The sequence below is a fragment of the Ischnura elegans genome, chromosome 8 (genome assembly GCF_921293095.1).
Source record: "Ischnura elegans chromosome 8, ioIscEleg1.1, whole genome shotgun sequence".
In the NCBI taxonomy this organism is placed as follows: domain Eukaryota; kingdom Metazoa; phylum Arthropoda; class Insecta; order Odonata; family Coenagrionidae; genus Ischnura; species Ischnura elegans.
In genome coordinates, this window is record NC_060253.1 from 65,928,554 (window position 1) to 66,744,274 (window position 815,721).

General features: G+C 38.3%; 13 protein-coding genes, 3 long non-coding RNA genes and 1 other non-coding gene across 25 annotated transcripts; 9 read left to right on the forward strand and 8 right to left on the reverse strand.

Annotated features, from left to right (window-relative positions):
* Positions 1–88,004: 88,004 nt before the first annotated feature.
* LOC124163293 (short-chain dehydrogenase/reductase family 16C member 6-like) lies at positions 88,005–230,683 on the forward strand. 2 transcript variants are annotated; one of them, XM_046540094.1, is made up of 8 exons: positions 88,005–88,714; positions 211,479–211,603; positions 216,678–216,788; positions 217,432–217,593; positions 219,009–219,091; positions 220,517–220,633; positions 224,956–225,105; positions 230,340–230,683. In XM_046540094.1, the coding sequence occupies exons 1-7, from the start codon at positions 88,474–88,476 to the stop codon at positions 225,059–225,061; spliced, it is 945 nt and encodes a 314-aa protein (XP_046396050.1). In that variant the 5' UTR covers positions 88,005–88,473; the 3' UTR covers positions 225,062–225,105; positions 230,340–230,683. The 2 variants fall into 2 exon arrangements, with proteins under 2 accessions (XP_046396050.1, XP_046396049.1); XM_046540093.1 differs by lacking the exon at positions 224,956–225,105.
* A 1,911-nt stretch (positions 230,684–232,594) lies between these two features.
* Positions 232,595–248,399, reverse strand: LOC124163580. Of its 2 annotated transcripts, XM_046540572.1 has the most exons (4): positions 248,218–248,399; positions 247,780–248,020; positions 241,984–242,118; positions 232,595–234,155 (listed from the first exon to the last, which is right to left on the reverse strand). In XM_046540572.1, the coding sequence occupies exons 2-4, from the start codon at positions 248,014–248,016 to the stop codon at positions 233,658–233,660; spliced, it is 870 nt and encodes a 289-aa protein (XP_046396528.1). In that variant the 5' UTR covers positions 248,017–248,020; positions 248,218–248,399; the 3' UTR covers positions 232,595–233,657. The 2 variants fall into 2 exon arrangements, with proteins under 2 accessions (XP_046396528.1, XP_046396529.1); XM_046540573.1 differs by lacking the exon at positions 241,984–242,118 and having other exon boundaries at positions 248,218–248,395.
* Positions 248,400–255,985: 7,586 nt separating this feature from the next.
* LOC124164015 (N-acetylneuraminate 9-O-acetyltransferase) lies at positions 255,986–274,589 on the forward strand. Its single transcript, XM_046541164.1, has 14 exons — positions 255,986–256,201; positions 256,312–256,408; positions 256,563–256,899; positions 257,418–257,537; positions 258,188–258,340; positions 259,049–259,168; positions 261,804–261,919; positions 263,538–263,696; positions 266,137–266,285; positions 268,034–268,203; positions 270,367–270,603; positions 270,928–271,034; positions 272,568–272,787; positions 273,518–274,589. Exons 1-14 carry the CDS (start codon positions 256,057–256,059, stop codon positions 273,863–273,865), a joined length of 2,478 nt encoding a protein of 825 aa, XP_046397120.1. The 5' UTR covers positions 255,986–256,056; the 3' UTR covers positions 273,866–274,589.
* A 12,664-nt stretch (positions 274,590–287,253) lies between these two features.
* LOC124164427 (flocculation protein FLO11-like) lies at positions 287,254–289,452 on the reverse strand. Its single transcript, XM_046541752.1, has one exon. It carries the CDS (start codon positions 289,450–289,452, stop codon positions 287,254–287,256), a length of 2,199 nt encoding a protein of 732 aa, XP_046397708.1.
* A 1,712-nt stretch (positions 289,453–291,164) lies between these two features.
* LOC124164381 (mpv17-like protein 2) lies at positions 291,165–292,902 on the reverse strand. Its single transcript, XM_046541690.1, has 2 exons — positions 292,685–292,902; positions 291,165–292,540 (listed from the first exon to the last, which is right to left on the reverse strand). The coding sequence occupies exon 2, from the start codon at positions 292,511–292,513 to the stop codon at positions 291,908–291,910; it is 606 nt and encodes a 201-aa protein (XP_046397646.1). The 5' UTR covers positions 292,514–292,540; positions 292,685–292,902; the 3' UTR covers positions 291,165–291,907.
* A 307-nt stretch (positions 292,903–293,209) lies between these two features.
* Positions 293,210–318,367, forward strand: LOC124164379 (protein brambleberry-like). 3 transcript variants are annotated; one of them, XM_046541689.1, is made up of 12 exons: positions 293,212–293,627; positions 293,702–293,830; positions 295,274–295,459; positions 296,428–296,596; positions 300,030–300,146; positions 302,040–302,219; positions 303,348–303,587; positions 304,958–305,143; positions 307,536–307,729; positions 310,091–310,209; positions 313,515–313,566; positions 317,869–317,967. In XM_046541689.1, exons 1-11 carry the CDS (start codon positions 293,367–293,369, stop codon positions 313,534–313,536), a joined length of 1,803 nt encoding a protein of 600 aa, XP_046397645.1. In that variant the 5' UTR covers positions 293,212–293,366; the 3' UTR covers positions 313,537–313,566; positions 317,869–317,967. The 3 variants fall into 3 exon arrangements, 2 of the variants coding, with proteins under 2 accessions (XP_046397645.1, XP_046397644.1); XM_046541688.1 differs by lacking the exon at positions 313,515–313,566 and having other exon boundaries at positions 293,213–293,627; positions 317,869–318,367; XR_006866048.1 differs by lacking the exons at positions 310,091–310,209; positions 313,515–313,566; positions 317,869–317,967 and adding an exon at positions 305,279–305,368 and having other exon boundaries at positions 293,210–293,627; positions 307,536–307,623.
* A 3,301-nt stretch (positions 318,368–321,668) lies between these two features.
* Positions 321,669–322,491, reverse strand: LOC124163674. The gene is made up of 3 exons (XR_006865821.1): positions 322,383–322,491; positions 322,068–322,209; positions 321,669–321,961 (listed from the first exon to the last, which is right to left on the reverse strand). It is a non-coding gene; the product is annotated as an uncharacterized LOC124163674 (long non-coding RNA).
* Positions 322,492–322,743: 252 nt separating this feature from the next.
* LOC124163675 (THO complex subunit 1) lies at positions 322,744–350,934 on the forward strand. The gene is made up of 14 exons (XM_046540734.1): positions 322,744–322,922; positions 323,066–323,139; positions 323,219–323,517; positions 323,610–323,705; positions 325,552–325,684; positions 326,187–326,292; positions 327,957–328,198; positions 330,664–330,793; positions 335,778–336,013; positions 338,254–338,403; positions 340,003–340,150; positions 344,260–344,392; positions 344,472–344,608; positions 350,627–350,934. Exons 1-14 carry the CDS (start codon positions 322,875–322,877, stop codon positions 350,780–350,782), a joined length of 2,088 nt encoding a protein of 695 aa, XP_046396690.1. The 5' UTR covers positions 322,744–322,874; the 3' UTR covers positions 350,783–350,934.
* A 1,708-nt stretch (positions 350,935–352,642) lies between these two features.
* On the forward strand, positions 352,643–354,086 carry LOC124164053 (UMP-CMP kinase 2-like). The gene is made up of 2 exons (XM_046541220.1): positions 352,643–353,034; positions 353,135–354,086. Exons 1-2 carry the CDS (start codon positions 353,009–353,011, stop codon positions 353,754–353,756), a joined length of 648 nt encoding a protein of 215 aa, XP_046397176.1. The 5' UTR covers positions 352,643–353,008; the 3' UTR covers positions 353,757–354,086.
* A 5,898-nt stretch (positions 354,087–359,984) lies between these two features.
* On the forward strand, positions 359,985–361,809 carry LOC124163626 (UMP-CMP kinase-like). Its single transcript, XM_046540653.1, has 2 exons — positions 359,985–360,413; positions 360,492–361,809. Exon 2 carries the CDS (start codon positions 360,555–360,557, stop codon positions 361,143–361,145), a length of 591 nt encoding a protein of 196 aa, XP_046396609.1. The 5' UTR covers positions 359,985–360,413; positions 360,492–360,554; the 3' UTR covers positions 361,146–361,809.
* A 4,680-nt stretch (positions 361,810–366,489) lies between these two features.
* Positions 366,490–704,498, reverse strand: LOC124163642. Its single transcript, XM_046540693.1, has 16 exons — positions 703,809–704,498; positions 566,729–566,759; positions 491,937–492,007; positions 411,004–411,298; positions 388,709–388,872; positions 381,553–383,519; positions 376,837–378,593; positions 375,120–375,622; positions 373,556–373,922; positions 372,704–372,826; positions 371,910–372,047; positions 371,243–371,356; positions 370,773–370,925; positions 369,443–369,565; positions 368,975–369,076; positions 366,490–367,467 (listed from the first exon to the last, which is right to left on the reverse strand). The coding sequence occupies exons 4-16, from the start codon at positions 411,067–411,069 to the stop codon at positions 367,339–367,341; spliced, it is 5,706 nt and encodes a 1,901-aa protein (XP_046396649.1). The 5' UTR covers positions 411,070–411,298; positions 491,937–492,007; positions 566,729–566,759; positions 703,809–704,498; the 3' UTR covers positions 366,490–367,338.
* Trnak-uuu lies at positions 668,514–668,586 on the reverse strand. The gene has a single exon. It is a non-coding gene; the product is annotated as a tRNA-Lys (tRNA).
* An 8,240-nt stretch (positions 704,499–712,738) lies between the features above and the next one.
* LOC124163340 (uridine-cytidine kinase-like 1) lies at positions 712,739–746,666 on the reverse strand. Of its 2 annotated transcripts, none has more exons than XM_046540176.1 (11): positions 746,545–746,666; positions 745,859–745,989; positions 744,960–745,133; positions 744,749–744,855; positions 740,775–740,945; positions 740,617–740,688; positions 725,708–725,959; positions 722,768–722,977; positions 717,504–717,689; positions 717,245–717,410; positions 712,739–713,798 (listed from the first exon to the last, which is right to left on the reverse strand). In XM_046540176.1, the coding sequence occupies exons 1-11, from the start codon at positions 746,595–746,597 to the stop codon at positions 713,641–713,643; spliced, it is 1,680 nt and encodes a 559-aa protein (XP_046396132.1). In that variant the 5' UTR covers positions 746,598–746,666; the 3' UTR covers positions 712,739–713,640. The 2 variants fall into 2 exon arrangements, with proteins under 2 accessions (XP_046396132.1, XP_046396131.1); XM_046540175.1 differs by having other exon boundaries at positions 746,182–746,594.
* On the forward strand, positions 734,665–755,863 carry LOC124163341 (dynein axonemal assembly factor 11). 4 transcript variants are annotated; one of them, XM_046540178.1, is made up of 8 exons: positions 734,665–736,308; positions 746,977–747,144; positions 747,296–747,470; positions 747,627–747,887; positions 751,286–751,519; positions 753,067–753,238; positions 753,773–753,879; positions 755,291–755,863. In XM_046540178.1, the coding sequence occupies exons 1-8, from the start codon at positions 736,221–736,223 to the stop codon at positions 755,478–755,480; spliced, it is 1,395 nt and encodes a 464-aa protein (XP_046396134.1). In that variant the 5' UTR covers positions 734,665–736,220; the 3' UTR covers positions 755,481–755,863. The 4 variants fall into 4 exon arrangements, with proteins under 4 accessions (XP_046396134.1, XP_046396136.1, XP_046396133.1 ...); XM_046540180.1 differs by lacking the exon at positions 734,665–736,308 and adding an exon at positions 746,680–746,767; XM_046540177.1 differs by lacking the exon at positions 734,665–736,308 and having other exon boundaries at positions 746,774–747,144.
* A 3,655-nt stretch (positions 755,864–759,518) lies between these two features.
* LOC124163841 (beta-alanine transporter) lies at positions 759,519–812,124 on the reverse strand. Its single transcript, XM_046540946.1, has 11 exons — positions 811,402–812,124; positions 798,388–798,748; positions 771,536–771,639; positions 769,447–769,601; positions 766,619–766,787; positions 764,032–764,158; positions 763,468–763,601; positions 763,084–763,298; positions 762,797–762,975; positions 761,415–761,662; positions 759,519–760,779 (listed from the first exon to the last, which is right to left on the reverse strand). Exons 1-11 carry the CDS (start codon positions 811,605–811,607, stop codon positions 760,668–760,670), a joined length of 2,010 nt encoding a protein of 669 aa, XP_046396902.1. The 5' UTR covers positions 811,608–812,124; the 3' UTR covers positions 759,519–760,667.
* Positions 764,561–765,183, forward strand: LOC124163844. The gene is made up of 3 exons (XR_006865851.1): positions 764,561–764,604; positions 764,982–765,062; positions 765,149–765,183. It is a non-coding gene; the product is annotated as an uncharacterized LOC124163844 (long non-coding RNA).
* LOC124163843 lies at positions 765,218–765,731 on the forward strand. The gene is made up of 2 exons (XR_006865850.1): positions 765,218–765,378; positions 765,463–765,731. It is a non-coding gene; the product is annotated as an uncharacterized LOC124163843 (long non-coding RNA).
* Positions 812,125–815,721: the final 3,597 nt, after the last annotated feature.

Genomic DNA, 815,721 nt, shown 5'->3' on the forward strand with positions numbered 1-815,721 from the left:
TGTGTTATCAGATGCTAATTCAGTAATTTTGTAAAAATGGCCTATATCTGTGCAATAATTCAGCAGGACCTCTAGCATACTGTATGTGTAGTTACTAATCCAAAAGCTTGAAAACTGTTCCTGTTGATCTACGACAAAAAGAGGAGGAGAATGTAATTAACTGAGTTCAGAGGATGAATGCACCTCATCAAGGTAAAAAATGTGTCAAGAGATAAAGATTGGAGTAAATGGAGGGCAAGTTACATACAAGTATCATCTTGTAGATGGAAGGTAACATTATAATAGCCGAATGGGAGAACATCTATTTTAACTTGACTAACTAACTATATGTTGGAACTTAAGCTCATATATATAAGCTTACTCTATGATAGTACTTATATCTGATGAGGCCGGATAACCGTGACACTCCACACTGTCTAATTATAAGGCTAATTCATCCACAACCAATTCCATGGAATATTGTTTAGCTCTAACTTTATGTTTGGGGCACAATTTCCATTTACTTAACAGTGCATTTTCCATCTGCATGCTTTACTTGCACATATCCCGCGGCCTGATCTCCATAGCATTCTCTAGAAGGTCTGAGAAATATCATAAAGTTATAGCGATAACAGCAGCCTCAGATTTAAATTATACAGCTTCGCTCTGTACAAATACATTAAAATTAGAGATAAGAATAGATCTTGATGGATTAAATTTTTACGCCAAGAAAGGGGAAAAATTAAGATTGCATGGTTAAAATTTTCTATTATAAGGAAATTTGAAAATCGTTAGTATCATATTATGAGACACATTTAGTTTGGTAAATGCCGAATCGTATTTTTGGCGAGTGAAGATGTTGTAATAATTCAGAATTATTTAGGCATTAATCATACCTGAAACCTATTTGTACATTAATGTCTGTACATGTACACTAATTAGTCTATTATTTCATTACTTATACTCTAACGACTATGGAGCTGATATAAGAGAACCGCATAGTGTTCCGCATGATAAGTTTGGTATTAAAATTAATGGACTACTAATAATAAACCGCTGATGGTGGATAGTTTATTTGATTTCAAAATAAGTATTTATATACAGAAAACAATGTTAAAACTTAAACATTTTCCTCTGCATATTATAGCTTCCTTACCTGCTTGCTTCCACGCCACGCATCTCGGCGGCACCGAAAGAATCGCTGTTTTTAAGGCCGTTTTACACGGTACACGGAATTGCGCAATCTGACGTACGTGCGAAGGCGCAATCAAAATTGCGTCGTGTAAAGCGGCGAATTGCTAGAACACATGCGAGAATGCGTGGATGCGAGACGTTTACACGGCCTTCAAAATAGCCCCTGTTCTAATTTCGTTCATGCATTCGCGCAATTCCACGCCATTTTAGAAATTAATGCAGCTCTAACCTGCGCAATTCCGTGTACCGTGTAAAACGGCCTTTAAGGAAGTCGGCCACCATAAAGGAGTCAAATATAGGTAAATTGTCTGACTGCGCCTTCTTAAATCCCACTTTAGTCATTTTGTCGATCAGTTTTCTTTTTTCCTCATTCCTCCAACAATCCCCCTCTTTTTCCAACAACTCCCTTAACGACATTAAAGATCTGTATAATTTAAAAACAGCCGTATTTAGACATCGAATTTTACGGAGAACTGAGGCCACTGAGACTGAATACTGTTCGGTGACGTCAAGCCAATGAGAAAACGTTTCGGGTCACGTGACTTTCGTCGATTATTTTTTTTTTTTTTTTTTTAAGAATTTCATTAGCATTTTACAGCATTTGTGATTGACGTAGACAACTTTGGCTTACATATTCGGATCGGAGAGAAAATTCGCTATAAGATGGGATACAATAACGGGAGAAACAAAGTACATGCATGTTCCCCATTCATATCCCATAAGGTTAGAACTCAAGCGTAAAGTGCATTGTCATGCAGAGCATTGCCTCAGATCGAGAAAGAACTTAAGATGCAATCTCTTCCGCGGTATTGAGCATACTTGACTGCCTCTTAGGCTTTCAATATATGACTAGTGCATGTGAAGTCACATTGTCTTTTAGTTAAAGATTTCGCAAGTCGCTATGCCTCAGGCGTGCCTATTTGACCATCGTATAAAAAAATTGAATATCCTCTCGTGGAGTGCCACTATTCGATTTGCCACGTCACGTCATAGAAGCTTCAACAAGGTACTTGTTGAGGTCATCTCAAGTGGATTGAGTGTTGGTTATATCTTACGGCCCCAGTTTGCGCTTCCGTGTTCATTGTAGTAGGGTAGTTTCCTTCATCAAATAAAACGAAAGGCATTGATTGCGATTCGTTACCCACCATTACAGTATTCATAATATACAAATTATTTCGTTTTATAAATGCCGGTGTAGACGAATGGCAATGGTCCATTTTTATCCTCATTTGAAAAGGGCCAGATTGGCGCCCATGCGATGCCACTCCACGTTACGTCACAGGGACCTAGTTTCTATGCGAGAAGATAGGAGTTATACATCGTCTGAGGTTACCAATGCATGCATGAGGCGCAGAGCTCAGGGAAACATGTCTTAATAATCACTTATTAAAACTGGCTAAGGTCGGAAAGTTTTCTTCATTTGATAAGGTATTAATAATCCTTATTTAAGCCAAGCGCTACCAGCCAGCAGGGTACTCAGCTATCCGCTAGCAGCCTGCGTCGTATCAGCGCTCAACTCGCCTCAAGGTCACCTCACAGGGCGGCAGCGGGAACCAGAAATACGCCACACGGAGCGATTTCCCGGCATTCATACTTACGCGTCTCGTTTTCGCGCGCTTGACAATATTCACTTTTCATTTAATCGCGAAAAATAGATATCGTCATTTGTAAATCTAAAAGCGTGAAATACGTACTCCAGGAGTAATAATCTTTCGATTTAGGCAATAAAAAAATATTAGGAAACCACCCTATTATAAATGCAGCTGTTTCAAATGCGTATCATTTTAACTCACTAGTAGTCTCGATTAGACTGTGTCCAAATCCTATATTGAAGTAGAGAAAGAAAGTCTTCCTGTAGATCTTGCGACTTCCTTTACTAATAACTTCACTACGTAAGGAGGTCCTTTCATGGTACGAAGTTTAAGTCGTTTACTTCATAATTGGATCTAATGCGGGAAAAGTCACTCATAATTATGGAATAAGAAGAAAATACCTGTCAATCTCTTAAAAGAAGTAAACTCAGTACCGGATTTTCCCGAAGGCTAATTAGGCTTCAGGATAGGTGCTCAAGATAAAGAGGGGCCTATATTCAAATTGTTAGCAAAATTAAAATTACACTATTCTAAAAACTGTGAACACCTGAAAAACTCTGAAACGAAAGCAAGAATAAATTCTCCGCATAAGTGTAATTAGCAAACATAAAAATGTATTGGTTTAGATGAACGCGTTTGGCTCATTTGGCCTGTTCGTTTGTGTGCACCAGACTGCACTAAAGTGAGTGGGAAGAGAAATGACCTCCTAAATGAAATAAAATAGGCCCTCTTTTCATCTAAATCCGGCCCTACTTTATCGCTTCAGTGTACTATCCTTTCCGAAAGTCTGCGTGCATCTACGCTTCACTCGCCAGTTGAATAAATGCGGCGAATTTCTAAAAAAAACTAGGGTTGGCGTACAATGCACAAGAACTTTGGCCCTCTCTGGAAGAGCCTTACGACGCCCAGGGCGGATCATGACGGTTTTGATTGGAGCTAGTATACCTGGAGTCAAACAGCAAGACCTTTGGCTCCAGCGTAAGGAATGTGGCTCAGAGGAACCTTGAGTCCGAGTTTGCACCGATCGGAGTTTTATCTCTCGGGCTCCCAGTCTCGATGACAGCTCTCCCTTCTCTGCAAATAGGGTAGTTTCCTTCATCAAAGAAAACGAAAGGCATTGATTGGGATTTGTTACCCACTATTAGTGTATTCATAATACACAAATTATTTGGCTGTGGAAATCCCAGTTTAGACGAATGGCAATTGTCAATTTTAACCGCATTTGAAAAAGGCCAGATTGGCGCCCATGCGATGCCACTCCACGTGACGTCACAGGGTCCTAGTTTCTATACGAGTAGATAGGAGTTTTACATCGTCAGAGATCACCAATGCATGCATGAAGCACAGAGCTCATAGAAACATCTCTTAATAATCACCTATTAAAACTGGCTAATGTCGGAAAGTTTCCTTCGTTTGTTAAGGTATTAATAATCCTAAGCCAAGCGCTACCTGTTAGCAGGGTACTCGGCTACCTGCTAGCAGCCTGCATCTGAGCGGCGCTCACATCCTCGCCCCAAGGTCACCTCACTTTGCGACAGCGGGAACCAGAATGACGTCACACGGGATTTACCCAGCATTCATACTTAGCCGTCGCGTTTTCGAGCGCTTGAAAATTTTCACTTTTCATTTAATCGCGAAAAATAGATATCGTCATTTAAAAATCTAAAAGCGTGAAATACGTACTCCAGGAGTAATAATCTTTCGATATAGGCGATAAAAAAATAATAGGAAACCGCCCTATTCCGATTTAATGTTACTTTTTTTTACAATTTGACTAATAACGCTGCGGACTTCATGGCTGGCCAAACCGCGGACAGGGTGACATTCATTGACGACGTATAGAATTTCTTTAATCCTGTAATTTTTATAGCAATATGTGAACACTAATAATGGAGAAGAAAAAACAACAGGGAAATTTGCGATGGGCAGGGAACATAATACGAAGAAGGCTAAAGGCCCTAGTAAAACAAGTCTGGGCAGAAAACGCTGATGCAAGACGACCTCCAGGAAGACCGAGAAAAAATGTATTCTCCTAATCAACATAGGTGTCAACTTAGTGATTGCCAGACATATTTAATTTACTGACTTACATAAATATAATTCAATCGTCACCACATTATCTTTTACACTTTCTGAGGCAGTAGTTGCATCTTTTTTTGGGCTTTTATAAGAATCAGTATGTCTTCTTTTGATGAAATACAAATAAATGTAATGTATTTTATTTCCTGAAGTGTTATTTCATACTTACGGTTTGAAGTTGCTTTATATTCGGAAAAGGGGGAAATAGTATATCTTTTTAAGGTTAGCAGCTGTCGAGATAGAGAATAGTGAGGTAAGTATTAGTTATCTTTAACCGCAGACAAAACTAAGATATTCTGTGTATAGGTTGAAGATAAGGTGAACCTAGCAAAAAACCGATATGCATCTCCACTTGTAATTATTTATATTTTAAATAAGTTTGCTGCAACGTAATTTTATGTTGAAACGTTTATTTTTAAGAGGGATATATGTCATGAATTGGTTGTTCAACCAAAGAAAATATAATGGTCCTTCAATCAAGGCCAACAAAGATGGAAATGCTGCCTGTTTTTAATTTGAATGTTTGAACTGTAAAAATATGTGGTGAGGATTGAATTATCTTTAATCAGCCACCTAAAAACGTCAGGCAATTAATTCTTAAAAACTGTCTAAATTGTGTTGATAAAGAAAAGGTAAAAGAAGAAATTACTGAGCGCGTGTAATTCGATAGGAGTGCATTATATTTTTTTTAATCAGAATAAATGTGTGAGTGCCGAGAAAAAAGACCAAAAATGCACACGAAAATATCCAAGAATAAAGAAAGCAGAAAAATTCTCCGTTTATTTGGGTAAGAATCTGAATTGAACTATTTCTATCCCCAGCGCCACATTCCGTCCGCTTGGGCCCCAAGACCTTGATGTTTGACTCAAGATATCCTAGCCGTGTCCCAAGCCGTACTCATCGGGCAAAAACCATCGGGCGAGGACCCTTCCCTGTAATCCTTGCTCATCAGCTCTCGTCGATGTAACGTCCCTCCAACGAGGTCCAAAGTTGCTGTACTTTGTGTGCCAACCCACCATTTTCACGTCAATTCAACTACAACAGTGTGAAAAGCTCTTCTACTCGATTCAAGATATCTTGAACAATCGCTCTTGAAAGATCTTCTTGAATGGTCTTGAATCTCATTTTAGCGTTCATGACGACTTGTTCTACGTTCCTTGTTCAAGACTTCTCGAGTAGTGTGAAAGATGCTTTAGCCCTAATGAAGATGAGGGAGTTTCTCATCAAAAAGTTGGCCTTAAACAGCCTTACCCGGTGTCAAACCTGAGAAGATTTTATCAATTACTGGAAGTAATTTTAATTAAAACAAAATTTCTATTTTTCAAGACAATTTTAACACTGTGCGTGCCATGGACGTAATATTACGTCCTGCTAATCCTTCTGAGGATTGCCTTTGACGTAATATTACGTCTTTCCATTTAATTGGCTTTGTATTCGTGAAGCTGTAATATTTCGCCCGTAGTACTTTTCCAGTTTACTGCTTAGGGGTTCTGTTTTTTCAAAAATCAACTGCTCGATGGAAAAAGAGTTCAATTTATGTCTTCAGGACGAAAAGTCCTCTGTAGCTACCGGCATCCTCATCTTAGGCCACTTAGTGTGAAAATTCTTTTGGCCAATGGACCGTTCGTTGAGGGTGCATTGACCCTTATTGTCATCCAGGATTTATAATGATTTGCTTGGAACAATGCTTTTTTATAATTCCCATGCGCTAAATAGTTCAAATTGAGCGTATTAAAACATTATTATGCATTTTATGGCGGTACATCATATGTTGCAACTTTTTTATTTTTCAAAAACAGTAGGTTTTCATTGTTAAATTATATATTTAAAAATTAGCAATAAATGTTATTCAACTCGTTCATAAAGAAGAGCAAAGTCCATTTTTATTGAAATGCACATCGATATAAATATATTTTTGATGCTAATGTTTTAAAAAATGTACGAACATAGTAAAAATGGCTGGATTTTTCAGTAGGGCTTTAAATTTAGCAGCCGGCACTCAAAGTGTTAACATTTTATATTTTCCGTGCATAACATTTTAGTAGAGCAGTGGGAGAAACCATTTGCACCAGAATATGAGGTTCCACTGGGATCGAGGTGTCATAATTGCAAAATCCCCTCAGGCCTGAAATTTTTCGTCTTTTTCTTCGGTTTTATTTCACATTCCCTTTCATCAGGAAACAGTTATGCTATGCTCTAGATTGCTGGAAAAAGGAATATTCGCCGGAGGAGAAAGCTCGGAAATACGTTTCGGGGGTGGGTGGGAATGCTCTCATTGCGTTTAATTGAGCGCGTGTGATTTCCGGGGCTGTACATGGAGTGCATAAGATGCTCGAATGGAAAGAGTTTTTCTCGAGGAATGATTCTTTGGTTGAATGTAATAGATAATTATAATTTCACAATGAAGGGCATCCGGTGAGAATCGATGAGTTTCTTGAAAAAAAAACTAGTCCTTTCATAGAAAGCGTTAACTCTGTGAGATACTGACTAAAACTTTTTCGTAAACCGACCATCTTATAAGATACATACATATGGCAATATATAGTTGTTACGTATATATAGCCATCAATACATTATCACTTCTTGGTAATTGAATTATCACAGTCGAAACCTGGGAGGATTAATATGAAATTTTCATCTGAATTCTCACGAAATTAGTTTTCTCCGCGTTGAAATGATCCGATTAAGATAAGCGTTATTAAAGTTGTACCATATTATCCCCGCAGTTGGAAGTACTTATCGTCCAGCCGAGGAAACCTCATTCAATAAGGTAAACAGCATTTTCGAAATGATGATTTGTCTTTTTTAAATTCTATTTTTTTCTCGTAACATCCAATGGCAAGTGATGAGAAATTTGATTTATGATAATTTAATAATAATGATTTCACTTCCATTATTTGCTATTTTTATTGAAGAAATCCAATTGTATCCGTTAAATTTTTCTTAAAAATACAAAATATTTGAACGTGCCTCAGTAATGAAAAAATTATTGGAAATGAACCTGGTTCATTACGAAAGTAAATAGCTCAATTTTAAAATCATCGTATCAAAAACTTCTGCATACTTTAGAATTAAAAAAAAATTAGAATCTCTATCGATTTGCTGAACAATAAAAGTCGGAAGCAATATCATTTCCACGCAGTTTATGACGAGAAAAAGTTCACTCGAGATATAGGTCTGACATGAGTTATCTCCTCTGAATTATTTCTGTCGTTGGTCTTTCTATGATGTTTGTTTGAAAATAGATTTACAAGAAGTTTGGCGTTGCTTTATAAACGTGACAAGGGCGTGGCTAAACGTGAGGCCGATGCTTCGTAATTATGTCACATTTTCCACAGTAGTCTTGTTTACCTCGGAAATAATCTCGTATTTAGTAAGGGGAGTATGTAGCCTTAGGGAGCACCAAAACGATATTCACAATCATCTATTTATTTATTTTTCATTTAGAACCGCTAAATCTTCTTCCTTGGGTTCGTAGAGGCGACTCTTTCAAAGATGCATGTTCTTAATATTATGAGATGCAATGAGAGGAAAACGGAATGTGTGCTATTAATTTAAAATAAATTTTCTATTCGATTGCACTTTTTGAGATAAGATTAGAATCTCAAGTACCCTTTTGGAATCGAAAGGAAAAGGTATCCGATCTAGGAAAATCATTCTTTGTACCGTTGTTGACACGGTTGGCATGGAGACCTTACCCCATTGGTAATGTGTGTTGTTGTTGTTATTATGTTAAATCAGTGGGGTTAAATTCATAATTAATATACTGGGTTAAATTTTCACTCTTTACTCCTAAATTGTTTATTCACACAAAATCACTGGAAGTGGATAACTCCACGCGAATGAATATCGAGTGAATGATTATGAAATACCGGTTCATTTAATTTCAGCCGAGTGGTAAACTTGTTGTGTTGTAATCCATAGTACACCACTTACCATTTCATTTATCTTTGGGAGCTTTCAGGTTCTACCGTCAAAAGTTTTCGTAATTTCCGTAGCCGAAACTGTCCTCGTAGACGAATGTCCTCGTTACGTACTTTTAAATTGGCTCTAGATTCGAAAAAGTTTGTGACTACACGGTAGCTATTCCATCTTAAGAATGGTTTTTAATTTCTTTGAGGAACGCTCTATAATACTAGACTCGCACGCTCCGCGCGCTCGTTAAGGGGCTCCGCCCCTTAAAAACCCCGGTTCTGGCTTCGCCGTCTACATTTGTGGTCGCTCGAACACATTCTAAGTTTGAATAATCTCACCTCAGCTAGGGGCCGGCTTCGCCGGCCAGGGGGTAAGGAGGCCCTCCACTCATTCCTCGAAAAGGCTTCGCCGTTCTTCGCTGAAGGGCGGCTTCGCCGCCCAGGGGTTGAGTGTGAGTTGAGATGGGGGAGTCTACATCGGCTGCGCCGCTTGAACTTCGGGGCGGCTTCACCGCCCGAGGGTTAGTGAAGCTCCCCCTCGCCCACGCCAGTTACTCCTCGGAACGGCTTCGCCGAGGAGCCCCCCGCGGCTGCTCCACCTAGTCCTCATTTATGCTCTTCTCCACCGAGAGGGGTGCTCAGGGGGATTTGGGGGTTTTAATTTGTTATGCATGCGGTCACCAATCGTCCACAGTGATCACGTAGCGATGATTGTAAAGGGTAGTGCAATGCGGAGTAATAGTGGCGACAAGTACCCATAAAAGAAGACGTAATGGCAAGTTTTTCATTTTTTTGCGGGGGGTTCCAACGGAATACCGGGGGTTTTGTACTTGTGTTAAACCAGTGATCACAAATCGTTCTCATAAATTCCGTGCCGATAAGTCCTAGGGGTCCGGAACAGTGGTCTGACCATTTACCTGGAGAGGCGATTTATTAGAATTTTTTGGGAGGTTTCAAGGGGTTATCGGGGTTTTTAATGAGTGGTAGGGGTACCGGTTAAAGTGTGACGAAAACTTTTCGGAAAGGCGACTTTAAATTTTTTTATTTTTTTTTCGGCGATGTTCCAGGAGGTGATCGGGGGTTTTCTGGTATTTTTCCCGTATGGTTTATGGTGGCTCGCCCTCACCAAATATTCCGGATCTAGAGCTCAGAGGGGACGGGTAGTGCGGCGTAATCTTTACGAGAAGTTCCCAAATAGGAGACTAAATGACACATTTTACATTTGGGGGGATTTCACGGGGATACCGGGGGTTTAAATGTGTGTACTCCTGGCGGTCACCATCCATTCACATAAATTTCGGGGGGATGAGTCGTTGGGGGCGGTGGAATAGTCACGAAAAGTACCGAAAAAGTAGACTTATTTGAAAAATTTTTTTTTGGGGGGGGGGGTGTATGTGGGTTTACCGGGGGTTTATAGGTTTTTACTGCCAGCGGTCATCAATCGTCTACATCAATTCCGTAGCGATGAATGGTAAGAATTGGAAAAGCGGCGGAATTGTGACGAAAGGTACCCGACAAGGCTACTTATATGCTAATTTTAATTTTTTAGGGGGTTTTGGGGGGTTAAAAGATGACGGTACTATATGGTCACATTCATTTACTGTCATGTCTAAAAGAATTGTGCCCTATGACATCCATATTTCGAAAGTAATACAATAAAAAGCAAACCAGTCCCTGAAAAATGTTAGCAGTGCCCGCCATTTTTATTTTTTCGCGGTTAAATCCATTACACTATTATTAAAATGTTTATGTTTTCTGAAAGACAATGCATAGCTGTATATAACTACATAGTTTGAAATAAATCGGTTGAGTTAAAATTGACAAAACCTTGTGTTAATCTTTTGAAAATCGTAATTATCGGTGATTTTCGGAATATTTTAATTTTATTCTCAGTAACCAAGGACGATGAAAGAAAAACGTTACCTACATTTCGTAGACTATGTTATGAGCATATATAATAATCATTTTCAATATCCTACACCTGTAATTACGACTAGGGGAGCGGAAGTTATGAAATATTTTTCGAAAACCCAATTTTTTAACGCCGTTTTGGCAGCAAATTTCTTAAAAAGAAACTTATAACATAACATAATTACGTTACTACATTTACCAGCTTTCAAAAAATGCATTAACGATTCGTGTGGCATGCACGGTTCGCGCGCAGTAAAATAAAAACCGAAAGACGGTCCCCGGAAAAAGCGCGATTTCGGCCATTTTGTCGTCCTAGCGACGACACGTGGCGGAAACTTCCGGTTTTCGGATTTTTTCTCCGGATCATTTCGGGTTCCTCGCACGCGTGCCAAATTTCAGCTCTCCAGCACTTCTAGAAGTGGTCGGGAATTTGTATCCATCAGTGAGTCAGTCACCACGAGGGCTGTATATAGATAGGACTCGCACGCTCCGCGCGCTCGTTAAGGGGCTCCGCCCCTTAAAAACCCCGGTTCTGGCTTCGCCGTCTACATTTGTGGTCGCTCGAACACATTCTAAGTTTGAATAATCTCACCTCAGCTAGGGGCCGGCTTCGCCGGCCAGGGGGTAAGGAGGCCCTCCACTCATTCCTCGAAAAGGCTTCGCCGTTCTTCGCTGAAGGGCGGCTTCGCCGCCCAGGGGTTGAGTGTGAGTTGAGATGGGGGAGTCTACATCGGCTGCGCCGCTTGAACTTCGGGGCGGCTTCACCGCCCGAGGGTTAGTGAAGCTCCCCCTCGCCCACGCCAGTTACTCCTCGGAACGGCTTCGCCGAGGAGCCCCCCGCGGCTGCTCCACCTAGTCCTCATTTATGCTCTTCTCCACCGAGAGGGGTGCTCAGGGGGATTTGGGGGTTTTAATTTGTTATGCATGCGGTCACCAATCGTCCACAGTGATCACGTAGCGATGATTGTAAAGGGTAGTGCAATGCGGAGTAATAGTGGCGACAAGTACCCATAAAAGAAGACGTAATGGCAAGTTTTTCATTTTTTTGCGGGGGGTTCCAACGGAATACCGGGGGTTTTGTACTTGTGTTAAACCAGTGATCACAAATCGTTCTCATAAATTCCGTGCCGATAAGTCCTAGGGGTCCGGAACAGTGGTCTGACCATTTACCTGGAGAGGCGATTTATTAGAATTTTTTGGGAGGTTTCAAGGGGTTATCGGGGTTTTTAATGAGTGGTAGGGGTACCGGTTAAAGTGTGACGAAAACTTTTCGGAAAGGCGACTTTAAATTTTTTTATTTTTTTTTCGGCGATGTTCCAGGAGGTGATCGGGGGTTTTCTGGTATTTTTCCCGTATGGTTTATGGTGGCTCGCCCTCACCAAATATTCCGGATCTAGAGCTCAGAGGGGACGGGTAGTGCGGCGTAATCTTTACGAGAAGTTCCCAAATAGGAGACTAAATGACACATTTTACATTTGGGGGGATTTCACGGGGATACCGGGGGTTTAAATGTGTGTACTCCTGGCGGTCACCATCCATTCACATAAATTTCGGGGGGATGAGTCGTTGGGGGCGGTGGAATAGTCACGAAAAGTACCGAAAAAGTAGACTTATTTGAAAAATTTTTTTTTGGGGGGGGGGGTGTATGTGGGTTTACCGGGGGTTTATAGGTTTTTACTGCCAGCGGTCATCAATCGTCTACATCAATTCCGTAGCGATGAATGGTAAGAATTGGAAAAGCGGCGGAATTGTGACGAAAGGTACCCGACAAGGCTACTTATATGCTAATTTTAATTTTTTAGGGGGTTTTGGGGGGTTAAAAGATGACGGTACTATATGGTCACATTCATTTACTGTCATGTCTAAAAGAATTGTGCCCTATGACATCCATATTTCGAAAGTAATACAATAAAAAGCAAACCAGTCCCTGAAAAATGTTAGCAGTGCCCGCCATTTTTATTTTTTCGCGGTTAAATCCATTACACTATTATTAAAATGTTTATGTTTTCTGAAAGACAATGCATAGCTGTATATAACTACATAGTTTGAAATAAATCGGTTGAGTTAAAATTGACAAAACCTTGTGTTAATCTTTTGAAAATCGTAATTATCGGTGATTTTCGGAATATTTTAATTTTATTCTCAGTAACCAAGGACGATGAAAGAAAAACGTTACCTACATTTCGTAGACTATGTTATGAGCATATATAATAATCATTTTCAATATCCTACACCTGTAATTACGACTAGGGGAGCGGAAGTTATGAAATATTTTTCGAAAACCCAATTTTTTAACGCCGTTTTGGCAGCAAATTTCTTAAAAAGAAACTTATAACATAACATAATTACGTTACTACATTTACCAGCTTTCAAAAAATGCATTAACGATTCGTGTGGCATGCACGGTTCGCGCGCAGTAAAATAAAAACCGAAAGACGGTCCCCGGAAAAAGCGCGATTTCGGCCATTTTGTCGTCCTAGCGACGACACGTGGCGGAAACTTCCGGTTTTCGGATTTTTTCTCCGGATCATTTCGGGTTCCTCGCACGCGTGCCAAATTTCAGCTCTCCAGCACTTCTAGAAGTGGTCGGGAATTTGTATCCATCAGTGAGTCAGTCACCACGAGGGCTGTATATAGATAGGACTCGCACGCTCCGCGCGCTCGTTAAGGGGCTCCGCCCCTTAAAAACCCCGGTTCTGGCTTCGCCGTCTACATTTGTGGTCGCTCGAACACATTCTAAGTTTGAATAATCTCACCTCAGCTAGGGGCCGGCTTCGCCGGCCAGGGGGTAAGGAGGCCCTCCACTCATTCCTCGAAAAGGCTTCGCCGTTCTTCGCTGAAGGGCGGCTTCGCCGCCCAGGGGTTGAGTGTGAGTTGAGATGGGGGAGTCTACATCGGCTGCGCCGCTTGAACTTCGGGGCGGCTTCACCGCCCGAGGGTTAGTGAAGCTCCCCCTCGCCCACGCCAGTTACTCCTCGGAACGGCTTCGCCGAGGAGCCCCCCGCGGCTGCTCCACCTAGTCCTCATTTATGCTCTTCTCCACCGAGAGGGGTGCTCAGGGGGATTTGGGGGTTTTAATTTGTTATGCATGCGGTCACCAATCGTCCACAGTGATCACGTAGCGATGATTGTAAAGGGTAGTGCAATGCGGAGTAATAGTGGCGACAAGTACCCATAAAAGAAGACGTAATGGCAAGTTTTTCATTTTTTTGCGGGGGGTTCCAACGGAATACCGGGGGTTTTGTACTTGTGTTAAACCAGTGATCACAAATCGTTCTCATAAATTCCGTGCCGATAAGTCCTAGGGGTCCGGAACAGTGGTCTGACCATTTACCTGGAGAGGCGATTTATTAGAATTTTTTGGGAGGTTTCAAGGGGTTATCGGGGTTTTTAATGAGTGGTAGGGGTACCGGTTAAAGTGTGACGAAAACTTTTCGGAAAGGCGACTTTAAATTTTTTTATTTTTTTTTCGGCGATGTTCCAGGAGGTGATCGGGGGTTTTCTGGTATTTTTCCCGTATGGTTTATGGTGGCTCGCCCTCACCAAATATTCCGGATCTAGAGCTCAGAGGGGACGGGTAGTGCGGCGTAATCTTTACGAGAAGTTCCCAAATAGGAGACTAAATGACACATTTTACATTTGGGGGGATTTCACGGGGATACCGGGGGTTTAAATGTGTGTACTCCTGGCGGTCACCATCCATTCACATAAATTTCGGGGGGATGAGTCGTTGGGGGCGGTGGAATAGTCACGAAAAGTACCGAAAAAGTAGACTTATTTGAAAAATTTTTTTTTGGGGGGGGGGTGTATGTGGGTTTACCGGGGGTTTATAGGTTTTTACTGCCAGCGGTCATCAATCGTCTACATCAATTCCGTAGCGATGAATGGTAAGAATTGGAAAAGCGGCGGAATTGTGACGAAAGGTACCCGACAAGGCTACTTATATGCTAATTTTAATTTTTTAGGGGGTTTTGGGGGGTTAAAAGATGACGGTACTATATGGTCACATTCATTTACTGTCATGTCTAAAAGAATTGTGCCCTATGACATCCATATTTCGAAAGTAATACAATAAAAAGCAAACCAGTCCCTGAAAAATGTTAGCAGTGCCCGCCATTTTTATTTTTTCGCGGTTAAATCCATTACACTATTATTAAAATGTTTATGTTTTCTGAAAGACAATGCATAGCTGTATATAACTACATAGTTTGAAATAAATCGGTTGAGTTAAAATTGACAAAACCTTGTGTTAATCTTTTGAAAATCGTAATTATCGGTGATTTTCGGAATATTTTAATTTTATTCTCAGTAACCAAGGACGATGAAAGAAAAACGTTACCTACATTTCGTAGACTATGTTATGAGCATATATAATAATCATTTTCAATATCCTACACCTGTAATTACGACTAGGGGAGCGGAAGTTATGAAATATTTTTCGAAAACCCAATTTTTTAACGCCGTTTTGGCAGCAAATTTCTTAAAAAGAAACTTATAACATAACATAATTACGTTACTACATTTACCAGCTTTCAAAAAATGCATTAACGATTCGTGTGGCATGCACGGTTCGCGCGCAGTAAAATAAAAACCGAAAGACGGTCCCCGGAAAAAGCGCGATTTCGGCCATTTTGTCGTCCTAGCGACGACACGTGGCGGAAACTTCCGGTTTTCGGATTTTTTCTCCGGATCATTTCGGGTTCCTCGCACGCGTGCCAAATTTCAGCTCTCCAGCACTTCTAGAAGTGGTCGGGAATTTGTATCCATCAGTGAGTCAGTCACCACGAGGGCTGTATATAGATACGATTAGATTAATTTGTCCTGAACCATGCATTAGGGTAAATATTTATAGTCTTGCTTAGCTAGCTATCAGTTGATACTTATATTGCAAAAAAAGTTGGTATTTCATTTTTTTCCCTTTTGGCTGTTTGTTCGGTTATTTAAAAAATTCGGTGAATTTGCATCGAATAACCTTGGTTTTTAAAATGCGCTCCGACTTCCGTGCTACTGGAAATTGCTTATAGTTTCTTTCAATAATTGCATGATATTATTACGGGCTTGCTTATTTTTTCCAATTTAAACGCTAGGCAAGCCCTTGAGAGGCAATTTAGAATGCCAACTATTTCACATTGAGGATAAAAAAAATTCTATGCCAAGTATTGATGGCTTCGATACGTGATGAATTCAAATAGGTGGCGACAAAAAAAATTACGAAAGCACTAATGCGGTGGAGATTACTAAGAGTTGAAGCTTTTGAGAGAAGGTGGGTAATAATAGGCAAATGCGGAGTAATTTCGCGGCTTTATGTTAATTTAGCATGTGCACTGTTGAGTGTTTCATAACATTTGCCGGTTATTACCGCGGAGGTTATGCATCGCTGATAAAGCCGCTGCCTAGCAATTATGAATTAGCATTCGTTCCCTGAGGAAAGTAGCCCATGGAAGAAATACTGCTACATGAGGAAGCGTTCATCATTCATTGCTCCCTGAAGTGTGAGCGTTCGTGAATTTTTTTTCGCGTTTCTTCCAGGATGGCTATATTAATTCGGAATTGCGGAGTAGACAGCTATTTACCTTTTTGTGAACGGTCACCTCATTTTTAAGCAACTGACTGCGAAAAAGACAGGGTATTTCAGAGGAATCTGCATTATATCAGGAGGTGACAGTAATGGAGATAATTTGAAGCATTTTTGTCGATTAAGATGGGCTCGCAACTCCTTAGTTACCGTGCTGTGGCAACACAAACATTTAATTGGATACACTTAGAAAATACGATGAAAACGTTTTGTTTTTTGTACCCAGCCTTTTCGACATTTTATTTTATACTCTGCAATTTTAAGGCCATCAAATAATTAAATTTGGACTGAAATGGGTGACAATAATTGTCTGAAACAATCTCAGTATGGGTGAGTTTGCGCATTCGTATTGTTGATACTCGCTTAATGCTCTCGCTTAATTAAGCTCAAAGATTAATGTTTCAGGCAGTCATAATAGGGTGGTTTCCTATTATTTTTTTATTGCCTAAATCGAAAGATTATTCCTCCTGGAGTACGTATTTCACGCTTTTAGATTTTTAAATGACGATATCTATTTTTCGCGATTAAATGAAAAGTGAAAAATTTCAAGCGAGCGGAAACGCGACGCGTAAGTAGGAATGATGGGAAAAAGTCCGTGCGACGCATTTCTGGTTCCCCCTCCCGCCTTGTGAGGTGACCTTGATCGAGGCTCTGAGCGCTGATAGGACGCATGATGCTAGCGGGTAGCTGAGTACCTTGCTGGCTGGTAGCGCTTGGCTTAAAGAATGTTTATTAATACCTTATCAAACGAAGAAAACTTTCCGACCTTAGACAGTTTTAATAGGTGATTATTAAGACATGTTTCCCTGAGCTCTGTGCCTCATGCATGCATTGGTAACCTCAGACGATGTATAACTCCTATCCTCTCGTGTAGAAACTAGGTCCCTGTGACGTCACGTGGAGTAGAATCGCATGGGCGCCAATCTGGCCTTTTTCAAATGAGGATAAATTTGACCCTTGCCATTCGTCTAAACCGGTATTTCAAAAACCAAATAATTTGTGTATTATGAATACACTAATGGTGGTTAACGAATCGCAATCAATGCCTTTCGTTTCCTTTGATGAAGGAAACTACCCTATTGCAAATTTTCGTCCAACCTTAATTACTTAATGTCCATAAAAATACAGAGCATTAAATAAAATTTCGAAAAGGTTGGATATCCACGAAAAGTAGTTTTCATTCCAAAGTGCAGCCAAAGCATTGTTTGCGTTTCCATAGCTTAGTAATCAAAGAGTTGCGACCCCATTTTTCTGGACAAAAACGCTTAAAATGGCCTCCCCTACCACCTCCTGAAGTATTGCAGATTCTTCCTGAAACAGCTTTTATATTCCGTTCATCAGTAGAATTCTTGAATTCATTAGTGATTTCGGGTCAACAGAGCAAGTCAAAAGTAGAAAATGATGTTCCACCACGGCTTGCTAGGCAAAGTTACCTTATTATTGACCCCGTCTAACCTTTCGCCAGGGATGGCAATAGAAATTTAAGGAAAGTCAAAACCGGTAAAATTTCAATAGTTTCGCTTCCGGGAGCGAAATGTAGAAACGAAACGGATTTAAACCCGGGGAGATAAACTCAGGGTCGAAACGAAATCAGAGTCAAAACTATTTCGGGTCGAAACTAAAGTAATAATCTGGGACGAAACAAAACGCAGATAATGTTTCGCACCGGAAGGACCACATGCTTCACCTTCGAACGGTTTAGTTTCCACTCACAACTAGTACGAAATATGGTTGAATGAAGTATAGGTCCGGCCTACCGACATTAGATGCATGGGACACTCATATTTTTACCACAAACAGGAGAACGGTGAACGCAAACTGGCCATTCTATTTTGAAGCTCAATGTTTTAACCTTTCCACGCGTATGTCAGTGTAATGGGTCGAAATTATTCCCTCTTATCCCCCTCCACTAAACTTTTGGGATCGAAACTTAACTATGAGCAGCGGAGTTTCGATTAATTTAGTTTCGTTCCAGGGAGTAAAGTTTCGTCCCGGGTCGAAACTAAGCTCGTTGGTGATTTTAATTTCGTGCGGGAACGAAACTAAACCTAGGCCTCGTATTTTCGTTTTCCTCCGGGTCGAAACGAAACATATTCGTTTCGTTTCACTTGCCATCCCTGCCATTAACCTGTCTCTTAGAGTTGAATGGTGAGTTATTTCTTCACGAAGTCCCAATCCTAGAAATGACCATTCACTTGGCATTTTTGAGCTGTGCGAAAGCTTCAAGACGTTTTCGAATTTGCTCGAAAATCGCAATATTTTAACTTTTTTGCATTTTCAATTTTTATGTGAACTCGATTTTCTTGTGGGTAATTTGGGAATATTTAAGTTTTAAATTCGATTTTACTTTCGCTGAAAACTTTTCGAAGTCATTTCCTTTCGATTTTTGAAGAGAAAACTTCTTATGTCGCATTGGGCACTTTTGTAGATGGGTAAAAGACATTGGACACGCGTCAACGTCACCGTCACCGCTACTACATATATGTATAATTGTGTATCTTCTGCATATACACAGTATACTCGCTATATACACAATACTTGTGGAGGGGTACAAACCATTAGACTCGCATCACCGTCACCAATCCATACTCGTGCAGGAGAGAGTACTCGATACAAGAATAGTGAAGGTTAGTACAAAACAACTCAATTTATTTTAATACGTTCAATTTGAGTAGCTTATTTGAATGTTGTGCCATAAAATTCATTTATAAATGTGAAGTGTTTACAATTATTTATTGTAGAAATATAAAAAAGGAAACACGTGGAGAAAATTTTTGAAGTGAAAACTTCTTATGTCGCGTTGAGCACTTTTGTAAATGGGTAGAAGACATTGGACTTTCGTTAGAAATTATTCCTTACATTCAAAAATGCTTACGTTATTTCATGTTTTCACTTCTCTCGGCACTCCCGGAGTGCAGCTTTTTATTCAAGGAGATTCAGTGTTCTCGATTCGTAATGAAAAGCCCTGATTTCGTGAGATTTGACTCCACCCCCTTGATACTCCTGTAGTACTTGATACTTCTTTCCTCCCTCTGATCCTGCGTGAGATTATTCAAGATGCGTATTTTCGGTGTAAACTTGTTAATATATTTATTATTAATTGCGTTGGATTTATTTTAAAATCAATTTATTTATTTTCATTTAAAATTAGTTATTGATACTAGTATTTAAGATCGCAATTTTACACTGTTCCTTGCGTGAAAAAAATACGTGATAGTTGCCAGAACCAGGGGCGCAGCTAAGAAATAAGGCTATGGGGGGTTTTAGGAGCAACTAATTCTTAGATGTGTGGGGGTATTGCATACCCTTCAGGGTAAGCAGGAGTTGCGGGGTCCCTCCTCAAGAAATTTTTTAAGAATAATGGTTCAAAATGGCGAGTTTTACGGCTTTCTGAGGGATATTTGATTAATCCTAACACTATTCTGTCAGTAAAACTGATACAATTAAGTAAAATGGATTAAACCTAAAAATTTCTCTGAGCTCTGGGGGAGGGGTTTTATCCCCCAAAACCCCGCCCTCGTTGCGCCACTGGCCAGAACCCTCCCTTTCCCCACGTGAGATTAAGTGAGAATCGTCTTGCCCCCTACCCTCCCAAAACGCCCCACGTAATTAACTCTTTCGAGACGGTGGAGTTCTCTCCTTAGCATGACTGCTGGACTTACCCCTCGGAGACTCTTCAGTCCCCTCTGTACGAAGCATTTTTGTAGGACATTCGTTAAGAAGGGTCTTGCGGATAATCACACGCTCTAATCACCAACCTTTTTCGACCCTTCCATGCGAGGACTCCGCATTATCTCTGGTTCCGACGACTCCCCTCCTATCCGGGTTAATAACCCTGCCAGCGGCATTGTTTCTCGGCCAACTCATGTTTTTTTTATATGAATTACATGGATAGTTGTTGCTTGCACGTAAATTGCGGACTTCGAATTGAGTTCCTCTTTTTTTCCGGAGAATCGTCAAATTTCGAACGAAGCTCTACCGTCAATATAAACGGATTTAATGCATCAACAATTTCCATGTTGATGTTTATGCGGAATTCTAGGTATAAGTTAATATTTATGGTTGAATTTCGTTTACAAATTGTAAACTCTGCTCAAAAGACAAATAATTCAATTCTCACTTTATATTTCCGTAAAGTCACTCTAAATTCATTCGCGTCAGCCAGTTCAATCGTAGTGAACATGGGCAGGGTGATGCTTTCGCGGTTATTTCCGCAGCCATCGTCGTTACAATCCGCCATCTTTCTCTTATGTTAACTCCTCTGTCGCAACTGTGACCTCCTCGGCTCGCCCTTCGGAGAGGCTTTGCAAATCGCAGCGGACCCTCCAGCGGGAAATTATGCCCCTTTGATTTGAGATTGTAACGCATTAAAATCTTGCGCAAGACTCATCTGGGCGTCGACTCCTCGATGCTAATTTCCTGGGTCCCGCCTCCTTTCTTAACTAGACGTTTTTGCCTTCGATGCACACGAGAAGGTGATTTGAAATATTTCTTTACTAATTTCCTCATCAAGGCGCCGGAGTGTAATTTGATATTCTTAGGCAGCTGTCAACCTACCTTCGGTTTTGAACTCGCGGGGTCGAAACTTCACATAGAAACATGTGGCTACTCTGTGATGTACCACGCACACATGTGGTCACTTCAAATGTACCCTCCCAACGATACTGCTTGAAATGGTTAGTAACTACCACGGATTGCTAAATTAAATAATTAATTATTTTGGATTGAAATTTGAACCCTTAAACTCATAAACCTGATTTATTGATAAAAATTGAATAAAATATAAAAACAGCAAAACAAAATAACAATAACAAAAAACATAGTGAAATAAAAATTAAATAAAATCTGATAAAAATTGATTTATGAAGGCAAACGCTTTGGATGTATTATTTTAAGACCATTTCGGTATTTTCGGTAAAATTAGGCGTCATTATTAAAGATAGGTGAAAAATAGAAAATTCTTTTTTTTAATAATTTACAAACTAACAAAAAGGTTTCAATGGATTAGGTTTCACCTAGAATTCCGAATTTTAGCACCTATCTTTATAATGATCAACTATAGTGAGTGATCAAGATGTGAATCAAGGATTAAAAACAGCATGAGGCCTTTTACTTTGCCTTTTTTAGCATCTAAATCAATTTGAAAAATTGTTTTAAATATAGCTTATAGAGATAAGACGTAGATGTTATCTGAAATCACTTGGACTCGTAAATTAGTTGCCGAGTCAATCTTCATTGATCTTTGGTGCTGGTTGCAGTTGGATAATCACTCGTAATTTGAAATTGATTGGTGCCTATCGTGAAAGATTATTAATCCAGATAGCCTTGCCAAGTAAGCCTAGTCCAGTTTATATGACAGTCACTTCTGATGAGATCGAGAGTTCAGTTTGAAATTCGCTCTTCACTTTTTACGTCAAAAATTCTAGTGAACTTGAGGTCGCTCCTGTCTTTAACTAAGCTGTTCTGTTGGCTTCTTGTGACCGTTCTTGACCGAGGGGAATGTTGGTGCATAATTAGTGTGTGAATATTGCAATCGTTGTATGATTGTAGGAATCTCTTATCTAAAGGATTTCAAAAGAATGGTTATTCTTTCCCAATGCTATTAACGTTGTGTACCGATTATCCGACTGTTATCTTCCTTAAAAGGGCACTTTCTCTCACCCAATAAAACTTCGACCTTGGCAACGCACGAGAAGCGTCTCAGCAAAAACCTTTTTTTTTTCACACGTCGCCGAGCGCGTCGTGATATTATTCAACTTTCCCCAGCAGAGTAACGTTCCTTTATTTTGCATTTTCCTTTACCTGAATGTAAATCGAGAATATTATTCCCGTGAGCATTGTTACAGGGAGACCTAAAAATCTCCACGTGTCAGGGTGGAAATCGAGTACTGTTTATGGAATGATGGGAAGTCAAATTACAATCCTTACATTTACAAATTACAATCTAGATCTATACCCCATTGTAGTTGTGAGGTAGTGGCGCAGCGAGGGGGGGTTTTGGGGGATAAACCCCCCCCCCCCAAGGCTCAGAGAAATTTTTAAGTTGAATCCATTTTACTTATTTGGATCAGTATTACTTATATAGAATAGTGTTAGGATTAATCAAATATCCCTCATAAAGCAGTAAAACTCGTCATTTTGCACCATTATTCTTAAAACTTTTCTGGAGGAGGGCCCCCGCAACTCCTGAGTACCCTGTAGGGTATGCAATACCCCCTCACCCGTAAGCATTAGTGGCGCCTAAAACCCCCCTAGCCTTAATTCTTAACTGCGCCCCTGGTGTGAGGTAGGTACCATTTTGAAGAATGCATTTTTCTTTTGCTTCATTTTCATTTTATCATTTAGGGCTAGGGTGTCCAACCTGTGGCCCACCGGCTAATTTCTTACAGCCCCTAGAGGCTAAATAAAGTATTATATCACGTCACATGATATGCAATATACATCGACACACTCTTCAAAAATAAACAATGTCCAATATCGTATTGATCGATAGAACTTTTTAACCAACCAAGATTTTTTCACTTTGAAATTTTTTTTATAAGTTGCGTGGCGCATAGTGGCCCTCCAGACTCGGTGAAATCGATTTTTGGCCTCGGAATTAAAAAAGTTTGAAGATTTTGAGGTTAGTACCAATTTGTTAAAAAATGGCAAACTAAGAATAGTTCAGAATAAGGATGGCGTAATATTACGCCCATAGCACGCAAAGTTTTCATTGATAGCAGCAAAGTATTCTTGAGCCATCAGAATTCCTTAAACGCGGATAGATTTTGCTTAATTATACTCGCTTTTCATGCTTGCGTTTTTGCTTGCGTTCTTGCTTGTGTTTTTGTCTTTCCAGGCAAAATCTAGCGACTCAAAAGTCGATAATTTTCTGATTAGCTAGAGCGGTGAAGTTCTCAGGACAGCTCAGAAAAGGATGATTATTCAATGTTCTTACACTTTTTCCACAATCAGAACAGCATCTCAAGTGATATTAAGAAATAAAAATTAAATGTGGAAGTTAGTTCCAAAAATGGCCACCAAAATCCACCTGAGGCGCTGTAATCATTGCAGGCGCAAGGCCATATTTGAATGGCCTATTCATTCATGGTTCACATATATGGCCTTGTACAGGCGTAATCAAGTCTCTTCAGAGCACTGACTCATTAAAACCCGACGTAGCCCATTTTTTACTGTGAGCGACTCCTGAACGGGTGAGCCCGGATCGAGATCTCCGTTATCCGTTTTTCCACTCTAATAAAACCAAATAGTGAAATTAAGCACAAAAATGTTTTGCACATGCGCATACATATTACACATGATTTAACTAACTGTAAGATACAATGATGACATCCATTGACCAGCAAGTATTAAGTTTGTAGCCTTACATGCACGCGTTTTCTGTTTGTGAAATGTGAAGTCTTCTTCTAACTTACTGTAGCTTTTCATCAAACTTATTTGAATTTTTTGATAATTCAATGGATCGTAGGCCGTTATTTTCTTATTTTTTATTATATTAAAAATGTTTTATTTTTTATTTTGTGTTGCAAAATTATTATGTGCAATACTTTAAGGGCTTTGATCGTACATAAGTTACAAACACATCATACATTTTCATAGATATTTGGAAAACAATAACCGCCATGATTATCTCGATATAGAAAATCCATTTTCGCACAGCGTACAGCTTTGGTGTGAATTTCTCGCCTGCTAAAATGGAGTCATTTGTATCCATTCTGGTTTTTTCCCTACCAGGACATGGACAATAAATGATTCATGATTTTCCCGGCGAATTGAATGTAAACACGTTTATCGTAATTTGTAGCGGGTGTTGATTTTTTAAAAGCAAGTCACTTTGCTCAACCTCGTCGTTATCAGAAAACGTCACCCGCTGTGAAGCCCAAAAAACGCTTTTACATGGTGTGGAAGCTTATGTTTTTCCACCTGGTTAATTGATCATTGTTTTCGGGTTAATGCCGCGTTGACACAGTTTAGGACGCATTCCATCTCCCCAAACCAAGACCTGAAAACGCGGCCTAAAAATAATCATAAATTTAATCTCCGCGGAAGCCTCAGCACCACCTGGTTAATTGTTGGAGAGGAGTATGAGCCCTGAATTGGCGACACCAAAGAAGTTCGTGGTAGAAAAGAACAAGCACAAAGAATAGGGTAGTTTCCTTCACCAAAGAAAACGATAGGTATTGATTGCGATTCGTTACCAACCAATAGTATATTCATTATATACAAATTATTTGGTTTTAGAAATCCCAGTTTAGACGAATGTTAATGGTCAATTTTAACCGCATTTGAAAAAAGGCCAGATTGGCGCCCATGCGATTCCACTCCACGTGACGTCACAGGGACCTAGTTTCTACACGAGTAGATAGGAGTTTTACATCGTCTGAGATTACCAATGCATGCATGAGGCACAGAGTTCAGGGAAACATCTCTAAATAATCACCTATTAAAACTGGCTAAGGTCGGAAAGTTTCCTTCGTTTGTTGAGGCATTAATAATCCTTATTTAAGCCAAGCGCTACCTGCTAGCAGGGTACTCGGCTACCTGCTAGCAGCCTGCGTCGTATCAGCGCTCAAATCCTCGCCCCAAGGCCACCTCACACGCCAACAGCGGGAACCAGAACAACGTCACACGGAGTTTTCCCATCATTACTATTTAGCCGTCGCGTTTTCGCGCGCTTGAACATTTTCACTTTTCGTTTAATCGCGAAAAATAGATTTCGTGATTCGAAAATCTAACAGCGTGAAATGCGTACTCCAGGAGTAATAATCTATCGATTTAGGCAATAAAAATATAACAGGAAACCACCCTATTGTTCCCCTGGCTTTTTTAATGCTGTCGACTAATTGATACGGTACAGCCTCCTTTAGCATCGAAATCAATTTTTTTTATTTTATAAATTTAGTTTATAAGACATAGAAGCTATATGAAATCATGTGGGCTCTTAAATCGGTTGCTGAGTTAAAATCCCCCGCCCTTAAATCCGCCAATGTTCATAAAAGACATGAGTTGAGTCTGGGTCGAAAGAGGTGAAGCGTTGGTTCGTATTTTTTTGCCTGTCGAAAAATGAAATCCGTAATCCTATTCTGCTAAGTTGGAGGTCTTCGGCCTCACTCACTTTCGCGACTGATGAGGCGTCTTGATATCTCAAATCACGGGAGATCTCGATGTGCTTTCATCACGTAACTGCCTTGACCCGGTTAGCAGCAAAAATCACACCGGCTCCGGCCTTCCTTGTTCATCAAGTCTTATATTCCCTAGGTAAATGTTTACATGCAAGCCTCGAGGGCGTTCGGGAGCGATACTCGAAAGGGCTTGCTGGATGTGCCACATTCGAGAGTGCGTCGTTACCAGAGTCACCTTGACATCTCTTTTTTTCCGATAGTGCGACCCTTGACACACGGTGGCTACAAAGGACTTCCTCCCCATGAGATAAGCATTTTTTTTAGGCCGCCACCCTCGAAGGTTTCGCTGAGATGCGTTGTCAAAATTCAAGCCTTGTATTTTCGTGCAATGTCTGTCCCCTATCCTGTGTGGCTATCTCTATCTAGAGTGCATTGTGCTCAGGCATAGTGTGTTTCCAGGCTTCTCCAAAAAGACACCGTATCTTCATCTGGGCAGTTTTTCTTTTCTTTGTACAAAGTTCTCTGATTTTACGTAATTACTATTGTGCTAGATATTATGCAACCTTTGTGTTCCCCTTTTTCGTTTCTTCGATAGAGACTGACCCATGGGTCCTCATTATTCATTTTCCGTATTAATACCGTATTCATTCAAAACTCATGGGTATTTGTTTGTTTTATAGGTTGTTTTTGTTCAGGATTGTGAATAAGTCTGGACAGAAGCGGCCGTCAGTGATTGCGGTGATTATAAAATGTCACAACTCAAAATATATAGTTTTACTAAAGGTATAACATCCTCGAAATACGATTTCACTTGACATGAAATAGCTTCTGATAAACTTCGCCTCTTCTAGTGAAGCATGAATGTTTAATAATTGATTTATTTATTGATATTAGGACTCTCAAACTGCATTATATTGCTCTGCTTTACTACTCATTTTTCTCTGCATTACCTATTCTCTGCATTATTGCTCTCTTGGCAATCAAATTCTTCCGCTCCAGAATCAGCTGATGTTACATCAATTCTGCTTATATGTTGCTAAATATTCTAATACCTAGAAGTTATTCATGTTGATATTTCATATTATTGATCTCATGAATTTCTCTTGCATTCCCAGTATAAAAATTCCTCATTAGCTCGGTAAATAATGTGATACAGGAGTCCACTGATAACGCAAAGTTCAAAGTGGAGGAGGAACGAGATAAACGAATTATTTGACTTATTTTAGGGCTGATTAGGTTTAGGTGATGAATGGAATATCGATAATTGAGAGTAATTGAGAACATTCGATTCAAGTTTATCAATATCAAAGTAATTTTTTCATTGATATTATTATTCTATTGGGAGGTTGCTACTGGCTTTTTAAGGTAAAAAATGATCTTCTAGTACTCTATTAGGTAATCGATCATAATATTTAAGTAAAGATAAGTACTCTGCGTGGTCAATTACAATTGCTTTGAGTATGGTTCTTTGTAAAATTATCGGGTAATGTATCAAAATATTGAAATTCATAATGTATGAAAATATTGACATCGTGCCAATCTTTGGCCCATATATTGTGAGACCCCGCCTCGTACTAATAATACTACTACTGCTGCTACCTCTTAGTTACTTATTTTAACAACCGCATGTTCAAATATTAGAATATTCATTATAACAAACAAGTGACTGAATAACTTTCTCTAATTATTGTCTCTATGTAATCCACCATGTTTGCGCATTTTTATGAATTAAGTATATAAATGATTGCATATCACCATTTCGTGTCTGGAGGACTGTTTTATGGGATAGAATAGTCGGCACTAATGAATGAGAAGAAATTCCATTACCTACTGCTAAGGTGTCACCGAAATTATGTCATTATTTAGCAATGCGACGTATTCAAATATGAGTGACTTAAATCCTGGAAATATCAGTCACGATGATTAGCCTACTCGTTAACCGTGACGAAGTATATTTTCTGGTGGAGCAAATCTCATAATGGAGCATATGTTTGAGTAGGAGCGATAGCCAGCTACTGCCGTCACCGAGTCAGGGAAAGTAAAAACAAGTTCAGAGTTCATATGTATCCGTGGAATTCGTCAGGAGTCGCAATTTCATGGTACAGGTGATCCTGAGTGCGTATTTAAAATGTTATCGCTCTGCTCAGTCACTTTTGCAATGGAAAGTACTGCGAATATTCTGGTTGTGTTATTGTTTTTTTGGAGGAGGTTTGCTGTATGTAGGCACTATAGTGTAGCCTCGTATTTATCGGAGATTACCATTCTTCCAGTTTAAGTATGATATCAATCATTTTTCACATTATTCGGAGTTTTATGCGGATAGTGTCATCGATCATTAGTTTCCTTGTTTCATAATTGCTGCTGAATAGTTTATTAGGCGCACCGTTTTTATGAGGGATTTAACTTATAAAAACTGAATACCGCACAGCCTTCGACATTTCCCATTTTCATTCATTTAAACGCTCGTACATCTGAAGATATTTCTACCCTATGTGCACGAAATATTTTCGACTAAAATTTAAGGAAAGAACGCTAAATCTTTATAATGTCTCAGTGTATTAAACCAAGTGTCTGACTCTAATATAATAGTAATATAAGTATTCGGATGCGACAGGATATGCTCAAACAAATTATTAACCTCATTGATATTTACGTTGAACTTGGTAGTAGATGGAACACGCCTGTCTGTGTACTAAGAAAATATGATCTCGATGAAAACTGGATTGCTGGTAAAGGCCTTTGAACTCGGGCGTGGCTTGATTTCTAAGCTCATATCGAAGAAGAATTCACTTAAAAACTTCTGAAACTTAATGAAAAATTGTCATTTCACGGTCAATAAAATGTGTCTGTGGCATTAAGAACTGGTATTCATTGCTATCCAAATTTTTATTTTGGAATCATTGAGTAATGTTGATTGAAAAGTTGGTAAGTAATCGAGTAAAAGCGATCGGAATACTTTTAACTATTACTTTTTCTGTAATTTGCACTCGTAAAGATTACTTTTTACGAAATGTAATTTACTTCTTACGGTGTATGAGGAATCGTTACATTCGTTATAATCGTCACGTGCTCGTAATATACGATTACTTTACTGATTTCACTACTTTAACTAGTGCCTCGTTCAGGTTACGATCGTCCTAACTTTAGTTGGCCGAACTCGCAGTGTGAATGCATATCCTGACAATAGTTGTCGTAGTTCCAAATGTTGCCACTTTACGATGGTTAGGTGGTGGGAGACCGGAAGAGGAAGCGACAAGAAAAAGACGAAAAGTTCTTTAAGCTCCCTTCGCTTTATTTTTTTCATGGATTTGTCCAAGCAAGGAAGAATACGGGCGAAATAAAAATTATTCGTTAAATACACGTAGAAAAAAGTAACATCTTGACCCTGTATACCTCAACAGCTTTACTAACTGTCAACTTTTCGTTCACTTCAGATGTCAGCACTAGAGGGCAGCACAGATTTTAACCGTCGTTGTGCGAATGCACGATAGTTCCAACGATTGCTGGAACAATCGTAATCTGAACTTTGAGTCCTTGCGTACCATAATTTGCTTGTTTATATTCAGCCACCTTTATATTTTATCTTACTTATGATTCGTACAAAATATGACACCCCTTGCGTTGTTGCAGCACTTTTAATTGTATGTATCCCAAGTGAAATTTCAACTTTAGCAATTTCTATGCCTCAATTATTCCACATTTTCACTGCATTATTGGACAGTTGCCGGGTGGTCTGTGGAGTGGACAATTTTGCAAGTAGTATTGCAATTGTACCTGTTATTTTACTGATTATTTTTCGCTAAATCAGGAATTTGTATCGCAATTGATTACTTTTTTTACAAAGTCACTTTAATTGAGCCCAGTTACTTTTTCTACGTTCTTTTACCAACGCTATCTAATTGATATGTTTAATCCGCCGCGACGGCTCGGGCGGTTCGAATGAAGAGCCGCTCACTTTCATTAGCAGTTATTTCGCTATCGGCCTTATCTCTTCGCGCAGACAGCCACATAAAAGGAGTTACAAGGAGTGCAAGTTTCCGAACTTTGTCACTAGATTAAGGACGCTATGTTCAACGGGTTAGGTCACGGATATATATATGTGATTTTTTCAGCCGCTGTGACTATGCGGCAGATATCTCGCCCTGCCACCGCCTACGTATTTTTTGTCGACGCTTTTGCCGATTAGTTTTTTTTTTTACTTTAACTCCCTGCGTGTTTATCTCCGCATTCTCAACCGGATTCATCCGGTCGACGGAAGAATATGGTGCTTAGAAATTGTGGCGCTTGGAATAAGTGAATGCTGGAATTGAATCATCGTAATATGTGGCCATTATTTTTGTTTCTTTGGTCTCGTTGAGTCGGGACACATAGAGTGATTTTAAGGTGAGAAATTGTCTAGGATCCGTTCAATTTCTTATGCTTTTAAGAGGCTATTTTCGCACCGACTTAGGAATACATCGAGAATCCTTATATCAATGATAATTATCAATGGAAAGACCATGAAAAAGTGGAATTTTTATTCTGTGCCTTGATGAAAACGTATTTCTATCCTGTGGCAGATTTGCGGAAATGACTCACCCAAATTTTATCAAATATTTTCAAATTTATTAGTATGGTAGTTTTTGTATCCTTGCAATACAGTAAACCTTTTTCAATGATTTATTTCCACATTTACTGCTGTATGAAAAATGAATATTTTATAATTTTGTTAACTTCATGTTGGTTTTTTATTTCTTCTTTATCATTGAACTTCATAAATTTTTAAAATGTTCACTTTCATCTGTCATCAGGAATAAAAATGTAATTTTCGGCTCCAAAATCTATAATACCATAATGTTTATTTTTTTTATTTACACGGGAGGACTCGATACGATATAATATCGAATTTTGCTGTCCATAACTTTATTTCCAGTGAAAAATGAACTCTCTAAACGAGATAAAAAAACCGGAAGAAGGAGTTCTTTATTTTGACGCCAAATGTCACTGCACCCTGAAGTCAATTACAAAACCCGACTTTTCCACTGATATATGTTTATAATATATAATCAGCAGGCACGGACTATGCAAGAAAATATAATTTTCAACAAAGCACTGCAGCCGTTGCCACCGAAAATATGTAGTGATTGGTAAGGTGAGAAAGATTTTGGTGAAAATTTCAAACGGTTCACTCGGCATTTTGTGTTAGGCAATATTTTTGAAAGACATCAGCTTCACTTCTCAATCCAAAATTACGTTACCACGTTGGCCATAAGGACCATTAAATTCTTGTTGAGTTCAGATGCATTGATTAAAGTTTCCTGGATATCAGACAATTACTTATACCACTTATTTTTTATCAGTGCGCTACCCGGGTTTCAATGAATTATCATCATCTTCAGGCAAAAATTATGATTTGTTTTTTTGTTGTTGTTATAAACCATTAAATTAAAAATAATAAATAAATTCCCCTTATAATTTTGTTGAAAAAATCATAATTTGCGCCTGAAGATGATGATAATTAATTGAAACCCGGGTCGCGCTCTGATGTAAAAAATAAGTGGTATAAGTAATTGTCTGATATCCAGGAAACTTATAATGGAATACCTACCACAAAGTAAAGCAAGAGTTAGTGAATTTTGTTAAATATATTACACCTATTTATATGTCGAGTTTCAGTACTACTAAGTACATCCTCTTCATTTTGTATTGATTTCTCGTATATCTTCGGAAGCTTAGCGATGGAGATGGATTGTATGGTATTTGATCACCAGTGACATTATATTATCTTCTAACATGTCGCAGGTCGTCGTGGTTGGCTGAACCCTTCAATCTATTCACTGGTTGGCCTATTTTGCGGGAAAGCGATTTGCCTAGTGATTTCATCGACTTGACGGCATTGATGTAACATAGGCTGCCATAGTAACGATTTTTTAGCTACCGAAGGGAGCACTGCAGCCTATCGGGTAGAGCGTGTGGCTACTGATCAATATGTCCCGGGTTCAAAACCCTGAGGACGCTTCCGAATTAATCATCGAAGTAAGAGGTGTTACCTTTTAAAGAGAATGCTCCTCTTACCCTGAATGTGCGAAATTTGAGCTGTACCCTAAGACATCCAAAGCAATCTTCGGGTTGGCCATTGGATGAGTGAGGTTATAGGAACCGATATAATTGCACAAATTTGAGCTCACAAACACATTCAATTCATCATCGTCATGAATATCTGTACTGTACGTAATATGGAATCGCCTCCCTATACCAATTTTATTTGTAAATTCGACATGTTGATCAGATTACTCAAAACTTAACTTTTATGGTGGCGACTTTCGACGCTTATGTGACGACTACGCTCAAGTGCCAAGATAAATTCAAAATATTTTCCAAAAACAAGCCGCTCTGAGGATAGCCACGTGTCACGATTATTATCAGCTTGCGATCAGTTCCAGAATTCTTCGGGCATCGCCCTCTCTTTGATAGTGGACACACTTTGTGCCCTTAACAGTGATATATTGTCCTTGCCCTTAAATGTCACGAGATATCTATTTATGGAAGGCGCCCAAAATATGGTTGGAATTATCGCATTCACATAAACTCTCTGTGCACAATTTCACATTGTTCTATTCAATTTTTGTTTTCGAGGTGGATTAAACTGTTCGTTTTTATGAACCGCTCATTTTCACCTTGTTCAGTGGAAAGAACTGTTCAAAATATACGATCTTGACTAAAATTCGGGGCATATGATATGAATTACATATTTTTCATATTAATTCCTCTTCTGTTTAGCCTATGCCTGAGAAGAACGATGGAGGTTGATGCTGTTCCTATATTTTATCGTGACTTCCGGTTCTTCTTATAAATCTTATTAATCTTCCTTCGAGAAATGTGTCCGTATTCAGTGCAGGAAATTCGTAAGTTCTTCACCTATTGATCTAAATAGTATACTTGACTCAAATCCGTGGTTCTTACATATTCTATTCTACGAGTTTTTTTCATGATTTTACAAAAAATTAATTTAGCAAAGAAAATTAAGTCATTATATGATTTTTTTATCGCGTTGTGGAGATTGGTCGATACGTTTAGCATAAATATAAAGGTTTCCTTTAAATACCTCGGCATGGTAAAATAATAAGCATTGACGTTATATTAGTTCAATATTTAAATTAAACATAATTTCGTCTTAACTTAATTCTCTCCAAGAAGTAAAACAAACTTATTCTCACATTCATATGGAGAACTTACTCTAGTTCGGCGTTCTCTGTGATTTTTCATTAGCTCTCTCTAGTTGTTTCTTTCCGATTCACTTTGTTTCCTTTTTAGTTCAATCTTTGTACCAGTTGAAGAACAAAACATTAAAAGAGTATAAGTTTTGAGGTTTATTCCTGTACAATTAAGTGAATGCAAGTGCAGTCACAGTGAACATGGATTTTTGGGGTACTGTTCATTTTCGATCCGGTTCATTTCAGTGAACTATTCACTTTGGCCACTGAATCCTTTTTGACCCATCTCTACGTCTGTTCAACCTGCAAGCACGCCTTCCCGTTTTTGAAAATAAGTTGTCATCAAAATTTTCTACGTACAGTTTGAGCCACGTAAGGGTTCTGATCTGAATGACATTTGACAAAGGATGACATATTCTGAGACCTACCTGAGACATATTCTGGATATAAAATATATTTATAATAGCATCAGCTCATTGTTTATCGCGTTGCATTGATTTTTTTGGTATTATGTTTAGTTAAATTCATTTTGAGAATAGTCGATTGCTCATAAATAACTTGAGTTTTACTTCGCATTATTATCGAATTCTTGTGCGACTTTCCTTTGTTGACCAGTTAAAAAAGCTGTTTAATTTAAACTACTCGCTGGTGGATTACATAGAAAATATATTAATTTGAAAAATTGTATTCATCTCTGTTGTGAATTTCTATGGTGAAATTTAACAAAAATTAAAGATAGAAATACTATATTGACTAGTAATGTGGGATATTAATCATCATTATCAGGCCTCAAGGCACTTGGTCTAAATAATTTCTTTCTTGAAATTGAATTTATTTTGACTGCAAAACTGAATACTTGTTCTTTCCCAGACTAATTTTTTTCTTCCCCCAAGATGGCTTATGGCCGTAAATAAATGTATGTAAATTTTTGTTTCTCCTTTTCATTCTGTAACCTTGTTCGCTAATATTTGTTTGCGTTTTTAATTCCTAATGCTATGTCATTACTTTATACTTCCCTAGAGTCTTAACTACAGATATATTTAGTATTGTGTGTGTACAGGTGCTCCTTGTAATTCATTTTTCTTCTAAACTTCCTGAGTGATCAGTCGATACTTCAGTTTCTCTAGTGAATCCCTTGTATGAAATGCTTCAAAACTTTACTTTTGAAATCGCTTGCCTGGACAAATCTCTGACCTCATGCAAAATAAAAATTTTTATAAGTACATTTCGATGTGAATGGAGAAATTATTTTATGTCTGATTAATATTCTTATTTTTTACGTTATATAGGAGCGTCATGGCCAGATTGGTAGAGCGTTGGGCTACCTAGAGAAGGTTCCCGATTTCATCTCCCTTATGAAGCCTTCAGAAACACTCAATCAGAAATCTTTCCAGCGCGAGGTGACCCTCAGGGAAAGTATCCTATTGCCATACCCTGGATAAGCGATGTTATTCGCCTTAGGCTTACTGAAGAAACTGCTAATTTTACGTTGCGTGGAGTCATTTATTGCACTTACGTGTCTACATTTTTGACTTTGTCATACAAGGAAAAACAAATTAGAATTTAAAATTAAATTTAATTTAAAATGACGAATAATTCCTTACTACGTAATCCGTGCGAAAATTTCTCACTTTCAAGCTATCAGGGAATAATTATGTGAAAGCAACGGTGTAATTGGACTTTTTAAATAGAGAAGAAGGTGTATCATAAAGTACTTTCTTTATACTTGTTTTCTTGTAAAAATATACAAAACATATGAATACAATACAGGCATGAGAGTTTGGTATCAATGGGAACAATTTTGACGCCTGATATTTCATAATGGCACGCAATATATAAAAATTCTTTAAAGGCAGTATTAGAAGTAACAATGTTGTCGTCTGTAACTTTTTAGTTATGAGTTTCTTTAACACAAACATAAATATCACGGAAAGTGCGAACTCTTAGTCATGGATTTAACGGGGTTTTGACCATTTTTTGACGTTTAGAATAAAAAAAAAGTGTGGAGTCGATATACCTCGAGCAGGCAATCGACGTAGAAAAATCGATATTTTAAATTTTAATTTCCGTCAAAATCCGGTGATATAGGTATAAACGTTTAAAATGATACTTCATTTATCACTGTAGGTGTAGTATTAACGGAGCATATACGGAATGACAGAAAGAGACCTATGTGTAATAATATATGCTAGGTAACCCCTGCAAAAATTTCGCACTCTCATGCTATCATAGGGAAGGGCTTTGGTTTTAAATAGAGAAGAAAGTGCATCATAATGTACTTTCTAACAATTTCACAATAAACTCTCACTCTTATACATAACAATACTATACCACTCACCCATGTACAGTCACTAACTGCGCCCATGTACACTGTACAGTGCATTTCGTACTACATGTTTTCATTTTTTGTTGTCATTTCCCGTTGATGATTATTCTTGAATACTTTCAACACGATAATTTTATTTATTCGTGGTACACGTTATCTTTTAAGTTCCTTACTCACGATGTTTCTCTTAGAGAACGTTTAACATTCTTCGAACTTCTTAGATTTTATTTTTAATATTGTTGCCTGCTAATGTCACGTTTTTCTGTTCATTTATGGATTTAATGGGAATTTAAACCTTTTTTTGAAGTTAGGAATAAAAAAATGTGTGGAGTCGATAAACCAAGAGCCAGTAATCGACATGGAAAAATCGAAACTATTGAATACTATATCGAATAAGTCAAATTATTGGTTGAATAGTGAAATCTGAGATTGAGATTGCATTTCTCTTCAGAAGCCGGTGATACAACGCTTAAAATGATAACTCATTTATCCCTGTAGGTGCGTTATAAACGGAGCATATGCGGAATGACAGAAAAATGCCTGTGTTAAAACGCTTATCCCCGTAACTATAATAATAGGTCTGCTAAAGGGATTTATCGAATGTACACCTGAATAGATCATACCTTCGACTCTAATTATTCGATTCGTTTGATTTAATTTTTATCTTATTACACACGATAACTGTACTTTTCTGAATGAATTTCAGTCTCGTAGCTTGTTCAACAAAAAAGTTCTTAGCGAATAAAGGGAGATGTTATAGATATTACTCGCACATGGTTCAATAAAGCTAAATGATGGCAATTTCAAAAGTTGCCGTATTAGGTAATAGTAACATCCTGTAAATTTCGTTCATCTAGGTCAAATAGCCACTTAGAAAATGCAAATCGTATGCTCCACACAAAAATGGTGACAATGAATTATTTCATACAGGGTATTTTTTGGAATTAAATTATGAATAAAAAAAGATGGTTACGTGAAAAAGAGGGTAGACCGTGAAGGTACGAAGTACTTTATAAGTTTTTTCGTGTACATTACAAATATGCCTAAGTTTCAAGTCCAAAATCCGAAATCGAAAATTCTACTATCTCGACAATGTGAAATCGGATATCGTTTATTCATTAGAAATAGTGAAATTTGATATTGCGATTGTGTTTTTCGTCAGAAGCTGGAGATTTAACGTTTAAAATCATACCTAAATAATCACTGTAGGTACAGTATTAACGGAGCATATACATAATTACAGAAAAAGACCATTCTGTAATAATATATAGGATTTTAGTAGGGAAACAATGCATATTAAGTAATTTAATTTAAGTTGGTAGGGTGGTCTCCAAAAAGGACTTCTAAGTCTCCCCCTAGAGTAATCCGTCTTCGCGCGTCGCTGTACTTAACACAATCTATCAGGATACCGTAAAATGGGGTGACTTTGTGACAAGTTTTGCACTTTTTCACTCGCACGCTGATTGATTTTTAAGATAAACTGAAACGAATGGCGTCACAAGATAGCTTCAACTTTCCTTTACAAGATTATGTCTTCAAAAAATCTGTATCTTTAATATGAACAACTATATAAAGGGAAAACGTTGTCACAAAGTCACCCCACCCTGTGGGGTGACTTTGTGACAACATTTTTTTCAGGTTACAAAGTACAGGAAAAAATTAATGTCACAATTTCGACCAATTAAAAAGTATATTTACTTAATGTAAAAGTGTTTTATGCTTTGGCAAAGCTACAACATTTTTACAAGCGTTGAAAAGGGATCTCCCTAATCGATATTTTTCACCTCAAAGAACCCTCGCTTTCCTACAGCTCTTGGTGGGTCGATGGCATACAAAACTTCTTCCTTAGAATATAAAATAGCATCTTCTTTAGTAGGCCACTTCCAGTACATACTGGTCCTCTCCATTACACTAACGATGTATCCCTCGAGTTTTTCTTCCGTCACCCTTCCTGGAAAAAGTTTCCCTTCAAAGTTGACCACTACAAAATCATCCACTTTGAAGATATGTTTTTCAGGCGCCATGCCGTTGATTCCCAGGACGTCTTTAGCATTTGGAATCACCGTGGTGGGAGTCGTTTCAACATCTGAATCCTCCAAATTGCTGAAAGATTCATCCAGCACGTCGGGGTCACTGGGATCTTCATCCGTCCAGTTCTTCTTTCCGTCGTTGACTTCGTCTGAAGAGCTTTCACTGGCGCTGCTTTCTTCAGAGAAATTGACTACCGGTACAGCCTTTTTCTTGCCACCGCTGGATCTAGAAGCAGGACTGGCTTTTGTCTTCTTCCCTTTCGGCTGTTCTGCCCTACTGGCTTCAATTTCGGCACTTGAGATACTTTTGCCCGCTGGAACGGCGAGCCTTCTCCTTCTCTTGGGGGCCCGGCATCCTGTAACCTCTTTTCTCTTCTTGTTTAGTTCTTCTATAAAGATCTCACCAACCACTCCTGGTACGGACTGCAGGCTCTCTTCCAAGACGGCCTTCGGAAGTCTTCGGAGAACTTCCATTTTGTTGAGTGGAAAAATCCCAGTCTTCCTGAACCCTGACTGGAGATTTTTTATGATGTTCTCCTGCAGCTTGTCCATCATTTTCTTTAGCAGACCTGGCAGTTCGTCTTTTGGGACGGACGTGCACCGGCTACCGGACGTCGACTGCTTCCAATTGGACAAAATTTCACGCCAAATCAGTTTTAGAACTCTGAATATTGCGACATCTAGCGGTTGCAGTAGATGTGTCGCATTTGGTGGGAGTGCGATGAATTTTATCCCATATTTTTCGCAGAGACGAATAACCTCCAGGTTAATATGCGAACTCAAATTATCGCCAATAAGAACTTTTTGGCCGTCTTGTTGTTTCAGTATGGGGAGCATAAGATTGACGAACCAGTCTTCAAACACTTGGTGATCGAACCATCCAGATTTAGTACGATTATACCGGGCTCCTTCAGGTCCATTGTCGGTCCAGGTCGACCACATGTTCTCGGCCTTGTAATTTATATATAGTGGAGCCAACTGTCCTGCGGCGTTCCCACAGACCATAATAGTAGTACATGCTTTCGAACAATTTTGTATCCGCTCAGGATATTTTGCTCCTCTTCTGACAAGCACTTTTTTGCTTCCCGGATCGTCCTGGACGTTTGTTTCATCATAATTCCATATTTTTTCTGGCGGAATATCCTCTAGCTCCTTCTCTAAATACTGAAAATATTCGTCAATCACTTCATTGTCAGTCGCGGCTCTTGCATAGGTGATATTTTTGGCGACGCGTTCGGAGAGAATATCCTTGTGCCGCTTCATAAATGACATGGCCCACTCTCTCCCAGGTAAGTTTTTATTAGTAAACGCGGGAACTTTTCTCCCGGTTCGATCAAGATATGATTTAACGACGCAACGCAAATCAAAAGACGTCATTGGGAAACCGTAAGCTGCCATTGCAATGGAATGAGCAACGAACGTATCCTCTTCTTCTTTTGTGAAAACAGGTTGACCCCCATGCTCTCTTTTAGGTTTGACTGTCTCTGGGCTTAGGTTGGCTGAACCTTTTATCTCTTTGGTTTTGTTCCACAAGGTGTTTCGATGAATATTGAATCTAAGAGCAGAAAAAATGAACGTATGAAACGGTATACCGCACCGGTACCTGATTTTTTAATTCTGAGAAAAATGGCTTTTAAAAGATGTTTAATAGAAAAAATTTTCCAAGAATCTAAACATTATCAGATTTTTAAGAAGGTAGGCTTATTGCTTGCACAGACCCTTCCTTCATCAAGGAAAAATGCCAAAAGTTGCACATCGGGTTTAAATACCCGTTAAATGACAGCAAAGTTGGTATGAATGGCTACTAACCTTTCAGATGCTGCTCGCAGGGTCATTTTCTTTGTTAAAACCAATTTTACGGCCTTATTTAACGTCTCTGGAGAGTAATTTCTATAGGATCGTGCACCCAACTTCTTTTTATAAGTCCTCATCTTCCTTTCAGTATTGTAAAAACAAAAAACATGATAAAATTTAACCTAAAGCCATGGTGGGGTGACTTTGTGACAAGTTGGCGTGTCACAAAGTCACCACACAAATTGCGTGCATTTCAGTTTTTTTGTCATATGTTCAACAAATATGGCTTGATTTAATCGATACTCTAGGATAATTTGCCCAACATATTAACAAGCATATGTACATACCTGTTTTAGATGTGTCTTGAACAGAAAAGTTTTCACGATATAAAGTTTCACTCCTTTTACGAAAGCGTAACAAGTAGTATTGCCAGGCAATGGCGTCGGAATGAACTACACGTGTGCAGAAGCTCCACCCGGCTTCCACTACATGGCGCCGCATGTCTGACAAAGGCATTGTACGGTACATCTCTTTCCTGAGACGAGCTGTTGCGACGCGAGATTTAAAATACGAAAACTGAACCCCTTGTCACAATGTCACCCCACCAGTCACAAAGTCACCCCATCTTACGGTATGTTTAATAAATTATACATTTCAGTTCCTCAAAGAAATAAGTATTTGTAATAAAATCTTATTATGTTCACTCTTTGTACGAAGACATTGTATGCAGTGGCTCTCTTTCTACATAAGTTTTGGAATTAAATGGCGCAGTAGTGGTGCGAAATGACTTAAGCCCGTATGACACTTCCCAATTTATTGGCCAATCCATTGGATATTGGATTGTGGACCCACTGACACACACCAATTTCTAGCCCAATCTCCGTTTCACAATATTGGGCACAATTTCTTGGCCAATCTAGATTTTAGAATGGGTTCTATTATCTTGAGGCCAATCTCCAATCAGAACTCAGTCTTGTCGATTCCTAGTGGCCAAATCTAGAAGCTCGTTGCAAAACATTTCACCTCGGAATTTTAATATCATATATAAAAACTTTAGAAGCATAGCAATCCATGGAATAGCTCAAATAATTAATATGTACTTTGAGAGAACATAAATTCACAAACATCAACTGTCTAAAGTGGGTAATTCGGAAATAACATTTCGGATATTTAATGAATAAAAACGTCGTGATTCTCCTCGATTGCGTCTATATTTTGTTTAAATTACAATTATTAAACTATTTTTCATGATTTGAGCGCTAAAGTTTCGGGTGAAAGTCCCAATTGATGACACAATCTCTGTTTATTCGATGAACATATTCCAGCCAAAACGAGTCGCTACGTTATCTTGGCTCACCTATGAGATCACAATATTTCCTATCTCTCATCATTCAAGGAACTCACCCGAATGAAATTTCGAGCAATTCGAGAATATCTTTGCAGCCCCTCGAAATAGTTATTAAATTTACAATTATTATGCCACCTCCCATTCTGTAGCTCATTGGCAATCAATCTGCGTCTTGAGATGCTCTTTTGTCATTTTGTGTTATGTGGCGTTCTCTAGTGGGGTATTAGAACAATATAACGGCCAATATTGGTGTAAATATTGGTACGTGACATACGATGCCTAAAGCCCAATATTTTAACCAATATTGCGCTCCGATATATTGGCCAATAAATTGGCAAGTGTCATACGGGCTTTAGTCGTCGACGCACCCTAAATTTAAATACTACTGCTACTATATATAACGTAAAACAATATATAGGCCCAGACATAAAGTTGCGAACAGCGGCACATCATTTTGACGCCGAGAGTAATGTGGGTTAAGCTCAACTCTCACCGATCCAAACCAACTTTTAATTTGAAACACAGTGTGAGCGTTTATTTTATAGCTGCTACGGAGACAGAATTTTTATCGATGTTAGCCGTAGTCAGGGGCGCAGCTAGGAATTAAGGCTAGGGTGGGTTTTAGGCGCACCTAATACTGGGGGGTATGGGGGACATGTATTACCCGCCACAGTAAGCGGGAGGTGCGGGAGCCCTCGACCTGAAAAAAATTAAGGTAAATGGATCAAAATGGTGAGTTTTACGGCTTTCTTAGGGATATTTTATTATTCCGTACACTATTCTCTAAGTAATATTAATCCAATTAAGTAAAATGGATTTAACTTAAAAAATTTCTCTGAGCTCTGGGGGGGTGTTTCTCCCCCCCCCTCGCTGCGCCACTGGCCATACTAAGTACAGGTATTTTAAAAAATAGTAGACACTTTGCGCATTAAGAAAAATTACATTTCCTATGGTTTTAAGATAAGAAATCTTTTATCTTCCTCTTTTTAGTGCAACTTCACTGGCGATGTCTTCTTTTAAGACCAGTCGAGGCATTTTTTTCTGATAAAATGGAATCCGCCATTTTTCCCATTCAAACCAGTTCATACACTAAATATTTTTCATGCGTCCGACGAACTCAATGGGGTGGTTTCCTTTTATTTTTTTATTGCCTAAACAGAAAGATTATTACCTCCTGGAGCACGTATTTCACGCTTTTAGATTTTTTAATGACGATATCTATTTTAGCGATTAAATGAAAAGTGAAAATTTTCAAGCGCGCGAAAACGCGACGGCTAAGTATGAATGCCGGGAAAACTTCGCGTGACGTCGTTCTGGTTCCCGCTGTCGGCGCGTGAGGTGACCTTGGGGCGAGGCTTTGAGCGCTGATACGATGCAGGCTGCTAGCAGGTAGCGCTTGGCTTAAATAAGGATTATTATTACCCTATCAAACGAAGGAAACTTTCCGACCTTAGCCAGTTTTAATAGGTGATTATTAGACATGTTTCCCTGAGCTCTGTGCCTCATGCATGCATTGGTAATCTCACACGATGTCAAACTCCTATCCTCTCGTGTAGAAACTAGGTCCCTGTGACGTCACGTGGAGTGGCAATGCATGGGCGCCAAGCTGGCCTTTTTCAAATGCGGTTAAAATTGACCATTAACATTCCCCTGAACTGAGATTTCTAAAACCAAATAATTTATATATTATGAATACAATAATGGTGGATAACGAATCGCAATCAATGCCTTTCGTGTTCTTTAATGAAGGATACTACCCTATTATGTCATTACCAGCAAAGAATAATGAATGAAAAAATCATGGTGGCGATTATTGTGAAAGTGCTCCTTGTATTTTGCGAAGAATATACGTTGCTTAATCTCGTGAGTCCTTCAGCGCTTTTTACCTATGGATATCGCGTGATTGTTTTTAATTTGATTTTTCAATGGGCGATTGCGAATCTACGGCGTTACCTCTGAGTGAACCTCCAAGTGCAATGAGAAAGTGCATGCGTGATAATTTTTCCAGCTGGTCACTCAGCATTTCCGCATGACTCCGTTGATGGTGTCATTAATTTCAGATACGTTTAACCGCTCGTGCGCGAAGTATTTCACAATACCATTTCCTTTTACTCTCCACGCACCTGTCGCACTATGACTAGGAACTAATAGGACAACTGTAGAGGACGCATCACTCTCAGTAAAGCAATATTTTTTTCGGTTTGGATAATTAAACCCTATGCGGTCCAAAGTCGGGATTGGCTCGACAGGCTTATTGCAAGCATAACGTCCAACGTCAAGTTGAGCTCAACATCACATGGTTATTTAAGGGGATCATACAAGGTTCAACGTTTCAAGAGATGTCACACACAGATAATTTTTAATTAAAATAAACTCTTTAACCCATTACAACCCAATGTTGCTTTTAATCATCATCAAAAATCTATAAGCTTTCTGCTCTATTTACGAAATACCTTACTTACGCATTATTTTTTGGCGTTAATTGCAATGACGAAATGTTTAGCTCCAACGATAGTTGTGATTGAGAGAAAAATTTTCATATTTTCAAATTGAAAAATCTTGAATTATAATATCTCCCAGATGCAGCTCTGGGTTAGAAAGGGTTATTTGAATCTACAGCGTAATATTATAATCAGTCAGTGGCGCCGACTCCATGGGGCCTGAGGAGCCCGAACCCCCCCAAAAATTCGTTACAGATGCAAGGAAAAAATGTGTCAGGCTAGTCAATTTTCCCCGGAGTGTCCAGATATCGAGATTCGAGTGATCAGGGTTCTAATGTTGATCATATGACTCTTCTAAAATGCTTAATAAACTTAAAATTCACTACTTATAAAATTATCGGGGCAAGGTCCTCGGTTCGCCCCCCCCCCCAATATTTTTTGTAAGTCGATACTCCTGTAGTCAGTGTAAGTTCACTTTAAACAACAAAATAAAAAATTTTAAAGGCACCAATGAATCCTGTCAATCATTCCTTTTTTAATTCCATTAATTTGGACCAGACCATTTTCATTGAAAAAAATGGACCGCAAAGAGTTAAAATATGGAGAAAAATTCAAAACCAAATTTAACCCATTTCCAGTTATACGTCACCAAAACACCAGTTGAGGGTAAGGTAAACGTACTCTGAAGAAGCTATCTGGAAAGATAAAAATGTGGAGTTACCTGGGGACAGTATAAGAATTTTTAGAGGCATTTTTAAAATGATACTGGCCGGGTAGACACCACAGTTCCGACATTTTATTCCCTTCTTAATCCATTTCCGTCCACAAAACTTTCTGCTAGCGATTGGGAAGATATTTAGTCACGTTCCTCTAATGCTTTTTTTATCAAGCATACACATTGAAAAATTACGCCATATAGCCATATGCCATTATAAGCCTAATGGATACATGCTACCATAGAGTAAGATCATTACTATTAAGATTATTACTTACTCTACAACGCTACTTGCTACTACTACATCGTAGCTATGTGAGGCTCTTGAAGATAAACAGCACACCTTTTTGCCGTAGAATTTTCTCAAAGATGTCAATATAGTTAGATTTATTTAATTTAATCCACATATTAGTTTGTTTTTGAAGCCGTTCGAAATAAACACCACCGAAGGAAAGAGACGGGGAAGGGAAAGAGAACCATGCAGATATTCAATATGGACGCCTCCTGTCTTTAAATTACATTCAAGCATCATAAAAGTGAAGAGGAAATGGCATTGAGTAGATTATTTTAAGTTTCATTCATCCGAACATATGCTTGCCCTGAAGATTCATACTTTCTATCAAGGTCACTTGAAGAAACTGAGCAATGTTAGATTCTGATCTCGTTACCACATACTGTAGCCATATGGCTGCTTTATTACAAAAAAAAAACATTTCAATAAAGTGCTAAAATATCTTCCTAATCGCAAGTAGAAAGTTTTGGGGATGGAAATGGATTTAGTATTGGAAAAATGTCGAATATGTGCCTTTCATTTTTATGCGGAAACCATTTTTGGGGAAGAGTTAGAATATGGTGTTGACCCGGCCAGTATCATGTTAAGATAGTCTCTAAAAATTATTATACTGCCTCTTGTTTACTCCATATTTTTATCTTCATTGATACCTGTGCAAGAGGACGACCCATTTGATGGTCTGTTTTGGTGGCATATAACTCGTTTCAAACGCACATTATTGTCTCTGATTGCATTTATATTACTAAATTTAAGAGGTTATAACGGGATTATAACCTCTAATTACGGGGATATAATTATTTTATTACGAGGTATACTATTGTCATTTGATTATATCAAGAAGCATTTTTTGTGTTCACGCTTAATTTATCATAAAAGAGCATTTGAAAGGCACGTGTTATCAATTTTTTAAATCAGCAATGAGCAATCAGCAAATGAGCAATCTTAGATTCTGACCTCGTTACCACCTAATGTAGCTATATGCCTGCTAGATTACCAAAAATAACATTGAGTAACGTGCCTAAACATCTTCCCAATCGCTAGCAGAAAGTTTTGTGGACGGATATGGGTTAAGTAGAAAATAAAATGTCGGAAATGTGTCTTTCATTTTTATGCGGAAACCATTTTTGGGGAAGAGTTAGAATATGGTGTTGACCCGGCCAGTATCATGTTAAGATAGTCTCTAAAAATTATTATACTGCCTCTTGTTTACTCCATATTTTTATCTTCATTGATACCTGTGCAAGAGGACGACCCATTTGATGGTCTGTTTTGGTGGCATATAACTCGTTTCAAAACGCACATTATTGTCTCTGATTGCATTTATATTACTAAATTTAAGAGGTTATAACGGGATTATAACCTCTAATTACGGGGATATAATTATTTTATTACAAGGTATACTATTGTCATTTGATAATATCAAGAAGCATTTTTTGTGTTTACGCTTAATTTATCATAAAAGAGCATTTGAAAGGCACGTGTTATCAATTTTTCAAATCAGCAATGAGCAATCAGCAATAGCGTTACCACCTAGTGTAGCTATATGGCTGCTAGATTACCAAAAAAAAAACATTGAGTAACGTGCCTAAATATCTCCCCAATCGCTAGCAGAAAGTTTTGTGGACGGAAATGGGTTGAGAAGGGAATAAAATATCGGAAATGTATCTTTTATTTTTACACGGAAACCATTTCTTGGGGAAGAGACTACTATGGTGTCGATCAGGCCTATATCATGTTAAGAATATTTCTAAAAATTCTAGGACTGCCTATAGTCAACTCCATATTCTTATCTTCATAGATACCTGCGCAAGAGGATGTTTACCTCCCGTTCGACTGGTCTGTTTTGGTGGCTTATAACTCGTTTCAAACGCACAATATTATCTCTAAATATATTAATAATATTCATTAGCTCTAGGTATGATACCCCTCATAGCACTAACTTTGCAATGGTGGTGAGCTTAATGTAATTTAGATTCTATTGAGCAAACAACAGGTATAAGCAATTGTTAAAAAAGAAAAGTATTGAAAGTGAAACATAGACGTTCAATCGAAAATGTCTTAAAAAGTATATGCCCAAACGAGCAAAACAATAATGAACGAAAATACAAACCTTTTAGTGCGAACGTTACCAAAATCAGAAACTGAACTGGATAACTGAAGAAAGAAATTTTTTTAACACAAATATAAATCAAGATTTACGATAGAAACTTTTTAATGAAATGTAAGTTACTAACAAAACATTAAAGAAAATGGTTTCGGATTCTATTTGGCAAAAACAGAAGAAAAATTACTGAACAACAGCATCACAAGTTTGTGCATACTGAATTATGTTGTTATGTTTATACTAGCTGACCCGGCAAACTTCGTACCCCCTAATAATCAATAAGTAGTTTTTTAATGAATTTTCTTATTTATATGTTTTTGCCTGGGAAATTTTAGACATTGCGGCCTTAAAAAGCAGTCAATAAAGTCAAAATTTTATTCATTCAGTTGCTGGCGTGGAGAATCATGAATGTATTATGTCAGCAGGCGTATTACTATATTTAAAGTTTAACTTAATTTGCTTCATTGTTTCATATGAACGGTGAGAAATGGTTATTATCCAATTCTAAATACGTAATTGTTAAAATTCTGTGTATATATGCCTTTCGATATTCTGCATTCTGATAGAAAAAAATAGGCAGCATGATACCTTAGTCATAAATTGCCATCTGCTGACAAATATAGGTAATCAGCGAGAGTGAGGTCTATTTTTGGCATTTTGAAGTCTTCGTAGTCGCGTACGCGTGCTGAAAAAGTCGGGGAATTCTCATTGGAAAACGCATTCACTTTAACGCATATATAGCTTGAATACCGTGCTGCTGCAAAATTGCTTGCATTCAAAATGGAGAGCTCGTCAATGAATAGGCACGCATCGCCTCTTCGTCACGTCTTCGCGAATACGCGTCATTTAATTTGCTTACTTAGTAAATGAAGTATAGATATAAAGTGTCTAAATGAAGTATAGATGTATTTTTTTAAAGGGAATCGCATGAATTGTGTATGCGTTGGTCGTTAATAATGCGTTTTCAAAATTGGTTGTTTTCGTCCCCTCTGTAGTGAGTATGCGGTTTATTCGATTAACGGAATTAAACTCCTTGGTGATTTAACCCTAATACGGGCAAGGTGAGTCTCTTGGACTCATCGCATCACATTTTTGAGAATTTTATCATGTTATTGAAATGTCAGCATGTTGTAAATTTTCACTTCTTCTAATTGTATATTTCCTATAAATTAGAGTAATTCAAACTTCTTTCGGAATTAAAGTAACTTAGAAATAATTTTTTCCCCCTGAATTCCCACAAATCCGGGCAAGGTGAGTCTGTTTGCACGAAATGTAAAAAGTAATATGCATTTTATAAATATTTGGTTTTAATGTCAAAATAACGTAAAATTATCACTATGTACATGTAACGATAAATATTTGGTGTTTTATGCAGTGAAAACAGAAAGAATTAGACAAAAGGGTCCACTGTACTCGCTGTTTGACTATGTATGAAATTAATAAGTATTGTAAAACTTTTGTTCAACAAAAAATAATCAATTTAATGTTAAATGATTCTATAGTGCACAATATGTACAAATTGATGTGAAAAGTAATATTTTTCACTGTTTAATAGTTTAAATTAAAAGTATAAGTTAAAAGAGTCCATTGGACTCACCTTGCCCGATTACGTCAGAAAAATATGTTGCCCGTATTAGGGTTAAATGTCGTGCGAGAGCGAAACTAAACCTAGGCCTCGTATTTTCGTTTCAGTCCGGGTCGAAACGAAACATTTTCGTTTCTTTTCGTTTCACTTGCCCTCCCTGCTCCATGTACGCTTCACGAAAGACGCTAGCGTTGTGGGGACCCCCTAAGCTCGGGGCCGATTGCCGACTTAGCGACACCGCCCCTGGATATAAATTTACATTTTCAAATGGAATAGCATTGACTAGGAAGACTTTTACGTTCCTTCATGAAAGAAAAAGTAATGCGCATGATCGCGACGTCAGCTTTGTAAGGGAATTCATTTAGCTTTACTCGTCATCTTCCTTCATTGTCTCAGGAATTCAGAGACAGCAAATGTAAAAATGTATTTTACCCAATTATAATTTTTTCGTTCATATCTTTTCTTATGCGCTATTTAAGTATCAAATGGGAAGTCTTTTAGCCTTTCTTGATTACCAAAAAATTAGTACCTCACCAAATTCAATACCTTTGAGAGGGATCAAGAATAGTTTTAAAAGAATACAATCATACGTATTTTAATTTGAATGTACTTAATAGTTTTTCACTCAAAATGATAAATCTAGAAATATTGTTGGTCGCATGCAGAATCCTAAAACTCATTTAAAACTTCATATTAATCTCGCTTTGAAAATATCGAGTGTAAATATTAGCTGAATTTTGCGATGAAGTAGCATCAAAGGTATAGGTACTACATAAGCAGCTAATTTTATTGTAACTATGCAGCAACGTCCTATTTAAACAATGTTTTTTTCATTGATTGATTAAACCTCAAGTTCCGCAAATGTAAGAAGTACTGGGACATTCGATAACATTTCGTGCTACAAAATTATCATGACATAAAGTGGAAGAATAATCTCTTTCAAGAAGTTAAACCTGTTCCCATTGTGAATACAAAATGTGTTCATTACAGAAAATAGTAGATTGGAATATCGGAAGACGACCATGTCAAAACTGATTTACGCTAATTATAAGCTGAATCTTAAAAGAAGATAAACCGAATGTTTGTGTAATATCATGGTGGTTTCGATTATGCTCACAAGTAGTGGTTTCTTAAATTTACATATGCCTGATTTGATTGCCCAAAAACCTGAACAGGGTCAAGAAACGTTTGTTCCCTCTCTCTCCTTGTCAGCTATCTCTTCACCGGCCTTTACAAGGGATAACAGTTCCTGTATGAATTACGAGAATTATAATGTTCGCAGTTTAGTTAGCTAGTTCGGGCATCACTTTACGGAAGTTTTGCACAAGCAAAAATAATAGCTTATGAATTGACTACCGATTCAGATTAATTGATTATTAGATGTATCGTTCATGAGATAATGACATATTGATATATCTTTTCATTTTTTGATTCTAATTACTGTAATTTTTTAAGAAACCTGAGTTTTTTAAATGATTAAATTCAACCAAGTTATTAAATTTTCAATTTATTGATCCATGAGCCATATTCTACCTATTAAACTCCGATTGATCAGACAAAACAAAATTCACTTAAAAGCAAATATAATAAGCGTCTCAAAGCTTGTATCGTCTCTTTTTAAACATTTTTCATCTTTTGATTTTGATCGCTGAAATTTTTAAAGGAACCCAAGCGTTTTTTAATGACCAACAAAGAAAAGTTTTGAATCAATAAATTAAAAATTTAATAACCAAGTTATTAAATTTTGAATTTATTGATCCATGAGCCATTTTCTGCCTATTAAACTCCGAAACAGATCTTCCACGGTGACGGCTATATTCCTCTTAAGCCCGAGAAACCTTAATCCAACAGATTCCGTAGGAAAATTTTTGATCTTCCATCCATTAATCATATTTGTGACTTGGGGAGTGGGTTTCGTAATTTTCATCGTGTATATTTCAGTGATTTGCTTTCTGTTGCCCTTCATCGCCATCGCAGATCATTCATCATCTCCCGCGGCTCATCACTCGGCTTACGGTGCTCGCATAGTGAGGAGGTAGAGATGGAGGTATTGGCGCTTGAATTCTTCAAGCGGTTGTGTAAAGGGTGTTGAGTAATTATGGTGTCACGTGTTTTCGAGTATTGTGTCCATACGTTTTTTTAATATTCGAAAATTCCACCATTTCTTCTTTAATAGGGTATGAGACATAAATGTTCGCCTTCATAAACAATTTCAATCTTCAATAGGATAATACATTTAACGGATATGTCATTGTTGAGATTGGTTAATTTGAGCATTGAGACAACTTTGTACGAAAGTTTTCAAAAAGTTCATAAAAGCAACGTATTTATGCTTATTTTTCAACGTTTAAAGTCTATAAGAGTTATGAAAAGCGGCTCTTGAAAATGGGATGCAGATTCGATAAATATATGTATATATATAGATATACCACCTAAAAAACATACGTCCTTAAAGCAGTAAAAAAATAGTAATTTGTAACAATTCCCCAAATGTCTTTGATCTTACAGAAATAGTTTTCCAGATATTTCATTAAGCAAAATAGCCTTGATAATGAAAATACTATTTCACCTAAACTGACATCTGTAATGTAAAACATGCGATCCTGTAGATTTCCTTTGCAGTCAAAGAATCATAACCTATAAATTCCAACATAACTATCCCAGTGGATGATAAATCCTTTAAGGAATACAGATACGATTAATTTGAAGAAAATTTAGATTCGAAATATATTGAATAGGAGACCACCAATCATGCATATTTACAATGGTTTGCTTGAAGAAGGCTGTTCTGATTGTGGAAAAAGTGGAAGAGGTAGAGATGAAGATTGAGGTGGAGGTAGAGGTAGTATCGCATAGTAAAGAGGTTTACGCACGCAGCTTTCCCATAGCCTCGATCACGTGCCAGTCTTTCACCGTGTGGCATAAAGTATAATGGCTATTGGTTAGTTGAAACATTTTCACAATATTAAACGATATTAATGGTGATGGTGACGACATGTCATCAGCATGTAAGTGGTGGCTGACTGGTCGTTAAGTAATCGCGAATTCAGTGCTCATCCCATAAATCAAGCGCAACAAGATCTGGGAGAATATCACCATCTGTATTTGCAACTTAAGTATTACCCAGACAAATTTCAGGAAAACATTAGGATATCACATGAAATGGGCCTTGAACGCACCAATCACGGAGAAGCCTCCCGATATACCTCGCGACACATCGCCCGAAAGACAAACTCGATTGTCTTTGAAAGCGGTCCCGCTCGACCTCCTGGTGAACCGCGAGGTACACCTCTACCTCAACCTGCTCACTATGCTCGCGCCCGTAACACCCAACGTATTTGTGTTACCTCGAGGTACCGCGACCTCTACCTCTATCTCCACCTCCACCTGTTACCCCTTCACTATGCGAGTACCCATAGCAATCTCATCGCAACATGTCGGAAGCTCGCGGAGGTGGATCCTAGGCATTCCTCAACGTTTTCAGAGAGAGACCTCCATGCGGAAGGGAGAACTGCTCCCCAAGGCACATCGAGTTCCCCATCTCACGTGCACGTCGTGTTTACTCGCTTCGCTGAGTTTCACGGCCGAGTCCATCTCTCATTCTCGTCCGCATCACAGCGCTAGGAGGTAGGTAGGTTTCCTTCTAGCACTACCATCGGTGCAAAAAGGTAGAACGCTGAACTTAAAAGGATTTGTAACAAATTCTGCCTAAGCTCCATAGGGTCGTATAATATATTGTTTGACTCATTGTTTATTCGACTACAACAATTAATCATTAAACAGTGTTTAAACGTAAGCGTTTAGATTCTACGGTCGAAAGAGTGACGAAGAACACACGAAAAACTATAAGAATGGCGAAACGGTCGCCTTCTTGATTTCGTCACTGGCGAAATATTTGATTTGTGCCATGTATTATTTATTTATGGAGAGAACGACCTCTTCGCTTTACAAATAGCATTTTAAAATTAAATTTTACCCATTCTCTGATTTTTTTAAATGCCCGAATGGTAGATTTTAATTTCCGAGGTGCAGAAGAGTACATGAATGCCGAAGTTACTGTGCTATATGGAAAAATTATTTCCAAACTTTTCATTCAAGAAATTGTTAGTATTGTTCCTCTTCTTGAAAATAAACCACAAAGGTGAAAATCGCCATTTTGCTAGTGTGCATTAAAGTCATTCCAGATCAACTCAACACAAAAAAAAGTTATCATTTTTAAACTGGCTCTCTTCGATTCCTTTTAAATTTGGCATATTATTTTGAAATTGTAAAAAATAAATATTTCCAATTTTTAGAGTTTTACAGTAATTAGTAGCAAAATTTCAGGACAGCAAAGTTGGGAAATTTAGATAATATAAAGCGTATCTGAGTATAGATGAACTATTATAACTCGATATGTGATATAGCTACAGCGTTTACTCCAATTTGTTTTTAAAATATTATATACAGAGCGTGAAATTGTAATGAATCGTGTACTTTACGTAAGATTTTTACGTAAGATAATCTAAAGCCCTTTTTACTCGATACATTACCCGTACCAGTTTATGTCTATTTGCGTGACGATTGTAGTGTACTGGAGCGGAACATGTGCAAATGTATGAAGCAAATTAGAACAAGCTCTATTTCCTGTTCATTAATTCGCGTAAGTTGGGTGGTTACCTCAGAGTAAGTGAAAAATGCTACTACAATCACTATAGTATTCCGCCCGTGTCTGTTATTGAATTTTTCCCATAATTCGCGATACTTCTATGAATTTATTACTTGTCAGTTAGCCACTTTACTATAATTTAAAAAATGCTTCGATTCATGTTCTCGATGTTTTATTTTTAAGCTTCTGCTAGCACAAACAACAATCTACGCACAAAACACTGATAGACATATTTAAAATTCATGATATTTAAACGGCAAATTTGCCTTTCGAAGGCAAAATTCGTAAATTTAGTGCCGAGCCCGCCCCTCGCTACGCCACTGGACGTTGGACTTTACTGCTTCATAGATAGTTACATGTATTCCCATGTAACTATCTATGAAGCACACCACTACACCCGGTCTATCTATCTTTTTTTTTTGTATTTTCATGTTGTATATCCTTGAAAATATACTTTATTATTGTAATTGTTAGATTTCTGTTGGCTATAATAAAATTAAATACCAGTATAGGTGCAGGTAAAAGACTAGTTAACTCTCGTAAATTTTATTTTCAGCTGAGCCGGTTGAAGAACGTAATTGTGGTGATTGATAATAATTTTTCCCTGGGAAAAGATATTTGAGTCATAACTTCGCGAAACCTACCAATGAAGTAAGAAAAAAAGGTTCTCATGGTGCGTTCCATAGGTTATTTTAATGTATTAACTAGTTATGACCAAAAATTTCACCAAAAGCGTTGACTTTCCTCTCCCTTATGTGATTGTCAATGTTTTGGCCAAAGTGGGCGTGGCTTGTCCTACCCAAGCACCCCCATTCCGGACACACATCGCTCCACGCTCGATACGAGTGATAGTTACAACCTCCTTGGATCACTAACTCTTGATAATTGTGTGATATCGAGGAAAACTTAACCTCCTTGGTGTCAACACATTTAGAAGACGACTCGAGGATCCTCTTTTGTAATAGTTATGGCTCTCTCTCGTACTGTCCTCTTGACTAGCGCACTTCTCTCCTGCAATTCTACTCCACGACGTTCTCGTCAGCTTCCCTTATTGTCTGAATTAAAGACAATTAGACAGGATTAAACTTTCTTTGAAAGGAGCTGACGTGCCGTAGACAGGCAGTAAGGCTCGAATGGTGTAGTGAATTAATTGTGAATTTATTTAGAAGATTCTACTTATTTGCCATTCTGATATTTTTTGTAGCAATTTTGTAGCAAGATAGCAATGTCTGTAATTTATAATAAAAATTTCAAAAGAAAAAAACGGGAATGCGTTTTGAGGTATTCAAGGTCAAATCTAAATATTTAAAAAAATAACCTTGGGTTCGAATGCTCATGCAATTAGGTGACGTTGCATTACTGTTTAAAGCTGTTTGTTCTACTTCCAACGGGACGTTTTAAAATGGTATTTCAATTTTACAAATATAATTATAGTATTTTATTTATAGATAGGCAGGCTAAAATTTTACAATGTCTAACAACTTTGGAGTGCTGTGTCTTTGTTATTAATTGCTGTGAAATTTTACGAATTGTGTTTTTTTTTTATTGCTCGCCATATTCACTACATATACTGAAAGGAATCGGAGACGGCCGGGTGTAGTGGTGTGCTGACACCTGCGACAGTAACATAACCACTAATGGTAAAAGTACCGAGCAAAGTAACTGTGTTCAATTATTATCACTTCATAAAAAATAATCTATTACGAGCACAAATTACTTACTGTAAAAAGTAATCAGTAAAATTCAGTTTCGATTACAATTACTTCTTTTAAGACTGTTCACTTTAAAGAATGCCGAATAATGCCGTAAAGTCTGGAATAATTGAGTCATATAAATTGCTAAAGTTGCGATTTCACTTTCTATACATACAATTATTGCTTCTTTAAAGACACAAGGGGCGTAATGTTTTGTATCCATCATAAGTTGACTAAAACGTAAGGGTGGCTGAAACTATACAAGCAAATTGTGGTGCTCAGAGATTCGAAGTTATCTGTAGGCCTAAGTAAATTAGTGAAATCAGTAAAGAAATTGTCGATTACAAGCAAGTAACCATTACGACAAAAGTAATTTATATTTAAAATGTTCAAAAGAAATGAGGGGGAATGCGTTTTGAGGTATTCAAGTTCAAATCTTAATATATAAAAAAATAACCTTGGGTTCGAATGCTCATGCAATTAGGTGACGTTGCGTTACTGTTTAAAGCTGTTTGTTCTATTTTCAACGGGACATTTTAAAATGGTATTTCAATTTTACAAATATATTTATAGTGCTTTATTTATAGATAGGCAGGCTAAAATTTCCCCCAGATTCCTCTTTCACCGTTAGTTGTAAATTACAAGTTAAAGTTACAGTATGGAAAAGTAATCTTCACATGCTAAATTACAGCAGTAGTAGTCGTAACAAGTAATCCGAATACTTATACTCGATTACTTACCAATCGTGATAATGACTGAAAAAAGGTGAAACTGTATTGTGGTTCGATTTAGAAATTGCGGATTTATTCGATAGGTGACATAGTGTCAGCTTCTCCTGCTCTTGTGAGGAACACGGAGGTTCCTTACTAGACGTATTTTTTGAGAAAAGGTCGTCCATCATCACCTGGAATCTATCCATCGGCTCTCAAAACATACGAATGTTACCATACATTATTTCCTTGTCTTCAGTTTTAAATTATCGGTAGAGGTATTGTCTTTTTTGCCGTAATTAATTTTATGGTATGCAGAACAATAGAAATAATAGCTTTCAAGAACGAAATTGCAATGATGATGTTAAACGCTTTTATTCGACTTCTCTGCCCTGTCTCCTCACTGTTTGTTTGTCGTTCTGTGGATTCCAATCTTATTATAAATTTTCTCCCACTTCTGCAGGTGCTACAGCTTTGAATTTTGATAACAGAGTTTAGATGGCATTGCAACATTATAAAATTAATATTAATCTACATCTTCTCAAAACTAAATAAATGAATATCAAACTTTCCACTGTATAAAATGCATTTTGCTAAAACTATTGTATGCAGTGTAGATTATTTCTAATTGCCTTTGCATTGATATCAATGAATTATATTCTGGAATGGCTATTGAGGTGTGAAATATTTGCCTTGACTTCATTTTTGCTTGCTTTTTTTGCATTAGATAACATGTAAATGCAAGCAGCGTGGAAGGAAACACAGTAGGCGTAACGGAGGGAAAAAGGACGACCTCGCCTATGGTTGACCTTGGTCATAAACTTGGTAACCCAGATTTTCCTTCTCTCAGCTCCAGAGGAAGCCATATTTCAAACTAGTTGCGTTAACAGATTTGAAAAATTGTTGACACATGCCTTTCCCTTCTTCAAATGCTCTTTTATGTTAGGGTAAGTGTGCAAACAAATCATGCCTTTTGATATAATCAAATAACAATAGTATCCCTCGTAATAAAATATTTTTAATCCGGCCATAATCTCTTAAATTTAGTAATATAAATGCTTTACCTATTAATCACATAATCTTAACCCGATCAATTATAATATTCAGATCGAAGTGCTACTTCGTGATACAAGTAAGTTTGCTAAGTGATATATCGCTAATTTTTATTACATTTGATTTTAGTCCATGCCGATAAATGCTTACAAAATTGGATGATTTAATTTCATTTTTGTGCATCACACAAAAACAATCGGTGATTGACTTCTTAGTTTAAAAGGAAGGAAAAATGAGTGATGTTGAATGAGTACATTGGAAACGAGGAATGAAAATAAACACACTTTGTAAATGTTCAATGAATTTATTTGCTGGTGCAACGCGTTTCCACGCTAAGGCGTCGCTCGAGAATGACGCCTTGGCGTCGAAACGCATCGTACCAACGAATAAATTCAGTGAAAATTTATAAAGTGTTTTTATTTTCATTCATCATGAATTTTTCCAAAGCTGAAGCCGAATTTATAGATTTCATTGGAAATGAAATCCAATTTCTCGCGGACTTACCGTAATCGTAAATTATTATTAATCCATATCCGCCCATAAAACTTGTGAAGATATTTTGATACGCCGTCTTTAATGATCGAGTGAAATATATAGGTGATAAGTATATTTTTTCTTCAGACTGACACGTAGCCATTCTACCTTGGGTTGGTAACGGGGAATATTTTCGGGTGAATGTCTAACGGGGTATATTTCACTTTCAATACTAGCTATTCTTTTTTCCAAATTGCTTAAATCTATTGTTTGTTCAATAGAATGTAAATTACCTTAAGCTCACCACCATTATAAAAAGTTGGTGCCCTGAGGGGTATTGTTCCTAGATCTACCTTTGATATTATTAATATATTTAGAGATAATATTGTGCGTTTGAAACGAGTTATTAGCCACCAAAACAGACCAGTCGTACGGGGGGTAATCGTCCTCTTGCGCAGGTATCCATGAAGATAAGAATGTGGAGTCAACTAGAGGCGGTCTAAGAATTTTTAGAAATATTCTCAACATGATACTGGCCGGGTCAACATCATAATAGTCTCTCCCCCTAAAATGATTTCCGTATAAAATGAAAGACACATTTCCGACATTTTATTTTCTACTTAACCCATATCCGTCCACAAAACTTTCTGCTAGCGATTGGGAAGATGTTTAGGCACGTTACTCAATGTTATTTTTGGTAATCTAGCAGGCATATAGCTACACTAGGTGGTAACGAGGTCAGAATCTAAGATTGCTCATTTGCTGATTGCTCATTGCTGATTTGAAAAATTGCTAACACGTGCCTTTCCCTCCTTCAAATGCTCTTTTATGATAAATTAAGCGTGAACACAAAAAATGCTTCTTGATATAATCAAATGACAATAGTATACCTCGTAATAAAATAATTATATCCCCGTAATTAGAGGTTATAATCCCGTTATAACCTCTTAAATTTAGTAATATAAATGCAATCAGAGACAATAATGTGCGTTTGAAACGTGTTATATGCCACCAAAACAGACCATCAAATGGGTCGTCCTCTTGCACAGGTATGAATGAAGATAAAAATATGGAGTAAACAAGAGGCAGTCTAATAATTTTTAGAGACTATCTTAACATGATACTGGCCGGGTCAACACCATATTCTAACTCTTCCCCAAAAATGGTTTCCGCATAAAAATGAAAGGCACATTTTCGACATTTTTCCAATACTAAATCCATTTCCATCCCCAAAACTTTCTACTTGCGATTAGGAAGATATTTTAGCACTTTATTGAAATGTTTTTTTTGTAATAAAGCAGCCATATGGCTACAGTATGTGGTAACGAGATCAGAATCTAACATTGCTCAATTTCTTCAAGTGACCTTGATAGAAAGGATGAATCTTCAGGGCAAGCATGTGTTCGGATGAATGAAACTTAAAATAATCTACTCAATGCCATTTTCTCTTCACTTTTATGATACTTGAGTGAAATTTAAAGACAGGAGGCGTCCATATTGAATTTCTGTTTCGCACTTGTCTCTTCTTGTCATTAAGCTTATTTCAACCGGCTTCAAAGATAAACTAATGAGTGGAATAAGTTATTGCAAGTTTGAACACCATATTCTGTAATTAGATAGAAAAAAAAGAGTGCGGGTTTTCTTCAATATAGCCTAATATGCTCAGAATTGTAGGATATAGCGCCTAGATACATGGCTACATAGTAGAAAATGGAGGATTTGTACGGTCTGGAAAAATATGGAAAATTATGGAGAATTCGTAGGTTGAGTCCTTAAAATACCCTAAAAACTAATTATCTTGAACGCATGATTGCTAGTAACTAATGGCAGTCTTTTTCCACCATCATTAACCCTATAAAGGGATTTACGATTGTGGCTTTGGCCCTGTCAATATCGTCTTAAGCTTCCCTCCATGCCTTCACCTCCTTTGCTGCGCATGAAAAATATATCGAGTCAGTGACTATCGTGTTCATATCACTTCATGAAGCGAAAGCACTCAGACTCAATGAGTTAACCGAGCATTTATTGGAGATCACATTTCTAAGAGCGCGGTGTACAGCTCGCCAACCACAGTATAGCCTTCCGTTGTCTTGATTCTACCCACGTTCACATTGATCACCCCGTCTGTCGAGAAAAGGCATCTAACGTTCGTCCATTCTATCCGCGTGAGAAATGATTTCTCGATCTAATAAAATCGAAAGGTACGATCATATAACGTTTAAGTAAATGAGATTAACCAAGGTTATGATGACGGTGCGGAGTTTTTAATATTAGCATTTATATTTCCTGCAGTAAATCTATTAATTTTTTTGGAATTGAGGCAGAAAATTTTCTATCATGTGGGCAATAGATGCATTGACAATGAAAATGTGGTCTTAAAATCTTGCCCTATTTATCTACCTCTTCAAAGTACCATGCAAGCGGCCACCAGCGTGTTGTGTAGCACGGGTTGCTTATACATCAGTCAAGCAGCACGCATTCGCCGGACATAGGCCAAATACTCTGGACAATGACACGCGGTTAGACCAGAAACTAGGAGAGTGCTTAGGACACTGAAATGTTAATAAAACTACTAGTTGGTAATAGGAAAATGACAATCTTTCCTGTAATTTAACACCATGGCTCTTTTTTAATGATTTAATATCTTGTTTTGTATAATTTATGCATAAATTGTGGGCAAAATGATTAGTTTAAAATTAGGCTAAATTAGGTTTTTACATTGATTCTGTAAGAAATGGCAGGAATCTTTCATAATTTGCTATTGTAACTGCACATTGACTAACATGCTATCAAAAAACAAGTACAAAAGGTGCCATCACGTAGAAAATTATTGCGTTATCTAAGTTATAATAGGATAAAATTTCTTGCAATCAAATTTTATCCCTGCGCTCATATAACAAGCATGTTTTTTTTCTTGCCGCCAAGAGCTGTGCGGGGTAACTCAGGTACCCCGCCGATAAAAATTGAGGTTTTCAAAAACAATTTAAATGTAAAAAAATCATTTTTCGCCTAAATAACGACAAAGTGGTTGAGTTCAAATACAAAAAAATATCAACTGGACAAAATAAAAAATTATACATTATTAATATAATTTGGGACAACTGAGTTACCCCGCACAATCACGGAAGGGTTACACAAAGGGTGAAACTCGGCACCACTTGTCACCAAATTTTACTTATTTACGTTTTGCACCAAATTTTACGGCCATTGGAGACCGCTTCTTTAACTGTTAATCTATGGAGGCCGTAGAGCTCATTTTCCTCTGTTTATTTTCAATCACTATCCCTCTGTGATTCAAGGCGAAGACTTTTTCGCATGGGTGGGGGTAGAGCTCTCCTCGAACTAAGTCGCAGGCGTGCGAAACACATTTAAGTTTGGAGGGCCTTACCAATTAATAAGTTATAATTAATAAGAATTAAGTTTGGAATTATCTTCCTTGGAACACCTTGCACATTGAGGATTTCCGTTTTTGAGTGTGTCCGAAGGCTTCAAGTGGGTTATGATCCTCGGACCCTTTGATCAGTATCCAAGTTAGGCTGTCTACCACGCTAATATCAGTATGCATTGCAAAATTAAGAATTCCACCTCAACGTGAAGGCTTTAGAACATTTACTGTTGCTTAATGTGCTACTTGTCAGTGAAAAATAAGCTCTTGCAGTATTTTTTTCAATGCTAAATGGTGCAATCAATTTGTACGTAAGATTTGTATATCACAGGTAATTTTCACTGAAGTTTAATACAATTTTTCCTCATATTTATGTAGATAGGACAAGAAATACGGTCGACAAAATGTGCGTCCAGGAGCCAAGGCTCACGACGAAAAACCGGAAACTATCCGCGAAATATTTGTAGTCTAAAGGAATATGGTGAGTAATAAATGTTTCCCTCATAATCTCATTAATACCAAATGCACCTCTAAGTTTGAATTCGTTGCTTTCTCGAGTTTTTGTAGCAAAGGGAAAACTCAGATGACCATATAAAAATCTCCAAGAAAAATTCCAATTTTTCTTGCAAGAAAACTTGCAAGGAAAATTGTAATAGCCAAATTCACACACACATTCGCTCACACAAACAATCAAAACAACATCCTTAGTGAAGGCTATCGGGATCTCAACTTAGGCTTCTTTTTCCACAAAACTGGGAATATTCACCGGTAAATGCCTGCTGAGGATGCCTAGTGGCTTGTATGCAAATAAAATACATAAAACAATTAAAAACATAACATATTTTTACATAACATACATAACGCATATTTTTGCATAAAGAAAATACATACAAACCACTGGGCATCCTTAGCTGGCCTTTCCCTGTGAAGATTCCCGCTTTTGTGGAAAAGAAACCTTATTTGAGGTCCCTAAAGCCCTCACAAAGGATCTTGTTTTGATTGTTTGTGTGATTGAATGAGTGCGTGAATTTGGTTATTCCGATTGAGAGGCTAGGGTTTGGTCCCTGCGGTGACACACACCAACACAACTAAAAGTTTTCTTGCAAGGTGGATGGGCTTGGAGAGATTTTTATGCGGCCATTTGAGTTTTTCATTTTGCTACTTCTTTGAAGCCGTTTGCCATTCGTCTAAACCGGTATTTCTAAAACCAAATAATTTGTATATTATGAATACACTAATGGTGGTTAAGGAATCGCAATCAATGCCTTTCGTTTTCATTGATGAAGGAAACTACCCCATTGCGTAGAGAGCTACGTCAAACCAATCGAAGGATTGACGACTGTAGATAACGATCAAAATATTGCTCAATGGATGACCAGCGCATTGTTTTCGTGTGAAAGGTCATCTCAACATACCAACTACCACGCAAAGAGCGCTACGTACGGGTTATTAGCGTTGAGGATCACCTCAAGTGAGCCTCGCAAAGTTTTCTTCTTTTGTTTTCCGTATTGATATTTTGTTATCTGATTTTATTGCAGCGATTTATGGAATTCCAAATAATAAAATATGTAGACAGCTTTCTTGGCTGATTATAAACAACAGGATATCTTCAGACTAGCAGTGCCAACCTGGCTGCTCCACAGCCAGGTAAACTCTTCTGCGCTCCCAGTCGTTGCCTTGTCGCCTATCGCTGTGGCGCTGTTGCCCATCATAGTGTAGCACCTGTCGCTGTTTGGTAGATTTTTCCAAAGGAGAATCACTACAGTGGGGATACAATGCATGAGGGCTAAGGGGAGCCCTTCGAGGATAAAACACACCGGGGCCGGGAACCGAGCCCGTGGCTTATACGCCCGATCACCCGGGAAGGGTGAGGAGAGGAAGGGAAAAGGAAAGAGGCGCCGCCGCGATAGGATTCCGTCGACGCCTCTGGGAAAGGAAAGGGAAGGAAGGTACGGGACGAGGGAACGACACCTCAGCGCTATAGAAGCGAAAAGGGCCCTACTATTAGCGAAACCAAGCTTACGCAATTAATGGTCCAGCGATTTTAGTGGGTTTTCCTATAAGGAAGAAAAATCCATCGATCAAATCGCTAGATTACAGTGGGGATGCAGGAATTAATTGTGGATTTCCACTATTTTTCTCCTGTTTTTTGAGCAGACCGTTTTTGGTCCGTTTTTACGCGTTTTTTTTTTGCCCGCCAATTTAAGCAATACCGAGCTACAGCACTGGGACCAAGTCTAAAATGTGCGTGCAGATATATTCTACGTCAAACGCACCAAACCCCATCCCTGCAGCACTTGGTACGACTGAGACGTACCCTAAAGTGTGAATGCAAAATGCAGATAGACTGACACACTTCAAACTTAATATACATAGATTCCTCGGCAGAGGCGTAACTAAGAAAATGCTTATGGTGGATTAGAGGGCCAGGGGGGTGACCCCTTTGGTCCCCTTACCCTTTTCCGAACATTTTTGAAAAATGTAATGCTTGGAAATATATTTTACATAATTTTGATCAACGGTCTTTAACTTTAAGCAGATGCAGTTTCTCGTACTCAGTGTCAAAACTAGACAATAGTTTTAAATATTTTTTTTTCCTGTGAGACTTTGGGGGAGATCTATCCCCTCTCATCCCCCCATAGTTACGTCACTGTTCCTTGGATAAGCCATATAATAAAAGCGCTTCGTGGTTGTTTGTGTAATTGAAATTGTAGCTAGTAGTGAATGCCCCTCACTAGGTAGTTGCAAGTACGCTTGTAGCGTCAAGGGCGACATTTAACCCATGATTAATCGCAATGTAGATCATCTCTTTCACTCATCGCGAGAAGTTTTTTTTTATTCTGCATCTATCGGCGAGCAATCCACGTGCACCGCGCTGCTATCTCTTCGGATCTTTCGCGTCAAGGCCTTCAAGGGAATCGCTGCGGGTGCGAAAGAAAATAAAAGCCTTTAGAAAGCTAAGCAGAAGGGCTCGGGGTCACTGTGAACGGCCAGAGGGGGATAGAGTAACATTGGACGCGGTGTTGCTACATCGCGAGTGTAAAATATTAGGTGTTCATTTGTGCTGCGTCGATACACGGTTTGGTTCTCAGCTTCCTCATCTTCGATTCTATCGATTTCTCGTCTATTCTTTCTATGTACGATATTCTGACTTCTCGCGATGAGTTAAGGTGACGACCATCTTAGGAGTAGTTACTGTTATTATTATCAAAGGTAAGCTCTCCAAGTGTATTTGCGCGGTGCTAGCTACTTCCGGCAACTGGCTTGTAAGGGGCGTTCACTACAATCTACAATATCAAGTACCCACACAACCAGGAAGTATTTTAATTATCTTGTTTATCTTATTAACCTTCCAGAGAAGATTAATCTGCTAGCTTTTGCAGGTGTTAGTTGCTGAAAACAAGGATTACCTAAAAGACCTAGAAAAGGTGCTATTGAAAGATGAGAACAGATTTAAAATGGAACGAAGAAAAAACAAATTACATGAAAATTGGCAGAAACGAGGACAAAGAGAATTATTTACCAGCATTAAATTAGCCAATTTAAATATTTAGGAGTGATACTAACGAACAACAATAAAGAAGATGAAGAAATAAACGCCCAAATGGTAGTAGCTGAAAGAACATATTGGAGCTTAGTAAAACTATTTAATAATAAAATCTTGTCAAATAAAACAAAACTTAGAATAAATAAAACAATAGCCATGCCAATATTATTATATGGCTCTGCAGCGTGAGCTTTTACAAAAGTATCACAAAAGAAGCTCATTACTTTTGAAAAAAAAAAGTTTTAAGAAGAATATTCGGCCCGGAGAAAGACGGAGAATTAGAAAGAACGAAGAGTTGAGAGACCTATTAGCCCGGTCAAATTAGCCCAAAAAAAGGGGGTACCCTTGCATTAATTGCCAACAAGCTGAAAATTTCCAGGAACGTTAGGAATACCTCTCTAATAAAATCCTGAAAAGTCCCCATCGATCCCGTGTGTGCAAAAATTTTTATTCAAGGTCAAAGGTCACAAAAATGGGTTTTTTGGATTTTTCGGCCAAACGGTTGGTTTTACGATAAAAATTGCTCCCTCCAAAATTGTAGAGCAGTTAATTTTCTACAAAATTGTCACCATTTTTTTTTCTCTAAGATTTATCATTTCTGAGATAGAGCCATTCGAAATTACCCGTAACTGTATTCTCAGTAATATGCATAACTATATTATTGCGCTCTCTGAACATTATTGGACACGTAACATGTGTATTGCTCGAATGGCTCTATCTCAGAAATGGTAAATCTTAGAGAAAAAAGTATGCTGACAATTTTGTAGAAAATTAAATGCTCTACAATTTTGAACTGAGCAATTTTTATCGTAAAACCAACCGTTCGGCCGAAAAATCCAAAAAACCCATTTTTTTGACCTTTGACCTTGAATAAAAATTTTTGCACACACGGGATCGATGGGGACTTTTCAGGATTTCATTAGAGTGGTATCCCTAACGCTCCTGGAAATTTTCAGCTTGTTGGCAATTTATGCAAGGGTCAATGTCTATTTTGACCGGGCTATATACAAAGGATCAGATAACGTGTGAATAATTAAAAGCAAGAGAATAAGATGGCTGGGCCACATCCATGGAAATAACAATAACAAATAACACGACTTTAGCTTTCACTCAGTAGGTTTTCGCAGGTTTTTCACGCCCCCTTCTTGTGTGGGCGTTTTCCTGCAATGGGTTTTTCGCTGAAGGATACTACACCCTTATCCTCATGTTTTTTCCCACAAACAGAAATCTTTTTTCCACTACATTTTCACATACAGTTGTTCATATTTTTGACATTTCACAAATATTGTATATTGTATAACATTTGTATTGTAAACGTTGGTCTATTATTTTTTAGTATGTTTGCATTGACGCTATGGAGGGGTTAGGTGGCAGAGGGGACTTCCTAGTCTCAATTTCGCCCGAATAAAGACATTTTATTATTATTTTTAATATTATTATGAAAGAAGTGAGGACACAATGCTGAAACAAGTTCTGGAAGGCAAACCCGAAGGCAAAAGAGCGGTAGGAAGAGCAAGAATGCGATGGGGCGATGAAGTTAAGAAGGATGTGAGGAAGTCCAGCTGGATATGGCAAGAGACCGGCGAATGTGGAGGCGCCTAGTTGGTGAGGCCAAAGACCTTCCGGGTTTTGAATAGCCACGCGAGTAAGAGTAAGTATCCTATTCACCTAACCTAACTATAACTTAAGTATTCTGAAGCTTTCTTGATGTTTATAATCACCATGAGAATAAACTATGAATGGTAAACTTTCACACAATAAGGTGGTTTCCTATTATTTTTTTATTGCCGAAATCGAAAAATTATTACTCCTGGAGTACGCATTTCACGCTTTTAGATTTTTTAATGGCGATATCTATTTTTCGCGATTAAATGAAAAGTGAAAATTTTCAAGCGCGCGAAAACGCGACGGTTAAGTATGAATGCCGAGAAAACTCCGCGTGACGTCGTTCTGGTTCCCGCTGCCGCAAGTGAGGTGACCTTGGAGCGAGGCTTTGAGCTCTGATACGACGTAGGATCCTAGCAGGTAACAGAGTACCCTGCTAGCTGGTAGCGCTTGGCTTAAATAAGGATTATTAATACCTTCTCAAACGCAGGAAACTTTCCGACCTTGGCCAGTTTTAATAGGTGATTATGAAGACATGTTTCCCTGAGCTCTGTGCCTTATGCATTCATTGATAATCTCAGACGATGTAAAACTCCTATCTACTCGTATAGAAACTAGGTCCCTGTGACGTCACGTGGAGTGGCATCGCATGGGCGCCAATCTGGCCTTTTTCAAATGCGGTTAAAATTGACCATTGCCATTCGTCTAAACTGGGATTTGTAAAACCAAATAATTTGTGTATTATGAATACACTAATGGTGGGTAACGAATCGCAATCAATGCCTTTCGTTTTCTTTGATGAAGGAAACTACCCTATTTTCTTTAAATACCGACCTGGTTTCGACACGTATGTCATTATCAAGTTATTAACTACCTTGATAATCACACTGCGTGTCGTAATCGGGTCGGTATTAAAATAAAATTGTGTGGAAGTTTACCATTCATAGTTTATTCTCATGGAGATCGAACATTTTCACAAGGTATCGCCGGACAGTGCTAATTATGTTTATAATCAGCCCATAAAGCAATCTAAATATTATAATAAGTGAGTGCATGTTTCCTCCGCCTCATTTCTTGTCGTTCCGACAAAAATATGAGAGAAAAATTGTATTTAACTTCAGTGAAAATTACAGTTGGCATACATCCCTCGCGTGCCAATTGATTGCCCTATTAAGTATGGGAAAAATACCGCAACAGCAGATTTATCACAGAAAAATATCGATTTATTGAGTCTATTGGAGCCGTTCTGCCTGGTATAAAGTTTTTCCTCGATAATAAAAATCATGCTGCTGTCATTACTTAGGCAACGCACACTTGTGCATTTAATGGCCAAAATAATAGTGTTATTATTAGTGATGGGTCGATTCCAAAATTTTATCGATTCCGATCCCGATTCCGATTCTGACATTTCGATTCCGATTCTACCGATACCGATTCCATCGATTCTGATGCCATAGGCTCCAAGAAAAATATGACTTAATTCCAGGCAACAAGAAAACCACTTTTAAAAATATCACTCTATAAAAGAGTCAGTTGACAAAAGCATCTTCCATATCATCACTATGTAATTAAAATATAATAGCTAAATTTCAAAACAGAAAATACCTGAAAAGTGGTGTTACATGATAGGTAGGTATTACTTTAGAATATTGGCACTCATAATATGTTGACCATATATATATGTATCCAAACTACAAGGAGAGCCCTGAGTACAGAAATTTTCATAGCTGTAATAAAGATTACATACTAAATATATGAATCATGTAATATTTGGCCCTTTCAAATTCTCAAGCAGAAAAACTTATTATTCTACATACTCAGCCAGCAGGTTTTGACGTCTCCACGTTTCAGTATTACTGCCTGCAGAAAATTGCCTTTTGCTACACACTTGTGTGATTGGGCAAGTACTTTCCTGCCAAAATTGCAAGATTATGGAGACTTTGGAATTTTTATTAAAAATTATATCAATGATTTTTTTGGATCTTGAATCTTCTTGGAATTCAAGTGGACGAAGCGAACAAACTAAAGAACTAAACTTCAGTTTTGTAGATCTAAAAAAATTCTATACTTCTCACGTCATTTAATCAACCTTAAAATCTCTTGCTTTTTTTTAAGTTCAACAAAAAAACTAAACGCTACAAATTAATATCACATCGGACGGACGCAGTAATAAAAAAGGCTAAAAGAGCCTTGTGGTGTGAAAACTCCCCCTTCCGCGCGACTCACCTCGGCGAAGTTGGAAAGGGAAAAAGGGTATCGGTTGTTGCCTTTCACGGAAACAGTTCATTTTTCTCTCTCTTAAGCATGCTGAAATAATCTCTTCACTTTACTTCAATACCCAGGGCATATTTCTTATGCGTGGGATAGCTCCGAAAAATATCCAATCTGTAGTATTTTCACTTGAGTAATGCGCTAATTGTTCAAGTCAACCTATACATAATCCTTTTTAACATCCTCAGTTTAGTGTTTTAAGTCAATGAAGACGATTATCCATGCTTTAAATTACGATTTTCAAGACTAATGTTTTAAAAAACTTGAGAAATCGGCCTCAGTTACCGAGCCTAGGAGTTCCGCGGCGTGTAGCTGAGCTTTGACGCGCGATTGAAAAATCGCTCTTGTTTCCTTCGTCGCAGACTTTTTTTCCAAGATTTCTAATTAGTACTCTTTAGAAATCTCTACTTTATATTGTGGTTCAAATTTTCCGAGTTATGTTTTTCGTAAACGAAAGATAATGTCTACTTTATGTCAAATTTCATGCGAAAAACGGGTCGGCCATTTTGCGTCGTAAAACCAGACAGATGAGAGCCAAAATCTTCAAAAGCCATTGAAAGTATAGGCAAAGCACCAGATCAAAGGAATGTTTCGTTTTTTATTCCATAAAACTCATACCAACGCAAAACCACTTGGATAAATTCAAAGATTTTTTTAGGAAAAACGATATCTCGCGTGGCATTGAAAAATTGGTCATGTTTGGGCCGTTGTATCTCACTAAAGGTTCGTAATTATGTAAAATGGCATATAAATCTATATCTGGTTATGATTTATGATTATTTACGCTACGTTTCAAGCCTCTATCCCCAAAAAGGTCATTTTGGACTTTATTCCAGCTTTTTCCGATTTCGGACCAGTGTGCGCCGGGTAGGAAGACGATCGGCCGCCGCGGCTGGCGTAAAGATATTCGGCGCCCACGTCGACAACTATAGTGTATTCGGCAAGCTGAAACTACCAGGTCAAGGCATTAGAATGACTTATCGGCTTTAAAAACTGCATTATTACATGAGTTTCATGATAGCGCTTCCTTTCGGCAGATTGCTGGACCTACTAGCCTCGAAAGCTCTGTAACCTTAATTACTCGACTAGACATTCGTAATGCTACTCGAAACGCTCGAGTCGAGTACCAACTACTCGATCGACTTGAATTTTCGAGTACTCGCACATCCCTGGAAGATATGTATTTTGTCATTACGATTACGTGGCGCGAAAATTCAAATGACTGTTGGAAACGCGGTCGTATATTTTGTTGTTTGAAGTACTAATGGAATCGGAATCGATTTTTCACCTTGGCAAGTACTCGTTTTCGATTCCGGTTCTTGGTCGAGAATCGAGGAATCGAAGAATCGAGGAATCGAACCGACCCATCACTAGTTATTATGTTAGTACCCGGTATGTCAGTACATTTTTCTTCATTCCTTCTGTCATTTTGAGTGGCAAACTCATAACTTTAAGTTACATATTCCTTCGAGTGTTATCAGGCGTGTATCGTGGAGAAAGAGAACGATATTTTCTGCTAAGCACACTTCGCTTCCATCTTTTTACAAAAAATATTTTTTCCTGATGTGTGTTTTTGTAAAGTATTTATGTCCAATGATACATTCCGCGCACAACGGAACGATATTCCTCTTCTTCAGTACTTCAATTATTTCTTTATTTTTTCATGTGTATTATACTTTTATGCACATACCTACTTATGAGATACATATTGACGGAATTTTACTCCTTATTCTACTTTAAGTACTGCATTTCCGTGTTATATCCCAATCACATTAATCCATCCAATACGTATTTTCATTCTTAGTAGTATGCTTCTTGCAATTCATTTGTACCTTATTATTTAATCGACTCTTTCAAACATTTAAAATATCCTGCTTCATTTCGAGTGTAAGAATTGAAGTCTTTAAAATGGGGCAAACAGATGCCAGGTTCATTAGAATCATTAGTTAAATTAAAGTTATAAAAAACCTTTTCATACTTTCGGTCAGTATTCGGCATGATTGTGTGAAAGGAAAAATCTTCACAGATTTTGTAATGAATAAACAACCAACTTACTAAATTTAAGTTGTGTACGATGTGCGTAAGCGTCACCATTTTTTTAAGTGCTCACTTACCTAGTGGCAAGTTGAGCGGTGCGCATGAGAATACCTTGGTGGCCAAAAACAATTTGCGTTAAGGTGGCTCATTAAATGCATTTAGAGAGTTGTAAGTGCCAGTGAATAGGGTGGTTTCCTATTATTTTTTTATTGCCTAAATCGAAAGATTATTACTCCTGGAGTACGCATTTCACGCTCTAAGATTTTCGAATGACGATATCTATTTTTTGCGATTAAACGAAAAGTGAAATATTTCGAGCGCGCGAAAACGCGACGGCTAAGTAGGAATGATGGGAAAAGTCCGTGTGATGTATTTCTGGTTCCAGCTGTCTGCGTGTGAGGTGAACTTGGGTCGAGGCTTGAGCGCTGATACAACGCAGGCTGCTAGCAGGTAGCTGAGTACCCTGCTAGCATGTAGCGCTTGGCTTAAATAAGGATTATTATTCCCCTATCAGACGAAGGAAACTTTCAGAACTTAGGTATTTTTAATGTGTGATTATTAAGAGATGTTTCCCTGAGCTCTGTGCCTCATGCATGCATTAGTAATCTTAAACAATGTAAAACTCCTATTTACTCGTATCTACTCGGACGTCACGTAGAGTGGAATCGCATGGGCGCCAATCTGGCCTTTTTCAAATGCGGTTAAAATCGACCATTGCCATTCGTCTAAACCGGTATTTCTAAAACCAAATAATTTGTATATTATGAATACACTAATGGTGGGTAAGGAATCGCAATCAATGCATTTCGTTTTCTTTGATGAAGGAAACTATCCTATTATTTGTGTAATTTCAATGGTAAACTAATCTCACAAACAGTAGAAACCTAGTTGATCGCACAACACTCGATTATACCGGAACGCGTTAAAAAATTTAAGACTATTTTTTAATCTAAAATTGCCTACTTTAGATAGACTATCCTTTGGTTTTGGGTTTACACGACAGATCCAGTGGCGGATACACATGGGGGACGCAGGGTGCACGCCCCCCCCCCCCTTGCGAGGCTGCCCCCGCATTGCCGAACATTTCAGAACCACAATTGTAACTTTCTTGTATCATAAGATATCATTTTCTTGTATAAGCGTGTAGTCAGTTGAAATAAATCTTAAACTTTGCAAGTAACTTGATTAATTTTTATTACAATAAAAATAAAGGTAGCTCAAAATATCAATTGCGCCTTGAGTTTTTTCTGTATCTGTTACTGGACAGATCTTGCGGTTATCAGTAATATTAAAAAAATATGGTAATCAAAGTTATCTTTCACAATGAGACTCTTGATTTTGAATCGGTTAAGAAGCGTTGTGGTGTCTTTGACCTCGACTCAGAATTCTTATTTTTAGGAAACAAATTTACGAACGATTCAGTCAAAAGTAGTCACTGCCATCTCTTGCGTAATTAATTACGTATTACTTTCATAATATTGGCTCTCTTGAGGGAAAAGCTTCGGCGAAGAAGTTTGCAAAATATTCAAATAAACACTTGCAATTTTCGTCGATTTCAATACTTATTACTACTTATGTTTCGATGCTATTACAACATCTTCAAGGTAATTTTCGTCTATAGATGTTAATAAATTTTAAATTCGTGGAAAATTGCGATGTATGTTTCAATGTGAAAAAATTCCACTCCATCACGCTTGAATATTCGGAATTTAATTCGCAAAATTTTTGTGCTTAATCTTGTTTTTTAACCTCACAACTTGACCATGCCTTTCATTATGAGACCACTTTTCAGTATGACAAAGTACAATTTAAAAGTCCGATATTTTGATGAATGATTCAGAAACATTGGTCAAAAATCGCTAAAACGCTAGCACTGTGATGTGAGGTATCTTAGAATATCAGTGTTAGACAAGACATTGAAAAAGAGACACTGCTCTCGTTTGATTTCCTTGAGATGAAGGCAACTAATTTACCGATTAGACTATCGCTTTCAAGGAAAGGAAAGCCAATTAAACTACTCCCTCTTGCGTTCATTTAATTTCATTCAATTCTGCACCACTTAAAACCATGTTACGCATGGACCTAATTCGTTATTTGCCTTTGAGTAAGCTTTGTCGGTATATCTGGTTTCGTGATCTGCATTCAGTGTGTGGATTCTTTCCATTGGTAGGTCAATGTCATTGTCTCTCAATCAGCATTAATACTACGCCTTTCTATTGATAGTTTTTATCGAAAAGATAAATAAAATTCCTAAATAGTCGCAAAAGGAATCGTAAAATGCAATTTAATAAAAAAGCAATTAAATTAAACCATTTGAACTAGTATACCTATCTACTAACCTGTGTATCGTATCCATTTATAGATTGGTAATTACGCATATGTATTTAATGGATAAAGTTTTTTGCTTAGCTTCCATTGAATCGTTTGATAATCACTTTAAAAAATTGAGTATTTATCTTTGTATCTCGTATGCATTAAACACGTCACTGCTGATCTTTGTGAAGGCAATGCTTGGTGTGTTTGCAACCTCCCGAGAAACTACAATCACCACGTAAATTTAAAATACTTAGTTGTACTGGGTCCGAATAGGCATATTCTTGAATAATTGCATACAAAAATGACAGAAGTACTACCAATTATAACTGTAAGACCTTAAATAGCATTAATGATCGAGACAGTTTCTGTATAGAATCTTGTATTTAGATTTGTTAAGGTCATAAGTATGAAGTGTTTGGAAAGAAATATGTTAGAGTTTAATGACCGATAAAAGTTAAATTTTAAGAAGGGGAGAGAATTCAGGTGTTCAAGTAGGTTATGTAAAAGATACGTAAAGATTAGCAGGTTATCGGAACTGAAAAAATACGTAAATATTTCCACGTGATCAAAAAACAAAGAAAAAAACATGTTTGCTATCAGTCGTGTGATTTTAACTGCTCGGAGTTTCTGGGATAAAATTGGTGTTGCAGGTAATATTTAATTTCCATTCCGAGAATCCGGATTCAAATCCTGAGATAGTGGAAACGTTTCAGGTCTTTTCTTGAGTTCTTTGTTTCTTGGCGTTTACCTTGCAAAAAATATAGATTAAAAGTAGCTGGTTACTGAATATCTCCTTCTAATAGGGTAGTTTCCTTCATCAAAAAAAACGAAAGGCATTGGTTGCGATTCGTTACCCACCATTAGTTTATTCATAATATACAAACTATTTGGTTTCAGAAATCCCAGTTTAGACGAATGGCAATGGTCAATTTTAACCTCATTTGAAAAAGGCCACATTGGCGCTCATGCGATGCCACTCCAGGTGACATCACCTGGAGTGGCATCGCACAGGGACCTAGTTTCTATACGAGTTTATAGGAGTTTTACATCGTCTGAGATTACCAATGCATGCATGAGGCACAGAGCTCAGGGAAACATGTCTTAATAATAACCTATTTAAACTGCCTAAGGTCGGAAAGTTTCCTTCGTTTGATAAGGTATCTTATTTAAGCCAAGCGCTACCAGTTAGCAGGGTACTCTGCTACCTGCTAGCATCCTGCGTCGTATCAGTGCTCAAAGCCTTGCCCCAAGGTCACCTAACTTGCGGCAGTGGGAACCAGGACAACGTCACACGAAGTTTTCCCATCATTCCTACTTAGCCGTCGCGTTTTCACGCGCTTGAAATTTTTCACTTTTCATTTAATAGCGAAAAATAGATATCGTCATTAGAAAATCAAAAAGTGTGAAATACGTACTCCAGGAGTAATAATCTTTCGATTTAGGCAATAAAAAATAATAGGAAACCATCCTCATGATAATACTTAATTTATTACTTAAAATTTCTTAAATTTAGATATAACCTTATTTTAGAAAAATGAAGGAGCTTTAAGTAGCTCAAATGATTTAAAAAAACAGTGCGGAAGAAAAAAATCCTTAAATTTAATGCAAATTCAATTAGTCACTCCAAATATTAATTTTTTAAACATTATAAATATGCATCATGAATATGACGCGTGGCAAAAACATATATTATGTGAAGAAACGGAGATACGAGAATAGATAAATGAGAGCATGCAACCTTTTTATGTTACATGCACGTTTCAGGAATTGACATGCAGACTAAAGTATAGCTTTTAGACAAATAAAATATAACTTTTGTCCCGTTAATGAAATGAATTTTTTTTCGTATTCCACCAATTTATTTTAAGGCACTAAATATATTTTTATAGGTTGCCAATTTATTTTTTGGGTGCCCCAAAAAATTTGTGGAATAAAACAAAGCTTTTAATTTCATTAACGATAAAATTGGCTTCCACATAGTTGAGTCTGAAACGATAGAGATAATAACTTTTTCATTTTGACAAAAAGTAAAGGTATAACACAAACATCAAAAAAGAACATTTTTATGGTTCCGATACCAATTAATCAGCCGGTTACTGTTTGCTTCCTCATTCATCGGTGCAACAGCGGTGACGTCATGGCAAAATTAGAAGTGGCGGAACGCACTTAACTTTTTTTTACAAGTGAAATATTACTGTGCGTTTTTTATTCCAGGTTATTATTATCATTTCATTACAGTTATTTGTTTCGATTTCCAATATATATGAGGGGGTGAGAGGTCAAGGGGTACAAGTTTTTTTTCTCAACATACTGTCGTAAACTTAATTGTTTGAAGGAATACACAAAAACTCGGTTGCTAAGGGATACGAGTGCGTCCCTGTAATGTGCTGACATCGAGTGGAAAATCAAATGCACTACTGTATTTGATTGAAGAATATTAAGAAGTATTTAATTGATCTCGTTTGTTTTCTATAGCTAATTTCTGTACATAACACTGTATTAATAAATAAATCACTTGCACCCCTTGGCATCTCACCCACTCATGTACCTAAATTAAAAATATTGAAGCATCAAAATTGATAAAAGTGTTATTTAACTATTATGTCTTTTATAAATCAGTCCCGGAACGGCGTTACGGCATCAAAGCACCACTGTGCAACAAGTACTTGTTTCGTGGATATGGGATACTCAATTAAAATATATTTAATTTCCAAAACAATGAGAGATTCATCGGTGACTCGTAGTAGGTCATCACAACTGAAAACCTTTGAGCAACGGTTACTAATGAAAGTGTCGTCAGTAAATTGTCTAACGGCAAATTTTATCCTCCACCGGCTTGGAGATCGTGCCTTTCTTCGGCTTCACTTTCACCCACCGTGACCAGGACGACGAACGCCCTCTATCACGGGGTGCACACACACTATAGAGGAACCTCGTGCGTCGGAAGTTTTCGCTGTCAACCAAGCTAGGCGACCGTAGAACAAAATTTCTCTATTTTCCATCTGGGTGAATCTGATGACTTATAATGCCCGTGTACTTACTACTCGGGGCAAATAGGGTAGTTTCCTTCACCAAAGAAAACGAAAGGCATTGATTCGTTACCCAATTATAGTGTATTCATAATGTACATATGATTTGGTTTTAGAAATCCCAGTTTAGACGAATGGCAATGGTAGATTTTAACCTCATTTGAAAAAGGCCAGATTGGCGCACATGCGATGCCACTCCATGAGACGTCACAGGGACCTAGTTTCTTTATGAGTAGATAGGAGTTTTACATAATCTGAGATTACCATTGCATGCATGAGGCACAGAGCTCAGGGATACATCCCTTAATACTCACTTATTAAAATTGCCTAAAGTATCCTTCTTTTGATAAGGTATTAATAATCCTTATTCAAGCCAAGCGCTACCTGCTAGCAGCCTGCATCGCCGCGCAGCACATATCCTCGCCCTAAGGTCACCTACACGGCGACAGCGTGAACCAGAATGACGTCACACGGGCATTTCCCAGCATTCATACTTAGCCGTCGCGGTTTCGCGCGGTTGAAATTTTTCACTTTTCATTTAATCGCGAAAAATAATTATCATCATTTGAAAATCTGAAAGCGTGAAATACGTACTCCAGGAGTAAAAATCTTTCGATTTAGGCAATTAAAAAATAGGAAATCACCTTTTTCTTATTAAAATTGTAAATATCAAGTTATTCATTGTTCACAATAATTAAAACTCATCTTAACATGTCTTGAACTGCCTCCGTAAATCTAGCTACCAGAGATATCATCATCGTCATCATCATCGCTGATCAGCAATCATAGGATTGGTTTGACGCAGATCTCCACTTAGTTCACCGATCAGATAACCTTTTCACACCTACATATGTCCTTTCTTTAACATCTTTCTTTACCTGTTCCATATATTTTGTTCGAGGTCTTCCTTTTCCGTTCTTGTCATCCACTTGTCCCTCGACGATTGTCTTCATCAGGCCATCATGTCTCCAGATATAGCCTGTAAGGAAGTTATGTCTTCTCAATAAGCTTTTCATGAGTCTTCTCCTCTCTCCTACTCTTCTTAGGACTTCCTCGTTACTAACTCGGTCGATCCATTTGATCCTCTTCAGTCTTCTGTAGCACCACATTTCGAAGGCCTCTATCCTTGCTTTCTCCACTGCTGTCATTGTCCATGCCTCACTTTCGTATAGAAGCATACTCCAAATGCAAGTGCTGATTAATTTTTCCTTACTGCCCATTAACTTGTTTAATAACCAGGGTATTTGGTATAAGTCGTAAACAATGGGTATCATTAGCCTCGGTTGGCGGCGAGGAAGTCCCACACATGAGGATTCTACATGGTGTACGGACCCATTGCTGGACAACGTTTGTCAGCATGTCGAGTGGAGGGGAAATAGAAGAATAGAACGGTGTTGAATGAGGATGAAATTTTTCGAGAGACAATTCACTTTCATTTTTAACGGTAGCTCAAGTTTCCACTAGTGTCAACTCTCGACATGTGTCACTTTTGATGCGGTGTGGGCTTCTCTTGTGACTAACGTATGCTAATAGTATTTACAAATAGTTAGCTAGCCGATAGCTAAAGAATTTACTAAATTTAAAATGAGAGCTAAGCTTTATGATTTTAGAAGCTTTAGCTCAAAGCAGTGTTTATTATCCGTCCGGTGATACAACACAAGACTTCAATCTTAAATAAACCTATCTTAAAATCACATTTTTTTCTTTTTTTATGAAAAATAAATTCATAAATGAACTTTACCGTAATGCAACCAGTATAAATTTATCTATTACTAATGAAATAAATTTTTTTTAATATATCCTAAAAAGGAAGGAGAAAAGACGTTAAACCAGCTGTCATTTGTGAAATGTTTTCGACAGGTAAGAAACCAAAGGACTTCGAGAGGAACATTATAATCACAATTTTCAAGAGGATAAGAGCGAAGAACTGCGAAGATTTTAGGACCGTGCGTCGAAGATACTGACAAGGATCATCCATAGAAGAATAGAACGAAGAGCAGAAGAGTATTTGGATGATTGCCAATTTGGATTCAGAAAAAGCAAGGGCTCCTGGGAAGTAATATTGGCCCTTAGGCTGTTCATAGAGAAGAGAATGGAAAAGAACAAGGCAACGTTTGTTGCGTTCGTGGATTTAGAGAAGGCATTTAACATCGTGGATTGGAACACAATGCATGGAATCCAAAAAGAAATTGGAGTACCTTCCAATGAGGAATCATCCACGGTTTACACAAAAACCAAGTAGTGGTGATAAAATCAGGGCCTGGCTGTGAAGAAGCAAGAATTAGGAAAGGAGTGAGACAAGGCTGTGCTTTTTCACCCATAGTTTTCAACGTTTACATCGAGAAATAAATTAATAAAATCAAAAAAATCGTCTCGGGTTTGAATATCCATGGAGAAAAAATTAGCATGCTAAGATTTGCCGATGGCATAGCCGACATAGCAGAAACAGAGAAGAATTTGAAAACTATGCTGGTCGATATGAGTAGGGTAATGGGTAAATATACACTGAAAATAAAAACAAAGAAAACCAAGATATTTGTATACAGTAGAAGAGAAGAAGTCAAGACTAACTTTAAAATAGGGAAGCAAACACAGGTCCATGTGGATGAAATATGTTCGATAGAGGATCGACCGAGTAGGTAATGAGTAATAAGTAAAATTAAGAAGAGTGGAAGGGAAGAGAAGCCTCATGAAAACCTTGATAAGAAGACGGAACAGCCTGATATGACATATCTTGAGACATGATGACCTGATGAAGACAATCGTAGAGGGCAGTGGCGTAACTACCAAACTGACGAAAATCGCCGTTTCGGCAGAGTGCTTTGCCGCGGGGCGTTCATCGTCTTTTTGGTTTCTTTTAAGTAAGAGGAACAATGTAAACTTTTCCTTACATGAAAAATTTGGAAATATTTTTCCCATATAACATACGTAACTTCAATATTCATGTATTCTTCTAAACTTCGGAAATTGATATCTACCTTTCAGACATTTTAAAAATCAAGGTACCTACGGTTAAATTCAATTTGAAAAAGCTCTTTTTAATGCGAAGTATTCATTCTCTCTATAAAAACTACAATGAGATATACCAATCAAGTATTTTTCCCGTGACGAGATGAAGAAGACGATCGTTTCGCCGTTCTCATAGTTTTTCGCGCGTTCTTCTTCACTCTTTCGACCGGGGAAGCTAAACGTTTACGTTTAGTCACGCCACTGGTTGAGGGACAAGTAGATGGCAAGAACGGAAAAGGAAGACCACGAACGAAATATATGGAACAGGTAAAGAAAGATGTGAAAGAGAAAAAATACGTAGGTGTGAAAAGGTTAGCTGATAGGATAATTGGGTGGAGAGCTGCGTCAAATCAATCTCAGTATCGTTGACCAGAGTTGATTTATTTATCATTTGATTAATTTTCACATACAGTATGTCTGCCAATTTTCAGTGAAACAGATAGTGATGAATATCCGGTATTCATGAATAAGTTTCCGGGTATTACTGACTAAAACTATAATCAAATATATAACAGACGAACTTCCTAAACGTTACAGAAAATAGTTAACGACCCTGAATACCTGGATGTAAAAAACCGCTACCAGAGTCGGTTGTTGTTTTGAGACAAGTGGCCTTTAGATATTCTCCAATTATCTCTAAACACTTTTTATTGATCTGGTTGAGTAAAAACTTTCATTGAAGATTCACTTTAAAGTATTTCCTATAATCACGGAGGAATAGCAGTTCCTCCCACCCCTACCCCTTACTCCACCCCTGATCCGCTGCAGATGCATTTATCTTAACAACATTATCTGAAAAATGATTATGATCCTGTTGTGAAGGGCCCACTCTTTTTTAACCTTACATGTGTTACATATAAGGTTATTTCTATATTTCTTTGCTAAAACATAATATACCAATTTGGATTATTAATTTTTTTAATTTAGTCATCGCTGTAAAATTAATATAAAAAATCGCGAATTCCCCATTTTCCATCGTTTTTGGCAATCAATAGCGAAGCCTGAAGGAGGAGGTGAAACATTTTACTTTTTTTCTTACGAATTCAGTTCGTTGTTCATCCATTTTACTGATATTTATAATAATAATCTCATAGCTACACAGTAGCAGAAAGCCACCCCTACCATGTTTTGCGCTTGGAGCGTGTGTTTCCAAACTAAAACGTCTTTTCGTAACGTTGTACCGCCACTCTTGTCTACCTGCCCTATTGAATCGACCTTTTTTATTTAAAAGTTAAAATAATTCTTTTTCAGTAATTTACGGCTCTGTTTTTATTGCCATTTTAATAATTTTATAATTATGATTCGTCTTCATTGGGCGTGATTGGAAATAGAAACGTCTAACCCCTAAAATCATAAATCGTAGCTCACATTGGAAATTAATTGAATCGTGTAGCTATCAGCTACCTAACTATTCGTAAATACCCATAGCCAACGGATATAGTAGTTACTACAAGACAAAAGTGCCCCACGTCATAAGTGGCTCATGTTAAAGCTAATCAACTAATTTTTATTAGCTAATCTTAAGAAAAATAGCCTCTTATAATTTTAATGGTGCTACAGTCATAGAATAATGGATGCTAACCCTCCTTTCGGTGTTAATCATTTCTTTAGGTAAATAACTGGGTAAGTATTCATTTGTTCATGTACCCGGATGATATTTCCTGGCCCGCATGCATCACTAACCAAATCTCGCCGACTGGAGAACCGAAAGTTTTTCTTACAGGGCAGTATTCCCGACGTCACCTCTGGGTTGCACCATTTCGCGTCAACGCCTCTCATAAATGGGGAACTTTTTAAAAAATATCCCACTATTGTTCCGCTCCGAAAATATCCCGAGAAGAAGAGGGGAACCCTCTTAAGACTATGGCTGATCTTTCCTCGCAAGAGATCGTTTTCAGGAGGCGTGTCCGATTCGCTTTTTTTTTTCTGCCGCCCCGGTGATTTGAATGTGAATGAAAGCGTTAGAATGGGTCCCTGCGTTAACGTCTGACAGTCAGTCAATGGGAGAGATGGGGTAACCGACCGAGTTGACATGCTTTCGATCTCTCTTTCTCAGGTGAGAAGAAAGAGCACCTTCGGTGACCTGAAAATCTTTGACTCATGAAGTGAACAAAAACCCAAGTGTTCATAAATATGCACAATTGCACATATTCGCATACGCAGTTATTTATGTGCTCCCGTAGGGATGTGAGCCTCGCAGGGTATATCTTTTTCTGCATGGCATGAGGATCTCACGTGAAGTAATTGTGAGCTTTTGGTATATATATATCTGTGTAAAAACCTTAGCATTTTTCATCAGATTGTTTTTATGTTGTACGATGAGCAATAGAGGGTGGTCCTTATTTTTCGATTTTTCGAATTTCTTTCGGGACGCCCCCTCATTTTATGCCAACTGCTGTAAAAACATATCCTGTAAAATATTATTGCAATTAGATAACGGGAAAACGTGCCGCATCGCACTCAAAGTTGAGAAATCTTGGTATTTTCCGCTGTTAATCGGATACGAATGGCGATAAGAAGGCGCTGGTATTTTTCAAATTGAAGTAGACATTATTTCTTTCATGGAAAGAAATATGCATGTGAATACAGGTTAACAATAAGTATATTAATGATGCATTCATTTTATGTACATAATTTTTGTAGCGCAGTCATTACTTGCATCTTTCACTGCATATCTGGCTACTTAAGTGGGTTATCTCTGGATTTCTGTATACGAATGTTATAAAGAAGTTAAGGTTAGTAACAGGAGATTCTTCTTTTCACGATGCAGTAAATCTTTTAAAATCCTAACACATTGGGAGAATCCTGAATAAATGTAATTATTTTGTGATAAAAATTCTGCTGAATTCGTAATACTAATTATGAATACAGTAATGAAAACTTTAATTTTATGCCAGCTAGAGGAATAATATTTGATTCCCTAGACTTAGTGTGCTGAGTCTGTAATTTTGTTCCTAGATTTAATCGCTTTATAATCGAAATATACAATCATTATACGATGCAATATGCACAATAAAAGATGCACGATAACCATTTGTGATAATGTCTAAAACTTAATCCAGATCAATATTTCTGCTCAGTGGCGCCGACTCCATGGGGCCTGAGGGGGCCCGAGCCCCCTCAAAAATTCGTTATGGGTGTGAGGAAAAAATGTGTCGGGCTTGTCTATTTTCGCCAGTGTGTCCAGATATCGAGATTCGAGTTATTAGGATTCTAATGTTGATCATATGACTCTTCTAAAATGCTTAGAAAACTTAAAACTCACTACTTATAATATTTCCCGGGGCAAGATCCCCGGTTTGCCCCCCCCCCCCAATATTTTTTATAAGTCGGCATCCCTGTTTCTGCTCCGGTAGTGGAACACAGATTCATAAATTGTACTCTCATTTCAAGTGCTGATTTACGCTAAGGTCGTCCTAATATCCGGCTAATAATGGAGTCTTGGATAATATCTGGATTGCATTATTGTTATAAGGCACGGAATCATTCATACACCTATTCTTCAGTGCGTGAACGTGTCCATGGCAGCACTCTTTCTCACGAACTAATTCTATGATATTTTACTGCCAACGTGCAATAATCTAAGATTTCTGCTATTTCCATATCCTGTATGCCTTAAGAATTTCCTAGATTTTATTAATTTATCAAGAAATTCTGCAATCAACGCCAAATTCATTTGTAATATCGACTTGCTTTGATTTTTCCTACCACTTTCATTTGAATTGTGCTAGCCAAGCTATAAGTTACTATTTCGTATGAATGCATCCGGCCTTATTCCAAGCGCAAAATTCAGTTGCGCGCTATGTTTATGGTAGCCCTTTTAAAAATGAAAACCAGTGTATGATTCGCTGCTTCCCGGTATATGTTTATAGTTTAATGTTTATCGGTCTTCAAGTAACTTCTGTGCATGTCCTCAAAGCTTTCTTTCAAAACACGTCCTATGGTTGTGAAAATGGGCTCCGACGAATTTCCGAACTTTTCGATCGCGCAGAAACTGTTGCGAATATTTCTTTGTTATTTTATAAGTTTATTTTAGTGTAAATTGTTTCGTCGAAAATCTGTTTCCCCATCACGAATTCATCAATGAAATTGGAAATAATTTTTAGAGCCAATGATGCCATTTTCAAGCTTCAATCAATGAAATGAGACATGTGATGATTGCAGGACCATGTATCTATCTAGTGATGGAGAAATTTCGGTCGAAATCGATTTTTCTAGCAATCAATTTTTAATGTGAATGAAAAATGTTCGAATTTCCAAAATAAATCACGTATACCGTGTAAAACGGCCTTTAGAAAGGATGCATTGAGCATAGCCGCGACGCAAGCCTTAAAATGACGTTCTTTAACGCGAAAAGTAAATATTTCAAAACTCTATCTATCATCCATAAATTTTGAGAGTGTATAAAGTAACTTGTCAGCTTTTGCTGTATCACAAATATGAAAATTCTCCGGCAGTATTTTCTCGTAATGTTCACGTTGAAATTCAGGAAAAACACGGAATGCCATTGAACATATTCTGAAGATTTCAATTTGAGCACGTAAGCAGACGATATACGATCGGTCTTGCTAAAAATAATGAGTCTTCCTAAATTAATATCTTGATGGTCTTCTGCGACGGTTTTCTCCAAGGTATTGATTCTTAGTTACTCATCTTAACCCCTTATTATGACGTATCGCTGCCCATTGACCAGTTGTCTTTTATATCGTTTCTTGATCAATCATTTGTTAAAAAAATGAATACATTAATTTGGTTAAGTTCACTAATATATTTGAAAAAACATGACCCAGGTTTAATAACAGGGTATTTTATTTTCCATAATGGAGAGGTTTAAGCCTAAAATCATCAGTTAAATTTGTCAAAAACTAACATTTTCATCTTGAAATATTACATGGCATATAAAATTTTCGTTAACATTCGCCTGTATCTCAAATATTAAAAAAATTACACCTGAGAAATGTCAAATGTGAGATTCAAGCTAATGTTTACAATCGTGTACAGTGCGTGAAATTGAGTTTATTAATTCGTAATTAAAAATAAATCCGAGCGAGCGAGAGTAATGCGTTGTCTTAATCTAAAACTTCTTCTTCTATTTTTGAGTATTTACCAAGGCTATTTGCGAAAAATCTTTTACATTTTCTCCTGAATGCGTAATTTTCCTTTAATGTTTAACTCCTAATCATAAAAACCCTGAATTTAGAATAATTGCTAAGGCCGTTAGCGAAAAAAGTTTTACATTTACTGACAATGAGTACTTTTCCTTTAATTTTTAACTACTTATAATCATAAAAATCTTCAATTTTGAATATTTACCAAGGTTTTTAACGAGAAACACTTTACTTAGCCCTGGGTACTTTTCCGTTTTAGAGAATGACACAAGCCTTACCGTATAGTAGCGATAGTATTAATTATCTTATCACTACTTACAGTTTTGTTTACATTCTTTATTCTTCCTCTTTATCTTTTTAAGTACAAAAAAACTATAAACTTCCGTGTTCTCCCTCTTTCGTCCCCAAACATAAACAACAACCCATTATTGTTTTTTCCATGACAACTTTATAAGTGGAGTTATGAGTTATTGAGGGTTTTCTATTACATTTTTAACATACACGTCAGCTTCTGGTTTGTTAATCGCATTTTATTTTTAATGCCTCGTTCCCATCTCGGCGGCGCCTGTCGTCTCGCTCGCCGAAGCCCCAAGGATGTTTGAAAGAGGAAGTTTATAGAAACGCGATTGCTCCACACCACTGCGCTCACTTGGCTCAAATCTGCAAGTTGCGGCCTCGGTGTCAACGATCCCTGCCTCCCTTCCTTGCCGCGAGAGATTTAAAATCTTCTTCCCCCCTCCGACCCTCTTCTCGCGCCCGCGCAGTAGGAAAACATCTGAGGAACGCGGCGCGGCGACTGATTCATTGCGCTTATTGATCGTCACTCTCCCACGAATATAGGCGTAGGATTTTCGATGTTGCCCCGCGTGTGGGTCCAAAACGTTCCACTGTTATGTGAAGCGAGTGATACGTTAGCGATCGTTGCGTCATCAATCTGGTCCTAACCAATGGATTTTTCCTCCTTCGAGGACGGCATTTAAATTCAAGCTCAACAGTATCAAACATTATTCTCACTGATGAGAATATTTTCCTATGCTAACTAAAGCTTCTTTTTTTTACAAATCGGGAGAGGGCGAGGGAGAACTAAGGAGACATCTACAGTGAACAGCTGAGCACTAGGGTGTGGGAGGTTGAGACAACAGTTGCTTCTCTTCCTCTTCCAACGAACCTCCTACGTTTATATCCATGGTCTCGTCTGATAGGGGATGTTTTGCCTGTGCAGTAAGATCGCCGGGAAACATTATTACGTTTTCAGTTGAACTGTGAGCAAGTGGCATGAATTTGTGAATTGAAATTTTTCGGATCAGTTTCGATACGTATTTGTGCGATGTGCTTCCACCTTTAATCATTGGAATAGGTTGAAATTTCATCCTATCGTTTCGAAAACTTTATTAAATACACCGGCATGTCTCGAGGGACTGCTGTTATTGTGATCGTTTTGGATTATTGATTTATTTTCATTTAAGTGAGGAACCATCTCTCGTAGGAAAAGAATTCAATCTACGTATTTATACCATACTTTTAGTGCTTCCTCGGACAAAGCTCTTGTTGTTGATACGGTACGATTCAACGCTTCCATTAGGCTACAGATTAGTGAAAACATTCATTTGATCTTGGATAATCTATAGCAAGGTAGGCGTTTACTCTTATGTCTGTCTCGTTGAAGGTCTGTATGACAAGGGATTATTTACTAAGGAAATGGAATTGGTGAACTAGTCGCTTTTAAATGCGATCGATAACATAAATTCTGGTGCTCACGTGTCGTATTTTTACTACGGCGTAAGTAATATTCAATTATTCAGCTTGCATGCCCAATGAGTGCTTCGATTAGAAATATCGGATAAATCAATAGCCAGGCTTTTACTTGAATTCACGCTTTTATACATCGTTACTCACGTGGCCGCCATGTGGGTGAACAGCTGATTACTGCCTCCTGACGTTTTCATTCGAACATACGGCCACTCACTTTGAATTTGTTTACCTTACGGGTGGCTCAGTCTATTGCCTTTTGTTGCCGAGTGAGAATGACGCGCTGGAAACAAGAAGGGAATCGCGTCAGAATTGAAAAGATACGGTCACTATATTTCGTATAAATTTATTTGAAAATCAAGTTACACAACCGCGTGAGTTTGAGGCGTGCCTAGGTGACTGGTGAAACCAAGTGCCGGGAAATGAATTTAATGACTGGTAAATTGAAAGAAGGCTCGTTACCAAAAATAAGGAAGTGATAAAGTAAATATACATTGGTCTAGATCATCAATAGTTGTGCGATAAGTGGAGAAATACAGATTGACATCATAGCGCCTCACTACGGAGACTAGAAAGGCTTCAGTGAAATAGATACGTTGGAGTTATTCACCTTGGAGACTAGATAATTATAGTAGATAATGATGACAGGTGAGGAAAAAATAATCGAATCAATTTTCAATTTGCTTTTTCGTGAGTACTTGTTTCGAGTTTGTCGAGACTGCGTTACGTAGGTCGGGTATTTGAAAATATACAGTTAGGACTTAAATTAAGAAACTAAATTATATGTTGGCTTTTAGGTTGTTCGTTCAAATCCACAGTGGAATCCACACATCTCAAAAATGCTCGTGATCTCATTACTCTACAACGAATTCTTAATAGATGGATTTTTGGGCAAGTATCGAAGCAGTTAAAAATATTAGCGGAGTGTCGGAGGGAATCAGTGTGACAAATTTATACGCGCGGGGTGAATAACAAATGACACATTGACTTAGACTACTCGTAACCTTTGAGTGTAGTGCCATAGGCGAGCCGCGGTCAAATTCATATTTGATTAATTTGTTCCCTTCTTGATTAATTCCCTTTTACAGTGCTTTTCGGCTCAGAAGTCGTAGAAATTTAATACCTTAGAAATCCCTGAACATCTTCTGATTAATTATAATTATTTGATTCAAATTGCAGTGTACAAAAGAGCTATATTGGCACTTACCCGATTTCTTTTCTCAATCCATTTTATTTTTCTTAGTTTCTGGAACTATATAGCAAATAATGTATTGAGGGAATGGTGGGATCCATTTAATCGAAAAAAAGCAACAAAAATACAGGAACATTGAAAAAGAATTGAAATTAAAAACCCGGCGTAAGCGTAACAGTTACAATATATTCAATCATTTGTAAATTCTAAACTGATTGTCTTGAAACACAAAGTTTTATACGGCAAGTCATCGGAGTTTCCTTAATGTAAATGAAAACTTATTATTAGCATTATTCGTCGATTCGTTTCAACCATATAACTTGCGTGTAACTGGGCTTCTGGGTTATCTGCATCCCCAGAAATGTTTGCAGGCATACCAAATAACTTACTTGCGGCAAAACTTTATTTCGTGATTGCAAATGTATTCACAAAAATTATCTTACTGCATTATAACTAATTTTTTGGTTAACTTGCCTTTTTCGTCTATTTTCGTTCCCCGAAAAGTTGCTAATGCTGCGATGATATGTGTTTACTTTTTGCATGTATGGGTAAGGCTAATTCGCAACAACTCGTCTTGTGTTCCCATTTTCGCCGAACATTCCCGTGGGTCACGGATCCTCACTCAAGCAAAAAATCTGTTTACACGAAAATAAAAGGGTGCTAGTATTCCCTGCAAGTGTGGCCCTTGCAATGCAAAACTTATACGTCTGGTATGAGTAGGCAATTCAGAGTGAACGTTGACCTATTGTCCTGCATAGTATCTTAGGCCTACACGATACAGTCAATCAGAACGACAGAGAGAAAGTCCTTCCCGTAGAGGCTTAATAGAATGGTTCAACTTAGAATGAAAAATGCTTTTCAATTGGTTTTCAAAAATGCCCGCAGCGTTGATTATAGCGCAATGCTTTCAATAGAGTAATTGCACTCGCGAGGAATAGCATTGAAAAGATAAGTTTTAGATTCCATAGATTACATTATCTTGAATACAATTTTCGGATAACAGCACTAATTGGATACTGTCTATTTCCCCGTGAAATGCGATTCGTTCAACAATCAGGGGAAACTATTTAATCGAAAAAACGAAAAATAATACAGGAAATTTGATAACGTTTTGAAAATTAAAACGCAGCTCTCAGTGCGAAACCATAATAAGGACAATATATATTCAATCCTCAACCAAGTCTAAGTGATTGTCTTGAAACTAAACGTTTGTTATAGTAGGTCATCGGATTTTTCTCTATAGAAATAAAAAACGTGTATACATTTTATTCATCCATTCATATATGGCACGTAACTAGCTTTCAATTGGGTTGCAGCGGTATCAGCATTTCTAGTCCGACTCTAGGATCGGGTAGTCTTTCAAGAATCTCCGAGTAGCATCGCGAATAGCGGCTTTTGTAAACCCATTCAGATGCAAGGTGGGTGACTGCGCATTTAGTTTCCGTCTGGAGAATCCACTATTTTAACATTCGAGAAATATTCAGTGGAATCTTGGGGGTGTTGACACCTCTTATTTTGGGGAACCGCTGCACTAGACATAAGCTCTCCCTCTCTCAACCACCGCAACAAATTTTTGGCCCTGTGCCCTATTCGCTCGGTGGGAGTGGGAGAGAAATATCTTCCCCGCCGTCTGGTGATCGACTCCTAAAGACACCTCCAATCGCTCCGGGAAGCGATAATTCGTATTTCTGAGATCCATCCCGGCGGACAGGGAGGGTAGAAATATTAGTCCATCGCCGACGTATAAGCCTTTTGAAGTGTCCGCGAATTCCCACAGGCAGGAGAGGATTGTGGTCTATATATTAGTGTGGATTAATTAAACTTTAAAAGCGCATTGAGCAAGCCTGATCAGCTACTACTACTCTAGGTTCGCGATTTCCATATTTTTTCGAGCAACTCGTGATTTCTATCTTTCAACGTTTTCTTCCCTCGAGAACATATTTTGTTCGAAAATAAGAATCTTTGAGTTTCATTACCGTCGAACTAATTACTTGTAGTGTCAAAGAATATATTATTTAAGAATATTCGTATTTCGTGTCATCAGTGAATTTTCATTTTTTAAATTGTACCCTACACCCTAAAGACGGAGGCCATAACTTCTTTGAGTTTTGAAACCACCTCCTGAGTATCGCTGCATTAGACTTATGTTAGCTCTCCACCCGTTAAAAACTTCTGAATTCCGTAGGCAGGTAGGTATTTGAGTGAGGTTTAGTTATTCGCACCTCAGGAAAGGGTGAAGAAGAGAGGATGGAGAAAAACCCGGCATTGGCATTACCCTGCTCATAAGGAATGGCGCCGAGGGGACCACACCATAACGTTCCTTACGACGGACGAAGTGTTGCGCTTGAAGTTTCTTCTGCAAGGCACTTTGGGAAAGATAGCGCCTTAGGGAAGGGCAGAGAAGAGAGGATGGAGAGAGCGTTGGCATTACCCTGCTCATAGCGAAAGACGCCAAGAGCACACCTCAACGTCTCTTCCTACGGACCTAGTGTTATTCCTTGAGTGTCTTCTGCAAAGCACTGAAGAAAATATCGGATATTCTTTCAAGAATCGTCGTCATTGCTGGTACTTGAACCCAGGCACACGGAATATGATGACAACGCAAGTTACCTCTCCAACCCGATTTCCATTAGCGCCCAGCTTGTCGAGTAAAGTTTTCTCATATGCTCCTTCCCCCTCGTCTGGGGATCGAACTCAAGACACCTGATGGCTCATCGTTAAGCGCTGTTGAGATCCTTCCCGGAGGACAGCGCGAGAGGAATTGAGACCGTCGTCGACAGTGGAGTTTGTTGAGGAGTGTGCTAGTCCCAACCGAGAGTGTGGGGTGTGGAGAAGTGGATTCGGAGGGGAGGGTGAAAAGTGGTGTGGGGAAGTGTTGCGTGTGGAGGGAACGGAGGGGGGGGAGGAGAAACGAGCGGAGGGGAAATCGAGGGAGGGGGAGGCCACCCGCCATTCGACTTGGCGGAGCGGCTAACTTTCCGGCAGTCATCTCCCAGCTGTTGAACTGGAAGGACGTGTTTGATCCATTTAGAAAAAAAGAAACGTCCCCATTGAGGTCTCTCGAAGAAGAAGAACTTGGTATAGCCAATTAGGAAGGGAGTGGGCCCCCCTTTCTTTTGGATCTAGTTTAAATTTTGTCTTTAATTTGTTGATATCCATCAATTCACCCCTAAAACATCTAAACCGTTGCATCAAAAAGGACAGTTACTTCAACCCCGAGGTTTGCGACAATAGGGTCGTGGACCTTTCCTTCCCCCATCAAGCCCTATATAGTTCCCTACGGGGGAAGGATACGTAAATAGGGTGTAAGGAAAGGTTTTTTTTCAGTTACCACCCCTATACCCGCAAGTCTTGAGGAAGACACTCGAAACGGACCTCGTGTTCTCTCACCATAACGCCGTCCTGCACAGTTTTGTTTTATCCATCCCGACGGACCTATCCATCCATCCCAAATGTTGGTGGTGACGGAGCTGCTGAAGGGACTGCTGGAGGTGGTGGTGTTCCTCGTGCTGTGCGCTTACTACACGATAGAGGCGTCGATTCGATTCCTAGTACCGGTCAAGTTACGCGCCAAGAGCATCGCGGGTGAAGTCGCACTCATCACGGGCGGAGGCAGCGGCATCGGCAGACTACTCGCGGTGCAGCTAGCCGCCAGGGGAGCCACCGTCGTCGTCTTGGATATCAACCAAGCCGGTGAGTTTTCGGGCGCACGCCGCCTGGAACGCCGTTTTTGCGGGAGGTATTTCGTGTGCACACAGTTTCTCTTAGGGCTTGTATTGGGAATGGTGAAGTATGGGATTGGTAAATGCAAAACGATTCATTCCAGTCTGAGTGATCCGTAGTCTTCTAAAGGCTGGGAGCCACTTGTTTGAAGTAACAAATGATGACAGATTCACGTGCTGCAAGACCTTTCCCATGAAAAGAAATTTCGGACGGTTTTCTTTGAATCAAGCGAGGCAGTACGATTCGGAGGGATTCATATGATGATGGAATCTTAAGTCCGCATCTCCTAAACATTTAAAGAGGTTTTAACCCCTAGATCTCTCCCCTCCAGCTACACTTAGCAGAGGTGCAGTGTTGATTGCATCATGTAACGCGTTGGATTTCACCTGTGGTACACTATGGCCTCGATAGTGGTCGTATAGGATATGAGTTAGTCAACAAATTTTTATCCTGAACGACACGTTTCAAACATGATTTCTAGCTTTGTTTGGGGCATTGACATGATGAGATGGTGCGGACATTGGATGTTGTCTGGCGGTTGTTGACAACGGGTGGTCGGCGTACCACAGGTAGTACCCTGGATTCGCGATAGTGATCCTGAGGAAATAAAAGTAGCCTATTGGTATTGTCATTTGAGTATTTTGTTCGATACAGGGAAAACATGAAATTTTAGCAATTATTACTGTGGTAAAGAGTCTGTTTTACTTAATTACATTTGAATTTGGCTATGTGCGTTGAGGAACTCTTAAGGCCTGTTTACGAGATACATTAACACGTACGAGTTAATGTACGTTTGCGTGAATGATTTTTGTGGACCGGAACGGAACATGTACGAATGCATGGACCAAATTAGAATAGGTTCTATTTTCTGTGAATGCATTCGCACAAGTTGGGTGGTTACACGGTGCATTTTGGCGTTCATTCTCGCGTTCATACATTTAGACATTAACCCGTACGTGTTAATGTACCGTGTAAACAGGCCTTTAAGGCTAGTGTTGGGAATGGTGAAGTATGGGATTGGTAAATGCAAAAGGATTCATTCCAGGCAGAGTGATCCGTAGACTTCTAAAGGCTGGGAGCCACTCGTTTGAAGTAATAAATGATAAGAACAAAGGTACAATTACATGAATGGTTTCAGTGATAAAGTCACCACTCCTATAGTTTATTTCGGGCGCGCTTGTATGTACGATTCCACTGCATTCATCATCAATTTAATTGTCTCGTGTAAAGCGGTCTTGAGAAAATGGGCCTCGTTCTTACATGTATGCTCCCTTATCTCATCACTTCCTCCTTACCGCCTCTTCTCGAGGAACGGGAGACTCCGCGAAGTGCCGCGTCTGCGAAGAATGCTTCTTTCCATTAAGCTGGTCTCACGGCAATGCGGGTAACCAACCGGTATTCTTGAAAAAAATACCTGTAACCGACCTAAGCCTGAATCTTGGGATTATTCTCCATGCACGAGTGAAGAGATAGCGGAAATATAATCTTAAATAATACGGATCACTTTCAAGGATTCATTGGCGATGAGGATCCCTATTTCTTTCTTTATCAGTTAACACCGTTATTGTTTCGTGTTTGCGTTCGTGAAATATTTGCAGTTCAACAGTGCTTGACCGGAAATGAAAAAATGCAGTCGTAAGTTACGCCATTTGTGAAAATTCGTGTTTTTGTCATAGATTTTTCCCGTTAAACGTTCGTATTTTTTTCAACAGTAAATTTTTAAATAACACTTTTAAACATAGGTCCAAAAATAAAAGGCCCAATTACTACAAATAAATCTTTTGACAAGAAAATCAACCTTTAATTTTCACTATCCTCAAAACTCAGATGCACAGTTTTCATTCGTGTTAAAGACTAATTTGGTTCATGTGGCTGTGCTATTATTTGCATGAGCTTTCTAAAACCATGTTGATTTATGCAAACGTCCTAACTTTCTTGAATTCGTGAAGTCGTGTCTATGTTGTAGCCCTTGCTATAGTTCTATGCGAACTTTAATTCGTACGTGCGAGAGCATGCTTCGTGATATCACGCCTCAAAGAAGTTTTTTACTATCACGCCTGCAGTGATGGGCTATGACAAAATAAAGGTCTTGGAACAAGGGTGGAAGTATTTTGATTGACGCAGTAGCCGTGTTCATTTGACTACCGTACCTGTTCGGTGTTGTTACTACGGACGAAGAATACGCAGACAAAGCCAAATTGCTCACAAAACTTGCTGCATGTGAATGCAGTCCTACCTGCTTCACCTGTGCACTTCCATGTGAATTATGTAGTTCGAAACTTTTTAAAAGGTGTTGGCATCAGAACATTTCATCAATTATCTCTGCACGAAATTACTTGATTGCTTTCTGCTAGTGTAACTTTATTTATTTATTCCCAAACCACGGAAAACAGGGCATAATGGCCTTTTACATCGGGGTTTTCGACAAACTTTACAATTATACGTGCATGAACTACCATGACCTGAGCAGGGGCTACCTACCCAGGCGGGAATCGAACCCGCGACCTCTTCTATGGCAGGCGAGGACTTTAGCTCGTCGCAACCGAGGCCGGCAGACTTAAATGAAGAGGTCATCGTGCTTTTTCTACTTAAAATGGTTGTTGATTGCCACCACCATGTAACATCAACTCCATTTGACCAAACCAGCGATGTGGTGAGCTCGGTAGAAAACCAGGCGTCATCGAGGCGGATGCCCTCAGCGCGGCCACCTGTAAGCTCTGAAAGTGACGGACCGGAACGTTCCGTTCCGCCGTCAGCTGTCTCACAGGCTCTGGCGGTGAGTTTCAGGTGAAGGTCGTAGCAGGTAAAAATGCACGATATGCCAGAAATTTCGGTGCAATAAGCATGTTTCTCGTTTTCGTTCGACCGTCCGCTGATCTATTTTCCCCATGGATCTCACCAACAAATCCCGCCGGTGCGTGTTTGCTTAGGGAAGTAATGTGCGGTTTTAAATGTATGCAGTTTAATTTTCATGTTGTCGTTGACGAAATACCAGTTGCGGGTATTTAGCGCATGATCATCTGGCAATTTTTTTATGGTTGCGAAGCTGTGTTTGCTTCCCTTCATCATTAAGTATTTAATTCATTTGCAATTCCTTTGAATGAAGAATCGCTTACTATAACAACCAAGGGGACTGCATAGAGGTGGCCCAATTCTATCCCACTGAAGGCTGATTTCTGTTCCCACTTCGGTAGCATTTAAATCTGCTTTCAAAAATGTCCGCGATGCGGTGATTGGTGCAATGCGATCCACTTTTTCTCCAATATTTTGGATTATAATGTTTGTAACTGCGAGAAATAGCATTGAAGAGTTGTGTATTTGATAAATAATATCATTCTGAATGCAAATTTTCGTTGAAACCCCTAATTATATCTACCTTATTTCAAGTATGGTCAATGCAAATGCAAGAAATTGCTTTGAAGCCCAATGAATTTGATATATTACATCATCATCAATGCAAGTTTCGGTTGACACCCCTAATTATTCCTTATTTCTCCGCTAAACTCGGATAAATTTGTCCGTCAGCGACGCGAGTGGCGACTTCTGTAAACCGATTCAAATGCCCTGTGGGCGACAACACAGTATGTGGCCGACTTGAGGATCCTCTTCTGTAATATTCGTGATAAGAACTTTTATCGTGAACAGTTACCTAAGAACTTCCGTCATTTAAAATAGATAAAAAAAACAGTGGCATCATTCATGGATGCATGAATCGTATCAAATGGGTGATAGCATAGGAGAAGCCGAAGCAGGATATTTACACGAAAATCGTTACGATGCAAGATGCCGTTGCGGCTCTTCTAATGACGCTACATTATCCTCAGGTAACTGTCGCTAAATTACACGCTAAACGCTGAAGATATAGTGAGATCCTGAAATCTTTCCATCTCGTAGAGACGTGTGCACTACCTATAGGGTGGTTTCCTATTATTTTTTTATTGCCTAAATCGAAAGATTATTACTCCTGGAGTACGTATTTCGCGCTTTTAGATTTTTAAATGACGATATCTATTTTTCGCGATTAAATGAAAAGTGAAAAATTTCAAGCGCGCAAAAACGCGACGCGTAAGTAGGAAAGTCCGTGCGACGCATTTCTGGTTCCCCCTCTCTCCTTGTGAAGTGACCTTGATCGAGGCTCTGAGCGCTGATAGGACGCAGGATGCTAGCGGATAGCTGAGTACCTTGCTGAATGGTAGCGCTTGGCTTAAAAAAGGTTTATTAATACCTTATCAAGAGAAACTTTCCGACCTTAGCCAGTTTTAATAGGTGATTATTAAGACATGTTTCCCTGAGCTCTGTGCCTCATGCATGCATTGGTAACCTCAGACGATGTATAACTCCTATCCTCTCGTGTAGAAACTAGGTCCCTGTGACGTCACGCGGAGTGGAATCGCATGGGCGCCAATCTGGCCTTTTTCAAATGAGGATAAAATTTGACCCTTGCCATTCGTCTAAACCGCTATTTCAAAAACCAAAAAATTTGTGTATTATGAATACACTAACGGTGGGTAACGAATCGCAATCAATGCCTATCGTTTTCTTTGATGAAGGAAACTACCCTATTGCTTAATTCTACATGGAGGCACCTCTAAAGTTGCAGTTATCAAATGCTTAGGTATCCGTTTCGTGAGGTAGAAAGTTTTTGATGATCGCATAAGTATTAAATGAAATTTCTTAATCGGCAAAATTTTCAAAAAGGCCTGTTTACACGATACATTAACACGTACGAGTCAATGTCTGCTTGCAGGGGCGGATCCAGGATTTCTTTCTGGGAGGGGCACAAGCAAGGCCGTATCCAGGATTTTGTTCAGGGGGGGGCACGAGGATACCTTGTTATACAAAACGAACGAAATTATTATGGGACCGTATTAAAAATCTATCATATTTTTAAGGGTCTGGGGGGGCACGTGCCCCCGTGCCCCCCCCCCCTGGATCCGCCTATGTCTGCTTGCATGAATGGTTTTTGTGGACCGGAACGTAACATGTACGAATGCATGAACTGAATTAGAATATGTTCTATATTCTGGCATGCATTGGTACAAGTTGGGTGGTTACACTGTGCATTTTGGCGTTCATTCTCACTTTCGCACATTTAGATATTAACCCGTAATGTACCGTGAAAACAGACCTTAAGACACCGCGGGAGTGATGACATCTCTTTCAGGGGTTTTGCATTATTGGTGTTATTCTTCCTCAAAATGAAAGCCTGAATATGTCTTACACATAGTTCAGCATTGCGCCTGAATGCGGTTACCACCCCTTTGGTTTAATATCTACTGGTCGAGGCATATTATTACTTGTCGATTCAGTCTCAGCGGGGCTGAAACAGAGTGAATTACAGTTGAATCAAATGAAAGTATGTCGCACATCGTACCGCCGTGTGTCGGCCGAAAGGGTGGGAGAAGCCGGTTTTCTGTGTTGGGGCGTGCAAGCGAACTTGAGGATTTCCTCCGGAGCATGCGAGTCGACGACCAAGCCGGCCTCCCCTATCCCAGCGTCACCCAATCGTACGCGTTCCTCCCTTTTCGCCTTGGGGTAGGACGTGGAAGCGGTCGGAAGGACGGAGAGAAAAAATATTAACCTGTCCCATACGGATTAATGTCTTTTTTTTCCTCTCGCTCACCCAACTACACTGTCTGGCCCAAACCGCGATTATATCTTCAACTTGAAGTGGACTTTGGCGACTACAGCAGTTAGAATTCTAACCGAAGTGAGACTGAGTTTTTAAGTTATCATTGGCGGATCCAGAGACGTGTAGCATCCAATTTAAACTATATGAAATGCTAATTTTGTTCAGTTGTCGCCAACATATCTGCTTTTGGACATTCTGCTACAATAAGGAATACAAACATAATGCGTCAAGGCCGTTTTACACGGGGCACGGAATTGCCAAGGTTAGAACTGCATTTATTTCTAAAATGGCGTGGAATTGCGCGAATGCATGAACAAAATTAGAACAGGGGCTATTTTGCCGTCTCGCATCCACGCATTCTCGCATGCGTTCTAGCAATTCACGGCTTTGCACGACGCAATTTTGATTGCGCCTTCGCACGTACGTCAGACTGCGCAATTCCGTGTACCGTGTAAAACGGCCTTTATAGAAGGTAGTTGGATTTTTCCGCTAGCGAATCTGCGCAACTACCTTTTGTTTCAGTTTGTGCATGTATTTTTAAAACTAAGTTCTTTGGAAAATTATTAGTGAGACAACCATAATAATGTTGTCACAAGCCTCGAAATTCACAAAATTTTCGTAACCTCCCGGACCGCACGACTTCTGGGAGATTACTCTCCAGCTCCCCCAAACAGCCCCTTCCTCTTTATCCTGGATCTGTCACTGTTGGCGACCACTAGTATGGACGATAAGATTCCTTACTTTTGTCTCATAAGAACTTCATCTCGGTATTTCCGTTAATTTTAGGAATGTTTTTAGGGAAAGGATTTTACTCCGTACGGAACGCTCCTCAGGCAACCCATCGAGCTATCGCCGGATGTGACTTGAAGTCACATCCGGCGACATCCATTCATATAGTTTAAGAAGAAGATGGGCATCCATCACTGACTTCACATCCCAAGTTCCCTCCTATGTCATTTCATCAAAGTTGGGAGTTCATAATATAAAGCAATTTTATTTTTGTCGATGTTGGCTTCATCGGAGTGGTGCAGTAGGCGCATAAAGGTTTTTCGGGTTGACCTCCGAGTCGATTCATCTTCGTGACGACAGTTTCGACGGCTTTACAGCAGGCGCTAGAGCAAAAATCTTCCTCTTTTCTCATTTGAATCACCATTTTGGCTTCAATCTACGGTAACTGCAACTGCGGCAACAATTAGTATTAATTTATTTTATGGAGTGTTTGAATTTGAGTTATTTGGGTCAATATTTAATTGTTAGTCGTATGATATTAGAATTTATGTATTATTATTTACTATAGGTGTCTTTTCTATTTCTTACTTTGTTATTAGATCGGTAGATTGTTGTTCCTGTGCGTAAATCTAATGCTTCCACCAGGTAATAGCCTACTTGCAGCAATATGTAATAATAATAACAATAATAATGATAAATTCCATGCTGAGAAATTGCAACTCACCTAATGAAACTACAAACAACTGAGAACATAATTGCTCGCAGAATAGTTGGCACTGCGTGGTTCATCGATTATAAAAACCTTCGCAAAAGTCTGAAAATCATTCCCTTACTGAACTATCTACAAAGTTCTCTCCATAAATTTGCTAAATCACTGCCTCTGACTGCAAACGATCTTTTCTCTCACCTCTGGGACTACAACCTGCCTGAGAAAACTATACACAGAGTCCCCAAAACCGCCATTCTTCCATACCACATCCCTTCCCCCTAAAATCTCACTACCGGACATGTCATGACTAAAAATTAGCCAGAAACAACAAAAAAATGAAATAAGTAGTAGACAGCCAATAGTTGGGAACTACTGACAAGAGAAAGAAGTGAAATATTGATGAAATCTTTACGGGTTCTCTGTCGTATAAGACGACGCGACGTACAACGTTACTGGGACTGCATAATTAAGGAAGCCATAGAGATCCACCTCAATCCAAAAAATTTCAATCGGGACACCGGCCTTCTTCATCTTAGCTATACATGGAGTCCTGTAATCAACTGTATGAAAAATATAAGGGAAGAACATGAAAAATTTCAAAAGAACTACAGCCAATCGGACGACACCTGAGCCGTATTGTTGTCCTCGGTAAACGGTCGTATTGGTTCAGTGTGAAATTGGACTTTCAAAGAGTTACACGCCCTTGAAGATGCGAGACATGTCGTCTCTCGAAACGTCTGCTTATACGACAGAATTAACCTGGCTGAGAACCGGAGAATAATTCATCAATAGTATTTACCAGGAGAAATAAAATCGTGTAGAAGTTAAATACGTTGCTTGCGTGCGTGCAAACCTTGTGAGGTGTCGTGCGACTTCACCATGCACATGCCATAATTTTAGGGGCGAATATGGGCTGTTTTTGGCAGGGGACAAGGGCAACGTTAAGGTCAGCTTGAACAATTTAATGACACTTACCATTATGTCTCATATTCAGCATTAGTGTAATAAATGACAAATAATATCACTGCTAGCCGCGACCATTCTTCGCGGAATGCTCATCAAGTGTTTTACTCATTCGAAAGATTTATAGGTTGGTGGTGTATTTAATTAGTAAATTATTATTAGTTAAAAGCTTACGTTTTCACCATAAAATATACACGCGTGTATTTTTCAACTATTGCCTGTCTCTCAGATATAAAACATATCTCTGATAAAATGCTGATGTAAAAATTTAATTAGGGAATAGAGAAAAAATAGACCCTTCCATATTTATTATTAAACAGTAACGTGATATCGGATATTTCCCCAAGAAATTTATTTCGTATGTCTATGATTTTAAAGGTCAATGGCTGCAAACCTGAGACGGTGAATTCTTGGTTTATATCATATCTAGATAGCGCATGGTTAATGGATATAATTCATATCACCGGAATTGATTATCACTTTATTTTCCACATGTACGCATACTTGTAGAGCCCTCCTTGCTAAGCCCACTCAGCCAGGTATGAACGTATGAATAGATGAATGTATCTCGGGAGTTCTTGGCATCACTCGCAAGCGTTTAACGCCCTCGCGTCCGCGAGCAAATGCACGAGGGAAAGAACGGTACTTCTCAGCGGGAGGCAGTGAGCGCGTGGGCTTCCTACTCCCGCTCTTGCCTATGAGAGAAGCGGCGACAGGGAAAGAGGCAATGGGCTCGCGGAATCTCGCGGAACCTGTTTCTTTTTTATTCGGCGATCGAAAGGAGACGGCCAACGCGCGCTGATCTAGCTCGCGGTTTCAGGATGCCGAGGAGGGTAATACACACGAATACTACAATAGAGGATCATCAGGTCATCCTCTAAGCGAAGAAGTCGAATGAAGCAAAGAAAAGACTTGACCAGCCCGACATCCAATGAATGTCCAAGGAGCTAAACCAAATGTACTAAAAGAAGAAAATAATACGTATCGATATCATATTTTGTACTGTATAATTGAACTTAAATACTTATGTAAAAGAGCCCTGGCTCGGGGGAAGAAGGGGCCGGAGTGTGGCCTCACCCGAACCAGGTAAAATAAAACGAAAGTCAAGTCAAGTAAAGTCTAAATGTGTTGTCACACACCGCGCATTTAAATTAGTTTACAAAAGTCGCCACTCGCGTCGCTGACGGACAAAGTGATCGGAGTTTCACTCAGATCTGAGTTACGAAAGCAGGAGCCAAACTTGATTTAAACAAGGACGATGAAATTTTTGTAGTATCGCTGTCGCATCGCCGAAAATAATATGAATTGCCATATGCAGTTACAGTTATTTACCAATCGAAAATTACTCTTCCATCAGTTTATACAAGTTCTGTCGTCGAGACAAATTATTACCTGTTATGAGTGCACTCTCGCCATTGTAGAATGCTCTTCGCACGAATATTACAGTGGAGGATTCTCAAGTCGGACTCTAAATGTGCTGTCACCCACCGCGCATTTACTGGGTTTACAAAATTCGCCGCTCGCGTCGCTGACGGACAAAGTGATCCGAGGTTCACGGGGAAATAAGGTATTAGGGGTATCAACCGAAATTTACATTCATGATGAAGTTATTTATCAAATTCAAATGTCTTCAATGCTATTACTCGCAATTACAAACAGAACACTGCAAAATATTGGATCGCATTGCACTCATCACTGCGCCGTGGAAATTTTTGAAAACCGATTAAAATGCGACCAAAGTGGCAACAGAAATCAGCCTTCAATGAGATGGAATTGGGCCTCGTTTGAGCAGTCCCCTTGGTGATACTATTGTGTGAAGTATGAAGGAATATATCCTGAGCTCTCGAAGTCGCGTGGTAATTTCGAGGAAAAGAATAATTTAAGAGGGAGTACTAGTCCCGCTAAACCTGCCGTATTTAATGTGTGACTTATCGTTTGTTACTGGACCTTTACATATTTTATGATGATAAAGTCCGTTATCATTTAAGTATGCCGAGTGAAAACTTTACGGAGTCACCCGCAATGCGCATATTGTGCGAAAATTCCTCAGAGAAAAACTCATTATGCGCAATTAGGTTATCATCATGAAGTATACATGGTATACGAGGGGTGTTTCGGGAAGAATTTGCAATACTTCAGGAGGTGCTAGGGGTCGTAACTGATCTATGGAAACGCAAACATTTTTTGTATGCACTTTGCAGTAACCACTAGAACGGTTTTTCTTGAATATCCAGCCTTTTTGACATTTTATCTAACACTATGGATTTTAGGGGCATTAAAAAATTAAGTTTGGATAAAAATGTGCGATTTTGATAGCCAGAAAAAATAATATCAAAATGGGTGAGATCTGCAATAGTGTCTTTGATATTTGCTCAAACCTCTCGTTTAATTTAGCTCAAATATTAATTGCTTCACTCTCACATTTTCGTTTGCACAGTAATGTTTCCGTTGCCATAGGTCAGTAGCCATAGTAACTAAGGATTTGCGACCCCATGTTTATAGATTAAAAAATGCTTAAAATTGTCTCCCCAAGACCTCCTGAAGTATTCCAGATTTATCCTGAAACACCCTGTAGTTAATCCCAGGGCGGGCCCCGCAAGGATACGCTCTCGAGGACCGGGAACCAAGTCTAAGACTTATACGCCCGTGCCTCTCGAGAGGGGGAGGACAGAGGAAGGAAAAAGGAAGGGAGGCATCGCCGCGATGAGAGCCCGACGACGCCATTTTTAGGTTCCCCAATTTCTACGAGTGTGCATGAACAGGGAAAGTTATTCTTGCGATGAAAATATTTACACTCCAAATTGAGTCAGGATTTCGTTCAGTGAGCAATGTGAAAAGCGTGAGAAGACCTCTTTCTTAACCTCACAATCCGAAAACGTAATATTTAGTTGTATGTGGTATGATTTCGATTAAATTTAATTCGTTTTTAGGAGAAAATTATATTTATGGTAACATAAATAAATATATAATTTTTATTTTTATTTATCCTTGAGTCCATAAGGCACTATAACTTTTAATTTAAAACAGTTGTTGTTTTATATGTGGCCTAATCCAGTGGCGTAGCGAGGGGGAACTTCCGGGGGGTCCGGACCCCACCCCCCCGAAATATAAAAACACAGTTACTTCGCTTCACAAAAGAAAGCAAAATATTGAAAAATCATGATTTTACAAATTATTTTTTTTTGTTGAAAAATGAAGTTTTTTTATCATGATAAGTGTTAAAATTTACTTAAACCCTCTACTAAGTACTGGGGTATTACTAACGACTGGGGCTGTGGCCGTGATTATTTTCATACAAATCAAAATGCAATGTTTATAAATTGAATATTTGATTTCTATGTGGTGAATGATGTTTTTGACAGCTTTGACATTGCACAGAAAAAGTGTTTTTCAAAAATTTTCCGCCTGATTTTGGACCCCCCCAAACGAAATATCTGGCTACCCACATGGCCTAATCATTTCAATTTAACGGTTCTAATCCCTATCTCGAGTATACCTCGGGATGTATATTTTCCACCAGGGACCCGAGCCACGACCACCGAGAGATAAAGAGTTTTCTCTCTCGGTGGTCGTGCCCGAGCCCAAGTGGAGTTCGGGCTGTCGTATTTGATTTCGTGAATTTTTTCAGCCCGAACTATTTATCCTCTTTCTTTAGCTATCTAGTCTTCTTGAATGGAAGTTACTGTCATTTAACGGCTTTTAATTGTACTTTTTCGGAATAGGAAATAATTTTTATAAAAAACAGCGAAAGTCCTGGGTTTCTCGAAATCCGCACATGAAAATACCACGGGCTTCAAAGTGTTAATTTCTTACGTTTTTATCCATTGGGATTTATTTTCGGGGATTGATGGTGATGCCATTTCACCGGATAACAGTTTTACCAGGTCGATAATACGACCAATGCTTGAAAATTCCTGCTAAAGTTCACATTTTAATTTGAAGATTTTACTTCTCGCTTGGTTTTTTTACCTTTGCTATTAAATGCTTGAAAACTACGGTAGATAAGAAGAGGTATCATTATTTAATGGCCTCATGTCGTAAGGAAAATAATTTCTGCTGAAGTTGAAAGACAAGATGGAATGCAAAGCCGGCTTTCGCTCAGAATTACATATTTTAAGAGACTCTAGCATGTGGTGTTACTTGCGACCCCATTTCACCGCAATACTTACGTCACACTGGAAGGTGCCGTGGGAGATCATGAGAGTTGCTAATCAAACCATTACCCGGAGCAAAAATTTCTATTCTGAAACGGTACTTTGATGGCCTTGCTACCTGCATATTATAGAAGACCTGATTTCATGTTTTCTTCAATGATGGGATCGTGTTTTTTTTTCTATCAATTACTCACTATTTTGTTCACTAAATGACGAGAATATATTTTTGAAAAAATTAATTAGCATTAGAGAACAAAAGCGAATCGTCGAAAAGTATAAGTTGAGGAGAATGTTCCATTTTATTCATTCACATTAAATATTTATTAAGATAAGCAATTTCCGTAAAATAATGTATTCTTGCATTTATAATTGGAAAAAATATTCTAAAAACCATCTTAATCTGCAGTTATAAAGGTAGTGTTGGACGAAGCCATTGCTTTCCCTCACTGCCCAGTAGTTCAGCCGGGTTGCAGTTATATGGCTTTTTATAAGCAGTTGAGTGAGTCGGCGTTGCAATCAGCTACTTCAGGTAATAAAGACGACTTAAAGAATCATGCTGCAACGAGGTGGAGAATCCTTCGTACGAGAAAACACAAGAAAATACAGAGAAAAACATTTAACCCTCAATAAACAATTCTCGGGTTTCTAGCCGAGTTAGGATATTCGTGGCTAAAATTTCAATGGAACACTCTTCCATCGACCTCAATTTGTCTGCTTTGAGAACGATCGAAATGTGTTCCATTTAAACGTTTGCCAGAAAATTTCTTGCTCCGCAAGAAACACGAGAATGGTTTATTAATATAATTAGCCGAGGAAAGACGAAATCTTATATCGATGGCTAAGTTCTCACAACACGTATTTTAATAATGGCAACTTTTCAGAGGAGCCAAAAAACAATTTATTTTTTTAACTGCATATAATTGTAATTGAAATCAAAAACCATAAATACATAAAAATGAAAAAGAAGCATTCATTTTCAAGCAAAGAATTGTTTTTGCTTGAATTTAATTTCTTATTAACAGTATTTAACAGCCTTCGGTATGTAATACTTTCTCATTCAATAAGCACTCTTTACCTGGCTCATTACATCTACATTTGCACAATACCCTGCGAGCCACCTATTGGGTGATTGGCTGGGAGTGATCAATCATCGACCTGCAGCATGCAAGAGGATTCCCACACGCACACTACTCGGTCATAAGAATGTACTAAATAGGTATACTAACAAAATATACTTCCACATTCATGCAGAGGCAAAACTTACCAACTTTTCATGAAGGAAATCTTTCAATAAAGCTAGAATACACAGAACATGCTGTTATAAATACCAAGAAATTTCAGAAAAATGGATCAAGTAACACAAAAGTTAACAGGCTAAACTACAAGCCAACTAACCAATTGGTAAGTACTAACGCTGCTGTAATAGCCTCTAACGTATGTAGATCGTGGAAAAAACGACTTTCTGAATCTATCAATTCTACAATCTACCTCATTGTTGGTGTGTAAATCCCCCTACCGTGATTTCATCATGGTGACTTTCGAAGTCGTTAGCGGACTAGATGAAGTGGCGAAGATTCTGTAGTCCCTCCATCAAATTCTCTTTCCTCCTCCTCCGAAGTTGCTGGACTTGTGCGTTCGAACAGGCTCCGTAATTCTGCTCTAGGTCAAGGATAGTTCGCCCATTCCGGAACATATTTTTCACCGGTGCGGTCGTGGAGCACGGCGCGTCGCCAGTTCATCTGGCCGCAATAACAGCGGTGACTAAACTATGAGCGACTCCCAGGTCTTGAGCTCTCCGTTAATTGGGCCATATGTTTTGTGAATTAGATATGTTGCCAAGCCAACCCTTCCGGGGACAGGAAACGTTGGATTCTGTTTTAATTTATCGCTGCAGTTGTTGAGGCGTTGCTGGGTGACGATTATTTTAAGATCACTATTTTCTGACTTGGACAATTAGGCAGGTTGGATGCATGCTCTCATTACCTTGCAATGCAATTTTTTCTCCAGAGATCAATCCGTGGACCCTTATTGTAGAAAAACCTTCTGCTTGTACTTCAAAACCTACATCGCGGAGGTGAATTGAAACTTACTCTAATAAATGAATACTCAACACCAACGAGATAATCTTTTGATGTCATTTTCTTTTACTACACTATTAAAGTATGTCCTATCTCACATGAGAGATGAAAGTGAGGAGTGATAGTGTTTGTTTTCAACGTTCACGTTGACGTTCGTATGTATGTAATTAATTGGACATGACATCTGGCACCATCCCTCACATTTGAAGAGGACATAGGTTGAAGCCGGAAGTATTATTTAATTTCTCAAGAAATGATCGAACTTTAAGCCGCTAAGCTCTGCTCTCGGCATAATTTCGGACGCCTTCATCTAATTTCAGAACTCATGATGCATAATATATTTATGAAGGCTATCGAGGTACGCCGGGAAACCTTATTCTGTGCTGTATTTTACCCCTATAAAATGATAGTCATTGAAAATAGGTTGATTACTGACTTCAGGTTGGTTAATGATACTCAAAAGGCTACAAACAACTGGTTTAATGTCAACAGCCGATGATCCATTTAAAAAATAGTTGACCATCTAAAACCGATTAGTAAACCGAATGCTTGACATTCTACCGATGGTAACATATCAACATTGAACCAAAACTCAAGACTGCTGGAAATCGATAAACTTAATCGTAGTGTAATTATGATAACCTCTCTCCGATTGAAGCCCAGAAGCTTGTCTTCAGGCCTTCTTGGGAGGACCTTGAGCATTGCCCTCTAAGTACTTGGTAAATCACGAAGCTGCAACTGTTTTCGCTGCTCATATATTTCGTCCGAGATCGTAACTTTGTTGAAGATACAGTACTCAGTTTCCATTGGGCAGTTTATGATCCTCTGAATGCGCTGGCCATCAAAATGGAATTTTTCGTATTTTCCGGTGTCAAATATAAAGTGGTCGTGCATGTCAGAATTACCCGACTAGCTTTAAGCCTCACTTCAACTGATCTAGAGTTTTGCGACCAGCGTTCCATTGTTAACATTCAACCCAAACGTCTTCAGCTTCGCTGTTTGTCATTTCTATTGGCCGCATTTTCATTGGATTTGACCAATGTGAGGTTCCATGTCACGAATATTACAAAAGAGGATCCTCAAGGCTGTCTCAAAGTGCGTTGTCACAAAAGTCGCCACTCGCGTCGCTGACAGACAATTTGATCCGGTTTACCCTGGAAAATAAGGTGTAATTAGCGGTTTTAACCAAAATTTATGTACAAGATGATGCGATCCATCGAGTTCATAACTGTCCAATTATATTCCTCGCAATTTTAAACATTATATTGCAAAATACTGAAGAAAAAATGGATAGCATTGCACTCGACGCCGCGCCGCGGATGTTTTGGAAAACCGATAATAACATGTGACCGAAGAGGCAAATTGGGTCTCCTCTATGAAGTCCCCGTGTTCCATGTATTTTATCTGCTCGTTAGGGGGAATCATAAAAGAACATTTCGTTGGTTAGGCTTCATACTTACCGTGTAATCGCATAGTGGGTTGGTCGCCGACTATTGCTATCCGTGGGCAGGGATGCCGACTAACAAAAACTATTGGGGGGGGGGGGCCAAACCGTGGATCTTGCCCCGAGAAATTTTATAAGTAGTGAGTTTTAAGTTTTGAGCATTTTAGCATTTTACGATTTAAGTATTTTAGAAGACTCATATGATCAACATTACAACCCTGATGACTTTAATGTCGATACCTGGACACTCCGGGGTAAATCGACAAGCCGGACACATTTTTTCCTCACGCCTATTACGAATTTTTGTGGGGGCTGGGGCCCGCTCAGGCCCCATGGAGTCGGCGCCACTGTCCGTGGGTACAGCTTTGGTTCAGAGATTGAAACAAAAAAAAACAGATATCGCAATTCGCTATTGTTTCTTCTGAAGTCGTTGGTTCTGAATAATCGGATCATGTAACAAGCCCGACTTCCGCGGCGTCACTTTGCACAAGTATCGGGCGTTGGACGCGGACCGAGACAGCCGGCGCCGCGGTCTCACGAAACCTCCTCTCTCTTCCTCGAGTGAGAGAAGGTCTTCTTTTCTTTTTCTTTGCGGCCGAAGAGACCGCGTGTGAGTGAGTGCGCGCTGGTGGAGTGAAGTTCGAAGAGTCGCCTCTCGAGGAACGGGACAAATTGAGGTTGCTCGGTCGTCTTCTCTCTCTTTCTCTCTCCGAGGGATGTGGAGGAAGGAGGGGGGAAAATAGATGGGTTGGTGGGCGGGGAAGGAAGCACCACGTGATCCAAAGGCGAAACTGCGAGGGGGTGAGACGAGCGGGGTTGGGAAAGGTACCACGGGGGTGGGAGGCGGAGAAAGAGGCGAGGTAAACGAGGTAGGTGGTGGTTTCCTCTGTAGGGTTAGCGGGTTTTTTTCTCGAAATTTTTTTGGGGGCGTGTATTTGTGCAGATGCATCCTCAAGCACGTGCTCAGGTTTGCCCGAGGTCTAGAGATTTTTTTTAAAGAGGGGCGGGGAAATTTGAGTTTGATTTTCCCTCCCGCGTTCCCACCTGATGACGTCAGAGATTCCACACGTTTCCGTTTCGCGCTTTGATTCTAAGGGGAGTAATGGTGATATCAGATTTTTATCTTATCGTTTGGTCTGCGTTGCGGTATTTGTAGGTGGCCGATTACATAATAGTGTGCGCATACCTGTTATTGGGTTTTGATATTCCCACCCGCGTGTAGCCATGATGGTGTTATGGATTCCACGCATTATAATTTCGCGCGCTTTGGTTTGAAGAGGAGTAATGATGATGTCAGGTCTGCGATGTGATATTAGATGTCCGATTACATAATACGTGCGCGCATGTACCTGTCGTAATGGTGGAAATTCATCATGAGTTTCTGACTGGGTCATATCGGCCACTCGTTCCTAGGCGTGCAATAAAGCTATCAATATAGTCATAATTATGGGAAAAATGTGACATAAATGCTTAATATTCTTATTAATATCTTGTCTAGAGAAGTTAAAAAAAGTAATATGCGATAAAATATCTAGGAAACCAATTTGTGCGTCTGTTTTCCAAATTAGGAGGTCACGTAGTTATATTTTAGGCGCAAATGAATCATAAGAAAGTACCAAAGAGCATCGTATGGATCAATCTGTTGAAAGCATCAATGCAACAAAAGCAACAATGTAATAGGGTTCCCAATCTAAATTAAAACATTTGTCTTTTTTTATCTCCTGCTTTCGATCTTAGCCTATATTTTCCATCGCTCAATTTTTTCATCGTCTTCAGTGCCGCTGAGTGTCATTTCTGTAGGCCGTATTTTCTTTGCATCCAGCCAGTCTGAGGTTCTATGTGTTTTATCTGCTCGATAGGCAAAAGAAATTTCGTTTGTTAAGCTCCATACCAGCATATATTTGTAATCGCGTATTGGGTTGGTCATTGCTATCATTGGGTATCATTGCTGACATTGCTATTCGTGGGTACTGCCTTTATTGCCCCATTTCAAATACGCCACTGTGTATGATTAAAAACTGTTTGCTAACTCACATCTTGGAGCGTTTGTTGTTACGTTTTTCAGTGGCAATACTTTTTTATACTTCAGAGATTGATCATTTGATGAGCAAGGTCAGCCGGGCTTATATTTTTGGAATAAAGATTAAGATAACATTTGTTTTGGGATTGTTCTCAAACCATAGGAAACATGAGCTGTTGGTAATTAACCGTCCACATTCTCAGAGGATTCAAATGATAAACGATATCATATCTACTTTCGATAAGATAATATGTGGTAATACTGGTTTATTACACATAAATAACTCCTTTCTCAACCATGCACCGTACCTTTTCCAATGAGTGTATTAGTGTGTATAATCATCTGGAACAGAATAATTTTCAGTTTTCCTACTTTAAGAAAAAAATAATGACGGCTAGTTTCAATGCACTATAAAAATTATTGTATCATAACCAGTCGTCATTATGATATTGTATTGAAACTAGTCACCAAGAAATTGTTTTATAGAAGTGGAAAAGTGCAAATGATTCTGTATAGCTGGATGTAACATTTCCTCCACATTGACCTTGGTACTTTAAGTTAAACATAACAATAATGTTTGTTCAAAAATGTTCGTAGAATATTAAATAATAGGTTTTTATTACCCCCTACATCATTTTTGGGCATTTTCCGGAAACTGCTCTGAAGTAATATTTAATACCTATAATACTATTTGCTACAACTGTCATCAAGATGTAAGCGATATAAAGCTTCCGAAATAAATTATTTGTCTTGTTTATGCCAAATGTGTTAGACTTTCGTTCATAGCCGCATTTATTGGTGTACGTCAGGCAGTGGGTAATTTTTATTTAAATTTTATGGTCGCCATTAGGTCTAAGCTGCCTTATCTTCAAAGGAACAACCTTATCCTATAATTTTCCCGCGTCCACAAAATATTTCTATTCGGTGAAATGGGGATTATTTTAGGACCGGAGAATTGGAAAAAATAGGTGGAATCTAAGATTCTTATAAAAGTGACGCCAAAAATGTGTATATACTTTATTTTAATAAATACTCGCTGAAAGTTACTGTTTTAGTCCTATATTCAGCATCAAATATCCCAAAATTTTCCGGGGAAGAACCTCCAGACCCCCCCCCCTATATCCTGGGGTATTTTCCATACACCCCGGAAGGGCTCCGAAATCTCCGGTAAAACCCCCACCCCATTTCAATTTCCTGGCTACGCCACTGATTCGTAGGCATTGTGCGCCCTATTGAGGAGCCTGGATAACAGTTCTTGGGCTTTCCTGCGAAGGCTTTTTGAAACTTGTCTTCGGAAAAAGAATTGAGGAGGAATTTTTATGTTAAATCAGATTGTGAATACTGAAAATTTCCATATATCTATCTTTATTTGTTGCTATATTAATTATATATTTTTATTTGACTAAGCCCCGTAAGGTGTAGCGTAGGCCCCGATGGCCTTGCATAGATCACGAGTAAATGTTGATTTTGGTTGGAATGTGGAGAACTATCAGAAAAAATCGCTTTTTTTCACAATTAAAAAAAGTAAAGATATTTAAGATACCTCATAGGAAATACCCATGCATATAATATGACGATACCATCCCTTACCCAGCTCTATAACACTTAAAAATATCGCCAACTTTCGAATGCACTGGAAAAACACTGTCGAAGCTTTCTCTGCGTGGTGAATGTCCACCAGAGTAATTTTAAAGATTTTAACGTATTGATGGAATACAAATGAAAATTTGAATGCTGAGTGTGCCAATTTGATAATTATTTCGTGTTAGTAGACGAGTATCTGCTTAATTTTTTTTCTAAGATCGATAAGACTATAATGGCAGCGTTAGGTCTTCCTAATAGGTTAGTTGACTTGCGTAGCCTACAAATTTATGCATTCTTTAATGCATGTTTATGAATTTTCCTATTATTTCTAACAGTATGTTTTGCATGTTCTAGCTTCATATGCATTAACAGTTTTACCTTAATGAATAGTTGGGAAGTTTTGCCATTTCATGAATGTGGGAGTATAATTTTTTAGCATGCGTAGCATTTTTATGACCGTGTGATGTACATGTGGGAATCCTCTTACATGCTACATGCTGATCATCATTAAACGACATCATTATATTTTTTTCTCTTCGGTAGAGTGAAAAATCGTCCTTGCTTGGCCGGCTCTCCGTTATTCGTACTCCCTTAGCAGATCATGTTTTTGAGCATCGAATAGGAGTTCGCTATTGTTTTTCCAATGCTGCGTTTGTGAAAGCTAGCTCGAATCTAGCTCAAACGAAAGTAGCCTTGAATTGCTCGCTCGCATCCCGCGAAGCACCGCTAATACCAAAACATTGCTCCATTTAACTTTCACCGTCGTCGGGAAAATGTATTTCCATTACACAGAAAGCAGTTCCACTTTGAAGTGCAGTGCAGGGTGACCCCTTGATCAGCGTGGACGGGCTTTTAAGGTTACGTTTTAGTGTTGGAGTGAGTGCACTTTCGCTTAATATATTGCGTCCAGTTTCCTCTCCGCATATTGAAGTAGATTTTTTTATCTAAGGCTCCTAGAAATCGAAATGCCTAACTATTTTCAGTTTACCGAATGAAATTATTTGAATGAATTAAGGAATTAATTAAATGACGAACTTTAAGGGCAATAAAATTGGCCGTCAGAAATAAATAGCGCATGGAAAAGAGAACATATTTTTCAGTCGTTCCTGTTGTAAAATACTTGAAGAACTACTTCAGTGCATAAAGTTATAATATTATGAGAGAATTTTAGCTTCTGCGATATAATTGAAAATTCTTTCTAGGTTTATTTATTACATTACGTGCGAGTTTATATTTGGCTTAAAACTTTGTGACACTGTGTGACTTTGGTCGCGGCATAATTTTCACGCCAAATCGCCTGTGAAGCTTAGAATACATGGCTCATCATTAAGCTCGTTATTAAATGATTTATTTCCTTATAACGCATTTTAATGGTGGTTTGTAACTAAATAGGGGCATTTTGAATGAGAAGAAATGGTGAAGTTTTAACTTAAATCCTACTGGAATCAATCCTTGTGTGAATTACGGAATAGGGTTTTCATTACTGGCAGAATTTCATAGTTACCTACTCATTTTTAAGTTAGTGTGAAGTTGTAAAAACTAGTAGAACATATACTTCGGGGAAAAATATGTATTCAATTTTTATAATTTGAGACTTTCCCGAAGAATTAGTGCATCATCTTAATCCACCATGACCATGGAGCTTGAATTTCACGTCAAATCTACAAGCTGACTACATTCTCTTTCTTTTCATAATTGAATTTTATAAATATCGATAAAATGGCTCATGGCGAAAAAACGTGTTCGCGAGTGTACGAAAGTATAACCATGAACAACTATTTGTGATAATTTTTGGATGAAGTATTAGCGTGATTAATTCTCTCATGTCAGTGTTGGGTAGAGGGATTTTGTTGAACATTTTATTTGAGAGGATAGATATATATGCTTATGTACCTAAGTGCCTATGCTATTCCTTTCAGTTGAACTGGCGTAAAATGTCATTCTCACAGTGATGGAAGGATTTGTCTTGCAAACTAATCGATGGAAAGTTATGGAAGCAAAAGGGCTCCCCTCCGAATGGAACGCTTGCCGAGGGAAGAGCTTGGTTGTGAAACCCTACGATGATCACTCACTTTCGTTCCCCCCGGGGAATAGCGTGTCAGTTTTTCGTGCAAGTGAGTCAACCTTTACGACCCAGTCATTGATTTGGGAAGATAAATCGCCAATTTTTACCCTGTCCAGAATTTTTTTGGCTTCTTTAAACGATTATTTGTTGGAATATCCCCTCAATTTGCGATGTAGATTGATTCAATTTATTAATAAGCGCCAAAGTAAACCCCTTTTTTCCCCATTTCTTCCAAAGTAACTGCTTTTTTTTCTTATTTCCAGCCCTCTCCTGGCTTCTTTAAACGATGAGTCGCTGGAATATCCCCTTCTTTCGCGATGTAAGATTCTATCAATTTATTATTAGCGGCCAAAGAAAATCCCTTTTTCCTATGCCTTACTAATTGAATGCTTTTTTCCTATTTCCAGCCATCAAATCGCCTCTTTAAATGTTGGGTTGCTGAAATATCCCCTCGATTCGCGATGTAAGATTCATTCAGTTTACTGTTAGGAGCTTCAGTGAATGCTTTTTCCCCATTCATTTCACATATAAGAAATTGCCCTAGAAAAACAAACGGCATTAGTTCAAAGGAAAGGAAGCCATACATTCGCGCATTCAACCCCGTAAAGTCTAACTGAAACTGTCGTCTTTCGACACGAAGTTACGCGGATGAAACCCAAAAAAAAAACCTGACGATGCCCATCTTTAAACGTTTTCTGGCAACGCTACCAACTTTTGACATTTTTAATGATCAGCATTTGTAGGAAATTTTTAGAGCATTTATTTTCTTCCTCCGGACTTAGCATGAATCCGACCGAATATTGTTGTGTGAACCCATGATTGCAAATGCAATATTTGGAAAGCTTATCTTTGTGTATATGTTTTACATGAAAATAACCCATTCGGATTGAAAACTTTCAGGGACCATATACATATTATTCTGATGGAATCCTATTTTCAGGAATAGCGGCTCATGTCATTCTTTGAGAAGTTTCCATAAGCAGTTTGGCGTCATTTACTAGCCTTATAACCATAGCGCAACTGGCTATAAGGAATCCAACCGTCCTTAAGAGGTGTGAACCAGATGAAAATACCTTTTTTTATGGCTGGTGATAACTAATACTCGGAAAGATTTACTCTTTTCAGGTATTTCATCAATATTAAATCGAGTAGAAATGCCAACTACGTGCGTTTATTCTTCCTTTGCTCGGAAGAAATCTCAATCATTAGTTTTCTGTAGTTAACGTTGAGTCCCATATCATATGAATTGATTCTCATCATTAACCATATCAACAGGAATGAGTCTGTATTTTTTTTGGCTCCTTGCAGGCCTCGTATATATTCTTAGGCTTCTTATTTGCACGAAATATTCGTTGCTTTTACTTGTGGTTGATTAGGCTTTATTCTTCTTTCCGTGGAAAGCGAAGAGAGACATTTTCTGTATGCTCCAATGGGCTTAAACCATTTGAGAATTTCAAAAGGAATACATTTTGATTCATAAGTGTCACAGTGGTAAATTCTGCGGTCTCTGGCGCCACAGTAATTATTCATGCGTCTCATTCCTATCTGTCCCCTCAAGTGTGGATTCGTACCATAATTGGATCGGCAGAAAAAATTAGAGTGGCGATAGGAAATTCAGCAACCATAGCAAAGGTGTGAACCAGGTGAATTTGTTGATTTGTGAAAGAGTTGGCATTTCCACACGATTTAATATTGATGAAATATCTACAAAAAGTAAATCTTTCCGAGTATTAGTTATCACCAGCCATAAAAAAGGTATTTTCACCTGGTTCACACCTCTTAAGGACGGGTGGATTCCTTATAGCCAGTTGCGCTATGGTTCTAAGGCCAGTAAATGACGCAAACTGCTTATGGAAACTTCTCAAAGAATGACATGAGCCGCTATACCTGGAAATAGGAATCCATCAGAATAATATGCATATGGTGCCTAAAAACTTTCAATCCGAATGGGTTATTTTCATGGCCCAGCGCTTTCAATTGGTTGCAGTTAAAATGCTCAGATGAATTAATTCATTGGACGGAGTATGGATACCCTCAACCCCTGCGGGCGGACGAGTGTTCCCGAAGTTTATCAACCACGATCCGCAATTCGTGAGTTACGGTTTCCGCTAATGAGGATGCGCGCATGAAAAAAGAGACAAGGCCTGAATGAGGTCTACTTTTGCGGGGAAAGGGAGTTTAAGGGGTCAGTGGCGAGAGGTGTATTGTGGGTCGTCGTTTGAAGGTCGGCGCGAAGCCAGTGCGCCGTTGGTGTGTGCGGGATGAATGGTCCCGCGAATTGTCCTCCCTCGATTGGAAGTCTTCCAAATGGGCGAAAGTTCGCCCTACTCACGCGACTTTTGGCGGTCATTCTCGACCCTGTTGGGGGAGTGAAACAACCACGAATATTACAATAGAGGATTGTCCTGGCTACCTATAAATGTCTTGTCACCCACCGCGCATTTAGATGGGCTTACAAAATTTGCCACTCGCGTCGCTGTCGGACAGATAGATCCGAACACGAATATTACAAAAGAGGATCCTCAAGTCGCCCTCTAAATGTGCGGTCACTAATCGCGAATTTAAATGGGTTTTCTAAAGTCGCCAATCGTGTCGCTGACGGAAAAATTGATTCGAGTGTCACGGGGAAATAAGGTATAATTAGGGGTATTAACCAAAAGTCATAAACATGATTTAGTGAAGAGTTCTCGGAATCGCCACCGGGTCAGGAACTCCATAACTGCCGACGTTTCGGTGTCCGACTCGGTCATCTTCCTCAGGGCTGTGAGTCTGAGGGCTTCGATGTCGAAAGGACATCAAACGTCGGCAGAGAGTAGAGTTCCTGACCCGGTGGCGATCCCGAGAACTCTTCACTAAGTCAAACCGCCGGGATAGCACGAAATCTTTCTTCATAAACATCATGATGTGATCTATAAAATTAATAACTTTTCAATGCTGTTCCTCGCAATTGAAAACATTATACTGCAAATATATGTATACAGTATATGAGTCAACTTTGATCACAAGGGATACATACCAGTTGGGCAATTTGGAATGATAACAGGGAACTTAGAATTTTAGCTGCATTGAATAAATATACCGTAGACATAATAATTTTTATCTGCTTGGCTAGGCCTATTAATATTGAATTGGTGAAAATAAAATGAAAATTAAATGTTTGATTACTCGTCTTAACCGAGGCTCGAACATGGTGTAAGATTCCTCTAGTTGGTTGCAAATGTGCCGAATCCAGGGATCCTGTTTCTAGTCCAAGCTGTGGTACATGATTTTTTTCTTACGTTGAATTTCTCGCTCTCGCTTGTGTTATGCGTTGCCCGTCCAGATTCACAGTTGTCCCGTTTTACTTAAATTAATAAATTAAATTGAATCATGTTTGGTGTTAGGAGTCGATGGATCCTTCTCATGAGTTGGTGTCGGTTTCAGTTTGTCTCGTTTATCAACGATAAAAAAGCATATTTTTTAACCAAATATCGAATTATAAGCATAGCTTTCAGATTGATGAGGTAGTTCTGATATCATTTTGCTGTTCTTATAGTATTTAGAAGATTTAGTGTATTTTGACGTCATTAAGTCGTAACTTATCTTGGCAGCTAAATTTTGCTCTCTTCTTTAAACTCTAAATGTGCGTGTAAAATATGTGATTCATGCAACGATTTCTGTCCTGCTTTTCTGTTACAACTACTGTCCACATTGATTCGTCCTATAAATTCTCATGTAAAAATGATGATATCATAACGAACGAAATTGTGGTGCTAAAAAAAGTGCAAAATTATAATAATAGTTTTTAAATTTCTTCCCTCGCTCTAGGAGAATTTAATTTTTTTAATGTGCTTTTTGCGATTGAAAGATGAAATTCTTACCCATACGTAATTTAGTGTATGAATTTATTTTTCATAGTTTATGTGCAAAATAATGAAAATTTAAAATTCTTCCCTTGATATTGGAAAATTTAAATGTTTTTTTTTGTTTTTATTTGCTTTTTTTAATTGAATTTTTACCTTCTTACCCTTATCCAATTCCGTATAGGTCCCTAGCGATTATTATTTTTCCTAGGTCTTATGACGCTCTAGTTGAATTGATTGCTTTTGTCTTGGTGGGATCGACTACGAGTCGAGTGTATTCGAGTATACGTTTGCGTAATATTTTCGCAAGCTATTTAGCGCATAGCGTGGTGCATGTTGGTGAAAGTTCACCCTTTGCCAAGCACCCTCGAAATGGCTCGCTGGGGATTTAGCCGTTGAAATCGCTTGGAGCGACAGCCGGCCGCAGCGTTCGGAGTGGCCAAGTGTGCTCGAGCTCTCTGCCCAGGAAACAGCGTAATGTTTTATGTACCGTCGAATTCATAAGTATTACAACGAATTGAACGGTTTCACTTTCGCCTCAGTTCGGTAATGGGGTTTCGGTATTTTCTGTATTTTTAGCCGGAGGGAAATTTGAACAGCATTATCATCTCCCGCAATATTTTTATTACTACATCAAAATAGGGAATTTGATACGGGGTGTATGAAATGCTTCGTACTATATGAATTGTGCAGCTAATGCTAGGAAATAAATACACCTCTGGATCTTCAATTTACTTTCTCTCGTAAATTGGTCGATCCGTCGAACTATAGCAATAAACGCTGTAGCCTTTTGACGAGAGATAAGTAACGTAAAATATATAAAAGATAGACTACAATACCACAGCACTTGATGCTATGTTGTGTGTTGAAATTCACATTTAGTTAACCGTTCACAGTCCAATGTTCTCATTTGAGAACAGATTTATTAAAAATTCATGAAAATTATATTTAGTATCCGTGATTACTTTCATAGCTTTTGTTATTTAAATAAAATATAGAAGTATTTATAAAGTGAATGGCATGACTTGTGTACATACACTGGTCTTTCAATATACCTTTCAAAAATGGGTTACTTTCATCATCTCTTTAAGGGGTATGCGATTTATTCCATATTTTCCCATACCCTCGCTCTCCAGTGACAAATGCTCATTTATTCAATAGATATGTACGTATTACGTTGTTAAATTTAGCTTTGTAGTAAAGTTTATATTTATTTTTCACGCAATAAAAATTTTTTTTGGGTGTTCCCATTCGGGAACATTCTTGAAAACGCATTTAAAAGCTTTAGTTCGGGTTTTCTTTCATAATATCTCGTAATTAGTTATAAAATAAATTGAATGTGCAAAAAAAATTATAAAAATAAGTTGATAAGCTAGTTCGGTCTTTAAAGGATTAAATGACACAAGAAAACTGGTTCCTAAGGACTGGTTGCTGGTAAATAACGAAAATCGATTCCCGACCTGCAGCAAAAGTTGCGCCGCTCAATGCGTTGCAGTACTTTTGAATTCGACTTTGCCTGAGCTGGGTATTCATTTACGAAGGTTATTATTTTTCTCTGCCTTCATTGGCGCAAATAATGGGCGGGAAACATTATTTTGCTTGTCTACAAAGGCACAAATAGAAGCACGTGAATGCGCTGGATTAGGAAATGAAATTGCTTTCGTTCATAGAGGTATTCAGGGGGGGAGGGGCACGGTTGCACGCCCCCCCACCAAATGCGTAAAAAATAGATATGATATTTAGTACAGTTATCATGAAATTTGTTTAATTTCGTGTATTACAGAGCCTCAATCGTTCAATTTAATATTTATAACTTTTATAAAAAATAAAGATAATATTTTCTTCGGTAATTGTTGTCTTCTGTTTTTAATCTCAAATATGATTCTTAAGACCTGTCAGACTCTTGTGCCCCCCCAGCCAGAAATAAATCCTGGATCCGCCCCTACTTTCGCATGTCTCTAACTTTGATGATCGTCGGTTTCTGCTCAAGACTTTCTCGGGGGAGGAAAACATCTTCGTGTTCGTGAGTTTCGTAACTGTTACGCGCTTCAACCCGTTCTTCCCTCCATGAGGTGCCTCGAAAAGCCGCGAAAGAGGGTAGGAGGAGCTAGTTACCCTCAATTTCACTGCCGGTAATCCAGCTCGTGGGTTATGCTACGATTTTTTTTACCAAGCGGACGATGGCGGGCTTCAAGGCTCACATCATTAACGGACCAAATTGATTAATATCTAAATTGTCATTCAAAATGGATTCGCCGGCCTCGGTGGCATCAGGTTACAATCCTCGCCTACCAAACCGAAGATCGCGGGTTCGAGTCCCAACTGGATATGGTGCCCCTATCCAGGGTATGGATGTTCGTGATAGCCCATCGATAAATTTTGTAGCCCCTAGATTTATGGGCCTAATAGTGCTGTTTTCCGGATGATGAATATAAATAATTTAACAGTATAGTAGATAAAGTGAAAAACGCCAAATAGTTTCCGCGGGTCTTCTTTCCTTTCAAACTGCTAATTGAGTATTTTTTTACTATTGGTATCAAGGGACTTCACCAGGCGGTCCATACTACGTCATTTTTTTATCGTAGGGTGATGGATGTAAGTGAAATTCTTATTTCAATTATGAAGAGTAAACATAATAATTAATAGTTCAATACCTTGATGATAAATTCATATTGAATTATGGACGTATTTCGATGTTTTTTCGACTCTTTCCTGGTCTTCGGTTGGCTTCATGTTTTTCCGAAGAGGTCCGGCTTCAGTTGTTTACATTTTGCATATAGCTTTATTCAATTGCGGTTTTAATTGGCTGTGGTGAATAGTGGGTTTAAAAAATTAAGTGTTCAATAACGCTGGATAGGAGAGGCTGATGGCAATTGAATTTTGTAGAAAATGGAAAGTGTGATGTTCGATTTAGACATAATGTAACGATCGACGATTGCATACTGAGAAAAATTCTGAATTTTTAACGAGCACCGCAGGAAGTTAACGAAATTCAGTGCATATTTTGGTGCCACCAAGATAATTGGAAACCATATGGATCTAAATATAATGAATTATGTTGTAAGAAGTCCTGTGTGTTATATTTGATGTCATTTTTTCTTTTTAAAAATTATTTTCAAGTATTAATAGTTTTTACCTTTCTATTTCGCCATTATGACACAGTAGTGTCTGTACCATCTTTAATTTACGAATTCAATTGAAGCTATGAGTAATCAAGTGTATGCTTCGCTCTACGCGTCTTTCACTGATCGCGGAACGGAGATTTTTACACCCTCCCGCGAGATTTTTTCGTGTTGACACTCGCCTCGCGTGTGGGTTGTTCTTTTGTTTTCTCTACATTTAACACCACGATTCTCCCGGTGTCTTTTACTGTTTCATTGAACACGAATACCGTGAATCGCCGTTGCTGTTTGACTCGTGCGCTGAGATACGGTTGGCGGAACTCTCGAGAAAGGTAATGGATTGAGTAAATACGGCACAATCTATGTTTATTTATGCAGCAACTTCTGAGGCAGTCAAAACTGAAGGTCGGAGAATGTTTAAGTCTCATCCAAACATCAGGAAGTTAATTTATGCGTCATAGGTATGCAGGATTTCTATTTATATTCTTCAAACAGGATAACTTTATTGAGACAAGTTTTATATAAGTTTAGAGAGCAGCAACTTCTGAGGCAGTCAAAACTGAAGTTCGGAGAATGTTTAAGTCTCATCCAAACATTAGGAAGTTAATTACCTTATCGAATCATATGAAAGTCTATTTTTCAACAAAAATATGATAGGATACATCTCATAGAGTATATCTTAAAACCATATTTCTTTTGTAATTTTATTAATTTGATTTGAATTCCTTTGTTTTTTCTTTGGTGTATCTTTATTGTATGTATATTACTTATGTATCAAAAGTTCATCTAGAAGATATATTTTCTTATGCTACAATATGCTCAGCACTCCGACTGTATTTCTGAAGGTGAACCCTCCAATAAGCACTAGCCTCTTGGGACACCTGAAGCCCTAAACTTGGTTTTGTACCAGTGATATTTAAAAATTATATTATTTTATTTCTCGGGTCTCATTCCACCATAAAAACTCTTCACACTCGCGTCATACGCGATCTTTGATTACAAGCTTCCCTCGCATATTCCTGTATTGAGTATTTATGAGTGTCGTACTATGAATAAATATGGCTTCCCAGCTACTTATCGTTACAGTTAGTTGCTGGAGTTAATTATGTGGGGCCTACCTATGTATTAACTTCTGAGGCAGCCAAAACTGAAGGTTAGAGAATGTTTAAGTTTCACCCTATCGTGTTTGTTGCACCGAACGTTGGAGGATTAAAAACACAAGCGATACTCTACACCGATCTATTAAACACAATACAACGGTACAACCTCTTCCACTTCATATGTCCGTTCAGCACACACCGGATATTTGAGAACCACACCAACGCCACCTTGGTCCCCAACAATTAAATCTCCAAAAACAAGTGACACACAAAAACTATACATCACACACCCAAAAACCAAGTAGCTAATTTGAGAGTCGTTGGAACACATGAATCTTTTTTAGCTTGATAATTGATATTGATATAATAATTGATAACAATAAAAGACACCGGGAAAATCTTTATGTTAAATGTAGAGAATACAAAAGAATAAACACCACGAGAGTTTCTTCTATGATGTTGGGCACGATATGGTGGATGTTCTTAATATTATTAAAATAAGACAAAGCAATATTTCCACTGAGTTTTATCATTACACAACGCGTTTCGTCGTTACAAACAACATTATCGAGTGTGACAAGTCTTATAATCATAAGGAGGGCCTCTTTAAGACTTGTCACACTTGATAATGTTGTTTGTAGCGACAAAACGCGTTGTAAAATAATAAAACTCAGTGGAAATATTGCAACGTCTTATTTTAATAATACCACGAGAGTTGATAGTTCTAGAGCGTTATTATGTTGAAGATTTAAGTACCTGTAAAAGCGAACTAAAAACAGGATATTGAGTGAACATTACAGTCTCCGGATTTATTTTCGTTAACTAACCGCCGATTATGGGATGATTTCGATCCGTCACGGTGATTTTTGAGTCACGAAAAACACGGCACACGCGTTGCTCCGCGATGGTTTGCACTCCTCGTACCTGCAGAGAAAGTCCTCAGTTGATGCTTCTTCCCATGTCAGCTACTCTTTCCTGCTGATGGTGGCACGTTTCTTATGCCAACTCTTCTCCGTACGCGCTTGTTGTTACACCAATTTACATTCTAAGTCGGGCTAGGTAAATACACGGTGACCTTAACACGTTGGACTTGAGACGTTAAATTTACTCAGCACGAATATCGCATGCAAATATGGTGAAACAAGTAATTCAATTCAAATGTTGGCATTTAATATTTCATAAATTAAATCCTACCACCATTACCGCGAAAGCGGTTATTCTTGGGTATCCAGCTTTATAGGCATTTTATTTAATACTCTGTATTTGGAGGACATGAAATAACTAAGGTAGGACGAAAATGCACGATTATAATTGTCCGAAACAGTTAATCTCAAAATGGTTGAAATTGCGCAGTCGTATTGCTGACACTCACAAAAATCTCTCGTTTGATTAACCTAAAAGATTAATTGTTTCTGATAATTGTAATCCTATTGCATCACGTATAGTTAGAAAAATTTACAAAGATGATGAATCGATCGAGCAATACTAATCTCACAAAATGCGACTCGATTTCTAAGCATAATTTCCAGTGATACATGGCAAAGTTGAGTAGTGGCAATCATTATTACGTCTGAAAGTTAAATTTGTTTGCACCTCATACAATTGATCAGTGAGTATGTGTTATTGAAAGTAACTAAGACTCTCATCTGTGACTTCAGTGAGTATTTAATTCACAAAATATGAAGTCACTCTCGACTGAGTAATTATTTGCGTGAGGTTTTCTCGGGGTTTCCACCGGTTAGCTCGTGGTATATCACCAACATTGTAATCAGGGTAAAAGAATAATTTTTACTGAATAATTAAAACTTTTGGATATAAGCATAAACAATCATAATAATGAGGTTACTCCTGACAGGTGGATAAAATCTAGGTAATTTGGATAAAAAGGAGGAGTGCTCTCATTTTTTTAATTATTTTTTAAAATGGGATTCCACGCATTGCTAAGTTTATAGCCTGTTTTTGATCAAAATTATTTTGATTAAGTCTGATCTCCTTAACAAGTCTGTCCTAGAAATGTTCTAAATTTTCCCAAAATTACCAAATTATTAGCGCCACTCATTAGTGGTTGATATATAAAATATGCCTCTCTTTGAGTTTCCGCAAAATTAATGATTAAATAATCTATTTTAAGCAGTTGTACAAATCATTTTTACATATCGTCATTCGTTTTACGGAAAATAACACGAGAAAGCATAGAATGTCCATAAATTGACGTACATCTCATTACTGACGTATGTCGAAAATTGACGCTCTTCGTGATTTTCCGCGAAAGAGGTTAATAAATCATCGAAATCGAATTGCGGCCGTCCTTGTCTTCATTTCTCTATCCTTCCCCGCGTGATTCTGCTCATATCAGGCGTAAGACAACGAACTTGATGGATGGAATTGGAATATGAGCTCCAGTTACGACATCCTGCGAACATTGGCTTAACCAAACTAACGGTCTCCCGTCACGCTTGACGAATGGCCAGAAAATGCAATTCACCTTTCGGGCTTCAGCACTCGGCGTGGAAATTCTATGGGAGAATTGGAAGGGATCAGTCACCTACGGACCTTATCGAACGCACGTTACTGAGGCCTTCGATTCCAATACAACAAAGTGATCGATTCGTGAATCAAGTACGACATGAACCCGCTGAACTGTAAACAAAGAAATTACGATTTTTGTGTAATGAAGTTGTGATAGGGAACGCGATAGCCTAGGGGGTAGAGCTTTGGTTTTTATATATTTAGAGGTGTTTTATGATTATTTCCAATGCAATCGAATGGTTTCTAAATGGAAAGAGGGAATGTAGCGTGGAGAAAATAGGGAAAATTCCGCTTTACATTATATCCGCAGCTGAAGGAGGAAATTATATGAATGGGATTGACTAAATTATGCCCGCGAAACGGAATGCCGATAGAAAGTTTTATCAGAATTTTTGTTTTAAGATTGTTCTTGATAATTGCTAAAGATAATTCTACCTTAGCGGAATGGTGAAAATGATGTAACACTAGTTTAATACATTTTTAAGGCTATATTTTTTTATGTTTTGTTTCTTCAATAGGGAGCTCTCATATATATTTTAGTTTTTCCGTTTGTTACACGGGAGTTATTGGAATTATATTCATTGAAGTGAAGGAGAAATATTGCCAAGTAGCCTTGTAGTTATCGGCTACAGGTATCAATGGCGGATACATATGGGCGCGCCCCCCCCCCCCCCCTTGCGGGGCTGCCCACATTGCAGAACAACAAATGTAACTTTTTTATATCATAAGATAGTATTTTATTGTATATATATATAATCAGTTTAGGTAAAACAGTCTTAAACTTTACTTGTAATTTGATTATTTTTCATTACGATAAATGCGTAGGTTTTAGCTCAAAATATCTTTTTGGGCCCCCCCTTCAGTTTTTTTCTGCATCCGTTACTGAATGGTATCGAGGAAGCGCTTACGTGTCTGGAATAGTTCCCAGGCCTCTTTTCTTATGAAATATATCTTCTTTTTTCCTCCAAAACATAGGGGGGAGTATACAAATCGTACAGTTGTCCACGAACCTCGGAAAGAATTTCAATTGGACGAGCTCGGTTCATAGGCGTCCATCCGTCGCGGAGCTCGTGAAGGCACGCCGACCACGTGTCTTTTTCCGTCCAAGTCACTATCGTTAGCATTCGCGGTGGGTATCTATGAATGGAAATCCTGAACAGTGGTGGTGTCTTTCAGATCGGTGGGATTTGATCGCTTGCGGAAGAAAATGTCTCATTCGCCTTCTCCGTCTCCTACTTTGAATTCCTCAAGGAGGTTGTGAATATCTGGAGGCGCTGTTTCCGAGTTTTTGGCGTGGTCAAAGTTCCGCCATCTTAGTTTGACGATTTTTGGACTTGGTCTCCGACTGATATTTTGAGGTGGCTAAGTTTTGTTCTGAAAATGCGCTACGTCAAGTGAAAAATGCCACCATAATTGTTAGCATTTATCCGGTGATTGTCAACAGATTTTTCCCATCATTCGCGATACTTCTAATAATGTATGAACTCTGTGTCTGTTAGCCGTTTCATTTGTGGGGATATCCTTGAAAACATACTTTTTTTAATTATTTAGATTTCCGTTGGCTATAATAAGATTTAATACCAGTATAAGTGCAGGTAAATGACTTGTTCACTCTCGTAAAATTTTGTTTTCAGCTGAGCTGGTTGTAGAACGTAACCGTGGTGATTGATAAAAATTTTTCCCTGGGAAAAGATATTTGAGTCATAAATTTACGAAGCCTACAAATGAAGTAAGAAAAAAAGGTTTACATTGTGGGTTCCATAGGTTATTTTAATGTATTAACGAGTTATGACCGACAATTTCTCCAAATAGTAAGCATTGACCACTATGGAATTGTCAATCTTTTGGTCAAAGTGGGCGTGGCTTATCCTACCCATGCACCCCCATTCCGGCCACACTTTGCTTCACGCTAGAAACCATTGGTGCCCCCTCCAAATATTTACAACCTTCTTGGTTTCCCTACTTACTCCACTACCTGCGCAACAATGGAATTGCTCGCATCCATGAGGTCGTGTTCTCTAAACGTGGGGTTACCCTTACAGTACGGTACCCTTACGAGTTTTAGAATACGCTGCCAGTGTTTGGGACCCTCATGAAAGAGGCTTAATAACAGAGAACGCGTGCAAAGAAGAGATCCCGGGTACGTGAAAAGTCGTTACGATAGTCTTGTTAGTGTAACTGACTTCCTAGATATACTCGGTTGGGAATCTCTGTCAGACCGTAAATTGAAAAATAGACTAAATCTTTTTGATAAATTCAAGAGCAGTGTCTTTTTTAACGAAGTGAGCCACATCTTACGAAGGCCAGCGCACTACGGAAGATCAGGTCATATTAATAAAATCAGAGAGATAGACTGTAGAACAGATAGATTCAGAATGTCTTTTTTTCCACGATCAATAAATGAAAATGACGACAGCGTTAGAACTCACAAATAGATTGGGTGACTTTAAGAGTGGCCTATTAAGTTATGTAAAACTTAATGCGTGTTTCTGAATTTTATTATTAATTCCAACAGCATGTGGTAGTATACATTTTTTGTATGCGTGACGTTTTTTGGACCGTGTGGTGTGCATGTGGGAGTTCAAGTTCAAAAAAATTCAATCTTCTATGCATTGCGCACAATACGTCAGGACCGCGGTGGTTTGACAAAGATCTTTCTAGACTTTCCGATCAATCTAATTTTGCTTGTCTGCGCTCGCGTCCGAGGCGATAAGAGTGGATTTGTGCCATCGGCATCGTGCACATGCACTTGAACGCGGGGATATGTAGCTATTTGCCCAAGATTATCGTATCTTGCGGTGAGGAGTTGCTAGAGCGAACGAGCAGTTTTTTAAATATCACTCTCTGAGATATCTTACATTTGCGCCTCGGTTTAATAGTTGAGTAATGCCCATCTCCTGTTCTCGTTGAATGGTGCAACTGATGTAATGCTGTTGGGGCATAAGTGTGCCCCACAAGTTTTTTTGCAGCGATCTTAGCGAGCCTGATGCTATTTGCACAAGCTGGTCTAACGAGTGGAAGCTGACACAATTTAGAAAAGAATGTTATTGGTTCTTAGCGCGGGAACGTCGAGTAACCAGTTTTCTTCCGTCTTAAGCATAATTACCATCAGCTTTCGCACGAAAGAAATTCTTAATTTATTATTTGTCGTTAGTAAATATTTTAATGAAACTTGTTTTTTTATTATATGCATGTTTACGATTAGGGTTGTGGGGTAGTTGGTAATTTTGGATGGAGCAACACAATTTGTAATCCGAGAATACGTTCTTTTGATCCTGACATCCTTCTACATATTTCCCGAATAAAGACATAATGTGTTTATGATTTGTTAGCGCGGTAAAGTTTTAAGAGTTGTTATATATTTGTAACCAAAGTTCCCGTCACACATCATTTGAAACGTAACTTTTAAGTTGACTTAATAAGTCAACGTAAAATTTACGTTCTATAAGTCAAATGGAGAGTTGGGAATTACCTTTTGATTAGCGACCAGCTGCTCTCTCCTCCGTTTTTATACTCAGTTTTTTTCTTATCTATTTATCTACACGTTATAAAATATATTCTTCTTTTCCCGGCAAGAATCGCTCAGAAATCTCTCATCCAAGAAAAAATCAGGTATTCATTATGATACAATTATTACCATGCCCTGCGCTGAATAGATAATGTATGTATTGGGAGACTCTTATCCGTCATGCTATCAAACTGAAGGCATACCTTAAAGAATCACCTAATTATAATTATTAAAATATACCGTAATATGTTGGGCTCCAAAACAAGAAAGGTCGAGGTAAAGGTGGTGAGTTTTGAACGTTCGTTGAGTGGAGTTCATTTAAAACGTCAAAATTTGCTCCTCATTTTCAATTTGCGTTTAAAAATCATATCGATGGTACAACTGCTGTAAAAAGTGGACACGTCTTTTGAAGGCCTCGCTAGCTGCTATCTTCATGAAAACGCTAAGATCAGACTTGAGCCATTATTTCATTATTATATTTTATTGGTGTATTTGTCTGGAAAAATTGCCTGAAGGAATTGATTCTAAGATATTATTTGGTCAGGCAGGGACAAGCCGCAGTATAATGATCATGAATGACATTGAACTAACTTTTACGGCGTAGTTCGGCGATTATCTGAAAATCCACGGCGTGGATATCGTACCGAAATCCATTCTGGATTCATGATTGCTCATGATTGGTCTGTAATGCTTAGACCACGGAATTTACAAAGATTCACTTCCTCCGGTTCCTCCCGTGGACAGCATTCCTGTCTGGAGTCGTTTTCCTTGGATGGGATCATGCAAATAGCTGTCGTGAAGAACACGCTGACCTTGTCTCGGATGTCTCGGGAAGCTGGGACTCGACAGTGGTGAACTCGACCTTCCTTCCGCTCTACATAGGAAATTTCGGCTCGAATTATGGTCAGAACAGCTCCCAACGCTCAATGTCAGGGTGACCTTGGATAAATTTGGTCTCCTCTTTTAAGTTTTCGGCGGAAGTCCAATCCTGCGAAGGGATCTGAGTTAGCCTATCCTTTGCTTTCTTGGCCATGAAACCTTGGTCTTCAAATACTAATGTTTAGGATATAAAGAACTTCCTGATTGGAAAGTATCGCCAGGACCAGCCGTATCATTGAACCTTTCGGGTTTTAATGATGGCAGGGATTCTTAGTGAATCATGGTTGACCGAGTTGAGTCTGAAATTTGTGTGCTTTAACTAAACAGGAAAGGGTATAATTCCAATGGACCTCAACACCTTTAGGGAGTACCCAACCCTTCACCCAACACCTTCTACCGCTGCGTGAATTTCTACGAGTATTTAAAGTTTTATTGTCTAAAATGAGGAAAGACGAAGTACTGTTGGTCAAGCGACCGTAATTTAAAAACTGTTTTCGAAGCTCTCTGAAACTGAACGTTACTGCTTTATTATTCATTTAAATTTTCGCGGTATAATTTCGCGATATGATTTTGAACTTCCATTTACGGGAATATGACCATTGAAATTATTATTATTAGTATTAAGTATTGTTATTAGTTGTAATTATTATTATCAGTAATGGAAACAAAATTGGGTTGAAATAAGAATTTTAATTGACCTAATAGAACTAAGATAATAAAAGACAATGTGACGTTTGTGTATCCAAAGGAGGTTTTCTAACTGAATGCACCTTAAGTTCTAACTGCAATATTTAAGCTATATCAAAGCAACTTTTAAGCTTACTGATTGGACGTAACCTCAGGTGACAAAAGATGCTCAACAGTGGTGTGACACAAAATTGCTTTTTGGTTCTGTTAGGAAGAGCGAATAATAGTTTAAGCTTCTGGAGAGAATTTTGGATTGGCGAAAATCGGCGCGGTAAATTTTTTTGGCAATTATTCAAGTTATGATATATGAGAGGAATCGATATAGGCAAGGTATGTAGTAAGAATATAAATCTAGTAAGTTCATAAATGTAGGTTATTGCAACAGAAATAATTTTAAGGTATTCATCGTCCTCTGATAGATGTTTGTGGTTACAATATCGAAAAATGTTTTATTTAATCTTTCGAAGAAACTTTAAAGGTGGAGCTGATTAGTTGTGTATACACCCTGTGCATAAATCTCTTAGTGAGTGAGACCCAAGTCTCCTTTTTATCCCCTCGATTGCAGAATGAACAATTCCTTATTTTTATTAATATCCGATCATATTTAAAATAAATCGTCCTTCAAGTAACCCCTCTAACCAGGGATAGCAATAGAAGCTAAACGAAAGTCAAAACCCGTAAATTTTCAATAGTTTCGTTCCCGGGAGCGAAATGTAGAAACGAAACTAAATGGATTAAAACCCGGGGAGCTAAACTCATTGTCGAAACGAAATCGGAGTCCAAACTACTTCGGGTCGAAACTAAACTAAAACTCTTGGACGAAACGAAACGCAGATAATGTTTCGCACCGAAGGGACCACGTGCTTCACCTTCGAACGGTTTAGTTTCGACCCACACACCGAATACGAAGTATGAGTGAATGAAGTAGAGGTTCGGCCTACCGACATTAGATGCTTGGGGCCATCATATATACCACTAACAGGAGAACGGTGAACGCAAACTGGCCATTCGATTTTCAAACTCAATGTTTTAACCTCTCTACATGAATGTCAGACGTAATGGGTCGGTACTATTCCCACGTATCCCCGTCCACTCAACTTCTGGGATCGAAACTTAACTATCAGCAGCGGAGTTTGGATTAATTTAGTTTCATTCCCGGGAGTATAGTTTCGTCCCGGGTCGAAACTAAACTCATTGGTGATTTATAGTTTCGTGCGGGAACGTAACTAAACCTAGGCCTCGTATTTTCGTTTCCCTCCGGGTCGAAACGAAACATTTTCGTTTCGTTTCACTTGCCATTCCTGCTTCTAACACTGGGCAAACATAAGACATCGCAGAACCACAAGCCGGAGATTTGAACGATCGGGGCTCTATGATATCTCATCGTCAGCTATATGAGTTGACTTCATTTTCTCCTTCAAGTGGTACAAAAGGTATCGAAATAAAACGACTGTCAATTTAAATCAATCCTGGTTTTAATTTTTCAAGAAAGATATACTTTTTATATTACTAAAATATTTTACTTGTGGATTCACTGTAGTAACAGGGTAACACTTTCCCTTTTTTTTCATGAGAAAACAGAATCTTATGACGTCAACCCTTGAATACTCTGTTTTATTTACTGTATTGTAAACTGCGTTGACGCTGGAAAGTTTCGATGCTAAAATAATTCCTCAATCGGGAAGGTTTCATCGTCCATGGAACGTTCTACACTGATTTGAGTACCCTTAAATAGTAGTTTGGTGTTTGTGACGTGTGGCAGCTTTCTGGGGGTCAAAAGTCAATGTCAGATATGCAAACCAGGTTTTTGCCGATTGCTGTTTGGTTTTTTTTTTGCCGATTACAAATATCTAACGAAACAGCATAAGGATCGGCAAACTGTATTCCAGAAACCTCTTCCATGGGCTAAGAGCGTGTTTTTAGGTTTTAAGATTTTATAAGCAATGCTTTATCTACGCTACGGGACAGTTCCCACCAGACCTTTGTGTGCCTCAGACTTCACAACTGTCAGTCGGTGGAGTTGAGTCTTGCGAAGATGATTTCCGTTTCCGTCTCGTCAAAAAGTCTTTTTATTGCCCTTCCCACTCAGCAGCATTAAAATTGACATTCAATGCATTGCTGCACCTTTTACTGCGGCTGACGTAAGTACCTTGCATATATGGAAAAAGTTGCGTATTCATCGGTTTTGGGCAATTATGCCCTGTTAGCCTTATGTCCGATTCTTTGCCCATGTTTTTCCAACTTGCTGTACTAAGTTGTACTGCGTGTGAAGATGGTCTATTAGTGTTAAGCAAAAAATAATATCTTCTGTGCCAATGCGTGCTACAAAGGTTATTAAGTGTCGTAATTGCTATTTTTATATAAAATTATCCTTGTTGAAATGTTTAATCTTCTTCAGTATTTCATCTATTTTTATTTGTGGAAATCATTGTATTATGCTTCATCCCTTTCTAGAGCTCTCCAGTTTAGCCCAAACTTTCGCAATCTTTTCAGGGCGTTAGTAGGATATTTTAGTGATTGTTTTGCCTTCTTGGAGTTCAGAATTATATATGTAGCGATTGCCACGCTACATGAATTTCTCACGAAATTGCTGTGAGGATCATTTATTATTACTTCAGTGAGTACAGACTGCAGCCGAGATGGCTTGTTTTTATTAGGCGCGTTGTTCCAGAGAGTTCGCCGCCAATATAAAAACAGGGCCATCTCAGTTGCCCAGGCAATCTGTATATTGAAGTGATAATAAACGCGCCTCACAGCAATTTACTTAGAAATTCATTTAGCGTAGCAATCATTACAGTTGGACCGGTGGATACGTGTTCGACTCTCAACCGGACGGCCCGCGTTCACATATCTGCGCCGGTCAAACATCTTGGCGTGGCAAATGATGCGTCACAGATAATATTGGCCAGACATTCGTCCTAAAGAGTTTCGTTTAGTATTCGGCGTTTAGTTTTATTTTTTCGTTTTCTAGTCAAGGAATATTGCATAATCGATACACATTTTAAAGGCCCGCCGACATTCTTTTTAACTTCAGAAATTATCGGGAAATTGCATTAATTTAACTTTTAAAGCGAACATTTTTATCGTTTATTCCATAAAATATTGAATTTTTAGATGTTTTTTGTGAAGGACTTATGTAGAAACATGATACTGTATTCTTTAAAGAATCATATCAGTAGTACTAATGTTGGTGACTTTTACAGGTACATAGCAATCAAAAATGAGGAACCCGTCCTAGGATAGCGTAAGAATAAAAATTTCCTCAATGAATGATATACTTCCTTGTTGATTGATCTCTGGAACCGATTCGCATTTTTTTAAACTCTTTTTTACCCATTTTAAGTGAAATCATTTATTAAACAGTTTTCACCTCTAGCTTACTCCATTTTATTAATTCATATTTATTTATTGGGAGTGCGATATCGATAAAACCACAATAATTCAAATGAATAATTACTTGCGCTGTTGAGTTTTGATACAGGCGTCTGCAATCCACTGGTTATTCATGCATGAATATTTTAATTAAATATTGAGACTATTAAAAGAAGGGTAGTTCTTGCTTCATCATATTCTTAGCAAAGATTCTTCATTAAATCTTAGCAAAGGTGAAAAACTCCATTATACATAATATTTTTATCGGCCCCTCTCTCTGGCGTCTTATACAAAGGTGCCTCTGTGTAATAAGCGTTCATACTCCTGCCGGAAATCTAGCAGCTTTCCATGTATGCACATTAATCTGTAGGGCCGTAGTGGTCGAGGATGGAAGCAGTACTTGAACAGAACATCCGCCTTAAAAGATAAGCCTTATAAGATGAGTCTAATGCATAGTTCAAACCTCGAAGAAGGTCAAATGGAATAGCAGGATGTGATTATAAGCTCATCTGCCTCCATTATGGCATGAATATATTAATCCAGGTGCACTCACAGTCTTCTGAGATTCAATTACGTTGCATTAAACACACAATAAGGATTAATCGTTGGCAATTTAATGCGACTCGTCTATAGCGTAGGAAAAGTGTTGCCAGCTTCATTGTGCTGCCGTCAAACTATGAAAGTGTGGAAAATTTACCCTTATTGTCAATTATCCGAAATGAAGATTTACAATAATTTATTAAACTCTGGGAGTAGTGAGTGACTTAAAATGATGGTTTTAAAAACGGCTATGTTCACGTAATTTCTTTTCATTTCTGTCATGACCTCGTTATACCTTTGAATAACTTCTGCCAGTCATCATTCTCTGCCCTCACTCGGCTCTGTGGAACCTTTTATTCCCCTGAAATGGGGTTGGGGGGCATAGGCTGTGATTCATCGCGCTTAGAGCTAATGGTTAGGGGCTTTGAAGAGGGGCTGGGCTAATCGGAAAAAGGTATTCAAAATTTACTCTTCAGTCAACTGCCCAAATGGTTATGCAAGGTAGGAGTTGAATTTCAACAAATAAATAAGCGCGTAAGTATTTGACATTCATTAAAAATCATCTGGGCCTCATGCTAGGTGCTGTGAAGTTTTAATGATCCGAAAAATGCCCGCATTGTGTGTCAGCATCGAAACATTCATCACAGAGATTTATGCATGATGCTCAGCCCACTACACCACCAGAAAGATTGTTACCTTTTTCGCATCTTGGCTGTAGCACCTCTTCAAAACTTTTTTTTAGTATTTTTTCGATAGTAATTCCTAAAAATATAATATATTCAGAAAAACTGCCAACTTTCCGATACTTGATGGGATAATGTTTACGATGATAAAGTAGTAATTAAATTAATAAATACGGTAATTATACTATTTTTATTTTTCCCGGGTACGGCTCGTGGCTTGTTGATACGATATAATTAATTCCTTGGGAGATGAGCGCAGATATTGATTGCATGCATCTATAAATAAATAAATAGGATGTCTGCATGTCTGTCCGCTATGCGTTTCCATACGGCTGCACGGATTGCGGCCATAATTAGTACATAATTGCATCTAATACTCACGAACCCGTAGTGTTACTTTCGGTTGCGTCCGACGAATTCTCTGCATAGTTTTTCCATTAACGTTTGTTACACGTCCTTCAACTTCTGCTATTGGACATCCTACCGAGTAGTCTCACTTCTTTATACGCTCAAATGGACATTATAAAAATCCTATATGATAATGATATCCACGTTCCACTTCTCTGAGTCCAATTCTTCCCGAGCAACGCCGGGTGGCCTGCTATTAATTTATAAATAGATTACACATCCGGAAAAGCCATTAAATTCCTGTTCTTGATTGGATAATTATTACGATGATAAAGTAATAATTATATTCATAAATACGATAGTTGTAATGTTTTTATTTTTCCCTAGTTACGGTACGTGGCTTATTGACATAATGAAGATGAATAAAGAAAATTATTACATATATTACGAATTAACCTCCCTGTGGTAGCAAGGAGCTGCATTTTTCTGAGAAGGAATTCCGTGAGTGCAGTAGACGTCCTTGTCTCTCGCCATCATATCTCAGGATCCCTCTCCTCCGTGATTTCCGGTTTCATACCGAGAGCGTGTGTCTTATCGTTCGCTACCGGCGCGGAATAAGCGCCTTCACTTCTTTTTTCAGCGTTACGTAACCGCGTGCTGTTTTGAGTTTTCTTCTGACGTAAGGTCGTTGTACCCGCATCTTGACCGGTTTCGTGGATTGGTTTTTGTTGAAAAGAGCCTCGCGCGCAATAAATACCCTTTCATTATTTTCGGTGATCACGAAGGTGTATCTCTCTCTTGTAGTTCCTCAAACATGGTTCCTCCTTTCGAACATGCAAGCAGCTTTCATTTCGGCCGATGAGATTTCTCTTTTTGCATCCAAGTGATGGAAGTTTGGAACTTGAGACCAAAAATTGTATGCCAACGTTCTGAAATGGAAAGTGTTACAGCGAGTAATGATTAATGAAACAACGAGTTTTTTCATTGCGAATGGCATGAATTTTCGCTGATGTTATCCTTCTATCTTGGTAACCATAAGGTTGTTCGTCAGGTTTCTCCATGCGTTATTGCCACATGATTACAGAACACACATTCTAAAAGGTACATCAGTATGAAGAAACCCTCAATACCAGTCTTGATTTTAGGCTAAAAGATTTCCAACTTGCATGGTACAATAACTTTGTTCGCTGATAATTCACTCGATGAAAGGCACTAGGGGGAAAATGTATATCTTCCATGAGGAACTAATATGTTGGCATCGGAATCCGAATCAGTAATTACGTATTTTCTCGTCCTGTAGATGGTCTCCTTTGCGGCATATTTGTCCAGCAATTAGATTATATGTTTTTCATATCGAGTCGGCATATATTGTAATGGCGACGTTCTTTGCGCTGTTCGGTACTTCAAATTTTTCGGAACTTGTGGTCACTTTTACGGCAATTTAGTGGAATCTCATTACAAATGAAATATCAGGAGTTTACTTTTAACCAAATTTCATTCCGGAAAATTTGTGAATTTTAAAATGTCCATCTAGAGCGACATTTAAAATTTTTCATCGTAAAAATACCTTTGCCGTTTAGAATACTAAAAAAAAAATCTGCTACAATATTCATCTCTGTCACTAGGTTGGCACGCAATTGAAGAGTATGTACATCGAAGACATTTTGAGAGTCTATTTCATAGGCATTATTGAAAGGTCTGCCTACCTACGGTACACTGAACGATGATCGTAAAATTAGGGGAAAAGATTCAAAATTGGAATGGTTTGAGAATTCATTATTCCCACGACCGTATATTACATTCTATGATTTTCACCAGGAATTTAAACTATGTCGTAGCTCAATTAATTTCGTACCTATGTTTGCCTATCAATATGTCGAGGGTATGATACATCGATACCCAATAAGCTATTTCGTAGCCGTGATTGCGGAAGTACTTGATTGTGTAGCCCTGTAGTTGTAGTATTTGTTCATGAGAGTGAGAGGTAATGCACATGCTAATGTTGGAGAAACTAAGTATTGTAAGATGCATGCGCTGCAATGTAGTGCATTTTGGCAACAAAAAACCCTCTACCTAACCAAAAACCCTAGAGGTAGCTTGCTGATTGGGTACCTTGTACTCTAATTTCATTAACTTTTGCACTCAATCGCCAATTGGTAGTATAATAAGCAGTGGCGGATACAGATGGGGGACGTAGGGGGCGCCCCCCCCCCCTTGCGAGCCCACCCGCATTGCCAAACATTGCAGAATCACAATTATAACTTTTTTATATCATAAGATGGCATTGTCTTTTATGTGTGAGTAATAAATTTAATTAAAATAAATTTTCATAAACTCTGCATGTGACTTGATTATTTTTTATCAGGATAAAGGTAAAGGTAACTCAAGATATCTTTCTCCCCCCCCCCCCCCTCCCCCCCGAGTTATTTCTGTATCCGCCACTGATAAAAAGTACAGAGTAATTGGATAAATGGCATGCACATATGCCATTGTGCATGCATACAGAGTATTGCAATCCTATAAATGGTACTCGCTTTCTCTCTTTTAAGAGCCCCTCCAGGAAAACTCCCCGGCAAAGACCTGCGGCTTTTTCTGGTCACTCTGCCAGTTCTTAAATTTTTGTTTAACCCAATGACGCAACAAGCTTGTGAAACCCTACGTAGTTGAGATAATAATTCACGAAATAATGCAATTGCACGATTTATCCTCAATTAAAAGTGCCCCAAACGGTCTGAAAATTGGTTTATTTATATATTTAATGCAGTCCAAAAACGGCTCTAGGCCTCACAATAGAGGACTCACGTCGTCCCAGAACGACGAATTTCCAACTTCGTATAAGATTATATAATAATATTTATTTTATAATAAAATAAAAATGAATAAATAATATAAATAAATAATTATATGATAATATAATGGGTATCTAAAAATATCTCATACTTTCCAACTTTTTCCTATTGAACATTGTTACAACGTTTTTCTTAACTTACTTTCGCGTCTGTCTCATTGTTACGGTGGAATTTTGTAACTCAATTTTAACACACTTAACGATTAGGTGCTAATTTCTAATAATTTCAGATGTCAAGTACTGATCATTGCATTCTTATTCAATGTGAACTGAATTTTAAATAACCTTAATAATAAAGAATATTATCAATTAGCAGCAGATACTATTACTTTACATAACTATGAAAAACCCAACTGTTAATGATAATAATCCAAGTTCATACTTATTGCAAACACTAAATGTAACCTTACATGCGCCCAACGCTTTTCGTTTTGGTCGTAATGATTGTCATAAAGTACAGTGGCGCAGCGAGGGGGGGTTTTGGGGGATAAAATCCCCCCCAGAGCTCAGAGATATTTTTAAGTAAAATCCATTTTACTTAATTGCATTAATATTAGCTGTACAATAGGGAAAGGATTTGTAAAATATCCCTCAGAAAGCCGTAAAACTCATTATTTATCCTAATTTTTTTCTGGGGTGGACCCCCGCACCTCCCGATTACCCTGGCGGTTATGCCATACCCCCAGACACCACAGTATTAGTTGCGCCTAAAACCCCCCCTAGCCTTAATTCCTAGCTGCGCCCCTGATAAAGTATGTCACCATTTGAGTAACAATTCATATCGAGACTCAGGTATGCGGAGAGAAATCTATTTTCTTCATTTTAGTTGGCGTTTTATTTGGGGTTTTCTTCTTCTTTGTTTTTAAATTTATAATATTATTTCATTGTTGAATTTAGCTTTTGGTTACCGCGCAGCCTACTCGAGCGCAGTATTTATTTCTCGGACGCCATATTGGTCCACCATGCCTTTACTAACCTACCCCCAGTGACGCAACGCACACGTCGTTCTCTTCCGGATTAACTCCGAAAGCGAACCGGCTGACCACGTGGGGAAACCTTCCAGAAGCGATCCGCGAGCGGCGAAAGGAGGCTCCATCCCGAAAAGCATAACTTTCACTCACTGACCCACCCAGCGTGCGGACCAAGTGACTCCCGGTCGCGTGTTTTTTTTAACCGATCTTGCTCCTACCCAGCATCCTCCGCGGTCTCTTCCTCTTTCTGTTTACGTCTCTTTTGCCCTCAGGGTAAACGCGCACTAGCACGTCCAAGACCAAGATCACGACCAAATAGGTGCAGCCATCCAGGGGCGTAGCTAGGAATTAAGGCTGGGGGGGTCTAGGTGCAACTAATACCAGGGTGTGTGGGGGTATGGATACCCTCCAGGATAAGCATTAGGTGCGAGATTGAAAAATTGCGGAATTTTAAGATAAATGGTTCAAAATGGTTAGTTCTACGGCTTTCTGAGGGATATTTTATTAATCCTTACCCTATTCTATTAGCAATATCAATCCAATTAAGTGAAATGGATTAAACTTAAAAATTTCTCTGAGCTCTGGGGGGGGGGGGTTTATACCCCAAACCCCCCCCCCCCCTCGCTGCGCCACTGTAGCCATCTGCATCTACGTAATACCCTGCGAGCCATCTCTTGGGTTGTTGGCTGGGGTTGATCAATCACCAGCATACAATAGTAATCCCGCATGCACAGAGAATCAGGACCCAAGGGGGGTCCTCTGAGGGATACAACGCACCGGGCCGGGACCCAGAAATTCAACCGGGAAGGGGAGTGGAATGGGAAGGAAAAAGGCTGGAGGCGCCGCCGCGATAGGAGCCCAACGACGCGTCGCGACGCCTCCAGGGTAAGGAGTCCTTACTTAGGACAGGAATGGAAGGGCGGGACGCTATGAAAGCGACCAGGGCCCACTACTAGCGAAACCGTAATTTGATGCGCCAACGATTTTGGAAGATTTTTCTATAAATCCAGAGATCAAATCGTTGGATTCCCACATGCATACCACGCGGTCCAAAAAACGTAACGCTTAATAACAAATTATGAAACCATATTCATGCAAAGGCCAACTATTCTCTAAGGTTATCTACCAATAAAGCTAGAACACACAAAACATGCTTTAGAAATAATAAGAAAATTCAGAAACATGCATTAAGTTTTACATAAGTTAGTAGGCCACAATAAAAGTCCTCCGATCTATTTGTGAGTTCTTACGCTGCCGTCATAATTTCTTATTTATCGTGGAAAAAAAGACATACTGAATCCATCTCTTCTACAGTCTATCTCTCTTATTTTATAAATATGATCTGATCTTCCGTAGTATGTTGCCGTTCGTAAGATATGGCTAACTTCGTTAGAAAAGACACTGCTAAGGTTTAGTCTATTTTTCAATGCAGAACACACAAAACATGCTATTAGAAATAATAAGAAAATTCAAAAACATGCATTAAGTTGTACTTAAGGTAGTAGGCAACAATACAAGTTATCTAATCTATTTGTGAGTTCTAACGCTGACATTATAGTCCCTTATTGATCGTGGAAAAAACACATTCTGAATCTCTCTGTTCTACAGCCTATCTCTCTTATTTTATTTATATGATCTCATCTACCGTGGTATGTTATACCGTAACAGGACTGCATGGAGTGCTGAGGAGTATTATTCGTCAAACGTACTGTGGGAAGAGTTTCGGATGAGAAAGTAAAAACGCCGTTTTACACGGGGTACGTACTTGCACAATCTGACGTGTGTACGAAGGCGCAGTCAACATTGCGTCGCGTAAAACGGTGAACTCTCAGATCAGTGTAAGATCAGTGCCCGACCGCCGCATACCCGATACCCAGCACCTGCGGCGCGATTCAATCCGCGCGTGGTCGGCTAGTTTGTTTAATTTCATTTCTTTTCCTCATTCTCGGCGTTTCTCAACGTTGGAACTGGTCCGACTGGCCGGAGTTCGTCGTGCGCTTTTTCCATTAGCTTGTGGGAAGAAAAAAATTAATTTCAAACTCTTTCCACTTCCTTAAAAATGGAAATATGTTACATATGGTCGCGTAAATATAGGCCTGATATTCGTGTCCTAGAAAGACTTCCAACAGACACTCGATACGTTGGCTGAATAGATATAGATTTCTTTATTCATAAGAAAAATATTTTCGTATTTCGCCAATTTACAGTAAAACTTATTTTAAAAAAACATGAAATAGGACAGAATGACTATAACAATGTAAAATTCGTCGACTCATCAAACCCAGCATGGTTAGGGGGAGTTTTTAATTATTTAGCTGGGGTTTATATGGAGTTGTGTTATGAATGTATCGACAATATGGGATATGCATTAATGAGGGATGAGATGCGAAATATAGCTGAGTGCTTGGTGAGAGGGATGCTGGGAATGGACATGATAAGGGAATGCGTGCGGGTGTCTTGATGTCGTATCCTACAAATCAATTGAGAACAGTTTGAGGGCAGTCAATAGTCTATTCGCAAGGGTTTTGTGGAGGAGCATTGCATAAAAAAGGAACTTTGTAATCGGTCACGCTCACGGGTGAAAAGTTATTTACAACAAGGTTGAAATTCACCATTTAAAAAAATCATTTCGCTCAGCCGGGATTCGAACCCAGGTATCCCGATTTCCTGTTAATATCAGTTACTCCACATAGTCATCTGCTTCCAAGGCAATATCTCAGACTTGGTTAACCGAACTGGGTGTTGATCCACAATCGGGAGACCCTGGTTCGAATCATGACGTGTGTATAATTTTGTGGAGAAGTTTTAAATTTATCTTAAGGCCTGTTTACATCTACATGTACATAATACCCTGCGAGCCACCTCTAGGGTGTTTGGCAGGGGGGAAGAGGGGGTGGGGGGTTTACACGGTTCATTAACCCGTACGAGTTAATGTCTGTTTGCGTGAACGATTTTTGTGGACCGGAACGGAACATGTACGAATGCATGAACCAAATTAGAACAGGATCTATTTTCTGTGCATGCATTCGCACAAGTTGGGTGGTTACACGTGTTCGACGAGAATCGTCGTTTTGGTGGAGTGTATTGCCGCGGGGCGTTTTTCGTCTTTTTTGTTTATTTTAAGTAAGAAGAACAATATAAACATTTCCTTACATGAAAAGTTTAGAAATATTCTTTGCATATAGCATACGCAACTTCAATATTCATGTATTCTTCTATACTTCGGAAATTGAAATCTACCTTTCAGCCATTTTAAAAATCAAGGAACGGCTGAATTTAATTTGAAAAAGCTCTTTTTAATGAGAAGATTTTGTTCTCTCTATAAAAAATACAATGAAATGCACCAATCAAATATTTTGCCTGTAACGAGGTGAAGAAGACGACCGTTCCGCCGTTCTAATAGTTTTTCGCGCGTTCCTCTTCACTCCTTCGACCATAGAAGCTAAACGTTTACCTTTGAACAGTATTTAATGGTTCATTGTTTTAACCAAATAAACAATGAGTAAAATGATATGCGACACAACCCTATGGAGCTTCGGCAGAATTTCGTATACCTGCTTAAAGTTCAGCCTTCTGCCTTTTTTTGCGGCGACAGTAGATAGAATACTTGAGAAACTAAGAGAGGAGAGTGTGCTGAAGTCCCAGATCGCCGACTCTCGTTCTGCCCAGCAGAAAGGGAATATAACCATCAATAAAATCCATCTTGGCGAGCATTCGCTTCCCATCATCCTCACCTTTGGTGGCATATTTCATTTCATTCTCAAACCACCGGATACAGCTCTTATTGGCCATTTTACACCGGGGTGTTCAACAAATGTAACAAGTAAACGTACACAAACAACCATGCCCTGGACCGGGGAAACCCACCCAGGCGGGACTCGCACCCGCGACCTCGTGTTCGGCAGGCGAGAACGTTACCCCGCCGCCACCGAGGCCAGTATATTTTGATAATGCGTTTAATATAAGCTGCTTTCCCATTAGTTGATATTTTTCTTGTAATTTTCCATAAGTGGCAAAGTATACGTGCGCAAGTCTATCCATGTACGAGTCATTTTATAAGGGTTGTTACAATATTTCTGTGATCATGGGAGAAAAGCAATGGGAGTCGAACAATAATGGACGACACTCCTGGCAGACGACGCGAAAATGAACAAAAGAGGAGTATTGCAATAAATTGAAATTGAAATTTATTCCTTGTATAATATGCAAAGCTTGAGTAATACAAAATTTTACATAAAAAAATAGGAACATTAGGTCCCCCTTAGGATAATTCCTGTTTGGGGATAACCGACTCTTCAAAAGTCGCTCTTTTAAGATATTAGCTACATAACACAAAGTACATAACACACTGCAGTTTTGCTGAATCACAAAATCAGCACAAAAACATAATTTTCTTGATTTCAAATGACCAATCTATTACATTTTAAGGAAACATCTCTCTTTGTTTAACAAGATGTGTGATGAGACAAGAAAGTAAATTTAAAATCTAAACATTAGTAAATCAGGAAAAAACAGATTTGCTGGAACACAAAAAACTCGATACAACGACAATATATCAGAGAATAACCTTTACTCAAACTTTTTAATCAAGTACTCCACCTCCTTGATTTCGAATAACCAATCTTTAACACATTTTAGGAAACTTCTCTCCTTTTTTACACAAGATATATGATGAGGCAAGGAAGTAAACAATTTAGGGCCTAAATATATAAATAATCTTCTAAATATTTCGTTATTTGGTTTAGGAATGTAATGTTTTGATATGGTGTCGTTCGGATGTACGCGTCGTCGCTCCGTAAGTACTTATTGATTGTGTTGGTAATTCGTGTTTAAATTGTATTTGTGAAGTAATAGAACGAGTTGTCGCTCCCGCGGTGTTTTCGCCGGAATTACTTATTGTGCTTGCAGTATGTGTTAACTAACTTTGTGAAGTTACGGTACCTGTAAAAGCTCCTGATTTTCTTCATAGGGACTTATCCAGGGATATTGATTTTAATTTTATGTATTAATTTGATTTTTGAATTGAAAGTGAATGTTATAGGGTAAATAATAATATGTGCGAATTGATGTGTAGTCATACCATTTTCATTTTTAGTAATTGCATGCTTTATACAAAGATTGTGATGAATTTCTTCGAAACAACCTTAGGGCAATATTTATACGACCAAATGTAACGTATTTTTAATTTTAAAGAAGTGGAATGAGTTTAAAATTGACTTTTTTTCCAACCAAACGGGATCCTGAGAGTGTTCCCCACCTTAGTGGAAACTCGTCGATGACGAAACAAATTCTTGTTGGGCCTGCAGGTTTGTTTGATCTTTTTTCTCTTCCGTGACGTCCATACTTGTCAAACGAAAACGAGAGTGAAAACGTTGGGGTAGTGCCCGGAGTCCCAAAAATATTTTATTTTTTCCCCCTTTTTTTCGATTCGATTTCTCCTACAGCCATTCTAAGTGCATACTTGCATTTGGTATTGCGTAAAACTTTAAACGGAAAATTAAGATCCCCTATAGTAATACTTAGTGGCCACATTTAGAATACGCTGCCAGTGTTTGGGACCCTCATGAAAAAGGCTTAGATAAATTCAAGAGCAGTGTCTTTTCTAACGAAGTTAGCCATATCCTACGGACGCCAACATACTACGAAAGATCAGATCATATAAATAAAATAGGAGAGATAGATTGTAGAACAGACAAATTCAGATTGTCTTTTTTTCCACAATCAATAAGGGATTATAACGGCTGCGATAGAACTCATAAATAGATTGCATGACTTGTACTGTAGCCTACTAACCTATGTAAAACTTAATGCATGTTTCTTAATTTTATTATTATTTCTAACAGGATATGATAGTATAATTTGTTAGTATGCGTAACGTTTTTTGGACCGTGTGGTGTGCATGTGGGAGTTCAATTGCATGCTGGTGATTGATCACCCTCTGCCAAACACCCTAGAGGTGGCTCGCAGGTTATTATGTACATGTAGATGTTAGTGCTTAATCACATGCGTTGTTTGGATATAAAAATGGAAATAAAAGGTAGTTGCGCTTATCCACAATTATTTAATGCGTACGAAGCGTTTTCGCTTATAGAGCCACCATGTCTTGTACTAGATGATAGTTCTGAGAGCCGAAACGCGTCGTACGTATTAAATAATTGTGAAATACGCAACCACCTTTTGTTTCAATATATCGAACTTCCACTGTATCACGCCTGAATCGGTTCAACTTATTTGGATGTAAAAACTGATTGGAATAATGCAAATATAGCGGTAAGGATTTTTGTGGACGGTAATCATGATATTTTTTTCGCTAAAAAGTTTGATTGCTTCCTGCTTATCCTTGACTGAAACTAAAATCACGATAACTGGATCCTTCCGGGTTAAAAAATTTGTGTTTCTTTTATATGTCCGGGAACCAGGTCACGTTTTCTCGTTAATTATGGAAGTTATCGCCCATTTCCCAATCTCGTGGAGGAAATGAGCGGAAAATTTGTCTATTAAAAATATCCTTCACGACGTCCCGTGTGCAGTGTCCTCGAAAAACAGTAGAATTAAGCTCGAGTGTGATATGCGATCTTAATTTTTACGCTTTTGAGGAAATTTCCCATGATCAGGAAGTCTGATTGCGGCCTTCCCATCAACTGCTTGCCGTTGGTGATTTTTAATATGCTGTGACAGTATCGAGTCCATTTTTCCGTCGCGCTGGAGGACAACCTCGATTCTTTTGGGTGACTCTCTCACAGGTACGGTTCGGAATGCGAAGAAGAATGAGCCTGAAGATCTTCAGATGGAATATGTCTTCTTTGAATACGTTTCATAGGAGAACAGGGTGGTTTCCTATTATTTTTTTATTGCCTAAATCGAAAGATTCTCCTGGAGAAATCGTGAAATGCGTACCCCAGGAGTAATAATCTTTCGATTTAGGCATTAAAAAAGTAATAGGAAACCACCCTATTTCACACCAAAACCTTCTAAGCAGTAAATTTGTCGTAATGACTATTAAAATGAATTTCGCGGCTCTTTGTGGGGGAACCGCTGATCATAGGAGAACGTAGAGGCGTGTTTACGCGATACATTAACACGTACGAGTTAATGTACGTTTGCGTGAATGATTTTTGTGGACCGGAACGGAACATGTACGATTGCATGAACCAAATTAGAACAGGTTCTGTTTTCTTTGCATGCACTCGCACAAGTTGGGTGGTTACACGGTGCATTTTGGCGTTCGTTCTCGCGTTCATACATTTAGATATTTACCCGTACGTTTTAATGTACCGTGTAAGCAGGCAGGTATAGAGATCTGCGTCAAACCAATACTTGGATCGTTGACTAGTGTTGTTGATGGTAATGAACGGTTCTTTCTGTCTTGGTATTTTGGATCATTTCTTAAGGTACAGCTACAGGCGATACCACAGGGGAGCGGACGGAAAGAGCCTTCAGCGTCTTCGGTCCAACAGCTGATCTGTAGGCTGAGCGTCACTCAGCGGCCACACTTAATGCGCATTTTTTTTCGGAGCCGGTTTCGGTGCGGCCTCAAGGTGGGCTGTCTAACCTCTTGGTCGACTGACCCACAGGCGACCTTGGGTCCCTCCTGGCAGCTTCCTTCCTGCATTCCTCTCGCTTCCTCTGCCCACTTGGCCAAGTATCTATCTGCCTCTATGTGTGGTGGGTCTAACCTTGACAGGTGCTTCACACCCCCGGAAACACTGCGACTGCTTTGCTGAGATTGCTGCGTTGTTTGCTTAACATTAGTTTTGTTATAGTTTGATGCGCCAAATTGATTGCGACAATCTGTCATGGCAACAGAAATAAATAAATAATTGCCCGATAGGAAGGTGAAGTTTACCCACTCAAGTTGTGTTGTGAAAGTACGTTTCTTTCTCTTTAAATGTTTTGTCAACAACACCTTTCCTCCGTGGTAAATTTTTTTCAATTAATGTTTCCTAAAAAATGTCTTCAAATTAGAAATTTGATTATTGCTGACTGAAAAATACATCTAATTAAGATGTTTATGTAAGTAATACTTCAACCGACCCGAAGTCCATCCTCTAATATACCCACTGGATATTCTACGTAATCCCGTAAGTGACTAAGACAGTGGATTCGGGGGTCCCAGGGCGGGCCCCGCAAGGATACGCTCTCGAGGGCCGGGAACCAAGTGAGACTCGTACGCCCGTACCAATTCGACAGGGGGAGGACAGAGGAAGGATAAAGGCCGTTTTACACGGTACACGGAATTGCGCAGGTTAGAGCTGCATTAATTTCTAAAATGGCGTGGAATTGCGCGAATGCATGAACGAAATTAGAACAGGGGCTATTTTGCCGTCTCGCATCCACGCATTCTCGCATGTGTTCTAGCAATTCACCGCTTTACACGACGCAATTTTGATTGCGCCTTCACACGTACGTCAGACAGCGCAATTCCGTGTACCGTGTAAAACGGCCTTAAGGATGGGAGGCATCGCCGCGATGAGAGCCCGACGACACCTCCAAGGGAAGGATAAGAAAGGAAGGGAAGGGACGAGGAATCCCGCACCGTCACAAAGGCGGGCGGGCCCTACTAACAGCGAAACCAAGCTTGCGCAATTAATATTCTACCGATCCTAGTGGATTTTCTTATGAGGAAGAAAAATCCATCGATCGAATCGGTAGATATGGTGACTAAGACAGTGACGCTACTTTATGTCAATGCGGTCCTTATACTATCAATAACATGATGTGAAGAAAAATCTCCGGACCATCTTCTATATGGTGGCCTTCCCTTTCTCTAGGAGCATCAATTCTTGTGATACATCACGCCGTGCCGCCCCAATGACTGCATGCATAGGCCCCCCTTTCTCAGACCTTCCAACAGTATCCCTAACCCCTCTCATAACGACGGAGTCGCATTCCCTGAAAAGGTTTCAAAATCTAGCCCCTTCTATTGACGGAGGTGCAATAAGTCATTTAACTTGCAGACCTAGCCCCTGAAGACTTCGATTCTTTTGCCGGCATGAAATAAAAAAGAGGTCGGTAATAGCTGTTTACTCTTCCTTAAAATACTCTAGGTAACTGAAGAATTACCGCAGTCTTATTCTCAGTGGTGTTTTTTTTATTGCTACCTCCGGAAAAAAGCTTGCTTTAAAAATAGCGGGAAGCATGTTAGTCATCTGGGATAACCTTGGCGATTTCATCTTGAGGTGGAAGTTTGATAATTGCTTTACCGCTCACATGCACCATCCTCCTGAGAAATCGCTGCGTTTATTTCGTTAGACTGCCCTTCGTTTTGGCCCTCTCTCGTTTTGTATTAGTACCATGGCCACTTCTACGGATAGGATGTTTTTTTTTGTTTATTTGGCCGGAAGACCGGTGCGCAAGTGGCCGGCTGATTCCCAAACCTTCCATCATTTGCGGATGCCTATGCGTCTCTCCTTGCCTTTAACTCGGTAAATATGAATAAAAACGCTCAAGGTGCCTGCGGAGTACACAAAGGCTGGGGCAAACATCAAAACGTCTCATTTTCAATGTTAATATTGGAAATGGAAAATGTTTGCCAATGAAAGACGTACGAATAGAATTTATTAAAATCCTGATACATCTTTTTCTTCATGGGCGTTAAATTTAATTGAGATAAAATTTTTATTCATAGAAACAGTTGTTGAAAAAACGTTGCCATCGTAGTCAGAAAATCAGGCCGACCAGGAATTTTGGATTTGATGGTATGATTAGTGTTGCCGCGAGATTCGAGACTTTCTCGTCTCGCGTCTCGTCTCGAAAACGAGTCGAGATTCGAGATGAGACAATACCACTTCCACGAGACTCTCGAAAGTCTTAAAGTACAGATATATGAGGTTAATTCGTATTTAGTATAAAATTGACCTTAAAACTACGTCTGTCTTGTAGTACGCAAAAATTTCACTTTTTACGATGAATTATTTAATAGTTATTTTTTGCCGATATTTCTCGTTGCATTATCCTGGAATTTAGGTTCATCTAAGGAAGTTAGCTTACGACTTTTTCCTATTACCATATTTTATCATTACATTGGAACATTCATTTGACAAAATATATATAATACTAACTTCGTAACCAGTTATTTTCAAAGCTGAATTCCATGAAAAATATTTTATTTCTTTGCTGCGTCTATAAGGTGTCAAATATCGCCCAGTGGCTGTTGCAATAGAGCATATAGCTTACCTGCTCACAAAAAGTTATGCAACAACGTCGAATTGTATCGCTCATTACCTCGGCGTCGGGGTGGATTACCACTGGAATAACTTTGTAACTATTCCTTCGTGATACGTCTTGGAAGGATGCTAATGATGTTTTGTATAATGATTTTTTATAACATTATGTGGTGTCGAGGATGATACGAGAAAAATATTGACAATCAGCTCTTTTTCTTATCTTTCCACTTGTTTTCATTTTGCTAACAAAAATTCCATTCAGTAAAAACAGTAAAAAAAGAACTTCCCAATCGACCGAGCTTTTAATGGACATTTTTTTCATCGCTGACTCATTGTAACTTCATTCATCCTTCTTTCCTCACAAGCACCTAAGATATGCTTCTTTTAGATACTCTCGGTCCAACCTTTGGCCCAAAGATCTTTCATGGAAATCTTTTTGTTGGCTGTTGATATTTATGCTGCCGCGACGGATTATACTACAATGTCGCATTGTATCGCATATCACCTCGGTGAGAGGATAGATAAAATCAACTGAAATCAGTATGTACCTCATCCTGCATGATGCCTATATCTTCGAAGATTAATGAAGTAAGCTTAATATCACGGGGTGGAGCCGCGTAAAAAACGAACGTTATGACTATTTGATATAAAGATGCAGCTGCGTCGTAAGCTATCTCTTTTATGTGTGACTCATACATTTTCGAAGCGATAACAGCACTCATTAAATATAAAAATATAATTTTCGCTGCGGTTGAACTTTGCTTGATGGAGTTTTGGGAGCAAAATGCCGATTACATGGAGTGATTCTTTCCCTATCATAGCAGCTTTATAAGAAGAAATTTTGTATTACATTGAAGCAATCTTGTTAATTGCAAACATTGTCTCGTTTCTTACCGTCTGCTGTGCGTCAATTGCAATTTCATCGGCTGGCTTTCCATTTACAATACTCAAAACAACTTTATTCGCACGGACATTGTGCTGAATTTCAAAATATTTTAACCATTTATATATTAAAGAAGAAATGTATTGAATTATTTTTTTAATATTTAAATATTATAGTTATCGTCTCGCTGCACAACACTAGGTTTGATCTCTAATTTACCATTTAAATCTTGGTTAAGTATATAAGCAGATTCGTAATCAATTTTCGTTGACTTTCTCACGCTATTCCACCCATAACTTCCTCATCTTGGAGTAACTCGTTATTGCGATGAAAAGTTTATCCGCGATCAAGGGTTTTTCCTGACGTATTTGATTTTTTAATCGCTCTTACGAAAATATTATTACATTTATACTCCCCATTAGAATACTTATGGAAAACTACCATCATTATTTTTTATCCTCCTTCTTCTTCATTTTGTACATATGTTTTCTTCCATAGATTAATAACTTTCCCACTGTTAAGTGTGCTTTATTTTGAAAGCTTAGGTTTCTGCATATCTCTTTCCTCATTCTATTGCCATAGTTTTCGTCGCTGCACACAGTCCTCTTACCTAAACCTCTGATTGACGTATGTTATTAATCAACATGGGTGAACCACGAAGGTTTCGAAAGGTACTAGATATCATTAGAGCGGAGATTTCGCATCTGTGGTCACTTAAGCCGCTGGGAATAACTTGAGAGTGAGAAAGGAATGCAGAAATGAAAGTTGGTAGGCGCATGAAATAGGCTTGCTCAATATTTGGTCGCAGTCTCTCGTTCGTTTGTTTGCGAAAAGGAAGAACTGATTTCTTAGCATAGCATTACGAAGCTGTTTCATCCACAGATTTTACCGTACTGATTACCAAAATGCATGCGTCTCGAGTTTTTTTTTCCTCTCAGGAAACAAAAGGTTAACTACATCTGGAAAATTTCCGAGTCAATAAATGAGAAGTTGGGGTTGAAGAATTAAAACTGCATATTACTATTTTAAGGAATAAACTACGATGTTTTAAGGTCTCTGTTTTTCCACGAGCTATCTTAAAATAGAGATAAAGCTATTAAAGTAAATATATTTGTTATAGCCGATAAAAGATTTTAGAGGCACTTAGCTATATCATTATGGACGAAGTATATCAGAATCTCATGTTATAGATCTGTGTTTCGGCGTAGGTCAATATTTTTGAAGGGGTCTTTTTCAAATCTAGCTCTTGGCTTTGAATTTGTGTAATAATCGTAATAATAATTTCATAAATATAAGCACATCTCTTAACAACAAAATTCAAACAAATTGCTTCAAAAATTCAAAAGAGTTATTTCTCACCCTATAAATGTCTTTTTAGCCATAATCGTCTGAAACTAGGTAATGAAAAGAAAGCTATTTTTATTTTAAGCTCATGTTATCGTAACACTTCATGATGTCTTAACATGTGACATCGAAATTGCATCTTCGTTGGTTGTGGCAGATAACAATAATTTTTGCTGCTTCTTTATCACAATTTATGCATTTCTTGCTGTCGCGTAATCTTGGCTGCATACATATTCAGTCATTGCATTGACCCAAGGATCTGGATTGGTTGATTACAGAGAGGTCCATGCCCTGTGCACCATGGCACCCTCCTTAACCTCCGATCCATGAACTCGCGTAAAAACTCCATAAATATCAGCCTACATGATAAAATGGAACTCCCTTTCACCCATCGGTCACGCTGTGAATTCCGTTAACAGGGAGCAAAGTGCAGGAATAATTACGCGAATATCTTTTGAAATCTGTCGATGGAGTCGCGCTTTTTACTTATGGCCTCAAGGATTTCCACGAAAAGCTTTTTTAACGGAAAATTTATTAGTTTGATTTTAATAAGCCTTTTCTCGACCAGCTAAGCTAAGCCTCGTAATATAGCCTTTAAAATTTCACCAACCTCATAAGAGGCTTCCCAAATCAGATACATTTCACTGTGCGCAGTTATCTAGAAAAATCCAATAATTTTTTTTATATCTCTGGCATTTGTTACATGTCTTTACCGCAGTTTAGTTCAATAGATTGGAAATCCTCATTCTCCACGGGTTTTCTCGATGAAATATTATTTTTTTAATATTTTTGGATGAAGGAAAGTTAAAATAATTTGAAAAATACCATTTCCTGTTTATTTTTATGGTACTTGCTCGTTACTTATAGGCAGTGAGCGTCAATATTGAATTTCCCTTTCGCACGCGTCTCTTTCCTTCAGTGGACCTATTTCGATCGGCTTCAAAAGTGAACGAATAAGTGGATTAAGAAATTTCAAGCTTCAAGAACATTTATGTGACAGTTCAATATCAAAAAAGAGAGCAGGGTTTTCTTCAAGAGCCTCAAATGCTCAGTATAGTAGGATTTAGCCACATGGATACAGTAGCGGATACAGATAAAACTCGAAGGGGGGGCCGCAAAAGATATCTTGAGTTAACTTTACTTTTACCCTGATAAAAAAATAATCAAGTCACATGCAGATTTCAAGAAATTTTTAATTAAATTTATTGAACATACATACAAGATAATGCCATCTTATGATATAAAAAAGTTATGATTGTGGTTCTGCAATGTTGGCAATACGGGTGTGCCCGCAAGGGGGGGTCCCGACCCCTGCGCCCCCCATCCGTATCCGTCACTGTATGAATACGCTGTGCGGAAATTGGTTCAGTCGCTCGTTCCCGCATCATGGCCGATCGACAGGTCGTATTTTGTCTCGATTTTCTGATGCATTCCTCGTTGATAACTTACTCTGTAATATGGTCATCTTCACGGTATATAGAAGACACTTTTTAATAAACAACTCTTTGTCAAATATGAAAATTGCTTATCGGAAAATTACTAGAGTTAAGTTTCATGCTCATATCGAGATACCATGATAATTCAACCATGTCTATTATATCATCATCATCATCGCCACTGGTCAACAGTCCTAAGATAAGTTTCGCGCAGCTCACCACTCATTTCTCCTATCAGCTAATCTTTTCACACCAAATCATTTCTTCTCTTTCACATCGCTCTTTACTTGTTCCATATATTTTGTTCAAGGTCTTCCTTTTACGTTCTTACTATCCACTTGTCCCTCGACGATTATCTTCATCAGGACAACATGTCTCAAGATGTGGCCTATAAGGTTGTTTTGTCTTCTTATTAAGGTTTCAAGAGGGTTCTCTTCTCTCCAACTCTTCTTAGGACCTTCTCATTACTACCTCAGTCGATCCATGTGTTCCTCGGTCTACTACGTATCCTAAAAATATCAACATAACAGCGTAAGTTTTAAAGAATTAATACATCACAAAATCAGAGTTATCCAGCCGAATTGATGTGTACTTTTTGTCGAATTTCAAATAGTAAAAGGGAGTGGTGATTGTATTTCGGGTTCATTCCGCTTTGACTCATATTTTGCGGACGACAGTTTCGGGCGCGTTCCAGCTCCCGTCCCGGTCCAAAAAATTTTTGAATGAATGGTTTATTTGGACCCGAAGACGGGAGCTGGAACGCGCCCGGAACTGTCGTCCGCAAAATATGAGTCAACGCGGAATGAACCCGAAAAGCAATCACCAATGAACTCACCGCGGAAGCCTCCGTAATAATTTTAGTGAAAGGGAGTACTCGGCGCCTTTTAAGGTATCCGGAAAATCGACCTCTAAGACTAGATTTGAGGTCGTCGAAGCAGAAGATTTTCGAGGTGCCGCGTGGGTATGATCCTTGGCTGAGACTGGTTCCCCGAAGGATCCTTCAGGAAAGAGTAAGGTCAAATCAGATCGTTCTCCTCACGGTTCTGCGTGACATTTCTGTGGCCATATGCGTTGTTTTCGATCCTCGAGTTCACTGGAAAAATCCTGTTCGTACCTCTTTAGGTCGGGCTTGCAAAAATTATTTTTCCCTTAGGTCCGGTTGCAGTTGACCTTCAACTAATCGCACCTTTAGAGACCTGATCCGTTTTACCCTCGCACGGACTTTTTCTGCGCTGTTACCGGGCGTGCGTCAATTATTCGCGGGCCTCTGCATGTAGAATATCCGTCTTGGTGATTAGTTAAATTTTTAATCTATTCCTTATTCATCTCTCTCTCTCTCGGCCTTTTTCTGTTTTCGTGACGAATTACTCGGTTAAAACTTGAGCTATTTTGAAATTTTCATCTACATCTACATAATACTCTACGAGCCACCTCTAGGGTGTTTGGGAAGGGGGTGATCAATCACCAGCATGCAATTGGACTCCCACATGCACACCACACGGTCCATAAAACGTTACGCATACTAACAAATTATACTACCACATGCTGTTGGAATTAATAATAAAATTCAGAAACACGCACTAAGTTATACATAAGTTAATTGTCTACACTTAAAGTCATGCAATCTGTTTATGAGTTTTATCGCTGCCGTTATAATCTCTTATTGATCGTGGAAAAAATGACATTCTGAATCTGTCTGTTCTACAATCTCTCTCTCTAATTTTATTTATATGATATGATCTTCCGTAGTATGTAGGCGTCCGTGAGATATGGTTAACTTCGTTAGAAAGGACACTGCACTTGAATTTATCTAAAAGGTTTAGTCTATTTTTCAATCTACGGTCCGACAGGGATTCCTATCAGAGTTTATCTAAGAGGTTGGTTACACTAACAAGACTATCGTAACGACCTTTCACAAACCTGGCAGCTCTTCTTTGCACGCGTTCTAACTCTGTTATTAAGCCTTTTTCATGAGGGTCCCAAACACTGGCAGCGTATTCTAAATTCGGAGTGTAGCAATAGAATTTAGTCAACCTTTTTCTTAATCTCAAGTATAAAAATGTTGCATATGATAATATATGTTCTTCGATGTGTTCTATGCTGATCCCAGGAATCTAGAGTGTCATCAGAGCCCATAAGCGTCCATTGGACGCCTATTCCTGCTATGGGAAAAATAAAATGACCGAGGAACGATTCATACATTTTAGCACGGCTCAAAGTGTGAAACTGGAGTTGGGGTTGGAAAATTATGTTAATTTGTGTCGCGTCTACATCTACATAATACCCTGCGAGCCACCCCTAGGGTGTTTGGCAGGGGGTGATCAATCACCAGCATGCAGCATGCAATAGGATTCCCTCATCCACACCAAATGTGTACCATAAACATTACGCATACTAGCAAATACGCATAATAACAAAATTCAGAAACATGCATAAAGTACTAAGTTAGTAAGCTACAATAAAAGTCATCTAATTTATTTGTAAGTTCAATCACTGCCGTTATAGTCTCTTATTGATAATAGAAAAAAAGACATTGTGGACCTGTCTTTTCTACAGTCTATCTCTCTTATTATATTTATATTATCTGATCTACCGTAGTATGTTGGCGTTAGTAATATATGGCGTATATTCACTGCTCTTGAATTTCCCTTATAAGTTCTATTTAGTTAGTCTATTTATCTGTCTTGATTGTGCGATGAAAATTTTAAATGTAGAAACTCATATTTGAAATTCTAACGTATGCATTAAAATTCTCAATATATGTATTGAATTCAATTTTATTCGTAGTATCTCTTTTAAGTGGGAATTTTGCTTTAGTTAGCAGGACTCGTGTTGGAAAAAAAGATCTGTTTCCCAAACGTAAGAAAAAATGCCACATAGTTTACGGAATTCCTACTTTTCTAGGTGATGACATGGATAAGGATCTTGTAGCTAGCAATTTATTATTATAATGCAATTATAGTGGTAATTGTCTCGGATGTTATCCCCTTGCGGTGTCGATCATACCTGTTTTTTAATTGTTTGGCATTTATCTTTTTATAGTACGCAAAAAACGATTTGTCCTCTTTGCACCTAACCTTTGTTTATCCGTATTCATTGCAGTCTGGGTTGGTATAAAAAGTCTCTTAACCTTCTTGAGAGCCTAGTTGGCGATGATTTATGAGACGGTGATGATCAAATAGCCTAACCGGTTTTTGAGATGTGTTTACAGTTTCCCTATGCTGTTATACTAGGGAATTGCCTTTTCTTCTTGCTATTCCTGTTTTATATGACATGCGATTATCGTAATATCTCGGAAACGATTGTGTTGACATATATTAGTGGCTATAGTAATGCTCACCGTAATTATGAGACCTAAATAAATTGGCATAATGTTATCTTTCATACCATTTATACAGGTAGATTACGAATTTAGTCATTATTTCTGATTTTATTCGATTTACCTTTCAATAGAGAAATACTTAAATTTTGTCTTGTGAAAATCTTGCTTCTAAACGTGTCGTAAAGAAATTCGCCCATACTTTTTCCTGAAATCGTGCAAATATCCTATTCAGGGAAAAATATGGGCAATATAACAAAAAAATTTATATTTGATAATTATTATCTAGGACTTCGATCTAATTTTCCTTGGTTTGTCGGCTGGGGCGATGGTCTTTAAAACCACAGATACTCAGCGAAGCCATTTCAATATTTCGGAAGACGATGCCGTTACTTTGCTCAAATAATTGTAATGTAGATAATGTTGTTATGGCGACTAACCATAGCGTCATTTTACATGGATTTTTATTGCGTTTGATTTCATGTATATAAATTTTTTTGTTGCATTTTACGTATTTTTTCGTTACTTCTAATACATCCTTCACCTAGTATACCAGTGACTACAATAAAGTTCACCTGGGCTTGAATTTGCTTAAAAAAGTTTAATGCTGGTATGACTACTTCTTATTAGGATGTCAACAATTTTTGTCTGAGTGAGATCTTACTGCCATACATACTATCATATTAAAGCAATCTTTGAGCGGTGATGCATTGCGTGAATCCTCGCTACTGATGCATTACACGTATAGAGCAACAAATAAAAAATTCCGAAACCGTGTTTTGATTGAAAGGTAACAGCTTTAATTTCAGTTGACGAGGAAATTTCTATTTTACTAAATTAATTAGTTGTGATAGTTGCGATATTACTATCCCATTCATCTTAACTTCATTTGCTACTTCTAACTATCATATAAGTAAAACCAATAAAGTAAAGAAGGCTTGTTAAAGAAATTATTGTTATGGTTATGTTCTTGCCATCTATATCAAGAACGTTATGTACCCATTTTCTTTACGGAGTAAACTAGAGGTCAATTATCTCTTATTCAAAAGCTGGTAAAAGCAAACAAATCCATAAAAATCTCTGGAATTCTGGCGCAATTGTAAAACGCCAATGATTTCCATTTCCTCAAAAAAATGGAGTTTTTTCAGCTAACGACTACTTAAAAAATCTACCTTTAATCTCATTCGTATAAATTATACTGCCGGGAATATCTTGTCCAGAGTAATAGAACTAGGCAATTTTCTACTAAGGTTTGCTAATTCCATAGGTGACGCAATAGTTTTTTTCTAGTTTATCGAACTCTCCTAATGGTAAAAAAAAGTGCAGAATGAGATGCTCGAGTAGCTTTTGTCGTGAGGTTGTCATTACCGATTCCATACATTGTTGCGCATTGTATAATTTTCAGAAGATTGTAAGTTTCGATCCTTCCGCTATTATTAGTAAAGAGCATTCATATTCTTATCATTCAGCCACGTCTTTCCGGTCAATCTTGTGCTACCGATTCCGACTTGTGCCAACTAATGCCGTAGAGGTAAGCACCGTAAAATAGGCTGCATTACAATCCGATTTTATAATTATACTTGCTTTTGCTCGAAAGGTCTACGGCCTTTCGAGCTAAAGCTTTTCTATTACGGTCACACTGCTAGTTCTTACAATTATTGTCTGCCGTTTTTTCTTAAGAATCTTTTCTTTCGGCCATTATTTAAATTGAATCCTAGGAATACCGATCATTTTTTGGCCTCCAGGGTTTCTGACTGTTACAAGGTGTGGGCTTGTGGCTGCCACAATGACTTTGGTGCCATCAGCAAGGTTCTCCACGGTGTTCAAAATCCTCATTACCATGGGTTTTTTAACCCCTCATGACTACTCATGAAAATGTTTTGATGTTGGAACCAGTATTATGACAACGTCGACTATTTATACGATCGAAGGGTTTGACGCGTAAATGCGTCTTCGACAAAATCATTCAAGGAATAACTGAGGAGTACACATCGACATACCTTATAAGAGTCACCCGCAATTGCACTCAATATTATACGAAAATTTTACGTAGTTAAAATAATTTGCCTTGAACGAGATGGGAAGCCGAACCTCCCGAAACTGATCCCGAAAGTTTAATTTTTCTTCTACTATATTTTTTAAATTTAGGATTGGTAAATTTCGTTACCATTGTTATATTATCTTCTTATGTTAGCTTTAGCTTGGTTTTAGGGATGAAAGAACCGGTATTAACTCCCAAGTGTTCCACCATTTGATCTGCCTAGGTTATTATAGGTCTATATTCTTCCCTTGCGGTATCCTTGGCGAATTCGGGAGATTCGGGTTCGGATGCCGATCGAGGCAAATGATTTTTTTCTGATGACTTTGCCCGCCTTCGACCAAAATGTCAGACGTATTGCAAACCAACATCAAAACAATATCGTCGACTCTTATTTCTATTTGGTACTACTAAAATTGTGGCGTAGCCGAAGAGTAACGAGCTAGTTATTTTTACCCCAGGACCTGACTTTTTTCTCTGATTGGAGTCTACACTTAGATAACAAGGCGGGGAAAATTATACATTCGGAGAGATATTAAAGCGCAATTTTATGAAGAAAAGCAGCGAAAATCTCAAAATTAAAAAAATGATAAGTTCTATTTACTATTTCAGGTCATATAAAATACTACCAAGTATGTCAAAGTACATTAATGGTACCATTGGCGGATTTAGGGAGGGAGGCACAGGGGCATGTACCCCCTCCATAGACGGTTAAAATATTGGCAATAATTTTGGTACGGTTATCATTACGTTCGCTTTGTTTTGTGTATCACGGAGCCTAGATCATTTCAGCCTTGAGCCCGAGTCAAGAAGACAAATTTGCCGGTCTTTCTCTAGTCAGCACTCGAAAAAAAGCATTGCCCAAGTGGGAAAGGAGATCGACAACTGTCATCATTATATATGAGGGGGTGAGAAACCAAGCGGTACTAGTTTTTTTTTCTCAACAGAGTTAGATGAAGTGAATTGTTAGAAGAAATACACAAAAATTGGTTGCCAAGGGATACGAGTGAATCTCAGTTCTGTGCTGGCATCGAGTGGAAAATCAAATCCACTACTAAATATCTAGTCGATCTCGTTTATTTTCTATACTTAATATCTGTACCTAACTATGAAAATATAGAAAAGTATAGAAAGTATAGAATAAATATATACTCTGAAAGTATAGAAAAAATAAATCACTTGTACCCCTTGACTTCCAACCCTCTTATATGTAACTTATCAATATTTTCGTATTAATATCATTCATATTAAAATAAAGAAAATATTTCGCACGGTACTAGTTGTATATTGTTTTTAACCTCAAATATTAGAAGATCGTTTGCCTGTCAGACTCTTATGCCTCCCCCGAAGAAAATCTTAGATCCGCCCTTGAATGGTACATCGATGGTACATAGCACACCTTTCTGTTTCCAAAAAATTCAGATCCATGCTTGTGGAAGCGGTCAATCGAAGGATCTTTCGTAACTGGCGTTGAATCTCGATGATCAAGGTCAAGAGGAAAGAAGCCTTCGCAGCGAGCGGTCGTTTTCGGAGAGTGAAGCGAAAGGGAAATCGAAACTTTGGCGAGATTGATTTGCCAACCTCCTCCACCCGTGATACATTCCGTCACGTCCTCTTCCGCGGGAATAGCTCATTCCGCGTCTGCGTCTCCAAGGCGAATGTTTGGCGGATGCGTTCGCTGCTGTGCTGGTGACGACACTCGAGTCGCTGGTGACTTCAAGGATGGGTATTGAGTGGACATGTGTTTCCATTGCAAAATATTCCGTGTGTATCTCTAGGAGATTTAAGTATATCAGGACTAGCCGCGGCGAAAACTTTACGGAGTCACCCGCACTGCACAAACTGATGAGTATTTTTATTTTTAATGCGACTGGAGTGATATCGTGACACGTGATGTTGCTTCCTAATCTGAATGTCCACTTCCTTATTTAAATAAAAGATGGTGGCACTGATTGAAAATAAGTCACATGCCGCGTGTCGCACTGGAGATTGCCCCGACGTTTCGCGACCGACTCCTGGTCGCTTTTTCAAGGGAATAATGTTGGGATTGGTTTTTGCTGCCTTGTTTATATTTCGGGTGGGAGGGGTGAGGAGTTAGGACTGGAGGGGGAAGATAACGAAATGTTGCGGATGACTGGGTTCCAAGTACGGCTGATTCTTAATCCGGTATCTCTATAATAGTTGTTCTTGTTCTTCTTTATTTCTATGGCCTCGCGGATGAGTCGGGCTTTAAAATGTTTTATCCTCGCGATGACTCTTGATTTTTCGAAGTCGATCGCATGTCCGGTGGCTTCGTGCTCCGCTATGGCTGACTTTGAAGAGTAACCCAGTCGAATGGCCCGCTTGTGCTCTTCTATACGAGTTTTGACCGTTCGTCCCGTTTCCCCGATGTATTTCTTCTCGCACGATCGGCAGCGGCGTATAATCCTTCAATTTGAAGTGGCGTCCTATCCTTGGCAGGTCTGATTCTGGTCTTGCACCAGATGATAGCTCTATAAGTCGAAACGCGTCGTGCACATTAAAATATTGTGGAAAAGTACTACCACCTTCTATTTAAATACATCGAGCTTCCACCATACAACGCCTGAATCTGTTAACCTTATCCACTTCCCTCGCTTGAAATTGCTGAATATGTTACCGACGCTGGTCAATTATGTCGCATAGAAGTTTACTCGCTGACAAATTACAGTCATGATTTTTTTAAACAATAAAATATATTAGATAAAAAGCTTACAATCAATGCAATAAATTTTTAAAAAACAAAAGATTCCTAAAAAATGAATAAAATTACTCATCTAAGCAGTAGTGTAGCCAGGATTTTAAAATGGGGGTCGCCAGAGATTTCGGGGCCCTTCAGCGGGAAAACAGCCCAGGGAAAAGGGGGTCCTCCCCCGGAAAATTTTGCGATATTCGATTTTGAAACGTGATTGGACACAAAAAGAGCAATTTTGTACGAGTATTTATTAAAATAAGGTATAAAAATTGGATTTAACTAAAAGCTTTAAAGGCTCAAGGTTGTAACCAGGAAACTGGCCACACACTACTAAACACTACGCCACAGCATCTAAGATTACCAAGAAGGATATCATAATCATCGTTTGCTTTTGAATTTGGTGTTTCATGTTTTTTGCTTTGGTCTTCATATATTATTGTGCAAAATGGATTTTGAGGGCTATATAAAAGTAGACATGTATTGTTTTTTTTGCTGATTTGGTGTTATGTACATGGGGACATGTATTGTGTAAAAATGGATTTAGGGGGGCTATTTCAAAAACATTTTTTGTACTTAGTATTTTATGTTTTGTATTCTGGTATTTTATATTTTTGTGTGTGATGATACCTATCGATTAAGCTGGTACTTCGTATTTTTACATTTTTGTCTTTATATATTTTCTGATTTTATTACCAACCGACTTTATGGTCGGCTTGTAACAATTTTTGCTATAATAATAATGAAATGATTTTGTCTCAATTACTATGAAAACTACGCATACCTCGATCTTGCTTGAATTAATTACATATTTTCTTTCGCCGTACTGGTGTAATATCCTTATGTATTTATTTACACCTTGGCGTTCTATTCCAAGTACTTCTCTGTTGGGCATAACGTTTCTCGACTACAGGGTTTCTTTGCAAGCTCAGGATACATTATGATCCTGTAACCTGGGGAATAGTGACCATGGTTGTGAATATTTTAAAGGAAATGCAACTCCTTAACTCGATGATATATATTGTATCGATTCTAAACAGTGTTTACGAAAACGAAAATAATTTATGTACGAAAACGAAAATAATTTATGTACGAAAAGGAAAAAAAAATATTTAAAAAAATATAAACGAAATGTCATCTTTGCGGTGCCAGCGCAGTTATTCAATCAAATTAATGTAACTGCCGTGATGTAATATTTCCGATCAAGGTTATCCAGTGTACACAGCATTTCGTCGCGCCAAACAGATCGATACTGTTGGGTCAGACTTAGAGGTGACGCGTAAGTGTATCGTAACTTGTCTCAGTGGCCTTGGCCTGGTCAAACTGTGCTCTTTGCATTTCCTCTGCTTGCTCTGAATAAAAGTGAATCGGTCAGCAAGCTTCATCTTCGTGCCCATTCATCTTCTTCATGGTGTTGGCAATCTAACGGCACGTTCTTTTTCTTGAAGGGCAGTTCATATCACTCTCAATTTATTAATTCAATTGATTAATTAAAATTTATATTCGTTATAACTCAATTTTCCTCATTATTTGATGACATCCTTTATGATGAACTATTTTTGTATTCCATCTGCACTTTTGAAACATTGTCAGTACTTTTATTGTATGTTTAAGTATCTGTAGTCATCGCTGAAGATTCTTGACGAAAATTAAAACTTAAGTATCTCTGATTATTAATTTCTAAAACACTGGGTGAGGTAATCATTCAATGCTCATGTATTTTCAAGTAGGTGAAAGTATTTGATGAGAATCCTAAGAGTACTTTTTCCTTTATACTCCATTGTGACTCGCTCATTTCCATACGTATATTTTCAAAGAATTCGCTTCTTTGGCGCACAACGAAGTCATATCGACAACAAGTAGTTCTGATCAACAATTAAAATGCAATAAGTGATTTATTGAGCTTAAAAATCTTCCCAAGACCGTTTATCTGCATGAATGAGCTAAAAACATGTTGATATGTGTAATCTACTCAACTGAATCGGGATCTGATACGGGTGAATGACGTCGAAATGATGTTTTTGGATGACTGGCTACTTTCGTGATTCTGATTGCGTATTAATTTAATGATTTGGTTAATGAATATTGATAAATGCTTAATTTTTCGGAAAATTATTGTCCTTTTCATGTTTCCAATTAAAATATTTCGTATGTCGGCCTTTCCGCCTCTTTTAAACGAAACTTTCCATTTGTATATTTCCAAAGAATTCTATTCATTGGCGCGCAACGAGGTGATATGGACAAATAGTAGTCCCGATTTACAATTAAAATATAATAAGTGAATTTATTGAGTTTAAAAAAATCTTTCAAACATCATTCATGTGGATGAACGCACTACGTAGATATTAATACTGCATTTACCCGACTGTTTATATATTTTTAACACTGCAAGGCACCAAGTCAATAATAAACTGTTAATAATAATTTATATTTTATGCCATGCTGAATATTTATGGTCTAATGGCAATGGAAATTTTTCGGAAATATTGTCGCATTGGGGTGAGTGTCGATCGGATCGGTGGTATTGTAATGGTATGTTACTTTTTAATCGTTTATAATTAGGGATGGTCGGATCGGATACCTCGGGTCCAAATATCCGCGGATATTGCCCTTCATCGGATACATCGGATCCAAAGTCGCGGAAGAAATCAGATCTGGATCCGAAATTTTAAATAATAGCTTCAGTGAATGCAACGCCCCATAAGTGTGGAAAGAGTTCCGATTCTCTCTTCGAATGCGCCGTTGCATGCGATTCTTGTCCTACTCAGGAACCGTTTTGTTTGAAAGATCTTGCTGAGGTTACGTAGGAGAATTTCAGCCGTGGAACATTAAAAAAAGGCAAAATACGACGGGCACATGGTGTTACTCTTCCCAAGAGATTGAACAATCATCGGGGGAATTTCAGCGTCAGGAATTTGAAAATGCATTTGAATCCGAAAATATCCGATCCGAAAAAACCGGCTCCGAAAATCAAGGATCCGGATTCGAAAAAAATGTTGAATTTCTAGTCCAGAAAATGTGCACAATTTAAGCCTTATAGTCGTATATGATAATTCTTCCATAAAATTTTATGCCAGATAATCATTCCACAAAGCCGATTCTCGGCCAATAATTTATATAAATAAACAACAAGAGGAAATTTTTCACTTCAGAAAGTATAGCTCAATTCTGCTGTCGCTTTTTTGTGAAAATGTACCGTATTCCATACCTGTTGTTACATGGATAATTCTGAAGGACATTCATCATCTAGTAAGTAAACTACAATGGCAAACAAAAAATTTTCTCATACTTTGCTATTGTTCAAGTCAGCACTTCTACAAGCTCACGAGAAAACTCAAACAGGTGAATTTGGAATCTTGAATCAATTGTTTGAAATCCCAATATTTATAATTTAAAAAAATAATTATAATAAGGATCCCAAAACGAAAATTAAATAATTGGCTGAGATGCAGTTACCAGGACCGGAAGTTACGCGGACTAGTATTCAGACTTACCTACGATTTTGTGGACAAAATTAATGGCCCAAATATTACTCACACGATTTTCTGGGCTATAAATTCAAGATTCGCGTGAACGAAATGATTTTTTGAGATGCTTATACTTTGTAGTTATGAGCGGTGAAATTTTATTGAATTAATTACGTTCGCAATAGGGTGGTTTCCTATTATTTTTTTTTTGCCTAAATCGAAAGATTATTACTCCTGGAGTACGTATTTCACGCTTTTTTATTTTTAAATGACGATATCTATTTTTCGCGATTAAACGAAAAGTGAAAATTTCAAGCGCGCGAAAACACCACGGCTAAGTATGAATGCTGGGAAAACTCCGTGTGACGTCGTTCTGGTTCCCGCTGCCGCAAGTGAGGTGACCTTGTGGCGAGGCTTTGAACGCTGATACGACGCAGGATGCTAGCAGGTAGCAGACTACCCTGCTAGCTGGTAGCGGTTGGCTTAAATAAGGATTATTAATACCTTATCAAACGAAGAAAACTTTCCGACCTTAGCCAGTTTTAATAGGTGATTATTAAGACATGTTTCCCTGAACTCTGTGCCTCATGCATGCATTGGTAATCTCAGACGATGTAAAACTCCTGGCTACTCGTAGAGCATATAGGTCCCTGTGACGTCTCGTGGAGTGGCATCGCATGGGCGCCAATCTGGCCTTTTTCAAATGCGGTTAAAATCGTCCATTGCCATTCGTCTAAACTGGGATTTCTTAAACCAAATAATTTGCATAGTATAATTACATTAATGGTGGGTAACGAATCGCAATCAATGCCTTTCGTTTTCTTTGATGTAGGAAACTACCCTATTAAATAGTAATTAGTGGGGATCAATGAGATTTTTTTCGGTTTCCAATCAATAAATAAACTCTGTCAAAGGGGTGTTGATCATCTGACTTCTCTTGTTTACTTGAGTAAGGAGGACGCGGTTGGGTGACTGAAGTGCTTGATTTACCATTCAAGAGTCGTCCCGGAAGGATACGAGAGAGCTTTAACTTGCTGACCTTAGCCCGGTACACGGTGAAAAGTGAAACAAGGTCGACGCTGGGGTTTCACGTTCTCCGCGACCGAGGACACGGGGAAGTGTTCAAAAATGCGAATCTGGGTCCGATTCTCCGGATATGGCGGTCCGTGATGGATGCTCCCGTTAAGCAGTAGGCCGGCGTCGGAGCCGTTCGAGTCTTCAGGCTTGGGAAATAGCGGTGTCGTACGTAACTCTTCGCGCAATGAAGGATATCCTCGGAGAAAGGAGGTTTCGCTTGTTTAAAAGTTCGCGGTCATTCGATGGGTATTATTCCAGGAGTGGTGTATTTGGAACGATTAGAGATGGAATTTTGAGCAAGTATTCCCAGTCGTAGAAGATGAAAATTAAATTCCAAATACACCAATTTCCTGGAATTTTTTTAGCAAGTATTCTAAATCGTGTATGACGAAAGTAATTTCCAAACACACCCATTTTTACGAATAAAATTCCAAAATTAATTTCCCCCGACGAAAAGTTGTTTGCACTCGAGGCCCAGCAACTTACAATAGAGCTGTTTTTGATGCTTTTTTTGAGCTCAGAAAAATTCGTTACTGTTCGAATTGGACATTCTGCCTTAATCTTTCACTCAATCATTGGTTCAACCCGAAGGTTGTTGTGGATAGGTGAGGGTAGGTTAGATGCCATACTAAGTCACAGTAAGCTTCAATTATTCAGTGTGGGGGCTAGTCCCTTTGACTGGGTCACCTTATACTTTGAGGAATGTTTGGGATCTCCGAAGACTTCACTTGAGATTTGACTTCCGGGGCATTTGATTAGTAGCCTGACACTCTATCCATTTTCCTAATATTTACTGCTGTATTTAGAATGATGATGAATGCAAAAGTTGTTGAAAGCTTAATAATAACGTTTGAGTAATTCTCAAGTAAATTCTTTGACAAATTACAATAATTGGTTATAATAAATAATATAAATTATAATTATTAATTTCATCAATAATTATTGATTAGGTATTTGGTATTAAAAACTGGTATATTTTGCTAATCCCCGAAAAATTTATTGTTGATTATGTCTTGATTTGTGTATTATTTGCCGAACATTCACGTCTTTTAGAGAATTTAAACTAGGCAAATTATTCTCTTATATACCCCTGTAATTTTGCAAAAAAACAAACTTTCCGCATTATAGACTACATTCTATGAAGTATGCCCAGAATATGATGAATTGTCAGATTTATGTAACCAAGTGGCACTTAACTAACGGAGCTTATCCCTGTAAATGAGCTCGCAGAATAAACTCATTAAGCCTGTATTTTAGTCTCTAGCTTGGTTAGCATAATATTTTCTTTGAACATTTGAAAGTACCTACTTACTAAATGAACGTAAAAATAATGTTGTGGGAATTTTTTATAAAAGAATAATTTGGCCCTTGAAGCATATTCTTTCCGGGCTATTCTCAAGACGAGTAGAAATTTTTTCATAAACTTATTAAGGAAATCATTATAGATGTAGCAGACTTGGAATTGAAGACCGGAGAAGGATTAAAATTGATGGAAATCCCGAACTAGAGGTTTATTTCGTTAAAACTATAATTCTTGTGATGAATTACGTGCTGATATGATTTTTCTATGCCATGAAAATATTTCATTTCCTCTTTTTTAATATCAATTTCGTTTTTTACAGGTACGTGTCACACTTACGAAATTCCTCGATGAGAGATTCCAACGGACTATCCAGTATTACGTGGCCTTGCCGAGTTCACGTTTAAGGTAGGAAAACGTGAATTGGTTTTTTTCTCCTGGATAAATATTAGCTGCCAGTGACGCCGAAAATTCTATGAATTTCAAACTATCTTTATTACCATGGACATTTAGTTGAATTCCTTACCTCTAAATCCTGTTGGGTTTGTCTAGTTCTCCTTCTCGATGATGATGTTTTTAAAAATATTACGTGGTTGTTTCCGTGGTTGTTTAGTTGGCGAACAAATATTTGTCGTGTTCACTGTTTTCTCTAATTAATGCAATTGCGTATTCCGTGCCTGGAGTCTTTGGTCCCGGACAAGGTTCTGAATGTATTCAAATTAACTCAGGAGAGGTCGCACCAGGAAATGTAACATTAGAATGCACGAGGGGTGTCATTGGCACCCCAAAGAAAATATATTTTTTCTCTTTCCTTGGAATGATATGGTTATGCTGTGTTCTTTTTCAAATAAGTCCAGCGAAAAAAAATTGATGCTAATAATTATTCGTATTAAATAAATAATAACCATGGAGTGATATACACCCCGCGCTCCCTTTCCCGGGTTAAACGTTGTTCAAAATTCTGGGTATTGGTTAATATAGACTTCCTATATTAGAAAATTTTTGATGAAAGGATTAGACCAATAAAGGGGAATTTTTTTAGAGAAAATTAAAAACGATTTCAATTGGCAAACATGATTTAATTTGGATCAGTGGTTCATTAGGAACGGTAAATCTTGCTACTTAACCTCCAACGAGATCGAAGGGTTCTACTGGTCATAGAAAATAAGCGAGAGCTCAAGAATCCAATTGATTGGTGCGACTGTCACTTTTAACGAGGCCCTCAGCCTTTACTGTAGGTGAAAGATAATAATTCGTCTTTATCAATTTGTCCAAATAATTTTAACTATAACGATTTAATTTACAGGGTTGATAACTTCCAGTATTGAATTTTTAAAAAGAAAATTCAATTTTAATGCTTAAATATTTTAATTTTATCATTGAAATGCCAACAAAATCATCAGAATCGAATATTACTGCGTTGAACGTTATCATCCGAGGCATAGAACATATTCTTGGTTTCATTGTCCGTAATCATGTATCGCATGCACTACTGTTATGTCTGCGATGCAAAAAAGTCTCTATATCTAATATATTTGTCGTGGACCGAGAAAACTTAACATCTTAGTCATTGAAAACGCTGGTAGGTGTGTTAAGTGATTCGTTTGCTAAGGCTGTTGGCCACGAACTGCAAACTGAAAATTGCGAAATATATAACTCCCACTGATAAGGCTACGCATTTGTCTCTTGGGTACAATTATAGATCTCTTCTGGCATTGACCTTCAATCGTTATGCAACGCTTGATAGTGTCTCTAAAATGGTTTCACTGGCAAGATTGACTAGAAACATAAATGCTCTTGTAACGATTACGATATTCTAGTTCACCTTGGGAAGGATAGTTGCAAGTTCTCTGTGCTTGCGTGGAGTCCAGTTTTTTTAGAAGACTGATGCGAACATCTGTGGCAAGACTTACCTGCTTTACATTATAAACAATGTAATTGAAATATATCATGATTAAGGTATGATATAAGGGGTGACATACAGCGATATCAAATTGGAAAAAGCTGGCCAAAAGTCAAGTTTTCGACTTTAAACTTGGAAGTTCAACATAGTTTATCCATATTGTATTCGATGTGGCCTATAACATCAACTCAATAGACTCTGTAATTTTTCTACTAACGTGTTTACCCTTTCCAGACGTTCTGATAGACATTTGGTACAGTCATTGTGATAACCTTATGTTGATGAACTAGATGTGTCATAAAGTTTTTACCAAGAAGTCAAAGCGACTGGTAGACAGAGAAGTCATTTCATCGAGTCCCATATTCGATACGGACGACATACCTCTTGGTCTTCGTACTGTTTGCTTTGTTTATGAACATAAATTAGTTTACGCCGAATTTCTGATATATCAATAAATTATTCATAAAGTTAATACGCAACTATCTTACTTTTTATTATCTATGAGTTCTCTGTGCAATAAATGTGAGAAAAAACCGAAAAAATGTACCTGCGAGACATTTTGAATTGAAGATAAAATAAGAACTGTTAAGCTATATAATAATTCTAAGTCTAAGTTAGTGTTATGTAATTCATTAATCATATTGACCTGAGTTAAAGTGTTATATTTATTTATTTTTATGTTTTCCCAGTAATCCAAGTGGAAACAATTTTAAAATAAATTGATTACCAATTACAGTAATTATTTCCAAAACTTACCACATTACAAAATGTTTTATAAAAGAATTATTCTAAAAATATTTTTTTAAATGAAGTCTCGGTAGTATATAGCAAACGTTTTAACGATTACATTTTTTTTAATCCGGAAAAATTCTTATCTGCACTCAAAAAACTGCATTGTCACTTGGAAAGATAGGTCGAATGCGTCAGAGCAATCACAAGCTGTTGCATAAAGTTAAGGTCAAGAGTTCATAATCTCCTTTGACTTGGAGAGCGACATTTTTAAAATGCCGAAAGAAAGTGGTTCTTTCAATATCTTGCGTATTTTCATTTCTCCCCCATTTTTTTCCAGCCGTGCGTCATCGCTTAGCAGCTCCAGGGCTTGGTGAACGACGAAGTCAGTCTGTCAATTGTGAACGGCTTTCTATCTTTAAAAATAACCTGCATTTAAAGATGCCCGAATATTCTTCCAAAAACAACTTCTTTCAGTGATTTTGAAACGAATACTTGTGATTCCTCATTTCCTTCCATCTCTCTTTCGTGAATAAACAGAAGTTTCGTATAATTCCATGATTTTCCTGATCAGTCGTTTGCCACAATTTATAGTGGAAAAGTAATTTCATTTTTAGTCAGCGAAATTGTCTTATTTTTCGAAATACTAACTTCATTCATGCACCATTGCTACGGAGATAGATACTTATATAGTTCTTGAATATGTGCCATATAAAAAATTGAATCTGTCCTTTATATTTCCAATTTATGAAGTAAAGATCTTACAATACATCAAAACACTCATCAATATTGGATAAGCTGTTACAATTTACGTATTAATTTGTCTAATGCTCTTCCCCACATCGTCAGCAGTTCCTTCATGCCGAGTTTGGGCACACGATCAGAAGAATAATTAATAGTGGGTTTTGTCGTATTAATTAGGCTGGCGTTAAGAGCCATTAATACGTGTAGCGAATATAGCGATGTGGCTTATTCTCATCGGAGTGACTTATTTAATGGCTATCAGTTGAAATGCGATGGCTTTTCGGAATGACCTCGAAGATTTTTTCGTCAGTGTTTGACATTATGGAGTAGATGGCGACGCTTATGTGTGAGATACATTTTGATTTTTTTTATTATTTCCATTTCAAGCTCTGTGTCAGTCTTGGTTCTTTTTTTATTCTTTGCTATGTGGTCCCACATTTTTCGCTGAATAAATTGTCTTTTTCGTTAACCTCCATACAAAGTTAAATTTAAGAAAACGTTTAATGAGGAGTTGCTCAAAACTTTCGTTTATCCTCTTTATATCGTCTTCAGAAATTGACATTATTTGTGGCTGTGAAGCAAGACCTATTTTCGAGGGAAAAAAGGATCTTTTTTATATTTAAAGCGCAATTCTTATGTGGTAAAAGATTCAGAAGATATTCAAAGTGTAAATTTCATTGGGAAATGATTATTACTTCATTCCAGAATATTTTTCATGCTTTTGTCCTAGCCAAAACAGAGTCGTCAGTTTTCTTTATACAATCTGAGATTATCTGATAACCAAGAAGGACATGTCGTAATGAGTCTATCAGATTAGTGCAGAGAAAAAGTTTTCTCGTCGATATCGGTAACTCTCTTTTCTCCTGTTCTAGTGCCTCCAATGAAATAGTTTACGACCTCGCGGGTGGTAATGCAATCTAAATTCTAAAGATCTTAGATAGTATTGTGCGATCAGAAGAAGGCTTTGAGTGTCAATCGACCTTCTTGTCCTTGGGCAGTAATAGTTCTTTTCAGCCTCTACTTGAGTGCCGTGAGCAATTTCATGAGGACAAAAGATGAATGAGCTACACTCTCCCTTCCGAAAGGTTTGTCACGTCCATGCGGCCTCCAAGGTTGAGTCATGTCTCTCTCTGTGTTGGGATCCTCGTTGGGAAAACTTGATGGGTGCGAACGCCCGTTTGTTTATTCATAGAATATGGCTTTGTAATTTTATTTTGTAGTACATAATAATAATCGATTTAGCTCTTAATTGTACGCCTGAAGAGTCCATTCCTCTTGCGCGAAGTTAATAAACAGAGGTTTCCAAGAGAGAACCATTTGGCCTGATTCAACGTTTGCCACAAGTTCTAGTGGAAAAGATATCCTTTTAAATTTATTATTTTTCATTTTTAGGCAGTGGAATTACGTTTTTTTTAAACAAACTATATTCGTGAGGAATTTGCCACAATTTCTAGTGGAAAAAATATCCTTTTAAATAATTTATTTTTCATTTTTAGGCGGTGGAATTCCGTATTATTTTTAAAAAACCAACCGTATTCGTGGATAATAGATTTACCCCTACTACGTAGATAGTTATCTGTTTTTTTATGTGTTTTATCCTTATAATTTCCGCTATTTTCTTAGATAAAGCTAATATTTTCACATTGTTTGGATAAATTCGATATATCCTCATCGTCAACCATAAAAAATCGTTTATAAAATCGTGATTTTGAAGGCTTGACAGTATCGAATGTGTTTTTTTTTAAGATCGTAATCGTTGGAAATGCCTTTCTTTAAAATAGGATAGAATAATGTGGCTATGACAATGAGATGCTGGATATTATTGATACTGCCCCTTCGCCTACTTTCTTTATGAATTCCTCCCTCATTTCGTTTCAGAGCTTGTGAACGGTCTTGTCAGAGGAGTATGGTTTCACTAAACAATTCTTTCTGATTCATTTGAAAATTCGAGGTCACAATTTCCGCCCATCAACTGCTTGTATTCAATGGCGATGATGATAAAACTTGTTTGAAATGTCGTCATCACGTAACTATGACCACAGCTAATGTTTTCTTTCGTAATGTCTCCTTTTCGTACAGCCATGTCTCTTTCGTCAGATTCTTGGAAGTACCTACAATAGCTATTGTGAACCTGCCGGTTGTTTCCGCTTTATTGTCCTGTACTTAAATCTTGAGTGGCGGGGTAATGTTTTTTTAATATGGCCAGATTGTTAGAATTCTGTACCCAATGTCGTATTTTCTCATACAGCATTTTTGTGATTAACTACACACTCAATCGTGGTAGTTGAAAGTTTGGTTATTTCCGGCGAAGAACTTGCGTATATCCTAGGCAGATTATGTCCTCACTGCTGCCTGTGTTTTGGCTGATCTCCGTTATGTTTCCACCCGAATTGTTTTTAAAATATTAATCGCCCAATTATGAATGCTGATATAGAATAACCTAGAGTAAGCATGTCTCCTAAAATTACCATTATGAAGGATGTTATTGATATTTATTTTTTTCATTTCGTTCTCTTAATTTGTCGCGTATCTAACCAATTTTACTGAAGAATAATTATGTTAACTTTGGAATCCGCGATAATAGAGAGCGTTAACACTAACTTTTCGTCGCAGCTTTCTATTGCCCCTCATTATAGTTTATCCTACAACTGAATTCCTCATCATTCGTCTCATGATATTGTTGGTATTTTATTGGAAAGCACTGGTAGTTGTAAATGAATTAAATGCAATAACTCTTCATATTTTAAAAGTTTTAGTAGTACCGTATTTTAACTTCACACACATAAGGATTGTTAACAAATACAGATCAATAAACAAACTTGGTAACCAACCAACAGAGACAAAACACAACTGAAAATTACAAATGTCAACACCCCCCCGTAATTGAAGATGTGCTGAAACAGCTCTTTAGCATTTCCATCAAATGAATTACAAATTTTTTTTTTTAATTATTTTTAAACCATGCCTAAACCTCTCATACATTTTTCATGTTTTATACGATTTAAGCCCTTGGTAAGTATGTCAGCTGTCATTTCCTCAGTGGAGAGAAAATCTACGTTTATATTACCGTTTTCTACTTGTTCTCTAACAAAATGGTATTTCACATCTACATGCTTCATTCTATCATGGAAAACAGGATTTTCTGCTAACTTGAGAGCGCTCTGATTGTCCTCAAAAATAGTAATAATTTCTTGTTCCTGAAATAATTCGGAAATAAGATGTTTTAGATGAATAGCCTCTCTAGTAGCCTCGGAAAGAGCAATATATTCTGCCTCACAAGACGATTGGGCAACACATTTTTGTTTTCTACTACTCCAGGAGACTGGTCCACCTGCACAAGTGAAAACATATCCAGAGTATGAATGCCTATCATTTAGATCATTTGCAAAATCTGCATCAGAAAAACCAAAAATAGGCTTCCCAGTGCATTTGTATGTGAGTCCCATTTCCATAGTACCTTTTAGATAACGAAGTACCCGCTTGGCCATCTTCCAGTGTATATCTGTATGCTTCTTATTAAACTGGGAGAGATAGCTAGTAATGAAGGAAATATCTGGCCGCGTGTTGACGGAGAGATACATGAGAGTTCCAATTAATGACTGGTACGGGACATCTATGATATCCTTACCCTTCTCTTTCATTTGACTAACGTCAACTGGGGTCGAAACAATCTTACAATCTTCCATGCCAAAACTCTTTAAAGCATCTTTAATGTATTGTTTCTGGTCTATCTTGAATACTCCCCTCTTCTCATCTCTTGTAAAAGTCATTCCCAGGGCATGTTTGATCTTGCCAAGATCCTTAATGACAAATCTCTTCTTCAATTCTTCCTTCAATTTCTTCTTTTCTTTCTCATCATTGGAGAATATAAAGAAATCATCAACATATAATGTAATAATAACTATTTTAGTTCCAATATGTTTAAAGTAGACACAGGGTTCATGTTTTGATTTAATATACCCTATCTCATACAATAACTTGTGAACTGTTTTGTTCCAAGTACGACTAGCCTGCTTGAGTCCATAAATAGACTTCTGTAATAGACAAACCTTCTTCTCTTCACCTACAGCTATGAAACCTTCTGGTTGTGTCATATAGATGGTTTCATCTAAAGTGGCATTTAAAAAAGCAGTTTCGACATCCAGATGTTCAACATCAAGATTCAGTTCTGCTGCCATAGCCAACAGCAAACGGATAGTTGAACCTCTGACTACCGGAGAAAAAGTTTCTTCAAAGTCTATACCATGAGTTTGAGCAAAACCTTTAGCAACTAAACGAGCTTTGTACTTGATGATCTTACCACCATTGTCTCTTTTCAATTTGTAAACCCATTTACATGGTATTACACTTTTATTTGCAACTCGCACTAGCTTCCAAGTTTCATTTTTTCTAAGACACTCTAATTCCTCCATCATTGCTTTCATCCAATGCTCTTTGTCTTCACTTTGCATAGCCTCTTCAAATGTGGTAGGTTCTTTGTCAAAGAAATTTTTTGCTTGTAAAACAACATGATCAGGAAATTGTTTCTTGTTACGTACCCTTTGAGGATATCTAGGACTCTTAGCAGTTTCTTGAACATTAGTCCCAGCTTTATCTTCTGTTGAGTCTGCATTTTCACAAGGAGAATCCAAAAGAATTTTAACAGCAGCCGCAGCTTCATCTTTTGTTGAATCTGCATTTTCATTGTAAGAATCCAAAGGAATTTGAGCATCAGTACTGCTCTCACCGGAAAAATTATTTTCTAAAAACACAACATCTCTAGCATGGACTACCTTCATATAATTAGAAAGATCCCTAAATTTGTAAGCTTTCTTATTCTCACTATATCCTACAAATATATGTTCCTTGCTTTTGCTATCCCACTTCTTGCGTTCCTCCTTTGGAATATGTACAAAAGCTCGGCAGCCAAATACTCTTAAGTGTGTCAAGTTGGGACGCTCACCTGTCCATTTTTCTTCTGGAGTCATTCCTGTAACGGATCTATGAGGTGATTTATTCTTGAGATACGTAGCAGTTCTCACAGCTTCTTCCCAAAATGACTTAGGTAGTCTGGCACTATGCAACATGGAACGAGCCTTCTCCACAATGCTTCTGTTTCCCCTTTCAGCAACACCATTTTGCTGAGGAGTACGGGGTATGGAAGTCTGGTGAATAATTCCTTCTGACTTAAGATAATCTGAGAATTCCCTATTAACATACTCAGAACCATTATCTGATCGTAAAATTTTAATTTTCTGGCCAGTTTGCTTTTCCATGAGGTTTTTAAACTCTTGAAACTTTACTCTAACTTGATCTTTTGTTTTAATGAAATAGGTAAATATCATTCTAGAGTAATCGTCTATAAATACAAGTAAATACTTATTTCCTTCTAATGATTTTACACTGAATGGTCCACAGAGGTCAGAATGAATCAACTCTAGGCATTTAGTCGCCCTTTTACTTTTGATTTTAAGAAAAGGTTCTCGACTCTGTTTCCCTTCTAGACATGCAGTACATACAGTTCTATTTTCCTCAGGGGCGTAATCAACTCCATCAGCTAATCCATTTCTCAGTAGATTCATACCATAGCGGCAGAGATGTCCCAACCTCCAATGCCAAAGAGTTTGCTGAGAAGGGTTAGTTGTAGCAGCCAGGGACTTTTCTGATACCTGTGACTCTATCTTATATAACCCGTTACTGGGAAGAGCAGTCATTAAAACATTCCCTGAAATACTACAATCATTATCATGAAAAAATTTAGCACCTTCTTTCGTAAATACTACAACAAAACCTTTTGAAACACATTTTGACACAGATATAAGATTTGTAGCAAGATTAGGCACATGAACAACTTCAGAAATACTACTAATACTGTTGTTGTTATTACTTTTGTGAATCATGACATCACCTATACTGTCACTCTGCAACTTACGTTTATCAGCACACACAATCTCCAAACCAGAGTTACTTTTAACATTGAACAGAATATCTTTATGAGGAGTCATATGGGCAGTTGCCCCGGAATCCACAAACCAATCATTTTTATTGCTTTGAGCACAACCACCAACACCTAAATCCGAGAATAAAGTGTATTGTTTCTTGTGTAGCTGCTTGTGGGTTGAACTCGATGTCTGTGCCGTTTTCTTGGTCTTGTTTGGACAGTCTGGTTTTTTATGGCCGGGTTGGTTGCATCCATAGCAGACGATACCATCTTGAGAGTTGTTGCGTTTCGGGAACTTCTTTTTCTTCGGAATAGTTCGAGACGCATTGGATGCAAATGCAGTCTCAGTTGCACCATCATTTTTGGACATTTCATTTAAGAGTTTAGTTTTCACCATGTTCACCGTTACTTCAACTCCTGAATTCTCGAGTGCCATTACTAGGGGGTCGTAATGTGAAGGAAGACCTCCAAGCAAAATAGCAACTAAATCCTCATCAGGAATCTCCTTCCCAATATCAGCAAGCTTCTGAGCGGTATCCATTACGGCAGTTAGGTACTCTTCAATGGACGTATAATCTCCGAGGGATAACCGGTACAAAGTCTTTTGAAGGTTAAGTCTCCGGGCAAAACCCTTATCTTCATATGCATCGGCAAGAACTTTCCATGCTTCAGCAGCTGTTTTGCATCTTCTTACATGTATGATAGCGGAATCGTCCACGCACAAACAAATCTTAGCTAGGGCACGCTCATCCTTCCTGGACTTTGAAGCAGCATCAGTATGATCATCATTTGGGTATCCATCAACAGCATGCCACAAGTTTTGATCTATTAAATACGCCTTCAGCTTAAATTTCCAAGTTGGATATCCTTCACGCCCACACAACGGCTTAATGTGAGACGATATACCGGATGCGTCAGACGACATTATGAAGACTTCACTTACTTCTTATAATTTACCAGTCCTGGGCCCATAACCTCTGTTGGTATTTTATTGGAAAGCACTGGTAGTTGTAAATGAATTAAATGCAATAACTCTTCATATTTTAAAAGTTTTAGTAGTACCGTATTTTAACTTCACACACATAAGGATTGTTAACAAATACAGATCAATAAACAAACTTGGTAACCAACCAACAGAGACAAAACACAACTGAAAATTACAAATGTCAACAGATATGAAATTAGAAGGTTAGAAAATTCCATTGGTCAATAATTGTTACAAAATTATTTATTATCACCAGTGGCCCCCATTAAAATGAATATCTATCGTTGTAATAATCAATCCTAAGCAACTAATGATTAGGGTTGATACTCCACTGTTTGCTATAATTTCCTGACGTACAGATCAAATAAACAAATCATGCGTTAGCCTCTAGGTCAGGAGAAGGAAAAGCTCAATTGTGTATAAATAGAATATGCCCTAAATTTACTCCCCTTAAAAATTAATCTTTATTTCTCTGTGCCTCCTTTTTGTGTTGTGCGTAAGTTCACTTTTTCGAGAAATAGTTCCTATTTGCTGATGTTGTCATATCGTGCATTTTAAACATGAATTGGTTATCTCGGTCTTCTGGGAAAACAGTGATTTTCTTTCAAATTTTTTTAAAATTTTATGACTTCGCATTTACTTTGACATGAAGTGACCTTTGCTCTCTGCTCCTGAAATTTCTGGATACTTAGAGAAAAACTACTGAATCCTTCGGTTACGTAATTATGAATTTAATGACATGATATTTCTGATATAGACTATGGAATCATAATACATAGATATGATACAGATCCTACGTACAATGCAAGTTAATTTTTGCTCAGATTGACTTCAAGTATTCTTAACGTCTCGTTTATGGTTTATTCTTGGCCTTTGATACTTTCGTGTGTAATGAAAAACAGCCGTTTGTATGTACTCATAATGTTATTCCTACTTTCAGTCGTAACCTCCATGCTACGAAACAAAATTATCCTGTGATCATCAGTAAATTTTGGCATTTCCCTTAGTGTATTTTTTAAGCTAACTTGCGGTAGATTCTCATTGAAGCGAAGCGTAATTCCTTAGTTCAGTTAATTATGTTTCTTACATACTAGGTTTCAAGGTTTTCGTGACGTGTACGAACGTCAAGGCTAAATTCTTCGATTTCAATCACATGTGGGGTACATAGTTCATTCTCATTAAATGAGGGACAAATTGATGTGTGCAATGAACTGGTGAAGGTAGTAACTTGATTCCTTAGCCTTCGTTTTTAGTACCTCGAGACTTCGCTAGGATTACACTCATATATATCTTTCTCTTTTCCCTCCACACCATCATTGTACATTAAGGGCGGCCTTTCGTATCGCATTTCATGTTTTATTTAGCTATTTTTATGTTACGGATAACTTTTTAATTCCTCTATATCTCAGTTTTTATTATCTTTTATTCCTTGTATAAATTACTCTGCGATGGTTTTTTTTATACTGCTCATCTTTGTTACGCAACTCATCTCAAGTGCCAAATCGTGGCAGATGTTGGAAAAAAAAGACAAACATGTTTGGAGTAGTTCTATAGATAGAGTAGCTATATGAGGAGGGATTATATAAGCATGCATGTTATCTAGAAAAAAAAATCTGAAATACATTAACTCCGCGTCATAAGCGTCTGCCTCGGTCAAGGGCAGGACATCTTTTCGATTTGAATTTAAAATTAATTTATGGGGCCTGATTGAATTTTTTCTGAAAATTGTCTCTCTGTTCAACTTAACTCACGATTACAAAACCGCTAATCATGTTTTGATTTACGGCTAGTAAGGACTCGTAAATTGGAAACGTCGTGACGATTCCAATTTTTCCCGTGCATACAAGAGGCTCGCAATGTCTCCTTGATATATGTATTCATTTATAACCAGAATTATAATTCTATTTATGCTGACGTTATCATCTAGAGCAGGGGTCTCCAATTTACTAGGCCACGAGGGCCACATTCCAAGTTCCGAATCGCCCCGCGGGCCGGATAGCAAATTTGCCGATGACTGAAGTATTCGATACCAACGTCTACTGAAGTATTCGGTGGCGTATTACTTATTTATGAACAGTTGAAGGCGACTTTGACGTGCAGTACAGCGCTGAAATGCTCGTGGCGGCGTCTCAGAGTTGAACGAGCGAGAATCGCGCGCTACATGAAACGAGTGCGCGGGCCGGATGAAAGCCATCCACGGGCCGTATTTTGGAGTCCCCTGATCCAGAGGATAAATGTACTGACTCTTGAGAGGCCGTTAACTTGTCCTTTCTTGTCTATTCTCTTAATTTGACTGTATTTTTTTAAGTTTTTGAGACATTTTATCAAGGATCTTATAGATGGAATTACGAGGGGTATTTTCTATGTGTGCGCGTTATATTGAAAAAAAATTTGGTATTAAATGAAGCGATGTTGAATTTATGTAGATAATCCATCTTTTTTTAGTGATCTGAAGCTGTGTGAGGTTCACAAAACACAACGCTGGTGGGGAATTCATATAAGATACGTGTAGATCGTATCAGATATTAGACGTATCAGATATTAGCAAAAAAACAGTTACACAGTCTGCAAGGGCATTGTGCGTGTTAATTGTGTCATTTTTTCTGTAATAAAGTGAGCTGCGTGAAATATCTAAGGTAGTTCTCCGCGCTTTGTCATTTGTCAACATTGAAATATTTTGGGCATACCTGGCAAATTGCTCTAATGCATCCGTTTCGGATTCCTTACGGGTTTACTTCTTGAATGATGGCGGATGGTTCGGTGGTCGAAAATAATTCCCAATATCCTCAGGTCTGGGGTCAGTCCCAAGGATTTGCCTGGAGGACTCTTGAGATGTCGTGTACTATTATATATCGATCAGTATCTTAGATATGAGCACTGGAGTAAGTTACCCAAAAAATTGTAACCCATAGAGTAAATAAACGAGAGATTTTCAAGATTAAATAAATAACTTGCATACATACGAGGTTATCTAGGATACACAGATCTACCATAGCACTTACAATTAGTAAGCTAATCCCTCTAATACACGGGCAAGAGGTAAAAAAATGAAGAATAGATTAGTGGAGATTTACTGAAGGGCGAATTTAGAGTGGGTAAGCTTTTGTGCATTTATGTACCTCTAAGTATTGGAATTACTAAAGTAAAAAAATTCACTTCCAAATCTCACGTTATGGTGGTCGTTCTCAGAGGATCCGAGGAGTGGTTCCAGGGTTCGGTATTTCTGGATCCGAATAGAAAAAATAGATATTCTATTATCCGTATTCTATTATCTGTGCTACCATGAACCCCAGAAAATGCCCTTCTCAAGCTTTCATCTCCATAGCTACGCCAACTGAAGTCAAGTTGTTGTGTACTACAGGGCTGAATACTTACTTATCGGTATTTTCGGTAGGTGGTTGTAAAATCCTGTTTTTATAACTACCCTGCCCAATGAGCATAAACGCGGCTGTTAAATATTCGAGTCTGGCTTCCGCCAGATGCAAAGGCGAGTGACGTATTACGCGTCACGGAAGCCCTTCCGAAAGTTTTCCGCCTTCGCTTTCGTCCCGGCCTGATGCCCGTCTCTTTCTGAGTTGTTTATTTTGCTCGCGCCCCGATGCGATGATGAAAGGCACTCGCTCACTGTTCGCGCTAGATCTCTCCTCCTCCCATTCCTTAATCCTGATTCACACGATCATTTTATCCATCATTTCCTAGTGATCACTATCGCGATCACTAGGGTGATCCCTCGCAAATGATCGTCGCCGGCAATAGGGTAGTTTCCTGCATCAAAGAAAACTAAATGCATTGATTGCGATTCGTTACCCTCTATTAGGGTTTTCATAATAGACAAATTATTTGGTTTTAGAAATCCCAGTTTAGACGAATGTTAACGGTCAATTTTAACCTCATTTGAAAAAGGCCAGATTGGCGCCCACGCGTTGCCACTCCGCGTGACGTCACTGGGACCTAGTTTCTATATGAGTAGTGTATATACTTTGTAGTTATGAGCTGTTAAATTTTGTTGAATGAAAGACGTTCGCAATTAAATGGTAATAGGGTGATTTCCTTCATCAAAGAAAACGAAAGGCATTGATTGCGATTCGTTACCCACCATTAGTGCATTCATAATAAACTAATTATTTGGTTTTAGAAATCACAGTTTAGACGAATGTTAACGGTCAATTTTAACCTCATTTGAAGAAGACAAGATTGGCGCCCACGCGATGCCACTCAACGTGACGTCACAGGGACCTAGTTTCTATACGAGTAGATAGGAGTTTTACATCGTCTGAGGTTACCAATGCATGCATGAGGCGCAGAGCTCAGGGAAACATGTCTTAATAATCACCTATTAAAACTGCCTATGGTCGGAAAGTTTCCTTCGTTTATAAGGTATGTATTAATAATCCTTATTTAAGCCAAGCGCTACCTGCGAGCAGGTTACTCTGCTACCTGCTAGGAGCCTGCATCGCAGCGGCACACACATCCCCGCCCCTAGGTCACCTCACTTTGCGGCAGCTTGAACCAGAATGACGTCACACGGGCTTTTCCCAGCATTCATACTTAGACGTCGCGTTTTCGCGCGCTTGAAATTTTTCGCTTTTCGTTTAATCGCGAAAAATAGATATCGTCATTCGAAAAAAGAGAGTGAAATGCGTACTCCAGGAGTAATAATCTTTCGATTTAGGCAATAAAAAAATAATAGGAAACCACCGTACTGTTTTTCGCGATCACGATCGCGATGAGAATTCCCATCACTATTTTTCATCACTCATCCGGTCGCTTTTTCCGTCGCTAAAACCGTCACTAAAACCCCATATCAGCCAATCGGAACGCATTCCCGTATGGAGCGATTGCAGCGCAACGTTTAACAAACGTGGGAATGACCTAGATATACAAACAAGCTATATATTTTTGTTATGCGGGTCCTATGACAACGAGCTGTAATATCGAAAGTGATGCGAAAAGCGACGGCGGGAGGGACCGTGTGATTCAGAAAAATGATCACTGGAGCGATCACTTTTCCCGTCGCGAAAAGCGATCGCGAAGCTAGTGATCACTTTTCGCGACGAAAGAAAATGATCGTGTGATTCAGGTTTTACGTATCCTCCACCTCTACTATCTACCCTTCGCCAGATGTGGGGCATTTTCGAGTGAGTTAGTGTGTTCAGGAGTACATCTAATGTTGCTAAGGGTCAGTTGGAGGATAAGTGGTTTGGAAGCCAAGGAGTACAAGTGATTTCTTTTTTCTATGCACAGTTAGGCGCAGAAATTAGGTATAGAAAATAAACGAGATGAATTTGATATTTGATATTGTGCATTTGATTTTCCACTCGATGTCAACATAGAACTAAGACTATCGTATGTCTTTGCAACCAATTTTGGTGTATTCATTTTGTGAATCACGCGATCATTTTTTCCCATCCCTTTAGAGGAATGGAAATCGCAATCGCTCGAGTGATGGCGGTAAAAATGATCCTTTCTCGCGATCATTTCTATTAGTCCTACGTTTATATGCTTCACCTGAATATTTTTCTTTGAATAAATAGTGATACTGTTTCAAATGTATTTAATATGTCTGAAAATGTTATGTGGCTAGATACCCGAGTATCCGCATTCGGGATGCAATTGTACTTATAGGTATGCTTGTTTAGATTTATATTTTGTTTTTTCTCTATTTTTTGCATTTACTGAGTCTTGCCGTAGTGTTTTTTTTCTTTGAACCTTTGTCAAATGATTTTTACTTAATTGTTGTGCACTTGTAAATTATCTCATGGGCCAAATGGCTCACGATAGTAAATTAATTGAAATTGAAATTTTTCGCGATGGCTTGAGGGATGGGATTTCCATCCCTTTTACCGTCATTCTGCACGTCCCTTTTTTCGTCTCTGAAACCATCGCTGGAAACATCCTTCAGACAATCCAAACACACTGCCGCTTATAGCGATTGTAACGCCTCGCTTGGATTTTAATTGAATGGCAGTTGTTTATGCGGAACGTGACGGAATTAGCGATGGAAAAAGTAACTGTGGGAATGACCGTATGATTCAGAAAATGATGGGTCAAGGAATCACTCTTTCGGTCCCTGAAAACCGATCGATTTGCCATAAAATTACTTCACGAAACTAATTAAGGATAAATTAGGAAAATTGGAAATGATACGTTTTATAAATATACCCTGAATAGGCAACGAAACTTCCTTTTTGTAATGCATGCTTAGCGATAAATAATTACTCTGGCTTGAGATAGCCTCTTTTATTCAAGAAGTTATATAGTACTCAATTCAGTAGGAATTAGTATTAGTGCCGAATTTTATATCCATTCCATAAAGCAATTATTCTGAGGGACGAAAAAAAATATCGTGTGATTCAGGCGTAAGGAAAGGAACTGTCTTCCCTTCTCCAAATGTTTAGTATTCTTGCACCAATAGCCAAGTAAGGAGTGACCCCTTCCCCTTTTGCCCATACCTTTCACTGCAGTTAGTCAGCTTGAGTGCATCGGCCCTACCTACGTCCCCATTCTCCCACATCCCCTTGGCTTTTACAACCAGGGGAAGACCCAACCCCTCCCCTTCCACCCTCCCAACCTTCCCCTACCTCTACAGTTTCCCCCACCCCACTGCCTCTGGTTTACATGTCAGGTATTTAAGATGATGGTCCAATGTAAAGCCTGCGTGCAATGTGTCCAATGTAAATGTGAACACACGATCCTTTTTTTCGTCGCGAAAAGTGATCACTAGAGCGATCGCATTTCGCGACGGGAAAAGTGATCGCTCGAGTGATAATTTTTCTGAATCACACGGTCCCTCCCGCCGTCGCCTTTCGCATCATTTTCGATATCACAGCTCGTTGTCATAGGACCCGCATCACGAAAATACATAGCGTGTTTATGTTTACTAATGTCGTTCCCACGATTGTCAAACGTTGCGCTGCAATCGCTCCATACGGGAATGCGTTGTGATTGGCTGATATGGGGCTTTAGTGACGGTTTCAGCGACGGAAAAAGCGACCAGACGAGTGGTGAAAAAAGTGATGGGAATCCTCATCGTTGGAGTGATCGCGAAAAACAATTGCGCGCGACGATCGTTTCCGAGTGATTAATAATTGAGTTATGAGATTTATTTTGTTTTACTTCTTCATTTATTTTCCACGCTGTTAAAGATTGGACATTTTTCCATTACAGTATGGTGGGTAATGTTCTAGATTTACAAATATATAGTTAACATTTTTCCTTCAGTTATTCACCTTCTGTGCACAAATTTGCAGCTGCTTTGCTGGCGCCATCTCTTAAGTGCAATTGACTCCCTGAGGACAACTTCCAGCTAACCACTGTCGCGGGGTGCGAGGCTCAAGGGATGACTCAAGGAAAATAGAGAGTTTCGTACGGTCCCTGAAATGAGCGATACGTTACGTCACCGCTGTGTAATTTTTTTCACCAAACGTTTTGTCCTCCAGCAAAAATTCGGCACGACGAGACAATGAGCACCAATTGGTATCATTAGTGATGTTCTGCTCAGTCGAGGATGGTCGAGGCCACTGTGGAGGCTTTCGCTATAAGTGAATGAATTATTTTCATGATTCTCCAGCAAAGTAGCTTTTTTACTTCGAAAGGAATTTCGTAAGAGGACGTTTCAGTCCCTTTATACTTGTCTAATTTTATCTTTTTCGCGAGGAATAACTTATTCGAACTTAGGCTTTCACCTTGAAATTTTCATAGTATATACAGTAGAAATGTGGAAAAATTTGTCCTGTCAAATTTAAAAGAAATACATCTGAGTTAATAGAGCGTTAAATTTTTTTAAATTTCATCCGGATGCATTACTTGAATAAAAATTGCTCTATCACCCTTAATTATCAGGATAATAAGAATATACCGTTGTCAACATTTGCCTTTCGTATATTAAAATGATATCCTGGTCGTGTATTCTACGAACGTTTCAAAATGGTGATGAGTTTAAAATCTGTTATACGTTAGGTGGAATGAAAAAAAATACGGTCGGTCGAGCGAGAGTGAAGTGTGCTCATAAAAGTTCGATCAAGTACTTTAAGTGGTTTGTGTGGTCCGACGTACCCTAATAAATTCATAATTGACGCTATTTTTCCAGGTTTATACGGCATTTGTGTATTGAGTCCTTCAGAGTACATTTACGTCTAATGTGCGAACGAACCTTCACACGATCTTCTATATTATTTCTACTGTGTACCTTTAAAGATACCTTTTTCTCAACTTATATGCAACCGAACTCTAAAAATGAGGTACCAAAATGCACAGAATTTATCAGAGAACATGCGACGGCATATCTTACTTCCTAAATATTGCTATTGTTTCCTAAAATTGGTTTTTAAATAATTAAAAAAAAAAAACAAAAAAAAACTAAATATTCCTGACGTTAACGGCGCACAAACTGATACATTTGTTCATTTGCAACAATATCTCGCATTCTTTAAATAGCTTTTATCAAAATGCGGCTGATTCCACATTCAAGTCTCCTGTTGATACGTAAGTATGAGTCATCATGTGCGTTTAACAGAGGATAGGGTAATTACTTCCAATGTTGTATTCAAAGAGGTCCTCTGACCTCAATTTGTACATGAACATTCCAATTAAATTTGTACAAAAGACCCTGCCTTTTTTTCTACATTTTAAAATTAGAAACGCGCCTATCCCTCTGTGGACCTGCATTGAAAAGAGCGGGGGAAGCCCACTGGGAGCGGGCGCAGCGCGCTCGTCTACACTAAAATTTGTTGCATGATCGCCCATTATTGGATGGAAACGGTGTTTTGTGTTAGCATATTTTTACGCAAAATTCGCATACATCGTCATCATAAATCAGCAATTCTATCCGATAGGCTTTTCATAGTGACTGGCGTCTTTCTTCTCTTTCACATCCTTAATAAACTGTCCTACGTAACTCATTCGGGGCCGTTCCTTGCCCTTCTTCCCTCCCACCTGTCTTTCTACGATTGTTTTCATCAGAACGTCATGCCTCATAATGAGACCAACTAAATTGTCCTATCCTCTCTTTAAATTTTTAGAAGACTTATATTTTCTCCCACTGAGGTTATTGTTAAATCAAAATCTCTGCATTTTGTAGTCGCAATTAGTCACTTTTCACGGTGCAATGTTTTTCTGCGTCCCCTCAAGCTGGTATACCAAAAGTCACTAGTGTAAAATGGCCTTCGGATGTAACTGCTCGAAAACTAATCTCGCAAGGGACGAGACGTATCTCGTTCTCCATTTCGGAGCACGAGTCCGCACACGGTGGCATGGGACGGGAGTGTGTCAGGGTTCGATCGCCGCCTCCGCTTCCCTCGCCATTACTCGTATCCAGGTCACCTTCGATATGTTGAGGGCACCAGGTATTTATCGAGATCTAACTCTACAATATTTAGAAATAAACGCTACCAATCCTAGCTGAGATGTCTCTATTAATACGTGTGCGCTCACAAAAAAATACGATGGCAGCGCGCCGTGACCTTTTTTTGCGGCAGTGGATGAAGCTTGATGGCTTCCCTGCTGGTAGTCTGTTACGGCGCGAATTAGACACTAACTCTTGAGAATTGAGTTACAGGATTGAAGAAGTGCAAAACTTGAGATTAAATATCGAGTATGAATCATCGATAGGTAAGCCGCTCTGGGCATTATCGATGAACGTGCTGAAGTGGAAAAAATGAACAGAATTATCAGATCCAAAGGGACTAATTTCATTTATTAATTTTAGAAATTAATTTTCAGTTAACTCCAGGATTTCACTGTATTTTTCTCGAGTTTGGTGCATAATTTAGGCATACACTGTGCTAGCAATTAGAAATTCTGTAATGATAATAAGTTATAATACTACGGGATATATTATACATATAGGGGATATACTAGTTAATAATACAAGGGGATACCTGGGTGCTTCATTTTAAAGTTCAATGTCCTAAAGTCAACGTCCTGGTGATATTCTGTGGAAGCAATATCACCTCTCGAACGAAAAAACGTGTTTATGGCTTTCATTTTCCTTTGGCTTTATCGGTCGACATTATCGGTTGTTCAAGAGAAAGAATTTTGGAATTATTCCGTCAACGAGAAACATCTACCAAAACTCGTTTCCCAAGGCTTTGAAATCATGGAGGAATGACTTGTTAATTTTTAATTTATTTACGCCGTTGTCTGTAGGGAAACGGTTAATGTGAATTCCAAAAGTATCAATAAGTGTAAATAAATATCACGGATTTAGATTTTCTCGAAGCCCAATGGTAGGGGATAAGATCCAATTGCAAGACAACATTTTAGGTTTAAAAGAAATAATTTATTAGCTCCCTCCTAACTTTTTTTGCTATTTCTAGGAGTTAAAAAAACCTCCGAAGTTTAAATTCATGCGTTATCCATAGGATCCCATGAGTGAAGCCTGTGTATTGTACTTGATCAAATGTTGAACAGAAGCATATTTAGTTAAATTTGTTTGCAAATAAAAGGTCCCCCAAACTAAAGCGTCATTAGGTCACCCGATAAGTTACTTCGAAATTAATATATTTGCTATTTATATTTTTTGCTTTAAAGAGTATTGAGAAAGTAAAATATAATATATAGTATAATAGGTAGTATATACGTTTACCATTAAATATTTTCCTTAGAAGAGAATTGAGTAAAATTACTCATTAGGTAAAATAGACATAATGAGCAGTTATTGAATCAGGTATATTGAACTGACTCTATTATATTCCTCCCATTGGTAGTTTTGTCGAACACGGAATTGTAGGCTAAAATGTTCGCCATTTGTTTTTCTTAGGTTAATTGAAAAAAATTCCAATGAATCAGTGGTTGAAGAAATAATTAATCTTTTATTTTTGACTTAAATCATAGCACCAATCGCATGCATTATATATATTTAACTAATCAGTAATATCGGTATTCCATTAAAATGGCAAAGTTATAGCGTTTGTGGGCACACAGTCTTGTTATTAATGGCAAGAAATTATGCAAGTTCCTTGAAATTTGAGTGATTGAATTTCTTTCTTTAGGGGTGGACTAATTTCTATATTTTTTCTGCCCATATGAGCTGTAAGTTTCTGCGTGAGGGAAGGTTGCTATAGAAAGAGCCCTTTTATGCTCGATGGCTGTTACTCGTTTCGCAAAATCGGAAGCTCTTCGTTCTCAAGCGTTATCTCTCATAAAGATAAAACCTGGTCATAACCACGTTTACTCAGTGATAAAAAATGAGTTGATATTTTCCGGCCAATTTTCCGGGTAGTTGATAAGTAAACTGGTAAGTAAACTCCATTGCTTTTCGAGTTCTTCGATAGTGAACCTAATTATGTGAAGGGTGGAGGTCTCTATTATATTTATATTTTCCAAACATAGATTATGCCCGTATATATTACTTACTGATTCGGTTCGAACGTGTCCGAAGTCAATTAATATTTATCTAAATTCAACAAATGCAATAGATTGCTTTCCATGTATATTGATTGATCTCTTGCAGTATGTAGAAAAAGTATGTTGCCGGATGCAGTTATGCCTAAGGACCCTTAACCACCATATATGTCATAAATTAGCTCCATTCCATTCACTACTGTACCGACTTTTATCTATCTTATTTACTGAAGTAGAACTTCGAAAGTGATTAACCACAATCAAAACTATCAATAAAAGAAATGGGTATGAGGCATGGACGCACCCAGCAAGGGACAGCAGGGGGCAGCTGCCCCCCCCCCCCCCCCGCAAGAAGCAAAAGTAAATATGGTTTAAAACGGAAATATTTTTTATATCCAAGAAAAGTGATATTAGTGTAAAACCTGTAATTAAAATAGAAATGTTTTTTGAGCAAGTTATTTAAAAAACTAATAAAGCGCTGTCATAATTTTCTTGAAAATTTGGTTTCTTTAACCTTTCCTATGTTACAACTAGAACGACCACGGCTTGCCCACATCTAGTATTGATCCTGAGTACACCCTTGGTATGAGGCTTCTCTCATTGACACACACTACTCGCGAAGAAAGCAATGAAATTTGTCATTATAATGGCAACGTGCATTACTCTAATCACTATCACTAAAAATATATCGGGCATGTTAAGTTATTTTTGAGGCGGGCCAGTGTGAATTTATGTTTTTTTATAATGATGTCCATGTCATGTCAGAGAGCCGCAGTGACTTGAGGTTGAGTAGTCTTCGTGGTTGTAATGTCATCATCGCCAAGCAACCGTAATTCACCGTGGGCAAAGCCAACAGCAGAAATGTCGAGTGTGTCAGTGGCAGCGGGAACGAATGGAGACCCGCGTCCATTTCATCACATGCTTCCCACACGGCGCGACCCAGTTCGGATCAAGTCGCGTGTGCAGTGTGATCACTAATCTTGCGGTCCAGTCGACGTGAAGCTCACAATCAGGGTAACGACAGTCATAAACTCAGGGTACAACGTGTGAGGGCTCAGGGGAGCCCTTCGAGGATACAACGCACCGGGGCCGGGAACCAGGCCAGTGGCTTATACGCCCGATCACCCGGGGAGGGGGAGGAGAGGAAGGAAAGAGGTGCCGCCGCGATGGGAGCCCGACGACGCCTCTGGGAAAGGAAAGGTGCGGAAGGAACGGGAGAGGGAAAAACACCCCAACGCTATAAAAGCGAAGAGGGCCCTACTAATTAGCGAAACCAGGCAAAGCCATTAATGTGCCAGCGATTTTAGAGGATTTTCCTATGAGGAAGAAAAATCCATCGATCAAATCGCTAGATACAGGGTACAGTCCAGCCACTGAGAGTTGTCCGATGACAGTAAGAAGGGTCTAGTTCGGGGTAGGGGGCAAGGTTGCCAGGTAAGAAAGGGAAACGGCCACGTCACATGTAAACAAAAGGATTCCGTGAAGAGAGGAGCCAGAAGGGACGACGAGCATGAAGGACCCAAAGGAAGAATTCTTTATTTTGGTGATTCGAAGAAAGGGCTTGTTATGGTGGCTCAGGCTTGTTTCAGTGCTTTCACATGCATGTGACAACGTTGTATAACTAGGCGACAGTGGTGCCGACTCCATGGGGCTTGAGGGGGCCCGAGCTCCCTCAAAAATTCGTTGTGGGTGTGAGGAAGAAGTGTGTCAGGCTTGTCGATTTTCCCCGGAGTGTCCAGATATCGAGATTCGAGTTATCAGAGTTCTAATTTTGATCATATGACTCTTCTAAAATGCTTATAAAACTTAAAACTCACTACTTATAAAATTTCTCGGGGCAAGACCCCCGGTTTTGGCCCCCCCCCCAATATTTTTTGTAAGTCGGCATCCCTGCTAGGCGAGGGTGTGAGGTGCATTTGGGGGACAGCGATTGGCTGCAAACCGTGCTGGAGAAGGGTTCTCCGCCATTACTTTTGAACTGTCATCGGACAACTCTCGCCGGCCGGACTGTAGGTTTCGGAGTTAGAATTCTACGCATACAAGACGGAGGGCTGTTCGTATAGCAAGGTATTTAGAGGCGGCGGCTGAGGTTATTTGCGCCATTTGAAAAGGGTATGAAAGGAAGGGTGCAAAATACCCGGCGTCGAAATGCTTTATTCTGGAGAAAGATTTACTGCTTTCTCGGCGAATAACACAGGCCAACAAAAAATTTTGTTTGAAAACTTTTTTTATTTTAATAGCTGATCTTTATAGATTTTTATGTGCAGAATCCCAACCTGGCCTTCGTTTTTTTCATAATACCCCTATACGGTATATAGGGAAATCAATGAAACGCTGTGTTATATCATAAAATTATTTGTATTCACTGTTCACTACATCGTGATAAAATTGTTTGTATTTACTACAGCGTGATGACACAGTGTTCACTTGTCAACTGGAATTGGTCTACATTTTCTTTCCCTTTTTTCCTTGAAGCTTCTTGTGTAGCTTTTTCTGCGATAAATCGCTTGCTGAACTTCTCTGTGAAGTACCAACAGTAATCCCCAATTATCTTAGTTCATTAGACCTACTTTTCAATTTTATTATAACTATAAAAAAGCTATTAAATTCTAAAAATATTGCTTGATTTCATAAATTTAACTGTAAAATGTGAATAAATGGTGGGTGATACAACTTTGAAACCATCATATTTGGATTCAGCAACTTTAAACACATAAGAATAAGGTATTTTCAGTAAAAACTTTTTTTCATTGTTGGCCTGTGCAATTGTTCTCGGGATCGCCACCGGGTCAGGAACTGCATAACTGCCGACGTTTCACGACGTCATTCGACACTCACAGCCCTGAGGACGATGGCCGAGTCGGACATCGAAACGTCGGCAGTCATGCAGTTCCTGACCCGGTGGCGATCCCGAGAACATTTTACGAAGTACATTATTCTGCTCTTAATGAAAGGCGCCAAGGGGACCACGGCTTAATTATCCATTCGACGTACGGAGTGTTGCGCTTGATATGCCCTTCACACAACATTCAAACAGGGATCGGGCAGTCTTTGAAAATTCTCTCCGGGACTTGAACCCGAGCCCACGGGGTGGGAAGCCAGCACTCTAATCACCACACCAACCCTATCCCCACCAGTTCGTTCCGCTGCCATCGCCCACGTAAAGAATTTTTGATTGGGGGCCTAGCGAGGTTTCACCCAGGTCTTGAACCCGATACTCTGAAAAAATACTTGTGTTAGAACTATCGAATTCCGATAAAATTTATCAAACCTTTCGGTTCATATGAGCATTGAACATTTTGGTGACAATTACCAAACCAGTTTCATAAATTATATCAAACTGACCACAGCAGTTCGATAAAAACCACTAAAATCAAAAGGATAATAAAACTGACGTAATGTGCACATATGAAAGATTCCTATATCAGAAAAGCTTACAGAGGTTAATTATAACTTAACACAGCTGAGCATTAGCCGGAAACATTATTGAATCTTGCGAGTCTGGCAGTGAGTAAACCCAACTATTCACTGAATGCCCTGATATTACTCACTCGGCAGGCTTGTGTTAAGCGCTATCTTATTCCTGTTTTGTGTCGAGCATGAAATGAGATTAACGTCCAAATTTTTAGCGTGGTAGAATATCAGTAGCGGGTAAGGACATAAAGAATTCGCCGGCATCGTTGGCGTCGGCGTACATTCTTTGCATGCCAAACCAAAGTCCGTGGGTTCGAGTCCCGCTGGGTAGGTTGTCCCTATGTAGGTTTGTGATAGTTCAGTTTGTGTTATTTCTTGTAGCTCCTCGATGTAAAGGCCCTGTAGTGTCGGGATGATAGATACAAATTTAAAAGATAATTTAAAATAGTAAAAACGCAATCATAATAAATAATAAACAATATTTTATTTTGTCCACTTAAACACTGAATAGTATTCCTTGATTGAAAATTCAATTACTCTCCATTTACTACGGTAATTTATGGCGGAAGAGTTGGATGATGGCGGTTAGAATAAAGGCCTTAGGTTGTATCTCTGTTGCTAAGGGGTTGTAAATAATGAAAAAGATAATAGTAAGTCAATAGAAATTGTACGGGAGAAGTTAAGGGTAACAAACGGTAAAGGTTTCCGCTAGTCAAGGGATCGCTGAAAATGAGTCGTATAGTCGGTGGTGATTTAGATTGATTTGAATAGAGTTATATGTTTTACGTGGGTCTATGAAGAGTGAGAACTATAGGAGAATATAGTTAGATCTGTAGCGGCCATTTCTCAATATCGAAAGTGAAATATTGTAACGGGGTTATGATTGAGTGTTTTCGGTCCAAAATATCTCTTACTAAGTGGTTGACGTAGATCAAACGATTTTACTCTATTAGTGTATCGGAAGATTATTATGGTATTTTAATTCCTCGTTATTTGTGCTGAGTCTCGACTGCAGATCATAAAGGTTTTTTTTTTGTTTCATGGTCGTGTGACGGCCATTTTTAAAGTCCCGGTAAATGTGGCAAGTGGCACACACGTATTAATAGAAATTTGAGCGATAGAGACCAATACAGTATACAACGATGGAGAATGTATGGACAACGAAAAATTTTCATTCTCTAGAGTTTATAGAGGGCTAGTTCTGAAGGTAAAATAAATCTAGTGAATGTTTTGGTGTTATGTCCGCAAATTTTACGGGGAAAACCTCGACCTTGACCTAAAAATTTATTTGTTTTTTTTAATCGGAAAGTACATTTATAATGGCGAGAACTATGACGGATTTTAACCTCATTTTCAAAATATTCGTAAAATTCTGCCGCTTTTAAGTATTTTTTTAGATTGCTCTCCATCATCCTTAAAAATTCTTACGTTGGAACTAATAAATGACTTATATTTTTATTCAACCCCTCCCCAGCTCTGCGATTGCCACAGACATTCGTAATAATGGATAAATAATAAGAAAGGTGTTCCTCATGCTATAATGATATACTAAATAACTAAAAATGAGGTCAATTTTGAATTAAATTTAACCTTTTTTATGCTTCAGATTGTTTTTTTCATGCTTATCATAAGAATATCCATTAATTTTTTTTGCAACAACTGGAAATTATAGTTTAGTAATCTAAACAGCACGAGAGTGAATTACTAAATTGGTATGATTCAGCCGGTTGAGTAATATGTGCATTCATGCAAGATTATAGTTTCAATGATTGAGGAAACCTTATCAAGCCGATATAGATTATTGTTTTTTGTCCTATCTCATTATAGCCGTAACGCACTTCGTTAATTTATTGTTTCGGGCATAATTCCATTAATGACTAGAGGTTGAAGGTAGATCTGGTTTCGCCAGTTTTCTCCGCAATTAACTAGGTATTAAATAGTTGATAATTTACGGTTCTAATCCGACACTTTCCATATCCACGGTAAGATTTTCATAGCAGTCGACAACTTCTGTGGTATTATATGTATTAAGATATAATCACCCTTTCATTTCTCGCAGGAATTGAAGACTGACTCTTACGCGTCGAATTGCAGAGCCTGATGCCAAAATGTATCTAGCCTTCACTTGGAATGCGACTATTTAATTTACTGGTTAATAAAGGTACTACTAGAAAAAGACAATTTTTCTGAGATTCTAATGCTAAAAACCAGTTTTACCCATCTGTAATAAGGAGAAAAAGTGGTCGCATAATTTTGCGCAATTCAGGAATTTCAAAACCGAAAACTGGTTCCACAGCGTAGCAGAGATACGGTTTCTAGCACAGTAATAACGTGGTCCCTATAACTTTTATCCCCTGCATTACCTTTTTTCCTCCTGGCTTTTTTTCTATCCTATGTTATTATGATTAAGTTCAGGAAGATGTAGGATGGGCTTCGTAAGGCATAAAACACCCAAGGTTGTTTGTTAGTTGCTATAGTCCACAAAGATAGGATGTAGTAGATTGGTGGACTTCATTCAGGATCGCTTAAAGCTCGATGCCTTGGTGAAACTCTGTTTCCTCCAAAGAGTCATACAAATCTACCACTTAGAAATCTCATTGACGTAACAAAACGCTTAGTTTTTTATGCTTCATATATGCTCAAAAAAACTAATTTATCGCTCATGAACGATATTTATTATTATCGTACCATTCTAAGTATCCATGGCAGTTAAAAAGTCAGCCAAACAGTAAAAACTCTAATGCCGGTTGGATGAGGTGGGTGAGGAAGGTTTAAGAACATTTCATTATCATCCAGATATGAGCGATTCTGAAAATTTTAGCTCACTAGCTAATCCGAAAGAGGTCGAAAAATCGATAGCAAAATTTTGACCCGAAAGAGCAAATCCTGAGTGAAGTTAGAAACTAACTTCACTTACTAATACACATGCTAACGTAGTAAAAATTTTGCTAGAACAAGTCTTGAGTACTGCGTGAGAGAAATATTTTTGGTGGAAATTCGTTTTCATCCAAATTTGTTCCAACTTTTTCGTCACAATCATTTGATGGTGATAGATATTTCCGGGCGTAATCGTTTTACATGCCGAAAATCGCTGTGAAGATCTACAATCCTCATATACAACGTGCGATAAAGGTTAATCTTGGTCTTAATGTAAGCCTTTGAACTTTCATTCTAATGAGGCGAATTGCGAATTAGTCAAAGATAGTCATGGTTCAAAAAGTAATCATTGGAAAACCAATGAGCATATACTTACATAAAATTTGTTTGACCCCATGCCCATATGCTGGGTTGGTTAAATTGTCGAAGGAGCATATTTTCCCTCCCTGATGATTTATTGATTTCTTTATGAGAAAAAAAAGTAGTCGAGCTCTCACTGCGGGCTTAAACATTTCTTGGAAGTACCCTGCACCTGGACGATGTCCAACCTAAAGGAACGTGCGGTAAAAAAATTATTCTTAACGTAAATTCCTCTTTTAAATTGTTTCCGGTTGTTTTCAGGGGCAAAACATGAGTCGAGTTCCCTTGCTGAGTGGTTGTGGATGCTGTTATTCAGATGTGTAGTAGGATTGATAGTAAAATATATACTCCATAACAAGCGTTTCTATTCACTTCCGATGTCATTGGCGCCTTATTGTACTGCTGAATGCATTCCTCGCACGTTCTGGCGAATGATTTGAATTTAAGTTACAGCACTTCCCATGCTGATATACTAAAGCATAGATGCCGTGTTGTAATGCGAAATGCCTTTGCTCCATCAGAGAAAGGCCTTGAGGAGTCTCAATGCTGCAGCAGCGCTTTATTTGTTATGTTCCAGTATTCGTCTTTTTCTTCTTTCGTCGTCAGCTGTATTTGAATTTCAGTCAGATTTGTATCTATTCAATAGTTATTTTCCCGAGTTATTCTAAGTATTGGGGATACTTATTATTTTCTATATTTTGATATTTCTTTCCTTCGTATTATGACTTGATATTTATTTGTGGAGTTTATTCATGAGGAATATTTCCCTATTGTTTTTCCTTAGCCGAGTTATAGCTTCTATTAAAACAGTAAATTTATGGGCAATAGGGTGGTTTCCTATTTTTTTACTTGCCTAAATCGATAGGTTATTACTCCTGGAGTACGTATTTCACGCTTTTAGATTTTTGAATGACGATATCTATTTTTTGCTATTAAATTAAAAGTGAAAATTTCAAGCGCGCGATAACGAGACGGCCAAGTATGAATGCTGGGAAAAGCCCGTGTGACGTCATTCTGGTTCTGGCTGCCGCCGTGTGAGGCCACCTTGGTGCGAGACTATGAGGGCCGATACGATGCAGGTTGCTAGCAGATAGCAGAGTACCTACACAGCTATCTGGTAGCGCTTGGCTTAAATAAGGATTATGAATACCCTATCAAACGAAGGAAACTTTCCGATCATAGGCAATTTTAAAATGTGATTATTAAGAAATGTTTCCCTAAGCTCTGTCCCACATGCATGCATAGGTAATCTCAGACGATGTAAAACTCCTGACTAATTGTATAGCATCTAGATCCCTGTGACGTCACTTGAAGTGGCATCGCCTGGCCAACAATCTGCCCTTTTTCCAGCCTTTATATCAACTCACCAACCTGTCTGTTTGTCTGTTTGTCTGGTACAAATCTTGTAACTCAAATTTGACTCACTTCCTGTGAAGCAAAAACGCTGAAATTTTGCACACTTCTTCATTTCCGATGACAATACATGAAAATATAACTTTTTCTCTCCAACCCCCCTTTAACCACCCCCCAGTCAACCTATAGCCCCCCAAAACATGTTTTTGATCTAAGAAGTTCCAAATGGTCGATTTTCGTGTTTTGCGACCACAGTAAAAGTTATCCATATACATTTAATTTGTGAAAACTGTACAACAGCTAATTATGATCTTCATATATTTATTAACAATTGTAAGGTTTTGTAAATGTTTGAATATTGTTTTACCGTTACATAAAAGGTACGGGGTGGCATTTTTAACATAGGGGGGTGGCATTTTTAACATAGGGGTAGGCATTTAAAAGCATAGGGGTGGCATTTTGAAACATAGGGGGCTTACCATTCACTGAAAATTTAATAAATATAGTGACTTTTTTAATACGTCACTTTTGGTTTTTCGGGGTCACTGAGTTTTTTTGCTTTGTGTCATATATAAACGTTGCTCATCCCCTGTAATCTAAATATAAAGGCTGGTTTTAAAAAAAAATTTTTTTATAAGAGCTTATTTCAAATGAGGTTAAAATTGACTATCAACGTTCGTCTAAACTGGGATTTCTAAAACCAAATAATTTGTACATTTTCAATACATAAATGATGGGTATCGAATCGCAATCTAGGCCTTTCGTTTGCTTTGATGAAGGAAACTATCCTATTCCTGCCAGCGTCTTGGAGTGATCGTTGCAGTGTGCAAACATCAATTTATTCATGAACCCCTGGAGTAGGGATTTAAAACTTATTTTTCAATATGCAAATGAATAAGTGGGATCTATTTGGGAAAAATCTATTTAAATTAATTTTATATGACATATATGAAAGATAGCAGGTTACTAATTTTTTTATTATTAACAGAAAATTTACTTCTTTGCCAGGATTTTCAGTTCTAAAATCACGTTTTACTGTAGGTTATTAAATTATGCGATAACTATTGTTCTTTTTAAGACTATTTGTTTGGATTTTTATCTACTTGCTTCTTCTTCTGATTGTGTGCTTTAATCTTTGTTTTGTCTTTCGTGCACTATTTCCATGCGTAAATAAATATTTCAATAATAATGATTTAATAATAATAATAATTAATATAATAAGAATAATTAATTATGATATAAATTGAGGTCATGAAAAATAAATCGAGAAATATTTCAATGATATTTAACCATCTAGGATGAATATGATAATTAACCATTTGAAATATAGCTTCCACTGTAGTTGCTGTTTAACACATTGACCGCCATGATGTTTTTAGTAGATATGTCCTCTGACGCCATTAGTGTTTTTCATTCCGTTAACTATTCACGGATCATAAAACATTAAATGTGTTTTTGTACTTTACTTTAAAATAAATATTTATATTCTGACGCCACAACGATCATGACCCATACGTTAGCAAGAGATTCTGGTCACTCCGGTGTCAGAAATCCACTTTGAAACAGTCGCTCGGAGGCCGGTCAGTATGACCGGCGCGGCGTGGCGTGACAGGAGCCACTCGACTCCGGTCATTATGACCGGCATGGCGGTCAACGTGTTAATGCGCATGCATTCTTAGGGAATAGTGTGTGAAAACTTTCCAGTTAGAAAGGTTTTGAGCTTTTATTGGAAGGATTCTTCGAAACCGGAAAGGTTTGTGTATTCCTATTCTTTAAGCATCTTTCGCCTAGGCAGCAATTAAAGAAGAAAAATGCCTTTAACTAGATTTCCATCTCTGCGAGGTCAGTGGGCTCCCATTCGCTCGACAGCGGCACAAGTGTTTGCGTATCTTGATGTAAGTTGCGTTGTTTCTTTTTCTGTGTAACCGCAGGAAAAAATGGCAGTGGGATGGAAAAAAAACTAACGTTTCGAGATAGTTGAACTCCCATAAGGTAGGTGTTTGCTTGCGAGGCTGTGGTGAAATATCATTTACGAATGGCGAAACAGAGTATTGAGGTGAATTTGACCTCTTTTAAAGTGTTCAATTTATTTTCGGAAAATACTCCTGTCCAGTGTAGAAGTTCCGACTGTCATCTCAATGTGTATCTTACTAAGATAGCCCAACACAAAGTATTTTAAATTTTCTTCTCCATCTTTTTAGTTCTTACGACAAAATTAAAACTTCTGCATTTCCTTGCTACCCATCAAACCGCCTCAATGTAGGCGCATGGATTAGTTAAACACTAGCCATTTGTTAAAAAAAAAGACTGCCTACACAATACTAAAATTTAAAAATAAATACTTCCTGGTGTCTTTCGTCGTAACCACTGCATAATGAACACAATAAAATAACTGTATATGATCCACAGTTACCTTGTTTATCATGTATATTATACATTCAGTATATCCTAATATAATAAAAATGATAACCGCAGATCATGCTACGTTATTGTATTAAATTATTTAAATCTTTGTTGTACCTTGTAAGTGTTTTCATTGTAGCCCAATATTTATCAAATTCCTTCATTTCATGAAGATAAAAATTTATGTCTCTCCGGTTGGAAATTTAGCTTTGAAGGAATACCTACAGTATTAGTATTTTAAGCTTTTCCCACTCCCATACCAGTACGACTACTTCCCAATACGTTTATTTTCGTATAATCTACATCCGCCATAATGTTGAAACGAAGTAAATCTATCCATAGTTGCACAATTTCAATTCGTTCCGGGTTTTTGCGTATTTTTTTCGGTAAAACGTTTGGCCCGATGAATGGTATGAATCTTCTCATTTATCTGCCCTTTCTAGAGTTTCTTCCTCCTGTAAAGCAGGAAACCCGGTGTTTTGAAAATATTCTAGAGACATTGACATTGTGTAGACATTGTAAGAATGAGTTAATTAATGCGCATGACGCATTTAATTACTGTGGAAAAGTGTGACTGCCTTTAATTTCAATATGCCGAGCTTCCACTATATCACGCCGGAACCAGTTGAACTTGTTGCTATACAAGTTGTCATTTTAAGATAGCGCTGAATTTATTTATGCATGAGGTATGATTTTGAAGACGAGTTTCACTAGAACGCAACCTGAAGCAAGTAAGATAAACCTCACAATGACCCACTCAGATGTAACAGAGTATGAAAATAGTGCGTTCAACGTATATTTCTCGTCAATTTTTGCTTGTATGAGCGAAAATAATTGATTAGAAAATTGATTTTGAATTCATTATATCTACTTAACACCGCTTCAATAGGTGCGTGATTGAGATGTTTTCACGTCAACCGTAATCCTTTACGAGAACATTAAAAAAAGAAAAATCATGAATTTTAATGCCCGAATTCTACCTAGTAATTATTCCTCTTCTTTATATATTTAGCCTTATATTTAAAGGTATTGCGATGGTAATATCATATCTGGTATCGGGAAATCGACTCTCTCTGGAATTGCAGCTCCTTCTAAACGGGAATGGAGGACGCTCAACCGCTAGTGATGGCTACCCTGAAAGGCGTTAGTCTTGACACAAATTACCCTTGGCACATCTCCACGAGCCTTGGAATAATCCCACTGAACTTGGAATATGAGCGTAGTACTACATTTATTTCCTGTACTAATCGAATCTGCTTATTTTTTCATCACTGATGCTGGGAACTGTCGCACAGTTCGCTTTGGAATATGAAATGCTGTGTGGAAAACAACTAGTACGCGGCGACAATCCCAAGATAAGAACAGTCAGCTGTTCGTTGCAAAAACCTCCAAGCCAGCTCAGTTATTGACATTTATATCAGTACATCATATATATTACAGTTATTGAATCAATTTTATCTTTCAAAAAGCGCACTGTATTCCCCAACGTAGGCAAGTTTTCAAAATTTTTAATTTTTAATTCTATTAATTTCCTACTGGACACATTCATGTGCCATGAAGGTCGCTTCAACGGAGAGAGAGCCTAAAGGTTAAGTTCCCGATGTTTTGTAATTTATTTTTTTGCGGAGCTCTCATATATCACACTATTTATTGGTTATCACTTTATAGGACGTTTTAAATTTTTACTGTCGCGTAGTCACTATATAATGCAAACTACAGAGTGGTAAAAAAACATAAAGCTTTGCGAAAAAAGATTTTTTCATATTGGAATCGTGTGTGTGAAGTCTTTCTTTGTTGTTGTTGTAAATATGTTTTATTTTAACTTAAGCCCTTATCCGCGTGCATATCTTTCGTGAATTGATTTGTGCTCAGTTTTTCTCGAAACAGTTTTCAATATTTCTTAGTAATAAATTTCAATTGTTTTCAGTTTGGTGGGAATGAATCAATCTGTGCAGGATATTTCAACTTTATTTCTTTGTTGATAAAAGTAAGAGAAATTTTGTGCGATTATGTTCGAATTCTCCGGTGTTACTAAGCGCTTGGAAATAATATATTCGGGCTTCATACATTTGTATCCCACTTTCAAAATGAAAGATACAAGAAGCGAGATACGAGTCTTGATAGCTGTGTAGGGATCCTGGGTGAGTAACTGATATTTTTCAAAGTTTAAGTTGCCGTGAAAAAGAAAAAAGTGGCCATGAAAAGCCGTGGAAAAACTATGACTTTTTACATTTTGGATGCTTCCTACGGCCAACTAAGTTGTACGATCGGCCTAGTCGCTAAAATTGGTGTATATTGTTTTGTAAATCTTCGTGGCTAATATTTCTCTTCAGTCCTAATGCCCAATGAATGCGAAGCAAAATTATTGGTATAAGGGTCCATGAGACCACAATTAGGTTGTAAATAACAAAAAAGTACTTTATTACGATATGAAAACTAAATGACTGAATGAAAGGGTTAATGTTAAGAAACCGGCAGTAGCCACTCACAATGGGTGATAAATGAAATCAAACTTAGCAACCTCAAAGAAGCAGGGTCAAATATTAAAATAAATAAAAACTTTATAATGTGTTCCTATGTGTATGATCAGTTTTTACCATTTTTTCCCCCCAAAAATTCATGCCATTCTTCATGCGTCTACTCGGAACTTTTTTTTGCCAGGTGAACGCGAGTCGACCATTCCCGTCGAAGATTTCGTCACGCTTTACTGAAAGTCACGCTGGCCATGACCATCAACCATATCCTCTTCTCGAATTTCGGCTGCTTTTTTTTATCGGTCACAGCCCGATAATTGTCCGTTCGTTCCATTACTGCCGATGTGTCGCGCTCCACGCTCTGCTGGCCTTTTTTTTATAATTTTTATTTTAACTTTCGTCGGAAGTCGCGAAATTCGGGTCCACGGTCTGTTGCCGCCGTTTTAAGCTAGTGGTGACGAAACGTTCTTTATTTTAGGTGGCCTACAATTATTCACGGGAGTCGAGTGAATAAAAAGGTAGAAGCATAACTTTGAGTAGATATTACGAAATTTTAACTCTGAAGTAATAGATTGCAGTCCTTGTATGGGAGGCTGGGAAGAGGAGGCCGTGGATCATGGACGGCTCTTGCCTAGAAGGAGAGTTTGTTTGTTAACCACGCATTAATTGATGCGCCGCAGGCGCACTCCCGCTGTCCCGGTGAACCAGTTCACCCTAACCAGCCAGTTGACATTAGATTGGTTTTGTGCGAAATTGTTTATGTTGTGGGGTTAGTGCTCTGTTTGTGTGAGCAGAAACTTATAACTAGTAAATGAGTAAAACTAACAATAATTTTTTTTATTTAATACATTGAAAAATATATTTGGGTACATATATTAATAGGCTTGGGTTACATTGAAATATGTTTTAAATTTATATTTTTTATTAAAATATTAATTATATAAATGTATATATTTCTCTTTTTCATTTTTCATATTATTGAATAATATATATTTTTTATAATTGTATATTTTTTTATTGTTTAAATATTTTTTTTGTGGATATAATTTTTTATTGTCATTATTTATATTTTTTGTAATTTTTTAAAGTATTTTTTTTTTTCATTTTTTTGTGTTTTCTTTTCATTTTTTATCATTTTTTTCTTTTCGTTTTCATCTTTTTTTAATCACATAATATTAGGAAATAAACATTTGTAACACCTTCCTACATTGAGATACTCATGATACCTTTTGGTGATGATGACTATATCTACAAGAAAGAAAGACCATAGAGTAAGTATATATATACTTACTCTATGGAAAGACATAGAACAGACTCATAGACGAAAAAAAAGAGTCCGTTAAGCACACGATGTGAGTCCATTCTCCGTAGTAACATATGGAATGCACTCAAAGAAAGGAGCCTTTCAGTGTACCCCTTGAAGAGCCCAGCGATTGCATAATAAGATTCATTCGAGGCAGTATTCATTAATTTTACTTTCTGGTGACTATTTTCTGTCACTATTGTGTCTATTATCGAGGTATGAAAAGTGAATGTGTCCATATCGCATCCATACACTTGCCGCGTCGTCGTTCTCTCCGCCGCCGCCGGTCAGAACCAGAGTCGACCGCACGCTCGAAAAAAACGATGTGAAATTCGGGGTTGCAAGTTGGCGCAGGATTTTACTTTTGATTTGATTCACAATGTAGAAGTGGTTCATAAAATAACGTGGTACTAGTCACTTGGTGGAGTTCGGTGGAAATATCTACTTTTTCTGTACGTGTATGTAAAAAATTGGCTGAAAACAGGCTCCGCCATTTTGTTATATATCTAAGGTTATTGACGAAACAAAATCTTTAAAAACCCTCCAAATGGAAGAAGACGAAGTGTTAATTGAGGTGGTATAACACCTTTGTCAATTACACTATTCATGAAACCACTGCACGAGGATACAGTTGGCCATTTTCAGAAAAAATCGAGAGTGGTCGTTTTTCGCTAAATTAGTTCAACTTTGACCTCAAATATATCGTTAGCGTGAAAGTACAGAAAAGAAATAATGTGAAAAATAATGCACAGTTTATTTGAAAATATGTATGCGAAGTTTCAACTTCCTGGCTCAAAAAAAATTGTTTTTGAGCTTTTGGCCAGCTTTTTTCGTTTCTAACCCACTGTGCGCAATAATGAAATTTAAGGTTTTTTCACTCACTTGTCGTCATTATTATACAGTTTATGAAATTCTCGCGCACTTAGGATATACACCCATAGCCTGGGTCGCGTATGTGGGTGTAAACATTTCGTATTTCTACGGGTAAATAGCAAATCCTGAGTCACCCGGCCTCGGCTCTCCTGGGTATTTTACATGGCTTGGAGTGTTGCATAGAGGTTGGCTTCATTTTCGTAAGGACTGCGTAAGCCTCGTCTCCCCGAGTTTTCTTTCCGAGTTTGCGGTGGCGGAAGGTCAAAAGAAAACGAAAGTTTCGCCGCTGCTGGATGCAATCTCTTGCGCTTGGCGTCAGCGGTTGCGGTAAACGGAGGCAGCGTCATAAAGAGAGAAAAGTGTTGCATTCGTAAAATATCGTGATTCACATGAACCACGTGCCTTACTGCGCAAGGATTGGATTTTATTTTGATTGTTTATTTGATGCAAAAAGTTACTTGCGACAAATAGCGTGATGTAATCAGCAAACTTAGAAAAAAGTAATGAAAAATATATTGTTGAAAACGGAATCAGCACGAAATAGCCGAAGTTTCGTCAACCGTATCTGAGCTTTTTCTAAAGAAACACATAAAAACTTCTAATCGTTCTAAATATTTTTTACGTTTGAAGTTGTTCTTTTGAAAATTCTTGAATGTTCCGAATTGGTATGGTATCAAGAATTTCTGATAGGATAGATAGAAATTGTAGGGATGGAAGTTAATTGAAATAGGCGATCTGAAATTCTTTTTGTGTATTGAAAAATCTATTTTCATGCATAGCATCCGTTTTTGCATAGTTTATCCGTGAAATATCGACTACTGTACTATCCCGCAGTAAAAATTACTAATACAAATAATAACGTTTTTTCTGTTATTTCCCCGTGCATATCTGGAAGACCTTACATTGCGTTTATATCTGGAAAGGATATCATGGCTATGTGCGATCCTTATTTACCTGAAATTAACTTGCATCGAATAGAAGCTAATTATTACTACCGATTATGGAAGACTGTATCGTCCGTCATCTCCGCATAGCATGCATGGATAAAATAATCTGGGCCTATTTAATGGCTGCGGTTCTAAAAATAAGTGGATGTCGTTAAGAAAATGCGGACACGGCTGAATAGGGTAGTTTCCTTCATCAAAGAAAACGAAAGGCATTGATTGCGATTCGTTACCCACCATTAGTGTATTCATAATATACAAATTATTTGGTTTTAGAAATACCGGTTTAGACGAATGGCAATGGTCAATTTTATCCTCATTTGAAAAAGGCCAGATTGGCGCCATGCGATTCCACTCCACGTGACGTCACAGGGACCTAGTAGTTTTACATCGTCTGAGATTACCAATGCATGCATGAGGCACAGAGCTCAGGGAAACATGTTTTAATAATCACCTATTAAAACTGGCTAAGGTCGGAAAGTTTTCTTCGTTTGACAAGACATTAATATCCTTATTTAAGCCAAGCGCTACCAGCTAGCGGGGAACTCTGCTACCTGCTAGAATCCTGCGTCGTATAAGCGCTCAAAGCCTCGCCCCAAGGTCACCTCACTTGCGGCAGCGGGAACCAGAACGACGTCACACGGAGTTTTCCCAGCATTCATACTTAGCCGTCGCGTTTTCGCGCGCTTGAAAATTTTCATTTTTCATTTAATCGCAAAAAATAGATATCGTCATTTAAAAATCTAAAAGCGTGTAATACGTACTCCAGGAGTAATAATCTTTCTATTTAGGCAATAAAAAATAATAGGAAACCACCCTATTATATTTACACAGCAGAAGTGGGGGCACAACAACAACAGTTACAACAAATCCTATCCTACCCTATCAAGGAAACTTTGGCGCTATAGTGGAAACTCGTATGAGTATCTTTTCCCAACAGTTGTGACACAACTCCAGACACCACGAAACGGCCTCATTCTCAGTCGGTGTAATCGTAGATTAATGTTCGCCAATACTTTTGCTAACAAACTGAAAATTCATGTAGCTGATCAGCACCATTTTTCCTACTTGTTCTCGCCAAAATTTTATTTTAATGTAAGATATAAACGCATTCCTTACACTTTAGAGATGGCCAAGGATTCATCCAATGGGTATGTGGCTATTTTTAATTAAATGTTAACGTAGACTATAAATGTTTTCATGCATTTCGTAAATTTAACAGAACAGAGCGCAAATATGGGTGGCATAGTATAATCAAATGTAGTTGAAATAGAGATGGAAGAAATGTATGACGTCATTCCTCAACTTTGTGTCGATTTCAACGAATCAATTCGTCATATGACAATCATATTAATATACCGTTGATTATTTAATAATAAAAAAACACAAAACTCTCTGGAGCAAAAATACATTTAAATATACTTTGTAGTATCCCCGTGTATCTTCCTCATATTCAGTAATATTAACGATTTTCTTCTCCAATTTTCACTTAGCTTTTGAAACGGTATAATTTTTTCCCCTAAAGTCAATAAAATACGATTTTGTCAATAAAATCTCACTTTTAACTCTGGTAATTTTTAACTCCATGTCCTTGCTCAATATTGCTGCTTTTGCGAGATTTCTATTTGTTACAAAACTGTTTTCCAACTGCCCTACTGATTCTGCAACTTGCTTACCTTCCCTGCCCGATGCAGTCATCGACTATCTATTTCTTGTGGTGTTTACGGTCGATTTCGTTTAGGCACTAAATATTCCATAGGAGTTTACGCGACTTTGGTTTATAATCATCGACCAATGATTGAAAGTAAGATGAGATTTTAAATGTTGATTCGGCTTATCAAATATTACGTGATCAAAAAGGAGAAATTCATTTGCATTTTATAGACTCTGAACAGATAATGAGATACTTAAAGTTTGCCGCTGCGCTGGTCAGCGTGGCATTCAGGGATGAGAGTAGTATCTTCCTGAAGATGCATTCGCGATATCAATGCAATACGCGATTACGTTCGGAAGCATAAGCCAGCTGTATATAGAGCAAATCCATTTCAAGTTGGTCGTCGGTCAATATGCTATATATTTGCAATATTTACGCGTTTAAGCCAATATGAAACTGCATTGACAAAATTTAAAAGCAACAATATTTTCTCATATTAATGAATAATTAAGGGTTCCAAAATAATAGTTATCTCTTCGTGGAGGAAAATTTGAATTATTTTGCCTAAAAAACTGCTTTTTATTCTTTAGTTTCAATGAGGCACGGCTAACCTTTGAAAGTTGAGGTTAAATAATGTTTACCATTTTTCTCCGTCATTTTACAGCTTTTAGGCTTGCCCAGCGAAAATTCTAGTTTGGATTAATGGAAAAATACGCTGTGTTGAGCCGAGTATTCTTATTGCGATAGTGGCATAAAGAAAGACGTAGATATTACTCAAAATTTATTTCCGTATATTACCAAATACCCTAACTACCTTTTCCTTATTGTGCTCTTTGCTGACATTTTAATGCTATTTCAGTTGATGCTTCGCGCTCACCAGTATTTTTCTGAGCATGCTACGTAGTTTTCAACGGAACATATTTATAATATAAGCATCTCCTAATACAATTTGTCTCTTTTCTTTATCTCCCATATTTCAGTAAAGTTCTCCTCTTTTAGTGTAAAAAAATTGCGATTCCCTAAAATACCTTGTAACCGGTATCCGTAAAGATATCTCGGAATTAAAACGTAAAAAGTTGCAAACGTGCTACAGGGGCCTTGTAGCTCAGTACTATTATGTACATTTTATGTAAAAAAATAAGCATTTTCAATAGATAAAAACTTCTCGGGATTGTCACAGCAAAAGGCTATTAAAGGCCAACGTTTCGATGAGAAACTCCCTCATCATCATCATGTCTAAGACTTAACATACTCGGTGGCAAACACGAGAAGATTTTATCTACTGTATAGCCTGGGAAATCCTACGATCTTTTAAAAATTTCAATCTTATCAACACTCATGTTTCCGAGGGCCGATGCATTGGCTTCAGCTTTCCTGGCGGAAATTATCTTTGGCCGTTACGTTCACTCGCGAGTGTAGCAAAGAACCGTCGTGAGGGAAAGATTGGTTTTAAAAAAAAAAGCAAAACAAGTCGCATATTTCGTATTATTTTCGCTACTCTCCGAGCAATCCGAGGTCGAGTGTTAACTTCTCGCCGTCGAAGCAGGAGTGCATGCTCGGCTCAAGCCGCATCGCGGCTGCTGTAAAGCACTCGACCGCAAAGCCAAGATACGGCGGAGACGAAGGCCACCCGCATGTGCCGTTGTGCCCCACATTATAGAGTGAAAAAAGAACGCGAGAGTTTCTCGTGAGCCCTGACGGTGACGCAAGCTAATCTTCACCGTTCCATCCATCCCGCCTCCGTGAGATTTGTTTATCGTTTTCGTCTAGGACCCTTATTTTTAATAATTTTAATTATGATTTTTTTCTCTGCTTGGTGAGAAGCTAATCCTGCGATCATAATTACGATGAAAGGTAACAAACAAATCTTCACTTTAAAGCATCTCGTTGTTGAATATTATGATCTCCCAAAGGCTGCAAGGAAGTGGGAAGAAAATGAGGTATTCACTGATTGAAGTTTTCAGTCTTCAAAAATATTTTTTAAAGTTGTATAATTGTAGGTACATGTATACTAGAAGTTTCCGCAAAGTGGTTAGACTGGTAGCGCAGTTAATTAAAATATTTTGGAAAAGTTTGTAGAATTAACATCAAAATCTTGCAGGAAGCAAGACCTGATTTAGTATTGCTTTGAAAAGTAGTATTTTTTTTTGTTCGCATTTCTTCTGTTCTGGTGCAAAAATTATGCTGAGAAGAATCATTCGGGTCCTACCAATTTTTTACTCCTCGTGGGAAATCGTTGGTGACTCTGTAAATGTTCACCGTTGACTAATACGCGGTCGTTTGCTTGAATTTGGTTCGGCAGAAATTGATTTTGAGGATAAATATATAGGTATAGAAATAGTCAAATTGTTCTTCCATCTCTCGCTATTGTCCTTATTTTTGGCATGTCCCATGTCGCTTTCAGCTAGTTACTCGGCAATGCCTCGATAAAGCCTTACGTATGCACCCTTATAAGTATATGAGTGAAACTGCATAGAATAAACACCCCAGCTTGCTCGTATGAGTAAACGTAAGTATTATAACTGCAGGTTTTCTAATAACTTGCATTCATTTTGCCTTTTTTCCATGGATCATGCATGTGTGGATACTACCTTCGAGTACCCATCATATATAATCAACTAACAGAAGTGTACTTAAGAAGAGATGGTTGGGTCGCATCTATCGATGGAAATATTCACGGATATTCAGTACGTTTCCTCGGAGAATGTAATTCGTTTCAATTTTTTAATTTAAAAAAATCATAAGGGATCGAAATACTGATTCTCTTGTGTGTGTTGATCGCTGCGTTACTTAACCTACAAATACGTTTTCATTTCCTCTCAGGCGATACAAAATGTGATGTTAGGTCGAAATTTAATTTGAAATTTAAAGGAATAGAAGGAGACAGTTTGCCTTTTATTTTCTTTTGAGTTAAAAATTATAAATTTCTCGTGAGAGAGGAAAATTCTTGCATTGATTGTATTTCAGATACCCTATCAAAGCCTCCGTGGTTCATGCATGGCCAAGAGTTCTTAACTGCGTAACTATTACCTCCTCAGAAAACCTGGTCACTATTTATGCCTGTTTATTTATTACACCTTCCCGTTGGAATTAGATGGAAAACTGGTTCTTAGGGGCTGGGTAAAGAGGGAAATTTTCATGTTTTTCCGTGAACAATGGATCCATTGGCGACTAGTTTTGATATCTCTTAATATACTGTGGTTTTGCCCAAATTTATGTGCCAAATTTCATTGACTTTGTACCCGAGTGTGGAAATATCCGATGGATCCGTGATCCGAAATCAAGAATCTGGTCTAAAAAAAATATGGTTTCCGAACATCTTTTACATTTTACTTTTACCAACTCCACGACATTATAATGGACGACCATCATCAGAGAAATTCTGAAAGCATCAGTGTAGCGTCGCACTATTTCATGAACATCATTACTCCAATATGGTATCCTCACTGAACGCCTCATCATCATAAGAGTGCGGTGTGCAGATTATCTTGAGCGAAGTAACACTTGTATCAAGGCGCTAGTCAGCGAGGCAAGTGCAATTTATAGCGAGGAATGAGGAAACGAAGATGCTAGTCGGCTAGAGATTGTAACGTGGAGCGAAGCTGCTGCAGGCCTATCAGTGCTGCGCTAACTGCCGGCGACGTGAGATTCGCCGCAGTTGAACAGGCAATTCTCTCTCTTCCCAACTGGCCCTTAGAATTTCCCCTCTCCCTGCGTCTTTGCCTCTTGCATAACCATCCCATTTCATGGGTAACGGTCCAGTGAAAGATATCGCTGCGCCTATTTTCCGTCGCTCTTCCAATGCAGACGCTGCAAAGAGCTGGTTCTCTGTGTTCTCATTACACTGCGATCACGGTAATCCGACACGTAAGCAGCCGTGGCATAGCTAAGATTATCGAATACGCCGGATTATTGGAAACGTACGGTAAACAAACGCAGTGCACAAAAAATGTTAAGGTATAATTTTGTTATTAAATACATATAGTGACCCTATATCCCTCCAAATCCCTCTCCCTACTGCTCAGGATGTGAGTCAGGTGGATAAAAAATTAATAATAACGATTATGGTCGATATAGGCCGAATAAACCGTGGATACCATTGTGTCCACTCTGAAAAGAAAAATTCTTTTCCCGATTCAGTGGGGCACGCAATGAAAACTTCATGCAAATTATGAACTAACGAACACCTACATACATAAATAATGAAACAAATACTTAATAATCATTGGAAAATCTTTTACGTATAACTGACGAAATAATATTAGCCGAAGGGAGGTCGCCATCCCTGCATGCCGGATTACTGGATGCGTCGGGTTACCGAAACAAATATGAATCGTATGATTTCACATTACTTAAGAATGGGAGAAGAAACCAGTATAGTACGAGACATGTACATTACAGTCTCGTACATGGAAAAATATGACTGCGTGTATAAGTACTTGAAATTCTTCAAGAAAATACTCTATAAAAGCGGCAGGACGATTGGATATCAAATAATTACAGTGCGATCTCGGTAATCGATCTCGGGGGCGTGGCATAATTGGATCATCGAAAACGTCAGATTATTTATTGAACACGTACAGGAAACAAGCACAACGCACAAAAAGCTTTTTAAAGTATAATTTTGCATCTCCTTATATATTTCTACTGTATAGATACCTTTTTCTCAACTTTAACGCAACCAAACTCTACAAATGAGGTGTCAAAATGCACAGAATTAATCAGAGAACATGCGACGGCATATCTTACTTCCTAAATATTGCTACTGTTTCCTAAAATTGGTTTTAAAAAATTGCCCTTGATATTTCTCTTAGGGGATGAGGCGATCCGCCATCTTGACGTCACGCACTTGCTCCATGGTGCAGAGCAAACCTTTATTTCGGAATATTTAATTCATACCAATTTAGTTTCAGATACATATTATTATATTTTTTGCAATATAACGCGCTTTCAACATACAAGTATTAACAGAGGATAGTGTAATTACTTCCAATGTTGTGTTTAAAGAGGTCCTCTGACCTCAATTTGTACATGAACATTCCAATTAAATTTGTACATAAGACCCTGCCTTTTTTTCTACATTTTAAAATTATAGAAACGCGCCTATCCCTCTCTGGACCTGCATTGAAAAGAGCGGAGGAAGCCCGCTGGGAACGGGCGCATCACGCTCGTAAATGTATAGTGTTAGTTTTAAATACATATAGTGACGCCAGCTCTCCCTTGTGAATCAGGGTAGATAACCAAATTAATTACAAAGATTATGTTCGATAGACGCAGAATAAACTCTGGGTACCACCACCATTGAGGCTAGAGGGAGGGGGTTTTAGGCCAAACGAATACTGCGCTGCAGTGTTGCTAATCCGAAAGAAAAATTTACCACAGTGGCCTGCGCACCCGCCTCCCTTTCGACCTACAAACTTTCCAACTCGGTTCTGTGAATGGTTTGATGTTTTGTTTGTGAGTCATCCGTGCCTTATTATTTTTTTATAAATTATTTTCTTCTGTTGTATTTGATTAACTTGAAATTTTTGTATATGCTCTTTTTTTTAATTGGTTCAAATTGTTATAATATTTGTTAAACTGATTGCCAAGCTATAAACTGTATTTGTAAAAATGTTCCATCGCATGTAAAAATCTAAGCTCTGGGGGGGAGGGGTTTATCCCCCAAACCCTCCCCCTCTCCGCTTCACAGCTGCAAAGAACAATTTCACCCCACTCTAATCCGTTTCGGGGAATTCATAAGATAAAAAGTTACAAGTATAATAATAAACAAATACTTTCTATGTACTGAAGACATTTTTCATTGAAAGCTGACGTAATTCTATTAGCCGAAGTGAGGTCGCCAGCATTGCACGCTGGATTACTGGTGTAAGTGTCGGATTACATAGATTGTACTGAATACGCTATGTATAAAATATTCTTAAGCTATTAAGTGAACGTAGGTTACTGGGTGACGTGATGAAGGTCTAATTATTCCGCTAGCGTAATCTCACTCTGATTGATCGAGGTTTTCTGTCCTTGCTCTCTTTAAAGTATTGACTGCAGTTATAGAATTACATATTTCTTCCTTCATACTTTAGGTTCTTCGAAACAAGTAGTTCAACCCTTTAAATACCAATTTTTTAAATTGATATTAACGAAAACCTACAGATATTCATTTTCCCTCGTTTGGGACTTAAATGTCCCGTTGGTAGTCTAAGGCATCAATGTATCATTCATATAAATCACCATTCATACCTTTTCCGCCGCCACCATACATACCTACTTTCTTCTGCGATAGTTGTGAAAAGGAAGTCCTAAAAATTCTGTTACTCGTCATGGGTTATCTTCGAGCTCCTTCTAGCTTCGAGAATTTTTAATGGCATTTTGATAACAATTATATTTGTTGTTAAATTCTGTATAGCTAATCCTGGGTGTAAAAGAAGTGAAAGGACTTCATATCTTATTTATGAGTTGCAGGAAATCTCCGATAGAGGCAGTTGTTGCTCTCTGTTAACTTTCCCTTGAGTGATTATTCCTTGTGTATCTCACCCTCAGCTGTAATCGTGGGCCTGTTTCATAGGCTGGTGATTGAATTTCTTAATCGCTAAGTGATAAAAAATAACCGCAACTCGGAGAGTACGTTTCACGTCCATAGGATATTATCGATAATCATTGGAAATTTTTCCCACCCTCTATACGCTTCGCATTTGTGTCAGTTACAGTATGTTACCCTTTTCCGGTCATAATTCGATATTTTCGAGTGCGTCAGTGAAGGGCCTGAAGGAGATTGCTTAATCTGGCCAAGAAGTGATTGCAATGTATTCCCTGTAAACGGTTTTTATTTGCCAATATGAGAAATCTACCTTACCTTCTATTACACCCAGAAGAGAGTCGATTAAAGTATCAGTGGCTGCATGCAAGAGCAAGTGTACTTAACTGGCAAGTACTTGTTACCTCCTCGAAAAAAGTGATCATTTCAATAAAGTTATTTATTAGAGGGCATGTAATTTGGATACATTATTTACATGTTTTTGTATTACCTCTTCCCGTTGGAATTAGAGATTCTATTCTATTATTGGATGGGTGAAGAGGTGAATTTTCATTTTTTCCTGTGAATTGAAGATGAATGATGTTTATGTTTTAATACCTCTTATACTGTGGAATTGTCCACATTCATGTGCCAAATTTTAAATACGTTGTACCTGGATCTGAAAAACATTCGAAGTACCCGTGATACGAAATCAATGATCTGTGTGAAAGAAATCTTGTTTTCCACCATCTTTATATTTTACTTTTACCAACTCCACCACATCACAATGGACGACCGTCATCTGAGAAATTCTAAAAGCGGTAGCGTAGCGTCTCACAATTTTCACGAGCGTCTTTCCTTTACTGTGGTCGGAATCGGTCCTTCATGCCTATCGTCGGGTCAGTTCTTACTGCATACCTCTGCATAAAGTATGCATAAAGTGATGATATTATTTTTGGAAGCTAAAATTTTGCTGTCATGATATGTTAACTGAAAATTTTCCTCAAAATCATCGTCGTCAATTTTTTCTGTGTCAATTCTCCACGGAACTCTGAATTCAATTTGTTTCAAATGAGCCACTCTCGTACATATTTCGTTCGTGTGTTAAACAGTGGTTGTTAGTACCCCCGAATAAAGAAAAATTTGTTGATGTCAAATCTGTTCCATGAACAGTGGAGAAATTCATATTAATTTTCATGAGAACAAATTTACTGCTTTTAAAGCTTTACTGTGGCATTGTTATTTCATTCGTTTTTTACGTAGACATCTTCCTCGGTCTAAAGACACGTATCCCTCACTCGTTAATCACAATGGCTCATCTTCATGGAATTTTTATTTAAGAATCATTTAGAATATTATGTCATCATCAACCGAATAAGGTATAAAAGAAACAATTATTAAATAGGGTGCTCCTTCGAATACACACTACATGTTACTGAGAATAAGGAAAACATGACGCTCGTCTTCCTTTTTCGCGGAACTTGATGATTAAACTGGCCAAGTTAATTAGGATATGAATAAGGCAATACAATCAGTTTTTTGTGATTTCAATTACTCACAAGTTTGAATGTCGCGAAAAGATTCAGGAGAGTTTTACCTCCGGTATGAAAGTGTGCGTTACAAATTTACTCGCGGTATCATGAACCCTTAGTTTCACGCTGAGCGGGGATTTTGCCGCATTTTTCGAAAGTTCGAAATAGGGCATTTACTGCTTATAGATAACTGGTGGTACACTTTGGTATTCTATTTCTATACTTTTCCCTCGACCAATAACATTGTCGTCAGCAATTCCTTGAGAAAAATTATTCAAATTAAGTAACAATAATGAAATTTGCATATTAATATGCTTTATTTTTGTGCATGAATGAAAGAGGAAAATATTTAAAGTGCTTTTAATGTTAGAACTTATCCAAATGCGTTAAAATACCCTAAAATTTTAATGCATATTTAGGAAAACCAAAAAAAATTAAAGTGTTGCAAAAAAGCCGCAAGCGTGCACTGGCGCTAACCTCGCGGGCACGTGTAGCTAAGGGTTGAATTGAATCCTTAGGTTTCCGCATAAGACTAATGTAATGTTGTTTGTTGGTATTTGAGCGAAATCGTCGCAGTTTTTGTCCTCTTTCCTTACCGTCGTCGCAGTATTTCGTATAATGCTTTCCTCGTGGATGAAATCTTCTCGGTTTTCTAACCGGGTCAGTGTCTGCATGGTGTAGGCCGACGTTTCGTTGGGAGACTTTCCCAACATCCTCAGGGCTCATGATCCTCTTTTCTGGGCTTATGGGCTGATGATGGTGTTGAGTCCTTTTCCTCAATTATCTAGACTATGCACGATTCGTTGTGAAAGCGATATTTATTATCAAACACAGACACATGGCTACATCAGCATGCCTTAGCGCCATCACCGCTGAACAACCCCCGAGGTGCAACGCGAGAAACAAGAGAAGACACACAGCAAACAAAAGACAACTAAAACTATCATGGCTGACAGCGTAGTGGTGGCAGTACAATTATTGATACATGACAGATAGTAATTCTGATTATCAGCCCTGAGGATGCTGGAAAAGTCTCCTCAACGAAACGTCGGCCTACACCATGCAGGCACTGACCAGGTTGGAAACTCGAGAAGCTTTCATCCATGCTATTCACCGGGAAAAGCTTAGATTCTTCATGCTTTACTCATAGCACATATAATATAATTCCTTGATGAAACAAAATTCAGCGTGTTTAAGCACCAGGAAAAACAATTCTTGATTTTATTGAAACAAAAAGCACGTTATTACTTTTTCACTTCTTTGATGAATATGAAAGATAAAGATTGATTGATGGTCAGTATGAACTTGAAAATTCTAAGACTTATATGTATGACCTATATGTGAGAAATGTCTGTAAAATACTTTTCATATTCCGGTTAGCTTGCCCAGTTTAATCTTCAAGTTCCGCGAAAAGGGGACTTGAAGATTAAACTGCGCAAGCTGAACACATTTTGCAAAAATATTATGAAGAGGTGTATTTTTAAAATCTTCGGAATGGTTTTTCATGCTTGAGTTCTATTTGATTTTTTTATGGGGTTTGTTTTTTTTAACTTTCACTATCCACTGTTTGCCACACTTATGACATAAAATTAGAATTTTTTACGAGCAGGATTAAGTGAGACATCAAATTATTTCCAACCTTTTTAGGAACTTGAATTTAAATATAATACAACTTCCTATGCTACTATTACAATAAATATGATTTCCTACCAAACAATCCAAAAATAAACGTCAAATGGGATACCAATATTTACAGAAATAATCAATGAATGTTATATAAGTCGCTATGGGTTGAATTGTGTAGTTGTGCAATTTTTTAGATGTGAATAAGTTTTCTCATCAGTTTTTCTCCTCTTGTATTTCAGGAGCGGAAGAAACGGCTAATATAATCAAATCGTCTGGCGGTAGAGCCTTTAGTTTTAAGTGCGACATCGCGAACAGAGAGGACATCTACCAGACGGCCAAGAAAGTAAAGGAGGAGGTTGGGACGGTAAGTTAATGTATAGATGTTCACAAACAATCATTTATCATCTCACTATTCAAAGTTTCAGGCGGAAGTTACATAATTTCCTAGATGAAATCCTTCTTCCTCGGATATTAATTTTGAGTAAAAATGTCTGCTTGGAGATTAAACTGGGCAAGTTGATTGGGATCAAATGCGATGATCTTGCTTTTTAATCTCAAGAAAAGAAATACAAATAATTATAAATATCAAGATTCTGACAAAGATATTAAACTAACCGTGCCTGGATCATAATGGAAGTAAAAGCGATCAATTGAACTATATTCTTAATTTTAAAGATCAGACAGTTAACAATAACGACTTATTTGTCGTATCAAAGTTATGCGAAACCCTATTTGCAAATGCAACCATCCTTGAAACATTTCTCATGCAATCCATCGCAAATGTCGCTTTGTCATTGCAGAATACTGGCCACTGGATGCAATAACAGCTTCAAGTTACTCGTTTGTGTTTATTCACCACAGCCTTGCAAATACGTATCGACTCGATTGCGGTGGCTTGCGTTTTGGTATGGATACGAGATTTGCTTCTTGCTCTCAATGCCACGATAAATTGATTTTAGATACAATAGACTTTACGTGGCTCTCAAAGAAATTCTTTTTTACGCGAGGAAAATTTTGAGCTCCTTATAATGCTTCCCTCGTAGCAAACCTCGCAAGCCACCAAAGAGGTTGAGTAATTTTATTTGGGAATATTTCGACGTATCCGTAATGATAAATTTTTGTCTCGTAATTATTAACCGTATGTATAACCAAAAAATTACTAATAAAGTATTTTAATAAAAATGTATGCCTAAAAGTTCACTCTTCAAGTCTCCTGCGAATCCTATGACCCATTCAACCCCTTCAGAGAGCAGCGAATTATTCGCAGTATTTTGCTTAGTATTTCAGCGAAAAGTTATTTCTTACGTGTCATCACGAGTCTGTAAAGCCAAAAGCAAATAATGCCATAGATAATCACATTAAAAAAAAAATATTTCAGGAAGTTGTCGGTTTACGATCAGCCGAGATAGTGCTACTGACTTCAATAGGGTGGTTTCCTATTATTTTTAAATTCCCTTAATCGAAAGATTATTACTCCTGGAGTACATATTTCACGCTTTTAGATTTTTAAATGACGATATCTTATTTTCGCAATTAAATGAAAAGTAAAAATTTTCAAGCGCGCGAAAACGCGACGACTAAGTATGAATGCTAGGAACAGCCCGTGTGACGTGTGGCTGCTGCTGTTTGAGGCTACCTGGGTATGAACGCCGCTACGATGCAGGCTTCTTGCTACCAAGCATAGTGGTAGCGTAGAGTACCCTGCTATCAGATAGAGCTTGGCCTAAATAAGGATTATTAATACCCCATCAAACGAAGGAAAATTTCCGACCATAGGCAATTTTAATGAATGATTATTATGAGATGTTTCCCTGAGCTCTGTGCCTCATGCATGCATTGGTAATCTCAGACGATGTAAAACTCCTGACTACTCGTATAGAATCTAGGCCCCTGTGACGTCACGTGGAGTGGCATCGCATGACCGCCAATCTGGCCTTTTTCGAATGAGGTTAAAATTGACCGTTAACATTCGTCTAAACTGTGATTTCTAAAACCAAATAATTAGTACATTATGAATGCACTAATGCTGGGTAACGAATTGCAATCAATGCCTTTCGTTTTCTCTGATGAAGGTAACTACTATATTTCGTGAGAAAGTGGACTCTCGAGCGATACTCCGCGACTTGTTGACGCTGACATATAAATGCAGATTTCAAACAACCATTAACTTACGTATTCCACTGTTTTCGTCGTCTACCTCGAGGTATTTACAGCTTTTACAAAAGCCTCGAAATTAACACCTTGGCTGTTTTCGTCCATAAACTTGGTTGTAAAAACTTGCTAATTTTCACATTCCGTTTACGAACTTGCTTCAGAGGGTGAAGTTTTGAAATCGTGACCTTGGATGAGCCGACTTTCAATCGATGCCTCGTTCTGGAGATGTCTCAAAGACGTCCATGACCCCAAGTTTTTTCTTAATATTTCCTTATTGGTTACCTCTTGTAATTATATAGCTGACGTAGGTGGATGAGGCATTGGAAATAATTAATACTGGCCCTGAAAAGCGTCCTAATAAAAAGGCTCTCAAACCACAATTATTGTATGATTTCTGCATACACGATACATGGACCGTGTTCCGCGCCTAAGTCTTTGCATATTCTTTAATTAAATATAGTTTCTCAAGATTTTTCCTGGAGTTTTTGTAATTACCAAATGGCAGGAACGGCCAACCCACCGACAATAGGGTGGTTTCCTATTATTTTTTTATTGCTTTAATCGAAAGATTATTACTCCTGGAGAACGTATTTCACGATTTTAGATTTTTAAATGACAACATCTATTTTTCGCGATTAAATGAAAAGTGAAAATTTTCAAGCGCGCGAAAACGCGACGCTTAAGTATGAATGCCGGGAAATATCTCCGTACGTCGTATTTCTGGTTCCCCCTCCCGCCCGGTGAGGTGACCTTGAGGCGAGGCTTAGCGCTGATACGTCGCAGGATGCTAGCGGATAGCTGAGTACCTTGCTGAATGGTAGCGCGTGGCTTAAAAAAGGTTTATTAATACCTTATCAAACGAAGAAAACTTTCCGAACTTAGCCAGTTTTAATAGGTGATTATTAAGACATGTTTCCCTGAGCTCTGTGCCTCATGCATGCATTGGTAACCTCAGACGATGTATAACTCCTATCCTCTCGTGTAGAAACTAGGTCCCTGTGACGTCATGCGGAGTGGAATCGCATGGGCGCCAATCTGGCCTTTTTCAAATGAGGATAAAATTTGACCCTTGCCATTCGTCTAAACCGGTATTTCAAAAACCAAATAATTTGTGTATTATGAATACAGTAATGGTGGGTAACGAATCGCAATCAATGCCTTTCGTTTTCTTTGATGAAGGAAACTACCCTATTGTGTGCCACATTTTAGGAGATAAAAGTGAAAACCAGTGATTCGACATTACCACCAAGGTTTAGATGTCGACTATTATTTGTACAATATAAAATGTTAAAGTATTAGGCATTCATAAGAATGTTTTCCACCATAAACATTTTGTTGAAGATCGTAGCAAACGATAGTGAAAAAACCATTTAAAAACTGAAAATTTTTGTTAATGGGGTTTATTCACTTAGTATAGGCTATTTTTAATTTGCTCAAGGTAAAGATTTGCAGGATAAGAAACGTCCTGGAACAGAAATAAAACGATAGTGAAAATTGGTGTTTTATTATTTCCTAATATTCGTTAATCGCAGGAAATGAGATAAGGACCGACAAATACCAAAAAATTGACCAGCAAATACAGGCTGGCCCTCATTACAAGCAGAAGGTTCAGCTCGGCTGCGAAGTAGAAGACAGCTATATAGTATATATGATAGTGAGGCTAATATTCATATTAGGTGACTTGGGAAGAATTTCAGCATCGTGACCAAAACTGGAAAAAGCAAGCTAATTCATACAATTTTTAAAATCATTGCCTGATAATAATCCTCCAACGCGACTTCTGCAGTTATCATAAATATATTTTTCTTTAACTTTACTCGAAATGAACTCGCAGAAGCTGCTTTGGATAGAATCAGACAATTAGCGACCATCTCATTAATAAGGAGAGTTGAGACGTAGTCGTAACACGGTTTAAGTGTTTTAAAATTGACCAAATGCGTAGAAACCAGAGATATATCTCTCTCTCCTTTTCTTATATTGTGGACCCATACATCGGCTGTAATCATGTCCTCTGTAGGATAGCTCACGAAAGTAAATGAATCCCGCAAAGCGCTCAATGTTTAGTGGGGTTGCGTATATTGGGAGTTAAGTTATTCTTACGGTTAGCCGATTCAGCCCGCTAAACTAAAGCTTTGTAGTGTATCCTATATAAGGGCCTCAAGTTGTCCTGGCGTGGGGGCGGTGGTGGTCAATAGTATAACCTCCTAAACTACATGAAACCCACAAAACTCCGGTGACGTGAGGTGTTGCCTATATGAAGCCCCTTCGTCCTTGCGAAAGCTACTTTTAGGTTGCCTGCATTAGGCCCTTAAGGCGCCGATTCCACGGGGCTTGAGGGGGCCCGAGCCCCCTCAAAAATTCGTTATGGGTGTGAGGAAAAAATGTGTCAGGCTTGTCGATTTTCCCCAGAGTGTCCATATATCGAGATTCGAGTTATCGGGATTCTAATGTTGAACACATGACTCTTCTAAAATGCTTAAAAAATTTAAAACTCACTACTTATAAATTTGCCGGGACAATATCCCCGGTTTGGGCCCCACCAATATTTTTTGTAAGTCGACATCCTTGTTAGGTCCATAGTGTTTATATTACTTCAATATTAATTGACGGGTGCTCAATATTTAGTTTAGGTACCATATAGATTAGTATACAGTATTTATGATTAGGCCTAATGGTTGTTCTTGCAGCAGCAAAATGTGTTGTGGGGTACAGATATTAGGCTCAAATTGACATTTATTGCCATTCATTAGCCATTGAAAGTTCAGTTTATCATACTGGACCAATATCAGCCCTTTATTGGCCTAATATGTGGCATACCAATTCAGGAAGAGATTCATCATCAGCATGGACATGATCCTATGAGGGATGACTCAACCTAGACCTCATTCTCACCACTGCTCCCTGTGGACGGGCATCAAGAAATAAATGAAATGATTTTGAAGCCTAGTAGAAATTCCTGTATTAGGATTTCCATTGAATTGGATGTTCTATTAATTTCCTTTAAAATGTTATCTAGTTCAAGCATCAAAAGCATGCAAGAATTCAAGCAAAGCATCAAAATTATCTTTTCTTATTCAAGGATTATGGGAGCATAAGGAAAAGAAGGGAGTTACGTATTCAATTTATTTTAACAAATAATGGACAAAACTAAAGTGATAGAAGGAGTGAGAGCTTTGATATTATTATTGGAGTAGCATAAAATAAACAGAGGCTGTCCACTGAAATTTTTCACTATTGCATATAATGTGTTTTAGGATCGTTAATGTTTTCTGTATCTCTTCCAGGTGAGGATACTCATCAACAATGCAGGAATAGTGTCTGGGAAAAATCTCCTTGATACTCCAGATATTATGGTGCAAAGGACATTTGATGTCAATGTCCTGGCTCATTTCTGGGTAAGAAAAAGTATTGCTAAGGTACAATTTTTCTACTCTGTGTATACTTATGAAAAGGTAGTGATATAATCCTCAAAGTAATAACGGAGATGGATTGTTTGATAAAGGTCTAATTTTGGTGAATTCTAACCAAAATATCCAAAATAATATAACTTTGATGCAAAATTAAAGTCTCCATAACTCAGAAGAATGATAGACAATTGCTATAAGTAAAGAAAATTACTATTCAGAGTTAGAGCTAAAAGGAATTTTTCCTACATAGGAAAATACCGGTACCAAAGTTATTATACATATGTAGTTGTATATAGCCGATAACTAACTTGGCAATAAAATAAATTCATCTATCATCATCATGATGAAGACTTTCATTCAATTTTATAATAATAAAGAAATATCATGTGCTAAATTCTCAATGAAAAGACTTGCATACTAACAGAATTCCACTTAATTACATATTTCACCTCTCCTACAGCTTATGAAATCCTATTATTATTTTGGCAGGTTTAACTGCTTTAGTTTTTAGATCTGTTGTCTGAAAGTGAATCCTTATATAAGATGTGGTATAAATGTGCCTATATGTTCTCATGAGGTAATAAGCTCATACCAAAAATTTAATACATACGTATGTTTGATTATTTTTCAGACTGCCAAAGCTTTCTTGCCTGACATGATCAATGATAACCATGGTCACATAGTCACAATTGCCTCATTAGCTGGACTTGTTGGGGTCAATCAGTTGGCTGATTATTGTTCCTCCAAATTTGCTGTTGTTGGTTTTGATGAAGCCATAAGACTGGAGCTTGAGGTACGTCAGCGAGCTCAGGAATCAGCCCATTAAACTTTTTCTTTCTTACCTATGCAAGGATCTTAATATTTGCTTTCAAATTCATTTGCAGTGGTTAAAAAAGTCAGACAGTTAAACATGTTGAGTATAAAAGCCAATTTGGGGATTCATTACTGGAATCCAAAGCATTTATTTATTAGCACTTTTGGCAAAAAGTCATTTGGCCGGGCCATGCTAAATTTTTGCCTACCTGCAAGTCCTCAGGGCAACTCTTAATAGTGAGGACCCTCTAATGTCTGAGTTCACATTTTAGCCTGTGGATTGATAGTTGGCTGATGGGACCAAGTGATCACGCTCACTCCTTAGTTAACTTTTAAAATCCTGCGACAAATTGCTAATGAGTGACACTCCCGAAGAACTCACTACATCATAAACCCACAAAGGAAAGGGACATACATACTTACACTATTTGGGAACCCTTCAGCAGTTTGGTCTTTCTCATTTATCCTATAAACAATGGAGGTATCTGTATAGTAAGCAGAGTATTGCTTTGGAAGGATCACATACAGTACTCCTTGAAAATGGTCATTTCTGTTGAAAAAATTTTCTATGACACCATTCAAAATATTGGAGGAGTAACTGGATGGTATGAAAATTTTTCAAAATAAGGATTTAATATTAAAGAGAATTCTTAAGCCCACAGGAATAGCTGGGAATGGACTGATGCTTAAGCCACAAAAATATGGTATATTCAGGTGAAGGGTTGAGTTTTGGCATTATGAGGAGTAATTGATGGGCAGCCTTGAAATGTGAGATAATCATTTCAAAATTTTGTTAAACGTCCAATTTTTTATTGGAGCAATACATACAAAGAATTTTTTCTAACGTTTAAAAATATAAATGTTATAGAATGTACTGATAATAATTTGGTGTCATTGGCCTTCTTTGGTGAGAGGCTGGGTAATTGTCAACACTGAAGTTCCGATTCAGTCTCAGGCACAAGAGGGTCCTCATTAATAACCCAGAGTCTCAGCGGCAGGTAAAAATTTAATGCTAACCCACCAAATGCTTCTTAGCTGCATTTTTACACCTTAATCATTAATTACTTAGCATTAAAAATATCAATAATTAACAAAACCCAAAATGAGGTTTGATAGAGTAAAATCTGTAACTGCTATAGTAAAATGTTTAAAATTGAAACACACATTTTAAATTAGAGGTTATTAATATTATTTGTTGAAGATGGATAAAAATTTGAAAAATAGTAATTTGGCTGGAATTAATTCTTGTTTTTGAGCCATTTTTTTGAAGTAATTATCAGTATTTAAGAGAGAACTTAAATAGTTAACTCTTTAAATGAGAAAATTCCAAGAACTCCTTGGGCAACATTATTGATTCCCTGTCAATTAATTTGCTCTTCAATGTTTTGCTTTCAGGTCTCTGGTATAACTGGAGTTCATACCACTGTAGTTTGCCCGTATTACATTAATACAGGCATGTTTGAAGGAGTAAAATCCAGGTATTTTATGGAATATGTGTGTGAATTGTAATTCAAATTCTTTCTGAAATGAATTGGTGAAAAGATTAAAAAAAAATATTTTTCGGATAAAATTCACATTAAATTTGGTATAATGATCAAATGTGTGGAAGTAATGGGTTAATCTCATGAAGAAACTATGCACTTTGATTCAATAGACCTAAGGGGACCTTTGGTGGTACATATGTGGGTTGCCTATGCTAATTGTTTTGTGGTCAATTCACATTCATCAGAAAACTACACATATATACATTTCCTTGAATAACCTATCTATTCCATTTACATAGTGATGAAGTTAAATTCACTCACTCAGTTATTCAACCCGAAAATTGGTTTGGATAGGTGGTGGTAGAGCTCACCCCAGACTTTGACACAGACGTGTGATAGTAACAAATTCTGGGTATCATATAATTCTTTTGATACCTGGTGATTTTTCCGGCTATTCTTCCGCATTTATCCATTTTGTAGGACAATATTTTGCCAACATTCCAGTTGGCTTCCTCAGGTCCACTGAAGATAATATTGTCCTACAAAATGGATAAATGCGGAAGAATACCCGGAAAAATCACCAGATATCATCATAATCTCCGCGGAAGCCTACTTGGAAACTATATAATTCTTTTCCCTGGGCCACCAGTGCTGTAGTTAGGTAAAAAATTTAGGTGGTACTCACCAAAATTTGCAAACAGCTGAACATGTATTATACACCCGGGCGCGATTTCAATGTCAAACTCCAACTCTTTTATTAGTTCCAAGTTGTGCCACGAGATAACTCTGAACAAGTAAATAATCATTTCCGATTTTTCTTCCTGAAATCCATCGGACAATTTATAGTAGGGCTATTTTTTTACAGATTTAAAAAGATAATAATTTAACCAGTACGCTTATAACGAGTTTGGATTTTAGGGGGTATACCGTACTGGCCCAACTACAGCACTGTGGGCCACTGCAAAATTTGAGGATTTTGTTTCGGGGTGTTCAAAGCCTTCATCCATTTTTAATATGAAACTTAAAAGAGAGGAAGATTTTTTTTCATCATAACTTATCTTTGAATCTGGGAATGTACATGCATAAAAAAATGCAGAGTCAAAATAGAGGTACCTCTGGCCAAGTGGACTTCTCAGCAGATGTATTGCAGGAAGTCACCCCATAGAAAAAAATTTCTTTGGAGGGGGTGCCAGGAGATTTATATCGCTGGCCATGCAGGTCCTAATAAAAGCATAAAATGAAAGCAAGTTGATTATATATGTCAAGATTCATTTATTAGAAAACTTTATTGACGTGAAAATTGCTCTAATTATCTCACTAAATGATTACATAGATGTTAATATGATGAAATGATTATGAAATTAACAAGTAAGACATGCTCTCGAGTTTTTCATCATAAGGAGCCACTATCTTTGGCAGGTTAATTCCCATCCTGGAGCCCGCATACGTTGTGGACAAGATAGTATCTGCAATCCTCACAAATGACAAGTATCTCATTATTCCAAGCTACCTCAAGATCTTCATTGCATTGAAATTGTGAGTATATGCCGTGTTTTCATTCAGTTTGAAAAATTCTAAAAAGGGCTGAGATGCAATTGAGAATGCAATTTTATTATGTCATTTTAATATTTTTGGCTGGAGATTAATTAAATTAAATAATAATTAAATTACAGCTTTCAACTTTGAGATACCTAGTTAGGGAAGTAATCTCTTACGCTCAGAATTTCCCGTGCACTTAAATAATTTTGCAGAAATAGAACTTAATCTAAGCTTTTATGACATCTTTAATTCCCTTTTTAATTTTAATTAGCTCTTTAAAATGTCTTGCACGTACCATATTTGTCATTTTGTTATTGATGAAGATGAGTGGCCACTGCAAAAAAGTATTTTATGAGCCCACAAAAAAAGTGTTTCTTTATTTTAATTTGATACTGAAAATTGTGGTGGCTTTATGGGTGTTAATTTGATTTTGTTCATTTCTAGCCACTTATCACAGGATATGTATTCATATTTCCTTCTTTTAAATACTCATTTTTTTGCTATTATTATTACTAAGCAATAATTGCATTAAGAGATGAGTGTCTCCTCCTGCCAATAGTTATACATTAACATTGGGATTTCAAAACTAGTTGCTGTGCTTTTAAATAGTTTGTACATATAAAGAGTAAATATAATTCATCAAACTTTAAACAAAAAGTAAATGTAAAAAGCCTGACCTTCTGCAGTGCAGTCATAAAATAATTGTACATTTTCTCTCGTCTCACTGTTGTCAAAACGGATGAAGCTCTCTTTGCTTTTAAACGAGGACCAGGTGTGGATGGTAGGGTGGTCTAAAAAAGTTTTTTTTTAAGTGCGAGTGATTCATTTTGTTTTTTCAATGGTAAAAAAACAATAAAAATCAGTTGATTTGCATATTTTTGATCCTGCCGAACAGTATTTGAAAATTTCTGCCTCATTTACTCAAACATTATCTGTTTGTGAAGAAAACTATAGTTTTGTTCAGGTTTCTACCACAAATATTGGAATTATGTATCGATAATGCAAACAACTTCCATTTTCAAAAGTTACTTTTCCAATGAGATTCTTGATATTGAATTGGTTTAAAACTTCTTAGTCAATTATAATGTGATAAAGCTGATGTTTCTGTGGTTCGTTAGCTGGTAAAGTTATGCCAAAAAATTTCACTGCACATATAAATTTTAAAAAAAATTTTTAATGGTACTATGGCATACCAGCCAATGATTAAATGAACAGTCATACTTAAATATTCTTCATCCCAAGCATGATGCTAGATATATAGAGTCTTTGCAATTTTGGTGACCATCAATACTTTCAACTGGCCAGGAAACACGTGATGACTCCATGATCAATAATTTTTGGAACGACTTAACATGCATTAAGATATTTCAATTTGGGCTTATTTCAAATGTATTCGGTATAACTTAACATGCATGGGTATAGAATTCAGCACTCTTTAAATTAGGAAAACTGATTGCAAAATATGTGAAAAGTCCAAAAAAATTTATCCGTCATGGAAAAACCTAACATTTAAAATTTGTATAGCAATTGATGGCACAATTGCATAGCAAGGTTTTCGGGTTGACCTCCGCATCAATTCATCTTCATGACAACAGTTTAGCCAGCATTGCAGCTGGCGTCTTTAGGTTTGAAGAGTGTTTGATGCAGGTTTTCGCCCATCTTATAGAGGCCTTGGTTTGCGCTAGGTGCATTCTGATTCGTCTGTTTGGGTAAAGGTGAAGTTCGGTGCGGGTGTAATACACGTGTTCTCTCAGCAGAGCATGACTAGCTCTTTGAAGAATTTTCTTGGCCTTCTTTGTCTGTAAATTATGTTGGACATTGACACAGGTTGGTAATGTGTCCTCGTCTCTGCATTGTTCGAGAAACGCTAAGTAAGAGAGTAGTTTCCCTTCTTTTTCCGAAGTTTCTCCAACTTCCTTGCTTTCCTGGATGTGTCCTCCCCATAGACACCCAAACCGAAAGTGTCAACCAAAAAATCTTGCTACGCATGCTGCACCACCCCAAGAAAGTCTCCATCAACATTTTGATGGCACAATTACTTTTATAAGTTATTACTGAAAAGCAAATTAAATTGAATTGATTTGGATGGATAAATGCACTTTCTCAGGTAGTCTCAACTATTTTTAGTATGTTTATTTCTTAATAACTGCACAAAAAGGGATGTCTAATTCTCACAAATTAAAGGCACAGGTGTGACTTGAACCTAAGAACTTCAACTTTTTCCAAAGATTTTTTTATCACTATATAATAAAGGTAAAGTTATTTCAGTATTTTAAATACATTTTCTAACATTCAATTTTGTCACATTTACTCCCTACTTCATTGATAGGCATTTCTTTTTGCCCATTGAATGAGTGAGGTATAATACGATAATAAACAACAGAGACTACTTGGATATGAATAGATAATTCTTTTGTGATCTAATAATTGTATAAATGCAATTCTATCACTCAAAGAGTAGGATTGCAGTAAAATTAAAATAACTTCAAATCGAATGAGACTTTACCCAAAAAGTGTTGATTACTTTTTCCTGACAACTGGCCATCACTGTCATGAATATTACTTAGGTAAATCATCCTTGGATTTGTGATCAGTTCATATCCCACCTAAAATTACTGTTTGGTGAGGATAAATTATCCCCTTAAAGTAGCTAATTTTGACTTGCAAGTACCCTAACCGTCCTCTAATAAATCCTATAAGCTTGACTGACGTGGTATCAAGGTTTCACGGGCTTTTTCGCTTAGTCCAAAATGCTTGAAATACGTGCCATAGAAATACGCTGCTCACATATTACAGTGTGTGCATGAAAAGCAGAAGTAATTGCAGATAACACTGTACTGGTATCATGAAGACATTTTGAAGGAAAAAAATTCGTAGATTTCCACAGACGGAGTCCACATCTTGTCTACCATTTATGTAATGTGGTTTGAACAGCATCATATGCAATGCATTTACAAATGAATCCACCATTTTTGTCAATCAATGATTATTACCAACCATTGGGTTGGATCCTGAATTCAAAAGTTTCCTTCATTAATCAAGAGTAAGGGCCTTAAGTAATAGTTTCTCAAGTGACCCCTTTCATATGACCTTTGTATGTAAATATCTGACCCTTGGAAGGAAATGGGCATTGCCATAATCTAATAATTAATCAAGTTCCACAGTTGGGTTTGATAAACCTATGCTTTCCTCCCATCTAAGCCCATCATGCCATTGTATTAAATGCTTCCTAAAATTTATTTTTAAGAAATATTACTTGAAAATATGACAATTCTAAAGATGAGTCAAAGGGAACTACAAAATCAGGCAAAATTGAAGCCTAAATGAAAGAGATATCTGTGCTTCGGGGAGAAAACAGAATTTGTTGACCAATTACCCCTTCTATTCAAATGTTTATGGTAGTCATGTTAATATAAATTAATTTTTAATCATATATGTGTACATGCCTACATAAATTGCTGCCAATAGCACTTTCCCTGCCAAGCTTGGCAAGCAATTTATATAAATGCTTTGATTATATTCATAACCAATTAATTAATGCTGAATACATTAGTAAATATTTATATGTTTCCAATCAATTATTTTGGTGAAATATTTCTAAATTAATTCTAGTTTCATTTCTAAATATGTATATATTTAACATTTGGCTCAGAAAAAAGGCGCCAAGTTTCTGGCATCACTTTTTTTATGTTTCTCTTGTAATAAATGGCTATCTAAAAATGGTGAACTGCTTCTTTCATATCCTTGTTGTAAATACATAAATTTCAGTGTTACCTTAACACCAGTAGCAGCCTATCCTTTGGCTTCTATTTATGCTTAGCCTTTTGTATAAAATATCATTTTCATTTCCTTGCTGTAGAAAGTGAATTTTGTACATATTAATGGACATAATTTGTTGGGTGAGAAAATACCAGCTGTTGTGGTTTCGGATGTGTACATGCTTATCGCTTATGGCTAATTGTAAGTATTAATAGCCTTAAGAGCTGCCTTTGCCACTGTAAATTTGTACATTCTTACCTAATTGATAATGGTATGTTGCCCCTCTTATCCACCATGGTAATAATTCTCCTATAGCATTCGTTAAAATCACATTTGCTGGTACATGGATATTATACCTTTCTTTCGCATATAAATACCAATGAGATGGTTAGCAATTGAATTTTTTTTCTGTCAACTCAGATCATTGATTTACTGACCACAAAGAATTTGAAATTTATTCAAAAGAAAAGGCTGAGGTGGTAAATCAAATCAATTGCTACCTATCTAATGGCTAATATCTTCTGTTCTTTTGGTCTGAATATGTATACCTTTTCCTTTAGTATTCTGCCGCCTCAAGCTCTTGTGTATGCTGCAAAGAACATATTTCTGGTCACAGAATCGATGAGCACTTTCCAGGGGAGAACTGGGAGAAAGAAAGGAGATTAGGAGGGTATCATAACATTGTGTGGATGATAATTGGTTAAGTAGAGGTGAATAATGGATTTCTCTGTTTGTATCTTTTAAGTTTTAGTAGTTGATTAGAATTGGTTTGGTTTAATGTGCTTTTGGCATCTCTCTCTTTCTGTCGTTGTTTCAGTTGTATAATGATGGAAGACAACGAAATTTGGGCTCTTGCCAGGAAGCATTTTGTTATGATGTACAAATATCCTTAAGGAGAATCACAACCTTGAGAAATGAGAACTGTTGCCGTTTAAAAAAAAATTACGAATGTGATACCATTATTCTATTGACGGAGGGATCCAAAACTTTCACGAAGGGACTCCATTACACTTATTTGCTTTCCTAATGAGATACGATTCCAGCAGAGCCACAAGTTTGTTGTGTTTCGAAATATGAAGATTATTTGGAATAATTTCTGGCCCTAATTGTGGTTCCCTGAAATGCTAATTATACTTTTCCTATGCCATATTCTTTCAAACATGTTCAAACTGGTTAAAAAGAACTTTCTTGGACAATTTGAGCATGCTTTTTTTTAGTATATAAAAAATCAAGTTAATATAGTATTTTACTATGCATGTGTGACTAACAACACGTATCATTTATAACCATAAGCTAGATGTAAAACTGAGGTTGTCATTCCGGTTTCTTATCTATTACCACAAAGACATAGAACCACAAATACTTAGCATGGCATGAATTTGCAATATGCTGATGCATTGTTTTAAAGTGCAAGTAAAGAAATACATGAACAGTTTTGCCATTCCATTACGCAGTCATTTTAGTCTGCAAAATTATGCGAATCGCCAATCTGCAGATGACTCATTGAGTTAACTCAGGTACAAGAGGAGGATTAAGGCATGAAAAAATATGAAAGGAAAGGAATCATGGGATTATTTAAAATGCTACATTATAATACCAAAATTTTAAAATCCTATTCATCATTTCTCAAAAATGTGCAAGGTAAATTTGAGAACTATTAACACCATAATTTGTTGCAAGCATTTTTTTTCCACGCTCAGCATGCATTAGTTTTGGATAATTAACATAGCAAAAATAAATGCATACATACTTTCCTAGTAATGTTTCCTTTTGTTAAGGCTTCCTTAAGCTAATATCCTGTTTTGCTATATAATTTACAAACTTTATGCATGTTTTTGCTCCACAAAGAGTAGATGTAACAGATATTTAGAAATCTTCCGTAGTTCTTGATTATACCCTTTCATTGTTTTAACAAAGCCTTATGCATCTTTTCGTGGAACAAATTTTAAGTCATGAATAATTTTGGTGCAAATGTTCGTAAAAATTGTTAAACCATCTTCATTGTACTTCCTAACAAAGTAATTGGGACCTTAACTAATAGCTGATGTATTCAAATTCTACATTGAAATAACATGATTGATTATGATTAGGTTACAATGAGGTGTGAAGTAAAAATTTCAGGCTTCACTGAATTTCTGAAACAAAGGTCTCTCTCAGCTACATTGTCCCAATAATTGCTACATAATAAGTTTTCATTTACTTATGCATTAATTCCACCGAAACTGAATTTCACTCAATTTCTTACAACAAGAGTGACTTTTTGTAAACTGATGTGATTCAAGATCCTTTTACAAAAGAGAAATCAGATTGAATATTAGCGAGGAAATTCACTGTTGAAGCTAATTAAGTAAAATTATGTTCAATGTGACATTTAATACATTAGATTATTTATTTTCGGTCAAATATTACTTCAGAAATTTTTAGGAAAAACTGAAAAAGTTGAGCAAACTGATATTTTGAGCCGTTACTTTATGGAATTCATTCTTACTGAATGAAAATTAAACTATAAAATATATAATAGATCACTAACATGGTTTCAACGCATTGCATCATCCTCAGGCCAGGCCTTTCACAAGATACCATCACATGGGAATACCTTTGGTCTGGCTCTCATTCTCAAACCTATTCATAGATATATATAGCACAACTAAGAGTTCCTGGAATAACTCCTTCAAGTCAAGATCCTCCCCCCCTTAAACTCTTGGGTTCATTAATTGTGCAACACTTTTCTAGCCCAATAAGGTTGTTAAGGACGAAGTATTTTCAATTACCGCACATAGTTTTGGAAGTAAGCAAATCAAAACCCATTAACACATTCAATGCAGGCCCGATTTTCATTAACCCTTTCGCGCCGGACCTTGGTTCAGGGAAATTCTTCCGCAATACGAGTCTCTTGAAAGTTTTCTTTACTTCCTTGTACGAAGCGTTTTCGCGTCAACTGAAGGCAGTGGTTCCCTCCCCAACCATTTTTGGACCCAACTCAGAGGGCGCCGATCCCTTTCCTCGGCCTCTGTCCCAGACCCTAGAAGGATTAAAAGCCCCTTCGTAGCACGAGTTCGCGGTCAACTGGCTAAAATGTTAATGCAAAATATATGAAAATATTTGTGGCTCGCACCGATTTTTTTACATTCAAAATGAATTTTGTGTTTTTTTCTGAGCGTGCAGAAATTTTAAACGAAGTTCTAACGTTGATTTAGACGGATTTAATGTATTTACTAGTGGTTCAATAACTCCGTTGAGATTAACGTTAGAATTTTGTTTGAAATTTCCATGTGGTCAGCAAAAAAAGATGAAATCATTTCTAGCATTGAATTTCAAAAGTGCGCAACAAATATTTTTTGGAAAACACACCGCAAATAACAGTAGTTGACCGCGTGGAGAGGATAAGAAAGGGTCGACCTGAGCGTCCGAAGATGGGACTGGGCTCGCGCTAAGGCGGATCGTGAGGGGCGACCGCGTCCGTGGGTCTATTGTGTCCGCGACGGTCACTTTTTTCGACCTGTGCCGCACAGGCGCGGTTGGTTAGGGTAAGAACATTCAGGACGCACTGGTGTGGCATTCGTTGTTTAAGGAATAAAATCCTCGCCGCACAGGTGAGGCATTCGGCGCGAAAGGGTTAAAGTCGTCAAAACTGGCCGTTAAAATAAGAAAGAAAAATAGAGGGAGGTTTCCAGGCCATAACTTCTGTTCAAATACTGCTTTTTACAAATGGCGCTCACGGTTCGAAAGAGGGAAGCTTGCTGAAGGCCCTACCCATGATCAGAAGACTTGGAAGTGGATATTTTTCATGTACGGAGGCGGAAAAGGGGCTCCTGGCCCAGCTGGCACAGCACGTCAACGGACGTGCTCTGCACTGAGTGTTTTAATTATTCCCCATTTTTTCTGCCATCTTCAAGAAAAATTAAAGATGATACCAATTAACCTGCACCACCAACAAAAAACATCTCAGTGTCTGCACCGTCATGCTGTCAGTACTGGCTTGTTTTTTATCCATAAGCTACTCCGTAAAATTCACAAGGTTTCAATCTTTGGTGCCCGTTTTATGTTACTTATCCACTCCCTTTTGACTGTTTGTAGGGAATTCATTTGGTCGCAAAGTGCATTTTGTGATACATCAGGGATTAAAATAAGTATGCTAAAATCAAGTGATCATAATACACTATAAAAATCGTACTTGGTATTCAATCTGGACATAGAAAATATTTATGATGAAAACCAGCACGTAGTTATTTTGAAGTCTAACTGAATTAAACTGAATCGCTGAGTTACTTTGCAGTTGTTATGAAAATTCACTTTGATTTTCCACATGATCCATCAAATTTTAAAAAAATCCTTGACCACTACACGGAAAACCCCTCCCAAAGTTTGCTCTGAGAAAATGGCTTGGTGGTGTAATTATTTTTTTTCCTCTTCCTATCTTGACCTCGTTTAATACATGTTATAATGTTTCCTGGAGTTTAGGTCAATTTTATGAAAACAAGTTAAAGTTAAGTTGGTGGTGTAACTGGCTAACATGCCTGACCAGCGATCAGGAGATCCAGGTTCAAATCCTAGCTTTGTCAAATAATTTTTCATGGCGACCTGCATCCTTTGGTGTATTTAAAGAGATACTATTACTAATTTATGATAGAAGAAAATGGGAGTCTACTTAAGTCCAGTGAATGGTGGAGTAACCATTGGGTTTTCTGGTGGCTGTGGGTGTGGCCAGATGAAATCCCTCCAGATGAATTATCATAATCCAGAGCGTGGTGGCTTCATTATCACATATTTAATTTTTTGGTACCCTGATACAGAAAGGCAGATAATGCACTGTTATCGAGGTGTTGGAAGTAAACATATTAGTTTTTGTGCATCAGCATCAGCTAACACTGCCTTTCATTACTACTCTTTGACCCTTGAGAGGTAATACATATGTATTTCCATGAAGGCCCAACATAAAAGGCCACTGGGGTATTAGCAAATCACTACCTTATCTTTAACTCAAGGCTCCTTCTTACAGGAGGAAATGCGAAGTCATTGCATGCAACATTGAGGGAAGGTGGTGGGTGGTACAAATGAATCCTCAATATTAACTACATCTAAAAACATATACCTATGTATGTACTTCAAATGGATATTTGTTGTACATATTTAGCATTTATTGCCTCTCATTTAAAATTAAATCTTTCTAGTGAGGAGCTTCGTTTTCCCATTAGTTTCATCTATAATTCCAATGAATGAAATGGATGTTAATGCTTGCAATAAAAAAATTCCTGATTACAATAAATGAAAGTGGACACCTACGCTGTCTTTATCTACTTTAAATGCTGCATGTTACAAACATATTTTACAAATTATTCTCCATTAGAGAGATATGCCACTAGCACAAATGGTGTTTTTCTATTTGTTATACATATATATTTACCTAAGTGTCTCCTCTTTACGTGTAATTAATTTATCCTGACTGCTAACATACCAAAAGTAGCTAATACAATTTTCTGTGTTGTGGATGTAAAAGTTTCTTTCTCGGGCATATATTTACAATGAGGTATTAAGATGAAGTGATACAAAATTATATGTTACATGTTGGGGTGTAATTATTTGTGGGCATCCTATGAAAATTAATAATACAAAATTGTTTCTTATTCGTGGAATTGTGAATGGATTCCTATTTTTCAACTTTTGTGCAATATAACAATGTAGGTAATGGATTGATGGGCAATGAAACTTGCAGTAGGTGGTGGTCAGTATTTTTTGGGACTTCTTTCCCTGTACCTAATATCTTTCTTTGCCAATTGTCAGTGACCACTCAGAGAAATCTTTTCCTGAAAACAGGAAAATGTATTCTAGTGAAAGAAGGCAAGCAGATACCTCTTTTCCTTATGATTAAACTTGCAAAAATACTTTCAAATCTTGGAATTTATGTTTGACACTTGTTTGCTTCTTGCATTAATTCCTTTTATAGCATATTCCCTTGGAATTGCTCGAACCTGTTCCTACGCATCCTGATTGCACCAACCATGCAAGAGTTTGTTGATCTCCATAAGGGCACCATTAAGAAGGAAGAGACCCTCACTGGGCTACAAGAGAGGGAGGAGATCATCAAGAGAAAAGGAGACCAAGGGACGGAGGGTCTTGGCCAGTCATTCAGGGTTAGGTGTCCTTGTCCGACGGAGAGGAAACCGTGATAATTTACATTTATTAGTTAAGGAAATTACCTTCTTTTTCATGTACATGTGCCTTTTACATATTTTAGAGATTTATATATATTATACTTGTAAAAATTTGAATAAATGTTATGAAAATAGACTTACATATGTTTTCCCTTGTATGGGGATGGTGCAGAGCCTGGAAATTTATCTGAGGAAGAATTGTACCCAACTGCAAATAAGCTTTCAGCATATTGGCCAAATTTAACAATAGGAATGGGGGAGGATAATCTTAGACTCATAAATCAAGAAACTATTCAGGAAATGAAGGAAAGCAGTCATCTTGGGCAGCATCCTGTATGAGCTTCTGAAGAATTAAGATAAGGCTAGAAAAAGAGGGTTTTTCAAACTTGAATGCAGGATCTATAAGGAGGGGTAATATCCTGAGGATTTCATTAAGCTAGTTCTAATTCCGCAATAAGAAAAGAAAGCTAAGGAATGCTGAGAAAATAGGCCCTATATCCTACTATTAAAAGTGGCGAAAAAGATACTGAGAATCATAAATAGGCAAATGGAGTCTAGCACAAACTATGGTCAATGATCAGTTCGGTTTCAGTTACGTCATACCTATGATGTGACGGAGGTAGTGAGGAGTCTTGTGGAATGAAACCTAGAATACAATCAGAATGTGTATGCTTGTAACAAGGATTTTGAAAGTGTACTGCTTTACCCAGTTAAGCTACCAAGTCATCATTCCCCCCTCTGGAAATTTGAGGACTGTCGTGGACAAGACGGTCTGGACTGCTGAGCATATTATGTGACTAACAGTCAAAGTGGTGCACACTGCACAACAGCTGGAGAGCAAAGCCCAATGAGTCCGGTCAAGGCAATTTATTTTTTCCTGGAGGAATTTTTGCATTTGTGCATTTTGGGTGACACCATGAAGTTATCACTGAGGCTAGTCCTGGTGTACTTAAATTATTGAACTTTTTATTATTTTGATTTCTCTCTGTGCATACCTTATAATTAGCCTCCCAGGTTTAGCTGGCACCATGCTTCTGCAGCCAAGGACTTTCCCACCTTCCACTCTATCTCAAAGCATGGCGTCAGTGGTATCTGAGGTGCTATTCGGGAATGTCATTATTCTTATGAACTGCGTAAATTTGAAATTAGTTCGTTGAGTAGCTCAAAGACCAACAAAAAGAACAGCTTTTTAGAGCTTATGATTATAGTTTGAAAACGTGAATTTCCTTCTCATGAAAATTAAGCTAAATCGTTTTAGGCTGCTTCATCCACAATTGAACGTACGAATCCTCATAACATAGTTCAACACTCCATAAATTAGGCCATAAATCTACCAATGCAAATGCATTAGAAGGCTTAAATGAGGATTATTAATACCCCATCAAACGAAGGATAATTTCCGACCATAGGCAATTTTAGTAAATGATTATTATGAGATGTTTCCCTGAGCTCTGTGCCTCATTCATGCATTGGAAATCTCAGACGATGTAAAACTCCTGACTACTCGTATAGCATCTAGGCCCCTGTGACATCACGTGGAGTGGCATCGCATGGGCGCCAATCTGGCCTTTTTCAAATGAGGTTAAAATTGACCGTTGCCATTCGTCTAAACCGGTATTTCTAAAACCAAATAATTTGTATATTATGAATACACTAATGCTGGGTGACGAATCGCAATCAATGCATTTTGTTTTCCTATATAAATAAACTACCCAATCAACAAATCAAAATATTCCAAAGGAAGTGTAAGACAGCAATTCATTTGACAGAGATGATGACGATGAAGGAAGCCCTGAGAAGGATATAACTGTGAATGATGCCTTGAATTCAATTGAGGCTCCTCAGATTCTTTCCTCCAATAGATACAGCCTGGAGAGCGTGTAGTTCATCTTGACCAACTTAAGCATCACTGTGTAATATTGAGCCGTGGAAGGAAAGCAATAAAAATCAACATACCTCATGAATAGTCCACAATATGCGATACTAAGGTTTTATAAGGTATTATTAAAAATTTTTACCTTAGGCAGTGTTTAAGAAAATTGACATATATTTTCTAAAATTTTAATGTTAGCTGAATACATACTTCAGTATTATATTCACAAAGGGTAACTAGGTACTTCATTTTACAATGTAACTAAGAAAGTTACTCATTTTATTAAAAATATTAATAGGACATGAACATTACTTAATGTATTCACATTGCATCATGTCATGATCATCAGGATTACACTGATTTATGTTTCTTGTTGCTCCTTATATACTAAATTAAAATTCATTTGCTTATTAGATTAAACAGAATTCCTTTTTCTTATAGAGCCATACCATCCACTCTGATGGAAATGAAGAAAAATTATTGCCTATCAGTCAATAATATGCCAACATACCCTTTCAGAATTTTAAAAATGGCCACGCTCTACAACAAATATCTCCTCACAACAAATTTTTTTTTGTGGTCCCAAGAAGTTAGAAAGAGGTTTGCCTGTTATGTATTATTCTTAGATTATCTTGAACCAAGAAAATTTCAACAGGTAGGCATGTTAAAACTGGCTAATTTAACAAAAAAACGTTCACTGCCCACCAATGACTGTGGTAGCCACCATTACCACTTAATTACAACCTGAGACCGTCAATATGTAATAACTTTCTCGTATTCATATGGTTTCTTGACATTATGAACATTAATCATGCATATTTTCAATAATTCAGGTAAGTACTATATGTTAGCACATACAGTCACAAGAAAAAGTTCCCTGAATCAGAAAAAAACCATGAACCAATGGTCAAACAGCCAGAAGTATGTGGTTTAATTCCCAATCCAGGTCAATTTCTCTCTCAGCAAGTCTCGCACACCAATGCCCATGGCCACAAGATCATTTGCCAAACTACCTTATCATAATACAACCATTTCATCATGATGCAGGCTTATGAAATCTGAAAATCATCCACTTGACTTAAAATTACTAAAACATCATTGAAATGACTAACATTATATCAATTCATCACACAACATAGCACCCTCACTCCTTTCACTTTTGCCCCATATTTTTCAGAAAATTAGCCTAGGGTATTTAAAATACTAGAATAAAATTCATAAAACACATTCCAAATATTCACGACTCAGAATTATCGTGAGGAGTGATGATATATGTTGTTTTTTGTGGATCTGGTGTTTCTCGTCGAGCTTGGAGGGATGATGCGGCATTAATGACTATGGACCTCAAAGGTGTACTAGTGGTCATGTTATTCGTGTTCGGAGTGGTAATGGTAGTATTAATTGCAAGCATTTCCATCTGACCTTGGAAAAGAATTTCACCAATAAGTCTTTCAGCGATGGCCTTTTGAGTCGCTTCCATTGTTCTCAGTTTCATTGCCACATTACGGCCGACAAGATCAAAATTGTCATCAGTTGAGTTTCCTTTGGAATTAGAACAAACCAGCTTCACTAAATCTTCATACGCCATAGATGTTCTGACAGAAGTAGTGTCTTTGCCAGATGTGGATTCCAATTTTCTCTTCCGAAGAGATGACACCTGGGAGTGATGAGAGGCTTTAACATCTTGAGACTGCTGGGACGACATGCATTCCACTACATCTGAATCATCTCCAACCTGCAAAGAAGAAAATGATTTTACACCAAATAATAAAACATCTATGGGTTACCCACAAAACAGTCAAATTAAAATCCTGATTCTTCAAAACAGCTCATGTAAAAACATTAAGATGGCCAGTGGCACAGCAGGGGATTTTAGGGGATAAAATCCCCTCTATAGCTCAGAGAATTTTATTTATTTAAACAAATCAAATTTTGTACTAATATTAGGAGTACGGATGACTCACAAAAAAAACATCAAACTATTCACAGAAGCAAGGACAGTTTGCACGTCGAGAGGGTGGTGGGTGCGAGTGTGTAGCCTGCAGTCATAAAATTTTCTTTCTGATTAGCAACTGCAGCACAGCACATACTCACAGTAGTGATTCGAACTACTATGAATGAAGAGCCTGCAGTCATGATGGTATCATATTTTTATATATAATAAAATATCTCGCAGACAGCCATAAAACTCACCATTTTGAACCATTTATCCAAAAAAAATTTCAGGGGGAGGACCCCTTATGCTTACCCTGGTGAGTATTCCATACCCCCTAGACTTCCCTAAATTAGTTGCACCTAAAACACCCAGTCTTAATTCCTAGCTGCACCCCTGAAGGTGGCACATACCACATTTCTTCGAGTATAGTCCCCCCCCCCCTAATTTTGAGGCCTGTTTCGGGAAAATATTTAAAACATATGATTGAATATAGTCCCCCTTTACTTTTACGACAGGAATTATTGGAAAAAAGGGGGGACTATATTCAGATACATACAGTACATACTTCCCAAGTATTTTTAACTATTTAAATAGTATGAACAGACATTTAACAGTTGTTATCCACAAGGTTTGAAAGATTTACATAGTATTCTCTAATATCCACCATCTAGAAAATAGGATATTTTACAAAGCACACCTAAAAATAAGGTGAATCGCTTCCATTAAAACCTGACCATTTAGGGAACCAAAGGTACATCATTAATATTATAGTGGTATAAAAACACAACGGCATTTATAGAGCGTAAGTGTGAAGACCTTTGCACAGTTGAAAAAACTAGCAAAAAATAAGGCCCCTGAATCAATACTATAGTAATGAAGACCATGGACTGAGGACAACAGGAAAGCCTTCCATCAAAATAACAGCAAAAATAGATACAGGAAAGCATCAAACCCAAAAGATGCAATGCATTTAACAGCATCTTGAAGCTTGATATTTAATAAAAAAACAAACACCACTAATGTATGTTCAGATTGATACCAAGAAGCTGCTTCTAATTAATTTCCGCTAGTAGCCTAACATAATGCATGTCACAGTTGAGAAAGCTGACTACATTTAGGCACTAAAATGAATAAATAGGCAGCCTAAATTGGTACTTGACATAGATGCTTACTAATACTACATTCCAGATAAATGTATCATTTTTTGAAGTTTTTCTAGGGACTACTCAAACAGAACTTGATATGCATACAAATATGCCTTAGGTGATTAAATATCACCCAGATGGGATGAAACCCACAATCCCAAGATTAGCAACCTAGGCTGCAAAGGCTTAATTCCACCACAACTATGACCAGCTATAAATATTCCGCAGCTCATTGTCACAACATAGGATTCCCTAATAAAATGTCTTCAACCTCCTTAACGGTTTCCCATCCAGGGTTTCTCTGGTTTTAAATTATTGAGCTAGAACTTCCCCACATCACTAGATAAATGAAAGAAGTTCACCCTCCGAAGTTGAGATTTTCTTCATTGGCATACAAAGAGTAATGCATTCCAACTATGAAATGACTGATAAAATTCATGGAACTGATTTACTACCATTGCATCTGATAGAAATGGATTTGCTCATGATGATATAGACAACATATTCATGTCCCAAGATGGTTTATTTATTTTAGAAGAATTTGCGTGAAATGAAAGATAATGGAAATTGGTCACATTAGTGCATCCGGAATTTATGCATTGGAGGTTCACAGGATTGCAGTCACATACCTCCTCTTAAAGGTATTTGGAGTACTGAATCCAAATGTACAGTGGGTCCACAAAATTTCGTGTCACGAGCCTGGGTACCTAGAGGGGGGTGCACTAGCATATCCCTGGCTCTTAAAAATTTTGATAAATGATCGTAAAACTTCAAACCAGTGAAAAAACCAAGAAACCAGTGAAAAAATAAATGACTAGTTAATTACTAAACCACAATCAAGAGAAAGTAATAGAATAAGTGATAAGTCGCCACATGTGAAAAATAATGCCCACGGGGGTGACATTGAATGCACCGCTCTCACAATTTTTCCACCAGCATCCATGGTCACAACAAAACAAAAAGTCCTAATCAACGATCTTGTAAGGCTAGGTTTATCCATATAAATTTTTATTAAACATAAAATAATTAGAGAAGAACAAACATCTTTAAAGTTTAGATTGGTAGTTAGTGAACGAACGATTCAAAATCAACTATGCATTCACTTTGGTAAACAAATCGTACCATTCAACCTATTGCAGGTGAATCATTCAATTTGATATAAACTAGATTTTTTTGTTTCTGGATTTTTAAATTTAAAATTACACCCATTTAAATATGATGAATGGTCAAATAACATAATTTGCAATTCTGAGATAAATTATTAAAAAGCCTAATATTTTCCACTACTATGGACGAAACTTTTCTAAGGTGAGTTTAAGATTTACATAGTATTCCAGTTTACACAGCTTATCGCGTCATCCCTACTCTGCCCTCTGAGAAACTGGCATTCTCCCGTGAAAATGTTCTCCCAATCCATGTCAGCTGACTCCATCAAAATGAACATTGTGAAGTTTGCTGCATATCGATGTGATCCCAATACCCAATTTAATTAAATTAAAGAAACTTATACAGTTCATGTGCCATATTTCATGGCAATGTCAGTAAAATTCATAATTCTACCGTTCATGTAATTGAGTGATTCATGCACAAATTCAAAATTCTTTACCCATAATATACTACGCAACCTATTTAGAAGCATTCAGTTGAGTGGTTTAGTCCAGTGAGCTTATCATAAAATGGTTGTATATACCCATCACTATTATGTAGTTCATTATTGCCAAGTTATAAAAAAATCCAAAAATAAGTTTAGCCATTTTTGCTGAATCACGAAATGTGAAAAACCTCAGAATCATGTTGATTGCCTCAGAAAATATAAAGAAAGGAATACAATCCTGACTACCCCAATACTAATACCAATACTACCCCAATAAGGACTTTGAAGGCCCTTTTTGAGCACAAATTGACTGGACTAATAATGCACTATTTAGTCGTATTTGTTGCAATAACAAAACTTGCTGAGAAGGCAGATACATCTCAGTAAATGTCTCTTAAAACTCGGCAATTCCAAGTAATGCCTCCAATGGCAAGTTGTAAGCAATAGAAGCCACCCTAGGTACTCATCACGTAAAATTACTATACATAGTTGCTTTCTACTCTTATTACATATAATTAAACATTGGATGATTACTCTCCCTATACCTCTAATGGCATTATGCCAAGCTTATAATGTTGAAGAGAAACTGAAATAACACAATAAGCATCATATCAAAGAGAATATTAGTGAGGTCAAGCAGGATATTTTCTTATTAGGCCTTACAAAGGCAATATCAGGAGAATATTAGCAAGTGTATCACATGGTGAGATATGACGAGGCAAGAATATCCAATTTTAATCCAATTTGTTCTTGATCCTAATCCCTGATTAAGAGTAACAAACATATCAAAATATAAAAACACAAAAAACGGCATTAGCGGTAATAGTATCGCAATGATTGAGTTTGAGGAGGAACACAAAAGAGAGCAGAACACATACTTAGGCATAATTACTCTACAGAAGAGTCAACCACTTCTTTCCATCAATCTCAATTACTTCAAACCTAGAATCCCATATGGTCAAAACCAGGAACGAAACACAAACTAATTCTAGGTTTCGTAAACCTGAAGGACGAAGTTCCATGCGTCAAAACAACGATAATTTTAAGGATTTTGTCCAGTTCTGTGAGAGCAGCATCAACAAAATGTTACAGAGGTAAGTACACAAAATTACAATTAGCATATTAATGAAATTCTTCATGAGAGCATGACAGTGATACTGGCGGCTACATTTCCACCACAGCCTTCACATGTTGAAGTAAATGAAGATTGATATATATATTGAATGAACCTCTTTCACTCTGCAATCATATTCACCGTGAATTTCAATGTAAAAGACTTATTGAGAGTAGAAAAAAATCATATCATACCCTGCACCTGGTTTCCAAAATAGCAAGCAGATTCTTCAATAGAAACAGGCACATTCTAAGCCATTCTCCGGAGCTTTGTAGCTGACGCCAACAGATTAATGCTATTTCCAAACATCTATCTTTATCCATCATGTGCGAACTAATTATAGTATGCCCAGTAACGAAGTAAACTTAATCTCATAGATGCTTAAGAAAGCATCGAGTGTCACAACTTACAGCAAAAAAAATGCTCTTCGACTCTCAAGTCCAAGACGTACACTTTCTCTACTCAACAACTAAATCCTTAAGGGGACCACCTTTTACCATTATGCCAATATAATTATTTTCCAATAACTTTACACATGACAGAATTTTAACACTAAAAGTTGGGAAAAATTCCTCCACGCCGGCAATCGAATTTCAACTCCAAACCCTAGACCCCTAGATGTCAAGCAACCACTGTTAAAAAACAAAAGAACATGACCGACCGTGAACTTGGAAACCTTAAGCTCTTTAACGTAGTGCAATACCGAATAGTTTGCAACAAAAAAGACCACTTTAATAGTACCACATTCTGTCTTAATAGCATAAACCACCCCGACGGCTTTGCCTCCATACTCACCAGTCTGGAATCGCACGACTGGATAACATGTTCGCCATTACTGGCAATACAATTTTCAAAAACAACTGGCAATTCTTCGAGATCTCTGTAAGTCGCGTTCACTGAAACAATTTCATTCCTGATCTCCGGCGATGAGTTATCGTTACGAGGAAACAACATGACTGCACCAAACTACTTGCACAATATAACATCAGCCGATACCATAATCATGATCTAACTACAGTAATCTCCCCTATAAATGCTTTAGTCCTTAAGTTTTCATTGAATATGTAAGTCCACACTCACAATTACGAGAAATAAAAAGACCCAAAAATCAAAACATCAAACGTAAACACGCACGTGCAGCATGGACGCCAAACGACTGTCGTTTAGAAATTTCCACTCACTGATTGGTCGGCTTGGTATGACACGTAACCCGCCAAGTTCGAAATTTACACGAATTAGTGATGTACTCATGAAAAAAAGCATTATTAAGATAACTAAGAATTATTGGCAGAAACCTACGAGATGATGGATTGGGTAACCTAATAATTCAACGAAAGTCATTCGAAACTATACTATCAGGAATTGGGGATTGTGTGTTCAAAGAAAGTTAGAGTATTTGCAGTGATGATTTATAATTGCCCCATAAACTGTCATGTGAATTCTCAGGTTCTAAGGCTTTCATCTCTGCCGACGTGAGCTTAAAACAATCCACTGAAAATCATGAACTGATTTGTTTAAAACTAGATGTTTTGAAATTTATGATCTACCCTAAGCTCATTAATTTGTACCCTGCTCATTTTCATATTAAACCCCAGCCACTGTTCAAAGTGTCATACGAAAAAGGCAGGATTCATAAGATATTAAATAACATTAACGACATTTAACACTGTATGAAGAGGATAACTCATCAAAGCCAGGGGAATGTGAACTCAAAATACCTATAATTTTTTTTCGTAAATTATGACTTTGTACAATTATACTGCAATACCAAGGTTGACATTGAGAAAGTAATTTTTTGGCAGAGCTCATTCGGTGCATATAAAGCAGAATAATCAACCATTAGAGTATACATATTGTTTATTTTATATCAAGGCTGAGAAATTAAACTTTAAAGATTACTTTTTTCAGACTGTATTGACAGGCCCCAAATGGAAATTAGGAGGACTGTCGAGGAGCATAATGCAGAAACAATTTTAGCCATTGCTAGATAATCCAATGATGGGATTCAAATATTAATATGCAATCCGCACCACACATTGAATTTCCACTCTTGCTTAACACTTTTGTGGTGCTCGGCAAAGGGCAAACTGGTTTCTTTGACTGAAATAGTCGAGTGCTTCATTCAGAAAAAAATTGTCACATTCAACTCAAAATTTTATTGAGAGATTAGAACTCTCTCATGAAGCATTCACTAATGAAACCTACGATAAGCCATCCATAAAGTACTTTAGAAAGTGTTCACAGTGTGTGAACATTACTCTGTACCCTACTCACTAATTATTATGGCTGAGTGAATCAATGGAAACAGCAAGCCAGTTTATTTTCCCCTTTGAATGAGGAATTAAACACCCCAGCAGTGGCGAGCAGTCTCTGAGACTGCACACCTGCTTTTCTGCCTACAACTTTGGTGATAGGTTACTTGTAAATGTAAATCCATTGACTTTAAGTGATTGTCGATAACTCTAATGATTCTTTGCCACCGAATTCTTACAGTGAACTGAATGGATTATAATTCATAATATCTAATCAACTGTCCATCTGTCCTTAGTGACTTTACTTAGCTTGTCAATGTAGATCAAATTACATGAATTTTGGAAGAGATGTTACTAGACAGATTAGTTGGTTCACCTTCTAATAGCTTGATCCTTCGTATTAGATTCAGGATAGAATTTATTTACTGGGGTTTATTAAGTTGTTTACAACATTAAATACCTAAGGCCATAAATATTGAGAGCATACTCTCAGTACATATAGTGGCAGCTGTATGTTCAGTGTTCCCCACTCAAGGAATTTTAAATCAGTATTGCAGAATGCTTCTTGTTCCAAAATACCAGAATGGCAATGAGCGACGAAATCATAACTCAAACGTTTCTATATTTGTCACTGAATTCTTAGAGTGAAGTAAATTAATTAATACCCATAAAATCTAACAGTTAATGGTGTGCCGGAAACCTTTGAAGATCATCGATGCCATTAACTCCACAATATTATAAGATACAGGATAGCCTCTATCTTTTATTTTATTTTTTTGGTAAAAAGTTTGTTGGATCATGGGCCGATCAATTCCATAACCAGCCCTAAATACATTCCCATTCTCTCCATTTCCTAACTCCTTTTTTCTTCCCTTCCAAATTTCCTCTTCAAAACAACCACTTGCGTAGTTTTTCAATGGAATGGATGCAAAATATGGGGATTAAACATTTTAAAAAATGCCAAGAAAATGACCACAAATGGATTATAGGACTCTTTTGATTGTTTGTTGGATCTTTATCCATTATCTACACTCTACTGCATTGAAAAATATCTATACCAAGAAGGCATGAATAGCTTCATGAATAAATACCCCAGGATGGAGTTTAATGCTTTAACTAGGATGCTTTATGCACTGCTGTGTGAAATCAAATAAGTACTATGAAAAATCACGGTGTGTACAATCAAAGTTTTACCATATGCTTTCACCTATTTCAGTCGCACGAATCAGAGGGTTCTCGGCAGAGCTCCACAAAAGTATGTAAATCAAAAAGCTACAGGGATGAAAATGGATTGTGTCATGCAGATTGCAGATGTTTAAAATGTTCAATTGAATTCTTGGTTTAGAGGAAATTTACAAATCAGAAAAAAATCTTTCCAAATGTTTCTAGACTGGCTACTATGATTTCCAAGAGGGTATCAAAGATACAAATATACTAAGGAGATTTCTGCAGCAGGATAGCTTCACAAAAAAATTATCTTCCTCTTCATCAACAAAGGTATATGCTGCTCATAATGATTTACCTTTTTCCTTTCTCCCTCACTGTTTGACATAGAATATTGTAATGACCATGGTTTACAATAATTTTTTGTATTCTCACCAACATCCAGGTCAAATGTAGTTGAAGAGCAGCTACCTAGTTTTGATATTAGTATCTCCTGAAATTCAAACACGGGTAGCATGATTATTCATAAATATTTTAGTCCTCCTCTATTATTTTGTATACATTTTGAATAACTACCCATGACACTGGCCAGAAGTCAGCTTTATTTATATTAATTAATGCTAAAAATTATCTCAGTCCCCATTCTCAATTACCTTGCTGAAAAGCCAATGCTGTAAATTTCAGATCAAGCCTCCCACATGACCTAGTGCTCCATTATGATTTCTAGTAAGTGCATGCACTGAGGCCACCACAGTAGCTGACACAAGAAAATTATTTCTACATTTAAGGCTTCAAACTCTCAACCGTAGAGAAAAATCAGCCAATATGTCTCAAAAGGTATTATACAATCCTAAGTACAAAATTATCGATTACTACTAGGATGATGTGTGGGCCATTTAAATTGCCTTGGAAGCTATAAACGGCACATGTAATATGGGCTCCTAACCCTGCCATTAAGGAGAGTGAAATTCTTGCATACATTTCTGCAGCATAGTCCTTATCTGTAAAAATATTCTGGTTTCTCTTACTATGTTTATAATCTTGTGAGGACAGCATTTTCCAAAGTTATCCTGCTTTTGTCTTTGGGTCAAAAATTAGAAGATTCGATTTCAGTCACCTTTAATTGGTGTTGGCCATCTTACTGCAGCATGGCGATTGGTCAAATTTTTTTCCATAAATTACTTGGTGACCAATACTATAAAAAAGTGTAGAATGTCAGTCTTCTCTCTTTCAACCAAATGACAAAAGATGGTAATCAAAACTGTTTTATGTAAAGATCAACTACCATGGTGGAGGAGCCTGGCATCCAATAAAAACTGAGTACTTAGTAGCAGAAACCTACTGAAGACTTGAAACTTCTCCTAATATCAAAACATACATTATAAAAATACCATCCTATTTCTTTTTAGCATTCCTAGTTTACTGGTATTGTCAAAAACTAAATGGAAAGAAGTACTTTATCAATCATTTCATATACACATTTAATTTCATGGTCATTTTTCCTTTCTTTCCATTTCAGGAATGGCTCCCAATGATCATAATTCCATTCATCTCAAAGATAACAAAAGTAATAGGAGAATTTCATGTAAAATCAATGCGACCTTGACACCTACCCTTTGGTATCCATAAAATTTGCTGATAACCTAAGTGCTGAATTGGATACACTCATGTCAGTCCAACCTAATAGTCTTCTTTTAACGATGCTTGCCTGGATACACACTTTGGCAATAGTTTTTACAATGTAATTTCTAAAATATACATATTATAAGCTACCATAAATATCCTTTTCTTCCCTGCTGTACTGGCACAGACACGGCAAATCAAGTGGAATCTATGGATCTTGGTGGTGACTCAACCAATCTGTTTACCTTCCTTATTTTCAAAACATATAGCGACCAAGCATGATGTTAAAATTATTCACAGATATGACCCAGGAATAGCAAGTAGCATATCATTAAGGAGTCACCTGCCAGTCCATATTAATTGCCAAGATTTAAAAGAGGAAAAATGATTGACCAAGAATTGGACTTATACTTTCACAATTAGCACCAGAAGTTCTACCACTTGAAATAACATTGTATCATCTCCCTCTTTAGGCCCTCTCTATGGGCTTCAGACGACAAGGAGATCAATGAATTATACCTACTTCATGAGATTCATCGATATGAGGTAAAAACTAATCCACATTACGATTTCTACTACAGTAAAATTCACCATCGCATATGTCCAGTAAAAGTAAACGAGGATATCCAACAAAATTTTATATCAAAGAATGGGGTCAAAAAAGTTCAAAAGATTGAAGTTCACTTCAGAATACATTAGGGGTGTTCAAGAACAAACAAGATTCAACAGCGAAGATTGAACACTACAAAGGCAGACTTTTAGTTATAGAGTTCAGGAAAAATCAAATGTGTCGACTACAGCAAAACTAATTCCCTGGTAGTGCAATACACCTCCATATGTTTCCTATGTGCATTAGCAGGAAAATATGACCATTACATGGACGAAATGGATAAGAAGACGACTTAAAAGAATTCATTGAAGCCTTAAAACAATTAAGAGTCTCTGATTAAGACATTCTCATCAGTTTCGACATTGTTTCTCTCTTTGCAAAGGTTCCCATTAAGGAGTCTGTAGACATCATTAAAAGGCTTACTAAATTTGGATGACCTATTGATTTTCCAAAACTAGCCGACTTGTGTCTGAGGAGTAATTACTTTTTGTGGAATGGAGAATACTATGTACCAGCAAAAGGATGGAGCAGCCATAGGGAGTCCTCTCTCACCCGTGGTAGCAATTTTAAATATGGAACATTTTGAAGAAGACCCATTGGCCTCCTGCAAACTCATACTATCTTGTTGAATAAGATAAGTCGATGACACGTTGTCATCTGGCTGCAGGGAGGGAGACGCTGGAAGAGTTCACATCTCATCTCAACAGCATACACTCCTCAATCCAAATCACAATAGAAATGGAGAAGAATGACGAATTATTCTTTTAAGATGCAAAGGTGCAGAGGGGCATCAATGGATCCCTCACACACTCAGTCTGCAGGAAAACGACTCACACGGACCATTACCTACATATAGACTCCCACCACCGTACTCAGCATAAAGCAAATGTTATCAAAATACTCCATATGGTCAGAGTGGTGTCCAAAGACTATGCTCTGAGGGATGAAGAGAACCATATGTGAAGGAGGCATTCAGATGTAATTGCTATTCTGAATCCTCATTCACCACCATTCAAGGATTCCAAAGAAATTCACAGCACAAAACTGTGCAGAGAGAGAAGACAACACCAGGCCAGTTCCCAATGCTACCATCCCATATGTTTCGGGAACTACAGAAAGTATTTCCCTCGTGCTGATGAAAGTAGAAATTGTAACGGAACACAGGGCATTAAAGAAGATGAGAGACCGCTTTCCTTCAGCCAAGGACTGTCTCCATCCATTGAACATATGAGATGTTTACAAAACCCTGGCCTCCTATGATAAATCCAACATTGGACAGACAGGGAGCTCCATAACTTCCCGATTAAAAGAACATAAATGGGCTGTAATAGATCAAGATACGGAGAAATCAACCGTAGCTGAGCACCCATTCTCTTAAGAAAGACAAAGTTTTAATCAACAAAACAGGTATTAGAAAGATTTTATCACCGATGACTTTTGGCGAGGCAATCATAATAGAGAAATACCATCAGAGTTTTCACCAAAGCTGCTCAGTTTTAAACTCAGCCAGATGGCATTGAGAACCTTCCAAAAGAAGCAATGGCATTGATGTTTCCAGAATGTTTTAAACAATGATTCACCTACCCACAACATCACAATGGGATAAAATTTTGCTTACCACTCAAGGACAGGGCTGAAAGATCCTCTGACATCAGGATCACCCTTCCCCCTACCACTCCATTGCAGTGAGGGTTGACAAGTATATTAATGAAATCCGCCTTCCAATTTTTTTGCATTGCCTGATGATGCTACATGGAATGACCGCAAAAGATAGCTTGACAAAGAGTAATATGCAGCCAGTGGTGGATTCAGGGCGGGGGTCACCACAGGGTTATGACCTCCTCCCCATATTTTATCAAAATTTTTTTCATTTTTATTAGTTTAATAGTTTTTTATATCGTTTTGAAAGACAACGGGGAGTGAATATGCAAATGCATGGCTACAAGTCCCAAACGTGAGAGAAATTTGAGTTGTATTTACCGTACAGTGTAGTATTCTCTGCAAAAAAGATCATCCCTCTCTCTCGAGAAGATTATCATACTCCCGAGACCCACGTCATTACCCCCCCCCCTAATCTGATGCTGAATCCACCCCTATATGCAGCTGCTCCCAAAATCGTACGATACCCACCCAGTAGAGTATAGGGTGGTCTCTGCAGGAAGTCCTGTAACTGCACATATATTAGATCAAAACGTGGTTCCCTCCTTAGTATAGCCTCCAATCCCTACTTTCATAAAAAAAAATAAGTGGGCATTTGACGGTGAAAATAAGGCCAAGAATGAAGCACATAGATCATCAACATCATTTCATCAGGGACAAGGTGGAATATGGCAGTGTAGAAATCAAATACTTCTCTACAGAAGATATGACACCCGAATTTATTAGCACCCAAATCATAGATTTGATTACCTATTTGGGAGTGTGCGGGTGATGGAACTTTACCCAAAAATCAGTACCTTACGCTTGATAATGGGTACAGTATTAGACTATACTTCAGTGGTGGTTGTGGTTTTTTTTTGTAAGCAAATAGTCTTGCATTAAATGCCTTCAGAGCTGTTTTACATTCATTCATGCATTTCTACTTCTTCAAAATTGATTGTGCAAGTGATTTATCTTGAGATCTCTGAAAAAAGTGAGTGGTGAGCTTTTCCATTTGTTGCCAAGAACAAGGATTCCCAATGCTTTACCCTTCATTTTGAACATTCTTTATTCAATACCAGACAATAGGCACATTCAGGGTACCAGGGGCACAGCTAGGAATTAAGGCTGGGGGGGGGGGGGGTTTAGGTGCAACTAACACCGGGGTGTGTGGATGTATGGTATACCCACTAGGATAATCAGTAGGGGCAAGATTAATAAACTGAGGAATTTTAAAGATAAATATTTCAAAATGGTGAATTTTACGGCTTTGTGAGGGATATTTTATTCATTCTTACACTATTCTATTAGTAATATCAATCCAATCAAGTAAAATGGGTTAAACTAAAAATTTATCTGAGCTCTGGGGGGGGGTGGGGGTTTTATCCCCCAAAACGCCCCCCTCGCTGTGCCACTAAAGGGTAGTACCATGGAAGAAGGTCCCCTCCTTCTTCCATGGTACTACCACAACAGCTGTGGAATATATCTCCGAATGAGACCACTGGGTAACCAGGATAATTTTATTCTCAAACCACCGGATACAGCTCTAATTGGCCATTTTATACCGGGATATTCAGTAATGTAACGATTAAACGTACACGAACAACCATGCCCTGGATCGGGGAAAACCTTCCCCGGTGGGACTCGAACCCGCGACCTCTTGTTTGGCAGGCGAGGATGTTACCCCGCCGCCACCGAGGCCGGCAATAATAAAACGTAGATCACTTTTGGATGTTTTTACAACACAATTTGATAGATAATAACCCAGCTACCTCATGATGAACGGATTAAAGGGTTCAAAATTTTCATTGAACCAAAGGCGAATTGAGCGGAAGAGCACGTGTCTACAGCAGACACTTAAAAATAGACAAGATTTTCAATACGGTTACCATTACGTATTTGTGTATTACACAGCCTCGATCATTTGATTTCACATTAAAATAAAGAGAATATTTTGTACAGTAATTGTTGTATGCTGCTTTCAATCTGAAATATGAGAAGAAAGTTTGCCTCACAGACCCTTGTACCCCCACCCCCAGAAATAAACGATGGATCTGTCCTTGCATTGAACTACGGGGGGTCCTAATTATTTCATGATGTCTCTGGGAAAAACTAGACAGCAGTGACAGAGGTACCACAAGCACACTATCGCCATGGATTAATCACATCAGCAATTAATGTGCACCTTCAGATTGGCGTGAAAAGAATAAAGAGGCCAGAAGACCAACGGCGCATTTACTTTATCAAAGTAAAAAGGGGAATGGGAAATCGTGATGAACTCACTGCAATGCTTATCTCTGCCTTAGGACTTAGTGAGCCAGATTCCAATTGTTGTTGCTCCAGAATAATGCCTTGTCCGAATTGAATGTCAAGGTCGGGATGCTTCAGCCTCAGATGCCTCATCAAATTCCCAGTTGACCCTCCCACCAGGCTGAGAATTTTGTGGCAATATCCACATTTTGCTGCTCTGTTGTCTTCAGACGTGAAGTGATTCCATATTTCACTCCTTTTCTTAGGCATTATGCTGAAAAAATCGATACGGAGATTTAATATTCCCATTTAAAAAATCAATGTGTATGTTTAACATCGCCGTCAGGTTAAATTAAATCAGAATAAAATTGATTACAGTAATAAATATATATTTATCTTCCAAATTAATGCAACGTAAGTTTAAAATGGGGGAGACAAATTAAAAGTAAAGATAAATTAGGAAATACCCACATAAAATCCGCGTTGTCGGCAGATGTCAAGTTTAAATTTGTTCACTAATTCAAAAGAGTCAGCAATCAAACGAATGAGCAATGCGAATGAGTGAACTACCGAAGCTACTGACCGAGTGAACCGGAATCAGCCAAGATTCGAATCACGTTTTCTCAAATTTCAATATGGCGAACAAGCAACGCTTTCCTTCCTCCCCCTCCCTGCGCCAAGGCCAAAGGGGCGTAATAGTTTAATCTAGTCTCAAGAGAGGGCATTAAGGTTCTAACGCGGATTAAACGCGGAAATGGGGAAAGAATACGAATATTGCAAAAAGCCAAACATATGCGTTAAAGCATGGAAATAATGGTAAATAATAAAATTACGGGGTAATATAATGCATTAAGGGGTTTTCAAAAAATCAATTTCATCTGAATTTTCTTTTCAGAAGATTGACTGTGTGCGGATCAATTTCTAATTGATTATCCCTAAAGTTAAAGTGTAAGCTCGGCTCATATAGCTACATTTCAGTAATTATAAGAAAACGTCTTCTCCAATTCAGTCGATAACAGCTTAACATGTGTGGTTCACATCCTGTGAGAGGCATTTATTTGTCAATACTCAGACCAGCCTCTATTCCAGTACATAATTATCAATATTTATGCCAGTTGCTGATTCAAAGGATGGAAAAGAGGTTTTACCACCTTTTGGGATCCCATCGCGTACATGCTGTTTGTTAAGAAAACAGTTTCAGTTGTTAGGTACATTTCTAGCGTCTTTCTCTTGGAATGTTGTCAACATCTCAGCATGTACGTCACAGGAGCCAAGGCCGTAGCCAGAAAATATTTTCGAGGTGGGGGGGTTATGGAATAGTAGACAAACAAAAAAATATACATATTTATCATAAACCCTTAAAGGAAAATATAAAAATATTATTATAAAATTGAATTTAGCCTTCTATAGCTTATTTTTGCAGCGACCAAATGAATTAACTCCTCGGTGTCGATGTCAATTCTGCGGTCCCTCAGGAGGCTCATAAGTCACTCACCTCTCTACTAACTCACAGCACTATTTTTTCACTCACTGCACATCAACTACGCACACTGCATCGACAAATTCGCTTAGATAATTATTGACTTAAGTCGCATTGGACTACTAGATGTCCCTGCGCCGCTATATAATATCGTCGTGTGAGCACCAAGCGAGCATAAAGTATCTATTTAATTTATTTCATTTCGGGGGGGATCAATCCCCCTTGATCCCCCCCTGGCTACGGCATTGATGGGAGCAAGGGCGTACCCAGGATCAAGACTAGGGGGACGGGGCAAGCGATGGTTGTTCAAGTTGTAACATGTATAAAGTATGGAAAAGGTGAATAAAGCCAAAATTTTAAGAAAACTATAACAGCGCTTTATAATTTTTTAAAATTAATTGCTTGAAAAAATATTTTAGTCACATGTCTTTTACTAATATCACATTTTGTGGGTATAAAGATAATTTGTTGAAAACAATCCAGTCCTGATTTTCCTTAAAGTCTTTCGCGATTTTGCTTCTGGGGGGGCGGCTGCTCCCTCCTGCCCTTCACTGGGTACACCCATGGATGGGAGCACGAAAGATGGTCAATCCTTCATTCAAAACCTGCAGAGGGTGCATTCAAAAGCTGCAAAAATTACAGCGCTCGAGAGGTAATATAAAATAGGCTCTTCTGAGGAAAAAGACATTGTTAGGTCTAGAATATACTCATTTACACTTCTCCCCCGCTGATTCCAGTCTTCCAGACCCCGGCTTTCTCCAGTCTTTTAATAAATAACGATAATAAATCATTTTTATAAAGCCTTTATTTATTTGAATCTAATATTACGGCGTCATTTCAATTTCAAAATTGATTAAAAAATTTTTGCATTTAAAATGTAGTTCTTATTTTTTAATTAAGGGACAAAATTAAATGTGATTTTTGATGATGTTCATAATGAGAAGAATTCGTCCATCGGTTCACAAGTTGCGATGGAGGCTCTCCCTTCCCCCACTGAGAAAAGGGTAATGCCAGTGGCTACTAACACGTGGGAATTGTTGAAGGCCTATGAGTCGCCCCCAGCGGAATAGAATCAGATCGGTGCTCCTTGAGGTGGTAAAAGTTTTGGCTCCCCATCGCAAAGACGCCTACATTAAAATATTGCCCGATTTAAGAATATGTGTTCCCAAAATGAGCAAATCGGTGAGAAAGAATTGTTATAAAATTCCTCGGTTTGTGTGACGACGGATGGGCATACCTGAGGCAACGAAAGATCCTAAATGTTGTTATTTTGAATGTTGAGGTTTCCAACCCGGATAAAACGTTGTCTAAGGTATGAATGAAAAGTAAAGTCACAAAATGAAGTAGTTTTCATGTATGAATTTGCATAGACTCCGTGAAAATCCTAGGTTTCCGCCCCGTTTTCGCTTGATGTGTACTTACAAAAAAAATTAAAATTGCGAATGAATCATATTGTACCCATCTGGTCATTATTTCTCACACTACCTCCACTCTGACAGCAGGTAAGCGGACGGATGGTAGATCCACGGGACTGAGGAGTGTCGCGCGCATCAAGCAATGCGCGGCGCAGCAGGTGGCAGGGTAGCCGAGGGGCGGGGGGGGGGGGGGGGTGCGGCGGGCGCCTTTGAGGCAGCGTGAAGGAATCAAGGTACGACAAAACGGATGACATTTTTGCTGAAAGGGCAGTATAACCAGTGGCGCAGCGAGGGAGGTTTTGGGGGATAAACCCCCCCGGGCTCAGAAACGTTTTTAAGTTTAATCCGTTTTACTTAATTGGATTAATATTACTTACAGAATAGTGTAAATATTTATAAAATATCCCTCCGAAACCGTAAAACCCACCATTTTGAACTATTTATCTTGAAATGTTTCTGAAGGAGTGCCCCCACACCTACCAGCTTACCCTGGCGGGTATTCCACACCCTCAGACACCACAGTATTACTTGTGCCTAAAAACCCCCCTAGCCTTAATTCCTAGCTGCGCCCCTGAGTATAACTACATGTTTTCCTTAAAAATCGCTCTATCCGAGTCGAAAACCTCAATATTCGAAATAAGGCCGATAATAATATGCATTTAGGCCTTCAGGCACGGCCATCCGTCGTCGTACGAACCTAGGGCTTTTCTCACCAATTCACACATTTGGAGAGCACATGTTCTTTAATCGGATATTTTTTTAATGTAGGCGTCGGCCTAGCCTCAGGTAAAGAGAAGGCTAAAGGCTACGCCGGGTTTCTCTCCACCCTAAGTTTCCTTTGTTACCCTCATGGTCGAAATGACCCCTCGGTCGCATCTTCCAAATACCGTACCTCACAATGCCTCTTATGTGGCCGTGTTCCATTCCAAGTACACCTTACTATTAACTGTGTTACATATTCGTGGAGTACGCACTGGCGAACTGCCCACACAGCACACTCATAATTTATACCGTATAAACTTTTCATAAATAGATTCGTATAAATTGTAAATAATATTCCGTCAACTATGTACGTAATATGTGAATAATATGCACATGGTAGAAATTGTGCATAATGTGTACATAAAAATGGTATATTTATGACATATAGTGTTATCATATATTACATGTGTATGCAAACGTTATGCCATTCCATTCAGCGCATATATTATGTGCATAATTGCAATTTATGTGAACATTATACCATTTATAACCATTATACCATAACATAATACCCAGTGTAGGCTTTAGCCTTAACCTTTACGTTTCTTTCCACCCTATTTCTGCTTTGTTACCCTCATGGTCGAAATGACCCCTCGGCAACCATTAAAAAGGGGTTCTTATTGCTGTTTTGGAAAAGTAGACTGTTATCTTTGGCAGAGGCGCAGCTAGGAATTAAGGCTGGGGGGTGGGGTTTAGGTGCAACTAATACCGGGGCGTATGGGGGTATGGAACACCCACCAGGTTAAGCGGTAGTTGAGAGATTAATGAATAGGGTAGTTTCCTTCATCAAAGAAATCGAAAGGCATTGATTGTGATTCGTTACCCACCATTAATGTATTCATAATATACAAATTATTTGGTTTTAGAAATACCGGTTTAGACGAATGGCAAGGGTCAATTTTATCCTCATTTGAAAAAGGCCAGATTGGCGCCCATGCGATGCCACTCCACGTGACGTCACAGGGACCTAGTTTCTATACGAGTAAATAGAAGTTTTACATCGTCTGAGATTACCAATGCATGCATGAGGCACAAAGCTCAGGGAAACATGTCTTAATAATCACCTATTAAAACTGGCTAAGGTCGAAAAGTTTTCTTCGTTTGATAAGGTATTAATAATCCTTATTTAAGCCAACCGCTACCAGCTAGCTGGGTACTCTGCTACCTGCTAGCATCCTGCGTCGTATCAGTGCTCAAAGCCTCGCCCCAAGGTCACCTCACTTGCGGCAGCGGAAACCAGAACGACGTCACACGGAGTTTTCCCGGCATTTATACTTAGCCGTCGTGTTTTCGCGCGCTTGAAAATTTTCACTTTTCATTTTATCGCGAAAAATAGATATCGTCATTTAAAAATCTAAAATCGTGAAATACGTACTCCAGGAGTAATAATCTTTCGATTTAGGCAATAAAAAAATAAAAGGAAACCTCCCTATTGCGGAATTTTAAGATAAACGGTTCGAAATGGTGAGTTTTACGGCTTTCTAAGGGATATTGAATTGATCCTTACACTATTCTATTAGTAATATCAATACAATTAAGTAAAATGGATTAAACTTAAAAATTTCTCTGAGCTCTGTGGGGGGGTTTTATCCCCCAAACCCCTCGCTGCGCCACTGGTCTTTGGAACTTGAACCTTATTTTTTCTCGCGACTCTTCCGTTGCCAGAGGTCTAGACAGACGTTACAAGTCTTTAAATGCACAGCCAGCTGTGAAAATAAGTACTTTGGATATCTCACGCTTTAACTTAAGGTGATTAAAAATTATGAATATCAAATTAAGCATTCATCGATTACGTGTAGTAATAGTGGTGATTTTTGTGCCCCCACTTTTCCCCTTAGAGAGATATCGTGAGAATTAGCGCGATGCCCTCCCCCTAATCTCACGTGAGATTGGTCGAAATGAGTATTATCAATGTATGCATTCGTTAATCTATGTTCCATTGCGTTAGACAGTGGCGTAACTAGGAAGATGCCATGGTAGGGGATGGCATTGTTTGGAGTGGCGACCCCTCCCTCCAGGTAAAATCTGGTGAAATTTTTGAAAAATGACATGCCAGGAAATACATTTTACACCATTTTGGCAATGAATATTGAACTTTAAACAGATGCAGTTATTATATCTCAAAATTAGTCAATAGTTAAAATATTTTTTTTATATCTCTGAGGGTTGGGGAGGGGGGGGGGGAATCTATCCCATCATCCCTCCCATTGTTACGCCAGCGGCGTTAGATGTATTTAAAAACAATTTGTTTAATTACTTTTATTAAAGATTAGTTAAGTGTAGCATTTAAGATTGCGCATTGCTCGATTCAACCCAGTTTTTTGCATTTAAACACTGTTTCTTGCGGAAAAAAATGAAGTGATTCTTGCCAAGACCTAATCCCCCATCATCTGCGTGAGATTGGGTGAGAATCGGCTTGCCCTACTACCCCCCTTAAACATCTCACGTAATTAATGGATGCCCCCAATGAAAACGCACTGCTTCTACGAGGCAGATGGCAAGTTGAAGGGTGGTCCATAGATAAATTTCCCATACCTTCATAGGGACAAAAGAAAACTCTCATTTAGGGATTTCATACCCCTCAAACCCATCGAAAATGAGGCATCTTCCCCCCAGCGGCGCAGCGAGGGCGGGTTTTGGGAGGATAATCCTCCCCCCCCCCAGAGCTAAGAGATTTTTTTATAAAATTATTTTTATGTGAACAATTTTGTAACTAGGGGGACGAGTGACTCACAAACAAAACATATCCAATATCCACACAGCCGTAAAACTCACTATTTTGAACCATTTGTCTTAAAAAAAACTTCTGGGGGAGGGCCCACGCATCTCTCGCTTACCTTGGCGGGTTTTCTATACCCTCCAGACCCGCCAGTATTCGTTGCTCCTAAAACTACCCTTAATTCCTAGCAGGGCAAGCGGGAGTTGTGGGTGGCCTCCTTCAGAAAATTTTAAGATTAATTGTTCAAAATGACTAGTTTTACCGCTTAATGAGAGATATTTGATGAATAGTAACACTATTCTATAAGTAATACTAATCCATTAAGTAAAATGGATTAAACTTAAAAATTTCTCTGAGCTCTGGGGGGGGCTATCCCCCAAAACCCCCCTCGCTACACCACTGGCGCCCCCCTCTCCCCCTTCCCCCTGGCTCGTCAATTAGCCCGATAGCTGTTGCTTGTACTGCCAGCAGGTCCCATTCAGTATTCGTCCGGAATTAGTCAGAGACAAGGATGGATTAGAGTCGTTCTTTTGAGGGAATGACTGCGATTCTTCGCTTTGTGGCGTTACCTGCAAAGGTAATTTCCAAGTGCCTAGATCACCTAATGTGCTTCGAATTAATGGAGGATATCCTCATGAAAAGACATAGATCCCTCGAATAACCGTTTTAATGATAGCCATTTCACCCATTTTTTCAGGAATTACCGGGATATCAGTCGCATTCAGTGGATACTGCAGTGGAAATCACAATTGAAGGTTTCGTGAAAACATCAATAAAAAAAATATTACTTGGAACACCATATCGTATTTCAAAACTTTTTCGGAAAAACTTGCATTCCTTGGCGGCGATATGCTGTGTTGAATCCTCTGAGTACATGTATTTTGAATACATCTTGATGATGGCGAACGAATCATTAAGTTCAATGAGTGAAGAAAATACATGTAAGTTAAAGGTACTGCGTAAATCAGTGGTGTGCATCCATGCTGAGAAAAATTTTACAAATTAATGACATTGAATTCTCGAAGTAAAAAAATCTCGAACAAAGATGCGCAAAATTTAGAACTGTCATTATTTTAACAGAAAATATCGGGGTACTTTTAATTAAAACCTTTTAATTTTCCGGAAGAGAAGGCTACAGATGGATATTTTAATAGGATGGATATTTTAATTTTTAAAAAAGGGGGTCACTTCTCGTAACGTATGATACATGCATATGTTAGTTTCCCGGAAAACGGTAGCAAATCTCGCCGGAAAGGCGGTAATGTTTGCCAATGTTATTTCTTGTCATAGTAATTGCTTTATCGCATTTATTATTTAAAATCTCTCCGCTTTTGCTTAAAATGGAATTTTACTGAAATATGAAAAGTTTTAATGCAATATTTATGACATTCATATCGAAAAGCGAATCCGGGCATATTTATATTTTACTTCCATCCCCGCATTATTTATGCATGAAATATTGCTTCTTTGTTGGTTTTCGTATAATAGATTCCATCAGAAATTACGAATTACTGGTAAAATCCAAATCGTGTTTTGCTATTTGGGAATTATCATTTTACGGTTCCTACTTGAGCGCAGGAGCGGGCTTTTTCTGTGATTGCTTTTTTCACCATTTCAATGTTTAAAGCGACAAATTTAATGCTTTTTTTATTGAATCGTATTTTAATAAATTGAATATCTCTGAATAAGGACTGTGAGCAATGAATAAGGGCTGAAATAAAATTCAAAAATATTTCTTTAAAATTTCTCTCTTTAAAAATCCCACCGACTTCCTCAGTATTCGTTCCTTCTTCGGTACAAGTGGTGCGGATCGCGGACCATATGATATGGATCCGTTCCTCCAATTGGACGGTTCTTGCCGGTTCCGCTATTCAATTATTTTCTAAGCGTTTTCCGTCGTGTTTGTTCCTCAATGTTTTTTATTTTGCGGTGTTATGTCGGCGGCAGAGACGTCTTCCAAACAGGGAAGATCGGCTGCTGAAATAATACAGCAAATAAATGCCAAAAATGCGAAAATATTTGCATTGATCCTGGTGTTGGGATTTATTATGTACCATGGAATGCTTCATTTCCGTTATGGTAGGTATACCTTTGATAGCTCTTGTTTTGGATCATTCTAGTTTAAACATCCATAAAATACGGTAGGAATGTGTACTGTTGTTAATATTTTCTGTTTAATACATGTCCAGGAATAGATTCTTGCACCTGGCTGCTGTCAGACGGTGAATACAAAGGGTCACAAGAATGGCAGCCTTACGGGTGTATGATGCACCATTATTCTCAAACGTAAGTATTATTTAATGCATAAAGACTGCCATATGTGTTTATCTCACTTCTGTTGACTTTATTTTGTACGTTGTCTGTTAAAAATGTCCTATTTTCTTCGAAGTTTGGAGTTGCAACGGTACATTGATTCACGTAAAACTAATGTTATTTCTAGCGATACGCGGCAGTGCCTAAGGTATCTTGCTTTCTGGGGAACCCACAACCATTTCGTGTTCATCGGAGACTCGCGTATAAGACAGTTGTACCTGGCATTCCTATCTCACCTAGATCCTTCTCATGGAAACGTCGCCAGGATTCCCCATTTGGCATCGTCGCCTGTTCTGCCGCTATCCTCCTCTTCATCCAAAGCCGAGTACCTGTCAACGCAGCTCCAAAATGCACAAGTGCATACAGATCTCACATTTCAAGATTCAAAACTTCGTTTACGAGTAGACTTTGTGTGGAGTCCTTTGGTTTCAAAGCACATGATAGAGGCATTTCAACATTGGAAGGTATGTGTTTGGGTTTTTCATATAAACAGGATTCGGGTCGTATTCTTACATAAAGCAAGTTTTGATGATGCCATGATTGCGTCTCTTTCTGCAGGGTTCATAATGAATCATTATGGAAAATACACTACCTCAAAATATTCTCTCCCCAACTAATGGATCCCTGAATTTTTGTTAAAATGTCATAAATGTTACTCAGCCCAAGCATTCATATGCTTTTATGTACATAAATGAAAGTCGTCTGCTTTATTTCATTGAATTTTTCAATTTACTTGAAGTTCATAATTTAGTTTTGGTACATATTTTTAAGGAGGTTTCAATGGGCTCTAATAAAAATAAAAATTGTGTATCAATTGATGTCATAACCTTTTATGGTGTGGAAGGAATTGAGTGGTCCTAATTTTTGTGCATGCTTGTTTTTCGTTTTGTTTGAAAGCTTTCTATTATTTATTGGCTGGATAGTTTTTGTATTGATGATGATTAAATTAAATGTTAAGAGACATACTTGTATTTTATTCTAGAAAGAGAATGAGCCACCTAGTGTCATTATTGCTGGTAGTGCTACGTGGGCAATCAAGGAATCTAATGCCTCTGCCAAGGCATTGAAGGAGTACACGTACAATCTGACCCGGCTTGTACAGGTTGGTTGTTAATTTTATGCAAAGTATGTGAAGTGTTTTAGCATGTCGTTTGCATAGTGCAAGTACGGTTGTCCTTGCACTATGCAAATGATACTTGATAACTAATAACCTACTCTCAGCTGATTAGATAGGTGGACTGTTCATTCTGCGGTAACATGTAATTTGAGTTTGTTTCTTAAGTAATAATTGGAATCTCAGTAATAGGAAATTCTTATGAGAAAAGTATATTTTCTGCCAGTGGAATTTTCTCCCAAAATAATGTAGTCCAGTGAGTTTTGCAATTTAGCAATTTTGTGGTACTCTGTTGTCTTTTATGGAATTATGATTGTTAATCATCAAATGTAGTTATTTAAGAATAATACAGCTGACTGCGTGGAGTTGTATTTACATATTTTCAAAGTTTAGGAATCTTCATAACTTGCAGTACTTGAAATTTAAATGAGTCAGCATGCTATAAGAATTAGTCCTTGCTCACAAAATTATATTTTTAAATAAAACTCTGGTTTTCCATTTGAGTTGTAGTAGAAGTTACCTTAGAACATTGAATTTTTAAGTTTCCTATGGATAATAACAGAAGCTGCTACAGTTGTGAAAAACTCCTTTTTCTTCTCAGGTGCTGTGTATATTTTGTATTTCTTTTAAATTTTCAGTCGATTGATAAAATTACAGAGAAGAGGAAGGATGGGGGACACTCGCATGTGCTGTGGACTTTGCAGGAGCCTGTTGACGTGGATCGTCTCCGTCCCACGCGAGCTATGATTACAAATGAGCAAATAGACCTTTATAACAAGGCAGCAATGGAGGTGAATATTTTTTCTCATAGTTGGATGAGATAGAGATTATATTGCATAGATTATATTTGAATTTGAATATAATGAGCATTTCATTCACTTTTTAAAAGTTCCGAATTTTGATACATTTTCTGTATGGTAGTGTGCTAATCATGCATGGTGATGGAGAGGGAACGGAAAAAATTCTACAAACGAACAGTTATATTCATGATAATTTTCCTTGTAGGTTTGACCATTTTTTCAGCATCATATTCTCTCTGCATATTTTGCACCTATTCTATAGAAATTTCTTCAAATAAAAATTATTGGGGTAAGTTTTCGGGGATGGTGGGAGAGCTTTGTATAAATAAAATTGCGATCCCACAAGTTGTTAAAAGGTCTCCTCGTGAGAAACTGGAATGCCATGGATCACTAAAGTAAATTGTACATGCCTCATCTTGCTCCTCTGAATTAAAGTGGTGTTCAAATTCACTGAGGTTATTCTTGAGACATTCGTTTTGCTTTTTCTGTGGCTCTTAAAGTGTTTCAAAAGTACGTTGTAATTGGCCTCGTGCTGTTCTTGGACTGCATCAAACAAATGATTAAATTATGGAATTGAAAATGGTGGGAGAATTTAAACTCTAGGAATGCAAAAACATAGGTCAACCATTCAAAAAATAAAATAAAAATTCAGGAGATAAAAAGTTGATTTTATCATTATCCTTGATCATTTACTGACAGATTCTTCAGCATAGTGGTGCTCAGCTGTGGTCGAGTTCACGTTTAATAGCCCAGGGGAACTTGGAGGAGAGTGATGATGGTCTTCATATTGGGCCATTGGCCCTTAAACATGACACTCAGGTGAGATTCCTAGTTATAAAACTCAATACTTTCTCTATTAGTTGTAGATATTTATTTACTTTTTATCACTTACTCTTTTGAAATCAATTAAATTGTAGAATATGAGAAAACATCATAGGTCTTGCTTCAAAGAATTAACTGGGAAAATCTCGAAAATAATTGTCTAAACTCTACACAATGACAGAAATTTAATGCTATAACCTCAGCAAAGGTTGGGTTATAAGAATGGATATTTGGTGGATGTTTATAATGGACACACTTCAGTTTCTTTTCAGCATGCGTGATGCTGATACTATCGGATTTATTTATGAGTTTTTACTTAGTTATCCAGTTGCGGTTTATCCGTGTTGTGGATTATCCGTGCATGATTTTCAATCTCGCTCAATTTTTCCCGCTATCTTTAAAACAAAAAAAATCGCACGCAAAATCATTGGCGTCATTCTAAGAGGTGGGCTTTAGGATCTGGATCTTTGCAAAAATAATAATTCAATTCGATGACTCACTGAGAGGGCTCATTTTGCTGTCTGAACGAAAAATTTTGAGTACAGCAAATTTTGATTGCAGTGCCAACCATTCGGGACCAACCGCTCATGATGAAGTATGATTAGGTTAAATCTGATGAACCTGATTACGATAAGTCTGAGTGCACCTCTCTGGGGCATTTGATAGTTTTGGCTCAACAACAGAAATTTTGGTTGAAGAAAGCATTAGAAAGTCTGTTTTCCTTCATTCCAGCACTACACACACCACATGTACGCTGTCTTTGTCAGCTGAATTTTGGTGTGGAATATAGAAAGGGCTACAGTTCAGTGTTGACAGGAATAGACTGAACACATAAAATATTTTTTGTAATCAAAAGAACAAATGCATTGGGCTAAAAAAATCGTTTATTAAGCACCTCAGTTGGTGATTGAAAATTAATAATTTATTTCCTAGTGTGCACCATGAATTGTCATGCATGTGGCAGTCCCAGCTTTTTGATGGTGGCGTAAATGTAACAAAGTGTGTGAGGAACAAGGGAATATATTTTATTTATTTTTATTTCAAGACTTTTGAAGTGTTTAGATGCACTACTCTTTAACCCTTTCACTGCTGTTCAATCTCCGAAAACCTTCTCCTCACATGCGGCGAAAAGATTAAAATGCGTTTCGTGGGCACATGGAGCAGGTACTTCCAGGATGGTTGTGGTACACCCTCCGAAGGGTCGCAAATCCGGGACCCTAACCTCGACGAGCTCACCCACGCCAGACCGTCTCATCGACCCTACCAGTGGGGGGGGTTCCCTACCGAAAAGTGACCGCTGTGACTGCAATTTGAAAATCAATCTTATCAATCTGATCATCAAAAAATGATTGTTTTCATCGCACTCCTGCCAATTAAGTAATCAAGTACATCTTTGAACCGTGTTTCTGCGATGAAAAATAACGATCTTGTTAACTTTGCTAAAAACGTGGCTGCGGACCACCGGAAAATGGCCATTTTAGCAAAGTTAACAAAATCGTTATTTTTCATCGCAGAAACACGGTTCAAAGACGTACTTGATTGCTTAATTGGCAGGAGTGCGATGAAAACAATCATTTTTTGATGATCGGATTGATTGATTGATTTTCAAATTGCAGTCACAGCGGTCACTTTTTGGGAGGGAGGCCCCTCAATGGTAGGGTCGATGAGACGGTCTTGAGTGGGTAAGCTCATTGAGGAAAGGGTCCTGGATTAGGGACCCTTTGAAGTGCTTCTGCGAAAGTGCATGGTAGGGAGGAAGAAAAAGTACAGTGAAACCTCGATATAACGACACCCCACGCTGCACTAATAAACACTCGCTATAGCGAATTGTCGCTTTACCGGAGGTGGAGCAAATAATAGCCAATATACCTGTTGCGAACAGATATACAGGAACAGGAGTGGTGCGGCGACAGATAAACATCTATCCGATAAACGTAAGCATAAATCCAGGCGAAAGGCGATGTTTTTTTGCATCACTAAATTTCCTTACTCAAATAACGACTAACTATTCAAACAATTTATAAGCGCCGCACTGAATAAAAATCATGCAAAGCATTGTTTCGTCAATCATTATATTTATCGAACGACAGTTTACCACATAAATTTGAGACTGAGCACTCCATTAACTTCATTTCTAACAGATCGCTAGATATTACAGAGGTTAAGGAGTCTTGATGAAAGTCTTCCGGCGGTGAAATCCTCGCTATGACGAGAGCCAACACCATAGGGTCTCGTAAAAACGAATTTTTTAACACGCTTATTATAGGGTCAATTGATGGTGCATCGGCTATCCCTCGTAATAGCGGGGGTGTCGCTATAGTCCGTACTCGCTTTAACGAGGTTCCACTGTATGTTCACAGCAGTCTGCCGTGCAAACGTACTAGATACATTCACAGCAGTGAAAGGGGTTAATATTTTTGTGATACGTGCTGTATTGAGTGATTTATTTCATTCTCTGTATACATTTTTTTTCATTGTACTCATTTGTTATAGATATTTTTTTCTGCGTACTCTTGCATTGACTCAATCGAAGCTGCCTTGTTGATTCCTATCTTTTTGATGATATTTTGAGGGAAACCCATGAATGGTTATAGCATTCAAGTCTTTTTTGAAATGGCATTTTTCTTTACAGATACTCCTAAATATGTACTGTAATGACCACATGAATTTCAATGACGGCACCTGCTGCAGCAGTCCTGAGCACTATACCACTCTTCAAGTTGTCACATTTTCTTCATTGGGTGTTTGGTAAGAGTGATGAGAAAATGTAAAAGGCCAATAGTAAATATGTTTTTTAGATTGCATGGTATAAATAATTTTCCAGTCCTGGGTAACTATAGTTCATGTGGTTATGTTTGAATATTGTTTTTGATGTTCATACAAGGGAATTTTAAAAGAATGATGCAGAACATGATTTTTTTATGTTTCAGCTATGTATGTAGTTCCCAAATTATCAATTTAGCCAAATGTCACATCTTTTAAGTTCATTTATTTTCTCACAATATGGAGGGAAAGTCAATTTTTCATTCAGATCAACTTCAAATAGAAAGTTTTACGCACTATGTCTTTGGCCAAATTATCAGTAAGGTCCTAGTCAAACCTATTCATTGATACTGTGTTTGGCATCATGCATCACATTTTCTTCCATTTTCCCAATATCACTTCATATTACAGTCAGTGCTACTCAGTTTTATCCATGTCATTATTCTCTTTCAGTAGAGACCACTGTCTTACCCAACAGAGATTACAAAGATTGAATTCTGAGACCTGTATTTCATACACTCCCCTATTAGATGTTCGTTGTAGTGTGGTAAATATTTTCCAGTAAGGTAGCCTCATATGCTGTACTCAGCCATGCTACCCTCCAGGGTCATATGCACTCACATGCTTGCTACTTAGCTAAGGCTCTGTGCAACAGAAGGACTCGGAAGTGGCATTAAAGTTTTTTCAGCTTATTATTTGCAACTGAAGGGGACAGGATTTTTCAAGTTTGGATAAAATAAAAGTAATGCAAAATTCAACAAGCCACAAATGACCTGAAGGTACTCTATAAGAAGTTTGTGCAAGAGGCGCACCCCCATTATCGGCTGCAATTTCTGGGAAAAAAGATGCGCCTCTTACACGCGCTTATACGGTAATTTCACCCTTTAGAATGTCTGAAAATTGCACCGTAAGTGACTATGTAACAAAAGGCATTGATGTAGTCACGGTGCTATTTAACATTGAGAATTTTATGAGTGTTATTCTATTCCTCAACGTTCATCTTCGGTCCACTGCCTATTGTTCTGTTTTATTTTCATCTTCCATTCTTTCCATCAATTTCAAATATGGTTCATAAAATACCCAAATAAAACTAGCCATCATTGTAAATTCGTCATTATTAATAGTTTTGTTGTCAAGATTTTTGCCCTTGTTCATGAAAACAACTATTACTTTATCCTTAGGACTGAGATCAAGATTAACTATTAAAAAAAATTATATTATCAAATTTGCTTTGTATTTAGCATAGTCTTTTCATTGGGACCATCAGTTTTACTTTGTATCATCAAAATATCATATTATCCCTTCGTGATATTGAGAGTTTACTGTAACCACCATGGTAGTGTATAGAGTTAGCTTGGAATTTTGGCTTTAGGTCATATTGTGTTGTATATTGAATTTTGTTGTCATACTTTGTGCTGTCATCAAAAACAGCAATGCAGTGTGCACCCAAAAATGAGTAATATTTGATCAAATTCATCTGGCTAATGTGCGAGGAGGGTTAATGAAGTTCACCCCTTGATTATGACCTGGAAGAAAATGTTTATGGGGTACAAGGGCCCTTTGCTTGATGCTAAATGTTGTTTCATTGTTTTCTTTGCTCTAGTGCATTAATTGCTGGTGTTATGCTGACGAGGAAGACGTTACGGCGAGTTAAAGTTTATGGAAAGGGAGTTAAGATGGTGGAAGAGTCTGAAATTTATGTCCTCATGACAGGCCTAGCCAAATTAGGCTTTATCATGGCATACTTTTTCCTCTGTGATAGGTAAGTTCCTCCGCCTCTATTCTAGCCAGTTTATGTTGATCGTGCGGCATAGTGGAGGGATGATTTTTAACTTTTTAATCAACCAAGTATTGTACTACCTATCAACCCTCAAAAAGTTCTTTCTCTGCCCGCCTATCTCTTCCTTTCGTGAACTCGTACAGCTTAAGTCAGAATAACACTATCATTATTTCAATCCCTAAGTGCAGGCACGCACTAGCGCGACCACGACCACAACAGATCTCTGTCACACACCTTCCGAACAGAGCTTGACCACGACCACACCCACGATAGCAAAACACATTCACCGTTCACTTGCTCAGTCGCTATGGTCGGGTCAGAGTGAAGTCGGAGTCAGTGCGCGGGGCGCCATTACAATGTGTGTAATTTCTGGCCGCAGCGACCACTGAGTGGGGGACGACCAAATTAAAAAATTTTGGTCGGACGACTCGGGTCCGACCAACGAGTCGCACTTGGCCTAGTGGGCGTCGCTCCATTTGTTGCAATGCTAAAACTGGTCGTGTGCCGCAGGTCGTGGTCGCGCTTGTGCGCGCCTGCCCTTAGAATGATAGCTCTAGCAATAGGTTTTCAGTGACCAAAAGAATAATTGCTCAACCCATCATTTTCTGATTCACACGGTCATTCCCACCATCCCTGTTTCCATTTCTTTTCTCTTCAGTTTCCATTGGAGACTCGGAGGCTGCGCGATAGGCTTAGATTGCTTGAACAATTGAGAATGGATATCTTTAAGAGCGACACAGAGAACATAATATTAGAGCCACACTATATTTCCAGGTCCGATAGAAACAATAAATTAAGAGAGATGTTTTGCCGATCGGATAGATATGGGAATTTGTTTTTCCCCCGAACCATAAAGGACTTAAATAAATGCTAGTACTAACCTCATGAGAGTACTTCATTTTTTTTTTTTTTTTTTTTTTTAATAGCTGTAAACGGCTGGTGTCCTAACACCCCCTGCCACACGCCTTTTAGGCGGCTTGCGGGGTATTATATAGATGTAGATTGTCAGCTGTCATTCAATTAAAAGCCATGCGTGGCATTACAATCACTGGTAGCGGCCGTGCATTATGATTGGCTGTAGGACGGTGATAGCGATGTTATGAGCGAAGAATAAAGGGGCGTACCGAGTGATGGAAAAAGGGATGGGATTTCCATCCCTTGAGCCATTGCAAAAAATGATCGCGTGAAACTATCATTTTTTCCACCATCATCGGAGCAAATAGGGTGGTTTCCTATTTTCTTTTAACTGCCTAAATTGAAAGATTATTACTCTTGGAGTAGGTATTTCATGCATTTAGATTTTTAACTGACAGTATATATTTTTCGCGATTTAATAAAAAAGTGAAAATTTACAAACTCGCAAAAATGCGACGGCTAAGTATAAATGCTGGGAAAAGCGTGTGTAATGTCATTCTGGTCCTGGCGGCTGCTTTGTGAGGCCACCCTGGTGCGAGGCTATGAGTGCTGCCACAATGCAGGCTGCTAGCAGGTAGCGCTTGGCTTAAATAAGGATTATTAATACCCTATCAAACGAATAAACTTTCCGACCATAGGCAATTTTAATAAGTGATTATTATGAGATGTTACTGTGAGCCCTGTGCCTCATGCATGCATTGGTAATCTCAAACGATGTAAAACTCCTGACTACTCATATAGCATCTGGGTCCCTGTGACGTCACGTAGAGTGGCATCGCATGACTGCCAATCTGGCCTTTTTCAAATGAGGTTAAAATTGACAATCAACTTTCGTCTAAACTGGGATTTATAAAACCAAATAAATTGTCTGTTATGAATACAGTAATGGTGGGTAATGAATTGTGATCAATGCCTTTCATTTTCTTTGATGAAGGAAACTACGCTATTGCTGGAGCTGTCTCTTGGAAGGGATTGAAAAAATGATCATGTGATTCAGGCTTAAGGTGTAAGACAAAAATCATATTTACAGAAAAGATATCATATGTGATTCTGAGATTTGATTCTTTATCAAATGTTTCTGTAATTATTGGAGCATATTCATTGCAATTGACACCTGTTAATATTACTATTATTTTTGGGGAAGTGTTGGAGAAAGAAAGTGTAAAACAATAGGCTGGTGAACAAAATAGAATGAAATTATTATTATTTCATTGGAATAGGTGCCAAAGATTCTGCGATATCAGGGTGTACAAGTAAAGTTCATAGCTGCTGGGAAGAGGTCATAAATGGATGGTTCATCTTTTTCAATTATTCATTTGACCCTCCTCCATTTCAATGGATACTTTACTGTGTCGAGAAATGAATGGTGTAAAAAGACTGATATAGGAAGGCTTGTATAGATATTTTTAAAAAATAGCCATATTTTCATGTAACTAGTAAGAATGGTAGGCATATAGTCATTTTTTGTGGATTCAAAGTTTCCTCATCTGTTTTTTTATATTTTCAGAACCAACTTTTTTATGAAAGAAAATAAATATTTTTCCCAAGTTGGTTTTTGGCTCCCAATTGGCTATGTTTTTGCCCTTGGTCTCTTCTTCACTGAAGACAGTCGTTCTACGAAAGTTTTACATCGGGATCAAACAGATGAGTGGAAAGGTAAGTCTCTCCAATGATATTTTTTGCTTGTTCTCTTTTAAATTAAATACAAAGACTGCTGCATTTAATACTTTTCCATTTTCACCGGGCTGGTCTTGGCACTTTGACGGACTGGTTCCGGTAGAAAACCATATTTACACTAGTTGGGCTGAGACTAGGATTGTATATATTAGCATTCATATCTTAATCATGATGATCTTGTCCTTTGTGTGCTAGGGCAAGCAGGTTGAGCCTGAAGCTGACACTGTAGACCAAGAAAGGTCTAGCACCTGTCAAATGACCGTCCAGCTTTTATATCTAATAAACTATGTTTTTTAAACTGGCTTTGTCATTTTGAGAAATTCTTGTTTGCAAAATAGTTTCTCAATTTATTAACTTATTAAACCCACCTCGAAATTCATCTGAAACTTAAAAGGTGATGATATTTTTTCCAGAGAAATGGTGGGAAATATATTTCCATTTATATCGGATTATAGCTTCCCCTTATTTACCTAATATCGGAGAGAAAATCAATGCTTAGTCATATACCGCATGTGTCTGAATATAGTCCCCCCTTTTTTTCCTAAAATGCCCGTGATAAAAGTAAAGGGGGGGGACTATATTCAAACCCATTTTTTAAATTTTCCCCGAAACTCAAGCCTTAAAATTAGGGGGGGGGACTATATTCAGTAGGGAGGAATTTGGTGGGGGGAGGAATATGGTATTCAACTACAAGTGACATAAGTGACTAAGTAAACTCTATTTAATACGAAGTTCACGGGACCAAAAAACCAGAGGTGCGTAATAATGAACTTCGTAATAGTGTTTCTTTTAGAAATCATTGCAAAAAAAAAATACCTTACCAAAATTCCTTGTCTCTTCAATCTTCCATACTTATAGTCGCGCTGCGTTACTTACCCATGTAACTTCGTAATAAAGTTCATTTTATAACCGCTGGAACCGGGACTGAGGTCATAATTTTGTAATATCAAAAATTTCTTAATAACATTTCTTTTACCATAGATTGGATTAGGCTTTTTGACAAGGCCAACAATTTACTTAGTAAATATGAGAATTTTTTAATAATGCAGTTCGAGGTAACAAGAGTCTACTGTAATAACAACCTGGATATCACTGCCATGATATAAGTTATGGCACAGCAGACAAAATCAATTGCTATTCTGTCATATTTAGAGGTTACTTGAAATATTTTATTGTTTATTGCAAACCATAGTCTATGTCTAGGATGTTCAATTCAACGATTTCGTCGGTGTTATTTCAAGAATTCGAAGCGATTGAGCTGCAATCATGATGACTCTTTCATTTTTGGAAAATAAATTCCTACTCCTTAAACATGTACTAATTGATTTCTCGTAATGCCTCTGCTCATTGTATTCATATATGTTCGTATATGCTCATGTATGTCCATATTCTCAGATACATTCATATACATACTCAAATATGTTCCTTCATAAACCAAATATTTTTGGTGCATACCCTAGAACAGTAAAGTTAAAGAAACTTAATTTCCTCAAGAAGTGGAAGTGTTGCCACAAACTACATATGTCCTAAAACTTTTGAAATTGACTGCAGGGTTCTTCTTTTGTAAAATTTTCTATAAAATCTATTGGTAAAGATTTGATTTTTTTCTATTTGCTTATAATAATTCAGGAATTACTTGCATCCCTTTCTTGTTATGATGGTTACAACAACCTGCATTGATATGTTATAGCATTTGTGGTTTGACGTATAAAAATTTTTGTCCAAAGGTTGGATGCAGCTTGTCATTCTTATATATCATATGACGGGAGCCAGTCGTGTTCTTCCAATATACATGCACATTCGTGTGCTTGTATCAGCATACCTCTTTCTGACTGGCTATGGCCATTTTTGTTACTTCTGGCACACTGGGGATGCCGGTCTCATCAGATTTCTCCAGGTACATCTACATTGCTTGTGGGTCGACTGTATTCCTCATTGAGCTTTTCCATGTTCGTCTTTGACCTGATTCCCTATGCTTGTACATATTTTTTTTAAACCCCTGTTTAATAATCCTCAATTTGAAAATTTATTTCTCCCATCATCTTATTAATGAATTTTTCTGTCATCCTGCTTCTATTGTTTTTATTTATAATACTGTTGCATGCTTTGTAAATGTCTACTTTTTGCACAAATCCATTAGTAGTTGTATCATAGAAAATTTTCAAACTTAAGTCTGGAGAATGTGGAATCATACTTGAATTTTTTACTCTATAATTTTTGTGGACAATAATAATATAGATATTATATGAGTGTCTTTCATTATATTTTGTTATACACCAGTGGCATAGCCTGGGAGAAGTATGGGGGCTCAGGACCCTCTCCCCCCTGGAATATAAAAATACAGTTACTTTGCTTCATATAAAATACATTTGCTTTGCTTCAAGAAAACAAAATATTGAAAAATCATGAATTTTCAAAAGATTTCTTTGACAAATGAAGTTTTTTTTTATTATGAAAAGTGTTAAATTGGTTTTAAATCCTCTACTAAGTTCCCTGTTTTTCAAAAATTTTCCCCCTGATTTTAGCCCCTCCCCTGGACAAAATTCCTGGCTACCCCACTGTTAAACACAATTCTTTTCATTGCTACTTTAGTGAAAAATGCTTAAATGAACCTTCATTTGCGAATACTTACCGTTTCATTTATTTTTTAATGCATTTGTTCCTCATGTGTTTTTTATAATACATATATGGCTCTTTGATGAAATTTTTTCTCGTATCTTGTCTTCTGTATTATCTCATACTCCACAACTTATCTCCTTAATTGTCATTTAGTCTTATTTATTCCTGTAAATCCAGAAAACAGTCACTCCATTTTATTGAATACATAATGTGTACATATAGCAGACTCCCGATTATCCAGCTGCGGTTTATCCGTGCATGAGTTTCATTCTTCCTCAATGTTTTCCGCGATCTTCGTAAAAAAATTAATCTGAAGGCATAAGCACCAATATATTTGCATTTTAATGCAAGGCTACAATGGGATTATTTGTTTCCATCAGAATCCTCTTTGTAAAAGGCAATTATTTTTTTTTACTACTTCTGATCGTGTGATCGAGCGATCTAAAATAACAGGCAATGTGCGTTGTTAATAATTTATAGTTGGATTTGCCTCAATTATGAAAATTACAAGAAATTACAGTGAAAGTTTGGATTATTTGTGTTTTCCGATTATTCGTGCGGCCTCTTCCCCATCATTAGCCTGTTAGCCGCGAGTATGCTGTATGGGGAAACTCACCTGCAGCAAAAAGAGCCTTTTTAGCCCAAAAACAAGCCATTAAAGCTATGTACCATGTCCCTATTTGCACTCCTGGTAAAATCTTCTTTGCTAAATCTAAAATCCTCACCCTCCCTTCTTTGTATATCCTTACATGTGCCTGTTTTGTTAAAGCAAACCCTTCCCATTTTCTTCAAAATTCTACCTACCATGACCAGTCCACCCGTTCTAGAAATAACATCCATTCAAACCAGTATTCCAGCTCTCTCTGCCTAAAAGGCCCCTACCACTCTGCCTCGATCCTTTACAATAAAGTTCCCGAAGAAATAAAAAATAGCAAATCACCTTCCGAATTCAAAAAGAGACTAAAAATCCTCCTAGCTGAAAAATGCTACTACAGCATTAATGAATATCTGGAGAATGCATTATAAAGGAAATTTTCTAGATGGCAACTTGAATGCCTATATTTTTCCATACTTTCTGTTAGTATTTTTATAACCCTCTCAGCTCTGTTTCTAATGTTTGTACATATAGTGAAATGATTATCTTGTGAATTCCCAAGAACCTGGAAAATTTTAAATCATGTATGTATGTTTGTATGTAATTATTCGTAAATCTCATATTGACTTTAGCCTTGCAGATGTATAATTTGCCAATGGTGAAATAAATTTATTATTATTATTTCGATTTTATAAGTGGTCCCAGGAATGATACCGAGGTCATAAATAATCTTTTACTCCTCATATGCTTTGGTTGGAAGTTCTCCCTTTTGTCTGTGTATGGTTTTATTCAAATTTCATATTTGTGTGACTGGCTTACTAAGGTAGCTCCATTTCTGTTCCATAGGTGCTGTTTCGCACTAACTTTATGACAGTTGCTCTCTGCCTGTGTATGAACAGACCGTACCAATTCTATTACTTTGTGCCGCTGGTGTCATTCTGGTTTGTGATGACGTATTTGGTTCTGGCCTTACCACCTCATGTGACGATGGCATCCTCAGAAACCAACCCTTTGCAGTACTTATACCTCGTTCTCAAATTTGTTGGTCTCTTCAGTGTTATAACAATTCTTTATATGTCAGAGGTAAGTGCAATTCAAGTTTATTATTTGATTGGGTGAAAATCATTGATATTATTCTATGAGGAGTTCTAATGCAGGAAGGTTTTCAATTATGTCTCCGGTCGTGTCAAAACATTGATTCAACCAACTTTGAAGGAATTCTTGATTATTAAATGATATAAAAACTCTACTTCAATCTCCACTTTCTACATCATGGTATTAGTATTTTTATTGTGCTTAATTTTTAAGTTATTGCTATACTGAAAACTCATACATGAATTATTTGGCCCTGGATATATTTTGCTATTTGTGTTTTTTTTTACTTTTTAATTTTACTCATTCGTATAGGTGTTCTTTGAGAAAGTATTTGTGACACGACCATGGAAAGCTCTGTTTGTCACAACTGATGATGATATCCATGAGTGGTGGTTCAGGTGGAAATTGGATCGTTATAGGTGAGAACATTAACATTGTAAATTTTTAAATCTATAATGAATGAAAGGAGTAACATTTCATCTTATGGCCCTGGTGTGTGTGTGGTAAAATTCTCCTGGTTTATCAATTCCAGTTAGTATTCCTCATAGTATTGTATTAATTGTGTTAATTCCATAATCTAGGGCAAATATGTAAATCTATTGCGTGTCAGTCCTTCTTAACCCCTAGCCCAGCATTTTTTGAAAAGAGGGGGCCGAGACATACATAAACTGGTCTTGGAACACTACATTAATGCCACAGGAGCAAACTCTAGCGTTTACTTGAAAGAACGAAAAAAAAAAGGAATTGTTCTAAAAATGTTTGGGCATGTGGTTCCCAATTCACCTCTCGACAGCATGTGATTCCTTTAATTTCAAACAGACCTACAGACCTTCCTAGCGTAGAAAACATGGTATGAGCTCTAAAAAATACATAAGCAAAATATGGTGATGATCATGAGGGGAGATGAGGATGAGGAAGTGAGTGAAATAATGGTGGTCCCAATTAGAAGAAATTAACCATTTAGGTCACATACATAAAATCATGAATCACACAGGTTGGCAGGTTGCCATAAGCAAATATACAGACATAAATACACATAGAAGGTGAAAAAAAGAGGTAGGAACACAAACATATGACGTTGACACAGGGGTGGCAAGGAGATGAAATGATGGTGAAAACACATGAAAAAATTCACCTTGATCAAGAATCTAACTATGGACCTTCTGTTCATGTGTTTGTCTTCCTATCACTTTATTTCTCCTTCTCTTGCTATTTTTGTATATATATTCACTTATGACGACCTGTATCAACTTATGTCTCTAATGAATTGGTAGCTAACTGAAAACAGCCAATTTTAAGGACATCTGTGCATCAGCTCATCTTGAGCTGCAAAGCATGTGAAGTACAGAAATTTCCCCCAAGATGTCGGACTTACCTTTGTCTCACCCAGTGGGTCCAATTTGGGCAAAAATGAATCACTTAGTGTGTGTCCATTCCTTAATTTATTTCAATCAATGTATTTCAATCGATTATTTGTATATACATACATATTTTCATCTGAATTGATTTCAGCTGATCAATTTGGACTTTCATGTAGTCTGTTTGAAGGTTGAAAAATAACCACATGCAGAAGTAAATTAGTTGAAATGGGAAAAGTATTGAATATTACATAGTGCTTCATTTATGATGAAAAATGTAAGCATAAAAAATTCCAGGGGCGGATCCAGGATTTCTTTCTGGTGGGGGCACAAGCAAAGCCGTATCCAGGATTTAGTTCTGGGGGAGCACAAGGATACCTCGTAATACAAACGAATGCAATGATAATGGGACCATATTAAAAATCTTGCATATTTTTTAAGGGTCTGGGGAGGAGGGGGAGGGGCACATGCTCCCGTGACCCCTCCCCCCCCTAGATCCACCTATGAGAAATTCCGTGTAGTAATTGTCTCTCTTGAAATATTTATCCCTCTCATGTTGCATGTTGGACCATCTACCTGTGTGGGTTCGATCAGCTCTATGTATGGAATGATCTTTGCCTTTGCGTTTGTGCTGTTGAGGCGTCATTCAGGCTTTTTGGATGATAACAACCATGGAAATCTGTTTTCCCGTGGAGCCTCCTTGTCGGCTGTGCTGACCTCACTTCTGGCAATCGGTGGTTATACTGGCTTCTCCTTCTTGTGTCGCAACAAACTGGAGTGTAATGAGGTTCACTCTTACGTTGTATTTGTTCCTGTAAGTATTTTATATTTATCAGTACAATTTATTTATTGTGGCCTAAAATCTGTAGTAAAGATAACTTTTGAATTTTAAAAACTGATGAGTATTCCCTGGTTTATGCATTACATGCTGATAGCATTCTGTTTGGGAAATATGTTACCAAGATGGTAGGAGGATTTTTTCTGATCTAAAATTCAGTACATTGTTGATGCCAAACTTGTGTGATGAATCATAAACGCTGAAAATAAGGTTTTTAAGTTACTCTATATCAATTGCTAATAAATGTTCAAAATCTCGACAATTGTTTTGTTGGGAGTGTTTTCATTTTGAAGTGACATTTGGAGGAAAAAGTAAACAAATACATATTGAGTGCTAAAAAAATAACTGAGGCTTTATATCATTAACTTGAATAATATGTCATGCCTTATAACATTATTTAAGTAGTGGTAGATGATAGATATTATCATCAAGTACCCATTTCATATCATAGGATTTTACTTGCAGTCCAGCTTGTATGTTTGTGGTGAATATTCTCAGCTTCCTTACTTAAATGCTCCCATTGCTTCACAACTAAAACAAAAGAGATCGTCTGATATGTATTTTCTTTAATTAAAGATGCTGTAGTAATATCATAATTAATGTTGTTCTACGAAGAGTGTTTTACTGCATTTCTTTGTGATTTATCACTTTGGCGTGTACATTTTTTTACTATGTTGTTAATGCATGTACAATGTATTTATTTCAGATTCTTGGTTATATTGTGCTAAGAAATGTTTCTGGTGCTCTTCGTACCCGACATTCAGCATTTTTTGCGTGGTTTGGACGGATTTCTCTCGAACTGCTTGTAGGACAAGTACATGCTTGGCTTGCCGCTGATGCCCATGGGATATTGGTGTTAGTCCCTGGTTGGCCGGTTCTTAATGCCCTCATCACTTCGTACATCTTTGCGTGTGCAGCACATGAACTTCATTCCATCACAGCTGCTCTGCTGCCCCTTGCGGTGCCAACGTCAGACTGGCGCAAGGGTTTGCGCAATCTCATTCTCTTCTTTGCTATCCTCCTTCCCATTGGTGTTCATGATGGAATGTTTTAAGAGCATCAGTATTTTAAGGTACTGAGTGTGATAAAGATTGAGTGAATGAGTGTAATTCTTTTAGTGAGCGTGTGTGTTTGATGAATCCGTGTTTTTTGAGTGTCGTGCTGCAAGGTGTGTGATGGTTGTGTCTTATAGGAGCAAAATGTGAGTGCTTTTGTTACATTGTGTGGTTAGATATTTTATAATGATCTACTGTACATATGAGGAGGGAGGTTTGTGGTTACTCCCATTCTCCTGTTGTGCTTGAGAGTTTTTTCAAGCATTGAAGCTTGTGCTTTCACAGGCATAATTTACCTAGGTTAGTAACATGGTTGACTGGCATAAGTGGGATAGTCATTGGCATATACTTAAAATGTTTATCTCATTTTCTCTATTTGATTACTCAATGAAATTTGAAACGTATATGCATGTATCCTTTGTGGATAAAATATGTGCTCAGAGAAAAAAAATTGACCTTGCATATTATACTTACAGAGGTATTTTGCGTTTTATCAGGTGAGTTTATGAGGGGCTGTAGTGAATGGAATACACTGAGGCAGAGGGTATTTACAAATATTTGATGCTGACTCAAAACTCAACTAATTTGTGACTGAGAATCTGGCATGAGGAGAATGGCATGATTCTGCCTTGATAGCAAGGACATGGTCAAAATGTCATTTTTTTACTTGTTGTTATTTGTTTTTTTATCAACAGCATAAATATTAATACAGTAGACTCCCGATTATCCGGACTAATGATGGGGAGAGACGGCACGAATAATCGGAAAACACGGATAACCCAAAATTTCTCTTAAATGTCTTGTGATGTTCATAATTTACGTATAACAAACAATATGTTAATATTTATACAGTTATTCTGTTATTTAAGAGTGCTTCCCGGACTCATTGAGAGCATTCTTCGCCTGTTCGCGATCTTTTTAGCGGCGATAACGTGGTTGTACTCGTATTATTAATGCTCCATGTAAGGCCTGGTTTCAAAAACCTCACATCGGTGGCTGCGTGATCACGGATACAGAAAAGTGGTTTGCACGAATGCTTCAAAACCACTGCTCGACGTTGGAAACTACACTGTCAGGCACCACGCCACGTAGTCGCGTCTCGCTCAAGTTGCCCGGGTTTCAACCGCTGCGGGACGTGTATCCGTCATCACGGAGCGCGGAGGCTTGGAAAAGAGGAACACGGTGCTCCCGTGAATGCAGCTAGCGCGCAATCGCTTCCGTTTCACGTAGGGGATTCTAACGGAAATAATAAGCCCGGTGTATCCCAGCATTAATGCACAAATTCCGATGATTTTGCGACCGATTTTTTTTTTATAAAGATCGCGGAAAAAATAGAGCAAGAGTGAAAAATCATGCACGGATAATCCGCAACCCGGATAAACAGCACCCGGATAATCGGGAGCCTGATGTATTATGAAAATGTTTCAGAGAACCTAAGTTTATGTTTCCCATGTGTGCAAACATTTATTTTGGTTGTGAACTAGCTACTACTGATGAAGCAATAAGTTTCTCTCGGCAGAGCAGGTTGTAACAATCCTATTACTTTTATAATCAACAAAAAATCCTTCATATTAACCCATAGAAGTATCAAGTCCCCTTGAGAATTTTCAAAATATCAAAATAAAAAAAGGATCATGACATTGAAAAAAAGAGATAAGATGTATTCTTGTCAATCTCAGCCATAAAACATCCAACCAATTATCCAAATGTATTATGTTCGTATCAAGTAGTGGCAGGACAGAAGGATATCTATTAAGTTAATAACCGATCCTCAGTTTACATATACCTAATGACTTTTATTACTTAGCCTCTGGAACAAAATAAAGCATTCTTCATATCTTTAAGCAGTGGTAGTGAATGATGATAACCAACTGAAAATCATAAAGAGTAAGAAATCTTATTATTTCATTCTCATGCCTGATTCTCATAGTAGTCCCCATGAAGAGCTTGAATTAAGATATATATACTCAACGGTTTGTACTATTTGGAGGCCACTTTAGTTTTGTAATGCTAGTAATGTATGGTTTTTTTAAATCATTGTCATCAGTGATCTCACTGAAAGTTATATTTTTAGTTTTTTACCATGGTACTGTATTTTCTACTACAATGTAGTAGAATTATGTATACATTTCTTAGTTTCAATATTGGTACAAAAAATAAGTATATGATCAAGTTCAGGTTAGTCGACCATTAAAAAATTACATTAGCTTAATGAAATTGTGATGATGCCAGATGCCTCATGCCAAATAATTAAGTCACTATTATAATCCACTGTGATATTTAATGTATATATATTATCATATCTTGTGAAACTGTATTACTGCCTGGTACTGCTCTTTAGTAGCATAGTCTTTTTTTACTTTTCTGAAGGAAATGATATAAGTATTCCTTGCTTTTTCCAATGCCAATAATGTTGCATTTTTAGTTTTTCTTTCGTATATAGTAATACATTGTTACTGATGATGTATGTACTTATTTTAAGTTATTCAAGCTATGCAAATGAATGCTATTATAAAATGTTATCATTTGTTACTCAGTATTTGGATGCTCAATATTCTTAGTCTAGATCTAGGTCACTCAGTATATCCCAAGAACTTTGTTATTGCTACAGTAATATTTTTGTAAGGCTGACTCATAGGAGGTAGAATGCATTTAAGTTAGATTTGGATATGCATGAGCTAGAATAGAGTTTTGGGGGAAGGAAGGGTTTGTGGAGTACAGGTACGTTAAGGACGTTTTGTTATTTTTTTCATTTTTGAGGGTGCTACACTTGAGACCCTTTCCCCCTTAAATTTTGGTGAAAGGTGGGTTTGAAGCCCATAACCTCCCTGCTCACCATGGCCTTCAGAAGACATACATATGTTTCATTTAAGGGTAATAGAAATCGTGGAAGGTCTATAGCAGAAGTTTTGGAAAGTACATATAATGCATTTGGGTTTCCTGTGGTGGTGGCGATGTAATATTTTGGCACAACCATTGTTTTCTTCTACTTCTTTCATTGAAGCTCCATCTCCATTTTCATACCATTTCCAGCTTAGGAATCTCAGGCAGGTTGTCATTGCAGAGCAAATAGCAATAAATGGCATTTCTCCGTAAAGCACATTGGCTCCTCCATGAAAGCTACCTCCCACCAAACATCATTGTCAGCTTGGGAGTAGGTGCATCAAAGTAAACAATAACCTCAAACAGTATAAAGTATGAACCACTGGATTGGCTTTTTGGTGTAATCAAAGTTTTCATCGTGGGGATGGCAACTGTGCCAAATATTTCAGCTTGGCATGAGGGCGCTAACAGCAGAGTAGGGGGAACATTGGGCAGTATCCTAAAACTTGTGATGATTGGCTGTGATGTGTGACTTGCAATGATTCATGTCAAAGTCCCAAAAGCCTTTGTCAGAAACTACTGTACTCTCTCGTTTCTACAATCAACTTTATTATGAAGCAAGGTCATGGTCCTGATCAAAGGTATATGGTAACTTATAATTGAAGATATAATATTATGAAATTTTCAACGTTACGGAATCGCAAACCCTAGTTGCAGTCCCAACAGTATAAAACAAAAGTCGTTACAAAGTTTTGATGTGTTAACTGTGGGATCTGAAATGTAGGGATGTGCAAGTAGCACTTTTTGATCTCGAGTCGAGTGTGGTAATTCTTGAACTAGGCAATACAGCAAAGCATGCTTCAACATATTCCCCTTTTTTTTAAACTCCCTTGTGAATGTTCTATTTTGAATGCTTAGCTTGTTGTAAAAAGGAAAAGATAACGAGGAACGTTGATGGTAATTGAATCACAATTAGGAGATGAATGAAAATTATTGTGTCTTTAGCAGTTCCACAAGCACAATTGAAATGAATTAACCTCTAGCAATATGTCGTCAAAGTATGTATCCAAACTGTTCAGAAGAACCCTCAACAAAGATATGTAATATTTGATCGTTACAAATTCTCATGCAGGAAAACCAATTGTTCTGCATACTCAGGCAGCAGGTTTTGACGTCTCCATGTTACACTATCACTGCCTGCAGAAAATTTTCTATTGCAACACACTTTTGTTGCTGGAAAAGTACTTTGTTTCCAAAGTTTCAAGGTTTGGGAACCTTGGAAAGTTTTATTAAAAGTTATGTCAACAATTTATATGGATCTTGAATATTCATGGAATTTTAGTGGACAAAGTACACGAATAATAGAACTTATCTTTAGCTTTGTAGATCAAAAAAAGATGTTTTCTTTCTTTCTTACTTCATTTAATCAACCATAGCTACTATTTTCTGTTAGTTCAAGAGGGAAACTAAATGCAATAAAGGAATAAACAAAAATTAGAATTGGACGTACTTAGTGCTCAAAAAGGCTAAGAAATGACACTACTTGTGACATCAAACACCGGGAAAAATCGGCATTGTCCACGAAAACCTAAAAGTTTCATTTTTTCCATAAAAATCCTTACAATTTTTACATATTTCCTTGGCATTTGAGTTAAGAAAGTATGGTAGGGTATAAAAGTTTAGCATAAGAAAGTATGAGCAATGCTGTGGTCCACTCCGAATGCGATGCCACGCTGGGGCGGAAGACGGTCGGAAGCCGTGGCTACCGGAAAGGTATTTGGCACCCACGTCGACTAATCTAGTGGTTGACTGCTATGTATACAAGAGCTGAAACTCCCAATTTAAGGAATTATATTGACTTATTGACATTAAATACGATAACATTACATAAGTTTAATGATAGCGCCTCCAGTCGGACCAACGACTCGACTCGAATTTTCGAGTACTCGCACATCCCTACTGAAATGTCTACAAATCACTAAGCTCTGCTATGTTTCCCATACCCTTTACCGTATTTATCTGAATATAGTTCCCCCTATTTTTCCAAAAATGCCCTTAGTAAAAGTAAAGGGGGGGCTATATTCAAATGCATTTTTTATATTTTTTCCAAAACTGAAGCCTCAAAATTAGGGGGGGGGGGGGACTATATTAGGAGGAATCGGTAATTTTAGAATTTTTGAGCTAACAATGGTTGTTTTGCAACAACAAGTACACAAGGTTGAGGGTTCCCCACGTATTAGTTAACCTTAAAGCGCAGTAAAGGTGTCTAAGGTCTGAAAGTGATGAATTATGAAAGGAAATAAAGATTGGAGACTTTTTTTGTGTTGATTATAAAGGATGTGAAGCTAGGTGGGAGTGATACCTTCAGCCCTTTTGCTACTAATGCTGGAAATATATGGCAGTATGGTTCTTGACCAGGGAGACAAATGCTGTGAATACACTGTGACGGAACACGACATCACATATAGGGTAGGAAGGAGATCGAGCAAAGGAATGATCACGCCAGAGAAATCATTCTTTAACATATTACACATATATTTTCACCTTCCAAAAAAAACACACAAAAAATACCCTGATGATAATGATTACAATGAAACAATAGATTTTTACCCTCCAAAAACACACAAAAAATACCCTGATGATGATGATTACAATGAAACAATATATTTTACTTTCCAAAAACACACAAAAAATACCCTGATGAGAATGGTACTACTTTTCTTCAACGAACAGTACTTGAAAATTAAAACTAATTGAATCTTGAATGACAGTGAGAGATTATTGCAAATGAGTTCTTCTTCATAACACGAAGAAAATATGAGAGCATTTATCGCGCACTTGGGGAACACTTTCACGTAGGATTGGAAAGTTTCACTTTGGGAAAAAAAAAAGGACTGGGGCGTGGTGTGCTTACGCTTCCGTTTTTGCGGTGAGGATAACTTGTAGAGGAACTCTGCAAGAACAAACATCTACTTGTGTTTGTTCATTCGTGGCAAGTCCTCTTTTCTTCCGCTCAAACCGGCGTCGACGTCATCCACTGCCAAAATGGCCCTTTCCCACTTTCCTTCCTATTGTAGGTGTTCTCTCCTCTGCGTCCGCGACCAACTGGGCATGAATCACCCTGCAGTGCTCATTCACAACTCACTGTCTCACTTTTTCTCTCGCTCGTCACCTGGGGACGTTTCCCTATATATCCGTCGTCACCTACCCATAATCCCAACCACTTGACGTCGTCTGCACTCGGCACTGGCAGAGCCGACGTAGTGGCCACTATTTGAACTAAGCGAACAACATACACTAAATTTTTTAATACAATGATGAATGAATCAAATATTGCTACAGAACATATTCTTTTATTTTATTTTATTTCTTTTTTTTTTTTTTTTTTTATCCCCTGCTCGAGTCATCACAACACATTTGAGATTTTCCTAAGCAAACGAACGAATACCATATATATCCAGCACCTTGCTCTCCCCCTTTTATGGTGGTTGCAGCAACACAGAGCCATAGTTTCGGGACCCAATGCAGTGGAGGTCAGATCTTAAACTCGAAATCCGAGAGCAGGTATGTGGAACCTTCGTCTTTTACATATTACCCCTCTTTGCAGTAAGGGACCTAATCCCACAGGGTGAAATGCCAACACTATAGCCACCACACCAACCTGATCCCCAAAACACATTTTTAAAGCACATGAAGAAACAGTGCTTTCCAAAGTTTCCCACAGATTTTCTCAGTAATTGAAAATTATCCAAACCCCATGCTAATTCTTACCCTAGTGTCATCAAGTTCCTCACTAATTTTTCTATGAATGCTGGCATTGACAAATACATGGTAATCTGATCAGTGGTTCACTCATTGTTTGAGGTTAAAAAAATTGTGAAACAGCTCAGTGTTAGTCATATGGAATCATCAAAACAATTGCCTAAATTCGCCATTATCCGGAGTCCGTGTATCTACTCTTGTCTGAGTGTAATTATTAACCTTGTTAAGTGGTTTACTTCTCCAGCAGATTAATGTTTTTGAGGTAATACCACTGAACTAAGTGCGCATTACTACTGCCTACGCAATGGAGCAAATATCCTTTGGAATCAAATTTGCTGGTAATGGAAATTTGAATTAGAATGTAAAGGACGTGATTTTCTCATCACATATTGGAATTCATTCCATTCCTTATTATTGCACATTATTTGATTGCCAATCACATCATCAAGACTTAAATTATTTTCTAGTTATAATTATAATTCCATAAATAGTGTGATAGCATTAAAATCAAAATTAAACCATGAAGTATTTTACGTTTTTTTATGAAAAATGCAATGTTTTTTCAATATTTCTGAAAAGAAATGTTCTTGCAAAGTTTGTTAAAATGAACTTCCAAATTAATGATCCTCTGAACTTTGTAATGACGAGAGTCGACAGTTTAAAGTTGGTCCTGTGTAAACCTGGCAATTGTGTTGTCACGTGCTTTAACCTCTAGGCTTGTGTTGTTTAGATTTTTCTACGATAACCAAAATTGTAGGTAAATTACGATTGAGTATTTAAATGACATATAGTACAGCTGTAAAAATTAACTCAAAGATATGATAAAAGTATTAGAGGAACATTGATTGCGATCTTAAAAAATTGTTTGCAATACTAATTCAGTGCAAGGAAGTTTTTTTCATATCATTGAAATGCACGTTCATTGTTAAAGATTTTTGAGCCTCAAGAACAGTTTCATATCCTATTTTGTTGTTAAAACTGATTTAAAAATTAGATCAGTTGCTGGCAGTGAAGATTTCTCTGGACTCACACTAGGCAAGGTCCTCTATATCTCCTTTCGACGCTTCAAAATGCATCTCGTCCATGATCCTCAGGGATATTGGAAACCAATTACAAAATTTTGGAAGGAGATATAGAGAACTGAGAAATCCTCACTGCCATTATTTGTCAGGAAAAAACCAGACATTACATCATGCACGTTGTGTTCCAAAGTAATGCACTTATTTAAAAAAATAAGAAACTTATTGAACATATTTGCGCAAACACATTAAATTCTTCAAAGTACTTCCCTTGGGGTTCTACGTATTTTTTCTAGCGAATCAGCCATAACTGGTACATACCCAGGAAGGCTTCTTGGGGGACCTCTCGCAAAGTCCTCCTTACGACTGATTTTCTCTCTTCTAAGGACGAAAAATGGGTTCATTTCAGGGCTGCCATAATCTGAGGTAGTGGGAAGGAGTCTGCTGGGGTGACTTCTGGAATATAGAGGGTTGGGGCAGCGTTTGAACCACATGCTATGCCAGGAACTCGCAGACTCGTAAAGTGTTATGGCAAGGCGCTTTGTCGAGATGGAATAGCGAGGCAGTAGAAACATCTTCTCTCGTCCCGTTGTCCCTTTTTCTGAGTCTTTCCAGCACTTGCATGCAATATCGGCATTAACTGTCTTTCCTTAAGAAATAAATTCTTTTTATACCACTCCTTTCCTGTCTACGAAGGCAATGAGCCTTGATTTCACTTTTAATTTGCTCATTCTTGCCATTTTGGGGATTCACCTCTTCCCGGCTCTTCTTAAAAGCCTTCAACCACCTCAAAACTTGTGTGTAGGACAGAGTAGAGTCTCTGTAAGACTCGGAAATCATTTTGTTTGTCTCCTCAAGGGATCTTTTCAGTTTTGAACAAAACTTAAACTTTGCTCAATTGTCAATTACATTTTCAACAGTAGAGTTATAACTATGATTCATAAACTCACATTATATATTTATTTTTTACTGGATCAAATTGTTGGGTTATTGTCATTAATGAGGCTTGGGTTTCAAGCAAATTTTGACACTACTGTATATTTGCTCCTCTGGATACAATTGGATAATTTTCAACCAAAGGTAGGACTGATTCTCAAAGTGTTATGTATTGGTCTCTGAGGCCCAGCGCACACGGAGCGACTATTTTGTAACCACAGTTGGGGATCAGTTGCGTCGGCAACCAGTTTGCAACTGAAACAAAACTTCTGTCCGCACACGGGGTGTAATGACAAAGGGCTGGTTGTGAATCAGTTTCGTCCATTGTGCAATCAGTGAAGTGTTTATTTAGTGCGGTACGTGTTGTTTTTAGCCCTTGCATTGGCCGTCGGCGCATACAATCACTGAGTCAGGCGAATAAGACGCTGTGAACTATTATCAATACCAAAGACGTTATTAAGTTTGTATTTGTTCAGGACTTCATGCTTCTCTACTGCTCCAACGAGCTTCATGTTGACTTCTTGATCATTAATTTTGAGATCGACACTATAAAGCCGTCAAAATACCACCAAAACACCACGTGGTCTCGTGCAACTGAAGTCTGCAACGCAACTGCAACCGCGGGCCCACGGTTGCATGTGACTGGTTTCAGACTGTTTTGAGATCGTCAAAAACCAGTCGCGTCGTGTGCGCCTCCCCACTCAAATACATTGTCGAGGTCACAAAACAGTTGCGCGCGCAACTGGTTTGCAACGGTAGTTGTAAAACAGTCACACCGTGTGCGCTGGGCCTGAGTGATAAGTGAATACTGGTGATTTAATTTATAATTTAAAGTGCAGATAAAGTTATTTTTGCATTGCATTTAGGGTAGTATTGCTTGTAAATGGGCTGGCAAACTTAATGATTATCTAACAGTTAACAACTCCAAAATCCTGAGCAAGAGTTTGAAATTTGGCTGAGAGTGATAAAAAATTTCTCTCTCAAAAGTGGCAGCTAATTCTGTAACATTCTCTTATTAGTGGGCAGCCAGAAAAGATTGGTATACAGCAAGATTTATTAGCATTTAATATATAATTAGGACACTTAAGGTTGAAGTGTAATTGTAAAAATGGCTTAGGAGATGCAAAGCTAGTTTTGGCTAATTTGTTTTTTGTGTACATGGCACAATATGATGTAAATAATTTTGGTTGTAATTATCTCCCAGCCACTAATTGGCAATGCACAAATTTAGAATATTGTCATAGTGTAAAATATGTCAATTTATGACTTACGGAGAGTAAGTAACAATTCCTGTGATCTTTTATACTCTATGTATTGAGTGAATTGCAATTTATAAGAATATTAATTTCTTTGCCATTTCCTATCCTTAGAAGGATTGAGGAGTGTTTGCATGAATTATAATAATTACATAATGGAAGCAGGGGAATTCTGCTATTTGTAGTGACAAATTATTTTATCAAATACTGTGGATCGTGGAGAACAACATTTAGGTTCTAATATTGTTCAACAAAGGAAAATTGTAAGTGCTTGGTCAATTTGTTATTAAACTAATTTCCTTGGACCCTTTAGTGAAATTGTCTTACATTAGTGATTAACCCATGTCATAAAACATTTTGTAGTCATAACTTCTTGGCTACATGTTTCTTTGGAGTAGTGATTGTGACATCTGCTTTATATGTGGAATGTCCTCAGTTCATTCCTGGACAAAAACATCTTTTGGTTGGCCTCAGAGGTAGGGTAAAGCCCTTGCCTGCCAAACCAAAGGTCACAGGTTCGAATCCTGCCTGGTTGAGTTACCTCGACAATGGCGTGGGTGTTTCTGATCATACAGTTATACATATAAAGGTCAATTCATTCTGTTATCAGAAAATTTGGAATTAAATAAATTAATGAAATATTTGTCACTAAAAAAATACCCTTAAAATGAGAAGTCTCTTAATATTTCAATATCCATCATCTCATGAAATTTCAATTTGTACTTCTTTTTTTAATGATACATTTGCTTGAGGATCTATTAATGTTGAGTATTCAATAATTTTTTAAGTACTTTTCATTTGTTGTGGAACAATTTTAAATTTAGGTCTTTTTATGAGCAGATTTTCTTCTCCAGCAAAGATCGATTGATTCTTCTTCGACTTATTTATAGAAAAATATTTGTAGTTTCACCGAGCTAAATTACTGTTGAGTTTTTGCATAAGAAGATACTTGACAATAAATGTAAACTAGGAGATAACAAAGGTATACCATGGAAGATCCAGCACATATACCAGAGGAGTATGCAATGTGCAATGCGGTAAAGTATGCCGGGGTTACATATGTTTCCTGGATAGATGGAAGTATGTACAATTTACATACATACTTAGTATCTGCATGCATAAATATCAGTGAAGGCTAAAGATTTACTGTGAATAAAATTTTGCAATTCCGTCCCATAAACCTGAAGATTTTGGTTTATAATTTTAGATAAAATCTATTTCATCATGAAAATTTTATTCATGGCAAAAATGAATTATCAATCATTTTTAAGGACGTAGGAACAGATAAAGTACAAAATTGAATAAAATCGCTGACATGTAGGAGGTCAAAAATCTTCACAAGTTTAAATGAATAATTACCAAGTCCATGGTCATATCAATGAGTTTGACCTCCATTTGTGGAAAAACATATGAACCTTCTCGTAAGTCAGGTGTTTGCAAAATTTGAGTTTTGTTCTTCAATTGGTGATTTCCATTCTTGTTTTCTGGCTGTTTATTTTTTTGTGTCATTCGACTCTCAGAAAAATTCAATGCCATAAAAATTAAATACACAAAGTGAAAAAAAGAACTAAATGGAGTATTGCCCATGTTAAGCAAGAGGCACTTTGATGAACAGTGCATCGGGGGCCTAAATATCTCTAGGAAGTGATCTAGGATGAAACCTTGACTTGCTTAAAGTCAATGGAGCAACCATGAAGGATTAGGAACTCTGCAAAGAGGTTGACTTCAGTCCGGCCAGAGAGAGTTGTCTGATGACAGCAGAGAAGGAGGGGCGGAGAACCCTGAGCCAGCACGGTATGCAGACAATCACTGTCCCCCAATCGCACCTCACACCCTTGCCTAGTCATGCAACATTATCGCATGCATATGAACCACTGAAACAAACCTGAATCACCAAAATAAGCCCATTCTTAGAATGACCACAACAAGGGATTCTTCATTTATTCCAAAACCTCCGAAAACAACACTAATCAGCCTTTATATCAGGGTTCCTGATAACATTTAACAATCAAATGTGCACAAAAACCCATGCCCTGGATCAGTGATGCAGTGAGAGGGGGGTTTTGGGGGATAAACCCCCCCCCCCAGAGCTCCATTTGATTAATAAACTTATAGAAGAGTGTAAGGATTAATAAAATATCCCTCAGAAAGCCATAAAACTCAACATTTTGAACCATTTATCCTAAAAAAAATTCTGGGAGAGGGCTCCTGCACCTCCCGCTTATCCTGGCGGGTGTACGACACTCCCCAGGTCTATTTGCGGCTAAAACCCCCCTAGCCTTAATTCCTAGCTGCGCCCCTGCCCTGGATAAGGCTAAATTACCCAGACAGGACTCGAACCCGTGACCTTTGAGTGGCAGGCAAGGACTTTACGCCACCACCACTGAGGCCGGTCTCTCGAGCATCCCTTCTGACTCCTTTATTCACAAAGCCTTTTGTTTACATGTGATGCAGGCATTTTCAGACCTATCAACCTGATCCCATACCCCAAATTAGACCCTTCTGCCAGTCATCTGACAACTCTCAGTGACTGGACTGTAGTCAGTGATGTCAAACAAACCTGTTCCTAAAATCTTTGACGTGGGAGATCTTGTTTCTCACTAACTAATGCTGTTACTATCAAACTATCTACCTACTTTGGAACAAGACTTGGCTGTAGAAAAATTATGGTTTTGCCAATGGTCATTCAAGATTCATTTCTGTGGCCATTTATGTGGTTATAAATATCATGGAACAAGAACATAAGGCCTTACTGCTAAGCACTATATTTGCATATGTCTGATGCACTGTCAAGAAGCCTTCTCTCCTTATGCCATGTGACCTCTGGAGGGGGTTGGAGTGGAGATGGGGGTAGGTTGGTAAAAATTGTAACCACATTATTCAGAGGATTTCCAATTTAATGCTCTCTTTTTGGTAAAGAGGAAGAACACAAAACAAAAGTTTCTTCAACAACATTAAATCAAAAGGAAGAGATGGATCCTCTCAAGTTCATATTAAAAATATGCGGTAAAAAAAACTTTCATAACTTATTAAAAATTATAATATCAAAAGTCAGTCCATAGATTCCACTCAAAATTGTTGAATTAATGAGGATAAATGGCACGGTAAGCAGAACACTTAGTAAAACATCATTTGGAAGAGCATTAGGAAGATTTGAGGAGAGTAGCTATTGGTCCTTCCCATTCACTATCTGGGGCAAGCTAAGGTTCCTTCCTCATGAACAGTCAATAGCGTCTGCCCCCACTCGTAAAGGGCAGAGTTCAAGGTATGTTGGTGTAGGCATGTTTGTTCCTTCTTGACAGGAGAGGAGAAGTCACACTATTCCTGGGATTGAGGGAGTTGCATTGATCACAATGACTATGGAACTGCTGACAGGACTCCCATGGTACTTGGCATCTCAGTGGACTCAGGGAAGCCATTTGGACTTCAACTGGACTTAGCTGTTCCAAATGTTTAGGGTGGAAGAACTATTACTGGAGATGCAGGCATTGCCTCTTCCTCTCTTGTCTGCTCCTCTGCTGGCAGTTCAAACGCAGTGTACTCAACACCGGCAGGGAATTCATGTGCCCACATCCGAAGCGAACACAACTCTTATGATGGACTAGTAGCAGATGGGTAGGGGAGCTTCCCTGGATCATCCAGACAGAGGTGAGGAAGTGGGTACGGGGGTCTTCCTGGATCTTCTGTGGAAAGGTGGGGTAGTGGATAAGGAAGCCCACCCTGATTTTCCATGGGCAGGTTGGGCAATGGATATGGAAGGCCCCCCTCATTTTCCACCGAGAGATTAGGAAGTGGATATGGATTTTCCATTGAGAGGTGAGGAAGTTCGTATGGGAGCCTCCCATTTACGACAGAGATACGGGGTAAAGGTTGTGGGGCCCCCTCATTATTTTCCATCTGATTTTCTATACAGGGGTTGGGAAGTGGATGCAGAAGCCCCTCCTCGTTTTCCTCTGCGACATTAGAAAGTGGACTTGGATTTTCCATTGAGAGGTGAGAAAGTTCGTCTAGCAGCCTCCCATTTTCGAGAGAGATAATGGGTTGGGGGAGAGGGAGATCCCCTTTCTTTTCCATCTCTTTTCCTCGATTTTCTGTCGAGAGGTTAGGAAGTGTACATGGTTGCCTACTGTTATTTTCCACTGAGAGATTAGGAAGATGACATGGATTTTCCATTGAGAGGTGAGGAGGTTCGTGTGGGAGCCTCCCATTTTCGATAGAAATAGTATAGGGTTGAGGGTGTGGGAGGTCCCCTTTCCTTTCCATCTGATTGTCAGTAGAGAGATTAGGAAGTGGATATGGTGGCCTGTTGTTATTTTCCATGGAGAGGTGGGGGTAAGGTAGCTTGCCAACATTTTCTGTAGAGAGATTAGGAAGTGAATATGGTAGCCTGCTGTTATTTTCCATGGAGAGGTGGGGGTAAGGAAGCTCACCATTTTCTGTCGAGAGGTTAGGAAGTGAATATGGTAGCCTGCTGTTTTTTTCCATGGAGAGATGGGGGTAAGGAAGCTCACCCTCATTTTCTGTAGAGAGGTTAGGAAGTGGATACGGTATCCTACTGTTATTTTCCGTGGAGAGATGGGGGTTAGGAAGCTCCCCATCATTTTCTGTAGAGAGGTTAGGAAGTGGATACGGTATCCTACTGTTATTTTCCGTGGAGAGATGGGGGTTAGGAAGCTCCCCATCATTTTCTGTAGAGAGATTAGGAAGTGGATATGGTGGCCTGTTGTTATTTTCCATAGAGAGGTGTGGGTAAGGAAGCTCCCCATCATTTTCTGTAGAGAGGTTAGGAAGTGGATATGGTGGCCTGTTGTTATTTTCCGTGGAGAGGTGTGGGTAAGGAAGCTCACCCTCATTTTCTGTCGAAAGGTTAGGAAGTGGATATGGTGGCCTATTGTTATTTTCCGTGGAGAGGTGTGGGTAAGGAAGCTCACCCTCATTTTCTGTCGAAAGGTTAGGAAGCGGATATGGTGGCCTGTTGTTATTTTCCATGGAGAGTTGTGGGTAAGGAAGCTCACCCTCATTTTCTGTCGAAAGGTTAGGAAGTGGATATGGTGGCCTGTTGTTATTTTCCGTGGAGAGGTGTGGGTATGGAAGCTCACCCTCATTTTCTGTCGAAAGGTTAGGAAGCGGATATGGTGGCCTGTTGTTATTTTCCATGGAGAGGTGTGGGTAAGGAAGCTCCCCATCATTTTCTGTAGAGAGGTTAGGAAGTGGATATGGTGGCCTGCTGTTATTTTCCATGGAGAGGTGGGGGTAAGGAAGCTCCCCATCATTTTCTGTAGAGAGGTTAGGAAGTGGATATGGTGGCCTGTTGTTATTTTCCATGGAGAGGTGGGGGTAAGGAAGCTCACCATCATTTTCTGTCGAAAGGCTGGGGTATGGAAGCTTTCCTGGATTTTCTAGAGAAAGGTGGGGAAGTGGGTATGGGAGCCTCCTGTCACTTTCGGAGACAAGATTGGAGGGTGGGTTTGGATTTTCCACAGAGAGGCGAGGAAGAGGATATGGGAGGTCCTCATCACTTTCTCTGCAGAGGTGAGGAAGTTGGTATGGTAGCCTCCCGTTTTCGACAGAGATACTTGGTAGAGGGTACGGGAGGCCCTCGTCATTTTCAGAGCAGCGGTGAGGAAGTTGGTACGGTAGCTTCCCATTTTCGGCAGAGATATGCGGTAGAGGGTATGGTAGCTCCCCATTATTTTCCATTGAGAGGTGAGGAAGTGGATAAGGGAGCCTTCCATTATCTTCTATGGAGAGGTGAGGAAGGTGGTATGGAAGCCTCCTCTGGATATCCATCTCAGGGCTAGGAAATAGATATCAGGATGAGGGCACTTATGGTGGGACTTTCAGGTAGTCGTGCAGCTGGTGCTTCTGGAATCCAAGTGCATACAAGGATTGTCACATGGCAGCATCACAGGAGACCTGGCAGCTGGAGACGAAGGAGAATCAGTGTTGTTACAAAATAATTTTGTAATGATATGATCCTTGCTCTAACAATGATTTTCCAAGTAGGATTCTTCCAGTTTATACAGAAAGACCTTGAGTGTGGGAGAAGGTTGTATTTAATGCAATGCATTTTCAATCAGAATACGTTCTTTCACTTTCCCAATAGTTGAAGTTCGTTGTTGTACAACATTTTTAGGGGAGGTTATGAAAGAAAGCTGTTTTCTTTTTTTTAAAGGCTAGGAATGGAAGAAAGAGTGAGGGGAAGTAGCTTCATGGAAAAATTGTCTCATATCCTCAACAGGACACTAAGAGCCTTTAAAGCAAAGCTCTACAGCCTTCTTTGGTTGTAATAGAGTTAATTGATTTATATTCTCTATAAGGGGGCATGGTAGAAGGATAGCTTCTGTCACTCTACCCATAGACTTCTTCATTGCCTCCCTAGCATCTCCTACAATGTTTGCGTTGACAGAGACATGGAAAAGGAATGTTGGGGGTTGGAAAAGTAATGGAAAAGTCACAGATTGATGGTGGGAATTCTGACAAAAATATGACTTCTGCAATCAGGGCGTGAAGGATAAGAAGAGGTTTAATGATTGAATTTAGGCGAACTTCCTTTACTTGAGTGTTGAGGAAGAAGAAAAAAGGAGACATGTCTTTGAATGACAAGTTGGCTCTTTTAAACACCAAGGATGGTCAAAACGGCTTTGTAATTCAAAATTATCTGATTTCATAGAAAGAAAATTTTTACAAAATGATAGCCAGCTATAATTATTTTTAGTATTAGTATTCTTGAACGGGGGAGTTAAGAATTAAGGCTTGGGGGGATTTTAGAGGCAACTAATACTTAGGGGTGTGGAGGTATTGCATACCCGCCATGGTAAGCGGGAGTTGCAGGGGCCCTCCTCCAGAAAAATTTAAAGATTAATGGTTCAATGGCGACTTTTTCGGCTTCCTGAGGGATATTTGATTAATCCTAACACTATTCTATAATTAGTAATAATCCAATTAAGTGGATTAAAATGGATTAAACTTAAATATTTCTCTGAGCTCTGGGGGGGGGGGGGGGGGGGGCGGTTATCTCCCAAAAACCCCCCTCGCTGCACTACTGTTCTTGAAAGTGAAAATTTTTCAATTTTATATTTGCATTAATACTCTTACAATTCAGTAACGGACAATATTAATACGCTAAAATTATTTTTTGCTTTCTAAAGATTACAGTGATATGTAATGAGCTTAGATGAGGGAAATCTTGAGTGACAGGTTGCGAGGGGGGAAGGTACAATAGGAGGAAAATATTGTGTCTTCATTAAGTTACAAATGGAATTAGACAAAGATTGGAGTTGGAGTTGGAGTAAAATGGGTATTTTTCAGACATTTGTTTTTTAAAAGGACTTAGTGGTTCCCATCTAAAGGAATATGGTGAGCCGGATAAAAAGCTGTGAACAAAATATTCTGTTTTATTTTTAAATGCATTCAACTACGTAAGGTCATCAAATGTAATAAGTTTATGTTAGAGCAAGTTTTTCAAGAAGGTAATGAAATGATTAACACACCAAAACAAGTCAGAAAAATAATATGTATTACAATGGCATAAGTGCATGAGACTTACAGTGTACCACTGATACCAAGGTTAACATGAAGCCTTATGATGATTAAGGGAGAACAGCCGAGTGGATATCATGGAGGAAAGGAAAATTTAAAGAACAATTAAACGGAAAAATATCCTAAATCAGATTTTCAATAGGCTGAGGAATTCCTTCACTGAGAAGATAATTAGATGTTAACCCAGCAATAAAAACATAAATGAAGTAGCAAGATTGTCATTTTTTGTTGGTATACTGAATTTACTCCCATGGATATGCTTTTGAAAATTTTGCTATGGCGGAGGTAGGAATAGTTCATGGGTTTCCTTCTAGGTGCAGGGGTGAAACTTGACTGACATTGCAGTGACCTACTCTGCAATGTTGTCAAGGTAAATGGGTTTTAAGTTGAAGATGATAGCAAGTCACATCGTTGATGTCAGACCATATTCAATTTTATACACATTGGGAAAATTGGTAACTCTCTCGTAGGCTTACAAAAATGAATAATTTTAACGACCATTTTTCCTTCATGAAGGTAAACCATGGTAAAAAATATTTATTCCTTGCCCAGCAAGAGATTTAACAGCTTTGCATTAATATTTCATATTGAAATACTCTATTATAACAACTTTAAGATTAACTGAGCTCTTTAAACAATTAACTTTTCTAAAGCTCAATTACAGAAATACCTGATGGATTGCATTCTTTTAATTAATGACTACTTATTCCACCTTGTCCCCTTCGAGGGGTATTTCATGCTTAACATAAGATGTATAAATGTCATATCCCAGTGAAATTGTATTATCATATAAGACACGAAATCTTGTTGGTAGCATGTAAAAATTAATCACTTGAGCAGGAGGCCAAATAACCCATTCAGCAACATACAAGCGCCACCCTTTTTGTACTATTTCATCAACCACAGTCTTCACATCAGCCCTTTCAAGGATACCTAATGTAACAAATATCAATGATATGGAAATGGGAGAGCAGATGATTTGATCAGCTAAAACTTTCTTTGTTACAGCTTTGAAGGTTCGACCAGGTATACGACTGTCCAGATAAATATACCAGTAGTGGCAGAGTACGCCCACTGTAAGACCTGAGATAGACATATGTGCTGTTCTTGTGCTATCCCACTTCTGTTTATCCCCCTGAGCAATTTCATAATGCTGTTGAAAGACATCCCCAGCACCAGAGAGGCTCATTGATATTCCAACATTTGTCAAGAGCAAGTATTTCTTGAACATCTTATGGCCCACATGCCTGCATTTAGCGATGATTTCACTCTTCAGAAGGCGGGTCAGGAAAATTCCTCTGTGAAGCATTTCTTAAGAGATGAACGTTTCACCATCCTGTAATAAGTATAGCGAACGCACGAATGAAGTAAAAAATGAAATATATACATGATCATCAGCAAAAACACACAGCTAAACTCGGTAATTATTTCACGGTTTATTTATCATCAGCTAAAAAACTCAACTCTAAATTTCACATACCCTAATATTTCACTGCTAAAGGTCAATTTCAACAATTTAATTGCGGAGAGACAGACGAGGCAAAACTAATGTTCTTTCGCTACCATGTACAAAAAACTATAAAAGTGGTAAAAATTCATAGCAACATTCAGAATTTCACTTTTTCCTGAGCTTTCCCCGCATGACGAAGAAATAATTTCAAGATAATTTTTAAAAACAAATTACTGCAGTGGCCCGTCTTTCGTAACATTATCCCAAGTAGAACGAAGGAGCAGAGATACCAACCAATTGTATGGAAGTGACAAAAGATTAATCCAAGACGGTTGAAACCACTTCTTTTAAATCGAGCATTTTGTGAGTAAAATGAATACTCTCAGTTCACTTATGAGTTAATCTTAATATTTTTTGCATATTTTAAAAGCCACTCTCGTGAGAAACACTTCAAGGACTGACGAAAACAACAGGAACGGCCGCAGGGAAAACTGGAGAAATATATTTGTTATAAAGTTGTTTAGCATGTCTTTCCTTGAAGTATGCAACCGTTTAGGTTTGCAATGTGTCAGCAGAATGGCTCCTAGTATTTATTTATATCCTCACAGTAGTCTGCTGGAGGTGTCGAAGCAATGTCATCCCGGATGCGTTAGAATTATGAGCGAATGCTAAAATACTGGTGCCCCGAGTTTGGAGTAAAATTTGCGTGAAAATGAAATTAATTTCATTTGTTACATGCATTCTAATAGCTTTAATTCAACCCTCTGGGGGGGCTCTGTTGGACTGGCTGTATTACCCATTTCAAATCTTTTCAAACAAGGCAACAGAAACATCGCTATATCAACATGGGCATGATGAAGCGTTAGTTGATGGCGTTCATTATGAGTCGGACCATGAATATGACAGGTTTTTGATGGAGGCTCAAAGAATTATAGATATTAATTTGTCGGAAGTGGATGTTTGTTACCACAAGGTGAGGTTGTGGAAGGTAAATCGAGGTTAATTTGGCAGTGAATATCGTATACAACCCAGTTTCATCTCCCTCAGGTATTCATGAAGATAAAGTCATCCTGCTCCACGTTGACCGAAGATGAGTTGGGGAAATTAAGTGTCCACTTGCTGAATTGTAAATCTTCTGAAGAAGGGAAGCAGCAGTTTTTATGTTCCCCTAAAATGGTAATATCACCCTTGATGGATTTGTGACCTCTATAATTTATAGCCCACCAGGAATCACGAACTCGAATTCTTGAGGTAGTTATTTCTTAACAAATAATACAGCCTTTAAAATATATATCATAATTAAACGATACTGTGGTAATTTGAAGAATTCAAGGTGACTTTACATCTCACAGATTGGCTTTTATTCATTGCATCGACGTCCATTTTCACTGTCCCGTCGATTTTCTTTAAATAACTGTCTAATCTTTTGGGAATTACCAAAATATCTCCTTTAATTTATTGCTTTTATCAGAATGAAATGAGGCGGAAATAAAATTCCCTGTATCATAAGGGAACATTTCATGTTAATTCCCTCAACGTAATATTAAATGTCTCGTAATGCAAAAAGTCCTCTAAATCTAACAGATTCAATTATTACTTGAGGTAGCAATGCATAATCTTCTGCCATTTTTATCTTAGTTTCTTTGGAAAGAATTTTCAGTATCTACTGCATCATTATGTTTGTTTTTAAGCTGCTTTTTCAGTGCCGTGAAAGACTATGCATATCTAAGAAAATAGTTTTTCTTCATTTAGTTGACAATTTTTTCATACTTATCTATAATGGGGGATCTAGCATTAGAAATGATGATTTTGTAAGTATGAAAATTCCTCACTCATGGGAATGAAAATCAAATGGGCAGAATTCCATTTATTGGTGCGGATGAAGGGATTGGCCTATGTGATGAATCTCCATCTCTCAGTGTGTATATTTGTTCTTAAAGGTACCTATTTACTTGCATGGTCCTCATTTTTCCAATTTTTCTTGCTCGAGTGAATTGTAATGCCTGGAATAAGAATTGCGTACCTTTAATATTAGTTAATGACTTTTTCAAATTTGGATAATATCAGTGATGAAACTTAAGGATAATCCATGAGCTTATACCTGCTGGATACTCAATCTGAGTTCCCTTACTTTGTCAACTGCGATGGTGAGGAGAGAGACAAGTCTCCCCATTCTACCCTCTCCCACTTACTATCCTTTCCTCTGTTCTCTCATCCTCTTCGCCCTCCCCTTGTCCATGAGGCAAAAATGATTCATCTGTATTGTACTTTGTGATACTTTCTGAGACGAACTTTGCAGGGTATGGTAGTTCTCTCCAAAGAGTTGCATTTACCAGTGAATAGGCCCATGAATTCATTGGTGTTTTTAAAATATAATTTGTGATTTATCATTTCTTCAATCTGAAATTCATATGAATATGTGTATGTATTTTTTAGGGACTGTTCAAATAGCTCATGAGTGAAAACAGCGTAATGAGTGTTAGAAAGATGAGTAGTCACAACATTATATTATTCAACCTCAATAACTCATGTTGAAATTATATCTTAATTTAGAAAGAAATGTTTTAAATTCTTCCTGGATCTACTGTTGTAGTTTTATTTCTTTCCATGGCACTGTAGGAACTGGAGGAATGCACCAAAGATATGGCTGCAGAGATGTGGAATTCTTATCGTGTTATGCTAGAAAAGGCCCGAGCCCTTTGCTTCTCTGTTAGGCAGCAACTATTCAAGGCATTAACTGAAATGGTTGTAAATAAGCTGATGGATTCCTCTCAGGATCAACTTAGGTCAATGAGAATTCTACAGGTAAGAAACAATTTGGTGGCAAATCTCTATGCTTGTGACTGGAATTGCATATAAAATTATGCCTACTATCTAAACATATTGCTGTCCCGTTCCTGATTTATCATACTTACTTGTTTTCACTTTTTTCACCCCGGTGTCTTTGGAGTACGGAACTTATGAAGTCAAAATGATACCCAAATGATGCGTAATGCCAGGATCAAACTGCCTCAAGTTGAGAGTGGCTACAACTCTGGCAAACAATTTTGGCAGCTCTTCAAAAGTCAATGAACGTTCCCCATTTATTCTACCCAATATTTTCTTAGCATATTTCATAATTACCCCGCACAAACTTCCCAAATGTGGATCAGCCGGGGAATCAAAATGCCAAGTAATGCACCTGCTTACCAGTACCTCAGTAGTATTGTCATTCAGGAAAAATCATGAAATTGTTTACTTACCCACATAAGATATCAGCTGGCTCACTTGGAATAAGTACCACAGTCATATTATGCATATTTCTATTTCATAAAATTGGTATTCTATTGCTTTTTGAGGCTATTTTGTCATAAGATTACCACTCACGAGAAGGGATAGCCACCATCCTCAGGGTGGAACCGTCAATTGGGACTATGTCGTTAATGTTCATTGCCAAATTCTCTGTGTACAAAATTTCATGTTAATTGGTTTAGTTTAAAATAATACAGGGGTAAAAAGCTTCAATGACTGGACAACAAGCCCAGAAATGTATTTTTTGGAGGAAATTAAGCAAATTTTCATCTTAAATATTCCAAGTGATGATAGGTGTACTTATTAAGTCTCTTCAAGGAACATGTGAACTAAGAGGAGAAATCTTTGATATGTAATTCAGTTTTAAAAAATCCTTTTCTCACTCTTTGTACTATTCCTCCCTATATTCAATTCACTTTATTATCCCTCTTTAATACAAATACATACATTTACTCCTCTCTTATAACCTGTTACCCTTCCAGGAAGGGCAAAAGATGATGATGGAACAACAAGGTACCCTAAGGCAGGCGCAAGATGCTGTTTCAGCATCCTTGGCATCACACATGCGATATTTGGAGAAAGAGAAATCACTTGTGAAAGCTGGACATGGACAAATTGCACAGATTGTGCAAGGGATGCATGAAAAATTAGGTTAGTATATGATGTGTTATGGCATCTACACATTTGGGCGCAGCTGAAATGTTTTTTGTGACTTAAATTGAAAGGGTGAGCCAAAAATATAGTGGCTGTGGACTCACGTTGGGACATTTTTTGAAGGGAAGAAAAAACTGACTTCGGTTACTAAATAGCATGTCCATAGTCCATAACATATAAAGCTAGGCCTGCACTTATTTTTTCAAAATGATCCGATTTAAAAGTTTGTGGTTTCAAAATGTGCAAAATTGTGAGAAAAAAATTAGAAAAAGTGTCAGGTTCATGCCACATCGGATAGCCGTGCCTGAGGCACCTAAAGGCACCTATAGGGCCCATTTTTAATGTTGAGTTTTTCGACCTGGATAAAACGTTTCCTTAAGTAAACATGATATTTTAAAGCCCTTTGGGCAAAAATTTCAACCGTTTAGTCATATCTTGACTCCTTCATGGCAAAACGCTGCCACAAAGGTACCCCCGACTCCCTACCAACAGCCGCACCGTGCATTCCTTGATTCACGCGACACTACTTATTGCTAATCCCTTGGATCTTGCCTCCTTCCCCTTACATACTGGCAGAGTTGATCTAGCATGAGTACATAATAATGGCAAGCTGAGGGTCCTATGATTCATTTGTCAATGTAATTTTATAAAAAAAAGTACACTTTAAGCGAAAAGAGGGAGGAAAACTTGGATTTTCAAGAGGTACAAAAAGATGTTGGAACAATCTATTCCATATTCACGCCAGTCACCAGAGTCACAAATAGAGTGCAAACTAACATGTGGAGACAGGTAGAGCGAAAGGGGATGGGGTGGACCACCGCAAAAGTTTTCCCGATGACAAAATGCCAACTTTGATTGCCAGACATGAAAAGTAGCAAGATCTCTTACAGTTATTTCTTCAGTGCGGCGGGCACCTTTGAGGCAGTGCTTCACCATGAAGGAGTCGAGATACGACTAAATGGTTGAAATTTTTGTCCAATCGGGCTAAAAAATCATGTTTACTTTAGAAAACATTTTATCCGGGTGGAAAAACTAAACTTGGGTCATATGATTCATTTTTCAATGTAATTTTATAAAAAAAAAGTACACTTTATATACATGCCTGAGGCCCTATAGGCGCCTCAGGCACGGCTATTCTACTTTGCATGAACCTTAAATTTTATCTCACAATTTTGCACATTTTGGGACCATGAATTTTTAAATCGTATCATTTTGAAAAAATAAGTGCCGGCCTAACATAAAGCCCCTTGTGTGACTGAATTGCTCTCTGGATACAGATTTATGATCTTTTCCATAAGAGCTAGAGAGCTGAAATTCGGGACGTAGGTGGGGGACTAAGAGTAATTTGGAGAATAATCCTAGGAACCCCAACTTTCTGCATCCTTCCCCTAAAAAAAATCCAAAAGGCATAAGTTCTGATTTTTTTCATCCACACCTCAGGTCGACATCCTCCAATGCCTATTGTACTCGTGGGATTTTAAGTTATGTCAATTATTTGGATCGGGGAAGAATCACTGCTTCATTTTGTTTGACTTATATTTCCATTAATCCTTGGAATCTGGATGAATATATCTTCGAACAAGAATTTCCATAAGCCATAGTAACATCCTACAGGTATATGCAACCCGAGTGACAAAAGTTGGAAATTTCTTTCTGAAGAATCACAATTCTGTCGCAGATTAAGAATATCACTTACTAACTCCCTAATAGATTTGCTTCCCAGGAAAATCTTTATTGCTCCAATATAGAATTGGGGGCCATAATGCCACTGGCACCGAAAATGAGTCCATGTCTTGGTGCCATCACTGAGTCAGCTTAAAATAAGATGTGTATCTCACAGAAAGTACTCGATTTTTTAATAAATATTCACTGCATATATAATCTTAGTTTTGCACCTCTTAATCCTTGAAACTGAAATTTTATATGTAAGTGGCAAATTCTTGCCATTGGGACCATCAGCAAGCCTCTAAAAATGAGCCTGGATGCTGCCTCATTTGAATTTTTACTTTCGGCAATCATATCTACCTTGATATTCCCCCTAGTGGAATACATACATACAGGGTTTGTCCGGAAAGTAATAGAACTGAGACGATTTTTAAAAAATTATTGAGCCAATCGTTACAATTCTTTAAAAACTTTCAAAATAGGCTCCTTCTGCGTCGATGCAGCGCTGCCAGCGCGATTTCCAAGCATTGAAGGTGTCACAGAAGACATTCTCCGAAATAGCCTCGAGAGCCGAGGTGCATGGTGCTTGGATCCCCTATGTCGTCTCAAAATGCTTGCCTTTCATCGGCCATTTCACACAAGGAAACAAAAAAAGTCTGGGGGGCCACATCTGGGCTGTAGGGCGGCTGCGGAAGCGTTGGGATGCCAGCATTGGTTAATTAGCTGTTCACATTAAAGGCGATGTGAGCCGCAATTTCTAGTCGTCAGTGAGCACTTTTGGGACCATCTTCGCACACACATCTTGCGCATGTTCAAATGCTCCGTCACGATGTCATGAACCACAGATTTTGATAAATGTAACATCTGGGCAATTAAACGAATGCTTAGTCGACGGTCTGAGTTCAAAACTTTGCGCACACGAGTCAAAATGTCGGTGTTTGCCGAAGTCACAGGTCTTCCATCACCGTCTTCATCAGCGACCTCTTCCCGGCCCTCCAAAAAGGCCTAGTGCCACTGAAACGCACCACTTCTTGCTAAAGCAACATCTGGGTAAGCCTACTTGATCATAACAAATGTCTCTGTCGCATATTTACCGAGTTTCACTCAGAATTTAATCGCATACCTCTGCAGTAACAAACGCTGCATTTTCGGCTTGCACCACTCACAGAAACACGTCGTGCAAAAACGTCTGTCCTGACTCTTCAGGTGCTCGCAGACAACTGACCAGCCGCTCGTTCGTTAGCTAGGAACACCCTCTACCAAATTCAGTTGGTGCAAACACGCTCCGAAGTACAGTCGCGGTGGAAGAAAATCAGTCCTATCACTTTCCGGACAAACCCTGTATTTATACGAATGAATGCAACAATTGAAGTCAAATCACAGTGGCTGCATGCAAATGTGATTATAAATGGTAGGCTCATAAGTATTGAAGTAGCTCTGGTTTATAAATATGTGTAAGCTTTCAATTTCCACGTTGTGAGTGCCCTTATTTTGATTTTTAACATCAGTGAATGTTGCATATCTAAACAAAACATTTTTCAAACAAAATATTAAAAAAGTATATGCTTGGAGTTGTGTAGTCTAGGTTGAACGCCCTTAATTGGTGCAGTATTTCTCATTATAGGACTTGATTAGTCAGCTTCCATGTTATCCCTGATGACCTTTATGAAATTTACTTTGAAATGGGAATGGCTAAAACCTTGAAATGTCTGTGTAGATTTACATGAGAATCGGCGATAAATAATTTATTTTTTGCATCTTGCAGATGAAACAAATTCTCAAATGGATGCCTTATTAGCAGAGAGAAAGACAAATCACAATAAACTCTTGAAAAATATCCGTACTCTCCAAGAACAAGTCCTAGTGCTGCTGCAGAATATTGGTAAGACTTTAGTTGTTATTCTGTGGTAGAATTTGTGATCTCCATCTAGCAAAGCAATCTATTCTGTTTTTTTTTTCCATTGAAGGAAAATTACTTTAGTAAATCCTGTATCTTTAGATTGTATGTATTTATATTATAGATACAGTGGAACCTCGATCTATCGTTTTTCAGGGGGATGGACAAAAAAACGATGAATGTGGGAAAACGATCAATGTGGGACTGTTAGGCTAGGTTGCCTATGTCCCAGGAAACGCAGGATTTTTTTGCTAGTAATTATGATATTTGTTTAAGAATTCAAACAAGATTTTAGCCAATTACAAGAATACTAGTACTTTATTGAAACACTTAGGTCATATTGTTAATTCGAATACTATCTCTTTCAAATATCCTAAAGGAACACGCCACCTTCCCACAAAATGTTTGCAATCCACTCGGCCTTTACATTGCTATTATGGATTTCTGTCTGATGTAAAATTTCTTATCCATCAAATGCCATTTCCAGAACACATATTATTTTCTGATTAGCGTAGCACCAGATGAGCTGATGAATTCAGATTGCTAGTAGGGAGAAACAAAATATCCTGAGAAGATATCCCTTCGTCAGTAACTCTGACAAGTACGTGAGACTTATTGTATAACTCATGTATTGATGACTGATAGTAACCTGATATCCTGTTTTCGGAAAAAATGCCTCATCAACTGCTGAGAAGCTCAGCTATGAGGACATCGAGTTTCGCCAGAAATCACCATCGTTTTATTCCAACTATTTCCTTGCTTAAAATGCTTAAATAATGTTAGAAATATGTCACGTGCACAGTACTATTATTTCACTCTAATAAAAGTATAATAGCAATTGGTGAAATTCATTGTTAGTCACCTTTTAGGCTAACAGGTGATTCATGCAGCAGTTGACCTCCAGCAGGCTAGGCTAAAAAAGTTCAGTGGGCGAGAATGGGAGAGGCGTGTAACACGTTTATATTGTTCACGTGTAACTTGATATTTTCTTTCAAAGCTAAGGTCTTTGTAATACGATCCCTGCATGAGCTGGAATCTTTTGTTTGATTTTGGAGAAGAGGAAAGCGTCAGAGGGAGGAGGCGAATGCTGAATGGAGGACAGATCTTGGGAAATGCGCTAATATTACTATCCCACGGCACTGAGCTTCTCCCTATGGTAGTTCTATCTCCTGGGGAAGATTCAAACTATGTGCCTGTCGTTATTAGTCATGAATGACACGTATATATTTCGTTTCATTTTTGTCAAACAATGGATGTGGGAAAATTATACATTGGGACCACGATTTTCAAACAATCAATGCGGGAAAACGATACTTCGGGGAACGATAGATGCGGGAAAAAATTACATTGTGTTTATGGAACTTTATTTGGGGCCAGGAGCGGCGAATGATCAATGCGGGGAAATGATCAATGCGGGAACGATAGATCGGGGTTGCACTGTATTAAGATAACATACTTGAATATTTATGTGTAAAGATACCAGCTCTCATCATACATCACTGCTCCAACTCTTATTTCTCTCTCTAAACCCTTGCAATCTCAAGCTGCAACTATATTTTCCTAGTTACTATTTTTGTCAAATATTCCAAGTGGGTATGATCCTGGGTAATTTTGGGTATCGATTTTGAAAAAAAAAACCATGGGAGCAAAATCATTGCATAAAACTCCAGATAGAAAAACAATACATAATTTAAATAATTCTGGAGGCATAAGATGATGGTTTGTGTTGATTAGGTGTTATCCAAAATTCCAATGATTTGCCTATTTTAAAGTGTGTGTCTAATTTGTGTAATTTACTAATTCAGAGCTTTCAGGAATTAGGCTTACAAAATATTTGAATTTTAATATGTAGTTATTATTCCTTTCTGTTGTTAACAGACCGAAGTATCCAGTTGGTAAATGAACAAAGTGCTGAAATAACTGTTAAGTATGAAGCTGCCATTGAGAGCTTGTCACAAATCAATGCCACTGTGCACTACTTATTGCATCTCATTGAACTTACTCATAATGAGTTGGAGGCACGGATGAAGTGGATGTCTTCTCTTCTTGGTGGTACTGGTAAGTGATGTATGTTTAGGAGTTAGCAATTGAGGTAAATTCTTGGGGGACAATGCATATTTTAAGATGAAGTCAGGACCCTGCTGGTGCAATATCTGTAAATTTTATTATTGTAACATTAAATGCCCAATTAAAACTATAGTCTGTTTGGTAGGACTGTTAGTGCGAAGCACATGCAGATTATTTTTGCCTTAGGATGAACTGCAACCACTGTAGGTGAGTAATCTGTATAATTGCATCAGCACCAGTGAATTCAATGTGTGCAGATCAGGTATTAAAGTGATGGAATGGAATCAAGTATGTGGCGATTTAAAATACATAGTAAAATATCGATACAGGGGCCTGATGTGAATGGGTTAAATATAACCATATATGTACTTCTTTTCAGTGGTGAGTCCAGAATAGGGACAAGAGGGAGGGGCATAGTGGGGGGTAATCCAGCAGTACTGGGGGTCCGAACAAAATTACCATTCTATCTAGTGTAAATTGGAGATCCAAGGGGGGCTCAAGCCCCTCTCTGGGTTTGCCACTGGATTGTAACATACCAAAATCGTGTGAAATACGCCCTAAGTTTAGAGCTAATTTGTATTTATTTCGTTAAAGAGGGTTAATATTTTGGAAAATATAAGTAAAAACTTTTACAAAGTGGCAACCTCTAAAAATTTTAATTTTCATCTAGTGCGGGTTTCAACCCAATGATGTAGAGACCCCCCTATACATAGGTACTGCCTCTTTTGTAAAGTACTGGCTGTACATATTTTTTAATGATATAACATTAATTCATGGGGAGCATCATGGCATAGTGCTAATTATCTTCAGTTACTGATTGGAGGGTTCTGGGAATCAGCACAAAGCTGTTGTGATGATGTCAGAATTTCATTTTTATCCTTGGCATCTTGATTATAATTTCCCCAACAATTGCATCATGTGTGTGTGGCCCAGTTTTGGGTAACGATTGTATATGCTCCATTCCCCATCTCATAATGACTTCAATTGTTAATCACTTATCTTATGTTGATTGAAAAATGTGTTAAGTGATTTGTTTACTTCCGTTTTGGCTTAGGTGCATCTCAGTTACTTTATTATGTATATTTTAATATGTTCAAATATGCTTTTTTCTCACAACAGGTGACCACATGGCAGTAATGTGTGCATTTGTGCTACATTTTGGATATTTGATCCTTGGTATGGTTTCTATGGCATTTGTTGGAGCACCTCCGCTGTCCAGGTTGTTGCTGTTATTTATAGTTCCGGTTAATCTTCTATTGGTCATAAATCCTGATCATGCTGCTCAAGTTGCAGCAATTCTTCATGTTCAGCCGTTGGATTTCAGCACAATGACTGTAGTTATTGTTTTGTTTACTTTTGGTGAGCATTGTTGTTTGTATTAATTTAGTTTACTAATACTGACATTTACAATTAATTGATTAGGTGAGAAATAGCTCTTACTGATAAAAAAAATTGTAACTTTTCTTTAATAACTTTACAACAGTTATGAAATATGAATACAGTACAATGACCACTGCTTTACGATAGGTTCAACTTATGATGGATATGATATACAGTCAGAGATGATAATCTCTATAGTCTCAGGCTCAACTTTGTGGAAGTTCATTCTAATAATTGAAAAGTACAAATTTCGTATTTATCCAAAAAATTTATTACCACGGTACAACTAGTTTCAACACAGTGGCTTCATTCTCAGGTGCATAGGTTACAAGCATAAAATTTGTCCTTATATATTATAAAAATTGATTGAAAAAATGATTTTGCTTGCTCTTTTTAATATTTCAAAATTTTCTGATTACGTTTCTAACCACAACTTGGACAATATGCCATTAGTTACGTAATTAATTTTAGCCACAGGTTTTTGCAGTAGTCCATGCCTTGTCAGGCTTTCAGGTTCTGCTCTAAGGGACTCGAGCTTTCTCTTATGTTGCAGGCAACATCTTCAGAATCATGCCTAACTTTGGAGCTCATCAAGAATTTGATGTCCTCCCCCCCTCTCTTCCTCTGGCACTTTCTTGTTTGTGCTTAGGGTCGTTGTCTCTAACCCTTCTAGACTTGCGGTTCTATTTTGTTTGTTGAGGTGATAAAAATCTTGGTTGTCCTGAGGCGTATGGAAAATCCACTGCCGCGGAGGGCTTAGTTTAATGCCTTTGTCTGTGTTATAGTTATTTGGCCATTTATTTCTATGGCTTCTCGAATTAGTCGTGGAAAATGAAAGCTTTCCTTGGTTAACACCAGCATCTTTTCTGTGTAAATGATTTGATCAATGCATGAAAATATCTCAATGCATTGGGAGGAACTTCACTTCCCTGATATTATTTTATTGAAGAAATATTTTATTGCTAAATTGTTGCTCACAAATCCCTTATAAATGTTGATTGTCGATATGATATTTTGTATCTCAAGGTTCCGTATTGGCATGTCATTGTGTCAAGTGGGGAAAATACTGGCAAAAGAGGCTGCAGAATCTTTGTACCTCACATTGAAAAGATGTGATGATGAAGGAATGATTCTGTGTGAATTAGGTATAATGGCAGTCACACTATTAAAGTAGTCTCAATAATATTTCTACTGAATCATGGAGCTGACATAATGGCTGTATTAATTTGTGTATTTTTTCATTTATTTCTCTTTTGTCAATACAAAATTTTTTGTTTAATGCTTCTTCATGCTTGGAATTGTTATTTCTGGAAGGAAATCAAAATTTACCATTGTTGTTTTCTATATAGGAAGTTTTGTTGTTGCTTATGGCTTAAGAATATGGAGACCCAAGAATGAGAATGTTGTAATTGGCCCATGGACTTCTCCTAGAGGAATGCAGTATCCTGATATGTCTCAAGGTCAGAAACTGCATTCGTCTGAGCTTCACAGTGGAAACAATGACAGCAAACTGCTCAAGGTTTTCCGCATGATTGGTAAGAATTTTTGTATGATTTTTCTCTGTGTTGCTTTTAACCATCCCTCCTAACCTCTTATAATTAACATAGTCATGGATATCTAATGTTTGGCTTTTGTGGTGCTTGCATTTTATGTGTTCTGTTGTTTTATAGGTTGATCATTCCAAATAGTCATTTTGTGGTGGATTCTTTCTTGAACCAGTCATTGTCATTACAATTGTCTTTAAGGAAGAAAATGTGAGGGTATGTATCTATTATGCTTCCAGCGGTATCTTAGTTGTCTTTTTATCTATTTTTTATTAAATCCTTTCTTTGATATATGGTTTGTGGGTAGTCATGTCTTAAAACACTAATCAGATTTAACAATACTAGACATCTTTTTCTAGTGATCCATTCTGTTTGTACATATGTAATTACCTCTTAAATTCACTGTAGTTAAAACTCCTATTACTAATATAGTGGTGGATGAGGGAGGATATGATGAAATAGCTATCGGATTAGTTTAGGGATAGGACACATAAAGTAACTTTATTATCATAAGAAAAGAAACATCACAACGGTCAAAATACTAAAAGAGCAATGAACCATTCAATATGACTGGCGATAGCATTCAGTCAATATCAATTGAAGTATAAATATGTAATATATTATCATATTTATGAAATAATAATGCATGCAATAACACCTCCCCTTGTTACTTTATGTAATGAATCTTATGTTCACTTACCCCCAAGAAATAATAGTATAACACAAGAGATTTAAATAACAATTGTCTCAAGTCATTACCCTCCAGGGTGGACACTTTTTCTCATGCAACTGCACAGCCTTCCTCCTCAAAGGAGAAAAATGGCTTGTTCTCCAATTGCTATCGCATGTCAGACAAAAATCCACTCACTCCAGGTGTATTCATTCACCATTATTCTACATTCATACACAATTCATTCACTATTATAATAATGAACCTTACAAAGTTTTATTCCTTTATTTCCAATATGGTGAGGTTTCTTAACCCTTTCGCGCCGAATGCCTCACCTGTGCGGCGGGGATTTTCTTCCATAAGCAACGAATGCCACACCAGTGCGTCCTAAATGTTCTTTCACGGACGCTGTCGCCCCCTCACGATCCGCCTTAGCGCGAGCCCAGTCCCATCTTCGGACGCTCAGGTCGACCCTTTCTTATCCTCTCCACGTGGTCAACTACTGTTATTTGCGGTGTGTTTTCCAAAAAATATTTGTTGCGCACTTTTGAAATTCAATGCTAGAAATGATTTCATCTTTTTTTGCTGACCACATGGAAATTTCAAACAAATTTCTAACATTAATATCAACGGAGTTATAGACCAACTAGTAAATATACTATATCCGTCTATATCAACGTTAGAACTTCATTTAAAATTTCTGCACGCTCAGTAAAACAACACTAAATTCATTTTGAATGTAAAAAATCGATGCGAACATCAAGTATTTGCATATATTTTGCATTAACATTTTAGCCAGTTGACCGCGAACTCGTGCTAGGAAGGGGCTTTTAATCCTTCTAGGGTCTGGGACAGAGGCCGAGGAAAGGGATCGGCGCCCTCTGAGTTGGGTCCAAAAATGGTTAGGGAGGGAACCACTGCCTTCAGTTGACGCGAAAACGCTTCGTACAAGGGAGTAAAGAAAACTTTCAAGAGGCTCGTATTGAGGAAGAATTTCCCTGAACCAAGGTCCGGTGCGAAATGGTTAAAGACAAGCCTGAAGTCAGGTTTCTTGTTGTCTGAAGCAGGATTTACCTCAGTTTTGGTTTGGCTACTCCCAGCGCTCCTCATTGTTGTTTTCAAAGCTTGGGATTTCCTTTTGCTACTTGCTGGACTGCGATCTCTTTTCCTCCATGTTCAATTTAGCTTCAACCTTTTGCATTGTGAGGCCTCCTTCGATCTCTCTTCCCGAGCTTCCTCTAAATCCCTTACACTTCTCCATTGGCAGGCCCATCAAATAAAAGGATGCCAATGTGCCATGAGGAAATACCTAGCCACATTTTTTTTTAACCTTTCAATTCAGATCTTGAATTTGTCTGATATACTTCTGCACAGTGATGTTGTCCATCTATCTCATGTCAAATTCTGCTGCTGGAGTCGAAAGTCCATGCACACATTCTCCAACACTTTCCAAATGTCCTTTGCAGTTTCACAGTCACTGATTAATACTTAAGTAAATGATAAGTAAATGAATTAATACATAAGTAAATGATTCAAGAAATGATTCATTTACTTATGTATTAATAATACCTACTGTCATCAATTTTTCATGAAATATTTTTTATGACCAGTTTAACATTTTATGAGGTCATGAAGTTCTTTTATCAATGCATGAGCTGCATAGTCAATTATATGTGTATTCTTCTTTATTTTCATTAATGTTTTTGTCTTCAGGTTCTGCTATAGATCCAAGGAACTGGTTTGCTAGTAGTGACAGCTCCAACAGTGGACAAGAGAATTGGTTAAGAGGTCTAGGTAACAGTGGACCCTTCAAATCTGCTTCTCGGCAACCAGATATCGATGATTCAAGTGATACTGATGGCCCTCTTCTTGTGGAAAGAGATGATGATGAATATGAACCTGAGCAGGTAAATGAGCATCAATAAACAAATTTCTTTGAGCATGAAAATACAGTAACTATGGGGCACCATTCAGAATTCAAAGTTAAATCGCCTAGGTCAGTAGTCTAACACCCCAAATAGCATGCTAGCTAAATTCCAGCCTAGATTCATGCAGCTTGAAGTCCATCAAGGTTGTGATTCCATCCAGATTCTTTACTGGCATTCTCTCAAAATGATGTTTGCATCTTTTTATTTCTTCAGAGTTTTTTGTCTACAATCTTTCGTGAAGTATACTGTAATAAACTTATATTTGCATTCAAGCAATCCCAGAGTTATTTAACGTATGCATTTCAATACACACATAAGTCAAAATGTTATGTAGTTAAATATTATTTTAAAAACTCAGTCAGGAGTCTGAAGTTATGTGTTAGATGCATTCTGCTGCATGCTGTGTAAGTCAGAATTTAAGTAATTATAAAATTACTCATAAACTATTTAGCACTCCTCTGGAGATTTTTATCTATATTTAGAAATGCAATGGAAGCCTTGAATTCCAAAAAAGCAAAAGTCCATTCAATTACAATAAAAATGAACTAATCAACGAAACTGACAATTTTCATCAGAAACTTTAAGGACTTAACTGGTTGCAATACAAATTGTGGCATATTCAAATATGTGGAAACTGGTTGTGCTACAGTAGACTCTCGTTAATACGAACAACGTTGTTACGAAGTTCTCGTTATTACGAAGCAAACCGTTGGTCCCGTCGAAAGGGCCTATCCAAGGTATAGTAAAAGAAACGTTATTACGAAATTTTCGTTTTTACGAAATTACGAACCTATGTCCCGGTCCCGGCAGTTACAATATGAACTTTATTACGAAGTTGCACGCACAAGCCACGGTATTTAGGTGGATATTCACTACACTTAAGTTTCAATAATTGCGCCACGTTTAAGTTATTCTCGTTTACTGTGCCTAAGAGCGTCAATTATGGTTCTTTATTCAGTTTACACGCAACATCATATAACTAGCTTCATTCCTGTGTAGTCAGGGTGCCCTACTCATAACAGTTCGTAAATAGGATGTACAGTCAGACCTCTTCCTATGCACATTCGATTTACGAATTTTCAGAGATAGGAGCATTCAAAATTTTCAAATTTCAAATTTGGCGCCTTTCGATTTGGCCGATACTACGCGGTGTGGCGCTGGGAAACTCTCACTGTGATCATGATCTGAATAAGGTATCAATGAAAATGGTGTGAATTTAGGAACTGTTCAACGTTTCGCCCGTTCTTCGCCACCGCGGGGAGCTATTTTTTCGGCTCCGAATGCATCGCAGGCCCCGCTAGATCAGTTCGCCACAAGCGTGAGTAAGCGCATACGTGTGATGCAGTGTTGCATCCCGCAGGATAACCTTACTCTGCGATAAATTACATACAGTCCGGCTGGCGAGGGATGTCAGATTACGGCACAATAGGATGGGCGGATAATCCTGCGCCAGCACGGTTTAAAGCCAACCGCTGTCCCCCAAACGCACCTCACACCCTCGCCTAGTCATACAACGTTGTCAAATGCATAAACGAACACCGAAATAAGCCTGATCCACCAAAATAAGCCCATTCTTCGAATCACAGAACAAGTGATTATTCCTCTAGGTCCTTGACGCTCGTCGTCCCTTCCGGATCTTTTCTTCACGGAACACTTTGTAAGTGTTTCCCTTTCTTACCTGGCAGCCTTGCCCCCTCCCCGGACCTAGACCATTTGGTCTGTAATTGGACAACTCTCGGTGGCCGGACTGTAATTTTATCAACCTAGGAACAAGGTCTTGGGACGCATCGAGTTTGAATATCGGAGTTCATGTATTCGGGAAGATATCAACCCTCGATTGCGTCATGGCGCAGTCTTCTGTTGAAAAACTGAAACGCATTTTCCTGTTTATGTTTATTTCCGCGTAATTCAATCGCGTTTATAATACACTATTCCTTTCGACGATTCCTAAAAGAAACGTTCTTACGAACTTCGTTATTACGAACCTCCGATTTTTCGGTCCCGTGAACTTCGTAATAACGAGAGTCTACTGTATTAAACTTTTTTTTGACAAATTGCCTATCACTTTATTAATAGGTGAAAGTTATGTGCCACCCAGCAATAGACCCTGATAACACTCTTTTAATGAACAGTTTTTAAAGTGGTTTTATTGTTAAAAATTTTATTTCATTGAATATGTAAAAATGAATCGTAAACATGAACTTTGAAAAAAATATAACAATTTGATATTTTCTCTGCCACCAAGTTGGCGTATTAATAGCTCGGGGAGCATTTGTACATTTTTAGTGATGATGCATGTAATTTGAGTTTAGTATATCATTGATTTTTCTTAATTTTCAGTCTTATATCTCTACCAATGGATCTCGTCCAAGTTTATTGCAAAAGGATATAAGAGAAAGGAGTGCTAGACATACATACACGCAACGACCATCAGATATTTTGCCTGATAAGTCAAGAAGGTGAGCAGTACCATTATACATGTTGAACTTTCATTCCTATCATGTACAGTGATACTACTGTTATAGGTAAAGCATCAAATTTTTCTATGGGCTTTTAAAAATCTCCATTTTCGAATGTGGGTTAGCCACGGAGTGTGTGACATGGCAATGCCTTCTTTTTAATATCACTTTCATGCATTGCTTCAAATATCCTCTTTGTTCTTAGATATTTTTATACTTCTCCTTTTAAGAGAAAATATCCTTTACATGAACCTTCCACCCAAGCAGTCTCTCAACTACCACGAATATGCCATTCAATGCTCATCCGTAGTCTATTAAATTTTTCAGACTGGTGAAGTTCACTCTTTACTATGTATCTTGTATTGAAACATCCTGTTTTTTATGTTTGATAATGCAGTTCCACCATTATATCTACACCAAGCCTTAACCTGGCTATGTAAACTTCCTATATTGGTAATTTATGCAAACCTTTTACAATAGTAGCTGACATCATTAGGTCATTAATTTTGAGGACTGACTTTTGCAGGTTTATAATTTCTTGAAAATGGAATTGAATCAGGTGCAGGTTGATATGCGTTATGAATTAAACAATGTTTCTAGGGATGGTTGGATCGGATACCTCGGATTCAAATATCCGCAGGTATTGCCCTTCTTCGGATACATCGGACCCAAAGTCGCGGAAGACATTGGATCTGGATCTGAAATTTAAAATAATAGCTTCAGTGAATGCAATAAGGGTGGAAATAGTTCCGATTCTCTCTTCGAATATGCCGTAGCATGTGATTCTTGTCCTACTCATGAACTGTTTTATTTGAAAGCTCTCGCAGAGGTTACATAGCAGAATTTCAGCCTTGAAAATAAAAAAGGCAAAATACGACTTGCATATAGTGTGACTCTTTCCAAGAGATTGAACAATCATTGGGGCAATCTCAGCGTCGTTGGATAATAACCATGTCAAAAGTAACTACGTCGCAGATTTCAGAAAACCACCCTTGGCCGTCCATCAGCCCGTGCCTCTGATGTTTTTTTTTCCTAAATCACACGGACCATAAATCATTGTCTTCTAAGGAAAATATCAAATTACTCGAGAACAATTGAAGTGTGTTTCATCACTACCCCATCTCACCAACTGACCGTTTTTGGCCTACCTGCTACAATTCTCCGTTTCTTGATGAAAAATGCTAGGTGAGTGACTTTCTGGGCCCAAAGATGTCTCGATAGCTTCGACAATTAGATGACACGTACGAGATTTAAACGAGAATTAGACCAAACGCGACGCATTCCTGGCGATATTTGTTTATTTTTCAGCTCTTATTGATTGCCACTAAGTTTTCTATTTACAATTAGACTCTACTAATATGCAACATTGACAAACAGCACAATTTTCACAGAAACAAGGGCAGCATTAACCACCCAAACAAGTATGGACGGATTGGAAACACCAACTGCATATATCACGTAACGTGCCCGGCTTTGCTTTGAAGGCAGGACGTCACTGAAGCAAGATCTGACTTGTTCGCCCTTGACTCCCTCATTGCTTGAAATACGGAGGGAGCACGCTTCTTCCCCTCCACCTCTCCATTACCCACTTCTGCTGCCCACCCCTTCCTCATGCTGAGCGGTCGAGCTCCTTGTCGCATCTGATGTTAATGCTGTTTTAATTACTGTTAATTGTGTTGCTGATTGCGCAGTTGCAATTTAATTTAATGATATACTGATAAAAATGTCTTTCATCATGTATAAATATTTCTAATGAGATAAGGAGAACCAATGTATGTCTTGTGCTTGCACTGTGGCCCGAAATTATGTCGAGGAAGTGCTAAATCCACCTCACCATACTGAAGCATTTTCGGGTGAAACACAAGTCGGTATGCGATGAGAAAGTGACGAAATTCGGGGAAACATGCGTGAGGGAAATTTGAATTCAGTCGATGGCAGTGGGGTAGCCAGGAATTTCATTAGGGGTGGTCCAAAACCAGGGGAGAAAATTTTTAAACAACAGGGTACAAAGTACAGTGCAACCTCGATATAACGACACCCCACGGTACACTAATAAACACTCGCTATAGCGAATTGTCGCTTTACCGGAGGTGGAGCAAATAATAGCCAATATACCTGTTGCGAACAGATATACAGGAACAGGAGTGGTGCGGCGACAGATAAACATCTATCCGATAAACGTAAGCATAAATCCAGACGAAAGGCGATGTTTTTTTGCATCACTAAATTTCCTTACTCAAATAACGACTGACTATTCAAACAATTTATAAGCACCGCACTGAATAAAAATCGTGCAAAGCATTGTTTCATCAATCATTATATTTATCGAACGACAATTTACCACATAAATTTAAGACTGAGCACTCCATTAACTTCATTTCTAACAGATCGCTAGCAATTACAGAGGTTAAGGAGTCTTGATGCAAGTCTTCCGGCGGTGAAACCCTCGCTATGGCGAGAGCCAACGCCGAAATGGTCTCGTAAAAACGAATTTTTTAACACGCTTATTATAGGGTCAATTGACGGTGCATCGGCTATCTCTCGTTATAGCGGGGGTGTCGCTATAGCCCGTACTCGCTTTAACGAGGTTCCACTGTAGAGGGTTTCAAACTAATTTTATCACACTTTACAATCGAAAAAAAACTTAATTTTTCAAAGAAATCTATTGTAAATTCATGATTTTTCAATATATAGATTCCTTTTATGAATGAAAGTAATTTCGTGCCGTGATTGCACTGGATTCTGTGGCAAATCGTCACCAATGACTGGAACTGTGACACTTCTCTGGGTTAGGTCCTTAAGTTGCCTAGTGATTCGCATCATCACTTCTTGGAAAATTGTGACATTGTAATACATGCAGGCCGTTGTGACGATTGCTTGGCAATGGTCACTCAGTGATGATAGCCATAGTCTCTTCTTAGATCGTGTAACTTTAAGGATGTGCATTAGCTGTGGTATACTCTTAGTTTTGACGGTGGGGTGGCAAAGGTTATGGGGCCCACAAGCTCTACACTGAAGTATGAAAAAAATTATGATTTACATTTTTCTTTTAAAAGGTTTTAAAGCCATTTCCGAGATTCTCTTTTATCCTAGAACATTCAATTTAACACTTGGATCACAAAATTTCAAGCATCACTTCATTCACCCTATAGTAATCATGTTGTGCTTAAGTATTAATCTTATGGGTAAACTATTTCTAAGTTTCATTTCTGATTGATTTTGGTTTGTTAAAAACATATTATAATGTTTTTTTATACAATTCTGTGGAGTGAAACTTAATTGATGGCTAAATTTTTTTTCCATAGATTTTGGTTGTATCAAAGATGATGAACCTGGTACATTTTCCATCTTGGTGTGGTTAGTATCGATTCATTCATGTTGTGTACATGTAACACTTGAATATTTCTGCTTAACCATCATAGATTTTATTTCCTATTGAAGGTGATCTTATTTTGAGAGTACATGGTATTGATAACTATTTTCGTTTGTGGTACATAATTTTATCAAAATTTATATTTATGTAGTTAATCTTCTATCTCATAGCCATTTCAGTTTTTCTTTTACTGATGTTGAGAGTAATTGAAATGCATTGTCATACCTCTAGCAAAAAGTGAAGAATTGGTTGTCTGTATAATTGCATGTTTCCAGTTCTTTTTTTTTATAGTTTAATATTAAAATTTGCACCGGAATATATTTCATTTACTTGAATTGTGTGATGAAAAATCAAATGTTTTTATTTTTTTAGGGCCCTCTATTGCTTATTGTAGAATGGAGACTCACTACTTGATTATGTATGGGTTAAAGTTACATGTACAAAGCTACTAACTAGGAATGAGGAGTAATGATGAAATGATTTTATTTGTTGTGCTGATGACTAGAAAGCTAATGTGGTGTTGAGGTATTCCAATGTCTACTAAACATTGCATTACTCATCGCATAAATTAATGATGATATTTAGGAATGCAATAAGATTAAACAAACATGAATTGGCCTTGGACAAAAGTTCTACTTTTATACCTGTAGGTGGTGTTATTCTGTAATCAGTTTAGGATATTATGAGATTATGTAGTGTGGACGGTAATATTTGTACTTCAACATAATTTATGGTCTTTGATACCAGAAGACTTCATGCTTGTGTATGAGTAGTTGAATAATGGTATGTGGAGTGGAACAGAATTCATGCCACATCTATGCCCAGCTGCAGTGGTGGAGCTATGGAGGGGGCAAAGGGATACTTTGGGTCAAAACGTGCACTAGATAAAATTGAAATTTTTGGAGGTTAACACTTTGCACAAAAATATTTAGTTATATTTTCCAGTAAATTTACCTAATATTACAAATTGAATTGCAAATTAGTTTTATTCTTAGGGAATATTTGTGTCTTTTTTGTCGAAAAAATTTCAAAAATTCCCGAACTCCCCTCTGGCATGAGAGAAATTCCCCCTTGTCCAAACCTTCATTCTGGTTGCTGAGAGGTGTCTGATGACAGGCAGAAGAATCTAGTTTGATGTAGGGGGCAAGGTTGTCAGGTCAGAAAGGGAAATGCCCACGTCACATGTAAACAAAAGGGTTCCGCAAAGAAAGGAACCGGAAGGGAAGACAAGCGTGAAGGGTCAACGGAAGAGTCCCTTGTTTTGGTTATTAGAAGAAAGGGCTTGATTTGGTGGTTCAGACTTGTTTCGGTGCTTCATGTGCGAGTGATAACATTGTGTGACTTGGCAAGGGTGTGAGGTACATTTGGGAGACTGCGTTTGGCTGCAAACCCTGCTGGCTCAGGGTTCTCCACCCCTGCTTTTGCACTGTCATTGGACAAATCGCACCAGCCAGACTGTAGATCCGCCTCCGCCCAGCTGTTACACTATGCTATGAGCTGGTGATTAAGGATCTTCCTTCACTTGATTGGGAATATGTAGCATGTGGTGATAGTGTCAGAAGTGAAGCAGAGGCCTAGTGCTGTGCTGGTGAGAGTCAAGAGTGTGGGTGTGAAAGAGAGGGGTAAAGAAAATAAGGATGGAGGGAGAGTTGTGAGATGAATAGAGGAGATTTTTCACTTCACATTAAGAGACAATGCAAAGTGGAAAAATCAAGAAGCATTTACGTAACGTAGACCGGGACAACTTTGCCAGGTTTTGAAAAATATTATGTTTTACACCCTACCAAATTCCCGAACTAATCAAGAGAGGTGCCTATGTTTTCATCACTTGGTCCTAGGGGACTGCATAGAGGAGGCCCAATTCTATCCCATAGGATGCTGATTTCTTTTGCCAATTTGTATGCATTTTAATCGGTTATCAAAAACTTCTGCGGCATGGTGATTAGTGCAATGCAATCCACTTTTTTATAATATTTTGCATCATCATGTTTGCAATTGCGAGGAACAGCAATGAAAAGTTATGAATTGGAGAGATCACATCATCATGTGTGTAAATATCGGTTAGCACCCCTACTGTCTGTAAAAAAACAAGACACACCGCGTTTGAGGAGCTTTATCGTCTAAACGAGGCAATCAATATCAATGCAACATAAAGCATACAAAAGAGAATTTTTTTTCCACGTTGGATCATTTACTTCAAAAAATTTCCGCCCCATGGTATTTCCTGTACTTAATTTTTTCTAAAAATAGTGCCGGTTTTTTGCAAGTAAAATCAAGTTGCCCAACTTTGAGTGCTTAGTATTCACGTAGTTTTCATTCCAGTAACTTTTTCGATGTAAGAAAGCCAGATCTATTATTGACAATTTGCAGGAAACAAATTGTTGATACCACGAAAATTGGTAGATTTGTTGTAAACAATGCAAATCTCTGCTATGTTCAAAACCAATGGGTCAATTGAAAATTTATTCATGCTATTCATACAGGGGTATGCAATCAACTTGAGTTTTGCTGAAACTTTTTTTTTCTGACTCCACCTTGGATTTAGTGACCCCAAGAGTTCCTTTGGTAATCATCCAATTTTGCTGAGAAGAGGATGCATTGGGATTCAATGGTGTTAGAAATACCTGATGGAACTTCTAACCCCTCTGGTTCTTGGTATTATCCTCCACCATTACCGCTCCATTTTCGGTAGTATTGTAGGGAAAAAGACTGATTTAAGGTCACGCTTTCAGGTCAGAAAGATGCCCTAAGCAACTTGTTTTTGTATGAATCCGATCCGTACATATACATACATTTTAGCTGTTTGCCAAGGCTAAGTATCAATAAGGCCAGTACACTTAGAAACTACAGCATGTTAAAATAAAAAAATATCACAAGGGATCACTTGATCCAGTCGCTCCAAGGCATTTTTGCTAGTTGCACAATTACGGGCGTCCTCACCCCACACCATCTTAAGAATCATCAATTCACATTTATTGTTGACACAAATGCCTTCCAAGGATCAGCATTACAGCATTTGTTGGTAGTGTTTATGTAGTTTGGGACAGCAAAAATCAGTATTTTCTTTGGATCTTTAAAGGCCACCTGGAAATCATGTGAAATCTAGGGTAGAGCCACTTTTAGGAAGCCTAGAAATTCATGGAATTTCATTGTCTCTGGGAAGTCATTGCCATGTCAGGAATAATTACAGAAAAGCCTAGAAAAATGATTTTACTTGTGAGGTACTAAAGGTGACTTTTCCTCAACGTCTTATGTATTGGTGTATCTTCAATGTCTGGACATCATATTCCAAGCATCTTCATGGTTTTGCTCTATAGCTGTTGAAAATATTTTTATTTTTGCAAATCACATCCACTTTTTTTATACTGTTCTTTTCCTCCATGCAATCACATTATTATCTCCTGAAAAGATGTATGCTCCATTGAATTCATATTATCGAGTAATCCGGATAGTTTAAAACATGGTCTGGAAACATTTGGTTGGTCAGTGGCGCAGCGAGGGGGGGATTTTGGGGGATAAACCCCCTCCCCCCCCAGAGCTCAGAGAAATTTTGTTTAATCAATTTTACCTAATAGCATTGATATTACTAATAGAATAGTGTAAAGTTTAATAAATATCCCACAGAAAGCCATAAAACTCACGATTTTGAACCATGTATCTTAAAATTCCGCAATTTATTAATCTTGCACCTACCGCTTATCCTGGTGGGTATTCCATACCCCCACACACCACGATATTAGTTGCACCTAAACTCCCCCAGCCTTAATTCGTAGCTGCGCCCCTGTGGTTGGTCACCCTGAAACTACCTATTTAAGGAACATAATGCAAATAGAATTTTTGTTCCCTGCAGAGCTCCGCAAAAGCAATAGAAATGGGTGAAGGTGCTGGTGGGTTAACAGGTATCTTATTTAATAACTCCTCTAAATGTTTCATTGCATTCTGGAGTTGCAGTAAATTTAAGATTCACAAAAATTCTTTTTGCATTATGTCTCTAATCTAGTTACTGTGATTTCTTGGAGGGTCAAGTAGAGATCCAAAGAAAGTGATTTTTGCTGTCCTGAACACTGTAGCCCATGATTTTATTGTAGAAAACTGTTTGATTAACAGATTAACATTATGTCTGCTATAAACAATTCTTTTTTACTTCTAGTCTTTGGTACTCTCAGTGCTAATCTGTTATTTCTCTTTTAATTGATGAGGGGGCATGACTTGCATGTGATATTCATCCTCAACTGTTCTCTATATTTCTTGGTTTTTATTTTCATTTTATTGATAACATTTTACAGGAGCACTACTCCTAAGGGCTTATGCAGTGCAACGTGCCAGAATGGTCTCCCATGCCGAAATGCTAGCGTAAATGGACATAAGCTATGCCATCGTCATAGCCATCAAGGAAGAGTGCAATAATTGACAATAACTCTGTCTTCTGTCATTTCACGAAATGACTTCGGTCTCATAATTGCTCAAGATAAATTTCTCACTTTTTATGAATCTTCAATTGGCATAATGTTGAAAGATTTGAGTCTCTGTGAAACAGAATCAAAAGTTTTCCAAGGGAAACAGTTTTTATAAGCAGGTATGTGCATTTAAGATGTATTCCTTTTCAACTATTAGATTGAAAAAAAATATGCATTGAATGGTAAAGTATTTATTGATACATAAGGTATTAAAGTTTGTTGATATATCCCAAAGGATCCAACCCAGACAGTGTTCGTTCATGGAATCCATGATGTAAAAGAGATTGATGCATCCATGTTGGAATTAAACAATGGTATTCACATGTTTTATAGCTGTATTATTCACTTGAGAATTGTTGCCCTTGTAACCTATTTGCCTAAGTGAGAGAGTTGAACTTAATCTAGTAGCAGCGTATTAACCCTCTAAGTGCCACCAAAATTTGGTGGTACTAGCGAAAAGTGCCAACCTAAATTTAAGAGTTTTGTAACACTTTATGAAAAAAACACAATATGAAGTTACTATTTCAGATATCAATGTAATGTTTTTTTACTTTACTAAAAAGGAATTATTTGTTCCGATATATCAACTCGTGGCACTTTTTGCCCGAGGAGCAAAAGCCGATAAATCGGCCCGTGGCACTAAGAGGGTTAATGGCAGGTTTTTTAAATACTTCAAAAATAACAGAAAAAGCACATTTTGACATCCGCTTGTTTCAATGCCGTTATTTGAACTGAAAAGAACAAGTGTCTCATTTCTGAAAAACTAACTTTCCAAATCCACCAAAAAAATCACTATAGGCTAAAGGCCCTGATGCAGCTGAGGAATTGTTAATTCAGTAGAAATCATCGATTTACCTCTTTGGAAATGGTGTTTTAAGAGGAAACAAAAAAAAATGGCAACCGGTGATCCTGCCGTGACTCAGGATCAAGGACGAAACAGCGTAAATTATAGAGCTCTGCTACACAGTTCGATATGTTACCACTAGTCTCTAATTTAAAAATATGGGCAATGAATATAGAGCTGTATTTACCTACTTCATGAGACCATTGGGACTACATGTTGAACAAAGTAACTTCAAAGGCATCAATACATTGGAGCAAGCAAGCTCAATGAGCAAATGGGAAGTATGATCGTTGTTAGATGAAGGACGAAGATGGGGTCATGAAATCCAAGATGGCTAAGATAATGTAGGAAAAGCTGAGGAAAAATATCAGGACAAGGGTTTTAATCCTCTTGTTTCTCTCAATGAGCTGCTTTTTGGAATCAATAGTAAGTCATGTTCAAGCGTGGATTATTTCCAAAAATTTACTACATTCGATGCGAAGTTAAATGGCATCAGGAAAAAGATCACCCGAGTACAGACAATTTTGGATGGCACTAGAAAATACTGTGACCAGAACTGGTTGAGCCGGACCAGAGGTGTCAGGAAGATGAGGGTGGCGGACATCAAGTAGTCAACATGACCGATATGTACGGCAGTGAGACGGAAGTCAAGGAGACCAACTCCACGGGCAGTCTTCATTCTTTGCACTGGGAGTAGGGGAAGGTAACAGTAGATGAAAAAAGAAGTCCATATTCAGCCTGTCTAACCAGCGTGACAAATTTTATATAATTGGTTATAAAAAAAGTGAATGTATACCAAGTCAAAGGAATAATGGTATTAATCTAGGTAGCTCTGTTTCTTGGCTCACAGCATTGCATTGCAAGGTGTGGAAAGAAAAGTGGTACATAGCTTCCGGAGCCAAGGCCCATACAGCAAGAGACAAAAATTGTATCTCATATTTTAATTTTAATGCAATTAAAGATTATGTGACTGTTATTAATTTGAAGGGATAAGAAATGTTTCCATGGAATTGATGCTGGCAAATTCAGTCACTGTTTCAAATGTGTCATGTTCCAAGTTTATCCACCAATTTACTGTCTAAGCAAGCAAGTTAATAAGGTCACAGCAGTTGTATTTTGGTGCATGCTGATTGATGCCAAATCTTAGGAAGTAAAAGGAGTGATTCAAGCCACTGGTTTTGAATATAGTGGAGTATATTTTCTGAATTTGAAACAAAATAAATATCTATAAATAATCAAGACAGTAAAAGTAATGCCAAGGGTAATTTAGGATTGACTGCAAAGTAGAAGAGGATGATTTGCAAATTTTGTGTCACAAGAAACTTGCACACTTGAGTGACCGAAGCATGCAAATCCTGAAGGGGATCGCCAGTGATCTGGATTATCCCACTTTAAAAAAATAGAACCTCGCAGAGCCAGAAATAAGGATGAGTAAGTTAGCATAGAAATCGTTCAAAGTAAGTCCAAGGACTGAGGAGGTATTTAATAACCCACTCAAGATTTGTGTAGTCCAATGAACCCTTTGGGTGTTCAAAGTTAAACATTTATACTCACTTGTACTGATAATTGTAAACGGAAGATTTTAGTTTTCTTTACGAAAAACTTCACACTAAGTACGAGGAACATATTTATTGGGTTCCTCAGTCAGACTTGCAGATTTTTGTACTTTCAAAATGATTTAAAAGTTATTGAGTTGCCACTACCATACATAACCATTTAATTGAGAAAAAACGATTTTCATGGACTAATGAAGAAAATAAATATTTGATTGAGGAATATGTTTCCATACTCATAGGCAGATTAAGACATTCATTTTGGTGCCTTCAGACAAAAAACATGCCGAATGTTCAGGGCTGAAATTATGCTGAAAAAAGTGGCCTGCCAATACTACGCCTTAATATTTGAATTATTTATCACAATGGATTGAAAAAATCCTCCTCTGCAGATGCATAATCTACCTACATATTTGGCTTTATTTAAACAAAGCTGTTTTTGTTGCTACCACTTTTTCAAAAATACTCTAGTCTCAGTACATATTTTTATTAGGTAAGGTTTCGATTTATCATTTCCGTCAATCATCAAACTTAATGACCCCTCCTTCCATGGTCAAATGATTCACTTTAAGTCTCCCCCTTGTTGGGTGGAAAGGGGAGCATTCTTAATATTCTTTAGGGAGGATGGTGGGACGTGCTTGAATTTAATTCATCCAAATTTATGCTATGATTGGCATAAAAATATCCTTCTACCTATCATCTTGATTGCCCCTTGTAATGAGATAGAGTAAGCAGTATATTCAGGTCAAAGAATTATACTCATTCTCCATTCATTTTGGAAGGGGACAGCTCACATACGAATGATTAAACATTGCATCATTAATGCCCCTTGAGAAGGACAGACTTGATAGCAGCCTTGGAGTCAGGCCCTTACTGGGCCACTAGGACACATCCCAACGCACCTACAAGCTTGGAAATCTTTGCCGCCTTCCCGCTCTGGAACTGACACATACCAACATTGACCAGTTAACTTGATTTCAATGGTGTATCATTAAACAGCATAATTAACACCGTCTTGAGTAAACAAAACAATAATTTAATATAATTCATTCTGGATCATTCCGGTAGTCCTTCCCCTGCATGTGCTGGTGCCCTCTGGCCATGGCCATCCACCACCCTAAGAAGGGGTCTAGCGTAGGCCTGCTTGGAGTATGTGTTCTCCAAGAAGGTTCTATTGACACTTTCTACAGAGAGCCATACGCTCTTCCACTTCTAAAAGAGAAAGAGACCGAAATTTATACTCTGAAGGAAACCTTCAGCCTTTATTTTTATTTTGGCACTGAGTTACTTGACATTGTAAAATGTTGGATAGTGTCTGTGGGAGATTATGCAGAAACCCCAAACCACGATTTAAACCTTCCTCTGCAGCTTGCAACCGTTGATTAAAACTACATAATGAGTTTTTTTGGAGGAGCGACTAGCCTTATTCAAAAGCTTATCAATCTCATGCAAATATTTAGCCTTAAGTGAAAATGACTTTGATATCCTGATACCAATTGGCTGGAGGGCACTTTTCCTTTCAGACCTGCAGAAAAATAAATCAATTACTACGTCATTCGATACGCAACTCATAATAATCAGCACATACAGAAGCAAGGATACTAAGGTAATTAAATGAATGACACACATACCGTTGCATTTCCTCAGAATTGAAAGATATTAGCGGTGTCTCACAGGGAGACGTTGCAGTCCCATGTGGCGTTGGTGGACTAAGTAGAATTTCGTTGGGAGAAGGTGTTGATGGGGTCCACACTTACATTGATTTGTCCCAGCCTACGGTCCGCAAACATGTAATGAGAAATATATTCAGTTATGTCATTAAAGGCTCATCCGGAAACGCACTACTATACGCAAAGAATGCCAATGATTTAAAAATACAGAAAGTGATCCGGTTATCATTCTTTCCAAAAATTTTTCTCAAAATTGAAAATTGATGAGATACACACCATTAATGATTAAGGTGCCAGTGACTTAATAAGGAAATAGCAATATCACATATACACCCATGAACACATCATGGAGAATACATAATAATTATACACGTTATAAATATAGTACGATCAAGTACGATACTACTGATAAGTCTTGAAATTTAAGGACCAGTCAGAACCAGTCGCGCACCGCGATAGGTGCGGCTAGGTGCATGGAGAATACATTATATAATGTATTAATCATGTGTAATGTATTAATCATGGCTAGGTGCATAGGTGCGCCAAGTTTGATCTTTTTGTTTTCCTTTATACCGTACGTCAACAGATGGCGGGTCCGCAAATTGGATATTGTTTCTTAGTTGTTTGTCAACTTGGTTGTGAACCTTGTGAACAGAGTGTATGATGGTGTAGACCGGGTTGAATCTTAATGGTGAAGGCTATTTTTGTGTCTGAGTTTCATGTTGTGGTGCTGATTTGAACTGCCGCACGTGTTTACATTGAAGAAAAATGGCAAACAAGTTGTGTAATTTTGAAAATATGAGGAGTGATTTCATGGTATGCCTGCCGTTGCCGGTGATAGTAACTATATCAAAGTTCATTGTTTATATTCTCTGTATTTTCGATAACTTTATTTTATCCTTTATTTCTAAAAACTATAAAGATTCCATGAAAACGCTGTTTTAATCATATTTTGCCAGGCTTCTGTTAAGCAGTGCTTTGCGTCCGGAAATGTAGAGCCATTGCAGAAGAAATATACGTCCATTAATGCTAAGTAAGTGCTCTTGATCAATTTCGGCATTTAATAGAAGTGAATTGGGTGGGTTTTAATTTCTTTTTCATTGTGTGTGTAGTGAAGCAGACAAAAGAAGCACCCTGGACCAAGTGATGCGGGATTATTTGATACAGCTTCTCTCCGATCCTAAGCATGATGTTTCCACCTGGGAAGGATTTGTACAGTTCTGCATTAAAGCGTGCAGGAGTGAAATGTGCACGGCTTCCATTCCATTTTCACTTTTGGGTGACATATTTGACGCTCTAACGTTGGAGCACTGTGAGAAGCTGTTTGCATTTGTGGAAAATGGTGTAAACATTTGGAGAGAAGAACTCTTTTTTAGTGCATGTAAAAATAATCTTCTACGGATGTGCAATGGTACGTTTATCTCCTGAAATGTTTTTGCTTTTTATTAATTGTCCTAAAACAAATTGATCACATGCTTTCACGGTTCATTTTACTATTTTTAGATTTGCTGAGGAGACTTTCTCGCTCTCAGAACACAGTGTTTTGTGGCAGAATTCTTTTGTTCCTGGCCAAATTCTTCCCATTCTCAGAGCGCTCTGGTAAGTCGTGATATGATTTCTGCTCCCTGAATGGGTCAGAGTTAAGTCCTAAAAAGGATGGTTTTTCATATGAATAATTTAATCTCACTGTGGTCAAATGTCTGTCATCTCTGTCAATACTATTGAAATCATTTTTCTAGGTTCTCTCGTGTTGGGTGGCTTTATTGTGAGATGGCTATTCTGTTCAGTTATGAAATACATCTGTGACGGAAGTTTTTCTTTATCGTAGATAACTTGGTGTATTACTCGGGCATTATTTTGCTCTCATTTTAGTCAGTTATTCATCGTAAAGACTGGTGATTTCCACTTCAATGTCTGTGTTTGGATATTGAGTTCACCTTTTTAATTCATAATTATTCTTGGTTAAAATTTAAAATGGAAATTTGAATGATAGTCACTATTTTTGGGAAATACAATGGGCAACCGACCATCTAGGCTAATCAACTGTGGCCAATGACACTAATACCAGGCACCCGCTGGACTATTCATGTCAGCCAACAGCAGCCATTGTTAGTTTTTATTCATGGGATAAATTATTCTATCCATCAGTTGGAGGCTGCCGCTTATTTTGTCCTAAAAGGTGGATGAATCATCTCTCATGTAATCATAGGCGGATCCAGGGGGGGGGGCACGGGGGCACGTGCCCCCCCCAGACCCTTAAAAATATGCTAGATTTTTAATACGGTCCCATTATCATTTCGTTCGTTTTGTATGACGAAGTATCATTGTGCCCCCCCCTGAATAAAATCCTGGATACGGCCTTGCTTGTGCCTCTCCCAGAAAGAAATCCTGGATCCGCCCCTGCATGTAATCGAACCATTTTAGATGCATGAGGGTCCTCAATCTTATCATGTTAAATTATAAATATATCAGCTTTGAAAATAATCATGCTCGTATTATGATAATTATTAGTTAAAGCAGTAGTATGGAATTTATTTATTTATTCACCGATTTAATACTGATGCTGACCACCCTACTTACAATACATATCTTCATATCCCTTGGGTATGTCAAAGATGTAAAATGCTGAAACTCAGGGTGCGCAAATATTCACTACTGGCTAGCAGCCTATTTGATGAAGTCTGCACAAATATGCTAGGGGTTCCGGGTGCGAAGTTAAGCTATGAGATCAAAGTCTTACCTACTGAGTTTACTCACCAAAGTCCAGTTTTACAAGTTATTAGGCAGAGGATGGATTTTTGGGAGGATGAAAAAAATAAGGGCTTTGTCATGATCAGCATTGTGCATCTATATGAATGGATTGAGAAGGTTTAGGAATTAGGAATCTCTCACCATCATAGAGGCAGAGTAAGTTACCACTTGTAAAACTTGGAATTCAGTTTTTTTAGAAGAAGTGTATGTAACCCATTTCCTTGAAGCCTTTTGTGCCAGAGCCTTGCCAAGGAAGGTGCTTTCCCATGCACAAGCATCTTAGGAACATTTTTAATTCTTTGCACAGAAGTCTCTGGAGCGCTAGAATGACCTTTAAGGATATTAAAAAAGAAAGTTGAGATTTCGCCCATAGATTGCTTGAAAAGTAATGTGTTGAGTCAGGTAAATGCGGGAAACAATGGAGGCTGAGCTATGGTGACACAAATAGTGAAAGCCAGCCACTGCTGTAGCTTGTGGAAAGACTTGAGTTACGTTGTATACAAAGCTTCAATAACTTTGTAGTCTTAACCTTGATCACATATTGTGGCCAGCTTTGATGGTTACGATCACTGGGTTAAATAAATGACTTTTGCCTTTTGGGGCATTCGAGTTGTCATTAACCATCAATGGTCTTATTTATTTGGGATATCTGTGGTTGTTCGCATGTTATTATATTTTTGTTGTTTTTTTTCAGGGCTGAATGTTGTCAGTGAATTCAATTTGGACAATATCACTGAATTCGGGGCTGAAGATGAGGCTGATCTTAAGGACATCCTATCTGAAAAGGATGATACCATGGAAGATGCTGATGACAAAATTGAACCCAAGTAAGCTCTTTCAAATCTGTTAACCCATGTCACCTACATAGCTAGGCAAGCTTGGTTATTTGGGCACTTACTACTTATTTTTGTTGCCATTATTATTATTATTATTGTGTGAAAGCAAAATATGCATTTATAGGAAGCTTGTGCTATTTAATGAAATATATTTTTCCACAAGGGTGTTTTATGTTAGGTCGGACAGTTGAAGCAATATTTTGTAAAACTTTATTGGATGATTTTGTGGTAAAATTGTTATGGAAAGAGTGTGTTTCAAAATTAATCTTGAATTTATGCATATTATATGTGAAAATGAGTGTCATTATTGACGAAGCTATTCAGTTATATGCCATAAGTCACATTTTTCTCATCAAGTATCCTAATTTTTTTATATACTTGCTGGATGGTATTATGTTTGACTTGAATTGATCCTCTTCCATTTCATTACTGCCCAATGTATTATGCTTACATTGATTTTAATCCTCTTTTGATTTTTATTAAATTTTTTCAGGTTGAAGATAGATTACAATCTCTACAGAAAGTTTTGGGCATTGCAAGATGTTTTTCGTAATCCAAACCAATGCTACAACAAAGTACAATGGAAGGCATTTTCTTCGGTATGTTTTTATGAAAATATGACTGTGTTTGCTTTTCCCCTGCCATAGTTGACAACCATAGTATCTTTGTCAACTTATTTCCCGGCCCTTTGACCATTAGCTCAATTCTTCGAGGTAATACTCAGCATGAAAAGGGTTTAAAGATACAATTTCGTGGTATCACGTGGTTTAAGGATTCCTAACATTCAAAGGGCGATGGTTCTTTTACATTGTATTGGCACATACTCTGACAAAAATGTCCTTGAGAATCTTACACCTGTTCATTTGATGTAAAACTTGCTTTGTAGTGCGTTTATGATGATAGGCCTCGAGTGCAGTAGCTTGTTGATGCATTGTGTTGGAAAATATAATAGAAATGATGCCATGATATATTGTAACAATTCAACTCTTCATTGGTACCATCTTTTGATGTTTCATTAATGTAACTTGTGCACAGGGTGTTGCACATGTAACCTATGTGTTGCGCTTGGATTTCTTTTTATGTGTGGATGCAATTAATAAATTTATTTATTCATGACTTAATTTTATCATTGAATTAGTCTTGAAAAAGAATCAGCTAATTTGAAAAAAATTATTGCTATTACACTGTGTCAGGGATTTTAGGACACATTATATCAATTTTTTCATGTTTATCATAAACCTTTCGAATGATCATTGCCCAGCATTCCTTGTTATTCTAAGTATGTGCCATACTTCTTATATAAGGCTTCTACTGTATGTCCTTGAAAAATTCCAGCTTTGCCTCTATCTCAAAATATAGTTGGTTTGGCTATCAGGCTCTTGAATTCAAACTGTATTCCCCCTGTGAACATTCAATGTTGTGTTCACCTCAAAAGTACAGTGGTGATAGGAGGTTGCCGCCGTGGAGTTGAAAACTCCCCCAACCCTTGGTGCTTACGTACAGTGCAACCTCGATATAACGACACCCCACGGTGCACTAATAAACACTCGCTATAGCGAATTGTCGCTTTACCGGAGGTGGAGCAAATAATAGCCAATATACCTGTTGCGAACAGGTATACAGGAACAGGAGTGGTGTGGCGACAGATAAATGTCTATCCGATAAACGTAAGCATAAATCCAGACGAAAGGCGATGTTTTTTTGCATCACTAAATTTTCTTGCTCAAATAATGACTAACTATTCAAACAATTTATAAGCGCCGCACTGAATAAAAATGATGCAAAGCATTGTTTCGTCAATCATTATATTTATCGAACGACAGTTTACCACATAAATTTGAGACTGAGCACTCCATTAACTTCATTTCTAACAGATCGCTAGCAATTACAGAGGTTAAGGAGTCTTCATGAAAGTCTTCCGGCGGTGAAACCCTCGCTATGGCGAGAGCCAACACCGAAAGGGTCTCGTAAAAACGAATTTTTTAACACGCTTATTATAGGGTCAATTGACGGTGCATCGGCTATCTCTCGTTATAGCGGGGGTGTCGCTATAGCCCGTACTCGCTTTAACGAGGTTCCACTGTATTTGGTTCTCAAAATATCATGTACTTATATGTTTTGATAATTATTTTAATCAGTAAAAAAAGAGAAGTTCTTCTTGTGAAGCCAACTTATCTCTATTGTAGATTATCAATGACTGACAGATTGTGAGTTTAATTTCAGTATTCTATGCACCATTTGTGATTGTATGTCTTTCTTTCAGCATGCATCAAATGTCCTGTTGGCATTTAACAGCTTTAAATTGGAAGACTTGCAAGGAAAAAGGAAGAGACCTCAAGCTAATCCCAGGGATATAGATGCTCAGTCACCCCAGTATTTTGCTAAGTTTCTTACCAATCAAAAGCTTCTAGATCTTCAACTCAGTGATTCCAACTTCAGGAGATATGTTTTGCTGCAATTCCTCATCCTTTTCCAGTACCTGAATTCTAGTGTGAAATTTCGACCGTAAGCATTCAATTATGTGTCATATGTCCTTGGAAGTGGTTATTCTTGCCCTTATTTTGTATGCTTCTTGAATAATAATGAATCGCAAGCCATTACTAATTATGTGAATTCTCCAACTTAGAAATTGCCACCTTGCTTTAATCTAATCAAATATCAGTCGACATTCATGAACAATGTTATCTTTTGTATACACTCTATGTGTGTCTATCATATACAGTGGAACCTCGATCTATCATATTTCAGGGGGATGGGCGAAAAAAACAATGAATGCGTGAAAACGATCAATGAAGGAATGTTTGGCTGGGTTGCCCATGTCCCAGGAAACTATTGATTTTTACGAATTATGATACCTATTCATTAATGGATTCAAACAAGATTTTAGCTGATTACAGGAATATTACTGTTATATCGAAACACTTAGGTCAAGTCGTTGATTCGACTTACATCTCCTTCAAATATCCTAAAGGAACACGCCACCTTGCTAAAAAATGTTTGCACTCCACTCGGCATTTTCACTGCTATTATGGATTTCTATCTGATGTAAAAATTCGTATCCATCAAATGCCATTTCAAGTACACGTATTTATGAGAGCAGTGTGCATGTTATGCCTAAAACAACTGCTTTCGCCGACGCAGTGATTGGTTGTGAGTTGGATCAAAAAGGCCAAAAATAGTTTATTAATTGAAATGTTCCTTTCTAACAATTACATTTTTGATATGATTGAGGCAATATGTAAAGCGTTAACAATGTTGCTTTAATCGTTAGCAGCACGCCCACCTGACCCTCAGCTTCAATCCCACTTCTTGGTTTCACCAGGTATCTCGCTCTACCCCAACCACTGCCGTCATGTACTAGCAGACAACCCGAGGCGTTCAACAATATTCACGTGCTTCTAGCCTGGATTCTTTTCTTCATCTTCAATTTTTTTTAGTCCATCTTTTAAAGTTCTCACTTGTCTCTTCAGAAGGGCCATGGTCCGAAGATGAGTAAAAATTAAACCGGATTTATTGAGCCCACACGGAAAACTGGTTTTAAGTCAACCCACCCTGGAAAGTACAGAACCACTCGTACGAGGTGAAGTTCTGCACTAATGCTATTGTATACGGCATAAGCATAGCTTACTGCAGAGGGTGAAGCATGACCACATGACTGCGCTATGAAATTTTTTGTCCTATATAGACAGCAACTTACCCACTCATTTCTAACAATAAGTAGCGTAGCTCTAGATGAGTAGATGAATTCAGATTGCTAGTAGGGAGAAACAAAATATCCTGAGAAGATATCGCTTCGTTAGCAACTCTGAAAAGTGAGACTTGTAGCATAACTCGTAAATTGTAACCTGATGCCCTGTTTTCGAAAAAAAATGCCTTCAATCTAATAAAAGTATAATACCAATTGCCAAAGTTCATTGTTAGATAACTTTTGGGCTAATAAGTGATTCATGCAGCAGTTGACCTTCAGAAACGGGGAACTTTGAATGAGATAAAAAAGGTCAATGGGTGAGAAAGGGGAGGGGTGAAACATGTTTCTAATATTCTCACGAAACTTGATATTTTCTTTGGAAGCTAAGGTCTTCGTAATACGGTTCCTGCACGAGCTGGAACATTTTCTTTTTATTTCAGAGAAGAGGAAAGCTGAGAGGGGGGAGGCGAGTGCTGAATGGAGGGGGATAGCGGATCTTGGGAAATGCGCTACTGTAACTATCCCACGGCACTCAGCTTCTCCCTATGGTAATTCAATCTCCTGAGGAAGATTCAAACAATGTACTTGTCTGTCGTTATTAGCCACAAATAACAGGTTGTAAACACTTCGTCTCATTTTCGTCAAACGATGGATGCGGGAAAATAATACAACGGGACCGCGATCTTCAAACAATCAATGCGGGAAAACGATACTTCGGGGAAAGATAGATGCGGGATAAAATTACATTGTCTTTATGGAACTTTATTTGGGACCAGGAACGGCAAACGATGAATGTGGGAAAATGATTAATGTGGGGACCATACATCGGGGTTCCACTGTTTATGTTTACAGATAAAGTGGGAAGTTGTAGTATTAAGTATTTGAGGTCATAGTCAGTGCATTTTCTACTCTATGTATCCCAAGTCATGGAATGAAATGTTCACTCTATTTGATTGTGCCCTTGAATTGAAACTGTTTCTTCAGTGGACATTCAAAATTGTATTTACCTCTGAGAAAACATTTTGAGTTTAGGAATTGCAACTAATGCTCTGTATTGTGCACGGTTCAGTTAATGATCTATCGTGAAAATTAATAATCAAATCCAAGTATAAGAAAACTAACTGACAGTTAAAACTAAGTAACATCTGTGGAAGTTCTTAATGCATGTCTGTATCAGGTGCAAATTCATACTTTCTGTCATCAGAATGCCAAATTCTGGTTTTCTGAAGCTATTTTTATATTTGCCAAAGCTTTTTTACATGTACACGTATTCTATTTTAAGGGAGACAATTGAAATGAAACCAGAGCAAGCAGAGTGGGTCAAGGAAACAACTGATTTAGTGTATAGGTTACTTGCTGAGACTCCGCCAGATGGTGCTGTATTTGCTCAAGCTGTTAGGCACATACTTAAGGTATGTAACATTCTTAATCATTTTGTTTGTTTCATCAAGTACTTGATGTGTGAAAGTCGTGAAATATGTAATACCATCTACAGTAAATTCTCTATTTTAAGAAGCAATACTGTCGGCACGAACATAAAGCTTGTTCTCAAATGCTCGGAAAATTTGAAATTACAAAGTTCCAGAAGTATAATTTTTTTATGTTCCAAACCTTGAGCTTGGTCTCAAGGAAGTGGTAATATTTGTTACACAAGACAGAAGGAGGGGATGAGAGGACAAAATCGTCATTATGTATAGTGGAGTAGGTTAAAGAGTGGGTAATGTAGGAATTTGACCATCTGTTTTTGGGAAGGGAATCCTAAGGAAAGAAGAGTGGGCGACAAACACTTATTCATTCAGGAGCATACATATTTGTATCACTTTGTACAATTTGAAATTGCTCTAAAATGACATTTATGACCCACCCACTCCCTCCGTCTTGTGTTAACTGTTTATTTTGCCTGCAATCCCTTCCCCGAAATCCTGCTAATTCTATCCTCACTCCTTTCTCAGTTATACCCTTTTGGGGACTTCTCTATCCCACCTCCTGGCCTTACCACATACTCCCACCTCTTCATTTTTAATGACATACCTCCTCTCTTACACTCTCCCCTTACAGTTTTCTCCACCCTTTAGGCCTTCCCTTTTCTGTGGCTCTTTTCTCAGTGTGGTTATTCTGCAGTTATGGAAAGAGTCCTTCTACCCCAGGTTTTCTGTATCTCTTTAGTTGTCTGTTTTCTCTTATGTCTCCCCACTGCGGTTTTGTTTCCTGCCCCTTTCTCAAGGTACACACTAATTTACTTGTATAGGTATGTAGTCTTACATACTCATGTACTATGATGTCTTGTGAGCCAAAAAGCATCATACGCTTTAAATAATGAGGAACTTGCATGGGTCGTAGATTGCTCTAAAAACTATTTTAAATAAGTCAAATGGATACATTAGCTCGCAAAAATACCTTCAGTTTCTCCATTCAACATCAAAATAAATAAAAAAATTGCATTTAAAATCGAGAAAAATTTCTCTGAGCCGACCACTGCGCGAAGACACCCGAGCGTTGCCGAGGCCAGGCGTGACGTCATAAGTGCCTAAACAACCGTAGGGAGTAGGGAAATACGCTGAGCGCATGGTGTAAAATTTGTTTTGAGGGAGTATTTAGCCGCTCATCGTCACTTTATTTTGTTCTGTTATTCTTGGGCAAGTTTTCCTATTGCTATTGTGCCTAGATTATTACTTGGGATATTAATAATGCGGCATCGGGATGATGAAGTACAAGCGTTTCACTTCGTATGTTTTAGTGATCGGAAAAATGGATGATAACGTTGCCACTCGTTCGAATAGTACACCTGAAATTCATCTACATCTACGTAATACCCCGCAAGCCGCCTAAAAGGCGTGTGGCATGGGGTGTTAGGACACCAGCCTTTTTTTAGGACACCAAAAATTAATGCCACGACCCTCATGGAATTTGTTAAGACAAATTATTGCTATACGTCGGTGGCAAATCGAGTTATAAAAGAAACTTTTAATACTGGAGGATAACGATCGTAAGCTGTGCTGTTGACATTAGAGTAAGCTGTGCTGTTGAATTTCGCAACACCGAATTATCGGAGAAGGTAGTCCTATCCGTCCTTCGGTACGAATTCACAGCAAAACAGTCTGCACACAATCCACATGTGAGATCGCGAATCGGTTCCGCTGCCAACACACACACAAGCTATAACCTATTTCAATAATATAGGTAAATCCATAAACAATATACTAGCATATACCATAAAAATATAGTGGGAAATAGGCAAATACTCTTATCAAAAACTGGATGTCACTGTCACATTCTTATATTCATCACGTACAACTTACAATAATAGAACTCGTTATGATGAAAACAACTATTTATTCACTGATTTAAACCCTTAAATTAGCCCACACATGTGACACAGGTGACTTTTCTCACTACTATTCGTTGAAATAATGGAATAAAAAACTTCACTCACAGTTTTTATTTCAATAGCGTTATCGTGAAATGTCATATCTACGGTGAACAACGGAGATTAGCACGCCACTGACAATTTTTACGCTACTGTTAGACATTTATCGATAGCGTAATAGCACTTTTTACAATTCAATCACGATGGAACACTGATAACTCTTGGCCGATATTTTTCAACCTTGTCAAACTTTGTGCATTACAACCACTGGCACTGTGATTATTAGTAGTAGCTTAACGGGAGATGTCACGTTGAAAATAACACTATTTTGGCACAAAAATGTTCCTAGATGTCTCCAATGAGTGACCAAAAGTTGCATTGACTGGAATTCACCCTATAACACAAGCACATACAGTCCTAAACGACGAATTCTCCGGTACCTACGAATAAACGGATGAAGTTATTGTATATTAAAACTAAGCGGACATTAGTAAACATCAAAATCGTTCTAATTACATACTTAAATGAATGATATGCCGTCGATAACATCAACTTACAATTAACGTATCCCCTTCCAATGGCCGTGGCTCAGACTCCTACAACGATGTTATTTAGGTATTATAAAATTTTTGGTTTAACTGCTCCAGTTTTATATTTTATGCCCTTACTTAGATATTAATATTATAAATAATGCAAAATACGAGGGCTTCCAAGCCTCTATCGTCGGATATTTATCTTTAAATATAAAATAATCAACACGTCTAACAAAAGAAGTTCTCACAACTGCTGGCAACTATTACAAACAATCACAACAATAGCTTCGCGTGATGTTTAGGCACCTTTGACGTCATCGAGGCTTCGTCGGTAGTGGCTTGGGGGGTGAGGGAGTTTTTCCCGCGCTTTAAAATTCGTTATATTTATCATTATATATCTCGCGAAGGAAAACTCAGATTTACATGCGGTTTTCTTTGTTGTATTCAGAAAATAATTTTCTGTCCGCCTGTGAAATAAAAAAAATTCATGCAAGTTCCCCATTGTGGAAGAGTGAAACTAATTTTTTTATTTATCTTGTCAAACTTCCACTATATCATGCCTGAATCGGTTGAACCTGAATCTGTAGTTCAGCTATATTTTAGAAAATTCTGTTATTTATTTTTTCTTGGGGAGGCCAACATGTTTACTAATTTTCATCGAAATTTGGAAGTTCAAGACTGAATTCCATTATCAATTGTTGAAATTCACTTTGTTCTACAGCTGCCAGGGATTATCCTTGTTATGTAATTTTTGAAAAGTACTACAGAACTACTTCATTTATGTTTCTCTCACAGAACTACTTTATTTATAAGGAGTGTTTTTTCTTACAAAATTCTGGCCTTGCTATGGGATCACCTCTCTCCCTAATTCTTGCTGAAATATTCATGGACAATCTGGAGTATAAACTTTTCAGCTCTGGTAACCCCCTCTTGACCAATGTTGTCTATTGGTTTAGATATGTAGACGATACTTCATATTTATGTTCATCACGCCAATTAGATAATTTCAGCAAAAAAGTTTTAGATTCAATCCACAACAAGATTAAATTTACGATTGAATATGGTGGGGGCAATGTCAATTTCTTAGATTTAAATGTTTCAATTAAAGGTGGTAAACATGATCTATCAATATGCAGAAAAGAAACGTTCACTGATGTTATTATTCTGGTAGATTCATCTCATCACCATACGCTAGCTATACGCATACGCATAAGCTAGCTGCATTGAGGTGTATGATCCACCGGTTTATGAATATTCCTATGATTGTCCACAACTTCGATAAAGAACTCAAAATTATAAAAACCATAGCAGTAAGAAATGGCTTCAATACCCTGTGCTTAGACAAGATGCTTAAACGCTATCACTCCAAAAGAACAAAAAAGTTACTGACATCTCTGTGTGTGGTCCCGACAAAAATTACCCACTGGGTCAAACTACCTTTCATAAGAAACATTTCTTATAAACCCCAGAATGTCTTCCCTAAAAATAAAAATAATTACAATAAATCATTTTATAACCCATTGATGCTTGTCAAGATTTTATTCAATTTGAAGGACAATTATGATTGTATGGACAAAAGTGGAGTGTACAAATTAAAGTGGACTCTGGATTGTGTTATGTTGGCCAGATTGGTACAAGGTTTTAGGACAGAGGGAAGGAACACAGAAGTTTTATGTATAATGACGTAAAATCTTGTTTTGCTAATCATTTATGCCTGAATAACCATTTTTGCAATTTTGACATAGATATTTTACATTGTATTGACAAAGGGCTAAAATTAGATTTTATGGGAAAATTTCAAATTGCCAATAGCCCAGATGGACTTTGTAATGATGTTTTATTTTGTACTGGCTCACCTTTGTTAAAGTTAAGCTTCCCCATGACATCAAAAGCCTGACCGTCACTGACGCTCCTCTTGTTGTGTGTCTTCTGGTTTCGGCCTTCATTCATTTGTTCACCTAAACTGTTTCCCCCTCACACTCCCCTCACTCCAATTCCATATGCCTCCACCTCCTACCTTGGCCTGGGTATAAATAACGAGAGAGTGTTGGTTGGATTACCTTGAAAATGACAATAAGTGTCGAAACCATGGTCGGTATTTAAGTGCTAAATTAAATAGCGTGGAAATTACCATTTGTGTTTTAATCATAGATATAGCAATAATCCACAAAATTAAGCCTGAAGCGAATTTATAAATATTCTTCAATATATGCTGTACAGTATGATATTTAAATCCTGTTAAGTTTGAATATAAATTTGGCCAATTTTATTCAGCAGCACATATTTACTTTTTACCAGTTACTTTGGAAATACTTACTAAAGAAATTGACATTTTACTGCATGTGAAATTTAATACCTTGGAAGTGATAAAAGATTGGAAAATGCGTAGTCCAATACCGGTATTGATGCTGTTGTGTAGTTGATAATCGATTCCCGGTGCATAAAATTCACTGTTTGGCACAATTGAAATTTGCATTTGACATATTGTTGAGACAGAGGGAAGAACATTGGAACTCTTGGAAGAATGAAGGATGTCCTGTTTTTCAAAAACCAAACCAATCGGCGGTGACATCTGAAGATTCTGGTGGTGACGAAAGCCCATTGGTGTCAGATAAAGATGGGCCAAAAGATAAGAGGAAAGGTGGTGGACCAATGAGGAGCAAATTTACTCACAAGCGCCTTGGAGATCAGATCCGTGAGGCGTCTACAGTGAACAGATATCTCATGGGAAAGTATGTTTTGTTTTTCATATTTTTTCTTGCCCAATCTTGAAACTGCCTTTAATCTATTCTTTCTGCCATGATGTTAGGATGAAGAATTATCATGTCTTTGTAAGGTACGGATGAGCTCAAGGTGGATTTTTTTGATTGGGCTTAAAACTTTTCACAGTACATAGTATTTGTCCATTCAATGACATTATTCTAGTAAACAGTATTGCGTGTTTGCCTTTTTTGAGTTTATATTCTGCAATTTTGAAAGAAGTGGCCGTTTTTGGTAATTTTTATCCAAAAAGTTAAACTGAAGGATTTTTTGATTTAATATATAAATATCATAACATACCCATTATTTATGTAGAAAATAATATAATAAATGAATTTTTCATCATAAACTGAAGATTATGATCGTGTTTTAGTTTTATATTACACCAGGAAAGTCTTCATCCTAATACTAACATATCATTATTTTCTTTTGGACCTTTATCCCTTTGATATCCTGTTAAAATATACTATTGGGAAATTGATTTTTTCCCGTGAGTGCATTCAAAGTCAGCTGCAGAAATGCAATGCTTTTAAAATCTTCAACATACAATCCCAGCTGTCAGTATAGAATTCCATTGAATGAATTGTATTTTGGTTCTTGTGATCCACCATGGACATCATATTTTGTGTGAAAGAATTTATGCTTGGAAGATGAGAGGTCAGGAAATGTCATAAGATAGTGATAGATGACCTCTGGAAAGTACGTTGAAAAGGGGGGAAGGTAGAGGAGGAAAATTGAAGACATCATGAATTGTGGAGAGGGGTATCTCTTGTGTGCTCCAGCATGTGTACTACGTCAGTGGCGCCGACTCCATGGGGCTTGAGGGGGGCCCAAGCTCCCTCAAAAATTTGTTATGGCTGTGAGGAAAAAATGTGTTAGGTTTGTCGATTTTCCCCGGAGTGTCCAGATATCGAGATTCGAGTTATCAGGGTTCTAATGTTGGTTGTATGACTCTCCTAAAATGTTTAAAAAACTTAAATCTCACTACTTATAAAATTTCTTGGGTAAAGACCCAAGTGGGTCCCCCCAATTTTTTTTTTAAGTTGGCATCCCTGTACTACGTGCATCAAAATATGTGCTTAGGCATCAAAATTGGCTTGAGGTGGATCAGAATTTCTATGTTATAATGTGCATAATTTACTGTTTTGGTTATACTTCATTTTGCAGTTTAATTTTGTTTCTCAACAACATCAGGGCGGAATGGTTGGGGCCGCTTATCACAGAACCTGAGCTTTTGTTGATGACAGTAATGAGTGTTATGCTTTAAATTAAATATTGAAGGAATGAAAAGTTATTACTGTAATGATACCTCTTATTAAATTCCGCAAAACGATGTCTGACTACAATTTTATCTTTCCAATCCGGGTGACTATCAGAACGAAGAATGATAAAACCAGGTGGTAAAGGAACGTGAGGAGTACTTTGCGATATGTTGTGAGCTGTTTCACTGAGAATATAATTAGTAGTGTAGAATTCAATAAAGCTGTTATGTATGTAGGTTCTTGGAATTATTTACTTGTGGCTGAACCTACACATTCCCATGAACTTCATCCATAATCATACAGCAGTTGTATTCAATATGGAGCAGAGGTGAATTTCTTTTTTGTTGGACAGCTTAAATTAAAATCATTATAATGTGTTATTGTTTCATTTGAACACATGTTTTCAATATAAAATATGAAAAATAATACTTTATCTTAAAATTTAAATATCTCTTTGGAGTCACTCATCTCATTGTCTGAACCGAAGGAGTTAGCGATTCTAATTGTTCGTAGGTTTAAATTCCTGGATGATCTAATTTGACAGCCATGGTATTGATATGTTTAGTGAGGAGAGGAAACTTCTAGAAGAGATACAGGCGAGACAGAAGGTTTGGATAGAAGGATAACTGTCAGAGGGATGACATTAAAATTCATGTTAGAAGGAAGAATGTTGGTAAGCAAGGGAGGGGAAGGAAGAGAATAGACTTTATTAATGGAATGAAAGGGGTTATGTCATATTCTGGGCTCTCTCATATAACTTGCAAAGCACTCCATGTAAACCTACCTTAACAGGTGGATTACTTATATTAATAATAGATCATCACTTAAGTGTTGATTGATTTAGATTGAAGCTCTTGTCTTATCTATGTCTTATGTATTATCTATTATTATTTTTGCATCATTCAGCATAATGTAACTAATGAATTTCATTAATTATTGTTTTATTTTAGTGTCGAACTCACCAGACTTTGGAACCTTAACCCTAATAATTTGGATGCCTGCAAATCAAAAGAAAGAGATTTCCTGCCATCCTTGGAGAATTACTTTGAGGAGGCGATTATGCAGAGCGATCCAGCTTCAATGATTGAAAATGAGTACAAGTGAGTAGCAAAAAATCGTTTTGTAGTGAGATCATGTCAAATACAGGCATCCCCCGAGTTACGTATGTCTCGACTTACGTAAATCCGTACTTACGTAAGTGATAACCGTATTTCAAATGATTACGTTAATTTTCGAATGCGAGCGCGAAGAAGTAGATATTCGCTCGTACAACCTATGGTAGAAAAAATATCGAATAGTTATAGAGTTTTTTACGTGCTAAAAATAACAAAGTGACCCATTTTTGTCATTCCTCGAAGGAAATTTCATTAATTTCTGTAGAAAAATCGCTTATAAATCCCAAGTCAGCAATCAACGTGAAAATTTGCAGTTCTAGCGATGGATGTGGTGGCGTATGTGGTTGCGCTCATTTCTTTACGATACAACTTGTTATACAGCAATCTCTGAAGCGCCAACGCAAAGGTTCGACTTACGTAAATTTCGACTTACGCATAGTCTGCCGGAACGCATCTCTTACGTAACTCGGGGGATGCCTGTATTCCTAAATATGGAACCATATGAAGTAGAGAAGGAGTGGCATAGCTAGGGGAGGGGTGGGAGTAGTCAGAAATGTAAAAACACAATTACCTACTTTGTTTTATTGTGAAAGTAAACAAAATATTGAAAAAACATGAAGTTACCAAAAATTTCTTTGGAAAATGAAGTTTTTTTCGGTTATGAAAAGTGTTGAAATTAGTTTAAAACCCTTTACCAAGTTCCTTGTATTTCAAAAAATTTCCCTTTGGTATTGGACCCCTCCTGAACGAAATTCCTGGATTTGCCACTGTAGGGAAGATTCATAGAGTGATTTGATGAGGTTTGTTTATGTCGTTGATTGGATTGCTGATTGGGATTGTAGTCCTAGATGTGTGAAGTTCAGTTTCTGTTGCCTTCAGCCTGGGCAAAATTTTTTATATAGATCATTAATGAAGCGAACTGTTAGGAAGTTTATGGGTTGTGTGCATGTGGGAAATGCAGTGTGGAGGTGTAGAGAAGCAATCATATTGATACATTTTTAAATTACTCAAGTTTATTATGATTGGCTTGAAAACTATATAATAAATATTGTTGAGGAAATTTTCAGTGCAGGGAGCTCTGCAGTGAGATTAGATGGATTATTATGTATCAGCATCACAAAACCCTATTTATAGTGTACCTCTGTACATCAAACTTGATCAAATTTGGCTCCCCTTCAAATTGATTTAAAAAGGTTACATTGAATAATTATTTAATCCATCTTCACTGGCTTAAAATTTTCCAGACCTCCAGTTGTGTGGTAATTGTTATGTAGATTCAGATTGACACGGTTTGGAATCACACACTGTATTTAACCAGCATGATTAGTGATTTCTGTCCCTCATCCACTGTATGTTTTGAAGGTCTCTCTATTTTTAGAAATAGCATAAAATTAGTCCAGTATCATTAAGTATTGTAAGAAGTATTCCATGTTATGCTTGGTGAGGGAAGTTTAACTTATTAAAAGGTAATTGAACTAGATGTTGCTTAGCTTTGTATTTGTTATCATAATTTTCGGAAAGAGCCTTGATTTGGCTATGGTCTATCATGATTTATTGTTAAATTACTTCTGTTTTCTTTTACAGGCGAGTCAATGACGGTAACTTTGGTTGGAGGGCCCTTCGTCTACTGGCAAGAAGAAGTCCACACTTCTTTACCCATAGTAACAACCCAATCAACAAACTTCCTGAGTACCTTGAAACAATGATTAAGAAGATAGCCAAAGATAGACCGGTAGGATTTTAATATGGAGAATTGTCTTTGATATTTTGTGTGTTGTTGTCAACTACACATTTCCATTGAACTAGTTTTTAATTTTGATTGCATGTTGTTTCTTTATGGTAGTTATTTCCATTTAGTGTTGTGTATTTAGCCTACTTATTTAACTTGGACTCATTCCTATTTTAATCCTCAAAGTTATTAATTTGCAGATTTTATTTGTTTAAGGGGTGGGGACCAAAAAAGACCTGACAAAATTAAAAAAAAAACAGAATTAATTTTTTGTGTTACAAACTTGAGTCACCTTTGAAGTGCTCTCCATTAACACTGTCACATTGGTTCAAAAGCTTTATCCCCTGCGTGAAACACCTTTGGTACTCGTCCTTCCTTGTAGTCACCTTCGAATCTATTTTCACCTCTGGAATGTCATTAAAACATTTCCCTTTCATCACCCTTTTCATCTGGGGGAACAAAAAGAAATCGCAAGGTGTGAGATCTGGTGAGTAGGATGGGTGAGGAAGCAGTATCATACCGTTTTTTGCCAAAAACTGTTTGACCAGGAGTCAACAAGCTGAGGATGAATTTCACTGCAATTCATCTCATTTGCAAATCCTCAGCTAAAATGCACTGCACAAAACCCTATGAAAGACCAGATCGTTCAGTGAGTTAATCAATAGTACACCTCATATCCTCACACACAAGGGCACAAATTTTTACCATGTTTTCAACTGTTCCAGACATGCTTAGCTGACCTAGGCATTGAATGCCTCTGATCATCATGTTGCTACGTTTGAATTGGAAATACCACTCGTACACTTGAGTTCTTTTCAAGGCATTTTCTTTGTAAGCTGTAGAAAAAATATCAACCACGTCCAATGCACTTCTACTGAGTGGAAAGCAAAATTGCAATACCGCACGCTACTCTCAAATATCAGCCAAACCCAAAATCGAAGAGGTTGAAAAACTATTTGAATGAAAACTGTCATAGGGGCTTGCAACAACAGTCTAAAGCCACACCATTTCACTTACTAACTCAGATAGGGTGAATTAACCACAATGTAGTTGGAGAATCCCAAACAATATGAGTGAATTGCATCCTATTACTCATTGGATCCCCCCTAATATACTGATCTCCTGTATATATGACTTTGCTGAATGCAGTATTTGATGTTATATGATTGGCTGTCAAAGATCGCGTGAAACGAATGATCTCCAAGTGCATGCAATAAAACCAAATCAGTACTGAAATGCATGGAAGTGTTTTTAATTTTAAAAAAGGTATTTAAAATGTAAAAACATACCTTGCAATGCAAAGTGAATGAATTAGAGTCTAATTAATCGTAGAGGGCGTAACTTGGTGGAAATCCATAATAGCACGAATACTAATAATATCTGGTATAGCAAAGTTCTTGATCCTTGTATTCGTGAATTAGAGTCTGTTTGAGCCTGTAAAATCTCATTTATAAAGTAATGGTGATATAAACTGTCAAATTATATGGCAATTGGTAATGAATATGTACTGGAGACATGTAAATAGCGCAATGCAGAATATCATTTATTCTGGTATAATGTGTTCAAACTGGTGGCTGCCTAGTATCATGCCCTGTTGAAGACACATCCAGGCTATTGTAACTCTCAATCCAGGCACAGGTGACCCTTCTGAAGGCTTCCACTAAGCATCAGATAATCTACCAAAATATTGGGAAAAATTAGAGATGGGTCGAATAGCAGATTTCTCGAACTCTAATATCAAATTCGAATATTAAATAATTGCTCGAATATTCGAATACCTCGAATTTCGAATATCTCAAATACTAGAATTGCGCACAGCATATTAAACGTTAGTTTCTTCTTCTATTTCACTTGATGAATGCATTAATAAATAGGTATACAGTGGAACCTCGATCTATCGCTTTTCAAGGGGATGGACGAAAAAAACGATGAATTTGGGAATGTTTGACTAGGTTGCCTATGCAGCAGAAAACCCAAGATTTTGGCGAGTAATTATGATTTCCTTTAAAGGATTCAAACAGGAATTTAGCTGATTAATGGAATATTTTAATTTTATGGAAACAATTTGGGCATATAGTTGATTCAACTAACATCTCTTTCAAATATCGTAAGGGGACACACCACCTCGCAAAAAAATGATTGCATGCTGTCTCGGCATTTACACTGCTACGATGGATTTCTGTCTGATGTATACATTCTTATCTACCTAACACCATTTCCGCGGCACGCCCATATGATACTCAGCTTCATCCAACTACTTATTTTCAACAGGTTGCTGAAGCTCACTCTACCCCCACTCCTACTGTCAAGTGCTAGCAGGCAATCCGAGGCGTTTTGCAAAGTACACGCGCTTCTCCACCGGATTTTCTTCTTCTTCAATTATTTTCTGTCCATCTTTGGAAGTTCTCACGAGATAAGCAGATGAATTCGAATTGCTAGCAGAGAGAAACTAAATATCTTGAGAAAATATCCCTTCGTCTGTGAATGTGACAATAGAGATTTATAGCATAACTCATAAATTGTAACTTGATAAATGTTTTCGACAAAAAATACTGCATCAACTTCCAAGAAGCTCAGTTGCGAAGATATCGAATTTCACCAGAATGCTAATTTAGCATAGTTATTAGTTTAGCTTAGTTAGCATAATTATTCGAGATCTCGAATATCGAATACTTTCTAGTATTCGAGGTATTTGAGTATTCGCAGATACTATTTGCACATCTCTAGAAGAAATACATATAGCTTAATGATCGACCCTGAAAGATAGAATGAGGCTGCAGCAAAGGGAGTGAAGTTTTTGATTGGGAATGATGAGTGTAGTGGGCTTTGTATGGGGGCAAGAAATTATTGGTTTGGTTGAGGTGAAAAGATGGTGGGATAAGGGGGCAAGGATTTAGTAGCTGCAGACCATTGGATTTCTCAAAGGTGATTGCTTGAAAATTTTCCAACACGTTAAGAGTTGAATGGTTTGAAGAAAATAAATTATTGGACACTTTAAAGGGACAACTTTCTTCAGACAATGAGTACACCATTTTTTGGCATGTGTCATGGCTGTTACCAGCATATCAGGGGGTATGCTGGCAAATTCATCCTGAATGTTGGTATTCAAAGCTTGCAGGGTCCTTGAACTATGCACATTAACATGAGATATCAAGAAATTCCATTGAAAAAATCACACGGGGCCAAATCGGGAGAGAGGGCCGGCTACTTCAAATCGCCCCTAGTTGAGATGAAGCGCTCAGGAAAGTGTTCCTTCAAAACAGCCACCTATGCTCTTGAAGTGTGAGCCGACTTAATGACATTTGATGGCGATTGAATTTTGTAGAAACAAAACTTTATAGTCACGCCTCTCGAACGAGACCACAGGCACTCCTCTACCACATCAACCGACTGAATGGCACCCATTTTAAAAAAGGATGTTATTTTGCCGCACCCTGTACTATTTGTGTTTTGATCAGTGGTTCCCATCGTGTAGTTGTCTATAGACCACTAAGTATGGCACTAAACCATTTACTTGTACATACCTCTTCTCCTAATCATGACCCCTATTATTCATTTGCTGTCGTTTCGTAGTGCCTGAACAATAACCAAGTTGAAAACTAATTAAGTATAACCATTTAGGCCACTCCCGAGGCTCTACTGGACCACTTGTGGTTCACAGACTACAAGTTTAGAACACTGGGATAGGTGATGTTTTTGAAAAACTTGATTAATGCAAAAATCTAGAAGAAGCCTTGAAATTTTTATGAATTTATTTTGTGCAATCAGAAGACATTATGTGTATGTTAAATGTTTTTTATGAAGTGTGGTGATGATTATTCAGACAAAATTTGAGAAAAGATACTTTTTTTTACCTGTTAAAGTCATATTGAACCCCCAAATATTTTCCTGGAATTCTAGCTTTACTATCTCTCAGTGTTAAAATCGTTTTAAAATTCTGCTTCTAATTTATTATAATGTTATTCATAGCATAAATACTATATGTAGTTGTTATAGTATAGTAGTTGTATAGTTGTTATTTATGTTTTTTTATAGTTAATTATGTATGTATTTGTATTATTATTATGTACATATTTTTTTTTTTAATTTTGTTGTGGAAATGGACATTTCAGCAAGTTACCAGTAGTGAGAGTGCTAAGCAACCCACCACTACAAGCACAGAAACAGCTGCTGTGAATGCTGAACCAGAGCTGGAAGATGATGAGGTTCTGAAAACGGTGGAGAAAGAAGAAAATCGTAGCGAAGGTGAATGAATTTGATGGATAGCCTAAATAGGGCTCTCCTGTGTCTATATGAACCTTAGGAAGTCAATGTTTATTTACAGTGCAAGACTTAGAAGATGGGGAAGTTGTGAGGAAAGAGTCTGAGAAAATATCTAATGCTCAAATCGCTGCTGTGGCAGAAAAGGTTGCAGGCCATTGGAAGAAGCTAGCAACCAAGCTAGGATTCCAGCCTGATGAGGTAACTGTAAAAGCTGTTTTGAAATTTTTATTTCAGGGAGGGACATTAGTACCTTTGGTGCAGATGTAAAGAGACAAAAGTGAGGATGATGTCAAGGTTGGGTGACCCAATCCATGTGGTAGTAATTTTTTGTCTTGTTTTTTTTTCATTTTTACAATATTTTATTTCAAATGACTTGTTCTATGGGAATTAATAATCTCTATTCAGCCCTCACTTATTTCTATGGTAGGTGAAATTTCTGGTTAATATGGGTAGGGGAATGGGTAAATATCAACTGAAAATAAGCACAAAGAAAACCAATACATTAGTATGCGGCAAAAGAGAAGAAGTCAAGACTAACATTAAAATAAGGAAGCAAAAACTGATAGAGGTGGATGAATTCGGTTGTTTGGGAAGCAAGATAACTAGTGATGTGAGAAGTAAGAAAGAAATTATCAGCAGAATAGCCCAGGCAAAGAGAGCATTCCACCAAAAGAGAGACCTGCTTACATCGGGAAACTTCAATGCATATGGAAGTAAAGAAAAGCATTATGAAAACCTTAACAAGAAGACGGAGCAACCTTATAGGCCACATCTTGGGACATGATGGCCTGCTGAAGACAATCGTCAAGGGACAAGTGGAAGGCAAGAACGGAAAAGGAATACCTCGAACAAAATATATGGAACAAGTAAAGAAGGATGTGAAAGAGAGGAAATACGCAGGTGTGAAAAGATTAGCTGATAGGAAAACTGGGTGGAGAGCTGCATGAAACCAATGCTAGGATTGTTGACCAGTGATGATGATCATGAGGTGAAATTTGGGGAATAAGTTCTGGAAGATAGTACTGAATGCCAATAAGATGTTGTCATGTCGTTGGAAATTCCTTCTGCTAGAACACATAATTTCACTCAAATAAAATACTGTGTATGATGCACACTTAGTGAATGATTAGTAGAGGTCCGTGAAATTCGGGAGACGCAATATCGCGAAATCAGTAAATAAGAACTTAATATTGCATTTTTTTTCTTTTTTGGGTGAATTAGCAAAAAAATCACATCCAATGAGTCATAATTTGTTAAACCATAAGCCTTCATTGTTTAATGCTGCCGACGTTCATTTGCTCTACCTCATGAAGATTCCAAGGTCAATTCACTCGTTAAGTCTCGCGCATAATGCATCTGCGTAATATCGCGCACTGTAGTGATTTCTCCGCCAGAATTTGCCGTTAAATTTATCACAACCTCTCTCTTCGATTCCCATGTATCAATCCTGAAATATTTAGCAAATGTGAGAATTAATTTTTTTTTCAAGGTCCAATTGCTCATAAAATAATCCCACTGTGATCATCCAGTTATGATCTGTGCAGATCTACCACATAGAATCTCTATCGTGTCCATCAACTGCATCATCTTGCAATGAGGAACTTGTATGGGTCGTAGATTGCTCTAAAAACTATTTTGAATAAGTCAAATGGATACATTAGCTCGCAAAAATACCTTCAGTTTCTCCATTCAGCATCAAAAGAAATAAAAAAATTGCATTTAAAATCGAGAAAAATTTCTCTGAGCCGACCACTGCGCGAAGACACCCGAGCGTTGCCGAGGCCAGGCGTGACGTGCCTAAACAACCGTAGGGAGTAGGGAAATACGCTGAGCGCATGGTGTAAAATTTGTTTTGAGGGAGTATTTAGCCGCTCATCGTCACTTTATTTTGTTCTGTTATTCTTGGGCAAGTTTTCCTATTGCTATTGTGCCTAGATTATTACTTGGGATATTAATAATGCGGCATCGGGATGATGAAGTACAAGCGTTTCACTTCGTATGTTTTAGTGATCAGAAAAATGGATGATAACGTTGCCACTCGTTCGAATAGTACACCTGAAATTCATCTACATCTACATAATACCCCGCAAGCCGCCTAATAGGCGTGTGGCATGGGGTGTTAGGACACCAGCCTTTTTTAGGACACCAAAAATTGATGCCACGACCCTCATGGAATTTGTTAAGACAAATTATTGCTATACGTCGGCGGCAAATCCAGTTGTAAAAGAAACTTTTAATACTGGAGGATAACGATCGTAAGCTGTGCTGTTGACATTAGAGTAAGCTGTGCTGTTGAATTTGGCAACGCCGGATTAACGGAGAAGGTAGTCCTATCCGTCCCACGGTACGAATTCACAGCAAAACAGTCTGCACACAATCCACATGTGAGATCGCGAATCGGTTCCGCTGCCAACACACACACAAGCTACAACCTATTTCAATAATATAGGTAAATCCATAAACAATATACTAGCATATACCATAATAATATAGTGGGAAATAGGCAAATACTCTTATCAAAAACTGGATGTCACTATCACATTCTTATATTCATCAAGTACAACTTACAATAACAGAACTCGTTATGATGAATACAACTATTTATTCACTGATTTAAACCCTTAAATTATACCACACAAGTGACACAGGTGACATTTCTCACTACTATTCGTTGAAATAATGGAATAACAAACTTCACACACAGTTTTTATTTCAATAGCGTGATCGTGAAATGTCATATCTACGGTGAACAACGGAGATTAGCACGCCACTGACAATTTTTACACTACTGTTAGACATTTATCGATAGCGTAATAGCACTTTTTACAATTCAATCACGATGGAACACTGATAACTCTTGGCCGATATTTTTCAACCTTGTCAAACTTTGTGCATTACAACCACTGGCACTGATTATTAGTAGTAGCTTAACGGGAGATGTCACGTTGAAAATAACACTATTTTGGCACAAAAATGTTCCTAGATGTCTCCAATCAGCGAGCAAAAGTTGCATTGACTGGAATTCACCCCATAATACAAGCACATACAGTCCTAAACGACGAATTCTCCGGTACCTACGAATAAAAGGATGAAGTTATTGTATATAAAAGCCAAGCGGACATTAGTAAACATCAAAATCGTTCTAATTACATACTTAAATGAATGATATGCCGTCGATAACATCAACTTACAATTAACGTATCCCCCTTCCAACGGCCGTGGCTCAGACTGCTACAACGATGTTACTTACAATTAGATATTATAAAATATTTGGTTTCACTTCTTCAGTTTTATATTTTATGTCCTTACTCAGATATTAATATTATAAATAATACAAAATATGAGGCTTTTGAGCCTCTATTGTCGGATATTTATCTTTAAATAGAAAACAATCAACACGTCTCACAAACGGAGCTCTCACAACGGCAGGCAACTATTACAAACAATCACAACAATAGCTTCGTGTGATGTTTAGGCACCTTTGACGTCATCGAGGCTTCGTCGGCAGTGGCTTGGGGGGTGAGGGAGTTTTTCCCGCGCTTTAAAATTCGTTATATTTATCATTAAATATCTCGCGAAGGAAAACTCAGATTTACATGCGGTTTTCTTTGTTGTATTCAGAAAATAATTTTCTGTCCGCCTGTGAAATAAAAAAAAATCATGCAAGTTCCCCATTGTTAGTTCTGAGGGTGCAGTCAGTGCTTAACAACAGTGACTCCTGCCAAGTGTGATATGCCTGCTGTAGTTTGATTTCTTCATGCCTAGGTGTGCAATGGTATTGATATTCTTCTAAAAATAAGTAATGTATTCGATGAAACTTTCACGAATGATCGCGATGTGTGGCAATTGTTGAGGAATTTTGAAGCAGGATGTAGAGACATTCATGATTCAGGGAAGGATGCAAGTCTCAACTGATGAGCTTAGTTAGCGAGTGGATCTGATGATTTGATGAGATTGTTGTTTCGCTATTTCTTTATTGAGGGATTGGCTCCCTTCAATTTTTATCTCTTCAGTCGTGTGAAACTTTGGTTAAGAAGGCAGACATTTTGGAACAACAAGCTGCCAAAAATTGTAAAACATTGGATGAGAGCCCTGGCAGCATACCTATGAGAGAGTATTGGAAAATTGTTGCTGTGGTACAGTGAATATCAAAAGTAGAAATCTAGAAAAGTATGCTGTGTAAAGCTAACTGTTGTGGAAAACAATTTATTATTTTCTGGAAAGTTTTTATTTTGTGGCATATCACACCTTGAAAAAATAACCCTTGTGTGTATATGTTTGCAGAAGATTTATCTATTTGTGTCTGTTCGTCTTATTTTAACTTGGGCTTGGTATATTTAATTGAAAAATATGCCAAACTCGATTTTATTGATAATTTTATCATTTTGTCATTGTGTTTCCTGTTTCTTAAAACTGGCATATTTTTTAAAGAGCGCCATTATTTAACACATATAATTATATAATTTAAGGTGCATATTTGATGTTGATAATTATGTTTTTCATGCAAGATTTTTTGAGGCAGTTTGAAAATTGAATCTATTTTACTCCTTGGCTGTTGTTGGTACAAGCTGTTATGATTATGCTGCTCTTGGATTTCCTTATCAAAATAAGTCTTCTACTTCACTAAATCACCCAGTCAGCACAAAAGATATTTTACCCCATTATTACCCAAATTTTACACGGGTAAAATTGTGGTAAAAGATGGGTAACCTGCATGGTGACGGGTAAAATATCTGTAAATTTAAGTGGTAAAATTCGGGTAATTTCATGGTAAAACACGGGTAAAATTCGTACTTTTTCCGGGTAAAACTTCCCGATGCGACATCAGAGCCATCTGTGGAGCTTCAAAGTAAACATGACGATACTCCCTCTATCGGTGGTATTGTGAACTAACAGTGCCTAATTTCAATGCGTTATAGGCATTCATATGCACGATAAATGAACGAAATCGACATTGATATTGTAAAATAACTGTTTATTGAATGAAGAAAAGTAACTAAATATACAAACACGACATATATTAGGAAATAACCACTTGGTGAAAGAGAAATAACAACAAAACCCACATTCATGAGGACATACGTACTCGAAGAAATAGAGATAAACTGAAATAAATAACAGTTATGTTTTAAGAGGAATTGCCAATTTGATTTCTTTTAAAACAGAAACAATGTTAAACTTGTAACTAATTTCCTTCCGTTAAGCACTTGGTGACAACAGCTTCCACGCCGAAATCCTAATGGCATGCTTACGAGGAAACAATTCACCCAAACGAGAATCCTAAAAACTGCTTCTCTAAAGTTTTTCACCTGAAATTTTCAATGAAATCACTGTAAATAAAGAGCTCTATACTTTAGCAGAGGTTGAGGGAACCAAATTTCAGTTATATTGGTTATTAAAAAGTATAGTGCCTCACCATGGCGTCACAACAAAAAGTGATGCAACTCTCTGGCTAAATTTTCAACTGAATTATATTCAACTATTTTCAGCATTGTATCAGGCAACTTAGTTTAGTTTACTTCATGCTCCAGTAATAGATAGAAATTATAATTTCCAGGCACGTTACTTCGGCACTTGTAGTCGCGTTCATGTTCCTTCTTCATTGTTTACTTGTTCACTCGTACGTTACAGTCCACTAGTCGCAAATCGCAGTTGAGGATCCAAGATAGCCAACTGTCAAGATTTGAACTCAACCTTTCATAAAATTTAAACGAAAATAATTATCCAATGAAAATTAGTACTCTCCTCTATTTATTTACGAAAATAATCAGGCAATTTTTAAGTAATTGAATTTTTATTAATGACCATAGCCTTTCATCGATAGCGTGTAGGTATGTAAAGTGAAACTATTTGCGAAAATAAATCGAAAATAGTTTGAAAAATATCACTACAGCGTTGCTGTGGTTATATTGAACTTTACTTTTCTTCTTTAAACTTTTCTCAACCTCATACAATATATGAAACAAATTACTCACTTTATATTTTACACTTCGCTGTTGGCAATTCTGCACGTGAGTAATAACGTGGTAAAGAAGGGGTAAAGCTTACTAGGGTAAATTTGCCCCAAAATACCAGAAAATTTTCCGTCTAAATTATCTTTTGTGCTGACTGGGCACTGTGACCCAAAATTCTGGCTTACGAGTAATGTGCCTAAGTTTTCATGTAATTTCTGACCATGATCGGCCTGTATAGTGAATCTATCAACTTCCTTTGCAGATTGAAAATTTGGAGTTCTCTAAGCAATCAGATGTTGCGATTGCGCATGATGTGTTGGAATATTGGGCTGATGATGATGAGGATGCAATTCCAGAAAATTTGGCTTACATCCTTGAAGGCCTTGGACTTCATGAAGCAGCTGAAGCTCTCTCCTGATCTTGCTTTAAATTCATGTGATTTGTGTAATTTTTACACAGAACTGTACTCCATTTACCTCGTGAATGGTATTGAAGATGCGATCTAAGATTTTTATATTGTTTGTGTATTTGAAGGATTATCATTTCTAAATGTTGATTTCTACTGAAAAAGTATTATTATTTCTCCTTATTAATCCTTAAAATGTGGATATTTCTTGTTATAAACTATCAATGACTTATTTATGTCTCATGGTTTTATCCCTGAAGTGCTCAATATGCGAAGTAAAAGGTATGTTTGTGAAAATACTCGGGTAAAATATGGAAGCATATTTTTCAATTGCTTGAATCTAATGCATTGTATGATAACAGGCGGTGATTGAAAAAATTTATTATTTTTTTCATCTTTAGCTGAAGTTTTTTTCTTACATGTAAATTTATTTTTTGAATAATTTATTCACTAGTCGATTTGGGTTTTCTCTGCTATGGAAGGAATTTTTAAAATGATGAAGTCAACCAGTGGTGGATCTATGGGGGGGGGGGGGATGTAGCTCCCCCCTTGGATATCCAATTTACAATAGATAGGATGGTAATTTTTCCGATCCCCACTACTGGTTGAATTTAACCCCCTCTAGGCCTCCCCCTTGTCCCCATCCTGGATCCGCCACTGAAGTCAACTGTATCTATTGTCTTGCTGAGAAGGCAGAAATGGATCATGGACATTACTATATATGCAGTGGTTTACCCAGGATATGGGCAAGTGGGGGGTAGGTGAGTGTAGAATGTATCACGTAGTGATTTGCTCGCTGAGTGAGAGCTCTTATTGAGTGCTTACCACCCCCAAAATATGACCATCGAGTTTGGCGAGACGCAGCACAGCAATACCAGCAACAGCCATGCTCAAGCTGCGCTCTTATTGATGATCACTAAAGCAAGGGTGAACATAGCTGGGGAGCAGCTAGGAATTAAGGCTGGGGGGGTGTTAGGTGCAACGAATAACGGGGTGTGTGGGGGAATAGAATACCCACCAGGATAAGTGGTAGGTGAGGGATTATAACTTTCAGATGGTTCAAAATAGTGAGTTTTACAGTTTTGTGAGGGATATTTTATTAATCCTTACACTATTCGATTAATCCAAATATGTAAAATGCATTAAACGTAAAAATTTCTTTGAGCTCTGGGAGTGGAGGGGGGTTATCCTCCAAACCTACCCTCGCTGCGCCCCTGGAACATAGACCATCTTTTCTTACTAATTGTGCTCACATTCTACAACTACTTTGTCACCCTTACGTCGTATGCCTAATTATATACCAGCCCCAAGCATTTTATTTTATATTTGGATTTATCGAGGTCAGCGAGTACCTGCCACGGTATGCGCTTGGTATTACGCTCATAAGAGCGGTGCACAACTGCGTTAACGTAACTTTAAAATGAACGGGGGCTCCAAATTTACCAGTGGCTGCCAAAATAATAATTCTGACAACAGTTGTACGGCGTGTGTTTCGCCATCCCGTCCACGCCTACGAATTACGGAAGCAAAACAACGCTAAAACCTTAGAAATAACTTTTTTTCATGTATTGGTCATTCGAACAGACCGTTTCAGCTGGGGGCACGGTTGTTTGTGCACGAATAACAAGGTCGAGCAGCACACAGTGCGAGATTAGCCTGAATAAACCATTTCTGGGCATGAATTAAGTTAATCTGAGTATCCAATAGGTATCTGTTGTAATGCACATATACATGCGACCATTAGCTTCTATATAAATTAATATACGTTCAAGAATGCAACGTGGGATTCCGTGAACTTGGGTACTTTTGAAAATTTGCCTCTTATAAATAATAAGAGAAATGCGCTATCCGCACAATAGCGAGGGCGGCGAGGGAGTGGGGGTTATTTGAGTTGAACTCCATAGTTGTCCATAGTGGAGATATGGTATTCGGTGTTATTTTGTATCAGAATTTCCCGGTAGTCAGAGTGATTACAGGCACTTGAGCTCCAATAGTTGCGATACATATCTTGTGGATGTGATGTGCCAAGTTGCGATCTCGGAGTGCGATGAATTCGTTGAGCATCGAGTACTTCTACGGTGATAAACACGGCACCTACCCCTCTGGCAACGAGTACCTAGGGATAACAAGGGTAACAAATCACATTGCGGCTGTGTTAAAAAATTGATTTTTTTTGTTTTTGTGTCTTACCTGGGAAGAGGAAAACTTTCTAAAGTGATAAGAGTTGTGTTACCTTGAATGCTAAGTTTTAGAAGATTTTATAGGTGAGTTTTAATGATGTTGACAGTATATCTGTGATTAATTTCGAAATACGCGTTATTGATGCCGATTGTGCTTTTCATTTATTTTCTATCCGTATTGTAGATCATTTGCTGTATTAAGTAGGACGACATACCTTGACGAAATGAAGAACGTTGTATTCGTTTTGGGTCCACCAGGCTCTGGTAAAGGCACTCAATGCGAGAAGATAGTTAATCATTTCGGCTACATCCACCTTTCTGCTGGTGATCTTTTGAGGAAAGAATGGGCGAAACAAAATTCCAAGTATCATGATACGTTGGAGCACTGCTTTCGTAACGTTAAGGTAGTTCCTTCCGAAATTACTTTTAGACTCCTGATGGAGGCCATGGTTAATGCTGATTCGCATAACTTCCTCATCGATGCATTTCCTATGAATGATGACAACCTGAAGTATTGGAACAAAGAGGTATCAAATGATGTCAACTTACAGTTTGTTCTCTACTTCGACTGTCCTCAAGAAGTATGTGTAGAGAGATGTCTAAGTCGGGGCACGGCTGCTAGCAAAAGAATAGACGACAATACTGAAGCTCTGAAGAAAAGATTTGACACTTACATAAACGATACTCTGCCTATTATTGAACACTACAAGTCTCATCATCTGCTTCGTACTATTTTGGCTAACAGGTGTCCTGATGATGTTTTTAATGATTTGAAAAAGGAATTTCATCGGAAGGAGGGTAGCTAAATATTTTAATAATTGCTCTCAATCGTGGTACTTATTGTGTCAACCCAGTCTTTCAGACATTGGGAAAGAAGGATAACTTTTGTGTAATCGGGGCTCTTTCAAATCTGGTTCCAAATTGATAAAAATGGAAACATTTTTTGAGTGCTCTCCTTATTTATATATATTGCCCCCTTTTTTGATGTATGTTACTCGATGGAATTGAAGGACAACCACATTTTGAAATCCTTTTTGTGAAATTTTCTAAAAATTTTGAAAAGCGCATGTGCATGCAAATATGATGTACAATAGATATTCTGTATTGCTGCAATGAAGTTACAAAATTGTGCTCAATTTCATCTGCTTTATTATTCATAATTTTTCTTGTAATTTGCACCAAGTTGTAAATTGGCGATTGACCGCTTCGTAGCAACTACAATTACTGGATGTATGTGCTGGCCGGATATCATAAGTGATATTTTTAAGTAAAAGTTCAATTTGACCCTTTTGCTGCTATGAACATACCTGGTACATTTGCATGGCAGGCTGCTACAAAGGTACATTTTCTTCCTGCCCAACATTTGCTCGGTACTTTCGCCACATGTGAAGGGTAGGTTTCAGGAGAGTGAGCAGCAGTGGAATGGTTAAAATACTGATAGAAATATTTTCAATTGCGTGGGAATTGCTGCTTAGTAGGTAGGCATATTTGTGTTCAAAATCAATGGCAGGGATTGAGGTGGGTATTGGATTTCAGAATTTATCAGAAGTCATGATGATTTTCGGTTTTAATTAATTTTAACTTTTTTAAGATAATTATAATGTTTATAAATTCTTTGTGGGAAATTAATTGCATAATATAGCATTAATTCTGCTCTCAAGTTCATGAAGATGTCCCTACCTCCATTGAGATGACTCGCACCTCTCCCTCCAACCTCTAAATGCTTTAATGCCAGACATTCCTTTTAAATCTTCCCTCTTTTCTTCATGATGTGGCTGGTGGTTAAATGAATGTTCCTTGCTAATTTCATTGTTGACATATCCATTGTGGATACAATTGATTTTGTTTGTTATCTTTTCATACTTTCGGGATTTTCAATTCTATCGCATTGACTTATATTGATAGCAGGGTCACCATTTTTCAAGTTTGCATCTTCTAGTCAATGGTTTTGAGCTACAGTTTCAGCAGAGTTATTGTTCTGAGTCTTGACATCATTTCTGCTGGCCTAATCACAGTTTGGTCCTTGGAGTGTTTTCCCTGCTTGGTGGGGAAGTTATCTCACTTATTTATGTGTCTATTTTGTGTGTAAATGGATCCACAGCAAATAATAGCATCGCAGTGGATCCCTTTGTATGCAGTTCCAGACTGTTAACCCTTTCCTGCCGGAGTCTACAATTGGAAAACGTTTCCATGCTACGAGTAGCATAGTGTGGCATTTTTTAGTGTACCCCCCCAGAAATTCCTCCGAACTTATCCGCAAGAACTTAGTGCGAAAAGTCCTTAGCGGGAGAAGGTTTTTCGCGCAAAGGCCCTTCGACTCAAAGGCTCGGAGAGACTAAGTCTCGGAAACTCTTGCCTCCAAAATTCAGCCTCCGAACCAGCCGCACCAGGAGAGCAAGTCTTATATAGGTAGTGCAGTGGAGGAGTACCTACTCCTTGGCAATCAAGGGGAAATGGGTGCTGAGGCACAAGTATGCAGTTTGGAGTGAGAAGTATTACCATAGTCCTATCACAACTCTCTCTCCCTCCAACACCTCACCCCACTATGTCTCTCCCCTCCATGAATTCCAATGAATTTCCCAGTGATGTCTCCAACCCAGAAGATTGAGGGGAAAATTCCGGCATGCACGCTGTTCCCCCCTCCTACCTCGGCTGGGATGACTGATGCTTGGCAGAGCTGCGAGTCAACAGGGGCACTTTTTGGGGCAGATTCGCAGCTGATTGAACATCGCCCTTTTTACCCCTCCACTCCTTGGCAAAATCCCTCCCCTCCACCCTGACACGTCTCGGAGTACGCAAGGTCTCTTTTGTCTCGGGCGCTCGTGGTAGACGGATGCTGTGACTGACATGGGTGATTTTAGCAAATTTATACAGCTTGTACTTAGTTTGGTAATGTTTCCTATGGGATCATTAGTTATCATCGTTGTTTTCTGTAATAATTCTGATTTTGAATACTTCTACTTCTAATAGATATTGATTGAAAATAACTGGTAAATTTTTTTTGAGAATTGTTTTTTGAGTGCTGATTTTTTTTTGTGGAGTCTTTCCCTGAACCAGCTTGTGACCAACGATTGGAGTTCCCTATGTCTGGGGCTTACGTGCACAATCTCCAAGATTTAACGACGTAATGCCACAATAAGAATATTTTAAACCTCTCCGTACGGAGCCCTTTTTTGGGGGTGAGTTGCCTGGGTATTTTCATCCCTCAGATTTGGGGCCTAGCTCAACGGGATGCCCATCCCTTACCCAGGCCACTGGACTTCACCCTCTAACCCTATCACAGTACGAATCCAAGGTCAACTTATTGCGTTACCAGTGTTTTTTTCAACCAAACATTGTAGTTGATTTTAAATTATTTACTCTTCTAAAAGAATTACTTGCGTTTTTTTAAGCATTGTGAAATTTTAAGGGTTTATAGCATTAATAACAACAAAGTTAGTAAATATGAGGTAATATGACTATAAGTCCGGAAGTCTGTTATTTTTAACGCTAAAATTCCGTTTAAAAATTGATTGGTCACAGAACAAAACAAAAAATTCATTTCAAAGTATAAAAACATAGTACAGTAAAACCTCTAGGTAGTGAACCTCTTTACATCCTAGACCTCCATACTTCATACCACCCCTATGGTCCCGTCACATTTACATGTAAATTTATAGGCAAACCTCTTTGTAGTGAACCTCTTCATCTCGTAAAACCTCCGCTTATCATACCGAGGAGACATCCCCGAGACGGCCAAACTACCTCCGCAAATCGTACCGAGACAACTAGAGACCATTAATGCAGCCGCGATTACGTACATGGAATGACATTTTCAGCAATAAATGTTTCACTTTTTTTTCTTATATGTATACCTTTTATATGCTGTAATTTTCACGTTAACCATTAGTTGTGGCCATTTCGTTCAATATGAGAGCATACCTAACAGTAAATAAGAAAAAAGGTATCCAACTATCCGAATCATTTAAAGTGACTGTTGAATTGAGAGAGATCAAATTGTTTTCTTTCGAATCATGGTAAAAATCATGCAATAGCACTCGCTTTCTGTAATTATTTAATAATAAATATGTATTCACTGGTGCCTGCATGTTTGTTTAAAAACAAATATTATCGTTTAAAAGACAGGAATGCCTATCACTAAAACCTCTCTATAGTGAACCTCCATACATCAAATTGCACAAATTTTGGTCCCCTCCATTATGATGTAAAGAGGTTTTACTGTATTATGCAATAAAACATACTGTTGAAAACATAACTACTATGCAGTGGATTCCCGTGCTGAGGATGGTCATCAATGAGTGAGAGGTTCAGGCTTTATTGCCTAGGAGTGGCCCTAAGGATTCGCTAAGCTGGGTCTCAGGCTGGGCCTGAATGCACCGGAAAATTGCTGCCTCAGCGGTTTATTTCCTTCCCTCGCATCGGCCAGAGCCGACGTCCAGTCATCTGTGTAGAAAAATTTGCGACAACTATACCCGACGTCAGGTGTTCTACGTATGAAAATGCCCGTCGGCTCCACCCGACATCCAGCACGAAGGGGTTAACTTTCCTCCTGCGATCCTATAATGTTTCATTGGCAACTGTTTTATTGCATGCTCTTGTGATGAAATATGTCCGTATCTTCCAGTAATTACCCAGTCAGCAGAATTGTGGTAGTTCATCTGTATAGAAGTCGTATTACAAAGTTTTTCCAAAGGGAGTATGTTGTATTGGAGTTGCAGAATTTTGTCATGTGTCCTCTAAAACATTTATATTAAGATTGTAATACAAAGCTGAATTAGAATTGTATTGCAAATGGTATTTCTTTTGTAATACACCTGTATTCAAGGGTGGATCCAGAATTTTTTGTGGGGGGGCACCAGGGTCTGAAAGGCTGACAGTCTTCTCATATTTGGGGTTAAAAACTACATGCAACAATTACTCTATGAAATATACTCTTAATTTTAAAATAAAAGTTACAAATAGTTATAACTTTTATATTTAAGTAAAAATTAATTAATATTTGTGTTAAAAATCTCGTATATTTTTTAAGTACTTTAGGAGGGCTTGTACCCCCCCTCCTAAATCTGCTTATGCCTGTATTACAGTTGCAATTGCTCATCAGGTGTTACCTCCCACCTATAACTGGGCAACTGCCACATACGGATGTGGAATTAACATAGTTGCCGTTAATTTTTCCATTGAGTCTTGCGAGCTAAATCACAGAGAAATAACTTAATGATTCGTATCTTGGCTTGGGGTAAAACATGTGCACTTATATAGATATCAATGAAACTTTTATGAGGTTACATTTCCCGATTTTCTTTTGGTGGAGAGACCAGAGTGTTACCAATCGCACTTCTTATTTGTCCAGAGTCAGATCTCAAAAGAGCTAAAAAAATCTTTGTACATAAGTAAGCGCGCTTACTGACCCAGCTCTCAGCAACATTAAAGCAGTGCTTAGTTAAAAAAATAAGTATGATCTTATTTCTCTCTTTTTAATAAGGACATACATTGGTTTAAAAAATTGGATTTTGCTCTGTATCACAATCATATTACAATTGATATGTTTGCAAGGTTTTGGAATGCAATGGCAATTTTACAAGTAGTAATACAATTTGCTACTGTACAAGAGATTAACAATATGTATACAAGCGATTGTGCTGTCTGGGTAGATGCTCTTAAGAAATGTTTTTTCATGATCATATATGTACTTTTAGTTCTCCTTTGGTTATTCACTTGATTGCATCATATTAAACATCAGAATTTCTATAGTAATTATTAATTAAACGAGTAATTACTACAGTAATTAATATTATACGAGTATATATACTGTTAATGACATTCAATTTGAAAGAAAATGAATTCCCCAAGGCTGTACTATTTTCTGGGGAAAAAGGTGGGGGGTGAGAAGTTAAAAAGGATGACAGTCGGGTGATATGCAAAATTTAAACTGAAACACTATGAAAAAACAATCGTGCAAGCTCACTTGCTCATTCAGCAGATTTACTCTAAGGAACAAATTTTGCGTAGGTCTCAATTACAGACACTTAGGTTTGCGAAGCTTTTGCTTATGTCAGTGACCCACTCCAAAAGTTTTTGAAAAATTTTCTCTTTTAATCCCATTTTCCTGGAACCAAATTTTATTTCTCAGGGCTCCAGACTTATTATGGTTTTCTTGTCATAATATCTTCGTTGAATATTTTCTAAAGCTCTGCACAGAACAATAAGTGACTTTGTAAGCCGCCGCATGCACAGGTGCAAAGTTATATACTGCAAGGATGTAATTTACCATGAAAAAATCAATTGGCTCAGCCGGGATTCGAACCCAGATCTCCCAATTGCTGGTCAGGTATGATAGTAGTTACACCACCAACCCATCTTCCTCCAAGACGATTATCCGACTGGGTTACTGAACTAGGTGTTAACATCACATGTCCTCACTATGGCAGAGGAGACGAAGGTCATGCATATTAAGCCACTGACGGAGAATATACACATCTTCATCGTTATTCCACAACAGACGTTTTCCAAAGCACTGCATTGAACGAGTGGCTTTTCATGTAGTCTTCTTCCCCAGTGAGAGGTTTAATATGCTTTGCCTGATTATGCTTGATATGCCTCACCTTTCTGTGTGCAAAAAACTCAAATATTTCTTTTTTTAGGGAAAATTGTGATCGTACAGCTCAATCGTGAATTAAAATACATTATGGTTATAAATACACATTCTATTAATTTTTTTACTAGTATAAAAGTGAAGAATTGTACCATCGGAGGAGGAGGAAGGGGTCCTCCTCCTTTCATGGTTGTAGATTTATTAAAGCTATAGATGTACTCATCGATAGTGTAAATTTTTTATTATGCTGTAAAATATTTTTATAAAGATAGACTAATTTAATAATTCTAGAAGAACTATAACTTAACGGTATTCACATAAATATTGGGTATTCATTTCATCTTCACTCGATTATTCAGTTGAAATAAGCCGCCCAAAAACTTGTTGTGCTGCATTTGCACCTTCATTTGTTCAGTAGAATTTTCAGTAAACATTAGAATATTTATTTTACTTTAGCCTAAAATTTATTCTGAAGTCATTTTAACGATGCATTAGTACAGGAAAATAAGTATTGTAGGGGATTATTCGCGTTGAAATCCCTGCATTCGGTGCTTTCAATGAAAACATGATAATGACCTACTTTCCACGGTGACATGGCGTGACATTTCGTTTCCGCAATCCGCTACTGAAAGTGTTGTGAACCAATGTTTACTGCCAAGTGATTATTCTATTGAGTAAGGCGTGGTCCTCTGATAGTTTCACATTTATTTTATCTGAGGAAACATCACAATCGCTGCCTAGGCGTCACCTGAGTGGCAAATAGGATTTCAATTTTGCTAGCGGTTTTTATCGATTATCGTATTGCTCATCCTTCGGTGCTTCAGTGTACGTGGGGTATCTTCGGCCACGCCAACCCTTAAGATTCTCCTCGGTAACGTTGCTTCACATTCTCTGAGTTTCTAGGCATTACTGATTAGAAATTATAACTAAATATTCCGTTTTGTTTCAGACACACGGCAACCTGAATCGAACTATTGCCTTAATACGCAGGGTTATACCGTCCCTCGCAGAAATGAAGAAAGTTGTATTCGTACTTGGTGGACCAGGCTCCGGAAAAGGTACTCAGTGCGAGAAGATTGTTCAGAATTTCGGCTACATACACCTGTCGGCTGGCGATCTTTTGAGGGAAGAAAGGGCAAATCCGAACTCAAAGCATGGTGAACTTATTGAAGATTACATTCGAAACGGCAAGATAGTGCCTGTGGAAATTACCTGCAGTCTATTGAAAGAGGCAATGGAAAAGTCTAATGCGCAGCACTTCTTGATTGATGGTTTTCCTAGGAGTGAGGAGAATCTCAATGGTTGGAACAAGAAAATGTCCAGTGAAGTCCACCTTCAGTTTGTTCTATATTTTGAGTGTCCGCAGGAGGTATGTTTAGAGCGGTGTTTGAAACGGGGCTCTGCTGGTAGCGGAAGATCTGATGATAATATTGAGAGTTTGAAGAAAAGGTTTGACACGTACGTAAACGATACTATGCCTATAATTGAGCATTACAAGTCACTTAATTTGCTTCAAAAGGTTTGTGCTAATAAGGATGCCGATGAAGTCTTTGCCGACGTCAAGAGTATTTTTGAGAAAGAAAATAGCGGGGACAAAGCTTAAAATAGTTGACTTAAGAAATATTTTATTATTTTTAATTTTATTATATTTATTTTACCGGACGACGTATAAAATTGACTGCTTTCTATTTGTGCTCTTGAAGAATGAAGGGGGTGATATGGAATGTCTCTTATTTCTTGGCTTACTAATTGGAGGTTGTTGAAACATACGTATTTATGATGACTCTCCGTATTATGACGGTACGAAAATTGTATTTCTTTTTTCATACGTTTTTAAGGTATATCATGATTTTATATGGCGCTATTAGATTTTATGGAGAGCGTACGTGTTTGCATCATCTTACCAACAACCAATTTTTTGTATTATTTCTTAACTGTCTTGAGTATGTGTATAAACATTTCAGTCATGTTGTGTGGCTGTATTGCCAGTAGAGTACCGAATGAGGTACATAATTGAGTCGAGAATACTATTGTAGAATGAATTGTTATGTTAGAATTAACTCTTGGAAGCGTTTGTGTCTAATCAAACGCAAGACCAAATATAATTACCTTGTAAATATTTGTTTTTGGTTTACCAAATCACAAAAGTCGATCATGTTTTGAGTAGATTGTTTCATAGTCTTTACACCTAAGATTTGGGTTACAATTTGCGACCTGTGGTGTGTTGTCTGTTAAAGGCTGTTGAATTAAAGTGCACTGATATTATATATGGCTAATGAGTAATTTTTCCCCTGTATGGTTTCTTCATTAACCTGAGCTTGTTTCGTTATTTTTCGATGACATTTCAATACCTAATGGTAGTGATACACAGTAGTTATTTATTTCATTGCCAAATGAATTTCATCATCATATGTTGTATGCGAGGTGAAAAATTATAGAAATTATTATCTACCCAATCAAGTCAGATATTATGTTCAAGTTAAATGTGCAGATCTGAAGTGAAACTGTCTCACAAACTTATTTTGCCATTTCATCTCAATATCATTTCCATGGGAAGGACTAACTGTTTAATTACCATCTGCATTTTAAAAATGGTATCATAATGTTCTGTACACCAATTGTACATGATGATTGGCACAATCTGTTACTGGTTGAGCAGGACTTCACAGATCTCAATTGAGGTGAAAATTCAATGGAGGAAAATTAAAAAAAAACTTGCTGATACTTCGTGTCATTGCAAAATTTTTGACGGAGTAGTGATTAATTTCTTTGAGGAACAGACGCAATTCAGGTCAAGGTGTGTGGATTGATCTTTAAAAATTGATTTGCAGGCCTGTTATTTGAGATGCATTAGCTTTAGAGGCATCCTTTTCCCTGAATGCATAGCAAGTAAAATTGAATTTTAAGGGTTTTGAAATTCATGATATTCGATGAGATCCTTAAAATCGTTTTAATCTCCCCGAAAGATCTACAAACCTGTAATTGTTATTGTATGCGAATGTATTATACTGTCCTGCTGCTTACCGATAAATATGTAATTTTTATTCTGAGGAGTTTGGATTTCACCAGATTACCTTTCTCATTTTGATGAGGTTGATTTATGTCATTAGAAGGGGCATGGTGGAAAAGGATTAGAATTTATAATCGTGGTATGAATTCATAGCACATTCTTTTAGTTTAGATTTGGAGGATTTCTATGTAGAAAGGAGATCTGATTACTTTGGTAACTGAAAATTTTGAGTTTTAATTTCAATAGTGAGTTTTAATATTAGTTGACTAAAACTTACCGTCATTATGAAGGATTTACTGTTGGTGGCCAAAGCCCTGGATTTTTATCTTGGCAGGCCAGTTTGTGTGGGTATACAAGGGCATTCTAAGTCTGTGCTCCGCAAGGATTATTCTAAGTCCGTGCTCTGGATCAAAACTAGGGGGGGGGGGGGGTAAGCGATGGTTGTTCAAGTTGTTGGTAAGATTGAAGCATGGAAAAGGTGAATGAAATCAACATTTTAAGGAAACTAACACTCTTTATTAGTTTTTAAAATTATTTGCTTGAAAAAATATTATTTTCTTTAAAGACATTTGCAATTTTTGGTTCTGGGGGTGGGGGGACAGCTGCCCCCTCCTGCCTCTCGCTGGGTACGCCCATGTGGGTATAGCTTGATTTCAAGTATCTTTCTCTCACAATTTATTTTGAGTTCCTAAAAGTGGGGGAAATTTCTTCTGTCCAGCTTCATGTGGTTTAATACATTGGCTCTGAAATCAGTAATTTATCAACCAATGTGCTTTTGAGATTACAAACTTTCTGCAGGGATCGGCTTTGAATAGCAGCTGGAAATGGGCTTGCTCAACAACAATGGAAGGTTAATTGTATAAATAATGGAGTTGGAAAAGTTAAGAGACCCATGATTTTGTGCTTATCAAACTGCCGCCTTCTTCATGAGTGAGAAACAGAATGTGACAGAATCAATGACATTCATCCTTTCTCAGAGTAATTGATGGCAACATGGCAAACTCCTGCTGAGCAGGCTACTGCTTCTTTTCTACTCCTTGGCCTCGTGCTGTGCATGGTTGTTTTCACACTTGAGCAATTCCTTCTCCCATTGAAAGGTTCTCCCTGAACTAGGAAATCATCCAGGATGAAGTCAACAACTCATGAAAAGTTGGCGGCAACATTCCTTTTGTATTATAATTGGGTTGGTGTGGTGGTTTGTCTTCCACCCAGTCTCTCTGGATCTTAGTCAGTCTGGGTTGAAATCCTGGTGATGGCAGAGATTTTTCAGAGACTGTCCGATCCCTGCTTTAGTGATTTGTAGAGGACGCTTCAAGTGCCGCACTCCCTCCATTGGATAGGATGTCAAGCCATGATCCCCTTGGTGCCTTTCATTGAGAGTAGGCTAACGACGATGCCAAGTTTCTCTCCACCCCTCCCCCCCCTTGTGGCGAAAGTGACCTCAACTATCGGTAGCCTCCTCCAAATACCATACCTTCTTATTTTATGCGAAAGTTCCACAGAGAAAAAATCATTCGCCTTGACCAGGATTCGAACCCGGATCCCCCGATTTCCGGTCGAGTGCTTTAGCCAGTTAAGCTACCAAGGCGTCATTCTTCCCTGTGGATATTTTTCTGGTAGTGTCCAAAAATATCCACAGGGAAGAATGACACCTCGGTAGCTTAACTGGCTAAAGCACTTGACCGGAAATCCGGGTTCGAATCCCGGTCAAGGCGAATGATTTTTTCTCTGTGGAACTTTCGCACGATTGTGCATTGCGGGTGACTCCCGTAAAAGTTATCACCGCGGCTAGTCCCGGTATACTTTAAACTTCTTATTTTAAACTTATAAGAGAATGGCTGAATGCAGTGGCGCAGCGAGGGGGGGTTTTGGGGGATAACACCCCCCCCCCCACCGAGCTCAGAAATTTTTAAAAGTTTAATCCATTTTACTTAATTGGCTTAATATTACTTATAGAATTGTGTAAATATTAATAAAATATCCCTCCAAAAGCCATAAAACTCACCATTTAGAACCATTTATCTTGAAAATTTTCTGAAGGATTGCCCCCGCTTACCCTGGTGGGTATTCCACACCCCCAGACACCACAGTATTAGTTATGCCTAAAACCCCCCTAGCCTTAATTCCTAGTTGTGCCCCTGGCTGAATGAGTAAGTTTTTTTGTACTAATTTATTTGCTGCTGTTATAATTAATTACAATTTCGGTTTGGGTCCTTCATTTGCCTGTTGAAATTTCCCTCATCATGGGCCCTCATGTTTTTACTAAAGATTTGTTGCTCTGAAAATTCAATCTTTATATCCTTTTTATCGTATTTTATTCCTTATTTAAAAGTAAAAAAAATTGTTTTCTAGATGAGGCATTTTTTTAAGGAGTTTATCGTTCTGACATTTAAATGCCATTATATATGTAATGTGATGGAATATTGTTCAAATGAAAATAGAATTATAAGAATTTGGAGTTGAACAGGATTTGCATTTTAAGGCAAAAATTGGTAGACATTTTCTTTAAGCCCTATGTCCCTCCATTAACTACTGAATTACTTGGCCAGAGAAGAGGTTTATGCCAAGCAAGTGGTAGGGAAAATAATTTGAACCAGTGTAGCCCTGAAAAAGATCAATTCTCTCACAATCAACTTCAATTTTCTCTGAAATTCAAGGTCAAACATTGGCTCCTTATTAGCCAGGAATTCAGGTGAACTCTATTGAGTGCCATGTACTTTGTAATAGTGAGAGTTTAGTGTAACTTTGATGGTGTTTGCTCTGAATTGAGCTTATTTTGCCTCTTTCCTTTTTCTATATTATTTTAATAATCTTTCCATTACTAGCATATTTTTCTTGTATTATTAATTATATCCAATGGTTGTCTTTGTAAATAACTGTCCTTAAAAACTCTATAATTTTGATAATAGTTATGAATTGTTAATTCAAGACCTTTCAAACTTAATGTAACTACAGATAAGCCATAATCTTCAATGAGAGCTATTGATAAGCAATCCACATCAGTCTTACTCAGTAGAAAAAATATTCTTTGGCCCGTATCATAAAAGTCCCCTCGAAGCCGGCCTCCACCTCATTGTCGTCAGGAGGAGGAGATGCGATATCATAAAACCGACCTCAACCTCAAAAACATCGAATTTTGAGGCCAGCCTCAGCTCAAACTTTGAGGTTAGATTATTGTCGGATCAAAGCGTTTGAGGTGACTTCCGCCATTGCGAGAAGATGATGATTATTCATCCATGATTATTAAACTCTTCCGTTATTTTCTGCCAACATCTTGCCTAGCTTAAAACGGACTCCGCATCTGAGCGCTTACACTCAATTACGCCCTTGTACTTGACCACCAAATTGCACAAAATTTCCTACTCCTGCCTGGCCATGCGCTCCGGTTTATTGTTTGCCATTTCTGTTTCTATTGTTGATATTGGCGGGTATATCCCCGGCCGCATTCGGTATATCGATACTGCGCATGTCTGTGCAAATACGATTCGAAAAAATGAACATGGAAATATGCTGGAAGACTGTCAACTCTGAAACCAGAAACATCGTCCTCAACAATGCGTCATTTCTGCTGGCTCAAACCCCTCCTCCTATGAGCCGAGCTGGAGGAGACTTTTATGATATGATGCGGTCGAGGGATCTCCTCGTCGAGCTAGGCCAGCTTCAAATGAGGCCATCCTCAACTCCAACTTCGAGGGGACTTTTATGATACGGGCCAAAATGTTGCTCCTAACTGCATGGTGTTAGAATTAACTGTTACACAACATCATCATTGGACTACAATCCTGAGGTTGCTTTGGCAGGTTTCCACTGAGCTCATTTTAGGTATTGTTCTCACACCAATGAATTTATTTTCTTTCATATATCAATACCTTTATGTAAACCAGGATTTCTATTTCCATCTTCCCCTCAGGAGAGCAATAACACATGACGTAGCAAATCATTGTACAAGTATATTGTTTTTATTCAACACATTCCTGTCAAATATCAACAATGAATTGTCTAGAAAGAAATAGGCTGAGAACAAATAGTCAAGTTTTCACTCACAAGATGCATTCAGATTTTGAAGATTATAAAGTGATTTTCTTTTAATTGATATTTTATTTTAATATATGGACTATAAGCAAAACACTTCATAAAAATTAATATAATACATCTATACACATTTTCATGATGTAGTTATTAGAAGATTAAACTAACAAGTATCACAGAATGAAAGATTTTGGATACACAGCTTAAGAGACATAAATCCAAAATCAAAATATTAAAATGCTACAAGGCCTAATAGTTATTCCCACTTCCGTTGAACTCAACTGTGTTAAATATTCAGTCTTCTAACCAGCTGCTCCATTAAAAAATTTCAAGCTTGTCCTAGTTAAGGGTTTGTTGACTAAACCTATTCTAGTCCAATAATAACTTCAAGCCATTATAATTTAGTGTTTCTGTGGTTGAATAATGGAGCTAGAAGCTGATTACTGTTCAAACATCCTTATTATCAGGACATATTTACCCATCAGTTAGGCAGAAAGTAATGCACATCTCGGCTAATTCCAGGAAAGGACCTCAGGAATTCAAGTTTTGAGTTGTGCCCTCAAACCAAGTGAATATCAATTTAATGGAGTTCAACCCCTGGAATATGGGACACTTTGAATTATTTGATAGTAAGACTATCCATTCATGACCTTCCAACTTACAATATGCGACTAAATAGGAATAAGTATGCAGATATTGTATTTATTGTTGGATAGCATGGTCAATCAGTTGGTTTATGTAGGCTCCCATAATTGCTTCAATTACGTGCCATACTGTTGATCATTATGTTGGCTAAAGCATTGCGCCTTTTTCTCCATGGACCAAGGCCTAGGGCATGATACTGCAATTCTTGATACCATTGGCGCGTTACTTCCAAACTTTCTCCCTGCAAGTGAAGATAATTATTATTATTTCAGTTCCTTTTTAACCTTTTCGCTGCTACAAGCGGGAATACCCGCAAAAAACATTATGGTTATTGCCTGCGACATGCGGGGATATTCCACGACTTTCAAAAAACTTTTCCTTTCAACACGACATGCGGGTAAATATCTACGTTTTCGAAAAACCCTTCCTTCGGTCGTAGGTGCTGTCATCTGCTCGAAATTCTAGCGGAACTACGTCCATTCGTGCGGCGACATTCAGCGACGTCAAATGAATGATTCAATTCATTTTTTTCTGGATAATAGGCAAAATAATGGAACCGATGAAAAATCTATTGAAGCAGCAAAAGGGTTAATTTTGAAATTAGACTATATTGAGATCTATTTAACCTGTTTGAGGATGGCATCCCTCACTTTGATTTTCAAAAATATTTTTGAATTTTATTTTTCACCTCTTGTTTTGCCTTTTGTGAAAACACCATCTAATTGCAAAATATCAGTTTAATCATAAGTTGTCCCAAGACTAGGGACTCACTGTAATGCAGTGGAAAGGCAAGAAAATGCTTTTTCAGCTCAGAAATGCGAAAACCCCTACTAAGGGTGGCACAAAATCCATATTCTGTTAGGCTTCAAACCCGTGACCTTTAAGTAATCAAGAAAGGACTTGATCCCCATTGTCAGCATAACCTTTGAGGGCCGAGGAAAGTACTTTTTTTAAGTAAGATTTTTACCAGATTGCTCCATGTTATTTCTGTTATTTGTTTAGTAGCCTAATTAAAAAACAGTTTTCCATTCAATTAATTACTTTCTTTGCTTTAATTGAAGTAAAAATTTCACTGCCAGGTATTATGTCTTCTTGTTTCCAAATAAAATCTTTGGCAAAAGAGAATAGTCAACTGCTTAAAAGATGAGAGAGCCCTTCCAATTCTCATATTGTAAATATTACAAATTCTACATAGGTACATATATATTTAAAGATTATATGATGACTGAATATTTCAAAAGAAGGAATATTATATTACACAGGACTTGGCTTGTGGAAAAAATATATGTATGTATTGTGCAATGTGTCCGAAGTTCTTGTAATAAGTTGGCTAATATATTTTTAATAAGTAAGTAATAAAAGTACTTATTTACGGTTTAAACTAGGAAAGGCAAAGGAATAACTTATCAAATTAGAAAACATTCGTGATACATTTTGTTGGGAGTTTAGTCTACCTAGATTTAATTTTTAATTCGGTTTAAATTTCCAGAAAAAAGAATTAAATGTCAGAGAAACAATAGATATGACAGCCTATTTTGATCTTAGCATTATGTTTTTTGTAGAGGCAGTTGTGAATGAGCACTGGTGAGAATAATATTTGTGTAGGAGTAAGGAAGTCTTATTATCTTCCTTCATTCTGGAAAATAGGAAGGAAACAAATTGCAATACAGTCTCTCTCTCCTTTGTGATTATCATAATTGTTTACAATCTTAGATAAACTATGGTCATGGAAACTATGAGGTTATTACCTTAAATATGTAGGTATCCTTAGTTGACAATTCCTGTACCTCAAAACAGTCGTCCCAATCCATCTCTTTGCAAATGATACACCTATCCAAATACATTGGCTCCTGTGGAAGAAAATAGTTTGAATCAGTAATTATGGTAATATGTAATTAGTGGTGTCATGATGACTGAATGCTCCGGAATGTCGTTCTGGAACTGATTAGAAAAGATATGATAGTCTAATAGCACTTTTATCAGTTTTGGTGCCTCAAAATTCCTAATACATATGTGTGAATATACATTCCTAACAAAAAATTATTTTGAAATATGCAGACCTAACTTGTAATAAAAAAACACTCAAGAGTAATACATCAATTGTAAAAGAGTTAAGGAAAGTGTGTTCCAGCACTGCTAATTTTGCCTAAAGTGAAAGTGTTGAAAGGAAACTAGGTACATGTTTACATAGTTCGCATCAAAACGTATTTACTTACCCGTAATAAGGAGTATCTATTGCATTTTTCCTTCACAAGCACAAGGGCTGCCTCCTTAATTCCAGTATCTCTCGGGAACATTAGCATTGGCTCTGACAGATCTAAATTGCAGTCCTCCTTAAGCTGGAAAAAAAAATTGTATTAGAAGGTTTTTGTGTGATGGGGAGTAGAGTGTTGGGCTACTGACCCAAGGGTCCTGGGTTCAAGTCTTTGGAGAAGCCTTTCACACCCTGAACAAAATCCTCTAAGTACGAGGTGGCCCAGGAAAAGGAACTGGTCCCCTACCCTGAATGTGTGATATCCACACACCAGTGGGTTACTTTGGATTGAGTTCTACCCTCACCTGACCATACCAGCCTTCAGGTCGAATTACTGAGTGAGATAGCAGAAGGCTATAATGATTCTCTGATGGTTGCAAAAATGATCACCAACAAATGCCTGTTTGAGGCATAATTTTTCAGGTTAGGCTCCAGTGATAGGGAACCATATCGTTTTTTACTTCATTGAGCATGTCTCCTTTTTTTCCCTTGAAAACATCATTTGGCCATTCAAATCCCAAAGATTAAAAGAGATGAAAGTATGGGCTTTTGATGGAATGAATTTTAGGTATTGAGGTTACAGCAAAAGTGATGAAAAAAAAGGATGACAGAATGATGGCTTGTACTAATATTTTCAGTCCTTAAAAAGCCAAAGCTAGAGTTGTGCCTCAGTAGGCTGGAAAAAGTGATCATATTATTTTGGCTTTACTTAACCATGAACGATAGGATGGCATACGTTCGTGCATTCATGCAATTGTATGCCATAAGGAGGAATTGCTGCAGTTCTAACCTATGCAGTTACATAGCCCATTTAAAATGACCTTTGAAGTGACCTTTTATTACTTGAAAGGGATGGAAAAAAGGGACGTGATTCAGGCCAGTGGCTGACAAAAGACATAATAGTCAAAGAATGTTTTTATCAATTTTGTTGCCACAAAATTCCATATATACATTTGTAACCAAAACAAAAAATTGCAATAAAATGTAATTAATAACTTGTATTAAAAAACACACAGTAATATTTCACTTCTAAAAAACATTAAGGAAAGTGCATTCCAGCACTTCTAATTTTGCCATGACGTCACCGATTCAGGCTTAAGGTTCTGAACTCGATTTCTTTATGTATCTATTGGATATGGTGATTATAATTTTTATATCCCATTTCATTTTTGTCCAAAAAGAGTAATTCCTTTGTTTCCCAGTGGGCTTGACTTCATTGCCTGTTGAGTCAGAAAATGTTGTCTGAAATAAGATAAATGATGGGAAAAGTATAGGCTAAGAGTTATAATTACCTTTCCATGAGTTACAAGGAGAGCATTCACTGATGTGAGTTTCACAGTTTGTCCTTTCCTCCACTTGCTGTCAGTAGGCTGTGTGTAGTGTAGCTTCCCCTCAACTGGAAACCGAACTTTGTCTGGGTTCCATTCCAGCACATCTAGGGCCAGCTAGAGTTGGCATCAACAAATAGCAATTAAAGCAGTGACATATTTTTCCCTATGTTTAGTTGACTTATTTGGTACATCAAATTATCATCTAAGGGAACACAATCAGTGCCGACTTGAAGAAATATTAAATACATTCAACATGCACGTATGAATTCTTATAAAGACTAATTATAATAATTATTATTAGGTGTATCCATACATATGTTGAAAGTGTCTCAAAAAACAAAATTATATGATATCACAGTTCAGAATAAATTAAAGATGTTTTCGAGGTCTGAACACATGCAGTGTTAAAGCAAGTAGCAATAAAAATTCACCTTTTTCAGTCGAATAGTTTGCATATCCATTTCACTGTTAGATCTGCGGCCTGGAGTACCATTTATTATTGATATTCTTCTCCATAGTCGTATTGCACTCATGTCCTTTGTCTCCTGAAAGTATCGTTAAGGAAGATTGAGTCTTGAGCTTACTTATATCAAAAATACTTTGGTAGAAAATTTTTTAAGTTTTTTTTTTAAGAACAAAGCTCACAACAAAGTCTGGCTTGTAAATAAGTTTCCACTGTTCATCTTTGACATAACTACGATTTAACCTTTAGTCCCTAAATTGAAATACCCAGAGGTCGGCTTTCACTGTTAGATTTAATTTTAATTTCCCTTGTAATTGGCCCTTTAAATTAGCATCTCAGGCAGGCATGACAGACACTTAGTGGAGCCTATTCCATGTACCGATGCAAGGATGCTAGGCATTTAAAGGTTAATAAACAATGGCACGCTTTCATTTATTTTGCACTTGACGACATACGGTTTAATGGATTATTTGCAATCTCTATAGCTACAGAAGGAAATTTCCTCTTTTCCGAAACATGAACAATGAACATGAACATTAAAATAGCTTTGATGACTATGAATAAATTAAGTTATAGATTAAATAAAGTAATTGCATAACAATTAATTATTTGTCAATTTATCTGTTAACACGTACAGCATTCATGTGTTCCAGGTGAAGTTCAATTTTCCTCTGTGCCTGGCGAAGTAAATCCCTTCCCTCTGCGTGATGTGGTGTGACTTTGAATAAGCGTCCCAGTAGCAAGGGATACTTTGTCACTCTTTGGACTGGAACCTATGAAGGTAATGTGGGATTTTGATATTAGTTTACAAAATGAAATATGAACGTAAAACATAATTGAAATCCACCCAGCACAAAATGTGCTTCAATTATACCAAAAAGGTGTCCATTTAGAGTCTGCTAAGGACATGGACTTAGATAATATAAACTGGACACTCTTGAAAATTTCTCTCCTCTTCATTGTCACCTTCTTTAACAATTGTCCACTTTATTTCAGCATGGACAATCGCCCTTGTGGAGGAATATTTCATGCATAGGGAATGCAATGGGAAAATGCATATCTGTTGTCAAATATATGTACATAGTATATGTGTACATAACATCATATACGTTCAATATAACATTAAAATATTTCAAGCTTGTTGCTTGGCAAGAAAGACCTTGGGCTTAGGAATTACATTTGGAAATCTGAATTAATATATTTATTGACTTATCTGGCCCTATTTAAATACCTTTTAATCTTAGGAAAGAAATGAATTTTATACCTGCAATTTAGTTCATGAATGTGGTAGAAGTGCATACATATGTATAGCATGGACTCAGTTGCGTAGATAAAAAATATTTTATGATTCTATGGTCTTTCTAGGTGCTTGTATATAAAGTTGCGTCATGTCTCTCCTTGAATATTCTAAAGTGATTTTTGTTCTCACCATGAGGAATGAGTTGAGATTCATTCTCCTTAGAACAGCATTCTCCATCTGTGATACCCTTAGGAATACCCTGAGCAGCTCTTTCTCTTTCTCAAGATTAGAGAGCAGGAGTGAGGCAGCACCCTATGAAATAAAGATGGATATAATACATCAACATTCATAAATAAATTAACAGCCTATCTAGGTTTTGAATTCAGATTTTGGTAAGATTAGAATGATAATTGGGATTTTGTACGGTAAAAATCTGACTTTATTCAGCAATTTATTTAAGACTTTAAAATACATAATGATAATAATCAAATTAATATGATTGGCGTAGACAAGGTTTGAACTTATCCATTTTCCAAAGCTATATGTTTCACTTATCTATGTGAGTAAGAAGACAAATTCTATCTCAAGTATATATGTAGTGGCAAAGTCATTCAAAAGAGTTACAATAGTAGAATTCACAATGGCTGAGATGAAGCCCAGTGGTATAGCGAGGGGGGAAGACCAGAGGGCCTGGACCCTCCCCGAAATATAAATACAAAAATTACTTTCCTTCATAAAAGAAAATATCGATGAATCATGAATTTACAAAAGATTTCTTTGACAAATGAAGTTATTTCGATTATGAAAAGTGCAAAAATTAGTTTAAAACCCTCTACTTTAAGTGCCCTATTTTTCAAAAATTTTCCCCCTGGTTTTGGACCCCTTCCCCCCCCCCCGAATCAAATTCCTGGCTAGGTACCCTCTGATGAAGCCCCTTTATTTCAAAATTAACTCACAGATTGTAAGGACGATTACGAGTTGGAATATAATAATTGATGTGAATTTGCTGTTCTGGGATCCTTAAATGACCGATGAACTTACTTGACGTGTGCAGTATGACTGGAATGCATGCAGCATGGTTGGTGCAGCGTCTAGGAACACCTTGCCAACATTGACAGTTAGAAGATCCTCATCTCCATTTTCCACTGCTATCTCCAGTGCATCCTTAAGCCTTCCAACTAGCACTGAACTTGCTGTGGCAAGCTCTGCAGTGTTGAGGAATATCCCTGCAAGCTGCTCTGAAGAGAGAAGGCCTGCTACTCTCATTGGCCTCTCAAACTCCTCCAAGAGAATCCTGAGGTCTCGTCCATATTTGGCCTCTGTCTCCACAATCTCAGCAATGATTTCTCTTCTCTCAGATCGTCTCTTTCCACATTTACGGCATACCAATGGTGCAAACATAAGCCCCCTGGTTAAATGAGGAAAATAATGTTGCTTGAGTTCAAAGCCAAATTTAAGATCAAATCAATAAAAAGTGAAGGAATTTTAGAAAAAATGGAGGCAACTAGTAAATCAATATAGGAAATTTTTAGGGGTCAAGGGGTTTCTAAAGTCCAACAATTCTCTGGCTAAATCTGCCACCATCTTACATGTCATCACAGTACAAAAGATGATTTAACTGGCGGTGTGACATGAGATTTAACATGTCTTATTATAATCAGATGCTCTTCACCACAACATTTTTTGAAAGATGTTTATGGCATGGGTGAAACAAAGTATATTCTACTTTTACTTCATCAAAATTATTGACAACATTATGGGTAAAAGAATTGAATGACGTATTTGATTGCATATTGATTCGTGTACTTTCAGTTGGTGAAGAGTGGGTTTGAAATTAGTGTTAGAAGTGAAATAAAAGCAGTTCATTCCTTGAGGGTGAAAAAATTACCCAGCTGGCTATTCAAGTGTAAAGCAAAAGAAAGCATATTTGTCTTGTACCTGAGTACCATGTGAGTACTCAGTTATAGTGGTGGATTCAGGATAGGGACAAGGGGTTTATGTGGGGTCTGGGGATCCCAGCAGTAGTGGGGGTCTGAACAAAATAACCATTTTATATAGTGAAAATTGGATACCCAAAGGGGGGAGGGGTATAGCCCCTCATCCTACTTAGACCCTCTCTGGATCTGCCATTGGATTGATTTTAACATACCAAAAGCATTTAAAATAGGCCCTAAGTTTAGAGCTAATTTCCATTTAAACTCGCCAAAGAAAGTAAATATATTGGAAAATATTACTAAATACCTTTGTACAAAGCGGCAACCTCAAAAATTTTTGCTTTTATCTAATGTGGGTTTCGACCCAATGAGGGGGGGGGGACTATAATCCCTCTGGAGGGAGGATTATAAACCTCAAAAAAATTACGATTTTATCTAGTGTGTGTTTTGACCCAATGGGGGTCTATATAGGGGGACTGTAATCCCCCTGGAGGCCGGACCAATGTCGGTGGGCATTAGGTCCGGCAGAGGTCTGTCGTTGGAAAGGAGAGGAAAGAGGGATGAGATGGGATGCCATGACTTGAGAAAGCCTACTCACGGACCGCAACAAAAATACCATAAATCCGCCAATGCAAAGCTCCTAATTGCAGGATTCTCTTTATTTCACTCACCCGTCCGTCACTTGTGTCTCCACCGGCTGATCACAGTCCTCGCACAAGTGTCTCTCCGCACCATTGCCTCCGCTGGCACCCCCTTCGTCATCCTCATCCCCCGCGGACAGCAGTCGACCTTCCCCGCCGTCTCCCGAGCCCTCTCCCGCCTCCTCGTCCTCATCCTCTTCCTCCACCTCTAGGACCACGGGCCTTCCGGTTGTCCTGCCCGACCGTCCCACCGATCCCTCGCCGCCGCCGGACGACGAGTACGTGGACGCCGCCGAGGACGATGACGAGAGGGTGGAGGCCGACGAGGATGCGTTGGACGGTGGCGCGGAGACCCTGGACACCGCCCCCTCGACCACGACTCCGAAGGTCCCCACGCTGCTCCCCGCCGCCGCCCCCTTCGGTTGTTTCTGCTTGTGGTGCTGCTGTTGGTGCTGCCAACGGCTCCGGCTCGACTTGCTCGTCTCAGAGCCGACTCCGGAGTCGTTTCGCTCTATTTCGGCCGAACTCCGTCGCTGGAGAAAGAAAAAAAAGTACGAAAAAATTAACAGGTGCGTTCGTTCGCGGTAGATTGACTCCGCAATGGAAGTTGTTGGGTTTATAGTGCCTCGGGTGCGAACCTCACGCCGTCGACTAGTTCCGCTTTTAACTTTCGTTCAAACGTTGCCGGTCCACTTCACTCACGGGGATGGTTTATTTTCCCGGGTGAGTGGCCAGCTACTTAGTTATTCAGTCGTTGAAAGCGAATAATCCGGAATCAAGAAACTTATCCCATGGAATTAGTGGTGCGATTCAATTTCCGGTTTTTAAAGTTTTAGAGACGATCGTGGTTGGGTTTAGATTATTCTGTTCTCAAAAATAGTATGTACATAGCATGTGCTTAAAAATTATAATTACAAAGGATATCCCCAATTTCGCGATATTCTCGGGGTTGAAATCTCATTTGCAAGCTTTAAATTTAGTTCGTGTGAAATAGCAATAACCGTAAATAGGATTCTTATACGCATTATGGTCTGCAATTAAAATTCAATGAGGAAATTTAGCTATAATCATAGTGAAGTTCAGTTGACAGTCCATTGTCTCACGCTGTTTATGTATTTTTATAAAAATTACCCGAGTTCCTTCTGTTACAGCGTTAAAGCATTATTAAAACCGTTCGACTCCAGGTTTTTGCAACCCTTGTGATAATGAGAATTGCACTGAGATGTAACTGTTTCGACATAAGAGATGAAATACTGAAATTATTTTTTCTTTATGACTGATACTTGGTGCATACTTGGTGGATGGTGCATACTTTATCCTAGTAGCTGCAATAACTGACGTATAATTCAAGAACTTCGCACAATGACATTATTATTTTTTATCTCACTCTTTTGATAAAATGATACTTTCTGTTTTATATCTTCATTTATAAATCGAGCTATGTTTATCCAAAGAGTGCTTCTAAATTTATTTTTACTAGTGCATCATATCTAATTTTTATTAGAAGGAGCAAAGGGAATTTATGTTCTTCAGCCTGTGTCACCGAAATTCACACCATGCTTCATATTTCTTGTAATTTTTTAATTGGTTTCATCCTAAGCCTTCATTCAGAAAATAATAAGCATCAATTTGTCTCTCTCCGGTGTAGAGATAAAGGAGCGTAATTTATCATTTCATCGCCCGAGGCAGTCATTTGGTTTTAGATGTTCAGCTTTGCGGGGGACATTTCTTTTCTCGTTCCACTCACCTTGTCCTGAGGCGTTACGGAGTGGAGGGAGGCCAGAGGTGACGGCGTCGCCCTGCTGTCCTCACTCGAGTCGCTCAAGTGTGAAGCCCGGCATCCGACGTTCCTGAGCGACAGGGGGATGACAAGGTCCTCCTCATCATCCTCCTCTTCCTCCTCAAAGTCATCCTCGAGCAGGTCTTCCTCCAGACCAAGGGAATCGAACTCCGAGTCCAGTGGTATCCCCCGCGCCCTGGCCCCAACCAAGTAGCTCAGGATGTCGTACTTGGAGGCGCCCTCAAAGATAGATTTCTCCTCGCCCTTCTCCCCTCCGCCTATCTCCTCGTAGATGGGCTCGCTGACCGATTCGTAGTGGTCTTCCTCCTCGTCTTCTTCAACGTCCTCGTCTGCTGGGTCGTCGTCGTCGGCCGTTGAAATCTCCTGGGTCGCGGTCATTTCCGTCGCAGTAGGTGTCGCGCTCTCCTCCGACGCTTCTGGCGCGTCTTCAGTCTCCTCCCGATCGCCGTCTTCGTCCTTTTCGAATGACTCGGCGGGAAGCAGTCTTAGGTCGTCGTCCGCTAAGAGGACGGTGTCCGGAGTGATCTCTTCCTCTGGGGAGTCTTTCTCTTGGTCGCTCGCCCCCCTGGTTGCGGAGTCCTCGTCGTCCTTTCCGCACACATGGGGGACCAAGTTCCTCCGGATCGCCTCCACTGGGTCAACCAAGAGGCATTCCAGGTTGGAGACTGAGGATAAGCTTTCAGCTGGTACCGGACTCCTTTCTTGACCCAAATCCGTCCCTCGATCCTCCGTCTTCTCATCTTCGTCTCCACTGTAGGGGGTCTCGTACAGTGCTTCTTCCTCCTGCGCTACGTACACGCCACATGGCGAGGCCGTACCCCCGGCTACGCTTATAGTCAGGGTGTTGTCATCTTTCCGGTTTATGACCTGCGGCTGCTCCATCCCGATAATAATCGACGTCTTCTTGGGGACCTGCTCCACGCGCACCCGCAACTTGAGATCATCCTCTTGGATCTTTGGAGAATGTTCCTCCACGGTATCCTGGCAAGATCCGAGGGTCACGACGGTGCGGCTAACCTTTCTCGTCCTGCCCCCCTCCCTATCGCCCTCATCCGTGCCCTCGCTCTCCGATTCTTTCTGGTCCAAAGTCGGCGTAGTCTCCCTGGACACCACCGTGACGGCGATGGTGTCCTCTCTCCTGGATGGCGGAGACCACGAGAGGGGTCGGGAAGTTTTCTTGTCCGCCTCGGCAGGGGAAGTCTGCCTCTGGCGGCCGTTTTCCGAGTGCAGGCGGGCACTCCACCTCCGGCCCTCCCCGTTGATCCTCCGGATCTCGTCCGGCGTGAAGGGAAATATCTGCCGAGGCGGGGCGAGGGGTCGCGGCCGGCTCCGGGCCCGCGAATCCTCGTGGATACCCTCCTCGTCAGCCGCCTCCCTCGGGGGTGTGTTCTGCTGACCTGGGGATGTGGGGGGAGGGGGCGGCGGAGGCTCCCTTGGCCTCGGGGGCGGGCTCAGCATGCGCGCCCGGGTCTGCTGCTTTTGCGAGGCGAGGGGAGTGGAGGCAGCGAACGCCCTCCTGGCCTCAGGACGGTGTACTTTCAGTCTCAGCCGCATGGTGTCGTTGAAGAGCGTGGCGCCCGCTCTGGCTGCCCCAGAGCCGTCCGCTCCCGCCCCTCCACCGCACATGCCTTCCCGTGACCTCCCCGGATCGGGTCGCTCGTCCAGGCTGTGCCGGAGGGCATTGGTCCGGCAGAGGTCTGTCGCTGGAAAGGAGAGGAAAGAGGGATGAGATGGGATGCCATGACTTGAGAAAGCCTGCTCACGGACCGCAATAAAAACACCGTAAAAGTCCTTTATTGTGTATACGGCGCGCAGGGTGTGCGTTCGCCGAATGGCTGAACGGGGAGATAAAATTTAACTTAGTACCTCGATTTAGCAAAGCAAAGTCACTAAATCTTCCGTTTATCTCCCAGTGGACGTTATACTTATTTTGCGGCTCAGAGATATAGCCCAAAGGGAAAAGTACGAAAAATTATTGGAGATGTCGTGGTTGGTTCCGACCGTATTTACGGATAGGTGGTCCCTTTTGCATCGTTATCTACCTCCCGTTAACGTATTTGTTGGAGTCGTAGAAAACCGAGAAAGGTAAACACATTGCTTGTGCTTTTTCTGAGTTACTAAGAGTTTACGTTTGGATCCTCTTCTTCCAGTGTTGGACCCTCTTCTCCAATGCATGGTCATCGAGTGAACCATTAAAATAAATTATTACGCTTTTCAACTTAATTCTACTGATACTTGTCATTCATGTGAAAACAATGGTTAGGCGCTAGCCAAGGGTGATTTCGCGATAGTAGAAAGATAGTGACGGGCGATAAAGACAATTTTTAATGTTTTTTGCGAATGCCGTTTTACGTTTTGCGAAGTTGTAAAAAAATAATACTTTTACCTACTGGTTAATCGTTTATCTAACCTTGCTTTTTGTATGTGTTGCTGTGTTACCGACTTGAAGTTCCTCGGTTTGATGGCGGCTGATGCATTTAAAGTCGTACTCAAAGGGAATACGGTATGCTATCGTATTACCCAGAAACCAAGAATGAGTTTGAGATATATTTTTATTTAGCTTTTATAATCTAGGACAAATGAGAAATTTCATATTCGTAGGCAATCCTTTCCGTGTCATTAAATCACCTTTAGTTGCTTGTGGGAAGTTGTATTCTAATAATATTTAGCGGTTGGAATGTTACATGAGGCTGGGAATGAGGAATACATTTCTTGCTCTGTCGTATGGAAGGAAGAAGTCAAGTCAGGAACACCGTAAGGTTGGTGGTTATATCGTCTCTCATCGTAACCGTCTTAACCAGGGTGTTTCAGCAGAACCCTACCAACGCTTCTCGTGACGCAGACGTTTATTTTCACCCTGCAATTTTCCCAACGAGGGTCATCAAATTCCCTTCTGAGAAACTCACCGTGTACGATGAGGCTGCCGCTTAACTGTTGAGGCCTTTCAAAGAGATGGTGTGCTATTTTTTAAAGCGGGCCTTTTCCTGGAAATGATGTTTATCTTGTTTAAGGGTGTGTGGAGACGTATCCTAATGTTTTTTATTCCCTGTAAATTGCTTATTCTGAGTGTGAGATTTCCTATGAATAATCTTGGGAAGGTCTGTATAATAAACCCTGTTTTCATTACTTTCCTCGGCGGTCCGTTTGATGGCGACCATTGGATTTTAGTGGGAACTATTCATGGAAAACCCATACATTTTGAGAATTATGGACTTGAAATGACGTGTTAATTGCCACGGGAAAGCTATTATCTAAAAGTGTGTTTGAAAAACTGGAAGTTTTACTCAGATTTGAAGTGTTTCGTAGGACTCTTATTTTTTCGACGGTTAATATGGAAGCAATGCGAGGCAAAGGCTTTACTATTATCGCTAGTCAATTCTGAGATTGGTTTGAAGAAGCTATCTAATTAATTTTCCTATCGGCTAATTTTGTGAAGCTTACGTGTTGTTTTCTCTTTACGTTCGTATGTTTTAAGGCCCCCAGAAACCCCCTACCTGGTGGTCCATATGACAAACATTGAACTGAGGGTAGCGGTTTTATTTTTTACAGTCCATCCACTCCAAGCAGATTTGAGGACTGTTTCTTATCGGTTGTAAATAGTTTCATTACTTAAGATGTTACTCGCCCCATAATGGAGATATCGATTCCCTTTATTATTGCAGTCAGGGGCGCAGCTAAGAATTAAGGCTAGGGGGGGTTTTAGGCGCAACTAATACTTTGGGATGTGGATGTATTGCATACCCGCCAGGGTAAGCAGGAATTGTGGGGGGCCCTCCTTCAGAAAATTTTTAAGAATAATGGTTCAAAATGGTGAGATTTACGGCTTTCTGAGGGATATTTGATAAATCCTAATACTATTCTATAAGTAATACTGATCCAACTAAGTAAAATGGATTAAACTTAAACATTTCTTTGAGTTTTGGAGGGGGGGGGGGGTTTATCCCAAAAAAAACCCCTTCGCTGCGCCACTGATCGCAGTCAATTTTTCTGGATGAGGGCGAAGTGTACCGAAGGAAGGAAAAATTATTGTGGTACTACCTACCCTTTTATACCAACACGACAATGTTTAATATTGATAAATATTCCTTAAAATCAAATACAATGTGTGCTCGTTCCTACAGAAACAGGCTGGCGTAAAATATCTTTAGGATATATTACTATGCTTCGGAAAAAATAAAGAATTAAAAGTGAGTATATTATAGATTTAAAAGTAAACTCTGTTATATTCCACACGGTATTTATTAAAAGACTAAACCGATTTCGACCTCTTCAGGTCATAATCAGGAGATGACCATCTGAAATAATGACCTAGAGAGGTCGAAACCGGTTGAGTCTTTTAATAAATACTGCGTGGAATACAAAAAAGTTTACTTTTTAATCTATCATTTCAAGATTCCACTAAGTAACCTCGCAAATCATTGATTTCATACGTTAGAATAATGACAAAAATTAAAAGTTACCAATTCTATTAATTCACTAAGCATCAATTTATAACAAGAAGTATATTATTGGGGGTGAGTATGATTAATTATGAGAATTGTAAGTGAAAAGAACATTTAAGTATTTCCGTGGAAATGTTGATATGTTTCATGCTACTAATATTAATAACTTCCACCGCATCGTGCCGCATAGCATGCAAGATAATTATGAGAATTTTCTTACCGTTCAGACTTTCCTCTGGTATTTTCGCATCCAGTTTGGGTAGCGACGAAAACTTCGGAGTTGCATATCCGTTGTCGCTGCTTTCCTCATCGGTCGTTGATATCACTTCACTGACCTCGCTCTTGGGCGTGGGCGGCCGGTCTGCGGGGGAAGGCGCCGCGGCCGACGAGTCATCCTCCTGGGGAGGAACTAGGGATTTCACCAACTGAAGGAGAGAAACCACTTCATAGGCCAGTTCGGTTTTTTCCTCATTCTCTTTCGCAGATTCCTCAACTTCATTCTCCGACTTCTCGCTGGTCTCACTCGATTGAAGTTCAACCTCTTCCGTCTTTTCGACGTCGTCGGAAGCGAACCGCAGCCCCTCCTCTGGTCCGTCAACGGACGCCGCCTTTTCCGCGCCCTCACCGACCTCCTCCGGTCCTTCCTCCTCCGTCTGGAGCGTCACCACATCGTGGGTCGCCTTGAACTGCACCTGCTTCTTGCTCGTATCCTTCCTGACCCTCCTGGGCTCATCGTAATTATTGATCCTGAGCGTCAGTGAAGGCTGAGACTCGACCGATCCTAGCGACGAGGAGGAACTCTGGGATTCGAGGCCTGGGACGCTCCCGGCCGCGTTGGCCACGAAAGTGGTCTTCTTCAGGATGGACTTGATGGTGGACGGGGGCATAAGGGCCGGAGACCTTGTGGGCGGCGGCGGTGGAGGCATCGGGGGCGGAGGGGGCGGCGGGGGCGAATGCAGGGGGGGACACTGCGAGCTCTTCGCGGGAGCCCTCGACCTTCTGGGCGGCCGGGTGGGCCTGACTTCCTCACCCTCGCTCCCGTAACCCTCCGGTCCCAACCTCTTTTCGTTCACCCTCACCCCTGGACTGTTCCTCTCCCTGCCCGACTTGTTCGCCCTATTACCTCCAGGTTTGGCCGGCGCCTTGCCGCCCCTGGATACACGAGCTTTGTGCGTATCGTCCTCCAGAGCATTGTCGCTCAGGTCGTCACTCAGTTCATCCATGGACAGCGCGTCATCGGTCCCCGATGGGATGGGAGCCAACCGCTTGACTTGCGTCTTCGGCGACTCCCCTCCCTTCTTCAGGTACTTCGTCAAGAGTTCGTACGCACTGACCTCGCACTCGAGGATGGACTTGCGGCCCGCACCGCCGCCCCCGCGGCCCGCGTCCTCCTCATCGTCCTCCCACCTGGACAGGGCGTCTTCGCCGCTGTCCTCATCCTCTTCGCCCTCGGAGGGCCACTCCCTAGTACCCCCCCACGGCCGCCTTCTCCGGTTCCGCAGACCCCGGTTCGGGGAGCTGCTCTTGGACCTCATCCTCGCCGTCGTGTGTTCCGGTGGCCTGACCAACCTCGTCCTCCTCATCACGTCGTAAGGGTCGACCGCGGAACTGGCCGCCGGAGGACTGGCGACCGGCCTCTCGAAGAGAGCCCGCGGCTGGTGCACGGTGGCGGCCCCAGCGGCCGACGCGGCGAAGAGTCCCTCGAGGGTGGGGCGCTTGGGAACTTCCCCGGGGACGTGGAGGGTGCCTCCGGGAAGGACCTGGGTCCCTCTCGCGACCACCGTCCCGCCGACTTCTCGCGGGACATTTCTGGTGGGCAGCCTCACGGTGCCTCCTCCACCGCACAGCGCGCAGCCCTTGTTCCTCTGGGCGCCCTTCTTGCCCCTCCTCGTCCCCCCACTGCTCTTGCCATTCCCTGTCTTCTCCGGTCCCCCTCCACCGCAAGGGCACAGGACTCGGGGGCCGAAGGAGTTGCCCGGGGGAGCGATGTGTGATGTCCGCAGCACCTCCTCTTCGCCCAGGGTCCGAAAGGCGCCGTGGCGGCTCGGAGGCTGGTGCACGAGGAGCGGGTGAGGCCTCAGGGCCACCGATCCGTAGTTAGACCAGTGGTTGGAGAACCTCATTGGGCCGTTGGGTGCTCCCTCTTGCAGGATGGTGGCGGCCGTCGCAGGAGTGACGGAACCGTACCTTGAAATGCAAGTTGTATTGCGTTAATGATATGAGGCGTCACGAATGAGTTAACTTTGCAGCTAAGAAATTAGCGATTAGCAAAGTCATCAAGGTCAATTTTAATTTTGAGGTTCGGTTTGAGAGGAATTGCATTTAAGGGGCGGTCATTTGAACCCCCGCTGGCCGTGGCCTTGAATAATTATTATTAAGGAGTCACATATGATACGACCGCAACAACACAATATAGAGCCTTGTATAAAGTGTAAAAACCTTTATTTTGAGAAAGTGAGGTATGCAGTTGACTTTTGGGTAATGATTTTGTTTTATCAGAAATTTATCGGTTTTTGGAAAATGTTCACTTCTTACGTTACACACCTTTGAATAATTATAATAATAGGGCGTGGAATTAACATACATAGGGCATGAGGGACGGCACAATTACTATTAAGGCACTAATATCATGGTCAGTGCTTATCAGCACTTTAGTAAAAATGAAATGGAGTATTAATTTACTTAAGTTTTTCTCCGAGGTTCTTTCCGGTAAGTAGCCGTTATGGGAGATTTTCACACTTACAAACTTATGCATTTGCACGTAAATCTTAATCAAGCATTTTATTAGGCTACCTTTGCCTATATAAATCGATAACCATTTCAGATCCTCTTGAGTTCGTGATGTTTTGTGATGTTATTTTGAAACGGGATAAATTATCCTACTGGTACTTTCGTTTTCTTTATTTTTTTCATTTACTCTCCTTTAAACAAATATGGGTCACAATACTTTTGCGGTAAACTCGTAAAAAGAATAGAGAATATTATTAACGTCGATTCAGTGTCTTGGAGTATAGAACTTGAAGAATTTTAAATGCAAATTTTTGCTTACGTTATATTTATTCACCTTCATTAGAGATTTATTGATTTTTTGAAATGAATCGGATTAAATAAAAAAATCCACTTCATTGCAAAGAACTCCAATGACGGTGTATGTAACTATAACATTGCCAAAAATTTGCATTTAAAATTCTTCAAAACTCATACTTCAAGACACTGAATCAAAATTAAACATAGAGGTCAAGAGAAGGAAAAAAAACTCACTTTATAATATTATTAGTGTTAAGTATATTATTTCAACTACCTTATTTAAGATCTTACCACATTGCACAAAATATCTATAAAATGTCTAATACGTCTTTTGCTAATCATGTACGGGAGTACAATGACTTCATCTCTCCATCCAATAACAAGCATAGCAGTTACATTTTTTCTATATTCGGGTGTTTTTTGGCTAATTGCATTGATGATAATAATAATAATGTGATAAGAGTATTCGCTCAGAATAGACATATTCTAGACATCTAGTAGATATTTTAAATATCCAAGACATTGAAGGCATGCTGTAAATATCTAGTAGGTATTTTGTGCTATGCGGGTCTCAAACGTTTTTCATAGGTGATTTCCCAACGACCCCGTTTGCGTTGCCTTACGGAGGCCGGCTGGAGTATTGTCTTAGGTTGTTGGCTGACAATAGGAGTCCTCTTAAAGAATTCTGTTTTCAATGCAAGCAGGACGAGAGGATGGGCGAGCGATAGGACCAAATTATGAGGACGTGTCTCCGTTGGGAGTAGACGGGCGGACATTTGGGGAGAGAGCCTGCGAGGTGGAACTGGGGCAAAGGTGTTACACTCCAAGGGACACAATCGAGGGAAGCCCATTTCGGAGCCACTACGGCTGGCTGCGGGCAGCCGCGATGGACCTGATGAAAATAAAAGCGGCTCCTCCTCCCAAGAGAAAAATGAAAGGTCCCTAACCCAGAGGCGCTAGATTTGCATATCTAAGGAGGTTGTACCGTGAAACGATGAGGATGTCAATTTTGCGGACAATTCAAACGTTCCCTTCTAATTTTGTTCCGTCGACTATCGCTCAAAAATAGATTTTTTGCGCCTAAATTTCTACTTGAGGCTTTCGCTGCGCTGGATTGCAGTTCCCTTCATCTTTTTTAAAATTAAGCTTTTATTAAGCTAAAATTAAACTAAATTCATTTTAATATGCGCCTTTAATTCTTAAAATGAATTTATAAATATGCATGTTTTAGAAGGCTGCTATGGCGATGCTAGTCTATGATCAGTGAAAATGGAGACTTGATACAGTTTTGGCTGGTAACTGGGGTATGAAGCATCATATTATCTTTTTGAAAGTAAAACAAAAGCCCCGCATTGAAGTTATTTCTAAGTAATCAGGTAATAATGGTGTCGATAAAGTCAGAATAAGTGAAACCTGAATGAATATGATGCTACGAACTGATAGAAAAAGTACCAATTAAAATATTACACCGACTAATCAGTATGGATATGTATCTTAATAATGTTTCTAAGCCATGAACAATGTTTTATGTGAAGACATTATTTCTGAACGAAATTCACAAAAAATGGATGTTTGTGCTGGGCAGAGTCGTTCTGAATGCGAAACAGTTTTTTTCAGGGTTTATTATAGCTATTTGCTGTTCATTACGATTCTTTACCAGGGTAGGAAAAAATCCGGCCCAAATTTTGTCTTCTGTCGCCTAAGGGTATTCCCATAGCTAATTTAGCGCAGATAATACGAGACTCGTGCGCATCTATTATCATCAGACAATCCCAATTTGCTGTAATATCGTCGGCTCAGGCTAAGTTTAACTGCATATTTTTCTCCTGAGGATATGATTTTGTGTGAAAAAGACGACGGAAAAAAGAGCACAAATTTGAAAAATTGCCTTATTTACGTTTATTTTTCAGCAAAATTTAGGCTGCATAATACAAAATGCGTAAAATAATTTATTAATTGAGACATGACGAGCTTGGGCAGTTTAAATATATGATCCGATGAGGGTATGAACGATTTCCATCCAAATGAAATTCAATATGACGTACGGAATTAAAAAAAACTCAACGTATTGAAGCAAGAGCTGCCTCAAGAAGAATCAATAGTTGCGTTTGATATTTTAAGTGGCCTTGATTGTGACGGAAGCCTTGGACTTGGATTTTGAGCTTAAAATACTTGTTGTGTCTCTAACACCTCGCCTTTTACGTGAATCCGTACTGAAGTGGCCGTGATTTGGACCTGAAGTCGTCAGATTGAACGAAACCGTCGACATGGATTTTGAGCTTAAAAAGTTCGTTTAAACTTTGACACCTCGCTTTTTCCGGGAACACTATAAAATGCCAGCGATGGACAAAAATTTTGCGTGGATAGTCATGCCATATACAGGTAGATCCTTTCGTGAAGGGCACCAGATTGTTTCCTCGTGACTAAAGAGACTTTTTCCGAGGTAAAATGTCTTTGCGAAGGCGTTGCTATGCGACGAACTTTCGAAATGCCAGCACGGCAATCACTCCTCGTGTTTGGGCGAGGAGTGGAGCCCATTGGTTGGGAATTTTCGAGTTGAAATGCCGTGGGAGCATTCCTTGGAAAGAGCCTCTATACGTCCTCCCAAAGGTTTCAGTTACTATTTTGAAGAGTGAACGTTTCCATCAGCAGAGGTAATCTTTCGTCTTAAGCCGGAATCACATGATCATTGTCTTCCGCCCCTCAGAATGATAGCTCAAGCTATAGGTTTTTAAGGACCGTAAGAGTTATGGCTCGACTCATCATTTTCTGAATAACTCAGTCATTCCCATTGATTCTTTTTTTCATTATTATTTTAATGTTAATTTTATCTACGTGAGCAGGAGGTGCCAATCGTTTTAATTTAGTAACATTAATATTGAAATAAATACTTGCAATTTTCCACGATATATGTATTTATTAGTTCCATGATATAATCATGGAAATTCCAATTAGTTATTTCAATATTTATGTTACTAAATTAAAACTCGGGTTAAACTCTATTGGCAACTCCTGCACACTAAGAGAAAATTAACAACTGAGCAATAAAATAAAATAATATAAAATAAAAATAATTTTTTAATGAAAAAACCGCGTTTTAATCACGAATTAAAAGGAAAATAAAATATTTCATAAGAGCCTGACAGAGTCTCTAAATTATTTGTTTCATAAACAACGGAAAAATTAGGTGCATGTTCCACCATAAAACTGAATTTGTGAAAAAGTTATGAAGTAAGTTATGATTCTCCATCATTCTCGTTCCTTTAAATGAACGCAGCGCCTCTATCGGATTTTGGTGGCCATTTATTGGAATAATATTCATATTTAATTTTAAATACTGCTAAACAATCTAGACACAGTTAAAATCATAATAGAAGTATAAGAATATTTCATAAGAGCCATCTGGTTCTGAGTTATCCTGAAAATTTGAGCCTGATAGTTAAGCGGAAAGTGGGTTGAAATTGAGTTACAAGTTTTGACCGGGACAAGATGACAAACAACAAAGCGAAATTATAAAAGCGTTATAAAGAGTACTCGGATTACTTGAACCAATTTTTTTGTTATTATAAACCTCCAAGTTTTAATTAGTTTCCTCTTTTGGTACAACATTCTTAGTGTAAAAAGGGTGTATCAAAAATATATGTAAAATGAAGGCCTCAGGAGATAAAATAGAATCTGATGGTTTTTTGAAAGGGGTTTCTTCAAAAAAAAAAGGTTCGAAAAGGTTACTTCAGGTTTTTTTTTAGATTTCAATGTAGTTACCAGGAGCAAATTCATTAACTATACAATGGAACCCAATTACATTATTAATTTTTTAGCTGTGAAATTATCACTTTTAGTTGTTTTTTTCTTACGACATTTCTATTTTTATTAACTTTCATCCAGTGCCAGAATAGCGTTTCTTTTTTTAGATTTCAATGCAGTTACAAGGAGCAAATTCACTAAATATATAATGGAACCATAATACATTATTAATTTTTTAAGCTTTGAAATTATCACCTTTCATTATTTTTTTTCTTACGAAATTTCTATTTTTATTAACTTTCATCCAGTACCAGTACCAGTTTCTTTAAAGATTTTTTTTTATTTCAATGCAGTTCCTAGGAGAAAATTCACTTAATACATAATGGAACCATTATACATTAGTAATTTTTGAAGCTGTGAAACTATCACTTTCCATTTTTTCTCACTAAATTTCTATAGTTATTAACTTTCATTCAGTGCCAGAATAGCCTCGAAATCCATTTCCGGGCATGCGATTCATGACTCCCCTAAGATGAGTCCCATCTTGAACCCCAGCCGAGGGCCCCCAATCACCCCGTTATAACGAGCACTATTCTTTCTCTCACCTGTCCCTGTACTCCTGTAGGTAGAACTTGCTCTGCAGCATGTCCACAGCCATGTCTCGCTCTCTCAGCTTGCGTTCCTCTTTGGAAGGCGTCCCTCCGCCTCCGCCAAGACGCAGTCTCTCGCCCCAGCTTTTCTTCGACTTCTTGGCGTCTGAGCCGTCCACCTGAAACATAGGAAGAGCGAAGGACGATTAGATATGACATTTTCTCGGAAGAATCTTTTTGATTATCTGCTGGGTTTTTATTTTTCCGGTTTCCAAAGGAATAGAGGCCGTCATGTTTCCGCCACTAGTTAAATACCCTCGGAAGTGTTAAAGGTTTTGATTAACCTGAATGAAATACAGGCTGTTTTAGGAAGAATGTGCAAAACTTCAGAAGGTGGTGGAGTTGACAATTTTTACGCATTTACTGTCGTTGGATATGAGGTCGCAAGATATGGCAACGCAATCATTTTTTCGTCCTTTTTGCAGTTACCTTGAAAACGGTTTTTCTTTGGTATCCAGCCTTTTATATATTTTAATTAACACCCTGGATTTTTAGCGACATATTTTATTAAGTTTGGACGAAAATGTGCGATTACATTTGACCGAAGAAAAACAGTTTTCGTGGTAACTGCAATGTCCATCCAAAACAAATGTTTGCGTTTCCATAAGTTTAACTAAGAAGTTGCGACCCCATATTTATGTACAAAAAAAAAACTTAAAATGGTCTCCCCTATCATCTCCAGAATTATTGCAGATTCATCATGAAACACCCTCTATAAGACGCTATATTGTCTACAAGCACTCGTTTTTCTTGGGCATAAAGATAAACCACTAAATCCTCACAATTATGCTTATAAAAAATTCACTCGATTCCCACCTCTTCAGGTCATTATTCAGGAGCTAAAAACTATGCATAATATTTTTCTGTTGATAATGACCTGAAGATGTCGAAAACGGTACAATTTTCAACAAATGCTTGGAGCATAGTGTTTTTATTTTGAATAACCTCGTCATCAATCCATGCCCTTAAATTTCTGGCCATTGGATGTAGCACTCGCAAATAAAAAATACGTCTAAGAAATTAGAGGCTACATACAACATCACTATTGACGACTTAAGCAAAAGGAGACTGCTTTTTCCACAAATTTATTGAGTAATGTACGACGCGTTTCGACCTTTGGGTCATTCACAAGTATTTTTCGTTTACTCAGGATGTCCATCCACCATATGTGTACATCGCGTCTCTCAGTTATTTTCTCTCTCTCTCAACCATCTCCTCTATCGGATTTTCTATCGCATGATAGTCTGCCTGTGCCATAAGTATAATCTGGGTGTATATAAGGTGAAATAAGCCTTTGATATATGCTTGAGTAGGTTTGATATTTTTCTGGGAAATTCAGATGGGAGCAGAGTGGAAGGATTGGTTGACGGAGTTGTCAGAGAAAGGTGTCTGACAGGATGTGGGAGATGTTAGATAATCGGATTTGGGAGTGAAAGGATCAAGATTTTTTGGCAATGCGAGGAAAAGTATCATACATTTTTGAAAGTTTACGGTGTTGATAATGTTTGACATTTATAGTATGTTGCTATTGGAATTGCTGCGATTGAGTTGCTCTACGGAACACGCCAGTGAAGCATGCTCTCTTTCCGAGCCTAACATTTCTCAAAGAATTAGTTTTGTGCAATTTAAGGAATTTTGCGAATGATTCTCCTTTTATTAAAGGCACTAAGGTATGGTAGAGAAACTGGAAATCTAGCGTTATGATGAGCAGCAAGCTTTATAAAAGAGCAGGATTTATAAAATCGCTGAAAAATGTACTATTCTTATGTAAAGGTTGTAGGTGTTTGTCCGCGGTACATTTTTCAGCAAATTCTTGGGGCATAGTGTTTTTCATTTTGAATAACCTCGTCGTCAATCTATACCCTTAAAAACCGTCAAAGAAATTAGAGGCTACATACAGCATCACTATTGACGAGTTAATCAAAAGGAGACGTCATTTTTTCCACAAATTTATTGAGTAACGTACGACGCGTTTCGATCATTTGGTCATTCTCAAGTCCGTTTCGTAAACTCAGGATGTTGATCGCTGAAAAGAGTACCATTATTATGTAAAGGATGTTGGACTTTGTCCGCAAATACTTAGCCGTAGAAAAACTCTGAAATACTCCATAGGAATGAGGACATCGCTGAAAGAGAAGTGTCATTATCGTGTAAAAGCCTTGCTGTTGGCGTGAGATACCCTAGTCAAAATCTTTGTTATTTATAGGACAATAGCACTACTTTATATTTAGCTTCATAAGGACGCGCCCTTGAAGACGTATTTTTTATGAGAACACTACAACCTAGAGAAAGAAGGCATCCGAATTTCTGTATTTGCATACTTCAGTATCATCAATGCAGTCAAATCTGTTTCACATCAATGTTAGACTTCATGCTTTTCATAATGTTCAATCGTTTAAGCATCGTAAGTCAGTTCGAGCGAGGCAACACTCTTGCTTTGTTGTAGCTAATTTTGAGATAGCACTATTTTATTTTCCACCTTTTTATTTTCTAGTGGCTGATGTATTTATTTTTATTCATAATATTTTATCATAGCGCTCGGTAGTGTAAGTTAACTATGATTGACAAATAAAAGGAGCCTTTAGCCTGTTCTCTTTAGTCTGATGCTATTATATTGGCTAATCAATTTTTAATTTATAAGGGTAAAACTTTGTGAATTTCACATGCATATTTTAAAATAAAGCAATTTCACAAATTGACGCCTCAAATTATTGATTTATTTTAACTATTAAAATATTTCATAATATTTAACACTTTAATATTCGATGATATCTATAAGCTAAAATTGATGTTATATGGTGTTTCAATGACTACGGATTTCACCTCTTTCATTTGAGCCAAACATCTGTTTCCATTTCCCTTTGAGATTAGAAATAAAGGACGTCTAATATAATTAAAATAACGCGTAGATGTTGGTTTCAGAATGTATCATGGAGAAAATCTCAATGGCTTATGGAAGTTTATTTAATTATTTTTAAAAATTTGTATTGTTTCAATTATATTGCTTGATTGTGAAAAATATGCTTAAGATCGAAGCGGAAAGATAGCTTGAATTTATTATAGTACGAAAGTGATCCATTGCTTTCAAAGCCATTGTTTATAGGGGTGATAAATATGTGGATTAGCTTTGGAGGCCGCGAGCCAAAGAAAATGTCAGGGTCTGTGCGAACAGTCGACTTAATCCTCAAGGAAGTCATAAGCTTCATATTCCACTTGTTCCACGGCAACCTTGGGCTCTAATTAATTAACATTCGCTGCCTTCAAGAAAATAAAAACTGATTTCATTTTCTCCATCTTATGCGGTATTGCTCAACTCGTCAAATTCCTTCAAAGTGACCTTTAAAACGACGACCGTTAGCGACCGACGATGCGGGCGCCGGGTTTCCCTCCAAAAACTTTTCTCAATCCTTCTCTATGTAACAAATGAACTCAGCTGTCTCTTGGATCTTCCAAGTACCTATCTACGTATGTGCGTACGTATAGTTATTCTGATGTAATAAAACTGACTAGCCTTCTGGCTAAAACCGTGAAGGATAATCGTTTTGAACGCAAAAGGGAGTATGTTATTGCTCAGTGCGTTGTTTCCAATTCAATCCAAGGCTATTAGATGTAGGGCGTCAACTTTTCAATCTAAGTACATAATGCCGGAAACTTGTTTTTACTCAAGTCCATTTATATTTTAGCAAATAATAGTTTGATTTTTATCCACATCTACATTCTTAAGAGACTTGTTTTTTTTAGTTTTTTTTTCACGTGTGATACTTTGACTGGATTAGCCTTATTGTCCGCCGATTTTGATCAATTCTGAAGAATGAAACTCTTCCCAAAATTTTAATTTCAATAATGTGTTATTTTAAATAGCACTTACAGCGCCGGATTCCCGTTTCCATGCAAAACGAATATATGAGATCTGAAGGAAACTTGTTTTGTGGAGAGAATAATTGAGGTGACATTACTCGCTATCTTATCGCCAGAATGTGATAGTAAAACTAGATAAGCTTGAGACGGTGCAATGCATCTAACATTCGTGTCTATATCACGGCCATGCACCACTTAAATTGGCTTTGGTTTGATAAAAGGCTGAAGTTTAATATATGCATTTTATGGTTTCATCGGGAAGGAGATTAATTGAGAAGATTATATCCTTTCTTGACTTCTACAGAAGGATGGTATTGTATGAAGACGTACACTAAATCAACAGTATCTTCTTTCACGATCCTTTCTGTATGTTTAAAGCAAAATTAATTAATTAATCACTAATAATGCGGTCTTCATTTTGAGAGTAGCATGAAATGCGTGGAGTACTCTATTAATTACACTGTAGAGGGTAAATTGTATGGACTTGATCAATTTTATGTTTTCTCAATGAATTTCAATGATATTTTCGTTGTAATTCTCAATGTTTTTTGCTGTATACTGTGAAATATCTGGTTCCTTCGGTACCATAGGCTGTCACCTGCCATAAGACAAAATTCCTTCATTTATCAGAAGCATAATTTTCACAAGCATTTCTTAATTTTTATGCTAAATCTTGATATCAGATTATAAGAAGGTCGGAAACTTAGACATGCTTATGCATAATCTGCAAACCTGTCTCATCTGGTCAGCCTTCAAAGATGCTTATAATAAGCTTATTTTGCGCCTCATTCTTTTCCGTTTCCTTCTCCGCGTTGAAGAAAAAATGGAGGTTACCATCTAGATTACATTGGTTGATCGTTGAGGTATCCATAATTGTCCCGTAGAGATTTTAACACACACGAACTAATTGGGTATGTAATATTTATTAGCTGGAAAAGAATTAATTAATCTTTAGTTCGGCTTATCGAGGAATCTTTGAGACGAGAATCTTGGTTTATCACCAACTTCAAACGCGGCCAAGGTAGATCTCTTTGAGGAAATATTCGTAGCCTTCGTCTTCTCGGGCGTTTCACCCATAGAGTTTATATATTTTTGGTTTCACCTATCAGATACAATTCTAAGATGTGGATGGTAAGTGTAATGGGGCTTCAGTTACGGTGGTTCTGTTTTTTGTGCAGCTTTCTAACAAGCATACTCGGAATCGAAGCCCGAGATATAGCCATAGGTCGAAAACACGATGTAATATCATGTTTGGTATGAAATTAGCCGAATGACTTTAGACGTCTCCAGAAAACTGTCAGCAAACAGCAAAGCTGCCCTGTTGACTGCAATTAAAAGTTTGTGGAACAGTACTGGGTTTTGTTTCACAACGAATATCTCATTGTTACCCCAAAACACGCCAAAATCAGTTTGATTTCAGTCTTCAGCTCCTACATAAAATAAAAAATGAGAAATTATAAAGGAAATGTTTTACGGATTCGGCATATTTAGGGATATCCCCCTATTCTACATAGCCCTTTAATTGCTGACTTTTGGATCAATGTAAATAACATAAAACGAGGGATTTAATATCAGTATTTTCATTATCTTATTATCTCTTAATGTTCTCAATATCCCTACTATAGAAATGTGTATGAGGTTTATATTTTTTTAAAATTTCCAGTCCACCGAATATAGCTCTCATAGGCCATTTTACATCGGGGTATTCAATAAATTTAGTAATTAAATGTATACGAATAGCCATGTCCTGAATGGGAGAAACCTACCCAGGCGGGGCTCGAACCCGCGACCTCACGTTTGGCAGGAGAGGACTTTACCCCGCCGCCACCGAGGTCTTGTGTAGATCTGTTATTTTATGTGATGTCTGCGTCGTGGTGTTAACGATATATTGGAAATTAAATCAATTATTTAGACTCGTTCTTAAATATACCGCATCGAACTCCCAAGAAGAAATAATAATCCACAGCAACAGTCGTAAGGAAACTAAGGTTAACAAAAAAGAAATAAATTCAACTGATTCAGGCATGTTATTGTGGAGGTTCGATGTATAAAAGGTACGGTCAACTAAATGACGTCTAACATTTCCCTCTGAATATAGATTTCCATTTCCATTTGATGGACGACGCAGATTTATTGCGGTTGATATTTTCTGATTTCGGTGTATACATTTCAATAAAATTTGAATAGTTACAACAACACATTTTTAGGGTTAAATCGTCGGGTACACATACAGAGTTCCGCCCGTTTCACTCTTGGATGGAAGGTTATCGACATATTAAAATAACATACCCATTGGCTTACTTTAATTCCATGACTCGACTTCCTGAAAATTTTAAAGAATATTTTAATGTTTTTATGTTCAATTTCTAACTCGTATAACCTTAATTAAGTATACCGGGACTAGCCACGGTGATAACTTTTACGGAGTCACCCACAATGCACAAATTGCATTCGGCCGGAAATCGAGGGATCCGGGTTCGAATCCCGGTCAAAGCGAATGATTTTTTTTCTCTGTGGATTTTTCGCACAATTCGTATAACCTTATTTACAAGGCAACAATAGAGTGGCTTTTATTAACTTGGAAGCATGGCGATTTTCCAAAAAAAAAATTTTTTAGTTCCTCACTTTAATTTCTGCTTTGTGCCATTTGTGGTGGGAAAAAGTATTTTTTTTACCGTAGGAAGATATCGGTATCTTCTCTCCAATATGCATTATGGGCTGCTTCGTGAATCACTATGAACGATTCACGGAGAACGTTTCGTGGGAATGGATTCGTGCCCTTGACCTATAGCATTTCCGGCTGGAAGGGAACGCAAAGTCGGAAGTTGTCCACGGTGTGTAAGTATCCATAATACGTGCATGGAATCGGAACGCCCTCTGAACAATTGCGATGGTGGGACCTCCCCTTTGAATACTAATCGACCGGAATCATTTGAAATCTCAGAGTCCAAGGTAGGTTTTAGCAGATTTGAATGGAAAATTTATGCATAGGGCCTAAATGATACAGGGATGAGCGAAGAGGCGGTTCGAATGGAACCTTTGGACGCGAATGGAGATCCCATATCTTCAATCGACGCTCGTCTTATGCGAGATCACGCAATGTGACGGTGATTATGCCCAGGGAGCATTGAGCCTTCGGTCGGTACACCCGAATTCGGGAGTTACTCATAACTTTTTGTCTTTTTTAGGAAAAGAGAAGAAATGGACTGAATAGTTGAGGCTTTAACTTGTAGAATTCCATTTTAAGTTTGGAAAAAACAACAAACTTTCCTGTGCAGGGACGCCGACTTACAAAAAATATTGAGGGGGGCCCAAACCGGGGATCTTGCCCCGAGAAATTTTATAAGTAGTGAGTTTTAAATTTTTTAAGCATTTTAAAACAGTCATATGATCAATATTAGAACACTGAGAACTCTAATCTCGATATCTGGACACTCCGGGGAAAATCGACAAGCCTGACACTTTTTTCCTCACACCCAAAACGAATTATTGAGGGGGCTCAGGCCCCCTCAAGCCCCATGGAGTCGGTGCCACTGTTCCTGTGTACAATTTACCTATCACTAGATTGTGAGATTCACTAGTCTAGAAAATGATGCAGTGTATCGAAAAGAGTCGAAGATTAAAAGTGGAGTTGAAGAAAGCAAAGCTTGTCATTTTTCCTAACTTAAGATAAGAAATGTATGCGCTAAAGTCACGAACTGTATCGTCTAAGATATATAAGTGAATTTTTGATAAGTGTTTCTAATGAGCGGAGCTTTGCTTTAACAATATGATATTAAAATATCACCGAAAAGGTTATAAAGAAGCGTAATAATAATATCTCGTAAAGAGACGCTTGAGTATTTCAGTAAACAACGGCAGTGCTTCGTTAAACCAAATGCACCTACGCGTCGAAGCATTCTTTACGTGTATGATCGTGTGAAGAACTCCCTCGACCAAGATATACAGGCGCGGTGCTGAATAGTTCGTGCAATTGGAAGAATTGGATTTTGCGCCACCTTTTTACACTTTTGAGAGTGAAATGAAGAGGGAGGAGTAACTTTTCCTGAAAACCAGTCTCCTGGGTTCCGAGTAATATTTTTATTGGAAGCTTTTTAGTGGGAAGCGTTACCCACGTCTTAAATCCAGCAGTTTGGCTGTTTATTCCCCTATTTCCACTCTGCTTTCCCTCTTTATAGGGCAGAATTCAGGCTAAAGAAGACAACGCATGCTTTAAACGAGCACAATTAAGAAAGAAAATTTGACGAGCTACCACGATATGTTGGAAGCGGATCTTTGCATTGACTTCATGAGATTCTCTGACCACTGAACTTCGGACCCCTTTTGAGAGCAGTAGAAAAATCGATTAGGCAAACGGTCGCGGGCGGACGTTTGATATGGAGATATGATGTACTGTACATCAACTTTCTACCCCGCAAGCCGCAACAAGTCGGTAGGTTTTAGGTCAACGGTCGTTTAACTGTAAGAGAATACAAAAGATTTAAAAAAATAGGTGCGAGTTGTGATCCGACTTCTTGAATTCAGTTCGCATTAGCTCTTATCGAATTCGTTTGTTGCTCTGGGAATTAGCGAATTCATATTCCTCTCCGTTCGGAGAAATCTATATTATTATATCGTTTCTGTTGGACATGGAAATGTGGTGAGGATCAAAGATTATGTTCTCTGAGTCGCTCTGAAAGATATTTATTCTTAGTAGCTCAAGTTGCTACATAAGAATGATGGGGATCAAATGGATCGACTGAGTTAATAATGAGGAAGTCCTATGAAGTGTAGGAAGGTAGCGAAGCCTCATGAAAACTTTGACAAGAAGACGGAGCAACCTTATAGGTCATATATTGAGACATGATGGCCTGACGAAGACAATCGTTGCGGGACATGTACAATTGTACATGGAGAGAAATCGCAAGAGGATGACCTCGAACAAAACATATAGAACGGGCAAAGATGGATGTGAAAGAGCAGAAATACGTAGGTGTGAAAAGATTAGCTGATAGAAGAAATGAGTGGAGAGTTGCCTCAAACTAATCTTTGGATTGTTGACCAGTGACGATGATGCTCAAGTAATCTAAGCCTAGCACAGAAGACTCGTATCTCTAGGGGCTCAGAACCTAAATCGTGTAAAGGCTGTGTAGTTCTCTGTGTTCGCTGGTAGCAGTTTGTTTTTGGAAGCTTGGGGGAAAAATAATGATGAACATCGTTTTACCGAAAAACTTCTTTGCATATCTTCTATCATCAGTATCTTTCACGTTTCCCTCCGGCTCGTACGGTGTTCCCTTCGTGATCCCACATTCCCATTCACTCTCCCTCACACGAATATTACAAAAGAGGATCCTAAATGTTTTGTCACCCACCGCGCATTTAAATGGGTTCACTAAAATCGCCACTCGCGTCGCTGACGGAAAAATTGATCCGAGTTTCATGGGGAAAAGTAGGTATACTTAACTATAGGAGTGTTAACCGAGATTTATGTACATGATGGTGCAATCTATCAAAATTCATAACTTTTCAATGCTAATCCCTGAAATTTCAATCATAATGCTGCATAAATGTCGTAATATAAGTAGATCGCATTGCACTCATCACCGCGTCGCGGACATTTTTGAAAACTGATTAAAGTGCGACGGAAGTGGCAACAGAAACCAACCTTTTGGGGGATAGAATTGGGCCTCCTCTATGCAGAGTATGAGGGTTCAAGGGGAACCTTTCAAGGATACAACACATCGGGGCCGGGAACCAAGCCAGTGGCTTATACGCCCGATCACCCGGGGAGGGGCTGGAGAGGAAGGGAAAAGGAAAGAGTCGCCGCCGCGATAGGAGCCCCTCGACGCCCCTGGGCTGGGAATGGTACGGAAGGGCGGGGACGAGGGAAAAACACCCCAACGCTATAGAAGCGAAGGGGGCCCTAGTATTAGCGAAACCAAGCAAAGCTATTTATGTTCTAACGACTTTGGAGGATCATTTTATGAGGAAGAATAATCCAGCGATCAAATCGTTAGATCCTTCCCTATGCAGTCAGTCCACTTGCTCCCTCACTTCGCGTTGTTCCCTTCCCGAGGTAGGTACACGTTTAACCGTCCTCTCGATTTCTCAGTATCGCCAAATCGGCGTTCGCCGACTTGAAAAGGTTTCATCGAGGCAATAGGGCACCACTTTCCATTTCATCCGGCGACTCCATTCATCGCTCAACACGATGTAAACGCCGTGGCGAATGCGTCCAATACGCCGAGTGACTTAACTGCGGCGATGGCGCGATACAACGAGTTTTATGGGAAAGTTTTTTTTTTCGCTCTTTCGATTTTCCGATTGAATCAGTCATGGGTGTGAAAGAGTGTTGGGTGCAGAATGTGCTCAAATGCATCATTATATAGGTAGTAGATGTTTGGTGTTTTTTTTCTCCCGCCTAGTCTTCAGGAGATGATACCCGCGTCTGGTGGAATACATGATTTTTTCTTTTACTGCCGAATTCTTGGAATTATGAGGACGCTGCAAAAGTCGAGGGAATAATGGGGCAGCTGCCCTTTTGTGGTTTTTCCCAGAAAGATGGAAGTAGCATCGCGCATATCATTTTGCGTCAGAGGTCGGCAAACTACGGCTCCGGAAATTATTTCAAGCTGGTAGAAAAACCATCTACTGTCACTTATTTCGGTATTTAGATTATTAAAGTGCGTACCAAAAGAGTTCTTCGATCAAATTTCAGTAAATTTGTTTACTCAAGACATCTACAGCCATATAAATACGTGGTCCCAAAGCATGAAAAATGCTGGGCAATTTGCTTTAAATATCATAATCATGGGCAACAAATTAAGATTTGGTCCCTATCTGAAAGTAGACATCGGGTTGTTAAAAGAGATCGAATATTAGAAATGCGGTGGAATTTTATGGAGAAATTTCATTAGTTAACAAATCACCGTAAAAATCAGACTGGTACCATTATATTTAAGCCTACTAAATTGCGTTTCAGAATTTCAAAGTCTTTTCATTAAAACTTTAGGTTATAGGCTTGAACGTGCTTGCATAAAATCCCACTAATATGGGGCTTAAGCTAAACTTTTCAGCGAAAAGGTCCAAATGAGAATCTTAGAGTGAAAAATGGATTTACAAAGACTAATTGTTGCTACCTAACTTTGTTAGATGGCAGTATTTTGCTTATCGTTGGGCAACATGCCTTAGACATCGGGTTGTTGAAAATGCGGTGGAATTTTATGGAGAAATTTCATTAGTTAACAATTCACCGTAAAAATCAGACTGGTACCATTATATTTAAGCCTACTAAATTGCGTTTCAGAATTTCAAAGTCTTTTCATTAAAACTTTAGGTTATAGGTTTGAACGTGCTTGCATAAAATCCTACTAATATGGAGCTTAAGCTAAACTTTTCAGCGAAAAGGTCCAAATTAGAATCTCAGAGTGAAAAATGGATTTACAAAGACTAATTGTTGCTACCTAACTTTGTCAGATGGCAGCATTTTGCTTATCATTGGGAAACATACCTTAGACTCGGGTTGCTTAGAGAGATCGAATATTAAAAATGCGGTGTAATTTTATGGAGAAATTTCATTAGTCAACAAATCACCGTAAAAATCAGCCTGGTACAATTATATTTAAGCCTACTAAATTGCGTTTCAGAATTTCTAAGTCTTTTCATTAAAACTTTCCGTACGCTTCAGGTGCGATTATCAGTGGGTTCCACAAGATTAGAATGTAGATATTACGGTTATCAGACTGGAAAACAACTTTTTATGGTTAAGTTTACAGCCCTTCGCAAACAATTTTCTCGTTTCTGAGTGATTTTCGACCAGTATTTCTAGATCATTCATCGACATTTCGGGCAAGTATTTGGTGAGAGTATCCCGAAAAGAATGCAGGATAAAAGGTAAAGTCCGCCCGCTATTAAAATATCACAAAACTATATAATAACTGTGATATTATATAAAAATATTGCCCGCAAATCGAACTTTAAAAAGAAAAAAAATGACTAGGCTATCGTTAGCCACACGGTCAAATTTCTGAAAGCACATGGCATTTGTATATAACCTTTATCTATGGATAGGGCAACTATTAGAAGGGTGTTATCGAAAAGTTGGGTAAATGTTGGGAATTCGAGAAAGATGGATTAGGAAAAAATGGTGAATTCGCTGTAAATAAAGTGCTGACATATTCTATAAATTATTTTTCATTCATCAGTCGCAACCGCAATGATATGTAATGTATTCAATGTACAAAGCCATTGGTACAGACATTATTAGTTATAATTTGATTTCCCACAGAAAAGGATGACAATTATGAAACGAATGGCCTCAATGTTTGGTTGCCTTCAAAGGTAAAAACCAGTTATCTTTTCGCCCTCGTGTTCTTCTGACGTTAATCTAAACGGTTGAGAATAGGCCATTTGAAAGCAAAATTAGTATGTCGCATTAGTATGTCACACGGAAAGTTATTGGAAACCAATAACGCCCAAGGTGATGCATTAGATGGCCTACACTAATAAAAAATGTAGAGCAATCTTTCCTCCGCAGTTTGACTTCTAGAGTGTGGGAATTACTAATCATTTGTCTATGGAGACGGTAGCCGTAAAACTCAGGGAAACACCCCATCCGAAATACCGACCATTGATTGAACAGAATGGTGGGATGTTCCGTAAGTTTTGCAACGGGCTCTGTATTGGAATCGATTTCATTTGTTACTTCGCCAACCATTCGTTTCGTTCACAATCCTTAATACTTATGGAACTCTCTCCTTCCGAGAAAATGGATCGTACACATTGGTCATTTTAATGAGAGGTAGTTTCACGAGGAAAACTTGCCCAACTACTTCGAAATTGCTTCAATAAACGTTCAATGAAAGATGAACAACTTCATTTGCATGGGAAAACGGTCACGAGACAATAATAAAGTTATATGTGGCTAAATATTCCTCTCGTTATTGCTGGCGATCCAAGTGCCATCGCAATTCAATTTATGATCATTGAGGTGGTCCGGAGATAAACTGATGGTCCCGTTGTCCAACTGCGCGAAGATGACGGAAACACTTCAATTTTTTATAAACCAAATCACCCTTCACGTTACAATCTTATTTCACGTATGTATTTTCTAACATTTTTATAAGCTGAATAATCAATAGTAACGACCAGATTTCGGAACTTTGTTATGAATGCTTGACGGAGAGATTAGTAGCATTCCACTATAAAGAGTGAAATATTGAAGATAAGTACGTATCAGTTTGCATGGGCGGTACTACTGTTTCATGGTGATCCTAACTGGTTTCTTTATGGATACACAATTAATTATAACAACAGGTAGGAGATTAATTTGGAGGTGAGAGGCGTGAGGTGGTTTGAGACAGGGGCGCAGCTAGGAATTAAGGCTAGGGAGGGTTTTAGGCGCAACTGCTACTGGGAGTCTGGGGGGTACAGAATACCCACCAGGGTAAGCAGGAGGTGCGGGGGCCCTCCCCAGAAAATTTTCAAGATAATTAGTTTAAAATTATTAGTTTTACGGCTTTATTAGGGATATTTTATTGATCTTTACACTATTCTATAAGTAATATTAATCTAATAAAGTAAAATGAATTAATATTCTTTGAGCTCTGGAGGGGTTTATCCCCCAAAACCCCCCATCGCTGCGCCACTGGTTTGAAATGTATACCAGCTTCCAATGGGCTATCAACACGTATAATTAAATATTTTTCTGCGTTCAAAGGGTTGTTCTTGGTCACAGCGGCGCAGCGAGGGTTTTGGGGGATAACCCCCCCCCCCCAGAGCTGAGAGAAATTTTAAAGTTAAATCCATTTTACTTAATTGCATTAATATTACTTATAGAATAGTGTAAGGATTAATAAAATATCCCTGAGAAAGCCATAAAACTCACTATTTATCCTAAAATTTTTCTAGGGAGGCCCCCGCACCTCCCGCGTACCCTGGAGGGTATGCCGTACCCCCAAACATCCCAGTATTAGTTGCGCCTAAAACCCCTCTCAGCCTTAATTCCTAGCTGCGCCCCTGCTTGGTCAAGCTATAAGCTTAGGAACCCATATATAGTGAGAGAAGTTTTCTAAATCTAAACCGTTCAAATTAAACCGAGATATTTCGAATCCGCAAAGTGTAGTTAACTTAGTGTCGTGCTTTCAATGACTAAAATTTCATATTAATTGATTGTAATTGGGGATTGCGATGGCGCAGTGGGTACAACGTTAGGTTATGGGTCGGTATTATTATGCGTGGTTTGGAAAGGAGTGGTATCCGAGTATGCGTAGTAGATCACGTGGAACTGCGAACAGCGACGATTCTCCGGAAGATTTCTTCTTTCCAAAACTTTTGTAGCAATGTATTTTTTTCTTCGGTAGGGATTCTTATTCTTAGAGTTTATGCTATTACGATGGGATTTCCAAGGAGCCCTTATTGTAATTTTCGAATACAGTCATGACTATCAATTCTGCCAACAGGCCCGAGTGTCTCCCATTTTTTCCCACCTCACTCCGAAGGATCTCGTAGCTCGCGAATGGAAAGCGCGCGGAGGAAATCACTCTTACACATATTCGAGAGGAAGCGTCAACAAGCCGTCGGAAAGAAGACCGTGGGAAGTCAGGCGACGGCATAAATGTTTTGGGAAACGCGGGTAAAAACATATGAAGCTGTTGAGGCCCATTGAGGTTTTTTTCTCTTCTGTTTTCTTTTTCCTCTCGGATGTGTGTGAGGTGAAGAAGAGCTATACGGACGCCCCACATTTGATGAGTGGATTGTGTTGCTAGTATTGGGTCAGATTTGTGAGCGATCTCGGTCATGGCTTAGCTTCCTCCTCCTCTTTTTCCCTGATGAGCCTAGTTGTGGCGAAAACAAAAGGGAAACCTCCCGAGGCGTTATGCCCGGGGCAAGTGGGCGTTTTCTCCCCGAGCTCGTTTGATGTCAGGTTAAGGCGATGATGAAGAGAATGGAAATGGTCGCGCACCAAATTCATTTGAGCGTTCACATCCTCAGACAGAACCGCAACCACCAAAAGAGCATTATAAAAGTAAAAATAGCCTTTCTCGACTCCGAAGTTTGATTGCGGTGGCAAAAGAGGGCACCCTGGTTTGAATCAAAGTGCATTCCGATTTTGTGGAAAAGTACCATCTCAATATAACGAAGTCAAGATACACTACATCTCTCCTTCCACATAGTTGGTTACTTTTATTGAGTGAATTTCTACGAAAATGCAAATTTTGGTTTTGAGCAAAGTGTATTTCCCGGAAAATTTGCTAATCCGTATCGGTGTTACAAATGTTTTTTTTTTTTTTCAAAATCAGCCAGTTCCTCCTTTCAGGATGTTTGCCTCCAAGTTTCTAAATTTCGTTAAAAATTGTCTTTTAGTATTTTTCCATTCAAATATTTTAAATAATAAAAATTTTAGCTACATGCTCCGATAGGAAAGAGGAGTATTGAGAGTGCCGCGTATTTATTTCCAACGACTTCACATGGGATATGAACTCAGAGCCCTTCGTCATTAATTAGCAAGCATTCGACCTACTCAGCTAACACGCTCCCCCACCTGTAACCAGGGATGGTAATCGAAACTAAACGAAAGTCAATACCAGTAAAATTTCAATAGTTTCGTTCTCGGGAGGGGAATGTAGAAACGAAACGAACAAGAATTAAACCCGGGGAGCTAAACTCGGGTTCGAAACGAAATCGGAGTCAAAACTACTTCGGGTCGACACTAAACTACAACTCTGGCACGAAACGAAACGCAGATAATGTTTCGCACCGAAGGAACCACGTGCTTCACCTTCGAACGGTTTAGTTTCGACCCACAGATCGAGTACTAGGCTGCATAGTTGAATGAAGTAGAGGTTCGGCCAACGCAGTAGCGGATACAGAAAAAACTCAAGGGAGGGGCGCAAAAGATACCTTGAGTTACCTTTACTTTTATCGTAATAAAAAATAATCTTGGCGCATGCAAAATTTAAGAAGTTTGAATGAAAGTGATTATGTAAAAATACAAGACATTGCTATCTTATGATATAAAAAAAGTTACAATTGTGGTTCTTCAATGTTTGGCAATACGGGCGTCCCCACAAGGAGGGGGGGCCCCTGCGCGACCCCTGCGCCCCCCGTCTGTATCCGCCACTGGACCAACGGTGAACGCAAACTGGCCATTCGATTTTTAGCTCAATGTTTTAACCGTATTCTAACGTTTTTCTACAACTATGTCAAACCTAGTGGGTAGAAACTATTCTCTCCTACCCCCATGATTATTATTACAAATTTAAAATTCATAGGTTTAAATTACCCCATTCCCTTTTTAGTATTCAGCGTAGATTCTTTTATTCTACCACCCCCTTATCGGACGTTGTCTTAGTTTCCCCCGTGTCAAGTGATGTCTCCGCGTCGCGTATGGAATGAGGTCGCCTTTCCAACGGCAACAGCCATTGAGACGGCCGCTTGTGAGAGTGGTGGCTGAAATGGAGCCATAAGGGAACGCTCCTCCGTGGAAGGGAAAGACACAGGAGTATTGTTACGAAACGAGATCGTTGAAGGAAAGAGAGAAGGGGTCTCTCGCCGAGGAAAAGTGGGAAGATTCTGTGTAGAGATATGATGGTTTGGAGCGATCAGAGAGATTATATTTGAAGAGGCACGGCCGCTGAACTCTATGCAATGAAACCTGCATAGACGGCCAAATCTATTTACTTGACACTTTTCCCTGGAATCGAACATATTTCCCATATATCATGAAACGGAGGATTTTGGCGCCGAATTCAAATCGTTTAAAATAATAATAATAATAATATTTATGATAGGGTAGTTAAAAAAATTTACAAATATTATTTGTAAGAAAATTACAAGAAAAGTAATACATTTAAAGTTACAATTATTGTGCAATAAAGGTAGCATATCATATACAATTTACATCAAGTCGGTAGGTAGTGTATTGACAGCAAATAGGTCAACATATGATGCACTGTTAAATAACCTCATTGCCCTGGTGACATAATTATTGTAAACAATATTGTTTTTACAAAATTTAACAAAGAAAGTGATGCAATTTCTTGTTGAGGTAACTAAGCAATTAAAACTAAAAATGAACGATTTATGTGGAATATTCAAATCCGCCAAATCCAAATCGTTCAATAAGAGCGATTATAATTCGGCTTGACTGCGAATATGCCCACCTAACCACGAAAGGCGGTGAATTATAATTAGATTCTAACTAACGGTAATACAGGTTGGTAATAAAAACGAACTTGTCACCTTCATTACTGTTGATATGACTCTCACTATGTGCCGGATGTATTTTAGTGTGTTGGAAGAAAATATTTACATTGATTTCGTTGAACGTTCATTTGAGATAAAATCTTTTTCACGTAGTAATCAGTGAAATGAAAATTCTTGAGGCACGGGAATTTTAAAGATGGAATTAAAATGCATTCTTCATTCTCACAATTATAGTTTTTAATTATTATGAAAGGAATAGTTGCAAGCTATGGAACACCTAAAAAATGTCTGTAATTTCGCAGAATTAGGCAAAAACGCATAATTAGGCACCAAAAAAATCATAAAATGGTGAAAATTCAACAAAAATTGTACTAGTGAAATTTCCAATGTTTCGGGCCAATCAGGGCCATTCCGGACTTCCGATGTCGGCTAGGTTTAGTCTTGTTAGTTTTAGTGTGCTTTTGCATGCGCTCACTAGAAGCCTGTCTTTCTCATTCTCGTTCACTAACACTGGAAAGGTTATACTGATCCCTATAACTTGTGTCGTCATTATTCACCCGCGTGAGCACTCTGCTCACATTCATCGCCGCTGAAGAGGTGGTATATATATAAGCACCGGCAGCTGGCCTCTTACTGGGCATATAACTATTATTTTAGTATTATTTATGACTATTATTTAAACATACTAATATTTATGGCTGCGCGTTTCGTCAAAAGCTGCTACGGGCGCACAGACAGTGTTACCCAGATGTTAAGCGAATTAGGCTGGGAGCCGCTGGAGACTCGGAGGCTGCGCGCTAGGCTTAGATCGATTGAGCCATTGAGAATGAATATCTTTAAGAGCGACACAGAGAACATAATATTAGAGCCACACTATATTTCCAGGTCCGATAGAAGCGATAAATTAAGAGACATGTTTTGCCGAACGGATAGATATGGGAATTCGTTTTTTCCCCCGAACCATAAAGGACTTTAATAAACGCTAGTCCCAACTTCGTTAGAGCACTTCATTTTTTTCTAGCTGTAAACGGTTGGTGTCCTATCACCCCCTGCCACACGCCTTATATGCGGCTTGCGGGGTATTATGTAGATGTAGATAACCTGGGTCATTTTTGAGAGCCACAGTTCACAATCCAAGCGCCCTACCAACATGCAACCGTGAATTGTAAAAATATTTAAGGCAGCCCAAGGATTTGATCCACTTATAGACCAGCAATCCAAGGACACCGGGATAACAGCGACTAACAGCACCGCGAGAACATCACCAGAAATAACACCAGTATTACACGGCTACGTGGGGTTTTGCCAGTTTCCCTCACGTCTGGGACGAATGTCGGACCAATAGCCATCCCCGGAAGAAAAGAGTTCCAGATTTTTGATTTTTGCCATACCTGCTACATGCTCACAAACACTGTATAAATAATAACAAATTATGACATGCTCTGAAGAGGAAAGTATTCCTATAACAGGGACCTTACTGTATATATGCATTATAATATTGTACCTCTCTATGTAAATATTCATGTAAAACTTGCAGTATGGATATAAACCTTATTTTGAATTGAATTTGAGAGCGACGAAGACGACGCACAGTGGTCCGGATCCGGAAAAAGGCGGACAAAAATCATTTTTTCGACTTTCTTGAAACTCGCTTAGACTATATAAGTTATGTAGTAATATGTCTGGGGTATCACCTTTCACGCTTACTTTTTAATTAAAAATTTTTTTGCTTATATACATTGCCTCGAAGTAGCACTATTTCTAATGGAAATTCGATTTTTCCGTTTTTTCGAAAATTACGTATTTTAGATTTATTTTTGGCTCTACGCCGCCAATTATATTCGTAGACAAACTTTGAAATATAGTACTATAGACATTGCACTGTCATAAAATATAGATTTCAAACTTTTAGAGATGTTGATGATTGATGTAGAATTATCTGAAGAGGAGTAATTGTTTTCGGAAAAATTCGCATATATGTTGAGTTATAAAAAAAGTGACGTCAATTTGCGCGAATTCGGCTATTGGTGACAATGTCGCGACGTGACTGCGTACATAATCACTTGTTCTTTTCAGTGCTTTGGGGTTAATAAAAAGTTTATCAAATAGGCAACGCATCATCGGAGGGGAATGTGATTCCAAGGGAAAAAGGGAATAGTGTGCAAACTTGGTGCGTTTTCTACAGCTTTTTCGAGATTTCGAGAGCCTTCTTTCTCGGAGTGGAGGATGTCTCTCCTCGGTTCATTCGCACCAAAAAGGAAAAGAGCGAGAGAGATAATCGCGTCTTCTCCTTCCAGCACGCCATTTCCATGTTCTCCCATTCTCCAGATCTGCTCTCTGATCTATCGTTACCCGAGAGCGTTCACCATGAGAATATTTCCCAGCGTTTTTCTACGTTCCATATGCATCTCTTGCTCGAACCCATATTTTCTCTTTTCTCAAAAAAAACAAAACCTGAAAATTTCCCTAGATTTCCCTACTCGTTTAATTTAGGGCTTCCCTTTGATGAAGTTTCATTTGGGGAGGATGAATTTCACGGTCGCGAAACCATAACCTATTTTTCTGTGTCCGACCGAAACTATAGCAATATATTAAGTATTATTATTTATTGCAATTTCTGAAAATTCTTTGGTTTGATGAATACAAGGGTAGGTGCTAAATACTCAATTTTTTTCATGAGTTCAATTGATTTTAACAGGCTTATATAGTGGAAGTTCGACGTATTAAAATTTGTGGAAAAGTCCATATTCATTTTATTTATTGTCAATTTTATTTGATTTTCTTGTATTCTTTTCTTTAGTCAGTTGAAATTTATTCATTAAATAGGACGGCAATTTATTTTAATTCATTATTGTACTGATATCACAAAAAGGGGGAAATCTTTGTAGCTGCAGATTTATCTACTTAAGTTAATTAATCGTAGAGGGCGTAACTTGGTGGAAATCCATAATAGCACGAATAGAAGGATCAACAACTTTGCTATTTCAACATAATATTTTATTAGCACCGACCATGGTTTCGTTACAGAGTAATATTATCAAGATACCTTATAAAATATTATGTGGAAATAGCAAAGTTGTTGATCCTTCTATTCGTGCTATCTACTTAAGTATTTATCGCTAAATTTTTTTGTAATGAATGAATTGTGGTGCATTAAATATGTGGTAATGGAACAAAAAAGGATTTATCAGTGTCACGTTGCAGTGTGAAATCCATCATTGCCGAAATTTGGAAAGTGGAGAAATCATTGTATGAGCGATTTGATTTGATCAATAAGCTCTCATTTTCGAATCTCTTAGATTCCGCTAAACTTATCAGATAGTGATGTTGCCTCACAAAGTGCAATAGGGTATTATGCAACGTCCAATTTCTCTGAGACGGTGAAGTAACACGTCAATTACACGCCCGAGAGATAAAGCACCAAAATAGAGTATCGTGGAAAATTGCTCTTAGCGAGTATTACGAAACGTTCCATTTAAGAATAGAAGTGTATTGGCTTATCAATGAGTAGTAATGGATTTCAAATAAATTTTGAGAAATGCTGAGTAGTGAGTAGGCAGTTCTAAGCGTAAAATTAGAAAATAAAATAAATAATACGATCCTCCTCAGTTTTATCGAAAAATTGTCAATTCTTATTTAACGTAGGAAACATTTTTTGCGACATCATCATCATAAGTCAACAAGATTGGATTGACGCGGCTCTCCACTCCTCTGTCTATCTGTTAGCCTTTTCATATCGACGTATTTCTTCTCTTTTATATAGTTAATAACTCATTCAGGGCCGTCCCTTTCCCTTCTTCCTGTCCTTCTGCAGATTTTTTTCATCATGCCTCATAATGTGGCCATCTAAGTTGTCCCGTATTCTCCTTAAGGTTTCAGAGGACTTCTCTTTCCTCTCACTCTTCTTAGCTTTTCCTTATTACTTACTCGTTCAATCAATATTTTTCATTATTCTTTGGTAGCAACGCATTTCAAATATTTCTACTGGTAACTTCTCTGCTGCTGTCAACGTCCAAGCCTCGCTCTCTTACAAAAGCTGGTTCCGGACGAAGCATTTAATGAATTGTTTTCTTACTTCTATGCTTGTGCTCTCAGCTGTAAGCAGGTTATTCTTAAGGATACAACAATTCTTCTGGATTTCCTAATTTGACTGCTCCATGTGTTTGAGTTGGTGAGGTTCTTCAATATCTCAAGGCTATTACCAGAAAATTTTGGCGGGATTACTTACTTAGAAGAGTTTGGGGGAGGGGGGAGAACATTTTGAGGAGTACACCTATGACTGAATCTTCCACACATATCGGAAGGGGGTTAAATTTACGAACGCATATAATTGTTTCAGGCTTGACGTGGTGGAAATGCGATATATCCATGATAAAATATAAATTACAAATGGTGATTTCCAGACTTTAATTTATAACTCCACTACCGAGCATGGTTTTGACACTATATGTCATTTTTAAGGTCCTTGGAAATTACATAGAGTGCCGAAACTATAGTTGGTACTGGAGTTATAAATTAAAGTGTGGAAATTAGCATTTGTAGTTTATATTTTATCATGGATATATTTTATCATGGGGTTAAATTCTTCGCTCGCTACAGCTTTGTAATATTTAATGGCTTTTTCTTTAAGACGGAAAAGGATTCTAGTAATGGATTAAAGGAGGCTTTCATAGAGTCCCATCGATAGATCTACTCACCCAAGAGGCTTGAAAATGGTAAGCGGCAGCGTAGGAGCCGGGTTAGAAGTAAAAGCATTTTCGTTAGAGCATCTCCTTTCTATGTGTAAAAGGCTGGTGTCTTAACAAACCTCGCCACAAAACTATTGAGGCGGCTTACTGGGTGATATGTTGATGAATATCGATGGCTAAGTTCTAATGACACGTATCTCAAAAATACCAACTTTTTAGAAGAGCAAAAAAATATTTATTAAAAAAAAATTGTATCTAATTTTAATTGAAATTAAAATCCAAAAGTACATAAAACTGAAAAAGAAGCATATATTTGCAAACGAAGAGTTGTTTTTTGATTGAATTTTATTTTTTATGAATATTATTAGCAGTATTAACTCGGACCGGCCAAATTTTGAGACACGTGTTATTAGAACTTAGCCATCGATATGTTATATAAAGGCTTTTTTTTGACAGAAAGGGATTCTAGTAATGAATTAAAGGAGGTTTTCATAGAGTTCCATCGATGGATCTACTCACCCAAGAGCCTTGCAAATGGGACTCGGCAGCGTAGGGGCCGGGTTCGAAGTACGACGCTCTGTGCATGGCTGCTCGCCCCCCGTCGTCTCCGCCTCCGCCGCCGCCGCCGTCCTGTCGCCGATATTATCGCCGCTCGGAGGCCGTCGGGGACGTTGCTCGGAGGAGTCGTCGGTGGCGCTGGTGGCTGGAGGCCCTGCTGGGGGCCGCGCTGGGCTGTGGCGTCGTCGGGGGACGTCGGTGGGCTCGGGGGATACCACCGGCCGTCCAAGCCGTGGACATGGTGGGGCCTAGCCACCTGGAAAGAAAAGATAATAGCCGTCAGAGAGCACAAAGAGATTCGGGGGCAGAAGTTGATTTGGGTGGGGAGGGGTCATTGTTTCTGGAGAAAATTAAAAAAAAATCAAACAAGTGCTTCGATTCATATCACGCTCTTTGCTTGCCATTTATTTATGCTTTTGTACAACGATCCTCTCATCGGTTCTTTCCCATTCATAGACGCTTCATTTCCCAGCGCAATACCTACACCATCCTTACTCCAGGTGCATAGACTTTGAATGACTCATATCACTTTTATACATGTTTTATATACGTTATCAATCTGTTTCATTTTCTGGAGTTAATTTGTCGTTTGCTTTAATTGCATTTTGATTCTTTGGTGCTTTTTGTTGAGTTGGCGCCTTGGTGCTGGTGACAGGGAGAAAAACAAAGGATTGCTGAGCTAGAAGCTATATTGAGATGTGAAGAATAAAGAAAAACAATCATGTCCAGTGATATTGAAATTTTACTATCGCTTAGATACATTGCTACTGAGTCCGCGTAGCCATAATATACTGGCGTAATAAATCATTGGTTGTTCTGGTATTTCTAATAAATTTAACTGCTCCACCTCTTTGAGGTAGTGAAGTGCTGAAGCATTCCTATATTAAAAAATCAGGCTATAAATTGAACGAATAGAGATAAGTAGAATAGAACTTGAGCGGGTTTGGAATGGAAATAAACCAACGTAGGAGAATCATATTCATGTTTTAGAGAGATTATTGGAGACGGGCACTAGGATAACAGGTTATACTTCAAAACGTGATCTAAATTATGCGTCAGTCAAGGTATGTTCACACTTCTACCTACACGTAACCGTGTTATCGTAGCCTTCGCTGCATAAGAAACGAGGTTAATCGAAAACAAAGAGGAATGTACATAGAGTGTATGTAGTTATGTGTATTAGTAGGGTGGGGTTTTCAACAATTTAATAAAAAAATGGTAACTGTCGCTAACGTTTTTGAGCATCTAATTTTTTCCATGAATCGGTCTCTAATATGCTCTCATAATCATTAAATTGAATCTCCAAGTTTAGTTTTATAACCCGCAACAGTTCAGTTGGCTTACCTATTTTCTGTCTCATATTTTGCCGTAGGAAACTTTCCCAAACGATTTTTGAAGATTTATTGCGTAACATCCGGGCGTATTTAGTGGAAAGAAGCAAGTTGTACTACCATCAAATGAACAACGTTCTCCTGATTTATTCGCGAGTAAAAACTATGTCATAGAGAGTAAGTTTGTGATTTTTCGCTTTTCATATAAAATTACCGGCGAGAAATTTATTTGACATAATTTTTTAAGATGAAAGACCCGGAGAATCTATCGTTCTCATTTCTTGGGTTTTAAAAGTTTCAAGAGAATTTTTTCACTTTTTCATTGTTTTTTCTACATTGATTAGTATTTTCTTGATCCATATCCATATATGTACCAATTTGATTTGATACGACCTTACCGTCAAAGAGAGGTTACAATTTTTATGGTGGTGATTTTACAAGAAAACATATGGTGGTGATCATAGGACATAATTAATTAATGTCTGAATTGCATTTGTAGAAATTCTGACGTTAGAATGGAAAAATATCGCATCATGTCACGAAGATACCAGTAACATAACCATATTAGCCAAAATGCCTATTTTAATTTCATTCATGATTTTTATCAAACCCATTGTTATCGAATCTTTTGTTAACCTCGGAGTGTGCCCTTAAGTGCATGACCGAAGTGGCGTGCCGAGTGATTTTATCAATGCTAAACAGTCATGATGTCCGTGGCTCTTGTAACAATGAGTAACGGCGATGTGCCAGTTAACGAACTTCGGTGAACGAGGATAACGTTGGCTCCACAAACTTACGTGATGTGTAATTAAATATTTTTTGTAGGTTGCTCAAAGAACTCGCTCATTATCCGTTCATTATTGACTACATTTTAGCTAAACACAGAATTGCATCGAGAAAGTTTACATTAATAACTAAATATATTCTACCTTGGCAAAGTATACGAAGCATATAAATAGACACTTCGAAATTTTCCTCGACGAGGTAAATAACATAAAAATATCCCAGGTTGGGCAGAAACACGGGACACAAAAAGATAAAAAAACACTCACTGAACTAAATTTTCGGTGGTATACATCCACCTTCCTCAGAGTTAGGTAGACTATTTTGATGTTATATATTCATACATAATACTTCATTATTCATTCACTCGGAGTCTTAAGCGCAAACATACAAATAAATTCGCAGGTAAGGAAAGAAAGGGATAGGAACATATAATGGAAAAAGTACGAGGACAACGGTGCTGTGGTAAATAGAAAAAGCAAAAAATCAGCAGGTAAAAATGCGGCCCGACGGGGACTCGAACCCATATTGCATATGTGTATATATGGAGACAGTGCAGTAGAATATATGGAGTGCAATAAATGGAGACTGTGCAGTAGAATATAGGTAACCCGTATGTTAACGCGAATTGGGATTACCATCATATGTTTGTTTAAAGCAACAGCTGGGGCAGTTTTTGAGCGTTAAAAAAATCTAATCGCACAAAAAAATTTATATATTCAAATATTGTGTGCTGTATAAGAGTGGAAGAAAGAAAAAAGTAAGAAATTTAAATACAACAAAGTAAACACAAAATAAATTATGAATTCAAAGATGCAAAAAAACTGAACGTCAGCGGAACTATTTGTTTCCTTTGGTGCCAAACAGTGTTTTCTTTCTCCCATAAAAGAGAAGCAAAAGCAAACCATGGACACGGACGTATTTTACGACCGTATAAATTTGAAATTGTGATCATAATCATAAATTGCTCACTTAAGGTTAGAAAAAGAGGTTCATCAATCTTGAAATGGCACCTCTCAATGTACTCAGGGCTATAATTTTGGCCGAAAGCTTTGGAAATCGGCTGGAATGGGTGTAAAGGTCGCCGATTGCTTCGGAATGCGAACGCCAATCTTCCCAATCTTGATGGAATAACAATACTGAAATACTTCGGTCAGTCTATCGAGAAGAAAAGGTTGATTTTTCTTGGGGGAAGACTGGCAAACTTTGATGACATTTAACTTAATTCGCTTTGAGCGGTAACCGCAGCACTGGAGTTGGGCCCAGTAAGAATGTTCTACGTTCACGCGAAGACTCAAGAATTCTACGGAGAGAAGTTTCGTATACAACGAGCATTTTATGGATAAACGGAGATTAAAAGAGGATTGTTCGAAATCAAAATATTTTTTTCCATATCGCGCAAAATGATTTGGCAAGTAATGGTGCGACGGTGATGGTAATACCATTGATGATCCATCCATGTGCTGCTAATACGTATTGCTAAAGTGAATGTTGCAATGCTCCTCACAAATAGTTAAGGTGATATTAAATGTTTTCCTTTGACATTTTAAAAATTATTTCCAACTTCCCCGTAAGCAGAACGTTACGCCTTTAGATCGGGGGTTCCAATATTCACAAATTACAACACAAATATCCATGGCCTGGTTAGGGACCACCTACCTAGGCGGGATTCGAACTCATGACTTATGGTTTGAAAGGTGAGGACTTTACCCCACCGCCACCGATTACAACAAATCAAATGTCAACTACACTGGATCAATACAGGTCCGACAGAAGCGATACATTAAGAGAGATATTTTGCCGAATGGATAGATATGGGAATTCGTTTCTCTCTCGGATCATAAAGGACTTGAATAAATGCTATCCATAATTGTTTTTGCACACTTGATTTTTATATGTTCATGGCTGATGTCCTAACACCACCTGCCACTCGCCTATTTAGGCGGCTCGCGGGTAGTACATAGATGTGGAATACAGGATATAGGAATTTCGTGATATTCAGACACATGAGTGCGTCTTTGCGACTGGCATTTTAGTGAACATGATATTTTTTCGCATTGAATGCGGTTCTCGTGCACGAGTCATAAAATAATCCGATTTATGCATATAACAGTTTCACTCAAGTTTGCCACGCATACATCGAGCATAAGAGGTTGAAAGGAATCATTAAGATTCCTGTGTCTGTTTTACCGAAAGGACGACGACGTCTGTACCAGTGGCGCAGCAAGGGGGGGCGTGTTCTAGGGGTTAGACCCCCCCCCCCCGAGAGCTCAGAGAAATATTTAAGTTTCATCCATTTTACTTAATTGGATTGATATTACTAATAGAATAGTGTAAGGATTAATAAAATATCCCTCAGAGAGCCGTAAAACTCACCATTTTGAACTGTTTATCTTAAAATTCCGCAATTTAATAATCTCGCACCTACCGCTTATCCTGATGGGTATTCCATACCACACACACCCCGATATTAGTTGCACTTACATCCCCCCCCCCCCAGCCTTAATTCCTGGCTGCGCCCCTGGTCTGTACCAATACGACGCGACGTACGAATACGTCTGTACCAATAGCATCGCCGCTTGAGCCTCTGGCGATGGAGATGCGTATCGATGACTCAATTTCGTGATAGTTCGAGGAACGCACTCACGAGAGGCTCGGCGCCGTGCGAAAGGGAATCTCGCGGTGATGAGAAATGCGGTGACGAAACATCGAGATACTTCGACTGAGATCGTGATATAGCTCCGGGGAGGGATGTGGGGTGAGGTGCGCTTTTAGTGGGTGGTGCCCTCGATTAAGAGAGGAAAAAGATGCACGCTCTGTGCGCTCGAAAGCGAAGGAAGTTGTTGGAAGGAGAGAGAAAGAATGTGCCAAGCACGCAGTCCCCTCAAATCGGCTGTTATATACGTTCGTAAATTTATACCTTAAAATTTAAACCTTAAAAAACCAAGGACCTCAAGAATGACATATAGTATCAAAACAATGCTTGGTAGTGGAGTTATAACTTTAAGTGTGGAAATTACCATTTGTAGTTTATATTTTATCATGGATATATCGCATTTCCACCACGTCAAGCCTGTAAGGATTATATACGTTCGTAAATTTAACCCCCTTCCGATATGTGTGGAAGATTCAGTCATATGTGTACTCCTCATAATTGCAATACCAAATGCTCACCATGTTCTAACCTGTTACTATCAAAAGCATTCTACCAATTAAGGTAGGATCGCATGGGGTTCTCATTTTTTAAGAAGTATTGATGGAAACACTTGCATTTTTCCACTTGTAAACTTTAATTCCCGGCCTAGATTTCGACGGTGTAACTTCATCTTCTTCAAGGTACAAAATAGTTCAAAATGGTGTGCTGGATATTTTGAACTGTTTTGTACCTTGAAGATGATGAAGTAACATTATCGAAATCAAGGTCGGGAATAAATGTTTATAATCGTGGAAAATTGCAAGTGTTTGTTTCAATATGGATAAATTCCACTCCATCACGCTTTGTTCTTCTGATTATATTTTAGGAAACATTCTGTCAGTGTTCCCTCTCTTCATGGACTTCCCTCTTAAATTCATGATAAGGCCTACTCCCTTTCATTTTTTCTAAAAATCCTGAACTCTTCCTTCTTTTCTCTCGTTTGTCCTAGGTTCTACCCTATAAAGGCCTGTTTACACGGTACAATAACCCGTAGGAGTTAATGTGTAAATGTATGAACGCGAGAATGAACACGAAAATTCACCGTGTAACCACCCAACTTGTGCGGATGCATGAATGGAAAATAGAACCTGTTCTAATTTGGTCCATGCATTCGTACACGTTCCGTTCCACTCCACAAAGATCATTCACGCAAACAGACCCTAACTCGCACGATTTATCGTGTAAACAGGCCTTATGGACTGTTTTCAGCATCCCCTCCCGGCTAAGTATTCACACCATCCATACCTTCTATCCCCTCCGTATCTCATATAGAAACTGCCTAACCTGACCTACTAAGTCCAGAACTTAATCGTTCCTCCTTCTTTCCGTCCACTTTACTTCCTCCATTCTTCTCCACACCCACATCTCCACACAGACCAAATCCAAAACTGTTGATTTGGGTATGTAATATATTGGGAATAGCCGTTAGGTTGGCTTTTACTAGGTGTTGCAAATCGGACAATGCAGTTTTGAAAGTCTATTGAAAAAAAGACGCAACTTATAGAAATGAGTTTTTAAAATTTTATTTAGCCTTCTTAAGTTGATAGTTAACCTATAAATAATACATATAATAGCTGTCGCATTGCTGATAATGTCTTCATTGAATAGCGAGTTACAATTTTAAAGGTAAGCACGGAGACCAATATTCGTAATTTTTTCATGTGTATTCAATTGCACTGTGGTGATTTGCGGTGATATGATGAATTCGTATTGCTATTTTCCGTATGGATATTTTTTAGCACGTGATGACACTACGCTAGTTCTAGGTAATTTAATCTTTTATGGGAAAAACCAAAATATTTTTACCGAACATTAAGTTTAACGATAAAGATGGGTCCCGCAATGTTAATCCTGCGAAAGCAAGTTAGGCATCTCGTGAGTTATATTGAGGATCCAGAGGTTCTTAGTACCTATGTAGGATAGATTACGATCAGCGTAAGATAAAATGAGGTGATGCAATACGTGGGTATGTGCGGCAATGAAAAGTTTTGGAACGTGTACACCTACTTACACTTAAATGGAGAGCGAAAGAACTCTCGTAATGCGTTCCCAGAGCATTTTATTTTCCATTATTCATTCCTCGAGTCCATTGGTACTTTGGAATGGAGACGACTTTATTGAGGTCGCGCCCACGATTTCAATCATGACAAGGAGTCGGGTTGAAATCATTTTCACCCACGTTTTTCTCATTTCTCTTCAAGCGTGCGATTTTTTTCTTCAAATTCTCCTTGAAAAATTCCGAAGGCTGTGACAACCCCCTTCTCTTCGGGTCCAAAATGTATCTGTCGGTCGATATCGAGATTTCTCTCTTTTTCTCTCCCATCCTACTTTTTTATGTAATTGGAGAAACTTGCTTTCTATGAGCTTAAGTAACGATCGAGAGAAAACGAAGTCGGCCATCTTGAAGACTTATTTTTTTACTTCGATCTGTCTTGTTTTTATGTGTGCGTGCATGTGATTTTTGCAAAGGCGTTCTTGCGAACCTGATACAAAAATGTTCGGAATCACTCGACGTGGGCGATAAGTTCGTCATCAAGTGAAAATATGCGGCCAAGTCTCTGCTTCTTCTGCCTTTCAAAGATCCAGTCTCTCTCTCTCGTAAAAAATGCGGATTGCGAAAGATGCTGCATTCTCTTCTTCCATAAGCGATGAGTGATGGTGATGCGGTTGCATCTAGTGATCGTTCCTGTTTCCAGTCGACTAAATTTCAGCAATCTTGCGCGTCCCTAGAGACTCATCTGAGCTAACTCACACAAAAACCAAATGGAAATTGGCAACCCGCGCCAGTGGCGTAGCCAGGGGGTCCGGATCCCCCCGAAATATAGAAACGCAATCATTTTCCTTCATTAAAGAAAAGAAAATATGGAAAAATCATGAATTTACAATATATTTCTTTTTCAAATGAAGTTATTTCGATTATGAAAAGTGTTAAAATTATTTTGAAACCCTCTACTTAGTACCCTGTTTTTCGAAATTATTCACCACTGGTTTTGGACCCCCCCGAACGAAATTCCTGGCTACGCTACTGACCCTTATTAGTACTATAAATTAATTACTATTTTCCGCCAAAATAGCGTATATTAACTTGAGGTATCATGCTTATGTAGAAATTTTAGAAATTAATAGTTCCTATTTTTAAAGTATATATTTTTAACTTTTTTACATTCAGGAGCAGTTTCATCGCTGTGTAACATCAGTAACAATAAGTACAAAATGTGCTCCTGATTATGTAGTACAGCAACGGTACTGGTCGTTTTTATCAAATCGAACCGTCTCAGGGTTCATTTTTATAAATTTCTACGTTCTGAAATCATGCTGGGTCTTGTTACATTTTTTCTCGGCCCGGTTTTCGCAATGTCTGCGACCATCAAGTCAATTTAACTTATTTAATAAGTTTTAATTTTAATTCCAATTACTTTTTTGAAATGGCAATCCACTAAAAAGGTCTACTGTAATTGAAAGTGAGTTGAAGCGCAAGGCTAACTAAAATCAAGATGAAAGGAATGAATAGATATACGTTTCTTGACTTTACCATCAAGAAAAATGGTGCTTAGAGAACATTTTGCAACTGCAACACCATTGTAGATGTCAAATATTTTCAGTCTATGTAAGACATGATAATAAATATGACCAAAAAATGCATTCACAGCATCTTAGGTATTTCGATAAAAAAGTTGGCATCAAAAAATGCTGTTGATCAGGTACTCATTTTGTACCTGACAAATTGTAACTGATAGCACACAGTGACTAAACTGTTCGTATTAGATTTAAAACGTTTTTGTGGTCTCCCCTTATTATTGACAGGGTATCATCTTGGGTCTATCTTACACTAATTCCTCCCCTAAGCTAGTGTGGAAGAACTTTCGCCAGTGTGGAAGAACTTTCGCAATAAAGACCCAGGAGAGAAGTCAGGGTGGGTGAAATGTTCGTGTTAGACTTAAAGCGTTTTTGTAATAGTATAATGACTTTTCAACTATTCACACACGTGGTCTTCCCTTGTTATTGTTACGGCGCCATCCTGGGTCTATCTTACAGTAATTCCTCCCCTAAGGTAGTGTGGAAGAACTTTCGTGAGAAAGAACCAGCAGAGAGGTCAGGGTGGATGAAATGTTTGTGTTAAACTTAAAACGTTTTTGTATCAGTATAATGAATATTCAAGTATTAACGCACGTGGTCTCCCCTTGTTATTGTTAGGGCGTCATCCTGGGTCTATCTTACAGTAATTCCTCCCCTACAATAAGGTAGTTTGGAAGAACTTTCGCGAGAAAGTGCCAGCGGAGAAGTCAGAGAAGGGTGAAGACCGCTTGCATGACATCCCACGGAACCAGTCGCAACGCGATACCGTCGTCGCCCGGGAGGGGTCGGTTGTTTTGCGGGGGAGGCACCGCTCCGCTGGTTCCCTCGCGAGTTGAGGGCGGGCGGCCAGGAGTTGAGAGGCCTCCCCAAGGGCTAGGGAATGCGACATCCAGAGGGCGTGGGAGGGGCATTTCGATACGGAGAGGAGAGGGATAACATTGGGGTGAGAAGGACCGCTCCCTTGCTGTCCTTGGGATGAAGTATCGTGTTTGTCAAGCTCTCTTTCTCTCTGCTCTTTTCTGTCTGTGAGCACGGGGGTGGTGGTGGGCAGGGGGTATTCGTACGGTTTCAGGATATCCGGTCGATAACCCGTGAGGTCGGTGCTATGTTGGTGTACAGACTCGGCTCGACGACCCTTGCTCCGTACAGTAGTGAGTTACCGAAATTTTCATACCACAGTGACGTCTTTTTGACGCCAGAGATGCGGAAATTTCAAACACAAATCGAACCGTGTAAGGGTTAATTTTTTGAAATTTCTATATTCTGAAATCAAACTGAATTCTCGTTACATTTTTTCTCGACTCGGGTTGCGCATTGCCTGTCATCATCAGGTCAATTTAACTTATTTAATAAGTTTTAACTTTAATGCCAATTACTTTTTTGAAATGGCAATCCACTAAAAAGGTCTACTGTATTTGGAGGTGAATTGAAACGCAAGGATTACTAAAATCAAGATGAAATGAATGAATAGATATACGTGTCTTGACTCAACCGTTAAGAAAAATGGTCCTTTGAGAACATTTCGCTGCTGAATTACCATGGCAGAGGGCAAATATTTTCAGTCTACCGTTCAAGCATTCGTCGTCGAAGATTACGCTGCACAAAAAAGGCCATATTCAAAGAAATTGAACCGTCTTTGGGTGAATTTTTTCAAGCTGAAGTTAAAAAATAATTCTAAATCCCCCTTATTACATTTTTTCCTGACCTGGGTTTCTCAATTTCTGTCATGTTCAGCTCAATTTGAATTAATTAATACGTAATTTGGTGTTATGATTCCAATTAATTTTTTGACTGGTCCATACCTACTGAAAAGGCCTACTGTAATTCAAAGAGGGCTCGTCGAAGTTAAAATGTAACTCTCAAGAAAATTTTGATGCTCTGCTATGTAAGTAAGACCGTAATGTCCCTCGGGAGGACATTTTCTTCTTGAAGGCCATTTCAATACTCCTCTCCTTTTGTGATTTCATAACAAGAGCTCTAATATAGTAATTCTGGGATTACCGGTATTATCTCTCTGATATCTGATTCCTAATCCATCACTTTACATATGCACATCGATAGGTACCTCCTCTTCTTTAAGGTTGACCGTTTTTGTCCTGGCGTATTGATTGTTCATAACTTACGCTATCACCCTGAAAATTTCGTTGCATATAAAACAAAGCCATATCAACATTTGCCTAAATATCAAAGTTGAAATTTTTACCTCAGTGTTTTATTTTTTTATTACGCACGATTGTCTCTTTGCATTATATCCGTGTTTTATCACGCTCTCACTCAAAGATTCGGCCCGAAGGTTGGTTTGGATAGTTGACGGTGGAATGTTGGCTCATACTTTCCCGTGTCGTTCTGAATTCGTGAATCTCTCCGTCTATCTGGTTTTGCCGCGTTGGTTGTCAGAGTTTAACGACAGTCACTCATGTGATTCCACAAGGCACTTCGACCTGAAGAATCCTGTAGGAAATTGTCGTCAACCTCGGACAACCAACCCGGCGAAAAAAGAAGCTGAGGGGAGAGTTCACCTCGAACTAAGCCGCAAGCTTGTGAATACCACGCATTCAGGGTAAGGGAGCTAGATCCTTTTCCATGGATCACCTCGAGGATTTTGTTTTGGGGTTCGGAAGACGTCACCCGGGATTTGAACCGGAGACTTCTCGATCAGGTGCCAGGCGCTATACCTACTTGGCGTCAACGCTCCCCAATTTCACAGGCAGGTCTATTCCATACGCTCCAAAGTTTCAATATGATGACGTAAGTTTCTCGCGAAAAGAGACAATCGACCGACCGAATGGAAGTGATGCATCCTCATAAATATTTTGTGGATAATTGGGTGAGGCCTCTGGACCCGTAAAGTTGACTGGGAGTCTGTTGATAGTTGAAAATGGTCCTTAACGAAGTTTTTAACCACAGTTGGTGCTGGACCTCATTCATTTATATTTGCATGGTACTTGTGTCTTAGCAATGCGGTGGTAGTTTCCCATGTGTCTTTAAATGGAATATTCAATGATCTATACAGCCGTGTGATTTTGATAGAATTTTTTCCCTTCCTCCTTGCCTGCTTTGAAAGGTATTCGCAAAGCTATTTGCGATTATTTTTTTACCAGTCAATACTAATATTTTTCCCGAGAAAATTTTTGGCACTCGAAGTTATTCCTGACAAAACACCGCATTTAGGCCATGCATTTAAAATATTCTCGTTTATAAGACGTGTTTCATAATCATTTATTTGTGCTGGAACTTGGCTTTTGAGGAATACACGATAATGTGCGTCGATTTGATTTATTTTTTCGAAAAGGTGTGCATTGAAGTGATACATATCAGAAAATTTTTCCATGTGTCGAGCGAGACTTCGTGCCCTTGAAGCGAGAGAGACCACCGGAGTGAGATCGTCAGCGAATTCCGTGGGTGATTTCATTTCTCGAGGCTCGTGGCCCAGAAGTGGCTTGGCAAGTCACCACGGCACGTTTGCCATTTTTATATCGCCCATTTGGAATGGTTTTTAGGACCTCTCACACGTGATACAGAAATAGAAGTTTCAGTCTAGAATTTTATCACCTCATTTAGCTCATTCTCAGCTCACTCAGCAACAGAATTAACCTCATTTTATAACACAAAGACGAGCAGTAAGTTTTTATGAAAATTGCTACGATAGAGATGGTAGTGTAATTGAATTAATGAGAATTGAGCATGGGAAAGTCTAAACGATCGAAGGGAAATATTTACATTAGTCTTTTGCGAAATGACACGAAAGTGTATACGTACAATTTTTTAAAGATATGTATGATTTTTATGGAGTACAGGGTAGTATTCCATTTAAACTAATGATAAGGACATTCTTAACTAACGTGCGGTATACGAAATAAACGTATAGCAGATCTGTTTTGAATCACAGAATGTTTGCATTCAAGTTTTATGCCTCAGATGCTTTTCGGAGGCTAAAGTGAGGTATAGGGAGCAAATTTATCGCAAGAATATACCAAATTATTCATTCTTAGTTCCCACCGAACTCTCTACAAGATATGGCAGCGCTACTTTCATGCGTTTTCTAAGTACCACTTGCTTGAAGAGTGAAGTTAGGTTAATTGAAGTGGAGGTACGATTCTTTCACCAATCAATGAGTACTTCTATAAGGTGATGGATAAGGAATCAGATATCAGAGAGATATTAGGTATTCAAGCCAGCGATAATCCCAGAATTACTAGATTAGAACACTTGATGTGAAATCACAAAGAGAGCGGAGTATATAAATGGTCTCCAATCAGAAAATGTGGATATAATAGGGTATGTTTTGATAAAAAAAATAGAGAAATTAGGCTTTCGTTAATTTCCTTTAATTTTTCGTTACGTTCATTGAGTCAGTAAACAACTTTGAATTCTAAATCTACGAGGTACCGTGCAAGCCACCACCAGGGTGTGCGGCACGGGGTGATTTCACACCAGGCATGCAGACCTCATTCTAGCATTAATTAGAGTCGCACTCGCTTGCCGGACACAGGCCAAGCACAAAGGACAAAAAAACGGTCAGGTCAGAAACTAGAAGATTGCTATGGACATGAACACGCTACCACTCAAATACAACTACTCGTTGGTAATATAATAAAAAAATAGATTGCAGTATGGTAATATTGTATGGTATGGTATTTGGAGGAGGCGACCGACAGCTGAGGTCATTTGCGCCATTAGGGAAGGGCATGGAAGGAAGGGTGGAGAGAAACCCGGCGTCGGAATTAGCCTGCTCTTGACGAAAGGCGCCGAGGGGACCACGGCTTAGCGTCCCTTCCGACGGACGGAGTGTTGCGCTTGAAATGTCCTCCACACAACACTCAAGCAGGGATCGGGCAGTCTCTGAAAATTCTCTGCCACTGCCGGGATTTGAACCCGAGCCCGCCGGGTGGGAAGCCAACAGTCTAGCCACCACACCCACCCGATCCCCAGTATGGTAATATTAGTGTGGTAAAAGTACAGTGTAGTAAAAATACAATGTAGTATGATAATAGTATTAAAAAATAGATGGTTTAATTTTCCATCGTCTAAGATTTCAACTTGAATTTTTGCAAAAATGTTAGTACGGGAATAAAAAGGCTGGAAAAAGTTGGAAATTCTACTCCGTCGCTGGTGCAGCCACTGTGTGGTAGTGGGTGTGGATATTCTCGCGCGCCGGGCAATGCATCGTTATAAAAACCAGTCGCATCCTCTCGCGTGACTCACTTGTAATGACGTCATGCATCTTGGGACCGCTCGCCAGCCATGACCTTTTCGCTGTGCACACGACTGCCGCTGTACGAGGGGAAAATTTTGTAAAGGTAGAGCCACTATCATATATTCATTCTTATGAGCATCTCTCTAAATGGTGTATCATTCTCCAGTGATCATGACTTTTAACCACATTGTCGTAATATTACGTTACTATGGCGAGGACATGCAATGCGTCCGAATTCCGAATGTCATTTTTTCCACGATCAATAATGCCTCATTCACATTACGATAGTCCGAGCCGTCGTCCTAACTATAGTTGACCGAACTAGCCGTGTGAATGCAAGTCCTGACTATAGTTGACGTAGTTCCGAACGTTGCCACTTTACTATGGTTAGGCGCTGGGAGACCGGAAACGGAAGCGACAAGAGAAAGACGAAAAGCTCGTGAAGTTCTATTATTTTCATGGATTTGTCCTAGGAAGGAAGAATATGGGCGGAAAAAAATTATTCGGTAAATACACGTTGAAAACAGTAATATCTTGTCAATGCAAACCACAACAGCTTTGCTAATCATCAATTTTCCGTTCACTTTCGATGTCAGCACTAGAGAGCGGCACAGGTTTCAACCATCGTCGTGTGAATGCACGATAGTTCCGACGATGGCTGGAGCCATCGTAATGTGAATGAGGCATAAGAGATTATAACGGCAGCAATAGAACTCGTAAATAGATTGCATGACTTGTAGTGTAGCCTACTAACCTATGTAAAACTTAATGCATGTTTCTGAATTTCTATTCTATATTCTATTTCTAACAGCATATAGTAGTATAGTTTGTTATTATACGGGACGTATTTTGGACGGTGTGGTGTGCATGTGGGAGTCCAAATGCATGCTGGTGATTGATCACCCCCTGCCAAACACCCTAGAGGTGGCTCGCAGGGTATTATGTAGATGTAGATGCGTTCGTTCGTCATTCAAATATGTACGTTGCCTGCATTCATTGGTAGAAAACCTTTATTAAATGATGATTTATCAGTATTAGGTTTAGATTGGCGGCCGTATTTACCTGCCGATATAGGTAACTATGGGGTAATGAAACTTCAAGAAATTGTAAGCAGAAAGTCTAAAGGCCGTTTTACACGGCGCACGTACTTGCACGATCTCATGTGTGAAGGAAGGCAAAGACATAATTGCTTCGTGTAAAGCAGTGAATTGCTAGAACACATGCGAGAGTGCATGGACGTGAGATGGCAGATAAGCCCCTGTTCTAATTTCGCACTTGCATTCGCGCAATTCCATGCCATACAGAGAAAGAAATGCAGTTCTCACCTGCGTAATTACGTGCCCCGGTTTAGAACGGCCTTTATGATATGAATAGCCTGTTGAAATGTCATAGGTTCTAATTTCATATAAGGCTTTATTCGATTCCTAATAATGACTCCCTTTATCGCATATGTTGCAATAGCAATAGATCATATTGCAAATGTTGCCCTTCTGGTAGAAAGTTGAAAAGAGTTTTATTTAGGGCCCTAGTGTTCGACTTTTTGGCGGGGAATAGTGTCTGTTATATTCTCTACGGACAATTAATCTGCGTATGAAGAGGGTTGAATATAATATTATATTTAAGGTTAATATATATAATATGTATATAACAAAGAATTGACGCAGGGAACGTAAGTATTGATACACGCGATGACGGTGGCTTACATGATCGCGCGATACAGCGGAACGTGATAGGAGAACGTGATGGTCATCTATCGCCGTCGTCGCTGTCACATTTACATAATTGAGGTGCTGATGTAGATGAACCCTAGACTAGTCAAAAAGAGCACCTTATCCCATAATACGAGGACCTAAGTGATCTAATTCAAGATTTAGACTTACCTAAGGGTAAAGCACAACTTATTGCCCCCGATACCAGCAGCCCCTTTAGCTAAGACCAATTATACCCCCAAAGGTTAGACCAATGCTTTTCCATAATGGCATCTGTGTCTCAGAAAATATGTGCAGATAAAAAGAAATACATATATTTAATGTATGCCCATTGTCCCTGCATGGAATACGTACGCATGCTCTTCGTCACCTTTTTCCCGATTTTCAGTCGGTGGGTCCACAAATTCCGTCGATCGACCTTCTCCATGTCATCCCCATCATTCCTGAGATAGAAAACATCGCCTGGCTTTGGAAATTCGTGAAATCGAACTACGGTGTCCCTACAGGCCTTGGAAGAAAACTGTGGCACACAGCAATTCTTGTTAGATTTCCCTTTTCTAGGAGAAAAAGTCATCGGAATATTCTCCATTGCAAGCAAACGACACGACTTCTTCTCAGAAGAACCTTTTCTGAATGAGCCGTGCGCAAAAGTATACCCGGACCAGTGATTCTACTTTCGCCCGATAGTTGGCGTGTAGTTGGCTGGAACTGCGAATAGAAGACGGTATTAAACACCCTGTAGTGACTCGCAGGGTATCATGTAGATAGATTATAAGAATTTTTATTTCCATTTCAACTGCCGAATAAATTCTTTCCAGGAAATCAATATCTGATAAATCAATATCACTAGTATAAAATAATTCAGCCTGCCTTGCCTTACCCCGATTTTTTATCCCCGATTGTGTGAAGTTATCTGCAAATAATGGACACCTTGTTGCTTTACAGTGTATCATCGAGATCAGACGAGTTTCCCCACAACATGGTACAGTTAATGGGGCTGTTGAGTAGTCATTTTCTGATACCGAGCGATTCTGCGAAATGCATCGATTCAAGTTAATCGAGGAGCTTCCAAGATTCTATTAACATGCACAGTAGCCTACTCTCTAGTTTCGATATTAACCTTTGAAAACGGTCGGAAATAGCCGATGGCGGATTAGGAGCTTTAAATACTGGTGGAGACGGGATTATTTGTAACATCATGGACAAGGATGACCCAAGGAAGGCATTACGGCGATAGCATTTAAGGATGGGGATGGAAGGAATACAAGGGAAAAGCTTAGACATGAAATGTTGAAGGTTCAAGGTGGTGGAAAACCTATAATTAAGGTAGCTGGGAGACCTCATTGAGTCAATTGAGAACGCAGCAAAGAGAAAGGAAAGGGTGTTATTCCACGATTTCTTCAGTTTTCTCAACACGTCCTCAGAGCTTGTAGCTCATTTTATATACTAATGTGGTGTATTTGTACGTACTGGCTAATCGCGATGTGAAAAAAAACCTGAAAGGATTTGCAAGATAATTGTAAGCGATGACGATGCGTACTATTTTTAAGAAAAATCAAAGATGGGTGCTTGGGCGATGAAGAAAAACAAGAGGTATAGCAAAAAAATCAAAATATTCGTCTTGAAGCAATTGGGATTTACTTTGAGTTTCACACAAGCTCACTGTGAATTTTATTCACTTATTATGCGAAATCACCGAGGATGAACGTTCGTCACTGCCGGGATTGTATTCTCTCATTTTAATGATTTTTTAAAGCACGTTTTATCATTTATTTTTCCCCATTTCATTTTCAGTTTCACTTCAGCGTATGTTAAATTTATCAGACAATATGGCTGGTTTTCAACGTATCAAGAGGCTTTCTTTTTGATTTGATGATGTTCTCTAATAACTGGACTGGTATCCGTTTGCGATGCTTGCAGAAATGATCTGTGTTACTGTCAACTAACCGTAAACAACTATAGGTCTGATTATTGTAGATGTAAACTTGGAATACCAAGTGCCCAAGGTGAGTTGGAGAAGTTTTTGCACCACCGAAAGTTACCAACTCTACCGTGAAATAGTTATTTTTTATTTCATCCCTTGCCCTTCTTATCAGACCAAGTATAGTCGTTTTTTCCTCTATAGCACTTTCTGAGTTCTTAAATGACTTGGATTTCGTACTAGTAGCGGATTTAGGGGTGGGGAATGTGGCCGCCCCCTTTATTTCTGAAAAGATTGAAAATCTGTAAGCTGGCTCACCAATTAATGTTTTTATTTGAGCAGTTGAAAAAGTAATTGATAGAAGTATAAAAGCCACTTGTCTTCGCATATCAGACCTTAGACACATTATCGCCAATAGGCATTATATATCACCAAGGCGGCGCGGAAAGTTATGAACCGCTTCCCTTTAAAAAACGCATTATTTCACCCCTCTTTTTCACAGATAAAATGATAAATATATGAAGGCCACTTGTCTACGCCTATTAGTCCTTGGACGTATTATCGCCAAGATGAATTGCATATCACCAAGGCGACGCGGAAAGCTAAAAACCGCCTTCCTCAAATAAACAACATTGTTCCGCCCATGTTTTGCACAAATTAAACTTGATATTTAAATAATGCTGGTGGAATGTATTAATAAACTACATTTTAGAGCAATAAAAGATGTATAGTATTATGCGAATATTATGCAGTGAATATATGTCGAAAGTGAATGTGTGTCGAAAGTCTGTCCATTATTAGCGTGAAATTAATTAGCTTTCAATGCATTGCTTTCACCTTACCGATCCTTCCTCGTACTTGATTCACGTTATCCGTCACTTTGAATAATCACAAATTTGGCCACGCTTTCCCAATGAACTCTCCTTTGTTTGGATGATGAGTGGAATACAAATGTTGTGACGACGAATAATTTTCTTCAAAATTTTCACTTCTTGCATTGCAAGGGTTGCTTATGGCATTTAATGTATTGAGGCCAAGGTCCGCATGGGAGTTACGATATTGACTTCGGGCCGCCGCGCCGCTGCGTCGCTCCGTTACGTTTTATTATTACATAAGCTTACCCACTCTTACTATTAGTATTCGCAACGGATGATTAGTAATTCTCATAAACTTTAGAACTAAGCAAGATAAATTAATACATATTATTCCCCCATGAGTTAAATAGTACAAGTTATTAAGGATGAAAAAGAGAAGAAATACATCGCTATGAAAAGACTAGCGGATAGGGGAGTGAAATGGAGAGCTGCGCCTAACTAATGTTGGGATTCTTGACTAATAATGATGATTATTCCCCTTGCTCCTTGAAAATAATGTACATATTTTGATATAACTTCAGTAGAGAAATAAAGTTTTTCGTCAATAACTCGGAATCAAACGTACCAATCATATAAATAAAGATAGTACGATGTAGGTACCAATTAAAGAAAAAAATGAATGTATGCCAAAATCTTTACATTGGGGAGGTAAGGGAGACAGGTTATATGCTCAGTAAAGAAATAGAATCATATTAGGACAGAAGGGTACAAAATTGATTAAGTTTTAAAGAATTTTATATTTTTTCGTACCCTTTAATTAGTTCTCAATGAAAAAAAAAATTGTCAGCCCTAACATAGTGGAAGTTACCTCAGGAAAGTCGGAAAATAAACCTCTAAATAAACTAGTTTAAACAGCATAATTGAAACGACGACTAGAGTTCAAATCTTGTCGCTTTATCAGGTGCTGAATTGAAATCTAGATTTTCGTTTAACATGCAAACAATCTGATTTTATAGGTTATTTCTCAGTTTTCTCAAAAGGTTTTGATAGTTCATGATGCATAACAAGTAAACATTTTTATGATTCTAAATTGTGGTTCTGTATCTGATGATAACAAAAGTTTCTGAACCTTTTCAGGAAGTAGGAATGCATAAAATACCCTTTTTTGTTACCTTCGACGTCCAAGTTAATCCTCACACGTCGAATTTTTGATTTTCAAATTGCGGTTTCGCTAGCAATAAGTTTTCAGCTCTTCCGTCATCAATTAGTTGATCATATTTGATGGCTTCAGAGTGAGCTGGTATGGTGCCTGAATTATTCGACACATTTCACGCAGAGAAATAATATGGCTGTTACGAATACGGTAGTCATTATTTAAGAGACAGTTTCGCAAGTATCTTATGTAATTCCTCACATTCCACTTGGCATATATTGGCGAGTGACTTGGGTGGAACGGTTATACTATTTTTCATGAATATTGAAAGGAATTCTTTAATTGGAGACATTATGTATGCAAATACAGAGGGCGAAGATGGACGATATCCAAAACATGGGAGTTGGATATGAGACGGCGTGAACTCAACCCGAAATTAAGGGCAACACTGACCTAGAAATCTCGTGTATAATTTTGGGTCGAACGCATATCTTTGACCGTGGTTTTCCAATTTCAGCAGGAAGGCTGAGGCGAGAAACGGGATTTTCCACTATCCGCGCATATTAATTCCCCCTCAAACGTCTAAATCGTAATCGGTGTGCAACCATTTTGCCAAACAAACTGGTTTTCGTTACGAGTCATGCCGACTGGGTGTCATTGTCAAGCACTTTTTTCGCGGTTTTTGTTGAGTGAGAAAAATTTTGGCACACACAATGGAGAATATATGGGTGTAACGTGATTGGATTGCATATATAATATATATTTTAAATTTGGTACACAATTTCAGCATCCAATGTCGTATTCCTGATCACCAGGTTACGGTCTCGCTAAAAACCTGGTTTGAATCATGACTCATGACTCATACTGAGTTGGTTCCATTGTGAGACATTTTTCAGTGGTATTCTTTGTTGGAAGTAACAAAGGACATGATTAGGCATATGTAATCACTGATTTACGTCCATGATATTCGTTTAACAACATATTTACATGTAGCACTCTTCGAACGTGTGAAATATGTTAGTATAGCTTTCCTTCGTGTGATGATCATTAATTGTATTACATAACTCTTTAACTCGTCCGGATAAAGCACCGATTGTATTACGTAATGCAATTAATATTATTATTTCTCATTTTCACACTCGAATGAGGTTTTTCTTATTACAGTCTAGAGGTAATTACTTCATTAGCCTGAAGTCCACGGCGTGACTAATTCCAAACTAGTCCATCACTGAATTGGACGGTGCTTTTGTGATCACATAACCGTTCCTCTCTGTCCATTGTTTGTGTATCACACGCTGCTGGGTTATTTGTGAAAAAATAGTGTTTTCTCCCAGGTAATAACCTTAAATTTTGATGAGCGAGCTGTCCTTTTTTGTATGCCAGCCCGAATTCTCAAATGATTGTTGTAGGTATATTTGAGGGTCTACTAGATATAAGATAAGAGGCCAGGGGCGGTCTGTGGTGATTGGGGGCCCTCGCATGGGGCTCATAAGGGCGTCCTCCCCCGGAAAAAATTTTAGGAAATTACATGCCCGGAAATGGATTTTGACGCTAGTCTGGCTCTTAAAAACTAGATGGAAGTTAATGAAAAATAGCAATTTTGTAAGGAAAAATACGACAAAAAGTGAGAATTTCACAGCTTGTAAAATTAAATAATGTAGATATTATGGTTCCTTTATGTATACTTAGTGAATTTTCTCCTTGAAACAGCAATGAAATCTAAAAAAAAACTCTAAAATAATCTTCTCGAATGTCTCCCACAACCTTCAATATCCCCACTTTTAGACACCCAAACCCCATCCTCCTTCTTACCCACTACCCTTAAGCACTAAGAGCTAAGACGTATCTAAGGAAGAACTATAAGACATATGATGTACTTGATAATGTTAATTATAACATCAAAACGCGTCGTGATAAAATAAAACCCAGTGGAAATATTGCAACGTCTCATTTAACTAACTTTTCAACTAACCCTTTAAAAAATGCTTAAGGTTCTCTTTTATCCTCTGACACCTTTATTTTAATTGTTTTTTAAAAATAATCTTGTCACGCTAAGTACGTTGTAAATGAAGCAACTAATGAACCAACCGACCTGGCCAGACCACCCCTGGTATTACCTATTAACCGAAGCAGTTTAAGTGGTGGCGTCCCGAATGCATTGTGTATATCTAACAGTCACGCTAACACGGTTAGCACCGCCGCGGCGGTTCTTATGGAGGAAATACTGTCTCGTCGCTTCGATGGCCCGTCGCCATAACGGATATCCGCGGACGAGGGCGTTCCCAATAGGCGTCCGTGCCTAATACATTATATATTTTTTTCCACGCGCATCGCGTAATGAGAATTCCGTAAAATCAGTGTCACTTGGGGGTCCGGCTTAAAGATTCTGTCCGCGTATTGAACTTTTAGAGGATTGGTCCGCCTTGTATTGAGGTTCGGGAAGAGTGTGGAAGGAGGAATTTTTTATGGGTGGGGTGACAAAGGAGGCGCAGGTGTCCATTCATGATGACGAACGCAATGCTATGCGAGGAGATTTTTCTCGCAGTGATATGCACACCCAAAACAACGTAACAACTTGTAGTATAAGGCACGGAACTATTGGGAATTCGTAATTCGTGGTTATACCCGAATAGTTTTTACCAACACGATATTTATAACCTGCACTAAAACTTTATGTGTAGCTACTGAATGTTAAAACAGCGCGGGTAGAATTAGTGGCAAATTTCAAAGTTGAGAGCTTGATCCATGGCTGGCATGGCATTATATACCACTGGCGCTGTTCATTAATTGCAATTAATGGAATCAAAATGGTATGGCGAGCAACATAACAATGATGAATTTATTGATTGACAGTTGAATGTAATATTTTCCAGCCGTGCGTATGGCAACGTGTAATAATGAGGTGCTTCATTATTTGAGGGATAAACTGAGAAATTAAAATTTCCATGTGGTCCTGAGTATTTCCCGTACTGCCAGTACATAATGTAGAAGTAGTTGAATAATAGCGTGTCACAATACCCTCTGAATATATCTGGATATGTTAGAGACTAGAGGTGGATTAGATACTGTGATGTGAAGTGATAAATTTTCTTACTTCTCTAACTAGATGGGCTCTGACTTACTTCTCTAACTTAACTCTATCTAGGATGGCAAGGAGATTATATATAAAGGGGGATATATTGAGTAAAAAATATGAATCATTCAATCAATTTATTTTATACTCATAAATCTATGCTGATTGGTGCTGTAGCTCTAAAAAACATAAATGCCTTCATTTTGGAAATTTGCACTGGATACGTAATTTATTTTTATTTTTCCTCCCTTTTTTATTTTTTACGAAGGTCAGTACCAATCACAGCATATTTCATTTAAAAAATTGATATATACCGAAGTAATCACAACATGTTTCATACAGCATATTGATATATATAAGAGTAACAATGTATTTTATTATCTCTCATATAATTTACAAACTTGAAAATTTGAGGAGATGGGGCCTCATAAGTGGAATAGACTAGTCCCTCTTTTCATCCAAATCCGCACCCATGACACGCCGAGGATATTTCTCTCTCGCTTAGAATCGCATTTGATGTTTGGCTTCCTTTTTATCGCGTCCCCGTGGCGACAACGGCGGATGGTTTCACCCCGACAAGAAACATGGGACAATCGCGACGCGAATGCCGAACAAGGTTGATCGTAAGGGGGGGAAAATAATGCGACCAGGAGTGCCGCTATCCATCTGGACGCGCGGACGCGCTTCCCACTGACCGAAATATAACGGGTGTTGGTCGCCGCCCAATAAAGAGACGAAAGGGGAGAAGGAGGAACGAAAGGTTTGAGCGTCTGCAAAGCGCGCGGGTATGACTTTACAGTTATGGCGACGGTGGTGTGGGTCGCGGAGGAAGCGTTGGGGTGAGTGGGAGGGGAAGGAGGGGAGTGGGAGGGGGCGGCAGGAGAGGGTGGGCGACAACGACAGTAGTTGGCGAAGCAAGCGATCCGGATAGAACAATGAGGTGGTATAAGCTTCCTTTCGACTCCATAATCGCCTTGCTTGTGACGGTTATGCTCCGTGGCCGTTCAGTATATGGCTTGTTTCCTTACAATACCTACACTCGTTCCCATTAAATATTATTTTCCCATTAAATATGATGAAAATATATCGAAAATCTTCTGTTGTTTCTATATGTGTAATAAAACTGTTTCTATTTGTAAATTATACTAAAATACAGTCACTGTCATGACTACGGAGCTATCTTGCTCAACCTAACTTAACCTGCTAGGTCCTAACTAAGATATTGAAATAAAAGGTAGTTGAACTTTTCCACATTTATTTTAATGCGTAGACTTGTAACAGATGATGACTTTGTGGGCCGAAACGCGTCATACGCATAAGAATAACTGTGGAAAAATGCAGCTAACCATTATTTCAATATGTCGAACTTCCACTATATCACGCCTGAATCAGTTAAACTGTTGTTTCACTCTTTAGTGGCATAAAGTGGATATCTGCTTAGGCGTCTCTAATAATTAAATACGGAGTTGAAATTTCCACCACACTATTGATAATATAGTTTTCATATTGTAACTTAAAACGTTGAAAATTTGTCCGATTATACAACTCTCGCTATCAAAAATTGATAACAGAGCTGGAACGTTTATTTATTTATTCCCATACCGCCGAAAACAGCTCATATTGGCATTTTGCATCGGGGTTTCATCAAGATAACATTTACACGAACAACCATGCCCTGAATTAATGCAACCTACCCAAGCGGTACTCGAACCCGCGACTTATTGTTTGACAGGCGATGACTTTACCCTGCCGCCACCAAGGCTGGCAAACTTAAAAATGGCAAAAAATATGACAGAACCTAAAAAAGAAATAATAAAAACAGTTAAATACATTCAGATGGTAATAGTTTCCGTTTCAATGTGTTTCCAATTTTCGTATTTGTGAACCTCTCAGTACTTAATTCGCGGCTTTATGGTTAAGATGAATTGGCCGAAATAGAATGTTTCGCGAAAGGAATAATTCTTTCCGCAGGAACAAAAAAATGGAGTACAATTTTCTTTGGCAATATTTCAATCAAATTAAGAGGCTATCTTCAGAGAATGAATTTAAAGTTTTTATACGGAGAGAATGGGTTTCAGGAATAGCCTATGTTGATGAGAATGGGTTTCGGGAATAGCCTATGTTGAATATCTTTCTTGTCAGAGGCTAGAGTAGCTAGTCGAAAGGCTGTTATAGGAAATTATTCAATATTTTATCTACCACTAAGGGTTACAATTTTTTATTAATTATTTATAATAAGTTAATTTTTTTAGCAATGCTCCCAAATGCTTCCCTGTATGTGACCAATATCGATGAAATTTGTTGGAGATTTAATTAAATTTCAACTGGCGTAAAGGATCGGGACTTTTTTAAAACAAAAAACCCTAACGTTGTAAGAATTTGAAACGGAGTTTGGACACTTTAATTATCTCCAAGCGAAGTAACAGCGGCCAATAAACCACCGTTAGCGACTTGGGGGGTCGTAAGACGTAATGCACAATCACTTCTTACTTTCGGCGAAGGAACTTCATTTCAATACTCCCGTTCATTCCAAAATTCTTGAAAAACCCATTTCGGTGTTTTGATCACATGTATTTCTTAGACAAACTTTAAATGATCGCAGGGGAAACAAGGCGTTATTTACCAATTTGACCGAATGGAAACTCATTATTTGGGTCGTATATCACGAAGAAAAAAATGAAATATATTAAGTGTGCTCATGACCGAATCTGATGCGCGCCATTGGCCCCGCAATCTTGCAAGTTACTGCGCAAAAAATGACTGGATACGCATGATGACGCGAAATATATGCGTTTTAACTGTTTGAGTTTCGGCGATGGTTAACGCTCCATTGTACAGTTACATGAGAGAAAGCTCAAGATTTTGTATCGCGTAAAATATTTGATTTGTTGGAGTTCGACTCATTTCCCATAATTTTTATTGCTGAATTCTCGGAATTCTAAGGGGCAACGATTTTCCATGAAGACTGATAGTTTCATTTGATATAAATTTGATTTGCTTAATTGGTAAAATTTTGGTTTATTTCGCGTTCATTATCTTCCGCTAAGTCAGTCAAGTAATCGGTGATTTCATCGTTCGAGTTAGCGGAGATTTCAACGCCTGTTACTCATGTTTTACAACCCTTTCTGCTTATTTTTCCTCAATAAGGTCAAACATGCGCCTTATTTATTCTATGTTTGAACGTAGGTAACAGAAATCGAAATATTCTGCGAAAGGAATAAATCTTTCCGCCAAAATTAAAAATGGTGCGCAATTTCCTCTGGCAATATTTCAATCAAATATAGTGGCCATCTTTTGGGAAAGAATTTGAAGTTTTTATCCCGAGAGAATGACTTTCGCTTACAGCATTAATTGAATTGTCGATTCATCTAATATCACAATCCTGTTAGAGGACAGTGCAGAATTTCTTGTGTCAAAATCGGTATTGGTAACAGTTACCGACTTAAAAAATACTGTGAATGCACATATCGGAAATATGCTAGCATTCTTTTATTGAATAACATACATTATTACTGATCATTAAGCTTGATTTTGGCATTTTGCACGTCCAAAGCACCACCATATAGCATATAAAGGCTCAGTGGTTGCCATTTGATGTCCATGTCTGTCTATCATTTCCCCCTTGCCTCTAACACCCTGCATCAAATGATTTCTCATGCTTAAAGATTGTAAAATTTTAAAAAAATGAACTTTTTTCAATTCCACAACAAATAATAGTTGCTTCCAAACAGTTTCAACGTATTTAAGTCACTGTCAAGGGACTCGAATATCCACACAATCGTGCCTGAAACCGGCTGAGAGTTCATTAAATCTGTTATCGAATCCTACAAATTTGAATTAACATACAGAGATGAATGATTTTCGACGGGCTATATCAAAATGTTCTGATTTTTTTAAATTCTGCGTTTGTTCTCCAAGTTCTCTAAAACGCTGTTGTTGGTTTGACGAAACGAATACCATTTAGGAAACTCCCTCCTTGAGTTGATGCAGAGGGATTTACTTTTCAGGATCAACATCTACACTGGATGCTGATTTGATTATTGATTGCGGTGGAAGTAATGGCCTAAATTGGCTTTAACCATTTTAGGAGGGTATAATGGTGATTTTAGGAGTAAAAATCGGTGGGATACGAGCGATTTTTGGCTTATAGTTTCCTATCCTCTTGATGTGACTGCGCTGCTGGTGTCTACGCTGCTGGGACGCTTCCTCTTATGTTAATTAGGAGGCGTGGAGATAAAGAGGTCTCCCAATGTCCCGGTAATATTTGAAGTTTTGAATCGTACTGAACGAATGAAAAATATGAATTCTAAGTGGCATCTATCATCTGATGTCTATTGTATGGAAATAGACTGGAAATCAGGCTCACACTTGGCCCCGTTTTTTTTTTATTCAGAACAAGTACAATTAGCAAATCAAATTTTATTGCTTTTTTCGGCGGCGTGAGTTGCACAATAAACAGGTCCTAGGCGTGAGATGTATCTGAAAGCAAAGGTAAAGCATAGGTATAATAGCATAGGTATATAGGAGCAAAGGATAGGTATACTAAAACAGCTCTTGGAGATCAATAGAAATAGTTCTGCAGGTATTATTTTGGAAATATTTACAATGGAATTTTTTTCCTGCTCTCAGTTTGCAACCTTAATTTTTCCACACAGTCTAATAAGGAATGTTTTACAGCCGCATATTGTGGAGTAATTTGATCTGTTGTTGCAATGCTTCTAATATGGGAATGTAAAGATTTTAGATAAAAAATTTCACCGAAACAGCAGTTAATTTTTATTCTCAGAATTTTATAACAGTTTGGAGTCACGAGGAGAAATTTATTTTATACATATCCTATCAGAGATCCAAGGCTAATGGCTGCTTTAGTCCAAAGTTGATCCATGAATTTTGAATGAATTTGTAATTTATGGCTGCAGTGCAATGAAAAATTGAGGCCTTTACGGCATGCAGTCTATCTCGATCAAAACGAGCTTGTACCATCTACTCGCGATTCCTGTAGTTGGTAAAATATTGACTTTCCCGAAAATACAATTCATGCCTTTATTCATTTTATGCTTCCTAGACCTCGGGACACAATTCATTATTCTCGTCTGAGTATCAATAACTCTTGGTTATTTTAGGATTTCATATTATTACAATTAAGAAGGAAAGAAAATACCATCAATAAAAATTAACCAGATAAAAGCGAAGGTAAATCTACATTAAATATAATTATTATAACGAAAAAATTGTGACTTTTATTGTTTGTCATGGTCCGAGGACGAACGGTTTCGTGATTTAAGGCAATTTCCGACCCTATTTTATAAAATAACAAGTTACTGCATGAATTATATATCAAATTTGTTTTTAGTCAATAGTTTTTAATTATCGAATGGAAAGTTTTCAATGCTTAATATTTTGAGCGTTTCCAATTAGCATTCGTGGAACTTTTTCATCTTTGTTGAATCCTTGGTTTTATATGATGGTATAATGAAATATAAAAATCTTTGTAATTCCACCAAACTTTGTTTCGACGTGGCATCTCATCACCAGATAATAGCCTAGGTCTTACAGTAATAAGTTTTGTGGAATTACAACGTGTTTTACATTTCATTATGCTAACTCGAGTACGTGCAGTCAGTGCCCGAGACAATGAATAATATTATAGTGACGGTCTTGATTATGTAATAATTCAACAATGCTAATCACCGAGTTTTGAATGTACCCAAAAACGCTTTCGATGACTCTTCAGCTTCTATCGCACCGAGGTGTATTTTCAGCGGCGTTAAGTTGGCAACACTGTTCCACTCGGTGCATCACCCTGCCAGGAATTCCCTCCGTCCCCCATAGTCCCAATTCCGTTGCCTTCATTAATTATTCATTTCACGATGCGCTTATTTTTTTTGTATTTTTAGATATACATTGGAAAAAGTCCCAAACATTTCACACGACGATAATATCAAGGAGCGTATGCCTCACCGAAATCAGCATAAAGTGCTATTTAAATTACAGATAACTCATTGAGAAGTATTGTCACGACCTTCACGAGCTCCGATAATGAGCATTCATGAGCTTCAATCTCAAAATGGGTGATATTGCGCAAATAAGCAATAGTATTGTTGACATTCTATAAAAGCTATAGTTTAATTAACCTCAAAGATTATTTTTTTCGGACATTTATAATCGCACATTTTCGTCCAACCGTAATTATTTAATGTCCTTAAATTATTATGGTTAATGAATTAAATCATTATTAATTATAGTTAATAATTTATAAATATTAGTTATTATTCTTTTTTATTAATTATTGAATGTACTAAATAAATTGCAGAAAAGGATGGATACCCAAGAAAAACAGTTTTCATGGAAACTGCAAAGTGAATCCAAAAAATGTTTGCGTTGCCATAGTAACTAGGGAGTTGCGACTCCATGTTAACGGACAAAAAATGCTTGAAATATTCTCCCCTACCACCTCCTGAAGTATTGCAAATACCTCCTGTAACAAACACCCTGTATTTTCTGGCATGTTCAAAATTATAACTTTACGAAGCAGGCGTAAAGGAATTGCTAACAAAAGATATAGAGGTATATTTATTCATGAAAAAGTTATGCCTATAGATTTATGTTTAGGCAGTTTCCTCAAAATTCGATCATTTTTTCAAATTCTTGCGAGCGAAGCGAAGTGGTCCGCAGCAGTCAATAGCATGAGTCTCTCTCTGATCTCACTGATTGTTTTCTTCTCGGAAATGGTATCAAGCATAAAAATAAAAACGTATCAACGCGCGTTCCTTATTTGAATACCGACGATGAATCCTTGAAGTGCCATTCAGGATATGATAATGCCTCTGACTGCCTTTTGAATATTTAATTTAGGTATCGGAAATTCTTTTTGTTATTAGGAGATGCGTCCGAAGTTAAATCTGACGGGACTGGCTTTCAAGAAACCGGTTTCTTTGTTGGCATATTACTCATACAAATTTTCTCCTATCGGACGGCTGAAGGATACGTCATCTTTTGACCGTGCCCTGAAGAGGGAAAGTGAACTGCAGATGTGAATGCAGTTATATGATCAGTAATAGTTACTTATTCATAGCATTAGCTAATGTATCTATGGGTACATTAGTTGAACCATAAGTAATTCCTTTCCTACCTTTTCGCATGATTGAGAAATAGAATATAAATACCTTCAAGGTACTCAAAACACATTCATGATATGTTGATTATTGCATCAGAACTCAAGTGCGTTGAATTCAGGTGATTAGCTGGGATTTAGGCTCACAAAAGATATTTATTTGAAAAAGAATAAGAAATTTTTAAGAGTAATCCAGATTGGAAATTAAAAAAACAATGTTTCTTGTACTTACATACTGCATGTATACACTTTTCACTGCTGAATTGGTGCATAGCCAGTTGTTTTGCATAGATTGTAATATGAATTTTCAAGGATTAGATGACTGATGATCAATCGCTATTAATGATTATAATCTATAATTTAGTTAAGGTTTTACTTTTAAAGGTGTTAAACACCGAACGAAATAATTAAAATAATCCAGTTTTTAGCGAATGGTTTTAAAATTGTTGACCTGTAATTCGTTAAGTAATGCTAATCATTCATTTTGTATGCGCGGAAACAATTTCTTTTCTAATGTCTTATTGATTATTTTATTGCGAAACAATCACTTTGGATCAGCATTCTTTCTGATTCACGACATTCGTGTATACGTACTTATCGAAGACATACTGATGTTGAATAGTTTCAATAGATACTAAGTTTTGTTGGCGGTAAAGAATCTATGGAATGCTCGCTGTCACCTGCGAAAAGCTGGATTTTACGAAGGAAACAGCTTCTGAATATGAAGAGAAAGTGAAATAATGGAACTGTCTTGCACCACCTGTCTGGGGTTGGTTGCTGAAAATGCGTCGGCTATTTTGAGCCGTTTGCGCCCGCGAGGTTTCAGTCGCTGCCCTAGAAACTTTAAATGGAAGGATAAAACCAATGATTTGTGAGTAGGGACTTAAGTCTATCGCTTACATTAAGATCGTAGAAAAAATATTGGGGCTTAATGCTCGTGCAGAGAATGAAGAATTGGTTATAGATTCGGGAAATTTTTCGTTGCTGTATTTATGCTTTGCATGGAAGGATTGCAGTATTATGTCATGGTTGCTATAAAAAATACGGTGAAATATTATATTTTCCCCATTAAAACTATCCCGATATGAGCATCAATTTATATAAACAGAAGTTGTAATTGTTAACAATCTTATTTTCATTATATATATATTTACTTACAAAAATAACTGTACTTGGGAGAAACTCCACTGTATGTAGTTTAAGTAGTACAGATCAAGTACATTTTAGCGAATACACACAATATTTACTTAAAATTTTACTTTGATTTTAATACTCTTGGAATGACAAAAATACGGATGGTGTTTTGCGAAAAAGTTTTTAATATAATTATGCGGTCCTATTTTACAATTAATTTGATGGAAAAGCACATACTTCCTTGCCTTGGATGGGAGAAAATCTACTAAGGTGAGATTCGAACTCACGGTAGGTCGCGAGATCGAATCCCAGTAGGCGGCTAAGCAGGTAATGACCCTACTTCGCCGCCACCAAGGCCAGGTATGGGAGGAACTTTTATGATAACGCTTCCCTTATTCATCTTTGTGATATTTTATGAAATTTCCTCTTCGGCATTGAGGTTTCTAATGTATCTTTTTATTTACTGGCCTTGGTATTTATCCCCTGGGTAATGCTCGCAAAGGAGTTACTCGGATCCGGTGGTGAGCGCGACGCACGAAGCCTTGAAATGACAAAATGTTTCAATCCAAGGTTGGCGGCGGTGGTCGTTTCCAAAAGATTATCTTTCACTCCTACATTCGCTCGTGGTCATTGAAATGCCATTTTCCAATTTTCAAGATAAGTCTGTCGCGTTTCCATGGGGATTTGAATGAGTAATAATATATCCTGAAATAGTATAAGCCGTCACAATGTGCTAACAGAATCATGATTAAATCTAGGTTGTGTTCAAATCGTCTGTCTGAATGACCCTTGATAATTTTGATGCGTTGTGTTCAAATACTATTTTGTTGTGTGCAATTTGTTTTGGACCGCCCAATGAGCTCTGTTGACGAAACAAAAATGTATTCCTGCGTCGAAGATCAATTATTTTATCATATATTCACAATTTATCTGTGCTAATAATACTCGATAATTAATCGTATTTATAAAAGGCAGATTGATTCAGGAAAATCTTCTTAAGTTTTAATACATAGTGCATAAACCTGTAAAAATGTCCAGTTTAGCTTAACCAAGAATTAGTTTTCGTTGATTGAAAATGGTCAGAGGAATGCCTTCAATTTCAAACTATGCAACCAATGTGCGTTTTTCAAAGCACTGCAAGAAACAGTGGAAGTACGACCTCCGTCGCAAGTGCCGCAGAGTGGACTTACGACGTCAATGCCTCCTTGTACGGTAAAACCAAGGAGGTTGTTATATACTGGAAGGGGCACCACTGGTTCCGAGCATGGAGCGCAGAGTGGCAGGAATGGGGGTGCTTGGGTAGGATAAGCCACGCCCACTTTGACCAAAACATTGACAATACCATAAGGGTCAATGCTTACTTTTTGGTGAAATTTTTGGTCATAACTCGTTAATACATTGAAATAAACTATGGAACCCGCACTGCAAACCCTTTTTTCTTTCTCCAATGGTAGGTTTCGCGAATTTATGTCACAAACATCTTCTCCCAGGGAACACTTATTATCAATCACCACGGTTACGTTTTACAACCAGCTTAGCAGAAAAAAATTACGAGCGTAAAGTAGTCGTTTCCATGCACTTATATTTGTATTTAATTTATTATATGCAATGGAAATCCAACAATTGCAGTGAAAAGGTATATATTCAAGGATATCCCCAGCAGTAAAGTGGCTAACAGGACACAGAATTTATACTTTAATAGAAGTACCGCGAATGATGGGAATAATCCAATGACAATCACTAGCAAAATACTACTGACTATGGTAACATTTTATCGTGATGCATTTTAAAAACAAAAGTTAGATACCTCAAAATATTAGTAGGGGACTAAGTCCAAAAATTATCAAACTAAGATGGCGGAACTTGGACCACGCTAAAAACTCGGAAACAGTGCCTCAAGTATATTCCAAACTTCTTGGGTAAAACCCAAGTTAAACCCATCCTAAAGTTTGCCCTGAGAAGATAGCTGTTGCAATTGGCTAGCACGCCTGACTGGCAAACGGGAGATTCGGGTTCGGATTCCGGCTAAGCAAAATATCTTTTTCCTGGCCGATTTCATCCGTGGTGTGTATAAATATACGTTTTATTAAATTGCATCATTCATGGCATGGAAGGAAAGGGGTTTGACAACAACATGTGGCATTTCATATTATTTAGAACTTTTTTGATCAGCCCGCAGGGAGTGGAGTGAATCTCTGTGGACTAGCACCGTTTGAAAGACTCCCGAGGTAGGGCATTTATGCCTGCTGATTAGCATTCTAAACAGCACGCCACCCAGCCCACGCGGCGATGGGTGGGATGGGCTGCGTTCTACTTATGCTAGAGACCTCAATATATGAGCGTATATCTATTATATTGTATTCGTCGTATTCTTAAGGTGTTACTATTCTTACTATTTGTCGTATTCTTGAGGTGCAGCTGCAAGGGTGTGTGGCAGTTTGATCAATCAGTTTAACATACTTAACATCCGCCAGTAAAATCTGAGGTGCACACAAATTTTATTACCTTAAAAATTGAATTTTAGATGAAATACGGATGAGACAGAAGGTATGGATGGAGAGCGTACTTAGCGGAGAGGGTATGTTGAAAACAGTGTTTAAGGGTAGAATGTTAGATAAACGAGGGAGAGGAAGGAAAAATATAGGATTTTTAGATAGAAGGAAAGGGAGTCGGCCTTATTGTGAGTTGAAGAGGGAGGTGCTTGATGAAAGGGAGGCTCCCAGAATTCTTCTTAGGCACTCCGTGGAAACCTATCTTAATCAGTAGAATACTTTAATTATAATAGTAATAAAAATAAGTATAATATTGAAAATTGCACTGCCTACTACTCATAATTATTCAAAAAAGCCTCGTCGCATTGGTGGATTTCATTTTGAAGGTTAACTACGTATTAAAACTCTACCAGTTGGACACCAACGTAAGCTTCGATAGGTTTTGTTCCTGGTTTCTCAGTAGAGGCGGCATCCATTACTTTTCTTACGAACTCCGATTTACGTTGGTACAGAATAAGGCCATAAGCACAAGGCCACTGTTGCGTTGGGTGAGCGTACACTTTAGATAAAAAATGAAGACGTGGGAGATTTGCAGGTGCGTGGTAACGTTTTGCCAGGCATCAGGTTTCTATTGGACTTGGACGATTGGAAAAAGTTTTTTCGTATCCGAGGTTCGAACGTCAGCTAAAAAATTGATTCATGGTAGACTTTACATCAATTTTGGTTGGAAAATCATAAAATGTTGGAAGTTTCTAAGCCCTAACTATGATCGCAATCCCAGGGAAAATACATGCTTTTTTAATTGATCAAATTAGGCTACTTAAAACGAAAAGAGACATTGAAAGGCAATAAATCCCGTCACTTTATCGGAATAGCCATGATAATGAGATGCTATAAATTTATAATTAAATGGTCTCAATTAGAAAATATTTGCATATATACGTGTGTTATGATCACCGAGCTCACAATATACGTAGAACTAGGTAATTTGGGAAAAAAAACTTTTTAAAATTTTGGGGGCGTTCTGAAGAAACCTCTTTGAAAACGTGTCTGGCGATCGCGAAACTTATACGTCTCAGTTCGTCCGTTGAAGAAAGAGAAAAAAACCCAACCTCGTCTGGAAGGCGTTTTCTTCTCCCGACAAACGCCCACACTTTCTAGATATTGAAACGATCGGAGCTCTCGCCAAAGAACTCCCCTAATGGCGTCGCCCAGTTCCCCATGACCAAACTGCCACGCGAGCACAAACCCATTTAAATACACCTTCTTCATGGGTTAGATTTAAGTGATCGCGAATATCCTCCTCGTTAAATTAAACGACCCAACTTGACCGAGGATTGGTCTCAGAGACATAGGAGCCTCCTGGCAACGCCCGACGTCACCTATAGGAGACATAGTTTTGTTCACATATTACATACCACAATGTTAAATTAGATACAAGGTATATTTTTGTTACATTTCTTGGTCTCTTTCTTAGTCACACGTTGGAATATCGTGTTGCTTTGGAGACGAGAATTCTTCAGTAGGTCTTTGAATAGGAGACAGTGAGATGGCGTGCATAGGACTGAGCATGGGAACTGGCGGGTTAACCAGCCTTCGTTAACTCCCTAGCAATTAAACCAAAGTTGTGCTACGCTGTTATTCCCAAATTAACGTGTTGGTTCGCAAAAAAAACACTAACATGCAAGCCATCAAAAACGTGCGAACACCAATAATATATCACGCTACTCTGAAATTATTGAATCATTTATGATAACCTTCTCAAACTAACACGAGTATTTCACCTATGAAAAATCACTTGACTGCAAAATACACTGCACCTTTCATTTTAATTACTTACAATTCTTAAGGCCGCTATACACGGTGAATTATTACGCGAATGATAATGCTGAATGATCACGCGATCATTCACTGGATTATGCGAGCGAAATAGAATATGTTCTAATTTTCACTGAATGACTATGTGCATGACGGTTCATTCCCGAATTTTTCCGCTACACACGGCGAATCATTTCACTCGAACGATCATTCAGCATGATCATTCGCATCATCATTCACCGTTTATAGCGGCCTTTAAAAGCATGTCTATTTACTACGCATTCCTCAAAATATATCGGTGAATGGATAGGGATGCCATCCATATCTGGCTGTTACGGGAGCTTACTTTTCTGCCATGGTATGGAATTTTGGAGGAAGCGACCGACAGCTGAGGTCATTTGCGACATGAGGGAAGGGTAGGTGGGGAAGGGTGGAGAGAAACCTGGCGTCGGCATTCGCCTGCTCTTTACGAAAGGCGCAAACGGAACCACGGCTGAACGTCCCATCCGACGGACAGTGTTGCGCTTGAAATGTCCTCCACACAACATTCAAGCAGGGATCGGACAGTCTCTGAAAATTCTCTGCCGATTCCGGGATTTGAACCCGGGCCCGCCGGGTGGGAAGCCAACACACTAGCCACCACACCAACCCGATCCCCATCCCTATCTTTTCTGCCATCTTCCATTCTTAGTACCATAATTACTTCAGCTAAGTTTTGTATTATTTTCAGACCCAAAAACATATCGGACATGTAAATACTCACTCGGATGCAAAATCGTGTGGGCTATCAGCCATTTCGCCTTGTGCAGTGTAGAGGAGTGGCGGGTAAAAGTTCTGGGGAATATTTCGTGCGGTCCGCGGCATGATGCATGTGTTTATTTTTTGGCCTGAGGTCTTCTGCGACTTTCCCCGCGTAAATATTATTGATCGCTTGAGTACGATGCATGATTGCCAATTCGTGTCAAAAGGATGGGCAAAGAGGGTTAAAAATGAAAACGAGTCGATCGTCGTTTCAGATCGCGTGGCAGTATCGAGAGTCTTGAAGCTGGCGGAGGTTCAAGAATTGAGAGTTTCTCCAAAAAACAAATTATGTATTTCACCCGTTTCGCTTCTATCGACTAGATAAAAACTCGTCCTATCTTGACGGGAAAGATTCTTTTGAAGAAATTTTAAATGACCATTTCCAGTTTAAAATTAAAACAAAAATTCAATTTAAATATAATGACAAATCAACAAAAAGAAAAAATAATTTTTGCTGAGATCTAAAAATAATGTGTCCTCGCATAAAGGTGATTTTTTGACCCCTATCATATCTCACATCAATGAAAAAGATAATTTAAGAGGGAGACGTAATGTAAAATATGTCAAGTGTTTTAAGTTTTGTTAACGTAACTCATAATACTCGTTTTTAAGATACCCCATATAATGCATATAGTTAACAAAAATTGTTTTCACGGCTATTAATGTTACATGAACAGAATGCGACATTAACCCAGTAAGAATCGATTCAATTATCATCTTCTTCATTGATTACCATTCCAATCAATTCCTAAATGTGCTAATCGTACGCTTACCACCATCTGTCGAGGTGTTGGTTCATAAATACGTCAGTGATGGTTAGCACTCACCTTTTTAGCTAAAATAGCATATATGAAAGAGGTATTGAAACTGGCAGTGTGTAATGAAAACTTCGAGGACTTCCAAGAATACTCTTTCACATATATCGTCCCCATGATCATTGTGTCCTTTGGTTCGGTGAAAGGGAAATGGCAACACCAGTTCCCCCCTATTTCTCCATTTCAAAGAATTCATCCCGACGAAACATATGGACCTCTTGGTAAGAAATACAATTATAGTCCAGCTGTCCGCCACCTTCTCACTTTTTAATATGCATTGGAAAACGCCAGTAAAATCGTGGTTTTTTGTTCGGAGAATTTCACTTGTCAGAATTTATTTGTGTTGTCTCTGAATCAACATAAGCTTTTCATTATCATTTTTTATTTTTCGTCGCATCAAAGACTTTTGTCAAGTTTTTCATGCGATTTCAAATTCGTGTCACAGCCGCATACATCAATTCCAACGAAACTCCTGGAAGTTGAGTGTTGTGCATAGAGCTGTCAGTTCTCTTGAAGTGAATTCCAATGGACTTATCTTTTCCAAGAAGGCAATGCATCGATTAAAAGTTAATGCTCGAGTGTATTCCAAGGTTTATCATAAAAGTTGGAACCCCTGGATTACATGTGTCTGTTCACCTATTTTTCATTACATTTAGTTGAAATTACTGAGCTAGAGGTCATCGAAGGTTAGCGACTGAAACTTTTTTCTAGTGGCACAGTTTAGTGCTCGCATTATTATTTTGTTTTGAGACTCAATGCGGGAATTCAAAATGTATGAAGAATGAAATACGATAAAATGAACTGCTGCCACACTCATTTTTCTTCAGCGTCAACATTTCATTCCTACCTGTGTTTACCAATCTTTTGCAGTATTTCCGATGGGATTAACCCGAGACTCGGTGAACTTGAATAGATTTATGATAGACTCCAATTTCGACGCGTGATTGGTATAAAAGTTAATTAATTTCGTATGATGAAACGTTGATACTGGAAGAAAATACTTTGAATACGAATCATGGAAAATAGTTATATTCATGAGATAGGAATACAGCTTAAACTTCTTTTATATTTTTATAGTTTCATCAAAGTTTCACGCACAAATTAATTGATTTTGTACTATATTGCATGAGATGTAACATTATGAAACGCGATCAACATGATTTGACTAATAGTAATGCAAAAATTTCAATTATCTAAATTGAATTATACTCTTGTTGTTTTAACATTTGCTAGATGTATAGACAAGTAATCGTGAAATTCAATTGATCAGTTCTACTAATGTGGATATGTACGATGAATGATTATATAATACGTGCGTTTGGATACCATGAAATATTACAAATATATTTAATTTTTTGGCGATATTTTGAGATTTATGAAACGATGAAGAAATTATTTGATATAAATAAATGTTTCAAAAACTCTGTAGTTTAGGCTATTCCTGAGACATTATTAGGGATACAATAATTATGTCATTCGTGTTTGTACTTGAAATTATAAAATTAGCTTATTTATTTAAACTGCTGCTTATCTTTTTGGAAATGCATTTTAAATTTTAGAACTAATAGTATTTATGTGGAAATTCTACAGAGAAAAAAATCTTTCGCCTTGACCGGGATTTTTTCTCTGAGATATTCTCTCAAAATTTGAGCATTGCGGGTGACTCCGTGAAGTTATCACCGGGGCTAGTCCCGGTATGATTAAACAATAATATTTAGGTTATCCTGACTCTTAAATACTATACTTCTCAAGATAAAAGTTACAAATTTCTTAAAATAGCTGCTGATTCTTCTTGAATTCAATCTAGAATCGAAAAAAGCTGGCCAAAACCTCAAAAACTTTTTTTTTGAACAAGAAAGTTGAGACTTCGCATACATAGTCTCAAATAAATTGTGCATAACTTTCTAGATCATTTCTTCCCTATGTTTTCACGTTAACAATACATGTGAGGTCAAAGTTGAACAAAAAAAGCTCGAAAAAACGATTTAAAATTCGGGGTTGCAAGTTGGTGCAAGGTTTTACTTTAGATCCACAATGTGGAAGCTTCATAGAACCACGTGGTATCAAACACTTGGTGGAAGTCCGTGGTAATATCTACTTTTTCTCTACGTTTATGTAAAAAAAGCCGAAAACAGGCTCCGCCATTTTGTAATATATCTATGGTTATTGATGAAACAAAATCTTTAAAAATCCTCCAAATGGAAGAAAAAGAGGTGTCAATTAAGATGGTATAACAGTTTTGTCGATAAAACTATTCACGAAACCACTGCACGAGGATAAAGTTGGCAATTTTAGAAAAATCGAGGGTGGTCGTTTTTCGCTAAATTTGTTCAATTTTGACCCCACATATACTATTAACTTGAAAACGTAACGAAGAAATAATCTGGAAAGTTATGCACAATTTATTTGAGACTATGTCTGCGAAATCTCAACTTTCTAGCTCAAAAAATCGTTTTTGAGGTTTTGTCCAGCTTTTTTTCGATTCTATCCCACTGTGCAGCGCCAGGAACAAAAGTGCTGCTCAACAAAACATCATCGATAGTATCGCGCAAAAATCGCGAGAATTTTTTTTTTCGCCGTGACGCCATATGTTCCTTACCGTTCAGGAGCAGATAGATCCGTTACACTCTGACTCACGCCTTATTGACACGATCCGAACTGGGCCTTTGGGCGCTCAACCGCGCGTTATCTGCGGTCCAAGTAGGTGGGGAAGGCAGAGGTCAGGAGGGGTCGCCAACCTGAGTTCTAAATTGTCAAATAGAAAGGGAGAAACGGCGTGCGCGCGCTAGAGGCTGTTTGCTTCGCGGATTCGCGCTCACTTTCAGCGCCCCTTTCGCCGCTCGTGATTTCACCCGGTCCAAGATTCACGACGCTTTAGTGCGTCAATAGGGTAGTTTCCTTCATCAAAGAAAACGAAAGGCATTGATTGCGATTCATTACCCACCATTAGTGTATTCATAATATACGAATTATTTGGTTTTAGAAATCCCAGGTTAGACGAATGGCAATGGTCAATTTTATCCTCACTTGAAAAAAGCCAGATTGGCGCCCATGCGATTCCACTCCACGTGACGTCACAGGGACCTAGTTTCTGTACGAGTAGATAGGAGCTTTACATCGTCTGAGATTGGACGAGGCACAGAGCTCAGAGAAACATGTCTTAATAATCACCTATGAAAACTGCCTAAGGTCGGAAAGTTTCCTTCGTTCGATAGGGTATTAATAATCCTTATTTAAGCCAAGCGCTACCTGCTAGCAGGGTACTCTGCTACCTGCTAGCAGCCTGCATCGAAGCAGTGCTCATAACCTCGTACCAAGGTGGCCTCACACGGCAGCAGTCGGAACTAGAATTACGTCACCCGGAGTTTTCCCAGCATTCATACTTAGTTGTCACCTTTTCGCGGACTTGAAAATTTTCACTTTTCATTTGATCGCGAAAAATAGATATCGTGATTAAAAAATCTAAAAGCGTGAAATACGTACTCAAGGAGTAATAATCTTTCGATTTAGGCAATAAAAAATAACAGGAAACCATCCTATTCCTTTTCTCCTATACCTACTTCACCCACGGATCTTAGTTCTGAATCTTTGTCGAAAAAATGCATGCGATCATAAGTATTTGATTTTAAACCTTATCATGAAGATCTTAAAACCAGGGATGGCAATGGAAACTAAACGAAAGTCAAAGCCAGTAAGATTTCAATTGTTTTAAATTTCAATGTGGAAAAGAAAAGAAATGGATGTAAACCCGGAAAGCTAAATTCAGGTTCGAAGTGAAATCGGAATCAAAACTACTTCGGGTTGACAGTAAACTAAAACTCTGAGACAAAACGAAACGCAGATAATTTTTCGCTCCAGAGGTTTCACTTTCAAACAGTTTAGTTTTGACCCACACACCGAGTACGAAGTATGGTTGAATGAAGTAGAGGTTCGGCCTATCTCCATTAGATGCATGGAGCAATCATATTTTTACCACTCACAGGAGAACGGTGAACGCAAACTGGCTATTCAGTTTTTAATCTCAATGGTTTAACCTCTCTACACGTATGTTAAACGTAATGGGTCGGAACTATTCCCTCTTATCCCCCTCCACTCCACTTCTGGGATCGAAACTTAACTGTGATCAGCGGAGTTTCGTTCCTGGGAGTAACGTTTCGTCCTGGGTCGAAACTAATCTGCTAGGTGATTTTAATTTCATTGGGGAAAGAAACTAAACCTACGCCTCGTATTCGTTCCCCTCCGGGTCGAAGCGAAACATTTTCGTTTCGTTTCGCTTGCCATTCCTGTTTTAAACACCGTTGCTCTAGCTAGTACGGCTGAATCCGAACTTGTTTCTGTAAATTCATTATTGCATCCTTTCATATCTTCCTAGTGCTACTTTTTCTAAATGTCAATCTTTCTTAGTTCAAGTCATTTGTTTATCAACCTTGATATGGCATTCAAGCTTATGCATAGCAGTGTTACGTATCTCACTGTACTATGTAGTGCTTGTAGTAATGCATACTTTGTAGGAACTCACAACGCTTGTGTAAACGGACTCCTGGTTGAGACTGTTTTTTTTATTTATGACAATGGAGAGTGTAACAATGAGGAAAACTCCCTGCCTACCAAAACTTTTCGAGATGGCTAGCAGGGTAATTAGTAGATATATATCCCATTCTAGCATCCATATTTGACGACTGTAAATCGGAAAAAAACGAAGACAAATTCTATTACTTTGGCTAATCTTATGTAAAAGTTTTTGTCGGTTTCATTCTGGTGTGCCCAATTTTATTAAAAATATTTGAAAATTATGTCATATGTTTGCAATAATTTCTTTGTTCCTCCGATATCACTTCTTTTAATCCAATTGAACTTATGCGGAATTGCCATTAATGTATTGTGACCGCATGGCACTGAGCTTGCCTCCTCTTGCGAGCTTGGCATGCCATGGATTTCTTTGTTTTTCCTTGGGGATGACTTCGAAGGATTTCTCTTTTTTTATTGCACCGAAACCAAATGTAAACATGAGTTTAAAGATTTTTTCAAATCACGAAGAAGACTATCTCCGCGGGTGTCAAAATTTTGTGAAAGTACAAACTTAATTCTTCCGCTCCGAAAGATTTAAAATGTCTTGACCTCAGAGGAAAGGAGTTAATAGGGTAAGAAAGGAAGAAAGCCAAAGTCAACAAATGAAAATAGAGAGTGAAAACTCTTCCCCGCTTCGGTGTCAAGAGCGAATACTTGTGCATTACGTCCCCGTCGTTCGCATACGATTAGCTGGACAACTACATCCCTCGAGAGAAGAAACCTGTACACGTCCCTGGCGGGTTTTGCCGAAGCAACAGCACGAATCCGAAAGTGCTTACCTATCGCTCTCTGGAAGCGTTGCCTTGCAAGGCAATCGATGGCGCATCCAATGCGGGATCGTTGTACAGAGACCGTTGTTTCACGACGAAACTAAAGGCCGTTTTACACGGGGCACGGAATTGCGACGGTTAGAGTTGCATTAATTTCTAAAATGGCGTGGAATTGCGCGAAAGCATGAACGAAATTAGAACAGGGGCTATTTTGCCGCCTCGCATCCACGCATTCTCGCATGTGATCTAGCAATTCACCGCTTTACACGACGCAATTTTGATTGCGCCTTTGCACGTACGTTAGATTGTGCAATTCGGTGTACCGTGTAGAACGGCCTTAACAGTGGAGGTACTCAGGGGCGGTCTGGCGAGGTCGGCTGGTCGGCGATCGCCAAGGTCCCCGAGCTTAGGAATGACCACTTAGAAACTCAAATACTGAGTATCTCGGTGGTCATGGCTTAGGGCCCCCCACAATGTTCGTGTCTATCGTGAAGTTGAAAGTTGTGATCAAAATGACTAAAATTACTTAAACCGATTTGTTTTTCGAATTATAAAATCCTGCGTTTTCATTAGCGTCTTTATTTGCAACATACTCTATGCGAAAAGACTACATTGAAAAATAAAAGTTTTGAAGTTAAATGAAAATCTGTTGCTTTTTTTGAAAGGGTTATTTTAGAGTTTTTTTTTAGAATTCAGGGCAGTTTCAAGGAACAAATACACACATTATACAAAAAACCGTTATAAATTATTAAATGGTATAAGCCAGGGGTCTCCAATTTACAAGGGCACGAGGGCCACATTCCGAGTTCCGAATCGGCCGCGGGCCGGATAGCAAATTTGCCGATTACTGAAGTATACGATATTCCATACTTGAAACGAGTACGCGGGCCGGATCAAAGCCCTCCGCGGGACGGATCCGGCCCGCGAACCGTATTTTGGAGACCCCTGGTATAAGCTGCAAAAATCTCAATTTTCATAATATTTTTCCTTACAAATTTGCTATTTTTTATTAAATTTTACCCAGTTTTTAAGAGATAAATAGCATCAAAATCCATTTCCGGGCAATCCATTTAATAAAATTTTGCGGGAGAGGACCCCCGAATCCTCCGATAAGGGGATCCCCATCATGAGCCTCAGACGAGGGCCCCCAATTTAGTGGAGAGCTGCGTCAAACAAATCTTAGAATTGTGCACCAGTCATGATGATGAAATATCGAATTCTCAGTACCTAGGTTCCTATCTATTATAATTATTATGACTTTTTATAGTAGTCTCTCTCTTGGTGCATGTAACGGTGAGAGGAAAAACAATGCAAACTGTATATATTAAGATATTTTTAGGGCGGGTCTTAAATTCAGGATTTTTTACGAAAAAAATTGTAAAAAGATCTAATTATAGGCAATATATTTTAAATCCTTTTGTTTCCAAACTAAATCCAAAATATTTGTAAAGGTACTGTTTTGAGGTCTTGAGATCATAAAATTAAAAATTAGCTTAATTCAGGGCAACAATCTTATACCAAAATCTCATTTTCATGTAATAAAAATTCATCGCAACACATCGCAAATTCTGGCTTCATAACGTGATCACTTAAACGTATTACGCCTTCAATCCATCTCAAACTTTTAAAACATTCAAACTCTTAAGACGGAAGTACCGATTCAAGAAGCGCGCAAAAGAAAAAAAAACACCAAAAAGAGCGACGATATTTTTTTCCCTTGCGATTTGTTCAGGGACAATCTTATCGTGTTTAGCTACATTTATAACTATTGTACTCAAGAGTCAAGTAATGTTTCAAGCGGTCAATGAATGATGCGTAACCAGTTTTTACGGTCGTACCGTAAGAAATTTATCCAGGGAAAACGTGATGGTGTTCAGCCTCATTCACAGCTATTATGCCGGCCTCGGTGGCGGCGGGGTAAAATCCTCGCCTGTCAAGCATGAGGTCCCGGGTTCGAGTCGCGCCAGGCTAAGTTTTCCCTATCAAGGGCATATTTGTACGTGTACGTTTAATTGTTAAAATTGTTGATTATCCCGATATAAGATGGCCAATGAGAGCTGTATTCGGTGGTTTGGGAAGGAATTTAAAAATATTAAAAAATATACACGAGGTATGATCATTCCTTTAAGAAATCAATCGTATGTAACCAATTGCTACACTCGTACCGTAGCTGATTTAATCGATTTAATGATTGCCGAAAAATCGCTGTTTTCACAAAACACGTTTCACGCTTATAAATCTATTTTTCCCTCATGTCTAATGTCACTCATTTTTCTTTTGACACGAATCTAAACTTCCAACTAATTAGCCTTTTGCAATAATTTTGCAACCCACGATACCATAGTCTCGCAATTCGTTGTTAATGATTCATCTGTTCGCCCTGAAGCGGAATAACGGTCTTAAACAAGAGAGTGGAAATCGTTTTCACCACACGTTGAAGTCGGTTAAATATGCCTTCGGGAGTAGCATCAGTGAATCATGTTGCTAAAAACTTATTCATCCCAATCCCTAGCTCCATTGTAATATTTAAAATTATAGGTGGATCATCTCATACAAAAAATGGGGAAAATAGAAGATTTGTGAAGATTGCGATAGAAGCATGTCAGTAGAGATGCATAGGATCGCGTCTATTTGCATTTCAATTATGAATGGAGAAGTATTTCTCTTTTACTGAAATTACGTTACTGATATTTTTTTTACCATGAATGGCTTTCATGTTAATATCTCCCTGTCAAATAACGGGTAGCCGGTGAAATATCTGAAATTATATTTTATCCTCGTCTTTTATGTTGCTATCTTAATTATAAAATAGCAAATCCTTTTAATTCCAACTAAAATGTGTTTTGCCCTGCTACTATCATCGGTCAGGATATTCGAGGATGTCTTAACGAAAAAAAAAGTTTTCTCATGAATGTGCATTGAAATGTTAAAATTCCTCAGTTTCGCCGTGAGATGCTTATTTTATTATATATTTTATTTAGTATACAAGAATGTATCCTACCTTTCCACTTGTTAGCACTTTTACCATAGTTACATGAATAACTTATTATATGACATGATAATAAGTAATGATATAATAGAAGCTTTAACTTTTCGGACACATTTATCGTAGGAGTATAGAGTCAAAAACCGTGAGAGCAATTTGCTCTGAATTTCCTGTTCGCCATTACATTTTCTGAATTTTTATAATTTATGAGCAGCCACGAGGCTCTTCGTGGGTATAAACTATGGCAACGATCTCATTAAGCAGTAGATTTCTGCGAAATTTATACAAAGGAAAACATTTGGTCGTTACAAAGAAACCGTCCTTTATGATATCGCTAATTATTTCCCGGAATCATCTCCGGCGCACAATCCTTTATCTCACACAAGGAAATATTTTTTACTGCCCTAATCGTCCGATTTTATTTCTTTCACTAATTATCGGTCGACTCGTTCCGCCCATCTGACGCACGCATCGTCCTGCGGAAATCTACTCAGACATTTCAACTTAGTCGCGCCTGCTAGAGACCTAATCCAATTTCTTCAGGGTTCAGGGTCGTCTTCGCACGCCGGTTGCCGACTTTTCGTCAAGGTTAGCGAGGGCCATTCTCCCCACAGCAGTAGTGAAACGTGATGACAACCTCAGATACACGTTTCTAGTTTAATGATGGCCCAGCTGAGTAAACCTAATTCTCCTCATCTTGGCTAATTCATATGTTTTTCCTATATTATGGGCGATATTATCTAATCCTTCTCAAGATTTGAATCTCGAATCTACGTGAGGCCACCGAAGTTAGGCGACGCTGAAAACAATTCAGATAAAAATCATTTGCATCGACCAGGATACGAACTCGTATCCTCTGATCTCCCGCCAGGTGGTGTAATATCTATTAAAAATCTACATTACAAAATAATCTGCCGGCCACCGATAGTGTATAAGCCTGGAAGTAGGTTTTCACCAGCATGCTTTGCATTATGCACTTCATTACTGTAGACAAAAGAGTTCTTAAATATATGCCCACAAATATGAATGGTGTGAGCATCTAGAAATTGTTCCATGTTCATTGAAATAAGGATAAGCAAAAGTTTGAGCGAGTAAAATATTATCGCTTCCGTGCTTTACAGGACCAATGGGGAACATGCACAATTTTTTTAAAAGTACTATAACACGAAGGTCCTTACCTCAAATTTACTTGCCGAAAATCTGGCGGATGAATAATGTTTTTTAGCTGAGTTACGAGTCTTTAAAAAAAATCTTCATCGGCTGCTTGAAAACACGACGTCATCGGAGCGTGACGTCACGATACGGTATCCACTGATGACATACTGAGGAAGTGGATAGAATATCGGTCTATGTATAGGGGCTCAAACACAAATTTGGCGAAAATAATTGTTATTTTTACTTCGATATCTTGCATTCAAGGCTCTACCGTTCTGCTCTCTCAGCGAAGTGAATGGTGTACCGTCCGATGATGTCAGAAGGCGTTTCAGGTCACGTGACTTCAAGCGATATTCGAGCACTTTTAATTAGCATTTAATGACGTTTGTGGAGTACTAGGAGAGTTTTGGCTTATAAATTTGTACTCGGGAGAAAATTGTCTATTCGGTGAGACTTACTAGCATGGTGAACAAATTTCATGCATGTTTCCCATTGCTTCTCTTCAGCATCACGGTTGACTGCCACTCAGTTTTACGATCTTTATACCACCTTGAACTCTGTCGGGGGCACACAAGTATAAAATAACGGCGAGATAGATTCGCCGAGTCCTCAAGGTATGGTAAAGAGTTGGGAGCATGGGAAATTTTATGGGGTAACTAGTCGGAAGCCTTGTTCTAATCTCCCAAGTGGTACACGTGATTTAATCGACTGATTTTACAATGACTGCTTTATTCGTGATGCGGTCATTAGGAGCGGTTTTCCTCTAATGCTTGTAGCGCTGTCGAAAACTGGTTATTATGGAAAAAAGGGAAAATTGGGAGCAAAAGGCGGCCCTGGAGTTGAAAGATACCTAATGCGGTCTCTAATTGCCGTACCATTCAGCGGACGATGTTTTGCTCGAAGATGCATGTGGTAGCATTTGACGAGTATAAACTCGGAAGAAGTTTTTTATCACTCACCAGAAGAAATGAGGGCATCACGCATCTACATGGTGCTCCATGCTAACTGGTAGGGAGATCACGGGATCTTTGATGGGCAAGTTGCATTTACTTTGTGAAATTTGTAAGAGGCGGATTCAGCAACCAATTCTGCGTGGGGTCCGGGAAGTATGGAATTAACCCCCCCTACTGGAGAAAGGGTATTCTCCCGTGTAAAATGTTTTAAAATACCCATTAAAAAAAAAACGCATTTTCTAGCCTTGAGTTTCATTTTTATTCTTAACAACAGATCAAACTGAGCAATTTTAGACATTTAATAAATTCAACTATGGGAAAGAGATAAATAGCCTAAAAATGTTAAATGTAGAAGAATTAATTTTTTTACAAAATTCGGGGGGGAGGGTCACAGGGATCTTGACCCCTGTGACCGCCCCTAAATCTTCCACTGAAATTTGTATTACGCTACCGATGTAGGGCAAGGTGAAAAAATTCCTTGGGGAAAATCAATCCTCGACAGGGTTACGATTCCAAATCTTCAAAACTTGCGCTGAATGCTACTAAATCTATAAAAATCTACATAGACACGATAATCTACGAACTAAATAATAATCATTTGGTCATCAATTGCTAAAAACTTGAACTGGCGTGTTTCTGACGTGTAAATCAATCATATTCATTTGCCTGGACTACCTCGCATAGCTAGATTTTTTAGATTCTTAGGAGTTTTTTTTTTTAAGATTTCACCCGGATTTGAATCAGAGACCTTTCGATAAGTATCCCATTGTTGGACTCGCCAACACGCTATTTATTACTCTATCTGTTTAGTCAGCAAAATAGATCTTCTAATCAAGTGGTCAGTTGTTCCCACTCGGAGGCGAGATTTGTGCGCCGAGAAATGAAGCAAACAGCAATTTTCCTTAATTTCGCGCCCGTCGCCAATGCTTTCCTTGTCCTCTCCTTAAACGGAGTTGGCGGAAGAAGGTTTCGAAGGTCTCTCACACCCTTCAGCTGAATATCTCAGGGTCTTCCACTGTATGTGGAAGACACGTGGTCGAAGATTTTTCCACGCCACCCAGTGGTTTTACTCTGTTAACTTATTCCCAGTCTGCATGAAAAGTTCAAGAGAAAAGGCTCTCTTCCCCGCCTGAGGCCTTCACTTTGAACGCAACTTGAAGAATGAGAGTAAATATATGCAAGAACTATTCATGTGGTTGCGCAGTGACTTAAAGGTGGGGTCAACGGAGAAACCCCAACTTCAGTATTTTGTTGGGAACCTACTTAAAACTTATTCAGGAATGGTAATTCTTGCAAGTGTAATTGTTAACTTGTGGAAACCCCCCCATCTAAAATGCCAATGTATGCTGTTTTCGGTGGTATGGGATTAAAAAAATAAATGAAACGTATTTTAATAAAATCCTGATACTCTTCCTCCTTCGTGAGCTGTTAATAAATCGTGGTAGTTAACCAGTAAGGCAAATCTGACCATCGTGAGATCTCGGATTTTGCCATTTCAATAATAGTTCCCTGCGCAGAAGTCGTAAATAATTTTTTGATATATTTTATCTCAGCTTGAGAATCCTTGCGCGGAGATATAAAACAGACCTCTGGTATATGCAGCGCAATTTTTTGAGCCTGATCAATATCCATTTTCAAAGTTTCCATCCACACATTTCATTTCGAAGCCGAAATCGTATTCCTTCTCTTCCCTGAACAGAAAACCTGTCTACGTGTAAGTAATGAAGCCTTACTAAGACGGCGTGCGTCTTTGAGATGGGCGACTTCAGTCGTGATTCATCTGATTAATGAGGTCCTTTACAGCAGCCATTTTTCGGAGACGTCATGCGTTGGCGGGGACTTGGAGAGGTAAGAAAGAATAAAGAAGACACCCACTTGCAAGATTTAGAACGTGATCCTACTATGGTCCGGGCAGTCGTCCCTTTGACCTTTATGTAGGTGGGCTAGGTTAATGCACAGTAGTTATGGCATTGTAAGTTATTTCTAGGTGAGAAACGGAGGAGACTGAGGGTACGAATGAGTCGAGTACTTGGCGGGGAAGAGATGTTAAAACAGTGTGAAAGGGTAAAATGTTGGGTAAACGAAGGAGGGGAAGAAAGAGAATAGGATTTTTTTTAGATAGAATGAAAGGGAGTAGACCTTATTGTGAATTGAAGAGGGAAGTGCTTGATGTAAGGGGAGGCTCTCAGAATTCACTATCCATTTGGAAAGCGATGATAGCATTAGGTTCAAGACCAGTACTATCCACTCAGTACATTACAATATTTTAAGATAGGATGAGGGGTTTGTGAGGAACAAAATTCAAAAGTTGTCAGTGAGAGGGAATAGAACGCGGGGAAGATCAAAGAGAAGTCGGAGGGACTGTGTCCAGAATGATTTGAGGGAGAAGGGATTGGCTGAAAGGGATTCACAGGTTCAAGTGACTTGAGGCCACTAGTCAGGAACAGAGACAATTAAGCTAAAGGGAAAGAAGTAGTAGAATAGCTGGATCAGTCATCAAAAGGGAGACGAGAGTTTTCCTCTCAAACGGAGAGCCAGATGGAGCCAGTTCTACTTAATGAATATAGCCACAAACACAGAAAAGGAGTTTGGGCTTTCCAAGGAAATATTCTCCTCGTGGAAAACCCTCCGAATGCTATATGAAATATTGTGTTGAAAGAAATACTCCGTGGGTTGAGAAGATAATCATTCAAATGTATGTGAAAGGAGTTTTAACACACCATTGATCCAAGTTAAAGCTCGCTAAAAAGATTAGTTCCCCATGACGAATCCTTCGAGTAATTTGAAAAGGCTCACAATGAAAGCGATACTTCAAAGGGTAAGAGAAAGACAAGTCAAATACGTTATGAAAGGAGGGATGATATTTGAATCGAAACTTTTAGTGAAGGTCGTCCATTCTATAACAAACTGAATAGTAGGTCCATATGAAAGACGCAGGCACACGCCCTTTCTTCGAGTAAACATTAAGAGTCTTCCAAAAACGAAAGGGCTTCGTCTCCGTTTCATTTCAATGCTATTGAAGGGACAATCATCATCATCACTGGTCAACAATCCTAGGATTGGTTTGACGCAGCTCTCCACTCAGTTCTCCTATCAGCTAATCTTTTCACTCCTACGTATTTCTTCTCTTTCACATCTCTCTTTACTTGTTCCATATATTTTGTTCGAGGTCTTCCTTTTCCATTCTTGCCTTCCGTCTGTCCTTCGACGATTGTCTTCATCAGGCCATCATGTCTCAAGATGTGGCCTATAAGGTTGTTCCGTCTTCTTATTAAGGTTTTCATGAGGCTTCTCTTCTCTCCTACCCTTCTTAGGACTTCCTCGTTACTAACTCGGTCGATCCATTTGATTTTCATCATTCTTCTGTAGCACCACATTTCAAAGGCCTCTATCCTTGCTTTCTCCGCTGCGGTCATTGTCCATGCCTCACTTCCGTATAGGAGCATACTCCAGATGTAGGTTCTTATAAATTGTTTCTTTACATCCATATTTAAGTTTCCCGCTGTAAGCAGGTCTCTCTTTTGGTGGAATGCTCTCTTCGCCTGGGCTATTCTGCTGATAATTTCTTTCTTGCTTCTCCCGTCACTAGTTATCTTGCTTCCCAAATAACAGAATTCATCCACTTCTATCAGTTTTTGCCTCCCTATTTTAATGTTGGTCTTGACTTCTTCTCTTCTGCTGCATACTAAGATCTTGGTTTTCTTCGTGCTTATTTTCAGTTGATATCTACTCATTACCCTACCCATATTAACCAGAACATTTTTCAAATCCTTCTCTGTTTCTGCTATAACGGCTATGTCATCGGCAAATCTTAGCATGCTTATTTTTTCTCCATGGATATTCACTCCCAATGCCTTTTCTTTGATTTCCTTAATGGCTTTTTCAATGTAAACGTTGAAAATTACGGGTGACAATGTACAGCCTTGTCGCACTCCTTTCTTAATTCTTGCTTCTTCACAGCTGGGCCCTGATTTTATCACGGCTATTTGGTTTTTGTATAAACTGTGGATGATTCTTCTGTCATTATAAAGAACCCCAATTTCCTTTAGGATTCCAAGCATTGTGCTCCAATCCACGTTGTCAAATGCTTTCTCTAAGTCCACAAACGCAACGAATGTTGGCTTGTTCTTTTCCATTCTCTTTTCTATGAGCAGTCTTAGGGCCAATATTGCTTCCCTTGTGCCTTTGTTTTTCCTGAATCCAAATTGGTCCTCATCCAAGTACTCTTCTGCTTTTCGTTCTATTCTTCTATAGATGATCCTTGTCAGTATCTTTGATGCATGTGTAGTAAGGCTTATGGTCCTAAAATCTTCGCACTTCTCCGCTCGTTTCTTCTTAGGAATAGGGATTATAATGTTCCTCTCGAAATCCTTTGGTATCTCACCTGTCGTATACATTTCACTAATGATTTTGTATAGCTGGCTCAACGTCTTCTCTCCTGAATTTTTGATTAGTTCTGCAGGAATGTCATCAATGCCAGACGCTTTATTTATCCTGAGGTCTCTTACAGCCGCATCAAATTCCGATCTTAAAATTGGGGCTCCCATGTCATCGGCATCCACTTCCCTCTCGTTTTCGATAGCATTCGTTCTGAGGCGACTTCCTTTGTACAAATCTTCCAGATATTCCTTCCATCTCTTCCCTTTTTCTTCGTTTTCAATCAATAGTTCTCCGTTTTTGTCCCTAAGGGTATTACATCTTACGCCCCTTTCCTTAAAGTGGTTCCTCACTATCCTATAAGCGGCCTCTACTTTTCCATGTTTAAGATTGTTTTGCACGTCTTCGCAAATGCTTTTCATCCACGTTTCTCTAGCCTTCCGCGCTTTACGACATATTTCGTTCCTTATCCTCTTGTAACGATTCTGTCCTTCCTCTGTTTTCGCAGCCTTGTATTTTCTTCTTTCTTCAATGAGATCTAATACTTCCTGCGTGATCCATGGTTTTTTCATTACGACTCTTCTTTTACCAAGAACTTCCTCAGCCGCTGCCTGCAGACCACTTCTAATGGTTTTCCAACTCTCTTCCATTGGTTTGTTGGTCGGATCCTCCCCTATTTTATTTTCTACAGCCTCTTTAAAAGCCAGTTGATGCTGAACCTCCCTCAATTTTTCAACCTGCCATATGTTTTTCACGGCTTTCTTCAACTTTTTAAATTTAAGGTGGCATTTCATCATAACTAGGTTATGGTCACTATCGATATCTGCCCCTGGATAGCTTTTGCAATCCTTCACCTGGTTCCTGAATCTTTGTTTCACTAGAATGTAGTCGATTTGGAATCTTCTACGGTCTCCTGGCATCTTCCACGTGTATCTTCTTCGCAGGGGATTTTTGAATAAAGTGTTAGCAACCACTAGCCTGTGCTCCGTGCAGAATTCAAGTAGCCTTTCTCCTCTTTCATTTCGGTTACCTAACCCATATTTCCCAGTTATTATTCCGTCTTGACCTTCGCCGACGACAGCGTTCCAGTCCCCTAAAATAATAAGATTTTCTTCCCCTCTTACCTGCTTGATAACTTCCGCTATATCTTGGTAGACATCTTCTACTTCTTCGTCTTCATAATCTGACGTAGGCATGTAAACCTGTACCACTACAGTAGCTACGGGTTTAGTATCTATCTTCACCATTACTATCCTTTCATTAAACTGCAGGTAGCTTTTAATACGCATCCCGGCACTCTTTCTAAGCATTATGCCTACTCCAGCATTACCATTTAGCGATCCCGTGTGTATCATTCTGTAGCTTCCACTCCAAAAGTCTCCTTCCTGGGGCCACTTCATTTCGCTGATGCCTAATACATCGAGGTTCATTCTTCGCATCTCCACCTTCAAGTTCTCTAGCTTACCGCAGGTACGAAGTGATCTGACGTTCCATGTTCCTATCCGTAACATTCTATCTCGTTTGACCGATGTACCCTCTCGAGTAGTCCCCGCCCGGAGATCCGAATGGGGGACTAGTTTACCTCCGGAATATTTTACCCGAGAGAATTCCATCATGTCATTAAATAAATTGAGTGGAGTAGCTGTGACTCCTCGGGATGATAATGTGGTGGTTTCCCCTTGCCTTCCACATCGCAGTACTACAGCCGTTAAAGTAAATGTTACCACGCCCGTAGTGGAATGTGTGTCGCTGTACCAACCAGTATGGTCTCCACCTTCGCACATGTGAAGAAGAGCTGCTGCCCTCTCCCCCGGGTGATGAGAGGCATAATTATTGGCGGCCCCCAGTCGCCAAGTCACGGTATCTTCACAGGTTTTGGTATCTTTTAAATGGACTACCTTACCCAAGGGTAGCCCAATACCCCCTCAGAATACCGCCGCTTTTTGTCCACGACTGCTTATTCGACGAGAGAACTCGCTTATCTCGCAGCTAACCTCTATATCTAAAGGTCGACCCACCATCCGCAACCCGGTGGACGCACTCGGTGGCTTTAAGCTCAGCCGCGAGGAAGGGACAATACGAGCGTGAATGAGGGTGAACCAGGCTTCGAGTGAAGAAGAGTGGGCGTGGCCGGACAAAGAGCGGAAGTGTTCTATTAGGCAAAAAGCGGCCCACGGGGTCAGTTCCAAAGAGGGCGCGAATCCGCGGATCATGAGTCGTACTCGGTGGTTCTCTACAGGGGCGGTCTGGCCACGACAACTGGTCGGCGATCGCCTATGTCCCCGAGCATAGGGGGCCCACCACAACGCTCGCGTCTACCGTGAAGCGTACATATATTAAAAGTGCTATAAATAATATGACATTATAAAAATAAATCTTTATAAAATACGTCGTTTTTCTCGCAACAATGTTTCAATAAATATTTATGCGAAAAAATTTTTTGTCATGCTTTTCTATCATTATTCTTCTTTTAAGTGATCGCAGCGCCGGCATCGGATTTAGGCGGCCATTTTTCGAACCAATCTCTAACATTTAATTTTAAATTCTGAATAACAGTCGAGACACAGTTAAAATAATAATAAAAGTGTTAGGATGTTGCATTGTCATCTGGAAATGATTTATCCTGAAAATTCAGCTTGATACCTAATAGGAAAATGGGTTCAAACTGAGTTTTAAGATTTGGTCCGGAAAAGATGACGAGCAAAAAAGCGAGTTTATAAAAACCTTATAAAAATACTCAGATTACTTGGACCAAAGGTTTGTTGATATTTAAAAAATCTTATTTTTCATTTGTTGCTTTCCTCAAAGCATAGGTACTCTATGTTACAAGATTATATAAAACATAAATACAGTATTAAAATATATAAAATAAATAAAGTATTAGTTGCGCCTAAAACCCCCCCTAGCCTTAATTCCTAGCTGCGCCCCTGGTGGGACAAATAAAGTTACGCCACCTCTACACGTGCTTCCGAGATCTGCACGCGTCAACGGCGCCCGAGCGCTGGTCGTCGTCACGCAGCTCACAAGGGCGACGACTGCCAGAACCATACTTGGCACGTGCGCTAATATATGCGCGCGAACATCTGTTCCTACGACTGATGTATGGTACCCGGTTAATACAAAACTCGGCAGGGTGTCCGTTGACCTGGTAACCCGAGAAAAGTCATGGTTTTTCCCTGGTTATGGAAAAGTCATGGTTTTTCCCTGGTTATGGAAAAGTCATGGAGGGTGGTGATCTAATTTCAAATAAACAAGTTAAATTAAAATATGTAATGAAATCCTCATTTATTGCTAATATAATTATATATATTGCGTTTGCAACAAATATATCTTCTAATAAAATATCTCCTAGCTTTGATCCTAATCCGTAATATAATATTTTAATTTCAATCTCTACGAGTGGAGGCTTATAGTGACGCGTTCAGAGCGAAATCATTTTGCTTTTTAACACGATGGTATTATCGTTACTTTCAGGTGAAAAAATGCGCTTTCCTACTTCACAGGCCACAAGTCAGGAACAGAGACAATTAAGCTACAGGGAAAGAAGCTGCAGGAAAACTACAGGGAAAGAAGAAGACTTAACCACTTTGTAATGTTCCACAAACCTTTATTATTCCGACCCTGGGTTTCAACTACTATACTATACATACCCTTAATAGTCATCATTGCTATAGTCATTATCATGATCTATAACTTTAACTAACTAATAAGTATTATATTGTAGTTGAAACCCAGAGTCGGAATAATAAAGTTCATTGGAAAATTACAGTGATTTATTTCGCACTATAGGTATCTCCAATAATATACTATTTATAGGTACTATAGTAAGTATAATATAGAATATAATATAATTAATATAGACTCCACCAAGTGAAGCCTGAACACTTTATATATTTTCTTATTTTCTGCGGAAAAATGAGAATATACTCAATACGAATGCTTAATTTCCATCACTTTATTATATTACTCGATTATCAAATTGCAGCTTGGACCCAAAGCAAGTAAATAAACGCTGAAGAGCGAGTTATGGCCAACCGAAGATGAGTATCTTCCAGTCCGCCTACTCGGACCAATGGCAACGTTAATTTTTTTGTTTCCTTCACTGCACTCTCCTCCTAAAAAGAAAATTTCAATTCAATAATGAGGATATATATTTTTACTGCTTGACGAGTGGTTAGGTCACTTTTTCTTTTACTAAAATCGAGATGCCTCTACTTCGGATCGTAGGAAAAGAGAAAGCCTCAGTATAATGATAACATACAGTTCGTGAGGTCTTTCCCTTAACTACATTAATTAATTAAGAAAGGTTCCATTGTCGGGGAAAACAAGATTTGGTGCAGCATAATTTATTGCTCCAATGGGTGAGTCAATACGGTCCGACCCGCCCACCGCATTATCGAAAGAAATTTCACATAGGGTGGCCGTGTTATTATTAATATCATTGGAGCCCTCAGAACTTCAGTGTGCCCAAAGTACCCATTCATATTCATAATGGAGTAATAAATCATTGAATAGGTGCTGGTCAAGGGACGAGGATTTTTTTATTTACTTGTGGAAAGTTACAGTGGGTTTTTTAATGGTATTCTTCCGCCTGCGGCGCAGAGATATCTCGGGTCACTTCCATCCGTAACTACCGGGAGAGCGCATAGATGCAGCTGCAGTTCTCGCACCTTCGAAAGCGGACGTTCTCGAGTCCCGCATCATACCCTGCGGTGAGGTATGGCTGACTAATGACCGAGGGCCTCATTCATAGTCGCTGCCTCAGGACTAGCCAGACCCTATCACGCCCTCATACGACGAAAATGAATTTTATAAAAAAATAGGAATGGCATGGTGGTTATAGTTGGTTTGGTTGGGGTTAATAAAGTCCAAAAAAATTATTCCAAAGTCTATTGACTCCAAAACATGAGAGAATAATTTATTTTGCGCCCGGATCTTTTACGGCATAGTCATATTGGGCGCTAATTCCCGGCTACTCGAAATCTTTAAGATTCAGAAAAAAACTGTTCGTAACTGCTCACTATACCATCCATTTATATTTGTAATGTTATGCTATATGTTAGATCCAACATGTGTATATTTAATAGAAATGAGAACCTGGATGGAATGAGAAAGAAATGAGAGAATGAGGACTGAGTAACGCTTTAAAAACTTCGACCATTTCCAAGCGTATAAATTGATATTTTCTATGCTTAATCGATATTGAATACGTTATCAGATAAGATATTACGTCGGTTCGTCTGAAATAATTCCAAGCACCTCCAGTGTCATACTTACAGAGTGACGGTCGCGGCCGGCTTTAGACGGAAAGAGGTCCTAGGCTATTACACTTATGAAGCCCTTTCGACTCCCATTTATATGCTTGTATATTACATGAGGGATAATAGAATTCATCATTACTGTAATATAAATATCAATATGTTAAATGAAATACGTTGTGATAGGTACATACCTACTGACCTTTATAAAAAATAAATAAAAGTGTTCGCTGATTTTGGAATAGCATAATTTTAATTTTGCTAACAATTTGAATGTAGGCACCTCATGTTCTTGAAGCCTTAAGCTGAAGCCTGGTTAGCCTCTAGGAAAATCCGGCCCTGGTGACGGTAGTACCATTCAGTAATTTATAAATGCGGTCTATGAGAGCATCACTGAAAAACTCGGGTGCGGTTTACTCCATCGCATAAGCATTCCATGCATAGATCTAACGTCTGCTGCTCCGTCTTTGAGCGTTCGTGAGCGAAGGTTAATTCTTCCCCACCGTGACAAATGAGGCTCTTGGCACGCAGCTCTGATCCCGAGATGGCAGTTTAGAGATATTCACCCCAGGATACAAGCGAATCCTCCTCTCTAATCACATTTCCGCCTCGTTGGTAGCACCTGTGTTCAATTTCAATTTCCTCCACTTGCTACCAAGTAGGGAGGGATCGCGTGTGATATCCGAGTTTCCCCAATTCGCAGGTCATGTCCCTGGTAAACCCTGAAGATCCTATCCTACACCTTCAATCTTCCTCTCAAATATTGTTTTATTCGTAGAACGGCCGCCTAGCATGACGAAATTCCTGGTTATTTTGATTAAAAATGTCCTTTAATTACTCATTGTCAGACAGTTTTTCTCTTAATAGCCGTAAAAATATGGAGATTTTACCAAGTGATACCGACCAAAGACGAGGCTGACTGTCATGGAAACAATAAATATTCTTCAAAGATGTAAGTTCATTCGATGGTTAAAGTTATAGTATTTTGAAGATAAGAGAAATTGAATTTCTTGCCTTATGTTTACATTTCCTGAAGCTATCGCTGCCATTTATCCTTAAAAATAAATATTAACCATATGGGATTAATCTCCTTTTCCTGGATATTAAATCGCTATTTTATTTGAATAATCAGGTGATCTAACTTCTCGAGAACGTCATATCCAGTGGAAATGAAACTATTACGTAGGATTCATCATATTGTTGAAGATATATTACGTGGAGGTTATCTACATGCTTGTTCAATTGTTTTCATCGGAAAAATAAGTAACAGATCCTTGTTAATAGGGCGCTCCAAGATTATTCGTTTGAAGGTTTTAACGCAGAAAATGTCACCTCTTCCCGAAAACTATCATGCATATTTCATCAAACGATTAATGCATAGATATAGAATTACATTTTAGGAACAGTAAATTGTAAATCGTTCGGTTTCAATGAGATATTGATTGAGATTGTATCAGTTACTCGAAGTGAGGGCTCTAGGTTTACATCCGGAAATTATCTTCCAGCCGACTTCCCAGGAGCTGAAGGTTGAAGCGAGTCGTAATCCTCGTTGGAATATTTGTTTGCTTAGCTCCCTGGATCAATGTGCGCGCCAGGTTCATTTCCATTCTTTCCTATTTCCATAATCCATCCATATCGTATAGGTATCTTGCATTATCTCGAAGGTGAGTCCTGTTCAAAATAAAATATTTCTCACTCTATATAACTCACCTTTTAAATCGTACTGATTACGACTCGATAATAAAAGCTGCTTCAGGTAACGTATAAACGATAGTTTTAAATTAAAGAAGTTACCTCTTATTTCAATGCCGCCACTTATTTTGCGTTGGAGCTTGCTGTACGATTCAAAGTAATAATTTATTACTATAAAATGAAGAGAAGGCATAAGCCTTTGTACACATTGTCCATTGTCTCCAATGTCCATTGTATTCCATTGCAATGGTACCATAATGATACACTGTATCGTAACCGTCGCGAGAGAATACATTTTTGTGGAACAGGTAAAGTTTTGTTCTTTCCTGATAGTCACTTAACTCTTTATTAAAAAACATTCGGCAGTGGAGGAATTTTTAAAAGTTCCGTTTTTGAAATATGTATTTTAAAGTTCCAGAGGCGAGTATTTTAAGTTACAATCGGAACTTAACACAGGCGCGGTGATGAAGCCATTTAAAGTGCAGGCATCTGTGTATCAAAATAAGCTAAGCTATGACCCGAATTCATAAATTCAGTCAACTCTGAATCCTTTGGAGGCTTTAAATCGGTAGAATAGCGTAATGTCATTTTTCGGTTTCTCTTCATCTTCTGCTCTCGCCTCGATTCTCACATTCTACCCACCTATCCTAAGCAGCCTCGATAATAGCTCAAGAAGTGGAAGGCTGGGTAGATGAGTGGATAAAAGAATGCCACACGCATTGACCAGCTCTTTATGAAACACGACATGGTTACTGCGATTTAACGTTACAATGAATGGACAGGGAGTTCTACTCGAGGCGGTTTCCCTGAAGCACCCAAACAGGTTCAGAGATCAATGTCTTTTGAAAAATTTCCGCTATACATATATTATTTTCCCAAATTGACTTTTGGTCCGAGTATGGGAAGCCAGTACATAACAACTTGGTCAACCAAGATTTCTTTCTTGGTGTCCATCAGATTTTCCAGCAGAGCATATGGACATCGAAGGTTGAAGTTTCTGCTAGCTTAAGACGTGCCATGGTTAATGAAATACCCATTAGCTCCCAATATATTTTTTTAGAGGAATTTACTCCTGAAGCCGCCACTCCTACCTTAATATTTACATTTGAAAGTTACAAAATATTTTAATAAAAATGAGGGGAAGTCAAAAAATGTTTTTACTTTTAATAGGTGATGAACTTTGGTCGGTGGCGGCGGGGTAACGTCCTTGTTTTTCGGTGGTTTGAGAATAAAAAAAATAAAATAAAGATGGTGTTGTAGAAGGCTTTGTGCTCTTGGGGGCCAGCTTCGAACCAATGCGGAGCTGTTCCCTCTTTTACTGCAATCTCAATGCTTGTTTTGTTTCACTACAAGAAGAGTAAAAGTATCGTCGAATACACTCAAGGGCTCTGATCATCAACGAAACAAAACCACCACCCCTGGGATTTGAACCCAGGACTCTGCAGTGTGAGACCAAAAGGAAAACAGCTCCAGTTTGGAAAATGAGTGCAATCCCTTTTATCCATCGTGGTGTGGTTGCTAGCGAGCTTCGGTTGCCCCCCGCGCTGCGACCATTAGCGCCACCTCCCACTTCCGTTTCCTTTTACGTAGCACCCCGATGCGCTTTTAAGATGCAAATGGCGTCGTGCACGTCCTCGCTCTCCACCCCGCGCCCAACCGCCAGCAGTTGCCTAGCCGCTCGCAGTGCTGCTAGGGCGTTGAACCCGCACCACGCGTGTTGGTGGGGAAGTCGTCGTAGGATGAGGGCATTCTCCACTGGCCGATGCGAGACTCCACGGGGTGGTGCGGTGCAGGGCCACCGCAAGAGTGGTCGGGGACGGGCGTGAAACCAGGGTGGAGTGGTGAGCTCTCACTGCGCACTGCATAAGCAGTGTCTACAATCCACAGTGGGCGCATATATTTACTCATCGGCGGATTTAGGGGGGGCGTCCCCCTCTCCCAGACGCTTAAAAATACACACGATTTTAAATGCGGTTATTATTGCATTCGTTTTGTTTAGCCCTTGTATCGCGTAGCCTCAATCATTAAATATAATATTAATAACTCTCATATTAAAATGAAGAATATTTCGTTCAGTAATAGTGGTAAGTTGTTTTTAATATCAATCATTCGAAGACAGTGACGTCATAGTAAAATTAGCAGTGCCGGAACGCATTTTCCGTAACATCATTAAGTGATACATTACTCCATGAGTTTATTTAATTACAAGTTATTACTTATATTTTATTACAAACATTTTTGTTTTGGGTACAAATGCATATGATAGAAATTTTGAGGATTCGTGATTGATAAAGTGTTATTTGACTATTTTGTCATTTGTAACTAGTGCCGGAACGGCGTTCCGGTACCATGACACCACTGTAAGAAGACAGTTTACAGGTCAGGCCCTCGTGCTCCCCTCAGAAAAAAATCCTGGGTCCGCCGTTGTATATATTCCCCCGCTAATAGCAAGGGAAGTCCCTCAAGTACCACCACCACACCTCGTTATAATTTTGCTTGGTGATAGGAAATGAATACCCATGAGATGTAGCTTTTATTTCAGCCGCCAACGCTCAATACTTATCGAGATATTTACGACGGAAAGTAACAATGGAAACGCCTTAATTCATCAACCCACAGCAAAAAATTACATCCTCAGTGCTATTTGTCCTAGGAACGGAGTATAAGGGTCTATTGTTGCGCTGCGGTTGCATAAATCAGACATTTTCCTATTACTTTCCGTCGCTAATATCTCCAAAGTACTGAGCGTTTGCGGCTGAAATAAAAACTACATCTTATGGGTATCCATTTTCTATCTTCTAGTAAAATTTTAACGAGATCTGGTGGTGACACTTGAGAGACTTTCCTTCTCAGCAGGCATGTGGCAGTTGGTGAGAATGGAGATTTCCGCGAAGTGTAATGAAATTCTTCATCTTCGGTCGCATTGGTTGCTGTGGCGAAGACAGCAGTTTCTCAGCTCGACCATAACAATACAAAGATTGGTATACTGCAGCCCACCTTTTCTCCCTATCCCATGCTAGTTCTTTCACCTTCCTGAGGCTCTCTTTCCCCGTGTACCTCTTCATCTGTCCTAGGTACATGCTTGTTCTTCTTCCGTCATTTACCTTTATGCTTCCAAAATTTTATGCATGGGAAATATGCTTCAGCTACAGCCGTCCCTGAGGAAAGCCTCATATATGAAACCCACATTGATTTTTCCTCTACCTGCTTATGGCATTAGTCCTTAACGAATTATGTTCATAGTGTGTACATATTGTAATTATATCAGAGTATATTTAACATGAGGCATTCAACTGGATGGATGGCACCCATGGCATTAATCAGAAATTATAAATTCCTGGGTATTATGCGTAACTATGAAATGGTAGGGCGAGAAACAAAAGCGATGCTGAGGCGCTGTCCTTCCCGCTTTTACCGTCTTTCGATTCAGTCTTTTAAAGATAGAGCATTTTCGATTAACAGAAGCATCGATGACAGCGAACGTTGGCGATGCGATAGCCACCCATAATGTCGATGATAGGCGTTGACAACTATTTTGCTGGTGGATGTTATGCCGAATAACTGATTCATCAAAAATCATTTATCGAGTGTCGAACGCTGAATTTTGATCGAAATCCGACGAGAATCGAAGCAATTTACAATTTATGATCGATCACAACGATCGATCAACAACGGCTATCGATGATCTTAAGAAATCAATCAGCATCGTTAACTGTTTATAGTCGATATGGAAACATATTGATCAATACTCGTCACCGTATCTGGATGGACAAAATGGCGCGTCGCATATCCCAACTTCTCATGTCTGCCTGCTTCTCCTCCCCCTCCATTTCTACTATGCCTTCCGCCCCTCCGATAGTCGGCCAAAAAATTGTCGCGGACATTTTTTTCGAACCACGTGACCCACATGTGAGTCATGCGGCGCGTCCGAAAATGGATTCCCGCGCAAAAAAATCCGCCGGGTGGACTTCCGGGAGAAGGCGTATTTTGCTGGTCTCTCTCTTTCCTGGGTATTGAGTCTGAGAGTTTGACCGCTCGCGCGACAGGAAAGTGAAACTTCGGAGACGCTGGTGATGGTGAAATAAGTCACTTTCATGCGCTGTAAATAGATATTGTTTTGAGGTTTCCATGCCTCCCCGAACCGAATGGCATCGATCGGTTGCAATTTTTTTTTCTTCGCGGTGACGTTCAAGAAGTGTGGCGTACGGGTGATTTTCAGGTCGTAACTACGTGGCTGTTTACCGCTCGGTTGAGAGGATAGAAGTTCGATGTTTGACGCTCGAAGCTCGAAAAATGGAGCTTGTTTTATACGCAGAAAAAGGAGTTTTAGACCGTTGAGTAAGAGTTTTGAAGCGAGTGCCAAACTGATACTCTGTTATGAAATGTAATTGAAATATTTGTGCCGTTGTTGCCAGTTAATTTTGCTTCCTGGACAGCTCTTCAGGGCTCTTGCACATTCTTTACGAAAGTTGAATAAAAGTAGACGTCAAATCATCTTACATAAAATTATTTCTAGTTAGGTACATGGTGTTTCGACTTCAGTGCAGAATACAATTACTAGACGAATTGCGTCACAAACGTCATAATTTTTTTCTAACAAATCTTTGTTTTATATACATCCGTGCACTGATGTATATAAGTAATCTTTGAATGGCATTCTTTTATGGTGTAATGGTTACAAGTTACAGATCAATTGGTTGAGTCCAGCTCATGTTGATTCAATTCAGTGAAATCGTGTTTTTTCTCTCGAACAAATAAATGCTCCATGAATGATAGATGTCTTTACGTGTTTCGTAAGTATTGTTCGTACTTAATTTCTAAGGTTTTATATGATTAATATTTTAGTACACTATTTCTCGTACGCTGACAGGGAAGGAATAAAATAATTTGAGACTTTTGGAGAAAAATATCAGTACATGTTTTGATTCAATTTCTTTTATAATAGCACCGTATTGCTACTTCTTTAAAACGGATAGATCGAAGTAACGCCTTCATATTTTAAAAGTGTCTGCAAGCAGGACCAAGTGAAGTATAATTTTACCTGGCGTTCGAATGAAAGTGATGTATTGATGAAGGATGTAGAAACTTAGAGCTTGACCTTTAAAGTTAACCACTCCACGATGACGATTGGAATTCTTTCCATGCACGATTCGGTGTTATCGCCTCTTGGCTGGCATTTACCTGGTTCGGTAAGCAATTGTCTTTTTATTTTTACCCAGAATGCAGCGGGATTGTGTCAACTAAAGTTCGCTAAAATGGATGAAAATTCCGCGGTAGTTGCTGTAGACTTGAATTTTAGGAACCTCCCAAAATTCAAGTTCTATAATGGCGATAACATTAGGCTTGAATTCAAGGCCATTGTCCTCAAAGTCGATGCATGGCCGGCAGACTACTCCTAAAAGATTTACGGTAATTACGGTGTTTCAGGTATTAATTTAATGGTAAGTTTCATCCATTTGATGACTTTCTATTTTAACCTGAAATTAAATTTAGCTGCGAATTTATTTAACTGTCCAATAATTATAAGAGTTATGTTTAGCAATTAAAATAGGAAGGAAGTCAAAAATGGTATACCTAGCCTGCAGGTTTATCGTAGGATAAAAATGTATTTACCCCCAGATAAATTTCATAATTAAGAAACATGCGTTATATTGATCTGCGAATTCTGCATTGCATATTTACGAATTTAAAACTTTATGAATTGAAAGAATCATTGCAGTTAGAAAAAAGTGTGTATTTATATTTTGTAATGATCGTTTAAATAATTATTTTGTAAATATTTTTAGTGCAGTAACTTTTTGAAATAATTATTGTAATTGGTAATCAATATATTTTTTTAAAGTGTTTTCACTTGGATTATTGGGAAAACCAAAATAGATAAAAAAAACCTACGAGGAAGATGGTTATTTGTAAAAGAATTGATTCCTGATTTGAAACATGCCACATTTTGACGGAAATGGAAGAGGAAAGTTGATTGAAATTGATTAAAACGATATGAACTGCCAAAAATTAATGAAAGTTGTTTATTCTCTGGCATTGGCCCAACTTACTGGTGGTAATGTTTTAAATGAGATTGGGTGAGTGACTGAAAGGGAGAATGTAAGAGTGAAAAAGGTGATATTACTTGAGGCGCCAAATGTTTGGAATATTTTATTCACGCTACGCTTAACTCACCGGAAAAGTATCGCGATATGCCTTTCCCTCTCTTTGAAAGTATAACATTAGCATATGAAACTCATATCCAAGAAAGTGTATAATCCGGAAGAGAGCATTGTGCTGTAAGAAATGGACGGATAACAAAGCCTTAATTATACTTGGTATAAAATTAGAAAGTTTCCCTCAGAACTTTTCCTGTTCCACGTTATAGTGTAGTAGTAAGACCTAATTTTAATCAGAAAAAATACTTCTAAATTTCCAGCACCTGAATTATCTTTTAGGTTTATTCAGGGAAAGAATTCCAATCGGTATCGTGGAGTGATTAACTTTAAAGGTCAAACTTTAAGTTTTTTACAACCCTCAGCAGCGCATTTTACTTTCATTCGTGCGCTAGGCAAGGTAAGTAAGTCTTCACTTGGTCGTGCTCTCAGACACTTTTCAAATTAATACCTATTACTTCAATTTGCCCGTTTTATAAAACAATTCGTAACAAAAAGACTATGTAGTGGCTAGAGTGTTGGCTTTCCACCCGGCGAACTCGGGTTCAAATCCCGGCAGTGGCAGAGAATTTTCAGAGACTGCCCGATCTCTGCTTGAGTGTTGTGTGGAGGACATTTCAAGCGCAACATTCCGTCCGTCGGATGGGACGTTAAGCCGTGGTCCCCTTGGCGCCTTTCGACAAGAGCAGGCTAATGCCGACGCCAGGTTACTCTCCACCCTTCCTTACCTACCCTTCCCTCATGGCGCAAATTACCTCAGCTGTCGGTAGCCACCTCCAATTACCGTAACAAGACTATGTATTTGCGTTTTGTATTGTATTTCAGCCTAAAGACATATTTAATCAAACATAGCTCCACAACTTTATTCGGCTGTTACACTATATTTTTTCACGAAATATTTGAAGTTTTATGTCAATGATTTTCTCATCGCTTTGAAATATTTACCAATTTGGAGACGTAACGGAGCATTTAGCTTCTTCTATAAATGTGATGCAGGAATAATGAGAAGTCATCTAATAATCTTTCATCGATCCAGAGATCTTGGTTGTCGTATCAATGTAACAAACGTATTACGATGCAATTGACGCATTTCATCCCTACGTTTAAGTCAAAAAACCGTAACACAACCTGCCCTTAAATCGTCTTCACTGAGAAAGGTAATTTTTTTTTGCGGCATAAATTTCGTCATTACCTAATGATCGGATAAATTCCTCTTTAACTTTTTTTACTGGAGAGAAAGGATTAATTCTTACATTGAATGCAACATAAATTAGATCTGAAGGTGACCTTAAATCGATACTTTGGAACGGTATACTTCCTAAATGTTTGAATCTCATGTCTCCTTGGCGTACTGCAGGTGTGTTCAAGGACTCATTAGTCACGGAATATATTCTTACCGAATTTTTTTAGAAAATTCCTCCTTCGAAAAAATAATACCATTTACCATTTCTTGTTTAGGATTAAGTCTTACATTGAATGCAACAGAAATTATATCTGAAGGTGACCTTAAATCGGTACTTCGGAACGGTATACTTCCTGAATGTTTGAATCTCATGTCTCCTTGGCGTAGCGCAGGTGTGATCAAGGACTCATATATTCTTACCGAATGTTTTTTAGAAAATTCATCCTTAGGAAAAATAATACCATTTCTTGAGTGTCCATTCAAATTTTCTAACGAAGTCCAGTGCAGTTAGCTGCCTTTCTCTCTGCTGAGGCCCGTTAGTTGCGCGAGCCTTTCATGAACTTCAAGAAAGACATTAAAACTGTATTTTCAGGTTTATGACCAAAACGTTCCGTTACGGAAATTTCTCACGGAGCGATCGATGGTGGCTTCTAAAAAAACTACAATTATAATGTATTGGGTCAATTACAAAGGCGGAATCGTCGTGCAAGTAAGATAAATTATGTTAGGTTTATCAAGGTTTTCACTTCTGATGTTTTATCCATGGTGATTATGTTTATATTCCCCAGAAAAATAAAGTAGCTCACTTGAGAGATTCTCGAGCAAGTTTTAGAGCAGAAAAAATCATAGTCCCATTCTCGTTATATAACTGGAACGCTTTACCATCTGTCGGAAATTCCTAGAACATGACGCCACTTGGAACATTTTTAAAAGATCTGACGTTTACTGCCCAGCGTCCCATGCGACGGACGGAATGCTATACTCGAAGCAACCTCCAATTTGTACCCAGGAATGATGAATCGGTGGTGAAAGGTCGCAACTGCCTACAAATGTTCGATTTTTATTTTAAAAAAATCGAAATATTTTATGGAATTTTGGATCCAATGACTAGTTACTAAACTACTCTTCACTGGTATGAGGCAGCAGATTCACTAGAAGGCAATGAAGGCTAAGATCCAAAGGATCGGTCCGATATCAACTGCAGCTCCTTCGGACGAAAGTGAAGTTCATGGAATCGTTGGGGGTACTGCGACGTGGAAGGCAACTGGAGACCTCCACATTACCGTCGATAGGGGGTGTGGAGCCAAGGGGTAGAATTTTGTTTCCTTAACAGAGTAAGGTACAGTAATTAGGTAAAAAAACCAAACGAGATCAACTAGATATTTAGTAGTGCATTTGATTTTCCACTCGATGTCAGCATAGAACAGGGACTCACTCGCAGTGGCGCCGACTCCATGGGGCCTGAGGGGGCCCGAGCCCCCTCAAAAATTCGTCATGGGTGTTAGGAAAAAATGTGTCAGGCTTGTCGATTTTCCCCGGAGTGTCCAGATATCGAGATTCGAGTGATCAGGGTTCTAATGTTGATCATATGACTCTTCTAAAATGCTTAAAAAACTAAAAATTCACTACTTATAAAATTTACCGGGGCAAGGTCCTCGGATTGGGCCCCCCCAGTATTTTTTGTAAGTCGGTACCCCTGCTCACTCGTAACCCTTGGCACCAAGTTTGAAAATATTTTTTTCCAATCAATTTATGTATCTAACTCTGTTTAGAAAGAAATCACTTGTTCCTCTTGGCTTCTCAACTCCTCATATGAGATAGCCTTAGGTTTTTCCTGTTATTTATTTCTATTTTTTGAAAAACTGAAATAATGAATAAATCATCGGGACAGGAATCCGATACACTTTCAATCATACCAACTCGATCCCCACTAAGAGTGTCAATTGTCAAAATCGCCCATGAAAGGCAGGCTCCTTGCTGGAGCGTGTGATGTATTTGGTAGGCCGGTCCAGTTGTTCCTCGGGGGCTCGCGAAGAATGATCTTAGGCTTTCTCGGTGCATTGTATAGTGGAATGATAGTCGGGATTTCCACCGCGCCAGGTTCTCCATCACGGGCTACGTTTTGACTAACGAGTCGTCCATCATCATCAGTGCACGGCATGCCCTGGCGGTGATGAAACGTCGGTCACGATGGAGAACCTGACCCGGTGGAATACCCGAATAATCTTCCAGAGAATTGGACATATTCTGTCCATGGTCATAGTATTTCAAGTGTGTAAAGGCCGTTTTACACGAGGCACGGAATTGCGCAGGTTGGAGCTGCATTAATTTCTAAAATGGCGTGGAATTGCGCGAATGCATGCACGAAATTAGAACAGGGACTATTTTGTCGTGTCGCATCCACGCATTCTCGCATGTGTCCTAGCAATTCACTGCTTTACACGACGCAATTTTGATTGCGCCTTCGCACGAACGTTGGATTGCGCAATTCCGTGTACCGTGTAAAACGGCCTTTAGGGTATGTTGTAAATGGGTCAATTATATTTTTAACATGTGATAGCCTTTGGTTTCCCCTGTTATTGATTTAAATTATTGGATAAATTGATGAATAAACTACCCGATCCCTTCCATGGAGTCTAAATAGTCAAAATCGCCCGTGGAAGGTAATCTCCTTTCTGAAGCGTGTGGTGTCGCTGGTCGGTCGATGTAGTTGTTCCACGATATCCTCTCCCCCCAACCACCACCTCTTCCTCGGCCTCCCTCGTCGGAATGCACATAGATTCCAATCGCCCTTTACATAATTCATTCGCTCCTCCCCCTAGTACTGCAATTCCCCCTTCCCTTGCCTATCCTCCCCTCCCCCTCGGCCTTGCCGAAGCATGGATTCTCACACCCTCCTCCGCTTCGGGAGATGGAACCGTTAAGATGGGAGTCTTAGAGGAGGGAGGGGGAGCGGTGAGGAGCTGCTGGGGTGATCATCATCATCATCATCTCGGGACCAGCTTCGGCACGCGTGACTCACGGGAGAGAGCCTTAGAACTCCAAGCGCGCTCAACCTTCCCTGACAACACAATGACCAGTCGGGGATCGGGTTGGTGTGGTGGCTAGAGTATTGGCTTCCTATCCCGTGGGCTCGAGTTCTAATCACGGATCAAGTGCGTACCCAGGATAAAACTGGGGGGGGGGGGACAGCCATGGTTGTTCAAGTTGTAGGTAAGATTTAATCATGGAAAAGGTGAATGAAGTCAACATTTTAAGGAAACTGTAACAGATCTTTATTAGTTTTTCAAATAATTTGCTTGAAAAAGTATTATTTTCCTTAAAGAGATTTGTGATTTTTGCTTCTAGGGGGGGCAGCTGCCCTCTCATCCCCCTCGCTGGGTACGCTCATGTCATGGGTGGCAATTGGAACTAAAAGAAAGTCAAAACCAGTAAAATTTCAATAGTTTTGTTCCCGGGAGCGAAATTTAGAAACTAAAACGAAAAAGAATTAAACCCGGGGAGCTAAACTCATGAGGGTCGAAACGAAATCGGAAAACTACTTCGGGTCGAAACTTAACTAAAACTCTGGGACGAAACGAAACATAGATAATGTTTCGCACCGGATGACCACGTGCTTCACCTTCGAACAGTTTAGTTTCGACCCACACAACGAGTACGAAGTGTGGTTGAATGAAGAAAAGGCTCGGCCTAACAATGCATGGGGCACTCATATTTTACCACTAACAGGAGAACGGTAAACGCAAACCGGCCATTCGATTTTTAAGCTCAATATTTTAACCTCTCTACATGCATGTCAATCGTAATGGGTCGAAACTATTCTCTTTTATCCCCTCCATTCAACTTTTGGGATCGAAATTTAACTATGAGCATCGGAGTTCCGATTAATTTAGTTTCGTTCCAGGCAGGGGCGCCGACTTATAAAAAATATTGGGGGGGCCCATATCGGAGGTCTTGCCCCAGGAAGAGGTTAAACTGAAAGTGTGTCGCAGCACCGAAACACTACCATGATTCACAACACTTGATTCAGTTAACCTGCTTAACCTTATAATTATTTGTTTCAACACTCATTGTTGAATTTATTTTAAAAGGTAACTATCGTCAAGCATGGGAAATAAAAATCACCAATATATTTTTGTGATTTCACAAGGCATAATATAACTTAATTATTTTCTTGAATTATTGAGGGGGCTCGGACCCCCTCAGGCCCCATGGAGTCGGCGCCACTGGTTCCAGGGGAGTAAAGTTTCGTCCCGGGTCGAAACTAAACTCCTTGGTGATTTAAATTTCGTGCAGGAACTAAACTAAACCAAGGCCTCGTATTTTTGTCTCCCTCCGGGTCGAAACGCAACATATTTGTTTCCTTTCACTTGCAAGGTATACATGTCCTAAGGTATACATGTACCTTTGAAAATGACATAGTGTACATGTCGAAACCTGGCTCGGTTAATTAAAAGTTTGTGGAACTCACAACTCAGTGTATCTTTTATTTCGCTTCCTGTCACCAAGTTCCACCAAATATCGCCATCCAGCCTTAAGTTGAACATTAAAAAGTGAGTTATTTCGCCATATAAACGTGTGATTCCTCCAAGTGAAGCCTGAACGCAGTTGATATAGTACATTCAAAAAGTTAAAGAGAATGAATGGGTGCAGTGCGGGAGTAATGTAGTTCTGTAACAGAATGCTGCACTTTACTTAAAGAAAATAAAAAAAAAGCATTACGCCACACTTAGGCGTGTGGCTTGTTAAGAGCCGGTGCACTTGCATGCATTCTTTTTTTTCTGGACCTGTAACAGATGTCGTTGAGCGAAAAAAAATTCGGTAATTGGAACGTTTTTTTGAGGCGAAATACCACGGGTGCTAATTTTAGACGGCCCAGACGGTGCTCACCTGACGGCCGGCCTCAATTCTTGCGCAACTCGTTTCTTTTTTTTTCGTCTCCTCCAACGCCTCCAACCATCGGCGAGGAGGAGGATTCACGCATACACGCCGCGGCCGAGGTGTGGTTTGTTCCGTCGAGGACCGGTCCTCGGTTTTAAGTAAAGAACACGATCCGAAAATATTTTTTTGCTGAATAAAAAAAAAACGCTCACGACTTGTTTGCAAACACAAATATATTCAAACTCGGAAGGTCCCTGAAAAGCAAACCTTTATTCTCTTCAATCTTATAGCTATATCTGATAAATGAATAAACTTTATGGCTCTCGAGTTGTGGTAGGAATTGATTTCCCAGTTTACTATTACTGTGTAAATTTGAGTAAATATTTTGTTTTTATTTTATGTATATTTTATTCATATATTCTTAGTTATAAATACTATCAAACCGTGTATTCCTGAGAGTATCATCCGATATTCATGAGAAAAATTGTGTCTGAAATAGTTGCAGAAGTATACGATATCAAACTCTAATTGTAGATGCTCGAAGTATGCTTCACAGCGTAGCAGAAGAGACTGTATTGCGTAATTAAAATCTCCATTTCTTCGATTTCCAGGAATCATGATATTCTACTAGTTTAACTATCGAAAAAAGATGAGCACATAGTTCTCATAGCTAGAAATTTATTCTCTGAATCCCCGCGCAAAAAGTCGACTCGATTATACTGGATAGGTATTGGTAATTCCTGCAAACGCTTTAAGGAAGTATAGAATATATATTCGGTATGCTCGGTGGTTAGTCCCCACAAAATTTTATGTCACCCAGATACGCAGAAGTGCGGAAAAACATTAACCAGGAAAACACTGCTGTATAAAAACCTATTGCGGATCAGACACGATGTAAGTTTGAAATTTGAATTTTAACATAATAAAAATGTGTCGGATAGAAATAACTAACCAGTGAAAATGTTTGCAAAGAAAAAAAGCTACCAATGCTTATCCAGATATACATTTTCAAGCATATATCTGCTCACATAAATAATGGGAGATCATGAGTGAGATATCATGATTTTAAGAAAAATCGATTGGCCTGTATAGATTCATGGCCAGATCATGTAAGCCATAGAGTATGTTTTCAGACTTACTCGGATAGAAATGTTATATCATATTGTCAGTTCTAGTTATTTTTGAGAAAAAATATTGAATCTAGAAAGGTGATGATACAAACTGTATCAATAATAAAGTGAATAATTTTCGTGAAAAAGTACTAGTCTCTTGTATTATTTTAATATCCATGAAGACGTCGACCGTAACAATAATTAGAGGTATTAAAAAAAAACACTCTATCTTCGATACTTCTCTCTGGATTCTTTGTTGTGGTTTGGAGAAGACTTTTCAAAACTCAGGACCACGAAAACAAATCCAGGGAATCAAAATTTTTCCTCTGTTTACATCAGGCTTCCTTTACTTCTCCTCTCAGTCGCTCTGGACGTCTTTCCACCCCCTAACGAGTCCACCCTTTCCCTCTTGCGCAACAGCCACGGAATCCTTTTGCGGTTGATATTCGAGTTGCTCAACCGCATCTGGAGTCTGCGGCTGGCTCTCGATGTTGAGTAAGAGCGCGCGCATGCGCGGTCGAAGGAACAGTGATGCTGCCCTCTTACGTTCGCTAGAGTAGGATTTAGAGGTGAGGGGTTGTTTTTACGGAGGTACATTGTGGGTTTTTGCAGTGGAATCCTTTTCGTTTCGGCGAGCATTAAAAATGTCATATCACCAGGCTCTTGGATAAATAATCTCATTCTCTCCCACCCTCGTTTGGCTTGTCTCGGTGTTAATGATAATAATATAATGATTCGTCTTTATTGGGCAAAATTGGGACTAGAAAGTCCTATATTCCATCTAGCCCTTCGTCATAAATTAAATATTTCCTGATGGATACATTGACAACTTACTCTTGAAATTAAATGCAGTCAAATTATGGCTAACGAGACATAAAATTATGCATAAAAACAACAAAAACATGCTAAGTATACAAAGTTACAATCACCAAGAGTACAAAGATGTGAGAAAACGTGGTAAAACGTGGCAAAAATGGGCGTTAGGATTAGTACATGGCACTCTTTCACTCAGTAATTAAATTCGTAGGTTGGTCTAGATAGGTGAGGGCCAAGCTCAGCTCGAGTAAAGCCGTAATAGTCTGAAATTCGCGCAGGGTAGGGGGTTCCCTTTCTTTGGGCCACCTCACACTTCCAGGTTCGAAGGCCCGGACTTGAGCCTCTGAACCTTAAGGCCGTTTTACACGGGACACGGAATTGCGCATGTTAGAGCTGCATTAATTTCTAAAATGGCGTAAAACTGCGCGAATGCAGGAACGAAATTAGAACAGGGGCTATTTTGCCGTCTCGCATCCACGCATTCTCGCATGTGTTCTAGCAATTCACCGCTTTACACGACGCAATTTTGATTGCGCCTTACCACGTACATCAGATTGCGCAATAACGTGCCCCGTGTAAAACGGCCTTCAGGTGAGAAACCCAATGCTCTGCCTCTCGGGCCACCACGCTCCGATACATGGAGTTACGACGAGGGCATAGGGTGGGTCATGCCTGTTTCCTCCCAACGATCCCTTCAGCCACGAGATAATTCTTTTACGTTTTATTTCCCAAAGCGTTACTTACCGATGACTTTCATCTGACGATTTCCCAAAAGTGGAAAATTAACTTGCCTAACGCATTAAAATACACCGTGTGACAATAAAACTCGATAATTTGACTCTAATCGATGGGAGAAAACTTTAAAATGGTTGTCAAGGGGTCCTTGTTTTCCTGAAGGACAATTGGATAAGTGCTATTTCAAGAGGAGGGGATAATTGATGCGGGCATCAATCCCATTCAAGGAGAATGGTGTAGAAAATCAGACATTCATGCGGGTTGCCATGTTTTTTGGGACAATTTTCAGTTCTCTAATAGCATCTAATATTTTAACAGATTTATACATGCAAGACTAACGCGAAAAGTTGTTAAGAATTGCATACTCAGGCCTTACTAATGGAATTCAGTATATTGGGCCATTAAAGGGAGATGATTAGCACGAGTTTCTTACGCACAATGACTTCTTCCTGTAGGAATTTATAGACAGCGAAAGAAATGTTCGGAGCACATATTTTTTTTCAAGGAAGAAGTCAACTTTATTGCACATGATTATAATCAAACAATGCGGATGGCAAATTATCTCGAATAAAATCCTCCATTAATAGCTCCATTTTACCGTGATATTATTTTTTATAGAAAAAATATAATCATATATTAGATATATGATTATATATTTTCACTCTTGCAAAATGAAAAAAAACATGGATTTTGTTTTCGAACATTTATGTTTTCTTGCTGAGACGCATCGCACAACGCTGAAATTTATTAAAATGTACATGAATAATAAAGATGTACGTATTGTAGGAACGTAATGCTTTAACTTACGAATACTCTGAATTTTAAGCGGCGCACTTAAAATCCGTTTTAGATAGCACTTCAGCAGCAAAAATCGACGAGTTTGCACGCCACCTGTGGGGAATCTATTACCGTGTCTTCGAAACCGAAAACTATTTTCCCACGGCGTGGTAGTTGCCTATTGACCCCACTCACCCTTGGCTTCACCCACGTTGATTCCAAAGCACGATAGCAGGCTGCGGAAATCGGAAAGGGCTGAATGACGAAAGTTCTTTGTTTTAGATGTTGCTAAGGTTTCTAAGGCCATGCTCCATCCGCATCAAATGTTAAAATTTTATACGAGTATGCATGGTATTTCTTTGAATAAAGCATATCTGTATGTAAGGTATTATTAATTAATTAGTTCATAGTAACATTTTTGTGCCAGGGGAGTACGAAAAAGAATTCATCCATTGTTTTTACGCAATACAATTATTAATTAGATTTAAAAAGGAGTAAAATTTTGCCGGTCGTAGATTTGAATCTCGTCTAGGTATAAGTTCCAACAAATTTCTCATCTAAGGTGTTTGTGAATGAATGAAAATTTGCATGCAAATATAGATTATGGTCTAAATTCATCTCTAAGAACGTTTACATTATTATTAAAAAGCATCCTAGTCGGGCCAAATTTATTCGAGTAGTATCATGCAGCGTATATCTCTCCATTCTCAATGATAGACGATGGAGGAAATTCGAAAAGTGAAGCATCGTGACACTGTAATCCAAGAAAATATCTTTGAGTTTCCAATTATTTCAGTAAAAATTAAACTAAAATTGGCTTGAACAGTTTCTTAACCAATAGTTTCAATTCGGGTAGTCTCGAGGACTATCTATGATTAAAACTCAGATATTTCTTAATTATTAATAAGCGCATTTGATTGCATAATTTGTTATTTTACATTAAATATTGGATTCAGTTTTTTTACAAATAGCAATTTTATTCTGGTAGCGTCAAGTTTTCCCTTTACCGCCACAGTAAAATTTCATCAAGTGGAACCTGAAGCACAGAAGTGACGCACCAAATGAGTTTATAGACGGAACGCAACCAAAAACTTATCATAAAGACAGTTTTAAGCGAAACAATGTCACTTATCACAAGTCATCTTGAAGACAGTTCTATATTTTTTAAACCCTCACTTCTATTTACTTTATTTTCTAAAATTACTCTATGTAGTACGTCTACTAGTTGCGAGTGGGAAATAGAAACGAAGCTAAGCAAAGCTAAATCGTTTATCAATAGGTTTATATTAAGGTTTTAAATTTTTAACTGATATATATCTATAACACAGGTCAACAGTGGTTTGGTGCCGGAGCTTTTAAAGCTGATTCCAAGTATAATTGGGGTGCTGAATCCAAATGTGATATTAGTTTTTTCCTATCAGCTCTAGTTTTCAAGATACAGATATGTTGTTACTTACGTAAAAAATGTTCAATATGATGATATTACATAAATGATAAAACCCACAAAATATAAAGACTTGATTTATTTATAGGGATGTTAAATCACCTACAATTACAATAGTTTTACAATACAATTGAATACAAATAGTAACATTTTTCACTGAAATAAAACAATTTAAAGAAAAAAAAGACGTAAAAACGTCACTCAACACTACGGAAGCTCCTTTTGCGCGATTTTCTTGCGTGCACTTTGTTAAAACAGTCTCGTCTTGAAATAATATAATCATAAAATGCTACGTATCTAAAAAAGTAGAGCTGTTACATAAAAACGGATATCATATTTGGATTCAGCACCTCTAATATTGTTAATATCAGCTCAAAAACTCCCGGCACCAAAAAAAAAAGTTTTTTTTTGTTGGCCTGTGTAATCTTTTGAATATCGTGTACTCATCCCTTCTGAACGTATTTGATTGTTAAAAATACTTGAAGCTAGTATTTCGGGCTTTGTTTGCGCTAGGTAGTAACTAGGATGACCTTTCACACGGCAATGATTGACCCTATATCCATTGATAATTATTATTTTGATCACTCGAACGAAGATCATTTGAATCTAATTTTATGAATACGTAATCGTAACCCGTCACATCGGTGGATTTCGGTACACCTCTCTCCCTTAGGTAGGCAGAGGAAGTGGACGTGAGCCGAGAGGATGTAATCAGTGAAAACAGAAACAAAAGAATGACGGGAGATTTGTTCGAGGGGGGGATTGGTGGTGTGGGAGAGAGGGAGAAGGGGGGGCTCAGAGTTGAGTGGACGTTCGCTCGCTCGTGGGTAAACTTCGCCTCGCGTGAGGGATCCCTCGTGCAAAGGTCATCTCTCTCGCCGGAGTGGAGGTCGCACGACTGTTTCCCTTTCGGTCTCATTGTTTCGCGTTCTCTTTCTCGCCGCCATCTCGCGCCTCGTCGCGCGCAAATCCTGCCCTCTTTTGGCGGCGGCCCGCGAGTCGCGGACGCGTCGGTATGGATATAGGGACGAGCGTGGAATTTACCTTAACCCTTTGTTGCTGCGACACAGGTGTGGGAAAAAATCAACTTATGCACGTTTAATGCAGTAAATTAACGCGGAAAGTACATTAGGATGAATCTAAAGAGATGGAAAAGAATATGAAAAGGATCTTTTGGGAGAAAATTGCAAATGAACACTTAGATGAACGCCGGCCTCGGATGCGGCGGGGTAAAGTTCTTGCCTGCCAAACCGAAGATCGCGGGTTCGAGTCCCGCCTGGGTAAGTTACCCTTATCCAGAGCATGGGCGTACGTGAATGGTCTTCTTTGTTGAATGTTAATTCCCCATTTCAAAGGCCATAAATGTGCTGTTTATCGGGTAATGAAAATAAATAAATAGAAGTTGAATTAGTGCAGAGTCCAGAGGTTTTGTTTTTGTAGTTACCCATAATCACTTGGGGAGGGCGTTATCATTCTTTTGTCGCGAGCATATGATTTTAGTTCTTACTTTCGGATTTGATGAAAACAAGTTTCCGACTTCTATACATTACAACAGTTTTTTTTGGTTAACTATTATTTAAACTGAGTCACATGAAAGAAGTTTTCCTGGATTTGATTCTTCTGTAAAGTGAGCGCCTTTGCAAATTGTTTTACTGATCATTAGCGGCGCCAAAATCTTGCATACCCAAACAGCTCAAAACCAACGGCTTTTATAGCATGCTTCTATCTAAATGATCGAAAAGATTTACGTATGAAATACATTAAAAACTATCCACGTCCGTTAAAATTACAAAAAAACTTTGTGAAGTGGGGTTATTTTCGATCTCAATGAGTTGTGTTATTTTATTCTGTTCTTTTTATAGATATTAAATGCTTCTCAACAGGTAAATTATAAGATTTTACATTTTTAACTGATATTTATCAATTATCTTGTGACTAACGAGTACCCACACATTCTGAACGTATTTGGCTGTTAAAAATACTTCAGCAAAAGTTTTCATACCTAATCGAAATTCCTGTGTGGAACCATGTCATTTTGTTGGATATGTAAATAGGTGTCATAGTGTCAAGGGCTTAAAAACGTGGATATGTATTTCGTTTTCGTGTATTTTGGTTCCAAATACCTATTCCTCGAAGAATAGTTTCCCACGAAAAATCACCCTTTCGTGCCTTATCATTACGTCCCATCTGATTTCCAAACGTGATAGATTTCAGAGGAACATGGGGCCTTAAAATGTTTTCAGTTTCTTGAAATCGAAAGGGTGGAAAATTCGCCGTACGCATGGAAACGCAAAACAAATGCGTGTCGTGAGAGAATTTTCCTTCACTTATGATTTGCGGCATTGGGCACATTATATAATGCCTTTGTTCGCATGTAATCAAAATAAGCGTGAGATGAAAAACTGTTGATAAACCCTTCGTCAGCATGGGCACCGCTAGGAGAGGTGTGCATGGAGTTGCAATTACACCCTTTTGGCTTATGAAAAATTCCACAAACTTCATTTGGTACGCCTCTACATAAGATAAATTTATTAACTATTTGAAGTCGTTTTTTCAACTTTAATCAAATTGAATGAGGCAGGCGAGATTTAGTGGAAAGATTTCGTACTGGTTGAAAAAAACAAGGTAGCACAATTTCCTTAAGTTTTACTTTTGTACTACGCGTTTCAACCGCTAAGTCATCATCAGACACACATATTTTAGCATGTATCAGATTATAACCTAACTGCTGACACACGTATCAAAGTAAAACTTGTGGAAAAATGCTATCTCTTTTGTTTTTCAACCAATTATTAATCAAGCATCGAAATATGTTTTAATAACTAATGCTCTTGCCATGTTATTATTAGAAATTTTCAGTATTTGCCACCCTATAGAGAAGTCACTGATTTCGGTATCAACCCTTCCTAACCCAGAGCTACTTCTGCGAGAAATCAAATTTCAAGATTTTTCGTTTCGAAAACTTGAATATTTTGCTCTCAATCATAATTATCGTGGCTGCTAAATATTTTGTTATTACTATTTACACCACAAAATAATGCGTATTTTAGATATTTCCTAAAAAGAGCAGAAAATTTATACATTTTTGATGTTGCCTAGAAGCAACATTGGGTTATAATGGGTTAATACCCTACCCACTGGATTCCAACTTAGCCCACTGCACTACACCTGCATACCCTGATGCTTTCTGTCTTCATTTCCACCCTTTCGAAAACAGCACTATTAGGCCTTTACATCGGGGTTTCTGATAACATTTTTACAATTTAACGTGCACAAACATCCATGCCCTTGATATGGATAACTTACCCAGGCGGGACTCGAAACCGCGACCTTTGGATTTGCAGGCGAGGACTTCACCCTGCCGCCACCGAGGCCGGATACTGATAGCTTTGCCGGTGAAATTTGATGAATTAAAAGGGTAGTTTCCTTCACCAAAGAAAACGAAATGCATTGATTGCGATTCCTTACCCACCATTAGTGTATTCATAAAATACAAATTATTTGGTTTTAGAAATCCCTGTTTTGACGAATGGCAAGGGTCAATTTTAACCGCAATTGAAAAAGTCCAGATTGGCACCCATGCGATGCCACTCCACGTGACGTCACAGGGACCTAGTTTCTATAGGAGTTGATAGGAGTTTTACATCGCCTGAGATTACCAATACATGTATGAGGCACAGAGCTCAGGGAAACATGTCTTAATAATCACCTATTAAAACTGACTTAGGCCGGAAAGTTTCCTTCGTTTGATAGGGTATAAATAATCCTTATTTATGCCAAGCGCTACCTGCTAGCAGGGTACTCTGCTACCTGCTTGCAGCCTGCGTCGTATCAGCGCTCAAAGCCTCGACCCAAGGTCACCTCACACGGCGACAACGGGAACCAGAATGACGTCACACGGGGTTTTCCCAGCATTCATACTTAGCTGTCGCGTTTTCGCGCGCTAAAAATTTTCACTTTTCATTTAATCGAGAAAAATAGATATCGTCATTAAAAAATCTAAAAGCGTGAAATGCGTACTCCACGTGAAATAATCTTTCGATGTAGGCAATTAAAAAAAAAAAATGGGAAACCACCCTATTGCATTGTATTGGATGTGAATAAATGCTAGCTTTTGAGATCGAAGGGTTGCGTGCGAAATGGCGGGGAGGGAGGAGAAGAAGAATGTTTAAGAGAGGAAGGAAATGTAATGTTGTGTTCGGCACGAAGTGAGACTCTCAAAACGAAAGGTTTCTAAATCCCCGCGGAGTGAAGGTCCATGTCCCCGACTTCCACGAACGGCCAAAGAAAGAGTCTCTCTCTCTCTCTCTCGTGTTCTTTTTTCTGCTTGCACACTTCCTGTGCCAGTTGCCAAGTGTGCCTGGAGGAGGCTTCAACGTCCGTCTGGCCATCCGAGCGAAAACGGTTAATTCAGGAAAACCGGCCCGCTATCCACCCAGCCATACTGTCGTGAAGTGGTGAGCGACGAAGGGCAAAGTTGATGGATAATGCTGTTGCTGCCGCATCCAGGGAAAGAAAGTTGCGACAAGTGAACCTGAGAAGCTCCGATCGTGTTTTGTTTGGGGAGCAAAGAGAGCATGACTTGTCCTTCGAATAGACTCGTTAAGAACTGAGACGTTAGATATAAATACAATATTCTCTTATTTAGCTTCAAAATCATGTAATTGCGAACACTTTTTCATTTTTTAATTAACCAGTTGATGCTGGAAAAGTCCCTTTACATCAATCAAAGTACGTTAACATATATCCAAAATGTTTCTTCGATTTCATTAGATGAATATAAGAAGTTTCAGGAATGATAGAATTGGCTCTTAGCAGCTGATTATCTGATAATAAAACATTTGAAATTAAATAGTATTTTATCGTAGATATTAGCACTGTGTATATGTCTTATGTGAGGGGTATACTAATTTGTACTTGCTGTTGCATTATATTAAATTGTCCAAAGTAAATGCAAATATTTGCATTTAATCATTTCGCACAAGTGCAAAGTAAATGCAAATATGTGTATTTACTTAGGACTTTTCCTCAGTTCCTATATCGCGGTAGTGCCCCTATACTTTTTCCTTTCCTCTCCTCCCGCATCCTCAGCTCCGTCATAGAAAACGTCTCTTACTTACGAGTCTTGACTCAGCAGTGAATATCATCGTGCCTGGTTTCGATCCAATTCTCACTTTACTTTTCACAAGATTATCTATAGATAGATGTCTTCACAATTGACTTGATGGTTGAACTTTCACCAAAGACTTAGAGAAATGAAAAGCAAACAATAGAAATCTCCCAGTCAATTTGATAGAGAATGGAATATAAATAATCTCTTATATTGGTACGAAGTCTATAACAACAACGCGCTTCTTATCGTCTCATCCGTTAGAAAATTTACGTAACTGGTAGAAAATAGTTTTATGAGTCAAACTGTATTTTTCAAATACGTGCTTGCTAACTTTACTATGCTTAAATATTTGCTATCGATTGAAAGAAAGTGACTTATATCGTTTTTCAAAGTAGCTCGATGAATTAAGATGGTATCATTTTTTTGCCTACGAATTGGCATTTTTAAGAGATTCAACTTTTTTAAATATCTAACATACCCTTTGAACTTACCGATATTCTCCAATTCTCCGTTTATGCTCCAATTAGTTATGCATTGCATCCAGGACCGCAACCTACAGCGCCTGCAATTAGAAAGAGGGGAAATTTTTACTCTACAAATAAACGTAGGGATATTAATACATACAATGATTATCTCATGTAAATATCCCCATTAAACAGCAGTGAATATCTTTTGACCTTGATTTACAATTTATCTCAGCGATATAACGTAGGATTTATTTCCTATCCATATTATTTGTGAACAGTAATTATTATTTTAGGTTGATCGATGAGTATGGATAATTTTTCGCATCGACTTACTGCGAGAATCCAAAAGAGTCTTTTAAGATAATAAAATTTTCCATCGGTGAGTTGGCCTCTGAAGAAACTATTCATTGTGCTAGAGGTCGACGTGCTATAATTACATCCGCAGAGACCGCTGGATGAAAAGCTGGCTCATTCCTCTTTTCGTTTTACTCGTAATACGAAGAAGAAAGCGAAATTCTGGAAAAGTCGTGAAGTATTTGACACGGCTGTCGACGGCTTTAAATCCGAGCTTCAGCGCCCTCAGTGATAGGCCACTCGATGTGGAAAGGTCTCCGATACATTAAGGTTCATATTTTTATTGTCCCTTGAGAAAATTGGATTTTTTCGCTCCTGAAGACGGAGGAGAAAATTGAAGCTCCACGCTTAGAGGCAATACATTTTTTGAAAAAAAAAAGGTCAAAATGTAGAAACCTTTGAATGCTCAATGGTCTGTAAAGGTTTAAATTTTTTAAAAATTATCAGTGACTTATTTTTTCTTGATTGATTCGCTAAAGAGCCCATACTCATTCATATTAGTTAATAATAATTAGTTAATATTTTTCAGCATTTTTTACTGCTTTGTAAAAGATGTTAAGAATATGTTTCGCGACTGTGATAGTATTTGGTTAATATTTTTCAGCATTTGTGGTCATGATCGTTACTATTTTGTGGCTGTGTTCAATTTATTTTCAATTTTTTTGTAGTTATATTCTTGCATTGTTCGCCTTATAATTATGTATATGTTGGGCGAACATAAAACATAATACATAAATAAATATTCAGTGGCTACACTAATACTCTCTTTCGCTCTCTTGGGGCCGGTGGAAAATCCGTCTATTTGGTACCAAGCAAAAGGTGATGCAAACTTCATTTTAACTTAAAGGTGAATGAAATTTCCGATTCGGCATGTAATATTAAATTAATTGTCACCTCATATTATTATTTAAAATATTTGGAGTCATTTTCTACTAACCAAAATGGCTTTTTGATTGACTGATGTTGGAATAGGATGTTATATAACTATAACTATATACTGTCAAACTTTACGCATGAGCGTACTTAATTTTCCCCACTGAATCATGAGTTTTATTCTCCACAATATTTGTAATCTAATCTTTGTTTGAATTGTAGGTGTGGATAGCTTCTGTCAGCTTAGGTCGTCATTCATACTATTTTAGATAAGTAAACTATCTGATAAGGTGAGTGTATTCTATTCTGAAGCTAGAAGAGTGGAGATAACTTAGTTAACTTACCCCTAGCGATCGTAGCAGTTGGAAATAAACTTGTTTCATATTCAATATCATGCACAAAGTTATATAATTATTCGGTTTCCGTTTAACTAATCAATATTTCAGGCATTTTTAGTGTGGAGTGTATTGGAGTATTTTAGAGTACATTGGCTTTAATAAAAGATTTATTTCTCGTTGTAACATGTTTATGTGCGGAAAATTTTGTTCGTTTAAGCTATTTGTCCATATCATATGTTCAATACATTGCTTTCGATGCATTGCGTTCACACTAAAAACGAATCAAATATCAATTGACAGTGCCTACAGGCGCCAAGAGTAAATAGAAGTTGATAACTATTTGGAGTCACAGCTCTCGCATAAGCCGAAGTACGGCGTGAGCTATCCCATTCACACGGCTCTCTTGTCTCCCATAATATGGTTTTCACCTTTATTGCTCTTTAAAAATGCAGTATAGAAGGAATCTTTTTATGTAAATTCGAAGTTAAAAAAAATTCTTCAAGGTACCATGCAATCGAGATCCTGATGCCCTCGAGTCAAAAATGCAATGATAAAGAAATTCATTTGACACTGTATGGTTTTCATTACAGTTGATTCTGTATGAGAATTCCTCTAGGTCGTTACGGCTTTTTTAATATTTCGGACGATGGTGGAAAAGTATTTTTCCTTATGCTTGACAGTTCATACTTCTTTCTCTCTGCTATGTTCGTTTGATATTCCAGGGGAAAGTTTTCTCCTCCTTTAAAGGAGGAATCTTCAAGTCAAAGTTCAATAAAAGTTGAAATTTTAGCCATGAATACTGTCTCACGCAGCCGTGCCGAAGGTTCAAAAAGAATAATCCACAAAAGGATGATGAAGAGCTTTCTGTTCCTCCGCTCTAATACATTCGTAAGAACGTACGATGGATCCATTTAAATTGGAATGAACTTTGAACATTCAAATTGGAAGGCCAGCATCAAGGTCTCGTGCAATTGAAAATTTGGTTCTTAATATCCTGAGCTCGCATTAATCGAAAAATTGATCTTACCACGTGAAGATTGTGAGTCCCCTGAAGTTTTCCCACCATGAAAGGCTCTGTAGTAAAATTATATGTTAGTTGAATATTATGGGGGTTAGTAATATAACGACATTTTCCTAGTTTAGCCCTTTTCTCTTTCATCTGCTGTCATTATAAACATGTGTGAAGGATCTCTATAAATTGGAATAAACCAGAGCTTGCGTCAAGGTTTTATACTATTGAAAACTTGATTTTTCTTATCCGGAACTCCCATTAACCGAAAAATTGAGTTTACCACGTGAAGGTTGTGAGTATCCCTTCGTTTTCCTCCTAAAAACAACTGTGCTGTAAAAATTATATGTTAGTTCAATATTCCGGGGGTTAAAAATAGCAGCATATTGCTTTTTAGTTCTGCCAGTTTAGCTTTTATCTTCCCTGCTCTGCAATCAATGAAAGAATGTATGATGGATCACTATAAATTGGAATAAATCAAGGCTAGTGTCAAGGCTTCGCCCAATTGAAAACTTGATTTTTCTTATCCGGAGCTCGCGTTAATCGAAAAATTGAGATAACCACGTGAAGGTTGTGCGATCCCCTAAATTTTCCCTCCATGAACCACTCTGTTATAAAAAATTATACGTCAGTTGAACATTCCGTGGACTAAGAATATGAAAGTAGTTTTTTCCATAGCACAATCATGCTTAATGGTTCATGCCCGGAAGACGTGACGTCTCTAAAATAGAAATTCCTTTTCTTCCGCGACCTTGTGCTGTTCATTCGCGTGCCGCCAGCGACGGGCAAGTTGTCTATTCCTTCGATTCGCGCTTAAATTGAGATTTGAAAGAAATCGAGCATTTTTTAGCCTGTATTTTGGTCTTCGCATCCGCGGGGCAGGGGGAGCGGATCGCTCGAAGAGAAGTTTCGCTCACGACTGCGTCGACCTAATTCCGTTTTTCGTGCATCCTGTGAGGAGATTCCGCTTTGATTTATTTCCCAATTCCGGACTTCACCAAGGTTTTCGTTTCGGTCGGCTGATCAATAGAGGAGGTAGGGGTGATTTGAGAAGGATATTCTCTATTGCCTATCCGTGATATAAATATAAACAACAAACGATAATTTCCACACTTGAACCCATTAATGCCCATTGCACTGCCCAATGCATTAATGGGTTCAATCCAGAAAATGAAGCACTTCGGCTTGCAATTTTTTCAAACTGATTCGATTTGCTTGGAATTTTGATAGTAGGTAGGGAACAGACCAAGGATCAAAATCTATATCATGCCGACGGGCGATTTTACCCTGGGGGTGGTTTCCACTCTATCTCAGGGGTGGAAATTTTTTATTAAATTTTGACCAATTGAATCAATGGAAAAATTAATTATAAGAAAAAAAAGTGCTGTGCATTTTTCTCGAAAAATTAATATTTTTCGAAATTTTTCACAATTGAATGTGTGTTTCCGACAAAAAATCAAAGTTTTTGATCAATTTTTCGCAAATGACTTGAAATGTATGCATTTAACGACAAAAATTGCAACGTTTCGCACTTTTTTGAGCTTCATTTCCTGGACTTAAGAGTTTTGTTCGATTATTACACCTATTCAAGTCAACTGCGAACAGAGCTTAATTCTTTTTCCGTAAAAAAGGTATGCAGCGGTGTTTGGGAGGGGCAAGTAAGGCTTCCACGTCCGTCGTCGTGCTGTAAAAGGACTCTCAATAGATCTTGAAGGTTACCCGAGATGGTGAGACCGAAGCGTGAAGAAGTGAAAGGGAGTTTTGAGAGGTCGTGGTGGAAGCCTCGTATTGCTAGGACTTGCCCATCGCGTGGGTGAAATAGGCGGCGGCCTCAAAAAGCCAAAGAATGAGTTAAAAAGTGGAGAAAAAAATATATGGAGACAAGTCTGGGTGGGGTGAATAGGTTTTAGTTGAAGGTGAAAAGGAAAAATATTGAAAGGGAAAAGTTTTCCTGTGTACGTAGATGGCGAAAATAATTGGTCAAAAGAGAAGCGGGTGTGGTTCTGTATATCTTCACCCCTTTTCACGAGCCCTTTGAAAATGAAGTCCGACTTTTAAATGCAATAAGATGAATTTTTTGTAAGAGATGAATGAAAAGGAAATTTTTTTGATAAAAAATATGACACCGTCATGCGAAAAATTGTATTGTTAAAAAATATTTATTAATGTTTTTCTTTTTCTTCTATTTCACGTAAAGCCGTGACTGCATATTGTTTTTTTTTCTTTTTTTCTTTCTCTTGCATAAAAAAATGTAATTATGATGTATTATCTTAAAGTATATAACCATATTTTCATTTAACTGTTTTTGTTTGTATATATATATCCATGTATTCTTGGCTTCTTAAAAATATTATATTATATTTTTGGAAATATTATACACGAATTTGTGGTACACAATTTTGGAAAACTATCTACGACCAATAAAAAAACAAATAGGCACCTGCTAACAAGCTTTGATAGGCTTAGCAGGACCTGGACTTTTTTAATACCTTCATATTATGAAACTCATACTATATTGTATTCTATTTTGTCACTTTGTTTTCGTTTATGTGAGGAGACGTTTTATTTTTTATCACAGTTATAATTATTTTGTAGCCATTCCCTATAAAATAAAATAATTTCAAATTATTATAATTTTTTTTCCACAAGATTTACTTGTAGATAGGTCTGCCAGTGTCGGGCCTTGCCAAGACACTGCCTCAAGTTACAATGCATTTAAAAACAATCTAAATGTTCTACATGTATCCAGTATTACAGATTTTTGAATGTTATATATTGTATTTCTTTTAATTTTTAATTGTTCAATTACTATTATATAATTATTATTCATCCGTCCTGTGGTCTTATTCTTATCAAGCACGCCCATTTCCAACCCCTTTCCTCGAGAATCTTGAAAATGAAGATCGACACAATAATGGGGAATCGTTTGAAAGAAGTGAAAGGGAAGGAGTTTTTCGGAGAGGGCCATTATAGGTATTCTTGCGTTTCAAATGAAAGGAAAACTCCCATCCCCGTATGTTTTTCCTCGGTGACAGTGTCCTTCAAAAGAGCCTCAGGTGTGCGCTGCCTGAAGTGTCGTGAGAGAAAGACGAAAGGCTTGAGGCGGATGCAAAGGCCTTTCTGAGCGCGTGTCCTGCAGAAGGCCTCCACGCTTTCTAATACACCATCCCCGAGATGTGGCAGCTTTGATGCCTCAATTCGCCTCGGAGCTGCTGCATCTTAAAGGAAGGTTTTTTTTCCTCCAAACAATGGACCGTTCCGTAGAAGTTAGGGAATGGTTGTGTATTTTATGGATTGCCCTGGTTTCCAAAACTTCACTTTTTAAAATACGGAATAATCTATAACCTTAAACTACACGGAAAAGTAATACATCTTTCTATTTAAAAAGTTTTGCGTCGATTTTTTATTGGAAATGGAAATACTGGGCTGTTAATGTTCAACCATACTTCCTTTACCCTACCAAGAGCCCGTATTTCTTCACCTAAGCCTAAAATTATGTTATATAAACGTTATTTCTTGTTTGTATGCGCAAACGTGTACAATGCATTACCGGATTCATATCTAAAATCGAAAATCATAATTCAATCATGAAAAATAAAGAGTTTTGGTTGCTTACATGACAAAGGATATGGTATGGAAGATATATTCCTTACATGTAATACCATGCTATATAAGTAAGTACTGTAAATTCAAATGATGTGCCTAATTTTTTTACGTGCGCATGACCTTTTCCTTATTGATGGTAGCCATAAAACAGGTAATTCTTAATGGCAAACTAAAGTTACTCCAGTATGTACGTAATCAAGTTCATATACTTAACCATTTTTCTTTTTGGACTGATAAAAAACTATAATTATTAAGTATTCATAATTTTTCTGTATTTGACGACATTATAAGTTGTTTGTTGGGCATATTATACCGATTTAATAAAAATTTAGACATAGTATTTCAGAGAAAGTGCTTAATATTTTTTTTATTTATTTTTGATTTCAATGATGAGTGCTGCTAAAAGCTAAATTTTTATCCATCATTACGCACTTTTCTTTCGTGTATGTAATGAAAACGTGCTGCGGATTCGCTAATTCTCTAAAGAACTCTTCATCTAACATTTTACTTCCTCAAAATTAATACAAGGCATCCCTAATCAGCGATGGAAAATCAGAATACCATTTAAAGGCATGGGCGACATAAATATCATTGAACAGGTCTTTTGAAAATGAGTAGACATATCTCATTCCTTCGGCACCGTAGATTTCACTGTTACGAACTGTCATAAAAATGGACCCCTTCAGTGAAATCGGGGTACTCTTCTATCGAGTGGAAAACATGGCTACGTCACGTAGACTTTGCCCCGTGTATTGCCCGATTCACGGGTCACATGATGGAGAATTGCCCTGGTTGTCCCCGTTCCGATGTCGATTTGCGCGGAGGACTTATACCTCCATGAAATTGCTCTGCACTTCTCCGTCGAACCGTAACATCCAAAGATCATTGTTCCATGCTTTGAAAATTTTATTTTTACCCGTGAAACTTTCAGAGAGTCTTAAAGGTATCAGAGTCACTGACCTATAGGAGCCTGGAACAAGAGAGATTTCAGTAATAGATCAGAGAAGAGAGATCTGATGTTTTCCCGGCGTATGCTGGTAGTGAAGGCTGTTCGAGTACTCCACCGGGTAATCTCCTTCATGGCTGCCGACGTCTCGGGGCACGAGTTGTACTAAGGGCTGAAAGAGGATTCAGCCCTGAGGATGGAGTAAGACTCATACGCCGACTACGGGCTGAAAGAGGATTCAGCCCTGAGGATGGAGTAAGACTCATACGCCGAAACGTCGGCTGCCATGAAGAAGAATACCCGTAGGAGGACCCGAACAGCCTTCACTACCAGATCAGAGAAGCTTTGTATGGAAAATATATACTGACTTTTTTTCTTTCTCTCACCTCAATTGTTAACGTTTATTAGCATCTTGGAGTGTAGGTATTTAAGAAATAAATGCAAAAATTTTTGCAAACGTTTCGGTATATTTGTATACCCTCTTCAGGAGTTTTTTTTTACTGTGAATATGTTGTCGACTGTAAGCAGGTCTAGACCAAACCATTACGTACCACTTAGCGATAACTTGAATCATCACACAGAAAATATACTTGTAAAATGCGAAATGTATGATAGGGAATGATTTTTTTATAACTCTACATGTGGTAGAATTGGCTAAAGGTTTTTTATTTAAAAAAGAACGTGTTCTGCGAAAAAATAAGTCCACAGATGTAGAACTTCTTTTGAATACTTGTATTTTATTTTGCAACTACTTTCGATTAGGCAACCAAGAATGAGTTAGCTGTCCGGATAGAGAATCCGTACAAATACAAATAAATTGCCAGTGGTATTCAGAGGTTTTAGTTAACGTGTGCCGAATCAGTTAATGGAGAAAGACATTCATGATTTTCACTGCGGGCAGGTTTTAACATTAATAAATACTAAATGCTCATATGATGACTTGAAAAAACTGCCCAACTCAAAGTCACCGTCTCCAATCCCCATACAACTTTTGCTTCCAAAATTAACAAATTTCCCCTTCGACGAATCATCAAACTGTTCTGTCACTTGACTGTTCAACCTCTTTACCTATTGTAACCTTGTTTATTACTAATTAAAAAGTTGTTCATTACTTAAAAGATTTTTAGGGCCTGAATTTTATTTCCAGAATAGCCTTACATATCACCAAAATGCTCCATGAAATTGTTGCGAGAACTTAAGTATCGAGACGAAGATATGGCTACTTAAGTACTTCAACTGGAGTTCATTTGGCGCCACTCCTACTTCAAGCATCGTTTCTGGGACACCAAATAAATTTTAACAGGCGTGAATCATGTCGGCAGAGAAAAGCAAAGGGCTTTATGCCTCCTATTACCCCTCCCTTAAACTCATTTTAGCCACGTATTCACGTTTAGAGGGACGCGACACGACGCGACGAAGGTGAATGAATATTGATGTGGTCTGGCAATCGAATAGGAAATGTGGGCGTTGTCCTTAGTGGATGAGGTCTTTCATTATAATTTGTTGGTTTTTGTCCATAATAGCTCATGCGTTCGTGGTTTGGAAGGTTTCGCCAAGACGCAATGTGCGTCAGCCGAGGCAAAAAACACCAACCCTTTTTGCTTCCACAAAATATTTATGCAGCTCTTGCAACACATTTCGCTACTCAGAGTTATTATCATTTAGGTATTGCTGAATTACGGAATCATTAGTAATTTTCAGCATAGATAACTAGCGTTTCTACCTTGAAGTATCTGAATCAATCAACTTCATTAAGAATAAAGGCCTGGTTACACGGTACATTAACACGTACAAGTTAATGTACGTTTGCGTGAATGATTTTGGTGGACCGGAACGGAACATGTACGAATGCATGAACCAAATTAGAACAGGTTCTATTTTCCGTTCATGCATTCGCACAAGTTGGGTGGTTACACGGTGCATTTTGGCGTTCATTCTCGCGTTCATACATTTAGACATTAACCCGTACGTGTTAATGTATCGTGTAACTAGGCCTTAATGCAATGTTTGTGAATATTTCATGCTGTACTGTACCGACTATCGTCTCTGAAGTTGGGTTATTTCCTCGTATTCTCTTTTCTGAAATAACATTTAAGAATAGTACATTATTCATTGTATCCTTTTTGATAGATCGCTCTCCTTTTTCTCAATCCCTTTTCTGTATTTCGAGATCAATATTTACACTTATCATCATCATTAGTCAACAATCCTAAGATTGGTTTGACGCAGCTCTCCATTTCTCTCTCCTATCCGCTAATCTCTTCATAGCTACATATTTATTCTCTTTTACATCCTTTATAACCTGTCCGATATAACTCATTCGGGGCCGTCCCTTGCCCTTTTTCCCTTCCACTTGTCCTTCAACGATTGTCTTCATCAGACCATCGTGCCTCAAAATGTGGCCAACTAAGTTGTCCCTTCTTCTGCTTAATGTTTTTAGGAGGCTTCTCTTTTCTCCTACTCTCCTTAGCACTTCCTGGTTACTCACACGGTCAATCCATTTTATCTTCATCATTCTTCGGTAGCACCACATTTCGAATGCTTCCACTCTTGACTTCTCTGCTGCTGTCAACGTCCAAGCCTCGCTTCCATAGAGAAACATACTCCATATGTAGCATCTGATGAATTGTTTCCTTACTTCTATGCTGGTATTTTCAGCTGTAAGAAGATTCTTCTTTTTGTAGAAAGCCCTCTTCGCCTGCGCTATTCTACTGTGTATTTTTTTCTTGCTCCGTCCATCGCTGGTAATTCGGCTTCCCAGGTAAGAGAACTCGTTCACCTCTTCAAGCTTATGCTTTCCTAGGTTGATGTTTGTTTTAGCCTCCTCTCTTTTACTGCAAACTAATATCTTAGTCTTCTTTTTGTTGATTTTCAGCTGATATCTGGCCATTGTCCTTTCCATGTTTGTCAACGTCTTCTTCAAATCCTTCTCTGTCTCGGCTATGACTGCTATGTCGTCAGCAAATCGCAGCATACTAATTTTTTCTCCGTGGATATTGACACCCGAAGCTTTCTGCTTGATTTCGTTGATGGCTTTCTCTATGTAAACATTAAAAATTAAGGGGGAAAGCGCACAACCTTGTCTCACCCCTTTTCTTATTCTCGCTTCTGCACCGTTTGGTCCACATTTGATCACAGCTACTTGGTTTTTATACAAACTATGAATAATTCTACGATCATTGTAGAGTACGCCGATTTCTTTCAAAATTCTAAGCATTGAATTCCATTCCACGTTATCAAAGGCCTTCTCTAAATCGACAAATGCTATGAAGGTTGGTTTGTTTTTCTCCATTCTCTTCTCTATGATCATCCTAAGAGCCAAAATTGCTTCATATTTAATAAATTGGATTACATAAATGCAATTTTAAATTTTTATTTTATTATTGAAAAATAGGCAGCTTTTATTTACGTTACTGTTCTAATAGCGCATTTACAGCTCTTAAATGAACTTTTTTAAAAGTTTGCACGTGTAGAGATGATGACTTTATAGATTAAAAGTTTTCTAAAGAGATAAATTTGAGCATTCACTGTTTCTCAACATCAGTGGTAAGTTAAAATGGTGGTGCAAAAATTGAAAAAGTTCTTGTGATAAAACAATGGTATCCTGATCGAGTCGCTATCTTCCATTTAATCCCCGTTGGTGAAGATCAAAATAAATCGTTTCTTTGTTTTCAATTGTTGCAATACAGATTAAATACGGGTGGCGGAGCAAAAACGTTAATTGATTTCAGATTTCCAAATAACGATTAGGCTCTTGCTGAAATTCAGATCGTGACTTTCTATTTCAAAGTAAATAAAAAAACACGGTAAAGGTAGATTTTTAATGATACTGAACAAACGCGCATCAACTTCATTGACATCATTGATGAAATATTTCGTTTCTACGGTTAACTTGGCAGAAATTGGCTATGCCAACAAATTGAGATTGTTAGTGCATGCACTTTCAGGAAATTTTGGAAGCCAGGTAACCTGAGTGACCGGGAATAAGAAGGCAATGTGTGACTTTAACATCATTCTTCAATCTGTTAATGCATATGTCTTCTGATTTTGTTATTTATCTAGTATTTCAACGTCCTTTCTACTAATTATCAGTAATGAGATGATCTAATTTCTCTTCGAACTTTGGTTAGGCCTTCAAGTACTAAGTCAAGCTTCAGTGACCGAAAGAAGATCTTCTATTGATCTGATGGTCCGTGAAATTAGGGTGTGTCTAAAAGCGACCGATGTCAGCTATTCCTCGGATGAATAGAATAAAATGAATCATGATTGTTTAAAAAATAGAACTCTTTTTTTTTAGCTGCAATTAAAGCGCGTGAATTTTAATTGGCTCATGAGACCTTGAATGTTCCCGTATGGAAAATCCTGGGACTACGCCAGAGAAAACGCTTTCGTTTTGCATACGCTGCCTATTTGCATACATAATGTCCTTGTCGATATGCTATTACAACAGCAATTATAATTCCATAAATGACGATATATATACGTTTTTGTTAGAATTGCCGGTTTTTAATGCGTTCACTGCTTGGCAGAGCTTATCTTGAGCTAACTTGCGTTTTTATGCTGACAATTGTGACTATTAAAATGGAATCTACAAATATTCTAATGCTCCAAAAGGCCTAAGGATAGGTATCTCGACAAAATGATAATGTGGGATTTTCCGCCTCGAGACTAATTGGGGGACACGATTATTTAAATCGTGATAATCTACTCTGCTCTAAAAGATCTGGTTAGAATTTAGAATTGATTTGATGTTTAAAAAATGTTGATACCAGTACGAGGACTACCTATCTTCCAAAAAAATTCATTTTGGGTGGATATCTAATATTGAATGTATGTAGCTTAATTTATCATATGTATCTTATCATTATTTTTAAAAATAGGTCTTCAAGCAAAAGAAATAGAATGAAGTAACCTTTATCGGTTATTAAACTGCTGTCCAACATTTTTATATATCTACGTTCATTCATCAAATCACATTCTATTACACAAACTGCGTAAATTTATGGGAAATATACTAGGCGTTATTAAAAGTAATTCTTGAACCTGCCATACGGTAACCCGCGGAATGATACTCGATGATCTACTGAAAAACATCAATGAAGGGGAGTTGAAAGGAGAAATAGCAAGGGAAGGATAACGTATAAGTAGCAACAGTAGGGTGACAATTCACGTAAAGCCGAAGAATTATGTGAATTTTAGGATATAAGCGGCTAGTACGGTTACGTGGAATGCTACATCAAACCAATCTTTGGATCGCCTATTGTTGATGACAAAGAGTGCCCGCACTGTCGTATTCCAATTATTGCTCTTTCCTGCCATCAATGATGACCAAATTTAAGTTTTCTTTTCCTGCGCATTTTTTCCTTCATGAAATAATGGACCGTTTGAGAGATACACTCGACCTTTCATCTGATGCATGTCACGAAACGGATATACTTTTTGTTGAGCGTTGGAAGAGAGTTCCCAATCTGAGAGGCGTGCCGCAATTGTGAAAGGCATTCCGATTTTCTCAGCGGCGGACCGCTGAGATATCCATCAGCGTTTAGTCATTCAAAATCATCCGAAAGCGGTTGGAATCAGCCTCTCTCGCCGTGAAGGTAAGCTCTGAGATAGGTTCTGCCCTTCAAAATGGGACCCCTTAGTCTGGACTTAAGCGGTGAAAACGCCCACGGAAACCAGTGAACCAACGGAGGTGTTGCAATGAGTATCTACTTTCTATTTTACTATATGAAATATATATTTTTCATATTTATTGAATAGTGCTTGGGAAATTCGAAAGCGAGATTTAGGTCCGCAAGATTGTCTATAATTCTTATTTTTTGTACGGTGATCATACAGCCATTTCCTTTGTTTTTGAAGAAAAGAAAATTTTTATCATGTGAAGGAGAATTGTTATTATGTAGTGATCAACCCTCGGTCACTGATTGGGTTTCAAACCTGGATCTTGGGTTTACAACCTGGTTTAAGTCTTTAGACATCCAGGACAAAAATTCTCGCCATGCGAAGTGGCCCTGAGAAAGGAATGCTAGTGTCCTGAATGTGTGAAGTAAGTTGCACCACCTGTAGCCTAGTTCATGCTAAGCTCCACCCTGATGTACCTTAATCAACGCTCTGAATTAACCATTGTGCGAGTGATATAGATCTACTCCTAGTTTTAGTCCTGAGTCGGTAAAAGTAGCATGAGATGAAAATCTATCCAAGGAAATACTAGAAAATCTGTATTTTATCATCTATCTCCATACCTATGTCGAAAAAAGTGGGGATATGCAATGGATATACTATACATATACATACAATGGATATACTATACATATATTAGATTATATTGCTAAAAATATTTTATAAATAAGGTATATTGGAAGAAATTTCCCAAAAAGAGTGGTGCCACAACTCCGAAAGGTAAGTGATACACAAAAAGATGTCGTACTTCCGCCTAATTTAAATTTCACAAAATCTCTTACAGGAGTTTCGTTCGGCTTGCGGTCACCATACGATAATGATCGCAAGCCAATCGAGACATATGCCGTAGAGTTCGTGAAATTAAAATTAAGTGGACTGCGCAATAATTTTGTGCATCATTTAATATGCTGTCAATTAATATGTTCCACGATATCTCTCGGAAAAAAGTTGACTTCATCCGAAAGGTAAAATTCAAAGGCTATTAACTTAGTCGGGAGTGAGATCTACCCTCATCTGTCCAAACCAACCTTCGGATGGTAGCACTGAGTGAACGATATTCAATAGCTCTTGGTTATGGACGATTAATTTACGTCCTTACTGATTTAAAAATATTTCCCTCGGGTGTTTTCGCACCACATATTCACTCAATCACCATCGATAACTTCTTCCGACGAAAAATTATGCTCTCACTCGTGAAAGCTTGAACGAAAGGTTTCGAGTCGTGACGAGAGTGGAGTTTCTGCTATCGTGAAATGTAGCAGTTCGCCGAGTGGTCATCCTTTTGGAATCGCGAGCGCTAGGCCAGCATCCCCCCCGCGCGCCGCCGCCGGTGAATATATTCTTGCCTTTGTCTCTGGACGCTTGGGACGTGATGGACTGCAGAAGCGTGCACTTTCACCGCGACGATACGCTCGTACACGAAACTCGTTCGGCCACTAGTTACCGCGAATGATGATGGCGGAAGATTAAGCCAGACCGCTCGCTGCCCACTTAAAATTATTTTTCCGGATCCAAATCGGCGATTTCTATTCCTGACCGTAGCTGCATCACGCTCCTAGTTATTACTCTCAGTGTCCGATATTTATCGTATTTGTCGGTAAGATTTTTCGGGTGTGAAACTACGTTTTATTTCACTGTGAAATATATCGATGGCTAAGTTCTAACAGCACGCATTTAAAAATTTGGCCGGTCTGTCTTAATACTGCTAATAGTATGAATAAAAAATAAAATTCAAGCAAAAACCAACTCTTCGTTTGCAAATGTAAGAATGCTTCTTTTTCAATTTTATGTATTTTTGGTTTTTCATTTCAATTAAAATTACATACAATTAAGATATGAGGTGGGGCATATAAAGGCATTGGAGAGAGTTCAAAGAAAAGCGGCTCTATGCGTTTTGGGTAGGCATCGGAGGACAGAGAGCGTATCATAAATGTTAAAAATACTGGGTTGGGAATCTTTGGAAAGAAGGAGAAAAAGAAACCGACTCTACGGTATTTATAAAATATACAAAGGCGATAAAGCATGGAGATAACCAAGCAATAAGGTGGGAAAACTTAATTTCATTGGTAGGAACGATCATCAGCTCAAAATTAAATGTCGGGCGCAGAGGACTAATGTTAAAAAAAATTCCTCCCCCAAAAATAATTGTAGATTGGAAGAGATTGCCTGCAGAGTTATTTGAGCCCTTTCCTGGCAATGTAAAAATATTTAAGAAAAAGCTGAAAAAGTGACTTAATTTTTTTAGAAATTTTAATTGAATTTTTAAAATTTGTACACTGTCTAGTTTATATGTGACTTTGTGGATATTTTGTGTTTTCTTTTTTGGATGCACATGTCACCACCTGGCCAGTTGCCAAATTGTAGCTAATTACGATAATAATAGTAAAGAAATAAATTTTTTTGCTCCCCCGAAAAGTTGCTATTTTTGAGATACATGTTTTTAGAACTTAGCCATCGATATGTGGATATAGGGGAACAAATTTTGCCTAAAGCGTTTAAATATTATTTCATTTTCAACACATATCAATGGAGTATTAGGTGACTTTTTCATAATTTGATTGATTGCCATTGCCGACAGATTTTGCACTCAAGGAATTTATAATTTCTGGAAAATTCCTTCGATAGCTATAAGTAATTACAAAATTATAATTTCCCGTCAAAGACGCGGCAAAACAAAGTCAATGCGATATTGCTTGCTCACATTTTTGCCACTCTAGGTTAATTTTTCCTGCTGATTGGAAGACATCAACTTCATAACATTATTGTAAAAGTCGAAGATGCTCTCTGTTAGACTTGATAGTTTACAAATTCTTCAGCTAAAATTATTTTCCTTGTGCCGAAAACAAAATCTTAAATATGATTATTAAATTGACATAAAAGGTAGTTGAACTTAGTAAAAAAAAGGTAGTTGAACCTAGTACAGTTATCGTTATTGTTATTATAATTATATTTATGGAAATTGCATCTCCACTTTATTTCAATACGCCGAAATTCCGCTACGTCACGCCTGAATGATTTGAATTCATAATTATTGTATTTTATGCATTAGAGCCCCCGCGCACTGGCAACTTTTATAAAGCAACTATTTAGTTGCTTTGAGGAAGCAATAAAACACACGGCATTGACTGTGGCCTCGCGCACGGGCGACTTTTTAGTTGCCGCAACTAAATAATTGCGTCTGGACCACGGACTTAGAATAATCCTAGACCTAGTCTGGACCTATACCGTGGGTGAGCAGACTGTTGCCGGCAGGAATATACCACGTGGGTTTTTAGCAACTAAATAGTTGCTTTGAAAAAGTTGCCAGTCCGCGGAGGCCCTTACTTAAATAGAGGTGAGTTTCTACCCTGTATTAGGCGCATGAATTAACCAGCATCCTCTCATTTTTCCGGTGTACCTATTAGAAAAATAAATAAAATAATGACTCAGTCAAACACAATTTGTTCTTCAGACGCCTTAACCACTGTTTTTTATTCTCTTCCGGAGTCCCTCGACTAAAGCAACGGCGACGAAGAGCATCTGTATCTCGGAAGTCTCGAGCCTTGGGTGAAGGCGAAAGGTGTCATTAAGTTTGCTTTAGGTCTTCATCCCTTATTGGAGGAAAGGTATCAACCTTTCGATCGATTCTCGTGACGTGAATGTGAAAACGTTGTAGATTCTGCGGCCAAACTCGTGTCCGGCAGCATCACGCTCACAGTCCCACGGTCGACAGCTTTCCTGTAGCATAATTTTCCCTTCATCTCATGAGGATTCGCTACTTCGGTAGAAGCGAAACTACTAGAAGAAATGGCAGTTCCATAGTGGGTCTTTATCTTTGCTTGAAAATAGTGTGCAATTCTTCGATTATTAATATAAAGCGGCGCAGTATGGTATATATATCGCATGTATCGAGTTTATCAACAGGCGCCGTTGAAAACCTCGAAATAAGAGTCCTCACTCCATAGATATAGATTAAAAAATATACAACTTCATTCATTCACACGACGCCTTAAGCGTAAACATTCAATAAATTCAGAGGTGAGGAAAGAGACGGATAGGAACATATAATAGAAAAAACACGAGGACAACGGTGCTATGGTAGATGGAAAAAGCCAGAAATCAGAGGGTAAAAATGCAACCTGACTGGGACTCGAACCCAGAACCTCCCGGTTGCGTAATTCTTACTGTTTTCATGTTAAGACAAAAGATTAATCTTCGCTGCAATTGCGTGTTATCTGGTTTATGATATGCAAGAGATAATGTCGAAAAACAAAACTGAGGTTAGTTGACTTAGTTATTCCTCTATATCAACGTTGGGATAAAAAATACCTCGTAATAGCCGAAATGTGCAATTTCCCATCTTTTCCAAAAAAATATTAAAAATTAAAAGAGTCCCAACGCTCACTTGACTTCACGAAAGGGAGTATTTTAATTATCTGCAGCGATTCTGTGTTACAGCGATCGCTGAGGTGCTGCGTCCCACTGCTAGCCTTATATGGACAAGTATTGTAGAGCGTGCAAACATGCTTCGCATTTTATCGGATTGATCAGGAATCTCTGCAGACATGCCACCAGTTACGCAAGTTTCTACGCTCATATCGGACATAAGATCGTTTATTGCTACTGCACAGCCTATGAGTAATTTTTTCAATTTGAATTGACTTATTTTTCGTTACTTATCATCTCATTTGAGTGGTTTGGAAGCCAACGGGTACAAGTGATTTCTTTTTTCTATAAGTACACAGTTAGGTACAGAAATTAGGTATAGAAAACAAACGAGATGAATTAGATATTTGATATAGTGCATTTGATTTTCCACTCGACGTCAGCACAGAACAGAGACTCACTCGCAGGGACGCCGACTTACAAAAGTATTGGGGGGGCCCAAACCGGGGATCTTGCCCCGGGAAATTTTATAAGTAGTCAGTTTTAAGTTTTTAGAAGAGTCATATGATCAACATTAGAACCCTCATAACTTAAATCTCGATATCTGGACTCTCCGCGGAAAATCGACAAGCCTGACACATTTTTTCCTTACACCCGTAACGAATTTTTGAGGGGGCTCAGGCCCCCTCAGGCCCCATGGAGTTGGCGCCACTGCTCACTCGTATCCCTTGGCAACCAATTTTGTGTACTTCTTGTAACAATACCTAACTCTGTTGAAAAAAAATCACTTGTACCCCTTGGCTTCTCACCCCTTCATTTGACATATCTATCTAATTGCCTGCCAAACTGGTTCTTTGTTGGAATGCTTCTGTTTGTATAAGCCAAAAATTCAATTAATTTTCCATGAGCTATTTTCATATGGCGTACCATAAAGGAATGCTTTTCTCCCACCTTGGACCGCGGACCTTTAAGCGAACGTGGCCCTGACTTTTGAATGGGAGGTGTATCGGGTACAATCCAAATAGCGGTGTCGTAACCTTTGCGGACGAGAGAGAGGAGCAGTGATCTCATGGAGGCGATGAGCTTTTTTTAAACCACGGCCGGATTCCACCCACGCTCCCCTGGCCATCGCCCATTGGAAGATCGGAAGGCCATATGGTGCTTTACTCGATCGTATTTCCTTAATCTTTAGCGCATCAGACATTTTTGGAGCAAAATTGACTGAGGTAGGCATGATGCAGTGGGCAGGTATTGTAGAGAATGCATACATGCCTAGAATTCTATAGGATTTATCTAGACTCTCTGCAGACATGCCACCAGTTACGCAAGATCCTGTGCTCATATCGGACTTATGATCGTTCATTGCCAATGAACAGCTTATGAGCATTGACGGATCTATGGGGGGCTAAGGGGGCTACAGCCCCCCCAATTGGGTCGAAACACGCACTAGGTAAAATCGAAGTATTTTTTGGGTTACCACTTTGCACAAAAGTGTTTTCTAACTATTTTTTCCAACATATTTACCTTCTTTAACGAATTGAAATACAAATTAGCTCTAAACTTAGGGCCTATTTTATATACATTTGCTATATTACAATCCAGATGTAGATCCAGAGAGGGGCTAGGAGGTGCTATGGCCCCCTCCCCCTGGGGTATTCAATTTACACCAGATGGAATCGTTATCTTAGCCCCCCCCCCTTGTCCCTATCCTTGATCCGCCACTGCATATGAGTAATTTACATGTTGGTAGAAGAAAACAAGATAGCACTATTTCCACAAGTGTTACTTTAGTACTACGCGTTTAAACTGCTGGGTCATCATCAGGCACACACACTTTAGTATGGACCTGATGACGACCCTGCAGTTGAAACGCGTAGTACCAAAGTAAAACTCCTGGAACAAGTACTATCCATTTTCTTCAATCAATTTCTTAGAGCTATAAAAAAAGAAGTTATCATCACCATTTATAAGAAACAGCCTCCAATGATAATAGTAACAGACTTTTATCAAGGGATACCTCTGAAAGTTTAGCAGAAGAAATTTCATCCCCTGTTAACGTTAATTTTGCTCTAGTACATGACCATACCTGCACGAACTAGCTAGTGAATATATATTTCATGTTAGCATTTCTCATGTCCAAAATTGTTTTCTAGTTCAGACTCCCCTCGGAATGCTCCTTTTGAAAGTGTAACAACGTTTGTATTAAGTTTGGAATACCCACTAAACGAGAATGTAAATTACAAGCTAAAAGAGAATATTTAAGCTTAACTATAAACTATCGTGTTTTAGTCAAAACTTTTATTTTGAATAATAAATAACTCAGATATTTGCAAGTATACCAAAGCTCTACTTAAGTTTACCTTGAATTTCAATTTAGAACAAGTTCCTCCGCCGAACAGAGATATCTTTGGTTGAAGTGAAGTGGTAGACCTTAAAGATTGATTTCTCTCCCAACTTTTCCTCCATATTATCGTGTTAAATTGATGAGCTTTCGATTATTAATGGCTTATATAATTTAAGAACATTTGCCACCGTATATTATCCCGCGTTCGTTGAGCCAGTTGTGAAACGTAAAAAAAAAACAAATAAAAATAACACACACTGACTTCTGAGATCTGTTTCCTGCCGTCGGGCATGAATGAAAGCAAATAAAACCTCAAGTTCAAGTTAAAAAAAACAATACTTCCTGTGCATGGAAATAATTTAAGAGAAATTTCTCCTTTCAGTTACTCAACGTTTTTGTAGAACGCGAGTTCGAAGGGCTATTAACTGGGTCGACACGTCGAAGAAAACTATGTCATGGTGAAAAGGGCAAAATCAGCGGCGGGGTTAGGGTTTTCGGTAAACAGGCATAAGCACTTTTACGAAGACACGCTGTGACTACAGCCCGAATAATTTATTGAGTGTTTCCAATGAGAATTGATCTTTAACAGGATGCAGATTTCCGAGTCTTTTCTTAGCTCCTGTCCTGGGGTATGTGACTCGCGAAACAGTGGGATCATACATACCGACCAGAATAGTATTGTAAAATGCTTGGGTTTCTTTGTCGAATCCATGTATTTGATAAATTCCCACACTACTCTGGTTAAATACAATAAACCCAAAAAATACATGGGGTTTTAAGGCGTGCATCATAATAAAAAAACACCTAATGAACTATCCCTTAAGTATAGCGAAGAGGTAGTACAACAGGGCGAGTTGCATGAGCGGTGATTTTCACTACGACTGAAGTTATTCATAAATGGAATTTTATTTCATTCTGTTTCTCAGAAGTGATCATTAAAAGCTATTGATGCGTGTTCAGAGTTATTTCAAATGTCTCATCGTGGCCAAATTCTATAAGTTTCATTTTTAGGAAAGAAATTAATTCAGCGGAACGTCAGACGTGCCCAAGTAACTGCCCCATTTCTAGTCTGAGACTTCTGACTGCGTAATTAACACGGAAATTCATTTCCATTATCTAAAACACTCTATGAATTCATTTTATTTACTCCAGTCTTGGCTAAAACATCTTAATTATTCGACGGAGTTATTCCTATCCATCGACGAAGATCTAGTTCCGCATGCTTCATGACGGTTTCTTGTTTCTCGGTAAATACTGCCGTATTTTATCAAACTAGTTTTTCAAGACATGCGCTAACGAGGCAAAATAATAAGTTAATCTCCATGTGACAGATCATTTTTTCAGGTGAAATACTTCATGCCTGTGTTCTGCTTTTTAAATTAAAAATTCTTAGAGTAGGTTAGTAGTCTAATTGAGGTAGATACACCTAACCTTCGTCGCAGATAACTCAGAATTGAGATATAATGCAATGAGACCGTATCAAAGTTCTATGCAGCTGACACGTTTGAGGCAATCCGCCTTTGTTCCATCAGCATCAGATGATGAGTTCGATGATACCGGCAAAATGGCTTGACAATTATTTATCGTTTGTTTATTTTTTCATTTATCCCTACTCGAGATAATTGTTGTGCTATTTCCCAACTATGTGCTATGTCAATGATATAGCAATTTTAAGAGAAACTGCAGAGGATACTGAGCGAAATAAAATATACCTTGAGAGATGAGATGAGGATTAGTAGAAGTTGCCATGGAAAACAGGGCACCCTTTTGAATTCGGGCCCTTGGGATGAGAAGCCACCACCAGGTAATTCTGAACTTCCGGGAATAGAGTTAAAGCTGAAACTTCTACCTCTACTATTCATTTGTTCTGCTCTGGGACCGCTACACAACTTTTTTGCTCCTAGGTGATGACTGTTGAAACAAATTTTGAATCCAGTCAGGCGTGGAGAAAGAATATCGAAATATGTCTTTGACCTAGAATTATTGTGGATGTTGGTATTTTACTCCTCTATGATAGCATCTAATGTTTTCTTTCCTCCACCTATCGACCACATAAAGTTGTGTGAAATGCTTGTGAAAGCGTGTTTCTTAAAGGCATTTTTAATGGGAAAAATATTTTTTGCAAAAATAATACAAAACCTGTCATATAGAAGCATCCAACAACTTTTAAAATCACTCAATTATGCAAGGACATTATGCTGTGTTCGAATCCGGATTAAAGGTTTTCAATAAGATTTTCACGTTTTTAAGACACTTAACCGAGTGATTTTATGAGAATTCAGTTTCCCACGATGTTAATGCCGTATCACATCGTCCACTTCGATCTTGTTGGCTGGCGAACAAAATCGCCAAAGCAAGTGCTCGATGCATTTTGGCATCGGTGTGTCTCATCCATGAAAACATTGTTGAACATTCAACGCTTTGCCAGGGTTTCCTTCCAGCTGTTGAGTGCCAACACACTTGTCTCGGCAAAACACTCAGTGCCGGTCTTATGAGTGGTGTCACATAATGGCATGTCATCACCTAACAACACATGATAAAACGAAAGGCTGAGAAGTTTTAAAATGAAGAAAGTGTGTCATCATCTGAAAAAAATGTGTAAAGGAGTCTTCTATGCTTTGCAATTTAACCGTCTCTCTTTCTAGTGGGCTTCCCAAAAGTTTTCATTGCCTTTAATATCTCCTAATAAGATTCATAGGGGAACTCCGAAGACAAGGAATAGCCAAAATCTTCATAGTTTAAGATAGGATGGTTTTATGAGGGCTGTCCTAGTAAAAGGATTAAATTTCAGCAATGGCAGAGTAAATCTCAGCCAAATAAACTACGTATAGCAAATAATTAAGGACATTCATGAAAATATTTGCCGACCGAAAGTTAGATTAGAATTCTTCATGAAAACGATCTTTGGTGACCTGTGATTTTGATCCTTGCGTACACGTAGTTTTGAATTTTTCCTGCACTCGTGCTTCAAGTTCTTTGTGATCTTTTGTCACTATTGTCTTATGGGGCATTTCGAGTCTACAGAAAACGGAGGATTCTCATGATTTGTTTATGTTCTTAATGTTGTGTGATAAAAATTTCATTCAGTACGATAACTTTACTTTTTTCAATGCCATTTAAGTTTAAATTTTGTTGAGAAAAGTTTATAGAATTATACTTAGCATTCCACTGAACGTCATTAGCATATATTTTTTTATCCATGCAGATAGTCATGCATTCGTTCCATGTTTATATTTTCGCATCGGTCAAATTATGCGATATGTACGAGCTGAGGGGTGGATTTTTTTGGAGAAACTATTTTACAAGTATTCCCCGCTGAACTGTTTTGCTCAACCCTTGCAGTAGTATTCATAAGTTTTAATATCATAATGAAAAGGAGACTTCGTTGATTTCCATTAATTTATTTTGTCCGTACGACAAGTTTCGAACCATAGAGGTCATTATCAAGTACAAAAATTGAATAGTAAGCGAACATATATCTATACTCTTTGAAGGTATGTTTGCTACCATTCAATATTTTTACTTGATAATAACCTCTATGGTTCGAAACATGTCGTACGGACAAAATAAATTAGTGGAAATCAACGAAGTCTCCATTTCATTTTCGAGTATTAACTTCCACATGGTTGAGCCTAATACTATTGAACGTTTTAGTATCATCATATTTAGCCTGAAAAAAACTCTCTTTACCCTTGGATATCGGGTCGGATATCGATACGGCAGTCGCTGAGTGAATATAGCCGCTCTCAACCCCTCGTTCTAACATAAGCGCTCCATCCTCCTTTATTCCATTCGCGTAGTGCACATATCCTTTTCTTCCCACCCGTTCTATCGCAACTGCTTTTTCCTTTACGGATCGCACGTGACCTGCTCCTTCTGGGAAGCTTCGCTCTATCCACAAACCCCCCTCCCCCGCGTCTCCTTTGAAGATTTCGATTTCCACTCAATCAGGCGTCTTCCTTCTCCACGATTTGATTTCTCTCAACCATTTTTATTCATCCCTCCAACTTCTCCTTTCTCCAAAGCCCTCCTCCCCCTTCGAGTCTCGGTTCCGCCCGGTGCCATAAACAAGTCAGCCAACGGAGCGTGGCCGATGGTCCGTAGACTAAGGCCGTTTTCCAATTAGCGCAATAACTACTTCTTCGCTGGCTGCTTTCCCTTCCCTGATCCTTCTTTCCATTGACCGTCGGCCATTATGGGGTGATAACGAAGACCAAAATATGATCAATCTAAAAGGCTCAATCACACGGTTACGTCCAAGGGAATGGCATTAAAAAGGTACGTTTACCGTAGTGAATGAAATATTTATCCCACAACGTGAGGCACATGTTTTAAAATTAAAAAAGTAATGAGAATCCTGTTTTCTGAAGACTTGAAATACCCTAAACATATGACAATAGAATGTTTCTTTCAGTTACGCTATTTTTTCCTTTCAAAGAAATTAATGATTTCTTTTTAAGGATGTTGATTAACAGCTAATTTTTCTTTTAAAATTTCTATGATTGAAATGATCATGTGGATAAACACAGCACCGTTACATTGTGTTTTTACTATTTTCTTTTGAGGCACCATATTTTGGAATGGTTCCACCCTTGATTTCTCTGCTGCTTTCATAGTCCATGCCTAATTGCCATCGAGGAACAGGCCCCAGAAATGAAATATGATGATAATTTCACAGCTTCTTGGCTTATATTCCCTACTGCTTAGTAAATTAGCGTGAATTGATTATATCATTGGGAAAGGGGGCCAAAATCAATGTTAGGTTAGGCAAGGTGAATAAGAACACCCCATGATGATTTTGAAATTAAAAATAAACCTGAAATTAAAAAAATTACGATGTACAAAAATACTAGTAGATGAATAGGGGTAGAAAATGTTTATAAAAATAGAAGTACGATAGCACTAAGCGGTGGGCCGTAGAAGTGTTAAAATCTGTTTATAGGAAAGACCGACAGCTGAGGTCATTTGCGCCTTGAGGGAAGGGTATGAAAGGAAGGGTGGAGAGAAACCCGGCGTCGGCATTAGCAGCTCTCAACGAAAGGCCTCAAGGGGACCACAGCTTCACGTCCCGTCCGACGGACGATGTGTTGCTTTGGAAATGTCCTTCATAAATCATTCAAGTAGGAATCGGGCAATCTCTTAAAATTCTCTGCCACCACCGGGATTCCAACCCGAGCCCACGGGGTGGAAAGCCAACACTCTAGCCACCACACCGACCCAATCCCCGAAGTGTGGAAAATTTTCCTCATTCCTGAGCAGGGGCGCAGCTAGGAATTAGGGGGGGTTTTAGGCGCTGGGGAGTTTGGGGAATATTGGGGAGTTTGGGGGTATGGAATACCCTCCAGGGGAAGCGGGAGGGGCGGGGGCCCTCCCCCAGAATTTTTTTTAAGATAAATGGTTCAAAATGGTGAGTTTTACGGCTTTCGGAGGGATATTTTATCAGTTTTTTAAAATTATTCTATAACTAATATTAATCAAATTAGTTAAAATGGATTAAACTTAAAAATTTCTCTGAGCTCTGGTGGGGGGGGGGGGGGTTATCCCTCAAAACCCCCCCTCGCTGCGCCACTGTTCCTGAGGATAGAAGGGGAGCCCGGCTTCCGAGGATATGAAGAGCTTATTACAGTGCTTTGGAGAAAAGAAGAAAAAGGAAGATCGCGAGGAAGGGTATGAGGAGTGACTGTTATCGAGGAGAGAGGAGGCAGTTCATCCCGTTTCGCTAATTGCCTTTCGTGGTGACGAGTGAATTGAAGATCTTTTTAAGGGCCGCGCGGTTGGCTTTCTTGCGGCCTGCACCGGCTTTTCTCGTATTCTTCAGCTCTTTCCTCTCTTTCGCGTCGTCCTGCGAAGGAAAGCGACCCCTGCCTCGCATCCTTTCGTCTCGTTCTTTAAAAGAGGAGAGACGCATCATAAGGGATGGCGACTTCCTTCCAGCCGCGACGATGCTCCGTCGTTCAGGGCCTACCACCCTCCTTCGGCACGCCCCTCTCCTCCAACCTTCGCATATCCCCGTATCGGAGGCTGTATTTCCGCCCATCAAGGTCCCGGATCCGTTGTGCGGACGTATTTTTTTACCCTTGAACTTTCGAACGGGCATGTTTTATGCTGTTCCGTTCAATGACATCTGGTCGCTTCACCAACGTTTGATACCTTGGGTAATCTTGAGCTTCGACTACTGTTTATTTAAATCCATAATATATTGAAAGAAGGTTTAAGAGAATAAAATGGAAAAATTAATGTGCGGAAGGTAAATAACCAGTATAGGTAGAGTACTCGTGAGTCGGTATTAACTCGGGTATTTACACTCAATATTGAAGAGTACTTGTAAATATTATCTTTGTACATTATTTTAAAATTGTATGTTATTAGTGTGATTTAAATGCAGTGTATGGAATATTTCTATTAATAATGGTAATTAATGCATTTGTTTTTATGTTTTATATTTAAATCCTTCACAATATTCTAAAAGGAACTCACGTTAAAGAAAAGTTTTTGACTTATAAGTTATGGCATATTCTTTTGTTTTGGCCGCACCAGCGAGCTGTCAGTTTGTTAATTTAAGAGGTGGCAACCCCAACACTGGTCCTTACCACAGGGGTGCCTATATTCCATCTTGTAAAAACTAAGCTGTTAAAATGTCATGTACCATAATGCGGAATAAAAATATTATTACAAAAATATATATCTGTTGGTCACTTCTGTCGACCCCAACTTACAGCCCAGTCGCTGAGAGTTGCCCGATTACAAGCTAAAGGGTCTAGTTAAGGGTAATCTTGCCAGGTAAGAAAGGGAAACGCCCACGTCATATGTAAACAAAAGGCTTTCCTGAATAAAGGAGTCAGAAGGGGCTACGACCGTGAAGGAGCCAAAGGAAGAATCCCTTGTTTTGGTAATTCGAAGAAAGGGCTTGTTTTGGTGGCTGAGGCTTGTTTCAGTGCTTCATATGCATGTGACAACGTTGTATGACTAGGCAAGGGTGTGAAGTGCGTTTGGGGGACAGCGATTGGCTGCAAACCGTGCTGGAGCAGGGTTATCCGTCATTCCTTTTGAACTGTCATCGGACAACTCTCGCCAGATGGACTGTATGGAATTTTATGATATACAATAGCCCAGGCGAAGAGAGCATTCCACCAAAAGAGAGACCTGCTTACAGCGGGAAACTTAAATATAGAAGTAAAGAAACAATTTATAAGAACCTACATCTGGAGTATGCTCCTATACGGAAGTGAGGCATGGACAATGACCGCAGCGGAGAAAGCAAGGATAGAGGCCTTTGAAATGTGGTGCTACAGAAGAATGATGAAAATCAAATGGATCGACCGAGTTAGTAACGAGGAAGTCCTAAGAAGGGTAGGAGAGAAGAGAAGCCTCATGAAAACCTTAATAAGAAGACGGAACAACCTTATCACATCTAGAGACATGATGGCCTGATGAAGACAATCGTCGAAGGGCAAGTGGAAGGCAAGAATGGAAAAGGAAGACCTCGGACAGAAAAAATGGAACAAGTAAAGAGAGATGTGAAAGAGAAGAAATACGTAGGTGTGAAAAGATTAGCTGATAGGAGAACTGAGTGGAGAGCTGCGTCAAACCAATCCTAGGATTGTTGACCAGTGATGATGATGACATAAGCCTCAGCCGATATCGTGGTTATTTTTAAAGGTCTCGGTAGAGCAGCCCCCATAGAATTCGAACTGACTCCGTAACTTTTTGGACAGTAGTCCCATCTAGGACACATCTTTACCCTCTGATTTTGGACTTCCAATTCACTTTTATCCTTGTCCATTTTGTGCTATTCATTTGTCAATCAAAAATACACCTGAACCTTCACCCAGGTCTACTATGAGCCATTCTCATTTATTTTGTGCAATTATGAGATGACTTTTGGATTTTCTTTACATTTTCTTCCTTTAACTCCATTGCGGAGATTAGCAGGAGTTTTTATCTCTCAATTAGAAGAACAACTCGTTAAATGCCATTATATTTCAAAAGAAGGAGATATTTTCATTACATGGAGTTATTCATACTAATGTTTTTTGCAGCTCACTCAATCGAGCTTCCTCTTGACTAACCAATTATTAAGTTATGATTTCTCCATTCATATTCATTCATTTAGTGCTGGAGTGGTGCCATTCTCCGAGTTTTCCAGATCATTACTCATCCATCACGTGATCCAATTATTTTAATTATAAATCGGTGATTTCTTAGAATATATAGGCACTTGCAGCATTTATTCAAGATAACGTCTCATAAATATTCTTAATGTATACCAAGTGCGACCATAATATCAATACGTACAGATTATTCTACGCCAAAGTTCAGGCTAAAGATCCCATGCTGAAAAATACCCAGGTAGATATCACTTAAATGATAACACAGGCCAACAAAAAAAAACATTTTTTTTGGTGCCAGGAGTTTTTGAGCTGATATTAACAATATTAGTGGTGCTGAATCCAAATATGATATCCGTTTTTATGTAACAGCTCTACTTTTTTAGATACGGTGCATTTTATGATTATATTCTTTCAAATTTTTGATATATTTCAGAAAATATTTTTCAAATTTAAATCAATCTATAAATAAACTAATTCATAATCACTCTGCAGTATTTACTTTGAAAATCACCTTTATACCTTTGAGAAAGGGGTTGGAGAGGATTTGGCGTGTTTGAAGAAGGGGGAGACAGGCGCACAGAGCTGAGGCAGTGGGAAAAGATACAACTAAGGGATGTGGGAAACCCACGGTGGAAAAGGACCTTAGTCATAACTGTAGAATAACGACACGTGGGAAGAATCACAGATAAGTGGAGAAGAGTAAAAAAGGGGGGATAGGGTAAAGAGAGAGTGTGTCTTTGAAAATGGAGAGGCGGGAGTAAGTAAGCAGTAAGGGGATTTCCGAAAACAAATGGTCAAATTCTCAAAGTTTTTGTAAAGTAGCCTCTAAAAATGAGCTCAATTCGAAGAAGCTGTGTAAATCATTGTGATGTGTTTTATTACATTTGTGGGGAATATACTTTAAAAGAAATTATGGAAAAACATTACAGACTTTGTGAAACGTGCATACCTAGGATATTTTGGTGTTCAGCTTGGTGACCAAGGTAAAAAGTAGGCACCGCATGTTGTGTGTAAAACATGTACAGAACATCAGCGGTATTGAACTACAAGAAAAAGGAAAAGTTTAAATTTTGGTGTGACAATGGTTTGGAGAGAACCTACAAACCATATTGACGACTGTTATTTTTGCATGGTAAATGTTTCGGGAATTAATCGAAACAATCGCCACAAATGGAAATATCCAGATTTGCCTTCAGCTAGACACCCGGTACCCCATTCAGAAGAAATCCCGATCCTAATATTTCAGACATTACGTGATGTATGTGAGGATAAATATGAGCCTGATTCTATTGACGATAGTGGCAGTGACTACGAGGCAGTATCAACAAATCCTCAACATCAATCAAGATGAACTAAGCACACTTGTTAGAGAATTGAACTTACCGAAGGAAGCATCTGAACTACTAGCTTCAAGGATGCATGAAAATAATTTAATGGAACAAGGTACAAAAAATTAATTTTTATCCCACAATTGAAAAGGATCTGCTACCCCTCTTTACTCAAGAAGACAATCTTACATTTTGTTTAGACGTTAGAGATCTTCTGAAAGGAATGGGACTACCGCAATATGAAGCTAGTGATTGGCGTTTGTTCATTGATAGCTCCAAGCGTAGTTTAAAATGTGTTCTTCACAATGTTAACAAGTTTGGCTCAATACCAATCGCTCATTCAACTGAAACGAAAGAAGAATATGATACAATGGTATTGGCCTTACAGAAGATAAAATACTAGGGACATCGCTAGGTGATTTGTGTAGATTTAAAATTGGTGAACTTTCTTCTTGGGCAGCAATTTAGCAACACAAAATATCCTTGTTTCTGGTGCCTCTGTGCTAGCAGGGACAGACAAACCACTGGATTAAGGAGTGGTCAAAAGGAGAAAACTTAATTATTGGGTAAAAACATTATTGCTAAGTCTTTGGTGAACGGGAGAAAATCACCTTACCGCCCCTTCATGTTAAACTAGGCTTATTGAAGCAATTTGTAAAGGTTCTTGACAAGGATGAACCATGCTTCGGCTACATAAGAATACAAATGCCGCAGATAAGTATCGAAAAACTTAAAGCTGGTAGTTTTGATGGGCCACAAATCAGACACAGATGGGCCACAAAACTGCTTTTGCCAAGCCATTGAATGAGATTAAAAAAACAGTTGGCTTTCATTTGTTGAGGTAATAAATTTTTTTCTGAGAAATCACTAGCGAGAGAAATTATCTTGAGCAGGTAAACAATATGCTCGCTAACTTTAAACCACTTGGATGTAATATTAGCATAAAAGTTAACTATACACAGTCACTTAGACTGTTTTCCTGAAAATTTAGGCGACACAAGTGAAAAACAAGGCGAATGATTTCACCAGGAAATCAAAACAATGTAAGATCGCTACCAAGGAAGATAAATATATGATGGCAGATTACTGCTGGTGCTTAAAACGAGACTGTTTTAACAAAGTGCACGCAAGAAAATCGCGCAAAAGGAGCTTCCGTAGTGTTGAGTGACGTTACGTCTTTTTTTTTCTTTAAATTGTTTTATTTCAGTGAAAAATGTTACTATTTGTATTCAATTGTATTGTAAAACTATTGTAATTGTAGGTGATTTAACATTCCAATAAATAAATCAAGTCTTTTTATTTTGTGGGTTTTATCATTTATGTAATATCATCATATTGAACTTTTTTTACGTAAGTAACAACATATCTGTATCTTGAAAACTAGAGCTGATAGGAAAACACTAATATCATATTTGGATTCAGCAGCCCAATTATACTTGGAATCAGCTTTAAAACCTCCGGCACCAAAACCACTGTTGACCTGTGTAATCTTAACATATATAGTTGCACATATCCTTTAAATTTAGCGGCTAATGGTAAGAAAAAGTGGGATACACGCGTGGGAATTTTCTGAGGGTGAATGTCATTCATGAATGATATTTTTAGTCAAAAAAGTAGACAAGTCATATCTTAGAGAATCTATTGTTTATTAAAAGCCCTTGTCGATAACGTAAATCGAAAAAATACTTTTGAGAGCTAAAGCTCAAGTAAGTAAAATATCTTCATTTTGGATATTTTTCCTCATTGCGACTAAATCTGAAGTGATGAATATACTTGCTACGTGAGTCGAAATCTGTGTCCTTGAATGACCTGTTTTTTTTTGGACCGGTCAGAGAATTCCTTTCTTTGGACAGCCAGAAACAAATCGTCACGCACGGGAGCTTTACTGAATCTCAGACATTCCGTCTACGAGGTTGCGGGGGACTACAGAAGGAACATTATTCTCCGGAAACAAAGGAAACCGCCAATATACCGTAAAAGGTAAGCGTCGCGATTTCGCTTAAAATTACAACTTAGCGAAAGTGTGAAAGGCGATCTAACTCGACATTCGGGTGGCTAGAATTCTTAAGCCTTGATACGGCGATTTTATTTATTTAAAAATAATTTAAGTTCGCCCAACATCAAGATAACACAATAATACGGTAATTTATTCACAATTAAACATAATTACAATTAAAATACAAAATTAACTAATATGCTAATAGTGCATTTAATTACGAATACAGTCAAGGCAGTCTGAATACCGCATGCAAAATTTTGTACAATTTTTTTAAGTCGCTAACATCGACGATATCCGTCTGTTCAGGTGACTTTTTATCTATTTAGGTAAAATTCCTTAGGTAATTTTCTTTAGGTAAACTTATATTCAATTCACTTGAACGTCCATTGAATAAGATACATGTTCTATTCATAGGTGCATTCATACAACAATTAGTATGTGCACTTCTTGTGCAGAATGTCCTTTTTAGCCTTACATTTTTTTGCTGGGACTAAAAATCCAGGTTTCCAACCAATTCCATACAATTCCCTCTATTAATTATATCATGCAGAAAGTTTTTGTTGAACTTTTCTTGCTCCTAAAAGACGTGTTCAGGAAAGTAATGGGTAGAGTCCCTCTTCTATTGACTGGCCTCGAGAATCTCTCGACCACAATTTCTAGATACTGGTCGTGGAACTGGGAAATCAAATACGACGTTATAATGTCGCCTTAAAGTTCAGCTACGCTATTTTACCCTGAGAACACTTCCTTTGCTACTTGGATTAATATGGATTTTTTAAAATTTCAAGGTCTGTCAATAAAACTTAGTAAATAGTGAAAAGCAAGAGCATATTTTTATAACGAGAAATTAATTTTTTTACTAAATACTTAATAAACTACTAAATACTGGACACTTATACTAAATACGTAATACTTACTTTTTTTAACAAATACTAATAAAAGAATTTAAATTTAGTATTTGTTTTTTATTGTGCGCCGTACAATAGCTTTAAAGGTACATAATGACACTACACATAACACTCAAAAACACCCTTTTCATTTTAAAACTGTTAGGAATAATTCAACTATTATTATAAATTAATAAATAAATGTTGAAAAATTGTCTCATAAATTGGACACTGGATTATCCTTATTTTTAATATAATAAGTTTAGATTATTAAACGCATACAGAATGTTTTCTGACTTCATCTGGTGGAAGTCTAGCATATGAATGATTAATAACTTTCGATGAAATAGGTTTATTACGGAAATTTTCGATACATTGTCAGATGTCAGTGATACGACGGATCTGATGAAGATACACGTACCTGACGGTTATACGAACTATAACAAAACAGGTAGGCTTACTAAGAATAGAGCTGTTACCAAAAATTTTTGGGAAAAATGTCCTTTCTGTTTTATTAATATTGATTATCAATATTATGCTAAATCCGAAATCTAAGTATCACTCACAAAATATCTCTTTAAAATCCTAAATGTCACTTACAGCCAAAATGTAATTTAAAAACACGTAAATACCCTCAATTTAGGTATTTACCCAGCCGTGTGTTAATGCTCACGTATAAATGCCCTACCCACAATATCGCACATCACCATTCAGGTCTTCTCCGATCCCCTTCCCTTTTGAACTATCTTTCGCCAGTACACAGTCTCCGCGGAGGAAAGGAAAGCATTCGTCGAAAAAAAAGAGCAAAGACACCGCGAATCCGTATGTGTTCGCGAACCCTTATTGGAGACGGAGGAAGAATCGTGAGTGGAATGCCAATGCGACTATCGAAAACTAGTTTCGCAACCTTCGCCTCGTGTTCCTTCACTTCACCACTCTACTTCAACTGCCCAAGAGGCTACCAGGCAGATGTTTTCCCCGTTTTCGCCCTCACTGCAGTACATAGGAATTGGATAAGGGATCATTGCATTATCGTGTGAAAAATTCTACTTTTCTATTGTTTTAAACCTATTTACACGCATATCTTACACTATCCAGAGACATTTTTCAACTTCATCATCATAATACGTCAACAATGCTAAGATTGGTTTGACGCAGCTCTCCATTTCTCCCTCCTATCCGCTAAAATTTTCATAGAGACGTATTTCTTCTCTTTTACATCCTTTATAACCTGTCCTATGTAACTCATCAGGGGCCGTCCCTTGCCCTTCTTCCCTTCTACTCGTCCTTCTTCGAATGTTTTTATCAGGTCATCATGCATGGTAATGTGGTGAACTTAAGCTGTCCAGCCTTATCCTTAAAGTTTTTAGCAAATTTATCTTATCCCCCACTCTCTTTAGCACTTCGTCATTACTTACTTGGTCGATCGATTTTATTTTCGTCATTCCTCGGTAGCGCTACGTTTAGAATATAATAAAATTAACTTCCACTCATCTTCTCCGCTGCTTTTAACGTCCAAGCCTCGCTTCCACAGGGAAACATGCTCCATATTTAGCATATATTTGAATTAATTATGATGATCGTCGGTCGTCCATCCTTACATTGGTTAACGCATTTATGTTAAACAACTAAGGTCGATGTGGTGGAACTCTTACATTGTGTACTGACTGGTGATTGAGATTCAATATTCCACTTCTTATATAACTATTTATTAAGGCGACTGGTTTCAAATACACTGCATCATCTTTGAGTGTGATGAGCGCAGTCTCGTGCACTGGTATGTGAGCAATGGGTAGGAGTGGTGTGAGGCAGGGAAAACCTTCATAAGGGAATGGATTCCTTCTTCAATTGTTTATGAATGATGTATATTTTTTAAATAGAATAAATGGCGTAGTTAGGTTCACGCTGCTAAAAAAAATACTTGTTGCTCATTGAAACATGCGACGTAACATTATTTATAGTCTTTTTGGACTCGTCAGACTATTACAAATTAATGTTAGAACGTAGGTTTCCGCGGCGATGGTTTGATCTCTGGATACTTCCTACACAGCGCGTGGAAAAGAGTAATCCAAGAGACAGCCAATCAGATAGAAGCGCCCAGTCAAACAGCCAATCACAATGCAGCTCCCATCCAGCCTACGGTATATAAGCGAGGCAGAAACCGACAGCCGACACCTTCGACCTGAAGACGCTGGCAGGACAGCCAGCGAAACTGTTGTCTACGAACAATCTGACGCGGAAGGAAACCCGGAAGAAATGCAGAGATCATATTACAAATTAATGCAAACGATGACGTAGAGATAGTGCATTTGAAATTTTGGCTAGCTTGCCACGACGATTAAATAATTTTGTCTATGTTTTACGCAATTATTTTCAATTTCAAAGAGGGCTAATTGCGTAAACCTAACAATCACATTTTTCAATAAAATCATGTTTTATTGCAAAGAATTTTACGTAGCCCTGCTATGGCTGCCGGTATCTCATTACCAAATACCATTGAATCCACGAATAAAAGTCAGAGTGATGGATCGTCAGTTCTATTTATTAAACTACTCGAATCGATAGTAAAATTTATAGCAGACTTGATCTCATTATGATACGCTTAATCTTATAGCAACCTATTGGTATCTTGGGAAGCAGAGGGTTTGGCTGGAACGCGTGATATGGGAAGATGGATGCAGCGAGCCCTGATGGCGGGTGTATATCGGGCCGGTATGGAAGAAAACTGGGGTCACAGACACAATAGGGTGGTTTCCTATTATTTTTTTATTGCCTAAATCGAAAGATTATTACTCCTGGAGTACGTATTTCACGCTTTTAGATTTTTAAATGACGATATCTATTTTTCGCGATTAAATTAAAAGTGTAAATTTTCAAGCGCGCGAAAACGCGACGGGTAAGTATGAATGCCGGGAAATCTCTCCGTGTGACGTATTTCTGGTTCCCGCTGCCGCCCTGTGAGGTGACCTTGAGGCGAGGCTTAGCGCTGATACGACGCAGGCTGCTAGCGGGTAGCTGAGTACCCTGCTGGCTGGTAGCCCTTGGCTTAAATAAGGATTATTAATACCTTATCAAACGAATAAAACTTTCCGACCTTAGCCAGTTTTAATAGGTGATTATTAAGAGATGTTTCCCTGAGCTCTGCGCCTCATGCATGCATTTGTAATCTCAGACGATGTATAACTCCTATCTTCTCGTATAGAAACTAGGTCCCTGTGACGTCACGTAGAGTGGCATCGCATGGGCGCCAATCTGGCCCTTTTCTAATGAGGATAAAAATGGACCATTGCCATTCATCTAAACCGGTATTTCTAAAACGAAATAATTTGTATATTATGAATACAGTAATGGTGGGTAACGAATCGCAATCAATGCCTTTCCTTTTCTTTGATGAAGGAAACTACCTTATTAAGAGTATGTCTTATTCTAAATTGAGTTAGGATATTCAATGTGGGAAGGGAGGCCGGCGGGTATAAAAAATATATTTGAATTTGGAAGGATATCTATCTATGTGGTCACTCAAACCCTAAGGGGTTTTTAGCCTCGTTAACACCTTCATGGTAGAGAGACATACTGGTATATGCCGCGTGATATATCGGAATTGGTCCGACGCGACGTTTCGTGACCGACTGCTGGTCACTTCTTCAAGGGAATGGTGCTGGAGTTTGGTTCTGCTGCCTTTTTATTTCAGGTGGGCGAAGGGGGTGAGGAGTGAGGACTGGAGGGGGAAGATGAAGAGATGTTGTGGATGACTGGGTTCCATGTATTACTAATAATAATAATTGATAATAATTATAAAGAGATACCGGATTGAGAATTAGCAACACATGGAACCCAGTCAACCACAACATTTCTTCATCTTCCAATAAAAAATAAATAGGATACCACCCTATTCCCTGTTGATCCGAATCCTCCAGCTGCCTTGGTCACACACTGGGCAAAGAATAGAGCGTATAATTTTGTTTTCGAAGGCTATAGGATTTTTTTTCTGATTTTTATTTAATGTCCAGATCACAGACATGCCATATAGTAGGTAGAATCGTACTCTTAAAAATCCCTATTTTTGTGCTTTTTGGTAGGAATTATTTTGGAAGGCTAGTTTGTGGATATTAATTATTAAAAGGTATTGTGATGATTACGGTTGGTTCACATGAAGCGCTTTGTGAATAATTCGATTCCATATTTTCAGGGATGGCATAGTTGGTAGAGCTTCCCTTATTGCATTCCAAAATATTTTGTTTCGTGACACCATCACGTAACATACCTTTCGTCTGGCAACATTTCGACCTATCTGACATGGGTGTCCCAACCGTGAGGTAATGAAAAATACTCCCGGATGTACAGTTCAAGGGGTCACTGTAACGCACAAGTCTTGCCCCGTGACAAGCCTGTATCCCTGGGTGAACGGTAAATAATATTGAAGGCTTTAAATTTCGAAAACACTGTAGAAACGCTATGTAATGAAATTTATTTTTTTCTTCTGACGGGGAGAAATGTTACGTTTGTCCCCTCTACCGTAATACTCTCCAGAGCATCCGTTTTATGACAACTCGTGATTTATCTTGCTGGTTTTGTTGGCTGAGCGGTTAAAGAAAAGACGCTACTGGATCTGGCTTTCAAGAAGTCGCTGCGGGTTCTCGCGCTGGACCGTAGGCTAGCGGTAGCTGCTCGATCACACAGTTACAGCGGAGGACACTGAAATTGTGATTGGTGGGGGATATTACACCGGATGTGCGTTTGTGAATAAAAACTTATGGGCTATGTCGCCGTGTCAATTTTTGGGAGGATCCAACGTTTCCCAACCAATGCTCGTTGCTTTCTCAAGGGAATCTCTCAAAAGATTGATTGATGAATTGATTAAGTGATTTATACAGCAATGAAGATTTCTCGGCGCGGATTTGAGAAGCCGCGAAATTGAAATGTAACATAAAATAAGTCAACCAACTCGTTCGCTAGTAATCTAGAATTTGGTTTGTATCTCATTTAATTACTATCATTTATTCATTCATTTTAATGAAAAGTCAGTAGCAATCCAAAGGGGATAAAACTCCTGTAACGCTACCGAAAGATATTCTAGAGATATTAAATAGGCCTATTCTAGGTAAGGTTACTAAAAAGGTGTTTTTAGACTGATTAATTATTTGATAAATAACTAATCATTATTGACAAATTTCGCCTAGTGACTGTAGGCTAGCGGTAGCTGCTAGATCACACAGTTACAGCGGAGGACACTGAAATTGTGATTGGTCGGGGATATTACACCGGATGTATGGTTTGAGAGAAGAATAAGTCTTCAAAAGCATTCTTCGGGCCTGATCCTGTCCGGCCACGACACTTCTGAGTGTATATTAAGCTTTTAAGCTAAAGAAATGTTTTTGTAAATAGATTTTGCTTTGAAAATTTAAAGCTGTTGATAAAGTCACGACATGAAGAAATTTATGTTCAGAAAACATTCAACTTCACGATTTTTATTTCGTGCTTGTGATAATTAGCTGCATGAATGAATTTACTGAGGAGGATTAATAAGCTTAAATGTTTTTTCCGATGTCATGTTAATCGTCCGAAACTAACTGTTTCTAACAATCAGTTGGTTTGGAAATTCTTCGGTGCCATTTTCATCACCTTTTTGTAAACCCAATAAATACCACAACTTTGGTAATTAAAGAAATGTAAGTTATGGCTTTATATACTGTTTATTTTATTTTATTCTCAAACCTCCGGATACAGCTCTTATGGGCCATTTTATACCGGGGTATTCAACGAATGTAACAAGTAAACGTACACGAACAACCGTGCCCTGGACAGTGGAAACATACCCAGGTGGGACTCGAACCCGCGACCTCTTATTTGGCATGCGAAGACGTTACCCCGCCGCCACCGAGGCCGGCAAAGATACATTTAAAAAATATTATCTACTATTTACTATATAAAAATATTATATAAGTATACTTTTGCATTTTTATTGCTAATCTGTTGGTGTTGAAGAAAGTAATAGGTTTGATAAACTGGAAAAATATCTTATCAGCGTAGAAGCAACAGGCTTGGATACCATTGGATAGCCCAAACTATTGCTCATTGGCAATCGAGTAATTGTCTGTCTTAGGCTTTGAAATATCAAATCGATGGTTTGACATTGTGTTTATGGGGGTCTTTACGTTGAAATTAAATAAATACTAAAAATTGCTTCAGAAGTAATGTGCCATAATCTGATGTATTCTCACTAGAGGCTCTGAAGTCTAAGATTGAATTCCAAGCACGAGTGCTACTCCGACAATATCTCAAACGGCGACGTACCTTTTTTTTCAATCATTGGCCATGATTTCTTTGGGTGAAGAGAAAGTACCTGGCCATTATTTGACAGGGTCTCTTGGGCCTTCCTTTGTTGAGGTCCTGACCTCGTAATGACGGCGCGTGTAAGGGTTACGGCCGTCGGGGAGAGAGAGAGAGAGAGTGCGATCAAATAAGTCCCGTAAACTTCCAGCCGCGGGACTTTTTTCTCATTTATTATAATGGAGTTTGACAGATGAGGAAAGTTGGTGAACTTAACCTCCAAAACCTTCAGCCACGAGGGAAGATCCTCCTTTCTGTCATCAACCCTCGACTCAATATGTTAATATAAGCTTGCTTATAATGAGACTCAAATTTGCCATCGGGCAATAAGTAATTATTTTTATTTTAATTATACGCTTCATTTCGAAAATTATTCCTTATCCTCCCCGTTAAATGCGTATATACCCGGAGCTATTCACAGAAAATGGTGAAACTAATATTATCGTCACGATTTGGAGATATAACCGTTCCAGACTGTCTTTACGGTGGCTTTTAGATAGTCTGTAACGATATTAGATTGTCTAGATCGGTCTATAAAAACAATTTCAATCCGTAGAGTAATATGCCGTAAATAAGGCCAGTATTATGTTGTGAGCCAAGGAATTTCTTATCCGGGATGCAGGAGTGCAATGAAATACCGTGAAGGACCTGTCACCCATAAGGAAGTTGTCAGTTGAGTCTCTCCTCATGCTAGCTCGAATATTTTCTGAGACAGTTATTTTAACTGATATTTTTTCACAAAACATATCAAAGTGCTTTTTTCGTTTTAACAAAATTCTTTTTTCGATCGATCTTAAAACATTAATGTGCCTGCATTTGTTAAATATTTAATTCTAATGATTCTAAAATATATTCCGAGTTGATTTTTTTGTTTTTTATTCTACATCTCAGATGTGTATTTTGAGTGATTTTCGAATGCATAATAAATATGTTTTTGTGCAAACTACATGAAAAAAAGAACCGTCGATGATTTCGATTAATCGATTTTTCGGTTCAAATTTCGATTTCTGTTGAAACATAGAGCTTTCCGTTTCAATTGAAAATCGATTGCTCGAAAAATCGGTTTTGTCAAGCATTTTTCCATCTCTACATCCATCCTATATTCGGTCATCTTCATCCATCGCCGAAACAAAACACCGTAGTCGAAACATGAATTCGCTCCGGCAGAAGTATCATCTCAGCGAAAACGTTTGTGCTTTTTTCCGAACCCATTGCTATGCGGACATGTGAACGAAGATCGTGTATCACTGATCTCAATGTCAAGAATGCAGCGTTGAGGGAGGCCGGGGGATACATGTGGAGTATGACGAGCGTCTGACACACAGACGTGTCACTTCCATCGACCGCAAGGACATAGTGTTCAGTGAAGGGTACTCTATACCTCGTTGAGGACATCCCCGCGGAGAATGTGGAATTGTTGCGAAGACAGCCGCCTGTTAACGTTGTCGACTGCTATCATTACGGGTAACTAAGCGGAAACCTACTGCCCTGAGGCAGGAGTTGAGTGCCCTTCTAACTGTCCCCGAGTGAGAAGTTCTCTTGGAACACAGTTACGATAATATATCTTCTGCGAGTGACAGAAATGGTTTGGTGACACACACTATAGCGGCGCTCTGCTACTGCACCGCAGGCAAAATGCCTTTGAGTAATTCATGCTGCGACAATTATTTTCAAGCCAGACAGTGATGAAGAACTTAATAAGAGTGCTTAGTGGAAATTTTCTTAGCAATGGATGGCGATCCTTTGGTCGATAGAGTATTTAAGTTAATGAGGTAACAGAGGACAAACTTTGAGTATGAGTAAATCAAATGAAATGGAGCCATTGGTTATTTTACAACGGAGGTATCAATAAAGTGAAAGTTTTAAAAGTGTTTTATCAATTCATTCTCTTTAAAATATTTTCATAGAGAGAATAGGGTAGTTCCTTCGTCAAAGAAAACGAAAGGCATTGATTGCGAATCGTTACCCACCACTAGTGTATTCATAATATACAAATTGTTTGATTTTAGAAATCCCAGTTTAGACGAATGTTAATGGTCAATTTTATCCTCATTTGAAAAAGGCCAGATTGGCGCCCATGAGATGCCACTCCACGTGACATCACAGGGACCCAGGTGCTATTCGAGTAGTCAGGAGTTTTACATCGTCTGAGATTACCAATGCATGCATGAGGCACTGAGCTCAGGAAAACATGCCTTAATAATCACCTATTAAAATTGGCTAAGGTCGGAAAGTGTCCTTCGTTTGATAGGGTATTAATAATCCTTATTTAAGCCAAGCGCTACCTGCTAGCAGGGTACTATACGCTACTGCCATGCTCGGCAGCAAGCAGCCTGCATCGTAGCGGCGTTCATAGCCTCGCACCCATGTGGCCCCACGCCGCAGCAGCCAGACGTCACACTGGCTTTTCCCAGCATTCATACTTAGCCGTCGCGTTTTCGCGCGTTTGAAATTTTTTCACTTTTCATTTAATCGCGAAAAATAGATATCGTCGTTCAAAAATCTAAGAGCGTGAAATATATACTCCAGGAGTAACAATCTTCCCATTTAGGCAATAAGAAAATAATAGGAAACCACCCTATTATAGAAATATGATGTGAGCATGAAGAATGCTGATTACTATGGCAGTAAAAATATCCGTAAAAATACATAAAATAAGAAGATAAGAAGAATTTAAAGAATTTGTCTACCGGCATTGGCTGAATGTGTAGGAGATGCTCTTCTTTGTCCCGATTTGCAGCTCAACTGCGCTATTATTCTGCTCTTTCCCCTTTATGTACTGCACGTGGAGTTGCTTGAAGCGTCCTACCAGCTCGGTATTTTAAAAGTGGCACTTGTTTCACATGCGAATGCCATTGGCTCGAGAATCCTGATCCAGTGGCGGATACAGATGGGGGGCGCAGGGGGCGCGTTCCCCCCTCACACCTCCCCCCGATTGTGGGCCCGCCCGTATTGCAAAACATTGAAGAACCACAATTATAACTTTGTCATATCATAAGATGGCATTTTCTTGTATACGTGTGTGTGTAATAAATTTAACTAAAATTTTTCTTACATTCTGCATGTGATTTGATCACTTTTTATTGGGATAAAAGTAAAGATAACTCAAGATATCTTTTGCGCCCCCCCCCCCCTCAAGTTTTTTCTGCATCCGCTACTGTCCCCGTTTAGGGCATTGCTCGTTCTACAAGCCATCTGCCATTATGGATTTTACTTTTATAAATGGAGTGTAACTTTGATATCCAAAACCAAAACTTATAGATAGCTTAAATTTGTATACATTAAGGATGAAATTCTCCTTGAAAAAGATCACTCCGCTTACCCGGATTAGAACCCGGATCTACCAATTGCCGGTCAGGTTTGCTAGTAACAACATAAGAGAGATCCGGATTCGAATCCCGGCTAAGGTTAGTGATTTTTTTCATGGTGAATTTCAACCTAGGCGTTTATAACCTTGCATTCGTGCGCTACATTACAAACAAAGTTACTTTTTCTATGCAGTGATTTGAAGAGAGCTTAAAGTTTGCAAAACACAAAAAAGTATAATTAATTAATTAATATGGAAAATTCATCCATTTTTAACTTGAAATAATGCTGTGGCTCCTTTAAACCATTACAACTCTTTACTCTCAAGCTCATAGGCGAGGGATTGAGTGTTATATTTTCTTCTTGACCATAAATCTAGATAACGTATCGACTATATCGATAGGAGTTGATTGAATTATTTATAGTAATTATGAATTCCTGGAATTCTTTGGGTAAGCACGTTAGCATTATGTTCTCTCTGCATTGTTTTCAATGAGAAAATGCTGTAGTCACCAGTATATTTATAACTGTCAGGTTGAAATGTAACTTGACTTTTAGTACTAATTAATCAGAATGAGATATTGTTACGGCAGTTTCCCCAACAAATTTTAATGTTATTCGTACGTCTATAACTTAAAACTTGGCGTCGTTGAAGCACTTCGAAATCTTTTCCCCACATTTCTTAGAATAACATATGACAGTATTTATACCCTTACTGAATTTTCCATTGCCTCTAATTTAATCAGTGGATTGGGGGCATTAAATATTCACTGCATCGAATCTGGTGGGATACTGACATTAAACCGTACATAACTAATCCTTTCAGCCATAAAATCCATTAAAATGACCATGACTATGACATGAAGTCGGTATATTCATTGATTCCCAATATCCTTGTAATTTATTCAAAAACGGTGCATGGAATTCGAAGTACTTGAATTTGGAGTGGGAGTTTTCAGGGATGAAACAGAGTCAGTGGTGTAGCAATTTGACCGACGGAAACCTTGACTTGGGGCGTCGGGACACTTTGTTTACGTTATAAGATTAGTTAATATGTGAATTGTTTGGAAAATTTTGCAGATTATAGCCTGTAATTTTTCACTGATGATTACACCTAGTATTGAGAATTCGTATTTCGGAGCAGAATGAGGAAGGTTATCGAGTCTAGGACTTAAAAATCCGAGTAATTTTTTCGTTGAAATTTGACGTATAGAAAATGCAATCCACCCCATACAGACACTACCGTGTGCCATCAATGAAAGTGAGAAAAGCAGTAAAAATGAGTGAAATACTAATATCACCGCGGTCCTACTTCTCCTTCGATATTTTTCATAGCAATCATATTCATTATTGCGAGTCATAGTGTTATTTGAGTATAGAGAGTGTCTTTAGGCTAAATTTGGTGGGATACTGACATTAAACCGTACATAACTAATCCTTTCAGCCATAAAATCCATTAAAATGGCCATGACTTTAAGAGTATTTTGACCTCCAAATGTTGTGTTGTAAAATTATTGAAAGTATACCATAAATAGGCAATCTTTTTGGCAAAGTGTTCATGACACCATAAATAAGGTTAACCCTCCTTGTGCCACCGAAATTCGGTTGAGCTAGCAAAAATTGCCAACGTAAAATTGAGAATTTTGTAGCACTTTATGAAAAAGTACATTATGAAGTTACTTTTTAAATTATTAACATATTTTTTTTATTTTACTAAAAGGAATTGTCTGATCTTTAGCATATTATAACATCATTAGATAAAAGGACACAACAATATCTGTTAACCTAAAATGCTTATAAATCTGGTCTACCATTGAGCCCATATATCGGCTCGCTGAACTTTTCGCCGGTGGAGCAAAAGTTGATTCATCAACCCGTGGGACTAAGAGGATGAAATAGAAAAAAAATGTTTTCATCATCAGTGAGAAAAAAATATCTAACTGAAAAGGTTGATGTATTTGTTGAGGTTAATGAATTAGTCGATTGCTAATTTGAATTAAAATAAAAAAGCAAAAGGGATGTTAAGGGTTAGCATCTGTTTATTACCGGATAAAAACCATCAATCAAAGAGACAACACCGACGTATATAATTAAAGATTAATTAGACCATTATTTACGTTAATACTGTGTCTAATAGTTATTTATGGAGTAAGAGAAGAACTAAATTCAATAGGTTATGGGCTCGCAGGAACTTCGTTAAAAGTGAAAAAAGTAAATAAAGTCTTTTTCCTGAAAAAATGCAAGGCTGGTGCATGGATAAATTTTGAGTTCCCCAGAGAATCGAATCTCTTTTTTACTCTTTTATTTATGTAGGCTCGTGTGTTTTTTCCACGGCCTCTTTCCGATTAGCCTTTCTTGCGGCGAGCGTCTTCTCCTGCCCCGTGGATCCCACTTTCCATCCCGGCGACCCAAACTCCCCCCCTCCCAAGCGCACCCATCTTCAACCAACTTCTCCTCCTATAAAGCAAAAGTTGCACACGCCCTTTCTCCTTTCTCAGCTTTCTCTGTCCTCTTATCGGACGCGCTTTTAATCTTTTCCCTCAAGCCGGTCGACTACCGCGCCGCCCGACACAAACACAACGGGTGTCTTCTCGTCATCCACCACCGTCAACTTCCCCCCTGGCGTGACGTCCGGCTTTTTTCCTTTGTTCGAACGACGATTTTATTTCCTCGACGTTGCCTGAAAGTGTCAGAGCATCGGTCGTTTTGATGATAACTATGAAAAGCAGAATTTTCGAATAATTTTTTGTAGAGTGGAACGAAATTAGCTAAAATACTTAACACTTTCCGAACTGGAGGTTATTCATTTATTTATTCATTTTTTATTAACTTATTCATTTTTTCTATGTTATTATATCAACATATTTTATCATTGATATGTTGATATTTCATTGTTAATCGTACCGTGGTGGCCTGATTGTGGTTTTACGGGTATCCCGCCGCCCTTAGGGAGAATGCCGGGCCAGTGCCACTCTCGTACCAGTGTTTATCCCCAGTAAAGCTGAAGAGGCCAAAGCCTAAGCAGCTCAGCGAGATGTAATATTATATTATTATTATTTTGTTATTCTGTTAAATTTGTATATTCTATATGCTGTCATGTCTCGCGGAATAAAACACTGTTGAACTGAACTGAACGAACTGGAGGTCTTGTACGCGCCATAGCCCTGCCAATTGCGCTGCTCAGCCGATGTGTACTTACTCCGGTAGCCATTGGAAACCTCGATGATCTCTGACCTCACCAACTAAGCGTCTGCACATTTTACGGTCGCCTTACATATCCAGCTGGGCCCTCATCTTCCTCATATCCTCCGTCGTTCCACCGCATTCACGTTCTATCTACCTGTTCTGTACCTAATGGTTCTTCCTTTTTAGAACTTTTATCATTGTCTCTTCTCCCCTTCTATGGAAGTAGTCCAGCCATCTTAATCTCCTGCTTTTGACGATTCACATAATATATGGCTCTTTCATACCGGGTCGCAGTCAAAAGGACCGCTCCTAAAATCCCCGGCGACAGAACGCCCGAGACAAAATCCCCGCGGCGACAAAACGCCCGAGACAAAAACCCCGCGGCGACAAAACGCCCGAGACAAAATACCCGCGGCGACAAAACGCCGTCAATGGCGCCTTATGTCCTCAGGGGGTTTTGTCGCCGGGTCTTATGTCCTCGGGGAGTTTTGTCACCGGGCCTTATGTCCTCAGGGGGTTTTGTCGCCGGGTCTTATGTCCTCAGGGAGTTTTGTCGTCCGGCGTTATGTCCTCAGGGGGTTTTTTCATGGGGCCTTATGTGACTATGTAGGCTATGACAAATAAAACTATGTATCCTAATGATAATACGTGCCTTATTACACAAAAAGTCACACTAATACCAATAAATCGAACAGATATCAATTAGCAGTCCTTTATCCCTTGCTATATCTGTCCTGCATTATTTTTTGTTGCCCAATCTGATAAAAGATAAGGTATTTCAATAAATGTTTAGCATATATAGTCAGCAGTATCTCATTCAGAATTACATTGAAATCTGTTTGGACGTAGTAAAACATCTAGGTCTCCATATGTACTTCTAGTCAAGTATCCTTGAGACTAGAATAAGTTCTGTGAACGCCAGTGGCACAATGAGTGCCCATCATAGCCTGAATGCGTGTAATCCACACCCGTATTGGAAATTGATCGAGGAGGAATCAAATCAACCTTCAGCCGCATCAGCGAGCAAGTGAGTCAATGCTTCAAGGTATGATTGATGCTCGCCCAGGGGATGTGTCGGATCTGTGCGACCAGAAATGGCACTCATTGTTTCCGAAAGGCTGAATAGTGTCAAGGTTAATGTGTATTCAGTAAAATGGGGCATGCGATGTGTTGGGCGGAAAAACTTTTTTTGCCCGTTCCGTAATCGACCTCATTTGTAATTTTTCCTTACTACATTCATGAACTAAGATATGAGCAGAAGAGTTGTGAAGACTGAAATTAGAAGTAAGGAAACCAACATTAATGGAGAATGATGAACAATGCTACTTGGGAAGCAGGTTAACAAGCGATGGTAGAAGCAAATAAGAAATTATTAGTAGAATAGCTAAGGCGAAGAGAGCATTCGACCAAAAGAAAGATCTACTTAACGATGGCTAAGTTCTAACAACACGTATCTCAAAAATAGCATCTTTTCAGGAGAGAAAAAAAAACGATTTATCTTTTTATTTGTATATAGTTTGAAGTGAAATTAAAAAACAAAATTACATAAAACTGAAAAAGAAGCATACATTTGCAAACAAATATTTGTTTTTTGCTTGAATTTTATTTTTTATTAACAGTATTAGCAATATTAACCCAGACCGGCCAAATTTTGTGATACGTGTGGTTAGAACTTAGTCATCGTTAGGCAGGAAATTTAAACTAGAAGTAAGGAAAAAAATTATCAGGTCATACATTTTGAGTATGTTTCCCTACTTATGAAGTGAAGTATGGAGAACGACAGCAGCGGAGAAATCAAGGGTTGATGCCTTCGAAATGTGGTGCTACAGAAGAGTATTGAGAATCAAATGGCTCGACCGAGTTAGAAATGAGGAAGCCCTGAAGTAAGAAGAGAAACGAAGCATCGTGAAAACCTTGATAGGAAGACGGAAAAAACTAATCCACCATTATTTTGAGACGAGATGGCCCCATGAATACAATCGTCGAGGGAAAAGTGAATGGCAAGAAGGGAAAAGGAAGACCTCGAATGAATTATATGGAACAGGTAAAGAAGGATGTGAAAGAGAAGAGATGCGTAGGTGTGAAAAAGTTAGCTGATAGGAGAATTGAGTGGTGAGCTGCGTCAAACCAATCTTAGGATTGTTGACCACTGATGATGTTGACACCATTCATCTCCTCAATTCTATGTCTATCGTTCCGGTAAGTATATCCCTCATCTTTTTCTTCCGCATCGGACAGATAAATTAGCCATCGTCCTCGCCTTCAACGAACTCTCCTCCTTAATGTTGCTGTTTATGCCATCAGCGAAATGAGAGCACGAGCATCGTGGGAAAAACGGAGAAATTAACGCTCAAGGTTTTGAGTTTCGCCCCTGTTCATTCACGCGCTTTCTTCTCTCGTCAAGGCGGTTTCTTTCGATCTTCCCAGGCGTCGACTGATTGTGGTTTTGGTCCACGAAAGGGAGCGCGCGAAAAGGACGGTAATGCGACGTCTTCCGTTCCCCCATCGTCAGTCTTTCATTTTTTTGTCCTCAAGTTCGCTTTCCACTGTGTAGCTTAAGTCTGAATCACACGATTATTTTTTCCATCCTTCAGCGTGTCTAATATTCGATATTTAAAATAAAACAAGCTCTACTATTTTAGATAAGGGGTTGCTTCACAGCAAAAAACGACTAAGGAAAAGGGGTCATTCAATTTCTCAGTAAAATTTACTAGCTAAATTTTTTATTTAAGTAAAGTCTTTAGGACCTAAAGGGGCCAAGACAATAAATGTTTATTAGTTTTATTTAGGTAAGTGTTGACGAAGATTGATTGTCATCTTTTACTACGTCCAATGAGATTTCAATGTAATTCTGAATGCGACATTGCGACACCAATGACTAGGCCTAATAAACATATGTGACTACGTACCACTTGACTACCTCTTGGATGCCAATTGGAGGAGACTAATTAAACGGACCAATGAGAGAACAGCAGCCGCAACTGGCGGGACTGAGCTTGTATATAAGGAGGACGAGTCGGCATCTTCGACCTAAGACGCTGCAGCGCGCTGGCAGCAGTGCCAGCAAAACTGTTGTCATTAATCAACAACCGACACAGTAGCGCCGCAAGAATGGGGACTGTGGAACTAATAAACATATATTGAAATGCTTTATATTTTACCAGATCTTGCAACTGAAACCAGAATTCAGGAGAGGCATAACGAGGAGTCTAGGACTACGCAGAAAGTATTTAGCGCAAACAAAAAAATAACGTACACAAGTCGTAGTTGATTACATTATATTATTATTTATATTAAATTATTACTTGATCAATATCTTCAATTAGAGTGGCTTCTTGTGTAATGATGTGCATACGTATTACCATCAGGGCGGAAGTCTACACCAGGTAATTTCAAGATGAAATTCTAAATTTTGAACGAATAAGTCGTTGCGAATAAAGACCAGTTGATCGGATGAGATGCACCATCTTAATGAGTGATTTTAGAAAAAAAAGCCGCGGACCAGCCGAACCTTAGCCTCCCGGAAGTGTCCTTGAAAATCCAAAGAGAAAGTTATTAATTCTGTGCGCAGGAAGAGCACATATCTTTTACTAATCACATATAAATAAATATTTTTAGTCTTGATATACTGTCGAATAATAATAATAATAAGGTATTTTTATTCGGGCGAGGTGGAGACTAAGAAGTCCCCTCTTTCACCTAACCCCTCCATAGCGTAAATGCAAACATGTTTAAAAACGGTAGATAGAGGCTAACAATACAAAATACGTACAATATACAACATTTGTGAAATGTCAAAAAAATAAACAAGTAGGTATACGTGAAATTTTAGTGTAAAAAATATTACTGTTTGTGGGAAAATACAAGAGGATAAGGGTGTAGTATCCTTCAGCGAAAAAACCCACTGCAGGAAAACGCCCACACAAGAAGGGGGGCGTGAAAAATTATTAGGATTCGAATCCATTCGAAGAAGATATTAGAATTCAAAGGAGAAAATCGAATTAGGATTGCTCAAATTTGTGCAAAGAGTTAAAACCGATTCTGCAATTTTACGGATACTTCTATAGATAGATTTTCTGACGTCATGGTATGCGCGTGATATGTCACTACTGGGAATTGTCATCATCGATGTTATTTGTTATCGTCGATGTTTTTTTTCTATCTGGATTAGTTCTGGCATAAGTGAGTTATGTTCTCGTAATGATATTTTGAGTAAGACAGATCTTTAATATATTCGAGCCTCAATCACTACGTGCTTTCTGTTGCCAACTTTTGTGGCTGAAAATATAGTATTCCGATGTCATTAATATACTTCTCCTATCACGACAGGCAGCTTTTATTAAAATTTATCGGTATTAAGTTAAAGCCACATTTTTGTGGAAATACCAACATATTCCTTGTATTCGAGCCCCATTAAGGAAAGTTGCCATCCTCCGACCAGCTGTGTGACTCAAGTTTTCTCACATAGTTTAGAAGGGAAAATTTATTGTACCAATTCGCTTGAAGAGGTGCTGGTCGGAATTTTTTCCCCATGTATGCTTGCAGAAATATCGTTTGTCAATGTCTACGGAAATTACTGCTTTATGCGTTTAGTCGTTGAAATTCCGCGAATTACTCCATATTTTTATCGGCTAATGTTTAGTTCTACATCTTGGTATGTGTTTGTATCTTGTGCTGCCAGCAAAATTTCAGAATAATGGGTAATAATCATAAATATATAGTTTTTCTTGCACCTTCATAAAACCTTCAAAATTAAAATCTCCCAATAAAGTTTGTCTCAGATAGTTTTCATTGAATGATATCTGTTGTACGATATTATAGCTTGGCAGGGGGTTGGAATGTAGAATATTGTAATGCGTTCAGCTAAAATATATCAATTGTGAATGGCCCATTTATTGATATACGGTGTATTTGGAAACTCATCATGGGGTGAAAGCTGTGGAACTCACTCTTTTGGACGATTAACTGCAAGTAAATTAATTTTAATAGCACATTACGCGGCTAGCAAGCGGGGTAGAAAGTGGAAATCCGAACCAATGGTGATAAAATTTCTAAGAATGGAGGCTTTGTTGAAAAGATGTGACAATAATTATGCGATATTTTCCTATGTCTGGCAAAAAATATATCGATTCAATGCCGTTTTTTCTCCTAAAAATTGTACGAGCAACCTATGATAATAATAGAGTCAAGAGATCTATAATTTGAGGTATCATTGTTGCTCTCCCCCTACCGGATATCAATGCCCTTTCGAGGCCCAAGGTACTAAATGCTTTACTGTCCTATTTCTGCGTATATAATAATGATGCACCGTTTAGAGATTACCCTCCCGGGCGTCGTAAGAATATGAATATTTGCTTATTCTGCACTGATTGTGTATACCGATGCATCACACAGTGGGCCGAAATCGAAAAAAGCTGGACAAAATCTCAAAAATGTTTTTTTAGCATGGAAGTTGAAACTTTGGATTGCTTTTGTCAGTGCATTAGTGCATGTTTTGAGGCAAACTGCGTTTCAAAGGTTACAATAATAAAGGATAAAATACATGGCCTCAAAGTTCAGTACACTAGCTGTGTGTACTGAATTTCTGCGTGAAAAATGATAGTGGTGTTAAGAAAATCAGCAGGCCCACCGCTGGCAACGGTTAATCTGGTAACTTCCTTAATGAAGTGTGTGCCAGAAACGCATGAAAGCAGTTCATTTAGTGTGATGGACAGGCGAATAAAAATTAATGGAAAAAAATCATGCGGGGGTCACATTGGCATTGTATGTCAAACAGTCGTAATGAATATACCATCCCTTCGATGCGCCAACAGGCTGAGTGAAACGAGATCGTGTTATTCAGGAAATTAGATAATCCCAGGACCGCTTTCAAGAGTAATGCATGCCTCAAGTTGCGTCAGTAAAAAGATTTGAGTTACACTTGAAAATGACGACTGTGGAGAACCTTACGACAAAAGAGGACCGGGTAGAAAGGCCATTTCATGAGTCACAGTAATTACCAAAGAAATATAATGGAGGAAGAAATTGCAAAAAACAATCCTGGAATTAAAATAGTATTATGAATAAAATCATACTTTTTATGGGATGTCACATCATCATTTAAGGCATCATTTAAGGGGATAGGAACCCCTGGATAGTTTAGTGCGCCGACTGGAGATTTCGATGCGCGGATTTGGAGGTAATATTTTGCGGCGGGACGCCGGCTTTCAAGCCGATGTTCTCTGCATCGAAAATTGTTCAGTGGCCACTAAAAATTGATCTTCAATCGTTAATAAGTGCAAAATAAATGTTAACTCTTTTCGTTCCGCGGGCCGATTTATCGGTTTCTGCTTCTCAACCGAAAAGTGCAACGTGGTGAAAAAGCGGCATTGAGGTAGTTAAGAGTTCAAATTAATAATTAAACAGCAGTTGATCTCTCGAATAAAAAAATTAGGATTAATTATACAATTAAAAATTAATGCAATGAGAATAAAATTAAAAAAACATATTGTTGATGTACCAAAAAATGTCACAATAGAATTTTTTTCTCGATGATGTTATATTTAGCTTAATTACCTTTGGCATTTCTCGCCATTGCCACTCCAAGTAGGTGGCTCTAAGTTATGAGTTAAGTTAAGTTAAATAATGAGAACACATTCATAGTTAATTACATTTTGGGAGATATACCATGTACTATGAAGTAGAGATGGCGTTGGGGACGTGGGTTGGGCCAGTTGCCGGTGTCTGCTTCGCGGTAAAACGATACGCCGCCACGCATCGGTTCAACCCTAGATAAGCGAAAACCAGCTAATGTTTTGAAGCATCTCCTCGAAACATGCAGTGGTTGAGTGGAACGAAAGTATCCACATGTCGGAAAGGTGCCAAATAGCCATTGGAACAGATGATTCCACTCGCTAGCTCCATTTTGCTTTGGCATCATCACGTTCGGTCCAGGGCAGTAGTGTAGTTGGGCCGGTACTGCGTACCCCCTAAAATCCAAACTAGCTATTACCGCACCGGTTAAACTACCGTTTTAAATTTGAAAAAATAGCCCTACTGTAAATTGTCCAATGGATTCCGGAAAGAAAAATCGGAAATGAGATTCTTTACTTGTTCAGAGTTATCCCGTGGAACAACTTGGAACTAATATAAGAGTTGGAGTTATTTCAATCGCGGCCGGATGTATAATACATGTTCAGCTGTTGGCAATTTTGGGTGAGTACCGCCTAATTTTTTTTCCCCAAATACAGCACTGGTCCAGGGAGTATATCGATTCACTTTTTAAACATCGATTCTATTCACGCGAGGTGGATGAGAGACTTGTGCGACTAAAATGGAGCACTCTCTCTGTTTTTCCTCCTTCCGAAGAAGTGGGATCCGAAAAGACAGAGCCGCCGGAGGCCCACCTTGGCCGAAGAAAGTGGGACAAACATCCAGCGCCCAAGGTCAGGTCAAGTCGCCGGGCAGGCGTTCCGCACCCACAGCACGCCAACTAGAAGCCTGCTTAATAGGACCCATCCTCTTGCCGAAAGTTATCGAATGGGAGGCAGGAAGGAAATTGTGAGTTTTTATAACCTCCCCCACTGCCCGCTCTATCACGCGGCCAATGATATTTGTGAGATGTGGTTAAATCTGCCCTTCAAAAAATTTTAGAACCCCTACATTCATTCCTTCTCTCGAATATGCGAAATACCTGATCCTACGTCACATTTCTTGGTCTCTCTACAATGAAGTGGCATCTCTTAACTTACTTGTTGTTTGTGATTGTTTCAAACTGTGGTTGGTATTATGGGGGAAGAACTCACAATAAAATAATAAGATATTCATGCATAATTAATTGAATAAATTGGAATAGAATTTAAATAAAGAATTTTTATTAAAATATCAACTACTATAATGATTTAAATGATGATTATTTGAATTTTTGCATTTCATCAAATCTTATTTCTCTAAAATAATATATTAATAAAGGTATTTGTTTGTATTAAGAGAAACCCTCGCACGCTGTTACACATTTAAGAGATTCTTGTTTTATTGGACCACGTATAAATTAATTTAATAATGCTCCTTGAATGTAGTTATAATGATTATATCAGGATAAAAAGCTAAATTTAAAAAAATATTGTTAAAACTAGCTATTTAAGCTAAATTTCAATTTCATGGTTGTACTAATACTTGCATGATGTATGTAAAGATGTATGAAAAGTCTATTAGATAAAATTTGGTGATATCAAGAATGAAAACGGATAAGGACCCACATGTATCCAAATCCAACACTCCTCTTTTACGCTCTACTGCAGTCACATTTTGAATAGCATCTGGTCCAGAATCGCTAAACACATTGTTATTACTAAAAGATTATTTTTAATGCGTATAGGCAGTACCTAACGTTTTAATGGTTTTAGAACCACTGTCTTCTAGCTTCCCATTTGTTTTGCATCAACTTAATTCACAGGTTCCTTCTCCCAATTTACTTCGTGGTGATGAGGAAGTTTCTTCCGGAATGGGTACACAAACTCAGAAAATCTCGGGTAAAAATATTTTCAATGGACGGAGGTGTGAAGTGAACGAATGCGTTCCACTTTCCTGAGGAGAGGAATAAAAACGAAAGGAGCCGCTAAAAGGAACACAGAGATTCCCCACGTCTGCGAGCTACGATAACAAGCTTATGAATCTGGGGCTTCGGACTTTCTTTTCGCTCAGTTTGACAGTGTTTTTTTTTATTTCTTCTCGATTAATTTTAACAAATAAACAAACAAATATGCGCAATAAACAAATATGTTCAATAAACGAATACGTGCAAAACTAAGCCCTGAAGAAGGTTTTAAAATAAACCGAAACGTTGGATAACAACTTTTTGCAATATCTATGACCTATACTCCAGGAATTATTTAATCGATAATTTTAACTTAACTCGGGCTCATTTGCCTTAACCCTTTCTAACCCAGAGCTTATTATGCAAGAAATCAATTTTCAAGAACTTTCATTTTGAAAACTTGAAAATTTTACACTCAATTATAATTATCGTGACAGCTAAATATTTCGCTATTAAAATTTACATAACAAAATAATGGGCAGTTAATATATTTCCTAAATAGAGCCTAAAGTTTGAACATTTTTGTTGTTGCTTAGAAGCAACATTGGGTTATAAAGGGTTAAACACAAGGTATTCAATTTTGGTTTGAGATGTCTTTTATTGAAAGTTTTCGTCGAGTTTCTTGTTTGGCAATGAAACCTAAATCTCTACGTCGGTACCAAATCTATATTTATCTACATTGATCCAATTCAATCACGTGGATTCGTTTTTTGGAGTTTCTTCTTTGATAATGAAAAACGACATCTGAACTACGGTACCAACTTTATATTCATCTGCATTAATCCAATCCAATTACGTGACTTCGTTTCTTGGAGTGTCTGGTTTTATAACGCAAAAAGACTAAGTCGTTACCATCCATCTACATTATTTCAATTCAACTATGTGAATTGAAGTCCGTCAATTAAATTAGGTACTACAGTGTTGAAAAGCTTTCGATTTTCATTTTTTGATAAGAGATTTATCTTTACACGAAGTTTTCCATTTCTCTCTTCTCTTAATTTTTCTCCTTTACGTTTTTTATGCAGTCATTGATAACTCAGCGTCCTTAGCAATCTAGGATTTCCTTAATTCTAATTATATTTCATTAAAATTTTAAATTAGTCGAATGTTTTGTGAATTGATTGATTCTATGCTGAGACGACTAATGAAGTTACTTGTATATCATTTATTCAGAAACAAATATTTTCAAATGTTTGACGAATTTTAGTAAAGCTATTCACGTCACACAGATAGTCAGTAATAATACCCGTAGCCATTTCTTTCTTATCGAAAAATTATTTCCGCCCGTTTCCCACCCTGATATATTCTTCACGAAGAATTTGATTAAGTGATTCGTTCCTTGCTCTATTAGGCAACAAATTGCTATATATTTGATAGCAAACCTACCAGGAGGTGTCTGGTGGTATATATATAGATTGAAATATTATCTTCGTTATTCAGAGAATCACGAATTTACCTTGTGCTTGGCATCAGAACGGAATGTGCGGTAAACCTTCGTGACACTTATTCATCATTCGATGCTGGAGTTTTTTTATGGGCCAACAATTGTATCCTACTCAAACTCAATAGAGTGCGAGAAAATATGCTCAAGTGAGCGGCGTATTAAAAAGGGCGTATTACCTCATCTGACTCTGTACTACAACTTTATGCATTTTGGATACATTTTTTGCATGGTTAACTTTTTCTACCCCAGCGCTGCTTCTGGTAGAAATTAAATTTCATGAATTCTAATTTTTTTAAAGCGAATATTTTCTACTCTGTCATGATTACTTCGCCATTAAGCGTTACAGAACAAAACAAAACGGAGCTTAAATTTTTCCTGAATAGAGCTAAAACTTTATGAATTTTTGGTGTTACTTAGAAGCGATATTGTGTTATAACGCGATAATCTGGATAAATATCCAAAAGTCACTTAGGTCTCATTGATTCCTCAAACTTGACTGCTTCAGACCTTGAATTTGTTGTAGTGGATTTTCAGGCCGGATGGAAATTAATTTGTAACTTCAATCGTAAAAGAAAATGTATTCTCCGTTGTTAAAATTCACACACACACACTGAAACTCGCATTTAAAAAATCAACAAAACAACAATGCACATGGTAACACATAGCAATTAACATTGAAATTGCATTCACATATGTTGATATATATGTATATACCAACAGAATTAAAGCATTATTCACTTGCTTGGCTAGAGTTGACTGTTCTGCTATCATGTTTTCCACCAGAGTTGCGTGCGTTTGTTATTTTGTTCAGTCTAACCTCGTGTCTGTATGTGATGAATTGGTTTCAGAAGGAGCCATGGGGCTCCGTAATTTTAGACTCTCTCATTCGACCCAGCTCTGGTCAGAACGTGACTGATATGCCATAGTTTCATCCATGCAGCCCGGCATGGCCAAAAGGCATTGACTTGAGGTATAAAAAAACATATTTCCTTTGAACAATAAGCGAAAAGAAAACCAGAAGAGATATGGAATCCCTGCTGCGATATACGATAGTATCTCACAAGGCGATGGGAGGGAATGGAAAAAAGGTGGGTGAAATGCCAGATATAATGGGATCATTAACTTTCTTGAGACCTTTGAAGTGGTGAGAAAAGTTAACTACTTCTCGGTTAGTGAAATTCTCTCCTTCAAATGATGCACAAACGACTGAGACAGGTTCCTATTTAAAAAAATGTTTTAGACGGTCACATCAAGTACTAATGATTATTACTTGCGTCCTCATTCCTTTATAGGAGTTGAATAGGGTTTATTTATACTGACAGTCAGATGTATAAAATAGAAGATGATCATATCCGAGTTAAGGGAAAGATACTGAAATTTTTGTGGAAGACAGAGTACCGCAGTTTTATGGAGACTTACCTCTGACAAGGAGACTTTGCCTAACTGATGTCAAGAAAGAAGATGAAACCTTTTTTATTTGAAAGTAGACACTTAGATAGGAATACAGTTGAAGGGTTTTGTCCAAATACGCCCGGGTTTGAGAGAAAAAAGCATTTAAAAATTGAAAAATGTGGTCACGTTGAATTTAATTTTAAAAATTTCGACTATTGTTTAAAAGCGATTTGGCCGAGTGGTAGCGTGCCGCGCTTCTGATGTGAAGGTTCAAGGTTCGAGACTCGGTGAGAGTAAATTTTTTCCAGCCTGCCACCTCCTCCATTTTTTGTAATCCGTTCCATCCTCTTCTAATTTGTTCATTTAGGACGTTTTACATTTTTTTACTTGACTGTTGTTTGAGAATAAGCCCTAAACTGACATTTTTGTCGCTAGCTAACCCTTACTTCGAATTATTCTTTCCGTGCCAAGATTCATGAAAGCAGGAGTGGTAAAACTGTGGTGCTGGCTTCGAAGTGAAGGGAACTCATTTCCAAAGCAAAAGATTTTTAGCATATTGTCTCCGGAGAGTCTCCCAGGTTCCTGCTGTTGTAGTATTTAGAATATACAACAATTTTCACTCGTCTACCTGTATGATCAATTTGGAGTATTCCAAGTGCTAAACGTCGCTATTGCTCTTCTGACTGTTGTTGCTCTCCTGTAGTCTATTTTTTTACCTTGGTAATCGTCAGGAAAAGTCTTTGCCCTTATAACTTAATTTATTTCTCTGAATAACTTTTGCCGCATGTATTTTGTTGCCAAGAACCTATTCAAGCGAATTCGATTTACCGGAGAAATTGAGTTCAAAGTTAAAAGGCTAAAATTTTTGTGTATAATAGGATTTTGGAAAGGAAGAAAGAAATTTTGTCCTCGACACCTGAATAGTTCAAGGGCTAGACGATTAGAACGAAGGTTTTCAACACATAGTAACCTGGAAAGGAGGTTGAAGTACCATCTATATTTTTTGTTGGAATAGTAAGTCTCCATAAAGCCATTTTTGGGCACCCTGCCGACCATTATTCCCTACTCCTCTTGCCCTAACCGATCGATGTGCGAGGTATGCTTTCCTCCCACAAACTTACTCTCCTTTCATTGCCAGAGCCCTTATTTCCGCGTATTTAGGTGCCTAGAGATTTTAAACAAGCTGTATAAGCTGGGGTACGAATTGTCGTTACATGTGAACTTTTAATTACCTGGAATATACTACTTGGCCAACTTAAAATTGGTTCATGGCCTGCACCTGTTGAGGTCGATGTCCATATGATAGCACTGTTTTTAGTTTGGCTTGTCGGCTCGTCCCTTCCCTTTTCTTTTTTCATGGCCTCGCCAGACTCCCATTTTCCTACACTTATTTTGCTTTTTCCCGTAGCACGATATTATTCGGTTTTCTCTTGCTTTCATTTGATCTTATGCCCACGAGAAATCTCTGTCGCGTAAAGGACCATGAATTGGAGGAAATACCTCCATAAGATGAAGCACAAATATATAAAATTGAATAATCTGCAATTGCCACTGCCTTCCAATTTTTCATTATTTATTTATTACTTCGCCTCTTTACAGTAATTTGGATGATAATTGTAATAAAACAAGAAAAGCAATTAATTGAAAAGCACCATGCTCTTTCTATAAAACTGCTACTTGAGCATTCGCCATTGTGTTTCATTATATCTTCAAGGAAACATATTCCCCTTAACTTTTTAAACAATTCAATTCTCTACTAACTTCGAGGTATATCATGCATACCTCAGCATATCATTGAACGCTGGTTAGGACAACTGATGATGCACGATTGAATGGATTTTTATTCCATCCTCATGTGAGAATATCTCTCTTTTCCCTTGAAGGAGGAAGGTGCAGTTCTGGTTTCGTGCAATAAACTGCTTTACTTTCTTGTAAAAATATACATAGCACGGTTGGCTTACGGATGTGCACTTCGGTGGTATAGTTTTTACGCTGTATATCGGTTCTCCTTCCCCGTCGATAAATAGTTCATCATAAATGGCACTATTTTTTTGTCCCCCACAAATCAATAAGCAATAAAAATGTATTGTTTCTAACTCATGGCCGGAGAATATTTTTTTTTAATTTGAAGTACAACCCAGTCGTAAGTTTTCCAGATTTATAATACACAACAGAAGCATTTAAAAATTCACTCTCCAGTTTCTTCGCTCACTTGCGGACCAAAATCACCTCCAGGTTCTGATAAGCACAATAAAAACTTTAGGAATCAGCTTTCCTGCGCTGTATATGAGTGTATTACTTTGATCACGCACCCAAGAGCAACCTGAACAATATTCTCTCTTTCTTGATCGCGTTCTCTTTATATCCACCTCTCCGGACACCCGGTCTGATCTGTATTAATTACGAAATATATTGCATTTGGAGATTGGGCTTTTTGTTTGCTTCTGAAACGTCATTGCCGATTGCAATATTTCTTCAGCACACGCTTGCTCGCCCGCTGATACATATTTTGTTAATTTTCGTTGCACGATTCGGTGTCTCTTCTTAAAAGATGGAACCCATTAAGCACCAGAAGGGAATTCAAATCCTGGAGATATGTGCTGAAATCACGCATAAATAGGATATTATTGTAAAGTCCGAGTCATCAGCGGCTCATTGCTGTTCCTGGCTTCGACAAATTGATCGTATACCCATCGGTCGATCATTTCAAGCTTGTCGAGTTTCGTTCCCCCTGATTTTATATCTTTCTCCCGTATGTAACCTGGGAGACTCTCCGGAGACAATATGCTAAAAATCTTTTGCTTTGGAAATGAGTTCCCTTCACTTTGAAGCCAGCACCACAGTTTTACCACTCCTGCTTTCATGAATCTTGGCACGGAAAGAATAATTCGAAGTAAGGGTTAGCTAGCGACAAAAATGTCAGTTTAGGGCTTATTCTCAAACAACAGTCAAGTAAAAAAATGTAAAACGTCCTAAATGAACAAATTAGAAGAGGATGGAACGGATTACAAAAAATGGAGGAGGTGGCAGGCTGGAAAAAATTTACTCTCACCGAGTCTCGAACCTTGAACCTTCACATCAGAAGCGCGGCACGCTACCACTCGGCCAAATCGCTTTTAAACAATAGTCGAAATTTTTAAAATTAAATTCAACGTGACCACATTTTTCAATTTTTAAATGCTTTTTTCTCTCAAACCCGGGCGTATTTGGACAAAACCCTTCAACTGTATTCCTATCTAAGTGTCTACTTTCAAATAAAAAAGGTTTCATCTTCTTTCTTGACATCAGTTAGGCAAAGTCTCCTTGTGAGAGGACGAGAATTGTATATATAAATAACATCTATGTATTACTACCGTTAACTTTTTTTAACAATGCCACAAGCAACTCCAGTTCCTCTCATCGCTTAATAAAAAATATCTCTTCCCTTTTTAAATGTTTAATGTCACGCAGCTCTGCTACAAAGATATCCATGCAAATCTACCAGAGAAAAAGTAATGAACATTTTTCATTTTTGCAACATTATTATTCTCGATCTATTATCATTTATTTATTGGATATCCTTATGAGTTCATATTTTTATGAGAATTTCATTTATTCCGTGAATGAAGCCTAAATTTTTCATAATTATTCCGATTCCTCATAAGCGGGTACCTACTTTTCAGTACTAAAAATAACACCCTTAACCTTTTCAACCCTTGAGTCTAACCGAGAAATCTTCCCCCGCACAACTTCTTCCCCAAACTTCCGGTCCATGCATGGATAATTCAAAACCCTCAACCAGACTCACTTGGCATGGAGTTTCTCCTTTCGAACCTCGAATCATTTTTTTAATATTTATTTCGAGAGCATTCCACGTGGTTAATCCGCCGCCCCGAGCCCTCGGGATGAACAGGTCTGTACGTGCATGGGTGGTTTCGGTCGATTCAAAATCCGGACGGGAAATATTTCTCGAGAGCAGAGCGGGGAGGTCGGGCTGGTGGGTGGGTGAATCTGCACTAACACGCTCTCTCTCTCTCTCCTGAATTCCTGTTTCCACTCCCTTTCGTCTTTTTCCTCATCTCGTCTTTATTCTCAGCCGGTCAGCCGCGACTCTATCATCTTCCTCCCCCGCCTCCCTTTCCCTCTCTCCTTAGGAATGGACGGCGGTGTCCCACATGCAGTCGAGTCTCCATCATACTTTACACGTTCCGACCCGACCATCCGACGCGACCGAACTACCCGACCATCCCCGTCGGGGCCAGCTCTACAGACGTCCGAAACCAATAGGGTAGTTTCCTTCATCATAGAAAACGAAGGAAATTGATTGCGATTCGATACCTACCATTAGTATATTCATAATATACATATTCTAGGAGCGTAGATCGAAGTATAGGCTTAACTTACTTAGGAAATTCGAAGAAGATATTTTCTCAGACGACGTGAATCATATCCTTCGTTTACCATCGTATAATGGTAGAGACCTGATCATGAGAAGAAAATAAAAGAAATAGACTGCAAAACAGAGAGATTTAAAATTCCATTCTTCCCTCGTACTATTAAGGATAGCAACGTTGTCTCAATTGATAGGATTAATGGCGTCGCTTGCTAGGATCACTCATTGCATGTTTTTTCATAGTTCTAACCTTGCATGTATTTGCTCTAGGAATTACTAATCCTTAGCAATTTTTTAAATGAATAAGCATGTATATTTAGCTAGTGTACGTAATATTTCTATGACCGTGTGGTGTGCATGCGGCGGTCCTCTTGCATGCTGCATGTTGGTGATTTGTCACCCCCTGCCAAACACCCTAGAGGTGGCTCGCAAGGTATTATGTATATGTAGATTATTTGGTTTTAGAAATCACAGTTTAGACGAATGTTAATGGTCAATTTTAATCTCATTTGAAAAAAGGCCAGATTGGCACCCATTCGATGCCACTCCACGAGACATCACAGGGACCTAGATTCTACACGAGTAGTCACGATTTATGCATCGTCTGAGATTACCAATGCATGCATGAGGCACAGAGCTCAGGGAAACATTTCTTGATAATCACCTATTAAAATTGCCTTAGGTCGGAAAGTTTCCTTATTTTGATAGGCTACCAGCTAGCAGCCTGCATGGTAGCGGCGCTCATAGCCTCGCACCAAGGTTGCCTGACACGGCGGCAGCTGGAACCAGAATGACGTCACACGGGCTTTCCCCAGCATTCATACTTGGTCGTTCATTATCTTCTGTGCATTTGTACCTGACGATGAAATGCTACTTCGAAACTAAGTTCGTGCATTAAAATATTTTTGTGGATTTACGAAGTTTTCTTTTTCATTATGTTAATTATATTCTATAAAGTCACGCTTGAAACAACTAATTGTAAAATAAGCACAGTAACAAATACAAAAAGCATGGTCGTATTCGAATCGAATAGTAATAAAATGTATATGTGACAAACTTCACGTTTTCTTCGTTTAAGGCTGTTTTAAACGAGGCACGTCATTGCGCCGGTTACCACTGAAAAAATTTGATGAAATTACAAAAGTGCGAGCTCAGAATTAGAGCAAGAAGTTTTCTTTCCTTTTTTACAGAAGTTTTCTTTAGTGAAGAGTTCTCGGGATCGCCACCGGATCAGGAACTCCATATCTGCCGACGTTTCGATTTCCGACTCGGTCATCGTCCTCAGGGCTGTGAATGACTTCACTGAATGAATGGCTTCACAGCCCTGAGGACGATGACCAAGTCGGACATTGAAACGTCGGCAGATATGGAGTTCCTGACCCGTTGGCGATCCCGAGAACTCTTCACTAAGTCAAGAAAGATTTGATGCTTTCCCGGCGAATGATGTGAGTAAACTTCTCTCGGGTTTCCCACCGGGTTAAAGGCTTCATAATGGCCGACGTTTCGAGCGCCGAGTCGGACCTCGAAACGTCGGCCATTAAGAAGCCTTTAACCCAGTGGGAAACCCGAGGGAAGTTTACTCTCTTCACTAAGTCCATTCGCCGGGGAAGCACGAAATCTTTCTTCAAGTTTTCTTTAGTTTTCACTTACAAGTCTTATTTTAGTTCAAGCCTGCGCAATTCAATAGTCGCGTGTGAAATGGTGTTCATAATGTCATAAAACTGGCAATCCCGCGAGCTTTTCGCACGGCACTGCACCGCACCCACGTCCCTTGATGTGCGTCCCCGATTTGCGCATCGTTTTCCTCTCGCTTTCCACCCGTTCGTCGCGGAATCGAAAGAGAAAAGACACGCTGAAGTAGAGGGAGAGAGAGAGAGACTGATGGAAGAGAGAAAGTTTCGTATCTCTTTCCCTCCACTATGTCCTCTCCCTTTTCTTCCCGATGATTCTTTCAACGGCTCCCTTATCGCAACCACCTGTTTTCGTCGTCACTTTCGAATGTCAATGCGACCTAGTTCTTTTAATTTCCATAACCCACATATACACGCTCGAGTAGAGGAGGGGTGGCGGGTGGGTGGTAGGGGGAGACTGGCTCCTTTAAGACTCGTTGAGGCCGGTGTATCCATCCACTTCCCCCACCCCCTCTCTCGCACCAAAGCACCCAACCTTCCCCTCCCACCTGCTACCACCCTGGGAGTGCAATCTCGATTATTATTTTTTTTAACACGCTTTTTCTCAACTTGCTTCGCCTGTTTCGTCGATGAAATCTTGTAATTGATTTTTAACCCACTTCCCTTTGTCAGATCGGCTCGACATTTCGCAAACTTGCTTGGTTCTGGTGACAATACAATGTTCAGTAGTGAGAAATTTTAAAATTACTTCGATTGTGCTCTAGTTAATTAACTAAATTTCCATGTGGAATAATTGTTTTAACTTATTTCAATAATTGACGCTGGTTATAATTTTTTGGCGAAAATTCCGTTAATATCTCTGGTTTAATCGATTATTTGATGATTCACCACTGAAAGCAGAAAATAAAAATTTAATAAAAAGGTAATACCTACACACGCCTTTTCCGAAAACAATATAAAATGCTTTAAAAAGTAAAAAAAAACTTATTATCACTCGGATAATGAAGTTTGGGTCCTAATTAAGTTTCGATGTTAATATTCTTTACCTATCAGGCTCTTTTAACCTCATTTCTCATAAACCTGAACGGCTTGATCACCGGCTGATGAAATACTCATTTTTTTTACTTTTCAGTACATTTTGTACTATTTTTAGAAAAAAAACTTGTTTTTTCCTTATTTTTGCTTCATTATTATTTCTCTCAAACCTCCCTCCTCTCCTCACCGGATTATCTTGTCTAAGAAGAGGAAAACAACTCTTCCAGCACGCTATTTTAGCCCAGGAGTGGTGAATCGTGATAGTTCGATCAACATCATTTTGGGTCCTTAACTTACTCGTATTGCCTACACGCGTTGGGTGTCGGGCCAAGAAGTTCACAACAGGTGATCCCAGTTGGTGCGATTTTGAGGATTTAGGGAACAATAACGTCTACACGAGCCTTTTACATGGTGAAAAACTGTATTATTGCCGACGAGTATCGAGGTTAGCCCTAATGATAGAGTACCAGTCAGACTCCAGAACGGCGGCAATAATGAAGTAAATAATATCGTGGAAGACCCGAAAAGTCTTTACTATAGCGATTAAGTAAGAGAAATTCAATCACAAAAATCTATTTACAGTGCCTTCCGTAAATGAGCTGTCGAGCTGTTTAAAAATTTCCAGGCCAAGAATAGGAATTGATGCCTTTAAACGGAGAAAAATCGATTGCAATTCTCCTTGTGTTTCAGAGAAACAAAGAAAAAAACACTCATAATTTCAACTTTCAATTATAACCAACATTACCATTATATATGTTTCATAAACGTTAATGGGTTAGTATGTATAAAAAAAACACATCCAATATAAGTTATATTCTTAACTTTTACCGCGAAGAAAACCTGAGCAAAAAACAGCACGTGGTGAAATGGTCCGAAGTCACTTCTCAAATGGTGGTAGGTGGACGGTAAAACTGATAATTATTAGGTAAAACTCCTTTGCTTTTAAATTAAGTTTCTGCAATTTTAAAATGCCTTTATATTTAATATATCACGGTGTATTAGGAAGTGACAACAACTAGGGAAATACCAAACATAGGGCATTCTACCCTATTTTTGCTCCGTAAAATTACTAGAGAAATCGAAGAATCTTTTTATAGGTATACTTAGAGGTTAACGACTTTTTTCACAACCTTCTTTATCTCAAGTATTGAAGCGCATTGTAGTTAATAATACACTCATTTCATCAATTGTTATTAAAAATTTACACGTAGCATTTTTAATGTTAGTGATCGCGTAAAACGATATTTTCACACATAAAAAGGCTTTCAAATAAAAGATTAAAAGTTATTTATGCTTCGAATTAAAAGCATCGGAACCGTAATTTTAAAAAAAATCGGTATTTTTGTAATTTTGTAACCTACCGATCGCTTCGTTCGCTGTTTGTTTTGGTACGCTGATGAACACATCTCACACGTGGCCCGTAAGCGGAGACGGTGGACGATTGCCCCTGGAACTTGGAACAAAATGGATAAGGAAAGTGGAAAGAACTCGGGGGGAGATGTAGCTGCTAATTTAGGCCACGGCGGCGTCTCTTCTTCCACGCCTCTATTCCATTGTTGGTGGCATTAATTTTCCTACCACATTCATCTTCTCCGAGGGTGCATTCACGCTTAGATATCAAATACTACGGCTGAAACTTGATCCGAATAGAACGCCCACTCGATAAAAGCTATTACAAAGCCACTGCGGCCACAACTATCTTCGGCCACAAATTATTTCTAAAGTTTTCGAATTCATCCTGACCTAAATTCTTTGAAAATAAAAGTGTCAAATGAAATTAAAATTTGTAGGTACTCATATTCATTTTGTATTAGTCACAGGTATTCAAGTACATGAAATTCTTATGACTACTGTTATTATTTAAATGCAAGATCTTCTGTGAATGATTTTTTTAACGTTAATACATTTCATGTACATTTAAATTTTGCTAACATGTTTTCATGAAATCAATTATGGCATCGATGCTCTTTCAATAGAATTTAAAGCCACCAAAATGCGATGCATAAATTAACGAGAAATAGTGTGTGCGTCAGTAGCCACTGAAAAAACTTGAATTTGGACCATGTGATAGTGAATTAATGTTTATGGATGTAGCGAAATGTACACGAAAAATTAACAAAATTACGTTGGGTTTATGGCTTATATTCGTCTTCATCTGGATAAGATAATGTCAATAAATGTGTGTTCGCGGACTAAATATCGCAATGAGAGCTTTTTGTGACTTTTATTACGTACTCTTCAGTCGTATACGCTGAGCCATTTCATCGGCAGCTGAAATTGAACTGCGGGAAGCAGCCGTCCCTAAGTGAGTTCAAAGGAAGGAGATAACATGACAAAAGAGATCTCTGCCAGTGAACTCATAAAATGCTTCGTCTTCCGGGGTAATAAACCGCGGCCAATGAAACCCATTTCTATTGTTCAACGCACTCCATTTCGTTCGCCGCACTACAATGAGGTAGTTATGCCTACTCGAGCTCTTTATCCAGAGTATCGATAAAAATTAAACCCTTTTCCTCTTACTAAGCCCATTAAAATACCCTTGCTTGTGCTTTCTGTGGAGGGAAACTCGCAACATTGAGAAATAAATATGTTTCGATCTTATTCACGCTAGGTTGGAATACGATTTTTAACCAAAGGGAATTTTGGAGTGTGTAACTAAATGATTGCCATTAGAAGAGACCTCAGAGTTTATTTAAAAAGCTAAAACACTAGAAATCAATGTACCTAGAACTGGGAAGTGTTTTTCTGCTGAAGAGTCTGAGGGTAACTTTTTGAAGACTGAATTCGAGGTGAGAAACTTACTATAATTCATTCTTTAAATTCGTAAAATACAAGACGAATGTATAAAAATTTTGAAAATCAGGGTCCAGATTTCTTTACAATATTAGGACAGTCCACAAAAATATTGAAATTCATTCACTTAACGTATCGTTATATGCATGTTGGAGGCAATACATAGAATTTATGATGCAGTCAGAAAATTATGGCTCATGAAGGCAATATTTTCAACTTTTTTGCATTTACCTACCGAGTGTAAATAATATAGCATGAGGTTTTTTTTACCATGTGATGTGTATCTACTTTCTTTTCGTGTTTCATAGTTAACAATCACATCAGCAGTTCCTCCGGCTTGGCCTCGATTTCTAAAAATGCACAGGCCTAAAGGAAGCCAGGGATGTAATATCATTCTGGCAATATTGTGACACGAGTCTTCCATTTATTTTATTGGAGACCTCCCCCACAACTTTAACGACTCCCAGAAACCTATACTGCACCGTGTGCACACGGATACTCAAAGAGTTTCACTATCCATTAGAGGTATAGTGTATTGGAGAGAGAATGAGGTTGACAATTCCCAACAGGTCCTTGCTGTTTAAGCCCCAAAATATTTGCATTTCCCCGTTTTACCAAGTGGACGAAGAAATCAAGGGTTAAAGCTTTATTTTATGAAATTAAAATTATTTTATCCAAGAAATGTCGGGACAAACTATTGCAAAGATCGAAAAATAATATAAAAAATAAATTTTATGTTCACCGAATTAAACCAAACAAATCACTGTTTAAAAGATCATTATTTTATATGGGACCCAAGGTAAACACGAGTAACTTGCCACCTGAGGACATAAAATCAAAAAATTAAACTAAAAATTTACTTTTCCAACTGATAACGTAATGGCTACTGATTCAGCAAAGTGTAGATAATTTGATGAAATCTTCTCGGGTTCGCCACCGGGTATCGTCGTGAGGGCTGAGACTAAATGACTCGATAATATACACGCAAGGTTTTTGCTTTAAATCGCGCTGCCGCATACCTACCACCTTAAAATAATCAGTATAAACTTGATTCGCGAACCACATGTTGCCTATTCCTGGTATAAATTATAAATACGTACAGGGTAGATTCAATATTGAGTAACTTCCCCGGCCACCAACTATGTACTTAGATATTCTCCTATGCGTAAGTGAATTCACAGAACACGACACCGTCGCATCGCCCGCTGAAATTATTCGAATGTCGAAGAAATCCTTACTCTGAGTGCATCGAAGAAAAATCATGTTCATTTGATACCACGACATCCACTCCTGCTTTTATGACACCCCAAGCCTTTAACATAAAGCACATGGATAGATGGAACGCCTTCGCCGACGATCGCCCGTGTACAGGAGACAGGAAAGGTCGAAAGCCTGAGCTCTCGCGCGAAGTACCCCCTGCTGAGGCAGACGCGACGACTACCCGGAGTTACCGACTTTGCACCCTATGCACCGATCCAACGAGGCTTAAAAGCTATGTATAGTCATTCGCGAGGATGACTGACTCGTGCCTCAAGAATACGCCTGCGATATTTTAATGATTCGCAGTGTGTGTTGTTGTGAGGAAACATGGGATAGAAATAGTTGGAAGGCTAGAAAAATTACTCTACCTCTCAGGGGTCCTGTTTAAATACCTCGTGGACACAGAAATTTCTTGAAGATGATACGACTCCCTAACAATCGCCGGCCTCGGTGGCGTTCTCGCCTGCCAAACAAGAGGTCGCGGGTTCTAGTCCCGCCTGTGTAGGTTTCCCCAGGGCATGGTTGTTTGTGTACGTTTACTTCTTATGTTACATTTGTTGAATAACCCGGTATAAAATGGCCAATAAGAGCTGTATCCGGTGGTTTAAGATTAAAATAAAATAAATAAAAACAATCCTTTAAATTACCCATTTATAAACATAATATCTTGTCCAGTATAGTTCACAAATTTTCTTAGCAGAAATCGGTAGCTTAACTGGCTAAAGCATTTGGTCGGATATCAAGGGGATTCGGGTTCGAATGCTGGTCAAGGCGAAGGAGTATTCCTCTGAGAAATTTTGCACACTTGTGCATTTCAGGTAACTCTGTAAAGATATCACCGTGGCTAGTCCCGGTACACTATAATCAATACCCATTAAAGCCAAGTATTCAGGTTTTCGGGTGGGATTTCCAAGCCTCAATCATACAAACATTTTCCATGTCGAAGTCTAGGAATCATTCAAGGTATCTTTATGATAAATTATGCCAAAATTGTCTTTGCTATGAGGTAATTTGTGCCGTGAATGGGTCTTTAATTTCGTAATTCGTAAATCATTGTATACTTTTGTAAAAATATTTTGAACTTTAGTTTAAACTAACGTGACAGAGCTATAGATTTCCCAGGTTCCCGTAGGTAAAGAGTTCCCAGGTAACAAGCGCCACTTCTTGCTTGGCTGACTTAAATCACAAAGATGAAGATGCTTGAAGACTAACGAACCCATATATTATTTTTTACCATTCAAATTCTGTAAACTTTTCATAAATAATATGCATTCATAAAAATAAAGGCCTCTTCAGGATGGACCCTATGATTAGTTAAGTTCTACATACCGGAGTACTAAAATAACTGGATAACCCATTCTGTTTCCTAAATTTTTCCCGATGAAAGATTGAAATTTGTGGTTTGTTTCATGTCTTCCTCAGTCTATCCGATAGTTCATTGCCTTGGTGAGAGAAACGAAAAGGTGAGGGGTGTCTTATATACCCTTCTAAAGCAGTGAACACAGGCACATATTTTTAGTATTATTTATTTATCTACAAACAATGGAAAACATTAAATTTTGATGGGAATATCAGTTGAATAAGTGCTAGTGAGGTGAGCATATTGGAGAGGAAGCCGAACGAAAGGAGGTAGAAAGTATGCCGGAGTAAAAAATGAAACAGCCGGAAAATTGGTATATAACCCACTTGCAGGTTTAACGATCTAAAGCCAAAAATGCTATTATGCCACCAAATTTGTCACGTTTAAACTTTCTCCTCCTCTTTAAATTTTTCTTTCTATAGACATCGTCATCAAGTAATTTTCAACTTCTTCAGTTCTGAGCGCATCATATCCTTCTCTTTTCGGGACATTGAATGAGTAGTTTCTCATATTCATTCAAGATGGAGGAACAAGCGTCCTCGTTCCTTAAATAAGTTGCTCAGTCACCCTACTTCCAAAATTAAATTACTTATTGATTTTTTCCTGTAATTTTGAATTGATAATTTTTCTTTTCTTAATGTAATAAAAATAATTTATAACAGTATGGGAATAATTTAATATGCCATTGAATGTCCGCCATTAATTTTTAATCTAACTATATGACGTTAAAGCGATTTCCTTACCTTTTTCTTACTTATGTGAATTTTCTTACGCTTTTATTGTGTCGAAAGTTTCAAAATTATATTTCCGTTCCGTTTAAAAGTAATAGAGTTGTTTGTTATTACTTCATTTCGCCATTTCTCTGAAATATCCAGCCACATTCATTGGATTAATGAAGCGTTATATGAATAAGCATGTATACAATCATTGAGTAAGTATATAAGTAATATACACTACTCTATGGTGCAACTTAAGTAAAAATCATCAAGCTAACATAGTATTCTAGCCAATAGTAAGGAAGAAGTCAATCGCTATTGATGATCCGAAAAGCGAAAACTATGGGAAGGACTTTGAAATAAATACGACGATCACTTCGTGATTTAAGCTGTTACTAGTGGAATAATTCACCTACTGGTCTGGATCTTTGTGAGTTTGGTCGCGAACGAGGATCGGGTAATGAGTACAAATTAGTCCTAAGTGACGACAGTTGAATTCGATGGCGGCGACATACGTAGGTAATTTGGGGAGTGCAGCGGCACACACATTCAAGCTGATATCGGGAATTCTCTGAAAATTCTCTGCTACCGCCGGGATTTGAACCCGAATCCACGTGATGGGAAGCTAACGCACTAGCCACCACACCAATAGGGTGGTTTCCTATTATTTTTTATTGCTAAAATTGAAAGATTATTACTGATGCAGTACGTATTTCACGCTTGTAGATTTTTTAATGACTATATCTATTCTTCGCGATTAAATGAAAAGTGAAAAATTTCAAGCGCGCGAAAACGCGACGGCTAAGTATGAATGCTGGGAAAAGCCCATGAGACGTTATTCAGGTTACAGTTGCCGCCGTGTGAGGTCACCTTTGTGCGAGGCTATGAACGCCACTACGATGCAGGATGCCCACAGGTAGCAGAGTACCCTGCTAGCAGGTAGAGCTTGGCTTAAAAAAGGATTATTAATACCCTATCAAACAAAGGAAACTTTCCCACCTAAGGCAGTTTTAATAGGTGATTATTAAGACATGTTTCTCTGAGCTCTGTGCCTCATGCATGCATTAGTAATCTCAGACGATGTAAAACTCCTGTCTACTCGTACAGAAACTAGGTCCCTGTGACGTCACGTGGAGTGGAATCCCATGGGCACCAATCTGGACTTTTTCAAATTCGGTTAAAATTGACCATTGCATTCGTCTGAACTGGGATTTCTAAAACCAAATAATTTATATATTATGAATACACTAATGGTGGGTAACGAATCGCAATCAATACCTTACGTTCTCCTTTATGAAGGAAACTACCATATTCGATCCCCTACTGAGATGCAGCCGAGAAAAATGAAGATGGTGCCAGAGGGAGAATGTTTGTCCACGTGGTCCACTTGGTGGGAGGGTTGGGAATAGAAATTGATCCTTTCCTCCCCCGATTAGCAATCGTAGCAACTCCCTCTTTCCCGGCGGCTCTTTAACGAGAGAATGTGGGTCGTCTTCTACTCAGTCGACGTTGGCTGTGTTTCGTGTGTCGACTTCTTTATAAAATTTTCGGTGCCTGCGTCACAGCCGGGGAGGCGAAAGTTGTGGCCGTGGTTGGAGAGGTAGGCGTGGGGAGAGGATGCATCCAGCAGCCGATACAAGGGCAAGGATGACCTAGGGGCATTCTGGATTGCCTCGGGCCCTCAAAGCCCGCGCTCTCACAGCAAAAGAGCCCTCACAGCAACCGTACCGGATTTAGCTTCAATAGAAGTCAAGAGAGGAAGCATTCGAAACGTGGTGCCTACGACGAATGATGAAGATAAAATGGATCGACCGCGTAAGCCACGATTATTACAGAAGAGGATCCTCAAGTCAGTCTCTAAATGTGTTGTCACGCACAGCGCATTTAAATGGGTTTACAGAAATTGCCACTCGCGTCGCTGACGGACAAATTGATCCGAATTTCACGGGGAAATAAGGTATAATTAAGGGTGTCAACCGAATTTTACATATTTGATGATGTGATTTATCATATTAATAACTCCTCAATTCTATTTTCTCTCATTTTCCAAGACGATACTGTAAAATATTGGAAAAAAGTAGATCGCATTGCACTCATCACCGGATATATGTAAAAGCCTAAAAAAATACGATAGAAGTGGCAACAGAAATCAGCCTTCCATGGGATGGACTCCTCCTAAAAGTCCCCTTGGTGTAGGCAATGAAGAAGTGCTAAGAATAGTATGGAAAAGAGAAGTCTTCTAAAACCCTTAAGAAGATGACGGGACTACTTTGTTGGCTACATTATTAGACATGATGGCCTAATGAAGACAGTGGTAGAAGGACCGGTGGAAGGGAAGACCACGAATGAGTTACATAGGACATGTTATAAAGGATGTAAAAGAAATACGTATCTATGAAAAGGCTAGCAGATAGGAGAGAGGAATGGAGAGCTGCGTCAAGCCAATCTTAGGATTTTTGACGAATGATGATGATGAACCAAATCCATACGTTACTAAATGATGATATCGGTCACAATGTTAACGTATCAAAGCGATCATAAAAACTTCAATACTTATTGACACTATGGTTTTTCTTTATTCCTTACATCTCAAAATGGCTTCTTGCCCAACAGTCCTTTGTGTTTATCCTGGTCACCCGTGGTGAAGCCAGGAATTTGTTCGGGGTGGGAAGGGGGTCCAAAACCAAGGGGGAAAATTTGAAAAACAGGGTACTAAGTAGAGTGTTATAAACTAATTTTAACACTTTCTATGATTGAAAAAACTTCATTTTTTTAAAGAAATATCTTTTAATTTCATGATTTTTCAATATTTTGCTTTATTTTTTGAAGAAACATAACTGTGTTTTTATATTTCGGGGGGTCGGGACCCCCCGGACTTCGGGACCCCCCCCTGGCTTCGCCACTGCCGGTCACTAAAGCACCAACTCAACCAACACATTAAAAACTCAAAATGCAACTTAAACAAACAACAAATGAACTTCAGAAAATGAAACGGAATGATAACGAATATAAAAACATGTATAAAAGTGATGTGAGCTCTTCAAAGAATATGAATCAATGTTACACCTGCCTCATTATGAACAAGGCCGTTCCCTTATCGTAGTAACACCATATTCTACTGGTCCCACGATTTGATATATAAGTTTATGAACTGCTTCAATATAAAATGATTAGCTACTAACATGATTTTCCACTCAAGATAACGCAAAAGATCGGGAAATTTAGTTTATTCCGTTTATACCAAACATCCATTTCGTTTGAAAAACCACGCGATGTCTTTATTACACCCTCCTATGCCGTTAAAAACCATTTATTCGTTACTGGAAATCCATGCTAGCTAACTTAGGTTACATTTTAAGTTGAAGAACAAAGAAAACAACACCGTCCGGTAACTATGTGGATTCCTATCCCTTTTTGTATTGTTTTGTGGTTAGAGCATCAGTTTTACCGTGTAGGTACTGGAGGTAAATATTCAAGATATATTCTACCCAATTACAGAAAGTTTTCGAGCCGTGCTCAATTTTCTGCTGTCTTGATGTTCGTTTCATTTTTCAATCAACCAATATGGAAAGTTCTTCTTTTACAGACGAGCAATTCCGAAAACTATTCTTTTAAATATTCGATTAATGAATCGGTGAAGAAAGTGGATAATTACTTTTCATTGATATCATTACGGGGGGAAAATTTTTCTGTTAAGAAATCTCAGAGAAATCAAAAAGGTATCGTAAGTAATGGTAATTGCCATTTTATCTCGGTCATTCCACGATTGTGGTGATGAAAACTCATTAATGTGTTTATATCGGATGCAGTGAAACTTTGAATGCCCTTTTGGAAGGTATTACTCGTATATATACTACTCGTATATATATACTCGTATATTACTCAACTGTATAGTTTCTGTATTTAATACAAACTGAAATTACCATAGCCCATCGTTGAACAAAAGTTGCTTTCTAGTTGTGCCATAATTTCCAGTTCCAATCTGATGATTTTATTTGTTGGAAGAGTGAATTGCATGCTTGTATTCCTCTGCTATTATTATTAACTAGGTCGGCGTTGTTTCAGGTATTGCAATGAGGTAAATCTGAGTACAATTTATCAAGTAATACATCTCTGGCGGGTAGCAAGCAAGCCACTTGGTCTGAAATACTGCAGCGCTCAATTGCAATGTTCCTGTTTAAGAACGAAAACTCATGGCGATAGCCTTGAAATTGATATCACTTTCGTTTTATGTTTTTTTCCATTTGGGGCATGCATAACCCAGTTGTCAACGCATGTATGCTGCTTTGACCACCGTACAACCATCCATATCACGCTGCGGGTGCGGCCAGGCATATTGAGGTCAGTATATGAGTCAGTACTCAAACGTGGTGGCGACATTTATCTTTTTGTACCCTACTGAAATTGAAAGTTCTTTTGGTCTTACGTTCCCGTGAAGACGCGTAAGAATAAATTATTCTATTTTGCATTTTTATGCTTTATTATCCCTTGTATACTCACTCTTTTTTTTAATACTGTAAAACATTTTAATACCGAGTTACATCTTGAGCTCTACAGCATACGGTTTTGGATTAATGTTGAACCTTTATCCTTTTAATGATTATATAATTTAATTTCAACAGATGCAGGCGTTATGTGGTGAAAGTTTGACATATTTAAATAAAAGATGATCTTACTTTTCCACAATATTTTGGAATATTAATATTGTGGAAGAGTTTTGCATCTTTTATTTAAATTATATACTACTGAGTTAAAGAGATTATGAGAATAAAACGTAATTTTAAAAAAATCCACGGTTCGAAGATAAACTTTACATATGACGTAAATGACAGGTAAACTCATTTACATTAAGTCTATGGCGACCAAAAAAGCAGATATCATTACTCTTTACGTGTATTTAATACGAAGTTATCGTCATAGGTTTTGAAACTAGTTCATTTAAAGCTATTTGTTTTTGCTTTGAACCTTCTTATTTTTTAAATAGCTTTATTGTGCCATCTGATAAAAAAGATGTATTAAATTTGCGGGAAATTTGCCTTCTCTCTGGATTGATTCTTATAGCCGGTATTAATTTTCCGTTATCACTTCTAAAATTTATGATGAAGAGGATAATGAAAGTTTGCAAGTAGCTTGATTAAGTCATATCTTGTCTCAAAGCGTAAAGAATATGTGGAATCCGAAGATCCAAGCATGATTTAGTGGAATTTTTCCTTATTGAAATAAACATTTGCAATATTTCACGATTTTAAAATTATTCCCGATCTAAGTTACGATGCGATGTTACTTCATAATATTCAAGGTACAAAATGGTTGGCCTTGAAGATGGTATAGTAAAATCGAAACTTAGGGCGGGAATAAATTTCATAATCGTTGAAAATTGTGTTTACTTCAACTTGGTCTCATATCCCAGAGCTTTTGTTAACCACCAGCCTTCTGCCGATATTTCTTCTCAATAGTTGTGACACCGTCTTTCGCGACATGAGACTAGCTCACTAGATAATGTCGCGACTGGGCGTTTTGCATTCGCCCATGTGACCCATCCACCCGGTAACATTTAGAAATTTCAACATCACTCACCCCTTGCGATGTTATTCCTTCGCCCGGGAACCTGAAAAGAGAGGAAAAACACTTGGATTAGTCTCCCTGGAGGGAAGAATTTCTAGAGAGAGAGGACGTGGAACGAGACAGAATATTGCGAAACGATCCGTCCAAATCGATTTCTCACGAGTTTGCACGCAGAGTGTCTCTCCCCATTCTCTCACGACGCACATCACGTGACTGTGGGATAGAGAGATCCGGTATGTGGGAGCATGACGTAGGTGCGAAATGTAATAGTGCACGAGTTAGATATGAGCCAAGGCTAGGCCAATCGGGAGTAGATCACGATTGTTTTGGTCGCACCTAGAGATGTGGGTGAAGGATGAAAACCTCTTAACCGAATGTTGCTTTAAAGCAACATCAAAATTGAATCATTTTCACGTCCATTCAGAAAATATTTAAGCTACGCATTCTTTTGTGCTGTAAAGCTTAATGTCGAAATGTGTGGCTGCCACAATAATTATTATTGAGCAGAAACTTTTCACATTTTTAAAATGAGAAGTCTTGAAATTTAATTTTTCCCAGAAGCAGCTCAGGGTCAGAAAGGGTAAATAATTATAGCCACCTAAGGGAACTAATGGAAGCGAGGCTTGGACGTTGACAGCAGCAGAGAAGTCAAGAGTGGAAGCATTCGAAATGTGGTGCTACCGAAGAATGATGAAGATAAAATGGATTGACCGTGTGAGTAACGAGGAAGTGCTAAGAAGAGTGGGAGAAAAGAGAAACCTCCTAAAAACCTTATGCAGAAGAAGGGACAACTTATTTGGACACATTTTGAGGCACGATGGTCTGATGAAGACAATCGTTGAAGGACAAGTGGAAGGGAAAAAGGGCAAGGGACGGCCCCGAATGAGTTATATAGGACAGGTTATAAAGGATGTAAAAGAGAAGAAATATGTAGCTATGAAAAGATTAGCGGATAGGAGAGAGAAATGGAGAGCTGCGCCAAACCAATCTCAGGATTGTTGACAAATGATGATGATGAAGGGAACTAAAGTTTCCTTTTTAGTTTCAAGTGATATTTCAAACTTTTATAGACTATACTTTATTTAGGTGCGAAATGTTATGGAGCACGAGTTATATATGAGCCAAGGCTAGGCATAACGGGAGTTGTTTGTTTTGCTTCTACCTAGTGATGTGAGTCACCTAAATAGCATTTAATCTATTTAATTTAATATTTATTGCCATACCCAAGCATAAACCTAATATTTTTAATAATATCATTAATAATTTAAATAATAACATTTAATCTATTACAATTACTTTTTATAGCCATACTAACAATATACCTAACAATGAGGATATTACTTACACAATCGGCTTGAGAATTAAATATTTATTTTTAGTTTGAAGTGATATTCCAAATTTATATAGGGTATAGTTTAGATTAGTGCGAAATGTAATGGTGCACAAGTTAGATTTGAGCCAAGGCTAGGCCAATAGGACACGACGGGAGTAGATCTTGATTGTTTTGGTTAAAGCTAGTGATGTGGTTCGTCTGAAGACCATTTAATCTAATGCACTTAATATTTATAGCCATACCCGAGCAGGTACATAAAATGAGGGTGTTACTTACCTAATTGGTTTGAGAATTAAAGATTTATTTTTAATAAATTCAATGTTTCAGTGTTATTATATTGCCCTTTTCAACAAGAGAATTGCACTATTTTATTTAACTGAATGAATTTTAAATTTTTTACTATATTTCCTGAAATTAATATCCCTCTTCTGTATGTACGATAATAGGTGAAGTCATAATTATATGTTCTGATGAACAGCACTGAGTCCCTCAATCACGGGGCAAACATTTTTTAATCATAGCCTTATAAATCGTAATATTGAACAATGGAAGTAGTGAATTTAACTATGGGATTGCATATTCGCATTTTTATTCGAGTGCAAAATGTTACATTTTTCAACACATTACTCATTTTTTCGCATCAAGTTTTGCATATAGGTAGTTTAACGTTGTGCTATAGCAAAAGAGATCGTAGTTGCAAATAATGTTAGGAAAATAATATGATCAAAGGTAACTTTGATGTGAATTATTTAAAAAATAACTTGGAAGAAATGTGTTGGGTATATATTCTTGACCCGAATGATGAGATGCTAATTCTACAGCTTCACGCTCTTCATAGGAAGTTTTTTTTCTAGCAAGACTCTTCTTTTTACTCTTGTCGCTATATGTTTAAAGAATCTTAAGTATCTCGATGTTCTTCACAATATTTTGACAGCAACATTTTCCTCTGCAGCTCTCACACTTTATGCGTTGCTTGGCGTTAACATAACAGAAAAACGTAATCATATGCTACAACGCATGGAAACTATTCTAAATATAGAAACATAAATCTATGCCTCTAATAATAAATATGTGCACTTAGGAGTCACATTCAACCATTATTCTCGACTTTACTCACTCTGTAAAAAAAACCTCTTGCAAAAGGTAGGAAGGATAATAAAAGTACGCTACTTACGAACGTATTAGGCAATAAAACTCGATTAAAATACAATGAACTGTCAACTTCTAGTTTCTAAACTTGGGGAGAATGAATAGAATAGATATCTAAAGGCTCTTGAACATGACGATGATAGAAAAATAGATAATCTGCTCGCGTTCATCAGGAACGTCTAATATGTGAGAATCCAACGTAGTCATTTCCATGATAACGGTAAATAAAGCTCCAGGAGATCTCGGAGCAACTTGAACGCCGTGGGCGTCAAGGCCAGAGGAAGAGTATGCACTGGACAAAATTGGAATCGTTATATCTCTCATTTCTGAAAGGCAATCATGCACAACATCCTGCCTCTTTCTAATTGGAATACTATATGTAACTTTTATAGCGTCGAAGCGTCGATAGCGGATCAATGAATACTTATAAAAATCTAAGAGAAGGCCGTGTTGAAACAATAGCAAGTTTGTGTCTTAAGTGCATTTTTTTAGTAGACTGCTATCAAATTTTCAGCGATGTAACTTAGATGACTTCAGTTAAACTATTAGCTAAAGCAACCAAGAGATAATCAGCATATGCAATCCCATGATATTGGTTTTTTTTGTGATTAGAAAATACACTGGACGTGAAATTGAACATACGCTAATTTGTAACTAGCTGAGAATATATAATCGAGTTTAGCGTACTTAATAAGTTGAAGAATTGGTGCACTTCCGTCGTGACATTCCATAGTTGTTTCTGTATAATAATGTTAAAAGTGTTAATGTTAAAGTGTTAAAAAAATTTTAATCTCTATAGCCTCTTTAGTTAAACGATCCCAAAATTAATATGATCAACTTTGGTGTCATTCCACCTTATTTTATATATAATGGTTTTTTTTCTATTCATTTGTAAAATTTTATAGATCTCTTCTCTTAGTGCAACATACACGTCTTTACGGCGATATTCCTCACTGCCTTCCCGAGACAAGAAGATGACATGCATTCACTAATAGATGGTATGTTATGGTATTTGGAGGAGGCGACCGAGAGCTGAGGTCATTTGCGCCATGAGGGAAGGGTAAGGAGGGAAGGCTGGAGAAAAACCCGGCGTCGTCATCAGCCTGCTCTGAACGAAAGGCGCCAAAGGCACCACGGCCTAACGTCCCATCCAACGGACGGTATGTTGGGCTTGAATGTCCTCCACGCAACATTCTAACAGGGATCGGTCACTCTCTGAAAGTTCTCTGCCACCGCCGGGATATGATCCTGAGCCAACGGGGTGGTTTGCTAAAATATTATGGTATTCCATAGCATCTAAGTATAGCATGCGTGTAGTAATGAATCATTGGTATTGACGTGTTAAACCTTGTGGGCTCAGATAGTGGCGGATCTATGGCGGGGGGGATAAGGGGGCTATAGCCCCTCCTTGGGTATCAATTTACACTAGATGGAATGGTAATTTTTTCTGACCCCCACTTAATGACCACCACTGGAATATTTAACACCACTTAGCCTTCCCATTGTCCCCATCCTGGATCCGCCACTGGGTTCAGAGATGGTCGATATATGTGAGGCGGCGCAGAGTTGATGAAAACTGGCGATCAAAAGGCACGTTTTAGAATTTTCAAGACGAATGAACGGAACAAACAAGCCACCCCCGCATCTACACCTTCTTTTTCGCACAAGAAAATGAATGAAAACCTTGAGAAAGCAAAGGGAAATAGGTTGACCAAATAAACCCGTCGAAATGGGATTGATCTTCGAACTAAAATTGTGAATACCTTCCATCGAATTAGAGGAGTTCTGGCCAAATCAATCGACGTAGGTTTCAATAAATCTATCCAAGAAGCAAACCTACCCCACGAAGTTCGTGGGAAGGGAGTGAAAAGTAAAACTGGAAAGGGAAGATGGTACGACCTGAGAGGAGCTTCGCGGACCACTTTCCATGGTCTAGGCCGGGGAGAGACGGGAGATGAGATCTTACGACGCTAACTCTTCCATCTAGAAAGGTGTCCTCAATTGCTTCCACCGCACTGGGAGAAGACTCAGCGACGTTGTAGCTGCAAGGGGTGAGCTCCAGAGAAATCGAAGTCCTTATCGTACACTTTTTCTTTCTCTCACAATATTTCCTCCTTAACGCTTCAGCCGCATGAAACATAAGTGCTGTAATTAGACTTTGATAATGACACTGTGGCTATGAAATAGATGATCCAAATAATTCCCCGTGCTCATCTTTCAGCATGTTTTGACTCTGATGAAAGGTTTTCACGGAACTTAAGAAAAATAAAATAGAAAGTTATAATCTACAAGGAAATAATTGCTTTGCTACAGGGTGTTTAATCATGGTATTTTGTAGGGGACAAGTAATATCTATAACCAGTGGCGCAACGAGGCGGGTTTTGGGGGTTAAAAATCCCCCGAAGCTCAGAGAAATTTTTAAGTTGAATCCATTTTTCTTAATTGGATTGATATAACTACATCTACATCTATTTAATAACCCGCGAGCCGGCTAAAAGGCGTGTGGCAGGGGGTGTTAGGACACCAGCCGTTTACAGCTATAAAAAAAAAGAACTAAAAGAATAGTGTAAGAAAACTAACAGAAAAGAAGACTAATAGAATAGTGTAAGGATTAATTAAATATCCCTCAGAAAGCCGTAAGACTTACCATTTTGAACTGTTTATCTTAAAATTCCGCAATTTATTAATCTCACGTCTACCGCTTATCCTGGTGGGTATTCCATTAGTTACGCCTAAAACCCCCTAGCTCTAATTCCTAGCTGCGCCCCAGCCTATAACTGCATCAAGTCTTTTAAATTCCCCTTCGGGCGAGCAGTGGTGCGATGCGCATGCGCAGAAGCCAGAATCAACTCTTACCTCTCCCTACTGTGAGTTTGAACCAAGCGTGCACCATTGGCGGTGCGTGCCGCGAACTCACTCCCAAACCTTTCACCTTCCGTCTTCCCCGCGCGTGGGAATTAGTTTTCTCTCTTCAAGGAAGAATCTTCCGAAATTTACCTCAATCCCTTCGGAGGGAGAAGGATATGCTATTCCTTTGTGCATATTTTTCCACTTTCCTCCAACAGTTTCCGTGACGTGCTCCGGCTGAATCTCCCGTTATAATCTTACCGTGCAAAAAAAAAAACTCTCGCGCCTAACCTTTTCTCCAGTCGTTGAAGTCTCCGTAGCCAACTTTGAGGTCTGTGCGAGAAAAAAATGTCAGTTTCATGAAAATTTCAAGGTATACTGTATCAGCTTACTGCACTGCTTTACAGCCACGGTAAACAGCCTTTCCGTGCCACTATATCTAAGAAATTCATTTTAATGATTCGCATTCCCCAGAGGCTCTTATTCTATTAGAAACGATCTATGAAAAACGATGGAAGGAAGCAATTTCTTGGAAATGTTAGTTGGTGAGCATGCCAATGAATAAATCACATCCGTATGAGGGAAATAAAATCAATAAGTCTGTCAAATAATTGGAACCTTTCAGATTCCTGCCGGACACATATGTCACTTTGACAATAAAACTGGTATACATACAGTATGTCCACACATTAAATTACTTCGACATTTGCTTCGTCACACTCTACGTCATGGTCGAGTTAAATATATAATTTATTGCGGTATCGTTGAGAAATTTTTAAAGAGTTGAGGTCTATAGCAGACGGCAGAAATAGAAATCGTCGCACATGAGGGTTGGGTCTGCTAAATTGTATTAAGTTGTACCTCTGGGATTTTGCATTAGTATCGAGAAAAATCGTTTAAATAGGCGTTACTTCTATTTTCCTCATACTTGTGCGGGTGAGTTATTCGTTAACGAGCTCTCCAACTGAAATTACCAAAACATTACTTACTTCAAATTGTTTTTATACAAATTGAACATTAATTCGCGAAAAATCCGAATCAAACATGCAATCAACATGGAGGAGAATTGACAGTAGAGTTTCATTCATAGAAATCTGTTTACGGGACACGTTATTGATAAAATGTGGACATTATACAACCATAGGCGATGAGTTCTGTGAGTTGAGAAAAATGATTGATTATAAAGCGTAATTTCCGTGAAAATGCCAGCGCAGCAGATTGGTGTGGCTATTAGTTTCCATGTTCAATTTTAATCAACCATAGATTTGTAAGTCAGCAGTGGAAGCGTTGTTTTTCAACCGATTGGGACAAAATTCCTGACTGCAAGTTCTTAAACGGTCTCAATAAGTCCGAGAAGTGGCGCAGCGAGGGGGGTTTGGGGGATAAAACTCCCCCCCCAGAGCTCAGAGAAATTTAAAGTTTAATCCATTTTACTTAATTGGATTGATATTACTAATAGAATAGTGTAAGGACGAATAAAATATCCCTCAGAAAGCCGTAAAACTCACCATTTATCTATAAAATTCAGCAAATTTATTAATCTCGTACATACCGCTTATCCTGGTGGGTATACCATACCTCACACACCACGGTATTAGTTTAGTTGCGCCGGGGCGTAGCGTTGCACCTAGCGTTGCACCCCCCCCCCTCTCCAGCCTTAATTCCTAGCTGCGCCCCAGAGTCCGAGGGCAACTCTTTACGGGTTGCACTTCCCGTGGAGATGTTCTTGGTGGAGCATAGGCTCGTTAAATCGGTGACTCTTCAGACTCTAAGCGTTTTAGGGATTTTTTTACAACTTTTGATTTTGATATAAAGATAAAGATATTTATTCCACTGCCCCAAAATAATTACTACATGTACATACATAACCAGTGAAATAGACACCCCTTAAGACATGTCTTGAATAGGGGTTGCCATTACATAAAATATGGCAATGCTCGGCAGTACATTCTTGTAACCTTTAAACAAAACAAAAGAGGCTCTTCTATGAGTCTTTCATAGACACATTTGTCCATGTGTGCATAAACAATCTTTAAAGCATACAAAATACAATTAGAATAAAGTAATATAGGTGACTTGGTTTTAATTTGAGTCAGCGAAGTGAAGCTGGAATAACGCTTTCATTTTATAGAGTCACGGTTGCCTCAGCGCCCTAACTTTCCATGCGCGGTGACGAAACGTTGAGGAAAAATCCTTCCCATCTTCCCTAATTTGGGCAAAAATCCTGGGATCCCCAGCGCATAAACGCTTGTTTGTAAACTTATCATCATATTTCAAAATAGCAAGTTGGGGTTACGCCATTGCGACTTTACTTCAGTACGATTTAGGGAAAATCACTAGCTATGTTCGTGTTTATTATTAAGCATATATGACTTATAACCTGCAATTCGCCGCGCATAAAGTGAAACACTTACTTAGTAATGTAATGTATCTTCGATATTTATTCGCCATTTTGTCCCTTTATTTGAGGAGCCTAACTAAATATGATATTCTGTTGCCTATACTCCCAAAGGCCTTCTAATATAAAATCATAAAAATTCCCTTACGCTTTCTTTTAATGCCTAAAATTTATCAATTATTTACACGTCCCTTTTCACGATGTTGTAATTTTTCCATGAACATCTTTCATTTTCCTGTTTTTCTTTTACCATTTTTTCGTATTTCTTTTATATTATGAACCAGCAGTACCGTCCCTAAATTGTGAACATTCATCTCGTTTCATTAAAAAGAGCTTGATATCTCAGAACTAAACAAACCTTTTCTTGCCCAATGGCATTGGGAAAAACAGACATGTTGTCTAAACCTTTATATAATTAACGAAATATTGGAAAACTTAAATTTTAACTTCCTTCGCTGTCGTATGTCTTTTTGAATTGCATCCAAGTTAAAGAAATATATTGATATTGTAACCTAAATCTTTACCCTCTTCACCAAAGAAACACTCCTTCGATTGCTAGGTGGCAGTGAAGTGTCCAGAACCACTGAAGGTGCTCCAAGTGGTTACAGCGACGATCATGTCGGCACAAAAAATCGTATCGCAACCGTACTGACATACATATCCATTCATGAAAATCTCGCCAGCATCTACAAAAAGAGTCGAATGATGGACCAATGGAAGAAAGAAGCGGGGGGTTCGTAGTAAGGGTCCAACTGAAAGGTCTCACTCGGCAACTCGGGCAGGAAACTCGATTAAACCGTTACTTAAAAAGGACTTGCTTGAGGGAGGTGGAGGCAGACGAAGCATATCGCGACGTGAAATCCGAGCAATGATCTCTGGGAACTTTTGCTTTTCTTATGCATTGCATTTCAAGCCGAAGAGCTCGCAAGAGATTGAGAGATTTTGCGAGCAGATGCTATCGCATGAAAGTTCTTGCATGTTCGTCTTGAGGATAAAAAGCACATTGAATATATTTGAGGTTGTATATTTATAAATGCCTTCCCAAACAGGTACGCCTGAAAGCGATACAGGATATATACCTTGCCCGTTAACTGGAGGAAAACGGAAGGGAAAGCGATAAAGATTGAAGTCAATTTTATCGCGAAGACGCTGTCGTTGAAGCTCGCGAGTTGTGGAACTATTTCTATCATTTCCTCCAAAATTATATATTTACACTCTAAGCTCCAGAATTTTGTATGAAACTACATCATCATTAAAAAGATGCCTGAAAATTCATCTATGGGATTAGTTACAATCTGATATATTAGACAGACTCTCATCACCTTAATGTTTTGATAATGTTTAGTGCTTGAATATCTGGATACAGACTAGGCACGCCTCGGTAAGGTAATTTGATTGTAATTAAATGTTTTAGTATCTGGGAATCACATAAGTACAAGGCATGAAAAGTACCTAAGTGAAAGTGAATGGCAGCATAGTTATACTTTAATCGTAACCATCATAGTTTATTATTATAGCCTACCAAAAAAACGCTGAAGGAAGGGAATCAAATTCATCCTGTTGTTGATCTTTTTACAGCATCGTACTATCTTCTTAACTTCAATGGTAATTTCTTCTCGTAAAATATTATGAATATAAAAATCACGCTTTAGGTCAATGATGATCGCCTAAGTAGAAAAGAACCGTTAAAAAGCGTCTCGCATGAGATATTTATATTGGTTTATGAAGGATTTTTAGTAAAGAAATACGTTAACAAGAAAAGACACACTGGAATTGAGTGGATAGCTGCGTCAGACCGATATCAGACTCGTTGACCAACGATGATGGCCATGATGATGTGGGAAAACTCGAGTGAACTTATGTTTTAAATAAACCCCTTACCAAATATTGACCCACCTTCTTGCATTCTCGCAGTCATTCGACGTCAATATTTTTGTTTCTATTCACACGGATGAATTGGTGTCCCTGGCGATAGGAATTCTGAAGAATTCGGTATGCAGTGTGGTGATTTGAGTTGAATTTGATAAACATTTATGTTTATACGAACGTCGACGGCGTCTTGGATGGCAATGGGGATTGTTGCTCGCATATTAACTTCCCGCTGGAAGGCTTTCGATGGACATTCTGCGGAACCGCAAAGCTCAGTCCAAACTCACGAAAGGAGAGTAAAGAGAAGAGGGGGATGTGGAAAAGCGAGTCTTCGCGACGTGGGAACTCTTTGGACCTCGTTCACGATACAAGCTGAGTCATATATTGAGAGTGTTTGCATCGTTTTGACGGATAGCGACGGAGGTACGGTATATGGGAAGGTAAGGGAAGGAAAAATAGATATTTCGGAGAGCAGCCTCCGACGTATGGCTCTTGTAATGGTAAAATATTTCAAGGTGGTTGTTGTTGCGTGAATAATTAGTTTATTTGGGATATCTTTTGACATGGGAGCAAGTCGGGGAGAGTATCAACAAGAACAACAATAAAGCAAGTGGTGTGTGAAAAGAGAGAGGAAAGTTCTAGGATTGAGTTTGCAATTTATGTAGTTTTTTGTGAAATAAAAGTGCACTTTTCAATACGGCTGAACTAAAAGCAATTGAATGAAGCAAAAAGAATGATGATGATGAATGATGATGCAAAAAGATTGACGAACAAATATTATTTTAAAATTCATGCAACGACCGCCGTGAATTGGACTCTAGAGAGCAGTTGGAAATTTTAAAAATTATTGAAAGTCAGGACAGCACTCTGATAAACGAATCTCTTTACCCATTCTTTTCCCCTATTCCGGCGTCCGTTTTAAAAATTCATCTCTTCCTCCGTTAGGTAACTAGGCAACAATGATAAGATGAATACATCATAATTTACGCCTGAAGATGATAATAACTCATCGAAACTCCGGTCGCGTTAAGTAAAAAAGTAGTGGTATTAGTAATAGTGAAAAAAAACTTATAATAGAATACCACAAGGCTAATAATGAGTCAGTGAAATTTGACCCCTTGCCCTTCTCTATGTATATAATGAATATTGTACCCTCAAAATGTAATGTGCACATTTTATTACATAATTTCACAACGGGTAGGTGACATTTTTGATGATAAATAATTGCATAAGTAGAAAATATGTTTTAAATACCCAATATAGAATGCAAATATATTTCCTAGTTAAGAGATACATAGTTCCTGGCGTCCGCCATTACCGATTATTTTCAGCGTACTATCGGTTGGGAACCGCTGGTCACGGGCGCAGCCAGGAATTAAGGCTGGGGGGGGGGTTAAGGTGCAACTAATACCGGGGTGTGAGGGAGTATGAAATACCCACCAGGATAAGCGGTAGGTGCGAGATTAATAAATTGCAGAATTTTAAGATAAACGGTTCAAAATGGTGAGTTTTACAGCTTTCTGAGGGATATTTTATTAATCCTTACAGTATTCTATTAGTAATATCAATCCAATTAAGTAAAATGGATTAAACTTGTATATTTCTCTGAGCTCTGGGGGGGGGGGGGGGTTTAACCCCCAAACCCCCCCCCCCCTCGCTGCGCCACTGCCGCTGGTATAGATGATGTGGAAAACCAAAGTGTATGGCTTCGATGGGATCCGCCTGGCGGACGAGGGCCTTCCGCTCCACGTGGCTATTCGGGTGGCCGAGATGATGGTGGAGAGAAAGATGTTGTAGCAAGGGAGAGTGAGGAGGAGAGAAAATCGTCTCCCCACGTGGATTGAGATCTTTCACGTTCCCCTTTCTCCCGCTCATACGTGACGGGAAATAATTACGAGCCCACCGTGAGCAAATACGTGCTCCGTCCAAGGTGCTCATTTCCGAATTAGGTTTTTTTTGGCCAATTTCCGCGATCCCGAGGTAGGAAGTCAGTTCTCTTTGACCGCGAGAGAGTCATGGACCTGCCTTAGACGTAACCACCGGGTATACTCTTTTTCAAGGGCAAGAGGTTGCTCAGCCTCGTGAGAAGAATCTCCTCTGGTCCCATAGGATGGTCGGGTATGAGTACGGTGAAACCTTGTGATACCTGGTTGATTCCCGTATCATATCGAATTGTACGCCGGTAATCGTGAGGAAGGGAGAAGAATATACCGACTGATAGTAGGCTTGTTGACAGTATTTTACATGTATTTGGAGGAATGTTCATGAAAAACCTAAGGTTTTTTTCCTTCCCCTGGCTAACTTTTTGCACTTAAATTTTTGCATGCATCCAGATGATAAGCAAAAGGAAAAGAAAGCATAAAAAAATAATTTTCACTCGAAAGGCAATTTCGGTTTTCTCGGAATAACTGAAGTAGAAAAATATAGTACTCCGTATTGTGCATGATAAAATACCAATAGTAATTTTCACACTCAAGTATAAAACTCCAATTTTCAAGCCCTTGATAATGACATTGTGTCAAAACCATGGTTGGTAGTGTATTTGTGCATCTTAGAGGAGATATTACTATTGGTATTTGTATTTTATCTCGATATATCGAATTTCCTCGACGTCAAGCCTGAAGTTATTTCATACGATCATATTGTGGATTCAACTGACGTTAAGAAACACAAATGTAAATGTTAACATACGTCAGGGTGGATTACTTGTTTAGTATTATAAATGCGCTCTATTTATCAATTTTATTAATTCAGATTAATCTTCCGGTCCTAACCACTTGTGTAGTTTTTCAGAATTTTCACATTGTTATGAAGTTATTACGCAGCAATATATTCAGCAGTAACTGTGAATATCCATAAATAAAGTGACTGTACGCTGGTAATATGAATTTAAGCGTTTCATTAAATCCTGACAAAGCCTCTTAAGAAGCAGTAAGATAGTTGTACCGACAGTTACCAGGAAAGTCCATGGAGGTTAGGGAAGAGCCTTACCGTCAACTATTACCAGTAGAACGTCAGTTACTACATTTTTTCTGTTACGGTGAAAAACTTGAAAAAAGTAGCGTTGGCAGTATCAGCCAAAACTCTCTCCAAATTTATATTTTCCAAGAAATGGGCAATTTGATTAACCCAAAAATGAGGAATTTGACCCTTTTCCATTTTGTCTTATGAGTTCTCGACCTTTGATCTAAAGAAGTGGTAGACAAAAATTCTATTGCTTTTCCTTTTTAATGGAAACGAATTTTTTGGGGATATAACATCCCTAAAAAGATCGCCGGGTCGCTTTCTTTTCTCTCACACTATGATTTACAAAAATACTAATCTTCTTCCATTCATAGAAAAATTTAAGCAACCAGAATTATTTTATGAAGATCTTGACTCAGCTTCTGATGCAGGGCCTAAAGAACCTCATGAGTTGACGCGGTCTTTGTAACCGCCGAGACAATCTGTAATCCTGAATCGGCTTTGTAGTCTTTGGGTACAGTTTGTGTTGTCACTTCAGTTAGGGAAGCAGTTCTTTTTCCCAATTACACAACGTAGAATTTTCAGTACCGATGTTCCGGGATGAATAGGTTTTTGCACGGATGGAATCCGATTTCCAGTACGAATATTGTTTGAAGTACATGTCATTATGATCGAACTCTTATCAATGGTCACCTTATATATTCCAGACTTTCTCATTATATTTCTCAATGTTTGCAGCGAATGATCGTCGTAAAATCTGCGAAAATATCCGTGAGAAGTTATTATTGACGGTTAATTAATAACTATAGTTGTAAAACATGCTAAAATATTATTAAAATTAATTATTAAATTGTATAACCAATTTTTAGATAACTACCAAGCAAAACAAATTTGTGTAATCTTTCTACATAACTGGCGATTAAACATCGACCGAAGAGATTGAGAAGCGGTCACAATAGGCTTCGCGGTACGGAAACTTGGGCTGCCACGGATAATCGTCATAATTGCAGGATGCTCTGTTGCGTCATAGGAATTATGAGGAGTCATTATTTCCTAAACTCATGATTACCCTTAATCATTGCTATGGAGGAGCGTATCTTCGTTTCATAAGCCCTCGTAACTTTTGCGAGTTAGTGGTTCCATCATATTGGCGGAACAAGTATGTACTACAAATAATTATGGAGGAGCGGACAATGATAAATTGTATTTTGTAAAGAAGAATGGCAATAGAAGGACATCTTGGAGTTACTCTGGATCACTTAATTGAATTGGTGGTAGAGGGACTCGGCGGTAGCACATAATTTAGAAACTCCCCGATCCCTGCTTGAATGTTGTACGGCGAACATTTCTAGCGCAACACTTCGTCCGTCGGATGGAACGTTAGGCCGTGGTCCCCATGGCGCCTTCCGTTAAGAGTAGGCTTATTCCAACGCAGGTTTCTCTCCACCATTTCATCCATACCCATCCCTTATGACAAAAATTACCTCATCTGTCGGCTGCCTCCTAAAAATACCTTACCTTACCACCCCTTTGATCCTCATCATTCTTCTGTAGCACCACATTTCGAAGGCCTATATCCTTTATTTATTAGCTGCTGTCATTGTCCATTTCTCACTTCCGTAGAGAAGCATATTCAAATGTAAGTTCTGATACATTGTTTCCTTACTTCCAGTGGCGGATCCAGAGAGCGGCTAAGGGGGTCTATGGCCCCCCAGTGATATCCAATTCACTCGAAATAAAATAGAAATTGTGTTCGGTATTCGACAGTGGCGTCGATTCCATGGAGCCTGAGGGGGCCCGAGCCCCTCAAAATTTTCGTTATGGGTGTGAGGAAAAAATGTGTCAGGCTTGTCGATTTTCCTCGGAGCGTCCAGACATCGAGACTCGAGTTATCAGGGTCCTAATGTTGATCATATGACTCCTCTAAAATGCTTAAAAAACTAAAAACTCACTAATTATAAAATTTCCCGGGGCTAGATCCCCGGTTTGGGCCCCCCCCAATATCTTTGTAAGTCGGCGTCCCTGGTATTCGAATATATACAGGGCAGGAGAGCCCGGACAACCCACGTAGGCTAGAGTAATCAGGCTAAAACTGATTTTAAAAAGTCTGCTTTGGGCCTTTTATGATAAGAAATGAAAATGTAATGCATTGTAGAAACTTACCATGAGGTCAAATTACTTAAAATAAATAATTTTTTGCTGGAAAAAACTAAATCATTTGGATTTTTTTAATGAGACAACCTTAACCTAAGCTCTCTAATCCTAAGCTGCTTCAGGGAGAAATTAAATTTCAGGACTTCTGATTTTTAAAAAGTAAAAATTGTCTGCTCAATCATAATTATTGTTGCAGCTAAATATTTCGCCATTAAACTTTACGACACAAAAGTACACGTAGTTTAAATCTTTCCCGAATAGAGCTGAAAATGTTTACATTTTTTATGTTACTTGAGCCTGAATCACACGATCATATTTTTCGTCATTTCTGAGTGATCACTCCAGCGATCAATCGAGTGATCACTCGCAAATGATCGTCGCCGGCATTTGTTTTTCGCGATCGCTCCAATGATGAGGATTCCCATCACTTTTTTCATCACTCGTCTGGTCGCTTTTTCCGTCGCTGAAACCGTCACTGAAACTCCATATCAGCCAATCAGAACGTATACCCGTGTGGAGCGATTATAGCGCAACTGTTGACAATCGTGGGAACGACAAAGGTAAACATAAACACGCTATACATAATATTTTCGTGATGCGCGTCCTATGACAAGGAGCTGTGATATCGGAAATGATGCGAAAAGCGACGGCGGGAGGGACCGTGTGATCCAGAAAAATTATCACTCGAGCGATCACTTTTCCGGTTGCGGAAAGCGATCGCTCGAGTGATCCCTAAGAGGGAAGAAACAAATGATCGATTGATTCAGGCTTTAGAAGCAATTTTGGGCTATAATAGGTTAGAGTGTTATTACAGGCCTCGACATTCTCAAAATTTTCTTAACCTCCCGGACCTCAACTACTGCTGGAAGGTTATCCCCCCACTCCTAGTCCCCTCTTTTCCCTATCCTGGATCCATCAAACGGAACGAAACCCTAGGGCGGGCTCGCAAGGATACACTCCCGAGGGCAGGGTCTGTAAGCGCGAGCTTTTCACCTCTGCACCCAGAAGGGGGAGGACAGGAAGGATAAAGGAAGGAGGCGCCGCCGCGATAGGAGCCCGAGGACGCCTCCTGGGACAGGATAGGGAAGGAAGGGAAGGGACGAGGAATCCCGCACCGTCACAAGGCAGGCGGGTCCTACCATCAACGAAAGCAGGCATCAGCCATAGCTAATCTAACAACTTTGGAGGATTATTTTATTTTTTATTTTATTTTATTTTATTCCCAAACCACCGAATACAGCTCATGTTGGCCATTTTACATCGGGGTATTCAACAAATTTAATAATTAAACGCACACGAACAACCATGCCCTGGACAGGGGGAAACCTACCCAGGCGGGACTCGAACCCGCGACCTCTTGTTTGGCAGGCGAGGACGTTACCCCGCCGCCACCGAGGCCGGCCATTATCCTATGAGAAAGAATAATCCAACGATCAAATCGTTAGATATCCTGGATCCATCACTGCTTACTTCTACGCTTAAATAAATTATGTAAGCGAAACATTTTCCGCAAACCCTACGGTCCGCGCGAGGCTCGACATACGATTGCCGCGGACCCACGACAGCTCCTTCCCCCATCGGTCGCTGCGGCACCGTTACCCCGTGCATAATATCTCCACTCGCATTGGAGTGAGGCTGTCGGCAGACGAGCATCCGCACGGGAAGTTGCATTCCATCTTTAGAAATTCACGCAGCCAACCTGGCGCAAGTCCAAGCATCCTCCCGGAGATGGCGTAATGATGATGGGAACCGTTTCGTTTCATTCACTCCCTCATCTCGGCGGGAGGGACCTCATATTCACCGTGAGTCCCTTAGGAAGATGGCTAAAGACGGATGCGTTCAGAGAATGCCGTGATTTCGCAATTCCCTCAGTTTTTTTGGCGGATTTTCATCCTTTGCGAAATTCAGTGTGGTTAAACAAGGTAACTTAAAGGCTATGGAACCTTCTTAGATGATAAATTTCTTTTTCTATCATCATTATGATCACTGGTCAACAATCCTAAGGTTGGTTTGACGCAGCTCTCGAATAAATTCTTTTATCAGCTAATCTTTTCACACCTACGTATTTCTTCTCCTTCACATACTAACTGTAGATGGTATTAAAGTAAAGGCAACATACAAGGTGAAGTACTTGGGAGTTACGATAACCTCCATGATGTCATTCGAGTCCATCTCGCCCACTAGTTACCTTTTTCATGCTAATTCAGCCAATACATCAGAAATAAATATATCGTACCAATTGGAATCGGAGCCCATGCGAGATTATTTAATTTTAATTAATCCATCATTTTATAAACGAAAGGTCACCGAAACGATGTTACTTTCTTTTTGATTTCGGATTACGGATATTAATGTCACAGCTTCCATATGTTGGTCATATCAACTCCGATGATTTCGTTCGATTTCACAGACCCGTTTTCTGTGAAAATTGTGGATGCGTGGATTTTTCCCGTTAAAAAATCTAGATAGCCGTGATGTGGAAATATGCTGTTAGGTTTGATTGAACTATACCAGAGCAAGTGAAAACAATTCCCTTTCCATATCATTTTATGGTGCTTCTTTAGACTTTATAAAGTTGCAAAAGACGAATTGTGTGGATAAAAAATTGCTATTTTACTTCAAAAGAGCACCATTCATTTTTTCGCCTTATAACATCCAGGTGCGATATATAAGATCTAATGAGAGCGAGGCATGCACATCATGAAAATCTGAGCTGCAATGAAAAAATCCCAGTGCTCCCTTCATTATGCTCTCCCCCACTCGGTGATTCAACCTAAAGGTTGGTTTGGTTAAGTGAAGGTAGAGCTCATGCCACACTAAACCGCGGATGTGAGAAGTTATTTCATTTAGGCTATGGGGACCAGAGTTATTGCTGAGCCACTTTCTTTCTTTTCCCAAGGGAATAGTTTTACTTCGGTTGTCCTAAGACTTGAACCAGGAGGTTCGAGACATTACATCAGTAGCTTAGTGCTCTTCCCGTTTGTTCACCCCCAACATTTAACTCAAGAAGATTATTTTTTCAGCTTCAATTGTGGTATTATAACGGCTCTTAATACATTATCATTGAGATGGCTTACAGGGTAGCATATAGATGTAAGCTTTTTAAGTTTATTCTAACAGGATTTCTCTTTTTTTTACCTCTCACTACGGACAGCCTTATGGGATATCTTCCGCGATGGTGAATCCACTCGCGTTGCAGACACCGTCGTTATATTTCGTACAACCGGGTTGGTCCAGACTTTCTGGTCTTGGTTGCGCAAGCGAACTGCTTCAGAACGCCCTCTCCTACGCCACCTACCTACTCTCCCAATTCGCCGTCACTTTGGGGAAATAAAAACAGAAGAAGACGAGCGAGCGGGTTGGGGGCGGGAGATGGCTCCACGAGATCTTTTGTAATAACGCGATCGCAAGATTTCTGCCAAAGGCGTTTTCTTTTCCCCTCCATCTTCTCCTGCCGTTCCGGGGTACGATTTTTACGTTCGCGTTCCGTATTTCGTAACGACGAAACCTCTCTTTTTTTTCGTCCGTCTCCTCGCCGAAAAACATTTTCTCGAAAGAAATATGATATGAAGGACGGAGTTTTGTGCGGTTGTGTAGGGTAGTGCAACCGTGCCAACTGACCGTTTTAATCACGGCTCTGCCATCGCAAGAGATTGCCTCCCGCCATTTCCGCTAGGCCGTTAGTTTTGGCGCGCAGCTGCGCTGATTGGAAGTCACGTGCTGGATTTGGTAAAAGACGGGCAAAAGTAATTTCATTTTTACGCCTCAGCGGATGTAGATATCAGGGGCGCAGCCAGTAATTAAGACTAGGGGGGTTTTAGGAGCAACTAATACTTACGGGGGTGTGGGGGTATTGCATACCCAACAGGGTAAGCAGGAGTTGCGGGGGCCCTCCTTCAGAAAAAGTTTAAGAATAATGATTCGTAATGGCGAGTTTTACGGCTTCCTGAGGGATATTTGATTAATCCTAACACTATTCTATAAGTAATACTGATCCAAATAAGTAAAAGGGATTAAACTTTAAAATTTCTCTGAGCTCTGGGGGGGGGGGAGGGGTTTATCCCCCAAAACCCCCCCTCGCTGCGCCACTGGTAGATATAGATAGCTATTTGAAGTTGACAGGCTGCTTAAGCCATTGCGGCATAAGAAAAGGTTGGAGAGAAACCCGGCGTCGACGTTAACCTGCACTTAATGAAAGGCAACAAGGATGAGGGTCCAATCCGACTGACGGATTGCTGTACATAGTTGAATTGCTCACCACAAAACACTGAAGCAGGAGTCGGGATATCTCGGTAAAAATCATCCGCCGCCTGGACTTGAACCCTGGCCAATAAGGGTGGGAAGCTGGCAGTCTACCCACTGTAACAACCTGATCCCCCAATATCCAATGGTAATCTTTGACTTCAGTTAAACGGGACCTTTGAGCGAGTATTAACAATGCGATTGCTCAAGCTGAGCCATTTTGAGATTAACGTTTCTGACAATTATAATCATTCTGGCTCATATTCGTCCCACTATAATTGTGTAATGTCCTTAAAAATCCATAATATTGAATTAAATGCCGAAAAGGCTGGATAACCAAGAATAACCGTTTTGATGACACATGCAAAGTGCATCCAAAAATCTTTACGTTGCTATGGCTCAGTAACTAAGGAGTTAAAACCCCTTGTTTATGGAAAAATAATGCTTAAAATTGTCTCCCCAACCAACTCCTGAAATATTGCATATTCCTCCTGAAACGCGCTGTATATTGATCCAAACCCTGATGCCTTTCCAGATGTGTCCTTGTTACTCCATGTACTTCCCAAAAAAAATTCTAGTGTTCTCCTCTAAAAATTCGTGGCTTGGACAGTTTTTCTGCGCAATATTGTCTCACGATTCTTGAAATGAAATCGAAGTGTTGAAATTTCATACGTTTTCTCCGCAGACGAAAATGGCTGTCTCGTTAGGTTTCCACTCATTGGCTCCCGATTTCTATTCGTGTTGGAAGTCTTTGATTTCTATCCGCGTTTCAGTGGACGATCATTAATCAGGGAATATGTCGCTGTCTTATTATTTTTTTGCCCAGTATTCTGTCAGACGGAGCTAGGCAGTCGGGTTATTCGGAGCAAAATGCACGTTAATATTAATTTGGAGATCGCTTGGTCAACTCCCACATATGGTCAATACAGTCCATATTTTCTCCATGAGAGAGTTGATCCTACCAGGCTAGAATGCCATTGTGAACTCACCACTAAGTACTTAATGAAAAGTTTTAGCTTCGATAAGTTCATTTTATTTTGAAGTATCTGCTGCTGCTATATGGGGGCCATTTGTAATTTGAAATATGAGATTTTCCTCACAATCCTTTTAAAAAGCCCACTGTGATATTGGTAGAGCTGCTGGTTCGGATTCGTAACACTTGATAGTGATCTTCGTTTTACAAGTTGTTTTTTTGAGTTCGTCATCCTATTTTAGCATAACTTATATACATATGTGATCCGATTAAACACTAGTTTTTATAACCTAATTCCCTGAGGATGATAGCGGAGTAAGCTGTCGAAACGTCGGCAGGGAGCCAACGCAGAACTATTTTTCCGTAAGGAAATTAAGTTAATAAATTTGATCAAAAGGGAACAAAATTTAAAATGCTCGATTATAAATTGCATTGTCATCAGAAGTAAGGAAATGTACAAAATTTCAAGCCGATCCGACAATTTCCTGAGTAATGAAAAGCATAATTTTGCTTTTTAATTCATTTTACACAGTTTTTGGAAAAATCGTGTTCCTTTAACCTTTTTAATTTTATTTTTATATTCTACTTTACACTTATGGATCTTCAGGAAAAAATGGAGCGAAATTTCAAATATTTGATCGCTGAATATTGTATTTTGATCGTGAATCAAGCAAATGTGCAAAATTTCAAGCCAATCCGACGATGGGAAGTGGATTAAAAATCAATGAATAGATTCCATCGATGAAAGAGACAAACGAAACAAGAAAAAGCGTGCGAAAAGGCAATGGAATGAAGGCGAACCCTGGAAACCCGTCTCTCCTTTTCCCTTCGACTTGAGAAAAAACTGTGAACGTTTCGGACACACCGATGCGCTCTCGCTTTAAAGCCTTCATGGCGAGAACCTTTCCGGCGAGAAACTGCGTCGTCATTGATGCAACGCCCGTAATTTTTCATTTCCTTATCGGACTGCGATTATTTCCCCGGCTGCCTACCTCTCGAAAGGAAGAGAAAACGGCATATTTTGAACTTTGAACGAAGAAGGGAAAGGGTGGGATTTTCAGAGGGGTATGGGTTGGGCATTGCAGGAGCTTCTGTGGAAGAAGCGGCAACTGGCACACTTTTCCGAGCTCATAAGCTTTTCCGCCGCTCGCAATTAATTTCTCCTCATACTCTCCGTTGACACACATAATCTTTCCTTTCTTAAAGCGGCACTGGAGGAGAAAATGCGGACTTCCTCCAGTGCTGCTGACTTGAACTACCTCTCGCCGCCTTGGCTATCCAATTGCATCTCCTCCGCGTAACAGTGGGAGTGGCTCATTTGAGAAGTATAAGTGAAAATGGTCTCTTTAAGACGGAAGGAAGTCTGATCTCCCATGTCAGCACTTCCTTCGGAAGGGAATGGAGATGATACGTGGGTTGGGCGTGAAATTTTTCTTTGCATGGAACCGATCTCGAGTCATTGTTTTGTTAAGAGAGTTGCCCACAGGTTCCGGGGTGGTGTTCATTCAATTCCGAGCCTTCAATTTCTAACCCCAACAATAAGTTCTTACAATCTAGGGGAGGGGGTCGTAAGCTACTTTGTCATTTGCGCAATGAGTGCTTGGTAGATGGATATTATTATTATCAGGGAAGCATGGTGTTTATGCTTCCCCGATGATGATAATAATAATAATATGGACTATATCATAATTTGACTATGAGCATTCATTTTTCGTATTTTTAACAAATTTACTATCATTAAGATTATTATCATCTTTTTTTATTACATTTTCTTAAGTTTTCACCGAGATTTTTATGTAAAGAGCATGGGTAACCAAGGTAACTCTTTACTGTTCTATTGCGTTGAAAATTTTTCTCGTGTTCTCGATATCAACTATATTTGCTCCTTGGTGCAAATGACCTTAGTTGTCGAGGCACACTAAAAACAAAATACTACTACTATATTTGCTCTTTGCTGTGATTTGTGGATTGATAAAGTATCAGGTCCATAGTAATCTCTGGTTTTGTCTGTAAGTATCGGTTGGTCCCAGTACAGAATGTGTGTATCTGTCTCTAGTACGGCGCGGCGGGTGGATGGTATTTGTGTAATAATACGTAATTATTATTATTATCATCATTATCGATATGAATTTGTTAACAAATAAAAAATACACCTTCATAGTTCCCGTTGGATGGGTTACAAGCGTATTGTGCAGGTTTATTGTTACTTCATTGTTTTTTTTCGGTCTCACTTTCAAATCTCTCACAATTCGTAATTATTCCTCTCTCCTACCCTTTCCTAGCCTTTTCATAGCGACATATCTCTTCTCTTTTTTATTCCTCTACAACCTGTCCTATGTTACTCATTCGGGGCCTTTTCCACGTTATGTTTAATTTTTTCGACCCTTTTTTCTTTATCGGGTATCATTTTCAAGCTGTAAAATTTGACCGCATGAGATGGACCAAGTATTCCTATAATACCTTCTGGTACCAAGGAAATAAGAGTTCCTGTCCCCTTATCTGCTATACAAGATTCCTAATTGTAATTCTCGTACAGGTCAACGGTTGATATCTTAACATCTTCCTACTAAAATGCAGGTGTCCGGGATTGAATCTCGTTGCAAATGTAGATATCGTGGCGTACTTGAATTTCAATTGATGCACCTAACTTCAAATAGTCCTAAAGTGCTACTTCTATCTCTCCCTACATGAGTGAATAAAATTTTTGGAATTGTTTACAACAGTAGGAAATGCACTCATGGATATCAGCCAACATATTACCTGAATAGGAATGGGTCTCCTACGCACACGGCATAAAAATGAAGTTCTTCCAGACTTTCACGTAATTACGGGATTGCTTATCGGAACGTTTTCGCCTCATATTCTCTAAAGCGGCCATTTGCAACGTGAAAAAAACGATCGGGTATTGCAAATATTTGTACGCATTCTGACATCTCTATGAACTTTTATTTTGCCTATTTCATTCTGAAGTTATCAACCCGTGAAGCCCAAACAAAAAACGTTTCCGCCTGTAAGAGAACGGGTTGTTCTGCTCCAATAATTGAAATGGAGTTGCAATGATTATTTTTTTCGTTCAAGACGAGTCGTCATATTTTTATAGCCACAATAGGTAATTTAAAATTAAAATAATACGGCTAATAATCTTGTGTATGCTAATAAAAATGAGTCAGTCACGTGACGGTGATCTAAAGAAATAACTCCATTCAACTTCACTCCGTAGATTTTTCTTCGAGAGTTAAGCAATGTGAAATCAATGTGATTAGAGCTGAAAATATGCCATTTTTCAGCTCAATTGAAAGTAGATGAAAGATACTGACACATTATGAGGCTGTGGGCCTGAAATTTCAAATTTTAAATTGATTGCAGGGGAAAATTTAATGATTGCATCGAAGCGGTCGCTTGTGAAAGAATTCGTGATTATATTTCCGCGAGATGTTTTGCCATTATACAACTAATAAACTAAGATAAATTAATCTCAGATACTCGAAATCGTGAAATCTCAACTCGTTAAATCATCTGGAGAACTAAGGGATTAGTTTCATATCTTATCTATTGGATTTATGAATTTGCTGATGACGGATATTGGGAGATTGATCCTAATCCCTAACAAAAACTTGAAATTATATCCTCTATGAGTACATTAGGGTGTTATAGGGGCGGTTTTCTAGTGAGAAAACTATTTTATGTCACCCGCTAAAGTCGTGAAGTGCTAACTAAATGTATTTCTCTTCAGTTAAAATTTTTGGTATGCATGATTACGCACATTAGGTGCTGATGACACCAGGCATATAGGTTACCATGACATTGCTTTTCGCAATTCATTTAGGAGATACGGAGGTAGAGTTGTTGCATTGTAGAATTACTTATGACAATATTGCATTAAAAGTTTCCTCTATAAGAGTGTGCTGAAATATTAACGTCTTTAATAATAATGATACTTATATTAACGTCCGCATGATTGCCAACAGCCGAAAAATGTATCGCGATGATTTAAAATGTGTGTATTTTTTGAAGGTTCTTATTTTACTAACGCCATTATATGTAAAGAGAATGTTTAAGCCCTTGAAATCTCACAATGCTTGCATTAAAATGATGTCTAGGCATTGGCGGATCTAGGGGGGGGGGGGGCGGGGGCACGTGCCCCCCCAGAACCTTAAAAAATATGGAAGATTTTAATAAAGTCCCATTATCATTGCGTTCATTTTGTATTACGAGGTAACCTTGTGCCCCCCCAGAAAGAAATCCTGGATCCACCCCTGTGTCTAGGAATTATTTCTAATAATTAATCTAAGTATAGACTGTTAGTTGAAAGACAAAGACTACATCTAATTAGTGATGAGATGGGCGATTCAATATTAGTCATTATGTAACTTCAGCTGGTTATGCAATGCAAAGAAATAATACAAGACGAGCTTATTAACACATGTATTTGCCTTGCAATTCAATACTCGTGCCAAATGCCTTGATACCTGTTCTTATATTTTATAATTGCCCTTTGCGTGGAATTAAACTTTTCTACAGGATATTATCAAGATGACCATGACCCACATACTTCTTAATATGCAAGAAAAATTTACACTGATGAAGGTCAGAAAAAGCACGAAATCACTTCGCCACCGGAAAATAAAAAAAACTTTAGCTGCTGAACTAAGAAGAATTAGTCGTCATCCTCTCTCAAGGTCTCAGAAATTAGAGTTTGCGGTAGTAGAGATAGTCTGGGCCTCCGCATCGTTAGCCCCTAATTTGGTTTTGATAAGTACTAAGTGAGTTCGGCTTTTCTTCTTCTATTCCTTTGATCTCCTTCCCGAAAACAAGTTCCATGTTTACCTTTAACTCTGAGATAAATAAGCACAGGTTATATCCGTTCAAGGCTTGATCGACTCTCGATAGGCTAAAACTCGGAAAAAGTATCCAAAGCTTCTTATTTCAGCATTCATAAATATTTCTTCCTTTTAATGCGGAGCAAATGGCAGCGGCCCTCATTTATGAATGTGTAGGTTCAAATCTCGTCTTTTTTATGAATCCCTTCAGTCCCACGAAAACTCTAGTCATTCTCTCTCAAACTTATTACCGCAAATCAAAATTTGTAAATTTTGAATTGATATTTGAGGCTCTGAGTTGATAAAAAGAAATTATGTATCGTTTTGGCATCATTTTAAGAAAATTAAGATGCAAATGAAGAAACTACATTTTAAATTTTGAAGAATAAAAAGAAATTACAGAATGCCATTCGTATCCTACTATGCAATACTGACCAAGGCGGTTGATTCGGGAAATGAAGAAGTCATTTCGACGAAAATAAAATATTCTTTGCTTTTAATTGTACTTCAACGACGGATGGTCACAAATATCGAGCTTTCCGTCTGATATTTTACAGATTTAAAAATGTTCAATTTCTTATAGGGTGTAGTAATTATATTTTGTACTCTCAATATATCTTTATTACAAATACAGATCGCGGTTTCAAAGATTAAGCATCGTGGCCACGTTACATAAGTTAGTGGACCATGACTATGGCGCTTCTTAGTTTAAATCGTGGTCTCCATCTGCAATAAAGAAGTGGGGAATATACAGAGCAGGGGTAATCATATCATCATGAATATGTTTCATAAGGTTACGACTCATAGAATCTCTTCAATTGTTTACATGTTCTTAGGGCGATACTTATCTAAAAGTTCGAAAACTTATTTCTGGCATATGGATGTAGATTTAGTTTTATCAAAAAAATGGAAGACTTCCCTTTATAGCATAATAGTTGTGATAACATGACGTAGACTGATCACCACATTTTTAGAGTAAATGCAAGGATTTGTGCAAATGATTGCCATAAATGAAGTCAAATCATATTAGTCACTGGAAAATGGCAATAAGTGTAAATATTGATTAATCCATGTTCTCTGTATCTTTAATTTGAATTTTGACCCCGAATAACTTCGTCCGTGAGGTAAAAGAAACCTTTTTAATTACATAAGCAAAAAGTGTTTGTTTTTGAACCTCACTGTCGTGAACCTTTTGATGGTGAACGGACAATCAATGGAAGATTTAAAAAATTTCGTAATTTTTTTTAGCTTAACATTAATCATTGGTGTATAATTACGGTATGAACAAAATTTTCACATCGTTACACCCGGCTGGTTTTTAAAGCGCTTGGCCTTCCGTGAAGCAACCAACCTCAAGAGACGAATGCCTGCTCGAAAATTGACGAGGAGTTCATGATTGGTCATAAGCACAACGGCCCCGCGAGGAAAGAAAACTGATTGTTGCCAGTTGGAGCGTGAGCCTCGGGCATTTCCACGCCGCCGAGGAAATCCAGGCTCAAAATCCTTTTTCACGCTCCAGGAAGTTCCGAGCGCTGGCAGAAACTACTTCCCCGCCTCGCCTTTCCTTCTTTTAATTTATATAGAGTCGCCCCGGGGCTGGAATTGTGTTTCCTCCCCCCCCCCCCTCACTAACACTTAGTGAATCTTCGCAGCCCGCGGGCAGCGGAGGAGGTCTCGAACGCGGAAGGTTGCGAGACGCCAATCCATTAGGAAGAGGGACGGTGCAGATTGAGGGGAAATACCATTATACGAGAGCGGAAAAAATCTGTGGCGGAGAAATTGTATGAGACCGAAGGAATCTGACACTGCTGAGGATCACTGTGTTGGCGAGTTTGCCTCTTGCGTAAGTAGATAAGGACCCCAAAGGCGATTTAATATCGTATTTCTTTTTTTTCATCTCCCCGTCACAAATAGACCTGTTTTGTGAATAAAATTAAATACTTTACCAACAAAACATCGTGACGCTAAAAAATTTGCCCTCTTAAAAACTGTACCAAATGTACCTAGTAGGAAATAAAATAATATACTTTGCTAGGTTCACCAATATATATTTTCTTCAATTGCAAGACCCAGGTTTCATAGTTGCATCTTCAGATAACCCGTGTCGTGCTTTTTTTTTTTAAATATATTAGTGAACCGAACAAAGTTTACACTTTTAATTTCCATAATGGAAAGGTTTCACTTAGTTAAGCCCGAAGTTATCAGTAGTATGTAGTAGACATTAGGAAATCGGAAAAAGCTATTTTACGTAAGTATTAACTTATTTTACCAAAGTATTAACTTATATTACCCCTCAGAGTGCCGGGGAGCGCTATCGCACTTCTCCTATCTCTCGCGAAAAGTGTTAGGACCCTCCTGCAATGTCACTCTTAGACGCTGATAGTTCACCAATCATTCAATGGTCAATATCCGTTTTATTTTAACATTAACTATTTTCTTTCAGTAGTAAACATTGAGTCGTATTGCCAAAAATTCGTCAAATATTACATTGCAAAGGTGAAACCACATAAAATAAAAATTTCCTGAAGTGAAATCAATCGATTCGGCTTTACGTTTGTGACAATCCATGTTGAAATGAAAAATAAACATCCCTGGTAACTTTTCACTGGAAATTTTTATTGGTGCGACGCGTCATACCAGTAAACATTTCCAGTGAAAAGTTACCAAGGTTTTTCATTTTTCATTTCATTTCCTTAAGTTTTTGAGCATATAACTTAAGCTGTTTTTGAGACTTAATTTTTTTCCTTACCTACTGCAAAATCAGCAAAAATTTCTCGGCACTCGGCACTTCAGCGTTGACGTAAATCAAACTTTTACATCAATATTTAATGATATGAATGATTCAAGGTTTGAGAGCATTTATTTTATATTTAAAGAACCTAATTTTTAAAAAAATAGGGAAAATAACGAGTGATGAGAATCTATGTTTCAGAATGAAATGATTATTTAATCCGTTAATACTTAATCCTATATTTGGTTTTTCTGCCTCACAGTATTAATTTTTTAACAATTTTTCAAATAGGTCGGCGAAGAAGTTCAGTTTATTCTTATAATATAGTTATATATATTTTCGGCCTCTGTAGACATTCATAACTATTAAAAAATACTTTTTACACGATTCTCAAAAAAACATTTTCTTAAATAGACGACCAGTTTCGACCAATATTGCTATCCTCATTTGGACGAAAACATCCTCAGTCGTTTGTTTTTGAAAAGTTTTTGTGGAAATCGCATGGGAAGCTCATTTTTTTAAAATCAACAATCGAATAGGTAAACCATCATTGAATCTGGTGGAGAGTTTGGATGAGACTAACGGAATCCGACACTATTGTGGACCACTGCGAGAGTGCCTTCCTGAGTAATTCCCTCGAGGGCTTTTTTTCCTGTTTCTTTATAATTTTTTCCTCGCCAAAGGCAGGTGTTGCTCAGAGGAGTAAAAGAGCGTGGATATGGGATGACTCGAGTGAAAAGCCTAATTTAAAGTGTGGGCGTTTTTTTCGGCGACCTTTGCTTATCACAGCTGTAATTTTCTTTCTGCAGATCACGGTCTTCTTCGTGATCATCTGCGAGCGAATATAGTCTCTCCCACTTTCGGTTTATGCGTGCCTGAAGAACCTTTCGGAAGAATTGCATCTCCGTACGAAAGGCGTGAATGACTACCAAGATGGAAAATATCATTTCTTGCTTACTCGCCCAATCTGCATCGATGAAAATGCCTAAAGTTTTGTCGGCCGATAAGGGTGCCTTTGCAAGTGGGAATCCCCGAATACCCTCGTTAAATTCATGCGCTGCCACCTCAGAGGAAAAAAATGAATACAAGAACACTTGTCGGCCTCTGTGAATGGGATCAAGATTGAAATGGTAAAATTCGAGACCAATTTTGATGGGTCTGACTGGTTGCAATGACGATGGCGTTTGTTTTTATTTTATTTTATTTACATTTAATTGGATACTCAGGAAGGACGAGGAATATCAGGAGCTTAATAAAATATATTCACAAGTATTTAATTACCTAACTATTTATCGTTCCTAGTATGATTCGGAAAAGGGGTTTCAATTTCGGCCACGGCTTTTAGTAACTGCTCAGCCATCATGTGCGATTCTGTTTATATTCCCTCTTAGGTTGGCACAAGCTGTTTTTGTCAAGTGTACCTAATGGAGAAGAGTAGTCTAACGCGGCCTCGGTGAGAAAACAGAGTGATCATTGACTTCTGCGAATGCGGGCATTATAGATGAATTCCCCCGTCACGTAGCCCTCCTCCACTCCGCGATATTTCCATTGCAAGGAAGTCAACTACCAGCATCGTGGTTGAATTCGAAGCGTTGAATTGGTACCGAAAATTTCAATGCAATTAAATATTAGAATCTCGTCGACGAGGAGGCATGCAGATTTGAAATGCAACAGTCTTTTAGGCTCATAGTTAATAGCATCTTGCAATCGAAACGTATGCTTCATTGATACATTCTTCTTTCTCTTTGTTCGTTGATCAGCATTTTCCGCAACAGTAATATTTCGATAGTTTTAAGCCATCTCACAACAGATATATATGGAAACATTATTTTTTAATACCTGTTGGTGAAATTGATGTAATTTTCCTCTTTTAATAGTTTTTTTATTGATAACCCTCAATAAATAATAACCCAAAAAGTGGACAAATACATTTTATTCACCAATATGTGATGAAAAAGTTCCACCACATCGACGAAACTACCATAAAGATATTATTTTAGTGTCAACAGCCTAGTTAATTTAGCAATCAGTAAGAAATGAGATATAAATTATCTTCTTCCTATCGATAGGATCATGGTGAAACACTTTGTTCCGAGTAATTTGGGTGTACTTTGTGCATACCTGAGTTAATTACTACCCTTTTTCATTCATTACTCCTTGTTGCGTAGGAGATAGCTGATTCTTGCGACTTGTGTGAAGAGAGCAGCGATCAGACACAGTGATTGTCGCCAAGGTCTGAGAGAAGGAAACAAAGAGATTGGTGTCACGTAATTTTGGACGTGGGAGAGGCCATCCACAGGTTATGGACACTAATTTCTGTCACAAGTTGACGATTAAAGGCTGGGTCGTCAGAATTCGGCACCTACTCCATGAGGACACCAAATTAGGGTGTAACCTCAAATATTATTATGCTGTTATTAGCTATTTCCTTTGGGAATCAACGGGTAGCAAAATACATTTGCAACAAGAAAATAATTATACTAAAATCTTAGGAAATAAGAATAGTGAGACTTTTTCATGAAAGGTTGTCAACTTCTCGTTAGCAACAGGAACCTTATTTTTCATGGAAAAGAAAAAATTACACTTGCTATAGTTAACTTGTTTTATTTTAGACCAGGAGTTGATAAAAGATTAAGCTATTTTACGAAATCAAAGTCGTGCCCATTATACGCCAAAATAGAGCCTTATTAAGCATAATTCTTTTATTTTCTACAATGGAAAGGTTTCATATACCAAAATCTGCAGTTATTAGTAGTGCCTTACTTTTTTAAATAGAGTGGCGAAAAGGATCATGGTCAAATGTTCACGGCAGAACGTAACACAGCTCTTAAATCATCATTTTTTTCAACTTGTATGTAGTGACGGTTAGGAATAAATTTAGATACATTACTCCATTCTATGTCTAGAGCCGTGATACCACAATTTCACCTGCGTAATCAGATGGAAGAACAGTTGAACATCTCACAAAATAGATAGAGCAAAGAGATAGAGATAGATGGCTCTGCGATTGTATTTGTCACCGAAGTAGTTTCTGTTCTAACCCGGTGCACCTTGTTCAATTCGTCTTTCGTCTAGGCCCTCTATCTATCTTTAAAAAAAATGAACATGTCATTAGAAAGCGCCGAATACATTTCTATATTAAGCTATTTTTAATTTTCAATATCTGTGCGTTTATTCCTCACGGTATATACAGTCTCTGAGAGCAATAAATAGTTGTATTTGTTCAAGTGTAGGACTCGATTTAAAGTCATATTGTAAATCAGAATCGCTATCGCCTTAATAAAAATGACCGTTCAGTGCTAATGCAGAGAAAATAAATAAACCCGCGACGTACATATACATAGGCGATGAATATGTGCACTGGTTAATAACCATTCATTAAAGCATACCCACTTACTTAAAACAATTCCCCACGTGGTTTTCAGCAATACGTGAATCATAAATAAATTAATTTACAAATATATTTGGTAATATTTTCGACCGAGATCAAGGTGATAAGGAGTAGGCTTCCAGACGTGACCTTGACCGCTTCCGCTCGGAAAAAAATACGGAAATTTTGGTGGCGTAATTATTTTCGCCCTCCGTCTGAGCAAATGCAGGTGGTGTATGGTCGCAGTGAGTACGCATCTGGCGGCAGATGTGTCCCAGGCGGCGAGAGGTAGGAGGGGAGTGAGGCGGCCGAGCTGGTGGAAGAGGGTTGTATTCAAAGTACAAAGGACACCGCCCACGTCTGTTGCGTATTCGCGTATCCACGATGAACCGTATTCCAATTTCACGCTAAGGCGATGTGTTGTACGCGATTCCTACCCAAGTAGGGAAATTGACATCACGATATCAATTTTCGGACCACTTTCCGATAAGGGAGTCGAGCGTGCTACCCCTCTAGACAAGACTAGTTAATGATTAAAGAGAGCAGGGTAGCAGCTAGGAATAAAGGCTAGGGGGGTTTTTAGGCGCAACTAATACTTACGGGTGTGGAGATATTACATACCCACCAGGGTAAGTGGGTGATGCGGGGGCCCTCCTCCAGAAAATTTTAATATTAATGGTTCAAAATGACTAGTTTTACCGCTTTATGAGAGACATTTGATTAATCCTAACACTATTATATTAGTAATACTGATCCATTAAGTAAAATGGATTAAACTTAAAATTTTCTCTGAGCTCTGAAAGAGTAAAAGAGAGGCCTGATGGTGGGAGTATGTTGGGTCGGTATGGAAGAGAACTGGGGTCATAGACAGAATTAAGAGTAATATGTCTTTTTTTTAATTGAGTTAGGATATTCAATTCGGGAAGAAAGGCCGGCGGGTACAAAAAATATATCTGACTCTGGAGGGATATCTATCTAACTTCGAGGCCGCTCTAACCCCAAGGGGTATTTAGCCTCGTTAACAGCTTTATTAAAAACAGACATACGGGTGTATGCCATGTGATGCATCAGGAATTGCCCCGACGTTTCGTGACCGACTGCTGGTCACTTCTTAAAGGGAATGGTGCTGGAGTTTGGTTTTGCTGCCCACCTGAAATGAAAAGGCATTCCCTTGAAGAAGTGACCAGCAGTCACTCACGAAACGCGGGGGATATTCCTGACACATCACGCGGCAAACACCCGTACGTCTCTCTTTAATCGCCATGAGCCGCGAGGGCTTCAATAAAAAAAAGACATGTTAATGTTCTAACGTATTCGTTAATTATAAAAAAAAAATGTGCGTTCTACAAATACGATAAAACCATTTAATATATTCCAATTAATGTTTGAAACTTACTGTGGAAGGTGAATGCTGTAGACGTAGTAGTTTTCTCTACGCAGCTGCACCCGGAAGCCATTATCAACGTTGTGTTACAAAGTTCATGAAATTGACTAAGCGGCTAATTTTACGGTACGGGGAGTCATTTATTGCACTGGCGTGTCTCCATTTTTGAAATTTTCATAAAAAAGTACAATAGAATTTAGAATAAAATTTTCTGAAAATGACGCATAACCATTATTCTAGCATGAACTCAAGCTCAGATATAAATGCGCAAAGTACAGTGGCACACCATTTTGACACCGACAGATATAGAACAGCCAACTGACCTGGGGAAAGGAACTGGCTCCCGACAGAAAATTTGCGAAATTCATACCTTCATGCCTTAGTCCGGGGTGATCTCTACCTTTCTCTGTCCAAAACAATGTCGACTGGAGCAGGGGTGGATTAAGTATCAGATTTGCAGGGGGGGTCATGATCTGAGTCCGGAGAGTACCACCCAGGAGAGAGGGGCGTTGTTTTTTACGGTAGGGAGAGCTAGAATAGTTAAAAATTAATTGGCAATATTGATTGAGGCGGCTTGCAGGGTAGAATTTAGATATAATTTCAATAGAAATTTGAAATTTAGTCGACTAATGGCTATGCTAAGTTGAATCAGGCCATTTTAAGTCGTGGTGATCCTGCAGATACTCTTCTCATGATTCAAAGTCCATAGTTACGTCGAGTGAAGCCGTTAACCCATTATAACCCAATGTTGCTACTAAGTAACGTCAAAAATGTTTGCATTCTCTGCTCTATTTAGGAAATGTAATTACCATGCATTATTTTGTGAAGTAAATTGTAATGACGAAATACTTAGCTGCAACGATAATTATGATTGACTGCAAAATTTTCAAGTTTTCATACTGAAAAATTTTGAAATTTGATTTCTCCCAGAAGCAGTTCTGGGTCAGAAAGGGTTAATAAGACTGAATGCAGGCCCTAATAATCCCCTGGGATAAGGGAAGAAGTTATGGTTTCGGTAAGCCAGTCTTCGGACGGCCAGAGTCGTTGATGTGGGATGTGGTGGTTACCGACTGGTGGTCGACCACAAGTCTTCGGTGGAGGACCGAGGTCGGCGTGCTCGCGAGACTGAGTCGGCGGCTGCGGCGGCGATATGGACTTCCGCCCGCTCGGTCGAAAGGGGAGACCCGTTATGATAGCAGCCCTCTTCGCCCGCCCCACCAACCAGCCAAACACCTCCTCCTCCTGCCCGTCCCACTAGCTCCCGACACCATACCACAAAGCTAACTTCCGATCGTTCTCTTTCAGGCGGAAAGAGTTGAGGGACAAAAAAAATTGGAGAAGGAAAAAGAGGGAAGTCTTTTTCGGGCGCCTTTCTCAGGATACGATGCCGAGACATTAAGTAAATGTCGTCTTCGTGTTCTAAATCCCAAAGTATGCTATGTCAGTGGGGAGAGGGCTGCATTTGGGGTTTATCTATCTGGGGGTATCTATCAGTGGGGATATCAATCCGGGAGTATCTATCAGTGGAGGTATCTGGGTAAAGCCACCTTGGATCCGTCACTCCCCCCATTGGGTCGAAACGTACACAAGATAAAATCGAAAATTTTAGAGGTTGTTACTTTGTACAAAAGTATTTAGTTATGTTTTCCGATATATTTACCTACTTTAACGAATTGAAATACAAAATACCTCTAGACTTAGGGCCTATTTTACACGCTTTTGGTATGCTAAAATGCAGGGGCAGATCCAGCGAGTGGCTAAGGGCCCCTTGGGTATCCAATTTACCCATTTACCCTAGATAAAATGGTAATTTTGTTCGGACCCCCCCACTACCGCTGGGAGGTTACCACCCCCCTTGTCTCTATTCTGGGTCCGCCGCTTTGCTCTGCTAATTGTACCTTGTGGAATGAAGGCTTTCCACATTGGATGACTCTGGAAACTTGTTATTCTAAAACCCGAAATTACATGTGGGCTCTTAGCCATTACTTGAATGCGCAGATGAAATATAAGTGATACTTAGGTTATGATTGTTTATTCTGAGAGATATGGTCATATATGGGCCAGAAATAGTTTAAATATTGAAATGCAGGCTCGTAATAATTATCATAAAACGTTTTGCATTAGTAATCAGTCAATGCTGGTATTGACTCCAGAACACAAAATTTAGTTATTGAACTGGCGCCATGGCAAGCTCAAACCGGAAGAAAGGGATAACATAAAATATAGCAGTCAAATTATCCACGTGCACGGTATACTAACCCTAATCATCATCATTAGTCGAAAATCCGAAGATTGGGGTGACGCAGCTCTCTGCTCCTCTTTTTTATCCGCTAGCCTTTTCATAGACGTATTTCTTCTCTTTTACATCCTTTACAACCTTTCCTATGTAAGTTATTCGGGGCCGTCCCTTGCCCTTCTTCCCTTCCACCTGTCCTTCAACGATTATTTTCTTATATAATACATATACTTATCCCCTAGTTTTACTTTTCAACACTGATAGGGAAATCGTGGTGACCCAATGTGTAGAGTGATGGGCTATTGAAGGGCCCCGGACTCAAATCCAGAATGAAACCATGAAGGCCGCGGGTTCGAGTCCCGCCTGGATAGTTGCCTCTACCCAGGGCATGGTTCTTCGTGATCGTCCTCCGCTATTGATTGTTGTAAAAACTTCCCTGTTGTAAAGACATGTGTGCTGTTTTCAGGGTGATGAAAAAAAAAAACTCACTTAAGAAAAACCCTCGGAGTACGAGGTGGCCGGGGTAAGGGAACTCGTCACCCTACCGCGTGAAATTCACATTCATTTGGATTATTCTGGGGTGAGCTCTACCCTCAACAATCCAAACCAACCTTCGGGTTGAATCAGTATGAATGAGTGAGTGAACTTCAATGGATTTCATTCATAAGAGCATTGAACTATTTTTATTCATGTTATTTATTAATTTCACTGACAGAAGCTGCACAAAGGCTTTTACGTTAGCTGCCCTCAATAAATAAATAGTGTAAAGATAATACAAGAAATAAAAACAAACAGAAAACAATTTTTTTAATCATAAGAAGGAGGATTGTGGGTTAGATAGCGGTGAATTGTTCAGGCAATTGTTCAGCGATGAATTCTTCAGGCAAGTGGCAAGAGTTGAAGGAATAAAGAGTTGACTTGGCTTTTTCCGCATTGTGATTTATTATCTCCGACCATGGTTTCCTTACAGCGTAACATAATCAACGTGCAAGTACCAATTCACACTCCATACTATTAATCATGGGTTCAGGTGGCATTTGAGGGAGGATTTGAAAAAAGTGGTAGAGGAAAAGAGGTCCCGGGAAGGATGTTTTGAATCCAGGTAGTTAAACAATGATGGGATTCGTTAGAAAAGAGGACAAAAATTTGTTAGGAAAGATGGAATGGTGTTGTTTTTAGTTTCATATTCACGGAGGAAACTCCTTAAACAAATGGCCGACAACCGCAGACGTCCCGCCACCAACCTGAAGCGGACAACATGGGAAACTGAGCAAGCCTCCTCCGAGTGCGGCTTGTCTTCTAAGAATCGGACATGCATGGCCGGAGAAGGCTTGGGGAGGCAACAGAAGGTTTTGACGAGTTCACTGGCTTTAAGTGTTGATGGAATTTTTATACTTCGGAAAATTGTACCCTCGTCCAGAGTACGCCGTGTTTAATGGACTGCAGTGTGAGAAATATTAATTCACTCATCCTTGCTGTTGCTTACGGACGATTTGTGATCTCAGTCAAGATCGACTTCCGCATTTCTTTGGAACGAAAAAAATCTCCGTTTTTTTATCAGAGTCCTTTAGAACTCTAGCTTTAAATTTGTCATGGTGTACTTCAATCAATAAATGCGCTCTCCGTCATCAGGATATTTAGGGTAATTAGGATAATTCTTTTTAAAATTAGGTTTCTAAACAACTAAAACCTTTCTCGGGATTCCTACCGGGTTAAAAACTCCACTTCTGTCGACGTTTCCAACTCCGACACGGAGCTGATCTTCAAGGCTGAATGTCGCTTTATTATTTTTTTGTTTCTATGACATTATATTTTGACATTACATTACTGACATTATGAATTTTAGTAAATGTATCATATTTGATGCACCAAATTAATTGTAACAATGAGACATAGCACCCAAAAAACGAATAAAACAACATTAAGCAGCCCTGAGGATGAGCCCCGAGTGGGAGCTCGAAACGTCGGCAGAAATAGAGTTTTTCAACCCGGTGGGAATCCCGAGAAAAGGTTCCCCACATAATAGGGAAGTGCACTAATTTTTTTTTATTGCTGAATTTGAAAGTTTAGCCTAAAAAAGAAACATTAGTATAGTCACTTTTATTTTCTGCATCTGGGGTATGCACTTTAAAACGTTTTGAAAGTCGGAAAATTTCATGTTGCGCTGAAACACAGTGCCTCCATCTTGATTGAGATGTGACGTCACAAGGCAGTAGTCACCAGTGGAGTATCGCTGAATTCCGTCGCCTTCTTTAGCGCGGCGAGAGTTTCCGGGAATCGGTGGAGTTTGCTTCCTAAAAATGTCGTCTAGTACCGAAAACATGAATTCAAAATAGAATTATAAATGATTTTTTGTTCCAAATTTCATCTCGACGTCGAAACAAAAGCTTGGAGAAGATATTCATTCCCGTGGCTTAAGCGCAAGCTATACGGAATAAATGGTTCAAGGCTGTTCCTGACTCTTACCTATCGATGATATTCTGTTTTGAAGATCATTTGAAGGTATTGTAAGATCAAATTGATATTTATATTATAATAATTTACTTAATAGGTACCTCAGTCACATCAGAAAGTGTGTTGAGTCAAAATATAGCATCTTCCGCGTAGACCTACGTAATTTATAAACTGAAAGTAGTTTGGTTAAAGAATTATGGCGCGACTGTTTTTTTACACGACCGGGAAAAATGCGTACTTTGCCCATGATATGTGCATATATGATAACAAACGATTTTTGTTAAAGTTAATCTTTATTTGTTGAAATTAGTACATTTATAGGTGATACAGATATTAAGGTACACGGCAGGTCGCGCGGCGTAATTTGTACTCCACTGGTGACGGGTTCATTTTGCTGATCCAAAAAATTAGCTACAATACCTCGAACTTTGAAAACTCGCAATATAGGCAGTCAAAGTACATTGTAAGAATACACGGGACCATTATAGCCCAGAATGTACGTACAATGTCGAAATCTTTGGTTTTCAAAGATTGACGTATTTTATACGCCAGCGCGCCCGGTCCAGGGTTATCAACTTTTATTTCATCCTATTTGTTAGTTGAAATTATATTTCAGAATGGTTCTTTTAGCACTGCTACTGAGGTAAACTGGTAGGTACTGAGTACAAGGTACTGAGGTATGTACTGAGTAAGTAAACTCCCTTTGGAGTAATGTGAATTACGTGTTCGAGATATATGGCATTTTATATTCGCTTTGTGCTCTTATTAATTATGCCTGTACGCATATTGTTGCTTGCCGCGAGCCTTTAATGGTATGTGCTCTTGCAAGAGTGGTTTTCATTTTTAATGTGGAAGTTGGTCAGTATAAGCAAAGAAAAAATTAACATTTTAGCGCACACCAACCCTTGTAGTCATCGTATCTCTGCGTTTGTAATGACACTGCTAAAATACCTAAACGCCATAATGATGATTAAAAAAATTGTCTTATGTCAATGATTGCTGCAATTATAATTAATGATAAACTTGATGCCGTATGATCACAATGAAGACAACAAAAAATAATGCCATGACGCAGTCTTGAACCACGGTCCTTCGAATTTTATCCTATGAATCGTGCACGCTACCACTACCCCAACCGAATAATTAGGATATAGTGGACATTTTAAATTTATATACATAACTTGTAAAAAGTAACGCATGAAAATTAATTAATTACAGCCTAACTAACGCCCTAATTGAAAAAGATGGAGCAAGGTACGCGGTCTCCCCTTGTTAGCCTTAACGTCTCGCATTTCTATGGAGCGTTAAACCTGTCGTCCTTATTCAGTAACCATAAATACATCAAAGTTTGGTATACCATTTATAAATCGTTGGAATTTTCCTTCTCCCAACCAAGATTATATTTTCTTGAACCCATCCTGGACAGCGAACCATTGCAACAACCAGCCAGCTCGGACATAAGGCTAACATCCCATGATTCTAGTTGCGAAGGGCGAACGTTCCGGCCGGCGTGAATACATACGCAACGAATAAGTCTTGCAGCAAACGTCTGAAATAGGTTTATTAGTTTGACTCGGTTCTTACAAAAAAAGTTTTGGCATGATAAACGGCGTTGTGTCAAAATATACCCAGCGAAAAATAAATGCCATCATGCATTTATTAAAGATTCAATGTGCTATTCGTACTACTCTTTCCAAACTTGAAGTTGACACGTAAATGAATATTAATATATTACGCAATGATGAAGTCGTTTACTCAAAAGAGAAGCAGCCACATATATATTCTGAAGATATTTTATGACAGCAAAAAACGGATACCCTCAAATTCTGTAATTTTTCTATGCAATAATAGTGGTAGAACTAAACGGTGTAGAAGCTGCCTTCTGCTACTGCCTTGTGACGTCACGGCCAATATTCAACATGGACACCCGTTTTCGCGGCCTTTGAATTTTTCCATATTTCAGACGGTCATCTCGAATAAAGTATTCACTATTAGGATTTAAACTGTGGTTTTACGACATTATGTTATTCTGAACTCTAATTTAAGAAATGTGTTTGGTGCATTTGAAACACTAGTGCACTTCCCTATTGGACGAGAAAGCATCAAATCTTATTTTAAAACTAAACTATGCTATAAACTATGCTCTGTAGTTTCGACACCAAATTCCAACGAAGCATCAAGCAACACTCTTCTCTTTGCAATCATTAATTTTACAATTCTATTTTTTACGTCGCCTGATTTAAGGAAAGATAGATTAATGATAATATTTTTCTAATCCTAAATTGGCTCATCAATTTCTCCATAGATATATGAAAATCGTTTGTTTCCCATCAAAACAAATTTACTCCCTATTGCACTCTCGTACTTGCATAAATCAGCGTTTTTTAGAATTAGAAAAATCGTCCCATCAGTTACGTTGCCAGCAGCTGCATCAAACCTTATATTTTACGAAATGGTTATTATTTTGTGACTTTACTCGGGATATCTTGCGTAGCCTTAAGAAAGTTTTAATTTAATGCTCTAACTAATGGCGTACCTCGCGAATTTAATGCAGAAAACCATCTATATCCTAATTGATTGATACCCCTAGAAAACTACGTAGAGAATGACTTCCTCAGCGCATCGATGATAGGATACATCAATGTCTATCTGGACATTCCCATAGTTGATATTTTCAATGAATACCTCAAATTATTAGCCTTAAATCCAAGTCTTCAGGAGAAAATAGTAATTAACTAATTTGTTAGACACGAATGAAAAATTTGTGCATAAATTGAGAAAAAATCTCTTTGCCATTAAAGTAATGACGAATCTAGGTACCAATGTTAAAATATAAAAGTACTATCGATAATTTGAAACAGTTTTATGTTGTTACGAATCCAGTATAATGGAAAATTTGCTGTTGCCCTTTAGTAGCATCATAGACATTCCTGCACTTGCGAAATCTTAGCACAAGCCTCACGTTCTCAACAATTCAATTGATCGTTATCTGTATCGTATTCTTACCTTACAGCGTTTGGTTTTTGTGCACTCAGATTCCACAAATTCAGAGGTGAAAATGTTAAATCACCGTTGAAAGCTCGTGGATTTCACTTACCTGAAAATAGAAAATAATTTATCAATATACAATAACATTGAAAGTGGCCAATTGAAAATAATATTATTACATTTTAGTCATTAGAGCTATTTTTATAGACCACATGAAACTTCTAGGATATATTTTTCTTTTAATATATTAACTTATGTACACGGTGGACCCCTGGGATTACCATTCGGGGCTTCAGGGGTCCACAAACCACAGATACAGTCGATCCGTCCGGAGGACCCTGGCTGAGCGTAGCCACGGGGAATAGGGTTTCCAGTTTACAATCCTCCCCCCTTTTGAGCCCGTAAAAAAGGCGTCAAAAGCGAGTAAGATGTCACTGTTTTTCAAAATCACCGTTTTTGAGTCCTACAAATCACGTTTTCAAAATAAAAAATCCTAACATTTTCAGGGGGAAGATCTCCGACACCTCTATGCCCTAGTATGTTATCCATACTCCCCGGTAGGGCCTCAAAATCTCCGGTTAACGTGCCCGCACGGCTAATCGCTGTCCACCGCTTACAACCAACATCCGCGCTTTCCTGTACAACGTTGTCACCAGTACGTGAATCTTCAGGGATACCAGGAAATATCTCTTCTTTCGTTATAACTTTAAAGCAAGGAGGTTGTAAATATCTGGAGGCGCTGTTTCCGAGTTTTTAGCGTGGTCGAAGTTCCGCCATCTTGGATAGATAATGGGGAACATGCAAACATTTTTCAAAGTACTAGAATAAGAAGGTCCATACCTCAAATATACTCGCCGAAATTTTCGCGGATGAATAATTTTTTTTTAGGTGAGTTATGAGTCTTTGAAAATTAATCATCAACCACTGCTAGAAAACACGACGTCATCGGAGCGTGACGTCACGGCACGGTATCCATTGATGACATACTGAGGAAGTGGATAGAAAATCGGTCTATGCAGGTGCTCAAACGCAAATTTGGCGAAAATAATAGCTGTTTCAACGTCAAATAGCATAGCAATTGTTGCCAAGGTGCTATTGAAACAAATGAAGGGGATAGTTTGATGAGATTTGGAAGCAATCACTATTTTTCAGAAAATCAGCCGCCATAAGGGAGTCGACCAAAAGTAAACTGTCATATTGTGCTTTCTTATATCCCTCTTAAGTCAATTTGTCCTTTGAGGAACTTCTACAAAGCTCGCTGATGATTTTTACTTCGATATCTTGCAAATCAAGATTCTGCCCTTCTACTCTCTTAGCGAAGTGAATGGTGTACCGTGCGATGATGTCAGAAGGCGCTTCAGGTCACGTGGCATCAAGCGATATTCGAGCACTTTTAATTAGCATTTAATGACGTTTGTGGAGGGCTAGGATAGTTTTGACTTACATATTTGGACTCGTGAGAAAATTCTCTATTCAATGAGACCTACTAGCATGATGAATAAATTTCATGCATGTTCCCCATTTTTGGACTTACAATTAGTCTCCGACTGATATTTTTAGGTGGATAAGTTTTGGTCTGAAAATGAACTACATTAAGTGAAAATGCTACCATAATCATTAGTATTTCGCCGGTGATTGCCATCGGATTTTTCCCATTATTCGCGATACTTCTATTAATGTATAAACTCTGTTTCTGTTAGCCACTTTACTGGTTGGGATATCCTTGAAAATACACTTTATTACTGTAAATGTTAGATTTTCTACGGATATAATTCGTATAATAATGATAATAATATAATAAATATAATATAATAAATAATAACAAATATAATAATAAAAAAATATTTAATTAATCAAATTAAATACCAGTATCAGTGCAGGTAAAAGACTAATTTACTCTCGTAAAATTTTATTTTCAGCTGTGCTGGTTGTAGAACGTAACCGTGGTGATTGGTAATAATTTTTCCCAGGGAAGAGATGTTTGAGTAATAACATCGCGAAGCCTACCAATGAGGAAAGTAAAAAAGGTTATATTGTGCGTACCTTAAGTTATTTTAATGTATAAACTAATTATGACCAAAAATTTCACCAACTATTAAGAATTGACCTTAATGGGATTGTCAATGTTTTGATCAAAGTGGGCGTAGCTTGTCCTACCCAAGAACCCCGATTCCGGCTACACTTCGCTCCTCGCTCGAAACCAGTGGTGCCCCCTCTAGATATTTACAACCTCCTTGCTTTAAAGCAGGGGTTCCCAAACTTTTTTGTACCATGCCCCCCTGCTACACATATCAGCTTTCCATTTTGCAACACCCTATTTCCACTGCTATGAAGGGGGACGGTTTTGAGAACCTTGAACTCTAGTGTGTTTTGTAGTTTTAAAAACTGTAACCTTCTTTGATGAAGTTTACAACTTTATTGAAACTTTACAAAAACTATTATGAAAACTTAGAAAGACTTTATTTCAAAGATCTGAGGAAATTATTTTTGTAATTTTTTTATTTATTTCATTTGGGTGTCACGCCCCCCCTGGACTTTCTCCACGCCCCCCCAGGGGGGCGCGCCCCCCAGTTTGGGAACCCCTGCTTTAAAGGAACTCTTTTTTTGCTTAGCCTTTTGCTCATCTCTCACCGCTGATGTTTACATTTCTGACCTGTCAACCTTGCCACTACCCCTCTTTGAGCCCTTCCATCTGCCATGGGACAAATTGAATCGGCTCTACTGTAGAGAACGGTTGCACTCATTTTAAGTGTTCTAATCCAGCTCTTAACGTTCAAATCCTACCATCGTGTTCCCCTTTCTACATGTCCCTCGGCGTGTGATTTTCTCGTCTCCATCCTCGTCGTGCAGTTAAAAAGTCGTTATCTCCCCACTTTCAAGTTGTGTAACGCCATGAAAACTTTGGAACTGCTCGCGGACGCGTGACTTAATTTCACGGATTGATTCCACGGCGACGGACGAAGTCCCCGCGTGTCCCAGCCACTCCGCTTTGATTCCATCGCATCAGCGCCACCTGTGCGTGTCCGGAACCCTACCGAATCGACGCCATGCATCTATGGGCACACCTATAATTTCCTAGTTCTTCCGACTCGAGCAGAGCAGTCTTATCCGCGTCACGCGTCTGAACGAAGCATGAGATCGACGGAATCATTTCTCATGTTTCCATGGATTGCAACTACCTAGTTCTACCTACAACTACCTGGCGAAAGGAAAGAGGAGATATGTTTACACTCACTTTTTTCCTTATTTAATCAATCTCCATGCCACATACGGTGATTTTTGATTAATATGGGCGCGTGGTAGGCTATAAGGTAAACCACTTGGCTTCTGACAGAAGAGTCCCGGGATCATTTCCCGCGTGAAATTAACGGAGACTCCTAAACAGCAATTCGCAAATTCAGGGATAGGGATTGGCCTCTTATCATCCTAAATTTTGGCATTCATACACCTTTCGCTACCTTGGTTTGACAAGGTTCTAACTGACCTTCAGCTGGTTTTGAGAAAAACCTTGTCAAAGTTTTAAACTGCTCTATTTCTATTATTAATAGGAATTTATTTTTTATTTTTGGCACATACACTAGTGATCCACTAGATACACTAGTGATTATTACTTTAAGAAAATATGTTATTTATTTTATTTTTTTACATGTTTATATGAGTAATAAAATAAGTAAAATGCAGTTAGAAACTTGTCACACCAAATATTAGTTTTTTCTCTCCTTGCAGTTGGAACTTTGTCACTGTTCTAAATCTGTTATTATTTTCCATAGAGGAATAAAAACCGGTGAACACATAGAGAAACATAAACTAAGTTATCTTGAGTGAAAACACCAAATTTTGCAAAAATGTCGGTTAGAACCTTGTCAAACCAAGGTAGCGCTTTGTCTTAGTTTTGGGTGAGCTCTACCTTCAACTGCCCATACCAAAATTCGGGTTGAATCACTAATTGTAGGATTGATTAATGAAGTACATCAATCATATTTCACCATTTAGGTAAGTAATGGTATAGAGATGTATGTATCGTTTTCTTCGGCAAGTTTAAGCTGAAAGTTTGCAAATTTAAATAAATTGGCTAAGTAAACAATGAGTGAAATTCTAAATGAGAAATTAGTATGGGAAACATTAAACAGGTTCCCAATGGGTCCTTTTCTGAGTTCCACTCTCAAAGAATGTTTTTCTGAATCATTCTTATCGTATAGCCCGCAAAAAAACGCACAATACGACGCACCTCTTCTTCTTACTCAATGCACAGTGGTAGGGCTTTATAATAATTATCTGTACATATGCTGTAATGCATCTCTTTCCACAGTGAGAAAAGAGATTTTACTGCATCTCCACTTGTGGGCATCTACTTGGTTAGCACTTGGTTAGCGTATTTTTTTTCAGTCCTATTCGCACGTAAGGAATCAGCGGATGCGTTATCCCACAAGTGACGCGACAATTGAGCATCGTGATGCGGTCGTGTCGAGATGCAAAAAGTTCACTTCGCTTGTTCATTCGCCTCGTGTCCGACATTTGGGGAATGGCAGCAAAAACGATCGCGTATTCTATCGCGCGAACCGTTCATCGCATTCCACAAATTTATATCGCCTTCACACCGAGAGATTGTCACTTTTTTGTCCACCGCAGTGAAGCTTAGGTGTGACAAGCCTTCATGTTTACGTTCCGGTCGCCGGATATGATCCATTTTATCCTTTACGAAAAAAAGTAACCCTATTTCACGATATTTCCTTACTGAGAACGTTGAAAACTATTTCTTACTCTGTATTTTATTTGTTTGTTATTGCAGACCTTAAGCCACGACGAATCGGATCCGACACGTTAGCGGTATATTGACCGATCAAACTATGTCGCCGCTGTGGTCGGCAGCTTGCGGCTGTGAGTTAAATATTTTTTGCCGAGAACTGGGCTGAGTTTTGTTCAAACAAGACATCTATTCATACTTATAGAAAAGGCCGTAATCTCTTCATCATTGTACCCTACTCAACGTTAATTTCTTATTAGAACTTTTGCCAATGTTAATTTCTGGCAGAGCTGAATATATTACTCACTTCTGTGTTGCAATCTTTTCTCGCGAAGCCACTTTCATTTGAGGTAGAATAGAGTGCGCTTATAAGCGTCTGATTAGAGTGAGACTTGTTAGTATTTTGAATGACGTAATTAAATACGCAAATAACTTTTTACGAACTTCTCTCTCTATCGGATGAAATCGGTTATGCGAGTTATCAAAATCTATGGAGCCAATGATTAACAGTGGTCCTCAATCGATCTATCATTTTATCAATCATTTTTCCTTTCTTAGTATTCCCTCAAATTTTAACAATCCTCAGTATTCCATCAAAGATGGCTAACCGCAGGGTTTCGATTGTCAAAGATGACTGACGAAGGAAAATTATATATTATACACGACTAAAATTTTTGCTTGCTTTGCATGTACTTCTGTGAGAAAAGCTTTTAGAATGACAGTAGAAAGAGGGTTACGGATAATGAATTTCAAACCCACGGAGTAAAATCACCCGAGGAAGTAATAATATTGTAAACGCTACAGACGATAGCTTGAGGAGATAAACCTTGGTAATTGCAATTTCATGCGGAAACTTGGGTTGGTTGAATAAAATTTAGCATGAAATTTTTTAAAATTTGTTTTGTAATCATGGTCAATGGAGAAGTGTCAAAGTTGCTTAGTACTGTGGAAGATTGATTGTGGCGCTCAATCAATACATGATTATCTTCAAACTTCTTCTCGGCATTTCCTCAAAGATAACTAAATTCAGAATGGCAAGTATGAAATATGGATAGAAAAGTAATAATATGCTAATAAAGGCTAAAATTCACAAAAGCTAAATGCTCATAGAAATATTTGGAATAGCAGAAATGTAAAACTTTATAATTGCATAATTTTCAGAAAGCATGTCCGTTTGGATAAAATTTACCGTGTAAAATTAAAAAGTTGTTTTGCGATAATGATCACGGAAGAAGCGTCAAGGATGCCGCAAAATGTCTGATTACATATTCACTCCACCAGGCTAAGGATTAATACTGAGGTTCTAATCCGTGAGCGAGATTTAAAAAAAGCCTTTGCTTTCTTCATGCGAGAAGAGAAAGGAGGAAGTTGCAGGGTGAAATAATGGGAAAGGCAAGTCGGATTAATATACATACTCCCTGTCGCGGGGTGTCTGTTAGGTGCCAGCCCATGTATGTGGGAGGCGGGTGAGAAGATCTGCAAATTACTCTAAGTCAACGAGTAAATGATGAGAGCCTTGCGCGAGGGGGCGGAGTTTTTGACGCGTGCCCGACGATTTTCACCCGTCGAGTCTCTAGCGCACATTAGAGGAATGACCACTGATTATTTTTTACTTCTTGGCGTCCCCGAGGCCTTGCCTAGAGTTTCGGTCAGTCATGATGGGTAGAAGAGATTTAGGCTGGACGTGGGAGACACGACTTTCGGATCCGTTCCAGTTTTATTGTTCTAAAAAAACAAAAAAATTACCTTAGCATCCGCTTATATCTGTCATTATGGTCGCTAACCAAAAGCACAGGCCATTAGCGCCATTAAGGCTGGTTGGATAATTCATAGCTATGCATCCCTTAATCGGTCTAGTTGATGATTGGAGGTATTCTGGTGTGAGAACGGGGATTTCCGCGGTGCGCGATGAAATTCTTTCTTTCCGGTAACTACCGCGTCGGTTGCTGTGGCAAAGACAAGAATTTTCTTCGACCTTCACACGCGCACACTTATGCACATTTTAGTTAATCAGCCTTTTTTACTGGAGAAAAGGTAAATTTTGACGTGTCCTGTAAGATATTTCGACTATTGCTGCTCAAAAGCTATTTTCTTCCATTGCAAGGGACTGGCCAATACCGGAATAAGCTTAGTCCATCATCAGAATGCCTGAAGTTCATCATTTTCGGTTACTACCGCGTTGATCTTCGCCACAGCAACCGACGCGGTAGTAACCTGGTAGAAACTTCGGTAAAAACGCGGTAGAATTTCAGGTGTTATGCTGACGCTATAAGCTTATTACGGTATTGCCAAGTCCCTTGCAATGAGCAGCAACAGTCGAAATATCTTATCGAAAATTTACCTTTTTTGCCAGTAAAAAAAGGCTTATTAACTATAGTTTGCATGCGGAAAAACTGAGGTGGGAGGAATGTTATCATAATTATGACCGTTAAGGCTTCAATTTCTATTAATGGTTGAGTGCTCAAATTCGTTTAATTCTTGTTTCTTATAATTCCTATATTCTTGTGTGGCTAACTTATGTAATTTCTGAATCTGTGATCCCGGTAGTTTGGCATGCAGAGTATCTGCTTGATAAATAATTTTAAGGTCATGAGTTCGAGCCTCACCTTGAGGATGTATTTAGGGGTCAGTTTTTTCTCAATCACGCCTCAAGGTGAGTTGTTTTTATTATTCTTATCTTACAGTGGCGTAACTAGGAATATGCTTAGGGGGTGATGAGAGAGGATGGGGAAGGGCGACCTCCCACCCACCACCTCCCCCTTTTAGGAAAATGTTGGAAAAATGATATACCTGCAAATACATTTTACATTATTTTAGCACTTAAAATTTGGGTTTCGTTAAAACGTTAAAATTTACTATAAGTCAAAACTGGACAATATTTTTTAATATTATTTTTATTTATCTGAGGCTTTCGGGGGGATCTATTCCCCCCCAAAGTCCCCCTTCCCCAACATCCCCCCATAGTTACGCCACTGCTATCTTACATCAGTAATAGTGCCCTAGTGTTCCTTTGTGTGCTTTGCTTCTATTTCCCCATATTTTAGTGCATTTTCCTAGTAACTACTAATCCATAAAGACCGTTGCTACAACCTTTTTTACCATTATGGAGGTAATGCAATAGTAAAAGAACCGTTCGAAACAATAAGGGGTTGTGAATAAAGCGTGGAATGAACGTAGTGAAGTTTCTTTACATTTTCAATTAACTCCGTGAAGTGAATATATTCCTGCTCTAACTTTATTCTTACCCTGATTTCTAGCACTATCCTAGTTCACACACACGACCTTCATAAGTCTCGCTCATAGTGGGTTGTGCTCAGCCATTACTGGCCCGGAAGCCTTTCTTTTTCCAGCAAAAAGCTACGAATGAAACCACGCCCACTCTTGGGGCCGGAGGTATCTTGACGAAGCCATTATATCCGCGCGAATCGTGGTGAAAAAGATACGGGCGGGTAAGAGGGATTGCCTCTGGCCATGTTCCAGATAGTGACTTGGTGTTTGGGGGTCGAAACCATCTCCGTGGCCACTGAAGTGCACTCAGCCGAGAAGCACTCAGTATTCCGTAAGGCGACTTAAAGAATAATGACACCTGGTGCCTTCGTCATGATCCGGTCGTTTCACGTAGATCCCCCCTCCCACGGACTGTAACTGAAAGAAATTCAAAATTAATGGATTCCGATTCGGAGGATGGCACGGAAGGAAGACGGAAGAAAAAAAAACCATCGGCAACCGTTACTGTGTGCAGGCTGCCGAACTCTTCGGGGCACGTTCAAAGAAATGGTCATTGGCCTACGAGTCCTATACGACCTCCAGCTTTACGATCCATTCACAACGTCTTCATTCCAGCGATTATTTCAGTTTTAAGTAAAGTTCATTATAATTGACCGGCTGCACAAAAGGAAATAGCTGCTCTGAGGTATGAACGAAAGAAGAGATGTTCGTGTGCCTTTTTTGTTTTCCCCAAAGTCTTCCAATTAATTTCACGCTAGCTCAACAAACGTGTACATGGATTAAAACGATTAATTAAATTACTCATATCGATGCGAGGTCGAGTTTAAAGTCGTTTCATGAGATCCATTTAATCGTGGATATTACTGATGAATTTTCACGATCATAGTCATGGATATTAATTAATTTTAATGTTAAAAAGAAATCCCTTACACAAGTTTGTTGCTTATTGTTAACTGTTACACAAGTCAATGCATCTTTTTCTCATCCATCATTGCACTGAAAAATATCGATGAGCTATTTAATGACATTTTTATGCATAAATGATGATTAAACCTATCCATCCGATGAAAATTATCCATACAGTAGCATTCGTTTTTATTCATCTTAAGAGACGGTAAAATTTTGAAGAGGGTGCTGAGTAGGTAATCTTGTGGATGCTTGCTAACTAAACTGTTCCCTGGCAGTCTATACGGTTGAAAATGTCCTGAAACACTTATCCTTTTGGTGTGACGTCAGCGTGGCTTTATTTATTTGCGTTGAATATTCTGGGAAAGATCGCACATCAGTGATGTTATGTGGACAAAACTCAGTCATGGCAATTATCAGATAAGTTGGTATCGTGGAGACTTTACGCCATCTTCCATGCATGGCAACGAACTGCATTTTAGGCTTCGTTTTTTAGAATGCTATAAACATGAAAGAGGAAGTTCTCAATGGACCTTGATTTCCGTCAATGCATCTATATATCCATAATATACGGCCTATATATATAATTGCCGGCCTCGGTGGTGGGCGTCTGCCAAACAAGAGGTCGCGGGTTCGAGTCCCGCCTGGGTAGGTTTCCCCTGTCCTTGGTATGGTTGTATGTGTACGTTTACTTGTTAAATTTGTTGAATACCCCAATGTAAAATGGCTAATATGAGCTGTATTCGATGGTTTGAGAATAAAATAAAAAAATAAAATAAAAATATACACCTTTGGTGCTCTCTCTGCCCACGCTTTTTTGGCTTCCGGTGAAAACAAAGGCCAAAACAATTGAACAAATAGCTGATGGATTCTCTCGATTTTCAAGGAGGCTGACTTATGCTCATCCGAGGACATTAAACTCAATTAATATAATTGATTGCGGATCTTTATCGGATGGTTTCATTTACGGTCCGTTTCCTGTCACGCATGACTGACTGCCGACCTAAGATGGCACCAGAATACACAATTTTGGGATTTCTTGTACTTAACAGAGATCGTTTGGTTATTCGGAGAAAGCGTGGGAAGATCAATTAGCAGTATTGATAGGTTCTGAGTTTTAATTTTTTAACATCATCACCGGTCAAAAATCCTAAATTTGGTTTGACGAAGCTCTCCACTCAATCCTCTTCTCAGCTAATATATTCACACCTACGTATTTCTTCTCTTTCACATCCGTCTTTACCTGTTTCATACATTTTTTTCGAGGTCTTACTTTTCCGTTCTTGTAATCCACTTGTCCCTCTAAAGTTTTCTCAAGATATGGCCTATGAGATTGTTCCGTCTCCTTATCAATGTCTTTATTAGGCTTCTCTTCTCTCCTTCTCTCCTTAATACTTCCTCATTACTAATTCGGTCGATACATTTTTTCTCCATCATTCTTCGACAACAACACATTTCGAAAGCCTCAAACCATGATTTCACCGCAGCTTTCATTGAAAACTTTTATCAATTCTCTTAAAATAACCTTTTTACGAAAGGCAAGTCATAGATCAAGGCAAGTCATTGTGGTACTAATCATATTTTATCATTTCATTTTTCTCCTAGCCTTAGGTAAGAAGTGATTGTATTTCTCGCTTTCCCTTAAGTGGTGCGTGTTTTGACTCATCAAATCACACGCTTTAGACGTAAAGTTTTTGATAATATTTTCGTCTGATTTAGCGACATTTAACTTGTTATCATCAACCCTTGAAATTCCACAGCCTTTTCCACTCCATAGCGCTCTTAATAGGGCATTCTTCAGACGCGTGTCTAAGCTATGCGAACGATAGAGTTTCTTAGCGTCATTTCTCTCCGAATTCCTCCGTGCTTGGGCAGCATGGGTTAGTCCACAGGCAGTTATGCGGTCAGAGCGACAAAAAAACATGCGAAAGCGACCTGCTCGCCTTTCTAAGCTATAAGGTAGTTACATCGGTTAGAATGTGGTTCAGCATGCTGTGTGCAGATTGGGCTTGCGTTATATACATTTTTTCTATCTTAACTGTTTGGTTAGCCGATGACTAATTTTTGTGATGGAAGGGAAGAATTGTAAAGGGAAGCCTTGGATAAGATATATGGAGCGGGTGATCTAGAATGCAAAATGGAAGAATTATGGAAGTATTAAAAGATTATTCGACAGGAAAATTGAGCGGAGAGTTGCGACAAACCATTCTTTGTGGTCTCTTGATTGTTGACGGTGACATAAAAAACTTTGCGCTAAAAGAGAAAATTTCTTTGCAGACTATTTCACCTTTCATCCATCGGTCATGAATAATCATGCATTATTATATCACTTCAGCTGAATTTACATCTACATAATACCCCGCAAGCCAACTAAAAGGCGTGTGGCAGGGGGTGTTAGGACACCATCCGTATAAATATAAAAAACAAATGTTCCGACAAAATGATGACTAGCATTTATTAAAATCCTTTATGGTTCGTGGTAAAAACGAATTCCCATATCTATCCGTTAGGTAAAACATCTCTTTTAATTCTCGCTTCTGTCGGGCCTGGAAATATAGTGCGGCTCTAACATTATGTTCTCCGTGTCGCTCTTAAAGATATCCATTCTGAATTGTTCAAGCAATCTAAGCCTAATGCGCAGCCTCCTAGTCTCCAGCGGCTCCAAGCCGAATTCTCTTAACTTCTGGGTAACGCTGTCTGTACGCTCGTAGCGGTTTTTGACGAACCGCGCAGCCTTCCTTTGTATTTCATTCAGTTCGCGCATTAAGTCTTTCTGCACCGGATCCCATACGCTCGCTGCACCTTCAAGGTGCGGTCGGACAAGTGTGAAATAACAGAAGAGTGCAAATAATTTTATTTTCAATTTAAAAAATTATTTTGAGCAGTAACAGATCACAGTATAGTAATATTCTTGACATCGACGTATACGACTCGTGGGTCTTGGTAAATACCACCACTCAGCCGTCTATTAGTCTGGGTATCCGAATATCTAGATTCTCAATAATCATCTGGGAGGGGATCGGGTAGTTGTGGTGGCTAGTGTTCGGCTTCCCGCCCTATGGGCCCAGGTTCAAACCCCGGCTGTGGCAGAGATCACCCGACCCTTGCTTGAGTGCTTTGAGGAGGCCACTTCATGTACGACACTTCGTTCGTCGGATAGGAAGATAAACCGTGGTCCACTTGTCGCCTTTCGCTAAGAGTAGGCCAATGCCTGGGCCAAATTTTTCTCTCCTTCCAGCCCTACCTATCCTTCATGGGGCAAATGACTTCAACTGTCGGTCGCCTCCTCGAAATACCATACCACACAGTCTGAGTACTCTGATACCTGTAATCGAGAAGATAAGATGCACATCTAAATCTATTTGGCCATTTTAACTAATTTAGGAATCCCGGAACTGGTCACGATGATATATTTACGGAGTCACCCGCAATGCACAAATTGTGCGAAAAATCCGCAGAGAAAAAAATCATTCGCCTTGACCAGGATTCGAACCCGGATCCCCCGATTTCCGGTCAAGTGCTTTAGCCAGTTAGGTAAATATATATTTATTTCAACCCTCAAGCAGAAAATTACAATTCTCCACAACACACAATGAAAGTCTTCCTTCTGACACAAATCAGTGTCCAGTGGTTAAAAGTTTCCATTAGCAGCCAGTTAAGCTACTGAAGCGTCATTCTTCTCTGTGGCAATTTGAGGACAATACCGGACAAGGTGCTATGTACTGCTAAGCATATGATGCCGCAAGCCGTCCAAATCGTGGGCACAGCACCACAACTGGAGAGCAAAACCCGAACTTAGACCACATAGAGGCGGTCACTGTTGACTAATTTAGGAATACCGGGACTCGCCACGGTGATACGAGGAACACAAGAGGAAGGGCGTCCACATGTGTCACATCAAACGATCGCCATACACTCAACGAATTTGGCTGGGATATCATCGACCACACTCCTTACAGCCCAAAAGTTGCCCCGAGCGACTAACACCTTTTTTCCGCTTTTAAAAAAACTCCTTGGGATACAGAGATTCAAGTAAGACGAAGAAATGCAAGACGCAGTCGACAGTTGGCTGCGAGACGCGGCGGGAGAGTGGTACGACGCCGGTATTAAAAAGCTAGTTTAAAGGATGCAAAAAGTGATTGATCATCAAGGCGTCTATGTAGATAAATAGCAAAATGCTCATCCTTTCCAATGATATACGCAAAGTTGAGAATAAATTTATTTTCATTTATTTTTTAAATAGGAGGCCTTATTTTTCAATACTCCCTCGCATCTTTACGGAGTCACCCACTTCCATATCCTCATCCTCTCCTGCATTCTCATCGGCGGCGTCCCAAAACAAAATCGAAACGGCACCGAGCACTTCGTGCGAATCCTTTAGAAGCCGAGTCTAAGATGGCGAAGGGTGCTGGGATATCGTGTGATTGGAAGCGGACAAGGCTTGCGTGATGGATAATCGGTGCTAGCGAGGAGAGTCGTGTCGGAATGAAGCACCATTTCCCTTCTTCTCCTCCCTCTGCCAGTCCTCTCCTTGTATCGTTCCGTCCTCTCATTCTCCTTGGACGGGTCGCGTTTCATTCAAAATCGTCCGCATCCTCCCTCTGCTGCGAGGTCATATCTCACCCGTGTTGCGGAAGGCACGTCGTCTCTGTGGGATTCGAAAGCGTCGTCGTCGGAAGGCAAAGCGAGCGGCCTGTCGGAGATGGATGGGTGAGTCGTGGGAGAAGAAAGTCAGGACACGGGATATCAAACGGATGATCCTACATCATCTTCCCAGATGCATTTCATCACGAGGGGGAGGTGCAGAGAACGTCCAGCTCGATTACACGGAAAGAAAGTGCTTGCAAGTTGATATTTATGCACGTTCAATTAGAAGTTAATTAAAAATCTAATTTGAATTATTTTCATTTGGAAACAATACAACGATGTGATTAGAAAGCTTATATACGAGCGTTATCATCGCTATTGAAAAGCTTTTTTATCTCTATTTCCTGACAGGTCATTTTTGCGGCAATTTGTTTGCAAATCATTTAGCAACATTTTCCACTTAATCACCTCCAATTTAAATAATAAACCCAATTATTTATCATGTTGGTTATTAGAAAACGATAGTGCGTGAAATTCTGCGTTTAAAACTTTTGGATTCGATTGGTGGTTTGGATCAAGGGGAATATTCTTTGATCTATCATAAATTTACTTGAGATCATTCAAATAATGATACATAAATAGGAGAGGCAAACATGACGTAATATCATCTAAATTAATGGTGAAATATAAATATAAGATTTGCTATTATCATAGAATTTTATGTAATTACTATATACGAGGGCCGTTGTTTTTCAACCTCCGATCGCTCGGCAAAAGCACGATACGAGCTACTGAAGGGTCCAGCGCGGATAGGGCAACTGTGCGTTTTCCGCACTACACGCTCAAGCCATTTCTGAGCGTAAGTTGTTAGTTGAAGGTAGGTGAGTGGCAATCTCATTTGCAACACTGCCTCAATTGATTCTTCCGCAAAGTGTGCACTTCGGAGCGACAGCCAGAAAACTCGCTGAATGGCTTCAGAATTGAAATGTCTTGACTTTTATACCGATAAAAGAGAATTTTAAGGTTAACACTAGAACTACCGGCATGGAGTCATTTTGACTCCTCGCGGTTTTTATTTCTCTGCCCTGACTACAATTTTCCGAATTCTGACCTGAAATTCCGTGACTTTTATTCATTTTTGACACAAAATTAGGCTTTTCGATTAAAATTGTTCTAGAAAATGAAATAGTACACGTCTTTCAAAAAAATCACGAGGAGTCAAAATGACTCCATCGGTAGTTCTAGTGTTAAAGCAGTTGTTCAGTGTGAAACATTACGTCCATTCTCATTCAAAACAAAAGAAGAGACATGCTGACTTCTGGAAGTGTTCTGATCCATGACAACGCCCGTCATCTCAGTGCTGATGTAGCCCAACTGATCCTTGAGCGATTTCAATGGGACATTTTCGATCACCCACGGTGTAATGCCGACCTAGTGCCGTATGACTTCTATATTTAAGATAAGGAAAGGAGGGAAGCGTTTTCAAACGGGCGATGATCTTCAGGACAAAGGCGAAATTCATTGGAAGTCATTAGTGGCAACATTCTACGAAGAAGATATAGTAATCCTTGTGGGTAAACTTTTCTCGGGATTCCCGCCGGGTTAATGTTTTAATATCGGCCAACGTTTCAAGTACCGTCTCGGCACTCATCTTCAGGGCTGAATATACAAGCTACAGAAGGGTCCAGCCCTTATATTCAGCCCTGAAGACGAGTGCCGAGACGGTACTTGAAACGTTGGCCGATATTAAAACATAACCCGGTGGGAATCCCGAGAAGAGTTTACCCACATTATTCGCCGGGAAAGCATTAAATCATATAGTAATCCTTGTCCACAGGTAAGACAAATTCCCCAATGGCCGAAGCGATTCTGTCGAAAGGACACCACATGTGTGCTTAATATTTAGAAATGAAATAATTTCTTTCTTCGCCTTCTGTTTATGACCCATCGGAGGTTGGAAAAAAATCGCCATCGCATATATGGAGGAGAAAAAAATATTTCACGAAATTTCAACTCTGTATAGCTGATGGCATTAACCCATTATAACCCAATTTTTATTCTAAGCGACATAAAAAATGTATGAATTTATAGCTCTAATTAGGAAGTATCTAAAATACGCATTCTGCTGTGGTGTAAAGTTTACTGAAGAAATATTAAGCTGCCACGAAAATTATCATCGAGTGCAAAATTTTCAAGTTTTCAAAATGAGAAATCTTGAAATTTGATTTATCTCAGAAGCAGCTCGGGGTTAGAAAGGGTTAAGAACCAAAATCAATTACGATGTTTGGGTCGGAAACGCACAATTTTTAAACTGCAGAAACTGTGAGAAAAGCGTTACGATTGGCTGCGAGTTTGCACTGTTGCCGAATGCCTTGGAACCATCGCGATCTCCGGCAGGCAAACCATTCAAATGCATGAGTTGTCCACAGCATCCGGCAACAGGGCAAACTCGCGGCCAATCGGAGCGCTTGGCTCAAAGTTTCTGTACTTAAAAAATGCTGCGTTTTTCAACTAAACATCAATGACGATTTTGGTTTCTACCGGCATCAGTTAACCACGGCTAAAATTTCGTGACACAATTTTTCTACACCTTGCATATGCATCGTTACATCAAAGCCTCGCAGTGCATAACTGTAGTAAAACCCTTTTTCGAATACGACCCGCTTCCATCAACCCCCTTTGCCGAAACAGCAGCCTACGGTATATGTCTCAACTTCCAGGAAGAGACGTGAAGAGGAATAACCATGCCAAAAGGGAAAGAGGTCAGCGTCACGAAGTTTGGACTCCGGAATGTGGGAAACGCCGAATTCTTCTCCCCCCACCTCTCCCCCAATAGCGTGTACGTGTTCCATTGAATGCATCGGAGTTTCCTACTCAGTCAGTTTGATTGGATCGAATCCAGGAGCATGCAATAATCAATCCCGATTTCCGTCTTCGTCTTCGCCGCCAAGATAATGGGATGAATCTTCAGTGTAGCAATTTTTTCCCGCATGAAAGTCATCCGTGAATATTCTCGAATAGCCTAGTGAGCGGTAGGCTTCATAGAAATCTCAGCGCTGGAGATGGACGACTTGATGGAAGAGAGTAATGACTCTTGAGCTGAGAATAGCATCCAATCTAATTATTCATAGCAGTACGTATAAGTGTTTTCTCCTACAAAGACTTCTTATTGGATCCAACATATTTTTTTAAATATTTAATCTCACTTGAATTGCCAGAGGTTTAATTTCATTATGGAAAATTTTTGAATTCTGCTTTCACAAGTCTATGCACAATATTAATTCTTGCAATGGTTAATTATTGCAATTATCTATTCATATTGATAGTAATAGTTAATTAGCAATCATTTTCCCTACTTACCTACAATTTAGGCATCAACGCATGGAGTGAAATTTTCACGCATGTGGCTAAGTCAGGGTGAGATTTACCCTCACCTATCCGAGCTAACCTTAAATAATTATACCAGCGTACATATACAATACGTATGTATTAGGGTTAAATTACTGACAGACTTACGCATGCTAAGAACTAATAGCTGGGTGGTGCACATAACATGTAAGTATATTAATATGTTAATGGGCGCCCTACAGGCCGGAGAACCTTTGTACAGCAACTGTTGCGTTCCTAAGCACGTCACAGATGATGAATTCAACACCACATGTGCAAACATCTTAGCGTTTCCGAAAGAAGTCCTCCCCATCCCTTATTACTCCGCTCTTCACGCGCTCCGTTCTCTCTCAGACGGAATGTCTGCATTTGCCCTCGGCTTCCGCCAAGGAGGTTGTAAATATCTGGAGGGGGCACCACCGGTTTCGAGCGTGGAGCGAAGTGTAGCCGCAATAAGGGTGCTAGGGTAGGACAAACCACGCCCAATTTGATCAAAACATTGACAATCCCATTATGGTCAATGCTTGATAGTTGGTGAAATTTTTTGTCATAACTCATTAATACATTAAAATAACTTATGGAATGCATAATGTAAACCTTTTTTCTTACTTCATTGGTAGGCTTCGCAAAGTTATGACTCAAACATCTCTTCCCAGGGAAAAATTATTACCAATCACCACGGTTACGTTCTACAACCAGCTCTGCTGAAAATAAAGTTTTACGAAAGTAAATTAGTCATTAACCTGCACTAATACTGATATTTAATTTTATTACATCAGAAGGAAATTAAAAATTACAGTAATAAAGTATGTTTTTAAGGATATCCCCACCAGTAAAGTGGCTTACAGACATAGAGTTTATTCATTAATGGAAGTATTGCGAATGATGGGAAAAATCCGATGACAATCACCGGCGAAATACTAATGATTATGGTATCATTTTCACTTATCGTAGTTCATTTTCTGAACAAAACTTATCCACATCAAAACAGTGGCGCAGCGAGGGGGGATTTTGGGGGATAAAACCCCCCCTAGAGCTCAGAGAAATTTTTAAGTTTAATCCATTTTACTTAATTGGATTGAAATTACCAATAGAATAGCGTAAGGATGGATAAAATGTCCCTCAGAAACCCGTAAAACTCATCATTTTGAACCATTTATCTTAAAATTCCGCATTTTATTAATCTCGCCTACCTGGTATCTATTATGGTATGGTATTTATTAATCTAACCTAACCTACCGCTTATCCTGGTGGGTATTCTATACCCCCACACAACCCGGTATTAGTTTTCCCTTAACCCCTCCCCCCAACCCTAATTCCTAGCTGTGCCCCTGCCTCAAAATATCAGTCGGAGACTAATTCCAAAAATTGTCAAACCAAGATGGCGGAACTTCGACCACGCAAAAAAACTCGGAAACAGCGCCTCTAGATATTTATAACCTCGTTGGTTTCCGCGGAGTCGTAATGAGCGATGGTAGGGGGGTTTATAATACAAAGTAAAAGGAGGAAGGTTAGCCAGTTGACTGACGGCCGTGGCGAGGCGGCTGTGGTCGGTGACGCGCTCGATTTCGTACCGCCGGAAGTTCAACTTCGCACACCTTGAGGCGAACAGCTGTGTTACCTAACGCGACTTATCATTACCATTTTCAAAGTTGACGCGAGTAGTACAGTTACGAAGGCGAGGTGAGAAGCTATGTCTTCATGAAGGGTCACATTTATGGAATGGGTTGAGCGAGAATTACGATCCCACTCAGTACCTTAGGTTTCTAAAATGTTCCTCCGTCTTGAAACACGGTGACCGTAACATCATTTAGATGCATGAAAGCCCGTTTGAGTAAGAGCATTCAACGAATTTCGAATTCTGCTAGCAAAAATCCAAGCACAATATTACAATGCACTCTTGTAACGTATGCGCAAAAAGAAGGGATTTTTATTGTAACGCTTTTGGGTATTACTGGAGTAGACTGCTAACAGGTTTTAAAATAATGTAGGTAATGATAACCTCGTGAAATTGATATAGACTGATTAAATTTAATATGCGCAGTATTTTAATATTACACATAGTCGTTTCTCATGTAATAATAATTAATTGGCATTACTATACTTTGTGAACTAACATTATATAATGTTACGAAGACAGTCCTACGATACTATAATGCAGCGGTTCCCAAACTGGGGGTCGCGACCCCCAGGGGGGCCGCGGGCCGTTCGGAAAGGGGTCGCGAGATGTGCGAATAATAAAGTGAACTATGTACTTAAACTTAGACAACCATTTTTAGGGGGTCGCGGCTAAAACGTATGGGCTAAAATGGGTCGCAGAAAGAAAAAGTTTGGGAACCGCTGCTATAATGTATCGCTTTGTTTAATATGTATATCGGCTTTTGGTGCGTTTCAGTGGAATGGATCCCATGGATATTCTAAGAATATTAAGGAGTTGATTGAACTGGTCATTTTGTATTTCAGAAGGATTGATAGATTCATTAATGCTCCGGCATACTAAAAATTTACCGTAATGCAGCATATTTAGGAGAAACCTTGCCCTGGTAGCCTTGAAGGAGGACCTGATTTACGGCTACCAGCAATTTCATTGCCTAATAATTAATTAAATAACTAATTACAAGGTGCTAATGGTATACTATGCAATTGATATATCTACTCACATACATAATGGTATATATTTTAAGAAATACGTCAAAACTCTTTTAGTACATGCATACGTTTATATTCACAACATATACGTATTCATTCAGAAATACATATGCCATGGAATAAGGGTTATGAAGTAAATTGCATTTTTCCGCATAAATATTTATTTAAAAATGAGTATACATGTTTCACTGCAGCAGTATTCCTGATGAAGCTGCAGTTCAGTAAAACTTATGGGCACATTTCAAAATAAATATTTATGTGGAAAAGTGCAAAGTATCCTTACTTCATATCCTACAATGAGCTTCCACGATGTATCAGCCTTAACCATTCATTTCATCGAATGATTATAATATTGCATCAAGATTTTCAACAGTAAGAAGCCTAGATATTGAAATATTGGGCGTGCCATTGAAATATTTTTATGCTTTAATTTAGCAAAATGACAGCTTCCTTGAGGACTCAAGTGTAGCTTAGCATAGTGTGAGTCACCACTCCGCGGAATCGTTGGAAAGGAGTGGCGGGCGACAGTTGCCTCACTGTGACCCTTTCCGCACGAGGTGTGAGTCCCTCACAGAAATAGCTGTTCTCGTATTTTCTTCGGAAAGAACCGGTGTTACTCCGTTCTTACCTCTAAATGACTTTGGCGAGACCGCGTGTACTTATCATACGAAACCACTGGTCTTTTGCCAGCTAGCGGCTATAAAACGTGCGGACTCTATTCCTGCATTCCGCAATGTACTTACCTGTTGCCTCATGTCGAAACATGTTCTGGCCAAGATTCCGCAATATTGTTTGCACTTTATCTCGTATAAATTTACAAAAACTACAGTTCGCAATCTAGATAAAGGGACAGTTAAGATAAACGGCGTTTATTAACGATCCAAATTACATCTGTTCACAATGATTTGAATACGCACTTAATTACGTTAACTCTGATGAAATATTTGTAATTTGATATTCAAAACGGGATAGGTGTTTCCGCTGTGAAATAGCGGTTTTTTTTATCTGCTTGCCAAGATTCTACCATTATGTCTATGGTTAATGTGCAGTGCGTTGACGAATTAAAGATACTAAAACTTAGGTAGTGGTATCGGGAAGTGCTGATAATTATTTTCATGCCGACAAATTACGTATAATATTAATAACTCAATCAGATAAAGAAGCACGGTCGAAATAATTCACTTCATAAAAATATAGGAAGCGTGGTTGTTTAGCGAGAAGAAAAATGAAACCTTAGGAAGTTCCTTAGAAACTCAGACACTGGAGTCAGAGCATTAATCGATTTTAATTTTTCGGATCAAAGCTTTAGCTGATGAATGTATTTCTTACTCGTATTTATTACCCCCCGCATGACCATCTCCTTTCATGACACTATTCTGGTTTAAAATTTAAGCTATCATATTGAGATATTCTGAGATTATCATGCAATTTCAATTTTTCCCTAATAAATTTGAAAGCGCCATCTCAATATTTTCACAAATATAATATTTCGATATATGAGATTCAGAAAAATGTTATAAAAGGTCTTTTCTATCTTCCTCAATAATTTCAAGATAATAATATACGTTTTAAATGACTAATATGTACGTTACGAAGAAATACTAAAATACGACCAGTTGAGTTAGAGTGGGTTTTCCTATTTAGTCTAATTGTTCTTCTCAGAATCGTTGGATTTATAATTTGGAAATATTGTTTTTTTGTGATTCAAAGTATTTAAATTAGGTGCTTACATTAAATAGCGCGTTCGCGAAGAACCTCATTAGGTAGATTTTGAAACGAGTTACAAGAAGGAATGTGGAACATTAGCCATGGTGAGAGTAACAGTATGTTTCCGATATTCTAACTTCATTGGCAGGTTGCCTTCAAAATTTTAGAGACTAAGGTATGCATTAATCTCATAGCTTATATGTTATATCTAGGGAACATGTTGCGCAATGCATGTCAGTGGAAGTAAATTGTGCATATTGGTGGTAGTTCACCCCCTGCCAAACACCTCTGTAGGTGGCTTGCAGGTTAAATTAAAGAGTAAACTCCGTTGTATTCCACGCATTATTTATTAAAAGACTCAACTCTTCAGGTCTTTATGAAGAAGTGATCATATAGACCTACTGACAGGGCTGTATACTTACTTAATGCAGGGTCTTATCACGTGGGCCCTACATAAGTATATGTACTGCTCTGTCTGTATATATATTTGTTAACCTCTTAATAAAGACCTGAAAGGGTTGAAACCGGCTGAGTCTTTTAATAAATACAGTGAAGGATACATAAAAGTTTACCTTTTAATCTATCATGTCATGGTTCCACAAAGAAACCTAGCAAACAATTTATTTAATTCAGGAATTCGTCGGAAAACGACTGTTTTTTTTTCAAGGCGTTTTTCTTTCTACATTTATTTTATTTTGCATTTATGCTCGTCAGGAAAAATGAGTATGAAATTGGATATTCAGAAAGTAATACGTCGTGAAAATGGAAGACAAGTCGTTTTCCGAAATGTCGGCCAATACGATTGGATTAACCTGGTGTAGAACCAGAGAAGAACTCCTTAATATAATTCACAGAAAAAAATCGTTAATTAATTTCATGCTTGCAGCAGTGACGTCAAGGCAAAATGAGCAGTACCGGTACGTACTTTACTTAACTTTTTTTAGAAGTGAAATATTAATGTCTGTTTTATATTACAATTTATTATTTACATTTTATTACGAATTTGTTTGGTTTGGTTACGAATATATAGGAGAGGTTGAGAAGCTAAGGGGTAGTTAAGTAATATTTTTCTCAACAGAGCTAGGTAGAGCTAATTGTTAGAAGAAATACACAAAAACTTGGTTTCCATGGGATACAAGTGAATCTCTGCTATGCGCTGATATCGAGTGAAAAATTTAATGAACTACTAAATATCTAATTGATCTAGTTTGTTTTCCTTACCTAATTTCTATACCTTACACTGCATAGAAAAAATAAATCACTTGTACCCCTTGCCTTCTCACCCGCTCATATGTATTTGATTCGGTGGGCGATTGTGAGCGTTTGTGCAGTTGAGGCAACAAAATTGATAAAAGTGTTATTTGACTGTTATGTCTTCTGTAAATCAGTTCCAAAACGGTGTTACGGCCAGGGGTGCCGACTTACAAAAAATATTGGGGGGGCCCCAAATCGGGTATCTTGCCCCGTGAAATTTTATAAGTAGTGAGTTTTAAGTTTTTAATCATTTCATAAGAGTCATATGATCAACATTAGAACCCTGATAACTCGAATCTCGATATCTGGACACTCCGGGGAAAATCGACAAGCCTGACACATTTTTTCCTAACACCCATGACGAATTTTTAGGGGGCTCGGGCCCCCTCAGGCCCCATGGAGTCGGCGCCACTGGTTCCGGCACCATGGCACCACTGGCTTGCAGGGTAGTATGAAGGTGAAAATGTAGAACATTGGACTATAGCTGAACGACGAATGAAATGCGTGGTAGTTTCTGTCTCAGTGAACGAGCTAAGACCCTCCGGGTAGACGTGCGCAGAGGACCGTGGAAGTGCGATCGACATCCAGAATTTCTCGCGAGCTGACTGGCTTTCTAAGGTACTCCGAGCCAAGTGACCAATTGGAAAGTGTTGGTGAGAGCTTCGGTGACCATTGGGATGAGGGATGGCCCCTCGCAGACGGGAGCAAATCGCGAAAGAATGTCGAAAAATTCCTTTTGTTAGTCGCTGTTCCCGGAAGCGATCGACGACAACAATGGTTTTCCCAATACTGTCATGTGTGGAGCAACTGAAGGTCCATAATAATATCGGAGCCTGTTTGCAGTGATGCCATTGTGACGAGAAAATTTGCAGCGAGCTAGTCGATTGTTCGGTAAGAATTACGAGAATCGTCGCTGAAATCACCATATTTGGAGGTCTCACAGCTTTCTGCTCTTCCGGAATTATTGCTACACAAAAAATAGTTGAGAAAATGTTTCATTCAAATCCTAATTCTTCCGAAAACATTACTGTATACGAAGCGGTGTTAGATAGCGTGTAGTGAGTCTTTTTCTAGTAATTTTTTTATTTGCTGATTAGCTCGATATTTGTGGAAATATTTTCCTTCCATTCATTATCACGATAAACGTTTCTAACGGAATACCTTATGTTAATTGCAATTAAAAAAATTAAAGAAGTCATAACACGGATTTTATCGCAGGTATTCTGTCGTAAAACCTTCTTAATAAGGTCATTTCGTGCTGTATGAGACATCAATATGGTTCCAATTGATTTATTCATCAGCTGCATTTCCTCGTATATAACTAAATTCTAAAATATCTACGGTACCTCAAGGATATCGAAGTCACTTTAATAAACAGTTTTTTTATTTAGGCCCGTTGGCTTCCCCTTCGCAAGTGCTATAGTTTGTTTTTAATAAATGATAGTACATTGTCTCCAAAACTAATGAATTTCAACATCATTTTGCATTTTCAATGCTGATAAGCTCAATATTTGTGGAAATATTTTCCTTCCATTCACTGTCATGACAAATGTTTCTAACGGAATATCTTATGTTAATTGTAATTTAGTTCTAAAATAACTACGGTACCCCAAGGCTATCGAAGTCACTTAAATAAACAATCTTCTTATTTAGGTCTGTTGGCTTCCCCTACGCAAATGCTATCGTTTGTTTTCAATAAATGATAGTACATTGTCTCCAAAACTAATGAATTTCAACATCATTTTACATTTTAGGCGCATTGATTTTTACCGACGTTGGACGGTTACCAAACCTCAGCATAAAAAACCTAACGGGTTTTCTCTCGATATTTAATCTTAAAATTTATTTTGCCTGTGCATATATCTTCAAGACCTACAAGGTCTGGTCTTGTTGCTGGGTGTACCATATTTGCGTTATTTTTGGCTTCTTCAGTCGGTAGAGGAGGAGGGATTGTAAAGACATGAAAGCGTTGCTCGTGTTCGCGAGACTCAGATGCAAGCCTCCCTACTCTAAATGTCAAGGTTACTTGCACAAACACTCAGAAACCCGTTAAGTTGGCAACTTTGGTTGTTAACCTGCTTCTTTGGAACCGCCTTCATTGTGATACGTTCTCTGATACATCGTAGATTTTGCTCCATTAACTTATTTGATTATGTGCGTATCAGAAAATATTTTCCTGCATCACCCGAAATGATATTTCTATTCAGGAGATTTTTTGGTATACATTTGTAATAAATACGAATTTTACCAATAACTCCTTCTTCGAGAGAGAAAGATTTACACTTGCAGTATTTTTTGTTATATTTTTAAGGATTCAAAAGCAACAACACACAGTTATAATTGACCAAATGACTATCGTTAAGTAGGTGGCGATTTTCCTTCATTGACCAAAATTAGGTCTCCTTGGAGGTATAAAGTGTCTGCTCTACGTAGTTATACATCTATGTGTTCGTGAAAGACATTTTAAAATGAATATATGTTTATCTAATGGCAATAAAGAATGTTTACGAATCAAACGGCACCAGTTAAACATAATATTCATTGAATTAAATGTTTAGTTTCACTGCATAGCTCCTATTCACAAAATACATTATTATCTTCTTTATATTTAATTGCCTCAAAGATACCGGAAACTTTTATATGATTGATGATGGCAAAGAAAGCGATCAGGGATATTATTTGCTTTAAAAATCGAAATGAAAACCTAATTTTTCCAGGCATGTTTTTTAGATCAAACGTTTCCTCACGGGTCGGTGAGGTTTTTGCGACTGAAGTACTTTATTTTTAGAATTTTACTTCCTAATTTATTTGTCTCTGCCTTCTATTTATGTCCATCTTTTATGAGCACCCATTTTACTACTGGTGCATCATGTAGGATAAAATTTAACCACATCAAACTACTTAATCACTACAAAAGATGCATGATCATAAATATTTAGACAGAGGGATTTATTGATATAGTGTTTATCTTCGAAATTCGGGCAGTGAATAAAATTAATAATGAGATGGTGAATTTTCTTAGTCTTTCGAAATATTAAGCATCTGAGATATGTTATATTTGTTCCTCTCGTCCACCTTTTGTCAGTTTAAAGTTTTTTTGAGATATTGTTTTTCTTAATAGTGATATTTATCATTTCACTTGAGCAAAATTATTTGTGTATATAACCACCCATTGCAATAATTTATTCATTCTACTATAAAATATGTGCTACTGTATGTTCAAAGAGCGAAAAAGAAGTAATTTCTTCTAGAGCCTTAACGGTTTGTGTAGGCTTTTTGAGATTCCATTGCTTCGCTCTTGAGAACGCTAAATAAGAGGCAGCGAAATGTTTCTGCATATTGCGAATACATACATTCACTCGACGCCATAAGCGTAAATGTACATTTAAATTCATACAATAGGAAAGGAAAGGATAGAGACACATTACAGAAAAAGGACGTGGGCAACGGTTCTGTGTAGACGGAAAAAGCCAGAAATCAGAGGGTAAAAATGCGTCCTGACTGGGACTGGAACCCAAAACCTCCCGGTTACCACCCGGGTGCTCTACTGATGAAGTAGAATAAAAATAATAAAAAATATAATAAATAAACATAATAAAAATACCTATATTCTTGGGTTTCTCACCGTGTTCGTTCATTTTGTTGACAAAAGTTTCGCCTAAACTCCAGGATGAGTCATATCTGTGATGGCATAATAAAAATAACAAATATAATACATAAATATTATAAAATATGTATTTAAAAAGCAAATACATAAAGTATCAACCTAATGTGGACCGTCGTGTCTTCGGCGTCTCGTAACGAACTAAAGTGCTGGAAAATTATGCTGAGTCACTCCTTCCGTATGCAACACGCGGTGCTTGATTGGTAAACCCCGACCACGGACTTAGAGTAAGACCCCGACGCTGAGTTTCTCCCGTCTATGTTTTTGTGTGGGTGCGTCTCACGCAACTTATGGGAGTCGCGCACTGAATCTAGCAGTGTAACGACTCTAAGATCATTCGCATTCGCTGCCAAGGGCATTCATTTTGTATGCGCGATGTGTCCTCACAGTGTAAACGCACTCGGTGTAAATGCCTCTTTCATGCGAAGTAAATAATGCGAAACTTGAGTTGTGCGGCTCCTCGCGGATAAGATATAAAAGCCATCTGGCGTTCGCGGTGACAAAATAATTAATGAGCCGTATTATCGATCCGAACTCAAATTTTTTGTTCAAGCCACGTCGCTTGAAGTAGGATGGTCCCCAAGATGCAGAAAATGCCATATTTTCTGCAGTTTATCTGCCTCTTTCCTACATTCGAAGTCTATTCAGCGGCCAATGACTCGTTTCTGTAGACATCTGTTCTTAGAATTTTAGTTTTGATTCATCATTAGACCATAAATTACCCAGATGTAGATCATGAGAGATAGTTTGGTAAATTTATTGGCCAAAATCTATAAATTTGAGTTTTGCTACTGGCTTTTTTCTAAATAAGTCCCATGCCTATGCTGTATTCTTCTGAAAATTTGAGAACAAAAACTATCAACAGCCAACTGCAGAACATAGGGACATTTAATTTTATTGAAATGAAATTGAATTATGGCAAAAGAAAGGGTTATTTAATACGTGATAAGGATAACTTCAGAGAAATACCCGCGGTAGAGAGGACGTGGCTGGATTAGCGTGGAATGCGAATAGGCTTATTGATTGGACAAAAGAGGATATAGTTGCGATTAGCTGAAAAATACAAAGAAATGTGTCCTAGAGATGCTCTACCCTCTACTCATCACAACTATCCGACTTCTGGGCTAGTATTCATTGTTAGATCACTTGAGACTGTGGCATGGCGCCTCCGATTCCGAAAACTAATCTTCGTTTTGGTTGAGTGCATTGCCGCGGGGTGATTTTCATCTTTTTGGTTTATTTTAATTAAGAGGAACAATATAAAAATTTCCTTAAATAAAGAGTTTTCAAATATTTTTTACTTATGAGTGGGTTGGAGGCCAAGGGGTGCAAGTGATTTCTCTTTTCTATACAGAGTTAGGTACAAAAGTTAGGTATAGAAAACAAACGAGATCAATGAGATGTTTAGTAGTGCATTTGATTTTCCACTCGATGTCAGCACAGAACAAAGACTCACTCGTTTCCCTTGGCGACCAGGTTTTTGTATATTTATTATAACAATTAACTTCACCTTTTCTCTCTTAAAAATCTCTTGAGAAAAAAATCACTTGTACCACTTGGCTTCCAACCCACTCATATACCATGCGTAACTTCGATATCCATTTTCTTTTCCACACCTCGGAAATTAAAATATACCTTTCACTTCTACAAAAAGTTAAAGAATGGTAAAATTTAATTTTATAAAGCAAATTGTAATGCAAAGACGTTGTTCTCTCCATAAAAAATACAATGAAATGCACCAATCAAATATTTTTCCCGTTAAAAGATGAAGAAGACGACCGTTTCACCGTTTTAATTGTTTTTCGCGTGTTCTTCTTCATTCACACCACCGTAGAAGCTAAACTTTTGCGTTTAAACAATGTTTAATTATTCATTTTTGTAGTCGAATAAAAAATGAGAAAAACGACACATGAAACAACCTTATGTAGACTCGGCAGGATTTTACACAAATGCTTAGAGTTCAGCGTTCTATCGTTTTCGCGTCGATAGTATTGTCTGCCGCGGCACCGACGCCGAATCTTGAGAAAATAAGGTGAATCTCCCAGAATGTAATCATTGCTAGGATTTACACTCAACATTTTATCTCATTCTTGCACTTTTTAACCCTCTTAGAGCCACCCACTTGGATTGGCACAAGCGAGAAATGCCCGAGATATTTAAATTAAATGTAACATTTCAGTGAATAAATTTCTCCTATGTCATTTTTTGGTGTATCAAAATGATGTTTTTTTTTATTTTCTCTTATGATATTAATTTTTAATTGTGTTATTAATCCTGATTTTTTATTCGAGAGTTTAGTAGCTGTATAACCAATTAGAACAATTAACAAACTCAAAGGCGATATGTCGGCATTTGGCACTTTTCGGCTGAGAAGCAACAGCCACTATATCGGCCGATATCAGAGGGTTAATTATTAATTCTCAATTTTTAATATTCATTGAAATAAACACTTCCCAATACACACAATTATAAAATTTATTACGACCTAGATTTTAATGTTACCTCATCATCTTCAAGGTACAAATTGAGTGTAATGCATTCACATAATGCATTACACACAATTACATTTAATGGTATACATGTTTAACTGAAGTGGGGGAAAAATTAAATGCAAAAGACACCATTTGTACCTTGAAGATGATTTAGTTACATTGAAACCTATGTCGTAATAAATTTTATAATCGTGTGTGTTGGGAAGTGTTTAATTCGATATGGAAAAATTCCACCTTATCACGTTTGGATCTTCGTATAATTTATTTTTAATATATAATGATCCTTTCGCCTCAGAGACCATCGGCATGCACGCCGTAAATATATACGCCCCAACTCCGACGCCATCGATAATTTATTATCAACACACATGAGATAGAAACCTGTAAAATCAATTACAGCATTAATTACGTTCTAGGAGAGAAATCTCAACTCCATATGACGGGCAAACGAAGATGGCGGGTCTGCACTCGAGTCTCCGAAGTAGCTCTTTCAGCCATTTCCAGCCTCATTGCTGGCTTGTTTCTCTTGATAAGTGAACGAGACCTCCATGGAAGAGGGAAAGAGAGCGTAATGGACCGATCGGTTGGAGCGAGGGCATTTTCTTTCGCCTCTTTTGGTAAGACTCGACGGCGGTGATCTCAACGGTGGAATAAGACAGGTGAGCCTATATGGAGAACTCTCTCGGTTTATTCTTGCTGCCTGCGTGCGCACTTTCGATCCGATAGGCATTTGTCTTACCGAGGCACACTCTAAACGGCTGCCACTGGTCGCCAATCGTACTATTATACCCAACCCCCTTTTAAACTTGCCTGCCTGTCTGCCGATCCTCCGAAGATGGTTCCTTCAGGTCACCTGTACCAACGCTGGAGGAGCTTCGGCGATGAGGAAGACCTAAGAAAATCGTCTGGGCTTTGAAGTAGCAAAAGTTTAACTGCAACGCTACTATCGACAAAGGCATATTGAAAAACTATAGGATGATGCATACAACTGTAGGAAAAGTATCCGGACAAAATTTATGCCGCCACTATCTGTTTGCGGGAAAATCGGTTTCCTTCCTGCCAGCACGTTTTTCTAATGCCGAATTCTGACGAGGGATATGCAAACATGTCACATCGTTTTCCTCTTTTCTTTGTACAATTTAGAGACGGTATACTCGCAGCTTGCCTGCCCCAAGTGTTATTCGCGCAGGTGGCCTGAATAGTGTTGTAAGGAGGTTGGTTTTGATGTGAAAGTATTAGAACTTAGACTCTACGTATGAACTCATAGAAAAGCTGGCTGTAAGGTATTCTCTTGAGTAATGAATGAATAAATATTCTTTAAGCGTTTAAAATTGTCATAGCTACGTAATTTTTGTTTCCATCATGTTTTATTCGACGTATAAAATTAAGGGATGGCTAAAAACTACGGCTACTGCAAAACCCTTGACAATTAACCAAATAAACTATAATATATAGATTTTTTCTATTTTGAGTCTGCTAATATTCAACATCTAGGCAATAATTGAAAAGGATACGAGGCATGGTGAAGCTCAAAAGCGATGTGTGTAGTGATTATATATTGTACATGGTATACTTCATTTTAATAACTAAAGAATTAGAAAATCTAAAGATAAAAATTGAGCTTTCAAAATTACTATAGCTGCTCAGCTCTGTTTAAACTCTTGCTGATATTCCGCTAACGTGGCGTATTTATCGCCCCTACTTCGGCAGATGTCGTTTCAAAGCTATCTTTGCGTACGCACGGACGCTTGCCATAGCCTCTCGCACCGGGCCGTTACGCTGCATGCTGTGTGACGTGCAATCCATCTGGCTAAGGCAATCGCAAGGAAGTCTGTGTCCGCCCCGGGGAACATTCACGGGTAAAAGCTGCAAAGAGTGCGGTATTTTTGGACGTCGTCGCGCAGAATGTTCTAAACACTCGCTCTTGCGAACGAGGAAACAAGCAGGTGGAAAAATACCCGAAAAATAACCTCGGATTTTTAAATTTAGGAAGACGTCGAATTTGGTATCCGTTGCACGCTACGACTTGAAGAAAAGGTAGTTGGTATGGACTAGGTTCTTTTATGTGAAGCTCCATATTTTTCATATGCAAAATTTCATGGTCACAAGTTTTTTTCTTGAATGCAAACTTTGAACAGAAATATTTGACTTCTTACAGTCTGATTCATATAGTTTATATTACTATTATTTATGGTTCGACTACTGGTTGTGGTGTAGTGCGAACTATCTCCAATTCATCGTAAATATTAAGATATCTCGTGGATTTTTGTTAAAACTATAATTTACACTATAAGAAATGTAATAACCTCCACCAGTTTTGCATGAGGCGCTCCAGTATTTCATTCATTCGCTTGTCAAATTTCTAAATTATTTTAAAAGTGATTGGTAAACATCTATGCATTCAGCATCATTCTATGGTTCTCTCACACAACGAAATTCGAACTCAAATTTCACGCACGTAGGAGCTAAAACTCTCAGAATGTTAAGATACATCTAAGAGCCGGTAAAAACGGTACTGAGTGCAATCAACATAGGAAAGATGAAATCTTTACTGCAAGCTATCCTTCGTCATAGATCTAAGTGACCTTTTCCTAGGAATAAAATTGTTTCCCACTCTCTTGCAGATGTGCCGTTCTACTTGGAGTGAATTTCATGTAAGATAAGACTTTACCGACTCGACCGCTGAGGAGGGGAATAAAACAGCCGGCGCTTGAGAACATCTATAGTTTCACCATTAGTCTCTTTCGCCGCAGACCGGCGCTGCTATCTTATATGAAGAAATTGCGGAGGTTGATGGAGCGTATTAAAATACACGGGCGTTATTCGGAGGTGAGCGGAAAAAATAGATAGTGTCTCAGATCGCCCTCAAGGTGCATTGGAGATAAATAGGTTCTCTGGCCAGCCTAGTATTTCCTCAAAGTTTCACAATTCTGTTTAGATTCCAGCGCGAAATGAAGACAGTGACATTTGCGAGAAAATTTCAAAATATTTCCTTATTATAGTGTACTGTCGTTCAAAGGCTTTCCACGCTATTCTTATTTATTTTTTTTATTTTTTTCCATTATCCCATAAACAGCACATTCACGGCCTTTACAATGGGGAATTAAAAATTAACGATTAAGGACATTCACACACGCCCATGACCTGGATAAGGGTAACTTACCCAGGCGGGAATCGAACACGCGACCTTCGGTTTGGCAGGCGAGGACTTTACCCCGCCGCCAACGAGGCCGGCAAAAATATAGTTATTATCGTCCAATTATTTCATTAAAATAACAATATAAGTTTTCGATTACCCACTAATTCATTCAGTTTAGCGAGAATCCGGTAAAATTCATGAGTGAAGTGTGGAAATCACCCAGACCTTCGTGTTATCGTCCATGCAATGGAGTGCTCACGTAATCATTCAAGTATTATCTCTCTTAAGTATTTGCCTCTGCATTAAAATATTGGATATGATGTAGTAACATTGAAAACTAGGTCGTAATATATATTTTATAATCGTGGAAAATTGCAAGTACGAGCTCGTATTTACTTCAATATGGAAAAATTCCTTTCCATCACGCTTGAATATTTGGATTTCATTTGCCTCAGCGTCTTAGTATACATACATTCGGTACTCGATAACCTGTGTAGGGATTCAATTACCCATTCTAGTACCATCTGAGTATCTAAATGCCTATTCTCTGTAACATTTGTTTCACTCCAATGCCTCATGTAAGACGAACGTAAAAGATAAATCCAATTCGAAGTTCAGTCTAAATGAAAGAAGATAATAGCGATTCCATGCCTATGCCTCGCAGTGAGTGCTCCAGGCTGTTGCACTCCCGTTAATACTCCCGATTAGAGCTCCTCTCATTGTGTGACTGTGTGCGTGGACGGAGTGATGCGGTTACGTGCTTCTCTCGCGAGTGTTAGCGTGGCGTGTGTGTGATACTGCGCCGTGCCCTAATTACGCGCATCGGACATGAACCGCCCACGGCGACCCGCATCACGCGGTGCGATTGCGCGAAGAGCTCCCTGCGGGCGAAAAACCTTCCTTCCAGCAAACGCCTGTCTAGCGTTCGGATAGCTCGGATAACATTATGCATTAGCTATACCGCTTGGAGTTATCTCAAGTCCTCGTTTGGATTCACGTAATGGTTATGCAAGACGTTTCTCGTCCAATAAAAAATGGAAATTATTGCGAAGAGGCAGTTGTCGAGTGCATGTTTTCGTCAAAAAAGAACAAACGTATGCAAAAGCGGTTTTGAATATATCATAGGATAAAGTGTACATTTTAACAGCTTTTAAAACTTCAATTGGAATTAAAAGTGGATGGACCAATTGTATTGTATTAACATGTTGACCGCCATGCCGGCCTTAGTTGACCGCCCAACGAGAGAATTCTAGAACGAATTGCACATTAAAATAGTAAATAAGTATTTAATAATAGTGGATTTCTGACGCTGCAGGTAACCAATAGCGATTAATAGTCGTGAATCGTGACCGGAGCGGTGATCTGATTACTTCTGTACCCCAAAATGGGGTAAAATTTATTTTTTATTTCACTCGCAATTACGTGTCATCAGCCAATAAAATACAACTGATAAAAATAACACCAATTGCATCACCAGTAATATATGAAAAAACACCATGGCAGTCAATACGATTAAAAATGAGTCAGTGGTATTGTATGAGTGTAGTTACAGTGTATTTCCAGCCAAGAGTTATGATCAAATACAGTTGTGGTTTTCAGGAGTCTTATGAAGTTAAACAGGCTTCCTACTTTCATTTCTCGTATTTAATTTCACCTTTAAAAGTTTTGACCCATTTCACTCGGCATGTACGAATTCATCCATATCAATTATTTTTCTTAAATAAAATGACTTGGATCTGTACACTTAGGCTTCTTAGTGAACCAGTTATTGAAGTTCCTTGTATAGCATAAGCTCTCAATGTAAAAAAACGCTGGCAACATTTTTCTAAGGAATGAGAACTGAATGGGTTGAAGCATGAGATTTCTCTACAAGTCCATGGCAATATTATACCAAAACCATTACTCGAGTCTCTTTTGAATAATTTTAATTCGCCCAATTCCTTAAAAATTTTATCCAGGCAGCAAATAGATAGGAATCCAAGGAATGTATTACGCGCCAAAATTGGTTACATTCCTATCGAATCTCGTCAGCTTGAAGATAATGTGTACGCCACCTGTCACGATGCTCAATGACAGCGGCGCACTAGTTTGGCGGACAGTCATAACTTATTGACGTCTTATTATCGAGGTTCGAAGGTTTTTTTCCGGGACTTTCAGAAAGACAATCAACCCAGTCCCCAACTTGCAGGAGAAAAACACGACTCACTCGCCAATAGATTGGCCGGACCGAGAAGGAAAGTAGGTCCACCGCGTCCATTGCCGATGGCGACGTCGGAGACCATTTTTTGTCCCCCGCGAGACGCGACTCCATCTGATCGCGGAGTCCACGGAGGAGAGGTCTTTAAGGCTGGAGGCTGCCTACCAGCGGACAGCCCCGTTTCCCCCCGCAAGCGAGACACCAAATCAGCATCGTCGTCGATAAGGAATGGCTTTGCAGTTTTTTTTATACCCTCCTTGCTTGATCTCACTATTTCTGTCCGCTCCGAGTCCAGACTGTGCGAGCGAATGTGCTGCTCCCTTTCTCTGAATCCATTCCATCCTGATCGAAGACCGAAGAGACAGTGCCACGCCCATTATGTGTGTGTTTGATAAACTCTCGTGGCAACATTGAACGACTTTCCCCCCTAGACGCCCCCGCCTTCGAAGGAATTGAAAAAAAAGAAATACAAACCTCCCGTCGTTTCTCGCGACTACACCCTCGCCTCACTCCATCGGGTGATTTTGGTCCGAGCCGAATTCCATTCCACTGTATCGCACGCGATTGACAAAGAGCCAATTGGGCGTGGAGTGTTTAACGAGCAGTCGCTCCGCTTCGGAACGCTGTGGGTGGAATCCAGAGCTTTAATTCGAGCGTACCGTTTCGATTGCGATTAAAAAAACCTCTTTAGGTATGTATTACAAAATCAAAAAGCCTTTTAAAAAATTCGTGATAACACCATATTTGTGATATCGTGTACATAAAGTATTCGTGATACCATGATTGCTAAAAATATATTCGGTGCTAAATATTATTATGGCTAAAAAGGCAAAGAACACTAGAAAATCTTGCGATAATATTATCACCAACAATTTATCACTGACTGTTCAATTCATCCCTCAATCAAAATGCTCTTTAAAAAATTCTTGAAAACACACAACCATGACTACTGAAAATACATTCTGAGCTGAATATTATTATGGCTAAAAACAGCAAAGAACATTAGAAAACCTTGCAATAGTAATATCACCAACAATTTATCCCTACTGTTACATTCTGTCCTTTATACCTTTGCACTTGCTACTTTAAGCAATAGTATCAACTTGCATTTACGGATTTCTGATGGTTTGAATCGATCCAGCTTCCTTAGAAATTAAAACCCAAGGACTTGCTATGTTATTTATGGCTGATATTACGACGCCCATTCGTGAGTATGGTGTTGAAAATGTAGAGGTACAGCGAAAGAGGGAATGTTATCAAGCCAATTATATTCCAAACATTTTAAATCGTCTTGCCACAACTGTGTTCCCAATGCTATAGACTTTACTTCATATCCTTCGAATTTGTGTCAGAAGAAGGCTATCTAAATCAATATGACCGATGCGGCTTTGTATATCATCGAACAGGCGTCTTATATATCATATCACGGCGTTGTACATCAGTCGCCTCCACCAAATAACATATCATACCTTCTAATGGATCTGATTTCCAGGTATATTCGTGAGCACGAATAATACAGATGAGGATCCTCAAATTGGCCCCTAAATTGACCCCTAAATTAAATTTTCCCACCGCACATTTTAAAATGGGTTACAAAAGTTGCCACTCGTGTCGCTGACAGACAATTTGATCCGAGTTCCGCGGGGGAATATGGTATAATGTTAATAATACATTAATTATACACATGGTGACGTGATCTATAAAATTCATTACTTTTCAATGCTAATATTCGCATTGACAAATACTGTACCTATTGCAAAATATAGAAAAAAAAGTGGATCGCATCATAATCATCTCCGCGCCGCGGACATTTTTGAAAACCGATTAAAATGCGACCAAAGTAGCAACAGTTTTCTAGGGGATGTAATTGGGCCTCCATTGTGCGGTCCCATTGTTAACGAGTTTCGACTCCTGAAAAAGAAATTAGTTATTCTCTGGCGAATATTACGTAAGCGAAAGGCCTTATTCGTTTAACTGGAGCTTTGGAAGCCACTTCTTGAATGAGTATTAATAATTTTAACCAATTTTTATAATGGATATACAAAGATTTTGTATTGGCTCCACATTCCCCTGTTACTGAAAATCTTATTCTCCTTTTTCACTGAAGGCACGAGATAAAATGGACTGAGTTTGGTGCAAGTGCCCACGGGCGAAAGGGTGGAGCCCTGGTGAGTTCGGAGTTGGGCCAAAGTTCACGAAAAACAATCTCTTTCACATTTTTTGAGACCCAGCGGGGAATTGGAAATACCTTCGGGCACAAATTCATCATTGCGCTCGCGATGAAATGGTTTTCTTTATAATTTACCTTATCCGTTGCGTAAAAGGTTTGTTATCTTTTCATTTTTCAACCCCGCCTTTCGCCCTTTAAATTTTTTTCTTGAGGCCATGAGTGCTAATATCCCTTCACCGCCTGAAACTCACAATGATGTGGGTGTGGAAAAAATAAATCCAGTTCATGCCTTTTAGGCTGGCCCGCTAGCCTCGAGTGATATTATTCTGCCGGGATAAAACTATTCCAACAACGCTTTTTAGGAATAAATTTTACACTGAGTCACTCACTCACAATCAAGCAGTAAGATATCCTTATGTTGTTATTGTAATTTTCAGACGTTCGTAGGTTAGCGACCAAAAGTATTTATGTTTACTCTGAGTAACAATGTTCTTCTGATTATGTTAATCAAATGAACTGTCTTAAGTTGAAGTTACAATCTTCACAATTTCCACCAAATCAGTATCTACAACTCCGCGTTGAAGAAACTAACACCCTATACTCAATCAATTTATCTATTTCAAATGGGTTTTTTATTCGTGCAAAATTAATTCCTGTGGAATTGAGGAAGCCTCAGATTCATTTTTTCACTAGTATTCTTTAATTCTCATGAGGGGGGTTAGGGGTATAAATCCTCCCACCTCAAAGCGTCAGAGAAATTTTAAAAAATATTTAAAATTATAGTCTAGTTTTGACACATAATAACTATATCTGAAGTGAGACCCAAATTTTAAGGGCCAAAATGATGTAAAATGTATTTCCAGGCATGAAACGTTTAAAATATTTTTCCATAACCTCTTTACCTGGGGTAATCGCTCCCCCAGACCCTCCCATCCTCCTCCAAAGCACATTCCTAGCCACGCCAGTGTTACAGACGTTATTATAATTATTAATGAACTGTTGGTGTGCTCTAATTCTAAAATTATTGTACCCCGGATCTAGAAAAGGATGTAGCTTGAAGATGTCCAATTCCGTGCCCCGTGCAAAAGAGACATCACGTGTATTTAGATGCAGGTGACGCAAGCTGCGTTTTATGGGGGAGGGTTATGAGGGAGGTCTTCGGGTCCGCCTTGTCACCCAGCATCCATCTTTCCTGATTCCCTCATCGCATGTCACGTGTCAGCTGCGTCACCCGATCGCTTCGAAATTCGCCGCACGACGTCACTCACGTGCCACGACCACTCACTTTCCGGTCGTCAAACTTCCTCTTCGGGATAAGGGGTCCATGCGTGCGTGATCTCATCCTCAAGTCAATCACCCCCGCACCGTCTTGCCCACGCACACCCACGGCATTTGTTTTGCTTCCATCCCTGCATTGCGCCGGAAACTGATTTAATGAAAAAGAGGGATAGCAATGGTCCAAAAACTTTTTAATAATTTAAGACGTATTTCAATCATTACATTAATAAATAAATTTGTACTTGAAAATGACCCCGCCCCGCCTGGACCACGTGTAGGGCATTGGACCAATGGTAGGTATTTTCTATGCTTCCATTCTGCATCGATTCGTATGTGGAAACTCCTTTAATGAAAAAGGGAGATGGGAATTTTCCACACATGTATTTAATAATTTAAGACGCGTTTTGACCATTTTTAAATACATTGCATAAATTTTATTACAAAAAGTTTATTACATAAATTTGTAAGTAGATGTCAATATTGAGGTCTCAGCTTCAGCGTTGTTATCGGAGATGAAAAACGTTCGCAAATATAGCAACGCAAAATAGGTAAAACTCGCCATTCTGACTTTCGATATCGTCATTTTATGTGTAAATTTTATCAAAATGTGGTATTGTAGTGTTAATTATTCCACATCTGATAATTTGTTTACAGGTGTTTTATCTGGAAATCGGGTGCGTCCTGAGGTAGGGCCTGATTCAAACCAATGATTGATATTGTGGTCATTTATTGTTCGCGGAAAAAATAAATTTTCAAACATTGCCCTCATTGGAAATTTTTCCCTTATATAATTAAGTAATCACAATTAACTATAAAAATTTTAGACCCCAGTTTCTCTCGATATCCTGTATACATCAATTGAAATTCCTAAGGTTTATAACCGCTCCTCAACCATTAATTCACTCTCACTGGCTTCACACTCTATTTGGGTTTTGCCACGAGATTTGATTTACCTACCAACGTTATTTATATATAATGTTCTTCGGTGTTGACGGGAGCGAAGCATGTTCTGATCTATAAATTCCAAGCCTAGTTTCATTGCAGCTATACGAATATGAAATCACTCAACCGGGGAGCGCAGCATCTTGGTACTTGTTCGCGACTTGTACCCGATTACGATGCGTCTTGATGTGTGCGCAGAGGCGGATCTATGGGGGAGGGACAAGGGGGGGACCATACCCGCCTCCTTGGGTATCCAATTCACACTAGATAGAATGGTAATTTTTTCCGACCCTCACTACTGCTGGAATTTTTATCCCCACTTAAGCCCCCCTCTTTTCCACATCCTAGATCCGCCACTGTGTGTGTGGGCACAGGTATTTGGACTTTCAAAACATATATCCATCGCCATTTACGTGGATTCGGATAACTGATATGATTGATAAATTATTAAATCATTTACATTATCAAATCCTTTATATTAATTATAAGAGAATTTACAATTAGTCGCGAGCATTGCAGGAAAATTTTGGTATTAATGTCCTCTACTTGTACGCATTACCACTTTGGACATTAATTGAGACCAAGGGAGCAAGGACAGACGATTGGCATTTCATGGCCCTCATTAATACCTCGAGATAAAAGAATGAAATAGATCTGTACCTTTTCCAAAGCATAAAAATTAGTCCCTTTTCCCGTTAGCCCTTTCAAAAGCACATTAGTCCTGAAGAGGTATCTGGCAGAGAGGAAGAAACGTTGACTTTTAAGCCACAAGATGCGGGTTAAACCTAAAGCTATATTAAAGGACAACATATGGACCGCGAAACATGCTATAGGTGAAGTTCTAAAAACTTCATCTATTCTATGCTTTAAAATTGTTAAAGTTGACTCGCCTAAATGACGAGAATCTTCGTCACCCGTACGCAACCTCTTAACTCTTTCTAGCCTGGATCTGCTTCAGGGATAAATTTCAAGACTCATTTAAAAATTTTTTAAATGTTAAAATTTTCTGCTTGATCATAATTATTGAAGCAGATACATATTTCTCCATTACTATTTACAGCACGAAGAACACATAGTTAAAGTCTTTCCTGAATGAAGCTAGAAATGTTGACTTTTTTGATGTTACCTAGAAGCAACATTGGGTTAAAACCGAGGAGGTGGTGCCTACGTGTGCTGCGAAAAAGTCGAAACGGTTAAGGAGGTAACCAGTCATCATTCATGCCAGGCAGTGCATAGTGTTACATATCGGGGACAGTTAACAGTATAGTAATGAGACCAGCAGCCGCTACGTTGGCCATTGTCCTGCTTAATCTACACACGCGCGCCTCAAGTCTTTCCTAAATGAAGCTGGAAATGTTTACATTTTTGATGTTACTTCGAAGCAAAATTGGTTCATAATGGGTTCAAAAGTATCCATCACGATATTCCGTCGCTACTTCTTTGAGCAGCCTTTCCACTCTCCCTATCCTTCGTGAGTAACCCCCACCCTGCTCCTCCCACGCTCCTCCACCTCCATCGCTACAGAGAATTCTCTCGCTGCACGAGGGAGACAGAGCGGCCGTCTTTACTGGCTTTCCACCAAGGCTATCCGGATTCTATTCCCGTAGGGAAAGTGGAACGCTTTTGCTGCTCGAACCCCTCTCTCCCCGACCGCCTCCCCCTGACGCAGCGAGGATGAAGGCGGGTATTCGCGAAGGAGAGAGTAAGAACGAAATGCGCAGGCAAACGATTCGAACGTGAAATGGCATGGGTGGACACAGTGGCGTAGCCTGGAGGGGGGTCCGGACTCCCCCCCGAAATATAAAAGCACAATTATTTTCCTTAATAAAAGAAAATAAATTATTGAAAAATCATGAATTTACAAAGTATTTTTTTTAACAAATGAAGTTTTTTCGATAGTGAATAGTGTTAAAATTAGTTAAAAACCCATTACTTAGTACCCTATTTTTCAAAAATTTTCCCCCCTGCTTATGGACCCCCCTCCCCCCCCCCCCCGAACGAAATTCCTGGCTACGCCACTGGGTAGACAAGCACTGTGGTTTCAACTTAAGGCTGGAAGGCGATACTTGGTGGAACTTGGTGACAGGAAACATAATAAATATACAATTTTGTATGTTCCACAGAAGTTTTAATAACCGAACCAGGTATCGACAGTACACTATGTCCCCCGGGTTACCTTGATAATGGCATAGTGTACTGTCGAAACCTGGCTCGGTTATTAAAACTTCTGTGGAACATGCAAAAGTGTATCTGTATTACGTTCACTGTGATTTCATCGGGTCAATATTGACTCTGCTACTGTAACCGACCGCGCAAGACCCTCTGGTCACAAATAGTAGAGTCGTGCGACGCCGACATCGAAACCCTAGCCCACGCCACGGTACCGCCGCCGAGTATGGTGAAAATAAGCGCTTAGAAAATTCTGCGGGCTTGAATACATACTTGATATTCAGTCTCAGTCTGTGACCAATTCACGTCGCAGAGACCATTAGCGCGAACACCGACGTGTGAGTGCGAATGATTGCTTAGTAGAATTTATTTATTTATTATTTCCCCATAAACAGCACATTGCGGCCTTTACAACGGGTTTTTCAACATCAACAGCGCACAACACAAACATCCATGCCCTGGATAGGGATCACCTACCCAGGCGGGATTCGAAACCGCGACCTACGGATTGCGAGGCGAGGACTTTACCCCACCGCCACCGAGGCCGGCAAATTTAAAACAATTCAAGAAATTTCGTTTGGAGACCCGCAAAAAATCATTGCATGGCCACTAGTTCTGTGGCCTCAGAAAGTAATCTACCGCGGTTCACTGTTTAATGAGTAAATGGGTTGAAGAATAACTCGTGATCCAAAAGATAGGTATTATAATTTATAAAATATATACTGCGATCAGTTTAGGCCATTGGTGTTCATTATTATTATTATACACTTACATGCTGGAAAATGTATGATATATAATTTATAAACATTTCTCCATGAAAATAGCAATTGAAAACCTATTACTAGAGGATTATTTCATGCATTGCGTTCTTGGTACCATACTTATTTACATCAATACTCATAAAATTGTGGGACAAACAACATTTTCGCACTACGTATTCCTTGCAATTTGTAAACTATTGATGATTTATACCTAGAGGATACATTTACATATTGAGGGTCGGAGCAAACAGGAAACACTTCAATATTACGTAAATAGTCAAAAGTATTTATTAACTTCATATGTTTTTAAAATAGCGTGATCTGCCCTCATTCTTTCTATGAAAAGAAATAAGACCTCTGGGAAGAAAGAAAATTTTACAAGGTCTCTTTACCATGTGGATAAACGTTAAATCAGGTTTGACCAGCGCCACCAAACCCACTCAGGAAAACGCCCATCAAGTGAAGGTGATTAAATGGAACCCAGGAATACCTGAGCAAATTACGCAAGACAATTCACCTTGATCAACTCAGCTCTTTGTTTTTTTCTCATCGTCACATTAATGCTGTGGCCTCCGATAATCGCCCACGGTTCAATATGTAATGAGGGAAACGGTCGAAGAATATCTCTCGATATTACAGATAGGTATTCTAATTTCTAAAATGTACACAGTTACCAGTTTAGAGCATAGGGATACATGATTAATATGCACTTACATATTGGAAAATGTATTATAATGAAAATGCTACAATAATTTATATCAGTGTCCTACAATTATTGATGAGTTTGTGATACATATCACATAAATTCATTCGGGAGAACGATTTGGAATTATTTTGTGTTAATGCATTCAGAAGTTTAAATCAAATGTATTATTAGATTAATATTATCTTTTCCGTTTCAAATAAGGTCTTCTGGATGGAATTTTTGTCAAATTTTTGGTCCTCAGGGTATTATTTATTCTGAATATGGAATCCCACCCATGGGCGGAAGCAGTATTTCAAATTCGCATCCTCGCTTTAGTCCTCCCAGTACCCTCTTTCTTACCTTATTTATTCTTAGAAACCTTCATTTTTAGTTGTTCTGTCCATATACTGGTTTATTTTTGTTTTATCCAACAGTTAATCATCAAATTTGAGTAGCGCCACCATTTTTTTGCATTCTTCTCGTGTCTGTCCTTTATACATACAAAATTCACAGAAGAAAATTATTACTAAGAAAAAAATTTCGGAGTAGCAATAATAAGGTAATGTATTTCATACAGAACATGTAATATTTCACGAATAGCATGCTCTTAGACATCAACACTAGGAAATTTAAACGTCGTGCCAATTAATCCATATTCCCCGCTAGAATACGCTGAGAATTCTCACTGAAACTTCAATGAGGATACATTTTATGAAAGGCTAAGCTTGTAACAGGGAACCTATTTATGGTTTATGAACATTTCAAATACATTTTGGTCATGAATGATTCAATAAAATTAGAGATGTTCAAAAAGAAATATCTAATACTGGAATTTCATGTCAATAATAACAATGGCCTCATACTTAATTATCATATGTTTTTCTTTGAGCCTTCTAACTGCTTTTTTAGTGCCTAATAGTTCTTTTGAACAGCGGGAAAGGAAAAATGCTTAACTGCCCTTCGTTGAGGCTGTTTGGGTCATTTTCCTTTACACTGATTTTACACTAAACGTGGGAAACTCATTTTACCACCGGAAGCTATTCCGTTATGAGGAGTACGCTTAACGAAAAAGGCCTCCAAGCATAAGCAAGTAGAGGGTAGCACTTCTGAGAGAAGAGAATAAAGGTGTAGAGAAGGTTCCTTTTTACCTTCCACACTCGGATCGAAATCACGATCGGAAATGGGGTTATATATTATAAAGCGGAAATAGCAATTCGTGTTTCATATTTTATCATGTACCAATTCTAATGCATACTTTTCCATTTTATTTCCAGAATTTCTACATAAAATTGTTGGGTAGTCATAATACCACAAATCTCATTACGATTACCTCCACGGACTTGCTGCTCTACCTCAAATTTGCAATGTAGGAGGAAGGTAAGTGAAACTTTATAAGTTTGTATGCCTTATATTATTATGCGAGAACAAATAATCATCTACGCATCTTTGAACTGTGGTGGTTTCAGTAGATTTAAAGTAATAGCCTTCTGAATATCCTTTGATGAAAAGATTTTTGATAATACAAAACTATGTGGTAAGTTCAGACGGCGCGCCGCGGCGTAGTGTATCTTAATATTTGTTCACTGCATTCCCTGAATTTTTTACCTATCGGCCTCCTGTCCTGGGAGAATTATTTTTTGTAATGGTCGAGTTTTTTTGTTTTTTTCGCTTTGACTAGGACTGTAGAAGTCACGTAGGACCTTTTAATCATTTTCTCTACCGGCATAGAACTATGCTTACATAATTTTTAGAAAGAGCTAGTTCTTCCGTTAAATAACAGCTATTTAGACGACTCAATCACACATTCTCTAATACGCCTTGAATTTTTATAGACTATTCATATAAAAAGAATTTAAACCCTTCACTCTTGATAGCTTAGCTTAATTACCTCATTTCCATGCTAATTTTATAGAAATAAATCAGCCTTCTCCTCTTCTATGTGAATTTAGCCTTTGATTCTCCTATCTTAGTGTAAGTAATACCGTAAAGTTTTCTCCATTTTTTTGTCTGAGCACGCTCCAAGAAACTTGATGCGTGTTAGGGAGACGGGGGGCGGAAAGAGCCGTCTGCATTTTGGTGTTTGTTTTCGTCTCACGACAAGCCGTGCGTGATAGAAAGGTGAGAATCTCTTAACACTTTTATTTTGCCCTCTTCGTTTTTTTTTTATTAAAAAAATGCTCGCATGGCGCGATGGGTGCGGGTTTGAGGAGCTGAATCCACACGCTGGAAAGACCTGGTCTCGCCTTCACCAGTATTCAGCCATCTCTTTTTACATCCTTCGAAGAGAAATTTTTCTCTTCTCTCCCTACTCGCATAATCCGCCGACTTGGCCCTATAAAGCGTTCCACTCGAAATCGTGATGCTCGGGAAATGTTTGCGGGGAAAAAAATCAGGGGGTATAAGGACTCGTGACTTCATGTACATTCATTTCTGGCGACTGTACTACCCTCGCCCCACTCCATAGGGTGATTTTGCTCCAAAACAAATTCATGTTTATTGTATCGCCTTGGATACCGAACATAAATTCTGTGCTAGGGGCGCAGCTGGGAATTAAGTCTCCGTAGCTAGGTGGGGCTGTCAGTGCAACTAATACCGGAGGTGTCTGGGGGTATGGAATATCCGCCAGTGTAAGCGGGAGGTGCGATATTAATAAATTGTGGAATTTAATGACATATGGTTCCAAATGGTGAGTTTTACGATACTTTATTATTATCCTTACACTATTCTCTGAGTATATTAATCCAATGAAGTAAAATTTATTATACCTAAAAATTTCTCTCAGCTCTGCGGAGAATTTTATCCCCTAAACCCCCCCTCGCTGCGCCACTGTTCTGTACTGCATATTATTATAGCTATAAAAAGTAAAGACAAGAGGAAACCGTGCGATAGAGTTGATAATATTCCATCAATTTATCCCTCACTTCTGTACATGAACTTTGCCCTTGTTACTTTAGGTACTAATATCTACTTGCATTTTACGGATTGCTCAGGGTTTGATCGATCCGGATTCCTTTCAAATTAAAACCTAATGGCTTTATATGTTATTATATGGAGGTACTGAGCTGATATTACGGCTCCTACTCGTGGCTACGGTGTTAAAAATGCTAACATAGTAAACCGAAAGAGGAAATACTATCAAGCCCGTTATATTCCAATCATTTGAAAGCGCTTTGGCACAATGTGTCTCCAATTCTATTGGTTTAATTTCTTATTCTCCGAATTTGTTCCAGAAGAATTCTATAATAATTGCAATCTCTATAATAATTGCAAATAAAAAAGCAAAGAAATGAGAAAACCATGCGATAGAGTGGATATACTATCAACAATTTATCCTTAACTGTTACATGCTGTCCTTCAACTTTGCAATTGTTACTTTACGTACTAATATGTACTTGCATTTTACGGATTGCTGAAGGTTTCATCGATCAAGCTTCCTTTCAGATTCAAACCCAAGGACTTTTCATGCGGAGGTGCCGATATTGCGGCACTTATACGTGGATGCGGTGTTAAAAATGAAAATATAAAAGCAAAGCGAGAGAGGGAATGTTAGCTTGCCAGAAGAAAAACAGGGGGATGCGAATTCATGACTTTATGTAGACTTAAAGCCTTGAAGGCGATGTTAACGGAAAGTTCTGAGGGCCAAATGAATGGATAGACTGGGATAGGGGTAAGTACATGTATCTTGGAATAGGATAATAAAGGAAAATTTGGATCACTATATGCTACAAAAAGGCCTCGCAACAATTTTATTTGACTTAATTTTGGGTAGCTATGGAGTTAAAAGCTGGAGAAGAGCAAGTGTTGGTTCACTGCAATTCAAAGTGACGTTACCAGACCTGGCATAACCTTAAATTGAGAAAACTCAAATATTTGTTGGAAGAAGTAGGTAGCAAAGATGAAATAAACTCCTTTAGAAAGTTAAAAATTCTGACTAAAGGCCACATAAATGGAGTGTGCGGTTGATGCGCGGTCTGAGTTGTGATTAGTTGAATACTTCACTTATCAGCCTGAGTCAAGCAACATTTTGCGGACTGGTATTTATGTTAAGGAATAAAAACCAAAGATTCATGTTTAACGGAGTGGAATTTTTATATATTGAAATGAATACTTGTAATTTTCCACGTTTATAAAATTCATTACGACTTTTCAATTCCTTAATTAAATGTAACATCTCCGAGAAAAATTTCTATTACGTCATTTTTTAGTATATCAACATGCTCCTTTTTAAAATTGTACTCTAATTATGATATTTTAAACTGTATAAACAATCCTTAGTTTCTATTCAAGAATGTAGTTGCTGAATAATTATTAATTTGAACCACTAATGCACTCAAAGCCGATATTTCGGCTCTCAGCACTTTTCGGCAAAGAAATAAAAGCCGATATATAGACCGAGATAAGAGGGTTAATTATTAGCTCTAAATTTTTAACATTTATTGAAATAAACACTTGACATTTTCCACGATTTTAGAAGTTATTAGGACCTAGGTTTCAATGTTACTTTATCATCTTCACGGTACCAATGATGTGTAGTGCATTCCTTTTATACAGATAAAAATTGCATAAAGTGAATGCACTACACACCATTTATATCTCGAAGATGATGTAGTAGGATTGAAACCTAGGTCGTAATAAATTTTATAATCGTGGAAATTTTCAAGTATTTATTTCCATATGATAGTGAGGATTTTTCTCGCCCTCCTAGTCACCGTCTTTGCACTGTTGTACCTTTCTCTCGAAATCGTGAAGTGGAAAAAAATTTGTGCGAAAAAAAACGGGGTAAAAATGCAAAACTGAGCGGGGGATATCTCTCGAGGATTCATCCATCTCGTCTCTGATCTTAATCTTTCCGATCGGAAGTGTTCGTTACCGCTCTTTTCTCCTGACCCATCCTTCCCCCATTGATTTCCCCTTGTTATATTGCGAAGGAGATGTATAAAAAAAGGAAAATCCCTCTTCCTGCGCCTGCGACAGGCTTAAGTAGTATCGCTATTGGCGCGTGCGGGAACGGCAGTCACGAATCACATCAATCTCATCCCATTCCGAATCACAGGGCCGTTCGTTCCATGTTGTTGGCGATCGGAAAGAAGGATGAGGGAGTCTGTGATGGCTGAATGGACGGACTAAACGGGGGATGGATTCTGATTGGGTATCCCGTTCGATCCTGCGGATGCACGGATGCCGATGGACCTTTTTAGAGATTTATTTCGCGCAGGTTCTCCGATGGTTCCACTGACCCGATTACTGTTCTGGCACATAATCCCTCCACAATCTCCGAACGGACAACGAGCACCTTCTAATCTGCGATGTCTGACCGGCGACCCACCAAAAGTGGGCGTCGCCGGTCACGCCCAGTCGATTTTTTTGCGGGAATATCGAGAAGAAATGACTGCGTGCATGAATAATGCTGTGCTTCGATCACTTTTATTTATGGGTGCTCTCACTTCTTTCGGTTGCGAACGAATGGTGGTTGACGGAAGCGGCAAAAAGTAATATGCATAAATCCATATTGCATTGGGTGAAAAAATATTAAGTATTTATTACTGTTTTAAATAATTTCTATTTTTCATACTGGTGATTACGCCACACAGCCCCATAATCAGGTTTATAGTTTTATCCTAGTGGTGCTTAGAAGCAGTTAAAATACTCCGCAATTTCATTCTCATTTTTTAATGTTCCATTGTACTTGTTTTGCCGAGAAACTAGCCCTTGATAAAAAAAATCTCTCAAAGCATTGCTACGAAGTGTTTTCACCTAGTGTAATGGATTGTGGGGCTGAAATATTCTCCCATATCGTTTAATTTGAGCACTTTTGATTTTTGCACTTTTTGAGCACTGTTTCTCGATGCTAGAAAATTTCAGGCGTAGGATAGTTAATAAGAAATATTTTTTGATTCACCAGGTTTCACAATAATTACTATCTTCAGTGTTATCTTTCCAGGTAAAATAATTTTTCAATTCGTTTTCCCGAACTGCTTGCTTGCGGTTTGAATTTTTTCGCCATTTGTTTCTTCAGTTAATCCCGTTCTATTTTTAATTGCGTTTACTTTGCTGCAGTCCATATTCGTTGTCTAATCGGAACCCCTGTATTGGCGCTGTGGTGAAAGTTTGAAATTAAGCAAATAAACAAAGAAATTATGCAAACATCAACAAAGGACTCGACCTGAGGACGTCTCCAGAACAGGGGACGAAGCTGTTGTCACGAAAAGTCAACTGACGCGACGTATACCCGGGAGATGGACGCTAACCTACATATTTTCCAACAACATGGTTTCAAAACCAATCAAACTCAATAAAAACAGCCCTAGAAACATTTTGGGACATTTTATTTTGTGAGAGACTCATAGCTCCAATCCGTTGCTCTTTTGCTGTGAAGAAGTACTATTTCCTGCCAATTATTGCATAAAATAGCTCAATCGTCATTCTCGCCTGTTGTAAAGGAACATCAGGAATCCATGTTTCTTCCTGAATCTGCGTATTGTACCATTTTCTACCAACTGGAGTACATTTTGTTCCACATTGAAGGGCTATATTTATCCTGTAATCTCCTGAGAATGTCGATAATTCGGATATCCCTTAGTAAGAAATCAGATACGAACTACAGTGGACGTTGGTTATAACGTCATCAAAGGGACCAGAAGATTTTTAATGCTATATCCGAGTGGCGTTATAAAAAAAGCAGCCTTTAATCTGAGTGAAATGACAAAGTAAAGACGCAAATGTTCTGCTATATACAACACTGCTTATTGAAATCTACTCGTACATTGGAATATATATAATAAAAAAACGTTAATAAAAATTATATTCACAATTGAATATTTTATAGCCTAATAAAAACCTTACTTTACTGTCGAAAAAAATATGTGATCTTCTTTTGAACGGTCCTATCAGAAATATAAATTCTCTCCGTTGTGCAACAAACGTCTTGAAGCGAACTGTATTGAAGCAGTACAGCAGTGAAGCACTTTTGCAACCTAAGAATCGCAAAATTTTTGACGCTATACCCGAGCGTCGCAATATTTGTCGACGATATAAACGGGTTTTCGTGCAACATAAAATGTTCAATTTTGACTGGTCTGTATAAAATGTGACGTTAAACCCGAGTTGACGTTACAGCCAATGCCGTTATAACCAAGTTCCACTGTATATGCTTTGGTCTGTCTCTTAACGCTTATTTCCTCCCTTTTGGATAAAAACTACTTCTTGCCCATCGAAAGAGTCTAAAATATCAATGATAGGTGTTCTGTTGTAATTAATTTGCCCAGGTTTATCTGCATCGCATGAAATGGTAATTCTATCCTGAGAGAGCGAGATTGCGTTGAACAAAAGAGTACTGATGCTTGTTGTTTCCTGGATTACCCTAAGGCTTGGGTCATACATATTACCGTTAGTCAAGGAAGTCCATTATGTGAAAGAGCCTGAAATGCGATCTCATGAACTCGTTGTTATCCGGCGATGTTACGTGCGATACAGATTCGGATTTGTTGCAGAGGAACGGATCTGTTTGTGAGGGAAGCCGGTCCAGGAAGAAACGCAACAGATTCACGTCTTGAAAAATAAGAACGAGGTAAAACAAGAATGAGGTCAAAAGGTAAGGAGAAAAAAGTTGGTAGCATATCCTTGTCTATCAATGTCATAATTATATCAAATTTGCAATTTAAAGTTGTTTATTTATTTACTTAAAGTATTTAAACGATTTTTATTCGATCTTTTGATGAAATCACTGAAATACAAATGGTATTATTTATGCAATGTAAATATTTGAGGAATACCATTAGCGGAAAATGGATTTTAGTAGAATGATGAGCAACTTCGTATTAATTGACTGCCGCTATAGAATATATTGGTCCGGATAAATACGCGACGAAATCAGTATCTTCGTTTAATCCTGGTTGCATAATGCTAAAAAAGAGAGCTGTATTTTTCTTGAATCATGGTAAATGAGATGAATCCATTTTATGCAACTACACATTAATATACCTATTCAATTTATTGTCACTAGTAAGGGAGTTGTAACTTGAGATGATGTAAAAATGATGCCAGGTAGAAATGTTAGGTATAAAACAGTGAAAATTATTTATGTAACAGTACTTACGAGTGAATGGCATAAGTTTACGAATTATTATGCGAAATAACGCATTATCAATAGTCAATATCAAGGTAATGACAATATGTAGTGTACCTAGGGTCGGGATAATAAAGTTACTAGGAGCATCGCAAAGTAAGTAATTTTTCCCTATAGTTATGTGGTTACACCAAGTGAAGCTTAAACACTTGATACATATATTTACTAATTATATTTGATGCAGGCAAACGTAAGGAATAATCTAAAATAAATATATCGAGAAGTCATCAGTAAAATTGATATTCTTTGCGATAATAGTTGAGCGATGGAAATACACTCCGGGCATCTCGTATTACGGGAGACTTATGGGAATGAAGAGGTTGCAGGTCGAAGATCAGTTAGAATAGCGGGGAAAAAGAAAGGGAACTACGTAAGTGTGTGGGCTTAATGGGCAAAAACTAGCTTCTGACGTTATTCTACTCCCACCTACAGCCGTATTTATGCCAAACGTTTTAGCTCTCCTCTTTTGATTTGGAAATAATGTAGAAGATTTATTAAAAAATGATGGTTGAATAAAAATTCTGGACTTTTGTAGACCCTAGCTTACGTCAGAGGAATAAATACGAGGCTTTTAAGGTCGTTCTTTTTTACTTTCCTTCGCTTATTTCCAGTCTATTGCGTCTATATAATTAGCTTTGATACACCCGTAGAATCTTCGAGGCAAAAAATGTCATTTTTTAAACATCCATCTGCAAAGATTTCATTTATTTGCAAATGCGAGGTAAAATGAAGGCAGTGATCTATCATCAACCTAAAAAGTTATTTTACTTATATATATAATATAACTTTCATAGAAGATTAAAAATAGTTTTATCCATTTATAAGTTGAACGTCATAATGGCGTCGATGAAAATCATTAGGTTAAGAAAATTTCCCTCCTCGCAGCTTCCTCATTGCTTGCGTAAAGTTATAAATGTCGATCGAAGCCTCATTTTTTTCAGGGAGATAAGATCACGGAAGAATATCCCTTGCTCCATGTCGTGATTCACTCCTTGGAAAAAACCGTCGACGTTGTTCTTCGCGGCATGTAAATAGAAAGCCGACAACTTAATTGAGCGCCGAGATGGAAAGGCGCGCGTGTGTAGAGCAAGCAGGACAATGGCCAACGTGGCGGCTGCTGGTCTCATTACTATACTGTTAACTGTCCCCGATATGTAACACTATGCACTGCCCGGCATGAATGATGACTGGTTACCTCCTTAACCGTTTCGACTTTTTCGCGGCACACGTAGGCACCACCTCCTCGGTTTTAACCCAATGTTGCTTCTAGGTAACATCAAAAATGCATAAATTTTCAGCTCTATTCAGGAAATATTTAAACTGCGTGTTCTTTTTTTTGTGTAAAATTTAATGGTGAAATAAGTAGCTGCCGCAATAATTGTGATTGAGTAGAAAATTTTCACATTTTTACTATGAGAATTCTCGAAATTTAATTTTTCCCAGAAGCAGCTCTGGGTTAGAAAGGGTTTATCTATTACACTTAATATTTATAACGATCTCCAAACGTATATCTAAAATAAGGGAGTTACTGACCTAATGAGCTTGAGATTAAAGATTTAATTTTATTTTTGAGTGGTATTCCAAATGTATATAGGCTATAGTCTATATAGGTGCGAAATATAATAGCGTACGAGTTAGATATGAGATAAGGCTAAGCCAATCGGATATAATGGGAATAGATCACGATTTCTTTGGTTGTAAATTGCGCTGTGGGTCACCTGAATACCATTTATAGCCAAAACAAAGCATATATATGTACCTAAAATGAGGGTATCACTTACTCTATGGGCATGAAAATTAAAGATTTATTTTTATGTTTAAGTGGTATTCCAAATTTATATAGGCTCTAGTTTAATTATAAGGCTACTAACTTTGTAAATAAATTGCTGTCGTAAATAATGTTAAGAAAAATATTTTATACAGTGCCTGTTTTCATTATCCAAAATTGGTAACAACACCTCCAAAAAAACATCGGTAACGCACGTAATATTTACATTAGTAAAAGAAAACTTATAAAATGGTATAAATTAGTACAATTTCCAGGCCAAGAAATTAATTTTGACTACGCCATGATGCTGCTTAGAGTTTTTATTTCACAAAATTACAAGTTTGATTGGGAACTCTTTACAATACTGATGAAGTGCGAAAAATAATTGGCGGAAATAGTGTCATGCGTTGCGGGGAGGTGTCACCAAGTGAACAAGAATACTTACAGTAATATAACTTCAAATTTATGAAAAAATAGGGATTTTTTTAAAAAGAACAAAAATATGGTACCAGCATCAAATATCATGAGATCGCTTTGGTGAAATAAAACTTTAAAATATGTTAAATTTTTGCCAAAATTTCAGTCGCGTAGGATTGATTGCCCTTAAAATGTGGTGTGCACACAATGAGTTATACGCGGAGGACTTTGAGGCTGCGCGAACTAAATCGCTTTCGCGGAGGTTCTTCAGTTTCATCACTCGCCGTAGCCTATTCCCTTCTTACATTTTCCATCCAGATGAACACTTGATATCCGACGAGGCGGGAAGATCCCGAGATAAGACCGTGACATAATAGTGGGTGGGCACATGTCGGTGGTTGAACGGTGCTTGCTCCACTAGCGACATGCATGCAGCACCGTTTTGAAAGATGTAATAAAATTTGCAAAACAGTATTGACACTTGAAACCTCTGAAATGGCCATCTTCACTGGGTTGATTAATTTTAAAAACAACTTTTCTATACATCTAACTCGTTATCATCTTTCAATCTTAAAATGTAAGGTCTTCTTTATCTACAGTACAAAATAAATCAATTAATTATTTTCCACAAAAACTTTTATTGTTCCTACCCAGGGTTAAATTTAGAATATAATTATCAAGGTGTATTATCAAGTCATTATCAACCTTGATAATTACTATATGCTCGTCGAAATCTTAGGTCGGATAATTAAAGTTTTTGTGGAACATTACAAAGTGATTTATTTCGCACTTTAGACATGTGGTTCAATTAAGTGAAGCCTGAACATTTGATATATCTTCTTTGCGTCATTGTAGCGTTGTTGAAAGTGGAGAAAAGGTGATTTTCCAGATTTTACCTGCCGTAATATTTTGCTATAATTTTAAACTTCTATTGATTATTAAAAAATAATAATTTTCTCACATCACGGATTCCTATTTTCAATTAAGAACGCATTAAATAATTTATTAACTTTATATTCGATGGTTTGCCCCATCGACACTCATTACGCAATCACCCTTTCTTATATAAATGATTTTAATTTAAATCACCCTTTCTTTAGTTTAAATGTTTTGGGTAATAATATTTGACTGGCCGCAGATTAATTTTATTTCAGTATTTTCGTAACGTTTTTTCTATTTCCTTAATTATGATAAAATAGAAAGCTGCCCACCCTGTCGAAGAACATGGCAATATTCATTAATTCAAACTTATTCTAGCTATTATTCACTTCATCTTTAAAATCAATTAGGAAAGCGGGGCAAAGAAAACAATCACCAGCAATTTTGTTCATTAGATCTCAATGAAATCGAGGATTTAATTTTGAATGTGCTCTAAAAGTTCTCCATCGCTATAAGAACTCACTCCTGCTCGCTCCACCATCTAAATGGTTTTAAATTCCAACAAATGACACCCTTTGCTTCCACTTCTTGTCCCGTTACGTCAATCGAGTGGAATCAAGTTGATGGCAGCTCTAGTATAATTTTAATTCCTCCTCCCTTCTCGGCGTTACTAATCGTGAAGAAAAGTGGACGCGTAGGCCAAACTGAAATCCACCATTTTTTTTCTCTCTTGGGTGTGCCCGTTGGTAGCTTGCAGGAATGGCAGTACTTATTAGAGGTTTTTACCCCATCTCAGGTCGTTGAGGACGGAAATTATTGTTCAATTTGCTGCGCCATGTCGCAATCAAGAACACCAATGCCCGCGGCAGGACTTGAACCGGCGACCTTTACTAGCAACCTTTGCTTCCTCTACCTCGAGTCCCTCCCTAGCCTTAAATAGTTTGGATAAATAGCTGTATCACCGTTACAGTACTACGTTTGCGTTGGATGAGTATCATTTGCTCGTCATCCTGATGCTGCAAATTATTATTGCCAGTTGCGTGCGGTAATTCCTCAAGAGTTCTCGCTCGTTTAAAATGGATTTTGCGCTGTTGCTAGGGAGTTGATGTTATGTATATATGCACCTTTTACATTAATTCACCGCATTATAATAGGCACTTAGAGCGCCTCGGTAAAACTAACAAGAATTTGATGAAATATTGGTCACATATTTTTTAGAAGACTCACTTTAAGTGGTTCAAAGAAAAAGGAATTCACATGTACTGTTTTTGAGATATTTGACGGTAAAATAAGGCTAATTTAGCATGATCTCTTATGGAGTGATTCGGTTTTTCCGACTTAGCGAAGATGTTTGTAACAAGACGTTGTTGGGACGAAACTCAGTTGAAACAAAATTTTGTGACGAATCTAAATATTTTCGGTAAAGTATACGTTCATGATAAAATAAGAAAGATATTTTCGAAAAACTGCCTGAAACGGGCAAGATGGCCGCCAGGATCTCTGGTACCAACATCGGAAAACGAAAAGCACTACACCGACTCCGACTAAATTATGCAAATATATTTCGTTTCCCGGATTTTACATGCGTCTTAGCATACATCTTACATATCCTTTTTTTACAAATAAATATATTTATGTAGGATTTATCGCTTAGATTGCGAATATTTAGTCAAGGTGTGCAGAAGTTCGAAGCTGTGTTGAAACTAGTCAAGTTGACCACTGTAAATACATTTAAAAAATCATTTTTGACGTTTGCATTGTATCGAGATGCAAAATTGCACTCAAATTTCATTCTTTATTATTTTTCTTTTGTTTAATTTTTTTCGCGACTCTTTTGCGTGAATAATAAGTAGCCTGTAGTACATCAATTGACTTCAGCTTCACCCTTAAAAGCTATATAATCTATATTTAATCTTTTCTCGGGTTTACGCGCGGGTAAGATATTCGAAACACCCGAGAAAAGTTTAAATATTCTGTTCGCCGGGAAATAGTAAAATCATACATTAGTATATCCATCATAGAGTATGCGCACTTAATAGTCAGCTTTCCCCTTAACCTGTGGAATGCACAGCTAATGTCCCCCGCTACTTCGAGTCAAGAGGAAAATGGGGAATTTTTTTTCCGACCTCACTCGTATTCATTATGTCTTGACCTTAGCTCTCGCGGGGGCGGGAGCTACCCGGGAGCTCTCGTCTACCAAACCGTCCGCATCCTGTTTGCGCAATTTCAGCACTCGAGACATATTATTGCCAGGTAGTGGGCCAAGGTTGACGCTCCTAATCTTCCAGAAATTTTGAATATTCGCAGACTTTTCATGGGAAGAAGGTCGATTTTCGCCCGCTATGCCACCACAGTTAAGGACTACAAAGTTTTCCTCCCGTCAGGTTTCTGTATCGAACTTAAACTAACGTGCGCAAGACACGATAAAAATATTTTATAGAAGTTTTAATTAATAATCGTACAGTTTAATGCATATTCAAATACATGTTGTAATAAATAAATCGTTTCGTGAGTGAATAAAAGGTGTGTACATCCTTATACGGTGGATTTTAACCGTTACGATATATATTGTTGTTATTTGTGGAAATAAATGTTTGTTTTCTATAATAAACCAGCCACTCGCCGACATTTTGAAGGGTTTTTATCATAACGTTTTTATATTAAGGAGTTGAGATTTTTTCACGAATTACTACTTACGGCTAAACTACTTAGAACCTTTTACCAAACTTTAACTTTTAATGAAAGAAATTTGTAGTTAAGTATTAATTTATGAAAATTGCTAAAATAAAGACCATAAGACACCAAAATAAATGTTGTGAAACTTGAGCCAGAGGATTGGTTGATTTTATTAAACAAATGAAACCAATCTCCAACAACAACAAGATATATTAATAAAAAGGTAAATAAATATTCATCGTTATCCTTTTTGATTCATACATTTACCCTTCGTGGTCACTCTAAAATATGTACGAGTATGTGGAAAATTGTGCACAGCTTTTGCAAGTTTTTTATTTTTCGCTCGAGAGAACTCTCATCCGTTATGTTCGAGATGTTCAATCGTTGCCTATCTCACTTGATTTACGACCGCGGATCGCGAGTTATTCCTCCTTAAAGGTCGGCGATAATGTGTCTACTTCACGTCCACCGATTGACCAAAGGCATCACCGCAGCCCCACAACGTTACACTCCGACGAACACACCTGGATTTTGAACGTATCAAAGCGCAGAATCATTTGCAGGTGGCGTGCTCTTGATAATGTTGCTCTTCCATCCGCGTAGCCTTACTACTCTGTCGCGTTCATCTCTCTATCCTTAGGCCTTTGAATTTCTTGAATTCCGTTCTAAGCTTTTTCATGGCAGAGTAAGACTCATCCGATAATTTTCCGATAAAATTATACACGGACATCATAAAATAATGGTGCGGTCTCGAACAAGTTTAAAAATGAAGACAGAATCACTTCCAGTTTAAATTTTTTTGATTTTCGAATTTGTCGCCTAAAACAGTTTTTTTAACATCATCATCGGTCAACAACAGACACATCTCTATATTCCTCTCTTCTATCCGCTAGCCTTTCATAGCGACGTTTATCTTCTCTTATAGATCCGATATAACCTGTGTACGCTATACATACATACACCATATTCGTACTTCATACTCGTCCTGGTTTAGATAACCCCTTTAGAATAATTCCTGCGGAAGCCGCGAAATACCTTAAATGAAGTCTTTAGTATTTTTTTGACATAAAAGGGCTATTCTCCTCGAGCAATTATTGAGTTTATGAATTTGATAATGACTTTAATTGATAGAGTTTATTCACAATTGATTAATTGATTGATTGACGAAATAATCGAAAATTCCTTGTGGTAGTTTTGCCATTTCTATTGATATACACGCGGTGAACTCAATCTCTGAGTATGCTAATTATAGCCAAATGGGACTTCCAATATTAAATCAGGAGTCAGACGTTGTATTTTAAATTTAATCGGATTTTTCAAAATTGCAAGGCATTCCCCGCGTAGTCACCACAACAGAAGAGTAAAGAGTTCAATATTTTCCTTCTGAAGGATAAGATATTTGTTATTCAAATTGGGGGGGTAATTACGTTAATTATCTTGTACATAGTGTTCACAGAATTCTTAATTAAATGGATTACATAAGGGGCCAGTAAATGTGAAAGAGGTGTTGCACTCTTCAAAAATGAGTAAGCTGAGGTCATGTGAGGTCAACGACGTGAGAAGCGGAGAAAAGACGGACAGAGTAAAAAAACACGTGAGATCTAGATAAGGAGGCCTCGACTGAAGGTGGGTTGAGGATAAGAGTCGGCCGCAAACGCTGGAGAATGACAGATCGTCCTGTGACAGGGGAGAGGCATCCGGACATATCAAAAATTTGCACGGAGAAAAGATTTGGTTACTTCGCTGGGAAACAGCCATGACTGACATGACGCCCGAATTTTATGCCTATTAAATACACTAATAAGTTTGGAAATAGTGACTCATAATTAATTACTTAATGGGAGAAATATATATAACACTGCAAATATTAATTTAGGAATCAGACATTGTATTTTAAATTGACTCGGATTTTTAAAAATTGCAAGGCGTTCCTCGTGTAGTCAACACGACAGTAAAGAGTTCAATATTTGCCTTCTGAAGGATAAGATATTTGCTAAGAATCCAAAGTGATTAGCAAATATTTTATCCGGATAAAATCAATGCTTGGTAAAAATTGAGGCCTGAAATGTCAAAAAAATCTTGTTCCAATTTTTTAGATGCAGCAAACAATTTTGTGAATCACGCTATGCTCTCTGAAAAGCCCCATGAATGGAACTCGCATTCCTCCACATTTCGTCCTTTAAACTTAGGGGTTGGTGTTGCGTAAAAATGTGCATCGACACGCAAATTGGATTGTTACCAACATTTGCTGTAAAAGATTATCAAAAATATCAAGTTTCCTGGTCCTCGCCGACTATGATTAGAACGGAGGCTAGAAAAATATATTACCATATCCGTCGGTTAATCGACTTCAGATTTTTGCCATTTCGACGCTCATTCTCAACACGACATGGTCATGTGTTGTCTTCGTTGTTGAACATACCTAGTTAGAAAACAAGAATCTTATACGCAACATTTGAAAGCGTCATATGAGATAGCTGTCCTAGAGTTTCAAGAAAAAACTCAGAAACTACAGTAACTTGACATTTGGCCTTTTCCGAAACGACCTGTCATTGTTTTCTGTCTCTTCCTCGAGTTCAATTTATTTTTATAGTGCGGATATATTTTGAAAGAAATATCGAGAGGGAATTCACTCCTCGAATTCTCCATTGTTGCGAGCCTTTCCTTGCCAGCTGTCTTCCCAGCGCGTTCCACGAGGGCGCATTATCGGACGTGAGTCAGCCAGCCGAGTTATGATTGAATGATTTGAGGGAAAGATAATGAATACTTCCATAGTTGGCGCTTCGAGAGCTTCTGCCTCTGAAAGGGCTTTTTTCATCCTCTCTTAACACCCTCGTGTGATTCGTGAACTTAGAAAGCTAGGGCAAAAACGAACTCCCGCAACTAGAAGGGATTTCGAGCGAACTTCTGACTCTTTTTTTCCCTTTTGGTGGAAATGAAAGTTCACTCCTAGTTCCGCGTGAACGTTTCCGTTCTGGTTTCGAGATGACAGCGGATAAACGACTGTTTTTCCATTCCTGTTAAACTTTAGGGCGAACCAATAGGATTGAATCATAGAAAGGGAGTCCATTATTGCCGAGAGTAATGTCCTAAGATCATTGTTATACTTTAGGCTTCTATTTAACACCGATATAACATTATTAATACTGTTACGTGCAGGAATAAATCAATATGCAACTTAGCTCCTAGTTTGATTGAACACTAGTAGCCCGTGATATAAATCAGTAAGATTTTATTCAAGGCCGTATCCAGGATGAAAACTAGGGGGGAGGGGGGTTGGCAAGCCATGGTTGTTCAAGTTGTAAGTAAGATTTAAGCATGGAAAAGGTGAATAAAATTGACGTTTAAGGGAAACTGTAACAGCTCTTTATTAGTTTTTAAAATTATTTGCTTGAAAAAATATTATTTTCCTTAAAGACATTTGCTATTTTTGCTTCTGGGGGGGGGGCTGCCCCCTCCTGCCCCTCGCTGGGTGTGCCCATGATTTCATTTATTGTTCAGACGAACTCAGAATTGTAATAAAAACGTTTGGAGAGTGGACACATTGTTGCCAATTCAATCTCACGTAATGTCAAGTTTTTAAGTCTTGAGAACTTGAAGATCATGAGAGAATCAACTCATAAGCCAGTTCAATTCTCCTGCATCAACCCATCACTTTAATGTAGAGAAAATCCGTTGTAATGGAATGCTTCCAGCTTCCGAAATTTCCCGTAAACATCGAACGTGACTTCATTTGACACGACCAAGGCGTCAATTCTCAGGCTAATTTCCGTACGGTTCTCTTAATATACAAAGTAGCTACTGTTCAATGTACAGCAATCGATATTCAGCAGTCTACCTAAAAGAGGAGAGACGTGCATCAGTAAACTATAGAAAAGTGAATCTGTAAAGTATGGCCAGACTTTGAGAAGCAATGAGGTGGTTTCCTCTTCTTTTTAATTGATTAAATCGAAAGGTTATTACTCCTAGAGCATGTATTTCACGCGTTTAGATTTTAAAATGACAATGTCTAGTTTTCAAGATTAAATGAAAAGTGAAAATTTTCAAGCGCGCGAAAACGCAACGGCTAAGTATGAATGCTGGGAAAGGGCCGTGTGACGTCTGGCTGCTGCTGTGTGAGGCCACCTGGGTGAGAGGCTATGAACGCCGCTACGATGCAGGCTGCTTGCTACCGAGCATGGCGGTAGCGTAGAGTACCCTGCTAGCAGATAGAGCTTGGCTTAAATAGGGATTATTAATAACCTATCAAACGAAGGAAACTTTCCAACCATAGGCAATTTAATAGGTAATCATTAAGGGACGTTTCCCTGAGGCCTCATGCATGCATTGGTAATCTCAGAGTATGTTAAACACCAACCTACTCGTATAGAATCAAGGTCCCTGTGACGTCACGTGGAGTGGCTTCGCATGGGCGCCAATCTAACCTTTTTCAAATGAGGTTAAATTTGACCATTAACATTCATCTAAACTGTGATTTTAAAACCAAATTAATTGTATATTATGAATTAACTAATGGTGGGTAACGAATCGCAATCAATGCCTTTCGTTTTCTTTGATGAAGGAAACTACCCCATCATGGACTTGGTGGGTTTATGGTAAGCGTATAACCGATGTACATTTATGTTAGCTAATCGTTGTTCTACTAGTTTTCTTTATCAGAGCTATTTCAACTTGTAAAGTTGCTGTTGATGCCGTACATTGAGCATAAGGAACGCTGGTAAAGCTCTTATATAGGATATCTACGAGAAAATTATTGAATGACTATATGTTAATTAAAGTACTTTAACAAATGGAATCGATTGGTTTTCAATCGATTTTGATGTGACTAATTTGTATAATAAATATTCGATCTTTAGTTAAAAACTTTTACCAATCCTAAGGAGATTGATTCCGCAGTATCGCTGATATCTCTTGTAATCGAAATTCCGACAGAATTTTTTTTCCCACATCCTTTCCATATCAGGAAGGAGAAATCAATCATTTCCTGCTAATTTCCATGAAAATCCATAAACACAAGTTTCTCTCTCAGGAAAGAAGGAATGGAACAGGAATATGCACTTAAGCCGAAAACCTTTGACTTAGTCATCACGGCCGTTTGTAGCCAGCAGGAAATGATATTTGAAGGTCGCTACCCCGTGACAAGGCTTGAACTGTCGCCAGGCGGAATCGAGGTGAACCATCTTAATTTTCTTGGATAGCTAATTGCTCTTCCTTTCGTAAAGCCTATCTTCTACATTATTTCTGTTGTATAGATACCTTTTTCTCAACTTACACGCAACCAAACTCTACAAATGAGGTACCAAAATGCACAGAATTTATCAGAGAACATACGACGGCATAACTTACTTCCTAAATACTGCTATTGTTTCCTAAAATTGGCTTTTAAATAATTTAAAAAACCTGTAAATATTCCTGACGTTAACGGCGCACAAACTGATACATTTGTTCATTTGCAACTATATCTCACATTCCTTAAATAACTTTTATCAAAATGCGGCTGATTCCACATTCAAGTCTCCTGTTGATACGTAAGTATGAGTCATCATGTTCGTTTAACAGAGGATAGTGTAATTACTTCCAATGTTGTGTTTAAAGAGGTCTTCTGACCTCAATTTGTACATGAAAATTCCAATTAAATTTGTGCATAATGCCCTGCCTTTTTTTCTACATTTTAAAATTAGAAACGCGCCTATCCCTCTGTGGGCCTGCATTGAAAAGAGCGGGGGAAGCCCGCTGGGAGCGGGCGCAGCACGCTTGTTATTTGAATTTATGAAAGTCTATTGATACTCGAGCCATTCATAATAACGCCAAAAATGATGACCATTGGACAGTTATTCTCAAAGGCTATCTCCAAAAATTAAACTCCTCTGGCCCACATCAGCTATGGTTAATTGCACTGAGTTAAACGGCCTCTTACATCAGGGCTATTAACATGTTAACAATTTAACGTACACTTAAAACCATACCCTGGAATGGGGTAACTTACCAAGGCGGGACTCGAACCCGCGACCTCCTGTTAGGCAGGCGAGGACCCCGCCGCCACCGAGGCCGGCAAAAAAATCGCCCGAACAGGGACTCGAACCCTGGACCCTCAGATTAAAAGTCTGATGCTCTACCGACTGAGCTATCCGGGCTCTTGAAATTATAATATCCGGGACTCGAAATAGTATCATTCATCTTCACAGTCGCACGTTCATCTCACTAGACTCCACGTACAACTACCTACCAGAAATCATTTCTAGTAACAGCATCTAAATTTTGGAATTCTCTCCCTGAGGATCTAAAACAGAAGGGCTCCAACCATACGTTTAAATATAAATTATACATGGCTTTACTCATTGGAGAGCGAAAATAAACTCCTACATAAAATACAGCCAACATATTCCGTGTGTTGTCAAATTTCAATCCTTGTTTACGTGTCATTTCTTCATTATTTGTGTATCAAACAACTTTATTGTTATTTCTTGATATTTTCCTTAACTTTGTGCTTTTGATGAGCCAATTATTGTCAATTGTGTTTTGCTCCAAGGGTATACCCAGAGCATGAATAAATATCTATATTATTCTATTCTAGACCGCCACAGCTACTTATTTCGTAGTCACTTCGAACTGAGTACCCACGTCTGTGTTCGAGTCTATGTTTTCTTTGTGAAATACGGAAAATGTCCCTGGCGGAAGAAAATTACCACCTGTTCGAGTCCTTCATCTTCCCGGTTTGCAGTCCCCAATGATTCCCTCGTGTCGTGCGGATTGTGCAACGTAACATATGGTCGCGACGTGAGCAGTAGTTTACTGGGACATCCGTATTGAAAGAGTGGACTGCGTCCTCTCTCGAAGAGATGGCGACCGGGAGAAGTGCGTTATGCAAATACGTCAACGACCCCAGCTCTATTAGCACGCCGACGCCGAGTTTAAACGAGTTGATGGCTCACTTGTTTTTTTTTCCTCCGCCTCTCCCACTCTTTCTGTCGTGAAAAATAAATGGTTCGCCGCGTGAGTCAGCCGACGCGGGAATATCGCTGTCGCAGCTGGACAAAGTTGATTTAAAGATTAGGGAGGCCCCGCAGAGAAACGAAGAAAATGTAGTTTTCGCGAAGATTTCAAAGTACACTCTTCTAACTGTACTGCATCCACAGACGGCCTCAAAAAATAGGCTTTTCGGAATATATTTTGCGGGGACCGCTTTTAAAAAATCATTATATCATAGAGTCCTTTAAGGCGATGCTTTTCTATAAATCAGCATTATAATAATAAATTATCTTTATTCGGTCCATGTTACCGTGCAGTATATACCGTAGACTGTACGTAAAATAAATATAAAATTACAAAAGATTTCTCGTTTGTTCGACGTTAATTATAATTCCACAAAGTTGCACTAAATGCATCCTTAAAAAGTGTATGCGTGTGCACTGCACACTGTGCAGTCGCCTTTGCACGATGTTAACAAAAACTATTGATGCTGTGATATCAAATCTATGGTTAGTGAGTGAATATACGACAATTTAAAGAATAAAAACCCAGAGTAAATGGAGCAATTCCTGGGAGATTAAGTTCACGCAACACCTAGGAACATGATAAATAACAAAAAAAAACAGATTAGACAAAGAGAAATAAGTGCGTCAAATAATTATAAAGGCGAAATCAAATTCTATTCCTGAGCCCGCTGTCGGCAAACATGTTCATCTAAATCTGAAAGCAGCCATGTAAAGGTGGCAAAAGTATGCAAAGCTACTTTTCCCCAAAATTTAACACTTTTAACAACAAAATATTTGAGAAATCTTCTCGTATTCTCAATGAAACAAAGAAAAGTTATCGATTCTGAGCCATACACGTGATGTAAAAAAAATCCGCAATATTTCTTTCTTTTCCTCTACGGTACCTCACTTTATATTTACCAGCTGGCATCCAAGGCCTCCTTTCTTGATTGTCTGACTTTTTTATGACCAAATGAACAAATATAATGGTCAGACTACGGTACTTATAGGTACCTCATTTATAAATTTGAAGGATCACTCGTTTACACAAGCGTTTATCGTATCTATGTGTCGTGTTGAACAATCTTGGAATTATTTAGCCTCATCAATTTGAATTCGGTTCCCTAAGAAGATTTCCATGTTGTAATCCATCCTCGCCTGTGATTCGGTAACAGATTATAACCTCCGAAAAGGTACGACGAATACAAAAAAAAGGTTCTCATAGCTTGAATTCAAATGTTGAATAAGATATCGTGATACCTCTGGATGACCTCTCGATCCCTATTCCTACGTATCCCGAAATCAATACGCAAATGATATGTCGGCGTTTCGCAACAAATAATAGTGCTAATTTCCCCGGCCGAAGGAGGGGTACAGAAAGATTCGCGTGACTTGGGCGACCCGCGGAGGACGAAATGCTAACTTATGCCGGCTTTAAAATGACTGCATCACGACTTGAGCCCACAGGAAAGTCACGATTAGTGCGGGCATAATGGCATTCGAATAAATTCCCGCATTGACACAGAAGAACGAGCTGGTAAAAAAAACAGTGGAATGGCATTGTCGACTTTGCCCCATCGTCAAAGCAGTCGATATTTCTTATGCTGAATCTGAGGTCGTCACAAGCCATTACGTTATATTATGCAGGGATGAGGTACCCGAATGCGAAAGATTTATTAGTGAAGAACAGTATTTATGAATTTTATTAAGTCATTATCCCCCTAAAGCCTCCGTCTGCAGTAATATCTTATTACCGTAGCATTCTCACGTTTGATTATAGATTGTGCGCGTCAGCCTAAACTTACGAAGTGCCATTTTTCGATTAGGTTTCAGCTATTCAATTTGAAAGCAAAAAATATGAACTTTTCAATGACATTGACAGAAAAATTTGCATCAATATCTCCTTGAGCTTTGAAAGCATGACCTAATCTTCTAAACCTATGATACAAAGGACCTAATTTAGATTTCTTACGGAAGCCATACTTTCCTTCTGCCATAACAAGCCATTGGGATGATTTATGAATAAACCTTTGATAAAGTCATGAGTATTGGTCAAAAAGTTATCAAGTTATATTTTTACCTAGTTCTTCAGCTCCAATTATTGTGGATTTTATATTTTAATGGCTGATTATTTGGTCTGTATTTGTATTTTGAACTATGCTACGGTTATGGATGCGAAATAATCCGAAATAATCCTCTCTTTCATCGATGATAGCTTTACAGCAATATTTCCTCCGGGAAAATCGAAGTGCATCTGAACAGTGTACGTAAATAACGTTTGTCTTCGAACATCCACTTTTCCATCTATGGCTCCATTGTTTGAGGGATAACAAGAGCCAAAACAAGCGTTCACATTGTTTTCGTCGCCGAGGAGTTAATTTTTCTTTCCAAGACCCGCATACCTTTGAACAATCCCACACGTTGTTTTTTTCTCCCTTCTAGGACTCAAATATGAGCTCATGTAAGGATGCATTCTCAACTCAAGGGAAAGCTCATTCAAGGGTCTCACACTCATGTACATATATTGCATCGCATCTAAAATAACCTCATTTGTATTTTGAACAAAGTTTTTTTATGGAATAAGCGATGATATAAAGTTTTCGCGTAAAAAATCGACCCTTGCTTTCGTTGACGAACAAAGCGTAGCGTATTTATAGAAATTCTTTTCAGCTTATAAGAGAACTGCTTTTCATACAGCTGGTCCGTATGTACAGAATATTTCATTCTCTTCTCATTCCAATTTGTACATGGCGTCAAAATAATTACAGGTCCTTACGGTAGTGGGCGCAAACAAATTACTTGTCGATGTAAATGGTTCAGGCCATAATATTTAAGGCTCTCCTCTTAGTAATCATTGTTACGTCACTCTTACGATTGGTTGGACTCAGCTTCCAATTCTGCTCTCCACATCGCATGCGATGCCTTCCTTCTTCGTTTTTCTCCTTCACTTGTCCTTCGAAAATTATCTTTCTCTGCTTTTATCCACCGAAAACCTGCATTACAATTCATCGTAGGACTAAGTATTCCTAAAGCTAGTAAAGTGCATCTGTTGTTCGCTCTCGTAACATGTTTAGTCTGCGGTATGTGCGTATTCTAAATATTTACAGAACCGTTGGAGATGTGATATTATTGGAAAGAGGTGTTTATGATGACATCAATTATATAGTTAGTGAGTACGACAGTTTAAAGAATAAAAACCCGGGTAAGTGAAATCCACGCAACATCAAGGAATATAATCTGAAATCGTGATTCAAATGGTTCACCGTAGATAAATCAAGTTCTATCACAGTAATGCTCCGCTTTACAACCATGAATACAAATGCCATAAAAACTTAAGGTTACGACTTAGTTTCACTTGATTATAGAATTGAATGTCCCTAGTTATTTGAATACGGCAAGTCGTTTGATACCTCTGGAATGGGAGACGAATTTTTGAGAGGAAAATTACCCTATATTGCATGTCTGCCAAGGACCCCGAACGAGGTAGCTTGCTTCAAGCGCGCTACCGTGTGACTATCACGTGATTACGAGGCGTCATAAAAACTTCAGTGAGGTTTACGCTCTCGTTGAATTGAAGGCGAGAACAAAAGCCGTGAACAGTTTAACTCCTCTCGAAAGCAACAAGGTCATTGTCTTTCTATTGCTCCCGAGTTGTTTCTCTTATTTCTGACCAATCCTGGGAATCCAATTTCTCGACCACGCGTAGTTATACACCCGTTCTACCAACTCCATAAAGCAGTGACCTCGATAATCTCCATGCTAACCTCTGTGGTGTACATTTTATACTGCCTGTTTTAATTACATAACGTCTTATATAAGCATTTAACTATTTCCACAAATAAATGATTCTGTATTTTTTAAAGATATTAAGACAATCTTCGAAGAATAATGGAGGATAGAATGGCCAAGTAAAACCTCGTTATAGGTTTATTAATGAGATAAAAATTATCATTGAAATCTTTTGGTGAAGGACATAGAAGAGAAAACTATGTCAAATGAAAAGGTCAGCTGGTAGGAGACTTTGAATTTAGAAAACCTAGCTCAAGATTATTTCCTGGTAATGGCGATGAAAATAAAACTCGTATTATCACGTCGTTATTACCTTGAAACTAATTATGTAATCGGATCAAAAGTTTGTGAAGGAACTAAAGTCGGTCATTTTAGTCGTTGAACGAAAAGACATTTTTAGCTAACAGACTCACTAAACTTTATATGAATGTTGGTAAACTTTACAGTTAGTCAGCGGCGTAGCCAGGAATTTAGTTTGGGGGGGGTCCAACACCAGGGGGGAGAATATTTTAAAAATAGGGTACTAAGTAATGGCGTAGGTTTTAAACTAATTTAACACTTTTCACAATCGAAAAAACTTCATTTGTTAAAAAAAAATACTTAGTAAATTCATGATTTTTTTCAATATTTTGTTTTCTTTTATGAAGGAAAATAATAGTGCTTATATATTTCGGGGGGGGGGGGGTCCGGACTCCACCCCTGGCTACGCCACATCAGTTAGCTAAAATTTACTCTGCGTATCCGTATAGATCGCCCGACTGACGGCGCTGCAACTGGCAATATTCATAAACCCGATTCAATGAGCGGTGGGTGTGAGCACGTTTAGTGGCCTGCTGGAAAATTCTGTGGTGTAATAGTCGTGCTTAGGTGGCTGGAAGATCCAAGGGTCTATTATACATAAGGGCGGTGTTTTTAGGGTACTGGCTTCCCAACAATAGGATGGTTTCCTATTATTTTTTTATTCCCTAAATCGAAAGATTATTACTCCTGGATTACGTATTTCACGCTTTTAGATTTTTAAATGACGATATCTATTTTTCGCGATTAAATGAAAAGTGAAAATTTTCAAGCGCGCTAAAACGCGACGCTTAAGTATGAATGTCGGGAAGTCTCTCCGCGTGACGTATTTCTGGTTCCCCCTCCCGCCCTGCGAGGTGACCTTGAGGCGAGGCTTAACGCTGATACGACGCAGGCTGCTAGCGGCTAGCCTAGTACCCTGCTGGCTGGTAGCGCTTGGCTTAAATAAGGGTTATTAATAACTAATCAAGCGAGGAGAACTTTCCGACCTTAGCCAGTTTTAATAAGTGATTGTTAAGACATGTTTCCCTGAGCTCTGCGCCTCATGCATGCAATGGTAACCTCAGACGACGTATAATTCCTATCTTCTCGTATAGAAACTAGGTCCCTGTGACGTCACGTGGAGTGGCATCGCATGGGCGCCAATCTGGCCCTTTTCAAATGAGGATAAAAATGGACCATTGCCATTCGTCTAACCCGGTATTTCTAAAACAAAATAATTTGTATATTATGAATACACTAATGGTGGGTAACGAATCGCAATCAATGCCTTTCGTTTTCTTTGATGAAGGAAACCACCCTATTGGCATAGAGTTGGGATCAGTGACATCACGGCAAAATTAGCAGTGCCGGAACGCCCTTTCCTTAACTTACAAGGAGACATCGCCAAAGTGATGTTCGGGATCTACATGAGGATGTTATTAACTGAAACTATATAGGTAAGGTAGTAAAAAAGTCACGGCTTTCTTCCACATAGGCCCGGGTTCGAGAGATATTCGCTTGTAAAGATTTCGCGCAGCATGACGTCCCTTGAGTAATCGCTAACCTCTTAACCACAGCCGTGTTTTTCTCTCTTCTAATTTTTGAAATCACTGTTACATTTTATCCCCATTCGTTTTACTTAGTTACTTCGGGATTTTTTAAATTTAATATCATTTTATGGATTTTAAACGAAACTCCGAATTTTGCCATACCACGGCGATTACTCAAGAATGTCATGTTGCGCGAAGTCTTTACAAGCGAATATCTCTCGAACCCGGGTCTATGTGGAAGAAAGCCGTGACACTTTTTCTACCTTACCTGTATAGTTTCAGAAAATAACATCCGTATCCAGATCCTGAACATCACTTTGGCGATGTCTCCTTGTTAGAAGTGAAATTGTATTACTCCGTATTTTTTTCATCGCTAGTCATTATTTACATTCTATTGACATTTTTTTGTTTTGGTTAGGAATGCATTAATTGGAAATTTTGAGGCAAAAAATGATAACAGTGTTATTTGACTATTATGTCTTTTGTTAACCAATGCCGGAACGGCGTGCAGTGGTTGCCAAATGCTTAAAAGATGGTCATAATTATTAAAAATCATGTAATCTGTATGAAATTTGGAATATAAGAGTTTTCAAGGTCGCTTATTCCGAATATGATATTGAAATATAATTAAAAATTATATTTTGCCAAACAAATGGTAATTTTTGCTAAAATAGGACAGTAATTGTTAATTATGTCGTGTAAAAAGGGGGGAATATTTTTCATGATATTAGTTTACGAATATAAAACTTATTTTTTAAATTATTCTTTCCTGAAATACATATTCAAAGCTTTAAGGCAATCGATTAATAATTTTATTAATTATTTTACATAAATAGCATCATTTTATGCCGCGGCGGTCTGGCACCATGACACCTCTGGTTGGGATGCTGGCTGCGCTCAAAGGTTATACGCATCACTCAGCGCAACAACCCGAAGACTGCATAGATTGGGACAAGAGAGACTTTAGCGGGCAGGATGCAGCTTCCATTTCGTGAACCGAAGGCAGTTCAACGCGTCGATGCACTCGGAAGAGACTCCAGAAGAGGAGGGCGAAAACCTTTTCGTGTTTCTCTCTATCTCTCTGGAGCCTCGATCGCTTCTTCCTCCTTCCAAACCACACGGGAGATCATCCGGAGGAGGGGAAGGCGTGTGGAGGGGGGTATCAACCGAAACGCCCCATTATACCTGGCCAGACGGTGGCGGGAGGGGTAGGAGTGGTGTGGGGGGGGGGATGACGATAGGGAGGCCACCTGGCGGCCGAGGTGCAAACGACATAACGGATATCGTATCGGAGGGGGGAATTGAGGGGGCAGGCGCCAAAGCCAACGTGAAGCCAAAGGCAGCGGAACGGACTGAGGCGAGGGCAGTCAGACCTTGGCAGCGAGGTTCAGCGCCTGTTCACCGCAGTGGGGATTGCCTCCCGACGCTTAGGTGCAAAGGCACTACATACACACAGTCCAGCCGGCGAGATTCAGGGGCGCAGCTAGGAATTAAGGCTAGGGGGGGTTTCAGGAGCAACTAATACTGGAGTGTGACATACCCGCCAGAGTAAGCGGGAGGTGCGGGGGCCCTCCGCCAGAAAAAATTAAGATAAATGGTTCAAAATTTCGAGTTTTACGGCCTTCTGAGGGATATTTTTTTTAATCCTCACACTTTTCTATAAGCAATATTAATCCAAGAAAGTAAAATAGTTTTAACTTAAAAATTTCTCTGAGCTCTGGGGGGGGTTTTATCCACCAAAACCCCCCCTCGCTGCGCCACTAGCGAGATTTGTCCGATGACAGTTCCAAAGGAATAGCGGAGAGCCCTGCTCCAGCACGGTTTGCATGCAATCGCTGTCTCCCAAATGCACCTCACACCCTCGCGTAGTCATACAACGTTGTCACATGCATACGAAAGCACTGAAACAAGCCTGAGCCACCAAAACAAGACCTTTCTTCGAATTACCTTATAGGCCGTTTTACACGGTACACGGAATTGCGAAATCTGACGTACCTGCGAAGGTGCAATCAATATTGCGTCGTGTAAAGCGGCGAGTTGCTGGAACACATGCGAGAATGTGTGGATGCGAGACGGCAAAATAGCCCCTGTTCTAATTTCGTTCATGAATTCGCGCAATTCCACGCCATTTTAGAAATTAATGCAGCTCTAACTTGCGCAAATCCGTGCCCCGTGTAAAACGGCCTAAACTAAGGACTCTTCCTTTGGGTCCTTCACGCTCGTCGTCCCTTCTGACTCCTTTCTTCAGGAAAGCCTTTTGTTTACATGTGACGTGGGCGTTTCCCTTTCTTACCTGGCAACTTTGCCCCCTACCCTTAACTAGACCCTTCAGCTTGTAATCGGACAACTCTCAGCGTCTGGACTGTAGGAGATCCAAGTTCCTCCCGTAGAAATTTGATAAATGATACACAACTTCGCTGGTTTTTTTAATCGGTTATCATACATGTCCAAAGCGCGGCGGTGAGCGTAGATCGACCCATCCACCCTTTAAGTTTGCATACACTGGTAAAGAACAACATTGAAAATTTATGAGGTCGACAGATTATTATTTATTCATTATTTTCATTTGTTATTCATTCGTTTCGGACGTAAAAATGTGCAAGTTCTACAAATAAAAAAAGGATTTTTAAGTAGGCAATTTGCTGCTCAATATATCACCTTAGGATGCTATTCCTCTCGCAACTTATAAAAAACTAGTCCAATTCCTTTTGCAAAACATCTACCAATAGAATTGATTAAGTATTCTACCGATTAAGGGAGGTTCCACCGAGTACGTAAGAAATATTATGGCAGCCTACCTTTCCTTCATGGACTTGCCTCTTCAGTTTACAACATGGCCAGCTGTCCTTCATTCTATCTAAAAAAAATCCTGTTCTCTTCCTTCCTCTCCCTTATTTTCCTGACATTCTACCCTCGAACACTGTTTTCAACATCCTCTCCCCGCTAATTACTCGCTCCATCCATTCCTTCTGTCTCCTCTGTATCTCATCCGATAGATTATATCACCTCGAATATAAATTTGAACGGTTACATCATCTCGAGTATAAAATTCGGTTAACAGCAGTAATTATAGGTTCCCATGGAATTCGGATCAACCTACTGACAGCGTCTCAAGTGGCAACTTTTACAAACCTGATTCAATTCGCGGTGGGTCACAGCATATTCAGTGGTTTACAATAGAATTCCCTACTTTAATAGTCGTGTGATGGCGGCTGAAGGTTCCTCAGGTCGATTATACGTTAGAGCGAAGGTTTTAGAGTACTGGCTTCCCATGAATATGCATACATTTGAGATCCTGGCTGTGGCAAAAGATTATCTATATCACTCAGAGCTGCAACCCAAAGGTTGGATTTCATAGGTGAGGACAGAGTTCTCCCTAGACAAAGCCAAAGGTGTTTAGAGTTTACACCATCAAGAGAATGGGGCCATTTACTTCACCTACACCACTACGCACCGCCCTCAGAAGTAAAAATGTGCAAGGTCTATTGATAAGAAAAATCATTTCTTAAATACTTTGTTGATCAATATATTACCTGAGGAAGCTATTTCTCACGCAACTTATCAAGAGCGAGTCTAATCCCTTTTGCAAAAATTTTAATGACTAACTGTGAGCCGTTAAATACTTAAATTACTGGTAAAACTTGGCTCTCATTCATGTTCCATTTCCAAAACTTATCGGTTCAATTCTTAGAACTTGTCAGGTTTTCATTCCATGTACTGTCCACTCTCGGTGCGATAACCCTCTCTTAACTGACCTCAATGGTGTAAATGACCTCAGCCGTCGGTGGCTACCCCAAGAATAACAAATCAAACATCCCCCGCCTTTTTTTTTGTAAAAAGGATGGGTGAGAATAAAGTGCGGTAAAGTGGGTCCGAATCACAAAACCACCAGAGGAACGCTCTTGAACTTTTGATGGATCGCCCTCCCGGGACGCCTACGCAATCCACTCGCGATATTTTTTCCGTGAACGGTTCTCTCGAGATGCGAAACGAGGTTTTTTTTCGTTCCCCTTTAGTTCGGGCGTGTTAAACGTGTGATCTCAACCCGCGTCTCACGCTCACGCTAACGTCAAGGTTTCCTTGGGGGAATGCTCGCATGTCACGAGTTCATTCCCGCGGCTGTAAAGCTAAGGCCGTAAAAATGTAGCATTGTCCTAGCTATGAAATTCATGGGCAAGCAGTTTATGTACCCACTTGCGTATGGCTGTATTAGTGGTCTCACATATTCAGTTTGGCATTTATCACCGAGAATAAAGTATGTTCCCCGAGAATAAAGGTGTTTTTCTCAGCGATTGAAGATTCTAATGCTTCATTACCTATTGTTGTGGATTGGTCTTTAACGCTGAGTACAAAAAGTTTAAAGCGATGAAATGCGTTCAAATGTTTGTCTGACCACTAAAATATTCTCACTAGACTTAGAGACCACATTACTCAATATTTCCTCTAAATTTGGCATAGTCCTACAATTAGGTATCAATCCAATAATATCCAGAGTTGCGCTCGGTTCTTGATCTTCATTTCTCACCCTTAACACTTCACTAACAATTCAATTTCCAATACATTTTTAAGCATAATACAATTAGCAATAAGCGTAATTTTCTATCTCACTAGGGTCTAAGATAACTCATTGACTACGTTAGTTTTGGTAAGGCTAGTTTTCCGGATAGAAACATAGTAACTTTTGAAGGCTCAAATAATCAAAGGACGGCAGACCTGTCATGTAACGCAATATAGGAGTGAAGTCCTATAAAAATGGATGTGTTTATGGAAACGCGGAACACAATGGGTCCGCTGCTGCGTAAATATTCAGTGGAGATCTGCGCTGCGAACGGCCAACCTCTTTCTTGTAGGATGAACATCTCGAAAACCTTAATTGAATGAATGGACGCCATAAAGCTTTGAGAAACGACGGGAAGCTTACGGTCCCGCCAGTGTACGCTAAACCCGGAAGCTTGACCCGCCAGTTCGCCTTCTCACGTATGGAAATTGCGGATGACGTTCATGGACGGAGCATACTCGAGGCAGTCTCGTAGCATACATCACTAATGAGAAACGGTCGTATGAAAACTTGGATTAAATGTTACTACACCCCCTGATGTTTTTTTTCAAAATATATCCCTCGTAAATCCATCACGGCGTGTATTCATGTGAGTGTGAATTGATTGCTTTCTTAACCCCACTTATCGGTGAACCCTCGTTTAGTCATCTGCTCTCAGCCGCTTGATCGGAAACAAAATTGCTGCCAATCACGAAAAATGGATTTGATATTGCTGTGTTGGACCTTTTCAAGCCCCTCCACCCTCGCTCTTAAGGCAGTCCTGCTTTCTCAAAAGGTGGTTCCGACCTGCAGTTCCGAAATTTGCTAACCATTGCGAAATCATATTTTTCGCGGTCTGTATTTTTAAATGTATTCCGACTGCCTTCTCAATCCCTAGGTTTGCTTTTAAACTACTTATAACTTGATTTTCATCGAGCACCACAGCCCAAGGTTCTATTCTTCCAATGCACGCGATTAGGAGAACATTTGAAATAAATATGAGAATAAAATAATATAACTTCTACTACTGGCATAAATATCTGGATACTTATTGGTTCCCTACCCAAGAGCAAATTCGCTAATCTATAAATATTTCTATGCCAGCAATCGATTCAAGCTCTTTTAATTAGACTTGTTCGTGGAGAGAAAATTATATGCGGTATAAAGGAAGTATATACCGTACTAAAATTTTCTCGCTATGTATATTGCGTGGTAGGAAACGATGTAATCCGCGAGAAAAAATCTAGGAGCGTGAATAATAAGGATGCTTTCTGGAGAACGCCTACTTAGTTATCATAATGACTGCGAAGTTACGTGAAGAAAAAACGACGCTAGCACATTCACTGATTTCCCTGCAACGAGGAAGTAACGTTTTTTAGTGCAATTTCCTCTCTGTCAAAGAGGAGGAAGCTGTTTTTGAAAGCTCTTCCTCCGCATGCTGTCTTCCAATCTATTCCTGTACAGTATGCATTTAATTTCCTTACGTACGTACCCGTTAATTTTGAACGAGTTATGTTGCTCACAGATTATCATCTGCCTATTTCTTTGCGTAAGAACAAACACCTTCTAACGGGGGATTAAATGCATTATCGATGGAAATGCAAATTCAGTACGCGACCCCGCCATGATGTTGCGATGGAGTTGTTTTTTTAATCCTTTCATCTCGTGACCAAATCGTCGAGTCACGATCTTCATTTGCTTGTGAGTCGAAGAGCGCCCTTCGTCAGCTCCGTATGCAAAGAGACGTCACACGGAATCAAAATGGAATACGGTCTAACGACGAGAAAATTTAGCAGTGTCATCGCTCTTCTTTTCTGGAGTTATTTTTTTGTTTCTTCTTCGTTGAATCTTCAAATGAAAAAGGGAATAAAATAATACTATTCATTTTTCGTACTGTGTTCGAGTTGTCTGTTTATATGATAAAAAACCGTTACGATATATCCAACGGCATTTAATTATCCATTGCTCAATTTTGAGCTATCATGCCCCTCATGTGGAATGAAATTCTTAATTAATTATTTTTTATTAGTTTCCATTTCTTTGTTTTTGGAGTTTTTTTTTGTTTGATTTCATTTTAAATCCGCCATTAATAATTCGCAGTGGAAATTAAGATTAGCGAGAATGTTAACTTCATCGTGAAGTTCAAAGAAATGGAATACTTGTGTTATGTAACTTTTCGGAATTTTCTTATCACGTATTGGATAATGAGTTACCGACCGTTTTCGTGGTATCTCTTCAACTAGTCCACGTAATGGGAAAAGAAATAGAGGGTGTGGAAACGAACGTCGGTATGTGTCTTATCTTAGAGAAAAGTGATTAAGAGTCTTTCCTTGACTCAATTGCCATTTAATACGTAACTGCTGTGGAGACGTCAATGCTCGTTACTTTAGCCAGGAGATTTCAACGCTCGTAGAGTATTGTTATGGAAATCACTACAATCGCGAAAAGAATGCTTTAAGCACTAATGCCACCCGAGAGGACAATGCCCTATTGCCTATGCTATTATGGCCTAGGCTTGACCTCAGTATTCAACGATATTTCTGCGAGGCTTTCGATTAACCGGCATAGGCGTTACAGTGCAAGTTTTTAATCGGAAGAGTAACCAGAATAGCAGTTACAATTCAAGCTCTTTAAATAAAACATGGAGTGAAATTGTATTTTTGAGATTCTCTTTCAGATGAACCTTACCAAAGTACCATGTATTACTGAAAATTTGACATTTAAATATTTTGTGTACCGTCAAAAGTAATGAATTTTGCTTATTCTATTCTATTTCAACTATTTTACCTGGTCTCACCTTTTCTTGGTCGCTAAAATATGACGGAATAGGTGGTCATTTTTTGTCGGCTGACTGCAAAAACATCTCACTATCGATAAATTGCCGAGGAAGTCAGCGACGCGCGAGATGCGTTTTGTTCATTGGAAGAGGCTTTCTTCGAGACGGAGATTTCTCACTTCTTGATAAGCAATATCGTGTTATTCCCTAGCACTAATCTATACCTCATTAAGACGCTCTGAGCAACACCTGCGCCCAGCTGCCTTTCACTCCGACAAGCTAGCGAAAGTTGTTTTACTTTTATTTGTAACATTTTTTATTAGTAATATCTCAGATACTATTATTAAGTTAACGTCTTTATTATACCCTAATATAGAGGCGCTTAGCTACTAATACTAATTTCGTTAGCATCCCAGGAATATAATTTTGATTTGTGTTTCATGGCATTTACTGTCAAAATCATCATGCCAAATTTAAGTTTTCTGTTTTGTGGCACGGACAACTTTTTCGAATACATACGCTTCTGCATTACCTACATCGGTCACGTCAGTCCCCTTCCCACTGCGGTACTGCCAAGCGGGTCTAGTAGAAGACTCTCATTTAAAGGTTCACTACTTATACAGATTGTATTGTGAAAAATGTACTTTGTGAAAATCTTGGATTTAAGAATTGTACGAATAAGCATTTCTTTCCCTTCGCCTCAATAGCGTGTATCGGAAGCTTTAGGACACCAGCCGCTAACCTGTTGGGGAATTCAAAAAAAAATACGTGAACGTTGTGACGATTTAACTGCCTAAGTACGGCATTGCATTATATAATTAAATTTTAATAGAAGTGTAATTTGTTGCATGGAGTAATAAAAATTATTATTATTATTATTATAAGTCCTTAATATTTGGGAGGAAAAACGAATCTCCATACCTTTCCGTTTATCAAAATATCTCTCTTGTTTAAGAAGGATTTGAATCTTTCCCGACAAATGGTGGCCGTGAATGTCTCTCGGGTGTCACACCGGTTTAGGCACTCCATTTTTGCTGACGTTTTGATTCCTAGGGGCTGGTCAGCCTCAACCACCCCTGAGGACGATGAAGAAGTATTTCATCGAGACTTCGGCAGAAATGGAGTGCCTAACCCGATGGAAAGCTCACTAGACATTCGCAGCCATCTCTCTTGCTTTATTGTTCACGTTGAACCGGGAAGAGGGTGGTTTCCTAACATTTTTTATAGCCTAAATCGAAAGATTATTACTCCTGGAATGCGCATTTCACGCTCTTAGATTTTCGAATGACGATATCTATTTTTTGCGATTAAACGAATAGTGAAAATTTTCAAGCGCGCGAAAACGCGACGGCTAAGTAGGAATGATGGAAAAGTCCGTGTGACGTATTTCTGGTCCCAGCTGTTGGCATGTGAGGTGACCTTGGGGCGAGGCTTGAGCGCTGATACGACGCAGGCTGCTAGCAGGTAGCTGAGTACCCTGCTAGCAAGTAGCGCTTGGCTTAAATAAGGATTATTATTCCCCTATCAAACGAAGCAAACTTTCCGAACTTAGGTATTTTTAATGTGTGATTACCAAGAAATGTTTCCCTGAGCTCTGTGCCTCATGCATGCATTAGTAATCTCAGACGATGTAAAACTCCTGTCTACTCGTACAGAAACTAGGTCTCTATGACGTCACGTGGAGTGTAATCGCATGGGCGCCAATCTGGCCTTTTTCAAATGAGGTTAAAATTGACGTTGCCATTCGTCTAAACTGGGATTTCTGAAAACCAAATAATTTGTGTATTATGAATACTCTAATTGTGGGTAAGGAATCGCAATCAATGCCTTTCGTTTTCTTTGATGAAGGAAACTACCCTAGTATACGATCTTATTTTGAGCTATGCTGCGTTGTCCCTCTAGAAAGGCTCGATGGAGAGTAGTCACTCCTCTGGGCAGATGCCATGGTCCATCCGTTCTCCGAGTCTTTCGAGATGGTCGACTGCACCGCTTGGGTTACTTCCGCCGCGGCAGAGAGTGGGAACTTGCCCACGCGCCTCTCCCCCTCTCGGGAGACGACAAAACGCGACGGGCAGCCATCGGGGTCGGCCGGGCAAAAACGCGGAATGCTGATGCGGGCCGAGCACGGCCCGGAGGCGCCCCAGGCGGTCCCGCTGCCTCATCTCGCCTCCGCCGAGAATAGTCCCAGGGATGAGAGGCTCGGAAGATTTTCGGAGAATCGGTCCGATTTTCCTCCAATCCCATGCCGGGTTCGGATGCGTCTCTTGAAGTGATGGGCGGAATCCAAAATTAACTCGAATCTAAACGTAAAATTCTAATCCTCCGCGTGTCCCTTTAATCTTATTCTTCCTTCTTAATTTTATTTAAGTGTTCTACCGATTAATGTGGGTTTGCATAGAGTATTTATTTAAGAAGTATTCTGGTAATCTCCCCTCCCTTCATATCTTCAATTACCAACAAGAACTACACTAGTCTAAAGAAAGGAATCGTTGAATGAGATAGGAAAAACGGCAGAGGTAAGCCTAAGATGATTAATACGGTGCAGGCGATTACGGATGTAAAACAGGAGATTTATTATTAGTAGGCTTATTATACAAAGCAGGAGAATTATTAATAAATCATTCCACAAGTTATGGTGGGTTTGCATGGATTATTTAAGTATTCTGGCTGTCTCCTGTCCCTTCGTGGACTTCCCCTTCCAACTCAAGGCCTACTTCCTTTCATTCTGCCTAAATATCCTACTCTTCTGTTTCCTCTCCCTCATTAACCTATTATTCTATACGCTAACATCGTTTACAACATCCCCTCCCCGATCAGAATTCGCTCCATCCATACCTTTTGTCTCCTCCGTATCTCATCTAGAAGCCCTCTCTCTTCACCCACTTCGTCGTTCCTCGTCCTTCTCCATTCTTCTACAGACCCACATCTCGAATGCCTCCAGTCCTCTCTTGTCCTCCTTCCTAATTTTTCATGATTCCGCACCGTAAAATGCTACACCCCAGATCAAATTAGCCTTTTCTTTATGTTCCTACATATTGATCATCGCATAATCTCCTTCCTGTTCATGAGCAACCCCTTCGCTACATCTGAAAATTTGATTCTCTTTGTGAATCTATGGATTCTAAGTCATGCATCTTAAATGGAATTATAAATTGTCCTCCACTAGTACGAATTCCCGAACGACTGCTATTCAAATCCCAATTTCATTAATTTGATAGTAGTTCTACGTGTATGAATACTAGTGATTATGAAATAAAGCAAATATTTGATCGTTTGATGCAGAATTAAAACAAATGTTTCTGTTGAATGTTGCGAACCTATTGTTATTATACCTATAGATTTTCTGTACGGTCATTCTGTCCCATAAAAAATTCTTTAGGAAGAAGCTAGTGGAAAAGTAAAGTTTTTGCGGAAAATGTAAAGAAGTTTCGAAAAACACTAGAAATGTTTCAATATTTTGTTTTTATCGTGGAAGGTTACTCGGGAATTCCACCGGGTCAGGTTCTACAACTCCATCTCGGCCGACGCGACGTTTCGATGTACGAGTTGTTCATCATCATCTTTTCTACTTTTTAACTGATTTGTCTGAGCACGACGGAAAGGTTACAATCCAACCCAATGAAATAAATGGCTTCTTCTTCCACTAAGGTGAATATGACGTGTCAATGGCTTGAGTTAGCTCTTTTCTTACCAATCTAATCAACGTAAATACATATGTCGAAAATTCGCAAAGGTCGGCGGCGAGGCGAGTCAAATAAAAAGGAGAAAGTTGAGGCATAAGAGGTTATTGATAGAGTAAAAATTTAACTCAATTTTTGCCACATCAATAACCTCTTATCATACATTTTTTTTCGTTTTTCCATGAGAAAAATTGATTTTCTTTCCTGTCAGCAGTCCATGTATGAAGGAACACCCCCTTATTTTGCTCATGTCAAGCAATGAAAAATAGAGCTGATAAAATTGATGTATTTTCTATATTGTATCGGAAATAAACTTTTAGACCCTCAAGAAATGCCAGCTTAAGTTTCAGGATGAAACACAATGAGAGCGAGTTATCATTCCTTGGTAAATTTTAAAGCTAACTATTTCAAAATATGCACACTGCAACTTGTTGGGCGCAACCTTATATTGACAGTATGTCTTTTCCCTCATCATTATCGACGGTTGCTTGCCAAGGGCAAATGAAGTACTTCTACTGTTAGAAGGCTAATTGGCTTGCCAGAGCTAGGCTTTTATTTCTCCTCCGCTCCGTCCAAGGTTACACGTGAACGAATCTGAAGAAAGCATTTCGACACTTTGTGAACGGAGAGGTTGATTGATCCTCTCCTTGAGCTTCGCTCGCGAAGCCATCCGTTACCTTTCGCGCAAAGATCACGAGGTGGATTCCTTCACAGAGAGAAGGGGAAGGGCGAGTTGGCATAGCGATTACTGTTAATGTCCAAGGAGAGGGGACTATCGAAAGGTCAAAAAAATATAAATGTTTGGTGGGAAAAAACCCACTGTGGTCGAAGGGTTCACCTTGAGTTTTGCATAGGGACCAAATTGAGTCGGTACTTTCAGCGATTACGATTATTATTTTTTTCCTTTTCCTCTGCGTCCTTTAACAAATAATCTTGTATGCGATAGCCAAATAGCCATCATTGTCACAAAAAGTAAGGACTTGACTTGGAATCCATGCAAAACTCAAGGTGTAGGTTTCAGCAGCCTTCTCAGTGGAGTTCACCTCAGTAAATAAGTCATCATTGCCATTAAAAGTGCCGGATTCACTTCGACTCGATCAAAAACTCAAGATGTAGGTTTCTACAGCCATTATAGTGGAGTTCAGAGGATAAAATTCTCTAATCAAAAACTCATATTTTTAAGGAAAAGCCAAACGTATGTATGAAAAAATTGGCAGGATAGATGACTGAAAAGCAATGTCAAGCAAATGTTGGGATTGTTGAGCTATGGTGATAAAATGCAGGCGATGAATCAATTTCCTGTAATTTGCCGAAAAGAGAACTAGGAAATAATATAGAGCGCATTTACTTGCATAAAAAGATCAACTTTTACATAAATAGAAGAACTCCGGAGGTGAATTTCGCAGGCAGAAGATAAACAGAGGTAGAAGCAATAAAGATTATCTTAATGTTTTTTAATTTTTTTATCTGCTTAATGAGTAATTAATCTAAATAAAAATTACAATTGAATTAAGCCTCACAAATTATGCATTTTTTTTCTAAGCTTATGGTTGTTAATTTTAGGCGAGACCGGTGGCTTGGAAAATTCCCAGTTATCATGGAATTTTTATTAAGTCAAGGGGATTAACTTGAGTATTTACACATGACCTGGTAAAATACCAAAAATACGCAAGTGCTGTATTACAATGCATTCTAATTTCAGGATAAAGGTAATGCAGTGATCGTAATTGAGCTTTAGGTAGGCCTATTAAAACTTCTAAAGGGCTTGTATTAGCCTATTTTTATTCTTTGATTATCATTACTAATTTACTTACTGAACTAATTAGAAAGAATAGTATCCTTCCCTTCTTAAAATCCCCACTATGTCATTACTTTTCCTTTAAAAATTCCGTTCCGTTGAAATTCAAGATTAAATCCATTACCTGTAATTACTCTCGTCTGAGTAACAAAATCAGCGTGCTTATCAATATTAGTAATTACCAGAAAACACCGATGGTGTATTGAAATGAAGATATACATATACAGAATGATAATGCACATGAAAATTCTAAGCTACACATGCAGAAATTCAAAACTTGGGTTTAAAATTGCTGTATATGTAGCGTAGTGAGATGGAACAGAGAATAAATTCCGAGTGCTTTAGGGAGAGAATCATTTATGTTGATGAGCACCCACGACCCTCTCTTAGCTCCACGTGAACTCGCAGAACCCTCATGGAATTGAAATACAGCGGAGATTTGATGATGCGATGTTTTTAGTAACGCTTCAGGGGGATATGAATACCGGTTATTCGTTATCGAACAGATTCCCGATAGTTAATTCTAGATATGCTGCGCATACATTTATTTAAGTCCGTTATGTCGTAGCATGTCACGGCTGCACGACTCGACGCGAACACCGCGGGCATTCCTTGCGGTTACTCTCATCTTCATCCGATACCGCTGGAAGTCGTGTATTATCGAATGGCGTCTGAATTTTACCTTGAGTTAATCCGCTACATAGACTATGGCGATGCTCGATGAATTCTAATCCTCATTTACGGAATAAAATTCGTATGTTACAGGGCCGGCGTTGCCGGGAAACCCCACCACACTTACGTGGTTTATGTCGGTATATTTTTCATTTGGAGCTTTTTTTCACGACCCACACGCTACAGTTACATCTACATAACACTACAAGCCGCCTGAATAGGCGTATAGCGGGTTTTGTTAGGTTTACCAACCGTTATTCTTTCCACACTAAAAAAAAAAAAAACAGGTGCCAAATGTAAGAGATTTGACTGCCCAAGTTAGAATTTAGAGAATAACCTTTGGATTACTCTTTTAGCGGGATAATCTTCCATTTTTCTAGGAAATGCGAAACCTGTTTCGCAAGTGTTACCCCGCGTCGCTAAAATGACGGCGAGTAATTCAACCGCTTTCCCACCCCCTCACTCAAATGAATGCGTTTTGCTCATTTATTTATTTCTACACCTCCAAAAACAGCACTATTCGGCCTTTACATCGATAACATTTAAGCAATCGAACAGTCACAAACATCCATTCCCTGAATAAGGGTAACTTACTCAGGCGAGACTCGAACCCGCGACCTTTAATTTGGCAGGCGAGGACTTTGACCCGCCGCCACCGAGGCTGCAAGTAGATTTGGCCAAATAAAATGCGTCCAGCGAATAATACATAGGAATTGACTTTAACGTATACAGAGAATAAAATCTTAGGTAAGATAAGTGGGTTTTTGTCACAGAATTTGAATAAATCGATTGATATGTCTTTTCTTGGGCGGCAGCGCCCTACCATTGAACGAGCGCCATGATGGAAAATTGCCATTGAATATGAAAGATCGTGTAAGATATTAATTTTTTCGCCATCATTGGATTGATCGCTAGAGCTTTTCCTCTTCAGGGATGGAAAAAATCGTGCGATTCAGGCTTTACTTATGAGTCTTTCTTCAATGCATCCTCGAGAGCTCGGTAAGAGTATCGTTTTCGTGCCTGAAGATCAACCCAGCAATTTTAAGTCCCATTATCTTGAAATCGAAATTTATTTTTTTTATTCATACATTACCTCTCATTCCACCAAATACAGCACATATTGGCCTTTCGCATCGGGGTGTTCAACAAGTTTAACACTGACTCGTGCACGATCAACCATGCCCTGGATAGGGACAACCTACCCAGGTAGGACTCGAACCCGCGATATCTTGTTTAGCAGGCGAGAACTTAACCCGCCGCCACCGAAGCCAGCAACTCCTACTGATACACCTAGGTGAAATCCTACTAATATCGGTCTGTCGTAATACATTTCAGGTATTTCATCATATGTGTCGGTCGACATTACCACTCAATACATTGCCCCGACTGAAAGCAGGGATGGAAATAGAAACTAAATGAAAGCCAAAAACCAGTAAAATTTCAATAGTTTCGATCCCAGGAGCGTAATGTAGAAACAAAACGAAATGAATTTAAACCCGGGGAGCTAAACTCAGGGTCGAAACGAAATCGGAGTCAAAACTACTTCGAATCGAAACCAAACCGAAACTATGGAACGAAACGAAACGCAGATAATGTTTAGTACCGAAGGGACCACGTGGTTCACCTTCGAACGGTTCAGTATCGACCCACACACCGAGTACGAAGCAAGGTTGAATAAATTAGAGGTTCAGCCTACCGTCATTAAATGCACGGGGCGCTCATATTTTTACCGCTTACAGTAGTACGGTGAACGCAAACTGGCCATTAGATTTTTAAGCTCAATGCTTTGACATCTCTATATTCTGTCATGAAATGCGACGAAAATATTAATTCTTCTCCCCCTCCACTCAATTCTGGGATCGAAACATAAGTATGAGCAGCGGAGTTTCGATTAATTTCGTTTCGTTCCTGGGCGTAAAGTTTCGTCTTGGGTCGAAACTAAACTCCTCGGTGATTTTAATTTCATACGGGAACGAAACTAAACCCAGGCCTCGTGTTTTCGTTTCCCTAAAAAAAGTTTACCTAAGAAAAGAGACATTTTCGTTTCGTTTCACTTGCCATCCCTGACTGAAAGTCAGGCGCCGAGGCGGTGATCAGTAATGGGTGCGGAGAGTACAGAGATCTCCTATCCCACCGAAGCAATCATCCGTCTCCCGTTGACAACAGGGCGGAAACCAGTAATGCCTATGCTTCCCCAGGAGTCGTGACGGAGACTTCGTTTCCGGGCAACCGGTTGCGCGGGTGAGAACGCGAGGCATTCCGATTCATGGGCGTAGAGTCACGCGTGAGGGAACAGCTACCACCCCACTGCCGCAGAGCTCTCCCGTGCCCACGACACGCACGGATCCTATCTTCCCGGGGATTCTATGTCTCCAAGGACTGGACCCCAGCGAGGCGGTGCATGTGTTGGATAGAAACTGACGTACATTGGGCGGAAATCGAAAAAGCTGAGAAAAACTCATGTCTCGGTTATTTTTTAACGTCGAAGCATGATTATGAATTTTACCTCCAAGTCTTAATAGATGTTTTGCGCCATATAAGAAAAGCTAGCCTAGTTTATGGTCCGGAATCATTGAAAATTTCTCTTGATTCTATGCTTACAAAAAAGGCCCAAACATATTTCTGCAATATTGGCGTCAACGTACGGCCGAGAATCAAAATACAAAATAATCCTTGCGTTAATTAAGGAACAAGCTAGCCAAAACTCAACTCAACTCACACTAATTTTCTCTTAATTTTATGTTTTTTTACAAAAACAAACGTTGCCAACATATTTCTGCAACATTGACGTCGAAATAAGGCCTAAAATCAAAATACACGATAATTTTTTACATGAAATTAGGAGATAAAAATTATCAAATTTTTCAATTATTTATACGATGATTGAACTTTTATTATTATTTAATGTACTTACTTTAGAGCAATAGTTGATTTTTTTCTTCGTTAAAATTACGTGTATTAATAGTTCTTGTAGAATGCAGCAGAAAAAAAATCCAGATGAAATACGGGTTTGATAATGCTTTATCCCATCCGGTTCCCTCTACGCGGGTAAAACACATAATATCTACCTTCATAATGAGTAATCTCTCTTTCCTTTTTAGAACCCATTCCCAAGGAAGTATTTTTCTCATTATTAAGTATACAATTTTCTTTTATTGAAAATTCAGGCATTAAAGTCTCCAGGTTGTATTCTGTTCTTTTTTAGGAATTTGGAGGAAATGTACAATATTATTCATTGAGGAAATTTGAGATTAATCAACGCCAATTGAAAGGATTTTGCTTGGATATTTAGGTTACGATGCCGAATATTCCGTTTTCTCTCGATCCAACTTGAAACACGTTCAATTGTAACTTGCATAACTATCGTAGACTCGTGAAGAATTCGAAATGCATTTATGTTCGTTCTATTTAGCGGATATTTTTTTAACCACCTCATATATTCATGAAAATGTATGCTGAATTAATATACGCTTGTATTTTTCCTCAAACCCGTGTCTTGATCAACCTTAAATTTTCGATTCTCCATGCTCTATCCCGTTTATTGCCCTAATTCATCAAACGGGGACTTAGTACGTCAAAAGTAGACATTGATTTAAGTACACCGGGACTGGCCACGGTGATAACTTTTACGGGAGTCAACGGCAATGCACAAATTGTACAAAAAATCCGCCGTGAAAAAAGCATTCGCCTTGACCTGGATTCGAACCCGGATCCCCCGATTTCCGGTGGTGTAGTTAAATGTAATGTGGTAAAAAGTAGACATTCCTGAAAAGTGAAATTCTTGAATTATTTCGGAATACTTCTTTTTCAAATTTCCAGAAAACATTGCTTTTAACTTTACATGGTAATGAGTTTCATTTATTTTGCTGTTATCACTCATTTTCTACAGAGAAATAAGGCATGAGAGAAATCATGAGAGAGTACTATAGATTAATTACAGACTAATTTCAAATAAGGCTCCTTATCGTTAAGTCTTGCCTTCGACCAAAGATCTGACGCTTTCCCGGCGTATGCTAGTATTGAAGGCGTTTCGGGGTACTAGTTTTTATCCATCCTCAGCCTTTCAGCCCTGAGCATGGAGTACGACTCGTACCGCGAAACGTCGGTAGCCATGGAGGAGATTACACGGTGGATCACCCGAGTAGCCTTCTTCACTAGCCTTCGATCACTCCCTACATAAGATATTCTACCCAAAATACTAAAAGCTTAAGATCGAAACGATGGCATAATCATGATGCTCACAGACATCGCCTATTCATGAGACGCGAAGGTGACTCCGCTCCACCAAATCTTGTATTCTGATATTATCTTAAGCGTACGCGCTGGAATGAATCCCTGAATTCGGTGAAGCCACTTTCGACTAAGTCCATTCTCCCTTTAACTCACATAAATATGACATGCAACATAAGGTTAATGATATGACGGCGATGGATACTCACGTTAATATTTCAAACATGTACAACAGATTCTTTTCATTTCTATGCGATGGCTTACACGTGCAATATCACATTGAACGTTCAGCAATATTTCAGCTCATTATTCCATGACTTTTTCTAGTGAAGGTGATTCTTTGAAGCCTACCAAGTTGCGATTGATGCATTGTGGTAAGTTAGCGCAAAGGCTTCCACGGTGATTGACAGCATCTTTTTGGGTTTCCCACCGTGTTCGTTGTTTTCAAAGACAACAGTTTGGTTGTGCGATGACAACAACCCAGGAAGATGTCGTCAATCAATACGCATCGTGGTAAATTTGAAATGACGACCGAAGCAGACTCTAAGGTCAGAGTCTCAGCAGCGGCTAAAAAGCCTCAGTCTGGATACTCCCTCACGGTCCCGAGATTATGTCCATTCCTGATAGATTATCTGACAAACACGTGCACTCTGTAGTGGCTGCGTTTGGGTATTCGGGATTACAAAAATTCATGAGATTAGAAAGACGTGAACGCACTCAAAATTTCAATACGCCTAAGTGTAAAAAATATTTTGAGCGCTAGATTAAGGAGCGCTTTTGCTCCAGCCCTCTGATCCCATCATCGTCATCTTCACTCCAAACTCTGCCTCCAACACTGAGCTACATATTCTGTTCATTTCTCTGCAATGGCTAATACGTGGATTGCCACATATGAACGCTTAGCATTATTTAAGATAATTGTTGCACGATCAGTTGTAGGGAGAGTATTCCATTTGAAGCGTACTAAGTTGCTATTGATGCACTGCAGAAATTTGAAAAGACCTCAGCCACGACCACTGAAAGGGAACTATCGGTGGTCGTGCGTCAGCGGAGCTTAGCTCAGTTTATGGGTAAAAGCAGCCGTCAATATATTTCCTCACTGTCCAGAGATTTTTTCCATCCGTTTTTGATTTTCTGACAAACAAATGCACTCTGTAGTGGTTACGTTAGAAAAATATTTTTTTTATTCAAATATACAAAGTATAACGATTGTTTTCTGAAGGTGATCCAAAACTTCTGTGGTTCCCAAAAGCTCTAACCTGGTTTTCTATCTATGATATTTTAAAATGTTTAAGGAGCAATAAAATATTATTATTCTTTTACGGATAAGTCGCTGTACTTGGGATAAGAAAAATTCATGATATTAGAAAGACGTGAACGCCCCCGAAATTTAACTAACCCTAAGTCTAAAAAAATGTTTAGGTTGCAAGATTAAGGAGTATTTTTGCTTCCTTTCTCTAATCCTATCGTCGTCGTCTCCATTTGAAACTATGACACGAACTCACCGCACAGAGCGGAATGATGACGTTAATTTCAATTTAAATGCATCGCAAAGCGGTCTGCGTCACGTCGAGGACCGCGGAGGCGGCGGGAGTGGCCGGAGATTGGAAGCTGGCCGGCGAGAGTCTTCAAGTGGCCTTGGAAATATTACGGGTTTTGGGCGTGACCGAAATTTCTGTCACTGGGTCCGGTAGGACTCTAGAGCTCTGGAGCTCACGCACGGTGTATCTTGTGGAGTAAAATTTCTTAGTACCTTAAAAATATTTTCATATCACAAATTCACGAATATTGATGAATTACTCAATATCCATAACCATTAATGGACTAACTCTGATTCATAAAACGATACAGGTTGTTTGGAGAGATAAAACCTTTTATTACTATCATATTGTTTATACATGAGAGTTATTTTTTACCAGGTTTTCAGTTTAATATTTCCTTTCTCATCCATTGCTTGCCATGCATTACAAAAGAAATCAGCCCGTACATTTGGTAATAATATACTAGAGAGATCTTTTAAATGTTGAGATCAAATTCTATTTTGGTATGCTCTGACTACGGATAATGCTGAGGTAGATTATATGGAGATTTATTCTATAATGAATCACTCATGCCTTGATTCGTTCTAATAAGCAGACGTAAGTATATAAAAATTTAACTCGAGAGTTATTTACATGCCCCGTCACAAATTCTACTACAGAGGGAATAATACGACGTACCAATACTCACATCCTACTGTAGATTTTATTTTAGCTTAAACGTTAATAGCCACGTCAATTTACAATGGTGGTTCTATCGTGGTAGGAAATTCTTTGTCCTACCTCGCGATCTTTAGTATAAATCTATTCATTAAAAAGTAAATATAGGACGAAGCAGGATTATTTAAGTGCTTGAATGAGAAGGTTTACGAAATTCCGTGAACCAATCGTGTTAACGTGGGTAGTGTAAGCAATCGTGTTAACGCAATAAATGTTTTATGGAGAACTTAGCATAATTATGAGAACCGATTTCGATATTTACGATGCATCAATGATTCCCTGTTAACATTTATGTGTCCCGAGATCAATTTTACGATCGGCGGCCTAAATTGTTGCCAAAAGAATATCTTACGAAAACGGCAGTGCATGGGAAAAAGAGAAGAGCTACTTTTCCAGTTTTTTACCCTAATGTTTGATGCCATTTGAGATCGATGTGTATTGTCACTAAAGGACGGAAAATTAAATTGAAATGGAAAAGTACACGGTGGTTCACGCTCACCTCAGAAGTTTGACAAATAATAATTAATTTTTACTAATATCACTTGATAAACCTTACAATTTTTCAGCATATTCTTTATGGTTAAAATATCCATTGAAATACGGGTGCATTGTAAGTATTAAGCCCTAATGAAAAAATGTCGATCCCTATGCTAAATTGATAGATGTATTTCATATTAAACTTTAAATTTTTAAATATAATTGGAGTAATTAATCAGTTTTATATCAATTACAACTCGCACCTTTTCACTCTCACTTTGCCATAAAATATGACAAACCAATATTTGATCGACAATTGACTTTATTCTCTTTAGTTCATTCATGTTAGTTTATTCATTTATGGAAATTGCAATATAAACTCGTGATGCAATTTATACGTATCAATTAAAACTCTCAACTGAAATAAAATTAATTTAGAACTCTTTCACTATAGTTTTGATCGATTTAGATCGAAAATAAAACTTGCGATATCCTTTTTACCGAAATATCGGCATTCTGAATACAGCGAAAAACTTCCCAATGCTGTTTATTTGTTTTCAATCCGTGATATTCAATTTCTAGAATACGGGTACTGGTTACCAGCGAATGGACTTTTGCACTAGCCAGCTAAAAGAGATGTAGCATTTAATGCGGCCGCTAGATTGATCCCGGTAGTTAGAGTACACGTTGCCCCTGCAATGTGATTACGAGAAGAGCACATATAGAAGTAGTAGAACGGGGAAACCGAGGAAGGCGTGATGTATATGCTAATCTGAGCACTTAGTTTCGTCATGCAAGTGGCCGCCACAAAGAAGTCGCTTCTGTTTAGCAAGTCATTGGTGCTCAGAACTTAGCGAACGGTCGTCAAATTAATGACGTCAAGCCCTACTTTGCTGAAAATTTTGCCGTGCTAAGGGAAGCACAAACATCAATGGAAATCAGGGAACGCTGTTGGAAAAATTTGGAGAGATGATTTTTTAAAAATCGAAATTTTTGTTTATTTACTACTTTATTGACTCAAATAAACTTCATCTGCTTTAACAACGTGTAACACAATAGTACCTGTGGGTCAAAAGCACATGAATCTTAGTCAATAGGTTTTCTTCTCCATTTTTTGCAGAAGCATTTTTCTGAGCAATAATAATGCTATTAGGTTTTTTTGTATATTCAAATAAATATCGTATTTCATTTTCTTGGTATTAAATGATAAACGTAGATATGAAATTAATATTATGATAAGCAATTAAGTTATACGATTCCTCTCCTGTTGCATTTAAAGATTATAACGTCGAATTGCTGTACACAGTCACTACAGTAATACCGCCAAGGTTAGAACTTAAAGTTGAGACGAGGGCAAAGAAGTAAATGTATCAAAAACGTAACTAAGTTCACAAAAATATTCGATTGCCTTAATTTAGCATAATTATTGCTTGATCAAAATATGGAAAAACGAGAGAATAGTTTAGTGATATGTACATATACCTGTATAATTAATTAGTAGAGTCCTTTAATATTGAGGAGAAAAATAATTTATACTGTAAAAATATCCTTTGCATGGCATAGATATTACTATTTAGCCTTAAAAGTATTCCTGAGCACTTGCGTTTCCTCTATTTGTACGTTAGTCGTTTCAGTCAGAATTCAGTTAGAATAAAATTTAAAAATACAGGAAAAATTAATTCTAGCTTGAGATGTGTCCAGACCATCAGGATTAATTTTTATGAGTTTTAAAAATAAAAAACAATATTTTTGCTAAAAATTGTGGTTCTTAAATGGTTATATTTTTTCTACTTAATCGTAGCCAAAATTAATGGGGGAGAAAGTAAGAATTTCTCGAACTGCAATAGATAAGTTAACTATTAAGAGAGATTATTTTCATCGAATCTCTGAAATAGCTCACTATCGATAAATTCTTACTTTTTGACCCGCCTATTTGAGCTAAGATAGTTGGGAACCAGTAGTTGACTCATTCACTCTAATATATCGGCAGATGCAAATTTCGCAAAAAATCTTTTGGAGAAGTTGAAACTCATTGAAATATTTTTCTTCACTCGGGACTGGTGATGCATATGTTCTATCTTCTAATCTGCTCGAAGATTTGTTCTCGATTTCATCACAAACTCGGAGAGACTTGCAAAGTCGGAAAGGCAGAAAGTATTCATTGGTCGTCGCTCCGTATCGTTCAGAAAGTTGAGCACAGCAGATGCAGATTAATTAACGGAGAGGAAACGTTCCATTTCGTGCATTCCAAAAGCTCTTCCTGACGAAGATCTCCGGGCGAGATAAAACGTTGTGTTTCTTAATCTTCGCCATGGTTCTTTATAATGAACTCGTTATAGGGTTGAGAAATCATGATGAAACGTCCGCGGAAAAATCACGAACTCTTGATCATTTCATAAACACTACGTTCTCCATCGCTCCTCCTCTCAACAAAGCTCGTTAGGAATTGTTTACATTATTAGCCTCGTTTCCGGGACACTTTGTTCTCGCCCAATTGTGATGCTGTCAGTAGCCCGAATTCATTTTCTCTGTCGAAATCGTTGATCAAAAGGGTAGCCCCGGTAACTAAGTTTCACCAGCGGTACGTTCCATGCTTGAGAGAGGAAATTGATTCATTTTTGTTTGCTCCCGAGAATCGCATACTTCGGGCTCACCATTGCATCACCTTACGGGGAGAAAGGGGTTTATTTACAACCCAAATTGAAAGTTTTAGTCATCAAGTATTATATTGCCGTTGATTAACGGATATGGTTTGAAATCTGCATTTAATGCTCAAAGAAATTTCGGTTCCTGTTGCCAATCGAGAAAACAAATGTTAAGTGAAATGCATGCCGCTGGATGTAAAGGCCGTTTTACACGGGGCACGGAATTGCGCAGGTTAGAGCTGCATTAATTTCTAAAATGGCGTGGAATTGCGCGAATGCATGAACGACATTAGAACAGGGGCTATTTTGCCGTCTCGCATCCACGCATGTGTTCTAGCAATTCACCGCTATACACGACGCAATTTTGATTGCGCCTTCACACGTACGTCATACTGCGCAATTCCGTGTACCGTGTAAAACGGCCTAAAGCTTTGTAATGAAATTCGTAAGAAAATAGCAATGAAAAAGGCGTTGCTCTCTAGTAAACTTTTTAAAATTATAGTAATGCTTTGGGATAAAAATTTGTAATATATTTTAAGGCATAAACAGTAGATTGTACAGACAAAAGGAAATCATTTCTAAATTCTTCATTACTTTTAAAAAGTCCAGGTGAAAAAAATTAAAGCATTTAGAAAAAGTGTTCGTAAGCACTACTTCGTGCACGACACCCTCTTGAAAGACAATTTCACATAAGAAAAGTTGCAAGAGTTAAATTTCTCTATGAGCATATCGCCTCTGTCTTACCATAGGAAAAAAATCCTAAATAGGAGTAATTATTTTCATATTAAGCATGGATCTACGGGTAAAATTTTAACTCTTCATGTTCTTTATCGTTGGAAATATCGTTGTTCTGCTATTGTTTTCTGAAGGCATAGAATTAAGGCATAGAATTTAGGAGTGAAGCTCGAATCACTTCTCCTGCCCTAAAAATTCAAGCATTGATGCAGGAAATTGCCATATTTCTTTAAAATGACGGTATTTTTCCGCATTTTGGAATTTCGGAATGGAGAGAGCTTCTGAAATTCTAATATCCTTGAGGGTTTTTTTAACTGAGCGGTCGTTTGGTTGTTTAATGCTGCGGAAAACGAAACTGAAAATACGGCATAAGAACATAAATATTTATCCTATACCCAGCGAATTTCCCACGGAAATTGGCATTCTAGGGAGCTGCAATTCACAAAGATAAATTCGAACTGTTCTCGGTCGTTGTTTTTCGTGGACCATTTACTGTGATTTCTGTATTTTTCTTACCCTCAAGTCCTTCAATCAAATCGAAGTTTTGTATGGCCCGAGGTAGAATCAATGAGACGTGAATTGCACAGGTAACTTTTTTTTGCCAGCGACCCCGCCCCTACCGTTATGTGTCGTCACGAGTTTTCCGTCGGAGAGGGAGCTTAATTTTATCACTTCTTGGCCACTGTGGTGAATCAAACACATCATTCTAAAGCTCCGCCCCTGATTGCCGATTAATCTAGACGGCGCTAAAAATATACGAAATATATCATTGGATGCTAGTCAGTCATATGCCCCGAGAATTGGTGGAGTTGATTGTATTAGCTGTGTGATTTTAAATTATCTCATAAAATATCATCCTCAATGTCCCATGCATATGGAACCAAATCAAAACAAAATTCGAAACTAGTAACCGAGCGAAAATTTGAGGAACTCATTGAGTTGCCCCGTACATTGTGACAGTTTTAATACACCCATGTTCTACCTTCTGTACTCTATTAATTTTAACAGCCGCTGCACTTTGAAGAAGGACCTCCATTAATCTGCGTAAAAAGAGATCATACTTTCGATGTAAACACATTTGACAGTAACGAGAAGATGTGAAAGCGTGGATAGGTATTTCGTCGTAAATTCAAAATTTACAAGCAATCCTTTAATTTATCTTTAATTAATCGTAAGTTAATCGTAAGTGTGCCCCGAGAATTAATGGACTTGGGCAGAATCTGGTCTGGGTGGTGGATTACGAAGTGCAAATAGTGGAAAAGGGGATTTTAAATTTTAATTATTGAATAGGCATTAACTTACGATTAATTAAAGATAAATTAAAGGATTACTTGTAAATTTTGAATTTACGACGAAATACCTATCCACGTTTTCACATCTTCTCATTACTGTCAATTACAGTCATTAGAAGTATTTCGAACGGCCTCTCCGTTTTATTTCACGTCTTCGTTTTATATTTCATGACTGATAACTGATGTTTCGAAGAACTGCTATAGCAACAGTTATTCTAGTCAATGAGATCCTAGGTACCTTTTCAATTGGCGTCATTACTTTGCCACGCAAGGGTGCATTTGAAAGTTGATGGCTCTTGCGCTAGTGATGTGACTTGGATAATATGTATTTCCTTTTTGTTAATTCCATTTATAATTGAGTAAAAACAGTTTAAAGAAATACTTTAACACTTAAGATGTTTGACTGTAATTTAATTTTAGGATTACACTGCTGGCAGTGCTGTTGCTTCCTTGATTAAAGCTGTAAATCGTTTCATCAAATTCAAAATTTATGTTAAATATTCGTTTTCACTATACTAATCACCGGATTTTGCATGTTTAGACATTCTCAAAGACTGATCGTGATACTTATTCATTTAAAACCGGGTCGTGTGTAAATTCATATTGCGAATTCATATGAGTAAAGCTTGTTTTCAATCCCATGGAATTCCAGAAAGTATTTCTGAATCTGTCTTCACTCGTTTTAACTTTTTTCACTCTTCAATCACATCCTCAAATCTTCCTTATTTCAGAGAAACTATCACTGATACTTCTTTTAATACTTGCTTTCACAGTAAAAACATTCACGCGATGAAATGGCACCCAATTCCATCAGTACGAAAACAGATAAGATCTGACAAGCTTATGTCACTTAATTGTTACAACTTATACCACATACAATATTCCCAGAAGCTATGTTTCTGGGTAGTTCCTCAGAGATGATTTTAAAATCCAATTAAAATCAGCTGCGAATTCAAATGTTTTTCAGCAATATAAATTTTCTGGGCGATGAAATTAACAATTCATACGCCAGTAATTATTTTTTTAATTTCCCATATGCACATATTTTATGTTTTTTTCAACACTTTCTTTATGTATAAATATTTCTGGTTTATTTGGCGAGGAAACTCATGAATCCTTCAAGTTCTTAATATAATTAAAATTGGACTTTGCCATATTTCCACTGAGTTTTATTTTCACATTCATAAGCAGCATTATCAAGTTTGTAACAACGAAACGCGCAGTGTCAAATTAAAACTTAGTGAAAATATTACAATGTCCAATTTTACTAATATCATGAATCCTATTTCTCAGTTAATAACGATTCGTTTCACTTGTGATTCTTGGGTGAATCGCTCACAGAATCGTCTTTCATATCATTTCTTCTCCTCAGTTCCTCGAAGTAGTTGAACATCGGCGTTTCGTACTAATTGGTATTTTTTTCCGAATCACCACAACGTTACGCTCACAAGCCTTATATACGTCTAGTCTTCGCTTAAAATCCACTGCAGAGCTTCGTCAAGGTGTATAAGCGCAAAATAAATGGCTGCCGCTAGCTGTTTTCAGAGCCGGGAGAAATCTGGCTCCGTATGAATTAGAAAGTTGTAATTCCAGTCGAGGAAGATGCAAGTAGCGTTTAATGCCATTGGCTCTTTTTTGAGGAATACTCCACAGCTCTTCGCGGTTAAATTCGCTACTTTTTTTTGCTACCGATCACGATTTTCCTATAACGCACTGCACCTCCCAAATAATTAATTTCAACACCACCATGGGAATCTGACGCGTTTTCATGAGCTCGTTAATTTTTTTTACATTAAAATCCTCGAGGAAGTCTCTTTTAATTCTTTTTAAATTGACCTCACGTACCTTGGAGGGGTAAGGAATACACAATTTTCATTCGATATGGGTGAGCGTAAAGAGCGATTTACCGAGGAGCATAGCTGCATACTCCCTGCTTGGTGATTTTTACAATCTCCCCTCGTAGCCTTGGGAACCGACGTCTCGTGGGAAAGGGCAGACGAACAGAAATGTAATGTGCTCGAATTGCGAAAACGGGAGATGGGAATTATTGGACGTGGCCGAAGATCTCCATGGGAAAATTCTAATAGACGCTTTTTTAAATAGGCGATAATTGTGGAAATTCGAAAAAATATCAATCGTTGGTTCCTTAATTACAGTACACGCTTGACGTACGATGATATCTAAGGTGATATTATTTATTGAGAAAGTGTACGAAAGAATTCGTTTCGTTTTGACCAGGAGTCTATCATGTAGGCACGTAAGTTTGCTACGGTATGCACCTTTATCCATTACATTGTATGCTACCAACAATTTGGAGCGAAATTACATTCATAGTAAGATGTAAGTACAACATGGATTGAAAACAATATCCCGTTTATAAATGAGTAAAGTGTAGATGGGTGTTGACATTATCGGCTAGTAGTGGATATTTTACCTTAAATCCTCTTGCTCTGCCATAAAGTGAATAATGAGCACTTTCTATGCAACAACGGATTCATTAGTTAGATTTAATTTACAGGAATGCATACTTGGGGCGAATCTGTATAAATAATGATACAACGTTTACTTTAGATCCCAATATTAATTTGAAACTCCAGAAGCTTTAACATAAGTTCAATACATTTAAAATAATAGAGTTTGCTACAAAAATTGAGAAATAACAATTGATTTGGTTTGTCGTAGGAATGAAATCTTTTGTTTTCATAAGAGTTAAAAGGCTTCGTTTTCTCTTAATATTCACCATTAAACTGTTTATTTTGGTATGAGTCAATCAAATTTTCTTTTACGTCAATTCAAATCTATTTTCGATACGCTTAAAAATTCAACAAGAAATAACATTAAACGATAATTTGAGGAAATGCTTTGCATCCATTTTGCTGAGGAGAAAACATAAGATAAGTTCCTTCTTGGTTACCGGGAAATTTATTCGTGTTTTCCCTCTGACAAATTCTTGTTTTGAAGTTCTTAAGTGGACTATGTGGTAGACGCAGGGTTGTGTTCGTGTTTTTGTCGTTTGATGGCTGTTTGTGAAAAAGGACGTTGATTTCCACCACGATGCCATACGCTCGCATTCAAAAATACGCTTTTTGAGTTTCTGAACCCAGTCTGTTGGACTAATAAAGCAAAGGATGAGAAATGTTCTTTATAATGTTGATTAGCTCTTTATAACCCAGAACTGCTTCTGGTAGAAATCAAATTTCATTAATGCTCATTGTGAAAATTTTCTACTCAATCCTAATTGTTATAGCAGCTACATATTTTGCCATTTAACTTTACAGCACCAAAAGAACACGTCGGTAAAATCTTTCCTGAATACAGCTGAAAATTAATATATTTTTTATGTTGATTAGAAGTAACACAGGGTTGTAATGGGTTAAATGATATTAGTAATGAGTACAAGTTGATCTAAACATTAGATGAATACTGCTCTTAGAAATACCACTCCGTTTTCTTTTCACCCTCACTGAACCCGGAGTGGATGGACATAGTCGGCGAACTTTTCTTCAACTTGGTTGGATGGACATAGTCGGCGAACTTTTCTTCAGCTTGGTGCCGTAAAAAAAGAACGAAAAATTTCACATTTTCCCTCAATCGACCGCCCATAAAAAAAACCTCGGCGGATCTCCAAAGAAAAAAGTGTATAATGGCCATTCCGGGCTCTTACCTCGATAAGGTAGGTCACCGCAGTCAACACTCCGCCGACTCCCTCTTGTCTTTCGTTCCTCTTCACCAGGTCACATTCTACAATCCAAAGCGATCCCGTTTCCCAGATGCTGGCGCGGATCCTCACGGAAAGAGATACCACCCGTCCCCGGCAGCTCTTTTAAATAACTTCCCGTGAGATCACCGGAGAGGAGGAAGCAGAGGCTCCTACCTTTTACGAGAATCCTCCTGCACTCCGAGATCGACACCCAAAAAATATGCAGATTTAGCGTTAACTTTTTTTTCCGAACTCGCGCGTTGAAATCACCGAATTCACTCAACGTCCAATAATAGCACACTAGATATAACGATCGGCGTATTAAACTTTCTCAATCGTTATATCTTCAAAATCGACACCACCATCACTATCCGTCGGGGATTGAATCCATTCCCGGAGCGAACTGTGAGTTCTTCAGCAGAATACTCCCTCTGGTTCGATCCTGCACCACAAACTTTAACAAGCATTCACAATCCGTCTACGAAAACGAATATCCGTCCCGTTGAGAGAGTACACCCGCTATCCGCCGTGTCCTTCTGGCGGAGTCTCAAAGATGGGGAGGGAATGTAACTCGTAGGCAGTAGATCTTCCGTTCCCGAGACAAGCAAGCACCACGGGACGCTTGAGAATTCCTCCGTGTTCACCCGTCGGGCGACTTCCTTCGACTGGTGCCCTTCCGCGGAGGCCCAGGTGCGAGAGGGGAGGGGAGGGTTGGGTGGAATGGGGTAAGGTGGGGGAATGGTGGGATGGGGAAGAGGGCATTGGCAGGGGGGAGGGGTGGAAAGCTGTGGAGTGGGTGTTCGGGGAAGGGGCCGAGGGAAAGATAGCGCCGCCCCAATGAGATCTTGCGAACGATCGCTGTTGGGGGCCGATAATTAGTTGTGTCACGGAATTTTATCAACAAACCTCAGGTTGGGATTTAGCGTCACAAAAAATGTTAGGATATGCGAAGAAAGCAAAACTACCTCAATAATTTCCTAGCATGACCTTTTTTAGTTCATATTGTTTACCACCAAGACTACCCTTCCTCCAGCTTCAATAGCGATTTTAGTTGTCGGTTAATTTATAACTTTGGTTGCAATCCGTGCAACCGTATTGAAATGCATAGCGGATACACAAACAGACAATATTTTATATGTAAATATTGATGACTTTAAAGGCAATTCCGGGCCATTGCAGTCTTAACATTTTTTGATCTTTTTATATGAAAAATACTACATTGTATCCATAGATATTGTTTAATTAGCAGATTCCCCTCGTAAATAGCGGAAATCGTCCATATTCTGCAAACGGAAAGTCTAAAAATCCTTACGCATACTCGTGTACCCACGAACATAAAAACTAGAATACAAATCATATATATGCTTTTTTCAGATTAGGCTCTTAGATAATATGTAATAGCAAGTTTTTGATTGTTTGCATTTTACCGTATAATTTATTTATATTTGATTTTAAAGGCATAAAACTCCTTATCCTTTCATTCCACTCAATTTTCTTTTTGCATATGCTCGTTATAGGGATTAAATATTAATAGCTACAGATTATTTTTTCAAACTCATAATATTAATTACGTCACAGTTGCCGTCAGAATTGGTAGATTTGAGCTGAAATGTAGTGCAGTATGGTATTTAAATCTTCTTATATTCTCAGGAAAAGTTTTGGAAATAAATATATTGCAGTCATAACTTTTTTCGATCTTTTTATATGAAAAATACTACGTTGTATCCACAGATATTGTTTAATTAGCTGTTTCCCCTCGTAAATGGCGTAAATCGTCCATATTCATCTACATCTACATCTACATAATACCCCGCAAGCCGCCTAAAAGGCGTGTGGCAGGGGGTGTTAGGACACCAGCCGTTTACAGCTTTAAAAAAATTAAGTGCTCAAAATATTTTGCTCATATTCTGCAAATGGAAAGTCTAAAAGGAGATAAATCAATTCCATAATTTGTTAAATTTTTAGAATTCAGAAATTATTTTAATGCATGGATCCAATTGCATATCCAATAAATTTCATTATGATTTTATTGTTAAATTACAAATAATTAATAATTTTGGCGATTTGAAGTAAAAAGTAAATCAAAATGCGTAGGTACGAGAGTACCTTTTTACTGTGGCTGGAAAAGTCACTTTTTAAAACAGCCGCTGCAGCGGCATACTTTTGTGTTCAACAAGCTTTAAAAGTATTTTTACGGGATTGTTAAAATACTCAACCGCGATCTCCCGGAAGCTCAAGGTGAAATATTTTTTGAACATCAAACATTTTTCGAATATCTGCGATTTGGATAACCGGATCTACATGCGAGGGTTTAACTATGGTTCGAATTTTTTAATAAATAGTTATTACCAAGGCCGTAACCACGGGGTGAGGGGTACTATCCCCGAAATTTTTGGGAAATCTTAAGGGCAATTCCTCTACATGCCGCCACAGCCGTAAACTCCCCTGCTGCCCAATGTTTTACTATTCCTGCCTTGAGTATAACTTTTGATAAAAAAAGGCCTTGAGTATTCAAGTTCAACATTTCATGGAAAAAAAATTGGAGTAATGGCATTAGCAGCATACATGCCTGGAGCAGGAAATACATAATTAGCCATACGGGCAACATATTTTTCTGACGTAATCGGGCAAGGTGAGTCCAATGGACTCTTTTAACTTTTGCTTTTAATGTAAACTATTTAACAGTGAAAAATATTACTTTTCACATCAATTTGTACATATTGTGCACCTTAGAATCATTTAACATAAAATTGATTATTATTTGTTTAACAAAAGTTTTACATTACTTATTAATTTCATACATAGTCAAACAGCGAGTACAGTGGACTCTTTTGACTAATTGTTTCTGTTTTCACTGCATAAAACACCAAATATTTATCGTTACATGTACATAGTGATAATTTTACATTATTTTGACAATTCAAACCAAATATTTGTAAAATGCATATTACTTTTTACATTTCGTGCAAACAGACTCACCCTGCCCGGATTTGTGGGAATTCAGGGAAAAAAATTATTTCTAAGTTCCTTTGATTCCGAAAGAAGTTTGAATTACTCTAATTTATAAGAAATATACCATTAGAAGAAGTAAAAAATTTACAACATGTTGACATTTCAATAACATAATAAAATTCTCAAAAATGTGATGCGATGAGTCCAAGAGACTCACCTTGCCCGTATTAGGGTTAGCCATTGAATCTCAAGACTATAAAAACCATGATGCGTCGCATTTGATGGAGGATGGAGAATAACTGCAAACCAGAACAGTCTCAATCACGAATGACCGACTATAACTTCGATCCCGAATGACCGACCACCGAATTCAATTACCAATGAAAACGCCCGACTTCGGACTCCGTGAGATTGGTTTCATGGAGCACTCCACAAAATTCTTCTTTCTGCAAGTCTTTTCGAATTCGCATTTTAAATTTTGTCCTCCTCATCCTTCATCACTTGTCAAACATATCTCATCCGAGGTCTTCCTATGCTATTCCTCCCGTTCACTTCTCCGTCAACGACTATCTTCATCATTCCACCCTATCTTACAATTTATTCAATTAATTTATGCAATAATATCTTCGTTTCTTGATTTCCAGCACTCTTATAGCATGCCTATTGCAATAAAAGGTGTTTCAAATTCGTGGAATAAATTACATACATACGGTAAAAATAATTAAAATTCTTCAATCTCTCATGTAACCCCATAATGTTTATACTTGCAGATTAAATTACTAATTGCATTCGCAATGTATGTGAATTTGAGTACGGTTGGGCAGTGGCAAGTTTTTTTCTTGGAAATTCCTAAATATTGTTGAAAAATTTGTAATATGTCAATTTCAGATTTCATACCTGTTCCAATTTTTCTTCTGAAATGTATTCAATTCCCAATTATGATTTAACACGACTTATTTCCTCCGTTGTTGCAAACGCCTATAACAAATCGACTGTTTTAAAGTAAAAAAATTGTATCTCGCACTATTACTGCTGAGCTAGCCACTTTTTTAAAATCAATTACTTCTCATTCGTTAAAAACAACGGAAAAAAGCTCATTTTGTACGCAATAAATACATACCATGGTAATGGAATGTCTGTGTAGTAGAGAAGTACTAAAATGCGCCGATGAGAGCATTACATCGGTTCCTCGTGAGAGGTTTAAAGCGCCAATTATAATATCTCACGAAATGAAACGAAGCATTTCCTATCATATTTAATATTACCAAACGACCAACTGAAGTGTAGCGACAAGTTATGAAATGGCGTTACATGAGTGATCATATCACTCAGCGATGATGGAAAGGTGACGCAATTATTTACCCATGCGGGACTAATAACAGTTTTTAAAGTATATTTATTTTATTTTTTCGGTGCCATACGATTCTGAAATTTATAACGCAACGGTTAGTTTATGAAATTGTTGGGGCCTTCACGCCTGAAGATATATAAGAACATGCTTACGTAGAGAGCAGGACCATAATATTTCGGATTCAAAAGACTTCTATAATTTTGGAAATGTTCTCCGCTGTTCTTCTTGGATTTTTTATTTTAAAAGTTCTAGTGATTTTCCTCGGCATTCTAGCGACAGGTTTCAAGTAAATAAAATTGCAACCAAGCGCGGCTTTCACGGCATAGATTGAGGATTTTTCGATTCTACTACATTTAATTTCGATCACCGGTGGCATATCAAACAACTTAAATTGTTATGATTTAGAAAAAGGACCACTTGGAAATCAAAAATGTGTGACAATGAGCAAAATTTATTGATGAAACAATGACGTTGAATGGAGAGTAGAGTTAACTGAGGAAAATTATCCTCTTATGGTCTGCTGTTAGAAGTGGAATGAATGCATTATCCTCAATTAAAAATTTTTCGAGGTATCTCGTTGATATATTAATAGATTTGTGTCGTAAAAAAATCCAAATAAAGGAATTTATATACACTAGGCCTCGTGTCTCAAATCACCGTCCTTGGTTAAATTACTGTCTGAATCGATGAGGTTCCTTGACTTTCTCCTACCGAGTTCTTTGAACTTAAGTTAAAGAGATAAATGAATGAATTGAACGATGTTAATTAATGCTAAGGTGTAACTCCTAAATGTAAAGCAAGAAATTACGTATCATATTGTGCTCAGAAATAATTAAATATCATTTTAACACTATATTCAAAATCAGTGGCACAAAGAATTTATATTTTTAGGCTTTAAAGAAATCATAACGATCACTCACAAGAATAGAATGTTTTGACCACAACACTGCAAAATATTCAATATCAGTTATGTAAAAAATATAAGTTTTGAGGTTAAATCGCAACAAACACTCATAAGAATAGAATTTTTCGACGATATAAAAATATAAAAATGGTAATCAAACTTAAATGTGGGTCTTCAAATATAAGTATAATTTTTCATTCAGGGATTGAAGGGTTCGTGATGGTTTGATTTCCATCGGTAAGGATTTACAGAACATATGTAGATGCGGTAAGCAGGGCCGGATTTACGCTATAAGCACCTCTCCATTGAGCGCCCCTCCTCACTTGAGCCCCCCTCCCACTCCCCGATTTTTATGATAAGGCATAGCCACTCGCATGAGGTAAGGTTCGGAAAAAAGGAATAAACAGATATATGGCTGACAGCATAAGTTTATGCTTGAATTTTTAAGCAGGGAAAACATAAACAATTCAATTAAAGAGAAACAGCCTGGAGTAAAACTACACGAAACAGTTTAACTTTTATGCAACTAAAACATTTTGTGAATACCCTTTCCAAAAATAATGTCTAGCCTTAATTCATACAACAAAAAAGAAGAGTAACTTCAAAAATGAAAAACACTACGTACAGCTGTAACTGAATGAACTGCCGCCCTTTAAGGCACCCATTGGACTTCGACGCCCCTAGGCACGTGCCAATTTTGTTAGTAAGTAAATCCGGCCCTGGCGGTAAGTTGGAAAGTGTTGATATATCGGCGTGGGTTTGAGGAATTTGGAGGAGGTCAGGATTGGATCGATTGGACATCGCAGTATCTTGCGCATACTCTTGCGGGGGATGTAAAATTCACACATGTATGCAAAAGTCTATTTTTGGAATATGGAGAATATAATTGATCCCAGGGAGTAATTGCTTCGGAAATGGAGTGGTAACTAATTCAAATCAGAGGTCGTAACATCTTAGTTACTGAGCTAAGGCAACATTTTCCTGGAAGCACTTTGCACTTACTATGTAAAATGGTTTTTCTTGGCTATCCAGATTTTTCAATATTTTATTTAATACTCTGGATTTAAAGGACTTTTAATACTTCAGGTTGGACCTAAGTTTCCGAAACAATTGGGAATTCCACTGAAAATGGATGATTATATGCGAAAAAAAAATATCCTCCAAACTGAAAATTACAGTGAATCTCAAAATGGGTGAGATTACGTAATCGTATTGTTGACACACGCTCAAAGCTGCTGTTTAATTAAGCTCTAAGAAAATCATAAAATCTGTGATATCTATTATTTGAAACATATTCATTAGGTCTAATGAAGATTATTTCGGCAATTTTAGCTATAAATTCTGAGTCATTCTAAGCAGTGAATTCACACATATTACACTTCGCGAAAACACAGCATGAGGTAGAATCAAAGTTCTACCAAATTATCAAGAAAGAAATGATAGCTAAATTAGGCAGGTGAACATGAAGCTTTTATTTACCGCATGGGATGTTTACCGTTTAATGCCGCAGCAAAGATGGTTATTGAGTTTTTCCCTGGTAGAACGCGGCTAAATATCCTTAAAGACGTCAGTGCCAGTCAAAATCGTCTGCAGTTCCCCACAAAAGTCCTCATTCATGGTGCGGTGTTTGTTCAGTTTGTTTATGGCGCCACTCTGGCGAGCTCTCATGCGCGTTTTCCTATTCGTTTGTCTGGTTCGTTTGACAGGGCGCGGGTGCACGAAGACCGGTGTGGATTTAAGTAAGTTCGATTGAACCACATGAGCTAACGTGGGCCGCGTGATCAGCAAAAAGACTTTGGTTATCTGCTGCTTCCCTATGAGATTGTTCTTTTGTGATGAGAATATTTGTAGTGCTCAGGTGAGAACAGTTTTACACTGCGCCAGTGAATGAGTGAAGAATTCTAGTACAGCGGTTCAAGAGCGATGGAATGATGACGTTTATGCTTGGAGTAGGTTGAGTGAGGTTTCCTTTCATCTCGCAAGCTGCCTGTGACCCATTAATACTTGTAAAAATATTCAGGTTACCAATATTTTCAGACATATTTGTGGAAGATCGTAATGAAACAATGATGAGAGCAGCCATGTTTTAATCCACAGAATTTTTTATCTGGTACTACTAGTATTGACATGGGCACAGCTAGGAATTAAGGCTAGGGGGGGTTTTAGGGTAACTAATACTTACGGGTGTGGGGGTATTGCATACCCACTAGGGTAAGCAGGAGTTGTGGGGGCCTTCCTCCAGAAAAATTCTAAGAATAATGGCTCAAAGTGGTGAGTTTTACGGCTTTCTAAGGGATATTTGATATATCCTAACACTATTCTGTAAGTGATACTGATCAAAATTAGTAAAATGGATTAAACTTAAAAATTTCTCTGAGCTCTGGGGGGGGGGGGGGGGGTTATCCCCCAAAACCACCCCTTGCTGCACTACTGAGTATTGATGACGATGCCTGATGGTAACGAGTGGCTTCAATACCATCATACTGAATTAAAAAACTCTGTAGGTTTAAACATAGCTGCTTTCATCAGTATTTCATCAACGTAATATAAACAGGGTTCATACCGGTCGGGGAAATAAAATTGGGTCTTAAGGTCAGGGAAATTAGGTTATAGTCTGGGAAAAACTCGGAAAAACTCCAGAGGCAAAGAGACAAAAATCATGGTTGAAGGCATGGAGTATTGTTTCATTAGAGCGGTGGAGGGAGTATTTTGTTGCCGCCCTAGCAGGGTGGCATAGATAAGCGCCAACTTGGCACTACTGGACTTCATTTCACAGAATATTTTTCTATCAGACTGGGAAAGACTAAATCTGTGAATGTAATGTAGTACCAAGGAAAGTCACTCAATTCATCAAAAATCCTGGGAAATAAGTCTGGGATCGTCTAGAGGCTAAATGTGCTGGACTTTGATTGCTTGACCCTTTAATTACAGATATAGAGCTTCGCATAGAGCATAATGTTATAATCTGATTTTATTTCGAAGTTTGTCTGGAATTATAAAATAACAGTTAACATTTTGAGATCATTTAGTCATATTTTCACACTTTCTCATATTGACTGACCTAGGTTTCAGCACATAATGCCAGTTTTAGGGCATAGATTTTTTTTATATTTTCAAATGGATAGGCATAGGCCTAAAGAAGGGGTACAGGAATAAGTTTCTACCCCAAAAAATGAAGAACCCAAAAAAAATGCTGCATGAGACTCTTTAGTCAAATAACTCCAATGCACACCTTATTTTCTTGTTTTATTTGTAAAGTGCAGGTGTCCCAACACCCCCACCACATGACTACCCGGCCTTTTGAAGCAGTTTGCTATGAAGGCATATTCTGTTGGTTAAGGGAAATTTTCTTACTGTCATGTCAAATTGCGAGTCTTATTGTTGGAATTGAAGCCCCTGTATCGTCCCTCTTGACTTCACTTTACTCTTAAATTATGTACCTACTCTTGACGTTATATTACTTCTGTTGTATAGCTCTTCCAGCATATTCTTTCCATCTCTTCACTCTTCATTTTAAAAAAGAATATCAGGAGTGATGGCATCAGTGAAATTTTGATGGCTTTGTTCTAATTTATAAAAAAATAAAATTACTCTCCTCAAAGCCTCCTGTAAATTAAATACATGTTCTTGTTATTAGTTTTCATGAATCTTGATACTGGTTATGCAATAAAAGCTGAGCTTAGAATATAGTTTTCCAAGTATCTTTATTTGAGTACAGACTTTCGTAATACGAAATTCATCACACATTGCCAAAACATCTCAGCATTAGTGTTCAACATGTACTAAGTAATATATAACCAAACATTTGAATTATTCTTATACCAAGATGAAAATGAAAAGGAAGTATAATCAATTCCTCATAATTGTTGGTCACGTCAAAACCTTCCTTACAATAAACAGCAAAGCAAGTGAACTTCATTCAATCTTAAAACTTGCCAGATCCAAAAACAAGAATAACAATAAAACCCAGTAATAAAGTTTTTGCTTTTGTCATAATAAATAATTACATTTTCAATAGTCAAAGTATTTTTCAATAAATAAAAGAGCTCCATGAAATATAAAAACTCATTGCCAGCATTTCCATACAAAAAGTAACTTCATTTTCATGCAATCTCATTTCATTCATATTGCATGCACTTGCAAACGTGAAAATGAAGTACAAAACTAAATTCTAATTGTATCTGCTGCACTTAGTCCCATAGTAACATAATTTGTTAAATGAATATTCCATAACATAAAACTTAAATGAATTCATATGATTAAAATATTTTTTCATGAATCAATTCAATGATGTTCTGCTGAATCCTTCAGCAATGAAATTATTTAAAAAGAATCCCTAATCAACGGCATCTTAGTTCATCAAATTAATTAATACTGGCAAAAAACATGCTTCAACATAACTGTACAACCAATAATTTCTGCTTCAATGTTGGGGCTTATCCTGTGACTGATAAGCTTCTCATTAAGCCAGCCATTCATCCTTGAGAAGTAACTTGAAGTAAGTAGAATTATCTCCTTCTGAATGCTAGCAACATCATTGCTTAATAAAAAGTGAACGAAGAGCAGAACATAGTCAGCCATTGACTTTCTCAGGCATCAGGACTGTCTTCAGATGGTTCTGTACCAAAGTAACGATCTCCAAAATTTCCAATTCCAGGTAGCACATAAAATTTTTCATTTATATCTGGATCAACAGCTGATGTAACAATGTTAACATCTGGGAAGGCGTATGCAATAGAGTGGACTCCTGAAAATTTGAAAAGGGACCCATTTCATAAACTTATCACAAGTGTACCATGGTGAATCCGCAATTAATTTTTGGGCAAATTTTATAGATTAGAAATTTATTCTATAGATAAATATTCTATAGATACAATTAATTTTAGAATTCGCCCAAAAATTAATTGCAATCACAATTTGCATTTTAAATAACTATTTAACAAGATCATTGCAACTGTTCATACAACAAGAAGTTAAATGCATGGAGAACGATTATAGATAATTGTTGAATTACATTTCATTAATTCTTATTAGGTAACTCCATAATTCTTAAGTCACATCTCACTTTTAACCCATTATTCCCCAGACTGTGTGTAGGGATTTTAACTTCGGTTGTGTCGTATTTTCAGATTTATTTTGGCCAAATTAAGATGAATTTTTGGAATAAAAATATTTTCATCGTATTATAAGATTTTTATAATGCTGCGTATACGCAACGCTGGGAAAACTCCGGTAAATAAATTAAAAAAAAAGGAATTTTTAAAACTTATGTTACATCTTTTATTATTTATCTTGATTTGTACACTCGACATCTTTACCGAGAGTTATCAGTATTCCTTAGGAGGAAATGCCCCATTCTGCCTTAACGGACATGCTGGGGTATGTCATTTTTCCTAGGGTGTCTCGTATGTGCGCATCGATTTTTATGCCAAACGCCATCAGTCATAAAAATAAAAATACACGAAAGGAAATGTTGGTGAATATGACAAAATTAGAACTAGAGACACTTAAAAAAGTCAGTAAATCGAAGAAAAAATTACGCTGAAGTAGAAACTTGTTCTGAGAATTAGGATTCAATAATGTTGCGTTTACGCAACGCTGGGGATTAATGGGTTAATAAGTTGTCATGAATTAAATATAGTTGCAATATACAGGGTGGAAAAAATTGTGTCGACCACTGAGCCTTGGATACATTGTGATCTCTGGCAGGCAAAGCATTTGAGTTCATGAGCTGTTCCCAAAAAACAGCACGGAGAATTTTACTCAAGGGTCATTCTCCCACAATCGTACAAAATTATGTCCATGGACTGCCATAAAAAAACCTAAACTGGTAAATCAAAATTTAAGTGGCATATTATTTTATGTAACATTTTAATAATTTTAGTGACAAATAAGTAAAGAAAAAAATGATATTCCCCAAATTTAATGTCTACAGACTATGATTCGACATGTCTGTGGACAGTCCCACATAGATTTTCGAAGAAGTTAACTTCAATAGGGAGGACGGCTATCCTTTATCCTCATCTTTCAAACGGCTTTTCCAACAATGGAATTCAAATCAACGGCCACCTGACTAGCTATATATATATAAGGATCGCAGCTCTGCAGAACATTTGGACCCGAAGACGGGAGCTGGAACGCGCCCGAAACTGTCGTCCGCAAAAAACATGACTCAACGCGGTGTAAACCCGGAAAACTATCACCAAGCACATAATGATATAACTCATGCAACTTGAACTGGAAACACCAAGGATTAGGTCATTCTATTTTCCCTCGTGTGCGTGCACTCAGTGAAACAACATGCGGTATTCTCAAGGTTTTTTTATACTATTTTATCAGTTCTTTTAAAAGCTTCATCCATCATTTCATATTCGCTATCATCCTGTCCATTGTCATTAAAATCATCACCACTCCTGTTTTGCCCTGTAAGTATTTCCTGATGAATTATTTTATAGTGAGGAACCTTTATCTGAGACAATAAATGAAAATTTTTGAACGAATATGTTGCCTATGTCTTATTTCCTGTTTAGTATGAGTGAAAAGTGCCGCTGTTTGCGTAGTTACTGCCATTTTCCGGTCATCAACTATGCTATTTCAAGAAGTCCTATCCCTGGTGGAGAATGGAATAGCTACAATGGTCCCCTAATTGGGTTCCTTGTGCATACACATGTATTATCCGGTTTGTAGCAGACATAAGACCATTTATGCACGAGGTTTATTCCATTTTTACTTGGGTAAAACGGTTTATAGGCGAAATAAAACGTGTACACGGCCTATATGCTAGTTGGCGACCGTTTGTGCTGTATGTGTCCGAGCATCCGCCCACTTACAGCCAACCAGAGCACTTGGCACTACGTTTATGTAGTTAAAAGATGGTGTTACTTTGGCCTAAACATCATTGGTAATTTTGGTTCCTTCTGGCTTCAGCCATCCAGAGTTAAATTTTTTTGACATAATTTTTTGCCACCCTGTACAACTAAAAGCATGCCAGTATTTGTTATTGAAATATCATTTTTAAAACAACCTCTGGCATGTTTTTCTTAACTTTCGAATAAGTTAGCAAGTCCTAAGTCAGTTAGGCATATTTAAATATGACCATAAGCAATTAACACAAATGCACATTTAAGTTTATTGGACATAGATTAAAATGTACAAATTACCTAATATGTTAAGCACACTATGATATGCTTATGCTAAATTGAGCAAATACACTGGAGAAGATCATGAAGAATAAATTTTAAGTGGACTGAAGCAAAATTGTCAGCTAGAAATGTCTGTTGTCTTGCCAGTATGGAAAAGCATATAACAAGATTCAGCATGTCTGAAGGTGTTTGCTGAATTGTGAAAGGCACCGGTGTTCCTTCTGATACGTGCAATTTTATAAATATGAATGGAGAAGATTCTAGAGGAAACAATTAAAAATCTTGCAGTTTAACTGAAGTTTGTTCAATTAAATGAAACATCTCCAATGAAATAAGCAAATATTTTGCTTATTCCTAAATTCAGTACGTAATAAACATATATAGCTTAAAGTGATGAGCACTATAATTTTGTGAAAATGTTTTTTTTTGCAAATTTACTCATAAGAACATTAAAGTTGTTATAATGATATTTAAATCCATAGTAACTTCAAATTTTCCTAATGATGTACATAAAATTTATCAGTTTTCAACTCTTACCGCATATGAGGCATGCCATATTCCAGGAAAAAATATGGCTTTATACAAGTTTCATTTTCATATGCATGTTAGGATGTGTGATGAAAGTTTTAGTACCTTATGGCAAAAAAAATTTGGTAACAAATTGTGTACAATTAATATGCTATTATTATAGATATGGCCCTGTTGCCAGCAGATGAAATGCTTATTAAGAATAATTTTAAAGAATAATTGGCTGATAGATAAAATTATAGAAATTGATTACAAAGTTACAGAGTATTAGTGGGCATTTAAGTATGTTATGCTCTGTTCTAAACTTAACTTATTGCAGAATATAATCTCATTAAATCAAAGGGCAAATGAAATGCATCGATTGCTGAATATTGAGGAATTTACAGGGATTGGGGAGTGATAATGTGGAATTCTGGGACATAACACTGGAACAGGCAGTCAAATTATAAACAGCAATAATACGCAATACTAAAAATTGGAAGGGGTGCCTTGGAATAAAAAATGGGAGCATGTATTTCCTTACCAGCAACAGCCATCAATAGAGAAACAATATAAATATTTTTTCCAGGCACATCATGGTCCAACAGAACTCTTATAGCCATCATTGCTGCAGCACCTGTTGCAACAGTGGCATCCATCAATATCACCCTATAATCCCTGATATCCTTAGGAAGCCTCAAGTAGTACAACTGGAATAGAAAAATGCATAGCCCACATGAAATGATTATTTTTACGAACTACGGAAATGTGATAGGTAAAAAGAATAAAGGGATGACACCAACCTCAGGCTCACCGGTTGTGAAGTTCGTTTGGATGAGAATTTTGCCAATTCTGATGTCCTTGCAAACATCACATACAGCTTGTTCCATTGTTTCTCCAGCTCTCATGATAGACACACCACAAATTTTGTCAGTCGTGCTTCTTTTCCCATTGTATGGCACGGATTGTGGTGTCTCAACGGTTACACTCTAAATACAAAATAAAGAATGTTTTATTTTTATGCATAGAAGCAGGTATCACATTGAAAAAACTGTTATAAAGTAAAGCAATAAAATTTTTTCCATTAACCTTGGGACTAAGCCTAACCAAAATAAAATTCCTTCACTAATAGCTAATATTCTGTTATACAAAGATAATTGTGTCGTATATTTTTCAAAGTTACATAAAATATTCATTTTATTAATAATGGACTAGTGCCACTACTAAATTACATAACTTCAAACAAACCTTCAATATATTTATTTTAACCATCTTCTAATACCGTATTTATCTGAATATAGTCCCCCCATTTTTTTTTCCAAAAATTCCCGATGTAAAAGTAAAGGGGGGACTATATTCAAGCAAATTTTTTAAATATTTTTCCGAAGGTGAGGCCTCAAAATTAGGGGGGGGACTACATTCAGAGGGGGACTATATTCTGAGAAATTCGGTACTTGGATTGTACTCTTTGTCAAGCAAAATATTTAGTTTTGAGAAGGCCTCTAATGTGTCTTTTGAAAATGCATAAGCGACATCTTTATTACAGATTGCTAGAAGCCTTTTTGATATAAATGCTTGCCAAGAACTTCCTCTCCCACGTGCAGAATGTTTTTCAACGTTACTTTTTTTTATCACCCAAAATTAGTTTTGTGCAGCTAGCTGTCCTCCCCTTCCCTTGAGACAGTATTTCCTGAGACCTTCTGTCATTTGTACTCTATGTCCATATTGCCAAAATTTTGCTTCACATTGTTTAGCAGTTTTTGCCCAATTCGGTATCATATGTTCGTTGAATGATAAATAACAAAAGAAAATCAAACTGTGGATGACTTGAACGAAGGTAAGCTGCCATCATTGATAATTAATCATGCCATATTTTTAGTCTTTCCTGGGATAAGAACAGTAGCATTTCCAGGGCCGATAATATGAATTAGGTACCTTCTCACCTTGACAATGACACAATGTGTTGAAACTAGTGATGGGTCGGTTCGATTCCTCGATTCTTCGATTCCTCGATTCTCGGCCAAGAACCGGAATCGAAAACGAGTACTTGCCAAGGTGAAAAATCGATTCCGATTCCAGTAGTACTTCAAACCACAAAATATACCACCGCGTTCCCAAAAGTCATTTGAATTTTCGCGCCTCGTAATCGTGATAACAAAACCAATGCCTTCTTAAGAAGGCATTGACAAAACACATATCTTCCTGGGATGTGCGAGTACTCGAAAAGTGGAGTCGAGTAGTTGGTACTCGACTCGAGCGTTTCGAGTAGCATTACGAATGTCGAGTCGAGTAGTTAAGGTTATAGAGCTTTCGAGTAGAGTAGGTCCAGCGATCTGCCGACAGGAAGCGCTATCATGAAACTCGTGTTATTATGCAGTTTTTAAAGCCAATAAGTCATCCTAATGCCTTGGCCTGGTAGTTTCAGCTTGCCGAATACACTATAGCACTATAGTTGTCGACATGGGCGCCGAATACCTTTACGGCAGCCGCGGCGGCCGATCGTCTTCCTACCCGGCGCGCACTGGTCCGAAATCGGAAAAAGCTGGAACGAAGTCCAAAATGACCTTTTTGGGGATAGAGACTTGAAACTTAGCGTAAATACTCATAAATTATTACCAGATATAGATTTATATGCCGTTTTACATAAATACGACCCTTTTGTGAGATACAGTGGCCCAAACATGACCAATTTTTCAATGCCACGCGAGATATCGTTTTTCCTCAAAAAATCTTTGAATTTATCCAGGTGGTTTTGCGTTGGTATGAGTTTAATGGAATAAAGAAACGCAATATTCCTTTGACCTGGCGCTTTCTCTATATTTTCAATGACTTTTGAAGATTTTGGCTCTCATCTGTCTGGTTTTACAACGCAAAATGGCCGACCCGTTTTTCACGTGAAATTTGACATAAAGTAGATATTATCTTTCGTTTACGAAAAATATTACTCGGAAAATTTGAACCACAATATAAAATAGAGATTTCTAAAGATTACTAAGTAGAAATCTTGGAAAAAAGTTTGCGACGAAGGAAATTATAGCGATTTTTTAATTGCGCGTCAAGGCTGACCTACACGCCGCGGACCTCTGAGGCTCGGTAACTGAGGCCGATTTTTCAAGTTTTTTAAAACATTAGTCTTGAAAATCGTCATGTAAAGCATGGATAATCGTCTCAATTGACTGAAAACACTAAACTGAGGATGTTAAAAAGGATTATGTATAGATCATTTAGCGCATTACTCGAAAGAAAATACTAAGGATTGGATATTTTTCGGAACCATCCCACGCATAAGAAATATGGCTCGGGTATTGAAGTAAAATGAAGAAATTAAGTCAGCATGCTTAAGAGAGAGAAAAATGAACTGTTTCCACGAAAGGCAACAACTAATACCCTTTTTCCCTTTCCACCTTCGTCGAGGTGAGTCGTGCGGAAGGGGGAGTTTTCATATCACAAGGCATCTTTTAGCCTTTTTTATTACTGCATCCGTCCGATGTGATATTCATTTGTAGCGTTTAGTTTCTTTCTTGAACTTAAAAAAGCAAGAGACTTTTACCCTGATTAAATGACGTGCGAAGTATAGAATTTTTTTGGCTCTACAAAACTCAAGTTTAGTTCTATATAGTTCGTTCGCTTCGTTCATTTGAATTCCATTAAGATTCAAGGTCCAAATAAATCGTTGATATTATTTTTGATAAAAATTCCAAAGTCTCCAAAATCTTGCAATTTTGGTAAGAAAGTACTTAACCAGTCACACAAGTGTGTAGCAAAAGCCAATTTTCTGCAGGCAGTAATACTGTAACATGAAGATATCAAAACCTGCTGGCTGAGCATGTAGAATAATTAGATTTTCTGCTTGAGAATTTGAAAGGGCCAAATATTACATGATTCATATACTTAGTATGTAATCTTTATTATAGCTGTGAAAATTACTATACTCAGGGCTGATTATAGAGCACGATCCTCATTATATTTTCCTTCTTACATTAGGCTAGACATTCATCTTAGAAAATTGGAGTAGAATATATTGTAGTATGCATTGCTATATTGCCTGGTTCAGAAATTATCATACTTGACTCAATACTTGTGAGTAATTTTCATCTCGACTCGAGATCAAAAAGTGCTACTTGGAAATCCCTTTTATATTCCAAAGGAGCAAATGCAGACTAGGGAGCCTGTGACAGGTATATAGTCAAGATACAGTGATGCATTTGGAAAAGTACCCAAAGTTACCATAGCAAACACTGTTGAAGCTGAAGTGGAGCTTATTTATCATAGATGAATGCACCACCAAATTCCTTCCCTGGGAAATACTGAAAGACTTGTATCTCCTACCCAAGGCTGAAAGTATAAACGAAGAGGTTTCTTGCCATACCGCCATCCACTGTGTTCAGTGAAAGACATTTAGTTCTGCAGGAAAAATATGTGATGTAAAATGCAACAGGCTTTATCTTAAGATATCCTATGCTATCCTAGAAAGCAAAGCATCTTCACTCTGTCAGCTGACAGAGTGAAGATGCTTTTATATCTGACCAAAAATTTAAAGTCTGTAAAAGGAGACTAAATGTGTGAGACATTATTGATAATGATAAGATATTATCAATAAAAGATGGATATTAAAGGAGATACTTTTATTTTAAATTTAAACATGAGTGTTAATATTCTAAACTAATACCTATCATGTAACATCACTTTTCAGGAATGTTCTGTTTTGAAATTTAGCTATTATATTTTAATTACATAGTGATGATATGAAAGATGCTTTTGTTTGACTGACTCTTTCACAGAGTAATATTTTTTTAAGTGGTTTTCTTGTTGCCTGGAATTAAGTGATATTTTTCTTGGAGCCTATGGCATCAGAATCGATGGAATCGGTATCGGTAGAATCGGAATCGAAATGCCAGAATCGGAATCGGGATCGGAATCGATAAAATTTTGGAATCGACCCATCACTAGTTGAAACCATGGTTGGCTTTTGAGTTATGTATTAAAAGTGTGAAAATAACCATTTGTGTTATTTTATCATTGATATTTTCTGATAAACTCCAAGCTATGATTGAGAGTAGCTCCTTTCCCCCTCAACTAACTAATTTTAAATGCTGACAAGACGGGATTGTAAATGAAGAGAATGCCATCTCATTCATTCATTTTCAGAGAAGAAAAATGTGCGTCAGATTTCAAGAAATTTAAAGACCATTTCACTTAGCTGCTCGGTGCAAATTCCTTGGTGACCGCAAATTAAAATGATTTATCATTCATAAACTCTGCAAGCAATGAAAGGGTATTCAAAGCAGCATTCGCCTGTTTTTTGGATGAGCAACAAAAGGGCCTGGGTTACGAACCCTTGAGATAACAGGCATATTTTCCCAGATGTCAGTCCATCCACACGAAAGCAGGGAATTTCAAAGGCACGTACGAATTTTTTATTGAGAAAAAGTCTTTGAATGCTTGCCTACATTTACCATTTAAATTCTGCACCAATAAAGATATCAGATGAAACTTGAATAATTACATCACTTTATAGCAGGCGATTGAAAATGCAAAGGGATCCAAAAATATTTGAAGATCGGACATCTGAAATCAAGATTTCGATCTGGCTCTGAAAAAATCTTGGATCTGCCCATCCCTACTCTAAAATATTGAATAATGGCCCTTAAAAAAGTTTTCATTCATATTTACGTATTACTGAAATGGAGCAAGTCACACATACAAAGGTACTGCATTCCCTCCTGACTAACTTTGCCTAAATCAAATTACCGAGGTAAATCCAAAAATCGTTTTATCTTCAACCACACAACTAGTCTATTAAATTTCATGAACAATGTTTTCAAATGATAATTACATTTACAAGAAAGATCTTGTGCGTATAAATTTAAATAAGTTACACTAGAGTATTGAAATGGCAACCGAACCCAGAAGTATACTAAAGTAATTCAGGAGAAAACACAAAATGTTTTATTCCTATGTGAAAGACAACAATCTTGATTCTAATTTGACTTCACACAGATATTGATACATGTACAGAGGCCTTAGCAGCGAAATGCAATTAGTAAAATAATGGTAATTTTCTTACCTTAAAAGGAAAAAGAGAGAGAGTGAATTCTATCACCAATCTCATCAGTCTCTTCGAATAAAAAATGAACTCATCACGAGGAGTGTCCTTGTTGCGAATAAAAGTGTGAAGTCCTTGTATCTGCGGTGTAGAGGGCAGCTTGTACAAAGACTGAGGCAAATTCTTCTTGGTGTACGAGTTGACTAAATTTTCACGAAGTTTCAATCCTCGCTGAAAAAAATTTTGACAGTAAATGAATTAAAGATATACTTCTAAAACTTCTTGTTCCCATCGACAATCAATTCACCCCAACTCTTCCAACTTCAAACAATTCCACTCTCATTATTACCAGATACTTCCCCTCTGCACTCGATTTGGTGTAAATATGGATGAATTCAGAATCATTCATCCACAGATATAACTATGTCACGAAACCTGGGTCGTGTCCATTGTACACATATAATGGGTAACCATATTAAGGGTAATATATTTATTAGCAACAATGGAAAGTTACCATAAAGTTATGCCTGAAGTTATTAGTATTCTTAGTAGAAAGAGTTGTGATTTAATTAGTTTTTCTGTGCCTTTTTTTTATTATTTTTAGTTGCTTCAGTTATCAGCACCCTTACAAGTTCAAAAGATTTTGGAGCAATGGTAAAGCAAGTATTACAATCTTCTCCCAGAAAAGAGTTTTAAATGTAACAATCAGTGAAACATACCAGCTTTTTTGAGTTTTACAAAAAATTTTCAAAAGAAAGTTACAAGATAAAATTTGGGAAATCATTAAATTTAAGCAATTATATATACCCATACATAATCATTTAAAACTATTTGTAATAAAGATACAGCATTAAGTATATATTTTTTTTTAATAAATGCAACTTTCAACTGACATACAACATATGGCTAGCATGAATTTTCAGACCAAAGGTTTAATGCCTTTAAAATTTAAACATATATCTCAAAATAAGCCTTCAATGCAATTCGTTGCATAGACTTTAACTTCTATTGGATAAATAATGAGTATTATTGTCATCATTTATTAGAACTGAAATGGCAATAGTTAAAATGACATCTCCATAGGCATTTGTTACCAACATTTATTTGAATATCCATAATTTTTAATTTTTAGACCCTAGCAGCAGAGGTTAATGTTATCCAATTTCAAAAAAATGTTACATCTGAGACCCTAATATCATTCCATACCTTTTCTGCAAAGGACAAATTTGATTCTGGTGAAAAAAGTTATCAGCTCACCATGTAAGTACATATGTTTAATTTTAATCATGATTCTTCTATCGATACCAACCTTATACGTATGTACCAGAGTTTTTTCGTCAAACCTCACGCCTATATTCTCAATTCCATATATGTACATAAATACTTTTCCAAGCACTCATTATAGCCCACGTTTGCCATTACAGCCCAGAGGATATTTCCAATTGTCAAAATACAAGTGAAGTAAAATGTAGTGAGGGATGGCTAATTATTTAAAAGACTATCAATAGAGCACCATAAAAGGGCATATTTAGAAATTTCCATGAAAAATCCATTCACTTATACCATCTCAAATTAAGAGAGATCACGGCCTCTTCGTAATGTCTCTCCTTAGGCGACAACTGATGGTGGGTGACCTTGAATGCGCTTGAATCCCTTTCACTATTCCAGCCAATCTCAGAACAGTGACACGTAGAATTGTGGATGAGTCTTCAGTCTCTAACTTCCGTGCAATAAACATCACTCTCCAGCTCATGGTGTTGGCAAATTCTTATTGGTTATCGCGGTTCGTTCCGCCTCACATTTATTTCCAGGGACTATCAACTCTGGTTGGCCAGATTCAGAGTAGAAGGGGATGGGGGGGATGGTGAGGTGGAAGGGGCAGTGCTTCTGATAAGTAATTAGCTCTCTACCCTCCAACCGCCAACAGTCAGGTAAAAGTAAATTGTAGTGTGGTTGTAACACTAATCACCTTTGTTTACATCATCCCCTCTATCTACCTATCCCCTCATCCCCCCCATATTTATTCCACTGATTCCATGTAATTATTGAAATCAAGCTCATTACATTTTAGCCAAAGTAGTAAAAAATGAGAAAGAACAGACCTTTGAAAAGATATTAGTCATTTCAAAAATAGAATGGGGTAGTTTCCTTCATCAAATAAACGAAAACCATTGATTGTGATTCATTACCCACCTTTAGCGTATTTATAATATACAAATTATTTGGTTTTATAAATCACAGTTTTGACGAATGTTAATGGTCAATTTTAACCTCATTTGAAAAAGGCCTGATTGGCGCCTATGCAATGCCACTCCACGTGACGTCACAGGGAACTAGATTCTATACGAGTGGATAGGAGTTTGACATCGTCTGAGATTACTAATGCATGCATGAGGCACAGATCTCAGGGAAACATCTCTTAATAATCACCTATTAAAATTTCCTAAGGTGGGAAAGTTTCCTTATCATTCGTTTTCACGTTTCGTTATTTAACCCAAGCACTACCTACTAGCAGCCTGCATCGTAGTGGCGCTCATAGCCTCGCACCATGGTGGCCTAACACAGCAGCAGGCGGAACCAGAATGACGTCACATGGGTTTTTCCCAGCATTCATACTTAGCTGCTGCATTTTTGCACTCTTGAAAATTTTCACTTTTCATTTAATCACAAAAATAGATATCGTCATTTAAAAATCTAAAAGCGTGAAATACATACTCCAGGAGTAATAATCTTTAGATTTAGGCTATTAAAAAAAATAGGAAACCACCCTATTGAGGGTAGAAAAATAAGTTCTTGTGAAACCACTATGTAACCATTTTGCATGTCCGTGAATTTGCAACCTGTTTGGCAACTATGAGAAATGACGTAGGGGTTTCAAAATAGTTTCATGAAAAACTTTCAAAAACAGCACTAGAACAAGGGCTTGAAGTGGTACAAATCATAAGCTTAAGTCCAACATACCTCTTGCAGTCTTGTGTGCACATGCTGTACGATTAGCTCAATTGCAACAGAATTTTCCCCACCCCGAGGGACAATGATGTCAGCATGTGCCATGGACGGAGCTATGTAATAATCAAACGATGGCTTCACATGTGTGCAGTACTGCTTCAGTACTCCTGAAAGATCACGGCCTCTCTTCGTAATGTCTCTCCTTAGGCGACGAGCCAGCCTGATGTCAGAGTCAGTGTCGACAAATACTTTCATATCCAGCATCTGTGAGGGAGAAAAATAGCAGAAATGTATTAACTAAATTAAAAAAAAAATAACTGAGCTAGCTCAGTACATAGATAAAAATTATTTTATCTAAGATTCAAAAACTATAACAAAATAATTTGGCAATTATAATGGCAGACAAATAAGTAGCCTTAATTTACCATCAATTTTAAAGGCTAATACCTAACATGAGACATGCGAATGATCAGCACCACCATTTAGGCCCGTATTCTTAGTTGACCCAGGAGAGCCAACCGACCCTGGATACGTCATCAGCCCCAACATAAACCGATCTTGCCCTACATACGCCACTACAAGCCCTAAATATGGCCGTTTTTGGAACTAAATGGGGCCCTACTTGATGTAGGGTACCTGAACCAACCCTACACCCTACAAAAACATGACGGTCAAATTTCATTTGCTTATCACTTTGATTAAAGAATCCACATTATAATGCATATTAAGGGAGACTGGATGACACGAACCATTTTAAAATGTACAGAAACACTGCAGAAAGGTAATAATACTACCACATTATACCCATCAAGTGAAATAAATAATAAAATTGGCTGAAGAATAATAAGTACAATATAGCAGTATACATCACCTTATTTCTGCGAATATATATAAATATTTTTCACATTTGGCACTTGGTACGCTTATGAGAAACCAATACTTCGTTTACGTACAACCATAGAAAACGTATTTTCATGCCTCTATTTGCCACATTATAAACTTACCTTCGGAAGGTAAAAGCGAATGACGAACCTTGATGATGCTAGGTAAGTTCCCACGTCAATGATTATATTTGCCCCATGCTAATTACTATCTTGAACTGGCCTCTTTTGAAATAATTTAAAGGCAATATGGTTCTACTTTTGGCTTGATATGAGAGTATTTGTAGCGATAATTAACATACCTACACAACCTGGAAGACGACACTGCTTGTTTATTTATCTTGAGCCGTCGCCCTAACAATACGCCTAAAAATTATTGGATGTCTTTTCTTAGTTTCATAGCTAGGTCCAAATACACTACCAAGTGGAAAATTGGCACTGTACCATCATCTATGTCATTTCAGAGAACTTGATGATGGAATCATCCCCCACCACTTATGTAGGGTCGATTGAGAAATGAATGTAGGGACCTCTTGTTACGTAGGGACGGATATGTAGGGTCGACTAAGAATACGGGCCTTAGTGACACAACAGAATTTTCTCCAGAAATATTTGGTGGTATGTATACATACACGTTGCATACACCCAAAACTAGTAGGTTCTTCACATCCATCATAAAACTACAGATTACATTAAATTAACTTCAAATTTCAAAGCAATCATGCAACAGGTTGCAGTCATCATCGATCAATACTGATGCACTGCATGGGTAGCCTATTTCTTGCCTATTTCTTTAATGCTGCAAATGAAATGGTAGATAATTAATACTTGGCAGAATTTTTAGAGCCAAATATTTCAAAGAAGCTAAGTTACAAAGTACAAGCTGGAAATATCATGAATTTTTCCTGCAACTAGTGGTGATATCCATTTCAAGAACCGTTTTATCACAAATCAATTAAATTTTATTACATTACTTTTAATAGCACAAAAGTGAATGTAAGATTTATCAATAAAAATAAAATATAGAACCATACAGACTACTATTGACAAATGAAACACTTTTTGATAAATCAAAAATCTTACTAAGGGCTAACATGCACTTCAGTGCACCAAAGCAATTTAAACTGTCTAGCAGTCTTAAATAGGATGAGAAGGTATATTGGAGTCTAAACTGAAAGCAAAGAGGTCACTCAAACACAGAATTGCTTATCATAATCAGAATTTGGTAGATAGAAGGGAAAGATGGGTAACGCCATAAAAAATTCTTCCTAATTCAACTACTCTCTAATAAGTTTAAAATAAGAAAATGCTAAATTTGCCATCCACTTTTCCTGAGTTGGTGAATACTTTGAGTTCAGTCTCCATTATTTGTTCAGAGAACTACTTCCATTGAGGGAAGGGACCACTTTCAAGAGTGTGAACAATGGACTACAAGAAGCCCATCCACAAGGCAGAGTAGTAGCTGAGAAGCAATGACCTGCTTTGCATGAGCTTGTGACGTCATCTACTCATCTGCAAAAAGGTTACACACAAAAAATCTTTGGGACTCTACAATTCACAATAGACAATAAAAATTTGGGGAAATTAATTCCCAAAATTTGCTTCTCTTACACAACACAATTTTCACCGACTTGTTGAGCAAGGAAGGGTAAAAAGCTACCATACAACACAATTGACACAGGGCATATAAGATTTGAATAAGTGCTCTTTTTGTGAGAATAGATTTTATTAAATTAATGTATATGGGGCATTAGCTCAAACTCCTTCATATCTTCAGTTTCAAAAAGTATTTTTGTTTCATAACTTGAAATTGTGACAAAAATAGTAGATTCCCATGAACTATCATTCACAAATAAAAATCGAACCAAATCATATTTTGGACAATGAATACGACTAAAATTGACACTACGAGAAATTGACTAAGAATTATAGGCGATTGAACGATCTACAGCCGTTGAACAGTTGAAAGTCAGTTGAAAGAACAGTTGAAAGTCAGTTGAAAGAACAGTTGAAAGTCAGTTGAAAGAACAGTTGAAAGTCAACGGCCTTGGGGAATTTATTTTCTTTAAAATTCAATTGACTAAGAAGCATTAAAGCTATCGCAAAAATGTCAAAACCGAGACATCTTTTGGAATGTAATATAAATTAGCAAAATATAAATTCAAAGTCATCAAATTACAGACAATTGGATGACATGAATTTCATGAAGCTTAAAAAAATATAATGGTTCTGGAGTAACAATTTTTCAAAATCGTAACAATTTATCCTGCCCGCATAAAAAATTACCAGCGAATCTACAATTTTTAATTAATAACGGCTTATACGCTCAAATTTTAAAAATCGCGAGCTAATCCAATGATTGCGAATATTTACGATCGAATTAATCTAAGAAGAAACGATCCAAACAGTTTTTCCTTAGGAGCAATAATTAGGATTTTGTAATACTTATTGCGCCTAAATCACCAATTTGGTGCTTCATAGCCTTCAAAAATACGCCACAAAAATACTTCCACTGATTTTAAATGAATCCTAGCTAAGTTAAAACAAAAAAAAATCATTGCAATAAAGTTTTAACTTTTTTGCGGTAAATTTTTTCGTTTCCCGATTAAAATCTATCAATTCTGAGCTTAAAGGCGTTTTACATTGGGCACGTCATTGCACAATCTCACGTATGAACGAAGGCACAGTCAAAATTGCGTCGCGTAAAACGGTGAATAGCCGGAACGCATGCGATAATGCATGGACGTGAGATGGCAAAAAAGCCCGTTCTAATTTCGTTCGTGCCTTCGCGAAAATGCACGCCATAATAAGAATTTAATGCAGTTCTGACCTCCGCAATTAAGTTCCCCGTGCAGAAAAGCCATAAGAAGGTTTTCGTAAACAAAAAAAAAACTCACGCCAGTTTCTTTCCAATCTTTATCTTCAACGGGAGCGGCTGCGTAAGACGCTATGCCTTCCAGACTATCGCATCTGACGAAGGCCGCATCACCAAGGAAAATGATTACAGCGGCTTCCGAAAATTATCAAGAGTCTTTCTCAATTTCTAGCCATCAATACAACACAACTACTCTTTCCCTACTGATGGTTTTTTTATTTTAAGAAAAATAACGATTTCAAAATTCAGATAAAACAACGAAGGAGAATATTTGTACCGAAAGAAGGAAGGCCTTTATAACATCGCTCCAAAAAATTTACGCATTAAGTCTCCTCTTATCATACTCAAGATTTTTAGCCAATATACTGCCGCTCAGCGTCCCATTGGACGAGCGAGTTACATTACTTGATATGCTAGACTATTTGAAAAAAAAATCTCCGCCACCACCAGATCTGAACCCAGGTCCCTTGGAAGTAGGCCTCCCAAATAAAACGAAATTAAATCCCATCAAGTAATATGGTAACATGACGCCTCCATCCTTACGCTACTATGTAAAGGTGAAAAGGGGTTGTAAGAACGGATCATCTTCCGCTACGGCGCTCATCTGGAGGCACTGACCCCTGATACTGAGAACTATTCCAACTAGTGATGGGTCGGTCATGAACGATCGAATCATGTGACCAGGGTCATCTCCGAGATTGATCGGTGAACGGGATCATTCAGATGACCGAGAGGGTCATTTCCTCCCGTCCTTCGGTCGTTCGTGACCGTGGACCGCTGTGGACGTTCTCCATCAGTCGCGATCGTTGGTCATTCATGATTGTTCTAGACACAGGTCATTCATGATTGTTCTAGACGCAGGTCATTCGTGATCGTGGTTGTTCTCCGTCAATCGCCAGCCATTAGGTCATTCGTGATCGCTCATTGCATAGGTCATTCTCAAGCACAGTCCAATCGCTATCATTCTTCGAAGATGTCGCGGTTGATGATCGTCACTCGCGACCTGAATTGACCGTTTTTGACTGCTCTTTCACTCGTGGTGATGAATGGCATGGTATTGCAATCACTTTTAGGGGCAATGTTCGTAATAATTGTAAAGTTATTCGACATTTCAGGGTACCTATGGCCTTCATATCTCAGGTGATATGCCGAAAATCTTGAGAGAGCCCAGTTTTCTCTCATGCCTCTCAATCAGTTCCATTATTTATATTAACTTTCCATAATAAAATATTGATCACTAACCCTATGCCCCACGAATGATTGGAAATTATCGTTGATTCTGTATCTTGAAAAACAATAAAAGGAGTGTAATAAAGAACATTTAAGGAACAATCTGTATTTGTAAATGTTTTAGAAGTAATTAAGATAAAAATTAACTAGTTTATGGTTTTATCAAATGAAAAAACTTTATAGATTAATAATAATAACAACTCATCTCTCGTTTAACAAGCTACATAGATATTGCCCTTAAGAAGAAAGCGATAAGCGGGTCATGATTGACCACAGGGTAGTGATTGCCCCCTCGGTCGTGATTGTCTACTCGGTCGTGATTGCCGTCCACTTTCCACAATCATGACCCATTCAATCATGACCTCCCGTTCATGACAGAGTCACTGAAATGAATTGTCACCGTGATTGGGATCACGAGAATGACCGACTAAGTCCATCACTAATTCCAACATCGGGGCGCTGCATGTCCTCTGATACCGCGGTGCCGAAATGTCCAGCGCTGATAGCGAATTAGAGGAAGGAAGAACGGTGATAATCGAGGCCCATGAGGTCAGTCTGCTTCCAGGATGCCTAAACTATGCTGATGTAGGCATAACAGTTCTAGCGAGATCACGAGTCACGTAAGTAAGCGAAAAAAAACGACCAAATGCACGACGTGAATATCAGTTCTAATTCTGGCACTCATTCATGCCATTTCTACGCCGCATTTTACAGCTGAGAGTGTCTTTAAAAAAATTGCGAAAAAGATATTCAATGCACTATTATTGGGAGAAATGAGTAACTACATAACGAATTGATCGGGTAAAATCCGAAGATCCAAGCGGGATGGAGTGGAATTTCTCCATATTGAAATAAATGCTTACAATTTTCCACGATTATAAAAAATACTCCCACCTAGGTTTTAATGTCAGTACATCCACTGAAAGCCAATGATAGGTAAAAATATTAAATTTTGAAATCTTGAAGTAAAAAGTATTAATAGTTAAAATACTGGCATATGATTCACGAGTCCCATTTTTAGCTTTGAGTCCATGGCGACTAAGCGTAGGATAGCAGCAGCAACCATATCGGGGCTAGTAGGCGTCATTGCAAATTTATTACTGAACGAGTCTTGCAAAAAAAGCCCAATACACGTTTTTCAATGTTTCCCACTCTCTCCCTAGAGTCGAACAACCCCCTTCTTTCAATGAAAGTCAACGACGGCATCCCTAATATATACAGAGCCCGAGTGAAGTCAACAGATACACACTGGCATTCCTTGTTGTATTACTTAACAATTATCTGCTTCGAAAAAGAATACTACAAAAGAGGTTCCGAAACGGAGGGCAATGTACGGATTTAATTCGCGACTTAAAGATGCCTGCTGAAACGACGGTGAAACTCGAATCAAGAAAATAGTACCACGCGAAAAACTTCCCGGAATGCATTTTGCCAATTCACGTCCACGCACTCTCGCACGCGTTCTAGTAATTCGCCGCTTTACACGACGCAATTTTGACAGCGACTTTACACACACGTCAGATTGTGCAAGTACGTGCCCCAAGTAAAACGACCTTTGGTGAATGAACTGAAGACGACAAATAAACATGCATAGCTGAATAAAAAATTTGGCGCAATCAGGGATAAAAATAACAAATGGAAGTAGGCTATTCTACTTCGAGAAAACGCAATTGACGAGAAATTATGTAAGTCACTACCACAAAAAATTTCATTGAATAAGAGACGGTAAGAGTAGAAACCCGTACATAGAGTCAATCGGCGTACTTCTGCTGCACCAGCAGCATTTTCATTTAAGTTAAACATCAAATTTCTTTGGTACATGGACTTACCAAAGAATTCGGCCCCCTTCGTCGCCCAGATCATACAATTAACATAATTCGTACTACGTCTACAGCCTCACTTTATACAGGATATCAGCAGCATCCAAAATGAGATGTGAATTCTGCACACAAGTTATTTAAGCCGAAAGAATCGCGTTATCACAGGTACGCTGTCAAAATTTGACCGATGCCGAGCAATAGAGATGATTGACAGTGAAATAAGTGTTTTTCTTCGAAACTGAAAGCGATTAATGTATACTGCAGCGATAATATGAAAATTTATCGTATTAATCTTACGATAAGAGACTTTACACTAGTAAATCCTGGGACCAAGATAAAACTAACTTCTTTAAATACGTACCGAACTGGCATCACGAATTTAAAATGTATAATAAATAATGCCCACAGCATCAACCAATGGAAGTCCTTGATCTTACTCGTAATAAAAGGTACTTAAAACATAGAACACAGAAAATTTTGAAACCATGGTCGGCTTCCTTTAAAAAGGCCTGTTTCAACGGTACACTACCCAGGATAAGTTAATGTCTAAATGCATGAACGCGAGAATGAACGCCAAAATGCAGCATGTAACAATCCAACTTATGCGAATGCATAATCTAAAAATAAAACCTGTTCTCATTTGATTCACGAATTTTTACATGTTCCTTTGCGGTTCATAAAATCGTTCATGCAATCAGACACTAACTCATAAGTGTTAATAAATAGTGTAAACAGCCCTAAGAGCCGTTTTGCATGGAGATCGTACTTGCACTATCTGACGTGTGTACGAAGTTAAAATTGCATCGTGTAAAGCGGTGAACTGCTAGAACACATGCAAGAATACGTGGACATGAAATGGCAAAATGGCCCGTTCTAATTTCGTTCGTGCATTCGCGCAATTCAATGCCATAAAGAGAAATTAATACAGTTCTAACCTGCGCAATTCCATGCCCATAACCAAGAACCATCTTTAAGGCCGCTTTACCCGGACATGTCATTACGAAACGTGACATATGTACGAAGGTGCAGTCAAAATGCGTCGCGTAGAGCGGTGAATTGCTATAACTCATGCGGGATGATAAAAGAGCCCCTGCTTTAAAAGGGTGGTTTCCTATTATTTTTTTAATTGCTTAAATCGAAAGATTATTACTCTTGGAGTACGTATTTCACGTATTTAGATTTTTAAGAGACGATATCTATTTTTTGTGATTAAATGAAAAGTGAAAACTTTCAAGCGCGCGAAAACGCGACGCCAAAGTATGAATGCTGGAAAAAGCCCGTGTGACGTCATTTTGGTTCCAGCTACCGCCGTGTGATGCCACATTGGTGCGAGGCTACGAGCGCCGCTATGATGCAGGCTGCTAGCAGGAAGCGCTTGGCTTAAATAAAGATTATTAATACCCTATCAAACGAAGAAAACTTTTCGACCTTAGCCAATTTTAATAGGTGATTATTAAGAAATGTTTCCCTGAGCTCTGTGCCACATGCATGCATTGGTAATCTCAGACGATGTAGAACTCCTGACTAATCGTATAGAATCTAGGTCCCTATGGCGTCACGTGTAGTGGCATCGCATGGGGGCCAATCTGGCCTTTTTCAAATGAAGTTAAAATTGACCTTTAAAATTCGTCTAAACTGGGATTTCTAAAACCAAATAATTTGTATATTATGAATACACTAAAGGTGAGTAACGAATCGCAATCAATGGCTTTCGTTTTCTTTGATGAAGTTAACTACCCTATTCCGAGCTCACATTCTCGCAATATCAATAAAGTTTTCACTTACTAACCTGCGCAGTGACGTGCCTTTACTGCGCGTAAATTCTTAACTTCCATCAGTTAACACCGGAGACTAAATTGTTGACCGCACGAATGGAAATTGTATGGAGGAGAACACATGCGCGGTCTCTTAACTTGGCTTCATCCTTTGGTTTAAGTTTTCCACGCACACCTAGTCGCGTTGGGGAGTGACGTGTGAAGAGGAGGGGTCACCCACGCTCAACAGGGGAAAGTGGAGGGGTAAGTAGGGGAGGGGGGGGCACGGGGTCGAGGAGTGGAACGGTGAAACTTCATACCACCCGATTGAGGACCCCCAGCGGGAGAGGCAAATCTGTCACTTAATCTTCTCGCGTCAGAGCTACCCACCATCCGAGGTAGGAGGGGAGCGATACGCCCGCCCGCAACCACAGACACGAAGTAAATGATCACTGAATCGACGGGTGTGTCAGTACGTCTCGCTTGGACTCCACCGCGAGACATGAACGCACACACTACGGTCCATGCGTCCGTTGCCCTCGGACAGGCTGCTACGAAGAGGCGAACAAGCTGTTTCGACCCACAACACTGCAAGGAATCAGATTATTTCGAGTTCAAGACTAGTCCATTGTTTGAGTGCGACGAGTTAGTGTACCCGGCGATATGGTGGGTAAATACGTGATAGGTGGGAACGCCAAAGAGAAAATACTTGCGTGATTTCCACTAACTGGTTCGATTGGCCTTGATATTGACTGTGGAGAATTAGTATGACAATGGAAGTGAAGTACCTTTCTTCGTAGTAATATTAATTCTTCAATTACATGAATAATTGGATAAGTGGATATAAGCTGGAATATTACTGCAACATAGGCTCCTTAAGATTTTTTTCATCGGAGTGACGAGGTGAATAGGAGGATATGGTGATCTATACCGATGGAAACAACAAACCATCCTCAAACGAAAAACAACGGAAACGGGTAGAGCAGCGAGACTTGGTGGAATATTTACATCATCCTGCACACCAACAACTCGAGTTAATATTTTTTCATTGGGGATTGCTCGCTCGTAAGCGTGCATCACGGCTGCAGCGGAATGGAATTCATTTAAACAGTCTGGATACGGTTGTTCAAGGTCGATGGCTTTTCTACGCGTTCGTAGCGAAGGAAAATATTCGGCCGAGAAGAGCCGCGGCCATCGTTCCCCATGGAAGTTCATCCTGAAGCACAAGTCCTCATTAGTATTCACGACATCGCACCGATTAAGGAAGTGCACGAAGAACATAATTCTACATCGCACCTATTAAAAATATAAGCAGTCATGATGGTTGCGAAGGCACCACCAACAAGATGCAACAGTGATAGAATGATTACAGCAAGAGACGCTGAAAATAGAAATCAATTCGTTCCTGCCATGCACGATAACAATTTTGGAAACCATTCTCCTAGGTAAAACGAATTTTAATTTTCTACTTCGGTCGAATTCAGTTTAGAACAATGCACCTTTACGGATTCCGCCAAAAATGAAGCTTGAGACGGCAAGTAATCATAGCCGAATGAAAGATCTGGTGAAATCAGAGGTTAAAATTACAGACGGAGGAAGGCATTTCTCTCCTTCATGAAGACCCAATTGACGAGGCATTACGTAAGTCACCACCAGAAAATTTTTCATCGAATAATTCCGAACGAAAGAAATGGACGGTGGAAAAATTACCAGAGGTCGCACCTGACAGCGTAAAAAAAGGCCATGATCCGTAATTTCCACTGCGAGTTCATAATAGACGGAATAGATAGACTTTTGTTCTCCGTGGGGTGGGGCTGGATGCCTTTTTATTCACCAACTGCAACGCCAGCCACGAGAGGAGCTAGCCGACGAGTCGTCGCTCCACGGGCTAGCGGAGGCGACCTCGAAACCAGTTGGATCTTCCCTCGGGATAAGAGCGGCGCGTGGACGAACGGGCACCGATGAATGCGTTCTCTTTCTGAGGGGACTTCCGCCTCTCAGATGGCCGGCCAGCAGTTACCCCACATCCGGCGGATAGCCCACCCTTTTAAAGGTACGTGTTTCACCTCTAATACCGCGACTGACTTCCCTTCAAAATCGGACACGAAAGTGCCACTCTCAATAAAAATTACCACCGCTCCCATTATATGCATCATAAAACTGTAAGACATTATGACTACCAACAAAGTACATTTATTTATTTATTTCTACGCCGCCGAAAACGGCAACATTGGTCTCTTACATGAGGGATTTTAACTTCACAATCAAACGCACACGAACATCCACTCTCGGTTAGGGGCAACCTACCCAGGCGGGACTCAAACTCGCGACCTCTTTTGCGGCAGGCAAGGACTTTACCCCGCCGCCACCGAAGCCGGCAAAGTAGCAGCACAAAATCACGAAAATAAACAAATAGAGGATAAAAAAGCAACATTAATACTTAAACTTCCAAATCAAATATTGGACTATTTCGAAATTCTAATTAGATTCCTACACATTTACCATTTTCGCAAACATGGAATTGATTTTCAAGCTTCTTCCACTTTAATTCGCTACATTCTCCAAAAAATATTAACGAAAATCATTGATATAAATTACTACTCTCTCAACCGGAAGCATTCACTGATTACGTCTCTGTAAGGCAAAATCATTGTCCGGCTGAAGTACATTTAAATAAGGACATTCCGTGATATGTTCTATTCAAAATCAATAGGAGATTTTTAAAAAATAAGGAAGTACTATAATGGCTCTAATCAGATAGTGGTTGACAGTTTCAATTCTAAAATTTTTCTCATTTTGGATGAGGGGCCTAGGGCCCTAAGCTCACTCAAGATACCAAGCAAAAGGCATTCCATGGATTAAATTCAATAAGCATCATTATAATAATGGTGAGGAAACAAAATGATAAATATGAGATGTATGGTGAAATGCTTAGTGTGTGTGACGAATGTTTTAGTGAAACAAAAATAGCTCATCACAATGCTCTTATTTAGTTTGTAGAAGCCTTAAATGGCATTTTAACTAAAGAATTGTGCATCAATACCAAATCATATCTTTCATTAAATTAATTTCACTAAGTTCATCTCACTAAATCATTAAATAAAAATTATCTATTACCACAATTTATCTATTTGGGTATTATTAGAAGGAACTGCACACATAATATAACAAACATATCAGGAAGATAGTTGCATCGTTCAGGGAGGCATTCAAGAATAAGAAAGGGCTGATGAGATGATTACAGTTGAAGAAAAGGCTGGTTGAGAGCCTGATGTGCCAGCCAATACATAAGAGAGCAGAAACATGGAGGCCAAGAAGAGCCAGGAGGTTTTTGAGACATAGGTGCAGAAAAGAGAGAAGTGGACTACGAGGAAAAGGAATGAGGAAGTAATAGACATCGTGGGTGAGGAAAAGAAACACAGGTGATTAGAGGGAAACAAGTGTTTGTATTGAACAAGAATTATGTGGGAGGGAATACTGAACTCCCTTTTAAAGGGAAGGATATTATTTAGACAATAAGTGGGAGGAAAAGAATAGAATAGATAGAATTAAAGGGAATATGTCATACTGTGAATTAAGAGGGAAGTTCAACAAGGATGAGGGAACAGTCTGTAGCAATTAGCAAAATAATCCATGTAATGCTAACTTTTAAGAGCCCTGCTTATTACTTAAACAATGACCATTCTAGTCAAATGATTGAGCCGTATTTCCTTGAGTAAAATCCATATTTAAGGAGTTGAAATGTAAAACATTATCATTGAATAAGCCCTTAAAATACGGTCCTCATATGTATCGGGGGAATCCCAAAAGAATTGAAATACAAGGAAAAGGTATTTGGAAGAGGGAAAAAGAAAATTAATTATCCCCATTAATGAAGATCAGGCCTTCTATTTGAAAAATAAGGTATTGAAATCATGTACGTCAAGCATCAAGAAAAACCATGAAGGGCTACAGTGAATTGTTAGATAAGTGTATGCAGATCCATAATTTTTTATTGCTCCTTTAATATAGAGAAGAGATGGGTTTTCATTTTATTTTTCCATTTCAAGAAATTTATTCAATGACTTCTGTTTTCCTGTCTCCTAATGCCCTTTTTTTAAATTCAGGTCATTTCATGATGTTTTTACTAAAAGCATGACACACTAATTATGACAACAACAGTTTTCCTCTAGAAAAATGATGTGTACCGAATGACAAAAAAATTTGCTAAACAAATTTTTTCATTACAATAAATAATTTAATTGGAAAACCAAACCTCAATATCATAATTGGCATTTGCTATCTCAGAGAAAAGAGTTTTTGTGGTAGTAGTTTCTGAGGCTAGTAAAATCATCAGGATATAATAGGAATTACAAATTCGATGCAAAATAAGGATCTGCCGAAAAAGAAAGGTATAAACCCGACTTTGGTGCTAGGAAAAAAGGAGAATCGAGGATTTGATACTGGGACAAAAGAAAAATTGAGCATTAAATGAATTAAATGATTTTTGTACTAATCTTTTTTTTATATTTTTCCAAGTCTGCCTCAAATACTGAAAATCAAAAAAATTCATTTGTGGGGAAATAATTTTTGGACATGTATTTCACTTTCAGTCATGTTCAGAAAGTAGATGTTTATGTCTCACCTACACATAAGTCACACACAGTGGCAAAGTGTGACATTCAAGCTTAGTAATCACATGCATGGCAGATGGCCGGTTTTAAGGGGCTTTTTTCTATCTATCCCATCCATCCTACAACCCTGATCTGTCTCCCTCGGACTTCCACTTGTTTGGATAAATACAGGATGCTATTTGTGGAAGACAGTTTGAAGTTGACGTGGGTGTGATTCACTGTGCGAAGAAATGGTTCCGTGACCAGAACAAGGATTGTTACCAACAGGGTATACACGTTCCTATTTCAGGCTCGAGGAAGCCCATAAAACTGGACGGAGGTTACGCGAAAAAATAGGGTGTGTAGTAGAAACATCATTCTGTCATGTGTGCATTTTTCATAATGTGCAATAAATAAGTGTAGAAGAAAAAAAATATGGTGCATTACTTTCTGGGCAACCCTCGTATTTACAGGTCCTACAGAAATGATGAAATGAGTTGGGTATTTTGAGGAAAGGATAGGTATAGGTATTAGTTTCTTCGCCAGGAGTTAAATCAGTCCAACACACATCTTGTTTTCCTTATATAATGGCTGGTATCCTAGTAACACCCACCACACACTTGTTGAGACAACTTGCAGGTAAGGATGTAGATGTAGAAAACGAAGACAGTTCAGTTGTACCGAGGGATGATTTTTCAGTGGATTGGGGTTGAAACTATTTCACCTTTTCTTTCCCCTTCCACTCAACTCCTGTGGTATAAACTTGACTATTTGCAGAGAAGTTACCTCTATAGATTGTTTAAAATTGGTATGGAACATTTTTAGTGATACCCGGGAGCTACATATATTCCCTTTTTCAAGGGCTGCACATCAACTTCTCTAAACCAAACTCTATGCAAGAACAATTTTTTTTAACAGATGCACAAGAAAAAATAATAACACACTGGAGGCTTGAGCAGCGGCGTAGCCAGGATTTTGAAATGGGAAGGGTTTTTTACCAGATACTCTGGACCCCTTCCAGGGGTCCTCCTTGGAAAATTTTGGGGTGTAGAAAACGTGATTTTTAGAACTCAAAAACAGTAGCTTAGTTCAAGTATTTATTAAAAGTTATTTATTTAGGCCATCTCACTTGTTTTTGGCACTTCTTTTAAAGTTTCACAAAGGGATTGTAACCCGGAAAACCACCCCCATTGCTACGCCATAGGTTTTAAGCATGAAACTAAGAAACAAGTTAACTAAATAGAGCCCTGTAAGCTCAAACCTGAAGTATCATGCCAATTACTTTATTAGGATATTGGCGTTGTTATTAAATATATGTATGACGTTGTAGCAAAAAATAATCCTTGTATCGTGGTAGATTTAATACAAAGGTTTGCAAGAATTGTTTGCTCTAGTGCTCAACAACTTTCATTCTCCATTTTCTGCTACGCTACCTAGCTCCATGTCTTCCAAAATCCTTTAATGCTACCACATAAAAAGTCGGTGCAAACTTTAAGCAAAATATGCCATTTTGAGCTTTACCATGTCCTGAGTATGAAATGGGCTCAGTCCCAACAACTGAAGAGAGACCAGAGGCATCTCATGAATAAGAATGAAGGCAGGTTGAAATTTTGACTCAAGCTGCCCCGGCAAGCTTTGCCAAATCTCAAGCCCCCACTTACCTCACTTGTCTCAATGGGCCAAATAAGTTTCAGCAATCTTTTTGGTGCTTTTGAAGGTCTCTAACTACTATTACTACTACTGATTTATGAATTATTTTCTCCACTTACCTTCAACACCTCCGTGTTATAGAAGCATAGAATTCCTTCAAATATAATAACATTTGCACCATACATCGTTTTCTGAAAAATATAGAGATTAAAACAATAAACATGTGCATATGTTACATTAATGACAACCAATAATATGCACATCCATATCTACTAACCGTCCTGTTTTCCCTCGAATGAGTCACAAAATTGTAAATGGGTACTTCAACTTTCTTCCCATCCTTCAGCCTCTTGAGGGTCGCAGACAGTAATTCGAAGTCAAAAGCATCTGGGTGGTCAAAATTATATTCATTCATTGCAGCAAGCTCATGCTGCTTGGGATTCAGTACCTAAAAAAGTAATGAAACTTGTTATTCTAAAATATTCTATTGCATACAAATACAAGAAGAATTACCATTTACTCTAGTTTACACGAGGCACAACACTTAATACATTTTGTTCATATTACTACATGATTTCTTTTTCAATCTAAATCACTTTAGGGCACCACAAAAATGGAACTTCCCTTGAAAGCCATACCTCAAAGGTTGTGACAACTTTGCCTACTCTTCTTACACCTCAGTTCATTCCGCCACGGCAGTGAATTTTTCGAGACAATAGGGTGGTTTCCTTTTATTTTTTTATTGCCTAAATAGAAAGATTATTACTCCTGGAGTAAGTATTTCACGCTTTTAGATTTTTAAATGACGATATCTATTTTTTGTGATTAAATGAAAAGTGAAAAATTTCAAGCACGCGAAAACGCGACGCGTAAGTAGGAAAGATGGGAAAAAGTCCGTGCAACGCATTTCTGGTTCCCCCTCCCGCCTTGTGAGGTGACCTTGATCGAGGCTCTGAGCGCTGATAGGATGCAGGATGCTAGCGGGTAGCTGAGTACCTTGCTGGCTGGTAGCGCTTGGCTTAAAAAAGGTTTATTAATACCTTATCAAACGAAGAAAACTTTCCGACCTTACCCAGTTTTAATAGGTGATTATTAAGACATGTTTCCCTGAGCTCTGTGCCTCATGCATGCATTGGTAACCTCAGACAATGTATAAATCCTATCCTCTCGTGCAGAAACTAGGTCCCTGTGACGTCACGTGGAGTGGCATCGCATGGGCGCCAATCTGGCCCTTTTCAAATGAGGATAAAATTTGACCCTTGCCATTCGTCTAAACCGGTATTTCAAAAACCAAATAATTTGTGTATTATGAATACACTAATAGAGGGGAATGAATCGCAATCAATTCCTTTCGTTTTCTTTGATGAAGGAAACTACCCTATTAGGGTCTGAGGAAGGACCTCCTCCAAGCACAAAGAGAAAATAATATGTGCCTAATTGTACTCTTCTTCCTCTTGTGCTACCAACTGCTTTTTTTTCAAATGGCTTTCAAAATACATGAAGTCGTAGCAAAAATTAATACTTTGTTTGTAGTGGGCTCCATACAAAAGATTGCAAGAATTGGCGCCTACTAATAACTTTCACTGTTCATTTTTTGATATGATGATATCATCAATTATATATTTTTCTGAGCTCATATATGAAAACCTAGAGTTATCTGCATGAGAACTACAGATGATTTGATGGCAGAAAGAATTATTTTTTTAAATCCTATCTCCTCATGTTATGCTGAGGAAATACTGCTGCCTGAAAGATGCATAGGGAGTTGTAGCTACCGGCTTAACAGCTGCACATGATTGTACTGTGTCTATCGATCGATAAATATTCATAAGTTATTTTTATTTTTTAGATGAAAAACTAAACTGTGTGATGTTTGATGGCATAATAGTGTTTTTGAAATGTCCCATAAGCCTTATTAACGAATTCCATTTCACAATGAAATTTTCATGCTGTTACCTTAGAATGGGTTATTTTTTCAACCAGGAGGGAAGTCCTTATGAAAATGTTGTTTTGGGGTGAGGCCTCTTATGATACAGGGTGGGGGAATAGCATTCTAAAGCCATTGTAAGCAGAGCTTCTGATAGAGGTGCCCCTAGTCAAGCCCAAAGTTCCAACCTATCACATTTCTCTTTTGTGATTGTGAGAATGCAAGGCATCTTAAAATTTCACTTCTCTGAAATTCTCAGGCCAGAGTAGATAGAATTAGTAGTAGTATTTCATATTAAATTTAGGGTGGCCACTCTTTTATTATATAATTGGAACTACATTGCTTTTCCAGACACTCTCCACTACTGTCTGTAAAAAAAAGCAAGATACTCGAGTTTGAGGAGCTCTAGCGTCTAAATGAAGCAATCGATTTCAATGCAATAAAAAGCATACGAAAGAAAATTTAGTTCTACGTTTTATCATGTACTTTAAAAATTCTTCGGCTCAATAGTATTTCCTGTACTTAATTTTTTCTCGAAAAAGTACCCGTTTTTTGCGCGTAAAATCAAGGTGCCCAACTTTGAGCGCTTGGCATTCCCGTAGTTTTTGTTCCTATAACTTGCACTTTTGATATAAAGAAGCCACATCTATACTGCACTAACAATAGTCGAATCATCCCTAAAGGTAAAGTTTTAAAGCAACCAGCGAATGATTCATTAACTGCTAGGGTACTGTGAGTCACGATGCGCTATGTGGCAACTGCGCACGACTTCGAGAGACTTTCTCTTTTCTGTTGCTTTGTTTAGGCCATTCCCGTCAGGCAGGGAGAAGGCGACAACAAGAGCTAAAAACAAAAATAAATATAAAAAGATATTGAATATACTGCTGACCATTAACGTGTATGATCTACGTATATACATTACTAACATTCAACGAAAGACAACAGTACCAATCAATTTTCAATTGACTCACTGGTTTCGAAGTTAGCAGAGGTTTGCGTTGTTTACAACAACTCCGTTAATTTTTGTAGTATAAACAATTTGTTTTCGGCAAACTACTAGTAATAGATGTGGCTTCTTTATATCAAAAGTGCAAGTTATAGGAACAAAAACTACGGGAATGCCAAGCGCTCAAAGTTGGGCACCTTGATTTTACGCGCAAAAAACGGGTACTTTTTCGAGAAAAAATTAAGTACAGGAAATACTATTGAGCCGAAGAATTTTTAAAGTACATGATAAAACGTAGAACTAAATTTTCTTTCGTATGCTTTTTATTGCATTGAAATCGATTGCTTCATTTAGACGCTAGAGCTCCTCAAACTCGAGTATCTTGCTTTTTTTTACAGACAGTAAGTTTGCAATTTTCTAATGATAATTATTTTTCTAAACATTTCTCTTTGATGGAAATATAAATATGATCAAATCCAGTTATATCTCTGTCTTCCAAATATCAGTTTGGATAGGTGAGGGAAAGGCTCATCCCAGAGTAAGCCACAGACATGCAAATTCGACACATTCAGAGAGGGGGTAGGGGACAATTTGTCCCTCGCTGACCTCCAAGGTTTTAATTTGGTGGTTTTCAAAGGCTCTTTTCTTTCATTACAAATATTTTTACAAAGCTACCCCATCATGCATAAGTAAACCAAGGTTTCATTCTTAAAAATCCTGTTTAGAGTATGTTGAGGTACTCCTTAACTTTGTTTTCTTCAAGGTACACTCATACATTTATCTTAAAACAAATTTTAAAGTTACTGAGTACCAACATCTGGGATTTATTCCAATTTTTGTCACTAAGTGTAAACTACAGCTTATATTACCTAGCCATAAAAAGGGTAATGCAACAATGATGGTAAATTTGGCAAATTTATTTATGACAACCTATTAATAAGCAGTATATATTTCTTGAAGATCTAAGTCCAGAATGTTACATTCAAACACCTTAGACATAACTATGAATATTAGGATTAATGAAGAAAAATAAATACATGACTTTTACAGCAAACATGATTTTCCAGATGCTTTTGTAATTTTCCCAAACTTTCCAAGGCTTTACAGACACAATGAAATTTGCAAAATTTCCAGAAAAAAGTGGAAAATTGTGCAACCATAAAACTCAATCCCAATATTAACTCACACCACACATTTAGTAATCTATAAACCCTCTCATCCACAACCACTTATGCCACAACACACATGTGTAACTGACTGCCATAAGTATTCCTCTCAGACTATCTTCCCACCCTAATGCCAAATAAGGCCAGGAATAATCAATGCATTCTTCCAATGAGACAAATCAATTACTCTACGCCATATTACCATGCCTTACCTTGTAAAACGAATCCATACTTAAGAGTGTCACCCAAGGAACATTAAGGGACTCAATGATTTTAGTTGCAACCGTAGTTTTCCCAGATGCACTTCCTCCACAGATTCCTGTTGATGGCAATCGTATTTTTTATATCATTTATTGCCACTAAAACTACGCCACATTGAATAAGAATTACTAACTCCAACATATTTAGCATTTGAAAACTTACCAATAACAAAAGGTACAACTTGCTTGCCATCCCTGTCGTACCAAGGTGGACGGCCAGCAGTGTATATTGTCCTAGTATTACTCCTAATTATGTAATCTGTAGAGCTCTTATTTGTTGATAAAGATGAATGGGATGTTGTCCGTTGACGCCTTGACCTTGGAGACTTCTGAGACCCTGATTAAAAGAAATAAACAATTAATTGAGCGAATGGAGGAAAATCAATAATAACAATTTTCTGCAAATGAATTTAATTCTAAAATTCAAAGAAAATTCCTACAAAAATTATGGTAAAAGTCTCACATAGGTGGACTGAAAAAATTTGCATGGGTTTTCACTAATTTGTGCTGGAACATGAGTAACTGAATTCGATTTTCGTCGGAAAATTTTATGTCACGATTTCTCCAATTCATGAGTAGCTCGACTATTAACATTTAGAATGACGAAGGTGATACTGCATTATTTGTAGGCATTCAAATATCACAAAAAAAGGATATACAAAATCTGCATGACGAAGAAATTAACTGAGAAATCACACTGGCATAGTTGAGGCACCTTATTGCAGGAACCCTCATAAGTAATACTAAATTATGTCGATAATAATGTTAATTGATTTGCATTAACGTATTACCACAGAAAATGTTAAAGAAAGTTAATTTGAATCCTTAGTTATCTCCGATGGGAAATGAACATGGAAAACGGCTTCACTCGCAGTTTTTCTTCAACAGTCCCGTAAAATTTGGTAGAAAAAAATAATGTTGACTATCTCGAGAGCAACTTCCGGGAAGCTATGCGTAGAAGCGAATGAACAAACAATACATGAATTCATATACAATCAATGCAACTCAAAAGTTGTCGTTAATTCCAAAGTGAAGGACAAATAAAATGAATATGCATTTAACCTGCAGATGGTGGCCGGGGAGATTGCATTGGAGGGGGTGTAGTCGGAGAGGGAAAATTTCCACTTCTTTCTTCATCTTCTCCATCGTCCAAGAGGAAATCCGCAACATCATTCGGTATATCACCACCTTCACTAAATAAATAAGATACGGGAATTCACTTAACATTCCACAAATACGCACGGCGAAAAGTAATTTGTTACACATTCATTGGCCCTTTCAGCAACATTCGATAAATAAGAGCTTCAGTGCACCACAATCCATGCATTAATGCTATTATTTATGTCATCAGCGATATCAAGGAACTCGAAAAATATCCACAACACCTTAATTTCCATTCTTTTTCGGCCCGGAGCCCCGGGGGTTTCAGCGTAATGTCACGCATTCTAGAAGACTAATTGGTCCGCGAGAGTAGAATTATATCCAATTACACCCCCAAATATTATGACAACAACACCATAAATTGGTGGAGCAATCCGGCTTACAATTAAACGTGGCAAAATGTAAAACGTGCAGATTTGTTTATAGTGATTTGCCAATATTGGCAAAATTCCAACAATAGCAAAACCACCATTAAGTCAACCTCAGATCCAACAGAATAATACTTTCACTAAAGTGAACTGATGTGTCATAATAACATAACATCAAACACTATCATACGAATGGAGGAGATGAAATCGAATGCTTGCCTGTCTGAGCTCGCGGAACTTGGTGGGTCGAATTGCAAGTGTTTCGCTGCCATGATAAAACAATTGACTATGGCATAGCGTCAATATCTCTAATTCAAAACAAACTTTTGGACGACCGCATTACAATTCCAAATAATTCACTATAAATAAGTATTTTACAGATAATGGAGTTCAAATATCTATAAGGCATCGAAAGTTGTTTGATTCCACAGCATGGTATTCAGTGCGTACATTTTATTTTTCATGTATTAATAATTATAATGAAAATGCTTTTCAAGAAGGATGCAAATCTGTTTTGGCTAAGGCACGTAGATATATTCTGCTGTACATTATTCCATACCTCACAAGAGTTGCTACATTATTTTAGTATTGGCATAATTTTAGCTTTCGTTAATGATAATGACCTTACTCTATTTATTTTTGGATATGAAGTCACAATTGATTTGATAAGGAAAAGAGCGGAGCACAATGAAGGCGAGGTTTCCACTTTAGAAGAACTCGCTTTACACCAAGAAGAAATTGAAAAAATTGAGCATATTCAGAACTGGTGTAAAGATCTCCAAATACTATATTTGCAAAACAACTTAATTTCAAAAATTGGTAAGTAGTGATACTAAAAGAGTCTTGAATCCAATGTCTATATTAAAGAAGGTTGATCAAAGATCGAAGTCAACATGAAAAAAGCAGAAAAATTTTGTAAATTTTTACCTTTCATAAGACCTTGTGGAATAAAATTTCATTTTTTTGCCAGAAAACTTAGGAAAACTGAAAAAACTGCTATATTTAAATTTAGCTTTAAATAACATTGAGAAAATAGAAAATCTCCAAGGCTGCGAATCACTGGAAAAATTAGATTTGACCTTAAATTTTATTGGAGATCTACGAGATGTTGGTGCTCTTGAAAAAAACTATAACCTCAAACATTTGTAAGTCAATAATTTAATTTAATCTTCACGACTAGAACTGTGCACTAGCTAGTAATTGGCACATGTACATTAATTTAAGTTTCTCATATTTCATGTGCATGGACAGAAAACATTAATGGCATGTTAATCTAAATATATCGGCTTGTATTTCACCAGATTCCTTTTAGGCAACCCTTGTACTGACTATGAAGGGTATCGTGATTATGTAGCCACCATACTTCCAAATTTAAAGACATTAGATGGAGCAGAAATCTCAAGATCTGAACGAATTGTTGCATGTCAATGCTTCCCATACTACAAAGATCAAATTTTGCAAGATTATAATGAATACAGGAAAAAAAGAGAGCGAGAAAAAGAAGAAGCTAAAAAAAATGAAGTACCTTTACCTAACCTTGACAATGAAGAAGAAATACGAGGGTAAGTTCTTTCTCATCAACATTGATATTTACAGATTTAAAGTTTTTTTAGATGAAATTCTTCAACTTTCACTGCACACTGTAGTCAAATCCTACCATTTAGAGAAAATTACGCTCTTGAGGAAAACCCCAAACCCCTTTTTGCAGTCGAATGGTCTAATTTATGTCGTTGAAGCTCACATTTTTACAATTCAATATAACTATAGAGAGTTGTGTTGCTTGGGTTGATAGACTTGAAGTATTTGAAGTTCTTTACTCTGTCCAGACAAATGCTCCTCTAATATCAGTAAGGCCATGATCATGAGACTTTCATTGTTTATCGTACAGGTGGACCATCATAAATTTTATTTAAAAGCTACACCGAGTGCACTATACAATCCTAACCAGCTACCAACAAAAATAAAATGATCTTGACCTACAACAAAAGACAGTATTAACCCCTTGCGCTGAAATGACAAGTCTAGCTTGTCACAAAATTCCGTAATGCCAAATCACGCAATGACGTGTGCAGCTCATCATTAGATTTTCCTAATATGAACAATTTTGGGAACAATGACCACTTTTCCACTTATTTCGTTGAGGAGGAGAGGAAGAGTATGTAGAGGGAAGATGATCGGAGGGGGGCATAACATTGTTCATCTTCTACACCAACCAGGGCCGGAACTCGGAGTTTTGTCTGGGGGGGTAATGATCAATTGCTGCCCTCCCTCCCCTGATCCCTCTCTTCCCCTCCCCACCATTAAAATATAATACTCCCTTAACCTCTTGCACTGAAATGACGAGTCTAGCTCAGGGGTCTCCAATTTACTAGGCCACGAGGGTCACATTCCAAGTTCCAAATCGCCCCGTGGGCCGGATAGCAAATTTGCCGATTACTGAAGAATATGATATTCAATACGATATTAGATACTTGGAACGAGTGCGCAAGCCGGATGAAAGCCCTCTGCAGGCCGTATTTTGGAGACCCCTGGTCTAGCAATGATAAGTTTACTTCGCCATTAGATTTTTAGAAGTTTAGCACTATATAGTGGAACAGCATAAATATTTTGAAGGCTTAACAATGATAAAACATCCACCGTGTACATAAATAACTCATATTTTGTGAAATATGATACATTGGAAAGAATATAATGATTTTATGCATGTAGCGATAGCTGTGTTCTCGATGTTTAAAAATCGCTCTTTATTTCACTGTTCTACGTTGATTACAAATTACAAAATATCATTTCATTGTCTACCAGCCAATTAGAAAATAGCCAAGGAAAAAATAAATAAAGGATAGGAGCACAATATTCAGGAAATAAATTTAGGTGGATGGGGTTAAGCTATTTTTTTAAGATGCGTTAGTTGAAATTGCTAGTGTTTGCTGTTAAGAAGTTTTATTAATATTAATTTTTAATAATTTACTAGCAGGCCACCCAGAGTTGCTCGGGAAGGATAGTACCGAGAGTAGACTTGGAACTTAAAATTCATGGTAACATAGCAAAACTTTTATTTCCTCATTGACCGTGTTAAAGGGTGTGCCTACCTGGCAGGATGTCAAACCATAGAAGTTGTTTGATTTGACATAAGAAATGGTAATGATAAAATCACGCTAAAGATATGCCGGATGCAATGAAAAGTAGCACTACAGCAGGGGTTCCCAAACTGGGGGGGGGCGTGGAGAAAGTCCAGGGGGGGCGTGACACCCAAATGAAATAAATAAAAAAATTACAAAAATAATTTCCTCAGATCTTTGAAATAGTTTCAGAGAAAGCTGTTCGAATGTACTTGCCTTTTTCAACAACATACATGTGCGAAAAAGCGTTTTCAACTCTTGTGGCGATCAAAACCAAGTACCGCAACAAACTTGATGTCGAAAGTGATCTACGCAGTGCTTTGTCTGAAACTCAACCCAGGATCTGTCAAATTATCCAGAACATGCAAGCGCACCCATCTCACTAAATTACATTTTATGTTTTGTTTTTGTAAGTAGGTAGGCCTATTGTTTCACCTTCCTTAAATTGAAAATGTATCCGTGTTACAATGTTAAATTTTGAATCAGTAATTATATTCGTTTTTCATATTTTCATCATACGTACAATTATTGAATCTTTCCATTCTGCGTTACCGCATTCAACAGTGAACAAAAAAATCTACCTACTCACCGTATCAAGTAGGCACATACTTGTACGAGTACGAGTAGGAGTTGGTATGTATGGCACCGTGGAAATAGGGTATTGCAAAATGGAAAGCTGATATATGTAGCGGGGGGGGGGGGGGGGAGGGGCGTGGTACAAAAAAGTTTGGGAACCCCTGCACTACAGGGTTTGAGGGGATGAGATGCACCTATGAACTAGTTTTGGTCGGAATCCGCGCTGCCATATGGAAATGCACAGCAGACAGACAAACACTTCCTCTTTTAACCTCTTTTATATAGTGTGTGTGTCAAATTCACATTCACACAAGTTGCCGAATATACAAACATAATTAAAGATAGAAATTGTAACAAAGAGACAGAAACATTAGCACAGGACGATGACACAGCGTGGCGTGGAGATGGAATGAAGGTCGAAAACACATGGCAAAATTTCACCTCGACCGGGAATCGAACCACGGACAACACTCTTGGCCAATACATCGGGCTACATCTGGGGGGATTGGTCGCATAAACCCCCCACCGAAAACACTGGAGATAAGATTAGCCTGGATAGCTCGATGGTCTGAGCATCTGCAGAAGGTCTGCGGTTCGATTCCCAGTCGTGGTGAAATTTTTCTACGTGTTTTCGGCCTTCATTCCATTCTCACGCCACGCTGTGCCATCATCCTGTGTTTTGCCCTAGTTCCAGGCCTGACACCAACCACCACAGTACTTGAGGGCAATTACCATAACTTGAAATTATATTTGGTTTATTTTTAACCCTGTAATTGTTCCCATGTCCAGGGGCGCAGCTAGGAATTAAGGCTGGGGGAGGTTTAGGTGAAACTAACACTGGGGTGTGTGGAGGTATGGAATACCCACCAGGATAAGCGGTAGGTGCGAGATTAATAAATTGCGGAATTTTAATGTTAACGGTTCAAAAGGGTGAGTTTTACGGCTTTCTTGGGGAAATTTTATCAATCCTTACACTATTCAATTAGTAATATCAATCCAATTAAGTGAAATGGATTAAACTTAACAATTTCTTTGAGCTCTGGGTGGGGTTTTAACCCCCAAAATCCCCCCTCGCAGCGCCACTGCCCATGTCCACTATAAATGAAAAGGCTGGCCTATCACAGCCACATATTTTGATTTACATACCAGTTAAATAATCTTTTTATGTATTTGTAATTTGTAAGTTTTCCCTTAATAAGCAGTAATTATTGTGTTAATGATTGAAGTAATTTTAGAGATTACTTATATGAACTATTCAATTGTAGATACTGGTCAAGATTAACTGCAAATACACCAGAAACAAGAGTTCAATTGACTAAAGATGCAAAAATGATGAAAGAACGATACGACAAACCAAAAGAAAGTGCTGAATCTAAAAAGCCAAGGAGATTGTTCACCGAGGACGGGAGGCCTTTGAACATCAATGAAGCTCGAATACCATTTAGGTTGCATGAAGATGATGAAGGAAAGAATTTAATTCTTGATATTACAGTCTACAGGTAAACTGAAATTGCAAACAATACAGATTGGCAAAAATATTTTCACCCTTCAGCTGCAGTAGATATATCACAATCCTTTCAATCAGTTTCGGAAATTGGCAAGGCCACGGAAGACTTTATTTTTATTCATAGGGGCAGAGAAGGTAAGAGGCGTTTATAATCCCTTTCTGACCCTTTTCCAGAAGGCCCTCAGGGAGGACCCCATCCAGTGAGAGACAGATTAGTGGATTTTCAGATAATTTGGTCAAATAATTTCATTGGCTAAAATCTACAAAATAAATATTATATGAAGTTTGATCATAATTTTCTGTTTACTTTTATACCAAAAAACCAAGAAAATCAGTCAATATTTACCCACATAGGTTAAAATTCTTCTATTCATCTATTTATTCTCATCCAGTCTTCAAATTACATTGAGAGGGTGATGGAAGGTCAGGCTAGTGCGTAAGGGGAATGAAATGTGACCACTAAGAAGCAAGGGAGGGATTTGTTTTGGTATGAAGGGAATTGCCCATTGTCCCACTCATGAAAGAAAGAGTTGGGGTCATTAGGATAAGACGGGCCTGGGAGAGCTAGTAAGGAGAGATGGTCGAACTTTCTTGCAGATTTTTCCTGGAGAGACCAGTGCACTCGTACACAGGGGCGCAGCTAGGAATTAAGGCTGGGGGGGGGGGGGGGGTTTAGGCACAACTAATACTGGGGTGTCTGGGGGTGTGGAATACCCGCCAGGGTATGCGGGCAGGTGCGGGGGCACTCCTGTAGAAAATTTTCGAGAAAAGGGTTCAAAATGGTGAGTTTTACGGCTTTCGGAGGGATATTTTATTAATATTTACACGATTATGTAAGTAATATTAATCCAATTAAGTAAAATGGATTAAACTTTAAACAATTTCTGAGCTCTGGGGGGGGGGTTTATCCCCCAAAACTCCCCCCCCCCTCACTGTGCCACTGCTCGTACATATAGATTTCCCACTGCTGAAGGGTTAAGCATTTCATACCATGACATAATGCTTAGATGCTTAGTATTTGACACAATATTATAATATTTATTTGATTCAAATGAAGTCTTAACTATGAGAACAATGACTTCTCAAGTTATTCCTGGGTAAAAATTGATGGGTTTCATCATTTTCCATAAAATTTGATTACGTCACCAACTCATTCTATGGGGTCACCTTATCTCATTCTCTCCTGCACACTGGCCTTGTGTGGTTCATTGTTATTGTCACTCTCTGGTAGGATCCCTTCCTTCCATGAAAAATCCTCTGCGAATAAGTTAATGGGCCGAAACTCTAAGTGACCTAAACTCTAGGTGCAGGCAACTTTCCTTTTTTTTCAAAATTATGAGAAAGTGCCCATGTGTGGAAGATATTATTTTTGAATATAATTAATCTTACCCTTTCACCTATCGAATGATTTCAATGATTACCATTTTGGGTTTGACTGAACAACTCAATTAATGTCAACAATTGAAACTCCTACAGATTTGCAATAACTGAGGTGGTGCCCTTATAATGTAATTAAATACACAAAATACTATCCTCTAGGTACTTGGATACATCTTATTTGGACGTAGATGTTCAACCAACGTATGTGAAAGTGATGATCAAAGGAAAAATATTTCAGATTGTTCATAATAATGAAATTTGCACTGAAAAGTCCACAGCTAAGAGATCAACCACTACGGGTCACTTAGTGATCACTATGCCACTCTTAAAGGTAACTACTAAAACATAATATTTATTCATAAATAAAAATATAAATTTTTTCCCAAGAAGAAAATATGCCAATCAAACAAAATTTCAAACGAAAAATTTTAATTGACAGAGAAAAGCTACTGATATTTCTGGAAGAAAGCATTTTGCATTAATTTCAAAGCAATTAATGCAAATATGTATCTCTAACATTACTAGCCAATTATATTGATCTTATGAAATATTTTGGATTATGTGCCCATATGAGTTAATGTTATACCTGAATTATATAATTAATAGAATAAAATTTACAGATAAAAAGATGATACGTAGAACATTGTGCACAATATGTACATAATGGGTAATGTGAAGTGTGCTTCATGATGGCAATCATTATAACTGTAATTAATCATAACTACTGTAATTTTTTTAACAATTACAGTCAAACTTTTTCAATAGATAGAGTAAATATTAGCAGCACTTACCAATGAAACAGCTATCACATGATAAACCTGTAGTGTTTCTATATCTTTTTATATTCTCTTCTTTCCTTCAATAGGTGAATGAGGCTTTACGGGGAAAACACACCAATGAAACTGAAAAAGCCTCAGGAACCAAAGAGAAAGTTTCACCAGATCCACATTGTGGGCACTGCAAGATATCAAGGTGATTACGCTTATGTCTGCACCTTTTATAATTCTGAAGAAGACCATCAATAAAGAGCAACTGTAGAACAAAGTTTTTAATTGGCATATTTTAACATGAATTTTCACACCACTCTGTTCTATGTACCTGAAATTCTTTCAGCACTGAACAATGAGAAATAAATTATTTATTACTTTGAGTATTTGAAAAAGCTTATCATGTAGCGGCTTCTTTTAAAGATGCTCTCCCTTTCTAAAAGCATGTGACTTTTAATTCACTTTTTTCTGAAATACCACAGCCTATTCAACTTAACGTAGCAATCTATCACAAAATCTTTATTCTTGACAGGATAAGTAGGTACATGCACTTCTTTTGTGTTTATTGTGTAAAAAATATAATACTAATCTTCAACTGATTTGGGCGTTACTTAGTGGAACGATGAAATGTTCATGGTGAAACAAAAACCAAGTACTGTTCCACAAACTTTTTTTTATTATTATTATTATTTGCTGTCTACTAGTTTCAACGTCTATACCATCATTATCAAGACAAACAGAACCTGTATAGATATTGAAACTAGTTGACAGCAAATAATAATAATTAAAAAAGTTTCTGGAACAGTACTTGGGTTTTGTTTCACCATAATACTAATCATGATTAATGTATTAGTGAAGTAGACTCCTGGATGTGGTATTAAACCGCAACCTAAATCCTACGAACTCAAAAATCATTAAACGATTTTAATTTCTCCTGGTGAATACTATTGATGAATTCTTCTCAGGTTCTCAGCCAGGTTAATTCTTTCGCATAAGCCAATGTTTCGAGAGACGACTTGTCTACCATCTTCAAGGCCGTGTTACACTTTGGAAGTCCAATTTCACACTCTTCCAGTGGACTTCCAAAGAGTAACACAGTCTTGAAGATTGGAGACTCTCGAAACGTCGCCTTATACGAAAGAATTAACCTGGCTGAGAACCCGAGAAGAATTCATCAAAAATTATAGGTCATTTTCTGGAAACATAAGTTTGAATTAGAAGGATTAACTTGAATGGGAATTTCACACAAGGCTTCCTGTATTTTTTTGTGGTTATTGGCTTAATGCCTGAGAAAATTTAATGATTCATTGTTTTTTTATCAATGAATTTTTAATGCTCAAATGATTTTAACATTTATATAAGCCAGAGTTATGAGTTTTACAATTTTTAAGAATAAGATAATAATTGTATTATAGATAATAGAATTTTGAATTGGTTATCAACGGAAAAATAATCATTATTTATGATGCATGCTGTTTTACTGTTACAACTCCTTTGAGAGCCAAAAACATTTTGCCTATCAATAATGGTGGAGTTCATAACAATTTTTTCCAATAAATGTGCAAGCCTATGAGTAATATTAAAATTTAAAGTTGTTTTTTCTTACCTATTTGAAGGAGAGAAATCCTGGAAATAGGTCCACGAGATGACATGGACTTCAGCCGAATTGTTGAAAACCATCATAAAGGAAAGAAAGGAGCTAATAAAAGAGAACCAGAGAAGACCATTCATTCAAGCAGATTGCTCAAGGAAAAAGTTCCATCACATGATTTTATAGACAATCCAGATGTCCCACCTTTGGAATAGGTTTCTCTTCATCCAAACGATTCATGTCCATGTTGTCCAATGGAAAACAAATTTTTACTTATACAATGAAACGTCAACTTCTGATGGCCCATTGTAATATGATAATGTGATGGTAGTTATTTTTGTACAGATAATACTAAGTATTTCTTATCTTAGCTAGTCAATTTATGACTCGTGTTTTTTGTACAAGCAGCAGAATTTTTAGTGCATTTGGACTTCTTGTGGTCCATTTTCTAGAGTTAGGTACATAAGTACCTACTTTTGCATGTTCAGGTATGCATAAGTTTTCAAGAATGTTATTAGATGTAACATAAACTTTGAAAAGTATAAGTAAATGTAAGCATAAAATAGGATCAAGAATAAAAATGGCTATAAAAAAATAAGCACAAAATTAATTTTAATAAGTCTATATCAATCCTGCTCACACAAACTATAAGATTTCAATGATTTGTCCAGAAAATTATAGTTTAAGTTTCCAACAGCCATCATAACTAACAATTGTAGAGCATGTGTACTTGTAGAGCAAATTAATTCATTCAAATTCTTCATACGAGTATCAGTTCCCAAGTGGGAAGAACTTTAATGAAAAAATTGCATCCACCCTAAAATGATGATGGATACCTAATTGCAATTATTATAGTTTCTTGCTTTTAGCCTCAGCTCAGACCAACAAAATGAGAAATAAATATCTGGAGATGAAATGCAAAGCCGATCAACAAATTGGTTTTGCATGAATGTCAAAGCCATGTACAGGAAAGTTAAAGTAACGGCCTTAAATAAGTAAAAATATTTGGCGAGGAAGATGACAGGTATACCTACTTGTGATTTTAAAAGAGAAATTTAGTTGAATAGTTCAATTTTGACTTTTTCCACTGATTAAAGTAGCATTTATTAACCTCACAAGCAATATTTCAATGTTCAGTATATCTATTTCAATCACCACGTCTGTAACGATTTTACTGCAGAAATTTTCTCCCCTAAGCGTCAACATATTCATAGTAAATGAACATAATTCTTTTTTTCACCATATCCAAAAGATTTCATTGGCACCTTTTCTCTACTATCTTTCACAAATAATTACTAAGTATCAATATATTCCCACACACTAAAATCATTTCACTACTAACATATTCTTTTTCTTTGATTTTCGTAAGTCCATATCTTAAGAAAGGAATAAATCGTCACAGTCCTTAAAAATATAAAGGGTGATAATCCTGCCGTCTTTCAGCTCTTTTATGATTGAAGGCATTGCATATCATAATTGTATTTTTCTTCATGTATGTTTTTCAGTTTTAAAGCACCAACTGAATTGATATCCAGGTAAATGGATTCATTAGTTTCCTTATTGGTGGAGGCATAAAATTACTGGTTACACCCAGGACTACAGGAAAATAAATATGAAAAGAAGATGGAGGGATGGCAAACCTTTTGGGTGTTGAGTGCCAAAGTTCTTGAATAAGAGTATACTCGCTCAACTTACGTGCAAACCCATCCCTTAGCTCTTAACATCCTTCAGGATTTGCATACCAAATAATTGAGCCACTTTTGCACCAATCCCATGTGTTCGCCACCTCCAGCATATGGCAATACATATTTTGTGAAATGGAGATGTTTATTTCTCATAATTTCTTTTTAAATCCCACACAATTTTTAACAAATGCAATACAAAGTGATTCTGTTGCTTTCTCATCACTTTCAAGAAAACTCTCTATCTCACTAAGAAAGAATTTCAAGTTCTCCAAGCTTTTTGGGAACAATATGCTTCATATTAATATGAGAGGTCACTTTACGTTAGTGCCAAAGAGCCTAATCCAATTAAAATTGTAGCTTCCATAAATTATTTGGTTCATTCAAATTAATTTATGCATAAATAGGTACAAGAAGCCTAGGGTTGCAGTAATAATATTTGCTAGGGGCCAATAAAACATTAAGTATTTGTCACCTAGCTTAAACAAATCATCAGTAATTGAAAAAGGCTATCAAAAGTAAACTCAATAGCCGCCTTTTAAGGCTGGTTCACAAAAATTGAGATATTTATGGCTAATCACCACTGCATGATATTGAAAATGATCAAATCGTCCCATTTTCCTAATGAAGTTTCCCAAATTTCATACACTCACTGTACTCTTGGTTTGGGCGGAAGTCTCTCTTTTCCTCACTTTCTTCAATGCTTGGCAATATCTTTTTTTGGTGATGAATGATCACTTTAACATCTCTAGGTGATAGAACTTCCAGAGACGAAATATTAAAAACAGTTTTTAAAAGTTGTTTTGAAAAATCAGTCTTTTTCCTGCAATATAGACAACCCAACATACCTTCCACACACTAACCCAATTCATGCCCTTCGGTACAAAATGAGTATGGTTCACTATAGTCAGTCTGAACTGGTGTAACAAAAACAACCCACTCAGCATGCAGTGTCTGCAGGATGCTTGATGTCCTACACATCAGCAATCCAACCATGAATTTAAGACAGTCAAAGGATATTGAGTAGCCATCAGTGATCAATCAGCAAACTATCTGATGTCATGTGTCCCGCTGATGTCTAATCACTGTCCGATAAGTCCTGGCAAATTTATATTACAATTTATCCATCAAAAACTTCAGGCTTTGCTTCTACAAGTTGATTACATTCATAGCTTAATATGTCATGCATTAGTCTTCTACAACTTTTCATTTTCCTGGCGCATTCCACTGACTTTCCGCATTATTCGGATATTACTGGTGATATTTATCTTATTACTATGTTGCACACCTCTTGACCTTTTCTTAACCCTTTTACTGCCAGCCCATTTCAGGTGGGATGTACGAAGACTGCCAAGGCCATTTTCCGGAATTAGCAATATTTCAGATGTAAAACTTTTTCAGCTGCTTAATTTTATTTGATACATCTAGATTTTGTCCCAATTCTTAAGATATATTTACATCTTATAACCATAGATAGATTATGGGGGTTTACATAAATTACAGCCATTGAAAAGGCCACAATCACGAAAAAAAAAGTGAAATAATTTGGGCCGATAAATCGGCCCCTGGCAGTTTTCGCTCAACCAGCGAGGGCCGACATATCAGCCCGGTGGCAGTATAAGGGTTAATTAATACATATCTTGGTGTTACTGGAGGTAGGTCAGTATTCCAACAGATCATATATAGGACTAATCCTTTGGTCTAATGTTTTGAAATTTTTATTTTGGCATCATTAGGGATTGAGAATTTTTATAAACTAAGACATATATGAAAATTCAAGCCCAAAACTAAAATTTACCTTACAGAATTCAGAAGTGCAAGTTCACTGGTCATTAAAAGTTCTATTTTAGTGGAGGGATAAAACATTTTTAGTTATGTATTATTTTATCAAGCGGCTGAAACACTGAGTGAGTCCATCAGGTCGCAGATGGTGGGTCAACCTTTACATAAAGAGGTTAGCTGCAATATAAGCGAGTTTACTCGTCAAATAAGCAGTCATAGACAAAAAGCTGTAGCATTCTGAGGTGGTATGGGTCTATCCCATGGTAGGATAGGCCATCCAAATGATAAGTCATTGTCATCATAATAAGTCTGTGAAGATGCCGTGACTTAGCAACAGGAGGCCGCCAACAAATATGCCTCCCATCACCTTGGGGAGAGCAGTTCTTCCTCGTATGAGTGAAGTTGGAGACCACAGTGGTCAGTACAGCGACACTGTAGGCATGGTAACATTTACTTTAATGGCTGTAGTACTGCAATATGGATGTCCAGGGAAACCACTACATTATTATCCCAAGGAGTCACCACTACTCCAATTTTAATTAATCAGACACAACGTCGCTATGAAAAGTCAAGCATATAGGAGAGAGGAATGAAGAGCTACATCAAGCCAATCTTAGGATTTTTGGCTGATGATGATGATTAATTTATAAAAATTCTTAAGCCCCGATGATCAAAAATAAAATTTGCAAAACATCAGCAAGAGGATCTGTCGATTGAAAAAAATTTGACCTATCACAAATAACATCTACACTATTAGATTATTATTTTGAAGCTATTTTTTTGTCAGAAAAATATTCATTGGAATTAGTCTTGAAGTAGAGACATTAACACCAAATAAAACCACTAAGACTGGACTTTTTCTGCCAGTAACTCTATAAGCTAGCCATTAACTTATAAAAAAAGGTGCATGCAAATTTCTAGGTAAAAATTTGAAAAAATTATGACAGTTATCTGTTGTTAAGGACATTAATGCAAAAGCAAAATTTTTTTACACTCATACCTAGTGCTAGACGTAAGATGAGGGAGCATAAATTAATGAGGACAGTGAGTTAGAAATATGAATCTGGGGAGTATCTTCTCATTACAGCATCAAAGAGAGCAGCATTCAATACATTTTTGCATTAATAAAGATTTTTTTATTCCAGTTCATGCCTTCTAACACTCAACTACCTCTTAAAGATTAACGTTTCTAAAAAATTTTAAATGTATGTTAAGAAACCTTTTTGGAACGTCTGCGGTCACTGTTGCAGTAATCACATTCTCCATAGGATTGTGTGCAGCTCTGTAACCCCTTGGTCCAAAACAATTATAACCATATTGCATACATGCAACAATGATTGAAAAAATAACAACATATATTCACTGCATTTAGTACTAAAATTATGTCCGACTGATAGTCAGATGAGTCCTTCCTAATATAGTATTAATTTTGTTCTGAAAGTGTCCATATAGAGTTCACAGCAGACACTTCACCTGCATTTTCTGGCAGTCGTTTATGAGGCATGCAGACTAAGGGCAATCATCTCACAGATAAGTATCATTAAAAATGTAGATAGTCAATTAATGGACATCTGAGGCAGATGTCTGCATGCTGAGTGTCAAATGTCAAAATGTCAAAACTCCTTGATGTCAAATGTCATAATCATGTTCTAATAAACATCAGTAATTGTCAAGCTTTCATCGGTAAACATACAACTGGATGACATCACCATTTAAAAAGGCAAAATTGCGGTGCGATATCAGCTAAACTTACTTTACCTTAGATACCTTGAATAACTTTATATATTAATGTAAAATGAACAGTTTCACAAGGCAATAATTAATGAGAAATCAAACAAACATTTTCCCATATGAACCTGAGTCCTTGCATCACCTCTGTACCTAACAGAGCAATCACACATCAAAATAGGGAACTGAGAGATCTTATAATTTGCATCTTCATATTTCAGACATTTTCTCTGAGTGGTGATTCATTGGTTTGGACATCATTAACGCTTCTTCACTAGCATCACACTCAAAAATAGTGACATCAGCAGGCTGGACCAGCAGTCTGGGAAAGACCAATGAAAGTTACATATAAATTACAGTGAATTTATCATGGTGTAATAAAATCCTTGCTTAAAAATCATCATAAAATATGTTTATGTGTGTTAACCTCTAAAGATATTTTCAACAAGTTTTTAGAAAAGTAACTGTGACTATATGTACTTGCAATTAGTTCCTTTTTAAAACAGTCATTGGCACTCTTAAGAGATAAAAAATTTTAATACTGTACTTAAGCCTGATTACTTTTTCTAGGTACATGCATAATAATTTACAATCTTCTGAGCGAATGATATGATGATATAAGCTTATATTAGCCGCACTTAGCCCTAAAGTAGTCTCTCAAAAAATGATTCCATTCAGGAATATCTAGAATTTCTAGCCCAGAAAATTGTATCTGTAAAATTTGAGCCATAATAGTAGATATCTGAAACTTTGCCCATTGTTGACTGGTATTCTGACATAGGATTTTATGGACGAAATTTCAGATATACATAATTATATGGTTCAAATTTTAGACATTCGATTTTCAGGACTTGAAATTCAAGGTACGCCTGAATGGAATTATTTTTTGAGATACTACTTTGCGGCTATGAGCAGCCGATATTCACATAAAAGGCAATGCAACCCTTGATTCCTTACCTAGGTGCTCGAACTTTCTGCCTTTGTTGCTGTGACTGCTGCAATTCAACTGAGGGTGAGGGCTTGGCCGGCATTATTTTGCAAGAAAGCCATTCCTTGGGTCCCCAGTCAGCTCCAAAAGCTTCCCCATCCTCCAGGGTTTGTGGTAGATGCTGCTTCAGCGTCTCAGGGAGGAGGAGACTGGTCGCACCCCCTGCAACCAGGAGGAATCCCATCACCAAAAGAGGAAGCACCAACATTTCTGTTCCCTGGAAAAATAAGATCACCCATATACTACTTACTTATCCAGTGGTGCAGCAAGGTGGAGGTTTTGGGGGATAAAGCACCCAGAGCTCAGAGAAATTTTTAAGTTTAATTCATTTCACTTAATTGGATTAATATTACTTATAAAAATAGTGTAAGAATTAAAAAAAACATCCCTAGAACATAAAACATCCTCAGAAAGCTGTTAATACCCTCCATTTTGAGCCATTTATGTATCTGAAAATTTTTCTAGGGGAGGGCCCCTGCTTCTCCCGCTTACCCTGGTGGGTATTCCACACCCCCAATGTTAGTTGCACTTAAAACCCTGCCTAGCCTTAATTCCTACCTTTGCCCCTGTACATATCTATTACTGTTTGAAACTAGGGATGGGTCATCTAATATGCCAATCACCCCAAATCCATCAAATCCCCAAGATTCGAGGATTCAAACATTCAAAAGTGAATTTGATGAAATTCGAACCAGAACAGGAAGGTTACTAGATAAAACCATTATCTTAGTTATAGCGTTAAAATTTGAATGACTTTAATCGAAACTTGAAGCTTGCACGTGGTGGGAGGGCTCCATATTAGTAATGAAGTGTTTTTCATTGCTAATGTGAATGACTTATACATTAATACTACCAATTTTTAACCTGAAGGTGAATATACATGCATGCCGTCAATTTTCAAAATTTTTAAGAATTTTGGGAATATGTATACAAGATTAGATTCTAATCCCTGAAAGATTCAACTGTGGAAACAGATTCACGAAAATAGCTGATTTGACCCATCCCTCTTTTAATCTAAAGGGAATGGAAATTTTTCTTGAATGTTGGAGTTGGATCTAGAATTTTTGCCTTCCCTAGTTATGATTCTGGTTCTGTTCATCCCATTAACTCCTGGATATTGGTTCAATTTCTCAATCAAGTGTTTCATTTTCATGGCACTGCTCTATTCAATCACTATATTTAAAGAATTTAATGTGAAAAATACTCCATTAAAGTTTTCTCATTGGTTTTTGCAGAAATTATTTTGGTATGGATTCTTTTTTATTCTGACTTTAATTCTAGTTCTAAGCTCAAAAACTATAGAACAGAGAACTGAACCAACCTATCCCAAATACAGATTAACCAAACTTACCAAATAATTAACCAAAGGAATGAGGATAGGTCCAATCATTCCCACAACGGATGAGGTACTGATACCAAGACCTCTAACAACAGTAGGGTACAGCTCAGTGGCCATCAACGGTAAGACAACAAATGAGGAAGAGATGCCCATCTTTCCTATGCAGTACAGTGCTAAGGTAACATCCTCATCTGTAATTAATATTTTAGAAAAAATAAAATACAAAAACAACTCACTCAGATTGTAGTTTAAAGTCACAGAGAAACTTGACAGTAATTGCAACAACACTTTTCACTCACTGTTTTGCACCAACACAGTTGCAAGGCAAGCTGCACCTCCCACAACCATACTCGAGCATAATGTCCATCTTCTACCTAGATAATCCATTGCAGGCCAAAGAAACAAATATGTAGGCAATTCCACAGCTCCAGCCAGGAAGAAGTTGAGAAATTCATCACCACCAAGTGATGGGGCATAGTACGAAAGTCCTACGTACACACTGGTGTTAGTGAACCTATTTGATGATGCAGAAACAAATGGTTAGACATAGTAAAGAATCAAAGGGAAAAAGATTTAAAACCTGGGTCGGTCCGTGTATCTGTGGTTCATGTAAACATTTGTTTGTGATTATGTTACATAACATAATGGTTAAGATAAAATATAATACATAATTGAGTTCTTACCATATGAAAGTGATGATGAGGGTTTTTCTTCGAAGATTAGGGGTTCTGAAGAGATCCATAACGCCATAAGTCCTCTTATCATCATCAACCTTCATATCTCCAGGAAATGTATCTCTTTCCACCAGATATTTCCTCTTTGGCCCATGGAAAAGAAAAAGAATTGGGTAACAATTATTATTATCCTTTCAATATTGATACCGCAGAAACATTTTTTATTACCTAGGTACATGGAAATAACAGGAAAACCAGAAAAATTATCCCTGCAATGATGAGAGTAAAAGGAATGCAGGTTGTGATCCATAGGAACAATAGGTATTAAAACAGGAATAGAAGTTGTGATTTTTCCTACAAAGGAAGTTATAGAATTCATGGAAACTCTTTCAAAGTGAAAATAAGTACACAGGGAGCATGGTGGATAGAATGATTGGCTACCAACTGAAGGGTCATGGAGCCCAGTAGTCCTCCAAAAGAATCCCTCAAACTCAAAATTAAGGAAAATTTTGCTGTTTTTACATTAATCATGCTTAATATTTTGAGAAAGCAGTGGTATAATAGACAACTTACTTTTAATTGAAACATATAGTTGGCTGGAAGTTGTCGTTTATTAACTTTAGCCATATGCAACAAGACCTTTTCAGCTTCATCATAGCGACCATTGGCTAGTAGCCATCGAGGAGATTCTGGCATAACCCTAGAAACAAAAAATTAATTAAAAAAATGTTTCAATGAATAAAAAATCGTACAATGGTCACTCTTACTTAATTCCAAACAGCAAACCCTTTTATTTATTGTTATTATTGTACCTAAGGTTCATACCCAGTAAACACGAATAGCTGCAGCAGCGCTGCACAGGGGTTTCACAGCTGCAAGTTCGTTTCCGTTTCAATGAAGCGCGGTAACAGCGCTTGTGCAGCGCTCTTTCGCAGCGCGCTGGCGAAACATGCAATTGCAGCGCATCAACAGCGCATGCGCAAAGCATGCCTGCAGCACGCTGCTGGAACGCTGCTAATGCGAGTTTGTGCAACAATGCAACAATCCTCCGCTACGCGATTGTTTACCAGGGTGCTTGGGAAGTTTACTGAGTCTATGGCGGCCAACGTTGTGGAACTGTTGATCGTCCTTGGGGATTCTTAATAGGTAAGAATTTATCATCTTCTTTTAAAATGTATAATTTTAGTTAATTTAAATTCAATTCTCCTTGAAATTAGGTAGAATTGGCATTCTAGCATGGTGAATATAAACACATTTTAGGACTTTGTGTTTTTGTTTACTTACGTGGTCGTAGTTATGTTCGGAACCATTGGATATAAGCTTTTAAATATTGATTATATAGGTTTCCATTAATAGTGAAATAGGAAATGTGTAACGCATGTCACAGGAAAAGTTCGCAGCTCAAAATTTTTTAGTTAGCCAACCTTTTTAGTATAATATTAAAAAGATTGTCTAACGAGATGGGCTGACGCGATGATGTATTATGCAGTACACGAGTTAAAATTAATGGACATTTCTCATAGCAGGAAAACAACTAGATCCGCAAGCACCTGGTGGGAAAGAAAGAGAGACTAAGCGGCCGGCAACAACAGAAGAGTTGTATGGTAATATTTTTATCATGTATTTATTTATATAAGTACTGACATAAAGGTCACTTTGTGAGCTAATCTTTCTACATTTAAAATTTTAGGGTTCATGCAAGCTCAGGAGAAGATATGGGAAAAGGGATATAGGAGATTAGATGAGGAGGTAAGCATGGCTTTAAGCATGCTCACAGAATTAAAGAAAGAGCTAAAGTCCAAGCCTGTAGTGAATGAAGAGAGCATTTCCGTCAACCGGAAATTCCCTCTTAAAACTTTGGATGATGTAGAGGAGCTTGAGAGGGAACTGTCAGAGGATGTATCTCTCCACAATAATTTGGTAAGGCCTCAATCATTTGTGTTTAATTCTTTTATGATAATTTCAACCAGAATTCCATTGATTACATAATATTTTTCTTTACAGGTTACTCAAATTGCTCGCATTTGTGGTGATGAGGAGCAACCCTCAGTATACAAAATTTTATATTTTGTATTCACTGACGATCAGCAGCGAAGCACTTCTGCCTCACCGGAAAGTCTGGAGTTGAGGGGATGAAGAAGAAAAAGTTTATGGGATCGAAAATATGCAGTGTCATTATGGGTGAGTGTCTTCGTGTATTATGTCTATCATTAATCAGTACTCTAATGTATACTTAAAACAGAGTAATCATTAATAAAATCATTTATTGCAAACCTGTGTTTTCAATTAATTCTTGCTGCCCCTCACATACTTAAGTAGTACTTGAAGATTGCTATTATCGGCGCAAAAATGGTAGAATGCTGAACGTTAAGCATTTGTATAAATTCTTCCGAAGCTCGACAGTCGTGTCAGATATCGTTCAACTCATTGTTTATTTGACTGCAACAATGGATCATTAGTACAACGAGTACAACGATATCTGAAACGACCCTGTGGAGCTTCGGCAGAATTTCATACAAATACCTAAAGTTCAGCGTTCTACCTTTTTTTGCGGCGATAGTAGTGGCACATTAGGAATGTATTTTCAGCGATTCGGACATGCGTTTGAAGCGATCGTGGCACATTAGCGCAGCGCTCCTGGCATGCTTGTGCAGCGCTTATGACATGCTTGTGCAGCGCTTATGACATGCTTGTGCAGCGCTTATGACATGCTTGTGCAGCGCGTATGACATGCTTGTGCAGCGCTTATGACATGCAAAAAAGGGAAGTTTGGGAGTGCTAGACGCGCTGCAGCAGCGCCTTCGCCGCAGCTGCAGCGCTGCCGCGAAGCGCATCTGATGCGCATCTGCAGCATTTTGTGTTTACTGGGTAGATTGTGATAAAAATTTATATATGAGTATGTACATGCCAGTATTATGTATTTCAAAAATGGAAATTAATTGCAAGTGATATAACATCATCTTGGATTAAAACCATTCATTATATTTAAGACTATGCTTGTGCAAAATTTTCAAATATAATTTACAGGTTCCAGTTATATAACAATCGAACAAATTTTTAAATTTATCGTTAAAATCCCTTTCAACAATGTATTTATGTGAGGGATATAAAAGTGTTAATGTTCATCTGAAATACAGGATAGAAAATATCTGGATCTTACCACCACCACAGAAAAAATGTCAGGAATGGTACTGATGTGGCTAAAGAAAGGTGTCTCCAATCCCTCACATAGTAGACAACAGCAGCCAGAGCAACCAATGCAAGTGAGTAAGCAATGTTGCTGAATATACTGCACATTGTTCGTTTTGTTGGACCAACCATCTCAATTGCTGAAAGATAATTTAGCATTATACTTAGGCAATATGATATAATACAAAAGTTATTTCATAGAACTATATTTTAAACCCTAAATGGGTTCAGTTTCAAATCTAGGATTCAATTTCTGATACACACGGCACCTTCTTATAATAATTTGCAGAAATCTAATGCATAGTTTCATTGACTGAAACATAAGAGTTAGGAGATGGAAAATTTCAAAAAAAGAAGTAAGGATTTTGTGCTATACATTTTCCTCTCTAGAAGTGAAATATAACAGAGGTGCACAGATGTAATGATAAGTAAATATATTTAAGCCGCACTTGATGGAATTAATCTATGGTATGCATCCTTCAATGAGAAGAGAACTAATTCAGAAGATTCAGGAGGATTGAGGACACTATCATTATGAAAAATAGCATCAGCGTCATAAAAAATTTGACCTTTTTTTATACAAAACAAGTTAAATTACGACCCAGATTTTGAGTGCTAAGAGTATCTTCAGCTTACCAGTTATTGCTCAATCTATTTTAAGCATCACCAGGTTACTTGCTATTATACCTGAATAATGTAATACATGCATTTTGCAATAAGCAAAACCTCAGTTGTAATTGAAGTTCTAAAACATCTCAGCAGCAGCTAGCAGCAATAGCTACTTTCTTCATTGCAACAGCTTATTTTATACATTAAAAAAATGGTAAAATTAAAATAAAAAAACCCAAAAAAATCTAAGCAATATTCAATTATTAAAATATTTAGATATAATCCCTTGGAATAACATAATAAAAGGGTAACTGTAAAATAAACCATCTCTCCACGATATTGTTTTTTTTTCACGAGAATGGAAAATTAGAACTCTGCCTACCCCAAATGCACTCAGAGCCACATGCTTTATTTTACACACCTCTAAAATATAGAAAAGGTGCAAGTGGGAGCATGACTTTATTTTAATATTGCATAGTATGAAAAAATAATTTTGACTATCAGAGATAGATAGATTCATCTCCGACTAATTTATATTTAAGCAAAAAACAATATTTTAAAATAGCAAGCAGTGGTATCTGGATAGGTAAAATTTCCAAGAAGAGCATCTTAATAAGCTCTAATCTCACCTATCCGAGGCAAAATTCGCATTGAATCATTGAGTGAAGGCAATTAAGCATGAATTAAGCCAATAGTTGCCATTCAAATGGACCCAGTTTTGTCATACCTGTAAATAAACTGCATGAAAGCTGTTACGAGAATATTTGGTCGCGTATCCTTGGATCTAGGCAAATTTACATACAAACCCCTGCGATGTTGGCAACCAACGTCACAACACCTTCCCTTGACTAGAATTACTGAAATTGGCTGCATATTTATAATCTTTACTTAAATGAAAATGATACTATCACTGAATGGACAATGTACTCCTATGGAATGCTTGTAATTTGTGAAATCAGTTACAAAAGTAATGCTCTATAACTACACGTATCACGAATGTGTACAAAGTAAACCTAAATTAACCCTTTCGAGACGGTGGAGTTCTCTCCTTAGCATGACTGCTGTACTTAGTCCCGAGAGACTCTTCAGTCCCCTCTGTACAGAGAGCATTTTTGCAGGACATTCGTTAAGAAGGGTCGCGCGGATAATCACACACTCTCGGCACCAAACTTTTTCGACCCTTCCTAGAGGGGACTCTGCATTATCTCTGACTCCGAGGATAGTTGGGCTCCCTCCTTTCGGGGTTTATAATCCTACCAGTGGCATTGGTTTGCAGTCGATCATGCTTTGTTTAAATATGAATTAGCTACATGGATAATTGTAGATTGCATGTAAATTGCAGACTTTGAATTGAATTCCTCGTTTTATTCTGAGAATCGTCAAATTTGGAATGAAGCTCTGCCGTCAATATTAACAAATTTAATGCAGCAACGATTTCCATGTTGATGTTTACACTGAAATCAAGATATTAGTAAATATTTATCGTAGATTTTCATTTTAAAATTGCAAACCCTGCTCAAAAGTCAAAGAATTCAATTCTTAGTTCATATTTTTTGAGAAAGGAACAATTATGTATTTCGAAAACTGACTGAATGAACAACTGAATGACCATGGTCCCTTACCACAAAGAGGGGTCCGGGTAGCTGCTCCCGGATTTCGAGGGTACGGCCGAAGTCCCACTTTATTGGGTCCCGAAACTAAGACTTAGTAAACCCGCGACTATCATAAAAGGGGGAGAGGAAGGAAACCTATATTTTTGGCATTAATTCTCCTGCATAGAAAAACTCTGATAAAAATTTGTGGCTTTCGTCTACTGGGTCAAGAAATGTCCTGCTGCATATTTTTGTCATTAGTAGTGAAAGGATTAAAAATTGTCAATATTAGCCGATTTTTGGCCATGTATATAACACGCCATCAGAATGAAATTCTTTTTTGAAGATTCCAGAAAAATATTTGGCAATATATGCTGAAATAAGCTAATTAATCAAATCCTAAGGTTTCCTTGGAGTCAATAAGTACCCTTTTTCAACTTACATATGTACTACCATCAAAAATCAAAAGCCTTAGTCGACATAATCCTTACTCATTCCACTCAAAATTCAGTCATGAAAAATATTTAGAAAATTTCTATCACACACCAGGAAAATCAGCAGTAGATTAAAAAGTAGGGTGAAAACTTAACAAAAATACCAAGAACATATGGAGTTCCTAAAATGGCAGGTACTGTGAATCCCACTCCAAATCGAAAAACTGTCCATGTGGTGAAGTCTTGAGCAAATGCAGTAGCTATGCCAAAGAGGCAATTGATGAACAGATATATGAAGAATGCAGGTCGACGTCCAAGCCTAAATTCAGGACAGATAAAAAGACATAGTCAAAAATTTAAGCAACAAATATATCTGCAGATATGTGAAACTGATTGCATGACAAATGATCTCAAATATATGAATTAGTACTTTATGAAAATATTTTTGATAACTGATCCAATTCTAAGATTCTAAGGCATCCATTTTTTTATTTAAACATAAGATTGTAATTGATCTGTTAATAAGGTTCAGTTCCTATAGCCGGCTTAGCATTAACAGAAGGATAATGCCAACTTGACCTCAACTTGATGATATCTAACATCCAAGGGCATACCAAGGATCAAAACTAGAGGAGGGCATGCAGTGGTCATTCAAGCTGTGATAAAGAAAAGGTTAAGGAAACAAAAATATCAAGAAAATTATAACAGTGCTTGGGGCAGATTCCCTCTGCTGGTTGAGCTCATGCTACCATCTCTGGTTATGCATATTATGGCAGAAAAATGGTCGGTTAAGGCAATGAATACAACGGCACATATAGAACCATGCCTAAATCTTTTGAAATAAATGGGGACCACACATTAAATAACTAACAATAGCGCATACTTGAAAAAGGATCATCTGACAAAAATAAGGTAACAGCGATAAAAAAGAAATTATTTTTTGTGGTTTCAAAAACATCCAATTGCCACAGCACAACGCACCATTGATTGATAAAGATCAGATAGCAAACAAGTTAATTTTAAGACAATTAGCCAGACAATTAAGTGGTTATTTGCAAATGCCACAGAAAAGCCAAAATACCACATACCACAAAATTCATGGCAATTTGGTTTTTAAAATAACCCAAATTTCATCTTTGAATAAACATCACTAGAAAACCTAGTCAAACAATTGAAGTGACACATCTGCCACGGGCAGTCCCAGGATCAAGACTAGAGGGGGGCAAGCCGTGGTAGTTCAAGTTGTAACACAGAAAAGGTTATGAAAACAAAATTTCAAGAAAATTATAATGGCGCTTTATTAGTTTTAAAAATTATTTGCCTGAAAAAAAATTAATTATTTTAATTACGTTTTATACTAACTAAGACCAATTTTCTTGGATTTAAAGAAAATTAGTTCAAACAGTTCGTTTTGAAATAAATTTACTTTCCCTTCTAGGGGAGGGGGGGCAGCTGCCCCCCTGCTGCCACCTGCTGGGTATGCCCATGGTATCTGCACCTTGTGTGGCATATATACCAAATGTTTGGAGAATACCAGAATATATTTCATTAGGATGGAAGATGAAATACGTACTCTAATTCTATCACTTACAAAGCTATAGCCTTCTACATAAATCTCACCTTGTGTTTTTAACAGGTATCATTTGAAGCAAAATGTTGTAAGTTAGTGCGAAAGTTCACCAATGGCAGAAAGGCATATATACCAAATGTTTGGAGAATACCAGAATATATTTCATTAGGATGGAAGATGAAATACGTACTCTAATTCTATCACTTACAAAGCTATAGCCTTCTACATAAATCTCACCTTGTGTTTTTAACAGGTAACATTTGAAGCAAAATGTTGTAAGTTAGTGCGAAAGTTCACCAATGGCAGAAAGGCATATATACCAAATGTTTGGAGAATACCAGAATATATTTCATTAGGATGGAAGATGAAATACGTACTCTAATTCTATCACTTACAAAGCTATAGCCTTCTACATAAATCTCACCTTGTGTTTTTAACAGGTAACATTTGAAGCAAAATGTTGTAAGTTAGTGCGAAAGTTCCACAGAGAAAAAAAAAATCATTCGCCTTGACCGGGATTCGAACCCGGATCCCCCGATTTCCGGTTGAGTGCTTTAGCCAGTTAAGCTACAGAGGCATCATTCTTCACTGTGGATATTCTCGGACACTACCGGACAAGGTTCGAATCCCGGTCATCATTCTACGCATAGCACATAGTGTGAAGAAGCTACATAATTACTTACGTATCCTGGATGTACCCAAATATGTAGCTGCCAATGAGGCCTCCAACTCCCAGAAGAACAAGGGCCAATGTTGGTTGGAAATCATGATCACACACCATTTCCCACTGAAATAGAATTATAAAAAATGCTGATCATATAACTTTAGCCACAACTCTTATCCTCCAATGCTTCAAAGAAGCCTAACACATTAACCCCTTATGGAATAATGAAAGAACATTATAGCTATGAAATTTATCCACTTATTAGCAATTTATATATTTATTATTAATTAATTAAAAAATTAATTAAAAAAATTAAATTATTAATAACAATTCGTCATTCTTGGAGTGCAATAGGCTTTTGTCTTTTGATCAGCATGGTTTCCGCTGACAATATCTGCTGTCTGTGATGTTATTAATCGTATTCTCTTTACTTTGGACAGTTAATTAGAAATTGCTGCTATGTTCTTCGACCTCAGCAAGGCTTTTGATAGTGTGAATCACCCACTACTCTTAAGAAAACTTTATGGTCTTGGTGTTCGAGGTATTGCTAATAATTGGATTGAATCCTACATGAGCAATAGATCTCAGCAAGTAGTTATCAAAGTAAATGGTAGTTGTTACCCCTCACATAAAAAACAGGTTACTCAGGGTGTCCCACAAGGTTCCATTTTGGGGCCTATTTTGTTTCTAACCTATGTTAATGATTTATCTTATATTCTCTCAAACATTCTGGGTGCTCATCCTGTTCTGTATGCAGATGATACTAATGTTCTTGTTTCATCAACTGACTTAGACACTGTGTCCAATCAATGTAAATTAGTATCTGATAATCAAAGTAACTGGTGCTCAAACAACCTCCTTGATCTTTATGTTGAGAAGTTCCAAATTGTCTATTTTAAAAATAAGAACAAAACAAACTGTTCTTTTAGTGTTCACATTAACCAAAAACCAATTCCCCAGGAGGAATGTGTGAAATTTCTTGGGCTACAGCTCGATGCTTCGCTTACTTGGGAATCTCATATTAATATACTGACCAAGAAGTGAAGTTCCAAATGTTTTCTAATACGATCCATAAGATCCACTGTATCTCAAGATGTGCTGATGGCCTTGTACTATGGACAGATTTACTCTCACTTAACATGTGGCATTTTATTCTGGGGTTCCTCACCCGATGCATCCAAAATCTTTAAAATACAAAAAAGAGCTGTGAGACTATTAGCAAAGTCTCATTATCTTGCCCCTTGCAAACCAAATTTTAGAAAGCTGGGCCTTTTACATTTTCCTTGTGTCTATATTTTTCATGTGTTGTTATATACTCATAATAATTTGAAACAATTTAATAAAAACAGTGCTGTACACAATCACTATACCAGAAGCTCCAACGACCAACATGCACCATATGTACACATTGCAACTGCATCATGTGGTCCTTACTTAATGGGTCTTAAACTGTACAATGCGTTGCACAATGAATTGAAATGCATTAATAGCTCTTCTATATTTAAGACCAGAATCAAGGAAATTTTACTCCATAAACCTACTTAATAATACCATAGAGTAAGTATATACTTACTCTATGATAATACCTAAGTATTCGTGATTGCTTTTGAATGAATCAAAGATTAGTTAATATAGCATATTCAAATCCCAATTCTACAATAAGGTTTTACTATTTGACTTCATAGGTTACGGGTAATGTTATTAGTAGAATAATGGAAAAATATGAAGGTATTCTCGGGTGATAAATCAAAGCTAATGAGAACCGACTCTGAGAGAGAATGACAAGGATAATTATCTCTTAAATAATGCCAGCAAGTTCAAAATTTTAATATGTGAATTATTTTAATAATATATTATAACACCTGCAGTAGTGTATTTTCAGTGAAATGCAGTCAATTTTCAATAAAACCATGGCTTCAGTGGAGAGAACCTCAGTCAAAATATTTGCAAATTTTCATGCAGAAAATTTCTGTAACCTCAAGAATGTGGGATTTGTGTTTACAAAAGGACTTAAAAAAATAAAACATGATACACGGCACACATCAGAAATGTTATGACTTTTACGATCTCCTTTTTACATTAAAACTCAAGAGGAAAATTATCGAAGTGAAGAGCCACGATTACAAAGGAACTTGGCAGATTAGAAGATTACAAGGGGATTCTGCAAAATTTTACGTGCCCCTGAGACCTACGAGTCGAGATATTAGCGGTAAAAATAATTTTTAACAACGCAACCCGCATGACGTGGTGACGTCACGCTCACCGTCTGTACTAGCCACTATCCCTCAGGGGGAGTGCTGCTCCTGGCCCAGTGGCGGATGAATACGGGAATACGGGGGTCGGAGGGGGCGCGCCCCCCCCCCCCCATGCAGGGCTGCCCGCATTCCCGAACATTGCGGAAGCACAATAGGGTAGTTTCCTTCATCAAAGAAAACGAAAGGTATTGATTGCGATTCGTTACCCACCATTAGTGTATTCATAATATACAAATTATTTGGTTTTAAAAATACCGGTTTAGACGAATGGCAAGGGTCAATTTTATCCTCATTTGAAGAAGGCCAGATTGGCGCACATGCGATGCCACTCCACGTGACGTCACAGGGACCTAGTTTCTATACGAGTAGATAGGAGTTTTACATCGTCTGAGATTACCAATGCATGCATGAGGCACAGAGCTCAGGGAAACATGTCTTAATAATCACCTATTAAAACTGGCTAAGGTCGGAAAGTTTTCTTCGTTTGATAAGGTATTAATAATCCTTATTTAAGCCAAGCGCTACCAGTTAGCATGGTACTCTGCTACCTGCTAGCATCCTGCGTCGTATCAGCGCCAGAGCCTCGCCCCAAGGTCACCTCACTTGCGGCAGCGGGAACCAGAACGACGTCACACGGAGTTTTCCCGGCATTCATACTTACCCGTCGCGTTTTCGTGCGCTTGAAAACTTTCACTTTTCATTTAATCGCGAAAAATAGATATCGTCATTTAAAAATCTAAAAGCGTGAAATATGTACTCCAGGAATAATAATCTTTCGATTTAGGCAATAAAAAAATAATAATAGGAAACCACCCTATTGTAACTTTTTCATATCATAAGATAGCATTGTCTTGTATATGCGTATAATCAGTTTAAATAAAACAATCTTTAGCTTTGCACGTAACTTGATTATTTTTCATTACGATAAAAGTATAGGTAGCTCAAAATATCGGAATAAAATAAAAACGCCCTGGGAAAAAGGGGCGTTTTTACAGTAGGGAGCTCTACGCTCCACGATAAATACAACTCAAACTTCTGTCAAGTTTGGACTTGTAACCATGCTCGTGCGTATACACTCCCATTGCTCCTTTACAAAAGTGCAAAAACTATTAAACTAATAAATTTTTTTTTAATCTTGTTAAAATTTGGTGGGGGTCATGACCCCTGTGAACCCCCCACCCTTAATCCGCCCCTGGGCGTAACCACGGTACCGCTACGGAAAGATAAACCTTTTCCGTCAACCAAGACTCAGCCATTCTGCCACCATTTTCATTTATTTCACTGAAAGAACCCACATAAGGCAATAATCTTATCTACATGTTCACCATATTTCCGGTATTGAATTAAATGTTCATGACGTAATTGATGCAAAGGGAGCATTATGGCCACGAATGCCACCGGAATTTTTTAAATGACGCATACGAATGGATCCAGTCGCCGTGATGGAGATGACTGGAATGCGATATGACGTAATTTTTAAATCGGAGCTCGCGGCGTTCACAACGACGTCATTTTCAATCTTACGCGAAGCAAAGACGAAGAAGATGCCCTGAATGAGTTTCCTAGTTAGACATCAACTCATGGCGTTATGAGTGGTTGAATTTGCTGAAATCTGTGATGAAAGATCGACAAAGAAAGATATTTAAAATTCGCAATCTCAGAAGACTCGACGATTGATTTTATAGATGAGGTTAAGACCACAATTCCCTGGGCACAAGCCACTCAGAAATTCAGATTGATATACACCTACACGAATGGTTTGCCTGTTGTGTGGATCACGAATGGGCAAAAGAATTAATAGCTTCGGTCACACTCATTTTAAAAGATGTCAACATAAGCGATTTTTCAAAATAACTATTATTGGAACAGAATACGTGTAGTCATTTGGAGGCACTCCACTATGATTGTAAGAAAAAAATTAAAAAGCGGTGATTTAAAGAAAAAAATTCCGAAAAAGTATTCATATTAATCAATAACACTTCCAATTACTGTATATTGGACAACGGTAATTAGAGGGGTATTTATTTTAAGAAGAACACTGCGACGCAAGAAATTGTGGATTGAATTGCTATTCACGCGAGAGTTAATCACTTTTATTTAAACACCAATATTATAATCGAGGCGATATATTTTGCGCTTACCGTCGACCGATGCGAGCGATATAAGAATGTGGCTGACGCCGACTTTTCAATGCCTCTCATTGTTATTAGGGCCGTTCTACTAGTTCGGACCAAGGCTATATATGTATGGCCTTGGTTCGGACATTTGAAACTTGGACTTGGTTCGGACCCGACATTTGAAAATACGTAAAAACGTTGCTTACAGGCTCATTACACCAGCAGAGTATATACATTATATCTATGGGTTAAGGTATAAGATTAATCTAAGTTTAGGTTAATTAAATTTAAATTAGGCCACCTAATGATATCTTATATTTCAAATAAGGTGGAATTTATAAAAAAAATAAGGTAGTACGACAGTAATAGTTGATGGATAGTCGGATCTAGGGGGAGGGGAGGGCACGGGGGCACGTGCCCCCCCCCCCCCCATACTATTAAAAATATGCAAGATTTTTAATGCTGTCCTATTATCATTGTGTTCGTTTTGTGCTACGAGGTATCCTTGTGCCCCCCCCTCCAGAATAAAATCCTGGATCCGCCCCTGAGTAGATGCAATGCTTTAAACAATAAAAAGTTCCCACAAGTTGGGGGATCCCATTACAATGCACCCACTTACATATGCCCCTGAATTACGCAAAAGCACATGGAATCGATCATTTAGAAGGAGTGACATATAGCCATGAGGAAACCTCTACGAGCTCCGAAGAGAATATTTGAATTGGTAACGATGGTGGCGCAATAGCCCCGTCTTTTGGGTCTAAAAAGAACAACACCAGTTTGCGATGACTTGCTAAGTTCTCTCAGCTACGATACCGTCATATTCACGGAGTAGGATAGCTAGGCATTGAGATAATTTTAACGCAAGCAGCGGAACTGAGAAATATGATAAGAAGTGGTTTTTTTCAGTTATCTTCGTCCATTTTATTGCTAAATGATACAAAAGGCAATTTTTTCTGCCCAAGGACTCCGTAATAGTTCATCCAAAAGCACAGACTGGCAGTGTAAAACATTGATAATTTTTTCAGCAATTGATGAAAGATTCATTGAATCGTTAAATTGAAGCCTAGCTCGCGTGATCATTTTCCATCCATTTACCGTGTGCAGCTACGGCAATAGATCAAAAAGTCGCCCAAAATAATAGCCATGATTGATCATTTCATTAATTTCAACAATTATAATGATTCCTATTGCTCTTTTACGCTGTTTTCAAGCCGAATTCAATCTCATTTCATTTTCAATATTTATCGTATTGAAAATTTGTAAATAATCTCTGCATTCTATTCGGGTTTTCACCGCGTCCGTTGGGTTTTGGTGACAACAGTTTCGCTGACATTGCAGTCAGCGTCTTCAGGTCGAAGGAACCTTCTGATCAACGCCGCGAAAATCTTCGAACCTAGAATTTGTAAATAAGTTCATTCGATCCGGAAATACGGTGGGTGTTATTAAGCACAGCTTTGGAAGGGAGTATATAAAAAAAACTGTAAGTGCGATCATAGGAGACCGCCTTGCCAGACAAAGGAAGGGGAGGTTTCAAGGCGAAAAAAAGAAGTTAATTACAACCGACCTCTTCTTCTCACAGAGTGACATAAGCAGACTCTTTCCGTCACGTTGAAGCTCAAGGTCGATGCCAAGGAAAGGAACATATGGCTTCTTTTCACATACTGAGGAAGTCTCTCAAACTCGAGCATCTCTTCCCATTTAAATATAAAGAGTTAATAGCAGAACGGAGCCATTCGGGAGAGACTGGGAAAAGCTATACAACTTTGGCTGGCAGATAACGGCAGTGGTTGCTCACATCGTATCACTAATCTCCACCTTATCTCTTTGCGAGTGAATTTTGTTGGGAGCTGTAATCGCCCACACACGTTTTATTCAGTTTTTAAATTATACTACATGCCCTCGGCGAATATACGAGAAGAGAAGGAGCGGTGAATATCGGAAACATTTCTTGATGAGTTACACAATTAGACTCTGAGAGTAATTAATTTCAAAACAAGAAAAGGCTTTGGTCTCCAGAGACAAAGTTGGTAACACAGTTGAAAAATATTTTCCCCAGATGGATGCGAGAAAAAAAACTGAACAGCAAATGAGGCTAAGCAATTCGTTTGGTAAGCGTTTACTTCCTCATATAAATAGTTGATTCAGTGATGATATTTGAATCAAGGATAAAAATTCCGTGTTGCGAGGGCAAAAACATATACTTATCAACTGAAAGAAAAAGCAGAGATGAAATATTCGAATAAAATAAAACTAAAATACTATTTACAATAATAATTCAACTTAAATTATAAAGGACTACAAACCTAACACATAGGGATGGCAGGAAACTATACCTCTCAGTTAGTCGAAGCAATTACAGGGAAAAAGTCCCGCAGAAAAAATGCTTAAGAATTATATACAAAGACAATTGAAATTTTCATAGCGCTTGCACCACGTTGAAATTGACCATATAAAGATCTCCATTAAAACATTATTATTTTTACACCATTTATTTTTTTATTATAATGAAATTCAACTGTCATAGGAAACCCATCACCATTAATGTACGAATTTGGGAACCGATGGTGTTTTCAAGTTGAAGAGCCTTAAAACCAAAGCTGAGGACTTTTTTGAAGGATTGAGACCACAGTGGATCACGTAAATCTTGATGCAAACATATAAAAAGATAATACAGGTATCGTTTGCGAGTTCTCTCCTGCCTGTTATCTCTGGCGTAGTTAACGTGTCTCCATCGACCACAGAGACCGCAACTGTGGGAAATGAAACGCACGTGCTCTTCGGGACTAGCTACGAGGCGATTCAATCGCCAATTCTTAAGGGTCGCTAGAGTTTACTAAAACAAAAACTCACTTCCTCAGCTCACTGTCTCAGTAAAGGTTTATCCAAAAACATAGACCGACAGGATTAAACCTTGATATTTTTTTCAGTAATTGATGAAAGATTTATTGAATCATTTCATTGAAGTCTGGGTCGCATGATAATTTTATTTCTGTCCCATTACGGGGAGAGTTCTTCCCTAGACTAGCAACCAAAATTTTCTGCTAATTATTTCCTTAGTTTTACACTGTGGTCTCAATCTGTTCAAAAAACCTCTGCTTTCTGAAGCATTTCAACTTGAAAACACCATTTATTCCTACATTCGTTCATTTATGGTGATGGCAGTTAAATTTAATTAAAATAAGAAAATAATCGATGCAAAAATAATAATTCAGAAAGTCACCAAAAATTAAGTCAAAATTGATCAGCATTGATTGATTTTAGCAGTTATCTGGATTCCTATTGCTTTTCACGACTAGGGTCAAAAAAAGGACCATGACGATGTGAAAGCCTATGGATGTATGTTTATTCTCGCATAACCCCTCAATCGCGGCACCGATTTCCATTGTCAAACTCTACAAACAAATTTTGCGCAAGACTGACTGCTTTAGTGAACATGACTTGAAGTGAATATTCTAGCTCAATGCGGAAGGGATGCGTGGGAATGTTTATTCCGTAATAGCAAACAAATTTCTCTGCTAATTTTATCCTCAGTTGTACGCTGTTTTCATCTCACACATGTGAGGCGTAGGGGCAAATAGCGCGGACAAGACAGGGTAGCGATTTTCGAGAAGTTCCACGGATTTTTATGCATTCGCTGTCTTTACGTAGTCGCAAGCGTTATGTAATACACCCTAACGGAGGTTTACTTTGCGAGTGAGTTTTTCAGTCGCGTTTTTTTATTCCATTAGAATTTATGAATAGTTTCCTCATATAATTACGTACTTTCTCCATCCCTAAAACCTTCATTATGCGACTCAGAGTTCAAGGGAAAAAGCATAGCAAACTAAAAACAGCGAAGGATTAGGTGAATATAATTATGAGGTAATTGACAAAAAAAATTACTGTTCGGACGGTGAAATGATAGTTCGCGCTCACAATCACAGGTACTGACAGTTAAACTCTAAATTATTCCGTAATATCAGCGCAAAATATTACTAAATTATTATTATGTAAATAATTTTGTTTCAAATTAAGTGATAATATTTAATTACTATTGTTTATACTGCTTAATTATTTATTTTATACATTATTGCATAGTATTCTTTATTACTTAAATTATCATAGTGAATTAAGTTTTACGAAAAATCACCACTAGTACTCTCGCTTAGTCCTTGAGATCTTCGAGGCAAGATTTTTCGAGACGACTCATCTTAGAAGTACAAAATACGGGCATTTACGCAATGTATACATAACCAAAATTTTAATCCGCCAGGGATAAAGGTAGTTGATTTTTTTTGGGGGGAGGGGAAGGTTAATCACTTTCCGCAGCTCCTTGGCGTTATGAAATACCTCTCAGCGATATCATGTTTGCGTTTTATATGCGTAGACAGGTAGCTTATAGATATTCAACGCAAAGGCGTACCCAGGATCAAAATTAGGGTGGGGGGGGCAAGGAATATCCCGGGCACACAGAGGAGGAGGCGAAACTAGAAAGCATTATGAATGCTACCTTTATAATTACCTTTCCATTCTCTAGACACATGTATTGGTGTTGCATTAAGGTCCTATATCACGCCGATAGTCAGACTGGATAAGAAAGCGATTAGATACAAATGCTGAGTTAAGATTTGAGAAAGAGAGTGTACTTTCATATTCGTTGTCATTCACCCTCGACGTCACGATACCCGCCGGGGGTAGGGCGTCGAAGGAAAGTACAGGTGTCTCAGCTATTTCAAATTTATATGGAAGGAGATGGGAAATTTTCACATAACCTGTTACTTGTCCCATTAATGTGACGCCTTTCATTTGAGGTTATGGTTGTTCAAGTAGTAGATAAGATTTAAGAATGGAAAAGGTGAGTGAAATCAACATTTTAAGGAAACTGTAACAGCTCTTTATTAGTTTTTAAAATTATTTTCTTGAAAAAAATATTATTTTCCTAACAGACATTTGCGATTTTGCATCGCATGGGCGCCAATCTGGCATTTTTCAAATGAGGTTAAAATAGACCATTACCATTTACATTCGTCTAAACTGGGATTTCTAAAACCAAATAATTTTTATATTACGATTACTCTAATGGTGGGTAACGAATGGCATCAATGCCTTTCGTTTTCTTTGGCAAAGGAAACTATCCTATTAATCCGCCTCTGTCATCTGCATCGATGCGTTATGTAAGAAGTACATCCTCATACGCACACTAACAGACGTAATGGTAAATGACGCCATTCACAACGCACAGGAGACTCGAATACGTACCGAGAATGCAACGCGGGATACAATTGCTGAAGACGAGGTTGTAACAGGAGACTGAGATAGAATGTCGTTGCGTGCGACTCTCAATTGGAACGACCTTAGGAGAAAGCCAATGCGATTCATAAGATCAAGAAAAAAAGGACTCCAGTTTAAAACACTCCACCACCCTCGTGATAAAAGACGTGGCTAAAGGTCACATATTTGGCCATCATAATGCATCCAAGAGAAATAAATTCTTTTCCAACTATTTTTCACTTTGGGTAAATCCCAGGCTTAAATATTCCGAAGGTTGCCTATTGACTACCTTGAGATTATCTAAAAATAAGCCACTAGTAATTATATTACGGGAAAGATTTTTCAAGAAATTTGAAATTACACAGGCCAACAATGAAAAAACGTTTTTATTGAAAATACCTTATTCTTATATTTTTAAAGTTGCTGAATCCAAATATAATGGTTTTAAAGTTGTATCACCCACCATTTATTCACATTTTACAGTTAAATTTATGAAATCAAGCAATAATTTTAGTATTTAACAGCTTTTTTCTTGTTATAATAAAATTGAAATGTAGGTCTAATGAACGAAGATAATGGGGATTACTGTTGGTACTTCACAGAGAAGTTCAGCAAGCGATTCATCGCAGAAAAAGCTACACAAGAAGCTTCAAGGAAAAAAGGGAAAGAAAATTCCAGTTGACAAGTGAACCCTGTATTATCACGCTGTAGTAAATACAAACAATTTTATCACGATGTAGTGAACAGTAAATATAAACAATTTTATGATGTAACACAGTTTTTCATTGATTTCCCTATATACCGTATAGGGGTATTAGACTAAATATTAAATACATATTGCTCGGAAACTATGGGTGATAAAAAAAAAACTAAGGCCAGATTTGGATTCGGCACATAAAAATCTATAAAGCTATTAAAATAAAAAAGTTTTCAAGCAAATTATTTTGTTGGCCAGTGTTATTATAAAAGGAAACAACTACGAGCATTCACACTATTGATTACTCAATCAAAATTGTCACTCGATGCAATGGGGTCTGTAAGGAGAACTCATGGGAAACTTCCCACCAGTTAAACTGCCTGTGAATTTAATACAAATAATTTCTCAGGGCTCACGGAATATTTACATTAGTCATCAAAAATTTCCCATTTCACAGAATCTAAATTTTACTGAGAGAAGAAAGTAATTAAGATAGGTGTGCAGTCATAAGACGGGTACAATAGAAAACTATTTGACATATTTTATAGCATACATTAATGAACATTAATTACTACCTAAAACTTAATATTTTCTGAAATAGATAAAAGAAAGGGTAAATAGGAGCATGGTTGGAGGAGGATTATCTTCAAGCCAAGCAAATGAGAAGTCTAATCTAAAGAAATCCTTAGCATTAGTGAAAGAAAAAGACCTCGGGCTTCGTATAAATAAACAGATGCAATTACGTTCGCAAGAACAAGTAAACTCATTCGAGGCAGAGACAAATATCGTCATCGTCTTTTTCTTACTACTTCAAATATGGCCAACAGCTTGTAAGAAAATAAGTATCTAAAACAATAATGTACAGAATAAAAACAATAAATTAATCTCATAAGCATCATCATCATCATTATTCAACAATCCCAATATTGGCTAGACGCAGCTCTCCATTCTTCCCTCATATCCGCTAGCCGATCCATAGCGATATATTTCTTCTCTCTAACATCTTTATAATGTCCATAAGTATAAATTATTCATCATATTTCGTGAGAAAGTGAATTAAATAAGATAAAAGTAAGACCTATGTGTTCCGTGGCTTCATTATTATCTCGTAATTTGTTAATTAATGCGAGGAGCCGCGACGTTCTCTAACTTCTTGTGGTCTGCTTATTCCAGCTGAAGAATTAAAAATGTGAAGGAGTATATCCTTGGGATTCAAAGATACGCTCCAACTGAGGAACGCGGTCATCTGGTGGGAATCGCTCCGCTTACTGATGCGTGGTGAGAGACGAGATCCCAAGGCAAGCTCCGTGAGCGCTGCATACCACAGACACGAAAGCCGTGGGAGTTGAGGCCGAGGACATCAGCAACAGAATACGAAGCAGCGAGCATCAGCTAACTAGGGCCTCTCCAGTCCAAGACATAATCCAAATTGAAGCCCCTTGTTATAAATCCGGTACCTAATGGTCTTATGTCCAACAAGCTAAACCAATCACAACAATAAGCGATGCCGGTCATAATCTTGAGAACTTTATGAAGTTATATTTCTATGAATGATGTAAAAATAAATTTCCATGGTAGTAACGTGCTGGGTGCCAGTGGCGCAGCGAGGGGGGGGGTTTTGGGGGATAAACCCCCCCCCCCCCAGAGCTCGGAGAAATTTTATGTTTAATCCAATTTACTTATTTGGATCAGTATTACTTAAAGAACAAAGATAGGATTTATCAAATATCCCTCAGGAAGCCGTAAAACTCGCCATTTTGAACCATTATTCTTCAAATGTTTCTGAAGGAGGGCCCCCGGAACTCCTGCTTACCCCGGTAGGTATGCAATACCCCCACACCCGTGAGTATTAGTTGCGCCTAAAACCCCCCCTAGCCTTAATTCCCAGCTGCGCCCCTGATGGGTGCAATTCACAAGAGAGCATGAAAGAGTGCTCGTATCCCACTAATGCGTATAATATATAATACAGGAGAGATATCATTAGAAAAATGCATATACAACAGTATTTAAGCATCATACTTTACTACTTCGATCTTATTAAATATTCTCAGATGGCATTCATTAAGACAGACCTGGTTTTTTCAGCCGTTCTTATTCTTTGACCTGGTAGGCATGTGTCTAACCTACGCTCCCAGATAAATTCACATCAGTTAATCCCTCTTTACAATCTTAGATACAAATAGCGCATTAAAAGTAAAGAATTAAACTGTCAAATGAATAAAATACAACACAACTTTATTACGCCAAATTCACCATGGTTCATATACCCCTTGAGAACTTTCAATGGACAAAGAAATCCTAAGGCAACCCTCTCTCTACGCATTGGAGACATTACGCTGGACATATTGCAGATTTATAACCTTGCTACGTCCGACGTTTCCATTGAAATGTTCTTCTTTTAGACTCGAATCCTTAGAATTTCCGGAATTGAATTTTCACGTCAACATTTGCAAAGTTACAAAAACCCAAACCCAAGATTTCGTTTAGACGCGTGCGCAACGAGGGTTGACAATCCACGCGGCATCGCAGATGATGCATCGATTTAATGCACACCGACGTGTTAAGAAACGCACAATCGGATGAATTTTCAATTAATTTGATGTTCTATTATCATATTCCACCAAAATTCCTCTATCATCCGTTTGACTTACAATGGAATGGTTCTTATAAAAAATCGCACAATCGGATGAATTTTCAATTAATTTGATGTTCTATTATCATATTCCACCAAAATTCCTCTATCACCCGTTTGACTTTCAATGGAATGATTCTTGCAAAAAATTGAGAGGACCACAAAATGCCCGTACGATCCAGATAAGTACAGCTCAAACTTTCATTTTCGCGGGAGATGGAAAGATATTGCTGGAGCTTTCCGTATGAGGGGCATAAAAAGTGACAATGTGATTCAAGAATGAACTTCACGTCCCGAGCTAATTTTACATCGATCTTGACCCGCTATTGGCGAACGTAAACGGCTCGGAAGTTTCGGTAATCTTGTTTGAAGGGACTCGTCTCTCTCCCGTAACTGCTTCCGAATTGGAGCTCACGTCATCCCTGACGTCGACTGCCTCTCCAACCCCGCGGCGCCCGATCGCCCAATGCACGACCCTAAATAGGACGCGCCACTCCGCGTCGCGATGACAACCGATTGGGCGCTTCGATTGATTGACGGCATCCTCCGATAGAGCGAGCCACCGGTGACGGCATTCTCGGACCGATGGACTCTTCCTCCCAAAGCGGTTACTTCCCCAATTTCCTCCGATCTTGGCCAATAAATACCGCCGCGAGGCCTTCTTTGGGGCGCGTCCGTTCGTCAGGATTAATCTCATAAGCATTATCATCATCATTAGTCAATAATCCTCAGATTGATTTGACGCAGCTCTCCATTCCTCTATCCTATCCGCAAGTCTTTGAATATCTCTCCGGATCGAAACGAAACAATTTCATTTCGTTTCACTTGCCATCCCTGCAAGGTATATATACAAACTGCCTTCGAGAGTTAAAACTTAACACATTATAGCTGCTTACGTCATTGATATCCAAAAAAATAATTTTCCGCGCATGGCTGCTTCCGGAATATACGAGAGGGTTACCACCCCTAAGTGACCATGTTAAATTCGCAATTATACGCATTTCACGTACTTTTTGTATGTCAACTATCGGAAAGAACGACATAAAGCAGTTAAGATGTCTGAAAGTGAGAAAAACTGGATATAAGTACTTTTTCGAATCCACGAGTAGTAACTTTTAATGAACATTATCAATATACCTCTTTCTCTCACTCAATTTATACGTCATCGATAGCTGCTCCCACGCATTACTAATCTTTAGGAAATCGAATTTACATTAATGATACAAAAACTGTCCACATTAAATGATGACATGATTGGCGACGCTAACTTATCAGGACTTTCACGAAAGTTATACGTCTGAAATATTCTGTTAGTGGCTAAACTTTAGAGTTGTAGATTGCTCTACTCCCCACTATTGTAATTTATATTCTTTTTTATTTTCATTAGAAATTGCCTTTTTACGAGGAAGTATTAAGAAGGGTATGGGAAAAGAGAAACCTCATTAAAACCTTAATAAGAAGACGAAAGAACCTTATGGGCCACATGGCCTGAAATCGTCGAGGGACAAGTGGATGGCAAGAGCGGAAGAAAACAAAATATGGAACAGGTAAAGAAGAATTTGAAAGAGAAGAAATGCGTAGGTAATTTATCATCTCTAAATAGGGATGGCACAGGATAAATCCTTTAAGCGGATGATCTAAATATTAAGGTTTAGTAAGAATATCTCTATCAATATAATTGACTAAAAAATCAATGCGAATTTCATTCAACTGCAGAACCACATATTGACAGGGCAATAATAACTTGGATACCCCATGGGTTTGCCTCTTCGTAAATAAGAAAAAAAATTATCTTAATGTTTGTACCTAATTATTTGTAATTTATTATCACTATAAGTAAACATTTTCAATGATTATTTTCTGAAATAATCCATAGCTTTCATAACAAAAATAGATATAACGCGTTGCAGTAACATAAACTCGGTTCATTTATCACCAAATTCAACTTTTAATACAATGAAAGATTCCCACTATTCGCCAAAACGTATTCAAACAGCTAAATTCAAGAGACGTAATTTAAAAGAAAGTATAAGGGATGTTCTACATCACCTTCATCAAGAAAAATAAAACATTAAAAAGCAAAAATAATTACAAAGGAAAATTAGAGGGGAGTACGGGTGATACTTTTTCTCGACGGCCTAGCCAAAAGAAATCGAAAACTCGAAGCTACACATTCTTGACGCCATAGAAACATAGGGACGTCAAAGAAGGATACCTAGCTAAATCCAACGCAAAAACGGATTTCCGAGTCAACACAATTCGTAAAGTTCCCGTCGAGAACAAATGTAGGAGAATGGATTTACTTTATCTGCTACGTTGATAGTACGGGCACAGAGTAACTCTGTGGTACGGGTAAGAACCGGATGAGTGTAATGATAAGTACATACACTCATAGTTATGATAACAAAACTAGAAACGGAGAATAAATTAAATATTCACTGAGCTTACACATTCATGAAAAGTGAACTAAATCTGCGAAATAAAACAACTTTATTCCAAATAAAAATACGCTGATGATGTGGACAAAATACTAAAGAAAATTCCTTCTGAATAAAATTAATTCACTCCACGGGCTGCTAAAATAAGAACACCTGCAGTCTGTGAACTACCAGTTGAGAATCAGAGCTTTAGTTATATGGGGTCACGATTTAAAGAGCAGAGAGACATCACTTCCTCCAAAATCCAAGCAACCAAAGAAGGCACCTCTTAATTATTGGCATCGAGTCCTGGGATCCCCCTCAAATGTGGAAAAAAAAAGCAGCGTAGTCTTCAGTTGTTTAGTGAATTATGCGCGGGGCCATGGCTGCGGCATGCAGTGGTACTCCGTAATTCATACCACTATTCTTATATATTTAAATTTCAAATTTGATGGGATGTGTTTATTGAATATAAGTTAACCCAACCCTACATTAACCTTGGCCCCCCATCGGTTATTATCGTTTAATCCTATTAAGTCATAGCTAAGCTCTGTTATAGTCCGAATACGCGAGACCCCGAAAAAGATAGAGACAGGCCCGAATAACCAAAATCTGACCAAAAATGCCAAAATTTGACTAATATTCTTTAAGTGTCTTTACAGGTAGAATCGCCTTTGGCCAGGGATATTTACAAACCAATATAAAATGTCCTAATTCTAAAAGGTTGGCTTCCGAGGTTAAAATTATCGCTGCACTATCTCGGTCTTCGGGGTGAAGCCGCGTCGAGTTGTCGAGTGTTCATATAATTGGCCGAGGTTTCGGAGGCGATGCAGTACTCCATCTTGGGTACACCATGCGATCAACTCACTTGATCACAGAAAACCAGCTGATCGCTTGGTGTTCCTGCTGCATCGCCTCCGAAACTTCGGCCAGGCACCCCGAAGACCGAGGAAGTGCAGCGATCAATATTAAGAGAGGCTAATGGTAGCACCCTCAGGGACGAATATAAGGTTCGAGGCGGGCCCTCCCGTGGCGAAGCTCCCATACACGTCACTGATTGATATTTCTATTTGGAGGATGGTCATGACAAGTGAAGTAGTTTAGTGGTAGGGAAGGAATGATGCAGAGACACCCGGCGTTGGTGTCACCCAATTCTTTAAGAATAGCAACTACGACACAAAAATGGATACACGCACTTTCTGCTAGAGATTCGATTTAACACGGAATGCTGGCTGCTTGATGGCAATTTATTGTAAACATGAATTTAAATGAGTCTGTATTCTCCATTAATGCAAACGAATCATAATAGCACGCGAATCAAACAAGGACGGATGCAGGATTTTTTCTGGAAGGGGGAGCACAAGGGTCTGACAGATAAACTGTTTCTCATATTTGAAATTAAAAACAACGTACAAAAATTACAATATGAAATACTGTTTATTTATTAGGAAAGTTATTCATATGAAATTAAATTACGGAAGTACCGTAATACACAAAACAAAACGAACGTTGTGATAACATAATAAAAATCTTGTCTTTTTTTAGGCGCCTTGGGGGAGGGGTTGGGACACGCCCCCTCCTCCCTTAATCTGCCTATGTATACGTAGACAGTTGTGGTCAGCTTGGGAAATATTTTTAGCCACTTAGAAGGATGAGCAAGAATATACCAGAATGCGTCCTTGATTTAATAAAAAAAATATGTTTAAACGAAGCCATAGGGTTCACAACCACCGTCCTGTTCAGTTCGGCACAAAAGGGGGAATGGTAAACAGTCATCCACCAGCGGCGAGTTTGGAATTAATATTTTCATTCATTCCTCACGAAAGGATGTTGTGCCATCGCTTCCCTTTTCGCTACTTCGGATCAAGGCAGTCACGAATATTGCTGTCGAATCAATCAGGCCATCAAAGAGATTAGAGTCCAACGTCCCTCTGGCTTGTAAGGGTAGTTTCTCAATTATTAGAGAAGCGAAGGTCATTTGGGGGGATTTCGATTCCAAGGGGACGGCCGTGACTAGTCTCAGCGGTGAAATTGGAGCCTACAGCTCCCCGCGGAGTAAACGCGCAATAGTTAATGAAGGATTCAGTCACCTCGAGCTAGAACCTAACAACGCATCGGCAGGGAGTCTACTCAGAAATGAGTGCAATGCGTAGCTTGGTTTTATAGGTTCATGGCCCTTCGACGTATAGTGTTTCTGTGGATAGTGTATTCGGAGCGACCACAGAAGATATTTTGAGTGTACCAAGCGAGGCCGTAGCCCGGGGGGGGGGGGGGGGATCAAGGGGGATTGATCCCCCCCCCCCCCCCCCCCCCCCCGAAATGAAAAAAATTACATGGATACTTGATGCTCGCTTGGTGCTCACACGACGATATAATATAGCGGCGCAGGGACATCTAGTAGTCCCATGCGACTTAAGTCAATAATTATCTAAGCGAATTTTTAGGTGCAGTGTGTGGAATAATAGTGCTGTGAATTAGTAGAGAGGTGAGTGACTTATGAGCCTCCTGAGGGACCGCAGAATTGAAATCGACACCGAGGAGTTAATTCATTTGGTCGCTGCAAAAAAAAAGCTTGAAGGCTAAATTCAATTTTATAATAATATTTTTATATTTTCCTTTAAGAGTTAATAATAAATATGTATATTTAACCGTATACGCAATTTTATTTATCTTATAAAAATAATTTTATGCTTGTCTACTATTCCATAAACCCCCCGAAAATATTTTCTGGCTACGGCCTTGGTACCAAGTCTTGGAAGATAAAAATAATTTTCGGCCACGCCCATATCTAGTCATGAAATTTCCCACACGAACTTCAAATTTTGTTCGCTCAAGGGCCACCGACTTCCAATCGAGCTTTATATTATCTTTCAAGAGTGCTGGTTACCGTCAGTACCGTAAAATGATAATAATAGTAACATAATAATATTAAGGGCCTGAATATTTCAATGGGATATCGCTCTGTCAAATTATGTAAAGTGAATTCAAGATTTCACAAGTTTTGGCATGCATTTTAGACCTAGTTTTCAACATATCCGTGGAAAAAAATGTTACAGTATTTACAAATCGAGGTAAATTATAATTCATAACAAATGACCATTATAATTCATCTAGGGTATTTAAGCACCCTTCTATAAATTCACTACCCCTTCCGCATAATTCTGGCTCACATTAGTAGCTCCACTGGACAAATCAACCCGCTTGCCTATAGACCCCAGTCAGGCTACCAGGTTAGTTAATCGGAGTTCTAGCACTTATAGCCTAACTACGAAGTGACCTATTAGGAAGGTGCAGTATCCAAAAACCAAATTCTCGCATTCTATATTCCTTCCATGGAAATACAAAGTTAGCAATCTGCACGAATTAGAAAAGAGAAAAAGTCTAAAACCAGCAAAATTTTGGTCTGGATCAAGATAGTAGCAGGTGCCAACAACAGTTCAAATAAGCGCAGTAACAATTTCAAATGATTTCCGATTCACACTTGTCCTTTCACAATGCAGATGGTCATGCCCGCCCGCATGGTCGGGGAGTGAGAGGATTGATGAGACGCGATAAGTCACTAAGTCTCACGTGATACTGGGAAAAATTGAGGATTAATTTACTTTCCCTGGAAAATGATTGATATCCTGTGAAAAATTTAAGCAGTATTTATTCCCAGAGATTTTATAAAATAAGAATGAGTTTACAGTTCTTCACAATAATGAGAAAGCATTCTGCCTTCCATTTAACTAATACCGTGAAAGGATGCACGGGGTCAGAAGAAACGCTTTTCTAACGGGTATTGAGACCCCTGATGCAAAATGCATTACCCTCAACACGAACAAATTGAACGCTAAAGAGAATAAAATTAAATATTTTGGTAAGGAACGAAGTTGGGATAAAGATATTTCTATTACCAATATTTCGTTCTAACGTAACCTACCCATAGCCCATTAGTGAATGTAGCGACAGACCTCAGATTTTGTCGTCTCATCCAATGCCCAAAACAGTACTTGATAAATGATGCAGATTTAAGTATCTATTAATTTCAATTCTGCGTAATAAAGAAAAATTAATTGAATATTAAACTTATGTCTAGTCGATATTCACTCTAGGCACTCACTTTTTACAATTATTGCCACAAAACCCTTTGTTATTCCGCGATTTCTTAGAATTTTTTTCATCCAGACATCATTAATGAATACCTTTACATAGAATAAACAAAAAATTTGAAATTTAGGCTTCGGGTTACCGCAACCAGCTATCATTCGCGTAGCAGGTATTTAACGGCTGATGTCACAATTATAGGTATTCGAAGTAATAACTCTTGCTCTTTTACAGAAATATTCTGAGAGCGATAGAAGAACACAAATAACTGCTAAGATCGCGATCTACCGATTCGATCGATGGATTTTTCTTCCTCATAGGAAAATCCACTAGGATTGGTAGAATATTAATTGCGTTTCGCTTGGTTTCGCTGTTAGTAGGGCCCGCCCGCATTTGTGACGGTGCGGGATTCCTCGTCCCTTCCCTTCCTTCCCTATCCCCTCCCCTGAGGCGTCGTCGGGCTCTCATCGCGGCGGCGCCTCCTTCCTTGCTCCTTCCCGTCCTTTCCCTTCTGGGTGCAGAGGAGAAAAGCTAGCGCTTACAGTCCCTGCCCCAGGAGTGTATCCCCGCGAGCCCGCCCTAGGGTCTCGTTTCCATTGCTAAGGTCGCGGGCGATGGAGTTCACCCGTGGCTATTCTGTTCTATCAATGTTGCGACAGCGACAAGATTGGGCCTAATGGTATGAGGAAGGTCGCACTTGCACATCTCGCCGTACACAGAAAAAAACTATCTATTTCATCTTTTATGCCGAATAGCTTCAACTCAAGGCTTACTTGATGGGCCGGACCATACCCTATGTTCTTGCCCCTAAATTCCCCCTCGGCCACTTCTTCTTCGCAATCCAGTTCATGCTCCTTTCCCCGAGTCTAATTTCAAACGCAATACCAACTGAAGTGCGAATGTGAAGTAGTTTACTGTAGCTCCAATTGGGAACTCATGAAGGGTGCACATTTACTTGGGTGCACTATTGTTTGGGGTGTAATATTTAATGACATTTAATATTAATATACGGCAAACTATTTGAAATTATATCGGAAATAATGCAATGGAATTTTCCAACGCTACATTCCCTACAATACCTCTTGACAGCGAACAACACCTGCCGATATTTATTTCAACTTAAAGGCAATAAAAAAAAAGTCCAACAGCTACAAACATGGAAGCAAGAAGAGAGTTGGTATGGCCAACCTATTCAAGTGAGATTAACAGTCATTGAAGAGAAAAAAGGTAGAGAGTAGTAACGATGAAGAGGCGGTCCATTGAACAAATGGTATTCTCTCCAGGGCGGCAGGAGCAGGTTTCGAGGCCAAGGCAATGCCCAATGTAATATTCCTTCATTTATGCATTTAAGTCATTTATGTATTCCTTCAACTGCGGAATCTTAAAACGAAAGCTGCAATGAATTAAAGGCAATATTTAGGATATTATAATACAATAAATTTTAATTTCATGGATAATTTTTCCAGATGCTCATGCACCGGACCAATTAAAAATAATCAGATTTCCCCATGTCTGCGTTTGAAGTTACCACACGATCAAACGCGAAGCTCCATCAAGTTATTAATACTGAAAAATTAAAATATACATTGTAGTGGAATGGAATTTACACTTATGATGCACGTGTAAGTAAAAATTAACCATTCGGCACACCAATCTCCATAAAAGCAACACCAAGGATAATAAAGTTTTCAGGGACCTCCAAAGCAATTACAAAAGCGAAATTTAATGGTTTATCACTTAGCAGTGGCGTAGCGAGGGGGGTTTTGGGGGATAAACCCCCCCCCCCTCCCGCCCATAGCACAGAGAAATTTTTAATTATAATCCATTTTACTTAATTGGATTGATATTACTAATAGAATAGTGTAAGGATAAATAAAATATCCCTCAGAAGGCCGTAAAATTCACCATTTTGAACCATTTATCTTATAAATCCACAATTTATTAATCTCGCACCTACCGCTTACCCTGGTGGGTATTCCATACCCACACACACCCCGGTATTAGTTGCACCTAAACCACCCCAGCCTTAATTCCTAACTGCGCCCCTGTCACTTAGGCATGAAATATCTCTTCCAAAACTTACTTGCAACTATTCACGATTCATTCATTCTATGATTGATAGATCTGAAGAATTATTAAGTCACTTTTCAATAAGTACACAGCTCTGAATGAGATACCCCCGATGAGTTCGAAACTGCACCGATGAAAGACGCAACCGGTTTTTACTATACTTTCTCAGACGGTGCCACGCTTCTTCCCAGAATTTAAGACTGCAGTACGCGGTTTCTACTTTCCCACCACGTTCAAATGAATTATGAAGGCACTCCAGAATAATGTAAACATTATATATGAGACTTTAAACTATGCCACCAACAAAATACAAACCGCATATGTTATCTGAATCATTACATTGAAATTTCAAGAAAGACTAACAATAATGCCTTTGACGTAAGAATCTCGATGGTAAATCAATAAAATTTTACATTACGTGGTTACTTAAGGTATAATATTAATCAAAAATGAAATATTGAGGACAGAAACAAGTCACAAGGTGAGCAAAACGAAAGTTATCATTTGGTGCGTTATGTCTCCACGAATCGCTACAAGTTCGTCCAATTTCAATAAATTCAAGATTAGTAGAACTCAAAACCATTGCTAGGTTATACATTCGCTCACCCAAAACCGGATTTTCGACGGTAATGCACAATCACTACCCCTCAGATCAGGAGCGCCGCTAAGAATTAAGGCTAGGGGGGTTTTAGACGCAAGTAATACTTAGGGGTGTTGGGGTATTGCATAACCGTCAGGGTAAGCAGGTGTTCCGGAGGCCCTCCTCCAGAAAAAAATTAAGAATAATGGTTCAAAATGGTGAGTTTTAAGGCTTTCTGAGGGATATTTGATTAATCCTAACACTATGTTATAAATAATACTGATCCAATTACGTAAAATGGATTAAACTTAAATATTTCTCTGAGGTCTGAGGGGGGGGGGGTTATCCCCCAAAACCTCCCCCCTCGCTGCGCCACTGCCTCAGATAGCATGATTTGGTCTCCTCCAAGATTTCTTTCTGGGTATTCCGATGCCTTCGAACCATGTCGTCGACATCAGGATCTCACCAACTCTATGGGCTACGACTCATACTCAATCGAGCGAGCAATTAATTCAGAGTTGACTTCGAGCGATCGGTCGTAATCCATGCACTATCCATGCATGTAATAATACATGCACTTGCATTCAGCTCATTAGAAGGTAAATATCGAGACTCACTTCATGATACTTTTTTTTCAACCGGATAGAGACAATATCGCATCCAGGAGACGACATCATTCAGCGCTTTCTCCATGCGAATCACACCCGACTTCTACTCCAGACGTTGGAGAATAACGAATTGAAATCAAAAGCACTAGCCGCTCTTCCCCAAGTTCACCTTCTCGCTTTCAAACATTTCCACCACGGTGTTCAGCACACTCATATACAGCCAATCGGTGATCTTGTTCCCTCTCTACATAGCAAGAGCATAATAGACCTCGACCGTCAAATGGGCAACACCCTGTAAGGTACAATCATAGCCATATCCTTCACTGTAATCTTCTCTGAGGCTATTTAGCGACGGGTCGCACATGCTAGGGAAACCATAACTACCGCTGCCGAGTCAAATGGGACAAAGCCCAAGGCGAAGGGCCCCATTATCATCATAATCTCCTTGCAGCTAATATTTTCAAATATACGTACTCCATTTCTCTGACATACTTCATCATAAGCTCCATGTGTATACGTCATCAGAGGCCTTCCTTTGACTTCCTCCGTCTACTTGTCCGAAATGATTGTCTTCATGAGACTATCATGTCTTTCTCACTTGGGAGTAAACAAGGCTTCCTGTAGCTACCTTGTAAGACAGTTTCGTAAAAGATGCGATCGAAAATACAAGTACCGGAACGGATGACGCTAACAATAAGTATAATAGTCAGGGTCACGCGTTGTGCCGATTGCTACGTATTATTCTACGTGGGATCTCAATGAGACTGATTGTGGGTAAGAATAGTAGCAGTTGCCATGCGGCCGTCGAATGGCCAATAATAGCATTAATATTGCTGCTATTGACAATTACGCATTTGTAAATAAGTTTGGAGTTTGGCTATGCTCGTAAAAAAATTCGCCCTACGACTTTGACATCACATCTATCTTTGCCTACGTGCAGCAATTATTCATCCGAGAAGAATTGCTATTGCTTTGAAGAATACTAACAAGAAAATGACGTAATTATAGAAAAAATTCTCACTACTTCGAAATTTGGATTCCTTTTTCACATTCGTCATTTAATAAAAAATCCTTTATTAACATTTACGTTTGAAATAACATTATACCTAATGCAAAACATCCAAAGATATAATATCCTTTGTTCACATACTTGGATTCTCCGGCTTCGCGAAATCGGAAGATCCCGATTCCTATTCAGGCTAAGATGGATGACTTATCCACTGGGGAAATTTTTACTTTAGTACACATACGAGTAATGTCATCAAGACTCACCGCTCACCCTGCAGTCGTTTATTAAGTGTACTTTAAAAATATTTCCCCTTGGATATCAATAATCAGTAATCGCCAAATTTTCAGGTCCGATCGAAACAATAAAATAAGAAGGATACGTTTGAGATTTAATTTTCCTTTCGGGAAGAAACGAGCGATTATGAACCAATAAAATTAGGCTACGATGAAAGCAATCTCAAAGGACAAATCCATAACTTTCTAATACACGCACTCTCTATATGTTACTTCCGGGGAATTCAGGGACCGATTAATTTTGTAATCAGCGTTACACTACTCTTACTGGGAGACTTTAGGCGCTGTGTATTAGGCCCCGAGCACATACACAGATTTAGACGGCCGGTAAAATATCGGCCGTCCATATTCCAATCAGTGGTTTAATGGCAAAAACAGCAGTGCCGGAAAGCACTTTCCTTGACTTTTTTTCATGTGAAATATTACTCTGGGTGTTTTCTTCTTTTACAAGTTATTATTTACATTTTATAACATTTTTTTGTTACGAATGTATATATTAGAAATTTTGAGCCACCAAAATTGATAAAAGTGTTATTTGATTATTACGTCCATTCTTAACCACTGCCGGAACGACGCTGATGACACCACGACACCACTGATTCCAATAGTGAACAATTGGAAGGTTTAGGAGCTTGCATATTGACCGACCCCTCCAATTTTTCACCATTGGAATTTAAACGGCCGATATTTTACCCCAAACACGGCACAGGTTGTAGCCATCCTCTCTATTGAAAATTTTCGGCCTTGTAGCAATTTTCCATTGCTTCTCTCACTAGGCGCAGATAATAATCCTTCGTCTCAGCCAAATTTGCATTTTTTTCGAACTGGCTCGAGGCATTATGTTCGGCGACCGCTAACGCGTCCCATGGAGTTCCATCGCTCTCTTGAGGTCCTTCAGCCTTATGGATATGGATGACGGCAGGTGGAAGGGAAGAAAGGCAAGGGACGGCTACGAATGAATTACATAGGACAGGCTTTAAAGGATGTAAAAGAAAAGAAATACGTCGCTATGAAAAGGCTCGCTTGTTCTAGCACATGTAGCTTCTGCCGCACAGAAGTTCATATATTCCCTTGGAATGAAAGGGGGGTGGCTATCTTCGGCCACGGTAGGATATTTGTATTTTTTTTCGCCTTACAAAAGCGAGTGGTGATGATGCTCCTCTGAAGGATTTATGCGATTCCTTCGATAACTCCGGAGATTTAAGGGAGTTTCACGTACGCCAAAGGCATCTAATTATGGTATTCGTCATATGGATGCAGTTTGAAAATAGGCGTCAATGTAACCATTTCCTTTCAAATCCCACATTAGATATTTCATTTCACTATTGAGATGCTCCGCACCACTCACGAGTTTGCCGTGGAGGATAAAGGTTTAAATTATGCAGGACTTTTGCTGTGCATGGTAACGGGAGGCTGCATTTAAATACCACCGGGAGAGAGGGGAGAACCCATTGCAGCCCCACTCTTCTCCCCATACCAAAACAGAATTGTCCGACGAAAACAATCGTAGAAGTTCTGGTGGAAGGGAAGAAAGGCAAGGGGCGACCACGAATGAGTTAAATAGGACAGGCTGTAAAGTATATAAAAGAAAAGAAATACGTCGCTACGAAAAGGCTAGCGGATAAGAGAGAGGAATGGAGAGCTGAGTCAAACAAATCTTAGGGTTCTTGACCAATGATGATGATGGGAAGGGGTACAAGTGCAAAACTTATAATTTCGGAGATATGAGCAGGTAATGGTTGGTGGGGTACACAATATTGCTGTGGCAAGGGGTTACAAGTGAATCACTGATTAGTATAAATATATATGTAAAAGGAAAAATATCGGCCGTCCATATTCCAATCAGTGGTTTAATGGCAAAAACAGCAGTGCCGGAAAGCACTTTCCTTAACTTTTTTTCCAGTGAAATATTACTCTGGGTGTTTTCTTCTATTACAAGCTATTTCCATTGCTTATCTCATTAGTCGCAGATAATAGTCCTTCGTCTCAGTCAAAAATCGTATTTTTTTCGAATATTATTTTATTCCCCTGGCTCGAGGCATTACATTACAATTCAGTGATTCACTTGTGAAACAATATTGTGTACCCCACCAACCATTATCAGAACTTATTTCCAAAATACGGTGGTTTCCCATAATTTTTTTATTGCCTAAATCGAAAGATTATTACTCCTGGAGTACGCATTTCACGCTTTTAGATTTTAGAATGACGATATCTATTTTTCGCGATTAAACGAAATGTGAAAATTTTCAAGCGCGCGAAAACGCGACGGCTAAGTAGGAATGCTGGGAAACTCCGTGTGATGTATTTCTGGTTCCAGCTGTCGCCATGTGAGGTGACCTTGGAGCGAGGCTTTGAGCGCTGACACGACGCAGGCTACTTGCAGGTAGCAGAGTACCCTGCTACCAGATAGCGCTTGGCTTAAATAAGGATTATTATTACCCTCTCAAGCGAAGGAAACTCTCCGAACTCAGGTAATTTTAATGGGTGATTATTAAGAGATGTTTCCCTGAGCTCTGTGCCTCATGCATCCATTAGTAATCTCAGACAATGTAAAACTCCTATCTACTCGTATAGAAACTAGGTCCCTGTGACGTCACGTGGAGTGGAATCGCATGGGCGCCAATCTGGCCCTTTTCAAATGAGGTTAAAATTGACCATTGCCATTCGTCTAAACTGGGATTTGTAAAACCAAATAATTTGTATATTATGAATACGGTAAAGTTGGGTAAGGAATCACAATCAATGCATTTCGTTTTCTTTGATGAAGGAAATTACCCTATTATAATAATTGTACCCTAAGGCTTCAAGGGTCCTCAATTAAAGGCTATGTCAAACAGACGGATTTACTTACCTCGATGACCACGGTGCTGGAGTACTCGGAGTCGTCGAACGACCAGCCGTGCTTGCAAGGCGTCGTGGCGAATTCCTCCGTGTCTTGAGGCGGCGTTGTGAGGTAAGATGCCAGGAACAATCCGATGGGAACTTCGGAGGGTGTCGTCCCTCCAGAGTCGAACCCGCCGCCATCGTCGCTGGACCACTGAGCGGTGCTGCTGGTTAGGGCGTCGGAGGTCGCTGGACTGGTTGGGACGGGGGAAGACGGAGGCTCTAACGTGGAAGCTGATTGAGCCCTCTCCAGCAGGGCCGTGTAGTTGCGGTCGTACATACGACACTGGTTGTAGCGTAAGGCACCGTCGCGCCACTCACGTGGAATACTGTGAAAAAAAATTTCATATTCAAATAATGTACAATATATACTTTCATCAGTGGCGCAGCAAGGGGGGGGGTTTGGGGGATAAATCCCCCCCCCCCAGAGCTCAGAGAAATTTTTAATCCATTTTACTTAATTGTACTGATATTACTAATAGAATTGTGTAAGGATTAATAAAATATCCCTCAGAAAGCCATAAAACTCACCATTTTCAACCATTTATCCTAAAATTCCGCAATTTATTAATCTCGCACCTACCGCTCATCCTGGTGGGTATACCATATCCCCACACAACTATGTATTAGTTTCACCTAAACCCCACCCCAGCCTTAATTCCGCCCCTGACTTCCATATTCATAATAAATTTAACCTTCCGTGTCTTAACGACCGGTTACCCACCCTACCTGTATGAGAAATTCGTAAGAAAAACTGAAGTACACAACATACCCACCCGAAAACATACCATTGATTTCCATATCTCAAAAACATCGCACGCCTCATATAAATAAATCGTTCATAGTAACCGCCTCACGAATATGGAACTCTCTTCCTGCCCTAATAAGAAGCATTACAAGCATCAATAAATTTAAACATTCCACATATGAGTTTCTGAAAGATGTCTCATTAACTTCATGTTGAATTCCTCTTGTTTATATTCATGTATAACCTAATTATTATTATTATTATATTTTAATTTTTATTGATACGCATGTGAATAAATGGTTAACTGGGTTCAGTATTGTTTTAAACCACAGTGTTATCCTATGATTTGTTTTTTTTTCTGGATAAAAATTTTAAAAATACATTGTTTGAGACTATTGTCATAATGAATCATCACCTTAGATTCTCGTAATTAGTCTGTTACATCACAGTGAGATTTTTTTAATTTGTTGAAAATATTGTTTTGCTGAATTGTTTTCATTCTTTTGGCGATCTGAATATGGTGCAATTTTCTGAAATTCTATTTGTTTATTTATTTCTTCTCTTCTATGAATTTACCAATGCTGAAAATGTAAAATGTTGTACATTTATTTTCTCATGGGCCTCAGTGCTCTCGAAAATAAACGAAATTATTGTTATCATGATTATTATTCATATAATAAACTATGCATGAAATTAATATTTCCCGTTACATTTTATGAATAGTTGAAATCAGTGGCGTAACTAGGAATATGCTTTAAGGGTGATGGGGAGCCTCGATGGGCGACCCCCCTCAGGCAACGGAAGGTTCGGGAAATTTTTTGAAAAATGACATGCCTGGAAATACATTTTACATCATTTTGGCACTTAATATTTGGGTTTCACTCGCAATTCTGCGGGAAATCATCACAGCAAAAACATTAGTATACTATAAAATTCTCCGAGGGTTTGGTGGGGGATCTATACCCCTCATCCCCCAATAGTTACGCCACTGGTTCAAATACTTTTACAAGCGTGTGAGTTCATCGCTAAAAAACGTAATGCTATAAAAAATTATCCATATTCAATGAATATTATACATTTCCATATGCATACAATGAACTAAACATGAATGGAAATGAATATGAGGATATTCATTACAAGTCCAGTTCAAATACATTTACAAATTTTCTAGTTATTTACTATGGAACGTAATGCTGAAAAGTAACATACAGAAAAACTTTTCGGGTACCCAATCGAGTGAAACGCTTCATGTTTGCCAACATTTAGGAGGCCCACCAAGAAGCCTGTTACCCGGTTTGGATCCCGAGATGTCTTTCTGTATACAGGATGGAGAAAAATTGTGTCACGAAGTTTTAGGCCTGGTTAGCTGATTCCAGTAGGAACCAAAATTACAAATTACGTTTTGGTCGAAAACCCACAATTTTTAAACTGTAGAAACAGATTTCTTGATTGAAGCTTCCGCGGCTCGTGGTGATTAAAGAGAGATATACGGGTGCATGCCGCGTGATGTATCGGAATAGCCCCGACGTTTCGTGACTGACTGCTGGTCACTGCTTCAAGGGAATGGTGTAGAGACAGAGTCAAGCGCTCCGATTGGCCGTGAGTTAACCCTGTTGCCAGATGTCCTGACAACTCATGACTTGGAATACTTTGCCTGCTGGGGATCGCGATATATCCAAGCATAGCCTACGTTAGGCTACGATCCAAGGCACCCGGAAACAGGGCAAACTCGCAGCGAATCAGAACGCATAGCTCAGTTTCAAAAGTTTAAAAATGGTGCGTCTTCAACGTAAACATCATAAGTAATTTTAGTTCCTACTGGCATTAGCTATCCAGGGTTGAATTTTCGTGACATAATTTTTCTCCATCTAGTATAATTCACTGGAAAAGAATCCGAACCTTCATGTAATATACAAGGTAATTTATGACTCAGTGGAAAATCCTTGGATATCATCCCCGGAAAAACAATACACTGGGAAGAAATCAGGGCTTCTTAAAAAATCATAAACATCCGGGCATGAATATCTAACGCGATGATCATGATCGACTGTATGCATCGCCGAGAGCTTAAGTGATGCGGGTTTCATCAATGAGGATTAAAAGGGGCTGATTTCACTAATGAATGGAAATTTTAGGTCAAAAATGCTTTTGAAGAAAACACATGTTCCATTCAACGTACTTCTGTAGGCAATTTGCAATATGAATAATGTCACCCTTGAAATACCTCAGAGTGATGAAGCTTACGATCATTAAAACCCTAAATTTGCGCACCTATTCACCATGGACAAGGGAAAGTAATCGGGAAAATATCCATTTACCCACGTGCCGCCGCTCCACCGCAGCAGACCGACGACGATTTGCCATCCCTCTACCACAATCTTCTATATTATTTCTACTGTATAGATACCTTTTTCTCAACTTATACGCAACCAAACTCTACAAATGAGGTACCAAAATGCACAGAATTTATCAGAGAACATGCGACGGCATATCTTACTTCCTATTGTTTCCTAAAATTGGTTTTTAAATAATTAAAAACAAAACAAAAAAAACAACAACCGGTAAATATTCCTGACGTTAACGGCACAAAAACTGATACATTTGTTCATTTGCAACAATATCTCGCATTCTTTAAATAACTTTTATCAAAATACGGCTGATTCCACATTCAAGTCTCCTGTTGATACGTAAGTATGAGTCATCATGTGCGTTTAACAGAGGATAGTGTAATCACTTCCAATGTAGTGTTTAAAGAGGTCCTCTGACCTCAATTTGTATATCAACATTCCAACAAAATTTGTACATAAGACCCTGCCTTTTTTTCTACATTTTAAAATTAGAAACGCGCCTATCCCTCTGTGGACCTGCATTGAAAAGAGCGGGGGAAGCCCGCTGGGAGCGGGCGCAGCACGCTCGTCGAAATAAGAACGTGAAGTTCATAACTTTTCGCATTCGAAGGATACAAATTCAAATTTTATTTTTTGTCAGCGCTTCATATTTCTTGGAGTTGCATGTTCAGTGACCCGCAAAGACGTATCAAATGCATCGCTGCCGCACGCCGAAACAAATAACTTATTAAATAAAAGCATCGAACTCTCCGCTAACAAATCGTACAGTCGGCAAACAGGTCGACCCGTAAATATAAATGCACCACCCTGCTGGTATTTGTTGATATTTTCGTGGAGTCAAATACCCTACTAACAGACCTTCACTGACTGCTGTCTACCTGCGGTAAATAAGTGTGATTATTCTAAGTCCGTGGTGTGAACTGATACATTCCTGGACCGATAAGAGTGAACACACTCCATTGGTGGGAACAACTGCACTGCTACTCCTTTATTCTGCTAGATGGTAGCACAATACAAAAAATGACATCCTATGCGTGCGGCAAACACGAAATTGTTAATGATGCCACTCATAATTTGTTCACGATGTTATACATCCGTATTCACTGAACTACATCAAGAGAGTTACTTGTACAGTTCCACGTGTGGGCTTGAATGTCATTTTTCAAGTACCATAGTGGCCCAAGGAAACGGGTCCACATTATTACAGCTGAGGGAGTGTAGGTTCATTCACTCAGTGCGTTATTCCGAAGGCTCGTTTGATAGGTTAAAGTGAAGCCCATTCCTAAATGACCCCATAATTACAAACCGAATTCATGAAAAGGGGCCTAGCCTTTGATCGCCTTCGATTCTTCATGAAATTCTGGAAATTGTAAGTAATCTTCAACGTCATAATTTTATGTGTGCTCATTAATTACATTACATTACATGTGTACTCATTAACACAGCTTTGAACCCAGCACTCTCAGGCTAGAATACCGGTTCCCAATAAACTTTAAGTAGGCGAGAGTGATTCCTGAAAATCTCTGGAAAACGGATAATATGAAATATTCAAAAAATAAAAACGAGAAAATTTTAAATTGAAATACATGCTGAAAGACGGATAAGATATAATCACGGATAGCAAATAAAAATAATGACGAAAAAGAATGAAAACCGCTATAACTCGGGGGAAAAAACAAGAACGCTCGAAAAAAAATTTAAAAACGGCAGCCTTCAACATAAAGAGTTTCACTGTAAAATGAATTGTTAAGGAAATAGACTATAAAACGCAAGGCCGGATCCAGGATTTTTTTCTGTGGAGAAGGATGTACAAGGGTCTGACAGGCAAACGATCTTCTCGAATTTGAGATAAAAACAATATACAACAACTGCTGTACGAAATATTCTCTTTATTTTAATTACAAAAATATTAATACGGAATGAAATGATTGAGGCTCCGTAATTAACAACACAAAACTAACTCAATGGTAACCGTATTAAAAATGTTGTAAATTTTTTGCGCGTCTGGAGGGAGCACGTGTCCTAGTGCTCCTCCCCTAAATTCGCCTATGAGAAAACGTATACATTTACTATGGAAACTGGCCGAAGATTCATGTTCCCAGGGATCAACAGCTATGTATTATGCCAAAAATACTTTGTGCATAATAGTTATGGCAGAAAAAAGGAATGCTATAAATTAAGACAAAGCTCAGTCAGAGGTACACTTGAAGCATAATTTGGATGACGATTTGTATAAATGACGAAAAATTTCACAAAACACGTGATTCTCTGAAGAGCCCTAAAAATTAGTTTGAGCTGACACGTACGAAAAAGGAAGGGAAAACCATAAAAAAATATTTTTCGAAATTATGCGAGAGTTTATTTAGTAATAAATAATGATAACAGCTATAAAAATATGAGGGCAATAAAATTATGAAAAAATTCAGAAATGAAACTCTAACCTCAAAGGAAAAAAATTGAGTGCTCAGGACTATCATTTGGAGTTAACGCACACACATGATGTTTGCCGGCGAAACGCGGAAATGACTTCCATTAAAATGCGTTATTTTTCAAATTATCAATCATTAATTTTATTGGAAATAATGAATAATTTTCTAGTAAATAATTTACGGGGTCGCAGGAGAAATATATGTCGAAATTATTTCACATGGACAGATAAATTCACATCATGATTTATAATTTTGCATTTAAGTCTCTAATAATTTCACTTCAATAGTAAGGCGAAAATTCATGGAATAATACAAATGTATACTTAAAACTATGTGAATAGTCTTGTATGATGTTAGGCACGATGTGGTGGAAGTTCGTAATATTGTTGAAATGACACATTGCAATATTTCCACTTATAGATTTATTTTACACTACGCGTTTCGTCGTTACAGCGACATTTTCAAGTGTCGCTGTAACGACGAAACGCGTAGTGTAAAATAAATCTATAAGTGGAAATATTGCAATGTGTCATTTCAACAATATGTGAATAGTATTTGGCGAATACCCAAATATGGTTGAAAATAAATCGAAGAAGCAATGCAGTGAGATTCAGTTTGGTTACATGCACTGCCCAAGTCGAAATCATGGTTCATTTTTCATTAACGGTGTGATGTTAGGACCAAAGACTCCTCGACAGTGAGGGAAATCGTAAGTAATAACCCTTGACGGAAGACAAGACTGCTGGAAATCCCATCAAACGTTTTCCGATCTGTTGCATTTCATTAAGATTGTCAAAATCGTCATGTGTGTTGCATACATTTTAGGATGGCGTTGTTAAGAATGTCTAGAAACAATATCCTGATAAGCCAGTCCCAGTTTCTCTATTCTGTCTTTGACTTCATTCCCGTAAAAATCCTGAATGCTCAATTTTCATCGCGTATTATAGTTCTCAGATCATCGGTGGTCATCAACTTCTTAACTGAAGCCTGTGTAGTGTAGGTATCTATCCTATCCTGGATCTATTTATCCATGCACAGGCCTCAGTGGCGGTGGGGTAAAGCCCTCGCCTACCGAACCGAAGGTCGTGGGTTCGAATCCCACCTGGATGGGTGGTCCCTATCTAGGGCATGGATTTTTGTGACGTCCTTTTTTAATCCCCCGTTGTAAAGGCCTTTATGTGCTATTTATGGGGAAGTTGGAAATAAATTTAAAATTAATATAGCCTGTATTTAATACACTGGGATTTCATTCAAAATTTAAAAAATTAAACTTCTTCCCATTTTAGAGGCAAACTATTGATGTGTTGTTCATGCTCAATCACGATCCTGGCCACGTCAATAATTGTGAAGATGTTCGTGAGTCTGAAAAGGACACTTGTTTTCGCACCGTAGGTAAGGTGTTAATTAATTCAGCTCCCGCATACGCTAATTCAAGCGGCAATTTGGACACGCTGAAGAAGTATAATAACACTCCCTTTACTAGCCTCATAATTGCAGCTAGTTCGAAAGATTCAATAGTTCATTAACGACATAAATTCCAGGAATCGCATGATTTACGATGAAGTTGATTCGGTGAACGATAATCCGTCTTTAAGTAAAATTTCTGGAACAATATTTTAATATCATGCCACATATACATCAAATTTATCGTCAATAATAATTACTAGAAGATAAATATGCTTCTTACAAAAGTGCGTTAGTTAAAACACTTGCCATTTTTGAAGTAATTATAAAAAAATATTTAACTATCAACGAATAGAAAATTAATTCTATAACTATGGTAAAGTATGAGAAAGAAAATTACATTATATGTACACAAGCCACACGGAGAGGCTGATAGTTAGGAGAAGGCGAAGGCCCCATTTGAATCGAAGTTTGGGAACATCATTTTTCTGAACCAACTTCTTGATATTCCTGCAACAAACAGACCACGTTGAACACTCTTTTAAATACAAGTTGATCGTAGAAGATGGAGTATGACAAATACCTTCAGAAGATATCGTTTACTTAAATGAAAATATCTTTTTTATTTTGCTAGGAAGGGCTCGTTTTAAGCGGGTCATAAATTTGAAGTATTTTTAGTTGACATGTAAAAGATTGAATCCGGCCGCCTCTCTTCTCACGAGTTAAGGAATTCATGATAACCGCTGATCCGAGAACCCTTTGACGTGCTGAAAAATCAGGAATACGATGACGACGAAAACAGACAGAAACGACTTAGTATTACGTTTAGTTAACAGCATATGATCGAATGCTAAACTACCCATTTACTCAGAAGCCGTGCACGACAACCGCCCATCGCAAAAAAGTAGAGACAACTTGGCGTGACCTATGGAGTGCGCTGGTTGCTATATTATATACACACCATACAGCTCAGAGCTCGAAGAGAGAAACAGAAATACCTAATGCGAGGTCGTCCCCGATGTTCCTGACCACAATATTTAATGCAACACGCATCACAACCCCTAAAATAAAGGCCTCTATACACGGTGAATGATCATGCTGCATAATCACGAGATAATGCGAGCAAAATTGAAAATTTTCTAATTTTCACTGATTGATCATGCGCATGACGGTTCAATCACGAATTTTTCCGTTATACACGGCGAATGATTTCATTCGCATGATCATTCACCGTGTATAACGGCCTTAAGAATGGCAGAAAGTACAACGGGGGAGAAGCCTACTTGACTCTCCAGCAGCGATAGCGATGAATTCCTTTGAAAGCCGTTTAAATTTTGTCAAACTACAGCTTTGTAATCTCGACACAGTAAAGAATATATATTTTTTTGACCAACGAGCGTTAAATCCCTCACGCTGGAGTGATATCTATTTCTTTGGGACACGAAATTATCACCGTAATTCATTAAAGCTCCTTTAATTTCTCCTGCGCGGTATATGAGACCAAAATGATGCGAAGGTTGCGACTACATCCTAGCAGTGGCGTAACTATGGGAAGGATGAGGGGATAGATTCCAAAAGCCTCAGAGAAATATAAAAATTATGTAAAACTATTGTCTTGTTTTGAAATATAACTGCATCTGCTTAAATTTACAGTTAATTAATTAATATCATGGCAGTGAGCCATTTGACTCATCAAGATGAGTCATTTTCCAAAATTTTTCCCGGACCCACCGTTGCCTTGGGGGAGGGTCACCCCCAAGCCCCGCCACCCTCCCAAAGCGTAAAGCCTAGTTTCGCCACTGATTCCTAAATAGTAAAAAGACAAAAGTAAGTCAGGAGTAACTGGTTAAAAGGTAAGTAAGGAGTAACTGGTATCTTCTTTTCCGCTCTTAGTTCGTCGTGCTATTGTAAATATGTGATTTTTTTGAATTTTTACTTCTTTGGAAATATCTAGTATACTTGGCATGGCATGTGCCCTTTCTCATTATGCGTACATCTACAGACATTTTACATACGTGTACGTATTTTGCGTGCGTATATTTAGAAACGTGCGCCAACCAATGAAATGAAACGGCTTAAATCACATGCCCCCGTCGCAAGTGAAAAATTAAATTTTACTGGAGACAAAGAGATAAAAAATACATAATTTACCTAGTGATTCTGCACACTCTTCACAACATTCCAGGTTATCTAAATAAATTTTACTATGATAAAATTTGATGTCACCATATCTCAAGCTTAGGATTTTAATTTTTAGAGTAAATTTATTACTTGTGCATACATGGACAAGTTATGATCTTTCCAAGGGCGTAAGCAGGATCAAAACTAGGGGGGGGGGGGTGGCCATGGTTGTTAAAGTTGTAGGCAAGATTTACACATGGAAAAGGACAATTAAATCAATATTTTAAGGAAACTGTAACAGCTCTTTTAAAGTTATTTGCTTGAAAAAATATTATTTTCCTAAAAGACATTTCGATTTTTGCTTCTAGAGGGGGGGCAGCTGCCCCCTCCTGCCCCTCGCTGGGTATACCCATGGATCTTTCATTATAGAGAGAAAAATCCTGCAATGAATACAACCTTAGTGAAGCAGGGAATCAGCGCACTTCCACGCTACAGAGCTTTTAGGCTATGAAACTCGCCCTAAGAACATAACCAATGTTTTAACATAACGTTCTCTAACTGCTTTTTAGCCGATTTTATAAGTAGGAAGATAATAGAACAATTTCGCCTGAAAAAATCTAATGGCAAAAAATCTGGAAATAAGCTGAAAATAAAGGCATCTAATAGAAATGTGAAATAGAAAGTGAAATGAACTTTGAGAATTACAACTCGTGTGTTGAAAGAATAATCTTTCCTAAATATCACAAAAATACAATTCCTAGTTGTTTGCATGATTGATCAAAATTTCCGGGCTTAAAGGGAATCGTGGTGGTGTGGCGGCAGGAGTGTTGGCTTCCCACCCCGAGAGACCGGATTCAAATCCCGGCGGTGGTAGGGATATTTTAGAGACTGCCCGATCCCTCCGTGGGTGTCTTGTGGGGGAGCACTTCAAGTACAACAATCCGTCCGTCGGGTGGGACGTCAAGCCGTGTTCCCCTTGGCGCCTTTCGTTAAGAGCAGGCTATTGCCGACGCCGGGTTTCTCTCCACCCTCCCTCCCCATAGACGCAAATATCCCAACCTATCATTCGCCTCCTCCAAATACCATACCGGGTTCTCAGTCAATATTAAAATTATTTGTCCTGTTTGAAAACTACAGTAATGCTTCAAGAATCAAATGAAATCACATTTTCTAACCTTCTCTAGGATATAAGGCGTCAGGATATTGAGGAGTACACATGAAGAGTTACATGCTAGGTGATCAATGTATATCAATATGGGTTGATAACAGGAAAATGATGGCCACACCCATCGCAATTCAAACACCAAGCCCTAGTGACTCAGATTAATTCTGATCGCGTGCGTGAAGAAAGTACTCAACACTAAACATAAAGATCTATCCGATCGCTGGAATATATTTCATTATTCCTAAACAAAATTCGCAATTAGCAGGAAGAAATATTTATTAAATAACGTCTCATAATGAAATGGTTTTTACGCTAATTAAAAGCGGGATCCGACTCGTTAAAAGCATGGTAAAATAAGATAAGATGCATGGAAAAATAACGTTAGGTGAAACAACGAGAAAGTATGACGCAATTAATTATAGATTAACAATGAGGAGCTCTAAGTTGAAAATTTATAGTCCTTTTGAGTAAATACTTTGTCGTCTTCTACATTTCCTTATAATTTTTCCTACTCATTTCGCCGCCTTACAGCTTAATCGGGGCATTAAATTAGTCTGTAATATTCATTCACCGCAAAATATACTCTTTAATTATCTTTAATACTCCTACGACGCGAATCCTGAAGCCGCGAGATATATTTTATATCAAGCGTTATCAAGGTACCCCGAAAAAAATACTTGGCCTTTGAGTGCCTTTTAAAATCGTGGCACGAGAATTGTCAATCCACTGGCATGGAGAAGATGAGGGGTAACTACTACCCGCAGACAGGATACACCCCGCTGAGCACTTGCTGGGAATGTATTATGATACGATACGCTAGGATAGAGGAGATACGTCACTGAGAGATCAAGCAGCGTGACACCATGGATGTAGAACTCAATACGCGATAAAAGAAAACGGAAGAAACTTTTTATACCCGGAAAAATAAATGTGATATAAGAGATTCCGTGATAGTGATTATAGTAACTAATCAAACAGTCAGTTTTTAACACCGCAATGTCTTAAATTTCCCAAGTTAAAGCATTAATTAGAAAATTCATTGAAAAAATCCGCGAATGCCTTGGCCTACGTCCCCGGTGTAGTTTGAATAAAGAAAATATCTTTCTAACAAGCCTTTGTAATACTTATTTTTGTATTTTTATTGAATTTTATTATTTTATTTCAATAAATTAAAAATTATTGAATTCAGTTAAGCTGCTCTCGATTAATAAATAGTGAAAATAAACTGCTTAGTGATTATTAGGTGGCACGAAGTTCGCGGGGTTAGCTAGTTTTTTCATAAAACAGAAAAAGACATAGTTACTCTGAGAGCCGCGGCTCATCGACGATGTTGCAAACATAACCTATGATTATTATACGACGAACACTGACTCTAAAAGAGGCTCTTAAAAGTGAAGAACATATTTCTAAAAAATCACACCGAAAAATGACAAAAATATTCCATTACGAAAAGACGAAGTGAGTGCATGATACAAGGGCACGGACACCGTTTACAAAAAGCTAATTTTATGCGTTTGAGCACATTAAGTTATAGTCTTGAAATTCAGAAGAATGGAATCGACGAACAAAATAGGTACTAAAAGCCTAGTGGCGTTGGGGCGAATAGTTGAATTTTAGTTCAGCGGCAAAGAATACCTACGAAAAATGAAAGGAATGTCTATCTAAGCGTAGAGGGATAAAGTAAGCACTATAAATAACAGCAAATAATATTCATTCTACAAAAAGACCATTGTTTAACGCTGAAAACGTATTGGCTCAACCATTTTTGTATTAGATAGGCTATTTTAGTATTTTTTAGAAAAATGATGGACCTGTTACTGCGGGCCTCGAAAAAATAAGGTGATTGCAGTGTTTTTGCACCTGCACGGCTAACGCAGTAAGCATGCAAATTGTGCTAAAATCCAAAGGAGTGGAAAAAAACAAGATTGAAGTCAAACCATGAGCTAGTAACGCTAGATAAAGAGGAGTCTTTTCAAGGAGCACCCCTAATTAATTCGAGCTACCCTCGCAGGTTAAGATCTGAGAGAGGATAAAGTTTCTACCAAGAAACGAAGTGTTTAATTTTCGTGTTAATTTCTGAATATGTAATTAATAACCTCTACGACCGGTCCTCCAGAAACACTGGTCTTCACACACAGGTTTTTACGGAAAATGTATCTTAAAATCCACAAAGTTCCGTAGGTGCTCATGACGCCCAACTACGTGGAGAAAATACGTAGATTACTATAATTAGATTACTAGAATAAAACAGTCGAGTGGAAAAAATGATAAGAGGGGCACTTTCTCACAAGTCAAGATAAACATAAAACGGTGACACCAAAACATAATTATAGTTATCAGTTAACAAACACTATAACACAATAAAGTCAGAAAGAGCAATAATGCAAATGACGCCACAGTCCGTTCTACCGCTTGCATCTTTTTAATGCCATAATACATTCTCTGATCCACATGCTACATGCCATACTTTGCGATTTAAAATTGGTGGTTATCAACCACAGCAATATTTTAGGACAGAGAAACTAAAATTTTAATTATTTTCTTTGAATTGCGCAATCATGGCGGAACCTCATTCAGTCCGTCACATATGAGGAAACTGAAGTGTACTTTCTTATGCGCGTGTCAAGTCGCAATGGCAATTAAATCGCATGGGGTACCACATTTGGAAAAATAGTCCAAGAATGTATAAACGCATAACATCAACATAGCCTCTGCTCTACCAAGGGAAAAATAGTTTATTAGATTAAAGAAAAGAATTATTTCGTACCTCAGCCTTTTCGCCGCCTCCCCTGTCACCTGGGCCGCCTCAAGCTCCGGCACCCTGCACCAATGGTCCGGCTTCGAGGCCATGAAGAGCTGGTTGTACGCGTGGAACCCGCATGGGAAAACACCCGGGAGGAGCACGAACCACAGGAGAGCCTTCTGGTACGTTCCGAACTCGCCCACGTCCGGCAGGAGAGCATCCAAGTCCATCTCCGCACGCCCAAGAATCCTCTGCCCCCGAGAAAACTTTCGTCGGCCAGTTTTGAACCCTTTTCTTCCCCACCCAATCGAAGACGGACGGACCGAGTCGCTCCTACGGCAGGGGACTCCCGCTCGAACCCGAGTGTTTATCCCGCTCCCGGCGCAACGTGGTTCGGTCGGACGGCGCCGGCGACGGCCGGAAGGCTCTGCCTTTCCCTTCTGGAAACTCAAAGGATTCGCAAAATATCACGCGAAATCGAAGCGCGTTCTTAGCGGAGGGATTCCGCGAGCCGGAGACCAGCGGATCGGTCTGTCGAGTTAATGCGGCGCATCCCATCAACGCGTCCGCACCGAATGCCCCATTCGATCAAAGGTTTTGAGCGGGAGAGGTAGTAATGTCGGAGGGCTCCCGCAAGCTTCTAAATCGCTCTCCCTTCGCGTGTGCAACAACGTCCACCGCGGGGGAGGAGGAGAATATCCCCCTCCCATGCACCACAACAATGAAACATCCCCTCTCTCTCTCTCTCTCTGCATCACAACTTCCACCTCTTATAGTTCCCTACAAACACAGACGCACTGGCACTGATGGACCACCGCACCCAACCCTTCCTCCTCCCCAGTTCCCCTCTCCCTTTGACGGAGAGAGGCCTCCTGCGTCCGCCCCCGCTTTCCCACAATACCCCCTTTACCTTTCACCCACAGGTCCCCTCCCCCGCCTCTCGCTTATTCTCCGGGCTTAGCCTTCGACTATCCCAGCTAACCAGTTGCGGCAACTCCGCTGCATTACCGAGAACACGCATGAGAGTGTGCTCCGTATTCATCATCATTAATTTTCTAGTCACTCGCCAATCATCCAGTATTCACTAGCTTTGGACGGATCGCGTTTTTTTTCATTTCATTACTCCTATCCAAATATGTGCATAACTTTAAAGCGTATGAGTACATCGTAAAATATTGCTTCTGAGATTGGACGTTAAAAAATAGCATGATTAAGTGAAACATCATAATCCAAACTCTTTGTGGGTGATATAATTACTTCAGAGCAGGGATTGCCGACTTGCAAAAAATATTGAGGGGCCCCATAACCGGGGATCTTGCCCCGGGAATTTTATAAGTGGTGAGTTTTACGTTTTTTAAGCATTTAAGAAGAGTCATATGATCAACTTTAGAACCCTGACAACTCGAATCTTGATATCTTGACACTCCGGGGAAAATCGACAAGCCTGACACATTTTTTCCTCACACCCATAACGAATTTTTGAGGGGGCTCGGGACCCCCCAGGCCCCATGGAGTCGGCGCCACTGCTTCAGATGATAAATTTTGGAGTCACTGCACTTAAACGCATGAGTTGTTCTTAACATAAATATCCAAATGACAGCAATATCGGTTGATTTCCTTTTTCTTTTTTATTAACTAAATCGAAAGATTATTACTTCTGGAGTACGTATTTCACGCTTTAGATTTTTAAATGGAGATATCTATTTTTCGCGGTAGCATAGTACCCTTCTAGCAGATAGCGCTTGGCTTAAATAAGGATTATTAATACCTTATCAAACTCAGGAACTTTCCGACCATATGCAATTTTAATAGGTGATTATTAAGAGATGTTTCCCCGAGCTCTGTGCCTCATGCATGCATTGGTAATCTCAGACGATGTAAAACTCCTGACTACTCGTATAGCATCTGGGCCCCTGTGACGTCACGTGGAGTGGCATCGCATGGCCGTCAATCTGGCCTTTCTCAAACAAGGTTAAAATTGACCATTTACATTCGTCTAAACGGGGATTTTTAAAACCAAATAATACGCATATTACGAATACACTAATGGTGGGTAATGAATCGCAATCAATGCCTTTCGTTTTCTTTGATGAAGGTAACTACACTATTCCGAGCTCATTAGGTACTTCAATGAAATGACGTCTTTATGCTTTCCAAGTCGTCATGAAGAGGATAAAAATCAAGCTTAGAAATAATACTGTACTGTTAATGTTACTACAGGGTGTTATTTTCCTTACAACATGTATTATTGTATGATTATCATATCACACACATGCCTTAAAGAACTAAATTAAATAATATCAAGAAAAAGCCTGGACTTTCAAATACAAAATTCGAAAAAATGATGTATCCTTATGAAGGAGTAATCCTAAACAGAAAAACCTGTTCCCTATTTCTCTCAACCAAACTCAGCTACAAATAGTATGTACCGCTGCAAGTAACATAAATGGCTAAAGAGACGGTAAATTATGAAATGCTTGTAAGATAAAGATAGACCCCCGAAAAGCTGTCAATCAAAGATCATAATCAAATGCTTAACTTCATGACTTAATCATAGCTTGACAAAAATAAATGGAATACGCTATTAAGGTCTGGTTTACAAAAAACTGAGATCATTTAAAAAACTATAGAGACTAGCTTTCACCTGTATGTGTATTCTTGCAGAGTTCTTTTACCCTTACCCATTCCAATAATAAACTCTTCCAGGGCACATGATAATTCCACTACTATTCAGTCTTCCAGCCTTTGCCTCTTCAAACTTCACTAAAAGATGTAGAAAATTTTCACTGCACTGATAAATCATCAACACAGATGTATATGAATGTGATATGTATGTCTAAATGATTAAGAATTGAATATATCTTAGAATATGCAAATCTAAAAAGATGAGGGATAAAATTTTTAATAAATTATTTACTTCATTTAATAAGCCATGAAATCGTAAAAAATTACTAAGCGTGTAACAATTTTAAGGAAGAAGATCCCAAAAGTTAAATAATAGGTACTAAAAATTTAAAATCCGGCAAAATATGAGGAATCCATTAGATCTGCTAAAATCGCATCTTGTCCTAAGACTTAACGTTACTCTTTAATTTTTTTGAGTTACCAAAAACATCATTACTCTTCTCACAATATATATCCTCAATAAATAATGAAGAACATACCAGCTGAGCCTAGAGAAAAGTTTTCAATCAAGTTTTCAAATTAGAGGCCTTTATTTCTTGTCTACTTTATGATGATAGTTGAAATATTTTTTTCTTATTACTCAATCTTCCTTCACTTAAAAAGTTAGCTGATCAAACCGAAGGAGGTTGTAAATATACTGGAGGGGGCACCACTGGTTCCGAGCGTTGAGCGCAGTGTGGCAGGAATGGAGGTGCCTGGGTAGGATAGCCACGCCTACTTTGACCAAAACATTGATAATCCCATTGGAGTCAATGCTAACTATTTGGTGAAATATATTCGGTCATGTTTGTTGTTACGTTAAAATAAAATATTGCGAACGAGCACAATAAACCTTTTTTCGATCAATATGGGCTGCGAGAAAATATGCCTCGAATATCTTTTCCCAAGGAAAAATTATTGTCAATCACCGCTTCCGGTTCTGCTCTGCAACTAGCTTAGCTGAAAATGACATTTTACAAGTGTAAAATATCCATTTCCCTGCACTTCTACTGGTACATAATTAATAAGATTACAACCAATGGAAATCTTATGATAGCAGACAGGTCGCAATAATAGTACGAAAGTATGTTCACGATGATATAGTATCACCATGATATGACTGTATGGACAGTTTAATATACACAGTAGTATGATGAACGATCGGAAAACTCGGACGACAATCAAGAAGTAACTGTTGCATTTTCATTTAATAAATCAGAGGCGATATAAGGAATAGAATACTTGATCATATACATGCACTGTTTGAAACTAAGTCCGAAAATTGTCGAATCAAGATGGTGGAATTCTGACCATGCTTAAAGCTTGAATGCAGTGCCTCCAGATACTTACAACCTCCTTGACCGAACCACAGAGGAATTTTAGCAAGATGGCTCTGAAATGCAGCAATGTTATCATCATCAGAAAGAAAAAAAAAATTTGAGACTGAATGTACATCATGATCAGAATGATTCCTCAGCTTACAAAATCTTTAAAGTTATTGAAAATGGCCAGAAAAAGTAATTACTAAGGCAACCATGGAGTATTTTATAGCATATGTAAGCCTGAAATCACCATGACAACTATCGGGCAAATATCAGACTGATAATGATATTTTGATTCTACAACTTACTCTTGCATTACAATATAACAGTCCACACATGCTTGAAAAATGCTATAAAA

Bases quoted from the DNA above. Each gene is read 5' to 3' on its own strand.
- LOC124163293 (XM_046540093.1), top strand. From the start codon at position 88,474: ATGTTGGTGGTGACGGAGCTGCTGAAGGGACTGCTGGAGGTGGTGGTG. The intron at 88,715-211,478 runs GTGAGTTTTCGG...CTTGTATTTCAG, and splicing joins CTTGGATATCAACCAAGCCG to GAGCGGAAGAAACGGCTAAT. The intron at 219,092-220,516 runs GTATTTTATGGA...TATCTTTGGCAG, and splicing joins TTTGAAGGAGTAAAATCCAG to GTTAATTCCCATCCTGGAGC.
- LOC124163580 (XM_046540572.1), bottom strand. From the start codon at position 248,016: ATGCCTAAGAAAAGGAGTGAAATATGGAATCACTTCACGTCTGAAGAC. The intron at 242,119-247,779 runs GTGAGTTCATCA...TTTGAATTTCAG, and splicing joins AGGCAGAGATAAGCATTGCA to GAGATACTAATATCAAAACT. The intron at 234,156-241,983 runs GTAAATCATTAT...TCTTCTTTGCAG, and splicing joins GTGAGGGAGAAAGGAAAAAG to GTTGGAGATGATTCAGATGT.
- LOC124164015 (XM_046541164.1), top strand. From the start codon at position 256,057: ATGTCGGCGGCAGAGACGTCTTCCAAACAGGGAAGATCGGCTGCTGAA. The intron at 263,697-266,136 runs GTAAGTTCCTCC...TTATATTTTCAG, and splicing joins TACTTTTTCCTCTGTGATAG to AACCAACTTTTTTATGAAAG. The intron at 272,788-273,517 runs GTAAGTATTTTA...TATTTATTTCAG, and splicing joins CTTACGTTGTATTTGTTCCT to ATTCTTGGTTATATTGTGCT.
- LOC124164427 (XM_046541752.1), bottom strand. From the start codon at position 289,452: ATGGATATCCAGAGGAGGCTTCCATACCACCTTCCTCACCTCTCCATA.
- LOC124164381 (XM_046541690.1), bottom strand. From the start codon at position 292,513: ATGCTTCACAGAGGAATTTTCCTGACCCGCCTTCTGAAGAGTGAAATC.
- LOC124164379 (XM_046541688.1), top strand. From the start codon at position 293,367: ATGAAATTAATTTCATTTGTTACATGCATTCTAATAGCTTTAATTCAA. The intron at 293,628-293,701 runs GTGAGGTTGTGG...CATCTCCCTCAG, and splicing joins TGGATGTTTGTTACCACAAG to GTATTCATGAAGATAAAGTC. The intron at 305,144-307,535 runs GTAAGAATTTTT...TTTTGTCTTCAG, and splicing joins CAAGGTTTTCCGCATGATTG to GTTCTGCTATAGATCCAAGG.
- LOC124163675 (XM_046540734.1), top strand. From the start codon at position 322,875: ATGGCAAACAAGTTGTGTAATTTTGAAAATATGAGGAGTGATTTCATG. The intron at 344,393-344,471 runs GTGAATGAATTT...GTTTATTTACAG, and splicing joins AGAAGAAAATCGTAGCGAAG to TGCAAGACTTAGAAGATGGG. The intron at 344,609-350,626 runs GTAACTGTAAAA...CTTCCTTTGCAG, and splicing joins TAGGATTCCAGCCTGATGAG to ATTGAAAATTTGGAGTTCTC.
- LOC124164053 (XM_046541220.1), top strand. From the start codon at position 353,009: ATGCTAAGTTTTAGAAGATTTTATAG. The intron at 353,035-353,134 runs GTGAGTTTTAAT...TCCGTATTGTAG, and splicing joins AGTTTTAGAAGATTTTATAG to ATCATTTGCTGTATTAAGTA.
- LOC124163626 (XM_046540653.1), top strand. From the start codon at position 360,555: ATGAAGAAAGTTGTATTCGTACTTGGTGGACCAGGCTCCGGAAAAGGT.
- LOC124163642 (XM_046540693.1), bottom strand. From the start codon at position 411,069: ATGCACAGAGCGTCGTACTTCGAACCCGGCCCCTACGCTGCCGAGTCC. The intron at 388,873-411,003 runs GTGAGTAGATCC...CCTATGTTTCAG, and splicing joins CCCATTTGCAAGGCTCTTGG to GTGGACGGCTCAGACGCCAA. The intron at 369,077-369,442 runs GTAAGTAAATAC...TTTCTTCCACAG, and splicing joins ATAGATACTCCTTATTACGG to GAGCCAATGTATTTGGATAG.
- LOC124163340 (XM_046540175.1), bottom strand. From the start codon at position 746,240: ATGCGTGACATTACGCTGAAACCCCCGGGGCTCCGGGCCGAAAAAGAA. The intron at 745,134-745,858 runs GTTAAATGCATA...TCTTTTAATCAG, and splicing joins TCCCCGGCCACCATCTGCAG to GGTCTCAGAAGTCTCCAAGG. The intron at 740,946-744,748 runs GTAAGGCATGGT...TTACTTTTTTAG, and splicing joins GTATGGATTCGTTTTACAAG to GTACTGAATCCCAAGCAGCA.
- LOC124163341 (XM_046540177.1), top strand. From the start codon at position 746,805: ATGAAAATGCTTTTCAAGAAGGATGCAAATCTGTTTTGGCTAAGGCAC. The intron at 747,145-747,295 runs GTAAGTAGTGAT...TTTTTTTGCCAG, and splicing joins CAACTTAATTTCAAAAATTG to AAAACTTAGGAAAACTGAAA. The intron at 747,471-747,626 runs GTAAGTCAATAA...GTATTTCACCAG, and splicing joins AACTATAACCTCAAACATTT to ATTCCTTTTAGGCAACCCTT.
- LOC124163841 (XM_046540946.1), bottom strand. From the start codon at position 811,607: ATGGACTTGGATGCTCTCCTGCCGGACGTGGGCGAGTTCGGAACGTAC. The intron at 798,749-811,401 runs GTACGAAATAAT...TTTTTTTCACAG, and splicing joins GAGGCGGCGAAAAGGCTGAG to TATTCCACGTGAGTGGCGCG. The intron at 766,788-769,446 runs GTATTTTTGTTA...ATTATCTTTCAG, and splicing joins AGGAACTCCATATGTTCTTG to CAATTGAGATGGTTGGTCCA.